Source organism: Ursus arctos, unplaced genomic scaffold (assembly GCF_023065955.2).
Source record: "Ursus arctos isolate Adak ecotype North America unplaced genomic scaffold, UrsArc2.0 scaffold_1, whole genome shotgun sequence".
Lineage (NCBI taxonomy): Eukaryota > Metazoa > Chordata > Mammalia > Carnivora > Ursidae > Ursus > Ursus arctos.
This window is the reverse complement of record NW_026622763.1, coordinates 40,182,511-41,335,943: the sequence shown is the minus strand read 5'-3', so window position 1 is coordinate 41,335,943 and position 1,153,433 is coordinate 40,182,511. Positions and strand designations below refer to the sequence as shown.

Below are 1,153,433 nucleotides of genomic sequence, written 5' to 3'. Positions count from 1 at the left end.
TTCTTCACAAAAGCAGTATGGATATCTCTTCTCAGCTGTGCCCAACTGGAACAAATCAAATCCAATCTGGACTGTTTAGTGTTTGGCACCATCTTTAATACTAATCTCATCAGTTTTTATTTTCATTTTCTAGTTTATCCAAACAAGCCATTTTTAGAGGCTAGTGACTTTAAGCCAGAGCTGCCAATAAAATAGACTTATCTTGAAAAAACACCAGGATCCTTTTGAAGGAATGTAAATATAAACACCACACACGATACAGGAAAATTTGATAGGAGTTTGGTCATTGGTTTGGATGCCAGCTCAGCTCTAAACTTGCCCGGTACTATTTTGGGGTATTAAATCTATATGTGTTTCATGTCCCAGCCACCCTGCCATCCATTAGGTTTGAACGTCCTTTATGGAATGAACTTGATCCCCACCCCCACCCCCCCGCCTTACTTTTGGTCTCTCTCCAGAGCAGCTAATGCACTGGCATAGTTCTGCCATTTGTCAGCCAGAAGTCTGGTTACACATTTGCTCGTCAATCTAAACCTAACCTATTCTCATACGAGCACTTGGGGTTTCATGTAAATCAACCAGACATTCTGTCATTCACCAGCAATATCTCTCCATAGTAGACTACACCAATGTGCCTTCATGAAATATTTCACTATGTTCGTGGAAGAGATATTCAAATGAACGTGCTTTTTCAGGAATGGTGACACCAGAGTGTTATAAATCTGTTCATTACCACAACAAGGATAAATGGTATTTGTGCCAAAGACTTGATAACGGGTGCAGTAATGCATCTCAGCACTTTCTGAAATTAAAGGTCTGCCCTGAGAGGTAAGTAGTATAATGCATGACTAACAAACGCAAACCCAAACTTCGGAGCTAAGTTTTCCTCGTCCGTGTAATTGATCGTTTCCGACAGACGCTGCCTCAGGAAGTTTATAACGTTACTTCAATGCTCTGGATATTAACATCCAGGTGAGGCTGAACCCATGGTTTGTGAAAGGGCGGTTCCTCATTAATTTAGCATGCTTTATTGTGATTTTTCTTACTTTTGAACTCACACATGCTTTTAACAGCTGTACTTCAAAAATCTGCTATGGTTTAAGAGCAGTATTTCATGGAATTATTAGTTCATCATTCAGGAAAATATTTTAACCTTCAGTTGAATAGGGTCTAAAAGCAGCTTTTTAAGATATTTGTTTCTAGTTATAGTGATTAATCGTTAATTCTTTTTAAAAATAGGCAATTTGACTCTGGACTTCACTAGGTCTTTTGGCGTTTTCAAGGGGTCACAGAGAACTAAAGAACTGGGAATTTAAACAAAAAGTCTTATCAGTTCTCATCAACACATGCATGACATTGGGCCGGTTAACTTCAGTGTTACTAGATTATAAAATGATGTTTTAATGTAGACCTAATTCATGAGAACCATAGAAAAAACGAAGAGGGGAAGGCTGCCAGTCTAAGATATTTACAAAGAGCTCATTTTACTCCTACAAGTATCTGAAAATGCCTGGTATCATTACTATTCACTTTGAGCACTGGAAGCATGACTACCAGTGCTATATTAAAAAAAAAAAATCCAATATCCGTGAAAGGTTATGCATCCAAAGAATGTGTCCTCTAAAATTAAAGACTCACAGAGTTCTATCGTATTGGCTTTCCACATGCCTAAGATGGACAGAATACAGATTCTGGTCAGAGAGCCATGGTGTTCCTTTACTGTTGTGGATTCTGGACAGGCTCAGCAGATCATAGTTAAAGTTTTTTATCAGTGGGTTTCAAACATAGAGTCGCTTGGTCACAATATAAAGATCAGTGTGTACCTAAGTAAAATTCTGTGCCTTGGGGAAATGCAGAAATGCAGTCTCATTCCTGTACATTCTGAGATGGCCTTTTCCTCTATCTGACTTACTCCCTCTAGTGTTTTCTGGATGAAGTACAGGGACCTAATGCTGCACTTACACAAAAAGTTATTGCAATCTCTCAATATTTTCCCCCCTTATCATACACTAAAGCACACTTGTCACCAGACGTTTTGACATGAACACTGAGTGACTGCAAGAATTTTTTTTATTGGAGAGTCTCAAACTTAGATTCCTGTATTCCTACGTCAGATCCCCAAAGCAGGCATTGACTTCTAATCTGTTCAGGTTACATTCCTTCTCTGCCTTTGAACCCTTATATTCTAATTCACTTTTATTGTGATATGCAGAAGGGGAAAAGATTCTCTAATGACCTAAGGCACACAAGCAGACTTTACTTGGACATGTGTTCCAAGAATAGGACATAACACTTCGATTCTTCTAAGTTACCCAAGAGGTTCAAGGTGTTTTGCCTCAAGGGAAAAGTGATTAATTTTTTTAAACAGCCTTATGGAAACACTGCATATTTTCTGCCACAGAAGCCCTTAGTCAAACCAGGAAGAGTAGCTTCTTGGGAAACGTACTGCTTATGGACACTTTTTCTTTACAGAGAAGAAAATATACTTCCAAAGCTGTCAGCTGCCGTTGCTGCTACTTTGGAAACCAGCCACAGCTGATGTGAGAGCTAACTATAGGCCAGGGTCATCTGGGGATCTCCTCAGCCTGCTTACCCAGATGGCCCCCATGCCTCGATGGAGTGCGCGGGCTTGCCGGGCCAGCCCAGAGAGCTATTTTCGGTTGGAGTTCCCACAAGAAGGCCCTTGATCGTCCTTCATGCTGCTGGCAGTCACTTTTATACTTAACCATTCTCAACCATAATCTGCTTGATACACTGGCCTCTTCTTCCCTTTATAACATCTTACGCGTTTCCAGACCCCCAGAGAGGGTGCACAGGTATGACCAATGATAATATTAAAACGGACCTTACTGATCTTTGTCGAACAACACAAAGCTTCCTGACGCATACGGCTCTACTACATCAAAGTACTTCACTCAGGTGCCTGAGCAGGAAACCCTCAGGCGTCTTTAGCTTCCTTCTTTACTACCATCATCCACCAGCCTCTAATCCCTGCCAGGCCTTGTCCATTCAGATCCTTAGAGATCTCTCCTATTCCATGTCCACTGTCATTACATTTCACCTACTCTTGCCTGGATTGCTGGAGTAACTTTCCAACCAATCTCCTGCCTCCAATTCACCAGCATTCCACCATTGGTTATATTTTAAAATTACAAATCAGAATGCATAACACTTCTTTTTTTATAAGATTTTATTTATTTATTTATTTATTTATTTATTTATTTGAGAGAGAGCGCACTAGAGAGAGAGAGCACACGTGAGAGTGTGAAAGCACGAACAGGAGGGAGGGGCAGAGGGAGAGGGAGAAGCAGACTCCTGCCAAGCAGGAAGCCTGACGATGTGGGCCTCTATCCCAGGACCCTGGAATCATGAGCTGAGCCTAAGGCAGACGATTAACTGACTGACCACCCAGGCACCCCTGGAATGCATAACTCTTCTGTTTAAAATTGTTCCTCGGTTCCCCATCACCTACCAGATAAATCTCGTACTCTCCAGATTGGCATTCTGCCTACTTTTCCAGGCTCATCTCTTATCATTCCCTTCATGCCATCTTTCCATCACTTCCTTCATCACATAAATATGCCCCCTCCCTCAAACCCTCATGCTCTCCCATGTCTTCGGATCTGTCTAGAGATCTTATCTCCCTAGTGATCTTCTATATTTATTCCATCAAGATTCAGTTCGAGCATTATCTTTTTGACGGAGCTTTTCTGACACTCTTCCAAAGCTCCCCATAGACTCACAGAGTTCTAGCGTATTGGCTTTCAACAGGCCTAAAATGGACAGAATAAAGATTCTGGTCAGAGAGCCATGGTTTTCCTTTACTGTTCTGGATTCTGAACAGTCTCAGCAGATCATAGTTAAAGTTTTTTAGCAGTGGGTTTCAAACATAAAGTCGCTTGGTCACAATATAAAGATTAGTGTGTACCTGAGTAAAATTCTGCGCCTTGGGGAAATGCAGCTCACATGCACGTGTGTGCAATTAGTCCCTCCATCTAGGATGCTCCATAGGCCGCTATTGACTCTTAGTTCTTGTATCACTACACACACACACACACACACACACACACACCACAGAAGCACAGATTTTGGACTCTCCCTTACTAGGCTGTGAGTTTCTTAATGTAAGAATCATATTATTAATTTTTTGTGTGTTCCCAACATCTACAGCCATACTTAAATTAAAGAAGTATATAAATTTTGTTGTATTCATAAAAATATAAGTCTCACAAACAAATCAGCCAGTCATATCTAGAAAAGTGTATTTTAATTTAAGTCCTGTCTTTACCTATGCCCTTTGCTAAACAGAACTTGATTTATCAGGTTCCAAGCTGAGTTGTGGTCTAAGGACCGATATCTGTACTTCAGGAAAGCTGATGCTTTTGCCAAGAGAAGAACTACAAAAATATTGGGGACCAGGGAATTAGGTCAGAGGAGAAGAGTCAGGAGCAAGGATGTGCTAGGGCTGAGATGTGCTGCTCAACGAGCACAGTCCAATTCTGGAAGACTCTGGGATCAAAGGAGCTGTTAACATTGAGACAGGCACCATGCATGGTTCATACATATTGTATGCCTCTAGGCTGTCTCTTCTCTTACTTACATTCCTATATCCTCTGTTCATCCATGCAAATTCCCAGCTTAGATCTAGGCTTAACCTGATAACCTTGACTCCAAGATCAATTACTAGCATGGTTCTTATCTTTGCCTTTCTAGGTTAGTCATTTTCCCCACAGTGCTTTCCCCAAGACAAATACTTCTTCAAGAGCCTGCCGAGGTTGAACTAATGTCTGCCTACCTTAGGTGACATTTGGGAGTCACAGTTTATGACCCACAGTCTTCCCTGTACCTCCTTGTCACACCAACTATCAACCCTGCTTAAGCTCTGCTCAAAGCTCAAGCAGAAGTTTATCCTCACTAACTGAAAAATTGACTCCCAGAAAAGTATTTTGATCAAGAAGCTCTTCCGGCTAGCCTCCATATCTAAACTTCTCTTACTCTTCGTCTTTCAAACTCTCCATTTTTGCATTCTCTTATTATTAAAAAAAAAAAGTTACCGAGCCTTTCTTTATGTGCCAGACCTGAGATATGGGTGGTGAATGAGATAAGCACAGTCCTTCTCCTCAAGAGTTTGCCATCTGGCTGTCTCTCTATTGTTCCTTGAATCTGACCTACATATAGGAATCTGTCTGTGTGCACTGAATATGATCGCACCTGCCATCCCTCTGGGCCTGTCTGAATTCTTATAATTCATCAAGGTCCCATCCAAGTCTTCCCACCAATGCCTGGTGTTGTCTCTCTCTTATAGCAGGGCGTATTAAGAACTGGCTAAAGCACCATATCTAAGGATGCTGTGTAGAGAACCAGGGATGATCTCAAGGAAGCCTGTAGTAGTATCTCCAAGGGCTCTGTCATACCTATCATTTGTATCAATTGTAGATTTTGATGTACATAGAAGAGGCATGCTTACTCCTTGTGTGAATAGCATGGGTGGATAAGAAAGCTATCCAAGCACAGAATTCAGATGTATTCGTTATCTTTCGCTCCATAGCAAACCCCATCAAAACCGAGTGGCTTACACAACACGTGCTTATTATCTTATACTTTATTTAGTTCACAAATGCAGCAGCAGCTTAGCTAGGTGTTTCTGGCTCAGGGTTTCCCATGTAGCTTCAGTTAGGATGTGGCTCAGGGCTGCAGTCATCTGAAGCCTTGACTACGGTGGAGGATTTATTTCGAATCTGCCTCACTCACATGACTGTGGGCAGAAGACTTCAGGTCCTCACCATGTAAGCCTGTCCACAGGCTGCATGAGCGCCCTCAAGACGTGGCACCCACTTCCCCCAGAAAGAGCAAGTCAAGAGAAGAAGAAAGTCAGTTCCTTTTAGGAGCTAGTCTTTAAAGTCACACACAGCATCACTTCCACTTTATTCTATTTGTTAGAAACTAGTCATTAGGTCCACCTGTACCCAAGGACGGGAATTAGGCTTCACCCCTGGAAGGGAGGAGTATTCAAAAATTTTGTGAATATATTTTAAAACTATGGAAGTTGCTAAAGAATGTTGAAGTTTGGAGCTGTGGCCTAAATCTAATTCTCAGGTGTGAAAGACATAATTTTACCTCAGTCTGAATGAAAATTCTTTTGAGGTTTAGTCAATAGAGGTCATTACGGGCCTGCTTCAAGAGGATCCTAGCCTTGGATCCTAGGCCACATGAAACACCGGGTGCCATCTGGGGTGAGGAAGTGAGTCATGCCTATTTTACTGTGTTGGGGTCAGACCACAGCAGAGAGCTGTACTCAGTTTAGGGCACCACGTGGAGACACGTACCGGGGCCCATGTGGAGGACAGCAAATAGGATGGTCAAGAAATTTGGAATCATGGTCAAGAAATTTGGAATCATGTCCTATAAAAGGTTGTTGAAGGAACGAGAGATTAAGCCAGAGAATCCTTAGGTATGCTGTGGTTGGTGTGTTCAGGAACGTGAAGAACTTTCATGTACAGAAGACTTGTTCTGCTCACCTTGTGCTGCATCCAGAACCATTGGGTTGAAGTCATAGGAGAGACACTTTGGATCGATGTAAAGAAGGCATTTCTGAGAGTCAAAACTGACCTAAGGTAGAAGTGGCTACCTTCAAAGGCGACTGGTATTATCAAAGGCATTGAAACAGTCAGAGCGCTGACCTGGCATGTAGGAGGAGGGGACTGGTGTGGTGTCCTTGCATAGACATTCCGTGATCTCACAGGCACTTCCCTCATGTCACCGTGGAGTTACCATAACCTCAGCATGGAGTAAATTGATAGCAGTGGGCAGACTCTGTTCTCAGTTGGATTGGAGAGCAAGGCATGTTTTTGGTTTTTCAAACAAGGATCTCTTATTAGTTCACATTTCTGTGAGTTGGAAATTTGGGCTGGGCTTAGCTGGTTGGTTCTTCTGCCAGTCTCAACTAGGCCAGATGGCTGGTCTAGGACAAGCCTGACTCACGTGACTGGTGGTTAACAAGTTGTTGTTGGGGCTTTGAGCTTATTTTTATGGTGCTCTCATGGATCCAAGGAAGCAAGAGCTGGTAAGCCTTGATGTGCCAATGCTTTTCAAGTCCCTACGTGTATTACATTTGCTAATACTCAATGATCAAAACAAGTTACATAGTCAAGCCCAGAGTCAAACAGATTTCTTGATGGAAAGAGTGGCAAAGAGGCCAGTGCACAAGAAAGGTATTTATGACCATTTCACAGTCTACTACAGAGACCTTTTCAAAATTACCTAAATGAAGCCTAGATGTCACTTTGGAGATCCTTCTGCTTTCCTTGAGAATCAAAACTCATCCATTGCTGCATTACTCTGCATAATCCAGACCACAAGAAGGGTGTTTTCTCTGTTGTGATGAGCCTAATGACAATATGGAGTAACTATTGCCCAGCAGCCATGTACAAAGGGTTCAGACCATCCCTAAGAGTGGACGAAACAGGGGAAACCTCAGCCTTCAGGAGGAGCCTCCTATCCACTTGGGGGAAACAGAAGAACAAGACAAACTTAAAGAAATCTAAGGGACCAAAATGGCAACATACTCCATGACCTGTGAAGGGAAGAATGGTGTTTTAGAGGAGTTTGCAGATATATTCCGGGCCCCATTTTCATTCAGGAATAAGGCAACATGGCACCTAGTAAGCAGCTGCTCCCTGGTGGTAACCCCCAAGCTCTGCGACTAGACATAGCCCCACTTTCGTGTAGCATTTCCAATTGTTTCTTAACATTGAACTCTGCCGGGGCGCCTGGGTGGCACAGTGGTTAAGCGTCTGCCTTCGGCTCAGGGCCTGATCCAGGCGTTATGGGATCGAGCCCCACATCAGGCTCCTCCGCTATGAGCCTGCTTCTTCCTCTCCCACTCCCCCTGCCTGTGTTCCCTCTCTCGCTGGCTGTCTCTATCTCTGTCAAATAAATAAATAATTTTAAAAATCTTAAAAAAAACACACAAAACATTGAGCTCTGCCATTGCTGCCATTTGAATCGGCACTTACCCTACTGTTGTCTTACAGGAGAGATGAAGAAGATACCTTTGTCGCTATAAAAAAAAATTTAAAAACTAAAGATAGGCCAACAGGGCTGTGATTTTGTGGAGAAAAGAACATTCCTGGGTATTCAATACACCAAGAAAATGTATCTGTGTCCAAAAAAATACCTTAAGAAGCTATCATGTAACAGCTTCATGCCCTCATTCATTCACGTTGCCCACCTGGCCCCTGTAGTCATTTGAGTTTTCCACTCTTGATGAATGAATACCCACCGTATTGTCGAAGCTAAGTCTTTAATAACTTGTAAGATTTTGCTTCTTGCTGCACCCTTTGCTTTGTGTAAAATGAGGTAGGGGGAGTTGTCAACACATATTTGATTGACCAATTGATAGCACGGGGTCAAGTTTCTGGGAGAAAATAAAGGTGAGGGAAAAGGACCCTTTTCTTCATTTAGATAATATTTTGTCAAACCCAAGTGGCCGATTCACATCTAATCATTGTATTTTAAGCAGGGACAGCGGGAGCTTGCTGTGCGCCTCCTGCCCAGTCCTTATCCCTTCGATACAGGCAGGAAACAGAAGGGCTCTGCGTACAGCAGTCACAGACGCTCATCAAAGACAAACCACTAAGTCACAAGGAAAGGCTCGCCGGCCCAGTGTTGGCTTTTGGGAGCGACACGCAGGCCCACGCTAAGGAGCATGGCCGCAGCCTTCTCCCTTTATCTTTTGGGGGTGGAGGCTGAGGAACAAGGCTCCCTTAGTTTCCTAACAAATGACCTGCTTTGGTGAAGTAAGAAAGGGAGGGCTGTCCCACAGCCAGTCAGTCGTATGCCAAGTTGTAGCGATGTTAGTATTTCATGCCACTCATTCTGCCTAACAGACACTCGCCCTGGCTTTTTCCCATTCCTTTCAGCGAGATTGCAGCTGTAAATCAGCAAGAGTGTCCCCGGGCTGCCGCTTCAGGTGGTTGTCGGGAGCAGTCTGAGAGTGGGAGTCTTCAGAATAATTTAGAATATGAGTCTAAGAGGGAAGGTCAGTTTTGCTATTTAGAACCAGAGCACTGGACCAAACTTGGCTTTGAAGGGATGCTCTAAATGTCAGCCTTGGAATTTGAATTTAGAATATGTGAAAAACACAATAGTTCATGCTTTTACTGCCATGAGACTTAGTTTGAGTTCTCAGCTCTGACCCTCCGAACATCCTCTAACCTGGGGAGGCCTCTTTAATAATAATCCACTTTGGATGGGTAAAATCGTTTTTTACTCATAAGAAGAGTTCCATTTGTAGCTCCAAGAGGAACATAGGGTGGGTGTTGTTTTTTCTTTCTTTTCTTTCCCCTACTTCTCCCTATTTCCTACACCCTCCAGCCCCTGGCAACTACTTTTCTACCCTCTGTTTCAAAAAATTTGACTTTTTTTGTTTTTTAAAATTCCACATATGATGGAACTAGAGGGTATTAGGCTAAGTAGAATAAGTCAATCAGAGAAAGACAATTATCATGATCTCACTCATATGTAGATTTTAAGAAACAAAACAGAGGATCACAGGGGAAGAGAGGAAAAAATAAAACAAGATGAAACAGAGAGGGAGACAAACCACAAGAGACTCTTAACTATAGGAAACAAACTGAGGGTTGCTGGAGGGGAGGGGGATGAGGGATTGGGTAACTGGGTGCTAGACATTAAAGAGGGCACGTGATGTAACGAGCACTGGGTATTATATAAGACTGATGAATCACTGAACTCCACCTCTGAAACTAATAACATATATATGTTAATTAATTGAATTTAATATAAAAAATAAAAAAATAAAATTCCACATATGATTGATAACTGTGCAGTACTTGCCTTTCTCTGTCTGACTTATCTCACTTAGCATAATGTCCATCTGTGTTGTTGCCAATGGCAGGGTTTTCTTCTTTCTCATGGCTGAATAGTATTCTTTTGTGAGTGTATATACCACATCTTTATCCATTCATCTTTTGATAGGTTGTTTCCACATCTTAGCTATTGTGACTAGTGCTGCAATGAACATGGGACTGCAGATATCTCTTCAAATATCCTATTTTCATTTCCTTTGGATAAATACCCAGAAGTGGGAGTGCTGGATCATATGGTAGTTCTATTTTTAATGTTTTTAGTCCTACCTCTTAATAACAGTGCCAAGGTACTTTGGCAAGTACCTTGACCTTTCTGGGCCTTTTTTTCTTTCTCTCTAAAGTAAGAGACAGAGTTATTCAGAAGAATAAACGAGAAAGAATTTTGTGAAGTATTAAGAAGGCCCAGTTAGAAACCATGGTACAGGATGCTGAATGGCCGAAGTTGCTCAGCCAGCAGCTGTAGAATCAGGGCTAGAGCCTGTGCCTCAGGACTCAGCACCTAGCCTAGCACCAGGTGGCTTGTTAACTGAACTTACATATATTTTCCTCTGACATCAGCCCGTCTGAGCTAAGAACTGGATTGATATGAGGCACAAATTAAGTAGAGGGTGGAAGGTTAGATCTATATACTTCTTACTGCCCTGATCAGTCTACCCTGCAACTCCTCCAGATTTATCTAAACCCCAGCAAGTGCCAGACACAAGCAAGACTCGGTAGGCATTCTTTAATGGAAAGATTCTAGAGCAGAAATCTATTATGGCCCCATTGCTGGGAAGCATGAGGGGAAGGGTGCAAGGGGATCTGGAAACAATCCGTAGATATGGCAACAATCCACAGATGTAAAATTCACTGTAACTCCCTGCCTAAAACTCTCTGCTCTGGCCCTGACCTCATGCCCACAGCAGATCTGCCTTTTCGTTGGGTGTCTCTGAGTAATTCCCCCTCAGTAGGGAAACTTAAATTTCACCATGGACCCATTTCACCCTGCCATGATTTCTGCTGCACACTATCTCTCAAGTCTTAAAGAGGACTCTCTATGGACTTAAAGAGGAAGAACACAGACTCTGGGGACAAAAGCCAACCCCCTTTTTAACAGCCTCATTCTTGGCCAGTCCCACACTAGTGTGTTCTGTCAGAAGCCACTGGGAAAGAAAGAAACAACTCAAGTAATATTTAACTCTGATCACACTGTTTGCTTTAATTATTAACATTTGGCAGCCAGAAGAAATAACAGCACTTCATCTAGACACTTAAGAAAGAAAAAGGAACAGCTCATACCCCAGCCTTTATAAGATGTTTGAGCAATCATCTTGGATGGGCACATGCAGTCTTCACACATACCAGCAAACACTGTGAAGTGTGATGACTGATTCATTCACTGTGCAAATATTTATTGAACTGGCACAGCTCTAGGTGCTGGCAATACATCGATGAGCAAAACAGACAACAATCCCTGATCTTGTGGAGTTTATATTCTAGTAGGAGGTGGAGGAGGCAAATAGTCAACAACAAACATGATAAATAAGGAAATTATATGGTACGTGAGGAGGTAAGAGAAAAATAGAGCAGGGTAAGAGGAATGGGGAGTGCTGGGGGAGAGAGGGCCCATTTTACATGAAGTGGTCAATATTGGCCTCATCAACTGGTGACAGTTTAGCAAAGTCTTAGAGGAAGAGAAGAAAGCCAAAGAGGTATCTGGAAAGTGGTGCTAGAGACAGACAGAATAGCCAGTGCAAAGGTCCTGCAGTAGGAGCATTGAGTGGGGTGTTGGTAGAACATCAAGGAAGCCAGTATGCCTAGAATGGAGTGGGCAAGGAGGAACAGAGAGGAAATCAGGTCATAGAGGAAACAGTGACCAGATAGGTAGGACTCTATAGACTGATATACAAACTTTGTTTTCTTTAGTGAAATGGGACCATTGGAGCATTTGGGGTAGAGTGATCTGACTTAGGTTTTAAAATGATCCCGTTCTGTATGGTTTCATTATATGTTCAGGCAACGTCACAGAGATAGACCCTTTGCACTGAAAACAACCACTCCCCTTGCTTTTCCTCCAAGATGTTCAGAGTTGGCAGACTTCCCGGCTAACACATCAGCATCTCCCGCTGAACTGAACTCATCTGTGTCTTCCTCATGACTCCCTGCCCCTCTGGAAGCAAAGCCCCATCATCTTCATCCCAGCCTCACATAGAGATTGACAGAGAGAAGGAAGAATCCCCTCTTTCCCTGTTTGCAGCTTCCCAGTAATTCAGACTCCACCTAGCAAGATCCATTAGAGCTAATTAACGACCCTCCTTTCAGTAGGTGTCTCCTCACTATGATTAATTCTCGGTCAGAGACAGAAAGCTTCTTCCATTATGGTTCTTTTTAAAAAATTATTATTATTCAGGCTTCTAATACTGGCGTGAACTGCGGGTGAATTTCTGAAGTCATGTTACTTAGCTGTCACAACTAGTAATAGAAAAATTCAATTTATAAAGAATTAGGAGAGGCAGGAGAGGCATGCTCTTCGGTTTAGAACAAAGGAGATCAATCCTGACACAATGGCAGCATGACATCCGTGGACTTTGAAGATTCCAGCCTTCCTCTTCATTAATTAGAGAGAATCAAGAGTTCTGGTGGTTAATTATTTGCAGAAACTGTGCTCTGCAAAAGCAGATGCCAACTCCCTCCAGCCGCCTCCAGCAGCAGCTCTGCATGATAATTAAACCGTGTGTCAGTCCCAAGCTCGGCCTGGGTGGGCAAGTACACACTTGGATGACCACTGCCGTCCGCCACCCCTCAGGCTTAGGCAGGGCCGCGGGACTTCCTCACACAGGGACCCCGGAGGCTGACACTGTTCTGAATGGACTGCCCTGGATAGGTCGTGCTTTTAAAATCCACGTCAAGAAACCCAAGATCAAAGTCAGCTAGAATCTGCTCTTAGAGAGTGTGTGTTTGGTGGGGTCAAGGGGTCAAGGGTATTTGCCAACAGGGTCAGTTGGTAGGTACTCTTGTGTCGGCCACTGCGGCTGCTGCTCTTGTGCCAGAGTTAATCAATTTTCTTTAAAAAAACAAAACAAAACAATTTTAGCTTTAATGTTCTAATGACAAAATAATATATCTCCTTTGTATCAAATTGAAGCAATGTGGAAGTGCACAAAGTAAAAAATGAGGGCTCCTCTGTGCCCCCTTCCGATCCCACCCTCCTGAGACCCATAATAAGGTTTGAGGCTTTCCTTCCAGACTCTTCCTATGCTTCTGGTTGGGGTCTTTGAATTCTTTTCTGACCCACCAGGAGCTGACATCTTAACATGACCTTTTAGCATCCCTGCTGCTTCTCTGTACCCATGAGATCCACCGCTATCCTGCTCCTGTGCGTCCACAAGACTCAGCGGCAGATTTAACACAGGGCAACTTCGACTTGGAGTTTTGCCATTGGACTTGACCACATGGACTGGCATAAGAAAGCACTGGCACTTCATTGTGTGATCTGAACATTTCTATGCTGGACACAAGAGGTACATCAGACAACCCCGTCTTGGTGTTAGCCATGCATTGGCAACTAAATAGATTGAGCCCAGTCTTTAACTTAACGGATATTGTTGGAAAAAAAGAAGATGCACCTTATAAAAGCCATCAGCACTGTTGAAGTAAACAGATGCCTTTCATCTGCTCATACACTGAGGGGAGGGAAACAGAATGCAAGGCCGCTCTTCCAGAAACAGAAATGTTGCTGGAGTTAGCCCAGGGGCCTCATGTACCACAGGTAAGGCAGTAGACAGAGTCACATCTCTAACCTGCCCTTCCAGGCATCAGTTTCTTGGGGAATGAATTCAGAGGACTTCAGCTCTAAAGCTGAGCAGGGCTGGGGCAGGAGGGGTCTGATTGGCATTCAGGAAAAGCTGCAGGCGGCAGAACGAGGGTGGCTGCCTGGCAGGCCTTTCCCCAAATACCCAGATCGCCCTGGGTGTTTTGACATTTGCTGGCATTAAGACCCTGCGGCCATTTCACAGCCCATTTATTTAAGGTATTTGAAACTTTCTCCGCAGGGCAGCTAAGGTTGTATCTTAGCTCGGCAGACATCAGACCTTCTCTCGGGTTACCAAGTCGTTCTGACCACTTCGAGGTTACCAACTCTAAATAGCAGGAAGCAAGTTTTATCTACATCTTGGTTATAGCATGTATTAAACTCGTTTGGGATGATCTGCCTACCGGACTGTCTCTCCTACTGGAAAATTGTCTCTTCGAGGGCATGTGTTTTAAGCATTTTGGTGCTGCCGGCACCTAGCCGGAACTGGGATATAGGTTTTTAACTCGGTTTTACTGGGTTTTTATTACGTGGTATTTGTTTGGTGGCAGGTTTTCTGTGGTGGTGGTGGTAATTGTTTCCACAGACAAAATTTGACACATGATATGATGGTTAGTTTTCTGTGTCACTTGGTTAGGCTTGGTTGGCGCCCAGTTACTCAAATATTAATCTAGGTGTTGCTGTGAAGGTATTTTGGAGGTGTGATTACCATCTACAATCAGTTGACTTTAAATGAAGGAGATTACTCTTAATAATGTGGGTGGGCCTCATCCAGTCACTGAAGGCCCTACGAGCACAATCTGAGATTTCCCACAGAGGCAGAAATTCTGACTCAAGACTTCAGTACCAGCTCCTGCCTCCTGAGTTTCCAAGCTGCTGGCTTGCCGTATGGATTTAGGATTTGCCAGACCTCACAAGGGTATAAGCCAATTGCTCAAAATAAATACCTATATATCTATACCTATATTTAAAATCTCTTATTGGTTCTGTTTCTCTGGAGAACCCCAACGGATATGCAGCATACACATGAATCATGTAAAACACACTGTTCATTCATTCCTTCAGTTCACTCAACAAATATTTTTTTGAGTGCCTACTAAGTGCCCTGCATTGTGCTAAGTGCTAGAAATAATGGTGGAAAGAGTCCCAGATCTCAAAGAAAGCTTTGATTTAAGGCAAGTCCAGGGCGATGCTGGAGGTTTCCTAAAGAAACAAACCCAGCCTAGAATCTGCAGGAACTAGACTCAGACGGTGAGTCACCTGCAGCTGCCCTGGCCCGGGGCAGGGACAGCCAGGATTGGCACAGACCCAAGAAGGAATAAAACACTTTTGCCCAGGCGTCCAGGGCACCCAGTTTCACAGTACCAAGAAGAAAAAAAAGAGAGAGAGAGAGAGAGACAGAGAGGAAAAGAAAGGAAGAAAGGAAGAGAGAGAGAGAGAAAAGAAAAGAACAGAAAAGAAAAGAAAAGAAAAGGAAGAAAAGAAAAGAAAAGAAAAGAAAGAAAAGAAAAGAAAAGAAAAGAAAAGAAAAGAAAAGAAAAGAAAAAAGAAAAGAAGGGAAAAGAAAAGAAAAGAAAAGAAGGAAGGAAGAAGGAAAAGACAAGACAAAAACTTGAAGGAGAAAGAGAGATGTTCAGGGTGGTTTTTCTGGATACAGGCAACCTTAAGGCTGAAAAAGCTTTCTTCCTCCTAAGGTACAGATTCTCAAGAACTCCCCCGCCTGCTGTGATGGGATTAACTCACCATGACCTCACTTCCTTTCCAGGAGCCCTGGGGATTTCTCCTCTGCCCAGAGGCTTCAGGGAAAGGCTGGCTTTGGGTTCTGTCACTGCACCCTAAACACGTTGGCCCAGAAACAGGGCTGCTGGACATGAGCAGGAAGAGCCTTTGTTCTGCAGATTGAAAAGTGGCCCCTTTTAAACTGGCTTTTAAAGGAATATGCTATCCTGATGTCTGTAAGTCTCGGTTGAAAAAAACCTAAGAGAAAGCAGTGTGAAAAGGGAACAAACCAAAAGACTCAAAGAGAAGGCTGTGGGAGGCTTGTCAACCTTCGTATAAGCCAGATCCTCCCTTAACCAGGTGTAGGCCCTTCCAGTCGACTCTCTCCCTGAACGAGAGCATGACCACGCCTTTCCCCCCTCACTTGAGGACGAAGTAGCAAGAAGAGGAGGTGAGGATTTCCTTTACTTCAGGAAGCTGTGGTTGGGACTTAACCGATTTAGCTAAGAGGCATCCACGGCTTCAGATCTCTCCCTAAATGGGACTGAATCCCCCAGGTCTTTCCTGAGGGGCTCACTCAGGAGTTGTGGGGCTCCAGAGCTAAGGACAGCAGAGCTACCCACCAGGTAACTTGTAGTAGAATCTTCCAGGTTCACAATCATCTTACTCTTGCTCTCCAGGGTCTCCTCTATCTTCCTGGTTATTTACTTACCTAAGAATCTCAATACGCTTAACACTTCCTTGGCTGAAAAATATCCAACTAATTTTGAGGAAGTTTCATCAGCCAAGAGGGAAGCCCAGAGCTATGATGGGCAGCCCAGGTGTCCCTGTTCCACTCCCTCTTCAGGGACTCATCTGAAGAATGCAAATGCCCAAGCGAGTCATGTTCCCGACAAATTATTTTTTGCACTGGCCCTTGGGTTCCATTGTCCTGCAGCAGCCTTGGTGCTGAGGACACAGACCTGCAGAAACTTTCCTCTTAGACTTGGCTTGATTACTCTGGTCTCTGCCATCATTACCCTTTGGAGAGAGAAAAATGGTGCTCACTTCATCCTTGTCCTACACTCCATTACAATGCCTATTCGTGTGATTTGGGGTGGAAGAGGATGCCTACTGAAGCTTCGAGAGAGCCTGGCTCCGTGTTAAGTGGGCCCCCTTCTCAGGGTACAGAGGTACCAGCCGGCAAGCCTTCTCCTCTTTCTCGCTGAGTCTTTGATCATCCACATTTGTCACTTGTATTGGCGGACAGACCTTTTTATTCTTTTATTTCTGGCCTGACAGGCTTGTGTAAAAGGAAAGAAAAGCTACCCGGATGTATGTGTGCCCTTGGCGGATGCTGTTGCCTTTTCTCCAAATATCCAGGGCTGTTTTCCAAACTCCTCCTAGGAGAGGTCTTTTCCTTCAGCCCGCCCCTAGGCTTCTGGAAGGAATTGCTGTAAAGGAGTGGCCATAGGGAAGACTTTTTTAAAGAAGATTTTATTTATTTATTTGAGAGAGACAGAGAAAGAGAAGAGGCGCAAGTTGGGGGTGAAGAGGTGCAGAGGGAGAGAGAGAGAAGCAGACTCCCCGCTAAGTAGGGAGCCCAATGCGGGGCTCGATCCCAGGACCCTGAGATCATGACTGGAGCTGAAGGCAGACGTTTAACCTGAGCCTCCCAGGTGCCCCACCGTAAGGAAGACTTAACGAGTGGTTGGGAGAGTGCATTAGGTCCTGGTGCTATTTGTGAGCACCATCGCGGATGGAAAGGCAGTGGAGAGGTGAACCGCCCACTAACTGGGTGATTAGAGGTGTTGATCATAATTCCTGCTTCATAAGGTTACTGAGAACTTTAAATGAGATCAGGTACATAACGTGCTGGATACACAGTGGTTGCAAAAGGAGTACTGCTTTCCTGGTCTTAGAAAATGTTCGTATAAACCCATGTTACAGAGAGTCCCATGTGGCACGCCTCACTAGAGTAGGGTGAGTTCTTGCAGCTCATTTTTAAGTCAGCTGATGGAACTTGGAACACATTGTCTTATAGAACCTGCATGATGAAGGGGAGAGCTTCGCAGGTAGGGCTATTTGAGAATAATGCAGTTGACGTACCATAAATCAAAGACGAAAAATTGGAGAAAAGAATACTATTGGATTACCAGTCTCAAACAACAAAATATAAATTGAATTAGAAAGGGTGTTGTTATGTGCTTTGGGTGACCATGCTTGAGAAAAGCCTTTAAAGATGTTAAAAAGGATCTTTGAATTCCTCAAGGGAAGCTGGAAGTCTGAGTTTCAATCTGGTGACCTCACATTTGGTGTTGCATCCATGCCAGTGCCCACATCCCCCATTCTTCCCCTCTCCCACCTTTTCCTTGGTCTTTGCCATTTCACCTTCCCTTTTGCTGGCTGTTTCCCTTTACCAACCCCTGCCTCCTCCCTGTATCTTTAATTTCCTTACAATAAAAGAGCAGTCACAGGAAAAGAGCCTGTCAAGACCACCTGTTTAGGAGGATGTGGTCTCTTGTCTAGATACCTATAAAAAAAGGGAAGATGTTTCCATGTCATTCAGGGATATCAGAATTGTGGCAAATTCAATAGTCTTGGGATTATTTGTTTGCTTGTTCTGGCTTACTTGTTTGTTTTTTAAATTAATGTTATAAATTATCTTTATGACTCAGGCTAGGAGATAGGATCAAGGTGAATATGAAGGTGTATACCCCCTTTTTGCCCACAGAATATCTAAGGCAAGGTAATAATATACTGTGTTGTGATGGGGTTTCACTCTTATTGGAAATGGGAGCTAGAGAATTCTTAGATCCTCATTGCTTTAGTTATAATAGAAAGAAATGTATTTAAGGACCAGGAGATAGCTGGTCCTGTCATTATCTAGCTGAGTCATGGAGTCAGTCCCTTAGGACTGTTTCCTCATTTCTAAAAGGTGGACAATAAATCTGTTCTTCCAATTTCATTCTGTTGACAGAAACAGAGTAGAAATGAAATTGCTCTTAAGGCTTGAAAGAAAGACTTGAAAACTCTAAAAGCCATGGTATTATAAATTACCAAAAAGTTAACTCTGCAATGTTATCATCATCTGCATAATTTGGAAAAGCTTAGCCCTCTTACCTCACCCAGGGAAGTCCCAGGTTTTAAGCAAGAGTTGAAATTACTCCGAATCTGATATTTGTTTTGAACCATTATCAATAACATAAGCAGGCAGCTTAAGTCTTAAGTGCTATAAAATCTATTTGTAAAAGGAGAGGCCAGAAAGAACAAATGCTGGGGTTGCGTGAATGCTAAGTTCATGTCTGCATTTTTTCTACTGGCCAAGTTAGGTCATTCACACTTCATTTTTTTTTATTTTTATTTTTTAAAGATTTTATTTATTTATTCAACAGAGATAGAGACAGCCAGCGAGAGAGGGAACACAAGCAGGGGGAGTGGGAGAGGAAGAAGCAGGCTCATATAGCAGAGGAGCCTGATGCGGGGCTCGATCCCATAATGCCAGGATCACGCCCTGAGCCGAAGGCAGATGCTTAACCGCTGTGCCATCCAGGCACCCCAGGTCATTCACACTTTAAAACTGGGAAGAGGGCGCACGCATTTCAAGTATGACATCAATGGAAATCTTCCTATGTCAATTGCAGAATAAAGAACTTTTCTCCCTGTGGGGCCTGACTCAGGTGTCTAGAATATACACTTGCTCACAAATAGCAGGAGTGTTCAGCATTGTGATTATTTTTCTCCACCTGGATCGTTTGGGGATTTCAATTCACTCTGGGTAAATGATTAGTGTGTATCCTTGTAGAATAAAAGCTATGATGTGTGAAAGAGACTCACAAAGGATGTTAACCATTGGTGCTATTCCCCTAGCCAACAGAGACTAGTATGGGCACAGTGCCTTCTGCTCTAAGACTTACTTACACACCTGGCAGAGTAGTTTCAGTTCATCAAGATTCTTTCTCAGAGGCAAAACTTGGGGGCAGACAGAAGACATTTTCTGTTGTTTTAAAGGATCAGTGGATAAAGAATCAGGAACCTGACATTCTTATCCTGAATGAGTGACAGTATGACTATGGGTAAGCCACTTGTCCTCTCTCGACCTCAGTATCTCTTCCATGAAGGGAGAGGACTCTTCTGGCTCTACAAATGCCAAGAGACAAAGCCAATGTAATAAGTGCTACCTGTCCAGTTTGCCACACATCTCACCAGGTGGGCCTTATCTATAGGTAAATAAAGAGGTAGAAAATGAGGCCAAGTGGGCCAAATAAAGCCCTAAAGCAGATTTTTATAGGCCCTTTATAATAGTTGTTAAATGTTTTTATGTCATTTGAAAATCCTTAAAAATCAGAAGATGTCACATAAGAATGTAATTTCTGGTTGCTCTTGAAAAATCAAAAGATCTGGCTGCATTAGGATCAAATCCAAATATGGCAACAATCAGCTAGAGTTGGGTGGGGCTGTCCCCTTTGGATCAGACACATGAGCTTCTGTTTGCCACAGTCCCCACCACTCCCTATTGCTACCTATGCCTCGTCAACTTTATGCTATCCTTCTGATCCCTGTAGGCACTCAAAATTATGATCGTCACCCTAATATCTCTCCCAATCCCAGATACATTAATTTCCACTTCAGTACCTTTTCTGAAAGTAGATTTTCTGCAGAGAGAGAGAGAGAGATCCTTAACACCCTGGCATGTAGTAGTTGAGTGGATCATTGTTGTCCAGAGAAGAGGATCTCAGGGTTCTAGTGAGGAGGAAGGAGGGCTGAGAGGCCAGGAAATGCCAGTGGAAGGGCAGAAGATTAGGTAGAGCAGCTCTGCACGATAGAAATGTCATGCAAGCCATAAGTAAGAGCCACTTACGCAATGGAAAAATTTCTAGTAGTCACATTAGAAAGAAGTAAAAAAAAATAGGTGAAATTCTTAACCAAACATACCCCAAATAACTTCATTGCATCGTGTAATCAATTTAAAGGTTATTAATGAAATATTTTACATATTTTCCACACTAAGTCTCTGAAATCCAGTGTGTATTTTATATGTGTAGCACTTCGCCATTCATACTAGCCACATTCCAAGTACTCAACAGCTCCGCGTGGTCATGGCTCCCATAGGGGACATCACAAAGTTAGAGAACCAACTTACCAGTGTTGCCTAGAGCTCTTGCTAGCTACCTAGCATTCAGAAGGGAACCACATGGATTGAGGGCTCACTACACATTATATGAAATAAAAGTACAATTCATTTTCTTTTCGTTTGTGTGTCTCACTAAAAAAGGTAACTAGAGCAGAGAGTAATTACCATTGAAATGGTATTGCAACTGGTATTGCATGGCTTTCTATTTTTTTAGCCTCAGTTTTCTCATCTCTAATGATGGCAATAATTGTACTTACCTTAAAAGATTTCTATAAAATTTATGAAAATGTTTTACAAGCTATAAATAACTATGCAGATTTAATGAAAAGAACAATAGCTGTGTTTTCTTGAATGCTTGAAACTTTGCACATATTGTCTTCCTCTTTATAATATCTCTATCCAGGGGTATTATTATGCTGATTTTAAAAGGAGGAAACTGAGGCTTTTAGAAATTAAATATCTTGTGCAAATTCACACAGGTAGCAAGTGGCACAGCCAACTATGGTTTTGAAGACCGGTTGGGTTAGATTTGTGGTATTATTCTAGCCAGAGAGAGCAAGGGAGAATGAGTCCTACCTTTCGCTTTTTGAGACACTTTGATAAGCATTTTAAAGACAAAGAAACTGGAGCCTTATAATTATATCCAGGATCACACATGCGGCAAATGAATGGTCCTGGCGGATTGAGAATTGGACAGTCTCTAAAGTTGTCATTCTTGTTTTAAGTCCATTGAACTCTCTGAGCCAAAGGAATCTCCTGATTATTGAGATTATTTTTTAATTCCAAAAGATGAAGAATGAATCCCTTCAAGGTCAAACTTCTTCAATGGGTGGAAATGAATGCATAGGGCTGGGAGGTAAATTTGTTACCATTGTGTGATTCTGTCTCTTCTTTCCTTAAATAACTTCAGTGTGAGTCCATCCAATTATTCCTGTTCCCTAGGAATTGTGTTACCATTTTTTTTTAAAGATTTTATTTATTTATTTGACAGAGAGAGAGACAGCCAGTGAGAGAGGGAACAGAAGCAGGGGGAGTGGGAGAGGAAGAAGCAGGCTCCCAGCGAGGAGTCTAATGTGGGGCTTGATCCCAGAACTCCAGGATCACACCCTGAGCCGAAGGCAGATGCTTAACGACTGAGCCACCCAGGCACCCCTGTGTTACTACTTCTTTGATGAGATGTTTTATCATTGATTTTCTTAGCTCCAGCCTGACTCATGCAAATATAGATAAGAGAGACAGACTATTTGTCACCAAGTTCCTCCACAACTGCATATAGACTGTGTGTGAACTGAGGCATTGTTGCCACCAGAAAAATGCTGCTTCCATCACAGCAAGTCACATGATTTGTTAGTATACATTATTTTCAATGTGTCTCCTCCAAATAGCCTTTCCAGGTGGGTCCCTCTTCCTGCATACACATCCTAATCCTTCCCAGTGCGGTACCTTTGTACACACTGTTCCCACTGCCTGGAGTGCCTTGTCCTAATATCTCCCATCCAAGTCATGTTTGTGCTGACATCAGGATCCTGACAAGTCTAGGCTGCATCGTTTCTATGTCTTTGATATCCAAGCACCATCCACACCTCTCATTTTAGCCCATCTCACGTTCCACTGTGTTTTGTCATCAAATTTGAACATGAACTTAGTTCCTGTGTGTATTTTTGTCCAATTAGGTGAAGGTTCCTGGAAGAGAGGGCCTTCGTTTCTAGTATTCTACACTTAAGCAGTACTTAACACGTTTTATTTACCAATTGCTTGAAGGTACTTATTCTGTACAATGGGGTTAGGTCTATAATAGGTGTGTAATTTCTGTTGAATTAAACAAGTTTTAGATTTGAAAACCATACGAGATTAGTTCTTTCAGAGGTGACCAAGCTCTGCCATGATTTCAAGGATTTTATTGTCTCATTCTATTTACCTCTCTGCCCCATCTCTGTAGACCTTGAATGTGAATTACTAAATCTTGCCGTATTTCCATTTTTACATCTGTTTAAGAGTACTTTGATAATGCTACTTCCTACTTACAATACATATTATTAATATCCTCAAGCAAAAGACTGAATTATCTCACAAAGTATACGAGCAGCGTGACATGGAGAGCAATAAAACTGGTATGGATATAGAAAAACTTTGCTCCAGGTGAAAATGAAAAACTAATTGAAAGCAATGACTCAGTTGTCTGCATTTTTCCTGGTATAACAAAGCAGCACGAAATGTACGGTGGCTATGGATAAACTCCTAATGCCCTTCCAGGTAATGAGTAACTATGTGTGACTAAGACAGAATTAGGAGAAAGTCTCAGACATTGGGGGGAAAAAGTCCCCATGACTATCTAGTCCTGGATACTCCCAGTTCTGGGAAAGATTATTGTATCCTAGGCTTGAATGACATCAGCATTTTTATTTGTCAGTAATAACCCATAAGAAGCAGTTATTGTTTTTGATTAAAAAGTAAGCACAGTGATAAAATTGAGAGATTTGAAATTTCCTTGAGCTCCCCCAGAGTATTTCATACATTTACCCTTTTGTGGGGTTTTTCATATTTTCATAGAGATGTGTTTGTGAAATCGGCAAACACTGGGACAGAGTGAATGCTGGCAAAGCAGAATGTTCCTTCTGGGTCTAGGGTTTCAGGTCCTTGGAGGATAGACTGGGCTGGCAGTCTTCGCAAGAATAGGCACTCAGGTTTACCTTTAAGTAAAACAAATTAAATTCCAACGTGGAGACTGTTATCACAAGTTCCCATGCCCAGCCCAGCTCCTGAACTCTCCCTCTTGCTGCCATGGATATTTTATCAGGTAAACAGAACTATTGGCTACTTCAATGCTCTCTACCTGCTTTGGGCTATTTTTAAGTTATCTGACTCTCTAGCCTGTGGAATTGGTTATGGTTTACTTTCAAAAGCTGCTTTTTAAAAAAATCTGGAACCAATTGATTCCTCTAGCAGATTTTCTCCATGTTTCTCCTTTACCTGTACATACTGGGAGAGGGGGTGGCAGGAGCTGAGGAGGAAGAGAGGGAGAAGGAGGTGCTCATGCCCCTTTCCATGCTCAAACCTAGAATAAGCAACCCTTCAGATACTTTGACAACCACCCTAGTTGAGGCCACCCACATCCCAAGCTGGTGAGGGGTTGGTTCCCTCCCTTGCCAGTTGAGGAAACTCTCTGGAGGCCCATCTTTTCCTCACTCTCTACAGCCAATCAGCAAGTCCTGTCAGCTCTGCTCCCAAAGATCTGAATCTGTGCTCTGGAGGTCTGACCCAGTCACCTGGTCACCATCCTCTCCCATCTGTCCTACCACATCAGACTCCTGTCTGGTCACCCTGCTATGTCTTGCTCCTCTAAAGTGCATTCCTCCCACAGCAGCTTATATTCTCTTCTTAGAACATAAATCAGATTATGTGGCTCCCCTGTTTCAAACTCTAATTGCTTCCCATTCTGCTTAAAGCAAAAACCAAATGTCTCTCCTACCTCAGTGAGCCCTCTACCACCTGGGTCTCTCATGGTGACTGACTGACCTCTTCTGGTGGCACCCTCCCCTTCCCTGGACATCCTGTATTCTTCCCATCATCAAGGCTCCTAGAGCATGCCCCATTTCTTTGACTGTGTTGTTGCTCTGCCTGGAACCCTCTTTCCTTTGATCTTCACATGGGTGGTGTCTTCTTTGTTCTAATCTCAGCTTGCAGTCACCTCATCAGGTAGGCCTTCCTTGGTATCCCTCTCCAAAGGAGCCACCTTGTCACCCTACCATATCGCCCTCAAAGAATTCTCTGCAGAGCACGTATCACAGTGTCTGATATTTTCTTATTTATTATTTTTAATTTATTTAACATTTATCTTTCCCCATTAGGCTATCTCTCTTTTACTCACCCTGTATCTTCAGTGTCTAGGACAGAGCCTGCCAAAGAGTAGGTGCTTTTAAATCTATTTTGAGTGGATGACTAGATAAATAATAAATGTCATGGCCAATGGCCATTCAATAATTTTATCTGTGGAGCATCTACAGTATGCAAGGTTTTAACCTTATATTACAATGGCATGGCCAGCTTCAATCTAAGTATAAACGTTGCCACATTATCGCATATGATCCTTGTAGGAAACTCTGAGGAAATTAAGGAAAAGTAATCAAAGGACCTTGCTGCCAAGAAGCTCTATGTTGCTTTCTGTCTAATGCCAGAAAAAGGAATATGCATGTTAGGGGCTCAGTGCTTTCCTTGTAGCGGAGCCAGCTAAGCCCAAACAGAGATCAGACATGTGAGACAAGGATCCACCGATATTTTCCAAGAGTTTATTTGCCTGGTTGATCTGCATCATCTTGTTTTTCAGCTGAAGGCTCAAGGAAGAGTTTAATGAATGGGGATGGACACTGAGGGTGAAATGAGGGGGCCCAGCAGGGCTTGAGCCTTCAGGGGGCAAAGCAAGAGCCAGAAGCTCAGGTGCTGTTTGCAGGAAAGAATTTTGGATCTTTGAGCACAAGCAAAGCAGCTTTGGGACTCAGGCTATAAACATGGCCCAGGGTGGGGTGAGGGTGTTTTCCCTTTCTATGCAAGGAATGCAGTGTGCCCACAGCATGAAGAGCAATGGCAAGGAGCACAGAGCTCGGGGGAGCTCTGCACGTGGGCCAAGGGTGGGGGGCAGCTTTGGGGTTCTAGAAGACAAGGACACTGCAACACTTTCGTCTGAGCAGTGCCAATGTCCCAGTGAACTGAATGGATCCCCAGGTCACTGGAGAGTTCTGCACGGCCTTAGTACCCAAAAGCTCACAGAGGCTCCAGCCAGCAGCTCAGCAGCCTGTGCCAGGTGGGGCTGCATCAGAGACTTGGGCCCTGTGCAGACATGTTTGCACTCAGGGCACCAGCAGAGTGGTGGTTTCAAATGACCATCAAACCATGTACCCCAAGAGCTGCAAACTTTTTCTGAGTATACTTGATACATCCTATGGACTTAGCCCAAATAAGGAGAGAGACTTTAAGAGAGAGGAGGCATGGAGGGCTAGCATGTGGAGCAATCAGCTAGCAAAATTTGAGTGAAAATATGATCTAATTGGCCCCCACAGGCTGGTGAGGCCTGGGGACATTTGGTTACATCCTTGCCAAGGAGGCTCAGTAAACAGGTTCAGACCTACTCAATTGGGAGGCAATTAAGTACCAATGCCAAGGGGGAGCCAAAGGCAACAATGGGCAGAACAATGGCCTTACTGTGGCACCCAACCCTCTGTGGGCTGCTAGGAGGGTGCTCCAAGCCCACCGGCCACTCTGCTTCTGTGCTTAAATAGGCATAATTAATTAACAGGAGCTAATTGTAATGGCTTCTGCCTAAGGGGTTACATGCTGCATAAGTTTACCAAATATGTAGAATAGTTTCCTTCCCTGTAAGGACACTGTCAGTGCAACAGAAAGGTGCCCCAGATCTGGAGCAAAAGGGTTCAATTCAGATTGGGTTTCTAAAGTTCTCTATTTAGAAGTTGAATATAAACACATGTAATTATCTTCCAAATCACCAGCGAGAAATTTAGCTTTGTTTATTGGGGGGCAGAGACCGTAACTTATGCATTCTTATATCCTCAAAAGCCTCCCTGGGATCTTACACACAGCAGGTACTTAACATCTGTTGCATGAGAGAATCGACTTGCAGCAAGAAATGAATGCTCTTTCTGACTTGGCAGCTCATCTCTAGAAGTGAAACCCTGGAGGGTAGCGTAGAGGAGGCACATTCCAAATGACATGGGGAAAATCAGTTAACAGAATGTCAGAGACCATTAGTCTACAGCCACAATGGTGAGCACTGTGAATGCCATGCTAAGCAACTAGAATGAAGTTCATCAGTGTGCAGGATGGAGACTTAAAGACTGACCTAAATGCAATGGGGCTTTGTCATCATTGAGCAGCCTGGGAACCTCTGAATGGTCATCAAAGAAAGCCCTAGATCAGTATGGGGTTGGGAGGAAGCTGGTCATTGTGCCTAAAGAAGATGGTCATGTTCACAGGGTAGGCAGGTATCTGCTGGAGCAGAGTAAGGAGCTGACAGCTACGCCTCATTTACGGCTCCTTAGACGGCCTCCCTGGGAAGACCAGGTAGACCAGCTAGTCACATTGTCCCATGTGCAATCCAGGCAGCATCACCAACAGCTCTGAGAGTCTGCCTATCTCAGAGCTGACATCACAAATGAATCTCCCAGGGATTATTCAGGCGAACTCAGAAGACCTTCAGATGGCAGCATCTTGGGGCGGGTTTGGTGTACCATAATCATTACTGCTGTTATGCCCTGGAAGGGAATGTATCCTTTAGGAAATGTGTCCATCTTTAAATGGTAGCCTACCCTTTTAGAGAATTCAGGCAGCTCCAAGACCCTGACTTCAGTTTCATATGACAGGTTCCCAAGAATACCCTCAATCTCAGATACCCTGTTCCCTTGCCTGGTGAGTACCTCCTGGGCAGCCCTCGCCAGGGCTTCATGCTTGCTTTGGTTCAGGAGTATGTAACTGCCCCAGTTAGATAGCAAAACTGAGGTTCTTTCCATCAACAGTTGCTCCTGAAATAATGGTGACTCATCTGTGCTCATCCCCTGGAGAGCTGAAGGTGAGTCATCACAGAGGCAGGGGGTGCTTATCCAGACCCCTTGGGCCTGCGTTTAGGAATGAAAGGACCAAGTCAGACATGACAGGAACAAACCAGAAGTCCTTACCCACTCTCCCGGAGCAGAGCCGCTCTAAGCTTTAAATAAATTTAATCCCGTTTTTCTCCCACCACTTTTCATTTTTATTTATTGCTACCCGTTGAGCCAGAAGCAGAATGGTCAAAACATTTCCAGTGAAGCTGCATTTTCAGGGTATTTACAGTCTGCCTGGAAGCAGCAGGAAGTGGGATTTATAGATTTGTATTACCAGGCAGGCAATTTCCCAAGCCTCAGCATTTGGACTTGTTTTTAATTAAATAAATGTGCAGGCTTAATGGGACTAGATCTCTGGATCCCTGGAGATCTCCCAATAAATTCAGATAAGATCCTTAACCCAGAGGCATTGGCATCCCCTAGAAAGCCCCGCCAGGTGGGCGTTCCAGTGAGTGGGAAGGATGATTGCAGAGTGAAGTAAATCCCTGGGAGGTCAGGAAGTTCTTGGCAGGCATGGAGAGTACCGTCCCTTCTACTACGAGGCTAGAAGAAAAAGGTTCTTGCAGATGATGAGCTTTTCAGCAATGGAGAGGCAGCAGCGATAAAAAGCATGGCTCATTCTGCTTGGGGTTAAATTAAATTCTAGTTCCTGTTCTTCATGGGCTGACCAAGCGGTGACTTGAATTCTCTAAGCGAAACTTTCCTGCTTTTAGGACAATAATAGTACCTCCATCAAAGGTTGCTATGTGCAAACCTCAAATGGCTACTGATTTAAGAACCTTATCTGTGAACATCAGACCACATAATTCTTCTGCTCAAGACCCTCCAATGGTTCCCATCTCATTGACAGGAGAACCGAAACGCTCTTTGAGACCTTCAGGGTCTGGCTCCCTGTGGACTCTCTCAGCTCCACCACTGTCTCCACACCCTTGGTTCCAGCCCTACTGGATGGCTCATAGTTTCTGGCACACAGAGTAGCCTGACCTGCTCCCTCCTCAAACCTTTTGAACCAGTTCCCTCCCCATGAAATGCCCCTTTTCCCTATGTCGGGCTCCTCCCTTAGGGTCATTTGAGGCACCATGTCACCTCTTAGGACTACACTTGCCACCCCGGATACAGTAGCCAACTGCGTTTCTAAATATTGGGGGAGTGAAGAAGCAGGATCTCAGCCTCCCCCACCGGTCTGCCAGCTGTTTCTTGATGGTTGTTTCCAAAGTCTGTGATGTTCGCAGATTTGAAGAACGGAGGGGTGGTCTCAATCTCCAGTTAGCGTCTGTCATCCCAGGGGCTTGCTGCTCCATGTTCCTCACTCCCGAAGCTGCAGAGAGCCTCTCTGCCGGCACCTATCCTTGGGTGGTCAAGGTTTCTGCCAAGGGGGCAGCCACTGCCTGCTCCCAAGGCCTACGGTTCTCAGGGGCCAGAAGAGAACTGGGTGCCATGCAGAGAGAAGAAGGGCTCCTTTCCCAGCCTTTTATCCCTGGGCCCTGAGGCAGTTCACTGACCACGCCTGCCTCACTGAATTTTATTGAGCAGTTTTATCTGCTTTGGCCATCTGCCCTGTGACCGGAGTTCAGAGTCCTCAAAAATGGATGTGCAGAGTAAAGAACACACCAGTCCTTCCACCTTCCTCGCTTTGTTCACTCCTCCAGCATTTCCCTCTCTAGAAGGAAAGAAAAAAGCTCTTGTGCATTTCTATGACAGTACAGACACCAGAGACGCAAACAGAAATCCATAGTGGGGTATATGCATGAGGAAAGGGGGTGTCCAAGTACACTAAGAATGCCCATGTGGTGTCTTTACCCAAGATAGAGGATGACGCCCCTCCCTCAAGACACCGTTGCCATCTCCCAGAAAACTGTCATAATGAATAGGCAAATCTACAATGTCAGCCATGTGGATTGTGTTTATCCAGGTTTACACCTTCCTTCCAGTGCCTGGCGCACTGCGGGCAGTCGGTAAACTTTGGCCCGTTCAATTCCTGATGCTCGTCAACAGAGGAGCACGGCGAGCCTTCAGGCCCTTCCCACAGTTCGTGGCTGTTTGCAGATGATACTCCCAGCCTCATTCTCTTAATCTACAGCCTCAGAACAAGGACACTGTGAATGGCAGAAGGGTCCCACCTGGCTCCCAGACCACCCCCACCCCCATCCAGGTGTCAGCCTGGTCCTCTGGTCCTCTGGCCCAGAGCCAAGTGTCACAGAAGGGAGGCACACGGGGCAGGGGGGCAGGCCAAGGTAGGCCCAGCACTAAGACTGGCATTTCCTTGTCCTCCAACCTCTGCTGAAGAGCCAGCAAGTCGTGTTTAGGTCACGCTTCCTGGAAGTGGGCAGGGAGCAGCCGGGCTGAGCTCACCCTCCTTCCATTCCTCCACGGCACAGAGCACCACTTCTGCCTGCAGGAGGCTTCCCAGGCTGGGAGCCAGTGGTCAAGAGGACCAACTGTTTGCATTGTTCTGTTTGCTTTGTTTGAAGAAGGGCATTCCAGCTATAGCACTAAGCAAAACCGCATCACCCCGGCATGGCTTCATTCACAGAGGACCAAGATTTAAAGTCTGTACTTCCTTCCCAAGCCAACAGGCCAAACACTGGGGAGTTCCCCACAGATCACCCGCCTGCTTGCCCCCACAGCCTTTCTCCTTCCCAAGCCACCAGGCTATCCACACCCTACTGCTCCATTCTCCCTGACTGAAGCTGCCAGGAGAAGCTGGGTAGAGAAAAGCTTCAGCAGAGGGTGGTTCTCAGCACAGTGGTTCTCAGGACGTGGAGCCCTGAGCTCATGATGTGGCCAATGTGGGCACCAGCGGTTGGTTAGGCCATCTCTCTGGTCCCAGGCCAGCTGTATCACCCACACCCTGGGCTTCCGCCCTGCACCCAGAGGGCGGGAAGAGTGCAGTCTGCTAAGTGACGGCATACCCTGAGACACAAAAAAGAGAGCGCCATGAAAGGGAGCAAGATGAGGAGACCCAAAATGAAGCAGACATGAGAGCAGACATGAGTTAGACTCATGACTTGACTCCGGTTATTATCAGCATGACTTTGGGCAAGTTACCTAAACTCTCTTAACACTAAGCATCAGTTACCTCATTCAGGAAAAGGAAAGAACAGTAACTACTTCACTGTACCAGTCAGGGCCCCAGCAGGAGATAGAAATGACACCAGTTATCTCAACAGAAAGAACTAAATACAAAGAATTGTTGACCAGGTGTAAGGCTGTCAACTAGGCAACTGAAAGGGTGGAAAGAGACATCAAAGGTGTCACTGGGGTAGCAAATGTGGGAAGTGGCTACCACCCTTAGGAGGGGGAGAGAAAAAGGAGGAACTGGAATTATTAAAACTTAAGCACTTAAGGACTGAAGGAGGGCTCCCGCAGGGCTGAGACTCAGACCCCTGATCAGGAGCACTGCGGGACTGGCACTGGGGGTCTTTGGTGGGCGTAATGAGGTTGGTTCTGCTAATTGCAAAAAGAGCAAACTGGATTCGACTCTGCTACTGGAATGAGCTCTATAGCCAGGGTGTGGAGGTGTCGCCGGGGAGACATGGGAACAGGAAGCAGGCAAGAAGCAGCAGGTCCTTCCCTCACCCCCAGCCTTGCAGCTTCCCTCTATCGGCCTGTTGGCAGAGCCTGACATGAGGCAGCTGCCAAGGCAGAAGTGGGGTTTGTAGACTCCCAGCTTCAGCAACACAGAACTGGGTAGAGATGGCCGGGTCTGGAGCTCTGAGACATTAACTTAACAAATTGCCCATGCATAGTTAGGATTAAACGGAAAAACAACAACAACAACAACATATAAATTGCTTAGCACAGTGCCAGGCACACAGTACATGCTAAATATCCTTATCATTATCATCGTCATTATTATGATAAATAAATGGGCTTGGCAATTAGATGGAAGATAAGGGAGGGTCTGTTGTGGGTTGGTTGTGAGACCAGAGATTAATTTCTGGATTCCTTTTTGGAAGGATCACTGATTATAGGTGTAATATAAAGAAGAAACATGATATCAAATATAGGAAGTCTATAAATTAGTCATGTGAATTTGACCTCAAAACTGTCCATCCCTTTCATTCCCAGGGCTCTGCATGACATCAGATCCCCCTCACCTCTTGCCCTGATTCACTAATTCTTTTCTCCCACCTCCAGACCACCAAAATCACTACTCCAAGCCCAGTGGTCATTCCTACTCACTGCCTTCACATCATTAGACTCCCATTGCCTATACAGCAAAACCTAAATTCCTATGACTAACATTAGCATACTCAATGATCTGGTTTGGGAGCCCCAGAATTGCTACCTTCCATTGGATCTAGCACTGCCCTCCGCACACTAGGGTCAAATTAGAAAAATGAGGAGTAGGAAGGAAGTCTGGCTAGGCCTGACACCTAAGGAGTCTCCCTTTGGGTGCCCTAATGTCTGCTCTAATTCAGAATGTCAGGAACAGGATTACCACCCCTTTGCTTCTCACCTACCTCTAAACCTTTGATAAGTGCCTCATCACAGCTGAGGTAACATCCTCATGCCCTGAGCTCAAGAAGTGCTGATCTCCTCTACTTCATTAAATTAGCGACTGCCTTGTCCCTCTTTGTTCTCTTCAATAGAGTCTTTTCTTACACTTACCAGCTGTATCAGTCAGCTAAGGCTAAAATAAGCTGCAGTAACAAATAACTTCAAAATCTCAGTGGGTTCCATTGACAGTGTTTATTTCTTACACATGTTATATGTTGCCTTTGGGTCAATGGCAGCTCTGCTTCACTCTCTTTTCACTCCAGGATATAGGCTTATGAAGCAGTTCCTCTGAGGAATACTACTAGTTCATGGCGGAGGGAAAAGAAAAGCTAGTAGAACCTTCCAGTGGCTCTTAAAGCTTCTGCTTAGAAGTAGCATGTAACACTTCCACTCATATTTTGTTGGCCAAAGGCCACAAGGCTTCTTCTGAGTTCAGTAGGAATAGATATATGATAGTCATTAAATTGGGGCCACTGCAAGTCATGGGGCCAAGCTTGACATCAGTGGTCATGACTATACAAAATGAATACTTTGATCAATAAAACAATCTACTCTACCATCTTAGCCAAGGATCCTATCGCTTCACACCTGGATTATTAAATCTGAAGGGATGACTAATCCTAATATATATATATATATATATATATAATCTGGCTGCAGTAGAAGTGTTCCCACAGATCCTTTGGGGTTTCCCTGCTTCTCCTGTCTCCATATTACATTAACAATTGAGTGACTGCCATCATGTTATTTCCTAAATGCTGTTAACCTCTTGTCATTCCCTATTCAAAACCTGTAGCAGCTCCCTATTGCTGAGCAGTTCAAACCTAAATTCTGCAGCCTAGTGTTCAAGGCTTCCATCAACTGGTCTTCCCTTTAATGTCCAACTGCATCACAGCCCCGAGAACAGATCCAGCCAGGGATCTGATGCTTTTCTACACAACTACTCCAAGATTTTGCTTTTGGTGTTAATCTTGCTCATGCTTTTTATCCCTGCCGTACTCTCTCTTTTCCAACAAGTTTATGTCCTTCAATTTCTTTAAGATTTGTCTCGAGTCTCATCTTCAAAAACAATGTCCTTGAATAACTACTCTTCACTCTTTATCCTGCTCAAAATTCAGAATTACAGCTCTATGCTCGGTTTTTATTTTCTGCTTCTGGAATCATTGTAAATTGCTGTGGGAAAAGATGTTGGGGATTTTCTACTCCACACAGACCACCTCTGATGAATTTAGGCATGAGGAAATTGAGACTTAGGAAAAGAATGAACAGAAGTCACTAATTTGCCGAGAGGCTAAATGGGGAGGGGAATTAAGTCTCCTAGCTCCTTGTTACTATTCTTCCCCTACATCAATTTGTCTCTTTTAATTTATATCTATTTCTCCAACTAGATGATAATCTATTTTAGGTGGGGATGCCTCATTATATTATCTGTTATGCAAGACCCTTGACATATATTATCTCTAATTCTAATGACAACCTTGCAGGTTAGCAATTATTCTTATTTTACCAATGAGAAGGCTAAGCGCCAGGTAAGTCAAGTTATGGACCCAAATAATCAGTAAATGACAAAACCAAGGTTTATTGAATGCCTACTGTGTGTTTGAAATTGTGCTAGTTCTTATTTAAAAGAACTTTACTTAAAGTTTACCTTAAGTTAACTTAAAAAACTTAAATTTACTTAAAAAATGAATGTTTTCACTTCTTAATAAATCCTAAATGAGTAATATATTCAGGACTACGGAAATTCGTGCAGGACAGACATTGGGCCAAGGTATCAGGCAAGAGATTGGACTTGAGCTTGGTGATTAAGGATGCACAGAATATGTATAATCTAAGCAGATGTGGTGGGTGTGTGCAGGCATTTCCAACAAGGATAAGGGTGTTGGCAGAAACTGGGAAAATAGATTTTTGAGAAATTGGGAAAAACTTGTTTTTCAGAAACCATAGTTTTCATAGGAGAGTCATGCAGTATACATCATGACAATAGATTGGGGCAAAGTTATGGAAGGCTTTGAAGGCTGGGTCAAGGTTTGGGGGTTTTATTCTATAGGTTATGGAGAATCACCAAAGGTGGTTGACTTTGAAAAGTAGGGTTTTAGCCAGTGTGTAATATGTAAGTGATAGAAAAAGGCTGGGAGAGAAAAAGCCACTTAAAGACCACTTAGAGTGGCTTAAAGACCTATTTAATCACCTACTTTTCAACTAAGAAGCATGGCATGAAGCTGGGCAGGTTTTAGAGGGTGATGGAAATCATATCATTGACTCAAGAATTACTGCTGTTGTTTGTGGAAAGGGAGAGGGAGTTGTATAAGTAAAATACAGTTTTTTAAGTTGCTTGTGCACAAGCAGATAGTCTTGTTTCCATGAAAACATGCATGGAGGTTCAGGGTACAAAAGCTTATTAAATACTTCCTTCAGATGGGGTCAGGGGGAGGGAGAGTCTGTTCCCAGAAAGTTAAAAATCTTTAGACCCCCCAATACCATCCTCACTTTACATGGTCTTCAATGGTAATGCTTCTAATGTGGTTTTGTTTTGTTTTGTCTTTCATTTTGCTCTGTTCTTTCATAAGTAAATTCACAGTTGAGTGAGCATCCATGTGGGGCTAAATGTGTGCTGCTTTCAACTTAATGGCTCCCAAGCTTATAATATTTCTTCTTTTTATAAATATTGTCAACAACTTTTTTCTATACAATTATTTGAAAAAAATAAAACGAACCAAATTTATTTAACTTAACAAGATACTCAATCTGCCTGAATTTTAATAAACAAAGATGGCACTATTCCCCAAACGGAAATATGGGCCACCCAGACAGAGCAATGTACAATAGCTTAAATTTAAAATGTTAATTCATTGTGGGGCACCCTGGGTGGCTCAGTTGTTTAAGTGACCGACTCTGGTTTCAGCTCAGGTCATGACCTCAGGGTAGTGAGTTCAAGCCCTGCATTGGGCTCTGAGGTCAGCGAGGCATCTGCTTGAGATTCTCTCCCTCTGCCCCTTCCTCAGCTCCCACACTCTCTCTAAAATAAAACAAAACAAAATAAAATAAAATAAAACAAAATGTTAATTCATCAACTGGTATATGGAAATTCAAATGTGAATCACTACAGGTAGTTTAATGATGTCATACCTACAATGAGAGTTTTAAAAAAGTAAAGTTTAAAAAACTTTTAAAAAGTTGAATAAAAGTTGGATTTATGACATACGCATAACTCAATACATTAATCATTTGAATAATACTTTCTTTAAGAACTTTTTATTTTTAACTCTGGAATCATTGTTGGGACTCCTTTTTGGCCCTTCTCAAAACTCAGTCTTTCTTAACTTTGGGATTCAGAGACACCTGGAAGTATTGGCTTAAAGAACATCAATGGTAGTCAAAACATAACTCCCAAATACTAGATCTTAGTTTGGAAACTCCAAATCATGCTCATTTTACCTTCCACAGGGCCAACTTGTACATTTAATTGAATGGTCCAGGAATAATTATGTGGCCTACATCTGTTTTTTGATGTTTCAATCTCATTTCAGGGATAAAAAGATGAAGAAAATTTTGGATTTTGGAAGGTCTAGAAAAAGAGTCTTCGGCCTGCATGACTAGTGCCTTTCCTTACTTAGGGGTTCAGAACATTTTTTGTATGGCATGGGCCCCTTTGGCAGTCTAATGAAGCCTATGGATCCCTTTGCAGAAAAAATGTTTTAAAATTCCTGAGCTAAAATATATATAATTAGAAAGAAAGCCAATTAGATTGAAACATGGTTATCAAAATGCTGGGAAACAAATTTATGTTATAGTAACACATGTCCCTCTTTTTTAACACTTTAAATAACAAGGTCCAGAAAGAGGTCTGAGGACTACTACGATTTTGACACAATGATCATTTTTGACATCATTTTGCGATATCTGCTAGAACTATAAAGTGATATGAAAAATAAATGTGATTTCTCTCAGTGAGAGTTAACAGGTACTACTAATATGACAGTGGTTTGTTGTCTACATTTATAATGGAAGGAAATGTTTAATTTTATTCTGGAAATAGTGCAAATTTTTTTTCCATTTCAAAGTCACAGACCTTCCCCCTTAAGTTCCGTTAGTAGGTAGACCTCGGGTTAAGAACATGTTTATTAAAGGATTGTTTCTAAGTAAAACATAAGCTATCAGAGATTATATGGACACCTACTCATACAGCATGGAGGTGACCCCACTGTCACTCTGGGAAGGTGTCCCCTGAGCTTGCTCACTACTGTAACCAGCACCCAGCATCGTGTGTCACCCAGAGCAGATGTTCAGTGCGCATCTATTGATCAATTGTATGAAGACAGGGTTGGAGAGACAATAGAGGGAGATTGCATTTGGCTCTCGAAAGTCCTTTCTGCCTTAACGTTCTGAGACTCTATGGCTCTCTGACAAATGCAGAAAGAATTTCACTGAAGCCAGCTCAGAGGGCTGCGGCTGCCAGGAAGTGACCGCAGGAGACAGTGCGGGGAGGGGCAGGAAGAGCAATGCAGAGCAGCGGGGGTGAAGGGGGCGGGTGTTGAAAACTCAGCAGTGAGCCCTAACTCCATCCCAGAGATAAAGATCCAGATCAGAAAATGGGGCTGCCACATCCAGTGACCACAGAGGGTAACCAAAGGGCAGAGAAACAGCTGAGGCTGCCCAGCTGTTTTATTCTGCTGCATGTCTATCAACAAGGGGGATGGACAGGAAGTTCATTCATCAAGATTCTGGTTCATAATTCTCTTGATGAGGAGATTATTTGTAAGCCTAAAGTCTTTTTGTGTTTCTGACCAAAGTCATCAGTGGTAAGTGTTGATTGAGGGTGTTCCCCACCCCTACCCCCTAGAAAAGAAAGAAGGCTGAATTCACACAGCCTTATGAAGATTCTGGCAGGACTAAGTGTTAGAAACTAAGACAACCATAATGTAAAGCAATGGTTAAGGTTAATAATAGTAGTAAACTAGACACAGATGAATGAATTCATTTCGGTTGAGACATTTACCCAACTTAACACTTTTGTCTCGGGGGCCTCATGTTATACAAAAGAATAATAAAAATGGCTATTATTTTTAAAGTATGCCGACCACGTATCAGGTACCTGATGTAATTCTATAACGCTCACAGCGCGCCTGTGTGCCTTACCAGCCCCTGTGGTGAGTTAAGTGTTGGCTGCGCCACGTGATATGTCTGCCTAGAACCTGTGACAGGTGATAAGACCGTGATCTTATTTGGAAGAGAGTCTTTGCAGGGAAATTAAGGATCATGGGATGCAATCATCCTGGACTATTTGGGTGGGCCCTAAATCAATGGCAAGTGTCCTTATAAGAAGAGGGGACGACACAGACAGAGAAGACAGAGGAGACAGCTGCGTGCAGACGAGGTGCTGGAGCACTGAGTTGCTAACTCAAGGAAGGCCAAGGGTTGCTGTCAGCCACCACAAGCGAGGAGAGAGGCATGGAACGGATCCTCCCTCAGAGCCTCCAGAAGAAGCCAACCCTGCCAGCACCTTGATTTCAGACTTCTGTCTTCTTGAACTTCGAGGGAATAAAGTTCTGTTGTTTCCAGCTACCTGTCCTCCAGGATCTACACGAGGCTCTGAGGATCCAGGAGCTATTGCTCTACTATTGAAAACGGCCCATGCGACTGTGGCCAGTCACTAACTAGCTAGGACCTGGGTCAGGTACGCTCACCCCTCCGCTGCCTGACCAGACACATAACGTCAGTAATTCAAGTTGAAATAATCCTATCAGGGTAACAATAATTCAGTACAAAGGTTAATCCCATGCCTGGAATCAGACTGCCTGGATTTGAGGCCAACTTTTCCACTTAGTAACTATGAGACCATGGGCAAGTTATTTAACCTCTCTCCACACCGCATTTTTTTTTTCTTTTGTATAATGGGGAGAACTCAAGAGGAGTCTAAGGAGATATAACAACAGGTGTAATGTGGTTTCCTGTATGGGATTCTTGAATAGAAAGAGGACAGTAAGTAAAACCCAAGGAAATCTGAATAAAATATGGACTTTGGATAATAATAGCGTATCAATATGGGTTTATTATTGTAACAAATGTACCATAATAATATAAGATGTTACTACTAGGGAATAATAGGGATGCCTGGGTGTGAGGCATATGGGAACCCTCTGTACCAATCAATCTAAAATGGTTCTAAAATATCAAATTAAGTTAAATATTGTTTTTTAAGTCGGGAGAATAATAGTACCTTGCCTCACTGTGTGAAACAAGATTTAGAACAGTGCCTGGCACATTGTAAGGGCCATCGTTTACTATTATTTTTTTAGGATTAGTATCAAGACCAAGATAAGTGTGTTTTCTGTGTTCCACGAAACAGGCTAAATAATTTCTTTTAAAAGTAAGATAGTGCTATATTGTTAGAGTAAGGACGTCTGAAAATGTTATTGTAACTCTAGTTTTGTCTCACTGCAAAGCTAGGTGAAGCCAAATAAAGTCACTAAACATTCTCTTATACCTCAGTATTTCTTGGTTTTTAGGTTTTCAGACTGATTTCTGACAACCATCCTATGATCTGCATGCAGTTCAAATGAATAATCCAGCTTGTTTATCTGAGAACAAGAAAAAAAAATACTTGCAAATATAGCTTTGAAACATATCTCATGTGTTAAAAAAAATTGGTTACTGGCTTCTCTGTTTTAAAAGCACCTATATCACATTTTACCCTTTTTTTAAAATAAATCAAGCAGACTGAATTACAGTGACTCTTCCTTTGCTATGTTGATACCCCACAAGGTAGACAAATTATTCCTTTCTTATATATTCATGTAGATTCTCATCTCAATGAAAGAACAACATTTTTCTTGTTAAAGAATGACGTAAAACTGACCACTGTAAGAAGTGAAGCTTCTTATGAGAATGATCGTGTCAAGGAAGGACATACAGATTCAAGCAGAATCTTGAAGCCACACATCCAAAGGTTTGAGACAATAAGAAGGAAAGCAAATTTGGAATGAAGTGCACACTTTCTCACCCGAAGCAATGCTTCCTACCCAAAGAAGAAAATGCTGTTGTCTTAATGGGAAATACTCTCCTAGACTTTCTGCAAGCAACACTGGCTGATGGGTACACAGACAAGAGCTCGAGGATGGAATGCTGTGCTAACAAGAAATAGGCAAAGGGTGGACACAAGCCATACTGGGGTCCTCTGTGTCTTAAGGAAGTAATGTGCAGTGTTTCATAAGGGAAACCAGACTAGGTTGTTCAGTACAAAAAACATTTTAAATAACCAAGGTCAAGGCCTGGGTCTGAGTTTAGAGATTAATGAGTCATCACTACCCCAAGTTCTTAATCTGAACTATCATCTAAATGGACTCGTTTTTTGGACTTCCCTGAGAAAGAGAATTTTCTCCAGGAAAACCCATCTTGAAAGGTCTTTGAATGAGATAATGCATTCAAAATGCAGCAGGAAACAAATTAACACCTGGATTTTCTTAGGAAATCTGGCTACAATGTTTAAGTTTGATTCTAGGTCTCCTTGACAGCAGCCTGGTTTGTAAAATTTCATAAAACTTTTAGCATCTCTATTCTTTCTTCTAACACTTCTGAAACTATTAGGTGGAAATTTGGATCTAGGAATGCTAATGAGTACATGAAGAAAAAAGGCTTTCCCTAAGTAAATAATTTTTTTGTTTAATTGTTTTTTTAATTGTTAAACAAAGGTAAGTAATTTTTTTTTCACTGTGGGGCATCTTAAAGTGTGTAATAGGCTAATGAGCATTGTGCTTTCTGATATGGGAGTTTTGACCCTCTGTATTAACTAAACTATAGGAACATTTCACCATCAGGGCAAGGATTAACAGCTCTTTTCAGAGTAGAATTTGGGAGATAATACCAATATATTATTATGATCTAAAGTCCATACTTTTTTTTTTTTAAGATTTTATTTATTTGTGAGAGAGAGCACAAGTCAGGAGGAGAGGCAGGGGGAAAGGGAGAAGCAGACTCCCCGCTTTAATAGGGACCCTGATGCAGGGCTCGCTCCCAGGACCCTGGGGTCATGACCAGAGCCAAAGGCAGGTGCTTAACCCAGTGAGCCACCCAGGTTCCCCTAAAGTCCATACTTTATTCAGTGCTCTTCCTCCAGTGACACACATAAAAATAAATCATTCTATTTGTTAACGTTTAAATCCTGTCTTGCTAATCCTTAACTGCCTGAAGTTTAGACCCGAAGTCATCTCAAAGTTAATTTACACCTTGCAACAAATATCCAGTAATCCACTATCTTTTCCACGCTTTGGGGTGTTACTCTATTAACACTCAAGATGTCATAATTTTATCAATGTGTAGGAATATTGGCCAAAAAAACAAAAAAAAATTCTTCCAAAATATTTTCAATTAACACAAATATTCTTCTATCAAAAAACCTTCATTACGTGTGTTTTGGTTGGAATTTTAAAACTTTGAACTCCTTGATATGAAGAAAATTATTCACTACTTAAAAAAATGTTGAAACTACGGTTGAGCCCTCTGCTGCACTAGGCATCCATTAAAACCCAATGCCTGGTACACTCTCCTCAGCTACCTGGCTGGGGAAGGGACTATCTGCCAGCACAGCTTCAGCCAGAGTAATTCTGAGACAACAGTTTGCAGGACAGACAGGCAGTTTGCATACTTCCTCAAAGTCCCTCACATCTGACAGCTCACGGGAGGCGTATTTTGTCTGAAAGTAATCATGCCCAACAATATGTAGATACATTGCTTCATTTAATTTACATGCCAGTTGAATCTGCTTTTTTTTTTTAAGATTTTAAAAAGAGAGAGTGGGTGAGAGAGAGAGAGAGAGAAAGAGCACGAGCCAGGGGAGGGGCAGAGAAGCAGACTCCCCGCTGAGCAGGGAGCCCATGCGGGGCTCAATCCCAGGACTCTGGGATCATGACCTGAGACAAAGGCAGCCGCTTAACCCACTGAGCCACCCAGGCACCCTGAATTTGCTTTTAAAGGCTTTTCTCCTTTCTTCTTTTCCAATTCTTTTTTTTTTTTTTTTAAGATTTTTAAATTTTATTTATTTGAGAGAGAGAGAGCAGGAACTAGGGGGAGGAGCAGAGGGAGAGAGAAGTAGACTCCCCACTGAGCCCAGAGCCCCACATGGAACTCCATCCCAAGACCCTGGGATCATGACCCGAGCCGAAGGCAGACACTTAACTGACTGAGCCACCCAGACATTTTCCAATTCTCGAGATATCACCAGGTTAACAACATTTTGAATAGCTTATTAGAATAATTTATTGGTTAGCCTCTGTAACAATTAGAGCATTTGATGATGGTCAATCCCTTTCCCTATTTGACTTCACATAAACTTAGTGGTAGGATTCAGTGAGTGGGCATCAACAACAAGGAGAAAAGTCCATCAAATGGGAGCTGAAAGTAGTAAATCCTCTACTGACCTCCTCAAGGATATTCCTTAAACATAATTGTTGGTGACCATTTCTCCCACTTTTTAGAAAATAAAAACTTCTCTACTGTTGCAGTTGCATAAGTTACATCTTCAAGGTCAAAAAAGTTTCAGAATCCTTCCACTTTGCAAGATTTTTTAAAAATTAAAATATGGCTCATTTCACCTGCCTTCTTACTACAGTGGCCTAATAAGGAATGTATTTTTAAAAAATCTGTTAGGGCAGACTCTTTTGCTATTGAAACTCACCCCAATTGTCTGCCTGTGCAGCTAGAGAGGACTGTGAGACCATGGGGATTTTCCAGGCTTTCTTTTGCTCCTCCAATGCCAAGTCATGGGGAATTCGAGAACAGAGGTGCCAGCTAATCGGACTTTCACCGAGCTGAAGGAATGTTAACAATATAAGTATGTAGATAGTCTCACCATGGAGCACTTGCCTGCATAGTTCTGACCCTTCTGTTCTGCCACAGAATACCTTTTGCACAGTTACGATTCCACATGACTCCCCAGGTCATTAGGGTCAACTAGAACTGACCAGGACTCTTACTGTGGGCAGACATCATCCAATATGTCTATGACGTGTCTGGAGAAACCTGTTGATGGTGGTGGGGTTATCAAGTAGAGACCTTCGTTATTCTTGGAGTCTTCCTTGGGCCCTTGATTTCTCTCCTTCCCTACACGAGACCCATTTGTAAATCCTGTCTATCTTGGAAGTATGTCCAGAATCTGACCACCTCTCGCTACGTTCCTTGTCCGAGCTTTCATCATCTCTGGCCTCAACTACTGAAATAGCCTCTGATAGGTCTTCCTGCTTCTGTTCTTGTCTGCTCAGAGTGATCCTCTCAAAACATAAGCTACATCATGTCCCACAAAAACCCATAAGAACTTCCCTTCTCTATCAGAATACAAATCCAGGGTCCTGCCCATGGCCCACAAGGCTCTCCTGACAAGCTCCCCACCTCCTCTTGCCTCTTTGGCCTGTCTCCTATTACCTCCTCATACTCATCCACCCTGTCCAGCCTAATCTCACCAGCCACCTTGTCTGTTCCCAAATCCTGCTGCCCAGGATCTTATACTTGATCTTCCTCCAGAGAGCCATGTGTCTCCCTCTTTTACTTCCCCAGGGTGTTGCCTAATGCCACCTTATCAGAGACTTCTCTGGCCACCCCACCTCAGTCATTTTTTAACCCCTTACTACTCTTCATGTTTCTTAGCATGTATCACTGCCTGACATCTTTGTTTGTGGGTTTATTGTCCATCTTTCCCAGGAACATAAGCTCTGTGAGGCAGAGACTTCGTCAGTTTAATCAATACCGTATTTCCAGAATAGTGCTTGGAACATAGTAGGATCTCAATAGGTAGCTGCTGAATGAATAAGTGAATGAATGAATGAATGAATGAATCAGAGTCCATTTTTACCAGTAATACCACTGTCCATTGCAGTCCCAGAAATAAGACATGGTGCTCATCAGAAAAAAAATATTTGTTTAAAACCAAGAAATCTTAACTTCTGGTTAGACTGTTTGAATTATCTTTTAAAAAGAAAAAAAAATGCTTAAGCAGTTTTGCAAGCTGTGAATGAGCAAATCACTTTGCAATCTGTGTGTTCATATGGACCTCTTGCCATGGCATACCATTCACTGCATAGATGGGAAAATAGGGCACAAAGAGAGTTCTGAATCAAGTTAGAATAAACTCATATTCACTGAGATTTTATGAAAAATCTTGTCTTTGGAATTTTTCCACAAACTAAAGTGCAGAAGAAGATCAGTTCTTTTAGACTTCAAAATCATTTCCAAAACCTGAAGTCAATGAGTTTCTCCAGCAGGCCTCACATACAAGATGTACCCCAGACTTGCCAAGTAAGAACTCTCTTCCTTTAACTCAGTGTGACTGAGTACTGAACTCCAGAGTTGGGTGGAGAGGGACTGCCTTGGAGGAGCAGGAGTTAATCCTGAGTCATTTCCTGGCCACAGGACATGCCTGTGACCGCCCTCTCCTGGACCCGATGCCAGGCCTGGCTCTGGCAAGCGGTGTCACCTTCCTCCGAAGGCCTGGGCAACAGGCTTTGTTTCATTTGTTTTTAAGTGATTTGTATCAGACTTCAATCAGAGAAAGAATACTAAAGGATTGTGTGATCTAGGACCACATTTCTGTCTCGTTTTTTGGTGGTGAATGATCCACGGGATGAACAACAAAACAAACCGAAAGGAAGACAGCTGAACACAGAGCCAGAGTTGGAACACGGAGTCTAGAGATTGAGAGACAGACATGTCTAAAGGTTCCCTGGAGAATTTCTTTTCTTGCTCATCGCTGCTTGATGATTCTATGAACATCTTTTATCCATCAGGAGGCAGTTTGCCTGGTGACGTTAAGTTTGGGGTGGAGGGAGCATTCTGTCTCCAAGGCTCTGTGCCTGAGCAGCTCTGTGACACTGGTCAGTTCACAAAGCTTCTCATGCCTCAGTCTCCTCATCTGGTAAATGGAAATAAAGTAATCCCTACTTCATAGAGGTATTATGAGAATGAAATAAGGCAATATTACCAAATGTTTAACAGTGCCCAGCACATGGGAAGACCTCAATAATGCTAACTACAGTAAACATGAATCCTGAGTGAAATCAGAGCGGGTTTGCCATGAAAGGGATGAAGTCCCACCTTGTGCAGGTGTCTGGGAGTAGCTGGCGGCAATAGGCAGCTCCAACTGAGGACAGAAGCCAGATAACTATCAGGAAGCATTTCTGGTGAACTGCCTGCCTAAGGAGATATCAAGAAGAACAGACCTAGAATCTCCAAGTCTTCCATAGTTTGTCATGTTTTTTTTTCTTTCCTTCTCATTTTAACTAAATAGACCCTTTTGTACCCAATTTATTTCCAATTCTGCATTCCTTTTTTTTTTTTTTAAGATTTATTTATTTGAGAGAGAGAGAGCATGTGAGCAGGGAGAGGGGCAGAGGGGAAGGGAGAGAGAGAATCCTCAATCAGACTCCCTGGTGAGCGCAGAGCCTGATGTGGGCTCCATCTCACAACCCTGACATCACGACCTGGGCCAAAATCAAGAGTTGGACACTTCACCGACTGAGCCACCCAGGCACTCCTGCATTCCTTTTCTTAAAGAGGGCACCCCAAATCATTTACTCTTTAGACCTTTCACAACTGGATTCATCCCAGAATGATATAATTAAATCTTCACCATAATCTTGAAAAGTGGATACTATCACTATTTCTCAGACTGGAAAGTGCTCAGAGATCAATGGCAATCCCAGTGATATACAATAGAACTTGGCAGGGGTGCAATTTGAGCCCAGGTCTCTCTACATACAAAGTGTAACTTCTTTCCACTACACCCAACTTCCTGACATCATGAGCATCATGAAGACTTCAAAAATAGAGCTCCAGATGCAAACCGAACCCATGTTCACAACGCCATTATTCACAATAGCCAAAAGGTGACAAACTCAAGTGGCCAGGGACAGATGAGTACATAAACAAAGTGTGCTTTATCCACACAACGGAATATTATTTCTGAAAGAGGAATGAAATTCTAAAGCATGTGGATGCCTCGAAAACCTTATGCTAAGTGAAATAAGCCACACATAGAAGGCTTTATTTTATGATTCTACTTACAGCGAGTTACCTAGAGTAGTCAAATTCATAGAGATAGAAAGACTGAGTGGGGGTTGGCAGGGGCCAGGGACACAAGATGTTATTGTTTAATGGGTACAAAGTTTCGGTTTGGGATGATAAAAATTCTGGAGATGGATAGTGGTGAAAGTCACACAACAATGTGAATGTAATTCATGCCAATGCATTATACACTTAAAAATCATTACCCTGATACATTTTATGTTTTGTATATTTTACCACAATAGAAAAAGTGAACTCCAGACTAGAATGGAAGACCTGGGCCACAAAAAATTTCTCTAGCACTTAATACATTGTGGGCATTATTCACTAGGATGACAGGAGACTGGTCCATATTCTCTTTACAAGAATTTTTTTGAAAGCCTTGAAATATGAAGGTATCATATTTCAAGTGGATACAAAGGTATCCACTTTGAGATTCTGCACTTTGCAAATTACACACATCCTTAAGTCAGACATAGCACGCCACAAGCCACCTGCCCCGCATCGTATCACACACATGATACATCAGGGTCAGACCCTAAGACGAAGCATCCATTCCCACTGTCTTCTTCCAGCTACTCACTGTGAAACATTTTCCTAGAAGGACAACTAGAGGTAGACCTGTCACTGGTACTTGAAATAAAGCTGGTAACACAGCAAGACCATTCCCAAAGCTGGCAGTCCTCACTAAGGTCCCCAGGGTTTGAATTGGATACCAGCCAGGTCTACTCCGGAGCGTTTCGAGGTGCCCTGGGGCTGGCCCAGCCGGGCCCTAGATTATCATTCTCTGATGTTGATGAGTGGCTACATCAGGAGAGACCCAAACCAATTACAGTGGGTCAGATGGGTTCGCATGGCTTCCTGAAGTCAGGGCTCCGCTGAAGACAGCCCGTTGCTAAATCTCAGAAGCAAAGGCTCATTGAAGGGCAGAGTGCAGAAGTGGCTCCCTGAGCTGTGTTACTGCCCCTCGTCCCCGCCCCGGCTCAGACCCTTTGAAGAAGGTCAGACCCCTGGAGGAAGTCAAAGCCCCCAGGCTGGGGTTATGAGCAATCAGGACAGTATAAGTCTATCTGTGAGCCTGACCAGCCTGTGTAAAAATGTACATGGTGTGACAGGATCTCTTGATTTTAAAGAATAGAGACTCCTCTGACCACCTATAAGTAATGGGAATTATTTATAAGGATACATGTGGCCCTAAAAGAGACAGGATCCTGGGAGACCCAGGAAGAGCCAGGCCTCAGAGAGATCCGATCTGGAAGGGCATTTGGGATCCATAGCAATTCTCAGCCTGGGTCATTCTCCCTGACAGAGGGAGTTTGCCAACCTGACTCTCGTGCCCTGTTTATGTGGCTCAGGGACGCTTCTCTGCTGCTTTGACTATGACGCTCTCGGCCCACCACCTCATCTTCTGCTCATTATAGCTTTCCTCCGCCTTGGGCCTCTTCCTACTTGCACCTCCTTGTAGCTGCCAGTTCCTCCTGCCATTGATCCCCTCCTGAAGCGTCATGTTCCCTCCAACCTGATGTCCATTCCCTGTTAGCTTTTGTTCCCAATACCAAACTCCTAATTTTTAGTCTGTATTTCCCAGTTCCAATTCCATATGCGAAGGAACAGAGGTAATTAATCTGGGTGCCTTTGATAAGGGGACACAGTTTTCATCCAGGGTACCTTATGGGGTGCCGGTCAGCTCATGGAACAACTCGGGCCACCTCCCTCCACAGGGTACAGAGGATGGGTACTTTCCAGAAGAAGGTACCAGGTGCATCATTTTCAATGAGCAAGAATGTTTTCTCTATACCTTATAGCCTGTTACAAATTTTCAGAGAGGTGCCCAGGTGAAAACAGAGTGGATGGACATTTTCTTGTAGCATTGTTCTACTTTGTATTTTCTCTTAAATATTTTTTTCCATCCTGCCTTTTAAGCTTTTTCTCAGCTTTCATCACAACCCAAGCAAAAGGGACACCTTTTCCTTCTTCTAATTGCATTATATAGCTTCCAAATCATTCATTCATTTACTTATCGATTTATTCAATATCCATGGAGGGTCTGCTTATAAGAGGTAAAATTCTAGACAATGAAGACATAAAATTCATCCATTTACTTGATAAATATTAATTGACTACCTGCAAAGTATCAGGCTTACGCCGTTTGCTGGGAATATGAAGATACTAAGACATAGTCCCTGCCTGATGTGTAGTAAGAATTCAGCAAATACTTGTTGAATAAGCAAGTGCCTTAAAGGAGCTCCCAGCCTCGTGGGCAAGAGAGGCAAGTGTTAGGCAATTACAAGCAGAGTGAAAAGGGCCATCTGGAGAAAGTCTGCAGGAAGAGGCCTGGAGAGACCATGAAGGTCCTCCTGTGGGCACTCAGGCCTCTGCTGAGACCTGGAAGTGAGCTGAGTTAGCCAATGAGAGGACTGAAGTGAAGGCGGGAGCCCCCAGGCATCACAAATGGCGCGGGCAAAGGCGTGGAAGTAGGGGAGGGAATGAATATCGAGGGGTCACAATTGGAGACAGCATAAATAAAGGCGGCAATTATGATTTTGAGAACTGGGAGGGAAGTCTATACATGGTATAGTACAGGGTCCTCCATTTAAACACAGGGTCGAATTGAGCATCTGCAATTCCTCTCGGACCTTGCTGCTGCTGTCTGCATCCAGCTGGCAGAGGGACAGGAAGATGGTCTGGACCCGGTGTGTACCACTCCCACTCATATTCCCTCGGCAAGAGCTAGTCGTTAGAATTGTCTTAACTGCAGGACAGGCTGGGAGAGGTAGTCTAACTGTGCTCCCCGGAAGAAGAGATTTTTGGTGGCAGCTAGAACCTTAGAGAAAAGGTTCCAGGAAGTGGTCATATCCAGAGTTGTACTGGCATCCTTGACCCCAGCTTATTCAAAGTGCCTGACCCTGGTTGCCAGGGAGGTCAGTGGGCAGACAGACAACTCAGTGACCAGAGCAACACTGGTCTGTCCAAGCTACTTCCGACAGTTTTGTGGGGTGTAAGATCTTACCTTCCAAAATGAGATTTGACAACTATGTGTTCCATCTATAGAAAAAGGCGGATTTCAGGAAGAAAATTGTCAAGAACTGTGAAGGGCTTGAGATTTTCCTTGCAGGCTAACAAGTTAGCTCATCACAGATTCATGGATGCCGATAGCCACAGGAGGTGCCGAGGTCAGAGATACAGGCCTGTGTGATTCACAGCAATAGCAGTGGCCAGAGGGCAGCACTTTCTTCCACCAGTTCACCAAGGTCCGTTCCCACAAGGTGACGCAAAGGGGAAGAGGGGGCCCGTGTGCAGGCACATAGGCATGCCTGCTCCCATTGCGGAGGGTGACATGATCTCCATCTTCCAAAGCTGTAAGCAATCTGTTCTTTGCCCTACAGACAGACCGTATCTCTACCTTCAAAGGCTGTTCACGTTACGAACATCCTTGAAAAGAGAATCTAGAACAGAGGCAGTCAGTGCCTCTGCTTGCAAGGTATGCAGAAATGTGAGAGATACTTGGAGAATTGTCTTCCAAGAAAGAGGTTCCTTTTTAGCCAGGAGTGTTCTTCAGAGGGCAGCTTCCTTTACTGGATCCTCCTCCGCCTGACCTCTAGATGCTGGCAGACCCCACGCTCAGTTCTCAGAGCTCTTCCTAATCTACACGCCCTTCCTCATTCAGCTTCTCAGTCCGTTTCTTCTCTTTAAATCCATGTTGATGATCCCAAATGTACAGTTTACACTTCAACACTGACCCACTTCCAGACTCAGAGAGCGAACTGCTATGTGGCATCTTCCCTTGGTTATCTTCTGGAAGTCTCGAGCATAACATATTTTTGAGTCCCATTCTCCACACGAAAATTGGTCTTTCCCCAGGGTAACCCCTCTTAGGAAAGGGTATTAGACATTTGGTTGCTCTGGGCAAACATTTCTTTCTTCCATATCCACACCAATATTCCATAAGCCCATTCTGTTTTCTTTTCTTTTTTTTTTTTTAAGATTTTATTTATTTATTTATCAGAGAGAGAGAGCATGCGAGCGAGTGCACAAGCAGGGGGAGTGGCAGGCAGAGGGAGAAGCAGGCTCCCCGCTGAGCAAGAAGCCCAGTGCAGGGACTTAATCCCAGGACCCTGGGATCATGACCTGAGCCAAAGGCAGATGCTTAACTGACCGAGCCACGCAGGCATCCCAAGCCTGTTCTGTTTTCAAATTATAACATGCATCTGACTACTGCTATCCTTCTACATTACCATATCCTGTCTTAACCACCTTGCCTCTGTCCTAGACAACTGCCATAAATTTCTAATTGGCCTCCTACCTTCTAATCTTGCCCCATACGTTCTAACCTCCATGGCAGCCAAAGTAATTCTTTTCAAATGTAAATCAAATAATTATTATTCTGTTTCAACCTTCCAATGACATTCCAAACACATTTAGAATAAAATTCAAGTTCAAGGCGATGTACACTCTGACCTCCGTCTTTAAATCTGACCTAATATGCTACCCTTCCTCTCCCTTCTTGCTCTCACTGTCTTTGAAAATGCTGAGCATGAGGCTGTCTTAGGGCCTTTGCACTTTGTTGCCCAAGTCAGTTAGGGCTCTGTCAGATGTCAGTTGAGCAGAGAACTCTTCCTTGATTATCCTAAATAGCTTTATCATTTTTCTTCACTTTTATGACTGCCTGATTTAACCAGCAGCTTAGAATATATGCTTCATGAGTTAAGAACTTTGCTTTGCTCACTGACATATCCTCTCCTTCTAGAACAATACCCGGCACAGAGTAGATGCTCAATAAGCATTTGTTGAATGAATGAATGAATGAATGAATGAATTACAGCTAATATGAAGTACGAATATGGAGACAATATCAGGGGCAGAGATATTTTGTGCCTCAATCTTTCTTCTTTAAGCTAAATCAACTGATTTCATAACTGTATTTTTCTCCCAAAAGGCATATCTTTCAGCTCTTTAATAATTCTGGTTTCTCTCTACAGGATTCTTGCCATGTTCTTTCATGTTCTTGTGTATGATGGAGTTCAAAATTGAACATAGCCTTCTGAGGAGAACTGAGCAGTCTATAATTAGTTTTTCCTCTCTCCACAGGATTCGCATGCTTGTCTAGAAATACACCTTTAAAAGATAATCTCCCAGGACATACGCCCAGCCACAAAGAAGCCTGTCCAAGGTCAGAGAGTTTAGAGAGTAACAAAGCGAATATTTGATTCTTACCTGTTTGCAGTTTTTACAAATCTCCAAACTCTCTCTTGAATACATTGGGAAAAATATATAATCTACCTCATGAATTTAACCATAGATTGTATCTATTTTAAATTGATCACTCTAACTTTTAACAAGTAAATACCTGCCCTGTGCCAAGTGCTGAGCTAGAGGCTGGGACGGAGAGAAGAGCCCTTGGTCCCTGTCCAGAGGGACACGAAATCCTAGGCACCACCGTGTGTGTTTCCATTGTTGTTGTTGTGGAATTGTATAATCTGGCTCTAATTTCATTTTCATACATTATGTTTATTTCCAATATCACTTTTTAATTAAGAATTCTATACTCATGGAAAAATATCTTTCATCCAGTTTGAAAAACAAAGGACAGTGTTTTGCTTTCCCTAGCCTGCCTTCTATTTTAATTGTAAAACGATTTTTATTTTTCAGAGTTCCTTTCAATTTTCTGCAAAGCATTTAACAATGGAATACAAAAATCTCAGGTATCTTCCTTTAGCTCATTTTTAAAACCTTCCTTTCAGATAACTTACATGTTTGTGTTTTATTTATCACCTTTACTGTTGCTACTAAATTAAAATTATTCTAGGAACAACTTTAGATTATATTTCCATTGCTCTTTTGACATTTTATTGATCAATATTTCACTAAAGATATTAACTTTCTCTAGGATGCAGAAAGACTAAGAGAACTCCCACAAAAATTTCTACTGAATGAATTTCCCCACCTTCTTGGTGATTGTACACCTGCCTTCCTTATAAGGAGAACAAGGAAGTAAATCATGTTGAAGTTGCTTTTAAACACAGCTTTCCTTCTTTACCTGTCCAGGTAGCCTGTTTTCATTTCAGTCTTAATGAAAACTTTTAAATTTACATCTCAAGTTTCTTTCCAAAGCAGTGTAAGTAGTATTTAACATTTTAACACCTCAAGAAAGAAGGACTTTAACGATGTTCAGCTTTGGTCTTATAATGCTGAAGGTAATTCATTTTTTAATCTGTCTGCACAGCGAGAACTGAAACGAATGGGGACTGAACTGCTTTGCCTGTTCTTTCTATTTCTAGGAAGGACTGATCACGTACAAGGTAAGACCTAAGCTCTCCGATATATTGCTTTCGTGGTATGCTTGACAAACCTGTCATTTGGTTCAGAAACTAGATCTGAAGTCATTTTTTATTTGATTTGTTCGATCGCTCCTTTGCCATTGAACGAACGCTTTAACAAATTGCAGGCAGAGGCAGGGCTGTTCCCACAGCAAATGCTCTAGGCTTCAGGTAAATAAATACAAAGGTTGCATGGGCATCTTAATGAGGAGAATTAAACAGCTTTACTACACAATAGGGCTCCTTAATACCTTCGTGACAACCATCTTGGTAACTTTTCTGGCAATTCTATTGACAAGGGCTTCCACTTAAAAGGAATAATCTCGAGAAAGAAGAACTTACTTTAAAAATTAAAAAATCATGCGTTTAAGAGACTCATTTTTTACTGGTTGCAAATAATTTTCAAAAATTAAAGTGGGTGATAGTGAATGAGGATAATAAACATAATGAATGGTCCTAAGTTTGTGAATGTTGAGATATTTGTATATTTTAAGGAAAAAAAAAAGGTCACTTTTGGCTAAAAAGACATACCTATTCTCAATGTGACAGACATAAAATAAGAACTTTTTAACGAGTTGCTAATGTTTTAAGGACTGATCTTTGGAGGCTAACACCAACTTTGATGTTGCTTCGTTCAAGTACTTTAAGAACTAGTCTTCTTTCTCGTAAATGGAAACGACTGCGCGTGTGCTGAATCCCTGTCTTGCTGGGTTTAAACACAGGCGGCTGTGCCATGGGAGGTGCAGAGACCTGTGAAGACTGCTTACTCATTGGACCTCAGTGTGCCTGGTGCTCTCAGGAGGTAAACAAACAACCTCAGCATGTTGGTAAAACTGCAGTTACGGGTTCCATGGCTTCCGCTGTGATCGTTCTCCTAGCGTCCTGCTTCCCGTGGGGAATAGGAGTGGGACAAGGCAGGAAAGGAAAATAGAAGCATCAGTAGGTCGCAGTGTCAATCCTGTGATTACTTCCAAAAACAGCCTGCGGAGGTAGCGAAGGTCAAATCATTGTGAAAAATACCTAACTCGGGTTCCTTTATTCAACCTGATTCCTCCTCTTATTTTAAAGTCATTTCTCACTGGTTACGTGTCAAATGCCGAGGCTCTGAGTAATCAGAGATCATGGAGATGATATTTTCTAAAGTCAAATATACATTTGACTTCACTGTCATAATTGCATTCCGTCTGGGAACCAGGATCCTTTGGGAACCAGTGTTAGGTTCTAAGAGACGTCTTCTAGGTTTGGGTCAAATTTTACTGCTCAGACAGTACCCGGTTCTTTTAAAAATTAAGCTTTCATGAGCTTGGTGACTGTACCACACAGATGACAAAGCCCGAAACAGACATTCCTTATCTGATCAAACTGAAAAGTATGTGAAAGTAATATAAGGGGTGGGGGCACATGTAACAGGGAATCCCAAGTCACTGCCTCCTGTGACCCCTATAGAACAGTCTGTAAATGATTCCTGGTAAGAAAGAGCCGCCTTAACTCTTTCTGGATTCAAAACAATTCTCTGCCGAACCCCTTAAAGAGTATCTGAGCACAAATGAAAGCATACAAATGCCAAGTTCAGCAAGAACTGAGTAGCAGGCTCAAAGGGGAACGAGCCTGGGTGCCTGGCTCAGGAGGAGGTGATAACTATTAATACTCAAATTCCACATTGAATGTGTACCAGGGAGGAAGGCCTCACAGACACAGAGCACAACCCTAGCTTGCTCCCCCCCTACTGCCTTGACTGATGGGCCATACATAAAAGTGCAAAAGAATTATGCTTTTTTTGAGCTCATGTATCAAAAGTAGTTTTGAGAATATACCAAGAGGGAAAAACCCACATATTTTTTTTTTGTTGACTCCGTGAAGAAGACGGTATTAGATTCATGCCAGAGACAAAAAGCAACAAATCAGTCTAACTATATGCATACCTGTAGAACTTTTATTTCACTGCATTCTTTTTAGCATTCATTTAAGAGAGCTTCTTAAGTTACTACTGACAGCTTTACCATGGATGATAGCTGTTAGCCAAATCACTGTCAATTTTTTTTTAAGATTTTATTTATTTATTTGAGAGAGAGAAAGAGAGAGAGCACACATGCACAAGTTGGGGGGAGGGGTGGAGGAAGAGGGAGAAACAGACTCTCTGCTGAGCGGGGAGCCCACCGCGGGGCCCGCCGCGGGGCTCAATCCAGACCCTGGGATCATTACCTGAGCCCAACGCAGACACTTAACCGACTGAGTCACCCAGGTGTCCCACAAATTACCATCAATTTTTAAGGCCAGATTATTCTAAATGCACTCTAACAGTAGAAGTAGTAGAGGAAACTGAAGCAAAAAGTACATTAGGCCTCCGTTTAGAGCAGATTGAAAAAATAGGTTTTACGGTTAACACCACCTCTGATGCGTTGGCCAACACTGTGGTTAGAGGTGGTAGCAGTAACACTGTGCTAAGAAGCATCCCGAGGCCTTATCAAGACACTGTTTGCCTTGGATAGATCAGGGGAAGTTACAGTGTTCGTTATGCTTAGTCTAAGTCCTCAGATATGCACAGGTCTGACTAAAAGAGATAATGAGTTATATCGTAAAAAATCAATTTCAGGGGAGCCTTCACGGCTCATCTGTCAAGTATCCGACTCTTGATTTCAACTCAGGTCATGATCTTATGGTCATGGGACTGAGCCCCACGTTGGGCTTCACGCTCGGCGAGGAGTCTGCATGAGATTCTCTCTCTTCCCCTCTCCTTCTGCCCATTCCCCTACTCGTGCTCTCTCTCTGAAATAAATAAATGAATCTTTTAAAAATCAATTTCAGAAGAAATGTACATTTTCTAGTTGGTGAAATAGCTAGAGTGGCTTAGATTTGTAAGAGATGAGGAAAAACAATATGAGTATTGGTTCACTTCTTTCCAAGCATGACAGTCAATGAGCCTCAAGCTTGACTTTGCCTGGAGCTACAATAGCTCTGGAGCCGCCTTGACCATCAGGTAAGATGGGTCAATGGTGCAAGGTTATAATGGCCAGATCTCTGCCTGGAAATATTCATCTCACTGTCTCCTATTACCAAGTGGATCAGAAGGGTCCTGGGAAACTCCTGAGTCCTACACAAAAAAAGCAGTCTTTTATACCATATTCTCTTTTCTTTCCTTCTCCACCTCCAAATCTTGGAGAAAGTTCTAAAAGACCTTGAACTGGAACACTTTCGGACACTGAGTTTAAAGTCCCCAAGACGATGACTTTAGTGAGGTAAAGCTGCTATAGAAGTGTAATGATGCATCCACGAATTAAACCAGAACAGAGAGCTAGATGGCGAGATGTCATAATCTTTTGCCCTTTCAGACCTCACAGGATAGGCTCTCTTTGCCACCAGATTTGGTAATAGACACACTGAGAGCTAAGACAGTCCAGGAGCCTACAGGTCAACCCAAACAGATAAATTCATGGGATATTAACTCTAGAACCCAACTGTTTCAAGAATCTGGCCATGGCACAGAAGAAGCTTTAAAGAAGTGAATATTAAAAACAAAATAGCAATACCAACAAATAAAAGACTGTTAGGTGAATTCAACTGGATATACTTAAAAGGAGGATCCAATTTTACTCAGAATTTTACTGGCAGAATTCTCTGGTTATTCTGCTAAAACTTAATTTTAGACCTACAATTAACATCAGGCACATGGGAATATGATAAACTGAGTATGGCAAGATACCTAACTACCAAAACAAGCAAAAAAAATTTTTTTGTCTTATAAACAAATGGAGATTTGTCTTCTTTTTCTCTTTGTCTTTTTTTTTTTTTTTTTAGAATTTTACCCATCCATCTGGAGTTGGAGAAAGGTGTGATACCCCAGCAACTCTTTTAGCTAAAGGATGTCAACTAACTTTCATCGAAAACCCTGTCTCCCAAGTAGAAATACATACAAATAAGCCTCTCAGTGTAGGCAGACAGAAAAATAGTTCTGACATTGTTCAGATTGCGCCTCAAAAGTTGACTCTTAAATTGAGACCAGGTATGTTATGATTTACACGAGCATTGGCTCATGTAAATAAATCTCATGCCACACACGGTAATACCATTAGTAAGCTAACATATCTTATACCATCTTACATATCATTGATTATTATGACTCAGATTTCCCATTCTTAAGGAAGTAGAGAATCGCTGGCTTAATACACTTTTCTTCATTCACATCGGTCACTTATACTCCAAATGCGTTACTAAAATAAGCTTATCTAATAGTAAGCATTTGAATTACTCAGATGTTGTTAAGGCTTACCTCACATTTCTTTAAGCGTTGTAATGTAGCTTTAAACCCCTCTTTATTTTCTTCTCTTTTGCTAAAACCACATACAAAAAATTCAGCTTATCTTCCATCTAAATGGATGCTAGTTCTCCCAAGGAGATATAAAATATCCTAAGTTTTACCTCCTTCGGTAGCTCTAAACGCCCTGCTGAAAGATTTTCATGGGCTCATTCACTTGTAAACTTTACCAGAGAGTTTATGAAATCCTAAGTATCTTAAGTAAGTTCTCACTGAAATGAAATAGCCAGGTGGTCCAGTAATTGGCCACTCACGAAGAAGTCTCGATGTATTTTTATGGATTTGCTTTTCTTGTGGGGGCTTTGCAGGCAGTGAACAGACTCTGCAAGTGCAAGTCCGCCAGACGGAGGATTACCCGGTGGACTTGTATTACCTCATGGACCTCTCAGCCTCCATGGATGATGACCTCAACACAATCAAGGAGCTGGGCTCCCTGCTTTCCAAGGAGATGTCTAAATTAACCAGCAACTTTAGACTGGGCTTCGGCTCTTTTGTGGAAAAACCTGTCTCCCCTTTTGTGAAAACAACAGCAGAAGAAATCGCCAACCCTTGCAGGTAAGTAAATGATTCTCTGGCATCTTTGAACACTGATTTCCTGTAGAGAGAGCCCCGCTCTGAGCTGCACTTGGCAGGAGCTTGCTAACTCCCTGACATTTCCCTCCTGCCAGGCTGGATATCAGCAGCTCTCTCAGTTGCCTGGGCTCCTTGGAACCAAGTTGACTGCATCTTAATACCTGGTTCTAGTCTTGGGTTCTTGCAGCATCCTCACATCTGTCTTCCTGTGCAGCATCTTTTTCAGGATGTGGCAACTTTGGCTTTATGTTTTATAGACTAGGGAAGCAAGTCTTTCACTATAGGTTCCGATGGCCTGTCTCCAGCCACAGCCCCTTAGAGACCTTCTAGGACTAATGACCACAGCTTTCTGAGGCTGTTGGACAGTAACTTGCACTTTCTCAGAGTATCTTTCTCCTCTTCAATGACTTCTGCCAAAATTTCGTGCAGCTCCTTCTGACATACTTTGGGAAATGTGGATTTCTCTTACTGCTTGGAGAAGGACTTTGCAGCCTTCACCACTCTCCAATTCAGTAGGAAATTAAGCCTTATGGACCCCATTATAATCTGTTATTATCAGCTATTAAAACCGTTTATTATCCAGGTGATGGCCAAGGGCAAGTTGCTTTGTGATGGCTTACCTTTATAGTCAATGACATGTTCAGAATCAAATTATTCGATATCTTTCTATTAAAAAGAGCTACTGTTTGCTCTAGGCCAGACTCTGTGCTGAAGGTTTCACATACATGACCTCATTCAGTCTTCATAATAAGAACAGTTCAAAGCAGGTTTTATCATACCTATACTCAGAGGAAGTAATAGAGGCTCTGCAAGGTTAGTACTTTTCCCAAGGCCGCATGACTAATCAGTAATCTGTACCAAATCTGGGTTGGTCCCAAACCAAGCCCCTTACTACTACGAATCTAGTATATATGTAATGACTTTCCAAAAAATATATTGACTTTTAATACTTGTATACAACCAAGGCATCAATCTCTAAAAGACAAGCACCTTTATAATAACATTTAAAAACATTTCAATGTGGTTCCTAACTAGAATCTGACACAGTCAAAATAATTTGACCATGAAAGGAATTCATCACTGATTGTAACTGTTAGGGAACTGTGTTTGGTTCCAATCATCAGAGATAGTGGCTTAAAAAGAGAGAGATGTTGTTTTCTTTTCTTTTTCACATGAAGGGCGTCTAGAGAAAGGCAATTTGGGGCTGGCATGTCAGCTGGGATCTGGGTTTTTCTGCTTTCTCCTCTGTCATATTGGCTCTTGGATTTTATCTTCAAAGCCCAAGGAGTTTTCTAGGATGCTACTCATCACTTCTTCATTCCAGGCAGGAAAGAAAGAGGAAAAGAGGGGCGGATCAATAAAGGGCACTGTCTTTCTCCCCACCTTTTATTTTGAGGTATAATTGACATGTACCAAGATGCACACATCAGAAATGCTCAGTTCGATGAGTTCTGACAATTGAATATACCAACGTAATTACCACCTAAAATGTGATGTAGAACATTTCCATCACCTCAGACAGTTTCTTTGTGCCCTCTTATAGTCAGTTCCACTCCCTCATAGGTAACCACTTTCTGGTTTCCATAATTTAGATGGGTTTTTGTCTATTTTTGGATTTCATATAAATGAGATAATATAGTATATATCTTTTATTTCTGGTTTCTTTTGTTCATAATGTTTCTGAGAATCATCCATAATTTTGTATTTATCAGCAGTTTGTTCCTTTTTGTTTTAAGTAATAGTCCACCGTATGTATTTACTATACTTCATTTATTCATTCTTTCGTTGATGGACATTTGAGTTGCTTCTCACTTTTGGGCTATCATGAAAAATGCTGCTATGGTCAATCACTTGCCTATAAATTTTTGTGTATATGTATGTTTTTGTTTCTCTTGGGTAGGTACATAGAATTGGAATTACTGAATTGTGTAATAAGTGTCACATTAATTTTTAAAAGAACTATCAATTTGTTTTCCAAAGTAGATGTGATGCATCATTTCACATTTCCATCAGCAATGTGTGAGGGTTCCAATCATTCCAAATCCTTGATAACACCTAGTATGGTCAGTCTTTCTAATTTTAGTCTTTCTGATAGCTGTGTATCTTATTGTGGCTTTAATTTGCATTTCCCTTGTAACAAAAGGTGTTGAGCATCTTTTCATCTATTTTTCTCCCATTCCCATATCTTATTTTGTGAAGTATCTTTTCAAGCTTTTTGCTCGTTCTTAAAAATTAGATTTTCTTCTTAATATTGTGTCATATGAATTCTTTGTATATCCTGGATAAAAGTTCTTTGCCAAATACATGCTTTCTAAATATTTCTTCCCAGTTTGTGGGTTCTGTTTTTATTTTTCTAGTAATGCCTTTGGTCAAGGAAAAGTTTCTAATTTTGTTGGAGTCCAATTTGTCAATTTTTAATTTTATGGTTAGTGTATTTTTTGTCCTAAAAAGTCTTTGCCTAACCAAATATCCCAAATATTCTTCCTATTTTTCTTCTAGAAACTTTATGGTTCAAGCTCTTGCATTTAGGTCTATGACCTCAAGTTAGTTTTTATATTTGGAATGAGGAAAAGGCTTAGATTTGTCTTTTGTTTCCATGCAAATAGCCAATTGCTCCAGCACTACTTGTTAAGCAAGATTTTCCTTTCCACATTGAATTACCTTTATGCCTTTGTTAATAAGCAATTGAGTGCATATGTATGAGGGTAATTCTGGACACTTCATTCTGTTCCACTGATCCGTTGAATAGACCCCTGTAACCACCAATGCCTTACCATCTTTCTTACTGCAACTTTATAAAAAATCTTGAAATCAGGAGTATAAATCCTCCAACTTTGTTCCTTTTTTGTTTTGCTATTCTAGATCCTTTGCATTTCTATGGAAATTTTAGAATCAGATTCTTGATTTCTTCAAAAAACATGCTGAGATTTTGATTTGAATTGTATTGAAATCATAAGTCAATTTAGTGATAATGGACATCTTAAAAATTATGGATAATGGACATCTTCAAAAAACATGCCGAGATTTTGATTTGCATTGTATTGAAATCACAGGTCAATTTAGGGATAATGGACATCTTAAAAATACTGAATGTTCCAATCATTGCATATGACATATATTTCCATTCATTTAGATCTTGTCTTCTTTCTGTCAGTAATGGTTTGTCATTTGCAGGGTAGATATCCTACATGCCCTTTGTTTGATTTATTCCTAGGCTTTTTAAAAAATGTTATTGTTAACGGTGTTTTCTACTTGTTTGTTGAAAACATATAGAAATGCAATTGATTTTGCAGACTCACATTGTATTCTGCAAACTTGATAAATTTTCTTACTAGTTCTAGTTTAATTTTTTATACATTCCTTAGAATTTTCTCTGTACTTGATCATGTCATTTATGAGTAACAACTTCTTCCTCTTCCAATATGTATATCGTTTTGTTCTTTTTCTTGCCTTATTGCACTGATTAGGGTCATTTTAAATAGAAGTGGAGAGAGATGTCATTTATGTTGCTTGTGATTTTAGAAGGAAATCTTCAACATTTCACCATTGATTATGTTATTAGCTAGTGGTTTTTTGGATTCCTTTGATCAGATCAAGGAAGTTCCCTTCTATTCCTTGTTGGGTAAAATTTTTTAAAATCATTAATGGATGTTGAATTTTATTTCCTCGATTTAAGGAGTTTTGCCAGAAATTTTCCCCACCTCCTTATACTTGCATCTTATTGGCAGGACTTTGTTGCATGGCCACTGCTAGTTGCAAAGGAAGTATATTGTTACCCCCACATAAAGCCAGGATTCTGTTAGTAGGGAAGAAAGAAAAGACTGGATCTTTCTAGCAGTTCCAACAACACTGAACAAACAGATTTCTAGAGAACAGATTTATGCTGTATAATAAATAGTAAGATACGATTACTGTTATCAGTTGTTTGATTCGCTTGTAAAGTGAAATAAACTTGGTTCTAACAGCCTCCTAAATGTTTAATATAAAAGTGTTTCTAATGCTCTGGCCTTTTTTTTAAAATCAGAGAATATTGTACCTGTTTAAAATCTGTATTATTTAGATCTTTGGTATGTTAGATGTCTTTCTCCTGCAATAAGCTTTAGTAGAGAGTCTAGCAGTGTAGTTTCATTTAGGATTACAAAATGCTACCTCTGTCTCAGAGGGCTTGTTTAAAATCATTCTTTCTGTCACAGGCCAGATAAAATGTAGTAATATGAAATACAATAATGACAATGAGAAACAAAGAGTAAGGAATGCTGCCAGAGAAAACAATTAAAATTAACAAATAAATGGTTCAGCTAAGCGGGCAGCCCATCATCTAACAATAAGACCCCGACTTTAATCAGGTTCCTAGAAAATAGAAAGCAGTTTGGCTTTTCATAGTTCTGATTGCATTTCATTCATGCATTCATTTATTCATTCATTCATTAGACAAAAATTTACTGTGCTCCAACTCTGCACCAAGCATTGTACTAGGCATGGGGATATCTGGAAGAGAAAGATTTGTATCCAGTCCTCAAAAAGCTGAAATTCTTTGGGGAGCAGGTACTCAGTACAGCACGGTGATTTAAGAGCATGGGCTTTGCAGTCAGCCCTGGATTTGGTTCTGACTCATCTACTCACTTATAACATCATGTTAGGTGAAGAATTTCACCCTCAAAGCTTTAGTTTGGAATAACCACACTGATCATACAGCGTGGTCCTAAGGATTGGGTGAGATAATGAAGCATTTGGTCCTGGGCTTGTCAGTGAAGCCCTCCATAAATGGTAGTTACTACCAACACCAATACAGTGAAGTTAGGAGGAGACCAGACCACTGCATAAGGTGTGGTGAATGGGGTCCCAAAGGAGGATCACACATTTGATCTCTTGAAAGGTCAGTATTTTCCCATTTTCTAAAGGTGTTTCCTTTATTCTTATTGGCAAAATTCACCATTAGTTAAAATTATAAATAACGAGCTCTTTCCTGTAACATTATATTTTTTCCTTGCCCATCACATTCTTAATTCTTCCACTTTCCCTGTCCAGATACCACCTCCCAGACATATACACACCAAGAACTCAAATACCAAACATAAAAGTCAATCCTTTGATCAATCCAAACCTTATAATTATAGAATAAAATGATCTTTAGTAGGAAGGCAAGGAGAGGTAAGAGGAAAGAGTGTGGAGTTTTTCAGACCTGGGTTTAAATCATAACCTTGGACAAACAACTTACTCTCTTTGAGTTTGATATCTTCACCTATAAATGTGGATAATAATATTCACATCCTAGGGTAATCGTGACAATTAAGCTTAGACTACAACAAAAAAGTATTAATTTTCTTCCTCTCATCAACTCTTGGTATCTCTAGTTATTTTAAAATAGCGTCTCAAACTTCTAGATGTCAGGACTTTCTTACACTTTTAAAAATTAAGACCCCCAAAGAGCTTTAGATTATGTGGGTTATATCTATCAATATTTAGCATATTAGAAAATAAAACAGAAAAAATTTTAAATAATTACTTATTGGTTTGTTTAATAATAGCAATAAAAACACACTGCACATTACTATAAAAGCACATCTTTTTACAAATAATTATATTTTTCATAACAAAACAAAAATTAGCAAGAAGAGTGGCACTGTTTTACATTTTTACAAATCTCTTAAAATATCTGGTTTAATAAATATCTGGTTTAAGACAACTGGATTCTCATATCTTCTTCTGCATTTAATCTGTTGCAATATTTTGTTTTGGTTGAACTCCATGAAGAAAGACCTCACATAGATATATAATTGGAAAAAAGAAAAGCATTTGATATAAAAGAAAAGACATTTTGGCAATGTCTGTGGACATTCTTCTTTGATACTAAGTTCAAATTAGACAAGAGGTAAAAGTTAGTTTCAAGAGGCATCTGAAACAATTTCAATGAACTTTTCATAAAGCCATTGGCCTGACTTGCACTATTTTTTAAAAAGATTTTGTTGGGGCGCCTGGGTGGCACAGCGGTTAAGCATCTGCCTTCGGCTCAGCGTGTGATCCCGGCGTTATGGGATCGAGCCCCACATCAGGCTCCTCCGCTATGAGCCTGCTTCTTCCTCTCCCACTCCCCTTGCTTGTGTTCCCTCTCTCGCTGGCTGTCTCTATCTCTGTCAAATAAATAAATAAAATCTTTTTTAAAAAAAGATTTTGTTAATTTGTTTATTTGAGAGAGAGCTTGCAGGTGGCGGGAGGGGAAGAAGGAGAGGGAGAAGCAGAGAATCCCAGCACACTGTGTTGCTCAAGGAACCTGGTGCAGGGCCAGTTCCCACAGCCCATGAGATCATACATGAGCCAAAATGAAGAGTCGGAAGCTTAACTGACTGAGTCACCCAGGTGCTCCTGTCTTGCACTCTGAATGGCTCTTTTACTTATGTATGTGATTTTGTAATATAATGCTTTGGCCACTTGGAAAATATTGTTTCAGTGAATTATGTAGATCTTCCAAGTTTCATGACATAGTATAAAGAAAGTCTCATTTGTTAATATCACCATAAATCTCATCAGATAAATCTTGAAGTACTGAGAAGCTATTAATCTCATGGGTACAGATTAATGTTTTCCAAAACTTTGATTTTCTAGTTACCTCAAATTTTATCATTGGCCCCAAATACTGACAGTTGTCTTCCTTGAACTCGCAGGCTTTCCTCATGTTTAAGAGCAGGTCTGCTAAGTGCCCATGTTGGAATAATAGTCTGGGTTTAAGCATTCATTCAGGTAAAAATGTTCTATAAAAAAAGGGCCGGTTCAGCTCAAATAATTGCAAACATTTTTTTCACTATAAACATTGTACTTTGGTATGCTGCAGAAATGCTATATGTGCACTTTCCATGTAATTACACAGAAATCTTTTTTTAATTATTTAATTACTTATTTATTTTTAAGTATGCTCCATGCCCAAGATAGGGCTCAAACTTGTGACCCCAAGATCAAGAGTCACATGCTTTACCAACTGAGCCAGCCAGGTGCCCCAGAAATATATATATATATATTTTTTGGTAAGATATTATTTATTTATTTGAGAGAGAGAGTGCGCACACATAAGCAGGGGGAAGGGCAGAGGAAGAAGCAGACTCCCCACTGAGCAGGGAGCCCCACGTGGGGCTTGATCACAGGACCCTGAGATCATGACCTGAGCTGAAGACAGCGGCTTAACCCACTGAGTCACTCAGGTGCCCCAGAAATATGTATTTTTTAAAAACATGTATTCAAGGGTATAGACTTAATAAAATTAATAACTTTTACTGCTTTATCAAGGATAGTCAAATGAAACTAGCAATTTTATTATGATGCCAGGAAAAATCATAAGGACTACTAGCTGGTTTCAAGCCACTACTTTGATCCGTGTGAAGGCACCAGCAGTTTTCCTCACGATTGCTTTTGCAGCATCAGTGCAAATGTCAACACAGTGAAAATGACAAATAACATCTTTTATTATTATTAGAAAATAGTTTGACCTGAAAGCCTCTCTGAAAATGTCTGAGAGACCTTTGTGGGTCTGTGCACCACACTTTTAAAACCTCTGTTTTAATCTAATTTCAATGCTTTTTGGAGTAGCTTTCTTTCTTTATCTCCCTTGGATGTAGAGTCACTAAAAAATTTTATTTCACCATGTAAGAATGCTGAAGTGGTTTACATTTTTAAAGAAGTTTTCCTTAGGCTGTTATCTAAGACACAGTGACAAGAATATATTCTCTCCATTTCTATATTTGCAGATAGGCTGTAATGTGCATTTAAAAATATTTAATAGGGGCGCCTGGGTAGCGCAGTCGTTAAGGCGTCTGCCTTCGGCTCAGGGCGTGATCCTGGCGATCAGGGATCGAGTCCCACATCAGGCTCCTCCGCTGGGAGCCTGCTTCTTCCTCTCCCACTCCCCCTGCTGTGTTCCCTCTCTCGCTGGCTGTCTCTCTGTCACATAAATAAATAAAATCTTTAAAAAAAAAAAAAAAAAAAAAAAAAAAAAAAAATAAAAATATTTAATAGCACAAAGGTCAAATTTCCTTCCTCTATCAAACACTGTGAGAGATTTCTTTTTTAACATTATTCCATATGTGCTATGTTTTGTTTCAGGTTTTGTTTGTTTTTTAATATGACACCAACAGTGAGGGATTCATCATAATTTTGCAAAAGAGGAAACAGAACCATGAAATGCTTAGACTTCTTCTATGCACACACACATAAATATATATGAGTATACAGAATAGTTTCTTATTGCAAAGGTAATAGAAGCCCATGTGGGAATGCAGACAAAAAGAGGAAAAGGGAAATTATTTCTAATCCCACTCAAAAAAGATGGTGTTAGCCATTTGGCATGTATCACTGTAATCTTAATTTATGTATATTTATTTAAAAATCTAACCAAAAATATAAATAGCATTTTTGTATACTGTGTTTCATAATTATTCTGCATTTTAAATGCAAATCTATTGTTATCTAGGGACTCAAAATCAAATTATTTGGTGATGAGTACATACTTCCTTCAATTGCTATGCTAGAAAAGTAACAGCCAAATATGAGCCCCTATTAGAGGAAGGACTTCGACCAAAACAGGGAGAGTCTACACTCAAAATTTCCTGGCATGACCCAAGTCTGACATTCTGCTTTGCTTTAGTTACATGGGTCTCACAGCACAGGGGCCTATTTATTGAATTAAACTAACATTTCATTCCACTTTCCAAAAGCACAGAGTTCTAGTAGGATCTACCTAGCAATTCTAACCAAGAAACATGTAAATTTCTTACAAAAAGATAGGAATGCTAGTTCTTTGGTTTCAGAAGATGCTCAGTTTCCAAGAGCAGTCAGATTACAGGGACAACAGTACACGTCAGATAGTTACATGCTTTTTATCTCATGTAACCTTCACAAGAACTTTGTGAAGTCGATAGTATTATCAGTCTCATTTTACAGATGAGGATCTGAGGCCCAGCAGTGGTAAGTAGCTTGCCTAAGAATAGATAACTGTTCAGTCTTTTTGTTCTAAATTGAATGCATTTTTTTCCAACACACAACTACTTAAAATGCTATTGGGGCAATTAGAACAAATGCTAAATCATTGCCATTTAATAGGTAACAATTTGAAAAGAAAATTAAACCTCTTCCTCTTTAAAAAATGTCTCATATTTGAAGGTTGAAAAACACTTGACTGCATAAAAAGTTTTAAGGTATATATCCCAAAACAGCATAAACAAAATTAAAAGACAAACCACAAAGACAAAAGGTTAATATTTTTAAGAGAAAAGGTTCTTAAAATTAAGATAGGAAATAAAAAATATTCCAATAAGAAAATGAGCAAAGGATGGAAGCTGGTAATTGGCCAAAAAAGAAATACAAACTGTCAATAAATATGTACAAATGCACAGTCTTAGTAGCAATAAAATGGAAATTAAAAATTAAATTAAGATGTCATTTTTAACTAATCATCTGATATATTTTTATTTTATTTTGTTTTTTTCATGATGTAATTGATACAAACTTTTTGGAAAGGAGTTTGCTAATATGGATTGAAAAGTAACCCAGCAATTACCCTTGAAAGAATCAATTCTAAGCAGAGATATAATAGAGTCCGAAAGGTGTATGCAGAAGGATCACTACATTATTTAATTACAGAAAGATTTATGAAATAAATTTTTAGTAATAGATTATCAAACTGTGATATATCTTGTAACTATTAAAATTTAGATTTTTATTTTCTTCTTTACACTTTTATATTAACTCAAATTTTCTTCAGTGAACATGTATTATTCCTTTAATCAGGAAAAAAAACATATGATTCTAGATGTCATTGGCCAAATCCCTTTCTGTCCTCAAGTCTGTGCTAGACTCTGTGTAAAAGTGATTTATGTAAAAAATGACAGTAATGTTTAGTAAGCACTTACCTGAAGAGCTCATTGTGCTGTGTGCCTTCCATATTTAATCTCATTCAGGCTTTACAACAATCCTACTAAATAGATACTATCTGTGGTCAGCACTTCAGAGCTTCAGTGAAAGCTAATGCAAGATAATAAAAGAGAATAAGACTGCCTTTTGAGAATTAAAGTTAAAAATAATGAGTCAGAAGGGAAATACAAGAAGTTCCCCAGAAGCTATAGGCTGGCTCCTGGGCCCCCCAGACCAGGTGTCTTGACAGAGCTGAAAGAATGAACAGACGTAGGCTTACTCATCATAGGTTAGGGGAATGCCAAGAAAGAGCAGACCCAGAGGCAAGTATGGGCCACATGCATCCAAGAGCCTTAGCCCAGGCTCTTCCAGAGTTTCCAGTCCTGTTGGCTACCAGGGCTTCCCAAATTTTTGTTAACTAAAAAAACCAACTACAGGTGAGGGAGGAGCCAGATATGACCAAGAGCATCCATTCTGGAGATAGCTTTCTTGGGACATCTCAGAGAGCTGCGGTCCTCCAACTCCCCTTGTTCTGAAGCCTGAGGACATTTTGGATTATGACCTACTTTCCATGAAAGTCTACTGACAGGAAGAAAATAGCTACCTTTGCAGACACCAGCATTTCGGTCCCAGCAGAGCTCCACTTCCCAGTGTGAACTAATCCGGAGTCATTCTGATTGTATAGTAGATTCTCATCATTCGTGGGAGTCTTGCTCTATAAAGTCTCCTCAAACACTGACTTAGCCAATGCTAAAACTACTGCTCCAAGGGGAAACACAGAATTAGGCTCATGTGAGCCTCTGGCCATTTTTTTTTTCCAATTGATCAATACGTAACTTTATTTTCTGTGTCTTTCTGTTTAAAAACAACTGAATATATATTATTGATTCATTAGCATTGTACTCACAGCCAACAACACTATATAAGTCACACCAGAACAAAGCTTATCTAACACACATATTTTCTCTGTAAGGCCCATAACAGCCTTCCCGCACTTACAAACACTAGACAACACTTCAACACTACACTTGAGGGCCATTCTAAGCAGCAAAATGTGCCCAAAAAAAGCACAAAAATGAAAAAAAAAATTGGCACCAAATAGACCACAAAAGGGACACTTGCTTACAGTTGGAGAGCTGAAGCGAGAACACAGAGCCTTGTTTCACCTCCGCTGGGAACCTGCGAACCAGGCGACTCAAATTTTTTGCCACTCTGTGTGTGTACATGAATGATTCAGAAAATACCGAAGGTATTGATTGGGGGGTTAGAAATAAACTTTAGTGAGTAGGTGAATTTGCAGATATGGAATCTGAATACTGAAGACGGTCTACCTCAGGCAAATGAACTTGGTGGACAGGAGCCTCACTCTGAAAGATGCTCCAGCTCTTCGTGTGCTCGCAAGACAGGCCCTGAACCTCGAAAGCTGCTCTTACAAGAGTCAACCAGCTCTCTCCAGGCGGCATAGCACAACCCCACTGGGGCCACCCTTTGGTGTCTCTGTACTTCTATACAACTGTTTTTCAAACATTAGAATGCATAAGGAAGATTTGAATGCATCAGGGAGCCCATCCCTCACATTTCTCACTTAGTAAGTCTGGAAGAATATCCCAGATTTTGCATTTATAACAAGTTCCCATGTGATGTTCGTGCGGCTCGTCCAAGGACTGCACTTAAGAACCTCTGCTCTGTACCATTTTCTCCATTTTACAAATGAACACCTGAAGCTCAGAAGGATTGAGCAACTTGTCCAAACTCTCATCCACGACTACTAACTGGCTTTCAGAATAAGATGTGGCTGAATTCATGATCAGCTTTTTCTGTTCAACTGCAATATCTTTGGGGCAGATCTCATCCTAACATTTCTCCCATGTGGCAATTGTTTTAAGAGATAGTTTTATTCCTACCCACGTCCACAACAGTCTGTTCAGCCATAGTCGAGTTGAGCTCCAGAACCAAGAGCCCTGCTGTGATTTTGGGGCCCTTGGCAGTCAGGGCTGGGAGTACAGGAAGGAGCAGAGAAGAAAGAAGATGGGTATCTCTCTCAATCTTGCTACAAGGTGACTCATACTTGATAACAGCTTAAGCTATCAGAATACAAAGGAATTGTTGTCATCACAGAAACTTAATGGTAGATTTTGGTTGAGAAGCACTAGAAGGTAGTGATTACACACACACACACACACACACACACACACACACACACACACACACACAGAGGAGTGGGGAGTCCGACCTGATTATCTGTTATCTGAGCTTGAGCCAAAGTAAAAAGCACAGTAAGCACTCAGTAGTAGCTAATACGGTCAATTTGGAAGGGGTAAGTGGGAAATGCTGAAACAAGCTTAACGGGGAGACGGAGAACGAAGTTCCAGAGTCAGGCTCTTAAGGAAAATCCACCTTCACTTAAGATGAAGTTGCTAGGCTACTAGGTCCATTACTTGTGTGTGGTATCACATTTCATTAAGAACATTTTCACATCTTACCTTTGCAGTAGTATTCCATACTTCTGCTTACCTACATTTGGATTCAAGCACATTTTGCCATTGACGAATGATGCTGAAAGATTCAATGAAATTGTGAAGAATCAGAAAATTTCTGCTAATATTGACACACCAGAAGGTGGATTTGATGCAATTATGCAAGCTGCTGTGTGTAAGGTATGCTGAGGGATAACACAAATTGAGTCTCTTATTAGCAAATCTACTTTGAAAAGCTTAGCTAACTTTATCTTTCCTTTAATTGCCATATTTTTACATTTCTTAAAACATAAAATTTCCAAAAATTTGTAATTTAGTCATGTTGAAACTGACACTTTTTTATGTCTGATATTCAAATAATCTAATAACATTAGAGTAGTGTTGGGAAAAATTGATTAATTTTCAAAGATCAAGATTAGATTATTTTTGAATTAACCATGCTAAAAATAAAAACCACAGGCAGAAATTAACGAAAAAAGTAAAAATGTCTTGAGTCAGTGTAAACTTCTACATAAGAATAGATATTTATTGTTTTGAAACAACAAAATCGGTATCAGAAGCTACATTGTCCCTACAACAATGCAGGAACACCACTCCTCCTTGATAATCAGACAGGTATCAAAGGGAATGACTGCCCTGTCTTCAGATGACAGCTCTTCCTGGAAAATACCAGGAAACAGACAGTGCTGAAAGTCCTGGACGGTTGGGGTGGTGGGGGGGCGAGGTATTAGGGAAAGAAGAAAAAGGATAAAGTGGGATGGCCCTGCCAGGATGACTTTTTGTCCCACTAGTTCCTGAACTAATATCAACTAAAGGGGAGAGCTCTGCTAAGAAACAGACAACAGATCATCTTAAAAAGCCATATGCTGGGGATCATACTTTGATAACCATTTCCTATCTTTGTATTACATTTATAATTTTTGGATGGTATCAGTAGAAAGAGAAAAATGTGCCTAATTTTGGGTGACATTTTAATAAAACAGGCATCCTTTAAGTCCATTGTGTATTGCATTCTTACTAGCTTTTCTTCAGCTTGGATTTGGGATAATCTATGACCTCCCTCATTCCCTCTACTCATTTTTCTGGTAAATTGAAAGTTGGACAGTAAAAATAATTAACTATACAAAAATCAAGATCAACTGGATAGTGATTATAGTGGAACTATTTTTTCTGAAACATAAATCATCAGAAAGTGTTATCCAAGAAAAAGCAACTGCCATACAATTTCATGTTTTAAATACATTAATAATCATCAACTCACAATAGATGAAAAAGGCCAAAACAGATAGATCTGCAATATAGTTTTTGTAATCTGAATGTGTCCAGTCATAATTGATCCACTCTCAATAAATGCCTGCCTCTATCCCACATGACCCAAATGTTTCTTTCTCACTGTAGGAAAAGATTGGCTGGCGGAATGATTCCCTCCATCTCCTGGTCTTTGTGAGTGATGCCGATTCTCATTTTGGAATGGATAGCAAACTGGCAGGCATTGTCATTCCTAACGATGGTCTCTGTCACTTGGACAGCAAGAATGAGTACTCCATGTCAACTCTCTTGGTGTGTAACCTGCGCTCTACACGGTTTCCAGGGCTGCAAGTAGGCAAATGAAGCAACAATCACTGCAATACACAACATAACCCACATTTTTTTTGGTGAAAGCAGTACACATTTTCTGCTTTGAGACGAACAAATTGCCCTTAGAGCTTCCCATAGGAACACAGGTGGGTGGTGGGGATATGGTGAGAAGTTTGGGTCTACTATGGCTTGAATGATCCCAGAACCTCCCTGATTTCTCACAAAGCCCAAGGTCAGTAAAAAGCAGTGCCATCGGCTCATTCTGTTCTCAATGACAGCCCCAGAAAGGGGAGCTGAGGCCAAAACAACAATCACCTAGGAGTTTCTGTGAATGATACGTCCCAGAGTCACGGCCCTAAATAACATCATGCTTTTATGCACCATGGTGCTCCATGGGGAACGGCTGTCAAGTACTGCTTGGCTGGTGTTTATTCACATTTGGCTTATTTTTGTCATTTAAAACATCATCTTAAAAATGCTGGTAACATTCAAAGGGTGGGAAAAAAGCTCTTGACTTGTGTAAAATAACGTAAAATTTTCAGAGCTCTCTGACGTACATGATCGCATTTGATACTCCTCAGGACCCTAGGTATCTGTTTTCCTTGACTTGTGTAAAATAACATAAAATTTTCAGAGCTCTTTGACATACATGATCGCATTTGATACTCCTCAGGACCCTAGGTATCTGTTTTCCTTGAATGGATCACGAGGCTGCCATGCTTGTGCACATGTTGTTCCCTCTGTCTGGAATGCCCTTCCCTCCGAGGCTGCTGAGAGACTCTCGATTATCCTTTAAAATCCAACTCAATCATGACTGCTCCCAGAGAGGCCTATTTGCCCTTTACTGAGCCCCAAAGTGATCATCCCTCCCCTCGCTCTAGTACATAGATCTCTTCTTACCCATCGCTATGTGGAAATGTGTTTGCTTATGTTCGTCTGTCTTTCTCTAATATGCATTCCTTGGGACCAGGACTGGTGTATTACCTCTATTTCCTGCCAGCACAGTGTCCAGAACACAGTGGGAGCTGACTATGTATGAAATAAAATTGAATTATGAAGCAGCACCCTGGAAAGGTCATATTATCTCCATTTAACACTTGGGGAAATATGGCACAGAGAATTCAAGTGACTTTATAAAATAACAATGCTATAGGAATGTATATAAGAGAGAGAAGGAGAGAGAGAGAGAGAGAGAGAAAGAGAGAGAGAAGAGAACCCAGAATACTAATATCAGATTGGAAAAACTATTCTCTAAAGAAAGAATTCAGCGAGATAACACATGTGTATGTGTGTGTGTGTGTGTGTGTGTGTGTGTGTGTGTGTGTATATATATATATATATGATGCTAATTGGTTTTTTTAAAAACTAATGATTCACAAATCACCTGCTACCATTCCTTGACTTAAATTGCTAAACTTCAACCATGAGTGTTTTCCCCTAAATTCTGATCAATATTAGTCCTCAAAATTTTATCACATAAGTTGCCTTTCCATATTACAATATCCATGAGAATAGCCACATTTCCTTTGAGTGCCAAGAAATTGTGAGACATAGATCTCTTTCTTATTACTTTTTCTTGTAACTATTCAAATGCTCCATTAATAGACGTCTTGGAAAAAGCAGGATCATAGAAGCAAACATTACTTGTTGCTTCGTATGACCTTCTAATAAGTGTTCAATTCATTGTTGCCCAGTAAGTTGCTGCAAATGCACAGAAGTCATGGGTTATCTCCATGCCTACAGCATAGTTCCCCAGGTCCTTTGAGTAATTCCTATGCACGCAACACTGGGCTTGGCTTCTGGGGCCACAAAATAATAGGACATGGTCCCTGTCTTTGAGGAACACACACACAATATAATTGCGTGAATTGAGCCAAATGATCTACGTCAAATAGAAAACGACATTTGTCCACCTACGAAGGGCTTCATGGTGTGATCCTTGCTACACACCCACAGCAGCTGAAAATGCAAGAACGTGTCGTTAGGAGGGGCCAGCGTTGGGGGAATTCAGGCTTAAAGGTCAATGATTGTTGGTGTTTGGGCAGTTGAAAAAGAAGGGAACACTAAATATGTCAGCCTCTGGAAAATTTATATTACCTGGATTCTACTTACTGTTTATTAATAAAAATCCAAATTGGATGGCAAGCACATATTACACAGCCAGATATGCAGCTGGTTCATCTACCTGAGTATTTTAGGCGAAACTGTACTTTTCCCTCAACTTGAATCTGGGGCCTAATGAAGCTCTTAGGCAGAATTATTCCCAGCATGCTGAGAATATGTGAACATGTTAGTGTCCAGGAAAGCGTACTTATCAGCGTTCCTCCACTTTGGCTGACTTCGCGACCAACATATTCTTAGTTTCATTGTTTGCAGGCTACTCTTTCATTGAGTTTCCTCTTTGTACATTATCCACATTTGGAGTCTTACAACAGCCAAATGTGCTGTACCTTTTTTAACTTTAGAAAGTAATCAAATTTGACAATTTATACCTTCTTTAGTTTTTAAAGAACTCATATCACTTGGGAATTAATGTGTCAATGAGAAAAAGGTACAATGTGTTTTCAGCTGTCCTGTAAATATATTGCAGGATCCCATAAAACTGATCACTGACATCAAAAAGTCAGTAAGATCAAACCCGAAACTGGCGCAGGAGTGTCACAGATCAGATGGACACAGGAACTGTAGTGTATCATTCCTCAGCAGGCTGCCCTTTCCTCGGCCCTCAGCCCTCAGCCCGCCTCATCCAATTCCAGTAGGAGTTTCTGAGCTACCTGAGTCCCCTCAGTCACGTCTGTCATCATCTATCTGCTCCTCCCCTGACTCTAACAAACATTCTCTACAGCTTGAGCCTGCTGCCAAGTGGCACTTAGAAGAACTGTGTCTCTACCCTTGAAAATCTGACACACTATAAGTCTTTAAATAAATTCCAAGTGCTCTCCTTAGAAGTGACAGACCACAATGCACCACATTGCTGGGCACTGACTCTTAGGAATTAATTGGATTTACAAGATTTAGGCAACAATTATTAAACCAATTAAGTGACTAATGTTAACTGTGATTTTTTTTTAACTTAGAACCAAAGCAAAATGCCAATGATATGTTTGATATCTTTGATATCTTTGAAAGAAGTATTCCTCTCTTTATTTTACATACTCGTGTTAAGATGATACTTAAATTCTTTATGTCAATTTTAGGAATATCCAACAATTGGACAACTCATTGATAAACTGGTGCAAAATAACGTGCTATTAATCTTTGCCGTAACCCAAGAACAAGTTCATCTATATGAGGTAAGTAAACACCATTTGGGGAATTCCTTCAAGGAGATTACTTGACATGAAACTTTAACATGAACTCTGAGGGTTTAATGCATGGAATGCCATTAGAAAATCGTGAACACATGACAAATATACTGGACACTTGGTAGAGTGGATTCGGTTACTATCTGCAATTTAAATTACAAGCCCAGGGCTGCGATGGAGAGTGGGGGACAGATATGGTAGGGCAAGGAAGAAAGAACTCGAGAATGACATGGTAAGTTGTAAGAGCACCAATGAATGGAGGAGCACCTGTCTAACAGAAATCAGTCTGTCTTCCCTTGAACTGTTCCATCTGATGAGGAGGGGGTTAACAGAGAATAGGAGCGGAATTGACTTGAAACTTTCAGACGCCTACAAATCAGATGCATAGAAAATACATTAGTAGAGGGGCGCCTGGGTGGCACAGCGGTTAAGCGTCTGCCTTCGGCTCAGGGCGTGATCCCGGCGTTATGGGATCGAGCCCCACATCAGGCTCCTCCGCTATGAGCCTGCTTCTTCCTCTCCCACTCCCCCTGCTTGTGTTCCCTCTCTCGCTGGCTGTCTATCTCTGTCGAATAAATAAATAAAATCTTCAAAAAAAAAAAAAAAGAAAAGAAAAGAAAATACATAAGTAGAGACACAATTTCAACCATTGAGAAGTAAGAAGTTGAAAGGAAAAACTTGTTAAATTGGTCCAAAATATATTTTCTCCCTCCTACTAGCTGGATTTGCAGTTCAAGTTTTTGGATAGAAACACCAGATGCAGAAAGGGAACTGTTTTATTAGATGCACTAATGTTCATAAACCACTGCCTAAACTGTAAAATGCACAGGCAAACACAAAAGGTTTCTGTGGTTGTATTCCAGCCTATGAAAACAGTAGGTCAAATACCATGAATCAAGGTAGTAGCAAATGCTTTATTCCTAAAGGGTGGTTTCACAAAGAAGTAAGGAATCTCCAGCCTGGCCCTGAGAAAATGTAGAGAAAATAGGTGTACATTAAATTGTCTATGCCTTCTATGCAGAAGCTTCAAATACTCCTAAATTCAGAGTCTGACCTTCCTTTGAAAGGACCCCTTAACTCTCTTGGTGACTTTACAGGGCTCAGGAAACTCAGATTATTTCACAGAAGGCTTTGATTAAATGCCACTCACTGCTAAGGACAGTACAGCCCATGAACTTGCATTGGGTTCTGTAGAAAGGATCCAGGAGGAGATCCTATCTTGCATTTTTAATGAGAGCAGGGTATTGTACTCCAGGTGAGTTTGCCTTCTGCTGAAAACCAAAAAAGTCCTTTGCAATCAAGCTGCATACTCAAGTCCTTTGTTCTACTCAGAGACCATGTGGGTTCACCTGATCTGGGCATTTTTTTAAGGCTCTTTAGTATGTGATACTTGTTTCCAGTGGTTTTAAGTAGTCGAGTTGCATTAAGATTAAAAAAAAAATATACCCCAATTACAATAGTGCACCTCTTCTGTCTTTGATCCTTAAGGCTAGAGTGGAAGGACCTTGGGGGTCACAACACCTCCTCCACAGCCAGTTCCTGTTTAGAAGTGGGAGGAGGGTTGTACAGAACTTTTCTTAAAAGGGGAGTCTGGGAAATAGGATCGGTGATCGAGAACAGAGTCGTCCGTAACTCACTTCGGTATAGTCTCTAAGACTCACAACTCCTTTACACACCTCCTCAAAACTGCTACTAAAAAGACAGAACATGAAAAATAACCACGTGGCAAAACAGAATCTGTCAGATTTAAGTTCCTTAGAAGCCGACGGTTCCCCGTTGCAAAGGAAATGATCATTTCCAAGGAAAACACCAGATTAGAGCCTGCCTCTAATGTAACAGCAAGACATTTATTTTGCCTGCCTACTAATCTCATTATGAGGCAAATTTATGTTTTGTCATGATCTGTGGTCTTTACCATCCAGGCTCCACTAAATTCAAAGGGACATTGTCAGGGAGCCACGCAGCAGACCAGGGCAGCAGCCCACTCTATGACTCTGATGCTTTCTTTCATCATTTCATCTCTATTTTGATGGACTCATCATTCCATCTGCTTTTGTGGGGGCAGGCGGGGGCAGTCGGGTCTAAAAATAATGACAGCGACATTGCACTTCCCTGAAGGTTTCATACAGCATGAAAATGCCGATCTCTTGTTTTACTGGTAATGAAAACTGAAAATAAACCAATAATGGCTTGCCTTGCCCTTCCATTTAAATCTCTTAGAAGGAGACCTCTGTGAGCAGGAGTCCCATGCAAGCTGATGTTTGGATAGCTGTGATAGAAGGAACATGACTACTAAGAATCCCTGAAAAATGAAACCAGTGATAGGATAAATAAAGCAACTAAGTGGGTGGGTCTATGGAAATTCCAGAAGGCAATGTGCTTGCCCCAGGTCTGTGTTAAGCATAGTTATGTGCACACACTCCAGGCAGGGGATGGCTCAGATTCAATGGCGGCCCCTCTTGCAGCAAATATGATTTATGTTGTCCATTCATGGAATGCAGGAAAAATTTGGTTTGGGTTGTGGGGTTTTTTTGGGTTTTTTTTTTTTGTAACTTTGGTAAGATGCTCTGGACTGTCCAGATATGTAGTGTTGCTGTACTTTGTGGTAACAAAGAAGAACAGACAATGGAAAGGAAAAAAGTAAGCAGCTTTGCAGTCAGTTCAATACGACAGCAGTGTGCACCCCAGACTCCAGCAAACAGATGATTTTGAACAAACTTATTATTATGAATAGATGCCTGTTTGTCCAATTACAGGGTTCAAAAGATAATGATAGATAATAGACCGAGCAGTAGGTAGCATATTACATTCTAGTGCTAAACACCATTTTGAATCAGGATTCAATTACCCAAGCTTAAAAAAAAAAAATTATCTCCTCTGTTGTTTTCAAATGTTTACTGTTAATTTACATTAAGATAGTATCAGGCTACTAAAGCCTGACTGTCTAATTTGACTAGTCTTTTCTTCCTAGTGAGATATTGAGATAAAAAACAATTAAATTAGCATTCTTAACTACATTGTCAAATCATATTATTTATCACCTGGGATTAGTTGCAAGACTTTGAAATATTCTAATCTTTCAAAATGTCTACATCTGGCTGGAAAAGATGAGTTTTGTGAAGTTGATTAACGATAATTATTATATAACCTAGTATTTACAATGTAATGTTGAAACATTAGAAAGTAAACTAGACATTGGTAATGGACACTGCCAGTTTAGTTGCTAACATTTATGACTGCTAATTGATGTCCCTGTGGTTATTAGGACAGAGTGATGTATCTAAAGCACAGGGACAGGGGACCCGTGCTGGTTTTAATACCACCAAAGGGCCCTTCTCTCTAGAGGTGAAATGCCCTCAATGATTGCCTCTTTGAGGAGAATAGTGGGTTTTGCTCATCTTTCTGTTTAGGCTATTTCCAAATACACGGTAGATTTTCATCTTTAGTCAAATTGGGCCAAAGTTTCTAAATAGTAATTTGGAGTTTCATGTGACAAATACCTGTCAAAGCCGAGGGAGCCCATATACACAAGCAGGGAGAGGTGTGCCTGACCCATTGCTATAATCCTTTGCAGCCCTGGCTGTCCCCTCCTCCACCCCTTCCACGTTGGACCCAGATGGCACCAGAGGAAAGGAACTCTCTGCCATCACCCTTGGGACCACCTTGTTGGATAAGCTCAAGAGCCTTCTTATTAGGCCACAAAAGGAAAACCCCTGAGCAAGTACCCCCATTTGATGATCATTGTTATCTAAGAACAAGCATAAAGAGTAGCCACAACATGCTATGAGCCTGCTGTTTTTGTGTGGCTTGTGAATATTATCTATCACATAAAGTTTCATTTTTTCAAGAATCAATAACCCAGTTTTTATTTCACCCCTTCTTTCCTTTTTGCTCATCGTCTGAGCTTTTCAGTGCAGCAAGAGAGTTGAAAGGAGGCAGAGAATTAGAGAGGGAGATAAAACAAAAATTGGACCCTTTTGCTGTCTGTTAGCCCGTTCTATTATTGTTTTGTTTTATAATGTTCACTACTGGAAAAGATCAAAACAATTTTGTTCTGATGAAAATCCCTTTTTCTCTGGCTTCAATTTTGACAAAATAAAAGGACTGGACCAGATGACCTCCAGCTTTAGTAGTCAGTGACTCTCAACCTGGAGGAGGGAAATCACCATGAATTCCAATGATCTACACACCAAGTCCAGCTAGCCAAAATACAGCTAATTTTAGGGCATGGACAAAAAAGTTGTTCTTTATCCTATCAACCCCATCCTGTAAAGAAGTATTCCAAATTTATGCTTTTAGTGAATATAAAATCATCTAGGAATAAAAAGAGAACTTCTGGATTATAAGAAATCCCCACAGAGTTAACAAATTCCTTTTAATGCAAGTGTAATGGAAAAGGATTTTGATTTATCTTTAATTGATGGTATCTGGGAATAAAGACTGAGGAGAGCCAGCCTACGCTTTCCTCATTAATAAAAACAGCTTGTAGAGAGGGAGGATTTGGAAATAACACTCATGTCCTCAGACTATCAGGGCAAAGTAGTTAGAAGCATTTTCCAGACTAATTAATAAATCACAACCATGAAAAGTCACCAGTAGTTACCGAGTTTACACATAGTACTTTTCTTCTAAAGAATTCAAAGACTCATAAATCAGAAAATAAACACACAGGTAAAAAATTTTAAAAGATACAGCTTTAAAATAGGGTTTTAATGAGATGCCCTATTAGACCAACCCTTGGACAAATATAAAATGGGATTTTTTTTAAAAAATTCTATTTATTTAAGTAAGCTCTGTACGCAATGTGGGGCTCAAATTCATGATCCTAAGATCAAGAGTTTCATGCTCTTCCCACTGAGACAGCCAGGTCCCCCCTAGAATGGAATTTCAATACAAAGCCTAAAGGTTTCAAGATTTACAGAACATCCAGAATGTCTAGCATATCATTAGAACCAATATGCTATTGACTAAAGCCATTCATTCATTCATTCATTCATTCATTCATCAAATATTTCTTGAGAGCCTCCCTTGGACTAGGCCATGGTTTGTGACAACAGAGGAAGATAAATAGAGTAACTGCCATAAGAAGTCTCACAGAGCCGGGGCACCTGGGTGGCTCTGTTGGTTAAGCATCTGCCTTCGGCTCAGGTCATGATCCCAGGGTTCTAGGATCAAGCCCTGCATTGGGCTCCCTGCCCAGCAGAGAGTCTGCTTCTCCCTCTCACTCTCCCTCTGTGCACTCTTTCTCTCTGTCAAATAAATAAATAAAATCTTGGAAAGAAAAAAAGTAGAAGTCTCATAGAGCATTAACAGACTTGTAGACCAATAATTTGCCTAAAGAGCAGGATGAGGGGATTTTAGAACTTGTGTTCTGGACAGACATCCCAAGGCAGAGTTTTGCTGAGGGGTCAGAGTTTTCATATCTGTCAATGTTTTTACTTTTTTCTACTCACCATCTTTGTTAGAAGGGGCAGCAAATTAATTGCCTATCGTAAAACTAGCTTTGATGCTAACAGTATGATAGCGTTGGACTAAGCCCTTCCCTTTATAGCAGTGGAAACTGAGAGCCAAAGACGTTATGCAGCTATGACTATGAGAATAATAGGGAAGGTTTGCTGAGGGCTTATTAGGTGGCAGCTTGGGTTAAGTATTTTAACTCATTTTATCATTTAATCTCCATGTTATGGACCCAAAATAAACCCAAATACAATAAAAAATAAAAATTGAACCAAATAAAATAAATTAAAATGAAATAAATAATAAAAGAATTCAAAATAAAGCAAGTTGCCTGTGAGAGCCAGGATTTGAACCAAGACTCTTTGAGTCTACAGCCTCAATCACTGAGTTAAGTTGCACTGGAACCTTGGCCGCTGTCCTGAAAGAGCATGCCAATTCCTAACTACTAGACAACCAAAGAAGCAGCCTTGTAAACAAAGTAACCAACTTTGAAAGTCAATGAGCAGTAAAAGCACAGAGCCTAAGGGTGGAGCAGAGCAGCCTCACAGATGAAGAAATGAATAGATAGAATTCTTAAAAATGGCAGTCCTTCAAAACCAGTGTACACTTCATCTTGACTGCTGCTGCTAATTTAGATGAATAGAGTAATTTAAAAATGTGTGGAGTTGAAAAAAGAGAGACATTTGGATTCTGCCTTATGGGCTATTAAGTTCTGAGTGGTAAGAACAGGCCACACAGCTTGGGCCCATCATGCCATTGGCCAACACATCCCCAACAGCTATTGTCTATGGCAATCACCATACAGTTCAAGCCAAAGGAGAAAGGGGGACACATGGTTTAACAAAGACTATAGGGTTTTGTTATGATGATACAGTTCAAACATACAGAAAAATGAAGTAATATAATGACACCCACATGCCTACTACCCAACTGTCTCGAATCTCAACATTTGCCACCATATTTGCTTCAGATTTTTTAAAGAAATAAGACATTCCAGATATAGTTGCCTGCTGTGTCCTCGTACAACACTAACCCTACCCTCCTCTTTTCTTCCATAGAAGTAACCAATGTTCAGCACTTAGAGTTCATTGTGCCCATGTTTATTTTTTGTACCATTAAAAAATATGTAGATCCATAAATAACTACATAATTTTGGCTTACATTTTTAATTTCATCTGTGCCTATTATTTCTAAAATTCGCATTTTGACTCAATGTTATGTTTTGGAGGGCTGGGTTATGATGGTAAACACACATAACATAAAATTTACCATTTTAACCATGTTTAACTATTACAGTGGTGGGGCATTAAGTACACTCACACTGTGATGCTCAGTGTTATGTTTCTGAGGCTTATCCACAGAGATACATGTAACTCCAGTGTACTTTGTTCCCCTGCCACGCACAGTCCATTGAGTATATGCACTGCAGTGTGTTCTTTCTGCAGCTGACAACATCAGATCGTTTCCAGTTGTTCAGCATTACCAAGGTTGCAGCCATGCACATCCTTACACATGTGTTCTCCATTGACAATCCATGTCTAGAACTCAAGTCCTTGGCTCACAGGAAACAGCATCTTCAAGTCACCTAGATGTGTCCAAACTGCTTTCCAAAGTGGCTGTATCAGTTACTCTCCTACCAACACTGTGGGAGTGTGGCCAAAACCAAAAATCAAAAAAGACCACACACTTTAAATTACTTTTTTTCTGATGACAAAATTAATCCATGTTATTTGCCCAAAAAAGAGCAGGGGGAGGTGGATACAGAAAAGCACAAAGAAAATAAAGATCACTCATAAACTCACCACTCAGACACAGCTAACCAATCTTGACATTTTAAAATAAGTCTTCTCTTTTTTTGCATGCATTTACATAGTTTAACATAATTGGCATCATACTGTACATATTAAGTATATTCAGATTTTTTGAATGAGTTTATACATTTACAGTCTTATAAAGGCATGAAAATTAAATTGCATTTAGTTATATGTCAAACAATCACTTTTACTGACAAGAATCACATTAGATGAAATCAAGGTCATTCTACAGTATTCCAAATCTGTGGTTGCCATACTTATAGGGTATCTGCTTTAAAATAAAAACAAACTTGCTCCCAGGCGCCTAGGTGGCTCAGTCAGTTAAGCCTCCAGCCTCCAACTCTTGGTTTTGGCTCAGGTCATGATCTCATGGTCATGGGACGGATCCCTGTGTTGGTCTCCAGCACTCAGCACTGAGTCAGCTATAGATTCTTTCTCCCACTCCCTCTCCCTCCCCTTCTGCCCCTCCCCTCTCATGCACATGCTCTCTCTGTCTCTCACAAATAAATAAAAAAATCTTGAAAAGAAAAAAACAACTTGTTCCCCTCTCATCAGCAGTCCCAGAACATCCATAATTACTATATTTTTACATTAACTACCAGGCTACTTTTTTACATATTCAAATGATACTTAGTTACTTTTTTATACATTCATGTTATAACCTTAATAGGACCAACAAATTATTTCTAGTATCCTTTTTCTAATCCCTGAAAGTGCCCTTTTGATGGGGACTCCAACATCTGTGAACAAACTGTTTCTTCAAAGGTGCCTCTCTGTACTACAAAGTGCTCAGAGTTGTGTAATTGCTCTACTCTTCACTTCCTCAGAGCCTCACAGAATTCAGGGATTCTTATTTAACTCAGTTACCCGTTTATCCCCTGAAGCCTTTTCTACAGTGACAGTTGGCCTCTCTGTCCATGACTGTGAGGCTGGCCCAAATTACAGCGATGCTTAAAGGAAGCTCACCTTGGCTCAGATCACCAAGGAGGAGTTTAACTACAACGCATTCTCCACATGGCATAGTCTTTTACAGATTACATAGGGCATCAAGGTACAAGGGACAAGTTAAACTGACAGCCCCTGGACATAGAAATGTTGGGAGTATTATGCATATTAATTTTATGCCTAATTACCTAAAAAAGCCAAAAATATGCTACAAGGGATAACTATTAATTATAACATTGTTCAATATTTTGTTGTCCTTATGGTATTGAATCTTCAAAAAGTAGACAGAAAATTCTCAAAGGAGAACATTTTGTTGAGCTTGAACAGTTTTGGCACACTTTATTCACTTATTCAGAAGTTCACATACTTTTTCTATAGGGTTGCCAGATTTAGCACATTAAAAATACAGGGCATTCAATTTGAATTTCAAATAAACAAAAATAATTTTTTAGTATTAGTATGCTCCATGCAATATTTGGAACATGCTTATACTAAAAACTTTGGAAATATTACTAAAAAATGGAAAAGAATAATGTATAACAATGGAAAAAATTAAAGAGGAGAGTATAAGACTTACTTCTATAGGATCTTCTGGGAAGACGCCTTTCAAGACGTGATTATAGAGCAGCAACCTTAAGGTTGAGGAGTTTTCAAGAGGAGAAGGCATGTGCAAAGGCCCTGAGGCAGCAAAGGACTCAGAGCTCAATGCTTTTGAGAAACTGAAAAAAGGCGAGTCAGCTTGATGTGAGCCAGCATAGAAGAGAATGGAGTGGAAAGGGTAGGCTAAAACTAGATACCTCAGTCTTGAAGGCCTAGGGAAGTAAGCATGGTGTCTTTCTATGGGCATCAGGCATTCCAAAACACCAATTTTTTTCTTGATTAGAGAATAGATGTCACAGGTATCTGACTGACTGAGGACCCCTTATAAATTATGGGTGTACAGGGTTTTTTTTAAAGATTATATTTATGTATTTATTTATTTGAGATAGAGAGTGAGAGAGAGAATGCAAGCAGGGAGGGGCAGAGTGGGAGGGTGAAAGAATCTGAAGCAGACTCCCCACTGAGCAGGGAGCCCAATGCAGGGTTCAATCCCACTACTCCAAAATCATGACCTGAGTCAAAAGCAAGAGTCGGAGGCTTAACTGACTGTGCCACCCAGGCATCCATGGTGTACAGGTTTAAAAACATAGCAACTTTATTTTCCAAATTGTCACAGCCTTCCTGGAAGCATCCATTTGGCAACAAGAAGGGTATAGATAGACTATTCTATACCAGATATTCTTAAACTTTGGTGCTCATTAAAATCACCTAGGGTGCTTTCTAAAAAATTCAATGCCCAGGCCACACCCTGATCTGATTAATTCAGTATCTCTAAGGCTGAGACCCAGGCATCAGTGTTTTGTTGGTTTCTTTTTTTAAAGCTCCTCTGGTGTCTCTAATAACTCAGGGAGCTTATTAAAACACCAGCACTGATTCAGGTACAGGATGGGGTCTGAGGTTTTGCATTTCTTCTTTTTTTTTAAAGTTGAGGTATAATTGACATTTCAGTTGCACAACATAATGATTAAATATTTGCATTCACTGCAAAATGATCACCATGATAAATTTAGTTAACATCCATCACCGTACCTACTTCCAAAAATTTTTTCTTGCGATGAGAACTTTCAAGATTTACTGTCTTAGCACCTTTCAAATATGCAATATGGTATTGTTAATATTGTTAACCATAGTTGCCATGCTGTATATTATATCCCCATGATGACTGGAAGTTTTACTTTTTGACTCCCCGTACCCATTTCATTGCCCCATCATCCTCTTTCTCCTCTGGAAACTACCAGTGTGTTCTCTGTATCTATGAACTTGGCATTTTTGTTTGTTGTTTTATTTTTATTTGATCAAATTGTACAGTATTTGTCTTTCTCTGCCAGACTTACTTTACTTAGCTTTTACTTAGCCTAATGCCCTCAAAGTCTATCCGTATTGTTGCAAATGCAAGATTCCTTTCTTTTCTTATGGCTGAGTAATATTCTACCGTGTGTGCGTGTGTGCATGCATATGTGTGCGTGTGTGTGTGTGCGTGTGTGTGTGTGTGTATGTATATCACATCTTTATGCATTCACCTAGGGATGGGCACTTAGGTTGTTTCCATATCTTGGTTATTATAAATAATCCTGTAGTAAACATGGAGGTGCATACATCTTTTTGAGTTAGTGTTTTCATTTTCTTTGAATAAACACCCAGAAGTGGAATTATTGGATTATATGGTAGCAATAAACCCACACATACATAGTCCATTAATCTACCACAATGGAGGCAAAAATATACAATGTCTCTTCAAGGTCTCTTCAAGAAAGGATTTTGGGAAAACTGGACAGCCACATGCAAAAGGATGAAACTAGGTCACTGTCTTCCACCACACAAAAATTAATGCAAAATGGATTCAAGACTTGAATGTAAGACCTGAAACCATAAAACTCCTCGAGGAAAACATAGGTGGTAAATCCTTGACATTGGTCTTGGCAGTGACTTTTTGGATCTAACTCCGAAAGCAAAGGCAACAAACAAAAGCAAAGCTAAACAAGTGGAACTACATCAAACTAAAATGCTTCTGCACAAAAAAGGAAACGATCAACAAAATGAAAAGGCAACCTGCAAAATATTTGCAAATCATATATCCAATAAGGGGCTACTGTCCAAATATATAAAGAATTCATACAAGTCAATAGCAAAACAAAAACAAAAAACCCTAAACAATCCAATTTTTAAAAAATGGGCAGAGGACTTGAATAGACATTTTTCCAAAGAAGACACTCAGATGGCCAACATGAAAAGATGCTCAACATCACTCATCATCAGAAAAATGCAAATCAAAACCACAGTGAGATACCACCTCACACGTGTTAGAATGGCTCTCATCAAAAAGACAAGAAGTAACAAGTGTTGGTGAGGATATGGAGAAAAGGGAACCCTCCTGCACTGTTGGTGGAAATGTAAATTGATTCAGCCACTATGGAAAACCATATGGAGGGCCCTCAAAAAATTAAGAATGAGTTTTTGCATTTCTCACAATTTTCCAGGTGCTGCTGCTGCTACTGGTCCACCCACCACACTTGCAGTAGCAAGGGCTGATAGCGAGCTAGCAGTCCTTGTATATATACCTGCTTTCTCTTTGTTGGTCCCCTTCATCGTGCTCCTACTAGTCATCTTTCAAAGTTTTATTACCTGCCGTTTGGTCTGCAAAGCACATAAGCTGCTATTGAACCCAACATTGCTTCCCATTTTAGAAGAGCTTTCTAAAGCTTTGGGACTTGAGTTTGCCAACAAAGGTCTGCAATCGCTCTCGAAAAGCAGGGTAATCTTATTAAGGGACGATCTGAAGTCTCCTCAGCAACAAATAGTCAGTGCAGCCTCTTTGTTCTCTAAGTTTCCGTTCTCCAATGCCTCTGTGTGCATTTGTTTGTCTCGGAACAGTCATGCACGGTGGGTCCATTCGTCTTCCCTTATCACTCTGTCACTGCTGCCGAGCACTCGTTCAGCTGTGCGCTACAGCTCCTTGGCTGACAAGATAATTACATTCCAGGGCAGACTGGGAGAAAGACAGGTAGTGCTCAAAAGTTCCAAAGCCGACTACCTAGTCATTGCTGGTGCAGACTTCAAGATCAAGCACCTGATCTAATTAGCACACTCCCTTTGCTGCCTGCCTGACTGTGGAATGCTGACAATTGAAAGCCTGAAGGCAAAGCAGATATCATGCAACCCAGAGACAGACATTCATGCTACCTTGTGCCAGAAACAATTACATATTCTTTTTGGAATCTTGGGTGTCCTAGTAACACAGTCAAGCCTGGGGGTAAACTTTTGCATAATACTGGGAGCCCTGCATTTACCGATAATGAACATGAGAACCAGCAGAATAAAATCCCACAAGAATGAAAGACCTCACGGGAAGAAAGCCTTCTGATTGCCTTCAGAAGGACTTATTTCAGCAAACCCAGCCCGCCCCTAGCTCTGGAAGAAGCACACTGCTCAACAAAAGCAAGGCATCACCAGCAAAGAGCTGTTTTCCTTTGACCAGATAAATAGCACAATACAGTCCCCTGGGACAAAAAAAAAAAAAAAAAATTGTTTTGCTTCTATGCTTTTGCTACTTGCTCCATTTCTTTCAAGATGTAGCCTTTCCATTTGAAAGTGATGATAGCCACAACCCTTTTTCTTCCTTTCTTTTTGCTTCAGGTAAGAAAATGTTCTATATTCTCTAAGCCACTATATATAAATACAAAGCATTATTATCTTAACTTTCTAATGAGCCTCACCCTTAATGGCAGTTGGCATTTTTCCAAAGAAGAAATGCAGATGGCCAACATGAAAAGATGTTCAACATCACTCATCATCCAGCAAGGGCCTGGGGGAGCCGACTGAGCACTAGATTTGGAGTCAAGACCTGTTTCTACCACTTAAAAGTTCTGTGACCGTGCAAGGAAGGTACTCCCGTCTCCAACGAAAACTAAGGGTTTAAACAAATTTGATTAAACAAATCAAAAGAACCCTAGCAGAGTGTAGGGGGTTGAATTGTATCCCCACAAGAGATACGTTAAAGTCCTAACCCCTAGTGCCTCAGAATATGGTACTATTTGGAAATATGGCCTTGCAGATGTAATTAGTTAAGATGAGGTCATACTTGAGTAGGGTAGATCCTTAATCCAGCATGACTGGCGTGCTGATAAGAAGAGAAGAGACCCGAGGATGGAGACACAGAAAAGAGAACACCATGTGAGGATGGAGGTAAAGACTCAAGTGAGGCATCTCCAAGCCCAGGACCACCAAGGACTGGCAACAACCACCAGAAGCTAGGAAGGGGTAAGGACAGAATCTGCTCTACAGGTTTCAGAGGAAGCATGCCCTGTTGACACCTTGATCTCAGACTTCTGGCCTCCAGAACTGTGAGACAACAAATTTCTGTTGGGTTAAGCCACCCACTTAGTAATAGCAGCCCTGTGGAACTAATACATTCAGTTAACTTAGGCTTACTTGTTAATGTCTCTCAGGCTCACCAATAACATCACTAGACCAGAACAGCCATTGCCAGGCACTTATCATCAGTGGCCTGGCTAAGGGATCTGGTTCTAGAGCAGAGAAGATGAATCCAGCTCTTTCTAAGCTGGATGACTTCAGGCAGCGAATTAAATTCTCCGGGCTTCAATATCTTGGCAGTAAAACAGAGATAATAATGGTATCTGAACAAAAGAGCTTGTGGGAAGAATGAGAGAGATGGGACTGCCAGGTACCATAAATATTAGCTCTAGGTCATCTTTCCTAGATGATGGTGGGCTACAGGCGAGTTCTGGACACCTTTAGGCCTGTCTGCATTGTGGGCTCGCTGCACCAGAACAAAGAACTATATGGAACTAAGGACCTAAAGAGCAAGATGGTCCCCTCCCGTGCTTTTCTGTCACTTCCCCAAGGCTGTCCCAGAGTACCCACAATAAGTAAGATGCTCCAGGAGCCTTGGGTTCTTGAGGATGCAGGTGTCAAAAGGCATGGGGAGGCCAGGAGGCTTGTGAGGATCTCTCCACCCCATTGTGAGGCCCCCTGAATTGGTGAATGCAGCTCATGAGGACCTGGTCCTGAGACCAGCTCCTGAGGATGGAGAGAGATACAGAAAGAAGCAGGCTATGCTGTGGGTGCTGAGGAGTTTGCCAGTGTATAGCTCCCCTGGGTCCATCCCCAGGTAGAAGGAATCCAGGGAAGAACTGATTACTCCTTATGGCCAAACGCCTGAAAGATCTAAGATCCTTTAAGAATTATCTGTACTTTCTCTAATTTAGGTGACATCTTGATTACCAGAAGCATCTTCTTGACAACAAGAATGAATGTTTCTCTATGCATTTGTTTGTCTCTGAGCAGTCACACATCATGGGTTCAGCTCTGTTGTGTGGCCATACCTAAGAGTGGGGTGGGGGAGCCATCGGCCGTGCTCATGTTCAACAATGGCAGCTACTGCCAGTTCTCCAAAGTACTGGTCCCAATGTAGACGCCCCTGCAAGTACTTGAGAGCATCACCAGTTCTTTTTACAGTTTAGCCATTCTAGTGGGTACACCCTGGCATCTCACTGTGGCTTTAATTCCTATTTCTCTAATGATTAATGATGTAGAACCCTTCTGCCATACTCTTTTGCCACTTGCATATCCATTTTTTTCCAGATATCTTTTTCTTGTCAATTTGTAGGAGTCGTTTAGATATTCTGGTGCCAAATCAGATGTATGTATTACAGATATTTTCTCCCACTCAAGAGCTCCTCTTCGCTCTCTTCAAGGCATCTTTTCAAAACAGAAATCCCTACTTTAAAGTCCTATTTATCAATCCTTTCCTTTGTATAGGTAGTGCTTTTGCGTCCTACTTAAGCCATTTTTGTTATCCTTAAGGCAATCTAGTTATCTCCCCTGACTTCTATAGTAATAAAAGTCAGAACAGTGTTTAGTCTTTTAAGGGAGGGTAATGACTGGGAAACATTACAAGGGAGGATTCCAGGGGGCTGATTATGCTCTATTTCTTGATCTTAGTTTGATTACACTTGCTTGTTTACTTTTTAAATGTTCATTGAACTGTATACTTATTACTTGTATGCTGTGCATGTGTGTTATACTCCCATTAAAGTTTCTGAGAGAGAGAAAATGGACAAATAGGAGCTACTAGTTGAAGATATACAAGGTAATGACTATACGTGTATATATATAGTGAGGTATTAGAGAAAATATTTGTGGATATATTATATAACATCATAGGTTTTCAATCTATACAAGCCACACTTTGACTAAATGTATTTTAGCAAACAAAAAACATTTAGTAATACAGTTTAAGACCAGAAATGATCTGATGTTGATTAATAATAAATATAATATTGAAAATAAACGATACTGGGCATAACATCCCTCCGTATTAATGAGGCTTTGCATAAAGAGTTAAGCAAGCATAGAGCCTAAAGAGAAGCAGCAGGTTGGTTTTCAAATTCTTTATTAAGATGGCTGCTAGCAGATGTATGGGAAGTCAACCCCTCCACCCTCTGATGAGGGGCATGAGTATCGTGGTCTGTATAAAATGGTGGCTACTGAGTCTCAGGTGGTGAAGAGTCTTTGAGACCGCAGCAGAAATGTCACAACAATAGGACAGAAGGATCCAGGAGAGTAACGATCTAAGGCAGAAACCCAATCAAGATGTCCAGCAAAGATACAGTTAATACTAAACCATGTCCCAGATCCTCAACCTGGAGAAGAGTGAACCCAACAGGAAGTGCAGTCAAAGGAAGAATGCAAGTCACATCAGGAACGTCCCTTCTAGCACCAAAAGCAGCCAAGTATCTGCCATGGTCCTTAGTCTGAGTCTCCTTGAGGGAAAAGCCAACCAGTAGTCTGTCCATGGATAGCTGGGATGGCAGGTGTGCATCTGCAAGTTCCTCTGCCCTCAACCAAGCAGGAGTACACGCCGGACAGCTGGTTCTAGTAGCAAGACACCAAGAGGCCCTGACCTTGGAGACATTCCCTTAGAGAAGCCCAGAGTGCAGGTGTGAATTCAGGCACTTTCCTCTCTCTGTTGTCTGCCCACCAAATGACCCCCTCTCCTCCTCTTATCCTTCTTCCTTGACAAGCAGGAAATCTCTAAGGAGCAAATGCAGACTGTTGGACAAATAAGAATTCTTTTCTGAGATGGGGACATAGTGAGCAAATAAATAGGGCTTGATGAAGGAAGTTAAGATAACTAAGGCAATCGGAAAAAGCCAACTTTGCAAACATGAGTGAGAAAAGCAACCTCGGGAACTCGTGGGTAGCATGGTGGAAGGAGAGGGAGAAAAATCCATAATTAGGATAATCCATGGATAGATAACAGGGAATTCAAGCTCAAGATATTCAAGCCCAAGGAGTTGGCATTTCTAATCAGCTCATGAAACATATTGTTTTTAGAGTTCACCATTTCTAATATCCAGGAGTTATCTTTTACAGTCACGGTGCTATAATTTATCACATCCAGGCATCCAAAATCATCCTTTTTCTAACACTAAACATGTTTAATCAGGACAATTTATAATAGCACTTTAGGGCTTTAATGAAAGAAAGGCATTTGACATGTGATATTTACAGTAATCATAATACTACAAGACTTAACGTATAATTTTTTACAGTGTTAGATCAGGAAGCCAAATTGTCCATGTTTTTAGTTAATTATTTGCAATGCTTTTGGGAGGAATCAGCATCCAAAAATTAATTAGTAGTTTTCCCCTACACAATTGTCTGAGTTATCACAGGGTACTGCTACTAACTGCCAACTCCTTTATACCCTTGCTCTAGTAGCAATCAGCAAAGGCGATTAATGTTAAACCACTTGTCCTAATAGCCAATGCCAAATGTCATACCACATGCAGGATCATAATTATTCTCTAGGAAGTTGATGGATTTGGCTGTGTTAACCAAGCATTAACCCAAAATTCAGAGGCCACTTGAACTAGTGCTTGTGGAAAGTACCCCTTATACCTTGGCCTTGGAGAAACCAGGACATTTTTCAAGGCTATCAGTTTCGTGCAAAGCTAAGAGTCATGAAATTCTTTTTCAAAAAGATCCAAACCTTTCTTCATCAAGCTTTAAAGTTTCCCTTTGCCTTCTCTTTTGGGACCAGCCAAATTTACACACATTCCAGCTCCACTTGAGTGAGAGTCAAGTTCCTATTTAAGTATTCACTGTTAACCACAGGTCTCATGCTTCACGGCCCTTTTGACATGTGTTTATTTGAAAAGGTAAGTCAATGAACCGGTACCTTCCTCATATTTGACAAGTTCTACCTGACTCAGGGAAACAGAGTGAGGCCCACCTTCAATACACAGTGATGTGGGGCTCTGGGTAATGGGAGGAATGTTACCTGGATTACTGTCCATGACCCCTTCAAAAATAAAACACAGTGTCAAGGCAGCATGACAGCTGACATTTTTAAGAGTTCAGATTTCCATCAATTTCAAACTTAAACATAATAATAAACACTGAAATAAGTGGAATATTACAAAACCCACCAATTAAAAGCAGCATCCATTTTTCCATACGAGAGTTGTAGAAACCTTGGACTTACCCCAGGTGCCCGCCTCTAGCAAGGGCCTGAGACCTCCTAGAACATGTTGGTGTTCTAATGTCACTCTGGCTTCATTTGTTCCTCTCCTTGGCTCCCTGTGACCTGATCTATTTATCTAGTATCACAATTTCAATCAATAATTACTATTAATTCTACCTTAGTTTTGTACATCTTCTAAGCAACTTAAATCTTCTTGGGAATAAGACAAGATATCATTATGTTTGAACTCGAGGAGGTACCCTCAATCTTTCACTCTAAACTTATTTCTCTTTCTACATATCATTTTAATAAATTCAGTCATCTGATTTCACAACACATAGCAACTCAGAAGACCACAGCTGACAAAAAGGAATGATTGTCTCCTCTTGATGTAGCACACAATATTAAGCCTGCTTAATAGGTGTTGAACGCAACAGTAAATTAATGAATGAGAAAACTGGTAGGTGAGTGATACCTTACAGCTTAGCAAGGAGAAGATAGAAACTATTTAAAAGCAAATAAAAGAAGCAAAAGCATAGTAGTTGGTGTCCACTTGGTATGAGTGTGATCTACCCATGGATTTTAGAAGTCTTTGATGATTATAGAGGTATAGTTAATATTGACAAGTATGACTGTTTCTGCAAGGAAACAGTCCAAGTATGCTTGGGAATCTTTAAGAAGACAGAAATGTGTGCTGTATACTTTAGAAAACTTTTCATTTGAAAATAAGTTTTAAAACATAAAACTTAAGGGAGGGGTAATTTTCAGCGGTCTGGAAAATTCTCTTCTTTGCAACGCCTCATTCCCTGGTCATGCTTGATACCTGGAGTGTGGCTGAACTAATGTGAGCTCTCTGCAGATGGGAACGACATCTTGGAAAAGGAGATAAGTGGAGAATGCAGATAATTTAGAGATAGGTTCTGACTAACTCCATCGTGATGTGTGGAGACAATTCCGATCAACCCCAGCACCACGGTGACATCCCTAAACAGGTGCTCATTACTACTAGGAAAGGAGGTTAACAGCAAGCATCCAAATAACTCACTTCTTTTCTCCATCAAGCGGTTGACAATTAAGACCCCTGGACTGAATGATTTGCAGAGCAACCTAATGGCGAAGAGGGGCCAGTGTGGAACCTGGGTTTTTGTAACATTACACGAGGAGAAGATAGCTCCCGGTAGTATGCTCAGAATTTTTTGGACAAAGGATGCTCTGCAAATGGAAGATGGTATATAAGTGCTATTATTATTTGAGACTTGACTCCAGTTGTGATATAAATCACAGCTCTAGACTAAGGCAACCACACACACTTGATGTCCCCAATGGCAGCTCTGGCCAGTCCACTTCCCACTTGTGCACAGGAAGGAGCACCAGTAGGGCCACAGTTTCGGGAAAAACACTGGTTTATTATCAGGACCCTGTTTCCCCCAGCCAGTTAAATAGAGGTGATCTCAACCGGCAGGCCGAAACCCACACTTAACATTTCTTGATTACAGGGAGCAGGTTGACTTATTCTTTTTTGTTTACAGAATTATGCAAAACTCATTCCTGGAGCTACAGTAGGGCTACTTCAAAAGGACTCCGGAAACATTCTCCAGCTGATCATCTCGGCTTATGAAGTATGATATTTTACAGTTGTTTTCTTTTGTTTTGCTTGGTTTTTTCTTTGCATTTCTGTGGTATTCAAAAACTAAGATGTGTTTTAGGCAGTTAAATGCACTGGGATTTGTTAGTGGAGAGAGTACAAAATCTCTCTGCACTAATGCAGCCAAAACATAAATTTTGTTCTCCTTATTTGCAGATATTCTTCCTGAAAGGTGAGGAATAAGGTAAAAAATCATAACCTGATCATAAAGTTGAAGTTATTTTTGTAATTATAACCAATAGCAAAATTTTAATTCTATTGAAAAGGCTCCATGAGCCCTACAATTAAGCTCCCCTCTTTCCTGCCTAAAAAAAAAAAAAAAAAATTTAGTTTAAAATACCAGTGAGTAACAGAACTATGTGGAGAAGTAACTCCACAGGCTTAATAAGACTACCTCATAACTCAAAGAGGAAAAAAGACACCAAGCATATCAGGAGCACCACTTTGTAGATTCTCTACTTTTGAGGACCAAAGAATTTTTCATTTTTATGGATATATACATAGAGAGAGAGACATACATATATATGTATACATAGACATCATTTTTTTTTTGCCTTGACTTTAAATTAGTACCAGAGGACAGCATTCCTCCCTTAAAAGAAAATACATAGCTATAGGGTTGCTATGTTCTCTTGCTTTGTCCCCATTTCATAACATAATTAATCAATGGTAGATGGCCAGTTACCAGATCTTCTTTTATTTTGTTTTCTAGGTACCCTTTCCATTTTTTGCCTTAACTAACAAAGAAAAAACACATACATGTGCACATACATGCACACAAAGATGAAAATGAAGGTCTAAATTAGAACATGAATGAAAAAAGTAAATTTTTATAAAGCAGTAAATCTCCGACAGTTATTCTAAACAGCAGTTACATAATAACAAATAAATAAAACTTTAATTTTGGATGTTTTAAAATTACAAATAAATGACCTATATGCACTATATGAAAATACTTGGCATGTACTGAGCCAGTGTTCCTTAACTAAGCAACTTTTCAGAATCATCTGGGAAGCTTTTAAAGTGTATCCAGATTCCTCTCACAGACGTCTTAGGAGAACTTTCAGGGAAGGAAGAGCTACGCATTTTGCAAAAAATACTTTCCAGTGATTTTGACAACATACCACCAATTTTGAAACTCACCTTAAGTGGGAAAAACAAGGTATTTCTTCTCAAATACATTTCTTCAGAGAATAAAATAACAGATGTGTCCATTAAAACTATAGGATGAGGGGTTTTTTTGAACTTATGTCCTCAGAAACTTCAGTGTTCTTAGCTCACATCAAAAATTAACTACACATTAGCTCATGCTTGAAATTCTTCCAGACAGGAAAGCTTGTCAACAAACTACTATAAAAACCATCCTCCCTCTTATGCAGTAATTAAAGTTTTAATGTGTAGAATCAGATAAAATCACACAGCAATCCTCCACTGCATTAGAACACACTCAATTTTCTTTAACCCAGAACTCTCAGAAGCATTGGCCACTAATATCTTGAAAGGAATTCAGCAAATTAGAAAACGTAAACATCAAAAACATTTCTCCCTCTTGTGTGACCAGCCCCGTGCATGCCCCTGCTTACTCTGTCAGGGTTTCTGTCTCCCTTTGTGCTCCCAAATCACCCACGTAACTTACGGGGTGGTAGAATCAAGGCATCAAACATTTGAAGTGAATCTCATGTCCTTATGTTACTGTCCAAAAATATAAAGAAGTGTCTATCGTTCTTATACTATATAATCTTGCTCTGGAGTTATTATTATAACGTTGTGATTCACTGAATGAAGTGTGTAATAGATCTTGGCACTAGTTCACATTATTTTCCTATCCTGTTATTTTAAAATGTATTCTAAAAGAACTTTTAGAGTATGGGGATCCAGGGGCACCTGCGTGGCTCAGTCAGTTAAGTGACCAACTCTTGATCTCAGCTCAAGTCATGACCTTGGGGTTGTGAGATTAAGCTCCACGTCCGGCTCCACTCTGGGTGTGGAGCCTGCTTGGGATTCTCTCTCTCCCTCTGCCTCTCTCCCATCTATAAAAATTAAAAAATAAAAAATAAAATAAAATATGGGGATCCATTGACTGTATTTCTTTCTAGTCTATAAAAAGATAGAAAGGAAAGAGAATACATTGAGAGAAAATACTTCTGACTAACTCTGAGGCAGAGGTAGACAATTTGTGTTTATAATTAGTGACTTGAATTTCAGCTCAGTGTTTTACAGTACCATATTGACAAAAAAAAAAAAAAAAAAACCTGAAATACCTGGTGTGTATTCATTTGACCATCATTCACTAATTTTATTCCTTCCTTAACCATGTAATAAAAGCTACTGAAATACCAGTGCTCCCAACAGTAAGCTCTTCTATTAGCATTTAAGCTCCAGAAGGGAAGTGACATGGTTTGTTTTGTTTTGCCTGGTTCATAGTAGATGCTCGGTGAATGAGTGAATGATTTGATGAAATATACACATAAACACTTATGCCCTTTCTTTGGGAAATTCACATTAAAATATTCCTGGCAATATCTGCAATATGATATTCCAAATATACCAATGCTGCGATTTCCCTTTTTTTGGTCAGATTGTGTCACCCACTCTTCCTAATTTCAAATCTACAGACTTGCAGTTCATATCTCTCATTTCTCCCTTTGCTCCGCACTCACAGAGCCACTGTCTCTAACATTACTCCTGCTTTACCTCCTGATTTCAGCTTCAGTATACATATATTCCTTCCTGTACTCTGGCCTCTGTTTCTTGAACTCTGCTTCTAAAATGATCTTATCCCCCTTTTGTCATACTTAAACTTTACCATCGCTAATAGACTCCTCTATAATCTCAGCTTCATGCAACCCATTCCCTGCTCAGCACTTCCTACCTTTTCAGCTCACTCCTGCTAGTTCCCCTAGTATTTCTTCCAACCCATCAGGATCTCCAGTTGGTTGGCCCTACCCTCTCTCTCTCTCTCTCTTTTTTATTCAAGTGACCCTACCTTCTCTTTTCAGTTCCTCATCCCCTCTATGTCCTCTTGTGCCTGGGCCTCCAGCTTAAGTTCAACCATTAGGATCACTCTATAGACCCACCCTCAGCTCCCATGCCCCTTACGGCTCCACTGAGGTTGCTTGGCCGATCATAGTCCTGGTTAAACCCAACTGTCCACTCACCCTGCATAGCTGAACAGGAAAGGGAAAAACATGCAATTGTGCTAACCGATCTCACTAAATTCATGATCATGGAACTCAGGAGGGCCCTCATTGCTGCCCAGCAACCATGCCATGCTATATATACTTCTCTAGGAGACAACCAAGTGCAGATGTCTAGGAGTCGGTTGATGTTAATTAGCAATTTAGGAGGGTAACCTGGACTGTCCTAAACATACTTCACCAATAGTTTTTTCCTTCTCAATTGATGGTAATCCTATCCTTCATGTGGCTAGGGCCAAAAAGCTTGTAATGACCTTTGACTCCCCTCTTTCTTTTATCCTGCACATTTAATCCATCAGAAAATCTTGCTGGCTCTATCGTCAAAATTATTTAGAATTTGATCCAGACACTGCCTCCACTGCCTTCATCCTGATTGGAGCCACCATTTTCACTCACCTGAATGATTGCAAAAGCCTCTTAAATGCTATTTCTCTTTTCCACCTTTGGTTTCCTACATTCTGTTGCTAAAACAAAATAAAACAAAACAACTAGAATTTTCCTTTAAAAATATTAAGTAAGGTCATAACACTCTTCTATAGATAGCCCTAATTGTTTTCTCATTTTACATAGAGTAAATGCCACTTTCTTTAAAACCACTACAAGGACCCTAGCAGATCTATTCTCCTTCACACTGTTACCTCTGTGACTTCACCTCCTATTACGCCATCAGAGAGTTGATCCAGTGCAGCAACTCTGGCCTCCTTGCTATTCTGTTTCCAGAGCAGGCCAGACATACTCCTGCCTCAGGGTCTTTGCACTGACTGTACCTCTTTCCTGGAACACTCTTTTGACAGATATCTGCATGTTATCTGATTCTTCACTTCCTTGAAATGTCATCTTCTCACTGAATCCTACTCTACTTTTTAAAAAATTGCAGACTACACCCCCTAAACACACTCTCTTAATCTTCATTATCCCACCCTAATGTTTTGCATAGCATTGTCATCTTCTAGCATGCTACATAATTTTCTTATGTGTTATGTTGTTTCCTCTCTGACTACCCGCACTGGAATATAGACTACAAAAGGTCAGCTATTTTAGAGGGTTTTGCTTCCCAAGCACCTAGAACAGTGTCTGGCACATCATGGACAGTCAATAAATATTTTCTGGATGAATAAACTTATAATGTAACTAATTGAAATGAAACAGATTAAAAGAGTAAATTGTAATGCTAAATTAGCAGAATTTGAAATACTAAGACATGATAGAAATAATCTTTATGACTGAGAAATGACACTTTAATCACTGATGAAGACTATATTCTGGAAAATCAGCCTTATGTCCATCTACTGAAGGAGTGACGATATGGGGCAAATATAAAAGCAGGGAAGAAGAATAACTTAGAATTTACAGTCAGCAACTTAGAATTTGGAGAAAGATAAGGTCATCTTACCATGCAGTTGGAAAAATTATACTTAAAGAAAATCTGAAGCTGAATATGCTTTTAAAATTCCAGGATTATAGGGACTCGAATCTTTTTAGGTGAGCTGAAGTATTACTTAACTCATAATGTTTTACATTTACATTTATTTTTATTCTATTTTATTGTTTTTATTTTCCATAGTTTTGTTTTGTCCTCCAAATATAGACTTTTATTTTGCAAAAGAAAGAGGAACAGAGAAAGTCTACATAACACTAGATTTCCCCATAACAAATAGCTCTTTCTTCCTCCTTCCCTGACATTCTTCCCCCAGAAAAACCTTGTCTTTATCTCCCCTCTGTCATAATGTTTCATATCTAGTCTTTCTCTCTTCAATCTATGTTATCACATTTACCAACCACCCCAGGTTCCTGATCCTTGTGCCTCAGCCTGGGCAAATACAGCATCTCAGCTTTCTTGACTCCAGTCTCCCTATCCCCTCCCCTGTAAGTCTGACACACCATAAGTCTGTTCTGCACACACCTCTCAGACAACTTCCCTGCAGCTGTATTTTCAGCAGATTGGCCCCTGCTTTAAAGCTATAGCAAATATTTCCCACAGGTCTTAAGTCATCTCTCCAAACCTCAAGGCTCTTTGTTGTCTGGTGTCTCACAGGACAGCAGAAGTCTGGGCTGGGTCTGAGCCCCATTTGTCTTCATTCTATACACTCCTGGCACTGAGCTTTCTCTCTCCTGGTCCCCTCCCCTGAGACACCATTGTCATCCTGTCCACACATCCACATCCAACATAGCCATTAAGGACTTCTAATACTTCAACCTTCACTGACCACTCTTTTCTGAACTGTCCCAAACCTGCATCTGTATGACATGATTTTTTAAAACATAATGGTACATTGATTGACTTGCATGTTAGCTGCTTTACTTGGTTCCATTTGTTTGGTTTTTTTCACAGCAAAATGATAATCATCTTGAGGGCAGAAATCTCATCTTAAACTCATTCCCCAGACCCGACTCTACATTAAATGTACAATAGGCACATATGAAATTCCAATATTGATTTCAAGGAACAGTTTCTCCCATGTTTAACATCTCTAAAATTGGGAAATGTCTTATGATTAATGGTGTCTTACAAATGCTGGGTAGAAGTCACAATGGAGTATTCATTGCCTGCAAATGTATGAAATTGGCCCTAACTGTATATGTTGTTGTCACCTCAATTTGTTAAGTTCACTATTGGTGTTAAAGGTGTTTAGCATAATTGCCATTTTCAGATATTTTCAAAAACTTTGCATGACGATTTGATATTGAAATGAAAAGTTGTATATGCAGCAATGTACCAAAACACAGCAGCGGGGTATAAATTTGGTATCAGTGAAACAAATATTGTCGAAGGAATGACTGTAATTTGGTATTCCTCGCAAAGCAACAACCAGCTGCTTTATGGGACCTAAGAAGTGACAATACTTACAAGTAAAGGAAGCCATTGTTATATTGTGTTACTGAGATTAAAGCAAAAAAGAAAAGTGTTTTAGATGCCAAGCAATGCTACTCAGGGCTGGAGAATTTGCCAAATCCCTCAGAATGCATAAAATAATTTTCAAAGCCATGATAGACTAATAGGATTGATCCATAGGTTGCAAAGAATGATCATGAGATATTTTGTCATAATGTCATTGTCATAAAATAATGGTGTGTTTTGTAATCGATAGCCTCTTAGACTCAATAAAACATGACAAGTATATGTGCACGTGTGTGTGTGTGTGTGTGTGTGTGTGTGTGTGTCTTGCTGGCTCTCTTGCTTGATTGATGGTATGGTGAATTTCTTTTAGACCAATTTCATTTTACTCACTTGTAGTTTAATGAACAGGATTCACAGATTCTCCTGGTTGTATTCTTTGGTTATGACTTTAACCCTTTATGTCCAAACTGAAGGAACTGCGGTCTGAGGTGGAACTTGAAGTGTTAGGAGACACGGAAGGACTCAACCTATCTTTCATGGCTACCTGTAACAACGGGGTCCTCTTCCCACACCAAAAGAAATGCTCTCACATGAAGGTGGGAGACACAGTAAGTATAGGGTCAATAGATTGTCTGAAAAAATATTCAGGTAAGTCAGAAGTGACCTTGTTGCCCTGAAGCTGGATTTTTTCCTTTCAAGTGTTTCAAAAGCGATTTTCAAAAATTTCCTAATAAATGCTTTTGGCAAAGCTGATCCCCATGCAACTTTGTTTCCTCCCATGCCTTTCGGTGGATGGAAGAAGATAATTAGTATTTTCTGTTCCAGGCTTCATTTAACGTGACCGTGAGTATACCCAACTGTGAGAGAAGAAGCAGACACATTATCATAAAGCCTGTGGGGCTGGGGGACGCCCTAGAAATACTTGTCAGTCCGGAATGCAACTGTGACTGTCAGAAAGAAGTGGAAGTGAACAGCTCCAAATGTCACAACGGGAACGGTTCCTTCCAGTGTGGGGTGTGTGCCTGCAACCCCGGCCACATGGGTCCTCGTTGTGAGTGTGGGGAGGACACACTCAGCACAGATTCCTGCAAGGAGGCCCCGGATCACCCCTCATGCAGTGGAAGAGGCGATTGCTACTGTGGGCAGTGCATCTGCCACTTGTCTCCCTATGGAAACATTTATGGGCCTTACTGCCAGTGTGACAACTTCTCCTGCGTGAGGCACAAAGGGCTGCTCTGCGGAGGTAGGTGTTGTCTAAATCCACCTCACACCACAACTGGGCAAGTATCAAGAAGGGGCTTTGCATCCTTTGCACCTTCTACACTTGTCTGGGCAGAGCAGATGCTCAATAAATATTTGCTGATCAAGGGAGTGGGTCAATCTCTAAACCAAAGTAACTGAACTTTGTTTGCATTTTCTCTGGCTCTTACATTCTCTTGGGGTGAGATCTCTGCCAATTCAACTTACATCTCTTCTGTTATTTCCCTCAGAGTTCAGTAGACAAAAAAATGGAAATGCCTTCTCTTTGGTTATTACCCAGACTCCACAAAATTGCATGTAATCTGTACTCCATTATCTTCCAGACTTTTCTGGATCAGGTTTCTCGGTATCTTACCCAACTCTTAAATGCCTATTACTTTGGAAAAATAAAAAGCTAGGCTGCTTAAGGGGCATATTGCCAAGGACAAGGGACACAGAAATACTAAATGAACTTTCAGGGCCTTCATTCATTCCACAGATATTTATTAAACACTTATTATGTGACAGATACTAGATTAGGCAACAGGTATAATAAAGATGAACAAGGACATATGAAGGCCGTGGAAAGGGTAAAAATGAAACATTTTTGGAATTTTTATGATCAAGAAAATGTTTAAATAGCAGAAAAATATATGTTTTAAAATCCTTCGCATATGGAGAATCACTGTAGTTTAAGAATATATTGCATATACTAAGACTATTATAAAAATCATTCTGATATGTATCCATATATTTAAGTATAATCTCTCTGCATAAGAATTGCAAATGTGTTCATGTTCTTTAAATGATATAAATTTATGTTACAACAGGAATATTAACGAACAGCTGAATTTAAGCTCCCAGTGTCTCCCTTTTTCACAGTGTGTGAGCAGGCAGCTTTTCAAAACAGAAAGCCATTATCTTTAAAGAAAACTAAGAAAGTTATGTTTTCAAACCGCAGTGTCAGGAACATATAAAAGAGACTGATTTTCAGGAAAAAAGGCCTGAGAAGAGAAGCCTCAAAGAATTCCGAGCTCTTTGAAAACCCTGTGATGCCCTTAGAAGCGTACCTCCATTTCATTTCTTTGCGGCGGCCCTTGCTACCAGCAAGTGCCTCTGAGGCTGCCTTCTATCTTCTCCCCAGAGAGGGAAGAATGTAGGGTCTGTCCAGATTGAGACACATTTCTCTCCCCTTTCATTCGGAGGTCTATTTCCTTATTTAATGGGTGTGTTTCCAAATCCACATCAGTTCTCTTCTCATAAGATGTAGGCAGGACACAGCCCGAAGCCAGAGGCTGTCACCACGCCTTGAAAAGAATATGCTCGGCAGACTCCCAGATTGCATCTCTAATAAAAATCTTTCAACAAAATATGTGCTCAAAACATTTGAAATCACCTTTCAAAAAAATTCTACCTGTAATCTAATACAGGAGGATCGCAATCCTACCCCCACCTATATTTCACCCTTTAAATCTTAGGTCGAAGAATTCTAGAGCAGTGTAGACTGCTGAACTGTGCTCAGCAACACAGTTCTTCCGGTTTGTGGGTGGTCTTTCACTTTACTTGATGCCATGCTTGCAAAGGGAAGTGCACTCAGAAAGAGTTGACTTGATCTGTGCTTTGTAGTTTGGAAGGTCTGACAATAGGGCCTCTCTTTTTATCAGATACAACGATCGTTAGAGATATTCTATTTAGAAAACACAATGATTTCCTCAGTTGGACTCTGAAAACTTCCCTAATGCCAATTTCCTTCATATTTGAGGGTCCTTTACAATTCTCAATCATTACTGTTTCTCAAAAGCTATTTTGTTTGTAGTAACATCGCAAAGGATGTCACTGTATTATTAGTTAACTTTCTTTTGAAAAGGTATAATAGGGGCACCTGTGTGGCTTAGTCTGTTAAACTTCCGACTCTTGATCACAACTCAGGTCTTGATCCCAGGGTCATGAGTTCAAGCCCTGAGGTGGGCTCCAACTTTGTGTAGAGCCTACTCAAAAAAAAAAAAAAAAAAAAAAGTTTAAAAAATGGTATAACAAAAGTAAGAACTATTATTCAAATTCAACAATAGTTGTGGAGTACCTACTATGTGCCTGGCATCCTGCTTAGTGCAGGGATAAAAACGGTGCCTGGCCTTGTGAACAGACACTCTGTTGTTTGCAGCAGAGGCCAACATATGGTTCAGCTCCCCTTCTCATGCAGATCTCACTTCTTCAACAACTAATTCACTCTGCAATGTGTCACTTCTCTGAAGGCCTATTACCACAATGTTCTTTTTCATGTACCTTCTTTCATCCGTCTGTAAGCACTCACAGATATAGGGCTCCATTGATTTATTCCCTTGCCCAAATTCCATTAGTCTTTTATATTTTGATTCTAAGAGACGGGAAACTAACAGGCAAATAGCATTACAGAAAATACTTCCTGCCATTATGCACTTACAGTTTTCAGTCAATGGCATTCCAGAAAGACCTATCCCTCTGAAAAGAGCCTGACAATTTTGTCTTGATCTTTGGTTATCATCTTGTTTCTTCATGAAGCCATCGTGAAGGTTTTGTTGTTGTTTTTGTGGTTGTGGTTATATGAACAGGTACTTTATAATTGGTTGCTTGTGGATATCAATTAGCAGTGATATGGTAGATGGTTGAGGAAAGGCTGCAGAAAGAAGGGTTTCTAAATTCCGACAGGAGCTCTTGGAAGAGTTTTCTAAATTTTTGCCAAGTAATTCTTACATGCAGTGATACACTTGGGCTCTCTCAAAGGAAATGCACATTTCATTTAACAATATTTATAAATCATATTAATTTTCTGGAATAAATTTCAATATAAAAATCTATCCCTATCATGAGAATAAGTCTCCCTTTTTGCTGAGGAAGAAACAAAAAGCAATTGTATTTTAGAGGATAACTTAGACGAGCTATGTCTGCAGCAAGTTGCCATGCGCCGTCTCCTCCAAGCTGCCTCTGCCCTAGGTTTCTGCAGCTTTGCTCTCATTGCTCTCCTACCTCTCAGTTTCCCTGGTAAGATCCTTCTCTCCGATCACATTTGTTTTAAAGATTCATTTATTTGAGAGAGAGAGAGAGCACGAGCAGGGGGAAAGGGAGAAGCAGACTTCCGCTGAGCAGGGAGACCGACATGGGGCTCGATCCCAGGACCCTGGGATCACGCCCTGAGCCGAAGGCAGAAGCTTAACGACTGAGCCACGCAGGCGCCCCTCTGATCACATTTTAAATGCTGATGCTCTTCAGGGCTTTTCTCACTCTATCTGCTTTCTCTACATGACCTGATCTACCATAGCTTTACCTGCCATCTATCTCTGATGGATCCAAACCTCAAACCTCTCTGTCTCTCTTTCCATATATATACATACGTATATATATCTCTGCCTACTAGGATGTCCCATAGGGCCCTCAGAACGCAACAGAACCAAAAATGAACTCATGATCTTCCCTACCCAAAGCTGCTCTTCTTCCTCTGCTTCAGAACAATCTATTCGTTCAACAGTTAAGCACTGTGCCAGGCACTGGGGATAAGTCAGTGAGCATGAGCAGGCAGCTTCCATTCCAGGTGAGTAAAAATCAGCACCCTCCACTGAGCAGCTGTCTGGTCACCTGGGGAAGATTCTATCCCTCTCTCTCTTCCCTGCCCCCTCCACCATGGCAGTAATTGCACTCATGCCCTGAGTATCCGTCCCCTGAACTCTATCCCCTTTCCTCTCCACTCCCACTGGTGCTGTTCAGGACCTCAGATCTTCTTGCCTCATTTGCTGCAACAAAACCTCCTAACCAGTTTTCCTGTCTCTAGTTTGACCCTCTCTACTGATGCCAGGATATTTCTAGACACATATCTATTTATTCAGGTCTCTACTTAAAATTCCATAACTTTTAGGATAACAGTTCTTTCTTTAGCCCATAAAGCTTTTCATGATGTGATTTCTGACTTTCTGTTGACCTTTCCAACCCCCACCCCTGCCATCCTGCCCTCTGGCCACTGCTCATATGCACCTTTCACTCTACCTATATGAAACTACTGTGGGTATTAAGCAGCTCACACCCTCTTCTATCTTTTATCTATAGCATCCAAATTCAGCTCAAGCATCACCTCCTTTGGAAGTATCTCCAAATCTCTGGTCTAATTTGGAAACTCTCCCTCTGTGTGCATAACACTTATCCCATTGTACTGTATTTATTACTGGTAGTATTTATTTGCCTGTCTCCTACTCTAGACTATAAGCTCAGTGACCTTATTTAATTTTGTATTTTCGTGCCTAATGCAATCTTTGGCACATGATATATGCTCAATTAAAGTTTCTTAAATAAATGAATTTGTTGAGCACTCACTATATGCCTGTAAGACATCTAATTGGTGAATGGAAAGCTAGAAGATTTACACATTATCTCATCTGACCAAAACTGCTGTAAGATTTTATTCCCTCTATTTGATAGATGAGGCTTTTATGATCACCCGGCTTGAATGCTGTAGAGGCAAGGCCCTACCCAGGTCTGTGCTGCATCTCTATTTTATGGCACCTTAATTAAAAGCAAAAAAATTGTAAAAACAATTTAAATACACACATACGCATAATCACACACACACACACACACACACACACACACACACACACACACACCCCTGAAGTTGCTATTACAGGCTTCTGGATTATCTCATTTCATTTTTCTGTAAGTTCTTTTTGATATAACATCAGGTAATCAGATTGGTCTTCAGTTAAGAGACCAGATCAATAAATACACACTTAGCAAAATTCGTTCCATAAAATATATCTACGCTCACCGCTCCCCCAACCCCCCCTCCACACTCACTTTTTTCTCATTTTTCTTCTTCAGTCTTTCTGATGGTGTTTAAAGGCCAAGGGAAAAGATTCCCCGCCCCCCCCCCCCCCATCTGAAGTGGCCGTGGCCCTAAGCATCACGGAGCATTTGTTTTGCAGATAACGGCGTGTGTGACTGCGGTGAATGCGTGTGCAGGCCCGGCTGGGCAGGCGAGTACTGTAACTGCACCACCAGCACGGACTCCTGCGTCTCTGAGGATGGAGTGCTCTGTAGCGGGCGAGGGGACTGCATCTGTGGCAAGTGTGTTTGCACGAATCCCGGAGCCTCTGGACAGACCTGTGAACGTTGTCCTACCTGTGGTGATCCCTGTAACTCTAAACGGTAATGTCTCAACTTCCCTCATATTGCTTTTGGCGGGTTTGTTCTCTGACCATCCATTCAAATACACAAACCCACCAGGCAGGCCCCTGTGATCGTCAGCCTGGAACGTCGGTGTCTCACTTGCCTCTTTCTTTGTCCTGATTATCCAGGACCACAATGTCACGTTTCTGCTAGAGACAAGCCTGGGGAAGCTGAGCTAATGTCCCACACTGATAACATCAGATGGCCTTTCACTTACAATACCAGCCACACATAAGGAATGCCCTGGAGGTAGACTGATGACACACACATTCAGTGCCTTTTCAGGGGAAACAGACAAGCTTCTTCCTTATCTAGAAGTTTACAGCCTGACCTTGCTGATTCATTCCTCTCTATAGACTCAAGGAGGCAAAAAAGCAGAAAGAGGACTGTGGCTTTCCATTTCTTCCCTCTTCTTTACCACTCATGCTCTTTGGCAACTCTCTTTGGTTGTCATTCTACACAGCTATTGTGTGTTGTGTTTTCTTTTATACCACATGAACAACAACAACAAACCACTTTTTTGTTTTCCAGTAAATCACTATTTGTTTGGTTGGTAAGTAACTTCATAATGGAAGTGGGGGCAACATTTCTAGGTCAAGTGAAGCAAGTCTCCGAATGGGCTGTGTTATGACATTGCAGTGTATAATGTATTATGCAGCAAACATGCTAAAGCAGTTCGTAGTTTCATTAAATCTGTACCCAACATGGTGACATTTGCATTTCTAGTGTAAACAGAGTGAGAAAATCAATATTCACTCAGTGGTTCCTCACCATTCAGGTGTCAAACCTTCTCTGTTGCTGTGCCTGGACATACTCCAAGAGAAGTGTGGGGACATGGTTAGATGTACTTGAATGGAATTAAATGTAAAATGTGCTTTCAGGATGTTTCTTCCATTATTTATCTATTTAATCTTCTCTGTAAACATGATTCAATTTAAAATGTGGTTTATAAAATATGAAGTTAACAGTCGAGGTAGTTTGAGTTTGAGGAATCAGGTAATCTCCTTGGTGTTTATGCTAGCTTTGAGATGAGTCCATTCCACTTATTCCTTCATACATTCATTTATCAAATAGGTATTAAGTACCTACTGTTCACCAGAAATCGTGTTAAGCCAAGGGCCTATAGTGATGACTGACACAGTTACAGTTCCTGTCATCACAGGTGCTAAGAATCTAGTGGGAAAGACAGACATTAATTAAAGTAATTATAATAATATAATAATAATTATATATAATAATTAAAGTAATTATAAAGTAATTATAATAATTATAATAAAATTATGATAAAGTAAATGTAATAAAAATATAATACAATTATAATTGTAACTGAGCTGACAGTCACAATAAAGGATATAAAGGGTGCTATGGAACCATACAGCAGGGCTACCACACAAGCTTGGGCAGACATCAATGAGATGCACCAAGGTTAGAGGTTTTAAGGGTTTCCACAGTGTCCAGCAGCCCCCTGCAAAGCCACTCTAAGTAAATATATAACCTAGATAAATGCAATATAATTGCAATACAAAGGCAATTTCCAGCCAAGACTTCTATCCCCACTCCCACATCGATTGCTGCTCCGCAGCCCTTCCTACAAAGGAACACAGAGGCTTACACTGCAAGAGAACTAATGTGTAAGGGTTAGGGAAGAGTTGCCTAGGGCAGGACAGTTTTGGCTGAGATTGGGGGAAACCTGGGGGTGGAGCGTGGGAAGGAGAATGTTTCCAGCACTTAAAAGAGTATACATTTGCATGGCCTGGGGAAGAGAGAGGCAGGATGATGCATAAGAAAACTTTTGCTGTTTTGGGTTAATCCAAACAGAATCTAGTTGTAAAGTGATTTTCAGCACAAGATTAATTCAGATTCTGAGTTTTACTTAGTTGTATAGACATCATTAGAGAAGCTTAATTCCCTGGCTATGTTCTTGGAAATACACTTTTCTGTAAGTAGTGGTCATTTATTAAAAAGCCTGAATTAATGAGGTCCAAGCCATAACTTCAGCTTTTGAAAATAACTCTTTAAGGCTTAGACTCATTCAAAATAGTTACAGACAAGTGACTCTTTAAATAGTCATCCATGACATGTATGAAATCTTAGAATTCTTGTTAAAATACAGACCATTTCTGTTAAGAAATTCAAATTTGTTTAGTCACTGATCATATTTTAGGAGCATAAACCTTTCTCAGGAGAATGTAAAATGAACCAAAAAACTAAATCAAATACCAAAATAAGTATGCCTGATTGTTGGGGCTTTTTGTTTGTTATTTAACCAATCAGAAGCAGTCATTATAAATAAATGAGGGTAGTAGCTATTATAAAGCCTGGCTCACGAAACACTGATTACTAAGGGGAATCGGAATAAAGCAATTTCCTCTTGAACATCACCCAAATATCTTTCTGAAAGTAACAAAAGGCAACACCCTCTTATGAGATACTCTTATAGCACGAATCATAGTAACAGTGCTAAAGCAATATCCCAGCTGCATATCTGTTTTCCACCAACATGAACTGATAAACTCTACTGAATAATGTTCACAGGAGCTGCATTGAATGCCACCTGTCTGCAGATGGTCAGGCCCAAGAAGAATGTGTTGACAAATGCAAACTAGCTGGTGCGACCATCAGTGAAGCAGAAGGTTAGATTTGTCTTAAATTGCTTTCTTTTTCTTTATGTTGTTCTTGAGAGGCAGAATCTGTGAGGGGCTTTTCAGTAGATCGACCTCATTTGAACCCGGGCATTAGTTCAACATTAGTTTTTAAGAGTAAATGCATCCCAGAAGACTAAAAACATGACAGTTTGGGATACAAGCAATTTAAAGTCATAGCCATTCTCTTTGACTTCGGCTTTATTGGCAAGTTCATCTTTGCTTAACAAATGCAATTGTAGAGAACTCTAGAATGCTATTTTTTTAATTAGAAAAGAAGAAAAAAAAATAAAGATTTTATTTATTTATTTGTCAGAGAGAGAGAGCGCACAAGCAGGGAGAGCTGCAGGCAGAGGAAGAAGCAGGCTCCCTGCTCAGCAGGGAGCAGGATAAGGAACTAGATCCCAGGACCAGGATCATGACCTGAGCCAGAGGCAGATGCTTAACTGACTGAGCCACCCAGGCATTCCAAGGAGAAAATTTTTTAAATAGATAAATGTTAACCCCTAAACCTGAACTCATCCTCTATCATCTGATTGCCTTGTGTCAAGATAGGACAAGGTGAAGTGTAATATGGGTTTCCCCAGAGCAGCCCGGAGACACCAGGCAGTTTCTGGTCAGTGGCCATTTTCCCTCCACTTCTTTACAAGTGTTTTTACTCCGAAGTTTCCAAACATGGGTGTTACATGACCACCCTTAATTCCCTGTTGTTCACTCCCCAAATACAAGAAGGGCCTGTGACCTTTAACTACGAAGCAAATTCTGCTCTTGCTTTCTTTCACCTGCCATTTTAAAATTTAATGACTTAAACTCAGATTCTTTTTAATGGCAAAATGTCATCTCAAATATTTAAATCCATTGTATTTTAGCTGGGAAGGCCACTTAAAAAATAATCTGTGAAAAAGATGACTAGCTCCTCCTCCAGGGTCAATCTAGGGGGATTTGTTTTTCCTTCATCCCAAACTCTGCGTTCTCACGCGACTCAGGTGGAACTGCAGCTTTACGCGCGTTAGCGACATGACCAAGATGTATCTCGGGCAAAGTGCAATACTCAAGACAATTTATGACACGCTAGAATATGTATCTTGAAGACACAGAAATGGAATAGAGAAATTAATCCATTTCCCAAGTGGAATACGTTAATGGCATTTATATCGTTTTGAAAATTACCTACATTGTTTCAAAATTTAGGTTTCTGACTGTGCACAGTTGAATAACCCTGGAGGGAGGACCATGATTCGTGCTCGTAAGACCCCTCGGCTGTGCTTTTCTGGTGACTAAAGATAGATATGCCAAATAACCATAAATTGGGCAAGATGGTGTGTGTCTTACACTAATACTGAAAGTAGGATGCGGTAAAAGCACCGAGGAAAGTAGCATTCGTGGACTGACCACATTAGGAACTAGTTCAATGTCAAAGCATATCCTCGGGCTTCATTTCACAGCAAACAGTTGAGATATTTACCAAGTGTTTCTAAGAAATGGCTAAAAATTGCAGAAAATGCCCTGCAAATGACTAGAACTCCATTCACAGGCAGCATGGGAAATCTAATGTGCTGAGGGGGGAAAAGGAGTAAACCTTGGAAACATGGTAAGTCCTGAACAGAGAGTTACTATAGTTAAATACAGTTTTCTGAGTAGATTCTCATAAATGCTTCGATTTGAGAGGAATACTAGGTCTCAAGGGGCATTTAAAATATTTGCATTATTCTTTTTGTGTAACTGGGTAAATGATCTTCAAAACAAGAGAATACAACTACTTCTAACTCAGAAACTGAAAATAATAACTGGATTCCTAATTCCATTTAAAGCACTAACCTTGTTCAATTTGAGAGAAAAAATATATTTGTCAGCCTATGAATGACTTAAAAAGTCACTTTTCTTTTTTTTTTTTTAAGATTTTATTTATTTATTTATTAGACAGAGAGAGCAAGAGCACACAAGCAGGGGGGGCAGCAGGCATAGGGAGGGGGAGAAACAGGCTCCCTGCAGAGCGGAGAGCCCTATGCGGAGCTCGATCCCAGGACCCTGGGATCATGACCTGGGCCGAAGGCAAACACCTAACCGACTGAGCCACCCAGGTGCCTCAAGAAGTCACTGTTCTAATGAGACTTTTTATAAGTTCTATTTCAAGTTACTCACTCAGTTATGGCATTGATCACATCACCTTGAAATTATCACCACATATTTGCTGTTGCACAGGGGCTTTTATCAGCCCATCCTTCCCCCAACAAGGACATAGAGAATAAAGTCAAATAGTGTAACTTTATAACCCAAAGACATTGTTCCTTAACTGTGCCGTGGAGACTCGCATGAGCATCTCTAAAGATGCTCAGGGTTTAACTTTACTCATTCCATTTTGCTGAAAGTCACTTTTTAATTTACCCAAACACTCATGTATTCAGAGCATTGTTACTCAAAGTGTGTTCCATGGGACATTAATTCTGAAAGTATTAGATGGGACATAGCACCCATGGTCATATCAGTTTTGGAAATGGAAAGCTAAGCTTTTTTTTTTCCCCCCCGCAGGACTCCTAAAAAATTATGCACATTACATTAAATGTGCATTGTTAATTTTCAGGAGATGCAAAAGTAAGAATTAGAGTAAGGAAGGATTCCCAAACTTACTTGACCACAGAACCCTTTTCTTTTCCTTGGGAAACTATTGCCCCTGAGAATTCCTGACTCGTCCCCAGAGCACAGGTCTTAAACACGTAGTTGTCATAATTCCGTGGTGCATATGCACATGGTTTATATTTCTGTATCCTTCCTGGACCTTCCTAGATGCCAGCCTCCTCACCCCCATTCTCGCATTTCTTCCTTTTCTAAGTAAAATTTCATGGACTGCCTGAGATCTTATTTTCATTGTATTATTCTAGGGCAGCAGTGCTGGCACTCATAAAGGAGGGTAAAAAAGAAAGGTCCATTCCTTAACAAACAACAAAAGAAAACCTTAGCGGCTAATTATGCAAATCTCCAACCCAAGCTGGACCCTTTCATTGCACATTCAATAATACCATTTTAATACCCAAACATGACCAAACAGGCTAAATCTAGAGTCATAACAGTCATGGAAAAGAGTGGTGAAGTAATTAAAGCAAGAAGGGAGTCATGACTCAAAGGTCATATTAACAGTTCCGTGAAAACTTAAATAATCCTGGTGAAGTAAATTAAGCCTCTCTGTACTTCACTGTAGCTATTTAAAAGAAAATAAAAAAGCAGGATTAATATTACTGAAAGGAGTGTTATAAGCTATCTGTGTATTTTCTACCCAAGAATAAAATGTTCCAGTAAGTAAGCTCGAGAGGAACAGAGTAGGTGTGCACTGTCATGGCAGAGAAAGAGAGGGAGGGAAAAAACTCTCCACCAAGAAAAGGCATATTCTCCAAGACTTTATGAATCCTAATTAATTGGAGCAGTGTGGTAAGAGGACATGTGGTAAAGGCCATCTAAAAATGACCAAAGTATGAGTTATATATGCAGTGCCCACTCATGACATACACACAAAATAACACAAATATCACTAATCAACTGTTGCCCAGAGGTTCCCAAATGTCATAATCCGATCACCATATTAAAAATACTATTAAACAACTCACTAAAATACAAGCTCCTGTGCATACCACTGCCCTCTCAAATCAGATACCCAGGAGGGTCCCTGGAATCCTTATTTGAAAAAAATCCCAGGTGATTTAGAAGATCCTAAACATTTGGGAATGACCAGATGAGAATGATTTAGAATTAGATTTCCTAATAGTCCTATGTAAATAGATGCTTCTAATAGATTCAAAAGCAATTTCTTTACTTAAATCTATCATCTGAAATCCTATCCAAAATGCTAAATGTTTTACTAGTCCCTTTTTTCATAGATAATACAGACATTCTTCTCACAGACCCTGACATGAGGTTTTTATCTTATAAATTAAATGCAAAAACAACTTAACATTTTTCTTTCTGTGGCTACAGCATTGTTGAGCAATGAATAGCATGTTATTTACTTTTTCTTTGTTAGAATCAAAGAAACACATATAGATTCTGTTTTATTAAAACTGTTTTATTTTTAAGCTAATAAGAAACGTTATAGGTCTAGCAAGAGTATGTCCAAGATTATCTGGGACAGTCCCAGTTTCAATACTCTGACCCACTGTGTCATACATAATACACTAATATTGGATCATGTCAAAATTTTAGGTTAAAAGCAAACAGTTGTTCTGTTTATAAGTTTCTGAAAAACAGTTTGGTTTCCAAAAAAAGTGTTTGTAACAGTATCATTACAAAGTCTCCAACTTAGAAGATAGGAGAATTTTAAGCAAGTTTTGTGGGTTTTTTTGTTTTTGGGTTTTTTTTTTTTTAATTTGGAAAATGCTACATAATTCTGGCATAGGTACCAGACCACTACAAATTCTGATAAATAATGTTGACATCTAGGACTGACCATTTTACTCTATTTTCAGTTTCTGTAGTGACATTCATTTTCTGCCTTTTGAATAAGCTCAGTAAGAAAACATTTCTTTTTGAAAAAGATTTGAGGAAAACTGGATTATTATTATTTTTTTTTTGAATTAACAAAGGGCTATATTGAATGGTAGGCCAACTGTCAACTGGGTTCCTTTTAATCTGGGGTTTACTTTCATCCCCCAATCCCTGAGTACATAACACTTCAATGCCCATTTCCTGATATTAATTGGTATTTACTGTTGTGACAATACATGGCCAGCAATCTTGACTGTGGGAAAGGCCCCCTTAGAAGTATCAGTATCAGTTTGGGCTGTGTTGTCTTTTTCTGAAATGTAATCTAGGCTTCCTCCCAGATGCTGTCAGCCAAGAGGAACATACAGCCCCCTCATTACCACAATCAGAGCCATTCTATTCCCCAAACAACTAGGCATACCTGCCTTTAAGTACTTTCACTCTATTGAAATTCTGCCCCCCATCAGTATGATAAGTGCATTTGATGGTCAGTCCTGATTGACCACACCTGGAACTGTTCTTCTGGAACATGAATAGAAACTAAAACTTCAGGTGGTGGGAAAAATCCTATGTCTTTTCTATTCCTATTCTGCAGTGTTGGAAATTCTTATTTGCATATTAAAACTTAATACCACTTTGCTTTAAAAATAATCTCTTTTGGAATCCCATTTAATCTAATGAATGACTCCTTTATCTGCAGATTTTTCAAAGGATAGTTCTGTTCCCTGTTCTCTGCAAGGAGAAAATGAATGTCTTATTACATTCCTAATAACTACAGATAATGAAGGGAAAAGCATCATTCACAGCATCAGTGAGAAAGGTGGGTGGCATGCCTTCCATTGTCAATGGTAAGTGATACCACATGGGAGAGGAAGAAACAACCAGAAAGATGCTTGTGGTAGCTCTCCAGGAGAGACATTGCCAAAATTTTGATAGAGTGCTTCTACTTTCTCCGTGATTGAAATATACCTATTGAAAGTTTTGATGTGTTCCAATGTCTCTTCCTTAGCCCGCATAACAAGATATATTTGTACTAAGCATTATTACCTCAAAAGCTGGCTGATGGTTTATAGAAAGATGGACTTATGATAAAGTCCAATATTAGAAGAAGGTATATCTTTAGGAATGGCTAGTAGTGAGGAGCATAATAGTCTAAAAGAATGAGATTTGCATCAGGCAAACCTTGGCTCAAATCCTGCTCTGCCACTTAATAGCTGCTTGATATTCTGGAAGATACTTGCCTCTGAGTCTCTATTTCCTTATCTGTAAAATGGGAAAAATAATAGTACTTTCTTCTGAGGGTTGACTCAAGGATTAAATAGAATAATGCATATAAAAATGTGCCAGTTCATAACCTACAGTAATGGGTCATTGAGTCAGAAAAGACATGAAGCAGCAGGTGAGGAAGGAAGTGATCCATACATACAAAGAGTCCATCGCTTCTGTGGGTTTTCACCCATACCATCCATATGGAGTTCGCTTGGAACTTGGGAAGCTCTCAAATAAAAATCTCTTCAGTGAAGGAGAGAGAGAAGTTTATACAGGTAGAAAAGAAAATAGTATAAAAGGTACTTTTATTGAGAAGTTTTAAATTTTAGTGAGTGTCAGACTCACCTGGGGGCTTGTTAAAATGCCTGCATCCTGTGCATCCTGAGTCAGCAGGTGTGATGTGTGGCCCTGGACTCCCCATGCATTTTTTTTTTAATTTGAGAAAGAGCACAAGTGGGGGTGGGGGAGGGGAAGCAGAGGGAGAGGGAGAAACAGACTCCCCACTGGGCAGGAAGTCTGCTCAATCCCAGGACCCCGAGATCATGACCTGAGCAGAAGGCAGACGCTTAACTGACTGAGCCACCCAGGCGCCCCAAGGACTCTGCATTCTAATACTACTCTGCTACGGATGGCTTCAAGACCTCCCTGGCTGTGGTCTTAGATATTCACAGGTGCCTCTTTCTGTCTTCAATTAATGATGTGTTCCTAAATCTTTCTGGCAGAAATGACAGCTGCATTAAATCAGATCTCTCCAGACCCTGTCAGCAACCTCCTTCTCGTCTTCCAAAAAGCTTGGAGCCTGGTTCTGCCCAGACAATAGCAGCAAGGGCGGGCTAGCAGGGAGATGTGTTTTGTTGTGTGTGCTTGCTTATCAATGTGCCAACAAAATAATTAAGTCCTGAATTTAAAGCCAAGAGAATCAAACTGCCACCACTAAAGAGTGTAAAAACCAAAGCAATACCAAAGTAACCAAAAAGTAAGTTCAAGACAGTATAAACCAAGGAAGAAAATATTAGAAAAATACCACATTGCAGAGTTGAGGGTCAAGGAGAGGTAGAAGTCAGCACAATACAAGATACAAAGGTATGATTGTGACCTTGGCCTTGAAGCTCAGGTGGGCAGAGTGCACCTGGGACTTGCTTTGAAAATTTCATATAAATCAACTTCTTTGAAATGCATATATAAAATACTTTGTAGAGGCCATTAGTTAAGGAAATTTAATGTGAATCCTGCTGTACAAGGAAGAATTACCTAATACAAAAAACCTGCCTCCTCGTTATGTGTTTTATAAAGTCAGATTCGTGGGACTACACCCTCCAAGCCTCTGTGGCAGTGGCAGGAGCTTTAGCAAGTCCTCCTGAAATCAAAGCCATTCCTTTTAATATTGATTCCATTGGAAAAATGAGTTCCAAACAACAAAAATGAACTTCCAGAATTGTTTTTAATTCAAGGGCTTTTGTATCTGGTTGGTTTTACTTTTATTTTTATTTTTATCTTGCGTGTGTGTGACAGAAAGAAACATGCCTTTAGCTGATAAGGGCATCCTTGTTACCGAACTATTGGTCATTGTTTGTTTGTTTGTTTTGGTGCTTCCACGCAATCTGAGTGGCACATAAACAAAAGCACTCAGACTCCCTGATGACTTCTTATTAGGGCTTTTTCTTCTCCCTGTGCTTTTGTAGTTGGGAAAAGTGAGGGAGAAAATTAGCTTCCCGAGGCTAAACAGGAGTCACCTGACAGCTCCAAGGATGCTTCTCCGTGGCAAATATTCCCGTTCCTAGGTAGGACCCAAGCTTCTAGGGGCCCTGAAGACAGAGCCTGTCCTAGAATCTGTAAGCCCTTCTCACAGCACTAAGACTGGAGAATCCCAGGACTGCACATCAGACGCAACGATGGGAGGGAGGAAGTGAAGGCTAAGCATTCCCACGGTCCTACAAACAAATTTCAAAAGAAACCAAGCGAACAGTCACCATCAGGGTGTATGCGGATGTAGAGGGATCTTTGCTCGTCTTTTTCCTTACATCTGGAAGAATTTTCAGAGAAGAAGAGCAACATTCATAAGAGCCACAGTTAAGGAATGACAGTTGGGAGCCTTCCTGGCAGGAATGTAGGTGTGGACGTTACACCCACAGGTCCCAATGTGGAGGTTCCAGGCCTTTGAACTCTTGAGGATAGAAAAGCAGGAAGAGTATAGTTGTAGTAATACTACTAATACTACTGCTAATAATAATAGCAGGTCTCATTTATTGAGCCCTTACTAATGCCATATACCAGGTATCATTCTATATGTTTTACATATGCCAGGTATCATTCCATATGTTTTACATGCATTAATTCTTTTAGTACCTTCCATATAACAACCATGTAAAGCATATTGCTCTTATTTCCATTTTACAGACAAGGAAATTGAGGCAAAAAGAAGTTAAAAAATGTGTTAAGTCTTGCAGTAATTAAGTACCAGTGCTGGCTGGGAAAATCTGGCCGGTTGGCTTGGAGCTTGTGCTCTTAACTACTGTGCTATACTGCCTCCCACTGGCTGTATGGAAACCTGTTAGATCGGCAGCAATAGAAATGTTATGCAAACCACATATGTAATTTTAAATTTTCTAGTAATCCCACTAAAGAGTAAAAATCTGGTGAAATGGATTTTAGTAATGTTTTATTCAATCCATTCTATCTAAACTATTGTCATTTAGCATGTAATCAATACAGAAATTATTGAGATGCTTTATTTTTTTCCATACTAAGTCTTCACAATCAATGTGAGTTTTATACTTACCACACAACCTAATTCGGAAAAGTCACATTTCTGGGTTCAATAGCTGCATGTGACAGAGCTGGCAGGCTGGCAGCTCAGGGATTCAGGACCTGAGAACCAGCTGGCACTGGCCAGGACTTGACAGGCAACATGGCGCCTCTTCCCCCACCTAGAAACATGCCTTCAGTCTGAACATCTCAGGAAACACTAAAGACAGTATAAATAGTGGACATTTCTATTGTGTAATACCTGCTCTGGTACTTGGGACAAAATCTTTTCCTGAGAAATGTAGAATATTTCAATGTATAATGTATTCTCAATGTATAAATGTATAATGACCCTAAGTTCTTAAAAAATTATCTCTGCCAGGCCATGCATGTTCCTCCTTTATTTATTCTCTACGGGAGAGCCCTCCTAATTCACATTCTGGCTGCAGGGTCTAGCAAGCTTCATTTTGCTTTCCACAAGAACATGCTATGCCCCACCCCAGACATTCCGTAGTCAAAGATGTAGCCAGTATATATTCTCACTGACACATGCCCGCCACTTTCTTTGCAATACTGTTGCTAACCCCTTAGAAGCAGCCATGGTTCATTTGTTATGCTGGAAGCAGTCTTTAGATCTTCATACCATAGTAACTACTTCATTAGCTCCTTTACTTATTTCTGCATAATGTCCTTACATGGTTTGTTTGTTTGTTTGTTTGTTTGTTTTTGTTTCATCCAAAGAACAAAAGTGTGTGAGGCCAGGCATCATGCTGTTGTGGGGTCATTAGTCCTGCTCAAATTCAGATCAGTTATAGATCCATACCTTGAAAGCAGCATGACAAGTCCTGTGTGTATAACTCTCCTTATTAAATATCTAAAAGCAATAAGAGTTAGGATAAACTAAGCATGATTCATTTCCTCCCCAGATACCACAGATTTGCCTCACTTCTTGCAGAGGGAGACAGATACTTAATGATAATTTTTATGTGGGGTTTTTTTCTCATGAAAGCAAGGGGAGAGCTTAATTATAATGTTTCATTAAGAAATGTATCATCTCCCAGGCATATTGGAAGAATTATTAGTCATTCTGCTGTCAGTGAGGGAAGGCGCTGTGTAATTGTAAAATTATATTAATATCATCAATAGAGTCAAAATAACATTTCATAGAATGTTTTAAGTTGAAAGGACCACACAGTACATCTAGTTTCCCAACTTCCCTGAAGATAAGAATTCACTGGGATACTGTTAATCATCATCATCATCATCATCATCATCATCATCATCATCATCATCTGTGGCTCCATCTAAGACCCACTGAATTAGAATCTCTGGGGAGGGATCTAGGAAGCTGTGAGTTTAATAAGCATGAGCACCTGAGCTCAGTCTTATCCTTAAGGAAGTTAAGGGAATGCTGAAGTCCCACCACTTTGTTTGATGGTTGAGGATCCTGGGGCTCAGAGAGGTCATGGGACTTGTTTTATATCAGATAGCTACTATACATTGGACGCAAATTGAACCCACCTCTTCTGAACCCAGTCCAGGAACTTTCCAGGACACCAGAACACTGCATTAATGTTAAAATAAAACTAAAAGCCATCATTGTCTTCTGTCTATTAAAAAAAAAAAAAGCAGCAGCAGCAAGTAATAAACTTCTTAGGAGGGTGGAGTTTATATGTTTGAATACAATCTCCTAGACAGTTCATGTTTCAAGGAAATCCATGAAAAAGGAATGTCATGTGTTTGTGTAAATGAGCACATACATACACATTTCATTTCTGTTCTATCAGGTACCCAGAAAAGACCATTTTTAGTCATTAAACTGCAGTCTTTTTCATGGCCCTTTATATATTCCGTGTGTATTAATCCTCATTCTTGGATTCTAACTCTTTTTGAGTCAGCCATTCAAGTATATATCCATTTGCCTTAAATAACCAAACGCTATCTTTTGTTCTTCTTTGTAGGAATAGGGCTATCCTTCAACAAGTAACTCATTTGTTTTTAATTCAGCAAAATAAAACGGGTTACTATTTTTCCTTCTACTGGAAAAAAAATATGGTTGGAAAATTTAATGAGAAATGTTTTCTCTACATCACAAGATTGATTATACCTTCTTCTTCTTCTTCTCCTTCTTCTTTTTTTTTTTCTTAAGTTTTTAAGGTTCCATGCTGGGAGCCCCGGGGCTTGAACTTACAACCCTGAGATCAAGACCTGAGCTAAGAACAAGAGCCGGACGCTCAACCGACTGAGCCACCCAGATGCCCCAATTATACCATCTTCTTAATATAATTTTCTTTGTTTCTACAGACTGTCCAAAGCCCCCAAATATTCCCATGATCATGTTGGGGGTTTCACTGGCTATTCTTCTCATTGGGATCGTCCTATTGTGCATTTGGAAGCTGCTGGTGTCATTTCATGATCGTAAAGAAGTTGCCAAATTTGAAGCAGAACGGTCGAAGGCCAAGTGGCAAACGGTATGCAAACCCTTAGGGGCTATTCCTTGTCCAGGGGAGAAAGTGACTTGTGGAAGAGATAGATGTCAGCTTTCTTCTGCTCTAACAGAGAGTGAGAATGCCATGTTCTTTCCCTACCGCTCTCATTGTGTCCTTAACAGCTATGATTTTTTTTTTTTTTTTTTTTTTTTGCTTTGAAGACAAAGGAACCTCTGTCCATTATCTGGGACCTAGATAGGGCTCAGAGCATGGCTTTTTCTCTCAGTGCAGTGGGAATTTCCCCCACTCTGAAGAGTCTCATGAAACTCCTTATATAGCTGCTTAGGGACATCAAGGAAATACATTTAATCTTCATCACCAGGATGATCATTTAGGCCCCATTTGATAAAGCATAGGTGCTGTATCCAAACACTTCCATAAATCGATTGTGTTATAGCCAAAGGAATAATGTTCATGAGTAGTATGGCAATTCAGGCCAATTTCCATAGAAATACTCATTACTTATAATAGGTCACAATGCCAGGTTGAGAAGACTTTTTAAATACCATCTAGTTAGTTCTTCTGAATAACAAATTTTAAACAGCTACCTGAAAGATACCTAAAAAGTGTCAACCTTTAAATACATGTACTCAATAGATCTAATTTATGTGTCTCCTCTTCACAGTAGACAAACACAAAACAGGACTCCAATTTTCTGTGTTTCTTTTCCACAGGACAGATAATTACATTTCTGGAGGGCCACAGAAACAATTTCATGGTTTTAATTTCATCTTTCTATCTCTAATGGTGTGCCCAGCTCTCTAATAGCAATTATCTTACATTGCTGATTCTAAAAACAGTGATATCACTGGAGAAAATACAGACAAACACAATGTTCCTTTGGGTTCATCTGCCCAAATAAATTGACGTTAACACTTTTTTTCTCTCCAAGTATATAGTGATATCTTCAATTCTTAAAGAAAATGGAATTTCTGTTTTGGATAAATTTATCCTGATGAGGGAATGTCTCTATCTTAAACAGTTATTTTGAAGTAACCATAACATTTGGTGCAGGGCAATGGACAATGAAAATTTTCATCTATTTCATCTTCCTGTTAAAAATGCCTTTAGACACAACAAGCAAATTCAATGCATGGGTCTTGTTTTGCTCCTAATTTGAACAGCCCAACTGTAAACGAATACATTTCTTGGACAACAGGAAGAAGGATAATATAGACTGGGTATTAGAATGATAGCAATGCATTGTGATTAATTTGACTAGGTAAGATAATGGCATGATGACTTTGCTAGAAAATATCCATATTTTGGAGTGAATGGAAATGAAGATTGGGTTTGCTTTGAAATAATTCAGCCAAAAGAGAGAGAGGGATAGTGAATCAAATGTGGCAAAATCTTGATAATTGTTGAATCTGGGTGATGGGTCTACAGAGGTTTGTTAGACAGCTTTCCTCTTCTTTTGTGTATGTATGAATTTTTCATAATTAAACAAAACCCTTTAGGAAAGTAAATTTGGATTTGCAATGAGGATATAACTTATCCATACCTAACAAGGTAAAATGTAACCAGATAGGTTAGTTTGGTGACTTAGAACATAGTATTATGAAGCTGAAGTGTTGGGTCAGTTAACTTCACCTGATCCCCTGGCCATAGATGTTTTTAACTATCACTAACTGTCAAGCAAATGCCTGGCAATGGTCAAAAAGGACAATCAGGAAAAAGAATATGGTTAAGTTGGCACAAAGAACCACTTGGCAGTAGCTTGTTGAACAACGTCAGCCCTGTGAAGTAGTCTGAATAATCCCATTTTCAATATAAGGAAACTGAGGCTCAGAGAAGTTAAGAGACTTCCCAAACAATTGGTTCATGGTGGAGCTGAAAACCTAATTGCAGCCTCTTCCAAGCACAGCCTTGACCCTCATAGAAATAATATGCAGGTGTTCTGCAAACAAGTACTTGGGCAATGATGTGCTGTGTATCTACTAACCAGCACATTTTAATGTTCTCATACAAAGGCACGAATACTGACAAATGATTAATATCTTGAAAATAACATTTTAATTAATGGTTAATTTCCCCAAAACATGCATTATTTTCCCTCAGGATGTAGAACATGACTGAAATTCAAATGCTCAATTTTTACTGTTTCTTCATCTAAAATGGAACAAAAATTCGCATTAAACAGATAAAATCATAAATGAAAAATATTATTCCCTTGTTAAATTGAGTTTCTTTTAATAACAAATATTTGATGTTCTTGACTAGATAATAGCTGGGTAATAATTATTCACTTGGATGCAAAAGAGGTTTAATTCAAATAATTCAATTCAAATTTTACTAATATATCCTATTTGAAAAATGTTACTCAGTGCATCCATTTTGGGGGTCCTCAGTTTGATTCCATTTTTAATCTAAAACCTGTTTCTTCTTGAAGAACTGAATTTGACTAGTCTTCAAATCCCAGGGGACCTCCAGAGTTGCTCGGGTAGTTAGGTCTCCTGACCCATAGGCCTCCATTGGACTCCAAAGGTGACAGAGCTCAGGACAAGAAAGAGCTTTGTTTCTTGCCTCTTGAAACATTTCATCATAGCCATAAAGAAAGGTTAGCTTTTATTATACTTTTAAAAATAACCTCCCCATCCATATTCTTTATGAAAACACAAAGGGAAGATATTTAAATTCATCTTTGATTAGACGTTTTTTCTAGGATGACAAGTCATTAACTAGAGGCAAAAAATGTTCAGTCTGACATTTCTTGCAGTCATGGATTGATTTTGTACTGTGCTAAGCAAATCAGGTCTGCATTTGGCAGTTAGGCAATCATTAAGAGAGCTATAGGTCATGACAGAGAGCTTTCTTATTACCACTTTTTCAAGCTCCAAAAATGTGCCATTGCATTTACAGAATCTGCAGCCTAAATTAGCACCCCTGGACTCCTGGGGAAATCAGCCTGGTCACCTCAGATCGTTGGGGGAAACCGAACCTTGTCTAAATAGTGAAAGAATTCAGACCCCTATGAAACGGAGACCCAAGCCTATGTCTCAGGGGAAATCTTCAGTAGAGAAGTTGCCATCCACAGGGCACTAGAGGAGGCAGTACTAGACATTGCCACACTTTTTCCTGCCAACAAAACCTGCTTTGAGCTTATTCTCCTGAGTTCTGATCATCAGCTGAGGGCAGGAAACACGACTGCCTCCCAGCAATATATACTTGCTCTTTCTCCGCCTTTAAAGTCCCACCTTACCCTCCTATTAGGGTGGGGTCTGCTTCGTCCATCACCCCCTATTAGCATAACCAGACTCTACAACTAGCTTTGCAAGAGATGCCCCCAAATATTGTAGACCTGAAAAAAGTTGCTTCAAAATACAGAACGAAAACCGCACAATCAAAATTAACATTCAACTGAATGTCTGCAAAGTAATATCATGGATTTGGTCAACTTAAGTCACCTCCTTTATAGTGCATATAAATTATACTTAGTGTGGAACATGGGTGCATTTTATTATGTTTGTTTATTTATCTGAGAGAGAGAGACAGCATGAGGAGAGGGCCGAGGGGGAGGAAAGGAGAGAAAGGGAGAGAATACCAAACAGTCTCTGCACTGAGTGCAGAACTCAATACAGGGCTCCATCTCACAACCCTGAGATCATGTCCTGAGCTGAAACCAGGAGTTGGACGCTCAACTGACTGAGCTACCCAGGCACCCCACATTTTAATATGTTTGACATGATATGGGATGGAGCCCACAAAAGAGTTCCTGGTCCTATGAAAATCTAAGCTCACCCTGTTCACAGCCCATTTATTCTTTCAGAGTATTTTTTCTTTTCCCTAAGGCTTCCCCTTCCCCCAGACAATGCTCCACTTGTCATCCCCAGCATGCACTTATTTTAGCCATTTTTCCTCTTCAATTGAGTCCTTTATTATTCCATGACCAGCTTAAAATTAATAGCTTGTAGTCTTTTAAACTTAATAGAATTCCTACATGATTTTTGTTTCCCAATGCGACTCCACCTGCATTTAAGACCACATCTGTTTGCTCTTCACTCTCCAAATTCCAAGTTCTTATGGCAGCAGGACTAAATAAGGACTGAGGTGTCCTCAGAATTATCTAGGTTGACTTCAGGAGTTCAGGAGTAGAAGCAGTATGGGTGACTTGGCCTTCACCCATCATCCACCACTAAGGAGACTCTTCTGTTTGCCCTCATTACCAAGATAGCATCTCTCTCTGAAGGCACATGAACAAAGGTAACATGTTACTCAGTCAGAGGTCAGGCCACTGGCTCCGGGCAACATAGAAGCAAGTGCAGGTGTGATTCTTCCTCACAATAAAGACACTGCAGCAGATCCAAGGGTGACAAGCGGGGAGATGCCTGGGAATGTTTTTCAATTTTATTCAGTTCTTCTGAGAACTGAGAGAAACGTATTGGGAAAACAAATACAATTGTGTTTTTGAAATCTATGTCTAGAACTTGCTGCCATCTCTACAATTCATGGCATAAGGAGACCAAATACAAGATTTAGTAATTTGGAGGGTCATCGGTGGCACGTAGACTTCATACACATGCAGAATGGGCTTGGAAATGTTGAGTGTGAAAACTCCGGGGAAAAGTATCTTTCTAACCCTCTCCAAAACTTAAAGGAAAGGAAATTCCAAATGTGAAGAAGAGGTATAAATAAGAACTAATAAGAAGAGGCAGGGGTGCCTGGGTGGCTCAGTCAATTGGGCGTCTGCCTTCAGCTCTGGTCATGATCCCAGGGTCCTGGGATCGAGCCCAATGTCGGGCTCCCTGCTTGGCTTCTCCCTCCTTCTCCTGCTCCTGCTTTCTCTATCTCTCTCTATCAAATAAATAAATAAAACCTTAAAAAAAAAGAAGAGGCAGCATTTACTGAGCACTTGATATGTGACAGGGTCTGTTCTAAAGTATGCTATTTCATGGATGACATAGGCACTTTGGTAATGCCTGCTGTGGGTGAGGACACCACGACTCAGAATTGCTTAAGTGGTGGTACTGGGTTTGAACCCAGGCTCTCTGACATCCATGCCTGTGTGGTCAACCTTGGAAAGTGGGAGAGAAGAAACTGTACTTTACCCAGACATCTTGAGCCTGCCTGGAGCAATTCAACCAAAGGAGAGAAATTGGAGGGTCAAGCTTGGTGTTTCTTTAAACACCCACAGAGACTTGGACCTGTTGTCCTGGTGATGGCTCCTAGAAACACATCTACAACCTGAGGAGCACAGCTGAATTATCCAGACATTGGCACAAATCCTCTGCACTGCCCCAAAGGCAAAGCCATCTTGCCCAACCTACCCTGGGACCTGCAGGTCTTCCTGAGCCCAGTATCCCACACACTAGTGCCTCGTGACTCTGTGCTCCACACGGCTATTCTCTAGCAAGCGAATGCCACCGAATTCTTTGACCATCTAGAGCAGGTGTTCACTGTCCTAGGGATCTTTCCTTGCTTCTCCCAAGCAGCTAGATGTTTATCCTGAATTTTGATCTCATTTTAGGAAGATTATCGGTGCCCTTGCGTGATGCCCCCCAACCAGCAGCATGTCTCTTAAAGGCAGATACTATGTCATTCATCTCTGTATGCTTCTACAAGTTCACTTTTCCCATTTTTTATGTTTTTTACTTTATATTTCATTTGGGGACCACCTATTGGTTCATTCTATTAATTCGGTAAATACTGAGTGCCTAGTGCCTACTGTTGGCTAGACACTTCTCTCAACTGTGGTAAAACTGGGGTGAACAAAACAGCCAAAGTCTTATTTTCTACCTATAAATTAGTGTGTTTCCAACAGGGTAAGATTTTTATGATACATATAAGGCACTGGTCCTGCATATTAAAAAATTAAATGAAGATGTATAAATTTTAAAATGCTAAGAGTATGATTAATCAAAATTATTCAAATGGCTTCCAAGCTTGAGCCTGACTCTCTTCTTCTAGTTTGTAATGGACAATGAAATTATTAAAATATATTAAAACCAAGTAATAACATACTTTCATTTGAACCTTTTTTTTTTCTTTAGGGAACCAATCCATTATACAGAGGCTCTACCAGTACCTTTAAAAATGTAACCTATAAACACAGGGAAAAACAAAAGATGGACCTTTCCACGGATGGATAGAATTACTTCATGCATGAAAAAAGTCTGCTTCGCTGATATGAAATGTTAATGCACTATTTAATTTTTCTTTTTTTGTTGCTTCAAAACGAGGTTGGTTTAAGATAATAATAGGTCATTTGGAGATCAGTCATTGTCTGTATGAAGGTTAGAGACTGTGTTGGCAGGTTCAAAATAATCAGGAAGAGAAATATCCTTAGCAGAGGGGTGACTTTGGGGATCATTGAGGAATACTAACTCTGTTGCATTAATGCCTCAAAAAATCATCAAAATGACACATGGGGGCCTGATTTGCATTTGAAAAATGTTTGAAATTAGAATCTCATTTGTTGCAGGAATATAGCTACCTGAAGTCTTTGTCTCAGCAAAGTCGCAAAGTCCATATGCTCACATTAAATAATCACACTTGCGAATTAATTTTAAACTTTTAGGAAATCTGCCCTTTCCTAAAGGCGGATTCTTTTAAAAATCTATGAAAAATGAGATACTGATTTTTACTTCAACGGAGAGGATGCAATTCTTCTAAAGAAGTCCCAGATGTAATAAGTGTTAATAATTTCTGTGGATTTGCATGTACCTAAAAGTCACGTACACAAACAAGTATTTTATAAGAAGTAATTTATAAATTAGAAAGTTAAAAAAAATAAATTAGGGAGTTACCAGTAAAAACAAAATAGTCTATTATTTAGATAATTTTTAATTACCTGAAGAAGAAATTTCTACACTCAGTTCCCTCCTGACTCTGAGTTTTCAAACCATTACTTCTCCCATATTTCTCAATCCATTTTACTTAGTTTCATAGTCATCTCAACCCTGAAAATGGAATATGAAAGTTTTAATATCTTATTAAAATTTACTTTAAATGGTCAGATAATTTAATCAAAAAGAGCTCCAACAATGCCAAAGGAACATGGGTTAAACAGAATAACACTTTCAATGCCTTTAAAGCAAACACATCAAGAGTACTGTCTCTCATGAGTAATAGGCTTTCTATCTATATTCGTTTCCATTTATATAAACTTACTTGCACATTTCAGTTGCATATAGTGAATATGCGTCGTGTATTTACTTTAAAAAGTAAGATTTTACTTGCAAACTACATGTGGATAATTAGGGATCCCTAGGTTGATTGAAGAGATGAAGTCTGTAGAATATTATTTCCTATTAGAACTGCTTCATGAAGCACTGTCATCTTATTTGATAAGGAAGCTAAGCCTCAGAGAGTGAGTAGAAGAACTGGTCCAGAATCTAGATCTTCCAGCTCCAAGCTACTTCTTCTCTCCACAGTATGAGACTCTTTTGTCCATGAAATGATGGAAAGATTTGGTTAGTTAAGTGGTAACTATCATTTGTTTGAAAATGTCCTGAGACTAGAATAGCATTTAAACTACTAGAGCATGAGGTAAGGTCTTGTACTTTGGTGCAGTGTTTGTTACCTTTGAGTAAATTGTAACGTGAAACCTTTTACTAGGTGAATAGTTCATTATGTAATGGAGGCTTCAAATGTATCCACTGAATTGGCACAGATAATCTATGATAAGTTTCTTCAATTCTACCATATAGATCTGTACACATTTGATCACTTGAAGACTTATTTCTTCTCTGGTTTCTAAGTAACTCAGGTAAATCAGACACTTGGGGAATACACAGCTATACTAAAAGAATTACTAAACAATCACCTTGGACACCTGAAGGGCAGATGTACCCACTGTGTTCCTGACTGAAGCCCAGGGTCTGGGGAAAATCTACAGCAACAAGGAAGTTGCGATAGTGATGATACAACACTAGTGTTCACCTCTACACGTGATATTTTTTATTACTAGAATACAATTCTAGAAAATATGAGTTTCCTTTGTGTGTATATTGGGGAAGGTAGAAAAGAATCTGCTATTTCTCTGAATACTGTTTTGACCCAAGGCTGGACCTTGAAAAGGCCAAAACATTAAAAGTAGTACTTCTGTTCACTGAAGAGTTATATTACATGAAGATAAATGGGTTTTTTGTAAGCTGTTTTATTGTATTTTGTGTTGACATAAATAAACATGGTAATTTAAACAATGAACCTTAGATGGATGATAATTCCTTTTATTTATTTGGTACAAAACCGTCTTCTTGGATTTCTGGATCCCTGTGTGACCTGCTCTGCCCACCCTGCTGGTCTCATTCTGGGGTCAAGGAGAAGAACAGAAAGAGGCAGCCACCAAAGGCAGGAGACAGCAGGGAACTGGCTGCAGTTTGCTGCATGGTTACAATACACCCTACATTTTGTAAAACCAGGATTAGTGTTATGGGCTGAATTGTGGTCCCTATTCTAGAACTTGTGTACTGAAGTCCTAACCCCCAGTACCTCAGAATATGATTGCATTAGGAGATAAGGTCTTTTAAAAGGTAATAAAGTTAAAATGAGGTCATTAGGTTGGGTCGTAGTCCAATATGATTGGTGTCTTTATAAGGAAGAGATTAGGACACAGATGTGCACAAAAGGACAACCATGTGATGACACAGGGAGAGGAAGGCCGTCTATAAACTAAAGAGAAAGGCCTTGGGAGAACAACCCTGCCAACACCTTAATCTGGGCCTTCTGGCCTCCGGAATTGTGAGAAAATATATTTCTGTTGTTTGAGACCCCCACTCTGTGATACTTTGTCATGGCAGCTATAGCAAACCAATACAGTTAGACGGTGCTACTTTTCTGGGCATCTATTTGGTAGATTCCATGGTGCCATGCGCATTTTCCCAAAACTAACTAGAGAGAAACCAGTGCTTACAAAAGGAGCCAGCTTAGAAGAAGTCCTTTTCTTAGAAAGGCTCTTTCCTTACAAAAGGATAGGGAAAGTCTTCAAGTCAAGAGTACTTATACTCTGAAACAAATTGTGTGTTGTAGACAAAAGCTGGATATCTGGAAATCCAGAAGTGGTTCCCATTTTGAATAACACTGAAAAAATCACTTTTCACTTTAGTTTTTCCATCTGCAGCATGCTGGCACTGCCTGTCTCTTCCAGCACCTATAACATAGTAGATGCCCACTAAATTCATTCAGTCAGTATTATTAAGTGCCTAGTAAATGCCAGACATTATTCTTATGGTTATGGATACAGAAATGAACAAAATAAGCAGTTTCTAGTAGGGGAAAGGAAAGGAGAGTAAACAAATGAATATACAATATCAGGGTATGCACATCCCAGATCCACTCGTCCCCACCTGTCCCCCAGGTCTAAGCTGGTAGTCACCCAGCACCAACTCATACAGTTCCCTTAATAGCAAAGCCCCATTTTCTACTTAACTCTCCAGGGGCTGGGGGGTCACAGCAACTCCTGTGCCCAAGTCCAGAGTGCCTGCTGGATCTAGGTAATAAAACAGAAGTTTTAAAAGAAGAATGCAAGGCTAAGTTGCTCTGAACATTAAGGCACTGAGCCCAGGAAAGGAGAAGAAAGAAACAAAAAGTTTACTTGGCTGGGCTTGAGGGAAATCCAGGAAAGACTGGAAAGTTTGGGAAGTGGGAAGAGCAAGTCTTTGGGGTAGCATCTATGTATGGGCGATGTTGAGAAAAATGGGAGTGGGGGTGATTGGCTGTTCATTTTGAATGTACTTATTCTTGTGAACCTGCTGTTCCCCTGACTAAGGCAGCCTGTGGGGTTTCCCAGCGGGAAGACCCAGCTCCGTGGGGGTTTCAGCTGAGGGTTCACATGTTTTAATCTTGTTCAGGTTTCCCCTTTAAGACTCTTCAACACAGAAACCATCATGCCCTGAAACACCCTGTTAAGCCTCCCGAATGACAAAGGGCAGCCCCCAAAGCAACCCAGGGTCTTCCGATTTGCTCTCTTCTTCACCTCTCCACATACAGTCCTTTAGGTACTTCCAGTACTAGAGAAAGCTATCCAATCAATAACATTCTTTAACCATAGGAGAAATCTGACCTCTCAAAAGAGTAAATTTACTTAAGTGTTAGTAATTCATAACAATTAATTTTATGGAAATCTAAATGGGAAAAAAATTCCTTATTTGGAGGGAATGAGAAACAGGGATTGAATGAAATGTGATAAACAGAAATTCTCCCTTCTATTAAATTTTATTATACTGCAGCAGACTCAAGTTAACACAACTAAAAAGCAAGGAAACTTAAGTTCAAGACATCACGGTGACTCTTTTAAAGGTCAGTTGGGCTTGGCTACTCTAGTACTAAATATGTGAAGTTCTGGATGAGGCTTCTGCAGCGAGGGGGTTGGGCAGCAGCCACCTAGTCCCACAGCGTGGGCCAATGCATTAATTCCTTTGGTGCGTGGGCCACAGCAGGGTTAAATGCTGCCTCCCTGTGCCTTGGAGATATCCAAATGTGAATCAAAACTTCATCCTCTGTTCTCTCCCGTTTGGCTGCACAACCAGCAAAGAGAGAGCAACAGGGGTACCCCAGTGGTTTTCATCCTGTAAACCTGTCCCGGAGGTAGGCCCTGGGAGAGACACTGGGCACTGGACGGCACAGGTTGGACCCAAACCTGCTCTTCAGTGTCCTTAACAACTTTAAGACTTTACAAATCTCATGGAGGTTCAAGTTCACTTTGAAATTTCAATCTGACCTTTGCAATTTCTAGGTGTGTGTTTTATGGGGAAACTTACTAGTCAAATTTTTTTATTTTTTTCAGCTTGAAATGTATTTACATTCATGGTCCTTGCATAGCAGCCAATCCTGCTTCAGGTCAACATCTGAAGATGATGCATCATGAAACACCATTGTTAGTCAATAACTGGGGAGAAAGTCACTAGGTTAATTTTTTCATCCAGTTGACTTTGCTATACCTAGTATAGGTGTGTGTGTGTGTTATTTAAAAAAACTTCCTGTTAAACTATTTTTATCTGTTTGTATATCTCACTATATATATATATATATATATATATATATATATATATATATGCATATCTCAATATATATACATATATATATGGTACATATATAAATACAAACACACACATATTTCTTTCTTATTTTAACAGGTAGATCTTACTAGATTTATTTGTATCTATTACTTATTATTTATTTATATCTATTACTACTTAACAGATGTATCTCATGTTTCTTATTTTAATAGATGTGTCTATCATTAAATAGCTTGGACTGCTAATAAAAATTGGTAACACCTACTGTTCCAAGTGCTTTATATATGCTAACTTATTCAGATGGTATGGTATTATTAGTACCTCCTATTTTACAGATGAGGAAATTGAGGCACAGAGATCATAAATAGTATAAACACTGGATCGGGATCATAAAAATTAAAATAAATAGACTAGCTGTTACATGTATTTTGCATAGTTTCAGTGTATTAAATGTCTATCTCATTGATTTCAAGAAATGTGTCAGATTTAGAAACTTTTTTACTAAGAAGATGGAATTGGAGAAGAAAAATATATAAAACAAGATTAAAAACACTGAGCAAAATAAAACATATGAATTTGTCTTTTTTGTCAAAAAAGAAAATATACAAAGTTTATCTCTGAGGCATTTTTGATCATGTTCACTCATTGTTTGATTTAATTAAATCTACTATTCATTTTAAGAGATAACTAATTCATGCTTTAATACAATTCTATGTTTCATTCAAAAATCTGAAGATGGCTTCAGTTCCTGATGGACACAGGAAAGCGCACATTATCACTTTTACCCTTTCTCAGCACACAAAGCTACCAGTTAGTATCCTAGGCTTAGATTTAGGCAGTAACAGGATGTGAATATATGTGTCTTAACTTCACCTGCTGAGAAGTTCATGGGGAAGAGCTAACAATCTGATAGACACTCCTGTCCTCAACCTGCTTCTGTGTTGTATCATTACTGCATATATTCCCTGTATTTCCTAGGGTTCTTGTGAGAATTAAATGGAATAACATATTAAATAATTTGACATATTTGCTTAATAAATGTTCAGTAAATGGTAGTTGTTTTTCATTAACACCAATAATCACTCCAATAATCACCCTCTTGGAAAAAGAGCAGAGTATCCGAGGTTGAGGTCTAGATATGATTGGAAAACTGAAGACAAATTTTAAGAAACAACCATGAAGTGCATGAAAAAGAGTAACATAGAAAGTTCTCTGAGTTAGGTAACTCAGAATAAGGGTTAAATTGTAAGATGAGAATGCTGTGTTCTGGATAAATGTGGTAACAGCTTCTTAAACCAGCCCTTGAAAGAATTCTATAGAAACTGAAGTCTGACCTGTAAACTCTTGGGGCCAAGGCAATTCTATTGTGGTGGCCCTTTGGAAAGAGAGGTACATGGAAGAGAGCTGCTTGCAAATGGCGAAAGGAAGATGGGCTCTATTGGCTCAGAAGGCAGAGCATCATGCCGTCGAGTGGAGGTGAGTGTCAGCAACAGAGCAGGAGCCTGCCAGGGCTGCAGGTTGAGCAGAGTCCTTGAGACAGGCAGCAGCCAGGAACAGAGTGGGTGATGGGACACTCAGGTTGGGCCTAGAGGCAGGCGTTCAGTCAGTTTAGGCAGTGGAATGTGGAGCAGTGTTCTGGGCCTGGGCATGGTGCCATGGAGAAGCAGCACCAAGCTGCCGTAGGACATGTAAGGTGCCCCCTGAGGATTCCCAGATATCAGAGGTGAGTTTAAATCTCAGAAGGGGTCCCTTAAGTCTTCCAGCTACCATAGTGAAGAATACAGCCAACAAAATTTAGGTCTAAATGTTAAAAAGACTTGGGGGGACCTGGGTGGCTCAATTAAGCGTCTGACTCTTGATTTCAGCTCAAATCATGACCTCACGGTTGTGAGATCAAGCCCTGAGATGGGCTCTGCACTGGGCATAGAGCCTGCTTAAGATTCTACCTCTCCATCTCCCTCTGTCCTTCCCCCCACCCCCAAAATGATAATAAATGTTAAAAAGACTTATTCATACCCTCTGGGTGCTGACACTTTGGTTTGGGACTCAAAGGATAGATGTATTTGATATGGATGTAGATGAAGGAAAAACCACTTAAAGAAACATTTCTCAAATTAACATTTGTGGCCCCTTAGAGTTCATTGCTCAGTTCTAAGAATAATTTCACAATAATGTATCTTATAGCCCTTTCCCTAGTCCATCCTCCCAAAGGGACAGCCTGCAAAACAAATCACAGGCTTTTCTTAGAAATAGGAAGGTGATGGGAAAACTAGGGAAAGGAGTGGAAGAATAATGTAGGTCATGAGGACCTACGGGCAAAATTAAGAATACTAATGGAAATAATAAGGCCACAACTATTTACGACAAATAACAAACCCAAGTGACATATTTCAAATTTTGTTTTTTAAGAAACTTGAGTCAACAAGCCAAGACCAGTTCAGTTTGGGGCCTAGCCTTTCTTGGAAATAATTGCTTTTACTAACAAACAGGAATTTGCCTGAATAGAAAGTGCAAGTCAAAACAGAGGAAGATTTAGTAAAAAGAGATGCACAGATTTTCTGCAGCTCACATAGGTGAGTCACACAATCCCCTGAGGGAATTAAAGGCAAAGGACCAGGGAAAATCCAGGAAGCAGGGTATTTCATCACGTGGTAGGGAGTAGGAGAGCACACAAAGTATGGCCACGCTGTCTGGGTGATGTGGTTTATGCATGGCATAACTTTATCCAGCCTAGAGAGAGGAAGTATGGCATCCCCACAGCTGAAAATTAAACTACTCTGGAAATGAAACTAGTAAAAATCAGCACAAATGGAGATGATTAACCCCTTGTAAAAATAATCCAAGAGACTATCTTGAAATTAGTGATTCAGGAAGATTTGGATACCCACAAACAGAAGACAACTAGAATAGGGCTGGAATGTGATTTCTGTAAAAAAGTCACAAGACAATTGATGGTATTTTCTACTGTACGGTGTGAGGAAAGATAGTGCTAATGGAAAGCACTGATCTTCATGGAGCCTAGAAAAAGAAACGAGAAGGAAAGACTGGTTCATTGTTTTTCTCATACTACTAAAATGAATAGGAAGCTTTGGACATGGGCATATCCTTTCCCAGAGGGACAGCTGCTGGCATGCAGAAACCACTAACCAAGCTTCTCAGTGAGAATGCCTAGTGTAGCCCCTTGTCGCTCTAACATCTTTTCAATGAAATTGGATTAAAACCTAATTTCCCAATGTTGGAGTCATTTATAGTATAAGAGTGTGGGTCTGAAGTGTTCTCCTCAACTAAAACACAGACATTTTAGACCGGAGACTTCAGTAACATGCTTCTAAGATTTTATATCTAATTTGGCTACTCAGATTTGATTTGTTTTTTACATTTACTCATTGGTTCTGAAATGTGCTCTAGATAAATATGAAATGCATTCATGTACCAACACTACACACACACACACTCACTCACTCACATACACACCACAAATACTCCTTGGGAAAAACCAAGTAGAGTTATAAGGCATTGAAGAAAATGTTATAGTACAGATTTCTAGAGTTCCTTATACTAGTTTTTACTTCCTGCTTCCTCCTTTTCCTCATAAAAGTAAGCTTGGGGGTCAAATGAAGATGTGATTTAAAAAAATCCCTAAAAAATGGATGAGATTTCTGCTTCCAAAAAAGATGGAATAACAGGAATCAGATTTACTCCCCCACCTGTAACAACAACAAAAACAAACAAACAAAATACATAAAACAATGGTTTTCAAGACACTGAACATCATGCTTTCAAGGACAGCGATCCCTGAGACACAGAGGACAAATAAGGTGAGTCCTCCACAGTCCCAGCTTATCTAATTGACAGTTGTGGAACATTCTACCCAACAACAGCAGAAGCTATTTTTGTTTTTTTTAAGTATACATGAAATATTTAGAAAAATAGACAATACTCCAGGCCATAAACAAATCTCAATACATTTAGAAAACCTCAAGTCACACAAAGTATGCTCTTTGACCATAATGGAATTTTATTAGAAATCAATAGCAAAAAGATATCTGGTCAATCCTCAAATATTTGGGAACTAAATAATACACTTCTAATAACCCATGGGTCAAAGAAGAACTCAAAATGAAAATTAGAAAGTATTTTAAACTGATCAAAAGCATAATATATCAGGATATGTGGGATGCCTCTAAAGCAGTACATAGGGGTAAATTTGTAGCAATAAATGCCTACATTAGAAAATAAGAAAAATCACAAATCAATGACCTCAGTTTCTACTTTAACCAAAATAAGAAGAGAAAAAAAAAACCCAAGTAAGTAGAAGAAAAGAAATAATAAAGTGGAAATTAATGATATAGAATACAGAAATCAATGATATAGAATACAGAAAAACAAAAGAGAAAATCAATGACACCCAAAATTTCTTGAAGATAAATAAAATTGGTAAACCTTTAACACAAATAACTGGGAAAAGAAAAATAGAAAACACAAGTTCTCAAGGTCAGGAATGACATAGGTGATATTACTGTAGAGTCTACAGATACTAAATGGATAAATAAGGGAATATTATGTACAAGTTTATGCCCATAAATTTGAAAACCTATATGAAATGGACAAATTCCTTGAAAGACAAAAAAAAATTGTTCAAAAAAATAGACAATATGGGGGCGCCTGGGTGGCTCAGTTGTTAAGCATCTGCCTTCGGCTTGGGGCGTGATCCCAGGGTCCTGGGATCGAGGCCTGCATCGGGCTCCCTGCTCCGCTGGGAGCCTGCTTCTTCCTCTCCCACTCCCCCTCTTGTGTTCCCTCTCTCGCTGGCTATCTCTCTATCTGTCAAATAAATAAATAAAATCTTTAAAAAAAAATAGACAATCTGAATTTCCCTGTATCTGCAAAAGAAATTGAAAGCATAATTTAAAACCTTCCCACAATGAGGGGTATCTGGGTGGCTCAGTTGGTTGAGCATCTGACTCTTGATTTCGGGTCAGGCCATGATCTCAGGGTCGTAAGCTCAAGCCCCACTTAGGGGTCCACACTGGGCCCAGAGCCTACTTGAGATTCTCTCTCCCCCTTTCCCTCTGCTACTCCCCTGCTCGTGCTCTTTCTCTCTAAACAAAACAAAACACCCCCCCCCCAAAAAAAGCCCAGGCCCAGATGGCTTCAAAGATAAACTCCATCAAATTTTTAATGAAAAAAATTACCTATCAATTCTACATAAAGGCTTCCAGAAAATTGAAGAAAAGGGAATACTTCCCAATGCATTATTTGAGGCCAGCATTAAGCTAATATCAAAACAAAAGACATTACAAGAAAACTAAAGACCAATATTCCTCATGAACATGGATGGAAAAAATTTTAAACAGAACATTAGCAAGTCAAATCCAATACATAAAAGGAAAATATCATAGCTAAATGGGACTTATTCCAGTAACACAGAGTTCATTTAACATACAAAAATCAATGAAATAATCTACCATATAAACAAACTACAAAGAAAATCATGATCATCTCATAAATGCAGAAAAAGTATTTGACCAAAGGCAACATCCATTTCTGATAAAACTTCTCATCAAATTAAAAATACAAGAGATCCTCCTTAAGCTGATCAAAGACATCTGTGACAACCCCATAGTTAAGATCATACTTAATGGCATAAGACTGAATGCTTTACACTCATACCATTTCTATTCAACATATACTTCTAGTACTGGAGGTTCTAGCTAGTGCAATCAGCCAAGAAATAAAACAAAAGGCATTCAGATTAGAAATGAAGAAGTAAAACTGTCTTTATTCACAAATGACATCATTGTCTATGCAGAAAAATCTATGGAACCTATAAAAGCTGGTAGAACTGTGAGTTTAGCAAGGTTGCAGGATACAAGACCAATATATATAAAAAATGAATTGTATTTCTATATACTGGCAAAACATTACAGATTGAAAAATAATTAAATGCTATTTACAATAGCATCGGGTGCCTGGGTGGCTCAGATAGTTAAGTGTCTGCCTTCAGCTTAGGTCATGATCTCAGGGTCCTGGGATCAAGTCCTACATCAGGCTCCCTGCTCATTGAGGGACTGAGGGTCTCCCTCTCCCCTCCCCTCAGCTCATGCTCTCTCTCTCTCCAATGAATAAATAAAATCTTTCAAAAAATAGCATCAAAAATATGAAACACTTAGGGATAAATCTGATGAAAGATGTAAAAGACCTGTACATAATAAACTATAAAACATTGCTGAGAAAAAAATAAAGATCTAAATAAATGAATAGATATTGCTTGTTCATGGTTCAGAAGACTCAATATTGTTAAGATGTCCATTCTCCCCAAATTGATCTACAGACTGAATGCAATCTCAATTTAAATCCCAGCAGGATTTTTGTAGAAGTTAACAAACTATTTTCAAAATTCAAATGAGAATGCAAAAGATCTAGAATAGCCAAAATAACTTTGAAAAAGAACATAGTTGGAGGGTTTGTACTACTTGATTTCAATACTTATAACACTATCATAATTAAAGCAATGTGGAGGTACTAGTACAAATAAAAACAAATAATTAATAAATGGAATTTAAAAAGTCTAGAAATAGACAAATACAGACAACTCATTTTTGATCACCGTGAAAAGGCAATTTGGTGGAGAAAGGATAGTCTCTTCAATAAATGCACTGGAAAGATTTAATATTCATGCATAAAAGTAAACCTCACAGCATAAACAAATATTAACTCAAAATGACCCACAAACCTAAAAGTAAAATGTTAAAATATGAAGCATTTAGAAGAAAACATAGAATATCATTGTGATCTTGGGTTAGGCAAAGATTTCTAGATTTCAAAAGCATGATCCATAAAAGGAACAAATTGATAAAGTGGACTTCACCAAAATCCAAAACTTCTGCTCTTTAAAAGACAATATTAAGAGAAGGAAAAAATAAGCTAAACACTGGGAGAGTAAATTTGCTAATTATATATCTGATAAGAAATTTATATCCAGAATATTTGAAGAACTCTCAAAATTCAGTTATAATAAAACATCAATTTTTTTAAATGCACAAAAGATTTATTTTTCATTTTTTTTAAATTTTTTATTATGTTATGTTAGTCACCATACAGTACATCATTAGTTCTTGATGTAGTGTTCCATGATTCATTGTTTGCGTATAACACCCAGTGCTCCACGCAGTATGTGCCCTCCTTAATACTCATCACCGGCCTATCCCAATCCCCCACCCCCTCCCCTCTGAAGCCCTCAGTTTGTTTCCCAGACTCCATAGTCTCTCGTGGTTCATTCCCCCTTCTGTTTCCCCCCCCTTCATTCTTTCCTTCCTTCTCCTACCGATCTCCCTGCTATTTCTTATGTTCCATAAATGAGTGAAACCATATGATAATGGTCTTTCTCTGCTTGACTTATTTCACTTAGCATAATCTCCTCTAGTCCCGTCCATGTTGCTGCAAATGTTGGGTAATCGTTCTGATGGCTGAATAATATTCCATTGTATATATGGACCACATCTTCTTTATCCACTCGTCTGTTGAAGGGCATCTTGGCTCCTTCCACAATTTAGCTATTGTGGACAATGCTGCTATGAACATTGGGGTGCATATGGCCCTTCTCTTCACTACATCTGTATCTTTGGGGTAAATACCCAGTAGTGCAATGGCTGGGTCATAAGGTAGCTCTATTTTTAACTTTTTGAGGGACTTCCACACTGCTTTCCAAAGTGGCTGTACCAACTTGTATTCCCACCAACAGTGTAAGAGGGATCCCCTTTCTCCACATCCTCTCCAACGTTTGTTGTTTCCTGCCTTGTCCATTTTTGCCATTCTAACTGGCGTAAGGTGGTATCTTAATGTGGTTTTGATTTGAATTTCCCTGATGGCTAATGATTTTGAACATTTCTTCATGTGTCTGTTAGCCATTTGTATGTCTTCACTGGAAAAGTGTCTGTTCATATCTTCTGCCCATTTTTTGATTTGAGTATTTGTTTCTCGTGTACTGAGTTTGAGAAGTTCTTTGTAGATCTTGGACACCAGCCTTTTATCTGTAGTGCCATTTGCAAATATCTTCTCCCATTCTGTGGGTTGCCTCTTTGTTTTGATTACTATTTCCTTTGCTGTGCAGAAACTTTTTATCTTGATGAAGTCCCACAAGTTCATTTTTTCTTTTGATTCTCTTGCCTTTGCAGATGTGTCATGAAAGAAGTTGCTGTGGCCAAAGTCAAAGAGGTTACAGCCTATGTTCTCCTCTATGATTTTGATGGATTCGTATCTCACATCGAGGTCTTTCATCCATTTGGAGTTTATCTTTGTGTATGATGTGAGAGAGTTTCATTCTTTTGCATATAGCTTGGACAAAAGATTTAAACAGATACTTCACCAAAGAAGATATATGAATATTAAATAAGCACATGAAAAGATTTTCAACATCATTAGTCATTAGAGAAAAGTAAATTTATTTATTTTTCTTTTTTTGTTGAAGTATAATTGACAAAATTATACCTTTTAAAGTGCACAACATGATGTTTTGATATACATATATATTGTGAAATGACCAGCATAATCAAATTAACATAACCATCACGTCACCATTACATTTTTTTTCATTTTTTCCTTTGATGAGAACATTTAAGATTTACTTTTAGCAAATTTCAAGTATGTAATACATGTATGATTAACTATTGCCAACATGCTGTATGAGAAATGCAAATTTAAATGACAATGAAATACCACTATACTCTATTAGAATGGCTAATGTTTAAAAGGCTGACCACACCAAGTGTTGGCCAATACATTAGTTCCCTAGGATTCTCGGAACAAAGTACCACAAATTAGGTGGCTTAAACCCTTCTAGTCTTCACAAGGCTAGAAGGCTAGAAGTCCAAAGTCAGTGTTGGAAGAATTGGTCAGCTTCCCCTTCTGAGGCTATAAGGGAGAATCTGATCTATGCCTCTCTCCTGGGATGTGGTGGTTTGCTGGCAATCTTTGGCATTCTTTTTTTTTTTTCTTAAGATGTTATTTATTTATTTGACAGAGAGAGAGAGCACAAGCAGGGGGAGCAGCAGGCAGAGGGAGAGGGAGAAGTGGACTCCCTGCTGAGCAGGGACTCCAATGTGGGGCTTGATCCCAGGACCCTGGGATCATGACCTGAGCCGAAGGCAGACGCTTAAGGACTGAGCCACGCAGGTGCCCCAATCTTTGGCATTCTTTGGCTTATAGATGCGTCACCTCAGTCTCTGCCTTCTTCTTTATATGGTGTTTTCCCTGTGTGTGTGTCCTGTCTCTGTGTCCCAATGTCCACTTTTCATAAAGACACCAGTTGTAGTAACTTCATCTTAACTTGATTGTCTGCAAACACCTTATTTCCAAATAAGGTCACATTCACAAGTACTGAGGGTTAGAACTTCAAGATCTTTGGGGGAGAATATAATTCAACCCAGACGAAGATATGGAAGAACTGAAACTCTCACATACTACTGGTGGGAATGTAAAATGGTGCAATCATTTCAGAAAACAATTTGGTAGTTTCTTTAGAAGTTAAACATGTAATGACAATATCATCCAGTTATTCTACTTATAGGTATTTACCCAAGAAAAAATGAAAAGATATGCCCACAAGAGGATTTGTACACAAATGTTCATAGTAATTTTATTTATAATAGCATGAAATTGGAAACAACTCAAATATCCATCAGCAGGCAAATGGATAAACTGATTATGGTATGCCCATGCAATGGAATATTACTCAGCAATTTAAAAAATGAACTATTAATGCATGCAACAAGACAGCAGTATTTTGAAATAATTATTCTAAGTGAAAGGAGCCAGACAAGAAAACAGTAAATGTTGTATAATTTCATTTATATAAAATTCTGAGAATTGCAAACTAATCTACAGTGACAGAAAGCAGATCAATAGCTGACTGGGGTCTGGGATGAGGAGGGATGGCAAAGAGGGCTTACCAAGGATCACAGTGAAATTTGTAGGGTGATAGATATGTTCATTACCTTGATTATAATAATGGTTTCATGGGTATGTAGATATGTCAACATTTTTCAAACTGTACATTTTAAATTTGTGCAGTTTTTTGTTTTTCAATTTTATCTCAGTAAAAGTACAGCAAAAAGCCTTTTATAATTTTGTAACTGTATTCACAAGGAATGTATTTAAAATGTTATTTAACCCATCAGTCCTAGTTAGGTTTCTGGCCTTGTATGAATAAATTGCTTTTTTCTAGTAACAAAATGCCAATAAAGCCATTAGACTGAAACAAAACTATATATTGACTTATAAACATAATGCAGAGAAAAGTTAAGTTATATTCATAGATTCCTGGTCATTTAGCCATCCATACCTTTCCCCTTTACAGAAATCCATACATTTAACAATACTGTGATTCCTATTTCAACCCAGAAAAATAGTTAAGCTATGGAAAAGTCAAGTAGCATGCCTTGGATGACTCCCAGGAGAACTAGCAATATCAAACAGGTTTGCCGATTTCCTAGAGCTCTATTCACTGAGCTTTCCAGATTTTCTTCTCAGAAAGCTGCACTGAAGTCTAATATTTAACCAGTTGAACCTAAGAAGGGTAGGTGAAGACCTCTGTCTACAAGATTCTTTTCATAGCCCCATGACTACCTCCTGTCTAACCCCAACTATCTTACTTTTCTACCCTGAGGTTTAGCATTTTAAATTGGCTTAGAAATAAAATTTAACAGTGGGTGCCTGGGTGGCTGGGTCAGTTAAGCATCCAACTCTTGATTTCAGCTCAGGTCATAATCTACGATCGTGAGATCAAGCCCTGTGTCAGGTTCTGTGCTGAGCATGGAGCCTGCTTAAGATTCTCCCTTTCCCTCTGCCCCTCCCCGCCCTGACTCTCCCTCTCTCTCAAATAAACAAACAAGCAAACAAACAAACAAACAAATCTTAACAATCTCTGACCCTATGAGTGATAAGCATGAACATACCAGAAACTTCTTTGTCCCTGATTCATTAGGATCATTTTCCCTACCTCAGAAAGCCTGTGGCTTATATTTCTGGAGGCCCAGTTGTGCCTGGCATTTGGCTCACATTATTTCTCATCTTACAATAATCCTGTAAGGTAGGTTTTTATTGTCCCACATATAGAGCTGAAACTCAGCAAGGTTATATAATATTATTTGACCAAAGTAACACAGCTAAGAAATAATGGAAGAAGGATTTTTTAACCAATCAGTTCTACCCTGCCCTCTATCTGCCTCCTTCTCAGACTCTTACCTACTCCTTCAAGATGAGAACACACTCACAGATTCTGCCTGGATTTTTCTGGGGAGTCTTTAGATGAAATTAGAAGGTGCAGCAATCCCTCTGTTTTGTTATTGTTTTTGTTTAAAAGGATCTTTGGTGATTACAAAAACTATCTTATATACATTTCAGAATATTAAATAGAACAGAATATTTAAATTAACAGAATATGATTAATAGATGTTAAATACATATTCATCACTCTGCAGCCCACAGGGTGAAAACCAGAGATACAAGGCTTTGAGAAAGCTCTTTGGCGAACATTCTCTCTAGAGGATTCTCCTCCTCTCTCTACGGATGTGTGCCCCTTTGCCTGCTTCCTCCACACATCCTCTCCAAGGTTACATGAGGAAGAAGGCAGAAGAAAGCATGAGCATGCAGAAACTAGGCTTTGCACTGACAGGGCAGATTTCAGACACCTCATGCAAACCCAATCGAGACAGAGACTCAGCTGAAACTTCCACGTGACTGGAACTTTCTTTCTGGCTAAATACCACACACTGGAAAAGCCGTTAATTGAATTAAATTGATATAAATTGATGCCTGGATTAAGGTGAAAAACTAGTTCATTAACTCACTCTGAAACTGGCCCTTAGCCCAATGAATTTTCACTTGTTTTCTCCCCTTAGTACTCCAGCCACTGTGTGTTTTATTAGTTAAAATACCATGGTGTTGCTAGATCACAACATAAAGTGATGTTTTGAACACATTCAGAAGACATTAATAAATGGCTGGGGGACGGCTACTAAAAATAGACATTAAATAGGTTAGAAAAGTTCTGTCTTATATAAACCAACATTCCCTTTTATCCACAGTACAGTTTCCTCTTAATGAGATAGCTTATCACATGAAGTTAATGGGTAGCTCAGGGTAGGGCTTTAGCAATAAGTCACTTAAGCTCTCTCAGGGTCCTCATCCATATATAATGACTGCAATAATATCTACCTCATGATGTAACTGTTGTGGGTATTACCTAATAATTGTAGTTACATCATGAGGATTCACTATTTGCCAGATTATAGGTGCTTTCCACATATTATGGAAAATGCCTGTGGCTCTATTTCTGGAGGCCCAGTTGTGCCTGGCACCTAAAAACTAACATAATGATAACAAAAACAGCCGCATTTGCTCTCATCCCCAAGCATGTACCCACAGCCTATGAATGGAGTGGATACTCTTACTATTCCATTTTACAGAAAGGAAACAGAGGCTGGGTACAGTGCAAGGACTTGGCATAGTCACAAAGCAGATTCCCACTTAGGCAATGTGACCTTTCAACTACTACACCATGAGCAAAGCCTGGCACCTAGCAAACACCCCATAGAAGACAGCTACTAAGAAGAAAGAAGGATGAGAGTATGGCTTTTCTTTCAACCCAGCAAGAAACCATATTAATACTCATTCTTTGTCCCAAAATATCTTTTATTTGTTTCAAGTAACAATAATTAATAATAAAAACCACTTTGCTGAGTATATACTATGTGCCCATCATTGTTCTAAGCACTTTCCAGGTTTTAACTCAGGTAATCTCTTAAGAAGCCAGTGATACGGTACTACTTTTTATGCTAATTGTGCAAACGAGGCAACTAAGGCATGTAAAGGTCATGCAAGTGACCCATCACACAACTAGTGAGTGACAAAGCCAGAATCTGAGACTAAGAGTCTGACCCCAGATTCCCTCCTGCATACCTCCGCTTGCCCTTCTGTGATCATGACACCAAGTCCTGTGTGACCCCACCACCATCATCAACCTTTCTCCTGTCAACATCTTCAATTCCCTTGTATGTAACATCTTGATTGGGTAACATCACTTGAGATGAAGCTCAGTGGCCCCCTTCTCCCTGCATGTACCTAGGCTGTTGAGAGCATTGTTAAGAAAATACATGACCCATTATAAATTCATGGTCCTTGACCACATCTGGGTCCCTGGCAATGCTCAGATTTCCAGCTACATTTCCACAGCAGCTCTCTCTGTGGACATCAGAACTAACCTCACCTCCTTTCTCTGACTCCAGCTCTGTCCTCATTCTTAGCATATGAATTTCCTTGCTACTTCACAGAAAAACTAGAACCTAGCAAATGAGAGAACTCTCTACCCTCAGCATCCAGACTTAACCTGGGTCTACAACCATTATTTCCTTCATTACTGCTGTAAGGAGAGGCATTGCCTTCCTTTCTAAAGTGAATCCTTTCACTTTTTGCTGTAGAAACTTCTGCCTTCTCAGGGACCTCACTCTGACTTTTCCAGTAGCAAGTATCTTTGACTTCTCCCTCTCTACTGGATCCTTCTCATCAGCATTCAGACGTGCTCAAGTCTCTCACCTAAAAACTAACATAATGATAGTAATAACAACCGCATTTGCTCTCATCCCCAAGCATGGACACACAGCCTATGCAGCTATTTCTCCTTCTCCCAACAACCACGAACTGCTTGAAAGAACACTCTACACTGGGTGGCTCTGCTCCAAGTCGCCCCCAACCACTAATGCATCTTGTGGCTTCAATCACTAGAAGCACTCTCTCTAAGGTCATAACTTACCTCCCTGTCCTAAATCCAGTGCACATCTCTGTCCTTGAACCCTTTGACCTCTTCAGAGCATATGAAACTGTTGATGGCTCTCTCCTTGAAACACTCCTCCCCAGCTTCTAGATACCTAAGTCCTCCTCAGTCCTCTTCTGTAGCTGTCCATTCAATGTTCTTGTTCCCTCTGATTCTTTTCAGGTGTCTTCTCTTCTCTCTCAATCTACAACAGTCACATCTACTCCCATGGCTTTATCAACCACAGAAAATCTCCAAATTTATGCTCCCATCCTGTTCCTGACACATATATGCAACTGCCCCCTGGACATTTCCACCTGGATGTCCCATCAGTCTCTTCACATATCACAAACTGAAATCCTACCCCTTCCCCAAACTTTTTTCTCAGTGGATGCAGCCATCAGATTGGCCATGCCAAAAAAGGGACATCATTCTTGACAATTACTTTTTCTCTCTAATACACCTGGTCTTGATGATTCTTCCTCTTAAACATCTTGCAACATGTGTTCACTTCTCCCAATCTGCCACTGTCTCCTTTCTAGTCCAATCACAAGCCATCTCTTTGTCCAAACTCATACAGCAGCCTCCTCATCCTTATAAAGCACTCATGTCTAATCCATTCTTCATTTTACAGCAGGAATGTTCTCTCTAAAATGTAACACATAAATATGGTCACAGTGAAACCACTTAATGGTTTCCTATTGGTCTTTAGCATAAAGGTTTTTAACATGATTTTGGACCTAGCTCCAGCTTTCCTATTTAGCCTGTGTTTCCAGAACCTCCCACCTCAATACTCAATCTCTCTGCTACAAAATTTTCTCAAGTACTTTATGTCCATTCTTGCTTCTATTTCTTCTGTCTAGAACATTTGTCCATTCCCTTTTAGCTCAGTTAATTCTCTCACACTAACGCCCCCCCCCCATTTCCATTCCCATTTTCAGGCAACTGCTAATCTTCTTTTCGTCACCAAAGATTGGTTATATTTTCCAGAATTTTATAAACCCAATGGCTGATGTCCTTATAAGTCCATACGAAGACACAGAGAGATATACAAGGAAGGAGGCAATGGGATAATGGAGGTAGATTTTGCAGTGTTGCAGCTACAAGCCAAGTATGACAAGGATTACCAGCAGCCACCAGAAAGAAGCATGAAAGAGATTCTCCCTCAGAGCCTCAAGAAAACAACCAACCTTGCCAACACCTTGATTTTGGACTTGTAGTCTAAAAAACTCTGAGAGAGGGGTGCCTGGGTGGCTCACTCAGTTGAGAGCCTGACTCTTGATTTCAGCTCAGGTCGTGATCTCAGCATCATGGGATCTAGTCCCGAGTCAGGCTCCTCACTCAGTAGGGAGTCTGCTGGAGATTCTCTCTCTCCCTCTCCCTCTGTCCCTCTGTCCCTCTGCCACCTCTCTCTCTGTCTCTCAAATAAATAAATCTTAAAAAATAAAAATAAAAAAAAATTTAAAAACTGTGAGAGAATAATTCTTGTTGTTTTAAGCCACCCTAGTGGCTAGTGGCTAGTACAACTAACCACCTAGTGGCTAGTACAACTAGTACAACTAGTTGTACTAGTTATGGCAGCTCTAGGAAACTAAGTAGTTACATATTTTTTAACTTTTCAAGATTGCCAAACTGTTTTCCAAAGTGATCACACCATTGTACATTCCTATCAGCAGTAAGAGTTCCAGGTTCTCCTCATTCTTGCTGACAGTTAGTATGGTCAGCCTTTTTAATTTAAACCTCTCTAAGAGGTATATAGTAATATACCACTGTGGTTTAAATTTGCATTTCCCTAATGCCTAATGGTCTTGTAAATAATTTCATGTATTTATTTGCCATCTGAATATATTCTTGGGTGAAGTGTCTGTTCAAATCTTTTGCCTATTTGTTATTTGAATTATTCTCTTGTTATTGAGTTTGAGGGTTCTTTATATGTTCCAGATACAAGTTCTTTATCAGATACACGATTTGCAAATATTTTGTCCCAGTTGGTGGTTTTCATTTTCATTTTCTTAACTGTATCTTTTGAGGTCAGCTAAGTATTTGAGGTGCCAGTTTAGATGCCACTTTTTCTTAGAAGCCTTCTCAGAGCTTCAAGCCTCGAAGAGTGGCCCTTCTAAGTTCTTGTCAAGTTTCAGATACATTCTCATAAGATGCCTTGTATCCTATTATAATTATTTGGTTACCTGTTTGTTTCTTCCCCTAGAATCTAAAGTTTGTGGTCATGGGGAAGGACTCATCATGCCCTATTCTTTGTTGTAGCCTCTGCACCAGGATAAAGATTGACAGAAGGTGTTCACATTGGGTAGTTTCTGCCTGACTCTCCAGAATCATTGTCCATAGTTCTCCACCTTGCTCTGTGCTCTGGAAAGCTGACCATTGTGGGCTCCTTGTCCACTGATTCCTGGCTGGGTTTGTCTGATGGGAAAAGAACAGAGGGTAGGGAGAAGATAGAGCAGACTATTTATTCTCTCAGCTTCCTCTGCGACAAACTTCAATTTGGTAGTAGTTGCCGTCCTGTGCTGTTGGATGTTCTCTGTCCCACAGGTATAGCTCTCACAAGGATCCTGTGAGTGCTCCCTGCCCTTGTTCTTTTAATCCCAGGTGTAGCAATAACAGCTTCCAGCACTTGCTAGAAACTAGATCTTCACCATCCTGTTTTGGTTCCTTTCACACTGCCCATACTTTACAGTTCTTTCATTAAATCTTCACTATAAATCAGGGCCCCACCCTTTCTTGCTGAGACCCTGATACCTTGATTGACTGCTCAAAAAATATTTGTTAATTTTGACCCTCACCGTAAGACATACCTTAAGTGAGTTTTAAATCCCTGAATTTTCTCCACTGTTTTCACTCAACATAACTCAGGTTCTAATATTTTTCTTGAGTTTCAAATGACTCCAAACACTGTATTCTTTTTAACTTCATTCCTACCTCCCTTCATTCACTCACTCATTCAGCAGAAACTCTTTGACAATTACTAAGTACCAGGAATCATGCTGCCCTGCAGAGTCACATAGAAGGAAAATATAGTCAGTCCCCCAAGGAACTCACATTCAAGTGGGAGATATAATCAGATAACTAAGTCTAATTCAAAATGATACACTGAGCAATGGAGAGATGTGAAAAGGCCTGAAGGCGCAGAGCTCTAGTTACCCCATTCCTGGCTGGGGTCAGCAGACAACAATACAACAGGACTGGCCTTCCTGCAAATGAACACTCTTAGGATGCCAGACTCTGCTAAGCACTGCACATACTTATTTAATACAGCAATACTATAAAGTAAATGTTACCATCTGTGTTTTACACAGAAGGAAACTGAGGCTAAGGGAGGCTAAGTAACCTGCTGGTAAGTGGCAGAGCACCTCTTTTAACCATTATACTACCTTGTCTCGTGAATGTAACACACACACAAGACCGAGGTATGGGAAAGAATAATTTTCTCCAAGGCTAAAAAGCTCTTTGCCACAGATTTTCACCTCAAAGCCACAATACTTCAGGAAGAGATGAAAAACTAGCTCTTTTCTGAGTCTTCTAATTGTTGAGTAGGAAATGTGGTGTTGGTAGGCCAGGAAGCTGTCATCACCATTCTTCATTACACTAATTGCTCTTAGATGAAATATGGTTTGTTTCCCCTTTTAATCCTGCTCACATTCATAGCTCTGCTACTTTGGAATATTCTCTGCTTTGGGTCAAGGAAGACTTCCTCTTTTTTTCATTATACAGAGGGTACGACTGAAGCTCAGGGCAGGTGACTGTCTCACCTGGATCCCACAGCCTGTGGGAGGTAGCCCGAAGTCCCAGTGACTGACCTCATTTGCCAGGGTTCCCCAATAGCTTCCCTTTGGCCCAGGCAGGCCCATCTACTGGCTGTTGCTTATACAAGCATTTCTCACTCAATACTTTGTATTTTTTCTCACAGCTTCTTCCCATCCTAGCACAGCCTCTTCCTCTACCCTTTCTGAATAAATCTAACACTGCACAATCACTCTAGCTCCTCCTGATCTTTTCCCCTTTTACTCTCCCTGCACTGCCCTTCACCAAAGATTGACAACACTATTACACTTTGCTACCTGATTATACATGTGGATTGCACTTGACTGCTGTAGTAGATGCCAGAACACTCAGGCCTGAATCACCTACTTTGGAGATATTCCCATAGCGTACAATGTAGATCTGAGGCCACAGGAGAAATACTTCATGACTGCAGTCTCTATAGTCAGTATGCTAAAGGCGTCTCCTTTCTGCATGTTTTCAGGCAAAGATGCTAACTTCTACATCTAATGATATGCTATTGACTCAATACACACACTGGAAACTCTCAGATCCTCTCAGTCTCACTTCTTATTCCAGCAGCCTCTGCAGCAGCCAGCCCTGCACAGGCTTCCCCCAGCTTCCATCTAGGGCAATCTGACAGCACCTCACTTCTAGCCATGCCATGCACCTGTTGCTGTCTGCCCCTTGGGCCTCTTAGATGCCAAGGCATAGGACCATGCTTAAAGCTCACCACTGCCATGGAAATGTGCAGAGGAGTTAGTAACCCTAGGAGCATCTTAACCAGCAAGAATGGTAAACCCATACATAAATGCTTTCCTCTTTTCCTCAGGACAGACTGTTCTGAGGTCTTCTGAGGTTCCTGCAGGACTGAACACATGTGGCTACTGCAGTGGCCAAGGCAGTGGCTTTCCCTTCTTCCCTATTTCACTCTGGTCTTCAATCCCATTTCCTGCCAGGGATCTCATCCTACGTTCTACTGTCTGGGGAACCAGGCTAAAACAGTGTATTAGTCTGGGTGAGCCGCCATAAGAACATGTTGTACATTGGGTGGTTTAAACAAGAGAAATTTATTTCTCACTGTTCTGGAAGCTAGCAAGTCCAAGTTCAAGGCCCAAAGTTTCAGTTTTTGATGAGAGCTCTCTTCTTGGCTTGCATATGGTCACCTTCTTGCTGTGTCCTCATGTGGCTTTTCCCCAGTGACTACAGGTGGAGAGATCTCTCTCTCTCCCTCTTCTTCTAAGGCCACTGATCCTATCTAGGACCCCACCCATAAGACTTTATTAAATGTAACCTAAAGCCCTATCTCCAAATACAATCACATTGAGGTTTGGGGCTTCAACATATGAACTGGGGGAGGAGGGTGCAATTCAGTCTATAGCAGACGCTGTTACTCAAAAACATTGATTTGATCATGGCCAATAAGCAGCTGAGAAAGGTCCTCCAAGATCCCACCATCTTCCTTTTTTAAGCTCCCTTTCCCCCTATCATGTTTTAATGACTAAAGTCAAGGTCCTATTTTGGAAAGGTCTTATGTTAGCTGTTCTCATGAATATTAAATGTTTCTAGTGTTCTGCTGGTTATTTGAAGGACTACAGTTAGAAGAACTACATTCTAGTCTTTTCCTCCTTACTAGTTTAGGGAGTAACTTTTACTAGATTAAGGAGTGACCTAGAGCAAATAATTTTGCCTTTCCAGATGGCTTTTCTCAGCTATAAAGTGGAATAACAGCTGTAAAGTGGGTTAACCCAGTTATTTTGCTAGGCTAGGGGGATTCACGGAGATGGAAAGTGGGGAGATGGCATTTAAAAAAGAAAAGGAGCTCAACAATGGAAGAACCTTGGGGGTACTTTGAGGAAGGACCCTGGCGCACCCCCACGGATCTCCATGGTCCATATTCCAGGGGAGGGGAGATCCAGAGTACTCCCAAAGCGCCTGGGTTCACAGAGCAGCTCCGTCTACTCTAAGCTGCTTGCTGCCAAATCTGCAGTGTTTACCAGAATCCGGCTGGTTTGCAAACTCAGATGTCAGACTTCCTGCCCAGAGATTCTAACTTGCTCACCCCCAACTCCTGTCGGCCTCCCCGAGGAAGGAGAGAGGGGACTGGAAGCAGGAGGAGCTTGCACCGGGTAGCCTCACCCCTCCTCTCTCCCCACCCCAAAGGCAGGAATTTCTGGGAAGGGCAGATGGTCCACCGCCTCTTCCTCCTCCTTCTCGAAGCCGGAGTGAGTAGGGCGGGGAAAACCTCCGCAACTTCCCTGTCTCCAGCCCAGAGCCCCGAGTGTCCGCACACTGTGGTGACAGGGACGACGGAGTGGGCCTCCGGGAGGCTGGGGTGGCGAGGCCCGGGGAGGCGTGGAGCACCGAGGGGGCTGCGGTCCCGCCTCCAGCCCCGCGGTCCCGCGCTGGGGCTTTGGCGCTGGCCCCCCCCGCGACGGTCTCCCGGGCGCGCGGCAAGCCCAATGGTTAGCGATGCTGTTGCTGCGGTCGCTGACCCTGCTGCTTCTGCTGGGGGCGCCGCGGAGCTTGGCCGAGGGCGCGGTGACCGCGCTTAACCCCGAGTCGGTCCTCGAGTGGCAGGGTGAGTGTCCCCCGGACGAAGAGACCAGATCGGCACATCGGGGTCGGGGGTGGTTACGGCAGAGGAGGAACGGGTGAAGCTGAGGGCGGGGAGGGGTAAGCAGCTAAGGCGACCGTATTTATATGATGGCCGCGTCTCGGTAGTCCCGCGAAGGCCGGCGGATGGGCCAGTCCTGCACCGGGACGGGCCTTGCACCCCGCTCTTCCTGCCCCCCAACCTTCTCCTCCAGTCCTGCACCGTCCAGGCGTCCGCGGGCGGCGCGGCCAGGGCCCGGCCCGGGTTCCAAAGCAAAACTTGACCGAGCTGTGGCCCGGGACAAGCCGGGCACATAAAGATAGGAGACGTTTCAAAATGTAGCCACCTGAGAGTTGTTTATTTGGGAGGATCAACTCTCCGATAAATGACTGCAAAAAGATGTCCCATTTCGTCCCCTCCCAAAGCAAACCTGCATGTGTGCCGCCACTTGCCCAGTGGCCCCAAGCCGGGCTTCCATCCCTCTGTTCCTTCGGGAAAGAATATTTAATCTTTTCTATTAATACCTTGCAGACCAAATGGGGGCATGGAGCCTCTATAGGCCACGAACTATGCAAGCTGGAGCAAATAATCCTCTTTGCCTCTCACTTTCTCTCATCAGAGAAATGGGGTGTGTGATATCCAGAGGCCCACGGAGGAGTAAATGAGATCGTTCCTAAGGCATCTGGCACACCTGTGAGCCAGAGTTCCCTCAAACTCACCCCCGCAGCCCATGTGCACACATGGATCAAGTCACCATTTATTCAGCACCCAGTGCGCAGAAGACTCATAAAAGGGGTCCACAGCGGAGAATAACTAACTGCATGGGGGCTTCTTAAGGCAAAGAGGCCAGTGTCCAAAACTGAAAGCCCCTCTGTGAAAGGAGAAGGGAGGCAGGGGGCAAATAAACCAGCAGGAACCTCCAGGCAGCCTCTGTCCTCTCTGCCTTTGGGGATAAGTTTGGAAAGAAGAGGTAAAACAGGGTGTGATCCATGCCTGCATTCATTGTTTTCTTTCTCAACATACTATGCCTACATTTTTTAGGTAATCTTTTCTGGACTGTATTCTCTAGCACTCCCACAAGGCTTTATCCGAGACAGGTTGAGTAATTCTTATTCTAAAATGGCCAAAGATCAGAGACCTCTTAAACTTCTTGGTAAATTCAATACAAACGGTCCTGTGGGGGCACCTGGGTGGCCCAGTTGGTTAAGCATCTGCCTTCAGCTCAGGTCATGATCCCAGGGTCCTGGGTTAGAGTCCCACATGAGGCTCCCTGCTCAGCAGGGAGTCTGCTTCTCCCTCTCCCTCTGCCTGCTGCTCCCCTTGCTTGTGCTCTCCCTCTCTCTCTCTGTCAAATAAAAAAAATAAAATCTTAAAAAGAAGAAAGAAAGGGGAGTAGACAATGGAGTAGACAATGTCTCAGGTCCCTTCCAGTGCTAATTCTAATTGAGCAGATACCCAAAAAAGAAAAAAAGAGAGAAAGAAAGAAGGAAAGGGAAAAAGAAAGAAAGAAAGAAAGAAAGAAAGAAAGAAAGAAAGAAAGAAAGAAAGAAAGAAAAAGGAGGGAGGGAGGAGGGAGGAAGGAAGGAAAGAAAGGAGGGAGGGAGAGAGAAAAAGAAGAAAAGAAAAGAAAAAAGAAAAGAAAAAAAAGAGTCCTGTGGATGTACATTTGACCCCCTGGTAGGGTCCATCTTCACTAAGAGTTGACCAAACAGTGCTTATTCCTCTACATTTTAAAATGTGCCTGAGCGCTAGGTATCGAGAACAGGGCAGCAGCCCATAGGACAGAAGCTGCACCCAAGCCACACAGAAAATGCACCGGTGAGCCTCTGAGGCAGGGTTAGCACTAATGAGCTTATCCCTACTATATGTAGCAGACCCAAATCCTGGCCTGAGATAGTTTCTAATCAGTGCCTTCTTCTCAGTGGTCAAGGACACTCTGAAGTTAAAACCATCTGCTATCTCCTGTACATTCCAAGTGACAATTTGCAAATCTGAAAATCTGACATAGTTGGCAGAGAGATTATTCAGGTATGAAAATGCTGTTACTGGTGTTCACTGAATGTGTGGCATTGGAGACTGTGTGACATTGAATGTGCCAATCCTTGCACAGGCTCCCCTCCCTGACTTCCATCACCCACATCAGTGAAATTTTAAGTATAATCTAGATGGGTTTGAAATCAGGTTTTTCCTGTCTATCTCAAGATGGAAAAACCAAATCTTAGCATTGGAAGGGACCTGAGACATTGTCTACTCCAGACATCCATTTTTCAAATGTGGAAGCTGAGGTACAGCTTTTACACAGGTTTTTGACCATGTTTTGGGGGTGTTCCACATGTGCACCAACCACAGTGACTTACTTTTAGCCGTGATTGGTATCCACAGAGCAGCCAGAAGAAATATGCATGCATTTCAGCTTTATACTCACTAATAAGGGATATGTAATAATGCAAGGCAGATTACACATATAGTACTTTTTCATCTGAGTTGTTTCATTATGTATTGGGAGGCAGATGATGGATGCTTTTGTGCTGACTTTTCATTTATCAATCATTTTAATGTCATATAATAGTTCAGTTCATGGTCTCTGAGCCAGACTGTATGGGTCCAAATCCTGTCTCTACCATTTACCAGCTGTGTTACCTTGGACAAGTTACTTCACCTCTCTGTGCCTCAGTTTTCTCGTATATAAAAATGGAGGGAATAATACTACTTACTCAGGTGTTGTCCTTTTGTTTCAGTATAACCACAGCACCATCTTCCTCTGGCCAATCCAGACCATTTTGACACGCTGATAGGCCTTTAACAATCATATCCTGCCCTGTGCACGGCATTGTACTTGGCACATCGGCAGCTTGTCTCCCACCTCTCGTTGGCTATCACACAGGCCTCACTGTGATTCTGCAATCTGACCTCTTCTAGCAAGTGCTGCAACATGGTAACTTCACTCACTCAAGGACCCCTAACACTGGGAGGGCAGGTGGGAGAATGAAGATGGGAGTAGGCACCTGGGGAAAGGTGTACATAGTCTCTGTAGAGGTTGCTAAAGGAAATGAACAGGGGGCAATGAAAGAATTTTAAAGCTATGTTGAGAGCTGAAAATGATGTGAAATGCTCTCATCCCACCCAATAATAAGAGACTTTGCTCAGCAGTACTTATTTTCCCAGGGGCAGGACTGGAAGAGGGAGCCCATGGCTGTGTTAGTCCTTCAGAACAGTCAGAGTAGGCTTTTCTGAATGACCAGTGACCAAGGGAAGTGGGGGTGCTGATGATCCTGAGGTCAAAGTGCATGACCATGGGGGCCTGTCTAGAAGACAGTGAACTGAAGTAGAGGGGTAGGGTCATCTCTTGAAATCCTGTGCCAATGGGAAGAGGGGGAGGGGCTGGAGGCCTCAGCCGTTGATTCACTATCTGTTGAGCACTATGTGCCTTATCTCCCTACTTGGTCTGGGTTCACCCACAAGAAATCCCTGAGACATGTATTTATTTGGGAGGTGATTCTAGCAGACACAATGAAAGAGTGAGGAAAGGAGGCAGGGAAGGGGCTCAATTTCACAGGAGCCCTTCTCAGTGACTGTGGAGAGCACAGTGGGCCCACCAAGGGGCAGGAAACAGAGGTATTCATCCACCAACTCCTATTTCTCCCTGATGGAGGGTCCCTCCTGGGGCACAATCTGGTCTCTGGCCTGTGTGGAGCACTGTGAGGCAGAGACACAAAGAGTCAGTCAGAAAATATGAGAACTGTCTCAGGTGAATGACCTCCAGGGTCGGTGGTGTGGATAGGGAACCAATGAAATCTGTTACTCACTCCCAGATTGGGGAGATAAAAATATGAGTAGGCTATGTCCTCAAGAGGCAGAGAGTCCAGAGACAGATATGGAAACAAAAATTACAAAACAGTGCAATAGATGTTAAGATAACAAGGAATGAGCAAAGTTCTAAAGTTCTGCTCCACTGGCCTGAGGGGCTGGGGACTACAAAAAAGGCATTTATTTTCCTGAAAAATAAGTAGGTAGTTGCCACATGGGAAAAAGGAGATGGAGCATTCTGGCGGAAAGCACAGAAAGTGTGCAAAGGCACAGAATCATGTGTTGGGCAGTAGGCTGAAAGTTCTAGTCCGAGCTCTTTTGGATGGAAGAAAGAGGGCCCACAGAAAGTCACTCAGGCAAACATGAGGCTGGATAATAGGGTGCTAGGATCTCAAGGGGGACCGAAGGACAGGCTCTCCTGTGCAGCCAGGCCTCCTGCGAATGAGAACTGGCCACTGAAATAAAGAAACTACTTTCTCTGTTCCTCTCTCTCCTTGCTGGTCCCTGTTTGGTTTTCTGTGGACTGGTCTCTTCTGCTTCAACTTGCAGGAACTTTCATGTGTAGCTCCCACAGCTTCCTTGAAAAAGTTGCCTAATTTCCTAGGAGAGGAATCTGGCCACACTCGTCATAGCATGCTGGCCAGTCCCTGCACTCTGCCCTTGAATTAGAGGCTTTCCCATGGCTGGTAGGCTGTAATAGTGGTGTGAGGTGCACACACGGATCTGCTCCATTAGGGGCTGTGATAGCGTAGATCCCCAGAATAGGGTTGTGGCAGGACAGGAAGTTGTGACAGATCTATATTCGGATGCATGTAAGAGATGAGGAAATGAAGAGTTTGGTTAGAGGCTCTGCTTAAGGAAAATAAATTCTGGTGGCATGAATTGGATACTGCTAAGAAGAGCCTCATGAAGGGAACTGGAACACACTTTTAAGTTTAGGAATGCCATGGTCAGTTTGGGACTTGAAGAGGGTAGTTATGGAGGGCAGCAAAGAGACCATGTGAGAGGTTAAAGCGACTGCTCATGAAGAAAGACGTTGATGACCTGCGCTAAGTCAGTCACAGCAGGAATACTGAGAAGCAGAAAGTTTGGATTCAAGATATATGGCTTAAAAAAGAAGAAAATTAAAAACAATAAACTTTGTGAAAGACATGTGAGAAATGTAGACAAACGCAGAACAGGAGGGGCAGTGGTTATCCTTTCTTGGTAGTGACCAGGTCCAAGGTGTGGTTGTAATCGTGGTCACTGAAGCGGGGAACAGGTGAAAGAAGGTCCTTGGAGCAGAGTAAGTTGAGGAACCCAGTATCCACAGCAGTACAGACATATGCGTGTGAAACAAAAGTTTTGATTAAAAAATACCATTACCTAATACGATGTGCTGGTACTCATCTACTCTGTTCCATTCTTTATTTTGTAACACGGGTTATGACACACTACATTGATATCATGACCCATTCATGAGCCATGACCTGTGGTGGAGAAAACGCTGGGCCGGAGTGTTAGGGCATCTGTGCGGAAGTTGAAGGCATTGAGGTGGAGAGGAGAACGCGGAGCCTGCTGGCACCAAAGTCATAGCGAAGTTAAGGAAGAGGTTCAGGATGGTGCACCCCAGTGTTGAGGAAGGGAAGACTGATTGCCATGTGGGAGAGGTTTCTGAAGGAGGGTGATGAGAGCCACCACCTGGAGACAGCAGTGGGGAGACGCGGTGACCCTGAGATTTCCCCATAGCTTCCATTTCTTATACAAAGGTAACAATGGCTCCCTTGACTGCTCCTAATAGTACCTAACATTTGAAGAATGATTACTGTGCTATTTTACATACATTAACACACTGAACCTTCAGCACAATAAGGTAGGTACTATTAATACATACACTTCTTGGCCAATGAAGAAGGTTAAAGAGTTTGCACCTATAGGAACCAAAAAAACGGGAATGTGAACCAGGCACTCAAGCACTAATGCAGAAGACACCTCCCCCATAGCCTTGTGACCTCATAAAATAGTTCATTTTCTATCCTGTTGTTTGATGGGAACATGTGATTTGATTCTGTGACAGGAGGAACGGGAAGCCAGCCTCTTGTGCTCTGCAATTCCTCCTTTTCCAAACCAGTACGTCTACATGTAAGAGTGAATATTTTCATAAAGCAGAAAAGTTAGCGATTTTTTAAAAAACCATTCTAGGTAATTCCTACACACCTGGGCAATGAGCCATTCTCCTAATCTAGAGATGTGGAATCTAAGTGAAAGCCTGATCCGGGACGGGTTTAGCTTTCCTACCCGGCCATCAATCACTCCCACCACCGGACTCTGTTTCTCCCATTTTCATCATTATCTCTCAGAATCTCTTCCACTTCATGCTTTTCTCATCCCAGCTTCTCTGACTAGCTGTTTTCCTTTTGAGAGTCAGCATAGACGTCCAGTTGTCTTGGTGCTTTACTTTTTCTCATTAAGTTTCTAACTTCTTCCTATTGTTGCGTTGTTACAGTAACTGATACCACACAATACAGGTTCTAAGCCAATGACCAGAACAGTAAACTCACACAGAGAGCTCAGTTGTCCCCTCATTTCCCCTTCCTTGACCTAACAATTTGCTTATTTATATCCAGTTTTCTGAAGAAATGATTCCTTTGTCTCTTCTAAACTCATCCCTGTGTGATGAATCCTCATGTAATCTATCAAAGTAATATAGTTGAGACATTTATAGACCCTTGCCTCCACTTTCTTTTAGAAATTATCCTTGAAAGCCTTTTAGGAGATATTCCAATACAAAGCTAGGAACATAAATTATATTTCTTTAATTATTCAGAGTGAAAGGAAATACAGTTCATAAAAGAAACAAACAAAAGAATGCCTTATAAACACTGTATTAAGTCATTCAGGGAAAAATATTTTATAAAGCCAGTCAAGAAAAATGGAGGAATATTATTAAAATTTCTGTAAATTGGGTTCTGTGATACAGAGCTAAACAAAACAAACAAGAGGTTTCTGCTTTCATGTGCGGCCACATGATTTTTTAATTTATGATACTTTCCAGACTACTACAGTTCCAAGTAAATATGCTACTATGCTAAGTGAAATAAGTCAGTAAGGGAAAAACAAATACCGTATGATTTCATTCATATGTGGAATTTGAGAAACTAAACAAATGAATAAAGGGAAAAAAAGAGCAAGACAAACAAAGAAATAGACTCTTAACTATAGAGAACAAACTGATGGTTACCAGAAGAAGCGGGGTGAGTGGAGGAATGCATGAAATAGGTGATAGGGATTAAGGAGTGCAGTGGTTGTGATGAGCGCTGGGTGATGTATGGAAGTGTTGAATCACTATATTGCACATCTGAAACTAATGTTACTCTCTATGTTAACTAACTGGAATTTAAATGAAACCTTAATTTAAAAAAAGTAAATGGCTAACCTAAAAATATATTCAGTCTCCCAGGTAATAAAATAAACACACACACAAAAAAAGCTTGTTAGCATAAAAAAGAAATATGCACATTAAAAAGTTTTACTATTTCTGGCTTTTGGCATTCTGCTCTTGAGAACTTTCCTTTTCAATTATGAAAATATAAGAGGAAATTCAAAGTGGTTGTCTAAAAGCATTATTGTCTTACTTGACACTATCCATGTTTGACATTTAGATTTGCTTTTCTTTTATTAACACTTATAGAGTGATCATAGTGACTGAAGTCATCCTTATCATGATCCTATGAAGCCAGTGCTATTATTACACCCATTGTGCAGATGGAGAAACCAAGGCAGTTACTGTTCAGCTTTAAGCAGTTCTGCCATAAAAGAAGGGCTCTGTAGTTTTCCGAAGTCTTTCGTCTTTAGTGTTAGATTTGTTCAAGTAAGAACAGGGTGGGTTCATGGGCATGTGGCCAGTGAAGACACATAGAGTGTCGTGCTCAACAGGATATTGCACTTGGAGTTTAATGTTCTGTGGTTTTGGGTCTTGCAATTCTTAATAATTTTAATCTCTGAATTTGTGCTTTGGGCATGAAGGTTCATGGGACAACAGAGAATGAGCCAGAAGCTAGAAACCTCAGCTCAAGCTCAGTCCCACTTGTTTCACAACCACCTACTCAGCCCCGCCAGATCCCCTGGATGGGTTCTAAGCTGCCGCTTCCCCACTCCTACCCTCCATCCACTGTTCCAACAGGTTGTGTTCAGGCTGGGGGACAGGAGGCTAGGTGTCTAGTGGATGGCCAGTGGCATCTAAGGGAGGAGCAAGGCAGCAGCTATCCCCACTGGGCTGACAGCACCAGGCCTGTCTGGTGAGGACTGGGTGCGGAGCCTGTCACCTATCCCCAATCCAGGTACTGAGTGTGAGTCCAGCACTTTTTGGCACAGAGGCTACAATCCCTTGTGGGCTCATAGGAAGTGGAGATTGAATTGATTTCCCTGCTCCAGATAGGGCCCTACGTTTTTATCTTACTCTGGGCTCTGCAAAGTAGGTAGCCAGCCTGAATCAGAAGCATGGGGACTAATAATAGTTTGAATTGTATCCCCCTCTAAATTTATATGTTGAATTCCTAACCCCCATTACCTCAGAATGAGAACTTATTTAGAGATAGGGTCTTTATGGAGGTAATCCAGTTAAAATGAGGCGATTAGGGTGGACCCTAATTTCATATGACTGGTGTCCTTATAAGAAGGGGAAACTGGGATGCAGAAATATGCATAGAAAGTAGATGATATGAAGAGGCACAGGGAGAAGACACCCATCTACAAGGCAAAGAGGGAGCCTGGGACAGATTCTCCTCTCACAGGCTCAGATGGGACCAGTCCTGCTGACACCTTGATTTTTTACTTCCGGCCTCCAAATCTGTGGGACAATAGATTTCTATTAAGTCACTCAGTTTGTGGTACTTTTTACTGCAGCCGTAGCAAACTAGTACAGGACTAACGATATATCTACCATTAAAAGTTGTTTTTGTGTTTGTGCTAATTTCGATCTCCCAGTTAATTAAATGTGTATTTTTCTTAAATGGGTATATTCTTGAAACACCTAAGATGGATGAGCTCATGTAATCACTTTTCCATTCAATAATGTCACATCATTTCCAGGATTGTTCTGGTTGTTGTTGGAGTTGTTTTCTGTTTCTGTTTGTTTTGTGACCTCGTCTTTGAATCATATCCCCAGGGCTTCAACGTGCAGGCATTTGTGAGGGAAGTTTAACTATGTTCTGTCTTACTGTGTCTTGCCGTAACTTGCTCTTTGTAGCGAGGCTTCCTGGTGACTGAGATGGTATATTTTCAGCAGTCTATAAGAAGCTAACAGAGCTGCTGTGAATAATGATTTTTATACCAGTAATGTCTATTAGGTGCTTTTGAGTTAAAGACAAAATGATGGAGGGACAGACTAAAGCGAAAAGGAAGAAAAAGATTTTCAACTCAGTTTAAGAATTCATTGGTAAGTTACAGCAAGATACAGTGAAGAACTTCAGGAGATGAGATTTTCTGCAAGGGTCAGCTACTGCTAGATGAGAATGGCAGAGAGGAAGGGACGGGAGGGAATCCGAGTAAGCAGGGGGTGGCAAGGACAGTCTAAAAGGGTTAACCCACTTCACACAGAGGTTGGTAACAGGCAATTCAAATTCCCACAAAACTGGAGCCAGTGGAGCTGATTAGCTGGGTTTCATGTTTCCTGCGTGTGAGAAAGAGTATTGTGTGCCCCATGGAACTGGGAGTGGCAATTTGGGAAGATTAGAGAGAAAAGGGGAGAGAACACGTAAAAAGATTTAGCAAGAGGGATCCCATGGGCCTGTGGAGGTGGTGATTATCCAGGTTCAGAAGCTGCAGGAAAATAAAGAAAGCTCAACATCAAGGACAGTGCTAGGGCAGATAAAGAAACGGAAGTTCTGTGACAGGATAAGGAGATATTTTAAAATGTGCTTTACCTTTTAGTTGATTAATAGAAGGCAATTGAGAGGTAGCCATAGGCTTTGTTAGGTGCTGTCAGTTAAGAGACAAACACCAAATCTCAGATGATTTGGGATAAAATGCAAATATGCATGCAGAGAGGGCCAGAAGGGACAGGCACACTTTTCACTTTGTTCTGCAGGACTGTTCTTTCAAGTACAATGAACATGCTGCAAGCCTCAGAAATTCCTTGCTTATTGGTTTGGAAAGTCATATTAAGAATCCAGATTTTCTGCATCATTCAGCCATGAACAGAACTTGATTCAGCAGCTTACAACATCCTTTCCTGCTACGGAGTCATCTAAGTAAGGAGCACCATCAGATCTGAATCCACTGTTCACTAGACAGGACAAACCAGAATTTGTGTAGCTGGAAAAGGTCAATACATCTCAAGAGAGACGCTGCTTACCTTCGGATTAGTTACAGGGGAGAAATGCCCTCCCCACTACCTTCTGGACCCTTTCCGTGCCCAAACTGAAACACTGTAGTCTCCCTCTTTTTGTGGGGGATACTTTCTGAGACCCCCAGTGGATGCCTGAAACTGCAGATAGTACCAAACCCTATACATACTATGGTTTTTCCTATGCATACATACTATGATGAAGTTTAATTTATAAATTAGACATAGTAAGAGATTAACCACAGTAACTAATAATGAAATAAAACAATTACAATATAGTGTAATAAAAATTATGTGAATGTGGTCTCTTTCTCAAAATACCTCATTGTACTGTACTTACCCTTCTTGTGCTGATGTCAGATAATAAAATATCTGTGTGATGAGATGAAGTAGAGGTGAATACTGTAGGTATTATAACATAGTATTAGGCTACCTGTGACCTTCTGGTGACATATAGGAAGAAGGATCATCTGCTGCCTGACCATGGCTGGCCTCGGCTAAACTGAAACAGCCGAAAGCAAAATGGAGCTAAGGGTCGGGGAGGGACTACCATACTGTCAGAACAGAATGGAATGAAACAGATTCAAGAGATGCTACAGGGCGGAGAGTGCCTGAGCACCAGCTGTGTGGGTGCATAGAGGAGAAGAGCTTTAAATCCAGGGAAATGGGGTGGGAGGTTGAAACTGGATTGTATTTGGCAAGCTGTGGCTTCCTAATAGCTTTCTTAAGCATTGCACTTGATGTGAACCGTGTGTGAACTTTTCCTTCCACTTCCCTTAACATGGAGGAGCACAGAGGCTGACTTTTTACGTGTAGTTGGATTAGGTGGCCACCATCATAGTAGAACTTTCTGGATACCAGAAAGCCCTTAGCTTGCCTAAAATTCACCATAAAAAGAGCATTTCTTTAGGAATTGTTTTATTGCTTGTTTCCAGTGTTTTTGTGTGAAAAGTACAGAAATCTCAATGAAGTCTTAATGCTTCAAACCTTATCTTATTCACTTACCACTTCAAACCTCCAGCCATTTGTAAGAGAAGAGCTGTCTAAAGCAGAAAGAGGCACCCCAAGGCAGGTGGAGGTGATCAGAAGGGGTGCCAAAAGTGAAGTGGTAGGGACCTCAAGAGAAATGGTCTTACAGGTACCTCCAGTCAGCACCGTTCAAACAGATGGGTCAGACTATAATAGTAACCCCAGGCTTGAGACCCCAACCCCATGGTATCATAGGAATTGGCAGGCATTGACCAGCCACATGAACAGCTGAAACTAGAAAACAAGTCATTGCAACTACCTTTTCCAGAAGCCTCACATTCCATCGATCACTAAATCTTGTCATTTCTTCCCCCTTTGAATTCTCTTTCTAGTGACTGGAGTCTCACCATTCCCTCTTCTTTCTCACCACCCCAGAATTAACGCCTTCTCTCCCCTTGCTGGACCATAGCAATAGTCCCCAGACTGTGCTCCAGCTTCACTGGGGGACTGTATCGTCCTATCTAAGGATGAGAACTCCTCTAGGCCAGGAACCTGGACATTTGTCTCACTGATAATCTTAGCACCTAAACCAATGCTGGGCACACAGTAAGTGCTCAATAAATGCTTTTGTTGAATGATTCACCATGCCAATTCATCTACACCACAGCCTCAGTCATGCCTGCTTTTATTCCCAAAGCTCTCTCTCTCTCATCTGAAGAATGATAGGAAAATTTTTGAATAAAATTCAACTTCTTCATAAAATGGCCCCAAACCACCTCTTTCTAACTTTATATTCTATAACCACCAAAGTCTTCTATATCGTTGGGCTCTCATCACCCTGGAGCTGATTATTTTTGTCACTTCTGAGCTTTGGTGATATTCTCTCTGTCCAGAGTACCCCCAGCTATGCACCTATAGACCTCCTGCATTATTCTGAACTCTCTCTCTTTCTCTCTCTCTGCAGTGAAACAGGCATCTTGCTGGGCTAGTTCACCAATATACCTCCGTGTGTGACAAAAGTTAGGTCCCTAATAAATGACTATTGAATGAAAATGTGTTTGTGGGGGGGGGTATGTGTGAGAGAGAGAGAGAGAGATTGGAAGAAAGAGAGAGATTTCTCTGATAAGCCAAATTACCCCTCCTAGCCCTGGCTTCCACCTCATTGTGTTTATTTATACCTCTGACATCAAAATATACTTCGGCATTAAGTTATAATTCTTTCTGTACATTTCATGATATACTCCCAGGGTTAACATCAATTCCTTAAGGGCAAACATTATGACATACATATCCTTTTTTCTGCAGGGTTCCTAACACATATACTAGGGACTGAAAATATGTCTGCTTGAAATTTCAAGTCTCCTACTTCAAATTGTTCGGCAACAATCTGCAGCAGTTTATTTTCTTCTTTATAGGTTATAAATTAACGTATGTAAATAAAGCCAGACCTAGACCTATATGGTCCTCCCTGAGCACATGGATATTAAACTTCAAGACAAAATGGCTCAGAAAAAAGTGTAAAAGGATGATTCAATGAAATAATCTTTACAGTCCCATCAGCTCTAAAGTTTATGGTTCAGGTTTATGAGTAAAGTTAGTCTCCTCCAAATGGCCCCATTCCCAGGGTAATGGGTAGGAGAAGGAAGGGAATAATGAAGGGGGGTGGTAAACAGAAGAGGAAATGAACCACAAGAGACTATGGACTCTGGGAAACAAACTGAGGGTTTCAGAGGGGAGGGAGCTGGGGGGGATGGGCTAGCCCAGTGATGGGTATTAAGGAGGACACGTATTGCATGGAGCACTGGGTGTTATGCACAAACAATGAATCATGGAACACTACATCAAAAACTAATGATGTACTGTATGGTGACTAACATATCATAATAAAAAAAAAAAATGTCCTCATTCCTTCCAGTGCTATTCTCTGTCTTCTCCCTGGAAAGTGGGCAAGTGCATGCTCACTCTCTCTCCACTCAGAATGATCCGAGGACACTGAGGACCCATGTCCACCTCACATTTGATGCCAGTTGAGGATCCAGTCAAGCGTTTTAAATTCTGGGCTATTTTCTTTTGTTTTTCATCACTTGCCTTTAAGGGCTATTTTAAATGTAGTTATAATGTTTTCTTTGGAACTGATGGAACTCCCTTCTTTCCATTAACTATAATTCTCATGATTTCAGAAGAAATGGATATACTTTAAAGGGACGGATATTTAGGCAAATAATTCCTCTCTCTGTCTGTGGTATCTTACACAGTGCCTACCACATGGCTAGCACTCAATGAATACTTGTGGAATGTAGTAATATTCTACATGCAGTCATGAAAGGATTACCTTAAACTTAAATTCCACATTTGATCAAGGAAGAATTCTCCCATTTCTTAGAAAAGTACATGTTATCCTGCGGGGCCAAACGGTGGGTCTAAAATGATCTCCTCCTCAAAAGAACCAGAAGTAGAAAGTAGAACCACTGTATTCCGTGGATTTTATCCCCCCCCCCAAAAGATAAAATTAGCTTATAAGTTACTTCTAGTAAATCAATCCTTTCTTTCCCCCTAAACTTATAATTATGAAGGGAAGTATAATAACATTTTACTGCAAAGAGATTTAGTAATTCTGGCAGTACTTCATTAATCACTTAATCAGTGTTCAAGCAGAACTGATGTCCTTGACATATATAATCAATCTTGATTCCTCCCATTTTGATTTTCATCCTTTCTGAAACCTGACTATAGACACTAAGGATTGGTGGCTTTTTTTCACATTATGTTTTTGTTACAGACAACCCATATATGCATATAATAATAATCAGAATATTGATACTTATATTGGGTCTCCTCATAGTCTACTTGAAAGCAATTGTTTTCTCTTCAGTGAATTTATAGAGATTAATGGTGCCAGGACCAGATTCTATTATAGTTTAATGGGAAAATGGGATTGGGTCATTTGTTAGCTTTGTATGGCATAGTATTCTTTTGGAGATGGCATATTTATTGTTATTGTTAAGCCAGAGCTACTTGTTTATGATACATTCTGAGGAACTTTTCCAAAGCTACATTCTAAAGGCAGCTGGGCATGAAAACATAATAGCACTCCAAAAGTGAGCAGCATGGGATTAAGCTTGTCAAATATCTTCTGGTTCAGAAGGGTATTTTTATGACTTTTATTACTGCAGAAGTTCTGATTCCACCACTCCTTTTCTCGTAACACTTAATAATTTGAACATTTAAAAACATTATTTATTCATCCAAAATGTTAGTGATAAATAATTTCCATGTTGACTTACAGACCATCCATTCACTCATCCATACACTGCTTGTCAACATCATGGGTTTTCTCTTTCTTATAAGAGAGCTGCCCTATAGACTTTACAGGTAGATGCTAGTATGGAAGATGAACAGATGATGAGTCATAATTCATGATTGCACATATACTTGAACAAACAAGACAAGAATTTTATAATCTGGCTTTTGAAGAGTATTTTTCCTCCATAAAAGATGACCTCAGGATTGTTTAAAAAGTCTACACATGCTGTGTGCTACAAAAGCTAGAGTAAAAATGAATTTTTCTGGTAATGATAAAAGAGAAGTCTTTGGGGATGCTCAAATTAGCACTATCCAGCTGGTCAATCAGACCTACAGTTGCCTCTGCAGACCAAGAACTGGGAAGCCAAAAGGATGATGGTAACAATAAGTTACTTATTGCTGAAGTCTTCCTATGCCGGAGTGGTGTGTGATGTGCTTTGCATGGATTATTTAATGGAATACTTTTAGTATCCCTGTGAGATCAGTATCACACACGCTCCCAGTTCAAAAGGGAAAGGCGAGGCTCACTGAGACCGAAGTTTCAGACTAGTCTGCCTGATTGAGAACCCTCAACCACTCGTCTGTCCACCCATCTTAGGTGTATAAACTGAGGCCCAGGGGGCTGAGATCCAGCCAGTAAGTAGGTGGCAATATTTGAACATGTATTTGAGATAAATGCTAACCTACAGAACAATTATAGTAAAATAATTATCCTTCAGTGAAAAATTAATGAAACTCTGGGCTAGCTAGAAAGTAATTAGTAGATTACAACAGAAATTAAGGTTAACCTTTTACCCAGGCATGAAAAGGTGAAAAGGAGAGTTGGAGAGAAGGTTAATTATCAGAGTCCACATCGCATTGGCAAGGGGTAGATTTGATCTTGAATGACTATTACTAATAACCATATAGACATGGTCTTCATTAGGAAAACAAATTTCCTGATCTAAATGAAATCTCCCTAAAACCATTCATTCTCTTCCCCCGCCCAAACACATACTTGCTTCTCTTTTGCTCTGATATATGATGATCAAAGCAATTTTCTGACAACTAATTCAACTCCTCAAATATATGGTTATAAGTAAGGTTATCAATTATTAAATGAGGTATAGCTTTAATTAATACATTGGCAATCTTTTTTTTAACAATGTCATAAGTGATTTTGGTTACCGTAAATCAGTTCTTGGCCTGAGTAACTTTGGAAAAAACAAAAGAGCTTTTACCAAAATGAAGCATTGTCCCCATGCACTGATGCACAACGAGACTTGTTCTGCACTGTTCCAAATCTCTAGAAGGACTCCGCTTGTCAGTGCTATGCCCCAGGCACACAACACAACTTGCCCTAAACCACAGCCATTTTAAGGAAAGCTGATAAAGTCCTTTCAGATTTTTGAAGAATGGACCGTAGGTAAAATATAAGAAGGGAGCCTACTTAATGAGGGAACAAAAGAGCTCTTGGACCTGACCAGACATTCTGAGCTGAGTAACTCAGGAACCCTAGGCCTGCCAGCCTCTGAGGCAGGACTCTACAGCTGCCAGCATATTTAATCAACATCAAGCATTTATTGAACTTCTAGAACGTACTCAGTACATTCTGTGCTTAAAATGAAGAAATTAGACATGATTTCTACCTCCAAAAAAACTGTGAGAGGACAAGTTCATGATTGTATAACAGGTGTTTTCCAGACCAGTGACTTAAGATACGATCCGATAGCAGGCAGGTAGCTAACACCCATGCCCTGGCTGGGCCCCACCAGCTTTTCCACAGGAAAATCACCCAGATCTCTTCTTCTGGCTCCGGGAGGTTAGAGGCTCAAAGGTATATCACAAAAGCCTACTTTCTCCATATCTCCCTCTGGTCTGTGTGGCTTGGCTACTGCCACAGTCCTCTACCACCTCTCCTGTATCTACACATGGTGCCAGGTCTAAGCCAGCATCCTGGGCATCCATCTATTGCTGGTCCCACCCAACGAGGCTGCTCTTGTGAAGAGGCCATCCCCACAGGAAATGTCCCCACTTTTTTACTCCACATAGACCCAGCACGGAGAACAATTGTGGAGATTTTTTCCCACCAGCACTGCACCTTGTATCAAGATACAAAACAGCACCTCACTTATACCCTTTTGTTTTTCTATAGGAATTTGATGCTAGAACTTTCATTTCAGTGACCCTTGATTCAGCTGGTAGGTTTCTAATATTCAAGCATTTGCCTGAAGAAAACCAAAGGGTCGCCATAACTCTGGACACACAATGTCCCTCCCATTTAGCCCTGGGTATTATTACCAATCCCTGCTCTCTATCCAATTGTGATGAGCTCCTTCACCATAATACCACTCCCCCATGGATCAACAGGCAGCCTTTGCTACTGTGTGGCCATGAAGGTCTTAGATCACTTTCCCATTAGTTCCAACAAGTCCATTTTGTTTCCCAAGAAACCCCTCTGTTTTGTGCAAATAAAGCTCTTCTGGTGAACCCATCCATCAACTCCAGACCTGTTCAAAATGGCTGTAAATTGTGACATATGACAGCATGTAGACATGCACACTGGGATCCTCATGGCACTAGTTAATGATACATGAACGTTCCACGCCACGTTTTCTCTTTTGTTGTTTCAGATAAAGGAATATTCGTCATCCAGAGTGAAAGCCTCAAGAAATGCATTCAAGCAGGCAAATCTGTACTGACCCTAGAGAACTGCAAACCACCAAACAAGCACATGCTGTGGAAATGGGTTTCAAACCACCGCCTCTTTAACATAGGAGGCAGTGGCTGCCTAGGCCTGAATTTATCTAATCCAGAACAGCCATTGAGCATATATGAGTGTGATTCCACTCACGTTTCCTTGAGATGGCGCTGTAACAGGAACAGGATCACCGGCCCTCTCCAGTACACGGTCCAGGTGAACCACAACAACATGCTCGTGGCCTCACGGAAATATCTTCAAAAGTGGATTTCCTATATGTCAGATGGTGGAAGCATTTGTGAATATCTGCACAAAGGTAAAAAAATAATAATCATAATTTAAATAAAAGTACTCATGAAATGGTATATTTAGAAAGTTTGCCCCTAAGTAAAGATTTGTAAATTATATGACAGCACCCAGAGCCTCAAGGGATGTCTGCTAAACATATTTTAGTTGCTTACTCGCTTATTATAAAAGGATTATTGGAGTCTTGGAATGAGCTTTCTACATTCTGCTAAAGAAGCAAAACACAGAATTTAAAGGTATGAGGGGAGAAAACACTTAAATAACTCTCAGAATCAATGGAAAGGAGGAGAAAGAATGGAAGGCTAGGAGAGAAAAAGAAAATAAAGTTGGGAAGAAAAGGTCTTTGAAGTAGAGACTTGTCAGGATGAGTAGAAGAAATTCTCCTGCCCCCATTTCTCTTGTAGAAGCTCAGCCCTGTGTATGAGTGTGCGCACAGAGCACCTCAAAGCCTCCTCACTGGCATCCACGTGATGGTCATGTGTAAGGCATTGAAAGATAAACCACAAACTACTGTCAGGAGTCAACTGGCATGTGTCAAGAAGTGGGGAAGCATGGTTTCAGGAGTGGGGGTTTTCCTTCTCTATAGTTCTGTAATATTTGACATTTTGAGCAGAAAAAAAAAAGACAAAGAAAATGGCATAAATTCTGAAACTTCAAACTGGTCTTTTAGATTTTTGTTCTGTGGCTCTCTTCATTCATTCATCCAACCATCCTTCACATATTTATTGAGCACTGACTGTTTCTCGTGTACAGAGCTGGGCGTTTAATTTACACAAGCCAACAAGACAGATGTGGCTCCTGACCTCATGGTGCTCTGTAGAATTATGCCTTAACAAGAGCATATCCTTCTAAGAACTTTATACAAGTCCTAGGAAGCAGAGCAAGGGACTCCTAAGATCCAAAGCAGGGTTTTCTTTTGTACCTACAATACATGAATAAACAGAGAGCCAAGAGCAAGCCATTTTCAGGACTCACTACAATAAGCAAGTGCTACAAGCCAGCACTCTGAATAGTCTTTGGTCCTAAGGAAGAATTTAATATTTTGCTTGATGTTAATTTTTTAGCCATATACTCACATTCCTCCACACTCAGGGGAAGACTGAGTAGAAGTCAGTGAATTGAAAAAAGGGGGTGTATCCTGAAATACCTGTAGTTCCTAAACAGCCCAAACCTCCAGGGCTGGCAATGTGGTGTGTGCTCAATCTAGCCCCTGCCAACTGTGGCGAAGGAGTGAGAACTTCCACAGCTGGCCCTTCTGCTCCAAGCCCCATTGACTTAATTGAGGGTGGCCCTGATCCCCTCTTGCCATTGAAAGCCCCCGATGAGTCATGCTTAAGGCCAAGGATACCCGATTATTGTAATACTCTGAGACATAGCCAACAAGCCACCTCCTCCCAGTAGAGGCCTCCTAGCTAGTCATCCCATTTCCCCCTCTCCCCGTGTTGGTTTGGTCTGCCACACTGCACCCTGAGTTAATCTTTAAAACTGGAAATCACAATGAGCACGGGATATTATACGAAAACAATGAATCATGGAACACTACGTCAAAAACTAATGAAGTACTGTATGGTGACTAACATAACAAAAAAAAAAATGGAAATCTGATCATGTCGTTTTCCCATTCAAAACTCACTACTGACTTCCCACCACCCTCACAGCAAAGGCCAAAATCCATAATGTGGCAGAGCCGGGCCTCTGTGTGCTGACAGTCCAGTACGTCCCCAGTGCCACTTCCTTTTGCACCTCCTTGCTTTTCCCCATTCACCCCACACACACTCTTGTCACAGGCCCTTTGTATTTGCTGTTCTTCCCACTAGAACAACTCTTCTGCAAAGACTTGCATCTTGACCTCACCCAGTTCTTATTCAGAGAGGCCTCATTGACAACCCTCTCCACAGTAGTGCTCCTCCATTCTTCAAACACACACACTGTCTTCTGCCCTGCTTTGTTTTTCTTCATGGCACTTATCACTACCTGAAATTAGATGTTTACTTGTACACTTGCTTTCTCTTTGTCTCTCCTCACTAGAATAGAAGCTCCATATGAAGGGGAACATTTGCAGTTTGTTCTCTAGTACGTCCCCAGTGCCGGGCACATTAAATGCTCAATAAACATCTGTTGAATGAATGAATTCATAAATGCCTATACAACTCTTGAGGTTCAGATGCTGATCCCTGATGTATTTGGGGGCCAGAAGGTATTTTAAAGTGAATCCTCATTTAATTTTCTTTATCCACTGACAAATACGTGTGCTACTGTGGCAGGGCACCATTATAAATAAGCAGGTAGAAAATAGGTAAACAAGCCCATTACAGGCACATGCTCTGAAGCCAGCACTTACCCTTGTACACTAGACAGTGAGGCCCTGAGGATTCTCTGTGGGATAGTGAGGGCCTTACCCATTGTAGGTTCTCAGTCAATAAAAATACATTCTCTATAGGACAGTTTCCAAAGATAAAGCTGACATAATGCTTATTTGACTTTGCCTTTTTCTCCTAGATTTGTACACAATCAAAGGGAACGCCCACGGGACACCGTGCATGTTTCCCTTCCAGTATAACCGACAGTGGCATCATGAATGCACCCGGGAAGGGCGGGAAGACAACCTCCTATGGTGTGCCACGACCAGCCGATATGAACGAGATGAAAAGTGGGGATTTTGCCCAGATCCCAGTAAGAATAAAATCTAGTTTTCCCCATATGCCATGAATGAATCAAGCATGATTAGAAAGTTATCTGTATTTAAAGAAAAGCACCAGGATTGATATGTTGAAGTCTGAATAAGCACTCTGATTCCATTTATCCAGATTTTGATTTTGTGTTTGTTTTGCCTTGAAAAGACAATTCTGATGTATATTCTTTTTTTCCTCTTATGTTCAAAAGATGTTAATTAGCCATTCTTCATTAAGCTCAGTGCATAAGGATGCTTTAACCAGAATGAAATTATAACACTCTGTGCACTCATTAATCCCAGCTTCTGGGCAGAATACGTCAAAACAAACCTGAATGCATATAAAACTCATTCTTTATTTCTACTTTCAATCCACCCCCTCCTATAAACTGCCTTAATTTCTCCATGTCCAGACTGCTTGTCTTGCCCATTGTCAGGTCCAGGCATCAGCTGGTCCCCTGATGACCTTTCTAAAATCACAGTTGCCCTCATTATTTCTCAACAATGAGTTCTCATCTTGATTCCCTTTCCTTATTGCACAATTTCTAGCTATAACCTCAATGTCTGACAGCTGCAATGTTCTAACTTTTTTTTAATTAGTACTTTATTATTTTATTTTTATTTAGCTAAAAGTTTTCCAATAGCTGCTAAATATTGAAGAATATCTGTATATACCCTCTACTTTTTTTTTTTTTAATCAAGAAAGAGAGAGGAGAAGGAGGGGCAGGGAAAGAGAGAATCTTAAGCAAGCTCCACTCCCAGTGTGGAGTCCAACTCGGGGCTCAATCTCACCACCCTGAGATCATGATCTGAGCTGAAATCAAGAGTCAGAAGCTCAACTGACTGGCCACCCAGGTGCCCCTATACCTTCTACTTTCTATAGTCAATGTCCTCTACCTTCGTTCCTGCAAGTCAGAGAACATAGCTCCTACTATCTCCTCTTCCTTGCCTACCTCCTCTCCATATATATGACAAAATACAACAAATAAATTTGAAACAAAAGCAAATTGAAGAGATGAATTCCAAAGAATGTGATTTATAAGTTATCTGTAGAATTGTTTTTCTAATCTAAGAACCAGAGAAGCTTAGTGGGTAAGAGAGAGTACAGGCTGTGAAGTAGCACAGACCAAGTTTGGAGTCTGTTTCTCTTCAACGATGAGATCTTGAGTCTCAGTTTCTTTGCCATAAAATGGAGATAATCGTGGTACATTTTAGGATTATTGAGATCCAGTTTGATGATGCATTTAAGGTACATGTACTTCTGGTACATGGTAAGAACTCACCAGGATTAGCCATTGCCATCAGCGTCAACATATATCATCATCAAAGCTAACTTATCCTTTCAGTATGCACTTCTGAATCAATGATCCCTTCTCTTTACTGTCTGTCAAGAGCACTGAGCTAGCATAGTGGTGAATACCAAGAGTGTTAGGACTTGGGACCCTCCCTTCAAAGAACTTGGTATCTAGATGTAATATAGACAGATTTGCTCTATACCAGAAAATACAGACTATATTTGATATGATAGTCTAGAATCACCTGGGGGATAGTTAATACATATCCCAGCCCCTCTCTCAGAGATGCAGTGGGTCCAGTGTGTGGGACTCAAGCATCTGCATTTTTGACAAGTAACCCAAATGATCCTGTTGCAGATAATTCTTCAGAAAATTCACAGTATGCAGATAATTCTGTGCAACATACATCTATATACAGAGGTGATATTAAGACATTTAACAACTAATATGGTATGGACTATTGACCAATCCAAGTGGAGACTTTAACACAGAGGTTAGGAATCCTGAAGGCCCAATGCTGGTTTTAACCCCTCAGCTTTTGGAGTGTGAGGAGATGTGATGAAGAAGAGATGCAGGAGAGACTGGGGCAGGGGCACCTGGGTGGCTCAGTGGGTTAAGCGTCTGCCTTTGGCTCAAGTCGTGATCCCAGGGTCCTAGGATCCAACCCCCGTCAGGCTCCCCCTCAGCAGGGAGTCTGCTTCTCCCTCTGCCCATTCCCCGCCAGTCATGCTCTCTCTCTCAAATAATAAATAAAATCTTTAAGAATAACTAAAAAAAGTAAGGCAAAACCAATAACATTAATATGTATTTCACATGACCTTAATACTAGGGACATTTTTTTAATGACAGTATTCTCCCCGAGGTTCTGTGAAGAGCCCTGTTACCATCCTCTGTCTCTTTCATTCAATTATGGTTTCCCAGGTGGAAGCTTGGGTATAGTAGTGCCTGGGGCTTTTCACCCCCAGTCTTCCTCTAGCTCAGAAGCTTCTTCTGCTTGACAGCCTGCTAGATTCCAGCTCTCCTGATCTTTACCACAACAAGCACTATTTATATAGTGCTAAATTACAGTTCTAGTTTTCTTCCTTTCTTGTTACTTTGGTTCCTGGTGGCCAACATAACTCAAAATGATGTGTCAGAGGCTAAAATCTGAGCAAACTGATAGCTTTTTCCATGGGAGCAACAAGTGGACAGGACAGAAAGGAGTGAGTGGAATAAAGTAAAGATTTGTGCTTCTATATCTCATCTTTCTTAATGGAAGTTTTCAGTATATCACTGTAAAATGATGCTTCCTTTTTTAAAAAAAATAGTTGATTATAAGTGAGCAGAATTTAAATTTAGTACTACTACATATATAAACACACTGGCAGTAAGGGATACAATAAAGCACCCGTCACTATAGATTTTCAGAAACAAGGAGATATGTAGGAATATCTCTGGATTTATTTACAGGCTAAGTCCCTCCTAATTGTGTGTCTTATACAGCCAGACACTTATGTTTAGTTAGTTTGAGATATTTTTAAGATATCAACCTCTGGAATGGTCTGATTGCCCTTGAACCTTATTCAGCTGATACAATTATTTTATCAGTAACTTCAATGGTGTAATGGAGCAGATTGGTATCAATATAAGTGTATGACTGAATCGCACCTAAGCCTCCAACACTGGTTGCAATGCTACTATTTCTCTTTTTGTCATGCTGCTCCCTTGCTCCCCACAACGACCATACCAACCTCCTTATTCTCCTATAACTTCTTACCCAACCCCCCATTCTCCTTCTTGATTCTCATCAGATGACCTCAATTCTTATTCATAATGAAAACAGGATCCATCAGGGGGAAGTTTTGACAATTTCTAGTTCCTAACCTTTAAACCTACCTGGGTCTGCACCCATCCTTTTTCCTCCACCCTATACAAGAGTGTTCTTCCTTCTACCTACAGCAAATCTCTCCGCTTGGACTCCAAAGCATCCCATTCAACCTTCTCCGACCTACATCTCAGTGTTTCTCAAAGTGTGATCCCCGTTCCAGCAGCAACAGCATTCCTTTCAAGTTTGCTAGAAATGAAAATTATCAGCAACATTCCCAAACAACTATATCAGAAATTCTAGAAGTGCAGCCCTGCAATCTGTTTTAACAAGTTTTCTAGGTGATTTCAATGTCCACCACTCTACTGGACCCTTCTCCATCAGCAGTTAAACTTGCTTAAGTCTTTTTTTTTATTTTAATTTTTAATTTAAATTCTAGTTAACACATATGGTAAAATTGTTTTCAGATTTATAATTTAGTGATTCATCACTTACATATAACACCTAGCGCTCATCACAACAAGTACCCTCCTTAATACCCACCACCTATTTAGCCCATCCCCCACCCACCACCCTCCATCAACCCTCAGTTTGTTTTCTGTAGTTAAGAGTCTCTTATGGTTTGCTTCCCTCTCTTTTTTTTCCTCTTCGCATATGTTCATCTGTTTTATTTCTTAAATTCCACATATGAGTGAAATCATATGGTATTTGTCTTTGATTGACTTACTTCACTTAGCATGACACACTCTAGATACATCCACATTGCTGCAAATGGCAAGGTTTTATTCCTTTTGATGGCTGAGTAATATTCCATTGTGTATGTATACCACATCCTCTTTATCCATTCATCAGCCAATGGACATTTGGGCTCTTTCCATAATTTAGCTACTGTTAATAATGCTGCTATAAACATTGGGTGTGTGTGCCCCTTTGAACCAGTATTTTTCTATCCTTTGGATAAATACCTAGTAGTGCAATTGCTGGATCATAGGGTAATTCTATTTTTAACTTTCTGAGCAATCGCTGTACTGTTTTCCAGAATGGCTGTACCAGTTTGCATTCCCACCAACAGTGTAAAAGAAACCTGCTCAAGTCTTAAAATAACATCTTAAAAATAATATAACACCTTCATGCCCACTTCTGCCTCCTGAAAATACCCATGCCTTTTATCCCCCCACCATAGACAGACTTCTCAAGAGAATTGTCTATACTTCTTCACCTTGCTCTCATTCCTCTGTCCACTGTCTCTCCTTGACTTCTGTGACAATGCATGCCTGATCTCCATTTCCACAAACCATTCATTCATTCATTCCCACAAATCTGTATTGAACACCTACTATGTGCCAAGTTTGTGTTGGGTTTATAACCATGAACTTGAAAGATGAAAGTCAAAGTACCTGTCTTAATGAAGTTCACATTCAAGTAAAATACCCAAATTAATATATAATTTTTGATAAGTGCCACTTAAAAAAATGGTGTTATCAGTAAGAAATCTAATTTAAATTTGTGAGTCAAGGAAGGTTTTTCTGAGTATGTTGTATTTAAATCTCTAGTTCAGGAGATGAATAACTGTTATCAAGATGCAAAGTGAGAGGATGAGATATCCACCTAGAGGTGCATGGTCTATGGGAATGGTCGGCACTAGGTGTACAGGCAATAAAGGAAATATATTGTTTGAATAGAACTAAAAAAATAATAATAAAACCAAGTATAGGTCAATCGGCTTTTGACTCACCATGCACATGCACTGATAGTTTTAAACAACATCCATGATAAGATACTTTCACCTATCCAAGGGTGACTGCTTCCCTATCTTCACCCCCACTAGCCAAATGTCTGAAGGCTTTGAGGAGGGAAAGAGGTTACCACTATCTAGGAAAGACAATGTGACAAGAGCACAGTAAGGGAGAGAGGAGCAAGATATTCTTGAAAGGTTTGCAGAGGCCAACTCATGCAGAGGCATGATAATTCAAGGTGTCCTAGAGGTAAAGATTTACCTAATTCTAACTATAAATGGAAGCTATAAAGAGATCTTAAGCAGTGATAGGATAATGATTTAAAATTTTTTTAAGGATCACTCTGAATTCTTTATGGCAAATGGCTGGAGGAGAGCAAGACGAAAATCCTAGAGACCAGTTTTAAGGCCCCAGCAGTAGTTGAATCAGGGATGATGGTGACTTGGGTTAGGTAGCAGAAAGTGGGTTGGAGAATGGGTGTATTGAAGAAGTAATCTGGAGATAGACTGAATAAGATGTGGTTCTCAGGAAAACAGCTGAGCTGGAGAGAATGAGCTGAGCTGTCAGATGTCTGAGTAGCTGATTAAAGCAACAAGCCAAAAATGAAAGAGTTAAGCCTTTTATCACTTACTGTGAGATATAAGCAAGAATGTAAAATGGGAGGAAGCACCAACTCCTCTTGCTCCATTTTTCTTTATGGAATGGCACACTGGTCAAAGGTCAGAAGGATCAGCACAGACTATTGAGGGAGCCCTGAACGAAAGCCTCCTCAGTTTTGTGGACTCTGGGGTCAAAGGTTAGGTGGGGGGGGGAAGCTAGGAGTGGAAAAGGACTGGGCACTGAGTCAGAGTGGGTAAAAGTGTCTTCAAGGTTCCCCCTCTTCTACCCCCCAACTTCAGTAGAGGTACCTGAAGAGGATGTCATCCCAAGCCCTCAGAAAAAGAGGCTTAGAAATGAAGAAGCCAGACCTAGGAATATGAAGAGCCTGATGGGCCAGGGGGGCCTGAGTCTTTGACTGAAGCTCTCCAGAGACTTCAGTGCGCTGGTTGTGAACCAAGTCTGATATGGGAGGGGAGCCTTCCCCCATGAGGTCTACCAGGTAAAGCCTTTGTAATTGCTTGTAGTCAGGCCTGAAAAATTATGTATAGATTTAACCAGGAGTTGGACTTCTCACTGGTAAGAACAGACTTGAAGGATAAGGGAGAAAATGATGTGTTAATTAAGACCCCAGTTTTCTGATATGCATAGCGAAGTTAGTGGAGATACAGATTTGGAAGAAACAATCAAGCATTCAGACTGGGACATGTTATATATCAGTCAATCATGTGAGATGTGGACTAGGCAGTTAGACATAGAGGTCTCTATATATTTGAGAGTTGTAGTAAAGGGATTTATAGGAATGGGTTAGATAGTTTAGAGTATGTGTAGAATAGAAAGAAAGGGGACTAAAGGCCAAGTCTTAAGACCTCAACATTTAGTTTGAACAGAGAAGAATGAACCAGCAAAGGAGACTGAGAACAGGCAGCCAAAGTGGTAGAAGGGTAGCCAGGCATGTAAAGGCAAGAAAAGAGAATCCATCAGCCAAGACAGGGAGCTCAACTTGCCAAATGCTGCTGAAGGGCTTGATTTGACAAGATCTGAAACTTAAGTGTTTGCTGGACTTGGCAACATGGAGATCACTAATGGCCTTAACAAGTATACTCTAGTTGCCAGATTAAATGGGTTAAAGAGTAAATGAAAAAATAGAAGAGGAGGGAACACTTCCCAGTTCATTCTGTGGGGCCAATATTACCTGAAACTGAAACCAAACGAAGACATCACAAGTAAAGAAAACTACAGACCAGTATCTCTCATGAATATAGGTGCAAAAATCCTCAACAAAATACTGGCAAACAGAATGCAACAACATATAAAAAGAATTGTACACCATGATCCACTGGAACTTATCTCAGGAATGCAAAAATGGTTTAAAATCTGAAAATTAATTAATATAATACTGATATCAAAAGGATAAAAGACAAAACCCACATGATTATCTCAATAAATGCAGAAAAAATATTTGATGAAATTTAACATCCCTTTGTGTAATTAAAAAAAAAAAACCACTCAAAAACCAGGAACAGAAGGGAATTTCCTCAACCTGATAAGAATGTCTATGAAAAACCCACAGCCAACATAATTAATAGTAAACAACTGGATGCTTCCTCCCTATAATCAGGAATAAGATGAGAATGTCCACTCTCACCACCTCTATTCAACATTATACTGGAGATTCTAATCAGGGAAAGTAAGCAAGAAAATGAGATAAAAGGTATCCAGATTGGAAAGAGGGAGTAAAGCTATCTCTATTTGCAGATGACATGATCTTGTATACATAAAATTCTAAGGAATCCACTAAAAAATCTATTACAACTAATAAACACACAGCATACAAGACCAATATACAAAAATCAATTATATTTCAGTACAGTTGCAATGAACAATCCAGAAATTAAATTGCGAAAACATTTCCATTTATAGTAGCATCCAAAAAAATAAAATACTTTGAAAACATTTAACAAAAGAAGTGAAAAACTTACACCCTTAAAACTACAAAATATAGTTGAAGGAAGTTAAAGAAGACCTAAATAAATGGAAACACATTCCATGTTCGGGGACCAAAAGACTTAATATGGCTAAGAGGGCACTACTACCACAATCTCTACCAAAATTCTAGTTGGCTCCTTTGCAAAAAGTGACATGCTTATCCTAAAATTCATACGGAAATTCAAAGGACCCAAGAGAGCCAAAATAATCATGAAAAAGAACAAAGTCGGAGGACTTACACTTCCCAATTTCAAAACTTATGCAAAACTACAGTAATCAAGATAATGTGGTCCTGTCAAATTTGAATAGGGGTGCCTGTCTGGCTCAGTTGGAAGAGTGTACAACTCTTGATCTCAGGGTTGTGAGTTTGAGCCCCAGGTTGGGAATAGAGATTACTAAAAAAATAAATAAATAAGCTTTAAAAAATTGAATAAAATTGTGAGTCCTCATTTATGGTTAATTGACTTTGGACAAAGATGCCAAGACAATTTAATGGGGAAAGAATAGCCTTTCAGCAAATGGTAAGGGAAATGGATATCCACATTAAAAAGAACCTGCACTGACCAATCGTGGTTTGTAGGCTACCTTTGGGAAGGGAGAGTGATATTAAGCAATTAGACTTCTCAGCCAAGGCGATCCTTGAAGAAGACTTAGCACTGAGAGGTGTCTGCCGGCAGCTGGGGAAATAAGGCCTTCGCTAGTGAAGGGAAATCAGGACAGTACATCACAGTGCCCAGGCCAGGGTGGTGCTTTCATCCCATTTGTTACCATACAGCCTTCAAATAAGATCCACAGAGTGGTATGCAGCCCATCTAGAGAAGAAGAGAGGAGACTTGTGTCTGACTGCATTTAAGTAAATTTGCTTTTACTTAAAACCAAATTTTAATGACAAACGAACTTACTTGTTAGAAGAATATAGGCAGGCACCTGTTGCAAACATTTGACTGCAAGTTTCCTTTTGATTAACCTTAAGGATTGGCACAGGGGTGCGTGGGGGGCTCAGTCGGTTAATCGTCTGCCTTCAGCGCAGGTCAAAGTCTCAGGGTCGTGGCATCGAGCCCTGTGTTGGGCTCCCTGCTCAGTGGAGAGTCTGCTTCTCCCTCTGCCCCTCCCCCCAACTCATGCACTCCCTCCCTCTCTATCTCAAATAAATAAATAAATAAATAAATAAATAAATAATATTTTTTTAAAAAAAAAGAAGAATTGGCACAGATAATCCTAACAAAACTGGGCTGTGTAATTTGCAGCAGAGACAGGATCACCTGCAAGCCTCTCATCTCAACTGTTTAATGTACAGAATTCAGGCAGGTTACTGCAAAAAGCTGTGTTTACACAGCTCAATCTATGTCCTATTGAAAGGGCAGGACCAGGGCACCTGGGTGGCTCAGTCTGCTAAGCGTCTGCCTTTGGCTCAGGTCGTGATACTAGGGTCCTGGGATTGAACCCCATGTCTGCTCCCTGCTCAGCAGGAAGACTGCTTCTCCCTCTCCCTCTGCCACTCTCCCTCCCTGCCCTTTTCCCTCACTCATGCTCACACTCTCTCTCTCAAATAAATAAATAAAATCTAGAAAGAAAGAAAGAAAGAAAGAAAGAAAGAAAGAAAGAAAGAAAGAAAGAAAGAAAGGGAGAGAAAGAGAGAAAGAGAAAGAAAGAAAGAAAGAAAGAAAGAAAGAAAGAAAGAAAGAAAGAAAGAAAAAGAGAAAAAGAAAAAGGAAAAGAAAAAGAAAAGAAAAAGAGAAAGGGCAGGACCAACTCTTTGCAAAAATGGGAATGAGATCAATTGAAGTGTCCTCCAGACCTTTTCTTATCATGATATGGCTGTGGACTGAAGGCTTATAATTAGGATTTGTTATTGACCCTTTCCTTATGGCAGGAGATGAGAGGCAGTCACCCTATTCTCAGATATCTCTTCCTGACATCCTTCCCCAGTTTTTCCTTCTGACATTTTCTAGCTGCATCTCTCCCTTTCTGACATCTATCTTCTAGTAGTAAAGAGCTACTGAGACCTACACTCCTTGGGAAGTGTTTTAATTTTTTCTTCCAAGCCAGTGTTTCCTGGGGTTTGCTTTGTAAACCACCTGCATTAGAATCAAGAATATGTTTAAAATGCAGGTTCCTGAATCCTACCCCAGACCTACTAACTCAGAATCTCTTGGACTAAAAACAAGGAATCTGCATTTTCTTTACAAGGTTGCTAAATGATTTTTTTTTCTAAATGATTTTTAAGGACACTGAAATTGTAAACACTCGCCTGCCCGTCTCTTATGGCCTCAGCTGTCTCACCAGATGAACAAGGCTGAGCTGATAATCTGTTAACACTTACTGTGTTGTCCGTCTCAGGGATGGCCTAGCATTTTAACTGAAGACAATCTCTAAGGACTCATTCATTATCAATGGGGAAATTTCAGACACCAGGGCAAGATGATTACTGAAATATTCCTTCCCCCTTTCTTTTCCTTTCCTTCAATTTTAGTTGGTGATAGCTTTGTCTTCTGCCCTCCTTCAATCTTGGATCCTTCTATAAATGCAGGTATCAGTCAGAAAACTATATAGATAGCTTTAGATTTAAATGTGGTTTAATAACTTCTGGTTAACTAACTCAGTTCTGGGGAAAGCACATTGTGATCAGACACGAATACAAACTTTCTACATTCCCAAGGGAACCATCTAAGTATTATGGGGAAAAGAAACAAACAAGAACGATTTCATTGCCAAATAAGTTTGAAGTATAACCAAATTAAAATTGAGCTGTTTCTTTACCACAGACCTTCTCAGAGCCTTTACTATGCTATTGTACATTTTGAATTTACCAGAGGAGGTTACTTATGCACTATGTCCCAGCTCCTCTTGGAGAGCTCGTGAAGTTGTATTACTCTGTGGATCACACTTTGGGAAATGCCATTCAAGATGTTAGGAAATTGCCTGTCCGTCAGTTACACTCATGATGTAACATGTTTCACATTTTCTACATTTGGAAATTCTTTGGCTGAGTTTGATTTCCAGTAATTACTGTGGCTGCTTAGTTCACCCTGGGGTTTGATTTAAAATTTCAGCAAAATCACGCAAACTAGGTCTTTACTTTCTGTGATTTCAATAAAGTTCAAATTTCAGACCCAGATTTCATACTTCATTAAATTTACTTTTAAGCATACTATGCAATGTTTTACACATACATTTTGCTTCTCTTCCTTTTGGTTGAAAGAACTTTATCTTAAACTGAGTATCGGTGTTCCTGTTCTCAATGTTTATTTAAAAGCTTGTATTCATTATAAACTCATTTCAACTGTATCCCTTTTATTCCACTTAGCATTTTGGTATTTGGAGAGAAAAGGCTTTTTAAAACAACATTTGCATGTGTCTCAAACATTTAAATTCACACAGCTTTCAGTATAAAGTTCTAAATGACTGCTTTTTAGAGAACTCTGATGCTATTTTCACAAGTACTTCCTTTCTGTTTCCTTCTTTTAAAAATGCCTTCTCTTATTTTCCCAGAAAGGATCAGACCTTCTTTATTGATAATTTCTTGAATTTCCTTTAAATCTTGAAAGAGTTGAACCATAAAGTGCCAGTGGGGCAGCAATGCATATTTCATCATAAAGACCTAATCAAGAATCAATAAGGCACTGAAGTTTTAGAGGTTGAAGTTGGAATCATTCCATTCAAATTCATCATAGAAATGCATTGTTGTATATATAAAGTAAGATTATAGTTAATGTTTTAATGGACTTTTTTGTTTTCAGCGTCCACAGAGGTGGGTTGTGATGCTGTCTGGGAGAAGGATCTCAATTCACACATTTGTTACCAATTCAACCTGCTTTCCTCTCTTTCCTGGAGTGAGGCACATTCTTCATGCCAGATGCAAGGAGGAGCTTTACTAAGTATTGCAGATGAGAATGAAGAAAATTTCATAAAGAGTAAGTGGGTGGATGATGCACACTGATATTAAGGCAATTAAAATGACAGTTATGTGCAGGTATGCAAAAATATATTCTGAAAAAAAGTCCCTTAGAAAATGTTTTCTTTTATTACTATGGTGCCAACTCGCACCCAGAATTGTGACCTGTTCCCTGGGCCATTCCATTTGGCACCCAGGCATATGTTCTTTATTTTCCCTCCCTTGGAGAAGAGAAGTTGGGGCCCCAGCCAGAAACCCAGGATAATTTGCAGCTCTAGCAAGTGAATCTGGGAGACTTCCAAACTTAAATATAAATTCCTGCTCTGCTAGAGATCTTAGCTATTCAGCTTCCATTAATGAAAAATTAAGTCATTTATTAATTAAACAAAATCTCACCTGTCCGTCAATATGCACAGATACATAGGACTTCTCATGGATGATTAAGAACTTAAAATTTGGTTGGAAAAGCAAAAGCACACACATGTTAACTAACAGGATAAGACAATATTATGTCAGAAGAGTTGTGCTAATGGGCTGGGTCTTGGGTTTTACCCATCACCTAAACTCTCCTCTTACTTCTCCTTTATAGATTAAGTGTGTTTGTAGATGTGTACACACACCTTTGTTTTTTTAAGATTTTATTTATTTATTTGACAGAGAAAGAGACAGCCATCGAGAGAGGGAACACAAGCAGGGGGAGTGGGAGAGGAAGAAGCAGGCTCCAGGATCACACCCTGAGCGGAAGGCAGGGGCTTAGCAACTGAGCCACCCAGGCGCCCCCGTACACACACATTTTTAAAAATTTTTAGAAACATTTGGAAGTATCACAAAATTAGTCACTCTTATTAAAAGTTTGATGCTTTTTTCTAATCTTATTGCACATGTAGTACATATTTATATCAGAATAATTTTTAAATTTCAAGTATACAGAAAAAAAATTCCACAATGCAGAGATAACCATGTTTTTCTGAAAAAAACATATAAAGTCATGTATATGTATATAGTATGTATGAACAATAGTTTTGAATAAACCCATGAATGGCCAGGAGCAGGGACCACAGAACCATCTTCTTGGGTTGGACTCCTTCCTCTACCACTTCCCAGCAGAGTGACCTAACCTGTCTGTGCCTCAAATTCCCACCCTATCAAATGGAAATAATAACAGTGCTACTTGTTGGCAGTGTGGATTACATGTTATGATGCAGGTGAAGCCTTAGGAAAGTGCCCGGCACACATAACAAACATTCATTGTGCGTTAACCATTTAACAACTATGCACACAGTTTGATAATATGCTTATTTCGTGTACCAGTATATAATGTACACCTATCTGTGTCTATAAATATAGATCTGCATCATAATTTTTAATGGTTACATAGCATTATAGGTTAGGAATAATATATGTATCTAACCTCCTACTATTAGATAGTGATAGATAGACTAAACTATTTATTTTGTTTTTATTTACTTGTTGCTGTCATAAACCATCCCTGCACTTACTTTTGGGCATAGATCCCCAATTATTTCTCTGTAAGTTTGTGGAAGTAGATTCACTGGGTGGAAGAGGAAGCACACTTTAAAGCTTTTGAAAGTCATCAATATCTTCCAGAAGGAATATAAAAAATGCTTGAACGGTGCAGGTTTGCCCCTTTCCCCACAGACATGCAGAAGTAGGAAATTATTATCAAAACTGATTTGAGTGAGTCATACTGCAGGAAAACACCAATTTCCAATATCATTATTAGCCTGTAATAGTTTTTACAGAAAATTTTGCATACCATCTATGAATTATAATTGTTATCTATCTTGACTGTCAGGATTTCTCATAAGAAGGTTTGGACTTACTCATCAAACTTGAATAACTATGAAAGAAATAAGATATGTCAGAGATTTGATTTAAATACCACAATTCTATAATTAGACTTTGGAGACTGTTTACGGAAACAGAAGTCTATTCATAAAGATGGAACCCTGTTCTGACCAAGGTATTTTTTAATGATGAGAATAGTCTAGTTTCTTGCTAATCACTGGTGAACATTAATTAACTATGATATAGGGAATTATCTATGCTGTCACAAATGCCAAGAAATATCCAAAAGAATTTAGGTTTGAGTTTATTATTACAGAGTTGTGAGCCAATTTAGTTGTAAAGCTAAATAGCTGTTTTTGTAAACTTAAACACAGATTATAAATTACCCAGTGATTTTTTGTGTGTATTGTTAAAACAACTTCACAAAGGGTATTTAAAATAACTCTAATATAAGAATAATTACTATTTAAGTATTTTAATTAGGTTATTTGAAAATATCACTTGGCACTTGCCCTGATATGAAATGTGAAAATTTCTCTATCTTGTCAATCCATCTTCCCTGCCACCTCCTGTCATCATGATACCCATTATTTGATTTAATGAGATAGTGTGACTGAAAGGACTAATCGAATCGACATCAGAAAGAGACTCCGTGTAAATGGCACAGGAGCTTGGAAGGGTGGGACCTATGAATGGTATGCTGTTTCTGTTTAGGGATTTCTGGGGTCTCAAAATTATAAAGCCCCCTTTCTCTCTTTCCTAAGTGGGATAGGTTCTTCCAGTTTTCCCCTATTGTACTGAAATGCTCAATCACAGAGGATGCTGCGGGCTTGTTATGTGAATACACTGATCTTTATAATCTGGGTGATCATACAACCAAGCATCCAAACTGAGACTCTTGAGAGTAAAAGAGGCTGCAATTAGTAATTATTCTGAAACTACCAGCATAAACTGTAAGTTTTCCTGGCAAACTGGGACAGTCATACTATCTATAAGTCTCAGTCTCGAGCAGGGCCCCTGCATCTGTCTCAAAATATATTGGGTTCTGAAGCAGATGAACCATAAGAGAAAGAGAAAAATGCTCCCTTTTATAGATTAAAAGATTAAATGGCAACATTTGAAAGTGTCACAAAACTAGTCACTTTCACTACGTTTCTGATCCTGTTTTTTAAAATTTATTCCATAATAATTTTGGGGGGATTTTAAAGCCAGTGCTTTTACTTTTTAAAGCAAAATAGTTGAAGTATAATTGTAGACCATAATATACACTGTGTAGATTCTTTTGAAATTATTGTGGCTTTCTTTTTGCAATTATATATGATCAGTTTTGGTGAATCCATTCTCTCTTCGGGGAGCCATAATCCCCGAATCCAGAAACATTATTAACATTCTAATTTAGTAGATTGCATTTTACCCTCAATGTTAATAAAATCTCTATTTTAAATACCTAAAAAGCATCATTTAAACAACTGTATAATATTTTTTATCCAATCGGAAAATTATCCATCCCTTTATTTCCATTACATACTTCTCCCTGGTTGGCCTTCTAAATTTTGAGCTTACTTTTATTTTTTTATGTTTATTTCTTTTATTTTCTTTTATTCTAGAATCATTCTTTTAAAATCAACAAAAGAAAAACCAAAGAAAAATTTTGATGACCAATGTTTTTCAGTACAAGCATTCCAATACACATGTTTATGCATAGCGTCTATAACAAAAATGGGGTTTAATTAAAATGTGAGGAGCTGTGGCCCATTGGTTTGGAGCAGGGGCCATGGAGGCAACCTGCCAGAAAGCCTTCTCCCACCCCAGGCTGAAGATGCAACATAGCACGGCTCCAGCCTGCTATTGATCAATCTCTTTGGATACTCTGGTCCCTTGGATTATGCTTCTTCTTTTGGTCAGACAACTCCTACTGGCTCTCACACTGGGCAGCCCCCTCCCTGCTTGCTTTAGCATACCTTCTTTAATTTGAGGACTTGCCTCCATTCACCAACAATACTCCAACAATACTTTTCTCTTCCTTGCCAGATCCCTAAAGAAAGCTTCTTTTCATTGCTCAGTTTTTAAGCTGTGAAATACTTCAAAAATATTGAAAAGTGCAGAAAATTTTATGTGCACACACATATACCCATTATACAGATTTAGCATCACTTCTTCTGTTCCACCCTTGCTTGGAGCCTATGGTGGCATCAGCAAACTGGAGTCCTGAGCCTTCAAGCTAAGGTTGCCACCGGGCACACATAGCAAGAGAAGGAAGACAGAGGGGCACTTTCTGGAGTGGCCTTCCTGGACACGTCCTCCTCCCCCATCTAAAACCCTTAAGTGCATGAGCTCACACAAATCAGATGCTCTCAAATTTGCAACCGTGCAGTCTTGGGAGGACTGATGATCATTGAGAGGCAGCACTTCCGGATGCTTCGATTAAGCACTTCACAGCCAAAGAATTGCTGTTAGTGAGCCTTTAGGAGACTGCTGTTTCTCAAGATGGTAGAGGCTGACTTTGTTACTCTGAAGCATCAGAGTGGGGTTTAGTACCTCTTAAAACCCTTTGTCATTGACTGGCGTTCACTTATGAGTGCATCCTTCAGGAAACTTAACACAAGAAAGGAGTGTCACATTGTGGGGAGGAGGGAGGTTGTTTGCGTGTGTTGAAACTCTGTATTTCTCTTCATTGCAGAGCACTTGGGCAGTGAAGCAGTGGAAATGTGGATAGGTCTAAATCAGCTGGATGAAAACGCTGGCTGGCAGTGGTCTGATAGAACACCGCTCAACTATCTGAACTGGAACCCAGGTACCTGCAGTGTTTCGTGTGCCTTCGACGGGTGGTATTACCCCGCACCCTTCCACAGCAATTTTACATGTATATATAAGTCATGTTATTTCAAAAGTGGTTTATAAACATTTTTAAGCTTGCCTGAATTCCCATAAGGCAAGCTTTTCCAGACAAGAAAATGGAGGTCAAGGACGTAAGCTATTTAGCCATGGTTGCAGGAGGATTGGTTTAGAGCCAAGACTCGGGTCAGCTGTTTTAAAAATAGCAACAAATTGCAAAATATTTCTTTAAAACAATAAACTCAGCTATCGCTATCTTTGGGAAATCTTTTTATTGTCATGTATGGACTTCAACTGCAAAATCATAGGTGTAACATCTCACAGGGTTTGCCATACATGCCAAAGAAAAGGGCTACTATCTCCTTGATACGAAAAACTACATATATATATATCAAATATATCATATTTGAATAAATAAAATGACATCAATATATATTAAACTGTTTTTGCCTCTAATATTAAACACACACACTGTATTTTCAGAAATAAATTTTGAGCCATTTGTTGAATATCACTGTGGAACATTTAATTCATTTATGCCAAATGCCTGGAGGAGTCAGGATTGTGAATCCACCCTGCCTTACATATGTAAAAAATATCTAAACCACACTGGTCAAGAAGTGATTGGTAAGTGTTTTTAAGTTGTTTTGTGAGTTGCTTACTTTTCCTCTCAATATATTCAAATTCCTTTATATTTTTGCTAATAATTCAGACCAAAGGTACCATGAATTCAACAATGCACTTAGGTTTTTACTAAAAATCAAAGCAAAATAACCTAGGCATTGAAAACATTGTCTGCTTCTTTAAAAAAAAAAATTGCCTTCTTAGTTGTTCTGCATTAGATAAACAAGATATGCTTCCTTTTCTATTCTAGTTTTGAGTTTTACTTATGGTTACCTTAGAAATTAAATATAAATTAGAATATAGTTTTATAAAATTCTTTACTTCATTGATCTCCTATCACACTCTGTGTCTCTTATTATCCTCCTCCTTGCAATGACATACAAACTTTTATATGCAACAAAGACTTAAATACCACCTAATTACAATCTAATACCTGAGGCCCAATTATTTGTTTTTAAGGTCTATTGACTCTTTCTTAGTTTCTGTGGGAATTAAAGTCTTAACTCAGAAAGTAGAAATAAAAATATAACCATATTTAAAAGAATCATTACCAGGATACTTAGAAACAACTCCAGATTTAAAATGATAAGCTGAATTATTATTTTTAAATATTATTCCTTACAATCAGAGTTTAACTTTCATTTTCTTTTAAGTGGCTAAGCCTAAGGGTATGGTAGAATAAGGGAGTGTAGGGAGAAGAAGAAGCATTGTACCCTTTTTTTATGTAGAGATTTTCTTTCATTATGTCGAGAACGTGCTGAAATTGCTATCACCGTTTCTTTCCATCTCTTCCCTCTTCTCCCCTCCATTTCTTACTTCTTCCTTGTTTCTTTCTAATGCCTTCCTGCCATCCTTCTTTTCTTCTGTTTTATTTACTCTCTGGATCTAAATTGAGGTCCAAAGACCACAGATGAGAGTAATTGAGCTGTTAGTTTGGATTATTTGCTGTTGCTTCAGGTTTAACAAATTCTTTTGATGACCTAGTCCAATGTCTTCAAACTGTGTTTTCAGGATCCCTGGATTCTTTGCTTGGCTCCCCACTTGCTTTAATCAAAGAAGTTCGTCTTTTACTTTTTATCTTACCCTTAGAGTGAAGTTTAAAGGTTCCATTTTTAAAAGGGTTTCCATGACTATATTATTTAGTTTGAAACTACTGGAGTAGATGATACCTAAATGTTTGAACATTCTTGGACTATGATTCTAATTGCTGTCAGCATCCCAGAGCAATTTTAAAACAATGTCTCATTTCCCAAATAGCCCTGGAGTTGTGTCTAACTAAATTAGTGCTTAAGGGAGGCACTGGGTTGTGGTTAATAAAGTAAAGTAAAAATGCTAATTATCAGGTTGGGGACAAGCTCCCGGAAAGGGAGAGCCAAAATTTGGCATGCACACCACCACCTTCCCTTCCAGTGATAAAGCATCATGGAGCTATTTTCCTATAAGTCTAACCCAGAGTTCATGTGAACCCAGGGGGAGAACACAGACTCTCAGACTGACCTAAAGGTGAAAGCTATTTGTCACCTCTGCTCTGGAGGAAGTAACCAGAATTTCAAGCTTTTTTTCAGCTGAGGATAAATATCTACCCCCACCCACATACCATACATAAAATCTTGGGGATGCCATTAAAATGTTTTTCATAATACTCCTTTTCCAATGTTAAAGGATTTTTTTAAATGCAGAACTCTAACTGCTGAATTTTACATCTAGCCCTAACTCTTCACTTCAGTTGTATGACCTTTACCAAGTCTCCTTTCCTTTTTGTGCCTTAGCTCATCTGTAAAGTGAGGCACTGAGATCGATTAGATCCTAGATCTAGATCATATGTTGAATCCTTCTCAACTCTGATGATCTAGATGGTTTATATGTTGTTTCATACATCTCTGTTTTTCAAATTTTTAATCATATGTTGATGACAATTTATATTAAGGCTAATAAGTAACATTTTTTAAATGGTGGAAAATGACATTGCTTTTTGTTGGTTTAAAAAGAAAAAGGTGCTTGGAAATATTATGCTACCCATTGTGAGCCTGGTTGGACTCCCCACAGTCGTAACTGCTATAGACTTCAGAAAGGAAAAAAGACCTGGAAGGAAGCTTTGCATTCTTGCCAGTCTGATAACAGCACATTGATAAACATTGCATCGTTAGCAGATGTGGAGTTTTTTGTAACCCTCGTTAGAGATGGTAAGTGCCAAATGTCTCTGATTTAAGAGGTATGAAATATAATGTAGTCACTATCTTTGTTAGTGGAGTTGAAAAGAAGTTAAGCTATTTAAAAGTGATCATTTATGGAACATATATCTCAAGTTTCTAAATAATAGTCAGGAGTGCAAATTCATTGGATTTTTATAAAATATATGCTCAGAAATTTTGTAACACCTCACATATGCCGGATATATTAGATGTTGGGTTTTGTTTTTTTAAGGGGCAAAGGTCATTTCCAGAAACTTTTAATAAAAGAACTTAAACCTGCAATTTAGCCCTATGGCCACTACATAGCAGTAGTTGCTGTGGTCATGTAGTCTAAGCAATAATGGAATTTCTGAGATAAATAATTGGCTTTTAATAACTTTAGCCAGTGAAAATTTATTTGGTTTGGTGGTTTTCAAGCTGTGTGCCAAGTTCAGGAATTCTGAGCTCCTAGGCCTCCACCCACCTTTTGTCCATCTGAACAGGTCTCCCCCTATGTCATATATTTGACATAGAATTCTGCTGAAAAAACATTGAAATCACTGAGTTAGAGTAAAAATTTTTTTAATGAAAAAAAAAAAATCTCCAGAGTCTACTCTGGTGACCTTTTGAAAGTTAGGTTTTAGTTTAGAGTGAAAACAAAAATCCTTCTCTGCCACTTTTTCTCACCTCCTGCATTTGAGATTAAAAGAATCCGGTGGCTGCCTCTGTCTCAATAGGGGCACTTGAACATTTCTCTCAGCCTCCTAGGGTCTTTTCACCTTACCTGGGCTGTCAAACTTTATTTACTTCTCTAGCAACCCCATTGCTCCCATTTTAATGCTTCTAAGGGTCTCTGCTCCTTTTTTTTTCCCATGGGGGGAAAAAAGGCAAGAAAAAATATATTGTAAAGGAGTTTTTTTTTTTTTTAAGTGCCCTTTTCCTAATCCAGTTGACCTTCCTATTTTTCCTTTGTCTAGGCAGAGGCAAAACCATACTGTTCAAATCTACTTTTCATATAGTAGCAGGAACTAATTAGAGTCCCAGCAATCTGACTTGCTTTTAAGCTTTGTCCTTGTATTGGCTTTAGATCACACTCTGTCCCACTTCCAAGGTCTGTGTCGAGCAGATGGGGTAGTATAGGGGAAAACGATCTAAGTAGATATTTTATACCAAGACTTAAACAGGTTTTATTGCATGAAGGAATAAAGAAGAAATCATTTGTAACAGGCCCGGTGCATTATCTCCTTTGCATATAATAGGATTCCTGTAATTTACATTTATCTCTTACAGAAAATGCATCAGAAACATGGATTGGTTTGAGCAGCAATAAAATTCCAGTTTCCTTTGAATGGTCTAATGGCTCCTCAGTCACCTTTACTAATTGGCACACACTTGAGCCCCAAATTTTTCCAAATAGAAGCCAGCAATGTGTCTCAGCAGAGCAATCTGTAAGTTGATTTGTTTGTTTAATGCTTGCTTTGCTGGACTTGTATTGAGGACCATGTGCATCAGGGACTTGGGCTGTGGCGGAGACCAAGACAGATACAGTCCCTGCTCTTCCTGGGGCTTTCATGCTAGGCAGTAAACATGGGCACCCAGGAAAAACATGGTAATTATAGTTGTGATGATAGCTTTGAGGAAATAGGTGACCCAATGGTGGAAAAACTTGGGTTTAGGCTGCTACTTCAGACAGGACAGTCAGGAAAGCCTCTCTGAGGAGGTGACGTTTAAGCTAGGACTTAAAAAGCAACAACAACAACAACAAAAACCCCAACTCTTGAGCAGGGGAAGAACAATCTAGACAGGGGACAGCAGCTAGTATAAAAGCCCAAAGGAAGGCTAAGGCTTGCCATGTTTAATAATCAAAAAGAAGACCAGTGTGGCTTGCAGTTAGAACTGATGAGGAGATCGTAGGAGAGGGGGCAGAAGGAATCCAAACATGTGATGCTTATAGGCCTGGTATAGAATGACAAAAGGGCTTCAAGGAGATGAAGGGCATGGTTTGATTTACATTTTAAGAAGTAACTGTGGCTGCTACGTAGAGAGTAGGTAAGGGAGAGGAAAAATGGAAGCAGAGAAACCAGTTGGGAAGCTACTTCAGTGTTGAATTGGGATAGTGAATACGGAGACAAGCAGGGAAATTCGACAATCCTTTGGAGGATAGAAATCGTTGCTGGATTAGATGGGGGGGTGAGAATGGGGTGGGTGTCTGGCTTGAGCAACCACCGTGTTTGTGGACGATGGTGCCATTGAGCTCTATGGTGAAGATGTGAAAGAAGGTCTGAGGTGTCAGGAAATTACTCTAGAGACTGATGGCTTTTAAGCTCCATTACCCTACTAACACTAAAGGATTTCTACAGTGTGTGTAACCCCATTGGAAACTGTGACTCAATGGAAAATCTTGTTCTTTTCCTCATGTCTATGTAATGGTCCCAGTGGTCTTAACATCACATTTATCTCTATGCTCTAGTCTTTCATTTACCTAAAGCCTCTGATTAGATTATACAAAATTTAATCCCAGGCCATTTGAAGCATTTATTATATGTTTAGAGTAGACTTAATCTGTTTGATCAGATAGCTACTAAATTCACTGGTTGAGTTTTAGGTCATTAGGATTTGGTAGGCATTCTCACTCTTCCTTACCACCAGGATACCATATCAAGTGCAGCTTATTAAATGTTACTCAAGTAGCTTGACAAAGTAACTGTGCCAACCAAACTTAGAAAATTGCTAAGCACTTACTTGTATGGCACATTTCATTGTATTATCTTTAAGGCTGTCACAGGTATGCTCAGTTACAATTTATATGTTAAGGTAGTTCTCAAGTCGCATTTGAAGAGGGACAAACAATGACCTCTCTAAATGTTTGTCTTGGGTCGAACTACTGAAACCATCACTGTTTATTCTATAATATTTGATGCTCTAATGGCGCATTGGTTTTGAGTTAATTAAGATGACCTTCATTTCCTACAATACTCTCCTTTTTCATTTGACAGACATCAGTATTTCACTTAGCATGTTCACAGCCAACATTTGGACAGAAAAATTATATTTAAGAGAGTAAGGACAGGTATTAATATTACAGGATGTGTCAGAACAATGCTGCTATAAGTGTGATTTTTGTGTCCCCCTCTCTGGAAGTTCTGGTAGCTCCTTAAATAGTAGATGCATAAAAGCAACATTTATTTCCACGAAGTAGAGCTCAATATGAATATAATTATTATAATTAACAAGTTACCTAAGCATGGTTGATGCCTAATTGATGCCTAATTTGAATGTGAGAGCCTAGGAAACTGTTTATTCATTCCTCCATCCATCCAATTGTTATTAACCACCAAAGTATGCCTGACACTATCCTTTAACTGGGTGGTTTGCTGGAAGACTCCATGGGGGAAGGCTCCAGAGCTGCTCTTACGGAGCCTCCTATACAGTATTCATATTCCCCTAAAACCCTGCTTGCCTGAGATACCACTTAAAATTTGAATTTTGTGCTTTTAGCTTAAAGGTCTGATTTGTGTTAAAATAACAAATTCTTTGGGAGGATAAAATTTTAATCTGTTAGCAGTTATTGTATTTCATTATTAAAGTAAGATGTTAGAGCAGCCATCTGCAAAACTAGAAGACATGAAAGTATCTGCCTGTCATATAAAGAAGAAATGGAGTGGGGCTTTGGAAAATTAGTAAGGGCATTGTGGCTTGAACACAAAGTTCAGCTATTATAATGTTATGTAGGGTGATTCATGGTCGTTTCCAGGCACTTCCCCAGCATCAGGTTTATACATGTTAGTAGCAAAGCATTTGGTTTTACACGTAGACGTGATCAGAGAGAGGAAGCAGCATTCTGACTTGGTCACAGGGATCGTTTCATCCAAGTGACTCTCAGAGTGTGGCCCCCAGACCAGCAGCATCAACATCAATTGAAACCTTGTAAGAAATGCAAATTCTCAGGTCCTGCCTGACCTATTAAGTGAGACACACTGATCATGAGGCCCAGTCATCTGTGCTTTAGTAACCCTTCCAGATAATTTTGGTGTACAGTAAAGATTGAGAATCACTGCTCTAACCCACCCTTTTAAAAGAAAAATTGAGAGCAGCTTAATGTAAATCCAGGCTGAGCCTGGTATTAAATCCTAGTTCCAAATTTTATTGGCTGTAAGATCTTGTGCAAATATTAAACCTAACCTTTAAAATGGGAATAATAATGACTATCTCGCGGCAACGTTGAGATTATATATGACAATCACCCAACATTAAGCGTACCACCCTATCAAGAAACATTAGTGGCCCCTCCTCTCCTGCCCACCAATCCAGGATTGTGTTTCTCAGAATTGTTCATTGTCTGGAGAGAGCAGGGCCTCCCACTCCCATGTAGAGAGAGTATCAACCCTTCTAAGGACAACACAAAGTCCTGACTCATTACCCCATCCTGAAACACTTATTATTAATCATATTTTTATTCAAAATAACTGTTGTTACCTATCAGCATCAATAATGAAGTGTATTCATTCATCTTGTAACATTTTTCCACTTAGGAGGGACACTGGAAAGTTAAAAATTGTGAAGAAGCACTTTTTTACATTTGTAAGAAAGCAGGCCATGTCCTTTCTGACACCGAATCAGGCTGTCGAGAGGTAAGTGTTGTTAACATTGTGTTTAGTGTATTGACTTCATAACTAGAATAATTTATGCAACAGCAATTTAAAGTGAATCTCTCTCCCTCTCTCACCTGCCTTTGTTCCCTCCTCCCTCTCTTTCCCCTCCCTCCCTATCTCCCTTCTTTCTTTCCTTCCCTCCCTTTTTTTCTGACCTTGGGCTACTTTTAGCAAACCAAGCAATTATCGGCTATGGGCATATGAAGGATTTACAGTCCGCGAAGGATTATTGCTTCTTCAACCTAAACTACTTTTCTTTTGAAATTAAAAACATAAATGATCCTGTTATTACCATCTGTACAAAAAATGACTGTCATGTGATGTCCCGTCTCGCAGGTGGTTTTCGTACTCTTCCAGTGAAAACCATCAGAGTGAAAAGAAACACATTCCTTTGACGGAGAGTGAACTTTTGCACCCAGAGTCTTGGGTCGCAAGAAGTACAATATATTTATTATTTGGGGAAAGAGATAATAAAAATACTTTCATAGTTTTAAGTAATAAATGATTTTTGGTACTTAACATATTTTCAGTACTTAAAGTAATAAAAAATACATAATACTTTAGGTTTAAAATTAAAAGGTAGACTTATGTTTTAAATTTCTTAAAATACATTCAATATCCTGCATGAAGTTCTCAACACAAGCATTCTCTCTCTCTCTCTTTCTCACACACACACACACACACACAGACACACGCACACGCACTAAAGAATTTGGGTTTAAATATTGGACATTTGTATGCATCTCAAAAATTTCCCAAACCTGGCTTTTTATGCAATTCTTTAATTATTTTCTCTTCTAATCCAGTTATTTACATTTCAATGAAGTGATGACCCATCTCTCTAAGAAACTGCATTTTATTCATTACTCAGTGTGTAAACATGAATTAGTCTTCATCCTCTAGGTCAATAATACCTGTGCCATAGCTGACATGCTACCAAACATTATATCTAATGATTACAGTTCCTGAATTACTTAGAGCTGATTGCTGATCTAATTCCTCTCTGATCAGAAATACCGAAAAAATACATTTCTTACTATGGTTTTCAAGGCAAATCATCATGTTGTATTTGTGTTGAAAAGGAAACTAACTCCTTACACAGCAGAAACAGAACTGATATTCTAACTTTTGTACACTGCTTCCCTTTTCTGGCTAGCATTACCAGTATTTAAAGTTCAGAGTAAATTTGGAGTTCAGAGCCAGTTCTCTAACTTTATGATGAAAATCCCATTAATTTCTTTATGCATCAATCCATGAATATGGTTTCAAAAGTTTCCTTTCCCTTAGCCCTGTTACAGTGCACTTCTCTAAACAGTCTGTACATGCAAAATCATCTTATAAAATATTTCTTACAGTGGCACCTGAGTGGCTCAGTAAGTTGAAGGTCTACCTTCAGCTCAGGTTACCTGGCATCGAGCCCCAAGTTGGGATTTCTCCTCAGCGAGGAGCCTGCTTCTCCCTCTCCCTTTGCCTGCCACTCCCCCTGTTTGTGCTGTCTCTCTCTGTCAAATAAATGAATAAAATATCCAAAAAAATAAAATAAAATATTTCTCACACCGCACACAAAAATAAACTCAAAATGTATTAAAGACCTAAATGTGAGACCCAAAACCATAAAAATCCTAGAAGAGAACAAAGGCAGTAATTTCTCTCACATTGGCAGTAGAAACATTTTTCTAGATATGTCTCCTAAGGCAAGGGAAACAAAGTTAGAAATAAATTATTAGGACTACATCAAAACAAAAATCTTTTGCACAGTGAAAGAAACCATCAATAAAACAAAAAGGCAACCTACTGAGTGGAAGAAGATATTTGCAAATGGTATATCCAATAAGAAGTTAATATGCAAGATATATAAAGAACTTCTACAAGTCAACACCTAAAAAATCTGCAAATAATCAAATTAAAAATGGGCAGAGGACCTCAATAGACATTTTTCCAAAGAGGACACACATGAAAACATGAAACACATGAAAAGATCCTCAACATCATTCATCATCAGGGAAATGCAAATCAAAACCACAATGAGATATCACCTTATACCTGTCAGAATCTCTAAAACTGACAACACAGAAATAACAAGTGTTGGTGAAGATGTGGAGAAAGGAACCCTCATGCGCTCATGCACTGTTGGTGGGAATGTAAACTGGTACAGCCACTGTGGAAGGCGGTATGGAGGTCCCTCAAAAATTAAAAATAGAAACACCATATGATCCAGTAATTCCACTGCTGGATTTTTACCCAAAGAAAGCAAAAATACGAACTTGAAAGGATATATGCACCTCTATGTTTATTGCAACATTATTTAAAATAGTCAAGATATGGAAGCAACCTAAGTGTCTATCAATAGACAAATGTATAAGGAGGATGTGGTGTATGCACACCCCCCCCCAACACATACACAGAGGAATATTACACAACCATAAAAGAGGATGCAGCTGTGCCATTTGCACTAACATGAATGGACGTACAGAGTATAATGCTAAGTGAAATAAGTCTGAAAAAGACAAATTCCATTTGATTTCACTTATATGTGGAATCTAAAAAAACAAATGAATAAACAAAAAGCAGAATCATGAATATATAGAATTTATGAATATAGAGAGCAAACTGGATGCTTGCCTGCAGAAGCGGGGGGTGTTGGGCAAAATGAGTGAAGGTTAGTGGGAAATACAGCCTTCCAGTTATGGAATGCATAAGTCACAGGAATGGAAGGCACTACATAAGGGGGGGGGAAGTTTTTGATAATTTCAAAGCAAAAAAAAAAAGACATCTTTCCCTCTGAGTTAGTTTTTTGGGATTGTATAATATGAGCAATTGTTTCAGTACTGTCATCATCATCATTTAAAATGAAATGGCGCCTCATGTACAAAAGATATTCACAGATACAATCAATTATTCTTCCCACTTTCATTGTGTGGACAAAGGCTTGTAGTAAAGAGCCTTTGTTTTTCTGGTTATTACTATGCCATATCCCTCCCCCCGCCACTCTTCTTGAGCCTGTTCAGTTCTCGGATTTTTTATTTTACTAAGCAGCCTGTGACCTGAAAACTACTAATGAAGAAGGAATACTTTGTTAGAAAGGTCAAATTGTCAGCCTTCCTCCGCCTGTCCTTCCAAATACAAAAGCAGTCTAACCTCCCACCCCATCTGGAGTGATCCAGGGGGTTCTGGCTGGAGCTGTCAATTACTCACACGAATAAGATTATGGGGAGAGGTTAAGGGACTGAGTTCAGAGCACATCCTGGCTGGCTGGATGTGGAACTGCTGTGATCCACACCTCATTTAATAATATGTTTTGAACTAAAATAGCTGAGTTCTAAAATAAGGTTTTCTTTAATTTACTGCAAGACTGAGACCTTTTATAAGAAATATAGCAGAAATCATTTTATATCTGATCAAAATCTGGCAAGTATTGGCATGACACAGAGTAAAGTGTATTTTAAAACTCGTGAATACAAAAAAAACCTGGTGAATACATAAAAATAGATAGATGTAAGTGATGTGATTTTATAATATTGTAAGAAAAAGGACTAAAATAACTCAGTTAAAGTAGAATAATGAATGCATGTCTCCTGTAGTATATGATTTTAAAGAACAGAGCCACCCTCCATTGCTCTCAGGGTGGAGCCATGGAGCTACACATTTATCATTTTTGTTTAAGTGCCAAATCTTGCTTTCTTTCTCTCAAAGGATAGCCAGTTGATTTAGGAATAATATATATATATTATTTATTTTATTTTTTTTTTTAGCCAGTTTCTATTTGGAAATATTATGATCCAGCTAAGACCATTCTGGATTACACCAGAATTGGGTTCCAGGCCAGCTTGTCCACTAGCTTGTGACTTTATCCAGGTCTCTAACCTCAGTGAATTTTAGTGGGGTAACATGAAATAAGTAATATGAAAGAAAGTTGAAAAAAATGTACACTATTATCTAGATACATATGTCCTCTTTGTTCGTTTGATTTCCTGGCTCTATTTAAGGTCTCTACCTGCACTGTCTCCCTTTGATTCTCAGAACAACTCCATGGATACTATGATTATCTTCATTTTACAGAGGAGAAAATTAAGACATTTAGAGACTAAATAAAGTTGCACAGTAGTAGAGCCAGTATTCAAACCCATGCATTCTGCCTTCAAAGCCAATGCTCTTAATTTCTACCTGTAGGAGCACTTTGTATGAAATTCTGTAAGTCTGAACAGAGAGAGAGAATGAGAGGGAACTTGAGTGAGTGCCTCTTAATTTTCATCTGTTTTAGGTTTTAAGATTTCAGGTTAATCAAAAATTTTAGGTTTTAATAATTAAATAAATATAGAAGTGGCTGTAGCTAATGGTATTACCATGTAGAATACATACAAAGATTTCAAGACAAAAATTCAAGTTTTGACTTTTGAGTGGGTCAGAGAAGAAAGTTATGTAAGTAGTCAATGAGAATACAGAAAAACAATATTTTGCTGTTTAAATCAGATTATGTCCTTAATTTCCTATTTCCTTTTTTAAGGGATGGGAGAGACATGGTGGATTCTGTTACAAAATTGACACTGTCCTTCGAAGTTTTGACCATGCTTCCAGTGGTTATTACTGTCCTCCTGCACTTGTAACCATTACAAACAGGTAAGATAGAAATTTTCTATCAGAAACATGACTGTACTTTTTTGACAGGAGGGCTCTTGGGATGATAAAATCTAGCCATAATCAGTAACTTGTCAAAATCTAAAGTGTACTGTACATTAGAGTATTATTTAATTATTTAAATTATTGATTGAGATGAATTTAAATCATACGACATTATTCCTAAATCAACTTTTGAGTAACAAAGAGAAAATTTAAGATGACTTTTACTTTCCATAAAGATTTATTAATTATTTAGCTTTGCTGATACATTCAGTTGTATTTAGATTTTATCTAAAGGCTTGTAATGGAAACGAAGTATGTTATTTAAAAATTAAGTATGTTTTTAATGTAATGTGTATGAGTTATGTGGGGTTTTTTTTTAAACAAAAGTATAGCTAAACTGTGGAGGATTTTCAAATGTTTCCCCATTGCTTCTTAGCTCTGTATTTGCTTAGATGTAGACTTCTCTGTGCACAGGTGTCTTCTCCATACTAACAGAGAAACTGTGTCCTTTTGACACTGCACAGAATTTGCAACATGCTATAGATTTGTAATAGGGAATAAAAGTACCAACAGCGGAAGTGACCTCAGTGTCACTATCAATGCCAGGAGAACAATGAGGGCTGGGAAACCGACACCTCCAAGCTGAAGACAGAAACAAGGTAGAACCCTTCAGTGGTTGCATGGGAACCTATACCTGAAAAGCTAGTCACTTGCTTTTTTACTGAGGCCATTGCCTTTAAAAATATCCACTGAAGACCAGGAAACAAGACAACTGACACTATGGTTTTATCCAGAGACTCTTCACACATAGGTCTAACTTGTAGGAGAAATTATGTGCTTTCTCTGCTCTCCCCACAGAGGAAGTCAACATTCAAAGCCACCAGTATTTATTTCCTTCCTCCTCTTACCTCTCAACTTCTTTCCCAATCTTTCCTTCAAACCCATGCACAGAATGCGCACACACACATGCATGTACACACGCACACTCACATACACACACATGATTGAATTGACAGCATTTGGTAAAAGAAATTGCCTAGTGAGACATTTTGTGCTCAGGAGACCCATCCTTCAGGAATAGCACCACACTTGATGCATCTCACTATTGGTTTTGGTTCTACCTTCCTTCTTCCCAACTGCCAGGCAGAAGGAAGCCTTTATCTTCAACTTGATCACCCACCCATAAGGTTTCAAGAACACCTTGGGTTAGAAGTCCTCCAGTAAGTGAGCCAACATTGGGCTTTATTCAGGAGTCTGATCAGTAAAGCTGTGCTTTTTTGTTAATTATAACTTAATTATGTTTTTCACTGAAGAAAATAAGTCTAATTTTTTCACCTATTTCTTATGTCTTATTCTTTCTTTTCTTCTTTTGTGTAATATTCATTGAATACCTACCATATACCTGGCACTGTATTAATTACTTTTCATATGCTATCTGACACCACAAAAAACCAATAGTCAAGTTTTATTAGAAAATTATTTATTAAATATCTATATTGTGAGAGCCACTGGCATGCTGTACAAAAGAAATAAAAAGCATGGTGTAATTGTCCAGGTGCCACTTGCAGGCCAGTAGCTAAAGAGATAGAACACAGAAATAGGAAACAAGAAAGTGAAAGAACACAATAAATGGATAAATTCAAAGTGACATTGCAGGGATGCCTGGGTGGCTCAGTTGGTTAAGCGTCTGCCCTCAGCTCAGGTCATGATCCCAGGGTTCTGGGATTGAGTCTGCATCGGGCTCTTTGCTCAGCAGGGTGCCTGCTTCTCCTTCTGCCTGCCATTCCCCCTGCTTGTGAACTCTCTCTATCTTTCTAACAAACAAATAAAACCTTAAAAAAAAACAACAAAGTGACATTACAGATAACCTATAATGCCACAGTGATCCAAGTAGTGCAGAAATCTATCGGCGTTCAGAGGCTTCATTTTCTAAGAATGGAGGCCTCCTGCAAATAACAGAAAGTGTCTGGAAAAAAAATCTACTTGGTTTCATATCCTCCAAAACTGGGTACAAGAGTAAGTTATAAACAATTTGTTGCTTTGATAAGCCGTATTCAGTAGCCAATACTAATGTATGGTCTAACTCGAAAGCAGAACTATAGCATAGATAAGTTTGTTTTCATTCCATCCACAACCTCGTAGGTCCACCCAGGTGATCTTGTGCTCATATGCTACTCAATGAAGTCAAACTCCTGCAGTGCTCTCCACTAGTCCCAGTAAGCCACTCTCCAAGACAGTTACCACACATGTACATAGCCCTGCACACACGTCTACATCCAAATCAGTGACTCCAACATAGGACATGCAAGTTGAGGAAAGGAAGGGCCATGTGCTCTTAATTTTTTTCATTCAGACTCCACCATGTAAGAAATAAAAACCCATACTACACCCCACTCTTTGAGTGACAATGCAGTACACATTTTTTCAACAGCATCTTTTGTCTGAGAAGGTTGGGCAGTAGATGGAAAGTCTCCTCAGATCCAGGAGTGTCCACTAGCAGCCTTGGTAATCATTTTCTTCCATTACTGATTTCCTGTTTGAGTTAAGACACTCCTGTCACTCACCAGTGCTCAAGCTTGTAGTTGCTAATTGATTTTCCACTCTTCTGCACAATCGAGGACAGATTGGATGGGCACAATTAGAACCACCTGCTACAAATAACTTATTTCTTTTGTTATCAGTCAACTGCTCCTGGTCTAGGACATTTAACACTTTGTGGAATAGTGAGGGGAAGAAAACCAGATCCTTATTGTGGACTAACAATGTTATTTTCTTGCTAACTCTCACAAAATTTTTTCAGGCCTGGACACTTTACTTCCAGATACAGCATGACTGCAAAACTTGAGTTCCAGAGTTACTATGGATAAATTGTATAAATGCATATATATCTAAATCTTGAATCAATCAGCCATGGAATATTTGGTATAAAATAACCCAAAGGACATTTAATTTTTTGCATTTTGCCAAAAGTAAGAAATCCTGCAATATTTCATTTTGTCCTAGGTTTAAATATGCATTATTTCCAAGCATTTTTTTAGCTCTGCTATTTTCCTGCAACCACCATACCCCCTAAACACTTTTGCAGTTAATTTGTTATTGTGATAAAATAGGTGGAACATAAAATTTATCATTATAACCATTTTAAGTGTACAGTTCAATGGCATTAAGTACAGTCACATTATTACACAATCATCACCACTATCCATTTCTGTAACTTTTTCATCTTCCCAAACTAAAATTCTGTACCCATTACATAATAACTCCCCATTTCCCCCTGCCCCCAGCTTTGGGCAACCATCATTCTACTTTCTGCCTCTATGCGGTTGACTGCTCTAAGTTAACACATCAGTGGAATCATGCAGTAGTTGTCCTATTGTATCTATTGTATTCATTTAGTCTAATGTCCTCCAGGTTAATATATGTTGTAACGTGTGTCAGAATTTCCTTCCTTTTTAAGGCTGAATAATATCCCATAATATGTATATACCACATTTTGTTTATCCTTTTATACAATAGACATGAGATGCTTCCACCTTTTGGCTATTGTGAAAAATGCTGCTATGAACATGAATGTAAAAGTATCTTTTGAGTCCTTCGTTTCAATTCTTTTGAATAAAACACCCAGAAGTGGAATTTCTGGACGATATGATAATTCTATCTTTAATTTTTTGAGGAACAGCCATAATGTTTTCCATATCAGCAGCACCATTTTACATTCCCACCAGCAGTGCTCAGCAGTTCCAGTTCCTCCATATCCTAGCCAACGCTTGTTATATTGTTTTTATATAAGAGCTATCCTAATGGGTATGAAATGGTATCTTATTGTGGTGTTAATTTGCACTTCCCTAATGGTGAGTGACATTGAGTGTCTTTTCATGTGCTTACTGGCATCTGTATATCTTCTTTGGAGAAATGGTCTATTCAAGTCCTTTACCTATTTTTTTAATTGGAGTGTTTATTCTTTGTTGTTGAGTTGTAGTAGTTCTTTATATAGTCTGGATATTAATCCTTATCAGATACATAATTTGCAAATATGAATGTATTTCTTATTTGCAAATACGAATGTATCTCCTGTTCTGTGGGTTGCTTTTTCACTCTGTTGATGTCCTTCGATACACAATGTTTTAAATTTTGGTTAAGTCCACTTTATCCATTCTTATTTTGTTGCCTGTGTTTTGATGACATATCCAAGAAATCACTGCCACATTCAATGTTATGAAAAAATTTCCCCATGTTTTTTTTTCTAAGAGTTTTATAATTTTAGCTCTTGTGTTTAGGTCTTTCATCCACTTTCAGTGAATTTTTGTAAGTGGTATGAAGTAAGAAGAATTCAAATGATTCTTCTGCAGGTGGATATCCAATTTTCCCAACATCATTGTTGAAAAGACCGTCCTTTTCCCATTGAATGGTCTTGGCACCCTTGTGGAAAATCATTTGACCATACGTGCAAGTGTTTATTTCTTGGTTCTCTATTCTATTCTATTAATCTATGTCTGTCTTTATGCTGGTACCACACATTTTTTGATTATTGTACGTTCAGTAAGTTTTGAAATCAAAAAGTCTGAGACCAACTTTTTTCTTTTTCATGTTTGTTTTTGCTATTCAGGATCCCTTGAAATTCCATATGAATTTTAAGATGGATTTTTCTATTTCTGCAAAAGACATCATTGGGATTTTGACACAGACTGCATTCAATCTGTAGATCACTTTGGGTAGTATGGACATTTAAACAATTGGTTTTTCTATCTATGAACATGGGATGTCTTTTCATTTATTTGGGTCTTCTTTAATCCTTTCAGCAGTGTGTTGCAGTTTTCAGTGTATAAGTCTCTTGCCTCCTTGGTTAGATTTATTCTCAAGTATTTTTTTATTTTTGATGCTATTATATATTGAACTGTTTTTGTAGTTTCCTTTTCAGATTCTTCATTGTTAGTATATAGAAATGCAACTGATTTTTTTGTGTTGACTTTGCATCCTGAACTTTGCTGAATTTATTAGTTCTAACACTTTTTAAAATAGAATGCAGTTAACTTTTTTCTTTTTATTTATTTTATATATTTTTTAAAGATTTATTTATTTATTGGAGAGAGACAGAGAACATGCACAAGTGGGGGGAGGGGCAACGGGAAAGTGTCTTCAACCATACTCGCCTCCGCTGAGTGCAGAGCATGACAACCTGAGGCTCAATCCCACAACCCATGAGATCATGACCTGAGTTGAAACCAAGAGTTGGACACTCAACCAACTGAGCCACCCCTAACTTTCTTTTAAAAACATATTTTAATTATCCTCTTTAAAATTATGCAATAAAAACATTCTTGTTGGTATAAATTCAAGCAAGCCAAAAGAATATAAACTAAAAAGTGTAAGTGCCTTCTCATCTCCATTCCTCCTCCTTTCCAACCAATCCCACTTCTCTCCCATTCACAGTTAACAAAGGTAACTGCCATTAACAGTTTGGAATTTGTTCTTCCAGGTTTATTTCTTGTGTGTATGTTAAGTATCTTTTCTAAATTTATATTTCTATTCTAGTCTTTTGCAATAAACAATAACCAAAACTTAATATTTCTAGTTCTTGAGGAATGCCACTGAAAACTCCGTATAGTAATAATCATGATACATGTCTCCCATTTTAAAACTACTGATATTCTATTTCTATTCTTTATTTAAAAGAAAGAGAAAGAAATGTATCATTTTTGCATTCACTCAGCAATAAAATCAGTTATTTGAATATGGTATTAAAAATGTTAATAATTTTGTTATTAAAAGAAACCTCATTGCAATTATTCAGCTCAAAGTTGAATACCTCCTAACTGGATCACTATATGTAAAACTACCACAATTTTTTTTTAACTGAAATAAGCTTTCTAGTGACACTACATCCAGTTCATTACTTCTTTTCAATCTCTAGTTTTAGTTAATACAAACATAATCATTAAGTACTGCTGTCTGCTGAGTGTCGTGTTACTCACAGACAAGAAACAGCTTTTTTTTTTCAGCTACATTTGTCACTGGCTAAACAGATGAACAAATATGTTCTGTTAGAGACTCAAATATACATATCTCCTTTTGAAGTGTGCATTTTTGGAAATGCAAAATTTATTTTGAAATGAAAAAATTTGTCAGTGTACCCCAAACATTTGTATTACTGCCTTCAAACTGCACTTTTAAAATGAAAATGTAATGTTTAGCACCATGAGTAACAATTTCTCATCAAACTGATGGAAATTCAAGATATATTTTTCTTATTTACATTGAAAATGCACATTTGATTCCTTAACTTTTTTAAGGAGTTGATTGGAATTTTTTTTTCTGATTTTAAGAATTATTTCCCTAAAAATTTGATTTTATAAGTAGTTACATGGGGTATTATTGTAAGCCAGAGTTTTCACAACCCTTTTAAGTGTTTGGAACCAAATAGTAAGTGGTAATGAGTATAAAACATCCTCTTGTTTCTTTATCTATTGGAAAGAGACATTCAAGGCTGCATGCTGTGATCTAGAGTTAAGCTCTTAGAATATATGATTTAAAAGAAAGACATATTTGCTGAATTTCTTTATTAACAATGATATCTTCTAAACCGTACCAAGAAAACTAAAGTCCTGATTTGAAGGTTTTAGGATCTAAGTATTATTATTATAATAAGCAACTACTTAAAAGATACTCACCAATTTGAGAAGCACAAGGTTTCTATTGTTTTAAGCAATCATTAATAGTGATAAAATAGCAAATTAGAGTGGAATAAATAAATCTAAAACTAACAGGGAACAAAAGCAAAATGTTGTCACGAATAATGATATCAGTAGCCAAGTTCACAGACAACGTTTCCTCTCCATTGTCCAGTAAATGCTATAGTACAAGGTAATGGAAGAACCAGCATTGTCCCCTGGGTTTAGAACCAGCACAGTGATGGTGGTTTGGCCATAGCCTCCATGATGTAGTGCCTTGCTGGCCTCCTAAGACAGCAGTTAAAGGCACTGGCTGGGCATGATAACAATGCTACTTTGTCTCAGAGGGGAGAAGGAAAAGCAGATCCTAAATTGTGAGAGCGTGAACCACTGGAAGCATAAGGAAAATTACAATAGCACCTAGACGATGTTTAGTTTTATGTACTTTCCTTTGAAGCACATTTTTGCATATTGTACTTTCCTTTGAAGCACATTTACATAAAATTCTACCACTGCAATCTGGTTAAAAAAGAACTTTTCTAATTTTAAATGCATGATATTTAGATTATTAACAGAGTACAGAAAATATTTACTAAAGCATAATAAAAATCCATATGCTTTGCAAAGATGAGTATCATGGATGCCTAAGATCACTAAATGTTGGTAGTGATATTCATAAGGCAGTTATAAATTTTACTTTTCTGTGTTCTTTTCTCCCCTCCCCCCCCATTTCCTTTGAGTCTTCTCTATTCTTGAATGACCCCATTGCTTTTCTTCCCCTTAGCAACTTAAGGATGCATGGTAATGAAACAATTCCAGAATTGGATGAAAAAGTCTAATTCGCTTTCCTAGGTTTCCTGGGTAATTTGATCAGGCCTACCCTTTCTCATTGACTCAGCAGTTCTGGCCAAAAGTCACCACTGTTTGAAATGGGATTTCTCAAAACTTCAGATGCATTGAAAATAAATTTTTCAAGATAGTTTACAACTTAGCTTAAAATTTCAATGCTAGTTAAATTTTAATACTAAGAATTTTCTATTAGATATTCATGTGGAAGCATATATACAAATTTTCCAGATTCCACTTTTGATGCATTCATGTTGGGAAAGGAGCACTGCCACCAATCAATGAACACTAATTCATTCAGCTGTGTGGGGAAAATATTAGTGGGTGTACATCCTTGGATTACTTCCTAGGGTTTAAATTTATCTTCAGTGAATGTGCACATCTGAACGCATTTGAATAAGCCAAGGACTCCATGTGCTTGTGAACAAACTTATTTGGGAGACATAAAATTGCTACTCCAATCTCTGTTCCGTTCTCACCAGGCAAGTGTGGTGAGTGAGTGCATGTGAACTCCATGTTGGCAATGTTCATTCCTCCTCCCCACTGCCAGTTCCCCCACTGCACACACGTTATGGCAAGGTATGTGCTATGTGGCCTAATTACAAAATAGGGCACATGTCGTGCCAAGAAATATTATTGCTAGCTTGATGGGCTTTACCACCTAGACTCTGAAAGTGGAGCTGGACTTTATTCCTTGAAAGAATTAAACCTTGTCTTTGAGACTCAAATTCTCCTCACTTATCTATTTCTGGGAATTGCACAGACGTTTGGCATGTATTAATAATGTTAGGGGTCTTTGAGTGTTTTTCTGCTCCATGTTCTGAAGAATTCATCAGAAAGGTCTAGTGCCATTCTGTGCACCTCATTATGCTTTAATGACATTTTTTTTATTGCCCCGAAACTTACTATAACCATTTCCTTTTTTCGTTTTTAAGGTTTGAACAGGCTTTTATTACCAGTTTGATCAGTAGTGTGGTAAAAACGAAGGACAGTTATTTTTGGATAGCTCTTCAAGATCAAAATGATACAGGAGAATACACTTGGAAGACAGCAGGGGGGCAGAAGTCTGAGCCGGTGCAGTACACACACTGGAATGCACATCAGCCTCGTGAGTAGAGGGGACTGTAATACCACACCTCCCTCCTGTTTTCTTTGACCAAAATTCCTTCCACCCCATGGTCCACCTCCTTCTGTGCTTCCTTGATGTTTTCTTAATGCCTAAAGCAACTAAAACAATTACCACACGTTCTCAGGGGGTGACATATGGCTGGCCATTTTTGAAAGTATAATGCATGTGGCATTTGACAGGTTCAAGGTATAAATTCATTGCTCAAGACCATATATGCCTTTATTAGCAGGAAGTCCAGTTTCTTCCTCCTAAAATCTCCCCTCCCCCATTGTCCAAGAATCTCAGGGGCTTATTACTCAGTCCAGAATAGTCTATTATACTTCAAAGCACAGTGAATGGGCACATATGGGTTCATCTATCAGTTCACAGTCACTGCTGCTTTGCTGTAGAATGCTGACCCATTATTTAGGTAACACTCTTATTAAACCATCCCCTCCATGGACTTCTGGGCTAACTTAGCCAGGATTTCAGAGTTACAGATCTATTAGTTCCCTCTCATAAGCTCAGATCTGGATCCCCAAACATGAAACTGTGCCAGGTTAGTCAGTTCCAGAGAAATGAATGGCTTCAGCCACAAGCTGCACTAGAACAAGTCCCTATGGAACAATCTTTAGGTCTTTAGGTCACCAACCTAGACTCAATACCCCTTTACCTCAGCATGAGTTCCTATTTGGATACCTTGCTCCTTTTTTTACTTGTGGGTCTCGGTGAGGACTACCCCAAGAAATGATAGGCAATAGGTTACCTCTAAATTTGTTTCTGGAGGAAATGGGTTAAGGGGCCTCAGGCTCTTCCCTGAGGAAAGCTAGATATTATTATAATATATCAAAATAATTTTCATATATCAAATATGTAATAATAATTAGTCAAAGGACTAAATATACCAATTAAAAGACAGAGATTGTCAGAGCGGATCAAAACACAAGACCTAACTGTATGTTGACTACAAGAAACCTACTTTAAATACAAAGAGACATGTAGATTAAAAGTAAAAGGATAGAGAAAGATATACTACACAAATGCTAATCAAAAGAAAGCAGGAGCAGCTATATTAATTTCACAGAGCAGACTTCAGAATAAGGAAAGTTTTCAGGTATTAAAAAAGGGGATAGAACATAATGGTAAAGGAGTCAGGCACTCTAAGAAGACATAACAGTCCTTAATGTGTATGTGCTTAACAGCAGAGTGTCAAAATATATGAGAAAAACTGATAGAACTGCAAGAAGAAATAGATGAAGCAACTATTACAGTTGGAGACTTTAACACCCCTCTATCAGATATCTATAGACTACCTACTCCGTCAACAGAAAATGACACATTCTTCTCAAGCTCACATGATATGTTCACTAAGATAGGCAACATTCTGGCCATAAAACACACCTTAGCAAATTTAAAAGAACAGAAATCATACAATGTCTTCTCTCGGGCCACAGTGAAATTAAACTAGAAACCAATAACAGAAAGATAGGTGGAAAATTCCAAAATACTTAGACATTAAACAATACATTTCTAAATAAAACATGGGTCAAAGAAGAAATCTCAAGAGGAATTTTAAAACATTTTAAACTAAATGAAAATACAACTTACCAAAATTTGTGAGATGCAGCGAAAGCAATGTTTTAGAGGAAATTTAAAACACTGAATGCATATATTAGAGAAAAGAAATATCTAAAATCAGTAATCTAGGCTTCTACCTAAGGAAACTAGAAAAAGAAGAGAAAATTAAATCCAAAGTAAGTCAAAGAAAATAAATAATAAGAATTAGAGCAGAAATCAATAAAACTGAAGACAGGAACTCAGTAAAGAAAATCAACAAAAACGAAAGTTGGTTCTTTGAAAAGATCAATGAAATTGATGACCCTGTAGCCAGACTCACTATGAAAAGAGAGAAGACACAAATTACTGATATCACAAATAAAAGAGGGAGGATCACTACAGATCCCAGAGACATTAAAAGGATAATAAAGGAATATTATGAAAACTCTGTATCTACAATTTGATAGCCTAGATGAAAATGACCAATTTCTTCAAAGATAAAATCAGCCAAAATTCACACAACAAGAAATCAACTATTGGAGTAGGCCTATAGCTATTAAAGAAATTGAAACAAAAATTCATAACCTTTCAAAACAGAAAGCACCAGGTCCACATGGGTTCACTGGCGAATTCTACTAAATATTTAAGGAAGAAATTACGCCAGTTCTCTACAATCTTTTCCAGAAGACAGAAGCAGAGGGAATACTTACTGTCTCATTCTGAGGCCAGCATTACCCTAATACCAAAATCAGACAAAGACATTGCAAGAAAAGAAAATTACAGACCAAAGTCTCTCATGAACAGAGTAGAAAAAAATCTTCAATGAAATATTAATAAATTAAATCCAACAATGTAGAAAAGATTTTATACCACAACCAAATGGGATTTATCCCCATTACACAAGGATGATTCAACATCCGAAAATCAATTAACGTAATGCATCACATCAACAGGCTATTTTAAAAAGTCACATGATCATATCAATAGATGCAGAAAAACATGACAAAAATCCAATACCTATTTGTTTTAATAACTGTTAGCAAACTAGAAATAAAGGGAAACTTCCTCAATTTTATAAAGAACATCTACCAAGCCCACAAATATCATACTTAATGGTGAAAAATAAAGGCTTTCCTACTCACATCAAGAACAAGGCAAGGATGTTCCTTATCAACAGTTCTTTTAAACACTGTACTAGAAGTCCTAGCTAATGCAATGGGGGGGGGGGGAAGCAAATACAAGGTATACAGATTGGAAAGAAAGAAATAAAACTTTGTTCACAGATGATAAGATCATCTACATAAAAAATCAGAAAGAATCCATAAAAGAGCCCTTGAACAAATACGTGATTACAGCAAGATTGCAATATAAAAGATTAATGAACAAAAGTCAATTGCTTTCTTATATAAAAGCAATGAACAAGTGGAGTTTAAAATTAAAAACATATTATCATTTAAATTAGCAACCCCCAAATTGAAATTCTTACATATAAATCTAACAGATTATGTACAAAATCTGTATGAGGAAAACTATAAACCTTAATGAAATAAGTCAGAGAAGAACTAAATAAAAGGAGAGATATTCTATGTTCATGGATAGGAAAACTCAATAATGTCAAGATGTCAGTTTTTCACAAACTGACCTATACATTCAATGCTATCCCATTCAAAATCCCAGCAAGTTATTTTGTGGATATCAGCAAACTGATTCTAAAGTTTATATGGAAAGGCAAAAGACCCAGAATAGCAAACTCCATATTGATGTAGAAGAACAAAGTCAGAGAATTGACACTACCTGACTTCAAGACTTACTGTAAAGCTAGAGTAATCAAGGCAGTGTGGTATTGGGGGGAAAAAAGACAAATCAATAGAATAGAATAGAAAGCCCCAAAATTGACTGACATGAACCACAGACCTAAATATGAACCACAAAGCTATAACACTCCTAGACGATAACATAATAGAAAATCTAGATGACCTTGAGTAAGGCAATGACTTTTTAGATACAACACCAAAGGCACAATCCATGAAAGAATCAATTTTCACTAAAACTAAAAACTTCTGCTCTGAGAAAGACAATGCCAAGAGAATGAGAAGACAAGACACAGACTAAGTAAAAATATTTGCAAAAACCACCTGTGATAAAGGACTGTTATCCAAAATATACAAAGAATCCTTAAAACTCAACAATAAGGAAATGAAGGACAATATTTAAAAATGGACAAAAGGCCCAGAGTGGCTGGTTGGCTCAGTTGGTTAAGCATCTGCCTTCTGTTCAGGTCATGATCCCGAGGTCCCTGGATGGAGCCCCGCATCAGGCTCTTCAGCAGGGAGTCTTCTCCCTCTCCCCCTCTCCCCACTCAAGCTTCTGCCTCTCCCCCTTCCCCCACTCTCTCTTGCTCTCTCTCTCTGAAATAAATAAATAAAATCTTTAAATAAAAAAAAAAAGTTCTCTCATACCATACACAAAGATAAACTCCAAATGGATGAAAGACCTCGATGTGAGACAGGAATCCATCAAAAGCATAGAGGAGAACATAGGCTGCAACCTCTTTGACATCGACCACAGCAACTTTTTTCATGACACATCTCCAAAGGCAAGAGAAACAAAAGAAAAAAATGAATTGTGGGACTTCATCAAGATAAAAAGCTTCTGCACAGCCAAGGAAACAGTCAAAAAAACTAAAAGGCAGCCTACAGAATGGGAGAAGATATTTGCAAATGACACTACAGATAAAAGACTAGTATCCAAGATCTACAAAGAACTTCTCAAACTCAATACACGTGAAACAAATAATCAAATCAAAAAATGGGCAGAATATATGAACAGACACTTTCCAATGAAGACATACAAATAGCTAACAGAGACATGAAAAAATGTTCAAAATCAGTAGCCATCAGGGAAATTCAAATCAAAACCACATTGAGATACCACCTTACGCCAGTTAGAATGGCAAAAATGGACAAGGCAGGAAAAAACAAATGTTGGAGAGGATGTGGAGAAAGGGGATCCCTCTTACACTGCTGGTGGGAATACAAGTTGGTACAGCCACTTTGGAAAACAGTGTGGAGGTCCCTTAAAAAGTTAAAAATTGAGCTACCCTATGATTCAGCAATTACACTACTGGGTATTTACCCCAAAGATACAGACGTAGTGAAGAGAAGGGCCATATGCACCCCAATGTTCATAGCAGCATTGTCCACAATAGCTAAATTGTGGAAGGAGCCGAGATGCCCTTCAACAGATGACTGGATTAAGAAGATGTGGTCCATATATACAATGGAATATTACTCAGCTATCAGAAAGAACGATTACCCAACATTTGCAGCAACATGGACGGGCCTGGAGGAGATTATGCTAAGTGAAATGTCAAGCAGAGAAAGACAATTATCATATGGTTTCACTCATTTATGGAACATAAGAAATAGGAAGATCAGTAGGAGAAGGAAGGGAAGAATGAAGGGGGGGTAAACAGAAGGGGGAATGAACCATGAGAGACTGTGGACTCTGGGAAACAAACTGAGGGCTTCAGAGGAGAGGGGGGTGGGGGATTGGGATAGGCCGGTGATGGGTATTAAGGAGGGCACGTATTGCATGGAGCACTAGGTGTTATATGCAAATAATGAATCATGGAACATTGCATCAAAAACTGGGAATGTGCTGTATGGTGACTAATATAACAAAACAAAAATTATTTAAAAAATAATAAAAAATAAAAAAAAGAAATGAGCTATCAAGCCATTAAAAGACATTTAATGAAACTTAAATGCATATTACTAAGTGCAAAAGGCCTATTGAAAAATCTACATACTACGTGATTCCAACCACATGACATTCTGGAAAAGGCAAAACTATGGGACAGTAAAAAGATTAGTAGTAAAAAGTGGTTTGCAGGGGCCAGGGGAAGGTAGAGATAAATAGGCAGAACACAGAGGATTTGGGGGACAATGAAATTATTCTATATGGTACTACAATGGTGGCTATATGTAATTATACATTCGTCCAAATCATAAAATGCACAACACCAAGAATGAAACCTAATGTAAATCATGGATTTTGGGTGGTAATGATGTGTCACTAAAAGTTTTAACAAATGCACCATTATGGTATAGGATGTCAATAGCGAGAAAAGTTTTATATATTTGGGCAAGACGTATAAGGGAAGTCTGTACTTTCCACTCAATTTTGCTATGAATCCAAAATGCTCTAAAATATATAGTTTATTATTTTTTAAAAAACCATACTTTTTAAAGATGCCTGCAAGGTTAAGACAAATTACATTTTTTGTGTATAAGCATTGGTTAGGAAATGTATATAGAAACTGGTGACTTTGCATAGCTCTAAACAAGAAACATCATAATTCAGTCAAGAAACAACCTTCTCATTCTGCAAATCTATGAATATTATTAAAATGCAGAGAATAGTAAAGTTCCGTGTCACACTATTACTGAAAAAAAAAAAAAAGCTCAGGTTTCATTTCTAATATACTTTGGAATTTTGTTAGGAATGTCTATACCTGTCAAAATAAATTAACACGTTTTGAGTAGACAAAATCTTAGTTTTTAATGTTACCTTCCTTGGGGCATATTTGGATGTCTAAAATCTGGAACTGAAGCAGAGCTCCTTGTCATTCATAAGTTTCTGCTATAATTTATTTGAGTGGCACTACTCTTTTCCTGTTCTCCCTGAAGCAAAAATAATATCATGATGCTCAGTTTGGCTGCTCATGCTGACTGACATTGAGTAAATTGTCTCTGAATAAGATGAAAATGTAAATCTTTTTTTGAAGAAATAGCAATATAAAAGGCTCTGTGTTTCCTTTTTTCTTTTAAATTGCAGTTTGCAGAAACACCATCCTAAATCACATTTTTTCCCCTGCCTGTCATGAAAGTATCCATTAACTTGGTCCTCATGGCAGAATCTTAATCCAGCCCAAACTCACTATATAAATTGACCCTTGAACAGGAAGCCTGCTGTTTTTTATAAACTTAGCCAAGACTCTGTCTTTATGTCATATCATAAAAATATTCCATCTATAGTGGAGTTGCAGTTGTGCCACTTTTTTCAACTTTGTATTATGTTCTCCAAATAGTGTAATGACCCACCATATACCCATCATCTGTGTCATCCATTATGAACTCATGGTCTATCTTGTTTCATCAATACCCTCACCCACTTCCCCCACTTCCCATATTTTGTCATAGAAAAGCCCAGACATCATATTGTTTCATCCACAAATGTTTCAATATTATCCCTAAAAGATAAAGACTTATTTTTTAAAAACATGAATATAAGACAATTATCACAACTAAAAGTAATTAACCATAACTTTGTAACATAAATCTTAAGTGAATGCTGAAATTTCTAAATTATTCATAAATGTCATATAATGGATTTTACAGTTTGTTTGAATCAGGATCCCAAAAAGATTCATACATTGCAATTCTTTGATAGATCTCTTAGTCTATTTTAATCTCTATGTTTCCTTCTTCCTTACCCCCTGCCATTTTTTAAAAATTTTATTTGTTGACACAAATGGGTTATTTGTCCTGTAGCTTCCTACAGTCTGGATTTTGTTATTGAATCCCTATATGTTGTTTAATGTGTTACTCTATCCTCTTCATTTTCCATAAAATTGACATTTTTATTTCTAAAAAGTTAGAATCAGAGGCATTATATACTTCAGATTTTCTTTTCTTTTCTTTTAGAAGACCATTTCATAAGTTGTGTATTCTATCTGAAGGCACATAATGTTCACTTTTCTCACTTTTTGCAATGTTAGCAGCCACTAATGATCAATGCCTAGATCCATTGATTCATTAGGTTTCTTCATAGCTTCATATCTGGGATATTTTTTATAAAGAGAGAGTTTCCTGCTATTTTACTAAAACAACAATAGCAAAGAGACTGTGGCACTTAGCATTTTAAGAGAAATAACTATTCAAGTAAAACAGGAAAACCAGTTTTGATCCATACTAACTAGCAACTATTTAAAGGGGAAAATGGGGCCTTTCTTATTTAGGGATGTTAATGCATTAGAAATTAAAATGTAGTTTGTACTTAAAGATTCAATATAAATGGAAGCTGTTCTACAGTGAAAGAAAAAAAGTGCCTCCATTCTTGTTAAGACACTCAAAAATCTTTTCCAAGTTACATTACAATTTCATAGTTGTCTGTATAAAGAAGGAGAAACACTTTAAGATCACTATTTTGTCACTCAGGCTCTGTGACAAAAGTTTTGTTTTTAGATCTAGGTGCCACTGCAGAGAAGGTGTGTTTCTTTCATATGGGATAACTCTAGAGCATTTACCTCAATCGTCCCAAGTCAATAGAAGTCTTCTGCCAATGACAGGGAAATTGGGATCCTGGGAGAGTAAATCAGGTCTGTTTTTCTTGAAAGTGACTCCACATAGCAAGGAGAAGCCAGATAGGTGGATCCAGTTTAAGGCTTCCCAGAGTTCTGAAATGAACCACCACATAAATGAGGACAAACTTATTCTCATTTCTGAGCACTCTTTGGAAATTTTGGAAATTTCCATATCTTTTTATAATCATGTAAGCAACTGTCATACAAGGTAAAAATGGGATCGTAGAAGTTTAAGGAAATGCTGTGGGCACACACAGAAAAGAAATGTGACTGGGGGAATGAGAGGGAGCTCCATGGAAATGGAGGAACATAATTTGAGGGGAAGATTCAATCATTCAACAGCTAGTTATTGTATGCCTGCCTACTCTGTACCTTGACATTGTGTCATGGTAGATTGAGTTAAATCCATTTTCAAATTCTGCATCAAACCCTCACCATGTGCCTCAATTTCTCCATTAGCAAACTGTAGATGCTAATATCCATCTCAGAATTTTTGACATTGAATAAAGAAAAGACCATATAAAATGCCTAACCCAGTATCAGGCAGATATTTAACATTCCACGGAATCTACCCCCATAGCGTCACTTCTCTGCCTGAAGAAGGTAAAAAGGATAGAGAAGGAGTGTGGGTAGGGCACAGGGCCTAAGAAGTAAGGATGTGAAAGGGTTAATGCAGGATGGGAAAATAACTAGACAGATTCAAGTAAAATAATTGTCTAGAGGCTCTGAAGGCCCAGCTTCAGTTCCCTCCTACCCCGAGGCCACGAATAGATTTCATTCGTCTACTTCAGGTATTTGACCAGAGAGGTGAAAGATGGAGGCTTTCCCAGCTCAGTTCAATTTATATGGTTAGATAGCTTTGCCAAATGGAAAGGACTAGAATAGTGAATTGGAATGTCTTAATTGACCTCAAGTCATCCCATTCATGTTTGATGGAGAGAGTGAAGGGGGATAGAGGGAGGGTAAGGCAGGTAGGGAGAATCAGTTTAAATATGAGATTCACCACTGAGGAATAGGACGATAGTTTTTCTTCTCCAATGGGAAATGAGTTATTGAATTTGAGAACAATTTCTCGGGGAGAAAAACCCCTTTCTCTCTTTCCCACACCCTACCTTTGTTATTTGGCTTTTGCAAGCATACCCACAATATAAGATTATAAATTCGGTTTATATCTCCCTTAGCCCAGTCTCCCTTTATTACACCACTTTACTGCTTCTTTGGGGCTGAGACTCTAAAATTTGGGTCAAATGTTCCATTAAGTTAACCACTTTAGAATACCAATAACACTCCTACAGCACTTTTCATCTTCATAGCACTTCACAAACATCTCCTTCTTCACTAATGAAGATGAGTTGAGTATCTATAGTATCTAAAACCAGAGCTATTTAATCATTGTCTGATGTGAAAAAGTAAGACAAAATGCAAGACCAACAAAAAAAAAAAGTATATTACATTTTAAACTTGCTGATCCGAGCTTTTTAAAAATTCTTTGAACATGCAGGCAGAACTCCTGACACAAAATCCCAGCTTTTGTAATGAAAAGTCAAAATAAGAATAGAAGCAACATCTTAGGGGTGATTTTAGCCCTGCCTCTCTTTCAGGATGTTTTTAAATACATTATTCTATTTGATCTTCATGAGAACCAGTGAGAAGAAAAGGAATTGTTATCCCCACATTTCAGGCAAAGTTTTTTGTGATTAATTAACCTGTTTGAGTTTTCAGTTACTAAATATTTGTGCTGAGACTAGAACTCCAGACTTCAGGCTCCAAGTCAAAGGCTGCTGGGGAAGGAAGGATGGAGGCATTGAGAGGGAGTGCATGTTCACCCTGCTCTTTCAACTAGAGCGACTCTGTTAGCATATTACATTTGGGGCTTCCATATGGATTTCCATAGTTCAATTTCATTAGAATCTCATCACACAGAGTATGCAGCATCTCCTCCATTGTTCATGACCAGCTAGATCATGAGGTGCATTCCAAAATTACATTGAACAGGACTGCAAAGCTCCATTCGTGGCAGTTTGCAGTCACATGCTATAATCTTTCCCCTTTGCATGGCCCTCAATCATTCACTCAGCTTTAACACTAACTAGCTTTCTGGCCAGTGGACTGACTGCTGGCTTTTGTATGGACCAACAACGCCCTATCTTGGCTTCCTTTTCTTCTATACAAGTCATACTAGTCATGTTTTCTTGTGTACTACTGGTCACTTTCACCTTCGTGTGTCTCTTTGACACATCAGCATGCACACACAAACAGGACTGTGAGCTTCTTGTGGATGGCCATGATGCCTGATGTCTAATGTGGGGTGTGAACTCAGGATTGTGGAAGACACAAACACTGGTTCTTTAGCCCCCTTATTCTTTCTCTTTTTCCACAAACTCTTCCATCCCTTTAGGAGAGGCTGTTTGTATGTCTTCCTCTGTCCGCCTTCTTCTCACTCCCCCTTGCTTTAGTTTTTTTATGAGCATAAAATAACCACCCATTGTTGACAAGGATAAAGCCAGTTGCTCTGTATTAAAAAAAAAAAAAAAACTGAAGCCATTCCTTGTGAAGGAAATTAAGCAAGACAACTATTTAGTACCAAATGACTATATTTTTAAAAGTGCCTTTAGGTCCAGAGTCGTCAGAGTTTTCAGATGTTTCATCTAGAATTGCTGGCTTTTTTTACCAGCACCCCTTGAAAACTCTTCTCCTTTTCATCCTTCAAAATTCAGTTAAATGTCACTTCCTGCAAATCCTTTACTGACATCCTGAGGCAGACTCCATCACCCCTTCTGGAATCTCCCACAGAAATCTGAATTCTCCTTTAGTATAGTACATCACACATTATGTTCAATGAAATTAATTGTTTGTGTCTGTGCCTCACACTAAAATAAGAGTTGGGTTTTGTTTGTTTTATTTTGTTTTGTCCTTCTATCTCTAGCAGCTAATATATAGACTAGCCTGGTATGTAGATGTAGATGCACAATTTTTTTGTTGTGGAATTTCATTTAGATAAATGATCACTTTGGCTTTAAGAAAAAAGGTTCATTCTTACTCAATTTGTATTCTATTTTTGGAATGGGATTGTTTTCTACTATTCACTGAAATTTGAGGTGTATTTTTTAGCTGTCCTATGAGTTGTATAGATTTGATGACAAATGAGCATCTTAACATAGAAATTGTTTCTATGGAAAAATATGGTTCATTTTCCAATATGTTCAAACATACACAAAAGAATAGAGCTTCATCCAGAACTAGATGGTCTTTCCCCTTTCCTTAATGTCTGCCTTTATTCCTGCCCCCAGAGTGTCACCCCAAACAGAATTTATCTCATTCTCTCCACTCTCCCATGGTTTACAGTTTGGCTTTCTGTTATGTACCTTGCAATCTGCCTTGAATCCATCATTTATGTGTCTTCCCTGTCAAATCTATTTCTCAGAGGATAAGCACTATGCATTTTTCATTGTTGATTTTTCACAATGGGGTTTCAAAGCACAGTATACAGAGTAAGTGCTCAGTAAATGGTGGGCTCAATTTTTCTCTGCACAGTTAAGAAAGAAAGCTCACAAATTGAAAGTAGAGGAATGTTGGCATTTGATTGAAATATTGGGGATTTGATTGAATATTGGGGATATTTCAGTCCCAGGTTGAACTGTGCCTAGTTTCCTATCATTTCCCATCTGAGCTCCAAATGTCCAAATTCCAGTCTCCACAGGCTCTCTTCCCTCACTTTTCCATCTTCTATTCTTCTCTCCAAAGGTGAAAGGAAGAGAAATGAGGTAGTCTGATTAAGAAAGCATTCTTTTTCTTCATTATTGTTCTTATGTGGGTGCTTCATTATGTGATGTCAGTTGTGCAGCACTCTAAAGATCTGTCTTCTAAGAACAAAATGTTCTAGTCATTCTGGTGCTAAATAGTGTTGTTTTCTGCTTTTAGGCTATAGTGGTGGCTGTGTTGTCATGCGAGGAAGGAGTCCACCTGGTCCCTGGGAAGTGAAGGACTGCAGACGCTTTAAGGCAATGTCCCTGTGTAAGCAACCAGTGGGAAAACAGGAGAAAACAGAGCAGGAAGAGAGATGGCCTTTTCACCCCTGCTACTTGGACTGGGAATCAGAGCCTGGTTTGGCCAGCTGCTTCAAGGTGATGCCAAGGGTACCTAGGCATTCTCAGTGGAAAAAACATTATTTCAGTTTTGTCCATTTATCCCAAATTCCCTTACTCCAGAACAGTGCCTGGCACACAACAGGTACTTAATATTTGTTGACTGTCTCTATCCTTTCAGTTATATGACAAAATAATTTAAGTCAAAAGACTGACATATCCCTGGTGATACTGAAGACCTCTTCTTGAAGATTGATATCAAGGCCCCAGTCAATATTGTTCTTACTGCATATTACCAAATGAACAAGACAGACGCTCACTGGGTATTGAAATGGTACAATTCCATATTGTTTGTAAGAAAATGAATGAAGTCTTTATTATGGAATAATACCATTCTGCTGCTAAAAATAGCTTTTGCAACTTGCCAGACACCTGAGGATCAAACAAATTAATACATACATTTGATATATATATGGGGGGACATATATATGTGTGAAAAAATGTGTGAAGAAATGTGTTTTTGCATATCAGCTTTAGATCCTAGATGTAAATCAGTACCCACAATCTCCTTGTCATGAAACTGCTGTGAATGCATTCAATTTAATGTACACATGTACAATCCTACATTAAATTCATCAGATAACAGTGACTTCACAAAGCAATAAATTAAACCTTAGAAATTAGCAAACTGAGGCAGCAAGATGAAGTGATTTGTCCAAGGTCACAATTATTTATTGACAGAGTTGGAATAAATCCCTGGTCTTGGGACCCCCAGTCCAGTGCTTTTTCTACTATGTATTACCCAGACATGTCAACAGATGTATGGTGTGTTTGATGGGCATGGTGGTGGGATTGGTGAATTTTAAGTGATTCAAGAAAAGGTTCCCAGAGGAGGTGAGTTTTGACATATAATTTAGAAGATGGAAAGGCTGTGCTGTGGCCCACAGGACTGGGAAAGCGATTCATTCTGGTTCTCAGCAAATCAGGGTCTGGTGAAGCCTGGCCTCAGGGTGCCTGCCTGGCATGAGACTCTGGCATAATGTCAGGCAGTTAAAAATGAGGAGGGCACAGAGGCCCAGGGTCTGGAGTTCTGTGTTTTTGGATGCTCACCCTTGATTCTAAATAAAGTCAGAAGTAGACTCTCCATTTGACTGACGTCTTCCTGCTACTGTGAGGACACCTGAGAAACGCAGAGAATTTAGGCACAGCTAAGACCCAAAGATCTTAGTAATATACTTGTCCTACGTCCCAGATCTCATTTCTCATTTCCTGCCGTGGGTCAGCCAGATTCATGATCCTTCAGCCAATTCTAATTTGTCAGAAGGCAATCTGGTGGAAAAGAAATTCATGGGTTCTTGAAGCAAGGAGTGCCGGACCTAATTCTAGCTCTGCCTATCTGTAGCTGTGTGACCAGAAATTTGTAACCTCTCTTAGCCTGACTGTCTGCATCTCTTAACAAACATTTATTAAGGGACAAGTATATGCCAGTTACAGAAATATAGAAGAAAAAAAAAGAGTCCTCAAGGAGTCTATTTATAAAACTGAGCTCATTATATCCTCCTCATGAATTTGTTGTGAGAATAAAATGAGATAGTTTTACAATGAATAGACACATTCTAGCTTAATAAATGTTATTTCTCCCTACTGGGTCAAACTTTTAATATATAATAATGACAATTATATTACTGCTATTTTCTTGTCCAGAATTAAACAGCCTCACCTTATTCATAATAGTGTTAACTTTTTTTTCTCCTACTAAACCAGGTATTTCATAGTGAAAAGGTCCTGATGAAAAGAACATGGAGAGAAGCAGAAGCATTTTGTGAAGAATTTGGAGCTCACCTTGCAAGCTTTGCCCATATTGAGGAAGAGAATTTTGTGAATGAGCTTTTACATTCAAAGTTCAATAGGTAAATACTTGTTAATTTTGAAAAAATACAATCAAATTTTGTTTCCCAATAATGACGTATTAGGGATGAGTATCCCAAATATTTGTTTAAAATCTCAAGTATTTGTTTTAAACCTAAAACTAACTAGCCACTAGCTCTAGCTGTGAAAGAAAAATACATACATATAGTTTTATATTTATAGTGCACCAAGTTCTCATTCCATAAAACAAAGAACAAAGTGGCAATAGTTTTGATATTTGAAATCTTTTCTATGTACCTCAAATCAGAGTTTTAGAGCTGTTCTGCCAAACTCAAATTATCTAACCCCATGATTTTCAAAGTGTTGTCTGAGGATCCCAAGAGTCCTGGAACCCCAAGACCAGGAGGGGACCAAGTGGGCAGAGGACCTAGTTCCGTCACTGACTCACCAGTGCAGCTCCCACCAGCTCCACTTCTGCTCATTTTGTATAGAATAGGAGTCCATGTAGGATTTTGTTTGAAGGAAAAAAAGAAGTCCCACTGATTGAAAAAAAAATCCAATGCATGTCCTAACTTTACATTTGAGGAAACAGGCATTCACTTATCAGTATCCATCTTGTAAGTTTCAGAATGTTGAATTACATGGAGTTAGAAAATTAATTTAAATTTGAAGAAATGTAAAAGGCTTATGCTACCTTTTACCCAATGCAAAAATTCCTTCCACTATTCCTGTGGTCATCTACCATCTGTACAATTCCTTTCAGAGTGTTCCTTATTTGGGAGACAGCCCATTCCATTGTTGTAGGCTAGTTTCAAAGATCAACTTTCTAAAATTGGTGGAGTTTCAGCTATTGCAATAGAGACTGGTACATTTCCCAGGATTATACCCTTGGTCTGTACAGATATGAATGTCATCTTTCAGTTGGGTTTTGGCAGAAATCAAATTTGACAATAGCCAAGCTACCACTTTGTCTCTAATTTCCTTTTCCTCTAATTCATCTTATATGTTGCCAGATCACTTTTCTTGAAGGACAATTCTCTGATAGTGTAGTGTCTATGCTTAAAAATACCCCATAGGCTAACCATAACCTACAGTGGAGTCCAAACTCCTCACACTGATATACCAAGCTCTCCTCAAACTGGCCCACTTTATTACCCAAAATCTGGCTCCTAATGATTTCCCTCAGTCACTCTTCATTTCAACCAAACTGAAATTCTGGCTCCAACCTTCCATGTCAATGCCAGTATGATGCTTGTATTCACACTGGTCATCTTTCCCCCAGTGATTTGCATGGGCTTTAATATGCATTGCAAATGCCACCTGGCCTTTAACCCCAGCTCAAATCTACCTCCTCTATGAAACCCTTCCTAATGACCCATATTTGAAGTATCTTTTCTTTATAATGGTTAACATTTTCTATCATGTATCAGGCACACCTGAAAAGCTTTCTTCTACAAATCTTGGAAAAGAAGAATGTTCAATAATTAATAAGAACATGAGCTCTTAAGTCAGAGAGAATGTGTTCAAGTCTCAGCTCTATAATTTGATAGATTTGTGGTGTTGGGCAAATTCTTTAGCCCACCATTTTTTCATTTGTAAAATGGAAATAACAACAGTGGCTATCTCACAGGATTGTTGCAAGGATTAAATAAAATTATATTAGTAAAATGCCAAAAAAAAAAAAAAAAGATAAACTTTCTAGTAAACCAGAGCAATACAGATCAAGTTGACTCTATTTTTGAATATTTGAAGACAGCCATTGGGGCGCCTGGGTGGCACAGTCATTAAGCATCTGCCTCAGCTCAGGGCGTGATCCCAGCGTTCTGGGATCGAGCCCCACATCAGGCTTCTCCGCTAGGAGCCTGCTTCTTCCTCTCCCACTCCCCCTGCTTGTGTTCCCTCTCTCGCTGGCTCTCTCTCTGTCAAATAAATAAATAAAATCTTTAAAAAAAAAAAGACAGCCATTACGTTCTCTTTTAGTGAGTCTTCTCATCCATTGGCCTCTTTCTCCAAAATGTTCTTGTCAGTTAGTGTACATTTTTGGAATATATTCTATAGAAGGGGTACTTTTATAAGTATAGCTCGCTGAAAAATGCAGTAGAGAAGACAGACAAAAATCCCACCCCTGAGAAGGCAGTATGGCCCCATGGCTCCATACATTTATTTAATAAAAACAAATATAACACCAGGTACTATGCTCCAAGCTCTGGAAATCTGGAGTCTCAATGAAACACTTGCCTGAATTACAGAGAAAATCCAAAACTGTTTTTTGAGGAAAATCCTGGCCTTTCCCATAAGCTTTCTTTAGGACAGTCCAAAAGAAGATTAATATAATATCTATCAAAGTATTCATCTCTAGCATCTACAGAAATGACCTTAATGGTAGGAGCCTTTGACAACATCTTCCAATGTGAGTCTCATAGAGTACTGTTGGGGGAAAAGAGTCAAATATGTTTGCAAAACAAGGCACAAACTTAGAAATTTGCCATATGCATTAGCATTATAAAGGCTTCTAGAAGGAAGCATTTTCTTCCACCACAAACCTCTTTTTTTGAGGACACGTACCAACATCCTATGGAACTGCTAGTCCCTGTGGGAAATGCTGACCTAAACGGTGTTCCCCAAATCTGGCTGATTCTCACACTCACTTGGGACACCTTTTGACACAGAGCCCTCTGGTCTCACACCAGAGCTGCTGGGTCAGATTCTCTGAAACTGAAGAAAAGTTCAAGAAGCTTCCTGATTAATTGGACTGTAAGTTTGGTGTGGGGCCACAGATACAAGGAATATGGGATAATGTCCATCGTTCTAAGTTGTAACTTTGCTTCATGACTTTAGCCCCTTGCAAAACAGCCTTTCATACTTGGGTATAGTGAGGTTTGCTATATGAAATAACCACATGCAAACTGCTTCCAAATTTGCTGTAAGATCAACTATCATTATGTCATTTCTCTTTATGTAAGTTCTCACACTTGAAATTTCTTGTGGAATTTAATGCCAAGTATCTATCAAATTATTAATCTTTAGCACTTAATCAGAAAAGCTATATATTATTACTTTGTATCCGGACTGCCAGGGAGTTTAACAAAATCTCATGCTTGATTATAGCAAATAAATCAGTTCTCATAGTAGCATACATGCTCCTACTTCTTATGGCACTGCTTTTTAATTTCTATTTTATTATTTATTATATTATTAAAAAATTATACAATTATAGGAAATTGATGAAGAGAAAATTAATACCATCTAAGAGGCAGTATACTTCAGGAAAAATAAAGAACTCTGAATTCAGTAAGTAAAGGAATAAAAAGTCCTCAAGGCTGGAGAGTGATATGAATTCCCAGCCTAGGTCATTGATGTTAAGGTGCCTGGCTTAATCTTAAGGCAGCATCCTCCTCCTTCACGACCTTGTAAATGGTAATCATGGCAGTCATCAACCGGGCCCCAATGATCTCACGGATTTCTAAGTCACACTTTACTTTCATTTGTATTGTTCTGGCACAATAGCTCACATATCTGAGAAGGAGATGCTGCCGAATAGGCTTGCTTCACTGCACTAACGAAAATAAAGCATCTGTCATGACTTCTGAATCTTTTAAATCTTTAATTCCCCAAATTATTCTCAGAAAATTATCTTAGTGAGATGGTTCGTTGTACAATTAGACTTTATTGGTTGATTTATTGAGTACTCTGTGGTTTGATGTATTTGTCCTCTGCCTAATTGGACGAAAGATGGTTCTCTGTGGGGATTCTTGCCAAGTCTAACCCAGTCGTGACTGGTGAAGTTAATTCACTGTGCCTCAGACTGATTTGCTACAAAATTATCTATGTTGGGATCTGAAAAAAACAAAAAACAAAATCTGCCATGTACCTTTTATTAAAGGGGGGGGTGGTAATTAACCTCCAAAGAACACATGAACATTTGACAAAAAAGCAACGAATCAAAGCATAGGAAAGTGGTAAATACATAGTAAAGTAGTAAAAATTCCTCTACGGAAAAGACATCCCAAAATTTCTTACCAGCTTGCTTTCCTATGTTCTTATCCTGCTTGAAAGGTGTTGCCATTCCTAATGAACATGAGAAAGCAATGTTCTCAATATGGGTTAACTTTTCCCCAACTGTATGTCACCAGTGAGCATACCATACAAGCCAAGAGAAATAGGAAGCCTGGCTAATCTTCTCTACATTCATCTCATAGCTCAGGTTTTACATATAGGAAATGTTCAATAAATGTTTGTTGACTTCATCAATCCTGCCAGAAGAATCAGCTGTTTCCTGTGTACATAAATATTTTAAAATATTTCTTGAACCTTTTACATTATGTTGTGAATTCAACAGGAAGAGCCAAGTTTTTGTTTCTTCTCATCACAGGACAGAAGAAAGGCAGTTCTGGATTGGATTTAATAAAAGAAACCCACTGAATGCTGGCTCTTGGGAGTGGTCTGATGGGACTCCTGTAAGTTTTTCCAAACTGAAGAAAAGGAAATGAATTCAAAACAGGTGGCCCTGAACCACCTTGGTCAACCATCCAAGAGAACCTGGAAATAATGACCATATTTCCTGTGACTCAGACCCAGGTCAAAAACTGCACCAGATCTTGGTGCCATAAGAGTTATTTCTGCAAAGGCCAGGGAAACCTTCGCTAGCCACATAGTTCTGAAGCCAGCTGTAGGATCTCATCCTGGAAAGGAATCAAAATCTCCAAAAACCTCCCCCAAACGATCTCCCATTTGAGAAAGAAGCAGCTATTATTTAAAATAATATTAGGCTTTCTTTACTCCTCCTTCCCTCTCTAGCTTAGCACCTAATTATAGGAATGGGGGACCTTGTCCTGATCACGATGAAAAGAACCATTTTGGTTTATCTCTAAAAGGACAGAAACACTAGCCCTAGAAATACCATCTCCTTCTCAACCAGAGCAAGTTATTCGGTTGGAAAAAAAACTTGCTTTTCTTTCAGCCTCATACTTGTAAAAACCTCTGTGAAGGAAAGAAGGAACTCACTATTACATTTTTTTTCAGGTGCAATGAAGATTCTCATATTTTCCTCAAGATGATAGGGGGGAAATGGAAGCAGTATCCCAGACTGAAGTGAGATCCATCTGAGGGCACATGAAAAATCAACTTATTCAGTTACACCTGTGAAACAGGCTAGCAAGAGCCTGCAGTGAGCACTTAATGCAGCTCCTATTTATTGAGCTCGAATTATATTGCAAACATGGGTTGCATGCACTGATGCATGATCTCATTTCACCCTTATAATGATTCAGTGCAGTGGTTATTAGAATGCTTAAATAGTTTGCCTAAAATAATGCATAAGAGAGCCAGGGTTTGTGCACAGGTTGTCTGCCTCCAAAGCCATGATGTTATAATGTCTCCTAGTTGGCAAAAGATCAGCAACCAAACTTTGAAATAGTAAAGATCAACAGAGAAAAATGATCTCTAGCCCCACTAGAGAAAATTTGTGGCAAGGAAAAGATCTGTGGAAAAGTATTTGTGGAAAACAAAAATAATAAAGACATGCTAGTTAAACATATAACACACACACACACAACACACACACACACACACACGAAACATTTCCACCTCAGTCACCTCCGTAGTGACTCTATGAGAAGGGTATCAGGACCAGAGAGTGAGAAGAGACCTTAGAGATCACCCGCCCCATCCATCTATTTTGCTTTCAAAGAAACTGAGGCCCAGAGAGTGGAAGGAACTTAGCAGGGCCCACCTGCTGCATAAATGGCAGTCACCACATGGCACAGTTAGGTGATTAATGTCAGTATGGCACCTGGAAAACGAAATGTGATATGTAGAGGTTGAGAATGCTTCCTTTTGTTTTAGTAAAACAATCTTAATAGTGATAGAGAGGAATAGAAAATTTGATTCAGAATAAATGAGATAAAGCCATGAAGCAGTACTTGGAGTTCCTCACTACCACTGCCTAGTGGACAAAACAAATATTCAAACTCATACTATTGTCTGAATCTGAGCTTACATATTTTTAAGTAAGATGAGTTGTTGTATGATTGTGTACGTGTTTGAAGAGTATAAATGTTTCAAACGTACTCTTTTTTCTAAAGTTTTACTCCAGTTTTACCCGTGGTCCATCCACTCTTCGGTTAGGTAGCCATTAAATCATTGAGAAGATCGAATTTTTATTTAATACCCCTCTTACATGACCATTCATGGAAAGCATTGGATAGTTTCCCAGTCAAAGCTAGTGATAACTTAGAATTTAGTGATTAAAGACTAAAAGCTTAGTGTATATGCAAAAGAATCTACATCATAGATGAGACCCAAATCTGACAGATCAGAGCCTTTCAGAAGTTTACCCAGGGCCCCAGGGCCCCAAGCCCAGGCTGCTGTGGCCAGTGAGACAACAGTGCAAATTCAGAAGGAAGCTTGTGTCTGATTTGTTCCTTCTGGAGAAAGGAGTAGCTTGCCTCTTTTTAGGGGAAAAAAAAGCATCTTTAAGTAAAAATGCTAGTTTGGTTAGCTTGTTCTTCACAGATGTGGAACAACCTTTAACTGCAATCTTATCCAGACATTTCTTAAGTTTCCTCCAGAAGTCTATTGTGATTTATTTACAGAGATGCCTCTTTTGATCTTTTGAAACTTTTTGTGGGTGATCATCGCTAAGAAATAACGAACTTCATCTGCTGCAGGTTGTCGCTTCATTTTTAGACAATACTTATTTTGGAGAAGATGCAAGAAATTGTGCTGTTTATAAGGCAAATAAAACATTGCTGCCCTTGCACTGCGGTTCCAAACGTGAATGGATATGCAAAATTCCAAGAGGTAAAAATATTAATAAGATCTTTACTATATGTTTGCTTTCTAATAATCTACAGCATTTTTCCAAGTGAGGATTCACAGAAATCTAAAATTTAAACATCCCAAATGACAGTACCAACAACCATCATGACTAACCAAACTGTACTATTTTAGTAAAGAATGCCTCATAGGGGAATGAGAAAAGGTGACACCAGGGCAGTATGCTAATTTAGTTAATAACCAATGAGGATAACCAACTATGTTGTGGAATATGGTATTTTTCGAGTACAATCTGGAAGAAATGTCACTGGGACATTACAAGCAAACAAAATTACTTGTCAAATGAGTAACTGAAAGCTCCTAACACACAATAGGCTCTTGACAAGTGTTCACATCCTTTCTTCTTTAATCAGAGGCCTCTCTTGAGCCTCCTCTTCAAATAGGAGAACTAACCATATTTCAAACAGCACAACGTACCTGGTTTTTTAAATGGTCTCTTAAAAAGCAAAGTACAAAATATCATGTTTAGAGCTGATGTAATTCAGAGATGGCGCACTTGTGAAGAAAGGTCACTCAAGGTGGTTTGCTTTCACTTTGCAGATGTGAGACCCAAGATTCCACCCTGGTACCTGTACGGTAAGAACTATCCTGGCAATTCTTGAATTTCTAATTACGTGCTATTGTATACCATTACTATATTATTACAATCCTCCAATTGAGCCTCTCTTTTCTTATGTCAATCTAGAACTAATTTGTTCAAGTTAACTAATTAATGGTCAAATTAATAAAAGTCATTAAATGATTAAAGATTAATATTACAGCTTAACACTGTTTTCATGACGCATGATTTTAAAATATGCATTTATCCCAGACCTTGCAATACAAATGAAGTTTTCTTAGATGAGATAAACCAAGGAAAATAAGCAAATTATATACTTAGTAATGTATGTGTAAATATATTTATGTATATCACACACACACACACACACACACACATTTTTTTTTAATGCTAAGTGACCGAATTGCAAATTTGGAGTCAATCATGGCATATTCTATTTAAGTCTGCTTTATATCAGTCAATGGCTTTTGCATCATTTGCATTGGTTTTTGTTTTTTTGGTTTTGTTGTTTTTCAGATGCACCCTGGCTCTTTTATCAGGATGCAGAGTATCTTTTTCATACCTATGCTGCAGAATGGCCCTCCTTTGAGTTTGTCTGTGCCTGGCTGCGTGGTGATCCTCTCACAATTCGTTCTGCACATGAGCAAGAATTTATCCACAGCAAAATAAGAGCGGTATCTGAATACAATTAACCATGAGAAATTCAGAGCTTAGCCCCTTCTTCTGTCTTTAGGGGGATTTTTAAATTTATTTATTTAACTTCAGACATTTATTTAAGTTTCATTTAAAGCCACAGATTTTTGAGAATTGATTTTCTTGTTATAAGGATTAAAAGAAAATTATGGAAACACAAGTTTACTATGTTGCTCAATCATTTCACTTATCTTCATTCTTTATTAGCAACAGTTATGAGTAAGTAGAGTTTTATTGCTTTAATGAGGTTCATCCAATCATTCAACATATATTTATTCAGAGTCTACTCTTCTAAGGCCTGGGGCTCTATCAGTGATTAAAATAGACCAAAATTCCTGCCCTTGGGGAGCTTATAGTCTAGTTTGAGAAGAAAGACTGTAATCAATATAAGTACATAGCATTACATAATATTTTATTAAAAGATAAATAGATAAATGCCACAGAGGAAAATAAAGCACACGTGAGGGACAAGGTGTGGGGGGTGGTGCTCATGGCTGTTTCAAAGTTATGAATTTTACTTACACTCAATATTCAGAAAATGATAAGGAGTGGTTTTCCATTTCAATTTAAGATAAAGACTTGGACAATCTTTGATGATCTAGGCTAATTGGAAAGGAGCATGCAAAACCTGTTAAATAATGAAGCAGATTGCCAAGGAATAGTGTATGTATTCAGTGTTATTTCTTCAACAAGCATTGATTGAGCATTAGGTATGTGTCAGTCATTGTGATATTTGTCAAAGACATAAAAATGTCTAGAACACAAAAATGAGATACAGTCTGTTTTTAAAAAGCTGGAAATAATAGTAAGAAATAATAGAAAAGGGAGCAATATGTACAAATTATCAAGGGGACACTAAGGGGAGAAACTTACTCCCAATTTTCCCTAGGAAATCTTTGAAAGTAAGAAAAAAGCTTTTTTCTTTTCCATAATTTAACATTATTTCATGATCACCAGGAATCCTTTCTTGAGCTATCATCTTTTCACATGTTTGTAAGTTGATGTTAAAACGAAGCTCTATATTTAAAGCATCCTTGGCGTGTAATAGAAATGTCCTACCTTACAGCTCATGGACCTTTTCCATTTCTATAATCCTGTTTGATGCATAGACAGTCTGCAAGGTGCAGGTAGGTCAGGACTACTACTGAGTTGTGACAGAAAAAGCTAAAAAACAGAGGGGTTAGGTGACAACCCACAGTTTCATAGAGTCTCAGTGATAGACCAACAACAAGAATGAGATATTCTCCACTATTGATTTGTGTGCTATTTTTTACCACCCTTCCTCTCCTACAAATGGAACACTCAAGCCAAATCCATGTTAAGCATCAACATGATGTCAGAAAATACATTTATTTCTTTAACAAGACAGCAGACACCTGGTGGCAATAACAAGACATCAGGTCAATGTCTGAAAACCAATCCATCCATCGACATGACAAAGTGCATGTCTCAAATGGAACTGATATTTGGCCAATACTTATTATAACTGTGTCAGGCACTGTGTTAAGTACTAATATTTAATGGCACTTAATCTTTCCAAAGATTCTCTGTGGGAAGTCTATTAATAGTACATTTTACAGTTGAGGAAGCTAAAACTCCAAAGAGGTGAAGCAACTTCCACAGCAGTGGAACCTGGAAGTGAACCCAGGTCATCATCTGACTTACAGGGTCATTTAAAAACCTTCTGCTGGCAGCAGAATAGGAGTGCAGGCGGGATACAAGAGCACAATGTCTTCGTTACATCAAAATCAAAAAAAGTTCTAAAATCCCTCTCCAAAAGATGGTGCCAGCTATGTCTCAGACATGAGCAATGGAAGTCTTCTTTGATCTTTCCAACAGAGCTTAGCTCCCCTAGGAATATATGCAGGTCTCCTCTCTTCACCTTTCCCTGAATTCACTCTCCCAATTATTAGCAGTTAGGAGTTAAAACCTCCCATAGAAGGAAACAGTAAAACCCATGGGTTTAGCTGTCTGAGAAGTCATACCTAGTGCCATGTTACTAGTTGAGGACTAGATCTAGTTGTGGTATCAAACCAGACAAACCTTGTGGTGTCTTACATGGCAAAATTGCTATCCAGCCTAAGACCATGTTGATACAGAATGCCCTGTCGGTATGATAGGTGAGCAGCTAACTGATCTGACACCACACTGTGTAACCCCCCCCCCCCAATTTACTGGATGGTTTAAAATGTGTAGACAGAAAAGGGGCAAGGGAGCTAAGGGAAAAGAGTATCAATTTAGAAAGAAGAAAGCTGTAAGTTCCCGAAGGAGTTCTTATCGCATAACCTATGGCTGTATTAGGCACTTTTTGGTGATGGTAGTAGTGATATTTATGGTGACCATTTACATTTCACGAGTAGAAAATCCATATCTATGAATGTACCACTAGAATGAGTCAGTCCAGAAGTTATTTTATTCCAGGATGAGGAACTAAACATGTAGAGGTCATACCACTCACTTTTGTGGCGTACTCATCCTATAAGTGCAGGAAGAATCAAAATAGTAATTAAATACCTTTTTAAAGATTTTATTTATTTATTTGAGAAAGATATATAGAGAGAGATATAGATATATATATATATATATATAGAGAGAGAGAGAGAGAGAGCATGAGCAGGGAGGAGAGGGAGAAGCAGACTCCTTTGAGTAGGGAGCCCAACTCTGGGTTCGATCCCAGGATCCTGGGATCATGACCTGAGCCAAAGGCAAATACTTAACCTTAACAGAGCTACCCAGGTGCCCCTAATTAAATATTTTTAATATTATATATGTGTTGTATAGTTTCCCTATAAAGAGTAGTAACTTAGAAATGTGAAAAACAAAAATAACATTTAGTTGGAAAGTGAAAGAATAACTATTGAAAAAGAAAGCTGGATGCAATTTTTTAAATCTGAAGCAGATTTTTTTTAACAAAGTGTTTCTATCTTAGAAAAGTGGTTAGTCAGTATTTTCTCTTTGAATAACAGAATACCACAGGCATGATGAGGGTGAATTTTTGAGTACTTCTTTTTTGAGCCATCTTGTAGTTTGGATTAATGCCAAAAAAGTAAAAAGCCATAAGCACTTTAGGAGTTGTTTAACATGAACTACTAGCCAATTAATCCGCTAACATTTTTATGCTGTGTTGTGCAATATTTGCATTTCAAAATTGCAATTTACTCTTATTTTTAATTTCATGTCTAGGGGCGCCTGGGTGGCTGTCACTTAAGCGTCTGCGGTCAGCTCAGGTCATGATCCAAGGGTCCTGGGAATTGAGCCCTGCATCAGGGTTCCCTACTCAGTGGGAAGCATATTTCTCCCTCTCCCTCTGCAGCTCCCCCTGCTTGTGCTCTCTCTCTCATACTCTCTCTCTCAAATAAATAAAATCTTAAAAAAAATAATTTCATGTCTAAATACTTCTAACAAAATATATCAAATCTATTAGTCATCCTCCAAAATATGGTGTTTTAAAACCTTAAAATAACTTGGTTTTGATATTTTTGATGGAAACATTTGAAGACATGACAGGTTACTCTTCCTTATATTACTTCATAGATCAATTACTTCATAGATTATGTTGGCTGTTGCTGTATTTTATTTTTTAAAAAGTATTCTTCCCATATGATGCTATCTATAATGGCTGTACCAAAACAGTTGATGTTATGAAATCTGTGGTCATATTACATTTCTTTGTATGAAAGAATATGAATAAGTCTTCTATTTTTGTGATTTGATGCCTAAGCTAAAATCTACAACATTCATTTTTTCACCATGGATTTTTCACCCTGGATATCTTCTAGCTTGTCCTTCTAGCTTGAGGTTCTATTCCGTATCACAACAGGTTGTGATGTGCCATGTGGAGGATCAGCCTGCTATAATTGAGGTGGTAATAAATATGTCACTTAAAATGTAATAGTTATAATTTCTCTTTAGAGGTCCTTAATTGGGGCAGTGAACAATCAGGCCATGATTTCCACTATTGTTGCACATGAGACCTCTTTAGATTGAATGAAATTGTTGTGGTTCTCCCACTGAGTTCACAGCCAGTCTCAATGGACCCATTCCAAAGCCTGACAATGGGAATCTAAATTCAGCATGTAAGAACATGTCCATGAAACAACACCTCAGGGATCCCAAATTATAGTTGTTCCATCTTGCATTATTCTCAAATTGCTGATATGGCAGACAGCCACACTGTTCAAGGAATAAAAATACCGGTTTATAAATTAAAATGTTAGAGAGCTATTAGGTTCTGTTATATGATGACCCAACACTCATGTGGAAAAAATACATATATCTTAAAGGGTATCCTCCAATTTTCACAGAATAAATGAAGTACAAATTTAAATATACAATGCCTTCAAATTAACAGGTTTTTAGCTTTAAAGTTAAGTTACATTTCATACATACACATAGCACACACACAATAAAGTATATTGATTTAGAGGTCTTAGAGAAACCCTTACTGCTTCTTCCTCTTTTATAGGTAAAGAGGGAATTTCAATTTCCTGGGTCATAAGTCCAGGATTACATCTGCTGTAATGTATGTGTGTGTGTATGCACACATGCGTGAACATGCTGTTTCATTTTATACTTTATTGTACTGAGACCTATGTGATAAATAATGGTACAAAATTAGTAAAATATAGAAATAATTTTCTAGTTGTTAAACACTGGAAGTTCTGTAGTGTTCCTTTGTCCCATTTGTGTCTCTCTATTAAAATGGGAAGGGTGCTTATATGCCAAAAATTCAAAACCCTTTTTACTATTGATGTCTTTGTGCCTTGAGTTGTTTTTCAGTGTGACATATGCAATGAACTATAAATCACTGAGATGATAAACCATTAAATTTTTAGTCAAAAAAGTAGGAGTCCACATTCCTATTTTACTTCATAATACTACTTTTTAAAGCCCTATTATGAGAGTTAGAAAATTTACTTTTAAATACATAGGGAAAATTGTAAGAAAGATTTTCAATATTTGATTCCAATTTCCCCTCATAATGAGGAGGGAGTACTTTAAAATAATGAAGTTTCAGGTTCTCTGAAGATGCTAGGCCTTAGTGTACTCTTCTTTAGATAATTGGGTAAAATACTGAAGAATAGAAAGCTATTAACAGCAACCCCATTAATCGTAATCGTGAAAAGGGAAAACAAGTAGAATAAATGCTGACATTTTCTTTTTTTCTTTTTAATAGCTATCAAAGTATGGTGTAAATTGGTGGATTGGACTTCGAGAAGAAAGAGCCAATGATGAATTTCGGTATGGACCTAGATCAATTTGCATTTTATTTTGTTTGACAGTTTTTATTGCAGAATGATTGGACTAGATCTTAGTGACCAATTGTTGAATAGCCTTCAAACATTATCTTTAACTTATAAATTTTCATTTCTTTAACCAAAAAAATGAGTATCTTTTTAATTTAATAAAAATTACCCAGAACTCCAAGAATGGTGTAGGAGATTGAATATACAGAATAAAAGAAGACCCTAAAATTCTTAATTTACCTACAGCTGGAGAGATGGAGCGCCAGTAATATACCAGAACTGGGACAAAGAAAGAGAAGGATCTATGAATAATCAGAGCCAGAGATGTGGCTTCATTTCATCCATAACAGGTTATTTTATTTATCCATTTTGGGGTTTATAATAAAAACTGACAATTTTCAGAAGGCTTAAAGTCTCCTTTTCATTGCATTAGTTCAATGAGAAGGTTTCGTTTGGCTAGCTTGCATTTTAATTGAATGTGATGAGTTTCATTAGTCTTAAGTGTTAAGGATGGCCATTCCTACAGTTAATTCCATGCATTCATGTTCTTGAAAATGAATTACAACCAAATAAGTCATTCCTCAAGAGCCAAAACAGCACCACAAATAGACCGGATGAAGCTGGTCAAGAAACAGTCAAAAAAACTAAGAGGCAGACCACAGAATGGGAGAAGATATGTGCAAATGATGCTACAGATAAAAGACTGGTATCCAAGATCTACAAAGAACTTCTCAAACTCAATACGTGAGAAACAAATAAATCATAAAATGGGCAGAAGATATGAACAGATACTTTTCCAATGATGACATACAAATGGCTAACAGACACATGAAAAAAATGTTCAAAATCATTAGCCATCAGGGAAATTCAAATCAAAACCACACTAAGATACCACCTTACGCCAGTTAGAATGGCAAAAAGTGACAAGGCAAGAAACAACAATTGTTGGAGAGGATGTGGAGAAAGGGGATCCCTCCTACATTGTTGGTGGGAATGCAAGTTGGTACAGCCACTCTGGAAAACAGTGTGGAGGTCCCTTAAAAAGTTAAAAATTGAGCTAGCCTATGACCCAGCCATTGCACTACTGGGTATTTACCCCAAAGATACAGATGTAGTGAAGAGAAGGGCCATACGCACCCCAATGTTCATAGCAGCATTGTCCACAACAGCTAAATCAAGGAAGGAACCGAGATGCCCTTCAACAGATGACTGGATTAAGAAGTTGTGGTCCATATATACAATGGAATATTACTCAGCTACCAGAAAGAACAAGTTCTCAACATTTGCTGCAACATGGACGGCACTGGGGGAGATAATGCTAAGTGAAATAAGTCAAGCAGAGAAAGACAATTATCATATGATTTCTCTCATCTATGGAACATAAGAACTAGGAAGATTGGTAGGGGAAGAAAGGGATAAAGAAAGGGGGGGTAATCAGAAGGGGGAATGAAGCATGAGAGACTATGGACTCTGAGAAAGAAACTGAGGGCTTCAGAGGGGAGGAGGGTGGGGGAATGGGATAGACTGGTGATAGGTAGTAAGGAGGGCACGTATTCCATGGTGCACTGGGTGTTATACGCAACTAATGAATCATCGAACTTTACATCAGAAACCAGGGATGTACTGTATGGTGACTAACATAATATAATAAAAAAAATTAAAAAAAAAATATACCCGACAAATACTAGTCTCTAAAAAATTTCAATGTGGGCCCATTTTTTAAATCTTTTCTTAATAATTCAGTTATAATTGGCCAGAACTTTAACCCCCGTGGAATTTACTTCCACTTTCCCATTTAAGAAAAATTTTCACTGAGTTCAGTATTTTTTTAATACTTGGCATTAACTGCTTCTTGCCATAGAACAACTATCTCCAGGCTATATTTAGAAATACATGTACCTTTAAGATGGGTTTTTTAATTTAATTCAATTCATCAGTACAATGTTATTTGGGTTGATTGTCCACTCATATCCATCCCACTCCTTCTATCCTATAAAAGGTAATTATGTTCCTGACCCTTAACAGATTCATAAGGAACCTGTACCCCAAATCAGGAGAGGGATAAACATGGAAGGCAATCCTTGGTGTAAGGGCATCTGCAGAGAACGGAAAGGGAAAACCACGTTGTTAATCAGCTCTCTTTTGCCAGCAGGTGTCACAACAGCCTACAGAAAGGCTGTTTTGTGATTCTGGAAGACTAGCGGCCACTCTGCATTGAAAATAGCATTCCAGCCCCTCCTTCAAAATGCCAACATTTTTTGGCTTATATCCCTCGCACAAGAAAACTGAAACTGCCTTTGCAATTTACATGCATCCTTGCCCTATTCTGGGATTTATAACTTGAATGCTAATGAAATGCATTCTATAACCTTTACTTTGCAAAATATAGCTCTTCTACATTAAAATACATTTTCCAGGAGGCTAAGGACTTTGGGATATATCTTCCTGAGGGTATGTCCATGTGTGCCTGTTTTTTTTAAGGGTCAGTGTTGAAGAGTGCTTCTTTTTTAGAAGTTACCGAGTTAATTTTTCAAAATTATATATTTTCTAAAGAATTACAAATTAGAAATGATCATCTATTGTTTTAGAATCTGTTTTCTCCTTATACTGAAGTTGAATATTTTAAAACAAAAACATTACTCTACATTCTTTTGTTAACCAAACCAAATATTCCCAGAACTTTAATCAGTTCTGTGATTGCAGTTGTAGTATTTTAGTTAGTTGGGGTTTGTTTGTTTGTTTGTTTTGCATTTGCAAAATTTCTACATTCTTGGATTAGATTTACTGATTTAGCACCCTGCCCAGTTTGCTCTTATTACTAGAGAACTCTACCATTAGCAGTTTAGTTCAATTTCTAGATTAAAAAAAAATTATGATAAACCATTAGCAGTCATAAAAATGTGATAGAGAATGCCTACAGAGAGTCAGCATTGTTTCAGGTCATTTCTAACCCATTTACTCCTCCAGGACTCTGGGCTAGTGAAGAGTGTTCCGTTTCTATGCCTAGCATCTGTAAACGAAAGAAGGTTTGGGTCATAGAGAAAGAGAAAGAGAAAGATACTCCAAAACAACATGGAACATGTCCCAGAGGATGGCTATATTTTAACTATAAGGTAAACTCATTTTCAAAAAGTTGCCTTTGTTTCTGTTTTGTAGATGTTTATTTTAGAACATAATCAAACAGTGGATGTGGCTTTGAAAAACCAGGAGTTGTCCGTTGGGAACTGGAATTTTTTGGTCACAACTTTCAAGAGATTTGAGTTTTCAGTGTGGGTAGGGGCAAACCTCTTGGAATAAAGAAACAGCCTGGCACCACCCTTCATTTGTAGACTTAGTTTTTGCTATTGACACAGTCATTCATTGTGCTGTGTGACTGTTTCATTAGGCGTGATGCATGCGAGCCTGTGTAACTAGACCCTGCCCCCAAATGAGCTGTCAACTCCAGAGGGCACAGCCTCCATCTTCTCCTTTTGTGTCTTCCCTGCCTGGAGCAGGCCCAGAGCTCCGCCCGCCTTGTGAATTGACCCACTAATAACATAACTCAGTCAATGTCATCTTGAGCCTCATAAAGCTGGTGCTTCCATGCAGAATTGAAAAAAATTTTTTTAAATTGCCAGTGGGGATATTGTAAACCAGATTTATTATTTCTGATACTGCCTCCAATTAAGGCCAAGACTTTCCCTCCACTCCTTATGTTTTATAATAAAATAACTTTATAGGCCTTAGGTGGAAGTAATTAAAATGCATCCCAAATTATAAATGTTTCATTCTTTGATAATGGAAAAACCCACACTGTGTCATAATTTAATATGTTAATATGAAATTTCTCTTTGATAGTGGACAGCCAGTTTTCAATCTGTATGTTCAGTTACATTTGGCAGAGCCTTCTCTTCTTTGTGATCTTCTTCTCATTGTTAATTTGTGTTGTGGGGCCATTTGGATTTTACAGGTATTTGTTGAGCACCTAATATATATTTGGCATTGATTTTTTTTTAATTGTGGTAAAATTCATATAATATAGAGTTTACCATCTTAAACATTTTTAAGTGTATAGAGCAATAGCATTAAGTATATTCACATAGTTATACATTGAATCTGCAGACCTTTTTCATCTTGTAAAACTGAAATCCTAAATCCAATAAACAATAACCCTTCACTTCCCCTCCCCCAGCCCCTGGCAACCCCATTCTACTTTCTGTTCCTATTAATGTGACTACTTCAGATACTACAGATAAGTAGAATCATACATTATTTGTCCTTTTGTGACTGGCATATTTCACTAAGCATATTGTCCCCCAGGTTCATCCATGTTAGAGCATATGTCAGAATTTCCTTCCTTTTTGAGACTGAATAATATTCCATTATATGTATATATCATATTTTGTTTTTCCACTCACCCACTGATGAACATTTGGGTTTCTTCCACCTTGTGGCTAAGAGTTTTTGCTGGGTGATTACACACACACACATATATATATATATATATATATATATATATATATATATATATATATATATATATATATATATATATATGATTTTATTGAATTTTTTAAATATACAGAATTGTTATCCCATCTTATATATAACAAAACCAAGACCAGTAACATTGTGTGCTTTTTCTGAAACTTCACAGCATATTTGTCAGGTTGTCAGGTTAAGAATAAACCTCAAGTTTCCTGACTTTCAGTCTGGTAGTCTTGTCTCTTCCCGACAGTTGCCACTTCATATAGGAATTTAAGAATTACCAGACCAGTGTAACTGCATGACACAGTCAGTCTGGTGGCACTATGAGAGATCTTCTAAAATATAGTTGTTTCCTAAAACTTTATAGTATTGAGATACATTTCAATAGTTAATATTTTCTGTCTGATTCCTATTTTCCCAAACTATAAAACCTACCAGTTATACATTTCAATATAAAAAATGTAGCAAGTATTCAATAGAACACTGAGTATTACTAAGTTTTGAATTAAAATCTTTGACAATTAGTTCTTTTTTAACATATTCTACTGTGGTAACATATATTTAAAATAAAATATGCCATTTTAACCATTTTTAAGTGTATGATTTAGTGGTATTAATTACATTCACAATGTTGTTCAACCATCCCCTCTATTTCCAAAACTTATCATCATCCCAAACAGAAACTCTGCAACTATTAAGCAGTAACTCCCAATTCCCCATCCCTCCAGCCCATGGTGAGTTCTAATCTATTTCCTATCTCTGTGAATTTGCCTGTTTAGATATTTCATATAAGTGAATTCATACGATATTTGTCCTTTTGTTTCTGGCTTATTTCACTCTGTGTAATGTTTTCAAATTTTATCCATATAATAGCTTGTATCAGAACTTCATCACTTTTTATGACTGAATAATATTCCATGCCACATTTTGTTTTTCCTGTCATCTGTTGAGGGACTTGGGTTGTTTCCACTTTCTGGTTGTTGTGAATAAATCTACAGTGAACATTGGCACACAGGTATCTGCTGGAGTCCCTGTTTTCACTTCTTTGGGGTATATGCCTAGGAATGGAATTACTCATATATCAATTCTATGTTTAACTTTTTGAGGAAATAGTAAACTGTTTTTGATGTGGCTAAACCATTTTACAAGCCTACCAGCAGCATATGCTAGCAATTTCTCCACATCTTTTTTTTAAAGATTTTATGTATATATTTGAGAGAGAGAGGGAGAGAGAGAACAAGCAGGGGGAGGGGCAGAGAAAGAAGCAACCTAAGCCGAAGGCAGATGCTTAACAGACTGAACCACTCAGGCGCTCCTTCTCCACATCTTTAGCAGCACTTGTTATTATCTTTTTAATTATTGCCATCCTAGTGCATCTCTAGTGTTATCTTATTGTGGTTTGATTTACATTTCCCTAATGGCTAATGATATTGAGTATCTTTTCATGTGCTTATTGGCCACTTGTATATTGTCTTAGAAGAATGTCTATTCTTTTACTTGGCTTATTTGTCTTTTTATTGTAGAGTTGTAGGAGTTCTTTACATATTCTAGATATTAAGCTCCTATCAGATACATGTTTTGCAAGTATTCTCTCCCATTCTATAAGCTTGCCTCTTCTAATGTCCTTTCATGCACAAAAGTTTTAATTTTAACAAAGTCCAATTTATCTAATTTTTCTTTTGTTATTCATGCTTTTGGTGCCATATCTAAGAATAGGTTGCCAAACCCAAGGTCATAAAAATTTACTTCTTATGTTTCTTCTAAGAGGTTTATGGTTTTAGCTCTTATATTAATGTTTTGGTCTATTTTTAGTTAATTTTCGTACCTTGCAACTACTAGGACAGATGCATCTTGGAGTGCTCTGTATGGAACAGCCACAAAGGAATGCCTATCTTGTCTCAAAATCACACTTTTGCTGCAGACAGTGAGCAACCCCAAAGTATGAACACAACTGTGTTAGTTACTAATCATAATTTCTCTGTGTGTCGAAGAGGATATTTTAAGGAACTTCACAGCAAATAAAATCCTTGGCATTAGAGAAATAATTCTCAGAAACTCTCAATGGTTGTTTTTGGTTCAGGCCTTGGCTATTATCCTCTCCCCAAACTTCTCTATCTGCACAGCTTAACTCCTGTCCATGTTTTCTCCTTTGTAAGCATATTGAGCATGTATGTATAGAGGCATGGTAGCAGTGATGGTGGAGCAGACTCAGGGCAGGAGAGCAAATGAATGCCTCCTTTCACAGAAATAGAAAAGGGCCTGAGTAAAGCACAAACACATACATGAGGGGAGAAAGGCTTTCTGAAGCAGGATTGGAGAGGATTAAAAATCCTCGTGTAGCTCAAAGTTTAAAAAAACGTTATTGATAACTAACAGCTAGATGAGTGGTTCACAGCCCTCATCAAATACTTAGAATCACCCCGTGAGCTTTTCAAAAATGTCAAGGTGCAGGAGACATCCTAAAGATTCTGATTTAATTGATCTGCATTGGGTCTACTTATCAGTGTTTTTTAAAAACTCCCTCGGTTATTCAAATGTGCAGCCAATATTTGCCCAGCAATGCAATAGTTGCACAACTTAGTCTTTGAATCATTCAGAGGATTTGACTAATAAATCCTGTCACAGCAGGCTACCTGAAAAAGGCGATCTTTTGGAGGGTGAGGTTATAGGGTCCTGAAGTGTCCCCACCCACCACACCTTCCCTTGCATAGAGATGGCTAAAATCCCACCATTGGAGTCTCACTCCTTTGCCTTGACTCTATTTTTGTTTTTAAGGGAAGTATTTCTGAGATTGCCTCATCTGTCATCTACACCTTGGAATAAGTGGGCTTATCAGATCATTAGAAAAACTGGTAATAGGAGGATTGAAAACAGAGAGGAGGAGTGCCCCACGGGGATGGCTCCCTTGATTAACAAAGTTACAGAAGGAAAACTGGGAGGTAGCAATGACAGGCATTATTCACGTCACAGTTCCGAATGAGCATCAGTATGGTATGTCCCACTAAATTTTGTTTCTTGTTTGTCAATTTCCTAGAGCTAATTTTTTTTCTGAGAAAAAAATCCTAGTTGGTTGACTAATTATCCACCTTTAAGAGTTTAAAACTGAGCTACCAGAACTTTAGCATCTTTTCTAATGTTTCATCAATTATTTTCTCTGTGTTTGATGATGTATGAGTCTTGACCTGGGATTACCCCTAGAAAAGTGAGTCATCTAAGATACTTGTCATGGCAGAGCTGTAAGCAGAAACAATTCTAAGTGTGCATGTGCTTGTGTGTGTATTAGGTTAACTTGTATGCTTCTACTCATGTATTTTTTTAATTAATCAATTTATTTATTTATTTATTTATTTATTTATTTATTTATTTATGGGAGAAAGAACAGGAGCAGGAGAGTGGGGGGAAGAGCAGAGGGAGAAGCAGACTTCCCACTGAGCAAGGAGCCCAATGCAGGGCTCAGTCCTGGGACTCTGTGGTCATGACCAGAGCCAAAGGCAGACACCTAACTGACTGAGCTACCCAGGCACCCCTACTCATACATTTTTATACAAGGATCTGGATTGAATGCTAATGGCTGCTTTGCACATCTAGTCTGAGATTAGCCAAAATTTGATTTCATGCACAAGATAGCTTTTCCTTTAAAAAAAACCTCTCCTCTTTTCTAAAAAATGTATTGACATCATTAACACTTTATTCATTCATTCATTCACTAAACTATGTTGGATATTGATAATTTGATGGTGAGGAAAAACTGACATAATCACTTCTCTTTTGTAGTTTACAGACTAAAGGGGGAATAAACATTAGTAAACCAATCAGGAGTATAACTCTATAACTGTCACACATGCAATGAAGGGGGAGTTACATAGTTCTCTAAAAGTTTTTAACAGGAGAACTTGACTGAGGTGGTTAGAAGGATAAGAAGCATTGAAAGCAGGGGGGTACGGCATGTGCTAAAGTCCTGTGGTGAGTGGGAATGTAACCTACTGAAGAAACTAAAGGAAGCATAGAGAACTAGAGTGTGAAAAGTGAGATGAAAAAGTTTCTGTTTTTATCCCAAGAACAATAGGAAGCCCCTCAAGGGTTTTAACTAAAGAAGGACATGATCAGGACTGATTTTTGAAAAGAATCATTCATGCTGGAATGGCAAAGACAGATTGGAGGAAGCAAGGATGAGGAAGGTTTTAGGGGTGGTTGGGAAGCTACTGTAATAGTCCAGGCAAGACAGAAGTAGTTTGGGCCAAGATGGTGAAGGCAGAGACTGTGAGGTGGCAGGAATGGGAAGAATGAGGGGAGGACTCCGAGAAATGGGATGTATGTCTAAATGGTAATTGAAAGGGGGATGGAGTGGGAAGTCAAGAGGACTCCCAGGTTTCAAGCTTATATAAATGCATGGCTGACTTTGCCAGTCAACATCGCTAAGAACACTGGAAAAGGACCAAGTTTGGGGGAAAGGTCATAAATTCCATTTTCAAATTTTGAACTGGAAATGACTTTCAGATAAAAAAAGAATTTTATATTCAAAGCTTGTTTGCAATACAGTAGGATATCCTTAATTCATAGCAATAATAAGAGATGCATTAAACTTGATCACATTTTGCAAATTAGTAAGTAAATAAATTATTTAAAATTGAGCGCTGTACTTCATCTTACTGCTTTGATTTAATTACTAATGACACCACTTTGAACTGTGTTAGTAAATACGTTTTTGGGTTTTTTTAGGAACAATGAAGTTGTGGTAATAGGAAATAGTCAAGCTAGTAAATCGTGGCTGAGGCAAACGTGGGGGGATGGTGGTGTAGAAGGGTAGGATGGGGGGGGGGCGTGTGTGTGTTTTCTGGAAAGATTTATTGAGCTAACTAAACCAACGAGGTTCATTGGTATTTATGAATGGTTCATTAGTGTGACTATCTGAACACAAGGTGAATTCACATTAAATGATAAGACTGCCTAATAATTAGTGTGTGCCACTCTTTGGAATTTGTAATTAGAGAAAAGAGGCAAAATGAAAGGAGACAGATAAAGGAATAGTTGTTATAAAATTAAAATCCTTTAAAGCTAATTCTGTTTCTTTGTGAAGCAAACAAGGTAAAGAGGACCAGAAGAATTGAAATTGTACTTCCTCGTTAGTTGGTAACTCCAGGCTTCATCAATGTTTCTGTTTTTTTATCCCCAAAACAGTGGACAATCCCTGATAGATAGATAGATAGATAGATAGATAGATAGATAGATAGATAGATAGAGATTTATGGAAAATCCCTAATAGTCACTAAAGAGTGACATGATCAGGATTAAGTTCTGAAAAGAACTGCCTGTGCACTATTGACATTTGGAGCTGGATAATTCTTTGTTATGAGGGGACTGACCTGTGAGTTATACAATCCTTAGCAGAATCCCTGTACTCTATCCACCAACAGCAAAGCTCCCCCCTTGAGCTGTGACGAACAAAAATGTCTCCAGATATTATTGAATGCTCCCCTTTGAGAACCATTGGACTAAATCTAGAAGGCCTGAGAATGTCATTTGACAACTATTTAGGGGTCTCTTGGCTTTAATCATATTCCATAAATATATTTACTGGGGAACTTCTTTGTTGTGATGTTCAAAGAAGAGTGACACTTAGTCTCTCTGCTTTTTAAGGAGTTTATGGTGATGGGGAAGGACTGTGAGACTGACAAATATAGAAATTAAAGGATGAGGAAAGATATCATTCCAAAGGAGGATGGGGAAGGATGCTCTCTCAAGTGTCGGCTTCCACTCTAGCCTAGAATTATCTTGTAACTGTAGTTTTCTCGGCGGTGAAATCTTGAGCTCTAACCTATCAATGACTTATTTCATTGATAAGAGAACAGTCCACATGGAATATCCTTTGTATACAATCCCTCCTGACTTCTCTGGAACTTTGCCTGACCCCCTATAGCCTTTCTTTTCTATCTCTCCCTCTCCCCTGATTCCACCTGGCCCTATTAACATGTTTAAATTTCAGTGATCTTTGGCTGAAGGTGGGGGGGGTATCTTCAACCCTCCCTGACCTGTCCAGTAGTTACTGTTCCATTTCTCACTCCATAATGACTAACCCTGCCATGCCACAGATATGATTCTCTCATGAGTAACAATCAACTCTCATTGCCAAATCCCATAGCCTTCTTTTTATGTTCCATTGACACTACTAGCCACCCTCCCTTCTGTTTCTCCTTCCTAGGTTTCCTTGGTTCTGCCCTGGCTTCCCTTTCCAGCTGTGCTCTGTTTTTTCTTTTCTGGCTCTTCTTTGTAGACTTACAAATCACATAGCTAACTCAAGTAATTAATCAATTAAAATACCTGATGTGGTTTGATTCCCTAGTATTCCTCTCTCACTTAAAGTGAGGAAGTGTATTCATAAATAAAATTGAACTAAGCTATTAATTGCTACCTCCAAATTTTTTTTTAAACTAAATCTACCACTATACACTTTGCAATCAGGCTGGCTCCTTTTTAAAAGGAATACTATTTTTCACTGAGCAGAAGACATTGTTCTGATATCCTGCATAACAAAACACATCCTTGCTTCTGTTTCAGCCAGATACAACTGCATGCAAATATTGACTTACCCTAAAAGCTGGTCCTCTGTTTTACTTTCATAACTTTGGAGGGGCTCAAAGAAAAAAATGAGGCATTTCTGCTTCAGAAAATTATAAAGAATTCTAAAGGTTGATCCTCAGTGTCTTTGGGAGGTTTTTAACTCATTTAGAAAAATATGGAAATGAATGCTTTTTTTGGGACATTTTTTTAAAGTGCCTTTTGGTGAAAATCCCCAAAGACCCAAGTAATTGGAAGAACTGGACGTCTGCTCAAGATTTCTGTGTTGAAGAAGGAGGGACACTAGTCGCCATTGAAAATGAGGTGGAGCAAGGTAGAGTACTCGATGTTCAATCAGCAAAAATAACCATTTTTATTCAAATATTATTAAAATGTTCCCCCACAACACTAGTATTTCCAAATCTACATTTTAAGTATTATATTGCTGATGACGCATAAATTTTCAGTTTAACCTGTAAGTTTATATCACGACATCTGTAAAAGGATATTGTATTGCTTATAAACTGCTGATTTTTGGAGGCTTTTGTCCCCCCAGTAGTCATGGAAAAAATAAGGACATATTTATGATCTTTATTTCAAAATGGCTAAAATAATCTGAGGTATACTCTTTTATAATTGCGTCGTATAATTTTTAGGTCTCTTTAGATTTACCTGTACACTTGTATTTGATATTTAGGCAATTGTATGCTTCAGTTTAAGTATAGTAGATAAATCCTCTTTTGTTTAGAAAGGCATTGAATGAACACTGGAAATAGTTTTGTTAATGATATGATGAAATCCCAGGCTTAGCCAGCTAATGTGTGTCAATTTAAACTGAAACAAAAGTGAAAGAGACTGCATTACCTTAATAAGAACAAAGTAACAAATTCCTACAATTGATTGGTAATTAAGTTTTGCTGTCATTTAAATAAAATCATAGCTATAAACAGAATTCAATGATTACCCAAATGGTTTATATGGTATTAAATCTGATAATGTATTCCTATTTTTCAGCTTTCATTACTATGAATCTTTTTGGCCAGACCACTAATGTGTGGATAGGGTTACAAAATGATAATTATGAAAAATGGGTAAATGGAAAGCCTGTGGCATACTCTAACTGGTCTCCATTTGATGTAATAAATGTAAGTTTTCAGATTTATTTTTTAGAAATCATTTTAGCAAGAGATCTTATTTGATACTTACTAAAGTATTTTTTTACTTCTTATACTTTATAAGCATAAATTTTTATTAGTCTGTTACTAATATATTAATTTTAATAATGTAATTACATATCATTTTCATGTGTTCCACTAATATAATTACTCTCACAATAATTATTTATCTTGTAGGTTATGAACTGATCTGTGAACAGGTTTATTAAATGCAAATAAAGGAATAATAGTGTTTGAATTTTTTTAATTGTCCTTAATAAAAATGTCAGCGTTACAATAATGCTGTATTTTACCATTTTCTTGAAAACATATGTATCTTTCTAAAGATTCCAAGTCATAACACCACTGAAGTTCAAAAACATATTCCTGTCTGTGCCTTGCTATCAAGTAATCCCAATTTTCATTTCACTGGAAAATGGTATTTTGAAGACTGTGGAAAAGAAGGTCATGGGTTTGTTTGTGAAAAAATACAGGGTAAGAAATATTTGCTTTTTTATTCCTTTCATCTTTATGCCCCACTCTTCTCTTCCATATTTGGTTTACACATTGTATGACTGTCATTTTCATAGCTAACAGTGACAGGCACTTACTTTTTGAGTTTTACATTTAATTACTCATTTAATCTCCACTACCCCAGGATTATACCCTCTAGTGGGGTTCTAAAGACTAGAGACCACTTGAGAGATGACCATGTTTAAGTATCCATTTTGGCCATATTAAATAGCTTTAACTGCTTTATTCTGGGTTTATGAGTGTGTTCAGGTAATGAAAAATACATTAAGAAAATGTTGGAAAAGAATCAGAGAAATAAACAAACTAATATTTCCTACTTTCTTGGAAACCTAAAAATGCTCTCTGTGGCTAAATATGGCATGCAGCATGTTTCTAGAGCTGATGATCAGAACCCCCAGTGACTTTTGGTGTGAAATACATATAAAAGCCATACTATTACACAGAGTGGGGTTGATGGTCAGGGTGGATGCACTGTAAGTGACCTTGAATAATAAAAATTAAAACAGCAAGAACAACAACAACAGCTCATATCTCACGCTTTCACCAAGTACAAGGCTTCCCTGTACCGTACTACTCTAGAAGACCATAGTTTGTGTCTGGAGCTGGGTAGAACTCTAGGAAGCCTGTTGTATGTACACTTACTTGGAATATGAATTATACCTCTTAGTGTTGCATGCATATGAACTCTTTAATGCACTAAGTATCATCTCCAGAAAAACAATTTCAGAGAAGCCCCATTTCCTAATTCACAGTTATCATTAAACATAGTAATAGTCAGGAACTGAAAGAAGATACCCAACCAGTTATAGCAAGAGTATTATGAGAAAAGCAGAGTCTTGTAGGGAAAGAAATATCAATATACCATGTACTTACACACTTATGATATACCTGGCACTGGGCCTTGGCTTCAGAAGCATTAAGGCATAAAAGCCTCCCAACAATGCTAGGATAAATAGGTAAAAGACTCCCCATATTTCAGATGAGAAACTTGAGGCTTAGAAAAAGTAAATAACGTATTCAAGGTCTCTCAAGTTAAAGACAATGATTCTATTCTATGACCTTGATGTTGATCTCTTCTTTAAATGTCCCACTTCCTTAAACTCTGACGACTTTCTCTCTGATATTTTTGGGACTAACAATGTATATGTTCTTTTAGACACAGTATAAAGTAGGTGTGGTTGCGAGCATAGGCACTGGAATTCCACCCTCCCTGGGTTCCTTCCCCACCTCTGTAAATAACTGTCAACGAAGTTTCTTATAGTCTTTGAACTTGATTTCCATATCTGTCAAATAGGATAATTACTATCTCACAGACCCTATGTATATACAATGCTTAGCAAGTTGCCAGCAATATTAACAAATGATAGTTGTTCCTATTATTATTTCCAAAAAAATATTATTCAACTACATAAATTCTTGTAGCCTACAATAAATGTCCAAATTCTGCTCCACTTCCTTATTTGCCATATAAATATGTGCTTACATTGGACTTAGAGCCTAGAGTCTAACTGCCTCAAAGATAAAGATTTCTAAATAACAGGGAGACAAGGACAAAGTCAAGAGCCCCAGTTTGGGACTTGGTTTCCGATAGATCTTTCTTTTTTAGGTCAGTGGGTGGCAAAATCATGTTGCTCAAATTCACTTATGTTTTGAAGTTTGATGGAATCAATTGCACATGGAGAATTTTGTATGTGTGAAAAAACAGATATATAATGGGAGAAAACAGTTAAATTGGTATTTAGGCCACATATATGAAAAATTTCAATTACCTTAATCTTACTAATTATTATAATTTTTTAAAAATCTGCTATGGTATTATACTGGGTTTTAAAAAAATAACCTTAGACTTGGTACACAGGCTGGCAAACAGAATTCTAGTAAAGAATAAACAGGTATAAAAGTGTACTCCATCACGATTTTGTTGGTTAATAGATTAATTTCACTTTAGTTTTACAATATGTACTACTATGTTATTGAGGTCACATTTTCAGGTAAAAGTCAAATTCCCGTTTTGCCATTTTTACTTGGCATAAAGAACCAACATTTACTGAACACCTGCTGTGTTCCAGGTACCATGTTCCAAATACTGAGTTCCCAAAGTGCCCTATATGGTTATCTCTGAATTCTACCCACACCCCTCTAAGGAAGGCCTTACTCATCTCTTATGGACAGAAATTTGAGGCTTGGAGGAATTATTTATTTTCCCAAGGTCACTTAGCCCTGTATAGTCAGGACTGGGATTGAGTCCCAGGTCTTCTGACCTATCCACACCTCATCATGCTTCTTTTCAACCCCAAATGGGTGTATTTTAAGTGTTTATTAATGTAATTTTTAAATTTATTTCTAGAATTTATACATGTAAATATTAAACATGATAACTATCATGCAATCTCAAATTTAATAAAGGGTGGTATTTGAGAATATGCACTTGTAAAATTATGTTTGCAACATTGTATATGACAACAAAATATATGTCAATACTCTCTTAGTAAGTATTAAGTTCTGCCAGAGCTGTTAGGCCGGGTGTAGGTAGTGAAATAAAACCTACCTAAGGAGATCAGTTCCATCAAAAAGTGGTCAGTTCAAAAAGGAACAGTAAAAAAAAAACAGGAAATCTAGAAATGCTTAACTATGTGTGTGTACTTTTAAAGACACTCATGCATTAAATTTCCTAAATGTTCTCATTCTTTAGCATCACCTGTGCTTTCAGGTATTATTCTCATTTTGAAATAGTTATGGGAAGGAAAACTCTGATGTTAACCACAGAATGGACCATTATGACAGGAATCCAAACTAAGTTTGTCTCCCCCTTTCTTAACCAGATGCTGAAATGACTTTTGTTGTTTTTGTTCTAGATACCTCTGGACACAGTGTAAATACATCTGATATGTACCCAGTCCCCAATACCTTGGAATATGGGAACAGAACTTACAAAATAATTAATGCAAATATGACTTGGTATACAGCAATAAAAACCTGCTTAATGCATGGAGCGGAATTGGCCAGCATTACAGATCAGTATCACCAGTCCTTCCTCACTGTTATCCTCAACCGGCTAGGATATGCCCACTGGATCGGACTATTCACTGCAGATGTAGGTATCTTAAATCCCTTGGAACATCCCTGCATAAGTTAAGTTTCACATCTACCTCCTTAATGATATGGCCGCTGAAATTAACACCAAAAAAGTTACCAGAAATAATAGTAAACTAGTAAATAGTAACATTTAATAAATTGGTTCATAGAGTAACTACTGACCAACCTTATGAAGAGCCTACCTATGACTACAAATTAAAGATAAACACCTTTTTAGAGTATACATCTACTTGCCTAATTTCTGGGAATTAATGCCTTTTAAAGGTTCTCTGAAAATTTCTGAGTATCTGGGGATACTGCCTCTTGTGGGCAATGGAACACATCTTAAACTCAAGCACCTGCATTTGAGTAATTTGTTGCATTTAAGAAATCCCCAAGAAAAATGGATCATGCTTCCTGCCTAGAAATGTGATTATTAATTAATTCAGTACCTCTGTGGAATTTAACACATCTCTCCCTTTAGGGATGTATTTTGGAGAGGAAGACCTTTTTAGTTTTCTCTTTTTTTAAGTAAAAGCATTATATGCTCAAAGTAGTGAAAAGTAAAATCTATCTATTCTATCCCAACCTCTGGTTCTACTCCCCAACAATAATCACTTGTAAACAGTTTCTAGAGCGTCATTTAGAAATTTTCTACATATGCACATATATACACATAATGAATATTTATATTGTTTTCTAAGTACAAATGAGGTCATACTGCATGTGCTGTCCTTAAACTTGCTTTCTGTTTAATATACCTTGTACTGCTTTCCATGTCAGCACATAAAAATCTAACACATTCTTTGGGACAGCACCACATAAGGATATACTATACCATTCTCCCCTGAATAGAAATTTGGGTTCTTCTCAGTTTTTCACAACTACAAATAATACAAACAAACATCTTTGTGCAAGTTGGATAAATTCCTAGAAGTGAAATTGCTAAGTACATTTTAAATTTTAACGAATAGTGCCATATTGCCCACCAAAAGTTTGTATTGATTTACATGCCAACAACTATGATAACATGACATTTTTAAATATCCTTATCAATACTGGGTACTATCAAAATTTTAATCCTTGCTATCAGGATAGGTGAGAGAATGGTATTTTATGGTTGTTTATTGTATTTATGCATTACAAAATGTTTTAACTTCATGTAGTCAATTTTGCATTATGGTCTCTGGATTTTTTATCGGACTTAAAAAGATTTTCCCCACACCAAGAGAATAAAATATTTAGCTAAGTTTCCTTTAGCACGTATGTTTTCAATTTTATGTATGAATCTTTGATCAATCTGAAATTTTTTTGGTGTCAAAAACAAGATATTGATCAACTTCACTCTGTTGTTTACTGGGAAATTATGATGGCAGGGAACCAAGGATTCCCAAAAACTAAAATAGATACTGTCGTGACAGATATTTCTTTTAGTCAGCCATATTCACAAGCTGTCCTAGACCCCCTGAAAAATAAGTCTACGTGTGGAAATATAAATCTATGTGTGAAGTAAATGCTGCTCAAACAGCACTGGGTAATGCCACCAGCAGTCCTAGCAAGGAAATGATAGCTCAATTTCCCTCCACAGAATGGTCTTAATTTTGACTGGTCAGATGGAACCAAATCTTCCTTCACTTTTTGGAAAGATGATGAGTCATCTGTTTTGGGTGACTGTGTTTTTGCTGACACCAGTGGGCGCTGGAGTAGCACAGCCTGCGAGTCATTTCTTCAAGGAGCAATTTGTCATGTACCTACTGGTAGGTTCAATTCTATTCAACTCAACAAATACATACTGGGAACCTACTGTGTGCAAGGCACTGTGCTAAGCAGGAGCTATGAGTAAGAGTAATAAGAAGTTTCCGCCCTCAAGAAGCCTCTGGTCTGGTAGGTGATGTTTAGACAAGTAGCTATTATACCAGGCAGGGCTACCAAATGATGGAAAAGAGGTAGCACGTGTTGTGGGGGTTAGCAGGAAAGAGAACACACCATACCCGCTTGAGAATAAGTAGAAAGACTTCTTGAAGAACATGACTATCTCTGGAGACTGGCCTTGAAGAATAGATGGGGTGTAGTCCAACAATGATGGGACATGGAGAGGCATTCTGAGCAGAAAAGCTTAGGCAAAGACATGGAATGAAGAAAGGATTGGACATGTATAAAAGAAGCTGATGCTGAGACTTGCCTGCATGGCAGGATACCAGTAAGGAGAGGTGGGAAATCAGGCTAGAAACCTGCATTAAGAGCATGTATGAAAGAAAAGCTAATTCTGCTTGTAAAACACCATGAAAATTATCCTTCCCTTTTCAATAACGTTGCATTTATTGAGTGCTTAAGAAATGTCAGGTATTAGCTCATTTAAACTTCTTGTGTAGGGGCACACTGGTTGGATCAGTCAGTAGAGCATCCAACTCTGAATCTCAGGGTCAGGAGTTTGAGTCCCATGTTGGGTGTAGAGATTACTTAGAAGAAAAAAACATTTTAAATAAATTTCTCATGTAAGGAAGATGTTGTTGTTAGCTCTCTTTTTATAAATAAAGAAACCAAAGTGTGAGGAAGACAGGTAACATGCCCACAGCCATACACAGTTAGGATCTCAGCATGGATTTGACTCTCATGCTTGACCTCTAAAGCAAAGTCCACCTGAAATTTCCCTTAGTTATGTATTATGTTTTTTTATGCTGTTACTTTACTGAATGCATTATTTTCTCTCATAGGTTGATTGGCAGATAAAGATTTGCTAAATCTATAATATTCAGCAATGCACAGAACACATTTTGTACATTTGGAAGTGCCTCTTGCTGACTTCATTCAGTTTCCAGTATTTCCACGAACACATCCCCCAGGTTTCCCGACATTTAGGATACCAATTATAAACATGAAAGACAGCCACGCTCACCCATGCAGCACCCAAACTAAGCCTAAGAAGCTATGCATTAATATATCCTGTTATGTGTAGGTAAAGATTATTTCTGCCAGATATGCTACAAACCAGTCTTGGTTTTATAATCATTTATATTAGACCCATTCTTTCAAAGTATTATCATGAAAATCTCATTACATATATTTATCTTAGTCTGTCATAGAATTTAATGCAATGTTTATCTTAATAAATGAACCCAGTCACCACCCTAAAATCATAACTGATTTTTGTTCATAGAAACAAAACCATTCGGACACCGAGAGTTGTGCTCAGAAACATCTATTCCCTGGATAAAATTCAAAATTAATTGCTACAGTTTTTCTACAGTCCTAGACAGTATGAGTTTTGAGGCTGCTCATGAATTTTGCAAAAAGGAAGGTAATTCTTTTGTGATGGTAAAATGCTTTCCATGCATTCCTTCTTGACATTTCAGTAAACAATGTGGTTTTCTTCATTTGTCTGATTATTTAGTGACTTTAGGAGCAACAAAAAAAATTGGAAAAATAAATACTATTGAATTTGCTTGTTTGGGGATGGTGTATCTATGAAATTCAATGTCCAGGATAGAATTTGAAAACCTAAGATGATGTCTCAGAATAGTACACTTTCCCAAGAAAATGTTCCTTTTGAATGCATTTGATTTATAATTTTAAGTTCCCTAAAATTAATATTCTATGCTTTGACGTCTTAAGTACAACCTGTACCTCTTAATAAATGTGGTATAACTTTTAAATTTTTAATCAAAAATCACTTATTTACAATAGGAATTTTCACTTTGCCAAGTCTGAGCTTTACAAATTGTGGTACAGGAGACATTTTTTAAATTGTATTACACATAAACACAAATATACTTGTTTTTTTACTGCTTATTTCTTTTATAGGATCTAATCTTTTAACAATCAAGGATGAGGATGAAAATTCATTTCTCCTAGAAGAGCTTTCTGCTTTTGGTTCTTCTGTCCAGATGGTTTGGTTGAATGCTCATTTTGATGGTGGCAGTAAGTGATTTGGATAGAGAAGAGGAGAGGGCATAAATAAATACATGGTGGTCAAGGTTGATGAAAATGGCATCTGCAAATCAGAAAGCTCTTCTTGGATACGTTTGCTGTGAAAGAATAGCACGAATCCTAAAGCCATTTCTTCCAAAGACAATATTGCTGCCCTTTTCTATACCTTTGTGTCCCTTGAAATAATCCTACAATACCAAAAATGAAAACAAGCAAACAACAAGTTTATCTTATACTTACCCTTACATCATGAAGATTCTTGGATGGAAACTTGTGCTCACAGACTTAGTCATAGACAACAAAACCTTATTTATTTGAAAATACCCAGATTATTCCTCAATGTTAGAAAAGCACTACAGAACTATAGAAATGTTTCAGGGATAAATTGTGCTATTAGAATTATTTGCTTTTCGTAAAAACCAGGGTTTGTGATCAAATGAGATCATGGCATTCTTCTCTCTATGTAATTGATGGTTATTGAAAGTACTTATAAAGAAAATTATCTTAATTGGTATGGAGAACTTATTACAGTGGTATACCAAGGTGAAGAGTGGGTCTACTCTGATAAGGAGGAGTGTTTCAATCACAGACATTGTTTCAAATTTCTAGTCCATTGTGACAATAAAAAGATGACTGACATTTAGTTACTTTTATTGTTGGTTTTAAATCCTTTCAGACAATGCACCCCCATTATTGTTTACACATGGATGGACTCTATCATTGTCCCCACCCCTCAGTACACCAGTGGCTTGCTTTTTAAAGAAGTTCACTGTAAAATTATTTTAGAAAGTTAGCTATTTTGCAATGATATAGATGTTAGGACTTAAAATGATTTATTTAAATTGATAATAATGATAAGGAATATTTCAAAATTCACACTATTACATTAAGAAAGATGATATTCTAAGTGAACAAACTAGAACAATATATCTAAAATAAATAGAGAACTGTTCACAAGGCAACTTTACTAATACCCACCTTTTGATGTTGAGTTCATGACTGTACCTACCAAGTTGCATCCATCAGATAAGGAGGCAGTCTCATTAAATTGAGGAGCTGCTTTTTATAGTTCACTCCAGGCTTAGTGTATTTGATAATTGTGCATATAATTCATAGTAAGTCAACAATTTTTCCACAGATGAAACCATAAAGTGGTTTGATGGAACTCCCACAGACCAGTCAAATTGGGGCATTCGGAAGCCAGAGATGGATCATGTCAAACCCCATCTGTGTATTGCCCTGAGGATCCCTGAAGGAGTATGGCAGTTATCCCCTTGTCAAGAAAAAAAAGGATTTATATGCAAAATGGAAGCAGGTGGGTAAAGCCAGAGGGTAATTCTTCATTTTGATTCCACCCTGACTAATGTTGATCCACCTCTGTAGCATTTAAAGCTTTGAAAATCCAAGTATTCAGGGAGTATTCAGATAGATTCTAACCTTATCATCTTGTTCAACATCAAACAAGTAAAAGGACATTTCAGCTCCTTCCTTCTCTAATATGAAGAAAAAAAATCATTATAAAGACTATGACTGGGGTGCCTGAGTGGCTCAGTCATTAAGCATCTGCCTTCAGCTCAGGGCGTGATCCCAGGGTCCTGGGATCAAGCCCCACATCGGGCTCCCTGCTCTGCTGGGATGCTGGGAGCCTGCTTCTTCTTCTCTCACTCCCTCTGCTTGTGTTCCCTCTCTCGCTGGCTGTCTCTCTCTCTGTCGAATTAAAAAAAAAAAAAAACTTAAGGAAAAAAAAAAAAGACTATGACTTTCCAGAGTTGCCCTAGCTGTTAATGGGCAAAAAATCAATTTAACCTCAAAAAAAAAAAAATCAAACTAGCAATGTTAACCAGCAACCCTAATTCTGGCAACTGCTACTCAGAAGTTTTAAGATTCATCTTCAGTCCCAGAAAATATAATCTAGGCCTAGGTATTTTTGTTGTGGATAAGTAGATGTGATTCTCTGTTGCTAGCCTTAATATATTATAAAAGTCATATTTTAAATTTGTCTTGAGCTACATAGTTTGTGGTGATAAAAAGAAATAATAATTTTAGAAATCTAAGCCAGAAAATTCTAGTCAGTTGCAAACAATACAGAGATTTCTAAGATAGGATGTTAAAAATGATCATTAACAGTAGAAATGTAAAAATAATAATCACAACATTTCTAGATGCCAGTACAGCAGAGAAGGAGGAATTGGTGTGGCCTCGGCTGCTGGTGAAGGTTTTCAAGAGGAGACAAGGTTTTGGAATCCCGAAAGATAAAGAGAATAGAGAAGGGAAGGCTTATTAGACAAAAGTCCCAGTCTGATTAAAGGCAGCAATTGAGAATGAGCTTAGGGTGAAGGTCTCACATTAAATGGTGATGGGAATAAAACTGGACAGTAATGTAGGATCCATTCATAGAGAGTACCAGTCTCAAGAGCTGAACTTCATGGGGAAGAAGACAGGGAGCCCCTATGTGCTCTGTAGACACCTGCAGTGGAATCACACTCATCCAGATGTAAAGGAAAGCAGTTGTAATTTGAGTGATAGAACTGGGAACATGAGGAAGAGTAGAAATGGGAAAAGTGAATCAGCAGGATTTGGTGATCTATTAGACACTGGTGGAGGGGGGATGAAGGAGAAAAAAACTGGTAGGTGTCAACACCAATGTTCAAGCCCCAGTAGTGTGGATAGCATGGAAAACATGACGAAGCCTAATAAGTAGTGTGCCCAAGTGGTCAATAGCATTTAATTTCAAAAACAAATCAGAAATACCTCATGTCTGTACAGGAATTTAGAGTTTCCTGTAATATAGAGGACACCTCTTTCATCCCTCACAGCAACTTCCTAAGGCAGTGGAGCAGACATAATATTTCCATTTTACAGATGAGAAAAGCACTTGTCCAGACTGGGACTAACATCAAGGACCATGCTCCAAATACTCTGACTCTACATATTCCTTCTATATCTGCCCATTGCATGCATCCAGAGAATAATTATTCTTTTAATAGTCTTTCTTTAAAAAGTATCTTCACACACACATAATATATGTTTTCAATAGCATTATGAAAAAGTGTACAGTATTATTTTTAAATTGCAAAAACGAGTTTTGTTAATGTGGTTTTGCTGTTGGTGACAATGTTTCTTTTAAGTATGTAAGAGTGAATGGGCATAAGTACTGCACCAAGGCACTTCCTCCACTTGCAGTCCCTCTACTGATCTTCCTCTGAGTCATTCTCTACATATTTCTCTGGATCTTTACCTAGATTAAAAATAGCAGAGTTCAAATTTTGAGATAGAGTCTACTTGAAAGAGATACGTTTCTACAGTAGAAAGTCCTCAGACAGGAACCCTCCAATTTTTTGAATGGAGGAGCTATTATTCATTTTCCAAGATTCTGGGGATTGAAAAGGTGAGAAGATGCTGATTTTAAAATCCTTGCATGCAGGTAAAGAGATTATCATTGCTGGACAAACTCCATCTCAGAGCTTAACAAAACTTTGTTCGTTGCAGGAAGGGACTGTATTTTATTCATATTTTTATTGCAGCACAGTGCTGAGACTGGATGGAAATTTTCCAGCTTAAAAAAAAAAGCAGTGTATGTGTTTGTGAGCAATAATAATGATTACAATAAATCAGGGGTCAGCAAAATTTTCTTGTAAAGGGCCAGACAGTAAATATTTTAGGCTTTGGGGGCCGTATAGTCTCTGTCACACTGCCATTGTAGCATGAAAGCAGCCACAGACAATACATAAATGGCTGAGTTCCAATAAAACATTATTTATAAAAACAGGTACCAGATCTGATCCATGAGCCATAGTTTGCTGAGCCGTGCTATAAATAATAGCATAATTTTGCTGAATTAGAAGAAAATTTTCATCTCAGTTTTTTTTTTTACTTGGTTTTAGATATTCACGCAGTAAAGGAGCACTCAGGAAAAGGTAGGTTTGAACAGTACAGAACATTTTGATTTCTCTTAGAATAATAAAATAGAAAGTAACTATGTGACAGTACCTATCTTAACCCATTGTCATTGAACTTTACTTTTTTTCATCTTCTTTCAGGACCAAGTCACAGTATTGTACCTCTTGCAGTAACACTGACACTAATAGTAATTCTGGCACTTTCCACACTTTCCTTCTGCATATACAAACACAACAGAGGTATCTTCAGGAGACTTGCACATTTTGGGAATCCTTACTACCCTACAACCAACTTCAGTACAGTACATTTGGAAGAAAATATTCTCATTTGTGATCTTGAGAAGAATGACCAATAACAGTGAATTCAAAGAATGCTACAGCCCTAACAATAAGTAAAGACTTAAGAGGAGTCTCCCCTGCATTTTCCTTTACAGGCCAGATGCCACTATAATGTGAATTGTGTCACTATTTTAATTATTCTTGAACTGATTACTGGTTTTGAACTGTAACCAAATCAGATGGGTGTTGATTTACTCATTTCCCCCAAACTGTGATCTATTCTTAAAATGGGGAAATTATACAATGGTTACTAGTCAGAAAACAAGAACTATTAAAAGTAACTCCCTATTGAAGACTCTCAAACGAATGTGAATAATAGGTTTTGTATTAATATGCTTCTACTGAAATTTTAAAAGAATTTTCAAACAAATCTGATATCTATTCAGATATTTACTCACACTCATTCTATTAAAAAAGAGAGGAAGCCAAACAAATTTTAAGACTCAATGCTTGTATACAAGACGAAAAGTTAAAGGCTTCTGAGAAGTTTCTTGTTTGTTCTTCTAATTCAATCATTTTAACATCAGGGTTTAGAAACATCAACATCAGTTGATTTCTAAGCTTAAAACTCACACATTCTGGGCTCTAAACTAATATTTAGGATGATATTTGTTTTTATTAGTTCTGACTTCTCAAACTAAAGAAGAAAAATTACCTGTCTTTAAATAGGAAAGATCTTGGTTACAGCACACTTGCATAAGCAACTACATAATGTGGCCTAAAACCTTCAATTACTGAATGATGACTATGTTTGATATTTTAAAATATAGATAAGCTTAAAGGAATTTATTGAAGTTTTACTATTGTTAAAACTTGTGGCCTTTATTAAAACTAAAGGTATAATGTAATATATAACTCTCCTAACAACTAAAAGTATAAAATATAATTTAAATCTAAAGGGGAAATAAATGAAGATATGAATTATAGTACCGTTAGACCCACACTAGAAGATATATTGAGAAGTACTAAATAAATGACTGTCCAATTATAATCTAGATACCTTTGCTATATAAACGAGTTAATGCGGGGTATTCTGTTTAGTAAACTATGGTTCTTAAGAACCATCTCTGTTTGTGTCGGACTAGTCAGGGCAGTTGGTAAATAATGATTGGTAGCATGATACTGTCCATAAATTAAATATCAGAGATTTGACTTTCCTTCACAAATTTCTCATTATGGAAAAGTAACTTCGTAATCAATATTTTAAAGTTTACTCATTACATAAATGTTCACTGCATTCCTATTAAGAACCAAGTGCCATTGTAGAAACTGGATGTATTGGGGTGAGCAAATTAATGAGAACTCTTGTTTTTATGTCACTTATTTTCTGATGAGAGAAATGAAGTAAAGAAATTTATAAGTAGAAAAATACCAGAAAAATACCAAAAATACCAGTTATGAAAATTAAGTAAGGTCTTGTGATAGAGAGGAACTGGGGGAATCTCAAGGCCTCCCCAGAGTGTGCATTTTAATTATTACATCCAGCTGCCTTGAAACTAGTGGCCACTAGTCACAAGGTGGAGCTCTGGGAGAAAGTATGAGTGAATCTCTAAGTGAAAAGCCATCATCATTAGAAATAGATTTTGATGAGCATACCCTAAGAATGGAGTCCTTATGTCCTGAAACAGTTAATACGGCTTCCAAAAGCGGCTCTTTGCTACTATGTCTAGTTTACACAGTAGGACTATCTACTTCCATAATGTTTTGTAAGTTTTGAGACTTCATTTTTTAAAAGATACTATATTATGTAGAGTTGTGTATTTATAACTCACAAGAATAATTGGCCTGAACTAACTAGGTGGTATAAAAGCCCGATTTAACAATCTGTCAAATGAAATTAAAGTTCTATTCTTTTCAGTGGGCTTGGTAAAAACTGCTAATCAATTATCCTCCCAGTCAAGGTATATTGAAGTGGAATAGTCACACATAACAATTTGACAAAGTCTGGCATTAATAAAGTGGTTTTGCAGAAAGAAACTGCACCTTTTGTCAATGCTCTGTACTTTGCAACTTAGTATTGAACTACATCACTGGGGAATCTGTCCCCGTGGACAAGATCATGCACTCTTTCCCATTACTGAAATTTCAGAAATAGAAAGTACTGAAATATTATGTTTTATTTATAGATACGCACTTTAAAAAACTTTTTGTACATCTGTTTTTAATCTGAACTAGATTTCATAGCTATAGCATGAAAAGCAAAAAAGCATCAGGGTCACAAATTCATTCACACATAATTAATGTGCCCCTCTCCAAAAAAAAAAAAAATCAATTATTATCCATGACTCTGGGTAATGGAAGATCTTGGATTTTATAATTAAATATACCTTGGGCTCTTCCAATTCTAAGTCTTCTTTCAGTTTAAATGCTTCTTCAGTTTAAAGTTCCACTTCCTATCAAGGGTAGATTAGGTGGTCTCCTTAGATAAACAGTCTTTTGGAGTTTCCTTTTCCTCCTCAGAATGGTGTTGGATATATGAGAACTTTTGTCGTTGCAGTACTAGGGGGAGAAGGTGATTAAGTGACTATGAATATCTGTGTCCACTGAGGATAGTTGCCTGGCCCCACTCTGGGAACTTTGCTGGCATCAGATATGAAGCCTATAGTTGGTGCAACCTGTAGTCTATTCTATTTGATCTGGCTCCATTCTGGCTCTCCCTGGCACTGCCTTATTCCCAGTATATTGGCTGTGACTCCCATCCAATTTACCTGAACACTGCAGTTATACAAGGCCACTTCACTTCTGCAGTAGTGAGACCAACTTAGCACCATCAGTTACTCTGTTAGGGGAGGCTAAGTGCTGTAGCGAACAATCCTAAAATCTCAGTGGCTGAACACAGCAAAGTGTTATTTCTCATTGACAGTGGGTTTGCAGGAGTACTTTGCATTTTGGGTCCAGGCATCTCCTATACAGGAGGGCCTCCAACTTAGAGGGCCTTGGGGTCCTCCAATGGGTCTCCTACCTCTACCTGACAGAAGCTAACTTGGGACCTATCTTTTGATTAAGTATGTAGCTTTCATGGACTATTGAAATACATTCTTTAAGTTAACAGTCTTCATACTAAGGACACATATCCTGAAGGTACATGAAGATTTCCAAGGAGCAGAGGGACATATTTTTAAGGAGCTCAGTTTCCAGAATCTTTAACCTTCATGTATATTCTTTCTTAGAACTGACTTGCATAAGAACACATGTAAGATCATAGTGTCATGCTGGTTCTTCTTTTCCACCACTCTTGTACAAATGCCTATCTCTACCTTAAAAAACAAAAAACAAAAACAAAAACAAAAAAACCCAAAAAACCCATGGCTTTCACTCCAAATCTTTCTATGATGCTTTATCTTGGGAAAATCCTCCGTGGCACCAAACAAAAAGAAAACATTCAAAGTCATGATGTCACTGAAGCTTCTTTCAATAAAGGAATTCTAAAACCATGTAGAGCCTCATGTCTTTCCCTGTGTTCATACATTTTTTGATGAAGGATGAAGCGATGAGTGAGAAATTCCATGTTGGGATATTCTAAGTTAATATGCATTATACAGTAGAACACGAGAAATGATAACTACTACCTTTGTTTAAGACTATCTCATGCAGCCCCTAACTATTGTCAGAGAAGGTATTTCTGGAGAGATTCCTGGTGAAAGCAAAGGGAGTGTAGATATTGACTGGAACCTGACGTCTTACCTTATCCTGATGAAAAGCTTATGACAAGGTCTGTGCTTTACCTGCCTTAGATTTCTAAGTGAAGGTGAGTATTAACATGCTCATTAAATTGAAAAATGGAATTAGATTTTTTTCTGAACCATTTATTAAGTCTTACTTGGCTCAGGGATTGACAATGAAGATTGGCCTTACCTATTAAGTTTTATGACAAATATTTTTCATTACCTGAATAAACTAAATTGGCAACTCTAGTGTCACAATTAAAGCACTTATTAAGATAAAGACATTTTAATAAAAAAATAGTATTTACAAAACTATAATGACATTAACAATATATCATTTTTCCCAACCTTACTTTGTATATCAGATAAAACAAAGGGTACCTATGAGTGAAAGAGTAACAGGCATAATTAATAGTCATTTGAAAAGTCTTAGTAAAGCCTATTAATTTTACATCTAGGAAATTGACAAAGTGAGTCACTCTAATGACTGGGTAACAAATCCTTTTGCAACTTGACTGTTTCCAGTTCTTTGCTTTAAGCAAAACTCAAGAAGGACATAATCAAATTATCACTTGACAGATGACAAAAAAGTGATTTTTAATGTAGGATCACTGTGACGTTGGGCACAAATGAGAAACTAATTCAAATAATGAGATTATATTGCTATAACAAGTCCCCTTTCATTCCCATCTACTTCTTTATATGGAGAAAGTTTTTATATTAGTCAGGATAGGTTAGGGCATGCTGTAGAAACAAATGAACCCTCTAATGTTAATGGTTCAGAACAAAATTCAAAATTAATTTTTTCAGTCATTCAAAGCCTGCTATGGTTCCACTGGTTCTCCAGGGAAGTTCACATCCAAGCAATAACTCATAGATTCAGGCTGCATTTCCCTACATCAGGAATATGGGGCTTTCAGTGATACTATGGCAGGAAAAAGGAGTAGAGAACTCTTAAGTTTCTGGGTTCTTAAGTGGTACTTCCACTCACATATCATTGGCCAGACTAGTTACATCATCCAATCTAACTGCAAGAAAGTCTGTGAGGTTTTCCATTGTGCTCAGGAAGGAAAGGATAACCAACTATAATGAGCACCAGCAATCTCTACCAGAGTTTCTCAGCACGTCTAGCTGAGTATAATAATAATAGAATTCATGTTAAATCCTGACTCATTCTAGCAATTTTAAATTATAATTAATTAATTTTATCTGTGATACATCCATTTCATTAAGAGATACATTACTTATAACATTTTAGTTTGATATATACTAATTATTTATTAACTTGTACTATATTTATGTTCTGATCAATTGCGTACTAAAAAAATTGAAGTGACAGTTCAATATAGAAGAAAATGTATAACAGGGCTTATGTTCACAGAGAATATTAAAAATAATTTTAATTTATATACATATTTTTTACTGTAGGCCAACATGACAAGGTGATGAATAAAATATTTTCAAAATTAAAAATATATTACATTAGGATAAAATTCTGTGGGTGGATTGGAATGGAAATGCAAGACTAAGAAGAAAAACAAAGCAAAATCTCTGACTGCCAAGACCCTGTTTGTGTGTATTTCTATTTTTAAATAGATTATGATGGAATTCAAATTGTTAAGGTATCTCCAATCAAAGGAACTAGGGATCCCTGGAGAAGTGGCTGATTCCAGGTCTGGGGCAAGAAAGATGAAAGTGGATTATCCTGAAAGTAAAAAATTTCTCACAAAAAGATTAGGTCATGTCCAAAGAACACCAGAACTACTAACCTGATGGAGTTCCCAATGGCCAATGTCAGAACAATTTGAGCAAAGAAATATTGATAGTATTGGATTATAACCCATGGAATAAATATGTGTAAGTCCATATTGATAAAAAATAAACAACTGAATGAATGAAGAAATAAACTGAGCAGAAACAATAGTTCTTTTCTACAGAAGAATTACAATTAATAAGTGTAGAAGGAATGAGAGAAACAAAAATCACCATTAGGCAAACACAACAGTAATAATTTATATAGGCAAGATCCACCAGTGGGTGCTAAAGTTAGTGGGTGACCGTTTGAGGAGAACAGGAAATTTGCATAGCCTTAAAGTATCACCCCCAAGACAGTAACTAATTATAATGGGAAAGTACTAACTTTACAGTAAAGAAACCGCTTTATTCAAGTGATCAAGGCTAATATAAGCAGTAATCAGCCATATCCGCATAATGTACTCCCTAGTATGATGCCCTCAGAAGGGCATATGACTTCTTCGGTATCCTCTTCAATAAGGCATAATCTTAATTTAATAACGGAAAACACCAGACAAATCCAAATTGAGGAACTTCACCAAAACAACTGACCAATTCCAAAACACCCACGTCATAAAAGGAAAGATTGAGGAAATGTCCCAGATTGAAGGAGAATAAGAAGACATGACAACTAAATGCAGGGTGGCATCCTGGACTGGATCCCAGAACAGAAAATGCACATTATGGGAAAATGTGAAATTAGAATGAAATTTATAATTTAATTAATACAGTATCATACTAGTATTCATTTCTTAGTTTTCTTTAATTTTTTAAAAGATTTTTATTTATTTATTTGAGAGAGAGTGAGAGAGAGAGCGAGAGCACGAGCGGGGGGAGGGAGAAGCAGTGAGCAGAGAGCCACTTAACCTACACCCCTTAACCCAGGCGTCCTTCGTTTCTTAGTTTTGATGATTGTACTATGGTTGTGGGAAATGTACCACTAGAGTAAGCTGACAGGAATTCTCTATTATATTGGCGACTTCTCTGTAAACCTAAAATCATTCAAAATAAAAAGTGAAAAATCCAGGCACCTGCGTGGCTCAGTTGGTTAAGCGTTTGCCTTCAGCTCAGGTCATGATCCCAGGCTCCTGGGACCAAGCCCCATGCCCAGCTCTCCGCTCAGCGGGCACCTGCTTCTCCCTCTGCCCCTCCCCCCAACTCATGTGTGCTCTCTCTCTCCCTCTCTCTCTCTCTATCTCTCTTGCTCTATCTCAAATAAATAAATAAAATCTTTTTTAAAAAAGTGAACAATATGCTATGATATGAGATTCCATTGGATATATTAACAGAGTGACATGACACTTTTTTTCAATGCCATTATTTATAATATGCTGAAAGTTGCATCCTACTTATGTGTCAACTTGGAAATGTGTGAAGGGATATACATCTTTTTTTTTCAAAATTCTTTTAGGAAGTGTGCAAATACAAACATTTGAGGAACACTGCCGTTTGATGTTTTTTTTCTCCTGACCCAAATGAAAAGCAAACAGAATTCATCTTTTCTTCAATCTGACCTAATAGCCCTCCTACCGGAGGTTTTGGACTGACATACATCTCGCTGTCAGCCACATTTATTTGTTTTGCTCTCTTTTCTCCACACTCTCCCCAGTCTTGTCAGGACTTCTCATTCTCTTACTTCTGCTTATCCACAACAATCTCATGGCCTCGTCTTAATGGCAAATATTTCAAAAATGTTTTGTCCATCATAATTCTCATTGCCAACATTTATAAGACACTTGGACTGTAGTGATTATTACAATACATGGTTGGCATCTCCATTCCCTCTTCCTCCACCCCTCAAAACAGTGACTGAGAGCAGAGATTGGCAAGGCCAAATCCAGCCTGCTGCCTGTTTTTGTAAACAAAGTTATCAGAACTCAGCCATCCTCCTTCATTTTCACACTATGTCTGACCACTTCCAGGCTGCAATGGCAGAGCTCAGACCAAATGGCCCACGAAGTCTCCAACACTTACCATCCATCCCTTTAGAGGAAAAGTTTGCTGACCCTGATCTAAAAAATTAAAAACCTAAAATGGGCAATCCAACATACTTAGACATGTCTTAGTAAGCACTATTATATATATGGACAGCACTTCAACATATTGATAAGCAGTTCTGATCAGTAAGTATTTATTGAGAACCTACTATGGCCCAGAGAGGGTCCTTGGATCTGGTGCTGGAAATATGAATAAAATTGTCTCTGTTCTCATGGGGCCTCAATGGTAGAGGAATATGTAAATAATAATTGCAGTACGATGTGGTACAAATAATAACAGGAGGAACAGAATCAGAAAGAAATAAAAGGACACTGATTAATTCTGTCAGGTAGAGAAGGAAGCTTAACATAGAGAATGATACCCATTAAGTAGAAAATTTTAGATAAAATATCTTTTTGATATCTTTCTTTGATATCTTTTGATTTAGGAAAAAAGTTTTCAGTTTGGGGCTAACAAGTTGTCATGTAGCTAACTTTTGAATCCTCAGAAAAAAGACAATCATAAGAATGGTAGACATTACTACCTTTATACTGTGTGTAAATCCATTTAAAGCCAACTTGTTTATAGTGATTCCAAGTTATTACAGCAGTGAATTGGAGGAAGTGAGTAAGTATAGAGTACTGATCATACCACAGCATTCAAATATTAAATTCTGTAAACAATTTCAATTTAAAAATCTATATATCATGTGTTATATGAACAAAATAATTAATATATATTATGGCTCTCTTATAATCCATAGGCATAAAAATCATGGCCTACACTAAAAAAACTAAAGCTTTTATAATTGAACATTAGAAATAAACGTTTAAAGGTAATATCTATTTTAGAAATATTGACTTAGCGGTTTATGGTTCTAAAAGACTGCCAAAACTTAGGGTATCTTAGATTATTTACAAGAATTTATAGCATTTAGAATTTTACATATGATGTATACAATTCAATATAAAATGAAAACTCAGATTTGTTCATTCTTTATGTTGTAAAACTTGAAATGCAACAGGGTATGTGGTTAAAAAAAATTCAGGTATAACTCCTATGTTCACTGCAACATTATTTACAGCCAAACTATGGAAACAGCCTAAGTGTCCATCAATAGATGAATGCATAAAGAAGATGTGGTATATATACACACTGGAATATTACTCAGCTATAAAAAAGAATGACATCTTGCCATTTGCAACAACATGGATGGATCTAGAGAGTACAATGCTAAGTGAAATAAATCAGTCAGAGAAAGACAAATACCATATGATTTCACTCATGTGGAATTTAAGAAACAAAACAAATAAACAAAGAAAAAAAAGAAACAAACCCAAAAAGCAGATGCTTAATAGAGAACTAATTGTTACCAGAGGGGAGGTAGGTGGGGGATGGGTGAAAAAGGTGAATGGGATTAAGAGTACACTTATACTGATGAGCACTGTAATGGATAGAATTGCTGAATCATTATATTGTACATCTGAAACCAATATAACAGTGTATGTTAACTACACTGGAATTAAAACTTCTAAAAATATCAAAAAAAAAAAATTCAGCTATAATACTCAGGTCTACATAAATGGCCAATATTTTAGGTATACTTATAAATATGTTGAACCATATGTTCCATTTAAGTCAATTCCATTACTGTTGCATTTTAAATTTTGAAGAAAAAAATAAACAAATATGCCTAAATCTGAAATGCTAGATTAAAAATTGAAGATCTATATGTGCTTATAATGTCTAATGAAGAATTGCAATTGCAGAAGAAAATCCATAACTAAAACCACAAAATGAGTCCCATGTATACCAGTGACCTTCTTTACTCAGAGTTAATTAACACAAGCACTTGCTTCTTGCAGAGCACTTTACTGTAATTTAGAACAAATTAAGGAAAAAAAATCACTCAAGTGCTGTTTTCTTCACACCATGAAGTGAGCATGGTGGGCCAAAGTTAACTCATTTAAAATATTGTCATCCATTTCTTGTAGTTATGAGTAGCAACACCATTTTTTTTTTGCAAAAAAAAAAATGCATCCTGATCTATGCTATTTTCAATTTGTTTCAGCTTCTATTTAATAACGGAAATTGATTTTTAAAACTAATATAAAATGCCTTCTTCGGTCTCTCTCATTAAGTCTCATTTACATTAAATTCAAGCATTATATATTTTCCTGGGCATTCTTCAAATAAATATACTTTGAATTTAATATGGCAAACAATTAAAGAACTACATTAATATTTTCTCTTGCCTCCCCTAACCCTAAAACTGTGACTTTATTATTGTTACCACATGGCATTTTGTGAATTAACTTGAGCTTCTTTAGCCCCAACTTATGAGGTCATGTCTCTAGGAGGTTATTTAAACTTTACTTTTACCTTCTTAGTGAGTAGAGCTGGTAGGAGCTAGAATCCAACTCAGAGATGTAAGAATCAGTGGGACTCTTGCCCCTGCAGACTTTGAGGAGAGAGTGAGACCCAAAGCCAGAAGGCAGAACCAGGGAAAACTCACTAAAAGGTGTAGGGAGGAGTGGGGACTTAAAAGGAAGCATTACATTGCTGTCACCAAGGACTTTGGAGTTCTTGATTCAAAATGCAATTCTGTGGAGACAAATGAGAATTCAGTTCAAGAATAAGGATGTCTGAAAAGATATATGCACTGCTATGTTTATTGCAGCATGATTTACAATAGCCAAATTATGGAAATACCCATCAATAGATGAATGGATAAAGATGTGGCACACACACACACACACACACACACACACACACACGCACACACTAGAATATTACTCAGCCATAAAAAAAAAGAATGAAATCTTGCCATTTGCAACAACATGGATAGATCTAGAGAGTACAATGCAATTGAAGTAAGTCGGTCAGAGAAAGACAAATACCATATGATTTCACTCACATGGAATTTAAGAAACAAAACAAACAAACAAAAAAGAGTGAGAGACAGACAGACAAAAACAAAAACAAAAAATCAGACTCTTAAATATAGAGCACAAACTGATGGTTTCCAGAAGGGAGGTGGGTAGAAGGATGGGTAAAATAGGTGAAGGGCATTAAGAGTACTCAATCATGATGAGCACTGAGTAAGGGATAGAATTGTTGAATCACTATATTGTGCACCTGAAACTAATATAATACTGTATGTTAATTTTACTGGAATTAAAATTTTTTTAAAAAGAAAGAGCAGGGGCGCCTGGGTGGCACAGTGGTTAAGCATCTGCCTTCGACTCAGGGAGTGATCCTGGCGTTATGGGATCGAGCCCCACATCAGGCTCTTCCGCTATGAGCCTGCTTCTTCCTCTCCCACTCCCCCTGCTTGTGTTCCCTCTCTTGCTGGCTGTCTCTATCTCTGTCAAATAAATAAATAAAATCTTTTTAAAAAATAAATAAAATAAATAAAATAAAAAGAAAGAGCATGTCTGAATAAATATAGTGTTTACCCAGGCTATAGGTACGCATAGTCTTTAAGCAAAAGCTCATATGGTTAGACAAGAAATTGTTTTACTCCTGTTTTACTCCAGATGACACCTAAAAGTGCAAAGGAAAACCAGTGTCTCGCACACTGCCACAACACGGGGCACCTCTGAATGAAGTAGTGCCTCCTGGCCACGGGGAAGGATCAGAGAGCTAGTGACATCGATATCCACAACGGAAACTCCCTGGAGTTGATACTACAACTTATACTTCCCAAGGGAAGTTTAGAGAGAAAAGAGAAATATTGAGCAGGAAGGCCTACTTGCTTATGTATTACTTTAGAAGATAATCTGTAATTTAATTGCATATTAATAAGTAAATTTAATGTTACACTTTAATAGTAAATTGCATTTGTTAAGAAGTGTACTTCCATGGATGGCAGCCATCATAATCATCCTATCGTTGTTATTACTCACACTGCATTGGAAGTACTCTCATCTAACTCAGTTGGGATTCAGGGAATCAAAAATACCAGTTAAAGCAAGGAATCATAGAAATTGATAGATGCATACTTAGTGTAAACATTTTATTTTCTATTAGAATACATAAAGACACATATTTTCACGGATCTTTTGGTATAGGGACAGTATCATTCATTTTAATATGGCTTCCTGTTGGCCTCATGCATAAAGCATACCCACAGGGTTTGTCCATAATCTCCAGTTTCAGTATCTTCAGTGTAGTGCAAATTTAAAGATAGTTGTAGGCCAATCTGAGTGCAAAGCCCTAAATTTTTATAACTTTCCCCAATATTAATAATTGTCTTGCTCAACAACAGAATTAGCTATTCACCTGTATTGAGTCTTCTCAAAGATTTTAGCTGAGTTTTCTTAAAAGAATTTTCTTTCTATACTCATGTTTTCTGTTTTTAAATATAATTAAACTATAAAATTACAATATCTCGTATCAATTGGCATAAATATATTTGGGAACAAACACAACCAATTCGTGTGAAGCCTATGAAGGAACCCGAGGGAGCAGAAGCCTTAACACCCCCCCCCCACCACCACCACTTGAACAGCACATTTCACAGAGGGCTTGGCTGGCCCAGCATGGCAGCCAAGTTGTAAGCTGCTTTTCAGTGATCAGTGTTTAAGTTTGCAGCAAATACAGGAAGTAAGAATTTTCCTCAGAACTTAACTCTGAAATCCACACAGAATGGATCTGAACATAAATAAGCAAGTCATTTTAAGAGAGAATATAGCTTCCCAGGTTACCCGTCTGACTGTAACTTGATTAAACATGTCTGTGGAAAGAAAGCAAGAAGGTGCTGAGGAAGGGAATAGGGAGGGGAATCAGCGCCCTGTGGAAGCAGGTTCACAGACGGACATCTTCAATACTTGGGTATTGGACAATGTGTATTTCCACTTCCAATGGCAAGGCTCCCAGGGAATGACCCAAGAATTTTAGGATTACAAAGTCATCCCTGGGTGAGATGGATGTATTATTAAACCATCTTACCTTGTGCTATAAGCATAACTTCCTTTATTCCATTTCCATGCCCAAAATCTCTAGTTAGGATTTGGGTCCTCAGTGTAGGTTTGCCAAGTATGGAGAGAATGCCTGATCTCCCAGACTTTGAATATATTAGGTCCTGGGAGAGGGGTTGCCTATGATACAAAGGCTTGTGATTATGATTAAATTCCCATATACCTGAAAGAAGGTGTTCATTGTGCAAGTACTCATCTTAAATTTCTAATTGTAAATTAATACACTGGCATTGTGATAGTAGTTCCGGTCTCCTGTGTGATTTTGTAGGGGCAGTGATAGCCCCAGATTGTCATTATTGGAGGTGCTCAAGCATGGGTAATCTCATTGGGAAGGAGATCTTGACCCAAGGGACTTGTCCTGGTGCAATGATGGAAGAACACAAGCACGATGTTTACTTGGATGGCAGAACAATCTTAGATTGGCATTACAGTCTCTAGCTTGGCTTTTGTGGGTGTTTAGTTAGGGGGAGCTAAGGCATGACATCTCCTGGTCCCAAACAAGAGTGACTTTCTGTGGCTTAAAATTAAGAACCAGGTCCTGGGACACAATTGTGATCTTCAAGGTTCAACCCATCTCCACATAGAGTCCATTTTCTGTGACAACTAGGCCTCTTCTACCAGCTATCATTCTATTTATTTCACAGTAGTATTTGAGGGATCACAGATTGATATCATGCATCCTGTTTTTCAGATTATGAAAATGGGCTTAGAAACATTCTTCAATGTGACCACTGAATGATACATGGCTAATTTGTGGCAAAGTTGGATTCAGAACCTGATCTCATGATTCCTGGTTTCCAGCTCTCGTCTGTAGTTTGTGCTGCCTGCAGTTTGATTAACCCCAGAGCACTACAAGAAAGGTGGAAGTTAGAGGAGTTGGGGGCATGGTAGACAGGGACAACAAAAGAGGCCATGCGACTGGGTCATAAAATCAGAGATGGGCAAGTAAGTTTCTCAGCTAACTCAGACACCTCGGAAGGTGAGACATAGCTGCAATTCTGCTTTGGAATCTAAGCAGGTCTCTGGAACAGGGAAGGAGCCCCAAGGAGAGCTCTAAAGTGGGGAGCTGAAGGAAAGGAGTGGAAGAGCAGGAGTTAGGAACCCCAGAGGAGCTCTACAGAAAACCTGACAAACAATTAAAAGCAAAGTTACCCATTTGGGTTTTTTTTAAAGAATCTTATGAATGGCAAGACTTCCTCCTGCCATCCTGAATAGTAGCAGGATTGGGTTGTTTCTGTTTTGTTGCATGTTCCCAAACACTGATGCATTCTTATTAAAAGCTAGTAAGCTGCATTCCAAACTGATTAGAGATATCAAACAAACAGCCCTGAAAGTCACATAATCCCAGGAAAAAGGAGAACTTTGACAAGGCCTTTATCATTAGTAATGACTGGGAAGCAAAAGAATGGAAACTGGAAGACCACTGAGTGTAGATTCTAATAGGTCATATCCATATCAGATATAAATGCAAAGTCTCTTGGCATCAGTTCTGTTCTGGTCTTTTATTTGTGTTGGATATTCCCCCAAATCCACGCCCCACCTGTCTTCACCCTGCTCTGTGCCTCAGCTTGTATCACTTGGACTTCCTTGCTGTCTAGCTTCTGTTGGGTCCAGCTCAATGGGATATTCAGAAAGGAAATTCAAAGGTGAGATAAAAGAAAGGTTTGATTTTTAATCCCCTTGGCTCCCTCTTGACTTAGGTAACTTAACAGGCCACATTCTTCCACTGAGGCCACAGCTCTCACCGCCCTTCCTCTCCCACAGCTACAGTGTTTTCCGGACCCAGGAACAGCAGAACTGCTTATTTCTTCAGGCTTCTGAAGGCTGTAGTAATGGCTCCCTGTTGCAAGGAGTTCTTGGGTGCTTCACTGTCCCTTGTTGCTTCCTTTAACCTTCCCATACTTTTATGATATAGCTCCTTTGTTAAACTCTGTTCAATTCCACATCTCATGAGCCACCCATTTCCTAGAGGGCCCTGATATGCAAACACAGGCCATGCTTTTGATATTGGAGTGGCTCACACTTTAGCAGTCTTTATTCTCCAGCTTTCAATTTCATTTTTGTGTGAAGCTTTTCCAAGACAACAACATAAAATTCCAATTAAACACATGTTCAGCCCTACCAAACTCTAAAAGCAAGCATAGTAAATCATTCCCAAGTAAGCCATTCTTGGGCTAAAATAAGAGTGGACACTGCCAAGGGAAAAAGGGTTATTATAAGCCCAAACTGTTAAATTATACTTTCATGACTGAACACAACTCTAATCCATATTATTATTTTAAATTACACTATAAAAAGCAGTCATTTATCGCCTTTCCAAAACATAGTGATAATATATTACCAAATTATCAAGGGTCTTTTATTAAAGCTCTTGAATTTGATTTATAATGCATGATGTAGCTTATCCTTGAGAAAGATCTACTAAAAGGTATACTTAGTCTTAAAGCTAGTGAAATAAAATCTCCCTCTAATCAGGCACCAGAAAGCTTCCGCTTCAATGCTTTGTTGATACTGGTGTCAGCAGGACATTAAAAGCTTGAAGCTTTTTATGTTTGATCAAATACCAACATTATGCTGAAGCAGAAGTATTAATTCACAGAGTGAAGCTTCCAAAACCTCTACAATTCTCCTTCATCCTTCCATCCCCTCACCAAAAAGGTCACATCAAATCAGGGGGTTTGGGGACAACAAAGAGATGGACATTTTGTGGATGTTTGGTATGAATCCAAGGGAAAAACAAGCACTAAAATATACTTTTCTGAAAATGCCAATCATAGCTAAGAAAGAGGAAAGTAACTGGTGCCGGGAAACAAGATGGTGACATGGTTATTTTCATCTCAGAATGAGAAACGGAAGGGTCAGAAATCTGCCCCAAACTTTCTGCTAGTGTTTGGGGCATCTGGGATCACTGTCAATCAGATTATAACACTACAGTCCCTTCCTGAATAAAATATCTCTCAACAAAGAAATAGAAAGCCTCGGAGGTTAAAGAAGAAATTATTTTTCCCCACAATTTTAATTTTTTCATCACTTTGACACTGGGCCTTCCAAAAGAAAGTTTTTATTATGCTGCCAGATTCACAAAATACACGCAGGGGAACAAACTGAATTTTAAGTGTGTCTTAGAAACCTGCAGCAAAGTGTCAACAAGAAAAACAATGTTCTCAGAAGATTATTTACATAGAAGAGCCCAAGATGACATCTATGAAGCTGCTGTAAATGCTAATCTCAATAACTTCTAATGGTTCTCTCTCCTTCTAAAATACACATACACCCCAAAATGTAGAATTATGGTTCCTACCACAGTAATTTGGTCACCGTGCAACCTCTACCATCACTATAACACTAAGGCATGGCACATCCTAAAGATTATAGGAAATTTTTTTTGACAGAATGATTAGGAAAATAAGAGTTGGCACCATTATTTCTAACAGGCATACAGGGAGATTAATTGCTGATATGGGGGTACATAAGTGCATTGGGGAAAAGCAGGGAGGTACAAGAAGGACCCTTGGTTTGTTTGAAAATAAAATTTCAGGGAGTTGAAGAAACAGAAGTTGTCTACCTCCTATTGCCCACGTCCTTATTGCCATAAATCTACTGAACAATGGTAGGTATCACAGGAGTGTTATACATCAGACTCAATAAGAAATGGAATTTACCATGACATTATAACCAAATATCATTCTTAATGAAATATTGGATCTAACTGAATTGTTCATATTAGGGTCCTGGGGCAGATTTTTCCCATGATCAAAAGAGGAATACAGCCCAAAAAAATCATGCCTGGTATTTTGTTTCACCATCTGCCTCCCCAAGTCAAAGAAAATGGTTTTCTAAACTGATGGTTTTCCTTGTCAATAGATGCAAGGCTTGAAATTTGGTGCTCAAAACATTCCACAACGAGTACCTTTCTCAGCCTGAAGGTTCTGGCACAGAGTTCATTCTTATGAAGCTTTGGAGACTAGTTTAGTTGATAGTTGACATATATTTTGGCCACCTATCATCTCTGACCACCTTTCCTGACAAGCTCACTCCCTAGCCTCCCTTGCAGCTCAGGAGTAGGCATGTGACCTAGGTTCCACCAGTGAGATGCACATGAGTGACACTTCAATTCAGAAGCAAACGCCATTGTAGTAGGCTGAATAATGGCACCCAAAGGTTTCAAGTCCTAACTCCTGGAACCTGTAAATGTTACTATACATGGTAATGACCCTGCAGATGTAAATTAAATTAAAGGTCTTGAGATGGGGAGATTACCCTGCATTATCTGGGAGGGCCACACATGAGTCAGATGTATACTTATAAGAGGAAGACAGAAGAAATTTGACATACACAAAGAGGAGTAGACGATGTGATGACAGAGAAGAGAGGGATTTCAAGATGCTGGCCTTGAAGACTGGAATTTTGCTGCCATAAGCCAAGGACTGCTGGCAGTCATTACAACCTGCAGGAGACAAGGAGTAGATTCTTCCCTAGAGCCTCTGGCAGGAGCACCACCCTGGGAACCCCTTCCCTGATTTCTGCCATTTGATATTAATGTCAGACTTCTGGCCTCCAGAATTGTGAGAGAATACATTGTTTTCTGTTTTAAGCCCCTCAGTTTGTGGTAATTCATTATACACCAGGAGCTAACACAAACATGAAACAGGCCCTGCATGGAACCCACTGTGGCAAGATGGGCAGACACATACAGCTTTCAGAAGGAGCAGTTTCTGAAGTTTCAGGACTACCTTCAAGTACATGGTAAATTGCAGAATCTATGCCCAAAAGGTGTGGTTGAGGAATCCTTCAGTACAATTTATGCACTGCCTTGGTTGTGTAGTCTCTGACCCTCTTGACAATTCTGTGAGTTATTTATACTTTCATAAATTACTTTCCTGCTTGAGCTGGAGTAGATTCAGTTGTTGGCATTTAAGATATGGATCTATAACAACAATTAAATTTGCATTATCTTAAATATGCTGGATCGTCAGCAGGTCACATGTAGGCCATTCTCTTCTTCCCATAGATCTATCCATGTAAAATCCAGTTAAACTAAGAAGTGAAGGTAACCATGGAGCAGAAAAGAAAAGGAGATGATACAAGGAGCACATTTAATTCAGTTAGAATAAATTGATTGGGTCACTATATTCAACCAAAATAATGATGAGCCAATCCCAACCCTTGTCTTTGAGGAGGCAAAATGGGTACTTTAAAGATGATGGAATATTGTAAATGAATAATATACAGTTCTTACCCTTATCTTGCCCTATGGTTTAGTGAAAGAACATGGTTCTCTCTAGGGCCTTTTTACTCCAAGAGCAGCCCAGGAGTCTCCAACATCATGGAGGAACTTGTTAGAAATATCAGATCCCAGACCTAAACCTTAACCAGACTTAATGAATCAGAATCTGCATTCTAACAAGATGCCTAGGTGATTTATATGCATATTAAATGTTGAGAAGCACTTCATATGGGGACCAGGAGGAGGACTTCCTGGAGGAGATGGCATTTGATTTGGTATGTAAGTTGGTACTTGGGTTGAGCTACAGAGAAAGAAAACATAAGGCTTCAAGGTGGGAAAATATGGAACATGATGACAGGTCATTAAATATTTTTAAAAATTCCACATATAACACAAATAAGGGGGAAGTAGGTTAGGATCAGATAATGGGTGGCTTGAGAGTTAGGTTCTAGAGTTTTCACTTTAGCCTGGAAGCACCAAAGGTGTATCAAGGGGCAGGAGAAAGGCTGATATAACCAGAACTGTGTTTTAGGAAACTTAATCTGACCACATGTATCAAGTTGATTCAGGAGAACAACTAAGGGAGCTTAGTAGGGAGCATAGGTCAATTGTTCAGGCAACAACAAGGTAAAGACAGTAGCAGGGAAACGAGAAATATGAGGTACTGGTCCTGAAAAAATAAAAAGAACTTGGCACTGTTTGTTTAGGGATGTGAGGGATGGCATAGATAGAAAAATCCAGTTTGCATGTTCAGCAAGAAAGAGAGAAATTTGGAGGAGAAATGGATTTAGTAGCAATGTAAAAGTTGGTGAGTCTGCTGTACATTTTGATGCATCTTAAGGACATGTGAGGGTGTGCATTTGGAAGCATGAGCTTAAATCAAAGCTGAGGAGAGAAGTGGAATCTGGAAAAAGATTTAGGAGAAAGTGGCATAAAGGTGATAACTGACATCCAAGCAATAGATGAGCTTGCTAGCTTCCTATAAAGTGTGGATGGTGAAAAAAGACAGACACGGAAAGAGCCAGGAGGAATATCTTCATTTAGGGGCTGGGAGGAAGAAAAGGAAAGGTACTAGCTGGGGATCTTGAGAGCAAACCACAGAAACCAACTAAGTCTTACCCAAGCAGAAAAGGAGTTTACTGATGGTATATGGGCTTGCTCTCAGAGAGCAGGTAAGGGAGAACCAGGATCAAAAAACAAGAAGGGACCAAATGAGGCCAGCAGCTCAGGACAAGTTCACACAGGCCACAGGAGTACTGGTGAGAACATCAACCCAGTGCTGCCTGCAGGGCATGTTCAGCAGTGCTGAGGCTGTACTGTTGCTTTGGATAGAAGACTTGTCATGCTACTTCCACCTGCAGAAATAATTTCTTACTGTAAGACAAATACCGGATTTTACATAAAAGAAACAAGAAGTTACATTTTTTAAAGGTAATACAGAAAAGAAAAACATAGAAATTGAACAACTCAGGAGATAGGTTTCACAGTAGACTAGATACTGCTGAAGAATGAGTTAGTGAATTGGAGGACACAGTAGCAAAAGTGACCCAGAATCTAGCACAGACACATAGAGAAGAAAATAAAAAAGAGACATTTAGAGAGATGGATGAAAAACTCCAATATATGCTTAATGGGAATGCCAAAAGAATATAGTGAATGGGCAAAAGGTCATAGTTGAAGTAATAGTGGCTGCAAATCTTTCAGAATTAAAGCAAACATGAACCCTCAGATTGAAAAAGCACGCCAAGTCATTCACAGGATAAAGAAAATCAATCCATATCTAGATGCATTGGAATAAAATAAAAGACCAAAGAAAGCAAGAGAATCCTAAATCATTCAGAGAAAAAAGATTAACTGCAAAAGAAAGACTTCCAGACCAACAGCAGATTTCTCAACAGCAACACTAAAGGAAACAATGCAATAATATCTTCCAAATTTTGAAGGAAAGTAACAATCAATCTAGAACTTTATACTCAGCTCTATCATTCAAGAGTGAGAGCAAAATGAAGACATTCCAGATAAGCTAAGAAATTTATTATTCATAAGCCCCCACTGAAAGAAGGACTAATAATCTTCCTTCTTTCATCAAGGAATAAAATAAACCTGGAAAGGAGGAAGAGGATGCTAGAAATGTATTAATTAAAAAATAAATCTTAATTACTAAGAATTAGTAAAACACATAGTATCCTGAAATCTTCTGTTGGCTCTCCAGATCTTCCTTACACTCTTCTTCACTCTGTTAAATGTTTTGGAGGCTACATCAAATAAACCCCCCATCCTCTGGCTTGCAGTTGGGTTTTGCCAATGAGGAGCCCTGATAGGATGCTGCAGAAAGAAAGGATGGTCAGGTCAGAGCATACATTCTCCTGGTTCCTCCTGGCAGGGTGATCCTTGGCTGGGTGTATACCTTGAGGTCACAGCTTCTCTCAAGGTAGCCCCGTATGCACAATGCTCCTTTTAGCTTTTCATGACTGCTCCCTCCCCAGATTCCTTCAGGTCTTGGGGTGATAAAACTCTGACTGTTACTAGCTCCAGCATATTATACTATCTGTTGTGGGTTTCTTAATCGCTATCATACATACTCTTTAGAAATAGTTGCTTTAATTTATTTGTTAAACTCTCCTTGAATTATCAAAAAAAAAAAAGAAATAATTTCTGACTGTTCTGGACAGGAGCTTCTGATTGACAGGACACAGGCCATGAGCCAGTGCACTAGCACCTGGAGCAGGGGAGGGAGGAAGGGGAGAGTTAGAGCTTCCACCAACCTGTGGATTCTGCCTGCCTCCACACCCCTGCCCTAGTGATTTCCCCAAACAGACAGGAGTCAGGATGCTAAGCAGCCAAAAACTGACAAATGCTCACTAGAGCAACCAGGAAGGAAAGGCAGCAGAAGAATCAGAAATGCAGTCTCATAGGACAAGAGAGAGCAGTGGTCACGTGGTCATCAGTGGCAAACAACCAAGGATGGCAAAGAGGATGAGGGCTAACAGTTCCAGGAGCAGTCACCTTTAAGAGGAAACAAGCCAGACTTTAAGAAAAAGAAGAGAGAGACTAGAGTGAAGTGACAACATGGAGACTACATATAAACCATTCTTTTTTTTTTTTTTTTTTAAGTGTGGAGATGGAAGGACAGATAAACAAGAAAGGTTGCTGTCGAGTAGGGGACCTTTGAGCATATTTCAGGCCACTGAGCAGAAATCTGTAAAGAGGGTGACTGAAAATTCTAGATAAGTTAAAGGAGTGAAGCAAGATCCTAGAGGATGTGGGAGGGGTTGGGATCAAAGACAAACAGGTGGTGGCAGAGTAAGGTGGCTAGAAGAGAGAATGGAAATTGGGACAAGCAAATCTTGGTGTGGTTCCTTTACTTCAAGTTCACATTTATGATGTGTCTGTCATAAGTAAGTATTATGCTGGGAACTGTGGACACACAATATCGGTAAGGCAAGCGATGATCCTCAAGGAGCTGATGCGCTAGTCACATTAAACGTCCTCTAATGTTCAGTCAACCTTAAATATGTTATAACTGATATTTTCAAGTGCAAATATCAATAAAAACAAGTTAGAATTTAAAAAGGTCAAACAAGATACAAATTGCTATAGGAAGTCAGGGCAGGAAGCAGATGCTGCCAGCTGGGAAGGTTTCTAGGAGGAAGCTGGCCCTTAAAGGTAAGTACACATAGTGGGGACAATGAGCATTTGGAGGGTCTGACAGACAAACAAAAGGGTCTAAGCTATAGCACACACATAAGATTGGATGTTAGAGTAGACATTTATCAATTAGGAGGCTTCCCAGCTTCTGAATCTCTTATTTGAGGTTCCTCCATCTTATGAGACGGAGCTATCACTCTATTAGCTGGAAGTCCAGATTCTCATTTTCCCTGCCACCTTTATATCTAGGGCAGAGGGGCATGGTTTCATCAGGTAGGCAAAACTGCCCCTGAGTTCTGCAGCGGCCATCACTGCACTTGACTCTGTGGCATAATTTTATGTTTCCCCTCCACTGTCTAGATTCATTCCCAGAGCCTGGTTCTCCCATCCTACTAGCAATTCCACAAGCTATTTGAAATCTTTTCAATACATTTCTTTTCTTTTTAATTTAGCTATATATTCTTTATGTTACTTGCCACTAAGAATCCCAATAAACAGATATGATAGTCCTGACCAATATTAATATGATCATGGAAAAGTTCATAATCCAGCTTACGTGAAGAATTGGGGAGGAGGGAGTGCATACTAGTCAAGGTTATGTTAGGAAAACAGAAAGCTCCCTAGGCACAAGTAAAATGGGATTTTATTTTAAAAAAAAAAAATAGAGGATTATACAATCTCTGAAGGCCCAGGGAAGCAAAGGACAGAGAAGACACTGCTAGGATGCATGAAATTTAGAAATGTGTACACTGTATTAAAATGCGTACTGAGGATCTCAGCCCTCTGCAGCACCCGAGTAGGTGGTTCTCAGGAGGATGCTTGGAAATCCTGGCACGGCTGCCCAGATCTCTGCCACCTGCAGATGCTCATGCACCCCTCTGGAGCTGCAGCTGAAGAAGAATGGCTGCAAATCTCAACCCAGTGCCTCTTATAGGATGGCTCTGAACTGAAACTCCACAAGGAATCTGAGAAATGTAATTTTCAAATTTCCAGTCTTGCCATAAAGGAGAGAATTTAGAAAGATGGTCATTGGAAGGATGGGAGATAAGTGTCCCCGCTGTGAAGGCTCAAATGCCAGGGTCCACCTCTCTTCTCTCTTTGAGCTTCAGCACTCTGCTATGCCCCTACATCTGTGGAGGCAGTAATCTCGTTGAGACTTCCAGGACTCTGATATCTCAATTTTCTCCAGTCTATCAGCTCCCTCTATCTTTCTTGCAATATTTGATTCCCTTGCCTCCTTGTCTTCCAATCACTGTCTCTCTATACAGTATAAAACTCCAAAATTGTACCAGCTCCCACTCCCCACAGCTACTGATTAAAGCTTTATAATTGTCCTATCAGGTCTGATCACTACCTGTTTTCTCTCCACCCTCCACACACTCTAAGCAATGGCCTTGTCTCCTACTCCACAGAGAAAATAAATAATGTGAACTTGGAATCTCCCATGTCTCTTCTTCCTCCTCCCCACACAAAACCTCCATACTTGTACCTGACTCCAGTTCTTAGCACTTTTCTCCCCTTAGTAGAGGAGGCAACCTCCTGCTGCTCAAGGCTGAACTTCTCTCCCCTGTGTTCTAGATCCTTAGGGATTTTGTTCCCCTTATTATCCCTCTTACCTAATTGCTTCAAACTCTCTTTCCTGCTTCATTCCCTGCACCATATAAAAATGCTCAACTCTTGCCCTACACTTGGCCGTTTACTGCCCTTTCTGCTCTTATCCGTAGGCAAGATACCCGGCTGCCCAGAAGAGTAGTTGTCTGCACTCAGTCTCCATCTCCACTAACTAACCTCATGCTGGAAGACATTATAGTATATTATTTAAGAACTTAGCTTTTAAAATGCTCAACATGGGTTCATATTTTGCTAGGACCACTTATTTAACTGTGTGACCTAGTACAAGTCACTTAGAATCTGTAAATCTCTAATTATTTCCTTAAATTAGAAATAATCATAACTTCTTCTCAGGGTTATATAAGAAGTGCTTAATTAGCACAGTGTCTGGCATATAGTGAGTGTGCATTAAATGTAACCTGTTGTTGCTTACTCCTTTGGCCTCTGTGATCTGGCTGTCCCTCTTCCACTGTTGATACTTCCCCACCAAAGACTCCAGTGACCAGGATGTTAAAAGTGATGAACATTTTTCCATTTTTTAAGATAATATTTTGTTTGATCTGTTTAATATGTTCCACACAATTGACCCCTACCTCTTAATTTAAACCTAATCTCCAAACTAGGGTACACAGGGTGATTCACTTAGGTGATAGAAGAAAACATTACAACTTCTATGGTTTATAAAATACATCATATTTCCTTCTATGTACCATATGCATACAAAGAAAAACACTGCCAGTTAAATATGAAACAGCTTTCTTGTCATTTACAAGTTCAGCTAACATGTATTACAAGAACCTTTTAGATTACCTTAAATGTAAACAGTTATTTAAAATACAAATAATGGCAATATGATTGGTTGGGACTAAGTTCATGTATATGTAGACAGTGATTTCAGCTTTCTGATGGACAAACATTAAAATGGGGAAAATATGCATTTTATGTGATACACAATGGAATATTATTCAGCCATAAAAAAGAACGAAATCTTGCCATTTGCTACAACATCGATGGGGCTAGATAATATAATGCTAAGTGAAATAAATCAGTCAGAAAAAGATAAAGACCCTATGATTTCACTCATATGTGGAATTTAAGAAACAAAACAAATGAATAAAGGGAAAAGAGAGAGAGAGAGATCATGAAACAGACTCTTAATTATCATGAACAAACTTATGGTTACAAGAGGGGAGATGGGTAGGGGTGGGGGGAGGGATTAAACAGGTGATGGGGATTAAGGAGTGCACTTGTCATAATGAGCACTGGATGATGTATGGAATTATTGAATCACTATATTGTACACCTGAAATTAATATAACACTGTATGTTAACTAATTAGAATTAAGATAAAAACTTAAAAAGCCAAAAAATAAAATAAAATGTCAATATTATGTTAATAACTGTCAAAACTAGATGATGGCTATGTGAAGGTTCATTATCCTATTCTTCCTACTTCTGAGTATGTTCAAAAATTTCCATAATAAAAAGTTTTTAAAAGTCAAAAAGAAGGGGTGCCTGTCTGGCTTAGTTAGTAGATCATGCAGCTTTTGCTCTCGGGGGTTGTAAATTTAAGCCCCACACTGGGTGTAGAGATTACTTAAAAAATAATAATAACTCTTTTGCTCAGGCCGGTGGTATGGGCAGGATGGGCAAGTGTCATGATCTTTGTACTGCCAGGAAGCTCCATAGCCATGGACAAGATCAGAAGTGACATGATAAACAGTACAAGAAAGCCCATTTGGCAAGAAAACAGTACAAGAAAGCACAGCTGTGAAGGCCAACCCTTTTGGTGGTGCTTCCTCCAAATTCCTCCATAATTCCATACGAAGGGAATTATGCTGGAAAAAGTAGGGGTTGAAGCCAAACAGCCAAATTCTGCCATTAGGAAGTGTGTCAGGGTCCAGCTGATCAAGACTGGCAAACAACAACAACAACACACGTTTTGTACCCAACAATGGTTGTTTGAATTCTATTGAGGAAATTTATGAGATTCTGGTTGCTGAATTTGGTCACAAAGTCATGCTGTCAGTGACATTCCTGGAATTCACTTTAAGGTTGTGAAAGTAGCCAGTGTCTCTCTTTTGGCCTTATGCAAAGGCAAGAAGGAAAGACCAAGATCATAAGTGTTAATGGTGAAATATGACAATAATAAATTTTCATATGCCAAAACCCACAATAATAATAATAATAATAATAATAATAATAATAATAATAATAATAAAACAGGGTGCCTTTTTTTAAAAAGTCAAAAAAAGAAAATATACATCTTTGGGACGCCTGGGCGGTTCAGTCAGTTAAGGGTCTGACTCTTTATTTCAGCTCAGGTTATGATCTCAGGGTCTATCTATTAATAGATATTATATAGACTAAAATATTATATGTATATAATTCATAAGTAAATACACATGGGGATTGTTAAAAAAATTACTGACTGAATACATAATTTACAATGTTTGGAAACCGCTGATTTAAACCATCTCTCTATAAGTAATATTCTTTCATTGTTTCCCTCCTCTACCTTTTCTTCTTGACTGTCTTCCTGCCTCCTCTCTCTCCTCTTCCCCTGTTCTTCTCCTTCCATGTTAGTATTCCCTAGAATTCTTCATTCTTATAACTTTATCTATTCCCTGTACACTGATGACTCTCAAATCTCTGTCACAAACATAGATCCCTTCTGGGTTCTAAACTTAAGGGATTAGTAAATTTCTCCACATCCATACCATAGATACCTCAAATCCATCAAATCTAAAACAGAATCTGTCTTCTCCTTAAATCTCCCCCCTCTCCTCCTCTCTTCTTTATCACAGCAACTGGCACCATCATTTGCCAGCCACCCACTTCAGAAGCCTGGAATTTATTCTTTCAACTCCTGCTTTGCACTTCCAAATAGCTCTGAAATATGTCACCTGCTCTACTTCTCCATTGTTATTACTCTAATTTAGGTCTTGGCTGCAACGGAAAATATGTTACATTAAAAGCCAATATAAAAAAAATAAATAAAAGCCAATAGTTCCATCTACAATGTAAAATTAAAATGAAAAAATAATTTGCATCATTAGTTTATCATGCTAGAGTTACTGAGATCATCAAAATGGTCCAAGACAAAGACATCTGCTGTTAGATGTTACACACCGGGACTCAACACAATATTGTTTTAAGTCAATAATTATCCGGGATGTGGAACTGATTTTTTTTATCCCATAATTTGGTGTCTAGTGACTTAAGTATCTGGCTGTTAGAGAAAATCCCATTACCATTTGGCAAACAATTTCCGACTGGATTGATTAGCCATGAAATGAATGCAAGTGCTTTGCACAGCTTAAATATGCACTTAATAGTTTAAATATGAGATGACATTGACAGCTTTCCAAATAGTACTAATATTCTATTAGAGTAATTCACTAACATATATCAATATAATCCTTACATATTACCATTACGATCCCATTTTTTTCTTTATACCTCCAGAATCTCCCATTTTTACCTTGACTATATCCCTAAATTCTTCATTCTGAGACTTCTCAGGGTTGAGGAGTTGCAGCAAACACAAGTTACGCCATAATGACCATTGCCACTTTAACACTGACTTTATTCTCCTCTTCCAATATTTACAATTTAAATGGAGATGAATTTGGATGGAAACTACAAAACCCTACATGACAGTATATAATTTGAGGAGAAATGCAAAGAATCTCAATACATGGACTGACAGGCATTAAAATGAGAAGTTTCTTTAGAATAATTGGGAGGGCCTAACTGTACCATAAGTAACAATGATATCTCTAACCCTTTCAATAGCAGCTTATTATATTCTGTCTCCCTGTATGAGCTGCCTTGTCTCTTATCTCCTCTCTGTTCCCATTATTACTGTCCTCGTTAACACTCTCCCGTTTCTTGCCTGGACTTTCCTAACAGCTCGTTCAGTCTTATCAACTTGGCATTTATCCACAGCTTCCAGAGTCATCTTGTCATCTCTTCAAAATGTAAATCTGATTATATCTTTTTTGATGTTGTTTTTGGTCAAACCCTTTCAGTGGTCTTCATCACGCAGAGGATAAAGTCCAAGCTCCTGAATGTTACACAGAAAAACTTTTTTTTGGCATAGTTCTACCTGACCATCTAGTATCACCATTGGCTGCTTCTGCAGACAGACCTTGCTCCACTCCTGGGTATCCAGTTCCCAAATGTACTGTACTGTGTCTCATTACTAGAAGGCCTTCCACCCCACTCTCATTTAATAGCCTCTATCAGTGCCCAGTATCAAATGTTACCGCAGGGTCTCCTAACTCTGGAAAATCTTCATTACCTACTCACACAAAATTAACTGTTCACTCTTTTAAGCTAGTACCCTGGCATTAACATGTCTTTATTTTGCACTAAATCCTACCAAATCATAAATGCTTCTTTACATGTTTCATTTTCCATTAGGCTCGGAGCTCCTTGAAGAGAAGGACCGTATCTTGTCCATTTTTTATATCTCCAATAGTGACTTTAGTACCTAACAATTTTAATAATAAATTTCAGCTATTGCACACTAGAACTATAACAGGTGCTAATCTAAATACTTCCCTCATTTAATTCTCACTATACCTTTATGAAGTAGGTACTATTACTAGCCCCATAAGAAAAGTAAGGCACAAAGGAGGTGCTTAATAAACGTTATTTAATGGATATTATTGCCTTTAAAAAAAAAAAACTAATGCAGTCATGTCATCCTTACTCCGAGAGTTCCCAGATATTGTTACAACTGGAAGTTGATGCCTTGGTGCAGGTAAAGTGTATGCACTGGCATGAGTACAGCTATTTGGTTTAGGAAGACATAGATTACCTGTCATTCTGAATTCCACTCCACATATACTAAGCTTCAGGATGAATTGCTTTGTTTTAGTTTTTATTTTTGTTTTCACATGTTATACTGGCTTTGTAAATCATTTTCCCCTTCTCTGATCTCATTTATACCTAACCATTATCTACAGAAATAGTATTAGTATTACTTATATGTTTCCTTAAAATATCAGATACAGAAATAAAGTTGCCAAACCTGGGGGATAAAATGCCTGCCTCAATACCACTAAGGGGGCAGTTCTTGCGCTAATTTAATATTTATCTGGTTTAAGTTCTTTCTCCAGCAAGTCACACTACTAAGACAGATTTGAGAGTTATCCCAGATTGTAAGAAATGGTTGTTCTGTGGAGCTATCGTTCTGCAATTCTTTAGCTGTATCACTGCCCATGAGCATATGAATGTAGATTAAGACTATTAACTGATATGGTTTGTTTCCAGAAAACATTTTCATTTTAACAACTCCAATGTGCTGAGCTCAAATGCATAAGAAATGGGCGAATTTGGGACTGGGTGTAAGGTGAGAGGCTGAGCTATTCGTAGTCCAAGGATTGATGCCAAATCACAGTTTATAACAATGACCTGCTGCCCACCATGAAGCCTGTGAGGTAGAGAAATGTTACAAACACATCTTTAATTTCTAGACTAATTCATCAGAGACACCCACAACTCATATTGAAAATCAGAGAAGTATGAGTTCAGTAATAATCTAGTTAGTCATCCCAAGTGGAATCCACACCTCACCCAGCATGGACAAGTGAGGAAAAGAGAAAAAAGAGGAAGCAGAATAACAAGGTAGTTGAACCCAAGAATCTGGCCATCTGCTTCTTTGGAGGGAGTCACGTCTGTTATCCATATTTTTTTTAATAATATTTATTTTGTTATATTAGTCACCATACAGTACATCCCCAGTTTTTGATGCAATGTTCCATGATTCATTACTTGCATATAACACCCAGTGCACCATGCAATATGTGCCCTCCTTAATACCCATCACCAGCCTATCCCAATCCCCCGCCCCCCTGCCCTCTGAAGCCCTCAGTTTGTTTCCCAGAGTCCACAGTCTCCCATGGTTCATTCACCCTTCTGTTTACCCCCCCTTCATTCTTCCCTTCCTTCTCCTACCAATCTTCCTATTTCTTAGGTTCCATAAATGAGTGAAACCATATGATAATTGTCTTTCTCTGCTTGACTTATTTCACTTAGCATAATCTCCTCCAGTCCCGTCCATATTGCTGCAAATGTTGTGTAATCGTTATCCATATTTTATATTTAAGATATTCTGTCATTACAAAAAGGAATGGTAGAATAAGGAAATACCTACTTCCTTGGGGGAATGAGAGTAAAGCTAAGTGAAACCAGAGCACATGTGCACCCACAAAGAGTGTGAAATCTGTAAACTTTTGCTTCTATTCTTTTCAACTCTCCTGCTTCTTGCTCCTGGATCCTGTTGCCTGTTCAGTTGTTACTAACTCCATGTATGTCATATCCAGATCCCTAAGAGAGAGGATCAAATTAGCTCCATGAATCACAATAGTCCCTGTTGAGCAACCTATCACACCAGGCCTGTAGGCCTATTGACAGTGCTCTGTGCAGATCCCCTATAATGGCTGTGCTATATTAGTGTACTCCAGTCCTAGAGTGCTTTCTCTCTCAATGACCAACACCTGCATCTCTCTGTCAAAAGGCTGCCCTCAGGCTGCATGAGGACAGTTTTTGCTGCATGCATAGAGAACAGACAGTGCCTGGAAATTTATATACATAGGCTTGGCCCTTAACCAATGATTGATGAGTATGGGAGTATAAATACTGCAGCTCCCTCACCCCTGATGGGTTTGTCTGTGATGTGATCACTTCTCTCCAATCCTCTTTGCAGAACTGTAACAGTTATCTTCTGTGGGGTTTTGCTTGACATCTACCTTCTCTGTCTTACCTTCCTTCCCTGTCCCATGTCCCCACTACTCTACTTTTTTCTGAGAACACTTCATATCTCAAGAGTCCTGCAACAGCAAGACAAATTCTAGATTTATTTGCAGATTTTCACCAGGGCACATTCATACAAATCACCCCAGGACCTGTTTCTGGAGAACCCAACTCAGAAAAAGCTAGTTCATATTTTGCTAAGCCACCTAAATATTGGCTGTCTTTGAGGAAGGAGCTCATCTTTGATCTAATCAGCTGTGATCAGAGTTACAGGGTATGTGGAACAGAGGATCATAACCTGTGCATACCCTTTAACAGGGGCTTTGGCCATGGCCATGGCAACCTCTCTGAGTGTGAAAAGTAGCTCAGGCCAGAGTACACTCATATTCATCTGGGTAATGCCTACTAAGCATAACTATAGCAAGGTGATAACAAGTGAAGGCAACAATTGCAAACTGTGTGCTCTGTATACCCAGTGTGGAAATGATGATGTGCCATTTGCAATCAGCAGTATCTTAAAATATGAAAAGCAAAGATATAAGAAACAAACTTAGGAGTACAGTATCAATAGGGAAAAGATACTTACAGATATGCAAGTATGTGCGTGTACACACTCACACACACACACACACAGGCTCCAGAAAACAACACTCTCCTCTAAGAGCAATGTGAAATTTAACTACATTTAAGAACCTTAACAGTGTTTCCTTAGTTTTCTATTAACTCATAGGGGAAGTCTGACCACCCATGGGGCAGAGACCGATTATAGCTATTTACAAGGTAGGAAGGATACACCTTCATTTATGGTTGTATTCTGTTTTTTAATTTTTGAATTGTTAGGTGTCTATCTTTCATTCTATAAATTGTATAAAGCAACCAGGTATTTTACAGACTAAATTATTTTACTGGAAGAATAATAAAACACTAAAAAATCCCTTTGACTCAATAACTACTTAACTTAAAAATAGACATCACAATATAATACAACACTATAAAACAGCCATACAATGAATGAAATCACAAAACATACAAGGCACCTTTGAAGGAACTGGAAATAGAAGTAACCATAAATATTCTACCCAAACTTTTTTGTGGTGACCTCACAAAACACAGTGGTCCACACTCTACCCACAAAAGGGAGGGGGAAAACCCAGGGTCCTTTACTAAACGAATGAAGGTTTTAGTTTTTATTCTTGAATTATCATCCACTGTTGCCTGATAGGCTTCTTTTCTTTGCACTAAAAGGAATTGTACCAGAGAGTAGGAAATAAAAACCATTAAGACTTGGTGCCTGTTCCAGTGGGGATGATGAGCCCGCATATAATTATAATACAAAGGAAAATCTATCAATCATTCTCCTTCTAGTTAATGGAATCAGGGTTGGCTTCAAGGAAGAGGACTATTTGAACTATATTTCAGAGAACAATACAATTTCCAAAAGAAGAGGCAGGGAATAGGAAGCTCCAAGGACTTATTCCTGTGATTGCTCTTTTTCACTCCCACAGGTTAAAGTAACCCCTGCAAGTCTTAGCTTCTTTCTCTTTTAGAGCTTCCCATTGAACTGTCTTTAAGAAGAGAAGCAAAAAGCTCAATTGGGTCTTTTTCTTACACAGTAAATTGGCAAAACAACTTTGGAAAATAGTACAGCATTATCTGTTAAATTCTGATATATGCATACCTTGTGACCAAGCAATTCTACCCCTTGGAATATACTCAAAACAAGTGCATGCATTTGTACATCAGACTATTTGTACAGTGATCAAAGTGACTTATTTGTATTTGTCAAAAATTGGAATCATCAAGTGGATAAACAAATTGCAGTGTGTTCATACAATGGGATATATATAGCAATAAAAATGAAAAAAACACAGCTACACACCACGTGAATAAATCTTACAAGTATAGTGTTGAGCAAAAGAAATCAGATACAAAAGAATACACAGATCATGAATCCACATACATGTAGTTCAAGAATAGGCAACCCTAAGGGGTCTATTTGTAAGAGATCCAACTATAAAGTAAAGTAAGGACATTATAACCATAAAAGTGCAAATAGTGACTGCCTTTAGAGAGGATGAAGGGATGTGTGATAAAAAAGGGATGCAGACAGCGTCTGTGGAAATGTTATATATTTTTTGCCTAGGTTGTGGTTACATAGATGTTCACTTTGTAATTTATTATACTATACATTTATTCTTTATATGCTTTTTCATATATGTTATATTTCAAAATACAAAAAATAAAATAAAAGGGCATTTCTACCATCAACAATAAGTACCTCGCCTAAGAACCCAGCTGGCAAGTGGAGGGATGAGGACTCAAATCCACATGTCTGGTTTCAAAACCCATGATGGAAATGAGGACCGAACTATCAGGAAAGAGCAGTCCTAGCACCCAGCTGTGATCTCTACCATTTCCTACTAAAACAAAGCAAACATCTTTAGAGAAGTGTCTAATTCCAGGTCTGGGACAAGAAATGTACAGGTTGAGACTGAAACACCGTGTCATTCCAGATCATGAGGAAACTATGAAAGACTCCTATGGATGTCTCCCCTGGCCCAAGTGGAACATCAATAATTATAATAAATGAAAGGGATTGAAAAATATCAAATATGAATAAACGATAATTACAAATTAAAATCTCATTGGTCGCCTTTAGAGGATGCTATGAATGAACCACCTCCTTATACTTTCAAAACTGATCAATAAAGGGAAAAATCAAGTTTCCTATATGATCTGTAGCTCTGGGTAACCAACTAGTTGATAAGGGAAAGTTTCTCTTTAAAGAAGCATCCAGCTAATAAATGAAGAAAAAAATGATAGAATTAGAATATCTCTGTTTTCCAATTCTTAATGATCCCAGTAATGATCATCAATGGCTGATAATATCAACAAACAACGAGAAAAAATATCACATTATGGGCTTCCTGACAGAAAAGCACAGCACATATGAAATAGAACTGTCAAGAATAAATTGAATCTGAGTTTATAAACCATACTAATAATGTATAAGAGTTATGAGGGATAATGGAACACGTTAACACAACAGTGATGCAATAATCAAAATCCAGACTCTGAGAAATTCTATAAACAAGTCAGCTTTTTCTCACACAATTACAAGAGAAAAAGAATGGAAAGACAATGTGTCTAGAGATTTAAAGATAAGAGAAATCTCAACCACTGTCAATGTAAAAACCTTATTTAGATTCTGATTCAAACACATTGTAAAAACAAAACAATAATATTTGTAAGATAATTGAGGAAACATGAACACCAATTAGATATTTAACAGTATTTTTTAAATTTTATTTATTTATTTGACAGAGAGAGAGACAGCCAGTGAGAGAGGGAACACAAGCAGGGGGAGTGGGAGAGGAAGAAGCAGGCTACCAGCCGAGGAGCCTGATGCGGGGCTCGAACCCAGAACACCGGGATCATGCCCTGAGCCAAAGGCAGACGCTTAACGACTGCACCACCCAGGTGCCCCAGATATTTAACAGCATTAAGGAACTCTTGTCATTTTTTTTAGGTGAGTTAATGTACTGTGGTTATGTCTTTACAAGATCTTATCTTTTAGAGATGCATACTGACATATTTACAGATGAAATATTTGATGACTGAGATTTGCTTCAAAATAATCTGAAAGGAGTAGAGAGTGGGTCAGAGCAGAGATGAAACAGGACTGATCATGTATTGATAACTGCTGAAGAAGGTGATGGGAACGGTAAATTCATTGCACTATGTTCTCTACTCTGGGTGTGGTTTTTATATTCTATAGTAAAAAAAAAAAAAAAAATAAAATAAAATAAAATAAAATAGGGGCATCTGTGTGTCTCAGTCGGTTAAGCATCTGCCTTCAGCCCAGGTCATGATCCCAGGGTCCCGGAATTGAGCCCTACATTGGGCTCCCTGCTCAGCAGGGAGCCTGCTTCTCTCTTCTCTCCCTCTGCCCCTCCCCCTGATCATGCTCTTTCTCTCTTTCTCAAATAAATAAATAAAATCTTTTTTAAAAATTTTTTAAAAATAAAAATAAAAAGTTTAAAACATACTCAAAGTCTCTCTTCCTGTGATTCATGGAGAAGAAGAAACTAAAAAATACTAGACAGGGGAAGAATATGGTTGGGAACACAGAAGTTATGTTAAGAAAAAGTGGTCTGACTTCTCCTCCAAGGCTGAGATAAAGATGAGTTACAAGAGGAAAAATAGAGACCTGGTGAATTCACATTAGATGGCCTCTAGCCTATCAGCAAAGCAAGAGGCACATTTTGCTTCTTGCAGGAAGCCTAAAAGGAGATGGAACTGGGTTCTAGAAAGGAAAAGTTTGGACCATCTTCTTCATGGAGATATTAGTGAGTTGACAAAAGGTGAATATGGTAAAATTGGTAAATACAGTAATACCCCTCAGTACTAAATAGTGTCATAGCTCTCAGAACTAAAATTTCTTAGGATTCTCACTATTATACTTCATAAGTGTTTCTAAAAGTCAGTCATCCAGCATTCTTACCTTAACTAAGGTAAGGTATCTAACCTTACCCTTAACTAACAAGTTAGGTGGTCCTGAGTTATGAGTCAGCTTTGAAGGAGAGTCACATCACACTCATTTCTTCACGATCTTCTGCTAAAGTCAGGAAAATAATTGTTCTAAGGTGTAAACCTGACCATTTTCCCCAAGGAGCAAGGGCTCCTGGGCTTTGGTTATTTATCATTTGAACTGTTGTTTTCTTAGAACAGATTTTAGCAATGAATTTGGTTATTCTGAGGAAAGAACTTTCAATTACATAAGTAAAAAACGAACATATCACCCTAATTCTCGCGTTTTTGCCAAAACATAGTGAATGCACGCCAGTAACAAAACTTAATCCTTCATCACATTTCCCACATCTAGAAAATCATCTGTACCATTAAAATTATTTCCTTATTTTCCAAGAATTCACCTTTGACAAAAATGTTTCCTAGGGAATTCCCACCATGCTTGAGGTGTTGCATTCCTACCCAAAACACATTACTGATCTTTGCAACGCACTCCTACCAACTACACAAGTCTTACTACCACCAGCATCCTCTTAACCTATGACCCACCCTTGCATCATCACCTAACACCTAAGTTTCACCTCTGCCTTCCATCATAGGCTGGTAACCAGCCCTAATGTGCTTTCATTGGTGTTTTGGGAGTCTTCTTATGAATCTCAGGGGTCCACATCTAACTTCTCTTGTGCTTCTTAAACCCACAAAGGTCACTGAACCCTCTGGCCTCAGTTTCCTTGCTCATAAAGTAGGAGGGCAGATGATGGAAGTTCCCTGTGAACTCTGTAATTCCATAGTTCCTTGGTGTCTGTGCATGAGGTTAAGCTGAGTAAGTGAATGAGTCAGCCACATTGGCTCCTTTCCAGTCCCTCTGTCAATGTTCCGTAGACACACTGATGGAACATTTCCTCATCTGAGAATTCTACAGTTTAAAGTCTGCGGAGTAAGTTCAGTTTATTTTAATAAGAGTTGTTTAATTTTGTCTTTTGTTTTTTAAGTGGGTGAATTACAACCTTATATTTGCCCTTTGGGGTCTGTATCCATGATTATAGCCCTCATGAGTTTAGTTATAACCAGGAATAAATGCAGATCTTTATTATCACGGTGCTGTGGGAATTATTTAAAATTTATTCTTAGACCAAGCCCTTGTTTGGGCCTCCTAGGGCCTCCTTACTACACCTGGGATCATCTGTGGGCATCATCAGAACTGCAGTTTCAGTGCAACACACACTGGCTTTCTTTTCTTTTCTTTTCTTTTCTTTTCTCTTCTTTTCTTTTCTTTTAAGATTTTATTTATTTGTCAGAGAGAGAGAGAGAACAAGCAGGGAGAGCGGCAGGCAGAGGGAGAAGCAGGTTCTCTGCTGAGCAGGGAGCTCGATACAGGGCTCCATCCCAGGACCCTGGGATCATGACCTGCCAAAGGCAGACACTTAACCGACTGAACCACCCAGGCATCCCCACACTGGCTTTCTTTATGCCACAACTCCTCATGCAGTTGAATGTATGTATGAAATATTAATCTTGTTCACATCTTACTCAGTTTTGGATACTGTCTCAGGTTCTTTCATGTGTTAAATTAGTATCATCAAGGTCCAGTAAGGAGTATAAAATCCATGCTAGGTAGTTCAATGGAAGAAGTTTCATATAGGGAAATAACCTGCTATAGAGATGTTGAAAGACCTGTAAGTAAGTGCCAGTGAGCTCATCTAGAAAGTACCAATTACAAGAAGCTACTACTACCCCTGGGACATGAGGAATGGAGAAGGACTAGTGTTACCCAAATAGGAGCCTGGGCTACCCTGTGGGAGCTAGAGCCTTGGAGAAGGAACCACCCAAACATGCTGGAAGCACAGCATGGTTGCATGGTCAGAATTGGACCACAAAGAGTGGGGCTTCTAGGTAGGAGCAGAAGAGACACAGCCACTGCTTGGCATGCTCCCAAAGCATAGAGGAGAGAAATACCTTGGATTCTCCCCCTCCCAAACTTCCATTTCCTGCCAGTAACTCCCATTGGCTGAACCTAACCAGAAGCCAATGAGAAACGGAGGCTGAGAATGCAGAGAAGGCCCTTGAGATTCAAAGTAAGGGAGGGCAGAAAGTGGATCTAAGAGAAGACCTGAATACAAATTGGAAAAGGAAATACAAATAACCAATAAAGGTAGGAAAATATGTTCAACTGCATTAGTAATCAGAAAAACACAACCTTAAACTACAATGAGATACCATTTTGCTCCCCACCAAAAATGTTAAGATGCCGAGTATTGAGGATGTTCAGCAGCGGGAATGTTTGTACATACTGCTGGGAGTGCAAACTAGAAAGAACATTAGCATTGTCTAATAATGTTAATGCTGAACATACCTTATGCTCTAGGAATTCCTCTTCTAAAAATTATTCTCAGGAAAATCTAGCCATGTGCATCAGGAGACATGTACAACAATGTTCATGGAAGCATTGCTAAGTACAGCAAATTACCCAGCTGGAACCTACTCAAATGTCCACCAGCAAGAGAAGGGATAAAATGTGCTTTATTCTTATAATGCAACATTGCATAAAAATGAACAAACCATAGTAGACACACCAACATAGATGAATGTCACAGGCATGACTTTGAGCAAAAAAGATAAATGCCAAAAAAAAAAAAAAACTTGAAATGATTCTACTTACGTAAAATTCAAAGACTTGCAAAGTTATATAGACTATTTAAGGAATGAATCATATATGGGGAAACTATAAATAAAAGAATGGTAACTCTGAGGAGGGGTTACCTCTGTGTGCTAACATGAAGCTCATGTTCCCCCTTCCTAATTGTGACTGGGAATAAAATAATACTAACATTCTCACACATTAATGCAAGTTTTATATTAGATTTCCATTTTGGTATCCTCACTTATCTATTGACCTTGGCCTAGTTATATCAATCTTATCTATGTTGTCTCAGTTTCCACATCTGTAAAATAAGGTTAATAATATTTCATACATAGGTTGATTATCAGATACAAGAGCACACCGGAAATGTTCAGCACAATGGCCTGGCACCTGGCGGGTGGCAGATGTCTGTCATTTTGTTTACATCATTGCCTCAGCCATGTGGTGTCCTCCCTACCACCTCTATCTACTGACTGTTACTCATCCAAGGACATTCAATCTAGTGCTTGAAAACCCTCCCATCCATCCACCTCAGCTGATTTCTCCATTTTTAAATGCCTAGACCTCCTGTTGCCCTCACCAGGCATTTACTATGTATTTATTCATTCATTCATCCTTTATGAGGTACTTACTGTGTATTTATTCACTCATGCATCCAGCAAATCAAGGTCCAGGTACTGGAAACATAGAAGTGCCTAAACAGACACTGCCTTCATGGGTCCTGCAACCTGGAAAGGGAGATAGACATTCCACAAGTGAGTGAGTGCATAATTGTTTAATCCAGCTATGCTAAGTGCTATCAAGACAAAGTGTGGGATGCATTGAGAACATATCACAGAGAAAGTTGACCTAGACTGCAGAGTCAAGAAAGATTTCTTTGAGGAAGTGACATTCATGGTGAGACTTGAAGGATACACTGCTTTCTACTGTCACCACAGGCAATAAATACTTATTTAAGACATATAACCTAGGTAGAGTATCAGTACACATGTAACTACAGAAAAAGTGCAGTTTCTCCCCTTATCCATTGGAAATATGTTCCAAGACCCCCAACAGATGCCTGAAACCAAGGATGGGACCAACCACTATATACACTATATTTTTCCTATACATAACCATGATAAAGCTTAATTTATAAATTAGGTATGATAAGAGATTAACAACAGTAACTAGTAATAAAAAATGAACAATATAACAATATACTGCAATAAAAGTTATATGAATGTGGTCTTTATTCTTCTCTCTCTTTCAAGATATTGTACTATACTCATCCTCCTAGTGAGGATGGGAGATTATAAGATGCCTACATTATGAGATGAAATGAGCTGAATGACGTAGTCGCACAGTTCTAGGTTATTATTGACCTTCTGACCACACATCAGAAGAAGGATCATCTGCACTTTGGTTCACTGAGGGTAATTCAAATCACAGAAAGCAAAACCGCAAGTAAAGGGCAACTACTCAAGCAGCAGGAGGCATACGTGTTAAATGCCAAGTGAACACAATGTACAACATTATCCAGATGTCTGGAAACCCCAGAAGTGTTAGGGTTCTTCTTACAGACATTTTACATAAAATGTGAGATTTGAGCAGAGCCTTAACTGAAGAGTAGGACTAAGACAAGAGAGTGGGAAAAGAGGCATTCTAGATTGGAGAAAATATGGATATATGGGCAGAGATAGGAAAAGGCAAGACAGTTTCAGACAGGTTGCTTGAACCAGGGAGTGACATGGGATGGTAATTATAAGTAAAAATTCAGATTGTAGAGGGGCTTGCTTTATCCTACATAAGTTTTCTTTTTGTATTATGGGCGTCTTTGAGACTCTCATGAAAGCCCTGGACCTCTTGTCTTTCTCGAAAAAAAAATTTTAAGTGTATTCATAAAACTGTATATAATTTCAGGGGTTCACAATCCCCCTGAACTCCCAGTTAGCACTGAAAGGATGTGAGTAGAAGAAAGGTGACATGTTCCAAACAGTGTTTAAGATTCCTTTGCCTGAGAGGGAAATCATTGGCAGGAAGGTAAATTGAGAAATTACTGCAACACAATGCAAACAGGAGCTCTCGTGGGCCTACACTAAGGTGGTGGCTCTAGGAATTTATTAATTAAGTAAAATCATATTTATTGAGAGCTTACTCTGGGTCAGGCTTGGTGCTCACTGTAGGAAGGTAATAATGAGAGGGTAAGACCCCCGCCCTCAGCTAGCTCCAAGCTAGGAGCTTGGATCAGAAAGGCAAGCAGCCACAAATGCAGAGGGAATCAGAGCAGTAGCAGACTGTCTTAGAACTGTCCACTGGCCAGTTCTAGAGAATCAAATCAATGTCTTTGACATCATATTCAAAGCACTTTACAAAACAGCCACAACTCACCTCTCTGTTGTCATTTTCATTAAGGCCTCCATCACAACTACCTTCAACACACACACATGCACACACATGTACCCAGCAGGGTGGCCGTACTGGACTGACCTCTTCTGACACTGCTTTGCATTTTCCTGCCTTTCTGTCACTATTTTTCTCCAAGCAGCTGTGCATGGTCAAATTCCTACCCACTACCCAAGGCCCAGTTTAGGTTTTGTCTTTCTTAAAGCTTTGTCCAGTCTCCCCATTCATTCTGCCCTGAGTTAAACTGTGTGTGCCTCAGTCTCCCCCAGTACTCTGTAAGCTTGAGCAGGCAGGGATGTTGTGTTTTGGTTTTTGTTTTTTTTTTATCTTATCCTGGGAGGTACCCAGCCCTATAATGGCAAGTGTTTAATATATCTACTGAACTAAAAGGCCCAGGTAGGGACAGAACAGACCCAAGGTAGATTTAGGAGCCATCAGTGAAGCCTTGGTGGTTGGAATTAGGAAAGGCAATCTAGATGTTGCTCTTCTCGTGAAAGAATTCACTCTTGGGGGACAGCAATGCAGGTGATTCTGGGTACACACCATCTGCTTTTATGAGGTTTAAAATTATAGGACATTCACACTCAGGCAACTTAGGTCAGCCTATTTATAATGATTGCAGATTCCACAGGGAGAGGATAAATATTACTCTCACATTGCTGGTTTGGGATGCAGACTTCCACATTTCTACTGGATTATTATTAGTAGTAGTATTTAATTATTAAGAAAAGAGCTTACGTGCAAAGTTCAGATGGTTATAAGGCCTAAATCGCTGGAAGTTTTGATTGTAGGGTCACTCAACTCTTGCTTTTAATTCTTTAACAATTGCGGGTGAAACTGCAGCTTGCCGTTACCCCGCCTTTGTTTGCGCTATCCAAATACACAAGACGCAACCAAGGACACCTGAATTCTTTGGCTTGACCGCAGCAGCAACCCTACCGGCGCAGACTTCCGCCTTTGGGGTTCGAGAGGATGTGGGTGCCTTTCCAACCCAGCCGGGCAATGAAAAAGTCCTCCCACGCTGAGGTGCGCTACACAGAGAACAAGGTCCTAGACAGACCCAACCCCCACCACCACCAGGGTGTTGCCAAGTCCCAGCAAGTGCCGCGTCTCCTCAACTTTACTGAAGAAAAGGCGGGAGCCGGACCCCCAAGCCCCGTAGTTTGTGCAACACTCAGCTCTCTCGCTCCACGAGCACTTCCCGCCTCCAGAAGGCGAACCTAACTCTCAGTCTAACTCTTCCCGCCACCAAGTCCACTCCCTTGCCCCGCCCCGCCCCCGCCTCATTGGCCAGGAGCGGAGGGGGCGGGGCCAGGCCCCCAAGGGAGGCGGGAGTCAAAAGCGCAGGCTGGGCGCACAAGGAGGGGTGGGTGCAGCGTGCCTCTGAGGACCCGGTTGAACACCTTGGGCCGGCTCAGAATGAGGACGCGCTGGGCGACCCTTCGCCGCGCGGCGGAGCTCCTCGTGCTACTCCTCAGGTGCTTCGGTCTGGCGGAGCCCTCTGGCCGCACAGGTAACCGCGGGCACACCAGCCCGTGAGCGGCTGGGGCCCTTGACGTTGTCAGGTCTGCCGACTTTCCTCCGTCCGGTTTAGGGCTGCTCTCGGGGTCTTGTCACCTCTGCTTGCCTCGGGGGTCTGGAGCCCAACAAGTGAGCCGAAGGGGAGGTCAGAGGAGATGGCATTCCGTTGCCCTCGGGTGCCGGGTGGAGGGCGGGGTGGGACGTGGAGGGGCAGGGCCTTTCTCGTGCTGAGGAAGAAGAGGCCACCTTAGAGAAGGCGAAGTCTTTTCTGCGCCCGTCCTCCTCCCCTTCCATGTCCTCCCGCCTCTAAAATCTTGCTTCCCTGGGGTAAAAGGCTCCTCAGCACCCCCAAACTCCATCCAGCCAGTCTCGCCCCTCCTTCGCTTCTTGGTCACCTTGGCCACTCAGTGTCTAGAGGAACTGTCTGCCTACAGCGCCGAGGATGATTAATGATTGCCCGACTTCGCTGCACGGTAGCCAAAGGTGCACGTCAAAAAGGAAGTCAGGTTAAGCTGTCTCCTAAAGTGATCATGATCATAAGTCCGTTATGATGCCCTCCCCGAAAGCCTTGAGCAGGGATCCTTTCTTCTAATTGGCCTTCTGCTCCAAAACACTCCCTCGAGGCCTAGAGCCTACGTTGGAGCGCCGGTCGCTTGCCGGGGGACCTCCTTCCTGCCTCTAACTGCGGAAGCAGGACCAGGAATAGACGCCCTTCGTTGATGCTCTGGGTAGTGCCAGCCTCGCCATACCCCCTGGCAGAAACAGGAGTTTGCTTTTACTTTCTTTTTGCCTTGTCAAAAGGTGCTCTGAGGAGTTTCTTAGTTGCACTGCATAGTGGGCAGTCAGTGAGCCATCACCACCTACCACTTCTGTTAACTTGTCTGTTTGAGGAAGTAAAAGATGAGCAAGGAAGTTTTTTGAAAACTGTAGGTTCCCCCTTGTGGCTCTTATTTTCTTGTGGCAGCTGAACTAGGTTACTGCCAGATTTAGACTTTTTTCAGAGAGTGATGGGACAAAGCTTCCCGGAGTGTGAGTGACATCACCCTACCTACATCAAGGACCTTTTAGTAAATACTGATCTGATTCACCCTTCTCCATTCTTCTTTGACTCTCCCTGTTGGAAACTCCCAAAAGCCCTTTACTGGCTGTGAGAATTCTATTCCACCTGCCCCACAATCCAGGGAGAAAAATTTCATTGCCATAACTAATTACAGTCAAAGCACACTAACCTTTCAATTACTGAAGTCTTGGTTTCCATCTACTTCCACTTTAGTCTTTCTGTTTTGTCTCCCCCATGAAATTCAAGATTTCCTTAATTTTTGCAATCTGTACAATCCCTGGCCTTTCTCATCAACCAAAACCAAAGAGCACCTGCTTAACTCCATTCTCCCTGCACTAGGTCCTCATGGGTATTTGTTTTCCTGCATTCTTCCTCACCCTTAGCAGCTGCTCTGGCCAGCTTACACACACCCTCAGACCAGACTTGTGGTCCCATTAAGGGAAGCGCTGGAATTTTGAAACCCCAGCCATTTGAGTAACTTGTTTGGCAGTGTGTCAGCTTCACGATGCTGGTAATGGCATGCACTCTGTCACATGTGTGTAGCTAGGTTTGTGCAGATGGTCTGGGTTACTCAGGTGCTGAAGGAGTTCCTCTGTGTCCTTGGGGAAATGCCAATTGCTTAGTTTACTTTTTTTGCCTCCTTGGAGAGCTAACAGCTTGAAGTAAACCAATGCTTCTGGGACTCCTGAGGTTCTCATCAGCGCACACCACCCAATCTGAACCCCAAAGCTTTCTGACTCCTAGTAGACTGTCCTGGACCCAAGGTCACTTCAGGACCTGTTTTTGAACTGGCAAACCCAGACTTCTGATTCTTTCCTACTCCACCTGTACACTCTGCACACGTGGTGGTGACTTCACAAAATGCTTAACGTTGTGAGCTGTGGAAGTTCCCCTGAAACTAAAAATGCTGCAATCTTCATCCTTCTGCCTCCATCTCCCTCTCTGTTTGTGTGTAATTGTAAAATGTTGATGTCCAGCTTCTCTTTGGAATGTGCAAAGCTCTTTGGTTTAGGGAAGACAAAAGTTACCTAATGATTAGGCAATAAGAGATGGTTTTTCTATGGTGGATGTGGCATACTAAAAATTCTCAATATATGATAATGCTACTTAGTTATTTCCTCTCAGACACCACTAGAATGTTTATATAAAATGAAGCATATAAAAATTGCTACTAGGGATGATGAGGCTTCTTTTCATCAACCTCTGCCTTTTAGTTTGTGGAAGTAAACATTAAAATTCCGTTTAGGACTAATATAAGGTAACATGAAAAAGATGCAACATAGGTTGTCAATAAAGAATCTGTTTTATAAGTTGCTCTGTAATTACCTTCTTAAAGTGTAATACATTTCTGAACTATTTTATATACCCTTATTTAACAAATTTTCTAAAAAAATATTTTCAGTCCTTCCCACTCTTCAATCTACCATTCCAATAGGGTCACAAGACTGAGGCAAACTGAACAGCTTCTGCTAAGGGTACGGAAAGATATGGGGAAACATCATGAGAAGACAAGTCTCTACCTTATGTATTATGTATGAATGCTTACACATACATTATGTGTGAAGGCTAATAGCAAGTTTCCTTAAATCATATCAATAATTAATGTTTGTGCTAAGTGACCACTATAGATGTCAAACATTGACTATACATACTTGGTTAAAAAACAGAGTTAGAATAAGGCAAGTATTTATGACCATAGATGTTGCAATTAGGTAAGTTTGGCAACTCCTCTTTAACATAGTTTCTCCATGCTACTCCACATCTCTCCTGTAGTGTTTCAGAGTTTCTATAAGCTTGTTAAGTCTATGGGCTCCCTAGAAGTAAAACATATAGTAAATGGAAAAGGGTAAATTTTTTTTTCTTCCAAAGAGTATTTATAAAGCATCACTGTTACCTAATGCACATGCCTGATACTAATAGGTTAGAATGACCTAAAATGCTACTAGCATTAGCATGGCATAATAAGGTTGTGGACATCTGTTCAAGAAAAATATACAGTGAACTTAGCAAAGACTAGTAAAACCTGCAGGGCTAGGAAAACTGCTATCTTGTGGAAGCATAGGATGTTAGCACTGAAAGTGGCTTAGTTATCTTATATTTCTCTACTTTCATCTTACATTTGGAGATACAAAGACCCTGGAGAGATTAAGTGACTTCCCCAGGGTCTCTCAGATAGCTGGTAGCTGAGGTAGGTCTTCAGTCTGGGATCTCTAACTCCTTATTCCACTGCTTGTTCCACTATACTAACAGCTGTGGCTAATCTATTGGATTCTGCAAAGGCAACTTGAAAAGTCTAGAACTCCAAACTGCAAGAGTAGCAAAGCTGCTGCCAGCCCAGTTCTCCTATCTAAGTTCAAGGGGCACAGAGCAGAGTGCCCAGAAAGGAGAAATAAGGGCAAGGGAGGGGAAGGTTCCAGCAAGGGTGGTGGATGTCTATTCTCCTGCAGAAGCAGACTTCTTTTTTTCTGCAGTAATTGCTGATACTTTGGAATGCAAGATTTTTTTTTTTTTTGAGAAGTGAAAAAGGATAGTTTGGGAAAGAGAGAATAGTTTGAAAGACCCTCATGAGTCTGAGTGGATATTGAATATGTAGGAGAAAGACATTGAAGAAACTGTGAGTGGTAATCTTCTAAGACAGTATGTTTTCCCTTTTTTGTTAACTGTCCTCCCAAATGGTGTCCATAAAGTAGAGAATGGCAAAGAGATGTCAAAGAAGAAAGCGTGAGGGATGGAAACTGCTATGACAAAGACACCTAGCTGCAGTCCTATGTAATATTTTCAAATACAGATTTGAAAGCAAAAGTAACTTAGTATTTTACAGGATTTTGTGGTTGTCCCTATTGTTTCTCTTTTTGCTGCTGCTGCTGTTTAAAACAAAAAATTCTCTTTAAAGTTCAAGCCGAAATTTGACTTAATTTTATGTTATTATTTACATGATGAAATTTCCCGTCAAGTCCTTCGTATGAGAATTTTTAACTCTGAAAGCCTGTGAATTATTATTAGAAAAGGTATTTAGCCATAGTAAAATCAGTGATTGTGAAGTGGGCCTCAAAATGAAAGTGCCTTTCGGGAACTAAAGCTTTACAGGTCCTTCTGCTGAACCCTTTGGTTTATTGACAATGATTGTTTAAATTTGTCTAAAACATTTCAGTTTTACTCTTATCAACATGAACTTTTGTGCTATAACTTCAAAAAATTTTTCTTTGTAAAAGCACTGGCAAATTATTCAATTGTAGTTTGTTGTAACAGGTGTGAATCTTGTTCCAGAAGCTCAGGTGTGCAAGAAACAATGCATTATTTTATTTTTATAAAATCTAAATAAACTTTATTCTGAAGTCCCATTCCACTGAATTAACAGAACTTCAGTTTCTGTCATCACTGAGATTCCCTAATTCATGAGAAACTGCCAGGGAAATATTCAAGGAGGTCCCTCCTTTAGCCTTCAGCTTACACTCGTTGCTTCTGAGTTTCCCACTGTCCAAACCTACTGGGTGTTGAATTCTATATCTCAGGTGATTTTTGGAGCTCAGGTTCAACCTCCCTAGGTGATCCACACAGTCAGCAGCACCCCACCCAGACCCTCCCCACGGGCTTCCCAGCACGTTCCTGAAGGTGCTGTGGTGGAGCTGACCACAGGTCCCTCCTGTCCTCAGAATCCTGACCTTTATTTCTTCTCATCCCTTTACCTCACTATTCTACTTCTGCTCCCTCAGAAGCCTCCCCATCTCCTCTGAGACACGTTAATGCCGTGTAATAATTTACCCTGTCATAGTAGCTAAGGTATAAGCAAGACAGAACTGTGGTCCTGAATAGGTTCAGGATATTTTTCATTGACCACCTGTCTAAGGAAGATGAAAACTAAGGAGCTTCCTCGTCTCATTAAACAGGCGGGGGATATTTCATGGAATAACAATAACAAATATACATACTCTTCTAAGTGCTTTACAGGTATGAGCTCATTTTAACCTAACATCTGCCATATGAAATACTATTGTACAAAGGAGGAAACTGAGGGATAGTGGTTAAATAACTTGCCCTGATCACGTAGGTAATGAGTAGCAAAGGCAGACTATGAACCCTGGCAGACTGGCTCATGCTCTTAACCTATACTATACCACATCTCTGGCGACCTCTGTCCTCTGACCTTGTGTAGTGCATTGCAGTTTATAGAGGTTGGAGGGTGGGAATAGTCCAATGGTGCTCAGACTCTCCTCGCAAGCAGGGGCCAAGGCACACTGACCACACAGTTCAGAATTCTGAAATGTCTTCTTTGACTGTCTGTCTTGACTTAGGCAATGATCCATTCACCATCGTCAGTGAAAACGTGGGCAAGTGCATCAAGCCACTGAATGACTGGATAGTAGCAACAGACTGTGATGGAAATAGGGACATGTTATGGAAGTGGGTGTCCCAGCACCGGCTCTTTCATTTGCAATCCCAGAAGTGCCTGGGGCTAGATATTACCAAACCCACAGATTCCTTGAGAATGTTCAGCTGTGACTCCAGTGCCTTACTGTGGTGGAAATGTGAGCACCACTCTCTGTATGGAGCTGCCCAGTACAGACTGGCTCTGAAGAATGGACATGCTATAGCAAGTACAAATTCATCTGATGTCTGGAAGAAAGGAGGCACAGAGGAAAACCTCTGTGACCAGCCTTACCATGGTGAGTATTAGAGAGGGACTTTGAGTCATTTGCTGTTGTGTTTGGTAAATGTGACATTGAACATGCACAACTGACCACAAATAAAGTCATGTATTGGTAAGGGCAGTGAGGTTGCATTCAATTCCAGGCACTGTGCAGTATCATTGAGCTACCTATGTGAAAACTGGTACTAGTTTTCCCCTTTTACAGGTAAGGCTAAGGAGGGGTTGGGTGCCTTGTCAGAGGTCACACAGTCACTCTGTAGTAAACCTGGGATTTGGAATCTCTATGATACATGAACGTATGTATTTCCTATGATTACGTCCTGAACGCCAGAGGAAAGGAAACATTAGAGTAACAGGAAATCCTTCATACAGGATAAGATTCAAATGACCTAATAAAATCAAACCTATTCTAAGTTTAAAAGGAAGGAAAAGAAAGAAAAAAATAATAGGAATATATTTCTCCTTGTCTACAGATTTGTATGTAATGGAAAAACTTTAAGACCTTACGTGAGTTTATTTTTATTTGTGGCATGGCTGTCACACTTGATGTTTGTGTTTATGATTTTAAGAGTGGACTTTTTCTCAATTGCTTTCAAAAATAAGTACAGTTGACCCTTGAACAATGTGAAGGTTAGGGCTACTGCCCCCCATGCAGTTAAAAATTTGACTCACCCAAAACTTAACTACTAATAGCCTACTGTTAACTGGAAACTTACTGACAACCTAAACAGTTGATTAACATGTATTTTGTATGCTATATGTATTACATATTGTAGTCTTACAATAAGGTAAGCTAGAGAAAAGAAAATGCTATTAAGAAAATCATAAGGAGTGGCACCTGGGTGGCTCAGTCAGTTAAGCATCTGACTCTTGGTTTCAGCTCAAGTCACGATCTCTTGGTAGTGAGATGGAGGCCTATGTCGAGCTCTGTGTTGAGTGTGGAGCTTGCTTAAGATTCTCTCTCTCCCTCTCCCTCAGCCCCTCCCCCGACACTCAAGTACACACGTGTGCGCTCTCTCCCTCTCTCTCAAAAAAAAAAAGAAAAAAAAATCATGAGGATAGAAAATATATTTACAATACTGTACTGTATTATTGAAAAAAATCCACATATAAATGGACTCTTGCAGTCCAAAACCATGTTATTTGAGGGTCAACAATATATGAATATTACCTATGAGCGAGCTGATCATGAACTTTGTTCTAGGTCTAGAAACTAGATTATAACACATTTTCAAGTTTAAAAAGAATGAGTCGATTGGGGCACCTGGGTGGCTCAGTTGGTTAAGTGTCCAACTCTTAATCTCAACACATATCTTGATCTCAGGGTCATGAGTTCAAGCTCTGAATTGGGCCTACGTAAAAAAAAAAAAGAATGAGTTGGTTTATTTGTTAAACCTCTAAATGTAATTAGTTATCACCCAAGCAAATCTTTCTTACCATGTTGCTCTAAATTACATCAAATGTTATATTTAGCCATCTTTTCTAAGTTTTAACTATTATCTCACCTTTGCTCTTCTTTGTAAATTTACTTAGATTTACAGAGATTTTTCTTTTCTCTCAAAGCTCATTTAAGCTAAATTTGGCCCGTTAGTCTTCCAGTTATTTGCACAAATTTCCCTCCTACAGTAACTATTTCTATTTCCTACTAAAGATGCATCCATTTCTGAAATGGCAGGTTCTACTCTTATGGGAAATATTAGATTAGAGAATTAGAGATGGGGTGTCCTTTTCTTTAATCCTCAATCCTTGAGTAATTAAACAAGTCTGTTTTTGCTAGCCAGCTTCTTCCTATATATACAATGGAATATTACTCGGCCATCAAAAAGAATGAAATCTTGCCATTTGCAATGACATGGGTGGAACTAAAATATATTTTGCTAAGCAAAATAAGTCAGTCAGATTATCATATGATTTCACTCATACGTGAAATTTAAGAAACAATACATATGAACATAGGGGAAGGGAGGGAAAAATAAGATAAAAACAGAGTGGGAGGCAAACCATAAGAGATTCTTAACTATAGGGAACAAACTAAGGATTGCTGGAGGGGAGGTGGGTTGGGGGATGGGGTAAATGGGTGATGGGCATTAAAGACGGCATTTGCTATTATGAGTGCTGGGTGTTAAATGCAAGTGATGAAACTAAATTCTACCTCTGAAACTAATGATACACTATATGTTAACCAACTTAAATTTAAACAAACCTAAAAAGAAAAAAAAAAGAGGCAATTGCTTCCTGGATACCACTTAATGACAAGTTTAAATTTTGCACTTTGAAAACCTTCCTCTAACTTGGCAGCTAAGAGAGAACATGGAATGAAAGGAAAATGCCTTTTGAACTGGATTTGACTTGTTTCATTGTATTTGTTCAAAGATCAGAAAGGATAATTTTCTTGGCAGGGCTCTTTCTGTCTCCTGCCCCAAATTATTTTGAGGGAGATAGTTGTAATTGTAAATTCCTTCAGAACCCCAAATTTCCATCTAACTGGTTTTCTTTGTAAACCTATGGTTTTTATTTTATGCATGTGTAATATTCTCCTGAGAAGGGGACCTGTGCATTTCACACAACTGCCAAAATGATCAGTAGCACAAAAAAAAAGTTTAAGAACCCAGCTAGGGTACCACCCCAGAGAGAACTAAACAGTGCCACCAGCAAGAGCCCACAGGCATAAAGTGTTTCCTGACCTTACCAAATATAATATTTGGAACACTGAATTTTCAAATAAGAAATTTAGAGATTTCTGAGAAAAGGCTCACATTGCTCTGACTCATCACCACATACCTCAAGTTTTAATTTGCACAGAAAATTAAAGTCACACCTGCCTCCTCTTCTCCATTCTTTTCCAGGTGATTGGTACCATCCAAGTCGTGTATGTCAGAAATCTACAAGTCACCCTAGAGTGTCCTGCTTTCCTTTCTCACCATTTAAATTTAATCACATATTAAGTCCTGGCAATTTTACTCTTTTATATTTATATAGTCCGCTCCTGTTCTTAGATTAGAGACTACTGTCTTAAAATAAGGACTTTATCTGGGACTGTTGTGTCAGACTCCCCATATTGGTTCCTGCCCCACCTTTTGTCTAGCTGTATAGAGATAAGAAAGATAAGATACCTGAGTCCCAATAGAGTGAAGTCCAAGGTTATCCAGCTTATTAGAGCAGAACTACAGTTCAAAACCATGACTGAATTCCCCAAATATAGCTTTTTAATTTCTCCCTTGGTTTTTGCTCTATAATTTTTTTTTTTACTTCTAATATAAGAAAAATTATTTGTCATCTTGTCCTGGGTTTCCTTTCTGTCCAATCCTCACCCTGTGTGAGTCATGTGCATCTCGGAGAAAACTTTAGTTGTATAAATGTTATGAATGAGTTGCTTTTGACTAGCATCCGGATATGCATTTGTATCAATCGTTAAGATATCTTGAGTTCACTCACACTCTTCAGATTTTAAATATTTGGCAAATCCAGAGGAAATTGACTGAACTGTCTACATTTTGAACAACCTTGGGAGACTGCCAACCTCTTTCACCGTGGAAGCTATTTTGCCTCAATGAAGAAATAATGTTAGTTTTCCATGTAAACAATTCAACTTACAGATTTGTACCTATTGCAGAATATGCTGTTGTTTTAAGAGTGCTATCATCATAAATTCACACAGAAGATTCTTCTCAGGAAAAGCCTGTTTCCCTAGAGAAACACAGGGGACTTAAGAGGTCCAGTAGCAGTGAAGAATGTGTGAGAATAAAACTCTTCCTGAATAGTTAGCATGATTTAGCTGTTACTGATGTGGTGCTTATTTGCTTATCATTCTTCAAAACATGTTGTGAATAGGAGAGCTTTTTAATTGAAGCCCAGCTTTGAGCTGTGAAACATAACTTGAAACCTGAGAAGGCAGCCACTGAAGTCACCAGTTGTCCTTAGCATGTCAAGGACTCTGATGAGAGAGCCAGTTCTCATCCCTGTCACTTACAGTTTACTGAATGTCTTAATTAACTACACTGCAAAAATGGGGATTTCACAAAAAAAAAAAAAAAGTAATACTTGCCCTATTAATCTCACAGGTTTACGGTAAAGAGGAAGTGAAAGAAATGTATGTGAAAGCACTTCGTATAACAGAAACACAAGATTTTTTAGGAAGAAACTGATGGTTCAACAAGTAATAGTTGCTGTGCTCAGGGACTCCTTTTAAGTGCTATAATGTGGGAAGAGAAGTGGCTCTAAGCTTTTGGGAGCTTTGGTATCATTAAAAATGAAACATAGGTAATAAGCGGTTTCCCTATAAAATATAAGGTCAAATTACTCTTTAGCAGAAGTATCCTATCCAAAATCATTTATGTCAGAGGAAAACAAAAGATGTTTGCAAATAAAAGCATCTAGATTATTCTTACTTTTTGCTGTACTGCTGCTTAATATATTCTAAACTGTTAAATTAAGTCTCATACTTCAGTTAAATGCACATTTGAGAATGATAAAGAATGTGGAATCAAATACCATCTTAAGCACACTTTTAAGCAAATCTGTGAGACATCTTAATGGACCCTAATAGCTTGATAACAGGTGATAAGATCTGACTATTATCCTTTACCTAATAGCCATTATTTGATCTGATAATGACCTTGGTTTTAAACAAATTAAGGATATGAATAAAGGTAACCAAAATATTTACACAGTTAGCTGTTCTATAAAAACACCTTTCCAAGAGAACTGTTACCTGCATAAGTATTGAGCACTTCCTTTAGTATTTCTAGGCATTCTTGAGGTAGGAATAATTTTTCAGTTCCTCTCCATGTACCAGGGGAAATTATTAAAATGAAAAACTAGTTCTGCTACCTCTCTGGTCACCATCTAGTCCCATGACTGCCCAGCTAAAGCTGGTTCTTTTATAACCTGAATTGCCATGCCCTGCTGCTCTCTAAGAACCTTCTCAGAGATCCAGGGGTTCTTTCTCCCACTTCCTCAAAGCGCACAACCTCAATTCTACCACCAACCTGTGAACAATGGGGCTACCTGTCCGTCTGTCTAATTACAGTTGGTTCCAAAGTTCACACCCACCCTCAGTGATTCCAAGGTATTTTTCTGGCCCCAAAAGAAAATAGAATATAAATTTAGTCCCAGTCAGGCCCCCTTTCTGGTGAAGTACTCTGCCACCCATGATAATCAGTTGATTCCTGCTGGATCAAGCCAAGATCGTTTAGCTCTTCACACCACAATAAAGGAAGCTTTACATGGATTATCTCATTGAATCCTCTTGAAAAAGCCTATGAGCTAGATATGATTATTCCTAATTTTCAAATATAGAAACTGAGGCTAATAAAAGCTGGAGAGCTTGCCTCCAGCCACACAGTTGAGCCTGCAGTCAAGTTCAGAGTTGAATGCTGCATCCATGCTCAGAATTTTCACACTGTGCCCCCTACTTTCATTCTTAAGTGAAAACAGCAATCTTTCTCTCACAGAAAACTTAGGAATCAGTCAACTGACGGTGATTGTCCAGTTTTTAACTTTCCTTTCCTCTACTTCCTCCCCACACCACAGAGATATATACCAGAGATGGGAACTCCTATGGAAGACCTTGTGAATTTCCATTCTTAGTTAATGGGACCTGGCATCATGAGTGCATTTTTGATGAAAATTATGGTGGGCCATGGTGTGCAACCACCTTAAATTATGAATATGATCAAAAGTGGGGCATCTGCTTAAAACCAGGTATGTATGGGCTAGCAGACTTTATATATGGGGAAAAAATGGATACCATTCATATGAAGCAAAAGGGAGAAGGAAGAGTCCAAGAAAACTAAAAAATGACTGCAACAAATATTATCCTAGAGAAGGTATGTATTTGAGGAGAGAGAAGGAAGTAATGCGTAGCTATGAACTTGCCTTCACAAGTCGGCTAAGGAAAGAACCAAGACAGGATGATGCCATGGAAGACAAAGGAGGAGGGAGTGTTCTGTAGCACAGATGCCTCAGGAAGAGGAAGTGGAAAAGGCATGAACAGTTCGGAAATTGCTGCTGACCTTTACTAGAGCAGTTTCAAAAGACCAGTGGTCATAGAAGCCAGGTTATAGTGGACTGAAGTGTGAACAGAAGGAGAGAAAGCCTCTTAAGTTTTATGGAATAGAAAAAGAGTGAAGATGGTGGTTTGGGGTTGAAGAAAAACTGATAGGGTGGTAGAGACAAGTATATTTATGGCCTGAAGCAAAGAGGGACAAAAGAGACCTATATCCCTGGTCCAATCAAAATTGGTGACACTGTTCTCCTGCCATTTCTTTATGTTGGGCAAAGTATTTTTTTCTAATTGCTTCTTACTAGAAGCAAACAACTACTCATGGTGTGCTAAAGAATTCACTGTTCTTTAGAAAGAGAGAGAGACCAAAGTAGCAGTTGCCTCATGATCTGGTATATAACTGAGATATATTTTCTTAGCAGTCAGGTGAGAGTTACAGGTCATAGTACCTGACATGTGATAAGAGCTCCAGAAATATTTTTAATTGGGCAATAGGTCCAGAGAACGTATAACAAAAAGAAAGGGAAAAGCTCCAGACCTATATAGGGCCCTGCCAAGTGTCAGGTACTATTCTAAGCACTCAAACTATATTAACCCATTCAGTCTTCACACAACCCTATAAGATAGGTACCACTATTTATCCCCATTTTATAGATGAGCAAAGTGAGGCACAGGGGAGTTATATCATTTGCCTAAGGTCACATAGCTAATACATTTTAGAGCTAGAACTCCAATCTAGGAAATCCAGTTCTGAAGTCCTTGCCCCAAACAAATATACTATCATGCTTTATTCAGTAGCCAGCCTGGTGGTATTACTAATGCTGATTCCTCCTTAAGGGAAGCTGAGCTTCAAAATCAAGAGTTCTAAGCAACTAGAAGAGGTTATACTGAGCCAGTGGTTCTGCAGCAGAATCACTTGGAAAGTATGTTAGAACGAAGATTTCTGGGGGTCTCCCTCCAGAAATTATAATTTGGTAGATTGGAGTGAGGTCCAAGAATTTGCAGTTCAATGAGTTCCCAGGTGATGCTGATGATGCTGGTCTGGGGTCCACACTTTGAGAATTACTGTTCTAGGTAGAGACACAGGCTTTTCAATACCCAGAACCTATAGAAAGATAAAAGCCAGTATTTGCTTCAGCTACAATTGATATCAGGCAGAGTTTGTCAACTAGGCACTGATTTCATTTAAACCTCACCATAATCTGGATTCAAAATTTTAGATGTGAAAGGGAGCTTAGAAGTTATCCAGCTGCAAACCCTCATTTCTCAGGTGAGGGGCAGCAGATGCAAATTGATGACATGACTTGTCAGGGTCAGACCACATTTGTATGGAGTCTGGTGGAGATTCCAGGATTCCTGACCCTCAATCCCCAGTGTACTTATTCAACTCTACCTTGCTTCCTTGACTGTCATTAGTCTCAGTGTCTTTACCTTCTTTTGGGTGGTGGGGGTGAAAATGGGAATATTCATATACCTCTCAGAGTTATTTTTAGGGAAGAATCAAGACTGTGAGTTTCTCAAAACCAAAGGTTGCTAAACCATGTAGACTATACTTAATAGCAAACATACTGCCAGCCCACTGGAAGCTTCTGGATTTACAGGCATAAGGTCCCAGTGGTAATGAGGAAACTTTAGGCAATGTACTTGCAAATCCACATGTTTTGGTTTCACCAAATGTCACATCCACCTCTGTTGCTATTTAGGCCAATTCAGAAGTGGCCGAAGAAGCAGTGTATGCTGTTCAGAAGATCAACAAAACCAGATTTGGAGACCAGTGCTCTGATTATAGCTCTGCCACAAACACCTCAGATCTTTGTTTCCATCTATGAAATGAGAGTGGTAGACAAGATGATCTCAGTGGGCTCTTCCAGCTTGAAAGCCCATGAGTGCAACATGTGATATGTGATTAGTTATGGTAGGCCCTTTGGAAAACTCCCTGAATGGAGCCTGGGACACACTTGGCACAGTCTATATTGGATTTCCTCTTCTAGAGAGTACACGGGAGTCTTTAATTGTATTTTTGAACCAGTTGTGTCAAGACCTATATATCTCATCTAAGAAATAATTTGTCTGTAATTATACATGCTTTTTAGATATTCATTAAGGAAAATAATATGCACATTATACATGTATGTCTGTATGCATATGCACACATATGTCTACATATACATCTGCAGTATTGATTATATAATACTAATTATGTGTCATATATTAAATCATTAAATCTGTTAAACCATTAAGGAGAAATTTAGACAGTTTTTCAGATAAGGTAGTCACTTGGGTTCTAAATCTTTGGTGTTTAAGCAGCATGTCTGCACACACATACACACAGTGGTTTCACTGCAGACTGTAGGCAACCCCCTTGCATCTTCAAGTGAGCTTGTTTTCCATCAGCTCAGGAGTTTGACGATGTGAACACATTTGAAGACTCCTACATTTCATCAGAGGGCAGGCATGGGCTAAAATATGGCATTGTAATTGATAGGGGATAAAGGGAGAGTAGAGGATAGGAGAGTGGAAGCTTTAATCAGCTAAAGTCATTTGGTTCCCATGACTTCAATTTCTTTGTGTGACCAAAGAATCAAAATATGGTCTAGTCAAACAATAAGCTTCAATTTTAGTGTATCCTTAGAGTATGGAAATTGAATTGCAGTATCGGTAAGCATTGTTAGCAATATGAAACATTATACTCTTGCTTTATGATCACTAACATATCTTTTTATCAACAGAAAATGGCTGTGAAGATAATTGGAAAAAGGATGAGCAGATTGGAAGTTGCTACCAATTTAATACTCAGGCAGCTCTGTCTTGGAAGGAAGCTTATGTTTCCTGTCAGAATCAAGGAGCTGACTTACTGAGCATCAGCAATGCTGCTGAATTAACTTATCTTAAAGGTAGGTTTGCATGTGCTAGAGCAAATTGCTGAGATTGTAAAGATGCCGTCTGTCTACCTATATTTTCATATCCAGGTATGTGGTTTTGTGTGTATATTTTTCTATCTTCTCTTAAATGTCAACACTGAAGCCCACAGGCAGAAAGGTATGAATATAATCCTATTCTATTAATTGAAAATGTATTTCATGTTGGAGACTGAAAAGAGGGTAATGTTCAGAAAATGGTGTGAGGTAGCAAGATTAAACTGCTATCCTAAGCCTAAGTGACAAGATTTTTTTAAAGGTGAACATTAAACTCTTTGAACATTGAAAAGTAGAGAAATCAAGGAAGGTGAAGAAGATGGCTGAGTCACACCAGATGGCCTCAGGTAAAGGTCCTCGTGTTGAGTAGAGGGATGCCCTTCTCAGAGGCAAGGAGAAGACTAAGAAATTAAAGTGGATTTAATCAATGGACATATTGAGTGGATAGGATTTTGTTTTATTCTGTTTGTGGTGATGGTGGGAATTCTTAAATTTTTAATTATGAAAACATATACAGTAATAGAAAATAACCTGAAAGAGACCTGTGTAACCACCACCCTGACTTTACATACTTTTTACACCAACATTTTGTCATATTCCTTTGTATGGATTGTTTCCCTCCCTCCTTCCCTGCTTCCCTCTCTTTAAAGAAATAAAATGTTAACAGAGTTAAAGCCCCATGTCCATCTCTCAAAATAACCATTCTTTGAGTACTTTTACAACATATATGTGTATAAATACTATATATGTTTTCATTATCCTATTGTTCTGTTTTTAAATGATACAAATACTTATTTGCCCATATGTAAGTTTATCCATTGTCACCTGCTGCTGCAAAGTATTACATTGTATGAATAAACCACAACTTATCCATTCCCCTATTGAGAAACAGGTTATTTTCACCTTTTCCTATTGCAAGGAACATCCTCATATGTGCCTCATGGGGCAGACATGTATGAGAGCTTCTCTAGAGTAGGAATTGCTGAATCATGGGGTGCACATCTCTTCACCTCTAACCAAAAATTCCAAATTGTGTTCCAAAGGGGCTGTATTCATTTACACTTCCACTAGCACCCGGTGTTACCAGACTTAGTTGGCCAATGTGATGAATGCGAAATGGTATTTCATTTTTCTTTTATGTTTTCCTGATAATTCATGTGGTTTTGTGTCTCATGTTTATTAGGCATTCAGGTTTTCAGTTTATAATCTGCCAGTTGATATCCTTTGCCTATTTTCTATTGAGTTGTTTGACTTTTTCTTATTGATCTGTTATAGTTCTTTATATATACTTACTTTTGTTGTAGGATTACAAATATCTTTACCTAGTCTTTGGTCTTTTCACATTTGTTGCTTCTTTAATTTAAAAATATGTTAGTTTTAATTTGGTCAATCTTTTCCTTAATGTTCTGTGCTTATTTATATTATTCAGCAAATTCTTTCTTAGCCCTAATATGATAAACATATTCTCTCATTTTTCTTCCAAAGGTTTATAATTTTGCTTTTCATATTTATATCCATAATCCATCTGGAATAAAATTTCTAGAGGCAGGAATCTAATTTATCTTTCTCTGAAGGGATGTCAGTTGACCAAGCACTATTTATTTCACATTTTTCCCTCAGATTTGTTATGCCACCTCTAATAAATATAAACTCCCCTATTACATGTGGGTTGTTTCTAGGCATTCCATCCTATTCCTTTGGTCTACTTGTCTGTCTGTGTGTCTGTTCCACACTGTTTTAATTATGCCAGCTGCATAGTAAATATGGATGAGCAAGTCCTCTCTTGTATTTTTTTCTTGAATTGCCTTAGCTTTTTTTTTTAATGATTTTTTGTTATATTATGTTAGTCACCATACAGTACATCCCGGTTTCCGATGTAAGGCTCGATGATTCATTAATTGTGTATGACACCCAGTGCACCATGCAATACGTGCCCTCCTTACTACTGCCTTAGCTTTTTTTTAAACGACTTATTCTTTTCTATTAATCTCAATGAAAAGCTTTATTGGGACTTTGGAATTGCATTGAATTATAGATTAATTAAAGAGGAACTGCCCTCACCACATTATTAAGTCTTCTCATCCATGAAAATGGTATGCCTTTCTTATTTGTGACATCATTTATGAATTCAATAAAATTGTATATCTTTTTCCATCAGAGTATTGCACATTTTTTACTAGAAAGTTTATACACAGAAAGTTTTTATTTTATTTTAAAAAATCAACTGGGTGGCTTAGTTGGTTGAGTGACCAATTCAATTTTGACTCAGGTAGTGATCTCAGGATTGTGGGATTGAGCCCTGCATCAGGCTCCACCCTCAGTGCGGTGCCTGCCTCTTTCCCTGTCCTTCGGCCCCTCCTCCCACTCTTGCTTTCTCTCTCTAAAATAAATAAATAAATCTTTTTTAAAAAATCAAGAAACCCAAGTTATTGAGTCTCTGATTTGAATGAAAAAATAATCATAATATATGACAGTGATGTTTCAGACTGAGTATACATTATCTTATTTAATACCATATAAAAACACTATGAGGTATAAGTATTTTTATTATTATGCTCACTTGGCAGATGATGAATGTGAGTATCAGAGAGGAAATGTAACTTGTTCAAGATTACCCACAAGTAATTAGTAGAGCCAAAATTTGAACACAGTCAGTCTGACTTGAAAACAAGTTGTAGGGGTTCTTGGTTAAGCTTCTGCCTTCGGCTCAGGGCATGATCCCAGAGTCCTGGGATCAAGCCCCACATCGGGCTCCTCCATTGGATGCCTGCTTCTTCCTCTCCCACTCCTCCTGCCTGTGTTCCCTCTCTCACTGGCTGTCTCTCTCTTTGTCAAATAAATAAATAAAATCTTTAAAAAAAAAATGAAAACAAGTTGTAGGGACACCTGGGTGGCTCAATCAGTTAAGCATCTGCCTTCAGCTCAGGTCATGATCCCATGATCCCCACATTGGGCTCCCTGCTCAGTGGGGAGTCTGCTTCTCCCTCTCCCTCTACCCCTGCCCATGCTCTCTCTCTCTCTCAAATAAATAAATAAAATCTTTAAAAGGGAAAAGAAAAGAGAACAAGTTGTATCTGGCATGTATCTGCACTTACTGCACTTACTGCACTTACTGTAAGACTAGTAAGTTCTTTAAAGGTAAAGGTGGGTCTCATGGGTTGATTTTTTTTCCCTTTTGCTATATATGAAACAAATACCTACTGAATAATTCATATAAATTCTATAACACTATTTTATAATAAGTATAAATATTTGGTAAATTCAAACTGTGAGTAAAACCCTATGTCTCCAGATAAATTAAATGATTTAATCATCATTACAACCTCATAAGACAAGGATTTTTATCATCATTTACAGTTAAGAAATTGGTGCTTAGGAATAAAATATCCAACATCACACAGCTAGGACGTACCAGAATTAGGATTCAAATATCAACATATATGATTCAAGAGCCCTTAACTTTTTACTATACTACTTTCTTCTCTTACCTATTTTTCTTTTCATCATTAAAAGTCTACTAGTCTTTTGTCATGCTTTCTAGGTAATGCTTTTTTCAGCCCTCCTTTCTTACTCACAGCTTTACCCTTTTCCTATGTTGTTTGGTATTTGAATAATTAGACCTCTAGAATGGAAATCCAACAAATAAGCCTGATGGGCTAGTGGGTGTCAATGGAATTCTTTTCCAGAACTCACTGAACCTTACAAAAAATATTGTTGAAAGTGAAAAGTGACAAAAATTTAAGCCTCCTGGAATATTGACATTGAAAACTGATGTTTTCAGTGAAGGAAAAAAGTGTCCAAGTGTGACTATCAAAACCCTAACAATCTAATGATGCATTTGGAGGAATGAATGTTGCATGATTTCTTTATATATCATTTTTCTTTAATGACTCATAAAAGTAGATAATACATTAAATGATCCTGCTGTCCCCTAGGCCAGACACTCCCCATGTTTTATGTATATCAATAATTTCTAATGTTCCAAGCTCCTCTTTCACCGTGAATGCTGTTTAAGCATATCGTAATTATTATAAGCTAATTATAATTGCTGGTTTCCCAAGACCCGAGCTGTACTTTAACATCTGGAGACTCAGAGTATCCAAATCTTGAAAATTTCTTGAAGTGTCTCTCCTCAGTGAAAAACTGCTATGGGTAAACATTGGGCTAAGAGAGTGAAGCCAACAAAAGTGAATCAGACAGAGATTTTGTGATCCAGGTGCTTGATCTACTTGAGGATATAAGAGTTGTACATATGCAGAGCATAATGGAGAATGTTATTCCCAAATGACTTCTGGTCCGGTAGCTAGTTGTTGGATGGGACTAGGGAATCTACTGCCAGAAAAAAGGCAGAAACAGTACCTTGAAAAGAAGTCCCATGCAATCTGAAAGAGCTTTCTTTAGTCTTTCTGCCTGCCCTGCACTTAGTTTTGTTTTGATTTTGTTTTACTAATACAGGGGCTTTGGAGGTGAGGGATTTGGTTTCCTTACACTCACTGGATTTTGTTGGGGAGTTAAGATTTCCCATGGCTCTGTCCTTCCCAGGGAACCTCTAATCACAGATTGATCCTAAAACAACAAAAGAGGACCCACCAGTCCCCAGAACAGGAATAGCACATCCCATTCTTCCTCATTTTCTTCCCGCCTGAGGGGTTATCCACTTTGAGTGGCCTCAACAGGTGCCCCAAGGCTAGGATACTTCTAAGTCAGGGTCCCTGCTGGCTTGGCCTTCCTGATGCATCAGAAGAAGTTCTTCTCTGGCTCATTCCAGTTCCATTATCATTATCAGGCCTGTAGTCTCCCTTGTGGGGAGAGGAATAGAAATAGAGGGTCAGGACTGAACAGGTTTTAGAGACAGTGACAAATATTCTACTTCAGTGAACTCACCTATTTGATTTGATTAGGTATGGGTATTTATGCTAGCAATCATCTGTTTCTTGATGGCAAAGATGGCAGTAAGCCAATTCTCAAATTGGTCAAATTCTTGCTTGGATTGTATGTAGAAAAAATGTCTAGCTTTAGATTGTCCAGGCCATTAAAGAAATCCCTGCCTTTCATATTTGACCAACCTGGATTTTTTAGAATCCATTTCCCGTTCTCAATCACCTGGCATAAAACACATAAAGAACATTCCTGTTTTAAAATCCTATGATTTGGGGGTGCCCGGGTGGCTCAGTCATTAAGCGTCTGCCTTCCGCCGAAGGCGTGATCCCAGGGTCCTGAGATCGAGCCCTGCATCAGGTTCCCTGCTCCGCTTGGAGCCTGCTTCTTCTCTCCCACTCCCTCGGCTTGTGTTCCCTCTCTCACTGGCTGTCTTTCTCTCTGTCGAATAAATAAATAAAATCTTTTAAAAAATAAAAAAATAAAAATAAATAAATAAAATCCTATTATTTTTGAAGAATAAGTCATCAATATGGCTCACAAACAGAACAGTGTAATGAAGCAAGTTAGGAACCTAACAGCTTCCAAAGTTCATTTTGTTCATTCATAAATGTGTACTTACCATGTGCAGATAAGTGATAGGATTATTCAGATGTCCTGCCGGGGATTTCTGAAAAGTCTTCATGGAAGAAGGGAGGGTATTGAACTTGGGATGGGTGGGAAGGTTTGGTCCTCCATAGTATCTCCAATTAAAAATTAATAAAGGGAATTCTGGAATGTCCTGTGTGGTTGAGTCTGGAGTACCATAAATATGTCATAGTTTCTAAAACTTCTTCAGGAAGGCTGGAGAATCAACTGCTTTTACTAATGAAAAATTTACATTAGATTAAATCCTCAATTTGTATGCCATCACTTATGCTAACAAGGTGAAAGAAAAGGTTGAATTCAGAGTTCCTTTCAGCATTCTCCTCAAGCCATCTACCCAAATACCCACCTTTTCCTTCCTCGGAGTATCCTTATCATCTATTTCCTTGTGAAAAGTGAAGCAAACCCTTAGTTTCCCTTCCTTATACTTACAAATTTATCTGTATCTGTTATTCCTCCAGTTTGTTCAAGGTTAACTCCTTCCCCAAAACTCTTTGCATCCACACCAGCTGTTTCTTCTCTCTCTTGTATTTTCATTGACTCTCACTCTACCTACTCTTCCCCAACAGGCCAAAAACTTATTTAAACTTCTACCATTAAAAAATACAGATAGAGAGATGTAGATAATAGATGTAGATATATAGATACAGATACAGATGTAGGTATATATCTCTCCTAGATCCTGAAGACCTGCCTCTTTCTTTCACAGACAAGCTCTTGGAGAACACAGTGTATCTTTGCAATTCACTCCTAAATTCATATCTGTTCCTCAGTGGAGTGGTAATTGGGCCTCTGTCCCTACCACCCTCTTTCCAGACTCCTGCCCATCCCTTTAACACTGGTGTCTGGATTATTGCTCTTGGGCCCTTCCATCTTTGCTGGTGCTATTTCTGGTCTACACAGAGGAGATTTTCCACTCCATGGGTGTCAGTTCTAGTGGAGTCACCTGTTTTAGGCATTTAAGTTCTAAAGTCTACAGAGTAGTCAAAATTACCCTCAAAAAGCCCTTGGAGTATAGATATGGTTTTCTATATGCAAATCACATAGATATATCTGATATATATAAAGGAACCAAATGATATATATCAGATATATCTGTATGATTTACATTAGAAAACATATCCGTATTTTAAGAACCATTTTTATGTATAATGTACATATAAATTATATAAACATATTAATATAAATTTATTTCTTTTAGAATTTTATAAATTATACTTCATAATTTATATAAATGTTATCTTAAACATTAATATTTTATTAATGTAATAATTATAAATATAATTATATTTATATATAGATTATATATATAATTTAATAACACATCATACATAATTCCCTGAGAGGAATTAAGAAACTGTTATCAAGTGTCTTACTGCTGAGAATATTTCAACAAATTTGTAGAGATTCCAACCAGTTAGCTCTTCCTGTTTGTCAGCATCATCCTTGTCTTTTGTAGACCATTTCATCCGTTGTTCTATCTGTTCTACCTAAGCCCCTGATATCTTCAAGTTCTTTTTTCATGATGTCAATGAAGTCTTACCAGGGTCTTGAATAATTTTGTTGACTTTGTTGATACTGGTGTGAAAATCCTTACAATCTTTTCATTCAATTTACCAATACATGTGGACCCATGCAAGCATAATTGCATCCATTGCTTGTGGGCATATGTATATTGAGTGTCATATTTGCAGTTAGCCTCACTATTTCAATTATCTCTGCTTCTTTATCTTTGTCTTTTTTGCTGATGGCTTCTGGTTGTCAAATAAGGAATTTGAATGATACATCTCCACTGTAGCGTGTGTGTGTGTGTGTGTATGTGTGTGTATGTGCATGTCTGTGTGCGTGTGTGTGTCGGGTTCTGTGTCTCCATCCTAAATATCTCCCTTGGACTCCAGAGCTATATATTCCATTGCCTACCAAACAACTCCTGCACATATTTCTGAAGTGGTATGGGTAACACTTTACCTTTTGAGAAATCCACATTTGTTTCGGTCCACTAAAGTGAAATCATCATGGTGGCAGGGTCTTTGTCTTGAGTTTTTGTTTTTGTTTTTGTTTTTTGGCTTCTACCGGTTAAATAATATGTGCTTAGTGAATTTAAACTGTCAGTCTGGAATAGAATCAGTTCTTCAAAATCTAGATATACAATGGAAACTGTTTTCTTCTGTAGCAGTACAAAAGGTTATAAATAGTGAAACAGCTATTCTGAGAAGATTCTGTGCTTACCTTAGAAGAAAGGGGCAGGTTAATGGGAAAGCAGAATTGAATTAACTTAACCAGGCTTTAGCTGCCTTTGCTGGATAGACAGCCTCCTACAGGATTCCTGCCTTACAATCAAGGCCTTGAGATATTTTTGCTATTAGTAGAAACTTAAATCTGACTTAGATAATAATTTAGGTCATTTTGTCACTTGTTAAAATTATCTGATTCTTACAGAAAAAGAAGGTATTCCAAGAATTTTCTGGATTGGTTTAAATCAACTATACTCTGCTAGAGGCTGGGAATGGTCAGACCACAAGCCATTAAACTTTCTCAACTGGGACCCAGGTAATCGCTCCCTCTTCCACCTACTATGCACAGAGCAAAAGCTTCAAAAAAGTAAATAAGCAAAAGCATCCCACTCACTGACAGCTTATAAAAATTTCAAATCTTGACAACTGTTATTATGGTTACCTCTCAGAAGAATTTTTTTCCCCTAATTCCTTCTTTATTGTGATACCATTATAGCCAATTTGAACCATACCATGAATAACTGAGCATTTGTCTCTAACCTTTACGGCAACCCTACATTTTTAAGTAACAGCAGATTAAGCCCCATCACATGGCTTAGAAGCTGTTCTGTGTCCCTTAGGTGACTTGACATGCCATGAGTAACCTGTGTTGTTTCATCTGCAGCTCAACTCCATGCAGAAATATGCTCTCATTTTAAAACTCTTGGGGTCTCCTATAACAGTGCTCAAGTACTAACAACATAATGGTTGTATTTTATTACACAAATAAATACCTTAATGAAAATTTTATAGTGAATAAAACAAACAAAATCCTACTTAGCCAAAAGATTTTTCTACCCAACAGAAGTTTAGATACCTTTTTTAAAAATAAAATCTTAGGCTCTTAGAACCTAAAAGTTAACACTAGCTTCAGTACAAAAGTATTCTGTACACATATAAGAAAAATGGGTTAAGTGCAATAAAATACCAATAGGTCATTTTAGTTTAATGGAATTTCATTATTAGTGAATAAATTCTCTATTATCTCAGCAAATAAAATCTTTAAAGATAATTTAACCTTTAGTTCAAGGTCTTAAGGGCATTACAGAGTCATAAATTGGAATATTTATTGTATAGAGTAGCAGATTAAGAGCTACTGTCCACAGAGTATGATATGGAAGTTGACTGGGGGCAGAGGTTTGTTTTAGATTTTTGATTTTGTTTTTTAAATTAACTATACTGTGTCATAGTATTTCGCCCTGTATCCTGTATTTTAGAAGGAAGACATATTTAAGCACATGGGTGTCCATTGAGCCTCATACATCTCAATTTAGTAGAAGGTTTTAACTATTTTATGAGTTCCAATAAAAGCAGAAAATTAGGAATTCAAATTATTTTTTCTAACCACTATTCTGGGCCTAAACTTCTCTTTCTAATTCTTTGAAAATTCTGCCCTTTAAGATATGCCCAGTGCACCTATGATAATAGGCGGATCAAGCTGTGCAAGAATGGATGCCATGTCTGGTCTATGGCAGAGTTTTTCCTGTGAAGCTCAATTGCCCTATGTCTGCAAGAAACCACTAAATAACACAGTGGAGTTAACAGGTATCTTTTTCATTTCCTTGTGCAAGTAGGTCTTAAAATTATATTTTTGTGAAGTCAAGTAAATCCATTTCAGATATCTAATTCTACTTTTCCTTCACCCGATACTGCCAAAGGCAAACACTACTTCATTTAGCCCCTGTGGCTGGATATTATTAACTATATACATGTAAAGCTTTGGTTGATGTATCCCATAAGAAAGCAGAGGTATTCTAGGCAAGAAAACGGTTTCTATTTACAGGTGGCTCTTTTTTCTTTACAACAATAGTGCTCAGAGTGTGGTTCCTAGTATCACCTGTACCTGTTCAAAATACAAAGTCTTAGGACCCAGCCCAGATTCTGTGGACCGCAGCAGTCTGTGTTTTAAAAAGCCTCCCTGGAGATGCTAATGCACACGCGGGTCTCATATATGACCGGCCTTTGTGAGAAGCAGAAAACAATGGTTGAGGGAATTCTTCTAGGGTTTCTAGCTCCTGCCCCACAATGCCCACCCCGGCTCTGTCCTTCTTTGCCAGGTGGCTTCTTCAAGTTGTTGTGTTGATAAATCAGGTAGAAAAGGGGAGGTGCAGAAGGACAAAATGTGTACACGGAGGGATTTGGTTATTTTCACGGGATTTCAGGGATAAGAGAAACACAGAACAGTTGAAGTTTCTGAGGTACAGAGAAACTTCAGAAGCCTTTGAAAGAATAAGAGGAGCACTAGGTGTTACACGCAAACAATGAATCATGGATCACTACATCAGAAACTAATGATGTACCGTATGGTGACTAACATAACATAATAAAATTTTTTTAAAAATTAAAAAGATGGACGTTAGTAAAAAAAGAAAAAGAAGAAGAAGAAGAAGAAGAAGAGGAATGCCTTTACTGTCTTGCACAAGCCTCACCACCTACCTGGTATTTGATTAAATCCTTCTGAATGAGAAAAACTAATACTCAAAACTGGGAGGGAAAAAAAAAGAGGTTTTAAAATGTCTTGTTTAAAGAATGTTGGGGGAAGGGAAGAAAATTTCTTATCCATATAGGAGCATAAAGCTATTTTTTAAGACTAAAAAATAAATATATAGAAAAAAGATTGTCAGGAGATGTTTTATTAAAATAACAGGGGAAAATGAATGTTCATCTTCCAAGTAGATTCAAACCAAATTTAGTCCATACAACAAACAGCATAATAGAAAAGACAGCACAGATGAAAATAAACCAGGGTGACTGATGATAGATCAAATAAATATGCTGTAGTAGCAATTATTAAGTAAATCATAATGTTTCCACATGATCGAATAATATGCATTTATTAAAATAACTCTGCCGGCAGGAAAATACAAGAGCAGAACAAAATGATATGCCTACTTATCATTTTAATCTTGTAAAAATATGTATTCATAGAGACAAAGACTAGAATAGGAAAATGTTTATTCTAAGTTCAATTACGGGTTTTTTTTCCCTCTGTTCCTTTATCATAACTGTAAAATAAAATAATAATAATAATAATAATAGCAAGTGCTATTTCAGAAACTTAAAATTGAGTTATCTTGCAAGTGCGAGAAGCTAACTGGACCTGAATTTTATCCTTAAGTGAAAAACAAACTGTTCACGTTTTTAAGATGCTGTGTTTTCATACAACAGACATTCCAAACAGTTCAGAATCCATGAAGTCTGAGTAATTGACTTAATTTCTAATTCTATTAAGAAGTATAGAAGTATTTTGTATAGTTTTATACCTCGATCTTTTCTCCAGTCTTTTTTGACCATCATCTGAGTGAATTTTAACGTGGTCAAAACAAAGAATTACTAATTGCATGAGGATGTAGGTCTAGTAGCAGGAAGGAAAGAAGAGGTCCAGAGAGTCCCTGTGCCCTTTCCCTCCATCACTATCTTCTCTTTCATGTGGAGTTTATAAATGTCTGTCCTTTGTCCAAGGACAAACATCCCCTAATCTGACCTTACATGAAAGGAGGCTGGACTTTCCTAACCACTCAAAGTCAGAGACTGGAGGTGAACCTAAAAAATCACATACCAAGGAAGAGATTTGTCAGGAACTGGCTTACCCCACACCATTCTTCTGTCTATTAGGACTAAGGGCAGTCCCTCCTCAAATAGTTGGAGCCTAATTATATAACAGATTTGTATCACATTGCAGTCATATCATTATCTGTATCCCTGCAGTCACTCTTATGATGCTTTGTAGAATGAAGGACCACATATATTCCTGTCCCTGTGCTATTTGACATCACATTCCCCAATTTTCCAGAATCCTAATGATTTAAGAAGGAAGAATTTGCAATGTTATTGATTCAAAATAGATGTATCTTTACTGGAATATAAATAGCTGCTTTTCCTGCAGATGTTTGGACATATTCAGATACACACTGTGATGCAGGCTGGCTGTCAAATAATGGGTTTTGCTATCTGCTGGTAAATGAAAGTGATTCCTGGGATAAGGCACATGTGAAATGCAAAGCCTTGAGCGGCGATCTCATCAGCATTCATTCTTTAGCAGATGTGGAGGGGCTTGTCACAAAACTCCATAATGGGGGTAAGTTTTTAAAATTATCCTATTTGAGAGGTGTAAAACATTCTAAATACCCCTATTTTTAGACTGTTGGTGGGCATGAAAGCTTATAATTTGATCCTTACAGATCAGCCCTGTCCAATAGAATTTTCTGCAATGATGGACTATTGTATAATCTGTGCTGTCCAGTACAGCCGCCGCCAGCCATTTGTGGCTTGTGAGCACTTGAAATGTAACTGAGGAACTGATTTTTACTTTTATTTAATTTTAATTAATTTACAAATAGCCACATGTAGCTAGTAGCTGCCAGTTTGACAGTATAGCCAGTGATTGAATAATTTCCCTCTTCTCATAAGCTAAATGCTATTTAAGTTGCTCCAGATGCTTAAGTGATGATTATTTCACAATTATTTCACTTTTGTAATTATTTAAAAGCTAAAGACTGAAGAACAAAAGTATGGTAGACAGGCACTATTATAACCTCCTCCTAGGATTCACTGATAGTAATAGCTAATAATAGACACCTATTCTGTGTCAGCGTGGTGTTAATTGTTTCCCCTGGGAAGCCAGCATCATCATCCCAGGGCAGGGATGGACACCAATCCTATTCTAACTGGAGTATCTATGATTGTATTTGTAGAATTTCATTGCAGTTTTCCCCTGCTGTCCCAAAGTAGACTGTTCTTATGAAACCTTTCATAAACCAAAATGGCATAAAACAAAGAAGCAAACACCATTTCATAAAAACGAAAATCCACCTCAGAGTTCTTTCACTTAGTGAAAACAGATACATATGTCTTTCGTAAAAGTGAAGTGGCAGAAAGAGGTTTCAGTATACCCTGTATACCCCATAAAACAAGGTTTATCTAAATCAGATATCAGGAACACCTAACCTACAGATCCGCGTGGCTGTTCCACTGTGTACTCTGACAGCATACATACCCTGAAAAGCCCTTGACTCCTGGCCTGCCTAAATTATCAATATTTTCATAGATGAATTACATAGATTAATTTAGGAGCCATCGAAGCTCCCAAAACCCCATTTTCAGAATGCAAAAATCAGTAACAATATACATATTGAAGTATGTAATTGAGTAAAACCAAATAAATAAAATATTTTTCTTTTAGATGCCAAAGAAGAAATATGGATAGGTCTTAAGAACGAAAATGTACCAAGTTTATTTCAGTGGTCTGATGGTACTGAAGTTACTCTAACATATTGGAATAAGAATGAGCCAAATGTTCCCTTCAATAAGACTCCCAACTGTGTTTCCTATTTAGGAAAGGTAGGAAACATCCTGTGGCTTATTTATATTCTTATTGTATACCAAATAATATTAAGATGACTTTGGTTGGGATATTTGTGTTTAAGCCTGGAAAGCAAGTAAAAGGTAAGAGCCCCACAGATTGTCTTTCAGGAAGCTACTGGAAAAAAGAGGTAAATAAAACAATGACTAAATAAGCAATCCACTTTCTGTCTGAGAGTATCTGCTCTGGTCTGAAACACATGAAGGAAATCCATTAGAACTCAATTCTTGTGCCAGATGGATTCTAATAACCTGCTTTCTCTCTGGACCATCAATATATTTAACATATAGCCACAACTTAAGGGAAAAATTCCACCTTCTGAATTCATGTTCAGATTTTTATATTAACCTTACTTTGAGAAGGGAAAAAATATTTTTATTTAAAAATTAGGTCCAGGGACACCTGGCTGGCTTAGTAGAGCATGCAACTCATCATCTCAGGGTTGTGAGTTCGAACCCCACATTGGGTGTAGAGATTACTTTAAAAAAATAAAATCTTTAGGGGCACCTGGGTGGTGCAGTCGTTAAGCGTCTGCCTTCGGCTCAGGGTGTGATTCCGGCGTTATGGGATCGAGCCCCGCATCAGGATCCTCTGCTGGGAGCCTGCATCATCCTCTCCCACTCCCCCTGCTTGTGTTCCCTCTCTCACTGGCTGTCTCTCTGTCAAATAAATAAATAAAATCTTTAAAAAAATAATAAAATAAAATAAAATCTTTAAAAATTAATTAATGCATTAATTAATAATTAAAAATTAGGTCTAATGTTTTTCAGAGAACATCTTTCTTCTGTAGAATGCTTAACTACTTATTGAACATGCTTTAGTTAAGAGTTCAAAATAAGATGTATGTTGAGAGAAAAGACATGTGTATCTTTATATTTTGTTTGTATCACTTTTCTAGGGACCCCTAATTATTTGGGAGGCTTGTGTCTCCCAAGCTTCTGGAGAGACTTAAGTGGAAGTAATAAACAATATGTGTATTTAGGAGTGTTTCAAAAGTAAAGATGTATCTGGAAAGGTGTCAAAGATGAATTTAGAAGGGTGTCACATTTTGTGCTCTATTTAAAAGGGTATTTAAGATGTCTTTGGTAGAGTGTCAGAGATAGAAATGAGATGCCATAGGCAAGAATAAACTGATAACATACCTAGACAACGTTCCAGTGTTCAAAACTGACCCTTATCACAATTGACTTGTTGAAATATAATTCAAAGAAAGCAGAGTGACTTCAACAAAATTAATGTTAAGTAGCATATTAGGAGGGAGAACTTTGAAGTCTAAGATGAAGTAGGGTAGAAGGAACTTTTGATTCTGCAATTCTTGGAGAGTAGCTGTTCTAACTACCATGATTATGTTATATGAGGAGATTGAAATAGTGTGGTTGGTTGACATGTCCAAAAGTATTTAACCAATGGGCAAACTTTGGCCATACCCTGTGGAAGAAGACTTGAACACTGTCAACTGTGTGTAGGCTGAGTTCTTTCTTCAACTTCTGTACTAAATGTCCTTTGATGGCTTTATTGTTATTCTTATAAGAAAATGGAATTCATTTCCACTATGATCTTGAGGTGGTGCTGAAATAACAGACTGTGAGCCACAACCTTGCAGGCCTGTCGGGTAGTATTTTCTAGGAGTATGTTCCCAGAGGTAGTCATTCATTTTCTCTTTCCCTCCCCTTCCTCCTCCCCCTGCCCCTTGCTCACAGTTTTGTGAGAAGAAACTCTCTTGATTTAAAATAAGTTAGAGTTCAACTCTAAATATATGGCAAATGATTTCTCTGTGGAAAATTTTTTTTTTCTATTTTTAAAAAGCTAGGTCAGTGGAAAGTCCAGTCATGTGAAGAGAAGCTTAAATATGTATGTAAGAAAAAGGGAGAACAAATGAATGATACAACATCTGACAAGATGTGTCCTCCAGATGAGGTATGTAAAGTCCCTACGTAAGTTTTTCTAAGCAATATTACACCTTGGTTAAGGATGGTAGGTGAGACTGAAACAATTCAGACTTGGAAAATAGAAGAAATGGCTAACCTCTGTTCATTTATGTTAGAGCAAATCAGAGGGCAGTGAATCATAACATATTGGCATTCTTACAGAAGAAAAAAATTACAGGAAAAAGAGTTACCTATTCATGATTTCTATAGAAATGTATGTGATTATAATCCTTAATGCCGATGTCTTTACTTCCCCCATTTATCTTTTTCCTCCCCAAAATTAGTTTAACCAATAACGTTATAGTCTTATGAGGAGCTAGGCCCTGGAGGTAAAGAGAAATAAAACACACCTTCTCTCTGACACAGGCTCACAGTCCTGTAGGAGTTATCGATGAAGTTGTACCCCACCTTCATCATGTGTATGAATTTACAGGCCATGTCCTCGATTTCTCTAAGTGTGAGATAGTATCAGTGTAACATAATCTTGCTTAGAGGGGGGACATTAAGTCTGAACGGTGTGATATTTCTCCACTGATTAGGGCTGGAAAAGACATGGAGAAACCTGTTACAGGATTTACAAGGATGAGGTCCCTTTTGGAACCAACTGCAATCTGACTATAACTAGCAGGTATGACCATCAGGAAACACGTACTGGTGAACTTTTAACTCTGGGTTAGCTTTACTAAATAAGTCTCCTAAGAAAAAGGTGCATCTTCAATTTACGTAGTAATTCAATTATTATAAAAACACTTACTAATTTAAATCTTGTTTTGTAGATTTGAGCAAGAATACCTGAATGATATGATGAAAAAGTATACTAAATCTCCAGGAAAATACTTCTGGACTGGCCTGAGAGATATAGATTCACATGGAGAGTATAGCTGGACAGGTGTTGGTGGAGTAAAGCAAGCTGTAACCTTTTCCAACTGGAATTTTCTTGAGCCATGTGAGTGAATTACTTTTAAAGTAGTAGAATATGATGATTTGTGAAATGCAGTATACCTCCCAGATATGGCCTTCACTTAGCTTTGAAATGTGAGGGAAATGATAGTCTTCAGGATGAGAGTCTGTCTGTGGAACCATAAATAGAAGCAGTGACTATGTCTTCTTTATTAAATCCTTGGGAGTTATCCCCAAAAAGGAGCTAAAAAACTCGGTTCTCAGAAATCACCCTCTAATGGCATGAAGCTAGAACCATCAATGCAAGTTTTTTTTTTTATCTTTTCCATGTAAGTCTCAAACAGAATCTAGAAGCTTCATTTTGAAACTTCACATTTTCATCTCTCTACTTCTTAACTTCTTTCTCCAAAATTGAATGTGTTTATTTCTATTATTCCAAGTGGGTGAGAATTAAGGAGGCAGTATTGTTGGTATTATTTATTCTGAAAGTTAGTTCATCTTTCTTCAACCATCTCTAATCATTGACCATAATTAGCCATAGAATCAGAACATTTTGAACCAGAAAGGACCTCAGAAGTCCTTTCTGATTTGAGAGTTGAAAAGACAGAGTCTCAGAAAGGTGATTTACTTGACAAATGTTATCTGGTTATTGAATTGCTAAAATCCAGATCCCCTTATTTCTAATCCAATGCTTTGTAAAGGACTTTGGCTTTCTATAAGATTAGGGTTGTAAGGCATTCAACTTTTCTTCCTTTGGCTTATTTATATTTTCTTCTTTTTGTACAATGTGATCATGAAGACCACTTTTTATAACCCAGTAACTAGAATATGTGAGTGTATAATGAAACACAATATTTGAAATAGAGAGTGCCCACAAAATTTGAAATAAATGGTCACCACCATAAATATGAATAGTATTGATAGCAAAGTCATCTTTTTTACTTGTCGAAGATTGAGGATATGGGTGCTAATCCTGATTAAAATTCGCCTTAGATTAGAATGTTCTAGTATATAATGTTATATGTTTATAATATTTATAATGTTCTAATATATAAAACAAATGGGATTTCTTTTATAGACATTCAGATATATTAGAGTCAATTTCATATTCTTCATGGATAAGCCTCAGTGATTGAAGAGGAGTTCAGGAAGTAGCCACAATGACTATTCTCTCAGTCCTATAGCCAGAAAGACTACCACGGAGCTCTCTTTACCATAATTACTCCCAGTTTTAGCCAGCTTGGTCCATCATGGACAAGGCATGGGTAGGGGGCAGAACAGGGGAAAAATAGGACACACATCCAGGGCAACACAGCAGTTTTCTCTCAGTTCCTTGTTCCAATTGCTGTCCATGTATGAGACGTGAGACCATCCCTGCTTGGTGGAATAGGAATTGTCCTTATTACTTTCCAACCTGTGTTCTTCTTGTCTCCTGCCTACTTCAGGCAGTGTGATATAATGTAAAAGGGAGCATGGCACTTTGCCGGATAAATCTGGGTTCAAGTGCTGACTCCACCATTCACTAACTATTGTTGTGGCAAGTCACTTATTCTTCATCTGAGAAATGGACCTGATAATACAAACTCTCTCTTAATATTGTGAATAAATAAAATTCTGGCAGCCATAAAATAAATAGAAAACAAATGTATGTTACCATATACCTCCTTCCATCTTTATTGTACCACCTCTTCCTTTGCATCTGAATCTGAAAGAGTTTTGTTTTGAGGGTTACTAAGTTGCTTAAAAACTGTTCCAAGTTGTTAAACTAATATGAACCACTTAGGCTATGCTGAGCAGCTTAGTGGTTTAGGGTACAGCTCCAGATGCAGACCACCTGGGTTCCAGGTCTGGATCAACCACCTACTAACACGTGACCTTGGACAAGTCACTAATTCTCACTGTAGCTTAGTATGACAATAGAATCATTACTATGAACAACACATTTCTTTCTTCCATTATCTTTTATATTCTTTCTCCAGACCTTGGCCCAAATAAAGGGTAAGGACACTAGAAAGTGTTTGGACTTCAATTTTCAAATGTAATGTTTAATTAAACTTTCTGATTCAACCCTAGCTTCTCCAGGTGGGTGTGTGGCTATGGCTACTGGAAAGTCTCTTGGAAAGTGGGAGGTGAAAGACTGCAGAAACTTCAGAGCACTTTCAATTTGCAAGAAAATAAGTGGGCCCATTCAGCCTGAAGAAGTCACTCCTAAACCTGAAGTCCCCTGTCCTGAAGGCTGGCATAGTTTCCCCTCAAGTCTTTCTTGTTATAAGGTAAAGTAGCATTCCCATTCAATTCCTTAATGAGGTTATCTTTCTACTATCTTTGTCCATATGCTTGTAGAAATTATGCTCCTCCCCAGGCACATAAGTAACCTACCAATGTGTTTGGGAGCACCACTGAACCTTTGTCATGAGACAGCTCATCCCCACATGAAGTCATGCCCTACCCAAAAGAGCAGGGCCAGAGCCAAAACTGGCTCTTTCCTAGTGTTCTTTTGTTCTGAGAAGTTAAGTGAGCTACATGCCATGCTGACACTTAGCTTATGATTCTCATATCCCTCTAATCCTTGTCAAATGAAGAATTCTATCACTTCTTACAATTAAAAAAATTATTTTCAGGCCTGTATCAGTCAGCTGTTTCCACAAAGAAATCATTACATACCATTCCAAAATTCAGTGGCTATAACAAACATTTAGTCTCATGTTCACAGATCTCTGGGTCAAATAGGGATTGACTGTTGTAGTTTAGTCTTGATGGTGAGCTCTGCTTTCAATGATGGGTCAGCTGTGCTGGGCTCCAGGCTATGAGCTGCCTTTTGATCTGGGTCTCAGGCTGAAGGGTCAGTAGCTATCAGGGTCTTGTTCTTCTTATGGTGAATTGCTGGAGCCTAAGAGGCGAGCCTAACCATGTAAGCACATTTCAGGCCTCTGTTCACTGTACCTCCACTAATATGCCATTGATCACAGCAAGTCACGTGGCCAGGCCCCAAATCAGGGTACAGAGAAGTACACCTCACTCACCAGGAGGCCATGGCAAGAAGGTACAGTTATATCACAGGCAACTGAAGAATTGGGATCAGTAATTCAGTCTATCATTGTATCATTTCTTCCTCTTCTTTTTTTGAAAAAATTAGTCATCACAAAACAAGGAAAGAGTCTGAAGTGGCCAGTTTTGTTTTGCCACCCTGTCAGTGTTAGCACACCATTGCAATCTGCCCTTTGATCCATCTTCACCAGAAAATAGACCTGTATTTGCACAGGTCTTAGTGTATTATGTTCATAATTATGTTTTTAGCACATTTCTCTGTAGAAGTATTGCAGAATACTGCAGAATACTCCCGAAGTATTCATGTGTATCCTTTATAGCCTTACCTGCTGGTCCTAGGAATGCAGGAGAATATGGTGTTCCCCATCCTGGCTGAGGAAGGTCATCCATCTGACAGCAGTAGCTGACACCTATGCTGGCCTTTAGTTGACACTTTCAGCAGGTCCTGTTTGTGTCACAGTATATGGGTTTTTTTACCTGCTTTTATTAAAGGTAAAAATAAAGACATTTTCCTGTTATTATTACACCTATAAGAATCCATTTCAGAAGCCTACACATTTAAATTTAAGAAACAAAATAAATGAACAAGGGGAAAAAAAAGAGAAACCAAAACAGACTCTTAACTATAGAGAACAAACTGAGGGGAAGTAGGGGGTGAGGGGATGGGTGAAATAGGTGATGGGGATTAACGAGTACACTTATGATGAGCACTGAGTAATGTATTGAATTGTTGAATCGCTCTATTGTACACCTGAAATTAATACAACACTGTATGTTAATTATATTTGAATTAAAATAAAAAACTTTATTTAAAAACCTACACATTTGACCATAATAAACTTTGAAATTATGAATACTTTATGATTATTCCAGAAAAGAGATTAACATTGTATCTTGTTAAGCTGTTTCATATAGAAAGAATTGTAAGAAAAAGGAACTGGGAAGAAGCTGAGAGATTCTGTCAAGCACTTGGAGGACACCTTCCTAGCTTCACTCATACGGATGAAATAAAGGAATTTCTTCACTTTTTAATGGACCAATTCAGGTAATACTTTTAGAATGAGATCTTCTATGCTAAATTTGATGTCCTCCAGGTATTCAGAATTGAATGTTTTATTTTCTAATAGGGTCATTCAGTGCTTAGCAGTCATTCAACATCATTTTTATGTGCAAGACACTATAAATAATTCAAAGATGAGGGAGATAGAATCCCCATCCTTTATGTAGCAAGACAAAGTCCAACAATGGGGATAAGAAAAGTATGGTGAAAATCTAGAACAAAGGTAAGGAGAACCATGGAAATTCTAAAGACGGATGAAGTGCTTTGGGGAGTTATAATTGGGAAAAATGTTATGAAGAAGGATGGTTCCTAGAAGGTAAGGTAGTATTTTGAAAGGTACGACCAAGAGAAGGAGCCAGAGAAAACAGAACTTTGGCAAAGGTACTGAGACCAGAGTGTACAGGTATGGTCAAGGAGAAATGAGTCATACCACTTAGGTAGAAAATGAGATTTGGATATGAAATTGGAGCATCCTTCTTTGCCAGGGAAGGAGTTTGATCTTAAGTCAATAAGCAAATAACAGGGGGGCCTGGGTGCCTCAGTCATTTAGCGTCTGCCTTCAGCTCAGGGTGTGATCCCAGGGTCCTGGGATCGAGCCCCGCATCGGGCTCCCTGCTCTGCTGGGAGCCTGCTTCTCCCTCTCCCACTCCCCCTGCTTGTGTTCCCTCTCTCGCTGGCTGTCTCTATCTCTGTCAAATGAATAAATAAAATCTTTTTTTAAAAAAAGCTAAAAACAAACAACAACAAAGTATGTGTATGTGTGTAGAGAGAGGGAGAAAGAGATGGTAGGTAGATGCAGAGCAAGTAATTAGAAGGCTATTATAGCCCTTTTGTGGAAAACTACTTTGAGAATGGGCAGGAAGAATGTGAAAACAGGAAATAAGTAATCAGAGATGCTACAAAGACAATGCACAATAAGCCATTGTGATTTTGATGTTATGGTGGAAGGATTCCTGGCTGATTTTCCTGATATCTTTAAGGACAATGTGGAGAAATATGGACCATGTAATGCTATCATAGGAGAAAATTTTCTCTGAAGCTTTGGGAGCAATCATGAGTATGAGGGCCTTCAACTCCACCAATTTTTTTTTTCTTTCCTCATTTTTTGAACTGAAAAGAAGAGCCAAGTCTGTAAATCAAGGAATCGGGGTATACCAGGCAAAATTATGGAAAAGAAATTACCATTTAGACATATCCTGGTGAATACTTTCCTTATCATTTTGACTCAAACAAGAATAAAAAATATACTATATATATTTAAAAGTAGATTACAAAAAAAAAGTAGATTACAAAAATACATCAAAGAAAGATAAACATCGTTACCTCTGGAAGATAAGATTTGGAGTGATTTTTGAAATGTTTGAACATTTTCCCACATTTTCCAGATTTGCATTAATATACCTACTGTTGTGTTTTTCTCATTAAAGAAAGGGAAGTTTCACTGCAATGTGCTGGAAATCTGATACAAAATGTAGTACACGTGTTTCATAAATATTCGCTTATTAAGCATCTATTATAGAAGTTCAGACATTCTGGACTCATTTTCTAGCACTAGAAATTATTATACAAGATCTCATTGCACAACTTGAGCTATTTTAGATATACAAACTCTTAATTTCCATTTGAGGTTAGTGTTTCTTGGCTACTCCCCACCACCTTGAGAGTAGATGACAATGAATGCAAAACTCAGACCAAATCTTTCCATGTACACAAACATTTGTTAAACAAACATTCATTGAAGCAGGCACAAAACCTATTTCATACAATCTGTTTCATAAGCTTCCAACATCCCAGCAGACTGCGCTAGGTGTTTCAGCCACCATCTTGCAAGGCAGGTTCATCTGAGGTAGAATTGACAATATTCCTGAGGCAGGATTCCGTTCACATTAGAGTTGGCATCAGGCAATTCCAATCACCTGACCCAATGACTAGACATGGGACAATTTAAAGATGAAGCCCCCGATCTATTTCTAATGGTACTGGCTACCAGCCTCAGCAGAAAGTAATAACCTTTCATGAAGGGTGAGAGGGTCTCTGAATATTGTAGCTATTCCCCATATCTTAAATAATTTCAATTTCACCGCTGAGAGCTCATTTCTAACATCAGGCTGATTAACAAGCTTCTAATTTTGCTGATATACACCTATTTCTGCTATTCTCTCTGCTAACAACCAAAACCTTAGGTGTGGCTTCGGATAACAGACATCCGTGTGGCGGGCGCCTCTAGAACATACTCTAATATCCTGCTGATCCTCCCTGAAGTGGGAATTTTGAGCAAGGCAACTTACGGGCCCCTAGATCTCAAGCTTGACACACACATTATCATACTGTTTAGGCTTAAGTATTTTTAAGTAAAATACTGACATAAACAAAGTGGATTTTGAATAATACCAAACAGCCTTTAACTGGAACAGGGAGCCATAGATAAGTACTAGGCAATGAGGTTGTAGATATTTATGGAAATTAATTGATGGAAAATGAAATACCATATGTGATATAAATGATCACTGAGAGCTTCTATATACAGAATAGATTACACTAAAAAATAAAACTGAAGTGTGAGAGGTAATAAGGAATTTTTCTTGATTTGTTTCTTTGCTTCAGATCACACTTGCTGAGTTTCCTTTCAATTAAAAAATTAATACAAGTTCATTATATAAGATTTGGGGAATATAAAAAGTGATAATAAAAAAAATAAAAATCCCCTCAAATCCTAGCTCTTTTATAAACATAGTTAGCGTTTAATGTAAATCCTTTCCATTTTCTTCCATTCCCATGCATATAATTTATTTTCCAAAGAATGTACAACAATGTTTAACTTTTTTTCTGATCACAAAAGTAATATATATTTAATTTAGTAAACAGAAAAGCACAAAGAAAAAACAAATCACCATAATCCTTTCATTCATAGGCACCATATTTTATTTGTACTCTTAACCCAGCAGCTGATATGTGCCACATTGAGAGGACTGTGTTGTCTGCTTACTATGTGCTCCATTAATAAAGAGATCATTTGCCCACGCTATACTTAGAAAGATAACATATTCTAAAACCAATATTGTAACCATGGCTTGAAGGGAAGGAAGGAGACAAACCCATTTATATCAGAAAATGATTCTAAAGCTTACTCCTTGAAGGCCTTACCTTTTTATTGCAGGAATTGACCTTTCTCAGATGTCCATTGCCCAAATTGTGTATTGCATGCCAAGGAGTTAAGTCAGATTACTGCTATACTTCTTGCAATCTAAGTTCCACATCTCTATTTGTATTTCAATGAAAAAGATTCTTGCTGTACCAAGTCATTAAGGCTCTAAGATCTTTGCAACTCTTAATGGCAGCCCACCAGGGAAAGCCATTGTAGAACAAAAATGGTTTTAGGATTAAAGGAGAAAGCCTTGTTTGCAGTGCTGTTGCTGCTGTGTGTACTACCTCCTGTGATGTGGCATGAATGGATTTAGATATAAATCTAAGGCTTTGCAGACTAAGCGCCCTCATCAAATAGTATTTATTGGGGTTTATAGCTGAGATAGTATTTTCCTTAGAAACCAGATGCAGCAGGAAATTTGATTGAGAGCAGGAATTTTAACACAGATACACACATTAACCTTTCGTGCAGTGTCTTCTTAACCGAATACCCTAAAACCATATACTTAGTGCTTGTAGTAGAAAAATTTATAAAGAGAAATTTTCCATTTGATTTAATTCTCCAGTTATGATCCATTTTTTTCCCTCAAATTTTCTAAATCCACGTTAGAGGTGTGCAATGATTACTGTGATTTTCAATTTCTTCTTCTCTTTATCTGCATATGGATAAACCAGGTCAAATCAGGAATAAGTTAGAATTGGGGAAATATTTTCCGCCTCTTACCACACACAGAAAAAAAAACACAAGTAGCTACTATCGTCTATATTTATAACACACTAATGAATCTCTTGAATTAGAAGCTAAAAATTAGGGGTGCCTGGGTGGCTCAGTCGTTAAGCGTCCCTTTCCACTCAGGTCATGATCCCAGCGTTCTGGGATAAAGCCCCGCATAGCCCCGCGTCAGGCTCCCTGCTCAGCGGGAAGCCTGTGTCTCCCTCTCCCACTTCCCCTGCTTGTGTTCCCTCTCTCGCTGCCTCTCCGTCTGTCAAATAAATAAATAAAATCTTAAAAAAAAAAAAAAAGAAGCTAAAAATTATAAATGTCTGGGGTGAAATGAAGTTCAATCTCAGAAAGTAGTAAATATTAAAAAGTTTTGGACAATGAGGCAAATTGTGTTTTCTAGGAAACTATTTTCTGAGATGTCACCAAGGAGGCAGAAGTGAGCTTGAAAGCAGAGGTGGAGCTAAGGGAGGAGTGGGTGGAAAGGTTAGAGACAGATCTCTAAAGAGGCTTTCTGTGGGAGCTGACTGTAGAGTAAATGCAGGTGACAAATGACCTTTGACCATCTTCCTGGCTGTACTGTTGATTGTAAAAAGAAGATAGGCTATCGAAGTCTTACGTTAGGGAAACACAAAATGTGTACAAATTCCCCAGGCTCAAATATATTATGTGCAAAAATTTGAAAGAAATAAAGTCACATCTCCAAGGAACGAGGAAGCAAACTTAACCTTCTCGCTATTTTACCTGTCTGACTTTAATTATACTGTATATGCAATTATCTAGACCCTGTGGTTTAGAAATTCAGCAGTTGGGAAGTATGATAAATTTGGAAGCCTGTTAGAAAGCTCTGAATTGTTGAAGACACAAACTGTAAATTCCTCTTAGAGCTGCTAAATTCAAACTGGACTTAATTGTCTCTACTGGATTATCTGAAATCTACAAATTGGTAACCTTTCTCTATGAAAGAAGTATAACAATAAAGACTGAAAAAGGACTGTCCTCATAGTCCATTGCAATAAATTGAAAAGTTTAAGACTGAAATGTTGATAAGTATTTATTTATACTAAAGTATGGGGGCATTTTGAGTAGAGGAAAGAGGTAAAGAAAAGCAATTATTTTATTAAAATGTGAGAAATTACTTTAAAATTAAGTTTGTTTGGGATGCCTGTGTGGCTCAGTTGGTTGCACATCTGCCTTCAGCTCAGGTCCTGGGTCCTGGGATCGAGTCCCACATTGGACTCCCTGCTTCTCCCTCTGCCTTCCTGTTCCCCCTGCTTGTCCTCTCTCTCTTTCACAAGTAAATAAATAAAATCTTCTAAAAAAAATTAAATTAAGTTTGCTCTAGCCTTGATTCATTAGCAAATTTTTTGAAATGCAGACTTATATTTTTCAGCTACACATTCCATATATTCCATACATTCTATTGAGCTTGAGAGTAAGGATTAATTTTAGATTTGGATCCTATCCCTTCTCTAATATGTGCTATATTTATATGCACGTAACACATATATGTATCTAGTTATGCATGTATAATATACACTCATATGTACTGCCCATACTTACTACATGCAATCAGAAGGTTAAATTATATGGAAAGTAATCAGCATCACCAAAAAAAAATTTACATGGATAATAGTCTACTTAAAAAGTGTCTTCTTAAAAGTCTACTTAAAAAGCCTAAAAAGTAATCATTGAACACCACATCAAAAACTAATGATGTACTATATGCTGGCTAATTGAACATAATAACAAATTTTTTTAAAACCCTAAAAAGTGTAACACATTTTAGAGAATATTTTCAAGTGGGGCTAGAAATGAAGAAAACGTTTTTATCGTTATATCACTTCTATTTGTATTAGCAATATCTTCCTAGCTAGAGAGTAAGTTTAATTGAGGAAAAGAGATATTTACAATATATGTTCCTGCTTTATATGTTATTGTATATTGTGTATAGTGTATATTCCTTGGAATGTCTATCCTTTCTTTTCTCAGTCAATCTGAATATTGGTATGTGTTAAACACTCAGATTATGACTCAAAAGAAATATTACCCATCCTTTGAAGACTGCCTTTTGTCCTACTAACCTCAGAAAATATTTGTTGACTTCCTGCAGTCCACAATCACCTTCTTTCTCTGAATTTTTGCAATACTTAAAATTTATACAAACTTTGTATCATTTGATATCTTTCCAAAATGATTATTATTTTCTTTGTTCACGTTTATCTTGTCTCCCTGACTAGTTAATATGCCATTTGAGGATAGGTATTATGTCTTGTACTTCTCTGTATTACCAGGGCACCTAGCTCAATGCCTTGTACATAGAAGTATAATAATTATGATTGTTAAATGTAATTACTTAAATGACTGTTTAATTATATTGTTCTGGTATAACCCATGGAGTTTGACTTTTAGAAGATACTTATACTTAATCTTTAAGAAAATGGGGTGGGAGCAACTGGCTGGTTCAGACAGTAGAGCATGTGACTCTTGATCTCAGGGTTGTGCGTTCGAGCCACACATTGGGTGTAGAGATTACTTAAAAATAAAATATTTTTTAAAAAAGATACTTATATTTGTTTACTTTAGATGGGCAGGGGGAATTAAATAATTTTTTAAAAATCTTGATCTTGTTTAATAAAAATTTAGCAAATGATTTGTTCTGCATTAAAAAAAAGATATTTGATTGTGATTGTGTTATAGATAAATACTTTAAGAAAATGCCATTGCTATCTTTGACTGTATTGAAAATATTGTGTAATATTGAAGCTCTCCAGTAAAAGATTTGGAATAATCATGCATTTTTTTTCCCTCAAGTTCAAAGCAGAATAGTTTTCACCTTTCATATGAAGAACATAACTGAAAATTAGTTTTAAGAAGTGTGGTACTTTTTCCATAACTAACTCATATTTAAAGTTCGGTTTTATTTCAGAAGACATCTTTATAGAGCCTGCAATTGTGCTTTTCAGTTAGTGACAAGACAAACTTATACGTCTTACACATTTTAGACATGTGAATGCTATATATTTTTGACAAATCTGTGCTCAAATTGTTTTTTAATACTTCCTTTTTACATAGTGACCAGCGTTGGCTGTGGATAGGTTTGAATAAAAGGAGCCCAGATTTACAAGGATCCTGGGAGTGGAGTGATCATACACCAGTGAGTTTAAACTTTCTTGTTTGGGTTAATATATAGGGATTATTTGTTTCCATACCAAGTAAGTTGATGGTTAAATAATACATCCACATACTATATAACCATTAAAATTATGAAGAAGTATTTTTATTGAATGGAAATACATTCACATATATGAAGTGAGGAAAAAGATACTACCTCACTTTTATTTTAAAAAATAACCATACATACATACATAAATATGTATTTTTTTAAAAAATTTAAAAAATAGTCATATGGACAGTTTCTCTATAGTCCTAAAAATATGGATATATAGATATAGTGGTCATCTTTGGATAGTAAAATGTTTTTTTCTTTTTCTTTGTGCTGTTTTTTATTTCCTTTTCTCACAATGAGAAGCTTTTACTTCTATTATCTAAAAATATAAGAGTTATGTAAAAAAGAATGTATCTTTTTTGGGGGAAATAATTTGATTGGGGAAACCCCAATAAGACCTTAAATACTATTTCAAATGTTTACATTATCCTAAAGAGAGAGCAAATTATTCTCAAATTTATTAAATATTTACTCTACATTACCATTGTATCAATTCATCGTTTATTCTTTCCAAATGTAAAATTTCTTGACTTTCATTTTCAAACGGGAACATAACTGAAATTAGTTAATTGAATAACTAGCATTTCAACACATGCCAAAAGAAAAAGGTCTTTTGCAAGCTCCTTATTCTCTACGATTCCAGCTGCGAACTTAATACACTATTAACCTCCACTTCTGAAACTGCGGCTTCCTTTGTTTGGAAACTGATGACAGTATGATATTTTCTAAGTAATCTCATGATTTAACATCCTGATATTAAAAAAAAAAAGGTGAAAAAGTTCTCCTTCTGTGGCATGTGAATGTGTTTGAGCTATTAAAGCTGCCTAAATTACATCTAAATTGCAAATATTTATATATCGGTCTTAAGTTCTCAAGCATCTCTTGTTTTTTAAGGTGTCTACTATTCTCATGGAAAATGAGTTTCAGCAGGATTATGATATCAGAGACTGTGCTGCTGTCAAGGTCAGTACAATGCTGAAAAATCTGCATATTTAAAAAATAAATTTGGTATTGTGTGCAGTCAGGCAACAGATCCACAGAGTGCCGTTTGTGTGTGGAGCATGATATTAGATGGAATGGGAGGTAAGAACACCCATGGCCCCTCCCTCAAGCTACCGAACTTAGACTTAATTTGAGAAGATAAAATTCATATTCAAGAAAGGCGACTCTTATTATTATACAGTAATAGGCTCCAAATTAGTGGGCTGAGGAGGGCCGATGAAACGCAGAAGAGGAAGTGATTCCTCTGGCCTGGTTCCAAAAAGAGGTGGGATTGAACCATGCTTTTGTACAGGTAGGTTAAGGTAAGCCTTTCTAATGGGGGATGGCATGAGGAGGTGGCCTCAAATAAAGGGAGAGGGAAAGGAAGAGGCTAAGGCAGTGAGGAGAAGAGAATACAGATCAAATTTTTCATTGGTGCCATGGTTGAAAACAAAGTTGGGAAATTAGATTGATGGTAGGCAGCAGCATTATAAAAGGGTTTTGACATGAACCAAGGAGGGTGTGAAGAAGATTCATCTCAAGTCAGATTTCAAGATGCAGCAAATAGGAACAGATAACATAAAAGACCAGTTAGGCATGTTCCTCTGCAAAATTCATTCATTTATTGATCCCATAAAGTAGTCCAAGCGGTCTGTGATGCTCTGGGGTATACACCAAAGACAAGGTATAAAACAGTTGTTGTCTTCACAGAACTTACATCTAGTAGGAGATAAGTAAATAAGCAATTACAGGAGCTATGACAGATGAGGTATAAGTTTTATGGAAGAACAAGAGTGTTATGGGAGGTAATGATGATGACTAACACTGGTAATGGTGATGATGGTAGCATCAGCTAACACTTGTTAACTCATGAGCTAGGTACTTATTATTTCACTTAATACTTATGTGACCTTGTGAGGTAGGTACTATTACATATTCATCTTTCAAGGAAGAAATTTGAGTTCTGAGTAAGTATACATGGTTACAGAGCTGAAATTTAAACCCATGTGTCTGGGTCTACCCTGCTGTATGACTAGGTGTTGATAGAAATAGAAAGGGTACGGTTTGTGGAGAAAATACTACATTTTAGTTTAGATATTTTGAACTCAAGCTAGTAGTAAAAAATATCCTATGGTAAGTTGAAATCAAAAGATCAGAGTTGAATGAAAAATGTGTATTAAAAAAAAGTGCAAAGGGCCAAAAGTAGATTTAGGAGAACTGTCAATGCATGAAATGTAAGATGAGGAAGTAGGAGACATATAGACTATATCTTTGCTATGCAACCCCAAGAAAGAGATTCAAGAGAGTGATTGTCCAGAAATGTTGCAGGAAGCTTGAGGCAAAGAACTGAGAAGGCCACTGGAAAGCACTATTTTCAAAGCAATTGTTCTAGTAAAACAGTATAGTATCATGCCATTTTTATAGAATTCTCAGTTTAACACATGTGAAGGTAAAAACTTCAGAGAAGCTTGTAAAGTTTCCAGAACACTGATGCAAAAGCTATGTTCTATGTAAATAGAGTTCTTACAAGTAAAGAGATTAGAAAATCTACCAAAAACAAACAAACAAACAAACAAACAAACAAACAAACAAACAAACAAAAAACCCACCTAAATAAAAGAGACACTGATGCAGCCTATGTCAGGAACAAGGCCAGCCAGGGCAGTGTTCTAGAAGGAGAATCTCCCCTCACTTGCCTGAGTACCCAGCAGAATCTTGGCCTTAAGAGAAAACAGTCCAAAAAGTGATGGAGATTCCTCCCAGGTCATGCCCTCCCATTTCCTTTCTTGCCTGCTTCCTGGCTGGAGTTTGTAGAGAGCTATCTCGGATCACGTAGAGGTGGTTAACTTCCTAGCAGTGCAGAGCAACACCAGAGCAGGAACCTGGGCTCTTGATGTCAGACACTTATGTCACATTTTCACAGATCCACTTTAATCATAGTCTGGTGTTGGGAAGCCACTGAAGTAAACACTTTGTTTTTAGCTTGACCTTTCTCAAATTTGAAGGTACAATCTATAATTTCATATCAACAAAGACAGAAAAAAAACCCAATAATTTACATTTTGGGTATAAACATGACCTTATGATATATTTCCTGTATCAGCCCCTTTGAAGATTCTTGATTAGGCTGTTAACTATTTAAACACTGTATTCATTCATTAAACAAGTATCTTAGGTGCTAGGGCTAAAATAGATTAAAGACTATAGGGCTTACACTTTAGTGGTTTATAAAGCTGCATCAACTTCAAAATATTCTACAATCCTCTTCCTCCTTTAGGTCATTCAGAGGCCAGGGCGAAGAAGCTGGTTTTTCTATGATGACAGAGAATTTATTTACTTAAGACCTTTTGCTTGTGATACAAAACTTGAATGGGTATGCCAGATTCCAAAAGGTAAGTGGTAGTGATTCCTTTTCACAAATGTGAACATTGTAAATGCTGAGCCTAAAGTAAATAAGAGAACATTTTAATCTATAATTATAACTTTAAAAAGGCTATGGAGATGTAGTTACTATATTAAGCTCCATCCTGCCTGACTCCTACCCCAAGTACAAGGCTAGTTTATTGAGATTAAATAGTACTTTCCTCTTTGATCATGAAAGAATTTGTATAGAAGATAAAATTTAAGATGAATTTAGAGAGATTAGATTTTGGAATGAAAGACTGTTTCAACTAAAAGAAGACACATCAGGTGCCTGGGTGGCTCAGTTAGTTAAGTGTCTGCCTTCGGCTCAGGTCATGGTCCCAGCGTCCTGGGATCAAGCCCCACATAGGGCTCCTTGCTCAGTGGGGAGCCTGCTTCTCCCTCTCCCTCTGCCCCTCACTCGTGCTCTCTCTCACTCTCTATCTCAAATGAAGAGATAGAAATCTTAAAAAAATAAAAATAAAAGAAGACACATAGTGGAGGGAATCATTTCAATTTTTATTTTGATACAAAATGAAGGACAAAATGAAGATAAGCTTGGGAAGAATAAGGCAAAAGTCAAGAAATCAAAATTTGGCAGGTCTCTGTAACATGTAGCAGCAATTCGGACTGAACTCCAAAACTGCTAGTAGTTTATAGAATTCAAATTCAAATTGAGGAATCCAGTTAACTTGATAGTAGAGGCTTTGGTGACAAAAAGGAGAGAAAGGAGAATAAAGAGATACCCTTTTACTTAGCTTGTTAATAGGAAAATGTTGAAGAAATATTAAGAAAAATGTTAAGATTTTTAACAGCCAAATAATGTTTTAATAACTTAAAAATAATTTTAAATAATTTTATTGGATATATTAAATTAATTGGTGGTAAATGCACAGAAAGCTCTAAACTAAATTTCTGAACTGAATGTAGATCATTGAAACTAAAGGTATATCCTCCTCTAAGCTCTCAAAGAATCCAGAGGGTTCCTTCACGCAACTACCTATTAGAAAATTGTTCTTTTCCCCTAAGGGCCACCACCATATTGCCTTTAAAATGCATGATATCCAGTACAGTAACTGGCAAGTCTCTTTCACAAAGGCAACTGGCAGTCCATTAATAAAAGAGGAAACTCTGTGTGTGTGTGTGTGTGTGTGTGTGTGTGTGTGTGTGTGTACGAGGTTTTTCTAAGGGAGAAATTATACCCGAGTTATTCCTGATAATTTGATGAAACCTTAAAGAGTAACAAAGGGAAACGAGTTTGGGCACCTTTTAAACAAGCAGGGAAGTAACTACCATATGTAGCTAATTTGGATAATGTCTCTGGTTTGAAGCAGAAATGGTGATGTTCCCATTAGTCTTTGGTGTTGGCTAACATGGCACAGAGAGTGTCGTTGCTCCCTCCAACGTGTGCCCTCACTGGTAGCTGCTACCCCACCCCAATGCCTCCTGTTTGAGTGGTGGGGAAGACCCAAGAGTTCACACCAGCATAACCATAGAAATTACAAACCAGTAACCACAGGAAATACTCCGAAGAGCATGTGGTTGTCTTTTTTTCTTTATATGTATTTTTTATTTTAAATGAAAAAGAAGGGAATTAACTAACTTATCAAACATAAATCTATTAACTAACTAAACAAATCTTCTAAATAATTGCACCCCTGCTGTCCCCATGCAGAAACAAAATTTTAAACCTAAAGAACTTCCTTCCTCAGCCTATTCACAGTTGTTTGAAGCAATCAATGATTGTTTGATCCAGAGTTTAAATGTTACGTAAACTCCCCTTTGATAGTCCCTAAATTCTAAGTTACGATGTGTCATATTCACACAGCTGGATATTTTCTCAGTTAGTAGAGCCTCCAGAGTCTGCTCAACTGGATAGTTCTGTATTAATCTGTATTTTTCTGGTTTTCTGAAAGCAGCTTACTTCTTCAGTAGCCGAAATCACCATACTTTTTCTCTAGCTCTTGCCTTTTTAAAAAAGGCAAAAGAGTCATATGATCTGAAGAAAAACCAGAGTATTTGCCATTTTGGTTACCTGACCCATTGGTTCTAATTAGTCCTCTTCTCTAAAAGGGATATTTTGACAAACTAAAAATTTTAAATGGCCATAGCGCTATAGATAAATATAATTTTTAAATATTATTTTTAATTGAAAAAACAGTATCAAAATAAGGCTTATAAAAATATTTTTAGGAAAATCACCTATAATGCTATTACCCAAAACACAACTGTATATTTTATATATATATAAATTTATATATAAAAATAATTTATATATATATTATATATATATAAAACCATATATACAATACCAATACCATATACCATATATATATATACATATATATATATATATATATATATATATATACATACCACATCTTTTTTATTCATTCATCTGTTGATGGACATCTGGGCTTTTTCCATATTTTGACTACTGTAGACATTGCTGCTATAAACATTGGGGTGCATGTGCTTCTTCAAATCACTATTTTTGTGATAAATACCTAGTAGTGAATTTGCTGGGTCATAGGGTAGCTCTATTTTTAACTTTTTGAGGAACTTCCATACTGTTTTCCAGAATGGTTGCACGAGTTTACATTCCCACCAACAGTGTATGAGGATTCCTCTTTCTCAGCATGCTTGCCAACATCTTTTGTTTCCTGGTTGTTAATTTTAGCCATTCTGGCAGGTGTGATGTGGTAACTCACTGTGGTTTTGATTTGCATTTCCTTGATGCCAAATGATGTTGGGCATTTTTTCATGTGTCTGAACAGAAGTTTTTGACAAGATTGCAAACAAGAAACTATGCATATTTTCAACTGATTTGACCCATTGTTGATAGAAATTATCCAATATACAAAGAACTGACTCAAAGAGAGAAAAAGATGTTGGACATATAGGCAGTCCTCTGAGTAAGGTCTTCAATGCGATAGGCCCAGATACAACAGCAAAATTAAGAACAGCTATTTTACGCTGTAATTTCCAATAGTCATCAAACTATGTCCGTGCCTTGAAACCAGTATGACCTAAAACCAGAATGAAAAGGAAAAGACAGCAACTAGCATCATGGGGGGAGCCGCTCAGCCCTGGAATTGTCTGGGTGCTTCCATGGAGGCAGTCTTCAAGTGATTTTCACGGTTGTGAGTTAGGTAGTGGAATCTTATTTTTTTTAATAGAATAAAGAGTTGAATCTCAGGGAGCTAAGCAGCTGATCCAAGATCCCACAGCAGTGAAGATCTGAGGGCATTTGGACCCTGACCCACCCAACTTCAAGGCCCATAATTCTTTGTAAAGTACCATATTTTCTCTGTTTCCAACTAGGATTTCTGGGTGATTTTTGTTATTTTTCTCCCAGTTTTGTCTCTCACCTCCCCAAAAGTTTCAATACTTGATTACTATACATCATTTACAAGGATACCTTGGGGGACAATGAACTCTTCTGACCCAGGTTTATAGAACAATCGTTCAAATTGCATTAGATGGAGTTGTAGTTCCTGAATAACCTCGTTCTGCAGTGACGATTACCTTGGTGCCTATTCCTTAGTGCTTCGACGTAATGTATATAATATACTTGTTTACTTACTTATACTTTCTCATTATTAGCCATGTTTTATCCATCTAGTCTTCCTTTGTGGCTTCTGTGATATAAGGTGGAGAACTGCTAGGAATACTTTAATAGTTAACAGATCTGCCTTTTTGATTGCCACTAAAGCAGATTTAGTTTAGGCCCCACAAAATTCAAACCGGAGCAATCATAATATGAAAGGAAATGGTTTGGCCAAAAATGGTGGAACTCAGCCATCCCACAAGAGCTCTTGAGTTAGATTAAAAGCACTTATGACAATATCTGTAATTGGATACTAATCTTGAGCCTTTTGCTTTCTTTCTTATACAGGCCGTACTCCAAAAACACCAGACTGGTACAATCCAGGTAAGTTAAGAAAACTGACACTTAGCCAAAGCTGCTTCTACTTTTCCAGTAATGTACTTAGTTAATTATTTAAGCTCGGGCCTAAGTGCCAGCTTCTCTATCACATCTTCAAGGGAGATGAAATACCTCCAGGCAGGAAAGGTGATTCGCTGGTGTGGGATGAGGCTGTGGGGCTGGATTTGTTCCCCTCTGTGAGTACAGAAGGGCGGCAAAATCTCTCACTGGTTCAGCAATCCTTGGTTCTTGGCAGGCAGCACTGCCCTGGCCAGAGAGAGCCAATAATCTAAATGAATTACTATTTATAAATAGTTTCGAGCATTAATTCATGCTTGGAGGGTGCAGTTTGATGTGCGTGTAACTCCAGTATTCTTCTTCTTCTTTAGAGCGTGCTGGAATTCATGGACCTCCGGTTGTAATTGAAGGGAGTGAATACTGGTTTGTTGCTGATCCCCGCTTAAACTATGAAGAAGCTGTCCTGTATTGTGCTAGCAATCACAGCTCTCTGGCTACACTGACATCTCTTGCAGGACTAAAAGCCATCAAAAACAAAATAGCAAATGTAATTTGAGAGAATATATTTTTAAATATTTTTCTTATTTTTTATTTATTAAAAATTATTTCAGAAATCTTGCCAAAATCTACAGAAGTTAAATGTTCCTTTCTTTTTTTTATAATAATTTTTTATTATATTATGTTAGTCACCAGACAGTACATCCCTAGTTTTTGATGTAAAGTTCCATGATTCATTACTTGAGTATAACACCCAGTGCACCATGCAATACGTGCCCTCCTTAATACCCATCACCAGCCTATCCCAATCCCACCACCCTCCCCTCTGAAGCCCTCAGTTTGTTTCCCAGAGTCCATAGTCTCTCATGGTTCATTCCCCCTTCTCTTTACCCCCCCTTCCTTCTTCCCTTTCTTCTCCTACCGATCTTCCTACTTCTTATGTTCCATAAATGAGTGAAACCATATGATAATTGTCTTTATCACCCTTAATCTTGATGGTAAGTGGGCTGGGGTTGGTATGGAAGCTGCATGACATCTTCAAATCCAGGCTCCTTTTGTCTTTTTGCTCTGCCATCCTTAACATAATGAAGTTTCCAAGCTCAAGTTCAGGGTGTTCTGTCTAGGGTCTTTTCTAGAAGCCACCCAATGACATATAGGTCACTGGCCACTCCAGTCTCTAAGGAAGCTGAAAAAAAGCATTTTGTAGAAGTTGAAAGACAATTATAAATGTTCCTTTCAAGTAAAATTTGCCGAACAATATCCAAATTCATCGTTTCATGTTAGAAAATTTAGAATAGAAAAGTTAAATAGAGCTACATAATGTTCTAAAATATTCAAGATTAGGGGTACCTGGATGGCTCATTGGTTAAGCGTCTGCCTTTGGCTCAGGTCATGATTCCAGGATCCTGGGACTGAGCTCCGCGGGGAGCCTGCTTCTCCCTCTCCCACTCCCTCCGCTTGTTTTCCCTCTCTCACTGTCTCTCTCTCTGTCAAATAAATAAATAATTTTTTTAAAAAGTTTATAAAAAAATAAATAAAATATTCAAGATTAATTATAAATCTCAATTTATAAGATAAGCATAAATAGATAATATAAAATATTCTAATTCTTTGTTAGATTTTGTACTAAAAGTTAACTTTATAGTTAACTTGAGTTTTTGTTTCCTCTAATAACTAACTTTGTAAAATAGCTTTTTGTAGAAAAAAATAATTTTTTATTTTTAAATTTATAATTATTTGCAATAGAACACTATATATCCAACTAGCCTACGCCTATAATTACAGTGACCATATTTTCTGTATGCAAAATAGCTCATAGTGTTATACAAAGAGTTTTCAACTACTTCTTTGGTGAAAGGACCTGGTTTATATGCTTTAGAAACCAAAGTAATGGAATATCTGGAAATTTTGGTGGTTGTGGTTATGGTGGGACCTAGTATTTAAAAGAAAACTCTTTTAGAAACTCGGTGCATATAAGGATGGGTGATTTTGTTGGTTGATTGGTTTGTTTTTCAGATATCTGGTGATGAACAGAAGTGGTGGGTGAGAACTTCCGAGCAGCCAATAGATCGTCGTTTTATGTAGTATGTGACACCATTGATGTTGCCTTTGTAAAGTCATTGGAAAGAAGCAGTCCCAAATTCCCCTTTAGAAAATGCTATTTATGATTTGTTTTGAACATTAATCCATAAACTGCGTGAACTACAGAAATCACGTCCTTTTGCATATTAGCATCAAGAAAAAAGTGGCATAAAGTATGGCATAACATTAACTTTAGAATTAAAATTACAGTAAAAAACAGACTAGAACATGTAACTATGTTATGAGCTGTGAAATCTCTCATTTTCTTTCAGCTTCCGATATCCATGGCCTCACTTTCCTATAACATTTCGGGAGGAATGCCTGTACATGTCTGCCAAGACTTGGTTTAGCGGTAAATTAACTCCAAATCCTCTAATGTTGATTATGTAATATGGGAACTTCAGGTTCAATTACTAGCTCAACCTTGTTTTCCTTTTGATTATACGTTTGGTTGCTTCATCTTATTTTGGTTTATTGCTAATGACCATGGCTCAAATTCCAAATGCAAATAAAGGTGCTTTTCACTGTGAATATTTTGACTTCCCTTATCCTAAAGCGGTTACTTAAAAATAAACTTAAGCAGTTTCATTACTGATAAGCATATAGACAAATCTGCAAAGATAAACGGGTAGCAATTCTAAATATTGTTTAGGTCTTTCTCCTTCATTAGCCTTCGCTTTCAACCTCCTTCCCACCATCAGGGACTGTGATGGTAACTGGTCCTTCCACCAAATGTGTGCATTTTTATAGGCAACTCTGGTGTGCTAAAACCTACTGATACAAGTAATAACAGAAGATAGAAATGGCTAGAGAAGAAAAGGAATATATTTTAACTGTTTGGGAAAGAGCAATCAAAAGAAATTTCCTTTACTACTGGATTGTTTTTAAAATGTGCTAAATGGAAAATTCTCACCCCTGTAATCTTGCTTTTCATTCTCAGACCTAAATAAACCAGCAGACTGTAGCACCAAGTTGCCCTTCATCTGTGAAAAATATAATGTCTCTTCATTAGAAAAATATAGTCCAGATTCTGCAGCTAAAGTACAGTGTTCTGGGGATTGGATTACTTTTCAGAATAAGGTAAAGAGAGAATTGCTACATTGTATGAATGATGATTGCTTTCATGATGGTTGTATGGCCTGTGGCAGAATCGCAGCCCGTCACGTAACTTCACTAAGACAGCCTCTCCATGTTTCAGTAACTCACCTGATCCTCTGTAGTGCCAGAAACCAAGTTAACTCTCAAGTTAGTCATGCCTACAGGTCTTTCAAAGTAATGCATTCCTATTCTGTGCTAGTAAACTTAAATTGCTGAAGTTGATTGGTCAATAGATTATAATACATTAAATAATAAAACAATCTCTATAGCGTGAAGGAAACTGACAATTTCTGGCTGATAAATTTTCCACTTGAAAGAAAGCATCCAAGCAGCATCTACCAATTAAATTAGACCAGCAGTTTCCAAACTATTTTGGGGGTGCTACACTACACATATGCTAACAAAATGATAAACCATTGATCTTGCCTCCAAAGGTTTTAATGATTAAATACATTTGGGAAATGCTACATTCTATACCTGCCTCTTTGAAGTGCATAATCCATATTGGTATATGTTTCTCTTTGGAAATGCACTTGGCTGCTAAGTAGAGAGATTGCTATACTGTGTTAAAACATCTATTCTCTCACACAAAAGAAATTTGATGGTAAGTGGGCTGGGGTTGGTATGGAAGCTGCACGACATCTTCAAATCCAGCCTCCTTTTGTCTTTTTGCTCTGCCATCCTTAACATAATGAAGTTTCCAAGCTCAAGTTCAGGGTGTTCTGTCTAGGGTCTTTTCTAGAAGCCACCCAATGACATATAGGTCACTGGCCACTCCAGTCTCTAAGCAGGCTGAAAAAAAGCATTTTGTAGAATGTTTCAAGGAACATTGTCTAGGGTGTACCACTCCACACCAACGTGATCATCATATTGAAAAGAAAAAGGAAGATATGTGTCTGACAACTGAAGGCATCTGTACTGAAACTAAAATAGTAAGGACATATTTTGTCTTTGCAAAATTAGTACAATCTTCTTTCTTCCCCCAAGGTACTGGGACTAAATTAGTTTACATAGTTGATGTAAGTTCGAATTGAAATATCCTGCCCAAAAAAGGGGGAATGATTTCTTTTAAAATGTATGTTTTTATACAAGGAGGTGATGATTACGAGTGCAGCCTTTGAAGTCAGATGGAACAGAATCAAAACACTGACCATTCCACTGTCTGGCTATTTCACTTATGGGTGAAGTTACTTAACTGCCCTGTGCCTCAGTTTCCCCATTTGTTGTGAAAATTAAATGAGATAGTATTATGCAAACTGTTTAGCACATGGAAAGCACTCAATAAATGGGAGATTTAAAAAAAATAGTTTGACTAATAAACCACTCTTTAGTTGTTTATATTGAGAGTGTATATCTGCATTCGTATAGTACTATTCTGTGAATTTCCATATCTCATAGACCAAAAATTAGCAGCCCTCTAACAGATGAGGTGTTTACTTCCTATGTGAGCTTCCCTGTGCCTGGAATCTAATGCTTCATATGTGGCTTTTGTTTGCAGTGTTTTCTAAAAATCAAACCGAAATCTCTCACATTTTCCCAAGCGAGTGATACATGTCGTACCTATGGTGGCACCCTTCCTTCGGTGCTGAGCCAGAGAGAACAAGGTAATGGAATTGTTTTGGAACATGTTTTATTCTGATCTGGGGGCCAAATTAGTTCTGAGAGGCTTGGGGGAATTAGCATATTTTTAAAATCTTATTAAACTACTTTGTTATAGAATAGGTGAAAGAGTATCTTTGTAGATAAGCAAGAGGTATTCATTGACAATTTTAGTGTATCTTTAATTTGAATAAGTCAAATGCTTTAAAAAAATCTCTTTCTGACAGATTTTATTACATCCTTGCTTCCGGATATGGAGGCTACTTTATGGATTGGTTTGCGCTGGACTGCCTATGAAAGGATAAACAAATGGACGGATAACAGAGAGCTGACATACAGTAACTTTCATCCATTATTAGTTGGTGGAAGGCTGAAAATACCAACACATGTAAGTTTTTTTAATCGGAAATCTGTATAGGTTAGGGCATCTGGGTGGCTCAGTCGGTTGACATCAGACTCTATTTCAGCTCAGGTCATGGTCTCAGGGTTGTGAGATCAAGCCCTGCCTTAGGCTCTTGCTGGGCACGAAGGCTGCTTAGGATTCTCTCTCTCCCTTTCCCTCTGTCCACTCTCCCCACTTCTGCTTATGTGCATATATGTGTGCACACACTTGCTCTCTCTCTAAAAAAAAAAAAACAAAACTATGTAGCTCTGTGAAACACCCAAGTCTTCTATAAGTTACTGGATTAAGAACAGGGTCTATTTTATGAGTCCGCTTATGTGAAATGTTCAGAGCAGGCACGTCTTCAAGATAAAATGTAGGTTAGTGGTTGCCAGAGGCTAAGAAGAAAGGAAGGATTGGCAGTGATGCCTAAAGGGTATGGCATTTCTTTTTGGGGTGGTAAAAATGTTCTAAAATTGGTTGGGGGTGATGTTTGCACAATTGAAGATGATAAGAACTATAGAAAGTGTGCTTTCAATGGGTGAATTGTACCACATATGAATTCCATCTCAGGAAAACTGTCCCAAGAAGAGCAACAGGAGTTCCCCGGCATTCAAGCAGGTGCCCCAGGTTTTCACAGTAGCTCCAGACTCTATAGCACTTATTTCACAACCACAGAAAGCCATCGAATAGTGAGATGAAAATAGAAAAAAATTTAAGTGCTTTACTTAACACTTTGGGATTTGAGGCTGTCTCCTGAGGTCAACAGTACAAAATTGGTGATAAGTGATCATTTTTCAAAAGGGGAAAAAGTATCGTATTAACAATAATTACCCTAAACCATGATTCTGCTGCCCACTGCTTCTGTCCTCCCTATTTTCTGGATACAGACCACATTTCGCACAGTGGCAAAGATGAAGAAATTAACTTTAAACTCAGATTCCAAAGATACGCCCTAGACAATAATCAGCTGATGTTCCTGATGCAATATAGCTTTGCCCAAGGTAGATGTTGGTGGCAAAGGGAACTCTGAGTCATGTGTAATTATGTACAAAGTAAATATTAAAATAATGCTTGGTCATTATAGAAAATTTGAGAGTTGTAGAAGAGTAAGCACAATAAAGAAAGCTTATCAACCCTGATCCCACTTAGGCCAGGAACTTTTAAACTTTTACCCATAACTCATAGTAAGAAATACATTTAAATTACTATTTAGTACATGAATAAAAATATAATATTGAATTGAAACAGATGTTTCAGGAAACAATACTTACCCTTACAGGGTATGCACACTGATATTTTCTTTCTATTCTATTCTACTCTATCTAGTCTATTCTCCTTGTCCTATCTTATCCAATTTCATTATCACATATGTGAGTCAACTAAATGAGTCTCAAACCGTATTTGAACCTTAATCTAAGAAATCACATTAAGTATTTCAGCGTTGTTTCTTCTAGGAATTTTTCATATATTATCTTTCTGACATAGATAAGATCTTGTATTCTGCTTTTCTAATTTAGTATTGTATCATAAATAGTTTCTTATACCATTAAAAGATGTACTTGATAAGCATTTTGATAGTTGCACAGTATTTCTTGATAGGTATGCTATCATGTATCTAACCAGTGCTGAGTATTCAGGCTGTTTTCATTTTTGCATAATCATAAAGAGTGCTACAGTGAACATTTTTGTGTATAATCTTTGGTTATATTTCAGATTACCTCCTTAAGATAGATTTTAGAAGTTGATAGCCAGGTCGAAAGATATAAGTAGTTATAAAGCTCTGATCACCAAATGCTTTCCAGAAAGGCTTATGAGTTTATGTTTTTGTCTGTAATGTATTGATTGCCATTCTATCCATACCAGCATATTAATAATTTCTAACAATTGTTGAGCAGCTAATATGTGTCAGGGACTTTGCTAATGTATCATATGCATTATTTCGTTTAATCTGCACGGTAGATGTGAAAAGGTCTGTTACTCCGCCTCTAAGAAATGTAGAAACAGGACTCATGTAACTTGCCCCCAGTCATGCAGGCACGCATGCAGTCCACATTCAAGTCTAGGTCCATGAGTCTTCAGAACCAGTGTCCTTAGCTTCTTTACAATGCTGCCTGTAAGGATCATTGTCTTCAAAAAATTTTTTGCTAATTTTGTAATTTAAATATATCAATCATATTTTTGTTTGTATTTCTCTGATATCTAATGAAAACAAACTTCTATAAGTTCAGTAGTAATTTGAATTTCATGAAGTATGAATGTTCTTTTTCTTTGCCAATATTTATCAAAGACTTCATGTATTTCTTTTTTTTTTGCCTTCATGTGTTTCTTATAGATTTTATAACTATGTAAATATTAAACATGCTGACTCTATTTATTAAAAATATTCCTGTAGGTTTTTTCTTAAATGCTGAATACCAAAAATATAGGAATAGGTTTTGATTTTTTGTACATGTATACATTCAAATCTATTTCCCTTTTCTCCTCCATTTCTTTTAGGTTAGAAAGTTCATCATATAAATGTTAGTTAAATATATGTGTATATTTTCTTTGCCTTTTTTTCCTGAGAGCATGATAGAGCCGTGATATGTGGTATATGTTGTCAGTGAATACTAAATGCTTTTCTCTATCTTGTCTAACATCATTTATTGCATATACTTCCATTTGTTAAAAGTAATATAGGATGCCTCCTTTATCATATATTGAGTGCGTGTGTGTATGAGATATACTCTTATATAGCTAAGACACTGATCTAAATACTATAATTTTGGATATTTAAAAAATATAATAAGAATAGTTATCCTTTATATATACCTTTAAAAAATAGTTTTAGCTGGGGCGCCTGGGTGGCACAGTGGTTAAGCGTCTGCCTTCGGCTCAGGGCGTGATCCCGGTGTTCTGGGATCGAGCCCCACATCAGGCTCCTCTGCTGTGAGCCTGCTTCTTTCTCTCCCACTCCCCCTGCTTGTGTTCCCTCTCTCGCTGGCTGTCTCTATCTCTGTCAAATAAATAAATAAAATTAAAAAAAAAATAGTTTTAGCTATTCTTGTCCATTCTTCCAAACTATAGTTATTTGGTCAATCTCCAACCAAAACAATTAAAAAAATACTTCTGATGAGATTTTGACAACATTTTAGGGAGAATTAACATCTTTTTATTATCTTTCAATTCAAGAATATGGTGTAGTATATCCATTTATTCAAGGCTTCCTTTAGAGCCCTCAGTGAAGTTTTTGTAGTTCTGTTTCATTGCCTTTAAGAATGGCAAGTTTTTTCTTGATTTTCTCACTGACATGTAGAAAGCTATTGTTTGAATATTTTTATATATTTATTTCATAGGCCATCTTAATAAATCTCTTATTCTCAGAGTTTTTCACTAGATTTTTGGGGGGTTCCTAATTAGATAATCATAATCTTCAAATACCAGTTCATGCTTCAATACATATGGTAGGACTTCCAGAACTGTGGTAGTACCAGAAGAAATAGCCATCATCCTAGACTTGATCTGGATTTTGTAGGACTGTCTGCAGTCTCTCATTGTCATATATGATGCCAACTCTTTGGAGTTTTTTGTTTGTCTGTGTTTTTAGTTTTTTAGTTAGTTTTTTTTTTTTTTTTTTACGTAGGCTCCACGCCTAGCACAGAGCCTGACATGGGGCTTGAACTCATGACCCTGAGATCAAGACCCGAGCTGAGATCAAGAGTCCACTTTTAACAGACTGAGCCACCCAGGTGCCCCAATGCCAACTCTGTTTAAGTTATATGATTCTATAACTAGCTTATTTAGAACTTTCATTCAGGAGTAAGTACTGAATTTTCTGAAGCTTATTTCCAGCATCTACTAAAATTGTCATATATTTATATTAAACCATCTTCACCTTATCATAAAACCTAGTTGCTCTGAATGGATTATTATTTTACTATTATACTGAATGGGACTTATTAGAATTGTATTTAGGAATGTTTTCATCTCTGTTCATAGAGTTAATTTTTTATGCTATATTGTCTGATTTTTTTTCCGATGATGTCAGCTTCATAAGATAAATTGGCTAGCTTTCTGCCTTTGTGTTTTTAAATTATGACTCAGGCTGGATAATTATCTATCCCTGAAAGTTTGAAGAAATTACCTACAAAGTGATGCTAGAACCCTTTTCAGAGATCATTCTTTAATAATAAAGGGATTTGGTGCAGTGGTTGAGCGTCTAAACTCCAGAGTCCCATTGTCGGGGTTTGAATTCCATTCAGCCATTTAGTATGTCTTTGGAAGTTCACGTAGTTTTCTTCAGTCTCAATTTCTCATCTGTAAATTCTGATACTATTATACCGACCAAACAATGTGAGGATTACATAAGATAATTCATTTAAAGCTTTTAGCTATCTGACACATAGCTCTTAAAATGAACTTAGTATTAATTTTCAATTTCCTCTGAAGTTACTTGTACATTTTGACGTTTCTGCTTCTCCTTATAACAATTATGCTAATTTGTACTTTTCAAGATTAAGTTGCCTATTTCATTTGGATTTTAGGGGTTTTTTAAGGTTTTTTTAAAGTTACTTAAGTTATCGCTACACCCCATGTGGGCTCGAACTCATGACCCCACGATCAAGAGTTTCACACTCTTCTGACTGAGCCAGCTAGGTGCCCCTCATTTAGATTTTCTTTTTTTTTTTTTAAAGATTTTATTTATTTATTCGGCAGAGATAGAGACAGCCAGCGAGAGAGGGAACACAGCAGGGGGAGTGGGAGAGGAAGAAGCAGGCTCATAGCAGAGGAGCCTGATGTGGGGCTCGATCCCATAACGCCAGAATCACACCCTGAGCCGAAGGCAGACACCCAATCCGCTGTGCCACCCAGGCGCCCCATAGATTTTCAAATATATTAGAATAAAATTGTGTGTGCTATTATCTTTTTAAATCTCCATACCTTATTTTGATTGTGCTTTTATTTTTTCTTATTCAGATTTTTACAAAACTGGTATCTATTGGTTTTCTCCTCCCTCTTCTCCACCTTCTACTTCTATTGCTTGAGATATATTTGCAAATATTACTAAATTTTTCTATCCTGTTTTTTTAGAGTTATATTTTTGTTCATTTTCTAATCTCCTGTATTCAATTCTTAGTTCATCTTTCTTTTAAAAAACAGAATATATTTAATATTCATATTTGCATAACTCCACTACTGTGTATTTACCCAGAGAAAATGAAAACACTAATTCAAAAAGATATATACACCCCTATGTTTATTGCAGCATTATTTACAATAGCCAAGATATGAAGGCAACCTAAGTATCCATTGATAGAGAATGGATAAGGAAAATGTGGTACACACACACAGAGAAATATTACACAACCATAAAAATGGATGAGGTCTTGCCATTTGCAACAACATGAATGGACCTGGAGGTATTATGTTCAGTGAAATAAGTCAGACTGAGAAATACAAATACCACCTTATTTCACTCATGTGGGAAACATCCATGTGAAAAAACAAAACAAATGAATAAACAGACAAAAAGCAGAATCAGACCTATAAATACAGAGAACAAACTTACGGCTGCCAGAGGGAAGTGGGGGAGGGAAATACAGGCTTCCAATTACAGAATAAATAAGTCACAGGAATAAAAGTCACAGCATGGAGAATATAGTCAATGATATTGTAATTGGATTGCATGGTGACAGAGGGTAGCTACACTTGGGGTGAGCAAAGGGAAGCTGGATCATATGTTGTACACCTGAAACTAATGTAACATTGTGTGTCAACTATACTCAAAAAACATAAGAAGAAGAAGAATACATGTTTGCCTCTATAAAAAGTTTTACTCATATCCCTTGTGATAGTCCTCATATTATTCTTAACTAGAATTATTTTGTTTCATTTTTGGTGCAGTGTTGATTATGTAGCATGGATATATGTGTTTTTAAAAAAAATCGATAGCTCTTGGGGTAAGCTTACGTGTCTTATTTTTCTAAGTGTGTGATGTGTTTCAAACATACAAAAATACAAGAAAAATATACTTTGAATAAATTTTATATCTAGTATTATTGATTTGTGGTCAGAGAATGAAATCTAAATAGATATTTTTATTTATGGATGTTTTTATAGTGACTAGTATAGGATTAAAGCTTTAAGGTGAGTTCTCTACTGTGCAGTATCTACAGCTTGTCAATCATAAAACTTTTATAAACATCTAATAAATTGCATTAATAATCATTACCTTTTTGCTTTGAAATGAGAAGAATGATAGCAGAGTGTTAAATATCACTATAATTGTGTTTTCATCTTACTTTTACCAGTTTTTCTTTATCTCTTTGGAATTTATATTTAATAATATTGCCACTGTTTTGTTTTATAATTTCCAAAGTCAGTAGCCCTTTTCCCATGTTTTGGAAATTTTTGAGGGTTTTCTTGTGATTTCATGGTCAGCTCTTTAATGGAATTTTTTACAGGAAAAATCCAATTTGGAATATAAAGTTCTCCTATTAGGATCTTCAGACAGTTGTAGTTTCATGGTTGTTTGTACATGTTTGCCTTTTTGTTTAGATGTTTGAGGAAGAGTCCCAATACCACTGTGCTCTAATACTCAACCTCCAAAAGTCACCTTATACTGGGACATGGAATTTTACTTCCTGCAGTGAACACCACACTCTGTCTCTCTGTCAGAAATATTCAGGTATAAATTATTATCTAGATAACTGTGGTACTTTATGCTGCTATATACATGCAGTATTTTTTCACAAAAATCTTATAAATGAATTAATATTAATTTGTAAACATAGCTTCCCTAAAATTTCAGCATGCGTGGCTAAATCCATATTGGTTCAGTGAGTCGGATTATCTCAAATGGAATCTGATTTTTTTCAATTATCATTGTTTTACTTAATTAAATATCAAAATTAAGTATCAGATGGAATTTGTTAATAGGAGTTGTCTAATTATAGTAAGTTATGGTTGAAATTTGTTCTTTTTTCTACTTTGACATTTTTCAGTTGTTACTTTCTACCTTGGAGGAAGGAGAAAAAGTAATGTTTTCAATTGACTTTAGTAAACATTCACAATTAAGTTTATCACACACGCACACACACACAAAGGTGTGAAGCATTATAAATGGATCACTGTGTATACCTTGCTGTAACCCAAATAAAAATAAAACGTGCACTTAAAAATAAGAATCATCCATATTCTCAAAAAGATATTTTTAGAAGGTATTACATTGTTTTCATTGAGTACAATGTTTTTAACGCATGATTAAAAAAGAAACTTTGTCATGTAATGAGAGCCTCAAGTAGATAATCCATGCGCTTCTAAAGAAATGTTTGTTAAATTAAACTATGGTCATTTGTCCCATACTGTTTAGTAACTGCTTTATTCAGAGAAGTACTGTAAAGCAATAGTTCGATACAGCCTCTTTGTACACTTATTTCCTTGGAGCTCTCCCAGATGAAAACTTTGTAAGGCAACACCTAACACTTTCTCTTGTTGAAGGAGTTTAAACGAAAGAGGTATTTGACACCAACCTGAAATGGTAATCTTATTGCAGGCTACTTTTACTTATACCTTTTTTCCTTCTTAACTCAGATCAACAAAAACAGAATTTTGTTCTAATTTTAGAAAACAAGTGCTGTGGCTCACACTTTCACCTAAGGTATACAGGAAGACATACCTAGTTCTTCTAACCAAAATCTAAAATAAATGAATAGATAAGTAATATCTGAAGTCGTCATTGTGGAGAAACTTGAAGAAACGTACCATGACTTGCAGAGTGGGTGATTTTTTTATGTTTTTTTTTCTTTTACACACAGAAGTTGGAAGCAAACAGACTTTGCAGAATACTTCAGACACAGTAAAGTATCTAAATAATCTGTACAAAATCATCCTGAAGACTATGACTTGGTTTGACGCTCTACGGGAGTGTCAGAAAGATAACATGCACCTGGTGAGCATCACCGACCCTTACCAGCAGGCGTTCCTAACTGTGCAGACGGTTCTGCATAACTCTTCTTTATGGATTGGACTCTCCAGTCAAGATGTAAGTTTTCAGTCCCGACTGCCAGGATTGGGTGATGGAATGTGAAATTTTTGTTGCACACAGCATTTCTCATATCAGACTAAAAGAACCTGGAGATTGTAAAATCTTACTCCAGTGAGTAAATTTCATGAAGTGTGTCATTTTTAGTGCCCATCATCTTTCTACTATTGAAAGATCTGGTGCCTTATTGTTTAGATTAAGAAAAAGTTCTAGTGGACATATGTAACTGAGCACTTCTTTTTATTCTAGTTAAAGACTGAGTGGGAATCAGGAACTGCCATGTCTCCCCAGCCAACGAAAAGAAGAGAGGAAGAAAAGAATCTAAAAATCAGATAGGGTTGAGTCGAGGGGTGGGGGTAGGGGCGGCAGAGAGCCTAGAGAGAGAGGGAGAGAGAGAATCCTGAGCAGACTCCACACCCAGTGCAGAGCCCGATGTAGGGCTCCGTCTCACAATCCTAAGATCATGACCTGAGCAGAAATCAAGAGTCAGATGCTCAACTGACTGAGCCACCCAGGTGCCCCTATAGTAAATTTTTTTAAAAGAAAATTAAAATCACCTATAATCCCAGTACCTAGTAATAAATATGATTTAATAATTTGGTATATATCTCTCAAGGATTTTTTCTGTGTACACATGTATTATTTTAAGACATTTGGGATCATACCATTTTTTAACTTATTTTCACCACTTAAGGATTTTGATCTTGTTTCTTATCCTATTTTCCTTTTTTTTTTAAGATTTTATTTATTTATTTATTTATTTATTTATTTATTTATTAGCGAGCGAGAGAGAGAGAGAGAGAGAGAGAGCCTGCGAAAGACAGCAGAGCACAAACCAGGGGAGGGGCAGAGGAAGAGGGAGGAGCTGTCTCCCCGCTGAGTAGGGAGCCCCGTGTGGGACTCAGTGCCAGGACCTTGGGATCGTGACCTGAGCTGAGGGCAGATGCTCAACCAACTGAGCCACCCAGGCTCCCTCTTATCCTATTTTCAGTCTTCACCTATGTTTCTCTTTTTCCTTTCACTCTTGAACAGGTTTATTACATATCTGCATAAACTGCCTTTAATCTTTGGAACATGACAGGATACAAATAAATAAAACTTTACATTGAAAGCAATGGAAGGATATTGAAAGATTTTAAACATGGTAGTAACAATAACAGATTTTTACTTAAGAAGAATTATATTGGCAGAGAGTGGGTAAGGAAGTGAGCAATCTAGAGCTTTCTTGTAGAAATTCATGCAGAAGCTGTTGTTGGCCTGAACTAAGGCCTGCCGCAGTTTTGGGTTGTATAAAGTCCAGAGTGTGGCTGTGGCAGCAGGTCACTTAAGTACGTAGAAGTAGAACTACATAGACATAGAGGAAGTCAAGAAGGCTGGGGAACTGGTGAGCCATCCACGTGAACATGAATGTCCATAAGTCAATAGTAGGACCAGGAGGACAGAGCAAGACATAGGGCATCACCTTAGTGAATGTCAGGGAGGAGCACGGAGGGCAAGTCCTAAGTGAATGCCAGGAAGAGGCAAGGAATCTGGGAATAACTGAAGGAGATAAAAATACCTATTCCATTCTCATAGCCCTGTGGTATCTGAGAATGGAAAAATAAACAGCCTTCCCTTGTGGGTATTGAAAGGACATCATTCCCTTAGAAAAGACAGGTTTTAATTAAGGTCAAGAATTTCATAAAGGGATACTTACAGTCTTAATAAAGAGAGAGGGTATTCAGCAAAGAGATAGAGGGTGCAGGGATTTATCTACAAGGAATAGAAGTTCCAAAGGCCCAGGTACCTGGGTTAGTTGTGAGTGCAACAAAGGTGAAGGAATCCAGGGTAATACCAAGTACAAGCAACATCACGTGGCCAAAGGGCCACATTAGAGGCCACAGGGCTTAGGGATTAACTGGCCGCAAAGTTACAACTGGAACCCTGGTGGAGAACAGGTTCAGAATGAAACAGTTGGTGGTACTGAAGTTTAAACATGTTTGTTATTTATGGTTCACTAAGGATAATGTGTGTGGCCTTTACCCAATATTCCAAATAAACCAGTGATGCAAAATGGCCTTGGGCCTCAGGACAGCTTAGTTCATTGGGTCAATGTATAAGGTCTGGTGCTCTGGCAGCACCATGGGGAAGCTCAAACAGGTCTGTACCCCACAATCCATCCCCTGGACTTTGTACCTATTCTGTAAAGCCTCTTTCAACATAGGTGGGTGGTCAGGCCCTTGTTAGGGTGTAAAGATGGATGTTCACAGACTTTTACTACTTTTACTGCACAATAGAATATAGTGAATGAGGAAACTTCTCCATAAAGACAAGTGTAAAAACAGTGTGAAATCCACAAGGCCCAAGCCAGGGTTAAGAAGAAGGGAGCTAACATTTATGTAGCTCTTCCTGTACCGGCTGACCATTGTGTGTTTTACACATCACCTCACTAATTCCAGCCCTGAGGTTAAGTGTCACATTCATTTATTAGCTGGGGGGATGGAAACTTGGCAAGGTAAACTCAAATCAAAAACTAATACATGACTAAACCAGAATTCCAAACTAGATATGCTTAGCTCCAGAGTCCATGTTCTTTCCACTACTGCATGTTGTTTCTTTGACTTCCAACACCCAACAGTTCCAATTGTGTGTGAGGCAGCCCAGTGTATTGGCTCAGACCATAGACTCTAGTGTCTGATGGCCTGGAGTAGAATCCCAGCACTGTGGTGTATATTCTGTGGGACTTGGCACACATTACATGCCTTTAGTTTCTCATCTGTGAAATGGTACAGTAGTTCTTATCTCATATGGTTGTTACAAAGATTAAGTAAGTTAATATTTGCAAAGCACTTACAACTGTGCCTGGCACATGGTAAGTGCTATGTAACTGTGTGTTAAATATAAGGTAAAATTAAAAGTCATTAGATTGACTACGGGGGACAAAATAATTCAAAAGGGATAACATAAAGTATTGCTACTTGAGATGTATTTCTGCTGCTTACAGGATGAACTCAACTTCGGTTGGTCAGATGGGAAACATATTCAATTTAGTCGCTGGGCTGAAAATAATGAGCAACTTGAAGACTGTGTAATATTAGACACTGATGGATTCTGGAAAACATCTGATTGTGATCGTACACAATCAGGTGCTATTTGCTACTATCCAGGAAGTATGCTAATTTTAAATATTTTGGTTCTTAAATTATTATCAGTCTCATGAATAGTGAGATTTATGGGGAGTAGTTTTGTAAAATCTGGTTTTGAAATTATAATTATGTCCTTTTTTACAACAAAATTTGTTGTGAAAATTTGTATTCGGGTAGAATTATTATATATTGAGTACTTTGTCATTGATTTATTTTAGACATGTTATATCTTTATTTTTGTCAGCTGACAATGTTACTTGACCTTTCAGTTTTAAGTCCCTATTAACCTCATTTTGTATCTATATTTTGTGTTTATAATCTATAGGAAACTATTTGTAGGAAGTTTTTTGGTAATTCTTATCAACAACTACCATTTCTTTTTAAGAGTCATTGTTAAGATTCACTTGTTTGTAAGTAACAGTAACAAGCTCAAGTTAATTTAAGCCAAAAGGGAAATTTATATCCTCAAAAATGAGGATATAGCTGAGCTTCATGAGAATGGGAATCAGAAACTGAACGGAATCAGGAACCCAGAGATTCTGTCTCCCACATACCCCTTCTGCTTCTCTCTGCACGTGGTGAAACATGGCACCTGGGTAGATTTCGATTATAGCTGTAACTGGAGAGGAATTGACTATCCCTGAATTCCACTTTCCAAATTTTAGAGAGAACCTGATGTACCCAGCTGAGTAAGGTATGCGATCTCTAGCCTAGTCAGAGGAAAGTGGTTTTACAACTGCTAGGGGCCCACATTTGTGCTTTTGCAGTAGAAAGAAGATACATCTACGTTCCAGACAAAGGGAGTTGTGGGCTAGGAGAGGTTCTGAATGGTCTCTACTGCATATTAAATCTGTTTGATTGGCTTTGAGTAGAGCATATCTATATTTGGATCTTCTTAAATGTATGGCTTTTTCATAAGAATTTTTTAAAAAAACAGATTTTCTAGATGTCAGATTTTCAACTATTTGTTTGCTTTCATTAAAGCAACAACTTAGAACAGCACGTATTTCATTAAAAGGTACCTTTAAAAAATAAATAAAAAATAAAATGTGCCTCTAAAATTAGAGAAGTTATCAATAACCAGGAATTTAAAGATGAGTTCCCAAAGTTATCGTTAGGTGCCCATTATTAATATCTTTGTATTGTCTTTGAGGTTGCTCCTTGTATTTGAGGTTTGATGATACAGGAAGAGAGAAACCACATTTAACCTAATAGCATCTCATGTTTTATATCCTCCCACTCACTCCACAGCAGGGGAAAGAAATTGTGTTAAATAAATTCCTTCCTACAGAAACCCAGTTAAGAGGTCACATTATATTTGAGTATAAACAGAGCAAGCATCATCAGGCTATTATTTATTGGCTTCCTGAATATTCCCTACAAATCAAGCCTAATTGCCATGAACAGGATTTAACATTTATGTCTAAGGTTAGGATTCGTACCCTTGTCTTTTTTTTAGATGAGACTGAAAAAGAGGTCAAAGCATTTGACAATGTTCAATGTCCATCCCCTGTTCTATTTACTCCATGGATACCATTTCAGAACTCTTGCTACAATTTCATAATAGCAAAGACTGAATATACGGCCAAACCAGATGAAGTTCATTCTAAATGCCAGAAACTGAGTAAGTATCTTATGTGGCCATTATATATATGTTCATTAAAAAACAGGTCTCACCTGAGTGTGTTATAAATATTTCTAATAGCACTATATCTCAAAAACATTCATCTCCTAATTTCTACATTATCAACAAAAAATTTATTTTTTTATCATTTGTTTTTGTTGTATTAAATAAATTATTAAATTAAACAAATTAAATAATTTGTTATTATTGGTTTTTGTTGTATTAAAATTTGTGTTTAGTTAAGATGGAGAATATAAGAATTACTTCTTTATCTACCCACTAGAGAGCTAGTCTGTCTTTACATGTGTAAACAAAATGAGCTCTACTTAAAAAGGAAAAGAAATGACTCTCGCAGGCAGAGAACTGGATATTAAACCAAGCTAAACTGTGGGCAAAGTGAAAACAGGTGAATTTGGGTGGTTGAAAGCTCAGCTAAGAAGTCAAAAGCAAAGAAGCAGCTCTGCTTAAAAGAAATGCCCTTCAACAAATGACTGGATTAAGAAGATGTGGTCCATATATACAATGGAATATTACTCAGCCATCAGAAAGAACGATTACACAACATTTGCAGCAACATGGACGGGACTGGAGGAGATTATGCTAAGTGAAATAAGTCAAGCAGAGAAAGAAAATTATCATATGGTTTTACTCATTTGTGGAACATAAGGAATATCAGGGAGATCGGAAGGAAAAGGAAGGAAAGAATGAAAGGGGGTAAACAGAAGGGGGAATGAACCATGAGAGACTATGGACTCTGGGAAACAAACTGAGGGTTTTGGAGGGGAGGGGGTGGGGATTGGGATAGGCCGGCGATGGGTATTAAGGAGGGCATGTATTGCATGGTGCACTGGGTGTTATACGCAAATAATGAGTCATGGAACATTACATCAAAAACTAGGGAAGTACTGTAAGGTGACCAAGATAACATAATAAAAAATTATTATAAAAAAAAACAAGAAAAACCAAAAAAAAAAGAAGAAAAAGAAATGCATATTTCACACTCTCAGCTCTTAGGACTCTTCAGATATTCCCTGTGGGATCCACTGAAGTTTTGTGACTTTTAAACAGTGGACCTGTGAACTGTGGGGAGTTCCTATGGAAAATATCAAACCATTATTCCCAAAAGTGTGCTGTTTAGAAATTAGTCTTGAGAGAAAGTCTACGAAAAGGATCCTTAGAAAAAGAACAAGGTTGAGAAATACTACACCACCATTGTTTCCTAATGTCTAACAACATTACCAAATGTACATCAGCATATACTTTAAGAAGTACTGCCATAAATGAACTAGTTTAACTTTGTTTAACCAATGTTTGTGACGCTTTTATCCATCTAGTTTTTTTCTGAGAAACTCCAGCTAATTTCCTGAGGAACACCTTTGGGAAATATTAAACTTTTTAAACAGTAATATAAAGAGTGATCTCTAAGGAAAAGGAAGATCTATCATATAGATCATCCAGGAGGTTTTGTTTATTATAGTCTTTGACAGTGTATCATTAAAATGGGTTAATTTGTACCAATTCGAAATAAGCTTTAAATGGGGAAAAGTGAAGTGAATCAATGTTTTAAATTCTCTATTCAGCAGCTAGTTTTACACTATTCTGTAAGACCAAATTTAACATCAAAATGTTTCGGGTACCAGGTGGCTCAGTTGGTTAAGCATCTGACTCTTGATTTTGGCTCAGGTCATGGTCTCAGAGTTGTGAGATCAAGCCCTGTGAAGGGCTAAGCATGAAGCCTGCTTAAGATTCTCTCTCTTCCTCTTCCTCTGTCCTTTTCTTCCCATGTGCTCTCTCTTTTTCTCTCAAAAAATAAAATAACATAAAAATGTTTGAAAACTTCTTAATCTATTCATTTCAGTATGATGAGATAGTTTTTTAAAAGGCTTTATTCATTTGAGAGAAAGAGAGAGCAGGAACAGAGGGAAGGGCAGAGGGAGAGAATCTCAAGCAGATTCCCTACTGAGCACAGAGTCCTATGCGGAGCTGGATCTCATGACCCTGAGATAATGACCTTAGCCAAAACGAAGAGTCGGATGCTCAACTGATTGACCCACCCAGGATCCCCAGTACAATCAGATAGTTTTAATTTACATGTCTGTCTTATTTTCCAATATTGTTTTAGAGTTTAAGCTGGGAAATACAATTTTCTAAATCTATCAAAATAAAGTGTTCTATATAAGTAATTATTAAAACTATTGACTATTTTTTATTTAACAGACCCAAAATCACATGTTCTGAGTATTCGAGATGAAGAAGAGAATAACTTTGTTCTAGAGCAACTTCTGCACTTCAATAATATGGCTTCATGGGTCACATTAAGTATAACTTATGAAAGTAAGTTGTAAATCTGCTGATTTTCTCTATTTATATTCATACTTCATTATAAACTACTTGTTTATCATGCTACAAAAATATAGGTCTTCTAAGTAGATGTTTACCAATGTACAAAATTATAATTATGTACTTAGCAGAACTTATATAAATACCAGGCAATTTTTGTGTCTCGAATCTGCCATTCAAATGCCTTTACCACCAAGGTTAGAGTTAAATGGTAGACAATAATTTCCTTTCTCCACTATCTCTCCTACCAATTCAAGACTAACTGAAAAGGACCATGCTGCCATAGAAATCTTCAATATCTACTTTATATCTCTACCATGTATATAGGATGAGTGAGAATGGAATTATATTTTTATTATCTTGCTCCTTTGAGTTTTCAGCATTGGCTTGGAGTATGCGTTAGAAAAATGAGAAACAGTCTGACAATGAGATAGAATATTTGAAGTTGGGACTAAATGCCACAAGTCCAAGGTACAATTGCTATGAAATTTTTTAAAGATTCATTCATTTATTTTAAAGGGAGAGGAGAGAGAGAGCGTGCATGCATGCACACGCAGTGATGGGGGAGGGGCAGAGGGAGAGGGAGAGAATCTCCAGCAGACTCCCTGCTCAGCAGGAGCCCCACACAGAGCTCAACCCCACACCCCTGAGATCATGACCTGAGCCAAAATCAAGAGTCAATCACCAACTGAGCTACCCAGGTGCCCTGCTATAAAATGTTTTAAAACACAGACCTAATAATAGCATAAATAAGACCAATTTAGAAAAATACTCAATTAGAGATGTCCTGAAAATCATAGAAGTTTTAGAATTAGGAAAAAAGTCACTCTGAGACATCACACATCAAGAGCATACATTTAGCCAAAAAAGGGGGATGGGCCTTACTGAGGGGCACAGGACAATGACAGCCAAAGGCAGAAGCTAAATTACTCAAATATGACCATTTTAAAAATAGCCTTCTTGCGGCTTGGGGGTGGCTTAGTCAGTTGAGCATCTACCTTTGGCTCGGGTCGTGATCCCATCGTCATAGGATTGAGCCCACACATCACATCTGGCTCCCTGCTCAGTGGAGAGTCTGCTTCTCCCTCTGCCCTTCCCCCTGCTTGTCCTCTGTTTCTCAAATAAATAAATAAAATATTTAAAAAATATATAGCCTTCTCCTTGCTATCTAACCTGACTCTTTTAGAGTTGCTCAGGTTTTTCTTAAATATTTATGGCATGCCGATGAGTTAGCAAAATTAAGCTATCAAGCAATAGGTAAGTAAGACTTAGGTTGCCAGTTGAAAATGAGTTCATCATAGTAGGACTTATGGGTCTAAATCCTTTCTCCAAATACACTTGAATACCCCTAAAATTAAGAAGGGGGAAAAAATGGAGAGAAAGTAGGTGGAAAGTTCCCAGGCTTTACCCGGAAATGACTGAGGAGACAGTGTTCCTGTAGGGACCAGTGGAGACCACACCCAGGATGCAGAGATTTCAGTTTTATCTTCTGATATACTTTGTTATATCTATATTATCAGAAACAACTGAAAATGTATTCTGTGTTCTGAAAAGCATTTTCAAATCTGTAGACTTCCTTTTAAGCATCTTAGCTTCTTTTTGTAAATTGTATGAGTAACAAAATTTCTACTAGAATATATCGACATGAATGAGATATAGAAAGATGTTTCAAGCAATAGAAAATTTGGTTTAAATCTAATTCTTACTGGCTTAATTCACATCCATAGATTTGTTTAATTATGTCAATACACTTAAATAATATTCAAATATAATACCACTGATACAAAGGATTTTATTTTGGGGTTTTGTTTTTTTTTTTAAGTTCTGACTTTTCAGAAGTATGGCCATGAATAGAAACTATTAAGGGAAGCCATTTGTCAACTGAAAGATGCTTCAAGCCAAGTGAAAAAGTGGCCGTTTTGTATAGCAACTTTAGGAATATACCATCACCCATCATATTGGCCAGAAAATTGTCAGTTAAACATTTGGAGAGAGGGAGAGAGGGCCTGGGAGACATGAGGTGATAGAAAGCAGCAAGCAAGAGCCAGATCACACGTACAGCGTTTCTAGCGGGTCTTTGCTGCACTTAGATGTTTAGGTATACAGCCTTGGAAGGTGGTCACCAGTGAAAGGTAAAAATCACCAGGACAACAACGGGTATGTGTACTGTATAATGACATCTCTCTTTATGCCAATTCATAATTTTAATAGGCCTAGTGACTTATTTTTCCAGAAACTTTGATATATTCCCATACCACAGAATCCAGCCATTTAAGGTGTACAACTTAATGGCTTTTAATATGGTCAAGGGTTGTATCGCTATCACTCCCCCGAAAAGAAACACCGTACCCATTAGCATTCCCTCCTCGTTCCCTACCCCTTCTCCCAACTCCCAGCAACTACTGATCTATTTTCTGTCTCTACAGATTACCTATTCTAGACATTTCAAATAAATGAGATCATACAATAGGTGATTTTTGTGTGTGACTGGCTTGTTCTACTTAGCGTAATGCCTTATACATGTAGCACCGTAGCGTGTATCAGTCCTTGTTATGGCTGAATAACATTGTTATAATAACAATAACATCTGTCGTATGGCTATACCATACTTAATTTATCCATTCATCAGTTGATGACCATTTAGATTCTTTTCACTTTTTGGTTGTGAATAATGCCACGATGAACATGTAGATGTATGTATTCATTTATCTTGGGTATATACCGAAGGGAGGAATTGCTGGGTCTTTTTTTTAACCCTTTGAAGAACTAACAGACTGTTTTCCTAAGCTGCTATGCCATTTTCCATACCTTCCAATTTTTCCATGTTCTATGTCAACACTTGTTTTTATCTCTTTTTTTGATTATAGCCATCCTAGTAGGTATGAAGTGATATCTAATTGAGGTTTTTACTTCATTTTTATTTCATTTCCCTGAGGACTAATGATATTAAACATAATTTCATGTGCTTATTTCCTATTTGTATATCATCTTTGGAAAAAACTTTATTCAAATCATTTACCCATTTTAAAATTGTCTTTTTTATTGTTGAGTTATAAACATTCTTTATATATTCTGGATATAAGTTCCTTGTCAAGTAAATGATTTGTAAATATTTTCTCCATCACTTTATTTATTTATTTTTTTTTAGTAAGCTCTATACCCAACATGGAGCTCTCACTCACTACCCCCAGATCAAGAGTCATAAGCCCTACTGACTGAGCTAGCCAGGCGCCCCCATCATCACTTTGATAGTAGAATTTGTAGCACAAAACTTTTTTTTTTCAAGATTTCATTTATTTATTTGAGAGAACAAGTGAGATCACAAGCGGGGAAGGGTGGGGGGAGAGGCAGAGGGAGAAGGACAAGCAGACTTCCTCTGAGCAGTGAGCCTGACTGGGGGCTCCATCCCAGGACCCTGGGATCATGACCTGAGCTGAAGGCAGACGCTTAACCGACTGAGCCACCCAGGCGCCCCACAAAAAACTTTTTAATTTTAATGAAGTCCAATTTATCTATTTCTTATCACTTATGCATATCTATGCTTTGCCTATTCCTGGTGATGAAGAAATACTCCTAGGTTTTATTCTAAGAGTTTTATAGTTTTAGCTCTTACCTTTAGGTCTGTGATCAATTTTTGAGTTAATTTTCTGTATGGTAAAAGGAAAGGGTCTGATATGTATACACACACACACACACACACACATGTGCGCGCACACACATACATACATATATGTTTTTGCATGTAGATAGCCTGTTGTCCCAGGGACTATTCTTTTGTATTGAATTGTTTTGGCACCCTTGTCAAAAATCAGTTGACATAAATGTGCACAATTGTGTATGGTTTAGGTCCAGGGAAGAGATTTCTATCACTAGTTTTGTAATGTGTTAATTTTTAAATTAAATAATTATATTCATTTTCATTGTAATTAAACATATATACAGGAGAAATGAAAAATTTGATTTAAAAATAACAAAACATAAAGCTATTACAGGATGGTGAAATTATAAGTAAATTTTAATTTTTATGTTTATAATTTGTACTTTCCAAATTAAAAATAAGCATGATTTACTGTTATAGTCAGAAAATACTTTAAAGGGATATACATAATCATATAACTTTTTACATAGTAAATAAAGAAGAAAGAAAATCGATTGAGTTTGAAATATTAACTATAATTCAAGTCTTCATTTAATCTCTAAACATAGAAAAAAACGTGTCTTCCCTAGATAATTCTCTTCTGTGGTCTGATAAGACCATGCTGTCATACACAAATTGGAGAGGAGGAAGACCAGATATAAAAAATGACAAGTTTTTTGCTGGCTTGAGTATTGATGGCTTCTGGGATATTCAAACCTTCAATGTTATTGAAGAAATACTTCACTATACGCAGAACAGTATTCTTGCTTGTAAAATTGAAATGGGTAAGTATACTAATGTAGACTTTCCAGTCCAAGGAAAGAGAACATAAGGCCATCAGCTCGAGTGGGAATCATTCAACTGTATTTTTTGAGTGCCTCCTCTATTTTCAGTCCTGTGAGAGGTACTACAGAAGTTACAGAGGAAGGAAAAGATACAGTGCATCCATGGTGTCATGGTCTTGAACTCAAGGAGTAAAATGTAGCTGAGGAGACAGCATTTAACTGTTTAGCATTGTTTTATGTAAGTTAGTTTTAGGTTATTTGTTATTGGCGTCAGTTTGTTGGAAAATCGTAAGACGTGGTTGGGTCTTGGAGACTGGAGAAAATTTTTATAAATATGAAAGTGTGTTTGTGTAAAGTTTTGACATTCTAGCCTAAAAATAAATGTCTCTTAAGTTTGCCTAATTCCTTAAGTAAATCTATTTTTACATGCATATGAGTTTTAAATGTTTCACAGCTTAGAAACTGTTATAATGGCCACTATGATTTAAGGCCATAACATTCAGGCTTATCTCTCTTCATAGTGCCACAAAATAACTTTCTGGAGCATCATTTCAAACAGCAATCTCCAGTGTTTTCCTATTGCCAATTGCTTTGAGACCATGTATGCTTCTAAGGTTTTTTAGAAACACTGTCTATTCTAAAATTCTAGGCTTTCTTCCAGCCCCCAAATCTTCCCCCATTCTTGGCTCAATAAGGTTCTTTTTGTGTCATGCTGATCTCTTAATTGTCCCATGTGCAGTGTATGCTTATCCTCATTTGCACCTTCATTTACGTTTTTTTATGGACAAGAAGTCTTCCACCTCTTTTTTCACTTCTTTAACAAACTTTTTATTTTAGAATGATTTTTGTATTTGTAAAAAAGTTACAGAGGCAGTACAGAGGGTTCCCAAATACACCATAACCAATTTTCCCTATTGTTGACCTCTTACATTAGTATGGTACATTTGTCACAACTAAAAAACCAGTATGATAGATCACTATTTACTAAAGTCCATCCATTATTCCGATTTTTTTTTTTTTTTTTTTTTTTTACTTAATGTCCCTTTTCTATTCAGGATTCTATCCAGGATACTACAGGATACTATGTTACATATAGTCATCATGTCTCCTTAGGTTTCTTGACTGTGAATGTTTCTTAGACTTTTCTTGCTTTTGATGACCTTGACAGTTTTGAGGAGCACTAGTCATGTATTTTGTGGATTGTGCCTTAGTTTGGGTTGACTGATGTTTTTCCCATGATTAAACTGGAGTTGTGAGTTTGAGGTTTAGGAAAAAACCACAGAGGTAAAGTGCCATTTTCATCACATCATATGAAGGGTATGTGCCATCAACACAACTTACCACTGTTGATTTTAACCTTGATCACCGGGCTACAGATGGTATTTGTTAGCTTTCTCCACTGCAAAGTTACCCTTTTCCACATTTCCATGCCATACTTTTTGTAAGGAAGTCACTATAATCAGCCCACACTTACAGACTGAAGAGTTATTCTCCATCTTCCTGAGAGGGGTATATCTATGTAAATTATTTGGAATTCTTCTGTACAAGAGATTTGTCTATTCTCTCCCATTTTTATTTTTTATTTTTTAAAGGTTTTATTTATTTATTTGAGAGAGAGAGTGAGGGGGAGAGAAAGAAAGAGCACAAGCCAGGGGAGGGGCAGAGAAGCATACTCCCCGCTGAGCAAAGAGCCTGATAGGGGACTTGATCCCAGGACCCTGGGATCATGACCTGAACTGAAGGCAGCCGCTTAACCGACTGAACCACCCAGGTGTCCCTCTCTCCCATTTTTAAATTTATTCAGTCAGTTGTTTATATCAATATATATTTTATACTTTGGGTTATAGTCCAATATGCTACATTATTTAATATTTTATTCAAATTGTTCTAGTTTTGGCCATTGGGAGCTCTATCACTTGGATCCTGTGCCTCTTTGAAGTACCGTCATCATCGTTGTTTCGTTATTGCTATATTATTCTTCATTTGTTTTTAGCTTACTCTCTGATTACTTTATTTCTTCTTAGTCCTAATTTCATCTAACCTAAACTCTGCAAACTGAATTTGTTAAGCAGGCTTTCTGACTCTCTTACTTCAGAAGAATCTTTCCTTCTCTACTCAATCACACATGTTATAGCGGTTAATTGTTTGGCCTGCATTTCAGGAATTCTTTATTCTGTCCCCAATTCCTATGTGAGCTCCTTAAATGAAAGACAATGTTTATACCTTTTTTTAATCAACCAGACAACTATAATATTTAAAAACCTATTACATGTATTGTGGCAATAAGAAAAATAATGTATGCATTTTACATCCCTTGTTAATAAGAAATCCAGTTTTGTTTAATGTTAGAAATGATTGCATGTCTAGTCTTACCCAAAATGTGTATTTTAAATAATTTAAATATAATCACTAATACTTTTAATTTAAATATTATAGTTGACTACAAGGAAGAATATAATGCTACTCTGCCACAGTTTATTCCATATGAAGATGGTATTTATAATGTTATTCAAAAAAAGGTAACATGGTATGAAGCCTTAAACATGTGTTCTCAAAGTGGAGGTTATTTGGCAAGTGTTCATGACCAAAATGGCCAGCTGTTTCTGGAAGACATCGTAAAACGTGATGGATTTCCACTATGGGTTGGGCTCTCAAGTCACGATGTAAGTTTTGTCTTATTTCCCAGAAATTTTCCAAATGTGTTAGAAGGTTGGAAATTTGAGCATAAGGTATTAATTCAAAGTATAACATCGGATTAAGTCCTGGGACTCAATTTGCATAGCATACTGCTTATCTTTTTGCAACATGAACCAGATAGAAAATTGTATTTGTAGAATGCAGTAGGGCAAATGGTGGACTGCAGCTGCCTAGACACTGCCAGGCCATCCCAACGGCCCAAGAGATGAATATCTCAACAACACCTCTCTGTCACCTAGTTGGGGCAGACCAACTGGAAAGCGGGTAAAACAGGAGTAGCACAGAATCAGAGAAACCTGAGTTCCAGTACTAGTGGTGGGTCTTCCATTTACGTGTTCAGTGATCATGAACAGGTTATTTAACCTTTGCAAGCTTATTTCTTCTTCATCTGTAAAACGGGTGATAATATTTTCCTTAATACAGGATTATAGTGAAGATTAACGCAAAAGTTTATATAAGATGCCACATAAAATTCTTCATGTTAGGACTAATAAATGTGTATTTTCTTCTCACTTTCCCCCTACAAATTGCACTATTTGAGAATAACGTTTCAGTAGTAAGCATATCTTTTTGTGCCACTATTTGAATCTTATTAATTAGTATATTCATGTACCTAATCATGATGTCCAATATACCAAAAATAGGCATCTATTGAGATTAGAATTGAAGGCCTGATTTAAATAATCTTTAGAACAAAGTGAAGAAAATAAAAGAAAGGATGACAAATTAGTATTATAGAATCAAGGGAAAACCAAAAGTAATCTTCCCATATGAGTTTCTAGGGAAGTACTTTCTTCTTCCAGCCCTCTGCTGTTTGATGGCTTCCGTAATATGAAAGAATGTAGCCAGAGACACAAACTGCAGAACTATAAAACATAAAAAGCAATATTCAGAATAATATGGAGGTTGGGATTGTAAATCTGTAATTGTGACAAATGGAAGCCATTTGCACATCATTTAATTTCAAGTGTTACATAAAATCATCCTTAAAAAAAAAAATCTAGAGACAGAGTATAGTAACTCTGTCTGTAAATTTAAAGTCCTGCTTAAATTGCACCAGAGTAAATGTCTCAAATCAAAGCATCAAAAGTAAATCCCTGATTTTACAAATAGGTCCACACCCTAACAATTGTAAGCAAATAATTAACAATCCATTCCAATACTTCTTAAAGTATATATATTCTTCTTAATGTTCTTTTTGAACATTCTCTTGTCTGGAATCAGGTTATCTCTATTACTCTTTTTTTAAAAATCAATTCTTATGCTAAAAAAGTCCTAAGCTTTTTTTCATCTCTATTATTCTTAAAACAGGGAAGTGAATCAAGTTTTGAATGGTCTGATGGCAGTACATTTGACTACATCCCATGGAAAGATAACCAGTCTGCTGGAAATTGTGTTGTCTTGGATCCAAAAGGAATTTGGAGACATGAAAAATGCAAGTCTGTCAGTGATGGTGCTATTTGTTATAAACCTACAAAATGTAAGACTTGATTTTGAATAACTATATTTATTAAAATATGACATTTTGTTTTATGCACATGATTAAATACTCAAAGGAATTTTTGTCAATTTTTAAATAAGGTTTATTCACAAATCCAATAAAAATAATTTTGATACTTTGTGAAGAGAAACAAATACGATATACCCATTCAGGGTAAGTTCCCGAAGACTTTCAGTTCCTCTCTCACTGGGTACATATTACTCTAGAATTTGTGAATTTTAATTTCACTTAGCAGTGTTTTTCAAAGGCTGACACGCTCCTTTTAAAAAAGAGTTCAGCAGCATATAAATTTGGGAAATACCTTAGGTTTGATTTACTGTATTGATGGCTCTGGGAGTTTCTATAGGAAAAAAATCTATTTAATTTTGTATAACTAAGCATTTTCCAAACTTAGATGATCCGTAAAATCTAAGGAAAAGCCCCTTCCATCAGGGGCTGGACTTGGGGTCATCCTGACAGGTGGAGCCTTGAAGAAGAGCACAGGAACCAAGACCACCCAGGAGCTGCAGAGGCCTGCTGGACAAGTCAAGATGGTGGCAGTGGCAGTCTCTGAAGCCTCCGGTTCTCAGTGCTTGCCATGCTTTCTGCTCCAAAGAATCTTCCAGAGAAGATTCGACATTTGGAATTAAACAGATCCAAGCAGAAAAAAATGTGAAAACCTTATCCAGAGAAGCAAGTGAATACAACAAAGAGAGAATGATATCAAGAATGATTATGGATAATCAAGAACTGACATCTCAGTTGTTAGGTACAGAAAATAAATGTAATGTTTTAGAAAAACAATTGGAATACATGAGAAATGTGGTAAAGTATACAAAAATGGAAAGGACATCTGTGTTAGCTAAACAGACTTTATAGGATCAAGTAGAATGACAACATGAACAAACACAAATCCAGCGCTATACTGAGATTGAACCCCATGTTGGGCTTCACATTGGGCGTGGAGCCTGCTTAAGATTCTCTCTCTCCCTCTCTCTCTGCCCTTCCCCCCGCAACCCATCTTTCTCAAACAAAACAAAACAAAACAAAAAACCTTAGGGAAAAAAATGGACTCTTCAAAAAAAAAAAAAAGAAAGAAAGAAAGAAAAGAACAAGTGTTGGTAAGGATGTGGAGAAATTGGAGCCCTTGTATATTGCTTGTGGGAATAAAAAGTGGTTTGTAGCCACTGTGGAAAATAGTATGGTGATTTCTCAAAAATTTTAACATAAAATTACCATAGGATCTAGCAATTTCACTTCTGGGTATATACGCAAAAGAAATGGAAGCAGGGACTGGAACAGATATTTGTACAACTGTGTTCACAGCAACGTTATTCACAACGGCCAAAAGGTGAAAGCAACCCAAGCTGTCCACTGACAGATGAATGCGTAAGCAAAATGTGGTATATTCATACTATGGAATATTATTCAGCATTAAAAAAGAAGGAAATTCTGACACATAATACATAATACAACCTGCATGGTCGAATCTTGAGGACATTATTCTAAGTGAAATAAGCCAGACACAAAAGGACAAATACCATACGACTCCAATTATATGAGGTACCTAGAGCTGTCAATTCATAGAAACAGAAAGTAGAATGGTGGTTTCTGGGGGCAGACAGGAATGGGGAGTTATTATTTAATGGGTACGGAAGCCATAGCTCCTCTCTTTGTAGGAGACAGATTGTGCTATGCTTATATACGGTCCTTTGTAAACATATTACCAATTTTTCACTTGTGGATATGATTTTAAAAGTAGTTTTTTTATATAGCAAGGTAAAACTAGGTTTATATGATCAAGACAAAAAGAATCCAAAGAAAGAAACAATTTTAAGTATTATTTCAAAGTAGTTACAGGCCTGCCGAGCCTGTGTTTGCTTCTTATTCTTTCTATCCAATTGTTTTTACCTTAGGGTAATTCCATCTTAGAGGGCTAAATACTTTCTTCTACTTTCTAAGATTTAAAAATGGTATTCCAAAAAGCTAATTAGAATGTATACTCTTAGAATATGGGCTGTAGCTTTCCCTGGTGTGGGTATTGAGTTGAATACTTCTTACCCACAGGAACCACAGTTTCAGACAGGGGTTCGTGAGATTTTAAAAAGTCAGTTATTTTTTCTGTGCATTTTTACATCATATCTAACATTTTTATAGCTAAAGAGGTGTCCTCTCATACACACTCATCAAGATGTCCAGCAGTAAAAGGGAATGAGTCACAATGGATCCAGTACAGGGAGCACTGTTACGCATCTGACCGGGCACTGCGCAATTTCTCAGAAGCCAAACAGTTCTGTTCAAAACTTGGTGAGTTAAAATTTATTGATTTTCTTGGACTCAATAATGCAATCATTGGATTTTTTCCAAGGAAATAATTTGAAATAATGATTATATTTTTGAAAATATTTTGGGGGCACCTGGGCGGCTCAATCAGTTAAGTGTCTGATTCTTGATTTCAGCTCAGATCATAATCTCAGGATTGTGGAATAAAGCCCCGAGCTGGGCTTGTCACTGCTGAAGACTACTTGATTCCACTTAGGATTGATTTTCCCAAGTCTAGTTATTATTCTATTTCTATCCCTTGCCTGATGACGGTGATAATACTATTTTTCTGTGGGCTTAGGCAATTTATCAAACTTCAAGAGTATTCAATTCCATACTTTATTTAGGAACTTACAGTGGGCATAACCTATGTATAAAATAATAATAAAAATAAAAATAAAATAATAATAAAAAATAAAAAAGTACACATATGTATAAAATAATATTAAGGGAAAGGCTAATGTTCCCCAATATCCCAAACCTATTTGCTTTCATTTTCATTTTAACAGAAGCAAAGTTAAAGCTGAGTTATTATACAGAAATGGTTGTCGAGGAGAGCGTGCTGAGACGCATCTTTCTACAACCATATACCCCACTACTTGTGACTCGCTGTTCATACGCAATGGTCCCACTGGCAGGCAGTTCCAAGATCAAAATGTTAAACATTTTGAAGAAACATAAAATTTCTGTATGTAAAGTTTCAATCTAGAAATATTTCTAAATTTTTTGGAATCTATTAATGCTATACTTTTAAAAAATCTGACACAAATATCAGATTTTCAAACTATTCTCTATGTAAAGCTTGAATTTCTCAATGATCTTGATCATGGTAGATTTCTTTTTTTCAAACGGCTGGTTGAGAATAAGCCACTTCCCTAGTTTGCATAAAGCTAATTAGTTTAGGGCTTGTTTTCCCTCAACAGATCATTCTGCAACTATTGTTACCATAGAGGATGAAGATGAAAATAAGTTCGTGAGCAGACTGATGAGGGAAAATAATAATATTACCATGAGAGTTTGGCTTGGATTATCTCAATATTCTGCCGGTAAGTGATGTATTTGTGTGCACAGTGTGCAAAGAGAGTTCCAACTTGTCCTAAATACCAAGTCAGCCTTGCTAAAGAATGTCAGGTGGTGGTGAATTCAAATGCTTCTTATTGATGAATAAGCGAGGGCTGCTGGCTGTTTTGGACACTTATAAATTCCTAATGAATATGAATATGTGAGTGACTTATTAGTAATAATGGAAAACACTAATGAAATAGAAAATCAGGTTAAATCAATGGAATGTTCTAGAGGTTTAAGATACTTGGATCGACAGCATATTTTTTCTCCTACAGCAATATCTGTGGCCCTCATGCTCCCACAAAGAACTCATGACTTGCTTCCCTAGAGTTCTAGTGTCTACCACTTGTGTTTTTGTAGCTTATAAGTCTGTTTTTCAGAAGGGTCTCCTGTTGTAGTTCTCTTCCCTCTTGTAACATTTTTACCTTAGAGAAAAGTTAATTCTTAATGGTGATTTTCTTTTTCAAACAAGCTTGATAAAATAGCCGAGAATTGGTTAAAAAAGATTTGTGGAAGAAATTTTCAAGGAATGATGGATTAATCCAAGCAATAATGGATAACAGATTTGAGTAAACTTGGAATTGATAAAGAATGAACTAAGAGTAAAAATTCGATAGAAGAATAGGAGGTGTGTTTTATGTTTTAAGCCAAATTGAATTCTAAATAATTGAAATAAATGTGAATCCCAAAATATTAAGTACTTGTCAAAAAGTGAATGGATTCAAATCAAAGTTGGCCATCTAAATGAATGCTTAATTGTATTTACACTATCACCACAAGGTGGTGCTCCCTCAGCTGGAAAATAAAAATGGAGTCACGGTGGGGAGACCATCCTGGACCCTCTTGACCCTTGCTCCCCCAGCACATCTTTAATGATATGAGTTTTTTAGTTGGGGGTGAGGATGCTGATGGGGATTCGGGTCTTTAGAAATCTATCCCTCACACAAGAAAAGTGCAAGCATTCTGCACTTTAACCAAAACACCACGTTTTATATCAGTGCTAGTAGAACTTTCTGCAAAGATGGAAATGTTCTATATCTGTGCTGTGTAACAGAGTAGTTGCTAGCCACATATGGCTATTGAGCACTTGAAATTTGACAAGTGCCACTGAAGGACTGATTTTTTTATTTTTTTCACTTTTAACAAGTTTCATTTTAAATAATGGCATAGCACAGTTCTAAGTAAATGAGTTGTATAAGCCACATGCCATTTTACCTTAGAGATTTAGAGGCAGCTACCCTATGACCCAGCAATTACACTACTAGGTATTTACCCCAAAGATACATATGTAGTGATCCAAAGGGGCCCCTGCACCCCAATGTTCATGGCAGCAATGTCCACAATAGCCAAACTGTGGAAAGAGCCGAGATGTCCATCGACAGATGAATGGATAAAGAAGACATCACACACACACACACACACACACACACACACACTGGAATATTACTCAGCCATCAGAAAGGATAAATACTTACCATTTACATTGATGTGGTTGGAACTGGAGGGTATTATGCTGAGTGAAATAAATCAATCAGAGAAAGACAGTTATCATATGCTTTCACTCACATGTGGAATATAAGAAACAGGGCAGAGGACTTTTGGGAAAGGGAGGGAAAACAGAATGAGAAGTCATCAGAGAGGAAGAAAAACCATGAGAGACTCTTATCTATAGGAAATAAACTGAGGGTTGCTGGAGAGGAGGTTGGTGGGGGAATGGGGTAATTGGGTGATGGGCATTAAGGAGGGCATGTGATGTGATGAGCACTGGATGTTATATGCAACTGATAAATTATTGAACACTACATCTGAAACTAATGATGTACAAGTTGGCTAATTGAATTTAAATTTAAAAAGAGAAAAATTTAGACGCAATAAACTTAATTTCTTTTTTAGATCAGTCTTGGAATTGGCTAGATGGATCAAAAGTGACATTTGTCAAATGGGCAAATAAAAGTAAGAGTGGTGCTGGAAAATGTAGTATTTTGTTGGCTTCAAATGAAACTTGGATAAAAGTTGAATGTTCACATGGCTATGGAAGAGTTATCTGCAAAGTTCCTCTGGGTAAGTATGGAACTTGTCCTTAAGGAATATATTTGTAGAACAGGTCAGGAAATAAATGTGCAACTCAGTTATGTGCAAAGTTTTGTACTTGGTCCTAAAGTCCTTATTTAGTTCTTTCAGTATATCCAAAAAACTTGATGAAGCCTTGCAGATTCTGTCAGAAAAATATATTGCAAGAGATATAAATGCCAAGATGTCTAAGACTCCCAGATGAAAGTTTGTATAATTCTTCCCTAAGAAAAATAGAAGCTGCCAGAGTATTAGGGAGCTCATTTCTTTGAATATGTTCTTAAGATGTATTTGATTCTATCAGTCAAATATGTAAAAGCTCAAAGGTCTAATTCTGCAATTAGTTTGCTTCCTTTCTCCTCATTCCCATAAAACTCATGATTAACTTAGCAACAATGCAAATCTGGATTTAATTACTTAAAATTTCCTGGAAGGAACATCTATAGGAAGTCATAATTTAAACTTAGATTTTATCATGAATTTATATATAAAATAACCATAAAAATCTTATCTTAATTTCATTTCTAGAGAAAGGAGCTCTAAATTTTTCACAGCAACATTTTTGAAGATTTAGCATAAAAAGGTCCTTTTGGTATAAATATTAAAGATAAAACCCCAATGCTAGATGATTGGTATCTATACATTCATGCATTGATTCAGCAAATATTTGGAGTGCCTACTATGCATCATGCCCTGTTTTGTGTGCTGGGTAGGGGGATGGCTAATTTGGATAGGTTATCAGGGAAGACATCTAAGAGCAGCGGACATTAAAGCTGAGATCTGAAAGGCCAGCCAAGCAAAGATGAGGGGAAGAGGCATACTAGGCAGAGCTACCAGCTGAAACAGAGCCTAAAGTAGAATGAGCTTGATGAGTGCTCAAAGAGGAGCTGAAAGGTAGGCAGGCACCAGACACCTGGGACTCTGGAAGCAAGGGTCAAGAGTTCAGGTTCTATGTTAAGTGAAATGGAAAACAGCTGGAAAATTATGGGGGGAGCTGGGGAGCAGGGTTACAGTGGCACAAACCAAGAGTTCTGTTTTGGCATTCGGAGTGTCCATATGGAGAAGAGATATCCATATGGAATGTCTAGCATGCAGTTGGACATATGAGGGAGAAGAGAGGTCAGCATAGAGATAGTATTTAAAGCAAGGGGACAAAATGAGTCCATCTGGGCAGCATGCAAAGAAGGGGTCTGGGACAGCGTTTGAAATTGAATAGCTGGGAGCTAAATGAAGTCACCCTAAAGTCTTAAATTTGCTTTAAAGCAAATAACTTTGGCCCTAGGTAAGTCAAACACAAAAATTTACAACTTTTAGCAATTTGCTATCAAAGTAAGGTAATATACTGGGAGTAATGTTTTTGAAAGGGTGATGGGGAAAGTGAGAATAAAGATAATGCTTTAACTTCTTTAGAAAAAAAATTGCTAAAACAACAAATAGGATTTAAATGAAAGGGAAAAGAGTTAAATCTGCAAAAAAAAACGCTTGTGTTTGATGATGGAGTTTGCATTCTGTGTTAATGCTATGAAACAATCAGGTACTTATTGTGTCTCATTTGTACACAGTTTACATGTGTGACACACAGCCTAATGTATAAATCAATAATGATGACTTTTATATTCTCTCCTCCAATGTCAAACCTTTCCCTCTTCTAGGCCCTGATTACAGAGGAATAGCTATCACATTTGCTGTGCTAAGTGTCTTAGCTCTCATCAGTGCCCTGATTTGGTTCCTCTTCCAAAGGAACCGGTTGCACTGGGCGGGCTTCTCTTCAGTTCGATATGAACAAGGAATGAATGAAGATGAGATTATGCTTCCCACTTTCCATGACTAAATTCTTCTAAAAGTTTGCTAATTTGCACTAACGTGTTAGGGAAAATGAGCCATTTCAGTTTTTCCCAGTGTCAGTATTTACTCTGTTCTAAAGTAGAAGTGGTAAGTACTTTTTCAGTTGTTTAATTGCTGTGCTAGTATCTACAGTGAATTATCCACAAAATGCCATGTTTAAAACTTTACTTAATAGAATAGAGAACCTTAATAGAATGGAAAAGAACCAAAGCTGGAACTAAAGTCCAAATTATTTGTGGGTTAATAAATTTAATGTGCATTTTCTCTATAAGAATGTAGTTAGTAACTAGGATGTGTATATACGAATGGCACGACTGCTTAGAGATTTAAAGCTGGCATGTTACTAGGTCACAAATCTACCTTTTAGCTTTTAAGAATATTTAGCATAGGGCATGGTTGTGGAGCCTACTGAAAAAAAAAAAAAATCCAGCCTAATGTGAAATTTGTATCTCAAAGTAAAAACATAACTGTAAATAATATGAACATTATTTCAAAATAGTCATTTGTAGCATTTAGGAGAAATTATTAACCAATGAGATATGCTTACTTTTTTTACACAGCCAAATAATGCTTTTGGCAAGATACTTCTTATACTGGTCCAAAGATATTTCATACCAAAATTGTTTAAATGGAAATATTTTGTTTTGTCATAGTTGTTCATAAAACAATGGCTTTTAAAGGAGATTTAATACTTAACATTTTCCTAAAGTATGGGAACATTGTCTTTAGATTGATTTAGATATGCTGTAGCAGTGTGGTTTTTGTCTTTTCTTATGTACAATATATAACTCTTTCCTCTTAAAGGGAACCAGCTAAGGATACAAGTTCTTGAAAATTTCCCAATTTTTATGCTTTATATGACATGTCAAATTTTGACTAAGTAATTTGTGTTACTTTGTTCCTTTTTTTCTGTGAGCTAGAGAATAGGGGTTTATGAAGGAAATTGTATATCTTGCATTTGTAAAAATGAAAATTTTATAGTGAAACTCTAAACCTTGTGACTACTACTAAAATATTTTAGATGATGAATATTTAAGGAAGCACTGTTTTGTGATTATCACTTTAAATTTTACCACCTAGAATATATTTTTAATAATAGTTTCCACTGAACACGGTGTTTTATTCAGTGTTTATATTTATACTTTAGAATATTTTTGTATAATATTCATAGATTTATTTTAAGATTTAGAGTGTTTATACTATGATAAACTTAATTTTCTAAGACAGTTTTAGTATAGACTAAAACTATAGTACTATTGTCTTGAAATATTTTTATTGAATTTGTTAGACTATTCCTCTTGCCCTGTGATCTGTACAATTTTAGTTGTTAAAGATTTTCTTCAAAGAACTAAATCAACTTGGTGTGAAACGTACACCTGTACCGGGTATCTGGCTGGCTCAGTCGGAAGAGTGTGCAGCTGCTGATCTCTCGGGGTTGTGAGTTCAAGCCCCACACTGGGTATAGAGATTCCTTTAAAAATAATAAAATAGTAAAATCTTAAAAAAAAGAAAAGTACAGCTATATATAGTAGTGATGCTGTAATAAATTTGTTTTATTTTTTAAGTAAAAGTGTTGATCCTTGTTGAAAAATATATCTCTAGGTTGGGTTTTATTATGTTACACATATAGTATAACAAAAAATAAAGTGTGCAATTGTTGTAATGCAAGGTATCCTTTATTTAAAGAATAAATGCAATCATGGACACCTGGGTTGCTCAGTCGGTTAAACGTCCAACTCAGTTTTGGCTCAGGTCATGATCTCATGGGTCTTGAAATGGAGCCCCATGGCAGGCTCTGCTCTCAGCCCAGAATCTGCTAGGGTTTCTCTCTCCCTCTCCCTCTGCCCCTCCCCCCACTCTCTCTCTCTAAATAAATAAATAAATAAAATATTTTTTTAATAAAGAATATAATCATCCTACATTTCTGAATGTTTGAGTCTCTTTTTCAGATGCCTTTGACTCAGCAATTCTTAGCAAGTCTTTTAACTCTTGTATCAGCAGAAATTCTAACTATGGCCCACTTACTTCTCATTTTTGGTGCTTCTACAGGAGATCCTGCCCCCACCGCCCAACCCGAAGCATTCATCAGCCACTTCTATGTCAGTAGGTCTCATACGCAGCTCCAGGCTCATATTCTAACTTCCCCTGGACAGTCTACATCCAAGTCCTCAGCATGACCAGAACTGCCCGTATTGTGTTCCTTTTCCCATTTCGCCTGTTGCAGATGTGTCAGAAGAATCGAAAGCAGCCTTTTCTAGTCTTCCCTAGCTAATCCAACCCCCACATGTGGTCTAACAAAATTGATCTCTCAAAACCGGGTACCTAACAAAGGAAGTAAATATACCTAATGGTCAGGTACAGGGGACAAATGTAAGTGACACCAATGATCACCCTCTTTTTTTCTCCCTTCACCCCACATACAGCATGCTCCCCTCCCTGATCCCAGGGCAAGATGTGGCCATTATCTGGGAGTTCCCCTCTGCACATGACTGCAGTAGTTCGCTAACCCCAATCCTCATGCCGCTGCTGAGTTTATGTGAGGGGGAAAGATCCAGAGTCCTTTATCTTAGGGTCGTTTACTCCTAAAACCCTTTTGGAGGAATGAAGACTTAATTGCTATTAGTTCAATAATTTTGTCTTGTTTAAGAAGACAAATTTTAACTAGATCTCAAAGACTTTTATTTTACTAGACCTCATGATTAGATGTAACAAAGTTACATCTCATTCCCCGCTTATTCTAAATCAAAGCATTCTTACAGTATCTACATTTCAACAAATTTAATATACGTGTATTTCTTTTTTCCAAGCTAAATTAATCACAAGCAGAATTTTAGTAAGTTTTTTTTTCTCCATTTCCACAAGCCAGTTCTACTTTTTTTTTTTTTTTTTTAAGATTTTATTTATTTGACAGAGAGAGACAGCAAGAGAGGGAATACAAGCAGGGGGAGTGGGAGAGGGAGAGGCAGGCTTCCTGCTGAGCACGGAGTCTGACACGGGGCTGGATTCCAGAACACTGGGATCATGACCTGAGCCGAAGGCAGATGCTTAACGACTGAGCCACCCAGGTGCCCCCAGTTCTACTTCTTTTTTTTTTTTTTTAAAGATTTTTTTAATTTATTTATTCGACAGAGAGAGACAGCCAGCGAGAGAGGGAACACAAGCAGGGGGAGTGGGAGAGGGAGAAGCAGGCTCATAGCGGAAGAGCCTGATGTGGGGCTCGATCCGGTAATGCCAGGATCACGCCCTGAGCCGAAGACAGATGCTTAACCGCTGTGCCACCCAGGCGCCCCCCAGTTCTACTTCTTATATTTTCTTTCAAACAATATGAAGACACCATACCCTTCCTCTCTCAAGCTAGAAACCCAGAATTCATCCTCATTTTCTCTTTCTCATCTCCCTAATCCAACAATTCTGTCAGTTTTACCTCAGGCTTCTCACAGAGTGGCTGTCTCCATTATCAGCTGTCTTAATTCAGGCCTTTATCATTTTTCTTGGATTATTTGCACCAGTCTCTTCACTGGTCTTTCTCATCAGCCCTTCCTCTTCATCCCAATTTTCCCACTTGTGGGCCTACAGGAGCTGAAATACACAGAAGAGGACTCACTCTGTATTTTGGCCTAAAGTTATCTAGGCCTCCTCCCTATCTCAGGCCAAAAGGGATCTCAGCAATGCTCAGCCCAGGGACCTTCCCCAGGAATCTTATGTGGGCTGTCGATCAGCCCTGGGAAGCCCTAGGGTTTTGGTTTCCTGGCCAAATACCCTTCTAAGGCAAGGTAAGATCAAGTCAACATTGCTCCAATTGCTAAACAACAGAGAAGCAAAGTCAGATAAAACTGGACTCCAGAAATTAGGAAAACCTTAAGTGATTTAAGCCTGTGGAAATGTAGCTAGCCAAGCCAGAATCCAGAGTGAGCTGTGAAGTGAAAGGGAAACTAGGAAATGGGGAACATGAAATTCTGAAAAGTATGGTGGAGAAGGAAAGGACAGGGATTGGGTCACAGCTAGAGGGAGGAGGGTTGAAGAAGGTTTTTTTCCAAAGAAGAGGGGAAAAGGGTTCACAGGTTTAGAAGCTGAGAGGAAAGAAAACAAAACAAATCAAAACACCCCAAAGAGTGGACAGAGAGAAGTTAATGATGCAGTGGAGAGAGATGGAGTCATGGAAAAAGATCTTGAGGAAGATGGAGGAGAGGGGCGGGTCTAAGCCCACAGAAAGAGAACTGGGTTTGCATGAATTGGGGAAGCCTGCCTTCCTCTCTAAGGCCACCCGAGGAAGACCTGTGTGGAGGAGAAGGGGAGAGCATGTAAGTATTGAAGATTTTTGTCTATACCTGATGGCCCCCCTGTCTCTACTGGGTAGAAGTCAAGGTCTTCTGCTGAGAAACATGAGTAGCAAATTGGGTCTCAGCTTGAAGAGCATAATAAAAAATTAAAAATACCTAATCAGAAGAATGGGGGAGAACAATGACCAAGATAAATAAAAGGATCACAGAAAAGGCACACGGGGCCCAGATGGAATTAAAAGTCATATATTTGTACTGACAACCATTAGGAAAATTGATTGGTTTCCTCTACCTGTCCTTGGTTGCTTCAGTAAAGTTGAGGAACAGGAGTCTATGAAGAAGAAAGAAGAGACCCCATCCTCAAAAAATTAAACATGGAGTTACCAGGGGTGCCTGGCTAGCTCAGTCAGTACAGCATGTGACTTTTGATCTTGTGGTCATGAGTTCAAGCCCCACTTCTGGGTGTATATTCAAAGGAAATGAAACAAGATCTTGAAGAGATCTGCACTCTCATGTTCACTGCAGCATTATTTACAATAGCCAAGACATAAAAGCAACCTAAGCATTTGTCAATGGATGCATGGATAACAAAAAATTTATATATATACATATATCTCACACATACCTACACAGTGGAATATTATTTAGCCATGAGAAAGAAGAAACCTGCCATTTGTGACAACATGGATGAACCTTGAGAGTGTTATGCTAAGTGAAATAAGTCAGCATCACAAGAAAACATTTATTTATTTATTTTTAAGAAAAAAATGTATAGAGGCACCTGGGTGGCTCAGTCAGCTAAGCAGCTGCCTTCAGCTCAGGTCATGATCCCAGGGTTCTGGGTTCAAGCCCCACATCAGGCTCCTTGCTCAGCGGGGAGGCTGCTTTTCTCTCTGCCTGCTCCTCCCCCTGCTTGTGCCCTCTCTCTCTCTGACAAATAAGTAAATAAAATCTTTTTAAAAAATTTATAATTATAATGGCAATGGATGTTAACTAAACTCACAGTGATCATTTCATAATATTTACAGTCATTGAATCATTATGTTGTACACCTGAAATTAATATAATGTTATATGTCAATACAAAAAAAGTAAGACAGAGAAAGACAAATCTTAAATGGTATCATTTATATATGAAATTGAAAACAGCTGAACTCAGAAGAGAATAGAGTTGTGGTTTCTAGGGGTTTGGGGGTGGCAAAATGGGGAGATGTTGGACCAAGGGTACAAAGTTTCAGTTATAAGATGAATAAGTTTGGGGGATCTAATGTGCAGCATAGTGATTATAGCTAATAATACTATACTATATATTTAAGGCTCATCCATGTCTTTTAATGACTTGATAGTTCATTTCTTTTTAATGCTGAATACTATTCCATTGTATGGATGTACCACAGTTCGTCCATCACCTATTGGAGGACATCTTGGTTGCTTTCAGGTTTTAGCAACTGTGAATAAAGTTACTATTTTGTGTGTGTACATAAGTTATCAACTTGTTCAGGTAAATACTAAGAAGCACAATTGTTGAATTGAATGGCAAGAATATATTTAGTTTTGCAAGAAGCTGCCAAAATGTCTTCTGAAGTGGTTGTACCATTTTGCATTTCCACCAGCAATGAATGAGAGCTCCTTTTGCTCCTCTTTTTCAACATTTGGTATTGTCAGTGTTTTGGATTTTAACCATTCTAATAGCTGTGTAGTGGTATCTAATTTTTGTTTTAGTTTGCAATTCTTTAGTGACATATAATGTTGAGTGTTTTCATATGCTTTTTGCCATCTCTATATCTTCTTTGATGAAATATCTATTCAGATCATTTGTATATTTTTAAATTGAGTTCTTTGGCTTTTTATTGTTGAATTTAGACTTGATTTTAAAGCACTCTTTTGCTAATGACATGAGGCTATGTCAGAGTCTTACTTGGTCCTGTTTTGTGTGTTGTGTTGTCTGGTTCCAGATGCCCTCCCCAGTCAATTTACAGTTGTCTAGTTTATACATATATTATAGCAAGCATGGTTTTGTTTTTTTTGTTTTTGTTGGTTTTTTTTTCCCCTTAAACAACGGAATTCTATTGTCTCACATTTCTGGAGGCTAGAAGTTCAAGATCAAGGTATGGGCAGAATTGGTTCCTTCAAGGGCTGTGCAAGCATAGTTTAAAGACCCTTAATCCAGGAAGCTGGTAACAAATAAGTTGTCTGAGGGGGGTGCCTGGGTGGCTCAGTTGGTTAAGCCTCTGACTTCAGCTCAGGTCATGATCTCCAGGTCCTCAGATCCAGCCTCATGGGACTCCATTCTCAGCGAGGAGTCTGCTTCTCCCTCTCCCTCTGCTTCTTCCTCTCCCTCTGCTCCTCCCCCTGCTTGTACTCTTTCTCTTAAATAAAATAAAATCTTAAAAAAAAAAAAAAAGTTGCCTAAGGGACATAGTCCACAGGGAGGAGCCTTTGAAAAGGTTTCTGACCGTTAGACTCAAAGGAGGAATCTGGCAGACACTTTAACCAAGTGGTCAAAATTAGCATCACCAATATGAGACATGAGAGATGACATGGTGTCTGTCCTGGGCAGGACACATCACTTCTGCCATACTCTCGCCAAACAGACAAAAAACCTGAATCCTGTTCTTCCAATCTCCCTTAAGAGGAAATCTAAGACAAACCCAAACTGAAGGACATTCTACAAAATGATTGTCCAGTACTGTTCAAATGAGATGGGGGAAAGACAAACAATGACAGAGGAACTGTCCTGCAGTAAAAGACACTAAGGAACCAAGACATCTCAGTGCAATATATAATGATGGATTGGATTTTAGAAAAGCAAAGACCATTAGAGGGACAAATGACGAGATGTGGTAAGGACTGTAGATTGGTGAACAGTATTTAACCAGTTTTAATCTCCTGGCTTTGACCATTTTCCTGGAGTTATATACGATGTTAATATTTAGAGAAGCTGGCTGAAGGGTTACGGAAATTCTTCGGTACTCTTTTCGTTAACATTTTTGAGAGTCCGAAATTATGCCAGTTCAAATAACAAGTTTCAGATAGAACAGAGCCGTGGAAGGGGCGGCGCGCGGGCGGGCGCTGGCGGCGGGGTCAGCCCCGGGCTGCCCCCTCCCCTCCCCCCCGCCCTTCTCCCCCGCCCCCCCTGAGGCCGGCCGCGTGGGCGGGTTGGTCGGCGCCCCGTACTTCCCAGGAGCGCCGCCCTTGCCGTCCGCAGCCGCCGTCATGACCCGGCCCGCGCTGCCCGCTGTCCTGCTGCCGTTGCTGGGCCTGGTCGCCGCCGCCGTCGCGGGTGAGCTGCCCCCCTGCCGCGTTCCCTCCCTCCCTCCCCGGGAGCCCGGCCCCCCCCGCCCCGCGGTGACTCCGCAGCCGCCGGCCGCCCGAGGGTTTCGCCCTGCCCTGCGCGCCCACCCGTGCGCCCCCGGGGTCCTGGGTCGGGCCACCAGCCGCCCCGCGCCCCTTCCTCCCCCGAACCCCGGGCAGTGGATTCTGAGAGAGCGCCCCAGGGGAGGGCTCGCCGAGGACCCGAGTGTGCCCTGGCTCCCCCACCGTGCCCACAGCCTCAGCGCAGACCCCGCTCGCGGGGCGTGTTCCCAGACGGGGAGCTCGTTGGCGGCAGAGCGGAGGGACTTGGAGCCCCACACCAGGGTAGTTTCGGGGCCATTTGGGGCTGAGAAGAGGAGCGGGGAAGTTGGCTGCGGAGATTTCCCCTCTGCGCAGCGGGGCGGGGGCAGGGATGGGAGGAAGCGGGCCCTCCGGCGCTGGCCGCCGTGTTTGTCCCGAGGCTTGGTGTTCAAGTTGTTGAAACAGGAAAGCAGGACAGCCAAATAACCCCTGGGTCGAAGAGGGACGTGGACAGGCGAGGCTTGGATTCCTCTTAAGTCGTGTGATTTAAAAGTCTTTAAGCCTGGTCTGCTGTTATGCAAGTGTCACCTGAAAAATTACACAGGATTAGTCAGTCATTTCCCAAGTGACTCCTGAGGAAAACAGACAATTCTGTTAAATATGTGGGGTGGGTTTTTTGGTTTGATTTTAACAAGTTTTTCGTACAAGCATGTCAAAAATATTGAATGCGGGAAAGACTTCCATCCAACAACACTGATTAAACAATTCTAGGAATTAAAGAACAAAATAAACAAGAACTAAGTGAATACTTACGTGGGGTTGAATAAAATGCTTATGCAAGTGTTTTGTTTTTTGTTCTGGGGTTTGTTTATTCCCCCCCCCTTGAATTTCACTGTCATTTCATAAGTTTCCCGGGAAGCCTGAGAGGCAGGCATATTGTAACGGATCTCTGTATTGGGGGAGCAGTAGACTAAGCAGCCCCGAACTTGCTCCCCAACTCAAAGCTCCTTTCCTGGAAGTGCTTGTGGGTCAGCATTTAGGGCTAGTTATGCCGTCTGCTGCCTCTGGAGGAGCAGAGACAAGATGTGCCGATTTTCACACTTCATCCTGAGCTCGTTAGTTTTGTCTAAGACAATGCTGGACGATTTTGAGACCCCCCCCCCCCCCACATACCCTCATCTGTTTGCCAGTAACGTCTGAAAGCCTGTTTAACCCACCTTCTGGGTTGCCATGCCTTCAGACTTCAGGTTAGTCAAAATATACTTTTCGTGTCACATTTAAAAAAAAAAAAATCTGTTCCTAGATGTTGAGATCTCTCTTTTTCAGAGAAGCTGTTTTGAACAGTAAAACAGGACAAGCTATCTTTGGAAAATTTTGTTCTTTTTCTTTTTATAAAAAGTCCAGTACAGTTAAACAGGCTTTTCAAGAGCTTAGGAAGTGCATGTTGAACACATTAATGCTGGTAATTAACCATTTTCTATCAATCAGGAGGCTTGAAGGATTAATTTAGAAAGAGCATGAGCTTTGGAGTTAGGTACAAACTGTATGGCCTTGATCAAGTTACCTAACTCATTGCACTTGGAGATATTACCCGGTAGGACTCTCCCGAGCATTAAGTGAGAACTCTGGCTCATACCTCTTGCAGGAATGCTAAATCTTGGTGTCCTTCCCTTTGTTCTCTTCATACAAAATAAAGCATAATTGTTGCGACTAGAAAACGTGGTGAGTGCCATTTTATGTGGGTTGGATCTTTGTGGTTACTGAACACATTCCCATACCTGTTGATGATAAAGGGCTGAAAAACTAAGCTTTTCATCACGGTACTTCACAATATCTTACCCAGGCAAGATCAGGAATCATATTAGACTTAGGACTAAGTCAGGAAAGAGCTTTTCAAGGTTATTACAAAATTAGCTGAGTGGCAAGATCTTAACAGAAAAGCTCCCATGGTGCTGCATGAGGTATAAATTTAACGTTGAAGTGGAAATCATTGTTATTGTTCTCTGTTATTTTGGAGTTTATTAGTGTAAGTGATCTTATGTTCTTAATCATCATCTTGAAAATCACAATGAACAAACCAGTTTCAATTCCTGAGTAAGGTTCCATGGCATCCCTTTTAGAAAGTTCTTCTGTAATGGTGCCTTTTCACATCGTCGGTGATCAGTGTGTTTACGGTAGCTGATTTCCCCGGGGTGGCCCGAGATGAGTGAATGTGAGCTTGTTCAGAGTTAAGTCCTCACGCTGTGGTCATCATGTGGATCAGAATCTAGTCTACGAAGTTTGAATTGCCATAGCCTACGAGCCCCAGATGAGGGTGCCCTGGCCTTCCTTGCTGAAGTTATCTTTCACCACTCTTCCTGCTGTTCACTCTGTTTATCCACACTGAGCCCCTGGGGACTCAGCCACCTGCAGGCTCTTCTGCCCAGACTGTCCTCCCCTTCCCCTTGTCCTTGGTGTGGCTGCCCCCACCCACATCATTCAAATCTCTGTTCATATGTCCCCTCCTCCGGCCTTCCCTGAACGCCCCACATTCTCTGTCACATGCCCATATTTTATTTTCTTCAAAGCACTTAATATTTTGTTTATTCATCATCGTCTGGCTTGTGTTTCCCCTTACCAGAAGGAAGATACATAATAGCAGAGACTTTACTGTCTTGTGAATTTTTGTTTTGTTTTGTGTCTTTGCACTGTATTCTAATTTATAATAAAAGGACCAAGAATTTTAGATGAATGATTTTAAAAGTAAGGGGGATAATGGGATTTCATTTTCTTTCAAATTATTTTACTTCTGTCATGAACTGATCTCATAATTGAATTCAAAGCATTAAATTTAATCTATTGATGTGACTTTCTCTAATTCTTTTTTTTTTTTTTAAGATTTTATTTATTTGTCAGAGAGAGAGAGAGCGCACAAGCAGGGGGAGCAGCAGGCAGAGGGAGAAGCAGGCTCCCTGCTGAGCAAGGAGCCCAATGTAGGACTCAGTCCCAGGACTCTGGGATCATGACCTGAGCCGAAGGCAGACGCTTAACCTACTGAGCCACCCAGGCATCCCTGACTTTTTCTGATTCTTGTAAATGGCACAGTGATGTTTCAGGGGAAATTATCCCAGATAAATTTTTGTAAATTTTGAAACATATTAACAAATGTTTCTTTTTCTTCTAATGAAAAAGTGAAATTACAGTGAGGTATTATTTCAGGACTTCTTTCATTGTTGAGAAGCATTTAAAAATGTGCTTCTGTGTTGAAAACTAGTTGTGCAACAGGGTTATTGTCCACAATTTTTTATGACACATATCAAGTATTTATTTCTTTTGTGGGTTATTTTGGATTTTGAGGGCAGATCTTGAGACTGAATCTATAAGAAAACGGACCAGTGATGCCCAGTGAGAAAAGTGCAGAGGAACACTGGCACCCCCATTCTGTAAATAAATCTCATGACAGCTCTTCTGCAAAGGGACTGGAGGGGAGAAGATGGAGTTGGACATCTTGGAAGATGGGTTGGGGAGGGTGATGTGGAGGGGGAGTGGAGTGTCAGAGTGGCTGAATTTCCTTGTGATTCAGGGAGATCTTGCAGCCCAGAGTACAGCCACAGGCCTCTAGATTAGTCAGGGACTTGGAACCCCACTCCTGCCTCCATACGTAATAAACGTAATAAACAGTTCCTCTTCTTTCTCTGTCTCTGCACAGTTGCTCTTGCAGAAGCTAAGTCACTGTGACTCATATCTTAATGGAAGAGGGGCAAAGGTTGTATTATTGACCAGGGGAAAAATGCAGTCTTTGCCTTCACTTTGTTAACATTCAGAACAAGTATTTCCCAAGGATCACTTCCTCTTATGCCATGCCTGGTTGCATAAGAACATAAATTATAAGGGAACAGAGAGTTCTGCTAGAACTGACTGGTAATGCCACATATTCTTGTAGATATGCTGTTTTATTCTTTAGCACATGGTAATTTTAAGCAGAGGATCTATATAGAAACTTTTGGAATCTTAAGTACAAGCTTTTGAAATTTTCATCAGGCTCCTAAATTTCTGAGTCAGTAGAATTATAAAGTCATAAAATCCATAAAGAGTCACTTAGGTGCATTATTAATAACCTATCTTTCAGGACAGCTGTGGAGACATAAGAGTCCTAGAAAAGCACTTTGCAGAGAGCATTGTACTCAGGCTGTGTGTGTGTGTGAAGTATATTTGGTGAAATATATTTTTATAGAAGATATTACAGAACCTCTCATTGAAAACTTACGACACTATTTTGGGGAGGCAGGTTTTTCATGAGAATGGGTTATAGCAGAGATAACTGAGCATGAGGAAGGCTTAGCTTTCTGCTCATGAAGTGCATGAACTTCGCCAGCTTTCCTCACAAAGGGTATCCAGCCTCTGCTGGAACACGTTTCTTCTCAAAGAAGAAATTCATGTCTTGAGTAGTGCTTAGGGCTTGTTTCTGGCACGCACACTGACCGGTGGCATGAGAGGAAGGGTTTGGTGCTGAACTAACTGGGGTTACTGCTATTGCTGAAATGAACCTAAGGAGAAAGCAGTTGCAAATTTTGAGGAAGTGAAGTTAACAGTTTGTTTTGTATTTTCCTGCCTATAGCTTCTTAATTTTTTTGGTCTTACCATATTTTGCTTATTTAATTATTCAACAGTGGTCTTTGAGTTGCTGGAATCACCGCCATCATCATCATACTCATTCCCATCTCAGGGGCCCACACTTGCTATTACCTGTCTGACCCAGATTTCCCCATGGCTTTTTTCCTTCGGCTCATTCAGACTTTTTATATGTCACCTTGATAATGAGATCTTTCCTAGACACTTTCTAAAACTGCAGCTCTAACCCCTAACCCTACACCCAGGATCCTGCTTCTCTGCTTTAACTTTTCTCCACAGTACTTATCACCATCTTTGGTTGCTCATCTCCAAGATGGCCCCAGTGATTCTTTCCTGTTGTATTTATAGTTTTGTATAGCTTACCCAGCCCTGAATAGGGGTGACCTATGTAACCAATAGGATATTGCAGAAATAACCAAGAGTGTGATCTCAAGGCTGGATTAGAATCATTGGCTCTGGGAGAAGCCACCTGCCATGTCTTCAGATTTCTTATTATCCCATGTATCCTGACAGTAGATTTCTATCATTTGGGGTAACCTGAGCAAGGCTTTAGTCCTTGTAACCAGAAAGGCATCTCATACGTAGTGTAATGCAAAGTCCTGTAGAAGTTCAGAGGACTCAGAGGCTATAGCAACATAAGGGTTGGACACTTCACAGAGAACTGACCCGTGAGCTGTCTCTGATATAAGAGTGTACTTGAACCAATAGGTGGTTTAGAGAGCAGAGTTCTAAAGCTTTTATAAAGCATAACAATTACAGGTGTACAAAGAAATAGTTTATATATTTACATCATCTGGTATTGATTCTATTTTTGTGTATTTAATAGACTTGCTGTATTCCATATAAACTGTATTGCAAAAATTCTTTTTTATGTTCTATGTTTATGAGTTATTTATGATCAGTAGAAAATATCATGTGTAGCTTTGACTAGAAATAATATGACAGCGTTTGTCAACTTGTGATTCAGGAACTTCCAGTGATACGGAAAGGTGTTTCAGGTGTCATCAAACATGGTAATGGAGTCTGTTTCCATTGAAGTTGTTTTGTTTTGTTTTGTTTTTTAATTCTATAAGGATAAAGAAAAGGCAACAAAAGGAATCAGAAGAAAATAGAAGAAGAAAAAAAAGAGAGAAGAAAATCAAAATTTGCATTTGACAGTATCTGCCCTTGTGACTTCTTTCTATTTGAGTTTCATTCTGGAAATGACTGCTTTGTCTATCATGTCTTGATACATAAAACATCCTCTGGTCGAGGAAGGAGAGGAGGGAAGAGACCTGCCTACTTCGCTCATTCAGTATTTGGCTCCTTCCTAGGTGCTTGTCATCGTGCTTTCTGTGGTGCCCCCCTGCTTTGGGAATTTCTTTTTCTTTTTCCTTTTGTACATGGCAAACTCCTTTATCCTATAAGTTGTAGCTCAAATTATTTCCTTCTTTTTGAAATGTTTCTTAACTTTATAAGTTATTTACTCTTTCTTTTATTGTCTTATATAGTATTTTACCGATCATACCTTTGTAATATCTGTTATGTATATGTGTCTAACTCTCCCATCAGACTGAGCACTTTATGTGAAGGCCTCATTCTTCTTTCCATCCCTTTCTCCTTACCCCGCAGCACTGACCATTATATCTAACATATAGGACTTGATCAGTAAATGTGTGTTTTAGATGGGTGATGGGTAGATGGATGAACAATTATTAATAACTTGTTCAAAGGTGTGAAAAAGGGAACTCTGCTTCTGTCTATAACTGAGTGGGGAGAACAACTAGAAATTCTAGGTGAAATTCCATAAAAATCATATATGCAGGCATCAGAGAGCTGCTATGGCCATTTGTTGAGGTGAGCCCAATATTGTGTGTATTAACTTTTCCCCCTAGGAGAGTTGCCAAAATCTTAATCAGCTAAAGGAAGAACAGAGTTTTGAGCAGTCGCATGGTGCTAAGGAGACAAAAATTGGAGTTTTAACTTGCCAAAGAAGAGAGGCTTTACTTAGTATCCAGGCTTTCTTTGGGATCCATGGATATTGAGCCTCCCGAAGGCTATAACATCTCCCCAGGTCAGCTCAAACCCTGACTGTATTAGGGTAGTTGTCAATACCCAAACTTCCTACCAGAGTCCCTTCTAGAGAAGAACAGAATTATGTAGAGCCTCTGCCTTTTTTCCTACACAGTGTCTGGTAATTGATTTAAAACACACAGACACACACACATACACACACACACACCAGGTATAACAAGAAATAGGCCAGAGAAGAGGAGAAACAAAAATAGACCAAAAAGCAACCCAGAAATTAGAGTTATCAGAAATGCACCTTAAAATAACTGTAATAAGTTCAAGAATATAGATAATAAAATTGAGAATTTCACCAGAGGTCCAGAAACTACAAAAATATAAACGAATTAGAATTCTATAACTGAAAAGATTGACATTATGAGCTTAATAGATGGGTATAACAGCAAATTTGTTAAAACCTAAAGAGTAAATTAGTAAACCAGAAAGAACAAGATTATAGTATGGACAGCCAAAGTATTACAAATATGGAAAGGAGCAAAGAGAATATTTGGGACATGGTGAAAAGTTTAACATAAACGTAATTTGAGGCCCAGAAAGGGAGGAGAGAAAAAATGGAATAGAAGTGTTATTTGAAGTAATAATAGCCAAGAACTTTCCAAAAGAGACCAATGAAAATACGCCATAAATTCAATAAGTGCACTAAATTATTAGCAGGATTAAAACACACACACGGGGGCGCCTGGGTGGCTCAGTCATTAAGCATCTGCCTTTGGCTCAGGGCGTGATCCCAGGGTTCTGGGATCGAGCCCCACATCAGGCTCCTCTGCTAAGAGCCTGCTTCTTCCTCTCCCACTCCCCCTGCTTGTGTTCCCTCTCTCGCTGGCTGTCTCTCTCTGTCAAATAAATAAATAAAATCTTAAAAAAAAAAAAAAACACACACACACGGACAAAACTAAGCACACCACTTTCAAACCCCTAAAAAACAAAGACAAAAAAGATTTTGAAAGCAGCCAGAAAGAGCAACAGACAGCTGATTTTTCAGTAGGAATGATGGAAACCAAGACAACAAAATTACATCTTAAATGAAAGATAAGCTGACAATCTAGAATTCTGTATTTGCAAAAATATCCTTCAAACATGAAGGCAGTGTAAAGATATCTGCAGAAAATAAAAGACTCAGGAGTTTGTAAGAGAGCCGTCCTTAAAGAAACACAGAGGGTAGAGGCCCACGGTGGCAGAGCAGGAGGACCGTGAGCTCAGCTCCTTCCCCGGACACAGCTAGACTCCAGCAACATGCAGAGCAGCTCTTTCACAGCTAAAGATGGGGCGGGGGGCCACACTGAGACGGATAGGTGGGGCAGAGATGTGGTCATCACCACTAACCCGACTTTACGAGAAACCTTCAAGGGACTTCTTGAAGCAGAAAAGGCCATGAATAGAAGTAAGATGATGAAAGAAAAAATTTCACTGGTAAAAGGAAACATATATATAAAGGTAGTGGATCAACTACTCATAAGGCTGGTATGAAGGTTAAAAGACAGAAGTAGTAAAGTCAGTTATATCTACAGTTAAAGGATACACAAAATAAAAAGTTGTAAACTATGGTGTCAGGCATAAAATGTGGTGGGGGCAGGAAAAATGTAGTGCTTTTAGAATGTGTTCAAACTTCAGTGACCATCTGGTTGAAATAGACTGCTGTATACATAGGATGCTCACGTGTGAACCTCATGGTAACCACAGACCAAAAGCCTATGATAGGTACACAAAAAATAAAGAGAAAGGAATCCAAATGTGACATTAAAGAAAGTCATATCACAGAGGAAGGAGCAAGAGAAGAAGAAAGGAACAGAGAGAACTATAAAAGCAACCAGAAAGCAATTAAAGAAATGGCAGTAAGTACATAGCCATCAATAATTGCTTTAAATGTAAGTTGTCTACATGTCCCAATCAAGAGACGTAGGGTGACTGAATAGATTTAAAAAAATAGGAAAACAAGACTGGGGTGCCTGCCTGGCTGGCTCAGTTGGTAGAGCATGCAACTCTTGTTCTTGGGGCTGTGAGTTCAAGCCCCACATTGGGTATAGAGCTTACTTAAAAAAAAACAAAACGAAACAAACAAAAAAAACCAAGACCCATCTATATGCTGCCTACAAGACTTGCTTCAGACCTAAAGACACATGTAGACTGAAAGTGAAGGAATGGAAAAAGATATTACATGCAAATGGAAATGGAAAGAAAACTGGGTAGCAATACTTATATCAGACAAAACAGACTTTAAAAGAAAAACTGTAACAAGAGGGGTGCCTGGGTGGCGCAGTCGTTAAGTGTCTGCCTTCGGCTCAGAGTGTGATCCTGGCGTTGTGGGATCGAGCCCCACATCAGGCTCCTCTGCTAGGAGCCTGCTTCTTCCTCTCCCACTCCCCCTTGCTTGTGTTCCCTCTCTTGCTGGCTGTCTCTGTCAAATAAATAAATAAAATCTAAAAAAAAAAAAAAAGAAAAACTGTAACAAGAGACAAAGTAAGGGCATTACATAATGATAACGAGATCAACCCAGCAAGAGAATATAGCAATTACAAATATCTGTACACCCAACGTAGGAGCACCCAAATATATAAAGCAAATATTAACAGACCTAAAGGGAGAGATTGACAGCGATACAGTAATAGGAGGGGACTTTAATACGGCACTTACATCAAAGGACAGATCATCCAGGCAAAAAATAAGGAATCAGCGGCCTTAAGCAACACATCAGACCAGATGGACTTAATAGACATATAAGGAACCAAGCGGCAGAATATACATTATTTGCAAGTGCACATGGAACTTTCTCCAGGATAGATCACATGCTAGGCCACAAAACAAGTCTCAATAAATTTAAAAAGATTGAAGTCCTATCAAGCATCTTTTCTGACAACATATCTCGTATGAAACTAGATATTAAGCACAGGAAAAAACAGGAAACCCTCCCCCCGACCGTGCAAACATGTGGAGGTTAAACAACATGCTACTAAACAACCAATGGGTCAACAAAGACATCAAAGAGGAGATTTAAAAATTACTTGAGAATAACAGTTGTTGATGAGGATATGGAGAAAAAGGAGCACTCGTGCACTGTGTGGGAATGCAAACTGGTGCAGCCACTGTGGAAAACAGTGTGGAGGGTCCTCAAAAAATTATAAATAGAACTACCCTATGATCCAGTAATTCCCCTACTGGCCATTTGACCCCCAAAACAAAAGATAATTCAAAAAAGTATATGCATCCCTATGTTTATTGTAGCATTATTTACAGTAGTCAAGATACGGCAGCAACCCAGGTGTCCATCCATAGATGAATAAAGATACATACATCACCACACAATGGAATATTACTCTGCCATAAAAAAATGAAATCTTACCATCTGTGACAATATGGACGGTCCTGGAGGGTAGTATGCAAAGTGCAGTAAAAGTCAGACGGAGAAGGACAGTTACCGTATGATCACTTACGTGTTACATCTGAAAGAGCTCGTCTAAGGACCAGACTTTCGGAGAGGGCAGCAGAGCAGTAGCGTGAAAGTACGATGGCTGAGTGCTATTTCTCAGGAGGACGTCTAAGGGCTTCGCTGCTCCACTTACAGACTTGCAGCCAGGAACCCTGCCCCTCCAGACGAGTCTGGCCTCTCCAATTCCTAAACATTTCTGGACCTCCATGCTTTTTAACTCCTGGGATCATGCTGCACATAAAATTTTACACCAGGTTTTTGTTGTTTTTTAACTTAATGTTTCATTAAGTAAATGTTCCTAAAATATCCCTACCAACTATCTTTAAGCTACCACACTGAGAAAGTTCTAGATTTCTACCAGGGTTCAAGCCAAGGTAGTCATGTGTGTAATGCAAGTACTTATAGAACAGCGGGATGGAAAAAACCTGTACACAAAATAAATTGTATCTTGAGACACCTATTCTCATGCTAGTACAGCTTGAATGTATTATTTTTTATTTATTTTATTATTTTTTAAAGATTTTATTTATTTATTTGCCAGAGAGAGAGAGCACAAGCAGGGGGAGTGGCACGCAGAGGGAAAGGGAGAAGAAGGCACCCCACCAACCAGGGAGCCCGACACAGGGCTCAATCCCAGGACTCTGGGATCATGACCCGAGCTGAAGGCAGACGCCCAACCATCTGAGCCACCCAGGTGCCCCAAATTTTTATTTTTTTTAAAGCTTTTATTTATTTATTTATTTATTTATTTTATTTATTTATTTTAAAAGATTTTATTTATTTATTCGACAGACATAGAGACAGCCAGCAAGAGAGGGAACACAAGCAGGGGGAGTGGGAGAGGAAGAAGCAGGCTCATAGCGGAGGAGCCTGATGTGGGGCTCGATCCCATAACGCCAGGATCACGCCCTGAGCCGAAGGCAGACGCTGAACCGCTGTGCCACCCAGGCGCCCCTAAAGCTTTTATTTTTAAGTGATCTCTACCCTGAAACCTACACTCCCTCGATCAGGAGTTGCATGTTCCACGGACTGAGCCAGCCAGGCCAGAGCCCCCATCTTGGATGATTTAACTACTAAATGTAGCAGTATGAGGCCGAGAAAAATCCAGGTCTCACCATGGGGACAATGTTAAGTAGCCTCTAGTATTATTTAGGTTATTGACCCACCTGCTGTAACAGTGACCTGAATTAACGACTCAACAAGATAGTTTATTTTTTTCTCTCATAACAATCTGAGTGTGATATGATGGTTCCATGTAGGATCCTTCTGTCTTGTTGCTGTGTTATTCCTAGGCTATTTCCATTGTTGACATGATTAAAGATGGCTAACTACATGCTGGCCAGTGGGAAAGGGGAAGTATGATCCAGGGAGCAAACTCCTTCCTTTTAAAGGCAATTTGCACCTTTCACTTCAGCTCACAGCTCATTATCCAGAAGTTGCTGGAAGACTGGAAAACAATTTAGCTTGGTGGACACGTATTCTGTGCTGTATGAGAAGCTGAGGTCAAAAATCCCCACAAAAAATAAAAAATAAAATAAAATAATACTGAGTCAATACACCAGGAAAAAAAAAGGGCTGGGTTCAAGTAGGGGATAACTAATGATCTCTGCCATATTCTGAGTTTAGTAAACTCAAGGTTGTTGAATTTAGATTAACACTGGTGATGGTTAAGTTCTGACCTTTGTCGTAGGGCATTCTTTCACTTGTTTATATTAAAATTACAATACATACAGAACTTAAAGCTATGTAAAAATCATAGTGATTTTTTCTACATAGAACTAAGAGAATAGGTAAGAGTAAGCTCTTTTTACTCACTGGAATTCAGTAAAATCCTCCCCTTTTCTCCATTCTGGCCAGTGAAATCAAGCTCTTTAAGGCTTGCTTTTGAAAGTAAGTTCATGCTAATTAATGAAATTCCAGAGCCAAGGCTTAAAAATGTACACATTTATAAGGAACAACAACAACAGATCAAGATAGAGAAGGAGGTGCCATTCCACTCGACAGCTACAGAAGAGATACGGTTCTGTTTCATAGAGCTAGCTCAAAGAATCTGCTTTGATGAGGTGTTAAACTAAGCACATGCCTAAGAACATCAGTCTGTTTTCCTGTGCAATATGAAAACTTGTCTGAATATTCATCATCTAGCAACTTGTCTCGGCTCTTGGAAGTAGAATTTTTTTAAAACCTCTCGCAAAACTCTTGAGACTTTTGAAATTGTTACTAAATACTGCAAAGCCGACCATCAAAAAGAGCTTGTAATTCTGATTGGTTGTCCTTCTTGCTAGTTTGTTGCCTTGGTAATAATGCTGTAATTTACAAGTCTGAATTCCTCAACACGCTAAAGGCTTGTAACTTTGCTCTGTCAAATCAGAAGAGAATCACTGGCCCATTTCTCTTTTCCCAAATGTAGAATGGAGAAAAATAAATTCCTATCATTCCTAGTTGATTTTTATTTTAACAAAGAGCCTTGTGTCTAAATTCTTTTTTTTTTCTTTCAAAATTTAATATCCGTATCTTTATCTTTAGGAATTCACGGACTTCTTCCCAAGTATGTAACAGTGTTTCTCTTTTCCCACCTAGACTGTCCTTCATCTGCCTGGGTTCGGTTCCAAGACAGTTGTTACATTTTTCTTGAGGAAGCCATCCAAGTAGAAAGCCTAGAGGACGTCAGAAATCAGTGTACTGACCATGGTAAGGAGCCTATTCTCTTTTTTCCAGTCATAAATGGTGTTCACGAATTTCTTAAAAAAATGTTTTTGTCATCTCTCTCACTTCACCTGGGTCCTTATCATAAACGAACAGTTTTTATTGTATAAGACACAAGCCACACAGTGGAATTGGGTGTATGTTTCACCTTTGAGTTGGGAGACAGCTGTTCGACAATCCTGTCCAAAGCTGTGTGACAGAAACTGAGCAACAAGAGCAGTGTCCTCGCGATGTGCGCGCTCTGTGCGGGCGCTGTGCTGCGGCGCCTCGACTCCTTTACCTGCGTGTCATTATCGTAGCGTACCTCTCAGGAGTTTGTCGTTAGCCTCCTATCAAGGGGAGAAATGAAGTTCGGTTATGTGTCCGAAGTCATGCAGGTAATAATTAGCAGGGCCGGGGTTCAAACCAGGTTCGGCTCAGATTTGAGGACCACAGTTCTTCATCAGGCTGTTCTCCTGCCCTTGAGGGCGCTGCTTCCGGTCTGCAGTGTGGGTAGAAGTCACACAGGACCATGCGGTGCAACTGTGTAAAGAAGTGTATGTTGGAGAAAAAGGAGGAAAAGGCTGTTTGCTAGCAGAGACACTCAGTGTTCTCTGGAAAATGTATTTACAACTTCACACCATGAAGTATTTCAAATAAAGACATCATTTCAAAAAAATTTTTATTCATTTATTTGAGAGAGAGAGAGAGCGCTCGCACAAGCAGGGGGAGCCGGAGAAGCAGACTCCCTGCTGAGCAGAAAGCCTGATATGGGCTGATCCTGAGACCCTGGAACCATGACCCGAGCTGAAGGCAGACACTCAACCGACTGAGCCACCCAGGCGCTACTAAAAAGGTCATTTTTATAAAGGTGTGCCTGGGTGCTCTTTGTATATTTGGCTGTTTGGCCCAAAGTGCATCCTTGTTGTTAAGCCTCTAATTGTTGTGATTCTCGAAAGTTCATACTGAAACTAGGATGTGAAATAGCATCTCTTTCAATGGAAATATCTGTGATGGTGATATGAGAGTCCTTGATTTTTAAGAAGTGCTTTTATTACTGCATGAGATCTAAAATCTCTTGATCATTTCATTAAATTTTATCTTAGGCTTATTAATAACTCCAGCATTTAGAAATGCCCTTTACCTAAAAAAACCACAATTTCTGACAACCAACCAATATGACATTTTGGAAGAATATCAAATCATACTCACTTATAGAAGGAATGAATGTAAGCATAGAAGTTTTTAATCCTATTAAATGTGCCACGTAGTACTCAACACATATTGTTTCCCTTTGAGAAACTAATACCTGCCAAAATGGTGTTGAATATTGGTTCTTGGAGAACAAGACAAAATTTCCAACCTAACAGTATGGCTTCATTTTAAAGATATTGAATAATAGGAATTTTTTTTAAAAGATATCCCTACACCTAACATGGGGCTCGAACCTTAACCCCAAGATCAAGAGTCATATGATCTACCGACTTAGCCAGCCAGGTGCTGCAAATAGTAAGAATTTTTTACATGGGGTTTCCCCGTAACAATTTTCTCTCTCTCTCTTTTTTTAAATCACTTATTTTAGGTATACTTAGATTTCAATAACAGAAATTATATTGGAGACTGAGAACCGAGAAGAAACACGTTCCTGTACTTGTATTATCTTGTATGAACCACAGGGTCAGAGTTCACTATCCGGCTTCAATACTTACCTTTAGCAGTTAACCAACTGCTTACAACATAGATGCGTAATTAATACTTGTTGACTGACTTCTACAATTCAAGTGTAGTGAGGTGTTTTGTTTTGTTTGTATTTTGCCATTTTTCTTTAGCAAACAAAGCAAAACAAAATTGGAAACACCCAGCAACTTTGTGACTTGACCTTGACTGCTTGTTTCTGAGTCTCTTAACTCTACTTGTTCAAGCGGGGTAGCCATTTAGGAATTTTAAATTGTTATGTACAAATATGCTTATAAAATTTATCTCGTGTCTAAAGAAATATGTATCTCTTTTCCCCAGTTAAGATTTATAAATTCAGTTCGTCTTACTGATTAGATTTTTCACGCTTTCTCATACATTTCTGTTAACCTTACCACTTATTTGATAATCCTCTATATTTGTCCACTGTGAAAATATCCAGTTCATTGATGAATTAGAAAATTAGCTAAAATTAATTCCTAATGCTGGTATTTTTTTTTTGGCTAGAGTAGTAGTTTGGTTTAGTAGTAGGTGGACATGAATTCAGGGTTTGCTATGTATGAAGAAGCAGCAGCATAAGGAATACTAGATATTTACATTTGGATTTTTAAAAATCTTCCCAGCTGTACAAAATCCTATCTTAAACCTACCATTAGGGGTTTAGAAAACAAGTGACTTGTTATCTTTTGGGCTGCAGAGAGCTATATTTAGAAATATTCCCAGGGCTTTGTGCTAATTGCTATTACCCTCTCCTTATTATTCATAATGAGGAAAATAATTATGAGAAGCTAAAATTTTTATTTTGCAACATTTACCTTTAATTTATATGTTCTCATTATAATAGAAAAAATAAATATTTTCAGCCTTTCGTTTTTGTGATTTGTGAGCTCTGTCACTGGCTATAAAAAGAATTAAAGACCCAAATTACATCTCAGCAGGTACTGTCACTGGTAATGCATTTTAAAAAAATTTTCTGGAGCACATGCATTCTTCAGGGACTTATGCTGTCATTTGTTAAAGAAAATGAAAGTGTGTCTTATTTGCCTGACACAGTAATTTAAGTTTATACAGTATTTAATTAGATTACAGTGTTAAGAATCATTAAAGTTCCATTGGCTGCCACAAGGTCAAAGAAGAGGATGAAAAAGTCATCTCTGAACACTTAAGCCTAAACTATAACCTAGTTAAATACTTCCCTTGAGAATTTTTCCAGAGTGGCATTTTGGTCACATTTCACAAGTCAGTACAAGTATGTATCAGGGTAAAACAGATTAAAAGTCTGTATGACATTTAACAGACAGGCAGCTGGAAATGATCAGAAAACCATCATAGAGTTTTTAAAAATGGAGATATGACTCAGGGAACCTTGTTGAATCCTAGTTTTGGATTAAAGTATTATTAAGTATTGTAAAGGTCAGTCTTATTATTTTTTTTCTTTTATAGATTTTTGGTAATTGCACAATTTATGCATGATCACTATAAAAAGTTAGAAAAACATGCAGATATTTTAAAAATAAAATCGGGGCGCCTGGGTGGCTCAGTTGGTTGGGCATCTGACTCTTGATTTTGACTCAGGTCATGATCTTGGGTTGTGGGATCAAGCCCTGCGGCAGGCTCCTCGCTCAGCAGGGAGCCTGCTGGAGGGAGAATCTCTGTCTCCCTCTTCCTCTGCCCCTCCCCATTGCACTCTCTCCCTCTAAAATAAATGAATAAATCTTAAAAATAAAATAAAATAAAAATCACCTTAAATTCCACCACCCTAAGGAAATGTAATGACTGTTAACGTTTTGATAAGTATCCTAGACCCCCCCCCTGGCAAATTTATAATAAATGCTTGCTTTTTTTAATATGTAAGAAAACAGATTATAGTTGGCAAACTGCCCTATAAAAATCTGCAATTTCCCTTAAAAATGTCTGTGGCAGTAAAAATACAATGCATATTTCCTAATAAGTGTACATTAATCCAGTATATAGAAATTCCATAACTGACTGAATTAATCCTCTAATATTGGCTATTATTTACAATCTTTCATTGTCATGAATGTGATGACCATTAATAATTAGGTTTATTTGAGCACAGAGCCTATGATTGTTTTAGCATAATTGTTAAGGGTTGCTGGGTCAAATGTGTTTTTAGGGCTTTTGACACATCTTGCCAAATTGTTTCCAAAACGGCTGTACTAAATTTTTACTCCATCTAACCACTTGGGAGTTCCTATTTTGTTACCCAAGGCCAGCACTGTTTAATCTGTAAGCATGGAAGTCTGCTTATTTTAATTTTCATTTCTTTACCAGTGAGATTGTATTTTTCACACATTTCTTGTGTTATATTTGCTTCTGCGAGGGTGAATTGTCTTTTTTACAGTCTTGAAACCAATTTTTTTTCTTCTATTAAGGCGTTTGCTTCTTTATAATGGAGTTTTGGTCCGCCTAGTTTGTGATTTTCTTAATAATACAATATGGTTTTGGGGAGATTTTTTGGCCCTATAGTAATTTTCTTTCCCCTGTAGTTAAATTTGTTATTTTTTGTCTGCCTCTTTTAGAAGATGTAGAAGTGGTCACCTCATACAAATTTTTTTTTTTTTACCATATCAGTATGTAACAGGAGGTCTGTCTTTTCCATTTAACTATCAACTTCTGAAAATATTACCAACTTTAGCGTGATGTCATAAATACAGCAGCCTATGATTTATGCCTCCTGTAATGCTCCAAGCGTGCTCCCTGGCTCAGCAGCAGTGGCATCACTGGGAACCCGTTAGCAACATAAATTCTCAGGCCCCATCTCACGCTGGCTGAATGTGAAACTCCGCATGTGGCCTGGCACTGTTTTTATAAGCCCTCCAGGTGATTCTGATGCTTGCTCAAGGTGGAGAACCACTGAATGAAGACAATATTCTGACATTTTCAGGAGCCTTTGTTAAGTCAGGGTGGTTTTGGAAACGTAATTTAAGAGTAGACAAGACTTCCTCATTTCTAGTTGTATTAGTTGTAATACAGAAAGTGGAATGTTTTTTAATTTGCAAGAGAATCTTTGTCTAGGTTAACAAACAGGGTTAAATGTCTCTTGGAAAAGTAGTTACTCCTGATATTTATAGGGTGCTTATATGGATATGTAGCTTAGAGAGACCGTAAGACAACAACAGCTAATGTATGTGAGACATAAAATATAGATGGCTGCTGCTCTTTACTCTGGAATCATGTGAGAGAGTCCCAGGAAAAATCAACTATCCAATGTGAACGCGGACTTCCTCTATCAGTCAATTTCCCAAAACTAGGACTTTTCTAAGGACCACAAAGAAAAATATGGGAAGGCACAAGGCTTTGGGCAGCAGGCACAGGAAGGCAATTAGATGAGGCAGGTCAGAGAGACTGTTGCTTGTACTTAACGAGGTCTTGGACCTATTCTGGCAAGTTGCCTTCATACTTTTCAGTTCTTCTGGGTATGGTTAGAGCTTCTGCTCCCTATGGTAGTGAAGTGAGGACAGGAGAAACCATGAGTGCTAGAGGGAAGAGGTCATGGGAAAAAGTGAAGTTGAGAGATGCAGAAAATGTGTTTATTGCTCAAGCCTCGCAGGATGTTCTTTTCCCATGTCTGTAAATTACCAGCTTTATGCAATGAAATAGTATAAAATGACTCGGCCCAATTTTTCCCATCATTTTTTCTCACAAGTATATGCTCAGAAATGTGCACATTCTCAAGCTAAATTTTAAAAAGGTGTAAAAGTGTAGTGTTTTTTAAGTGTATTATAATAATGTATAATTTTTATATACTTCATGTGATTTTCATTGATTCTGGGAACATGCTTTGTTTACTCCTACCTAAAAATAATTCCAGGAGCAGACATGGTAAGCATACATAATGAAGAAGAAAATGCTTTTATACTGGATACTTTGAAAAAGCAATGGAAAGGCCCAGATGATATCCTGCTAGGCATGTTTTTCGACACAGATGGTAAGTAATATTTACCCTTGTAGGAAATCACTTTTTTAAAATGGTACTAAAACTGATGACTTTGAGATTCTTCAGTTCTCTAGTTCAAGTTGGTGTTTCCTGTGGTGTGTGGGTATTTTATGTTCGGTGTGCACCCATGCCCTGTACTGCAGCTTTTCCCTGAGCAGCTCAGTGTGTTTCACCTAGAAGAATCCAAGTTGATTCTTTTGTCTGGATTAAAATACGGTTCTAGGCTCAGTATTTTTGTAATATGGTAGGGATAAAGCTAAATCAGTGTCCCTGTAGAAAAGTCCCATAGAAAAGTACATAATTAACGAAATGAAACTACATTTACTATTAATATTTTAATTTTCTTGGCTATTTCCCCATGAAAATGTTACTGTATTATTTTCAAAAACCTTTTTTTTTTAAGAGAAAAGGGAAGAGAGCACGAGCGAGAGAGAATCCCCACCAGGTTCCATGCCCAGTGCAGAGACCAAGACAGGGCTCGATCTCACAACCCTGAGATCATGACCTGAACTGAAACCAAGAGTCAGACGCTTAACCATCAGAGCCACCCAGGCGCCCATCCATGGAAACTTCTTCAACCAATACCTTTTTTTTTTTAAAGATTTTATTTGAGAGAGAGAGAGAGAGGAAGAGCGAGAGAAGGAGTGGGGTGGAGGGGTAGGGAGAGAGGGAGAGGCAGACTCCGATCTCCAAGATCATGGCGTGAACCAAAGGAGGGGCTTAACTGACTTAGCCACCCAAGCGTTCCTTGAACCAGTACCTTTGATTTGCTTGTACACAAGATATATTCTTCCTCCTAATTTAAATCCTACAACCAAAAGTTTTGAGCAGACATACCTTAGTAATTTCTCACCTTTAATCCTAGAACCTTTTCTATGGCTCTAACAGTTTAAAACTGTCATAATGATGAAAATATTCTTAACTGACAGATGCAAGTTTCAAGTGGTTTGATAAGTCAAATATGACATTTGATAAGTGGACAGACCAAGAAGATGGTGAGGATCTAGTTGACACCTGTGCCTTTTTGCACACCAAGACAGGTGAATGGAAAAAAGAAAATTGTGAACTTTCTTCTATGGAAGGAACCCTTTGTAAAGCAGCTAGTAAGTATAACTGAAGACTTTTTTCCATTCCTAGAGGGGTGGGGAAAGTAGGGCTGGTTTTAAAATAATTTTCTTTGAGACAGGGATGCCTCAGTAAATTAGAGGGAGCAAGAAAGACTTCAGAACATATTAGGATGGTTTGCTGTCACGTCTCTCAGAAGTCAAATGTGATTCTCTGACATTTCAGAGGTAGGACCAGATCATGTGAACCAGGCATACTTTTATCCTATCTGCTTGTATGTAAAAGCCTGCAAGAGGTTAAAAATTTCTTCCGTTGTTTGAAGGAATTATCATAGCTTCCTTGCAATTGATTTAATTAAACAGAAATGGTGAAGGATACTTTGACTCCAGAATTCTAATGTTTACAAAGAATTTGACTCTGTACAAGTACTAACATCCTTTGTTTAGAAAAATAAAAAGTGTTGTAGTTTATAATTTATTCTGGATTAAAGTGTAATTTTTCTTCTGACCCATCAAAATGCTTTTCTTTTCTTTTTCCCAAGGGGTGAGCTCTGAACCTGGCCCCAGCCCCTGCCCTTCCATCCTCCCCCCACCCCCCACCCCTGGCCTCCAGCCGGCCCCTCCTCTCCATCAGAATGCTTTCTAATGAACATAATTATTGTGTCCCACAGTATGTGGTGTTATTGTTAAACATCAAAGGTTGTTCTAAGTTTTACAATTGTTTTCTCATTAAAAACACTTAAAATTTCAAAATGCGATTTTGGGATGCCTGAGACACACTGGCCATTTCCCCATTTTGCCTCTTTAGGATTGCCCCCTTCCTACTTCAGTGTAAACCAAAGCTATTTTTCCATTTACATCTTTTTTTTTTTTTTTTGCCTCAGCAGGGTTCTTAATTACAGTTTATAGTGACTATATTAAACTTCTCATAGTTTTAAGGTAGTAGAATTCAACTTCCAATATTTATTGAATTTTTAAAAAATTGTTTCTTTTCATGTACAAAGTCTCAGGGCACCATTATTTATAAACCAGATTTTCAAACTATCACTTTGAAACATCAGAAATAGTGAACAAATCCATACTCATGAGGTCACAGGTGTATACTTCACTAGCTTTGTTTTCTACAGACTCTACCAAAATTCTTACTTTCTTCACCTCTTCACTTTTTCTTGAGTTACCTAATCCTTTTCCGCCAACCAAGCTAATGCACTACGTTAGACCTCTGTTATCTTCTTTAAAAAAACAAAAAAAACCTTTGTTCAAAATGGAAAACACAATTGACCAAGCAACAGAAATATGGATAAATAAGGGGTTCGTTTTTAACTATTCTGAAAGTGTTTAAAGGCAAACAGAATAAAGCATACTTCAATTTTAATTTTTATTTTCTTTTGTATTTTAGTCCCATATGAAAAGAAATATTTGTCAGGTAAGTAATGGTCTTTTGTTGAAATTTTTCCCACAAGTAAAAATATATTAAGATTCTAATGTTAAAATATTAAAGACCCCTTAAAACTATATAACATAAAGTAGAACAACTTTTGTAAGAATTTAGAAAGGTCTCAGCTTTGTAATAAGACTTGACATTGTAAATATAACTGCAAGTTATGAATTTTTTAAACACCAAAAAATATTTCCCATTGAATTCCGTTTTGTTTTTAAAGGCACTTTGCAATCTTTTATTTAAAAAAATTTGACCTCATAGTTGTAATTCATGAAGGGTTTACTGAATGCATTTTTTTTTTTTTTTTAAAGAACAGGCACTATTATTAACATGGCTCAAAAAGCAAAATTATAAGGCAAACACTGAAGTGTCTGTCTCCCATCTTGCCCCAATTTACCCTTATCCTTACTGGGCACACGTTCAGTTTCTTCTTTAAATGTCGTTTCTTTTGCCAAAATAAGCAAACTGAGATATAGGACTTATTTTGCCCATTTTATTCACTAATATATTCTAGGTATCTCTCCGTATCATTACCTAGAGACCGAACTTCCTCCTCCTTTACAACTGAATACTCTTCCATTGTATGGATACGTGTAGTTATTTAACCAGCTCCAGACCCTTGGCCTGTTTCTGAACATGTGCTATTACAGTGCTGCAATGAATGAATCTACCTTGTGCAAATACATCTAAAGATTAGATTCCCTGTAAATGGGTTGAAAGTGGATATAGAACTTGGATCAATACATTAAGAGGAACTGCACCATTCTGCATTCCCAGAAACAATGTTACAAAACTTGTGGATTTTTGCCAATTGGTTGTATAATTTTTAATCTATTTTTTTTTAGAGAGAGCATGTGCAAGGAGGGGAAGGGCAGAGGGGAGAGGCTGAGAATCTTAACAGGCTCCATGGTCAGCGTGGAGTCAGACACAGGGCTTGATCTCATGACCGAGATCATGACCTGAGCTGAAATCAAGAGTTGGACACTAAACCGAGCCATGCAGGCGCCCCATTTAATCTCTTTGAGGCGTAAGATGCAGAGATCTTAAGTGTATAGTTTGATGGTTGCCTCTGTATACACCTGGCTAACTACCTCTCAAATCAAGATACAGTACATTTGTTACACTAAAAATTTCCCTCATGCCCTTTCCCAATAAATGTAGCCCCTACCACCATCTATCCTAGTTAACTACTATTGAGTTCTGTCACCGTAGGTTAGTTGGTCGTTGTTAACATAAATATAATCCTACTGGCTTCTTTCAGTTTTTTTTTTAAGATTCACCCATGTTGTGTATATATCGTACCTATTTTACTGTTGCATAGTATTTTATAAATACATCACAATTTGTCCAATCTCTAGTTATGTATATTTGGATCATTTCCAGTTTGGTTACTACTATGGTAAGAGCTGCTTGTGAACATTCTCACTTGGACCCGTTTTGTCATTCTCCTGGAGGATATTCCAAAGGGTAGAATTGCAAGGTCAAAGGGTAGCTCATATGTTTAGCTTTACGGGAACCATCAAATGTTTTTCAAAGTGGCTGAACAGTTACATTCCTACTGTCAGTGTATGCAAGTTCTGTTTGCTCTACACATCCATCCCATGATAGCCAACCTGATTTTAGCCACTCAAATGTGATGTGTAGCGATCTGTCATTTTAATTTTCACTTCCCTGATGAATCATGTTGAGCACTCTAACACACTTAGCCATTTCAGTGTGTTCTTTTGTGATATGCCTCTTCAGGTTTTAGGTCCTTATTTCTAATTGGGTTGGCTTTCCGAATGGTAGTTTTTTTTTTTTTAATTCTGGATATGAGTTGTCACATGTATCGTGGATATTTTTTCTCTCAGTTTGGGGCTTGCTAGAACTATGATGGAAGAGGAGGAAAGGAGTGTTTGAGAGTTCATGTAGATAGTGGAGAATCAAGTTCTCTCTTCCATAGGGAATAAATATCAAAAAAAGCAAAGGGGGGGGGGGGCACCTACCTGGTTGGCTCAGTTGGTAGATTATATGGCTCTTGATCCTTGGGATAGTGAGTTCAAGCACCATGTTGGGTGTAGAGCTTACTTTAAAAATAAATCAAGGAAGGCACCACTTCATAGCCATTAGGTTGGCTATGTACAAAAACAAAACAAGAAAACAGAAAACAAGTGATGACAAGGATATGGAGAAAGTGGAACACTTGTGTATTACTGGTAAGAATGTAAAATGGTACAGACAATATGGTAGCTACTCAAAAAACTAAAAACAGAAATACCCGTGATCCAGCAACTCCACTTCTGGGTATATACCCGAAAGAAGTGAAAAGAGGTATCAAAGATTTGTACACCCATGTTCAGAGCAGCATTATTTACAAAAGCCAAAGGTGGAAGTTGCCAATCCCAAGTGTCCATCAACAGATGACTGGATAAGCAAAACACGGTGTATATACACCACAGAACATTATTTAGCCTTAAAAAAAGGCAATTCGAATACATCCTGCAACATGCATAAACTTGGAAGACATCAGATGCTAAGTGAAATAAGCAGGTCACAAAAGGACAAATACGATTTCATTCCAATTATATGAAGTACCTGGAGTAGTCGACCTCCTAGACAAGGTAAAATGCTGGATGGAGGGAGGGAAGAATGGGGCGTTATTGTTTAATATATAGAGTCTCAGGTTTGAAAGATGAAGAGTTCTATGGATAAATGGTGACACAATGTGAATGTACGTAATGGTATAGAACTGTCAACTTAAAAATGGTTAAGATGGTACATATTGTTATGTGTATTTTACATTAAAAAACTGAATCAAGAAAAGCCATGTAAGCATGTTATTTATAAGCATGGAGGCAAATAACAGAAGTTAACAGGAATGGGAATGCAGGGTGAGGAGTAGTAGGGCAGGAGAAGCACAGTATTTTTTGTTACATATCTTGCAGAACTATGAATTTTAAGCTACGCACATGTATGCTGGGGGGGGGAATATATGCAGACTGAAATGTGTAGAAGAGTTGGTAGGTCTAAGTGGTTCTCAAAACCCTATTAGGAATAGCTGAAAGATCTGGCAACGTGTGATCTAGAGTGGTCTCTGAATTCATTAAAAAATACATACATTTCATAAATATGTTTAACTACTATGTGCCCTGCTTTCTTGATACATTTTTTTTTTCATCTGAAGGTCTTCAGTAAGAATACACCCACAGCTTAACAAATTGTGACCACTACAAACCTTTATTTTAGGACCAAAGAGGAGAGAATTCAGCTGTGGCCATTTACCTAACTCCTCCTGTGTTTTTTTAAAGAAGCCTGTCAATATTTTAAATAACATCAATGGCTCTCCCTCACTTTAACATGTAACTTTTGGCCAGATATTCTTTGCTAAGCTTTACATCATTTTAAAAGCATACCTCGAAGGAGGATATAGGTACATTCAAATAACCATAATGTAAAAATACATCTGTAAAGAGAAAATAATTTGAGATTTTTTGGACATACTTTTGGGTGCTACCAAATATAATACAAATACCTTCCCCCCAAAGCATTTACCTCCTCCTAACTCCTAAACCAATTTCCCTGGACTAACTTACTAAAAGATTACAAGGGTTTTGAATAGCCAAGAACTGTTAAGGTTGTATATAATAAGAAATACACACAGATACTTGAATTAAATAATTTTAAAAAAACAAACAACAGGAGCACCTGGGTGGCTCAGGTCATGATCTCAGGGTCCTGGGATAGAGCCCTGTATTCCCTGCTCAGGGGGAAGTCTGCTTCTCCCTCTGTCTGCCCCTCCCCTACACGCATGCTCTCTCTCAAATAAATTAAAAAAATCTTCAAAAAAAAAAAAAAAAGGCGGGGGGAAGATACTTTATTGCCATTCCTGGTTTTTTCAGTGGAGCAAATTTTAAATGCTAAACACCAGATGAACCAATAAGCCTCATTAATGTAAACAAACCTCTAAAGACAACTAGTCTTGAAAAGAGCAGTAAATATAAAGTCTTAGACCAGGAAGTAAAAACCAAGGGAGAGAAAGAGAACTGTAGTATACCTGAGTGTGGGTGATTTCCATTTTAGGATCTTACAGTACAGTGGCAAATTGTAAAACTTAGTTAAAATCTCGAATGACAGTTCAAGCTAAGAAACATAGTAATTTTTTATTTTTATCAATGTGGGGAAATCCTCAAAATAGTCAAATATGTACATGATGAAATTATATTTGTGCTCCCCCAAGTGCAATACAAACAAGTGATTTCCATGTGTGTGTGTATATATTTATATATGTATGTATGTATTTTGTCTTTTCCTTTTCAGATAACCACATTTTAATATCAGCTTTGGTGATTGCTAGCACAGTAATTTTGACCGTTTTGGGAGCAATCATTTGGTTCCTGTACAAAAGAAATTCGGATTCTGGTTTCACCACAGTTTTTTCAGCTGCACCCCAATCACCTTATAACGACGACTGTGTTTTGGTAGTTGCAGAAGAAAATGAGTATGCTGTTCAATTTGACTAAGATTTTGGAAATCTCAGATTAAGACGTCAAATACTTTGACAGTGATTCCTGTGCAGGACTTTAATGTAAAACCTGACAATGAAAATTATGGTTTTTACGGTTTATTACCTTATTCCAGTAACATTCATTATTCTAATGTAATCACTGTGACAAAAATTGATCTTTAGGTTCTTATAAGAACAAATTTTTAAAAAAAGAAATGATCATAGATATAATTTAGTAGTTTTAACCATTTCCCTAAAATGCACCCTTCACTTGAAAAAGTTTAAAATAAAGCCCAAAATAGTAAAGCAGATAAAAATAAAAACCCAGTCTACTGCTCTATCTTCCTTCCCATTTAGTTAAACCATTAGGTTATAGCTGAATTAACAAAAACAGAAAACTACCTACCACTGTAGTTTTAGCAATCACCATGTCTCTCCCAGTTTCTAGGTCTTGCTCCTTTATTAATAAACAAGATATGGGAAATAAAAGACCGTTAAATAGATCCTGTACATTCAGATATCACACATGCTATTTACTATGGCAGATAATTCCTCTAATATTTTTATCTTCCTGAGTTAGATGTAGAAAATATGGTAGATTTTAAGGAGCCCATATTCCACATAATTTTACAATTTCATTACTTTTAGAACATCACTTTGGACCAGAAATAGTATTTAGCACTGATCACAAATGGTTAGAACTTCAATGAAATTTATTATAAATTTTTTGAAACAATAAGTTTACAGCCATACCAGGAAGGTGTGGAGGAAGCTGGCAGTGAGGCTAACACTTTTACCACAGAGCCCCTTTAAGGATTTTTCTCCTACCACCAGATCTGTTCCTCTAAGGTATCTCATGCCCTCCAACTACTGATGAATTAGCCATTCAATGACATGAAAACTAAGCAAACTGTAGAAACACACTACATACTACTGCAGTGGTGATGCTCAAAGTTTTCAGTAAATGTACATTTTAAGACAAAGGTGAAATTAATCATTTTAGGGGTAAGAAATGAAAAGGAAAGCTGAAGCAAGAGTGATTTTCCTTAGCATCCTTTATAGCTTAAAAATATGAAAAGATAAAGAATATAGAGTTCATATAAAATCAGACTTACTGTATTTAGAAACTTGAAAGCTCAAAGAAGTTCTCTCTCCCCCTAACCCACATGCCATCAGTGATCTTATGGGGAGATACACTGTCTCTCATGCTTGACCAATGGCAACAAAAAGTCCCAGCTTGTGCCATGTTTCCATTGGCACCATGAATAACATCCTTCATCACAACTGACGGCACTATTTTTTATTGACACAGGACAAACCACGGAGTGATGACAGGACTATACAGTGTGGCTATGTGGTACTAACGAGTAAATGTTACTCTAGCTGTAGTACGCAAAACGATCACGCTCCGTAAGAGCTTTAAATTTCTGAGATCTTGGATACTATTTTATTACTGATAAACTATTAAGAGTGGTACAAATAGCGAACAGACTGGAATTCCTTCCTACTTTTTCTATTCAAGTTCTTCCAGTCCTTTAAGAACTAGGAGTTATCTTAACACTTCCTTAAAACTTTGTCTAGTAGTCAAATTTCTATAATGTCCAATATGGTAGCCACAAGCTACAAGTGGCTATTTAAATAAATTAAATGTAACTTTAAGTTCGGTTCCCTAGTGGCACTAGGCACACTTCAAATGCTCAAAACACATGTAGTTAGTAGCTACCATATTAGGCAAGACAAATTAGAAAACATTTCTATTATCACAAAGTTTTATTGGACAGTGCTACTCCAGAATCTCCCCCTTCCACTCAACTCCCATACGACTAATTTTCTTCTGTTCATTTTGATAACTTCTACCCAGTGGTAGCTCTTCCAAAATGGCTGTTTTAACCTGATTTAATTTTCCATATTTGACTTCATTTTTCAAGAAAGTCCTTAGAGGTCCCTTGTACTGAAGTGTTAAATCTTAATTTTCTTCATATATCAGAACACCTGTAACCAGCCCTTTTATCTACTTGGTGGTCAACAGCTAACTGGATTGTTCAAATCTGTATGTATTTTTAACATTAAGAGTAACATAAACGTGCTTGTTTACATTCAAAATGTATAAATTACTTTTTTGAACATCTTGGTTCTAGCTAATAAGGACAATATAAATTCTTATATTTGGCAAGTATCTAGAGAGACTATTACTTTTAACTTCATTTTCCTAGGAATTTGCATTTTGTAGTGAATAGCATATGGTCTCTATTTGTTTAGGGTTTAAAAGTTAACAACAATGAAAAGACCTTCCTTCCTTATTCCCTCTAATTCACACTTACAGGCTATTGCAAGATTATACAACACTGAAATATGAAATAGTAAGTAGTACTAAGGAACTACAAGAATACTATCAAGCTCAAGCCACTGCCGATCTGTGTCATTAGCATTTAATATAACAAAACTATAAACTGCATGCCAATGGAATGTTTTCTACTATTTAAATTTTTAAAAGTTTGATGGGTTAATCAGAAGATACTTAATTTTCATGCTGAGTTCTATTAATAGTGTAAATGTTTCAAACTCGAAGCATCCCTGAAAACCCAGACAATATATACTGGACCTGGCATCCTTAAATTCTGTATTTTTTCTTTAAGGCAATGCAAAGGTAACCGGTGAGTTGAGCAAATGTTTTAGAAACAGTTATGTATTTTTGTATGAAACAGGATTTTACTTTTTAATAAAGTTCTTGGCTCTAAGGTTTGAAGTCTACTCTGAGCACCAATTTAAAAGGACACATTTCAAACTATAAAGCAAATCAATCAGTATGCACTTTATTTCCAGCCAAGGTTTTACATGAAGACCAACAAACTGTGTGGGCAAACTGTTGATTCACATCTGAGAAATTACATGGTTTCTACTTAGTTTCTGAAAATGTAGTTTGTTGCCATAACACAAGACTTTATTTAATCTGAAAACACCTGAAGGTGTTTAAAAGTGTATCAGGGTGTTGACAGAGGAAATATACAGTGTTATGAAAGGATACACAACTCATGACCACAGTGTAGATCTGTTCATGGTGAATAGGTAATGTTAATCTGTTCTCCAAAAGCAGTGAAAAATATTAAGTCACTAAATAAATGCTCAGAATTACCAAGGAACAGTTAAAAACGACCAGGATCCAAACAGGTTATTTATACCATATTTATCTATAAAGAAGTGACAACACTAAAAAACACATTGAAAACCAGTGTTTTAAACTTTAAATGTGGGATTTAAAAATATTCCGTTAACTTGAGATTGCAATAATTTTTTTTCCAAATAGCGTTTGATGGGCAATTCTGATATAGTTTACAGCTGTAATATTCCTAAAAGGAATATCTACATACTATGGCCTATCAAATATAATCTGCATTTTGCAAATCAATACAAAAATTTATCCATCATTTATACATTTTATACTTATATACTTTTTAAAAATTAGGTTTTATTGCTAAGTGAATTTAGAACTCATATTAAATTTGGAAACCTAATATAATGCTTTCATAACTTACTCCCCAATTGATTTTTTAGAAACACTGGAAGCAAATGATTATGAAAATGAGACTGCAACGTAAGGCATTTTGAAAGGAAAAATAATTAGGTGCCATTTGCCATTTTATTTCAAAAGCATATTTTGTCCCACTTTTTTCACTAGCAAGAGACTAAAACATGAACCATTTTTCATAAATATGACTACAGTAATCAGAACACAAAAAAGAGTCGTCAGCTTTGCTTAGATATCTAAAACAAGGGTAACGCTTTCCCACTCACCTAAAAGAAAAATACTTTTTGATTACCAATTTATAAACATCAGATTCACACTGGCCATGTTAAAAGGTCCAGCAGAATTTTAATTCAGCAATACTAGAGAATGAATATATATATATACAGGACATCCGTGTGTGTGTATATATATACTCATTATATATATATATATATATATATATATATATTCATTATATATATATGTATATATAGTCAATGTATTCAATAGGCATTCCCCCACAAAATTAAATTCACACTTAATTGCCAGTTTTAATAAACACTTGTTCACAGATCATCCATTTGTCTTATATGAAGTTAGGCAATATCAAATGTTCTGTTATGGTCTCCATCTTCTTCGGAATCATCCTCTGAAGCTGTTGAAAGAAAACAGGATGATCAAGAATGATTTTAAGGGGGATGAGAATGGAAAGGTAAATATGAAGCCAGAATATAGCAATGACTTGTAAAATAAAAATCCCAATTTAGTATACTGTTTGGTCATAATGGTAAGTTATGACAGGGTTAGGGTGGTCTGACTGTGGGTGATGCCCAACCACAATGCTCCCACCCCCACATCTTTTTGTTAGGTTAGTTTTTATAAAAATGAAAATGCTTAAAAATGTGCTTCAAGAAACGTCTTCTAAAAAGCTGAGATCAATCTGTGTTCATAGTAGCTAATGATGTAGACACTAGAGAAAAAATGAACTTATGGCAAGTGCTCTCACACACCTGAGTAGAATCTGGTTTATTACTGCTGCATGTTTGATGCATCCGATGAGAATGAAAAAAAATGTACACAGAAGAGGTTATGGGTGTTCTTGAAATTTACATCAAAGCTATGTCTATACAATGCCAAGAAAAGCTCTATTTAGTCAAAAATGCTTTATATAGACACAGCCGAAGTTAAACTAATTGGATTCAATAAAAACCTTTTGCTGAGATTATTCCTGTGCCTCCACATTGTCAGAAACATCACTTTTGCAATATTTCTGACATCAATTTATTATTAAAGTAGCCCAGAAGTTTAGAATACACATCCTGGAATGTCAACAGGAAGGACATAAGTAAAAAAAAACTATGTATTCTATAAACTGTTCTGTGTGTTGAGGAAAATGGAAGTTCACTAAAATAAACACCCAACCAGCATTTCCCCTATTATCAAGGGCAAAACGATTAAATGTATACTCTTCTTGTGTCAATACTGGACCCAGTATTTAAGAGCACCCAGCAAATGGAATCAACAAAAAAAAGAATGCTACATGTATGGATGGACTTAAGTTTACACATTTCTGTCTAGCAGAAATCTTAAATCCATTTTTAATGGCATCAAGCATATACTTAGCTCATGAATGAGTAAATCCTATGGTTAAGTTTCATGTTGTATCATGGAGAAATACCAAACTAAAAAATAAAACAGCTTTTCATTTCAGGGAACTTCTCATGTTTTCTATTTGGTTAACTCCACAGGAGAAGAAAATTCAGTCAGAACCAACTCTTAGAACATATGAAAACTCTGGTACTTAGGAGTAAGCTTGCAGCACCCACATCTTTCACTCACAGCTGAGTTTGGGCATATTTCACCCTCCATTTTTCTCACATGTTGGGAGTAGACACTGCTATGTTTAGGAAACTAAATTCTAAATGAGAATGTTAGTTTAAAAACAAAACAAAAAACAAAACAAGCAAACTGGGGAAAATATACAGTGAAACAAATTACTAGCATCACATCTGGCAAAGTATAAATCATAATTTACCAAAAAAGAGATCTCTGTGTTAGACAACACAAGGGATCCAAACTAAGAAGGTATAAAAGAAAAAGTATTTATACCAAATGAATTCCCATTTTGTATACCACTCAGTCCTTTATATACCATTTTCACACATACTGAAATGTGAAAATGCATTATCTAGTTGCACACCTCTAATCCTCTCAAAACTTAAAAATAGTACAGACTTAATGACAAAAATCCATGTTTTAGAATATTCAAGGCATTAAAAGGTTCCCATGAAGACCAAGTCCCTCTCAAACTTTACTTCAAAGGATGCTGAGCTCTCCCTAAAGGTAAAAACATTACGCACACTACAGATAACACTCCAAGTGTTCTGAAGAAGAGTACAGAAGATAATCAAGTGGAGAATCATATTTTATACACTTCAGAGTGTAATGGAATCTGATCATGGGGAGCCAGTTGCTTTAGGAGAAAAAGTACAACAGGTAGGGTAATCCTGGATTCCCAGGAACTGTTTCAGAGCCACCAATATCTGTGCCCACCTGATACGAAGCACCCTGGAGGTTGTAGGACTTTGAGGTTAAGCTGTGCAGATGCCTGTAAAGATTTGGGCATTAAGTGCCTTCACATAGGAGCCCAGGCAGAAGTCCTAATGCTGGAACGTGATCTTAAGAGATTGGAGCTGCTGGCGGAGCTGGCTGCCTATTAAAGGTCCATGAGGACCTGAACAAGGAGCAAAAAAAACACTATGGCTTCTGTTATAGACTCAGAATTAGGAATCTTTCACCCCTATTTTCCTAGAACTATAAACAAACCCAGGGAAAACCTTTAATGATCTGACAAAGCTGAGTAACAAGTAAAATTTCATACACACACACAAATCTGATTTAGAAGTGTGATTTGAGCAGTAAATGTGTTCTTTTTGATTAAAAGTTTTAAAATTAAGGTGTTCAAAAATAAAATTTTATTTAAAATGAAATACTTTAAATACACCCTCTGTACCTTAAAATAGAATTTTTTTAAAAAAAATATGCTTTAAAAAAACTGTCAGTTGCCCAACCCATCTTTCCCAAGTCAATTATTTTGTTATTATTAAGCCTATAAATGAAGCTCTAATTTGGTAGAAAGAATATACAGTTAGGTTTTGCTCTGTGGGTTTAATTTGTAAAAGTAAATTCAACAAGTCTGGGAAGGGGAAATTCCACCTACTTTCGAGATCTTCCATATGTGCCTGAAGAGTTCTTGCAAGGTTAATAAACTAGAAACAATGCAGAAAGAAATACAGTAGTTTAAATGTTGCAAATGGATCTAAAAAGAGAATCAGTATAGGAGATTCATTTCTACTTAAAAAAGTCAAACACCATTTTAAGCCTTTAAATAGGGGTCTTTCTACCCCCACATCAAAAATTACAAGCTTAGGAAATTATCTTTTAAATGTTGTATATAATCATTATATAAATGGTCATGGAGAAATCATGAATCGTGTAGAAACTGAAAACAGATACAATAATTTTATCCAATGGCATTCTGTCTCCTTGCATAAATACAACACCTCAAAAAATTACGGAGAAAAAAAAATTAAAACCATTACAGTTTGGACACAAATGCATTCACTTTTAGTGGTCAATTAAAAAAAAAAAAAAACCAGAACAAAACAGGAATAATCAATATTTTCCTGCCTAAATTTGATAGCTCCAGAAGTATTTTAATTCAGTAAAGACTTCCACTTGAATATAATTTCTATCTTTTACAAAGGCATGAATCCAACAGATCTTATTATATGCATTACATAAGGTTTCTTCATTTTAAAAAGTCACCTTTTAAGAAATAATTTTATGGCATTTACTAAATTTAGGTTCTACGGTTTCTTAAGTTCTTAGAAGTCAAGAGATCTTTGCTCAAACTCTGAATGATCTTGATAGCTCATTCTTTATTCTCTCAGTGATAATAATCTGTCCAAAAGACTCACAGGAATAATGTTCACACGATTACAGAAAAATGTTTTTTTTTTTTTTAACCAATTTAGAAGCAGTGTATGTATTGGTTATTTGATAATTTTCAAAATAAAATAGAAACATTAAATCTCACCAGAAACTTGGCTCTATTTTTATCATCAGAGTGAACATTTATTTTAAAAATAGTTTGAAGTATATGTTTATGAACACATTACAAGATATGAAGTGTTCACAATGCTAGAGTAATGAGATGTAGACCGAGCCCCTGCCAGACAAAACGGGCAAGGCAGCAGAGTATAAACTTCCTTCGGTATACTGAGGTAAGCAGTATCACTTTATTTATGAGCACTTAAAAGACAGCTAGCTCAAGTGTTACATTAAGATAAGAGTGAAGAGAGTAAACACACAATAGTCCCCATCTTCAGTAGTTTGTAATATGAATGCTTAAAAATTAGTACACTAGTAATCTTTTATAGGATAGTAACAAATGAAATTGAAGTTAATTTCCCATACTCTCTTGGTTTTTGGAGTTCAATTTCAATGTCAGGTTTCTAAGTTGTAATAATGAGTTGGATTTTCCCTCCCAAATTCAAAAGAGCATTTCCCCTAGGTGTTTTCAATTCCATCCCTGTTTTCCACTGAAATATATTCCAATTACCTTCAAGAGCTAGAAAATTACTTCTCTAAAAATAGCTTTGTGAAAAAATTAGGCTGTTTGATACAGAAGTAAGAAAGACAGCAATTTCTATTAAATCTACAATAACTTTATTTTTAAGATACATTTTAATATAAGAGCTCCCCAAAGAAAATAGAATGTGAACATATAAAACAATGTGCTTTCCAAAGCAAACCCTTGCAGCATCGCACCCTCGCTTTCCCCCCACTCCAATATTACTTACTCGGACACGTGTGCTTGGTTCATTTGTATTTCCCATCATATCAGAAAAGCTTTGTTCGCACAAGTGCAATAACACAACTAGGTAGAGACCAGAGCTGATAAACTCATACTCAGCCTTCAACAGGGAAGCAAACAAGAGAAAAAGAAAAATATGGAGAATGAAAAATTAGTAGAATGAGATTGACTACTCATAGTATACTGATAAACTAGAGGAAATGTATTTATATCCAGTTCCTAGGAAGGGATACAGAGCCATGTATTAAAAAAAAAAAGAAATAAAAAGCTATTCTTCATAGCTTCATAAAATTTTACTAATGCTATATAATGTGTTCAAATAGTCTTTCTTTATGTAATTATCTATGTAAAAGTGGGAAAAATCATTTGATGGTAGAATGAATGCTCTTGTTCCCTAGAAAGCTCAAAATAGATTTCTTTACACAGATGGCTGTAACTGTTTACCTAAAAATTAGCATTTCATCTACAGCTATATCAATATATTACAGAACTAAAATCCTATTCTGATAGGTCAAGTGTTTCTTATGCAATTTAACTAAGCTAAAGGCAACAGCAAATATAAAAATGAACTTAAAAAAAGATAGTAAAGTAACTTCCAGATATCAAAAGCATAGAAATTTGCAGTGGGCAAAAATAGTTCTTTGGTTCAAAGCGCTTCTGTTGTTTTGAAGCTAAGAATACAAAACATGAATATATCGTGTTATTAAAAATCTAATCTGTTCTTCTAACATAACAAAATAAAAATTATTTTAAAAAATCTAATCTGTTCTGTAATTGTTAAACAGTGAACTATCTGTAAATTGCATCATTTTTGATAATTAACTTATCTGAAATTAAGAACTGTATGTTCTTGGTACAAACTCGAGCGAGTTACTGATTACAGATTCTTCAAAATACTCAAATTTCAAACTGATTAAAAGTTTCTCTAAATACTTCATTAATTGCTTATTTTTAACTTAAAAGGAAATCATGTATCTAAGAAGATTAAAAGAAGAGTTTAATGGTTATCACCTTGAAAAAGATGAAGGCATTGGATAATGAAAAAATAAACTGTATTTAAATAAGGGTAGTTGTCAGGCCACTAGAATCCATGATTCACAAAGAACAAAGATGTTAAAGCCAGGAAGCTTAATCAAGACTGTCATTTTTATAATGACTCCACCTAGTATTTCCTAACACCTCTAAATTATTTAAGAGGCGGGTCATTAAAATCCTTGAAGAACAATAAAAACATTCCCAGCTATACTGAAAAGCCAAAAACCACCTTCAAGAGACATGACGGGAGCCCCTAAGAAAGAACGGCAGGAGAAAACCATCCTTTGAAACCTATTCAAATTTTGAGAAGACAAAAACAAAAACAAAAAAAACCCCAAGAACAAAAACAAAAAAACCCACAAAATTCTTTGCATTATTCCACCTTTCCATACTTTCCCCCACTATTATTTAAAATACCAATGTCCAGCTGTCTAGACAGACATCTTAAGAATTTAAGACAGTTCCTTACTGAAGTGGTATTCCCTTTCGAGTACCTTTTGGAGTGTTCTTCATTGAAGAATAAAACAATAATTAACATTAGAGTAGCATCTGTACTATAGCAACTGCCTAATGTTTCATTCATTAGATCGGTAACTCTTAACCTGGATATAAGCAATCAGCTTCAAAAGATCTGGGAATCCCTAAAACTATATACAGATTTTGTGTCTATGTATATTTTGTAAGGAGTGTTTCTGGTCTTAACCTGATTTTCAAAGGGTATCCATATTCCCACATTTAAAAAGTGAAGAGTGTCCACAAAAGATCATATATTGCATGTTTCCATTTATATAAAATATCCAGAATAGATAATCCATAGAGACAGAACACAGACTGGTGGTTACCAGGGGATGGGAGAAGGGGGAGGGAGCAACTGCTTAATGGGTATAGGATTTTCGTTTAGAGAGGAAAATGTCCTGCAACCAGATGGAGGTGATGGTTGCAAAGCACTGCAAATGTACTAGAACCAATAAACTGTTTACCTTAAAATGGCTACTTTAAACTTCATTCAACTAAAAAAAGGGGGGCAAGGTGTCCATTACTCCTTCATTTAAAAAGTGTTTTTCCAGCATTCATGCATTCTCTTTCCATCATATCTCTTTTTATCACAAATATGCTAAGCACACTTGGATAGTATGGCCCTAGAGTCATCCTTGAAGTCTCTTTCAACATCGTCCCCCCTCCCCTGAATTTTCCTTTAAAAAGGGAAAAATACTGAGCTCTAATCTTCAGGAAAAAAGAGTAATCAAATCAATGGGGGGTGGGGATGAGAAGTAGTGATCAATACATACCAAAAAATCTGAGAAATGAGAGGAAAATATTTGAAATAAAATCTTAATATGATCGGAGAAATCCCGACATTATTCATTATGTAAGTAACAGCATGACTGTAGTGATACAATACTGAAGGAAAGAGAAACAATGTGAACTTGGAACAAATGATTTCATATAAGATAACTCGGTCAACATAAAGGTGGAAGCGGGAATAGGGGGAAATAGGGAGGGTAGAGGGAACCAGACAGGAGGAAGAATGGGGGCGTTAGATACGTAGGTAAAAAAATTATTCCCAACATAAAAAATACAGAGCTAGGATGCAGATCTGTGGACTGGTGTTTCAATTATTTTCCGGACTCAGGCATTCACAACTGAGACAGCTATGGGGAGAGAAGGCTGACATTACTACTCTGGGACTAATTTCCTAAGCTTTTATTATTTTCAGGTTTACTTAGAAAGCATATGATGAATTTTACCTTAAACTTAAAATCTGTGACTTGGTTATTTGCCTTTCACTTTAAAAAGTTAGGGGAAAAATAATACAAAATTATAAAATCATATAATACCTTATGTAATAACAGAATTAATTATATTAAAAACATTACTATTATTATTTCAATGCAGGTTTTCTGACCATGATTTAATCTTTTCTTCAAGAGTTGTCCTTTATGCATAGAATAGACACTTACCAAATTAGGCAAAATATACTAACTTGTTCATTTGCATGAGCTCTATGTAGTTCATGAATATCAAAATCCTCCAGGTTAAGCTGCAACTTCTCTTTACAGAGTTCACAGGTGGTTACAGCCTCTAAAGAAGAACCTGGCAAAATTAAAAGTAGAGCTTAGTTCTACTATGTCTCCACAAAACATTCTTCCTTGTGAAGAAAAAAAGGTTTTATTTATTTATTTGAGAGAGAGAACCTGAGAAGGGTGGGGAGTGGGGAAGAGGCAGAGGAAGAGCAGACTCCCTCCTGAGCAGCCCAATGTGGGGGGCTTGATCCCAGAACCCTGATATGACCTGAGCCAAAGGCAGCAGCTTACCCAACTGAGATACCCCGGCGCCCTTTGTAAAGTTTTAAGCTTAGAATATAGAAAATCAAAAGGGAGAAAGAAGTAAGATTGCACTGGGAACACTATTGTGCTTGTCAGGTCCTAATCTACGGTATTTAGGCCCACGCCCACTATTTAGGTACCTATTGTTTTTTGCCTCCCAGAAATGCATATACATCCCCCACCCCTGAGGTGGGAAGCTGACAAAGGAATGTCATCTGTACTTCCTACTTCCTCAAGTACCCTGGCAAGATGCCATGAAAACAATTTTAAATAATATAGTATCCCAAGCAACGAGCTACCTATACCCAGGCCAGTATCTCTGATACGACAATACAGACCTTTTGTACTCTAAGAAATGTGCCTTCCCTATAAGCGAGGAGGGGAAAAAAAGGAATCCACCTCTGTCTAGATAAAAACAGCTCCTTTCAGCCATAAAAGGAATGAAGTTCTGATACATGCTGTAATACGGATGAACCTTGAAAACACGCTAAGTAAAATAAAGCAGATACAAAAAGGACAAATATTATGATTCTATTTATATGAATTATGTACAACGGGCAAACTCAGAGAGAAAGTAAGTTACCAGGGAATGGAGAGAGGGGGTAGGTGGGAGCTGCTGCTTAATGCATACAGCTTCTGTTTGCGGTGATGATAAAATTTTCTAAGTGCATAGTGCTGATGGTCACACAACATTCTGAATATACTCGATGCCACTGATTTGTACACTTAATAATGGTCAAAAGGAAAATTTTACATTATACGTATTTTATCACAAAAAAAGGGGGGGGGAAGCTCCCCTCAAGCCCATACACATTCAGTTATTGGTTACTCCTACTCTTTTGGCTTATTTTTAGATAGAGCTTTAAACTGAAAAAGATGTCCTAAAAGTTTGAGAAGTCATGGGATTAACACGGTAGAGGTTTAGATTCAATTCAACTAACAATTGTTGACTGTTATGTGCCAAGATTTAGAAGGGAAAAAGTATAACCCCTGTTGTCTTCAAGGAGCTATTAAAACTCTTAAAACAGCCAAATTTGGCATACAGTCCAAGACAGCAATAGTAATTTATATGCATTTTTCTCTCGAAAATATCTGAACAGAAAGTGAGTGCTATTGTGAGGTAGTATGTTGTCTCAAAATGTCCTGTAGTCAAACTACATAAGATATTCACAGTATTTCAAGGAATAAATAAAACCTAGTTGTGGTTGTTGTTTTTGTTTTAGGAGTCTAACATATTTAAGATTTTGAAATTAAAATGCCATCTGGAATATTTTAATTAAAAAAATTAGTATTGTACCACTGAACTAAATTCAAGCTAAGTCCATTTTATGACCTGAAGGAGACTATAAAGAATGTGAAAGATATTTAGCAGACATTTCCTAACACTATCCTCTGATTCAGAAGCAGGAAAAGTATGATTATAAAATATGGACCTTGGAGACAGACCATTTAGTACAAATTCTTACACATCTTAGGGATTCATTTTTTCTCTTCTAGGAATTAAGTGACTTGTACAACAACATTCAAAAAGGTCATCTACAGCTGACAGAAGTCCATTTATACCTACATTGTTTAGTCCAGGGCTGTTTCCACGTATACCCACCTCATTCAGTAGGCCCTGACTGCATTTGTCTAAATTCGTACAACTATAGACTTGGTTTGTTCATCTCCGCACATCCTGCAGAATTTAACAGTCCATACATGGCAGCTGCTTAATAAATGTTTAAATCAATTTTTACCAGAATGAATCTTCTACCAGATGGGTCTTTATATAAGTATGAGAAAGATTTGTGAAGATTTATCAGGAAGGTTCAGATCTTGAGATCTTTATATTCATTTGACCTTATCTTAGAAAGTACTTATTATAACCTGATAAAACCCATCAAACTGAGTATTTACCACATGCTCAGTACTGTGAGAAACTATTCGTAAACATCATCTCATCTGACCTTCACAACACCACCATGTGGTAAATCTTACTCAGTTTTACTCATAATGGAACTGAGGCCCAATCCCAGAACTACTTAAGAATGTCCAAAATTATATCTAGGCATCTATATTTTTAAAAACTCTAATGAGGAATTGTGCTCAGCAGTGAGGGTTGAGAACCAATGTTAAAAAACTTACTCAAGATCCTCCACAGTTAAGTATTAGAGCCATTATTCCAATCCAGTCATGTCTAATTCCAAAATGCCAATGTTCTTAACACGCTGTATTATCTGTTTTTCTGCCTACACAACACTAATAACCTAACTGCAAATATTATCAGAAGGTGAATCACGTTGTTTTTATTTTGGCAATGTCTAACATTCCTGGGCCCTTACTCAGTGTCAAGAACCAAAGCTTCCATGCTAACACTCATTTCATCTTAATAATGCCCCGGGGCAGTGACCAAGAAAGCCAAGAGACTGTCATAACACCATACGGCTAAGAAAAGGCTGCTACAGGTGAGACGGTTCTGTCCCACCACTTTGGGATCAGACTACCTTAATACAAAACATAAGTCCCCTACCCCAAGGAGACCTTGTCTAACTAGCTACACACAAAATTTTCCCAGAAGCCTCATAATCTCCAGCTTGAACAGGTTACCCAACTCTTCCAAAAGATTAAAATCAGTATTAATGCCATCATACCTCACCCATGATTTTCCCATGTCACCAACTATTATCAAACCATCAATCTCATACAAGTGTGTCCATTTATTAATCTGATCTAATTTCCCACCCTTCTCACCCTACTAGTCATTTTCACTATGTCCTCTGGTATTCGTGGTGTAAATTTTCTCTCATAACCAATCTCTTTTTTGATTAATCTCTTCATCTTCATGCCCAAATCACAGTGCCCCTCTAGACTGATACATTCTTTTTTCCTACAACCCCTTGTACCTCAGGACCAAGAAGCAGAAATAAATAAAAGCCATACCTATTGTTACTCTGAAACTCTAAATCCCTCCTCTTTCATTAATAACTTTAGCACCTGGCTTTCCATCTTTATCAACTTACTTCTTGGCTGTTTCAATATTCACACACACTTCCTCAACATCGAAGCTTCTAAGAATTACCCTTCCCCACTCCAGCCATCCACTATGGTCACACCTTGACTTTATCATCACAGTTTACTGCACTACCCCTATATCTGTATTTTAGGCATCTTCTCCAGTGTACCTACAATTTCTCATCATTCCAGTTTACCTGGCAATTCTCTTCAATGTCAATGAGACTCAAAGACACTAACCCTACCCACTTTCTCATTAACCACTTCCTGATGTTCTTATTCCCCCTCTTGATTTTAATTTCCATGGCCACCACAACTATGTTCTCACGAATATCCTTAACTCTCTTCATCATATTTGCCTAGCAAAGATCCCAACCCCAGCGAACTCAAATCCATGTCTATAACCAACCATCTGAAAACTGCTTCTAAAAAAAAGTACACCTCACTTTTAAATCATATTCATAGCCACAGATTTTCAGGGATACTAGTACCTCCAGAAAACCCTACAAATGTCTTTAAGTATTGTTTTCCCTATACATCAAAATCTCTTAACCTGTCCCCTAATCAGCTGAAGACCTTACCTCCTTTTATTAAGAAAACAGAAGCAGTTACACAGGAAGTCAAGCAAGCTTCTCTCATCAAAGCAACAAAATGATCAACATCTGCATCTACACCAGCCTTCTAGATATAATTTTTTTCCTATTAAAGGCTAAAACCTTTCTTTCCATTGTGTCTTTTATTAAAACAAAACATGCACCAGAATCTCCCACTTCAAACTAAAACAAAAACATGTCCTATGACCCCATTTTACTTCCCATTTCCTCCCCCTTATCACCAGTCTCAACAATAAAGCTTACTGGAAGAGGGGTCTATGTGGCTGTCTCCTGTTTTACCTTGTTTTCTCTCAATTCCATTAATCATGCTCATGATTCCACCACTCCACAGAAACTGAAGTCACCAAGGACATTCATGCTACCAACTGCCATTTCTTTGTTGTATCTCTTTGTGATACCTGACAGGGTTGACCATACCCTCTTTAGAACACTTTCTTCTTTTTGCTTACACAACACTACCTCTTCTTAAGTTTTCTTCCTACCAGATTGAGGCTACTCCTCAAATCTCCTCTGCTCCCACTACGTGCCTGGGTGCCCCAGGGCTCTGTCCTGGCCTCATTCCTTTGAGACCTGTTCTTGCTCTAGAGATATTAATCCCACAGCTTAAAATTAGTATGTATGTGTTCTAATTCCCCAAAATGTAACTTTCACCACTACTATCTCCTGAAACACCAGGTTTGTCTAGCTAACTGCCTAGATGACATTTTTAGATGGTTCTCTTGATAAGCAGTTTGTCTAAAACAGAATTCTTTATTTCCTGCCCCACACTTATTCCATTCCTACTCTTCTTTTAGTTCAGTAAATGGCCCCATCATTTACTTAGTTGTTCAAGGCAAAAATACAAACTTCTCAAATTGTTCTTTCTCTTTCACCACATCTAATCCACTGGCAAGTCATATAGAATCTACCTCCCATACATACCAGAATCCATCCATTTCTACCACTACCATCACCATCTCTTGTAAAACAGACTCGTGGATGGACTCCCTGCCTCTATTCTTGTCCCCCTAAAATTCTCCACAGAGCAGCCAAAATAAAATCATTTTACTCCCCTGCCTTTCAGTGGCTTCCCATCACATTTAGACAAAAATCTAAACATTAGACACTAGTTTTAAAAGTCTTAAGTGAGATAACCTCCACGGATCTCTCTAATCCCAACTGTATCACCCGTCTCCTAGCTCACTAACTATATTCCTGCCACACTGCATTTCATTCAGTTCCTCAAACACACCTGTCATGTTACCACCTTAAAGTTTTCACACTAGGAGTTTCCTCAGTTGGAATGCTCTTGCCGTCATTTTGGAATAGCTCCTCTTCATTCAGTTTAAATGGCCTCACCTCAACAAGGCATTCCTTTAACACCCAACAGCACCACAAAAGCAAGTGCCTTGTCTGTTTTGTTTACCATTCCAGATCCCACATCTAGAACTGTGCCTGGCTCCCTAACGGGTACTCAATAAACAATGAAACCCTGTAATAACCTTAGTATTACTGCACAACAGCATTAGAAACAAATATTTCTCAAGGACACATAGCTGGTAAATAGTAAGTAATTACTTCTTCAATTCAAAAGGATCTTACATGATATAAGGATCAACCGTGATAATCAATTAGAGTTATCAAATGTCTAAGAAAAAGTAGTTTGTTGGGTTAATGAAATATAAGAAACACTATGATAAATTAAATTTACAAAGCAAGACTAATGAATGCTCTTCAATGCTTTTTGCTTCAAAAAATAACATACTTTTGATAAGAGTATAACTTTGACAATAAATTATGATCAGATTTGCTAAATAAAATACATTTATATGTCCATCTCTTGGAAAAACTGTGAAAACAAAATACATAAAAAGGTAAATCTCACCAGAGTTAATTTTGGCCTGTAACCACTTTTTCATACACTCTTGGTGGACATACTGCAAACTTCCTGTGCACTTGCATGGCTCTATCAGCAAGTTAGATGATGATGCAGCTGCCATCTGACAAATTCTACATAAGTCACCTTCTTCTTCTTCAGAGTCCTCTAAAAGGAGGCTAGAAAGGAAGGAACGTTTCATAAACAGAGCTATGATAACTCATCCTGGTAAGTCATTTCCAATCATACCTAATCTCAAACAATGTCTTTGTTATGTCTACTCACATTGAGTAGAAAAAACCAAAAAACCTTAAAAAACAGTGACCAACATAAAAAAACCAGTTCAGTAAGAATGAAAATTAAAAATATTTTAAAGGTAAATGAAACAGGGTATCTCCTCTTAATTCTTCAAATGCTTTAAGTAATTTTCTTTGATATCACACTTCAAGCTCATTTTTTATGATCACTTTACAAACATCCCTGAGAGATTTTAATTTCTACAGTATCACAGATTACTTCAATCCAATACTATAAAGGAACATACTTATCACTTTTCTCCCCCACCTCCCAAAAAAACTTTCAGGACAACTTCAATAAACTAAATAATGACTTGTGTTTTTCTCATTTACATGCTATCAGAACCAAATATTTATACTGATAAAACTTTTTGTATTAAATCACAGTAAACACCAACAGGTTTTTAAATTCCCCATCTCCCCTACCCGCAGCAATATTATTCAATCATCCTGATTTTTACAGGGCAGGCTTTTAAAGTGTGAAGCCTTTCCATTAATCTATGTTCTCTGTTTAATAGGCAACATGTACTACTTAATTTAAATGCAAAATGTAGCGCTGTGTGTGTGTGTGTATAATTTTTTGTTAAAACCCCCATTACCTTGGTCCACTGCTGGCATGAAAGAGTTGCTATAATGACATTAAAGCTAACACTACCAGGGCAGTGAATCTTTCTCCAAGGAAAAATAACAAACTTTAAGTGCAGGAAGAGAATAGTCCCGTTTTGTCCTACATAAAGAAAAAAGGGAATGTAGTGGCCTAATGTCCAACATCTCAGGCTCCCTTTATGCCTAGAGCGTTAGATTTGAATGTATTTCTTCTTAAAAAAACAAAACAAAACAAAACTAACACAACAGTAACAACTATGCTTCCCAAAAATTCTATTACGTTAGGCCTTTAAAAACAAGAAAAAACAAAAACGCACCCCACAGCCTTCACTTTACCTGAGTCTTTTCTCCCTACGAGCATACTTTACATGTACTATCCTGATCCGTTCTATCAGGACAATTATTTTTTATAAAAATTATATTAGACGGAAAAACTAAGTACACTAACATGACAAAATAAGTTGGGACTAAAATCTCTGATTTTTCATCTTTTCCCTCTTACCAGAGATTTTTAAGCAATCTTCAACTCTACAAAGATACATCTGCATAAAAAGATTCTAAGTCCTGAATTTAAACTAGTATTTCTATCAAATATTCACAATATACAAAGAATATTCAGTATATACCTGGACTTCAAAAACAAAATAATTTGTGTAAATGATTTTACCTCATTCCAAAAAAGAGTCTGAGATAAGAAATACAAATAAATGGTAAATCAATCATATTAAAACTAAGACAGATTGTTTTGATAATCCATGACCACTGGGGCCCCTTTACCAATCCTATTTAGCAATGGTCTACCAAGTAACAGGGTAAGAGTTTAAGATTTTTGTCTTTTTGTGCATCTGTATCAAAAGTTGGTTAAAAATAATCTTTAGGCTATTTCTTGATGCAATCTATACTCCCAGTGCCTACCTTCATTAATTCTTATCCATTTCCTTTGAGAATCTAACATCTTAGTAAATATAAATTTTAAGGAAAAGAAATCTCAGATACCAATGTTATGAGAAACCATTTTAGAAAAGGACTTCTTCCACTAATCTGCTCTTTGCTTTATGGACTTATGACAGATATTCAAATTTACCTCTCTTTTATTTTCTGCAGTCTTTCTGGGTCTCTTGAAGGTGCACTTTTAGTTTTATCGCTTTTTCCATCAGATGAACTCCAACCTGAAGGAATAATATCTACAGTGATCATGACATTGTCGGTCAAATTATTTCCAAGTGCTGGGGGAACTGCAAATCGAAATAAAGAACCAGGAAGGATCCCTGTTATTCCTGTATTTCTTCCACTGTGGGCTGAATCTGATGTGGAACCACCCGCAGCAGCATTACTCGAAGCTGCAGATGCTTGTGATCTGTTGGCAGTAGCCCCAAGGGGATCACTCTGTGCTTCAAGGTGAACCACTTCATTTGATTCTCTTCTAAAAATATGATGAGATCTAGATGGTATATCAGAGGTAGGTATCCTTGAAGATTCATCTCGTCCCTCTCGTCTCCTTCGAGAGAACAAAGGTGTGCATCTATTTCTAAGTGAGGAAGATAACCATGGTCCTGTATTTCTACCTTCAGGTTCTTGGTTAAAATTTTCTGAATCTGGCTCAGAGCTATGATTTTGGCTAAGAGAGGACAAACCCCATCTTCGCCTAAGAAATCGAAATCCCTGAGAAGCTTCAGATGCCCTATTATCAGGAACATCAGAAGTTGATGCTGCATTGCTACGAGACTGTGAAGCTGTCAAGATTCTTGGAGACACATAAGAACTGTCAGAACTCAATGATCTTGTATTCAACGAATCCTGGCTAGATCTTCGCGAAAAAAAGGTAGATGACATACTCGAAGCTATACGTGATAGCAATCTCCTGGTAGAACGTCTACCTTCGTTGTCAGAAGATTCTTGAAATGATCTTTGAGATGAACCAACCCTATCTGAACTGCTTATGGTTGAGGTTTCATCTCTATTTGAAATGTAAGAAAATCCAGGTTGTGTACTGCTCTGGGGAGATTCCAATTCTCTTGGAGAAAAATTTGATCTTAGAGGATGTCTACTAGAGTCCCTAGAACATGGTATGGTCTGATGTTCAGAAGGCATCTGGTGGTTTGTGGATGATGTATTCAACTGTAAAGTGCTCAGTGAGTTATCTTTTGGTCTTGCTCCCTGTGAATATGAAGAAGGAACTCTGTCTTGAACATCTATTTTTGAAAGAAAAGAAAGATACCAATTACATGAAATAAAATGAGTATTATTAAATTTGCATTTATTAACTAATTACTGCAAAGTGAAACACTGGGTTCAAACCAAATACTGCTATAATATAAACAAAGAGCTTAACTACTATTACAGGAAAAAACATAAATGTATTTCTCCTTCTATACCTGTGATAAAATCCAGTACTGCTGCTAACTGAAAAGAAAGGTGTCACAGCTTATGAGACAAACATCTAAATCTACTAACTTGTTGAAGGTTTAACAGTCTGAATTTGTTGCTCAGAAATAGATATGGTAAAATAATATCTAAATGGACAAGGAATTTTAAGTGGGCCAAATAATTCACTGTAAAGCACTCTCACAACACATAAAGACAAAATAATCGTAGGGAGACAGTGTTTTGGAGATTCTTCTTACTCCGCGATAAGCTTAAAACTTATTTCACACTAATATTATCATCCTTATAATTTTATGGCAAACCTTGCTAACAGCTAAAACTTTCTCCAATCTTTTTTCTTTCAAATTAAGAGCTGTGGATGTTATCTCTGGTTACTCATCAGACATACCTCTACTTTTTAATACTTGCTGGGAGCTATGAGTCAGAACAGGGCCCTGGTAGCTGCAGTTTTGAAAAGTATACTACTGGTGGTTCAAATCTTGAAATGGGATGAGAAATATTTTGCATTTCTTTATAAAGAATACTCATCTATACTCCTAGCTTAAGAGTGAGATTGCTACTGCACTAACACATGGAGCCTCACGAAGGGATAAACTGTTAGTGGCTAAATCTATTCTATCCTATACTTGTAGACCTCATAGACGGTATCGATACTATATACTACAGCTCCTCCATCTAAAGCCAAGCAAATAAAAAGATGTTTTCACTGGTCTTCAGCAAAGGCTTGCCCCAATAAGCTTATTTAAAATAACCTACACCTTTAAGAACAAATGTATGTTCTTCTATCTAAATCAAACTCCACTTTTGCCTGCTAGATCTGTCAACTTCAATAAGCACTTTCTGTTTTTCAGTATTTTTGTTTTATGGTATTTAATTCTGAAAACCTTAACCTTAATGTACACTGACAGAAACAGTGTTAGTCTTTATTGCAACTGAATGAAAATAAAGGCACATTTCACATCAAACAAAAGTAATTCTAAATTATGCCTTAAAATGCCGATTTCAAGCTAGTTAGGTCAGAATTTAACTCTAAGTACTCATTATACTACACAATTAACCCCTGAACAACATGGGTTTGATCAGTACAGGTCCATTTACACATGGATTTTTTTCAGTAAATATTATAGGTATTATGTATGTACTGTCCCTTCCTTATGATTTTTTTTTTTAAGATTTTATTTTATTTATTCATTCAACAGAGATAGAGACAGCCAGCGAGGAAGGGAACACAAGCAGGGGGAGTGGGAGAGGAAGAAGCAGGCTCATAGCGGAAGAGCCTGATGTGGGGCTCGATCCCAGAACGCTGGGATCACACCCTGAGCCGAAGGCAGACGCTTAACCGCTGTGCCACCCAGGCGCCCCCCTTCCTTATGATTTTAATAACATTTTCTTTTTTCTAGCTTACTTTATTCTAAGAATACATTACATAACACATGTAACAAAAAATATGTGTCAACTGTTTATGCTTTTGGTAAGGCTTCTAGTCAGTACGGTTTGAGTACTGAAGTTTTGGGGGACTCAAAAGTTATACATAGATTTTTCAAGTTCCAGTATTTGGGGGGGGATAGGGATCAGTTCCATCACCCCCACATTATTCAAGGGTCAACTCTATAAGGCAAATGATATTGGGGTATACAAAAATTATTTAGTATACTTTAGAACATATGCATTCTTAAAAGGAAAAGCACAAGAAAATTATATGCAGACGGAACCTAGATACTAATGTACATCTATTTTAAACTTTTTATTTTTTAAAATATAACAAATAAGGTACTCAAATACATATTAAGCTATTTTGAAATCTTCATATGGTACACTTCATGTATTCATTTGTACTGTTATAACGATATACACAAAGAGAGAAATATAACATTATTAGATAAGTTACACATAACAATACAATTTATACTTACATGATGAAGTTGTGAAATCACCACTTCGGTGACTATAATCCATGAGATTACTAATAGAAGAATCTGCTCTTCTCTCTAAATCTCTTCTCTCTCTCATTAAGTCAGTTCCAAATGATCCAAGTACCACTGATGAAGATCTGGGAACTTGATTATGTCTCCATGAAGAATCTTAAAATAATTGAAGACATTTTAATTCAGAGAAAGCTTTCAAGGTTTCTGATGACAAATCTTTAGTATTACACAGGGAGGATATTGTAATTTATTATAGGAATCTTGAAAGTTATATAGTTTTAATCAGAAGCAAAATTCGGCAAAACATAAAATTATTCATTAATGAACTCATCACTTATAAAATTATTTCCTACTCAAACACATCTTCTCTCACACTAAAACCTACCACCCATCTATGATGCCAATGTCTCAGTCACTTTCTAGAACATCTGACCATAAAACGTAAGCATAACGTAAAATAATTACAGAACAAAAAGCAAAGCTTGCCAAAGATGCAGAATTTCCTGAAAAGCCAATGAAAGTGATGTTGGAGAGAACAGCCAAAATCATAAACAAGCCATCTCAAGTGGAAAATGTTTTACTATAGACACTGAAGATATTTTATCAGAAATATTATCTTTGACTTCACACTTGGTTCACTCTAAGAATTATTGTTGCAATCACTAAATTTTAAAATGAAATCATATCTAAAAAATAAATTAAAGGTAACTCTCAAAACTTTAGCCCCTAACTATTTACCTTGAAAATTTGGGTTCTTCCTTTCCTAGTCCCAATAGCCTTATTGATTCCTCCTCTTTAAGGGAAATGGCCCAGGATATTTAATGCTATGCCTTCACAGAGCAGAAGAGACCAAAAATATTTGTGCACAATGGTGTTTCTCTACAATGTTAAGGACAGTCTGCTCTTACCCATCATACTACTCTTAATATTCTTCAGATGGGCAGTGTCTTTCCCAAGGCAGTCCTGCCTATCAAAATAGAAAGGAATCGCTTACACTAATTCAATTGATAATACATAGCATTTCAAGAATTTTATCTTCCAACTGTGTCATCACAAATTCTGTCTCACCTTGAAACTATTTCAGGCACTCCCTAGTGTTTCATTTGAAAAGGAGTGTAAGGGAGTGTAAGTGAGGAGGGAGCCTCCTGCCCTCTCAAGGAAAAAAAAGAGCTTTTCAATTTGTGCAACAAATGTGTGTCTCTGAGTACAAAATACCATGTATGGAGCTTTATGGGTAAGTCATCTAAATCCCAGAATGATTAAGTGACTTGTCCAAGGCCACAGAGCTAGTTAGGCGACTAGAATCCTCACTTTCAGATTCCTTATGCAGAACTCCTACTAGAATACCAACTATTTTTGTTTAAAGAATCTGTTTTTAAAAAATAAGTATAAACCAGAACATTTACAAAAGATATGTTTAGGTTAGGAAATATTAATATATATCAGTAAATTTGGCTTTCCTAGTATAACAATTAAAAAACGGACTTCTTATAATAACCAGCAAAATACACGTCACTTTTACCAATTCGATTACCATACATATCAGCTATTCTAATTAATCAAAACATGCTAATCCTGTTTGTGTAGGATATTTGTATCAAATTTAGAAAAAATCCCAAATGAACAGTTTCAGTTATAGCCCTAACTTAAGATTTCAGAAACTCCACTACATTTGACCCACTATCTTACATGGGTTCTACTTGCTTAATAACTATGTCTTGGAAAAAGGGCTTTAGTCCAAAATGCATATATAGTGACTCTTACACACATTTAGCTCTTACCTGATACTGCATTTAAACCATGTCCAATATTTCTCCCAACTGAGGCAGATGTACAGTTTGTGCAGGAAAGTTTAGGTCTTTTTGAATCATGATCCCGCTGCTGGTTTTGTGATCTTGATCGTGCTCCCTGAGTTATCTCAGATTCACTATACCACGCAGATGGAAATGGTGATGCAGATGCTGATGCTGATGGAGACTGTAAGTTTAAAAAAAAAGTGTTTTGATGGAACAACAGAATGCTTGCATTCAGTCTATTAAGTTTAATCCCCAATTTCATCCATTCCTCATAAGCACAAATTTTTCTACCATGTAGGTTTTTTCATAGTCTTTGCTCCTTTCTACCCGTGTCCCTTTACTTTATATTGTAATTGTACTTTGCTGGGTAATCAATCTGATTTAGATTAAATCTTCCATGTAACTATATTTATTAAACACTTGGTTAGGAAAAACTGAAGAGTAAAAATCTTAATAATCATTTTGTTTTCTTGGTTTAATATTTCCAACTCCTGAGGAACTGGTTTCCTGTTCCTAAAGGTGGACAGAATGCCAAGAAAAGCATTAAATATAAACTTATTATGAAAACTACTATAAAAACAAGATTTTTCTTTTAAAGATTTTATTTGTGAGAGAGAGAGAGAGACACTACGTGAAGAGGGGGAGTAGCAGGCAGAGGGAGAAACAGGCTCCCCGCTGAGCAAGGAGCCCAATGTGGGACTCAATCCCAGGACCCTGGGATCATGACCTGAGCCTAAGGCAAACGCTTAACTGACTGAGCCACCTAGGTGTCCCAAAAAACCAAGATTTTTCAAATAATAAAAAATTTATCCTGATCTAATGCCCATTCTCAGAAATACAGTCATACATCACTATAAACGGTATTTTTTTAAAAATTCTGATCTGAAAATTTTCATCATTAAACCAAGAAACAGATAAATGAGTACATACTGAACACAGTACGTATTAAAACTCTTTAGCTCAAGGTTTTCTCCTTTAACACATAAGTATACACACACATCCATAACACAAAAATCACTCACAACATACAAACTATTTTACTTCCCCTAATTCTCTAATTGGTTAAGCAATTTATTCAACATAAAGCATAAAAATGTTCAACCATAATTGTTCAAAGTGTCTTTTTCTTTTTGCTTCAATTACAAGAAGCATACTGTATGCTTTCAGGGAACAATATTAGTTCATGGTAACTCTACAGTATAAACCTTGCACACGTGGAAAAGTTGAAGATGCAAAGCTGAATAAGGAGTGGGCCAGATCAGGATTTCATTCATCCCTTGCACAGAGGGTATTTTGCTAACTAAATGTGGCTTCAGCTTAGTACAAACTTGGCTGCACAAGCTTTCTGCACCCAGTCCTCCACAGAGCCTCATCAACCAACTGGAATAGCATAAGAAATGAAATTCATTAGATATTTCAAAACCAAATCACCTTATGTGCCATAATTAGGGTATTAGGGACCATATGCTATAAGCCAGTTATTCTAAGACCTTTGAATTTCGGAGACCAAAATAAAAATGTTTTAATGTAAAATTCAGAAAGAATTACCACTTTTAACAAGCAAGTAAATCTACATTAGCAAATAACATCTAATCCCATTCCCAGTTTTTAAAAGGGGCATTTTAAATGCTCCCAAAACATGATGGATTTAAAAGAATAAAACAGACTTTTAAAGTAAATAAACTTTATTTGTACAAAATATTTTCCTTATTTTTGTTTTGCATGGACCAAATTGTTAACTGAATAGCACTTGTGTAAATATAACTTTGGGAACTACTGAATGAGGAAATACCATCAGATCAACTACTTCTTAGAAAGATCCTTGGAGCATTGTGGAAGATGAAAAAAATGGAATGAACAGAAAGTAGGAAAATCAACTATGAAGTCATCGCAATAGCAGGAAATTAAGTCCTTTTGACAAAAGTAATGGGAAAAGAGAGTAACCGTAAGACATAAAAACTCATCAAATTTAGAGACACAGTGAAAAATGAACAAAAAGTCTAAAATCAATCTAGTTTTCAGGCATTGACTACTGATGGGAAAAGACACACTGTTCAGGAAATAATATTCATGACTCACAACTCTAAAATGCAGCCCATGCAGCCTATATGTCATCCCAGAAACAAAATGCTTGTTAGTATCAATATATGGAAAGGAAAAATACAGTATTTCTGCTGGCGTAAGTTCAAAATCAAAACCTTTTTTGGCTCCTACCAATTTGGTTCACTGTTCAAGTATCTTTGGATCATTTACTTTTTACCATTCTAAATTATTTTAACAATTAAATAAACTAAGATTTTTTTTTTTTATGGGAAAGAAAGATTTCAGTTCTACCTCATTCCCCAGCCTCCAGGAAAGGGGGTGAAGGTGTAAACAGCCAACAGCCAATGACTTAGTCCATTTGATTATGTAATGAAGCCTCCATAAAAACCCAAAACAGGGGTACATGGGTGGTTCAGTCAGTTGAGCATCTGACTCTTGGTTTCAGCCCAGACCCAGGATCTCATGCGTCATGCATCAAATAGTAAATAATTATTATCTACTACCACACAGTTACAGATTGTCTTCCCTTGTGACTGAGAACTTTTAAGATCTCTCACCAACTTTCAAATATACAGCATGGTATTATTAACTATAGTCACCATACTGCCCATTAAGTCCTCAAGACTATTTTGTAACTGGAAGTTTATACCTTTTGATTACCTTCATCCATTTTGCCCAACGCTACCCCCCCAGAATCTGGCAACCACCAATTTGTTCTCTGTATCTATAAATTCAGACATTTATTTACTTTTTGGAGAGAGAGAGAGAGAGAGAAAGAAACTCTCCAGCAGGTTCCACGCTCGGCACAGAGACCAGAGTCATGACCTGAGCCAAAATCAAGAGTTGGATGCTTAACCAACGGAGCCACAAACACATCCCCAGAGTTTTCTTTAGATTCCACATATAAGTGAGATTAGGGATTTGTTTTTGCCTGACATATTTTACTTGGCATAATGCCACCCATGTTGTCACAAAGTGTAGGTTATCTTCCACGTTTATGGCTGAATTGTATTCCACTTTTCTTTTCCCATTTATCTATCAATGGACACTTAGGTTGTTTCCATGTCTTGGCTATTGCAAATAATGTGCAATGAACATGCAACTGTAGACATTTTTCTGAATTAGCATCTTTCCTTCCTTCAGAGAGATACATAAATGGAAATGCTAGATCATACAGTAGTTGTATTTTTAATCTTTTGAGGAACCTTCATACTGTTTGTCACAGTGACTGACTGCACCAATTTATGTTACCACGAGCGCAGGAAGGTTTTGCTCTTCTCCACACCCTCGCCAACACTTGCTATTTCTTCTTTTTGATAGCTACTCTAACAAGGGTGAGCTGATGTCATTGTCTTCCCTGATTAGTGATGCTGAACATCTGTTCATTGGCCATTAATGTCTTCTCTGAAAAATTGTCCGTTCAGATCCTCTGCCCATTTTTAAAAATAATTATTTTATTTTCTAAAGGTTTATTCATTTATTTTCAGGGGGAGGGGCAGAGGGGAGAGGGGAGGGGAGAGAGCGAGAGAGTGAATCTCCAGCTGACTCCCCAGTGAGCATGGAGCCCAACATGGGGCTCGATCTCATGACCCTGAGATCATGATCTGAGCTGAAATCAAGAGTCAGATGCTTAACCAACTGAATCACCCAGGTGCCAACCCCTTTTTAAATCAGATTATTTTTTTCTGCATAGTTGTATGACTACCTCTTTACGTATCTGAGATTAACCCCTCATCAGGTGTATGATTTGCACATATTTTGTTTGGTAGTCTACGTTATCGTTTTGTTGTGATGGTTTCCTTTGCTATGCAGCAGCTTCTTAGTTTGATGCAGTCCCACTTGTTTACTATTGCTTTGACTGCCTTTGCTTTTGGTGTGAAATCCAAAAAACTATTACCAAGACCCCTGCCAAGGATCTTATCACTTCAATTTTCTTCTACGAGTTTTATGTTTCAGGTCTTATGTTCAAATCTTTAATCCACTGAATTGATTCTGTGTATTGTGTAAGATAGTGGCCTAGTTTCATTCTTTTACATATGGACTTCCAGTTTTCCCAATACCACTTACTAAAGAGACTCCGTTCCACACTATACATTCTTGGCTCCATTGTGGTCAAGTAACTGACCAAATATGTGTAGGTTTATTTCTGGGCTCTTTACTGTGTTTCACTGATCTATTTGTTTTTGTGCTAATATCATACTGTTTTGATTACTATTAGGGTTGTAATATAGTTTGAAATCAGGGAGCATGATGTTTCTAGTTTTGTTCTTTTTCAACATTGCTTTAGTTATTGGGGTCTTTTGAGATTCCAAATTTTACTATTGTTTTATTTCTGTGAAAAATGCCACTGGAATTTTGGTAAACAATCTGTACATTGTTTTGGGTAGTATGAACATTTTAACAACATTAATTCTTCCAATCCAAGGGCATGAAAGAGCTTTCCATTTATCTGTGTCTTCAACTTCTTTCATTATTAATGTCTCATAGTTTTAAGTATATAACATTCACCTCCTTGGTTAAATTAATTCCCCATACCTATTTTACTTTTTGATACAGTTGCAAATAGGACTGTTCTCTTAATTTCTAATAATTTGTTAGAGAAATGCAACAGATTTTTGTACACTTACTTTGTATACCACAGCTCTACTGAATTTATTCAGTTCTAACAATTTTCTGGTGGAGTCTTCAGGGTTTCTATACATATAATCATGTTATCTGGAGAAGAGATGCAGTTTCACACCTTCTCTTCTCATTTGAAAGCCTTTTATTTCTCTTTCTTGCCTAACCACACTGGCTAGAGCTACCAATGCTATGTTGAACAAAAGTAGTTAAGAGTAGACATCCTTGTCTCTTGTTTAGTTTGATCTTAAAGGAACAGCTTTCAGCTTTTCACCACTGAATGTGATGTTCACTGTGGGACTATCATATATGGTCTTGCTATATTGAGGTACATTCCCTCTATACCCATTTTGCTGAGTTTTTTTAATCATAAACAGTTTTTTATCATAAACAGATGCTGAATTTTGTCAAACGCTTTTTCTGCATCTATTGAAATGATATTTTTTTTTAAAGATTTCTCCTTCATTTTGTTAATGTGGTGTATCACATTGACGGATATGTGGATGTTGAACCATCCTTGTATCCTAGGGATAAACCCCACTTGACCATGGTGTATAATCCTCTTATTTAATCTGGTTTGCTAATATTTTGTTGAGGATTTTTAAACATATGTTCATCAGGGATAGTGTCCTATCAATTTCTTTTCTTATAGTGTTCACATCTTGTTATCAGGGTAATGCTGGTTTCATAAAATGAATTGGGAGTGTTACATCCTCTTCTATTTTCCAAAGTTTGAGAAGTTGGTAGAATTTATATAAGTGAACTGATCCTGGACTTTGTTGGGAGGTTTTGATTACTGACTCAATCTCCTTACTCACTAATGGTATGTTCAGATTTTCTATTTTTTCATGATTCAGGTTTAGTGGGTTTTGTGTTATCAGGAATTTATTTCTATAGATTGTTCAGTTTTTGGAATATAATTGTTCATAGTAGTCCCTTATGATCCTTTGTATTTTTATGGTCTTGTTTATTTCATTTCTGATTTTGAATCCTCCTCTTCTCTTGGTAAACCCAGCTAAAGGTCAGTCTATTTTGTATAGCTTTTTAAAAAGCCAGCTCTTAGTTTCATTTATCTTTTCTATTGTCTTTTTAGTCCCTATTTATTTACCTTCTGATCTTTTTAATTTCCATTCTTCTACTAACTTTGGGCTTATTTGGTTCTTCTCTACACCACTCCTTTATAACATTGCACTGGAAGTTCTAAGTCATGCAATAAGGCAAGAAAAGGAAATAAAATGTACACAGATTGGGAAGGAAGACATAAAACTATCTTTATTTGCAGAGGACACCCTCTTTGTGGAAAATCTCACACAGAACCAACGACAACAAATAATCCCTCGTAGAACTAATAAAGAATTACAGTAAGGTTGCAGGACACACACACACACACACACACACACACACACACACACACACAGAAAACGTCTATCACTTTCCCATATGCCAGTAACGAAAAGGTGGAATATAAAATGAAAATCTTTAACAACTCAATGACAAAGCAACAAAGAGCCCAACTTAAAAATAAGCAAAGGATCTGAATAGACATTTCTTCAAAGATATAAAAATAACTAATTAGCACATGAAAAGATGCTCAAAATCATGAGTCATCAAGAAAATCCAACTCAAAGCTGCAATGAGACATTTTACACCCATGATAGGATGGCTAGAATCAAATGCAAGAAAAGTGCTGGCAAGGATGTGGCAAGATCAGAATCCCCACACATTAACTGCTGGTAGGAATATAAATTGGTCCAGCTAGTTTGGAAAACAGGCAGCTCTTCAAATAATTGAACACAGAGTTATACAATATGACTGACGATTCTACTCTTAGGTATAAACCTAAGGTAACTGAAAACTTAAGTTTGCATAAAAACTGCACGTAAGTATTTACAGCACCTTTACTCATAGTAGCCAAAAGATGGAAACACAAATGTCGTAACAGTGGATGAATGGACAAACAAAATGTGATATATCCAAAAAATGGACTATTATCCATCCATAAAAAAGGTATACGCAATTCATTGGAATAGTGTTCATCCATAAAACGGGTAAGGTACTGATACATGTTATAACACAGATGAACCTTGCACGCAAAGTGAAAAAAGCTAATACAAAAGACCACAGTGTATGTTTCTACTCACGTAAATTAAAGTCCAACATAGGGAAATCTATGGAGAGAGAAAGTAGACTACTGGTTGCTTAGTGCTGAGAGGGAGGAGCAGTGCAGTGATAGCTAAAGAATCTGGAATTTTTTCTTGAGGTGTAAGAAGTTTCTAAAATTGACTGTGGTAATGATTTGCACAACTCTGTGAATATACTGAAAACCACCAAACTGTATACTTTAAATGGGTATGTCATATGGTATGTGACCTACAATTCAATAAAGCTTTTCTTAAAAAAAGAACCTTAACAATTACTGCGAATATAACCAATGCTATCCACTGGACAATGCTTAATCATTTGGAAATCATTTAATACACAATAACAGAAGCAAATCCAGAACGAAATGCTCTTTGGCTCCTCAATTCCATGAATCAATGCTGTAACTGTGATGAACGCTAATTTCTGCTTCGAAAATTTTCCAGACCAAAATTATCTTAGCCATAAGGAACACCATGGAACTTTGACCTCTTCTAAATATTCACGTACTAGCGCATCCGTTGTTACACTAACGTGAAGTCTTATTTTCTACTTTCTGTTCAGAATGAGTCGTCTTTTTAATTCTCATTAAAAAAAAAAAAAAGACATTAGCTGATTTTAAGACTTATGAATTTATTCATGCCCAAATCCAGGTAAGAAACCTTATACATACATAAGACAGGAGGATTTGGAGTTATCACTCAGAATTCCCCAATATGTAGATGAAGACTACCAGAAAACTGGTGTTCAGCTCACTCTATTGTCCCTTAACAGAACCGTGTTTTCATTGAGCTGTACACTTTGGCATCATGTCCTTTGCTTACACAGAGATTTACCAAGAATCAAGTTGAGTAAACTAGCAATATACTAATAATATTAATACTACACTGAAGACAATGTCCACTATATCATTCACTATCCCCTTTCAGACCAAATTGCTAAGCACTGCTTTCTTTGAGGTACTGAGTTTCTTTTCCTTATGAACAAACACCTTATACATCTGGTTCTACTTCCCTGTGACCTTCCTGACACCCAAAACAAGAGTCCAAGTTTAACTCTGAAACACTATAGGGCTTAAAAATGCCTGTGTTATGAATTTGACCCACCCTCACTACTTTATCTGTATTTTTCCTGATTCCATTTTAAAACTATTCTCATCTTCTTGCCAAATTAATTTATATATATGCATGCATGTATTTAGTTCCTTGGAAGCTAATCTTGCAGTAGATAAACATGTTAATGACCACTGGTTCTTCTCTTGAGATAATATAGTATGCAAAAAACGCAAATGGTACTGAACTCTGTAAGCTGATCCACAAACTAGAAAACATGTAAATAAAAAGCCTCTCATTATTTCTTATTAAAAGTAATCAATTTCAAAGCAGAAAAGGAAAAGTGTAGTGGGATTAGCAGTTTTTAAAAATGAGTTATAGAAATATATATGAAACTTATATAAATTTCATATTCACAGAATGCTCCCAAATTTTCTTTTAAAAAATATTTAAAATTCTACTTACTGTTAACAAAGAGATAAGATGATCACAGTTTTCAACCATTCAATTTTAACAAAAACTTCAAGATGAAGCGACAGAAATATCAGCAAGATTAACAAGAGAGGCAGCCCAGCTCACAAATCGCTGAGAACCAAAAGATCTTCAGAAAATCAATTCTTCGGAACTTAGAATCTATATTTTCCCAAAGAAACAATGCTATCCATAAGTCTTAGATTCTTCAACTCAGGTACACTATATACTAATCATGTGACTGAGGGAAACCACTTCTCTTTCCAGATTTCAGATCCTTATCTATAAATGATACAAGTATTATCCTATTTAACTAAAATTAAAAGTAAAAAATGTTCTACAAAATGTTAAGCACTATATAAATATAAGGTATTTCCCTATTATTTAAACCTTAACATAACTGAAATTGATCTATCATGCTTAGCCCTGACCCTCCTTTCTGAAGCTTCAGCTTTACTAAGTGTCTGAGCGAAGGGGAATGCTATGTTGCAAACAGTGGTGAAAAAACATCAGCAATTTTAAAAAATATTCCCTGTGATATTTAAAGGTCTCATTCATTAAATATACATTCTGTTAGGCAGTATTAAGAACATCGTATAAAACCAAATACATAATATGTAATTTAAATGTTCTGAGAACATACTACACTATACCTTGATGTAACTATTTAAGCCAATATGAAGCCTGGAAATAATGATAACAGCAATCACAATCATCATCATGATAAACAAACATTTGAACTCTTAACTAAATTTCAGGCACAGTTGTTTTATGTGTTTTAATGTGTTATTTCTTTCAATTAATCTTAATAATAACAACCACGTGAGAAGCTACTGTTACCACCATTTTACAGAAGAAACACAGATATAAAATAATTTGTGCAAGAACACAGAAGTCTCAGTTTCTAAGTCAAAACTAAAGAGCAAAGCAGGAGTAACTGATTTAAGATTGGAAATGTTCCTATAATCCATTAAAAAAAACTGGATGCCATTTAAAACAATTGAAAAACATTAAGAAAAACTCCAACCCTGATTTATCTTAAGAATCAATAAAAGACATAAGTGCTTGTATTTGTTTAACTTCCACAATGAAAACTGAGACTCTGAAAGTAATCTAGGAAGTTAAGAAAAAGCTGGAAGGAATAGTCTTGAAAATACTTACCTTTTAAAGTGAATGTCAGTAAACTTTCCAAATACAGCTAAGACTTCTAGCAGCTACTATAATTAACTAACAATTATAATAAAAACAAATGTAGCAGCTAACATTTATATAGTGTTTATCATATGGCAGGCACTATTATCGTTCAGTCAATAATTCTTCTAACACTAACAACCTGATTGACTGATATGGAAAATAAGAAAGATGTAATAAAGAAACCTGCCCAGGTTCACACAACTAGTAAGTAGTGGAACAGGACTCCAATCCAGGCAGTACAATCTGGTTTCAGAGTCTGTTCCTCACTAATAAGCTATGTGAAAAATTAGAAAAAGACCTGTAGATAAATTTTTTATGAAGACAATATAGGGGAAAAAAACAATCTGTATTCTTAATAAATCATAATCATTTAACCCAGAACTTTTCTATAGGATGCAGATATGTGATTCTGTACCTCTGGCAAGTGTCCTTTTGTCTAGCAACAGAATAAAAAAATACATTATCAACCAACACTTAAAATGAGACTCAGAAAATAGTTCATGGAAAGTGAGGAAGTATGTAATATATGCATTTTAGAGAATATTTTTACTTTAGTCTTTCTCTGAATATTTTATAAAATGCTTAATACTGTGTAGAAATATTTTAAAATGAGACCTTGTTATGTAGTATATCACAGGATATATACATTCATAAATACTTTAATGGAAATGTTCACTAAAGGATTCTCTTGGATTCAAGTTACCTAACATCAGACTTGTACACATCACATATGATCTAATTAGCCATTCAGCCAATAATCCAATAACCTGAAATTTGAAAGATGAATATGAGTTGCACTAAACCTAGAAATCATGCCTTCTGAGATTTATACTGTTTTAAACTACATTATGTTTATAACACTAATAAGCCATTTCAAAACCCTAAATGCTGTCAATCCAAAGGAAAATTAACTACACAGAGTAGCTTATACAGATTATGAATCTGCAAACTCATTATACTAACCATGAAAATAAAGCCCCAAAATCTGTCTAAAAGACTGTTAGTAATACATATTCACAAAAGACAATCTGTCAATAACCGTGCACCACTAAAAGCAAAATATTTAGAAGCCATACTAAAGAAAAACATTTAACAATCATTCCACCACTGCCTTGTGTACATGCAGAGAAAAGTCAGATGAATACGTACGAAGAAAGGACGCAATTTTTGATCCTTTGACCAAGTCATCCACATTGACTAGTTTCATCAAAATTATACTTAAATTGATACTCGTGTTTTTAATTTTTAAGTAAATAGGTTTCCAAGTCTTTGAAATACAGTGTAATGAGATTTTACATAAGACTACAATGCCTTCTTCATAATTTTGAGGTCCACAAAAATTGAAAGCATTGAGTTTTTCTACTTCGGGTGAATAGTCATTCATTTTCCTGCAGATATATTAATGTGTTTTATTACAAGATGGCTCAGATCCATCTGAGCATCTTATTAACTACACTCACTACTTTTCTAAAATCTAAAAACCATGTGGCCCCAGGGATTTTGAAAGAAACTGTGTACATATACTCCAAATTAAGATGTTACCTGATATTCAGAATCCAGTCTAAATGAAGAGTCTCTTGAGTGATAGGTATCATTTACACTATTTCCTCTGCTACCAGACATCATCCTAGCACTTAAAGAGCTGGGGGGTTGAACAGAAATTCTTCTCGGAATTCTTGAAGGTTTAGACTCCATTCTTGAGGTTTCCTGTGAAATGCAAATTTTGATTAATTGCCTTCGGGAAAACACGCAAACCTTCGATTCTTAATCCTCCTTAATCATCAGCTCAAATCAAGAATTAACCATGCAAATTAACTATATCAGACATGGTGAATTATGAGACTATCACAACCCCTCTTCTCTAAGGCAGAAGTCTGAAGTCCATCAAAGGCTTCCTACTGCCAATAAAATGCAGCAAACTCATTAAGGGGGATGAGGAACTGAGGTTGTTTCCAACGCCTGGGCTCTTTTCCTTACTCAATTTTGTCTCTACAGAATCCAAAACAAATTTGTTCTTGACTGTCTTGCTACTCTTATCTATTAGTAGTGTTTAATACTCATACCACGAGCCTTAGCTATATTGTACTATTTGCACCCCCCTTATCACAATATGCTTTCACAGGACTTTGTACATACCTGGAAACTCTGTACATTCCCCATTCAATTCTTAGTTATGGTATGAAACCAACCATTTTTCTTTGTGTGCTTCTACTCTGTACATACTTTTAAGACACACTACCTTATGCTATAATTTGTTTTCCTATCTCCCTTTCTCAAAAGTGAAATAATTTCTAAGTTTCCTTTACTAAACATTCCTCAGTCTACACGAAGAGTCGCAATAGCTATGTGTGATCTTTTAACTAAACAGGTTATCTCCCACTGTTCAAAAGTCCACATTATGCCACATCACCTTTATTAAAGACCTATATATATTACCTGCTTTCGCTAACAAAAAGAAATCCAAAGAGGATTTTTGCTTTTATAAAAAGGCAACAAAAGGTGAAAAAACAGCATTCAGCATTTGTTTTGCAGCATTATAGAGGCAGTGTGTGCCCTGAGTAGCAAGTGACAATACCAACCTCCTTCCCTGGGAACTACACTCGTCATCTCAGCATCAAGCTGCCATACCTTTAAACTCTGTCTAGGAGCTTCTGTGCTTTATCGTGATGTATATTGTGTATCCATTAGCAAGATATGGTGTATGGTATCAGAAAAGTCTGAGGTTATTTTTTGGGTCTGGGAACACTCAGAAGTTTTCCCATATAAACTAATGGTAATTGCTCCTTCACTTTACACCATTTCAGCTTATAAAAGGTTTCATATAAATAAATGCTCTACTTTTGGACAGAGGTGGACACCTGTATGCATATGAATGGAATGACGTAACATGTACTCTTTTACGTCTGGTTTTATTTGCTCAACATTGTATTTGTGAGATTACATTGTATTGTAGTACATAGCTGTGGTAAGTTCACTCTAATTGGTTTATACAGTATTTCACTGTATCAATACACATACATTTATTTACCCACTGTACTGTAGATGGACACTGAACTGTTTCCAATTTTAGGCTATTACAAATAGTGCTGCTATAAAGACATTACTTTAATAAAGCAAAAAAACTTTAAATCACAATAATCTCTTCAACTTTTCCCTACCTACTTTCAAGGTCAAAAATTCCCTTCTTGTTCTGGTAGTAGATTGACATTAAAGCAACTACAAACAGATGCACTTCCCTTATCTGAGATGTCACTTGGGTAAGGTATATTTGCTTTATTAAAACATTCAAATTTAGGGGCACCTGGGATGCTCAGTCAGTTAGGCATCCGACTCGATTTCAGCTCAGGTCATGATCTCAAGATTGAGATGGAGCCCTGCATCAGGCCCTGCACTGGGCATGGAGCCTGCTTGAGATTCTCTCTCTCCCCCTCTCCCTCTGTCCCTCCCACCCCCACTCTCCATCCCTGCCCCCCCAAAAGGAAAAGGAAAAGGTTAAAAAAATTAAAATTTAAAGATTTAAGGTAAAAACACCTAATCTATTTTTGGCATGTAACCTCATTAACTTTCCAATTTTGGATTAATCACAACTTTCTACCTTAAAAGTTACTACAAAAGAATTTCCTTTGTTGATAATATTTACTTTAAAAACATGATTATCAGGCAACAATAGAAAAGAGAATGAAGAGAGGAAAAAACACCAAAACATATGGTCTACATTGCAGCAGGAGATATACAACAACATGAAAAAGATGTAACACAAACTCACTGTCAATTAAAATTATTGCACTAAAATTATCCAACTAATGACAAACCACAGTAAAAGGCACAGAGATACGATTAAATCAAAGAAAGCTTATCAAAAGGTCAGTTTTGAACTTCCAGTTAAAACATGAGATTATCCTAATGCATCTATTTTGCCTCTTTCCAAAACCCTGATAAGATGACAGTAAATGAATCCAAAGGGGGCCACAGAAGGCAAGAGATTTCAATGTATATTTGGAAAATCCGGAGGAGTAAAGGCACAATAATTAAGCAGAGAAGATAAAACTACATCCTAGGCCCTTGGAAAGAGGTAGAAACTAGAAGCAAAGAATTTGGCCTTAGCACACGAAAAAGAACCATGACCTGAAGATACCATAAAAAGAGAAGATGCATGGGGTTAAAAGTGAGTTGAAATCAAATCCATAGTTGGAGCAGTAAAACCCCAAATTCTTCCCCTAGCTTCATTCTTCCAAAAGTATTTATTCTCTCAAGAATAAGGATTTCAGGGGCGCCTGGGTGGCACAGTCATTAAGCGTCTGCCTTCGGCTCAGGGCGTGATCCCAGCGTTCTGGGATCGAGCCCCGCATCAGGCTCCTTCTCTGGGAGCCTGCTGCTTCCTCTCCCACTCCCCCTGCCTGTGTTCCCTCTCTCGCTGTCTGTCTCTGTCAAATAAATAAATAAAATCTTAAAAAAAAAAAAAAAAAAAGAATAAGGATTTCAGAGACAATCCATCCCACCCAAGTATACAATCAAATCTGCAGGGTAAGTGTAAAAAATAAAATCTGTATGCTCAATGTTGAGACCTGAGAACTTTTTCCCAGTCCTATTTCTACAACGTTGCCATAAAATTAGGGGACTTTACTCTTGGATCACCAAAACACCAGAGATAAGATTTCTGGACACCGGCATTTGGACTGCTCCCAATTACCAAGGTAGTTTGCCACATGAACATCCTTACCCCACAGCAGTTTTCAAATCAGTTTTTTTAAGTGTTTCCTTCAAACAGATACACTTTAAGGATTACTAAGTATGCAATGAAATCCTCTGCTATGAAAGACAGACCAGGATTTAAAAAAAAAAAAAAGGAACTTAAAGAAAATTTGGGGAAAATAGCTAACTACTACTCTCAAAGAAATCAAAAGACATCCATTCATAAAATAACATGGTGCTTAAAAAAACTGTAGTATAAAAAAAGAGCTTGCAGACATTAAAAATGATCCGGATACACTTTTTAAAAACTGATACAATGAAATAAATTCAACATAACTATTGGGAATAAATTGAGGAAACCTCTGAGAAACAGAAAATACAACTTTAAAGCAGGAGAATCATCATCCTACATTAGCCATGGTTAATAAAGAGAGAAAAAACAAAATGGAAAGAAAACTACCAAAGAAATAAAATAACCTTTCCAGAACTGAAGGATACAAATCTCCACACTGAAGGGGCTCTAGAGTATCCAGCAGGATCAAAGAAAAAAAGACAACACTAAGCACAATTTATCATCTTGAAATTTCAGAACACCAAAAATGAAGAGGAGATCCTGTACTGGCTTCTTAATTACAACTTTAAAAACTCTTAAAACAATGAAGCAATGCCTGTAGTATTGAGAAAAATGTTTAGCCTTGAATTCCAACCAGGCAATTAAATGTGAGGTGGAGAATAGGACACATTTTCAGACATGCAAGATCTTTCAAAGAGATCAAAAACCAAGACAAATATCAAAGGAAGATTGATGAAGAGTATGCCCTATGAAAATGAGAGTGTAAAGAAAGAAACAGACACGGAAACCAAGTAACAGTGAAGAAAGGAAGTCCAGACATAGAACCCAGGAAATAGTTCCAAAGGTATGTAGGAAACATAGGATCCAGACCACAGCAAGACTGCAGATAATGAAAGCAAAGTTCTGGGGGGGGTTGTGCGCATATGGAAACTATTTCGGCATATATGGCAGAGACCATGATACAACTGGGGAAGAAAAATTGCTAAGTACAAAGAACAAATGGGAATTAAATTCACTCCGTTAGGAAAACAGTTATTGTTCAAGAAAGGGGGTGTTTGTGTGAAACTTGGGTGAATATTTTCTAGATATAATAATGTAAACGTAAGGTACTGAATCAACAATTTTGCTACAAACATGCTGTGGGATGGAGGTGATTGGGGAAGTGAAGACAAGGGTGAATAAAGAAAATACATATGAAAAATCACAAAACAGTATAAACATTCTTTAGAAATTGGAAGGTAAATTGCAGAACAGCTAAAAAGTTGAGGGTCAATGCCTTTGGAATGAGACTGGGAATAAAGGGTGGGGCAAAGTACTCCTCTTTTCCTTTTTAAAATAAGATGATCATACTTCCTGCTTTGTCTAATATCTCCAGAAAAGTCCTAATTTGTGCTCATTATCCCAGGACAATAATAAACAGTCCTTGGGTTGTCTCTTAAAAATGGCCTGGTTTGGATGATAAAGCTTATGGCTGCCTAACATCAGTATTTTCTACCTTGTAGCTTTTTTTTTTTTTTTTTTAAGACTGATTTATTTATTTTAGAGAAAGAGAGCAAGCAAGTGGGGTCAGGGGCAGAGGGAGAGAATCCCAAAGTAGACTCCCCGATGAGCACAGAGCAAGATGCAGGGCTCTATCCCAAGACCTGAGATAATGACCTGAGCCAAAATCAAGACTCGTCCGCCTAAACTACAAGCCATCCAGGTGCCCCTACCTTCAACTTTTTATAAACCATTTACATTACATCCATACAAAATTTTATTAAAAAGAAATAATTAGGAATTGGACATTCAAAGAAGGTACACATTAGTAATAAGAATATCAATGGTAAAATACTGACATGCAAAAACCCATAAATGATTTAACAAGTAGCAGGCTTATCATTTCATTAAGATGGCTATAAAAATACTAAACAAAGGACTGTAAAAATACAAACAAGGGACTGTATTTGTGATAAGGATATTAACAAAAAGACAAAATGTTTTTTTAAGAGATAAAGGCCTACAGATGGTTCTATAACAAGTATGCTTCTTAATCATACCTTATAGTTTACTTTGTATTTATACTCAATTCTTACTTGCAGACTTACTTGCAAAATGAAACTAACCTAGTAGGAAATCTGTGCAAAACAAATCTCTTGGGAGAAGGCAAAGAGGCAGAGTCCTCTGAGATACAGAATTTATACTCTATGAAACTATTTTTGGCAACTCCTCTACATAAACTGATTGAATTCTGACAATGTAGGTGTTACCAGAAAACTTACATAATTTGGTTGCATAAGTTGTAGGTCAAAAGCACAAAAAAAGTAGAAAAAAATAAAATGTGCAGTCCTTGAAAGACTGCTACCAGACCACTTACAGAGTACTATGGAGGCATCTTTTCAAGCCTAGATGTTCAGTGTGTGGTAGGCACATTAATACTGAACAAGATGATGAGGTAAGAGGACAACGTTGAATGTAAATATTGAGATAGTGACTATGAACAGGTAGAGAACAAACTACACAAATAACCATGTTACTTAAACTGTTGTAAGCGCTAAAAAAGAAAAAGTGTAAGCAAGAACAAACTATCAGAAAAAGGTATTTGAAGCTTAATACTTTTAACCAAGACTTAAAGAGTACAGCACAAAAAAGTTCCTAAGTACAATCTTTCCTCAATGGTCAGTATAATGGTCTCCTAGTTTTTCTAACATTGTATGCCTTTAAATCTAATTTCTTTAGATTTGATTCCTGAGTCAGACAGCTGTTTGGTAATCAGATAAACACTACCACCAGGGGTGGCTTCATAGGTGTGTGACATATACAAAGTACAGGACCCTGAGCTTCATTGAAAGCTCTGCTCCCGACATCTTGAAATTCTTGATAATTTCATTCTTGAATTTGCGGGGTTTTTTTTTGGGGGGGGGGGAGAATCTTAAGCAGCCTCCACGCTCAGCGCGAGCCCAACTTACGAGCCAAAACCAAGAGTCGGACGCTTAACCAACTGAGCTATGTAGGCACCCCTGAACTTGTCTTTTATAAGTGAGATAGGACAGTGGAGCACAAGCTTAAGGAGAAGGGATATGTGACTATCTGCCATGTCTTCCCACTCAAGTTGTATACAGCATTCATGATTGCTATGAAATTTCCACAACACATTTAATTTGTACTCTGTTTAAGCCTCATGCAAGTCCTGGGCATCACGGGTCCACCTGAATTATGTGTTCATGTTCCTTATCAACAATCTAACTGAGTAAGCTGAGGCACTGACAGCTCCAAGGAGCTGATTTTCCATTCTCCAGACTTGGTTTGAACGTGGAAAGAAGAAACTGAGTGACAAAAATCTTTTGATCAATATTTGAGACTTTTAGTGAACTTTTCAGCTTTGGAAATGAGGTTGCTTGGGTGAAGATTCTCTGGAGCAGGTATTTAACGGCCAGTTTACCTAACTGGTTGTGATTTTACCCTGTTAAGTATACCCTCCTCACCTTGAGGCATTTTAATAATGACTGACATAAGCAACAGGAATGGAAAATAGATATTCATACCAACTCTACAATTTATGTAGTCTGTTCATCTTGTAAACCAGTGACTTGTTAGCTACTAGGAAAACTGGCTCCCCGCCCCCCCCCCCCCAAAGGTAATTTCATTCTGCTGGGCTTCCTAAGAAACTCTCTGAAGAGCACTTTAAAACAAGTTCATGTTTTCCAGTGACCTGCTGAACATTATAAAAGATCTTTAGACAAAAAAACAAAATAACAACAACAAAAAACCTGTTCTACCTATAAACAACCCAATTCAAATCTATTCTGTGGAAATAATCTTGCCTTAAACCTTCTCTCAGTTCAGATAAAAAGCCTTAAGGAATTCTGTATCATCACCTGACATGTAAAATTCTGTAATTCTGTGCCTGATTTTATCTGCAAATTATCCAGATCTCATAATCACATGTTAAATGCAACTGAAAAAGTGTCTCACAACTTATACTGGAATACAAACAAATTAAAATTGAATTTTACAATGTTTTTAGCAAGATTTAACTTGGATACCAGGGCTACTCTAGGTAAACCAACAAAGTTAATCTCTAATAATACCATGCTAGGCTCTATCTAAAGTGAACTCACATTTTCATCTTTTTGTATTTCATTCTACTAATAATGGTGCCATTTCCAATCAAACTTTTTTTTCTAGTACCTTACCAGAAAGGAAGTCTAAAAATTCCTTGGCCCAGCATCCAGAACTCTTACCTATAGTTTCCACCTAATTTCCAATTATCACCAAGAAAACAAAACAAAACAAAACAAAACACAAAACTTTTAAAAGTTATTGAGTACTTTCAATATACCAGGTTGGGTGCTAAATTCTAGAAATATAGTAACAAAACCTATCTCCTGAAACTCATATTTCAGGGATAGAGGGAGTGGAATAAATACATAAATAACTGTGATGCAAGTATAATAGCAGAGATATACAAAATGCTATTGAAGAGAATCTGAAGTTCTTGACAGCAGATTACTCAAAGCAATCCATCCTCAAAACAATGAAAAATGTTATTAGATTAAAATATAAAGAGCATCCTCTTAAAAGCAATGAAGGTTTCACAAGACAGTAAGGAATTACTAGGTCAGTAATGAAGAGAAAATGGGATTCCAAGAGATATAAAAATACAAAAGCCACTTCTGCCCTGGGAGCATCTGTAATTTCCGGGAAGTTTAAATTTTCATTTTACCAGTCCTGCGGAAGAAGTCAAAGCCCAGGACATGCATAAGACATGGTTATGTGGATACTGATTTTACTAGTCTCCCAACTTTTCTCTGCTTGAATACTTTCAAGCCAAATAAAACAAAATTGGGCTTAAATATTCCCTCTCCACTTAATGCACAGAAAAATATAAGAGAACATCACTCCAACTCCTAACATAGCAAGAGTGAGCCAGATAATCTATTAAATCACTTTTCTTGAGTCCACCAGAGCTGAGGCTTCAAGGCAACAGGTAAGTTGAACAACAAAGAACGGTAAGCCCCTCCACAAGAAGAAATAAAACAAAGGTGGCCACAAAAAGGCTGGTAAGGAACAACCAAAATTTATCAAATTCTTAAATACTAAAGGTAAATATTTGCTAGTGTGAGACAGTTTAGAAACTCTGGGAGCCTTGGCACAAGGTGAGTCTTTTCCAAAGGCTTCCATTGAGAGCTCATAAGAAAGAATGAGGACAAACAGGAGAGCTGAAAGTCTCATTCTCTGTAGTATGACCATGTAGGGCCTGCCTATGCTTAAGAAAAGAGATCCTGAAGAAGGTCATCCATGCTCCACATCCTCCAGAAGTACAAGGTGGGATTACCTGTAGCTAGGAAAGGGGGTATGAAACCCACTTCCAGCACAGACTCTACACCAATACAAGGCAGAGGTCTGTGGCCACTGCAGAAGGGCTATGAAACCTGCTTGCCCAAGATCTTCCATCAATACAAGGCAGAGATCAATTGCTTTTGGGGTGCAGGGGGGGCAGGGGGATGGTAGGGGTCTGCATGCACTCTGGACTCTAGGAGGCAGGGAAAAGAACAGAAATTTTGAGACAGACCCACCTCTGAGGACCAGGCTCAAAGAGCCTACCTAAGACTAGAGAAAGATATACAGAACTAAGAACACCCCATTTTACATAAGCTTTGCTTCAAATAAGAAACAAAGGCAGCCGACTGCTGAGAGAGTTACAACAGTCTGAGAGAGAGAGAGAGAGAGAGACCTCTTTATGGTACAGATGTGCAGGGCCTGCAGGAAGTTGAGGCGAGTGAAAGAATACTAAAAGAAATCCTCCAGTACCCCAGGCCTCACACTAAGCACCATGTAATACTCTGAAGGTAAATAAAGTGATAATAAAGTTCAAGCCTGGCTCAACTACAGACTAAACCAATTCAACCCATCACACTAACAATCCTACGGAAGTGGAGTATGTCCATATCTAGGCTTAAATATTATTTATCTCAGTCTCTACTTTCTTTTTTTTTTTTTTTATTTACAATGTTTGACATTTAACCAAAAATTACAAGACACACAAAAATATAATGAAAAAAAAATAACAACCCTCTGCCAGAAGATAAAAGAGTCAGACTAGATGAATATGGCCCCAATGTTAGCAAAGTGGAAAACTGATGCATTTAACAATAAAGTAAGCAAAAGTGAATAACTAGGGGAAATAGGCTAAAAAAAAATTATCCAGAATGAAGCATGGAAAAACAGATGACAATAAATATAGAAGGGAGGATTTAAGAGACATTGAAAGAGGAGTAAGAAGTCTACTGTACATTTAGCTGGATTTACAGAAGGAAAGGACCAGGGCAGAGAAAAAAAACTGAAGAGATATTGGCTGAAATTTTTTCAAAACTGACAAAAGGATCAGAGTCAGGAAGCCCAACTAGAGTAATCACCAAAGAGAATTAGCAATTACACCAATTTCTAGATTAGATACTCACACCACACTGAAAATTTTATTTAAAAACAACAAAACCTGAAAATGCCATGGGAGCACTGACTGGGAATAGCCAAAAGTTCCAGATGGGAAAGACTTCAGAGGAGGTAACATCTGAGTTGACCTTTGAAGAATAAAAACAGAAAAAGAGGAATAAGGCATAAAAATGCTATAGCATGTTGAAGAACTTGAAAATAGAAAATAATCTGAGGGTCAGAGTGAAATTGAAGGTATGGAAGGGGAGAGAGGAACAGAAAGGTCTCTGAAGGGAACGAATACACAAAATCAGACCCGTTTGTAAAGGCAATCCCATGTCCTTCACTCAGGAGTTTGTACTTTAACAAGAACTCATTTATGGAACATAAGAAATAGGAAGATTGGTAGGAGAAGGAAGGGAAGAATGAAGGGGAGGTAAACAGAAGGGGGAATGAACCATGAGAGACTGTGGACTCTGGGAAACAAACTGAGGGCTTCAGAGGGGAGGGGGGTGGGGGACTGGGATAGGCCGGTGATGGGTATTAAGGAGGGCACGTATTGCATGGTGCACTGGGTAGTTATATGCAAGTAATGAATCATGGAACATTGCATCAAGAAGTGGGGATGTACTGTATGGTGACTAATATAACAAATATTATTAAAAACAAAAAAAACAAGGCAATGCTTCTGAAGTCTTTTACCACTAGTAATTTATATATTATTTTTCCCCCTTAGGACCCCAGGAATATAATTATATTCCTGACAAAGAGAGCTTTCAGATGAAACAATTATTTATCTAGTTTTGCCTAACCTTAATAATAGATTCATATACATCTTCCTGCATTTCTTACAATACTCAAAGTTAGTAATTAATTTTACTACTTTTGTGGAATAATGGGGAACAATATAATGCTACAGGCTATAGGCTCAGAAACTACTACTAAAGATTTTGAAATACCAACTGCTAAAAACAAACAAAAAAATCCCAAGCTGTCCCCAATTAAGGAAAAGTTATTAGGAAGAAACATACTGGCTCTGAGGCAAATTAATGAGGGTCCAAAAGTAAACAGATGGAAAGCAGATTTGGGACTCCCAGGTGGCTCAGTCAGTTAAGTGTCTGCCTTTGGCTCAGGTCATGATCCCCGGGTCCTGGGATGGAGTCCCACATCGGGCTCCCTGCTCAGTGGAGAGCCTGCTTCTCCCTCTGCCTCTCACCCCTGCTCCGGCTCTCTCTGACAAATAAATAAAATCTTAAAAAAAAATTAAAAAGCAAGCAGATTCAATACACCAAGTAGAAAAGAATTCTATGGGGGTGGGAAGGAATTATTCAGGATACTGAAGAAAACCAAACATTTTTTTTTTCTTTTTTGGCAGGGAGTTCGCAGAACAGAAGACAAAAAAGCATGAGTTTTAAAGAAATGAATAGTCTGAAGTACACAGAAGAGGTCTAGAAGCATGTTGGAAATAGTTTTGAAAACACAGGACAGCAAGCTGAAGTGATAACAGTTTTTCAATAACTTACACTGATCTATTTACTTCTCCCCACATATGATACCTGCATGCTTTCTGATTTCGCTGTACTTTCTATATGGTCATCCGAAGGGCTCCCTCTCCACTGATTATGCCTAATGAGTAGAATTTGGGGCACTATGAAAAAGTGAACTGAAAAGCTTCAGGCAGTATCAGAAAACACTTAAAAACTGAGCATTCAACTCTTGACTTCAGCTTGGGTCATGACCTCAGGGTGCTGGGATTGAAGCCCACATCAGGCTCTGCACTAAGCACGGAGTTGGCTAGTCCCTCTTCCTCCACTCCCCACCCCCACTCCGCCCCTGCCCTCTCCCCCTCCTTCCCTCTCTAAAATAAATAGATAAAATCTTTTTAAAAAATTGTCCTCAACACACAGTAAAAAGACTTTTTAAAGTCATTCACATTTATTACAGGAGAATAATTACTATCTAAAAAAAATATCTTCCTATATAAGTATATGCACAAATATTGGGAAAAATAAGCATTATTAACATTTTCCTCCAGTTGGGTTTTGTTTTCTGCTTTCAGTTTTCCAAACTTTCTTTAATGTACTTGGTCTTCTTTTTATAATTAAGGGAAACAGCCATTTGCAAATAAAAAGACATTTTTTAAATAACTTCTAATAAAATCTATAAAGAATTTCTAAGAATAATTACCTAAATTGCAGTACTACTGGTCTACCCTCTTCAGTATCTACATACCACAAAAGACGTTATTAAACAATAATACAATATTAAAACATTAAACAATACAATAATTAAACAATATTTACTATTCTAGTAAATATTAAGTAGAAGCTAAGGTTAAAATCACTCACAAAATGTTTCAAATACCCGAATATACCTTAATAAATTTACTATAAAAAATTTCAAACATATGCTAGAGACAGTAATAAACTGCCAGGTACCAATCAACAGTCTCCAACAATTATCAACATCTGACCTACCTTACAGTCTATTTTACCATTCTCTATTTTAAAGCAAATCCCAATCATGGTATCTTTAAGAATGCCTGTACTTAAACTGTTGTAAGCAACTTGTGGTAAATTATAAAACATGGCTCCAAATCCCTCCCATCCAAGTACACATACCTCTTTATACTGTGATGTTGCTGGAGGTAAACTCTTCTTTTCCCCACCCCTTGAATATGGGCTAGTCTTGTGACATTTACTTTGACTAAGAGAATGCAGTGTTAAGTGACATTACATGATCTGCAAGGCTGTGCAAGTCTTGTAACTTCCACTTTCACTCTCTTGGAATGCTGTCTTGGGACCCCCATGTCATTAAGGCACATGGAGCAAAGCCTAAATGTCAACCAAAACCAACTATCAGACATGTGAGTGATGCCATCTTGGACCTTCCGGTCTGAGAAATCTCACAGGTGAATGCTGGTATAAGAGTGAACCCTGGCAAAACCAATAGAACTGCTCAACAGATACACAGAACCGTAATTTTAACCCACTAGATTTTGAGGTGGTTTCCTATGCAGCAATGAAGTTTAATCCACTAGATTTTGAGGTGGTTTCCTATGCAGCAATAAAGTTTCGTAACTCATCCCAATTTTAATTTTGCTACAATTATCATTATGTACCCAGTCTATGAAAAATCTGTTTCTATTTCAGGGTCTAATTTAGATTTTTCTTAAACACCTAGGGGAGGTGCAGTTAGTGAATTATCAAGAGCACAATATTACTATACAATAAATTCATAGCATAAAGGCCAGAGTTATCACACAAAATACCTATTTCAATAGCCACGAGACTTCTAGAACTGCAAACATAATTCCATTATTTACCTCTGTTTGGTAATGGTAAAGAAACAGGTCTAGGTAATAGGTTAAAGAAATACCTTTATTTGGTACCTTTTCTTTAAAAAAATCTGCTTCTGGGAGAAAAATATATTTTAAATGGCAAATGCTAGTGTTTTACTGATGCTAGTGAACATGGAGGTGTGGAAGCCATGCGTGGTCACAACAGAAAGTATTCTAAAAAACTGCCTCTGGGTTTTTAGATGACATATTTAAGACACAAAGATATACCCATGCCTTAAATAATAATTAGAAAATGGTTTAACAACTTCACGAGAAAATATTACTATTAAGTCTACTCTGTAAGATAATCTGTTCTCCTCTGAAGTATATTTAATCTGTAAATATCAAGTTTCAATCTTCATTTAGAGTGGACACCATTTTAGGGTTTTTCTTCTGGAAGGTGAGAAACTCATTACACTGGGGTGCAATGATCCTAATAAAAGGTGAGAACCTAGCTTTTAAGGTTCAGAATTTGCCCTCTTCTAAAGCTGATGACAAAACTGGGTGTGGAGTAGTAGGTGATTTCAAAACCAGATGTTCAACTTATGTAGTCTAACTGGTAGAGCCACAGAGAAATATATTTGAGAGCAAGAAAAACCGGTTTTGACCACATGAGTTAAGACCAGAATAGAAAAGTTAAGATCAATGAAAATTAAACCCCAGCCAACTCTCAAGTTAGAATTTTATACCCACCCTTGGGTTCATCTTACTACTTAGTAATTGTATTAAAGATAGACTTTCTATAAAATGATCTATGAGAAGATAAATTATTTCATTACAACAAGTAATTTAAAATCTTCCTCATGTTACATTGTAATCCTAATGTGATCAGTTGTTAATTCTGCTAAATTTAAGAGTTAAAAGGTTTACTAGTTAAGTTTATTTTGTTGGTTAAATATAAGGTTTGATGCAAGCATTTCACTCTGCATTCCACTTACGCATTTCCCACTGTTCTTTATTACTGGCACTTAATGATCTGCAGTAACAGAAGAATGCTGTCAGTAAAGATAATCTAAAAATCATTTTTATTGGGCTCAGGGACACAATAGCTTTCCATTCCCAACAGCATAGAGCACTTTCTAAAACAGTAGGTCTTTCATGTCACCTTCCATTCAATTTGTTACAGCTACGGGAACAAATTGTCCATTCCTAAAACAAAATACGATACCATGACTTTGCAGTTTCCTTATCAAACTGCTAGTCATCTTCACATCTCAGTTCAAGCAATACTTCCTGTAAAAAATTTCCCCAAAGGTTAAACACCCCTCCTTTGTGCTCCCACAGTACTACTACGTTCTTACACTGAGATAATAGCAGTAGTTGTTTATACATTAGTCTCATGACTAAACTGTGAGTTGTGGAAGGCGGATGCAGTGTCAAGCTCATTCTTGTAATGTGAAGCCCTGGTCTACTAGCCAGAATACAACGAGTAACAAATAATCAAAAAATGTTTTACATAATTTGATAATTTTGCACTATTATTTTCCTAAAATATTAAAACATGGGCAACTCTTGAACATACGCCAGATGAAGAGTTGTATGAAATGGATATGGAGCTCTTTAAAAACTGGCTGCATGAGAGCCATGGATGATGTCTCAGTTGATTATCTGACATCTTCATGTAGAATGTATGTGCATTCTATATAAGAGAATCTTTGTGCTTTATCTTGGAAAATAAGCTCTCCTGCCACCGCAGCAAAGAGTAATTACCTGTATTTAAGTAGGAATTTTTAATCATTCTTATTTAAGACATCTGACCCTGCATGCAACTCTGGAAAGAAGCCAAGACTACACATATCCACACGCTTACATCTGTGGCATAATTTAGAGCAAAGGGAAAGTTGTAAAAAGTTCTTATCTAAAAACATTTGTATTATGGAACTTATATAAATACGTTATTGGAGGGAAGGGGATATTACAGGCAGAGTAAAATTTTAAAGTTATTCTGACCAGAATATAAACAATTGGATTTTAGGTGTCAATTCCAATTGTTTATATCCATTAAAAATTCACTCCCAGAGCATTACATCCCCTAGGTGTTGACTACTACCTGCTACTTCATCTAATTTAATCCTCACCTCAACTCAAGGAAAACTATGTTTCTAAGGAAATCGGAAGAGGTTAAATAATTATGGCAAAATTAAGACTCAAACCCAGATCTGACTCTAAATGCCTCATACACCACAACTGTTTCACAAGACGCCGGAGAGCTGTAAATGAAATACTGACCCCCCCCCCCCGTTCCTGAAACAAAATGTTTATCCTCATGAAAAAAATCTAGTTACACCATGTGTTTGCCTTGTTAACGAAAGTATACTGTTTGGTTTTTAAATCAAAAATTCATTTTTAACCTTACCTTACCTTTAGACAGAAAGGAGAGAAGGGAGTACGGGGAGGTTTAAAATAATTTACAAAAAGAACTAAAAGTCCTACAAAATTTTAAAAAAAATCCTACTAAATTCAATTTCACTTTGGCATATTTACTCTCAGTAGTGCCAAACGACACTAGTCGTGACGAATCCATTACCAAGATAGATTTTCCCCATTTATTACTATCTACATGTGTACGTAGAAAAAAAAATAATTGTAGTATTTATTTTATGGTGCTTCCTCGTACATGTTCATCTTCACTACGCACTTCCATCAAAATGAGGGATATTCTACAACTGGTGACTTCTATATTTTCAGTTCTTATGCCAACAGGTTTTATACATATATATATATATCAACTATTTCAATTTGAAGAACATACAATTTCCCACGATACGAAACAACTCCCAAAGTATCACGATATTCAAGAAATGGAGCGATCAATGAGCAAATCTTCACCGCAACTAAAGGGCTGGCAAAGTCCCTTCTACTGGAGACCGTGTTGGCGGAGTCCCAACCCTCCCCGCCTTCCACACGGCGCTCACTACTTGACTCGTGACACTCCCGGCCCGCAGGGCTCCGGAGGATCCTCCTTACCCCATCCAAGAGAAGGCCGCCAAAGACCAAAGAAGGACCCAAGCCCCTTGCCCTCGCCGACCCCACGTCCATAAGGAAGACGTACAATCTGCCCCTCTACCCGTCACAAACTCCACCACCAGACGAAAGGCCACCGGCGGAAGGCTGCGCCCGCCGCCCTTCCTAACCGCGGCGCCGGTCACGCTCCTCCGTCCCAACTAAAGACCGGGCAAGCAGCCTCCGCGTCCCCAGGCCTGCACTTCGTTTCCTCCCCTCCCCCACGCGGCCTTGGTTAGAACCAACTCTCCGAGAGGGAGAAGCCCGAGCGCCGCAGCTTATTACCCCTGTTCCCGAGCTGGCACTGAACAGGGTGCGTCCTGCTCGCAGCGACCACACCACCGCCTTCCTCCTCGGAGTTCTAGGCCCCTAACTGAGGCAGAGCAGTCGGCAGAGAAGCACAATGGCGCCCGGCCCTCTCCCGGATCCGGCGCAGAACCAGCCGCCACCGTTAAGAGCCCCTCCCTTCTTCTCCTCCCCCCACTTCACGGACTCCGCCGACTTCTCGCGAGAGGGGCGGTGCTGTGGGGACCCGAGAGCTGCGGGCGGGCTCGACGTACCCTACCGCGGGGTGGTGCTCTGACTGCGGCAACCGTTGAAGGGCTGCCCCCGGGGAGGCAGCGAGGCGCCACCGGTAAGCAGCTGCGGCTGGTCGGCTGGCGGGCTGGCGGCTGGGCCAGCGAAGGGTGCGGACGCCGGGACCGGGGCGCTGGAGGCCTGGCCCTAGTTGGCCGCCCTCGCCTGGCTGGCGAGAGGCTCTGATCCAGCCATACCGCTCTCCGGCCCCCGAGTCCTCGCCATAGGCTCTTGCCCCCTCCCGCAAACCTGCAGGACCCATTGCTTGACCTACGCCCAGCTATTTTTTTTTCTTTTTTTTTCTTTTTTTTGGGGGGGCTCTTGGTAAGTGGCGCAGCGAATGTTTATTGACTTGAATCAAGCACTGCCTCTTCCGACCTCCCCTCCTCCCGCTCCCTGCCCGCCCTGCTTGTGGTCTGCGAGCCCTCCCCTTTCAGTAGGAGCCGGTTTCTCCCGACGTTCCTTCTTGGTGGTCATTCAGGCTTGGTGGTGGTGTACTTTTTCATGTCTTTTAAAATCGTGATACTGATCTATGATAGTGTAGCGACAGATTTTGCAGTGAAAATTCACTTAGAGGGAAGAAAATTGGGAGGTAAATGGTCTGGTGAAAATTAGGCGAAACTTTGAAAAACCTGTAGATGTGGTAAACTTAATATGTAAATGATTAGTAAAAAATAAAAGGGAGTAAGTTAGAGAAGAAAGCCACAATTTATGTGGATTTAGATATTACGTGGATTTAGGTGATATTGTGCATATTTTGAATAATTTATCAAACGTAAAAGTTCTTTACCGGTAAAGATAAGTTGTTGAAACTTGTAGGCTTACTCACGGCACCTGATTTTTAAAGTGACCTATTTTATTAGGTTTTAAGCAGTGCATTGGATTCAAATAATTCCAATTAATGAAGTATGAGGTTTATATGTATTTTTTTTTTTGTCATTTCATTTGAAGGGTATGCACTATCACTTATCCCATTTCACTCTGCTGGACAAACTGTCTATGCTTCACTATTACAAATAAATTATAAAATATTATACATTTTAAAGATTTAAAGTTTATTATTATTTAAAGTTGGCAGGTAAATGCCAGTCTGTCTTTTTAGGATGTGAGTTAAAGAGCATCTGTTATGGAATAAAGCGAGCACATTACTTTAGAGGAAATTAATTTGCCCTTTTTAGGAAACACATTTTTTTCTCAGCCTGTTTGAATATACCTCTAGCATTGTGACTATGGATATACACACTTGAAGCACCAGATTGCATGAGTACAAATCCTAGCTCTGCCTCTTATCTTACTACCTTTCTTGTCTTGAGCAATTCCTTAACCTTGCTAACCCAGTTTCTGTAAAATAGGGTTAATAACTATACCTGTACCCCACAGGGTTGTTGAAAGGATTAAATGAGATAACGCATCAGTTCCTGGAACACAGTAAGCATTCCATAACTGTTAGGTATTGTATTCCATATCTAAACCACATCTAATACTGTGTTTCTGGGGCTTAATATTTTACAGGTCCCTTAAACATCTCAAGTATTTTCTACGGTGAGAGGAATGACTGCACCATTTTCCTGAGCTATGGCAGTCAGACCTGGCAGCAGTAACTTCTCCACAGAACCCCCAAACCCGGCAAGAATGGTTCAGATTTTGGCAGATTATGGCTTCATCCCCACCCAGAACTGATGTTATCAGCAGAGGTGAGTGTGGCACCAATTTTCTATGCTAAACATACCTTCCAGACTTCCATTTCTTAGTGATGTTAGTAATTGGGTGAAGATCACTGCTAACTATGTTTTTATTCCTTAAGAATGGATAGTTATTGTTTTTTAAAATACCTTCTCTGATTTGAGTTTCCATGTAACTATCATTATCAACAAATAATCATTGAGATTTTCTTATGTTAAAGACAATTTGATAGAAATTGTGGATACAGATGGGTTACAATGGTGACTATATTTTCTGAACTAAAAATAAGTACAAAATGATTGACAGGCAAAATTTTTGAGTTCAGAACTGTTTGACCAATTTAGACTCTGTAATTATCTTTTTTTGCACAAAATTCTCCTAATTAACCTTCCTTTGCTAAACTTTTTGTCCTTATGAACAACTCTGACATACCTTTTTGTGTCTAAATATCTTGGTTCACCACTTGCCCACACCACTCCTATTGGTTTCCATTTCTGAACTTGCCTTCTTCTCCTAATTAGGCTCTTTACTATTATTAATTCCCCCTTCTACTTTATAAATCTGTCATTTGATCATGGTCATAACAGCCCTTTCCTCCTATGGTTAAACATTTCTTCAGCTACCTGATAGCTTAGAGAATTCTCTTTCAGATAATGAATTTAAAAGTTCCAATTTTCCTTACATTTTTGTCATTCTACAACCTAACCTAAGAAGCTTCTCTATGTAAGGGCAATCTTATAGATACTCTTCACTTTGAATAAACCATGTGATCTTGAAAAAATGTGGCCATGTTTGCTTTTTATAAATCAAGCCACTTTTAAATGTAGGTTATTTCTTAAGCTTTTGAGTAATGGGAGGTAATACCAGGGATGAGAAAAGAGTGGTTATAGGGAGGTCCCTGAGTTGAAAAGAAGGGATGTCAATTTCTTCTTAAATGGGAATTTTATTAATCCCCGGAGAAGGAAACTTTGTGGCATCAACCAGTTTGGGGATCTACTATTTAAAGTTTTGGGTAATTTTACTTTTTTAAGATTTTATTAATTTATTTGAGAGAGAGTGAGCAAGCACGCTTGGGGGTGGGGAGAGAGAGAATCCCAAGCAGACTCCACGCTGAGCAGAGCCAGACACAAGCCTTGATCTCACAACCTGATCATGACCTGTACTGAAGGCAGATGGCTAACCGACTGAACTACCCAGGCACCCCTAAGACTCTTCCTTCTTACTTAAAGATCCTGTGCTTTAAATCTTTGATGTAAAGAATTCCTTTCATTCCAAAAATGATAAACCCCTTATTTAGTGATTTTGTGAATTTTAATTTTTCCCTTAATTGAAGGGAATTTTAGAAATTTGAGTTTAATCAGAAGGTACCACATTTAATAAACATCCAAGACACTCTGTTGGTTGATTTCTACTGCAATAATTTTCAATCCCCAAAGCTAGTAGATGAAACAATATAAAAACAGGTAAAAAGAATACCATTTTAAAACCCTCACTGAAAAAAGGGGAAAAACAAAAAACAAAAAAAACCCGCCTCTCGGAAAAACCATACCTAAGCTCATGATCAAGAATTCAGTGGGTCTAGGACTCTCATTCTTGCTCATATAGCTACCCCAGAATATATGAGCTGATCAAAAGCAATTCCCAATTTATGAGGCACTTGGAATTCATACATGAAGCGCATTTCACATTGCCTGAAATATGGTTTTTTTTAAAAAAAGCAACTATTCTTATTCTTAATAATATTAGGGGTTGGAAAAATATGGTACACAGACCAAATCTGGTTCACTGCCTATTATTGTAAATAGTTTACTGGAACACAGGCAGGCTATGTTTATGTATTGTCTATGTAATAGTCAGCATTGACCAGAGAAACAGAACAAATAGTACATAATAGTACTACCTATCTATTTATGTGTGTAGAGAATTGGCTAACACAGTTGTAGGGGCTGTTAACATTGAAATTTGTAGGGCAGATGAGAAGGCCAAAAACTGCAACAGGAATGGATAGTATAGTCTTAAGGCAGAATTTCTTCTCCAGAAAAACTGTTTTTGCTCTCAAGGCTGATTAGATGAGGCCCATCATATTATCAAGGATCTTCTCCTTTACTTAAAGTCAACATATTGTAAATGTTGAGCACATTTACAAAATATCTCCACAGCAATGCCTAATTCATGTTTGATTAAATAACTTGATACTCTATATTCACTGTTAACTCAAAAAAATATAACTATCACCGCCTATGACTGCTTTTACCGTACAGTGGCAGAGTTGATTAGTTCTGATAGAGACAAGATGGCCCAGAAAGCCTAGAATATTTACTATTTGTTTTTTTACAGAAAGTTTGCTGACTCTTCAAGTAAACTGTGAAACCATATTGGACTGACTCTGTCAAGCTAAATATACACACATCAGAATGATAATATTTGACCTCCATGGCTACTTAGATTTACATTTTATGAGACTATAAGTAGCAGAGCATCCAAATACTGATAACAAATTCCTTGGGCATTCCCTCTGGCAAGTTTGGTCACTATCCCCTCTTATCTTAATTTTTCTTCACGTGTATGATTTTATAACAATGTAGGTATGTGATTATGCATACTAGCTATTTTAGTACAGGCCTTTTCTCTTGCTTTTTTCCCCCATTCCTTCATAATTTGGCTCTCCTGCCTCTAATTACTATTCTACAAATATTCTTACAAAATTGGCGAATATCTTTCTGCACTTTTTTCTGCATGATCACAGTCTTAAAAGAGTAGTTCTAGAGGCAGAGTTGGTTAAGCACACGACTCTTGATTTCAGCTCAGGTCATGATCTCGGGGTTCTGAGGTTAAGCCCAGTGATGGGCTCCGCACTGGGCATGGAGCCTGCTTAGGATTCTCTCTCTCCCTCCTTCTTTGCCCCTCTCCACCCAGTGCATGTGCATTCTCTCTCTTCCCTAAATAAATAAATAGTTCCAAAACACACACACACACACACACACACACACACACACACACGTGCGCTCTCTTTCTCCTCCTCTCTCCACATAGAGAACGTCTCATGGTTTTTTTAACAATTTATTTTATAAAATATTATCAAATTGCAATGTGCATATTCATCTTGCTTTTTTCAACCAAAAGTACCTCTTACCTAAATCCCTATTTATATTGAATGTTTATCCTTTGTTTTCTGTTATGATAGCTGTACCACTCTGTCCTGTCTTCATAGTGTTTTTTCAGCTCTCATCTTTCTCTTGACTTGCTATTTAGTATCTTCTGCCAAAGATACATTCATACGGTAAAATGTTTCTGTGATTTCTTTAATAACTTTTGGGTTTCTAGCTTAGTGTAAAAAGTCATACCTATCCCTGGATTGTGTCCTGTAGTATCCTAGATTTTCTAGACTATGTTTAATTAAACTCAAATTAATTTTTGTATATGGAATAAGATAATAGGATACAATTTATGTTCTATTCAATGGGTAGCCAGTTATGCTAGCAGCATTTCTTAAATAATCCTGTCTTTATGTATAACTTTTGTCACACATTGAATTTTTAAATTTGTACTGGATTTATTTCTGGATTTTCTATTGTGAAAACTAAACTACTCAGAACTATAAATTATGCAGAGAACTATTGTTTAGGTCCCTTTTGTATCCTTTTTACATATTGAAACTGTTCTGCTTTTTGGTCACCTATGTGTTCAATAATGAGAAATGGTAACTCTCTTTCCTCCAGAATCACCCAATACACCTAACTGGCTTTGCATTATATACAATGCATGTTATACTACTAACCTACCTAGGAATTATCTTAATTTTTTCCCAATATTCATTTCCTTTTCTCACCAACTTGCTAAAGCCATTGAATATGCACCATTATTTAAAAACACCTTATCAGGGCACCTGGGTGGCTCAGTTGGTTAAGCAGCTGCCTTTGGCTCAGGTCATGATCTCTGGGTCCTGGGATCAAGTCCTGCATCAGGCTTCCTGCTCAGCAGGGAGCCTGCTTCTCTCTCTCTCTCCCTCTCCTCCCCACCATTTGTTCTCTCTCTCTTTCTAATAAATAAATAAAAAATCTTTTTTAAAAAAACCTTATAAATATTTTTCTATTTTATCATAATTTTTTTTAAATTATATGCATAAACACATATATACTACTTAGCTTCTTTTTTTTAATAGTAATTTTTTATTATGTTATGTTAGTCACCAACTACTTAGCTTCTTATCTTATAGCTTATGTTTCCTATCCCAGCGTCCAGTCTCAGTTTTTCACCATGTAGCGTTGGCCATTCTTAACAGCAAGTAGGCTATTTGTACCATGGACAATACAGAAGAAATCCTAAATTTTTTTTACATTATGTCATCATAAATGTTATGATAACAGTGACATGCTTTAAATATTTCATTTATAATTAATGTTTATAATTCTTAGCTTTATCACAGGACACAAACATGTTGGCAGTACTTGTTGATTTTGTTGTGGCTTGAATATTATTCTCTTAAAAGCTAAGAATGCTCTACTTGAAAAATTATATTTTAATTCAGTTCTTAGAGGTACTAATTCAGTACTTTATTGTTTGCATACAGCTAATTGTGCTTAAATTGTGGAAGGGCTTTTCTCAGGAAAGTGTTTTGCTGTTTCAAAGTCCATTTATTTAGGTATTTTTTAATCTTATGAACTTTATCTCAAATAGTTCTTGAGTTGAAAGTTTTGAACATGTGTTTTCATATTAGGGTCCTAGGATGTGAATGAAAATATGAAATACAACTTTAATGAATTTTGGCTTCCCTTAATGGTTTTATAAATATATTGATGTGACTGTTTTGTGTTAGGCATTATTTCTTTAGGTTGATAATCAAATGTTTTCTTGATACATCAATTTTGCTACTAGTCATTGTGTTATAAATTGCTAGAGTACTTCTAAAATGCAATTATTTTCGTGAAGTTATATATCAGGATTTTAATAGGCCTTATTAATAATCTTTAATCTGAATAAATAAGACATTAATCAAATTATAGCATTAAGAAATTAATTGGCTAGATGAAAATTTGTATCTAAAAAGTTTGAGTAAAGACATTAAAGTTAAATTTTAGTAATTGTTCCTGATAATGTTCAGAAATAAAAACTGTTAGTGTTTAGTCTTACCTATGCTTGGAAGCAAGCCACATAGACACTTTTAGCATTTATTCTCTTCAATGGAAAAAAATGTATAGAAAGACCTAAATATACTATTGCAACTCTTTGCTTCTAAATCAACTAAAGGGAGAGAAAAGCAACTCTTAGATACTGAGTAGAAGTTTTTACACCCTGGTTAGAAGACTTTTCTTGCTAGCAGAACCGTGTGTAGAATTTAAGCTTTGTTCATAGCAAAATTGGCACGGACTAGCAATATTTCTAACTTTTTCAGGAGAATGTTTTGGAAAAGAGTAAAACCTTATTAATATAAGGTAGATGGAAAAAATGCTTTTAAGAATAAAATGTAAATTTTTAAATACAGATTCAACTTTTAAACATTACATTGCTATTTTTAAAGTAGTAGTGAGAGAGCATTTCCCCTTTCTCCTGAATTGAAAAAAAAATTTTTTTTAATTTAACATTCCATCTATTCATATAGATGAATGAATAAATTACTTTCATTTGTGAAAAAACAAATGACACAGTTCCTTAGTCCTTAAGAATGGGACCATGTATTCCTGTTAAAAATCAAGGAATAGTGTGGCTCCAGTGTTTGGTTACACATGTAAGGACCTTAGAAGTCCCTACTCCATCCTAACAACAAATAAAAAGCTGAGCAGACTGAAAAATCAGCAGCACTTCTTAAATTTATAAGAGAGAGAAGGACACAAGGCAAACACTACCCCCAAGATTAGAGACAAATCTAGACAGACAAATACAGTGAGTTGTGGCTTATAGGAGTAGAGACTCAGGAGCTCAAACCACCACAGGAACAGGTGCCTGGATAGGAAAACCTGGACTATAATTGAATTGCTGGGGGCTCAGTGTGGACAATTCTGAGACTTAACAACTCCAGGGAGACCCAATCATAGGCCACCACAATGTCATGAGATTCACCTTCAGGAGCTAGAACAGATTCCCAAAGTAAATAACTCTTGGACTTCTGACAAGGGAAAGTCCATTTTCCCTGGCAAGGGGAAAAGGAACCATTTTGAAATACACCAGATCACTATGTTCTTAACAAACCTTGCCTTCAGGGAAAGCTAGTTAACCAAAACCTAACCTGCTGAGGTGTTATCAGAGCCTAACTAATCTGGGTAAGAGAAATACCCAATTACAGCCAGCTCTAGCCTTCCTTGCAGAAGAAGAGAAATACCCACTCCAGCTAACTCTAGCCATCCTGTCCCACCTAAGGCAGTAGAAAACAAAACAAAACAAAACAAATCTGAAAAGTTCTTGTGAAGTTCACAGTGGTCATAAGCATTGGCTCACTAAAAGACTGAGACCTAATCATGAGGTTATACAATGCTTCGCCTCCCCCCCCACTATTACATTACTAAAGGTTTATTTATAGCAGTTCCTTTTACCCCAGTATATCTTATCTGACTATTAAGAAAAAATTACAAGGCATACCAAAGAACAAAAAAAACACAATTTAAAGAGATAGAACAAGCATCAGAACCAGACCGAGCATCAGAACCAGACATAGCAGAGATGGTGAAATTTTGTTGTTGTCATTATCATATATTTATTTTTAACATAGCACCCCAGTTTCACATCATGCACAATTTCTGAAGTTTGAGATTCTTCACAGAACAGGAATTTAAGACAACTATGATTAATTAATATGCTAAAAGCTCTAATGGATAAAGTAGACAGCACACAAAAATAGCTGAAGAAAGTAAGCAGAGACATAGAAATAGGAAGAAAGAACAGCAACAACAACAAAAAATGCTGGAGAGAAAAAGAAAACAAAACACTGTAACAGAAAAGAACAACATCTCTGATGGATTTCTCAGTACACCTGACATGGCTGAGGAAAGAATCTCTGAATTAGAGTGTATGACAATAGAACCCTTTAAAACCAAAAAATCAAAGAGAACAAAAAGTATGTAAAAAAACAGAACACAACACCCAAGCACTGAGAAAAGGTGCAATGTAGGTGTAATGGGACCATTGCAAAGAAAAGAAAGAACAGAAGAAATATTTGAAACAATGACTGAAAATTTCCCCCAAATTGACACCAAACAAGATATCCTGGAAATTCAAAGAACACCAACCAGGATAAAGGCCCAAGAAAACTACACCTTGGCACATCACTTTCAAATTGAAGAAAATCAAAGATAAAAGAATCCTGAAAGAGGCCAGAGCTAAAAAACACCTTACAGGAACAAAGGAACAACGTAGAAGCAAAGATAAGGAACAAAGATAAGAATTACACCAAATTTCTCCTCAGAAACCAGCAAGCAAGAGTGTCAACTGAAATAAAGTATTGAGAGAAAGAACCCACTAATGTAGAGTTCTGTACCATGTAAAATTACCTTCAAAACTGAAGGAGAAAATGATAAACTTAAGTTGAAGAAACTTGTTGACAATAGACCTGCCTTACAAAAAATGTTAAAAGGAATTCATTATGGAGAAGGAAAATAATATAGTTCAGAAATTCATGTCCATATGAAGAAAGGAAGAGCATCAAGGAAGAAAAAATGAAGGTAAAATATGAACTCTTATTTTTCTTTTTAATCTAATAGATAGCAGTTTGTTCAAAGTAATACCAACAGTATATTCAGTTATGTATACTTCTGTATTGTCCATGTATGTGTATATAAGTGCTTCTGTATACTTATATATAAGCAAAATGAATAACAGCAATGATAAAAGAGCTAGAAGAAAGGAATTAAGATTATTTTGTTATTATGAGGTACACTACTTGTGAAGTAGTATATTGTTATTTGAAAGTGAATTTGGATTGATTGTGAATGTATATTGGAAACTTTAGGAGCAACCAGTAAAAAAAAAAAAGCAAAAACAAAAGATATGCTAAGAAAGAGAAAATTGATATGCTAAGAAAGAGAAAATAGAATCATATAAAACATTTGGTTAAAACTATTAGGAGGCAGAAAAGACAAAAATAGGAACAGAGAACAAAGGCAACAAATAGAAAATAGTAACAAATGTAATAGATATTAATCCGAGTATGTCAATAACTATGTTGAATGTCAGTGGTCTAAATGCACCCGTTAAGAACATCATCAACATCATCAGAATGATGATGTATGTTTTCTACAAGAAACTCATTTTAAATATATGTGTGTTATGTATTTAAGCGGACTGCAAAGTAAAGAAAGCTAGTAGCAATAAAGAGGAGGATTATATAATGATAAAGGGGACAATTCTCCAAGAAGACATAATTTTTAATATGTATGCATCTAACAAGAGAGGATCAAACTACGTGAGGCAAAAATGATAGAACCGCAAAGAGAAATAAATGAATTCATGATCATAAGTTGGAGACTTCCATACTCCTCTCTCAGAAATGGATAGATCCAACAGATAGAAAATCAGTAGGGACATACTTGAACTCAGCAGCATTTTGATCAACTGGATATAATTGACATACATAGACTCTTTCATCCAAAACAGGAAAATTAACATTTTCTCAAGCTCACATGGAACATTCACCAAGAAAAACCACATTCGAGGACATAAAACACACATTAACACATTTTAGGATGGAAATACAATGTCTGCTCTCAGACCATAATGGAATTAAACTAGGAATCAACCACAAAAGGATAACTAGAAAATCTTCAAATACTTGGAGATCAAACAGCATACTTCTAAACATAGGAGTTGAAGAAGAATCTCAAAAGAAATTTTTAAATATTTTAAACTTAATGAAAATATAACTTAATCAAAATTTGTGGGAAGTAGCAAGGCAGTATTTAGATTATAGCATTGAATTCATATGTTAGAAAAGAAGATCTAAATTCAATAACTTTCCACCTTAGGAAACTAGAAAAAAAAGAGAAAATTAAGTCCAAAGTAATCAGAAGGAAAAAAAAATGGTAAGAGGACAGAAATCAATGAAATTGAAACTGGGAAATCAATAGAAAAAAATCAACAAAACTAAAAGCCAGTTCTTTGAAAAGGTCAGTAAACTCAGTAAGTCTCTAGCTAAGGTTAACTAAGAAAAAAAAAAAGAGGATACAAATTAATAATGCCAGAAATGAGAGAGAGAACATCACTACAGATTCCATGGAAATTGAAAGGATTACAAAGGAATGCTATGGACATCTCTATGCCCACAAATTTGATAACCTAAATGAAATGGACCAATTCCTTTAAAGACACAATTTGTCAAGACACACGCAAGGAATTAGATTTGGATAGGCCTATATCTATTAGAGAAATTGAATCAATAATTCATAACTTTCCAAAACAGCAAGGATCAGGCCCAAATGGGTTCACTACTGAATTGCACCAAACATTTAAAGGAGAAATTGCACCAATTCTCTACAGTCTCAAAGGATAGAAGCTGAGGGAATATTTCTTAACTTGCTCTTTGAAACCAGCACTACCCAAAACCAGACAAAGACATTACAAGAAAGTAAAACTTGAGACCAGTATTTATTATGAACATAAATGCCAAAATCCTTAACAAAATATTAACAAATCAAATCCAGAAATATATAAAAAGAATTATATATCAAATGAGATTTATCTTAGATATGTAAGGCTGTTTCAGCATTAAAAAATCAATTAATACAATCCATCACACCAACAGACTAAAAATAAAAAATCGCATGAACATATCAACAAATGTAGAAGAAGCATTCAACTAAATCCAACACCCATTCTTGATAAAGACTCAGGAAACTAGAAATAGAGGGGGACATTCTCAACTTGATAGAGTATATAAAAAAATCTACACCTAATGTCATTGTTAATGTGAGAAATTTGAAGCTTTCCCCCTAAGATCAGGAACAACGCAAAGATTTCTCATCTTACCACTCCTTTCAACATTGTACTGGAACTCCTTGCTGATTCAGTAAGGCAATAAAAGGTGTACAGATTGATTCACACTATATATGTATGTGAAATCACTATGATGTGCACTTTAAATATCTTACAATTTTATGCCAATTATTTCTAAATAAAGCTGAAATTTGAAAAAAAAAAGGTATATAGATTAGGAAAGACAAAAAACTGTCTTTATTTGCAGATGATATGGCTGTATATATAAAAGATCTGACAGAACCAAAAAAACTCCTGGTGCTAATAAGCAATTATAGTAAGGTTGCAGGATACAAGGTTGATACACAAAAGTCCGTTGCCTTCCAGTATATATACCAGTAATGAACATGTGGGATTTCAAATTAAAAATTCAATGCCATTTCCATTATCTCTGAAAAGAAATACTCTCCAAAAGAAATACTTGGGTATAACTCTAACAAAATATGTATAAGCTCTATATGAGGAAAGCTTTAAATTCTGATCAACAAATCACAGAAGACTAAATAAATGGAGAGAGATTTCATGTTCATGAATAGGAATATTCAATATCGTCAAGAGGTCAGTTCTTCCCAACTTGATCTATAAATTCAGTTCTGTCCCCACAAAATCCTAGCAAGTCATTTCATGGACATTAACAAACTGATTCTGAAGTTTACTCAGAAAATTCAGAATAGGGTGCCTGAGTGGCTCGGTTGGGGAGTCACAGGATGGTGCTTCATACCAAAAAGAAGGTTGGGGAGGAAGACAGTGACAACAACAGGCTATTTCATTTTAGAGTGGACTTTCCAAAGGCCACTCCATCTGGATACAGCTTATCTCCTATCTGAAATGCTGGCTCAGACCATTGAGAGAGGTTCCCAGATTGGGTGGTCTTTGGATTTGAGCAGTAATTCCTGTGAAAAGTGTATCGCAGGTATCCACAATGTAAATATATGTAATTCTTACAAAAAAACAAAAACAAAAAACATCTGCCTTCGGCTCAGGTCATGATCCCTGGGTCCTGGGATTGAGCCCCACATTGGGCTCCCTGCTCAGTGAAGAGCCTGCTTCTCCCTCTACCCCTCTCCCCTGCTTATGATCTCTTTCTCTCTCAGGCTCTCTCTCTCTCTCTCAAATAAATAAATAAATAAAATCTTAAAAAAAGAAAAGAAAAAAGAAAATTCAGAATAACCAACATAATATTAGAGGAGAACAACAAAGTTGGAGGACTGATGCTACCCAACATTAAGACTTACTATATAACTACAGTAATCAGAGCAGTGTGGTATTAGCAAAAAAATAAACATAGATCAATGGAACAGAATAGAGAGCCCAGAAATAGACTCTCATAAATAAGTCAACTGATCTTTGACAAAGAAGCAAAGGCAATACAATAAGCAAAGATAGTTGCCTCAGAAATGGTGCTGTACCAACTGGATATCCACATGCCAAATCAAAATTAACTCAAAATGGATCATAGGCCTTATACAAAATGTCAAAACTATACAACTATAGAAGACAAAACAGGACAAAACCTAGAGACCATGGATATGTTTGTGCCTTTTTTTTTTTTTTTTAAGATTTTATTTTTAAGTAATCTCTATACCCAGTGTGGGGCTTGAACTTATAACCTCGAGATCAACAGTTGCATGCTCTACCAGCTGAGCCAGCCAGGTGCCCCTGGTTATGCCTTTTTAAATAAAACACCAAAGGTATGGTCCATGAGAGAAATAATTGATAAGCTGTACTTCATTAAAATTAAAACCTTTGGTTCTGTGAAAGACGGTGTCAAGACAGTGAGAAGTCAAGCCACAGACAGGGAGAAAATATTTGCCAAAGACATGTCTGTTAAAGGGCTGTTATCCAAAATATACAAAGAATACCTAAAACTTAGCAATAAGAAAATAACCCAATTTTAAAATGAACCAGGACCTTAACAGACACATCACCAAAGAAGATAAACAGATGGCAAATAAGCATATGAAAAGATGCCCCACATCATATGTCATCAGGGAACTGCAAATTAAAACAGTGAGATACCACTGTATACCTATTAGAATAGCCCATATTCAGGATACTGATGATACCAAATGCTGACAAGGAAGTGGAGCCCCAGGAACTCTCAGAGAATTCTGGTGGGATGGTACAGCCACATTTGAAGATAACTTCTTTCTTTCTTTCTTTCTTTTTTTTTTAAGGATTTTATTTATTTATTAGAGAGGGAGAGCACAAGCAGGGGGAGCAGCAGGCAGAAGGAGTGGAGGGAGAAGCAGGTTCCCCGCCAAGCAGAGAACCCGAGATGGGGCTTAACCGACTGAGCCACCTAGGTGCCCTGGAAAATAACTTCTTACAAACTGAAATTTTTTTTTTACAAAATGAAACATAATTTTACCACACTATCCAGCACTCGCATTACTTGGTATTTACCCAAAGGATTTGAAAATTTATGTCCATAGAGAAACCTGCACCTGAATGTTTGTAGCAGCTTTATTCATATATGCTAAATTTTAAAAGTAACTAAGATGTCCTTTAGTAGGTGAATGGATAAATAAACTGGAATATCCAGGCAGTCAAATATTCATAGCTAAAAAGAAATGAGCTTCAAGTGATGAAAAAACAGGGAGGAAACTTACATGCATATTTCTAAGCAAAAGCCATCATTCTGAAAAGGCTACATATTATGAGTCCAAATATATGACATTTTGGAAAAGGCAATACTGGAAACAGTAAAAAGATTTGTGGTTGCCAGAAGCAGGATTGAGGAGAGATGAATAGGCATACCGTAGAGGATTTGTAGGGCAATGGAAATACTCTGTACAATGTTATGATAATGAATATATATCACTATACTTTTGTCCAAACATAGAATGTACAATAGCAAGAGTGAACTCTAAGGTAAACAGTGGACTTAGAGAGATAATGATGTGTAAATACAAGTTCATCTGTGGGGGGAAAAAGCCATTTTGGTAAGTGGTGTTGATAAGGGAAGGCTATGCATGTGTGGTGGCAGGATGTATATGAGAAATGTTTGCACTTTTCTCTCAGTTTCAATTCGAAAACTGCTCTGAAATCATAGTCTTTTTTTAAAAAATCCAGGAAAATATCAAAATAATCTTCATCATAACTTAAAGAAAAAATTATTACTTAGAGAAAAAAATAAAAATTAGCAGATTCTAGGGGTACCTGGGTGGCTCATTCAGTTAAGCGTCTGCCTTCGGTTCAGGTAATGAGCTCATAGTCCTGGAACTGAGCCCCACATTGGGCTTCCTGCTCAGCGGCGAGTCTGCTTCTCTCTCTCCCACTTTGATCTCTCACTCTCGCTTTCTCAAATAAATAAATAAATTTTTAAAAAAAATTATCAGATTCTATGCTTGTATTTATAACGGAATGCGTTCTCTTTTAATATTTGCAGTGTGAGATGTATATATATATTTTATAATAAATGTCTTTTTCTTGGTGGCTGATGATTATGACATTAATCACATTTAGATTTAATTTATAGAATACTTTATAATATTTTGGATTGCCATTGTTTAGAAATTTTTTAAATCCGTAGTTTTTATTAAAAATTAAGCATTGCGGGATGCCTGGGTGGCTAAGTTGATTAAGCGTCTGCCTTCAGCTCAGGTCATGAACCCTGGGTCCTGAGCCTGCTTCTCCCTCTGCCTGCCCCTCCCCCTGCTTGTGCTCACTCTCTCTCTCTCTCTGACAAATAAATAAATAAAATCTTTTAAAAGGAAATTAAGCATTGCTCTATTTAGCACATCAAAATGAGGTTTTGTAGTATTTTTCTTTATTTTCTTTTTTATTATTTTTTAAGATTTTATTTACTTTACAGAGAGACAGAGAGTGCGAGCAGGTGTGGGGGCAGAGGGAATGGAAGAGAGAGACTATCAAGCAGACTCTGTGCTAAGCACGGAGCCTGATGCGGGGCTCGATCCCACGACCCTGAGATCATGACCTGAACCAAAATCAAGAGTCGGTCCTCCAAGTGACAGAGCCACCCAGGCGCCCCTGTAGTATTTTTCTTTAATCAAAATTTGTTTGCTAGTTCAATTTGCTCTAACATTTTTCATAATTAAATCATGTTTAATGTAATCATGAAATCTATGTAACATCTACAATATGTATACATAATATAAATTCTACTTGAACATCTTTTTTTTTTTTTTAAGATTTTACTTATTTATTTGAGAGAGAGAGTGAACCAGGGAGTAGGAATGGGGCGTGGGGAGGGGAGGCAGAAGCAGACTTCTCACTGAGCAGGGAGCCCTTTGCAGTGTTCAATCCAGGGACTCCAGGATCATGACCTGAGCTAAAGGCAGAGGCTTAACTCACTGAGCCACCCAGGTGCCCCTGAACATCTTTTTTTCTAAAAAAAAATTAGACTACACCACTTTATGAGATTGAGAAATTTTTCATCCTGTCCATTAGTGTTATGAATTGAGATAAACATGACCTCCTCCCCAAAATCATATGTTGAAACCCTAATCTGCAATGTGATGGTGTCAAGAGGTGGGAACTTCAGGAAATAATTACATTTAGACTGTGTTATGGTGCGACCCTCATACTGGGATTAGTGCCTTATAAGAAGAAGAAGAAGGAGAGAACCATAGAATACATGATGATAAGGCAGCAGCAGTCGATAACCCAGGAAGTGAAGCATTACTAGGCACATTCATCTTGGACTTCCCAGCCTGCAGAACTGTGAGAAATGTATGTTGTTTAAGCCACCCAGTCTACGGTATTTTTGTTATAGCAGCCGCAGCTAACTAAATAAAATGGTATAGAATAAGTAGTAATAAATAATAGTAATAGAAAATAAATAGTATGAAAAGATTCTAAGTGGAATTTACAATTAATAGAATTTACTCTTACATAATTATTTTGTGAACTGCTGCCTGATATTAGGGACACAAGTAGAATCTTTGAGTTGCCAGACTTTATTACTTATTATTATTTTTTTTAATTTTAATTCCACTATAGTTAACATACAGTGTTATAGAAGTTTCTGGTGTACAATATAGTGATTCAACAATGCTATACATCACTCAGTGCTCATTATGATCAGTGTACTCTTAATCCCCTTCACCTATTTCACCCATCCTTCCACCCACCTACCTTCAGGTAACTAACAGTTTGTTCTCTACAGTTAAGAGTGTTTTTTGATTTGTCTCTTTTTTCCTCTGCTTGTTGTTTTGTTTCTTAAATTCCACACTCGAGTGAAATCATATACTTCTCTTTCTCTGACTGATTTATTTTACTTAGCATTATACTCTCTAGCTCCATCCATGTTGTTGCAAACAGACTTTATTATTTAAATGATTAGTGTTTGTGGTAGAAATTGCCATTTACAAATAAACTGTTGAATTTAATAGCAAGTCATTATTCAAATATTTATATTCTACATGTTTGAATAGCAACTCATGGAGTTATGGTATCTTTCTATAATTTAAAAGGAAGAAATTGACATTTAAAATTTTTATAGGAACCTGGTTTGAAAAAGACTTTTAAGTAGTTAAGTTGAAGATGTAGTTCATACTCTAAATTTCTTCTAAAAAGCCATTCTTGTGGACTGATTTTTTTTCAGATGCACTATTGCTTCTTTTCCTCTCTTTTTGGGAGAAAGTATTTTTTACAGTATTTTTACTTTATTTATTTATTGTTGAAGTATAGTTGACACACAGTATTACATTACTTTCAGGTGTGCAGCATAATGATTCAATAACTCTATATGTTATGCTATGCTCACCACAAGTGTAGCTACTGTCACCATACAACGATATTATAATCCTGTTGACTATATTCCCTTTCATCCCCATGACTTAATTCATTCTATAACTTGTAGCCTGTATACCCCCCCTTGTATTTAAATACAAAACACAGATTTTTCAAAATATATGAATAAAACTTTCTATATGTCATTCAAAATGTCGTAAATGTTAAAGATACGAGATAGAAGTACAATATTAATGCCAAATCCTCAAAGCTTTTTAAAAGAACATTTATCTAAAAGGTGAACAGCCAGCTCTCTAGGATTACTTAAATTTATGATTCATTTAAAATAAATGCATTATTTTGAGGCGATTGGTAAGACACAGTAATGGAAAACTTTATGCTCATATCCTTTCTTGCATTGTGGTTTCACAATTTAACATACACATTCAGTATGCTTTTCATTAACATTTTTAAAGTATCTTAAAGTAGTTTCCTGTTTTAAACACTTTGAAAATTTTGTAGCATAACTTGATTAAGTGATTTATACTAGCAATGAAATATAGTATTGACAGCTCACGTATTTCAGACTCGAGAAAATTTGAAGGTGGTCACATTTTAATTACTTCATATTTTTAATTTTTTAACAATTTCTAAGGATTCTTAAATGTTTGACTTTTTATACCAGTAAGGAGTTTGTATTGTAATGCCATATGAGTAGAAGTCCCAGAAGTGTTGACTCTGTAGTAGAGATAAGTAGCTACAATCAATATATATGTTCTAGGATTTTGAATTGATAGGATGTATTGTAATACAGGATGAATAAAATACATTGTATGGGCACCTGGGTGGCTCAATCGGTTGGGCATCTGCCTTTGGCTCGGGTTGTAATCCCAGGGTCCTGGGATCAAGCCCTGCGTCAGGCTCCCTGCTCAGCAGGGAGTCCACTTCTCCCTCTCCCTCCTGCTTGTGCTCTCTCTCTCTCAAATAAATAAATAAAATTAAAGAAAAAAATCCATCGTAGACTTTGTGGATGTGGTATTACAACTGGACCCAGCTGTGGGGATAGAATTCAAAGAGAAGTGAAAAGCAGTTGTGGTGACTGATTAATCAAAGCACAAAGACAAAACATTATACTTTCATCCACTGACATTTATTCTATGCTCCATGAAGAATAGACTCTGAAAATTCAGGGTTTGTTTCTAACCATGGATTTTTTTTTTAAGATTTTATTTATTTATTTGAGATAAAGTGCATGAGTGGGGGGGGAGGGGCAGAGGGAGAGGGAGAAGTAGGCTCTCCACTGAGCAGGGAACCCAACTTGGGGCTCTATCCCAGGACCCTGGGATCACTACCTGAGCCAAAGGCAGATGCTTAACTGACTGAGCCACCCAGGCCCCCATACCATGGCTTTTTTTAAAAAAAGATTTTATTTATTTATTTGACAGAGAGAGAGACAGCCAGCGAGAGAGGGAACACAAGCAGGGGGAGTGGGAGAGGAAGAAGTAGGCCCCCAGCGGAGGAGCCTGATGTGGGGCTCAATCCCAGAATGCCAGGATCAAGCCCTGAGCCGAAGGCAGACGCTTAACAACTGAGCCACCCAGGCGCCCCAGCCATGGCTTTTTAATAATAGTGTCGATGTGCTTCGGCCAACTTAAATATTGATTTAATCTATAGGATCTAACAATATCCATTGGAATGGCATGCTCAGTTTGATAAGGGATAGTGGGGATTGTTCCTTGGTTGTGTGTCATTGTCCCTTCTGAGTATAATGGGTATGTCTAACTCCATCCTATATTCCTTGCTCTGTCACCACATGCTATTTCTAGTATCTGGGATAACCAGACAGTCCTTGCAAACTGTGGGCACTCAGAAAATGTTAAACAAATGAGCAAACGAAGTTTAGGCATTTTGTTTTATGTAAGTTGCTTGAAGTAGTTAAGTGGTAATTATCTGGTAGTAGTGCATATTCACTAAATAGGTTTTAGGTACATAGAATAAATATTGTTGCTGAGAAATCTATAGTTTAAGATACTATTGATTCTTGACTACAGGAAACAAACTGTGGGTTGCTGGAAGGGAGATGGGTGGGAGGATGGGGTAACTGGGTGATGGGCATTAAGAAGGGTACTTGAAGAAATAAGCCCTGAGTGTTGTATGCTACTGATGAATCACAGACTCTACCTTTGAAACTAATAATACAGCATTTGTTAAATTGAATTTAAATTAAAAAATTTAAAGGTACTATTTAATTATATAAGATATGATTATACTCATTAGAAATTTTAAAATTATTATTAGTGCTTTTGGATACTATTATAAAATGAATAGACAAATTTTAACTCCAAGAACTATTAAGAAAGAAAGCATTGATTTAGAGCAGTATTTAAAGTCAACTCACCATTGTATAGAAATATGGTAGGAAGGGCTAAACATTTTTATTACGTGAGGTAGCAGTAGCACCTATTAAAATATTTTTACGTTAAGAAGAAAAAGACTGTTGGGTGCCTGGGTGGCTCAGTTGGTTAAGCCACTGCCTTCGGCTCAGGTCATGATCCCGGGGTCCTGGGATGGACCAGCATTGGGCTCCCTGCTCAGCAGGGAGTCTGCTTCTCCCTCTGCCCCTCCCCTCCCCTCCACACCCCCCCCCCCCCTGCTCCTGCTTGCTTGGGCGCTCGCTCTCTCGCAAAAATAAAATATTTTTTTAAAAAAGAAGAAAAAGACTTTATAATACTATATAGTGCATAGTACTTGATAGAGTTAAATTATATATATATATATTATATATATATATATGAAATACAGCTATACCTATTGGTAAAATGGTTTTATATTGAGGGGAATAGTAGCTTTTTGGTACATTTAGTTTCATAAGATACCATGATGAGTGCTTTGGCAGTGGTAGTTAGCAGAGTAACAGGCACTAGCCCAAATGATAATTATTGGTTATTTGCATTGAGTCTTTTCATTCAAATATTTTAAAGTATTTTGGAAACACTAATCAAATCTTTCACAACCTCTCATAATAGATATTATCAAATTAATTACATGTTTCGTATGAAAAAACAACAGCTGAGAGAAGCAAAGTTACTTACCTAAGATCACATATTATTTAACTGATAGAACCTGTATCTGAATAGAACCAAGTTCCCAATGGTCAGTTCTAACTCCTATATAAAATAAAATCAGTGTAGTAACACTTAAGGAATCCTATTGTAGCTCCAAGAATAAAAATACTAAGTCACAGAAATTTAAAGAATCATCTTTACTAAAGCAAAGTATCTTTTACTAAAACTAATTCCAGGTTAATTTCTATTACGTATAGGTAAACATTCTTTAAGATAATAAGGAAATAGTAATTTCATCTGACATTTTATTTTTAATATTATAGTCATTAGGTTTTTCACGTGGGCTGTGTTCTGGTAACTAAAGCTCAAGAAAAGCCAAAAGTAGTATGGACTATGAATAAGATAATCTCATATAGAAATTATGATAAACTACCAGTTTATTAAACTTGACTGTTTAAAGAAAAATAATTTTCCTAGTGGGAAGAGAACCTTAAAAAAAAGGAAAGTATCTCCTTTTGAATGTAAGACTTGTGTTATTTTAATTTTGTTAACGTTGTTTCTTCTTATGTCATCATTACTGATTACATACCACATAGTTTATGAGTTATTTGAATGCCATGGTAAGAATACAGTATCTATAATAATTCACTTTATACTATATGGACCATTGAGTCAGTGAAGATTAGTCCATTGCAATATTGCTCTCAAGCAGTATTATTGCAGTACTAGAGAAAACATATCTCAAACCATTAAGAGCCTGACAGTTCTTCATCCAGGAAAAATAAAATATTTACAAAAATATTAAAACAACAAACATGGAGTAACAACAAATGCATGAATCTGAATCTCCCCACATATCCTCCAAAAAACAATAAAGAAGAACAAATAAAACTACACATAACCCATGTTTTAACATAACTAAAACAAAGTGTTCAAACTACAGGTTATCTGTAAATAGAAAAATGTATGCCAAATCATAATAAGACATCATTCACGCCCCTGTGCAAGCCGTGGTGGAGAGCAAGGGTGTTCTGCATAAAATTGCAGAGGACAAGAAGGGAGCTAGTGACAGGCTTAAGACTGATTAAAATCACTTTCAGGAAAAGAAATTCCTCCCTAAATACTATAGTTCTGAAAAAAGCTTACTTATAGATTAGAGCACACTATAGGAAAGAGACTGACATGTTTGTAAAGGACCCACAGAAGCAATTTTGGAAAGGCAATTGTTTTGAGGGGAAGAGGTTAAAAAAGGAAGAGAAGAATGCCTTTTGGAAACAGCTAAAGGGAAAAAAAAACAGGAGAAAAAAATTTAGGATCCTGTAAGATAGAAGAAAAAAACATATACATATATATGTGTGTATGTATTTTTTGATTCATTTATTTGAGAGAAAGAAAGAACGTGAATGGGAAAAGGGGCAGAGGGAGAGAACCTTAAGCAGACTTCCTGCTTAGTGCAGAGCCTGATGAGGGGCTCCATCTCAGGAGCTCTGAGGTCAGGACCTGAGCCAAAACTGAGAGTCGGATGCTTAACCAACTAAGCCACCCAGGTGCCCCAGACAGAAGAATATTTTTATTTTTTAAAATTTATTTTTTTTAAAGATTTTATTTATTTACTTGTTAGAGAGCACACAAGCAGAGGGAGTGGCAGGCAGAAGGAGAAGCAGGTTCCCTGCTGAGCAAGGAGCCTGATGTGAGACTCAGTTCCAGGACCCTGGGATCATGACCCAAGCCAAAGGCAGATGCTTAACCAACTGAGCCACCCAGGCATCCCCAGAAATATATTTTTAAAAACAGAAGGGCAAATCCCTTCACATTGCCCTGTCCCCCAAATCCAATCAGTTAAGAAATCATTCTTTACTAAAAGCAGAGAGCATTTTATCCTGTATAAGATACAGGAATCTTAGAAACTGCTCTAGTCAGTCCTGTTCACAGAAATACAGAGGTGACAGCAACATGAACCACATAAAACTAATTTCAAAAGAAAACAGGAAATGAGAATAATAATTGTTTCAGTTGATGAAAATGTCTATTACCCCTCACCCTCCACCAAAACAAAACAAAAACAAAAACCCCAGACATAAAGATAGACATGGAATAGATCCATGGAATAGAATTGAAACTACAAAAATAGGAGTTCCTGAGTGGCTCAGTCAGTTAAGCATCCGACTCTTGATTTTGGCTGAGGTCATGATCTCATGGTCATGGAATCAAGCCCCGTGTTGGACTCCGTGCTGGGTGTGGAGCCTGCTTAAGATTCTCTCTCCTTCTCCCTCTGCCCCTTCCCACTCCCCACTTGTGCACATGCACAGGTGCTGCCTTTCTCTCTCAAAAAACAAAACAAAAATAAACATCTTTATGGTCAGTTTATTTTCACGAGGGATGCCAAGACAATTCAATAGGGAAAGAAAAGTATTTTCAACAGTGGGTGCTAGGACAAATGGATATCAACATGTAAGGAGATAGAAAATAGTTTTAGTGGTTGCCAGGGACTGAGGAAAGCAGAAATTGGGAGTGATAGCTGACAGGTACAGGGTTTTTTGTTTTTGTTTTTGTTTTTGGAGTGATGAAAATGCTTTGGAATCAGATAATGGTATTGGTTGCATAAACGTGTGAATATGCCTAAAACCATTGATTATATAATTTATGTAGTAGTTTACTAGGGCTGCCATCATTAATGCCACAGACCGACTTAAACAATGGAATTTATTTCTCACACTTCTGGAGGCTAGAAGTCTGAGATGAAGGTGTCAGCAGGGTTGATTTTATTCTAATGCCTGCCCTTGGCTTGTAGATGGCTGTGTTCTCACTCTATACTTTCATGGTCACCTCTTGGTCTGTGTGTTGTCTATGTTCTAATCTCCTCTTCTGATAACGACCAATAATACTGAATTAGAGCCCATCCATCTCTCCTCATTTTACCTTAATTACTCCTTTAAAGACCCTGTCTCCTGGGGCACCTGGGTGGCTCAGTCATTAAGCGTCTCCCTTCGGCTCAGGGCGTGATCCCGGAGTCCTGGAATTGAGCCCCGCATCAGGCTCCCTGCTCCACTGGGAGTCTGCTTCTTCCTCTCCCACTCCCCCTGCCTGTGTTCCCTCTCTCACTGGCTGTCTCTCTCTCCCACAAATAAATAAAATCTTAAAAAAAAAAAAAAAGACCCTGTCTCCAAATATAGTCACATTCTGAGGTACTAGATGAATTCAGCATATGAATTTGTGGGGAGAGGGGACACAGTTCAGCCCATAACAGTGTGATATGGGAATTATAGCTCAAATTTTAAAAAATAATATAAGAACTTCCTTTGCAAACCTCTTTTTAAATATAATTGAAAACCTAAATGAAAAAGATAATTTCCAAGGTAAATACTGTTTATTTGAGATAGTCTGATTTGTTTTTTTTTTCTTTTTCTTTTTTTTTTTTTTTTTTTAGAGAGCAAGTGGGTGAGAGAAAGAGAGGGAGGGGGAGGGAAGAGTGACAGAGGGAAAAGGAGAGAGAGAATCTTCAGCAGGCTTCATGCCCAGCCCACAGCCCAATGTAGGGCTCGATCTCATAATCCTGAGATCATGACCTTAGCCAAAAATCGTGAATCAGACACTTAACCAAAGTCACCCAGGCACCCCAAGGTAGTCTAATTTCTTTAGAAGACATAAAGACATCAAAGACCTACCTTCTAAAAAAGCGCCAGGCTCACATGGTGCCACAATGATATTTTATGAAACGCCAAATAGTCTCAATGCTCTATAAATTATTCCAGACCATTGGAAATGAATAATACCAATTCTTAAAGCAAATACAAAAAAGAAATTATAGACCAAAATCAATGATAAATACTGATACAAAGTACTAGATAAAATACTACTTAACACATTCCAGTACCACATTAAGAAAATAATACACCATGACCATGTGGGATTCTTTCTAGGAACGCAAAGTTGGTCAAATATTAGGAAACCCATTAATATATCCCATATTGAATATAAAGAGACAAATCATATATAGACGCTGAAGTGACCTTCAAAAATCAACACTTAGTAAAAAGACTCAACAAATAGAAATTAACAGTATTTTAACATCATCGTAATGGTAAGCACTAAGGGCATTTTCAAATACTACCATTAGGAACAAGGCAAGGATATCCAGTAACTCCACTACTATTCAACATTTTACTGGAGATATTCGGCAATGCAATTTAAAAAAAAGCAATCAGTAGGGGCATAACAATTAGAAAATAAGAAAACAATATTTGCAGATAAGATGGTATACCTGGAAAACCCTAGAGCAGGGATCAGTAAAGTAGCCCAGTAGCCAAATCTGGTCATATCATTTTGTTTGTGCATTGCGTGTAGCTACTTTTCCTTCCACTGTCATAGTTGGATAGTTGTAAAAATGGTTTGGCCCAACAAAGCTGAAAATATTTTGGTATTTTATAGAAAAAGATTGTGGACTCCTGACCTAGAGAATCATTATATATTATATAAGTAACTCAAACAAATAATTCAGTAACCAGCAAGCTATAAAATTAGCATTCAGTATAATTCAGTAGAACGTAAAATCCTTTACACATACAAACATTTACCGGTTAGAGGATATAGTCATAGAGAAAAGCCCAATTAAATACCAACAAAGAAGATAAAATACTTAGGAATAAATATAACAAGAAGTATACAAAAGCTATTTGAAGAAAACTTTAAAACACTGCAGAAACACATAATTAGATTTGAGCAAATGAAAAGGCAGTTCTCCTTAATTTGTAATTTTAACATATCCTCAAAAAAATGACAACATATTTTTTATAGAGCTAGACAAGTTGATATAGAATTCATATGGAAATACAAATATGTAAAAGTAGCCAGGAAATGTTTCAGGCAGGAATCATCAATGGATCCTACAACTAAAACATGAAGAGTTGATGACAAAGGAGGATATTTTTACAGTGTCAAAATACCTACCCACAAGATACTTGTTAATCGCTAAAGGAAAAAAAGAAAAACTTTACAGTAGAGACACCAACTTAACTGAATTGTCAAAGTTAACATTATTAGTAATGGGACAAATAGCTATCATGCATCCTGATAGCATGCACTGAGAAGAGCATAACATCACTTCTATGGTTTTCTTGCAAAAATATGTAACCTGACCCTCAATTCTATGGTCAATTAAGTGTTGACAACAGAGGAAAGAATATATGGCGGGAAGATAGTCTCTTTAACAAATGGTGCTGGGAAAACTGGATAGCTACATGCAAAAGAATGAAACTGGACCACTTTCTTATACCATGCACAAAAATAAATTCAAAATGGATTAAGTACCTAAATGTGAGACCTGAAACCATAAGAATCCTAGAAGATAACACAGGCAGTAATTTCTCTGACATCATCCATAGCAACCTATTTCTAGATATGTCTCCTAAGACAAGGGAAACAAAAGCAAAAATAAACTATTGGGACTACATCAAAATAAAAAGCTTCTGCACTGTGAAGGGAATGATCAACAAAACTAAAAGGTAACCTACAGAATAGGAAAAGATATTTGCAAATGACATATATAATAAAGGGTTAGTTTCCAAAATAATAATATAAAGAACTAATACAACTCAACACCCCAAAAACAAATAATTCAATTAAAAAATGGACAGAAGACATGAAGAGACATTTCTCCAAAGAAGACCTACAGATGACCAACAGTTATATGAAAAGATGCTCAACATCACTCATCATCGGGGAAATAGAAATAAAAGCTACAATGAGATATCACCTCACACTGGTCACAATGGCTAAAATTAATAGCATAAGAAACACAAATGTTGGCAAGGATGTGGAGAAAGGGGAACCCTCTTACACTGTTGGTGGGAATGCAAACTGGTGCAACCACTCTGGAAAACATATATACATACACACATACATACATGCATACATACATACATACATACATACACACAATGGAATATTATTTAGCCATAAAAAAGAATGAAATCTTGCTGTTTACAATGACATGGAGGGAGCTAGAGAGTATTATGCTAAGCAAAATAAGTCTGTCAGAGGAAGACAAATACCATATGATTTCCTACATATGTGGAATTTAAGAATCAAAACAAATGATCATAGGGGGAAAAGGAGAAAGACAAACCAATAAACAGACTCCTAACTATAGAGCACAAAATGATGGTTACCAGACGGGAGGGGGTAGGAGGATGGGTTGAATGGATGATAGGGATTAAGGAGTGCACTTGTTGTGATGAGCACTGGATATTGTATGTAAGTGTTGAATCACTAAATTGTACACTTGAAACTAATATTACACTGTATGTTAACTAGCAGGAATTTAAATAAAAATTTTCAAAAAAGACACGAAGAGACATTTCTCCAAAGAAGACATACAGATGGCCAACAGACACATGAAAAGGTGCTCAGCATTACTCATCATCATGGAAATGCAAATCAAAACTACAATGAGATATCACCTCACACCTGTCAGAATGGCTGGAATCAAAAACAAGGAAAAAGTGTTGGTGAGGATTATGGAGAAAACGGAACCCTCTTGCCCTTTGGTGGAAACGCAAACTGATGCAGCCACTGTGAAAAACGGTATGGAAGTTTTTTAAAAAGTTAAAAATAGAACTAGTCTACCATCCAGTAATCACACTACTGAATATTTACCCAAAATATACAAAAACACCAATTCAAAGGTTTATATGCACCCTTATATGTATTGCAGCACTATTTACAATAGCCAAAATTTGAAAGTAGCCATCAATAGATGAATGGATAAAGAAGTGGTATGTACATACCATGGAATATTATTCAGCCATAAAAAAGAATGAGATCTTGCCATTTGTAACCTCATGGAAGGAGCTAGAGAATAAGTGAAATGTCAGTCAGAGAAAGACACCATATGATTTCACTCATATGTGGAATTTAAGAAACAAAACAAACAAGGGAAAAAGAGACAGAGACAAACCAAGAAACAAACTCTTTAACTATGGAGAACAAACTGATGATTCCCAAGGGGGTGGTGGGGGGGATGGGGAAAGTAGGTGATCGGGATTAAAGAGTACACTTACTAAGATGAGCACTGAGTAAGGTATAGAATTGTTGAATCACTGTATTGTACACCTGAAACTTCTATAACGCTGTATGTTAGCTATACTGGAATTAAAATTAAAAAAAAAAAACGAGAAAAAAACTCTGGGCAGCTGGAAATGTGGAAGCGTTTGCCATATTGTCATCTGATGAGACTAGCTTAGCAGCAGAAACAAACACATGTGGGCCTTACAGCAATCTCCAAAAGGGGTCTCTTTTAGAGAGAAACCAAAACTGAATGACTCACTTGGAACACCAAGTGGTGAGACTGACCCAGCCAAACAAATGCAAAAAACCCTTCTCGTTCTGACCATAGAAGTGGAAACCTTGGACCATCCTACTAGTAGTATTGACTGGATATCACTCTCATTTTCGGTGGATCTGCTTTCTTCTGTGTATATGTGTGTTTTATTTTTAAGGAGAAAATAAAATGCAAGCCAACTTATCAAAAAAAAAAATATGTAACCTGAATTTAAACATGAAGAAACATCAGTCAAACCCAAATTGAGGGACAGTTCACCAAAAAATGGCCTGTTCTCTTAAAAAATGTCAAGGTCAAGAAAAAGAATAAGGGGGGCGCCTGGGTGGCACAGCGGTTAAGCGTCTGCCTTCGGCTGAGGGCGTGTTCCCGGCGTTATGGGATCGAGCCCCACATCAGGCTCTTCCGCTGTGAGCCTGCTTCTTCCTCTCCCAGTCCCCCTGCTTGTGTTCCCTCCCTCGCTGGCTGTCTCTATCTCTGTCGAATGAATAAATAAAATATTTAAAAAAAAAAAATAAGGAACTTGTTTCAGATCAAAACCTAAAGAGATGTGACAATTAAATACAATGTATGATACTGGGCTGAGTCATTGGCCAAGACAGAAACAATTATTGTTTTATTTTTATTTTATTCTAAAACTAAAGAGATGTGACAATTAAATACAATGTATGATACTGGGCTGAGTGATTGGTGAAGAAGAAACAATTATTGTTTTATTTTTATGTTATTCTATTTTTGTTGTAAAGGATGTTAATGGAACAATTGGCAAAATGTGAAGGTCTGTAAATTGGATAGTGCTATGTTAATAGTAATTTCCTTATTTTGATAAATGTACTTTTTAAGGAACTACATTGAAATATTTATAAAAGGGAATGGTGTCTGCAGCTTGTTATTAAATTCAGAAAAGTCTGTAGAGGGAAGAGAAAGAGATGGATAAAACACATGTTAAGTTTGGGGAATCTGAGTGAAGGGTTTAAGGAAATTGTATTTTTTAAAAAATAAATCTTTAAATTTTGGAAAAATTTGAGCGTTACAGAAAAGTTTAAAAGCTAGTACACCCCTCACCCAATTTTAGTTTTCTTTGATGTTGTCATGTTAAGTTACAATGGTACATTTTTGAAAACTAAACCAATATTGGCACATTACTATTAACTAAACCCCAGATTTTATTCAGATTTCACCTGTTTTCTATGAACTTTGAAATTTCAGACTTTAATCTCATTTTATAATTTTTTTCATTTAATGTCCCTTATTTATTTATTTATTTATTTGATAGAGAGAGAGAGAGAGAGACAGCCAGCGAGAGAGGGAACACAGGCAGGGGGAGCGGGAGAGGAAGAAGCAGGCTCCCAGTGGAGGAGCCTGATGTGGGTCTTGATCCCAGGACTCCAGGATCACGCCCTGAGCCTAAGGCAGACGCTTAACAACTTAGCCACCCAGGCGCCCCTAATGTCCCTTTTCTACAAAGATTCAATCCAATGTACCACATGGCATTTATTCATTATCACTCTCTAATCTCCTTTGGTCTGTGACAGTTTCTCAATCTTTTCTTATTTTTCATGACTTCTATAGTTTTGAGGATACTGGTGAAATATTTCTAAGAATGTTCCTCAATTTGGTTTGTTTTAGATAGATAGATAGATAGATAGATAGATAGATAGATAGATAGATCTCATGATTAGACTGGGGTTATGGCTTTTTAGAAAGAATACTACAGAAGTGAAGTACCCTTTTCATCACATCATATCAGAGAACAGATGCTATCAACAAGATATCTCTGGTGTTGTAAATCTTGATATCTTAAATAAGGTAGTATCTGCCAGGTTTCTCCTCTGTAAAGTTCCATTTTTCCTGCTCTGTTTGGGAGTCACTAAGTCCAGACCACTTTCAAAAGCCCAGGGGCACCAGGGAGGTTAAGCCTCACCTCCTGGACAGGATAGTTTCTATATCCTTTATAAGGAATATTTGACTCTCATCTATTTTTTATATTTCTATGGACTCATGTATATTTATTTTATTCTTTGGACTAAATCTAATACGTTATTTATCACTGAAATAGTTCCAGCTTTAACCATTGGGAATTCCGGTCAACTCCTATGCCCTTTTGACATGTCCTCATCATTTCGGTTTGTGAGCATTTCCTTACTTTTTGGTACTACAAAATGCTTCTGCTTTATCTTGTATTTTCCTTGTCCCAGTCCTAAATGGGTTATTTCTGCAAATGCTTATTCCCTTTATTGAAGAATGATAGCTAGAAACCAAGATCTGGGCACTGAGTGGTTTGTACCATTTTTTAACTTTAAGTCTGAAATCATTTCAAAATAAAAAGTAAATTTAAAAAATGGGTTAAAAGTTGTAAGATACATATCCTATTTGTTATTCCCAAGTGTAATACTTTAAATTATGTCAGTTACCAAATGTTACCTTTTAAAATTTGTTGATGCTTATTCTTCTTTTTAATGCTTATTCTTTGTAAATAAAAATAATATTTATAGTTTCCTTGGTATCTAGAAATTATTAATAAAATTATACAACTCAGAACATTTTTATGCATTTTATTTGCACCTCCTAAAGTGTAAACACTTTGTCATATTTCCCACCTCTTATGAAAAGCATAGAGGTCTGTGATTAAATTCATGAAACTATTTACATAACAAAACTAATAACTAAGCAGTTTAGTCTAACATGCATACATAAAAGGGCATGGCAGGGGCATAAAGGAAGGAGATTGTGACATTACTCATAACTCTTTCAAGTAGTAATACCTTCAACCTCAAATTCCATTTTAGGGATTAAGCATGATGTGGACAGCTTGGCCAGTTTGACAGGAAATTCCATATAAAAATATAGCATTTCTTGTGGAAGTTTTAAGATATACTTCTTTGATCTAACAGATGCTTCTGGTCTATATGCTAGAAAATCATTTTAATAATTTTTTTAATTTTTTTTTAAACTAATGTCTATATCCAATATGGGGCTTGAACTCATGACCCTGAGATTACGAGTTGCATGCTCTTCTTTTTTTTTTTTAATTTTTGTTTATTATTTATTTTAAAAGATTTCATTTATTTATTAGAGAGAGAGACAGCAAGAGAGGGAACACAAGCAGGGAGAGTGGGAGAGGGAGAAGCAGGCCTCCAGCTGAGCAGGGAGCCCAATGCGGGGCTCAATCCCAGGTCTCTGGGATCATGACCTGAGCTGAAGGCAGACACTTAACGACTGAGCCAGTCAGGCACCCCTAAATTTTTATTTAGATTCAATTAGCCAACATATAGTACATCATTAGTTTCAGATATAGTGTTCAGTAATTCATCAGTTGCATATAACTCTTCTGACTGAGCCAGCCACACACCCCCTTATAAAGTCATTTTAGAAAATAAATTATTTCTTCCTGAATATAAGTACAAGTAAGGAAAGCACAAATGAGGATATAGGTATGCTTTAGGTCTTAGTGACACTAAGAATATATTAACAAATAATGCAAAAACGAATGTGAATAAAGACAGCTACAATGTCCATTTACAAAATGACATGGATGGAGCCAGAAAGTATTGTGTTAAGCAAAATAAGTCAGTCAGAGAAAGACAAATACTGTATGATTTCACTCATATGTGGAATTTAAGAAACAAAACAAATGAGCAAAAGGAAAAAAGAGAGGCAAACCAAGAAACTGACTTAACTATAGAGAACAAACTGATGGTTACCAGAGGGGAGGTGGTGGGGCATGGGTTAAATTGGTGATGGGGGGGCGCCTGGGTGGCACAGCGGTTGAACGTCTGCCTTCGGCTCAGGGTGTGATCCCAGCGTTATGGGATCGAGCCCCACATCAGGCTCCTCTGCTATGAGCCTGCTTCTTCCTCTCCCACTCCCCCTGCTTGTGTTCCCTCTCTCACTGGCTGCCTCTATCTCTGTCAAATAAATAAAAAATCTTTAAAAAAATATAAATAAATAAATAAATTGGTGATGGGGATTAAGGACAGCACTTGTGATGAGCACTAGGTATTGTAAGTATCGAGTCACTATTGTACACCTAAGACTGCTATTACACTGTGTTATCTAACTGGAATTCAAATAAAAATTTAAAACTACAATGTAGCAAATATATAATTTGTATAGTTTTATTCCCATTTTTAAAAAAAAGATTTATTCATTTATTTTAGCGAGAGATTTGAGAGCACGAACAGGAGGACCAGGGGAAGAGGGAGGGAGAATCTCAAGCAGACTCTGCTCTGAGCATGGTGCCCCATGTGGGGCTTGATCTCACAACGCTGAGATCATGACCTGAGCTGAAACCAAGAGTTGGATACTTAACCAACTGTGCCACCCATGCACCCTATGGTTTTATCCTATTTTTATAGGATGAATAGAACTTTTATACATGAATAGAAGTTTTCTAGATCATTTTCAGTCTGCAGGTTGTTACCAATTGGTATGTCATGAAGTCAGTTTAGTTAGTCCCATTTTTTTCAAGTTAAATAAGACAACAGAAAGTGCCAGTGTTAGACACGTAGTATAATTACTGTTACAGAAACTTTTGTTACAGGTGTTTATGTGTATGAGCAAGTGATTTGAGTGTTGTGATGTAAAATCCATTTCTTATTTTGAATCTAGGTCAAAAAATATTTTAAAAATATAGTTCTAGAATTGTAGACCAAAAACACTTAAGAGTGGACCTCTGGGGAGTAGGAGAGGGATTTGGAAAGGAAAGATCTGGAAACTTTAATTTATACTCTTGCACAAACAGTACAGAAAAAGAAGGTAAAACCATGCAAAGTGGTGATCTAATTTGCAGTTTCTGTCAGCTCTTCTCTCCCATGATGTATCTCTTCGTATCTCTGTGGAAGCTGTTGGAGCCTAATATAAATCCCCTTCCTCTCACCTTGCTACTTAAGTCTTATTCTTTGGAGCTGGCTAAATGTGCTAATGGGGGTGCTACGTAATGTACAGGATATGGACCATATTAATTTTCTAATATCCTTTCTCCCCTCATAAAATCTGAATTCTGAAATATTTCTGGTCCCAATATTTGACATAAACTGTTGTAGATTTATTTATGTCCTCTAGCTTCTGCTATTGTTGGTAAAATGTTTTTTCAGTCTTAATTTTCATTCTTTTAGGTAATCTATTCTTTCTGGTAGATTTAAGATTTTCTCATTATCCTTACTATCCTTACTATTTTTATCATAATGTGTCTGGGTAAGACTCTTCATTCTGCCTGTACATTATCAATCTGTGGATTTAGTATCTCCTCAATTCTGGATATTTTCCAGCTATTGTCTATTGAATATTTCTCCTCTATTATTCTCTTAAGTAATTTCTAGAATTATTCTTAGATATATGTTGTAGTCTTTAGAACTATCTGTCCTATCTTTTAAATGTGTTTTCCTATTTTTATTTCTGTCTTTCTCTATTGAGAATTCATTGCAGCACTTTGGTAAACAGTGTTGTCTAACCAAAAACTATTTCCTCCACTTTTTCTTCATGAACACTTTTTCTTTGTTTATGCAGTGGGTAACTCATGTGCATCAGAAAAGATATAAGGGGTAGAGGCACATGGGAGTGCAGTTTGGCAGTTTCTTAGAAAGTTAAACATGCTAACCATGCAACCTAGCAATCTTATTGCTAGGTATTTACCCAAGAGAATGAAAACTACTTCCCACAAAAAAAAACACACATGGGAGTTTTTATCAGTTTTATTCATACTTGTCAAAAACTGGAAACAACACAAATATCCTTCAACTTGTGAATGGATAAACAAAGTATGGAATGTCCATGGGATGGAATATTTCTCAGCAATGCAAGGGAATGAACTACTGATTAATGCAGTGACCTGGATGAATTTCATAACCATTATACTTAGACGAAGAAGCCAGATTCCAAAGGCTACATACTGTAGTAATTGCACTTATATGACATTCTGAAAAAAGGTAAAACTTTGGGGACAGAACTAACAGCAGTGGTTGCCAGTGGCTGGGTGACTACTGTGGATCTTAACATCCTAGTTTCTAGAACCTAAAAAATGTTACATTACATGGCAAAAGGGACTTGCAAATGTAATTCAGTTAAAGATCTTGAGATGGGCAATTATCCTGGGTTAGTTTTTTTAAGATGTAGGCAAGAGATGGTAGCAATGGGGCAACAAAGCAGAGATTGGAGTAATGTGACCAGGAACAAAGGTTTACTGGCCAAGTTTCCAGAAGCTGGAAGAAGCAACAAGCAGATTCTTCCTCAAAGCCCCCAAAAGGAAATAGATATGTTAACACCTTAATTTTAGCCCTATAAAACTCATTTCAGGGTTGCCTGGCTGGCTCAGTTGGTAGAGCATTTGGCTCTTGATCTCAGGGTTGTGAGTTCAAGCACCACATTGGGTGTAGAAATTATTTAAAAATAAAACTTTTTAGGGGCGCCTGGATGGCTCAGTCAGTTAAGCATCCAACTCGATTTCAGCTCAGGTCATGATCTCAGGGTCATGAGATCAAGCCCTATGTTGGGCTCCGCTCTGGGTATAGAGCCTGCTTAAGATTCTCTCTCTCTCGGGGCACCTGGGTGGCACAGCAGTTAAGCGTCTGCCTTCAGCTCAGGGCGTGATCCCGGCGTCCTGGGATCGAGCCCCACATCAGGCTCCTCCGCTGTGGGCCTGCTTCTTCCTCTCCCACTCCCTCTGCTTGTGTTCCCTCTCTCGCTGGCTGTCTCTATCTCTGTCAAATAAATAAATAAATAAAATCTTTAAAAGAAAAAAAAAAGATTCTCTCTCTTCCTCTGCCCCCCCAAACGAGCTCTCTCTCTCTCTAAAAAAAAATACATATATATATATTAAATATACATTAAATATATAAATATATTTAAATATAAAAAATATATATTTTATACATGTATAAAACAAATCTTGAAAAACTCATTTCAAGCTTCTGACATGCAGAACTATATATTTGCGTTTTTAAGGCACCAAGTTGCCATATATTAGCTATTATAAATAATGCTACTGAACATGGTGGTACAGATAACCTTTTTGAGATCCTGTTTTTGTCTCCTTTAGATATCTACCCAGAAATCAGAATGCTGGAACATATGGTAGTTCTATTTTTAATTTTTTGAGGAACTTGGGTACTGATTTCCATGATAGTTGTACCAATTTACATTTCCACCAACAGTGCGCAAAGGTTTGATTTTCTCCACTCAGTGACTTAGTCTAGCTAAAGTTTTGTCACTTTTATTTATATTTTCAAAAAAGCAGCTCCTGGGGCGCCTGGGTAGCGCAGTCGTTAAAAGCGTCTGCCTTCGGCTCAGGGCGTGATCCTGGTGTTCCGGGATCGAGTCCCACATCAGGCTCCTCCGCTGTGAGCCTGCTTCTTCCTCTCCCACTCCCCCTGCTGTGTTCCCTCTCTCGCTGGCTGTCTCTCTGTCACATAAATAAATAAAATCTTTAAAAAAAAAAAAAAAAAAAAAAAAAAAAAAAAAGCAGCTCCTAGTTTTATGGATCTTTTGTATTGTTTTTCTGGTCTGTACTTCTTTATTTCTGCTCTGATATTTGTTATTTCATTTCTTCCGCTAATTTGGGGCTTAGTTTATTTTTCTTTTTCTAGTTCCTTGAGGTATAAGGTTGTTTGTTTTGAGGTCTTCTTGTTTTTATTATTAGATTTTTCTTGTTTCTTACTGTAGGCATTTAGCTCTGTAAACTTCCTTCTTAGAACTGACTTTGCAATATCCCTTAGGTTTTGATATGTTGTGGTTCCATTTTTGTTTGTTTCAAGAGAGTTCCTGATTTCTCTTTTGATTTAGTTTTTTATCCATTGGTTATTCAGGAGCATGTTGTTTAATCGCCCTGTATTTAAGAATTTTCCAGTTTTTTTCCTCTTATTGATTCTTATTTTCATACCATTATAGTCAGAAAAGATGCTTGGTATGATTTCAGTCTTAAATTTGCTATAACTTATTTTGTGACCTATCATGTGATGTATCCTGAGAAGTGTTCCTTGTGCACTTGAGAAGAATGTGTATTCTATTTCTCTTGGATGGAATTTTCTGTATACGTCTGTTCCATTTGGCGTATGGTTCAAGTCCAACTTTCCTTGTTGATTTTCTATCTGGATAATCTATCCATTATTGAAAATGGGGTATTATAGTATACTGTATGTTATAGTATATTATAGTATATTGCTATTACAGTATTGTCTATTTGTCCCTTCAAACCTGATAGTGTTTACTTAATATATTTAGGTGCTCTAATGTTAAGTGCGTATATATTTAAGATTGCTACATCTTCTTGATGAATGAACCCCCTCTCGTTATTACATAATGACCATTTTCATCTCATGTTATCGTTTTGGGCTGTAAGTCTATTTTGTTTGATATAAGTACAGTTGGTCCTTGAACAAGTGGGATTTAGGGGCACTGACCCCTGACATATAACTTTTGACTCCCCCAAAACTTAACTAATAACCTACTGTTGACCAGAATCCTTACCAGTAACATGAAGACTCAAGACATATTTTGTATGTTATATGTATTATATACTGTAGTCTTACAATAAACCAGAGAAAAGAAAATGTTAAGAAATCATAAGGAAGAGAAAACATTATGATACTGTGTTTATAAAATAAATCACATGTAAGTGGACCTGCACAGTTCAAACCTGTGTGGTTCAAGAGTCAACTGTATAGCTACCCCTGCTCTCTTTTGGTTTCCACTTATGTGGAATATTTTTTTGCCATCCCTTCACTTTGAGCCTATGTGTGTCCTTAAAGCTAAAGTGAGTCTCCTGTAAACAGCATATAGTTGGGTGTTGGTTTTTTGTCCATCCAGCCACTTTATGCCTTCTGATTGGAGAATGTACTCCATTTACATTTAGAGTAATTATTGATAGATATCAACCTGCTAATGCCATCTTATTGTTTTCTGGCTGTTTTTTAGTTTCATTATTCCTTTTTTTCTTTCTCACTGCCTATTTTTGTAGATTAATAATTTTCATTTGTAGTATGCTTTGATTTTCTTCTCTTTATGTTTTTGGATATTAACTATAGGTTTTTGCTTTGTGTTTACCATTAAGCTTACATAAAATGTCATAGTCTATTTTATGCTAACAATTTAACTTTGATCATATACAAAAACTCTATCCTTTTGCTCCCTTCCCCTTTTATGTTTTTTGATGTCATGATTTACATCTTTTTGTTTTGTGTATCCCTTAACAACTTGTTGAAACTAATACCTATTTTAAATACCTTTGTCCTTTAACCTTTGTACTAGATTAAGTAGTTAACACATCACTATATTACAGTATTAGGGTATCTAAATTTGGCTATATGCTTACCTTTACCAGTATGTCGTATATGTTCTTGTGTTTTCTTGATAGGAATTAGCATCCTTTTTCTTCAGGTTGAAGAACCCCTTCCAGCATTTCTTGTAACACAGGTTTAGTGGTGATTAATTTGCTCAGCTGTTCTTTACTAGGGAAAGTATTTCACCTTCATTTCTGAAGGACAGGTTTACTGTGTAAAGTTTCTTGGTTGGCAGTTTCTTTTTCTTTCTTTCTTTCTTTCCTTTTTTTTTTTTTTTTTTTTTTTAACATTTTGAATATGCCATCCTGTTCTCTTCTGGTCTCAAGGTCTCTGAAAAGTCCATTGATGGCTTTATTGGGGTTCCCTTTTATGAGAGAATTTTCTTTTTCTCTTACTGCTTCAAAATTTTTCTCTTCAGTTTTTGACAGCTTTATTATTACATATCTTGGAGGAGACTATTTTATATTGCAATTTTGAGGCAGCCTATTGGCATCACAAACTTGGATGTCTAGATATCACCCCAGATTTGGGAAATTTTCAACCATTATTTCTTTAAATAAGCTTTCTGTCCCTTTATCCTTCTCTTCCCTTTCTAGCACTGCACTGATGCATACATTATTTTATTTTGATGGTGTCCCATTAGTACCGGAGGCTTTCTTCATTCCTTTTCATTATTTTTTCTTTTTGCTCCTATGATTGGATAATTTTAATTGCTCTCACTTCTAAATCTCTCTCCTGCTTGTTCAGTTCTACTATTGAAGCTCTCTAAATACTTTAGTTAAGTCATTGTATTCTTCAGTTCCAAAATTTTTGGTTCTTTTTGTGTTTTTATCTCTTGTTGAGCTTCTCATTTTGTTCTTTTGTTGTTCTCTTGATACTGCGTAATTGTTTCTCTCTTCTCTTTTAGCTCTCTGAGCATCTGTAGAATAATTATTTTGAATTCTTTGTGAGGCCATTCCTGGAAGAATTCACTGTATTCCTTTAGTGGAAATAGGTTTCCCTGATTATAGATGGTGCCTGTAGCCCTGCATATGTATGTGTACATTTGAAGAAGCAGTTACTTCTTTCAGACTTTATGGACTGACTTTGATAAAGGAAGCCTTTCACCTGTGGGTGGGGACTTGCTGGATCATGTTACCTTGATTCTAGTGGTACAGGGTGCCAAGTGTGGGGGTATGTGCCAGTACCAGGTCCAGCAAGGACATGATGTTTCTTTGGTTCAGGCTGCTGAGGTCCATTATGTTGGCAACTGTGTGGTCCTTGGCAAGCAGTGGCAGCAAGGTCTGTTGGCGTCCTCAGCAAGCCCTTCTGGGTCCAGCACCCAGGGCAAGTAGTGGTGAGGAGCAGAGTCAGTGGTATGCACACACTCAGCGGTAGGAGTCAGCTGTGGGTGCCTATGTAGCGATAGGGGTCAGTTGCAGACATACTCATAGTGATGAGGGCCAGGGCGGATAAGGGCCAGGGCCAATTATGGGCTTACTGGCAAGTGCAGAGGCCCTGTAGAGAGGTGTGCTGTCCTGTGGCTGCTCGCTTCAAGTGTGCACACTGTATTTGGGGGCAGTGACGGGGGTCAGGCTGGGACGTGCAGGTGCCCCTTCCGGGCGTGCAGGTGCCCAGCTGGAAGGGTTAGCTAAAAGTGAGTACCATGATGCTAGCTGTAGTGACAAGAGGCCAGACTTGATCTGGGCCCACAAGCAGCTGTAAGACCCTGTTTGTCTGTGTGCTCACCTGTGGGTACATGCACCACCATCACCCCCCCCCCCCCACCCCACCAAAGGCATGTGTACTGTAGTGGGGGCTGTTAGCGGGCATCAGGCCAGTGATTATAGCTGCACAGCTGAAAGGACTACCTCTGAACATGGCAGTGGGGGTCAGCCAGGTAGGCCTAGGCTGGTATCTTGCACTTACACAGCTACAGAAGCTCAAGCTACCAGACTCCGGCAGGGATGAGAAGGGATTCAGTCAACTAGCGTCTTATACTTGTGCAGCTGCAGTGGGCTGTTCTTAGTAGACACTAATTCCTGTGGGGTAAAATCTGGTGAAATTTGCCTGATAGTCTTTGAAGACAGTGCTAGCTATTGACATTGTCCGTGCTGAAATCTGCTGTTTGTCTACAGAGCAGATCTCTGAACCTAGATCACTTCCCACCGTGTGTCTATTAATAGTAGGCTCTGCCTTTCTTCCTTATACCTAACTATCTCCTAATGTGTCAGCTTTGCTGATCTGGGTGGGGTGAAACCAAAGCAGTACCTTCACACAGTGCCCCAAAGGGCTGGAGAAGCTGGTTGCTCATCCTTCTTTTCCTTTCCTATTTAGAAGTTCCTTTTTGGTGCTGAACAATGCCAACTTGGGGGATGGGATGATGCAGGCAAAATAAAGTTGTCTTCCTTTTTTTGTGTAATTATTCTGTTTTGTGCCACTGTGTTGCTGAAACTTTTTAAGTGGACTCTAGAGGTGTTCCGGAGCTGATTTTGTTCATGGATAGCTGTCTGGTCCTTGATCTTTCTGAGGGGGTGAGGAAGCTGGGTTCCACATTGCCATTTTTTCCACATTTCCTTAAGATTTTATCTGCCATTTTTATGTGTCTGGAATATAGGAAAGGAATCCAAGTATGTACTTACGCTATTAGAATCTAACATGGATGTCTAACAAATAGGTAGCTTGAAGACATTAAAAACACAAATTTAATATCAAATAAGTATCAGACAACAAAACTGGAAGAATAGCTCAGTATAGTGGGTGACAAATAATATTTTAACAATTTTTCAACAGACTGTAACCTCTTCCCTACTCTTCCTCTTTCTCCTCTTCCTCCTTCTTCTTTTTCCAAGATTAGGCTCCTTTCCCTGTATATTTTGGGTTTTGTTCTGGTAAAGAAGTCTGCCCAGAACTGCCCATCAGTCTCTCTTGCTCTGTCTTTTGGAAAAACACACATTTGAAGATAGGCCAGGATTAAGAATGGGATTTTTTTTTTCTATAAAGTTAAAATGATTTTATAGGGATTGTAGTTTGTTGAGAATAATTTCTCCTAAATAGGAAAGGAAACATTTGTTGCAACTGGAGTCCCAACTCTTGATTATGTAGTAGTGGCAGCCTAGAGCTGTGCATTGAACATTCGGAGACCACATCAAAGTTCAAAATCAAAGTGTGTCTTGATTGATTATTGAAATATGCCATGAGCATAGGAAGAGGTAATAATGGCCTGATTATTTACCATTTCCTTTCTAGATTTTTTAAATTCCAGTATAGTTAATATACAGTGTTATATTAGTTTCAGGTGTACAATATAGCGATTCAACAATTCTGTACATTCTTCAGTGCTCATCATGGTTAACATACTCTTAATTTCCTTCACCTATTTCACCCATCCTCCAGCCATCTCCCCTCTGGTAACCAACAGTTTACTCTCTATAGTAAGACTATCTTTTGTTTTGTTCTGTTTTTCTCTTTTTTTCTTTGTTTTGTTTGTTAAATTCCACATGTGAGTGAAATCGTATGGTATTTGTCTTTCTCTAACTGACTTATTTCACTTAGCATTATATTCTAGAATTCCATCCAGGTCTTTGCACATGGCAAGATGTCGTTCTTTTTTATGGTTCAGTAAAATTCCATTGTATATATATACCACATCTTCTTTATCCATTCATCTACTGATGGACACTGGGATTGCTTCCATAAGTTGGCTATTGTAAATAATGCTGCAATAAACATAGGAGTGTATGTATCCCTTTGGATTATTGTTTTTGTATTTTGAGGGTAAATACCCAGTAGTTCAGTTACTGGATGGTAGGGTAGTTCTATTTTTAAAAACCTCCATACTGTTTTCCACAGTGATTGCACCAGTTTGCATTCCCACCAATGGTGCACATTGTGGCCAACACCTGTTGTTTCTTGTGTTGTGGATGTTAGCCATTCTGACAGGTATGACATGATATCTCATTGTGGTTTTGATTTACATTTCCCTGATGATTAGAGATGTCGAGTATCTTTTCATATGTCTTTTGGCCATCGATGTCTTCTTTGGGGAAATGTGTCTTCATGTATTCTGTCGATTTTTTAAATTGGATTTTTTGGCCTTTTTGGTGTTGGGATATATCAGTTCCTTATATATTTTGGTTACTAACCCTTTATCAGATATGTCATTTACAGATATCTTCCCCATTTGGTAGGTTGCCTTTTAGTTTTGTTGATTGTTCCATTCACCATGCAGAAGCTTTTTATTTTGATGTAGTCCCAATAGTTTATTTTTGCTTTTGTCTCCCTTGCGTCAGGAGACATATCTAGGAAGATGCTGCTATGGCCGATGTCAGAGAAGTCACTGCCTGTGTTCTCTTCTAGGATTTTTATAGTTTCAAGTCTCACATTTAGGTCCTTAATGCATTTTGAGTTTGTTTTTGTGTATGGTGTGAGAAAGTGGTCCAGTTTCACTCTTTCGCATGTAGCTGCCCAGTTTTCCCAACACCATTTGTTGAAGAGACTGTCTTCTTCCCATTGCATATTATCACCTCCTTTGTCCAAGATTAATTGACCATGTGCCTGTGGGTTTATTTCTGGGCTGTGTCTTCTGTTCTTTTGTTCCATGTGTCTATTTCTGTGCCAGTACCATACTGTTTTGATTACTATAGGTTTGTAGTAGATCCTGATATCTGGCATTGTGATACCTCCAGTTGTGTTCTTCTTCAAGACTTCTTTGGCTATTCAAGGTCTCTTGTGGTTCCATACAAATTTTAAGATTATTTGTTCTAGTTCAGTGAAAAATGTTGTTGGTATTTTGATAGGGATTGCATTACATCTGTAGATTGCTTTGGGAAGTATGGACATTTTAACAATATTTGTTCTTCTAATCCATGAGTATGGAATATCTTTCCACTTGTTTGTGTTGTTTTCAGTTTCTTTCATCAGTGTTTTATAGTTTTCAGAGTAGAGTCTTTCATCTCCTTGGTTAAGTTTATTCCTAGGCATTTTATTATTTTTGGTGCAGTTGTATATGGGATTGTTTTCTTAATTTCCTTTTCTGCTGCTTCATTATTAGTGTATAGAAATGCAATGGATTTCTGTATATTGATTTTACTGAATTCATTATTCAATTCTAGTAGTTTGTTGGTGGAGTCTTTAGGGTTTTCTATATGTAGTATCATGCCATCTGAAAATAGAGGTTTTTTTTTTTTTTTTTTTTTTAGATTATTTATTTGAGGGAGAGTGCAGAGCAAGAGAGAGAGAGCATTAGTGGGCATTGGGGTGGGGGTGGGGCAGAGGGAGAGAGAGGAGCAGGGAGCCTGCTGCGGGGGCTCAATTCCCAGCATCCTGGGATCATGACCTGAGCTGAAGACAGATGCTTAACTGACTCAGCCACTCAGGTGCCCCAATAGTGAGAGTTTTACTTCTTCCTTACCAATTCGGATGCCTTTTATTTTTGCTTTTGTGTGTATGTTTTCTGTGGCTAGGACTTCCAGTAATAAGTTGAATAAAAGTGGTGAGAGTGGACGTCCTTGTCTTGTTCCCAGACTTAGGAGAAATGCTCTCAGTTCTTCACTGTTGAATGCAATGTTAGCTTCAGGTTTTTCATTTGTGGCCTTTATTATGTTGAGATATGTTCCCTGTAAACCTACTTTGTTAAGGGTTTTCATCATGAATTGATGTTGTATTTTGTCAGATGCTTTTTTTGTATCTATTGAAATGATCCTATGGTTTTTATCCTTTCTTTGGTTGACGTGACAGATCACATTGATTAATTTGTGAGTACTGAGCCTTCCTTGCATCCTGGGAATACATCCCACTTAATCGTGGTGGGTGAGTTTTTAAATGTATTTATGGATTGGATTTGCTAATATTTTGTTGAACATTTTTTGCATCTATGTTCATCAGAGATACTGGCTTGTAGCTCTCTCTATCTCTCTCTCTCTCTCTCTCTCTTTTTTTTTTTTTTTTGTAGTCTCTTTATCTGGTTTTGGTATCAAGGTAATACAGGCCTTATAGAAATGAATTTAGAAACTATACTTCCTCTTCTATTTTTTGCAGTATTTTGAAAGGAATAGGTATTAACTTTCTTTAAATGTTTGGTAGAATTAACCTTAGCTAAGCCAGTTTGTCCTGGACTTTCCTTTCTTGGGAGTTTTTTGATTACTCATTCGATTTCATTGCTGGTAAACCTATTTCTTATTTTTTTTTGGTTCAGTTTCGGGAGGTTAGACGTTTCTAAGAATTTATCCATTTCTTCCAGGTTGTTCAATTTGCTGGCATACAAATTTTGTAATCTCTTACACAGTCCTTTTTATTTCTGTGATATTGCTTGTTATTTCTCACCATTCATTTCTGATATTTTTTGAGTCCTCTCTTTGTTCTTGGATGAATTTAGCTAAAGATCTATCAATTTTGTTGATCTTTTCAAAGAACCAGCTCCTGATTTCATTGATTGATTGATCAATTTAGTTTCTATTTCATTTAATTTTTATTATTTCTTCCTTCTAATGGATTTGGGTTTTGTTTTTCTTTTTCTAGCACCTTTTAGGTGCTAAGGTTAGGTTGTTCATTTGAGATTTTTCTTGCTCCTTGAGGTAAGCCTGTATTGCTATAAAATTCCCTCTTGGAACAGCTTTTACTCCATCCCAAAGATTTTGGATCATTGTATTTTAATTTTCATTTGTCTCCATGTATTTTTTTATTTCCTCTTTGATTTATTCATTGACTCATTCAAATGTTTAGTAGTATGTTATTTTATTTTTATTTTATTTTTTATTATTATTTTTTAAAGATTTTATTTATTTATTTGACAGAGAGAGACAGTGAGAGAGGGAACACAAGCAAGGGGAGTGTGAGAGGGAGAAGCAGGCTTCCCGCCGAGCAGGGAGCCCAATGTGGGGCTCAGTCCTAGGACCCTGGGATCATGACCTGAGCCGAAGGCAGACGCTTAACGGCTGAGCCACCCAGATGCCCCAGTAGTATGTTATTTAACCTCCTTGTAGTTATGTTCTTTCCAGATTTTTTCTTGTGGTTGATGTCTAGTTTCATAGAGTTGTGATCACAAAAGATACATATATGACTTCCACCTTTTTTTTTAAGACTTATTTTGTGACCCAAAATATGATCTATCCTTGAGAATATTCCATGTGCACTTGAAATGAATCTGTATTCTGCTATGTTAGGATGGAATGTTCTGAATATATCTTTTAATCCATCTGGATCAATGTGTCATTGAAAGCCACTGTTTCCTTGTTGATTTTCTGTTTGGATGATCTTTCCATTGATATAAGTGGGGTATTAAAGTCACCTACTATTATTGTTTTACTGTCAATTTCTTTATGTTGGTTATTATCTGCTGTGTGTATTTGGGTGCTCCCACGTTGGGTGCGTAGATATTTATAATCGTTATATCTTCTTGTTGGATCATTCCCTTTATGATTGTATAGTTTCCTTCTTTGTCTCATGTTACTTTCTTTATTTTAAAAAAATATTGCTACCCTGGCTTTCTTTTCACTTCTATTTGCATGATAAATGCTTTTATATCCCTTCACTTTCAATCTACATGTGTCTTTAGGTCTGAAATGAGTGTCTTGTAGACAGTATAGATGGGTCTTGCTTTTTTTTTTTTTTTTATCCATTCTGTCACCCTTTTGATTAGAGCATTTAGTCCATTTACATCCAAAGTAGTTATTGATAAATATGTACTTATTGCCATGTTGTTACTTGTTTTATGGGGTTTTTGTTGTTGTTGTTCTCTGTTCCTTTCTTCTCTTGCTCTCTTACACTTTGCTGGCTTTCATTAGTGATCTACTTGGATTCCTTTCTCTTTGTTTTTTGCATATCTGTTAAAAGTTTTTGATCAGTGGTTACCATTATCCATATATCCATATAGTGGTCTATATTAAGGTGATGGTCACTTAAGTTTGAACACTTTCTTTACTCCTTTCCCCATCATGTTTTAGGTATATGTGTGTGCCCTACTATAGTGTCTAAGCCACATTTTCCTTCAGTCCAGCCATCTGCAATGCCTCTCTTTGCCTCTTGTGGGCAGTGTTTGGTTCCTATGTTGTTAGTGGGCCAGTTGGGCCCATGTTGGGCTGCAGTTGAGTTAGACCAGATGTTTGCCAGAGATGCCATAGCACCGAACTGTAGGGCACTTTCCCTGTGTTGTTCTCTTGAGTTTTTGTTGATGGGAAATGCCTGCAGTAAGACCAGAAGTCTGCCCTAGTGCATTGTTGGGGCTGCAGTTGTACTGTTGTGAGTGCTTATCTTCCCCTCTCCCTGGGGCAGGAGTCACTTTGGAGTGGTGCTGGCCCCTGTGGGTGCTGTTGCACACTGTCAGGCTTGTGGCAGTGCTTTGGGTGGGGACTGGACAAAGTCGTGTTGGAGGGGGCAGGTCTACAGGAGAACAGGGGCAGAGCACCCAGTGCCAGCAAGTTCCACACTGGTCCATTGTGGGAGTGGGGCTGCAGCCTCCCAAAATTCCTGCCCAGGACAGCAAAAGGGGGCAGATCCACAGAAGCATGTGGGGGTGGGATGTGATGTTAGCAAACTAGGTGGAGAGTGTAGCACCATGCTGGTTCCCACAGGAGTCCATGTATTTAGGCAGGGGGTGGGAGAGGGAAATGGCACCTGCCAGCTCTTTTATTTTCCTGGTGAGGTCTCCCATAGATCCCTCAGGCTCTGAGATTTGTAAATAAGTCTCCCTCCCATATATATCAGGCATTTTTCAAACTGCTGATTCTATCCTGTATCTCAGCTGGCCTATTTGTTGTGCTGTCTCTTTAAGGGCAGGGACTCTGCCCTCCTAGCTCTCCCGGAGTGGAACCCAGTGGTTTTTAAAGTTCCAGATGGTTGTTGGGACCCTCAGGTTTTCAAAGCCAAATGTTAAATGAGGGTTCCCTATGCTTGGGGTGCCCGGGGTGAAGGTCTGTTTCTTTCTCCTCTTTGTACCCACTGCGTTTCTCTAGTGGACAGTCCCATAGGTCGTTTGGCTCCAGACCACATCTTTGCCCTTCCTGTGCTCTTCTATATGGCCTCTTCTCTATATTTAGCTGTAGAGGGGCTGTTCTGCCATTGTTTGGATCATTTACTTGTGTGGGTGTTATCTAGTTGTGTCCCTGGGTCAAGGTGAGCTTTGGATCCTTCTATACCACCATTGTCCTTGGAAGTCTCACCTTTCTAGGTTTTTAAGTAAATTATCATATATGCTCATGTTTAAAGGAAGTTTGATTATTCAGTCTTTCTATTTTACTTTTTTCATATATAAATATAAATAGTTGTCTTCTTAATGCTAATTCCTGAATAGTGATGAAGTAACTGAGGCATTGAAAATATTTTTTTTTTATGGGCGCCTGGCTGCCTTAATCAGTAGATCCTGTTATTCTTGATCTCGGGGCTGTGGGTTCAAGCCCCATATTGGGTGTAGAGATTGCTTAAAAATAAAATCTTTAAAAATATATATATATATTTAAATTCTTACTTTTATGAACGTTGCATTTTCATGTCACATTCTTTATAAATATCTGACTTACAAAAGGCTTCTAATAGTAAATCGCCTACATTTAAAAATTTAGGGGCGCCTGGGTGGCGCAGTCGTTAAGCGTCTGCCTTCGGCTCAGGGCATGATCCCAGCGTTCTGGGATCGAGCCCCACATCAGGCTTCTCTGCTAGGAGCCTGCATCTTCCTCTCCCACTTCCCCTGCTTGTGTTCCCTCTCTCGCTGGCTCTCTCTCTCTGTCAAATAAATAAATAAAATCTAAAAAAAAAAAAAAATTTAAAAAGAGCCTAGACACAAATGTTTATAACTCTATTCACAATCACTCCTAAGTGGAAACAACCCAAAAGTTCTTCCGTGGCTGAATATATAAACAAACTATGGTACTTCTGTTTATACCATGCTACTGTACACCATCCTATGTATTATATAGAATACTATTCAACAAGAGAAAGGAGAGGGGGATGGAGGATGGGTTAAACAGCAATGGGGAATAAGGAGTGCAGTCATCATTATGAGCATGGTGTGAGGTATGGAAATGTTGAATGGCTATATTGTACACCTGAAACTAATATAACACTATATGTTAACTGGAATTAAAAGTAAAATATTTTTAAATGAAATAGGAATAAGAAAGTGGTTTAAAAAACAATAGGAATAAACTATTGATAATTGCAAAAATTTGATTATCAAAGGGAACAGTGAAATAAAGAAACCCTTCTCAAGCGGTTACATTATGTATGATTACCTTTATAAACTATATTTGCAAAGACAAACATATTGATAGAGTGGTTGCCAAAGGCTAGAGATTTTGGGAATGTGTGCTTACAAAGGTATAGTAAAAGCGATTTTGAAGGTGGAGGGTGATAGAAGTGTTCTGTATTCTGCTTGTATTGATAGTAACATGAATCTGAACATGCATTAAAATTCATAGAACTATCTACTCCTTCCAAAAACCAAGTTAAAATTAAAATTTTTAAGAAACTGTAGAAAAGAATCTAGACTAGGACTTTGGCTTCAGGTTGTATATGTGCTATGATATGAAGTGAAAGGAAAATTCTGAGGATTAGAAAAAATATCTAAGAAATTATATATACACCCCCCCAACATTGTATAGTGAGTTGGCAGCTGGGGTTAGTATTTAGTGTCTCATGAACTTGATTTATATTTTGTAATGGAAAGGGTATACATAAGCATTTTACTCCAGAATATGGTCTTGTAGCATTAAATAAAATAGATGTTCTAAGAAAATGCTCCATTTTTTTTTTTTCCTGATGGCTTCACATGGTTTCTAACATAGCATTACATCCCCTAGTTCGAATAGCATGGAATTAGATGATCTAATAATACCTCTCCTAGCTATAAAGTTTGGTTCATTTTATTTTTTGCCAGATAACTTTTTTGAGTTTTCATGTTTAAAGTATTTGTTTTTTAATACTATGCCAAACAAAAACTTAAGACCACTAGGAGGGGTGTAAACAATACAGCATTTGTTATTTCTCTTGTGCTTATAAGTAACTTGATAGGTACAGCCATAAGCGTAATTCCCTGGAAAGAGGGAAGAAAACAAACAAACAAACTATAAAAGTACTTGTTTTTATATTTCTAAATGTTATGATAATCTGGATTTGGGAAAAACGAAGCTTCTGAAATAGGAATAAAATCATCTGTGCCCAAATAGCATATTCTGAAGCCACAATTTCTTTGGATGACTCCTCATTGTCACAATATGTGATATTCATTGTTTTATGGGTTTACTTTGTTCTAATACATGTTTAATGACAGATACGAATCAGAAATAAAATTTAGCAAGATAATTGTAATTTCCTGTCTTAATCCTCTTTTTGATACTATAAAAAAGAATGATCATTTACCTCTTTTAAAGATATGTTTAAAGTTATCTTAATTTCATGGCTTATTACTGATTTTTAGTCCTCTACATATAATTAGCAAAAACATAGCTACATTAAGAATATCTTTACAAAATACCTCTATAATAAAATATCATTGTGCTGTGTCACAGTCTTTTAAAGAGTACTTAGAAAAAAAAATTAGGGAATAAGAAGGGTTTTTTTTTTCTTTTTTTACCTCTAAAATGAAAAGAGCTGTATATTTCAGGAATTAAAACTGTCTTTTTATTTCTTGAGAATTGTATGTTTTTATTACTTTTCAAGCGAATAAACATGATTATTGATAATTATGTGGGCTTTGGTATGTATACATTGTATCTCTGTTGAAGACTCCCTTTAAGCACAGTGCAGTTCAGTAAGGGCTGACACCTGTTTTTCTTTCAGGAGTCCATTTTACATTTTTGGTTGCTTAGTGGGTGTCATAAGTATTTGATTCAACTAAAATTAAAAGGGTTAGCCTATGTATTATAACTTAAATGATTTATTCATTAAGAAAGTATGTCAATTTCTAGCATAATAGAGATGAATTATAGTTTATTATATATCTGTAAAATTCTCAGGTAAACTCAGCTCAGAAATGTAGGTCTGAGCCTATGATATATTTAATATTTATATTTAGTTAAGTAAATGCAACAATTTTTAAGGGACTAACCATTCTTGTAAATGAATAATCACTTTTTTTAAGACTGTGCTTAATATATATAAAACATAAAATTTACCATTCTAGCCATTTTAGAAACTCGTAACATATAAATATAAATTATACCATTTTCTCCCATTTTCAAGTATACAATTCAGTGGTATTAATTACATTCATACTGTTGTGCAACCATCTGCTGTTTGCAAAACTGTTTTCATCACCACAAACAGAAACTCTGTAACCATTAAGCAATAACTCCCCATTTTCCCCAGCTACTGGGAACCTCTAATCTACTTTCTGTCTCTATGAATTTGCCTTGAAAAACTTGATTTTAATATAATTTTATATTTTTACTTTTTCCACTTGGATGAAAAATATTTAATATGGTGAAGGTCTACTATTGTCATTTGGAAGAAATAAAATATAACACTGAACAGTACTGTGTACACATATACAGACACACAAAGAGCTCTGAATCATAACAAAGAAACAAGTTATTCATATCACTAAGTTTACTAAGGATCTTATTTATTCTTAGGATTTCCTTTGTATTTTCAGGAAGAACAGAGCTTACAACTCTTCATTTAATTCTTATGATGTGCCTCATATTAGGACAAAAATCAGGGAATATACATACATACATACATACATAATTAAGGCCCTCATTTTAGTCACACTAAGGTGACAAATGTAATAAAACAGTATAACATAGAAAATAAATACAAGTTTATGAATTAGAAGGAAAGATGATTCTAAAACATATTTCATTTTAAAGGTTGTTCCATTTAACTGTTTCAAATCATACACAAGACACATTAGTTGAAAAATATCAAGAGGAACATCAAATAATAAAGTAGTATAAAATAAATAATTAAGTGGTATGAAAATATTTTTACTGGGGCGCCTGGGTGGCACAGCGGTTAAGTGTCTGCCTTCAGCTCAGGGCATGATCCCAGCGTTATGGGATCGAGCCCCACATCAGGCTCTTCCGCTATGAGCCTGCTTCTTATCTCCCGCTCCCCCTGCTTGTGTTCCCTCTCTCGCTGGCTGTCTCTATCTCTGTCGAATAAATAAAATCTTTAAAAAAAAAAAGAAAAAGAAAATATTTTTACTGATCTTTTAAGAAGCTGCCTCTCAGATAAAATTATTTTTAAAGGAAGGGCTTGCTTGCAGTGTAAGCCAAATATTGCCACTGGAGTTTTCTGAACAAGCATAAATAGAGAATTTTAATGACTATTCAAATATTAACTGTCCACACCTAGAATTTTCTGAAGAAATTTATATGATTCCTAATTTAACAAAAGGCTTCAGATTTTGGTGTTGCTGAATGGAAAGACACATGGTAAATAGATCAACAAATGAGTGAAATCCTTATAAAAAGGTCCGTACTAATAAATTTAATAGTTTGATTCATACTGTAGCTAGGTATATTGAACAACATTGGTGATAGAGATAAGAGCATCTTTTCACTTAAAAACTAAAATTTTGTTGTATTCTGTAATAAGAATTGGATTTCATAATTCTATAACTGGAAGTGTTTTTCTTTTCTTTCTTTTTTTTTTTTTAAGATTTTATTTATTTGACAGGGAGAGACACAGCGAGAGAGGGAACACAAGCAGGGGTTGTGGGAGAGGGAGATGCAGACTTCCCGCCGAGCAGGGAGCCTGATGCAGGGATCGATCCCAGGACCCTGGGATCATGACCTGAGCCGAAGGCAGACACTTAATGACTCAGCCACCAGGCATCCCTGGAAGGGTTTTTCTTTATACTGTTTTACTTATGTTGCTATGACAGTCTTTACTTTTCACTTATTCCTTCATATCCTGAGTATAAATGTTGAATAGTTCACTAATGCATACAAATTTTTCCTATCTCTCAGTGAGGGATCAAAGGAATTGTAGAGTTGTTTAGCTTATTCAGTTTCCATTAAATTAAATTCTATTGTGCCTTTCTCTACTGAAGAGACTAGAAAGCTAAAAATTGCATTTCTTGAATCTCTTGGCTGCTAGGGTTTTGGAGGCACATTAAGTCCCTTTAATAATATTCATTCCTGCAAAATTTGGAAGGAAGAAGTTAAGTGAAGGCTACTTTTCTGTTCCTCTTGGCTGTTGCTACTGGGCAGCAGGTTCAGGAAGATGTTAAGTGATTTTGTTCTGGGAGTCATTTTTATTTTAATTAATTTATTTTTAAGTATTTATTTAGTTTAGAAAGAGAGAGCACGAGTGGGAGGGGCCGAGAGAGAGGCAAAGAGAATATCAAGCAGACTCTGCAATGAGCATGGAGGCCCACATGGGGCTTAATCTTATGACGATGAAATTATGACCTGAGCCGAAACCAAAAGTCAGACTGTCAACCAACTGTACCACCCAGGCACCCTTCGGAGTCATTGTTAAGAGCTTTTTAGAATCTGTTCCTCCAGCCCTTCCTGTAGTTTTGTATTGAGCTAATTCCCTGTGTTAAATGTCTTTATTACTAAAGAAACAATATGAGGTGCCTGACCGGCTCAGTTGGTAGAGCATCTGATTTCTGATTGTAGGGTCGTGGGTTCAGAGTCCAATTTGGACAGAGAGCTTACTAAAACAAAACAAAAGCAAAAATACACAACAACAACAACAACAACAACAACAACAAAACAATAGAAGCATTGACACTTATTCAGGAAAAGGTATGGATGCTTCATATTGCTATGCAAGTTTTAGACAAGACAAAGAATTTGCAGTCATAAAATTGGAAAGGAAGAGGTAAACCACTTCTGTTTACACATGGTATGGTTCTATATCCAAAAATACCCAGAAAAATTAATGGAAAACAATAAGAGAATTTAAATAGCAGGTTACAGGGCACCTGGGTTGCTCAGTCGTTAAGCGTCTGCCTTCGGCTCAGGGCGTGATCCCAGAGTCCTGGGATCGTGCCCCCACATCAGGCTCCTCCGCTGGGAGCCTGCTTCTTCCTCTCCCACTCCCCCTGCCTGTGTTCCCTCTCTCACTGGCTGTCTCTCTCTTAGTCAAATAAATAAAATCTTTAAAAAATAAATAAATAGCAGGTTACAATTTCAACTTTAAAAAATTAACACCTTCATGACACACTGGAGCAGATGGACTTCACAGATATATTCAGAGCATTCCATCCTAAAGCAACAGAATACACATTCTTCTCAAGTGCACATGGAACATGCTCCAGAAGAGATCACATCCTGGGTCACAAATCAGGTCTAACCAGTACCAAAAGATTGGGATCATTCCCTGCATATTTTCAGAACACAATGCTTTGAAAGTGGAATTCAATCACAAGAGGAAAGTTGGAAAGAACTCAGATACATGGAGGCTAAAGAGCATCCTACTAAAGAATGAATGGGTCAACCAGGAAATTTAAGAAGAATTTAAAAAACGTATGGAAACAAATGAAAATGAAAACACAACTATTCAAAACCTTTGGGATGCAGCAAAGGTGGTCCTAAGGGGGAAGTATATAGCACTACAAGCCTTTCTCAAGAAACAAGAAAGGTCTCAAATGCACAGCCTAACCTAACGCCTAAAGGTAGTGGAGAAAAAAACAGCAAATAAAGCCTAAACCCAGCAGGAGAGGAGAATTAATAAAGATTAGAGCAGAAATCAATGAAACAGAAGCCAAAAGAACAGTAGAAAAGATCAGCAAAACTAGGAGCTGGTTCTTTGAAAGAATCAATAGGATCGATAAACCCCTGACCAGACTTATCAAAAAGAAAAGAGAAAGGATGCAAATAAATAGAATCATGACCGAGAGAGGAGAGATCACAACCAACACCAAAGAAATACAAACAATTATAAGAACATATTATGAGCGGGCTGGGTGGCTCAGCCATTAAGCATCTGCCTTCGGCTCGGGTCATGATCCCAGGGTCCTAGGATTGAGCCCTGCATTGGGCTCCCTGCTCGGCGGGAAGCCTGCTTCTCCCTCTCACACTTCCCTTGCTTGTGTTCCCTCTCTTGCATCTCTCTCTGTCAAATAAGTAACTAAAATCTTAAAAAAGAAAAAAAAGAACATTATGAGCACCTATATGCCAACGAATTAGGCAATCTGGAAGAAATGGATGCATTCCTAGACACGTATAAACTACCAGAACCAAAGCAGGAAGAAATAGAAAACCTGAACAGACCCATAACCAGCAAGGAAATCGAAGCAGTAATCAAAAATCGCCCAAAAAAACAAGAGCCCAGGGCCAGATGGCTTCCCAGGGGAATTCTACCAAACATTTAAAGAAGAATTAATACCTATTGTTCTGAAGCTGTTTCAAAAAATAGAAGTGGAAAGAAAACTTCCAAACTCTTCCTATGAGGCCAGCATTACCTTGATCCCAAAACCAGACAAAGACCCCACCAAAAGGAGAATTACAGACCGCTATCCCTGATGAACATGGATGCCAAAATTCTCACCAAGATACTAGCCAATAGGATCCAACAGTACATTAAAAGGCTTATTCACCCTGACCAAGCAGGATTTATTCCTGGTCTGCAAGGGTGGTTCAATATCCACAAATCAGTCAGCATGATACACTATGAGGAGAAGAACCATATGATTGTCTCAACAGATGCAGAAAAAGCATTTGACAAAGTACAGCATCCTTTCTTGATGAAAACTCTTCACAGTGTAGGGATAGAGGGTACATACCTTAATATTATAAAAGCCGTCTCTGAAAAACCCACAGTGAATATCATTTTCAATGGGGAAAAACCGAGAGCTTTCCCCCTAAGGTCAGGAACATGGCAGGGATGTCCACTATCACCACTGCTGTTCAACATAATAGTAGAGGTCCTAGCCTCAGCAATCAGACAACAGAAAGAAATAAAAGGCATCCAAATCAGCAAAGAAAAAGTCAAAATCTCTTTGCAGATGACATGATACTTTATGTGGAAAACCCAAAGACTACACCCCATAATTGCTAGAACTCATACAGGAATTCAGTAAAGTGGCAGGATTTAAAATCAATGCACTGAAATCAGTTGCATTTCTATACACTAACAATGAGACAGAGGAAGGAGAAATTAAGGAGTCAATCCCATTTACAATTGCACCCCAAACCATTAGATACCCTAGGAATAAACCTAACCAACGAGGCAAAGGATTTATACTCGAAAACTGTAGAACACTCATGAAAGAAATAGAAAAATGTTCCATGCTCATGGATTGGAAGAACAAATATTGTTAAATTGTCTATGCTACCTAGAGTAATCTACCCATTCAGTACAATTCCTATCAAAATACCATCCACTTGGGTGCCTGGGTGGGTCAGTTGATTAGGCAACTGCCTTTGGCTCAGGTCATGATCGCACAGTCCTGGGATTGAGTCCTGCATCAGGCTCCCTGCTCTGCGGGGAGTCTGCTTTTTCCCTCTGACCCTCCCCCCTCTCTGGCTTTCTGTCTGTCTCTCAAATAAATAAATAAAATCTTTTAAAAAAATACCATCCACTTTTTTCACAGAGCTGGAACAAATAATCGTAAAATTTTTGTGGAACCAGAAAAGCCCACGAATAGCCAAAGGAATGCTGAAAAAGAAAACCAAAACCAGTGGCATCACAATGCCGGACTTCAAGCTCTATTACAAAGCTGTGATCATCAAGACAGTATGGTACTGGCACAAAAACAGACACATAGATCGATGGAACAGAATAGAGAACCAGAAATGGACCCTCAACTCTGTGCCACTTATCTCCAACAAAGCAAGAAAGAATATCCAGTGGAAAAAAAGACAGTTTCTTTAACACATGGTGTTGGGAAAATTGGACAGCCACAAGCAGAAGAATGAAACTGGACCATTTCCTTACACCATACACAAAAATAGACTCAAAATGGATGAAAGACCTAAATGTGAGACAAAACTCCATCACAGTCTTAGAGGAGAACACAGGCAGCAACCTCTGTGACCTTGGCTGCAGCAACTTCTTGCTAGACACGTCGCCAAAGGCAAAAATGAACTATTAGGACTTCATCAAGAGAAAAAGCTTTTGCACAGCAAAGAAAACAGTTGATAAAACCAAAAGACAGCTAAAAGAATGGGAGAAGATATTTGCAAATGTCTTATCAGATAAAGGACTAGTATCCAAAATCTATAAAGAACTTATCAAACTCAACACCCAAAGAGCAAATAATCCAATCAAGAAATGTGCAGGGGCGCCTGGGTGGTTCAGTCGGTAAGCGTCTGCCTTCGGCTCAGGGCTTGATCCCGGAGTCCTGGGATCGAGCCCCGCATTGGGCTCCTTGCTCCACTGGGAGCCTGCTTCTTCCTCTCCCACTCCACCTGCTTGTGTTTCCTCTCTCGCTGGCTATCTCTCTCTCTGTCAAATAAATAAATAAATTTTTTTTAAAAATGTGCAGAAGACAGGAACAGATATTTCTCCAAAGAAGACATCTAAATAGCCTATAGACACATGAAAAAATGCTCCACATCCGTCCACAAGACTGATGAACCACAGGCCCGTACCCCTGAAACAAATAATATATTATATGTTAATTAATTGAATTTAAATAAGTTAAAAAAAACACCTTCACATAGACACAAATAGTAAATAGTAAATAGAAGTAAATAGAACATATAATGGAAGAGAAGACTTAATTTTCAATAAAAAATAGTAAATAGTTGAAAAAAATTTCAACTTTTAAATTTATAGACGAATTTTCTCTTCTATACCTTTCACCTCAATTCGTAAGTATTAGCAATTTCCATACTTGCTCTCTCTTTCTATACACATACATTATTACTGTTATTATTGATTTTGCTGGACTATTTGAGAATAGTTGCAGGCATAATGACGCCTTTCCTTTACTTCTGTGTTCATGTCATAAAAACAAGGGTATTTTCTTACATTGTTATAATATAATTATGAAAGTCAGGGAGTTCACCATTGACACAATGTTAGTATCTAGTAACATGCAGTCCCCTTTTAAAATTTGTCACTTTTGTTCTAGTTGTTCTTTATAACAATTGCTTTCTCATGTATAGTCCCACATTACATTAATCGTCATCACTTCTTAGTCTTTTAAAATGTGGAATACTTCCTTAATCTTTCTTTGATTTTTACAAAAGTAACACTTTTGAAGTGTGTAATTGAGTTATTTTATAGAATTTCTTTAAAATGTGGTTTATCTTCTTCCCCTATTAAATTCAGGTTATACATTTTTTTCATATCTTTATTAAAATATATTTCACAGGGATTCCTGGGTGGCTTAGTTGGTTAAGTGTCTGCCTTCAGCTCAGGTCATGATCCCAGCATCCTAGGATCAAGTCCTGCTTTGGGCTCCTTGCTCAGCAGGGAGCCTGCTTCTCACTCTGACTGCCACTCCCCCTGCTTGTGCTCACCATCTATCTCTCTCAATCTCTGATAAATAAATAAAATCTTTCAAAAAAAATAGAAGATTAAAAAAAATTTAAGGTATCATAAAATTGACCTTATTAACATGTAAGATTTAGTGGTTTTTACTATATTGAGTTATACAACGATTACTACCAATTTGAGAGCATTTTTTGTACAGATTTTATTTATTCATTTGGGAGAGACAGAGGGAGAGAGCACAAGTAGGGGGAAAGGCAGAGGGAGAGGAAGAAGCAAGCTCCCTGCTGAGCTAGGAGCCTGACGTGGGGGCTCAGTCCCAGGACCTGGAGATCATGACCTGAGCCGAAGGCAGATGTTTAACCATCTGAGCCACTCAGGTGCCCCTAATTTGAGGACATTTTTAACCCCCTGAATGGCATTATCAGTCATTCCTTCTCATCTCCCCATCCCCTACATCCAAGCCCTAGGAAACTTCTAATTTATTTCTTATATTAAATTATAAAAAATATAATTTCTTATATAACTTCTTATATTTCTTCAAATTATAACTTATAATTTGTTTCTATGGATTTTCATGTTCTAGACAATGGAATTGTAAGTATGTGGGGGGTTTTCTTTCTTTCTTTTTTTTTTTTTTTACTGGTTTCATTCATTTAACAATGTTTTCAAGGTTCAGCCTTGTCAAAGCATATGTAAGTATGACATTTTTTTATTACCAAATATGACATTCTTTTTATTACCAAATATGTATGGATATACCATATTTTGAGTATCACTTTATCAGTTGATGGACATTTAGGGTTTTTTCCACTCCTTGGCTATTGTGAATAATATTTCTGTGGACAAGGTTTTGTGTGAACATATGTTTGTAATTCTCCTGGGTATATGTAATTTCTGTGTCACATGGTAATTCTATGTTTAGTATTTTGATAAACTTGTCAAACTGTTTTCCAAAGCAGCTATATCATTTCATCTTCCCACCAGCAATATGTGAGTGTTTCAATTTCTCAGTATCTTCATTGACACTTGTTATTGTCTTTCGTTTTTATATTAAGTATCCTGGTAGGTGTGAAGTGGTATCTTACTGGTTTTGATTTGCATTTCCCTAATAACTTAAGACTTTGACCATTTTTTCATGTGCTTATTGATGTTTGCATGTCTTCTTTGGAGAAATGTTTGTATAAGTATATGACATACACCTAGCATATTTCTGGGAGTTTACTGAGAGGCAGGTGAATTTCAGGTCACATCTCAAGCTCCCCAGACAATGTTTTTTAAGTTTACCTGACAATTTGTCCAGAATCAGGCCCCCCTTATACCAAGTTAGCTAGCACATACCCCAGAATCTCAAGCAGTGGGAAAAGTTAGGAAGCTATAACACTTCCCTTCCTCCTCAATAATAAAGCAAATGCTGAGTATTCCTGGGAAAATCTTCACTCTGTTTGGCAGTTGTGTATTTCCACCAAGATTCTAAGGACTCAGGGTGCTCTACTAGATGTAGTGTTGTGTAATTTCTACCATTTTTTTTTATTTTAATGAAAGCTGTAAATTCTATTTTTCTGTGATTATCTTTTCCATATGAAAGATTTATAGTTAAGGAGAAGTAGAAAATTATTGAGAGATGTTGAAGATAATTTATGTAGGATGAGCTCCTTTGAAATTAGTGATTAAAGGGTTGCAATTTGTGTGTTTAACTGATAGGGTAGTATAAGTTAGCTAGGTCATAATTCTAAAATATATTCATAGTTGTATCATTTTATCTTCAGTGTTTTTGAACTTCAGAATCATCTTCAAAATCAGTCTTGATTTTTTTCAATTGATTATGGGGAGTCATATATTTAAGCAAAATTATTATTTTGTTGCCACTAGAGAACTTTTTTAAAAAAGATTTTATTTATTCTTTTGAGAGAGGGAGACAGAGTGTGAGCAAGGGGAGGAGCAGAGGCAGAGGGATAAGTCGAGCCTCAGGGAGAGCTTCTGAGCACAGAGCCGGACACAGGGCTCGATCCCATGACCCCAAGGTGATAACCTGAGCTGAAGTCAGATGCTCAACCGACTGCGAGACACCCAGGCGCCCTGCCACTGGAAAACTTTTTATATACAAAAGTTTACAGTGTTTTTTTAAATGGGAAATGAAATAGTAATGTTGACTATAACATAATAACACTATATACAAAAGCAAAAACAAAAGGCAAAGGATTCCTGGGATGAACATGAAGTGAAGAATTTTCAGGTCACTCTGAAGTCTGACAGCATGATTATATCTTTGGGCAGCTCCCAAGTGTATAAATTTCATAAAGGAAGAAGTAAAACTGTACATTTTTTCAGATGATAAGATTGTTTCCTAGAAAACTAAGGAGTCTGCACAACAACTAGAACAAACAAGTGAATTTAATAATGTTACATGTAATGAATCATTGGACAATACATCAAAAACTAATGATATGTTAGCTAATTGAACTTATTAAAAAAAAAAAGGAAAACATCTAATAGAAAAAAAAGAAAAATAGGGGTGGTGCAGTCGTTAAGCATCTGTCTTAGGCTCAGGGCGTGATCCCAGCGTTCTGGGATCGAGCCCCACGTCAGGCTCCTCCGCTAGGAGCCTGCTTCTTCCTCTCCCACTCCCCCTGCTTGTGTTCCCTCTCTCACTGGCTGTCTCTGTCAAATAAATAAATAAAATCTTTTTTTAAAAAAAGAAAAAATAATATTACAAGATACAGAGTTAAGATAAAAAAAATCGGTTGTATTTTAATATACTAATAGCAAACACTTTGAATTTTTTAAGTTCCATTTACAATTACACCAAAAAATAATTCTTAGGAATAAATATAACAAAAGGCATTTACCACTTTGCCCTAAAAACTACAAAGCATTGATGAGAGAATTTTAAAGATTAAATTAAAAGAGAGCTATACCATTTTCATGGATTGGAACATTCAAGATTATTCACATGACACTTCTAACCAAATTTACCAATATATCAACACAATTTCAATTAAAACTCCCAACTACTTTGGTAGAATATGAGAAGCTGATTCTAAAATTTATATAGAAATGCAAGAAAAGAAAACATGAGTAGGCAAAGCAATTTTTAAATGGTAAACAAATTAGAATGACTTAATCCTAAATGATGTTGGGACTTCAGATAAAGTTACTGTAATCAAGACCACTTCTGGGGCTCCTGGGTGGCATAGTTGGTTAAGAGTCCAACTCTTGATTTCGGCTCAGGTCATGGTCTCAGGGTTATGAGATCAAGCCCTGTGTCAGGCTCCACCCCTAGCATCACCCTCTCCCATTGTCCCTGACCCCATTCATGCTCTCTATATCTCTCTTTCTAAAATAAATAAATAAAATCTTTAAAAATCTAAAAAGTCCACCTGCTATTGGTGAAATGCTCAGCTTGAGGATGAGTGGAACCGAAATGAATCTTAAAGTAAACCCACACATACATAATTATCTAATTTTCATTAAGAGTACAAAGTTCATGAGGGAATGGAGAATATTCTTAAAAATGATGTGGCTAACTGGCTATCCATATGGCTATCCACATATTCTACTCCATATCATGAGGAGAAATTAACTTAAAATACACCATAGACTTAAATGTAAACTTAGCACTCTAAATTTTGGGGGGGGTGGGGAACCAGGAGGAACAATTTTGCTACCTTGAGGTAGGAAATGATTTTTAATGAGGACTCAAATAGTGTGACCTATAATAGAAAATATAATAAATTGCTTTTTAAAATCAAAATTTAAAATTTTGCTCTTTGAAGAAATCTTTAAGAAAATGAAAATGCTGTGCATGTATGAAGGAAAATATTTGCAAACATATTTTAAAAGGACGTGCCTTCAGGATATAAAAAGAACACTTATAACCTATTAATAAGAGAAAGATCTAGTTTAAAAATGGGCAAAAGTTTTGCACAGTCACATCCTCAAAAAGATACATGAATTGGTAAATAATCACATATTTTAATATGTTCAAATCATTAGTCAACAGAGAAATGTAAATTTAAATCAAAATGAGACCCCTCTTATTAATATTGTTAAAGTTTAAAAGGCATCAATACTTAATGTTGGTTAGGATTTGCAGCAACTAGAACTCTCAAATTCTGGTGGACATGTAAAATAATGTAGCTTAGTCACATCTGAAAATGGTTTACAGTTTCTCAAATGTTGGCAACAAAATAAAAATAGATAAATTGGACTTCATCAGTAGTAAAAACTTTTGTACTTCAAAGGACACTATCAAGAAGATAAAAAGCCCACAGAATGGGAAAAATTTTTTCAAATATCTGATAAGGGACTTGTATCTTGAATATGTAAAAACCTCTTACAACTCAATAACAAGACAAAAAACCCAATTGAAAAATGGGAAGGGATCTGAATAGACATTTGTCTAGTGTAGCAATGGCTAATAAGCACACAAAAAGATGTTCAGTATCCGTAGTCATTAAGGAAATGCAAATCAAAACTACAGTGAGATACTATTGACTCCCACTATGTTGGCCACTTAACAAAAGATTAAGAAAAAAGCATTGGTGAGAATGTGGAGAACTTGGAACCTTTCATACATATGTTGCTGTTGGGAATATAAAATAGTTCAGCAACTATGGAAAACAGTTCGGTATTTTTCTGAAAAAGTTAAACATAGACTTACCATATGACCTAGTAATTCCACTCTTAGGTACATACCCTAAAGAACTTAAGCCAGATAATCAAACAAATACTTGTACACAAATGATTATAGCAGCAGTATTTATAATAGCCAAAATGTAGAAACAATCTAAGTGTCCATCAGTGGATGAATGAATAAGCCAACTGGGGGGGTATAGGCATATATTGGAATATTATTCAGCCAATAAAAAGGAATGAAGTAGTGACACATGCTACAATGTAGATGAGCCTCAATAACAACATGCTAGGTGAAAGAAGCCAAACACAAAACACCATATATTTATTGTATGATTCCAATTATGTGGAATATCCATGATGGGTAAATCCAGAGACAGAAAGTAAATTGATAGTCACCAGTGGTTCAGAGAAGGAGGGAATATATAAAAACTACTTAGTGTAAAATTTTATTTTGGGGTGATGTAAATGTTTCCAATTAAATAATGTGATGGTTGCACAATATTCTAAATGTACTAAATGCCACTGAATTATTACCTTTAAAATAGTTGATTTCATGTTCTGTGAATTCCAACAGTATCATGCGCGCGCGCGCGCGCACACACACACACACACACACACGTTGAGTTACCTATACACACCAATTAGAATGGATAAAATTTGAAAGCTTGACCATACCAAGTTTTGACATGGTTGTGGAGGATTTGGAGCACTCATTCACTGCTAATGAGAATATAAAATTGTAAAACCACTTTGGAAGATAGTTTGACAGTTGTTTAAAAAGTTAAGCATACACCTGCCACATTATTCAACCATTCCACTTTAGGAATTTATCCAAGTGAAAAGAGTATAATAAGTCCACATAAACTCTGGTACTGGAATGCTCCTACCAGCTTTATTTGTAATAGCTCCAAATTGGAAACATCTGAAATGTTAGTGGATAACAGGTTAATGGATAACCAAATTGTGATGTATTTATAAAATGGAATATTCCTCAGCAATATGTAAGGATGAACTATCAACACACACATGACGATATGAATGAATCTCAGAATCATTTTGCAAAGTGTAGGAAGCCAGCGGGTAAGGGGAGATTACATATGATGTCATTTATATAAAACTCTAAAAAATACAGACAAGTCTATAGTGACAATAAATAAATAGCTGCCTGGTGCCAGAGCTGCAGGCATAAGGAGAGAGAACGTGTTTCAAAGGGGATGAGAAAACTTAATGGGGTGATGGATATATTCACGGTATTGATTGTGGTGATAGTTTCACAGGTGTATTCATATGTCAAGACTTACCAAATGATACACCTTAGAAGAAAATATATATCAGTTATACCTCAATAATGCTGTTTTTAAAATAACAAATATTGAGAAGGATATGGAAAAATCGGAACCCTTCTACACTGCCCTAGGGGATGAAAAATGGTGTAACCACTTCAGAAAAGTTTGGCTCTTCCTCAAAAGGTTAAATACAGATCAGTCAATTCTAAAACAAACTATATGCTCATGAGAAATGAAAACATATACCCACAAAAGAAATTTCACACAAATATTCATAGCAACATTATTAAGAGACAGATGTGTAAATAAACCAATTCTATCGCTTAACGAATGGATAAGCAAATGTGGTATGTCCACAGGATGGAATATTATTTGGCCAAAAAATTGAATGATATGTGCTTCAGCATGGTTGACCCTTGAAAACATTATGCTAGGTAAAATAAATTTAAACACAAAAGAACCAGTGTTTTATTATTCCACTTATATGAGGAATCCAGAATAGGCAATTTCATATAGACAGAAAGTAAATAGAGGTTGCCAGGGACTGGGAAGAGGAGATTAGGACTTAATTTTTAATGGGTACAGAGTTTGTGATGATGGAAAGTTCTGGAAATAGAAAGTGGTAATAGTTGCACAATAATGCGAATGTGTTTAATGCCACTGAATTGTATACTTAAAATAGTTTAACAAGATAAATTTATGTTATGTTTGTTTTACCATGATAAAAAAAAGTAACACATGAAACTATTATAGCCTAATAAATAGGGGACTTTCCGTTATGATTGATGCTTCCTCTCCACAAAAGAATAAGTACAAAAGTGGAAAAATTACAGATGTTCTCACCAGAATAAATCAATAAATATGTAGGTGTTGGAAGTGTTAATTAACTAGATGGGGAAATCCATGTACACTTTAAATATTTTACAACTTTATGTGTCAATTATATCTCAATAAAGGGGAATTTTTTAAAGTGTCAAAATTAGTCAAAAATCAACTTCAGCGCACTGGAAATCAACTGAAAGCAGATAACATATAAGAAACATTTATTCCTGAAAAACTAATGCAATTTTGGATAATAATGCTGGAAGCCTGTGGCCTTTTTATGTGGCAAGGTTTCTATTACCCATTACCCAACTTGGTGTACAAGAATGGTAGTTTTGCTAGCTTTTGACCAGTCACAGAAACTACCACGTGTGATGTCAGAGTAGTACTCAGTTACAGATGAGGAGTGAAAACTTGTGTCTTTGCCAGCTAAGATTGCCAAATAAGATTGGAAATAATGGGGGAGAATCCTTCATTTTGCTACCCGGAAGTTGTACGTCCAGTTAGGGTGAGAGGTGGACCAGCCAGAAATTTGATGGGCTACCTGGAAATGAGATAGGTATATAGGGGCTCTGCACAGTTCTTTGGCTAACTGTACACACATGCAAGGAATCCCAGGAGCACCTGGTGGAAGGTGAAAAGACAAAGAAAACTAGAGAGTTAAGTCAAACATTGAAAGTGTTCTGCAACCCATGAACAGATTAATGGGCAAAGCATACAGGTCTTACCAAGTCAAGATATGTGAACATAACTTCTGGCCAAATCATTGGCTGACCACTAAGTTATGCCAGAACAGAGGCAACTTCTAGTAAGCCAGATTACAAAATAATAATAGGAATGAAAAAAAATAACTTAGCATCATTCAAGGAAAAAATTATACCAATTTTCTATCATCTCTTCCAGAAGATAGAAGCAGAGGTAATACTAACTCATTCAGTGAGGTCAACATTACCTAAATATCAAAACCAGATAGACAAGTTGTAAGAAAGGAAAGCTTCAGGTCACTATCACTGAGGAACATAGATGCAAAATCCTCAACAAAATATTAGCAGGTTGAATCCAGCAATGTATAAAAAGAATTATATACCACGACTAAGTGGGATTTATTTCAGATACGTAAGGGTAGGATTAACATTCAAAAATCAACTAATGGAAGAAAAATCATATGATCATATCAATAGATGCAGAAAAGGAATTTGAGACAATCCAGCACCAATTCGTGATAAAAACTCATGAAGTACGGGGCACCTGGGTAGCTCAGTTGTTAAGCGTCTGTCTTCAGTCCAGGTCATGATCCCAGGGCCCTAGGATGGAGCCCTGCGTCGGGCTCCCTGCTCAGTGGGAAGCCTGCTTCTCCCTCTCCCTCTGCTTGTGTTCCCTCTCTCGCTGTGTCTCTCTCTGTCAAATAAATAAAATCTTTAAAAAAAAAAAAATCATGAAACTAAAAATAAAAGGAAATTTCCTCAACTAAATAAAGAACATCTATTAAAAACAAAAATGAAACGAAACCCCTACAGCTAACATCATACTTGATAGTGAGAAACTACATGCTTGCCCACTAGGATTAGGAACAAGGCAAGTATGTCCATTCTCACTACTCCCATTCATCATCATACTGGAGGTCCTAGCTAATGCAATAAGACAAAGGAAAGTAAATGTATACAGATTGGGAAGGAAGAAATAAAACTATTTTTCTTCTCAGATCCAAAAAATCAACCAAAAACCTTTTGAAACTAATAACCAATTATAGCAAGGTTGTGGAAGACAACCCTAATATACAAAAGCCAGTTGCCTTCTTATACAAGCAATGGATACTTGGAACTTGAAATTAAAAACACAATACCTTTTACATTGCCATCAAAAAACAATGAAATATTTAGATACAAATATAACAAAATATGTAAAAGATCTATATGAAAAAACTATTAAACTCTGATGAAAAAAATTAAAGATCTACCTAATTGAAAGCTACTTTATGTACATGGATATGAAGACTCATTATTGTCAAGATGCCATTTCTTCTTAACTTGGTCTAAAGATTGAATGCAGTCCCAATCAAAATTCTAGCCAGTTATTTTGTGGATATTGACAAACTGATTTTCAGGTTTATATGAATAGTTAACACAATATTGAAGTAGAAAAAATCTAAGAACTGACACTCCCTGATTTCAAGATTTTACTATAAAGCTACAGTGTTCAAAACAGTGTCATATTGACGAAAGAAACGATAAATTGAGGGGCACTTGGCTGGTTCAGGTAGTAGAACATGTGACTCTTAGTCTTGGGCTCGACTTTTGATCTCAGGATAGTTGGTTCAAGCGCCACATTGGGCATAGAGCTTAAAAAAGAGAGAGATAAATTATAAATGGAACAGAATGAAGAACCTAGAAATAGTCCCACAAAAAATATATATATTTTTAAGATTTTGTTTATTTATTTGACAGACAGCCAGCGAGAGAAGGAACACAAGCAGGGAGAAGGCCGGGATCACGCCCTGAGCCGAAGGCAGCCACCTAGCAACTGCACTACCCAGGCACCCCCACAAAAAATATTTAACTGAGTTTTGAAAAAGAAGGAAAATCATGTCAGTGGAGGATAGTCTTTTCAAAGGGTGCTGGGCTTTACTGGGGCCCCTGGGTGGCACAGCGGTTAGGTGTCTGCCTTCAGCTCAGGGCGTGATCCCAGTGATCTGGGATCGAGCCCCACATCAGGCTCTTCCGCTATGAGCCTGCTTCTTCCTCTCCCACTCCCCCTGCTTGTGTTCCCTCTCTCACTGGCTGTCTCTATCTCTGTCGAATAAATAAATAAAATCTTTAAAAATAATAATAATCAAAGGGTGCTGGGACAATTGGACATATGCATGCACAAAATTGAATCTAGACACAAACTTTACAACTTTCACAAAAATTAACTCAAAAAAAACTCAAAATGGATCATAAACCTACATGTAAAATTCAAAACTATAAAATTCCGAGAAGATAACATAGGAGAAAATCTACATAACCTTGGGTTTTCAGTAAATTTTTAGGTACAACAACAAAAGCATAATCCATGAAACAAAAAATTGATGTTAGAACTTATTAAAATTTTAGTTTGCTCTGAAAAATATACCATTAAGAATATGAAATGACAAGCCATAGACTGTGAAGATATCTAAGAAACACATATCTGATAAAGGATTGATATTCAAAGGTACAAAGAATTTTTAAAAAACTCAACAATAAGAAAACAACCCAATTCATAAATGGGCAAAATATCTGAACCGACACCTTATCAGAGAAGGTATATATATATGGCAATAAGCATATGAAAAGGTGGTTGATATCATGTCATTTGGGGATTGTAAGTTAAAACAATAAGATACTACACACCTTGTATAATGGTCAAAATCCAAAACACTACACCAAATGCTGACAAATATGTTGAGCAAGAGGAGCTCTCATTCATTGCTGTTGGGAATACAAATGGTACAGCCACTTTGGAAGATAAGTTTGGCAGTTTCTTACACAAAACTAAATGTACTTTTACTGTATGATTCAGCAGTCACACTCCTTGATATCTACCCAAATTAGCTGAAAACTTATGTCTACACAAAATCCTGCTTTCAGATATTTATAGCATTTTTATTTGTAATTTCCAAATCCTGGAAGCAACCAAGATGTTCTTCAATAGGTGAATGGATCAACAAACTGGTAAATTCATACGATGGAATATTATTCAACACTAAATGGAAATGAGTTGTCAGACCAGTAAAAGACATGGAAGACACTTTAACACATTGTTAAGAGAAAACAATCTGAAAAGACTAGTTACTGTATAAGGACAACTATATGACATTCTGGAAAAGGCAAAACTATGAAGACATTAAAAAATCAATGGTTGCCCGGGTTTGGAGGCAGGAAAGCAGGGATGAATAAGTGAAGCATAAGGGATTTTTAGGGCAGTGAAATTATTTTGTGTAATACTCTAATGGTGGATGTGTGTCATTACACATTTGTCAAAACCCATAGAATGAATAACAGAAATAGTGAACATTAATGTATTCTATGACTTTAGTTAAAAATAGTGTATCAATATGACTCACCAATATTAACAAATATACTACAGTAATTCAAAATATTAATAATAGGGGAAATTAGAGAGGGATATGAGGGCATATATGGGAACTCTCTACTTTCCCTTATTTTTCTTTAAAACCGCTCCCCCAAAAAAGTGTATTAATTTTATTTTAAATTCGAGCAGAGTCATCAATGGTACACACTGCTGCAGAGATAGATTCTGTAGTTTAAGTCCAGGCAAGTTACTTAAACAAAACTTTCCAGTAAATAAAGCAGAATCCAGAATTGACGTATGCCCTCTAAAATGGTTTTAAAACTAATGGACATGCAAAGAAATAAGAAAGAATGATAATACCAGAAAATAAGGCAGTCCATAGAAACTGACTCTGGATGGACCCAGATGTTAGATTTAACAAAGATCTCAAAGGAACTATTAGAAACAGGTTTTTAATATTTTAAAAGTTATGTTTAAAGAACTAATGGAAAACATAGTAGAAATAACTAAAAAAAAATGGAGTCTAAGTAGAGAAATGCGATCTATAGTAAAAGAACCAAATAGAAATTCTAGCACTTCAGTTTACAATAACTGAAATGAAAAATTCACTGGATGGGCTCAGCAGCAGATAAAAACAATCTGTGAACTTGAAAATCATTTGAAATTACCCTATGCAAAGAATAGAGAGACAATGATTGAAGAAAAATGAACAGAATCTCAAAGAACGGTGGAACAGTGTGAAGTATCCCTACATACATGTAATTGCCATGTATGTAATGGGCGTCCTAGAAAAAGAGGACAGGTGAGGGAGGCAGGAAAAAATAAAGAAACAATTAATGAAAACCTCTCAATTTGATAAGAATATTAATCTATAGGTTGGAGAACCTCAAAAATCTCAAGTGTGAAAAAGATAAGGAACCACACTTGGATATATTATAATGAAACTGTTGAAAGCCAAAGACAAAAAGAACTCTAGAAAGAAGTAAGAGACAAACAACCCATGAACACAGGAGCAACAATACTACCAATAGTTAATTTTTCTAATCAGAAATTCTGGCAATGAGAAGACAATGTAATGATGTATTTAGAGTCTTGGGGTTGAGTTTGGGAGAGGCACTGACAACTATAGAATTATATATCCAGTAAAATTATCTTTCAGAAATGAAAGTAAAATAAAGACATGCCTAGGAAAACAAAAACTAGGATTTTGTTGCTAACAGACAGGCACTACAAGCATTAATAAAGTCCTTCAGGCTGAAAACGAGTAATAGTTAACAGTAACTCAGATCCACATGAAGGAATGAAGAGCACTAGAAATGGTACATGTATGTGGGTAAATATATAAGAATGATATTTTTCTTTGTTATCTTAATTTTTTCAAAAACCAGTAGAAAAGTAGTTTAAAGAAATAATTATGATATTTTATTGTCAAGTGTATAACATACATAAAAGTAATGTAATTGACATTACTAGTACTAACAATAATGGAGGAAATGGAACATATAGGAGCAATTTGCTGTAATAGAATTAAGTCAGTATTTATCTGAAGTAGGTTATCATAAAGATTCATTTTGTAGCCCCTAAAGCAATGACTAAAAAGAAACTTTAAATGAAATTTAATAACCTAATCAAAAGTAGAATTACACTGTGACATTGAAATCATATTTATTTAACATATAAGACCTCAAAGGAGTAATAGAAGACCAAGGAGGACATTTAGAAAACAAATATAATGATGAAAAAAATACAGTTGTGTCAATAATTTTAATAATTGTGAATGGACTCAGTTGAAAGGCAGATATTCACATTTCATTATTCCTATAGAACACTATTTTGTTCTCCATTTGCCCTTCCAAATCCACTCTTCTTTTTAGTCTACTGTGCTTCTTACCCTAGGAACCTGATTTTTATGGGTTATATGGGTAAAAAAGTCCTCTGGCACCTGGTCAATTTCTACCAATGAAGAGAGCCCTTCAAAAATATCCAAGAGTGGAGTATGTAGCCAAGGTATTTATCCCTGTGATTCCCTCCCTGTTAGGACACCTTAGGCTATCTATGTCTCTATACTGAAGATGACGTTTTCTACACTATTCCCTTCTGATATTACAGTAACTAACCACTGCCTATGTCTATAGGAACAATAAGAGCTCTACTGCTATTAGCCCTGGGTTATTGTATTGTTCCTTGTGGTTTCTCTTCACCCTCACCTTTTTTTAAAAAGATTTTATTTATTTACTTGAGAGAGAGTGAGTGAGAGAGAGAGAGAGAGAGAGAGAGAGAAGGAGCAGGGGGAGGGGCAAAGGGAGAGGGAGATGGAGAAGGAGACTCCCCGCTGAGCAGGGAGCCCGACATAGGGCTCCATCCCGGGACTCCCAAGATCATGACCTGATCTCAAGGCAGACATTTAACTGACTGAGCCACCCTGGCACCCCTTCAGCCTCACTTTTATGAATAGTGTCTTTGTACATTAACTTTCTTTGAATTATCCCAAATTGTGCTATCTGTGTGCTAAGAGAAGAATTCTGGTTGATATATATAGCTATGATTTTTTAGGTAGGATATTCATTCTCTTTCCTCCATATTAGTCATTTTCTCTTTCAAGGATTTTTCCATATTTATATTTTTCTTCATTCTAAAAAATATTCAAAACTATGTCTTTCACATCTTTATTCAGATTTAGTCTACCAGTAATGCATATTTTAATTATTTTAATGTGTTATTTTGCATTAGGTAATTCCTCATATGGACTAATTGCTTTTTTTTTTTTTTTAAGATTTTATTTATCTATTTGACAGAGATAGAGACAGCCAGCGAGAGAGGGAACACAAGCAGGGGGAGTGGGAGAGACAGAAGCAGGCTCATAGTGGAGGAGCCTGGTGTGGGGCTCGATCCCAGAATGCCGGGATCACGCCCTGAGCTGAAGGCAGACGCTTAACCGCTGTGCCACCCAGGCGCCCCGGACTAATTGCTTTTGAATCCATGTTGTCTTTTTTCCCCCTCCTTTGTCCCTCCCATTTTGTCTCTTTATTTTCTCTGTCTCTCCTGCTACATCTTCTTTGAGGTAACCAAGCAAATGAAAACTAAATGTTTATATTTTGTTCAGAGGAAACTATTTATAGAATGTATGCTATTTTACATGTGTTTTACTTTTGCTGTAGTGTTGTTTCCTTTTCATTTTTAAAGATGTTATTTTTAAGTGATCTCTACACCCAACATAGGGTTCAAACTCACAAACCTGAAATCAACAGTCCTGTGCTGCACGGACTGAGCCAGCCAGGTGCCCCTCTACAATGTTTATTCAAAGCAATATTTTCTTTTCTATTATTCTTTTTCATTCTTTTTTTCCCCCCCTTCATAGTCATGTAAGTCTTTCTGGCATTGTTTTCAATAGATAACATTGAAGAAAGACCCCCTAGAGATCCTCACTTTAAAACAACTTCTGGCAAGTAGGCTTTTAAGCATTGACTTTGAAGTCAAGCTTCTACTTCAGTTTGCAGTATCTATTGATATTTATCTTATATGGATCAGTTGTCCTATGTCGTGGTTTTTTCATTATTTTTAAAATTTTTTATATTATTTATATATTTTTAAGTTTTTATTTTAATTCTAGTTAGTTACCATACAGTGTTACATTAGTTTCAGGTGTACAATATAGTGATTCAACAACTCCATACATCACCCAGTGCTCATTACAAGTGCACTCCTTTATCGTCATCACATATTTAACCCACCCCCCTCCCCTCCCCTCCCTTCTGGTAACCATCAGTTTCTTCTCTATAGTTAAAGAGTCTGTTTTGGGAGCCTGGGTGGCCCAGTCAGTTGTGCATCTGCCTTCAGCTCAGATCATGATCCCAGGGTCCTGGGATCAAGTTCTGCATCGGACGCCCTGCTCAGCAAGGAGTCTGCTTCTCCTTCTACCCTTCCCGCCTGCTCATGGTCTCTCCCTCTCTCTCTTTCTCTCTCTCTCTCATAAATAAATAAAATTCTTAAAAAAAATAAAGAGTCTGTTTCTTGGTTTGCTGCACTCTTTTGCAATTTTTATTTTTCCCTTTACTCATTTGTTTTGTTTCTTAAATTCCCCATATGACTGAAATCATGTGGTTTTTGTCTTTCTCTAACTGACTTATTTCGCTTAGCATTGTGCTCTCTAGCTCCATGTCATTGCAAATGGAATGACAAGATTTCATTCTTTTTCATGGCTGAATAATATTCCTGTGTGTGTGTGTGTGTGTGTGTGTGTGTGTGTGTGTGTGTGTACCACATCTTCTTTATCCATTCATTAACTGATGGACACTTGGTCTGCTTCCATAATTTGGGTATTGTAAATAATGCTGCTATAAATATAGAGGTGCACGGATCCCTTTGAATTAGTGTTTTTGAGAGACACCTGATTGGCTCAGTCAGTAGAGCATGTGACTCTTGATCTCAGGGTCATGAGTTCAAGCTGCATATTGGGCATAGAATTTACTTTAAAGAGTTATGCATTAGGGGCACCTGGGTGGCTCAGTTGGTTGAGCATCTGCCTTTAGCACAGGTCATGATCCCAGAGTCCTGAGATGGAGCCCTGCGTCTAGCTCCCTGTTCAGCAGGAAGTCTGTTTCTCCCTCCTCCTCTGCTCCTCTACCCACTTGTGCTCTCTCTCTCTCAAATAAACAAATAAATAAAATATTTTTAAAAATTATGAATTAGTGTTTTTGTATTCTATGGGTAAATACCCAGTACTGTAATTGCTGAATCATAGAACATCTCTATTTTTAACTTTTTGAGGTACCTCTATACTGTTTTCTAGTGGCTGCACCAGTTGACAAACCCAACAACAGTGCACAAGCATTCCTTTTCCTCCACATCCTCACCAACACCTGTTTCTTGTGTTTTTTATTTTAGCCATTCTGATCATGTGAGGTGATATCTCATTATAGTTTTGACTTGTATTTCCCTGAGAAATGATGATGAGCATCTTTTCATGTGTCTGTTAGCCATCTGTATGTCTTCTTTGGAGCAATGTCTCTTCATGTCTTCTGCCCACTTTTTAGTTGGTTTATTTTTTGAGCTGTATCAGTTCTTTGTATGTTTTGGATACTAACCCTTTATCAGATATGTCATTTGCAAATATCTTTTCCTATTCCGTAGGTTGCCTTTTAGTTTCATTGATTGTTTCCTTCACTGGGCAGAAGGTTTTTATTTTGATATAGTCCCAAAGTTTATTTTTGCTTTTGTTTTCCTTGCCTCATAGCAACAAAAATGTTGCTATGGCTGATGTCAGGAAAGTTACTGCCTGTGTTCTGTTCTAGGATTTTTATAGTTTCAGGTCTCACATTTAGGTCTTTAATCCATTTTTGTTTTGTTTTGTTTTTTAAGATTTATTTATTAATTTGAGAGAAAGAGAGAGAGGTGGGGGGGCAAAGGGGCAGAGGGAGAGGGAGAGAACCTCAAGCAGATTTCCCGCTGAGTGTGGAGCCAACTCGGCCCAATCCCAGGACCCATGAGATTACGACCTGAGGTGAAACCAAGAGTCAGATGCTCAACTGACTGAGCCACCCAGGTGCCCCATCTTTAATCCATTTTGAATTTATTTTTGTGTACGGTGTTAGAAAGTGATCCAGTTTCATTCTTTTGTATGTAGCTGTCCAGGTTTCACAATACCATTTTTTTTTTTATAATTTAATACTATTTTTTTTTAATGTGCTTGAAGGTTTATTTCTTGTTCATACAAAGTCTACCATGGTGCTGGTGGCCCTCCTCCATCTTCTGGTCAACTACAGCACCATTTGTTGAGGAGACTTTCCCATTAGATATTCTTCCCTGGTTTGTTGAACATTAATTAACCATATAATTGTTTGTTTATTTCTGGGTTTTCTATTCCATTGAATTGATCTATGTGTTTATTTCTGGGCTTGTACCATATTGTTTTAATTACTACAGCTTTGTAACATAACTTGAAGTCTAGAATTGTGATGCCTCCAGCTTTGCTTTTCTTTTTTAAGGTTGCTTTAGCTATTTGGGGTGTGCTGTGGTTTGTTTCTGTTTTTTGTTTGTTTGTTTGTTTATCTTGAGCTTTCTGTCTCAACTAGTGTCAGACCTCATTTTACAATGCTTTAAATATATGTGCTGTATTCAAGTGTATTTTTCTGCCTTTTTCCACTCCCAGTATGCATAATTTCATAAGTTCCGACCCTGTGCCCTGCTTGTTTATATATTTTATTCTGGCAGTTATAGACCCTAAAGATATTACAGAGAAAAGAAGCTAAGGGTGAAACCTTTGGCATGCTTCTGATTCTGGCTGCCTTTGTGCAATAGGGAAATATTATTCATTACAACAGAATGGGAGTTGAGTTCTTTCCCTACCTATGTTAGTCTGTGCTGTTCTTGTTAAAGGAATGTATTTCTGATTCCATTCCATTGTTATAACAGTGAAAGATCATCGAAGATTTTGGCTTTTATTGTTTAAAGTTCCTGTACTTTTTTTTAGGTTAACTCCCAAATCCAGTTAACATTATGCTTTTTTGTACTCCACTGACTCCCAAACAATTTCAGATGTGGAAGAATTTGTTAGAGATTATCTTTAGAATTTTCTATTTGATAAAGATATGGTCCAGAAATTAAAGTAGGATTCCCCCATGAAAAACCAAATGTAACAAAATATATGCAGTTCTTCTGATTACCAGTCCACTGCCCTTGCCTTTATTTCATGCTACATTTTTTATTATTTGAGTTTATTTGTCAATGAACCCCCATCAGAAGGATTACTAGTATAGTGGTCAGTATATCTAGATTTTAATAACAGAGGTATCAATAATTAGCTAAGTGATTTTAGAAGTCACTGAACTTTATTTGTAATTACAACATCATGTAAGCTGGCTGATCCAGGTTTTCTTTATATTTCAATTTCAAATGGCTTTAATTTATAAGACAAGCAAAGACTACTTTATGTTTTGGTAAGAGGTACTAGGTGATACAAACCTATAAGCTATGATTATTTCCAACTCTTATATGTTCTTTAAAGGAATTATAGACTATCTAAACTGAGCACAGCTGAGGTTATGTACACATTTGAAAAAATTAAAAAATACTCCAATAGAAATCTCACAGAAATGACATTTAAAAAACTAATGTCAAGTGCTTATCAGGTATTTGTTGAAATTCTTATCGAAATTTTCATAAGAGGATACTGTAGGCGTTTAGTTAAAAATGACATCTCACATATTCAACATCATTAGTCATGGGAAATGTAAATCAAAACTATAATAAGATACTACTTTACACTTTTAAAAGGCAGAGACCAGGAAGTGATGGTGAGGATATGGAGAAATTGTAACCTTCATACATTGCTACTAGAAGAGTAAAATTGTACAGCCACTTTGGACAACAGTTTGGTAGTTCCTCAAAAAGTTAAGCGTAGTTACCATATGACCTGGAAATTTTACTCCTAGGTATATACACCCAAGAGAACTTTGCTGACAAAAACCTTATGCAAATGTTCATAACAGTATTATTCAAAGTAGCCAAAAGGTGGAAATACTCCAAATGTCCTTTAACAAACAAAAAAAAATAAAAATAAAATGTGGTATATCTGTACAATGAATTATTACTCAGAAATAAAATGGAATAAAGTACTGATACATGGTACAATATGGGTGAACCTTAAAAACATTATGCTATGTGAAAGAAGCCAGTCACAAAAGACCACATTATTGTATGTGTCTTTTTCTATGTAATGTCCAGAATACACAAATCCATAGAGAGAGAAAGTCAATTAGTGATTTCCAGGAACTGGGGGAAGTGGGGAATTTGGTAGTGACTGTTAATGGTTATGGGATGTCTTTTTAGGGTAATAAAAATCTGGAATTAATAGTAGTTGCACAAATTTGGGAATATACTAAAAAACACTAAATTGCACACTGTAAAAGAGTAAATTTTAGGGTTTCTGGGCAGGTTAGTCAGTTAAGCAACTGACTCTTAATTTCAGCTCAGGTCATGATCTCAAGGTTTGGAGATCAAGCCCCCTGTCAGCTCTGTGCTGGGCTTGGATCCTGCTTGGGATTCCCTCTTTCCCTCTGCCTCTGCCCCTCCTGCCACTAGCACGTGCTCATGCTCTCTCTTTTAAAAAGTAAACAAATATAAATAAATAAATAATTGTATAACTCTTTTGGTAAGTCAATCATATTTCAAAAAAAAAAATCTTAAAAATGACATCTTCGAAGCAATCCTGTCATAGCTGATCCCACAGTGTAATTGTAGAAATAGCAATAAATGAAAACCTACGCTGCCAAAAATTAAGATTGTCAGTATAGTAATTATGAGAATGTACAAGGTGTGTTCACTAAGTCTAAAGAGAGAGCTAGAATAGGAAAAACAATTTACCTGCATCCGTTCATAAAATAAAAACAGTTATAGTCATTGGGGGAAAAATGTAGCACTTTTTCTCTCTACTATTAGTTCCCCTAATTGTAATGAGGTGTCTCTTAATCAGAAGGCTATACAGCCATTCCATTACTGTTTTCTGAGATGGCCATTATAATGCACCAGCCCTTTCCCATTTTTTTTTTTTCTATATTCACAAAGTAGGAGACTGGTAGAATAAATGGATTTAATTCTTGGATATATGGTTCTCTGTAGATATGAAGAAAGGTAGTACTACCTTGATAGCATTATGTGCTGGGAATTTAAATTCCTATGGTTTTTAGCAGGAATGTTTTAACAGTTGAAAATAAGTAGGGATTTCTGTTTCTGAACAAGATGGAGTAATTGAAAAGATTTACCCTCCTACCTGAAATAAATGGAAAAAAGAATGAATTTATGAAAAAAATGGTTTTCAAGACATTGGACATGAGGTTAACAAAGGACGTTGTTCCCTGAAAGACAGGAATCAGACAAGGTGAGCCCTACTGTCTCTTGCTCCATTGAAGGACTGTCTAGGCCCTGTCACAAGGCAGGTAAAAGGATATAGAGTTCAGAGAGTTGAGGAGACATTGCTGAGAATCTATGACAGCAGAGATCACTGGAATTCACAAGGTGAAGTACTGAAGTGGAGAGAATTACTACAAGAGATTTGCAGAGGATGCCCCTTAAGTTTTCAGCGAGTATTGATCAGTATATTCATATGAAGAAACTACCTGAGTTTGGGGAAAGAACCATTGGAAAGGGTTAGAAGAGGGAAAAGTGTATGGAGTTCTCACAGGGATAGGAACAGTGTTTGTTCCTATATTCCAGCCTAGAACACCTCACAATTCATAAAGCATTGGGTCCAGTGTTTAAAAAGATTAGGAGTGTGTAATACTTAGCTTAAACTTGAATGCTGCTTGGTTCCTGCCTAACAAATCTTAAAAGCAAGGCCTGAAAAGATCAAACAGTCTCCAAGTAACTTAACTGCATCCCAGGAAAAAAGCTCAAGAATATTTGTGGGATTATGAAAATGTCCAGCACCTAACAAAGTAAAATTCACAGTTTCTGACACACAATAGAAAATTATTAGGCAAGGGGCACCTGGGTGGCTCAGTTGGTAGAGTGTGCAACTCTTGATCCTAGGGTAGTGAGTTTGAGCCCCACATTAGGGGTAGAGATTACTTAATTAAAAAAAAAAAAAGTTTGTTTAAAAAAAAGTACTAGACATGCAAAGACACAAGAAAATATGATGAAAAATAAGAAAATAAACCAATTAATTGCAACTAATTCAGAATTTACACAGATGGTAGAAATAGATGAAGAGATCAAAAGTTATTATAAGTGTATTCCATTTGTAAAATAAAGCTAGAGTAAAGATTGAACATGAAAATGAGTATTTTTCCATAGAATAATGAAGATACAGAAAAGACTCAAAATAGGGGCCTTGGGGTGGCTCCGTTGGTTAAGCGTCTGCCTTTGGCTCAGGTCATGATCCCAGGGTCCTGGGATCAGGCCCCATGTCAGGCTCCCTGCTCAGTGGGGAGCCTACTTCTCCCTCTCCCTGCTGCTTGTGCTCTGTCTTGCTATCTCTCTCTTTCTCTCTCTCTCTCAAATAATTAAAACCTTAAAAGAAAAAAAAATAAACTTCTAGTGCTGATAAATAATACTTGAGATGAAAAATACACTGGATGGAATTAACAGCAGATTTTATGTTGCAGAAGAAAAGACTAACGAATATGAAGACACAACATTAGAAACTATTCAAAATGAATCACAAAGCACAATAAATTTTTAAAAAGTGAATAGAACATCATTTAGTTATGGGACAACTTCAAGTACCCTAATATGTTTGTATTTGAACCTCTCCACAGAGAAAAATGGTAGAAAAAAAATATTTGAAAAAATAATGGCTGAAAATTGTCTGAATTTGATGAACGCTATAAACTCAAAGATTCAAGAAGGTCAGTGAACGACATCCAAAACCAAGAAACATTAGGAAAACTACATCAGTGTAGGTCATCATGAAATTGTTCAAAACCAGTGAAAAAGAGAAAATCTTAAAAGCAGTTTGAGGAAAAAGACATATGACCTAGAGGGTAACAAACAGAAGAATTTTAGGAGATTATCATCGGAAACAATGTAAGCAAGAAAACTATAAACAAACGTCTTAAAAATACTTAAAGAAGGGGCACCTGGGTGACTCAGTCAGCTAAGCGTCTGACTCTTGGATTCAGCTCTGGTCCTGCTCTCATGGCTCATGGGATTGAGCCCTGCGTTGGGCTCCACACTTGGTGGGAGTCTGCTTGCATATCTTCCCCCTCTGTCCTTTCTCCCACTCTCTCTCTCTCAAATAAATAAGTAAATAAAAAAAAAAAAAACACTTAAAGAAAAAAAATTAGTTCTATAGTTTTTATTATAGAATAGTATAGAATTCTATGCCCAGCAAAAATCTTTCAAACATGGAAATCAAGTCTTTCTTAGACTGGGAGAAGCTGAAAGATAAGTGATTTTTGATAAAGGTGCAAGGTCAATTTAATGAAAAAAGGCTAGTCTTTGCAATAGATAGAATTGGGAAAATTAGATATACATGTGCCAGAAATGGATTTTCATCCATGCTTTGTATGATACCTAAAATTCAAAATGGATTATAGGCCTATATGTAAAACTTCAATTATAAAGATTCTAGAAAACATAAGAGAAAGAGAAAATCATCATGATTTTCCATGAGGTTTTCCAAAAGCTGTATCTGTAAAAATAAATATTGGTGAATTGTTTTTTATCAAAAAGGAAAACTTTGCTCTTCAAAATATACTAGTAAGGGAATGAAAAGATCACAGTGTAGGCTGATAAATTTACAAATTTGATGAAAAGACTTGTATCCAGAATGTATAAAGAACTCTCAATACTTAGGAATTAGAAAATTCACAACCCAGTTTTAAAAAGGGCAAATGATTTGAATAGACACTTCATCAAAGAAGATATAAGGATGGTAAATAAGCATGTGAAAAGTTACCCAACATTATTAGTCATAGGGAAATTCAAATTCACACACAAATCAGGTAATACCAGACACCTATTAGAAAGACCAAAATTAAAAAGACATACTACCCACACGTTTTGGCTAGAATGTAGAAGATCTGGAGCATTCACTCATTGCTGACAGGAATGTAGAGTGATACAGTCACTTTGGACAACAGTTTAGTGATTTCTTTAAAAAAATTAAATATATACCTACCATATGATCCAGTCATTCCACTCTTTGGTATATATCCAAAAGAAGTGGTTTTTAAAAAGTGGTAACATACATCTACATACAATTTTGTATATGAAACTTTATAGCAGCATTATTTGTAATAGCCAGAAAGTGGCTATTGCAATCCAAATATTAATCAACCGATGAATAGATACATAAAATCAGGTATCCATGCAATGGAATACAACTTAGCAATGAAAGGGAATGAATAGGTGTTTACGTGCAACAAAATTGATGACTATCAAAAGAATTCTACTGAGTAGGGGCGTCTGGGTGGCGCAGTCGTTAAGCGTCTGCCTTCGGCTCAGGGCGTGATCCCGGCGTTCTCCGCCGGGAGCCTGCTTCTTCCTATCACAATCACCCTGCTGTGCTCCCTCTCTAACTGGCTGTCTCTCTGTCAAATAAATAAATAAAATCTTAAAAAAAAAAAAAAAAAGAATTCTACTGAGTAGAAGAAGAAGCCAGACAAAAAAGAATACATACTGTATGATTTCGTTTATGTAAAATTCTAGAAAATGCAAACTGAATCCATTGTAAATGAAAGCAAGTCAGTGGTTGCCTGGCATCACATAGTTGGGTAATATGGAAGAGTGAGAGGGAAGTATTATAAAGGACCATAAGGACCTGATACATACAGAAGCAGAATTTAAGCCCAGATGGTCTAACACTAGGGCATATGCTATTAGAATCAAAGGTGGCTGATAGCAAATCTAAATTAAATTATCAGCTATTTAAAGAAGTAAAAGAGCATGAGGTATCTTTTGAGGGTAATATGTTCATAATCTCAATTATGTTGATAAGTATATACATATAACAAAATGATCTAATTATAAGTATTAAATATGTACAATTTATTGTATGCACATTATGTGAAGTCCTTACTTTGCACACCTCTAATGTGTACAAGTTTTAGTATATTTAATTAAACTATACCCACCCCCTAAAAACATGGTTCATATTTAGTTTACCACAGAATATTCCTTCTAAATAATTGCATGGATTACAAACTTTGCTCCTAGCCCTTCAGCCTACACACTTTTTAAATAACAGATGTATGTCATGATAGTGACCAGTCATAGTACTTTTTAAAAATCACGCAGTGATTTTTCACTGCGTATCTAATATTAGTTCATGTGCAAACAGCAAAGTATGTAGTTATGTTGCCTCTTTGCCTCCCAGTGATCAATCCACATTACCTTTTGCCAAAGTGGATAATCAAAAGAGGGAATTGGCTGACTGATAAAGTTAATTTTATGTGTCAACGTGAGAGGGCCATAGAGTACCCGGATATTTGGTCAAACATTATTCCGTGTGTATCTGTGAGGGTGCTTTTGGATGAAATCAACATTTGAACCAGTAATCTGAGTAAAGCAGATTGCCTGTCTAATGTATGTGGCCCTCATCCAATCAACTGAAAGCCTAAATAAAACCAAATGACTGACCCTTGAATAAGAGGAAGCTCCTCCTGCCTGGCTGATGCACTATGACATAAGTCTTTCCATACTTTTGGCTCGTCTTGAGTCCTGATCCTGTCAGCTCTTGTACTGAAACTTACAACATAGATTCTCCTGGTACTTAGGACTTCAAAATCACTGTGACACTATACCATTGACTCTCCTGGATCTCCAGCTTGTCTACTCTAGTTCACAGGACTACTCAACCTTCATTATTACATAAGTCAATTCTTTATAATAAATCTTTTTATAGTGTTAGTTCTATTTCTTTGGAGATCCCTGACTAATACAGATTTTGGTACCATGAAGAGGGATGCTGCTGTATCAAATACCTAAATATGGAAGTGGCTTTGGAATTGGGTAATGGGTAGAGGCTAGAAGAGTTATGAAGTGCATGCAAGAGTATGAACATTAAAGTCAATTTTGATAAGGTCTCAGAAAGAAAAGAGAAAAGCTGAATAGAAAGCTTTCTTAGAGAATATATAAGTAATCATTGACAGAATGTTGGTAGAAAAATGGGTATTAAAGGCCATTCTTGGTGAGGTCCCTGACAGAAATGAGGAACAGGTTATTAGGAACTGGAAGAAAGGCAATCTTTATTATAAAGTTGCTGAAAATGGCTAAATTTTGTTCTTGTGTTTTGTGAAAGATAGAGCTTCTGAATGATAAAATTGAATATTTTTCAAAGAAGATTTGTAAGCAAAGTATTAAAGGTGTGGCTTGAGTCTTTATTGCTTATAGTAAAATGTGAGAAGTGAGATAAATTGAAGACAAAATTGTTAAGCCAAAAGGAACCAGAACTTGAGATTTGGTAAATTTTCAGCCTATCCATATTGCAAAAACCAAAAAAACTTGTTCAAAAGAGAATGCTAAAGGTGTGGCTAAACAACCATTTGATAAAGAGATCATGGGTGCATTTCATGGATATAATCAGCCATTTAAGCAGAAGCCTGGACTAGAGACGGGATGATACCAGGAGAGACCCTGTCAATTTAAACTAAAGAGGACAGAGAAAGCAGGATAGAATGAAGGATGGCTGTAAGAATTCTTAGATTCTATAGACAGGACTATAGACCTATTCAGCTGGAATATGTGCTATACCTTTTTTTTTTTTTTTTTTTGAAAGAGAGGGCTGGGAGAGGCAGAGGGAAAGACAGAAACTTAAGCAGGCTCCACACCCTACATGGATCTTGATGCAGGGCTTAATCTCACAACCTTGAGATCATGACCTGAGTGGAAATCAAGAGTAGGATGCTTAACTGACTGAGCCACCCAGGTGCCCTATGTGTGCTATTCTTAAAGAAAAATGAAGAAAGACCCCAAAAGAGATTCAGGAATCTTTAAGGCTGTCACTCTCACTACAGACTTGGGGAGCAAGGCTGTTTTCCAGGGGCCCATGAAGAGAGTCACAAGGTTAGGGCTGCCCTGCAGAGCTATAGGAGTGATTCTGTCATTTCAGAGGGTCTAAAAGGTGGGATATTGAGCCACAGATGGTTATTCTCAAACCCGAAGATCTAATGGAATTTGCCTAGCTACATTTCGACTTGCTTGTGACCTATCACCTTTCTTTTCCTTCCTGTTTAACTCTTTTGAAATGGGAATGTTTATTCTCTGCCTGTCCCACCATTGTATTTTGGAACTTGTGTGGTTTCACAGGTTTACAGCTGAAGAAGAATTTTCTTTCATAAAAAATTATGCCTTGACTCTAACCCATGTCTAATCTAGATGGTATTTAGATGAGACTTTGGACATTAAAGTTGATGAATTAAAACTTTTTGGGGTTGTTGAGATGAAATGAATGTATTTTGCATGTGGGAAGGGTATGAATTTTGGAGTGCTAGAGGTGGAATGTTATCAAATGGATGTTTGTGTCCTACCAAATTTCATATGTTGAAACCTTAACACCCAATGTGACTTTATTTAGAGATGGATCCTCTAAGTAATTAGGATTGAATGAAGTCAAGGGTGGGCCATGACCCAATAGGATTAGTGTCCTTTTAAAAAGAGATACCAGAGGGGTGCCTGGGTGGCTCATTTGGTTGGGAATCTGACTCATGGTTTTGGCTCAGGTCATGATCTCAGGGTTGTGGGATTGAGCCCTGAGTCAGCTCTGTGCTCAGCTCAGGGGTCTGCTTGGGATTATCTCTCTCCCTCTGCCCTTCCCCCCCCTCAAATAAATAAGTCATAAAAAATGAGAAGGGATACCACAGGTGTGGGGATGGGGTGGAGGAGCTTAAGAAAAAAAAGGGGGGCTTCTAGCTGGCTCAGTCAGTGGAGCATGTGACTCTTGATCTCGGGGTCATGAGTTTAAGCCCCATGTTGGGTGTAGAGGTTACTAAAAATAAATAAACTTTTAAAAAAGGAAAAAAAGATACCAGAAGGCTTAATTTCTCTCTCTCCATCATATGAAGGCATAAGCAGATAGCAGCCACTAACAAGCCAAGAGAAGAGAATTCAGAATGAAACCTACCTCATCAGCACCTTAACAAGGACTGGATTTTCTAGCCTACAAAACTGTGAGAAATAAGTTTCTGTTGTTTAAATCATCCAGAACATGATATTTTGTTATTGCTGAACATGTTAACATGGACAAAGATGAAAGTGCAGCAAAAAAATCAAACTGTGATAATTCTGTTAGTGAAACCCAAATCTATCTTAAATGGAGTTATAGATGAAATACCTGACCAGGGGAATGTTGGCACTACTGTCATTCAAAAGACTTTAGATATTAAGTCAGAGGAATTTAGTGAAAATGAAGTTATCAACATAAATGAGGAAAGTGGTTGTAACAAAAGGGATGTCCAGAAGAAGTCATCCAGTAAAATATTTCTGAAATAACTATTAGTGATATTTCATGACATTGAAAGCATTGGGTTGAAATGTTGGAGGTTAATCCAGAATTAAAATGCAGTGTGAAAGGAGTTTAGCTCAAAGATGGCTGAGGAGTAGGAGACCATAGTTTTGTCTGGAATTCAGCTAGATAGCTATCAAATCATTCTGAACACCTATGAACTCAACCGGAGCACTAAGAAAAAAACTGCTTCAATTCCACAAATAGAAAAGTGACCACTTTCTGCAAGAATGACAGGACAGAAAAACTCACATCAAAAAAGAGAAAAAGAGGCACTACTGACTGCCAGGGACTTAATATAAGTAAGATGTCAGAACTAGAGTTCAGAATAGTAATTATAAAGATACTACCTGGGGTTGGGAAAAAGCATAGAAGACACTAGAGAAGCACTTTCTGGAAAAATAAAAGAACTAAATCTAATCACGTTAAAATCAAAAGGGTTATCAGTGAGATCCAGTCAAAAATGGAGGCTCTGACTGCTAGGATAAATGAAGCAAAAGAGAGAATTAGTGATTTAGAAGAAAAAATGATGGAGAATAAAGAAACTGAGAAAAAGAGATGAACAACTACTGGATCACAAGGGGAGAATTCAAGAGATAAGTGAAACCATAAAGCAAAACAATATTAGAGCAATTGGGATCCCAGGAGAAGAGGGAATAGAGAAAGAGGAGGACAGAAGGTATATTAGAGCAAATTATAGCTGAAAATTTCCCTAATCTGGAAAAGGAAACAGGCATTCAAGCCTAGGAGGCACAGAGAAACCCCTTTAAAGGCAATAAAAATAGGTCAACACTGGGGTGCCTGGGTGTCTCAGTCATTTAAGTGTCTTCCTTTGGCTCAGGTCATGATCTTGGGGTCCTGGGATTGAGTCCTGCATCGGGCTCTCTGATCAGCAGGGAGTCTGCTTCACTCTCTCATTCTCTCTCTCCCCCTCTCTCTCTCAAATAAATAAACAAATTCTTAAAAAAAAAATAGGTCAACAACTCAACATATAGTAGTGAAGTTTGCAAAGTTCAGGGACAAAGAGAGACTCCCGAAAGCAGCTCAGGACAAGAGGTCCTTAAACTGCAAGGGTAGGAACATTAGACTGGCAGCACATCTACCCATAGAGACCTGGTAGGACAGAAAGGACTGGCATGATGTATTCAGGGTGCTAAATAAGAAAAATATGCACCCAAGAATAATTTATCCAGCAAAGCTGTCATTCAAAATAGAAGGAGAAATAAACAGCTTCCAGAACAAAGAGAAAGTAAAAGAATTTGTGATCACTAAACCAGCCCTTCAAGAAATATTAAAGGGGATCCTTTAAGTGAAGAGAGAGCCCAAAGTAACAGACCAGAAAGGAACAGAGACAATATACAGAAAGAGTGACATTACAGGTAATACGATGGCACTAAATTCATATCTTTCAATAGTTACTCAGAATGTAAACAGTCTAAATGCCCCAATCAAAAGACACAGGGTATCAGGTTGAATAACAAAGAAAGACCCATCGATATGCTGTCTGCAAGAGACTCATTTTATACCCAAAGACACCTCCAGACTGAAAGTGAGGGGATGGAAAACCATTTATCATGCTAATGGACATCAAAAGAAAGCTGGGGTAGCAATCTTTATATCAAACAAATTAGATTTTAAACCAAAGACTGTAATAAGAGATGAGGAAGGACATTGTATCATAAATAAAGGGTCGATCCAACAAGATCTAACAATTGTAAATATCTATGCCCCTAACAAGGGAGCACCCAATTATATAAGCCAACTAATAACAAAATTAAAGAAACACATTGATAATAATACAATAATAGTAGGGGACTTTAACATCCCACTTAGAGCAATGGACAGATCATCTAAGCTGAAGATCAAGGAAACAAGGGCTTTTAATGACACACTGGAGCAGATGGACTTCACAGATATATTCAGAGCATTCCATCCTAAAGCAACAGAATACACATTCTTCTCAAGTGCACATGGAACATGCTCCAGAAGAGATCACATCCTGGGTCACAAATCAGGTCTAACCAGTACCAAAAGATTGGGATCATTCCCTGCATATTTTCAGAACACAATGCTTTGAAAGTGGAATTCAATCACAAGAGGAAAGTTGGAAAGAACTCAGATACATGGAGGCTAAAGAGCATCCTACTAAAGAATGAATGGGTCAACCAGGAAATTTAAGAAGAATTTAAAAAACGTATGGAAACAAATGAAAATGAAAACACAACTATTCAAAACCTTTGGGATGCAGCAAAGGTGGTCCTAAGAGGGAAGTATATAGCACTACAAGCCTTTCTCAAGAAACAAGAAAGGTCTCAAATGCACAGCCTAACCTAACGCCTAAAGGTAGTGGAGAAAAAAACAGCAAATAAAGCCTAAACCCAGCAGGAGAGGAGAATAAAGATTAGAGCAGAAATCAATGAAACAGAAGCCAAAAGAACAGTAGAAAAGATCAGCAAAACTAGGAGCTGGTTCTTTGAAAGAATCAATAGGATCGATAAACCCCTGACCAGACTTATCAAAAAGAAAAGAGAAAGGATGCAAATAAATAGAATCATGACCGAGAGAGGAGAGATCACAACCAACACCAAAGAAATACAAACAATTATAAGAACATATTATGAGCAACTATATGCTAACAAATTAGTCAATCTGGGAGAAATGGATGCATTCCTAGACACGTATAAACTACCAAAACTGAAGCAGGAAGAAATAGTAAACCTGAACAGACCCATAACCAGCAAGGAAATCGAAGCAGTAATCAAAAATCGCCCAAAGAACAAGAGCCCAGGGCCAGATGGCTTCCCAGGGGAATTCTACCAAACATTTAAAGAAGAATTAATGCCTATTGTTCTGAAGCTGTTTCAAAAAATAGAAGTGGAAAGAAAACTTCCAAACTCTTCCTATGAGGCCAGCATTACCTTGATCCCAAAACCAGACAAAGACCCCACCAAAAGGAGAATTACAGACCGCTATCCCTGATGAACATGGATGCCAAAATTCTCACCAAGATACTAGCCAGTAGGATCCAACAGTACATTAAAAGGCTTATTCACCCTGACCAAGCAGGATTTATTCCTGGTCTGCAAGGGTGGTTCAATATCTGCAAATCAATCAACCTGATACACTACAAGGAAAAGAACCATATGATCCTCTCAACAGATGCAGAAAAAGCATTTGACAAAGTACAGCATCCTTTCTTGATGAAAACTCTTCACAGTGTAGGGATAGAGGAGAGGGTAAACATCTTAATATTATAAAAGCCGTCTCTGAAAAACCCACAGTGAATATCATTCTCAATGGGGAAAAACTGAGAGCTTTCCCCCTAAGGTCAGGAACATGGCAGGGATGTCCACTATCACCACTGCTGTTCAACATAATAGTAGAGGTCCTAGCCTCAGCAATCAGACAACAAAAAGAAATAAAAGGCATCCAAATTGGTAAGGAAGCGAAACTCATTCTTCGCAGATGACATGATACTCTATGTGGAAAACCCCAAAGACTACACCCCAAAATTGCTAGAATTCATACAGGAATTCAGCAATGTGGCATGGTATAGAATCAATGCACAGGAATCAGTTGCATTTCTATACACTAACAAAGAGACAGAAGAAGGGGAAATTAAGGAGTCAATCCCATTTACAATTGTACCCAAAACCATAAGATACCTAGGAATAAACGTAACCAAAGAGGCAAAGGATCTATACTCTGAAAACTGTAGAACACTCATGAAAGAAATGAAGGAAGACACAAAGAAATGGAAAAATATTTCCATGCTCATGGATGGGAAGAACAGATATTTTTAAAATGCCTATGCTACCTAGAATAATATACCCATTCAATACAATCCCTATCAAAATACCATACACTTTTCTCAGAGCTGGAACAAATAATCCTAAAATTTGTATGGAACTAGAAAACCCCATGAATACCCAAAGGAATGTTGAAAAAGAAAACCAAAACCAGTGGCATCACAATGCCGGACTTCAAGCTCTATTACAAAGCTGTAATCATCAAGACAGTATGGTACTGGCACAAAAACAGACACATAGGTCAATGGAACAGAATAGAGAACCAGAAATGGACCCTCAACTCTGTAGTTCACTTATCTCCAACAAAGGAAGAAGGAATATCCAATGGAAAAAAGACAGTCTCTTCAACCTATGGTGTTGGGTAAATTGGACAGCCATATGCAGAGGAATGAAACTGGACCACTTCCTTACACCATACACAAAAATAGACTCAATGTGGATGAAAGACCTAAGCGTGAGACAAAACTCCATCAAAATACTAGAGGAGAACACAGGCAGCAACCTCTGTGAACTTGGCTGCAGCAACTTCTTGCTAGACACATCGTCAAAGGCAAAAATGAACTATTAGGACTTCATCAAGAGAAAAAGCTTTTGCACAGCAAGGAAAACAGTTGACAAAACCAAAAGACAGCTGAAAGAATGGAGAAGATATTTGCAAATCTCTTATCAAATAAAGGACTAGTATCCAAAATCTATTAAGAACTTATCAAACTCAACACCCAAAGAACAAATAATCCAATCAAGAAATGTACAGAAGACAGGAACAGATATTTCTCCAAAGAAGACATCCAAATGGCCAATAGACACATGAAAGAATGCTCCACATCACTCAGCATCTGGGAAATACAAATCAAAACCCCCTAGCACCGGTCAGAATAGCTAAAATTAACAAGTCTGGTAACGACAGATATTGGCAAGGATGCAGAGAAAGGCAAACCCTCTTATACTGTTGGTGGAATTGAAAGCTGGTGCAGCCACTCTGGAAAACAGTATGCAGGTTCCTCAAAAAGTTGAAAATAGAGCTACTCTATGACCCAGAATCACACTACTGGGTATTTATCTCAAAGATACAAATGTAGTGATCCAAAGGGGCAACCGCACCCCGATATTTATAGCCACATGTCCGCAATAGCCAAACTATGGAAAGAGCCCAGATGTCCATCAACAGATGAACGGATAAAAATGATGTGGTGTATATATATACACAATGCAGTACTACTCAGCCATAAAAACAAAGAAAGAAAGAAATATTGCCATTTGCAACGACATGGATGGATCTAGAGGTATTACGCTAAGTGAAATAAGTCAATTAGAGAAAGACAATTACCATATGATCTCACTCATTTGTGTAATTTAAGAAATAGAACAGAGGATCATGGGGGAAGGGAGGGAAAAATAAAACAAGACGAAATCAGAGAGGGTGACAAACGATAAGAGACTTTTTTCCCCCAAGATTTTATTTATTCATCTGAGGCAGAGAGAGAGAGAGCACAAATGGGGTAGAAGGGGGAGAGGGAAAAGCAGACTTCTTGCTGAGCAGAGAGCTGTTCCTGGGGCCCAATCCCAGGACCCCAGGATCGTGACCTGGGTACCACCCAGGTGCCCCAAGAGACTCTTAATCATAGGAAACAAACTGAGGGTCCTGGAGGGGAGGGGGGTGAAGGGATGGGGTAACTGGGTGATGGACATTAAGGAGGGCACCTGATGTAATGAACACTGGGTATTATATAAGGCTGATGAATCACTGAACTCTACCTCTGATACTAATAATACACTATATGTTAATTGAGTTTAAATTTTAAAAAATGCTGTATGAAATTCATCAAGGAATAGAGAAGCTGCTCACTCCCTACCATAACCTTAGGTTATGTAAGGAATAGAAAACAGGTACTGTTCTGGGGCGCCTGGGTGGCTCAGTCGTTAAGCATCTGCCTTCAGCTCAGGGCGTGATCCCGGCATTCTGGGATCGAGCCCCATATCAGGCTCCTCTGCTGGGAGCCTGCTTCTTCCTTTCCCACTCCCCCTGCTTGTGTTCTCTCTCACTGGCTGTCTCTCTCTGTCAAATAAATAAATAAAATCTTAAAAAAAAAAAAAAAGAAAAATTCTGTTCAAACTACTCTTTTTTTTAGATTTATTTATTTGAGAGAGAGGGAGAGCACATGTGTGCATGCAGAAGCAAGCAGCCAGTGGTGGGGTTGGGGGGGGGTGCTGTGGCACAGGGGCAGAGGAAGAGCTAGTATCCTGAAGCAGACTCCCAGTGAGTGTTGAGCCTAACCCAACGTTAAGGCCAATCCCAGGACTCTGAGATCATGACCTGAGCCGAATTCAGATGCTTAACTGATTGAGCCACCCAGGCACCCCAATAAATATTGGTTTTAATATTTTTTTCATTTCCCTATTAATTTATAGCCAACAATAAAAGAGTTTTCTGTAGTTTTGACAAATTTTGTAAAGGTTATGGAACAATAATAAATTTTCCAATAATTATTTAAAATATATGTTTCAGATTGAACAGTCATTTTTACTGTCCTGCGTTACTGGGCAAAGTGTAAATTACTTGTGTATCTCAATTAAAACTGCCAAGAATAAGCTACTAATAATTTAAAATTTTGATTTTAAATTTAATTGTATTCAGAGGCATCAGAAGACGCAGGGATATTAAATATAAATTAAACTAAAAGATTGAATACAATTAAATTCAAATTTGAAAAACATCACAGCAACAAGATAAAGTATAAAAACCATAGGATCATTTCAATAGATACAATAAAAACATCTGACAAAATACAACATCCATTCATGATGAAAACCCTCAACAAAGTAGGTTTACAGGGAACATATCTCAACATAGTTAAAGGCCATATATGAAAAGCCTGAAGCTAACATCGATTCAATAGTGAAAAACTGAGAGCGTTTCCTCTAAGATTGGGAATAAGGACATTCACACTCACCACTTTCATTCAGCATAGTACTGGAAGTCCTTGCCATAGCAATTACACACACAATAAACAAAAATAAAAGGCATCCAAATTGGTAAGGAAACAAAACTCCCTCTATTTTCAGATGGCATGATACTACATATAGAAAACCCTAAAGACTCCACCAACAAACTACTAGAATTGAATAATGAATTCAGTAAAATCAATATACAGAAATCCATTGCATTTCTATACACTAATAATTAAGCAGCAGAAAAGGAAATTAAGAAAACAATCCCATATACAACTGCACTAAAAATAATAAAATGCCTAGGAATAAACTTAACCAAGGAGATGAAAGACTCTACTCTGAAAACTATAAAACACTGATGAAAGAAACTGAAAACAACACAAACAAGTGGAAAGATATTCCATGCTCATGGATTAGAAGAACAAATATTGTTAAAATGTCCATACTTCCCAAAGCAATCTACAGATGTAATGCAATCCCTATCAAAATACCAACAACATTTTTCACTGAACTAGAACAAATAATCTTAAAATTTGTATGGAACCACAAGAGACCTTGAATAGCCAAAGCGGTCTTGAACACAACTGGAGGTATCACAATCCCAGATATCAAGATGTACTACAAACCTGTAGTAATCAAAACAGTATGGTACTGGCATAGAAATAGACACATGGATCAAAAGAACAGAAGACACAGCCCAGAAATAAACCCACAGGCACATGGTCAATTAATCTTGGACAAAGGAGGTGATAATATGCAATGGGAAGAAGACAGTCTCTTCAACAAATGGTGTTGGGAAAACTGGGCAGCTACATGCAAAAGAGTGAAACTGGACCACTTTCTCACACCTTACACAAAAACAAACTCAAAATGCATTAAGGACCTAAATGTGAGACTTGAAACTATAAAAATCCTAGAAGAGAACACAGGCAGTGACTTCTCTGACATCGGCCATAGCAGCATCTTCCTGGATATGTCTCCTGAGACAAGGGAGACAAAAGCAAAAATAAACTATTGGGACTACATCAAAATAAAAAGCTTCTGCACAGCAAGGGAAACAGCTAACAAAACTAAAAGACAACCTTCGGAATGGGAGAAGGTATGTGCAAATAACATATCTTAGTATCCAAAATATATAAAGAACTTATACAGCTCAACACCAAAAAACCCATATAATCCAATTTAAAAAATGAACAGAAGACATGAAGAGACACCTCCAAAGAAGACATGCAGTGGCCACAGACACATGAAAAGATGCTCAACATCTCTGTCATCAAGGAAATGCAAATCAAAACCACAATGAGATAGCATGTCACACCCATCAAAATGGCTAAAATACACAACACAAGAAACAAACACGTGTTGGCCAGGATGTGGAGAAAAAGGAACCCTTGTGCAGTGTTGGTGGGAACGCAAACTGGTGCAGCCACTGTGGGAAAACTATATGGAGGTTTGTCAAAAACTTAAAAATAGAACTACCATATGATCCAGCAATTCCACTCCTAGATATTTACCCCAAAAATATGAAAACACTAATTCAAAAAGGTATATACAACCCTATGTTCATTATATCATTATTTACAATAGCCAAATATGGAAGCATCCCAAGTGTCCATCAGTAGAGGAACAGATAAAGAAGTATATATTAACATATATATAAAATGGAATAAAGAAGAAGTGGTAATATATTAATATATATCCATCATACCTGTATATTTTATATATATATATATATATATCCATATGTATATCCATTCTATCCATATCCAATATATCCACATATTTTTCGTCTCTATATATATCCATTATTTTATGTATAATGGAATATTACTCAGCCATAGATAGGAATGAAATTTTGCGATTTGCAACAACATGGATGGATCTAGAGAATATAATGCAAAGGAAAATAAGTCAGAGAAAGACAAATACTATACGGTTTCACTCACGTGAGATTTAAGAAACAAAGCAAAAAAAAGAGAGAGAGAGAGAGAAACCAAATAATAGACTCTTAACTAGAGAGTACAAACTGATGGTTACCAGAGGGTTGGTGGGTGGGGGGATGGGTGAAATAGGTGAACAGGATTAAAAGTACACTTATCTTGATGAGCACTGAGAAATGTATAGAATTTTTGAATCACTGAATTATTCACCTGAAACTAATATAACACTGTATGTTAACTATACTAGAAATAAAAATGTTTTAAATAAAAAAAATTTTAAATATGAAAAAATTTTAAAAAAGCTTTGAAAGAAGTAAAATTAGCACAAACAATCCCAAATAAAAAATATGTTAAAAGGAGTTACTGGATGACCAGGTGAGTGGATCATGCAACTCTTGATCTTGGGGTTGTACGTTCAAGCCCCACACTGGGTGTAGAGTTTACTTAAAAATGAAATCTTGGGGCACCTGGGTGGCACAGCAGTTAAGCGTCTGCCTTCAGCTCAAGGCGTGATCCCGGCGTTATGGGATCGAGCCCCACATCAGGCTCCTCCGCTATGCGCCTGCTTCTTCCTCTCCCACTCCCCCTGCTTGTGTTCCCTCTCTTGCTGGCTGTCTCTATCTCTGTCGAATAAATAAATAAAATCTTTAAATAAAAAAAAATGAAATCTTACAAAATTATATGTTAAAAAGTTTTAAATATATAAAAATTTTTATATGAAACACTGTTATTTGTTTTCTTTCTTTTCTTTATTATTATTATTTTTTACGATTTTATTTATTTATTTGACACAGAGAGACAGCCAGCAAGAGAGGGAACACAAGCAGGGGTAGTGGGAGAGGAAGAAGTAGGCTTCCCAGCAGAACAGGAGTCCAATGTGGGGTTCAATTCCAGGGCTCTGGGATCCCACCCTGTGCCAAAGGCAGATGCTTAATGACTGAACCACCCAGGCGCCCCTGTTATTTTGTTTTCTGAAGTTTCATTATGTTTTTATATTTTTTTATATGTTAAAGCTTCTAACTGTTATTTGTGAATGAATTTGATATTTTTAACAAATCGATCACTCAGTAAATAGAATGTTAACTCTTAGTAAATAGATTTTTTGTGAATTGACCTGATCATTAGACAATTCCAAGCACTTGATTAAGTCCTATTTGATAATGGGAATTAAATGATAAACTATATATATTCATAAACTTATATAAACATAAGTAAGTATGATATATATACCTATGTCCAGCTATAAATCTGAGAACCTGTCTTTGACTTAAGTGTGCATAAGGGAAGTCTACAATAGCCTATGCCAAGCACTCAATTGTTACAAATATTACCTCATTAAGGTGAAAGAAAATAGAAAATAGTTATTAAGCAGTCTATGGAAAACATTACAGGAGAAGAGAAAATGAACATTATCCCCCAAATCAAAAAGAATATAAAAGTAAAAATTAGAAGAAAATTTTAGAAACATTTCTAATTTCTGCTACAAGGTTAGAGAGTAAGTATGTTCTTAGTAAAAGTTGAGCAGAAAACTGAATGTACAATAGAAAAATGTTAAGATTGGATAAAAAGAGTGCTGAGTGATATTAGGAAAGATTTCAAGGAAATTAAAATTTTACTGTTAGAATTTAGATCTGCATTAGTGGCAGTATGTACCCAAATTATCATGTAGACAAATCATTGATGTGATCTTGAGTTTACCCGGTAAGCAGAGAAAAAAAAGAAAAATTCCAGTTAAATAATTTAGCTTAATCTAAGAAGATTCAACAAACAAGAGAACCATTCTTAAATCTACCTGACAGTATTTTTGAATTATAATAAGAAGAATAAACACTCAGAAGAGTCATGTTTCCTATAAGGAAATAAAATTTAATTTACATTAATTATTAAGAAATTTTGGTGCACCTGGCTGGTTCAGTCAGTAGAGCATGTGACTCTTGATCTTGGCGTCCTGAGTTTGAGCCCCATGTTGGGTGTAAAGATTACTTAGCAATAAAAATCTTAAAAAAAAAAAAAATCTGTACATGTTTTGGGCTCATTTGAATGAGCTCAACTTTCTCTATATAACAGTAAATTCTATAAGAAATAGAAACATTTAGGGAAAAGATTGATTTAAGAATTTTGTGTTCAGGGGCACCTGTGTGGCACAGCGGTTAAGTGCCTGCCTTCGGCTCAGGGCGTGATCCCGGCGTTATGGGATCGAACCCCATATCAGGCTCCTCCGCTATGAGCCTGCTTCTTCCTCTCCCGCTCCCCCTGCTTGTGTTCCCTGTCTCGCTGGCTGTCTCTATCTCTGTCAAATAAATAAATAAAATCTTAAAAAAAAAAAAAAAGAATTTTGTGTTCAACTGATTCATCTTTCATCTCTGAAGGAAGTATAAAGAAATTTTCATATTTCCACGGGCTTAGAAAATAAATACTTCCCAAACCGCTGTAGTAAAAAACAAAACAAAACAAAAAAACAACTTTATAAAGACATGCTCCTTAACTGAAGGATGACTTTTAAAAATCCTTCTAACCATTTCAGTAAAACAGCTGTGATGTCTTTGTTGCAAACCCAGTTGTCAATTTGTAATCTTTATTTTACTCAATTTCTGAATGGCAGTTGAAAGAATTCATTCCTATGTTCTTCTTGAACATGTTTTTTACTTGATGTTTACAACATTACTCTTGGTTTTTCATTCATTTTATGGGCCAGTCCTTCTTAATTTCCTTCCTTGGTTTTTCTTCTTATATTCAACTTCTAAGTATTGCAGTACCACAGGGCTTTAGCCTGTCTACAGTAACTCTTTGGTGATCTCAACTATTTCATATTTTATATCATTCATTCATTCATTTGTTCATTTATTTTTATTTTTTTTTAAAGTAGGCTCTATCCTCAACATGGGGCTTCTCATGACACTGAGATCAGTAGTCACACGCTTTACTGACTGAACCAGCTATGCTTTACTAACTAAGCACCCCTACTATCAACACTTTAAATAGTATAAGGAAGTAACTTCCGAATTTGTATCTCCAGCCTTAGACCTTTTCCCTAAATTCCAAACTTATATAGCCATCTTTGTACTTAACATCTCTACCTGAGTGTTTAGTTAGCATCTACAGCTTAACGAGTACAAAATCAATCTATTGATTTACACCAGACCCCAACCCATTTACCCAAAGCAGCACTTTTTCAGTCTGTTTATGTAAATTAGTCTTCTTTATGTAAACTAACTCTAGTCTTTTAGTTCCTGAAGACAAAAATCGATGGAGTCATTATTTATTCCTCTCTCTTATAGCACATAGCCAATCCACCAACAGATGATTTCAACCTACCTTCAAAATATATTTAGAATCTGACCACTTTTTCCTACTTCAATCACTACTGTCAATTTTAAGCTAGTATTATCATCCCCTGGTTGGATTTTTTAGGAATCTCCTATATGGTCTAACTTCTGTTCTTGTTCTGCTACGGTCTTTTCCCACACTGAAGCAAGAGAGGTCTTTTCCAAAGGTAATTCAGACTATGTAGACTATGTCATTTCTTTGCTCAAAAGCACTCAGTGGTTTTCTAGTTAGAGTAAAAATCCAAAGTCTTTATGTGATGGCTTAAAAGCCCTACAAAATATGACAGTATTAACGGCACTCTGTGACCTTATCTCTTGGTGCTCTTCTTCTTGACCACTTTAGCCTATTTATTATTCTTGAACAAATTAAGCATTTGCAAATCTTGTTCCCTCTGCCTGGGAAGCCCTTCCTAGGTGTATGTCTACATGCCTTATTCACTCACTTCTTTTTAGGTTTTTGCTCAAATATCTTATTAGTGGGGCGCCTGGGTGGCGCAGCGGTTCAGCGTCTGCCTTTGGCTCAGGGCGTGATCCTGGCATTATGGGATCGAGCCCCACATCAGGCTCCTCCACTATGAGCCTGCTTCTTCCTCTCCCACTCTCCCTGCTTGTCTTCCCTCTCTCACTGGCTGTCTCTATCTCTGTTGAATAAATAAATAAAATCTTTAAAAAAATATATATATATCTTATTAGTGAGGTCCTTTTTCACTATTCCTAGAACTTATTATACATCTTGCCTCTACTGTTTTTTCTCCATAATATTTGTCATAGTCATATATAACAGGAGTCTGCAAATTATGGCTTGTGAGTTAAATCTTACATACCACTTGTTTTTGTACATAAAGTTTTCTCAGAGGCAGCTATGCCCACTTTTTTTCACACATTGCCTGTGGCTGTTTTTTTTGCTATAATAGCTAAGTTGAGAGATTACAACAGAGACACATGGCCCACATTGCCTAAAACATTTACTGTTTGGCCCTTGATAGAAGTTTGCTGACCCTGGTATATACTGTTTACTTGTGTGTTTATAACCTAACCCCCCCACCCCCGTAAGAAAGTTAGCCCAATGAGGGCAGGTTTACTTTTTTTTCACTGCTGTATCCCTAGCACCTTTACTAGCACCTGAGATATAATAGATGTTTATTAAATATTTCTGGAACAATTAAATGACTGAATGAAAGAAAAGATATGGCATAGTATAGTAATTAAAGTATATATGAAAGGATTTCAGTAGAAACAAAAATTCCTCTAGATTTAAGCTTTGTTATTATGTGTCATTACCATCTAAAAATAATTAATATGCTTTCAATTAAGTATGTTTTCAATTAAGCAACTTTTGTGTAAAGATAGTAGAAAGCAGGTACAGAATTTCGCTCTTCTGACACTTAGTGATATGAGCTACAACAATTTAAAAAAAAGAAAGAAAGAACCGGAAGGAAAACCCAAAACAAAACAAAATGTTCACCAGCAGTAACCAGAAATGAGAAACAGGATAGAATCCAATACAATACATTTACAAAAGAAGGAAAGAAAAGAAGATTTGCTGAAGCATAGTGGTGCCCAACCTCACATCTACTCCCCAAAAGCTATCTCGATCTCAAGATTAATGATGATCTTGAGATTTATCATTTATATACCTTTAATAGTAGAAGAATAGATGAATAGTGTCTCCTTACATTTTTCTTTTTCTTACTATGCGGAAATAGAAACAGCTGCTGGGAAGAGATGACTGAAAGGTGAAAAGTGAAGGATAGGGATGGTTTCTTGGCAGAAACAGAGGCTTCAAGACTCCTGAACTAAGGGAATGATCTGAATCCCAAGGTCGTCTCCCTATGGTTTCTTCCCCTAAGTAGTTAAGGTGAACGTCTAAGAAAATCTCAATTAACTTAATTCCTCCAACAAAAGTGGCATATAAAAGTTCAACAAAAGCTCCAGCTGGGGGGCACCTGGCTTGCTCAGTTAGTAGAGCACATGACCCTTGATCCGGAGGTCATTAGTTTGAGCCCCACATGGGGTGTAAAGATTACTTAAAAAAAAAAAAGCTCCATCTGAATTGTCTTCTTCTCCTTATAGTTTAGCTATGCTAAGTAGCTCACAGTCCATAAATTTAATTTTTGCCATTTTTAAAGATCCAGTTTATATTACCTTGTTTCCAGCTGACTTCTGTCATTTGTTTTGCTCCTTAGAGGATAATCTTTCTCCCTCTTTTGGATTGCCTCTCTTCAGTGTAGAATGGGAGAGAGGGAGAAAGGTTATAAATATATAGAGGGAAAGAGTAAGGTTATAAAAAGTAATTTGAATTCATTCGGGCTAGGGATATTTTAATGTCATTGACTCTCTTTAAAAAAAAAAAACAATGACATTTTTAGTAAACAATTCTGGTAAAATAGTAAAAGCTTCCCAGAATAAGTACAAAATATTTCTTTCCAGTATTTTTGTCTCTAAAAGTGGAGAAGACACTAAAGCTAAGGAAGTATTAATTCAGTGTTGCACTCCTCAGAGCAAAAGCAGTTATAAACCATACAGTTGCCAAGTTTATTAAACCAGGAGGAAAATAATAAATATTATGTCTGGGAATAAGTCAGAATCAACTATGGCAAAATTCCTTTAATGTGGTACATTTGGACACTATAATATCAATGATATACAATATGAAAGCACAGTTACTCTAACATGTGCATGCTAATAGATACTGGGCTTTACAGTTGGATGAAGCCTTTTATGTGAAGAGTATGAATGAACTTTTTACCTTATGTGCAGTTCATTTATGAGGGTGAAGTGCTTGACAACTTCTCTCTTTTTTTTTAATTGCTGAAAAACCATGATAAAGGGGAAGAAATTTAAAAAATTTGGATCATAGGGGCGCCTGGGTGGCTCAGTCATTAAGTGTCTGCCTTCTGCTCAGGTCATGATCCCAGAGTTCTGGGATCGAGTCCCATGTCAGCCTCCCTGCTCAGCGGGGAGCCTGCTTCTGTCTCCCTCTCCCACTCCCCCTGCTTGTGTTCCCTCTGTAGCTGTTCTCTCCCTGTCAAATAAATAAATAAAAATATTTAAAGAATTTTTGGATCATAATTATTTTGTGAGCCAAAAAATTTTCTGGAAAAGGTGTATTGGAATCTATATTGATGGAATAAAAGGTGTCGGACAAGGAAAAACACTACTAGTCAAAGAGTTGACACCAGAATATTATTTCTCATATTGCATTATTCCCAGGGCACAATTATCTGTATATAACATGGACTAATCTGATTCAGTTTTCATTTTTATTTATTTGTTTTTTTTAAAGTAAGCTCCATGCCCAACGTGGGGCTTGAACTCACCATCCTGAGATTAAATGTCACACACTGTACCAACTGAGTCAGCCAGGTGCCCAAAATAATAATCTTCTGATATTTGAAAACTATTAACAAGTTAACAAGAAGTCACTCACATCACTGATGAAAAAGTTAAGTTTTTTTTTTTTTTTTTCATTTTCATCTTACTCATGTACTTAAAAGTACCAATGGCCATTTGTCAGAACTACATTCTTCAACAATTTCAACCTTAGGTTGGCTACAGATAGGGCTACAGGCACAAGAGTTTGGTAAAATAAAGTAAAGCATTCTGTGAGAATCACCTGGCTATATGGATTTTATAATACCGTATTGTATATTTTATTATTATTTGAAATTTATTCAAAAAATTGCCCAGATTTACCACCACACCTCTTTTCGGGAGGACCACATTGCTAGGCTTCAAGGAATGCACAGTCCAATTGAGAGATGTCAACACCCTAAGATATCTGATACAATATGATAAATACTCTAACAAAGGTATTCCAAGTAAAATGAGTACACATTAGATTGTTTTTTCTGGGTGGAGATGGGGGAAGAAAGATGTGTATGGGACACCTGGGTAGCTCAGTAGGTTAAGCATCTGCCTTCAGCTCAGGCCCTGGGATCAAGTTCCACCTGGGTCTCCTTGCTTGATGGGGAGCCTGCTTCTCTCCCTGCTTGTGCACTCTCTCTCTCTCTGACAAATAAATAAATAAATATTAAAAAAAAAAAGAAAGAAACATGCATATGAGTCAGTCTCGTAGTGATTAAGCCTTCTTTGCCTTACAGTTTATCTTGATATATTGTTTTCAGTATTAAACTTTTTAATAATTTTGCCCTGAAGGAGAGTTTCAAACTATTCAAGGTACTGACACATATCATTCGGGCAAGCCCTCTGAAATCACAAAAGTGGTCTTTTCTGGGTCAGGAAGAAATATATTTTTTAAAAGATTTATTTATTTATTTTTGAGAGACAGAGACAGAGAGAGTATGGGGAGGAGCAGAGAAAGAGGGACAAACAGACTCTGTGCTGAGAGCAGAGCCTGACATGGGGCTCCATCTCATGACACTGAGATCCTGACACAAGCCAAAATCCAGTTGGATGCTTAACCAACTGAGCCACCCAGGTGCCCAGGAAGAAATATTTTTTATCTCATATCAGATTTCAAAAATTCATGTGACTACCTCCCCACTTTATATACAACATGTTTCAAGTTGGAAAACCAGAGTTTTATAATCACTGCTCAATTATTTTTACAGCATTTTGAAAAATATACACTCAAGGACCCAGATTCATTCCTAAGCACAACTGTTACTACTTCCTTTAAAAATTGAATCAAGGGGTGCCTGGCTGGCTCAGTTGGTAGAGCGTATGTCTCTTGATCTCTTAGGAGAGGCCAATAACATCTTAAAATTTCCTTTGTAAAAATATGAAATCTAATGTTAAAATCTACCTATCTTATACACACGCACAAACACACACACACACAGAGATATCAGTATCTATTGCAACACAATTTCAAATTAGGTTCCTTAAGGTACATTTGATAAGAAATGTTGAGTAAATTCTTGTTTCCTTTATTTACCAGTTTTCAAAATTATGAGTTGCTTCCCTAGTATCCTTCAAAGATGAAAAATGTTTTTAAAAAGTATCATTATAAATTTATATATTAAGATATATTTGGGGCACCTGGGTGGCTCAGTCAGTTAAGCATCTGCCTTCAGTTCAGGTCATGATCTCAGTGTCCTGGGATTGAGCCCTGTATTGGGCTCTCCACTCAGTGGTGAGTCTGCTTCTCCTTCTCCCTCTGTGATCTCTATCACTTTCATTCTCTCTTGAATAAACAAATAAATAAAATCTTTTTTTTTTAAATATTTATTTATTTATTTGACAGAGAGAAAGACAGCCAGCGAGAGAGGGAACACAGGCAGGGAGAGTGGGAGAGGAAGAAGCAGGCTCCCAGCAGAGGAGCCTGATGTGGGGCTTGATCCCAGGACTCTGGGATCACACACTGAGCTGAAGGCAGACGCTTAACGACTGAGCCACCCAGGTGGCCCTAAATAAAATCCTTTAAAGAAATATATGTTAATGTTTTGGGGTGCCTGGGTGGCTCAGTTGGTTAAGCGACTGACTCTTGACTTCAGTCCGGGTCATGATCTCAGGGTTGTGAGATGAAGCCCCGAGTCAGGCTCTTCACTGAGTATGGAGCCTACTTAAGAGCCTCTTTCTCTCTCTCCCTCTACCTCTCCCCCCTCCATGTCTTTAAAAAAAAAAAAAGGTGCATTTATGTTTCAATCCATTGTAGTTAGTCTTAACAATATTCAAATTGTCTCACCTTTGGCCAGTGGGAGTCACTTCAAGTTGTCCTCTTTAAATTGGCTCTCCAGCCCTTTAACGTGATGCCAATAATCTTGATTGTTTTGTTTTGTTTTTGAGAGAGAGAGAGAGAGTGAGCATGTGAGGGGGACAGGTACAGGGGGACAGGTACAGAGGGAGAGGGAGAGAGAATCTCAAGCAGACTCTGCACTGAGCCTGGGAGCCCCTCTCGGGTCTGGATCTCACAACCCTGAGATCAGGACCTGAGCCAAAGTCAAGAGTCAGATGCTTAAAAGACTGATCCACCCAGGCGCCTAACAATCTTTTTTTTTTTTTTTTAAGAGATTTTATTTACTTATTTGTCAGAGAGAGAGAGAGCACAAGCAGAGGGAGAAGCAGTCTCCCCGCTGAGCAAGGAACCCGATGTAGGACTCAATCCCAGGACTCTGGGATCATGACCTGTGCAGAATGCAAATGTTTAACCGTCTGAGCCACACAGGTGTCCCTGACACCTAATAATCTTGAGAGTTTTCATGTTTAATGGTATAATAGGGTATTCTGGGCTTATCCTGAACATTCCTATCCCAAACCTGGAGTTAGCATTGGCATCAAGGAATTCTTTTCAGGGACAAATGGTGTTTAGAGACCATAATGTGGGTATACAGGTGTGTGCTTGTTGCTACTGCAATAGTCTGTTTCTTAGGCTTTTATAGTGGGCAGAATTAATAAATATGTATTTTTAATATTAAATATGTAATGAGTTCTTCATACATCTAATTCAGGATCAGAGAGTTTTTATGTAACTCCTTTATTTTATATGTTTCTTTTTTGTCCCATACCAAAAATTAATTTTTAAAAGCACCAACTTTTCTTTTTGCAAAACATCCATTTGCTGTTTCTCAGACTATGCATGCAACAATATTAACATAACAGCACCAATTCATACCACAAAAATACGGTTAGTGATAACAATTTAAGTTCCTGTTTTGTTGTTGCTGCGTTAAAGTTATTTTTCTTATTTTATATCCTATGAGAGACATACTGTTAAATTACAATGTGTGTGTGTGTGTGTGTGTGTGTGTGTGTGTGTGAAGATTTTATTTATTTGTTTGACAGAGAAAGAGACAGCCAGCGAAAGAGGGAACACAAGCAGGGGGAGTGGGAGAGGAAGAAGCAGGCTTCCAGGGACCCTGATGTGGGGCTCCATCCCAGGACCCTGGGCTCACGCCCTGAGCTGAAGGCAGATGCTTAATGACTGAGCCACCCAGGCACCCCTGGTTTTTAAAAATTATTACGTGTAAAGTCACTTAGAATAGTCTCTGTATGGAACTCCATGTACAATTAAGTTTATTTATGTCATTTAGCTTTCATTTTTATGGGAGTGTCTTAAAATTTAATTTGTTTTTATTTTATAATTATGTAAATTACTTTATATGGTTCCAAAATCACATCTACAAAACAAGTTTTATGAGAAAACTTCCTACTATTCTATCTTTTCTACCTTGTTCCCTTTCTACTTACAGGTAACCATGTTTCTTAAGGTTTTGATTTTTCCTTTCATTTAAAAAATTAAGTAAATATATGGATGAATGGTAGCATACAATAGAGGTTTTTCTCCACCTTGCTTTTTTTTTTTTAACTTATTATATACTGTGGTTGTGAAATACTTCATACTATATACATTCCTCACTCATTTTTAAAAATTGCATAGTACTCCACTCTGTTTATTACCCTAATTAATTCAACAATTTCCCTATGATGGACATTTGGGTTATTTCCAAACTTTAGTTATAATAAACAATGCTTTAGGGAATATCTTCTCATATATATCTATTTTACATTTTCGTCCGTGTTGGTCAGATTCCTGGAAATGGGTTTTACTAGTCAAAAAAAAGCATATGTAACTTTGATACATACTGTCAAATTCTTTGTTGTTGAGGTTTTTCCATTTTTCACTCCAACAAGCAATATTTGAGAGTGGTCCTTTTCCCTACAAGTGCTTTACTAACAGGCTATGTTGCGAAACTTTTGGATTTTTGCTAATTTGTTGGGTGAGAAAGAGTTTCTCACTGATTCTTAATTTGCATTTCTCTTATGAGCAGGGTTGAGAATATTTCTATTTAAGGGGCATTTGCTTTTATTTTTCCATAAAATGTCTGTTCAGGGTATTGTCCTTTTATTCGTTTTTAGATACTCTTTATATATGGGGTAATTGAATTGTCTCATATAAGTTACAATAATTTTTGAGTTTCTCATTTGCCATTGTTAGCTTGTGGTATTTTTTTTCTTTTTTGTCATTTAAAACCTTTTTTTTTAAGTGCCATACAAAACCTTTTTAGTTTCATGTATTTGAATGTGTTTTATGTATTGCCAATATTTCACATTATTGCATCTAGTTTTGACCTTTGCAAGGAATGTTTTCCCTACTCTCCAGTTATAGAGGAATTTACCCATAAGTTCTCCTAGTACTTGTGTGGTTCAAATTGTTACATTTAAATATCTGTTCTTTTAAAAATTTATCCTTAGATCCAAATTCATCTTTTACGACTACCTGGATCCCAACACCACTTATTAATAGTCCATTGTTTACTCACTGCTTTGAGATACAGCTTTTATATTTCTCAATTTTCTCTTGTGTTTCACTGATCTTTTTCTCAGGTGCCAATGCCAACTGTAAATTATAAAGGCTACATATATAGTGTATTTTAATATCTGATATGAGATCACCCCACACACTTTCAATGCTCTTCTTCTTCAGGGCTTTTCTTGTTGTGTTTTTTTTTATTCCAAAAGAATTTTATAATCAATTTTATGCTTATAACACTCTTTGTAATCAGGAGTGTTTATCTGAAGCACTGTCAGAGTTTTTTTTTTTTTAAAAGAGAAGTAATACTTGCTTTCCACCCCAGACCTACTGATCCCTGGATATTGGGCTGGGGTATGTGTATTTTAAAAAAACTTACCAGTGGATTCTGATAATCCCATTAAAAATAGCCTTATAAAAGCATAAATTTAAGTTCTAATTCATGACTATTTTATGATTTGTATTCTCTTATATATTCTGATCTTACTTAATGACTCTAGCACATATCCAGTTTTTTAAGCCAGATATCCCTCTGGTCTTCTTTCAGTCCTCCCTCTCCAGTTGGTCACCAAATTCACATTTTACCTCAAAAACAATCCGGCTTGAAATCTCCAGTGCCACTGTCCTTCACTATCTTTCTCATGGACTGTTAAGCACTTTGGTCATACTACGGTCTATCATTTGCTCTGCCTACACAGTTGTTGGTCTGTAAAAACAAGGTTGATCATGTCACTCCTTTGCTGACTTGTTGCCTCTCAGGATAAATTCAGTCACCTTACCATGGTATCTTAGGCGTTTCACGGTCCTACTCTCCTTTTTCTTCTTCATCCCTGGTTTTCCATCCCTCACAGTGAATATTCCTGGTGCAGTGAACTTCTCAATAGTGGATGGACACCAGACTTAGTAGCTCTTTGTATTTAAACTTACCGTTTCTTTTACTTAGGACCTGCCCCTCTGAAGCCCTGCCTAGTAGGCTGTTAGTATTTGAGATGCAGTTCTAATGGCATCCTTCTGATAAAGCTTTTTTTTTTTTTTTTTTTTAAGATTCACAGTCAGAATTAGTTGCCCCATCCTCTTTATTCTAGCAAAACGTTCTTATTTGTATCTTTATAATGTGATTTATGTGAGTCTCTAATCTCCCAGGAATTTCACACTTTCAACATCAACCAGAATGTGAGCTTATTCATGTTTTTCCAGTCTCTATCAGAGTGTATAGCATATAGCGATGTTTGTTCAATGAATGAAAACAACTCTTCATTAGTTTGTACTGATTGAAACTGAACAAGACATGACAGTGGCCAGCTTGTTATACTATTGAGATCTCGCATATGTTTGGCTTTTTGTATCAGCCTTCCTAGATTTTGTTTTCTGTACATACAAGTTGATTCCTTATCCTTTGAAGATCCATGTGTAATACCTATAGTAACAAATTAGATACCTAACCATCTATCTCTGTATTCCCTATTTGAGAAGTTCTATCTTCGTCCTAAAAATAGATCCTGCTTTAGAGAAGAAAGTGCAACAATTTACATATAGTGATGGCATAATTAGCATGGGATAGGTATATATCATATATAAATTTCAGAAATAATTTTCATTATTATTAGAAAAGATGTTTGATTGTTAAATTCTTTTGCAATTCTGAAGATGAAGTACTAATTTAGATGATGATCCTAGGTAGAGAACTAAGTGCTACCAGAGCCAAATTATTTTATAATTGTAGTAATTATTCCCCCACCCTCCAACTCTATGACTGTGTTGTAATCTTTGAAACAATCAAATGTGATAACATAAGGGAAGGAATCATACTAAAAAATTATTTAAGCACAATTTCATAGAGGGTAGCAAATATTGGAATAATCCAGTTTTAAATTTCTAGTATACTGTTTTTTTAAAAAATCAGTTTTAAAGGTATAAATTGTTTAATTAATATATTTGAACTACCAAATAACACCAAGTTATTTTAAATATATATTTAAATACACAAATTGAACCTTTTTTATGGAAATTTAGAAATTCATCTTATGAATATTAGATATTAATCTGTTTTTCATTTATCAACTACTTTGTTAATTATTGATTTCCATTTAACTGCATTTCAACCTTAAAGAGTGTTGCAAAAATATTTTCCAAATTATTGGAATAATAAATATATATAGTTTTGATAATAAAATATAGTTTTTAAATATTTTAAAGACAGTAAAATCCAGTTCTTTATTATCACAACTTCTATCCTTTATTCCAACATTCTGACAACACTAAGTCTTATTTTGTACAAGTTACTTCATCATTCAACCAAGGAAAAGACAACTTTGCAATTTGAAATTATATATACAATACTCTTAAAAACATTTTTTGGATTATGATTTTAAAATCAACCAGAGGAATGATAGAAATTTTTAACATGAGTATTTATTTTTATATAAGTTTTTATATAAGTTAATCACTTTTATTACCAATGTACCAGTGTTTTCTGTTGATTAGGCATACATTTAAAATTTAATAAATTAATTTTATTATGTCAAATGTTTTCCCCACAGGTTTCTTCTCTAAAAACAGGCAATAAAAATTACATATCCTTATGAAACTTAGTGTTTGGAAAACAAAGTGCCATCTTCAACTCAATATCATTTCAAAATATTACTGGAACCTAAAATTGAACCTTATTTTGCTGTATATCATTTGAAATATTTAAGTATCCTTAGTTATCCAAATTACTCAAGTCTGCCATTTCTTTATTTTGAGAGAAAGGTTTTAAGAGAATTCCGTATAGAAATTGAGGCAACTTGAATCTAGCCCTTCTTAAAAAAATCTTTTAAAAATTGAATACTTTCTTAAAAGTAATGCTCATGATTAAACTGTCAAAAATGGATTGTTGAAATACTAATTTATAATTCTTTATATATAGAAATATATGTAAGTTGCCTTGTTTACGACCAAATGTTTTAAAATACTGTTTGAGTAATGACTGCTATTATTTAAAATTCATGAACTTTTTTGTTAATTATTTTGGCTGGAATATTTAAGTGCTAGCATTCACACTTATATTTTAATCTATATTTTTCTTCTGGAACATTATTGCTAAATTTTGAGATTGTAGAACTCTTGACCCAGTCATACATGTACAGAGCTTGGCCTCTGAGTTAATTAAATATGAGTTAATAATATATTATAAGGAAATTATTGTCCTTATTACAGTTATTAGGTAGTTACTCAAATTATAGCTTCAAAGGAATGCAGAGCATGGAAAACTCAGGATTAAATTATGCATTTGAACCTTAGGCCAGCTTTTACTGTAGAGACAGTTTTCTGCTAAGAGAGAAATTGTATGTCATTGAAATTAAATGCTTTTCTGGGGATGGAAGGTTCCAGTTTTTAATGAAATTACTGTGTGTGGTGTAGTGAAATGATTAAAATCTGTATTCCGGGAATGTGGCAGGGAAAAAAAATCAATAAGTGCTAGCGCAGCTTTGCTGCTCAATGTGAATCCTGAGAACGAAATAAACTACTACAAAAATAATAATTAAAAACATATCAGCACATTAATTTATTTAGCATCAGTCTCCTGAGACATCATCTTCACTAATTTTTAGCATACATTTTACTGTGTAATGAGCAGCCTTTTTTTCAGATATCCCTATTAGACAGGCAGTATTTCTGCCCTTCCCCCAGTGCTCCTGCATTGCAATCATTGTACTTGCACTTATTATGTTACAAATGACCGAGGTAAGGCTGACATTCTCAGTGCATGCAAAAAGACCTAGTCTGCCAAGCTTTTTTTCCCCCCTAATGAAGCAGCTTTGTGAAATCTCCCCATGTGTTAATACTAATGAAGATCCTCTAGCACAATTAAAATCACAGCCAGTGGCTGAAGAGGAAACATAAAACAATAGCATCTTTTAAGATACATTTATCCACAAATGTATGTACAAAATATACATATATGGTCAAATTATTCTTCTGTGGCTTGCCTTTCACTCACTCTTCATCCTGAAAATTAAATCATGCAATTTTTAATTATATAAACTTGGAGACTTTAATGTGTTCTGGGGAAAAAACACTACCTCAATGAAAAAAATTAAATTATATGTATTCTTGTATAATAAAGTGTTAACCAAAGTTATGGCTTTTAAAAATCATTTTTAGGAAGCTGTGGGGTGGTGTACCCAGGAGGAAATTGGGTGTACTTCACCTTTATTTTAACTTTATTGGTTTCAGGATGTTGGGATTGGGGGTGAGGGAGAAATGTAAGGATAAACAACAGAAAGTTGGGAGATTCTGGGGATAGACAAAAAGCATACCTCCTGTGTAGTTTAAAGATGGAGCAATGAGCTAGTAGGCTTAACTTGATTTTTTAAAAAGTGTTCAATTCCTACAATTAGCTACACCACCCCCTTTTGACTTCAGAAATTGGAGGGAAAAACTACAATTGAGACTACCTTTTACAGTTTTGACTTCTAATAAAACGATTTGCTGTATTAACGTGTTTTATTTAAATTTTAATTCAGTGCATCAACACTACTGCTAGTTTAAATTGCCCGTGTGTTTGGGCAGCAGCGTTTTATCCCGGGAACATCTTGCGTCCTGCTTTTTATTTTGAGTTCCAAACATCCACGAATTCCTGGTATATTAATTTAGTTGGTTTATAGACTTCAACCGAATTCTGAGTTTGCAGACAAAAAAGTTTAGGTGGAAATGATTAATCTATGCTCCCTATTGTCCAGTTTACGGTTTTAAAAATTAGGTTTCCAATTCTATTTTCTGTCCTACTTTGGAATGAAAAAAATATTGTTTCTTAACTTTTTCCTGGGACAAGGAACGGTTGCAAACTCAAAGCTACAGTATTCTTGGGAGGAAGAAGCAACCCCCCTCCCTCCCTTGGCTCCTTTAGGAGCTGATAGGTCATTTATTATTGGAACTGAAATAGTATAAACAATTCTCTCTCTTTTTTCCCTTGTTAACAGCAACTTTCATTGTTAGAGAGAGGAGAGAGAGAGAAGCCTTGTTGGTTGACGTCACTTGGTTCATGAAGCCTTCGCCTAGAAGTGAAGCTGCTGAACAAACCTTGAGAAGAATCATCTCCTGCTTCAATCTGCTGCTGGATAGGAACTAATCAGAGAGAGGCGGAAGGCGGAGAAGGAGGGAGTCAAGGGCTTTCCCGATCACAAATCTCACCTCCACTCCAACTCTCTTTATACTTTCCTTGCAAAAATAATAAGCGAGATAAGGAGGTGGTAGGGTTTCCAAAACAAAGTCGTAACCTTCAACCATCTGGGGAAGGCAAAAATCTCATCCACCGCAACTCTCAGTTCGAAAGTAAAGGTGAGTTAAAAATCTTCGGGTGTGAGGGGTGCGGGTGAAGATGAAAATTCCAAATGTTACAGAGCCGGTTGTTAGCAGAACAGGAGAAACTACGCTCCGGCGAGCGGGGACTCCGGAGTTGCTTCTCTCGAGGCGCTCGCTCTGCCCGCCCTGCTCGCCCTCCGCGGCTGTTTACCCTCGCCGGTCGGTGTGTCTCTTTGTTGTGTTGGCTGGAAGGCTGGGGCGGTGCTCGGGGTCCCGAGCGGAGTTTGGGGGAGGAGGACGCGGTCCTGGGTGGGAGGTGGGGGGTGCGGTCTCAGGAGAATGTAAACTTTATTCTTAGCTGCCAGTGCGGGACTTCGGTGCAGCAGGGCCGCGGGCAGACGCCGCCGCCACCAGTCCGCCTCCTTTGTGCCGGTCGCCCTGCTCGGCCGCCCGGGCTGCGCGCCTCCTCCTCCTTTCGGCTCCCAGCGCTCGGGTTGCCGCCAACAGTTTTGCTTCTTAAACGATAACCTCTGGCACTGTTGCGATCGCCGTTCCTACCCAAGAATATACGCTGCTCCCCCAATCCCTGCCGGGGTAGTTTCAAGATACCCCCCCCCCCCCAGTCCGCCTACTGCTGCCCTTTTTTGCCTCCGCCCCCTCTTCCCTTTAGGACTGGATCTGTTTCTGCCCCCCCCCACCCCCCACGTCCGGGCCTCTTGCTCTGTGTAGCTTGGAGCTCCAGAGTTTACAGAAAATGGGCTGGGGTGGGGGGTGTTGTAATGGGGGCAGGTGGAGCCGGGAAAAGATCTGGATACTTGGGAAGATCTGTGCCTGTACACAGAGGGTTAGAGGAGCATAGCTTTTCCTACAGTAATGTCTGTCTCCGAGCAGTTCTTCCCCGGGAACAACCGCCAGCCCTCAACTCTTCTTCGCTCTTTTAATCTTCTTGTCGTTCCCCTCCCCCCTTTCTCTTTCGCGGCTTTCCTCCTGTTAAAGTAGTTCCATGAACCCCAGAATTGGGACTTGGGAAAGGAAGGAAGTGTTTGGAGAGTAAGAGCTGGTCCTGCTGTTTGGGAGATTTTCTCTTCTTTTCGCTCCCTCTGTATTTATCTTTTGTGTGTTGCTTCCTTATAAAGAGAGAAGCAGCTGCAGTCCTTGGCCGAGTTGTTGAAATTTATCCCTTTGTGTATATTACAATATCCTCCATTTTTTTTTTTCCCCTGCCCTCTAAACAACAAGCGTTTCGCCATCTTGGGCAATTTTTATTCCCAAGTCTCCCTTTTTTTATTTTTGAGAAAGGGAAAGAAGCCTTAGAAAGGCAAAAAGTGTGTCTGGATAAGACTCAAAGTTTAGGGAATGTTCAGGGGGCCCAGTGACGTCATGTAAACTTTATCGAGAAATTTTCCCAAGAGTAAATTTTTCATCTAATTTTTTTCCCGGTTTTAAAGGACCGTGTAACTTACTGGTTAAAGATCAGTTGTGTTGCTTATTTTGGGGTCCTGCTCTCAAAATGAATCCTCAGCGTCTACACATTTTACGTTTTGGTAACAGGTGGAAATTTATGTGCAAAAAGATGGTATAAACTTTATAGTGTCATTGGTATTCACCTAGCTTTTTGTCTACGTGTTTTTTCTTTAAAGGTTTCAAATGTTATTTTTAATGAGTATATTCCTTTTTCGTTTACTCCACTCTGCTGTGGATTTTTCTTTAATCAGTTTGGTTGATATTTTACTTATTTTAGATTACCTAGATACCCTTTTGTAATTCAATAGTCTATTTTTTTTTACGTATTTCCTTACATTTTGGAAAGATACAACTATTAAAATACCTGGAGATACTGGATACTTTTAAAATTTAGTAGCAGATATTAAATGGCAAAAATGTAGTTAGTATTTAAAAGGCAAAATTTATTTTAAGATAGATTTTATAACTTCAAGCTGTAAGCTCTTTGTCTGGCATTATGAAAAAATAAACAATAAAAATTAGTGTTTTAATTTGCTTGTCTAAAATAGTTTTTTATCTCACAGAAGTTAGGTTGGTCACATGACCAAACTTAATGATACACTGACTGGTATATAAATAAGAGGCACTGTAAATTGAATGCGAAAGTGGAATTCTGTCTCCTGTAGTCATTTTCAGTCAGCATATTTACTTCTCTTCTAACAAGGACATGAAACTGTCTGTATTTAATTTGCATTCTCTTTGTCTTCTGGGTTAGGAAATCACAGTGACTACAATTAACTTAAAAAAAAAAGTAATAGAAACAATTCTGAATACATTGAAAAGGTTTGTCTAACAATAATTTACGTTTTATGTAGTTGTATGTTTTTATCTCTGTAGCCGTCTTCTTTGGTATTATTTGCTATGTTATTTATCTTGGAATTTGCTTTATGTAAAACGCTGTATAGAAAACTTGACTGAATTGAATGTCTGCCATTTATGTGAATTGTAGGTAGGTGAAAAATGTTTAAATAGTTAAAAGCACATAGAACAGATGGTTTTAAATTATACATGCAACAAAGGACTAGAAGATTTGGCAGATTATAAATGGCAAGCAACAGAGGATAAGCAGTTTAAGAAAATGGTAGTTAAGTACATTTGATGTCTCACACCTATTGTAAACACTGTACATATTGTCACTATGCTGCATAATCAATAATTTAGACAACATCGAGGCACTTGTAAGTTTCAGACAGAAAAAAGTCAAATTTTACAAATGTTTGAAATGAATGGCTGAATGTAAAATTATTTTAAGCCTGTCTTTAGGGGAGGTGATCAAATTGTATGCTGTAAAAGAAAGTTATTTATCAGGACTTAATATTGTATTCATATAATGGTTTGGAGAGAAGTAGGAGTAGGCAGATATTTTAAAATCCAGAGAATAGTATCTTTACTGTTCTTATATGTTAAACTATTGCTGAGCTATAGTAGAATTGACTCTTTCAAACACTACTTAAAATATTTTTAGAGTATTCAGTCTTGGAAACGCATTTATTAGAATACTGTTGGCATAATTTACTAAGTACTCACTAAATGAAGGAAGGATGTATTTTGGTATTATTTTTTGAGTTTTGTACGTTATGATGATTTTTCCTGGTGAATATAGTTTACTCTCAATTTTTAAAATGTAAAGATTTTTATGTGGCTTTTGCCTTTCTAGAAGAATCTGAGTAATTATATTTAGCATTTTTCAAGATTTAAAATAACAAATTATTCAAGTTGGCAGAAATTTGTTTTTATTTTTATGTCATTTATTTAAAATGCGTTTAAGACTGTAATGGAAACCTTGGAATTTTAATTCTGTTGCCCTTTCTCTCATTTCTTTGTTTGCATGTTTATTATAGAACTGCAGTGTAAAGGAGCAGATGTTTTGCCAAACATCCTGATGTGTTGCTTTTTCTTATGGGAGTGCATAACTGTTCCTTCTGATGCATCAACTTGACAGCTGGTTGATTTCATGGAGCTGCTAAGAAGCCATTAGTGGTGTCATTGAATTGAAACAGAACAGTCACTCCCAGCTTGAACTGCAATTGTTAATGTCTTTGTTGCTACTTTTGTGTTACTATACAAGATGTAGGATATCACAGTTGCATGAAAGTTCCTGTTTTCTGTCTTATCTCCTTGAATTAGTGAAAGAATGTGTTAACTTGGTTACTTTTAGGTTTAAAGATTTCTCAAAAAAAAAAAGATTGTAGTTTCTGAGTTTCTGACCTAGTCTTAGCTAGGACTACCAAAAGAAGTGATTTAACACAAAGTAATGTGTGATTTTGACCCCTACTTGAAATAATATCTTAATGATTTTTAATACTTGATATCCTGAGGCATTAATTAAATTACCTAGTTAGGTATTTTAAGAAGTTTTTGATTATATAAAATTAAGTATTTCATAACATAAGGTTTTAAAAAATTGTGCTGTATTTAATAAATGTTGACTTGTTTGAATATTTCTTTAAACTTTTGTTGCAGAAGGTAATCAGAAGAGAAAAGAATTATTGAGGAAATGGGCAATTTTCTATTTAATTTTCTTTATAAGGAGGTAAAGATATTAAATAATTGACTCGTGGTCATTTGATGATTTTAAAAATTGAAATGATACTTTTCTTATACCTAGTAACTTTTAGTGATAGTTTCACCTATCAGATTAAGTACTGAAAGGTGTCAGATCATCCCATTGATACCTAAGTGTTTTCTACTTATTTTATTTATTTATTTATTTATTTATTTATTTATTTGATAGGAGAGGAGATATGAAAGAGGAGGAATAAAGAATGACCATTCCAACAGAGGAAACACATTTTTTTAAAAAAATGTGTAAAAATCCTTTAGGATAATAAATTTAAGGATATATGATGTAGTTTACTACTATGTCAGGAGATCTTTTCTAGCTTTAGTATTTGCTCGTTTTTAATTTTTAAATCTTTAAGTACCATAAGCATTTAAACAATTTTTCAAAGAGCATAAAATTTATAACATATTTAAAATAGTTTGCCTTTAATAAATACTTAATGTGAAATTGGTGATTAGAATATATGATTTGCTGAGTTAAATTCCATTAAAAGGACTTCCTGTACAATATAAACAAATTGTAAACACTTCTAATACACTGCTAAGTGATTCCAGAATTATGATTTCCTGCAATTATAAGTTTATAGAGATGTTTTCCTTTTAAATAGACCATGCATTACTAAGACTTCCTTCAGGTAATATACTTTCTCAACTCTTTTTATATAATAGCCATACAGTTCCTTAAAAAGAAAATCATTCTGTTACCTTAGCCTATGATTCAATTTTTAAGAAATATATTTACTCATAATATTTGTGTCAAGGCAGATGTTCATGTAAACTAAATTATGGTAAATTGTATATTAATATAAACTTTTATTTTAAAGGAATCTCAGTGCTTAGCTAAAACGGTCTTTATTGTAGTGCAGATCAGCAACCCATCATTGAAGTAGGAATTTTTCCACTGTTGGTGATTCTAAACAGAAGAGTCATAAAAAGTTTAAAGTTTCATTCATAAGTTTTTCTGTTGACCCTATTAACTTTGAAATTATGGGCAGTAAGTATAATTAATTTACAGTTACATATGGAATTATAAAATATTGGCGACATCTTTGCTGAAAGAAAAATAAGAAATTTACATGACTTTCAAATCTGTTTTTGAATGTTATGTGAATTGTGCCAATTCATAATACAGTTTGATATGTAAAATATTTAATAGTCTTGATATTTATAGTTTAAACAGAGTTTTAAAATGAATAGGTTTTTATAAGAGTATGAGGTGAAAATACAGTTTTTATCCCACATATTTAAAAATTTACTGTATAAGATGGGGTGGTTTCTATCTTTTTTTAATTAATGCTTTATAAATAGTTTTTTGTAATTTATGAAATTTGACTTGTATTTTGGCTTTTGAATGCCTTTCAAAAAAAGAAGTGTTAGAGATAATAATATAGATGATATGTAGATAAGAACCTTTACTAATTTTGTGTGTGCAAATGTGTGCATGTGTATTTAAGGAAAAAGGAGCATTTGGTTTGAAGATAATTATTACATTGGTACTTCAGCTATGTGTAGACGTAATTGTGTGTTTTTCCACTGTTTTCTCCTCTTAACACTTTTCCACAAGCATGCACTCATTAATCAAAGACGGTGCACTCCTGCTGAGGGCAGAGAGGTTCATCAAATTGGCAGTCAGTTTGGTGTAAAGAACGGTGTACTGAAGCTCTTAACTCACTGGGACATAAATAAATCTAAGGTCTTTGTATGCAAACCCTGGAGGTTAATACTGTATAATTCAATGTCCTGTCTTTGTTTTTATGATTGATGTTTTTAAATGTTTCAGGCTTGATGCAAGTCTTCTAGTAGGTCAGGTCTGACATTCTGATTGGCTGAAGTAAGAAAGCGTTAGGTTGTCAGAAGGACTTTTGAGTATGCTGCAGAGATTTTGATTTTTTTTTTCTTACGAGATCATTGTCATATTGCTTGAGCTGTTATAGGAATGTACCAATGATTGACATCCCCCACTGTGATAATGGACCCAGTGCATGAAATGCCAATAGTTTGGTCCTATTTGTTCGGAAGCTTACTGCTATTTGTATCCTTAACAGAGCTAACATGTAGAACAAGCAAAACTACTGGGATTTCTCTGTAGAAATAGTGCTGGGATTTGGCTTTAACATGAATTGGTTGCATATTCATAATTTAAGAACAGCTGGTTACAGCAAGCACATAATCATTTGCAAGCTATTATAAACCATTCCACTCACACATGGAGCCTGTGCTTGGTGATTTTTTTTTTTTTTTTATTGATCTACCTGCATTTAAAATCTGGTCACTGCTGCTACAGAAGCTCTTCATTTTAGCTGTGTTTGCAACATAGAACAGCTTCAATTTTAAATATTTAATTTAAACTAAATGCTGAATAAAATGAAGAAGCTTTGAAAAAACCAAGTGTAGAAGGTCAATAATGTATTACCCGTATATATATTTCATCTTGACCAAAAACAAACAAACCTAGATTACACAACCATTGTAATTTTTGGGAAATATGTTTTATAGTTTTGTCTTTAGATGAGTAACTGAATTATCTTTGATTTGAAAATGTTGTTAATTTTGCTAGTTCTCTATAATTTTAGGTAACAACACAAGCAATAGATTGTGATTAATTAGCCTGTAAAACAATTTCACATAATATATAGAAACTTGACTGTACTTTTAGTTTATGAGTGGTGTAAGACAAGATAGAAAGGAAGAGCAACAAGACATTATAATATGATTAGAATAATGCTAACGCTAAAACCAGAAAGCTACTTTAATTTTGTTTTAGAAGAAATCTAACGAGGAGTCACTTCTGCTTTTTGGGTCCCTTATGGAATAGTAAGCGCAGCTATGCTCTACAGTATTTAAGTGATACATGTAGACTAGTCCACTTGTAATAGTTTCCTGCATGTTGTGCTGCCTAGTAGTGACTGAAAGAAGAGGAGAAAACCGCTATATCTCAAGTTTTCAGTGAGAAGAGTGGGAGGAGAAATGTTAAATGCGATTTTAGATATCCTTGTAGAAATCACAGGGAGCTCTGCCTTGATTTGTGTATGTTAAAATAAGTGGATACCTGAGTGATTTATAAGGATGGTGATTATACTGAGCCTTCTACAAAACATAGTGTTACGTTCATACGTGCATGCATGCGTTTGTCCCCATGCTAGCTGATGAAGTAGCTTTCAGCACTTCAAGGTTGAGTACCACTCCTAAGAGTGCATTTTACTCTTTCCTGGCTTCACAAATGGCTGGATATGTTGGTAATATAATAGAATAGATGGCCAAATTTAATCTAGCTGATAGTGGGCTGTACTTTTTTCTAAATAATAAATTCAAAGGTTATTAAAGGACGATGTGTTATGTTTTAGTTTTGAGTTGCATATGATAATAACTTTATTACACAGTTAATTTGCTATTATTTGAGGTTACATTAGTCATTTTATGAATTATTGTATGCCCCTTTTCTCTTTTGACTGTTGTCCTTTCAGTTATTTTCCTGCTCTTTAGAATCTTATCACCGAATAAGCTGAGGAAATAAAAGGAAGTAAAATTCAAATAAGTTTTGTTTCCCTTCCTCTCCCACTTCTTGATAGATCAGAAGAAGAGAAGTTCTTAGGTTGTCACCAAAATGAAGGTTTCGGATTTTATTTGTCTACCTTTTTTTGGTTCTCATTACAACAGGTAATTATATTTAGATAAAAAGAAAGATGAGGTAATGAACTCAGTTTTTAAAATATTAGTAACCCTATGGCATCTGGCTGGCTCAGTCAGAGGAATATGTGGTTCTTGATCTCGGGGTCATGAGTTTGAGCCCCACATGGGGTGTAGAGATTACTTAAATAAAACTTTAAAAATAAATAAAATATGAGTAACCCAACAAAACAGTAGAAAATGTAGCCATTACTTGAAAAATGAAGTGACTCAGTAATGACAGCCACAGGAGAATTGCTGATATTTGATACACTTTTATTGTTCTAGTACCAATAATAGGGAAAACAGGGAACAGTTACCTTCATTGATCGAGTTTATACTGAACGCAGTGTTCAGCATTCTTAAAGAGCTATGGTTGAAAGTTTGTGAAAGCTCAGAATAAGGGAGAGATGACTTCTGGTTGGAATCATTAGAAAAGGCTCTTTTGGTTTAGGTAGCATTAAATTAGACCAAGAAAAATGAGTAAAGTGAATATTTAGAGATCAGGAAGAAAGGATCCAATAAAAGAAGGGCATTATGAGGCCCTCGTAGAACAAATAAATTAAAGCTAGGTCTATTAGTTACCTGGAGTGGTTGGGCAACCTTTTTGAGGTTACCCCAACCCACACCTCTTCTCCCAAAAGAAAAAGAATGTTATAGGATCCTTCTTTTTCTCCATTGCTTTCAAGAATGACTGCTTGGCTTTTTCTGGAGAAGGTGGGTTAATTAGTTTCAAATCATCCATTTCAATGATAGGCTTATTGTTTTTGGAGGCCAGTTTAAAATTGACAGAACTGCCCTTTCTGATCAGAGTTACTGAAATACTGTGTTTCTTGTGAGATTAATCAGAAACACTCCTTTCTCCTTCATTCTCTTACAATGCTTTATAAATGGTTCTTGTTTTTGTTTTGTTTTGAAATGTAATGCATGGTCATACCTGCTAAGAACATTAAGCAAGAGGGACATCTCTGTTTCTCTTTTCTCAGTTTACTGGTGAAGAAGTGGCTTTCCAAGGGAATTCAATGACTGACTCAAAAAACATTTTTACTTCTTTTAGTTACTTTGGATAAATAAAGAAGATAGACTGACTGAACTGCCAATAATAGGAATATCCATAAGGACAAAAAGAAACAAAATTTATAGCCCCTATTTTTAATTAATTGCATCAGTACTGAATTTCACTAATAATAGAAATACCATTTAAAATAGAGAGTGTGGGGCCCCTGGGTGGCTCAGTCAGTTAAGCATCTGACTCGATCTCAGCTCAGGTTTTAATCTCGGGGTCATGAATTCAAGCCCCTCGTTGGGCTCCATGCTGGGCGTGGAGCCTACTTAAAAAAAGAGTATGAAAAGGAGAAATTCAAAAAAAATCACTCACAAATGTATAAGGTCTTAATTTTCAGTGGTTAAACTTTTCCTATCTTCATTATTGCTGCACTAAGATAATGAAATTTATTTCATTTTCCTTATTTACAATGTTGTGATGACCATTCATTTGCAAGAGACATGTCAGAAGAAAACCTTAAAACTTCTACATAATTATTTCTTGTATGATGATGTGTTTTGATATAAATTAAAGTTGGAAATGAGTAGAAATAGAGGGCTATCTAGCGTCTGAGTTTAGAGAGAAGCCATACTTTCTCTGGTTTCATGATGACATGGTTATCGAAATATACTTCTAGACTTCTTGGAAAAAGGATTACTGTTGACATGAACCATTATGACAACATATGAAACAGCAAAGCCCATCTTGAGCATCTGAAAAAATCAGGGAGCAGCCTGTAAGTCACAAATGATGTGTTTCTCCTTTTATGGGTTAGTGTAGCATACTGGAAGATATAGGGTCTGCCAGGCAACAGTAACAGACAGAGGTTGTAGGTCAAATCTCTTTATTTTAAGAGAGGGGTTACTGCAGAGCTAAAGGAAGTGTTGTTAGGGGGTGGGTAGTAACAACATCAAAAAGAGGAGACTGTTTTAAAGAAGGCTTTTAAATGGGGTTAAGAGAAATGGAGCCCTGTTACACAATTGAGTCCTCTTGGAAAGTCTCAAGATTTTCTCCATTGTGGCCTAAGTAACTTAGCTTTAACTTCTTATGCACTGTCATTAATATTTTCAGCAGCTTAGAGAAAATAATTCTTATCTATAATCATACCTTGGGGATTTGAAGTAGGAAGTTGAAGGGTTAGGGAAGGGCTGTGTAAACAGTAAACAGCCGGTCCAGGAAGAGAACATGTATTCTTTGGCCAGTTAGGTGAAAGCTTTCTTTCCCTTCCCTTTCCAGAAAGACTTCATAGATGTACTGCCAAAATTCAAAAAGGAGAAGAATTGGTTTAAAGAATTTGTAAGTGCTTTTGTACCCTGTGTTAAATGGGACTATAGGAACAAGGCATGCCCGGGGGGGGGGGGGGGGGAGGTGGAGTTAGATAGAATGTGACCAGAACTGTTGTTTTTAATGAAGTATTCTATTACATAATATTTTGATTTGACCTTTTTTGCTTTACTGTGAGACACTTTTTGTGAAATAGGTCTCTTTTTTTGCAATTTATTGCAAATATTTTATTCTTAGTAGGTAGCATTTGATATGTTTCAGCTTAAGTTCAGAGATACCAGCTAAATTAATTATATCTACCTGGGTAAAAATGCATGTCTATTTTTGTATTTGTTAATCTTGGGACTTCACCAAAGACTTGAAAGTAATCCTGTAGTTACCCATGGAAACAAGTAAAAATCACTTATTTTTTCATGTTTCATACTATTATGATGTGCTAATAGTCACATATTAAGCAATAGTGATTAGTTAAATAATTTGGTCATTAAATTGAGAACAAGAATCTAATACTTAGTAACTAGAAACAATTCAAAGTGCTCAGACATAAAATGCATAGTCCATAATATGCTTAAGGAGCTCATAATTTACTTAGAAAGGATGTACAATCTCATCTTTTGTGATTTTAACCCATTGAAATTAAATTATTTATGGGGGTGGGAAATTGAGGGTGGGAAAGGAAAAATAATTTCAGTAACCATCATTCATTTAGTGAAGTTATCTGTAGGCAGGATACAGGAGTCAGGTGCTCTCTGGGTAGTTCTTATAGTGTGGCATCTTACACTCACTGTGGCTCTTATGTCTTAATATAAATATTTTTTTTGTATATCATAGCTCCTAAATGCAGGCGAGCAATGAGCATCTGGAACTTAGCTATGTAAACGACATCTACTTTAATGCTGGCAAACTGGCTGTATTGGACTTATTGAGAGATCATGCATCTGTCTCCAGTATGGTTCATGTCAAAGATAATATTTACTATATATTGATATATCCTCCTGACTAGGACCTATCCCCCAGTAAGATGAGTCTCTTCTAGGGGCACCTGAGTGGTTCAGTTGGTTAAGCATCCAACTTTGATTTCAGCTCATGTCTTGATCTCAGGGTCGTGATTTCAAGAATGTGAGTAGGCATGGAGGCTACTTTATTATTTTTTAAATTTTATTTATTTGAGGGGGAGAGAGAGAGAGAGAAAGAACACGAGTGGGGGGTTGGGAAGAGGGAGAGGGAGAAGCAGGTATGCTTCTGCTCAGCATGAGCCCATGCAGGGCTCTATCCCATGAGCCCAGGCTCAGGACCTGAGCTGAAGGCAGATGCTTAACCGACTGAGCCACCCAGGTGCCCCAGAGCCTAATTAAAAAAAAGAAAAGAAAAAAGATGAGTGTCTGTTGTATATGAAGGTAGTGTGGTTCAGGGTAGTTTATATGCTTAAGTATTGCTATTGATACCCCAGAATGTAAAGAAAAGAAAAAATTGGTTTGAAATTAAAACAAGGAGATGGTGGAACTTCAGTTGGGTTTTGAAGGAAGTAGTAGATCTTTGAATTAATTAATTTCTGGTAGTAGATATTTTAGAACAGCAACCTGAACAAAGGAGAGGATGGAGGGAAACCTACCTAACTAAATTTGTTTGTAGTAGTAAAGTTACAAAGGGGTTTGGGTTAGCCAATAGATTTTTAAGCAGAGATGTGATATGATTAAAAATTAAGAAAGATAGATATGGAAGAAATCTGTTCAATGTATAGAATGTAGAGACTATTAAAAAAAGACCAGTGACTTATTGCAGAAATTACGGTGTCAGGTGGTAATGACTAGACTAATAGCAATAGAATGGGTAGGAGGATAGATATGAGGTACATGATAATTTAAAGGAATGGGGTTGAGCTAGTTTGGGGGGGTTGGAGATTGTAATACCTTGCATGCAAATCTATTTCTTATGACTATAACAATAATTTGATGTAGCTGAACACTTATTTCCTCCTTTCCAGATATTAGAAGTAAGAGCAAGAGAGACTGAGGGCACCTGGGCGGCTCAGTCAGTTAAGCATCTGACTTTGGCCTAGGTCGTGATCTCAGGGTACAGCACTGAGCCCTGCATTGGGCTACCCTTTCAGTGGGGAGTCTGCTTGTCCCTCTGCCCCTCTTGTTGCTTGTGTGCTCGCTCTCTCTCTCAAATAAATAAATAAGAACAAGAGAGACTGGCTGTGGTTTACCACTTGCCAGTGGTTAGATATTATTTCTAGTACATTATAACAGTCTCATGAGTTTAGCTTAAGATAAACTCTCATCTGCTTTTTAAAACCCTTCTACTTTACTCCTGGTGTATCACATTGTATGAGGATGAATACTCACGTCCAGTTAGCCTCATATTTTTCATTTTTGTTTGTATTTAGTGCTCTGTATGTGTTTAAACCACTGGTAAACATCACTTTCTGAAAATTACTGGGAGATAGGAGGCAGCATGTTCTAAACATATTATAAACATATCGTACTTTTTATGGCTCCCTGAGGATAGACGTTCGTGAATCCATGATTTTACACGTGATGTTCCCTGTGTGCTCTTCTTATTCCCTCTCTTTCTGCTTAGTAAAATCTGCTTATTTTCTAAGACTTCTGAAGAGTTATTTTTTTTTTTGAAATTTTCCCAACCCTGTACCTTCTTACAGGGTTATCTGATTCTTCCCTTGTGCTAAAATGGAATGCTAATAGTGGAGCACATGGTTATGCGTACAGTTAGATTGATTCCTTACTTCCGACCTTTATAGATAATGCTTCAATGCACATTTTAATGCATAGTGCTTTTATTTGTTGCTGTTTGACATCATTTCATAGGATAAATTCCCAAAAATGTAATTACTGGGTTAAAAGCTGGGAATACTTTAAGGCTCTTAATGTATGTATTGTGAACTTGGCTTTTGAAAGGATTGTATGAGTTTATAGTATTTCACTAGTAATAGATGACCATACCTATTTCACTACACCTTCATTGGATTGGGTTATATTCATCATTTTTAGCCATTGCTGATTCCATTGCAAAAAAATTGTACCTTATTTAGTCTGCATTTCTGTGACTAATTAGAATGAGTATCTTTCAGTTAACCTGTTTCTTTTTGTGATTTGTCTTTGACATTGCCTGTTATTGCACAGAGGTCTTAGTATATTTATTATAAGATATTTATAAATTCTTCTAAGTATTAATGATATTATGCTTTTATTATATTTATTATAATTCTTTAACTTCTTAATAGTTTTTTATTTACAGAAATGTGAAATACTAACTTGTCATTTCTTCAGATGTTCTTAAACGTTCTTTCCATTTCTGAGCTTAAAAAATGTCCTCTTCCTGGAACACCTAGGTGGCTCAGTGGGTTGAGCAACTGACTCTTGGTTTTGGCTCAAGTCATGATCTTGGAGTCATGGGATTGAGCCCCAACTTCAGGCTCTGCGCTCAGCATAGAGTCTACTTGGGATTCTCTCCTTTTCCCTCTGCTCCTCTACCTGCTCACACACTGTCTCTTTCTCTCTAAAGTAAATGAATGAGATTTAAAAAAAAGCCAATGTCCTCCTCCCCAGAGTTTTTATAGGCATTTCTCATATATTTTGTTTTTTGACATATAATTCTTCCCATTCCTTTTTTTAAAAGTAAACTCTGTGCCCCAAGTGGTACTTGAACTCCCGACCCCAAGATCAAGTTCCATGCTCTGCTGATAGAGCCAGCCAGGCATCCCCTTTCCCATTGTTTTTGCTGGTAAAACTGTCCTTTAATGCCCATATTAAGGCCCAACTTCCCATCAACACTTAGTATCTGTACCACATTTCTGCTGTGTAATCTAAAAAATCTCTTTTATAAGGAATGTTGAACTAAATAACTAAAGGTCAACTTTTTAAGGCATTGACAATTTTTTTAAAAAGATTTATTTATTTATTTATTTATTTGATAGGGAGAGAGAGAGCACAGAGGGAGAGGGAGAAGCAGGCTCCCTGCTGAGTGGGGCTCGACCTGAGGTAAAGGCAGATGCTTAACCAACTGAGCCAGCCAGGTGCCCCAGGCATTGTCAAATTTTTGTTTTGTTTCTGCCTCTCGTAATAGGATTCTTTATAAAAATACTAATTTTATTAGATAATACTTTAGAGCATATTAAAAATAAGTTTTCCTTGATAAGGTAGGGTTATCATCCTGGTAAATAATTCTATTATACTTATTAGATGCCTGGATTTTGACTATTTGAGAATACAACGTGAACCTTTAAAAAATAAATTCTCACATTATCTTATATTTGTGCCATGTTTGTTTATGATAAAAGTGAATTTTACATGCAACTCTACAACTTGCCAGTTATTCCTTCTTACAGTTTAATCATGTTCATTGTCCTTCGATTTTTTCTTTATATTCATTTTGTTGTTTGTTTTCTTTTTTTTTTTAAGATTTTATTTTTATTTATTTGACAGAGAGACAGCCAGCGAGAGAGGGAACACAATCAGGGGGAGTGGGAGAGGAAGACGCAGGCTCATAGCAGAGGAGCCTGATGTGGGGCTCGACCCCCTAACGCCGGGATCATGCCCTGAGCCGAAGGCAGACGCTTAACCGCTGTGCCACCCAGGCGCCCCTGTTGATTGTTTTCTAACATTTAAAAAAATTGAAGTACAAATGACATATAACATTATGTTAGTTTTAGATGTACAGCAAGACTTGTTTTAAAATTTAAGGTGTATTTTTTTTTTTAAAGATTTTATTTATTTATTCAACAGAGATAGAGACAGTCAGCGAGAGAGGGAACACAAGCAGGGGGAGTGGGAGAGGAAGAAGCAGGCTCATAGCGGAGGAGCCTGATGTGGGGCTCGATCCCGTAACGCCAGGATCACGCCCTGAGCCGAAGGCAGACGCTTAACCGCTGTGCCACCCAGGCGCCCCTAAGGTGTATTTTTGGCTAAAAAATATTCTCAAAAGTTTTGAAAATTACAGAAAATATTAAGATAAAAATCTCAAATGCCCAAAATTCTATTACTTGCATTTTTATTTCATTTATATTGAAGTTTATTTAATGAAATGAAAGTCTTCATAAATGAAACAACAGCAAGTTAGTTTCATAAACCTCCTCTCTAAAAAGAAAATGAGGGGAGCTGGCATAGAGTGAAATGGTCTTGTGATATCAAGTAAGAACAAATTAAAAAATCCTGTTGAATTAGGCAAAAAAGGACATTGGTGATCTTGGCAATAATACTTTTAGTGGAGTGGTTTGGACTAAAGCTAAAGAAATAGGAACATGGGAGTTTAGATAGTTGTTGTTTTTTAAGGGGAGTGAAAAGAAATTGGCACGTTTCTAGGAAGCAAGTGTGGGCTTGAAGATGACTTTCTTGATGATGAGAAGGAAGATATAGGGGCAGGGAGTATAATTCAGAAATTCTTTGAGAAGTGGGAAGACATGGGTTCTAAACACATGTTAGACTGATTGACATTAACTAGAAGGAGGGCTACCTCTGTAATTAGAGGGAATGAGAAGACATGGGTGTGTATAGCAGTGAGATTGGAGCTTTGGTGGAAAGAAATTTCAGAGTTAAAGTTCCAAATATCAGAAATTCTTCAAGTGGAGGGGCACCTGGGTGGCTTAGTCAGTTAAACGTTCCATCCAACTCTTGATTTTGGCTCAGGTTATGATCTCAAGGTCATGAGATTGAGCCCGGCAGGCTCTGTGCTCAGCGAGTTGTCTGCTTGAGGTTCTCTCCCTCCCTCCCTCTCTGCCCCTCCCCCTGCTCATGCACATTCTCTATCTCAAATAAATAAATAAATCTTTAAAAAAAATTCTTCAACTAGAAATGCCTCTTTGCTGGTTTTTCATAAAACAAAGTTTTAATTTCTGATCTCTTTTTCTATGTAAGTATTTGTGTTTTTTTTTCTTTTTACAAAATAGATATTATATTTGTAGTTTTTCATTCTTTTTTACTTTATTCTTTTATGGATTATATCAGGAGGCATTTTCTTGTGTCATTAAATATTTTCAAACAGTATATAATAATTCAACTACCCAAGTTTGGGGCATTTAAACTGTTTTAGATTAACATATAATATATAATGAAATAATTTAGCATTAAACATCACTACGCCTTTGTGCATATTGTAATTTATTTCATTAGGAAACATTCCAGGAGATTGAATTGCTGGGTCAAAGCATAATGAATAGTTTACATTTATGCAGTAGTATTCTGGTAAATATTAACAACTGGTTTGTGTGTTTGGCAGAAGGAGTCTTGATTTATAGTGTGTGCTCTTTTCCCTGGTGTAAATACTCCTGACGCAGGCTATTTCATTCCAGCAATTTAATACCACTAAACAGAGTTGGGATGTGCAGACACACAATTATTATACAGTATCTGTACCAAGCTGATAAAATAGATGTAAATAACGTCAACAGCATAGAGAATAATAAGATGTGGTAAAATAATTAGGAAGTGATAAGTTTTGAGTGTTTATTGCCTTACTTTCAATGTAATTTATTGATAAGTTTATATAATTTAATTTTTTAAAGGATTTATGTATTTTATTTTATTTTTAAGATTTTATTCATTTATTTGACAGAGAGCAAGAGAGCACAAGCAGGGGGAGCTGCAGAGGGAGAGGGAGAAGCAGGCTCCCCACTGAGCAGGGAGCCCAACGTGGGGCTTGATCCCAGGACCCTGGGATTGTGACGTGAGCTGAAGGCAGATGCTTAACCGACTGAGCCACCCAGGTGCCCCTATGTATTTATTTTAAAGAGAGAGAGTGAGTGTGAGTAGGAGAGAGCCTGAAGGAGAGAGAGAGAGAGAGAGAGAGAATCCCAAGCAGACTCCCCACAACCCTGAGATCATGACCTGAGCTGACACCAAGAGTCGGATGCTTAACTGACTGAGCCACCCAGTTGCCCCTATATAATTTAATGTTTAATAATGACTATGTTTAACAACTGGGTTGCAAAATTCCTGAAAATTTTAACGATTGACTCTTGTGAACTTCTATGAACAACCTCCAGCACATTACTAAGTTGTCTTTTTTCTTTTTCCTTTCTTCTCTTTTTCCCTTCTTTCTTTCCTTTTCTGATATTTATTGTGGAACCCCCCCCCCATATTGTTATTTTCAATATAGGAAGAAATATAAGTATTTAGAAGACCAGTGTTGCATTCTTTTTGTGTTTGGCTCTGAGATTTGTTTTGCTTTACACTTGAATTTTTATCATAGATGGAATATACTTAAGTGAAAGAGGTGAAGTATGAACTCCTGCTTTATTTTTTCCCCCACAAGACTATTCAGTTTTCCCCAAAACATTGTGGAGTAATTCCTACTGGCCATTGATTGAACTACTCAACTTTCTTATTTTTTCTAATAATTTTTCAGTTGATTCTCTAGGATTTTCCATTTTTGTAATCATATCTTATGCAAATAGAAATAATTTTGCTGCTACACTTCTAATATAACTTTATTCTTTGGTGTAAAGAATAAAGTTGACTAGTATTAACACTGAGCATGCCCTTATTTTTTTCTGAATTTTGAAATGCATCAAATACTTCATCATTGTCTGTGATACTCACTTTTGGTTTGTTCGATGTGTTTTTGAAAATCATGTTAATCAAGTATTCATCCATTTCTCTTAATACTTTAATAGAAACTCTTTAATAGAAACTGCTTAACAGACTGAGCCACCCAGGCACCCCTACCTTAGTGTTTTTAAAGTGTTTTTCATTTTATAATTTGTGGTAGACAGAGGTTTAGATGTTGATGGTTTTCAATATTTGGGATAAGCAACAAGATGAACTGGGCAATAGGAAATACAGTTTGTTTTCTCCCAGAACTTTTTTGCTGAATCTCTTGAGCTCTGTGTTGTTGGTGTACGTGTAATCCTATGTTTGAGGGTCAGCCTTTGACTTTAGCAGTTCCCCTGCTTCAGGGAGAGCTGGCATACCTGTGGATGGGGGATATCAGCAGCGGGGAATTGCTACCCTGTAATACTGTGGATTATGAGTTTTGTATGGTGAGTCAGTACTTGTGTCTGCTTAGTCAGATTTGATCATCACTTATAAAGCTGGCTCCTTTTCAGCGCTAATGATAGGATGAGGAAAATTAAAACAATGAGGCCAAAAGGCCCCTTGATGTCTTTCTGCAGTGTGAACATGAGTGCCAAGCTCTGTGATTCCCCACTTCTCTTATAGGCCTTTCATGTTCCTAAACTTCAATTCTACAAGTGGTGGGTTGGGACATTTCAGAATATTCTTATTTCTTAAAATCTGCGCCTTATACCCTTGGGACATATGTGTATAGAGTCAGATTCTTGTTATAGTGTTGGTATTTTCCCTGACTTTTTTGATGATGGCATTCCTTATACTCGTTTCGGTCCTTTTGGGTGGATTTTTGGAAGGGATTATGTGAATGATTGCTGTTTTATTCAAATTTTAAGGCTCTTTTACATATTCATGAAATGCTCCTCAGGAGAAGTTGTACTACCTTATACTCCTTCCTGTGGACTTTGAGAATTTTTTTTTATTATACTCTTAATGGGAATAATTTTATTTTAATATGTATATGTATATATATATTTAAGATTTTACTTATTCTAGAGAGTATGAGTGAGGGGAAAGGCAGAGGGAGAAGCAGGCTCCCCACTGAGCAGGGATCCTGAATTGGGGCTTGATCCCAAGACCCCAGGATCATGACCTGAACCAAAGGCAGATGTTTAACCAATTGAGCCACTCAGGCACCCCTAATTTGTATATTCTTAATTGTTACAGATAACCATATGTTTCTGTTTACTGGGGAATTATATTTGTATTTGAATTGTTTAGAAGGAATGCTTTTGCTGAGATTTTTGGAGGGATACGATCGTAATAATTTTAAAGATTTTTCTTGATCCCCGCCCCCCCAAAAGGCTGGTCTTACTATGAGGTTATGGCTACTTATTTTCACAGGAGCAAGCACGGACGTTAACCAGCCTCCTTGAGTTTGCTTTTGCATGTCTTAGTAAAGCCTATACACTATTGCCCAACTACTATGGCTACAAAATAAACGTTTTAACTTTTAGTAAGGAGTCTCAGCTAGGACTTTCATTTATTTATTTTTCATTTTATTGTATTTTTTTGAAGATTTATTTTTTTATATTAGACAGCACGTGAGTGTTGGGGGGAGGGGCAGAGGTAGAGGGAGAGAGAGGGAGAGAAGCATACTTCTGCTGAGCTTGGAGTCCCACTCCAGGCTGGATCTCATGACGCTGAGATCACGACCCGAGCTGAAATCAAGAGTCAGGTGCTCAACCGACTGAGCCACCCAGGCGCCCCTCAGGAACATTCTTTAAAGAGGATTAATATTTAGATGCATAGAGCTAAACAGAGGTACATTCCAGATTGCCTGTAGATAAAGATACAAAAATTTGGCCAAAGTTTGTATGTTCATTGTGGAAAATAGTGGTTGAAATGTAGGTTTTGGACATACTCTTTGTTTTCTGATGCTTACAGGTTAGCACATCATGTATTTTGTAAATGAACATTTATATTCTTTTTTTATTTTAGTTGTCACATAGAGGTAGGGGCTTAAGTTTTTGTTTCCCTTAGCAGGAAGAGCAAGCGCATTAGGTATGAGTTTTGGCCAAACTGCATTACATCTTATTGCTTTACTTTGTCATTTACTTATTAAGTATTTGTTCTAGGCAAGGAACTCTTCGAGTTAGGGTAGGAGGAAATAAAAAGGTGAATAAGATACCTTATTGATTATCTAATTTAGCAAAATACTCAAGTTTATCAGCATTATTTAGCATGTTTTGAAACCTTATATAGCATTATACTGTATGTATCATTTTCTAACCTGCTTTTTCCACTAATCTTTGTATTTTAGTTTCTATGGGTTTGGAAACTGGGATTGGTTTAGGTGGTTTTAACTCAGAGTCTCACTTGAGATGGCTATCAAGCTTCCATTTGGGACAGGAGTCATCTCAAAGCTCAACAGGGCCTGAAGGATCTGATGCCACGCTCACATTATTATTGACAGTTCCTTATTGGCTGTTGTTAGGAGGTCTCGGTTCTTTGTCACATGGTCATTGCCATAGTGCCCGTTCTGACGTGGCAGCTTGCTTACCCCAGAGTAATGAGATAGAGGGACAGAGACAGACGCAGAGGGAGACGGAAACATAGACTCTTTGAAGTGACAATGTTTTGAGACAGGAAGAAGAATATTTTGAACATAAAGCAACTTGGAAAATAATAAACAGTTCAAAGGCTCTAACAGAGTCATAATTTGGGTTACTCACAAACTTAAGATGACCCCCAGAAATATTTAGAAACTCTGCTGAAGAAATTTGTATTCCAGACACATATGTATTTCATTGGTGTAAAGTATATGTATGTATATGAAAGTTTAATACCAGTATTAATAGAAGGTTGATTTTCATTCTTAAAGGTAGCTGCTTTGCTTGAAAATAAAAGTCACATTAGAATCCACTGTTTCAAAGAAAATCAAAGTCTAAAATGGAGTCCCAATTAGGATCACCAAATATGGTATCATATTTTAAAGCCTTAATTCTAGTACTGTGAATTTTGTGATGGAAGGTAAATCTGGATACTTGGTGATTTTAGAGTTCTGTTTAGTTTTGTTTTTTGGCCACCTAAAATGGGAATCAAAATTTTTAGAAGTTATAATGAAAATATAAATACTTTTCCATGAAAACAAGGAAAAAATACCGGACTAGAAGACTCCTCCCTTTGAGTATCTTTAAAATTATACGAATTGTGATTCTCTTCTTCCTTTTCATATTTTGCTATTCAATAGTTGACTATCCCTATCTAACTGTTATCTTAAAATATTTGCTTCTGCTTCCTAATTCTACCTTTGTTACCATAGAAACAGAAGTGGACTAGGGAAATTGGCAAGACAACCAGCAACTGAAATTAACGAGGATTCTAACTCTTTACCTGTAGTTGTTGTGTTTCATTTACAGCTCCTATTTTAAAAATAAGCAGTGTAAGGCCTGTTGAGTAGGAGAAAAAAACTTGAAACTTAACTCTCATTTGCTTCAGACTTGTTCTTTTGCCTAGAAAGCTATTAGGAAAGAACCTTTCTAACAGCTTGGAAAAGAGCTTTTCATTTTTGTGAATAGTTAGACTTGTGAATGGTTAGACTACTATCCATGCTGTGATGTTATACCTTTAGATATTTATAATATGCTTTTCTTTCATAGGTATTAAAATAACACGTTTTCTAGGGAATGAGATGTGATATTATGTGATGTAAATCTGCTGTGGTCAGTATGTTTCCACACATACTATTTAAGTGAACCCGGAAAAATAGATATAGATCTTAAATTCTGAGAAAGTATTAAAAATATTATTATATATAATCAGACTATTACTTGTTTATCAAGAAATAAATGTTTTAAAATAAAGTTTTAAAATGTAAAATGTTATTTTTTAAAGCTAATTGGAAACTTTTAAAAGGTACCTCTTTGCATTTAAAAAAATATTAGACTAATATAAAAACTTTTTTTTATTAAGTAATTTTTATGCCTGATGTGGGGCTTGAACTCACAACCCTGAGATCAAGAGTCACATGCTCTACCAACTGAGCCAGCTAGGCACCCCTCCCCTTTGCATTTTTAATTTTCTTTTTGAAATATAGGTAAATCTGATAAAGTTCACATTGTGAAAAGATGAACTATTTGAGATCACTAGAAGTTTGCTTCCTTCAGTGTTTTTTTTTCCTTTTTTACAATTAAGAAATAGCACATTTTAAAGAATTTTTTGCTTTGGAAACCTGAGTTTAAGCTGCTTTCCTCTGGTTGCTTCCTTTAAAATTTTCAATTCCTATATTAAGACTACAGGCATACCTCAAAGATATTGTGGATTCTGCTCAGGACCACAGCAATAAAGTGAATATTGCAATAAAGTGAACCAAATGAATTTTTTGGTTTCCCATTGTATATAAAAGTTATGTTTACACTATACCATAGTCTGTTTAGTGTGCAATGATACCATTATGTCTAAAAACCATGTACATATCTTTTTTCATTTTATTTGACTACAGTTGACATGCAGTATTACAATAGTTTCAGGTATACAACTTAGTGTTTGACAGGTTTATATGTTATACCATTACAGTATCATTGACTGTGTTCCTTATGTTGTGCCTTTTATTCCTGTGACTTATTCATTCCATAACTGGAAGTCTGTATCTCCCACTCCCCTTCACTGGATTTGCTCAAACCCCCTCCCCCCTCCTCTATGGCAACCATCAGTTTGTTCTCTGTATTTATAGGTTTGGTTCTGTTCTTTGTTTATTCATTTGTTTTTGTTTTTAGATTCCACTTATGAGTGAAATCATATGGCATCTGTCTTTCACAGTCTGACTTATTTCACTTAGCATAACACTTTTGGTCTATCCATGTTGTCTCAAATGGCATCATCTCATCACTTTTTATGGTTACATAATATTTCCCCCAGTAGACCTGATTTCAAAGCTGGAGTCAATCCTCTCAAGCCCTATCACTGCTTTATCAACTAAGGTTATGTAATATTCTGAGTCCGTTGTTGTTATTTCAGTAGTCTTCACACATCTTCACTAGAAGTACATTCCATCTTAAGAAACCACTTTCTTTGCACAGCTGTAAGAAGTAACTCCTCATCCATTAATGTTTTATCATGAGATTGTAGCAACTCAGTAACATATTCAAGATTCCACTTCTAATTGTAGTTCTCTTGCCATTTCCACCACATCTGCAGTTACTTCGTCCACTGAAGCCTTGAACGTTTCAAGGTTCATTCATGAGGGTTGGAAACAGCTTCTTCCAAACTCCTGTTAATGTCAATATTTTTACCTCTTCCCATGAATCACAGATGTTCTTAATGGGATCTAGAATGGTGAATCATGTCCAGAGGTTTTCTGTTTACTTTGACCAGATCCATCAGAGGAATCACTATCTGGCAGTGATAACTTTACCAATATATTTCTTATATAATAAGACTGGAAAATCAGAATTACTCCTCAATCCATGGGCTACAAATGGTTGTTGTATTACCAGACATGAGAACAACGTTTATTTCATTGGATATCTCCATCAGAGCTCTTGAGTGACCAGGTTCATTGTCAGCGAGCTGTAATATTTTGAAAGGAATCTTTTCTTTCTAAGCCATAGGTCTCAACGGTGGGCTTAAAATATTCAGTAAACTATGTTGTAAATAGATGTGCTGTCATCCAGGTTTTGTTGTTTCATTTATAGAACACAGTTCTTGGGGTGCCTGGGTAGCGCAGTCGTTAAGCGTCTGCCTTCAGCTCGGGGTGTGATCCTGGCGTTCCGGGATCGAGTCCCACATCGGGCTTCTCCGCTGGGAGCCTGCTTCTTCCTCTCCCACTCCCCTGCTGTGCTCCCTCTCGCTGGCTGTCTCTCTGTCACATAAATAAATAAAATCTTTAAAAAAAAAAAAAAAGAACACAGTTCTTAAGGGCCTAGGATTTTTGGAATGGCAAATCAGCGTTGGCTTCAACTTCAAGTCACCAGCTGCATTTATCCCTAACAAGAGTCAGCCTGTCCTTGGAAGGTTTGAAACCAGACACTGACTTCTCTTCTCTAGCTATGAAAGCCCTAAGTGACATCTTCCAGTAGAAGGCTGTTTTGTCTACATTGACAATCTATTGTTTAGTGTAGCCACCTTCTTTAATTATCCTAGCTAGATCTTCTGGATAACATGTTGCAGTTTCTGTATCAGCACTTGATGCTTCACCTTGCACTTTTATGTTACTGAGATGGCTTCTTTCCTTAAGCCTCATGAAACACTTTTGCTATCACCAAACTTTGGCAGTTTCCTTTCTTCCTGCAGCCTTCTTAGAATTGAAGGGGTTAGTGCCTTGCTCTGGGTTAGGCTTTGGCTTAAAGGAATTTTATGACTGGTGTGATCTTCTATCCAGACCACTAAAACATTCTCCGTATTATCACTAAAGCTGTTTCACTTAATTATCATTCATGTGTTCATTGGAGTAGCATTTTTAATTTCCTTCAAGAACTTTTTGTTTGCATTCGCGACTTGGCTAACTGTTTGGCACAAGAGCCGTAACTTTTGGCCTGTTTCAACATGCCTTCCTCACTAAGCTTAATCATTTCTAACTTTTGACTTAAAGTAAAAGACATGTGACTCTTCCTTTCCTTTGAACACTTAGAGGCCATTGTAGGGTTATTAATTGGCTTAATTTCTATATAGTTCTGTCATGGGGAATAGGGAGGGAGAGAAATCCTTCAGTGGAGCAATCCTTCAGTGGAGCAACCAGAACACACCCAACATTTATTAAGTTCATCTTCTTATATGGGCATGGTTCATGGCACCCCAAAACAATTACAGTAGTTCCATCAAAGATCACTGATCACAGATCACCATAACAAATATAATAATAATGAAAAAGTTTGAAATAGAGGACTTTCAGTGGGGCACCAGCTGGGATCTTCCACCTGGGTCGGCCATCATACCCACACATGCCTGCAGCCCAAGTGCTGTCTCTGTTGTGCCCAGTGCCCCTGCACTGGGCTTCCCTGTTGGGGGGCTCTGCAGCCAGTCCCAACTCTGCTGCCTTAGCCTCTGCTGCAGCCTGAGTGGGCCTTTTGTGGGGCACTTGGGGCTGCTCTGCCTGCAAATGGGGTGGATGAGCTGAGCCTCCTGTGCTCTGGAGCACCCTGGGGCTGCAGATGCAGCATGCTGCGCAGGGAGACAGAGCTTTTGTTGAATTCCTGAGTGATGAAATTAAGGAGGAAGAGAAGAGGCGAAATGTAAGTCCCTCCCCAAGATGTCTGGATGTTGGGAGCTGGAAGTGAATGGGACAGAAGCCAAAGTAGTGGGGAAAGTTGCTAGAGAAAAGATCATTCATTGTCACTTTCAACGTTAACAATAGCATCCTGCCAACATTTGATCAGGAAGAGGAGCCCTCCCAAGTTCAGAGGGTTGAAGAACAGGAGCCTGAATTGACGTCCACTCCCAATTTCATGGTTGAAGTTATAAAGAATGGTAGCAAGAAGGCCCTATTGCTGGACTGTCACTATCCAGAAGATGAGGTTGGGCAAGAAGAGGAAGACAAAAGTGATGTTTTCTCCAGGGAAATGAGCTTTCAGTCCATTGGCGAGCCTGAGGGGAAGGACAGTCAACACCAGTCCCTTGGCTTGGGCTTTATGTGACCCCCTGATGGATTTCCTGGCAGGCTGAGGGGTGGATAACACTTTTGAGGATTAGTTAGGGGAGCTCAGCACAGCCCTGGAGCATCAGGAAAACATTACTTTTCTTGAAGATCTCAGAAGGTTTTGTCAAGAGCCAGTAGAGCATACAAGACATTGAACATCTTAAATGTATGGCAGGTTTTGGTTTGGCCAGGGAACACATCTACTTTGAAGCCAAACACACACATACTTCGGGATGGTTTTCGTTGTAATATGGAAAATAACTCAAAGTTATATTGTTTCCGTTGGGCTCTTATTTACTATTCATTTATTCTCTACAGATCTGTTTTTCCTAGATTTTTGTATAACATAATGCTGGACAATAAAATTGGTTTATCACCTTCCTCAAAAAAAAAAAAAAAAAGAAAGAAAGAAAGAAAGAAAGAAAGAAAGAAAGAAAGAAAGAAAAGAAAAATGAAGGCTCTAAGTTATGAGCCAGTTTCTCAAAGTGTACTGGACACTTAGGATGATAGTTGTTAATAATAATAAGATATCCATATTACAAGTAATTTATTTTTAAATTCTTTATTATTTTTGGCAGAGATCCCCCCCCCAATCCATAATGTGGCTGATAACTAGGAGCAAAAACATCAGCTTTGACATTTTTGTGTCATTTCTTGTGATTCTGTTACTAGTATTATACTCTATCTTGGTCTGTTTGGGTTGCTGTAACAGAATACCATAGACTGGGTGGTTTATAGACAATAGAAATTTATGTCTCCCAGTTTTGAGGCCTGGGAAATCTAAGATCAAGATGCTGGCAGAATCCAAGTCTGGTGAGAGCCAGCTTTGTGGTTCGTAGACTGTAGCCATCTTACCATGTCATAACATGTTGGAGGGAGCAAGGGAGCTAAGAGGCCCCAATCCCATTCATGAGAGCTCTACCCTCATGACCTAATCACCTCCTAAAGGCCCTGTCTTCTAATGTTAACACATTGGGAGTTTAGAATTTCAACATAAATTTGGGGGGTACACACACATTTGCACCATAGCATATTCAATCATGATTTTTTTTTTTTTTTTTGCTAGAAATGTTTTTAAGCCCCTCTTGTGAAATTTAGTTTAAAATAGTTAATAATACTCACTTTGCCATTGGCCTGTATATTGTGATTCTGGACAATATGCTGACCAAATGAATAAGGATATCACTATGAATTCTTCTACAGTGTGGAATTCACTTCCTACAGGATAGCTTGGGTATCATAAGTGATGCACAGTTGTCTAACATTCAGCCCTGGGGGTGGTGCCAGTCTCAATCAGCACATAAAAAACTGGTGTTAGTAGTTAGAAAAATTTTCTTATTTTTTCCCAATGAAAATTAGACACTTCATGGTTTTTTCCTGCGCTTAGATTATTTAGCCTTTTGCGTTTATGTATATCTCCCTAAGATAGAGTGGCTAAAGATATTAAATCTTTACTTATATTTGAAAAACTGGTTTCGTATTAAATTTTAAATTTTACATATGTTTTAATTTTTAGTTTTAGATATGTGCATCAACTATTCTATTTAAAATAATTGACTTTCTTGTAAATAAAGTTGAGCAAAGTCACAAAACTAAGCAGGGTTTCTCAGAGGAAAATTACTCACCTAGGGGACATCTTCAAATATGTAGGATGTTTTGATTTTTCACAATGATTTAAGGGAGCTACTGACACTGAGAGGACAGGACCAGCCAATGTAATCATCAGCACGGTTTGAAGAAGCCTCATCCCGATTAAGAATTGTCCGGTCCAAGATATTAGTAGCGCCTGTAAAACACTGGGCTAAAATCTTATTTTGGAGTTGTTATTTCTTAAGATGACTCATAATTAATTCATAGATGTGTCTAATACTTTTTATACTGTAGATTAAAATTAAAGCTTATTCAAATATGTTTATATAATGACAGGTGTATATATCAAAGATATTTTCCTTTTACTGGCAATTTTAATTTTTTTTGATCACGCTATACTGCATACCATTCATTGCAGCATTGAACAACTACTGTTGGTACTTCATTTGGCTAGGTGCTGAGAGTGTAGAGATCCATAACACTGTTACTTTTCTCTCTGTTCACAGGCTAGCAGGGAAACAGTCATGTAAATAATTACAGTAAAGTATGATAAGTACATCAGAAGAATTAGATTTAATGTAAAGAAGTAGCTCTGAGGAGATGGGAAATATTTTAGGGAGAAAGTCAGCATATTGTTATACCCTGAGGGCAAGGACTGCATTTTATCATCTAAAAGTTACATGTTTGCAACATAGCACTGGACCTTAAAATTGGTAATATAATCATAGTCAGTACTTATTCATGATTAAACAAGTTGAAATCTTCGCAGATTTTTAAAGAACTAGTTGAAGTATGTTCACGTGGGCAAAGTGGTAAAGTATAGTGCTAGCAAATAATGTTGGAAGATCAGACTAACAAGTGATGAAGAAACTTGCGGGTGATGGGACATCACTAATGTGGGCTTTCTTAAAGTTAAGTTTTTAGAAAGGAGGAGAGGGACATAAGATTTAGTCAGATTCCAGTTTTAGAAACGTATCTCTACTGGCATTGTGGATGATGTAGTTGAAGGAGGAGAGGGATGCTATCTTAATAATGAACTTCAACATGTAAAACATTGTAGGATCAAAATTTTAACTGAACATCTAAATTCAAGGTTTTTTCCCCTAATATTTCAAGTTTTATTTAAATTTTAGTTAACATATAGTGTAATATTAGTTTCAGAAGTGTAACTTAGTGATTTGTCACATATACATAACTCCCAGTGCTCATCACAAGTGCCCTCCTTAATACCCATCACCCATTTAGCACATCCCCTCTAAATTCAAGCTTTTATACATTAATTTATATTATTTAGTTTTAGAGCTTATATTATGCCAGTCTATTTTATGTAGAATAATTTTAATTTTTCAATATATTTTTAGTTATCCTTATGATATGTGATTAAGTTTTTTAATGTTCAAAATGACCAATTCAGGGGCCCCTGGGTGGCTCAGTCGATTAAGCATCTGCCTTTGGCTCAGGTCATGCTCTCTCTCTCTCTCTCTCTCAAATAAATAAATAAATAAATAAAATCTTTAAAAACAAAACAAAATGACCAATTCATATATACCAGTAGTATTTGGATATGTAACAGGGAGAATAATTATTGATCTCGCTTAATTTTTTTTAAGTAAGAAATTTATAAGCTTGAAGTTGATGAAGTGGTTTCAACTGAAGATTAGTTAGCCCTTTTTTTTTGAGAGAGAGAGAGTGCATGAGCAGGGAGGGGCAGAGGGGATCTTAAGCAGGCTACACACCCTGCACAGAGCCCAATGTGGGGCTCCATCTCCAGAACCTGATATCATGACCTGAGGGCAAGGCAGGTGCTTAACCAACCGAGTCACCCAGGCACCCCAAAAAGATTATTTTTAAGTAAGCCTTCGGGCAGCAAGCAAGTCACAGCTGACAGAACTTCTGGTAAGAGAGATGGGGAAAACTTGAAAGAAGTTTGCTGCGGTTAAGCACAGGGACAAAGTCCTAGTCATTTATTTATTTTTATTTTTTTAAAGATTTATTTATTCATTTTAGAGAGAGAAAGAGGAGATCGATGAAGAGTTGGGGGAGGGGAGAGGACGAGGGAGTGAGAATCTGTAGCAGACTCCCCGCCTAGTGCAGAGCCCAGTCTGGGGCTCCATCTCATGACTTTAGTTCATGAATTGAGCTGAAATCAAGAGTCAGACGCTTAATTGACTGAGCCACCCAGGTGCCCTAGACTTCATCATTTAATGAGGGCATCACTGTATTACAGTTATAAAACTAATATGTAGGAAATATCTAAGTGATTTTGTTCGATGATTCTGAGTATCAGGAAAAAGACAGACTCTTACTTATTTAAGGAGAAAGGGAAAGTATGTTAACCATCTTATCTAGCGTATTTCTAGTATGTATGCTTAAATTTTAAAAAATGACTTCTAACCATTGTTTGCCAGATTTACAGTAACAGAAACTTATCCAGTGCAGTTGGAGGTGATAGCTATTCAATCAAATGGTTAAAATGGGAAATCATTACAAAGATATATATATGCACATATGTACATATACATGTAAACATTTAATAACCCAAAACTTTCGCATTTATTTGTGATCTTTTAAAAAAAAAATCTGTTTATGCGGGGGCGAACTTGTACTTTTTATTTGAGGATGGATTCTTTAAGTGGAAATCATTGTGTCTTTACTGAACCCACCCCTCCAAAATAGAAGTTTCCTATCAGATTCTTTAAAGAGAAATAACTTAGACTCTTACAAAGCTTTCTGGGTGCAGAGTCCGTGTATATTTTTATGATGTCTTCTGTCAGTATGTATGCTTGTCTGCTTATCTTACGTAGTCCAATTAACAGTAACTTTAAGAAAACATTTTTATCAAATTTTTCAGAAGCATTCCATTTTCAGGGAAATAACCTTTCTTTTTGCACTCATTTCATTATGTTATAATTAATGAAATTACACAAAAACAGTATCAAATATTACTAGCCTTCTTAAAAAAAGATTTTAGTTTTATTTGAGAGAGGGAAGGAGAGCGCGCGCGCACTAATAGGGGGAGGGGCAGAGGCGGAAGGAGAAGCAGGCTCCCCGCTGAGCAGGGATCCTGACGCTGGGTTTGATTCCAGGATGCTGGAATGTTGACCCGCGGCCGGCGGAAGGCAGATGCTTAAGCAGCTGAACCATCCAAGCGCCCCAAGTATTACTAGCCTTAATACATTTCAGAACAAACAAGATTTCCTAGGCATGCAAATCAAATAGTGGGAGTGAAAATATAATGGCCAACTGGAAAGAGAAAGAAATAATTGCCAATAAGATTTTTGCCTTTGCAAAACTTTTTTGTTCCATGTGCCTAGTGTTTATCACCCAATCCATCATCAAATTAAATTTTGTTTGAGAGATATCTCAAAGAGATCTGCCCGAAAGTAGTTCTGGGGGTCAATCCCAGTACAGTCACCTTTCTGCTCTCATACTCCAGCCTGGGGTTTATTAGATGGATATAATTTCTTTTGTTTTCCTATAGTTGCTTCGTATTACTCACATCTCCCTTTTGCATCATCATATTTCCCTTTCTTGGTTTATTACCACAACATACTCGGAAAAAAAGATCCTTCTTTTCATTTCCTTCATTATTGCCATAAATTCTCTGCTTTTCACTCAGCAGAGTTTTATTTGCTACGTATAATGTAAGAGTATTATACATATTATATGTATATTTTTATTATACGTAGCAAATAAAACTCTGCTACCGTTCTTTTTTTTTTTTTTTTTTAAGATTTATTTATTTGAGAGAGAGAGAGAGAGCACAATGTCAGGAGGGGAATCCAAGCAGACTCCGCGCTGAGGGGGGAGCCTGCCGTGGGGCTCAGTCTTCTGACCCTGAGATCACAACCAGAGCTGAAACCAAGAGTTGGACATTTAACCGACTGAGCCACCCAGGCCCCCCTCTCCTACCGTTCTTTCTTCGTCTGGCTTTAGTCATGCTTTTGCTTGGGAACAACTCCACAAAACTGTTCTTGTCAGTGTCCCTGATGACCTCTGTGACTTAAGTTAGTTCTCAATTCTCACTTTCTTGACTAGACCTGTTACATTTAACGAAGTTTATTACTCTATCCTTCTTTAAACTTTCTTTCCCTTTCCCTTCCACAGTTTTGTTATTTTGTTTTTCCTCCTAGTTTTCTATTTTCCCTTTCTTTGCTGGTTTCTCTTCAAGTCTCCACCCATGCCCCAGGCCTTACTCCTTGCGCAACTTCTGTTCTTTCACTATAACTGTCTTAGGGAAATAATCCAACCCCCTGTATTTAGATGGCATTGAAATGCTAATGACTCCCAGTGTTGCTTATTCCATTTTTAAGCAGTCTTTTTCTATTGAGGTGTAAATGATGTATAACATATTTAATGATATAGGTGTAATCGATGTATAACATATTTAATGATATTTATATATGATGTGAAATAATCACCCCATTAAGTCTGGTTAACATCTGTCACCACACATAGTTAAAAGTTTTTTTTTTCTTGTGATGAGAACTTTCAAGATATATTCCCTCAGCAACTTTCAAATATGCAATATAATTTACTATCTGTGTTACCATGCTTTATATTACATCATAAGTGGAAGTTTGTAACTTTTGACCTCTTCACCCATTTCACCTATTCCCCCACTCCTGTGTCTGGTAACTGTCAATGTGTTCTCAGTATGTATGTATGTATGTATGTATGAGCTGCGTTTCTTTCTTTTTTTTTTAGATTCTGCATATAAGTGAGATCATATGGTATTTTTCTTTCTCTTACTTATTTCAGTTAGCATAATGCCCTTAAGGTCCATCCATTTTGTCACAAATGGCAATATTTCTATTTTATGGCTGAGTAATACCTCATTGTACATATATACATTTTCCTTATCCATTCATCCATCAATGCACACTTTGGTTGCTTCTTGACTATTGTAAACAATGCTGCAGTGAACATATATATCTAGGGGTGAGAGTTAGTATTTTTTATTTTCTTCTAATAAATACTCAGAATTGGAATTGCTAGATCATATGGTAGTTCTATTTTTCATTTTTGAGGAACCTCCACACTGTTTTCCATAGTGGCTGCACCAATTCACATTCTTAACCAACAGTGCATGAGGGTTCCTTTTTCTGTACATCGTTGCCAGCGCTTGTTATTTCTTGTTTTTTGATAATAGCCGTTCTAACAGGTATGAGGTGATACCTCATTGTGGTTTTGATTTGCATCATCTTGATGATCATTGATGTTGAGCACCTGTGGATCATCTACATATCTTCTTGAAAAAAATGTCTATTCAGATCCTCTGCCCATTTTTAAATCAGATAGTTTCTTTTTTTGCTACTGAGTTGTAGGAATTCTTTCTATATTTTGGATGTTAACTTCTTATCAGATATATGATTTGCAAATATTTTCTCCCACTCAGTAGGTTGCCTTTTTTTTTCTTTTCTTCTTTTTTTTTTTTAATGATGGTTTCCTTTGCTGTATAGAAGCTTCTTAGTTTGATTTAGTCCTACTTGTTTACTTTTACATTTGTTGCCTTTGATTTTGGTGTCAAATCCAAAAAAATGATTGCTAAGATCAGTTGCAAGGAGCTTACCACCTATGTTTTCTTCTAGGAGTTTTGTGGTTTCAGGTTTTATGTTCAAGTCTTTAATCCATTTTGAGTTGATTTTTGTGTATGGTGTAAGATAGTGATCCAGTTTCTTTCTTTTGCAGGTAGCCATCCAGTTTTCCCAATACCATTTATTATAGAGATTGTCCTTTCCCCATTGTTTATTCTTGTCTCCTTTGTCACAAATTAGTTGATTGTATATGCATGGGTTTATTTCTGGGCTTTCAATTTCGTTCCATTGATCTTTGTGTCTTGGTTTGTTTTTATGCCAATACCATACTATTTTGATTACTATAGTTTTGTAATATAGTTTGAAATCAAGAAAGTGTGATGCCTCCAGCTGTGTTCCTCCTTCTCAAGATTCCTTTGGCTATTTGGAGTCTTTTGTAGTTACATACAAATTTTAGACTTTGTTCTATTTCTGTGAAAAATGCTATTGGAATTTCAATAGGGGTTGCATTGAATGTGTAAGTTGCTTTGAGTAGTATGGGCATGTTAACAGTATTAATTCCTCTAGTTTGTAAGCATGGAATGTTTTCTCCATTTATTTGTGTTGTCTTCAGTGTCTTATAGTTTTCAGTGTGCAGGTCTTTCACCTCCTTGATTAAATTAATTCCTAGGTTGGTTGGTTTGTTTCCTTTCTGATGTAGTTATAAATGAGGTCGTTTTCTTTTTTTTTTTTTTTAAGATTTTATTTATTTATTTGACAGAGATAGAGACAGCCAGTGAGAGAGGGAACACAAGCAGGGGGAGTGGGAGAGGAAGAAGCAGGCTCATAGCGGAGGAGCCTGATGTGGGGCTTGATCCCAGAACGCCGGGATCATGCCCTGAGCCGAAGGCAGACGCTTAACTGCTGTGCCACCCAGGCGCCCCAATGAGGTCATTTTCTTAATTTCTCTTTGTGATAGTTTGTTATTTGTGTATAGAAATTAAATAGTTTTTTGTATATTGATTTTGTATCCTATAACTTTACTGAATTTATTTCATTATTTATTACTTCTAGTAGTTTTTTGTTGGAGTCTTTAGGATTTTCTATTTTTAGTATCTTGTCATCTGCAAACAGAGGCAGTTTTACTTTTCCATTTCTGATTTGGATGCTTTTTATTTTTCTTTCTTGCCTAACTGGTCTGGCTAGAGCTTCCAATACTATGTTGAATAAAAGTGGGGAGAAATGTCGTACTTGTCTCTCTCTTGTCTTGTTCCTGGTCTTAGAGGAAAAACTAGCTTTTCACAATTGAGAATGAGGTTTGCTGTGAGATTGTCATATATGACCTTTATTATGTTGAGTTACATTCCTTTTATACCCATTTTGTTGAGAGTTTTTAATCATAAGTAGTTGCTGAATTTTGTCAAATGCTTTTTCTACATCTATTGAGATAATCATATGATTTCTATCCTTTATTTTATTAATGTGGTGTATTACATGACTGATACATGGATGTTGAAGCATCCATGTATCCCAGGGATAAATCCCACTTGATCATGATGTATGATTCTTTTACTATATTGTTGATTTTGGTTTGTTAATATTTTGTTGAGGATTTTTGCATTTCTGTTCATCAGATACATTGGCCCGTAATTTTGTTGAAGTGTCCTTGTCTTACTTTTTTTTATCAGGGTAATGCTGGTCTCATAAAATGAATTTGGGAGTGTTCCCTCCTCCTCTTCTATTTTTTGGAAGGGTTTAAGAAGGATCTTTTCTTTTTTTTTAATGGAATAAATTTATAAGCCTGGAGTTTTTCCCCTCTGAACTCAAGCTCTCATACCAACTGCTTTTTTGGCACCTATACCTACAGTTTATTAGGCATCTCAAATTTAACATTCTCAATGTTAAAGTTGGAGGACTGATATTACCCAACTTTAAGATATACAGTAAACCTACAGAAATCAAGACAGTGTGATATTGGCACAAAAATAGACAAATAGATCAATGGAACAGATTGGAAAACCCAGAAATAGATCTACATCAATAAAATCAGTTGATCTTTGACAAAGCAAAGCAATAATAAAATGAAGAAAAGATAGACTTTTCAGAAAATGGTGCTGTAATAATTGGACCTTCACATGCAAAAATGAATCTAGACACAGATTTTACATCCTTTATAAAAACTAACCTAAAATGAATCACAGACCTAAAAATGAGAAAGCAAAACTATAAAACTTGCAGAAGATAACATAGGGTAAAACCTAGATGACCTTGGGTATGGTCATACCTTTTAATTTTTTTTAAAAAACATTTTATTTATTTATTGGACAGACACAGCGAGAGAGGGAACACCAGTAGGGGGAGTGGGAGAGGGAGAAGTAGGCTTCCCGCTGAGCAGGTAGCCCGATTTGGGTCTTGATCCCAGGACCCCGGGATCATGACCTGAGCCGAAGGCAGACACTTAATGAGTGAGCCACCCAGGCGCCCTGGTCATCCCCTTTTAGTTGTAACACTAAAGCCGTGATTCATGAAAGAAGTAATTGTTAAGCTCAACTTCATTAATATTCAAAACTCTGTCTGCGAAAGACAATTACAAAAGAATGAGAAGACAAGACCCAGAATGAGAGAATATATTTGCAGAAGACACATCTGATAAAGGACCATTATCCAAAGCGAGCAAGGAACTCTTAAAACTCAATAATAAGAAAACAAACAACCTAATTTTAAAAGGGGCCAAAGATCTTGATAGCTCACCAAAGAAATCATTATGGCAAATAAAGACTTGAAAATGCTCTACATCATATGTCATCAGGGAAATTCAAACTACAACAACGAGATACTACTGCACAGCTATTAGATTGTCCAAAATCTGAAATAATGACAACATCAAATGCTGGAGAGAATGTGGAGCAACAGGAATTCTCATTTATCGCTGGTAGGAATGCAAAATGGTACAGCCACTTTGGAATACAGTTTGGCAATTTCTTACAAAACGAACCATGTTCTAACCATACATTTTAGCAATCATGCTCCTTGGCATTTACTCAATTAGTTGAAAACTTATGTCCATGAAAAAGGTTGAAGTTTCATTCAGGATTACCAAAACCTAGAAGGAACCCAGATCTCCTTTAGTAGGTGAATGGATAAATAATCCAGAAATGGACTGTTCCTCAGTATTACAATGAAATAAGTTATCAAACTATGGAAAGACATATGAGGAACCTTAAATGCATATTACTGAGTCAAAGAAGCTAATCTGAAAAGGCTACGACTGTATGATTCCAAGTATATGACATTCTGGAAAACGCAAAACTGGGGATAGTAAAAAGATCAGTTGTTTGCCAGAGGTTCGAAGGGTAGGAGGGATGAATTAGGTGCAGCACAAAGGATTTTTAGGGTGGTAAAATTACTCTGTATGATATTCTATTGGAAGATGCATGTCATTATATATTTGTCCAAACCCATAGAATGTATAATATCAAGAGTGAACCCTAATGTAAAGTATGGACTTGTATGATAGTGATGTGTAGTGTAGGTTCATAAATTTTAATGAATGTGCCACTTTGATGGAGCATGTTGTTAATAGGTATGCGTGTGTGGGGCCAGGGAAATCTCTACCATCCTATCAATTTTGCTGTGAACCTAAAACTGCTCTAAAAAATAAAATCTGTAAAAGCAAGCAAGCAACCAGTCAACCAGCCCATATGATTTAGAGTTTATGCAGGGGCCTAAAAGGCCCCATGTGATCTTTCTTATAGCTCCTTACCAGTCTCATGTCACTTCTTACTACATTTCCTGTAGTTTACTCTGGGCCAGCTACATTAGACTCCTTGGTGTGTCTTGTATACATAACAGATAAACTCTTGCCTTAAAACATTTGCATTTGCTTTTTCTTCAAATAACCTTATGGATTGTTCTCAGCTCTTTCAAGCCATTACTCCAAAGTATTCTTTTGCAGAACTCTTTCCTTTCACACCCTAACCAAAATTACAAACCCTCCACCCTGCACTCCCTATCCCTTTTTTTGTTGTGTTTTTTCCCTTCCCACTTAAGGCTTTCAAATATTTTTATTGTAGTTTTCTCTCCTAAAGAAGGCAAGAATTATTTTTTGTTTTTCTTTCTATGGATGAATAACATCTAAACAGCACTTGGCACGTAATAGACCCTGAATATGTTTTTTGTGTGGGTGGAATAAATGAATCTCATTTTACTATTACAATTGATTGTCTTTATTACGCTTGACTCTAAGCTTCTTGAGAGGCAAGTGCTGCAACTTCTGTGTCTGTTTCTTCAGTATTTAGCACACATGGTTGTATTACATCTGTTCAATTTATAATAGAATATACTTCTCATTTTATACAGGTATAATCATGACAGAATTACACATTGGAATTTTTCCCCTTATGTTTATAGGTACTTTTTTGGTTGCTATGTACTCTACACTATTTTGTTAACTTTCAAAATTCTTATGAAATGTAGGCAATTCATAAAATAGATAACATTAAAACATTGTCTTGAGTTGATATTTAATCATTTCTTTATCTGTTGATTATTTTGAGCATTTAAGTTTTTTAACTTGTATTTTTTTAAAGATTATATTTATTTATTTGAGAGTGAGCAAGAGAGAGAGTACAAGCGGGGGGAGTGGCAAAGGGAGAGGAAGAAGCAGGCTGTCCGCCAAGCAGGGAGCCCGATGTGTGGGGCTTGATCCCAGGATCCTGAGACTGTGACCTGAGTGGAAACCAAGAGTCAGATGCTTAATGGACTGAGCCACCCAGGTGCTCCCAGAAAGATACATTTAAGATCTTTTAAAGATACATTTAAGATCATTTAAAGATACACTTAAGTCTATCAGTTAAATATATTCCCCTTTGACTCTGCCAATTGCTATTTCTAGAATCACTCTTAAAAAGTTTGCTGTGTATTCTTTTAGACCTTTTTATATGCATATGACTACATATATATACACGAAATCTAAATTAACAAAAACTAGTTAATATATGTATTATTCTGTAGTTTATCTTTTTTATCTTGTGTCCCAGAAATCTACCATATCAGTATATAAAATGTTTTCTTTGTAAAAATCACTCTATGATGTATCTTTTAATTATTCCTCTATTGACAGACATTTAGTTCGTCTAATTGTGAGAAATGGTGGGTTATACAAAGTTTAATATTTTCTTTTCTGCAGTACAGTGCATTATGATTCTTCAGAGAAGGTAAATGGTGTGAAGAATTTCCTGAACTTATTGTATCAATAGAACCTTTATTTTCATGGAGCATATAATTCTTCCAAAGAGCATGTCGTATCATTGATGCTCCATTAAATATATTTGGAGCTCTAGTCAATCTTCTTATTTTACTTATAATGAAATTGAGACTTGAGTAAGTGGAAAATTGGAACATACTCTCAGTTTCTTGACTGTTTTTCCATGTTACTCCTGATGCTTTGATTTTAGTCTTCATTTAGTACTTTTTCCTGAATTCAAATAGGAACCTTATGTACTAGGATTTTTTATAAGGGAAAAAATAGTTTTCATGTGTTGATACTAGGAAAAGTTAATGCTTGCATGTTTTTAGGGTTTTCTTTACATCAACATGCGATATCTTGGTAGGTAATTAGTGACAATCCTTCTTTCTGGAGGTAAGCACTTTAACATTGTACTAAATTAAACTTTCTTCTTTGTAAGTATACATACATACATTTATAAATACAAGGCCATACTCTATTGACTTGTAATTTTCCCTTTTACTCAAGAAAGTATGTTTTCTTCTCATGAATAAAGAAAATATAAATCACTTCTTAATGACTACAAAGTCATTTTATGGATATACTGTAATTTAATTAATGCTCATTAATAGACATTTGGATGGGCTCAAAGTTTTCCACATTATGAATAGTTCCCACTTGAACATTTTTGTAGATTTGCCTTTACGCTCTTGTGATTATTTTTGTAGTGTAATTCCTGAAAGAGAAATTGCTGGATCAGAATTTTGGTACTTGTTGCCAAACGGCTTTCCAAACAATGGTAGCAATTTATACTCTCTCTAAAATTATATGAGAGTGTACTTGCTGCCACATCTTATTCAATTCCGGGTACTTTTTTTTTTTTTTTAAATCTTTGATATTCTGGTGCATAATGATGACTCAAGATTGTTCAAATTTATATGTCTTTGATTATTAGTCAGATTTAATATATTTCTAGGTAATGGCCACTTTTTTTAAATGTTAACTCTACACCCAACATGGGATTCAAACTCACAACCTGGAGATCAAACATTGCCTGCTCCACTGGAAACTCTTGGTTTTTTTTGTTTTTGTTTTTGTTTTTGTTTTTTTTCTGTAAATTTTCTGTTAACATTATTATGCTGTTAGAGGACTTGGCATATATTTATTTCATCCTTAATATAGGATCTATATCTGTTCCATTTTACAGTTGAGGAAGACCTCTTATGCTCAGTACCAGGAGGTCTGCCAAATTCTTGGATTGGTGGCTCATATCCATCAGGTCATTCAACTTTAGCATTGGTCTCATCCCCAGTAGCTTTTCCAGGATACGACCTTCACCATGAAGCTTCATGAGATTTCCCAATTCAAACTTGGGCTTCTTCAGCATTTTTACTTTTCTAACAAAGACATCATGGAGTGGATAAATAGACTAGAAAGCCTTTTCTGTGTCTTTTCTGATGGTGTCTGGATTCAATTTATTGACCACTTCTTTCAAGTCATTTGTCTGCACCTCTTGGGTCATGATTTCCATCACCTTTTTCCACATTTGGCAGACCTACTGGTGCTGAGCGTAAGGTCTTCCAAATCTGATTGTTGTGGTTTTTAGTAAAACCAACACAAAATAGACAAAGTAACCATCTTGACATCAACATGTGTTTCAGTCATGGTCTGCTGTTTTTTGACCGTAGAGCACATTTTGTCATAGGTAAGAACGATATCAAGGAAATTAGTCAGTTTTTGCCCTGATCTTCCTCAGTTCTAAATGCAGCGGCATCATTCTGCAGATCAGCATGGCTCATTTCAAAAACACGACCCTTGAGGCCATCAGATGTGACTTTGGTGCCTTGAGTTCTTGTGACTAGTGTTTGTTTTTCCAATATTTCTTATATTGAACATCGCTGGTGCTTTCACATCATACCAATCTTTCTTAGAAAATAAATCAACCACTTTCTTCTTGCCTTCCTTTCTGCCACCTTTCTTAAGGCTCTTGTTCTTGCTGACTGTCATGGCACTGCTCAAGTTGCTGAAAGGGTTTCTTTCATATTCTTATTTCTTCCTCAGTTCTTCAATTTTAATCACTAACTGTATAAGTTTTGATATTTCTTAGGACAGACCTCTCATCTTTGCTCACTTATTTTAGAATTCTTCTATTAGTTGTTTTTTCAGGTATATTTTGACCACTTTTGTCATTTTCAGAAATTAATCCGTTGAGTTTCGACTGGCGTTGGACTAAATTAACATATTTTAATTCATCCTGTTTTTATTTCATTTTACAACATATAGAGTGAAATTTTCCTGGGAGTAGAAAGTAGTCATTCATTCTTGTTTCCTGGTGTATGTTTTCTTCAATGATCTCTCACATACTGGGTTTATTTCATGACTTTTAAAGGCAAAATTTTTATCCAGCTTTTTCTTCTGGTTCAGTCATCTTCCATATAAGGGCAGATTTATAAAGACCTACTATTTGCTTAAGAATATACAGGTAGATTCTTCTTGACTTCTTTCCCTGTTTATCTGGGTACTATTTTGTATCTTGAAGGCTTTGATAATACAAGTTTATTCAGTCACTTAGTTCCTCATTCAACAGCCTGAGAGGATAGGGAGGGAACTGGATCTTTGTTTTTGTTGATTGTTATTTTGTTTTCTTTGTGACCATTGCATTCGTATGGAGGCTCATACCTTTGGAAAAACTGGCTGCCCAGGCCCCAATTCTATTTTTACTCCCACTTTATTTTATTTTTAAGTAATGTCTACACCCAACGTGGGACTCACAACCCCAAGATCAAGACTTGCACGTTCCAGAGCCAGCCAGGTGCTCCTTTACTTCCACTTTGGAGTACCTACTTGGTGAGAGATAATTTTGAAAATTTGCTCTGCTGTCTAAGGGCATTTTATCTGATAAGACTGTGTATGCATATATGTTCCCAACCCCTTACCACCCCTACAAACAATTACAGCCTCTGTTGCTATTATTTTATAGCTGCGAAAAATCCCTAAGGAGATTGGTGTTTATCTTTCCTATAATGTTTCTCCTTCTATATTGCCACCTTGAGAGATTCTCTCTCCAACCACACCCCAAAATCAGAGCAAGCACTGACCACTCTTTGGAATCTGGGTCAGAGGTGAATGCTGAGGAGTGGCTGTGCTCATTCTCTTTTAGCTGTTCTTCTGCAACAATGAATGTTTTTTGATTGGTTGCAAGGGTAAGAATATCCCCGTGTAGTGGACCAATGTTTTCCATGGCTCTCTTCAGTCTTCATTCCTTATTCCTAACACATTTGATCCTTTACTTTATTGGTTCTAGATTATAATTACAATGATTCGGGCTAAAAAACTTCTCAGTGAAGAGCTTATCTTGAAGAGTCAGGGGACACCTGGGTGGCTCAGTCGGTTAAGCATCTGCCTTCGGCTCAGGTCATGATCCCAGGGTCCTGGGTTTCAGCCCCACGTCAGGATCCCTGCTCAGTGGGGAACCTGTTTCTCCCTCTTCCTCTGCCCACTCCCTGCTCATGCTCTTTGTCTCTCTCTAATAAATAAATAAAATATTTAAGGGAAAAAAAAGAGTCAGAACTGATGTATATTATAGTATTATTTACTGTTTGCTCTCCTGTTGGTTCTTCTATACCTGACCCAAACAAAAAGCTTTTATTTTTTGAAATCTTTTATCTTTTTAAAATTTTAATTCCAGAATAGTTAACATATAGTGTCATATTAGTTTCAGGTGTACAAATACAGTGATTCAACACTTCCATGCATCACCCAGTGTTCATCACAACAAGTGCACTCCTTAATCCCTATCACCTATTTCCCCCATCCCCATCCCCACCCATCTCCCCTCTGGTAACCATCAGTTCAAAACAAAAAGCTTTTAAAAATCATTGTCTGATTCATTGTTTTTGGTGTAGTAGAAATTTTGGAAGTAGAACATATTTGCTCATTGTGGAGCAGACAAAATGAAGTGCCAGTGTGCCAATGGTTCTATGAGGTATCTAGCTGGTATTATAGAGATAATTTTGATGATTTAGATGCAGTAGTATGTAACCCAAAATACTGCTGCTTTGGGTTCTGCATAACAACTTTTCATATTTCTTTTCATTTGCTCCTGTGACATGACCAAGAGAAGTCCTTCCCATTGTTTAGGTTTGGGACATTTTGGAATTTAAGTCCTTTGTAGTCTGTCACTTTGGTGTCTATATAATGTTGGTAAATCTAATCTGTCTGTAAGCTTCAGTTTCCTTTTCTGTGATGATACTTGCTCTATGTACCTCATTGATATATTAAGTAATATGAAAAAATATAAATTATCTTTATAAATTGTAATTTCAAATAGATAAACAAGATTGTGCTAGGATACTATAAAGTAATTACAGGAGACAGTGTTCAAGTTCTATCAGAAGATTCTTTTCCTACCTGCATTAAGCCCTTACATGAATATAAAGTCTAATTTACCTTCTTGTAACATATATTGTTTATAGAGTTTATTAATGATTATATAAGGCAAAAACCAAGGTTGGTATATAATGTGAGAAAGCAATGCTATTTCAGCAGTCTAAATATGATTTAGCATAAATACATTAATATTGTGGGAATGAGTTTTTGTCTGAATGTATAACTTCTAATATACTAAAGCTTAGACTTTTGTCCAAACTTAATATAGAAATGGATGAAGAAAAGGATTCCAATTCATATGTTCATAATTTGTATTAACCATATTAGCATACTTCCTTCTCACCATTATAAAATAAGACTAATAATAATAATAATAATAATGATAAAAATTACAACTGAAAGGAAAATTAAGATTAAAAAATAATGAGGGATACTTGGGTGGCTCAATCAGTTGACCATCCAACTCTTGACCTCAGCTCAGGTCTTGATCTCAGGGTTGTGAGTTCAAGCCCCTCATTGAGCTTTGTACTGGATATGGAGCCTATTTAAAAAAAAGAAAGAAAAAAGAAAAGAGAAACATAAAATAAAAAGTCTACTGAAAAATTAAAACAATAAAGCAGCAAAGAAGAAAATAAATCAGAAGTAAGGTAAAATAATTTTAAAAGGATAGAATAAAAATAAAGCACTGATAGAATCTGGCAAGTATCAGACACAGAAGTTGACGTTTTATTCATTCTGCTGTTATTGAATTATGTTTGTCAATCACTACACTGGCTGAGTCAACAGAAAACCCATTCATTTTGACCCATGAAATGTTAGTCAGCAAGGACTGAATTCAATGATGCAAAAAAATGTTTTCAGCATTTATAATATTAATAAGCATTGCTAGAGGTAATTTCCCACAAGTTCTGAATCTTTTTTTTTTTTTAAGATTTTATTTATTTATTTGACAGAGACAGAGACAGCCAGCGAGAGAGGGAACACAAGCAGGGGGAGTGGGAGAGGAAAAAGCAGGCTCATGGCGGAGGAGCCTGATGTGGGGCTCGATCCCAGAACGCCAGGATCACGCCCTGAGCCGAAGGCAGACGCTTAACCGCTGTGCCACCCAGGCGCCCCACAAGTTCTGAATCTTAATCAAAATTACTGACCAGATACAGAACATCCTGCTATAACTGACCCCATTATATTTATCCAGTTTCATGACACTTCACAGTTTAGGTGTGATAAACTGACAGTGCTTTGAAATTACATGTGTTTTTGTATTTTACTTTTGTAAGTTACATGTTAATAATTTCTTACATTTCTTAGTGTTATGAATTAGAATTCCATATGTAGCTTCTACCTATTAGGCACAATTTTTAACTCTTTATTTACATATAATTTCAAGCTGGAAAAAAGCTGCAAGAATAAGAACAGTAGAACACCCAGTATAGCTTTTATCCCTTTTTCCAAATTCACCTTTTTCTTTTTCATTCTGAACCATTTGAGAGTGATGGCCCTTTACCTCTAAATGTTTTGGTGTGTATTAAGAATAAGGGTACAGTTATCATCTTCAGAAAAATCTAAAGTTTACAAAACTCTAATCTCCTGTGCATATTTTAATTTTTACTAGTTGAATGGTTATTGTCCTTTGTGGTTTTTCCTCCATTCAATACAGAATCCAGTCCAGGATCAAGCTTTGCAATTAACTGTCTTTGGTTTCCTTTAATCTATAACTTCTCTATAGCTTTTCTTTATCATCATTAACATTGATGTGTTTGAAGAAAATATCCTCCCCCACTTCTTTTTAATTGAATTCCCCTAATTTAGGGTTGTCTGATATTTCCTCGTAGTTAGATTCAGGTTATGCATTCCAGGCCAGAATACTACAGAATACTTGCATTGTAAGTGATCACCTTTATGTTCCATTCTTTGCAATTAACTCATTGAACTTTCTTTCTGCTTTACTCTTTTACTTACTAGTTGTACTGCACACAATCAGGATGTTGTTAACAACATGTTGTTAACAAATGTCTTTAAAAGAACACATGGTGTTATGGGGATGGATGGTGTTGATGGCTGCACAAAAATGTGAATGTACTTAGTACCACTGAACTGCACACTTAAAACTAAGATGGTAAATTTTATGTTTATTTTAATACAACTTAAAAATGGGAAAGAAAAAAACATATGGTAGACCTAAGTTTTATATTTTTTACGAACATAATTAGGGACTAGTTGCCTGGAAAAAGTCCTATACATATAATACATCCTTTAAAAATACTTAGTAATTGTTTTATAATTATTAACATCATTATTTTAATTAGTAGATAATGTAGTACAGAAATAAATTTTATTCTGTGTATGACTTGCTTTTCATATGATGGTGTACTATTACTTTCGTTTGCTTCTCATCTACCACCTCGCACCTTGCAATTTGGAGTTTTAGTCCTCAGCGTTCTTAAAATGTTTTGATATTTTCTCATGTATCAGGATAAAAATCAGCAAAAGTTATTTGATTAATAAATTGCTGTACTTTAAAAAAAGAAGTTATCCTGGGGCACCTGGCTGGCTCAGCCTGTAGAGCATGTGACTTTTGATCTCAGGGTTCTAAGTTCAAAATCCACATTGGCTGTAGAGATTACCTAAAAATAAAATCTTAAAAAAGAAAAAGAAAAGGTTAATATTCCTGTCTTATCAAAATGCATATGAAATATAATAAATTCTAATGATTGGTAACTTACATTTTCACTTGGCCTATACTATATGGATATGTGGAATAGTATTAGCAATGAATCTTGGCTTTTTGAGTCAAAATTATGAATGCTCATATATAAAATGAGTTATGAATTCCCATTTATAAAAATATTTTTATTACATTTTAAAAAGCTGTCTGTTGGTCCTCTATCTTAAAGAGAATTTTAGATCCAAATGATTTGCTTACTCCCTGAGATACTAGGGGGTAATATTAAGAGTAGAGCTCCAGGGGCGCCTGGGTGGGTAAGTTGGTTAAGCGTCTGCCTTTGGCTTGGGTCATGATCCCAGGGTCCTGAGATGGAGCCCCACCTTGGGCTCTCTGCTCAGCGGGGAGCCTGCTTCTCCCTCTCCCTCTGCCTGTCGCTCTGCTTACTTGTGCTCTCTCTATCAAATAAATAAATAAAATCTTAAAAAAAAAAGACTAGAGCTCTTGGGGTGCCTGGGTGACTCAGTTGGTTAGGCGTCAGACTCTTGGTTTTGGCTCAGGTCATGATTTCAGGGTCATGAGACTGATCTCTGCATCTGGCTGTGTGCTCCATACAGAGTCTGCTTGTCCCTCTCTCTCTGCTCCTCCTTCTTCTCGCAGGTGCTCACTCTCTCTCTCAAATAAATAAATAGACAAAATTCTGGAAAAAAAAGAGTGGAACTCCTGAGGATAGTAATGTCTAAATAATTTCCAGAATCTTAAGCTGAAAGAACCAGTGGGTCTGATCCACAATGGTTGCTTTGGCTGTACAATCTATAACAGAGATTTGAGGCTGTGTCTGTGCTAGGGGCTAGATTCATTTCATTAATTAAACAAATAATTATTTATTGAACACCTATTATGGATTAAGCATTGAGGAAACAGTGATGCACAGAACACATTTCCTGCTCTCAAAAAGTCGGGAATGATTACTCACTCTAAATACTCACTTGAAAGAGCAGGTGATTATTGTAAAGCTTAGACTTCAAAAATCAGAGTGATCCAGTAGAGGTTCTAGTTCTATTATTTAAGTGTAGGGGTATTACAAAAAGTAGATTTTTGTTTTTTAATAAATTCTAACCGTTTTCAATAAAGCCTGAAGTTACATAATAATTTTGAAGTTTAGCGTTTGGAAGACCTAAGTGGGTTTTTATATATCTTCTTTAAACTGTGTCAGTTAGTTAATCAAATCAAAGGATTTTCCCATTCAAATATTGGTCTTCAGAATCCTCTACATTTTAATTATGGTATCTTTGAAAAGAGATGTCTTCTAGAATAGAGATAACTTTAAAAGTTGCTAATAGAAACAAAATATTCTTTTGTATAAATTTATTATGGTTTCAGAGATTTATCTGTTCTATTTTTTTTTAAAGATTTCAATTTTTAAGTAATCTCTACACCCAACGTGGGGCTCAAACCTATAACCCTGAGATAAGAGTTGCATGCTTCACTGACTAAGCCAGCCAGTCTCCCTCAGAGATTTGTTTTTTATTATTATACAATGGTCTAATTCTTTATAGGGCAGAGAAATTCAAGTAGAATGTTTTGGAAATAGACATTATTAAATGTATTCAGGGAACCTGTCTAAAATGGCACTGTTTTGAATCTTTCTATAAATTGCTTCCATGCAATCCAATTACTTTTTTTTTTTTTTTACTGGCAGTTGTATCACTCATTTATAATAAACTGAATTTAGTACATTATCCACAATCAAGATTCCAAATCTTTTCACTTTCTTTTTTTTTTCTTTTTAATGATTTTTTATTATATTATGTTAGTCACCATACAGTACATCCCCGGTTTCCGATGTAAGGCTCGATGATTCATTAGTTGCGTATAACACCCAGTGCACCATGCAATACATGCCCTCCTTACTACCCAACCAAATCTTTTCACTTTCTTAAACCTCCAACCTCTCCTTAGTCCCTTGCAATGTTTTTTAAAACTTAAAAATAATGTCTAAAACATTGCAAACATACAATGAAATAATACAATGAAAATGTTTATACTGTACCTACCACCTTGCTTTAATAAATGTTAAGTTTTTGCCACATATGTTTCAACTTACTTTACACAAATAAAAATAGGTACACTCGAAACCTCATGTATACTTACCCAATCCCATTCTTTCTCTTTCTTCTCTCCATAGAAGAGAGATTTATGTTAATTACTCCTAAGAAAGTGTACATTTTTGTACCTTACATGTATATGTTATGCAGTATTGTTTGGCATGTTTTAAAACCTTTTATAGCATTATACTGTATATATCATTTGCCAGCCTGCTTTTATCACTAATCTTTGTTTTTCAGATTTATCTATGTTTATTCATGTACTGTGAGTCATTCATCCTCATTGCTGAACAGTATTTCATTTTGTGAATATAATACAGTTAATTTATCTGTTCTCCTAATAATGGATATATAGGGTGTTTATAATTTTTCACTTAGTGTCAAAAGAAACATTCTTCTACTTGTCTTTTTATGCATAGCTGTGGGAGTTATAAAGAGTATATATGTAAAATTGGATTTGCACCTTGAAATGATTATCTAATGACAAATTGCTCTCTGATGATTGTACATTAACATTCCATAGTCCATAGGTCTGTGTTGTAACTTGGGGCAGCCGTGACCTCATGGCTGCCAGAAGACCACACCCACCTGTCCCTCAGTGTATCCCCTTCACTGCTTCCAAGTGCCCCCTGGGCCCCGATGTCTGTATATCTGGAGAGTGGGTTCTGGGAGCCACTGTCCCTGCCATGGATCGTTGGCTTTTCTGGATAACATCATTACGTAGGGGGTAGTTGCAATAATAAAATGCATGCAAGTTTCCATATCTTTGATCCTTAATGAATTTGATGTTATTAGACTTAAAATTTTTACCAATCTGACTGGTTATTAGTGATTCCTGATTGTTATTTTTATTTCTCCCATTGCCTGGTTGAATACCTTTCGTATGTTTTACTAGTCGTCTAAGATTCTTCTTTTGTGATTTGCCTGTTCATATTCTTGGCCAGTTTTTCAAACTTAGGTTGTCTGTTATTCTACAGTTAAAGGAATTGGAGCTATCTTCTCTCAGTGCCTTGTCTTTTCACTTTGATTAAAATGTCTTTGTTGTATAGAAATTTAAAAATTGTTAATTTAATCAGTTTTTTCCTTTACGATTATGCTTTTTTTATTTAAAAATCTTTCCCCGTTGTTCCATTGCATAACCCAAAATTTAGTGTCTTAATAACAATAGTGACTATATTTTGTGGTTTCTGTGTGTTAGGAATTCAGACAGGGTTTAGCAGAGTTTCCTTGTTTCTTCTTCCATATGCCTCAGATGGAGTGACTGGAAGTCTGACAGCTGTGGGCTGGAATAATCTGGAGATTATTTTTAATAATCTTTATTCACGTCTTGTGGTTGATGCTCATTGTTGGCTGGAATCTCAGCATGGCTGCCAGCCAGAAATCCTATACACTTAACTTTTTTCATTGATTAGTAATTAAAGGACCATATTAAATAGAAATGGTAACAACAAACATTTTTTTTTCTTGATCATATTGAGAATGCTTCTTCATTTTAATTGTTATTTGTTACCATTAATAATATGTTGTCATGTTAAAGAACTTTTCTACCGTTCAACAAAGTTGGATAAGAGTTTTTAATCACATATTTGAATTTTACTGAATACTTTTTTTGCATTCTTGAGAAGATATTGTAATTTTCTCCTTTTAATTCATTAATATTGTGACTAACATTAATAGCTTTTTGGAAATAGACCTGTCTTTGTGTTCTCTGAATAAAAACTGCTTAGGGGCACCTGGGTGGCTCAGTCAGTTAAGGGTCTGACTCTTGATTTCGGCTCCGGTCATGATCTCGGCAATGGGGATCAAGCCCCACATCAGGTTCTGCAATAGGCATAGAGTCTGCTTAAGATCCTCTCTCCCGATACTCTCTCTCCCTCTCCTTTTGTCCTCCTCATGGTCCCTCCCATCTGCACACATGTGCATGTGCTCTCTTGTGCATGCTTTCTCTCTTTCTCAAATAAATAACTAAATCTTTTTGAAAAACTGCTTAGTCTTGATTTATGAATAGTATTTTAGTATTCTGGATTTGATTTACCCATTTATTTTGGATTTTGCAACTAAAGTGGTTTGGTTTTACTTTCAATATTAATCTAGCTTCATAAAATGAGTCTTTTCCTCTTGATATTTTCTCTTTTCCATGATAAATAAATAAATACTTAATCTAAAAGAAAACAGGTAAAGAGGGAAAAGGAAAAAGATAATACTAATAGAAGACAATGAGCATGATGGTAGATTTAAATACAGTCATATCAATAATTATATTTAATGTAAATGATCTTAATACTTCAATTAAGAGAAATATTTCAGATTGGATAAAAATGTAAGAACCAACTATATGCTATTGAAGAAAAAGTGATTTTAAATATAAAACATGGTAGATTAAAAGTAAAAGAGTACAAAAGATACTTTCTACAAATAATCAAATGAAAGCTGGATTAATTATATTAATTTCAGACTAAGATATCAAAGTAAGATATACTATCAAGGACTACAGAAATTAGTAATAAGGGGTTGCTTTCATCAAGAATTATCAAGACATAAAAAACACTAAAATCACAGGCACCTGAGAAGTAACAAAATAAAATGAAAAACTTTATGTGAAATTTAAAATCTTATGTAAAATAGATAATTTCCTAGAGAAACATGAAGTATCAAGATTGCTTCAGGACTCATAAACCCAGGTAAATGAATAATCAAGAAAGAAAGAGCATCTGCATTTAAAATTACCCTCCCCTAAATAAGAAAAAATAATCTTAAAGGAATGGTTGTAGTTTATATAGACTTTCTTGGTTTTGATGCTATTACTTCACTGTGTTTTGGTTTCCCTTGTTGCTGAGGAATGTCTGTTAGTATTTCTTATGAGGTAATATGCCTTTTTCTCTTTGACTTTTTTTTTGCAATTTCATGTTTATTCTACCTCATGTTCCACAATTTCATTTTCATGATCTTTCTAGATATGAATATATTTTTGCTTATCCTTCTTGGGACACAAAATATACTTTGAATCTGAGAAACTAATTCCTTCCTCTATTCTAACAAACACTCCCTTATTTAACTCTTCAAATGTTGCTTCTTTATAATTTCCTGCACTTCTTTTAGGACCTTCCTATTATATGTTGGAGCTTCTGAATATCTCCTACATGTCTCTTAACTTTTTTTTAAACTAAGTTTATTGATACATAATTCACCTGTAAAATATACCTTTTAAGTAAATACACAATACAGTTCAATGGTTTTTTAAATATATATTCACAGAATTATGTAACCATTACCTCTGTGTAATTTTAGGACCTTTTATCACCTCATAAAGAAATCCCATATATAAACTAGAACTCACTCTCTACTTTCCACTCCTCTGAGCTCTAGAAACCAATAATTTACAGATTTCCCACTCCCACTGGCCCTAGAAACCAGTAATTTCCTATTCTGGAAATTTCATATAAATGAAACTTTACAATATGTGGTCTTTGTGATTGGCTTCTTTCACATAACATAATGGTTTTTTTTAGGTTCACTCATGTTGTAATATGTATCAGTACTTCCTTTCATGTTATTACTGAATAATCTTTCATTGCAAGGCTATACCACATTTTGTTTATCGATTTATCAGTGATGGACTTTTGAGTAATTATGAATATTAAACAGTTACGTAAAATGCTGCTATGAACATTCATGTACAAAACCTGCACACCTATAGATTTTTATGTGATATATGTTTCCAGTTCTCTTGGGTATTAGGAAAGGAATTGCTGGGTGATATGGTAACTCAGTTTAATTTATTGCAGAACTGTTACATATTTTTCAAAGTGGCTGCAGCATTACTAATTGCACCAGCAATGTTCCAAGGCTCTAGTATCTCTGTATCTTCACCAACACTTGTTATTTTCTGTTTCATTTTAGCCATTCTAGGCATGTGAAGTCTATCTCATTGTGTTTTGGATTTGCAGTTCCCCTATGGCTGATGATGTTGGGCATCTTTTAATGTGCTTATTGTTCATTCGTATATCTTCTTTAGATAAATTTTTATTAAAAACCTATTCCCATTTTTAAAAAAGATTTTATTTATTTATTTGACACACAGAGAGAGAGAGAGAGAGAGAGAGTGAGAGAAAGCACAAGCAGGGGGAGCGGCAGGCAGAGGGAGAAGCAAGCTTCTGCTGAGCAGGGAGCCCGATGTGGGACTTGATCCCAGGACCCTGGGATCATGACCTGACCTGAAGGCAGATGCTTAACCGACTGAGCCACCCAGGCACCCCATAAACCTTTTCCCATTTAAAAATGTTACTGGTTTTTAACAAATTGAGTTTTAAGAGTTTTAATATATATATTTCATATAATTTATTTTTTTAAAGATTTTATTTATTTATTTTAGAGAGAGAGAGTGAGCCAGTGGGGTGGAGGGTGGGGGCAACAGCAGAGGGAAAGGGAGACTCTTAAGCAGACTCTACACTGAGTGTAGAGCCCAACATAGGGCTCGGTCTCACAACCCTGAGACAGTGACCTGAGCTGAAACCGAGATTCAGACGCTGCCACCCAGGAACCTCTTATACAATTTTTTTTTTTTTTTAAAGATTTTATTTATTTATTTGACAGAGAGAGAGACAGCCAGCGAGAGGGGGAACACAAGCAGGGGGAGTGGGAGAGGAAGAAGCAGGCTGACAGAGGAGGAGCCTGATGTGGGGCTCGATCCCATAACACCGGGATCACGCCCTGAGCCGAAGGCAGACGCTTAACCGCTGTGCCACCCAGGCGCCCCTACAATTTCTTTATCAGATAAATGCTTTGCAAGTATTTTCTTTCATTCTATTGTCTTTCTACTTTCTTGACGGTGTCCCTTGAGGCACAGAAATTTTACATTTAGATACAGCTCATTTATCTATTTTTTTCTTTGGTTGCTTGTGCTTTTGACTTCAATTGCTTTTGCTTTTGACATAATTTTTGCTTTTGACATAATATGTAAGAAATCATTGTCTAATCCAAGGTCAAGAAGATTTACACCTCTGTTTTTTTCTTAGGTTTTTATAAATTTAGCTCTTTTGGGGGGGCTTGTTGATCCATTTTGAATTAGTTTTTGTGTATGGTGTAGGGCAGTGGTCCAACTTCATTCTTTGCACTTGGATATCCTATTGTTCTAGCCCTTCTGTTGAAAAGACACCCTTCCCCTGTTGTAGTATTTTGGCATTCTTATCAATTGACCAGGGGGTGATTGGGTGGCTCAGTCGGTTAAGTGTCTGCCTTCAGCTCAGGTCATGATCCTAGGGTCCTTGGATCGAGCCCCACATCAGGCTCCCTGTTCCTTGGAGAGCCTGCCTCTCCCTCTCTCTCTGCCTGTCACTCTGCCTACTTGTGCTCTTTCTCTGGCAGATAAATAAAAATAAAATCTTTTAAAAAATAACAATTGACTAAAAAGTAAAGGTTTACTTCTTGATTCCCAATTTCATTTCATTTATCTAAATATCTAGCATTACACCAATATCACACTGGCTTTAATTGCTGTCATTTTGTAGTAAGTCTTGAAAAAAAAGTGTAAACTTTCCAACTTTGTTCTTCTTTTTCAACATTGTCTTGGCAGTTCTAGGTTCTATAATACCAAATTTCTTACAAGTTCTCCTTTCTTGTCTTACCTCTGTGAGGTCTTGTTAACTGTTTATGATTTTTTTATCTGAAATTATTTTCTTGAAGATCACTGAAAATACCCTTCAGCCACATTCAGTATTCCTGTCTCCTGTTCTGTATTCCTCTCATTTCCAGTTTTCTAGGAAGATCTTTCACCTCTTCTCTTCCAATTTCCAGTCTTTTTCTGACATTTTTTCCCTCAAAATGTTTTTCTCTTCCAGCTCATGAGTATACTTCATGTCCTAAACACTCTGTTAATCTCTGGAAAAAAAGAATTCTAATTAAACACAATCTTTATTCTGAAGTTGCTTATGATAAATAAAATAAGAGACAAGTAAGTAAGTCCATGCTAAATTCTCAGTCTTTCATAAAGGAGAATCAAATTTTTGTTTTTGATTTTGATTTTGATAATTTCCTTTGGTTTAAGTTTTGGCAAACTTGAAAGTAATACTCAGTTTAAGAGTGAGGGCTTATGTTAAAATAATTATAAGAGAAAACAGGCATCTATATAGGGAAATTAAATATAAAGGAATAGCAAAAAAAGGGAAAAACAAACTAAAAAATGATACAAGAATGACTGTACATGTTAATACATTAAATATGGTTTACTTCTTTTTAAATAAACTTTTCACTCATTTATTCATTTTCCCAAAATAGATATATTGAGTATTATTTTTCCAACAACAAATTCCTCAATTCTCTAACACCAAGTCGTCTCCAGCAATTTAATTCAATTCTGACACTATTCAGAATTAGTATAGATCCCACATGTTAAGACTCACTCCCACAAGACTGCCCCCACTTCCAGTGCCAGCTGCAGATGTGGTCCCCAGGCTACCCACACTTCTGCCTGGCCAACTGCAAATCATGGATTTCCATGACCCCATCCCTCAGGGCTCAATAGTACTGAAGAAAGTGTTATACCTACTATTACAGTTTATAGTAAAGGATATAGATGAATAGGCAGAAGAAGAAGTATATAGGGTGATGTCCATAAGGATTGCGAGCATAGGATCTTCTGTCTCCATGGAGTCAGTGTATATGACCCTCCTAGCATGTGGATCTGTTCACTAACTTGGAAGCTCTCTAAATGCTATCATTTAAGGGTTTTTATGAAGGTTGCATAGGTATGATTGATTAATACATTGGCCCATTATTGACTAAACTCAATCTCAAGCCCCTCACCTGTCTTTGGAGGTGGTGGAGTTGAACGTTCTAGCCCTCTAATCAAGTGTTGGTTTTTCTGGTGAACAGCCCCCATCCTGAAGCTATCTAGTTAACCTTCCCCTTGAGTCAACTCACCAGCATACAGAGGTAGTACATTTATTTTTAAAAATATTTTATTTATTTATTTATTTATTTATTTATTTATTTATTTATTTATTTATTTTAGGGAGAAAGAGAGACAGTGAGAGAGTGAGCAAGCACAAGTCAGGGGAGTGGCAGAGGGAGAGGGAGACTCTGTACTCAGCAAGGAACCTGAAGTGGGGCTTGATCTCACGACCCTGAGATTATGACTTGAACCAAAATCAAGTCAGATGCCCAACCAACTGAGCCACCCGGGTGCCCCAGAGGTAGTAAACTTAAATTCCAGAACTTTTGGGGCACCTGGGTGGCTCAGTCAGTTGAGCATCTTACTCTTGGTTTTGACTCAGGTCATGATCTCAGGGTTGTGGGATTGAGCCCTGTGTCTGGACTATGTGCTGGGTACAGAGTCTGCTTGGGATTCTCTCCTTCTCCCTCTCCCTTTGCCCCTCCCCCTGCTGTCTTTCTTTGTCTCTCTCTCTTTCTCTCTCAGATAAAAAAAATAAATAAAATCTTTAAATTCCGGAACGTTTTGGAGCTCTGTGTCAGGAACCAGGAATAAAGACTAAATATTATTTTTTTATTATACCACAAGCATCTGTTATATATTAGACATAACCATTGCTTTTATGAAACTTGGTGTCTAGTAAAGGAAACAAATTAAGAAAAAGAAGATCCTAATAACATGAGATAAGTTAATTAGTGAAAGAGATATGCACAGCATCTGATGGGGTATTAAGATCACCACACTTACCCAGCCTGCAAGGAATGATGAAAGTTGGCATTGGGGTTAGAGGGCAGATAGCAGAGTTTAGAATATGGTTTCTAGTAGAAGTTGCTTTTCTCTAGACAAAAGGAGAGAAGACAGAGAAAGAAAGGGTAAAAAAGTGTCCTGGGGCTAGAAATGACCGGAAAAGGTCATTTAAAGTGGGATCACTTTCCCCACAGGGTGATGATATTTTGGAGAACTTTCAGATTGAGAATTAATCTACTTTTTTATCTCTTGCTCTCATCTCTAAAGTGAAATCACATTTAAAATACTGGGATGAAATTATCCATATTCTAAAGTGAAATTGATTTCTAAGTAAGAACATTTTAAGTTTTAAACCAAAGATCAGAGTCTTCCTTCTCCATATTTTGGTATTGTGTTTCACAGGAAGTTGAAGCGCAGATAAAATACACAACTTAGTTTAACAGATGTGTATTGAAAACCTACTATGTATCAGACATTGCACAAGGCTTACTGTTTTATCATGGAATTTTTTTTTTCAAGAATTTTTTTTTTTTTTTAAGTAATCTTTACAGCCAACATGGGGCTCAAACTGACAACCCTGATATTGGGTCGCATGCTCTACTGACTGAGCCAGTCAGGCATCCCTATCATGGAACTTCTTTTTAAAGATTTTTATTTATGTGTTTGAGAGAGAGAGAGCAGGGGGAGGAGCAGAGGGAGAGGGGCAAGCCAGATGTGGGGTCTGATCCCACGACCCGGAGACCACGACCCTGAGTGGAAATCAAGAGTCCGATGCTCAACTGACTGAGCCATGCAGGTGCACCTCATGGAATATTTTTGTATCTTAATGTACTGAGTTTCTTTGGATTAAGGTAGAAAACAAAAAATTATCTGCTGAAAATGGTGAAATTTTAATTTATATACATTTTGAAATACTATAACAATAATTAGAAAAGTGAAATCATTTTTAAAATATTGAGTCAAAAATATATATATTCTTTAAGATTTTATTTCAGAGAGAGAGAGAGAGAGCACATGCGCACAAGCATGGGGGTGCGGATGGGGCAGAGGGAGAACCAGACTCCCTGCTGAACAGAGTGCCTGACGTGGGGCTGGATCCCAGCACCCTGGGGTCATGACCTGAGCTGAAGGCAGATGCTTTCCCAACTGAGCCACTCTGATGCCCCCCAAAATATATTTTTTTATCATGAGAAATTTAGATATCTTTTAAATATATTTTTGTTTTAAAAAATTCAAAATCTATGAACTTTAAAAAATAAGCAAACATTTGCATCTTTTTATACTATTTCTGCTTAATATTAGAAAACTTTGCTGATCAAGTGGATAATTACAGAAGTTGAGGATTAAATCTGTTTTTGTGTAATGAAACGTCTTTGCCTATTTTGTTTAGGTATATGATAAGAAAAGGAAGAACATAGTCTGCATATTTTGCCGTGTGTCAGTTATTCTTCGGGTTGCTGCAAAAGTAATCATTGTTTCATCCTGAATAGCTCACTAAACAAACTTTTTAGAAACTAAAAGAGCAGCTATTCTCTTTGAAATATCCCAACTTTTATGCTTGTTTAATTCACTAGCAATTTGAGAATAAGAATCAGTTTTTAAATTTAAATCTTTATGCATTGCCTTGAGAACAGGCTGGGTGGCATTAATATGTAATGCTGTGTTTCACTGATAATATCACAAATATAGATTGAAATTATAAATCAAGACAGAATTTGTTATGGAATAGATGGCATACATTAATTGTTACTTGATAAATGCTGCCTGTGCATCACTAGGTAGAACAGAGATCATGCCAAGTTGAGGCGCCTGGGTGGCTCAGTCGTTAAGCGTCTGCCTTTGGCTCAGGGTGTGATCCTGGTGTTCTGGGATCGATCCCCGCATTGGACTACTCCACTGGGAGCCTGCTTCTTCCTCTCCCACTCCCCCTGCTTGTGTTCCCTTTCTCACTGGCTCTCTCTCTCTCTGTCAAATAAATAAAGAAATGAATTCTTTTAAAAAGAAAAAAAGAGATCATGCCAAGTAATGTTAGGGGATAAGTCATGGAAATCCTCATATATAGAAAAGAATAGTAAATGGTATCATAAAGTTCATTTACTATGGCAGTAGTGAATTAAAATTACATCTAATAAAACTTAGATACTTAAGTGATTAAACTTATTAACAACTCTTCATGATCTTATCCTCGTCTCCTAGCAAATTCAGTATTATCTTTGTTTCAAATTCTGTCTCTTAAGAATCACATTCTTCAGAAACTCACAAGTGTTCTTTTCACCATCTTTTTTACCTTGAATTTAAGTTGCTGATTGTGTCTGGTTAACTAGCTTGATGATCAGTATTTTATATTCCTAGAACTTTAAAGGAAAATGCTGTCTATTCAGAGCAGAGTAATACAGGCACTGGCATATCTTTGGCTGCTGTTGGAAGAGTCAAAGTAGCATTGCCTTTAAAGCTCCATATGAGAGTTTTTAATTTTTTTTAAAGCTTTTCAGTCTGCATGAAGAACTCCATGAGCATGCAAATATTATGCTTTACTTCCTCAAGCTGTAATCCATTTATTAGTTTCTTTTGAAATGCTTCATGCTGTTTTAATATCCACCTTTTTCTCTGATTACTTGACAATTGCCAGTTTTTGTTGAAATGTTAAAACTATATGCTTCTTTATGGATACCAACTGTTCATTAACTAGGCAACACATTTGATAGTGAGGAGGAAGAAAATTCACGGGCAGTGCAAGGATTTGTGTTGGTATTAGTTAGCATTGTACAGTAGATCCATATAATATGGAGATATGTTTTCTGCCTTGAAGTAGTTTTGATCTTCTATCATTTGCACAAATTATAATTTATTTTATTTTGTCACTCCTATTCTGAGAACTGGTAATAGATGAAAATCTTTAAAAATTCATTGTGAACAAAACTTTACAACAAAATGACAAGTAACCCAATTAAAGAATGGGCAAAGGATTTGAACATTTCTCCAAAGAAGAGTTACAAATGGCAGTAAGCACATGATAAAGTGCTCAACATCATTAGCCACCAAGAAATGCAGGTCAAAACCATAATGAGATAATACTTCATATCCACTGGGATGACTATAAAAAAACAATGGAAAATAACAAGTGTTGGCAAAGATGTGAAAACTTGAGAATCTCATATACTTCTTGTGGGAATATAAAATGTTGCAGCCATTTTGGAAAACAGTTTGTCAGTTACTCAATAAGTTAAGTATAGAATTACCATACAACCCCAAATTCCTGTTCTTAGGTATGTAATCTAAGAGAACTGAAACATTATGTCCACACAAAAATTTGTACATGAATGTTCATAGTGTTATTCATAATAGCCAAAAGGTGGAAACAACCTAAATGTCTATTAACCAATGGATGGGTAACAAAATGTGCATACAATTGAATATTATTCATTTGTAAAAGAGAATGAAGTACTGATACATGCTATGGTATGGTTCAGCCTTGAAAACAGTATGCTAAGTGAATGAAGCCACACAGAAAAGGTCACATATTCTGATTCCATTTCTGTGAAAGTGTCCAGAATAGGCAAATTCATGGAGACAGAAAATAGATTAGGGAGTGCCAGGGACTGGAAGGGAGAGTCTTTAGGAGAATGGGCAATGACTGCTTAATTGGTATGGTATTTCTCTTTGGGATGACGAAAGTATTCTGGAATTTAACAGTTTATCAGTATGGTGAATATACTACAACCACTGAATTGTCCCCTTAAAAATGTGAATTTTATGTTATGTGTATTTTATCTCAATTAAAAAATTCATTGTGATTTCTAACATTATATTTTGGGGAGAAATACCTGAAATAGGTGGAGTACCGCTCTGGGTAGTCCACATCTTTTCCTTGAAGTAAAGTTATGTGTGACATACTTGAACCCTTTTTAGCTGCCGAAGTGCTCTTTAGTACTATGCCATTTGCCAGTCTCTGAGGAATGTTAAAGAAATCGTTGTTCAAAACTGATTACTTTGTTTGTTGCTGGAATCTTTTTGACAACTCAATAGAATGACTTTCCTCAGGTCTCAGTAAGCTTTCTTCCTTCAAAAAAATGATATAACTTTATGAGTGCTGTGAATAATATAATAATTTATAATAATATAATATAAATATAAAATAATATAATATAAATCAACAAAAGCTGCATGTGGCAGTCACTTCTTTGCATTGATTATCAGGAAACTCAAAGCCCTATCTTTGGTCATAAGGAAACAGGGCCTTATGACACACATTTTGAAATTAACCTTATTCTTGGCCTGATGTTATTTTTCTCACTCTCAGTTTCTAATTTGAATTTGTATATTATGTACCTAAGTGTATTTACCTCATATCTTATTTTAGAACAGGACAGAGTATAAAAATACACAACGAATTGGGGCAACTGGGTGGCACAGTCGGTTGAGCGCCCAAGTCTTGGTTTTGACTCAGTTCGTGGTCTCCAGGTTGTGAGATAGAGCCCTGTGCTGGGCTCTGAGCTCAGCACAGAGTTTGCTTGGGACTCTCTCTGGGGGCCCTCCCCACTGCATGCATGTGCAAGCGTGCACTCATGCGCACTCTCTCTCTCAAATAAATAAATAAATCTAAAAAAACCCACAAGGAATAAAGAGTCTTAGAGGGAATAAAGCTTTAAATGCAAGTGTGTTTGCGTAACATCTAAATTAATTTACACTAATATGTAATTATTCACCTGTCCTTATAGCTTTCAGATTTTTTATAACTATTTAATTCCTTTTATTTTAAGTTCTTATTTAAATTCCAGCTAGTTAACATACAGTGTTATATTAGTTTCAGGTGTACAGTATAGTGATTCAACACTTCCGTACAACACCTGGTGTTCATCATAACAAGTGCACTCCTTAATCCCCATCACCTGTTATAACTATCTAATACTTAACTTTTTTAAGAAGGCTACGGAACATTGCAGAAAGTAATTAATAAGCAGAGAGAAGAAAACTCTGGAAATGATGAAGACTTGTGTAAATAATTGATATGTGAATCGCTTTCTGTTTTGAGTAGAGTGATGAGTTATAGAAGAGATGGTGCTGGAAATCCAAAAGTGGAAATGGGTCAATACAGAGGAGGGAAAGGGAAAATACAATGGAGATGTTTTTAAAAATTGCTGGCTTTACTCTTTATCTAATGTTGATCCTATTTAAGCTCCAGTGTGCTTAATCAAATAAAAGCTTATATGGCATTATTTTTACACTGTGCAGCTGCATGTGTATAGCTTAGAAGGACATTGCTGTCACATCATAAAATACATCAACATTTCTTTGCATAATCTTTTTAACATGACAGCCTCTATTATAAAATAATACTGTTTCTAAGGGATTTTTAACTTAATTATGTATATAATATTTTCCCCCTATGATTTTCAATATAGTTTCCATATAACCCTTAAATTAATTACATGTCTTATGTTTATTAGCTTTGCATTTCTGGCAGCAATGACAGATTTATGCATTTCATTGATTTTGCTTCTGTAATTTTCCCCATCATCATTCTTTTTTTCTCTAGATCATCTTAGCAGTATATATACATGCTGTAGTGTTCCGTCATTTTAATACAAAAATATTTCAAGACCTCATCTCCCCTTTTAGCTACAGTACCATTTCTGTACAGTCCTTTATAGCAAAACTCCTTCAAGAGTTGTCCATATATGCCACTTCTACGTCCTCATCACACTTTCTCTGCTTCGCTTATCCTATTCATGCCTTTGTCTTCCCCATTTCACTGAGAACCGTCTTGTCATGGGCACCAGTGAATTTACCTCACTAAATCCAATGGCCATTTCTTAGCCCTCAGGTTAAGTGTTGTCCAGCAGCATTTGTCACAGTTGATCATGTCATCTCTCCTGAACTTTTTACTTGGGTACTTAACTTTGCCCAAGCCAAATTCTTGATTTCTTAACATTATTACTACCACCACCACCAGAGCTATTCCTACCCCTGTGTCCTCCATCTCAGTGTTTGGCAGCATTATTTACCCAACTGATCTGACCAAAACTTTGGAGTCATTCTTGACTCTGATGCTTTTTCTCTTAGTCTATCAGCAAGCAAATATCCAACCACTTCTATCAACAAGATGGCTATCGTGATAGTCCCCTCATTTCCACCTGAGTTACTACAGTTCTATAAACCAGTCTCTCTGTTTTGATTAATCTCTAATTCTCCTATTCCCAAGATTATTCTGTATATAGTAACTAGGGTGTTTGTTTCTGTTTTTTAATCGGATCACATCACTCGCTTAGTGAAAGCATCCCATACGGCTTTCAGCACACTTGGAATGATAGCTAAACTATTACTGTTGCTTTCCAGGTCCTCTGTGATCTGTGCCTAGCTCTCCTACTACTGACTTCTAACTTACCATGCATCAGCACTGTGCCTTCTTGTCACTTTTTCAAAACACCTAAGCCTTTCCACCTCAGGACCTTGGTACTTGCTGTTCTCTCTACCTGAAGCATTTTTCTTTCTTCATTCTGATCTCTGGGCAGTAATCTTTTCAGAGAGGCCTTTCTTGCCGTCACTCCCATGTCTTTACCCTTCATTGTAGTACTTGTCACTATGAGAAAAGATATAATTTTTGTACTTTTTTGTTGTTTTGTAAATCTCCACGATTTCTGCATAGGTTCGGTGAAGACAGAGACTTTGTATTTTTCACTGCCATTCTAGCACAGTGCCTGCCACATAGAAAACTCTTGATAAATAGTTAATGAATGAATGAACAAATGAATCCCTTGACTTAATGTTTTAACATGTGTATTAGTCAAAGAAAAATTTAAGATTAGTTTGAGATTTATATAAGATTTTCACTTGTTAATTTTTTACTATTGTGGTAAAATATACATGACATTAAATTTAACATTTTAATTACTTTTAAGTATACAGTTCAGTGGTATTAAGTACATGTACATTGTTGTGCAGCCGTCACCATCTTCAGAACTTTTTCATCTTCCAGAATTGTAACTCTGTACCCATTAACCAATAAATTCCCATTTTCCCCTTTTCCAGCCCCTGGCAAATCACCATAGTACTTACTGTTTTATGAATTTGACTATTTATGTACCTCTCATATAAGTACTTCACATCACAAGATGTGAAGGATCATACTGAGTTTGTCCTATTGTGACTGGCTGTCTTAGTCCTGTTTGTAGTCCTATAACAAAATACCATAGATCGGATGGCTTATAAACCATAGAAATTTATTTCTCACAGTTTTGGAGGCCGAGAAGTTCAAGATTAAGGTGTGGACAGATTTGGTGTGTGGTTAGGGCCTGCTTCCTGGTTCACAGATCGCTGTCTTTTTGCTATAACTTCACATGGTGGGAGGGACAGGGAAGTTCTCTGGCGTCTCTTATTTTATAAGGGCACTGATTCCATTCAGGAGGCTTCTGCTCTCATGACCCAATCACCTCCCAAATCCCCACCTCCAAGCGTTATCACACTGGGGATTTCAACATATGAATTATGGGGAGTGTGGGGGCAGACACAGCCATTCAGTCTGTAGCACTGGTTTATTTCATTTAGTGTAGTGTTTTTAAGATTCATCCAGATTGTTGCTGTTAAATGTTTGTAAGTTGCATTTTTTTCACTAAGTACATAGCAATTAATTATATCAATGCTTTACACCTCTCTTTCATCTGTGTACCTCTAAAAATTTTATAAACATAATTAACGAAACTTCACAACCTCAGTGTAAAGTAGATAATTATGGTAGGCAAGCTGAAGTTCTAAGAGATTGCCTAAGGTATATAATGAATATATGCCAAAATTCTGAATGAGGACCAGGGTTATGTAATTTATTATTGAAAGTGTTAGACCAGATTTCTTGTTTATGATGAAATCATTCAAGGGTTCTAAGAAAAAATAGCAGTAATAATTATAAAGTCCCTTAATATTCATGGCAAAATTCTTTTAGTAGAGGAGAAGAAAATATATTTTATCTGAAACCTAGTTTTTAAGACACATGAAAAAATGTTCAAAATCATTAGCCATCAGGGAAATTCAAATCAAAACCACATTGAGATACCACCTTACACCAGTTAGAATGGCAAAAATTGACAAGGCAGGAAACAACAAATGTTGGGGAGGATGTGGAGAAAGGGGATCCCTCTTACACTCTTGGTGGGAATGCAAGTTGGTACAGCCGCTTTGGAAAACAGTGTGGAGGTCCCTTAAAAAGTTAAAAATTGAGCTACCCTATGATCCAGCCATTGCACTACTGGGTATTTACCCCAAAGATACAGACGCAGTGAAGAGAAGGGCTATATGCACCCCAATGTTCATAGCAGCATTGTCCACAATAGCTAAATTGTGGAAGGAACCGAGATGCCCTTCAACAGATGACTGGATTAAGAAGATGTGGTCCATATATACAATGGAATATTATTACTCAGCCGTCAGAAAGAATGATTACCCAACATTTGCAGCAACATGGACGGGACTGGAGGAGATTATGCTAAGTGAAATAAGTCAAGCAGAGAAAGACAATTATCATATGGTTTCACTCATTTATGGAACATAAGAACTAGGAAGATCGGTAGGAGAAGAAAGGGATAAGGAAGGGGGGGTAAACAGAAGGGGGAATGAAGCATGAGAGACTATGGACTCTGAGAAACAAACTGAGGGTTTCAGAGGGGAGGGGGTGGAGGATTGGGATAAGCCGGTGATGGGTAGTAAGGAGGGCACATATTGCATGGTGCACTGGATGTTATACACAAGTAATGAATCATGGAACATTACATCAAAAACTAGGGATGTACTGTATGGTGACTAACACAACATAATAAAAAATAATTGTAAAAAAATGAAACCTAGTTTTTTAAATTAGTGATGGCAAGTTTAGTTATTGGATCTAACTTTTTTTTTTTTTTTTTTTTTTGCCTTTATCTTGTTACATTGCTTAACTGCCTCATGAGTCTTCATAGCCATAGTGTGAATTGGATATTTGAAGGTTTGGGTTGGAATAGTTTCATTTCAGTCTCTTAGCTATGGGACATGAAATCCTTAAAAAACTATGAGCTTATGTGTTTGTCTTAATTGTTGGGTTGTTCAAGTGAGGTGTTTTTTGTTTGTTTGTTTGTTTGTTTTTAAGTCAGTCTTGTAACTGGCAAATTATTGATAGGACTAAGATGGACTCTGATTTTGATAAAAACTAAAATTTCCCCATAATTATATTCAGATAATGTGTTTAACGTAGTTAATAGTAGTTCCTGAAGGCTTTACCTCTTTGTGTTGCTACAATTTGAGTTGAATTCCCTAAAGAACTTAGAGAAATAAAAGTATAGCCAAAATGGCATGTAATTTTTCTCAAATGAAGCTCTTCGTTATGTTACTTCATCCAAGTGATTAGTCCATTTTTGGATATTGTGTATATCAACCTCATGTTTCAACACTGGTTAGCAGTGCTACCCACTTTCTTCCTCTACTGGATGACCATTTATGGCTTTAAAGCAGAAACCTATGAACCAGTGAGTAGATTTTGAGAAGTGCTAATTAGTGTTGAAAGAATAGGGTGGTAAAGTTAGGGAAACCATGCAGCTTATATGTATTTAAATTTTTTAAAGATGGTTCACCAAGTCTAATAGCCAGTTGTGCTTTGTTTGCATGGTTTTTATTATCAGGAAAATTACAAAGTTACCATCTGATCTCTAGCTAAACTTCATGTAATGAGACTTATTTTAGTTGTTTAAAAATTTTGTGAGTTAACCTTTGGGAATTATAGCTTTTCTAGAGAAGTTTCAGTCATACCTAAGGATAAGGAAAAGCATTTCAAATGAGGAATATGATTCATTTTGAGGGGTTGATGGTTTTTTTATAGTAAGGATAGTGAAATTATTGATACATTTTAGTAATTTATGGAAATGTAATTTGTTTTATAAGAAATGTGAAATCATTGACCATGCATTTTAAATGACCTATGTTTATATTGGTCTTACCTGAAGTAGTAGGACGGACAGTGAGTTGTTTAGTTGAAGAGAGTAGTAAGAAGCTTGGAGAGGGTGACGAAAAGTTAGAATCCTGGTAATTCATTTCTTTAAGGCTTTAAAAAGATTATACATGCTTTTTTTTGTTTTTTGCTTTTGGTTTTGTTTAGCATTTAAGGAAGCTCTCTTAAGGGAAATCTCACTTTGCTCTAGGTTGTACTATGACAAAGTTAGAGGTTTTACTTTATTTAAAAAAATTCTTTTTTAATTTTTTATAAAATTTATTTGGGAGAGAGAGAGAGCAAGCAGAGGGAGGGGCAGAGGGAGAGAGAGAATCTGAAGCAGACTCCCAGCTGAGCATGGAGCCCGACACGGGGCTCAATCCCAGAACCCTGAGATCATGACCTGAGCTGAAATCAAGAGTTGGATACTTAACCAACTGAGCCACCCAGGTACCCCAAATTAGAGGTTTTAAAATGAGAAACTGTCCTTTGCTTTTAACTAGACTTCTATTGGTATGCTCTAGAGTCATTACTTTCTTTGTGAGCTTCTCTAATGTAGATAGTGGACTTCTTATTATTTCTAACAGAAGGTATTGAATTAATCAACAGCAGGCTTTGAATTAGAGGCCTACTTACCCTACCAGAAAGCCTGATGAGGTCTTCAAAGCCAAATAGTGACGGCATATAGAACCTAGGCATTGATGATCTTGCTTTTTTTGGTAAAAAAATTATGAACACTCAAAATAAAAATTGATGGCTTTGAATTGGTGAATCTGTAGGACTCTTTTTTTCTTTCATTTCTGTAAGTTGTATGAACGCCTTTCTTCAGGGAGTCAGTTGTCAGTTTTAAGGTTTGGAGGTTCCACCCTTTTTATTCATTTCAGTGTATTTTAGCATGGTTTAATGTGTGGTTGCTGGAATAATTGGAACGACTGCCTTCACATTCTCTGTGAACATTAAGGAAAGAAGCACATCAGGTATTTTACTACATACCCTGCTTAAACACAGTTGAAACTGAGGACAGGAGGCATTCAGTGAGTATGATGCCCCCAAATACTGCTTGGCATTGGAACCTATATCTCTTAACGCTGCCTGTTTTCTACCTTGGATATCTTCCCCCATGAAATCAGGAAAACAACTTCCAGCCTGGATACCAGTGTTTGTACAGGTCAGGAAATGATTTCTATTGCTTTATTTGCATGTAAAGTAACTATCTAAATTGATCAATGCCTATCCAACTTGAAAAAGCTGCTTAAGTAAGCTTATTATTAATTGTGTATAAGGTCTTCTATTTCTGTACTCACTTTAGACTGAGATGGCAGGTTTTTTTCATATAAACCATATTACATGCTTAGTTAAAACTTTTGTCATGCTATTAAAGCTTGCTCATCTTTTTTTCTTAAAACATAATAAGAAAGGGAAAACAATTGATAGCAAAAGAGGCTCGTAAGGATCAGGACTATCAAAGTTGTTAATAAAATAAATTCCTTTTTTTTTTTTCTGTGTTCTTTTGAGGTTTTAGTCATAACGGTACATGTTCTATCCAGCTGAACAAAGTAAAGCAAATTGAAACATTTTTTTTAAAGATTTATTTATTTCAGAGAGAGACAGTGTGCTTGAGTGGGGGTAGGCGCAGAGGGAGAGAATCTTCTTCTTTTTTTTTTTAAATATTTTATTTATTTATTTGACAGAGAGAGAGAGAGAGAGAAAGAGAGACAGCCAGCGAGAGAGGGAACACAACCAGGGGGAGTGGGAGAGGAAGAAGCAGGCTCCCAGCGGAAGAGCCCAATGTGGGGCTCGATCCCAGAACTCTGGGATCATGCCCTGAGCCGAAGGCAGACGCTTAATGACTGAGCCACCCAGGCGCCCCAGAGGGAGAGAATCTTCAAGCAGACTTCTGCTGAGCACGGAGCCTGCTGCAGGGCTCTATCTCATGACGCATGAGCTTGTGACCTGAGCTGAAACCAAGAGTCCAGTGCTCAGCTGACTGAGCCACTTGGGCACCGCTAAGGCAAACTGAAACTTTTAAAAAGCAGGCAATATAAATGCAATCTGAAAAGGTTTAGAACTCAGTTCTCTAAAACCCAAGACTATTTCCCCATTTAAGTCCTATGATACATTAAGGATGGTAAAATAAATCTTTTTTTCCCCACCAAACATAAACTTGAAAGTTGTTCAAAGATAAAATAATTCCTTTCCAAATTTGGAGCAATTTTTCTGAAATGAACATGTCCTACCCAACACAGTTGAGGGTTTTTTTTTTTTTTCCACTTCTAAAAAATAGAATAAAACATTTTCAAATATTTAGGAGAATCATTTACAGTTCAATCCTGGTATGGTGTCAGAATTACTTAGTTGTTCTAATATGGTAGCCACTATCTACCAGTGGATATTTAAATCTAAATTAAAAATAATTTAAATTAATTAATGTTTAAAAGTCAGTTGTTTAGTCATAGTAACCGTATTACAAGTGCTCAATAGCAACATTTGACTGTGGGCTAGGTATCGGACAGCTGAGACTGAACATTTCCGTCATTGCAGAAAGTGTCATTACATGGCACTGGATAAAGTATTCCACTGGTGGTAGATCACAATTTTACCAGGTTCCCCAGTAGTTTCCTAATATTTACAAGTATTTTCTACTTCCCTCCTAAAAAAAAGAAATATTGCTTATCAGACCTTGTAATTTTTTTCTATCGAATAATTGCCCTAATTAAAAATATTAATGGTCAGGATTTGAAATAGCTAGATGATGGTAGAAGCATGTTTAGAGTTTTAAAAAGTCTTTATTCAACCTTAAAAATGTATGCCAAAATATGTGTAGTTGTGAATCTTTAAAAAGAGAATGATAGAATGTCTGCAATCTAAGACTGCCAACACTGAAACAGCTTACAAGTAGCATATGATTTGTGAGATTATTTTTCTTTCTTTCTTTTCTTTTTAAAGATTTATCTATTTATTTTAGAGAGAGAGAGAGAGAGACGGCTGGTATGTGTGTGAGAGCAAGTGGGGGGGGGTACAAAGGGAGAGTGAGAGAGAAACTTCAGCAGACACTGCATTCCTCTCACATGGCTCGATCCCACCGTTCTGAGACCACAGCCTAAGCTGAAACCAAGAGTCAGATGCTCAAGCAACTGTACCATCCAGGTACCCCTGTGAGATTATTTTTCTTATGTAATAGAAATAGATTTTTTGAAAACTAGAAATAATTTTTTATTGTATAACCACACCTTGAAAAGTGCAAACACAGCAAAAACATTAAACTGATATATAAATGAATGATTAAATATTCAATGACTTATTTAAATGAATTTTAGAGTTAAGCAGCATATACTTCTATGTTCAGATTGAGTGAGGTGAGAAAAAGTAGGTATTCTATTCATTTATTCCTTTGAATCTCTTCAATAAGCTAGGTAGGGATAGATACCCTTACTGTGTGTGTTGAGACTTCTATGGTGCGTGTTAAAATCAGTTACATAAAGACTTTCTGTTTTGGGGCAGAGGAAGAGGAAAAATAAAGATAGTTTTATGTTAATTACTGAAAGATTGCTTATATAATTGTATATCTGGATTTATCTCACAGTTTAACACTAGTAGGTGTTTTCTAAGTATAAATATAGTTGAGGTTTTCCCTGTGCATATTTACTGAAATGGTGGCTTGTAGAGAAATAGCACATAACCAATGTATTAGTTGAATTACGCTTTCATAAAATGTAATATTACTTTTTATATGTGTAATTTGAATATATTTCCTAGTTTCGAGATGATTTTAAAGAATTACCTTTCCTTGTAAAAGCCACTTAGGATTTTTATGAGAAGCTTTAAGATTTGTCTGGTTTTATCTAGTGTCATTTTAATTTCATGTATTTTTTTTTTCTTATGCATTTGCAAGTACCCAGTAAGCCATGTGTAAAAATTGTTACCATGATGAAGGAATGCCTTTACTGGTTTTTTTATACTATTAGCTTAGAGCTTTAAATATAGTATGCAGTTTTAACTATAGATATAGTCTTAATTACCTTGTATTTTTCTCCAAAAAATAAAAAATAAAATGGAACATTTATTTTTTATTCTGTCACAAATATTGTTTGAATGTAACTATTTAAAAAAACTTTAATACCTTTTTGAATTACAGAGTTTTATAGAAAGTATAATTAACTTGTTTCATAAGACCTTTGAATTGACATTTTATCATCACAAGACTTTTTAGTGTGTGTGTGTGTGTGTGTGTGTGTGTGTGTGTGTGTGTGTGTTTAAAGTAGGGTCCACACCCAACCTGGGGCTTGGACTCAGGACCCTGAAATTAAGAGTCACATGCTCTACTGACTGAGCCAGCCAGGTGCCCCACAAGACTGTTTTTCATATTGATTTAAGTTGAGAGCCTAATGCTACGAAGTAGCTCCTTGAAGGCAGGTCTTTGGAAGCAGAGGGTAATATGTGTGTTGGCAGAAGGAATGGCTGGAAGGTGTGAGATAAAAAAGGAACCAAGGGAAACTCAGTTCTCTGTGCTTGGACAAGTCATGTATGTTCCCTAACATCTATTTTACATGAGTGTATAATAAGTAATGTCTCTTCCCTGCTATTTTGAAGGAATTGTTATAAGGATCTGATGAAATAATATACAAAGGCCCATTATGAATATTAAAACACCATAATATTGTGTCATTTTTAACACGAAACATTTAAAAGCTTCTCTTAAATTATGCCTTGTTAATTGAGAAATTTCAAAAAGCTTAGATTTTATAGGGATAACTCTAAGCTCTTATCAGGAAGTAGTTTAACTTAAATAACTTCCCTTGGGTTTATCATATATAGTTCCTTCCCAATGATATTTTCAATCTTTACTAGTTTTGTCACTCTTCGTAAGGATGAGCCTAAGGCCATTTCTCCTGTTAATTGATAATAAATTGATCACATTCTAGCCACAAGATGAGCTGCTAATCTGATCATAGAGAAAAAGTTATCTATAAACAGTACCTGTCTCTTGTTTGTAGTATATTTAAGACACCGTGATTCTCTTCTTAGTAAATATTTGAAAAGAGAAAACAACCCAAATGTCCTGTAGCTTATTTACTAATATGTTATGTTATGTTAACCCCAGGGGTGTTGCTGATTATAAGCAAAACATAATCTATCATGCTATGATAAATAATGACCCCATAAACAACCTGCAAGTGCTTCATGCTTTATTTTTGTCAAGCCAGTGGTACCTCCCCTGACAACTTTAGATTGTTTTAAATATGACTTATGGCATCAAGAAAGACAAACATTGTAAACAAATGTTTTAGTTTCTGAAATTACTTACTCAAATATGATTCAGCTGAATGCTATTTCTGTTTTCCTATTGCAGATTTCTCAACAGTGATGTCACAAGATTGACCACATTGATCACAGTAAGACCAAAATGATAATTAATCTTTTAAGGATGTTTTGTTTTCTCCAGGATGAGAATTGTGTTGGAAAATATTTATAATTTTAAATTGTTATTCTTTCTTGCAGCAGGCAATTAAATATTTACATTTTCAATGAACCACATCTCTTATTTCTAGTTATTTAAATACTAAAAATACTGCTTTAAGTGATTTAAAAACATTTAAAATGAAAATTACTTTTAATATATAACTGAAATTATAAGCTTAATTATATTAATATATTTCAGTGAATCATAATCTGAACATCCTTTTGTTTTAATTTTTGTTTTTACTAAAAAACGACAGAACATTTAAGGTGACTCCATATTAGGAAAAAATTTACAAAAATAAAATTACTTGAGACTGTAATCACTTATTAAGGAAGGACTGTGAAAACAGCCTTGAAAGGATTCTTAAGCTTGCTTAAATTTTTCATTGATATTTAAATGATTTATAGAGAGTCTTCCAAATATGGAGAGTTGTTGAAAAGAGGTAGTTCTCCTAAGTAACTGATACTTTTCCTCTTTAATTTTGAAGTATTAATTTCTACTATATATAAGGAAATACATTTCTTAAAGGAAAAACTTTATCCAAGGCCTTGATCCACATTATTACAAAATTACTAAGTAGTAAAAACAAATTTTTTTTTGAAAAATTCTTTTAAATAACAGAGAAATAATTTTAGAGTAAATTATTTACTCAGTCTGTTTCTTTAATCCTGTTCTAAATGTTCATTAATTACATAAGCAGTAATTGCCAGAAATGTAAATTCAGGGGCGCCTGGGTGACTCAGTCGTTAAGCGTCTGTCTTCTACTCAGGTCATGATCCCTGCGTTCTGGGATCGAGCTCGCATGGGGCTCCCTGCTCAGCGGGAAGCCTGCTTCTCCCTCTCCCACTCCCCCTGCTTGAGTTCCCTCTCTCACTGCCTCTCTCTGTCAAATAAATAAATAAAATCTTTAAAAAAAAAAAAGTAAATTCATGTGTAGATAATCTTTGTATTTATGTTTTAACATTTTTTTTTTAAAAACTGGGTTTTTTTTTAAGCTTAACTTTTTTTTAGAGGCCAGAGAGAACTTTTATTGTATTTTTAAAGGCTTTATCATCATCGAATATACAGATGTTCAGATGTTTATGGCATATTCATTCATTTTCCTGAGGGATCACTTTAGCTATCTCTGATATGCGGCTCTTTGCTTGTTTGTCTTTTTCTTAATCAGAACTTTATTAGCCTAACTGAATAGTCTACAACAAAATATTAACATATTTCTGTAGTAACCTTCTGTTTAGTATCGAGCACTTTACAGTCAAGGAGGTTAACATTAGCATTGGATGAAAAATGTTTTTAATTTGAAATTGCTGACTCTCACTGTACAGTTTTAGGGTAATATTAAGAGACAATGTAATTGCAATTGTTCTAAATTCAAGAATTTCAGGAAGAGGGGTAGTATCCAATATTATCTGATATAAAATAAGTTAAAGACCAAGAAGTATTCATTTGAGATGTTCATAAGTGACTGATAATAGAAACCCTTACTTTGTAATAACATCAGGGCTGTGAGGCCTTCTCCAGCCCCTTGAATCAAGAAAAGAGGGAAGAGTTCAACACTTATTCCTGTTGAGGGGACTGTGGAGAGAGTAGTTCAAGTGTTGACTATGGGGCGGAAATAAAGTGAGGCCAAGGAAAGGATGATTTGTTCAGAGAAAATGGAGAGGTTAAGGGGCTAGTCAGAAGTAGATTAGTTGATGAAATGAGATGATAAAGTAATAGCTAAGAGAGTAGAATATTGTGGCTGGGGGAGGGAGGATATTACAGATTGTTTCAGAGCTGAAGCTGTAATGAGTTTTTGTATATTATATAATATACATCTTTTAAAGTTTTTCCCCAGAAATTTGCCGAACTCAGGAGAATTTCTATTTTTCCCCAAGTTATCATCCACAGAAATGTTCAAATCTTCTAACTAGTCTCCCATCTTCCTGGCCATCATCAGTTCCCTTGAAGTCTATATGTCCTCAGTTTAATCTTATTAAAGCATTGCTCTGATCTTTTCACTTCTTTACGTGAAGATGTTTAGTGACTTCCCCTTTCCTCCAAGATTGAATCTAGATATTCTAACTTGGAATTCAAGCTCCTCCTCAATTTGGCTGTAACATATTTCCCAGCCAAATAATCCATTGTTCAAGAAGAATACTACATTCTACCCAATGTGGATTACATACTCCACATTGAAAATTCATTTTGGCTCCATACTTACCTTCTTGTCATTCCCTTTCCCTAGAATAGTCTTTTTTTTTTTTTTAAGATTTTTATTTATTTTAAAGATGTTATTTATTTATTTGAGAGAGAGAGAAAGCGAGCACGAGCAGGGGGAGAGGCAGAGAGCAGAGGGAGAAGCAGGCTCCCCACTGAACAGGGAGCCCGACATGGGCCTCGATCCTAGGACCCTGGGATCATGACCCAAGCCCAAGGCAGACGCTTAACCGACTGAGCCATCCAGGCGCCCCGAAGTTTTTATTTTTAAGTAATCTCTACACCCAACGTGGGGCTCAAACTCATAACCCTAAGATCAAGAGTTAAATGCTCTACTGGCTGAGCCAATTAAGCGCTTAACGACTGAGCCACCCAGGCGGCCCCCACCATAATTTTTAGTATTGTTTTGTGATCATGTCTACTTAATTAAAAATCTCTAACCAGCTTTGGGGTGCCTGGGTGGCTCAGTCAATTAAAGCATCTGCCTTTGGCTCAGATCATGATCCCTGCGTCCTGCTATTGGGTCCTGGGATTGAGCCCCATGTCAGGCCCCCTGCTTGTGCTCTCTTGCACGCGCTCTCTCTCTCTCAAATAAATACAACCTTTACGAAATAAAATAAATAAAAATAAATAAAATTCTCTGAACAGCATTTATAGGAAGTATAATAAAATAACTCACAGATTTTTTCCTTCTCAAATCTTTCCAGATTCTTTTCTTCTTTGAGAGTATTCATGCCATTTCACTTACATGCAGTTTTGTTAATATGTAATTTCATTAATACATTAGCTATATTTTTAAATATTCTGATTTAACGTTTTGCTACGTATTTTAATAATCTGCTACCAAGCAGCTTTTAAAATAATTAAAATGTCCTTTTCCGTTTTTTTTTTTTTTTTTAAAGAGAGAGAGAGAGCACTCACATGTGTGTGTGAGCAGGGGGAGGGGCAGAGGGACAGGGAGAATCTTAAGCAGGCTCCATGCCCACTGTGGAACCTGATGAGGGCTGATCTTACAACCCTGAGATTGTGACTTGAGCTGAAATCAAGAGTTGGATGCTTAACCAAGTGAGCCACCCAGGTGCCCCAAGCCTTTTCTGATTTTATTAATATTCCTTTTTCCCTTTGTAATTTTATTATAAATATTACTTAAATTTTATAGAGATCAATCTCTACCAACAGAAATATTTCATTTAAAAATTGAAATTTAGGAGCTCCTGGGTAGCTCAGTCAGTTAAGTAGCTGCCTTCAGCTCGGGTCATGATCTCAGGGTCCTGGGATCAAGTCCTGCATCAGTGTCCCTGCTCAGCGGGGAGCCTGCTTCTCCCTCTCTCTCTGCCACTCCCCCTGCTTGTGCTCTCTCGCTCTCTCTCTGTCAAATAAATAAATAAATAAATAAATAAATCTTTAAAAAAATTTGAAATTTTAGAAGAAATTATTAGACAATTTTACAGTGTATACACTGCTAGAAATATTGGCAGTAGGTAGCAAATTTAAAATGTCAGCTACCTTGGTGACTAACATAATATAATAAACATTAAAATAAAAGAAAATGTCAGCTACCTACCATAGATAAGATATAACCAAGTATCATAGTGACTGGTAGTAGTCCCTAAATGTTGATTTTCCCTGTCTACTAATTTTTTTCCTAACATATCAATACCTGGAACAAAAATATTTCCCAGCTTCCCTTGCCTCTAGATGTGGTCATGGGCCTAAGATTTGGCTAGAGATAAATAAGCAGAAGTACTGTGTGCAACGTAAAGGAAGGATTGCATTCCCTCTTTTTTTTCCCCTTCCTTGCTGCCTGAAATGGGGACATGATAATTGGAAATGAGTGGAAACCCCAAACCAAAAATGGGCAAAGCAATAAAAAAAGAAAGTCTCTAATATCTTCAGGATCTTACCTTGTCCATGTCTACACTGGTGTCTTCCTCTGGACTTCCTTGATATGATAGAGATAAACATATTTTTTGTAAGCCACTAGATTCAGGGTTTCTGTCACTCATGCCTAAAACTAATCCTGACACACCAAAATAATTTGACGAAGAAAGTTTATGCCATTGCTGAAATGTCTTTGGTTTGTTTATATTTCATTTACTTTTACTGAACTCTGCTGTCACTTTTGATAGCTTGGATTTTAGGAGAAAAACAGGAAAGGGAATGACTCACTGTGGCTAGGGAAGGAGACTAAATAAACCTTTACGGAGAAGAATGACATCTGGGCTAGGTTTTTGAAGTATGAATTAGAAGAAAACACTAATTCCAAAGGATACATGCACCTCTTTGTTAATGCAGCATTATTTACAATGGCCAAGATATGAAGCAACAGAAGTGTCCATTGGTAGATGAATGGTAAGGAAGATGTGGTAAATGTGTGTGTATGTTTATACACACACAGAGAGAGAGAGAGAGAGAGAGAGAGAGAGAGAGAGAGGAATATTATGCACCAATAAGAAGGATGAGATCTTGCCATTTGTGAACATGGATAGACCTAGAGGGTGTTATTCTAAGTGAAATAAGTCAGAATGAGAAAGACAAATACCATATGATTTCATTCATATGTGTAAAACACTCATGTGAAAAAACAAAACAAATGAATAAACAAAGACAAAAAATAATCAGACCTATAAATACAGAGAACAAACTGATGGTTGCCAGAGGGGAGGAGGGTGGAGGGATGGACACAGGGGATAGTGAAGGGGAGTGGGAGACATAGGCTTCCAGTTATGGAATGAAGAAGTCACAGGAATATAAGGCACAGCATAAGAAATACAGCCAATGATGTTATGATAGTGTTGTATGGTGACAGATGGTAGCTACACTTGTGGTGAGCATAGCATAGTGTATAAACTTGTTGAATCACTATGTTGTACACCTGACACTAATGTAATATTTTTGTGTCAACTATGCTCAAATAAAAACAGGTTGTTTTTTTGTTTTGTTTTGTTTTTTAAAGAAGAGAATCCAGAAAGAGGAAATAGGATATAGATTTGGAAAGAACATATGTTCCAGGACATGCAAATATTTTGGTCCAATACTGTTGAAATATAAAATTTGAGGAAGTAAATGAGTTAAAGTTTAGATTTTGTACAAGTTTACTTACCAAGAAGTTTGGTAAGTGTTAGGTACCTAACAGAGTCCTTTTAATATTATCTATTTTTTTCTTTATTTTATTCTTATTTTTTTCATGTTTTTTCCATTAAATATTCTAAAAATAAATATGTTTTCTATAAGTGTTGAGAAAGGAAGAACAAAACTAATATTTATTCACTGTTTTTTAAGATGGTAGGTGCTTTCTATTTGAGTCTTTATTATTGCAGTTTACAGATGACTAAACTGAGACTCGAAAAGGTCAAGTGTCTTTCCCAGTGTGTTCTATTGATATATAAGTCATTATTTGCAAAGTAGAGAGATCAGCCATTTCCAGAAGAAGTCTGCCCTGTATTAACTGACCTTTATTTTTCTACTTTTTTAAATACCAAAACCAGATATGTGTATTTGGATAAAAGACCTTTCCCCTCCTTAGTGCATCTCCAGCAAAAGTTGTACCATTATACCATTAATGGAGCTAAAAGCATGCATGGTGTTCTTGGTGAGCGACTGCAGATACAAATGATACTAAACTTCTTTGCGCAAGTGGAAGTGTACAATGTTACAGGCTCATATGGTTTTAAAATTAGTTCTTACCTAAAAATTCTAAATGAGCTACTGTTTAATAAATATGCCTTAAAAAAGAAAAAGGCAGTAATCTTAACATAGTCTAGAAATAATTATAGGAGCATGAGAGAATATAAAAGAAAAAAGTTTTCTACTTTGGTTTGGTGGGGTTTTTTTGCTGTAATCAGTAGTGAGTCTAGCACCTAGACTAGGTAAATGTTTTCTGAATTAAAGTGACTTGAAATTTAATTTTGTTAGTTCATCATTCTCTTCTCTCACGCTTTCTAGAGCACAAATGTAGACTTCCAAATGTTAGTCAAGGAGCAGATAAAATACAAATATAATCTGGAAAAACTGTTACAGAGATGAGAGGAAGGTTGTTATAGACTGAGTCATGGAATTATGAAATTTGTTTCTTACTATTTTTCTATAAATATACAAAGGAAAAACTGTAGAAGAGGAAAGATTTTGATAAAAATGGAAAATTCTTATTGTATAGCATCAAAAGGGCACCTAAGTTAGCATGTCATAGATGTTTAAAAAAAAAAAGTTTAAGTAGGGGCTCCTGGGGATGGCCCATTTGCTTAAGAGTCTGACTCTGTTCCGGCTTGGGTCATGATCTCAGGGTTGTGGGATCAAGCCCCACATCAGGCACCACGCTCAGCACAGTCTGCTTGGGATTCTCCTTTCCTTCCCCACTCCTCGTGTGCTCTCTGTCTCTCTGTCTCTCTCTCTCTCAGACAAATAAAATATATATATTTTAAGTTTAATACAAATATTCCTGATGCTGTCCTTATGTAAATGCATTTTTTCAAGTGCATTTTAAAAACATTACATCCATAGGTATATTTCCATCATAATATAAGATAGCGCAAGTAGACTTTTCCACGTGCAAAATACGCCATCTATTTTATAAATAGCACATCTGATGTTTACAATTTTATTCTCCGATTTGTTTTAGTCTCAGGAAAAACTACTTAAGTTTTATTCATAAAATTCATGGTTTTTGTCTCTTTACTGTCCCTATTACTGAATATTTCTGGGTGTCTTTTTTTTTTTTTTTTTACTGTAGTTCTTTCATATTTTTAGTGTTGAACTTATAGAAAGGAAATTTTAGGAAACTTACACACTTGACAGTAAACTCAGATGTCACAGTTCTCCTTAAATGTTACCTCCTTCATAAAACCTCTGGATCCCTTTGCAGTTGGAATTAGTACCCCATCATTTCTGCCTTTCTGGTATTCGTTATTTCTGTCATAGCAGTGTTCTTCAACACTACCTTGGACCTAAGTATATAGATATATTCTCTGTGGAGAGAGGGTTTGGAACAGTAATTTACAAATGTTAATATAAAAGAAGCATATTCTTTTATCACCTGGGATGCTTACCTTATAACCAATTACTACCATGTACTTTCAGGACTATGATTGTGTTTAATTATGTCAGTCTAATAAGAAAAGAACAAAAATAGATTTGACATGTACAAGTGGTTCGTTTGTATCAAGCGAAGGCCAGATGACATCAGAGTGAACTAAATTAAAGCTTTGTAGTAGTTTGAGTAGAAAGAAATGGTGGCAATATTAAATTGTTCAGGGAACACTAGATTATAAGATAGGCATGCCAAGCTCAAATATAACTGGAAAATAATGGGGAAGTAGCAATCAGTACCATATTCCATCATGTTGAGTACCATGATTTCATTTTAGCAAAAACGTCATATGGTAGCAGTTTGAAATCTATTAGTTTTGTGGGTTTTTAGGGGGGGCAGGGAGAGAGATGGAGACAGCATGTGCAAGTGGGGTGAGCGGGTGGACAGAGGGAGAGGGAGAGAGAGAATCTTTTTTTTTTTTAAGATATTTTTTTTAATTTTATTTGACAGAGATAGAGATAGCCAGCGAGAGAGGGAACACAAGCAGGGGGAGTGGGAGAGGAAGAAGCAGGCTCCCAGCAGAGGAGCCTGATGTGGGGCTCGATCCCAGAATGCCGGGATCACGCCCTGAGCCAAAGGCAGATGCTTAACAACTGAGCCACCTAAGCGCCCCGAGAGAGAGAGTCTTAAGCAAGCTCCATGCCCAGTGTGGAGCCTGACTGGGTGCTGAGTCTCAGAACCCTGAGATCATGACATGAGCTGAAATCAAGAGTTGGATGCTTAACCAACTGGGCCACCCAGGTGCCCCTAGTTTTGTAGCTTTTATGTGCATACTTTGTAAATTTGTTTTGGTAGTATACTGAATTAGCTCTAATAGCAGGAAGAGTTTATCCTTATCCATAGTTTTACTTTTCTATGTATTTTGGTAATATAATAATTTTATTGATTTCAGTCTACCCATGTGTTCACAAGACATTTTTTTCTCCATTTGTAGGGGTCTATACATAAGTTGCTGAAACATTCTTATAAAGCTCTTTTTTTTTTCTTAAAGATTTTATTTATTTATTTGACAGAGAGAGACAGCCAGTGAGAGAGGGAACACAAGCAGGGGGAGTGGGAGAGGAAGAAGCAGGCTCCCAGCAGAGGAGCCTGATGTGGGTCTCGATCCCAGGACCCTGGGATCACGTCCTGAGCCAAAGGCAGATGCTTAATGACTGCGCTACCCAGGCGCCCCTCTTATAAAGCTCTTATCTGTGTTATGAGATGAGTTGTGTGTTTGGCTACGTCACCTATTAGACTGTAAAGTCCTCACTATCTAGTAAAGGCATAGATTATGTTTTATTCATTCTTGCAGTTCCCTTAGAGTCTGTTAGATTGCTTTGTATCCAATAGTGGCACAGTGGAAATTTATTCAATAAACTGTCCTGTGCTGGTGTGTCTCTTAACGTGATAATGACCAGAATGGATAAATACATAGAAAACATACAGAGAATATATATTTTAACAATTTGAAATTCATGCAGGTTAGTAAATTCTTCGTTTTAAATTAAATATCCCCTAGGATTTTGATCACTTACCATGTTGTATGAATTACCTGAAATTGATAAAGGATCTATAGGTTGGTAAGGGGAAAATGAAAGATTACATGGCAGGCTAGAACTGAATGTGGAGATGTAACCAGAGTGCTTCAGGGAGCAAGATGGTTCATTGTTGCAAAAATGTAGTTTTATTTTTATATAGTTAGGGCAGCTTGAGAGCATTGATTTCTCAAGGAAGAAGAAACACAGGAGAATGGAATGGAGAGGGATATGGGAAGTCACTAAAGACGCCATCTTCCACTTCTGTGGTACTGCCTGAAGCCACAGTGCCTAGGGAGTGGTCCCTTTAGTTTAGGTGGAATTAAAACTGGCATAAATTTTAAATCCTCTAGAGTAATATAGTCAGTACATTTTCTACTTTCTAATTCTGTTATATTAGATTTTTGCATGATGTTGCCACAGCATAGAGTTTACTTATCTTACTAACTTCTTAAATATCTTCCCATTTCCTACTAAAATCAAATTACCTATTCCTAAATTTCAAAGCCATTCAAAGTTAGCTTTGTCCTATCTATGTAACTTTCCAACACACAGATTTTTTTCTAGTCAGAACATTCTTTTTTTTTAGAACATTCTTTTTCTAAGAAAGATTTATTTATCTATTTTAGTGTGTGTGTGTGTGAGAGAGAGAGAGAGAGAGAAGAGAGCACAGGGAGGGAGGGGCAGAGGGAGATGGAGAGAGGGAGAATCTCAAGTAGACTCCCCGCTGAGCACAGAGCCCTGCACAGGGCTCGCTCCCATGACCTTGAGATCATGACCTGGTCTGAAATCAAGAGTCAGATGCTCAACCTACTAAGCCACCCAGGAGCCCCTAGTCAGAACATTCTTATAACTAGAACATAGAATGATGATTTTGTCTGTGTGTCTTTTTCCATACATCATTTCCTTTGCTTGAAGTGTTGTTTCCTCTTTATCCAGTGCCAATTCATTCTCAGTGGTCTTGTAATCTTTTATGACAACTGTGACCTTCACTGAGCTCCCTTTCCTCTCAACATTTTATCTTACTTCCTGTCCACAGACTTTTGAATTTTAGAATACCTGTTTGCAGTTCTATAGGTGACATTGGTACCTTGCTGTTCCATAGCACTAAACATGTCTAAACTTGAACACGTTCTCTTCTAATTTCCCAGAAACTTTTTCCTCTTTATATATTTCCTGTATTGGTCAATGATATCAACATCCACTCAGCCACCCAAACCAGAAAAACTAGTTATCTTTAACTACTTCTTCAAAAGTTATTATCTGGTCTGATACCAAATCATTGCATGCAGTGTAATAATAAGAGCCAGTGTTTATGGAGTGCTCGCTGTGTGCTAGGTACTAATCTAAGAATTTGATTTGTAGTAACTCATTCGATCTTCCTAACAACTTTACTTATCACTCCTCTTTTATATAAGAAAGATGTGTATTTTCTAATGCAAGTACACACCACCACCATGAAGCTGTATATCCAAATGAAAACAATAGAAAACTTATTGAATATGATCAAGACTAATTTACAAGAAATAGTAAAGATAGAGGGACATATTAAATGATACCAGGGGATGAAATTAGTAAAGTCCATATTGGGAAACTCTAAAAAACAGAAAACCTATTTTCTTCAACTAAAAATATTAATGGCATGGGATGTAGTGGGAATAGTTACAGATTAAAACAGATTTGAGGCACATGTCAGCCTATTCTAATGTATATGTCATATTTGAGTCCAAACTCAAACAGTTTAAAAATATGATAAGACAGGGGCGCCTGGGTGGCTCAGTCATTAAGCGTCTACCTTTGGCTCAGGTCACGATCCCAACGTTCTGGGATCGAGCCCCGCATTGGGCTCCCTGCTCAGCGGGAAGCCTGCTTCTCCCTCTCTCACTCCCCCTGCTTGTGTCCTCTCTCTTGCTGCCTCTCTCTGTCAAATAAATAAATAAAATCTTTTAAAAAAATTATAAGACAAAGAAATGTATACTGATTCAATATTTAATATTAAGGAATTATTGTTAAAAAGTATTGTAGCTGTGATAGTGGTGTTTGGCTGTTTAGGTAAAAAGCACAGGTCTTTACCTAAAGGCATAAGCATATATGTCAGAGGCTTGAGAAAAAAACTGCTTCCACCAATCAGTTTTTTTTACTTGGTCTCTGATTAAAGGAATGACAAAACATTTAGTTCAATAGCATTTATTAAACATAAAATACAATTTGTCATTTTACTAATGCACAATTCCACAAAAAAATTCACTATGGTGTCATGTTTTCTCAATATTCAGTGTTTGTTTTACAGAAATATGGGTAGTTGAAGGGAATAAAAACTAATATTTCTAGAACTTCTATAAAAATGATGATGATGATAGTCAACAGTTGAGTACTTAATTATGTGCCAGCCACCCTTTATGAGGTTATTGTTTTAACTTATTTCATCCTCCTAACTTCATGAGGGCAGTACTGTTATTATCCTCATTTTATAGAGGGGAGAAGAGCTCTAGAGAGGTTAAACAATTCCAGAGTTACATTGTTGTTAATCGGTGAAGTTCAGAGTTAAAGCCCATTCAGGTTGACTTGTGTCTTTACTATACTATTTTTTTGCCATGGTGCTATTAATATTTATCTCATTTACTTCATTTATTTTGGAATGTCTTAATTTCTCCCTCATTTTCAACATATAGTTTTGCCAGATATAGAATCCTTGGTTGATAATTGTTTTTCTTTTAGCACTTTAAATATGTCACCTCACTGCCTCTGGCCTCCATGCTTTCTGATGAGAAATTGGCTGTTAATTTTATTGAGGATTCCTTGTAAATGATGAGTTGCTTCTCTCTTGCTGTTTCAAGATTCTATTTTTGTCTTTGTCTTTCAATAGCTTGATTGTGTCTCAGTGTGATTCTGTGTTTATCCTTTTGGAATGCATTGATCTCTTTAGAGGTATAGATTTGTGTTTTTTTCCCAAATTTGGGAAGTTTTCAGCCATTATTTCTTCAAATGTTTTTCTGCCCCTTTTTCTCTTCTCCTTTTGAGACACCCATAATACATCTGTTCACTTCTCCATACTTTTTTCTTTCTGTTCCTCAGACTAGATAATCTGAATTGGCCCATCTTCAAGTCTCTTGGTTCTTTTCTATGTCTGTTCAATCTGCTTTGAACCCCCCTAGTGACTTTTTCTTTTCACTTATTGTACTTTTTAACTCTAGCATTTTTATTTAGTTTCTCTATAATTTCTTTGTCTTTATTGATATTCTCGTTTTGTTCAGATATTATTTTCCTGGTTTCCTTTTGTTCTTTGTCCATGGTTTTTGTTAGCTCTTTGAGCATAATTAAGACTGAAAATTTGTTGCTAGTGGAACTGCCCTACAAGAAATGATAAAAGGAGTTCTTAATGCTGAAATGAAAGGACATAGACAGTAACTAAGAGCCATATGAAAAAATAGAAAAACTCTAATAAAGATAACCACATAGGTAAATAGATAGGGAACGTAGTGCTTTGAAGGAAAAAAATAGAAGGTCAATATAGCTAGAGTACAGAGAACAAGGATTATGGTTTGAGATTAACAACCAAAAGATAAAGGGCATTGTAGAATAAGAAGGTGTTCCCCCCACCCCCCTTTACCTTAAGAGCAATGAGAAATGTTTGAAGTGTAAATTAAAGTTTGAATTGTCAACAACCCAATTTCAATTGAGACTCACAGAAGTTGAGCAACTCACCTAAGGTCATACAGTGATCAAGAGGTAGAACAAGGGTCATAATCCAGGAATGTCTTGATCTAATATCCTGACTACTGCATTTTTTAAAATACAAATTTAAGAAATATTCAAGAAATTATAAGCTTGAAATTTCTGTGGCCTAAAATTGTTCATTATTACTTAGCAAATGATAACAAAATGCCAACTATGTTTGAGGGATGTGATTTTTACTTGTTCCAAATGCAGTCATGGTCATATTAATTTCTTTTAGCTCTGCTTGTGACTGACCTATTTCTCCTCAGTAAACAGGTGAACCCATGACGCTCAGTTAGTGACCATTATAACAAACATATATTTGATCTTTTCCTATGATTTCTTCCACTTTCAACTCCTGTCCTCTAAAGGAGAATTGACAATGAAGGCTAATTGTGTGCCAGACAGTTTCCAAGTATCATTTTATCTTATACTTACTGATATTAAGTAACTATTCCAAGTTGACATAATTAGTAATTGGTGTAACTGGGATTCAGATTCATACTTCTCTAAAGTAAAGGATGTACTTAAAGATTCTGCCTGGGGAACTCTTCCCTAGCAAGGAATTGTGAGCCATTCATTCATTCAATCAATCAGTATATTATCTGCTTCACATTCAGTCACTCATTTATTCATTTATTTAACAAACGTTTGTGGAACACTGACTTATATGCTTCTACCATCTAGCTATTGTCGATATTGTGGTCAATAAGACAAATTTCCTTCTGTTTACTTTTATCAAGTTTACTTTCTAGTAAGAGAGCAGAAGTAAATAAATACATAAAATATTTTTAATAATTGATAAGATCTCCTAAGGAGGGTGAAAACTAAGGAAAATGTGATAGCACATATGGGGCAGGGTAGAATTGAGGGCAGTATACATATAGAAGTCGGGGAAGGCCTCTGTGAGGGGGTAACACTCATACTGAGAAATCATCAGCAGAAGGAGCCAGCCATGTAAGGATCTGAGGAAATAAGAATCACACTGCTGAGACTAGGATATTGTAAACTAGGGAGTAGAGGTAGGCAGATGTCATCAAAACTAGTTAGAATTTTTTTCCCAATGTGAAGAAAAGCCACTGGATGTCTTTAGGTTGGTGGTTGATTTTATTTTCCTTCATCTCATGTTTAATTTGAAAATGTTCCATATTCAACTTTTCTCCTATTGGAGGCTTTTAAAGAGGAAGACATGTCTAGTACATTGATGGCTTTAAACCAATATTATAAATTCTTTATGATTTATATTTTTGGAGGTATTCTGTCTTCTTATTCTTAAATTATATATACCATTGCTTTCAAAATTAAGCATTTCCCACCATCTTAATGAGAACTTCATAGATGTGCATTGTCCCTTGACTCTAAACATTACATTGCGCCTTTTGAATTACTTAGTAAATTTCCAGAGATAGAAAATACACTGTTTCTAGTCTTTTCTTTAGGAACTTAGGATCTAGTGAAGAAACAAACACACAAACCAGTCATTATAGATGTGGTAGATCCCATCATAGAGGTATATATACAATGTTTTTGGAATATGGAAAGAATGGTGTGATCCCTGAGGGTGGGAAAGCCCTCATCAAAAATTTTCATTGTACAGAGATTTTCCATTATGCTTTTTGAAGCATAGGAGGGGCTAGGTATCACTGTTTGAACAGTGATGCTTAATGCTACAAAAAAATCTTTAGAAAGTTTATGATGTCCAGCTATATAGCAAAATAAATAAGTGGTACCTGATTTAGTATATATGAGAAAGTCAAATTTCTTTTCTCAGTGGAGGGTGAAAAAGCATTCATACTGCCCTTTCGCCCTTCTGTTTTTCTCTCACCCTTTATCCTTCATTTTTGTTAAGTGTACATGAGGTGGGAAGAAGATGAAATAAGTTTTGAAGGAAGGTGTCATAGCAAATTTGGGAGGGGTGTTTGAGGGAGGAGGTGTGATTATAAAAAGGGAATTTATTAATTTTTGAGCTGGTGATAGCCTCTTCTGATGGTCCTCAACTGGGAGCTTAGATCTTTCCCCCACTCAAAATCCCAGCTAGATATATAATGTTTCCTATCATAATAATAAGCAGGCACTCTCAGAAATAAACATTTGAGAGTGATATGAGACTAATGTCAGTACAACTGGAATGAGCAACATGACACTAGCAAAGAAAACTACGTGCTTGGTAAGTCTGTTGGTCAAGAATCAGAGGAAGGATTCCTAGAAAATAAAATTGTATGAAACCTAGGCAGATGCCCAAAGAGAAAGTACCAACTTACAAACAAATGAAGAGTATCCGCATGTCAGGATATGAAGAGAAATGAAAGCAGTACAATGTAATTTAGAACATAAGTATGCTGAGAGAATTGAAGGAACTGAAGGAGGGGGTGTTATTTCCTCCTTAGCAGTTAAGTATTCACTCAAAAAAAAGAGTGTGGTGTTGTACAGTGTGAATATCAAAAGAAAAGGTAAAAGAAAAATACTGCAGACTTTCAAGGAAGGGTAGCCAGTCTTTATATAATAAAAAATGACCTTTAAAGTTAATTGTACGAGAGTGATTATCCCTGAAACCAGCATCTTCCAATAGAAGATGATTTTTTGTGTGGAAAAAAATTCATGAGACTGAGGGAAGAGGGCAATAGGTAGCTTGAACATATATATTTAGTTTGGCTAATTGCTGAAGGCCCACTAATTTGATAGAAAAAATGCATTTTAAGAAAACATAAAGAAATAGGAGAGGGATGAATAGCAACAAAATTCTGGAAGCTGGAGAGTGGACAGATGAGTAGTAACCAATTTAGAAGAGTGAGAGAACTGAATAATTATCTGACAATGAAGAGAGCTGGGAAGAAATGCAGTTTATACCTTTGAAACCCTTGAGGACTTGGGAATGATCAATTCCAGGTATCTCTGGAAGAGGCAACAACTGGTGGGGAACAATTTATAGGTACAGGTGAATCTTTAGAGACAAAGACTATATGAAAATGTAAAATGTTTATTAAACATTCATTAACCATAGACGTCCAGGTGTTTGGGTGGCTCAGTCAGTTAAGCACCTGCCTTTGGCTCAGGTCATGATCTCAGGGTCTTGGGATTGAGCCTCGCATCAGGCCCTTTGCTCAGCAGGGAGCCTGCTTCTCCCTCTGCCTGCTGCTCCCCCTTGCTGAGCTTGCTCTCTCCCTCTCTATCTCTCTGTGTCAAATAAATAAAATCTTTAAAAATAAATAAACATTAAAAAGCCCATTTCACCAGTTATATTCTTAAGATCTTCTGTACTTAACACAGTTGGATGCCTCCTTCATTCAGTAGAAGACTGGAGGCTTATCCTCTGGAGTGGATAAAATTGAGGGTCTTTGGACTTTAGGTAAATGAAACACCTTTGTGGGGAAGGACGTCAAAGGAGATGGGGTTTGAATGAAGGCTTATTATATACTGAATATTGTGATCTCCCAGTCACCCTTGCTAACTTGGCTCTTATAGAAAAACCTAAGGATAAAAACATCAACGGGATTCCCAAGTGAAATGGCTTAGCCAGGTGAAATCCACAGTTGACAAGCCTCATACAAGTTGACAAAATTTCCAATTGAGTTTTTAATGTTCCATTCTATAATATGAGTGAATATGCAAGGGTCATCAGATATTTGAAGAAAGCCTGTGTTAGAAATACAAAAGACCTAAACAGATAAGTAGAAAAAAAAATTAGAGGAAACAGAGACTCTACAAGAGGAAGAAGACTTAAATAATTAGTATGATTAATATCTTTTAGAGAAGTAAGAGAAGACAATGTGATGTGTCCATGTCGCAAGAGTTTGCTATAAAAAATGAGTGGGCAAAAACCAGAAAGCTCTCAGAAATTAAAATATCAAATGAAAAGCTTACTTAGAAGGATTAGAAGATAACATTGAGGACATCTCATAAAAAATAGATAAGAGGAAGTAGAAAACAGGAGAGAAATCATTATAGGATCAAGACAGAAGGTATAATCTGAATTATAGGAGAGAAATATATATATTTCTGTAGTATTTATACATAATATATATTATTTATATATAAAGAGAGGGAGGGAGGGAGGGAGAGATGGGGGAAGGGAGTAAGAGAAGAAAAAAATTGAGGGAGGATATCTGTAATAAGTAATTACAAATTTTTTTCCCCCTCATACAAAAGACTTGCATATTTTAAATGTTCTTAACCCTGGGGTACTTATCTTTTCTCATTGGAAAAGAACTTGATCAAGTCCTGTTTGCTTTTTTTTTTTTAACTTTCTTTTTATTGAGGTGAAATTCATATGACATAAAATTTACCATTTAAAAGTGAACAATTTAGGGGCGCCTGGGTGGCTCAGTCGTTAAGCGTCTGCCTTCAGCTCAGGGCGTGATCCCGGCATTCTGGGATCGAGCCCCACATCAGGCTCCTTCGCTGGGAGCCTGCTTCTTCCTCTCCCACTCCCCCTGCTTGTGTTCCCTCTCTCGCTGGCTGTCTCTCTCTCTGTCAAATAAATAAATAAAATCTTAAAAAAAAAAAGTGAACAATTTAGGGCATTCATGATGTTATATCCTGTCTGTATGAATTTACCTATTTTGAAGATTTAATGTAGATGGAATAGTACATATATGAAGTCTACATATATGTTTCTGGCTTCATACACTTGTTCTGGAGGTTCCTCTACCTTGTAGTGGGTATCAGTATTTCATTCTTATTTGTATATGAATAACACATTGTATGTGTATACCACAATTTGTTTATCTATTCATCCATTATGGACATTTGAGTTGTTCCACTTTTTTCATGCTGCTATGAACATGTGTATATTTGTACTTGTTTGAGTATCTGTTTTTAGCTCTTTTGAGTAGGTATCTAGGAATGGAATTGCTGGGTTAGATGTTAATTCTATGTTAACTGTTGGAGAAACCACCGAACTGTTTTCCCCAGCAGCTGAATCATTTTGCTTTCCCACCAGCAATGTAAAATATTTCCAATTTCTTCATTTCCTTGTTAATATTTGTTACTTGTATTTGTTTATTTTTTAGTATTATAGCTATGCTAGTGGGTGTGAAGTGGTACCTCATTGTGATTTTGATTTGCATTTCATACATTACTAATGATTTTGAGTGCCTTTTCAAGTGGTTATTCGCCATTTATGTATCTTCTTTGGATGTATATTCAAATCTTTTGCTCATTTTTAAATTGGTTCTTTGTCTCTGTGTTGTTGAGTTTTAAGATTTCTTTATATATCTTGAATATTAGACTTTTACCAGATACATGATTTGGAAATATTTTCTCCTAATCTGTAGATTATCTTTTCACTTTCTTAATAATACTTTTGATCCCCCCAAATTTTAATTCTTTGAAATCCAATTGATCTGTTTTTTTCTTGGTTACTTGTGTTTTTGGTATTGTATTTAAGCGCCCATCGCCAAATCCAGGTTCTTGAAGATTTACCACTCTGTTTCTTCTAAGAGTTTTATGATTTCACTTATGTTTAGGTTGTTGATCCATTTTCTAAGATTTTATTTTTGAGGAATCTCTTACACCCAACATGAGGCTCAAACTTACACCCCTGAGATCAAGACTCCCAGGCTCTACCGACTGAGGCAGCCAGGTGCCCCACTCCATTTTGAATTAATTTTCATATATATTGTGAGATAGGGGTCCAACTTAGTTCTTCTGCATATAGATATCCGATTTTCCCAGCACCATCTGTTGAAGAGACTCTTCTTTCTTCCACCGAATGGTCTTGGTGTTCTTGTCAAAACTCAAGTCGGGGGGTGCCTGGGTGGCTCAGTTGTTAAGCGTCTGCCTTCGGCTCAGGGCGTGATCCCGGAGTCCTGGGATCGAGCCCCACATCAGGCTCCTCTGCTGGGAGCCTGCTTCTTCCTCTCCCACTCCCCATGCCTGTGTTCCCTCTCTCAATGGCTGTCTCTCTCTCTCTCTGTCAAAGAAATAAATAAAATCTTTAAAAAAAAAAAAAAACTCAAGTCGGCCATAGATGTATGTGTTTAATTTCTATACTATAAGTTCTGTGCCATTGGGTATATATGTTTGTCCTCACACCAGTGCCACACTGTTTTGATTGTTGTAGCTTTGAGGTAAGTTTTGAAATTGGGAAGTGTGAGTTTTCTAACTTTGTTCTTCTTTTTAAATATTATTTTGGTTATTTGGGGCCACTTGAAATTCCACATAAATTTGAGGATTAACTTTTCTATTTCTATAATGAAGAAAGCTGTTGGAATTCTGATAGTAACTGCATTGAATCTGTTCACCATCTTGGGTAGTGTTGCAATCTTAAAAATACTAAATTTTAAAATCCATGAGCATTGAATGTCTTTACATTTATTTACGTCATCTTTAATTTTTTTAGCAGTGCTTTGTAGTTTTCAGTGTATAGGTCTTTCACCTCCTTGGTTAAGTTTATTCCTAGGTATTTTGTTCTTTTGGATGCTACTGTAAATGAAATTGTTTTCTTAATTTCTTTATTGGATTGTTCACTGTTGGTGTATAGAACATGTCTGATTTTGTGTGTGTGTGTGTGTGTGTGTGTGTGTGTGTGTTGTGTGTGCATGTGTATTCATCTTGTATTCTGTAGCTTTGCTTGAATTTGTTTATTAATGCTAGTCAGGGTTTTTTTGATCTTCAGGATTTTCTATCTTTGGGATCATGTCATCCACAAATAGAGATAGTTTTACTTTCCAGTTTGAATGTCCCTCCCTTCCTTTCTTCCTCCCTCCCTCCTCTTTCATCCCTCCCTCTCTCTGTCTCTGTCTCTGTCTCTCTCTCTTTCTTTCTTTTTTTGCTTAATTACTCTGGCTAGAACTACCAGTGGTGAAAGCTGTAATTCTTGTCTTCTTCCTGATCTTAGGAGGAAGGCTTTTAGTCTTTCACCATTTAGTTTGATGTTGGCTGTTTTTCAGAATTTTTTCATGAATTCAGAATTCCATTTTCATGTTGAGGGAGTTCCTCTATATTCTTAGTTTTCTGAATTGTTTTTCTTCTCAGGAAAGAGTGATGGATTTTTTCAAATGTTACTTCTGTGTCAATTGAGACACTAATGTGATATTTACCCCTTCTTTCTACTAATATAGTATGTTATATCAATTGATTTTCTTGTGTTGAACTATCTATTTATTCTTAAAATTTAATTGCCTTCTCTAGTAAGATTTTTCTTACATTCCCAAATTGATTAAAACATCAGTTCTTTCACTGTGCTACTCTCTAGGATGGAGAACCTGATTATACTTTTATTATTATTGCATCTAGTTATTGTTTGTAATTTGTTTGCTTACATCATTTTTAAGATTTTTAAAATCCTAAACCTTTTTTCTAATAATGTGTAATCTTATGGAGCTCTTCAGGAAATATAATCTCTAGTCATTTTTTGCATAACTTTTAATAAGTTGATTTTCAGTAAAAATTTTATATATTTGATCAGTACATTAACAAATATAATATCCTCATTTGAATTTAATCTTTGATAATTTTTTAGTATATAAAGACAACTGTTTGGTTTTTTTTTTCTATTTTGTAAGAGACACAATGTTATTATGTTTTTAATTATGTAAGACATACCTTATCAACTTTCAAGTCTAGGCTTCTCTGTATAAGCACCTAAAGGCATCTTTTTTAACACAAAATTTGCCATGCTAACATTTCTAATTGTATAGTTCAGTAGTGTTAAATATACTCACATTGTTGTGCAACCAGTTTCCAGAACTTTTTCATTTTGCAGAACTGAAACTCTGTACCCATTAAACAAGTTTTCATTTCCCTCCTCCCTCCATTCCTGGGCAACCACTGTTCTACTTGCCGTTTCTGTGAATTTGACTCTTCCAAACACCAAATATAAGTGGGATTATCTTTTCTTTTTGCTGAATTATCACTTTATGTCCTCCTCATTTTCTCATTCCTCTACTAATGCACTTCATGCTTTTGTTTTTTAATTAAAAAAATGTAAAAAAAGCATCAAAATCACCATAGCAACTATATCAGTGTTCAGCTGTGTGATACAGGGATTGAATATCAGGAGCACTCATCCAATTGTCACTTAACCACCACACATGGTATACATTTAAGGATCTCAGCCTATTTGTTTTTGCTTACTATGATTGTTATTTTATTTTATTATTATTATGTTATTTAATTTTACATTATTTTGTTATTTTATTTATTATTATAAAGAGATATTTAAACATGCTGTCACCTCATTTAAAAATACAAACAATTTGAAACAGTTTGTGAAACACCTTGAGAAGTTTCAACTTATAGTATTCAATTGTAAGCTCTTTGTGGACAAAACTGCCTTATTCACATATGTCTGTTCACAGTATTAGAACTTAAGCCCCCAAACTTGTTTCTAGATTCAGTTTGTTGGACTGAGTGGATTTTTAATGTCTTTGTGTAGTTATTTGCTCATGTGTTCAGCAAATTCATATATGATTTTACCTACATTATGAGTCAGTTACCTTCTATTAATTGTTTTCTATAGCACTATCTAAAGAGAGATTAATACATGAAGACTTGGGGATCAGATTACCAAATCACCATACCAGCAGTAACTCATTTATACCTTTGCCACAAAGATATGATCAGCATTTACTAAAGAATCTACTGGATAATTGCAGTAACTCTAGGCCACTTTACCGTGATTTTACTTGGAGAGGTGGAAAAAGAATTGATTTATTTTAGTTAAATGTAAATAATGAAAAGAGAATGTTCATATCTTTGAAGAGAGCTGGGTTCATTATTATCTGAAGTCGTACTTGCATTTTCATAGGAAACACTCTAATTATTTTTAACCCATTTTCTTTGTCTTATTTTAAGCATTGTACTGTGGTCTTTTTTGCATACTGAATATTGGACTTACTAGGCAAATTAAAAGAAAGTTTACTTTTAGTCCTCATACTCTTCAACTAAAATAAAGGTCTATTTTAAAAAGAAAGAAGTCATTTTGGAGATCAAAGTCTGTGAGTACATGGAAGTATTTTTCCCAAAGAATAAAAATTTACCATTTTCTTTTTTTTTTTTTTAAAGATTTTTATTATTTATTTAGTCGACAGAGATAGAGACAGCCAGCGAGAGAGGGAACACAAGCAGGGGGAGTGGGAGAGGAAGAAGCAGGCTCATAGCAGAAGAGCCTGATGTGGGGCTCGATCCCATAATGCCAAGATCACGCCCTGAGCCAAAGGCAGACGCTTAACCGCTGTGCCACCCAGGCGCCCCTAAAAATTTACCATTTTCTAATATGTGCAGTACCTGCCAATTATATTATACCTTCAATTGACTATAATGTTAAGTATTGAGAATTAAGACTAACAAGCTCTGGGGCCTCTTGGTGGCTCAGTTGGAGGAGCATGGGACTATTGATCTTGGGGTTGTGCTTTTGAACCCCAAGTTGGGTGTAGAGATTACTTAAATAAATAAAACTTAAAACACAGTAAGTTCTAATATGCTGTTTTAATTATTTATTATAAGCATACTTAATGGAAGAAACAAGTTGCGTTACTAGAAGTTAACTTCCCTATTTTATATGTTTGTTAAATTTAACTACTTTCCTGAAAACAATTAAAACTGTTAGTTAATTTTAAAATTAGTTATGGAATACAGAGTATTTTAGAATATGATTTAGATTGTAATTTAATGCTTAGAAAAAAATTGTCTTTGTTTGTTTGTTCGACACATCCTTCTAGGAACACACTTTATAAATCCTCCATATATTTTGAATCATGACATCATAATAAGTAGAGAGTTTTCTTGAAATTAAAAATAATCATCATGCAAAAACAACTGTGAAATATGAATAAAATTTTAATTTGATTATGGCCTTTCTTGTTGAAGGAAACACTCTAAAATTTTTTCTCCTTTAACCAAATTTCATATCCATTACATTTTTCAGTTTATGCTTCAGGATTCATCTCCCCTTTGAATTGACGTTAAGGAATGAATTTTTTGGGGTGTGGGTTAGTCTACATCAAAAGGCAATTTTTTACGTTTCACTTATGTTCATTTTATCTCGCTAATAAAGTTATTATATGCTTAAACATGGAAACCGTATCTTCTTTTGCCTTTCCCTTAGTTCCTAGTACTACAGGTACTTAATGAATTAGCTAATGATTAATGCAGGATCAGAAATGCAGAGTTAATTCTGAAATTGCTTTTTCTATCTTTAGTTTTGTGGCAGTTGTGTTTGGGGTTGTACCTGTTAGGTGAAAATAAGCATACTTTTTATTTTTGGATGAAGTACTTTGTATTTCATAACTATGTACAAAAAATGCTAAATCTTCAATCAGTCTGGACTAAGACTATTTCAAAAGATCTCTTGCCTCTACAACTTCAGATTTATTCAGAAATTGAGATGCATGTTATATATAAAACTGAAAAGAATCTTAAAATCATATTAAGTCCAGTACTTTCATTTTGTAATACCAAACCTTAGAGCTACTGGCTCTATGTTAGTTCATGGCAGAATCCAGCATCAGTGTCTAATCTCCAGTTCAGTGTTCTTTTTCTTTAAATTAGATGACTTTATTTCTTTTTAATGTATTCTTTTTTCCCCCATGTTATTTTAGAAAGAGGATCACATTTCAGGCCTCTTTCTGTTAATAGTATCACCATTTCCCACATCAGTATACGAATCCTGGTATCATGTTGGATTGCTCTCCTTCCTCTGGCTCTAGATCAAGACTTAAAAGTGCCTGTGCTCTGGCTTCATTATCTTTTGTATCCTTTGCATCCTTTTGCTTTCTTTGTTTTCCTTTCATTCCCGCCACCGTCCTATTAGGTCGTGTGTAGATGTTTCTCTAGTTTCTCTGTCTCCAGTATCATGTTTCCTCTTCTCATGTGTTGTGGATCACATTGCCACAGTAACGTATGTGAAATCATGATTTCTTTTCCCACACCTTTATTTATGCTATTCCCTTCTTTGGGAAGATTCTTTTTCTACCTCTGCATATATATTCAAACATTAGACTTCCTTCAAGACCAAACCCAAATCTCATTTCCTTTTTAATACAGGCCACATCTACTACCTAAATGGGGGCCACTTAAAATCTAGGGTCATTTAGTGTCTGTAATCATTTGACATCTAGATCATGGTATCCTGTAATAGAGTGCTACAGCAGCAAGAGACTTCACATGTCACCTGTTCTAGTCACCTCACTTTGTAGTTGCGTAAATAGTTTTCCTGGAGTTAAATGGCTAACATAAGCACTTGGAGGGTTCAGAGTAGAGATATAATTAGACTTCAGTCTCCTAACCTGTAATCCAGAATTCCTTCCTGTGTAGCACTCTTCCTCTCACTATAAAGTGCCTTGTTTTTTGAGTGCTTTTTCATGAGTTCATGTATAATTTCTGCTACTTGAAGCCAAGAGTCTTGTTTTAAACTTTTTTGTAGGACCCTTAATGTTTTGCGTATAGTAGGCCTTAACTGAATCTTTATTTATTTTATAGAGAATTACTTTCAGACAAAATTAATATTTTACTTAAATAAGGTTATTATTTCCATTTTTATACATACAAATGACCAGGGATTATACTGCTTTTATTTAAAAGGGATGAAAGAAGAATTATAATGGTTCTTGGAAGTTTGTATCTATTTCTAATACTTTAACAAACAAAAAATAGTAGGAAATAACAAAAATATAATTGAAAAATTCTCTGACTCTCTTTTATTGCAAGGTAGATGGGTTTTACTTGTTACAATATTAAGAACGTTGATTTAAGTACAAAACTAGAAATTTTACCAACATTTCTTCATTGCTTTAATGTTTCCAGTTTCTAAGAAAACATTTTATATGAAATAATTTTCTAGCAGATTGTATTATGTGTAAATATGGTGTAGTTTTGTTGTCTTAGTTATTAAGCTGTTACTGAACACTACATAGTACAGTCTTTTCAGGTTTTAAAGTTTTATGAATATATTTGATTTAGAGCATTTAACGTACAGCAACAAGAATTACAGCAAATATATACACTTTAAAATTCTTTTCAACTCAGCATAAATAAAAATGGTACATTAGAGGGAAACTTAAATACCTATCAGGTGAATAAAGCATGGGCTTCCTGCTTATAGTTGGGGAATATATGTATCATCTGCTTTAGATGGCTTACAGAGGTGATGTCAAGGTGAAAGCAGGCCTGCAGAATGGTTGGAAATCATTGATATTCTGACTTGGAGGCTGTAAATGGCTCAGTGGCAGATGGAGTCTTTGTCAAGGAAGAAAAATGGCAGCTTTGGATCATCATAGATGTTTTGCTAGCCGCTCAGCACACAGGCTGTGACCTTCTAGTACTCAGGAGTCTTTCTTATGCTCTAATAAATTGTCCTCAGCTTTTATTCACCGAAAGTAGATAAACAGTACTTATCATATTTCAGTACAAATTGAGGTGTTTAATTATAGGGAGACATAAATATGTTTTATTATCTAGTTTTTAAAGAAATAAGCTTTTAAGGGAATGTGCATTTCTTCGTATCAAAAGTATTTCTCAGTTAGTTTACAAGAGGAAAAACAATAGAGTTTAACTGGGAAAAATTAATTTTGTAGAATCACAGAACATTAAAGCTAGAAAGTATTTTAAAAATCCTAGACAAACTCTCTCATTTTACAAATGAAGAGACCAAGTCTCAGAGACTGATTTAACCAAGATAACCAAATCATTTGCTGAAAAACACAAGGAACTGTTAGATTATTTCTTGTTATACATATAAAATATCTTTTGTTATAAAGGTAAAAGAAACTATTCTCTTTGAATAAAACTTAGAATATCACCATGTATACCTACTTACAGCAGAAGAGTAGATAATTTTAGAGACTTTTATTTACGATTCAATTGCACATACTTTTATTGAAAATAATTCAAGTTTTTTATTTTAGTCTGTCATCACTAGTTTGCAGTATAGAAAAATTTTTATTGAATGGGGAGAGTTTATACCTGGGTTATACAGTTATATATGCATGAATTTTCTTCTTAGTCCTTAATAAGAACACATTTAAATAATTTTTTGTTTAAATCAGAAGCAATTCAAATTTATACTTTGTGTTGACTTGAGTATTTTTAATACTTAATAATATGAAATATTGCATTTCATATTAAAATATGAATATTATGTTAAATATTAAAACATTTAAGGGTTTTATATAAAGTGAGATACTTTGAAAAAATGTTGCATGTACCAGTGAGAATTTCTTCTAGTTTTTAGTGGAGTATATGTCTCCATCATGGGAGTATATTATCATGTGGAGTGTGTTCAGCTGAACAGCTGACCTATGTTAGAGTACATCATGACTCAGATTGAAAGTGGAAGCATTACACACCTAAAATCTACTAAAGCATTTGACACTTGCTGAAACTATAGAAAGGAATCACTGTCCCTCACAGAAGAAAAGGACCCTTTGCTCTAGAGGGTCAAGGTTGCTCCATTCAGTCCTTCCAGTTGGAGTCTTTTGTAAGCCAGTATCTAAAGAAGCGCAGTTCAAGAGAAATTTGACAATAATTGTACAGAATACTGCCTGTGCATTTTCTAAAGATAAAATTATACACAGTTTTACAAATGTTTTTGATTAGGAGATAGATTTGAAAGGTTAGTGTCGAAACCTTCCAGAATCTTGAAGTAAATTCTTGGTTTTGTTTATAAGTCTTATTTGGATAAAACTGGTCAGACCTTAATAGATACAATGTGGGCATGAAAAATATTAATTGTTAACATCATAAAGGAGAGTACTGTTCCTGTTAATGGCTATGTTGATATGTCACTATTTCACCAATTATCTACTTTATTTTATTATTTTATTTTATTACTATTTTTTAAGTAATATGGAGCTCAAACTCACGACCCTGAGATCAAGAGTTGCATGCTTAGAAGGGGGAATGAAACATGAGAGACTATGGACTATGAGAAACAAACTGAGGACTTCAGAGGGGAGGGGGGTGGGGAAATGGGATAGACCGGTGATGGGTAGTAAGGAGGGCACGTATTGCATGGTGCACTGGGTGTTATACACAACTAATGAATCATCGAGCCTTACATCGGAAACCGGGGATGTACTGTATGGTGACTAACATAATATAATAAAAAATCATAAAAAAAAAAAAAAAAGAGTTGCATGCTTTACCAACTGAGCCAACCAGGCACCCCCCATTATTTACTTTAATATGAAGTAAATAACCTCAGATAGAAGTTAAGTGATGATTACTAAATTATTCAACAACTAATTATTGAGTGCTTCGGACATGCAAGTGCTGGGGATAAGGCAGTAAACAAAATAGACTCTGTACTCATGGGGCTTACAGCCTGTGAACAAAAGGGATAATACTTAATAAATTGATATTTAATATGTTAGATGGCCAACCAACACTGAAGAGAGATAAAGCAAATTAAGGGTTATGAGTACAAGGGCTGTGGAATTAGTATTCGTTACAGTGTGGTCAGGAAAGGCCTGTTTAATAGGATGACAGTTTAACAGAGATCTTAAGAAAATGGGGGGAGCAAGTCATGCAAATATCTGAGTGAGGATTATCCCAAGGAAAGCAGTAAATGCAAAGACATTAATGAAGACTGTGCTTGGCATAATTGAAGAATAATAAGGAAACCAGCATGACTGAAGTGGGATGAGCAATGGAGAGTAATAAGTGAAGTTGTAGAAATTTCACATAAACCTACATTTAAGATTTAATTATTTTTTTTTAAAGAGAATATTTTAAAAAATTAGGTTCTGAGCTTAACCAAAGCCCACATTGTTGCTAAACCAATAGTCCCCAAAGTAGTCTTAGTAAGAGCGTTGGTTGTATGGAGTGAGTATTGCATGAAAAAAAAAATTCCATGGTCAAATAAGTTTGGGAAACATAGAGTTAATGTTAAACAGAATGACAAAATTTGTTTAACAACTCTTTCTGTGCATCTTTTAATGTGCTAATAAGTTTTGTGACACTCTAACTTGTTTGACCCTTCCTTCAAAGAGCATCTTATGGGACTGGTGTTTTTCATTGCTGTGGTAAATACTGTGTTATCCAATACTATAGGTTAGCTAAAGGTTAATAAAAGGATTTTCTGCAATTGCTATTTCATAATTTCTCTATTCACCTTAAGCCAACACCTTTCCCTGCCTGCTTTTTCAGCAAAGACTGTATTTCTTTATTTTTCTTTAAGTATTTCTCAAATCCATCCTTTCTTCTCTATTCATAATGCCTAAATCTTTAGGTAGGCTTGCATCATGTCTTACTTGGGCCGTCACTGTAGTCTCCCAGTTCGTGACTATGCCCTTAGTGTTGCTGTGTCCAAATTCATCATCCTCTCAGTGACAATTTAATTGACATCACAAATCTAACTAGATTATTCATCTACTTAAAATAATTTACTAGCTTCCCATCACACAGAATAAAATTTAATCTCATTTGCATGGCATATGAAATGTTCCATAATCTGTCTCCTGCCTACGCCCAAAATTTGGCCTAAATCTCTCATACTTAGGACTCTCCAACTTTAAGGCCATGTATACTTCCTTAAGCACGCAGTGGGTATATTCTTTGCCTTTGTTTAGTGTATTGTCTCTTCCTGGCACAACCTTCCTTCTGTGATTAGCCTAATTTTTCTACTCATAAAGGTTTAGAACAGATGTAATTTTCCCCAAGAACACTCTTAAGTTCTTCCTGGCTAAGTCAGGTGCACTGATGTATAATTCTGTCAAAGTACTTAAAAGAGTAAAATAAAAATATGTGTCTTATCCACTCTCTAGATTCTATACCTTGTCTGTATCTTAAGTGCTTCATACTTTAAGTGGATTCTAAATAAATGTTGAAAAGAGTTGAAGACCTTCTGATAAAATTATCAGATTTATCAATTTCCCCTTTTCCTAGTTCAAAATCTGTTTGGATTGTAAAATTAAATATAACATATAAAACTTTTAAAAGGAAACGTAAGGGAAAATCTATGGGACGTAACTTGGTGAAGAGTTCTTATATATGACACAAAAAGCATAATCCATAAAAGAAAAAATCAGTGAAGATCAGTAAATTGTACTTTATAAAAATTAAAACTTTTCTTTTTGCAAAAGACTCTGTGAAGGTCTATGAAAATACAGGCTATATACTAGGAAAAATTTTTGAAAACCACATATCTGACAAAGTACTCTATCTCGGGTATATAAAAACTCTCAAACTCAACAGTAAAAATGCCAACAGTCTGATTAGAAAATGGGCAAGGATATGAAGAAACATTTCGCCAAAGTAAATGTGTAGATACCAGTTGAATACATGTAAAAACGTTCAACATCACTAGCTCTCAGGGAAATGCAAAAATGAGCTATCACTACTCATGCATCAGAACAGCCAAAATAAAAGATACTGACATATATCAAATGCTGGCAAGGATGTGGAGAAATGGAACTTTCATACATTGCTTTTGGGAATATAAAATGGTACAACCACTCTGGGAAAGAGTTTGGCAGTTTCTCAAACAAAACAAAACAAAACAAAACAAAACAAAACAAAACAATAAAAAAACAACAAACACTAAACATACCCTTACAACATGACCAAACTACCACACTCCTGAGCATTCATCCCAGCAAAATGTACATATTTGTTCATAGCAGCTTTATTTGTAACAGCCAACATTGGAAACAACCAAAATGTCTTGTAGTAGGTGAATGGCTAAATACAGTATGGTGTGTCCGTTATCTGCAGTGCTACTCAGCAATAAAAAGGTTTCAATTATTGATACACATAACAGTTGGATAGATCTCAAGGACATTCGGTTGAGTGAAAAAAGCCAATCTCAAAGGTCACTATGATTCCACTTATATAAAGACAAAATTATAGAGATTAAGAACAAATTAGTGGTTACCAGGGTTTAGGGATGGTGGAGGAGAGGAGTTTGGGTGTAAAGGAGTGGCATGAGAGAGATCTTTGTGATAATAGAATAGTTCTGTATCTTGATTGCAATGTTGCTTACATGAATCTACGCATATGATAAAATGACAGAACTGTACATATACTTTGTAGTTAGTTTCCTGGTTTTGATATTGCACTATGGTTATGTAAAGTATAACCATTGGTGGAGACTGGGTGATGAATAAATGGGACCTCACTGTACTATTTTTGCAACTTTCTATAAATATATAGTTATTTCCAAATTAAGAGTTAAAAAAAAAATCTATTTTCTTCTTCTACCTCTCCATGCATCTCTGAGAAAAAAAAACTTTACGTCACAGCCCCATGTTCATTGCAGCATTACTTACAATAGCCAAGATATGGAAATAACCTTAGTGTCCATCAATTGATGAATAGGTAAAGAAAATGTAGTATTTTTATAAAATGGAATATTATTCAGCCATAAAAGGAAATCCTGCCATTTGTAACAACATGGATAAGACCTTGAGAGCATTGTGCTAAGTGAAGTAAGTGAGACAGAAAAACCAATACTGTATAATCTCATTTACATATGGAATCTAAAACAAAAGACAGACAAACAAAAAACCCCAAAATACAAAAACAAAAAGTTGAACTCATAGATACAAGAGGTATTTGGCTCAGTTGGTGGAGTATATGACTCTTGATCTCTTGGGGCTGTGATTTCAAGCCCCACATTGGGTGTAGAGATTACTTAAAAATAAAAATCTTAAAAAAGAAAAAAAAAGAAATATTGATCTAATAGGATGGGTTGGAGCCAGAAGAGGGTTCCAATAGGGATACTGCAACGTTCAGACTGTTGCAATAGTTTAGTTAGAGGTATTTGCCAGAGGTGGGGGATCGGCAAAATGGGTGAAGGTGGTCAAAAGGTACAAACTTCCAGTTATAAAATAAGTCCTGGTAAAAGCAAACAAACAACTATTCCACCTCCACATTAAACCTAAGAGTTTATTCATGGTTTTTTCCCCCTCTTTTCCTTTTCTTTGTCCTCTAAAACTTGTTTCATTATCATTCATAAAACATGTCCATCTTGTCCTGTCTTAAATGATAAACAAAAGTAAGTAAACAAAACCTTTGCTTCTCTCAAGTGGTTGTGTTTGTATATTAAAGATATACATCTATATCTATGTTAATATGTGTAGCTCTAGGTCATTTGTTTTAATTGCTGTATACTATTTTATTATGTAACCATTCCACAATCTTTTATTCATTTCCAATATTTCATTATAAAAATAGTGCTGCAATTTACATTTTTGTATGTGTCTCCTTACCCACATACATGAGAATTTTTCTGGGTTATATATGTAGAAGTGGAATTGCTGTGATATGGACTATATACAGTCTTGATTTTACTATGTATTGCTTAATGTTTTCCACAATGGTCATACCAGTTTACACCAGCAGTGCACAAGAGACTTCCTGCTCTACATTCTTGCCAACCTTTGGGATTTCCTTAACTTTTGCCTTCCCACTCCCTCTATAAAGAACCTGATATGAAGTCGAATAGTTTTTACTTCTATAATATACATTTTTTATTTCTTGCTCAACTTTGACTACCTAAAGTAAAAAAAAGAAAAAAAGATTCTTATCTTTCTTTTTCATCTTTGTATTTGACTCTATTGCCACAACCTTAGTCCCTCACCTCTTGGCTAAACTATTGCAACAGAGTGAATATTGCAGTTTCCCTATTGGAACTCTCTTCCTGTTGCAATCCAGCTCTAGTCCATCCTGTTAGATCAACATTTCTTTTTTTTTTTTTTTAAGATTTTTATTTTTAAGTTACCTCTACATCCAATGTGGGGCTCAGATTCACAACCCCAAGATCAAGAGTCATATACTCCACCAACTGAGCCAGCCAGGGACCCTGTTAGATCAATATTTCTGATGCTAGTAGTTTATCATTATTCACAGTCTTAAATTTAAATACTTAATATGGTATTTAATGTTGTCTCCAATAAGGTCCTTAACTACCTTTTCAGCCATATCTTACACTATTTTCTACATATGCTTTATATACTAGCCACACAAAGATTACATTCATTTATTTATTAAGTCATTCAAACAGATATTTAGAGCTCTTACAGTGCTATACAGGTATGTTAACCCTTGAGTTCTGTAGGTGGTATTCCTATAAAATAAACAACTCATGTTTTTTTAAAAAAGATTTTATTGGGGCGCCTGGGTGGCTCAGTCATTAAGCATCTGCCTTTGGCTCAGGGCATGATGCCGGAGTCCTGGGATCGAGCCCTGCATCAGGCTCCTCTGCTGGGAGCCTGCTTCTTCCTCTCCCACTCCCTCTGCTCGTGTTCCCTCTCTCGCTGGCTATCTCTCTCTGTCAAATAAATAAATAAATAAATAAATAAATAAATAAATAAATAAATAAAATCTTTAAAAAAAAAAGATTTTATTTATTTGTTTGAGAAAGCGAAAGCACAAGCAAGCATGAGTGGGGGGAAGGGCAGAGGGAGAAGAGCAGACTCCCCGCTGAGCAGGGAGTCAGACACAGGGCTCCAACCCAGGACTCTGGGATCATGACCTGAGCCAAAAGGCAGATGCTTAATCCACTGAGCCAGCCAGGCACCCCAAACAACTCATGATTTTTTGTTAGGGAGCTTGCAAGCTGCCTCAAGTTATTCTTCAAATATACTCAGTGCTTTTCAGCTTCTGCTTCTCAGCATATGTCTTCCCTCCACTTATGATGCCATTTTTTCCAGTTGCTCCACCTGGTGCTCTTTGCCTTTTGAAATCCTATACACCTTTCAGAGTCTACTTTAGACTACGTGTCACTTTTCATGAAGCCTTTTCCGAAGTCCTCATTTAATTATGCTTCCATAGTTATATTGCTTTTATGGCATTTATTATATTCCATGTATTTGTCTTAACCCTTCTGGGGTTTGATAAGTAGAATATTTTGTCCATTCAGCTATATTGCCCTTGTAGCACTTACCATAATGTCTTGTATGTGGTAGGCATACTATTAACTAAAATAATTAAAGATCACATATTAATTAAATCCAGCTTCACCAATTAGAACAATTTGGGGAAAGATCAATTTGAATGAGAAAAAAATGCTTAATTATGTAATTTTACCTAGTGTTCTTAGTTTGAAACACCAAAGAATATATTAAATAGTAGGTCTCTATATAGTGATCTTTATAGTGACTTTGCTGAACGGCAAACTTTATTTGTGATAAGTATAACAGTTGTTCAGCTTGTTTTTAGACTCTAAGTAGTTTCCTTAAACTAGAGTTTTTCAAACTATACTCTGAGGTGGTTCTTTTGCGATGACTTGGCTACTGCTGGGTGCTTCCCCTGTGCCAAAGAGCAGACCTTTATTTATTTTTTTACTATACTGAGCTTCCTCACAAGATTCTATTTAAGAAAGAAACCCTCTGTTGAAAAATTTAAAATAATTTCTAAGAAAGTGTAAATACTTCCATTTTATCCATTTATTTAATACTTTCCAAGATCTTACAAAGAAGATACTATTCCTATTCCCTTTTTCTTTTATTACCACAAATTTCCAATCAGTAGTCCACATGAATTTGAGACTTCAAGTAATTAAGCAAATGGTAGGTAACGGGCTTTGAGTATGACAAGTAAATTGTTTATTCTTTGAATATTCTGCATTTTAATATGATTTGTGATGAGTTGTTAGAATAGCAGAAGTCACTGGAATTGGTATACAAATTTTTAGGTAGGCTGAAGAATTTTCTAGATCATGCCTTCTTAAATTCTAAGGTACGTAAGATTCTGATTCAGTAGGTTTGGGCTGGGGCTTGAGAATCTTCATTTCTAAGAAGCAGTTGTAATGTTGGTGGTCTGTGGATCACACTGGAGTCACAGGGAGCGATTATCAAGGGAGATGACCTTCCAAAGCCCATCACTGCATTTTAAGATTGCATTCTTTGCCCTAGTGAAAGTAGGTTTTCAGTATTGCTATCGACATTTGTTTAAACTGGCTATTTCTCTACAGTCTGATTTATATTTTGCCATTTTAATAGAAATTTCTGGGTTTTTCAGGGAAATACTTTGTGGATTAATCATCGTTCTGTGATTACGTGGTTCTTTGCTTAAAATCATCCTTCATGGTTTTTAAAGTAGTCTGGAAAACTATTAGACTGTCAGTGGCAACTTTCAGAGAGTTTAAATTTAATAAGAAACATTCAGTTTACTTTTTCAACATAACTGTAATACTTGTTGACTTTTGTTATTTTGCAGGATATTGTTTGAAGTTAGATATTAAGGTATTACAAAAATAAAAATAGAAAACTTAATTTTGTTTGACTGAGGCTGTTTTAGTTTGTATAAGTATTGCTATTTTTAAAAGTTATTATCATGAATTAGTAGCAATTATATACCACAGCAGGTTAGGCCGTTAATTTTATCTGTAGCACACATGAATTGAAAACCTAATTGTGTAAACAGTCAACCAATAGGATGGATAGTCATTTAGTTAAATGGCTTATACTCAAAAAGATATAAATCAATTCTAAGGGACATTAATGTTTTTTTTTAAAGATATATAATACCAAGTACTTTCATAGTCTTTTGGACTTTTATAGAGAATTGTAATAACTAAATCATAAATTAAAATAATAAATTTTTAAGAAAATTATCAGAATTATTTACTTTTGATAAATGGAAATTGGTGATTAACTTTGTAGACCAGGATAGCAGAGTATTTTGGGGAGAAAATTATGATTTTAATCTAAAAGCATTAGAATAATTTGCATGCTGATAGTTATTATATCAACCTTACATTATTTCACTTAATAACTGTCAGTAGTGGAAATTGCTGGAGGATTTATATTATTACAAAAGTGACTTTAAAATATATAATTTTTGGGGGGTGCCTGGGTGGCTCAGTCGGTTAAGTATCTGCCTTCAGCTCACATCATGATCCCAGGGTCCTGGGATGGAGCCCCCACATCGGGCTCCCTGCTCAGAGGGGAGCCTGCTTCTCCCTCTCCCTCTGCGGCTCCCCCTGCTTGTGCTCTGTTGCTCTCTCTCTGTCAAATAAATGAAATCCTTAAAATATGTAAATATGTATAATTTTTAAGAACTTCTTATTAAGTAAGCAAGCACTAACATTGCTATAAAAGTCATCTGAAATTTATGTCAAATGTTGAAAAAAGTTTTTTTCAGACCTGATCCAATTATTTTGTATAGAAATAAACCTCCTTTGTTTCTTCTGGTAGCATCCATTGATTTTTTTTTTTTTTCCAGAGGTACATTAATAGTGCTGATAGAAGCAGAACAATCGGAATTTACATTAAAAATAAATGTGATGAATAAAAAGCATTACACTGTAATATTATAGTCTTGATTTTGCTTTACCAAAGTTCCGAAATCTAAAGGACAAAAATACTGACAAGGTCAAGAAAAAAATGAAAGAAAGAACAAACGATGCAAAAAGAAAATGACACTGAGGTCTTGGTTTAATACATATGTATTCCAGGTTGATGGTTGATTTCATTAGCAAATCTCATTGTTATGCAATGTCTGTTCTTCTGCAGCAAAATGAATATTGTATTCTCACAGGCTCTGTGTGTATCTATTATGTTGCAGTAAATGAAAATATATATATTTGTAGCTTCCTTTGGTTTACTTTATCCAGTTTGCTTTTTAGGAAAAGAAAGAAAATTGAATTTTATTCTTTCTTTTGTTGTTAAATTTGTTCAAAAGCTTTTCAATTTATATGATAGATATATTTCCTACTTTTGTTCTTTGAGGTAAACAATTATAAGGTGGTTAATAATGTAACCATTTTAATTATCCTATAACTTTTTAAATGAGTAGAATATAATCTTGATAGATTTAAGGTGCTAATTAATATGAGTTTCATAAGCAAATGCTTTGTAACATATTTTAAATGTTAGTGCTTTTTCTTATTGCAAGAAAAATGTTAAGCAAGTGTACATATTATGCCAAATGTAAATACTGCTGCCTTTTGCAATAGCAAAAAATTGTACATTGAGATTACCATACTTAGACTGAATTTCATAAAATAGGAAATTCAGAAATAACAAATTTTGGTGGCTACACATTGGAAAAGTTCATTTAATAAGGGAGTAGGCTGCATGACTCTTTGGGTTACATATATGAGTTCAAATATGGATCAAACTATATTGGACACAGTTGTTATTCAATTTTGGTCATTTTGAGGTCTGACAGTTATATAAAATCTGTTTGGTTTTTGGTAGTGTTCTCAAAAGTTGTACTTACAATTAAAATTCTTTTGACCATCTTGAAAGTGGAAAAGCCTAAGGTTTGATTTAATATGGGTTGATTCTATCCACCATTTAGAAATTATGTATATGGGGGTGGCTCAGTCAGTTAGGCATCCGACTCTGTATTTTGGCTCCGGACGTGATCTCAGGGTTGTGAGATGGAGCCCCACACTGGGCTCTGTGCTGGGCATGGACCTGTTTAAGATTCTCTCTCTCCCTCTCCCACTCTGTACCACCCCGCCCTGCCGCTCTCTCTTTCTCAAAAAAAAAAATAAATAAAAGGAAAAGAAAGAAAAAAAGAAGGAAGGAAGGAAGGAAGGAAGGAAAGAAAGAAAGAAAGAAAGAAAGAAAGAAAGAAAGAAAGAAAGAAAAAGAAAGAAAGAAAGAAAGAAAGAAAGAGAAAGAAAGAAAGAGAAAGAAAGAAAAAGAAAGAAAGAAAGGAAGGAAGGAAGAAAAAATAAATTACCTGTATGGTAAAAATTGGTGTCTGGCTCACTCAGTGCAATCCTAATAAATATCCTGGTCATGTTGAACAAACATGAGCTATAATAAATATGTACAGCAGTTTATTAATGCATAAGTTAATTTGTACTTATGGTGTTTGCATTTTGTGATTCATAGTGAGTAATATAAAATGAAGAATTTCAAAATCTAGTAAGGGAGATCCCTAAAATAATTAGAGAATAATATAAAGCTAAATCAGGTAGGGAAAGAAGGTTTTATGGGCCCAAATAGGCTCTGAGAGAGGAGCATCCTGAATGTGATAAGATCTAAACGGATATTGAGATGAAGAAGCAATGGGAAACAACATAAACTTGGCGTCTTTGGGAGAGAGAGAAGTGACCAACCCAGCTACAATGGAAGACAGGATTTGCTCCTACTTATTTGCCACATGTGAAAATCAGGTTGTAGTGTTGCTGAATTTTAGTAGTAGTATTCAGTCCACATATATGGTATAGTGAGATGTTACCTTTGCCAACCTTTTTTCTTGTATAATAAAATGAGAGAGATTCTGTTTATATTAGTTTTACAACTGTCTTTCCCCCCACCAATAACATAAAAAGCAAATGCTATAAAAGTATGCAAAGATTCATGCTGTAAAATGAATCTAAATTGGTGCAGACCGAATGAGAACATAGCAGCCTAGAAACCTTAAGTCAGATTTCTTTACTATAGTAAGAAATACCAAACTGAAGAGGAATAATAGTCATCATAGATCAGGTTTTCAGGCTGTTGGAGCTAGCAGGATTATAGAAAGCCCCTAACAAAGAAGAGAGGAACTGTTTTAACGAAAAAAGAGAATTTCCCTTTTAAGTGTCTAGACTTACCTAACTACCAGTGTTGTCTTCTCTTTCATCTGCTCTGGAAACACACTTACAGCTTGCATGTCCATTTTTACTTACTCATCCAGCAAAAGAACCTGAATTTAGAAAATGAAGTATGAATTAGGAATATGAAAGTGGACTGTGAATTTAACAAAAGATCCTGAGGATTATTGTTAGTGTTTATTTAAAAACCCAGATTAGATAAATTACAGAAGCTTTCCTAACAAATGGCTAATTTTCTGGTCATTAGTTATGACCTCAGCTTGTGCTGAGGAAATGTTAAAAGAAATTTTCATATGAAATTTGTTCTTTAATTTCTTACAGTAAAGATGCTGTTGAAAATTATTGTATTGTCCAGTGTTACATTATTGAAAAGTATAAAAGAAATTTCTCTCAATTCTAAGTACTAGGAAAAGCTTTGGTGCTTGTTTGTAACACATCTTACAGAGAATTAAAATTTTGTAATTTGGTTGTTTTTTTTTGTTTTGTTTTTTTTTTAAAGATTTTTACTTATTTGAGATGGAGCAAGAGAGACAGCACGAACAGCAGGGGGTGGGGCAGTGGGTAGGGGCAGAGGGAGAGGGAGAAGGAGAAGCGGCTCTCCACTGAACAGGGAGCCCAACGGGGCTGGATCTCAGGAACCTGAGATCATGACCTGAGCCGAAGGCAGATGCTTAACAGGGAGCCACCCAGGCGCCACTAAAATTTTGTAATTTGATCTTGTTTCCCACTTTACTTTTATTGCTAGGAAGCTCAGAGCTGAACTACCTATATCTAAGGCAACGCCTTATGATAGGTATTTCTGTGTTTCAGGTTTACCTTGTGTTTCATCTTTCTTGCTTACCCTTGTTTTCCCTTTATTCATATTAATTTATATTTTGAAAGCATCTGTTCTACTATTCATATTTCTCCAAGTCACATTAAATTATTTTGGAATAAAATGGGCTATAAATAACCATGTAAAGCTTATTTATTGCCAGCAGAAGACAAGCAATAAAAGCAGGAATCTTTCTTCCTCCTTGTGTCCCCTCCCCTGCCCCCTCTCTTCTTTTTGTATGAAGTTCTTAAGTCATGGGTGACTAATCTTCTCTGTGGTTTCTTAGACTTGCCGTGGGGCAGGGGAATCCCTTTTGAAGCTTTTTGCCAGTACAGAGCTACCAGGTATAGTTCACTGTGCTGGGTATGACCAATACAAGAGTGCCTGACTTGAGAGAACAATACATCCTAGAGGAAGAAAAGGCAACGCAGAGGGGGTCTTTTTCTAATTCACAGGGTACCATATATATTACCCTGGTTTTTGACCCAGCCCCTTCAGCCCAGTTATAAACTCTTAATACCAAAACTTGCCGATTGTTGATAAAAGCCACCTTGAATTAAAAAAATTGCAAATTTATTTTCTTTACCTTTATGTTTTTATTTCATTATCCTCTAAATTTGACGTGTTATGGGAAACTAAGATAGTCATGAATCTTTGAAATAACTGAAACAATAATTTCTAATTTAAAATTTAGTTTTGGTTTAGTATATGAATCACAGTCAAGGCTACATATTTAATACGAATTATATCTTAAATTTTCTATAAAGGAAATATGAGCTTTGTTTCGCATTCTAGGTAACTATAGAATATTTGAATTATTTCATTTAACCAAGAAATTCAGCTGGAACTGAACTGGAACTGGAACTCTATAGTCATAGTTTTCTGAAAATTTGCTGTCAATTTCATGTCATTGTAGTAAAGATGGTGATTAGCGACTTGTGTTAATGTTTAATATTGAATACACACTCCTTTCAAATGACACATAATGTTTGTAATGAGACCTGTGCTGAAATTCTGTTCTCTTGGCACAGTTTTCTCTACTTGGGTGTTCTTTCTGTTGTTATTAATTTTATTGTCACTTTGTTTTGTTTTCTATTTCAGTACATTAGAATTTTATTTCACAAATAGAGTAAATATGATTTAAGTAATGTAATTTAACGCCTTGATATGATTATATTGTAAAAGGGTCGTTAAAAGCTCTTTGATTTGAAATTAAAGCATACAATGTTCCTAATAAGACACTGATACATGGCCTTAGTATATATAGAATTAAAATAAATGCAGTTTTGTAGATTAAGAAAAAGAATCTCCTAAATGTTTTCAAGTAGTGAATTGGTTTATCATTTTCACAGAATATATGTGTTTCTTTTATACCCTTAGTTAATTTTAAAAAACTCTCATTCAATTATACTGCAGATTTCAGAGATGGAAAAAAACAGCAGTTTGAGGGAAAAAAACTAAGGACAAGAAAACTTTGTCTTCAAACTAACTATTTTTTTAAAGGTGCTCACAAGTAAATATGTTCAGTTTTATTTTCTTTTTGAAATATGAATTTTAAAGGATGCTGGGAATAGCTTCAAGTTTTGTAAACTTTTTGATTCATGTAACAGATTGTTTTTTTCAAAGACTGCCACATAAATTATAAAGCAATATTTTTGCAGGAGCTTGCTCTGATAAAAATAGGCTTATACTTTGACTAAAATTTAATTTTGGCCTTTAATTATAACTCAGAAACTTCTTTTATCTACTTTTTTGAAGCAGTTGAAATTTAAACACTTTTCCTTATATTTAGCAGGTGTTTTGAACAATTATTTTTAGCTTTTTTTTTTTTTAATATATCTTATTGGCATTGCCTCGTTTTTTACAATTTGCTTGCCAGAAGTAATTTTTAAAACCTACTTAAACAGATTCGTTTTTCAAGCATTCCTTAATTATAAACTGTGTGCCTATGCATTTCAGGAATAAACCCTCCTTAAAAAAGGGAAGAAAGACAGAACTCTTTATTGTCTGTTAAAAAGAACGATTACTTGAGACATCAACCTTACCTGGCTTAGTTTTGTCACGTGAGCATTCACGTTTACTGGTGATCTAAGTGCTCCACCTGCCTTTCAGTTTGTTTACCAGGAAATCAAGATGTGTAAACTGCAGGAAGTACTATTTGACCCTCTCCGACAGTATCTCATTACAATAATTGCTAATCTCTGAATAAGACAGCCATGTTTTGTGAGTAACTGAGAGAGAGGTTGTGTTAGGTAGATTTTAGGTGTTTCAACAAATAGAGCGTTGTAAATGCTTCCTTGGATTATGTTTTCATGATAGCTTTTGATAAAAGACATGTGGTGACCTTTGGGGTCAGCAAAGCTAGGACACAATAGTAGGTATTCTTTCATTCCTTTTAACTGAAAAATATCACGGCTTGTTGTTTTGGAGTGCTGTCACTGCTCTGAATCGAAAGGATAATGGCTACTTCCTGATTAAACCCACTCTCCACAGTAAGCTGTTTATGTTACACTGTATGTCTTTTTCTCTTGTAAATGCAATAGTATTTGGTGTTTTCTTTACTTTTTATCATTGTCTTTTCATGGATAATTCTGTTCTAAATATTTCCTGAAGTTTAAGTTTACAATTAGAGTAGAAACTACTGTTTTAAGTTTGGAGAATTTTTTTAATGCGAAGTATTACTGTTTGGTAGTAACCATCTCATATACTTATTGTAGATTTTGGTTAAAGAAATTGGCTTTTAAAAAAAGACATTGAAATGATGAATTATATTAAACTGTCACTTTCTTGGCACTGAGGAAAATTTAAAAAATAACTTATGTGGTAAATCATATTAATTTTTTCAGGGAATATTTGGATAAAGTAATTTTGGTTTTGTTTAATAAATTTCACAAATCTAAGTTTGTCATAATTATTGTTGATAATTGTTTTAATTATTAAATTAAATTATTGTTCTTAAATTAGTTAAAAGATCCTTGTGATGTAAAAACAGTATTAAGTACTCGGAATATAAGAAGGAAATAATGAGCTTCTTAGTTTTAATCCTAAAGCTGGCAGTTACTCCATCTGTGGTCTTGGGACAATCATTTAAACTGCTTACCTCAGTTTTCGTGTCTACTGAGTGTTAAGTAAAATGTGTATGTTTGTTTATTTCTTTATGTTAGTACAAACTATAAAGAAAATTAGTTTTCACAAGTATTTTATAAAATGGAGAACTGACTCGGGAGATAGAGTAGCAGAACATTTAGAAGTCACACTAGACAGGGAAATAATAGAAAAATTATTTCTGTTATAAAACAATAGAAAAATTATTTTTATTCTAAAATAAGAGAAAATAGGGTTTAAAATGAACACTATATAATTGGCCTTTTAATTTGTACAGAATTGTTAGTTTTGCTTAGTTCTTAATATAACATTACAAAAAGATAATACTTATTGTTGGATACATGACTGAAATGAAAAGTGAAAAGCTTGGAGGTGATTTAGTAAAGAGTCACAAATGTACTTGAATCTTTTTCACAGAAGTCTTATTTCTGGAAATATGATTATTCAGAGCAGAGGGAGGAATGTGTGTATATATTAAAGGCCTATAAGTGTAGTTCATCTAAATAGTAAGATGTTTGATTTTTAAACTCTAGTATTAGGTATCCTGGCTATATAAAAGAAAACATATTATGAAATTATTAAACATTGAAGGCAGTTACCAAAGATAGTTTTAAAACCTGACATCTAGAAATACTTAAAAATATTCTGGAATAAAGTAAATATGATTTTACTTTTATTGAGAGAGGTAAGGTACCTTCTTTTGCAAAATGGTTATCAAAATTATTTTAGGTAACAGTTTTTAATATAAATCATTGGTGCTTTTTAGGAGATTCTAAAGATTATGGTTAGTGAATATTTTAGCTTATAGATGTCAATTATTGACTGCTTAATATATAACAATCACTGGGCTAATTCTCTTGTAGGAGATACAAACTTTTACCTTTACCCTTTTAGAGTTCTTTGTGCTTGGGCCTGAGAATTAAATAATAAAGATAATAAATAAGATAATACAAAAGATAAAAATGGAGATAATAAAGGTGCTTACACCTTGATTTAGATAGTTTTATTTTATTCATCAATTTATTAAATAATGCAGAGTACTTACTAGGTGTCAGGCACTGTAAGGAAGTACCAGCACTACTAATGGAAAGTAACATAAAATTCCTTGTTTCAAGAAACTTACAGTTTAGTTGAAAAGACAGAAAATTAACAGGCTATTTAGTACAGTTGATAACTGAAACAATAGTGGTCAGTGTGGGATGTTAAAGGCAACACAGGAAGTATCTAATATTTTCTTTCATTGACATATTTATTTGCATTTTTGGTGCTATTCTAGGTACATGGGATATATCAGTAAATAAAACTTTCAAAGCTCTCTGCTCTTGTGGAATGAATAGTGGGCATGCAGATAAACAATAAGCCTGATCAATAAAGTATATAGCACATTTGAAGTTGGCAAGTTTTATGGAGGATAGAAAAAGTTGAGCAGAATAAGAAGGCTATGATGGTGATGGTTTGCAGAGGTTGAGGGAGGATTTATAGAGAAGGTGGTACTTGAGCAAAGACCCAGGGATTGGTTAGCTTTGTGGAAATCTTTGGGAAGAGCCTTCCAGACAGAGGGCTTGAGGCAGGAGCATACCTGGCATGTTCAGAGTAGTGGACAGAGACCAGTATGATTGGAGCAGAGCGAGGGAGAAGGGAGGATAGAGAAGGTATTGACACAGGTAATGGGTGAAGAGTCAGATAATGTAGGGCTTTACAGACCCCTATAGTAACTTCAAGGAGCCATTGCAGGGCTATCAGTAAATCTGGCTTGTACTTTTAAAGGCTCACTCCTGTTGCTGTGTTGAGAATAGACTATATAGGGAGGCATTGACCACTAGTTAGAAGGCTCATAGAGTTATCTAAGTGACTGAAGTTTGATAGTCAAATTCTGGATGTTTTTAAGGTACAACCAAAAAAGTCTTTTTGATGAATTGGATGTGGGATATGAGAGAAAGAGAAGACAAATTGACTCTAAGGTTTTGGCTGAGAAACTGGGAAGGATGGTTTTGCCATTGGCTGTGAGATAGGGAAGGTATTTAGATGGAGCAACTTTGGGATAGAAATAGGCAGTCAGGACTTTGTTTTTGGATGTGGTAGATTTTTAAGTGTCTAGTAGATATGCAGGTAGAGATTGTGAGAAGGCTTTCCAGGGGAGATACCATCTAAATTGAGGCTGAAAAATGAATTGGACTTACTTGGTCAAAGAGGTGCCTTCTGATGAAATTGAAGAGCATTCTTTATACACTTAAATGAATCTTAGCATTTTCTACTTTATGTATTTACAAACTACAGAGTAACATCTAAACGTCTTAAAAGTTATAGTATTTTTAAAAGTAATAAAATTGTTTATTTCAAAGAGCAATTTATTCTAGATAAATTTTCAGAACATTTAATTGCCCAAGGTCATTGATATATTAAGTGATGGGTCTGTATTCAAATCTAAATCTTTAAATTCTATTGCCTGTGCTCATTATTTTAAAAGTATATGGTATATTAAACTTTGTAAAACTTTAAACTTTTGTTTAAGGTCCCAGGGAGTTGTCTTTTTTTGTTATCCTTATTGTAACATAGTGATACCCTTGGGACATAAGGCTTATAGATTCTCCATCATAGAGTTAAGCCGTTTGTCGGGGTTTTTTTGAATGTCTGTACAACTTTTGGTACAGTTACCTATTATAGACAATCCCTCCACTCTTAGCCCTCTCCCCATGCCTAGTGCTTAATACGTGCTTAGAAAATTACAGCTGCTATCATCATCATCTTTATCCCGCTTTCTAATATGCTGTGACCTTGGGAATCACAATCCGAGCTTGTTGGAGTCGTGTAAATTATAAAACCTCAGAGATTAAGGGCATGAGGACTTTTTAATTAATAAAGAATGAGTTTAAATCATGTATTTATCTGATGAAAACCCATTTTTGTTTCTTTCCCTTTATTGGCTGTTTTCTGGGGAAGTGATTTCAATAAATAGCTGTGTTTCTGACTAGAAAAGCAATCTTCCCTGAGATGTCAGTGGATATTTTCACTGTAAAAGTGAATATAAGTCAATCTACTTCAGTAGGGAATAGAAACATAGTTGTTCATTGAAACAGATTTACTTTTGAGGTAATGATGCTATGCTTTAAAAACTTAAATATTTGCCTTTAGATCAAAATATAATTTATATAATTTATGATATGTTTTTAAAAACACACTGAAGAGAAGGTCATTCAGACATTCTGCAGGAAAGAAATATTTTTAAAAAAGCATTTTGCACATTTTTGAAAGTACCAATTAAAAACAAACAAAACAAAACTCCACTGTGGATTAAAATAGCCTATAAGCCTAACAGGTTATTTTAAGCATGTACTAAGGACATAAGTAGGAAATTTACCTAGTCTTTATATTTCTGTTCTATAACTGTATGGCTTTATTCCAAGTGCACTATATACACTTCTCAATTTTTTAGGCTATTTTTTTCAAAGGAACAAAAAAAATTTATCTTTCCTATTTCTTTTTCTAAAGTCTTCTTTTTCTTTCATTTTATACCCCAAATACGTATGTATAATTTATTTTAAGACTACTATAATTACTAAATGAGATATTTCAGTAAACACAAATTTTGGTTGGCTGTTGTAACTTTATTATTTGTATAATCTCATAATTTAGTTAATTCCATCAGGATTAGAAGTATATATCCTAAACATATCTATTTAGGCATAAAAAATACTAGTATATATGTTAAATGTTTGTATATCCTCCTATTTTGTTTTATTTTTTGTTTGGACAGTGTCTTTTAATTCATTTGGGGAAAAAGAAAAATGGTCAGTCAGAAATTTTTCTGGTTAAAGTATCCTGCCTATTTTTAATAATTATACTGAACTAAATCTATTACATCCTTGGTTAATTGTAGAGTGCCCAGAGAATGAGTATTCTGATTATTTTTTTTGAGACTGCATTCTCTTAACATTTGTTGTGGAAGTTTTTACTCTATGTATTTGTGCAAGTGTAATATCGAATTATTTTTTGAAGATTTGAAGATGGCAGAGAGTTACTGGGTCCTCTTTTGACAATTTGAGCTACTAATGTTGTTTGGTAAACAAAGTACAAACAAATATTAAATATGGGTCTTTATTTGATAATATGAGCAACTAATCTTGTTTTATCAACAAAGCATAATCAAAGACTAAATGTGTAACAGTAATTAAAAAATACTAGCAATGCCGAAAAGAGGATAAGATTAATTGCTGAGTAATATAAACAAGTAAAATATTATGATTTGAGAATAAGAGAAGGGTCACTAGGATGACCAAGGAAGGCTGGAAAAAGGAAAAGAGATCTGAACTTCAAGCATTGAAGAAAGACTTCAAATATTAATTTTCATTACACATTTATTAACATATTTCACACACTACAATTTATAATTCACCCATTTAAAGTATATAAGCCAATGTATTCCACATTATTAAGTTTTTTAAGTTGTGGAAAAATATATAATGTAAAAGTTGCCATTTTAACTATTTTTTAATTTATTTTTTATTTTTAATGATTTTATTTATTTATTTGACAGAGAGCACAAACAGGGGGAGGGGGAGAGGAAGAAGCAGGCGCCCCACTGAGCAGGGATCCTGACGTGGGGATTGATCCCAGGACCCTGGGATCATGACCTGAACCAAAAGCAGACATTTAATTGACTGAGCCACCCAGGCACCCCTTACCTATTTTTTAAAAAAGATTATTTGAGAGAGAGAGCAGTGCCAGGGCATGATGGCGGGGGAGGCAAAGGGAAGGAGAGAATCTCACGCAGACTCCCTACTGAGTGCAGAGCCCAGAGCCGTAGGCAAGGCTTGAGCTCACAACCCTGAGATCATGACCTGAGGGGAGATGAAGAGTTGGTTGCTTAACTGACTGAGCCACCCAGGCGCTCCTTCATTTAACCATTCATTGGTATTAATTACATTTATAATGTTGTACAATAGTCCCCACTTTCTATTTCCAAAACTTTTCATCACCCCAAACAGAAACTCTCTAACCGTTAAGCACTAATTCTCCATTCCCTCCCTTTCCCCAACCCTTGGTAAACTTGAATCTACTTTCTGTCCCCATCAGTTTGTCTATTCTAGATATTTCCTGTAAGTGAAATCATATCATAATTGTCCTTTTGTGTCAGGTTTATTTCATTAGTATAATGTTTTCAAGTTTCATCTATGTTACAGCACGTACTGGAACTTCATTGCTCTTTAAGTCTCAGTAGTATCCCATTATCTATCGATCTATCTATCTATCTATCTATCTATCACAAATATGACAAATATATGTAGGTATGTGTCTATCACATTTATCCATTCATCTCTTGTTGGATTTTTAAATGTGGAGATTCCTGTTCAAGATAGTGCTTTCAATTCTTTTCAGTGTATGTATGTGCCTTGGAGTGAGATTGCTAGGTCGTGTGGTAATTTTATGTGTAGCTTTTTGAGGAACTGCCAATCTGTTTTCCACAGTACTACATCAAGCATTAACTTTTACTTTATTATATATAGAGTACGTAAAAGATGACACTGAATGAATACTGGCTTCAGCATGTAACATACACCTTTTTTTTTTTAAGGTTTAATTAATTTATTTGTGAGAGAGAGAGGGAGAGCACAAGCAGGGGGAGCTGCAGGGGAGAGGGAGAAGCAGACTCCCCACTGAACAGGGAGCCCAGTGTGGGGCTCCATCCCAGGACCCTGAGATCATGACCTGAGCCAAAGGCAGGTGCTTATTGGACTGAGCCACCCAGGCGCCCCACATATACTTTCCTTAAAAAGAAAAGAGAGAAAGGAAACATGTATGTGTAAAAAGCCACCTCTTAAAGTTAATTTTAATAAAATAATTAAACCTTCTGGTTGCATGTAATTCCAATTTTGCTGTAATATTTTATAGAACATATTCATTAAATTTCTGTTTTTCAGTTCCTAAGAATCTATTGTGAAAGGATAAGTATGGCCATTTCCACAAGTAATTAGTATAACTTTAGTGTAATTCTGCCCAATGTTCAGATTTTTTAGTTACCTTTTTCATATTATAAAGTAAAATCACTCTTACTTACATCTAACTAGAAAGTACTCCTAATACACCTTTTTTAGTCATTTTATATTAATTTGTTTCATTTATGTTAACATTTTATATTTTTAAGTCTTGAGAGAGAAGACTAGTGGCATTTCAGTAGACATTTTTGAGATGACTCTTAAAAGTATAAATTTTGGAATTCAGTGTGAGTTAGCAGAACAGTGTTTACCTATCTTTTTTAGATCAATGAGGGACCACTAAGCCAGAGACAGGCTTATTTCACTGGCTGGATAAGGTCATATAACCCAGGAGATGGGACACAGTAATGGAATAAGGAAACTTTTTGACCTAATTACAAACATCCCTAGGAAGGATATGTAATATAACAAGCACATAAATAATAGTGAATTACACTGTGGATTCAATATGGGAATAGTAATAACAGATGTAATTGGTCACCTTAATAAGTGCATTGTTTAAGATATCAGAGAAGTAATTTCTGGAAATAAAAGGAAGACTAATCAGAAGCTTCCTTTAAATTTCTCATCAGTTTGGGGACACCTGGGGGGCTCAGTCAGTTAAGGGTCCAACTCTTGACTTTGGCTCAGGTCATGATCTCAGGGTCATGAGATCAAGCCCTGGGGCAGGCTCTAGGCTCTGCAGGAAGTCTGCTTGAGATTCTCTCTCCCCCACCCCTACTTACTGAGTCTTTTCCACACATAAGTGGGAACTGAGATTGAGATTATGGGGTCTCTAATTCATCAACAAAGGTTAAACTTGGAGAAAGCTTTTGAAGAAAAAAGTTTCCACTTGGTTAAAACCAAAAATATACTTAATTGAGTATAGAATTGTGGTTGATTTAAATACTTTGAATAAGCTACTGAAAATTAAATAATTAGATAAAATATTTTAAATGTTGTGACATTGCTAAGCTGGTAAGAAAGTAAAGAATTTAAAAGGATCAAAAACTGAGTGAAGCAGAAAATTTAAAGAAGAGGATTAGAAGGCAATATGGTTAAAATGTCCATAGTATTCAAAGTGGTCTATAGATTCAGTGTAATCGCTATCAAAATCTCAATGGCATTTTTTACAGAAATAGAAAAAACAATTCTAAAATTCATACGGAACCCTAAAAGATCACAAATAGCCAAATCAGTCTGTAGAAAGAAGAACAAAGCTGGAGGCATCACACTTCCTGATTTCAAAATATCAGATGAATGGATAAAGCTACAGTAATCAAAACAGTATAGTACTGGAATAAAGACAAACATATAGACCAATGAAACAGAGTAGAGAGTCCAGAAATAAATCCATTCGTATATGGTCAACTGTTCTTTGAAAAGGGTGCCAAGAGTACACAATAAGGAAAAGCTAGTCTGTTCAGTAAGTGGTAATGGTAAAACTGCATATCCGTATGCAAAAGAATGAAATTGGACCCTTATTTTACACTATACACAAGAATCAACCAAAATGGATTAAAGACATAAATGTAAGACCTGAGGCTGTAAAACTCCCAGAATAAAACTTAGGGGAAAAACTTCATGACATTGATCGTGGCAATGATTATTACAGATAAGTCACCAAAAGCGTAGGCAACAAAAACAAAAATGAGTAAGACTACATCAAGCTAAGACTCTTCTGCACAGCAAAGGGAACAGCAGAGTGAAAAGGCAATATATGGAATGGGAGAAAATACTTGCAAACCACATATCTGATAACGGGTTAATTTTAAAATATGTAGCTGACCCTTGAACAACATAAGTTTGAAGTGTGTGGGTCCATTTACACATGGATTTTTTTTCAATAAATACAGTGCAGCATTGTGAATGTATGTTTTCTTCCTAATATTTTCTTTAAGACTACAGTATATAATACATATAATGTACAAAATGTCTGTTAATCAGCTATATTATTGGTAGGACTTTTGGTCAACAGTAGGCTATTAGTAGTTAAGTTTTGGGGGAGTCAAAAGTTATACACAGATTTTTGACTGCATGAGGGGTCTGTGCCCCTAACTCCCATGTTGTTCAATGGTCAACTGCATAAGGAACTCTTATAATTCAATGGTAAGAAACTAATAACTAATAACCTGATTTAAAAATGGACTAAGGACTTGAACAGACATTACTCCAAACAACACATGCAAACAGCCAAAACTTACATAAAAAGATGCTCAGCATCACTAATCAGAGAAATGCAAACCAAAGCCACAAAAAGATAGCACTCCACACCTTTCAGGATGTCTATTATAAAAAAGAAGACAAGTGTTTGCTAAGATATGAGGAATTTGGAACCCTTGCACACTGTAGGAATGTAAAATGATACAGCCACTATGTAAAATAGTGTAAAGGTTCCTCAAGAAATTAAAAATAGAATTACCATATGCTCCAGCAATCTCACTTCTGGGTATTTATCCAAAAGGATTCAAATCAGGGTCTTGAAGACATATTACTGCTTCTATGGTTCCTTAGACACTACTCACAATAACCAAGATGTGGAAACATCCTAAATATTCATCAGCAGATAAATGGATAAAGAAAATAGTTATATGACTATGAAAGAATATGGTTCAGCCTTAAAAGGAAGGAAATTCTGCCGTATATGACAACATAGATGAAACTTGAGAACATTATGCTAAGTGAAGTAAGTCACAAACAAATGCTGCAAGATCCCACTTAAATAAGGTATCTAAAGTAGTCAGATTTATAGAATCAAAGAGTGGAATGATTGTTGCCAGGAGGTAGCAGGAAGAAGAAAAGGGAAGCTACTAATCAATGGGTGTAAAGTTTCAGTTAAGCAAGATGAATAAGCTCTAGAGATCTGCTGTACAATACCATACTGATGGTCAACAGTAATGTAGGGTACACTTAAGAAATTTGTTAAGAAGGCAGATTTCAGGGGTGCCTGGCTGGCTCAGTCTGTAGAGCAGGCGACTCTTGATCTCAGGGTCATGAGTTCAAGCCCCATATTGGACGTGGAGCCTCCTTAATTAAAAAAAAAAAAAAAAGGAAGGTGGATTTCATATGAAGTATTCTTACCGCAATAAAACAAAAATTTAAAAACATTTAAAGAGGGTAAAAAAAATACCAAAGTCAGTTTTCATGTCAAGGTATCTGCTGAAACTAGTGATTGGAATGTATTTTTTTAGGCTGTGTAATCATCCATAGTAGAAATCAAATGTATCTTGCTATTATTTCTATTTCAAAATCCCTCTACTTCCAGTTAGAAACCATATGGCCCCTTTTGAACCTCACTTTTTCAAAGTCTTAAGTTTTTTTTTTTTTTTTTAAGATTTTCTTAGAGGAAGAGCACAAACCAGGGGGAGGGGCAAAGGGAGAGGGAGAGGAAGACTCCCCAGTGAGCAGGGAGCCCATATATGGGGCTGGATCTCAAGACCCTGGGATCATGACCTGAGCCGAAGGCAGATGCTTAACTGACTGAGCCACCCAGGCTCTCCTTAAGTTTCTTTAAAAGTATTTGTACCTTTAGGGACACCTGGGTGGCTCAGTCGGTTAAGCACCTGCCTTTGGCTCAGATCGTGAGTCCCACACCAGTCTCCTTGTTCAGTGGAGAGTCTGCTTCTCTCTCTGCCTGCCGCTCCCCCTGCTTGTGCTCGCTCGCTCTCTCTCTGACAAATAATATAAATAAATAAATAAATAAAATCTAAAAAAAAAAAATCCCTTAAAAAATAAATAAAAGTATTTGTACCTTTAGTATAACTAATTGTTATCTTTTGTCCCTTCTCCTTTTTCTTCTTTTAATTATTTAATTATTCAATTTAGAAGATTACGTTATCACATGGTAGGAAGCATAAGTGAATCCTAGATCTAATTTGATTCCTGGTATCTTAGTATACTGATATACTGGATAGAGTGGTGTTTAAGGTGTGTTTGTGCCAACACTGGCCTTTTCAAGAATACCACCAGATGTGGACGTGTGTCTTTGTTTGCCTATTGTTCTTCCCAGGTCTTCCTTTTTATCTTCTAAGAATGTCCAGAATTTCTTTAACCTCCTTACTCTATTGTAGTGAATTTAGTTACTGAGTCAGCATTGATCTGTTGCCTAATAAATTGTCTGTAGATTTCCTAGCAGATTTCTCCAGGTTTTGGATTTCTTCAATATATCAGGCTACATTTTGGAGGCAAATCTCTCTCTCTCTCTCTTTTTTTTTTTTTTTTTTTTTTCTTTGTCCTTGCGAACATCAAGATCTCCTTTGCTGCCATCCAGATTTTCTTTGATGGCCATTTACCATCTTTCAGAAGGTCCTCTTTTCTTATTATTTGAAACTCTATTTGAGAGCCTCATGAATCTTTAATTTTTATTACCATAGTTTAGTTACCTTATTATGGACACCACTACTTCTCTGTTGGCTTGTCCTGCAAGGTATTACACCTGATATTGAGCAGGAAGCTTGTGTGTGAATGATGGATTATTTGTCATTCCTACTAATAGTGCCAATTGTTGGACTCTTAGCTCTTTGGATATTTTTTCTTAATTGTTAGATTCTTTCACCTACCTCATTATTTTTTCCTTTTCTTTTTCTTATCTTCCTTATACCCTAGGAAGCAACTTATTGAGGGTGGAAATGGACTCAGTACTCTCAATTATTTATCTTTGACCCCAAAAGGAAAATATTCAGGATGTCAAAAATTCAGAAAAGGAGAGCAAGACATTGGTGGTAATGATGTTTTCCTTTCTGGCCCTGTATTATAATAGATCTATAGTTCCTGAAAGGCAGGCCCTCTTTTCTAAGCTGCAGCCAAAGTATTAAAAGTATTCTTCAGTGTTTGGGTGTTTCTTCAACCAGGCCTACTTAGTTTTATTTTGTGGAATTATTGCCCACGTACCAGGAGATTTTTTCATCTAATAATAGTGAATAGAAATCTACATCATTCCTCTCCGAAAGCTTTTCTAAAGTCTTTATTTCCTAAGTAGGATCAGTTTATTCTAATCTGTTTATTTTATTAATCATTCCTTAGACATGATACTGAAGCTGAGCTCTGTGGGTATTCAGTTATCCAGTGCGGCATATTACAGTTCAAATATCCTGAATAGCTGGGACGATAGGTTCCATCGCTATGTCCGCTTCTGCTCTCATCATGCTGGCTCCCTCCTTTTGGGGTCAAAGATAAATAATTGAGAGTACCGAGTCCATTTCGACCCTTAGTAATGTAGAGCCTCAAGAAGTGATAGACCATTTTACCTGGTAAGGGATTCATGGCTGGCTGGAGAGCCTTACCCAAGTAGTCACATGTCCTTGTAGAAACTTTTTTGGAGGTGTGGCAGTCCTTTTATCCCCTCTTCCTTTCAGCATGCCTACTGTATATGTAAACCTTGGTTTAAACAATCTACTTACAGCAGCCCTTATAAAAGTTCTTTGGGAAGCGACAGAAGACTCTTAGGAAGTAGAGATCTTTGGTTCAGATTTCTCTGTCCTTGTTAAGACAGGAGGATGACTGAGAGTTCTTACACTTGCCCTTGTTACCAACCACCTTGAATGCTCACTCGGATGCAAGATAGACAGTCTGTAATATACAGTTAGCTTATGCACATGTAACCTATTCAGATCCTTCATTAACAATTGTTTTTCAAGTTGTTGGTTATCAGTTCTAGTGTGTAGAAGCTCTCTTTACATTTATCTGCTATTATTTGTATGAATTTGTCTCTGTGTTTTATTAATTTTCCCACCTAGGTTTTGGACCTTAAGATTAAATCTGTTTTTTTCCCCATTCTCTCATGGGATCTTCTCATCTATGCTGTCTATGTGCTTTCCTACTCCTCTTGTGCTTGTCTTAATCCCTTCTCCCACCTCAGTCTAGCAGACCTTTTTTTTCTTTTCATTTTGACATCCTTTATATTATATACTAGTGAGCACTAGTTGATTATTATTTTCATTTGAAACTCAAAATTGATAGAATTTAGCAATGTTGAACTGAAGCTTTTTAAAGCACTATAGCAATGGATTTCAACTCTGGTTGCCCATTAAAATCTCCTAGAGTATTCCAGAACTGTTAATGCATAGCCCCCATCCCTAGAGACCCTGATATAACTGGTCTGAAGTTGGGCCTTGACATAAGTATAAATATTTTTAAGATTCCCAGGTGTTTATAATACATAGCCAGGGTTGAGAACCATTGCATTAAAGGAAGTCTAGGTAAAACTCTTAAGTAACAAAGAATTCATTTAATAGTAAATATTTGAAAACTTAATAAGTAAAGGCACTGTACTGGAATTCTTTTCTATTGTGAAATAAATCATACACTTGTTTCACTAGATTTTAACAAGATTTTTATTGGTCAAATTTTCTTGAAGTGGATGAGTACTTCCATTTGTAGTCAGCTTACTACTTTTATCTGAGGATATTGTTTAAGTCATTTTCATAATGTTATTCCTGTCCATCAATATTCAAAGTGAATTGATTGTGATTATATAGTAAACATGTAGCTTTGTTAATCAAGTTCTATTTACTAAGGCGGATTTTAAAACATAATTGTTCTCTGCATCTTTGTTTAAATTTTATGCTACATGTACAGATTGCATAGAAGAACCAAATTAATTCATGTGAAACTTTCCTAGAGTAATGTTCTGGACCTTTACTTTTATGTATTAGTGGATAATATTTCATATTTATATAAAAATTATTTTGCTGTGTAAGCAGAATGGAATCTCATTTATCTGTCTTCAGTGGGACTCTAATATATGTCTTAAGAGAGAGATGTTCAATATGAGACTCATAAACTGAGTGTGACTGAACAGACCTCAGGCTCTTGCTATGTTTTAAGTAAAATGAAATTAGCTAACACCGGGGAACTAGGAATCCTAACTCCTTTCCTGTAATGAATTTGAGAAGTTTGATGTAAATAATGTAAAAGAGTTGATTGGCACAAATAGATCACTAGAATGGCAAGTTAAATTTTTAGGGTTCAACAGTTTATTAAAATGAAAAGAAGGGACACCTGGGTGGCTCAGATGGTTAAGTGTCTACCTTTGACTCAGGTCGTGATCTCCAGGTCCTGGGATCAAGCCCCACATCAGACTCCTGGCCCAGCAGGGAGTCTGCTTCTCCCCCTCCCTCTGCCTCTTCCCCTGCTTGTGCTCTCTCTCTCTCTCTCTCTCTCTCAAATGAATAAAGTCTTTTTAAAAAAATGAAGAGGCCTGAGTACCAACAGAAGAATCTGTACTTTGAACTTTACAAGTTAGGTTTTTTGAATGATAGAATAAATGTACTAATCAAGAGTAATGCTTTTGCTTTTATTATCAAGTTCATAGTATATTTAGAAGAAGTTAAAGTAAAGTATAAAACATTGGTTTATTTTATTCAATTTACTTAACTAGTTTGTAAAAGCTTTTTGAAGAGATTTTCTGATTTACTCTCTAAGGTTCATGACTTTTTGGAATTAAATAGGTCCCAAATTTGTCAATCTTTTTAGGTATCTGTTCATTTATTCATTCAACAAATATTCATTGAGCATATTCTAAGTGCTAGGACTGTTCTAGGACTTTGAAGATACTGTAGTGAACATTATATAGTAAGCAGTCTTATGGGGAGTCAGACAATAAATAGAAAAATAAAATATAGAGTAGATGGTATATTTTAGATGGATTAAATATATTTTACATTGTAATAAGTGCTAAGGAGAAGTGGTATTGGTGATGTGGTGGTGATTTTTAAATAAAGTGGCCAGGAAAGGCCTCATGAAGAAGGCAGTGTTAGGACATTTGACCATTCTGAACTAAACTTGCAGGAGAATGTTTTAAAAAAGCATTACCAATGTATTTTCAAAAGTAGAGTCCCAAGCATATGGGAAAACTATAGTTAGAGATGCTAAATTAAATTGCCCAGTGTCAGATGCTATTAATTAGTACCATAGCTGGAACTGGAAGCCAGACCTCCTTACTCCAAGTGCTCTTCCTTGTTAGTTTGCTCTTTTATTTGGGGATGTGAAGATGAGATGTGGTTGGTTATTATATATGTTACTGTTACACCTTTCTGCTATTTATTGAGAAGATCTATAATCAGCTAAAATAATTACAGTTTTTTAGATGGATAAGAAAGCATAAACAATGATAAAACTTTTGCTTCTAAGTATAGAGTTACAGAAGACCAAGAAAGATCAGATTGAATAAGTTGATATTCATACTTACAACACGGGCTGCTTCTATGTAAGGATGAAGTAACTTTTTTCCACTATAATGGTAGTGGGATTGGGTTAACTGATCAAAGACTTGGAGTGCAGGATAAAGACTATTTTGTACTAACTTTAACAAGGATATGGGAACTGTCCCACAGAGTAGCCAGAAACATTGGAATTAGTTTAGGGCATTAAAATAGATATCAAGGGCATCCAGGGTCTTACACAAACAATAAATGGAACCATCAAATCAAAAAAATGAGGGAGAGTGAAAAGTTGATAGAAGTGAGAGAGCCAGAGTAGAATTGAATAGAAAAGGAGAGTGGGTTCAAAATCAGGATCATGATTGACAAGTATATGTCTAACTGTCCCTCTTATAGGTTCTTAATATTTGTTATTGAATTTGGAGTGGTAGTTTAAAGTAAATGTGTAGGCCTTGCTGGATAACATTTTTCCACTTTAGATTGAAAATGGATAAGCACTTTGTTTAGTTATTGACACACGTATTTATGAAGACTTAAAGTTATTTCTACATTAAAAAATTTATAAGAAATAGATGTTTTTTCCTATGTCTTAAGTTTCTTTTTCATTTTTTAAATTGACAATTGGTGATAAATATTATCATACATAAGATGCAGAGATACTGAAAGAATTTTAAGTAGGGAAGTGGCAGGATCAGATTTTTGTATTAAAGCGATTACTGTTTTTGTAGTAGGATTACTATAGCTATGTGGAGGAGGATTGGGGAAAAGAGAAATAGACCTCTTAGAGAAGGCTCTTGCAGTATTTTCAGTAAGAATTGATTTAAGATTGTACTAAGATGATAGTGGAATAGGGAGAAGATATGTAGGAAGCAGAATCAGTAGAAGAGAGTGAACAGTTTATGTGGTTTAGAATCTCAGGCTTATATTTGTTTATTAAATCCCTCCATTATAAAAATCTAGCTAGTCACATGACTGTTGGAATGAAGTTGTAGAACAAGTCTGATAAGTACTTAGGAGCTTATAATCTTGGATAAACCCGTTCAATTCCCAAACCAAATTAATATAGCGTTAGCAAGTTTATATACATGTGTACACAAACACACACATACACACAGATGCAAAATTAACTACACAGGTCCGTTCTTGAGGCTTTGATAACTGACACATGAAAGGTCATTCTAGGAACATTCTGCATTCAGTCTTGGATATAGAGGCTGAAATTGACAATACTGACTTTAAAATTTCAGTAGAGAATGCATTAAGTCAAATAGCAGCTTATCAACATGAGCTTCAAATAGTCTTTTCTTTCTTTTTTTTTTTTTAACTAATACCAGCTTTATGGACATATAATTCACATACCATACAATTCACCCATTTAGTATACAATTGAGTTTTTACTGTATTCACAGAGTCATGCAAACATTATCACAATCAACTAAAACATTTTTAGCATCCCAAAAAGAAACTCAGTACTCATTAGCAGTGACTCTCCAGTCTCCCCAACCTTCCTACAGCCCAAGGCAAACACTAATCTACTTTCTGTCTCTACAGATTTGCCTTCTTTGAACATTTCATATAAACAGAATCATGCAGTATGTGATCATTTGTAACTGGTTTCTTTCACTTAGCATGATGCTTTCAAGGTTCTTCCATGTTATAGCGTGTATCACTATTTCATTCCTTTCTATTGCTAATTAATATTTCATTGTGGATATACTATTTTTTATCTATTTATCATTTGACAGTCATTTGGGTTATTTCCACATTCATACGGAAGTTTTTATGTGGACATATGTTTTCATTTTTCTTGGGTATATACTTAGGAAAAGAGTTGGTGGGTCATATGGTAACTCTTGTTTAGCCTTTTGAGGAACCCAAGTATTCTTTTTTTTTTTTTTAATTTAAATTTTAGTTAGTTAATATATAGTGCAATATTGGTTTCTGGAGTAGAATTCAGTGATTCATAACTTACATACCACAGCCAGTGCTCATCACAAGTGCCCTCTTTAATACCCATCACCCCACCCACTTCCCTCCATCAACCCTCAGTTTGTTCTTTATAGTTGAGAGTGCCTTATGATTTGTTTCCCTCTCTCTTTTTTTTCTTTTCCTTCTTCCCATACGTTCATCTGTTTTCTTTCTTGAATTCCACATATGAGTGAGGTCATATGGTATTTGTCTTTCTCTGACTGACTTATTTCACTTAGCATAATATATTCTGGCTCCAACTATGTTGTTGCAAATGGCAAGATTTCATTTTTTGATGGCTGAGTAGTATTCCATTGTATATATACACACACATCCACATCTTCTTTACCTATTCATCAGTTGATAGACATACGGGCTCTCTCCATAGTTTGGCTATTGTTGATAATGCTGTGTAAACATCGGGGTGGATATACCTCTTCAAATCTGTAATTTTGTATCCTTTGGGTAAATACCTGTTAGTGCAATTGCTGGTTTATAGGGTAGTTCTATTTTTAACTTTTGAGGAAACTTCATACTGTTCTCTAGAGTGGCTGCATCAGTTTGCATTCCCACCAACAGTGCAAGAGTGTTCCCTTTTCTCCTCATCCTCACCAACACCTGTTGTTTCTTGTGTTGTTAATTTTAGCCATTCTGACAGGTGTGAGGTGGTTTTGGTTTGTATTTCCCTGATGATAAGTGATGTTGAGCATCTTTTCATGTTTGTTAGCCATCTGAAAATCTTTTTTGAAAAGTGTCTATTCATCTCTTCTGTCCATTTCTTAACCAGATTATTTCCTTTTTGGGTGTTGACTTTGGTAAGTTCTTTATAGATTTTGGAAACTAACCCTTTATCAGATATGTCATTTGCAAATACCTTCTCCCATTCCATAGACTGCCTTTTAGTTTTGTTGATTGTTTCCCTTGCTGTGCAGAAGCTTTTTATCTTGATGAAGCCCCAACAGTTCATGTTTGCTTTTGTTTACCTTGCCTCTGGTGACACATCTAGTAAGAAGTTGCTACGACTGAGGTCAAAGAGGTTTCTGCCTGTGTTCTCCTCTAGGATTTTAAAGGTTTCCTGTCCCACATTTAGGTCTTTCATCTATTTTTGTGTACGGTGTAAAAAAGTGGCCCAGTTTCATTCTTCTGCATGTAGCTGTCCAATTTTCCCGACACCATTTGTTGAAGAGACTGTCTTTTTTCTATTGGGTATTCTTTCCTGCTTTGTTGAAGATCAGTTGACCTTATAGTTGTGGGTCCATTTCTGGGTTTCCTATTCTGTTCCATTCATCTATGTTTCTGTTTTTGTGCCAGTACCATACTATCTTGATGACTATAGCCCGGTAATATAGCTTGAAATCCGGAATCATGATGCCTCCAGTTCTGTTTTTTGAGTTGCTTTAGCAACTCAGGGTCTTTTGTGGAAATCCAAGTATTCTTAACTTTTGAACATTTGAAATGGAATATTTAGATACCCACTTTAAGCATGGTTTTGTAGTCCAAATAAGTATTTATGGTTCTATCATTAGACTGCATTTATTTTAGTAATCAGTAAGCTATTTCAAAAGGATACTTAATTTTATCATTTCATTGCTCATTTTTAGAATGATTTTGTTATCAAGTTGACACTTGTTTTTACTCTGTAGAAATACTAAAAAAAATTGGCTCATAGTTGTATTAGTTATATCACTATATTTAACTCTTAAGTATTTTCATGTATTTAGTGCAGGTCGTGTTGAGACATGTTTGGGATATATACCTAGGTCCTTCTATTATAAAGGTAGGCAGTTAAATTCTCTTTGAGCAGTGTTATGGAGTGTCTTTATTCTTCCAAATAAAAACTAGGGAGTACTATACTAATACTTGGGGGCTGTTGGTATAGTATGAAATGGACAAAATATGCAATTCAGAAAATAATAAAAAATTAAGAGGAAGATGGAAGAGACCTATCTGAAAGGATGTAAGTACATAATTTGACTAAATTTTACAGTTAAGAGAATGGTGAAGGGAATTATTATAACAACTTGTGAATCTGTGGGGATTATCAATAATCATAAAGGAGAAAACTTGATTCCTGAATTACTGAGAAAGGGAGTTATAGTTTGAACAAAATAGATTCTTTTGAATAATGAATATTATAAAATTATGTATTCTCAGGAAAAAGCAGTTTTATTTTGGTTATCCAAAAACTAAGCTGAGGGATGCTTGGCTGGCTCAGTCAGTAGAGGATGCAACTGTTGATCTGGGGGTTGTGAGTTTGAGCCCCACGTTAGGTGTAGCAATTACTTAAAAATAAAAAATCTTAAAAAAAAAAAAAGAAACTAAGCTGAAAATGTCACTGTTACCTAAAAACAAAACTTTAAATTATACTATTATCCATAGCTAAAGTAATGATAACACTGTTTTGAGGGGTGTGTTGACAGGGGATAGCCTAATATATTTCAACATCTGTTCATGTTTACCAATGAAAGAAATCTGCTTAGAAGTGAAAATGCTCTTGACATTTGTTACTAATTTTTGTTCACATTTAATTTATGAAAGAAATGGTATTAAGTTTTAATGAGATTTTTCCCGTTCTTGTATATTTAGTTTGAAGAAAATAAAGATATTTTCTTCTGAATTTTGGCCAGACATATAAGGACAACATACTTATCAGGAAGTGTGCTAGGCCCTCTCTTTACAATAGCTCTTTGAAGTAGGTATAATTAATCCCATTTTACTGGTTCACAAACTAAGACTCGACAGACATACTGCCTATGTTTTGAATGATGCAGTGAATTTATAAAATAAATATAGAGCAGTAAAAAGTCAATATAATTAGCAGCTTCCTGGGTAGAAGCTGAAGTGCTTTATAGTTCAAAGATGGGAAGTTGTGGCCCAGGGTTAGTCAGAGACAGTTTTATGGATAAAGTGACTCTTGGGACTATATTTGAAGGAAGATAGTATATGGACTGTTGGAAGGGAAAAACAGAATATATCTCAGTAGTTCAAATAGCATGAGCAAGGATGAGAAAAGACAAGACTAAACATGACATTTGTTAGGAAGTTTTCTACTAGTGTCTTTTGGTTACAAGTAACAATGACCCACTAAAACTCATTAGAAGAATGAGTATTTGGAAGGCTAGAGAGTTTTAGCTAATACGGAAAAATGAAAAAGGCAGGTCTAAAGAAAAGAGCCTGAGATTGGTAATACTTTCATTTTTTCTGTCAGGACTATTCAGCTTCTCTGTACATCTGCTTTTCCAACATTTTTGCCAACCCACTTTTCTTTAGCTTGTATGTTCTTAGGTCTTTATGATCTCCCACTCAGTAACAACTTCCTCTGTTTTGATTAGTTAAAATGTCTATGTCAGAGATAATCTTGATGAGATCGTAGCGTCCTTTAAGGCAGCTAACACATGTCATAGATTTCTGGCGAGCCATTGTCTCCTCAAGGTCATTTCTGCTTCAGACAGCTTTGACCAGAGGAGTGGGGTAATGAGGCCCGTTGTTGAGAGTCAAGGACTACATCAGTAGCAAGAAGTCCTATCTGGTGAATTAAGCGGTTTATATAGAGGAAGAATGGGTGAAGCACAGGAAAAACACAATGGGGCATGGACCTCCTACTTCCTGGATGGAGGTGAAGGTTGGAATCTTTCATGAAAACTGTCATCATTTAAAAATTATTTCAAGGCAAAATGTTATTTCTTCCTGGTAGCCTACTCTACCAGTGATGCTGTATCTCTTCAAAATCTTAGTCTCTCTGTCCACCTCTTCTCACCTTAACCCCTTAGCTCTTCTTTCACTCTACTTCTCCTCTCTCTGTCTGGTCCTAAAGATGAGGAGAGATTAGATAAAAATCTTCAGTTATTTCAGGGTTAAAAGAAAACAAGAATAATAAGACATACCCTACTGCCCAATACAGGTTCAAGACTTAGACATTATGTGTCACATGTGAGGAGGTGGATTTCTTAAAAAATTTTCTCCTGTGTTCTAAAAATATTTCTGAATTTAATAAAGTGAGCATATACATTTTTATTTGCTAGAAAAAAATCTTGAAAATTTGTAGTAATTTAGATTTGGGTTAAATTGGGGTGAGAATAGTATGAAATGAAAAAAATTGAGAAAAAATTTTAAAATGAGAATTATTAGATGATGAACTTCTATAAGGCAAAGACAGGGACTTTTCTATATATTCTAACAAGTAAACTGTTATCTAATTTTGTTGTAGATAATCAATAATAATTGTTAAATGAATTAGTAATAGACAAACTATTTCAATACAGGAGGCAGAGAGAATAAATCCTTCATGTATAATAATTTTTCCTTGAAATTTATCAGAATTCTCAAATTTCTCATTCTCTTTAACTTTAATAGTATTAATTTTTAAAAAGTATTTCTTCTTCAGTTAAAATATATATGGTTTTAGACACTCATTTCTGTTTCTCCCACTTTACTGCAGTATAAGATACTATCATATTGTCTCTATAGATACTACGATTTACAACTATAGATAAATCATAAATGTAATCATTAAAGAATAATTAAAATTATGTAATACCCTATGTATTATAAAACAATTACAAATCTGTACATAGATTCTAAGATGGGAATTTATTTTCAGAAGCAATTTACTTTTTCATACTAAATATTTTTATATTTTTTGACTATGAGAAAATGTGTAACTTTTAATGTAGATATCCCTAATCATTAACAAAATAAAGAATAAATGTAATATCTTTCCAATGCAGATCCAACTTATTTTCCTACTTTTCTGTTTGCTCATTTACATATATGGCTCCCCAAAAGGCCATCCCATTTCCTAAATCTATGCTGTCTTTCAATACCTGGTATCACCATGACTGTTACTTAACTCAATTTTTTGAAAAGAAAAATCTGTTTTACTCAACTTTGATCAGGTTTTCATCATTGCTCCAGTCTACTAGACTACAAACCCTTGAGGTAGACTATTTAACTTAATTGACTTATTCATTATATCCCAAACACCTAGCATGCTTCATGGTTTAATAATGTCTTCTGGGGTGCGTGGTGCAGTTGGTTAAGCATCTGACTCTTGATTTTGGCTCAGGTCATGATCTCAGGGTCATGAGATCAGGTCCTGCGTTGGGCTCTGTGCTCAGCATGGAATCTGCTTGTCTCCCCCCCCCGCCCCTTTCCCTGCTCTCTCTCTCTCACATAAATAAATAAAATAAAAAATCTTTTAAAAAGATAAAGAAATAAATGTCTTTTGAAGGTTGAACATGTTTCCATACACAGTTAAACTTTGTGTAATTGGTGTCCTTATAGCATCGAGTGAAAGAACTTTGATCTATCTTTAATTAGCTGAGTATGCACAGTAGAAGACTCTGGCATTTAGGCGCCATCCCAGGTGCCCAGCTAATATAATGTCCCATATTACTTTGTCATACACTGGGAAGTTACGAATATAGGTCCCTGAGTCCTTGAGGAAATCTAAGAATTTTGTACAACCACTCTTACTTTAATGGACTGTATAGAGAAAGCATGGATTCTGCTAATGTGGTAGTATACACACATGCACACACGCACCCACACACACCACACACCCACCCACACACATACACACACACAACTTCGAGGTGTGTGTGTGTGTGTAGTAGTAGTAGTACTACTAGTAGTAGTCATAGTAATTATTCCAGTATAACAGGTAGTATGATTAGGGATTATGAAATCCTTCTGTGCTTCGCCATAAAAGACATACATTGTTGGGAGACCAAATAGATCAGTGTTTCTCAAGCTTTTTTTTATAATGATCTAGAATATTTCATTTTTTCCAAAATCAGACAAAGACCCCACTAAAAAAGAGAATTATAGACCATAATATCCCTGATGAACATGAATGCAAAAATTCTCAGAATATTTCATTTGTTAAAACAATTTTATTTATTTTTGAGAGAGAGAGAGAGAGAGAGAGAGAGAGACAGATCACAAGTACGCAGAGCAGCAGCAGAGGGAGAGGGAGAAGCAGGCTCCCCACTGAGCATGGAGCCCAGTGCGGCTTGATACCAGGGGTCATGACCTGAGCCAAAGGCAGATGGTTAACCAGCTGAGTAACCCAGGTGCCCCAGAATATTTCATTTTATGTCATTGATTTGTGGATTTCATGACCTTCTAATAAATGGGTAACAGTTTTGACAATTTTTCTGCCGCTGGGACTAAAGAATTCAAAATCTTAGAAATGGCCTAAAATTTTAGGGTTTAAAGCCAGTGTTTTCTGTGTATTTTTTAGCTTTGATTCTCTCACTGGAGTAGTGGGTTCCTCTGGAATTCTGATGTAAGTTCTAGTATAAAAGGGCATTGGGATACAAAGCTTTAGCTTCTTTTTCAACTTTGAAAGACCCTACTTGTACAGAGTGTTGTCAGCATCAGTAGAGGGGCAAGGGGAAACCCACACAAAGAAATCCTGTATCTACTCCTCTTCTGTGAAGCCGCCTTTTTTTTTCTCTTAAATTCTGTCTAACTAAATGCATTGAGAACATATAACAAATATGTATATGGCCTCTTCTGTCAATAGTAACTGAACCCTACAGTATTGTAAATAAGACAAAACTTTCAACTTGTACTAGGAATATTTTGTTGGAAATGTTAAGAAATACAAGTTATAATGATAGAGTTATTGGAGATTACCTCCTAAGTGAATGGTGCAACTTTTAAGTGAATAGTTTCCAAATAGGTAAACTACCTTAAATAATCTACAAGTGATTTTAATGATATCTCCAGAATTTTGGTAACGGCAAATATACTCTGTGAAGCAATCATGATAGCATGATAATAGTTTCAATTTCTTCGTGAAGGTAGCTGCTGTCCCAGATAACTTCTTGCTTGCCAGCCTTCCTCAAAAAGCTTTAATAGGGTAGTATCTGCCCTAAACATGCCAACTCATGCTTTAACAGTTTTAACAGCTGAAGTTACTCAATATGAAGCAGACTACCTCACTAAGCAAGAAAATTTCAGTGTCTGAGGGAAGAGTATTATTACATTTCATTCCAGTTTTTAAGGATAGTATCCAACTAGACAAGAAGCAATTTTGATGAACCAAAATAAAATTTAAAAGTCACGCTAGCCATGTTTCAAGTGGTTAACAGCTATCACAGTATCGATATCGACTTGAAACATGGCTACTGTGCTTTTAAATTTTATATAGTTTTAATTAAATGTAATTATCCTCATGTTGTTGGTTAATGGCTACTCTTATCATACTGTGCAGATTTAGACATTGCTTTTGATACATTGGTCTTTGGTTCATCTAAATTGCTTGCCGTCTAGTTGGATGCTATCCTTAAAAATTGGAATGAAATGTAATGAAAAGACTTGATTTTTTTTTTTTTAAATCTAGCTGAAGGTGTAACCATACAGGGAAGAACTATTTAAAGAGACTTTTAAAATATTATAATTTGACTGTATATCCTTAGTGGACTACATGCTAAAGACCAAAAGGATTGTTTTCAGTAACTATGTTCTTGTGTTGGTATATTGTTGCTCTGAGATTCTTATTCTGTTGGTTGTGTATTGTGCCATAAATCAAACAAGTAATTCTGTGTTGAGGACTGAAAGTGTCAAGAACTGATATCTGATACAGGAAATGAGATTTTTTTGGCAAGTAAAAGCAAGAACTGCAGATGTAAAAATTGATATGGTACAATAAAAATCCTATAATCCTAAATTTAAGTTGAAAGCATTGACATGACCTTTGTTTTTAAAGAATGAAATATAATTTTTTAAAAATGTATTTTTTCTATATTCCAGGGTCCTGTGACCTAACTTCATACACTCATAAGTGCAGAACTCTACTGAGGCTTGCACTACCCTCATGAGGCTACAGTCTCCATTCTCACTCCCCACAATTATATGTTCTTGACCCCTTATTATGTCTGACCCCCTCCCCCATTTTTTTTTTTTTTTTTAAACCTTTCGACCTCCTTCGCCCATTTTTCCCACCCTCTTACCTCCTGCCTCTGGCAACCACCAATTGTTCTCTGTATCTATGAGCTTGGTTTTCTTTTCTTTTTTTTTTTTTCTAAATTTTTAGATTCCACATGTAACAGAGATCGTACAGTATTTGTCCTTTTTTTTCTTACTTACTACACTTAGCATAATGCCCTTAAGGTCAATTCATGTCATTGCAAATGGCAAGATTTTATTTTTTTAAATGTATACCACAGTCTCTTTATCCATTCATCAACAGTGGGCACTTAGGTTGTTTCCATATTTTGGCTGTTGTAAATAATGATGCGTTGAACATGGTGGTGCACATATCCTTTTGAGTTACAGTTTTTGTTTCCTTCGGTTAAATACCCAGAAGTGGAGTTGATGGATCATATGGTAGTTCCATTTTAAATGTTTTCAAGGAAACTTCATACTGTTTCACACCAATTTATATCCTCACCAAAAGTACACAGGGTTCTCTTTTCTCCATATCTTCACCAACACTTGTTATTTCCTGTGATATGGTGGTATGTCATTGTGGTATTGATTTGCATTAACCTGATGATTAATGATGTTGAGTATCTTTTCATGTACCCATTGGCCATCTCTATGTTTTCTTTGGGAAAATGTGTGTTCATATCTTCTGCCAGTTTTTAATTGGATTGTTTTGGGTTTTTGTTTTTGTTTTTTGCTATTGAGTCATATGAATTTTTTATATAATTTGTATATTAGCCCTTTATCAGATATACGATTAGCAGATATTTTCTTCCATTCAGTAGGTTGCCTTTTTATTTTACTGATGGTTTCCTTTGCTGTTTGGGAGTTTTTTAGTTTGATGTAGTCCCACTTGTTTATTTTTGTTTTTGTTGCTTTTATCTTTGATGTCAGATTCAAAAAATCATTGCCAAGACCTATATCAAGGAGCTTATCTATGTTTTCTTCTAGGACTTTTATGGATTCAGGTTTTAAGTTCAAGTTCTTAATCCATTCTGAGTTAATTTTTTGTATGTAATTTTATGTATGGTAAGATAATGGTCCAGTTTCACTCTTTTGCATGTGGCTCTTATTTTCCTGACACCTTTTATTGAAGAGCCTGCCCTTTCCCCATTGTGTATTCTTGCCTCCTTTGTCATAAATTATTTAACCATGTATTCACGGATTTATTTCTGAGCTTTCTCTTCTATTCTGCTGATCTGTATGTCTGTTTTTATGCAAATACCATGCTGTTTTATTTATCTTGGCTTTGTAATAGAGTTTGAAATCAGAGAGCATGATTCCTCCAGCTTTATTTTTCTTTTTCAAGGTTGCTTTGGCTATTCAGGGTCTATTGTGGTTCTATCTAAATTTTAGGATGGTTTGTTTTTATTTCTATGAAAAATGCCGTAGGAATTTTGATAGGGATTGTATTGAATCTGTTGATTGCTTTGGGTAATATAGATATTTTAACAATATTAATTCTTCCAGTCTGTGAGCACAGAATATCTTTCCATTTATTTGTATCTTCTTCAGTTTCTTTCATTAATATCTTGTGGTTTTCAATATACTGATTTTTCACCTTCTTGATTAAATTTATTCCTAGGTATTTTATTCTTTTTGATGCAGTTGTAAATGGGATTATTTTCTTATTTTCTCTTTCTAATAGTTTGTTATTAGTATTAGCAACACAGCAGATTTTTATGTATTAATTTTTGTATCCTGCAAGTTTACTGAATTCATTTATTAGTTCTAACAGTTTTTGATGAAATCTTTAAAGTTTTCTATATATAAAATCATGTCATCTGCAAACAGTTTTACTTTATCCTTTCCAGTTTGGATGTCTTTTACTTCTTTGTCTTGCCTAATTGACTTGGGTAGGACTTTCAATATTATGCTGAATAAAAGTGGGGAGAGTAGGCATCCTTGCTGTGTTCCTGATCTTAGAGGAAAAACTTCTGGAATTTTATCATTGAGTATGATGTTAAGCTGTGGGCTTGTCATATATGACCTTTGTTATGTTGAAGTACATTACCTCTATACTTGCTTTGTTAGGAGGTTTTTTTTTTTTTTATCATAAATGGATTTTGAATTTTGTCAAATGCTCTTTCCACATCTGTTGAGATGATCGTATGATTTTTATCCTTCATTTTGTTAGTAGGTATATTGCATTTACTGATTTGTAGATGTTGAACCAGCCTTGCATCTCTGGAGTAAATCACATTTGATAATGGTGTATTATGCTTTTAATGTGTTGTTGGATTTGGTTTGCTAATATTTGGTTGAGGATTTTTGCATCTGTGCTCATCAGGGATATTGGCCTGTGATTTTCTTTTCTTGTGGCATCTTTGTCTGGTTTTTTGTCAGGGTAATCTTGGCCTCCTAAAAAGTGTTTGGAAGGATTCCTCCTCCTCTGCTTTGTGGAAGAGTTCCCTCCTCTTCTGTGTGGAAGAGTTTGAGAAGTATTGGTATTAATTCTTCTTTGAATGTTTGGTAGAATTCACCAGTGAATTTATCTGGTCCTGGACTTCCGTGTGTTAAATAGTTTTTGAATATGGATTCAATTTCGTTACTAGTAATTGGTCTATTCAGACTTTCTGTTTCAACATGATTCAGTCCTGGTAGCTTGTATATTTCTAGAAATGTACCTATTTCTTCTAGGTTGTCCAGTTTGTTGGCGTATAATTATTCATAGTAGTTTCTTATGATCCTTTGTATTTCTGTGGTATAAATTGTAACATCTGTTTCATTTCTGATTTTATTTATTTGGTATTCTCCCGTTTTTTCTTGGTGAGTCTAGCTAAAAAAGTTTGTCAGTCTTGTTTATCTTTTCAAAGAACCAGCTCTTACTTTGATTGATCTTTTCTATGGTCTTTTTAGTCTCTATTTCTGCTTTAATTTTTGTTACTTCCTTGCTCCTACTAACTTTGGGCCTTGTTTGTTCTTGTTTTTCTAGTCACTTCAGGTGTAAAGTTATGTTGTTTATTCGAGACTTCTTGTTTCTTGAGGTAGACATTTATCACTATGAAATTCCTTCTTAGAACTGCTTTTGCTGCATCCCATAATTTTGATATATTTTCAATTTTCATTTGTCTTAGGAGATTTTTGTTTTGTTTTGTTTTCTCTTTTCACTTGTGACCCATTGGTTGTTCAGTAGCATGTTGTTTAATCTCCACATATTTGTGAATTTTCCAGTTTTCTTCATATAATTGATTTCTAGTTTTATATTATCATAGTTAGGAAAGATGCTTGGTATGATTTCAGCCCTCTTAAATTTATTAAGACTTGTTTGTGCCCTAGCATATGAATTCTGGAGAATGTTCCATGTGCACTTGAGAAGAATGCATATTCTGTTGATTTTGGTGGGAATGTTTTGTGTAAATATGTTAAGTCCATCTGATCTAACTTGTTGTTTAAGGTCAATGTTTCCTTACTGATTTTCTGTCCAGATATTCTTTCCTTTGATGTAAGTGGGGTATTAAAGTCCTCAACAATTATTGTATTGCTGTCTATTTATCCCTTTAGGTCTGTTAATTTTTGCTTATATACTTAGGCCCTCCTATGTTGGGTGCACAATGTAAGTGTTATATCCTATTATGGATTGACCTCTTTATCATTATATATTGCCCTTCTTTGTCTCTTATTACAGTTCTTATTTTAAAGTCAATTTTGACTGATAGAAGTATAGTTACCTCAGCTTTCTTTCGGTTTCCATTTGTGTGGAATATGTTTTTCAATCCCCTTACTTTCAGTTCATATGTTTCCTTACATCTAAAATGAGTCTCTTGTAGGCAGCATACACATTGGGTCTTGTTTTATTTATCTGTTTAACCACATAATGAAACACAATTATTTTTAATGAATTATTTTCCTTGAATTGTAAAATCTAAAATGTGACCACCTACTATTTTTCTTTTGGGGTAACATTGTGATAAGATAGAATTAATACTATTTAGCTGGATTATCTTCACCCTCTAAACAAGTTACTCTTAAATTAATAAAGAAACATGTTTTTACAAATATGAATGCTTTTTTTTCTTTGTTTATAATATTATGAATATTGAGATATTTTAGTACCATTTAAACTCCAATCTTCCCCAGTGTTTCCAGGAGTACCTATGATTTCTATGCTGGAGTTTTAAAATATTATTTTAATATTCCCTGTGATCATTTTGAAACACATTTGATAGAAAACTGGCTCTAATATTGGGATTTTACAATTTAATAGTTATAGCATTGCTATTTTTCTTGCTGTATCTTCGTTTTCTTTTTGAATATGACCCAGTAATTTAAGGTGTAAATAATGAATTGACATTTTCATTTATTCAACAAATATTTAATTAGCAAATGTTTTGGGTAAGGTACCCTTCTAAGACTCTATGGGAACTACAAGAGACTACAAACCTGATTTCTGCTCCCATAATCTTACATACATATTCTGCTCCCATGCACTTATAGATTGCAAGTTCATAATTGTAATAAAGGGTAAAATATGATAAGTACAGTAAAATAGGCAGTGATAAAATGTCTTTTAAGGTTTGTAAATTTCAGAGCTTTGACTTCTCAAATTGTTAATAGTTACAGCACTAAGGATTTGGGATCAATGGCTTCCAGCGTGGGTAATCAGGTACACCTCCATGGAGTGTCATTTTCACTTGGGACTTGAAGAACAGGAAGAATTTGATATGTGGGTATTGAGCAAAGGGTGAAAAACATTGTAGAGAGGAGAACACAACTCGAACTAAGATAAGGATTTGGGAAAGTGTGGTACAAGAATCAGGTGATAATAGCATTTGGGTTTCATTGGGTAATATCGAGAGGGAAATTTTGAGAAGTGAAAAATTTTAGAAGGTAAGCCTAAGTAATTTGTGTTCAGTTTTTTTGTTATATGGGAAGAAGATGGACAGTGAGTATGTCATTTGATGTGCCATTGCAATGCTTTTTTGTTTTCAGAAGATTGTTTTGTAGGGGGAGAAGAGCCATTTAGATGACAGCTCAGGTAAGAGGAAAAATGATGAGAAGAATTAGGATAGCGATAGTGGTTATCTCTAGCATCAGATGGTTATAATATTAGATAATGGACATTTTAAAATTCTATTATGGTGTGTGAGAAGTCTTACAGTAATACGGTTGCTGAAAATTTAAATATAATTTCAGTGGGGCACCTGGGTAGCTCAGTCAGCTAAGCATCCAGCTCTTTTACATCAGCTCAGGTCTTGATCTCAGGATTGTGAGATTGAGCCCCACATTGGGCTCCATGCTGGGTGTGGAGCCTACTTTAAAAAAAGTAATAATAGGGGCACCTGGGTGGCTCAGTCATTAAGCGTCTGCCTTCGGCTCAGGGCGTGATCCCGGCGTTCTGGGATCGAGCCCCACATCAGGCTCCTCCGCTATAAGCCTGCTTCTTCCTCTCCCACTCCCCCTGCCTGTGTTCCCTCTCTCGCTGGCTGTCTCTATCTCTGTCGAATAAATAAATAAAATCTTTAAAAAAAATAATAAATATAATTTCAGAGCTCTAAAAAGGTATAAACTTCAGCAGAATATATTCAGTAGTCACCAAATATAAAGTTAATTTTCTCCCAACCACTGGTGTACAGGTGACCCTTGAACAACACAAGTTGGAACTGAATAGATCCATCTATGTGCAGATTTTTTTCAGTAAATATATTGGGAAATATTTTGAGATTTGCAACAATTTGAAAAATTCACAGATGAACTGCCTAGTTTAGAAATATTTTAAAAAATTAAGAAAAAGGTGTGTTGTGAACGCATAAAATGTAAGTAGATACTATTTCATCACTTACTAGCACAAAATACACACAAATCTATAAAAAGTTAAATTTATCATAACTTACACACAGCCTATTCATGGCACCATTCATAGCTAAGAGAAATGTAAATAAACACAAAGATATAGTATTAAATTATAGGGGTGCCTGGGTGGCACAGCGGTTAAGCATCTGCCTTCGGCTCAGGGCGTGATCCCGGCGTTAGGGATCGAGCCCCACATCAGGCTTCTTCCTGCTTCTTCCTCTCCCACTCCCCCTGCTTGTGTTCCCTCTCTCGCTGGCTGTCTCTGTCTCTGTCAAATAAATAAATAAAATCTTTTTTTAAAAAAAAGATATAGTATTAAATTATAACTGCATAAAATTAACTGTGGCAAATATTGTACTAGTGTAATGATTTTGTACACACCTCCTACTGCTATCACAGTGAACTCAAGTTCTGCAAGTATCTGCTTAAAATACTGAGTGATGCTAGTCATCTCTTCATGAGCAGTTCATTTCTTTAGTAAATTGCATATTGCAGTAAAAAAGTGATCTCTCTTGGTTCTTGCATACTTTTCATATTGTTTAATGCAATACCGTAAATCTTAAATAACACCTTAGGACCTATACAGAGTGCTCCTATTGGGTGCTGGAAGTGCTCCCAAGAAGCAGAGAAAAGTCATATTACAAGAAAAAATTAAATTGCTTGATATGTACCGTAGGTTGAGGTCTGCAGCAATAGTTGACCGCAATTTCAAGGTAACTGCATCTAACGTAAGGACCATTGTAAAAAAAGAAAAAGAAATTCATGAAGTGGTCACTGCAGCTACACCTGTAGGCACGAAAACCTTGCACTTTTTATGAAATATCTTTTTATCTTGTACTGAAAATGCAGCTTTTATGTGGGTGCAGGATTGCTATAAGAAAGGCATACTTACATACCTATAGACTCCAATAGGATTTGAGAAAAACCAAAATCATTATATATGACAACTTAAAGTAAAAGGAAGGTGAAGGATCTGAAGGTAGAAAATTTAATGCCAGCAAAGGATGGTTTGATAATTTTAGAAAGAGGTTTGGCTTAAAAAACATCAAGATAACAGAGGAAGTAGCTTCTGCCAACCGAGAGGCCCTAGATGACTTCCCAGGCACCATTAAGAAAATCACAGAGAAAAGATTTCTGCCTGAACAGGTTTTTAATGCAGATGAGAGTGCCTATTTTGGAAAAAAAAAATGCTGTGAAGGACATTCAGTAGTAAGAAAGACAAGCAAGTACTAGGATCTAAGGTAGGAAGGACTGCATTTTAAGATCAGGACTCCTTTCTCTGTAAAGCTGCTAACCCTTGATTAAAGGAAAAAGATAAATACCAGATGGCAGTCTTCTGTTTGTACAAGAAGCAGCCCTGGGCAAAAAGAACCCTTTCCTGGGTTGTTTCCCTAGATGCTTTGTCCCTGAAGTCAGGAAGTACCCTGCCAGTAAGGGACTGCCTTTTATATTATTTTTTTAAATTATTTTTTAAAGATTTTATTTATTTATTTGTCAGAGAATGAGAGGGGGAGAGAGGGAGAGCACACAAGCAGGGGGAATGGCAAGCAGAGGGAGAAATAGGCTCTCCACTGAGTAGGGAGCCCAGAAGGGGGCTCGATCCCAGGACCCTGGGATCATGACCTGAGCTGAAGGCAGTTGCTTTACTGTCTGAGCCACACAGGTGCCCCAAGGGACTGCCTTTTGAATCATTGAACACTACATTAAAAACTCATGATGTACTCTATAGTCGCTAACTGAACATAATAATAAAAAAAAGTAATAAAGTTCTTTTGATATTGGCTACCCAGAGCCCCATAAGTTCAACACTTGAAGGTGTTGAAGTGATCTACTTGCCCCCAAGCACAACATCTAAATCAGATGGGGTCATAAGAACCTTTAGGGTTCACGACACATGGTATTCTATCGAAAGGTTTGTTGATTCAATGAAGAAGAACCTTGATAGAGAAAACACCATGAAAGTCTGTAAGGATTGTACCATTGAAGATGCCATCATTGTTATAGAAAATGCTGTGAAAGCCACAACCTGAAACAAATTCCTGCTCAAGAAAACTGTCCAGATGTCTTGTGCATGACTTCACAAAATTTACAACCTAACCAATCAAGGAAATCATGAGATTGTGGTTATGGCAAAAGAGGTGTGCTGCAGGGGATGTCAAGGGGTTTCAAATGGATCTTGGAGAAATTCAAGAGCTAATAGATGTCATACCAGAGGAATTAACAGAAGATGACTTGATGAAAATCAGTGCTTCCAAACCAGTGCCTGGTGATGAGGAAGAAGACATGGAAGAAGCAGTGCCAAATTGACATTAGATAATCTGACATTAGTGTTCTAATTCCTAAAGACTGCTTTTTACTTCTTTTATAACATGGACCCGTCTATGATATGGGCACAAAAACTAAAGCAAATGGTGCAAGGATCGATACTGTACAGAAATGTTTCTAGAAATTAAAAGCAAAAAAGTCGGAAATGTGCAGTGTTTCTATAAAGTTAAACCAAGCGTGCCTGCCTCTCCTCCCTCCCCTTCCACCTTCTCAGCCTCTTCCACCTTTGCCACCCATGAGACAGCAAGACCAAGCCCTCCCCCGTCCTCCTCCTTCTTAGCCTATAAGGTGAAGACAACAAGGATGGAGACCTTTGTGGTGATCCACTTCCACTTAGTGAATAGTAAATAATCATCATGCTTTTTATCTGTTGTGTGTGTCATGTGAAAATCTAATAGCTGTACAGCAAGAACTGAATATGATATTTTTGTGTCATTACTATCATCACCCCCTAAGTTTTTATCATGTAGAATTTTGTGTGTAAGACTTGTGTGGAAGTGGATAGCCTATACTTAACATAGGCATAATGTGAGTGATATTTAATATAAAGTCAATGTATTAGTTTTCTTACTGTTTCATGACTTTGCTTTTAAAGAATTACATTGCTGTATGTGTGCCTCTCATAATTGAAGAAACTATATATCAGCCTATAACAACTTACTCGTTAGTGTATAGGCTTGGTTACTGTGAAGCAACTGTATCCATTATACTAAGCTAGCATAAAGCAATCATATTGCTGCATTTTCATTATCAATGCATGAATACCTGTACATAAACATGAATTTGTTTTTTTATATTTACATTTTTGATGTCTAGTGTTTGTTAATGATACATATAACATATACATTGCTTTTTTATAGTATATGATTTTTAAAGCATTTTCTCTAGTTTATTGTATGAATACAATATATGATGTGTATATAAAATATGTATATATTTTCAATATGTAATCAACTGTATGCTATCAGTAAGGCTTCCGGTTAACAGTAGGGTTTTAGTAGTTAAATTTTTCAGGAGTCGAAAGTTAAGCAGATTTTTTACTGCAGTGGGTTGAGTGGGTCAGTTAGCGCTCCAACCCCTGCATTGTTCAAGGGTCAGCTATACTTATATGCTTGCTTTCTAGAAGATAGGGACATGCTCAAGTTTTAGACAGCATTAAACATCAAAATGCTCCTGGTTGCTTACATTTGTCTATAAATAGGTTCTGTAAGCAAATTGGTTAGATTTGTATATTTTAGGCCACATTATTGATATCAATACCCAACTAAAGGAGAGGAAGACATGGTATTAGTGAGAGTTGGTAGGAGTAGGCTAAATTTTTGTGAGCTTGTTTTTAAAATTATTTTTGGGGTTAATGTGACCCTGAGACATATTACACAGATATAAGTAGTATAAACTTAATAGTAGCCATAAATAGATTCTTGCAAACTTGTGTTTTTGTATAGATCATTATAACAAGTCATGGAAAAGCTATTTTTTTTTTAAAGATTTTATTTATTTATTTGAGAGAGAGAGAGACAGCCAGCTAGAGAGGGAACAGAAGCAGGGGGAGTGGGAGAGGAAGAAGCAGGCTCCCAGCGGAGGAGCCTGATGCGGAACTCGATCCCAGACCACTCGATCCCAGACCGTCGAGATCACGCCCTGAGCCGAAGGCAGACACCTAACGACTGAGCCACCCAGGCGCCCCGGAAAAGCTATTTTTTGAAAACTTTTCATGCATTTTGAGGAAGGGCAATAATTTCAGAAAGCATAGGTGTATTTTTTGTGTTGGGCTCGCCAAAGTGCTTTTTAGTGTGATAAATGTGAATTGCTTCATTTGTCTCTCACAGCCTCTGTGACAAGGACTGTTAATATTAACTTAAGATTCCTAAAGGCATATTTCTGACCTCGTAAGTCTTGCAGGAATTAACCTGAAATAAGACTATATATATAATACTAAGATTTGGTTTAGGTTAGATGGGTCACACCCATGCTAGAAAATTCCCAGGATGTTGAGTAGCTTGTATTGCTATTTTGGACTTGTGTAGTATAAAAGTTTGTATAAAATAAGTGGACATTCTCTAAGTCTTGGATTGAAAAGTATAACAAGGGGAGATCTGATTAACTTACATGTTTCATGTATGTATTTTATGTGTGATTTGATCCAGATTTTTTCAATTAAAGATTCTTGATTATAAGTAAATTTAGTATTCACACAAGGAATCAAAAGTATGGATTTGGGTATTTTATGTTGGACCCTAGCATTAATAAAATTTTGTCATTAATTTAGGAAAAGAATTAACAATATAGTAAAATATAGTCAGAAGCAAGATATATCTTTCTAAGAAGTCAAAGCTTTTGACATAGAACAAAAAGAAGGAATAGGAAAGAAACAATACAATATAATCGCAAATTTCAGCTTTCTAGAAAAATGTTTTTCTGGTACTTTCCCAATGAGGAATTCCTAAAACTTGAATTTATTTGGTAAAAGCGGTATACTTAGTTGAAATATTGTCCATTTTAATCTAGATCTTAATTTTTCTTTGAGTTTATCTAGTTTGGAGTTTGCTCAGTTTCTTGAATCAATAATAAGTTATGTCTTTCATCAAAAATGGAAAGTTTCCAGGGTGCCTGGGTGGCACAGTCAGTTAAGTATCTGCCTTTGGCTCAAGTCATGATTTCAGGGTCCTGGGATCGAGCCTAGTGTCAGGCTCCCTGCTCAGTGGGGAGTCAGCTTCTCCCTCTCCCCCTCTACTCCCATGTGCACACTCTCTCTCAAATAAGTAGATAAAATCTTTTAAAAAAAAAAAAAAAAGGGAAGTTTTCCGGTATTATTATTTCTTCCAAGTAATTCTTCCAAGTAATTTTCCAGCACCACATCTCACCTCTCCCTGAGGTTTCATTATTTGTTTTAAATGGTTATTCTCTCTGTTGTTCAGACTGGATAATTTCTGTTGATCTATCTTGAAGTTCATTAATTCTTTTCTATATCATCTGCGCTCTACTGTGTCCATCCAGTGGGTTTTTAACTTTTGTTATTGCATTTTTTAATTTAAAAATTTCCCTTGGTTCTTTATATCTTCTCTTTCATTGTTGAGTCTTTCTAATAATCAACTATTATTATTAGTGAATAATATAGCTGAGAGGGAATTGGTTTTATGACTTGATCTAGAATCTTGCATTTATTTGGGTTAGTGAACACTTAGCTAGTCTAAGCCAATAATATAAATACAGCAGTTTTCAAAATACATGTGGTTCTTTATGGAATAATTTTTTTTTTAGCGTCCTTTGTAACTTTGGGCTCTTGGTTAATAGTAACTGGAAATGTAGAGTTTGTGACTTATTCATCTCTTTTGTACCATCTAGGGGCAAATGATTGTAAGTCCTCTTCCTAAAGTACCTTCAAGGACAAATTTTGCATCTGTAAAATCGCTTATTATGTTCTTGACCAAGAATTTTTTTCTACACCAGAAACAAAATTTAAGATTATACTTGACACTTGAAATATGTGAAAGTGAGGAATGCCAACCCCCTATGCAGTTGAAAATCTGTGTATAAGTTTTGATTCCCTAGGAACTTGACTAATAGCCTACCATTGACTAGAAGCGTTACCAAAAACGTAGTCGATTAACACATATTTTGTGTATGTTTTATATACTGTATTTTTACAGTAATGTAAGAAAAAAGAAAACATTATCAAGAAAGTCATAAGGAAGAGAAAATACATTTAAAGTAATGTACTATATCCAAGGGCGCCTGAGTGGCTCAGTTAGTTGAGTGTCCTACTCTTGGTTTCCGTTCAGGGCATGATCTCGAGGTCATGGGATCGCATCCTGCTTCAGGCTCAGTGCAGAGTCGGCTTCAGATTCTTTCTCCCTCCCCCGATGCCTCTTGATGCAGGGCTCAATCCCACCCCGAAATCATGACCTGATCTAAAATCAAGAGTTAGACACTTAACCAACTGAGCTACCCAAGTGCCCCTGTACTTTTTTAAAAACAAAATTAGATCATACTTTATGCTATATATGTTGCCTTTTTCATTTAACATTATACCATGAATGTTTTCTTGTGTTAAATAGTATTAGAAAATAAGATTTTTAATGGTTATGTGGTATACACTTTATAATAGATATTATAGTTCATTTTGTTGGAGTAGAGAAATTCTTCCCAGATTTTGGTTGGTCATCAGCTTTCTTAATTTTTTGTTTTCACATTTTCTTTTTATGGATTTTTATACGTATTTTTGAGGGAAAAGAAAAAGGCTGAATAAGAGACTGTTTTTTAGTATCTGTGCTGCCAAAGTGAACAGAGACTTATTTTTTAGATGCTTTTTAAAATTTTTATCTCTTTATTTTTAAGGTTTTTTTTTTTTTAAGGGTTTTAAGGGTTTTATTTTCTTTGGTAATCTTTACACCCAACATGAGGCTCAAACTCATGACACCTGAGATCACAAGTCAGCCCACGTGCCCTTACGTGCTTTTTAAAATTATTTTATTTATTTATTTATTTATTTATTTATTTATTTATTTATTTTAAAGATTTTATTTATTTATTTGACAGAGATAGAGACAGCCAGCGAGAGAGGGAGCACAAGCAGGGGGAGTGGGAGAGGAAGAAGCAGGCTCATACCGGAGGAGCCCGATGTGGGGCTCGATCCCATAACGCCAGGATCACGCCCTGAGCCAAAGGCAGACGCTTAACCGCTGTGCCACCCAGGCGCCCCACGTGCTTTTTTTTAAACCAGGAGTTCTTAAAACCACAATCCTTATTCTTTGGTCTTCTTATTTTTGGCCTTAAATTATCTGTGGGTTTTTTTTTTTTTCATTTTTTTAAAAGAACTTATTTTTGTTACATTTTAATTGTTCACAGTGTCTTATCTATTTCTTCCCTTATTTCTTAAAGTGTTAAAAAATATAGTGTCCACACTTAACATGTTCATTACTAATACAGATAATAATAAAATTTCTTAAATACCAAGAGTGAGGTCAGACTTTTGTCTCTGACACTTAACACCTTTGTTTACTGCAAGTTATTTAAGTTTTCTATGTCTGTGTTTCCTCATCTGAAAATTATTATTAATGATGACAATAATACATTTGGAGTTTACTTGGTATAATTAAAATAATGAAGAGAGAATACTTAACATAGTGCCTGATATAAATATTAGTCTCTCAATAAGTAGTATGGTGATGGATGGAAATATAAATAGGGTTGTAAGCGGTGATGATACTGTCAGTAATAGTAGAAATGTATGTGATACATTGTCTCGGTTTTTTCCACATTGATATTCAGGTTTAAGTTAATTTGCTTGTTATGTAATCTTATTACTCATTTTTTTTAAAACTCTGGTTTTTTTAGTGGTTTTCCCAATCTTGTATTCATGGTGCTTTTGGTCCTTTATACAACTTTGAATGTATTCCATTTGAACTGTGTGTTTTCCAATACATCTATTACGATTTTATTTTGCCTATCATAGAATTAAACGATTTCACTAAAATTGTTTCACTGAAAATTTGGTGAGTGTATTTTTAATTATTTCAGATTATTTAATATATAAACAAAAATTCAAAAGGGTAAATAATAGGACCAACGTTTAAATATCTCCATCATCCTATTTTTTCACTTCAAATTAGTTTTTCACTTAACTAATATTTTTTAGATTTTAATGATAAAAATGTGAAGGAAAACATTTGTGACTATGAAAAATATCTCTATAATTTCCCCTTATGTTTTATATTTAGCTCTTTCAGCCAAAAAATATTGAGCACATACTATGTATGAGTCTAAAGAATATAGATGGAGGAACTTTGTGGAGCCTTTCAATGATTTTATAGTTTATCTTAAATATAACTACAATGTTTATTGAAAAGTTGAAGCAAGGAAATGCCATTATCTAATTTATATTTTTAACAAAGTTTACTCTGTGAAGAATGGATTTTAGCCGCAAGGATTCAGGTACTGGGACAAGTTTGTTTCTAAAGGAAAACCGTTAGTGACATGGATTAGGGTGGTACTACGGAGATGGAAATACGTAGATCAATTTAAAATTATGGTAGAAGTAAAGTTGAGAAGACTTGGCAATGGATGGGATTGGGGGGTCAGGAGGATAGACATGTACATGCTTACCCCTCTATGGGATGTGAATTCCATGCTTTGTATACAAGGTTTGTCTCATGACTTGCCTTCTGCATTAAAGATGCCATCGTCTAAATTTTTCCATCTGATTTGTTTGCATTCCCCCAGTCAGATTGCTGCCAACTTTTATTCTAAAATTCTCTTTACCTCCTGGTTGATTTGTGTATTCTTTTTATAGTCTGTCTTTCTGCTGAGCTATAGACTCACCTGATTAGATTTTGCTTAACTTTATGCATTGCTTTGGCAGTGAGATCCCAGCACTAAAGCCATACCAATGACAGGCCAGACCAGAGTTAAGTGATGTTATTATGAAGGGCAGGTTAAAAAAAAAAATGGAAACCATAAAAGTAGATAATTTCATTTTAATAATCTTAGTTGAAAATGAGAGTAGAAAATATGAGGTGGCAAAATAGGGATGAGTGGTCAAAGGAAAGTTCTTTTTGTTTTTAAAGATGTAAGATAACTGAAAAGAATCCAGTAGAGATATAGAAAAGGGAGAAAATGATCAGTGGGGTAAATTTCCTGACAAGCTGCAAAAAGGTGATAATTAGTTTAAGAGAATGAAGGAAGTCTACCTCCTCCATTTTAACAAATGGGAAGGAAAGGATGAGTCATTAGGTTTTGCATTTTTGTAAGAGGAAGAGATTGTTTTACTATAATATTGTAAATCCGTCACTTAGTTCCCTCTAACCTCCAACTGGTAGGTTACTAATTAATGTCAGTAGAGCCAAGTATTCTATTCAACAGTTACCTTATTTTATTCTTATTCTTTTTGCTTTCCTCTTTAAAACAAATGAAGACAAAAAAGAGAGAACTGAGTATCCAGGGGGATACTGAAAAGGAGATAGTAGATAAGATGTGTCACTTACAACTTCCCCAAGTAGGTGATTGACTCAGCCTACCAGGGTCAGGGTATTTGGGGTGCAGAATTAGGAGGATGCTCTTCATAGGGGAGGGAGCTCTAATTTGAGGACACATTGTGCAATGGCTTGAAATTAGGGTTTAAAGACCAAGAGTGAAAGCACCTCCTACTTCCAGTTGGGGACTCAGATTTTGAAGTGACAACAAATAGAATTAGACAAATGGCCTTGTTATTAAGAAGTGATATGAGACAGAGATACTTTATTTTTTTTAAAGATTTTATTTATCTATCTATCTATCTATCTATCTATCTATCTATCTATCTATCTATTTGACAGAGAGAGACAGCCAGCGAGAGAGGGAACACAAGCAGGGGGAGTGGGAGAGAAAGAAGCAGGCTTCCAGCGGAGGAGCCTGATGTGGGGCTCGATCCCAGAACGCCGGGATCACACCCTGAGCCGAAGGCAGACGCTTAACGACTGAGCCACCCAGACGCCCCGAGACAGAGATACTTTAGATCAGTGGTTTGAAAACTTTTTTTAAGGCAATGGGATGCTTTTTCAAACAAAATCTCACATGGAATCTCAATATACAGAACAGATAAAAGAGGACCTTTGATGGGAGCTGGTAGCATATGGGCTAGAGCCGTGCCCTCTACTTCTTCCTCCCCTTGCCTTCGTCCTAGACACTTAAAAATACCTAAGACTCTGCAAAACATTTTTAAATTCAAAAGATGACAAAAACAGTTCACCCTTTACTTTCAGCCCTCTGCACCCCAACCTTTGGCAACCACAGTCTGTTCTCTGTATCTATGTGCTTGGTTTTTTATTTTTACTTATTTATTTTTTAGATTTACACACGTAAGAGAAATCATATGGTATTTATTTTTCTCTGACTTACTTCACTTCACATAATTCCCTCGAGGTCCATTCATGTTGTCACAAACAGCAAGATTTCATTCTTTGTATGGCTGAGCAATATTTCTTTATATGTATATACCACAATTTCTTTATCCATTCATCCATTGATGGATACTGAAGTTGTTTCCATATGTTGACTTTTGTAAATAATGCTGCTGTGAACATGGGGGTGCCTATTATCTTTTTGAGTTAGTGTTTTCATTTTGGTAAATACCCAGAAGTGGAATTATTGGATCATTACATTTTTAATTTTTTGAGGAACCTCCATACTCTTTTCCTTAGTAGCTGCACCAGTTTACATCCCCAGCAACTGTGCATAAGTGTTCCCTTTTCTCCATTTCCTTGCTAATACTTGTTATTTCTTGTCTTTCGGATAATAACCATTCTAACAGGTGTGAGGTGTTACCTCATTGTGGTTTTAATTTGTATCACCCCGATGATTAATGATACTGAACATCTTTTCATGTACCACCAGAGCTAGGTGATGAAGGGATGTTCCCTGGTGACAGCTTCAAAAACCAGGGCACCAGACATAAAAACTAGGATACCAGATATGTACAAAATTCCTCTCTAGGAGACACTAGGACTTTGGAATGTGACAAATGCTGAGCTCCAAGATAGTACCCACCCTCCAAGTTCTCTGGAAAAGAGTACAGTCAGCCCTTCGATGTATGTTTAATTAGAAGCTGACCCCTCAGTTGAATTCATAATGATTAGCTAATAAACCTCCCTCACAGAAAGATCAAGCTGTGCTTCTGTTGCCTCTTGCTCTTGCTGGAGATGGTGGCTGTTTAAGAACCCTTTCTCCACTAGCTGCAGTCCTGTGGATCTATGAATGTAAGCCCCACTGCCCACAAGAGCCAGGTGAGATACCCTTTGGAAGCAGTCATAAAAATCAGTGTTCTAGATAGGGTATGATTATTACAGCATGTGGGACCAGGAAAACAATGTCCCCTGGCCTCTGCAACTAGGCAGTCAAGAGGTGTTCCCTAGGCAGGAGCCGTCAAAATTGGGACACTAGTTGCATGTAAAAGCTTCCTTCTGATAGATACTGGTGCTCTGGAGCTCAGCAAAGAGGAAAGCATGAAGATGACACCTGCCAGTCTCCATCCCTGGTGAGTGTTCCAGCAGGCTCCGGGATGTGTCTGTTAAATTAGATGCTGCCCCCTCATGCCGATGCTTTAACATAAGTAGGTGAGCCTTCACTTTGGGTCTGGGCACGATTGGCTGCCTCGGAGCTGGGTCCTGGGGTAAGTGAATCTGAGTGTGAATCCTTTAAGAGCAGTTTCTCAGGTCACGATAGTCTGTAGGTTTTGGGATGCAAGCCTTGTTGGTTCTCGAAGTTACTTGTTTTGGGGGCTCATCTCTCAAGTGTGTGTCATCAAAATTGGGGTGCCCAGTGTGGGGCTTGAACCGTTTGCTCCTCTGGATTTTGAGTGCCTTCTTGGTTGTGGGTCTCCTTCCCAGGAGTGGGGTTTTATAGCAAGATTGTGTCTCAGCCTCTTCCCTGCTTCGATGTGCTTTTCTTGTTTGCCTGATACCTAGTCATCACTCAGCCAGACTTCAGGTCTTTTTGAGAGGAAATTGTTTCATAGGTCGCTGTAGACTCAGTGTGTCTGTGGGAGGAGGTGGGTTCAGGATCCTTCTGCATCACCATCTTGAACTGGAACTCCCTGTAGAACATACTGAAAGGTAATTTTGAGCAATAACAAATCTTTGGAAGTCCTTCTTTTTTTTAATTTAACTGTCATGAATACTGGCACATGGTAGCAAGTGGTAGAAAAGATACATAGTGAAAAACAAATCATCTATCCTAGATGTCAATTCCCTAGTCCCTTTATCTAGGAATAAACAGTTACCAGTTTCTTTCTTTCTTTTTCTTTTTCTGTTTGTTTCTCTCTGGAGTGCGAGGCCCATGACAGCATGTGCGCTGAGGGAGGGGCGGTGGGCGGGGAGAGGGATAGAATCCCAAGCAGACTGTGTGCTGAGCCAGAGCCCCAGGAGGGACTCAATCACAGGATCCCTAGATCAGGACCTGAGCTGAAACCAAGAGTACAACACAACTGACTGAGCCACCCAGGTGCCCCCAGTTACCAGTTTCTTAAACATTTTTCTAGAAATATTCTGTGCATACAGGCATAAGAATATATACCCTTTTTTCTTCATCACACATGAGATCATGCTATTTCTATTCCTCCCCAGTTTACTTTTTTCATTTAATTAGATGATCTAGTATAGATCTACTTCATTCTTTTATAATAGCTGCATGTTATTCTATTAAAGGGATGTACCATAATTCAACAATTCCTAATTGGTGGAATTTTTTGTTTTTTAAAGTTGTTTACAGGGGTGTCTGGGTGGCTCAGTCAGTTGAGCATCTGACTCTTGATTTCATCTTGGGTCATGATCTCAGGGTCATGGGAGTGAGCCCCGTGTCAGACTCCACACTCCTTAGGGAGTCTGCTTGGGAGTCTCTCTCTCCCTTTCCCTCTGCCCCTCCCCACTGCTCTCTCTCTCAAATAAATCCTATTTTAAAAGTCATTTACAATTAATATGTTGTAATAAATATCCTTTACGTATATCTTTTTTAAAAGATTTTATTTATTAATTTGACAGAGAGACAGCCATCGAGAGAGGGAACACAAGCAGGGGGAGTGGGAGAGGAGGAAGCAGGCTCCCAGTGGAGCAGGGAGCCCGGGTGGGGCTCGATCCCAGGACCCTGGGATCACACCCTGAGCCGAAGGCAGACACTCAACGACTGAGCCACCCAGGCGCCCCCTTTACATATATCTTTACCCATATGTGTGAATATACTTCTTGGATAAACTGAAAATTTTGAACAGGAGAGTGATAATATTAGAAAGACAAACCTAATGTTAGGATTACCAAGACAAAAATATTTTTGCATAATATTCACAAACTCTTGCCCTCATTTTGTTCTTTAAGAAGTGTGTTTTTCCTATTAGGTTAGCTCTGCTTCTTCCCCATTGAAAGGGAGTTTTTATTTTATTTCATCAGACTGTAGTACTTGGCATCTTTCTTTCTTCAACTTCTGAGTGTATGTGGATATCTTGCATAAAGTAACATGACTTCTGTTTGTTGCCCTGCTTCATTTTCTCAATCTCTTATTCATCAGCCTCAATTACTCTCCAGAAATATCTCAGAAATTCCAGTTAATTTTAGTTGTATTTCCTAGTTAAGCAATTCTTTAGGTCTTTTTGCTTGTACTTTGGGACTTTGTAGATGAAAGAAACAATTAACTACACATTGTCTCTTTTTTTTATTCTCTTGACTTTTGTATCCTTGTTAGAAATCTCTAATCCTAGTCAATATTTAAATTCATGTACTTTACCTACAGTTTAGTTGATCCATACATGTTAAATTTTGCTCAGATCTTCTATAATATTCTTTTATATCTTAGGATAATCTCTTTCTCACAGATGTCTCATTGCAAAGGAATATTTAATCCTTTTGAATAGATATTTACTGAACAGTGTGAAAATCCGTGCTTTATTCTTGCATAAGTTTCTTATCAAGTCTCTCGAGGTATAAATAAGATGAGTAGATCTTTAAAAGATTTAGCAGAATTTTATAATTTAGCATGACACATATTTATAGATAAAACCAGGCCAATGAAAGGGAGGATAAGGAAAAAGTAGAATTAAATTGTTAAACATTTTAAAGATTCATTTATTCATTTTAGAGAGAGAGAGTGGGGAGAGAGAGAGAGACAATCTCAAGCAGACTCCCCTCTGAGTGCCAGGGCTCCATCTCATAACCCTAACTAAGATCATGACCTGAGCTGAAATCAAGAGTTGGATGCTTATGGAGAGGATGTGGAGAAAGGGGATCCCTCCTACATTGTTGGTGAGAATGCAAGTTGGTACAGCCACTCTGGAAAACAGTGTGGAGGTGCCTTAAAAAGTTAAAAATTGAGCTACCTTATGATCCAGCCATTGCACTACTGGGTATTTACCCCAAAGATACAGACGTAGTGAAGAGAAGGGCCATATGCACCCCAATGTTCATAGCAGCTCTGTCCACGATAGCTAAATCGTGGAAGGAGCCGAGATGCCCTTCAACAGATGACTGGATTAAGAAGTTGTGGTCCATATTATTCAGCTATCAAAAAGAATGATTTCTCAACATTTGCTGCAACATGGATGGCACTGGAGGAGATAATGCTAAGTGAAATAAGTCAAGCAGAGAAAGACAATTATCTTATGGTTTCTCTCATCTATGGAACATAAGAACTAGGAAGACCGGTAGGAGAAGAAAGGGATAAGGAAGGGGGGGTAATCAGAAGGGGGAATGAAGCATGAGAGACTATGGACTATGAGAAACAAACTGAGGGCTTCAGAGGGGAGGGAGTGGGGGAATGGGATAGGCTGGTGATGGGTAGTAAGGAGGGCACGTATTGCATGGTGCACTGGGTGTTATATGCAACTAATGAGTCATCGAACTTTGCATCAAAAGCCAGGGATGTACTGTATGGTGACTAACATAATATAATAAAAAAAATTTAAAAAAAATTTAAAAGACAAAAAAAAAAGAGTTGGATGCTTAACCAACTGAGTCTCCCAGCTACCCCTAACTGTTAAATATTTTAACGCAATGTGAAGGTTTTGTTTTGTTTTGTTTTGTTTTTTACCACCAAGTTGATAAAACTCTGATGGTGACTTAAGGGTTAATTTAGTTCAAACCTATCATTTTTCAGATAAGGAAACTAGTATTTAGGGTGTCTGAGACTTGCTCCAGATCACAGGCTGCAACACAGAGCACCTGATTGCCAGCCCACTTTTGTTTGGGGATGTAATTGTTACTCTTTACAGTGGTGGTTAAAATATATGAGGCTTCAAAGGAAATTGATTCATTTTATATATTCATATTTTAAGCCACAATATACTGTACTTAATTACTCAAAATAACTATTTTTGAAAATGTAGGTAAATAAAAGTTTTGTAAATAGAATGATTTTTCCTTCAAACATATTATATAATTTTGTTTGTTGTCTAATAAGGTGTTTCTGCCTTATCTCCTATTTCACAAAATCCCTTACCAGAAAAGTGTTTGTGTCTTCCTGGCTTTTAATTTTGTTTTGCTACTTAAAATCTTGAAATATTATTTGTCCTAGTGTTCAGTTGCCTGGAAGTTATCTAAAGAAATAGTTTTATAAGAGCCTTTGTCAGAACTTTCAGAAAATCGTGGACTTGTAAATCTACTGTTAGTCGTACTACTAAACCAAAAGCAGCAGCATAGTGATTACCTCATGATCTTTCTTGTTCTTGGTTATTGTTTTTCACTTGAGTTTACATTGCAAGGAAAAGTCAGGTTTCACCAAATCGACTTTTGTGCCTTGAATTCCCACAGAGAACTTTCGGTATTGTTGGCAGAGATAAAGACAGAACACCTTTTAGGGGAAATATCTAAGTCCGTTTTTAGGTTTCGTGCAACTAACACAAAGGGCAGCTGACCACGTTTGCTTTTCCTAGCCAACGTGTCTTGCCCGCCCCAGTAGCACCTGTTCACTTTTACGCCCAGCAGCTGTCAGCGTTCATAAACTCTGTGATTACACAAAAGGGAAGTTTGAAATGCCTGAATTTGAACAGTGTTATCATTAACAATTGATCGTTGAAGCTTTTTGGATGCAGTATAAAAAATCATGCGGGAAAGTTGTTTGTGGTAATTCTGATTTTTGTCTATTCTCAGAATTGTTATTGGTCAATATCATCCTAGTAAAATATAGTAAATTCATGTTATTCAGTATGAGCAAATATTCTGATATGTGTTAATGACATATCGTACATTATCAGTTTTAAACAATTAGGACAAAATGTAAAATAATAGACGAGTTAGACTGACACAAATGATAGCTTGAATAAAACGATAATGTTATCATTTATTGCAATGTCAATAAATCAGCTTGAACCATCCTATTATAACAATTATATAGAATTACTACTTAATAGAAAGTTTTAGTTAATTGAATTCTACGTAATGTAATTTTTGATACTTTAGACCAGGATTTCTCAACCTTAGCACTACTAACATTTGGGGCCGGGTAATTTTCTGTGTGGGGAATGTCCGGTGCGTTGTAGGAGTTCAGCAGCATCCCTGACTCTGTCTCTGCAGTACTAAGATCAAATAATACATGAATAATGTAGATACTCGAACTTCTAAGAAAAATGGCTGCATAAGCATATTTTTTTTAAAAAAAGTAAAGCCCTTTTCCACTTAAATGAACAAAAGGGAACCAAGAATGAAAGAGAAAATTCCACCCTTACTGAAACTAAAAAAAGCCCTTAACATCATACTACTAGCTGTAGTTCTACTCTTTCTTATTGCCAGGTTTAAATTTTATTTTTAAACAATGTTAAAGAAGCTACTAGGATTTTATTTCTACAGAATAGGTTCTCAAAAGTAGATTATAAGATCCAAAATATGTATATTTTTAATTTTAATCACCATTTCCAGGAAAAGATCTCCAAAAAGCAATATGTAGAGACTGCTCATTTTGCTTTCTGGGTTTTACCTGCTGAATCAGGTTATAGCAACAGAAAGAAACATACCTAGGGTTCATAGTTTATTATCCTAAAAAAAGTAATGACTATTATTTATTGAATACTTTTATGCCAGGTACCCAGCTAAAGTACTTATCTATGTTATATCACCAAATTATTTTTGCTCTGGAGTACAAAGGCAAATTTAAAAAAAAACAACAACAACTTTACATTATTTTAAAAAAATAACACGTTTAAATAGTACATTTTAGAATTTTTTAAGACAGTGAGGTTGCCAGCTGTACATTTTAAAAAATAGCCTTTTTCTGTAAACTAGGTGAGGGACGCATAATTTTTGTACGTAGTGAAATGAGTCTTGTTGGTGAAAATAATTTGTGGAGAAAATGTTAGTATGGGCCTTGCCATCAGACCAGCTACATGTCTCCAAGCTCATTGGTGACTGTTTGATGACCAAAACCTGCCTTTCAAGCATTAGTTTCACGTAACCGTCAGTACCAACTACTCTTTTCCATGATGAATCCTGATAAAGAAAAGTTCTTTAAGAATATGGACATATTCATTATAGCAGTATCATCATCTGTAGAGGTGATTGACAGCAGTGCCAGAATATGAAGAGAAGTTTTTGAATTGTATATGATTGTAAAACTTACTGAAGTGGTTCCTAATGATACTATGTGTCAACCTGTGATAACCTTTACTATATGAGAAAAATCGTCTAGATACTATATGTATTAAATCAACATTTATACATTAACCCTGCATTATTTTAATTGGTCAGTATTTTTAAATCAAAAAAATTTTTTTAGAAAATATATAGTAATTATGTGAATTGCTTATAGAATTCCATACAGAAATCTTTTTTTATGGTGAGATTTCAATGGCAAAAGTTTACTTGTGGTTGATCATAAGTTCAGTTATAAGTGAGCAGTATCTTTTTTTGTTTCTTCCCATAAGTTGTGTACTTATTAAAGCAATTGTGAACTTCATGACTTTCTTGCTTATTTATAGAATCAGTGTTTGCAGAGATTACTAAAATAACCATAACCTATTCTAGATTTAAAAATTTTACTGGGATATAATTGATATATAACATTTGAAATTAGTTTCACGTGTACAACTTAATGATGGATATTTGTATATATCGCAAAATGATCATCACAATAAGCCTACTTAACATTCATCACCACACAGTTACACATTTTTTTTCTTGTGATGGGAACTTTTAAGATCTACTTTCTTAGCAACTTTCAAATGTACTCTATAGTATTACTAACAATAGTCACCATGCTGTACGTTATATCCCATGACTGACTTATTTTAAAACTGGAAGTTATACCTTTTGATTCTCCTTCACCCATTTCTACTCTAGATTTTTAATATCAACATAAACTTAAAATAAGACCAATGTAAGATTGCACCTGAAATAGCTAAGCAAGTAAATTAAAGACACATGTAAGTGGCCCGGTCATTATAAAGGGCTCATACTAAGACCATTTTAACTATAGTTCAAACCTGGCATTAGTAACAACTCTAAAATGTATTTGTCTTTTTGATAGGGGAGGAGTGCTTGCTCTGATAGAGGTTACCAGGTCAGATTCTTGGATGCTTAAGACTTAACAAGAGTTGGATTTCGAAGACAGTCCATTGAAATGTAGTGTTCTTTCTTGATTTGTTAAGATAATATGGGTAATAAGTTGTAAATGAATAGATGATGAGGTAATTTAGGAAGAATAAGAAATTAATATGTTATATGCAAGTCTATTAAAAGAAGTTTTGATATACTTAACATTAAACTTATTTCATAAATTGGTATTTTAAATTATTCTTATGTTTTTATTCCATATTTTATCTTTCCAAAGAGCGTGTATTTTGAAATTATGTCATATTTTATAAAAGTATCCCTAAATGTTTGACTTATTTTGATAATAAGGTATGTTTAATTCTTTGAATAATTCCACTATCTAATACTGAGAATTAACATTTTTCTCCCTCTCATAGATATGGAGTCTGGAGAACGGTTACCATCGTCAACAGCCTCCACTAGTACACCTTCATCTTCTCTACCTTCTGTGGCTTCATCAGTTTCAAAAGGCGGCCTTTCCACGGGAGCTGCTTCACTTAGCTCTACAATCAGCCCATGTGGTGAATACCCTTTATTAACTCAGTTTTAGAATGCCATCCATTTACTGATTTGCATTCATAGTGTTTTATTGAACTGGATAACATGATTTCATTACCTCTGTTGACCTGTTGAACAATAACTAAGTTAAACACCTAGTCTGTGCTTTTTCTGTATTTTACCAGCACGCTGAGATTGCACTTTTCATGCTTATTAGAGGCTCTGTTGGAGAGTTTCATCATAATGTCTTAATTTGACCATTTCAATGAGTACACGTGAAATGTTTTGAAACAATAGGCCCATGAGGGAGTGAAGAAATACAAAGGAGTCCTTGGTGGTAAGATTAGGTACCAGTGCTATGGACCTTTTATTCTAAATTTGCTTCTGGTATTTGAAATATCCTTCACCAAACTCCAACTACTCCAGTTCACAGATGTGTCCTAAGGGAGATGATTTACTCGATGGAAAATATTTTAAAAATGAACAGCATGACAAGTTTCTCTTAAACATGAACAAAGTTTAGATTGCTAAAAACACAATGATAAGAGCTTTATTTCAGAAATGAAAGTACCATAAATTTCTATTAATTATATAGAAGGTATTTTTAATTACTGCCCAAAATCACTCTTTGCCCAAACACAGGTTTGGTAGAATACATCCTTTTTTTAAAAAAAGAGAAAATGTGTTAAGTGTGATTAACTCTTTCCTTTATCACTAGGAAGATTTTTAACCTTAAATATTTTTTATCTTAAAGATTATTTCATATGTTCATAAGCAGTAGAACTAAATGATATCTCACTTTTTTAAAGTTAGATTTATAATTTTGGATAAATGAAATGCATAAATATGGAATGTTTGCTAACAAAATACCTTAGTAAATTGCCAAATATATATTTGTTCTATTATTTTTTTAATCAATGGCATGACAAGAAGGATGTCATTTTGTCATTGATTTATCAGAACAATTTTCTATAGAATTTTCTTAGTGATTATAAAATAACTAAGATAAAATAGTCTTTTATTTAAAATAAAATAAAATAAAATAAAATAAAATAAAATAAAATAAAATAAAATCCCTGTTCTCCTGCATCCTGTGCAGTCTTGGTTAAGTCCTTTCACAACTTCATGCACATGTCCCTTATATATGAAATGATGAATGCCTTTGATGATATGCTGTGTTCAAAAATAGTGATGCAGGTTTATCGTTAGTCTAAATGATTGCACACAATTGTACCTTTGTAATTATTCTTCCCTGCTTTTTATAATTCTTCTTCTTTCCTTTGTTGTCAACTCACTTCAGTCTATCTTCCAATCTGCTGTCTAACTTTGTATTCACTTCTGAATTAGTCTTTATATAATGTTTCTAGAGAATTTTTTTTTTTAATATTGAAGTAAGTTTTAATAGCATTCTTGAGTACAGAGCCATGAGTGTTCTGGACACTTGGCTGTTACCAATTTCTCTGTTTTCTGAATTAGTCAGATGTTAGGCACTATTTTTTGTTAGCAGTAGTTGGGAGTTGCAAAAGGGGAGGGGTATGCTGAGTTGTTGAGTAGCATCAGAAATTTCCTTGTCTAGAAAGGAATATATCTTTGTCATTTATTTACCAACTTAAAAAGTTGTAGACTTTTTATGTTGAGTTGCTTATTTTGAACGGAAGCATATTTTATTTCTATGTTTATTCAGAAATAGATCAGTTATTAACACACTATACTTTCAGTATGTACAGCATAAGTTTTTTTTTTTTTTTTTTTTAAGATTTATTTATTTATTTGACAGAGAGACAGCCAGCGAGAGAGGGAACACAAGCAGGGGGAGTGGGAGAGGAAGAAGCAGGCTCCTAGCGGAGGAGCCTGATGTGGGGCTCGATCCCAGAACGCCGGGATCACGCCCTGAGCCGAAGGCAGACGCCTAACGACTGCGCTACCCAGGCGCCCCAGCATAAGTTTTTTAACTTTCTAAGAAAATGCTTTTTTGTTGTTGTTTTTAACTTTCACAGTGTTTTGGTTTATGTTTAAAGTAAAGCCTTATATTAACTTCCAACCATTGGTTGGTTAAGAGAATGCTCAATTGCCCTACATAGCTCTATTTATCATATTTTCCTGTCTTCTCTTATTTGATTCATTCTTTTTGGCCCATTCATTCTGATAATTCTCTTCATTTCAAAACAAGATCATAGTGTTAATGTGCCCAGACTCTTTGTCTTAATAAACAACTTAAATCTCCTCAATTTGTTTGATGTATAGAGAGGACAAAACAATTTTCATCTTTAAAATGTTGAAACCTCAACAGTTCTTTAATGGCTCCTTTGAGGACATTCTTTTGTTTTAAACAGTTACTTTAATTGGCCTTTCTCTGTCATCTTCATTAATGGCATGTCTATAGGAATTCTTCTGAGTTACAAAGGATGTAATTCAAACCTGCTTTCAAACTTTGAATGATCAACTAATTTTTCTGAGTGAATACCTTGTCTGGATTTGGGATTAAACCTACCTACAAGTTAATCTGTCACTATTATGGATGCTGGCAAAGGACATGAAATTCCTAGGTCGGCAATTTTATTATTTATTTTCACAGCAATTAACATGTATATCATGTTGGCATTGGTTCCCCATGCCTCCCAAGTCCCACAGAGGCTACATGATGGCCCAATTGAATCTTATAAATGCAGTGGGTTTGTGTCGCAGCTGAAGAATACTGAACTTGGGGAATCCATTGATTTCATACAAATGAAAGCAAACCCACTCTTTGTCTTGAAGAAGATGTTGCTTCATCCTTCAGGGTTGCTCCTTGCAAATGCAATCCTGAGAAATGGCCTGCTTAAAGAATGGTCTAGGCTTTGCATTCTTCGCATATGCAGCAATAACATGAAGGGACATGGGAGGACTGCATCTCACAGCACAGCACACCTTTAATTTTATTATAGTAACTAGTTTGTTGGTCTTATCAGAAGAGTAATATTTCTTTTCCCTTTAAGGTACGAATTTTAAAAGATAACTTGCCTATTTCTAAAAAATAATTTGGGACAGCTTTCAGTGAATGTATTGGCACAATAAACAAACAGAAAGTAACTAAAATATCAAACCATAGGCTCTAAAAACTGAAAAGGTGTTAGCTGAAGAAAGCCACTCTTACGGAACAAAAAACTTACTGAATGAGCTGCTAAGAATAAAAGGAAAATGTAATGGCTTACATGACTCACACACCATTGCTAGTAAGCTTATCAGTTCCTCAGAAGGCCCTGAATGGTATAGGAAATACATCACCAGAACCTTTGTAAAAAAGGCCAAATGATGCACATTATCCCATGTGTCAGTCTCACTGATATTCAGATTCTTCCACATTATTGGCTCTGAGAGAAAGCTAAGAGAATAATAGTTCCCCAAGGAAACTTTATGAAGTTTGTTTGAGATTTGTGGTCATTGACCTAATAAAAAGATAGAACTTTGATAAATTTCAGTGACAGTTTAAATTGTGTCATAGACCAGTGGCTTTCAACCCATTTTTAAGGTAGAACCTTCAAACAAAAGCTTATTATAAAAATGCTGAATATATAAAACAAATAAGCCATTTAAAGCTTCTCTGGCTAAAGCCTACATATGCCTACTTTTCTCTGAAAAATTAAAGAGACTGTTTTATATGTGTATCCTAACTACAGGCCACCTCCCTCTACAGAAGTGTGCCCAGTCATGGTATATTGAGGAAATTGCAAGTTGACCAGCAAAGGCCTTAACTTAGGGTGTGTCATTCTGACAACGCTTAATTATAAATAGGAAAACATGGCAGTTAAACACACAACCACATAGAAAGACAGTCCTGGAGTGGATAATGCCATCACACACCTGGGCTCTTTTTTTTTTTTTTTTTTAAGATTTTATTTATTTATTTGAGAGAAAGGGAGAGACAGAGCATAAGCAGTAGGGAGGGGGCAGAGGGCAGAGGGACAAGCAGGCTCCCCACTGAGCTGGGAGCCAGACGCGGAACTGAATCCAGGACCCTGAGATCATGACCTGAGCCGAAGACAGATACTTAACCGACTGAGCCACCCAGGCACCCCAGACCTGGGCTCCTAATTTTATATTCTGTCTTCTGGAGTATGGGACTTTCATGCTCACATACGTATCCCATGGCTACAGCCACATACAGCACAATTTTCCTAGAAAGAAGAAGGTGGGGTGAGAGTGGAGCAAAAGTTGCATACCAGCTTACTTTGACCCTTATTAAAGAGCTGTCCCAGAAACCCCATCTAGAGATTTCCACTTAGATCTCTTTCATCAGAATGGTAATCTCAGCTTCAAGGAAGGTCAGGAAAACTAGTTTTTAGCTGAGCATACTGCCGTCCTGAAGAAAATAGAGGTTATTAGTAAGGAAGGAGAGAATGGATAGGCAATATCTACTATGGCTAAGTGGAACCAGAGGGACAGGAGGTCAAGCTGGGGAATAGGGTCATGTCAGACCATTTAGAACTTCACGTGTGATGCTTAGGAATTTAGGCAGAATATTGTATTGATTAAAAGCAAAGATTTTGCAATCAAAATATCTTGAAATTGAATCTTGGCTTATCCACATATTAGCTCAGTGAATTTAGGTAAATTACTTATTCCTCTCTGAGCTTTAGTTGCATCAACTTTGAAATAGATATAACACCACCCATTTTGTAGCATTATAAGGATAAATGAAATAATGCCTGCCATACATCAGGGGCTTAGTAAATTATAATCATTATTTTTATTCATGCTTCAAGTGGAAGGGTTTTATATGATCACATGGCTTTGAAAAAGAAAGCTTTAGCATCATGTCAAACATCAGTTTGCAATGGGAATGAGATCAGAGGCAAAGAAGACTTTTAGGAGTTACTTATATTTATCTGGGTAAGAAATGATATGGGCCCAAATTAAGGAGTTATTGGAGATGGAGAAAGAGGGTTGCAGAGATATTTAAGGAGTAGATACTTATGGGATGTAATGACTATTCAAATTTGGCAAGGCAATGTTGAGAGGGAGAGAGAAGCCCTAACATGACTTGAATAACTGGGTCAGGAGTGATGTAATGAGAAATGTGGAGGAGGAATAAGTTTTAAAGGATAAAAGGCTTAGGTATCTTTTTGCATGTTGCATTTAATGGAATACACATCCATTTATATATCCCCACAACTGTTGGTGAATATTGGAGTTGTTTTTGCCAATTATAATGTTTTATGACCATTACACATGGACTCCAGTGCAAATAAGCTTATATTTCTGAAAATGTCTTCAACTTTACCAGTACTACTAATTTATTTTCCCACCAGCTGTATATTAGAATTCCTGATACTTGTCATCCATGCTAATACTTCTCATTGACAGCCTTTTTGATTGTTGTCAATGCTGAATACAAAATAGTGTCTCATTAAGGTACCTTTTTATGTTTTTAGCTTTTGGATTTCTTCTTTTTTGAAGTGATTATATAGGGCTTTATACATGTTTGTATTGGATTATGTATCTTTTTCTTACAGATTTATGAGTGTTTTATATTTTGGATGCTAGTCCTTTTGTGAGTTATATTTGTGGGAGATATCTTTCCCCAGTCTGTGGTGTGTCTTTTTTAATTCTAAATTGTCTTTTGATTAATAGAACTTCCAATTTTAATGTAGTCAGATTTATCAGTATTTTTATTTATGCTTATCCTTTTTGTCTTGTTTAAGGACTCCTCTTTTACCTTCAAGGTCATAGATATATATTTTTAAAGATTTCACTTCCCCTTTAGTATTACTTTGAAAAATCTATGGTTATCAGGTATCAGGCCAGTTGTGATAGACTGAATCGGCTTTTTGGTTTTGCAGCTGTGACCATTTGGGGCTGTTGGTTGATATATCAGTCAGTTCAGCCCATGAAAACACAAACCGCTAAGGCTGTTTAAGCAGAAGGAGATTTAATACAGGGAGTAGGGTACTTATGCAATTATCGAGGAGCCGGTTCCCCCAGCCCCACAGATGATTTCAGGGCATTACTGTTGAGTTGGCCTGCTTAAGGAAACTACCTTTGGTTCAATCAGGACACCACTGTTCCAGCAGAAGACTCCGTGGATCATACCACCTTAGCTGCAATCCAGTAATCAGGAACCACTGACATCACTGCCTCCAAGGTGGATCTGTGGTGCCTGCTAGACCTACACCGGCAAAAAGGATAACCTCCTGTGCTGCTAATCTGCCAGCTTAACTCAGTTTTTAATTCTTTCCAAACACATCTGATTGGCAGAATCTAAACAACATCCAGAATCCTGGCTGCAAGAGAGACTGGTAAATGTAGTTTTTTAGCTGCCCAGCTTCTACATCGCAGGAAGACACACTGAAAGGAGTTTAGAACAAATGTTAAATGAGCCAATTACCTATCCACTTGAGCTCATCCAGCGATAGGCCCCCTGCCATATCTCCCAACCCGTGAAGTGTAATAAACGCCTGATACGTACAGATGAGCTCTATTCCAGTTTCAGCAGTTTTTTTCTTCAGAACATTTAATAGCTCATTGTACACTTAGTTCGAATCTTTTGGGGGGGGTGCCTTGGTGGCTCAGTTGCTTAAGCATCAGACTTCCACTCAGGTCATGATCTCAGGGTCCTAAGATCAAGCCCCACATCAGGCTCCGTGCTCAGTGGGGAGTTTGCTTCTCCCTCTCCCTTAGCCCCTCTCCCTACTTGTGCACACGCAGTCTCTCTCTCTCTCTCTCTCTCACATAAATAAATAAAATCTTTAAAAAAGCAAAAAGGAATCTCTTTTGAGATTTGTCAGAAATGACATAGTTCACCTCTCCCTCCTTCTTGAAAACCTGCTTTGGGGAAAGGTATCAAATTGGTATTATTTCTTCCTTAAATTTTTGGTAGAATCCACCAATGAAGTCATCCGGGTTCAAGGTTTTCTTGTCGTCGTCGTTGTTGTTTTATTTGTTGTTGGAAGGTATTAAAACATGAGTTCAACTTTTTAAATATCAATATAGAACTATTCAGGTTATCTTTTCTTTAGTGAGCCTTGGTTGTTAATGTCTTTCAAGGAGTTTGTCCATTTCATCTAAGTCATTTAATTTATGGGCACATTGTTGGTCCAAATAGTACCTTATCCTTTGAATGTCTTCTCTTTCATTATTGATATTAATAATTTGTGCCCTTTTTTCTTGTGACTAGAGGTTTATCAATATTTTTTTAAGTTTGTCAATATTATTAATCTTTTGACAAACTAGCTTTTGGTTTCATTGATTTTTCTGTTTTCTGTTTTATTGATTTCTGTCCTTTATTATCTCCTGTTTTTCTGTGAGTGTGATTTCCTCTTTTTCTTTCTTTTTTGTAACAAAGAGAAAGCTTAGATCATTTATTTAAGACCTTTCTTTTTCTTATATATGCATTCAATGGTATAAATTTCCCTGTTAAGTACTGCAATAGCTGTATCCCACAAACTTTGATTTATTTTCAGTATCGTTCTAGTGAAAATATTTTCTCTTTTCCTTTGTGAGTTCTTCTTTGACTGATGGGTTATTTAAAAGTCAATAATTTGACATTCGATTTTTTTAATTGATGTCCATTTTAATGTCATTGTGGTCAAAAACATACTGATGATGATCTATGCCCTGTTTTTTGGCTGTCCACTGTTGCTTTTTTACACTGGCACACTGTGAGTCTCCTCTGTGTCTGTGAAAATTGTCAGGTTTGAGATGAGTCTCTTTCTCTCTGGTTTCCTTACGTCTAAGATTACCCTCTACTTTCCAGCTGCTCTGCCATCTTTGGACTCTGTACTCTGACACTTCAGGCTTTCTGCTGTCTAATCTAATCATGGGGAAGGAATGTACTCAATTAAGAAATACATCAAACTCAACTGATCTGCCGTGCATAGTAGCTCTTTCAAGAGTAGATTTCTCGGGGCGCCTGTGTGGCGCAGTCGTTAAATGGCTGCCTTGGGCTCAGGGCGTGATCCTGGAGTACTGGGATCGAGCCCCACATCGGGCTCCTCTGCTGGGAGCCTGCTTCTTCCTCTCCCACTCCCCCTGCTTGTGTTCCCTCTCTCGCTGGCTGTCTGTGTTAAATAAATAAAATCTTAAAAAAAAAAAAAAGAGTAGATTTCTCTGTGTTCTCTGCTAGCTATTTTGCGGGGCTCCTGGGGTCCTTCCCCATTCATGCACAGTGTACTTGTAGCTAGGCATTTGGATAGTTTAAGCTCTGAATTTGAGCCTCATTCTTTCTGTGGTTTGCTCACTGCCAGAATTTCCCCTTTAAATTTCCTGATGTTGTTTTTAAATCCAGTTTTTATTATTATTTTCTGTGGATGAATCATGTGACCTCTACACTACTACTATAATATTACCTGAAGTTGTCCGCCACGAAACAAATCACTTTAAAAACAGATTTCACTTAAGAGCCCAGGGGTGGTATGTGACCCTGTCTGGTCAATCCAAACATCTTATTTCCCTGGCAGTAGTGATTGGTTAAGGAATAATGGGCACATATGTAAGTCAGACTAATCAAAGACAAAGAGACTGCATTCTGGCTTTTTCTTAGTGAGAAAGGATACCCTTTTGTCCCACAAACCTAGGAGAAAGGGCCCAGTTGAGGACATAGAGTGAAGAGAAGAGAGAGAAATTAGGTGCTGGTAAACTTTCAATCAATCTTCCTTATCTTTTTTTTTTTTTTTAAAGATTTATTTATTTATTTATTTCACAGAGGTAGAGACAGCCAGCGAGATTGGGAACACAGGCAGGGGGAGTGGGAGAGGAGGAAGCAGGCTCATAGCGGAGGAGCCTGATGCGGGGCTCGATCCCATAACGCCGGGATCACACCCTGAGCCGAAGGCAAACGCTTAACGACTGAGCCACCCAGGTGCCCCCAATCTTCCTTATCTAAAGGGAGCTATTTCCAAAAGTTTTTACGTTATATGAATTAATACATTCACCTTTTCATTTAGTCATTTTGAATTGGGTGTTTGGTACTTTTTGACCTAACCGATACACCCTTCATGATCTAATCTCTGCCTACTTAAAACTTATCTGGTAGTGTTCTCACTCTTGTTTCCATTATCTTTCAGAGTCCCTAGCCTTTTACTTCTTCAGATACAAAGCATTCTTTCCCAAACCAGGATGTCAAACATGCTGTCCCTCTGTCTGGAAAACTTCATGTGGCTGATTCTTTCTTATGCTTTTTCTCAGGTTAAATGTCCTGAGACATTAGTTGGAGAATTTTCCTCTTTTCATAGTGTCTAGGTAATTGTTCCACTATTATGTATTTTTATTCCTAATAATTTCTTCCATCATCCTCTTCACAATACATAATTATACATTTGGTGTTATTTTACTAATTTGTCCCTTTTTCTACATTTAAAGGACAGGAACTGTATCTGCTTTCTTTTGTCAGCATGTATCTAGTCAGTGCCTCGCACAAAATATATGCTCAAGAAGCAATTTTTGAAGAAAGAAAGGAGATGAACTTGCAGGACTTGGACCTGAAAATCAGATGATAAATTAACTCTAATTAATAAGTTTCCTAGGCCATGCTGTGTTTTGTTCTGGTGGTACCAAATGGCTATGCAGATTTTAGTTGGGGATGGGCATTGTAAGTCACATGGTGAGGAATCTTAAAGGATCAGTTGACCTTACTGAAAAGGGAATGAATAAATAAAACCCTGCAAGTCCAAAGTTATTGTTTTATTAGAACTTCTCATTTAAAAGAAAACCAGGGCTTAAGTTTACAGTCACTAGAGAATGATAGAAAAAAAATGAGATAGGCCTGTTCTTGTGGGTTTAACAATAAAGCCAAGGTTTCATTCCAGTTTCTTTTAGTGTTTATGTTATGGTGTGAATAACTATTATAACATTTTTAGTTGATTTGTCTATAGTGTAGATATCTGTAAATTTCATAAATAAAGGCTCTCAAATGTTCAGGTGTATAGCCTTCCTCGGTGGGTTTATTTTCGAAATATTATTTTACTTTAACTTTCATTTGTAGTTTTAATTTAGAATTTTAACAGTGAATTACTATGGAAAGGTAATGCCTTCAAATCGGTTAAGTACTCATAAAAGTAAACCCAGTGTTATAGATTAAATTTTATCTCCTCCCCAGAAAAGGTATATTGGAATCCTAACCCCCAGTATCTCAGAATGTGACCTATTTGGAAATAGGTTCCTTACAGAGGAACAAGTTAAAATGAAGTTATTAGGGTGAGTTTTGAACCAATATGACCAGTTTCCTTATAAAAGGGGGAAATTTGGACAGAGACATGCACAGAGAAGCCCATGTGAGGACATATGAAGAACACCTGAGGTTCCCAAAAGCTAAGAAAGAAGCATGGAAAAGATCCTTCCTTAGTGCCTTCAGAGAGAGCATGGTCCTGTCAACTCATTGATTTCAGACTTCTTTTTTTTTTTTTTTAAAGATTTTATTTATGTATTTGACAGAGATAGAGACAGCCAGCGAGAGAGGGAACACAAGCAGGGGGAGTAGGAGAGGAAGAAGCAGGCTCCTAGCAGAGGAGCCTGATGTGGGGCTCGATCCCATAACACCGGGATCACGCCCTGAGCCGAAGGCAGATGCTTAACCGCTGTGCCACCCAGGCGCCCCTGATTTCAGACTTCTGACCTCTGAACTGTGAGATGATGAATTGTGTTCTAAGCCACTCAGTTTGTGGTACTTCATTATGGCATCGCTAGCAAATTAACATACCCAGTACGTTTTTCAAAGCTGATTTTAATAATTTTTGGTCATTATAAGATTGCTTGCTTGCTTGCTTGATTGATTTAAAGATTTTATTTATTTGTTTGAAATAGAGAGAGTGAAAAAGAGAGAGAGCACAAGCAGGGGGAGCAGTAGGCAGAGGGAGAAGCAGACTCCCCGCTGAGCAAGGAGCGATGTGGGACTCGATCCCAGGTTGCTGGGATCATGACCTGAGCCGAAGGCAGATACTTAACCGACTGAGCCACCCAGGGGCCCCAAGAATTTTTTATTTAGTGAAACATAGGTAAAATAAGATTTTAGAGTTGAATTTTAGTTATCTTTTTTCTATTTCATTATTAAAGTACAGCTGGATTTGAAGATAAAAGTAAATATAAAATATTGTATATTTTTAGCATTTAATCATGAACTCTAAATCCTTTCATTGGTCTAATAAAAACGCTTTTTACAAAAGAGGAACTGCTCTTCTCTTTAGCAACAGTCATTTGCTGAACTGAATCAAAAGCTGTTTACCATTTTGGCTTTAGAGAGTGGCAGCTTTTGTTCCCAAGTTTACCCAGGGTTTTAATGACTTGTTTTCTAATTAAAAAAAAAAAAAAAGTTTGGGGGTGCCTGGGTGGCACAGCGGTTAAGCGTCTGCCTTCGGCTCAGGGCGTGATCCCGGCGTTCTGGGATCGAGCCCCACATGAGGCTCCTCCGCTATGAGCCTGCTTCTTCCTCTCCCACTCCCCCTGCTTGTGTTCCCTCTCTCGCTGGCTGTCTCTATCTCTGTCAAATAAATAAATAAAATCTTTAAAAAAAAAGAAAAGTTTGAAAGGAAAACAGTATCTTTACATAGAATCCAGGCAGATCATAACTTAATCAAGTGTTCAAAGCTAGTATCACCAATACCCCCAGATATGTTGTACTTTGAGAAGGGTGTATTGCTTCTCCTTCCCAATGATGCATAACCTCTTCCAATCATGAGAAAGCATCAGACAAACCCACACTGAGAGATGTTCTGCAAAATACCGGACCAGTACTCTTTAATGGATAAAGATCACAAGAGACAAGACTGAGAAACTATCACAAATAAGAGAAAATTAAGGAGATACAGCAACTAAAACTGATAAGATCTGAATACATTTTAAATTTTAGTTAAGATTAATTTCCTGGTTTTGAAAATTATTTTTTGTCATGTAAGATGTTAACATAGGGGAGGTTAGGACTCTACTAATAGTGCAACTCTTGTGAGTCCTAAAATAATCTCAAAATAAATGCTTAAAACTAAAGGCTTTCTTTCCATGCCACGCACCTTTTTAAATATTAAAATGTAGGGGTTAACTGGCTGAGAAAGTTTTGAGACTGCAGGAATGAAATGAAGATTATTTGCAGAAAATGTTACCATTAACTATAGAATTCTTTCTGTTTGTTCTCTAATCAGAGTTCAAGGTTATAGTTTGTACATTTTGAGTTCCAGAAGATTTGAAGATTAATATATTTATGAATTTTAATGTGAGCCAGTAAGTTGAGCATTTCTCTAATTTACAGTAATTTTGATGATGCTCAATTTGGTTACTACACTTACTCATTACTAAGGTTAAAGTACACACGTAACCTTTATTTGAATGTCCTGCCATTTTTAATGATTAGTGTACTTTGCAGGTGGTGTACTAGAGGCTGATTTTGAAATGCTGTAAAATTATGCTTATAATTTTAAAGAACTAGAGACAAAAGTTTGAAGACATGTTGCAACAAGTTTGGGAAGCTATGAAAGATTGAAGACATTTTTATTTCTAGCATACAAAAAGCAACATTTCGGAAGTTCTATCACAGTAATCAGTCTCCTTGATTTTTAAAAAGATTAGATGCTTTAGCATACTTCTTATAATTATTTTGCTTTAATTGGCTATCTGGACTTCTCCTGACTGTTAGGAGACTTTGTTTACTGGTAGTTCAGGTTCAAGGCATTAGTACAGTATTTATACTATTTTGTTCCTGTGGGGGGAATACTCTTACTGTGTTGTGGCATGAAATGCACTAGCATTAATAAAGCTACCTGCAGTTACCATCCCTTGTTTATGCTTTAAATCACTTAACATAGATTGGCTAGCAGAATTTGAAAAGCTCTGCTCAAAAGTGTTCAGCCTCTTATAATGTAAGTCAGAACTTAGGTGTTACAGATGTATATTAATATTTATTATGCAAAATGTGCACACTGTTACCTACCCATTAAAATAGAAGCTAAAAAGTTCACTCATAATATTGAAATTATGTTTGAATGTTAATATCTGTTAAAAAGAATAAGTGTAATCTTCTAAAAGCATTTTCATTTTATGATATAATTTATCAGGTTGCAAATATTTTCTCTGAGCAAAATTTAAGAGTTTTAATCATAACAAGTTACTATTTGGGAGCATCTTCTGATATTAGATATATTAATGTAGAAAAAATTACTTCTCCAATAATGGAAAATTCTAATATGGAAATAATTTTATTTTATAGTCGTAAGATTAGCAGAGCCTGTTTGACTCATGTTGTCTTTTGTTTCATGTAAAACACTATCATTCTGCTTTTTTACTAATACAGAGTATGCCTTGCTTTAAATGTAGTTATAGTATTCACTGAGCCAGCATCAGTCCATGATCAAAAATCACCTTGTGAACAGGAGCTTAAAATTTAAAGACAGCTAAAGGCTAAGGACATTGTTCTGATAATGGAACCAAGGGTGTAATCTAAACAGCACCCCCTGCTGTGTAAGAAGATTAAAGCCACAACATAGATGTCATTAAATCAGCTTCTAATTTCCCAAAGAACTTTGAGTAACATCGTGAATGCGTTTTATAATTGGAGCAGAGAAAAAGTGAGATATACAGTTGACCTTTCAACAACACAGGTTTGAACTGTGTGGTCCCCTTATACACACATTTTTTTTTTCAATCAGTACAGTATAGTACTGTAAATGTACTTTCTCTTCATTACGATTTTCTTAACATTTTCTCTAGCTTACTTTATTGTAAGAATATGGTATAGAATATAGATAAAATACAAAATAAATGTTAATTGACTGCTGATGTTGTCAGTGAGGCTTCCAGTCAACAGTAGGCTATTAGTAGTTAAGTTTTGGGAGGAGTCAAAAGTTACAGGTAGATTTTCAACTGCGGGGATGGAGGGAGGGTTGGCACGCTTTACCTCTCTGTTGTGCAAGGATCAACTGTATTCTTAACTATTTAAAGAATAATTCCTGGTTATTCTAGCCTTTTAAAAAGAAGAAAGAAACTATCATTTTAGTTGTCTGGAGCAGGTATTAGGAAGTGTTGCCCTTGCAACTGCTAACAGATTGTTTTATGCAGTGTTTTGTAGAGAGTAAAAATGATTAAGAGATGGCCTTTTCCTTTGTAACTTTATACGGTAGTAATGGTATGGTAAAAGATAGCAAGTAATCATGAAAGTTCAAAGAAACCCCAAAACATGTCTGGGAAATTCAGGGATACTTCTTAGGCAATATATTTTTGAGATGGTTAGGATAGATAGGATTATATGAGGCAAAGAAGTCAAAAAGCATGTTACATAGGCAGGGGGATGGGGAAGGTGTGAAGTAGAAGAGACAAGGTGACCAAAAATGCAACATTGGGAAACATTTGTTAAGAACCAATTGTGTTTCACACTTTGCAGGTATTGGGGATACTGAGATAAATGAGATTCAGTTTTTGTTCTCAAAGAGCTAAAATCCTAGTTTACCAATTATTTGCATAGAAGTGATAGTTAAAACAGTGGAAACACATGAAATAAATGAGAAAGAAAGCATACAGAAAAAAATAAACATAGCTGGACAAAAGAATGCTTACTTTTAGAAAAGTAAATCCAATAAAGCAGACCAGAAATATTATAAAAGATATGTTAAGAAGATCAAGACAGTTCCATGACCTGGAGCTTAAGGGTGAACATTGGTGTGTGTGTGTGTGTGTGTGTGTGTGTGTGTGTGTGTGTGTGTGTTTTAGGTCCCCCGCCCCTCTCTCACTCCTCTGAATGTGGGTTTTTATAAGGAAGAGGCACTCAGCAATGCCAGATTTAAACAGAGAGGTTAAAAATAAATAAAGATTAGTGGGACCTGGTAATTAAGAAAATTTCAGTAAACTTGAGGTTTGAGGTTTGGCACAAATATTAAAGATTCTGAGAAGTGGGGAGGGAGTAGACATACAGGTAAGACTTTTCTTTCAAGGTTAACACAGGAGAGATGATGATGAAATTGAGAAGGAAGAATAAATAGGGCTGGGGAGCAGTAGAAGACTGGGGGAGACTAGAGGTCATGCTAAGAAATAAGGAAATGGAAATTGGGAAATTGTGGTTAGGGTACACCTTAAGAGTTTAAGAGCTTGGAGGTGGTAGAATTTTGAGTGATCAAATCCAATATGTGACTTTTTTTTAAAGGTGGTAGAGAAACAATACTAAAATTATAGTGTTAAGAATTTTTTAATGAGAAAGCTGTATTTTTTATATCATTGACTTCTAGGTTCTTGCTGTAAGGGCAAAATATAGAGAAAATATGAAATGTGTTATGCAGTTATTTCCCTTCTGTATACAACTACATCCATGTATAGCAGAGAAAGTCTCTACTTTTTTTGATAATGCATGGTATTACTATAATCATTATAATGTGGTCCTAGTCTTTTTTACTAAATATAAAAGTGAATAGACCAACAGGGAATAAACCCTGTAGATTCCACTGTCACTTGGGTGTTTTCTATGCTTTAATTACCTTCACCAAGAATTTTACAAGAAGGAATAAGAAAGTAGAATAAGATAGCTTCTTTGTAATGTTGCCAGGCATAAATGTAACTCTATGTACAGGACTACACTTTTTTTTTCCCCTTTGAATCTGTGGTGAGTAAAGCTCATATTTTGTTGAAAATCTAGACTCCCTTTCTTCTAGATATCACTCTTCTTAAAGTTAAAAAAAAAACAAAAAAAACCCCTTTTTGTTATCAAAATGTATATGATTGGTTCTTAATTATTGCTGCAAGAGTGACAACTTCATTTAGATATTATTCATGTTTTCTGTTCATGAGACTCCAAGGTTTAGCTCATTTACTTCTTCACAAAAATAAAATTGATGTTTTAACTGTGCATCTAAGAATGCTTATTACTATAATAATAAGTATTTCTATCAGCTTCTGACCTTTTATAACTTTAATCTGTTCTGAATTTTTATATTTGTGTAGTTTTGAGTTTACCCCACAGATTTTTTTCCCATATTAAATCACTTACATAGATTTGACAAGTACAATTTAAGAATTACTATTTTGTAAAATATAAATGAAAAACGATTCTAAAATCCTCAAACTGGAATGTTCACTTCAACTTGCTTATCCAGAAAACTGATGTGAAAGGAAGTGTAACTGATCATAGTATGTTTTATAAATGAAACATTTGATTAAGGACATCTGATTCATGAAGTTGAATTGATTGGTGAGAACCAGGGATTTTATGTGTGAAAATAAATTTATATAAATAAATAAATAAATAAATAAATAAATAGTCATTCTTAATATTCAGGTTCATTTTTTAGAGAAACTAGCTGGCTTTTTGAGAATTTGCACACAAAAAAAATTACAGTCTTTCTTGTGGCCTGTTGCTAGTCTTAATGATGTTTAAATGACCTTTTCGAGTAGTATGCCCTATTTTTGTTTGACTCAACTTTAGTGCTAGTGTAGTCTAGAATTCTGATAACACAAAAGTACCAAATTCACAAATTTTCTGTTTAGGTTGTGATGAACAGAAACAAACATTGGCTTACTTAGAAAAGATACCCAAGTCTGTCCTTCCCTTACGCGACACTTCGAGGATTTTCCCTATGAGATCCGGTTATTGTGTTGTTATAGTGGGACCTTGACACTCAATCAGAAGTGTTTTCTTTATAAGTTGATATAAGATATACTTGCTGTAACTTATTTAAATCTTACTACCTCAATAAAAAAATGTGATGTTATTTCAGTAAATAAGATAGTGTTTATATTAGTCTCTGAGGGTAGACTCTAACCTTTTTGATGATTCCTCTTGGTTATCACGGAGTAAAAAAACAGAGGAGAGATTTCCTTGATAAATAAATGATAACAAAAAGTATACCTATTTTTAGCTTTTATTTTTACATTTCTCAAATGTATTATGTTAAAAGTAATTAAATTGCAGTGCACAGTTAGGTATGATATAAACATAAGATAATAAAGAAGACCTATCCTTATTTTAACACAAAGCACAATGCCTTTCACACAGTAAATTCTTAAAGTAGCCTGGAGTGTGGGGTTTGGTACTCTATTTTCATAGTTTCAGGCTAGGGAGACTTAATTATTTCCTGGAAGTAAAAGGAGGATTTCCAAGTATTAACAAATTTTCTGTCAATTCTCTTACAAAGTGTGAAAAATAAGTTGTGTTTTTAGTTGTATAACATTTCAACCTGGAGTTTATGACCCTTAGAACTAGATTCTCTTTAAAGTGGGTATTGAAAGGTCACACATTTGAATTGAATGTGATCCTTCCATCACAGAGTTAAAAATGACTTTTGTATTGATAACTGCCCTTGGATGCATTTAGAAATATCTTAGGAAGTTTATTCATTAAATCTTTATGCTGTCCTTTATATTGCTTTATTAGACTAGAATATAATCCCTTTTTGGTATCAATTCTCCTCACCTGAGAGATTTTGGACAGAGACCATAGGTTCACTTCTGCCACATGGAACTGGGAATGCTTTGCCCAGAGTGTGTGATAATTTGAGTAATGGCTTGGTGACAAATTCTGGACTTACTTCATTGGTTTTCAACCTTATGTTAATAGAACGCTCTTATTTTCCTTGTTACGAGTAAAAAAAATTGATAATAATGTACGTGTCTTAGCAGAAAGTTCAGTTCACGTCAGCAGGTCAAACTATTATAATTAGTGACAATTATGTACCTAAAACATTATTTCTTAAATCTCGAATTCAAAGTAAATAAGGTTATACCATTCATTTTAATTATATTTAGAGTACTTTCATGTTTCTGGAATTATTCTATAGGGTTTGAAGAGCAGAAATAGAAAAAGAAAAAATGTAAAATAAAACTTTAATCGATAAGAAATTATTATAAATTTTAATTATGAACGCTGAAATCAGAAAATCTCATCTGTTTTTATAGTACGACTTTAAGTGTGTTTTTTTCCCTCCCAGGACATTTATTCAGAGCAGCTGGGGATCAACCGTTTAACCTGTCCACAGTGTCGAGTGCCTTCCCAATGGTCAGCCACCCAGTCTTTGGTCTACATTCAGCCAGCTCAGGGCATTCAGAATTTGGTGGTTTGGGGACACTTGGTACACCCACAGCCTTAGCCGCACATCCCCAACTAGCATCTTTTCCAGGTAAACATCTGTTACAAACAGTGTTCAAGGAAAGGAGGAAAGCTTGAAAATGTTCAAGCAATAATTTGTTTATTAAATTGAACAAAAAGAGTAGTCTAATGCCTGGTATATTAAAACTCTTGTACAAGAATTGACTCAATCCTGTTTATCACGCGCAAAAAAAACCCCCACAGTGTGTGTGCTAGATGGCAGCGTGATTATAGACATTCAAGTGTTTAGCTAGAGAAAGGGGCATCTGTAATAATTAGGCCAAGTTTTTCTCATGCTTGTGAGTATAGAGCTTGATGAATTTTTCTCAGCTTTCTCTGATTTTTATTTTAAAAAATTATTTAACTTATAGTGGAAAGTAAACTCCATTTCTTATAATGAATATCTCTATACTTTTATTTTGAGTTCTCACTTCTCTGCACTTTCCAAGGAAGATGAACTTGGCTCTTAAATTTCTATATTTTTCCATATTTGATCAGAACAACTGTAGATTTGTACCACTTGGATGACAGCAAGACCAGAATTATCCCCAATTCTACAGATTATGAGAATTCGGGAGCTCAGTAAGGCACTAATTAAAGCTTAAATTGGACAAGCATGCTATAATTTTTCTTGTTAAGTTATTTTGAAAGTCTAAACTTTCAGCCAGCTCAGGGCATTAATAAATTTTAGTAAGGGATGCATGGTTTGGTGTTATATAAAATAGTTTAAAAATTAGAGCATAATTCTAGAGACAAACCTGAATTTAAATCTGGCTATGTTACATTTTAGCTGTGTGATCATGAACAAGTAATCTGATCACTCTGCCTCAGTTTTCTCATCTGAAAAATGAGGATAAATAATGGTACCTGCCTCTTAGGGCTCTTGTGAAGATTGGAGGAGATAAACTATATCAGTACTGATTGCAATGTTTAGCATACATAGTGAGTACATAATTAGTAATTATCATTATTATTTTCTCTTGCCCACTTTAATGGGTAATAAACACTTTAAATGGGTAATGGTCAAGTGCTTCTTCAAAAGGAAACAAGTATCTCATTTTAACTATATACAGAATGGAAAGATGGTTAGATGTGTATTTCAAGTACCATTTCTTGAGTCATATTACTCTTTTAATTCTGCTGTCTGGGAGAGAGAAGCTGGCGGGGAGGGGTAATGTGACTAGAAAGTTAAAGTCTTAAACTAAGTCTTAACGTGTGCTTTAAAATTACTAATGGGAATTTATTTTGGCCAGTTTCTAACATGGTCGCTTAGCAAGATGATCAATCCAATAGATATTTGCTGAAATATTGGATTTCTGATTAAAAATGAAAATAGTAGTAATATAGATAGTTACTGGTGTCTTAAAATTTTTTTTTATCATTTTGTCGTAGTTCGTTATACCACTGCTTTTGAGCTTTTCTAAACCCACAATGTAATTGCTACATTATTAAAATCAAATACTATCTATACCAGAATGATAGTTAACAAGTGTAAAGAGTTACTTATCTGGACTTCAATAATGTTGATATTTCCACTGATAAAAAGAAAATAACTTCTCTAAGAGCCTATCTGAATTATTCACTCATTCATTTATTGTACAAAGTTCTTTGAACATCTACCATGTTCTGTGCACTGAGGAATACACTGACATAGTATATGTTGTTTACAGTTTTTAGGAGATGGATAAACAGACAAGTACAGGACAGTCTTTAGTGGTGAAAGTATGTCTATATAAGCATACTTTTTTTTGCCAAATGAACAGACACTATGCCTAAATTTAAATTCTCCATGATTGCCTTTATTCAAAAGGGTAATCTAAATGCCAAATTTTTGAAATCACCTAAAAAACTAATGAAGACATGTAAGGAAGAAGTTACTAGAAATTTTAAATAAATAACTTACTTTAAAATTTTATGTACTTTTTTGCATTTCACATGATTAAATCAACAGATGCAAAATTATTTAATGGATATTAGTATAATATTATTTCCATTTTATATTGACAGTATTTCACACTAATTTCTTTTAAAATATAATTTTTGGTCATTATATTTTTATATTTTATTACCATGAATTTCTGTGAAGCATCTGGCTCTATCAAGTATGAAAGATTTAAAAATTCTGCTATATCTTCTAGGCTGAATATCATCTGAAATACTAGACTTTTTCAGTTGAATATGATTAATGTTGCCAATATGCTGTTACCTCCTTTGAATACATTTAGAAATTCACCATATGATGATTTATGTAATCCTTATTTTGTATACTTTGTTTTATCAACAAACTATTTTGTGAGTGACTAAATTTGTTTTCTATTTTCTTAAACTCGGAAGATAAATAAGCTTGTCATGTAACAAAAATTACATTATTTCTTATGAAATATTAGACATTTGTAAAGTTTATAGCCAGAAGCTCTACCATTTTCATACTTTTATTTTATTGATTTTATTAACTTGTTTTTTGTTTTTGTTTTTACCTGGGTGTCACCTTGTTTATAACATACACATTTTCCAACTTTTTTTTTTTCTAATCCCCATCGTGTACTTATTTATAGTGATGTTCTAAAGTACAGCATTATGGTTATGTTTTTTTCTGAGGTCATATCTAAAATATTTGAATCTTAATATACTTTGATTACCTTATTGATTTGTGGGTTGTTTATGAAGTCTATACATCCAAGCTGTAACGCTTTAATTATAGACTCTGTATTAAATAATATAAATATCTTTAGGAAACCTAAGTCCCTTTTTATTAGCTATTTGGAACCTAGGTTTCAAACCTATAAATAATAATAGATTCCAACTGTGCTGATACAAGCCCAAAATACACAGTTTTTCTTCCCTCCTAAATACACTTCTTTCATCTAAACAGTGGATAAATGATTAATGCTTTTGTATAGTTACTCTTGGTTCAGTTCCCATCATTCAGGCACTGCTAAATATGCATTGGTGTCATTTCACTAGCAATGCCTTCCTGCAGTGCAGAAGAATAGCTTTTGCAGTTTTCTGCTTATACTGTTTTTAGACCTCTTAGAATAGCAGCTACCATGAACATTTCACTTCTTAAACAAAACAGATTTTGCCATTAGATAATGAAGGTGCACATTGTGTTACATTCTATTTTTAATGAAGAGATATTCCTAGAAAATATTTAAAGATCATATAATACAATAAAATGATAGTGTTGAATTTTTCCCATACTATATTATTGGGTTTCTTCTCTCTGATTTCCTTGTGGTGGTTATAATCAATGAAAAATATAACATTAGCCTGAAAGGTCATAACTAATTTGGTAATCTGGCAAGTTAGCCAAGTGGAGAAGATTATTTCTGAGATTTTAAATAGGGCAATACAAGGCTTTGGATTATTTTCAAATCTCTTCATAATCTTCACCCTTTTTGAAAAATGTGTTCTATAAAATTTGGCTTCTCTTCTTTTCTAAATTTTTAACTAAGAGCTACTGTTTGAACATCTAAATTGCATTTGATGATTTTCTGCCATTGATTCATTTTACATTGATAAAACAAGCATTGTTGTCTGTAATTTATGAGAGAAAATATTAATAAAATCCAAGCTTTCCTTATTAACTTTATGGGGAGGAATTTTATAAACCTTTTATATTTTAATATGACTTGTTTTGGAAATCTTTGAATACTTTTCTGAGATAAAAAAATCCACTGCTTTTACTACCTTTATGTTTTTATTTAAGTATAGATTATCTTCCTCCATAAATGCACTAGAGGTATACTGGTTTACAGTAGCAGTCTTTGTATTATTGTTTATGATTTATCAGACCCAGATTTAAATTGCATGTAATTTGAGGAAATTCTTGACTTAGGTTGTAGGTGATAACCTTAAATTCTAAGGTTTTAAAATGCATTAGTTTATTCTTCTTTTCTAATTTAAAAAAATTATGGTATAAGTTATCAAGAAATCAAACAGTTCTTTACTCCTCCAAGTTTCCCATTTTATTTTTAAAACCATAGACTGCCTTTATTCTTCATAAACTTGAGTTCAAGGAAGCTGCCAAGTGAAGATCCTTAGATGCTACCTTAATGAGAGGAGTGATGAGTGTATAACATCTAATCAGCTGTCTTACAGTTAGATGATCAGAACTGTGTATAATTCAGCAATTCTGTTCCAAGATGAAACTTGATATTTTTTCCAGGAATAAAATATAAAAAGCATTGTTACATTAACTAGAAAGTTAATTCAAGTATTTTTTGCCTGTTTGTTTGATGTTTGATTTTGAGGTGCAGAATGGTGGCGAACAACAGATGTTCATAGTCGTACAGGGGCGACCTTCTTTCCACCATTACTGGGAATTCCACCACTGTTTGCTCCGCCAGCCCAGAATCATGATTCTTCTTCATTCCATTCAAGGACTTCAGGAAAAAGTAATAGAAATGGGCCTGAAAAAGGTATTCCTGTTAACTTAAGTGATGCATTACAAATCCTCCATTCCAGTACTTATTTTCAGTAGAGTTCAGGGTTAATAACATTTATATAACACTGTACTAGACACTTTTTCACAATGTGTGCTTACTCCTTACAATAACTCTGAGAGATTTCACACCCAAAAGTAAATAAGTGATTTGAGGACTGTTTACGTGTCAGTGTGGTGTAGGCAGGATTTGAACCCAGGCCTTCTAACTCCCAGCTCCACTGCTTTTTCCTCTGTATTTCATTACTTCTTTTGTGTAACCGAGTGTAAGATTTACTTCTGTAATTAAGCATTAAATTCATCAAAAGTAATATCCAAGTACCCCTTTTTTCTTTTAAGTTATCATTAATATTTCTGTAGTTGATAACTGTTGTTAGAATAGCATTTGCAAATTATAATAGCATTTTGGATGGTTTATTATTATTATCATTTTTCACTTGGGTTAAGAGTTTTTGGTGAGTTTGCTCTGAAAAGGGAAATATTTGCATTTAATTATATTTCTAAACATTATTTTAATTGAAGTGAAATTCAGCTAAATATAAAATTACCATTTTAAAGTGAACAATCAGTGGCATTTAATGCATTCACAGTGTTGAACAATCACCACCACCTCTGTGTGGTTTCAGACATTTCATCACTCCAGAAGGAAACTCCATACCCCTTAAGCAGTTTCTCCCCATTCTTCCCTCCCTCAGTCTCTGGCACTGTCTCTACGGATTTAATGTGAATATTTCATGCAGATGGAATCCTACAATATGTGACTTTTTGTCTGACTTCTTTCACTTAGGATGATATTTTAGAGTCATTCGTAATATGTATAGCATATATCATTACTTCATTCCTTCTTATGACTGAATAATGTTCTCTTGGATAAACATGTTTGTTTTTATTTTCAAGGTGTAAATGGGTCAATAAATGGAAACAGTACATCATCTGTATCTGGTATCAACACACCTGTATTATCCTCTACTGCTTCAAGTTCTGTGGGACAAACTAAAAGTATAAGCTCAGGTGGAGGAAATCGAAAATGTAATCAGGAACAAAACAAAAACCAGCCTTTGGATGCTAGAGCTGAGAAAATAAAAGATAAGGTAAGTTATTCCTTCAAGGACAAATATATAACAGGTCTTTATATAAGCATTCTAAGGTTCAAACCACCTGAATCTATGGAACAATTTCTTATGAATTACCACTCCTATTTTACAGATGTGTATTTTTATGGTTTGGTACTAATATTAGGGCTCTTAAAAATTACAACTGTCAGCACCAGTATAAATAATGCAAATAGTAATAATAGCTAAGATTTACAGAGAACTTAATACATAACAGCTCTACTCTAATTGTTTTGCAGATAGTACCTATTTTAATCCTCTATATACCCATAACCAACTAGGTATTATTATTACAAATGGAGGAACAGAGCCTCAAAATAGTTGGCCAGTAAGTGGACAGGATTTGAAGTCAAGTAGGTTGATCCCAGAGCCTATGTTTTTAGGAAAACAAAAATAAGAAAACATTTTATTATGGGAAATTTGAAATACATAAAATAGACAGAATAGCATAATAATCCTGTGTATCCATGATTCATTGCAACAGTTATCACCTCATGGCCGGTTTTATTTCATTATATCCCCAACTGTGCAAGTTATCAGTTTATGCCTCTCAGCTCTAAATTCACCCTCTTCTCCTCTACCAGATGGCACAATGTTAGACCTAGTCAGCAGAGGGTCTTGGAGAAACCCTGGAAGAAGAAAGGGCTTCTGTTTCTAGTTCCAGTGTTTTCTTCTTGCTCTTATGTTGTGGCTGCCAGTGGGTAGCTTTCCCACCAGCTGACAGCTTCTCTGGGGGCTCTGTTTAGGAGACCTTGGTACACACCATCTAGTGGGTCTCATGGGCATCCCAGCAGGCATCTCAGTAGTAAGTTTGGCTGGGATGCCAGTGGGTGGCTTTCCAGCTAATTTTACTGGCACCCCAGCGAGGAGGTTTCCAGAAACTTTTCCTGGCACTCCAGCAGGCATGTTCCCTATTTGCCAGCCTTCACCTGTGATGCCTCAGTGAGCTTTTCTGCCATCCACTGGGCAACAGCCACATCCTCTCCGAAGTCTGAAGTTCAGCCTTGGGTGAATGAGGTTGGAAGATAGAGGTGCTTTTCCAAGTTTACCTTTATTTTAGTACTCTACGTCTGCCCAAAGGAGTGTCTGTTCCCTACATCTGCTATTTCAGTATTCTTTAGAGGCTCTTTGTCTCTCTTAGTAGTTCATATTCTGCTACTAGTTAATAATTCTATATGATAATATTTCCCTGTTCAGGGGCGCCTGGGTGGCACAGCGGTTAAGCTTCTGCCTTCGGCTCAGGGCGTGATCCCGGCGTTATGGGATCGAGCCCCACATCAGGCTCCTCCGCTGTGAGCCTGCTTCTTCCTCTCCCACTCCCCCTGCTTGTGTTCTCTCTCTCGCTGGCTGTCTCTATCTCTGTCTAATAAATAAATAAAATCTTAAAAAAAAAAAATTTCCCTGTTCAAACTGCTGATGTTGTTTCTGCCTTCTGACTAGACCTTGTCTGCCATAGAAAAGGTACTATCAGGAGTAGGTTGGATATGCAAATTGCGTATGATAAATTCACTCTAATATTCTGGTCACTCTAAGCCTTTAGATTTCCTCTTCCACATCATGCCAGGGAAGCTGTGACATTTTCGCTTTATTAAATGTAGGCCACCACTGAGTCCAGGTTTCATGCATCCAAGCAAGTAAGGTGAGATATCTCCAGCTACATGAACTAACACATTATATCCAGAATTTCTAGTAATTGCACCCATATTAGTGAATTTGGTCTGCTCTCATTTGTAATTTCTTCTTGAGCGAGGGGTCTTGGTTTATTTTGAATTAAAGTCTTAACATCAACTGTAAACATTTTAGAAACAAAAATAATAACTAGGGCAGCATCTTCTCATCTCCAAGGTCTATAAAACCACCTTGAAGGCCTGGTTTTCTGGGGAACCAGTCAGCAGTTTGTGATTGTGCTCACGTCACGTTCTTCTCCATCTCAGCTATGATGTCGAGGGGACTATCTCTTCCCCATTGTCTTTTCTTACCTCCTTTGTTGTAGATCAGTTGACTCTTATAGTGTATTTCTGATCTTTCTGTTCTTTTCTATTGATCTATGTGTCTGTTTTTGTGCCAGTACCACACTGTTTTGATTACCACAGCTTTGTAGTATATCTTGAAATCTGGGATTGTGATACCTCCAGCTTTGTTCTTTTTCAAGAGTGGTTTGGCTCTTTGGGTCTCTTGTGGTTCCATACGAATTTTAGTATTATTTGTTCTGGTTCTGTGAAAAGTATTGTTGGTATTTTGATAGAGATTTCATTAAATCTATAGATTGCTTTGGGTAGTATGGACATTTTAACAGTATTGGTTCTTTCAATACATGATATAGAATATCTTTCCATTTGTTTGTGTCATCTTCAATTTCTTTCATCAGTGTTTTGTAGTTTTCAGGTAAAGGTCTTTCACCTCTTTAGTTTATTCCTAGGTATTTTATTATTTTTGGTGCAACCGTAAATGGGATTGTTTTCTTAATTTCTCTCCCTGCTACTTCATTATTAGTGTATAAAAATGCAACAGATTTCTGTAGATTAGTTTTGTATCCTGCAACTTTACTGAATTCATTAATTCTAGTAGTTTTTTGGTGGAGTCTTTAGGGTTTTCTATATATAGTATCATGCCATCTGCAAATAGTGAAAGTTTTACTTCTTCCTTATAAATTTGGATGCCTCTTACGTATTTTTGTTCTTGTGTAATTGCTGTGGCTAGGACCTCTAGTACAATGTTGAAGAAAAGTGGTAAGAGAGTATCCTTATCTCGTTCCTAATCATAGAGGAAAAGCTCTCACTTTTTCACCATTGAGTATGATATTAGCCGTGGGTTTTTTATATATGACCTCTATTATGTTGAGATATGGTCCCTGTAAACCTACTTTATTGAGGGCTTTTATCATGAATGGATGTTGTACTTTGTCAAATGCTTTTATGAATCTATTGAGATAATCATATGTTTTTTATACTTCGTGTTATCAATGTGATGTATTACATTGATTAATTTGTGAATATTGTACCACCCTTGCATTTCTAGAGTAAATCTCACTTGATTGTGGTGAGTGACTTTTTCTTTATTCAGTTTACTAATATTTTGTTGATTTTTGCATCTATGTTCAACCGAGATATTGACCTGTAGTGTGTGTGTGTGTGTGTGTGTGTGTGTGTGTGTGTGTGTGTTTTGTAGTGTCTTTATCTGGTTTTAGTATCAGTGTAATGTTGGTCTCACACAATGAATTTCAAAGCTTTACTTCCTCCTCTAATTTTTGGAAGAGTTTGAAAAAATAGGTATTAACTCTTCTTTAAATGTCTGATAGAATTCACCTGTGAAGCCATCAGGTCCTGGACTTTTGTTTATTGGGAGTTTTTGATTATTGATTCAATTGCATTGCTAGCAATTGGTCTCTTCAAATTTTCTATTTCTTCCTGATTCGATTTTGTAAGATTATGTGTGTTTGGGAACTTATTCAGTTTGTTGGTATATAATTTTTCGTAGTATTCTCTTATAATCCTTTGTATTTCTATGGTGTTATCTGTTATTTCTCATCCTTTATTTCTGATTTTATTTATTTGAGTCCTGTCTTATTTTCTTGATGAGTCTGGCTTAAAGTTTTATCAATTTTATTTATCTTTTCAAAGAACCAGCTCCTGGTTTCATTGATCTGATCTATTATTCTTTTAGTTGCTATTTCATTTATTTCTGCTCTCATCTTTATTATTGTCATTCTTTTACTGACTTTGAGTTTTGTTGGTTCTCCTTTTTCTAGTTCCTTTTGGTGTAGGGTTAGGTTATTTATTTGAGATTTTTTCTTCTTTCTTTAGGTATACCAGTATTGCTATAAACTTTCCTCTTGAACAGCTTTTGTTGGCTCTCAAAGATTTGAGATTGTCATATTTTTATTTATCTCCATTAATTTTTTTATTTCCTCTGTGATTTCTTGGTCGATCCATTCATTGTTTAGTAGTGTGTTATTTAGCCTCCATGTAATTGTGTGCGTTCCCATTTTTTTTTCTCATGTTTGATTTCTAGTTTCATACTGTTGTGGTTGGAAAAGATGCATGATGTAATTTCAGTCTTTCTGAATTTATTGAGACTTATTCTGTGGTCTAACCTGTGATCTGTTCTGGAGAATGTTCCATGTGTACTTGAAAGAATGTGTATTCTGATGTTTGGGAATGGATGTACCTCTTAGAAGTAGTGCTAAAATCTAGTAAGATCTGAAATCCCCCATGCCTTCACAATGTACAAAGCATTGAGCAAGACCTTAGAGGCATGCATATGAAAAAGGCCCTGTCCTTAGTTCTGATAAGGAGTCTACACTGACATTTCTAAACAAAATCAGTGCTATTAAAGTAAAAAATATTTCACGTAGCAGGTACTAAAAATGTACATGGGCACCTCTTTAATGATGTGAAGAGACGGATTCTGAGGTACGGTGATGGTGTCTATAGACACGTATGTTGAAATGACACTAGAGAGAGACTGGCTATGAAAGTAAGGGATAGTAGAACTTAAAATTTCAGAAAAATAGCACCTTTGGATAATGCATTATCTAGAATGAATTTGTGATAGTAGGTTGTCAAGTACAATGGAGATGAAGGACATTAGAACTAAGGAAAAAAATCTTATACTTTTTTTTACTCAATATTTTTCAGTTTTTTAAATTTTATTTTTAAAAATATTTATTTATTTATTTTAGAGAGAGAGAGAGAATGTAAGTGGGGGGAAGAGAAGAAGGAGAAGGGGAGAGAGAATCTCAAGCAGACACTCTGCTGAGCGTGGAGCCTGACTTGGGGCTCGATCCCATGACCCATAAGATCATGCCCTGAGCCGAAATCACAGGTTAGACGCTTAACCAGCTGAGCCAGCCAGATGCCCTTAAAAGCTTTTTAAATTAAAACATTGCTTAGATAATCCTTTTCATGTGTAGTTTGGAAAAATGTTCTTCAGCTAATTTTGATAATCCCTCCTGGGGGTTGCTATCTTAGTAGTATGCATTGAAAATCATTGATTAAGTCCAATTCCCTCATATACAATACATGCATATTTAGAATAAATGTAGATATTTTAAAATAAACAATGTAATCACAGACTAAAATACACATACAGCCTGTTGAGGAAAAAAAAAATAAAACTGTTCAACTTTGAATAAGTTCCACTCTGCTATTACAAGCCAGTAGCAAGTTATTGTTACCACAACAGCCAGTCTTCTTAAAACATAAGTGAGTTCTTATGGTTTTAAAATATCCTATGTTATCATTCCCTCCAGTAGTTTCCTATCTCACTCAGCCTACAAGACCCTGTATGATCTGACCTCTGCCAGTCCATCCAGCCTTGTTTTCTGTGGCTCTCTTTCCCTGGTTTCCTGTGCTGGAGCTGATTTAGCTGACCTCTCCATTTTTTGAACATATCAGACTTGTTTCATGGCTTTTGCCTTTGGTCTTTCCGCTGTTCTTGAAGGCTCTACTCTTTTATCTTTATGTGAGTGTCTCTCACTCTCCATTTAGGTCTCAGCTCAGAAAAATCTTACCTGGTAACTGCATCTAAATCTTCACCCCCACCTCACCCCCAACACACACTGTCTATCCCAGTATCCTATTTTAGTCATGGTATGTGTCACTAAAAACACTTATTTATAATGTTTGTTGATTCTCTTCTCCCTGCTACCACTGGGGCAGAGTTGCTGTTATACCTTTGTATCCCCAGAGATGAGAGCAACTATGCCTGGTACATAATAGCCTTGAATTTGTATTTATTTTGTTATTGAAAGAAATAGTATACAGCGAAATGAAAAAGTTCAAGGAGTGGGCTCTGAAAAGCTTTCCCAGATTGGAACGGGGTTGGGGGCTGGTTAATAAGCTCTTCTTTGGTCATTTTTTGATAACCTAAGAAAACTCATTTTTAAAATGTTTAAATGACAGGAAAGATGCACACTACTGAATTGTGTGTGAATGCAAAATAACTACACACACACACACACACACACACACACATAACTAATAGAGACTAAGGGGACAAAATTGTAATACTGGAACTGATTTTTTCTTTTCTCTAATACCTGGACTTGTCTATTCACGTCTGTATTTTTTTCTAAAATGGGGACTAAATTTGTTAGCTTATTAAGGCAGAGATTCTTTGTATACTGTCAGTGTATGGTCTGCAAAGACTGTCTGCATCAGAATCACATTAAAGTGCTTGCTAATGTAGATCCCTGTGCCCTATTTGGAATTGGGACTCAGGAATCTGCTGGTTGTAGCAAATTCAGCAAGTAAATATTCTGCACTCTAAAACTTTAGAATCCACACCTCTAGATCCATTCTTGAGGCATGTAGACTCCATTTCTCATGCCACCTTTACATTAAAAACTACACATATTACTTGGACATTAAAATAGGAGTTTATTTTTCTCTAGTAAATTACTGTATTTCCCTTATTCTTTTCCTTTCTTAGCCTCTATTAAAACCCAAAGTGGTAATTTCTCTTTAGACTCTTTATGATTTTCATAATCTTGCTATACATGCTTAGAAACCCACAAGAGATTTTGGTTACAATGAAGGAGATTTTTCTCTGCCAAATAAATGGTAGGCTTAATGTTACTATATTGTTAGTATTTTGTTATAATAGTAATAGTATATTGTTACTATTGTTTCTCTTTAATCTCTACTTTGGTCTTTTTCATCTTGTGATACCCACACTATTTCAAGTCAGTTGGTTTCTCATCACTCCGCTTTACTGTGAGGGAAAGACATAGCTCCAGGAATGATGGTTACTATTAGTTGGCTTATGGAAGGGTGTGTCTCTGGAGGGAGCATTATGGTTGCTAGCTTGGAAGAGTTAACACAGGTTAGCATTGCAAGGAGAAGATAACAACAGGACTGACTCTCTTCACTCATATGCATTTCATTTCATTTAAATCAAATTTCAGAAAGCACAAAGACTACTACTTTGCCATCTATAACTATCGCTTCAACTTGGCTTCTTTTTGTAGAAGTGTATTATTGTCTTTCAGGCTCCAACTCATTAGTCATGACAGGCTGTATTTCTGTTAAGACCATAACTTTTGTAATTCATTGCTGCTTTTTCTATATTTTGTTCTTCATTTTATCTATCAGCGAATCCTATTGAAATGTGTCTGTGTCACTTTGGATTATACTCAGTCTTAACTGCTCTATCATGTCAGTATTTATCCTTTTTAGTATTCCTATTGGCAGAGTTTTAACTTTTACATTGTTACATAGTTATTTAGTCATAATTCATCTAATAATTTTTCCTTCTTTTTATCCATTACTATTATCTGTTCTTTTTTTTTTTTTTTAAGATTTATTTATTTAAGGGAGGGACAGAAGAAGAGAGAAAATCTCGAGCAGACTTTCCACTGAGTTCAGAGCCCTGCTCCGGTCTCAGTCTCAGTCTCATGACCCTGAGATCATGACCTGAGCTGAAATCAAGAGTTGGAGGCTTAACCGACTGAGCCACCCAGGCACCCCCTTTAATGTGACCTAATGTCACTTTCTACCAATTTCGGATTTTCTTTTTCCTGTAGAGCCTTAAATGTTCCAGAAATTAGTATCTCTCTTTATCATATTTTCTATCTTTTCTGACATGAAATATAAAAAATTAAATTCCTTGCTAAAGCAGCCCTTACGTCTTTTGCTACTTATTTTATCCTCTCTCCAGTACTTATTACATATGGAATTATTTGCTTTCATATTAGTCATTTGTCTACTCTACCACCACCAGCACTAGAATGTAAGTTTCCTGAAGGCAAGAACTCTGTCTTAGATATCATTGTTATCCAGCACCTACAAGGTGTGTTTGGCATGTCATATGTAAATATTTGGTTATTGACTCATTGTCCGCATAAAAAAGATGACTAAAGTTGAGTATAGAACTTCAGTGTCTGTAACCCTTATCATAATTGGAATTATCATTTTGTAAATTGCTCTTTTTAATCTGCCATGCATTTTGAAGCATGGCAGTGATATGAATAGATCTACATATATATACTATATCGACGTTTCTAATGCTCTATACATGACAGAGCCTGTACTTTTTATTGGAGAATTCCTATCATATAAGTTAATTGGATCTGTTTGTCGAATAATTACCCTTACAACATGTGACTTTTCCCTTTTTTCTAAAATGAAATTTTGAGATGGAAACATCACTTGAAAATTAAAAGAGCATACCTCTCACTGAACTTTGAATTTTTCAAAAAATAAAGTCTTGCTAAAAATTTGTCTTTATCCAGAAACCGAGGAAGAAAGCTATGGAAAGTTCTAGCAACAGTGATAGTGATTCGGGGACATCATCAGACACCTCAAGTGAAGGCATTAGTAGTAGTGATTCGGATGATCTAGAGGAAGATGAAGAAGAAGAAGATCAAAGTATTGAAGAAAGTGAAGATGATGATTCTGATTCAGAGAGTGAAGCACAACATAAAAGTAACAACCAGGTATAAATAGTGTATTGGCAGTAACCACACATTCTTCCTATTTCGGAATTAACTGGTTTATCTCGACTCTCAAAGTCTATGAAGTTTAAAGTTAATCATGTCTTTAGTTCTTAACCTTTGCACAAGAAAGAAGCTGGAGAAACACTTTTAAAGGGACATTTGGTATATTTTTTAGTGAGCTTTATATAACTATCATAAGTCATTAGCACTTTTTAAAGTACCCCTTTTTCTCCAGGTTTTATTGCTTGATGTTCTTTGTTGTAATAGGTTTTGAGAAGTCAACTTTTTATTTTTATTTACAGGTGCTATTACATGGTATTTCAGACCCAAAAGCAGAAGGACAGAAAGCAACTGAAAAAGCCCAGGAAAAAAGAATACACCAGCCATTACCTCTTGTGTCTGAATCCCAGACTCACTCATCATTCCAATCCCAGCAGAAGCAGCCTCAGGTTTTGTCACAGCAGCTTCCATTTATTTTCCAAAGCTCTCAGGCAAAGGAGGAATCTGTGAACAAACACACAAGTGTAATACAGTCTACGGGATTGGTGTCCAATGTGAAACCTTTATCTTTGGTAAATCAAGCCAAAAAGGAAACTTACATGAAACTCATAGTTCCTTCTCCTGATGTACTTAAAGCAGGGAATAAAAATACCTCTGAAGAATCTAGTCCTTTGACCAGTGAAATGCGATCCAAACGGGTGAGTGAAAAATTATTTATAGAAGAATTTTATTATTAGAGAAAGAACTTCTATATAGTCTTATAATATACAAGTTTAAATTAAATTCTACTCTTATATCCAACTGTATTAATTACCAAGAATAGAATATGTACATCAGAAAACTAGATTTCTCTGATTTTATATTTACATATACATCTGCTTAACATACTTTTGGCAACACAATCATGTCATTTTTTTCCTGAGGCGTAATGATTTAATAGTAAGGGGAGAAATACGTTTGAGTAAGATATACTCTACAGTTACTTTTGCTTAAGATCAATGTCCTTTTTTTTTTCTAATATCAGTATATTCTTTTTAAAAAAATAAACTTGAGTAATTTATCTTTGTAATCCTATAATGTGTCCATTACAAGCATAAAAATCCTTTCTGAAGAATCATTTTCTTTTGCCATTGTTAGTAAAGAATTTTTTTAAAGATTTATTTATTTTAGAGAGAAAAAGCACACATGTGTGAATGTGTGGGGGGAGAGGCAAAGGCAGAGAATCTCAAACAGACTCTCCGCTGAATGGGGATCATGGAGCCCAACTCCAGACTCGATCTCATGACCCAGGAGATGATGACCTGAGCCGAAACCAAGAGTCGGAAGTTCAACCGAGTCACCCAGGCGCCCCCCCCCTTTTTAAGAAAAGAATTTTTTTAAGATTTATTTATTTAGAGAGAGAAAGCGTTCCTTTGCCAGTTTTAACAAATTATATGAAATACAGAATATTTTGAATAATTTCATTTATACAAATACCACAACCACTAATCAGAGAAGTTTTTATTCTTTATTTTCTTGCTATTGATTTTATATTATTACATAGTCTGCATTCATAAGTCTAGTAGAATTCTAGTAATTAAATGACCAGTGTCTTTTATTCTAGAACCAATCCAGAGTAGAGAAAATATATTATGTTTGAACACAGTATCCTGTCTTTTGATTACAAAAATTATCATTAGGCCTCTTAATCATTAGATAATGCTTGGATAGCTTCTGCTGCTTGCCAGCTATTGTTTTAAGTGGCATTTACTCATTGAACACTAATATTTGTAAGTGCTACTAATATTATAATGCCCATTTACAGACAATCAAATTGAGATTCATAAAACTTAAATAATTCCCCCAAGATCACACTGCTAGTTAGTGGTAGAGTTAGGATTCACATCTGGGCAGTGTAGCACTAGAATCCTTGTTCATAACCACTGTGATATACTGCCTTTCTTTCTTAAAAAAGTTACAGTGTCCTTGTCCATTAACTCTTATTTTACTGTGAAGAATTTAAGAATAGGGTCAAAGTAAAAAAGCCTTGAATAAATCAGGCTTTTTTGAGAATCTAAATGAGTAAGTTCTCAAGCCTAAGTATACATTAGAATTACTTGGAAAACTTAAAAAAAAAAAAAAAAAAGAATAATACCTCAGAACAATGAAATCAGCATCTCTTGTGTTGAGACTGAGGTATCGCATATATCAAAAGCTTCCAAATGTATAGCCAAATTTGAGAATCTCTGATCTAAATGGGATGACCAATGGTATCATACCATGCATATGATAACTTGCAATGCACTGACTGCTCACTAAGGAGATATTATTATTTTCATTACATTATTGACTCTCCATGAGTAAATTAAGCAAACTAAGAATTACATTGTTTGAGTTAATTTAATTTTTCATTAATGTATATTCCACTTTAAGATAAATTATAGAGCATTATCAAGAGTTATTTGCATTTTGAAAGGTTTCTTAATTTTTCAAAGAGTTTCTTATATGTTTCTTATTTAAAGAATTTTATGTGACCGCCTATTAGAAAGTCACTTATTAAATACTTGCTTAGTAAATGTAACCAACCTAGACTTCCTACACATATGATCTTATGTAATTCTTACAAAGTTGTGTGAGGTGAAGAAACTAAGGCTTAAAGAGATTAAGTCACTTGCTAAAATCACAGAACAAGTAGAGAGCAGAAGGATTTTAAACCAAGGTCATTCTTACATCAAAGCCCATGATTAAGATGAAATAATTTGGTGTTTCTGAAATGATAATGGTAATTCATGGGAAATATTTTATGTGAATGGATCGTCACATCAGATTCAACTCCAGATGACTTTATCTACTTTTCATTGGTACTAGTATTGAGTTAAAGGGTATTTTATAAATATTTTTCTTGTATCAGCTCTTTCCTTACGTGACAGTCTAACATAGAATTTTGCTTTGTTCTTATGATAGTCTCTATTTCACGGTACCTGCTGTGTATCTGCCTCCCCCACAAGTTTGTGATTTCTTTTTTTGAGTATTATTTGATCATTGGCTCTTTCCATACAGTTACACTGTAGACATTTATCTCCCCTCTCCTTTTTATGTACCACCCCCAATATCAAGAAGCACAATATGTTTGCTTTAAAAGAGTAACTGATACTACTCTTAGGATAAAATACAGTGATCTTTGGTTATTTTTGAAAACCCTCAGGTGTCAATATATGGAAAGTGATTCTTTAGAATTATGGAGTCAGAAGCAATTTCAGAAAATTAAAATATAAAACTAAATGGCAAGGTTTTGTTTTCATGACTGTTTTGATCCTATGTATTTAGAAGGAAAATTTACTATCTGTAAAAAAAAGAGTACAACATGATTATGTGACATAATTTTGTTCTAAAAAATGAAAATATACTAAATTTTTCTGCTGAAACCTTAAATCAGTATATATATTAAATATGAAGGTAAGTACATTATATATATGCTTATATATAATATGCAGTATTTCTAATTTATATAAATATTAAGTAAAATTGAGTGTATTAATGTGTTTTATATAATTTTGCCATAAAATTCTTTTTAAAAGGTAAATGCAATTATTTAGTATAATTTTCCATATTTTATTTACTGAATAAATACTAATTAAGCACTTTTTTTTTTGGTGAAGCATCACCTTAGGTATGAGTATTATGTGAGTCTTTGTTTATAAAATGAAGTAACACAGTAAAGACATTAGATAAGATAAAGCAGTTTATGTATTAAATATACTGCTTATTAGACTGCTGCTATAAACGATTTAATACATCATTCTATATTGCATTCCATCCACATTTATACTTCTGAAATGCCCACCACAAATTTTTGCTGACTATGGAGTGTTAAGAGCTCAGCTGCAAGCTGACAGCACTGCTGATTTTAATTTTAAGGCAACCATTTTCATTACAGATTTTACCTTCTGAAATTTAACTGTATTTCTAGTAACTTCAAATATTTTAATCATTCTACTTAAGTTTTTTTATGTATTAATTACATGTACTTAATAAAGTTCATGTAATTTTATTCTTTTCAAGAAGATTTTGAGAGCCAAATATTTTTTTGCTTATTTACAGATGTAAATTTTATGTCTTAGTGGTTTACTATCAGTTTTTTCCAAGAAAAGTAGAATTTTTCTAAACTATTTTATTTCATGCTTTCTAATGCTAATGTGCTAAAGGCACTGTAAGGTAGATCCTACGTAATGTTGAGCCAAAAGTCCCAAAATTCATATCGTGTATGCTACCGATAGTACAGGGTAACAAATAGGACGTAAAGGAGTTGAAAGGACAGAGACAATGAGTGTTTCTGGCTGGAGCAAACTTGGAAAGCTTCTTGGGTGGGATTTTGAAGAAGGAACAAGATTTCATCAGCTTGAGATTTATAAAAGAAGGCCGTTTCACACAGAGAAAATGATTATAGCAAAATGTGGAGGTAGTGAAAGTATGACATACACAGGGCATGGTGAATACTCCAGTTTAACTAGAAAGTTCTATTAGTGCCTGCTTGAAAAGTCATTTGAGTATCAAAATGAAGTTTTTAGGCTTTATAAAGTTGCTGGTGACAGAGAAGACACTAAAGCTTTTAACCAAGGAGCTAATATAACAAAGGCTTTAAATTAAGATAAAATTGGCATTGGCATAATAGCATATATTGGGAGTTGTGTGGGAAGAAAGGATGGTATGGCTTAAGTTTGAGAAGTATTTTAATGAAAGAACCCAAAAGGCATAGGGATATGGCAGACTTGGAAGAGAGAAAAGTAAAAGATGTTTTTAGAATTTCAAATTTAGATTCTTGAGACAGTGGGAGCAATAATAATGAGAGAGGAACAGTCAAGAAACCTATATTTTGAGGGGGAGAAAGACTAATTGAATTTTAAACATATTATGGCTAGCCAAGATTCAGCAACCAACTAGTCATCACTGCCACTAATTTTAAGCACTTGTATATCATGATTTAAATTTGTATATGAGCAGTTGTTGTCAGATACAGAAGGCAAATAAAGGTAACCTTTGTTTTCATGGTACATTGTTGTTTTGTTTTTTAACTTATGTTTCAACAGGAACAATATAAACAGACATTCCCAGCGCAGTTAAAGAAACAAGAGTCATCCAAGAGCTTGAAGAAGGTTATTGCAGCTTTGTCAAATCCAAAACCAACCTCGAGTTCACCAGCACATCCAAAACAAACAGTAGAAAACAACCACCCTAATCCATTCTTGACAAATGCACTTTTAGGTAATCACCAACCAAATGGAGTCATTCAAAGTGTCATTCAAGAAGCTCCTCTAGCACTTACTACCAAAACTAAAATGCAGAGTAAGATTAATGAAAACATTGCTACTGCAAGCAGCACCCCTTTTTCCTCACCTGTAAATCTGAGTACAAGTGGGAGAAGGACCGCCAGCAATCAGACAGCTGTGATACCCTCTGCGTCTCCCGTAGTGCATCCTCAAGGGAAGGAAAAGGCGGTTAGCAATAATGCAAGCATGGTAAAAACCCAGCACCACGCTCACCCTGCAGCATCTCTAGTGGAGCAGTTTAGGGGAACAGATTCAGACATTCCCAGTAGTAAAGATTCTGAAGAGTCAAACGAGGATGAAGAAGAAGATGATGAGGAAGAAGATGAGGAAGATGATGAAGATGATGAGTCTGATGACAGCCAATCAGGTTATTTTTTATTTTTAAATTTGAAGTATTTATCTAAATGCTATGTGGATAAAACAGTTAAAGGAGGTTCTTAGTTCACAGAGCTCCAGTCATTGTCATACACTGTGTTTCACAGAGCTGTGTGCCTGTCCCTAGTGAGCTGGTAAAATACTGGAGTGAGTCAAATTGGAAATCCTAAGTTAGATTCTCAGCTTTGTTATTCATTTAACATTAAACAAATAAAAACTTTAAATGAACCTGGATGACGCATAAATTAAGAAATAACTTCACGAATTTGCTTAATTTTCATTTAATTCATAACCATTCATTTGTCCTTTCTTTTTCATTTCTTCTGCTACTTGTTGAAATGTGTCAGTAGATATTTTGCAGGAAGGAGGTAAAATTGTAGTCAGTCATTTAGAAAGCATCAAAAAACCTAAATCCCTGTGAATGTCCATTAGCAACACAGAATTTATTTAATAACAAGCAGAGTGCTCCTTGATTTTATTTTGATTTGCTTTCTAGTTTTCCGTGTTTGTTTTTAAAACTTCTTTCCATTTTTCTTCCCCTTAACTCTCTTCATTGTTCCACAGAAGATTGAAAGCATAAAATATAAGATAGCTTAAATTTTATATACAAAGGTGAAATACATATTATAAAAATATTTGGATTTGTTATTGGTCAACCACAAGTCCAATGGTGATTTTCTAGCTGACAATATGAGTAGGGAAATATAGTCAGTTATACAACTTAAAGTGTCTAAGGTAGAAACAACCTACTTGCTCAGGGTAAGAACAACTTTTTCTGATAATATTTTTTCCTGGGATTCCCATAAATACAACATTGCATGATCAAGTATGAATATTGTTATTAATACTTTCAAAGGCAATTTTTATAACAAATTTCAACATAGGCAGATGGTACTACACAAAGTGTGATTCCACAAAAATTGTTATTCTGGGAACCTTTCAAATACATTCCAAGGATCAGGCCTGTGTTTCTCAAGTTTAATCCAGGAATAAATAATACCTGTCTGTAGGAAGAGATGCATTTATAGGACTACATTCCTAGACCAAACTTAAATTATTAAACCATTAGATGATCCCACATCATTCTTTCCGTAACCAGGTCTTTTGTGAAGCCTGAGAAGCCTGATGAGGTGTTGCACCTAAATAAAATACCTACAGCCAGAAACACCAAAAATCTCTCAGAAAATGGTTTTCTTGTACCTCAAAGCCCAGCTGAAAGAATGATGGTAGTTTCAGACTTTCCTTCCTCATACTGAACCTTGTATACTTCTTAAGCAATTGAAAGAATCAATTCTATTCCCTCTATACCTTAGTTTCTCTATTAAATTAAAAATGATTTTGAAACCACTGAGCAGAACCCATCATGTGAATAGTGTCATGTGAGAAGAACTGTTTTGTGATTAAAGTGTTGAGTAAAACCGATACTTTTAGCAAAGAATTTTGAGAATTTGTAGTCTGCATACATTGTACTCAAATAGCTTGTAAGATAGTCATTTTTACATGAACTCTTCAGGGAAGTAGCTCAGTTGAGTTCAATCACAGATGCTGATTCCTAAACTATTCCATTTCGATACAAACTGCAAATGTTGGTGATTATCTAGTTATAATATACAAATGCTTCTTTTACTTCCCAGAATCAGATAGTAATTCAGAATCAGATACAGAAGGATCAGAAGAAGATGATGATGATGATAAAGACCAAGATGAATCAGATAGTGATACTGAAGGAGAGAAAACTTCAATGAAACTGAATAAAACAACTTCCTCTGTCAAAAGCCCTTCCATCAGTCTCACAGCTCACTCAACACCTCGTAACCTCCACATAGCAAAAGCCCCAGGCTCTGCTCCTGCTGCCTTATGTTCTGAATCCCAGTCACCTGCTTTTCTTGGCACACCTTCTTCCACACTTACTTCAAGTCCACACTCTGGTACCTACACTTTATTTTTATTATTGTAAAGTAGAAGTCAAACCATAGCAAGAATTCTTATTTATACAGTGTTCTGGGGATGACCTCATTGGAATCAAGTGTTACGGCTAGATTCGAGGTTGGCTAAGAAAGGTCAGCATGTATTTTCAAAGGATATGCCCCATTACCATTTTTGTTCTGTGCCTCCCATAAGAACCTGATTGATGACAGCTCTTGATTTCGAATATTTTCCTGCTTTTGTGTTCAGTTTATGCTTCTAGAATTTAGAATTTGACTAACAGTTGGACCTTTTTGTACTTTATAAAAGTGAGCTCACTTGGTTACTTGAGATACAATTGCATATCTGCCCAACATATAGCCAAAGGTCATTTGAGGTAGCATTTGAGTAGCATTATTATTTCATTAACATGCCACATCTTTTTTTTTCTATTTGACCTTTTATAAACTTCTGGAGGTCTTCCTTAAAAGTTTTTACATTAATATTCCAAAAGGATTTTTTATTTCTATTTCAATAGCTAAGAAAATATAGAGGTGTATAGTACAATATCATGTTGCTTTACTTATTTCACTCTTTTCTTAGAAATGTCAAGTTTTGCTTTCATTTGCCACAGACCAGTATGATATTCTGCTAATTTAAGATGCACATATTTGCATTTGTGAAACTTGGCCATTGTCTATGAAGAATTTTACATAAAATCATGATCCTATTCCTTTGTATTAGATTAAAAGATCTAGTGGTAGTTTTGACTATGGATTTATACGAACGTAGAAGTTATATTATTTTTAAGTGTACAAGCCACGTGTTGAAATTTTTCATCATCTTAAAACTCATATTCTCGAGGAAAACAACTGTACCCAGTTTTCTGAAACCTCTGTCTATGATTTTCCTCCTACTTCTTTAGGTATTTCTTTAAATACAAAGTGAGAGGAAAGCTATATATTTTTACCTTCCATTGTATTTTCTTTAGAAAGACCAGTTATTCTGTCATGCAGACCAAAGAAGACAGAAAAAAAAAAAAAATCCTCTATACAGTGTGTTTTGTTGCAAATCATCTAAAAGTAACCTACAAGTTGCAGAAATAGCTTAAGTAATTCAAGTCATTAAGATATATTATTTAAAGAAAAGTCTCAAAACTATCGAAAAAGTGTCATCTATATAAACTAATCTTTTATGTTAACTGGCTGAATTTTCTTGAAGGCACATCCAAAAGGAGAAGAGTAACAGACGAGCGTGAACTGCGTATTCCTTTGGAATATGGGTATGCGAAATAAGACTTCTCGTTTTGCTTTGCCTCACACATTTATGCATGTTTGATTTCTCACTATATCTCACTCTCTGCTATTCATAAAGGAATTGAATATACTGCATAGTATTTATTAGAGCAGAAGAGCTAGAGCAAAGGGCAGAGAAGTGGATATACCAGAAAGCCGAAAGTAAGGCTAACTGCAGTGTTCAGGCATGGCAGAGCTGGGATGGGATCACAGGGCCAGTGGGACTCCGGCTAAAAAAAAAAGAGCAAGCAAGAGAAAATCATTTGGCAGAGGGCAGGGCAGAGACACAGTTAAGAGTGTGAGAGGTTTTTGCAAAGATGGAATTAAAGGACAGTAAAAGCCACTGTGGACAAAACTGGGGGACTTGAGCAGAGGGTGGCTAAAATGGTTGGATTGAAACTGAGAAGTTTTACGCTCGAAGTCCGTGATCCTCAAGGAGCAGAGAGCCAGGTTAACGCTACTCTTTCCACCTAAAGCTTCTCAGATGTAAAAAATCAGTACATATTGACACGTGTTACTGAATTTGTCTGAATACCCAAAGTAATACCAGTTACGATTTCTAAGAAATGTAACGGCATTTAATATTTGTAACTTGAGTCTGATTCATTTTTAGTGGAATTACTTAGCTAAAAATCTAAATAATTTTAATGATAAATGTATCAGAGTTGTATAATTAGGGATTTATATTTGTTTTATTTGTATTTTCCATGTTGTCTAAAAAGCATGTGTTCTTAAGTTGTGTGTTTTTTTTTAAAGCTTTCTTAAAACTAAATATGTTATAATGCTCATTTCTGTTATGTGTAGCTGGCAAAGAGAGACAAGAATAAGAAACTTTGGAGGGCGCCTTCAAGGAGAAGTAGCATATTATGCTCCATGTGGAAAGAAACTTAGGCAATACCCTGAAGTAATAAAGGTACATACTTTTCACCAAGTAACATACATTTGGTGCCTATTAAACATGTGTATGGAAAAAAGGTGCTCTCCTTTCTCAGATAAAGTTCCTTGATACAAAATATTCTCTTGTATGGGACTAAATGTACTTAACTTAAATTGATCTTCTCTAAATCCATAGCCCCTTGATAGAATATGCAAAACGTTAGTGTCCTGAAGAAAGTGCTACATCAAAGCTGGGTTGTAATTATTAAAACCTGAAGTGGAAAAATATGTGATTTTTTCAGTATCTCAGCAGAAATGGAATAATGGATATCTCAAGGGACAATTTCAGCTTCAGTGCAAAAATAAGAGTGGGTGACTTCTATGAAGCCAGAGATGGACCGCAGGTATCCACTTTTTAAAAAGTATAGTCTTTAAACCAAAAAGTAGTACCATAACCTAAATGAAGTAAATTTCACTACACTCCGAAGCATTGCCTTTTGTTAGTTAATTCGTACAGCTATACATATAAGTTTGTGGTTAACACTCATCAGGGCTTCAATTTACTATATTCCAGTAACAAGGAGCTTTGACATAATCGGCGTCTTTTTCAAATTTTTTAAGTCAACATATTTGTCAACAGTTTTACAGTTTATACAGGTATGAAAGTAGTATCTGCATGTTCCCGTGAAATATAGAAAAACATTAGTTCCCTGAAAGGTAAACTAACTTAAAGGTAAATTAATTTGAATAGGAAAAATATGTTGTTAGAAGTCAGTCCAAAGGGGAATAAATATGCCTTAGTTTTTTGGAGGGATCTTGTGCATCTGATTCTACCATGCTACATGATCCATTTTCACAAGTTTGGTAATTTGGGGTGGGGGGAAGTTTCCTTAATATTAGGTGAGTGAAATTTCTGCTTTTTACAGAAATTGAATTTTTCAGTTAATTATATACATTTCTGAAAATATCACCACAGCACCCTTTTTGCCTACCGGTTAAGTACACAACCTTACTGCTCAGCACAAAGAACCTGCCAGAGAGACTTCATTTCCTATATGTTTCCCTTAGGATTTTGTTTTCGTTTCTTACTTGGATTCAGCTGCATATGCTTATTATTCCCTTTAACTTTATCAGCTCCTTTGAAAGAGGACCTGGTTAAGGAGTAAGGAGACCTAGATTCTCGTTAACCTATGAAATAGAATTTGTGATTTCAAACATCAAAATAATGCCACCTTTTTCCTCAATTTCCTTGTCTGCAAAGTAAAGACAATAATAATTTTACTTCTGCCTCATAGGATTAGGGTGAGGTTAAAATGAGATCAGATACATGAAAATGTTTCAAAAGGTTAAAGTGCTCAGCCAACTGCAGTTGATATTTTCTTTCTTGATTGAATCTTTCTTCCTTTTGGCCTATTATAATGCACGGAGAGAAATTTTTTCCAGTAATAAATATTTTCTAGTGTGAATAGGCAGTTTCTTCCATCCTATCTTACCCTCTAATTTTATAGTTATAGAAATAAAAAAAGGCCTTCCTAATTCTGCAGGAGGTTTTTTTTGAGACCTCAAACATTAAGGGAATTTTCCAAGATCACATGGTCTCAACCAGGCAGAGACATAACTAGAACTTAGGGTTTCTAACAGTGTTCTTTTACATTCATCATATAACCCATTTTCATTATGGTCTATTAAGGAACAAGTTACATCTAGGTTCGCTTGTTTCTTTCCTGGTAATTTTAAAATGCCAAAATATATTTATCTGAGGCTTAACTTCTTAATTGAAATATATTCTAGGATTTTTCTCTTTTTATTTTTTAAACTTAAAAAAATGTTTAGGGGTGCCTGGGTGGCTCAGTCGGTTAAGCGTCTGCCTTCAGCTCAGGTCATGATCCTGGGGTCCTGGGATCGAGTCCCGCATCAGGCTCCCTGCTCAGTGGGGAGCCTGCTTCTCCTACTCCCTCTGCTTCTCTCCCCTCTCATGCTCTCTCACTCTCATTCTCTGTCTCTCAATAAATAAATAAAATCTTTAAAATTTTTTTTAAAAAATATTTATTTATAAAAAAATTAAGTTTAAACTTGGACTAAATCTGTTGCCAAACAGATCCTCAGAATTTTATTGTTATTATACCCACTTCCATATATACTGGATCAGTTTCTTATCACAAAAAAAATATTAGAAGATAATAATAATCTTATTTAAAAATTCTAATCATTTTTTAATCTTTTGCCTCATGGTATCAAATCCTTGCTTGTCTTATTTATGCCAAAGTTTTTAAGTTGAATTGATTTTTGTTCTGAGAGGAAAGCTAATTGCTGTTCAATACATAAAGGATTTTTAGGTTTGTATCAGTGATAATTAGACTTAATCTATAAAACCTCATTAGGCAAAATAAAATGTTCTTTGACATCCATTCACTTTTTATTAAACATAATCAGTGTTTTCCAAATGTGTATTGCCCTGTTGAGAGATCAATTCATCAAGGAAATATGATGAATTACTAAATTCAGAATATGTTAAGCTGCCAACATTTCGGCAGACTGCTAAGGGAAAATACTAGCAATTTTGAGAGCGCTTCTGTCGTTTAAAAAAATTAGTAAGTTGGATTCATTTCAGGATACTTTGAGAGAACAATTAAAGGTAAGTAATCCAAAAAAAGTGCAGTTAATTAATTAGAAATGCATATAGTACATATAATTGTAGAACCATAGATGTTTCCATATGTTGTATGATGAATATTTTTAAGCATATAGTTAATTAGAAATGTATGTAATTATGTAATAATTTTCTATGAGAATGAACAAAGATTATATATTTTTGTTAGAGTAACTATGATGTGTGATAATTTGATTGGCCTGAATTTTGTAGAAGATGTAAAATATAGTTTGGCCAAGCCACTGGTACTATGCAGAAATGATCTGTGTGTGTTTACAATATGTCTGCCTTTATACAAATTGCAGAAAGGGAATGATGACTATATAGATACTGAAAAACAAAACTGCATATTGAAAGATGGGGAGGAAATGTGTCAAAATTTTAATGGTAGATGTAATGGTTGGTGGTACAGTGGATCATTTTTTTTTCTTTCTACTTGTGGGTTTCACATTTTCTAAAATTTGCTTGTATTACATACAATTTGAAAAATTTTTTCTATTAAAAAATAAATATTTCTACCCCTTCTAATAAAGCTAAGCATTCAGTTTTCCAAATGCATGGAGATTGTACATAATGATTTCGAATATTACTGCTACAGTTTTCCAAGCTTCATTTATCTATTTTGGGTGTTTTTAGCAAATGAAATGCTGTATCTGCAGATTTATTACTATTCTCACTTTCCTAAAAAATCATTTGCATTAGAAAATATATTTTCTCCATCATATTTTTCTTTTTTCTTGTAAAGTTATCAAAAATAACCAATATTAGTTCTGTAAATTCTAATATTATTCAAGGCATTTCAGAAATTTCAGCAGTGGTGTTGCAAAGCTCTGTATTTTGCAAATAAAATTTAGGAAATGATAATTTCTACTAGAAGATAATTCTAGTCTGCAGTAGAGAACCATGGTTATTTTATTTTTCACTCAAGATATTTCTGAGCTTAAGATAGAGTATACAGATATTTATCAACAGCAAACATTTGAAAATATTGACTTAACTGTGCATGTAATACAATAAGATGAGATGTACGAGAGCTTGTATTTATTGAAATTTAAGTAAATTCATCATTAAAAGACAACAACCTAATGATTACTTTCAAAAAGTAGGAAAGAAAAGCCCTTAATTAAAGTAAATAGATAGAGTTGACACAAGAAATGGGGTGGGGGAGCCTTTAATCTATTCATTATCAGTGTTATTTATTTCAGGCTTCAAATGTGGTAAGAGATTTGTAGAATCAGCTCCTTGTCAGTGTCTTCTGATACTTACATGCCAATCACCTCCTACAGGCTTCTATAAAAACCATGATTTTAAGGATAATAGACTTCATAGAACAAAATGAACCCTCTAATAAGGCCATGCTTTATTGGCTGACTACCTTGTAATAAAATTCTGTTAACTATTTTAGCCAGTGAAACCCCTTTGAAAAGAATATAAGGTAAATAGATTTCTTACAGACTTCTGCTTCATCACATTATAAAGAATTTGTTGAACCTAATGTTTATCATTGTTTTCATTTTATTTTGGTTTTGGGTGTCAGAATAATAGAAAGTAAGGATGAGCTCAACATATTTTGGTAAATATAAGGTTATTTTTATTTACCTAAATAAGATATTTGGGTAAAAAGGTATTCACATTTTTATTAGGAATATATGAAGGCTACAAGATAAATTATTAATGACAAAGATTATGTTGAAATATGTAATTGTCTACTTTGAAAAGTATTTTTTGTGAATTGTAGAGAAGAAAACATTTAAGCATAAATGTAATAATTGAGTTTATTTTTTCAACCAGTAAGTTCATAAGCATAGACTCTTGAATGTTTACTGTATTCAGGATAGAAAAACAAAGAAAAGGTAAGATGCAAAGAAAAAACAAGTTAAAAGTGACTTAGAAAATGCTGCCTTTTCTACTTGAGTTATATGTTTTTAAAAAAGATTGTTTTTTTCTCTTTAATGGCCTAAGGCCATGAGAAAAGAAAAATATTTATAGTTCTTACTGAAAAGTCCCCCTTTTCATAGTCATTTAATCAATAAATATTTGTGGCAAATACTTAATGTGCCAGGCATTTTTCCCCCAGATAAATTTTCCCTAAAGTCATTTTCCATAAAGAAAACTGTGACCACATTTCAAAACTACAGAAATGAACTTGAAAGCCTGGCTTTGAAAAAACAAAACAAAACTAGTGTTTGTAGAGAAACTGAAGAGTACAAAAAACATAAAAGTTATGATCACTGGCTTAGAGAAGATAAAACACTAAGCACAATGCTGTCCAGCAAAAATCAGGATTTTGTTAGTAAGGAATATAGGGAGACTTCACAATAAAGCAGACAACACTCGGTCTCCGGCAAGATTGTAATGCTGCTAATTATTTCATATAAGTAAGGAACGAAAGATTGGGAGTCAACAACCAGGGTTCTAATTCAACTCTGCTGTTAACTGTCACACCTAATGCAACATAGCTGTGGGCATATATGGACACTGAGAACATGAAAGATCAGTACCAGAAATCTAAAATACTGAAAATTTATGTCACTAATCTACCAGGTAGGATTTTCGATGGCTAGGCAAGGGCCTCTACTGGGAGGCCAACTGTATGAATCCAAGTGTGGAGCTAAAGAGATATTTGAAGGTCATGGCTCTTAAAGGTAACCTACTGTGAGTAACTAGAAAGCATGGCCTGCATTGTGGAATAATTATATCAAACCCCATCTTTCTCAATGGTTTTTAGTAAGTGACACCCATCTCTCCAGCATAGATAATCTTACTCTTTCACATCTTTGAAATGCTATTCAGTAAATGGTATTAATAAACTGTGATTACAGTAGATTAAGAATCCCTAATGCTTTAAAGTTCGTGGTACATAAAACTCTCACTACCTATCTCTGGCACTGTAAAGTGGCTAAAAATAGACATAATGCTAAATTATGAAATAGGCGTAAGGAAATTCAACAAAATTTTGATTTTTCTCATGATATTATCTTCAGTGTTTTTCTTAAAATGGGAAGTTCTATCAAAAATATTTGATGCTCTCACTTTCCTTGTGCCCTAAGATTTTTCTTAGACTCCTGGCAAGGTAATTCAGTATCCTATGTTACTTTGAAAAACTGAAGCCTGCTTTTCTAGGCCTTAATTTCCTCATCTGTAATGTGAAGGGTATATGTCCTAGGAGGTCTTTAAGATCAATTTCCTTTTAGGTATGACATTCAAAAGGCTTTTTAATTAACTAATTTTTAGAAGTAAAGGATTCTGAAAGTATACTTACAAAGAAAAGGTAATGAAAAAAATCAGTTTTGTTTACTTGAGCAGTAACTAGCCAGAACTAGCCAGAAATCAGTTGGGTAAATGATCAATTCACCAAATGACTAACAGATCTAAAATTGCCAGACCAAATACCTTAATCCAGATTTAAAATATTCACCTCAGCTATTTTACTACCAGAGGCAAGGACTGGGATAGGGAAACAGGTCCCAATCCAGAAAAATATGAGTGAGGTTCCTCCATTCACTTACATAACATTGACCATTGGAAAGGTATAAGACATCTCAAGTATTAACAATGGAAATTGACACTTAATGGCCCAGGACTGCAAATCCATGCTGATATTGCTGCGGCAAAGTCTCGGTGATACTCAACTTAAAAAACAAAAACTCAGTAACGTGGTGAATAGATTTCTCAGTGAATTGACTTTTGGCAGACTGGTTTACTTCTTTTACTTACATACTCTTTACCCCTAAAATAAATCATCCTACAAGTATATAAAATCAAACAAAATGGAATCAACAAAAGACAAATAAAGACAAGCTATGATATCAAATTGAAGCAAGAATGAGACTTGAGAATACATTTCATTAAAACCTGAACATGTTGCTGGCAAACCACAAATGGACTTAGCTGTCAGTAAAATGTAGGGTCCTAGGTGGACAATTCAGTGTCTATAAGATAAATTGCAAACAGGCCAGTTGCTCATGAGATGTTCAACTGTACTTTAGAGTATCATTTATGAAGAGTAATAGAAATGTTGAAATACAAAGTCATATTTAAATTTCATATAATTTTTGAATTTCTGGATAAATTATTCATTTGAAATAAGTGGGTTTTTTTTTAAGTTCTCTTTAGTGTTTAAGATGTAAAATACCTGAGATCAAGAAATTTTATTTGTAGGTTTTCTCAAGTACTTTTCCATCCTGTATCTTCACTTTGGGAAGAAAACCCCACTACCATTTCCCTTCTCCATGTTACCTAGAGACCACTTCACACTTTAATCACCTTTCTGGTCTCCATTCAGACTTCTTTCCTTCACAACCAGGTAGTTCTCCCTCCTAAAAGACCAATGTATTCACCTTCCTTTCTAGCTCTAATTCTCAAGCCCTAATTCAGACCATCATTATTTTTTAAGTGGACAATTCAGACAACTTCTTGTCCCAAACTCTAAACTCTTTTTCAAATTTATTACTATTCGTCATGTGGTCCTTAAATTACCTGCATTGGAATAGCGTGAGGTCCCGAGTGAAAAGTGTTGGTCGTTTTGGGAAGAAGATTCTCATTTACCTTTAGACACTGCTATGCCTTGTACAAAGTAGGTGTCTTCAACAAATGTTTAAGTAGTGGAAACTTTTTATAATACATGACAGCCTTATATTACACTTTTATAGTGCATTGCAGTATATATATTATATACTTATTTACTTAATTATTTTGTTCAGTCTTCTGAAATAAAACATCAATCTTTTTTTCTTCTCTCCGTAGTATGTATTTATTGCTAAAGATTGAAATTAGTCACTCTCGAAAGCAGAATTATGCTGGTAAAATAGACCTGATCTGTCACCATTTCCATTATGTTGATCACCTGTTTTCTTTTTGTCCACATCTTTCAAATCTTAGTTAAGAAAGATTATTTTCAGGAACGGTTTACTATCTTAGTCTTAGAATTTAAGAAAAAATAATAATCTAACTCTCTTTTAATGCATAATTTGTGATTGACAAAGCTTATAGCATATGAATCAGGTGATATAAATTGTTGCTTTTTCTGAGGAAAAGCTTATTGAGAGAACTACTTCTTTTTCCCCTTCACAATTATTTTGACTACTCAGTGAATTAAAGCTGTAATTTAAGCTTCAGATTTTCCTAACAGTCCATTTCTCATTTTCTAAAATTCAGGAGTCAGAAAACTATACATGTAGCACAATGTATGCAGTTCCCTTGGCAAGTATTTACTTATAATGCCAAGGGCAAAACGTAAATGATAATGTCACTGTATTTGTCTGGTAAATTTTGGGCACCAACATAATCTATTCCTTTTTTGACACAGGTATATTTTCCTAGCTGAATAAAACGTAAATATGTAAAAATTGTAACTGGATAAAAAAGACAAATTAAAAAAACCCTTTAAATCTTGGCTAAAGTTGACTTTATTATTAATAAGATACTTTAAAAACTGAATGCAGATTCCTTTACAGACTCTTTTTTTAGTCTCTCTCTTCTACTCCAAGTGTCATGAATGTCACTTTTATATTTTTCAACTTATTTGATGCATGCTGCCTTGGTGCCTAAGAACATAATAGAAAAATGAAAACCTAAACTAATCAAAAGCTTCCCATACTGTTGAACATAAAATTGTTTTGATGGCTTCCTTCTTAGTGGCTTGGGGCATAAAAATGCAGTTAGTAGAAGTATTGTTCCTATTGACTTCATTTGAAATCTCAGGAAAAAATTTTTACTTTCTTCAGAATTAACTTTTAAAATTATTTTTCACATGAGAATTACTGAGAAGAATTAGTGTAGATATTATTTTAAACACAAAAACATGGACTATATGCATTAGGTTTTTTGACACAATCCTACTGTGACATAATCTTGGCCATACTTTCATGGCTAAATATTGTGATCAGTGGCTGAATATTGTGATCAGCCACTAACCAAGTATAAAAACATCTTGGTAACATCAATTAAGTACATGTAGTGGTTAAGAACACAGGTTTTAGAGTTAGTCCCAGTTTCTGAATATAGTTCTGTTCCTTGTTGCCTCTGTACCTCAGGAAATTATTTAACCTTACTGGGTCTGAATTCCCTCAGGTGACATGTGGGAACAATAAAACTCACCTTATTGTTCAGAGCTGTTGTGAAGATTAAGGTATATAATGTATTGAAAATGACTGGAACAAACAGTGCTTGGAATATGGGAAGGAACTATCATCCATTATGGTAGCAAGAGTAGTATTTGTATTTTTAGTACCCATTGAATGAGACATTTTTAGACTCCTGGCCGAGATTAGGAATCATGGCATATAATGTAACTCCAGAAGTTTTTATTGTTTTTGGTTGCAGAATTGCCTACAGTGGTTCAAGCTAAATTCCTAGTTTAAGATTCTTTTGAGAAAAAAGCATATTTTAAAAATCCTAAACCTTCATACTAAAGAAATTACCTCTTAAAAAAAAGAAGTAAGAAATAATAAAACAATTATTTTAGAAGGATTATTTTAAAAGGATGCCTTTCTTATAACTGAAAATATTACTAAGGACAATAAATAAGGAAATATAACAGTGTATTAGTTTTGCTGGACCTATGGAGGATAATAAAAACCAGACTCAGATTGTATCTGTGTACTGAGCAGGATTATTCCTATAATGCTAGTGCATTATGCTAGGGTATGTGTTCCTGGTGGGGACTTAACAATGAGAAATCTCAAATATATAATATATACCATGTAACCCCATCGTCAGCTTTAGAAATTATCATATGGCCAATTGTTTTATGCCTCCATCTTCTACTCTTCCGTAATTTGCTGAAGCAAATCTAATACATCTTACTTCATCTGTAAATTTTTCAGTGTGTATCTCTAGAAGATAAGGCTCTTGTTTTCTCCAAGAGTACCATTACTACACTTTAAGATGATCATTGCTGGGTATCATCAAGTGTTAGGCATTGTTCACAGTTTCAGTCGTTTTTTATTTATCATAATTATCTGAAGTTTATTTGAATCAATATCTGGATTATTTTAAAAGGATGCCTTTCTTATAACTGAAAATATTACTAAGTATTTGTATCAAATACAAAATGTATTTGATACATCTTTTAAGGCTCCTTTAATCTTTTTACAGTTCCTTTTTTTTTTTTAACTTCTTAAAATTTTCTTGTTGAAGAAACTGGGTAATTTGTAGAATTTCCCACAGACTGGATTTTGCTGTGTAGTTTAACATACACTTCTTATCCTATTTCTCCTGTACAGTTACAGTAAATAGGTCCAGACTTAATCAAATCTAGGCTTGATTTATTTGGTGGAGGGGCAAGATTAATTTATAGGTGATGAAGTGAACCTCCATCAGGAGGCTGATGTCTCTATTTGTCTCTATTTTCTGGTGATTGCCAGCCATTCAAGTTCAATGCTTAGATCCTGAATTCATCAGGTATTGCACAGTGTTGATATTCTAACTTTTACATTCCTTCTTGATTTATTAGCTATAATATTTCTATAAAGAGAAACTTCCTTCTGTTATTTGGATAGCTTCATGATTGGTTGAACTGATAACACATGAAAACCATCTGTAGGGGTGTCTTCACACAACTACTATTTTCAAATATCTGCCAACTTTATGGTCATTATAGTTCAGAAATGGTGATTGATATATCTCTGTGTTTATAGATATATATGTTTATAAATATATGTTTATAGATCTCTCTATGTATTTAAAGTCGAAGTCATTAAAGTAAGAATACCAAAGATATGCCAAAGGCAATGAACAACTGTAAATATAAATTTAATTTAAAAAATAAAATTCCTAAGGTTTGTACTAGCTTTTATAAATTCCAAAATATCTGAATTGACCTAGAATTTTCTGATCTGTTGATCACGTGTGTTTATTTTGTTTTTTATATATTATTTCTATAAAATGTTAATTAAAAGGGAATGCAGTGGTGTCTTTTGAAAGAAGAGGATGTCATTCCCCGTATCAGGGCAATGGAAGGCCGTAGAGGAAGACCACCAAATCCAGATAGACAACGAGCAAGAGAGGAATCCAGGATGAGACGTCGGAAGGGTCGACCTCCAAATGTGGGAAGTGCTGAGTTTCTAGATAACACAGATGCCAAATTGCTGAGAAAATTGCAAGCTCAAGGTAAGAAATATAATATATACAACACTGTAATAATCATACTAAAAAAGTCTGTCTCTCATGTTTTTGACTTACGAATGATTGATACTGCTCTCACTTTCTAAAAAGTAGATATTTCTGTTACAATAAAAATGAGAAAATAAGGAATCCCACTGGTAACTGGAGTTCTTTGATTAGGTAAGCTCCTTTCAAGAGCCATACTCATAAACACATCATATCCTGTGTGTTTAGAACTACAAAGGTGGGGGATAAGCTTTTAAGGCTTGCACAGAAAGGGAATCAGCCAGCACTTGGCACATGCCTTAAGGTTGTGCCAACATTCTGGAAATTCTCATTTTAACAGCTCCCGATTCCTTGAGGTGGTACAAGGGAATCACTCCAAAATATGTGGATCTGTGGAGTAAATTTTCAGTCAGAGAACTCCAATTACTGGTAAGTAACCCCAGTCTTTTTAGTTTGAGTTCTTCTGTAGTCTGGATATATCACATATATTTTCAAAATGGCCAACTAATAGATTTAAATAAAAAAGTATTTATTTTAAGATCACTAGAAAGTGTTACGTACCAAGCACAAAGTGCTCATAATAACCTCAAATGTATTATAACTCAAAACTACACATAAATTATCAACATGAAGTTCCCATGCTATGTCTGACACAGAGAAAGCTGACTAAAATGAAATAGTTCTGTTATGAGTTAGAAATGTGAAGCCTCATAAGGCTATCTGAATATGCATCAAAACATGTGTTGGTGTCTTATAATCACAAGTATATATATAAACATATATGTCAATATAAAATAAAGGTTTAATAATAAAAATTGACTTAAAAGACTAATAGGATTTTACTTCTCATGTTTTTTTTTCTGGAGAAAAAGCTTTACTTATTTCCACTTATTGTAAATACCATCATAATATTGACTTCTTTGTTGCTGCTTTGTTTTTATTATAAAACAGACATCCACAACAAAAACTCATAGAACAGAATGCTTCACGGTAAAGAGACACTCATTCTCACTCACTTTAAAATAAAAGACACTCATGAGTGGTATCATTATTAACAGTTTTTTATAAATCCAGAAATGTGTACACACAGTCCTATATACACACACACAGTCGTATGATACAGTATATGTGTACATACACATGTATAATGTGTTGTATTATATATATCCTTTTTCATTTCTAAAATAAATGGACTTATAGTGTACATCCTATTGAGCTTGCTTTTTTCTACTTAATTTATCTTGAACGTCTTTCTGTATCTGCACTTAAAAATCAGCCTTATGCATTTGATAGCTGAATAGTAAGTGATGAACCATGTATGGCTCTACCATTCATTTAATCAGTCTTTTTTAATGACTATTTGAGCTGTTTCCCAATCTTGCCGTCACAAACAGTCCTGCAGTAAAGAGATATTACACATTTATTCATATCCTTTTATGGGTATAGTTATCCATAGTATATTGTAGAGATAGAATCTTTGAATCAAAGGGTATGTGCGTTTTCAATTTTGGTAGATAGCAGGCAAATATTGTCTCCAAAAAAGTTGCACTAATTCATATTTCCACTCTTAGCATATGAATTAACTGCCTGGCATATGACTTAATGTCATATAAGTGTTTCTCTGCCTTTGTATGTTAGTGAATTTTTTTTAGTTTATTTATTTATTAATTTAAGTGATCTCTACACCCAATATGGGGCTCAAACTCACGACCCCAAGATGAAGAGCTGCATGCTCTTCCAGCTGAGCTAGCCAGGCACCCCATTTGTGAAATTGTTATGCTATTTTATCTGGTTTCTGTTAAGACTTTCATCTCCCCCGAATAGTTACTAGTAAGGGCTGAAAAGAAGTTATTAACAGATATAGCTATAAATGATGAGTTTTTAAGATTAATATGTCAATAATCCACTGGCTTTTCTGATGAATATATAATAGTGATGAGTATACATTGTTTGCCTAAAATAAGAAAGCTTAAAATTAACTGATACCCAAAGCATGGGCTCTTCATGCATATCTTGCATATCTAATACAAATACTATTAATACTTAGTATCTAAAATGGCAACTATATATATGTAAAATTAACAGATTTTATTTTTAATAGAGAAGCTGATCATTTAACTTTTACCCAAATGTTTTTTCTCCCTCTAGATTTCAAATTGGGTTGTATTCTGGTAATAGATCTCCCTTGTTGTGTTATGTTGCATTTTGCAAGTTCTATTACCTTTGACCTGATTATGTACATGTTTTTTCTCAACATGTTATATAAATGTTAAATATTTAACAGTAAATAAATATTATTAATATTTAGAAGCATATATGGTAAACATGCATGTTTTTTCTTGGGAAGAAAGGAATGAATCACTTTATCACCCTTTTACTTCTAAAAAGGCTTCTACATTAACAGGGGGTTATCTGAGGGGATTCTAGAAGTTTCTGTTTTATTATCCTAGTAGGCCTCAACAGACTGAAAAACTGGATTTAATTTGAAGACAAGTTCAGAACAGTAAAATAAATGCAAACTTTGTACATCCAAGCATTATGAAATGAGAGCTCTCTAATTTCTCAAGAGAATAAAGATAAGAATTTGAGAGGGTTTCAATACGAAAAACATTTTTAACCTAATAAATAAACTTGCCAATATTGTTAATACCTTAAATTTTCTAAGATATAAGATAGTACCTCTCCATTTCATATATCATAGAATCTGAGATGCTATAGTCATTGAAATGCACCATTATTTTAAGATACACCACTGAGAAAGAAAAGTGCTGCCAATTGTCAGACACATTCTGATTTCAGACTCTATTTAAAAATGCATCTTAGTATCAAAGAAATGTGGTATATCTAAAATATCCCTAATCATGTGGGTAAACTGTTTCAAAAATAAACTTTTATTTTTGAAATTTAAATAGGTAGTTTCTTAATCCATAAAATATATTTTCCAAATTGATATTTCAAAAGTTAGTTATAATAGATACTGTATTCAGCAACTATAAACTAAATAAATGAGAAGCTGTTGGGAGCAGTTTATTTCTCAGACTGTGAGTGAATTTTCCAGGTCTTCTAACTCATTCTACTTCCTCCAGGGTGTTTCTAACTTTTAAAAACATTTTCCAACTACTTGTAATATAAAGTTTAAGCTATGTGAATTTTTAATGATTATAAGAATTTTATCCTCCTTGCTAAAGTAAAAAGATATGAGTTGAACTTTTAAATGACCTTCTGTCCTAAGGGTTTAAAAATAAAAATTATTGTGTACTTGTGTGGGGCTTAAAGTTGGCCAATACATTCATACACAAATACACACCTAAATATAGCATTTCTTTATTATAAGCCAGACTTCTATTTGAGACCATCAGTTTAGTAGGAAACAAAAGATCATATCTATGCCGCATTTTCTAGGACACATTTTTTTTAACCACTTGACACATCTTTAGATTTTAAGCAGACTTCGGTCTTTATAGTAGAGTTCAGTGAAAGCTTTCAGTTCTTAAATGTTAGAAAAATAGTTAGAAAAATAGTCATCTGGTACTATCATAGGTGAGAACAGTACCCTTCAGGTGTATTATCATTGGAGTTTGCTGAATCTACAAACTCGTTTATAGATTTTTATTTCCCAGGGTGTTTAGTGAACAGAAGATCCCTTTTATGTGGCTCAGAAATTTTTGGTGATGCTTATAATCTAGTGTTGAAAATTATTGGAGGATTAAAGATATATTTTAGCATCATCTTCCATTTCATCTTTCATTAACAATTCCTGTTTACTAAATAAAATTAGACCCTTTACATCCCATCTCCTTGTTTAAAGACTTGTTGGTAGAAAATCAGCCATGGTAACCAAGGTTACCTCAGCTGTCAAGGACAAAGGGTTAGGTTCTTATATAAAATCTCAACGTATTCAACTTTTCTTAAAAGTTCTTAGAACTAGTAGCATATAGACTGTGAAGTCAAAAGGACCTGGATTTATATCTTGGCTTATATTTATATTTATCTTTGTGAGCCTCAGTTATTTCATCCGGAAACTGGGCATAATGTTGCCTATCTCATAAGATTGTTACAAAGATTAAACGAGTTCATGTAAATTTAATACAAAAGTTTAATAAATGGTGGAAATTATTAGTAAAGCTCAAGTAATTTGGTGTTAACCAATCATATTCATTATTGAATATAATATATAGATTTCTTAAAACTCATCTGCTACAAAGCTTAAAATAATGTCTAATGTAAGGTGGTATTTGATGAGTGATAGTATGATACACCACTTTTATAGTTAAAAGTATTCTGACCAAGTTTGCTAGCAGAAGAAAGCATGACATTACATGCTTTCTCCATCAGTTACCTACTGCCACAGTAATTCTGGGAAACAGCCAGCCACAAAACTTCAGTGATGTACAACACTAGGCATTAACTGTTGCACAGATGGAAGCAGCTGGAAGGAAATTAGGCAGCTCTGCTGATCTTGGCTGAGCTTGTTCACATATGTGAAGTTGACTGACTCCACGTGGCCCAGCCTTCAGCAGCCAAGCCCAAACATGTCCTTATAGTAAAGGACAAGGCACAAGAGTAAAAGTAGAGAGAGTACAAGTATATTTTCAAACTTCTAATTGCATCACAACTGCTAACATCCTGTTGGCCAAGGGAGATCATATGGCTGAACTCAGCATCAAGGGACAAGAAAATATATTTTACCTCTTGATGTGAGGAGCTACAAAGTCACATTGCAAATGACATGGAGAGAGGGAAGAATGAACAGTTGGGACCATTTTAATTATGTCAGTCTATCCCAGCTTCATACATTTGTCCTTAAAACTTATGAGGACTAGGTTGTCTTTGAAACTCACTGACGTTCTGTACTCTTTTGCTTTAGGAGATTTAGACCCTCTCCTTTTAAGTGAAAATGTCACTGGAATCAGAAACATTACCATTTATATAGCTGATTGAGATACTGAGTTTTAGAGGCTTTCTATTTGTTGTATTTTGGATTCTTTTTCCTTTTTATATATTCTGTTATTTTTAAGACCGAAGCTAAAGCACTATTTTTGCATATTAACAGCTATTTTCCTAAAAAGTGGGGATTACATGGAATGTGAAAAAATGTACTTAGATGGGCGGCTATGAAGAGGATTAAAAGAAATATCATTTTTGTGTAGTTCTGTATATGGGATCATATTTGGTGAAGTAATGTGGCAGTTTCTAGGGGAAGTGGACCTGAAATTCTGCCACACCATTCTCCCAGTTGGTATCTCACCTTAGGCAATTTTCTTAAAAATTAAGTCCTTCATGATGATAGCAGTTTTACACAGTTACTGTTTTTGGTTAGCAGTTATGCTAAGTTGTTAATAATATTTCTTGAAATTTTGTGTGTTTCAGAAATAGCCAGACAAGCAGCGCAAATAAAGCTTTTGAGAAAACTTCAAAAGCAGGAACAGGCTCGGGTTGCCAAAGAAGCTAAAAAACAGCAAGGTGGGTGATTTAAATGAAAACATAAACATGAAGAGTAAGTTTTGGGGAATTCATAGGAAGCTTGTCTTCTTCATTCCTTTGCTGATGATATCTGTGCTCTGGTTTTTCACCATAGCAATAATGGCTGCTGAGGAGAAGAGAAAGCAAAAAGAACAAATAAAGATTATGAAGCAACAGGTATGTTTATGCGTTGGAACTGATTTTTAAAACAGAAGTGTTACGTTGGGGCTCTATTGGTATATGTATATATGTACATTATTTTCATTTTGATTTCTGAAATAACAGTATTTCACATTAATGTTATGTATCTTAGAAAGTTGTCCTCTTGAATTAGTTAAAACTCACCTCATCTTTTTAAATATTTTATTTATTTGAGAGAGAGAAGAAAGAGTGCATGCAGGCAGAGGGAGAGGGAGAAGCAGGCTCCCTGCTCAGGACTCAATCCTAGCACCCAGGACCCTGAGATCATGACCTGAGCTGAAGGCAGATGCTTAACCGACTGAGCCACCAGGTGCCCCTAAAATTCACCTCATTTTTGAACCAAGTCTTCTACTTCCAAATTTTTAGAGTTTACCAAAAAGTAAATCTGTCTAAGTATTTTTAATATCCTGATAGAGTTTAAGTGGACATCTCGACAGCTTTCAAACTTTTCGAGTAGTGTATCAGTAATTGAAGGCTATTGCTTAAATGTTCATATTTTAGTAAGAAAAGTTTGTTGTTATGAAACATCAAATAGGAGTAAAAAGTTAAACTCAAGTTATATAGAATAGGGTTTGTCCCCAATGCTTCTGAATGCTTAAAAATTACTACTGCAAAAAAACAAGAAAGCTGTATTTCAGCATATCCAGCATTCTATCTTATGTCTACAATCTCTCTCCCCTATGTCATATTCAAAAATAAATTTTGGTAAATGAAATGACTTTTAAATGTTTATAGGTAAAGCATTACATGCCTGGATATTCAACTTCATTTAAGATGGGAGTGTGTGAACCATTCTGCCACCTCCACATACTCACATAACCATTAAAGCAGAAAGATAATGGGGGAAACTACAATTTGTTTAAATTTTTTAACAGCAAGTAGTTATTTCTGAGTATGAAACAAAGTAAATTGTGTTATTATATAAATAGCTGCTAAATAAATGGGTTGGGCTGGATGTGATGTGGCTATCTCCAAGGTTCCTCCCAGTATTGGCTAAGACAGTGGGATTAGGGAGAGTTGATGTGGAACGGAGAGCCAGAACTTAGTCTGTAGTCATGGAGCTGAGAGCTGAATATGGTCTCTGCTCCTTAATATTTTTGTGACCTTAGAGGAGTTATTTAACCTCTGTGTCTCTGTTTCCGTAAAAGAAAATAATTGCATTAGCTAACAATTAAATGAGATCATGAATGTAAAATGTCTACCATAATGCCTGGCACAAAACAAATGCTCACTTTTTAAAAGATATAGAACACCAAACTATATAGTGCAATTCTTTCCTGTAATTTAATGTAGTCAATTGTAAACTTGAATTCTTTCCTTAGTTTGTTGATTGTGACTGCTAGAGACACTGTAAGATTGAATTAAAAATATGTAATCTCATTTATTAAAATATTTATTTACTATATATTACATATATATGTAAAATAGTTTATATTTCGTTTTAAGTGAAATACTGTTTTTTATGGCTTATCCTATTTCCTGATGGCTAGAGACCCATCAAATCCCATCAGCATTCTAAGTTCGGCTTTGTGATCCTAAACCCTTGAAGTGGCTACACCCTAAGTCTATCTAGTTCTTGCCACTCATCAAAAAAGCACTGGGGTCCCAAGGTTCCAGCAACATTAATACAAAAGAACTGATATTAGATATTCATCAAGATATTTGTCTAAGGCTAGTCTCGTAATACCATTTGCCTTATTCCTTGTTGCCAACAAAGTGAATCAAAGTCCAGCATAGGTTTACTCACACAGTTATACGATGCCTGTTTTAAAGTCAGCATTAGATCTGGGAAAAAAATAGTAGCGCTTCTTATCCTCTGGATTATTTTTTCCACCTAGTAGGCCCAAAATATCACCATACAGTCCTCAAAGCAATTTTCTGGAGGCTTGCAGAAGCATTATTATGAAGCAAAAGGATCAAAAGCATTGGAATCTGACCAGGTCTTCTCTGTATTTAGTATTTGACTTTAGGCAAAATATTTACCCTCTAGGAAATTCAATTTTCTCTTAGGTTAAAAAAAAAAAAAGATAACGTCAACTTCTATGTTATTTTTTTTAGTGATCAATAAGATATTTTATGTTCAGTACTTGGGTACGCAATATTATAAGGTGACCCAATATTATAATTTATAAAAAAGGTTTATCTCTGCTAATATTAATGACAGCACTACCAAATACATGTACATATATATGAATCACTTGGACAGCTAAGATAAAGTTCTGACTGAGTGTACTTAAGCCCAAGATTCCATACCTATCTCTGTGCTTAAGAGAATAATGAATGACTTGCTGACTTGAGAACCTACCACCTTATAACCTTATGATGAACAAAAGCAGAAAAATTAAATCACAAGTATGCTTAACATAGGACTCAAGTTCTAATCTAAATAAATATATCAAATGTAGATCAAGTATAGCCTTCTCTGAGATTTGGAAATGAAATAAAAGATACACTTAGGTGTTTGGCAAGCTATCATTAATATTCAATACCAAGTAGGATCACCAAAAAATTATAGAATAGGTGCAGTCTTCTAAAATCAGAACAGTAATTTCAGAAATCTCATTTTCCTGCAGTAGAGCCCTACAGGGAATCAATAACAGTGTGGTGGGAAAAAGGAATACCTTTAAAAACATTATAGCATAGTTTCAAAAGGTACACTAGCATCTGGAGATTGGAATAGGTATCGTAATAGAAAGCAGTATAAAATGTGTTGGTTTTAGAAATCCTAGGACAAGTGCAATTTGCAAGTAGAACAATTTGGGTATTAAACTATGTATTCTCATCAGTGCCAATTTGGGAATTTCAAAGGGGTTTATGAACATGAAATTGTTAACAATGTGCTTATAACATATTGCATAATTTTAAAAAATGACATGTAAAGTTCTTATCAAACTTTACATGATCATTAAATTCCAAAACAATATGTTAAATTTAGACAATGTGAATAACTAGTATGTCATGTGAATCATTCCCTAGAATGTTAAATTGTAATTAATCCTATTTATTTATTTGAGAGAGATTGAAAGAGCACAAGCAGAGGGGAGGGGCAAAGGCAGAAGAAGAGGGAAAAGCAAGCTCCCCACTGAGCAGGGAGCCCAAGTCAGGGCTCGATCCCAGGACCCTGGTATCACAACGTGAGCCCAAGGCAGACCCTTAACCAACTGAGCAACCCAGGAGCCCCAATAATTGATCCATGTATAAACAATTTTAGATTACTTCTGAATTTGGCTTATTATAGTAATTAAAAGTAATGTCATGTTATCATGTTATTCACCATGTGAAATAAGAAATTATGGTATGGAAATTGTTGTTAATAATAATCTATTACAATTTTATGGCACTTTATACTTTTTAAACATTTTAATTTCATCATAACATAGTAAAGGGCAGACATCTGTCCCTGTTTTATACAAGAATATTTACTTGTTCAAGATCATGCAATGAACGACAGTAACTCAGGACTAGCCTTAGGTTTTCTGACTCCCGAGGTACTATTTTTTTCCTATTATTCTGACCTATATTTATCTGAAATTAAATAATACTTATACTAGCATACAGGCTAAATGAATTTAATTAACCTTGGCTTACCTGGTTTCTGTATCCTTATGTAGCATTTGTATTTTACAAATTGTTTTGAGAAATTTTATGAAATGATACTAATTTAAGACATGAATGTATATATGTTGTTAAGCTAAATCATTAAGTTTTGTATCCAGCATGGGCAACCTTTGGTAAATGTGTACTTGTATCTTAAATCATGATTCCACTTGAATACTTTTCTCCTATATATTTAGTTTATTGTCTTAAATTATCATTTTTTCTACAGGAAAAAATTAAAAGGATACAACAAATCAGAATGGAAAAAGAACTTCGAGCCCAGCAAATTCTAGAGGTAGAACTCTTAAATTTGATATAATTGAAGTTATATAGTCATATATCTTAAAGTCTACAAAAATTAAAATTTTACCCACATGATCTCTCATACAAATTAGTATGTTCATCAGAAATTCTCTTTATATGTAACGCATAGAATAAGACCTTATCTGAACCTTACTTAGCCAGCTAGTCTAATCCTAACAGTAAAAATGCAGAAAATAAGACAAAACAGAAAAAAGGAAACCTCTGAGCAGCCAGTATAGTGTCAGAAAGTTCCTGTGCTAAAACTCATTTTCTTTACTTTTAGAAAATTCATTAAGACTTATAGTCAGATATTTACTTTCAATTTAGAAATAAAACATTACAGAAGTAAAAGTAAATTTTAAATGTGGTAACAGCTTCACTAGCTTGGTTTTCTGGTTTCTAATATATTCCTCTTCCCCTGAAGCTACTGGAATAAAGCTAGAGGACATATATTGGCAACAGCAAAAGTAATAGCCAAAAGACAGCAAGGGAAAATGCAAAAAAAACCTCCAGCCCACATATATAGGAATTCAGAAGCCTAGCAAGAATGCGTAATTTTGTAGTTGAATAGCAAACAATTTGCAACACCTTAATGGCCAAAATACATTACTCTGTCGAACTGTGTAGTATCATAACTGATGTTCAGAACAATGGCCCTGAGTCATCAAGAAAAAGCCAAATCGTGTTAAGTATACTATGCCTGAACAGGCATATATCTCAAAATTATTTTCATCCAAAATTGTGAAAATAAACGTTTAATGTTTAAAATTATTATAACCTCTCAGCTATTCAGGAAACCATTGCCACATAAAACAATTCCCCAAGGACTCCAGATAGCTGAAGTTTTCTGTTACAGTGTTTTTCTGTGTAGAAATATACACATATTTCCTTACCCACTTCAAATTAATTTTAAAACCCCCCAAATAGAAAGTATGCCTATCTTAAAGTAAACTGACAATAACTACTGAATAGTCATAAAACTACTAGATGGTTAAAGGCTTTAAGATTGTGAAGCTCAAATTTGATAGCATGATCTTGATATTCAAAATGTACTTCATGAAATATGTTTACTTTTAAAAAAGCTTTAATTAACCACATTGTACAGCTAGAGATAATGAGATTTAATGTTTCATTTAAATCATCTGAGTAATGGATTTCTTTACCTCAAATTTCAAGTGTTAAAAAAGAAATTTCAAATAAAGTGGACATGTGCATTTTTAATGTGTTACTGATTTATTCATTAAATAACTTGTTTATCAGTTAAAATCCACCCCATTTTCTAAATTTTCTACAGTGATCGTGTTTTACTTTTAAAAATCAGAAAAAAGACAATACATGCCACAAAATCATTTTTTTTGTGTGATTAAGTTTTAAGTTAAAAGACATCAACACTCCGTTATTTCAGACTTTTAACAGAGATTGAAGAGTAAAAGCTGATATAGTCTTATGCATTTAAGAACTTTTTGTATATCTTAATGCTAATCTATACGTTAAAAATGAAATTAGTATGTTAAATATAATGTTAACTGGGGGCAAATATGTAATTGTCTACATATATGTTACATATTGTTTTGTACCTTGTGAGACATGTAGCTCCATTTTCAAGTCTGAGATTGTTTTCGAGTTGTAGTGGTGCTGTTGCATGACATTGAGACCTGTTTTGCATGCACAGGCTAAAAAGAAAAAGAAGGAAGAAGCAGCAAATGCCAAATTATTGGAGGCCGAGAAACGAATAAAGGTTAGTTTAGATGAGAACCAGAGTTTTTATTTTTCAAAAATAAAAACTATGTGATGTTACACCAGTATCAATTATATATTAAAAAAAAGCTCTCCTCAAAATAATTATCTTAAAAAAATGTTTAGCTCAGATACAACATGTGTACAATGTGTGCTTTTATTGTATGTATATTGTATGTATATGTTTTTTTTAAATTTCATTATACAGGCATTATGTGATATTTCGAGCTCTTTAAGCAAACATCAAATCAGAAATGCAGACTATTGCATAATACCTGTATATAGTTTTGCTGAATCAGAATGATCTTCCCAAAGCTATTTTGTGTTGTTGATGTTGATGTTTCAATTTGTGTCCCAAATGTGATTCTCTACTTAGATTATAACTTTATCTTGGTTAATGTCCAGCAACTGTTTTAACAATTAAAAAGTGAAGAGCCTAAGAAACAAAAACCTAACTTGAGCAAACTGTTATTTGCCAATAATAAAATTAGCCATTGTTAATTATTGTAATGTTTTGGTTTTGATTTTCTGTTATGAAGCATTAGAGTTGGACCCCCCCCAACCACACACACACACACACACACACACACACACATTCTACCCCTCATCTTCCACTTTTTCTCATAATTAATTACTAAAAGAGGGCAGCTGAGTGATCCTGCTGGTCTTGGAAACAGACACAATTATATCCTATAAAGCCAGGGAGTTACTTTTTCTTCATTGACTTTCTTATTTTTTTCTTTAGATTTCTACCCCTTTTCATTGCTTCCCTTAATATCATCTAGTATTTTATCTTCATAAGAACATTTAAATTGATGACATTTGTAGAATTGCTTGCATTAAGCCTGACCACCTTGGGTTAGTGCCTTGAATTATAGCTGAGCGTGAAAATTACTTTCATTCATAGATAGTGTACAGAAATGATACGGATGCTGTTAAGGTACAATATAGTATATTTAGGAATTTATGTTCAGAGTGAACAGAGTTCGAATGAGCTGGATTTGAGGGTTGCTGTATATAATGTATTAAAATAATTTTAAAGATACATGTGTCAGTTGTATCTGATATGCTCTACCATTTAGCTAGTCAGTTCAGTAAATGTGCCCTTGAAATATGCTATTAAGTTATTGAATTTTAAGTTTAAATGGCTGCTGAATAGGATCCTTGCTACTATCATATAATCTTTCTCTGTTAAGTAGAGCCATATGAAATTGCCACTATGTAAGCAAAAAAATGATCAATTATTTGCAATTCCATGTGGCTTAACGTAATGGAAGGTTCTAGAATCTCAGAAAAGGAATTTTTAATACTTGTACTATGTTCTAAATCTTCCCTAAAAATTATATATTAAAAGTTTCTTATTTTTAAGGAAAAAGAAATGAGAAGACAACAAGCTGTTCTTCTGAAACATCAGGTCTGTATACATATAGTTATACAATTGCTGAAATGTACATTTTATAATTTTTCTTAAATCTATTTTGGGGAAAATCTTCAAAATGTTTTCTTTAAAATTTTCAATTTAATTCCTGCTTAAGTTTTTCCTTCATCTTATGGTTTATTGCCTTGCTTTGGTATTGGTGTCTTTTGGGGGGTTAAAAATTGGTTTCATGACTCTGTGATTTCTGTTTCATAATGTTGTGCCAACTCTTTCTACCAGGAGTTGGAGAGGCATAGACTAGATATGGTATGGGTATGTTTATTTTTGTACATCTAACACCGCATTGTGATTTGGTTGTGATATGGTTGTCATAGCAATGCATAAAGTGTAGCACTGGCTGCTGTCATATTACATACTGCTGCATGGCTTTACAGCACAGTGCATTGCATACATCTGCTTGTCTGTCTATAAAGAAGTATGATACATCTCCAAGATTTCTAATTGAATTGTGCAAGCCTTATATAAGGCTGCTGTCCAAAAATTTACATTACTGATGTCACGATGAAAGTTGGATCCCTATACAATTAGATACGATGATGACCCATATTCTCCCATCATTCTAGATGCAAAACTGCCATTGAATACAATGGGAATTTTGAGTTAGGTTGATGAGAGAATATGAAATATATTCTGGTTTTATAGACAAAATTTTAGAAATAATTTTAGAAATATCCCTTTGGGGGGACCAAATACATTTAAACAAAAAGAATTCATTAGATATAACTGTGATTTTTTTATTTTAAAATAAAATGAGATTATCAAAACTAGTGCTTACCTTATTTTCATACTGTGCCTTTTAGATTCCATTTATTAGCCCATGGTGCAGCTTTTATGGCCTTAAATAGCGCATCAAGTGGCAGACATCAGTAAATAGGAATATCCCATTTCATTGGTGTTGGTATGTGAACCACGACTAGTTTAACTAAATTGGTATAAAAGCTTTAAAAAAAATCTTTCTAATTTCTTGGTAGCCTATTGAATTTACAAAATGATAATATGCTTGAAATAAAAATAACTTAATTCTAAAACCATGAAGTGAAAGTGATTATAAACCGATTTCTGCCTGATCTAAAAATTTAAGAACAATACAACCTTTAGTTTAATTGGCCTATGGTACATATTTGTGGTTTTTCTAATAGCAGATGTAAGGTAACTGACCTGTTCCAGCCAACCATTATGCTTTTTGTTCTGCCAGCTTTTGAAGGAGCATCACAACTGACCATAAGTAAATCTTGTATGCTTCTGTTTACACTGTCTCCATGTTCATTGCTTTACCTTTTTGCTTTTGATTGTTCTTGTATTTGCTTTCTAAACCTGAACTAAAACATGCACAGACTGGCCATTCTTGTCTTATATTTAGTATTTACTGTGACTTGTCTATAAATGCTAAACATGCTATACTGAGTTTTGTTTTGTTTTGTTTTGTTTTTTTCATTTCAAAATCAAACTATTAATTATAGTTATTTTCCTAATCTTATCTGGCCTAATAGGAACGAGAGAGAAGGAGACAACATATGATGCTTATGAAAGCTATGGAAGCTCGTAAAAAAGCAGAAGTAAGTGCATGTTTCTAGAAAAATACTAGTATTTTTTCCTAAAGCATTGGTTTTTCTAAATATAAATTTTTCGTAATATAGGTTTGTCATGGTTTATTAGCTTTCATAAGCAAGCCAAATATTAAAGATAATAACTATTACAACATAAAATAATGTAGGAAGGATTCCAATCTATGTGTTAATTTTCTTGGCTGAGATTTTAATTATCTTTTTTTAATGTAGTGAATGGTATTTGTTTGGTTAAAAGTAGTAATTTATTACTGTAACCAGAGTTTAACAAAATTAATACTTACAGCATGCCTAAACAAGTCCTGTGTGTCCTAACTGAAACACTAGTCAGTCCAACCATGGACTTCTGCCTTCAGAATAATTCTGAAGTGTAAAATTGGGCTTAAGTACTTTCCTTAAAATAGACTTTTAACAGATAATTCAGAATAGGGAAATTACTGAAATAAGTCAAAATGAACTTATTTGTAATAGAAACCAATTAAAGGTTAAACTATATATTACAAAGGAATGCATTGTGTATTAAAATGGTTGAATAGAGGTGTGGCCATTATATCCAGGGCTTTGGAATGTGAGACTCAGAATTCCCATGCCGACTCTGAACCAACCTGCTTTACCTCTTCAGGCTGGCTGGCTTGCTCCGCTTCTTTTCTTTTTTTCTTTTCTTTTCTTTTCTTTCTTTCTTTCTTTCTTTCTTTCTTTCTTTCTTTCTTTCCTCCTTTCCCTCTTTTTTTCTTGTTTCAAATTTTTATTTAAATTGTAGTTAGTTAAAGGTTATTTCTTCTTTTAAATTGAGATAATGATACCTACCTCCTAGGATTATAAGATCATCAACTGAGATAAACATTTAATAAATGAGAATTAATAAAGATAACAGTTTGGTCTGCAAATTTGAGAGGCCTGTATCTCAGTATTTTGGCCTCAGCTCTGGCTAAAACTATCATTATTGATTTCTAATATAGAGAGACAATAAGCGTATTGTTTAGGAACCTGGACATTGTAACCCAGTTACCTGGATTTGAATTCTGGTTTCAGTGCTTTCAGCTACCTGACCTTAGGCAGGTTATTTCACCTGTCTGTGATTCAAATTTTTCATCTATAAAATAGAGATGATACCAGTTCCTGTTTCATTCTGTAGTAATGATTAAATGGGTGTGTATCTGTATGATTGTATGTGTAAAGTTTTTGGAACAAAGCGTAGCACCACACAGTGCTTATAGTTCCTTATCACTCTCTCTGTGTTTGCTGTATAGAGTGGGCCTAGCAAGATGCATACCCAGGTTGGGAACTGCTCACACAGATTACCTCTAAAGCCTCTTCCAGCAATCACTTCTGTGACTCTCCTAAATTTCATGAAATTTTGCCTTAACGTTTTTCTTACTATCTTCTCTTCCAAACCTGTTAATTATCCAGGCCCATTGACAGCCTTTACACCTAACATAACAGTGGGGTCTGTGCATGGATTTATAACCATAATCTCTGAAAAATGACAAGCAGAGAAAGAGAAAGGCAACAGATTCTGAGAATCGGAGTGGCTGCTATCTCTGTTCCCGTCTAAAAGCAGTATGGCTGTGGGAAGAGTAGGAAAGAGGATTAATTAAAATTCTGAAAGCTCAACCTAATTTCATCCAATCTGGAGAGATAGAAACTGAAAGAACAACTCAGGAAAAAGACCTAGAAAATCCCTCAAGAGACAAGTTCCTCTCCACCAAGTATACTTCTTTCCAGAGGACTAAGGAGAACCAGGGCATGCCATTCTGATTTTTCCTGATGGGGAGAAAAACAAAAGAAAGGCAGAATTATGGCAATAACACAGAGCATTATCTCTAGATATACTAGAATTTAGTAGAACGGGAGAACCCAAGAGTAACAGTAAGATCATCAAAGAGAGTGAATGCCCAGGTTAAAAGGTACCAAAAGGCCCAAAAGGCATGACCTTTTCCATTGGTTTTTCATATTTCCTGTTAACTGAGAGGAGAGTGGGAAAAGCTGCTGAAGAGAGGTGGGTAAGATCTAGTTTGAGTGAAAGATAGCGGCCACAGGATAAATGAAGGTAATTAAAATTACACCTTCTAAGAACCCATGAAAGACCAAGAGCACCTTTCGTGGGAAAAAGATTTACCTTTGACTAAATAAAGCGAATCAGGTACATCGGTTCCGATAAAACTTGGAAAGGAATATGAGAAACCAAGTACAGCTCTTGCTCTTCTAGCTCATTCATCCTCAGAAAAAAGAAACATGAGTAATATACACAGTATTACAGTATTTACCCTTCTCTCTGAAGTACTTCAAAAAATAAAAATAAGTATCAGATAAAGTGAGAAGGAGCTAAAAACAAAAGCACCTATATTGGGGCAGTACACATTCTTGATTGGGCTGCCCACATCAAGCATAAGTAATTAGAAAAGGATTGTCAAGGCAACCATGCCAAAATATTAAACCAAGAAAAAAAAGAGAGAGAGAGAGAAATGTATGAAAAAGTTATAACATAAAGCATCGTAATTTAAGGAACCTTCCTTCCCTTGTTTTCATTCTTGTTTTCCTCAGCACTCCCTATGTGTTTTCCACAGAGCAGCCAGAGTGATCTTTTCAAAAGTGAACCGGGTTACATCTTAACACTTTCTAGTGGCTTTTCATTACAGTTGTAATAAAGTCCAAATTCCTCACATGATAAAGCAGTCCTACATGCTCTCACCTCCGCCTGTCACTCCAACTTTACCTCATACAATTTGTCTCTTAAGTACTATATTCCAGTCAGTTTTGGTTTTTTATTATCCTAAACAAAGGGTCTTTACCATTGTTGTTTTTCCACCAAATATTCGAGTAGTTCTTATTTGTTGTTTAGTTATAGATCAAATGTTTACTTGTCAAAGAGGCCTTCCCAGAACACCTAATTTTGCCCTTTTTTATACCCCATCTCTGGAACTCCATTCTGTCATCTTATTTATTTTATAGTTTTTTGTGGTCTCTTCCTCCCAGGATGTAAGATCTTTGAGGAATCTTGTCTGTCTCGTCTACCACTGTAGAGCCAGGTATATAGTTGGAGCTTAGAAAATTGTAGATGAATGAATGAATGAATGAATGAATGAATGAATGATTTAAAATGAAAACAGGAGTTAAACAAATTGATTAAAGTAGCATTAAAGAATGAGTACATTATTATGTTTTCTATCTATATAATTTTCTTTATGTAATAATAAAATCTTTATTTTACTCTAGATGGTTTTCTTAAAGTTAGACATTCAAGGAACTATTATTTAAAATGACTTATGTCACGAATAATCCTTTATTGGAATGTTTAAGAGTACCCCATAGGTGAAACTGAGCTCTTAAAATGTTGTTATCCTCTGATAACTGTAGACTTGGGAACAAGACTAGATAATTTTTCCAGTTATTCTGATTTTAAATTGTGTTCCTTTATTGAATGGTACCTATAGATATGTGATCAACTAAGTATTTTTTTAACTTCTTTATTATTTTGTGCACAGCATTAGATTAGATACTGCAAGAAAAACAAAAATAATAATAATGATTTTTTTATCATATCAGAGAGATAAAAATTTACAGTATAAACAGTTAGGCAGCAATTAGGCATATGTTTTTACTGGCAATCCAAACTTTCATCAGATCTTTACATCAATGTGCCACCTCTATGAATATTAACAAAATATTCCTATATGTACTTGTCCATTTCCTTATTATTACTTAACATGCAACAGATGTAACTAGTGTAATGCCAATAATAGGGATATCTTGGCTTCATATTCTATCTCCTATTACCTGTAATTTTTTCTGTTATTAACTATTAAGAAAACAAACTTTATTGTAAAAATTAAGTTTTTACAGGGCCAACCAAAAATTCTGAACTGATCATGATTCTAACTTTAAATACTTTCAACATTTAATTATTAGATTGTGAAGAAAGAAAAATAGAGAAGATAAACAAAAATGCTATGAATAATATTTAAAGAACTAATGAGGTTAAAAAAATAAATTGCTTTCACCTTGTTAATTAAAAATTTCCTATAACATCTGAAATTATTCCAAGAACCTCCCCATATCCATCAAAGTAAGATGGTAACACAAACTCCACTTTTATGTTACTCTGTGTACACTATACTGATCTTTTTGATTTAGTATTAACTCAATAAATTTTCCCTAAAATAATCCCAATCTATAGATTTTCCTTTATATAAATCTATAATTAGTGGGGCGCCTGGGTGGGTCAGTCAGTTAAGTATCTGCGGTCTGCTTGGGTCATGATCCCAGGGTCCTGGGATTGAGGGGGTGTTGTGCATGGGATTCCCTACTCAGCAGGGAGTCTGCTTCTTCCTCTCCCTGCACCCCTCCCCCCTGCTCATGTTCTCTCCCCCACCCCATAAATACATAAAAATCTTTTTAAAAATCTATAATTAGTAAGAATATTCAGACTTATATAAATTACTTGTTATTCTCTTATTAATTTTAAAGGGTCATTACTGTATCATCATAGTTTATAAATATTTTCATAAGAAAATATAAGAAAGAATAGTTAGTCTCATGAATAAAAAGGTTTATTTCCTAGTATAATTCAAGTATAATATGAGATACCTCTGCTTGCATTATTACTAAGCACTAGAAACAGGTTGATTAAAGCGATGTGACAAAGTAGCTCAAAATCTCCTCTTTCATTTATAAAAACTTTAAACCATAACAGTCACAAATTTATAATCACTTTACTCATATTAACTGAAAAATCAACCACAGCAATCAACAGAGTCTTTTATATGTCTCCCTCCAAGGATCAATAAACTACAAAAGGTTGTTAAATATACATCTATCACAGAATGACTGTGTCAGCATTTTAGGAAACAAAACCATAAAATACGAGAGAGTAGTTGAGGTTTCAGAAGTCATCTAATAAACAATTTGAAAGCAGAAAAAATATATAACCCCTCCCCATCCATGATTCAAGTCATAAGACTATTTTATAATCCTATATTTATATTAATCATTAGTTAGTGAAAAATGAAAATAAGTAGAATTGCACATGTAGATGGTTTTGTTTAAGCAAACCCATTGTTTGGTTGAAGACATAGTAAATATACTTCTGTGACATGCTTGTATATTGTATTTATATGGTGTACTTACAATGTCCTTTAATTTTAAAGTTAAATAGTCTAAAAACAAATAATTTTATATTAACCGTATGATAACATGTTAAATGTCCTATAAACAAAATCAGTTTTTAAAAGATTATTATCAATTTAATTTAGGTATATTAAAATCTCTGATTATCTGAGTTAAGTATTATTAACAATTTTAATTTTAATTTAAGAAACATTTACAATAGCTATTCTGCACAGTATTAGATATACAACCTTAAGTAAGTACAGACTTCTGTAATACTTTGGGAGATTTTAAGAAAATATGATAACAGGGAGGTTTTATTCTTTTTAAATATTATACCTATAAAATAAAATTTTTATTAAAATATAAAATGTAAAGCTCTCTCCATCATGTGATTCATAATTTTTTCATTTGTTTAAACTTAATTTTCATAATATTTTAAATGTAAAAACAGTCCCTGTAAAAAAAAAATTACCCTGATTATTCTACTCATATTCAATTTTACCATAAAACAGTAGTACTTTTAATCTTTACATCTGTCTTCTATAAATGGCTTGTATTATTAATCTTTCTTATACTTGTATTCTTCCTGTACCCTGAGGTAAACTTGTGTCTCTTAAATTATATTTATGTCTTTGAAATTTAAGTACAAGTTGCTGTCAAAAGAAATATATTCTCCTAATTATGCTCAGAACAAACACCTAAGAGACCCAGTAGAATCATAAAAAACAAAAAAAGAAGGCATCTTTGTAGCATGTCTCTTAAATATGTCTTGTTTTGCAGTCTGATAAGTTGTAAAAGTTTACAATAACAGGTCATTCTACCACATTCATTGTTTGGTTTTTAAACTTCTATGATTCTAAAATAGAATAAATTTATTTCCTATATTTATTATTATGCTATAGATTTCTGGAAATACTCTCATTTATGCCTTGAGAGCCCCTAAAGTAATCTTTTTGTGTGCGTAAAAAACTGGTTTTTGAAATTTTCACCCTGTGTATTTTGGGCTGTTTGGGATAATCTAAATTTAATGCATTTGCTATCAAAAGGTGTTTCAACTTTAAAATGAAACTTAAATGACTTCTTAACTAAAATATTAGTAATATTTTGATATGGAAAAGTCCATTACTGTAATTAAGATGATTAAAAGATATTTTATTGTAAATGACTTATATTCCAAGAATTCATTTACTTCAAGAATTTCTACATTAGAAAACTGGAGGATATGGGGAGGATGAAAGCCAAAAAAATTAAGAGGAGGCATACTAATTGCTTGTCATTATTGACAGTCAATCTAAAATATAGTCAGGAGCTATATTTTGTAGTCATTTGTAGTCAGTCTAAGTTATTGCCCTGAAATTTAACCATTGTTAATGTAAAATATGTCTTAACATTCCTTTCATGTTATGATAGGTTTCATAAGTCTTCTCTGGTACACCAAAGGTTTGTTGTGAATTGACCTTACAAAACCAGGAAGTTCGATTGTGAAATCCTGGTATTTGACATAGCAACAAAATGTGTTATAGGAGTGCCTGGGTGGCTCAGTCAGTTGGACTTCCACTCTTGGTTTCAGCTCAGATCATGATCTTGGGGTCATGGATCGAACCCTGCCTTGGCTCCACACTGAGCTCAGAGTCTGCTCTCTCCCTCTCCTTCTGCTCCCCCCCCCCCCCCCCGCCGCCGCCGCCGGGTGCATGTGCACACATCTACTCTCACTTTCTAAATTAATTAATTAAATCTTTAAAAACATAATATTACAGAAATTAAGTGTAGGATTAAGCATAGTAACTTAATTTGTCAAGAAAAGGCTTAGGTGTGGGGTGTCTGGGTGGCTCAGATGGTTAAGCATCTGCCTTGGGCTCAGGTCATGATCTCCATGTCCTGGGATCGAGCCCCACAAAAGGCTCCCGGCTCAGCAGGGAGTCTGCTTCTCCCTCTCCCTCTGCCTCTTCCCTGCTTGTGCTCTCTCTGTCTCTCTCTCTTTCAAATGAATAAATAAAATCTTAAAAAAAAAAAAGGCTTAGGTGAAAAGTTGGTAAATGTTGCTCTTTCAAACAGTATACCAAGTCTAGAAGAGAGACTACTACACAAGTTTAACTATTTTCAAATTTGACCTAAAGTAGCACTGCCACTCTAAACTTCAGTTTCTGGAAAAAATTATCAGATAATAAGTCTATTTAATTTTGATATGGAGACAGTGTATTTGCAAGCACATCAAATCATAGTGTATGCAATTAAAATGATTATGAAATTAATGTTGGAGTAAATGTGAGAAATATATCAGATATTTTTAAATTCCCAAATATAACTTGAATATTATTAATAAATGTATTAAATGCTTTTGGCTACAAGGTTTGTGTATAATTGAAAATAGAAGGCATCAATTATGTCTGTCCACAGAATGAAATATAAAAAGTTGAGAAAAAAATCAGCCATTGAATATGTTTAATGACTAGTACAAATGTTAACCTGTTGTTATTTATATGGCATTTATGGAATTAATCATTCAGCAAACAAATAAATGCTTAAGTAATTTTTATATGCTAAGGCACACCAAATATTTCTGTTAAAGACATATGACACTGTAGTTGGAAATAAGAATAACATTGAGACCAGTGGGAGAGGAAAGTGGAACTGATACAGACTTGATAGGGAGAAAAATAAAATCATTAAAAACTTCCTTGAAGTGTCTGGCAAATTATACTGCTGGGAATTGAATAGGTCCGTAAAGAAACAGGTGAATTAAGTTTGTTCCTCTGACCTCTAGAACTTTACACTAAAGTGTAAGAGATCAACTTGAGACAAATAATTGTCCCAGAGTGCAATACATAATATAATGTTATGTGGAAGCTCAGAAAAAGAGAGAGAGATTAAAATGCCTGAAGCACTTATGAGAAGAATAAAATCAGGCTTTATTTCTGGTTAAGGAAGAGAGGTTCTGCATTCCAGGCAGAGGAAATGGCGTATACAAAGGTACAGTGTTGTATCTCAATATGGCCTGTGGGCAGAGAGGAGGAAGGTGCAAAGAGAGGGTTAATTCGTTTTCACCTTGTGTATGCCCATCTTGGCTTTGTTGCTCTTCTCCTTCTCCTCTTTCTCCTCCTTTTGTCTGTACTCCTCATCTTCCTCCCCATCCTCCACCTTGTCCTTTTTCATCATCTTCATCATCATCCAAGCAATGCCTCAAACTGGTTACGCTGTCTTCTCCACACAGCTGTACCACACAGTGTGACTAGAGCATGGGAAATACACTGATAATCATGACATAGGAGATGAAAACTTGTGTGGGGCTAGATTGTGACTGTCTTTATATACCATTTTAAATATTAGTTGATTGTTGAGGGGACCCAGAAGCTCTAGTTCTTTGAGAGTTATCTTGTCTTATACAATTCATTAAAGTTCATTAGATAAATTAGTGAGTAAATTCACCAAATTTACTACATTTAGAGACTTCATGTTTTCTTTGAAGTATCCCTGATACTTCAAGACAAGAATGGATGCTTGTCTTTAAGTAATAAAGGTCCTACAAATTTCTAAGATTTCTTGGAAATCTCCATTTTATCCTAAAAATTGATGTCATTTTACCCTCCATGCCATATTATAACAATTCTTCTAACCGGAAAAAATATTGCCTATCACTAGCTAAAAATGGTATCCACGAATATAAGCCATATTTACCTCATGACATTAAATGCACTTTAGCTCATTGTCTACCTGTCATTCAAGTATTATGTACCCCCAGATTGGCATCACAGTGACGTTGGCACAGTGAAGAGAACATTAGTGTCACATTGTCCTTTCTTTTTGAAAAGAAATGCTGACCATTTTCAACAGTTTTTAGTGAATAGTAGTCTCAGTTATTATTTTTGTAATTATTATCGTGAACATTATTAAGAATTCTGGGTTAGTCCTATATGGTAGAAAAATTTATACCAGCTACTTTGAAATCTATAAGAGACATTTGTTTTTTCTGTTGGTGATTGTCATTTATATTCTGGTGAGTGACCAAAATGTTTTCTCTTCCTTGAAAAAAATTCTTAGAGCAACATTCATGTGTTTATAAATTGAAAATCCAATTCTGGGGGAAAAAAATCTTCTACCAATGATAATTTGATTTGAAAATCTACAGTGCATTGTGGGAATGTTGCATGTTAATTGTGTGTATTTTATGTCATTAGACCCTCAGAAATTGCTTTTAGTTTATAATCAGTAAGATTAATTGTAGCACTTTTTTTGGTGTCAATAATCTCACAATACAGTTTCCAAATCATTTTCCTCCCAAATGTCTGTATGAATCAGTAACCCAGAAATTTAGAGGTTGTATAAAAATGAGCAGTGACTTGAGCATATCATATAAAAAGGCTCTCATGACCTGGCCTCTGGCTCTGTATCATAATATTCAGCAACTATTCAATCTGCAACCTACACTCCACTCTTGACACTACTAGCAATTTCTCAAATACACTGTGCTTTCTCTACTCTGGCAGGAAGATCCTCTCCTCTGTGTCTCTCCTGTGGCACGCCCTCCCACAGCAGTCAGGGTGCTATCTTAGCCATGGTAATTGAAACAGATATAGCTAGAATATGGGGGGAAATGCTAATGTAGTATAGGAAGCAATAAGTGCAATGTTAAAATAGTAGGGTAGAGCTATGAGAATTAAGAGGAGATGGTAGTGTTTAAATAGGATTAAGATCCACTAGATGGGAGTAATGACCTTCTCGTTTGGAGAGCACCAATATAAGGAGGTGAGGAAACAAGATGTTCCTCAGGAATAGCAAACAGTTTGACTAAATCTACATTGAATACAAAAACGGAGATAAGAAAAGAGAGAGTTTTGAATTCAGAAGTAAGGAGTTGGGGGGCGCCTGGGTGGCACAGCGGTTAAGCGTCTGCCTTCGGCTCAGGGCGTGATCCCGGCGTTATGGGATCGAGCCCCACATCTGGCTCCTCTGCTAGGAGCCTGCTTCTTCCTCTCCCACTTCCCCTGCTTGTGTTGCCTCTCTCGCTGGCTGTCTCTATCTCTGTCAAATAAATAAATAAATTCTTAAAAAAAAAAGTAAGGAGTTGGACTTTATTTTGATGAAAATAAAGAAAATTGAAAAATTGACAGATTTTTAAACAAGGAAGAGACCAGCATACAAAAGTAAACCCATCATTAGTGTGTCAAATGTGTGAGGTAATAGGTTAGAACTGCCTGATGGTTCCACTGTTATTTCTCATCTAAGTAAACATTGTATTTGAAGTCTGGCAATAAAGTACTGACACTAATATTATTGTAGAAAAACTTTTGACTTCTTCCAACAGGGTGCCATCCCCTACAACAGGGAGACAGGACAGTTATTTCCATATGCTGCATATCATCTCTATGACATACCATTACTGAAAATATTTTTTTAATGCTTTTGAATTGCCTTCAGAATCCATTTTACATTCTCTTAAGTGTTGTTTATAGTGGTAAATAGTATTTTGATTTCGTCATAGGTGCTGTCTTAAGACTAGTTAATTGAAAGAACAGTTTTTGCAAATTCAAGCATGTTGCTTCCACTTTCATGCTATAAATCCTCCCTTGCTTCCTGGAGCTACACAAAAATTTGTGTTAATACTAGCTAACTGTATTTTATAAATATCTAATTACCCATGTGAATTTTGTATATCTGCTTTTGTTAATAAGTATTTGATTCTCATATTGTAACCTGGGGAAGGATTGAATAAATTTTGAATAATGGAATAATCTGAGTTGAATCGGGTTGAATCTAATATTGGTAATACAAACACACACACACACACATACACACAGAGTCATAAGATTATTTTAAAACTCAAAGGGTGAAAATCAGTTATTGTTTCTATGTAGTTCCAAGTGTATTCCTAAATATCCTGAGAATTCTATTCATGAAAATAATAACCCTTTGATAACTTTTTAAATTTTTAACTGGAGGTTTTTCAAACACATACAATGATTAAAGAGACTGTTGGACCTGGTTTTCTTTTTAAGGAAAAAGAACGGTTGAAGCAAGAAAAACGTGATGAGAAAAGATTAAATAAAGAACGTAAACTAGAGCAACGAAGATTAGAATTAGAAATGGCAAAGGAACTAAAGAAGCCTAATGAAGATATGTGCTTAGCAGACCAAAAGGTAATTTATCATGTAAAACATTTCATTAGTAAGTTTAATTTTTCCTGTGTCTCACCTGATTCCTTTGCCAGAGTTGCCATTATGAAAGCGTTTCGTTTTTAACCAGAGCAGTGGGTTTCCAAGTCAAGGTCTATCTGCCTTTCCTGGATGGCCACCAATAAACCTCTCAGAGCTCCTATGCCAATAATGGTGCTTCTTAATATATAAGTGGAGCACTGTAAGCCTTTTTAAACTGAAGTCGAAATACTGAGGAAATCTGCAAAGATGAATTAGAGAAGTGGATAGGATTTCTATATGTCATTTGGTTCCTTCCAGGCATTTAGGTACGGAAAGCTCTAGCCCCTCACCACGAGCTGGTAGATATTTACATAAGTGACGGTTTATACTCTATGACCTCCTGCAGTGCTTTAGTGATTGTAGCTAACGTTTACTGAGTATGTTTACTACATGCCAGACACTATGCTAAGTGCTTTAGATGAATTCTCTCACTTAATCCTCACCACAGGCCTGGGGAACTGGTATTTATGCCCGTTTACCAAGGGGAAAACTGAGACACAAAGAGGTTAAGGAACTTGCCCAAGATTACACTGCTAATAAGTAGCAACTTGGATTCAATCTCCAGTTTGTTAAATTCCAGAGTCCATACTGTTTATCATCCTGAAAGCCAAGAAGTATAGCCAACCAAAGTACTTCATATGTGCTTTCCCTTCCATCATGCTTCACAGTCATCTAATGTGGCTCAAATATGTAAAAGTAGAAACTGGAAAGAGCAAAATAATATTAGTATCTGACACGATTTCATGTATTAGTAGAAATCTATTATGTTTGATTGTACCTAAGAAGATGGTATTTCTAGAAAATTATATTGATGCTGCATATCATCTCTATGACATATTATTATACTTGATCAGTAGCATCTATATTTACTTATAAGTCATATTCATCTGATGTATAAATATTGACTGTTTCTTAATCTGTGTAAGATCGCTTCTAAAGTACTTAAAGCAAACTTTTAATACTCCAGTGAGGATTTAATTATATTAATATTCTGTTTAGTTACATAGCATAAATGCTTTTAAGTAAAAATGAAAGTATACATGCTAGTTTTAGTCAATTGTGTGTTTAAAGTTTCCTAAGCCCAGAATGTGTTAGTTAACACATTTAATAAGCCTCAGAGTGAGTAAATATTTTTTAATCCTAAATGAGCTTTACATCTCCTCGCATCTTTTATTTTTACTTAAATCCATACGCATTATGTCAAATATATGTTCATTTTAAGCCTTATTTTTGTTAGCTTTGTTATATACATTTTTAGAGTCTTATGGAAATGTATGTATATGATAGGGTTCTGGAAAAGTCTCTGAATTAAATGCTTTTAAAACAGAACGTTAAAGATTTGTATGGTATCAGCTATTATCCATAGTTCTGTGTTCCCATACAATATTAGTAGAAAAAGTATTTTATTATTTCAGTAAATGAAGGGTAGAGGAACATTTTTGAACTAGACAAATTCAGAGAAAAAGAAATATTTACATGTCACACTTTTTTCTACTTGAAGTTTAAGATACAATTATTGAATCCCATTTATCTACAAAAATATTTTTTTTTTAAAGATTTGATTTATTTATTCAACAGAGACAGAGACAGCCAGCGAGAGAGGGAACACAAGCAGGGGGAGTGGGAGAGGAAGAAGCAGGCTCCTAGCGGAGGAGCCTGATGTGGGGCTCGATCCCATAACGCCGGGATCACGCCGTGAGCCGAAGGCAGCCGCTCAACCGCTGTGCCACCCAGGCGCCCCTACAAAAATATTTTTAATTTAGCTTACCTATTTCCTTAATTTTTTAAACATTTATGACAACTAGTACTACAGTTTGGTCATTAAACTGTTAATATGTAAAAATATTTGAGAAGGAGCAAAAGAGACAGCTTTCTAATTTTAATATTGAAGCTCAGTATTAATGTTTCGCTACATATTGGAAACCTAAAGACTGTTAGTTGTAGTATAACTGGGTTCTTGATAGGGTCATGGGTTCTGATCATGTTGACCTAGTAATTTGTCCACATTCAGTAGCCAAAAATGCCACCACTCCCAACCATACAGCCCACAGATGTACCCTGTTAGTTTCTGAGCTCCTAAAGTAGTGTGAAATATAAATTGGTCTCCATCATTAGAAGAAATCAGTACTCTACTAAGTATGTCCATGGGAAGGTACTTTTGAAATGTTTCTTATGTTATCTAATTTTTTCTCCAGCCACGTAAACCAATGTTTATCAATATGTAAGTTAGTTAAAATTAGTGTTCTCTTTTGCAGAAATCTAAGTTCATGTTGGGTTCAACCAAATTTATTGTTGGTGAGTTGCATTCGAGAGCCTATCTGTACTTAATACCATGGGGTTGTAGAAATGCCCCCAGGGGATTTACAATCCAGAGGGAAAATCACTGGTATGATTGATGCAGGAAAAACAAAGACAGCAACTTCTTTTACTTCAGAAGATATAAAATCATGGCTTTAAAATTATTTATTTATTGTTTTGTTTTATGTGCAGCCTTTGCCAGAGTTGCCTCGTATTCCAGGACTTGTTCTCTCTGGAAGTACATTTTCAGACTGTCTCATGGTGGTGCAGTTCTTACGAAACTTTGGTAAAGTTTTGGGCTTTGATGTGAATATTGATGTTCCAAACCTGAGTGTTCTTCAAGAGGGATTGCTAAATATAGGGGACAGCATGGGTGAAGTACAAGACTTGCTTGTGAGGCTCCTCTCAGCTGCTGTATGTGATCCAGGTCTAATTACAGGATACAAGGTAAAAAAAACCAAAATATAAATTTTTTTTAAAAATTTGTACTATCAGTGCATTGTTAGCTGGCTTTAGCATATTAGCTGAAGATTGTATAGACTGATCCAGTTTTTTTCCTACGTGTCTCACAAAGTTAAATGTAGATCTGGTTCAGGTTAAATTGGTACAAACCTAGAAAAACCTGGCTCATAAAGCCTAAGGAATATAGATCATTCCCAAATTACTCTTTTCCTCTAGCTGTCAGCAAAAACCAAATTTAAAGAAATACCCATGTGATATTAGACAAAAGAGAAATCATAATTCATAAAACAGAACTTATGTGTGCCTTCTGAAATTATACTGTGTTCTGTCTTAATCACCTTGAAAAACTGAGGCTAATCAAAGCACCTATAGATCAGCACATGAAGACTCTTAATACCCATTAAGTTCATATTTATCTTAATTTCGGCTAAGATACACATTTTGGTCAGCTTTGCTGCAGATAATATTGTAGAGTGAAAAGCTTCCAGATGCATCTGTTAATTGCTCCTTCATCTCCCTATTCCTTCCCTAAGGCAGGCAGTAGAACCCATGACACCAGAGAGCCAGAACACAATAACAGGGCTCTTGAACCTGCCCCCCCACCACTACTGATAGAATGTCTAGATAAAGCCTGGAAAAGCTTAGGGTAGTCTCTATAGTCAAAGAAGGTGTGATAGATTATTTCTACCCATGAGTTTACATACTGTTCTCCCTGCCTAACTTTTGATCAAGGGCTTGAAGAAGGAATAGAAGGATTACAAGTACTTAAATACTTGGCTATGATCTATTGCCTATTTTTAATCTCCACTCCATCAAAAATATGAATAAAGTCCTTGTCAGTAATATCTAGATCATGTAATATCCATATTTTAAAATCGTATTGTTTTTATGTCATGAATGGTTATGATCAATACTGATAAAAATGTCAAACATTTATAGGCCAAAACAGCTCTTGGAGAACATTTGCTGAATGTTGGTGTGAATCGAGACAATGTTTCGGAGATTTTGCAGATTTTTATGGAAGCCCATTGTGGACAAACTGAACTTACCGAAAGCCTGAAAACCAAAGCTTTTCAGGCTCATACTCCAGCACAGAAAGCTTCAGTCTTGGCTTTCCTGATCAATGAACTGGCATGCAGTAAGAGTGTGGTGAGGTAAGCATATACCCAGACTTTTCTGGTGACTGTTTTCTGTTTTGAATTTGCCTAATCACAAAATAATACAAATTTCTTATGGAAAATCTTGAAGTAACAGACTAGCACAAAAAAAGTTAAAATTACACTTGATCTCACCATTCAGAGGTGACTACTGCTAATAATATTTTAATATATTTCTTTGAAGTCTATTGAAACAAAAATTTGGATCATACGGTATACAGTCTTTATAACTTGTTTTATTTATATAATAATTTTGTTAATTATTTATACACTGAAATGTAAAAATACTTTTTTTGCCATAGTGCCAAAAATGAAAGAATCCAGAATTTTTCTTTTTTTCAATGTCTTTCAATGATAGATGTCTGCCTGATTTTCCTTAGTAGCCATTCCTAGAATTATCCAGCTACTTTTTATTTTATTATGTGCTAATGCAGTCTTAATATTTTTAGTTTATTTATTTATTAATTTATACTTTTTTAAAAAGTACTTAGTCTCATTTAAGAGTCAAAGTAAGTTCTCCACTCTAGTATTTCAAGATTTGGTGAACAAATTCATGTTCATCTTCTTCTTGCTATTTATTATTTTACAGATTTAAATATGTTACTTTTAGTTTTTTACCTTTGTAAGAAAAGGATCAAGCCAAATATTTTGGAGCTATGCATTTCTATCATTACTGGACATTTTAAGTTTTCCATATATCTCTAAGATATGATAATGTATTAATGTAATTTTGAGTTGTTTTTGCTATTCATAAGCAATCAGCATTTATACTTACCAAAAACTGCATCAGTTCGCTTATTACCAAATTAATGTATTGCATAAGGATTAATATATGTCTTCTAATTTTTGCATTGACAGTGAAATTGACAAGAACATTGATTATATGTCAAACTTGAGGAGAGATAAGTGGGTAGTAGAAGGTAAACTTCGAAAGTAAGTCCTGTTTTATTAAAGTTAGTCTACTGTTTTTCCTTTGTACAAGTTCCCTTGTAAAATATACAGATTGCAAAGATAGAATTTCAACTTTATTTTGTCTTAGAATTAGAAACGGTAAAACTTAATAAAGATGAGATATGAAATTAATGAAACTCAAGGTCAGAATTTGCAGTGGAAAATAGTTAATGAGATTCATTGAGCTCATATTCTTCAAACTTAGAAAACAGTCCATTTATCTTCTTTATTTCAAACAAGTCAAGTAATCACATTTTCTAAGATTGTTGTTGCTATCTGGTTACTTTTGTCATAAACAGAATCTGTTTGGAACTACCACTTTTTTTAAATTGCTTTCTAATTAAAGTTTGCTTTTACAGAGGGTCTAAGATACCCAAATGCATTCAGCATTAAAACTTAATTAGCTTCCTGCCAGGAAATACAATGCTGAAATTATTCAACTTCTATGATAAGAGGATAGTTTCTTTGTGGTAATTTGAATTTAAATTTATTCAGTCTGATAGTATGAGATCAGGAATTATCACTTGGCATTGCTAGAGTTAATCTTTTCAGCCTTCTAAGTTTTATTTTTTTAAATGTTTTCTAATTCCAAAGAGATATCCTGAATAATTCTTGAAAGTTAATACATCCTGTAATTTCTGGAAACATGTTTGTTAAACTTCCTTAATTCTAATTTTTATTGTCACTGATGTATTCCTTACTGACAAAAATACCAGAAGGTATTTTTGCTTAAAACTTATGTTGTGCTCTTTGGGGCGCCTGGGTGGCTCAGTCAGTTAAATGTCCAGCTTTTGATTTCAGATCAGGTCATGATCTCAGGGTCATGAGATCGAGCCCTGGGTCGGGTTGTGTGCTGGACATGGAGCCTGCTTGAGATTCACTCTTTTTCCCTCACTCACCCCACCCCATGCATGCGCTCTCCATCTCTCTCTCTCTTAAAAAACAAGGGGCACCAGAGTGGCTCAGTCAGTTAAGTGTCTGCCTTTGGCTCAGGTCATGATCCCCGGATCCTGGGATTGAGCCTGCTTCTCCCTCTGCCCCTCCCCCTACTTGTGCTCTCTCTCTCTCTCTCTCTCAAATAAATAAAATCTTTTTAAAAAATGTTATGCTCTCTAAAAAGTACAGAAAGAAGACTTAACCATACCATCATTTTTTTCATATTTAAAGGCTCAGAATCATTCATGCTAAGAAAACAGGCAAAAGAGACACTTCAGGTGGCATTGATCTTGGAGAAGAACAGCATCCGTTGGGCACACCCACACCAGGACGCAAGCGAAGAAGGAAGGGGGGAGACAGTGATTTTGATGATGATGACGACGATGATAGTGATGACCAAGCTGACGAAGATGATGAGGATGAAGAAGATAAAGAAGACAAAAAAGGAAAGAAGACTGATATCTGTGAAGATGAGGTAATCAAATTTAGGTTGATTTTTAAACTTAGCTAAGACTGCCTAACATATTGAAAAATAACACAGAATTTGGAGTCAAATGAATTTGCATTTGAATTCCATTTTGACAATTATTTGCCTCAGTTTCTTCATCTGAAAACTGAATGTTAGAATATTGGCCTTATAAAGTTTTTTGTGGTAACTAGGTGGATACTGAATACAGTGCCTACACATAGAAGGCACTTATACTGAATGAAAGAAGTTAAATTTTTCTTTTTATATAATGACTTGAGCATTCTCCAGAGAACTGTGCAGATTCTTTACCTTCAGGTATTCTCTCTCATTTGAGTAACATAGTACCTTACATTTGTACAATCCTTCATGCCCTAAAAGTGTTGTTAGGTTTAGTGAGATTGGTATATTTCTTAAATACCAGTTTATCATGTGCCTAGCTTTGGGCGCTTTTGATCAAAGACGAATAATTTACACTCTCACTGAGGAATATCTGAAATAAGAAAATGTAATGTATTGAGTGTCCACTGATTTGATAGCAGTATTTACAATGTGCAAGTCAGGTACAAAGGAAAGGCATTTAACCTTTTTGAGGAATAAATTCTCACAAAGGCTTTCTGGACTCCTTAGCTGAGCTACAAGGTGGGCTGCACGTTGACCTGGGACGAAGCTACAGAAAAGTGTTCTAGGCAAAAAGAACAGCATGAGCGAGGACCCAGATGCCTGAAACCACAATGTGCTTTAAGGGTATTACAGGTGCTTCAGTGTTACTAGAGAACCTCATATCCAACAGCTGTGTACTAGGATCTTATACTTTTTTGGTGATAGGAAGCCATTGAAGGGTTATCTGTAAGGTAAAGACATGGTCAGACTTGAGTTTCGAGTGACTCACTATGGCAATTCTGCAGAAGATAGAAACAGATTTGGGTAGGGCAAGATCAGAGGTGGGAAGATCAGTCACGAGATAGTGCAATAGTTTAGATGAGTTGTGAGGGATCTGAAACTAGACCAATGGTAGTTGGGATGAAGGAGGAAAGGATTCAGTAAATATTTAGTGGGAAGAATGAGTAGTATTTGAAGATGGGCTGTGTAGGTTGATGGAGGGTTAGGATTGATTCCCAACTATCTCCTTGGGAGACTGCATGCTGTTGTTGCCATTACTGAGCTAGTGAAATCAGGAGAAGCAGATTAAATAGATGGTAGGGGAGGATGAGAGGAGGAAACAGATAGTGGAAGATAGAAAATGATGGTAGCCTATTTTAGACTTGTTGAGTTTGAAGTGCCTATGCAGAAGTTCAGCAGTCAGTTGGATTTGAGATTCTGAAGCCTGAAGAAAAGGTCAGTCTTGAAAATATAGATCTGGAGCTTATTAGCACATAGATATTAATCTAAAATCATGAAGTGGATAAATTTTCACAGGGGGATTGATTTAGTGAGTAGAGTAGTGGACTGAGGTTAGAACCCCAGGGAACATCAGTATTTAAAATCTCACAAGGCTTTTTGCGGAGGAAGAAATAGAGAGGTAGGAGATTTCTGTAGTGGGTCAGGGATCCCCAAGATCACCTCCAGACTCAGTGATTAAGGAGGAGAACTCACAGAACTCAGAATCTAGTCATGCTATGTCTCTGAATTTTAGAGCAAAAGGAAACAAAGCACAACCAGAAAAGACATAAGGGACAAAATCCAGAGGAAACCAGGCTCAACCTTCTAAGAGTCTTTTCCTAGGGAATGACACAGAATAGGCTTATTTCTTCCAGCAATAAGTTGTGACATATATGAAATGTTGTATACTAGGGAAGCCCATTTGAGACTTGGTGCCCAGAGTTTTTACTGGGGGGCTGGAACCCCCTGCATAGCATGGGCCAAAATTCCAGACTCCCAGAAGAAAAGTATGAACCACATTGTTAGCACAGTTTAGCAAGCCAGTCTTATCAAAGTGAAGTAAACCCTTCAAAATCCAAGTTCCCAGACACCAAGGGCCAATCTTATGAGCAAGCCTTTCAAAGGATAGCAGTCAGGCCCACAATGTTAACTCTCTTCTATTCGTGTCAAACATTTCAAAAAGGAGACAGTGATAAACAGTATTAAGGCAGCAGGAAACTCATGTGCTGAGGACTGAAAGTGTTTGCTGAATTTGGCAACATGGACTCCCTGGTAACTAGTGCCAGCACAGTTTTGATAGAGGGGTAGGAGTGGAAGCCAGGCTTTGAAGGAGAAAAATAGAAAGTGAGAAAGTGAAAATGACTGCTTTAAGCGTTGTGCCTCAGAAGAAAGGACAGTTAGTTCCTAGAGGTAGACAAAGACCAAGGATTTTTCAGATGTGTAAGACAACGAGATGATCTTTGGTTGAACTGAGTCAATAAAATAAGAGAGGGGGGTTGAAGATTAAAGAGATGAAGAGAATAATTAATGGTATAAGGTCCCTAAACATTTTGGAGGGTTTTCAATCAAGGTGAAGGGGCTAGCTTTGAAGAGTAGGCTACAGGGAAGAAGGCAAGGTCATAGAGGTGTGTGTATGTTAGTGTATGTGTGTATGTGTGTGTTTAGGGAAGCTACCGTAAGTCACAGAAATAGACATGTATAAAAGGAGCATAAAGGTTAAAGTTCACTTATCAGAAAAGAATGCTGGAGATACTGATAAGCCTGCAGAATGACGCTCAAAAGACAATATACTGTCAATCATTCCTCCTGCCCTCGATTCCAGGAGTATTTAGCTAAGGAAGTTGAGAAAGAATTCTTTTTTTTTTTTTTTTTAAAGATTTTATTTATTCACTGTCAGAGAGGGAAAGAGTGTGCACAAGCATGGGGAGTAGCAGGCAGGGGGAGAAGCAGGCTCCCTGCTGAGCAAGGAACGTGATACAGGACTCCATCCCAGGACCCCAGGATCGTGACCTGAGCCGAAGGCAGATGCCCAACCAACTGAGCCACCTAGGCATCCCTCGAGAAAGAATTCTTTTCCTTTCCTACACCAACTAAGTACTGCTGGAAAAATAAGGAAAGAAGACTTAGAGGGATGAATTTATTGATAGAATGTATGAAAATATTACCTAATCAAGACCAATGATGAATTACTGAATCAAAATTTTGACTGAATCTTTTGATAATGTGGAGGAATGTACAAGATCATGTGCCATACAATTCTCTTGAATAAAAAGAGCATAGATGCAAAATGTTTTCATAAATTTTTCCCCATGTTATATTTTAAACCAAAATGATAAAAATCACTAGAATGAGCTTTACTTCTTTTGAGTACCAATCTGAAAAGGAGACTATATTGACATTCCTTGCAGAAATTAATTATTTCACAATGTTGTACTTTTGAAACCACTTGATCATATATTTTCATGCTGTGATAAATAATGTGAAGGGTATATAATTTTGATATCAGAATTGTAATTACTCAAACAAAAGATACCATTTATAACCAGTCTGCTTCATTTGGCGAGTGGAGCTGTCTCTGTAGAAGGGATTAAACCTTTCTGACCAATATTAATCACCTTTTCATAGAATTAGAATCACTCTTTAGCACTTAATGTTATAAATTGTTTTGAAGTGTTAACCCTCATAAATTTTAAAACTCTGTATTGGGATTTCAGTGTATTCTACTGGGTAGTTATCCCACTAAATTAGAGTTTATTTACAGAAATTATTTGTTTTGCTGCTTTTTTCACACGGAGAATTAACAAACCATACATTTTTTTAAGGGAGATTAAAAATCATTATTAATTATTTAAAAATCATGATTAATGTTTCTTAGGCCAGATGTATTATTTAAAGTGGTACTTTATTTTTTTGTGAATGTTGAACTATAGAGTTAACTTAGATTGTAGGGTTTCATTGATCAAAATCCTGGCAAATGTATAGCTTGTTACTAACATTGAGTGAACAGTTTAAAAGCTTTTAAAAATAATAAATATTTTAGGACCTAAGAAGGCAAATTAGCATTTCCTTTAAGTGATTTGAGAGCTACTCTTCATAATGAAGAATTGGCAGCCACTTCTCAATTTCCTATTAAATATAATTTTAACTATTTAATGAATCTGAATGATAAGATAGGCACATTATTCCTCCAAAAATAGATTTTGCCTCTTGATTAAAGTATAGGTCATGTCAGTAGTTTTACTTCTTAAAGGATTAATTGCAGAGACCCACATGATCTCTTTCAGTTAGAAAAAGCTTCTGCACAGCCAAGGAAAGAGTCAAAAAAACTAAGAGGCAGCCCACGGAATGGGAGAAGATATTTGCAAATGACACTACAGATAAAAGACTGGTATCCAAGATCTACAAAGAACTTCTCAAACTCAATACACGGGAAACAAATAATCAAATCAAAAAATGGGCAGAAGATATGAACAGACACTTTTCCAATGAAGACATACAAATGGCTAACAGACACATGAAAAAATGTTCAAAATCATTAGCCATCAGGGAAATTCAAATCAAAACCACATTGAGATACCACCTTACACCAGTTAGAATGGCAAAAATTGACAAGGCAGGAAACAACAAATCAGTTGGAGAGGATATGGAGAAAGGGGATCCCTCTTACGTTGTTGGTGGGAATCCAAGTTGGTACAGCCACTTTGGAAAACAGTGTGGAGGTCCCTTAAAAAGTTAAAAATTGAGCTACCCTATGATCCAGCAATTGCACTACTAGGTATTTACCCCAAAGATACAGACGTAGTGAAGAGAAGGGCCATACGCACCCCAATGGTCATAGCAGCATTGTCCACAATAGCTAAATTGTGGAAGGAGCCGAGATGCCCTTCAACAGATGACTGGATTAAGAAGATGTGGTCCACATATACAATGGAATATTACTCAGCCATCAAAAAGAACGATTTCTCAACATTTGCAGCAACATGGACGGGACTGGAGGAGATAATGCTAAGCAAAATAAGTCAAGCAGAGAAAGACAATTATCATACGGTTTCACTCATTTATGGAAGATAAGAAGTAGGAAGATCAGTAGGAGAAGAAAGGGAAGAAGAAAGGGGGGGTAAACATAAGGGGAAATGAACCATGAGAGACTATCTACTCTGGTAAACAAACAGAGGGCTTCAGAGGGGAGGGGGGTGGGGGAATGGGATAGGCCAGTCAGTGATGGGTATTAAGGAGGGCACATATTGTATGGTGCACTGGGTGTTATATGCAAGTAATGAATTATGGAACTTTACATCAAAAACTAGGGATGTACTGTATGGTGACTAACATAATATAATAAAAAATTATTATAAAAAATACAATTAAAAAAAAAAGAAAATACTGCCCTTGACTAAGTCATAGATAGCTCTTTGTCTCAAACACGATCCCCTCTTCTCACTTTTCATTCCTTTAACACATGGAGTCTCTCTAATACTTAGATTTATGTTGAAACTTTTGTGAGCCTTAACTTCACAATTAGGCACGTAAGGTTATGTGGACAGTTAAACTCCAGCATACAGGGACATATAATGGCCCTCTCTGTTGGATGATAAACCATGGAGAACCAGGGCAGGGATTCTGTGTTCTTAATTTTGTTGTTGCCTTTCTGGTCTTTCAAGTTCCTTCACTCTCTTAAAATTATAAGGACTGTTAGCCAGAGCTCCTTTAAATAAAACTTTAGTTGATATTTTATTTCTTTTCCATCATGGGAAGAGTCTTAGAAAGGGCAACTAGTTAATTTGGCTGATACATAGCTACTTCAATGTCTTATTTCAAATATTTGTTGATTGAATTGTATTTTTACATAAGCAAATTATCAAACATTTATCCTTTGGTCAAAAGATCAGTTTAGAATCCTACAGATATGTAAATACCTATTTGAGAGTCAAGATTTAAAGATTTTAGGTTTTTTTAAAATCCCAAATAGAAATCATATTACTATCATAGAAATCATATTTCTATTAGGCATACAAAAAGTGTGCCTGAATGCTTTTGTAACTTGGTTCACTAAGTTTGGATAAGGAGTGGATAAATGATAGATAATGGTAAAACTGTTGAGATTTTCCTTTCACTTCCTTTTATTGGGGCGATAACCATACCGTTGTAGAAATACCTGTACATGAGTAGTTGGTGGCAATGTGGCTTTGGAACAATACTTAAAGAAAGTGAACATCAAAAATAAGTTTCTGGTTTTTTATCCTAAGATGTACCTGCATCTTCTCATTAAAGTACAATTTTCAGAAAAAAGGAAAGTAATCATATATATATATTCAATGCCAGGAACTATGCTAGTTGCTTTCAGATCTGTTCTTATTTAGTTCTCACAAAAATCTCATGTTACAGATGATGTTATGATCAATTTACATATAACAAAACAGTCTTAGAAGAGTTAAGTAATTTGCCTATGTGAAAGTAGTGCCCCTGAGATTCAAGGAAGCACATACACCTTCTATTACCTCATGCTTTCCCTCTCAAACATAATTTAGGGCTAGTTTTCCTATATTTATTTTCTAGAATGAAAAAATTCATATAGCCATATATGTACTTTCCATTTATGAAATTAGTACTATACATAGTAGAGATAATTTTTTCGTCTAAAAGCTCAATGTGTTCAAAATATAACTTAACCTTCTTTGCTCTAAAAATGACTCTTTTGATTAATGGTACCGGTATTTTTGCAGTTCCCAGATTTAAAGCCTTAATATCATAATTTACTCTTTCCTTCCTCTCCCTCACCCTTCCCTGCCTCAGATCCCAGACTTGTCAGGACTTAGCAGTTCTAATTATGTAATATCTCTTACATCCCTTTGCTTTCCTCATTTCTACCTCTTTGACACCAGTGAGGCCCACATTCTCCCTCCCTTTTGAATCACTGCAGGGATCTACTAAAAAGATTTGCCAATTCTAGTCCTTTTCCCTGCTCCAGGCCATCTTACAACTGTTATCAGATTAATCTTTGTAAAGCATAGTTCTGATGTTTAACCTCCCTCAAAGGATATTATTGTCCATTGCCAAGCATTTACAGCTCTCCACAATTTAGCCCTCAACTCATCCATGCCTCGTCTCCCACATTATCTCTTGATGAACCTTTCAGGTCATGTGTCAAACTCTTTCTGGAATGCCCTGCCTTCTTTTCTCTCATTGATCAATTCCTAACCATTCTTCAATAGCTGATTAAAACACAACTTCTTGAAACAAAAGCAACAATAGCAACAACAAAAACACAACTTCTTCCATGTAGCCTTTCTTGGTATAGATTCCCACTAGAATAAATCACACCCTCCCCTGAACCCCATGATTCTTTTTTTTTTTTTTTAAAGATTTTATTTATTTATTTGACAGAGATAGAGACAGCCAGAGAGAGAGGGAACACAAGTAGGGGAAGTGGGAGAGGAAGAAGCAGGCTCATAGCGGAGGAGCCTGATGTGGGGGTCGATCCCATAACGCCGGGATCACGCCCTGAGCCGAAGACAGACACTTAACCACTGTGCCACCCAGGCGCGCCGAACCCCATGATTCTTAATCTCTACCTATCTTGAGATCCTTATAGCTGCCTACTATATTTGATGGGTTTTATTTTTTAGTGTTAATATTTTGTCTCCCTACCAGATTATTTTATTTATAAAGAGCAACAACTGAGTCTTACCTGTTTCCATAGTGCCTATCCTAGTACTTTGTGTATAGGAGACTTTCATTAAATATTTGCTGATTGATTAAAGAAATCTTCAAAACAGATAAATGATACTGTATTTTGTCACGTATAGGATGAAGGTGACCAAGCAGCAAGTGTTGAAGAGCTAGAAAAACAGATTGAAAAACTGAGTAAAGTAAGCACTTTTCAGATTATAGTTAACATCTTTTTTGCAGTGTTTAAAAGATCCACCTTATATGGGATTAGTTCTTCTGGTTGCTAAATAAAAACAAGCTTTTTTTATGAGTAATTAAAATGAGAAGCTCTAGAAACAGTCTCACAATTAAACCTTAAAAGTTTAATGCCAAGGTTAAAAGCTTAAACTTAATCAGGGCCATATTCTTTAGCTCTTCATTTAAATACAAAATATAAGTAAATGTATGGTTTTATTTCTTGGAGTTAATTACTTTTAAAGTTCAATCAAATATCATGGTAATAGTTTCAGCATCTTATATTTTATTTTACATTACTATATTTGTGTATTTTATTTGCATTGGATTTATAAACTATATATTTGTGTACTTCTCACTTAAAATATTCAATTAAAAATTGAATTTCAGTAGCATTAATGAAGTTTTAAATGAACTTTTGTAAAAAAGAGAAATTTTTGAAAGTATTGTGAGATTAATATTATGAGATACCTATATATTATATCAATGTTAGAGTCATCTCAAATTTATCCCAAAACTTAGTTGTATATGTTGCCTAGGTTTACAGTATGAGTATAAAAATAAGCAAATACAGATATGGTCAATTACATATGTGAGAATTATTTGTCATGCACTATATAATCAATAGAATTGAGCCAGTTTGTTCTGGCCAGTAAAATACTTGATCACATTGTTTATTAGCAAGCATAAGATGAGCTTTACTATAAGATAACTGATAAAATAAAGCATCTCCTTAATCCATGGTAACAAAAATATTCCAGTTATTTTCAAGATAATTTCTAACTTTATAAGTGTTACTGAAATTGGAGTCAGGCATGTAATATTTAGCTCTTTTGCTGTCTGTTCCCAGTAGTGAAATTTATCTGCTTATTAAAGGCATAATAAGTGTAAAGTCACTTATATATTAATTTTTAAAGCATTTGACACCCATAGCTTAATTATATTCATCATTTTTTAACAGCAACAGAGTCAGTACAGAAGGAAGCTCTTTGACGCTTCTCACTCTTTGCGTTCGATGATGTTTGGCCAGGATCGTTACAGACGCCGGTACTGGATTCTTCCCCAGTGTGGGGGGATTTTTGTAGAAGGCATGGAGAGTGGTGAAGGTAGGAACTATTAATCTGTTACAAAATAATATAAGAAACCATATTTTTTAAAACCCTGTTACTTCTTCAATATATTTTGTGCTTCCAGAATCAAATTCGCTTTATGGGTAAACATTGTAAGACCTTGATTTCCATTCCTTTTGAACTCATAATGCCTCTTTTGCTGATAAATATTCTTTCCCTGTTCATGATTTCTTTTCTGCCGCTCTTTCTGACATCAAACATAAACTATTCTTTTCTAATTTAGTGGACAAGGATCTTCACCTGTATTATCCTTTATAGCTGCTTCTCCACTTTTTTCTCCCTTCCCATTGTCAAATTTGTTAACATGTGGTTTATTCTTCAATCTTTGCAACAAGCATCCATCCTGACAGTACTGGAGGATGAAGATAACTTGCTTAAACTAAGATCCTTGTCATAATCCTCATTCATCTTGAAATCTTGTTGATGTTTGAAATTTATGATCACCTCCTTCTCCATTATACTTTTTTCTTTCTCTATTTTGTGTTACCACACAATCCTTGATGTTTTACCTTTAGACTATTCTCTTGCCGCCTCCACTTGTGTTGCAGTAACTAACTCTGTACACAGTGCGTTTGTGTGCTAGAATAAACCGTCTGGAATTGAACTTTTTAGAATTGCGTGTTCAGGTGTTTCCAAATGTTAACATTCTGATGGGACTGAGAGTATTATGTCAGGTGCTTCTAAGTTCGAGGATGTAGCTGTGGCTCCATGGTGATGCATGTAGGCAAAAACTTCTCTCAACACATTTTTTTTTTGAATACCCACTTTACGCCAGGCATTTTTAGGTACTGCAGGAGGTTCAAAGTTACATAAAACACAATCCATGCCTTGTAGTAGTTTAATAGTCCAGTGGAAAGAGGGGATTGATTAATCACATAGATGTCCAGACCCAAATTTTTATGAAGTAGTTGTTTTTAGCAATGGAACCACCCTTTTTTAAAAATAAAAATCTTTTGCAGGGAGCAGTTAATAATGCATGTAAAGTACTTAGAGTAGTGGCTGACATGTAGGCTTTGTTGGCATATAGTAAACAGTGTTGTTTTACGCAATAATATCTTTCCTATAGCTTCAAATTATATGAAGTAAGAGTATGAAGTCATGTACTGGAATGATACGTGAAACTCATGCTCTGCCTTCCCAGAGCAGGAGTTGCTAATGGAGTCAGGGAGGGTGCATGGAAACTTCAGCTGCCTTTTATTTCTTTTTAAAAATTGGATCTTGATGGGCCAGCATGTTGATTTTACAGACTAGTGTGGTTAGTTCCTTTTTTAACTTTTTACATAAAATATTTTAAAATAAAAATATTTTAAGCATGGAAAAACAGTAATAAATAAATGAGACTACATGAGTCTAAAAAGTTTTTGCACAGCAAAGGAAACCATTGTTGAAATGAAAAGGCAATCTACTGAGTGGGCAAAATATTTGCAAATCTTATATCTGATAAGGGACTAATAACCAAAGTATGTAAAGAACTCATGTGACTCAAAGCAGAAAAACGATCTGATTAAAAAAATGGGCAGATCTGAATGGACATTTTTCCAAAGAAAACATACAGATGGCCAACAGGCATAGGAAAAGGTGCTCAGTATCATTAATCATCAAAGAAACGCAGATCAAAATCACAATGAGATCTCACTTCATACCCGTTAGAATGGCGAGAGTCAAGAAGACAAGAAATTACAAGTGTTGGTGACAATGTGAAGAAAAGGGAACCCTTGCTGGTGGAGATGTAAATTGGTAAAGCCTATGGAAAAGAATATGAGGGTTCCTCAAAAAATTAAAAATAGAACTATCATATGATCCAGCAATTCTACTTCTGGGTGTTTATCTGAAGAAAATGAAAACACTAACCCAAAAAGGCATATGTACCCCCATGTTCACTGCAGTATTATTCACAAATCATTCCATATCATTCACATATTATTCCAGGATATGGAAACAACCTGTGTGTCCATCAGTGAATGAATGGATAAAGACGATGTGATCTACACACACACACACACACACACACACACACACACACACACACACACCATATGGAATGTTACTTAGCCATAAAAAAGAATGAAATCTTGCTCTTTGCCACAACATGGATGGACCTCAAGGACATTATGCTAAGTGAAGTCAGACAGAGAAAGACAAATACCACATGATCTCTCTTATATGTGTAATCTCAAAAAATAATAAAAGAAAAAGAAAAGAAAACCAAGCTCTTAGATACAAAGAACAGATTGATGGTTGCCAGAGGTGTGTGTGGGGTGGTGGTAGAAGAAATGTGTTAAATGGGTTAACTGTTTTTTTAGTTTTGTTTTAGTTTAAATAAATTAAAATTTTAAAAACCTTAGGCAGAACCCCAATATCTAACAAAAAACAGAATTTTTCTGGTTGATGTATCTGGGGAACTCCCAGCCTTTCCAGATAGACCTATATCCCAATATACTTGCTTTCCAACCCAGGGATGGTACCAAAGGCAACTCTAGGAAAAGTTAGAACTTTGCAAATCAGAGTAAAGTCAAAGCCAATCAAAGGTATAAACACGAAGTGCCTAAAAGGCTCAAAACAGGGAAATGTTTATAGCCTACTTTAATATTTTATCACAATTTTTGGCCATTTCTATCACTAGATTATGAGCTTTGAAGGCAGAGACTAATATAGGCAGGGGAACTACACTAAAATAATCTGAAAGTTAAATACACATTGGATTGGCAAAAAAGGGGTGAAAAATCAGTTGTGGGATCATTCTAGTAACCTAGATAAAAAGTAGGGAGGCCCTAAGCTCAGGTGCAAACAAGGAACATGGGAAGACCATGATATCATAAAGGTAGAATTCCTATGAGAAATTATTGTATATTATATAACTGGAATTGAGATAAATTTGATGAATTAATCCTCAGTAGAAAAATTGTGATTTTTTAAAAACTGAATCAGAGAAGCCAAGAGGAGGAGCTTGTTCAGAATGAAATTAAATGCAAGTTTTAGTATAGGAATCTATTTTTTTATTTAAATTTGATTAACATAGTATTATATCAGTTTCAGGTATACAATATAATGATTCAACAGTTCTATACATTACTCAGTGCTCATCAGGATAAGTGTACTCTTTTTTTTTTTTTTTTTAAGATTTTATTTCTTTGAGAGAGAGAGAGAAAGAGAACAGGAGCAGGGGGAGGGGCAGAGGGAGAAGCACACTCCGTGCTGAGCACAGGCCTCAACGTAGGGCTTGACTTGGGGTTCAATCCCAGGACCCTGAGATCATGACCTGAGCTGAAGTCGGGTGCTTAACTGACTGAGCCACCCAGGTGCCCCAAGATAAGTGTACTCTTGATCCCCTTTATTTCATTTATCCCCCAACCCACCTCCATTCTGGCAGCCACCAGTTTGTTCTCTGTATTTAAAAAGTCTGGGTTTTTTTTATCTTATTTTTTATTCATTTGTTCTGATTCTTAAATTCCACATATGAGTCAAATCCTATGGTATTTGTCTTTTTCTGACTGACTTATTTGACCTAGCACTATACCTTCTAGGCCTATACATGTTGTTCCAAATGGCAAGATTTTATTCTTTTTTATAGCTGAGTAATACTCCTGTGTGTGTGTGTGTGTGTGTGTCTGTGTATGCCACATCTTCTTACTCATTCACCTATTGATGGACCCTTGGGTTGCTTCAGTATCTTGGCTATTGAAAATTAACACTGCATGCCAAAGAATGAAACTGGGTCACTTTCTTACACCATACATGAAAAGAAAGTCAAAATGGATTAAGGACCTAAATGTAAGACAGGAAACCATTAAAATCCTAAAGGAGAATACAGGCAGTAACCTCTCTGACACCAGCCATAGCAGCTTCTTACTACATATGTCTCCTGAGGCAAGGGAAACAAAAGCAAAAATAAACTATCAGGACTTTATCAAAATAAAAAGCTTCTGCACAGTGAAGGAAACAATAAAACTAAAGGGCAACCTATGGAACTGGAAAAGATATTTAGAAATGACATACCTGATAAAGGATTAGTATCAAAGATATATGAAGAAGTTATAAGACTCAAATACTCAAAAAGCACAGTCCAATTAAAAAAATGGGCAGAAGACGTGAATAGACATTTTCCCAAAAAAGACATACAGATGGCGAACAGACACATGAAAAATGCACAAATCACTCATCATCAGAGAAATACAAATCAGAACCACAATGAGATATCACCTCACAGCTGTCAGAATGGGTAAAATTAACAACACAAGAAACAAGTGTTGGTGAGGATGTGGAGAAGGGGGAGCCCTCTTACACTGTTGGTGGGAATGCAAACTGGTGCAGCCAGGAGAAAACAGTATGGAGCTTCCTCAGAAAGTTAAAAGTAGAACTACCCTACAGTCTAGCAATTGCACTACTAGGTATTTACCCAGAGAATACAAAAATAGAGATTCAAAGGGATACATGCACCCCAGTGTTTATAGCAGGATTATTTACAATAGCCAAATTATGGGAAGAGCCAAAATGTCCATATACTGATGAATGGATAAAGAAGAAGTGGTACACACACACACACACACACACACACACACACAGTGGAGTATAACTCAGCCATAAAAAAGAATGAAATCTTGCCATTTGCAGTGACATGGATGGAGCTAGAGAGTATTACGCTAAGTGAAATAAGCCAGTCAGAGAAAGACAGATACCATAGGATTTCACTCATGTCGAATTTAAGAAATAAAACAGATGAACATAGGAGAAAAAAAGAGAGAGGCAAACCAAGAAACAGACTCTTGACTGTAGAGAACACACTGAAGGTTCCCAGAGGGGAGGTGGGTGTGGGGAAGGGTGAAATCGGTGATGAGTATTAAGGAGGGCACTTGTGATGAGCACCGAGTGTTGTATATAAGTATTGAATCACTAAATTGTACGCCCAAAACACTGTATGTTAACTAACTGGAATTAAAAAAAAAAACTTAAAAAATAATGCTGCAGTAAACATAAAAGTGGATATGTCTTTAGAGATCTAATTTTAAATCTTAAAATTACAAAAAGTTGTAAAATTGTGAGTCGCTTGTTAGATGCAGAGCCTTGGTAAAGCTTAGGAGCGGTAAAGAAGTACCCAGGCAGGTCGCTTTGCCCTATCTATAAGAACCATCTGAGAAGCTTAAGAGGAAAAAAAAAACAAACCAACAAGCCCTACTGCAGACCAAGTACATATTCTTCAATCTGATTTAAGGGCTACATCAATCTCACTCACCTGGGCATGTAAACTTGAAGTTATCTAGGGCATCAGCTTTCCTTCAGAATGTCTGAAGTTAATCTGCTGAAATCAGTTCTTTATTAATAACGTATGTGGATTATTACACCTGTCCCCAACTTCTCTATATACAGTCTCTTCCTTCTATTACATTCTGTCGTCATGTCATGTCTCTACTCCAAAACTTTGAATGACTCCCTATTGCTGATAAGATGGTGTAATAAGTCTGTATACAACCTAGCATTCAAGCGTTCAAGGCCTTCTATAAATCTGACTTCAAAATATCTTTATACTGTTCTCCAATATGAATTAGCATAGACAAGTCTACTCACCATTGCTTAACATGCGCATTCCTCCTTCTTTGCATACTTTGTTTTGTCAAATTCTGTTCAATATAATGCTAATTTGCCTTTTCTTTGCCATCTAAATTTCACCTTTCTTCATCCAGCTCAAGTTCTAGCCCTTTTATAAATTCTTCCGCAGCTTATGTAAGTGGAACTAATTTTTACTATCTGTGAACTCCTAGAAAACCAAGTAATTATACCATTATCTTGGCAATTGATAGATATACTGTTCATATTATTTAAGTTTTATAATTGTCATGTACTTTTTGATTCTTCTTAGTGTTAAACATAATACTTTATATATCACAGGCACATTAAAAATACTTCAAGAAAGAATTAAATGTCTTTATAAGAATAGCTTATAGGAAACTTTTCATTTTAATTTTAGGCCTCTCAGATTAAATAACATTTATTGAATTTGTAGTTATTGGACCTCAGTTTCTATTCAGGCCCTACCACTTAACCTCTCTGAACCCTGAACTTTCTTTCTACAAAAGAATTTTAATAGGCTCTGTATAAATTCTTTTGTTGTTATCATGTCAAATAATAGATTTAAGAGAGCTACAAAGTGATATATAAACATTAATTGTACTTTATACTATTATTTGTGGTTGTTGTATGGTACAGAGAAAAAATAGGAATAAATTTTCACCTGGGGTTATTTTCTCATAAAGTTTTTATTAATTCACTGATGAATGTGCTATATTATTTTAAGTGCTATGAAAGTTATAAAATAAATAACAGATGTAGATTCCTTCTCTTTATCTTACAGCTAATTAAAATGGAAAAACCTTTATGATTTTAATCATCAAGTGTTTAATATGCACTTATATTGTGCCTTGTCCTAAGTACTATGAGATACAAAGGAATCAATTAACCTGTCTCTATCCAGATAGAGCTTGCAATCTAATTGGGAAGATATACCATATATGAAGGCAAAGAACAAGGGCATATTAATGTGCACTATAGCCAAGTAGTGTATCCGAGAGGCGAGGCTGATAAGGATGAATAAGTACTAACTGGTAGAAACTACCATAAAATAAGTGGATATTAAAAGTTAATGCAGTATTAACAATATGCAATATTCTAGTCCTCTCATTTATCACTTTTTAAAAGTTATCTAAAAGCACAATCTGTTCTTAATGAACTTAGATTTCACAACATTCATCTATTTAAAATTTTAAATGCGCAAGTTTTTAAAAAATAAATGCCCAAGTATTTTTAAAAATCCCTACTATAGCTTCATCCAGAGAAGATATCAGATCTTGGATTACCTCCAAAGAAAATTATTAATTAAATTCATGTTGTACAAGATGCAAGATAACTCACACCATTAAGTGAACCACACGGTGCTAATAACAAAGTTTATCAGTATGGTAACTCTAGAGTAGAGACGTAACAAAGAACATGGATCTGCTAAGCCCCCACATTGGTTCCACAAGAGTGTTGTCCAGTTGCAGACTGGACAAGCAATAAGAGCACCCCAAGAGAGATGCCTTCCTTCATACTCTGTTTTTTTAGGTTAGTCCGAGAAAAGGTAGAAAATCCTTTGTTTCTCTAAGCAACGGCATATATATCAAAGGACCTCTGGACCTGGGAACAGCAGCAGGGAGTACGAATACAAAGGGCAGATTCCACATGCTGAGAGCCTTGGGAACAAAGGCCCTGCTGTCCCTCTGCAAACTAGCTCAGTGGCTAATCTGGCTTGCTGATGGACCTCAGGGAAGAGGGAGAGCCCCTGTAGGCATTTAGCTAAAACTGAGGGTTTATTCCCCTTCAGTCCACTGCCTGATCCTTGGCGTGGCTCTCTAGATGTATGCCTTCCCATCTGGAACAGTTATCAATTGGATTTTAGATGTGCCTTCTGAAGGAGATATCAGATAAGCCAGAGGAATTCCGAAACGAACAAGATTCCACAACATTAGTAGATGTAGAGTTCCCCTGAGCCATGTGTCTATAGTATATTCAACAAATGGTCTGAAACTATGCATTTATAATACTACTCAGGTCAAGGAATCAATGCTAATGTGTTCAGTGATAAGAGCCCAAGCCTTTTCAATGGCAGTGTCCCCAAGGGTAGATGATTTTGGGTCATATCCTCAGCTTCATGGGTGGCTATCAAGGAAAGAGCCTTTGTGCGAAGTAATGAAAGCTTGTATCTCTGCATACCTGTCGACTTTCAAGTAGGTTCTGATGCTGATACTAGAGATCATAGCTGGGAAAGTCTCAAGTGTCTTAGATTTTGAGTCACTATTAGCACCACATTCTAACCAACTAAGCTAACCAGCCAGTTTGAGTCATAATAAAGGGTCTCCTAGTTATTCCCAAAGTATGTAGACAATGTTATGTCCAGGTAGGAAGCAGGAAGGCCTTGCTTTTCATGTAAGAAAATACGTGCTGCTGGATCACTGAGAGGGCCAGCCAGTGTGGTTCCGCGCTGCATTTTGTATCCACGTGGCAGTTACGCTTCCTGGGGTTAGCACACTGCCCGCGTGCTCTTACTCAGACTCAGCTGAGGTCTGACATAGAGAAAAGTGTGATCGGGCGCCTCTGATGTGGGAAATGGATCACTGGGAGTGGGGATGTCAGGATCGGAGAGTCCCTCTGCTTTGAAGAAGATGAAGAGAGTTTTACGCAGTTTAATTAGTAAGGACAGAATTACGGATAGCCCAAGCAAATGAGGACTCTGGAGTAATGAGGAATTCCTGCGGCATTGCCTGGGAGTGGAATGCCCAGAAGGTCCTCCATAATTAAGTAGGTTGAGGATGACAAATACAACATCCTGATAGCTTTGAAATAAGTGTCATTGTGTGGGATAGCTGTAGAGGACTATTCAGTACAGTTTGATAATATGTGTAAGGCGACGAGAGAATTATTCACATTACATCCACGCTCTCACCTTCTGTGGTCAGGCATGTTTATGCCCACGCCAAGTCCATCATTATCTTCAGGGGTGATCCATATGGTCTGTCCTTTTTTTTCTGGAACAGTAAGTTCCACGTGAAATCAGGAGGTGCTATTTTCCCACCAAAGATGTCCTCCAGATGGAGTCCACTGTCTGGGTGTAAGGACGGCAGCAAAATCTCCTGCTTGTAGGGTGAGTGCACAACAAAAATTTAGAACTGTTTAGAATAAAGAGAGAATCAAAATTGCCCCTCCTGCGGGTGTTGCTTGAAAGTGTCATCTGGAAAGCAGGAGAATACCAACATTTGTATCCATCCATTCATCCGTAATATGAACAACAGGATTCTCCCAAATGCCTGTTGAAAGGTACCAAAAAAGGAGAGGAATGTTGAGACATAAAAACTCAGTGTCCCCAGCATACCAAGTAGATTCTTCAGCTCTGCTTTTCAACTTCAAGATGTCAGGGAACTTCACCAAAGTGGAGGGACCTTTATGAGGTGTGAGGAGTGTTCAGAGTATAAACAGTAGAGGGCAGCCAGACCAGACAGTGGACGGAGGTCGCCATGGAGGGGTTAGTGCAGCCATCTTTTAGAATACTGTTCCAGCATTCTGTACTGCCTGTGGAGAAGAGGGAGCGTGGACCAACCATTCAGTACTATGTTGGCCAGCCCATCGTTGAATGGCAGCAACTGAGAAAGGAATTCCAATCGTTTGATTGTATCATTTCTGGAAAACCTACTATATAATAAATATGCTTCAGTCTTAATAGTATTATTCAGTCCACACATGGAAGAGGCACAGTAACTCCTTCATATCCAGGAAAGGTGTATACTATTCAGTGGCTAGAGGAAATCAGATACTCAAAAGCTAACAAATGCCATCAGAGTATCTTTGCCGGAGTCAAAGACCCTTGTAGTACAGTGTCAAACAGGGTTGTTAAATAGTGAAATGGTGTGGTTCAGTACCCCTGCCTGAATCTGTTCTTGCATAAGAAATGCAGTCTTTCTTCTCCAGGTATATAACTGTGTTGTGCGGCCTTGGCAGGCCTGGTCAGTGCATCTGAGTGTTGACAACATGCCTGGCCAAAGCCGCCAGTAGAGGTCACAACAATTATGTCCAACTGATATGTGGACATGCTTCTGCAGGACTTAAATACCCCAGTATTTCCATGCCAGTATGCAGTCTACTAAAGGAACAATTGGAGTTCACACAAAAGGCCCAAAAGCCTTTGTAGTGATTGTGATTCTGGGCTTTGAGCCATAGGTAACGACCAACTCACAGCCCCAGTAAAGGAACTTGTTGGCCAAGGCTTTTTTGCATTCTGGAACTGTAGGTACTTGGTGCCTCGTTTCTAGCAAGCCCATAAATGTTTGAGGCTCTTCTCCTTTCCAGCATAGTGAACTGAGGAGGGTGGTTAGCAGTCCCTTGGCGGGGGGGGGGGGGGGGGGGGGGGCAGGAACAGAGCCCAGCCCTACTCCTTCTTAAATTTGAAAGCGCCCAAATCAGGGACAAAGAAAGTCTGGCTTCTGGAGTTGAATCAACCTCATAAGGTGGAGCTGATGACTGTGAATATTTCCACCCATAACCCCATTTCAGGAGTTGAGATGATACAGGGTATTTCCCTAGGTTCTATTCTCCAGATCCTTCCTGAAGAGTCTAGAGACTGTGAGATCTTACCAGATGGTGAGTGGGGGTGAGGCTTAACAGCTGTAATCTCTGTAGGACAGTCCTCCCCAGGCACCTTCTTCACCTAACCTTCTGGCGAATCCCCCTCTCCAAACAAGTCTTCAGGCCTGCGGCGGTTGGATCTTCTGTGTCTCATCTCACAGGTCTCTTTTCCACCATCTCAGGTTTTTGAAGTGGATGACAGTTCCACACTCTAGAATTACACAACCCATCAACTTCTGTCTTACTGGTCCTTCTGTTTATGAGCAGTGCTACATTTATTGGTGTGAGGGAGTCTCTGCCAGAAGTCTATCCTATCTTCTCCTTTTTTCTTTTTATTTTGTATAGAAACCTGTGCCGTGCATTAGGCTCTCTCTTTCCTTTTCCTCCCCTGAAGTGGGGCTTATATGACCTGAAAGAACTATTTCTTTTCTAACATTGCCTCTCAGATGAAGGAGTAAAGTCAAAACCATTGTCCACTTAGGTGGACCTGTTCTGATTCTGTCATTTAACATTCTTTGCACCAAGATCGTGTTGTCAGGCCTTCCCCTCTCAAGCCCTGGGTTTTCTTACAATCATGCTAACATAGCTAGTGTCTCAGAGCAGCTACGTCCTATGTGGATCTAGTCCAGTTCACATTCAAGAGTCTCAGGAAAAGCACCCCAACAGGGATCTGTCTTACCAGAGCTACCAGGCATCCAGTTTGAAAGGGGTGGCAATAGCTGTCCCAGCACCACTAGTCAACCCAGACTGCTCATTCTGTAATGAGGGCATGTGTTTCTCCCTTCTCCACTTGTTTTAATACCACTGTGGTCCCTTCATCGTGCACACAAGCAAGCCAAGCCTCTAAGGATGCTGCCAAGTGCTGCTTTTGATAGTGGACCTGTTGAGAACCTAGCTCTTCTTCCTCTGCTCATTGCTGGATTTCCTTCTGCTGGAATCCCCACTCAAGCTCCTATAGAGCATGCCTCACAGGAACTGGCTTCCTACCGCAGGAGCTCGTTGCCTCAGATATCGTTAACAGTGACTGTGGGAGTTTGCCCCACTTTCCCTTCTACAGGGTCTGCCGTCACCCTTTCTAGTTCAGCCTCCAACTTAGGACTTAGGAAAATCTCTAAGCTGGTAAGGAAGGAGGGACGACTGCATTTCAAGCCACTTTATCACCACTAGTCTCCCTGTTTAGTGTACACTTCAGGGCTTCTGGCATCTTTGGGCATAGCTACTGAGACCATCCTAACTCGACCAAGTGAATAACCACTGACCCCAAGGAGAAAATCTTCCACCCCTGAGTGCTCCCCTTCCAGAAATGCATGACATTAGGACTTTGTTGGAAACCAACTGCTGTACAAGCTGCACGGTTACAAAAACCACTAATGACACACATAGTGCTAAATGCAGCCAAGTTTATTAGTAAAGGCAACTTATAAGCAGAGAAGTAACAGTACACAGGATCTTCCAGCTCCCACGGTGGTTCCACAGGACTTGGACGTGTGATAAGAGCACCCCAGGAGATAAAACACTATACCTTACACCTTGCTCTGTATTGATGGGTTATTGTGCGAAAGAGCAAAAAGCACTTAGTTTCTCTAACAGCAAACCTATCAAGGGACCTTCAGGTCTAGGAACAGTGCTAAGGGTTATGCATACCAAGAAGCAAAGTGGGTATACCTAGGACCCTGAGAACAGTGTTGATGTTAGCTTACTAAAGGCTCTATTCTCCTCCTGCTGGCCCTTGGCAAAGTGGAAGGAAAATGAAACAAGTTTGTTGTTAATTATATGTATATACTGTGATGTGAATGTTACTCTTCCATTTTGTATTAGGATGTGGTTACAGCATTGGGTCTAGAAGTACAAAACAAATTCCTGTTATGGGTATGTGGGGGACTCTTACCTGAAGGGAGACGGTATTATGGTATCAATCATCTTTTTTTAAATTCCTGAACCAGACTGGGAAGGAACAATCCTAGAGAGACAAAATGTTGAGTGTCTGCTTCCCTTTGTCTTCTCCACAGTAATAGCAAGAACTCTAAGAGCTGGGTCATGGTAGCACTATCGACGTGAAGACAGCTAAAGAGCAGTGCAAGTACTTCTGAGGTTGTGCTGTACTGAATGGGAAAGTGCCTGTGGGTCCTGGGAAGAAGCCATTGCATAGACACCTGTATTCTATGGCAGGGTTTTTACGTTTCTTATGTCCTTTATCCGTGTTTTATTTACAGTGTAGTAAAATTTATTTGAAAGTTATAGCTTGCTTCAGCCCAACTAAAGAGAGCCAAAGGAAAAAAATTTCACTTCAACTTAGAGTGGTGAACCCCTGGGGTCCAATGACAACTGTTAGGTGAATTGAGAGGGTTCAAAGTGATTTTGGTAAAACTCAGGTAGACGTAGTCTCTTTCCAGTAGAAAACGTGGTATTTTTTTAGGATCTATTTTAATTGAGAAATGGTATTTTCCTTGTCATTATGCACTTACATTTACTACCAGGGAAATGAATCAGGTGAACAGAACTCCCTATTTCATCTCTTGTCTTCCTCTTCTTCAGTCGGTTTTGAAGATGTTTTTTAATACTCATTGACACATGTCAGAGAAGTAAGGATTGGAAGGAACCGGGGGTTGTATGAAATGGAGATAGAATATTATTTAAAATTAAAGAATCTCTTTATACTAAACATCCTATATATACTTTCAATTTTTTAAAAATAATTTTACATTTTAATTAGAGGTTTAGGTGGTTATAATTAAGCAATGTGAATATAAAAGTTAAAGACAACCATGAGTAGGCTATTAAAATGTATCATCATCTCAATCTACCTTATTACATATAAATGGGAAGTCATCTAGTCTCAAACAAGTAAAAATTGGTTGACTGGTTGGTTAGTCCATTTGTTTTTGGACATATGACAGAGGTTTTATAAGATACTAGTTCTCAGAATAAATCAAGAATAACTATTAGTACTTCTTTACTAACCAATAACTTGTATAAAGCTCAGGTATAGGAAGACAATATTTGTGACTCTTCACATTTGCCTAATTGGAGGTGATGAAGTAGGGTTTTCTTCTCAGGGCAAGATCTCAGGGCGAGATCAAGTACTCTGCCTGGCACCTGTGAATTTGAGGTTTCCCAAGCTGGTTGGTAGGAATGGGTACTATTCCCACGCTGTATGAGCACCTAGCATTGTCACCTCTAATCCTTTTCAAGTGGTTCTTTCCCTGGGCTCAGGTGGGTTCCTGACGCATTGGCACTGATGAGTATTCAGGTGAACACTCGAGGGGTCCATCCATAGACCTGTGGAGTTCTCTCTCCAGGCAACTCTCTCCTCTCCAGTACTCTGTCCTGAGCGCTCGAGCCACTTGGGTCTCCCTTGGACTCTCAGGTCCATCTTCTCATCTCAGGAGTCTGCCAGCTCTGCCTGGATTTCTCCCTGTGATGTAGCCTGGAAAGTGTCCCAAGGCAGTAAGCTGGAGCAGTCGTAGGGCTTGCTGCATTTGTTTTCTCTCATTGTTACCTGATGTCCAGTTTCTTACAAACTATTGCTTCATATATTTTGTCTGTTTTTTGGTTGTTTCATGCCAGCAGGTGAATCTAGTCCCTGTGACACCTGATTGGCCAGAAGCATAAGTCTGAGGAATAGGCTTTTAATTTGGGGTAGAAACTAATATCAAGAGAAGGATATAAGAGCTATTTCAAACATTAACAGAAGATTGGTTAAATGAATCATGATATATCCATATAATAGAATATTATGCAGCTGATGAAGTACAGTTTATGTTTTGCCACTGAAAGCTGTTAAGGTGTATAATGAAAATATTAAATACATTATTTTATTTCCTCATTAAAAATATTTATTGAGTCCCTATTTTATAGCAGGCACCACGTTAGGCATTTGAGACCCAATAATAAGCAAGGTAGACATTGTTCTACCTTTAAGTAAAGCTTGTTGATTTAAATTCTAGTGTGTGGGAGGGGGAGTGGAATAGAAAGTAAGCAGATTATTGTGTCTAATGGTGAATCTGCCAAGTAAATATACAGAATGATATTCCAAGATGGATGGGATGGGGACCCTGCTACAAAATAGGGTATACCTCTGTGACAAACTGACAGTTAATCTGAAACATGAGGATAAAGAGCCAGTCAGTAAAACAGTATTCTAAGCAGAGGGAATAGCAAGTGGAAAGGCCCCAAGAAGGGAAAGAACCTAGCATGTTTGAGAAGCTGAAAAAATGGAGAAAGGAAGAACAAGGACAAAAGGGGCCTGAGGTTGTGGAGGTTTGCAGGAACTATCATATGATGTTGTAGACCTTGTGTAGGGGTTTGGATTTTGTTCTAAGTTGCAGAAAAGTGAAGAGTAGTATCCCATTTGTGTAATAATGTAAAATGATAGCCACAAGGATGCATATAAGATTTCCAGAAGGATCTACAGGCATGATTGGTTAACCATGGTTACCTCTGAAGAGTAGAAATAGGGATTGAGGGAGGAGGACAGAAAGGGTTTTACCTTCTACCTCTTATTACTGAATATTTTACCTTGAACATGTATTCCTTTTCAAATCGACTAAACTAGTAGATTTATATTTTTAAGAGTTTTTATGAATTATTTTTTAAAACATTTGTCAAAAATATGAACCAGAGGTTCACAAAGGAGAAATACCAATAGACATATGAAAAGATAATAAGCCTTACTAGTGATCAGAAAAAAATACAGTTCAGATTTTCACCTCCCAGATACTGGAAAAGACAAAAAATATCGTTAGTAGTGAGTTTCACTGAAGGATAGGGAAAATAGATGCTTTTGTGTACTTCTGGCATTAATGTGTATTGATTTAGACTTTCTAGAGGGCAGTTTGACAATTATATTGCAAAAACGCTGAAAAGTACCTATCTTAATATTCAGTGAGGTTTTTTTTCCCTAGAAATTTATCCTAAAGAAGTAAATCAGAGAAGAAGTGTTAAAGTCCAACCATACAGATACAAGATCATTCATCATTTACAGCACTGTTTATAATAGTGAATAATTAGGCCCTATTAATAGCCATCAGTAGAAGATTGATTATTTAAATTATGATATATTCCATTGAAGATAGCCATTAAAATTTATGGTGTAGTTATATATTCATTGATACAGCAGGATGTTTACAGAGTATTATTCGGTAAAACATGTAGGTTAGAATATTTTAATAGAATTTCCTTTTTTTTTTTTTTTTTTACTTTATAGGCTTACGTATATATGTGTATGCATAGAGAACTCCTAGAAGCTTTTACACAAAAATATTAATAGTAATTTTTGTTGTGTATTAGGGCTTTTAATATGTTAATATTTTTTAATAATTAATTATAAAATTGCACTAATTTTCCAGTGAGCAAACAAATCTAGCCTATAAAAAAGGAAAAAATGGAGAATGTTAGTAATCTGGAAAAGTTTATTTATATATTTATGCATATAACTTGATAAAAAGTAATAAAATACAATTAAAGTATTGGTTGGAATCTGAAGTAACTGATCTTCTTAATACTTTTTCACTTTTGTAGGACTTGAAGAAATTGCAAAGGAAAGAGAAAAACTCAAAAAGGCAGAAAGTATCCAGATCAAAGAAGAAATATTTGAAACTTCCGAAGATACTTTAAATTGTTCAAATCCAGATCATTGTGAGCAAAAGGAAGATCCTAAAGATAACACAAATCTGTTTCTTCAGAAACCTGGCTCTTTTTCAAAATTAAGCAAGCTTTTAGAAGTAGCTAAGATGCCTCCTGAGTCAGATGTGATGACCCCCAAACCAAATAGTAGCACAAATGGGTGTGCATTGTCTTATCAGAATAGTGGAAAACATTCACTGGGCAGCATTCAATCAACTGCAACACAAAGCAACATGGAAAAGACAGACTCTAATAATCTGTTCAGTACTGGTTCAAGCGGTCCAGGGAAGTTCTACAGTCCTCTACCCAATGACCAGTTGCTAAAAACACTGACAGAAAAGAACAGGCAGTGGTTCAGCCTTTTGCCAAGAACCCCTTGTGATGACACTTCACTTACCCATGCTGATGTAGCAGCTGCTTCCGTAGTGACTCCTCAGTCTCAGCCACCATCTACATCACCCTCACCTGCCCCCGCTCCCCTTCTGGGATCATCTTCTGCTCAGACTCCTGTGGGCCTCAATCCATTTGCTGTATCACCTCTTCAGGTTTGTAGTGCATATTGTAACTCATGTTATGTTGCTTTATTTAATCTTTGACCCCATGAAGATTCTCACTCCAGGGGAATCAGTTGGATATTTGTATAACACAGTTTGAAAACTGGAAAGAGTCGCAATTGCTATTACTAAGCGTCATTGCAACTACTCATTTCTAGCCTAAGGCAAAGGCTTCCCGAATTACCATTTTTTTTCCAGAATTTAAAAAATAACTTCAGATGCTAAACATTTTTCCTAACTTTTTAGATGATTCTGCTTTTAAAATATTTTGGTTTTTTGTAGATGAAAAGTGGAGTATCTATGATGGGACTCCAGTTCTGTGGATGGCCCACTGGCGTGCTTGCTTCTAATATTCCATTTCCATCACCTTTACCTAGTCTGGGATCAGGATTGGGATTATCCGAAGGGAATGGTAATTCATTCTTGAATCCCAATGTTGCTTCAAGTAAAAGTGAATCTCCAGTGCCACAGAATGAAAAAGTCTCTGCAACTCAACCTGCGCCTGTTGAAGTAGCAAAACCAGTAGATTTTCCTAGTCCAAAACCTATTCCAGAAGGTAGGTACATTGAGAGAGTTTTTAGCCACTTACTCTATTTCATCGTTAATAGAGTCCTATATTATAACTGAACCTTCGATGGTTATATATGTAGTTATAAATCTTTTGATTTGCATTGTGTCGTTAATTCATATTCAAGATATCTGTAAAAGATGTATATATTTATCTTAGAAATGCAGTTTGGTTGGTGGAGAATTATTGACCCAGAGGACCTAAAAGCTTTGCTCAAAGTGCTACATCTCAGAGGCATAAGAGAAAAGGCATTACAGAAACAAATTCAGAAACACCTGGATTATATTACTCAAGCCTGCATCAAGAATAAGGATGGTATGTACCTAAAAGAGATTTCTGCTCCCTTGCTTACTTATGAAAATTAATTCTTTCACCTTAAAATGTATTTTAGTATGTCTTAATTAATTACTAACAGGCATTTTTTTCTGTTTTTCTCAAAAAATAGTAACTATTTATAAATCTTAAATTGGCATTACTTTCTTATAATTTTTTACAACCTGCAGATGTATTGTGTTCTTAAAAAATAATATTCCTACTTTTAAAAGTAAGCTCTCTGCTTACAAGTGCACTTTTGTCTGTTAAGTTACATGCACATGTTACCCCTGGAATTTTATTTACTTTCTGAAAGCAATCGTTGGGGAATAAAGTGGATTTTAAAATTAATTTCTTTTCAAATGTAGTTGCTATTATTGAATTAAATGAAAACGAAGAAAACCAGGTAACTCGAGATATTGTGGAGAATTGGTCAGTAGAAGATCAAGCAATGGAAATGGATTTGAGTATTCTTCAACAGGTGGAAGACCTAGAAAGGAGAGTTGCATCAGCAAGTTTGCAAGTGAAGGTAAAATTGACTTGGAATAAAATCTGTTTTTAGGATAATGGAAGGTAACTAATATTTATTATATGCCTGACATTTGCCAGTTCCTATGTTAAATGTCTTCATTTTATCTCATTTAATCCTCATAATGATCCTGAATTAATTTTCCCCATCTTACAGGTAAGGAACAAGGCTCAGAGTAAGTAACCTGCCAGTGGTCTTGTAGTAAGTGGCTAAATGTGGATTCAGACCAAGTCAGTCTAACTGCAGTACCCATGTTCTTTTTACACAATCTTGCTGCCTCCTTAATGACAATCAAAACTGTCATTTCTGGTATGCAGTTCTTTACTGCAAGCCATTTCACAGTGCTACGCATGATAATGTAATGCTCTATTAAACTCCTACCGTCGTGTTTCATGTGGGTCCAGAAAGCACTTCTCTACAAGCCAAGTTGTATGTCAGACTTTCACTCTATATAATTTAAAATTGGAGAATATAGATATCTCTGAATATGTGTTATATTATGGTACACACACTCACACACACCCCCAACATACATATATGTAAAGCTGTAATTTATGTATTTATCTATTGGGTATTACCATTGTCACAAACAGTGATCAGAACTGCCTTCCAGTGGAACAGCAAAAGGAAGGAAAGCTTTGCCTTTGTGCAAGACTTTTTGGTTTTGTAAAGAGGAGTATAAAGGTCTTCTCAATTGATAATAAGGTGACATCTCTGAGAATAAATGGATTGATGATGACTAAGCATGAGACAGACACCTGAAAAGGTTTAGAAAATATAGTTTCCATGTAATTCGATTTGATTTTTTTTTCACATTTTATCCAGAATGAGAGACTTATGATATAATACTGTCCTATCCAATGATTAAAATATTTCTTCAAAACTACTTTAATGCTGGCATTTGGAAATTTTCAGGGATCTCCAAAAAATATCATGTTCCAGAGCTAATAAAATATTCCTTTCTTGCCACAAACATAATTACTGCCTTTGGGAAGTTTGTCATTTGCTGAAACTATTGTGCTAGGTAACTATACGAATCTTTTTCCTGGTACTATAATACAATATAAAAATGCCTCATTTATCTGGAGTCTTCAACAAGTGAACTCTTATATACAAGTTAATTTTCTGGAGAAACGATGATTATTCCATTTAGTCCTGTAGTTTTTTAACATGTTTGTTGGATCACTTATGTATTACACTGCCTTCTTAAATTGAGAATAATGAGTTTGATTTAGAGTATCTTGGTGACACAGTATCTTCAGTATGAAGACCAATGATTAGATAATGATTCCCTCAGGGAGTGTGAAGAGGTTTTACCCCTATGTTAAATGATCCTAGTGTGCTTTGCTTTTTAAACCACGACATCTGCTTTCTGTATAGTCTGTTTTCTCTCATGGTCAGTTGTTACTATTTCCTGGTTTAAATTTGATTGGTTCTACTAGCCCTATTTTCCTCCAACTCCTCTTCACCTTTTCTAACTTGCCAATTCAGATTGGCTGTTGGTTGCAAAGGCATATTATCACGATTTTCTAGTTGTGTATAAAGTCAGACTGTGGACCTGAAACATTTTCCTGGAGATATACTCAAATTTTGGTGCAATGACCTTATCATATTACTGGCTGCTTAGATGTTTTTGGCTGTGTTCTCAGTAGCTAAGTGGAGTTTTTTTTTAAGCGGTATGTAGTATCCCTTTCAAACTTTAAGAATGAGGCCATTCGACATGACTTGTACCTAATGCACTTATGCATTACAATTTTATACTTCCTAAATATAAATGTTCTACTGAGTTCATGAGAAAGAATTGGTCCCACTATAGAATTGGTAATAATTATTGCCAAAGAGATTTAATAAAAAGCATGATGGTCATTTTGTTTCTTATTTACCAAGTATCTATTCTACATCAGGCAGTGGACATCACAAAATTGGATACAAGGTGGTTTCTGCCCTCAGAAAGCTTGTCATATAATAGGTAAACAAGACATGTATACATCTCTGTAGAATCCAGTAACTGATCAGACAAGAACAGAGTTACACATGGATTTTGAAAAAGAATACATGACTTCTGGTGGGGAGATAAGAGAAAGATCAGGGAAGATTTCATGGAGAAGTCAAGATGGAATTTGAGAAGATGACAAAGGTTTTGATGGTCAGAGAACAGGGAATGCCATACTAGAAAAAGCAAACAGCACGAGTGGAGCACCAGGATCAGGGGGCTCAGAACATATTTGTGAAGTGGGAAGTCATGGAATGGACTGCAGTGTATGGTACATAAATGGGAACATGCGAGAAAGAGGTAGATTGAGGTACTTGAATATCATGGTAAAAATATGGACTTTGTTAAATAGTAGGGAGTCTTTGAAGGATTTAAAGCTAGAAGATTGATATAAGCAAGCTGAGTTGTAGGACCATTTACTTATTCAATCAGCATACATATATTGAGTGCCATGTGTTTGCCCTACTCTGCTGGAGATAAGATGACTAAAAGCAGACATGTGCCCTCCCCTCAGGGAATTTAGAAGTAGAAAATGTTAATCAAATAATCATAGTAATGTAAAATTATGACTACCAAAAGGCTATGGAGTATTATATGGTTCTATGAGAGCCTGTAACAGGGAGATTTAACCTCCGAAAGGAGGTCAAGGAAGAATTCCCTGAGGAAATAAATTTTAACATGAGAGCCACAGGATGAGTAGAGTTTTAAGTAGGTGAAGAGGAAGGAGGAAAAGCCATACAGACAAATGTAAACAGTTCAGGCAAAGCTCCTGGGGCTGAAGGAAAAATGGTAAGTACGGAAAAGTGCTGGAGGAGTAAAAATGGAAAGGAAGAGCAAAGTTCAGAGACTACCGAGAGTTTTCCATTTAAGTGGTCCCATGAAATGAATAAGTATTTATTTATCCTCAAGTCCTTCAGAGTACTTTGCTGATTTTCATTATAGCTTTCATAATATCAAAGTTACTAAATTTTCTTTTTCAGACTTTTCTTACAACTGTTTTAATTTTCTGTTCTTGTTTCTACCTAGCATTAGGAAACACAAGGTAAAAACTTTGAGTAAAGATCCTTGAGATCTGCTGGTGTCTGCTGCTGTATTTTAAGTACAGGTAATTCACCCATCAGGCATTTTAAGAGGAAACCATAATAACATTATTCTCTTGATATATAGGGTTGGATGTGTCCAGAGCCTGCATCAGAAAGGGAGGACTTGGTATATTTTGAACATAAGTCATTTTCTAAATTGTGCAAGGAGCACGATGGAGAATTTACTGGCGAAGAAGAAAGCAGTGCACATGCACTAGAACGGAAGAGTGACAACCCCCTAGATATAGCTGTAACCAGGCTGGCTGATTTGGAGCGGAACATTGAGAGAAGGTATCTGAAGAGCCCCTTAAGTACCACCATTCAGATCAAACTGGATAATGTGGGCACAGTTACTGTCCCTGCTCCTGCACCATCCATTAGTGGTGATGGTGACGGGTAGGTTATTGAGATTAACTTGAAAAATTATTGTGCTTCTTTGCTAATTGGAGCCTATTTTCTATTGCCTGTTATCTATGTATCTTCTTGTATGTCTGTGATCCATACGGATCATGCTATTTGCATGGTGCTTTGTAAAAACATTTTTTTTTTGTTATGTGCGTTGATAATCCTGCAAAGTGATCTGACATTTACCTGGTTGTGACTAAGCTTTGAGGCACGTAGCCACAGTCTGTGCACTACATCAAATTTAGTTGCTTAAACCTTATTCTTATTGGCTGTTCCATGTTTTTGTCATTGCTTGGCTTTCAGTGTGATGATTGTTTCACATTCAGTAGCCATAAATGTGGATGTGACCTACTTAATTTTTCTATATTTCAATGCAGAATTGAAGAGGATATTGCTCCAGGGCTCAGGGTATGGAGAAGGGCATTATCAGAAGCTCGCAGTGCAGCACAGGTAGCTCTGTGCATTCAGCAGTTACAGAAATCAATAGCATGGGAAAAATCAATAATGAAAGTTGTAAGTGTTTTCATTTAAGAAATACTATAACTAATTGACTTTATTCTGTTTTTCCCAACCTCTAAATCGTTCCTAATTAACACATTTCCTATTGTCAAAATAACGTATGCTTTACTTGACAGTTTGTTGAATTCTTAAATATTGTATCAGTTTGATACTTTTCTCCTTATTTTGAGCTTTTTGAAGGAACCTACCAAATATGTTATCTCTTCTTTTTAAAAATCTTGATTCTCATTCTGTTGAATATTGTTTATAACTGACTGAAGTTGTTTTCTATATTCCGTTAACGTAATTGTTGTTCATCTAAATATTTTGAAGACCTTTTCTCTCTTGTAAACATTCCATTTGCTGACATTATCTGCTACAGACATTTACTGCATTCTTAAAATGTGTTTATATTTCTATCAATTTTCTTTCTTTCTTTTTTTTTTTTGGTAATGCTGAGAAATACTTAGATAAGTAAATACAAAATAAGCAGAGAGCTCTTGGTTTGTGCACTTGATATCATGTATATGGCATTTGGAAGTAGCCGACCTGAAGAATAGATCTTTTATTTTTTTTCTTCTAACAATTAAAACTGGTTTTTCGCCTTCTTTGGTCAAGCCCAAGTAGTTATCACCTTGTACCAGGCACCAAATACTATATATTCAAAATAAAAGCTATATTTCATTTATCTTCTTCCAGAGAGATGCTCATTTTAAATCATGTTCATGTCCCTCTTGCCTCTTATATATCAGATATAGAAATATTTGTTATATTTGAACTTTTATGAATTACTTTGACATTTGCTTTTGAATTACAGATTAGCTGTAAAATCCAAACATTTGAGATTTGTTTTTATGAATGACATAGAGTAAAATTCCTTTACTTAAAATAGTCATTCCCCAAAGAAAAGAAGTGATCCTTAAATAATTTAACATTCTTTCCTTTATTTTTACCTCTAAGTTTAGACTACTCAAGGCCTTACTCATTCTTACAAGCAAATTTGGTTTCTTCTGTGGTTTTTCCCTTCTTCATATAAAATATCCATGGAATAATGAATCTGCAGTTTTTACAGTCTGCTCAAATTTAGGTCTTTTCCAGTCCACATTACAATTTACCATAAGATTAAAGGCATATTCCATTCATCTGGTAGCATTTTTACCAGGTAAAAAGAATTTTTCTTCTAAAACTTATTATTAAAACCAGTTTTAAAATCACCTTGAAGAAATATACTTGATGAAATCTAGGCTATAATGATCAGAAGAGATCGAATTCTACATCAAAATGAAATTTGGAATAGTTCTTTTTCTCATATACACAAAAATAGTCATCATGATCTGGTCAGTTTTGTTATAACCTCTATATAGATATAAACCCAAAATTTGTACCAAAATCTGCCTTTATGTTGGTATACTTACTTTCTGCAATCAAAAGCTTTAATTCATTTCTGGCAAATTCATAAGTCTTTTTCATGTTATTAATATACATTTATCATTATTTAACTCCATCTCTTATAATCTTCAATTTTTAGTATTTAATAGTACATTATTTGCTATGAAACTATCTTGAAAAGAAGGCATAGTTTCATATTCAAAGCTGAATGAGCACCTTCTAACCTTTAACTAGAAATGTAATGTGCCTAGAATAATCCTCATAACAAATCCTAACAAAATGTTAAAGTACTCAGTATCTTCAGAAATACCCCCTTTACCAGAGACCAGGCTTACCTTGGAAATAAGGAGCTGTCATAATTTGCCTCCAGATAATTCTATGCCCACAGTATGCTTTATATTGTTGTTAATGTTAAGCATAGGCAACATCTGCTATTTTATGCTCTACATTTGCTCTAACATGTTACAGCTATTGCTGTAACTTTTTAAAAGTGTTATGAGCTTGATACCTGTCACCCTTTTTTAACAAGTATCAGAAAAGAATTTTATTTTTAATCATAAATGTGAGACGTCAGAGACTTTATAGTATTTTTAGTTATCTGTTATAAGAAATAGAACTTACTTAATGTTCATGAAACTGATTTTTAACTTTTATTGTTATAGGGATTTAATTATAACCTTCCAAATGTTACTTCTCAGTATTTTTACAATAGAAGTTTTAAAGATGTAACTGAAATTTGGAGAAATAATACCATGTTAAGGTATTTAGTGATGTGATAATAGGAAAGGTCATAAAATACTTACTTACTGTTGGAATGGTAAACTCTGCTGCTTTTGCTCTTAGTACACATGACAATTTTAGTATTATGTATATTACGTATACTTGATAGATATTTAAGCTGAACAGTGTGTATCTGCTATTTTGATAAGATTTTTAAGCTGTCATTGATGTATATATTGAGTTACATAGACTATTTTAGACTTTCCCAGATTAAGGTTTAATGTTGTATTGAAAGTTTTAAAAATTAAGTTTGAACAGTTAAGCTGTTTTGTTTTTAAGAGTATAAATATGTAACTTTAAGTTAGTATAAGTGATTTACAGTTTAAATGTTTTTATTTTTCAAAATACTGATGATAAGACATTTTCTCCTGTGACAGAATGTAAGCTAAATGTCAAACACAGTGTTAGTATTTACTGTTTTTTAAAGCTATCTTGAAAGTTTTTCTTTTCTGACTTTGCTTCTTTCCCTTTGTGAAACTGGTTATACAAAGTATGTATGCATGGGGGAAAAATCTCCTTACAGAGTTTAAAGTTCTTAATGGTATTAGAAACTTTTTCACAGAGAAGAAATAATTTTATTTTTAGTTCTACAAAATAAATCATGACCAATTAAATTCTTTGATTTAATTATTGTTACCAGTTTTTTTTTCTCCTTAGAATTCATTTTGTAGGATCCATTTTCTGCACTTGTGACATATGCTTGATTTGGGTTGAATTCCAGAGTTTCTTGGTTTGGACACATTTTTTTAATCAATCTCAAAAAAATAGATGGATAATTTAGACAAAATATAGGGTCATCTCTTTACTATTATATATAATTTTGATACTAATACAAGTTTCCTAATTTTGATCTTAAAAATTACTCTAACTCTTACTTATTTCTTTCTTAGGATATCATGAGGATGCTAAGATAAGCAAAAGATGAAATACATTAAAAAATTAAAACACCATGTATTAAAGCTACTCATTGCTTTATGTGCTCTAATGTCACGTTAATTATTTCATATGTTAATGTGTACATGCTTCTGAAGTGTGTGCAGGCATTCAACCTCTAGCTTTGTTCTTTGCAGTGTACCTGAAATGTGCATTTACCCCAATTGAACTGCTCACCCCGTCATGTGGTCCATATCTGTGTAATGAGAGATACATAGATGTGTATGGCTACTGTATATTTGTTAGCAAGCGGAATGTTTGTTACTAGTATAAATTAGGAATTATGGTGTATTTAATATCCCAGTAACTGTTCTTCACAGCGGAGAGCTAATTTTAAATGATTTCTCATGTATTATAGTACTGCCAGATCTGTCGAAAGGGAGATAATGAAGAACTGCTTCTCCTTTGTGATGGCTGTGACAAAGGCTGTCACACATACTGCCATAGACCCAAGATTACCACTATACCAGATGGGGACTGGTTTTGTCCAGCTTGCATTGCTAAGGTGAGACTGATCTAACACTAAACTTTTTAATTGCCAGATCAAATGCAGAGCTGTATGGGGATTTTTTAAAGATTCAATTCATAGGCCGTAAAAATCACCTTTGTGATTTGTATACCAAAAAAAGTGTGCAACTCAGTGGTTTTACAATATTCACAAAGTTGTACAACCATCACCACTATTTAATTCCACGACAAATTTTTCGTGACCCCAACAAAGAGTCTTTGCACCCTTTATCAGTCACTCCCCATCTCCCGTCTCCCCTTGGCCTTTGGCAACCAGTAGTCTACTTTCTGTCTCAATGGATTTGCCTCTTCCAGTCATTACATATAAATCGAATTGTACAATATGCTGCCTTTTGTGTCTAACTTCTTTCACTTAGCACAATATTGTCAGGGCTCATTCATGTTCTACAGTGTATTAGTACTTACTTTTCATAGTCAGATTATATTCCAGTATTTGGATATACCACATTTTGTTTATCCATTCTTCAGTTGATAGACATTTGGATGGTTTCCATATTTTGGCTATTATGAGTAATGCTTCTGTGAAACATTCATACATAAGTTCTTGTATGAATAAATGTTTTCACTCATCTTGGGTATATACCCTAGGAGTTAAGTTGCTAGGTCAGATGGTAATAGTCATATGTATTTAAGTCACTTTCTGGTCACTTTTAAATTAGAAACCTGTGGACACTCATACTGACTGATTAAAGAGAAGCAACATGATAATAGAATTAGAAAGTAAGGAGTAAGAAGTGGTCAGCATGTGTTGAGGGCCAGAGTCTTTGTTAGGTGTTTCCTAACTCAGTCACTCTCTTCCATGTTTAATCTCTTGGCCAATAACTACCATTAACCATTACCAGTAACTGCCATGTCTCCATGAACTAAATTCCAAACATCCATCTATTCACTACCTTCTTTCTTTTCAGTCTACCCTCTTTCCCACTCTAACTCCCAACAATTCTTTGACCTCCAGCACATTTATCTGAAGACCTTCTCACTGTCCCTTTCCCCCTTCATGTCTTCTCTTTTCCCCTAACCTTGCTTGTAATGTGTCAGCATTTCATTATCGTAATCATTGCATCCACCTTTATCCCCTTTGCCTCTGTCTCACTTGGGAAAACCATCATTCTGGTTAATCCAACTCTTGACTTCCTGACGCCTATACTTTTATATCTGAATGTGGTTGGAGAAAACACCCATCCCTTTAAATTCGAGGCATTAAGAGGGCCTTTAATGGTGCCTGATGATTTACCTCTAACGCTGTCTCCTCCATCCTTATTCTCAGCTGATGACCTTACTCCCATTTCCCTGTGAAAATAGAAGCAACCAGAAGAAAGTATTACAAAAATTTGCCACCACATGCACCATCCTTCCTGTGTCTGTGCTCACATACTGTACCTTCTCTCCTGTTGCCATGAATTGCTTGTGGCTCTGACAGACTCGGTTCCCCGACTCACGCCTCAGAACCCACCTGCTCTCACCTTCTTAGGAGTATGATTCCAACGGTTCTCTCTCCTCCTGCACCATCTATGTTTCCTTCTCCCCTGGGTTCTTCTCATCAGCCCACTAACATGTTACTATTCCTTCCATCTTGAGAGAACGAAACAAAAACCCTCTTCTGGGCTCACTTCTTCCTTGATTCACTTCCCCCATTTCTCCCCTTCCCTTTACAGAAGAACTCATGGAAAGTTTTCTGTTCTGGTTCTCTGATTTTTCTCCTCCAAATCACTCTTGAACTCACTCCAGTCAGATATTCAACTCCATAGCTTCTCCAAAATTGCTCTTATCATGACCACAAATGACTTCCACAGTGCTTAATTCAATGATCAGTGCTTAGGCCTCATCTAACCTATTAGGTATATTTGATAGAGTGAGCACTCCCTCTCCTTGAAACCCTGTTTCCAGTTGACTTCTGGGATACCATACTTCCCTCGTTGTCTTCGTGCCTTTGCTCTTTTTCAGTCCCTTTGCTGGTTTTTCTTACCTTCCTGATCCCTAATATTGGAGCACTTTCTTAGCTTCAGGGTTATCTGTAAAATGGGATGGTATCTAATCCATAGACTTTTTAAAAAAGATTTTATTTATTTATTTGAGAGAGAGAGAGCACTTGTGCACAAGCAGGGGGAGGGGCCACCCAGGCACCCCTAATTTGTAGAGATTTTTGAAGATCAAATATGGTCATGTTTGTGAGAGTTTTTATGACTTTAAAGTTATGTTATGTGTACATTATTATATTTGATTTATATTATTTATTTTTATAATTTATATAATTTTTTATAATATATTTATATTTTATAAAATAGCAGAGGGTCCCATATGGCATTATATTCACTAATAATCACTTTTTAATTTTTCCTTACTTGATTATTTTGTCATATCTATTGTAATTCAGTAATAATTTTCACTAGTTGTACATAAATTACCTTTTAGCTTCTTAACTGTCAGGTTATAGAAATTTCCTCTAATACTTTATTAATTACTAACAAATTGGTATATTAATTCTTGAGTTATCATCTGCTAGACTATAGGAGGTTGTTTTCAGTAAATTTGCTTAAATTAGAGACATGCGTGATCTAATCCAAGTGTTTCTATGTAATGCAGATTTCTAAGCCTCTGTTCTCTGTTTTTTAAATGTAGTGAATTAGATGTTATGTTTCTTATTACAATAAAAATATTAAACATTTGATTTTGATATATAAAGATTTTTAAAATTAATGTATTTAAACTATCTTTCCAGTTAATTCCATTTTTATAAGTATTTATACTATCTTGTTCTCAAATGGCTATTTATGTACATATCATTGTAAGTATTTTTACTGTGTGTATATGTATGTGCATGCCAGTATATATACATGCACTTTATTATATTTATATATATTTATTAAATTTATAGATTTGTTTTATACATATCATAGGATCATAGAATCAAAAAGACGTGTATATGTGTATATACATATTTATACGTATGTGTGTGTGTGTGTGTGTGTATGTGTATATATATACCTACACATATTTATAAACACTCATAGACACATACACACATGAGTTTTCAAACTCTAATACCTATAAAAGCCAGGCAAATGACACAGAAGAGTCGGGACTGTGGCAAATAGGAAAGTCAGGCCCCAATTTAAATCTAACAGTCATTACTCAACTCCAGCCAGTTGTCATGTAGACATGTGGGCCCAATGTTCCAGGATCTACCAGTATTTCAAGATTATGGATTTTATGCATATCCTCCCAAATGTTTAGTGTTGGCAACAAACTCAAGACTTTATACAAGCATCATATGAGCCAAACGGCAACACATTCTGTGGGCTGTTTACAGCCTGTAAGCTACCAAGTCACAAACTTCTGATACATGAATATACAAACAACAGAAATGTGTCCTTGTATGTGTAATCTGATAGGTTCTGTTTTAGACATACTGAAGTTCCTCTTTGAATTTGGGTTATAACAAGATAGAGAAAAAGGGTAGGGAGTGGGGCATCTCTTTCCCAGAACAAAGTAAATCAGGTAACAGAGTAACTGTATACAGGCGGGCTTTTAAAAGCATGTGTACGTGGGGGCATCTGGCTGGCTCAGTCAGTGGAGCAGGTGACTCTCGATCTTGGGGTTGAGTTTGAGCCCCACGGTGGGTGTAGAGGTTACTTAAAAAATAAAGTCTTTAAGAAAAAAAATATGGGTATGTGCACAGTGTAATGAGGCAAGCTGATAAACATTATTTAGTAAAGAAATATATAAACTTCATTGTCTTTATAACACAAAGTTCTTTTGATTCTGTAGTTTAAATTTCATGTTTTCCTACTGTAGTTATGAGTTTGTTAGAAAATGATCCCAAGCAATAATTTAGTTCATTCACATAAGGCCCCTTATTCATGAAATTTTGTTCTTTTTAAGTAATATAACTATTCAATCTAACTTAATTTAATCTTCATTAAATGGACTTTTTCATCATATTAAGCATTCTCCTTCCCTTTTCTTATGATTTCAGAGTGACAGAAGCTTAGTGTAATATGAAAAGTTAGAATATCAGATATTTGTGAATAAAAATTAAACTAAATGGAAAAGAGAGTTAGTAAAACATTTTAATTATTTTTGTTAATGACAAGGGGTAGTGATTCTTTGGTGTACGGGGAAGGTATTAGATTTATAGTTTGCCTTACTATTTCAGGCAATTAAAATATCTCCTTAATTATACTTTTAGCCTCCCAATAGAGAACCAAATAATTTTAATTGCTTACAGGCAATTATTTAAAAATATTACTAGAAAAGTTCATGAAATCCTCAAAGAAATTATTACAAAAAACTCCAAAGAAATATTTTCAGCCAAATTTATTTCAAGAATACAGCCAACTTTAGATTGTGGCTGGACTGAATATCTGACTCTGCAGTCTTAGATTTTGTAACAGTCTGCATAAGAGAAGAAATAATTTTTTTAAAGATGTATTTATTTATTTAGAGAGAGAGAGAGAGAGAGAGAACGCGCACGCGCAGGAGGACAGGGCAGAAAGAGTGTTAAGCCAACTCCACCCTTAGCGCACAACCCCATTGGGGCACGGAGCCAGTTGCAGGGCTTGATCTCACAACCCGGAGACCATGACCCCAGCTGAAACCCAGAGTCAGGCGCTCAGTGGACTGCACCACCCAGGCGCCCCAAGAAGAAATAATTTTTTAAAAGAGGGTTAGCACTATTCTGGAAGTGCATGTCTCTCTTCTATGATCTATTTATTATAACATTTAACTCTCAAAATACAGACTTATTTCCCTATTTCTGAATGGGGGAGGGGGACTCATTGTTATATCAGTGTGCTGACTGCAAGCTGTAGTTACATTGCATAAGGCCACACTGAGATTTTTTTTTTCATGTAACTTTAGAGCTAGAATGACCTTACCAGTTGTGTGGCTTATCTTTCTTATTTTACAGATGAGAAGATAGGGCTCACAGATGTTTTTTAATAAATTCCGTAGTTACTGACAGAGCCATAGTTAGAATTCATACCCTTTAAATATGATCTCTTTTATATTATGTCTTTATTGTTTTCCTCAAAAACAGACATTTTCTCTCTCTCTCTCTGATTTTTCACTGTTGCTTTGTTCACATCTGGGAACCACAGTTTAGTGGAACTCTCTTTTTATAGCAATGCCTTTTTTCCTTTCTCTAAAAACAAATATATATGTAAATTTCCAATAGATTTAATAATCACTTATACAAGATTTTTTTCTTTATTTACACTTTGTGAGCTATGTTTCATGTTTTGGCCTAGTTTTTTAATTACCTCTTTAGTTGTCTTATTAATAAGCTCTCTATTTTTGTTTATTTTCACCTTTGTTCTTAATTGTGTTCTAAAAGATAGTCCTTTTGTACCTTTAAACTTATTTGGTTAGTGACCTAGACTAAAGGAATACTGCTAAATTCTGTAGTACCAAAGATGGCTTACCATGAGATCAGCATCTTCAAGTTTTAGGAATTCTTAAGATAGATTTTCATGCTTTATTAGATTTTAACCTTATGGGAGATCAAATTCATAGCTCTCTCTTAAAAATAAAATTATCAGCCTTCTAGATCAGAGATAAAATTCTTTTTGTTTGTCCTGTCAGACTTTAATAATTTAAAGTAATAGGTTTGTAGATGGTTATTTTCTTATACCTCATTTCCTTTTTTTTTTTTTTTAAATTAAGGCAAGTGGTCAAACTCTAAAAGTCAAAAAACTTCACGTCAAAGGAAAAAAGACTAATGAGTCAAAGAAAGGCAAGAAAGTAACTTTAACAGGGGACACTGAAGATGAAGACTCCGCATCTACAAATAGTTCACTAAAAAGAGGAAACAAAGACCTGAAAAAAAGGAAAATGGAGGAAAACACTTCTGTTAACTTGTCAAAACAGGAAAGTTTTACTTCTGTTAAGAAACCTAAAAGAGATGACTCCAAAGACCTCGCTCTTTGCAGGTATTATTTCAGTTTGCGTGTACAATATATTTATACCATTTCATTTTATTTGTGTAGAAACTTTATACTATATTAAAGGTGACTCTGTGGGGCGCCTGGGTGGCTCAGTCGTTAAGCATCTGCCTTCGGCTCAGGGCATGATCCTGGCATTCTGGGATCGAGCCCTGCATCAGGCTCCCTGCTCCACTGGAAGCCTGCTTCTTCCTCTCCCACTCCCCTGCTTGTGTTCCCTCTCTCGCTGGCTGTCTCTCTCTGTCAAATAAATAAATAAAATCTTCTTGGAAAAAAATAAAAAAAAATAAAGGTGACTTTGTGACAATTTAGATGAATAGGAAAATGTAAAGTCTATAGTGTAAATAAATGTATTCATCTTTTAAAATAAATTAATTTGTATAGTTTTTATGTGAAAGATTATGAAAACTAAGTTTTTAATAAAAATAGATAATTCTAAAGCATAGATACTGATTTCAAACATTATTTTTTTTTTTTTAGTATGATCCTTACTGAAATGGAAACTCATGAGGATGCATGGCCTTTTCTACTTCCTGTAAACTTGAAACTTGTTCCTGGTTATAAGAAAGTTATTAAGAAGCCTATGGATTTTTCCACAATTAGAGAGAAATTAAGTAGTGGACAGTAAGTAAATAATTTCAGTTCAATATTTATTGAATGCCTAATACCTGCTGGGTACTCTTCTAGTGAGCCAAAAATATATTAATTAAAGGAACTGCCTTTGGAGAAAAGGGGTGTGTGTGTGTGTGTGTATGTGTGTGTGTGTGTGTTTGGTTAGAGTAGTGTGGTCTGGAAGACAAGTCCATTAAAACTGTTAAAACAATTAAAAAGCAGTGTGATAAAGCTGCCTTTGCCTTTGGAGGGCCACCAAACCCAGCCTGAGAGGTAAAGAAAAGTAACAGGGAAGGCTCCCAAGGTAAGGAAATGACATAAGGTGGAGCTTATATTGTACATCAGTGGAATATTGATAATATTTCATGTGGATTTAACAAAAATTGACTATTATTTTCAGATCATGACAATGTAGAGACTAAAGGTCATTGGAAATTTTAAATTAAATTAAAATTTAATTTTTTAAATATTAAAAGTTTTATTATGGGTTGTTGGAGAATACTAAAAATGTATTTATTAAATGTGGAAGAAAATGATTATTTGCTCCTCTCTACCATATTTTCTTTGTGATCCTACCTGAAGAGTAAAGTGCCTTCCTGGCCACAGTTACTGTTTGTTAGACCACCTCAAACTCCTACCAGAGTAGCAGCTGTTAGTGGAATTTACTTGATTCTGAACAGTGGCCCATTTTGGAGCCCCAGAAATGAGGCCGTTCACTTACAAAGTAAGCCCACACGAAAGCATTCCACATGTGAATGGCCAGGAGCTGTGAGCTGTGCGTGTTCTCTTCTTCATCTCCTTTGCTGCTCTTACTCCTTATTACTGGTTTAGCTTAATGTACCCTGTGACCATAACTTCAGGCAAAGTCACAAAAAATATGGAGAAAGAAGGAACTTTACATTGAAAGAATATCTGTAAAGTAGATTTTAATTACATTATTAGTGTTGTTATTATGATTACCATCGTAATGCAGTATGTTACTTAGTTCCTCCTGAATGTTTTTTTGGTGAAAATCACTGTGCTCCATAATTTACATTCAATTTCTAAGAGTTGAGTAGAACTTAACTCATAATGATCAGTGTCCTTCTCACATGTTTCAAAAGATTATGTCTGTTTTATTTTTTAAAAAAATTACAGAAGGGACCTGTGCAAATTCAGAAAACATTTAAAACCATTAAAACTCTTGGTTCTCATGTGAACCAAAAAGCAATAGCTCCTGTCTAGATATGAACTAGTTCTTTTGCTTTTTCTATCAAAACAATCAGATGTTTAAGTGGGTAGCATAACGGACTTCATGATCAATACAGCCAGGACAGAGACTTACACAGAAAGGCTTTACGTGTGTCTCCAGTTCCTGGATGGAGGGTGAATCTGAGCCTCAGTGTGTGGTGACGAGCGCTGGTTGTTACACGCAGCTAGTGAATCACGGAACACTACATCAAGCACTAATGGTGTGCTGCACAGTGGCTGACTGCACATAGAGAGACAGGCCGGGCTCAAAATCCCCAACGTAAACTCTGACACAGAGCTTGGGTGTTACCAAACATTGGTGTTCCCTTTTGAGAATGAGTCCTGGTGAACGGAGGAAGTCACAGCAGAGGCAGGCAGAGAGAGGGAAGCAGTTCTATGGATGTTTGTGATGCCAGTTCTGGGGGAAGCAAAATTTAGTAGGTTCAAGCTCCTGTAACTTCAAGTTGTTTAATTAAACCCAAACTAATAAGTTGGAATCAAAACTCATACACAGTGTTTCAAATGTTTAAACTAGAAATTTGTCAAAAAGAGGGGAGGAAGTACTTGCTTTGATGAGTCTCTCTGGGTTCCATCAACGGTGGGAATAGTATTTGTTTCACCTAGAATCTCACCTAGAATTCTGTCCTGGATTCTAGTCTCCCCAGCATTAATCATTAACCTTTTCTTATAGTAAGGAACAGTCTAAAGAGATAAATATTTCACACAGTAACTTTTAAATATTTTATAAAAATTATTCCCACACGTGCTGTATGATTCCATTTATATCAAACTTCCAGAATAGGCAAGTCCATAGAGAAAGATAGACCAATTAGTGGTTGCCAGGGATGGGATAGGGAAGAATGGGAAGCAACTGCTTAATGGATACAGAGTTTCCTTTTGGGGCAATGACAATGTTTTGTAAGTAGATGGAGGTGGTAATAGTAAATGTTGTGAAGGCACTAAATGGCACTGAATTGTCCACCTTAAAATGGGTAACTTTGTTATGTGAATTTCCCCTCATTAAAAAATAACAATTCCCAGAAGAACAGGAAAATGCGTAAGGTTACATAAGGCCTGAATGAATTTTGTGAGCTCATTCCAGCTAGAGAAATGTTATTTTATTATTGCACATAGCAGAGGGAAGTGAGAAGTGGAAGACTATACGAGGTATCCTGTCAAAGAAATAATTCCGCTTTTATCAGGTCTCAGAGCTTCAGTGTGGTATTTCTAATACGTAAATTACTTTAGTATTTGGCTTACCATAAGTTAGAATTAATTTAAATTTAATTTTCCAAAAGCTCTCTTTCAAAATGTATTGGTTTGGCTTGGGCTGGCTTGAAACAAACCATTTCTTTTTTACCAATGAGTTTAGGCAGATTCATTCACCTTTCTGTTCTCTTCGCCGTGTTTTTACAGAGAAAGATGATTGGGCTTATCCCACCAAAAAAGCACTGAAGCCACAGCACTTCTTATGGAAGGGCAGGTCTTCATAATGTTATCTCTGATACAGGGAGAGCACTTTTTTTTTTTTTTTTTTTTTGGTGCCTGTTTTGGATTATCATCCTCCCGTGCTTGAGCAAAAGAGCACGTTTGAAGAGAAAAGAACAGAAATGGGAAGTGGGAAAGATTTAACACAGAGCAATATATCCTGGGATGTATGTAAAAGCTACAGGGCAAGTGTAATGTTTATAGTGCACAGGAAGCATTTCCATTATTTCTACTGCAACTAAATAGTTTTGAACACGGATGATAGGATACCACAACTGGTCAGAGGAACTAATAAACCAGTCACGTGGGATGAATCCTGGGACAGTGCGCTGTGTACAGGTCAAATAGGAAATTGAATATGGGGAAAATGCTAGTTAGTTGAAATATATCTTGATCTTCAGAGAAATGTGTTTTTTCCATTTAATCTTCTTAAATCCTATATGGTTCAGAACACATGCAATTTTTTAAATGTTCATCTATAAGACAGTGTAGTATGTTTTTATCAGCTTAAATGTAGTTATCCTAATCTTTTTTTCTGTTTTATTTTTCATTTTACCTTTTATTACCTCTTCAGTTGTTTATAAAACAAAGCCACCCTATAAAAACCACCTCTAAATCATGTGTTTTCTTTCAGATATCCAAACCTTGAAACCTTTGCTGTAGATGTCAGGCTTGTTTTTGACAACTGTGAAACATTTAATGAAGATGATTCTGATATAGGCAGAGCTGGCCACAGTATGAGGAAGTATTTTGAAAAAAAGTGGACAGATATTTTCAAAGTGAGCTGAAGTTATAATAATCTTTTTTTCCTTTTAAACGAGGACAAATGAGACCAGCAATGTGAACTGTATTTAGATAAATGTGCAAGGCACATACATAATGACTTTTTTTTTCCTTAAAATAAGTATCACAAAAAAAAAAGTATCAGAAGAATGATACCATTTTTAAAGGCTTCACTCCTACAACAACCAAGGCCCTTGGTTATTGGTTTGTGTGATTTATCAGCTGATTTAGGTAGAACAGGGAAGCACACCCAAAGAATTTTCAAAGGAAAGGGTGTTATAGTGCAATAGCAGTTAAAATATATCAAATCGCACTGAATATTCAACACCAGAGCTCTAATGTGGGAAATGGTTCTCCTTTCCCTCTCAATAAATATCTATTTTTCATTTTTTTACTTTGTAGTTTATTTTTTAGTGAATGTATTTAATTTTATGAATTATTTATGATTAAACCACATCCAGAATCTTCGTTTTCTGTGAAAAGGAAGAACTAGAAAATTGCTTTAAATCTTGAAAATACAACAAGGAATGTTTTAAAATATAAAACAAAGCCAAGTTAAACTGTTTACACTGATGTGCTATAAAAGCACCAAAAATAAACTTTACTGTAGAGTTACAAGTACATTTATATATATATATATATATGTTGCTGCATCACTTGTGTAGTTAAATTGTATTTCAAGACAGTGAAGAGAAATTGACATGTATATACTGTTCATTATTGTTTATATTAAGTCTTGTTTTAAATATGTATTATGTGTATATATTGTTTGGAGACATTATTGTTTATGCCTTAGAAGGACTGTAGCATTTTATTTTAGTCTGAAGGTAATTACAGCTCTACGGCTTGTACAGTAATTATCCTCTACCAACACTGTGGCGTCTCCTTGATCTTGGTAGTGCCTGCCTTTGAAACAGGGTGTAGGGGATATTAGTTTTCCATTTTTCTATTTTGTTATATAATTTTAAGCCACCAGGGCCTAAATTAAAGTATAATCATTTGTATCCATGTGGAATAAAATTGTGACAATTTCCTACACACACAGTATTTTTTCATAGAAACATTTCCTTCCCATTTGCCTTGCCTCAGAAATAAATTTAAAAGACATTTGTAACCACTGTGTTTTATCTACTGTGTGTTGTGGTGGCCTGTTGGAGGCAAATAGATCAGAATTTTTTTTGTACCTATGTAAGAGTACTTGAAGTTTTATTTAAAATCAAATGTTGTGGAAAAGGTAGCATTCTTTTTTTTAGGAGTGTTATTTTTCACTACTATGTGTGGCACGGATACAATAAAAGACTTTTACAAACTAGTTTTTTTAGTTTTTCTTAATGAACCTGAATATATATTCTTTTCAAAAAGATAGTTAATTTAAATTTGATTTTTACAAAATCCTGAAGGAGGAGCAGCAGGAGGACTATGTAGTTCAGTGAACACTGGGCTGGGTGGAGGAGGGTGGTTTTAAGTCAAGTGTTGTGCCTTTCATCAGCACCTGAGCCTCTCTGGACCACATTTTGTTGTTGTTTTCACATTTTCAATATGAAAATATTAGAATACATTTTAAAAGTCTTGTTCTGATATGAGAAATGTCCCTATTGGTAGACATGTAACCAGTTGTCAGTAGTCAATAAGAAAAATTGATTATATAAATTAATAAGTCATGAGCTACAAATTCAAGCATTCATGAAATATGATTTGATGCCTTGCTGGGCTGAGGAATCACTGGTGAACAAGACAGGCACAGGCCCTTCGTGGAATTACGGCCTAGTGGAGAAGTGGTCCTGAGACGATGTCCTTAGAGAATGGCTTTTAGTAGTGAAGGGAGAATAGAAAAGTTTTGAAGAAAATATTCCTAACTTTAAAATGCTTTGAAGCCACCAAGTATTTTCCAAAATTTCTAGATTGTTTGTAGAGACTGATATGAAAATCAGCTGTTATTATGTAAATATGTCGGTTTCTGTTAACCAAATATTGCACTTGCACCTCAAGGGGCTCGTGCTTAATCAAAAGGACCATGTGGAGAAAAGAACAAGGTGGTGCTGTGAAGAAAGTGTTTGGTTTTGGGCTTACAGTTATGCCAGATGCTCCATGGGGACTCTTCTTCATGGGGGTGTTGTGCCTTAGGGATGATACATGCTTACGTTAATTTATATTAGATGGTATATAAGCAGCTTGATAATAATATGTCTAGTATCTGAGGAGTTCATAAATGAGCAATAAAATACTTAAACACACAAAGCACAGTTTTTCAAGAGTGATAATTTTCTTTTAAAAATAAATACGGTATCTCTGAAAAAAAAGAAAGCTTGGTCAATATGGCTCCTTTAGACCGGTGTCTTCATTGTTACTCAACAGGGGTAGCTGTTCGAGAAGTGGGCATGATCAGAAAAGGGCAACTGGTCTAGGTAACAACTGTTACTATACATTTGTGGATCATTTGTTCTGTGAATGAATCTTGCAGTCATAGTGCCCTGGGTTGGGTATATCTTCAATAAACCAGTATCATTGTTCTCTTCAAATATAAAAAGTTTTCCTAACCCTCTGCTATCACACAATTACAAGTAAACACAGCCTACTTTAATTAAGATAAACTAGGCTTTAGCCTGAACCTTCTCCATGTTAGTTTCAATTGCTCTATAAATTATAAAACACTAGCTTGCCCTCATGATTGGATTTAGATTATCACTCAAGTAGTAACCAACCAGAATAACCAAACAGTGCACTACTATTAAACACAGAAAATAATCATCAGTTTGAAACTGTATGTAGAGAGTAATTTAATATTTATTTAATTGATAACCATAGTGAAAATTAAGTGAAAACTTATCTAATTGAACTCATAAGAACTAACTTACATAAATGCAGGGTGATCCCTTTTTCTTGTTTCAGCCCCCAAATGAAATCTGTTAGAAGTAACTAATTTTAATCAAAATTATGAAGGCTCTAATCTGTCCTTGGTACCCCCTCTGTGCTCCTTCTCTTTTCCATCACCTCCATCCTCAACTCCTTTGAAGGAATTTAAATCCTATTCATTTAGCTTCCCAGTAAACACATCCTCAAGGAAATCTGGTATCAGTCGTTTACTCCTGCAAATTTCGTGGGCTACCTCTCTCAAGGTTATTTGTATCTTAAATATCTCCATTTAAGTAATGAAAGAAGTTTGTGTTCTGATAAAAGGATTTCATTCCAATAAGGAGACAAAGGAGGTATTTTTAAGAGAATCAAAATTTTCCTTCCACAGGAATATGACTCATAAAAAAATACACACCGGGAAACTAGTAGAACCTTACCTACTAGGAAATTTACTTTAGTGAGATCTCTTAACCCTGTGTGGGCTATACTACTACTCTACCTTAAAGAGAAAAAAAAAAAAATCTTTTTAAGCGTCAGCCATATAAAATTGAGGTAACTCCTTTCCTCAATTCATGTCACAGTCTTCACCTTATTCTTATAAAACCCTTCTTTTATTTTTTATTTTTTTACTTCTTCACTCAGCAACTCTTCAATTTCTTTGTCCCACATACAAGTATTTTTAATGTATCTTTTCAGTTAACCTTTTATATATTCATTTAGCAACATGTGTATCTTTACAAATAGTATGACAAATCTTGTTTTTAAACTTCTATCAGTTGCATTACGCTATAAATTTGTTTTTCTATTTCTTTTGAATTAAAAAAATATGTAAATCTGGTTCATTACTTTTGATTGTTGCAAGGTATTCCATCACAGGCACATACCACATTTTACTTTCAGATTTCTCTTAAGAATGAAAACTTGAGAGGCACCTGGGTGGCTCAGTTGGTTAAGCATTTGACTCTTGATTTTGCTCAGGTCATGATCTCAAGGTCCTGGGATCAGGCCCCAGGTCAGGCTCTGCACTCAGTGGGGAGTCTTCTTGGGGATTCTCTTCCTTTTCCTGTGCCCCTCCCCCCTGCTCACTCAAACTCTCTCTCTCTCTCTCAAATAAATAAATAAACCTTTAAAAAGAATGAATACCTAAGTTGCTTACAATTTCTTGGTCACTGCAAATAATATGCAATGAATGTTGTCGTACATATCTAAGATGTTTCCAAATGATCTTTGTTTTCTGGTATGCATGCCCTTGTATAATCCTTTTCCACATTGTATCAGGGTTAGCCTGTGTGACCAACATAATAAGGCAGAATGATAGCCTGGGAATTCCCAGATTAGGTCATAAAATACATTTCCGCTTCCACCTTGTTTTCTTGGATCATTTGCTCTGGGTAAACCCAACTATTATGTTATGAGGACACTCTAGCAGCCCTGTGGAAGAGCCAATAGCTGGGACCAACTTGCAAACCATATGCAGCACCTTAAATGTGGATCCTACAGCCCAAGTTAAACATTCAGAGGCCTGGAGCGCCAGCCAACATCTGGACTACAATTTCATGAAATACCCGGAGCCAAAACTACCCAGCTAAGCCACTCCTGAGCTATTTGGTTTTTTGTTGTCGTTGTTGTTTGTTTGTTTTTATTGAAGGATAGTTGACATATCAGTGTCAAATGCACATCATAGTGATTTGATATTTTTATACAGTATGAAATGATCCGCATGATAAATGTAGCAACTATTTGCCACCATACAAAGTTACTACAATATTATTGACTACATTTCCTATGCTGTACACTACATCCCCATGACTTTATTTTATAACTGAAAGTTTGAACTTCTTCATCCCTTTCACCTATTTCACCCCCCCCAACTCCTCTCTCCTCTGTTAACCGTGTATTTACTGTATCTATGAATCTGTTTCTATTTTGTTTTGTTTTTTCACATAAAAGTGAAATCATACAGTATTTGTCTCTGACTTATTTCACTTAGCATAATACTTTCTAGGTCCATCTGTGTTGTCACAAATGGCAAGATTTCATTCTTTTTTATGGCTAAGTAATATTTGTGTGTGTGTGTATACACACCTTATCCTCTTTATCCATTTATCTGTTGACAGACATTTAGGTCGCTTCCATACCTTGGCTAATGTTACAATGAACATAGGGGTGCATATTTCTCTCCAAATTGGAGTTTTTGTTTTCTTCAGATAAGTACCCAGAAGTGGAATTTCTGGATCATGTGGTGGGTTTTAATTTTTTGAGGAACTTCCATACTGTCTTCCATGTTGGCTGCACCAATTTATATTTCCAACAGCATACAAGGGTTCCCTGTTCTCCACCTCCTAGCTAATACTTATTATTTTGTCTTTCTGATAATAGCCAATCTAACCACTGTCAAGTAATATCTCATTGTTTTGATTTGCCTTTCCCTGATGTTCAGTGATGTTGAGCACCTTTTCATGTGGCTATTGGCCATCTGTATGTCTTCCTTGGGAAAATGTCTATTCAAACCCTCTGCCCATTTTTTAATTGTTTTTTTATATGTTACGTTGTGTGAACTCTTCATATATTATGGATATTAATCCATTTCTGGATGTATGACTTGCAAATATCTTCTCCCATGTAGTAGGTTGCCTTTTCATTTTGTTAGTGATTTCCTTCACTGTGCAAAAGCTTTTTATGTGATGGAATCCCATTTGTTTATTTTAGCTTTTGTTGCCCTTGCCCGAGGAGACTGGTCCAATAAAATATTGCTACGTCTGATGTCAAAGAGCTTACTTAGTATGTTTTCTTCTAGGAGTTTTACTGTTTCAGGTCTTATATTCAAGTCTTTAATCCATTTTGAATTTATTTTTGTATATGCCATAAGATAATGGTCCACTTTCGTTCTTTTGCATGTAGTTGTCTAGTTTTCCCAATACCATGTATTGAAGAGACTGTTTGTTCCCCATTGTGAATTCTTGACTCCTTGGTCATAGATTAATTGACCATATACGGATGGGTTTATTTTTGGGGCCCTCTGGTCAATCCACTGATCTAGGTGTCTGTTTTGTGCCAGTACTATACTATTTTGATTACCATCACTTTGGATTATACTTTGAAATCCAGAAGCACGATGCGTCAGCCCTTTGTTCTTCTTTCTCAAGATTGCTTTGGATATTCCAGGTCTTTGTGTTTCCAAACACATTTTAAGATTGTTCTGTTTCTGTGAAAAATGCCATTGGTATTTGGACAAGGACTGACTGAATCTATAGATTGCTTTGGATACTATGGACATTGTAACAATATTAATTCTTCCAGTCCCTGATCTCGGAATATCTTCCCATTTATTTGTGTCTTTCATCAATATTTATAGTATTTGGTTTCCAGGTCTTTCACCTTTGTCAAATTTATTCCTAGGTATTTTATTCTTTTTGAAGCAATTGTAAATGGGATTATTTTCTTAATTTTTGTTTGATAGCTCATTAGTATATAGCAATGGAACTGATTTCTATATGTTACTGATTATTAACTCATAGAAACTATGAGATAATAAATACTGTTGTTTTAAGTCACTCAGTTTTGAGTAATTTGTTACACAGCAATAGAAAGCAGACGGTGTGTGAGAAGAGTTTCTTTCGGATGTACACAGATTGGGTATGTGCACACGTTCCCTGCTATCAGCATAGTGCTCTCCAGATGATTGCACCCCTCTACTCACCTCCCAGCAGTGAAAGAGGATTCTTTTTCTCTACCTCACAATGAGTGTTCAATATTTGTACGTATTATTTTTCACTAAAAATGTATTACAGATTTTGAATTTGAATACTGTGTTTTGAAAAGTATCAAGCAATTTATCTACTCATATTAGCAGCTTCAAGTTTGATGTGCATCTTTGGAGTTTTTTAAAAATGTAAATGTCATTTCTAACCCTATCTGCTTTCTAGGGACTGTAAAAACTGCACCAAATTTTATTTTCAGCCAGTGATACTCAGGAGATGAAACATTTATATTTGCTCTAGTTAGTTGGGAAAGCTGATATTGCTAAAGAAAAAGCTCAGGTATGTGTAGGTGAATAGAAAATATTGAGAATTCTTAGGAATTGCTGGGGCTTGCATAGGTTTATGAGTTGCTATAGAAAAAGTAGTGCTTGGAAGTGTGGTGGGTAAAGAGTTGGCTAAATACAGGATTAGAGGAAAAGCTAATTTGGATCCTCTGGACCTTCATTGGAAGACGGTTTTGCACCTTAGCATTTAAATCAAGGGGGAAGGCAGGGGCATCTGCGTGGCTCAGTTGGTTAAGCGGCCGACTCTTGATTGCAGCTCAGGTCATGATCTCAGAGTCCTGAGATCAAGCCCTGCTTCTGGGTCCCCTGTCAGCAGGGAGTCTGCTTGAGATTCTCTCTCCCTCTCCTTCTGCCCCTCCCCCCCACTCTAATAAATAGATAAATCTTTTTTTTTTTAAGTTAAATCAAGGGGGAGGCAGTAGCAAAATTAATATCTGAGATCTGTTTGTAGTTTCTCTACCTTGACCATATATGTGAAAATCATTTGGGTTGTTGTCATTGGATGACTAAATAAAAGCGTTGTGAGGTAAAAGTTGTATGTAGTTCATTCTTGAACTTACTTTTTTTAAGATTTATTTATTTGAGATAGAGAGAGAGTGTGTGTGTGTGTTTGTGTGGACTCAAGCGAGCAGGGGAAGGAGCAGAGGGAGAGAGAATCCTTAATCAGACTCCTTGCCGAGCAGGGAACCTGATGTGGGGCTCAATCCCAGGACCCTGGGATCATCATTTGAGTCCAGGGTAGACATTTAACCAACTGAGCCACCAGGTGCCCATGGTTGGGTCTTTTTAAATGTTAAAATAAAAATAATGCACATTTGTTGCAAAGATACTATGATATATGGATAAGGAAGATGACAAAGATGTCATCTTCCCAGATTCCACCAACCAGAGAAGAAACCACTGTGAACATTTTTATACATCCCTTCAGAATTCTCCCCATACTAAGTGCATTAAATATATTTAAACAGAATTACTGTACATTCTATAGTATAACCAGTTTTTCACTTAATTTACCAATATAAAGATAGATCTACAGGATAGTTTCTTTTTAAAGATTTATCCATTTGAGAGAGAAAGGGAAAGCGTGCACACACGTGTGAGTGCGAGTGGGAGGAGGGGCAGAGGGCGAGGGAGAGAAGCAAACTCCCCACTGAGTGTGGAGCCCCAGCAGGGCTGGATCTCATGACCCCAAGATCATGACCTGAACTAAAATCAAGACTTGGACACTTAACCCACTGAGCCACCCGGGTGCCCTCACATGATAATTTTTTATGGCTGAATAGAATCTGTTTTTAAAAAGTCACTCATATTAAAAAGAATTGAGATTTGCTATAATGAAGATATTCAGAAAAGTGTATTACAAATGCCGAAAGCAATATTTAAAAAGGAGTTGTAAATATATTTTGAGAATTGCAGGAATCACTAGAATAAGTATATAGCCTCTCAAAGCATAATACTGTCTCCATATAAACCTGTGTTGTGTAAGTGCCTCACTATTCTTTGGTGATCCAAAGGAGAGCCTGCCTTTCCCTTTCCCTCTGCCCCTCCCCCTTGCTCTCTCTCTCTCTTTCTCAAATAAATAAATAAAATCTTTAAAAAAAAAAAGATCCAACCAAGTATGGTAAATTTAGCTTGTAAATATAACTGGTGAATATACTGAATAATGCTGTTTAAGGGTCAAAGATTGAGGCATAACATAATTGAGATGTGGCTTACTTTCACATCTATTCTCTTAATAGCTTTCTATTGTACAGATATTTTCCATGTGGAAGATACTTCAACTGTATGTAGTAGCTGTCTTGTCTCCTTATTTCCTTCTATCCACTCTTGTAGATGTTGGTTGACCATATGCTTCAGGGGAAAGTGGGCCCTTTTCCAGCCCCAGGAGGGTAAATTTTTTTTTTTATTTATTTATTCATTCGAGAGAGAGCACAAGAAGGGGGAGAGGGAGAGGGAGAAGCAGACCCCCTGCTGAGCCGAAAGCAGCCGCCCAACCATCTGAGCTACCCAGGCGCCCCCAGAAGGGTAAATCTTAATGGCAATTCCATTCCTCTTGAAAGTGATTGCTTAACAAGTGGGCATGTGATACAATTCTGGGCAGTGACACACGAGAGAGAGGCTGCAGGGGGACTTCTGAAGAATTGTCCAGAAGAGAACTGTCCAAAAGCGACATCACTGTCTGTCATACTTCCTTCTTATGTAATTAAAAAAACATGAATCTTGGGGTGCCTGGGTGGCTCAGTTGGTTAATCATCTCTCTTCGGATCAGGTCATGATCCCGGTGTCCTGGGATAGAGCCCTGCTTCGGGCTCCCTGGTCCGAGGGGAGCCTGCTTCTCCCTCTCCCGGGGCCCCTACCCCTGGCTCGTGTGCTCTTGTGCTCGCTCACTCTCTCTCTCAAATGAATAAATAAAATCTTTAAAAAAATAAAATGGTTTGCTATATTCCTTATGTAGCACTATTAGGACAATTGGAAATTAAAGATAAAATAGGATTAATTATTGACCACGGTTACATAATTTAAAGCAAAGAATGCATAAAACATAAATAAGATTCTAAGTTAAAGTTCCAACTATTTTGACACTATCTGTTCTGTGAAATAAGATAACCAGTTCACTTATGTGATCAAAGATCTCTACAAATTCTTAAAATGTTTCTCTAGTATATTGGCAAGATATTTTAATTAACATCTCATAAATTGCAAATTCATAGACTAGAGACCAGCTATAGGAAGGCTTCCCTCTCTGAACTTGCCTTACCTTGAAACTAACCACGTTGGCCCCGAGGTCTCTGCTAAATGATTGGCATGTGTAGGCAGTAGTTTCTTTTACATAGTTTACTTAAGGAATATTATAACCAATTTGCTCATCAAATTAGTGAAGATTAATTATTACTCAAGTCTGTCAAGAATGTGGAGAGACAGACACAACCATATGTTGCTGAGAGAGCAAACCATACAACCCCTCTGAAAAGTAATATGGCAATATTTATTAGGAATCTTTACACCCTTATGCCCAGAAATTCCATTTCTACTTAACAATTTCCTTAGTAAATGTTCATGAATGTGGATAAAGATTTATGTAGAAAGCCATCTAATCCAGTATTATTTATAATAAGCACAAAAATACGGAAACAGCCATCCAACAACAGGGAAAATGTTAAATTATGGTATGATTCTGGAAATGTGGACTATTATGCAGAAAAATAATGAAGCTACTGGAGAAATCTTAGACACGGAAAATACTCAGGATATAAGTGTAAGTTTAAAAAGACAGTTTGCATGACTTTTTGTAAAATTATTGATATTTATTTAAGTGAACGACTGAAAGGAAATATTACCTCTGAGTGGGCTTTTTTTCTGAAGTGTAGTTGACATACTACGTTTTATTATTTCCAGGTATACACACAGTGATTCAACATTTACATTTTGAAGCAATCACCATAAATCTAGCTGCCATCCGTCACCATACAAACTTGTCACATATTTTAACTATATTCTCTGTACTTTGTCTCCCTGTGTCTTATTTTATAACTGAAAGTTGTATCTTTTAATCCCCTTCCCCCACCTCCGGCAACCACCTGCTTGTTTTCTGTACCTATGAGTTGGTTTCTGTCCAATGAAGAGGGCCCTGGGGCTCAGGGGCCAGCGGACTGCCCTGAAGAGATGTGGGAAACCTTAGCACAAAGACGATGGCAGAAAACACCAGGTTATGGACCGCTGAGGACAGAGGTAGCCTAAACAGAAAAGAGCAATCTCGGAGGTCAGAGGAGAACAGAATACAGGGAGAAACACCGGAGAGGAAAGACATTCCAAAACCCCTGTGCTGCAATACCCAGACAGGTGATACAGTGCCACCTTTAAAACCGTATTTCAGGCACTCGCTAAGCCTTGGGACTTCAGCTTCCCCGACTGGGAAAAAACTGCAAACTAAGTCTCTTCCCAAAACTGAACTCAGGTTGAGCTAGGGCCAGAATTAAGAGACGCCGCAGCGGACGGTGGGAGGCCACGCATGCGCCCTGGGGCGGGGCGTGCTCGGGGGGCGGGGCGTGCTCGGGAGCGGGGCCTGTTTCCTTTCTCTTAGGGTTTCCGCGGTTGCCAGCCCCACCCGCCTCACCTGCGCGTCACGTGGCCCTCGCGCTCCCGGGGGCACCTGAGGGCGGATCCCGCGCGCCTTGGGTCTTCAAAGTGGACGTGGGCGCGTCAGTGGGCCGGTTGAGCGGCGGCGGCGGCGGCAGGTGGGAGAGCGCGGCTGGGATCAGCTCGCGGAGCCTCGGTAGTCGGGGTGTTCGAACCCTCTGGTTCTCGCACTCTGGTTCCAAGCGCGCGGCGGGGGCGGGCCAGGACCTGGACGGGAGCGGGGCGCGGCGGTGCGGCCAGGGTCGGGGGCCGGGGGCCGGGGGCCGGGCGAGGCCTGCGGGCGTTGCCTGGATGCCCCAGCTGGGCCGGGTCGGATGCCTCCGCCCCGGAAGGCCAGCTCCCGGTCAGCTGTCCGCCCGCACGCCTGGGTGGCTCAGTCCGCTGAGGCCCGGCCGGCTCTAAGAGTGGGGTACACCTTTGGTACCTGCGTGCGGGGACAGTAAGTCGCGGGGCTTTATTTGGGGAGATTTGGGGCACATTTCGGGTTTGCTCTGGATTAGATAGGGATGCGTGTGTTGACGCTGGCGAGCTGACCAGCCCGGGGATTGAGCCTTCGACGTGACGGCTGAGTGGACGCCCACACCCCGAGGCAGGTGGTGGTAGGCTTGAGGGTGCTTTTCAAAACAGGCTGTTCTTGCGAGTGATTATGTCGCTGTTCTTCCAACTGCTTGGTCTGGAACTGCAAAGGGAGCTGGGTGCCACAAGGGTGTGGAAGCCAAAGTTTGTTTGCAAGATTACCTACGCGTACTTGCACAGTTGGGATTTGGGAGTTCTTCAGGAGGACCTCATGATCTTGGTTGTTTTCCTTGCGGTAATACAGGTGACAATACACCAGGACATTTCGTGGGTTTTTTTTGTTTTGTTTTGTTGTTTTGTGGGTTTTTTCGCTTGTTTTTTAGACGTTATTGAAATTAATGTTCGGAAAAAGGCTGAAATTTGGGGATACAATAAATATTGGAAAATATATGCTCCATCTATTTGTAAAAAGTTCTGCAAATAACACTGGAACAAGGGATTATGAATTACAATCTAAGAGTATACCTATTCCTTCAGGGCCGATTATTGTTTCATTTTGCATTATTTTTCCACTGCTGGATTTTTTTTTTAAAGTATTGGTCAGTTTTAAATTTATTTATATTTTGTTCATATAATATTTAGAGGTAGAACTCAAGTGGATTTGGAAAAAAATAATCAACAAATATTTATTTGAGCATGTTAGGTGTCTGACACTGTTTTATGTGCTACGGATACAGAAATGAGCAAGACGGGCAAGATCTCCACTCCTTTGGAGTTCACATTCTAGTGGTGAGGAGGCAAATAACAAATACATCAGATGATGGTAATTGCTACACTGAGGATTAAAACAGGCTGATATGTTAGCCTGGAGGGTGGCTGCTTTAGTCTGGGAAACCCTTTCCGAGGAGAGACACTGGAATTGAGATCTGAATGAGAAATAGGATCTCAAAAGCAAAGGGAAAGAGAATTTCAGCCTGCAAAAACAGCTTTATGAAGATCTAAGACAGAATCCATTTGACCAGGAAGGCTGGAAGGAAATGAGGGGAAGGGGAAGGGGCAGGAACTTGAGATCTGAGAAGTAGGCAAGGCAAGCGCCAGATCACACATTCGGCATTTTGTAAACTGTGACAAGCTGTGACGAAGGGTTTGGATTTTAATCTAAATTTGTAAATTTGTTAAGTGCAGTCTGGCTACGTTCATTTTTTGCCACTTTCTCTTTGGTTTCCTTCTCTTGGTTTCCTTGGATTTATTAAATTGGTTCTTCACCTCAAATCTTTTATGTCATTTTATCCTTTATCAAACAAGGTGGCAGAACATGACATGCGAGCTTTCGGCACTGCCACTGAAATTTTGAATGAAACCATTTCTTAGTTTTTATGAGTGAACGGTACAGTTAATGCATCCCAAAGGCAGAGCTGTAGCCTTGGCTCCGTTCTGTGGAAGGAGCAGCTGAGACAGTTTGTTAAGAGTGAAAAATCTTTTTGAGTTGAGATTAGCAGATCTGGAATGAGGCATTTTTGAGAAGTAATTAGTTAAGGGAAAGGCTTCAGAGGTTACATAAATACCCCATGTTTTGAATGTTCAGTGTCAAATCAGTGTGAAGTTATTTGACAAGGTTCTTTTTCAGGAGCTAATGGAACTTTATTGGTGTGTCAGTTGTGACTGTGGTCATCAGAGTTTATAGTCTTACCGGTGTTTTCTCTCCAAATTATTATCTCAGGTGTAGCAGTTTGTCCTTTAAAAATATGAAGGAGCTTTCACTGAGCAAATCCTTAAGTTGATTTTGACTCTTTTATATGGATTTGAGTTGCATTTATTTGATTCTAAGGATGAAGTAACCTTTATTTAAAAATTGCAGGACATTTTACTTCAAATAAAGAACATGGTGAAACTAATTCACACCTTAGCCGATCATGGTGATGATGTCAACTGCTGTGCGTTCTCCTCTTCCCTCTTGGCTACTTGCTCTTTGGACAAAACAATTCGCCTGTACTCCCTAAGCGACTTTACCGAGCTGCCCCACTCGCCATTGAAGTTTCACACCTATGCTGTCCACTGCTGCTGTTTCTCCCCTTCAGGACATGTTTTGGCTTCCTGTTCAACAGATGGTACCACTGTCCTGTGGAATACTCAGAATGGAGAGACTTTGGCAGTGATGGAACAGCCCACTGGTAGCCCCGTGAGGGTTTGCCAGTTTTCCCCAGACTCCACCTGTTTGGTATCAGGGGCAGCTGATGGAACGGTTGTTTTATGGAATGCCCAGTCATACAAGTTATATAGGTATGAATATTTAAACCCTTTCCGTTTTTAACCCTATTAACAAGTCTGCCCAAAAAATAAATAAAAATAGAAAGCAGAATACTTTGATGACCTTAAGCAGCTGATAATTTTCACATATCACAAGGAAAGACATTTTGACCTGTCTTCTGAAGGTTATAAAAACAGATGTTTAATATGGTTTTTATAGTAGATTTGCTTGGCCCTGAGAGTTTTAAATCTCCAATCTTTCTCTTGTAAAATAAGGGCTAGTCTTGTTAGACTTTTATGGATTTTTTTACTTTAAGAGCTAGAAAAAGAAAACAGTCTTTTGTGTAAGATTCAGTAATTTTAGGCTTTATTTTTGTCATTGATGACTCAAGTGTTCCCAGTAATAGAGTAATGGTAGGTAAGTCTCGCCTAAGAAACACAGCTGGTTCCTGACTAGGATTCTTGCTGGGCGAACGATCAATCCCAGAAGAAAGAACCTTGTGAGGTGTGGTGTTGTATTATCATTTTTTAAAAAACCACCTGAAAAACTCCTTTTAGATGAAAATACATCAATTAATTTATACTGGTAATGTTCTGTTACAACTTGCCAACGTGGAAGCTATGTACTTTTAATGGTGAAATAAATAACACATAAAGTTTACCATTTCAGCCGTTTTTAAGTGTACAGTGACATTAAGTACATTAAATAGCATAAACTTTTAAATGTTACCAAGTAAAACAGCCCAATATACTTTTTCCTGTCCCTGCATCATTCAGAGCACATGCCAGCTGGGAAACAACTGTTGCTCATTAGATTTAGGTCTGTGGGTTGAAGAGGGTGATGTGCTTTAACTGGCGTTAATGAACCGTTTAAAGAGACAGCGCAGAAGGAATGAAATCTCTTTCAGGTTTTTTGTCTGAACGAAATACAGCTGTCAGCTAAGAATTTTTCACTTACCAGGTGATGAATTCTGCCTCTCTGCCATCACTTCCTTGACGTATGCTGTGAAAAGATAACACTGCAGTAGATTTAAGCACTGGCTAGGAGCCTGCACTTATTCTTAGGCTTTCATCAGTTTATTTTTCCTAATTGAGAAAAAATTAATATTGTCAGCGCATTGCTTCTTTATCTTCCCAAGATAATTTTAACTTATTCACAGCATTTTCTTTTCATAAGGAATTTATATTTTATTTCTATTTGTATTTTATATTTGCAGATGATGCTTCAGGGTGATTTTAATACAAAAGTTGAAAGTACTTTTGACCCCAATAACATGTTTTCCAATAAAAATAGGTTTTTAAAAAATATGTGACTGTAGTTGATATTTTGGTTGTCAGAGCTTTTTTTGTTAAGTTTTGTAGATTTTAATGTGTTTATACAGACTTGCCATATGGAAAAACATGAAGATACATGGACTTTGGTTTGGATCTGCGTAGTTTAAGCTTGAATACATTACTTAAGATTGTGTTTAAGCCCTTTTTTTGGGAAAAGCATATCTCAGTTTATAGCATATGATATTTCTATAGACATCTGTTGCCTTTTCTAGTTCTCTGATAGCCATTTTTACTATAACAAGCTGCTGTTAGAAATTGTAATATAAAGTAAAAGATACTCTGAAATGAAATGAAGCCCCTCCCCCCTTTTTTGCTTTTATTTCAGATGTGGTAGTGTTAAGGATGGCTCCTTGGTGGCCTGTGCGTTTTCTCCGAATGGAAACCTCTTTGTCACTGGCTCCTCATGTGGAGATTTAACAGTGTGGGATGATAAAATGAGGTGTCTACATAGTGAAAAAGCACACGATCTTGGAATTACCTGCTGTGATTTTTCTTCACAGCCAGTTTCTGGTTAGTTATTTTACTCTTTAAGCGCTAGTAGTTCCTATTTGTAATTTGTGTATGATTTTTAATTCTTGTATTCATTTTCATTTCATCTTTAATAAATGAGAAGCCCTTTTAATTCATTCCTTTTAAGGAATCATTCTTGTCCTTTATCTTGATCAAAATGAAATCATGAAGAAATATCATAAGGGAAAATCAGGTTCTTTAATGTATGTTGGGGATGACTCAACTTTGTATAGTAGATCTGGATTTCTTGAATATGGTAATTTAGAGGACCTAACCCTATTGGTTGCGGTGTGGGATTTTAAAATACCGTATATTGATCTCCAAAGAGAAATGTGAAATTAAAAAATTGGAAACAGAAGCTAAATTTTCAGTTTACTAATTTAATCTTTCAAAAGCTAAATTTATAAAATAAGATGTTTGACAACACAATTAGCTTTTAGAAAAAGAAATATAAACTGAATATAGATAGACTCTTGGTTTTAAATAGATAACAGTGAATTGGGAAGCTCTCTTCTATTTCATCGTCTGTGTTAGGATGGAAGTCCTGCTTTTGCTGCCTCAAGTCCTGTTACACCACCAGTCCTGTCCTATTAGCAATATAATGTGAGCTACATTGTAAATGTAAGACTTTTTAGTCATAGGTGAAATTAATTTTAAGGATATAATTTATTTTACTCATATATAAAATATTTCAATAATTGATAGTAACACGTAAGATATTTTACTATTTTTTGGTACTAGGTTTTTGAAATCTGGTGTGTATATATGTCACGTTTAAGTTTGTTCTAGCCACATTTCAAGTGTCCAGTAGCCACAGGTGGCTAGTGACTGCCTTATTGGACAGCTCAGGTCCGGAAGGTGGGCAGGATGGTTTTGGCACTCCCCTATTTCAAACCCATCAGTGGCTGATTAAAATAAGATTGAGGTAAGGTATAAAATACCAAATCCAAAACATAAAGCCTGTAAGCACCAGACACCTTCTGTTTGCCTGCCTCCTCTCAACTCACACTTGGCCTCAGAGATTCACTTGCCACACTGGGCTCCTTTTGTTCCTTGGATGTTTCTAATTTTTCCAAGGGTTTTACATGTGGACCCATCACCTGGTTCACTGTTAGTTATCTTTTAGATTTCAGGTAAAAATCACTTCACATGAGCCTCCCCCTGTGCTTACCCACATAATTGTGTATTAGTGCATATCAGTGCCAGAACTTTCTTTGATGAAACTGCATCTGTGATATTAGGTGGAACTCATGTAACACTGAGTTGATGATATCAATATTTAGATTAGCTACAAATATTTAGGAACTTGTCTAGTGTGTATATAATTATACACTGAAATTATCTCAGCATTAAAAACTAGTGGATTTTTTGTGACACCAAATTTACTGATTACTTTCCCTGATTTGTATCATTTCTACCAAATAAAACAGACCGAATTAATGCTCTTTTGGATTTATGTAATTCCGGTCTTTGTCTTGATTAAATCAAATGGGGAAAAAAAATCTCGTTATTATTCCATGTGAATTATAGACTAAGCTTTTAAGAAGTGGGTATATCCTTAAAAAAAAAAAAAGTTAAGATGGGAATAAACATTTAGCACTCATAACTTTCCTTCCTAATTTTTCCCATCAGTGCTAGCCTTACTCTAAAATTGAGTTGGAGGATGCCCCAGGCCTAGTGGCTCAATATTGGCCCATGGAGCCTTGAGTTCTTCTTAGTAGAAGGTAAATAAAAAGGTATTTTGTTGTAGTAACTTCAGTGGCCAGGGTTATAATCCTTTGATGCACCTTAAAATAAATTCTTTAATCAGCATTTCATTCTATGGTTTAAGTTTAGTTAATAACACTTTTGAATATGGCTTAAACGAATAGATAGAATTAACAGATCTCAATAAAAAGTTGAAAATTTTTGGTTTAAATGTTTTATCAATTCTTATTTATTTTTAACAAATTCACATTTTTAGATGGAGAGCGTGGTCTTCAGTTTTTTCGATTGGCATCATGTGGTCAGGATTGCCAGATCAAAATTTGGGTTGTTTCTTTTACCCATATCTTCGGTATGTATGTATTCAACCGGGAGTTCTCTAAAATTGTGAGTCAGATAGAATTTCTGTTTTAATTAATCTTTTTACTTAAGGAACTCTGGATATCTAAAAGTGATTATAAAACTATGTATTAATAAATTTTAATCAGAATAATTACATACATACACGTGGTTTAAAAATTGGATGCTCACAGCTTATCATGACCTCAACACCACCACCCCACACGTTCCTGCTGACCAGAGGTAACGACTGCACTTTATCTGTTTGCAACTCTTGGTGGTTTTCGGTTTGTATAAATATTGTTTTACCAGCGTATTTAACATTTTTTCACTGTAGTGACTTTTTTGACAACGCGTGGGAGGTCTTTCCTCCATGTAATGCACTATTCCTTTGGGTGAGCCTTCAGTCAAGAAACTTACGTGGTTCAGTTTTGGAAAACAGTATTCCTTTAAGTTATTTAATAATTTCTTCCCCATTTCCTCTCTTTTTAATAACTCATTAATTGGGTGTTGGACCTCCTGATTTCTTTCCCTCTGTCGCCCCCCACTCACCACCACATTTATCTCTTTATCTTTTTTCGTACTTTATGGAAACACTCCTTAGCTTTATCTTTTAACCTTTTGTATTTTTTATTCCGTCATATTTTCAGTTTCTATAAGTTCATCTTTTATTCTGTTTCTTTTACTCCGTGTCCTCCTTTTATTTTATGAATGCAAGATCATCTCAGAACTCAGGGTATCGGTTAGAGGCTTTTTGTTTTGTTGTTCCCTTCTGTTTCCTGATTGTCTTTGTTTGCTCTGGAGTCTTTGTTTACTCTTATCTTTCTCTTTCATATGATTACCTTCTTCAGCGGTCTGGTGATCCTTGTATTCCATTGACATGTAAGTGTTAGGCGATAATAAGATATTTAGAAGCTTTGTGCACACTGGTTTGTTGTTGCTGGCTTCCCTTTAGGATGAGGAAGTGGGTTGTTGGCCCTTACTGGAGAGGGTTTAGGGACTTAGAGAATTGCCCTGGAGCTGCCAAGGAGCTCCCTAGAAAGCCCTTGTTTTCCCTAGAAGGGTTTTCCCTAGAGAGAAGCATCTGGCTTCGTGCAGTGTGCTATGTATGGGTGGGATGAGGGAGGGATTGGAGGTGGACACCGAATGTTTTATCAGCAGACTTTTTGCTAATTTTCTTGTTTTCAGGTTGATTTCTGTGTCATTCTGATTTTCCTTTTCCCCAGCTGTTGATAGTACTAAGTCTTTTGGGGTGTTCTAGGGCAGATTAACTTTCTTCTTGGCCGTCGCCCCCCCTTTTGCACTCTGGGCTGTTACTCTGCTCCTCTCTACTGCCTCGTCAGCTAATGTGCTTTCTGCCTTCCCAAACTGGCTTCGGTGTCTGGCCTGCTGATGCCTCTCTTTCCATTCTCTTCATTGTCACGCTGTTAGGTCTTTATCAGTTCTTCCGCTATCATTTTAATGGGAACTGTGAAATTATATGGTCAATAGGCCATCTTGCTTCAAATGCTTAAAAATATTTTTACTTTATTGTTACCTAATAAGCTTCAGTTAAATTACAAACTGCATTTTGTTGTTTACAATTATTGTCAAAGATGAACAAAGCTGGACACCAAAATATAAGGATAGATTTTAACCAGTAATATACTATTGCAATAGGGAGAAGGGTCTAATATGAACTTTACTCAGCTTCAGTTTATACAGAGGTGAGTGGGCATTTTGAAGGGAGAATGAGGGAATAAGGAGGGAGGTAAGTGGGGCTCTGTTGTAGAGTCAGGGAAGTGAAAAATTACAAAGAACAGGAAGGATGGGGGTCATGTGAAACTCATCTGGGTTTGCTAACTGACACTTAGGGAGATTAGGCTCCTACCCTCCCACAGAGTGGGAGACAGGGGTCCTATCATCACGTGTTGGCTGGAACGAACAGTAAATTCTTTTGGCAACCTTGAGTTTTCTCAGACGGCTACTTTAAGGGGACTAGGGTTATCCTAGGGATGCGGCCTGGAGCTGTCAGAAACTATGTTAGTGTGAGTCTTTCTTTATAAGTCAAGTTCAGGGCTTTAGTTGAGAACAGGGCTCAGAAGAGCCTGGCTGGAGTTTGATCAAAGAGAAAATCTTTGTCTTTATACCAGTGTATAGAGAAGGGACCATTATCAGGAAATGAATATTTCTCTTTGTGGAAATTCAGTTCATTTATTGCCAATTAGGTTATATTTAGTATTTAGTCATTCTTTTAATGTGTTCAGTGACATACTGGTGAGGACCAGGGTTTGCTGGTCTATCCTGTCTTTTTAGTCTTGCCAAAGTAAAAATTTTTATGAGAATCCATGAATATAGTCGTATATTGGATGTTCTAAATATGTCTTTAATACTTGTTCAAAAGTAAAACATTTGATGCATTGCCTTGAAAATGTGTTTTTACACTGATTCTTTGAAAAACATACTTAACAGTTTATAAACCTGCACTGTTAAAGCCTTTTTATAAAGTGTTCATCATCATTTGCACCTAATTTTTTTAATTGCTTATTTGTTAGGGAGGAGTAGATAGACTTGTGGATCTTACACTTGAGAATATAGCCTATGGTGATTTTGCAAGTTTTATTGGCCTTCATGTGGTTTACAGCTTGTGAACGTTTTGCTGTTTGATTGCGCCGGTGCCTGATCAGTATGCGCCGTAGGCCTTCAGTGACCACAGCTCCTCTCCCAGATAAAACATACATGTTTTTTTCCTATTGTGAATGGAAATTATGTATATTTAGTAATAATAATATCTTTTCTATTTGTTGAAACTTTTACCAGCTCTAATGACCTTTTCATTTAATTAAATGCTGTTATCTTAAGAGCCGTTAATGCTTCAAAAAAATAATTATTCTGAGAAAATTAATAGATTTCACTTATTTCTTTATCTCCTCAGGTCAGCTTCTTAATAGTAATTTTTATAGGTTGTCACTAAAATATATTGAATTCCTTTGGTTTAGCTTTAAAATAGTTGTGATATTTTTCAATAATTACAGAAAGCATAAAAAGGATTTTAGTGTTACCATACTTTGTAGGAGTATTATAAGATATAATTGGAATTACAGGACGTATAAATTATCATTGATTATTTTTTATTTATGTAATGAGAAAATATTTTCTTGATATTAGATTTTAAAAACTGATCTTTGTGGGGCGTCTGGGTGGCTCAGTCGGTTAAGCATCTGCCTTTGGCTCAGGTCATGATCCTAGGGTCCTGGGATAGAGCCCCGAGCTCCCTGCTCAGCGGGAAGCCTGCTTCTCACTCTCCCCCTCACCCTGTTTGTGTGCACGTGCTCTCTCTCTTTCTCTCTCTCAAATAAATCTTTTCAAAAATTAAAAAAATAACTGATCTTCGTTTAGACATTTGGGCAATTGGTATATGTGTATTTATACTTGTGTGTATATATTATATATATATATTTTTTTAATTTTATTTTTAAGTAGGCTCCATGCCCAGCGTGGGGCTCAAATTCATGCCCCTGAGATCAAGAGTCACATGCTCCACTGACTGAGCCAGCCAGGCACCCCAATATATATTTTATATTTTTAAAAATTAGATGCCAAGATTGTCTTAATAGTTTAAAATTTTAGATTAGTTTAAAATGCTATATTTTTTTGTATTTTATAGAGTTTAAAATTTTAAATTTTAAAAGTACTCGATCATTATAATCCCTCCACATTTGCTGAGGGCACCATTTTCTTTACCCATTACTGGACATTTGAGACCGCTTAATCACACTGCATTCCAAAACCTGGGTTGCATGAGGATTTTTTTCATTTTTGTATCTTTAGACAAAGATAGTTTATTAAAATAAATGAGTGAAATAGTTTTGACTTAAAAATAAATTCTAAGCACAGTCAGCTTGCTAATTTTTCTTGCCTTGTTATTTGCAGGTTTTGAATTAAAATATAAAAGTACACTGAGTGGGCACTGTGCTCCTGTTCTGGCTTGTGCTTTTTCTCATAATGGGCAGATGCTAGTCTCGGGGTAAGCTATTTAGTTTAATTTCCTTAAACCATTTTGATATGAAATGGAATAGATACACAGAAAAGTACATAAAACGTAAGAGAACAGCTTGATAAATGGGTGCAAACCTGTGTAACCACTACTCAGGTCAAGAAATGGAACATCACTGGTTCTGCTCCAAAAGTTTTCCCTTCCAGGTACCCCTCTAGGATGACAACACCTCAGGTCATATACAATATCACTTTTTTCTTTTGAATTGATTTATAACAAATCATATAATTTTGTGTCTGGCTTCCCTTAGTCAACATGTTTGGGACATCCATTCGTATTAATGCATACAACTGTGGCTTGTTGGTTTTCATTGCTAGGTAATATTCCATTAAATGTATATACTATAACTTATCCATTTTAATGTTGATGAATATGTGGACTATTTTCAGTTTGGAAGCATTACAATAATGTGTGAATCTATCTGTGTCTTCTAGTGTACATGTTTGTGTTTTTGTAGGAAAAATACAGAGGAAGAGAACTTATGAGCCATAGACTAATAGTATTTTCAACTTTGGCAGGTAACATCAAATTGTTTTCCAAGTAGCTGAACTCCTCTATAGCTGTGTTATTTCACAGCCTAGACTATACTTGATACTTGGTGTTTTTGGTCTTTTTAATTTTAGCCATTCTTAAAGATGTGAAGTGCTGTCTTACTGTGTTTTTAATTTGCATTTTCCTAAAACAGCGAGGTTAGAATCTTTTCAGAAGTTTATTGGCCACGTATGTTTCCTCTTTTATGAAGTGCTTGTTCATGTCTCTTGCTCATTTTTCTTCTGGATTATCATTTTCTTATTGATCTATTGTTGAAATTATACATATTATCACTATATTTCAATATATGACCCACTTATTGGTTGTATGTGTTGCAAATATCTTTTCCCTTCTGCGGATTTGTCTTTTCGCAGCTTAAGTTTTAGTGTAGTCAGTTTATGTTCCGAGTCATGAGGCTATTTTCCCATATTATCTTCTAAAACCTTCATTGTTTTTCCTCTATCACATTTGTTTTGTGTGTTTCATGTACAGGACAGTAGGAGTCCAATTTTATTTCTTTGCATGTGGATATCCAGTTTTCCCAGTAATATTAGCCATTGAAAAGATCGTCTTTTCTCATGTTGTTCTGCTGCCTTGTCAGAAATGACCATGTATGTGTGGATCTGTATCTCAGCCTGCTATTTCATTCTGTTGTTCTATATCCTTGCTCTAAAACCATTCTCTTTCCAAGGCTTTATATTTTAGCTATTCCTGGATTTTGACATTCCATATAAATTTCAGAGTTAGCTTGTGAGATTGCCTCTAGCTATCCCCTATACACAACAGACCTGTTGGATTTTATTGGGGTTATATTGAGTCTTATACATTTGGGGATAACTGACATCTTTATGATATTGAGTCCTATAATCCATGAATATGGCATATTTCTCCATTTATTTGTGTTTTGACTTCTCTCAATAATTGTCTTCTATGCAGAAGTTCTCCTTTTACTAGATTTATTTCTAGGCACTTAATTTTTTTGTTGCTATTGTAAAAGAATTGGCTAATATAGGGAAGTATATATGGAAAGACAAAATTGAGATCTTATAAGGATCTTAATTTTTGCATTTTTTATGTACAAAATCATATCACATGTTGATGGCTTTTGTTTCTTCCATTCTAATCATTATACCTCTGACATCATCCATGCCTTACTGAACTAGCTAACAGTACCAGGATAATGGAAATAATAACAGCCAACCTCTAATTCCTTTTTGCAAAGGAAAGCTTTCATTATTAAGTGTGATCACTGTAGGTTTTGGGAGATAAACTTTATTAGCTTTTCTGTTCCTTCTAGTTTGTAAGAGGTTTTGTTTTGTTTTGTTTTTATTATGAAGAAGTGTTATGATTCTCTTGAAATAATCATATAATTTTTCTCTCTTATTCTATTAGGGTGGTAAATCATATTATTTCTCAAATGTTAAACCAACCGTGCTTTGCTGGAATAAAGACAGTTTAGTCAGGACTTACTATTTTTGTGCACTGCTATAGATAAGCGTGATTCTAACTGTTGCTTCTTTGGATGTAACTTGTATTTTTTTCACTGGCTACTCACAGAACTTTCTCTTTGTGGGTTTTTTTTGTTGTTGTTGTTGTTTTTTTTTGTACTTTGTATCGAGATTTGGATTTCTTTTTACTTAGTTTGCTTTGGAATTCACTGAGCTTGTTAAATACATAGAATGATAATTTATCAGTTAAGGAGAAATTCTTATTCATTCTCTCTTCAGATATTGCGTCTATCCTTTCTCTCCTCTAAATCTGGACCTCCAATTAAGTGCAAAATATATTTTCTTACTATAAACTTTATATCTTTTCTTTTCTCTATTTTTCATTCTCCTATTTCTCTGGCTTTATTGAGTGGTTTCCCCTTTGCTGATGCTGTCCTTAGCTTTATCTGATATATTAATAAACTGGTCCATTGATGAATCCTTAATTTGGATTATTTTATTTTTTGGTCCTGGAATTTGTATTTGGCTATTTTTTCAGGTCCACTATGTCACTTTTTATGATTTCTAGTTCTCTGTAGAAAATTTTAACTTTGGCTTTTATTTTTCAAAACTTTGTTCTGTAAAGCAATTGGTTTGGTACACGGTAGCACGATTCAGTTACTTTATATTCTATTCATATACTTTGGTATATTTTCTCCTTGCTGCCATTGGATTTTCTCACCATTGCCTGTCTGATATCACAGGCCATAGTATTGAAATCCACATTCATGGCTCTTCACAGCAGACTTTTGCTCCAGCCAAGATATTTAGACTTCCAATAATCACTTAAAATATTCTGGACTAAGCCTGATTGTTCTTTTCCCATATGTTCCAATCCTTGCCAAATAATAAGCCAAAAAATTAGTTACGTTGTCGTTATTTTAGATGTGACTCTTTTATCTCAAAAGATGAAAATGGTTCATCATCAAAAAGCATGTATAGTAATTCTCTTTTGACCTAGAAGTCAGTGAAAGTTTAAACAGAGTTGGATTTCCTTCTTTTGTTTTGGGGGATATATTGTGCATTTCACTCTTAAGAGGTTAAGTGACAAAATGATGATATGAAATTCAGCAAGTATTTATGACTCTTATGTGCCCAGGTCTCTGCCAGTTGCATTATGGCATAGAAAAGGAAGTATAAGACAGTGTGCCCTTGAAGATGTTTTAATTCTCTATCCTGATGTTCATCGCAAGATGACATATCTTTGCCTTCTGAATCATGAAAGAAGTGTTAAGTGAAACTTAGTATAGTTTTTTGTGTTATAAAAACTATTTGTTATTTATAAATACTATTTTATAGCATTGTAATTCCTTATGAGCTTGTATATATGTCAATCTTAATTAACATTTTATGTTAACTATAAAATGTGCCTTTTCCAGTGGATAAATGGAATTTTACATTATTACATACTTTTTGGTATATGCTATCACTCTGTCACATTCGTATATTTTTTCTGAATATTCTTAATTCATTTGGATAAATATACAGGCAAGTGAATGAGTTGGAAATGTAAGATGGTGAAATATAAACATTTAGTTTTTTAAGGAAATTGGGAGATATGTTTTAAACACTACTTCCATGAGTAGGTAAAGAACAAGTTAATTGGTCAATGATATATTCCATTTGCAACTAAAAGTTATTGGTAAGATGGAATGAATACATATGCTAAAGAGGGAGACAGTGGGAAAAGTGAGTAGATAAAAGATATGTCAATACAAGTGGCTACATAGGAAAAGTGAATTGACAACAGAATGGGATTATAGGTCAGGTGTGCTAAGGGAGATGTATAGGGCATAGCTGTGGGGTGACCATGTAAAAGGCATCTTGGAATATGCAGCTATGGGAGGATTGGGAAACAGAAGGGGGATTCCAGGAGGCAGGAAATTCTTGAGTGGATTAAAATGTATGATAAATGTAAAGAGGAGTGAGGGGAATTGAGGCTGGAAAAATAGTGTAGAGATGATAGAGACCTAGGATGTTGTTATAAGTTTGTTTAGATTTAGGAAAGTGACACTTTTAAAGCAATTTTCGTATGCATGCCTAGGTACAGGAGGTGGGTGCTAAAGGCGAGGTACAGAAATTGAACCATGATTTAGGTCAGTGGTTCTCATGTTTTGGTCTTAGGATTCTTTGACGTTCTTAAAAGTTATTGAGGACCTCAAGGAGCTTTTGCTTATATGAGTTCTATATATCGTTCTTTACTGAAAATAAAACTGAGAAAATTCTAAAATATTTTTAATTCATTAAAACAAGAAACCAGTGCATGTTAACATAACATATTTTCTTAGGGAATATAAGTGAATTTTTTTTTAATCTCTTCAGTATCTGGGCTAGCAAAAGATACATGGGTTCTCATATCTGCTTCACACATTCCATTAGCTCTCAGAGCTATGATGGCATCACACATGATGGAGCAAAATATGTAGGAACTTCTTCCCTCCATCTTTCTCTGCATCTCTCCTCTAGTTTCCTCTAGCTCCTTGGCAGAATTTGTCTTGTGTTCCAGCCTACTTCTCTTGATCAACCAGATAAAATGAACATTATATATATCAGCTTCTATTCAGGCAGGAAAGATCAGTCTTCACAATTCAAATAGAACTGCCTCTTTCCATAAATCCTCAGTTCTAGTAGTTAGGATTCCTTGGAAACCAGTTTTAAAATGCCCATCATTGTTAGAGTTTTAAGAGTTCGATAAATAACATCTTCTTTTCTTCTTGAGTCAAAAACTAATGAGAGAGAAATATGAGACAGGCAGACTGGGTGACATGACTGTAGATCTGCAGCTGACTTGCCCACCTGCTCTTGGGTGGCGTGGATCACATTCCCAAAACTCAAATCATCTTTTCCCCCCATCTCCTTACAACATTGTTCATAATCCTGTGGACAGGTCAGTTCCTTTAGTAGCCTAAAAGTGCATGATGCTGTTTATCATGGAGGCTTATTAGATGTTGCATTGCTTGAAATTAGATGTCTTGTGAAAGCTTTAGTGAAATTTAAATAGCTGTGCCATCTGTTTTATATGTTTTTAGGCTAAAACTGTCAGGGTATGTCCCCATTATGAATCTATTTAACTTTAATACATTCATGGGGGATGATCTAGGAAGTATAAAATGCAGAAACTTGGGTTTTAGGATCACAGAGAACTGAGTTTTCATCCCAGCCCTGCCGCTTCCTAGCTGTGTGACCTTGAGCAAATTAGAATTCCATATCTTATCTCAGCTTCACTTTTCTGAATTATAAAATGAGGAAAATAATAACAGGTTCCTCGTAAGATTGTTATGAAGCTTAAATAAGAAAATGCATGGGGTGCCTGGGTGACTTAGTCGTTAAGCATCTGCCTTTGGCTCAGGGCGTGATCAGGGTCCTGGGATCGAGCCCCGTATCAGACTCCCTGCTTCGCTGGGAGCCTGCTTCTTCCTCTCCTACTCGCCCTGCTTGTGTTCCCTTTCTCGCTGGCTGTCTCTCTGTCAAGTAAATAAATAAAATCTTAAAAAAAAGAAAATGAGGGGGCACCTGGGTAGCGCAGTCGTTAAGTGTCTGCCTTCGGCTCAGGGCGTGATCCCAGCGTTATGGGATCGAGCCCCACATCAGGCTCCTCCGCTGGGAGCCTGCTTCTTCCTCTCCCACTCCCCCTGCTTGTGTTCCCTCTCTCGCTGGCTGTCTCTGTCAAATAAATAAATAAAATCTTAAAAAAAAAAAAAAAAAAAGAGGGGCACCTGGGTGGCACAGCGGTTAAGCGTCTGTCTTCGGCTCAGGGCGTGATCCTGGCGTTCTGGGATCGAGCCCCACATCAGGCTCCTCCGCTAGGAGCCTGCTTCTTCCTCTCCCACTCCCCCTGCTTGTGTTCCCTCTCTCGCTGCCTGTCTCTATCTCTGTCGAATAAATAAATAAAATCTTTAAAAAAAAAAAAAAAGAAAAGAAAATGCAGGCAAAGCATTTCTAATTTAGGGGGCATAATAATTGTTAAATACGTGATTATTAAATATTATATATATTACTTTTTTCTGTAATCCAGAACATTGGACATTTTCTGATTTCTGCTTTTTCTGAGTTTTAGCCATTGACCTAAGAGGGTGCATTATAAAACACCTGCTTGAAATTTACCGTGTTCATTCAGAGTTGTTGAGGACTTTGTGTCATAGCATCCTCTCTATAAAGCCCTTGGGGGAAATAGTTCTTTCAGGTCTCAGACTGAGGAACTGATGTCTCTTCTCCAACTTTGGGTTTGTGTTTCTATCTTAAATTGTGTTGAAAGATCATGTTTTCTTTTTTGAATTGCTGTTGAAGGAGCTCAGAACCAAAGTTGCAGCCCTCCTGTCGCAGGGTGGACTGGATTTTATGACGCATATTTTGGACACTGAATTTTTTTTAAAGATTTTATTTATTAGTGAGTGAGTGCAAGCGGGGGGCGGTGGAGGAAGAGAGGGAAAGGTACAAGCCCACTCTGCACTGAGTGCAGAGCCCAGCATGGGGCTCAATCCCACGACCCGTGAGTCTGTGACCTGAGCCAAAATCAAGAGTCCAACACTCAACCAACTGGGCCACCCAGGCGCCCCTTGGACACTAAATCTTAACCTTCATTTCTCTTGCCCACCTCATCTTTGTATTCTCTTCCTCTCCAGTCTCCTCACATAATTTTTACCTTGTTTTTGCTACATCTTTGTGAGAGACTGCAAATACCTTCTGAATGAGAAGAAACATAAGTAAATACATTTAAAATAAAAATGCTTAAGTGCAAAATAAATCTTTAAACCTTAGGAACACACTTGCCATAAAGAAATGTTGCTAATTTCATTTGATTAGCTTTTTGGCCATTGTATAAAGCTCGTTGAGATTAAAGTGCTTTAGGTATTTCTGATATGGGTGGCTGTATAATGTCACTCTAATGTCACAGATCTCCCATGAGTCTATGATTATATGTTCTTCCATGTTTAAAAAAATATTTTATTCATTTGTCAGAGAGCACACAATTGGGAGAACAACAGGCAGAGGGAGAAGCAGCAGGCAGAGAGAGAAGCAGGCTCCCTGCTGAGCAAGGAGCCAGATGCGGGACTCGATCCCAGGACCCGGGGATCATGACCCAAGCTGAAGGCAGACGCCTAACCGACTGAGCCACCCAGGCACCCCAATATATGCTCTTCCATATCAACCACATAACTATATGTGTTGTTGCTCTCACCCAGTATCCATCTAGATATAATTGACATATTTGTCTTGTAGTCTTGAATGAGCTGAGTTTGTAGAGTGCCACAAAACTGAAGAAATGGAGTATCAAAAGGCTTGAATACTCATGCCTCCTTTGTAAGGAAACAAGGGGTTAGAGTGACAGGGCAGGTTGTGGTGGAGTGTGGGTAAGATTTACATAATGCAGGCAGGAAGTGTCTAACCAGGGGCACCAAACAGTTGGACTTCTTGTGTGGTATTGGCTCAGGTTCAATTTAGGGAGTACATTGTTTGAGTAGTTTCAGCGTATTTTATTTTGTGTGTACAGTGGCTCTATTATTCTTCTAGTCTTTCAAACTCAAATCTTGAAAACTATTCTTTTTCCCTAATCCTAATTTCCTTCCCCCAGATCTAATCGGTAATCAAATCCTGTTGTATCTTTCTTTGCATCCCATGACCAAAGTAAAGACTATAGGAGTTGAGTTGACAGTCTTTTTTATCTCCCAAAGTTCATAGGTCTCTGTTTGTAATTTCCATTCTTTTTGCGTGGATTCATGAGACTCTTAAGAGTTCTTCATGTTTGGCCTTTTGTTTCTCAAATTCATTTTTATACCTCATAACAAGTGAACCTATTCCATTGCCTTCATGGCTGGCTATCTATTGACTACAAGATTGTTTAAATTTCTTGGGTGCTTTTTTTGTTCTACTTTGTTTTTGGCCTTTTTGCTTGCTGTTTCCATAGTGGACTCTTGCTTGTTGCCCTAATTTCTGTCTTCCCAGTATACAGTGCTCATAAAGATTAGTAATGATGATCCAGCTCTTCAAGTGATATATTATTAGGATGAGTTAGGGTTTGTTTTTGATTTTTGGTGTTTTTTTTTTTTTTTTTTTTAAGATTTATTTGAGAGAGAGCGAGCAAGAGAGAACAGGAGGAGGGGCAGGGGGAGAGAATCTTTCAAGCAGATTCCACGCTGAGCACAGAGCCCAATGTGGGGCTCGATCCCACTACCCATTAGATTGTGACCTGAGCCAAAACCAAGAGTCGGATGCTTAACTGACTGAGACACCCAGGTGCCCCAGGATGAGTTAATTTTAATTGCACCAGTTGTGGTCTCAGAAAGTGGAATTTCCTTTTTTCTTTTTTAGGGTGCTCAAAAGTAGTAGTTTTCCCTAAGAATTTTATATATTTGAGTAATCATACCTTGTACCTTGAGGAATGTAGGACCAATAAGAGTAGCCACAAACTATGTTTGGCATGTATATACATAGTCAAATAATGTTAGCTGCTATTATTATTTCTCAGTGTTTTTTGTCTGGAATTTTAACATTTAATGCTATAACTGGTTTTTGACATCCAGAATGCTTTCATATGCTTCACATTTTCTTGTATTTTATTTCGCATTTGAACATTTGAAGTGTAATTTCTGTTTTGAACTTATAATAAAGCTTCTGCAGTCAAAATCCATCACCTACACTGGATAATCTACTAAACAAGGAATGTTAAGCCCTCCTGGAGCTAGGACCCCTAAGGCTGGACTGTTCTCAGCCACCTTTTAATAAGTACAAATATTATTAAAGTTGTACAGACAGTAGTAACACTTGTATTGTGTTTTCTCACCTTGCAACATGTATCATGGTGGCAAAAAGACTATTTTTAAAGAGGAAAAATATTATGGAGAAAAATGTATCTGTTGTTGTTAAGTACTTTGTTATACGATTGCATTTTTCTTTGTTTGATGATCTTTTTCACCACTAGAATAATCCCAGATGGCTGTTTAATTTTTATACCATTAAAAGAAACCATGTAGAGTTCATATCAAGTTTGGAATTGTAATTTTCAAAAATGAGTCACAGGATGTGTACATGCAAGTGTGTGTGTGTGTGTATATAGAGAGATTAGTAATTAAGGCATGGCTATATCATTGATAAAGAACAATGCTGTCTGAAACAAAAGCCAAGGAACAAGTACTGTTGACCCTTGAACAACATAGATTTGAACCACGTGGACTTACTTATATGCAGATTTTTTTTGATACAGTACAGTATTTTCTCTTAAGACTTTAAGATTTTCTCTAGCTTTATTGTAAATAGACAGTATAGAATACATATAACATACAAAATATGTATTAATCGACTGCTCGTTATTGGTAAGGATTCCAGTCAACAGGAGGCTTAGTAGTAGTCAGGTTTTTGGGGAGTGAAAAGTTATATGTGGATTTTCAACTGCATGGGGATGGGGCTCAATGCCCCTAATCCACGCGTTATTCACGGGTTAACTGTAATAACTTTCCCTTGTAGTGGCTTTTCCCTTTGATTTATTAACTTGATATGGGATTCTGTCTTATTTATACATCATAAATGCTTATTCTGTTTATGGCTAGATGGTATAAATAGCACATGCCATTGTTTACTAAAGTATATAATTTTCTGATAAATTTCATATATGGCATGTAGTTTTTTTTAATATAAATTCATACATAGGAACAAAAAGGCTGCATTCTAAATGTTTGCATATCAGGGGCGCCTGTGGCTCAGTCTGTTAAGCATCGGCTTTCAGCTCAGGTCATGATCTCAGGGTCCTGGGATCAAGCCCCTCATCGCATTGGGCTCCCTACTTAGCGGGACGTCTGCTTCACCCTCTGCCCCTCTCCTGCTTGTGCGCATGCTCGTGCTCTCCCTCTCTCTTAAATAAAATCTCTTAAAAATAATTGTTTGTATATCAATATCTCAGCCTTTTCTAAAAAAGTTATATAAATGATTTAAAAATACTAATAAATGTTGTACTTTGTTTTTATAGAACTTCTCACCCATAATTTCCTTTTTCTTTTAAAGATCAGTGGATAAGTCTGTCATAGTATATGATACTGTAAGTATTTCAAAATCTTTTGTGTGTGATCTGTGTAAATTACGTTTTTTAGGCTATTGAACTTCAAGTTTAGTTAGGCAAGACAAACAAAATGTATACTTTTTTTCAAGTGCCTAAGAATATACAATGTGTTCAAAAATGCTAAGATAGTTGTGCAGATTAAGGTACAGGTTATGGGACAAGCCCTTAAATATTTTAATAATGATTTTAAGATGGACAGATGTCTAAGGTGGACAGATGATTAATCTGTCAAAGAAAATACAGATTTAAAGAGCACCTATATATCAAAAAAAAAAAAATCACTTCAAATTGGTTATTCTTAAACTTTTATACCAGGTTTCCATAACAGCAAAGATGCATCTTTACCCCGGGGTTGTGAAAGAGTATAGCTCAAAGTGGCCTGCTGCTGGCGGAGTTCTGGCTGGGTTTAGAGTATGAGGAAGAGTAGAATTTAATGGACTTGGGAAAATGAGTTTTTGGTAGACCCATATGAATAAAGACCAGAGTTGCACAAGTATGAAGAAAAGTGAACGTTTTACATATAGTGAAGATGTGGTTGATGAAAATATTCTCTAAGAAAGAATAGAGCATGTTGAATGGAGCCTTACAATGAGTTCAGGCTGTAGCTGTACGAACAAATGAAACAGATATAAATCATCAAAGTGTGGCGGGTCAAGCAAGGAATCTAAGCTAGCCCCCCACATGAAGGTTCAAATCACCGAGCGCTCTGGCAGGAGAAGGGCAGGAATACCCAAACTGCGTGAAGTAGATCCTCAGTGTTGCTCAAGAAATTTTCATGAGACTTTACATTTATGAGAATAGCTAGAACATTGAATTCTCTCCATAAAATATATATTAGTCTCAGTTAAAATACAACTAATTGTACACTTGAAACTAATATAATACTATATGTTAATTATACTTCATTTGTTAAAAATTAATAAAATCTGTCTAGATGCTAGAGGGCCAGCTAAGTGTACTCAGAATCTTTTTTTTTTTTTTTTAAGATTTTATTTATTTATTAGACAGAGATAGAGACAGCCAGCGAGAGAGGGAACACAAGCAGGGGGAGTGGGAGAGGAAGAAGCAGGCTCCTAGCGGAGGAGCCCGATGTGGGGCTCGATCCCAGAACGCCGGGATCACGCCCTGAGCCGAAGGCAGATGCTTAACCGCTGTGCCACCCAGGCGCCCCAGTGTACTCAGAATCTAATTTCTCTTCACTGGTCCTGCAATGGATACAAGTCAAATGTCATAGCAAAAATACAGATCATTTCATGTAACAGATGTTTAGGTTACTTTTAGTAAATTCAAATAAATCAACAAAAGCCAGGAGTCTTTTATACTAAAAATTTCTAGGAAGATTGTCAGCAGACAACAGTGCTAATTACCGAGAAAGAGTGAAATAAGTGCTTGATAATATTATTATAGATGCTGTTCTCTTTTTATTGGTAAAGTATCAACTTACATTTGTGACTATACTATTACAACCAGCATATAAACCATTTATGTCAGAGGAGCCCTTATCAAGTAACTTCACTCCTGCCTGAGTAAATATCAAACTGTTTTTATTGTTTTTCAGAACACTGAGAGTGTACTTCACACGTTGACTCAGCACACCAGGTCTGAACTTAACCTCATTTTGCATTAATATAATTAAAAAATTAGTCTGAGGATACATAATAGTTGTTTTTATTAACTAGGTATGTCACAAGTTGTGCCTTTGCACCCAATACCCTTTTACTTGCTACTGGTTCAATGGACAAAACAGTGAACATCTGGCAATTTGATCTGGAAACACCTTGCCAAGGTTAGTAAGGGCATCATATTTAACCCAGTTCAACCCATTCACCATTAAAATTTTAAATTCCATAATTTTTTGGCAAATTATTCACCTTTTTCTCAGTATAAAGTGTACATCCAAATTTAATATAATTTAAAAATAATTTTAGAGAAGCCAGTATTTAAAGTAGTTGGTGTATGTTAAAACTGTTGGTGAATGCTTTTCAGTGCATGTTTATGGATATCATACCTCCCATAGTTTTGTAAGCTATTTATTTGTACTGCATACTATTTTTTCAGATAAATACAGCCTGAGAACAAAATAGAAATCACAGTTTTATTTGTTCATTTTATTTTTGGCCTCATCAAACAATGTTGACACATAATTTAGGAGTTTTATTTTTTTTACTGCCAGAATTAACCAGATAGTGGTGCTGATATGCAGATAATAGAGCAAATTGAGTACTTTTGCTGATGTGAGGTTTTTGGCTTTTAAGTAGGCTCTGCATCCAGTGTCAGCCTGATACAGGCAGGGCTTCAACTCATGACCCTGAGGTCAAGACTTGAGCTGACGCTTAGCTGACTGACCACGCAGGCACCCACATATGAGTTTTATATAATTAAAGAAAAAAAATTATTTTTCTAGAATGAAAAGAAAAAGTTCCAAAAGACTAGTATTTAATATAGTATTAAATAATATTGTAATTACACATAGTATTATTTGTTTTTTTTTTTTGAAATTTCATAAAAGAATGTTAAAGTAGCCAAACACAGATTTAAGGAAATTTCATTTACTTTTTAATTCTCAGTGAGAGTATTTATAAAAGAAGTGCTTTTCTTCATTGTTATTTTACCTACCTTTTCGTTTGTTGGTTTGTTTTTAAAAGCAAGGAGCACAGAAGATCAAGCGAAGCAGTTTACTGAAGATTGGTCAGAGGATGATGTCTCAGTGTGGCTTTGTGCACAAGGTTTAAGTGACCTTGTTGGTATTTTCAAAATGAATAACATTGATGGAAGAGAACTGTTAAATCTCACCAAAGAAAGTCTGGCTGATGATTTGAAAATTGGTAAGAGTAATAGAAGATAGGCTGTCTTAAAAGTGACTTAATAATTTACTCTGAGATTGGTTTTAGTTGTATTAATAGTATTCTCTTAATATTCTGGCACAGTAATTATTCTGGTATATATCTTTATAGAGAAGGACAGTATATTTTTGTTAGATTATGGAAAAGAAATGTTACATATTATTTCTTTAAAGCCACCATGTAACTAATTTTAAAAATGTATATATTTTAAAAATTGAGACATAATTCACATGATAAAACCCTTTTATAAGTGTACAACGTAGTGATTTTAGTGTATCTACAGAGCTGTACAGCCATCACCACTATCTAATTTTAACAACATTTTAATACATTCAAAAAGAAACCCCATGCCCATGAGCATTCACTCCTCTGTCCCTTTCTCTCTAGGCCCTGGCAGCCATGAGTCTGCGTTCTGCCTCTAAGGATTTGCCTCTTCTTGACATTTCGTACAAGTGGAATCATATATAATGTGGCCTTGTCTGGCCTCTTGCTTAGCATGTTTTCAAGGTTCATCTGTGCTGTAGCATATAGTAGTACTTCATTTCTTTTTATGACTATTTTTTTTCCACTGTATGAACTTATCACTTTTTGCTTATCCATTCATCAGTTGATTGAATTTAGATTGTTTCTATTTTAGCTATCATGAATAATGCTGCCCTGAACATTTGTGTACAAGTTTTTGTGTGGTAATGTTTCCAGTTTTCTTGGGTGTATAATCAGGAATGGACATGGCAGGTCATAAAGTAACTTTGTGCTGACATTTGAGGAACCGCCGGACTATTTCCAAAGCAATTGTGCTATTTTATGTTCTCACCAGCTATATATGACGATTTCAGTTTCTCTACATCCTCATCAACACTTGCTGATTTAATTATAGCCATCCTAGTGCTTTCTCATCATGGTTTCAACATGCAGTTCCTGGTGACTGGTGATGTTGAACGTCTTTCCACGTGCTTGTTAGCCATTTGTAGCTCTTCTTTGTAGAAATGTCTATTAAGATCCTTTAGCCATTTTAAAAACTGGGTTGTCTTTTTTATTGTTTATATAAATTTGGATATGACTTATCAGATAGATGATTTGTAAATGTTTCCTCCCTTTCTGTGGGGGTTAGCCTTACACTTTCTTGATAGTGTCCTTTGAAGCACAAAAATTTTTTAATTTTTATGAAGTCCAATTTATCTTTTATTCCTGTTGTTGCTTTGTGCTATCGGTGTCAGATTATCTAAGAAACTATTGCCTGGTTCCAAGTCTTGAAGATTTATACCTGTTTCTCTTCTATGAATTTTATGTCTAGTTCTTACATTTAGAGAGAATGAGGTTTGATCAAGTATGACTTAATTTTTGTATAGGGTGTGAGGGTAAGTGTCCAACTTCATTCTTTTCAGATGTAGATATCCAGTTGCTGCCCCAGCACTATTTGTTGAAAAGATTATTCTTGGCGTTTGGACTTGTCTTGGCGCCCTTGCTGAAAATCAGTTGACTACAATGTGAGGACTTACTTCTGGACTCTCAGTTCTGTTTCGTTGATCTATTTGTTCTTATGCTGGTACCGTACTTTTTTTTTTTTTTAAGATTTTATTTATTTGAGAAAGAGTGGTGGGAGGAGCAGAGGCGAGGGAGAGGAAGAGAATCGCAAGCAGACTCCCCGCTGAGCACGGTGCCTGACATGGGGCTCAGTCTCTTGACCCTGAGATCATAATCTGAGTCAAAACCAAGAGTTGGACACTTAACCAACTGAGCCACTATGCACCCCCACACTGTCTTAATTACTGTAGCTTTGTAGTAGGTTTTAAAGTCGAAAAGTGGGGGCGCCTGGGTGGTGCATCTGCCTTCTGCTCAGGTCATGGTCCCAGGGTCCTGGGATCAAGCCCCACGTCGGGATCGAGCCCCACGTCGGGCTCAGCGGGAAGCCTGTTTCTCCCTCTCCCACTCCCCCTGCTTGTGCTCCCTCTCTTGCCATCTCGCTCTCTGTCAAATAAATAAATAAGATCTTTTTAAAAAATAAAATAGATAAAATCAAAGTGTATGTCCTTCATCTTTTTTTTTTTTTCTTTTCCTCTCCAAAATTGGTTTTGCTCCTCTGGGTCCTTTGCATTTCCATATGAATTTTAGAATTGTCAGTTTCTGTTTCAAAAGAGCCACCTGATTTTTAAAAATTTATTTTTTTAGGTTTTTATTTAAATTCCAGTTAGCATGGAATACAATATTAGTTTCAGGTGTACCCTTATAATACTTGGCATTCCTCACAAGTACACTCCTTAAAAAGCCACCTATTTTGGTATGGATTATATTGAATCTGTGAATTAATTTGCTGATTATTGTCATCTTAACAATATTAAGTCTTGCAATCCATAAGTACAGGACTTTTTTTTTTTTAAGAGAGAGCACGTGTTAAGTGGAGGGGGAGGGGCAGAGGAAGAGAGAGAATTTTTAAAGATTTTATTTATTTGCCAGAGAGAGAGAGAGACAGCACAAGCAGGGGGAGTGGCAGGCGGAGGGAGAAGCAGGCTCCCCGCTGAGCAGAGAGCCTGATGTGGGACTCGATCCCAAGATCCCGGGATCGTGACCCAAGCTTAAGGCAGACACTTAACTGACTGAGCCACCCAGGCATCCCAGGACATTTTTCAGTATATTCAGGTCATCTTACTTTTTTCCAACAATGCTTTATCATTTTCAATATACAAGTCATTTTTCTTAAGTGTATAATTTGGTGGTTTTTAGTATATTCATAGAGTTAGAATAGAGTTATATAACCATCAACACCATCTAATTTCAGAACATTTTTATCCCCTCAAAAGAACCTCATTCTCTCTACCTAGCCTCTGGCAATGACTAATCTACATCGTCTTTATGGATTTGCCTGTTCTGGACATTTCTTGTAAGTGGAACCACACAGTAGGTGTCCTTTGTATCTGGCTTCTTTCATGTAACGTAATGCTTTCAAGGTTCATCCAGGTTTTGTATGTATAAGAACTTCAGTGTGTGAAGTTTCCAGTTTCTTTACCTCTTCCTCAGCACTTGTTATTCCAGTCGTCTTGATTATAGACACCCTCGTAGATGTGAAGTGGTGTTAGATTGTGGTTTGTGGTTTGGATTTAGCTAATGACATGGAACGTCTTTTCAAGTGCTGATTGGCTATTTATGTATCTATCTTCTTTGGAGAATATCTGTTTAGATGCTTTGCTCTTTTTAAATTGGTTAATTTGTCTTTTTATTGTTGAGTTGTAAGAGTTGTTGTTATATTCTGGATACTAGATCCCTATCAAAAATAGCTTGAAGTCTTAGTGTCATGCTCTAATAAAAATAATACCACGTACTATTAACATACGCTAATAGAATAATGGGAAAGCTTAGGAAATAGGATATCCATAGTGAGATTTATTGTTAATGAGTCAAGTAACAACAAAAAAATTAAAACCATTTTTAAAGTATAGTGTTATACTTTCCTTACATGGTAAATTTAGCATGTGAACGTATTTAAATATCTTGGAATCTTATGGCCTTTTAAGAAGTTAACAGAATGATGATTTGTGAAAATACTTAGGGTCAGATAGTTTTGTTCTCAGGCCATACTGTGAAAGCAATTTTGTATCTCTAATAACTTATTTCCTTTATAATTTACTCTTTCCTCCTAAATGTAGGTAATAGAGTGTGGAGTTTTTTTTCTTTTTTTTTTAAGGTCTGCTGAATTTAGCATCTTTAGTTGATTTCTCTTTCCTCTCTCATAATCTTTACCTTATCACACAGAAGCACTTGACAATGTAAAACAGTAATTTCAGATTTCAACAAAGGATGTTTGAAAACATATAAAAGAAGCATAGTAAAAACAATAGGAATAGAATTCTGATAAAGAAATTCTTGGATTTAATTAATGGTTTGAAATAGTTTTTGAAGGATGAGTCTCAGGGTTAGTAGTTAGAATCATTTTTAAACTTCAGTGACATAAGTTTCAGAACTATCAGGCCCAAGCCAGAATTGAAATGTAATTTAACTTCTGCAGAATTGGGAAAATCCATTATTATGAATGGAGACAAAAATGTTAACATTCTCTAGTAAATAAGGAATTTGTTTTGTGTTTAAGATTTGGAAAGTTAGCAAATTGAACAAACAATAAATTATTAAATAAATTGACTAGGGCATTTATTTTTTCCACATCATTCTAAAGTATTTTACAGTTCTAGGGCACCTGGGTGGTTGAGTCGGTTAAGGGTCTGACTCATTTCAGCCCAGGTCATGATCTCAGGGTCATGATATCGAGCCCCATGTTGGACTCCTCGCTGGGTGTGGAACCTGATTAAGATTCTCTCTTCCCCTCTCCCCCTCCACCCCTCCCCTGTACATGCTCTCACTCTCTCTCAAAATAAATAAGTCTTTAAATAAGAATGTTAACAGCTAATAACACTAAACCTCCTAAAATTATACTAAACTTCCTGAAATTAAAAATTAAGATAATTTTTAAAACTTGATGAGTGAAACTTGTGTGTCCAGCCTGGGACAGACAGATGAGTTTTACTTATTGTGTTTCATATGAGATCAGCAAATATATCTAGTTTCAAAAATTTTTTAAATAGAAGATGGGATTTTTTACATTAAACTGAAGATCTTTAAAAATTGTTAGGGAATTTTTTGTTTAAACACAGCAATAATAACAACACTTTTCTGATTTTGGGGTAAAACAGTATGTCTGAAGATTTTTGGTTGTAATAGATAAAATCTGTGTGCTGAAGACTTTCATAGAGGTTACCAGTGGTTCTCCCACCCTAACAGAATAATTTCTTTTCAGAATCTCTAGGGCTGCGGAGTAAAGTTCTGAGGAAAATTGAAGAGCTCAGGACAAAGGTGAAAACCCTTTCTTCTGGAATTCCTGATGAATTTCTGTGTCCAATAACTAGGGAGCTTATGAAAGATCCTGTCATTGCATCAGGTATGTGTGATGCTTTTCTAAGTTTCTGGGTATATTATGTGCTAAATGAAAAAGTAATGTAGATAGTTCACAAATTTCTTTAAATGTGGAAAATTTTTTAAACCTGTTTTATAGCTCATAAGTAGTTTTTTTTTTTTTAACTCCTTTGATCTGAGGTAAACTATTGAACATTATATATTTCTTAATAAAATTGGATGGAGTAGGTTTGGATAAGATTAGAGACAAAAGGGATAAATGTTTAACAAGCTTTATTTGAACTTGTGAAATGTGTTTTTGGTTACAAGAGTGGAGGTAAAATATTGTTTTTGAGATAGAATGTTGAGATCTCTTATGTTTGTCTGTCATGAATTTAAACAACCTTACAGAAATAAGATTTAAAGATTATAAAGTTACATCTTTCCAGATTAATTTCTAATCTTTGTCAATAGGCACAGACATACATATTTACATAGTTGTAATCAGTGAATCCATATTATGTTAATTTTTGTGTAGAACTTCATACATTTCTAACTATCGACTTAGTCTACATGATTTTCAGTTTTAATAACTTTATTGCACTGTGGCTCTATGCAACATTTTGACTCTTGCAAACACATACATACACCAAATAGTGGAAATCTTTATATTGTAAACAGCATTGCAGTGATACCTTGGTACTTCCTTTTTTCTGTTACCCATTACTTAGGGTTATTTTTATGGCATGTGTGCCCCAAAGCAGAGTTAACAAATCAGAATATTTTATGAACATGAAAAAGAATGGTTTTGATAGTTTTTGTTAGAATATCCAGTGGACATCTGAAAAGTGTGGTCTTTCCCCAGTGTATGGTCTTGGCACCCTTGTTGAAGATCCTTTCGCCACATACATGAGGGTTTATTTCTGGGTTATTTTGTCCCCTTGGTCTGTATGTTTGTCTTTATGCCAGTACCATACTTTTTTGAATACTATAGCACTGTAATATGTTTTGAAATCAGGAGGTATAAGGCCTCCAGCTTTGTTATTTCTCAGGATTGTTTTAGCTCTTTAGGATACTTTGGGATTCCATATGAATTTTAGTATGGGTTTTCCTATCCCTGTAAAAAGTGCCATTGGGATTTTGATGGAGAGTGTGTTGAAACTGTAGATGACTTTAAGTATGGACATTATAACAGTATTCACTCTTCCAATCCATGAATACAGGATGTCTTTCCATTTATTTGTATTGTCTTTTACTTCTTTCCACAATGTTTTGTAGTTTTCAGTATACAAGCTTGACAGCATTTTCATTAGAATGGTGTTTAATTTATTGATCCATTCAGAACTGACAGCTCCAGCTCATGAATACCACACAGCTCTCCTTTTTCTCGGTCTTCTTTACCTTCTGTTAGCAGTGCTTTGTGTTTCAGTTTATAGGTGTTGCACATACTTTGTTAATACTGTCTTTAGGTACTTAGTATTTTGGTAACACTATAGATACTAGTTTTAAAAATTTCAATTCCCAATTCTTCATTGTTTGATATTTCACAATTGATTTTGTACATTGACTTTGTATTCTGTGACTTTGCTTTAGTTTACTAGTAAGAATACCTCTTTTATAGATCCTTTTACTTGATTTTCTTCATACATGATCATGTCGTCTGCAAGTAGACATTTGTATTTCCAGTCTGTATACCTCCCTCTGCCCCTACCCCTTGTCCTGTTTGTTATGCTGGCCAGGATTTGCAATACAATGTTGAAAAGAAATGGTGGGAATGCCTTAATCTGCTCTTAGGGGAGCATTCAGTTCAGTCTTTCTCCATTAAGTATGATGTAAGCTGCCTTCTATCAAGTTAAGTTCTGTCTGCAGTTGCTGAGAATATTTAAAATGCTTATCCACTGAAATAAGATAGTTTTTCTCTTTTATCCTGTATTATGATAGATTACTGTATTAGTTCCCTGTTGCTGTCATACAAATCACCACATCATTTCTGTAGGTCAGAGGTCCAGTACGTTGTCATAGGCAAACGTCAAGGTAGTGGCTGGTTCTGTTCCTTGCCGAAGGCTCTAGAGTAGAATCCATTTCTTGCTCATTTAGGTTGGTGGTAGAATTCAGTGCCTTGTGTTTGTTTCTAGAACGGAGGCCCATCTTTTTTCTGCTGGCTATGACCCCGGGGGCTGTCCTTAACTGTGGCAGGCAGAATAATGGCTCTCCAGGGATGTCCATGTCCTTAGAGCCCCAGAGCCTATCAGTGTTACATGGCCAGAAGGGCTTTGCAGATGTGATTAAGGGTCTTGAGATGGAAGAGTCCCCTGTATAATCGGGTAGACCCAGTGTAATCACAAGGATCTTTATAAGTCAAAGAAGGAAACAGGAGAGTCAGAGGAGAGGTGACAACAGAACAGAGGTTGAAGTGATACAGGACCATGAGTTAAGGAATTCAGGCAGCCTCTAGAAGCTAATAAAGACAAGGAACCAGATTCTCCCTTAGGGCCTTTGGAAAGAGTGCCGTCCTGCCAACACCTTGATTTTATCCCAATGAAACGGATTTCATATTTCTGATCTGCAGAACTGTAAGACAATAAATTAAGTCACTAAGTCTGCAGTAATTGGTTACAGAGGCAATAGGAAACTAATATACTGGCTCCTAGAGCTCTTTTTTTTTTTTTAAGATTTAATAGAATTGAAATGGTTTCTATATATTGTGATTGATCTGTCTGGGCTAATCCCTTCCACCAAGTTTCCATTTGATTTTGCTTTTTTCTAGCTCCTGTTTTCTCCTCCTTTGCTGAATTTTTCTGAGTTGATTACATGTCCTTTTTGGCTTTTTCTCCCCCTGGTGATTCAGAAGAGCTCTGTACCTTCAACTGCCTTAGAAGTATTCTTACACAGTATTTTTACTCCTCTAGCCTTTAAAAAAAAAGGATGTGCTTGGTGAGAAACAAGCAATAGGAAAATACATATCTATCTTGAAAATGTGGAGGCGGCTTCTTATTCTGATTCATCCTTCCAGATATTTTACTATTTATAATTTAATGCTGTGACAAAGGGATAGGATATAAACTTTAAAAATGGAATTTACTAACATATCAGATAGCATTTGTTAGCATACTCAGAACTGCTTCATGGTATGACTGTGCCATGAATTAACTCGCACTCTGTTGATGGACATCTTTTTCCAGGTAATTCAGAAGAAAACCCTCAGTCATGTAATATATCCACAGGTACACGTATTTAAATATTCTAATTGGATAAACTCTTAATACTGATCGTACTGCCCTATTTTCAAATTTTTAGTTCGAATTATGCTCATCTTTTTAAAAATCGGCTAGCCCAGTTTTTGCCCATTCAGACCTCCAGATAAATTTTAGGATCAGCTTGTTATGCTACAAAAGAAAATCTAATTGATATTTTGATTAGAATTACAGAAAACCTAAAAACAAACTTAGGAGTAGAAATGAAAACTTTATACGAGTCACATGTTCCATCTATTTTATTGCTTCCAAGTCTGTTCTGGACATTTGTAAAAAAAATCAGTGTTCACACATAATTTGTCATTTCAAAAGTGAAAACAACTAATAAACCCTATCTGACCATCTCGCTTTTTCTCTAAAGCCTTTACAGTGTTTGATACAGAGAACATACTCTGGAATCTGTTGTTGCCGTGCAAGGACAATGTCAGTTTAATTCCGATTTTTAATTCTTGTCCAGGGAGCGTAGCGCTTCTTGAATGGAATTCTGTGCCTTTTATCAACTTTGGAAAACTTTCCGCCATTCTCATTCTATATGCCTTATCTCTTCAGCCTTCATAGGTCGTTTTCATAGAGCTACCGCCCAGTCGTCTAGTCTGCATTGTCTTCACACTGTTGAACCTTCCCACCGACGTTGCTTCAAAATTTCACTGCCAGTAGTTTTAGCCTGTTGTTTAAAGGCCAGATTTGGGAGCCAGACTGCTTGGGTTTAAATCCCAGCTCTGTCACCCCAAGGTCACACAGGTAGGGCCTTATTCAGGCCATATAGAAGACTGTTGTGTAGAGTAAATGAATGAATATAGGTAACAGTGCTTTGGAACAGTAAGTATAGATTCATTCTTGTTTTAGAAATACTCAGAGGTTGTCTCTATTTTCATTTTCTGAGGTTCGTGCTGTCCTAAATCTGCTCTTTGTTGTCTCTGAGTGTTCACCTTCAGTTGTTACCTGCAGGACTTCAGTGCAGGAAGATGGCATATGGCTCCAGAGAGGCACTGGCTTGCTTGGTCCGTTTCCCCAGGGGACTGAGCAAGGTTTTTTCTTGGACAAAGATAATATAAATTCGAACCTTTCATAAGGGTGAAGCCATTTGAACCTGGAAGTCAGCTATACATGTAAAAAGAGGTCTCTAATATAGCAAGAAATTTGGGGGTTTAATCTGCTTGATTACCAGAAATGGAAGTCTAGGAAACAAATCTTATAATAGGTATCATTTCTTTCGTATTTTACCAGAACCTGTGCATCTGAGTACATTAAATTATTAAATATTGTTTACTTCCTAGACCTAGCTGCTGGTACGGTTCTTGATTTGCCCACTTGATATCTTGGTTTACAGCAAAAGTCCAATAGCACTGTTTGAACAAAATTTTTTTACTGAAGGATTTAAAACCAAGTCAATTTTAAAAGTAGTAAAAACAAGCAAACTTAGTAGGTAATATTGAATGTGTACTATATATTCTTTTTAAAACTGTCATTTTTGATTTAAATAACTCTAGTTATAGTAAACTTCATGCATGAATTTCTCAAAGAAACCAGGAGTGTCATTTTTAGTTATAATCTTCAGTGCCTTTTCATTTATACATGAAAGGCTGTGTGTACGAGGAGGTGGGAGGGGGTCTTTGCTTTGTAGCTCTGATAATCCCTCTTACTGCTCTGGAATGAGCTTTAGTAGACAGTGTGAAACCTTATATATCATTAGCAGTGCTGTAGATCCAATCCAAATTCCTGCTTTTCCTGTTTATCACGTATTTATTTGGTACCAGCAGAAAAACTGTTGGCTATTCTAAAAAATCAGTATTTTATAATACCATGAAAAGCTGATAGTGAATTTACGTAAACTATGGCCAGTATAATTGACTTTGTTATATAGTAGGAAACCCATATCTCCATAGATTGAATAATTTGACATTTTATCCACTGTCACCACCCAAGAAACTAACAATCCACAAGCAGGGAAGGAAAAATTATTCATTTACAGGAATTCAGTTAAAGGTGACAGTGCAGCTATATATTAAAAATGGAGAGTAGGGAATATGAAAAATTGAATGTACTATTTGAAGTTTTGAGTATTTTCTTGGTCTTTTTTTTTTTTTTAAAGATTTTGTTTATTTGAGCAAGAGAGGGACAAGCAGACTCTCCACTGAGCAGGGAGTCCGACAGGGGGCTCAATCCCAGGACTGTGGGATCATGACCTGAGCTAAAGCAGACACTCAACCAACAGCCACCCAGGTGCCCCATTTGGTCTCTTTTTAAAAGATACTAGTGTAAAGGTAACCAGCAGATCAAAAATACCTCCCTTAGCATTAAAATGGATGAAACCAGCTCCTATAGTGAGAGTTTGATAAATATTATTAGTTTATTCCATAATTCTACAATTTGGTTTTAACTCATCCCTAAAGAGAAAAAAAAAGATTTGAGGTTAGCTAACAAAGCATAATCCAACCTAAAGGATTCAGAACGGCTAGAAATAAAAGGATAGGCAAAAGTGACACAATTGCAAGTAAAAATAAAAATTTTTTGGTCTGAATTCTATTTTTACATTCTTTTAAGACATGGGAAAATACTTGGGGCACCTGAGTGGCTCAGTCGTTAAGTGTATGCCTTCAGCTCATGTCATGATCCCAGCATTCTGGGATTGAGCCCTGCATCGGGCTCCCTCCTCAGCAGAAAGCCTGCTTCTCCCTCTCCCCCTGCTTGTGTTCCCTCTCTCGCTGCCTGTCAGATAAATAAAATCTTTTAAAAAGACATGGGAAAATACTGTGTAATACAGAAGACCACAGTTCTCAGTGAAGATAACTGTTATTAGCTATGCAGTCTCAAACACAGCAACAACTTTCATAAAGCAGAAACAGCAATGTAAGGAAAAAGATAACACAATAGGCTTGATCATACCTCTCAGTCCAAAATAAATAGAAAGTACACTTTTTTGAACAGATATGGGATGTTCATAAATATTAACCATAGTTAAGCACCAGACCCTAGCACTACTAGAACTAACACAAACAGCATTACCTCACCACAATGGAATGTAACTAAGTAACAACAAAAGTGGGCCCCTTTCACCTGGAAGGTCAAAAACATTCTATTATCAGATTTATCTAGCCTGGTGGCAAATGAATTAGCTGTTACTGAACTCATAATATTCTACATAGTAATAATATTAACATGGACATCATTTATCAGTAATAGGCCAGTGTGATGGTAGTATAAGATTAAGGTTCATTATACTCAACTTTTCATAAATAAAAATTGAGTGTATTTTCCTACTTAAGCTATTCTTACAATTCAACAGTAAGACAAATCATCCAATTAAAAAATAGGCAAAGGATTTGGGTAGACCTTTCTCCATAAGAGATATATGAATGGCCAATAAGCACTAGAAAAGATGTCCAGTATCATCATGGAAATGAAAATCAAAACCACATTGAGATACCACTTGATACCTACTAGGAAGACTAACATGTGTTAGGATTTGCAGAAATATTGCTAGTGGAAATGTAAAATGGTACAGCTGCTGTTGAAAATAGTTTGGCAGTTCCTCAAAAAGCTAAATATAGTTACCATATGATGTAGCAATTTTACTCCTAGATATATATCCAAGAGAGCTGAAAACATTCATCCAAAAAGTGTACATGAATGCTCACAGTAGTCTTATTGATAAGAGCCAGAAAGTGGAAATAACCCAAATGCCGCATCACTGAAAGAATAAAATGTGGTATATCCATACAATGGAATATTTATCAGTTATAAGAAGGAACAAATACTTATACATGCTACATGGATGAACCTTGGAAACATTATGCTAAGTGAAAGAAGCCAGACACCAAAGGCCACATATTGTATGATTCTATCTATAGGAAATATCCAGAATAGGCAAATCTAAAGTAGATTTGTGATTGCCAGGAGAGGGGAGAGTGAATGCTAAGGGGTACAGGTTTCTTTATGGAGTGATGAAAATGTTTTGAAATTAGTATAATTCAGAGTTGTACAACCATCACTGTTAAGAATCTGAATTGTGTACTAAAAAGGGTAGATTTTATGTCAACTGTATCTCAAAAGAAAAAGGCACTAACAGTATCTGCAAAAATCATACACCATCTCTAGGACTCTAGGGAACAAAAGGAGGTTGAGGTTATCACCTGGGTCTCACAGAATCAGAATTCAGGCCTTTAAGAAGGGGTAGCTACCAGCTGGTGCCTCTAAAGGGGGAAGAATAAGACAAATTTGGGCAGTGCCTACAACAAAACAAGCAAAAAAGCTGGAGAGTATAACCAACTACCCCTGTCAGATGAAGGGCCATGCTAGGCACAACACTGGTAGGAGCCTTCACTCTGTTTTCTTCTTTCAGAGGAATCCAATTGCAAGATCTAACAAGGAGCCAAGTGGTAAAGCAGAAATGTGGTTTGCATTATCCTGGCTCCAGCATGCAGAGTCCTCAGCATCATGCATGAATTTAGAGTTGAGAGACAATAGCTTAAGTCTAATCAGCATTTAGCAAGTCAAAGAGGAATCAATAGCCTTCAGGTTTAAGTGTATACATAAACAAAAGCAATTTAAAAGGTATAACATTGCCACAACATGGGACTGGGAGGGTATTGTGCTAAGACAGAAAAGGACAGATACCATATGATTTCAATTATATGTGGAATAAAACAAAAATGAACAAAAAGCAGAAACAGACCCACAAATACAGAGAATAAACTGACGGTTGCCAAAAGGGAGGGTGGTAGGGGAATAGGCAAAATGGGTGAAGAGGGGAGCAGGAGATAGGCTTCCACTTACGGAAAAAGCCAGGGGGATAAAAGGTAGAGCATAGGGAATATAGTCAAGGATACTGTAATAGCATTGTATGGTAACAGATGGTAGCTACGCACTTGTGAGCATAGCATAATATACAAACTTACCAAATCACTATGTTGTACACTTAAAACTAACATTGTGTGCCAACTTCAATTTAAAAAGGAATGTACAACAGAGGACTTCATGTACCAGATAGTCATGAAGAAAACTATAAAACATCCCTGCAAAGTAAAGTTGGAACAAATGGAAAGCATACCATGATGATAGGAAGACACAATGTCAGCAAGATGTCACTATTAGATTTTTTCCTAGTGATACAGACGAGGATGATTAGGTTCCATTGGAAAGACCACACAACAAATAACCTAGAAAATAAAAAAGAGGAGTGTCACTGCCCTATCAGATATTAGAACATGCTTTAAGCCTTTACAAATAACACAGAATGGGTTTGGCAGATGAATATACAGAACGGAAAATACTTTTTTTAAATCCAGAAATTAATCCAAGTGCATTTGGAAATTTAGTGAATGATAAAAATGGCATATGTTAAGTCAGTGGTAACAATAAATATTTAAAAAGTGGTAGTCTCACAACTAAATAGCCATATGGAAAAGTGTAAAAGTGGCTTCATCTTTTATACTGCCCATCTAAATTTCAAATGAATTAGAGATATAAACATAAGTCCCAGAAGAAAATGTAGATAAATTCCTTCATAATCTGGAAATGGGGACACTTCCTAACCTGGACTCAAAATCCAAGAGAAATGTGTGGAAAACTATTGAAGTGTTTATATTCCAAAGATATAAAAAAATTCTCAAATTTACAAAAACTAGAAGAGGGAGTATTTCCAAACTCATTGTACAAGGGCAGCATTACGTGATAATAAAACCAGACAAGGACACTATAAGAAAATTATGGACCAATGTCCCTAATGAACATAGATGTAAAATTCCTCAGTTTTAGCAAACCAAATTCAGTACATTAAAAGAAATACACACAATGATCAAATGGGACTTATGCAAGGATGGTTCAACCTCTGTAAATCAACATGATACACCATGTTAACAAAATGAAGGATAAAATCCTATCTTAACTGATGCACAAAAAGCCTTTGACAAAATTCAACATCCTTTTACAATAAAAGCTCTCAACAAAATAAAGGCTGTATATGACAAGCCTGTGGCTAACGTCAATGTCAGCAGTGAAAAGCTGCCATCTTTTCCACTAAGATCGGGAACAAGACAAGAGAGCCTACTCTCCTCATTTTTACTCAGCATAGTATTGGAAGTTCTAGCCTGAGAAGTTAGGCATAAATAAATAAATAAATAAATAGTAAAATGCATCCAACTTGGAAAGGAAGAGGTAAAACTATATTTGCAGATGACATGTTTTTATATATGGAAAACTGTAAAGACTCCACAAAAAAACTGTTAGAGCTAATCAACAAATTCAGTAAAGATGCAAGATACAAAATTAATACACAAGAATTTGTTGTATTTCTTTATACTAGTAACAAGCTGTTACAGAAATTAATACTCCCATTTACAACTGCATCACAAAGAATAAAATACCCAGGAATAAATTTAACCAAGGAGGTTAAAAAAAACAAAACAAAAAACCCGGTACACTGAAAACTGGAATACATTGAGAAAAGAAACTGAAGAATACACAAAGAAATGGAAAGACATGGGTTGAGAGAATACTATTAAATATATACTGTTAATAAAATAAATATTGTTAAAATACTGTTAATACTGTTAAAATATCCATACTACCCAATGCAATCTACAGATTCAGTGAAATCCCTGTTGAAATCCCAATGGTATTTTTCACAAAAAAGAGAGCAAACAATGCTAAAATTTGTATGGAATCACAGGAGACCCTGAAGAGCCAAAGCAATCTTAACAGAAAAAGCTGGAGGCATCACAATTCCTGATTTCAAACTATATTAACAAAGCTATAGTATTAAAAGAGTATGGTATTGGCGTAAAAACAGATACAAACAGAACAGAGCACCCAAAAATAAACCCACACATGCATGATCAACTAATCTACAACAAAGGAACCAGGAATACACAATACAGAAAGGCCTCTTCAATAAATGGTGCTGGGAAAACAACAGCCATGGGCAAAAAGAATGAAACGGGACCACTATCTTATACCATATACAAAAATTAACTCAGAATGGATTAAAGACATGTAGGACATGAAACCAAAAAACTCCTAGGAGAAAACATGGTAATAAGCCCCTTGACATCTGTCTTGGGAATGATTTTTTTTTTTTTTTTTTGATGCAACACTAAAAGCAGAGGCAACAAAAGCAAAAATAAGTGGGACTACATCAACCTAAAAAGCTTATACACAGCAAAGAAACCATCAGCCAAATGAAAAGGCAGCTTACGAAATGGGAGAGAATATTTGCAAATCACATATCTGATAAGGGTTAATGTCCAAGATATATAGAGGTATAACTGAATAGAAAAAAAAAATGGGCAGAGAATCTGAATGTACATTTTTGCAAAGATGACATACAGATGGGTCAGCAAGTATGTGAAAAGGTGCTCAACATTATTAATCATCAGAGAACTACAAAACCACAATGAGCTGTTACCTCATAACTGTTAGAAATGGTTATTTTATAAAAAAAAAAAAAAAAAAAGCAAAACCAAGAAGTAAGTGTTGGTGACAATGTGGAGAAAAGGGAACCCTTATGCACTGTTTGGTAGAAATATAAAATGGTGCGACCACTATGGCAAACAATACAGAGATTCCTCAAATTAAAAATAGAACTACCTTGTGATCCAGCAATTCCACTTCTGGGTGTTTATTCAAAGGAAGCAAAGTCACTAACTTGAAAAGATATCTGTACCCCTCATTCACTGCCCGTATTTACAATAGCCGAGACATGTAAACAACCCAAGTGTCCCGTCAGTGGATGAATGCATAAAGCAAATGCATGTGCACAATGGAATATAGTTCAGCCCTAAAAAAGGAAATCCTAACATTTGTGCCATCGTAATAAACCTTGAGGACATTGTGCTAAGTAAAATTAAGTCAGAGAAAGGTAAATACCCTATGATCTCACTCGCATGTGGAAGCTAAGACAAAACACTGAATTCATGGATACAGAGAACAGATTGGTGGCTGCCAGTCAGGGGGTGGGGGAATGGGCCAAAGTGTGCAGGTGGTCAATAGATAAAAACTTCCAGTTATGAAATTAGTCCTTGAGATACAATGTTCAGCATGGTGACTATAGCTAATAATGTATATTAGAAAGTAGCTAAGAGATTTTTTTAAATTGAAATCTAGTTGACTCAATTAGAGGCATACAACATGGTGATCCAGCAGGTCTGTACATTATGCTGTGCTCGCCACAAGTGTAGCCACCTCTGTCGCCGTACAACGCTTTCATAAGGCCACGGACTGTATTCCCTGTGCTGTGCCCTTCATCTCCCTGACTTACTCATTCCCTAACTGGAAGCTGTACCTCCCTCTCCCCCTTTACCCCTAAAAGAAATCTTCCAAGTCTCCCATCACAAGAAAAGGGGAAAATTCGTGATTATGTGCGGTGATGCATGTTTGAGACCTATTGTGATCAATTCACAATATAGCAAATAATTATGTGCATCTGAAACTAATATGTCAATTATATCTCAGTGTTTGAAAAGAAAAAAAATCTTCTAAGTAAAGGGCAGCCTAATGGAAAAATGGACCAAAAATTGTAACAGTTCACAGGAAAAAGAAGTAAATGGTTCTTTAACATAAGAAATGTTCTATCTTCCTCAAAATAAAGCTGCCTCCTATACTACAGCATTGTTCATGAGAGACTGGTAAAAATCCAGTTTGACAACATATTCTCTTGGTGAAGCTCTTCAGGAAAAAAAGCATTATTCATCAGTATAACTAGTAGGAATAAAAATAGAATTCCAATGGAAGTATTGGCATATCTAGCAAAATTATATACTCTTTAATGCAGCAATCCTACTTCTGGAATTTCCCCCAAAATAACACTGTCCGTTGCAACACTATTTGTAAAAGGCGAAGATTGGAAACAACCGAGATACCCATCAATACATCCGTACAGTGGACTGCTGTGGGGGAGGGGTGGGGCAGAAGTAAAAGACCAAGGGTGCAGTTAAAGCAGGTACAAAACAGTACTCTTGTAAGTACTGCTGTAAGTGTAAGTACTCTTGTAAGTACTCTTGTAAGAATGTATATGCGCTGTGTGTATACACATACATGCTTATATTTTCAAGAAGAAACAAAAGGATAAAAATTTACATGGTTACCTGTATGGGATGGGGGGGAACATGCGCTGGACAGAGACAGACGAGACTCCTCTGAACGTACCTTGTTTGACAGTTTTTACTTTGCAATCACTTAAATGCTTTACAGAATTAAATCATGCAAAACGAACCGATCTAAAAATTGAGAGGATAAAAAAGGAAATAAATTAACACAATTGTATGTCAAGTTGGTAACATAACCAAATGGAAGAATTTTTTTTTTCCCCAGTGATTTTCATCAAACACAGTATTTCAGTTAGAAAACCCTAGTGGATCTATTCTTGGTGACACAAAGAGCCAGAAAGAAATCTTAAATTTCTTTCACAGTCTTATGTTAGTAATATATTGACATTGTTAGTTTGAAACTGTTGTATGCATTGTAAATTAAAAGCAAATAAATATGTAAATGTAATCAGGAACTAAGATTTTCAGTCTAAAGAGAAAGAGCTAAGAAAAAAAAAGCTAAGGAAAAACTGCAGTCTTTATATGTGCAAAAGGAAAGAATTTTGCAAACACGTGTATTAACAAACCTTAGCCCATAGCATTTTTTTTTTTTTTTAATCCTATGTCCCTTTACTGTCAAGTCCTTAGTGGGATGAGTTCTGTAATCTCCAGGTATCCACTTCCCTGAGGCGTCAGTATATCGGAAAGTTTTGCTGAGGTATTCCTAAGGTTCTTTTCATCTTTAGCCGTATTACTTTTCACAGATGCTCACAGCCCTGAAGAGGCAGTTTATCTTCACATCCACTCTCCTCTACCTGGCTCTTTTCCTTTCTTCCTTTCTGCTACATCTGAATTTTGGACACAGTCCATTTTTTATAGTTTTTATATTCTAAATTATCAGTAAAATATTGACACTGTTCCAGGTAATTCATGCAATCTCAATGCATCTTGTAGGGCAGGATTTAAGGTCTGTGGCAGAAGTATTTTAGGAGTAGTGATACAAGACTACCACTTACATCACAATAAAGGCCTTGACATTGGAGCTGGTGTATTCAGCTCCTTCTGGTAATCCCAATCTCCCTTTCCTACACTGCAAATAATTTGTGTGTGTGGTTTTTTTTTTTTTTTTAGATGGCTACTCATATGAAAAGGAAGCAATGGAAAATTGGATAAGCAAAAAGAAACGTACAAGTCCCATGACGAATCTCGTTCTTCCTTCAGTGGTACTTACACCAAACAGGACTCTGAAAATGGCTATCAGCCGATGGCTAGAGACACATCAAAAATAAAGTTGTTTATATTGTTTATATTCTTCAGTGATCTCATATGAATGATTTAAAGGTAAATAATCAAATATTAAAAGCAAAACGGGAGAAAAGTGAATTTAGTTACCTATAAAAACTTTTTCTTTAAATCATATGGACTAAGTAACATATCTGACTTTTCTATTTTTACTATAAAAGCCTTTATGTATTAGTGAAAGAAATCTTAACCTGTAGAAAAATAAAGTTTCACTTTGACTTAAAATTACAATGCTCAAATTTATTCTTGCTAGATATAGGTCATATTCTCATTACAGCTAAAGATCAGAATACTCTAGAACATAACACTGAAATCCTAGTTAATAGCCATTAATTTGATAACTCTTTGGAATCCTTTTAAAGAGAATTTGTAGCAAAATAGTTGTTTTGTTTATGACTAAGTTGAGAAAATCATTTTGAAATGTTTAATGAGCAATTCCATTGGATTCTAAATTTGCAAGGTGGTAATGATTTTTTCTGCACAGTCCAAACCTCTGTAGAAGTTAGATGGAATAAATTATCATGAATATGTCAAGTTGGCTTTGTTGAAATACAGTAGCAAATCAGCCTCCTTGCAGAGTCAGAATTCTTAAAAGTTATCATATAACATTCTAAACTAGGGGGCGCCTGGGTGGCACAGCGGTTAAGCGTCTGCCTTCGGCTCAGGGCGTGATCCCGGCGTTACGGGATCGAGCCCCACATCAGGCTCCTCTGCTATGAGCCTGCTTCTTCCTCTCCCACTCCCCCTGCCGGTGTTCCTTCTCTCCTTGGCTGTGTGTCTCTCTCTGTCGAATAAATAAAATCTTAAAAATAAAAAAAACATTCTAAACTAGGGTAACTATACATTTTTACACAAGAGACTGGCATTTAATACAACACCCTGATGAGCGTTCCCTCAGCAGGAAACTTCAAGTTCACGAAGTTGAGGTGGTAGTGACTTTCCCTAGCTGTCCTAAGCTGTGTCCCAGAATGGAAGGCACATTAGAACCCAGGTATAAGAGCAGGCAAGGCCCAAGATTCTGTGCTTACTCCCCAAAACCCTCATTTTTAGCTGTTCAAAAACTCAGAAATGAGAGGGGGAGAAGTGATGTGATTATGTATATAGTCTTTCTATATTTTACAAATTTATAGCTAATATGCTGTGTTCACAGAATTGTGGAAAGCCTAGCTACCACAAAAGTCTCCAAATAGCTTTAGTTTATAACTAACTGTTGCTTTGTAAAATTTCCATCATCCCGATGGATTACTGAATTTTATTTCCTTTGTGTCCTAGCTGGGATTTATAGTCTGTGATTCTACAAGAGGACTTTCTTTTTCATACCACCCATGCTTCTTACATTCAAGTGAGGACAAAAAAAAAAAAAAAAAAGTTGGGAAAAGGTTTTAGGTGTTTTTCTATTGTATTCTATAGAGAAGGTATGTTGACATAATTTTAACAAAAGATTTTTTAAATGACAGAGCCCACCATTGGGCCAGATATCTTTTGTTTTGATTGATACACTTATTTTCCAAAGGAGGCTGGACTGGTTTTTTACATAAAAATTACTAAAAATCATTGACATCATTGATAGAAAACAAAAGATTGGTCATCTTTTAAATGTGTTAAAGAAGGCCATTTTCTCTTCTACGTTTCACCATCATAGTTTCTTGTTAAAATGTTGAAAACTAGGATGCCAATTATTTACTAAAGTGAAGTGCTTCTGCTTGTGAATGCAAATAAATCCAAAGCCAGACAACTCCTCCTGCCCCCAGACACACAAGCAAACAAACAGAGTCCAAAACCACCGACAGGAAGGGACCCCACAGGGCCCCTGCGCCGCACTTCCCAGGCCAAGCCGTTCACTGAGGACACGGGAGCAGTGCTCACCTGCCTGCAGCCCCGGCCTCAGGACGACCGGTAGCTTACCAAGAAGACTTCACTTCTTTCTGGGGTAACTGGACCAAATATCTTTACTAAGACTATATCAAACTCCTAATGTAGTTTATAATAAATTCGAGTAGTCCCACTGGCAGGTTCATAGCCAAAGTCATCTAACAATTATCTATCAGTTAAGAACACTTTTCCCTCCCACCTGGTTGTTTTGTTTTTAAGCTCTAAGTTTAATATATAGCTTTAAAGAAGGACTGCAAACGCTTTACTCAGCCTTACTGATAACAGCCGTACCCAGACAGGAATCTGAAGGAGTCGTAGGGCATACCCCGGCTTAGGACTCCACATCAAGGTTTTATCTCAATACAACACAGCTTGATGTTCACTTTCATTCCCACTGCTCTGAGACAGAAATATGTGGGTATAAAGACAAATGCATCCTTTTAGCTGAGAGCTTATACAAATGTGAAGAACTTTCATAACACAGTGTTCGGTGTATTGCCAAAGTATTTGAGAGTTACAGTACTAAAGAGAGCCTGCTGCCAGTAAAAACAGACACCACGATTTCTGGAACAGATAAGTGCAGAAGGCTCTTCGTCCTATTTCAGGCAAAAAGACTTATGTTAACCACTGAATATTCTGGGATATCTACTCTGAAATTATTCAATGAAATTAAATATGCATCTGGTAGTATTACTATAAAAATAGACTTTTCACTGTTTCCTTTAGGGTAACAAGATCACCCAGGATTAAACCAAGGCAGACCATGGTCATCAGGACAGTCTCTACTTACCCATTGTTTCATTTAATACAAAACAAATTCTATTAATATTCTTTATTCCATACGGAAAAGTACAGTAGTTGTGCAGAAACAAAACTACATAACAAAAGAGTAAGACTCTCACAAATATTAAAGAAAACAATGAACAATAAATAAGCCATAGTACTTGTAGCAGAACTCATGGAAAGCCTATAAAAATGATAAAGCTGTACAAAGTACACTTACACACTCAGGAACAAGTGTTGAAGTATGACACGAGAAGACTTCCTATTCGTACAAAACCATAATGATGCTCACAAGAACTTTACAACTATTCATTTTTAAAACATTCTGTAAATATAGAACTTCCTTCTCCCCATTCTAGAAAATAAATTTCACATCCCAACATATAAAACAACTATACTCCCACCTCTCTCAAATTAGCATTTTCACACCCTCCAATAGCACACCATTTTCATATAAAAATACCTTTAAGCCAAGGTTCATTCCTGTACCTTATCTTTACAAATGAATAATACATCAGTTTGGACTTAAGTAGCACCTCAGAGGTGTTCATATAAATGAGATAAAGTGCTGTTACTGGTATACTGTTAACATGCCATAATAATATATCGTTCAGTGCAATAACCAGCAGGAAGGAAGCTTACAAAGAACATGCAAATATATGAGTTTTTTTATGATTAGCTACTTGGAATAGTTATATTTACAAGTCTGAATACAACTTGGCTATTCAATATGTACAACATGTGACTATCAAGTCATGATTGTGTAAGAAACAAAAGCAACAACCATACCTTAACTATTCAAACTCAATACCTTCAAGGACCTTGGAACGCCTGTCCCAGGAGTGCTGTCATTGTTAAAAGTAGTTTGGGAACCAGTTGAGAGCTAATTTACGTATCATAAAGAGTGCTGTATCCTTAGTATTTTAGTCTAAATCCGTTAGCCTAAAACACCAATCATGATTCCAAATGGCTTATACGGTTTCCAAACATTAAAAACACCTTGAAGTGGGAATATAGTTCCAAAAAAGGTGCTATAAAAATATTTTTAATGAGAACCATAACACGGAACTAAACGTTAATCCTCTTAAGGGAACTACTACTCAGGGTATAATACTTGGATTTCTCGTACTTTTGCCTTAAAAAAAAAACAGAAAAAATCAGCTGTATAAGATTTATAGTCACACTTATGTTCAGCTAGAAACTTTTATATATTTGTATATAAAAATTGGGATTTGACTCAATGGAACTGAAACTTGAAAATTCCATCTTTTCAGATACATCATCTGGGTATTACACCATGAGTTAGACCTATCACTAGACATTTACATTCTCTAAGAAATATTATGATTTTACCACATAGCAAAGGCTAGGAGAAAAGTGATAAAAACCAAACAATTTCATAAGAGAAAAGCATGAGTTAATGTCTTCTTGGTGGTCTTAAGTGTTTAACTGAGTAGGCATAACTAATTATAGTTTTTAATTCTGGTTAGCATTTTTATTTATGGTGATTCCTAGCTATTTATCAAAGAAATTTTATCCCACATTCTAAATATATCAACGGCATCTGATCCACCCCGAAGGAAAAAGGAAAAAGGAAAAAACAAAACATGGCTAACAGGTAATTTTTCTCATGAAAAAGCCTTTAATTACCACTAGGAGCTAGCACACTGTTTTCCCATCCCACATACGGTTCTCGTAAGGCTCACACATTGGACTCTATGAATGATCGCTTTGGTTTTGCTGAAGGGAGGTGACTCCTGTGGGCTTCGTTACTGACATGAGGCTGCTGCTGAGAGAGACTTTCCTGATACAGATGAGAAACAGTCTTAGCGATCCTGTTATCCTGACAGTGGACTGGAATTTGGCATTTCTTCTCTTCTAGCTCCTTCGCCTGTGCCCCATTGTGGACACTTCCACCCAGGGTAGAAACAGAGCAGGTTTTGGCTTGGCCAGTATATCCTCCTGTTTGTTTGAGAGGGGGCTTCTCCGAGTTCAAGGACTGCAGGCCAGCTGCAGAGGACGCGTTTGTCAGCAGCCCCTCTGGCACCTGACAGTGCCAGGTGCGGTTTGGAGGATTGCTCTGCTGCTGGAACCTGGCAGTCTTATCCATGATGCCCATGAACGGAGTATTGCGCGGCCTGTGCTCGGCCGTCCCGCTCTGACCCAGGTTAACCACCTTGTCTTTAATTCGAACGTCCGGTCCTTGCACCTTGAAGCCATCTGAAAAACTGCTGCTCGAAGTCAAACTGCTGGTTGAGCTTGACATCTTTATGCTGCCAGACGGGGACCCAGAAGAGCCCGAGCTGGCGAGGGAGGCTGGATGTCGCACGTCGCCGCAGCTCCCTGGCCCGCCCTGGCTGAACGGAGCCACATCCACAGCGATGAGGGCGTGAGACGGCAGCGTCTCTGCAGTTTTTCTCTTGCTCGGTAGGGGGTAGGCAGCACCCTCGCCGCGCGGCAGCTGTGCGCCGTGGCTGGGGCCCAGGCGTTCTCCAAAATGGCCAGGACCGGCTCCCCCGGTCAGAGTACCCGTTCCCTCCAGACGCGGGTTTCTGCCGCCGGCGGCAGCGGCCGCGATCCCCCCCACCAGAGGACTCGGGGCAGGATTCTGGGCAGAGCCCGGCATCTTCGTGCTGCCGCTTCGCACGCCTGGCTGTCCGGGCCCCAGATGGTGGTTGGTCTTCACGATCTGCGCCTGCCGGGTAGGCTGCAGCACCAGCCCCGGCGCAGCCACGGCCTCCCGCAGGGGCTTACCCACTCCCGGCCTGCTCTGCGGGGATACCGGCCTGACTTTGGACTGCAGCCCTTCCTGAAGGCTTCGGATGTACGGCGAGGGGACGCAGGAGGATGGCTGAGACCTGGGCGTCGGGGAAATGGACTCTTCCGGTGAGGAACTTTCTTCTTCGTCAGCCTCCTCTAGAGGGATGTGGTCGTTCAGGCCAGGGGTCGGGGCGTCCTCTTCGTTATCGGAATCGTTGGGCGGGGCTGGCGGCGGGCACTGCTGTTTCTGCTGTTGGCTCCTCTGGAGTTGCTTGCATTCCTCCTCCACGCGGGCCAGGAGCCTCTTGATTTCCTGATTGGTGGGACAGAGTTTCACAGCTTCCCGCAGGTCAGCCAGGGCCGCTGCAAACTGCCTTTATGTCAAAACAGAAGACGGAGTTAGAAGCCACTAAGAACAGGCTCTGAACGGAACTGTCCAGAAAACAGCTCTGCTAAAAAGGAGAAGGCAGCTGAGTGAGTTTGGAACACTGTGTGGGGCAGGAGCCATTCCACACAAGCTGAAAGCTACCCAGCTGGGTGGGAGCGAATTCTGACCCACACCTGTGCCCTGCCAGGGCCCTGCTGTCTCTCTAAACACCACTGGGCGGGGAGTGGGAACAGGCATAAACCAGTGGGTGTCGGAATCCTTCAATACCGCCTCTCTAACTAAGAAGGCTTACCAGCCTCTCCTCCCTCCCCCCACCCACCTGCTCTAATGTCTCTAGCTGGCAGGTTCCCTGCCAGCACGACTAACCTAGGGATTCTGTGTTGCAGCAAGTGTCGGCTGGGGTGCAGGGGAGGAACGCTTACTGGGACGTCAGGAGAAAACAAAAGTCTAGCCAGTTCTCATAATATCCACTGCTGTGCCCATGGAAGCTACCAATTCAGTATTAAAAGGGATGAGAGGCATTTGCGTAATGCTTGTGAATCAGTAATCCCCAAAGTCACCCAGCAGCCGTGCTACCACAGAGACCCAAGAAGGCTTCTCTAGTCACAGATCGGACCCCAGACAGTACCTGCTGTTTCTCTTCGCCCTTGCCCTGGCATAAAAAGCTTCATAGGACTTTGGTTTCAGTTCGAGAGCCTTGGAAGCAAATTCTTCTGCCATGCCGAAGTCCTAGTGTCAACATTCAAATACATGAGTCAAAAGAAGCCATAAAAAAGGATTACAGGCATCTTTGTAATAGGAGCTTTGCTCTACAGGTTAGCGGAGAATTGGGACAGCTGGGGAGGTAGAGGATAAGGGAAGTTTTATTTCTCTTGTTTTAAAGCTGATCAATATCTTAAGAGAAGAATTCAGCAGAGAAACAAAAATTGATGATTCAAGGCAGAGAATAACGGGTAGAAGCCGTGCACCCGAAGGCATGGTGGGCGGAAGCTGCACACCCAGGGACGGGCAGACAGAGATTGGCCGGAACGCCGTGCCTGGAGCAGCTCACCCAATACGCGGGCACAGAAGCGAGCCCGTCAATGGATTTGGTGGTGAGAAGATGAAGTTAAAAAAAAAAAAAAGGAGAAAGAAGTACTGTAACAAGTCTACTAGTTACTAGTTACAAGTTAACTATGAATTAACTACTACTAATTACAAGTTAACCAATTACTGGTATACCCTCTGGGCAAACACAATAACCAGTAGGCGGATGAGAACACACCCATGTTTAACTCAGTGGTACCTCTTCCTCCAGCGTCTGGGCAGGGCCGCCCCTGACAATGTTGGCAGCACCCAGTCGGGAAGGGGCTGGCGCAGTCTGCTGGCCTCTCATTGCTGAGTCGGAGGACAGTGCCCTCCGGTGCATTCTCTCAGCACCCTGAGAGGCGGTCGTGACACTGATCACATGACGACCACCCGAGAGAAGCAGCTCACCACACGCCAAGCTCATAGAGGTGTGCGAACCAATCACACCGGGGCCCCATGCCTCGGTTGGGCCTTTACCACAAGCCAACCCTCTGCTACTGAAAGAACACACTAAGGCCCACAGCTTACATTTGTTTTTCTTCGGCAGCGAGACAAATTGAGATAGAGGGAAACTCTGAGTTCATTGAACGGCCTCATGTCCTCTCCAAATCCTTCTCGGGGAAACTTCCTTAAGGCATACTGGTACCTCTGGGCTGCCTCTTTCATCTTCCCTTTCTAGGAATCAAAAAGCAGAGAAATTCATCCTTTTCCAGGTGCTCCCGGATGAAGAGGCTCCCACGGCCTGCAGACCCTGGCGAGGTTCTCCCCTCTTCCCCCACCGAAACCCTCGGAGCACAGGGGCGAGTCCTGCTGGGGGTGCCGCCTCCCTGTCTGCACAGGCTTGGCGCAGGAAGACAGAAGACACTTTTCTAGGACGCGGTCTGTTCGTTGACAAATCGATCATTATCAATCTTAATACATCAGATTATCCTGTTACTTATATTTTTTATTACTTTTTTTTTTTTTGAGAGAGCACGCGCGCACATGTGGGAACACAGGTGGGGGGAGGGAAAAAGGGAGAGAGAATCTTAAGCAGGCTCCCCGCCCAGCACCGAGCCCAACATGGGTCCATCTCAAGACCCTGAGATCATGACCTGAGCCAAAATCAAGAGTCCCACACTGATCTGAGCCACCCAGGCGCCCCTCTGTTATATATTTTTGAAATCCATTTCTGAGATGATCCCTCATCTACAGATGTTTTAATGCTAAGTGTAATAGACGAAGAAATGATGCAGTTCTCAAGGCAAGTACAGTCTTGGGGAGAAGACTAGAGCTTGCTGTAGAATCATAATTTTTCTTTGAAGAGGAACTAAAGTACAGGCTTTAAAAATCGAACAGCGCCGCGTGTCATTTTCAAGGCTAAGAAATCCATTTGCTCAGTCAGTTCCACGGCGCAGCAGGTATGAAGTCTGTTGAAAATGGCTTGATATTCCTAACATAATTGCCTACCAAAATTCATATTAAAACCACTTCAAAGCCACAACAACACACACTCTGAACTCAATTTCGAAAGGATTCTGAGCCAGGAACCCTGCTGCGTTGTGCTAGCTGCCTACTTATTTGTTATTATTAAAAAAAGAAAAGGGAAAAACTAAATGTAGCCCACGCAGCAGCCTCATGATAAAAGGATTAAAATGGTCATAATGCAGGTTTTTTTGTTTGTTTTCAAAACATTTAATTCTGTCTAATCACAGACCTGGAAAGAGCAGTGATCCACATAAATGGCCTAAAGCATCTATGTAAGCCAGGGGTGGGCAAACCACAGCTTCTGGGCCAAATCTGGCCTGCCGCCCATTTTTACAAATAGTCTCCCTGGGACATGGCTGCGCCCATTCGCTCGTGTGTCACCTGTGGCTGCTTTCCTGCCACAGCAGCGAAGCTGGGGGGCGGTGACAGAGACCACATAGCAAAGCCTAACATATTTACTGTCTGGCCCTTCACAGGAAAAATCTGACCTCTGATCGTTATCGTATTTTGGAAATTTTACTTTAAAGTTTATTTAAAAGTTTTACTTTTAAATTATTAGTCTTTATATTTCCATCTCTAAGGGAAAATGTTGAAAAAATGAAGTCAGTCTCCTGAGTAACACAGTATTATATACTCCTGGACGATCTTAAGTAAAAATATCTCTAGAAACCGTTTCAAATTGCAGAAGCTTATGGATATTGAAACTAAAGTAATAAAGTCTTAGGAAACTTAATGATCCTTTTCTTCTGAAAATGTCTCCTGAGCGTCCCTTTCCCGCGTGTGTCACTCCCCAGTGTAAAGGAATCTCCTGCCTGAAGCCATTCTGCCTTCTTGCCAAGGCTTCAGGCCCTAAGTCTCAAACACAGACAGGTGCCTTCTACCTGGAAGGTCCCGCTATTGAGACAAGAAAGCCTGGGCCGGGAGCCCCGCAAGCATCTCCTGGAGCCCGGCCACCAGGGTGGTGTGCGGTGGCACAGTCCCGACCGCTCCACGCCAGGCTCAGAGGCTGCTCGTGGGCTGTCACATCCTAGAAAAGGGCGATACCACTTACTTTGTACATCATGTTTCCTTCCTCCATCAATTTCTGTAAAAGTATAATCAAAATATCAGGTTTGGAAGTAGCCATCGCCCAGGCAGCATTTCCTGCAAAACAAAGACGCATTCAGAGGCACGTCAGTGCTCGGGGAGGAAAGGTCACCGCTTGTGAGGCCGCACCGCAGCGAAGGCCACAGACAGCAGCCTCCAGACAATGGTAACACGAAGGGGACATGGGCTGGCCCCTGGGGAGCTGACCTCCCTTCAAATCTGCCTCACGCTGAACGAAGCACCTGGGAGGGAGGCTGTACCGGGCACACCTGTTACTCTGATGAAAACACAATACTGGGAAACCGAGGCATCAGAGCAGCCTTGCCCATCCCCCCCACCCTGTTCCTGTGGGGAATCTGGGAAAAGTCCATTAAACACGGCTTCCAAATCATCTCCTTCGCTTCCTGCAGGGCCCCCGTCGCTCCCGCACTGCGTGGGCTCAGGCAGGCAGGCTGGCTCCCCCACCCGCCCCCTGCATGGCTCGCATCTCTGCAGCCCACACGGCCCGCTCCGGAGCGCATGCAGCAGGGGCTGCTTACGGGACAGCAGGGCCCGGAGCCACACCGCTCTGCTTCAAACGCGGACGCTGCCCAGCACTACCACCTTAGGGAAGTTATGTGCCCCCGCTGCGCCTTGGTTTCCTCCGCTGTAACATGATGGGGTTATCACTACTTAGAGGGTAGCTGAGGATGAAAGAAGCTAAAACTAGAAGCTGCGTAGAATAAATCCTGAGATGGTGAACTGCCCCCAGCGGACCTTCTCATCTTCGCCTGTGTCCCCACCTCACAACTGCCGCGGGTCATAGGTCTAGCATATTAAACTACAAGAGCCCTGTTCTGGTTGCCCTGTACCCACACATTCTGAGTGGTGGGTCACGTTCCGGCCAACCACACAGAAGGGGCTCTCCCTACTCAGAGTCCCCTCTGCCCCATCAGTGTCCTCAAGGGACCCACCATCCTGTTTCCAGTAAAGCCTGTGACCTTTCCTTCACGGAAACTGCGGGGGCTGCCACTGCTCTTCCCCACGGACTAGGACGACTCAAGAACAGTGGTTCTCAAACTCGGCTGCTTAGCAGAGCCACCTGTGAGCTTTCTCAACCATGATATTGGCCTCCCCCAAAGAGATGAATGGAACCCCGCTCCCCGCAATGGCTCCCAGGCATCCCTAACACCCTCAATTCTAGACTGTCCTTCAACACTGGCTGCTGCTTTCTACCCACGCTGCAGTGATCATGTTATGAGCTATTTAAGCATTTTGGAAAACTATGATTAAATGAGCCTTAGAGAGGAAGAAAAAAATCTCTAAGCACCTGACACATCTTACTTCTTAATCTGGGACGGTAAGTCTTCATGGCCCCTGACATATTCTAGAATTTGGAGCTAACCTCCCTCTCCTGCTGCTGAAATAAGGCATTTACTGACCTAATTTGGCTCCTTTTCTCAGCAGTGTAACCACTACAGATGTGTTTCGACAACCAATGGCTCTGTCCAAGGGGCGCATGCCGCTGTGGTCCACGTGCTCAATCACGGCTCCCTTCTCAACCAGATACAGCACCTGCAGTGGGAAAGAGCCCTGAGGGGTGGCTGGTGGCAAGCGTGCCACACCGCACCCACGTCTGCATCCTGGGGAGGAGCTGGCCGTCTTGGCTTTACTGTGATCTTCCCTACCTCTGGCCATTAAGGATCCTAATGGAAATAAAGTCGACAGGAAACAGAGGAGCTGCAATCCACGGCTAAAACCCACTCTGCTATCAGCAACAGGGCAGGCGGGTGAACACTCCTAGGGAGGGACATGTTATGTACACGCACCCAAACACCGCAGATGCATACATGCACGTCCACTTCCTGGGGCACAGAGAGGGCCACAGTCATCTTTTCATCTCCAGTTACTTAGGACGCAGAATTCTGCAACAGCTCCAATGTGCTGGCAGCCTACAGCAATGGGCACTTCAGAAACGCTCAGATCCACACTGCCTGGGACGGCAGGCTGGAGAAGCTAGCAGCCTGAGATCACATAAACGCTATTATAACTCACTTTAAGGCTTAGGAAAGAGACTCAAATAATGGGAATGTAAAGAGGCAAGTTCTGAGACCATGGTACAATAGCAGTCACTTGAACATAGAACACAGAGAAAAAAACCACTTTGGCTACTCAAATTGTTCTACTCACTAGAAAAGAAGTTTGTAGCCAGCTTAGATTTTCATGTGAATCTGACAGTCCACCAGCTGCTCAAAATGACACGGGGTTGAATTCCATAATATATAAAGAGCTTCTACACTCAACAACAAAAAACCCAAATATCCCAATTTTAAAACAGGCGAAAGACATGAATAGCCATTTCTCTAAAGATGATATACAAATGGCCACCAAGCATATGAGAAGATGCTCAACATCACTAACCATTAGGGAAATGCAGATGAAAACCACAAGATATCACCTCCTCATACCATTTGGATGGCTGCTATAAAAAAGAAAGGAAGGGAGGGAGGGAGGGAGGAAACAGAAAATAATAAGTGCTGGGGAGGCTGTGAAGAAACAGGAACCCCTGTGCACTGTTGGTGAGAATGTAAACTGGTGTGACCACTCTAGACACAGTACGGGGTTTCCTCAAAAAACAAAAAACAGAATTATCATTGGTTCCAGCCATCCCACTTCTGGGTACATATCCTAAAGAATACGGATAGGTCTGGAAGAAGTTACAGGATCTTGAAGAGATATTTGCACGCCCGTGTTCACAAGTAAACACACTATTCCTAATAGCTGGAAGCAACCCAAGTGTTCACAGACAGATGAACTGATTAACACAATGTGGCAGAGCCATACGGTGGCGTGGTTTTCAGTCTTAAAAAGGAAGGAAATCCTGTTACATGCTACAACATGGATGAACCCTGAAGACATGATGCTAAGTGAAAGAAGCCAGTCACCAGAGGACAACTATTCAAGGAATCCATGTAGGTGAGGTGCTGGTTAGTCAATTCACGGAGACAAAGCAGAATGTGGCTGCCCGGGGCTGCAGGAGAGAAACGAGGCCTTGCTGAGTGGGTACAGAGTTTCAGGGTCGCAGGGTAAAGTGTGGACGTTAGCTGTACAATAACGTGCAGTTCTTAACACCACTGAACTCTTTGCTTAGAAATGGTTAAGATGGTAAATTTTATGTTGTGTGTTTTTTACTCACAATTAAAAAAAAAAATTAAACTAGGATGTTAAGCTCCTTCACGCTTCCCTAATGCTGATAAACTAGGATTTGGTAAGGTGATGTAAGCTGAAACATGGAAGTACGGATATGGGGCGTTTAGTTACACAGCCGTTTTTGGAAAATCGACGTTCAGTACAATTTACACTGTCCAGGAAACGGAGACCCCTGAACCCCAACATCACTGCCTCCTAAAAGCATCAAGGCACAGACGTGCAGGGCGAGGACAGCTTCTGCTCCAGGTTCCATTGTTCCCAGCAACCCTGTCTCTCTGGCGAGTCTGCACATGAGACATATTTAGTTCTTCAAAAGTGGTAACTCTCAAGGAGCCGAACATTCCTTTAACACCTGCTCAGTGCCTGGGATGTGGAACCTGACAAAGACATGCTTTCTGCCCTGAAAGACATTTTGCAGTTTTTAGCTTATTAATGTTTTGTCCCTTCTGATCTCCATTAGACTTAGGCATTTGGCAAAGAGATAAAGACAGTGCCCTAAGCACTTTATATTATTTCTAGACAATGGCACATCCATTTAAAAACAAACCAGATAACTATTTGATTAGTAATTTCTCATATACATAAAAAGCGATTTTGAAACGCTCTGTACAGGAATTCTATTTAAATGAGTTACTAGAAGAAAATAAAACTCCGTATGCATATGTGTATATATATTCAATTATGTGTCTGCTGTAGACGCAGTTGTAATCGTGTATTTTGAAGGTTTTAAGAGTCTATTAAAATCTTTAGTAAAGTTCTGGAACAGACTGCATGCCAGAGAGTAAGAGAACAATGAAAGCTGCCCCCAGCAGGCCCATACACGCTGACCACACCCAGACACGGCCTCATGCCCACTCAGGGAATGGCTTCTGTGCAGCGCGGGCCCGTGTGCAGGCGGACAGCGTGACCACCTGCGGGTACCTACGGTCTCCGCGTCGCCGTAGAAGGCGGCCAGGTCCAAGGGAGTGCGGCCGTTCTTGTCCGTCTGGTCTATCTCGGCTCCTTCCTCAACCAGAAACTGGACCACTGCTCTGTGACCTTTCAGACAAGCCCAGCTTAACGCCGACAGACCCTCTTTGTCCAGAGAAGAAAGGGTGGCACCTGCAAGAACAGTGCATTCACAGAACAGGAACTCGGTAAGACAGAGCCCAGAAGCCCAGGGATTCACGTCTGCGAACACCTGCGCGGACGGGTGGCAAGCAAGCCTCTGGAATCTGAAGGCGGCAAAATGACCACCGCTGTGGTAGAGAGCAATGCGTAAGGCATTTGCTACCCGTTCTTTCTACTTCTGTGTAAATCAGAAAACGTCCCTGACAAGACTTTTCAAACTTGAATCAGAAAGTACTGTCAGTGGGTCTGCCAAAGCACTTTGCTTCGTCCTTCCCAAAGAAACCTCTACAGGGGCTCCCACGCTGCTACCTTTTGAGAGGAGAAATTCCACGGTGCTCAAGTGTCCTTCACAAGCGGCCACCATGAGGGGCGTCCGGCCCTGCTTGTCACTTAGGCTCACATCACAGCCGCGGTCCAAAAGCAATCTAACAATCTGAAAGAAATACTTGGAATTACAATCTCTCTGGCTCCGTTTCAGATCTTGTGTTCTCTGCCCAGGCAAATTTTTCTACACTTAAAAGAAGTAAAGGACTTTCTTCTTCAAATGCCTAAGTTGTGTGATTTGTAGGGCCTGTGAAATCTTTCCATTGTATTCCTTTGGACAGAATCTTCTTGCAAATACATACTCTTTTTGTTGACATGCCCGATGCGTTACTATACGTATAGAGCATGCACGTAAAAGGCATAAACAGCATCGAGGAGAAGGGGAGGCACCAAGCGCAATGGTACCAGACAATGGTACCAGCAATGACCAGACAGCCACAACAGGGCGTATGGGATAGAGCGGAAAACTAAAGGAGGGGACAACGGTCATGGGTCCTGTGGTGGGGGTGTGGCTACACTCAGGTAGGAGACCACAGGCTGCAGGGAAGCGTTCACCCACCACACCCCCAAGCAAACTGCTTTTCTAAGCCTTGGGGCTTTAGTGGATGGCTTGACCTTCACAGCAGGCAGTTTTTAGCAAAGCTTCCTGGAAGAGATTTCCAGCCTCCGAACCATGCCTTCAACCAGTGCGCAGTAATAAGGCCCGGGGAACAACTACCATCTCAGTCCGATGGCCTTTATGTAGGGGGTGGGCCAGCGTCCCCCTCCCTCTGGCACGGTATCAGTTATACGGCCACAACAAGAAAGGTGGCATATTCCCAATGCTTGCTTGCTCCTCACAGACTAACATGTGCTTTCCAAACCTCCCCGTGATTTAGGAATACTGAGACCGGGAGAGAGGATGAGCTGGGGCAGCACAGAGAAGTTGTGAGGATGACAGGGACCAGATGGTACAAACCAAGCTCTTGGAAATGGAATTGCAAAGCCAAAATCCTGGTGGGGAGCACTTGCAGTTCCTGACAATGGGACTAGCAAGGAGTGACACGATTCCATAATGTAAACTTGGGTCTAGAAAATTCTTCCTACAATGGACATGGTAAGATCCATGCGCTTGTTTGCAGCTTGTGTGTAACTGCTGCCAGGCATGGGGTGGGTCCATGGCCGCTGCTCACAAAATGAATCAATGACCGAACTGCTGTTCTCAAGGATCCTCCGCTCCCTTGAATTAAGACAACAACAGGTCACTCCTAGTCAAAGAAACCAGCCTGCTGCGGCCCCTGGGTGGCACAGTCGGTTAAGCATCCGACTCTTGGTTTCGGCTCAGGTCGGGATCTCAGGGTCCTGGGATTGAGCCCCACATTGGGCTCTGCGCTCAGCAGGAAGTCTGCTTGAGATTTTCTCTCCCTCTCCCTTTCCCTCTGCCCCTCATGCTTGTGTTCTGTCTCTCTAATAAATAAATCTTTAAAAAAGAAAAGAAAGAAACCAGCCTGAATCACAGTGCTGGACCAGAGAGAAAATTGTTTCCTTTTCTAAAGAGCACAACAGAACCACTCTTCTTCTAAGTATGTTGGACAAATGGGTCACACAATCACAACAACAGGTGTGTCACAGCAAGTGTTCTGTCATGGTGACAGGGGGCACCCACTCCGCTCTCTGTCACTGGGTGAAAGGAAGCAGCTGCCGGTCTCCCCCAGCCCCAGCCCAGCTCCTGGTTACCAGCCTACAGCGGCGGACTGCGCTTGCCTGTCAAATGTTTGTGGTTATCGAGGAGAACTGACAGCACAAGCAGAAGGCAAGTGTGTGAAAAAGACAGGGCTCGGGAGCCGCACGCAGCCCCAGAAAGATGGGCCGCGGTGAACTCTATCCCACCCGTTGTCTCTGCAGCCTTCACGGGCCCACCAAGTACCTGCCAATGCCCCTGGCGTGCTGCACAAAACAAAGGTGGGACCCCTCTCCTGTTAGTCCGCGACACAGCAGCTCCGTGCTCCAGCAGCAGCTCGCAGACCTCCAGCTTGCCTCTTCCGGCAGCGGCAGTCAGGGCTAGAGGAAGGTCACAGGGGAGGCGGAGTCTGTTAGTGTGCGGTGGCTGAAGTGGCCACAAGTTCCTGCGTAATCCTCCCACCGGCAGGAAGGCAGCTACGCATCCTCCCCCGCCCCCTGAATCTGGCTGGGCTCTGTGACAGCTCTGACCAACAGAACACAGAAGAAATGATGACACGCCGGTGTCTGGGCCAGGCCCCGAGACCGGCAATGTCGGCTTCTCCTCAGAACACTCATTCTTGGAACCCAGCCGCCATGGGGGGAGGAAGCCTGAGCAGCCCTGCGGCGACAATCGCAGGGAGAGGAACCTAGTCCCAGGTGAGCTCTGAGCAGACAGCCAGCAACAACCTGGTAAGCATGTGTGTGCCTGTCCTGGTAACGGATCCCCAGAGTCTAGCTACACCAGGTCAAGCAGGTGAGCAGAGGTGAGCCATCCCTCCCAAGCCTAGTCCATGTTGCAGGTTCAGGGGCCACTATATTTTTGTTTTATTGTTTTATTTTGCTTTTTAGGGTTTTTGTTTGTTTTCTCCCCACAGCAAGAGATAACCAGAATACAGTGCCCCCCCCCCCCCGCCCCACACACACACAGATCAGTATATTATCCAGTCCAACCTCTTCCCTTAAAGGCATACATTTCAATCAAAAAGGACTGGTAACTACTGAGGGAGTCAAGGGCATAACAAATCATTCCTGTCTTTATGGAGTTTAGAATCTCTGTAACCAGTCAAGATTCTGGATTAAGAATGTCAAGAAAGCAAGAAAAGGGGATGAGATCGTAGGGGGTCTTGAGTGCTCAGGTGAACAGCGCAGGGAGATTCTGAACGGCGTGTGAACCACTGGCAGCGGTGGTGTTCGGGGGAGGTCAGCCAAGGATAAAAGGAAAACAGTATGGAAGGAAAGAGAATACACTGAAAAGGTTCTCAGGAGGCCCCCACATCAGTGACTGTGCCGCCTCCCTCCCCAGGTCGGGATTCCTGATCGGGCGTGGTAAAAAGAGGGGTTTAGTTAGAATAGGGTTCTCTGCTATGCCTCATGAATCATTGTCTAGAGGAGAGGACGGTCATCGATTCTGGACACAATCCCAGGCCAGGACGACAAGCTTCAGTGAGGAAAGGACAGGAAAGGGCTGTGGTGGGACAGCAATGCTGCAGGAAGGAGCATCTACAAGAGAAAGGAGAGGCTCTATTCCTGCTGCCTGCCTGGGACAACTCTGTTTTTAAATACAGCCTCACACTGACACATTTCCAGCTTCCAGAATAGATCAAGTCTTCCTTCAAATGAGTAAGACACCTCAGGATGAAAATCAGGAAAACACAGGACTAGGCCCTTCACAAAAGGTAAAGTCCAAATGCCAGTGAACGCACGAGAAGTACCCGGCCTCATGAGCAATCCAATGAATTGAGAAGGACACACTCACACACCGCTGGTCGAAGACCTACTTATTCCGTTGCACAGCAGCCCCACTGATAGACACGAGCCTGGGGACGCCCCTGTAGCGCACTGAGGGACTTCCTCAGAGCAGCCGCAAATTGGAAGCAGCCGCGTGGCTGTCAATAGTGAGAGGCATCCCCCAACAAATGATGGTCCAGTCCACCAGGGGACACCACACAGCAACGACAAAGCACATGCCGCTGAAGGCAACACAACGCATTGGCCAGTCTCACCAGCTTAGCAGCAGTTCGCAGAAACAACACACAGAAGAACGGGCAGGGTGATGTGGTCCTACAGAGCGCAGCAACAGAGTGCCCCCCATGGCAGCGTAGCCCCTTTCAGAGAGCAGCCACTCTCCTGGGGACCGACGGGAGATAAGCCTAGGGGAGCCACGTGCTCACAAGCCCTGCCTTCCACAGGTACATCTCTGTCCCCCTGTCCCCTCAGACCACTCTCAGGACAGACGGCTGCACCTGCTCCAACTCCAGTCAGCCTGGCCACAGCTCAAGCCTCAGGAGCCACACAGGCCCCCAAGGATGTAAACCTGACGCCTGCGTCTGATCTTCCGGTGACAAAGAGCAGTTCCTTCGAGAAACAGAAGTCCCCTTGGCCGTCCCCAGGGATACAGTGGGCTGCGACTTCACCTCTTCACACAGAGGCGCCAAGTCTGCCTGGCAGATCACCTGAGCTCCGCGACCATCCCGGGGACCGCACGCACTGGGAAAGTGAGGAAGGTGGCAGGGCCCGGGAGCAAATGTGCCAGGCTGTCGTGCCGCCGGGACCCTGAGACTGTGAAGGTCAGGCTAAGGAATATGGTGGGGAAAGCAAGCCCCCTCGCTCCTTCCAAAAGGGAGTGAGCGTTCACCTCGCGTCTGGCCCTATGTCCCCGAGGCAGGGAACGTGTCACCAGAGCCGATGTTGCTGCGCCATCTCAATAATGCTTTCCCATCACTGGCCATTCAAAGAATTTCTTACAACTACAAGAAGAGCCACATTTATGTACTGGGGTAGAGCTGGGGGGTCCCATACACAAAATGTTGGAAAACCAGCGGCAAAGTTGATCCTCTCTATGTCACACAGTCTAAACTAGCGGGTGCTGGGCCTGGCGGTCCCAGGCGCACCCAGCACAGTCTTTTCCTGCCGCGACGTTAGTGTCAGTGACCTGAAGACCAAGAGCCTTGGGGCACGTTTATGGGCGTTATCTCGATGGATCGGAACACGACTGGAGATGGGAGATCTGGACAGTGACCCACCCCTGGCCCTGCTGCTCCTCTGTAACCCTCCGCCGTAGGGCTCTCCTCCTCGCCGCTCTCGGGCTGCGCGACCCCAGCGAGCACAGAGCGAACGAGCGAAGGCGCACGCACGCCACAGGCAGGGTCACGGCCGGCACACATGCAGGCGCCCCGGGAAGGCGCACGCTCGCGGCCCTGGCGTTGGAGGCGGCCGGGAGCAGCTCAGTAACGTTCCGTTATCTTGTATTTGGTAAACAGGTTCCATCCCTATTGTAAACGGGGCCTCTTAGTCGGGATGTCTGGTGCAGCTGCGACTGAATCTGTCACAGCAGCACGTCAGAAATGACAGCCCAGCACTAAAAATAGGGCCGTGTGTTCCACGGAGGCGCCGGAGAAGCCCGAAGCTGGAGCAGCAGACGAGCCGGGGAGAGCGCCACCCCATACCTGGCCGCGGGGCTGCCTTCCCTTCGCTTCCTCTCCGGCCAGACCTGCGGCGCACTGGGGACAACTTCCGGCTGATCAGCACGGGCTGGAAGACCCGCCCGCGTTCTGCACGCAACGTCCTACGGAGGCGCTCTCATTTTCCAGGGATGCGGGCAACAGGGCCCGTGTGTCCCTTCTTCTACTCAGACTGAACATTTTCGGCCACATCACTCAAAACCCCGGGGGCTAGAGTGCACCCCAAGCTCCAGCGGCCACACACTTACAGACACCATACTCGGAAACAGCAAGACTGAAGCATAGTCAACTGCAGCCTTAAACAAACAACAGCAGGCAGGACTGCGCTCAGGAATGCCAGCTCAGAACCTCTGAGCTGCCCACCAGACTCTGAGGAGGGTCAGCGCACTCTGGCCAGAGAAAAGAGCGGAGGGGAGGAGGGCGGGCGCAGCGGGCGCCCTGGCAGAGGGTCAATGCCTGTCCTCTGGCCAATGAAATTCGGAGCCGAAGGCGAAAAAAGGCCTGGCACGAAAAGGAGACTCTCAAAATCAATGTGACTACATGGCACTTTCTAGGACTCAAACTGGACACAATTTCATTCCCTCGCAAACTCCTTCACAAGACGACAGTGTTCTCATTAAATTCCCACGAAAGCATATACCCTTTGACGGGGCTAACTAATTGTACCTCAGCAATACTGTCCTCTCTTCGGAGCATGAGATTTGTCACGGCAGATGTTCATTTTAAGAAAACCCAATTTACTCTCAATAATATGAACTTACTGAAGACATCAGATATGGTTCTTTGTAAACTGGATCACTTGCAGGAATCTTTGACACATGGAAGTTCTCTGGGCAAAGGTCTGACTTACAAAAACTCCACTGCCAACTTGCCAGAACACGGTCATTCCATAAATAGGGCTGTTTATCACATTTTATGGCACATCTGCCCCTCAAATACACAGGCGCAGGATGGCCGGCTTGAGGGTTTGAACAATGGAGAATTAGCCCCCCCCCCCGCCCAGATGCTTCTGTCCCTAATTTAGAGACTGTGAGAGAAGGGTGACAGGTCAGTGCACACAGAGGCGGTTTCCACTTCCAGAAAGCGACCTTTTCATGCATTCATCACACTGAGCACCCACCCTGCCCTCCCAGGCCAGCGGCAAGCAGAACACTCTGCACCTGTGGAGGGGCAGTCCCGCTGGCCAGGATGGCTCAGAGCGTGACATGGACAAAGTGGCTCTGCCTTGCTTGTACACTTAAGTTAATTGGTATACTTTATTTCCTACTATATTGTCCTTTCCACCTTTTATAAATATGAGTGGAAGATTAAAAAGAGGAAAGTGCCAACCTTAGTAATAAGCAGGATTCTCCTAAATGCCCTCCAGTTACAACCAAGATGAAAGCCATTAGGTGTGCCAAAGGCAGCGATGTTTGAACCTCAGCTGGAGGCTTACTGGACAAACTCCACTCAACAGTAAAGGAGAAGAACAAAAGCAAAAGCCTGGGTGGCTCGGTCGATTCAGCGTCTGCCTTAGGCTCAGGTCATGATCTCATGATCCCAGGACCCTGAGATGGAGCCCCACGTGGGGCTCTCTGCTCGGTGGGGAGCCTGCTTCTCCCTCTCCCCTCCACTGCTTCCCCTGCTTGTGCTGTCAAATAAATGAAATCTTAAAAAAAAAAAAAAAAAAGAACAAAAGAATTCCAGGAAATGCTTGAAAATCCTCAGCTATTTTATCTAAAAGGTAAAATGTAATTAGGATTTTATGATTTTTTTTTTTTTTTTTTAACTTTTTGGGAATGGCAGCCCCTCTTCCTTATTTCCAACAGACGGGTTAAGTTGTTAGGAGGGAGGTTGCTGCCCCCCCCCCCCCCCCCCCCCCGGCTGTGTTTGGCTTTGCTGTCTTCTGAGTCTGGGCTAGCTGACAGGCTGGCCCTCAAGTCCTCGGCCTGAAAGCAGCACTAAGTCCCAAACAAAAGCTACGCCACGCCCCCTCCTCCACCTTCTAAGAATGGAGCAAAGATTTATAAAAGCCAAATCTCTCGGCCTTGCTTTGGCCTTGCTTTGTTAGACATATGCTTCCATCGTTGAGGGGAAGGGAAGACTTCCGTTCAAGAGAACAACTTCCCGGCAGCTACAAATTCTTCATCTCCAGAGGCCAGGCAGTTATCTGATCTAATCCTCAACAAGGTAAAGGGTAAAACGAAACATGATAAAGATTACTCTCACTAAAAAATATCACTGCATTGGGAGATGAACCCCTGAGAAGCCTCCAGCACCCCCGGCCTTGCACAAAGCCCTGCCGGGCGGGCGCAACACCCTGAGGAGCGGGCAGCCAGCACTGCCCCAATGCTCCATGAGTCTCCTAAGTCATTGCCGGGAACACCATCCTCGTTCTGCCCCTGCTTCGTGTTCACCGTCTGGCATGAGTCCCCCAGGACGGCCTGTGGCAGCTGGGATGGAGGGGAGGGCATCCGTGTTACCAGGCAACAGGTGCAACTGAGCATCACACAGAACGTTGGCTCCCCACCACACGGTCGCAGCTCCCAGGGAGCTACCTACAGAGGTTACAACAAGGCAGGAACCAAATCTGAGGACCCAGGACACTCCTGACAAGTTACAAGTTCTGTACAAACACACTGTCAGTCTCCGTGTGAGGATTAAACATGAACCTCAAATGGCCAAGGAATTCAATAAGGAAATAAAATGTACAATCGCCACTAAGCGGGACTTCACATGTCACCAAAATCCATTTCTGTCCCTAGTACCTGCAAAATAACTGCAAAGTAGCTAAGATTCTATCACTTAAACACCCGCTTCAATAATCTATCAAGACCAAATGTCTAAGTAAGTAACATTAAATATGAATTCATCACAACCCTGGCAGCATGCTGCACCTGTTGGACACTTACAACAGCCAAGCTCTGGGTAAAATACTGTGGGTGAACTTTTATTCAATCTTGACAAGAATCCTTTGAATGAGAGGATTGTTATTTCCATTTTATTGAGGTGAAGGAATTGTTACATGAGTTACCCTGAACCCAGAGCGAATCAGTGTCAGGAATTAAACAGTTGCATGAACCTGGATCCATGCTCTCACCTGAAATAGGGAGATCCTGACATATTATAAAATTCTACTAGGACACCTATAAAATGCTTCCTACAGCGACGCTCCATGGCCCTTTAAATTCATAAATTCATTTAATACACAACTAACTTCTATGCAGCAAGTATCACTCAGCCCGTATTACAGATGAGGAAAATAAGGGTCAGAGAAGTTAACCAACTTGCCTGAGGTCACACAGCTAGTGGGAGGCAGAGATAGGATGTGAAGTCCAAGATCCTAACTCTTCTGCGTTCCCTCCTTTAAAAATCTCCGACTAATCAAGCAGACAGTGAATCTTGTCTCAGAACAAGAGTACCAGAAAATGCTTTTCTTCTGAAGAACGGTTATGCTTTCTCCCACAGACAATAAGACTACAATGACTATGTCCCTTTGAACTCTGGTCACATGGCATCCTAAGGCCAAAACTAGAGCAGGAATACTGTGCTGCTCCCTGTGTCCTCCTCTTGACTTTAGTTTTTTCCTATTCTTTCATGTATTATTTCAAATAAGCGTCTTCAAATCCTTTGAGGAATAATGTGTACTATAAATAACATAAATTTAAGAACAATTTCCTAAACAATGGACAACATAAATCACACTTCATACAGATTTTGTTCTAAAAACTCTATCAGAAGAACACAGCTTTTAACAGCTGTCACTTCTAAAGTGTGCTGAGAATGCTCACATTTTTTGATAGATCGTCTTACACAGCAAATTATTTAAAGCCTGTACCATGTGTGGTTTTGCTCTCCTGAAAGGGCTGAGCATGCATTGAGGACAATTTCGTGCAGAACTCCATGCAAGGGGTCAGGGTTAAAGGGGGCATTTCCACAGAACCAGTCTTTTCTTTTTTTTTAAGATTTTACTTATTTAAGAGAGAGCGAGCGAGCATGAATGGGGGAAGGGAAGAGGGAGAGGGAGAAGCAGACTCCCTGTTGAGCAGGGAGTGCAAAGGGAGGCTCGATGCCAGGACCCTGAGATCATGACCTGAGCCAAAACCAAGAGTCGGATGCTTAACTGACTGAGCCACGTAGATGGCCCTCCACAGAACCATTCTATACAAGTTCACGGTCAGCCTAGATGGAAGGATCCACACATTTCAATAAGAATTTGAAAGAAACAATTAGGATTTCTCTGTGGAAGTGTCGTCCTTCTAGGAGTGAAAGAACGAGCATCAGTGTAGGTACAGAAGCCCTCAGCTACACGAGTACAAGTTTCTAATGCTGAAAGCAAAAGCTTGTTGTGGTTTTTAACGAACAGTACGGAACTCCTCACAGGAAGGGTGGACTCTCCGCGTAGCAAAAGCAACATTTTACAAGCGGTGAACAGAATTCCGTAAGTGCTCAAGCTACCAGTTCATTTGCACCTGAGATGCACTGTGGGGTGATCAGCAAGCCCACTCCCTGCCCCCCCCCACCTGAAGGCACACATAGCTCAGCTGATTTCTGCTGTCCTGTCAGCAGAGAGCAATGGTCTCCACAGCACACCCATGCCAGGGGCAAACCCCACGGGTCTGCTGGAGCAGGAAGAAGACAGGGTACAAACAAACCCAGCCCCCTTAGTTTTTAAATTTCTACTTTAGGGTGACCTTCATGCCCATCTCCCTCCTTCCAGAGCCTGGATTAGCCCCGCCTCCAGGGTCCTACATTACCTGGCTTTGTCCTTCCCCTTAGGGTCCTAGGTTATCCCACCTCGTCCCCCTCCCTTGAAGGTCCTGAGTATTCCCTCTCCCATACCCTCCAGGACCCTGTATTGCCAGGGTTATCCCCTTCCCACACTGTCTAGGGTCCTGAGTTACCCTTCCGTCATGCTTTTAGGCCAAAAACAATCAAGAACTTCTACCTTTGTTTGGACTGACAAAATCTGAATTTCCACTAATCTCAAGCACCTTCTCAAACACTACCAGAGGGAGGAATGCCCCGACAAGGATTTTCCCAACAGCAGCATGGTGAGATTCTGAGGACCTCCAAAAATGGAGGATCCTAGGTGTGCAACAGCAAGTCACTTTGCTTTCCTTGGCAGGATACATTTAGAAAAGTCCTTAACACAAATTCTCCACATGTCCCAACAAGCAATGGACAAACGCTTTTCCTTCCAGTCCTTCACCGGAAAATCTGCTCTGAGATGTCCATACATACATGAATGCCAAACTCAATCCAGTAAGTTTTAAATTTACTTTAAACTGTTACAAAGTGATAGCTCTCCTTTCTCTAAAAAATGTCAAGTAAAATCCGAATGAACAAAGGGTCATTTTTTAAATTAAGATTTATTTATTATTTATTTGTCAGAGAGAGAGAGCACAAGCAGGGGGAGTGGCAGGCAGAGGGAGAAGCAGGCTCCCCAGTGAGCAAGGAGCCTGATGGATGTGGGGCTCAATCCCAGGACCTGAGCTGAAGGCAGGCGCTTAACTGACTGAGCCACCCAGGCATCCCAGAATGGGTCATTTTTAAACCAACAATAAGGCATCCTGTTCCCTGGGGCGTATGCACCTTATTCTGGGGCAGCCTTGAGTGTGATAAGCTCAGCTATCCATGGCCTGGGTCTACCTGCGATTCAGAGCTGAAGGTCACCCCACCTCCAGGAGGGTGGGCAGAGCCACAGAGTGGGAAACTAAAGCAGCTCTGGGGAGACAACACGGCAACTTTGAAAACCAGCATCACGGTCCAGCACAGAAACAGGTGTGAGTACCCCGCTCTTAAGCCAGCCTGGAAATGCCCCCATCCCGGCTGACAGGGCTAGACCTCATATTCAAGTTCCAGAGGCAGCCAGGTCCTACCGGGAATTCTGTGCAGAATTCAGAGAACAGTGAGCCGTGATTAGGACATGTGCGGCGCTAAACTGCCCCAACCTGCTAGGAAAAGGGAGGGCTGGGGCTGAATAATCCACTCAATTTACAGTGGAGGAGAGTCAGCTCTTCGAGAGGCAAATAAGGTGTTTTTAACAGCTTTGGCATTAAAAAAAACATAGTATTTTGGGACACATGGGTGGCTCAGTCAGTTGAGGGTCTGCCTTCGGCTCAGGTCATGATCCCAGGGTCCTGGGATCGAGTCCCACATCAGGCTCCTTGCTCAGCAGGGAGTCTGCTTCTCCCTCTCCAGCTCCCCCTGCTTGTGCTGTCAAATAAATAAATAAAATCTTTAAAAAAAAAAAAAACCATAGTATTTACATTGGCTAAACTTCTTTAGAAAGTATTTACCAACTAAAGTATTTTACCAACTGAAATAGCCTGAGCAACGTAAGAGAACACTTGACAGGAAGGGTTTCAGCCAGACCTCTAACTTCCCCAGACAGGGCATCCCCTTGTAGAAATCAAGGCAGGGGAGCCCTGGGAGCAGTGTGCTAATGGGCACGACAGCGTCCGGCCTGGGCACAAAGCCCAGGGCCTCAGGCCTATTGACAGACCAGCTAGAAAGCTGTAGGAAGGGTTTCCGAGGGAACAACAGTGTGAGGGCACAGCACGTGTGGGGTGAGCAGTGGAGCTGGCGGGGCAGGGAGGGGGACATTAGGACTTTAGGGACACAACGATTGGCTGGCACCCCTTTCTGCGCTACGGCCATGCCCATACCACGTCTGGTCACTAAGAGCTGCGTTCCCCAGATGTACGCCAGCACCAGCTCTACCCTCAGCACACGTGCGGTGGTGACTCGGACAAGAGTTTCTAAGCCAGCCTGGAATCCGGCAGGACACGCCCTGTGCGATGACAGACACAAAGAAACCGCAAGATTACGGCCTTATGAGAAATAAGATCCTTACCTCTCCTCTAACAACAAAATTTCTCCCAAATTATTCTGCAAGGTTAATGTCACCTACCCTAAAAACTATATGGATTTGTTTTCTATAAACCCACTTGTTCACTCAGCCAACACCCAAGGGACAAGCACCAGGCGAGGCCAGTGGCTTGTGGCCACCAGGCTGGAGAGCACAGGGTGCATTTCCAACATCACAAAGTCCTGCTTGACAACACTACAATCAACAGTTGCCGTTCACATAGGTGAGCACAAGAGACAGGGAAATGTCTGCCCTCTTAAAGCCCATAATTTAGGAAAACAACCTTTGATCAAATAAACGCCAACCACCGAATGTAGTATAAATGGTTAACTGCGAAGTGACCCAACGGGGTCCGGGGTGGGGAAGGCTCTGCTGCAAGACAGGCACATCTGCACAAAAAATGACAAAGGCTGAAATAGAAGGGCCTCTGTTTCCCTACAAAGCAAGAGAAATTCTGACCCGAAACCCAGAGAGCAGGCTCACAGGCTTGAGAGTTGCCTGCAGCTTGGAAACACAGCTCCTCTGACAATTCGCAACAGCATGAGGTCACCAGTCAGGCATCTCTGATCATCTCAGTTTGGACTAATTCACAACAAACACAGATATGGAAACAGTAACTCAGTTAGGTTGGGACTTCGTGGGAGCCAGCAATTACTTGTCATGACTGAGGAACGCCTGAAACAGAGATAACACAAGCATCTGACGGGTTTGTGTCATGTTCCAGGCTGCCCCGGAAGCACGAGCTTGAGGTTGTCTGGCCACGTCTGTGAATGTCGCGGAGCAGAGGCTCAGCAGGGCTGTGGGTGGAGGCCCGCACCCGCAGCTCCCTCCTCAGGACCTCCGTGTTTTCTGACAGGTCCCACCACCTCTCCACCCGAGTGCAGGTGCTAAAGAGCTACCAGACTACAGAGCAGGTTTTCAAGGGCTAGACTCTAAACATCAACCATATATGAAAAGCAAATGGGCTCGGATGCTAGTGAAAGGGAAACGTACATAAATTAAGCTCTCTGTTCTTAAAACCAGTAGACATATCCTGTAAGCTTTCTAAAAGCTGCAGGTTTAGGGGTGCTGGGGTGGCTCAGTCGGTTAAGCGGCTGCCTTAGGCTCAGGTCATGATCTCAGGGTCCTGGGATGGAGCCCCTCATGGGGCTCCCTGCTGAGCAGGGCGTCCGCTTCTCCCTCTCCTCCCTGCTTGTGCTCTCATTATCCCTCTCTCTCTCTCTCTCAAATAAATAAAATCTTAGAAAACAAAAACCCAAATTAAACAGTGTTACTGTTTTAGATGAATATCTTTAAAATCTATTATACTTTCAACCTAAGACAGGAACCATCATCCCCTTTTGTGATGACATCAGTCACCAAATGTCATGATCAGCAGAGAGACGCTCAGGATACAGAAGGCACATGACTGTCCCTACTCCCACCAACCCTGCAGGGACTGGCCTGAGAGATCAGAGACCTCCATAGGTCTGCTGCTCCCTCTGCTCCCTCCTGTATGGCTGTCAGCTGTCATCATGGATGACCTGCGGCTTCTAATCAGCAACAGGCATGAAAACGACACTTCTGCAATCATAAAGGAGATACACGAGGTGTGCAAGGGTCTCTCTGGCAGAAAAGTGGGGAAGGATTTTGTGCACAGATTTAGCTCCCCCACTTCTGGAATGTGGCTGTGAGAGAAGAGCAGGGCAGGTAGCCGCCATCTGCAAACAGGGCAGCATCACTGCACAGAGAAAGGATGGGAAGGTGAGCCAAACACAGACCAAGGAGACCCTGCCTCGTGACCCCATCACTGGGTATTTTAAAGCCAAGCTGGCCATAGCTAAATGTATACTGAACAGACCCGTATTAACTTCTACAAAGGTTCAAAAAGAAATACCGAACTGCTTTAGCCATACAACGCTTCCAATCATTCCATCATCTTCCCACACCCCCGGCAGAATCACTTGTGGGATCCTACCCTCAAGCCGTGGCCGGAGAGCGACAAGCTCCATTCTAGAGTGCTTGAGACACAAAGCACCAGTGACCACACTCAGAAATGAGCACCAGACAAAACCAGGAAGCAAAACAACTGCTTTTACTTCCAAGGTCCCCAGCAAACAGAAGCAGTGTCCACTGTGGGGCAGTGCACACAGGGATGCAGACCGTCTGGCTCAGCACAAAGCCAAGTCACGCACCGACCTGTGGGTGCCACACCGCTACCCACAACACAGTATGGAAGTGGACGGACACTTCTCTTTTGCCAAATCACACAGCAGTTGTGCTATTTAAACGGGTGAAGAAAGTCTCCATGGAATCAAGCACACTATCTAAATCTATACACATTTAGCCCAAGCATCATCAAACCTACTTGGGGTCCTACCCTCTCCCTGGAACCAGAGCCCATGCCACTTCTCCCCGAGGTACCACAAACTAGCTTTGTAAGCCACGCACGTGGCAGCAGCCCCGGAGAGAGGGCACCAGGAGGCTCGGAAGTGCAGGTCGGTACTCCCCGCTGGGCAACTGACGTTCTTCCCAAGTATGAGTGAGCTCATCAACTCTACACACTGGCATTTGGCTTGTTCAGAAATAACTGAGAAGCATTTGGAAATACTTCTGTACAAGTAGAAACTGAAGTCAGACACAGGCATACCTGTTTTATTGTACTTACATAGATACTGGATTTTTTACAAACTGAAAGTTTGTGGCAACCTTGCCACTGAGAAAAGATTGTTTTCCAATAGCAGTCGCTTACTTCATGTCTTTGTGTCATGTTTTGGTAATTCTTGCAATATTTAAACTTTTCCATTATTATATGTGTTACAGTGATCTGTGATCAAGGGATTGTGACTCACTGAAAGCTTAGATGATTGCTTTTTTTCTTGCAAAAATTATTTTTTAATTGAGGTATGTATATGTTTTTAAAAACATAATGCTACTATACACTTAGCAGGCTACAGTACAGTGTGAACACTTATATGGACTGGGAAACCCAAGAACTCTTTGGACTCACTTTATTGTGTTATTTGCTTTATTGTGGTGGTCTGGAGCTGCAATATTTCCGAGGTGTGCTACAAGACACAGCCTGGAAATGCATTTTAACACTCTTGGTTACACCTGTTCAATAACAACTCATCACTTGAAGTCTTGTCTTTTGAATCCCAATTCAGTCAAACGGAAAATTTCAAAGAGAATTATCTGTATTAATCTGACAAGTAACCAACTCAGATCTTCATTACGATGTACTCATCTCAGGCTTCCTTCCCACACTGCCATTAAACACGCATACCCCACAACAGTGAAAAGGGATTTGGTAGCTCGTAGTCAGGATTTTAAGTAAACCCCCATTCCCCCCCCCCCCCCCAGGCTGGAATCCTGCTCTCATTCTGCAAGGCTGGCTGCAGCCTTCCTTGCCGAACACTTCGATTCATCCCAATACGGGGCTGGAAGTTCCCGCCCTGCTTAGCCTGCATCATTCACAGGAAAACCAGGTTGGTTCGGATACGAAAGACTCCACCAAACAGAAACTACCATCTTATTTCGGTATTTCTAGCTGAGATTCATCAGACGTGGCTGGAACTGCTAGTCTGATTCAAAATTATTTTATTTGCTTCGAGAAAAATTCTTACTACTCATTTGGGAAGTTTTAAAAGCTCTAAACTTCCAATGCCTTGTGATAAAATAACAATAGGACTACATGCATCCCAAGTCATATTTAAGACAATTTAGGCTAAAATGGGGGCTAAACCATCAAGAAAGCTGGCCTAGACCACAAGCAGGAGAACCATAATTACCTGTTTCTCCCCACAGCGTGTCAGTGCCATTGACGTCTATTTCGTGTTCCTTCTCCAGCCCCAGCAAGCACTGGACCACCTGTTAGAAGTGGCAAGGTGACTTAATGAATTCTCAGAGCCATATGTGCTTATTATAGCCCATGTATCAAGGAGAGAGGGTGTTGTTTTGTAACCATGATTATCTCATGCTGCACAAGGAGACAAAATATGATGAAAACTGTTTTCAAGCATAATTCATATGCTATTCACATTTTCACTTTGAGAATGAAAAAAAAAAACCAAAACCTCCATGAATTTCAGCAACATTGTTCAGGATTACTAGGTACTCAGAATTCTAATGAATTCCAACATGACCCAAATATGCCAGCCTAATCAACAAAGGACATGGGAGATCGTACAAAGTGCAGTTTCTGCATAAATCGCCAGGAGATGGTGAATCGATTTTTTCACTGAGACAGGAAACAAAGCAAGATAGACCTTTTCAATAAAATAAAATAAATAGTATCGTCCAGATGATTTTTCTACTGACAACATTCTTCTTATTTTCTTTTCCCTGGTTCTTTTCCCTTCTCCCTTGTCAAAAAGAGCTTTGGATCACAAGTATGGATGAAGGAGTGCTGGCCTGTGGGAAAACGGCACCATGTGAGCCCCAAGCCAGCGTTCACCCTGTGCCACAGCGCCAAGAAGAGATCGTAACAAGGCCCTTTTCCATTCTCCCCATCCACACCCTTTGTGGTAAGCTGAATCATGGCCCCAAATATGTCCACGTCCTCATGCTGGAAACCTGTGAATGTTACCTTATAGGACAAGAGGGAATCCACAGATGTGATTATGAAGCTTGACATGAGACTATCCTGAATTATCCAGGTGTACATCTCACATAGACCTGACATAATCACACTCCTCAAAAGAGGGACAGGAGGAACCAAGGTCAGAGGAAGGAGTTGGGATGAGAGAAGCATAGGTTAAAGGGACACACTTTGAATACAGAGGAAGGGGCCACTAGCTAAGGAATACAAGGCTCCTAGAAGCTCTAGAAAAGCAAGGAAATGTTCTCCTCTCGATTCTCCAGAAGGAACACTGGCTTTCTGACACCTGAATTTCAGCCTTCGGACCTCCAGAACCGTAAGAGAATAGGTGATATTTGAAGCCACTGGAGTTTGTGGTCACTTGTTCCAACAGCATTAGCAAAGGAATACACCCTTTAAGTCTTCTGGCAAAGGAGCCCCGCCCCTTCTGGCAAAGGAGCCCCGACTGTTCCGGGCCACACGGAGGTGGCTTCTGCACAGCCTTCCTCCCGGCCAGCTTGGAAACAAGTTGAGCGTAACAGGAGTTGAGACAAGGGTCACATCTATATGTGGCATTCACTGCCCTCCCTATGATTTGTTTTCACACTCTGTGTTCCCACACAGAATTAAGGGAGCACTTTAAAAAAGGAAAAACATGTCAGTTTGCAGATTTGTGTATTTAACATGCTCTCTGCACATCTACGTGTATGGCTATTTAAAAAACCTACAGTTTTATTTTAAAGGAATAATAATACAGCCATTACATAGGAAAATATAACATATTCTATGAAGTATGTATTTTTGAAATGAAATTACTACTTTTTCCAAAACTAAAACATGCAGGTAAGTTGGCTGGCATTGTTTCATATTTTTGTAAATCTTTTTTGTATCTGTCTTAAGAGAAGACGGCTGCATTCTCTTATATTTCTGCACTTATTGCAATATATCGGTGCTGGCTTAAGTATGGTCTGCGTGTACTTTTAATGTCTTAAACGCCAAAATTAAGCCAGCTTTCAGTGCATATGTGTGTGTACATGGGTGTGTGTGTACATCTCAATGTGTCTGCCCTTGTGTCTTAAATGCCAAAAAGTCAGCCAGCCAGCTGGCTTTGCACCCAAATTCATCATAAATCATTGTGGGTTAGAATCTTACCAAATACTGGCAATTCTGATTGCTTAGAAGTAATAGAGTGACAAACAGGTGGAAGAGAACAGGCAAAATGTTTTTAAGTCCCCAGACCCATGGGTCAGGAGATGACAATTAAATCCTCAAGCTGAGAAATACCAACACCTACCAAAAATAAGTGCTCTATTTAACTGCTACGTGAAGCTTTCCTTCAGTGCAAGAACTGTGAATGACAAGCATTCTTACATGCTACCAGAACTTTCAAGTCCTATTTTTAAAAATGTTTCAAATACTCACCAACAATTTTAGAATTAGCATTCCATGTGATTATTTTTAAAAGATCACAAGGATAAAAGAATGAATCAAAGAGAAAAAAGGGGAAGACAGCTGGGCTGGAGGTAAACGTAGAACAGAGGAGGAACTGGGACACTGCCAAGCAGGAGCAGAGAAAGAATAACACGAGGGGCCCCCAAGCGCGTGAGTGCACAGGCGCACCAAGACCCTGGACTCCGGGTTCTCTCCCGGGAACGTGGGACGCCAGCAGAAGGTCTGCACACGTGGTCAAACCAACTGCCATTTCTTGAAATCCTCATTTTCTTTCATTCCGGACGAGCATCACAGGCTAGCAACTAAGATGACCTGAAAAAGCGCCCAACCCACACTGGGGTAGGGCTTCCAGTTTCCCAGGCCGGACGTCGAAGCGCCGACTTACCGAGCTGTGGCCCATGCTGGCGGCCGCCGTCAGCGCCTGCTGCAGGGCTTGGCTCTTCCTCAGTGAGCCCGGCTGGGGAGGGCCTGTCGACCACTCACAGGTCAGCAGGTACCGGAGAATGTCGCCGTGGCCCCTCAGTGCGCTGTGCACCAGTGCGCACTGGCCTTTCTTGTCCAAGTGGTCCACCTGGGGGGCAGGAAAAGGTCACGGTTTAGAATCACCTCCTCTCGGAGAACACAGTGCACCCCAAATGAAATGCACAAACCCCATCCCACTGCAGATGCTTGTGGAGTTTGCATTCCAATGCAACTTTCTCTAGAGCACCAAATCTCCATTTGAATGACTTCCTTGAAGTGAATGGAAGCAAGGCTGCAGGGACCCTTTGTGGATCTAGCAATCACAGGGCACCCTCATTTTCTGTCTCTCCAGCAAATGACTTAGAGCTCCAGGTTTTTTGGGAGACATGGGTGAGGACACAGACCAAAGCCTCAACAAAGCCCTATGCTTCCCAACGCTGGTTACATGAGTGGAACACTAAATCTGTCACACACTAGGATTCGGGGAAATACAGCAGTTCTTTAGCCACTGAACCAGGAGAGCCAGCCAAAGGCAGGGATCTGGAAAATCTAGCTATGAATACGGAAGAGCAGGAAGGGACACTGAGGACTATGTAACTGGGGAAGGAGGCCATGCACAGTCAGGTGAGCTGGGACACGTTAGCATGTAAAGGGGGGCCTCAAAGCCAGCAAGGCCAGCTCACCACAGAGTTAGTGTCTAAGTGCGCCTTACCTCCTAGAGGTCCAAAAGGCAGCAGACGAAGTGTCATTCCCTGTCTAATCCCAAGGAATACTGGACTGGAAGAGGAGCTCAGGGTCCATCCACCCTCACCCCCTCGCAGATTCTGGGGATGCTCTGCACCCCCACCCACTTTGCAGGAGCCACCTGCATGACACCCAGCCACCACCCACAGGGCTTTCAGCTGTGATGGGAGGGGCCGGCCAGCCTTGGAATAAAGAAGCCACAACTGAGTTGTGGAAATGAAGGCAGGAGATGTGCATGAAGTACCCGCTGGGAAGGCTTAACCGCAACGCTCTCCTTCCGTGAGCTGAAGTTCATTCATTCCAAATGTTGTATTTTTGAGGGAAAACAAAAAAAGGCTCCCGTAGTTACTATAAGCCTAATTAATGTCTTTTTGTTGAAACTTAAATATCCTAATTAACCATAAAGACAAATCCCAGCAATTTATTTCTATTGCACATCCCCTCTCTCAACGAAATGCTTCTAGTAAACCTCAGTAGAGTTCCCTGTGAGTGTGGCACTGTTCTCATTTACTCTCTTCATATTAACGGTCCTAGAGTAACTTGTTTAATGAGAGTTACATTTATTTAATGCTCACACAGCAGCCCTGTGGTAGATACCGTTGTCATACGCATTCTACAGATGAGAAGCCTGAGGCACACAAGCTCCACGATGTGCCCGATATCCTAGCTGGCAGGTGGAGAAATGAGCATTCCGGGCTGTCCAGCTCCTGCAGCCAGGTGCTCCCAGGTGCTCCTGCAGCCAGGTGCTCCTGCATGCAGCCAGGTGCTCAAACACGCTCAAACACATGGCTTCTAAGACCCATACGACTCATTTCATTGTTTAAAAAAAAGAGACATGAGAACGCCTGGGTGACTCAGTCGGTTAAGTGTCTGCCTTCAGCTCAGGTCATGATCTCAGTGTCCTGGAATCGAGCCCCACATAGGGCTCCCTGCTCAGTGGGGAGTCTGCTTGTCCCTCTCCCTTTGCCCCTCCCCCCGCTCGTGTTCTTTCTCTCTCTCTGACAAATAAAATCTTTAAAAAGAAAGAGAGAGAGAGAGAGAGAGAGAGAGACATACAATGAGATGGGACAGGCGGAAGAGGGGGAAAAAAATCAAACATCTAAAATCTTCTCAACCAATCCAGTGCTGTGTTAAAATCTGTGCTTGAGCTCTAGGTCACCATTTCCAGGCTTTTGAAAGGATGACCCCCACTCACGCTGCCAGTGGCCAGTGTGTCCTCGGTATTCTGCCTCCCCTCGCGCAGTATGAAGCCGATGAGCAGAACACAGCACCCTGGCTCTCTCCCAGGCCTCACCGTCAGGCACTGCCTGGCACAGGCAGCTCACCCTTTCTGTTTACGTGGCCATTTCTATTTGTTGCAATTCGACAAAGTAGAGAGGCTGGCCTAGCTGACGATAATTCTAGCAAGGCTCTGAAGACATTCCACCCACTGCGGAATGCCACGGGCTTACCCTCGCCCCCTTCTTGGCCAGCAGACACACCAGCTTCATGTGGCCAGCAGCTGCAGCGTAGCAGAGGGCGGTCATGCCATTCTCTGACATTCCCTCCAGGCAGGCGCCGAATTCCAGGAGCAGAGTGACCACTTCCTCATGGCCGAGGTGGGACTGGACGCACAGGATTGGGGCATTATTTAACACTTCTGTCCTGTAGTTCACGTTGGCCCCTCCCAAAATCAGGAGACGGCTCACCTGTCGAATATGTCCCCCAACGAGATTAATTTCTCATGTAAATGACAGTCACTACAGCACCTGCGGAGAGGGGCAGCATCCTTTCTTTAATTCAGGGGTTTCAAGCTAGAGTGGGCAACAGCACGACCTGGGAGTGCACTGACCGTGCACTTTCCTGGTGGTGGAAACCTAAAATAGCAGCTGCTCTGGAAAGCCGTGCGGAGACTCCTCCTGATCTAGCAATCCCACTTCTGGGAATACATCTGATGGAAAGGAAGTCAGGGTCTCAAAGAGATAGCTGCACCCCCACGTTCACAGCAGCACTAGTTACAGTAGCCAAGAGATGGAAGTAACCACAGTGACTCGTGAAGGAGAAACAGAAGGGGCGTGCACATACAATGGGGTATCATCCAGCCTTTAAAAGGAAGGTAATCCTGTCACATGCTGCACCACGGATGACCCTTGAGGACATGATGCTAAGCAAAAAAAAAAAAAAAAAAAAAAAAAGCCAGTCACAAAAAGACAGACACCGTATGACCCCTTACATGGGCTACCAAGAGAAGTGAAATCCGGAGAGACAGAAGTAGAACAGTGGTTACCAGGGGCCGAGGGGAGGAGAAAAGGAGTTAATAAGCACAGCGTTTCAGTTTTATGTGATGAAAAAGTTCTGTATTCTCTTGCATAGTAATAGGAGTATACTTAACACTACTGAATTCTGTGCTTAAAAATAGTTAAGATGGTAAAGTTTACGGTTTTTTGGGCCAAAGTTAAAAATTAAACCACAAAAACCTTTTATTTAAAAAAGACACTTAAAACGCACATCCTCAGGCCCCACCCCCAGATTTCTGATTCAGTAGGTCTGGAGGAAGGCCTGGGACTGCGCATTTTAATGAGTTCCCAGATGATACGGATGCTGTCGGTCAGCAGACCACACTTTGAAAAATCACTGTTTAATCTAAATAAAAACAGAAAGTTCATTTTTCTGGCAATTAAATAATTATCACAGGATTAAATAATTAACAGCCAGTAAAGCCAAAAGTAAAGGCTTTACAAAGAAGCGTCCCTGAAAGAAAAAGTCAAACACGTTAAAATGTTCATGTGCCTCTGGGGTGGTCAGCAGCACAAGACTCCCGGAAAATAACCTGCTTTTTCTACTAATTACTACATCCGCCACCTGCTACACTTGCTGTGTGACTTTCAGGAAAGTACTCAATCTCTCTGTGCTTCAGGTGCCTCCTAAGGAAACAACAGTATGCCATCCCATTCTACCCAGTCGGTACTCTGCTAACAGTGTTGGAAGGTGTACTTTTAGAACTTCCTTGCTGGATTCCTTACAAGACTTTATCTGGAAGGTATGTGCTTAGAGGCAGAGCTTTCCTAAAGATATCTGTCATCAACTCACACTTCATCTGCTTCTTGGGAAAAACATTTCCTTTGCTGGCATAATGATGCTGGTATTTTTACCACTTAACCCCCAATCGGTTTGTGGCTCTTCCCCTAGCCCACAGTTCTTAACCCCACTGCACACAGAAACCCCCTGGGAGCTTCAAAGTTTCCACTGCTGGAGGCCCACCCTTGGAGAGTCTGACTTGGCCGTGGTACCAAGAGCTCCCAGGGGATTCTAGTTGGCAGCCAGGGCTGTAAACACATCAGGTGATAAATGCAGCTGCAAAGCACGGGCTTGCTCGGAGCTAGGCTCCCTTCCAGCTGTGTGACTTCGGGCACACTACCAACTGCCCCCAGCCTTCGTGTCCTCATCTGAAAAATGGACAGAAGACTTGCACTTCTTCGAGTTGTTGTGCAGATTAAAAATGAACATGCCTCACACACCTACAGCTCGTGGCACAGCCCACAGCATCCTGTAAGTGCTAAATAAATATTAATTGCTATTGTCGGTCACCTTCCTCAGGCTCTTTAGAAGGGACAAGACCCCAGGTGCCTGGCAACCCAGAGGTCTACCTAGCCCCCCTCCTCCCCACCCGCCGTCGCTAGCACAGAGCAGCAGGGAGACCTCCTGCTTATTTGAGGGGAGATGTAGGCACCTCCTATAACAGCCACCAAAAGGCACATCCAGAAATTTTCAGATGCCTACAGCAGAGTCTCAGTTCCCTGAAAGCAGGCAAAACCAATAAATAGAACTCACTTGACCATTGTTAAAAAGAAAACCACCAGCCCAAAATGGCGTTACTTGGGCCAGGCCAAGTCACTAACCCGGGCCTTAATGCTTAACCGGTTGCAGTTTCAACCTCCTCCAGAAATCTAAGTCTTAACCTGTCAATCTAGAATTTTCTGATCAGCACCAATGAGGTCATCTGTCACATGGGCCTTCTCTACCCGCCATAGGAAGATGAGATAATCTGCATTATAAACCCCCCTGTCCTTTCCCCTAAGGGAAGCTGACCTTGCCTGGAACAATCCTTTCTTTACTTCTGCTTATAACTTTCTTCCCCCACTCTCCTTCCTATAAAAATCTTCCGTTTTGTACAACGCCTCCGGCTGGCCCTCTACTTGCTAGGTGGGATGCTGGCCCATTCATGAGTCCCTTAACAAAGGGCAATTCGATCTTCAAATTTACTTTGGTTGAATTTTGTTTTTTAATATCACACAACAGATGCCAAATGTTCTTCCAAAAGTGGTAACATCTTGACGAGGTTTCTGATCACTCTGTGAGACAGGCTCTTCTGCTACCTTCAACTTGACAGGTGAGAAAACAGAGGCTCAGAGGGGGAAATGGATCAGCTCTGGGCACAAAGCTAATTACGTCGGGGTCCAGCGGCCGCAGCAGCTCTAGCTAAGATTACTCCGCATTCAAGGAAGGGGTTTCATGGTTCATCCTATACATTATTCCTAACCACATGGAAATCTCCCGATCCTCGCTACCACAGAAGCTCTCACTGGATAACATTTGGAAATGGCACAGTTATCTATAAATGTCTGGTTTAATGAATGCAAGAAAATAAAAAAGGGGGTTGAAGGAGACAGGCAAAGCAATGAGATCATGAAAACCCAGAAGCTCACACTGGAGTCCCAGTTTTCCAAGTATCCCACAGGTTCACAGTGTATTGCGTAATTGCCCTGCAGAGAAGGACCAGATCCTTTTCATCAAAGGAAGTCAGGCCAAAGTCCACGCCTAATTCCTGTCTCCTCCCCTCCCTCTGCCTTCAGCTGGAGAATCACAGCCTCAATTCTCCCAGTTCACAGCCTTGGGAAGCCCATGGTTGGCTGCCACTCTGATGCGACCCTGTGAGGAAAACAACGCCCTGGGTGGGAGCCTAGGGGCACTGGCAGCCAGGACCCCAGTGGGCCGGCATGACCCCGGTCTGCAAGGGGGGCTACACTGTTAGAAATCACTGGCATGCCGGTAAAATTAACATTCATCTACCAAGTAATCATTCTGGAGCAAGTCACTTTAATTTACCAAAGTGGCAAACTGCAATTACTGCTCAAAATGACATTCATTCCTGTATGACAACATTTAATACTCTCTAAAAAAAGTTCCTTAATTGCACGCATAATTTTAAATTACTGTAATTTGTTCAAGATTCTGTGAAAACCCTTTTTTTTTTTCTTGAAACATAAAAGAAACAGAAGGATAATGGAAAGCCTTAAAATTCTATCACCAATTACAGAATTCTGGGCAGGGTGTGGATGTAGGTGACAGTGGAGTTCTATAAAACAAAGATAAATAACTCTTTAAACTGCAAGTATGTTGAAAAGGAAAGTCTATGATCTCAGGAGGGTCAAGCTCATTACATTCTTACACTGTACCTTTTAATTTACTGTCTTAAAAACTCATACTCAACAGGGTATGACACTTCCCATTTACTTTTCTCCACATTAAAAGAGTAACTTTTGTGCCCATAATTCATTCAAGTAGTGAAACAGATATTGCCATTTTTATTATTTTTCTTCCTCATCAATACAGAATTTCACTAATTATGGAGAAGCCAGAAGATACACTTTAAGCTGAAAGATGAAACAATGTTAACACAGTAACTTCAACTCTCATTTCTATAAGATCTAAGTAAAACAAAAATTCTTAACATGACTTCTTCACTACGTGAAATCTAAACTCAGCTGCGTTCTCCACCTTTCCTCTGGAGTAACTCCATCCAGAGAGGACGAGCTCCCTGTGGTCAGCAGGAGCTAGGTCTCCCTAAGTACAAACACCGGCATGCCGATCCAACCAGCCTGTAAGATGTTCATGTGGGTGCAGCCGGGGACACAGCGCTCACACCTGTGTCTGAAGCGGGGGGCAGATCACAGGGTTCTGGTGAGTGGCTCTCCAGTGGTGTTTTGCTGTCAGGTGCCCGGCCAAGAGGGGAGTCAGGCTGAAAGCCAAGGTGCCCCGGGCTCATCAAGCCTGGAGCCCTAACACTGGGCTGAGTCTGCCCGACAAGGCAATACTTTTATCTTTGCAAAGCCCTGGTTTGCATCCATCCAGGAGCAGTGGCCTTTCTCTAAGCAACACCCAGGGCGCAGCACGGGGCATCAGGGCTCTAGGGGAGCTGTCCCAGACTCAGGGCACTGCCACATCCTTCCTGACACCTGGGCTCCTCTCCTCGGTCTGCTCTTTCTACCCTCTTCAAGCACCAGGAAGGCAGAGGAGGGAGCATGGGGAGCAGAACTCTATCTACCAGGGAAGTGTGCTGCAAGGTCCACACTCGCAGACACACAGCTGAGGTGCAGGCGCTGAGGGTGGGGTGTGCAGACAGCGGGGGAGGAGAGAGGTAGGAGTCCCCCAGGAGTACCCCCAGGGCACCCTTCCCAGGTGGGTCTGATGAAATGGAGGGAGGAAAAGGGAAGGGAGATGCCCAGAAACCTCCAGGGCTTCGCACATCCTTCCCCACATGACCACTTACTTACACTCGCCCTTCATGCTACTGGGGAGGTAATGGGCAGGACTGTATTCATGGAGGTGTTGGAAGGGGAGGACCTGGCTCCTTGAGAACCCATCTCAGAGGTTCCGTACACAGCAGGGCATGTCAGGGCCTGGGGCTGGAAGGCCTGGAGTCTAGCTGACATGTCAAGTGGAAGACATTTATGATCTTTACACTTTGTACCGGACAAGATGGTTGTAAGCTGCTGTAAGGAAAACCAGTCATTCCCATACTCTTTTTGGGAGTTAGCCCTTCTTTGTTGCCCTAACAGACACTTGGCCCTCATGTGTTTTAGATTCTCAGACGTGGTTAAATGAGGAAGGAAAATCTACTCTAAAAAGCACAGCAGAAAACTGTGACATGACAGCCAGTGACCAAGAGTGAGGACGCTCCTGGCCCAGCAGCGGGCCAACCCCTGCTACATGTTCCATGGTCACAAATACACATGTACATGCAACTTCTAGAACAGTGTATCTCTGTATACCCATCGCTTCATTGTCACTCATCAATGCTTAATTTCCTATGAACCATAAAGAGATAGTCTAGATTAGAAAACCAGCACACTTTAAAAAATCCATTTTCCCTGGAAATCTCCCTTTGACCTTTGGTTTCCTTTGTGAATTGCTTCCTCATCACATCTGCTCTGAGACAGTCACACGGCTCACATGGCAGCCCACATTTTCCTGCCCAAGCAAAACCTAGACTTCTAGAAGAGAAGAGAACCAGTCACAGGGCATTTAAGCCTGTGTGATTTATATCAGGCAAAAAAAAACATCATTAGCAGCTCGGCCAGCAACTTCGGCCACTGCCCAGGGCAGGGGAAGGCAGGACGGCTGGAGGAACGGTGGCAGGGGTTGGGAGCTCTGGCTCTCCATGCAGAGGGCCGCTCACCTTCACGTTGGGAGTGTAGAGGTTCCTGAGAGAGGCGAGGGCAGCAGACAGCCCCTCGGTGCTGTACCCGATCCACAGAGCTTGGAGGTGGCTCGAAGAGATTCCCGTCTTCTTACTGAGGCCCTGGAAGCAATCGGAGACAAATGGGTGTCCACATCTCCTTTCCCTGCTGCGTCAGGCTGCAAGGGGTACACCGGGGAGGGAGGTGCAGCTGGGCACTGACGCAGGGCTGTAGCATGAAGAACGCCAGGACCTAGGAGCCTGACTTCCCTCGCTAAAACCAAGAGTCCAGGAACACGCCTGCCCTGGCTACGTACACTATACCGGAGCACAAAGTTTCTTTTTATAGAAGTTCTCCAATCAAAGAAAGAAGAATAAAAATTGGAGCATCGCCACTCTGTCACCGTTCATGAGGAGTCCAGGCAGAGATCAGTGGTTACTGATAACATCCCGCTGAGAGGAGAAGCACAGATTCTACACCGCCTGATGCCGGAGACCCCCGACAGGCTTAGGGTTTAAACTCTGAAGTAACTGTGACAGTCTGCCCCCCCCACCCCGAAACAGCAACAATCAAACCTGAGCCTGATTAAGCCTCTAGCTAGGACTACCAAGCGACAGGAAATCCGGGGGAAAGAGGAACATGTTAAACTAGACCATGAGAACCAGGGACGCAGTCGGAAAATCCCAGGGGTGCGAGACTCCCCAGGTCGTGTAGCTCAGGCTCTTCAACAACTAAATACCCAAGGAACAAAAGGGAATCGATGGAGTGGAATCTTTAGGTGAAAAGGAACTTTTAAAAGAGATTCAAAGAAAGCTCTGCGAGGGTGGATAAAGCTGCTGAAAATCTCCAAAACCAAAACCCATCAAAATGGCGATGGAACTCTACCTGCCAGTGGTGTGTCTCACCTTGAAAATGTGTGCCTTCAGTATGTGGTGGCCAAGCTCCATGGTCTGCTGGCGGTTCAGCTTGCCCTCTTGTCGAGAGAACATGAAGGCCAGGAGAGCGTGTCCGTTCCTAGAACAAGAAACACAAAGGCTGGGAACAAAGACCCCCTTCCACGAACTGTAGGCTCTCAGGTGTGAACATCTCCACACGACTCTGAACTCCTCCTGGTGCCTCAGCATCGCCATACAAAATAGGTGAAAAGTTGCCTCTTTACAAAAGATGGCCACCACTGTTTATTCTTCACGACATTTTAGGGCTTTCTCTGGATTCCCCTATCTCTGTGGAGTGACCTGGAAAGAAGTCCTAGCACAGGGCAGGTCTTTATTTTGGAATCACCCACTCTCTGTCCCTCATCCATCACTCATCACCTTGTTTACTTACCTCCCTCACAAAAATGTAAATTCCATTAGATTAAGGGTCTTGCCTAAGGCACATTGATAGTCACAACGCCAAGCAAATGCCCACCCCTTAGCAACCATTCAAATATGCATTTCTTGGATGGAAGGATGTACAGATGGAGCAGAATTCAGGCCTCCCCTCAGCATAATCACCACTGGGAGCAGACCTGGTCAAAGGAGAAAACCTGACAATGAGAAGGAAAGAAAAATCGAGCCAGACAAAGCCACAGCTCATAATCAGAAACACCTAGAAAGCTATGATGCGCAAGTGGACTTGCTAGGTCTGGGCACATGGTGGACAATCAACTGACTCTACCAGCTAATCCCCCACCAACTCTTTCATGAAGGAGCCATCCCACCCAGAATGCTCGCCACATCTGTAAGACGCATTCTGCCTCCTGCGGGCGCAGGCCTCTGCCTGAGCCCATCTGTTTGGGAAAGATGCTAAGGGCTGCTTACTCCATTAGCAGTGACTTCTGTACAATGTGAGTTATTCTCATTTCTATCAACCTGACAACTCAGGTGCTGTTTTTTCTGGGGGGAGGGGGGCGGTGAGCAGATCGTTGTGGAGAAAAGGACAAAGGTTATGAAAAAAAAGGACATTCTCCCAAATGTTTTCTGACAGTTGCTAACCTAGATGATTAAAGGCATGCATCATTTAAATTCTGGTCAGCTGTCCAGCTGCATGCAAACCACATTATAGATGAGAAGACCGAGGAGACCAAGAGATTGCTTTATACACTACAGGGGAAGGCATGACTTACAACTATGCTGACACTGAGTGTCCTGATTTCCTGTAAGGGACTAGAGCTCTTCCATGAGCACACATCCACTCCCAGACCTCAAGCTTGGGTTTCCCTCTCAAATGAGATCCTTTCATGTTCCAACCCCTCCTGCTCTCGGCCACCTGCCAGTGCTCCAGGCCCCGTGCCCTCCATAGTCCCTAGCCACGGACAGGTCCCAGGGTTCATCCTGGCCCACATCTCCCAGCCACGGGCTAAGCTATTCTCAGTTTCCCAGTCGGCCCGGTGCAGTGGCCATGCCAACTGTGTCCACCACAAAGACATGTGAGGCTAAGTACCACGGCTACCCCTTATGGGGAGACAACCATGCACGCTTCAGTGGCTGGATCAAAGGCTTCTAGTCATCTCAGCTAAGCACACGGCTTCTCGCCTGAGGAGACAATTCACCATGTAATCACTAGATAACCTGCCTTCCTCTATATCCCATTTACCTTTTCTTCCCTCCCTCCTGGTCTCCGGATCACGTGCCCCTTCTAAGTCCACCCGCACTCTTAACTCTGTCCGTTCTCCAAAGCTTCCATATATCAGGCTTACACTACATACCAGATGCAGAAATTTAACTTAATTATTTCATTAATCTGTACAGCCCTGTGAACCACTAAGCAGCAAAATTCCCGGTTTGTTTACATGAGGAAACAGAGGCCTGTGCGGGTTAAGTGATTTGTCCACAAGATCAAACAGCTGGTAAACAACAGGGTGGAAATTTGAACCACAGTCTACCCAATGCAAGTGCCTATGCTCTTCATCAGCGCACCATGATTCTCATTCGTTCGTTAACATCCACCTCCTAACTAGCACCAGGCTGGAAACCGAGGGTCCCTGGGGAACAACGAGGCGCTACCCTGGAGGCGCTTTCAGCCACCAGAGGAGACACACTGTAAACAAGATCCCGCAGAACCGCTGTGAAAGGCCTCAATGGGAACACAGAGGAGGCAAGTTGCCTGTACTCCCCGCCCCCATCCCCTTGCATTTCCAAGGTCTCCTTCCTCATGGATTACTTTTTCCCACATGATCTCAACACCGTTTCCAGCAACATCCTCATCTCCTGTGTTAAAAACAAACCCTCCCCCCGCCCCACAAACAATCCTCAACAATCATGATCGTCAGTGGCTGTGAGAGACATTCGACATCGTGTGCCTGCCGACGCTCTCCACCCTCCTACTTCCCGTCCCAGGACGTGGGCTCTCTCCTCTTCCAACCCTCGCTGTCTGATGGGAGGAATCTCTAAGGATGGAGGACCCTCCTCCCACACTAGGAAGCCAACGGCCCCCCTTCGTCTTCATCTTGCTTTAGCTCTCAGCAGCTCCTCCACCCCAACCTCCTTCCCGGAATCCTGCTCCATGCCCCTACACTTCCTCACCAGACCCCTCCCCACTTCTCCCATCAATGACGCCACATCTTCAACTTCCCCAGCCTTCAGACTCCCCCACTCATCCCACCAATGGAACCTGTCCCCTGGTGGCGGGGTGGGGAGGGGGCTTCTGCTGACCCCACAAGCTCGAGCTGCGCTGCATAAAAGCCAGCTCCTGCCCTGCACAACCTGCTCCACCCCTCCTGCTCTTCTCACCCTTCCTAAGAGCACCGCCACTGCTGGTTTCTGAGGCTTAACACCTTGACATCCTCCACAGCACCTCCTCCTCCTTGACTCTGCTCATGAGGCCAAGCTGTGCCCACCCATCTCATGTCAGCAGGGCCAGCCTCTACCCGACTGCACCCCCAAGCCAGGGCCACCAAGTCCCTGCTGCCTGTTACACAGGTCCCCATGCTCCACGCCCTCCACACTCCAGCCCAGGTAGGCAATCTGCGTTCTAAACCTGCTCAACTGCGGGTTCTCCACAGATGACTGTTTAAAGCCCACGCTCCCTAGCACGTGCTTCTGCTAACTCCTCCATTCCATGAACAAAGCTCTACCCAAACCAGACTTCTTGTTGCCAGAACACACCCTGTGTATTCTGACCGGATGCTTTGGGCAGCTCCTCCTGTCTGCAATGGCCTCATTCCACCCACTGACATCCCATCAGTTCATTCCTCAAGTCCATGACACGCAGAAAAGAGAACAGACGGGAGGCTGTTCAAGGTTTTAAAACTCCTCGCGTAACCCTAATGAACTGATGGGTCCGGGAAATGATCATCAGTGGCTCTGGAGACATTGAGATGTTATGGGCATATTGATGGAAACAGACCTACCACCTATGAAGTACCTTCACAAAAACTATTTTAAGATAAAATCTGATCAAGTCTCTAGATTTAACTACCAATTTCAGGAAACAGAGGTGATAAATACATTCAATACCATGAGCATGCAATCAGCAAAATTCAGATTATGGGAAACCATACAGGACAAATTACTCTGTCAGTTTTATTTTATTTTTTTTAAGAGAGAGAGTATGAGGAGGGGAGTGGGGTTGGAGGGAGAGGGAGAGAGAGAATCTTAAGTAGGTTCTATGCCCAGCACAAAGCCCAACACGGGGCTCGATCTCATGACCCTGAGATCATGACCCGAGCCAAAATCAAGAGTCAGATGCTTAACCGAATGCACCACCCAGGTGCCCCTCCATCGTTCTCTTAAAGAAATGCAAAGACAAAGCAAAAAGAGGAGGAGGAGGAGGGAATCTATAGATTACAAGAGACACCATAAAACACATTTCATAGATCTTATCTGGATCCTGATTCAAAGATACTAGATAAATATGAAGGAAGTGGAGAAATTTGAGCATAGCTAAATGTGTGATAATACTGATCAATTACTATTAATATCTTAGGTGTGTCAATGGTGTTGAGGTTAAGTATAAAAATGTCTTTTTGGATGCCTGGGTGGCTCAGTCGGTTAAGCATCTGCCTTCAGCTCAGGCCATGATCCCAGGGTCCTGGGATCGAGGCCCACATCAGGCTCCCTGCTCAGCAGAGAGTCTGCTTCTCCCTCTCCCCTTGCTCCTGCCCCCTGCTCATGTTCTCACTCTGTGTCAAGTATATAAATAAAATCTTTAAAAAAAAAATTTTTTTTGAGGTCTATAATCCGTTATCCAGGGGTAAAATGTCATGGCATCTATAACTCGTATAAGCAAAAAATGACAGACATAATGAAATGTGATCTATGCTTAAGTCTAGGTGATGTGACTGAAGACTCCAAGCCACTTACTCTTTATCTTTTTAATTCTGCTCCTGTAACTAACCTAAGGAATAATCAAACCTGGGAGGAAATATATTGGTTTTCTGCAAAGCACCAAGATATTGGCAATAGGTTTCTTTATTTATAAATAACCCAGAAACAACTGCCAGGCAGTTAAGCACAATAAGGGGACAGTAAAGCACATTATCATTTGCCAACTAGGAGGTTTGCACAGCCCTGAAAAACGATACTTTACTACGATTTCCAAACCACTTGCTAAGCCGTCCACAATGTGTAAACAAAACAAAATAGTTTGGGAATTTTAATACAGAAAAGTTGGAGAATGCTTAAAATGAACGGAAAGAGGCAGAAATAAGTGAAATGTCATTGTCTCCGGGTGTCGGGTTCTTGGCTTTCTCTCCATAATTGGGGCAAAATTACAACTAAATGAGATGGGAAGAGAAATGCTACCCATCTTTCAAGGTCCAACCCAAACATCCTCATGTATGTGAAACATTTTCCAAAAATGGTCTCCGCTAACTGGAAGCTTCTCTTTCCTGAAGTTCATGTGCGGTGTGTTTTCCTTACACATGGCCACCTCCTGCCATACCCGCCCTTGTCCAGAGAATCTGTGTGTTTACCACAGTACCCTGCAGGTGGTGATCTGCAAACTTCTGCTGAAATGCATCCGGTAGCGTCCGTCCACCATCTCTATCTGCTAAATGAAGTTCAAGAACTACCTGGGTCCTGGGTGAACACTGATGAACACAATCCCAAGAAGTAGCACCTCCTTACACTTTGTGCCCTAGGTGTCCCTCCTGCCCTGGTGCAGTCCTGGTCCTACCCTGGGTAAGTTCCCATGCCTGCTCGTTGGAACACATCAGCACTCGGGAGTCGCCAGTCACCGTGTGGTCAGCTCTGTGTACCGTCAGTGCCGCCGACCCCCCCCCCCCCCCAAATCAGAGCTATGCTTTACAGTGACTTCAGTCCAACTACTTCTGCCTCGAACTCCAGTAACAAATCTACACACCCTGCTGAAGGCTTTCAGCTTGTTTCTATGTTTCTACAAACTCAACTACAGCCTATCTTCCTACAAAATGATCTGACTCCGCTATGTCAAACATAAAATGGCACACGTTTCACCTAGTTACTACAGTCTGCTAATAGCCTGGAAGTTACAAGTTTATTGCCTCAAACCAGACTCAAAAGAACAAATTTTTAGCCCAGCGTTACCTAAGAAAACAACAGTACCCACAACATAGAACACCAGCCATACCCATATTAGGTCAATGTTAAGTCAGTCCTCGTGCAGAGGAAGGTGGAGTGTGGCTCACAAGCGCTTATTGACCTCCTCCTTTCCGGACCCCAGCATCTGGTCAAACCCCCATCCAGCTCACAGGCGAGAGTCCAGCCACTTGCTGGCCCTGTTACAGAGTCGGGGGCAATTCTGACTCACGGAGGGCAGAAGCCGCTCAAGACTGCGGGGACGCAGGCCGAGGCCAGGCAGACGTGGTGGGATGGGAACCCAGCGTTACTGAAATGAAAGCATCTGCACCCTTAGATTCCTGCCCTCTCACTCTGACTAGCACAAGGCCACACGAGGGGCAGGCGCACCGCCCCCCCTCCGCTGGGCAGTGAGAACTGCATCCTGGCCCAGCCCTGCTGCGAATCCTCCACGGAACCTTTGACTCCCTCGACACAGCTGCCCCAGCACCATGTCGTCAACAGGGCATCAGAGGTCTGAACCAGAATCCTGCCGAGCCCAAAGCCCAATCTCTTACACCACCCTGAACCGCAAATGCAAAATGAGGCAGCCCGATGTGATCCCTGTGCTCCTCTCTGGGCCCGTAGACTCATCTGGACCCTGGGACAAGATGCTGTGTGCCCAAGAGGTGGCAAGGTGGGTCCTGGGGGTCCAAGACAGTCCACAGACTGCAGGTGAAGAAGATGAGCAGACAGCAGCCCCTGGAGAAGTCCGCTGTTCCTGGAGCACGTAGCACACCTTGCCACACGTGATTCCCACAACGGGCCTCAAGGTCCAGAAGAGAATGGGCAGCACACAAAGGCCACCGGTGTTGCCCGGCTTCTCTCTCACCAAAGTACTGAGGAATCCCAAAATTCTAGCGATTAAAGGAAGGAAGCTTTTGTTGAGGAGATTTCACTGCCCTCCTGAATCATTCATCCCGTGTGCCTTTCCATTAAAAAAGGTCAACTGTTGGAGGGGGGAGGGGGAAAAAAGGGGAATTGTGTTTGAAATCCCCCCCCACCCCGACTGCACATTCGACTCCCTGCAAAGCGTTTCCAGAAAGCGGCCTGCCGTACCTGGGCTCGCACAGGAAGGCTGTGTTCTCACCATCCGCTCTCCAAACAAGCCACTCCCTGAAGGACGGGTGGCAGAACATGCGGGTTTTGTCTCGCCTCTTAATGAGGAAGCAGGAGAGCGCCTCCATCCTCTGCTGGAAGTCCTCCCATCCCTGCTCCCCTTGGATGTGGCCCGCATTAATAGCCTGGAAGATCTGCTCGTCCGTCATGGGGTGGAGGGACGCGAGCGCCACGTTCAAAATCGGAAGCGCTCTCTCGAAGGCGGACTGGGTCATGAACTTCATGTTGCACTGCAGCAGGTAGAGCTCGGACAGCGACACGGGCACCACCTTGTAGCTGGCACTTTTGATGACCAAGTGTCCCCTCTGGAAGAGGTCCAGGGTGAGCTTGAGGTACAGGTAGGAACCGAGGCTCCGCAGCACCAGGTGGCTGCTCACTTTCCCGATCAGGGCGGCGTCGGCCTTGCCGTTCAGGGAGATGTTGCTGAGGATGTCCTGGCTGCTGTGGACCCTGTGCTGGACGTAGGCGTGCAGGTCACTGTGAATGTCTTTGTTGTCCGGGAAGTCATCCAAGGAAAGCTTGACAAATGGCAGCGTGCTTACGATCTCCTGCGGGGGAGGGGGAAAAGAAACCCAAAAACCCACGGTGTCACTCCACAGAGATTTCTTTTTTATGGTAGCTGCATTTCAAACCAGATTCACTAGTTTTCTTTCAAGGAGGATTTTCATGGATTATAGGGACTCATTGTTTTGTATTAAAACATGTAATAGGATAAGTTGAAGATAAAAAGCTTATGTGAAAGAAAGCCTGATGCGAGATCGAATCAGTAATGGCTTTCCCGAGGCCCTCGTCTGAAGCCTCAGGGCCCAGCGAGACGTAAGAGCCCCAAGCAGACACTGAGCTGGCCACACCAGCCAAGGGGCAGCGAGATCCTGAGGTGACCTGATCCCCATAATCCTTACATTGTGCAGAGGTTATACAACAAGGACAGACACAAACCAGTGCTGTGTATCTAAGAACACGGCCAGACACGGAGATAAGAGGCATCCCTCACCATGCATCAGATACGGGGACGGCAGGATGGAGCCAGGAAATCCGAAACTGCCCCAGCCCCAGCCTGCCCTGAGAAAGCTGCCTGCTTCAGACTTCAGTGGAGCCTACCGTCTTTTTTTTTTTAATCTGCTGTTCTTTCAAAGTAAACTTTAAAATGGAAGTATAACATACGAACCATAATTGCATGGTGTCATTAATCTGCACAAAGTCAAACAGATCTGTGTGACCAGCAGCTAGAAACAGAACATGGCCAGCTCCCGGAAGCCCCACGTCGCCTCCTGTCCCACCCCGCCCTAGAGATGAGCGTTATCCTGACATCTCAAAGCAGAGACGAGCCTTTGGTTTTTTCTTTAAACTTCCCACTATCAGTTCTGAAGAATTTAACTCCATGTCCTCATTGAATGTAATAATTGCAGGGGGCAGGCTGAGTATAATTACCCCCATTTTACATGGAGGCTAACGGACCTGTCAAAATTTACATGGCTAGTACAGAAGATACAGGACTCCTGTCCCTTTGCTCTATCGATCGCCAAATTCTGCTTCCTGTGTGATAAATGACTGCAAAGGGTATGAATCAAATGTCCACAAAAACAAACATCAAGCTTGGCTGAGGCCTAATGCCACTTTTAATGAGAAAAGAAAGAACCCAAATGCTATTTTTAAATAGACATCATCATAAAAGGGCAAAAAATCAAAATCTCAGAGTCATATCTTTACTAAAAAAGGACAGGGGTAGAGGGAAGGAGTCAAAGGTTATTAAGATATAATTTAGGGTTCAAATGAAGGGAAAGATGGGGAAGAGAATTAAAAAGAAAGAAAAGAAAAAACATCACTCTTTATCTGGCTGCAAATGGTAGCTCATGCTTAAGTTTCCTGAAAAAATGGACCTTCTTTAAGGCCTTAAAAATCTTCCCTTCCTCTCTTCATTAAAAAAAAAAAACAAAGAAACAAAAAATAAAAACAAAACCCAAAGTCCCACTGCAAATTAACTATCGGCAGGAATAACTTTAAACTCCAGTGGACAACCTGAGTAACATGCAGGGCTGGACACCTGCATTTCGGGAATGCAGGGACAGAGCCATGCTAAGTAAGAGGAGATTTTCCTGACACCTTGATTCATGTGCCTTGGAAGGTAAAAAGGTCCTCGTTTCACCCATTTGAGGCTCTGTGGACTAAATATTTCAAAGTCCTAATATAGTTTTCAATTCAGCAGCTAAATGCTTAATAAGAGTTTATGTTGTTAATCACACCATAACATTTGGGCATGGGGTCTTGTGCAAAGAGATTTGAGAATTCTTTCTTACCTGAAAATTCGCTCTTACAGTCACAATCAACTTCAGCCAGGCAGGAAATTTAGAAATAATTTTGGTAATAAATGAAGAAAGTGTATCTCCATAGTCAGGCTTATGAAATTCAGCTTCATTTAAGCCATCTATCAAGATAATGTATTCTTCTTCAGGAATTTTCTGCTCTAAAGGATAAAATAAATTTTTAATTAAGAAATTATACTTGTCTATAAAATGGCACCAATGCACACTTTAAAGTGTTAGGAAAAACTAAAAAGGTTTATATATCGCAAAAGAAATGGTTCTCACAGAACCATATTTTTCTATTAAATTTATAATGAAAACCAGAGCACACAGCCAAGAGAAAAGCAAATCTTATAAAATAGTGTTCAGAAACATACTGCATTACACACATTAGCAGGATCTCACGCATGTATAGGACACAGTTAGCTCTTCATAAACTCCTGTCACTGGGGTGAGCTATGGCTAAGATAACTAGCACATACGGAGATTAACTCTGGAAAAGACTCCAGGTCCTCCCCATAGCACTCTCTCAGTGCATGTCAGGGAATAAAAACTGACCCTCAAAGGCAAAGCATCTGGCCCAAGGCACACAGCCAGCCAGTGGTGAGAACCTCTCTTTTATGGACTTCTCGAACAGGGCTCTTTCCCACAAGCCTCAATCTAGTTTTCCATTTATTAGCACCAACTTTGTGCCCAGTAAAATGAGGAGGAATGACGACAGATCTGTTTCAATTCCCTTTTCTCCAGCAGAAGTGCTAATACAGGCAGGAAACTAGCTCAAAAGGTGAGGAACAAAAAGGAGAAAGGATAAGAAATGCAACAACCCATAATAGCATTAACATCTCCTATCTTGCTGAATATTTCAAGGAAGGAAGGGAGGAAGAACGAAAGACAAAGAATGAAAGACAGAAAGAACGAAAGAAAAAGAAATCAAAGGACCACTTCTAGAAAAACCTTCAGGTTCAACTCAACTGAGCAGAGGCCCTGAAAAAACATATGCTGGCAGTCGCTCAATTGACCAACCTATTTCCCCGCTAGGTAGGAATGAACATAAAATATGCAGGCCACAGTTTCCAGGGCGTAAGTCCTCTGAATAACCTACGGTGACAAATTAGCTACTCTGGAACTATTCAACTGTGGAGGTAATTCTTTATTAGAGATGCTTCTTTTAAAACGACACCATTCAGGAAGCACTAAAGGACTTTGGGGAGACGGTTCTTGGCAAGAGGAGGAGTACCCAGATTCACCACATCCTCCCCAGGCGCCCACCCTCACTGCCATCCAGGTCCTCTGGAGGACCATCCTGGGGGCTCTGGACTCCTGAGGACAGAGAGGGTGTGGGTGGCTGCTCAGAGGTACCATTTCGTAGGCTTGTGAGCGGTTCCAGCACTCCCCTCCTGAAGGCGGCCACCGGGTCCTGCACGCAGGACCTGAGGCTCAGCATGCTCTGGAGCTGGGGCTCCTTTATCAGCAGGTCCCTGTAGGCAGCCAGCTGATGGGCCCGGCACAGCAGAGCCGCGATGCTGTGCACGAACTCGGGCACCAGGCACGTGTACGTGTTGTCGGCTTGGCAGTAGTGGTAGGCCACGACCTATGGGGGAAGCACAGCCATGAGCATCACCGTCCCCCCTCCACACGCCCCCTCCATAACCCAGTGTTCCCACCCGCCACAGTCACGAAACACACCGCTTCTATTCGCCAGCACTGAGTCATTACTTAGCTTAACTGATTCAGTTATTCTTTCATTCACACGCTTTGCCAAGTTCTGGGCAGACTTTTAATTGTAGCCACAAATCCATCTTGATTAGCGCTAAGATCAGTACATGTTACTCCGTATGGAAAATAAATGAATAAAACTCATTCATAAAACCTAAAGCCTACCCTGGCTTAAAGCAATTCCGAATAATCCCAATGTACTCAGCATCCAGAAGCGCCACATTTACTGCATTTCTGCTTTCACAAACAGCAGCATCTCCTTGGGAAACGCACCTGCTGCTCCCCCAGACCAGGTAAAGTTGGTGGCTAGCAGAGTCACGCTCAAAGCCACAGCTGCTTCCCAGCCCAGGCCAGAGGGCCGGGCAACCTGGCTCAAACCCTCCGCCCCCACACACAACCCTGACACCGTGGAGAAATTCAACAGCAACACACTTTGAAGGACCCAAATCAGAAATCACCAGATGTCTGCCTGTCATGTGAAGGGACACATAGGAGGAGACGGGTTCCTGCCCAGGCCCTGAGGGGATGAGAAGGGCTGCCTTTGTGGGGACGGATGTGAAGTGGCAGCAGGCTGCTTGTTAGAGAGCCCAAGCAAAGTGCCAGATGCAGAAGGGTCTTGGAAGAAAAGTGCCGTAGACATATGAAAACTCTGATACTTTCCCACGTGCGAATGAAAGGAGGAAGGCGGGTATGAGGCAAGAAAGGTGAAAAAGGTAAAACTGTACTTGTGCAAAGTGCTCTCTGCTCTTCAGCAGGCTGTGAGCACCTGCTGTCTCCCTGAGCTCTACACACGCCCAGCCTCACTAGGTCTGGGTCACAGCTGAGGGCAGCACACAGGTTAAATGCCTGGCCAGGGTGACAGACAGTCAAGGGAAGTTCTGGGATAAAGATTCCAGGTCTGCAGACTCTTAAGAACAAGTGGCAAGAGTAGATGTGGCCCATGTGGAACCGTCCTGTGACTTCTGTTTGAGATTAGATTTATCGTCCACACTTGGAGGAAGGCGGATGGCTCTTCCACTGCCCCCTGGACCAATGAGCAGGAACACGGGACGACCCCCAGGGAGACAGCCCGCAGCACGTCTATCGGCACCACGTCTGGCAAAAGAAGTCGGCCGGCCCAACGGCAGGTCATGAGCTCCATCTGGAGCGGTGACAGCTTGTTGTCATTCCATACGGTGAATTTTATAGGCTGTGAGAATATGCTTCTGCCTCAGTTTGTGTGTCTACGTGCGCGTACCAGGCCTTCCACGTAACATGCATCTCTACTGTGGGTCACAGAGCGGTCTGAAAAATCACTGTGCTGGGGTGGCTTTGAAGTCTACACTCCATCCCTCATCTCAGATCACCCATTTTTGACCCGAGGACTACCCCGAATCAGCAGCCAGGGCTGCCTATGCCAGTGAGGAGCGGCTCTCACCTGAGAAGCAGAAGCACAAAGCAAGCATCTGGGGCGAAAAAGCCTCCTTTTCTGTCTCCTGCACCAAACTCACCTCACTAGATGGGATCCCCACTAGAGGCCCCTGACGCCGGCCCCCTCGCGTCCCCCAGCTCCGCTGACTCACACCGCTGCTGCCCGGGGAGACCCAAGCCGGTCAGCAGGAGTGAGTGATGTAACTGCTCGAATGCAGAGCGTGGCCTGTGAACTCGTGACGGATGCTGAGCACATGGGAAATTTCAGAAGGACCCTGATGACTATGCGTCTACAAAGGGAAAGTCAGCTAAGTCCGTTTTATAACATGGCAAGAACCCTCTGACAGAAGGACGCAGGGAACCAAAGTCCCCAGGCAAGGGAACACAGGCGTGGGGGCCTGGATCACGTTCAAGGCTCCCAGCGTCCTGCTCCGGCACCAAGTGAAGGCCAGCATGTGCTTGTAAAGGACGGATTTGTGGTGCCTGTGATACAACCTGCTACTCTGTGGAGTTCTTTCAATCCATCGTTTAAGATGAACAGAAGTCCACTGCCAGTGTCTGGGGAGATTTATTGTCATTAATACCTTTTACTTGGAGCACCCTATCACTATTTTATCAAGAGCTACATTTCTGCATTCTATGCAATTATCTCTGTTTTAAGATCCCTCTTTAAATTCCTTTCTCAGAAGCCAAACTAACAAGTATCCCTCTCTCTCCCTCCCTCTGTAAGGCTCCCCTAGAACAGGAGCAGATTACCTTAGAAGCAAGGTACTTCACTGCATCCTCTCGTGGTCGCTGGCTCTCAGGAGCATCAGACCCAGACCCAGGGGGTGTTTTCGCCGTGTTGCTCACACCTGCAGAAGAACTCGGTGAAAGCAATGGGGTGAAAGGAAGATCCTGGGCGGAATCTGAAGCTGCGGAGAAAGAGACCAATTTCATTATTACAACATCAGAAGAGGGGTACGGTGAGATACTGAACATATTTCCTGATTAGACGCAGAGAGTATTTTAACAGGTAATGAGTAAATAGGATCCCAAATGCAAAGGTCTAAAGGAGAACACAAGTGTCCCCTCTCAGCCCTGTCTCCCATCCACTCAGATGCCCTCCCGGGAGCACTGCTGTTTCTGGTTTAATTAAATTCCTTTTGCTTTAAAAAAAAATATGATCTTTCATGGCTCACTTGTTCCTATTCACCATGTTAGAGATACTTTCTTTTAACAGGCTTATTACACATAAAATAAGACATGACTAGTCAAATATTTAGCTACTATATCCCATATTGAGTTAGTCTTTAGACCTTTGGTAAATCCAGCATAGAGGACAAAGGCTGTGGAGAATGGGATAAAAGAGAATTGTGCACAGACTCCTTCCGGCTGCTTCTGCCAGGAGCCTAACCTGCTTGGTTTTAGGACCCAAACTCCCCAGGGCACCCGATCAGGCCTCGCTGCCCATATGAAGAGGGAGACAGGCTCTACAGCTGGGAGAAGACCAGGGAAGGCTGGCCTCGCCCCAGGGGATGGCTCCTGAGCGCCAGGAGAGATGGGGGCCCTAGAACAGTTCTCCCACGTGCGGTGGCAGATCTGACACGGCAGCTGGAACAACGTGAGGAGAACTGAGAACGGATGTCCTCCATCTACCTTACATTCGATCATCAACTAGACCGGTATCAAACATGTACATACTTTTAGGTGGTGAACCGGGGCTGCTGGAAGCAATCTGCCTCATGCGGCTTCCGTGGCAGCTAAGTGCCACCAACTTAGAAATGATTGCTGTCTTCCCAAAGCCCACGTTTCCAACAACCACGGCGCCTCTGTTTTCTGTCAGTTCTGTGTTCCTCAAGTTTTCTTCTATCTGGTGAAAGAGCCAATCCCTTCCCACAAACACAGAGTCTGTTGTTATGCTTGGTACTTCAAACAACAGCGGTTTCAACAAAATGTCCTGTGGCTTGTAGGGAGCAAATCGTGCTTAGGGGGAAAAAAAAAGAAAAGGATAATTATTTTAGAAGAATGTCATAATTTTATATACTTAAAAACCCAATTTAGCATTGCTTGTATGTTATACTTAGTATTAGCCTTTAGTTTCATGCCACCAGGGATCTGTGTTTCCAATCTGGTTCTATTAATACTTCTGTAATACCTCATTTATAAGCCCTCCTTCCCCCCACTGGTTTTACAAACCGTCCTATTAAAATGACCAGGTAGTTCTGTCATCACAACTCAGGACAAACATGCAGAGAATTAGAGAAAGTGATGCTGGTGGCCAAACCAGGTCTCATCGGTTTGTCTGAAACAGGATCTAAGATGGGTTTCTTCCACTACTGTAGGAGTAAAAGGGAAAGGTGTTTTCCTGGAGACAGGACCCCAGCTCTCATCTGGGTGTGATGACATGTGGCCCCTTCGGTGAGGCTGCGGACCACCCGACTGTGCATTACGGGAGGTGGCCAATGGCCCACAGACCTGAAACACAGCTGATTCTTTGTTGGTGACAAGTGAGTGTTATCCCGTGAGTGTTAAATTACCCCTCACTTCAAAATAACGTACTGCAGAACTATTTTTCAATTCCAGAAACGAGTTGAACACAGATTTTAAGGAAGAAGCCCCAAACCTTTAAGGATGGCCTCCTAGCACACCAAATAGATAAGTTTTTAGCACACACATGTTGTGTTTTTAAATGAGCTGGTTTAAACGCTGGTTAGCACAGATCCTCAACGTTCAGTGAATGCATTCATGATATCCGCTATCCCAGCAGGTGCAAAGATAAGTACCTTTAACTTCCTGTGCCCTACCTCCGGCTGTATTGTGCCACGGCAATCTAATTGATGTTCGAAGAGGGGCATTTCTCTGCCCGTCTAAATAACTCAGATCTTCCAACTTGGTTGAGCTTGTTGCTGTAATATTAAACTCAAGTTTAGTCTTTTCAAAGTTGATTTTATCATCATACCCAAACTACTGTAAGTCATAAATCAGTAAGCAATTTCATTCAGGCTTTCAACAAAATTGACTTCCAGGTAATTTTGGTTCTGTTCGCCCACCCCAGCGTATTTTTTCTAGCAGTGAGGTTAACCGAAAAACAGTAAACACCAAGTGTTCCTCATTCTTAAAGTCGTTGGTGGTATGGTTGCCAGAATTCGCCATCATTCCTGGAAAGAGACAGACTTCACCAAAAACGTTTACGAAGAAAGTTGACCAGCCAAGTGTCACTCAATAGCTGAAGTACTTACTGCAAACACATAGCACGGTCCTAGGGTCTTCTCTGCAGCTCTGGAGAGCCTTCCGTGGTTGCTGGAATTTCAACCTTGTTAATTAAGTGAGCAGAGTCTGCAGTACAATTCCACAGTGCTCAAAGACTGAAAGTCAGCTCCCGACTGTAAAGTAGCCGTGTGGATTTCATCGGAAATAAACATATTCCTAAACTTTGTTTTTCGTATATATTACTCTACTATATTAATTTTTTTAATTCTAAAAAGAAGGAATATTTACCTCTGATCAAATCGATACAACTCACAGTATATAGGTATCAGTTAAAATGCATTAATGCTATTCAAGCATACATACCACTTGGGTTATAAAAACAACCAATACAAAATAATGTTGCTAATTCTTAGCAAATCTTAACAGTAAATACACAATACATGTTTTTGCCCTAAAAGAAAAAAAAAAGAACCTTATTTGCATATACATCCTAGGCCACAATGAGAGAATTCTAAATAAAATTAACCTAATTCGTTTGTGGGTTAAGTGGCCCAACATAAGGTACTGCTGATCCTAGACATATAATTCTCTTCCAGGATAATAAAATATAGGCATCATTTGAGGGTGAGTGGGGAACAGGAGTTCCAAGGGTGAAGGCTTCTAAGGACTGGTGAAATCATTAGTGGAACCAAGCTTCGAGGGAGAAAAGTCAAGCTGGGCCATCTGCTGAAAACCTTCTGGCAGACAGCATCCAGCCACTGACCAGCACCATCTGCTTCATTTGGGTCCTTCCTATTTCCCCTCCTGAGGCTTTCAACCTTTTCTTCTTCACTGTTAGCAAACCACCTGCCCCCGCCCATGACTCCTTCATTCAACAAACATCTGCGTGGCTCCAGTGTTTGGCTCTGTGGGGGCATGTCCCTTCTTTCTGAGCTCTCCAAAGGGCAATCCACCACACCCCCAGTCCCAGGAGAGACATCTGACATCATGACTTCACAACAGCATGCACTAAATGCTCCTGTATCCTTCTGGTGAACATCCACAGTTTACTTACACATCGTGTGCACACTTATGGCAATACCCCACACAAATCTTTCCTATTAGAAAGCTAATTCCTTACCTAGGAATTCCAAATGGACCTAATTTATGGGAATCCAATGGCAGTCTCTAGCTTCTCTCTGGGTCCTTCCCAACTAGGGTGTGTGAAACTTCCCGGACGGCCACCAGGACCAGACTCATCGCCCTGGCTCCCTACAATAATACTGCCTGGAACATACATTTCTGGGCTCGTGCCTGGGACCTGGGATTCTGACCCAGGCCTCTGCAAATGCCCCTCTCCTTACACATCTTACCGTGAATACACCCACATGTTGGAGGCTGAGGGAGAAGGAGCAGCCACAGCTGTAACCCGTAAGCCACGCTCAGTTCAGAGCTGGGACAGCCACAAATATCTGACCTGCTGCTCAGCCCTAGGGAACTCAAAGACACTTGGAGCCTCCAAAGGGTTTCCTATTTCCCTTCTTCTCCTGACCCCTTAGAACACGACATTCAGTTTATAATTTTGTGACAACTGAAAGGATTAAGAACATGAGACTATATAAAGGGCATTCCAAAGAGAGGATTGCAAAAAAGCCCTAGCTTGACACAGATGCAGGAGACGGTGAGGCTGCAAACACCTGTGTTTTCAGATTTCTAGTCACCACAGCTCTGGCTCCCAAGTATGCAACAAAGCGGCCTCACCCACCCCGCACGCAGCTCTGATTCTTGGTTGCAAACATGATTAAGGTGCACTGAGATGGAGTGGCTTGGGGGGGGGGGGGGGTGCTGCAAGCCAGGAGCTGCCGGCTCCCTCTGCTTTCTAAGCCATTGTCAAGGCCACGGAGAGAGACAAGTTGGGACAATGAAGCTTCAGCTGCCTGCTTGGCACTCTGGTGCTCCTCGCCTGGCAGAGCAGGCTACCTGGACCACATTCTGCCTTCTCACACATGTGCACAGTAGATTCTCAGACGTTACTAGAACAATTAGACTCACTTCTGGTATTTAACAACAAAGGTTTTCGAATTCCTCAGCAGGACTCAGGGCTAAGAAAAATCAGAGGTAAAGCAATAGTTTTATGCTGCAATAAACCTGCTACTAACCCTACAGTTAAATTATACATTCATTGCACGTGCGCACGCATACACACACACACACACACACACACACACACTGCATCTAACATGTGAGTGAGAAAGACATTTTGAGATGCTACAGGAAAGGAGAATTTTTTCAGGGGTGGGGTGGGGTGGAGGGAGAAGCAGAAGGAAACTTCCCTAACCTGAACAAAAAAACACCTGTTGAAACACCGTGGACTAACATATTAAAGGTAAATGCCATAAAGTCTAGGCAATGACCAGTTAGAACTTCAAGAAAACTGGCTGGTAATTCTGTTTATTGGTTTCTTGGAAAACTAAACACTGTGTCTGTGATCCACTTAGAAAGCATTTCAAAAGAAAAAATAAGTCAAAAACAGTAGAACCTAATCGACCAACTTCTAGATAATCTAAGATATCATTTTAAAGGCTTCTCATTCTGTTTTCTAACAAAGGAATGAGGTGTCCGTGGCACACATTTGATGTGGTATAAAGTAATAACCCGACTGCAGCATTTGAAACCAAGTCCCTTCCAACAAATACCTTTACAAAGTAAATCTCTGTACAGTGAATCTCCAAACCAACTGATTCTTATGGTCTTTGACATAAGAATTTTACTGTACTAGACACAACAGTGAAGAGACAACCACAACACAGGCTCACTGACAGTAAAGGCTGGCAACCTCAGGAACTTGTTTCCATACCCTCACCCCCCAGGGGAGGTCAGATCCCTGGGGCAGCTGTGAACAGAGGCCTGGCATTCTCTTCCCTTCACCTGCCAGTCCTTACTCTGCCCTCCTATGCCAAACTTAATCGTTTGATGTTTCCCAAATGGCAATTTATTTGTGTTTATGTGGCTCTCCACATGCAAATACTTCCGAGGGATTGCAGTAAATGGTCCTTGACATATTATTTTAATCCTTCTAACACTGAGGGTTGCCTACTGCCTTGTCTGTGCCGGCTGGCCTTCTAATCACTAGACAAAGTGCTACGCACAGTCTACACAACCTGAATCTTTTATTCTTTTCAATGATACGTGGAAAAATCTTGCCACGACTTCTGAACTGAGGTTCAGTTTTAGGGGTAAGGAAGGTGGGCAGTGAAGACTCTCCCAGACTCTTAGCTTGTTAATGGATTCCATGAGGTAAGGAACTTGCTTATTTCCAAAATAAGCTTTTCGTTGATAACACTTGCAACACAGAAGAGATGAGCAAGCCCATTAGGCCAGGCAGCCACCGCTCAAACCCAGAGGTAAAACCCTCCCATTCCACAGGAGGTCTAGCCTGAATGCGTACATAAGACACTAACGAATGAGCACAGCAGAAATCCGAAAGCCCTGCTCTATAATCACCACGTTCTCCTGGAAAAACTCAGCTCCTACTCACTGTCACTCCACATGGCAGGAGACCGACCACACAAAAGAGCATCGGGCAGAAAACATAACCCCAAATGGGGGGCTTTCAACACTATGAATGTATTAATGTGTTTACTAATTTTAAAATAGCTTGATTAAATTAAATACAAGTTTGCTATTTTGTTGAAGTCAATACAACTATCAAGTTCCAGGATCGTACAAACGAACTGTTCATTCTAACTAGGCAGATGCGGTATAAAAGGCCTTGGGTACGACATACTGTGCTGTCGGTAGCAGGGGAGTGATGGGAGGGCATAAAAGCTTCTGTAAGAACCATCACTCAATACACATGATGCTCCCCAGAACTTCTCTCTGGCAGACACGCCAAATCCCTCTTCTGGAACAAGGCCATTTACTTCCTTTGAAAGTGAGTTAGAGCTGCCTCTCAAAACTTTTCCATTAGGGCCATTTATGTATCAGCTGCTTTTGAGTTCCAATGAAAAAAAAAAAAAATGCCCCACAACAACCAGACTGGCCTGCCACATCCCCAAGGAGCAGTACAGAAAAATCCTTTGATGTAGGGGGAGAGAACCTGGGTCTTTGTGTTAGTAGAGGAGAAGTTTCAAGTGCTATGTTGGTGACGAAGAAGGACTGAAACCAGGGCATTTCTACATTCAACCTTAGAGCACGGAGTTTAGAAACTCAGGACCGTAAAAGCAGGCAGGACAGCTCAGAACCAGAGTTCTTTTCTTCGCCCACCCCACTGCTCTCCTTGCTTGACGAACACCCTCTAACAACTAGCAACCGTCACCCCTTTTTGTGTCCTCATTTTGCTCCAGCTGCCTCAGCCTGCTGCGGGGCACTTGCCTTGCCTGCCTGCATTCCCTCGACTGAGAAACCTCACTTCGACCGAGTATGTTCTAAGCTGTGAGCTCACTTGTAACTGCATGATACAGAAAGTGGATTAGAAATTCTCGGAGCTGATATTAACAAACTCATTCTAAATAAGGATTCCTGTTTACAGAGATGTAATAAAAAGTTACGAATTTACTCAGGCTTAAAATATCAAAAACAAGGACACAGTTTTTGGCACTTTCTTCCTTCATACACAAAAGAGCTGTAGAGTCTAAATATTAGTTTTACAGAATTCCAGAGTGGAAGGATCACTTAAAGACCATTAAGGACAGCCTTATCATGTTTACAGATGGGAAAACGGAGACCTAGACGAGATAAGTGCCTGGTCCACGATCACAAAGCTGGCTTGTGTCTGGATCAGATTCCCAGGTGGAGAGAGTGAACATGGGGCACCTCAGACCCAGTGAGATAACCCTCCTGGAGAGAGGCATGGCCTTACCTGCAACTGAGTTGGGCCGTGGCATTACTAGCGAGTTGGAGCTCTGAGAATAAGGGACCGGACCATCTCCAACTGAGGCTTCAGTTTTGGGCAGCACGCTCTCCGCTGACCCAGGGGGCTCCTCTTCTGCCACTGGGGAGCAATTATCTGCCCTGCGATCATGAAGCACTCCTTTCTGTACCCCTAACCTTAGGCTTCCGTCCTTATTCCATTCCAAACTGGAGCCACTCCGGTCATCATTTTCGGATGAACTTGTAATTGTGGCTGAAATGAGAGACCAAAATACTTTGAAGGAGGCCAGCATAGCTGGGGCTGTTGAGAGTTAACACAAGCACACTGCCCTCCCCATGATGAATGGAAACTTTTCCGGTCCATGCAGATTTTTATCAAAGTATGTTTTATACAGCGTATTTTGGTAAATTAGAGGAATGTTGCTTATCAAGGAAAATAAACTAAGCCATTCTACAGGGGAGGGGAAAAAAAGCTGGTAAGATAATGAAAAAGCTGCCTAAAAGTATCTGAGAGTTAACAGTAAATCTACGTAATTTAGAGATGATGTATCTTCTCTTTTTAACAAAGATAAATTGCTCACAAAAGAATTCATATCTCATTAAATTCCTTTGAACCTATAAATATCTTTTCCCAAATTAATATTTACATAAAGGGGGAGGGAACAAGGCGATACAATGGTTAATGCAGAAAAGATGGAGGAGAAAGTCTATGAAAACAAAAATAGAACTACAGAGTCAAGCAGAGAATTTGATCCTTAGCATGAAACTTTGTAACAGCTGTTCAAGATGAACTGGAGAGAGTGACCGGACTTTATTCCTTTAGCAGCATGGAGTAGAAGACCTCCCGGCACACAGAAAACAAGCATGGGAAGGGATGCTGGACTGCAGAATTATAATTTAGCCTCTAAGAAAGAAAGCCAGCATGGAAAACCATCTTGGCAAAAGGGGAGGAATATGACGCAAGCACACAGCAATATTCACCCTACGTGGCTTCTACAAACAGCCCCTTCCAATTCAAACACCTGAGCCCCCTGCAAGCCCCGGTTACCATGGACCCAACACTGGCTTGTGTCCTTGAGAACAAGGGCCATGTCCTCTGACCCCTTTGCGTTCCCTGTTGGGATCCGCACAGCCCAGGCCGCTAACGGACAGAGCCAATGGGATGCCGCAGAGCAGAGTGTCTGGAGAACTGGGCCACCTGGATTAAGCTCCTTCATCCACAAAACCTGATGACACACACTAGCAGCGGGCTTGTGAATGAGCTCCAACAGCCTCTTATCCAGGATCAAAGGGTCTGAGTTTTATTTTGTTTATTTTTACGATGCTCTTTGAAAGGTTTACAAGTAAAGACAAAACAATTTCCTCGCTGTGACCGCAGGATGTCCCGTCACAATTCTAAAATGGTCTTTACTCCTGCTGCTCCAGGCTGCATTCATCATGCACTGCTTGCCTCCCTATTCAAACATCCTTCCTTTGTGCTAAGCCTCGGACTATCTACCTCGATCTGGTATCTCCCTCTTCTGAGCAGCACAGCACCTGGCACATACTAAGCGCTCAAAATATGTTTGCTTGGGGCGCCTGGGTGGCACAGCGGTTAAGCGTCTGCCTTCGGCTCAGGGCGTGATCCCGGCGTTATGGGATCGAGCCCCACATCAGGCTCCTCCGCTAGGAGCCTGCTTCTTCCTCTCCCACTCCCCCTGCTTGTGTTCCCTCTCTCGCTGGCTGTCTCTATCTCTAATAAATAAATAAAATCTTTAAAAAAAAAATATGTTTGCTTATTCAGTGAATAAGCAAATGAACACACGTCTCTTCCAACTGTGGCCAGAGACACTACACTTAATCTCGTTTTTGATTTAGGACTCGAAATTCTGTCTCCAACCAAAATCTAAGTGGATTTGGGGTGGGCCCATCACTGGGCGTCTGCCATTACTCCCAGAATTTCCAAGTATTCTATCAACAGTATTAAAACTAATTTCTCCATCTATTTGGAATCAATCACAGTCTTGTGTGTTTTTTTAAGTGGACCATTCATATGAGCATAAGTATAGCAAGTATGACTCTTTCTACCCTGAAAATGCTGGTGGTGGTGGTAACAGCAGCCGCTAACATGTACTTAAGGTTACTGAATGTCAGGGACTGGCTAATGCTTCGTAGGAAGACTCTAATTTATTAACGAGATCATTGTTTATTAAGTATTAATGGTAACCTTGTTAATAAGTTGTGACTGTGATTGTTACAAGCCTTCCTTTGTAAGTCCAGTGTTTGGGACTCAGAATGCTTTCCCACAGACATAGTTAGGTTCCCAGGCTACCCCAACATCGAAGTTACAGGAAAAGTGTCAGAGTGGGGGGTGACTTGTTTGGTTTTATTTTGTGGCTTTTTTAGTTTGGGGCACATACTCGTAAGGGAAAAAAGCCACAGAAAATCAAAGTGATGTTTCTCCTCATTCGCTTTCCGTAAGTGCCATGCACTGCAGAGTGAAGCCCCAAGAATCTGAGTCCTGGGTCAGACCTCAAGCAGTGGGAACAGGAACTGGGACTTCCCTACCTCCTGCGGCAGTCACAGCAGCAGAAGCGGCATTATGGAGCAGGGACAGCCTGGTCAGGGGTCCCAGACCCCAGGGACTGGCTGAAGGACCTGCTCCAACCATACAGCCACACGTGCCCAGGTACTGAGGAGGAAAGTGGGGGGGGGGGGGGGGAGGAAAACACCCAGCTGCGGGAACAGGAGGGAAGGGAAGTCCAAGATGGGGTTGCCATTTCAAAAGGGGCCTAAGTTTATAATGTGTTTCTAAATAGGAGACTCTCCCAAGTGCCCTCCTGATGTTCAGCGAAGACACACATTGCACTGGGCAGGGAAGCGAGCAGCTCTCAAGCCACAGGCCCTCCCACTAGGATTGCCCCACTTCGCCATGTTCTTCCCTGCCATCCAGGGCCAGAGGCAGCCCACACGGCCTGCAGCCCCACAGCATATTTTCCTCTTAGTTCAGGCACAATTAAGCCCTAATGCAGACTCAAGGGGGCAGATGAAGGCCCAACACGTTTCCCCATATGACCCAAGAAACACGCCAAATAGGGCAGCTCCACAGTCACCAAGAAAGAGAAGCTGGTTCCTAAAACAAAGGACAGGCTACTCAAAAATACCAATTTTTCTTCCAGGCTACCAAATTCGAACTCCTAATTCAGTTAACCAGTCACCTTCAAGTTAACATACACACACACACACACACACACACACACACACACACACACACACAACTACAGCAACATCTTCACTATGACGACTTAAAAAAAAAACAAACTCAAAAAACTACGTGACATTTGACATTTTCTGGAGACGCGGATAATCTTTCAAGTTCCCTAACAACTCAAACATTCTAACACTTTATTCCATCAACCAGTACAGATGCCATCTTTTCTCCATTAAGACTTGCCATCATCATTCAGACGGGGGCTCTACCACTGCATGTAACCCAGCACTCGGTTACATGAGTGATCCATCAGGTCTCAAGTTTTATTGGGTTAAAAGTTAAGTTTTGCTTCTCGCAATTTAGTATTGCTTTAGGTCTGGTCCTGCTCATTGATTTACATGTGCTACTTCTGACTCTATCATTTGAAAACTCCTTAACCAGGGACAGCACACATTCTCTTCCTCTGTAGTAAATGGCACATTTAACTAGACCTACTGGTGCATGGGGTTATACTACTTCCAAAGCACGTCCAGCACATGGCAGGACATACACATGATCACCACAACCCTGGAGAAGAGGTAGACAGGCTGAGAGCCATCAACCTAGCTTTACAGATATGGAACAGACTTGGGAGAAACTAATCTCTCTTCCTCTATATCTTGCTTTCCCTCCCTCCTTCTCTCTCTCCACACACACACACACACACACACACACAGGCAGGTCTAATACCAGCCTTTCTGCCTGCCCATGTACTATATTAAAACTCCCTTTGCCTTGCATAGCTCTCAACAAGCCAAAGTTCTTTAAGAGTCTGTGACTAAAAAGTATTTTGCAGTTCATGAAGTCTGCCTTGTTAAAAACAGTAGTCCCCAGGCAGGGGCTAGTGGAGAAAAGCCAGTCATGGGTGCACAGTAGCTGGGACGAAGTTACCAGTTGACCAGGAGGTGGGAGAGACAGATAGACCTACTCAGTCGTTAAATGTTTTGCTGTATAAAGTACTGCAATAAAACTGTATTCCTTCTCCTTCCCAGCTTTCCTGCACCCCCTTCTTTGCCCACTGAAGGTACTTTCATATGTTGAATGTATACTTAAAATAGAATTTTTAAAAAATCAGTTTAAGTTTGGGCCCCAATAAGTTGTTTGGTAGGATCCAAATCAAGTTGCAGGTTTAAAGGAACATTAAGAAGGAAATTAAAACAATCACAGTTTTAGTCCAGAATTGTTTAGGGACTAAGGGCCTTTGACGTCAAACGGACAGCACACAAGAACAGAATTCATCTGCCTTTGAGATGGAGAAAAGTCAAGAGGTAGAAAGTGCAAAGGGCTTGGGTTCAAACTTTGGCTTCTCCCCCCGAGGACCTACAAAGGGTAAGTTCCTCCAGGCCGAATACTGGGAATGGGCATGGTTTTTGTCTTTACTTTACTTAACATCAACTTTTGTATTTGAGCTTCTCTCTTTCTTTTTTTTTTTTTTTAAGATTTTATCTATCTGAGAGAGACAGTGCGTGCGCACAAGCTTGGGGTGAAGGGGGAAGAGGCAGAGGGAGAAGCAGACTCTCCGCAGACCAGGGAGCCCAACAAGGGGGCTCAATCCCAGGACCCTGGGATCATGACTTGAGCCGAAGGCAGCTGCTTAACTGACTGAGCTACCCAGGCACCCCTGAGTTTCTCTTTATACTGGCTACTAGGATTTGTCAAGCTTCCTACCCACTGATAAGCAAAATGAAAAAGTCTAACGAACCTCACTCCCAGCTTCATCTTTTCTCCTGTATTATTTTTTACTGAAGTATAAACGAATTAGTTTCAGGTGTACAACACAGTGATTCAACAATTCTATCCATTATGCTGTGCTCACCGCAAGTGTAGCCACCTCCGTGTCCATACGACACTACTACAAGACCACTGACTGCATTCCCGATGCTGTGCCCTTCATCCCCATGCCTTACTCATTCCTGAACTGGAAGCCCGTACTGCCCTCTCCCCATTCCCCCACCTCCCTCCCCTCATTCACTTACTCTTACTTCCTTTTCTCAAGTCAGACCTTCATGGGAGAAAAAAAACAAAACAAAAAAAAAAACAACTTATTTTACTAAATGTCTATTTGTAAGCATTTCAAATGCACTGGGGAGGAATTAAGTATAAAGTAGCCTTGGGAAATAACAGCAGTGGCTACCATGAATATATTAGTGTTTACTATGTATGGGCTGTGTTCTAAGCCCTTGTCATATCTCAGCTCACTGAAAACTCCTACTGGACCCATAGCCAGGAAGCTCCATGAGGCCTAAAGCCTTGCCGCGGTGTTCTGCACTGTTCTGATCACACCACACCACCAGAAAAATCTGAGCATGCACCCCAAATACATGCATTTACAAGTTAGGTACCTGCAGTACCCTAATTTATAATACATAAAAAATTTTGAAGAGACTTTCCTAAAAAAACCAGAAATGACGTTTTCTTCAAGCACTCCATAGATGGTCCTGCATTCTCCGTTTTCAAAGCCAGGGCTCTATGAAGAGAGTCCTTCGTCCTTCCCTGGGTTGTGGAGAAAATGAGACACAAGGGCAGGTATGTAAAGTGTCTCATACCTCATGAATGTTTTCCTCCCCATACAAGTGCAAATAAAGCAGCACTGAAAAAACAACCATTTTTTAACTTCTCTATTCAGTTTAATGGTTGACACAGAGTTTAAATGTTAAAACACTGGACCAATGAATTAAGCTCAAACAAAGAAAGGACATAATGGTTGCTTAGAGAAACAGGAGAAAGGAATGAAAAAAGAAAATCCAGCCGCTGCAGATACCGCCTTTGACCTGACAGGATAAAGATCACTAACAACTTTGGAAGGAGAAGCCAGAGTCTAAATGAGACTGGGTAAGGAGCAGAGAGAAAAGTCAGGGAAGCACCGTGCCCAATACCCTGGCCTTCCTGGCCTGTCAAGATTCCCTTCTTCCCTCACTCGCCCCCAACATCTTACACACAGTTCCGGCTGCCATGACAGGTTTTGGATTTCCCAAGTGAGGAAGGAAGGACTGCAGAGATGAAACCAGGATTGCTGCCTGAAACCTTCAGACAGAAAGGCCAGACTGGGCTTCTTCTCCCTTCCCCCACCCTGCAAGCTAACCAACCACATAGGGAACAGAGGCGGCTAACCTGGACGGACTGCTTTTACCTCCCCCAGCCCAGCAAGGAGAGGACTCCAGGGAAGGTGGCCTGAGTTACCTCTGGATCCAGGGGACTTTCTGGCTTCTCCGTGCACAGCTTCTGGGAGACCACAGTTGGCCTGTATCAAGCACCGCAGAGCCCTGCTCTCCTTCTGGCCCTGCCAAGGGGCGCTGTGCTTTGGCTTGTGGCAGACAGATCTCTGTACCACATCTCCGGCTCAGTGCTCCTGGCATTGCGCAAGCCACGCTCTGCTAGGACATGCAGCGGGGCCAGAGACCCAAGCCATGCTGCACAGCAGTGTCTGCCTGTCCCTTGGGTTGTGAAAACCCCTCAAGGATCAGCAGGGACAGGGAACTGGAGGAGGGCCACACTGCCCACACACAGTCTGACACAGCCTCCAGAGAAAAGCCTGTGGATCTGTACAACGTGGAATTTCCTAGCGACAACACCCAATGCCGTGTTTCAGTAAAGCTTCGCCTAACCTGTATACTGAAGGCATGGACACTGGAGATTCAGACATAGTCCAGTGACTCCACAGAGTTCTGGACTCTTCCAGAAAAGAGCACAAGGCACTATCAGTGGTTGGTATTATTATGCACCTACAGCATACCTCTTCCATTAAGAGGTGTCAATCACCCTTCTCAGTAACTGACAACTTGTCCAGGTCTCCAAGGGCAGAAGACTACTCCTTGGTTTCACAGGTGGACAAGTTTTGAAACAGATACTGTACCTGAGCTTTACTGTACCAGTACTGAACAAACTTGCTCCTGGTACACAGCAGTGCCAATAAATGCTTGCCACACTGACAGAACAGCCGTCTGAAGGGGCGCCTGGGTGGCACAGTCGTTAACTGTCTGCCTTTGGCTCAGGGTGTGATCCTGGCGTTCCGGGCTCGAGCCCCACCATCAGGCTCCTCCACTAGGAGCCTGCTTCTTCCTCTCCCACTCCCCCTGCTTGTGTTCCCTCTCTTGATGGCTATCTCTCTCTCTCTCTCTGTCAAATAAATAAATAAATAAATAAATAAATAAAATCTTAAAAAAAAAAAAAAAAAAAAGAACAGCCATCTGAAGAATCCAACCACAGTGTGAAGGAATACAAGTACAGCAGGCATTCTGCTGCCTCGAATCATCGCTACAGATTTCTTTCCCACATTAAGTATATTATGAATTATATATGTAAAGGCAAATCTTCCTCCTTCACCCAAGAGATTAAAAAAAAAAAAGCTTCTATAATTGAGGATGATTTTTTAAATTGCAAGCAATGTAGCAAAATGAATATTAACACAGATCTGAAACACTCTAAATAGTTATTACCAAATCAATTTCAAAGCATTTCAATTTAGTAGCAAGCAGGGCAATACAAGTGGCAACAAAGCAGGATTAGCATAAAACCAAAAGGGCAGGACTTACAACAAGTTAAAAATGAAAATAAAATACAATTAATTCCTCTTTGTAGGCCTCTCTCAGCATCTGATCATCTCCCTTGGGACACAAAGTCCAGGAAATAAAAGGAACAAAAGGTCTCTAGCTACCTCTGGAATCAATTTCATTTTACAAGCCTAGGAGGGAGTCAAGTCACGGGAAGATAAAAGTCAGCCCACGATAAACTTTGTTTTAATATCCTAAGCAACTGGCCAGAAAAACAAATATTATCAAATTCAAGTAAGCACCAGCAGGATACTAATCAAGTACCCAGTATTTCCTGCAAGCCACTTTTGCACAAGAAATGTCTCTGTGAAGGTGTTCCCCTAAGTTATACCCACCTTCCAGCTTCAAAGGGAGAAAGAGCAAACCCAAGCCACACCCTCCCTCCCCACCAGAGCAAGAGGAAAGGCATCTCCTCAAAGCTCTCTGGCCTGGTGGAATGTGGTGGATCAGGTGCTGGGAAGCTGGGCAGGTGAACAACACACCTGCTCTGTGTGGGAGATGTGGACACCGTCCACTCAGAATACCCCTCCTCCTTCGTGGGGCTGTCCTAACACCAACTCTCAAAAAGAAACAGATCTGGGATACTACAAAAGTAATTTGAAGATTGTAAATGTCAGCAGGTACAAGCAGATAGTAAAGAAGGGCCCAGAAGGAACAGATGACTAACTTTTAACAGCCTCTTACTCAGCCAGAATTTTTCTAATTGCTACCTCCAAGTCCTTCTCCTGGGCACATCCATTATCAATACATAGGAAGAATTTTTTTTTCTTTTTTTTAGATCTTGATAGGAAGGCTGAGTTTCGTTTGTTTCTCCCCATCCAATATCCATTCCCTTTCTTACTAAATAGAGCAATAATCCATTTTTTAAAACACACACACACACACACACACACAATGATATGGACACAAAAACTAAACAATATGTTTTAATCAAAAAGTGCTTGTTAAAACCCATTGCTTTCAGTGATGCTTTTTAAAAAATCAGATTGGGGGCACCTGGGTGGCTCAGTTGGTTAAGCACCTGACTCTTGGTTTCAACTCAGGTCGTGTTATTGGGGTCCTGGGATCAAGCCCCACATCAGGCTCTGCACTCAGCAGGGAGGCTGCTTGAGGATTCTCTCTCTCCCTCTCCCCCTCCCACTACTCGAGACTCTGTCTTAAAATAAATAAATAAATCTTTAAAAAAAATAACTAAATAATCAGATTGGCTTTCATACACATTCTAGTGAATACACCCACTTAATTTTATTTCTAAGCTGAGATTAATACAGTTTACAATTTCCATTTGTTAACAGTTGGAAGCAAGTTTATTCAAAGGAGTGTCACTAAGACAAAAATGTATTCTCAAGGCATGAAGGAAACACAGATAAAAGCTACTTCTTTACAAAGTTTTCCTTTTAGAGCAAGTTATTAAGAAGCTACTTTATGCTGATTGAGTATAGTTTCACATTTAGAAGGTCTTCACATTGCAAATTTAAAAAGATCAGACACTAAATTCTAGGTAATGCCAATGATTTTAATATGTCAAGAGTAGGAAATTTTACTTTCGAAATATCCATATATATATTTGTAGGGAATTCAGTTACGCCCATCCAGCTGAGACAGTATTTGTACATGCCAGAATTATTATACTCCTAAAGAACATTTTAAGAACGCGGACCTCCTCAAACAGGATGAAGTGGGACTCCCCTCTGTATAACACCGTAAAGTTGGAACAGAGGGCACGGAGGTTCTGTGAAGCCCTGACCTCTACACAAAGAGACGAGAAGGGGTCCAATAAATTCTTCTAATGGCCATGATCCTGTCCTTTCTCCCACTAAGCCATTCCTAAAAGAAAACCCTCTTCACCTGCAATACATCAAACCAGCAGAAACAGAACACAGGAAGGGCAGCCCGTGGCAGCCCCGAGAAGGCTAACCATGTAGGAATGCGACCTTCCCTACGTGGCACCTGTTGGGCAAAAATATGTAGATTAAATATAATCACCCTGATGGAAATCAGCTTACATATTAAGAAGAGGGCTAGGAATTTCTAAGGATGGGCTCTAACACTATTTGAAATCTCCCCTAAGTGCCCTAAATAAGCTGTACTAATACTGTGCACGCAGCTCTGAGCCCTGTGTGGGCGCCTGCAGCCCCCCAAAGCTCGTCATGCTGCACCAACTGTGTGCACTTGTCACCAGGCCGCCCCTGACGCCTTTGCCACTCTGACCCAAGCTCGGAGGGGGGGGGGGCACACATCTGAAACAACCTGGAATGGAAAATTCGATGGAACCTTCTTCCCCCTCTCTGCAGAGCCTGTGGAATTTAGAATACGGATCCTAACCAGCCTACTACAAGCAGCTGCCAGGCCTCCCAAAGCAGGAAGCCAAGGTATCTACACCTTCATCTTTGCCCACGAAGATCACTGTGTTCTTGAATATTTTATTCTGTTAAACGTTTAAGATGCCTAAAGGCTGCCGTTCCCAGGCTCCGCCTTATAAAAACAGTCATGTTCCTCGGGCAGAGAAAGCACACACCCCACCCCCAGCAATCACAGAACCACAACTGAGTCACAGATCCCTGCTCCGTGAAGAGGCCGTGAAACCCACGTACCCTGTATTGATTCAAGAGGAAGTGCTCTCCCCCTCGGACCCCACCACTCCTGCCTCTTCAAAGAGCTGTGGCTACAGTCTTTCTGGAGAGGAAATACTTGCTTTTTCTCCTTCTCCTCCCTACCACACCTCCCATGTGTCCCTTGGCCACAGGTTCTAGTTCTGCAGGTCATGGAAGGAGAGCGAACAGAGGGACACTGTCAGCATAGAGCGTCCCTCTCAGCCACCTACAGCCCCTCCTCCCTGCAGGAGATCAGCTAAGGCAGGAGGAAGCACCATCCCCAAAGCTGGGACCTTCTGTACTCGAGGGACTTATTTCCTCCCGACTCCCACTTCATCTCAACTGCCATCGTTTTTATGTGAAGCTGAGTTAAGGGAACATGTTTGACTTAAGCCAAGGAATGAAGGACAGCCTCAATGACATGAAACGTGTCATTTAACTTTAACGACAAGACACAGCTTAAAATACAGGTGACATTAACAGACATGACGATGCCAACTTGGAACAGGAATCTTGCATAGCTTCTTTAGAAACCAACTAAACATTCCCTCCTCCGATGTGACATGACAGTGATTTCTCATTCCCAACACCATGCTAGGAGCCCAGCAGATAGGCAGAATAATAAAAATGAGAACCCCCTCTCCCTCCTGGAGACAGAAATAATAAAACAAGATTAAGTAAACTGAAGGAAAACACTGAGGTTTCTCTGGGATTGGATGGGATGTATCCAATCAAGTACTCATTAAGAGCCTCGGTATTCCTGCAGCTCAATCTTTCCTTGACGGTCAGAAAACCAAACTAGCAACTTTTCTCTCCCCTCTTTAGAATATTTTTAAAATTGCAGCACTGTAGCTCAATAGGGCGGGGGGGTGGGGGATGAATGCAGGAAGGTCTTTTTTGAAAGTTTCTGTCACAACAAGAAACTGGCTCGGTTATAATCAGAGGCATGCAATGCCGATGCCAGATCATATAATGAAAAGAGAAAAGGCTGTCCAAAAAACCGTATAAAAAACTGAACTCCTTGAGGGAAGATAAACTGCAGGAAGGAGAGGTCATTTCAGAAGAGCGAAGAATGCTGTAAGGGGAGTCACCTGGCTATCGCAGAACACCACAGACCCGGCAGTGGAGGACGGCTCAGAGAGGGGGTGAGGACAGTAAGTCACACCGGGAAAAATTAGTTGGACTAAATGGCAGGTAGGGAAGCAGTGTGAGGTGGGAACAGGAAGTCAGCAGAAAAAGTGAAAGAATTTAAATCTGCTATGAAAACCTCAAGCCACCACTTTGATGCAATGTCCAGAACCAGCTAATATCTACAGAGACAGACGGCAGACTACTGGATGAGCAAGGCTGGGGATGTAGGGGGAATGGAGTGGGACTTCTAATGGCTACGGGGTGAAAGGTTCCATAATCAAATTGTGGCAATGGTTGCACAACTCTGAACAGACCAAAAACTATTCAGTGGTTTAAACGAGTGAATATTATGGTATATGATTGCATCTCAATAGGACAATCAAAACCGAAAGAAACAAAAACCTACCAGAGAGCCTGATCCAAGTGAAAACTGAGGGCAGAGGCAGCCATCCTTATGCAAAGGGTCCCCCAGAAAGCTACAGTGAGGTCTACACCAGGGAGCCCACCACTCAGCCCCAGTGATCTCACAGATCTTCTGGGGCAATCTCCAAAATATGAAGTGCATGAACCTGCAGCTTCATTTTGCAAATTACACTTGAAATAGCAGGTGACAGGAGAAAATAAAAGAGCTCAAATGTCATTCCCTTTGATTACATACTAATGTGGAAGTAAGTGGGGTTCAGTCCATACTAGAATGTAAAATATCCCTCACAGACATGTGCGTAAGTCAGAAAAAAGGAAGGAGCTGAATGTTCTGTAGAGCACGGATGTTAAACAGCAGTATAATCCTGGAGCAAAGGGGGGCCCAGACAATCCATCCAGCGGGTCCCACACATCTGTTATCTGAAAGGCACCAAGCTGGACACTGGAGACACACAGGTGCACAACCCCACTTGCAGAAATGTAAAGGCACTCTGTCTGGGATAGGATGTGAGAAGTAAGGGCTCTCTTCCCTGGTTGATTCTAATGTGCACCCGAGACCAGAAACTACTGAACGAATCAGAAGCCTTACTTTAACAGAGAAGGGAAGAAGTGTGCAAAGAACTCAAATGTTAGGCAAGTGTTTACCTAGCTAAGCACCCTAAGAGTCGGGACACCCTAAGAATCTCGGTCTCCTGATCCACAGTTCAGGACAACAAACCTACTGGTATGGGTGTGCATGGGCACAGGGTGTACATCCTTAGAAAATTCTGGCCTCAAAAAGAGTGGTCAGATCCTATGCAAGAAACTGAAGAACAAATACCTGGAAATGAGTGAGGAAATAAATGACCTTGAGATTAAGCTGGGAAGATGCCTCAAAATGCATGGATTCTATTGCCCGGTTCTACGTCCTAGTGGGACTAGTCGCCCAGCAAAAGGAATTAATCAATGAGGAGGTAAGATTTTGTAACTTCACAGGTCAGATCTGATCAGGAAATTTTTGAACCACATGAGCCCAGGGATATAAAAATAAACACCAAGGAGCGTCAAAGCGGAGGCTTCATCCTTTCAGCTGTCCATGGAGCCAGCGCCGGCTGCAAAGAGCAGGCTGGGCCCTGGCAGAGTGACCTTCACAGACCACGCTAAAATCCTCCGAAGAAGTGCCTGGTGAACGCTCTGGCTGACGTGCACTGAGCCATTCCATTACCGAGCCGTGTGCTTCTTACCTATAATTCCACTGTCCTTGCTTTCCAGGGTGGAACTAGGGCTGCTAATGGTCTCACAGGGACTTTTGTTGGCTGCCGTCTTGCTGACACAGCTATTCAAGGTTGAGCAGGGGCTATCGGTGCTAGGAGATGCGGTGCTGCTTGTTAGTGTGGAGCAAGGACTGATGCCTTGGCTCAGAGCTGTGCACTGCAAGACGAACGGAAGGAGGCGTTAGCACGGCTTTACACAGGACGCTTCTAGACAGTCTTTTGTTTCTGATGCTAAGGCAATACAACTAAAAACAGGAACATGGAAAACAGGTTTTTTAAACTGAGGGGGCTTAATATAGATGTGATCTTCCAAATTTTTAAAAGAGAAATCTCTTTTGTTCTGTCCCCTTCCCCTGTGACTTTTTTATTATTAAAAGAGCAGTCTTAGAAATAATTTAGTGGGAACGCACATTCGTAAAATAGAAAAAGCAAACAGGCAGACTTCCTTTCATTTAAAGTCCACAGAAGACAAATGTGTTCTTTGACCTCTGTACGGAAAACCTGGGAACTCTGTTTTTGTAATGTTTCACGAGCACTGCAGCCTGATTCAATTCCTGAAGATTTATGGGCTCTGAGAGCAGGGCCAGGAGGCTGGTGGCCACTGCCATCTCAATCAGTGCATGACACCCCTGCAGAGACCCTCCCAGGGGGCGGGAGCTCTGGCCCCTCATTGCCATGCAGTCCTTGTCCATCGAGACTCCGAAGGGCAGGCTGCTGGTTCCCTAGGATGCGGAATGCTCTCCCATGCACAAACTATTTGATCTCATCTTATTTTGCCTCTGCCTCATCTCCTACAAATCTTTTCCTCATCCCACTGACCCTCCAAAATCTTAACCCTAAAAAAAATGCACAGGAAAGCATATCCCAAAGCAGCCAGCTGAGAAGAATGGTGCTATAAAGATAAAAGTAGTATCATCACTATGGGATTCTTTCAGCCACTTAAATTCATTTAGCTACTCTTCCCTGGGTGGTGACTCGAAGGTTAACGTGGGTATTTTCTTAAGTTCCGCACCCTTCTGCCTCGCCCCACCTCCCCACTGCAGAAATCAAACTGTTGAAGTAAATTTCAATACGCAACAGCCCAGACTCATTTGACTGAACGACTCCCGCACTCGGGGAGGGGGAGAAGCCAGTTATGCCTTCCTTCGTGCGTCCTCTGAGCAGGTAGGATATGCAGTGTCTTCCTCGGGCATTACCATGGTCTCATTGTTTTCTTCAATGGTTATGTGTGTGGCACTTGGGATCCCTTCTCCCAGTAAAAATCCCAGCCTTGTCAACAGCTCTTGAGCGGCCGGCGAACAGCTCGGTTCATTATCGGCCTTTGCTTCTGGAACAAAGAAAGAAAACAATGAAGATGCCCCTCTGGGGAATTTCAGTTTGCATCTGGAGGAGCTGGTGCTACAGCTGCTTGTCTGGTGCTTTTGTGTATTTTTATAAAATGCACTAAGTTTGACAATGCTGCCTGTCCTCTAGCAATACATTCTAATTAAGAGGCTGTGACAGGTTAAGAAAACAGTAAAAGAGGAACTTGCCAGTGCAAAGCGTGAAATATTTGACCTGAATCAGAACACAGTGTGGTTATACGACAGCAATTCCTATTTCCACGGCATGTGAAAAATGGGTACACTTGAGACACCAGAGGCAGAAAGAGGCCTGCCCTCCGTCTTAACCCTTAGGACAGAGGGGCCAATGCCCACAGGAGGCTGAGATAAAGTTAAACCCAAGTGGCATGCTGGCAGCGCCCCAGGCTACTTAGATGTTGGCGTAAAACTGAAACCCAAGCTCTCATTAATCGAAACGCAGGCAGGACTGACTTTGGTGGAAACGCGCTGTGCCTAGCCCACAGCCACAGCAGTCAGAGTCAAAACCAGGACGCCAACCAAGGGTCAATCGTCAGGAATCCACTCTGAAATAAAGATTTTAAATCCCAGCAAAATGTGTCCCAAGAGACAAAGCCCAGTGATACGCTGTGCTGTTCATGCGGAGACGGAGAGAACCCAGGTTGTGTTCTCCGCACGCTCCACAGTAATGGCGGACGCACGGTTAACCTGAAGGTCACAGCGCGCGCCTGCAACCTCTCCCTTTTCTGGCCTCCCCTGAGAAGCTGGTCGCCTCGCTTTTTGCACTTAAAGAATTCTGTGGTTGGGGGCACCTGGGTGGCACAGCGGTTAAGCGTCTGCCTTCGGCTCAGGGCGTGATCCCGGCGTGATGGGATCGAGCCCCACATCAGGCTCCTCTGCTGGGAGGCTGCTTCTTCCTCTCCCACTCCCCCTGCTTGTGTTCCCTCTCTCGCTGGCTGTCTCTATCTCTGTCGAATAAATAAATAAAATCTTTAAAAAAAATAAAATAAAGAATTCTGTGGTTGGGTCTAAACACTGAGCTATCCAAAAGCCTAAGGGAACTTAAATACGGGTGATGAAATGATATTCACATCATTCTAACACCTCTCCTGTATTTTAAAATCAGCATCCATCAGAGAGTAAAATAACGTATAAAAGTAAACTCTGCTTACAGAAGTTAGAACTTACAAACGATACGCAACCTGTAATATACTCACTCATCTCACTGTTTTGTTCTTTTTTGTTAATTGCCTAGAGATGCAGACCCATACTTTGATGAACCAGTTTTTCCTAGATGTGGAAATCTGCAGATAATAAGTCTTAGAAATATAACATGAGGAAAGAACAAAATAGCAGTGTTACCTTTGAGCTACAATACCACCACCAAAGTTCGATGCTAACTTTGCCTTTTGTAAGGAACCGCAAAATCAAAACCAGTAGAGCTGAGAAGACCATTTGTATTATTCTCAGTTTTGCTCAGTCATGCTCCCAGGATAGCAGCTACAAGCGAAACCAGGCTGGCTATATGCTCAAGGAAGGAAAAGCATCCCGCCCCTTGCTTACTCTCAAAAGCTCCCACTGTTTGCGGTAAGAATTGTGGTTTGCCAGCTTGGATGTTTTTTCAGTTGCTCTAGAAAACTCTGCAGGGGTAAAATAACCAAGGCTTTACATCGAAAACCGGGGATGTACTGTATGGTGACTAACATAATATAATAAAAAATCATTATTAATAAAAAAAAAATTAATAATAACCAAGGCTTGATTGTTCTGGGTTAAGAAAGCCCGCATGTTTCTGGATCATTTGTGTGAAACTTGTACCAGGAAGGGGCAGTGGCCCCAAGCCAAAAAGGATAAGAGAGCACCCCAGGGCAGGTCAACCACACCCAGGAGACCACTCTACAAAAGGTCCCTTCCCACCGGAGAGTTCCACCATATTTTGATTCCCAAGGTACTTGGGCATTCGGGAAAAGCAGGCAGGAACCAAACCAAATCAGCAAAACCGAGGCACACCCAAGGGCTGAACCACTTCAGAACAGGATCAGTCCCACCCTCCCTCACCCCAAGGCTCAGGCAGGGCAGCTCTTTTATCTCAGGTGGCAGCTGGACCAGAGGGAGAGAACAGGATGCAGATGGCAAGGGGCAGAAGTGGGTAAAGGGGGTGGAACTCAGCAGTTTCTCTACTCCACACACCCCCTTCCTTTCGAAACAATCTCTATACTGCTCCCCAACTGTGAATGTGCCCCTGAATGTCTAGCTTCTGGTTCAACCTGAAACTCCAGGGAAAGCGCCAGAAACTACTCCCAGTTGGCAGCTGCTGTGGAGACACACAGAACAGCTGCACAGGCTTGGCTGCCACAGCATCTATCCTGACGACAAACGAGGCCACAGCCTGTCCCTCACATGGGGCTCACTCTGAAACCCTGCATCCCAAGTAGGTCCTTGGGGGATTGGGTCCCCTCTAAGGAGGCACTGCTGCCTCCACACTGTGTCTGTAGACATCCCAAATTGCCAAGGTTTTCATTAAAACATATATATTTATGCAAAGACAGCTGACTCCTCATCCAAACCCCCCCCCTTCAGACAAGCTGGGAGCTGCGGCAATTCCCAGTCTAATGTCTGAATTGACAAGACACCCCCCTCAACCTCACGATCAACTTGTTCTCTTAACCATTCAGTCCGCAGTTGGATGCCACCAAAGTTCCAAAACCTTACCTGGGTTCAGGATGCATGAACAGACATCCTTTATTTCAGGTTTAGCACCTAGTAAGTCACTGCAATTTCATTTTGTCCAAAAACTTCCCAACTGTCTTTTCATATTATTCTCTTTTCTCAAATGTCATTCCAGTGACCTTCTCCTCAGAAGCCCCCTTCAGTTTGAATCCCTTAATCCACGTCAAGCCGTCCACATTTTCCCCTCCCTAACGTACACAGCTTTCTCTCTCTGAACTTTTCATTCTGGCAGAAGGATCCCTGGGTGAAGAGTGACAGTGCCATTTTGGGAGAGATGAGCTGCCTACAAACTCACACTGATACACTGGACTGTGAAATTAAAATGCATTTCCACTTTCACAGTCAATCACCAAATACTGAGATTTGAACAGTCAGATAAGATTTCCTTAAAGCTCATTCTTATGCCAAAATGACCCCCACACCAAAATCCAGTGGGACACTCTAAATGGAAAGTATTTTCATTCATGTAGTTCATATTAAATCACTCATCAATAACAGGTGTACCTTACCCAAAACCAGTGGGGTAAGAACTGGAGAGAAAGATACCATCTCTTCACAGCACTTTATATCTCATGAATTTAAAAATCCAAAGAATTTATGATAGCTGTATTTGTAGTTGAAAGAACAACTGGCCTCACACTTCCATGGAATCCATTAGACAAATGGAGAGTGATATTCCTTCCCGATTATGTTTTCGTGGAATCCTTAATATCACACCGTAATGGAATAATCAAGTGGAGAAAGGCAAAGGGAATTTCTTGGGTCACTTCCTGTCTCTTTTTAACTAATCACACTTGGACTTGCGGCACCAACCCTCACGTACAGTCCACAAACCGACCAGCTCCCCAGTTACCACCATCATAACATCAAAACCATTTGTGCCCCTTATAACCATCCCCTCATCCTTCCCTACAGTCTCAGAAGAAAGGACTTCTCCCTACCAAAGCTATTCTGGACCACTTACAGTGTGAACCCCTCTAACCCTCAATTTCCTCATGAGGGAAGTGTCATAACCACTTCTTAAAAGGCAGTGGGGCTTTAAAAAAAACAAAACAAAACAAAACAAAGTGAGAGAATACCTTATACACCAAGCACCTTGGAGATAAGATGCGATATCAAAGTTGGTCATTATTTCTACCAACTTTAACACCAAGAGCCCACTTTCTCACTATCATTTCATTTTCTGGTTTCATGGATTCCTAGCTATATCCAGTGTGTTCATATTTCTCTTAGCTAACAAAAAATAGTTTTTTGTTTAGGACTTTTCTGCCTTAAGTAACTTTTCCTGAACTCATCATTCCTTCAAGACAACAAATTTCCTCCTTTTTCTAATTATCAAACTGTTCCCACTTGGCCCACACTTACTGCTTTCACTTCTCATCTCATCACTCTCTTTTCTTAAAGTCCGACTTTGTTAGAACCATGGAGGTCCCTGGGGATGAAAAGATCATTCTATCAAGAGAAGCCCTTTCTCTGCTCTCATCCTCCTCAAACTCCATGAGTTTGGACACTGTTGACAGTGTCCAGCCATTTACTACCATGTGACCTTGAGCAACTTACTTAATATCAGTTTCCAAAATAGTACTTCTGAATTGAGTCCATTAAATGAAACACAGCCTTGATGGATGTTTTAGTCCTTTCCTTTGCTTCTAAATGTCCATGACCTGCTTCTTGCTAAACTTCTTGCCCTCCTTGCCTTCTGTTTACAACCATTTCCCTGTTTCTTCCTGACCGCTCCTTCTCCTAAGGCACCTTCCCTCCTCGATTTTCCAAAAATAGTATTTATAGAGGAGCATCTACCCATGAACCTGAGCTGTCATTAATTGGTTTCTAGTCCTTAATACAAAAACGTACTTATCACATAAGTTATCTTTAAGCTCTCCATCCCATTCACCCCATATTGAAACTGTCATCAAATCTTATCATTTCCTCTTTCAAAATGTCTCTTGAATTAGCCTCTTTCTTTCCAGTCATACCGCCACTTACCAAGTCCTCATCATCTCAAGTCTAGATAACTATCAGACTCCGGATCAATTTTCTCATCTCTTTTTATTTTCTCCCTATCTTCTTTTCCTTCCTCAAGGCCAGTGGTTCTCAAACTTTTTGTGTCAGGGTTCACTCTTAAAAATTGAGGACTGGGCTATTGATATTTATCATATTAGAAATTAAAACTAAGAATTTTTTTAAATCTACATTAATTCATTTTAAGTTCATAAACCTACATGTTAAACACTTCTAATAAAAAATATTTTTTTCAAAGATTTTATTTTTAAGTAATCTTTACACGGAACATGGGGCTTGAACTTACAACCCTGAAATCAAGAGTTACATGCTCTACCAACCCAGGAAGCCAGACACCCCAAAAATATTTTCAATTTAAAAATTTAAGAATGGCATTGTTTTATACTTCTACAAATTCTTTTAAATGTCTGATTTAATAGAAGACAGCTAGATTCTCATGCCTGCTTCTGCATTCAATCTGTTGTGATATGTTCTTTTGGTTAAAGCATGCAAAGAACTGTGGCCTCAAAGAGATATGCAGCTGGGAAAGGGAGGAGCCTTCTCAATTAATTACAGATATTCTTCTTTGATACCACACCAAAACTTAACAAGTAGCAATTTCTTAAAGGTTAGTTCTACTGTTGGCTTTGAATCTGTTATAAGCATTAAATGAATTTTTACCCATGCATGATTTTTTAACATCATGCACTGATTTGGAAAATATTGGTTTTGCAGATCTTGTAAGTGCTAACACATTTTATTATATAATACCAAAATATCACATTAATATCACCACATCTCAAATGAAAAGTCCTGAGAAGCCATCAAGCTCAATGTGACAGATACAAATTCCCAAAAACCTAATTTTTCACTTGAAAGGTCAAATTTTATCATTAGCAAGGAATCCCTGTCAGGTTTTTTTTTTTTTTTAATTGAAATGACATGCTCATTTTGTTCCTTTTTGAGAAAATGTGTGTCAAATACCCAATTCTGAGTAACCATGGTTTTCCAGTCATTCTTTCAAGTAAAAATGATGTTCCATTAAAAAACTGGCTAGGGGGGCGCCTGGGTAGCACAGCGGTTAAGCGTCTGCCTTCGGCTCAGGGCGTGATCCCGGCATTATGGGATCGAGCCCCACATCAGACTCCTCCGCTATGAGCCTGCTTCTTCCTCTCCCACTCCCCCTGCTTGTGTTCCCTCTCTCGCTGGCTGTCTCTATCTCTGTCAAATAAATAAATAAAATCTAAAAAAACAAAACAAAACTGGCTAGGTCAGTTTGCAAATCAAACATTCACACAAGTAGTTTTCTTTGAGACCACCGTCACACTTCGGCATGCAGAACTGCTTTATGGAGAATTACCATTTCGTCACACGGACTATTAAAAAGCTCAGTCTAGGGTCAAGATTTAATAACCTTATTTTCAGTGCTTTGTCAGGAATGTTACTCAGTGAGTTACTATTTTTAATGCTAGTGCATGGTGGTGGAAAATACTAGCCTAGCTCTAGTACAGCAGTGCCCCTACCTCAATGTGCACTAAGGCATCAGAAGTCTTACCAACAATTGCCTTTGTACCATCAGTGCAAACGTCAATGTAAGAGATATGGAAATATCTTCTTAATATCATTACAAAAAGAGTTTTGACCTCAGTGAGGGTCTTGGGGATGCCTAGATGTCTACGGCCTACACTTTGAGAATCTCTGCTTTAAGTCTTCAATTGTACTAAATTCTCCCTTTTCTTTAAAATCTATAAAAAACCATTGTTGCATACACTTCTCAACCTATTAAGTGATCTCTCATCTACCCTTACCTGCTCAAAGCCTTAGGATAAAAAGGCAATGGTCTATCCCCACCAATTTCATTACCCTTTCGCCTACCTACAACTTAAATTCATTCACCTTCACTAGCCTCCTGAAAAAGCCCTGGTAGGCACAGTAATTTTGTCTTTTTAAAAGCCCAATCTCCTCTTTTGATTTTCCTATAATTTTTGACCTTGCTAATACTGTCCTACAAGGAGGAAAGTGGCAACTGTCAGATCAGACACTCAGAGAGGAAATCCATAGTTTCCAGGATTATAATATGGTCTTGTGGGATCTTCTAACCTTTCTCAGTTCTCTTCTCCCAATGACCCTTTCCCTAGTCTGACACACTTCTCATTTCATCACGTTCCCTCTAAACAGAAGTTCATACCCAGAACTCTTGAGACCCAGTTTGATTTTCCAACTGTTCAGTGGGCACTTGTGCCTAGGTGTTCCACCAGCATCTCAAACTCAACGTGCCTGAAACTGAACTCAAACCAAAACAGACGGTTCCCTCTCCTTCAGTGCCCTCTGAATGTCAGTCTCAAGGCCTTGAAGTCATCATCTTTGTCTCTTCTGTCTTTCAGGTCTATGCAATTTCTCAAGCATCTTCCTATTCCTCACCTCTTCTTTCCTGATCCTGTTCTAATTTGAGACCTTACTCCATCTTATCTAACTACTGGAATCTATTCCTAACCATCTTCCTGACCCTAGTCTCTTTCCTGCCCCAATGCATCCTATACTTCGTTGTCAGGTAAATCTTAAGATAATCAAATCCTTCCCAGCTCAGATCCTCCACTGGCACCCAGCTGGGATTAGTCAACACTACTTCCCCCTTGTATTATAGTCACTCTGCATATACAGGTCTTTCTTTAATCCCCAACCAGACTGTAAGGCTCCACGAAGAAAGAACCTATGCTTGATAACCCATCTCAAATAGCATCCAATATAGTGCTTTCTGTAGCATCAGAATGTTAATATTCATTTAAAGAAATGCAGAATGAAAGGATACCCTATCTCTGGTCTCACTTCCATGGCATACATACCAGGCACATCTCCTTTCTGAACTTTCATCTAACTAAAACCTTAATCAACTGTTAGTCAAATGGCATACGACCATTCTAAGAAGATGAATGTCTGAAATAATAATCAAAAACGTAAGGTGTCAGTATTTACTTAAACATATCTAAAAAAAGACATTCCTCCCAAGATAGCTTTGCATGTAATTATGCTGCTGTTTCATATGTGTTAGTTTTACTTGCTAACTAGACTGCCAGAAGAAAAGTTTCATCATATTTTGAGATTGATCTTCACCAAGCAATGACTCATTAGATTAAAACTTTCTCACCCCGCCCCATCAAAGCTTGCTCAAGTAGCTAATGACAGATGGAAGCAAACGTGAATGGATTATGGTTGCCCCTAATTCAAAGAAATATAGCTGTGAATCCCACTGTAATTTAATAATCCTCTCTAATTTATCTGTTGTTTTTTACAATTTACGCTTAAGGCAGAGGTATTATCTTGTGGGTAAAGGACATTCTCCCTCTAAATAACATGTTGGTTTAGCAAAAGGAAGCTCATTTGTGAAGAACGTATTCTGTATGACACACAGATTATTAGAACTATTTGGCAGGGAAAGGGGGACTTTATTTTGTTTGAGGAGCTTATTAAGTCACTCTTTTCTTTCCCCAGAGTAGAAAATGCTATTCTTCCAAAATATTTTAGAATATTGAATAAAGTAGAATATATTTCTCTAAAGATGTTTCCAGGTGAATGTAAAATTTAACAGATTGATTCTTTGCATGTAATAAAAATATACATCTGCCCATATCATACAACCCACTTTCCAGATGGCTAAAATATGCAAATTCGCATAAATACAATTACTTATAAATTAATGAACAAATTCAAAGTGCTCATTGGTTTTGCTTTACTTTGATTTAAATTTCAAACAGCTAAGAATCAAGAATTTATGGAGCTAAACCATAAAACGAGGCAGCTTAGTCTGGGAAGGGTATTTCAAACATTTAGGAGTAACTTGATATTTCATGAGCCTATGGGAAATCTCAAAAGCATTTCACAAAGAGCTGTTTTCAATAGTTTGTTAGTCTGGTGAATATTGAAATGCTGTCATTGACAGCATCCAGAAAAGCATCTTCAAGATTAAAAAGAAAATGCCCAAAGAAAATATGAAAAGCATAAGACCAAATTTCAAGTTAAAACTTAAGTGATGACGCTTGATATTCAACCCTAGAGAGTAGGTCTGTCTACCATACATTAGTGCATGCTTGGGTTAATACCCAAACTCAATTAGTTGTAGTTTGCTCCAGCCTCTCCTTTAGGTTCACTGACCTGTGTATAAAATTTACACTTTAATATAGCAGCTTTAATTAACCCTATTGAAATGTAAAAGATTCTGTGGGGATTACAAAACACACCATCCTTTACTAATTGTCAAGCTGAATAGTGTTAAGCAACCACTTTCTCATGAACCAACAGATAACTGCGGGGGCTTCCACCAACATCATGGCTATCCATATAAGGCCATATGCTTATAAACATGAACCATACCTCTTTCCCTTTTCCTGAATACTTAAAGGGAAAATGTACCCTATTTCTTAATTCTAGACCAAACTTCTGAAACTTCTGGTCTCTATTCACAGCCCAGGTATGTCATAATTTCAGTCCCCTTGGAGACAAACAATGCTGAGTCTGAGGTCTCAGGAGTGAGTGCATGGTGCAAACTGCAGGTTATGCCAGCAATATCAGTCTTTACACTTGAATTAGTTCACCAGGCACCCAAGCCTCCCCCAAGAAAGATAGCTGATTCCACCTTGGGCAAGAGGGGAAAAGCTGACAAAGGGAACTCCTTTTAACCTCTCTTCTTTGCCCAATACAAATCCTAAATTTCTCCCTCATTCTTACCCCAGAGGGAGTCCTAAACTCTACACAGGACCTCAATGATATTCCCCACCAGGGAGAAAGGTTACATCATGAAGTCTAGGCCAAACACCAAGGGCATAAACGACCAGGACTTCAAAGGCTTTGGGGATGAGGGTAAGGGGTGGTTTATTCTGAAATGGACAAACATCTTGGTAAATCTGATCACTGATATTCATTTCAGAGGACCAGGTTTTTATTTTCTTTCAAAATCCAGCATAGAAATGAGAGAAGAAATCTGAAAATAGACACCCTCACACACGAATTCACCACCAAGAGGGTCCTCATGTATACAGAATGGCCATCCTACCAGACACCACCAGGGACTCTCCCCTCTTCACGCACCTGGTGCCCTGCCCCTCCTCAGCACAAATCCTAGTGTGAACCTCTTACCCAAACCAAACAGCTCAGTGCCTGGACAGAAGGGAAAGGGTACAATTTCTCATGCCAAGACACAGGCAACAGCACCTCTTCCCTGCCCACAACGCCCAGCTCCTGCCCCATCTCATCTTCCACCCATTCCAAACTCCTCTTGCTGAGGTTTATCTTCTGCCAATTCCTCTTCTCAGCTCATTTTTAGGTTTATTTTCACCACCACCCTACTTACTCCATTTTCCTACCATGGCCTATTTTGCACCACTCCACAGTACGTATCCACAGAAACACAAAATGCTGTACCCCAGACTACCCACAATTAGGGAGAGGAGAATGCCAGGTATTCCAAAGGAGAAATATGGATGAGCTTTCTCTTCCAGCATTGTTACATAAATTTGTATCTACATTGAAGATAAAATGGGCTTCTTCTCTACATAAGCCAGGATTCCTAACCACATGTTTCTACAGGAAAATGGGATACAAGTTCAAAACATACAAATCAGAGACCATGAAGTTGTGAGTTGGGGACTCCTTGCTGCCCTGGAATGGAACAAATGGAAAATTCCCAAATGGATTTCAAAAATAAAGAACAATTAATACATCTATGAAATACTACAGTTTGTAATGTCTGTTACACTTATTTCCAGTACTAGAAAAAAAAAATATCTTCACTAAAAGATTTCAATTAATTTGGACTTTTTTTTTTTTTTTTGGCTCTTAGTTCAACATTCCCTAAAGAAAAACTTTAGATATTAAAAAACAAAAAGCTTTCAAAAGCTACCAACTGCTTTTAAGGAAGCTGGTTATCAGAAACTTGTCCAGTGAAAAGTGTCTGCTTTTCAGCGAAAGCCTGTTGAATACTCCAAAATGATGGGAGTACCAAAAAGCCAAACAAAGCAGAGTGCTGGAAGCCGTCTACTGGCTGGCTTTCCTTTATCTCTCCATGCCGAGAGGTCAGAATTGAGAGGAAATATGGCTCAACACTTAAACAATGCATATGCACCCACTCAACTATTCCTAAGCGGTGAATATAATTCCAAGAATTTACATTAGCTCAACAGATCTCTGGAACTGGACGAGGGGGAAAAAGCCTCCCAGATACATTCAATTTGGCCAAGCATTCCTACAAGAGGCACTCAAGTTTCACTCAGAAATGGAATGTCATTATGTAAAATCTTTCAGGGTGAAAATCATTGAAAACATATTCTTACCATTCTCATTGGGCTCTGCCGCCTTGCACACTTCTCGGAACGGGATTATAACTGCATCTCCAGGCACTCTGGGGCTTTCCACATACTTGGGCTTCCTGACGGGACCTGCAGTGGAACAGATCTGAGTGTGGCTAATTTTTTCCAGACGCAAACAAAGCTTCGGCGTGTACAGTGTGTGTCCTCACCAGGACCCAAATATGCCTCAAGGAAGAGCCGGCCCCTTCTCCTCCCTTGAACACACACACAGTCATGTCAGTCCAGACGCGGGAATGTCCAGTCCGGGCTGCCAAAGCAGAAACGGGTAAGCTCAGTTTCGAGAATGTCAACTCAGAGAAAAACAAAAGCCGCTCTTTTGCTCTGAAGACGCTACAGCTATCTTTGGTGTACGTCAAGGAAGTGATTTTGACATGTTCAAACCTGGACAGCTTCTGGCAAAGGGTTTTTTTATTTGGAATTTGCCTCTAACTGGGACAGAGACGATTGGGTTGCTTGCTATCTCCAAAGTCAGGAGGCAGGGATTACAAGCAGCCAGGCTGTAGCATCAACACGCCCCGAGCGGCCACAGAGCCGGCATTTTATCACACTGGTGACGCACTGCAATTGTGTGGGGCAGAGAAGGCGATGGCTTTCTTGGCACATGACAGAGCCGCCTTCAAAAAAGCACAGCAGCCAGTCCAGCATGCGACTCGGGGACACGAGAGAGCCCATCAGTCCCATTTCTCACCTACCAATCAATCTCAATGTAGCATCGGAAAATCTGGAATTCTTAGTAAGACTGAAGAGACCCCTCACACACTGGTGGTGGCAATGAACAGGTGCAGCCATTTTGGAAAACAGTTTAGCAGTTCCTCAAAAGGTTACACAGTTATTATATGGCCCAGCAATTCCGCTTCTGTACTCACACGTGTCCACGCAGAAGCCTGCACACCCATGCTCGTGGCAGCACCCTCAAGAGCCAAATGTCCATTGACTGATGACAACAAAATGTGATCTATCCATACAGTGGAACAGTACTGGGCAATAAAGAGGGATGGAGTACTGATTTATGCTACAACGGGATGAAACCTGAAAGCACAATGCTACGTGAAGGAAGCCCGTCCCCACAGGCCATATATTATAGGAGTCCATTCGTATGGAATATCCAGAATGGGCGAATTTACGGAAACAAAGAACAAATGGCTGCCAGGGGCTGAGGGATATGCAGGCTAGCGGGGTGATAGCTAAAGGGCATGAGACTTCTTTTTGGGGTGATTAACATGTCCTAAAATTAGTGGTGATGGCTGCACGACCTTGGGAATATACTAAAAACTGCTATAATGTACGCTTTAAATGAGTGGATTGTATGCTATGTGAATTATATCTAAATGAAGCCACATTAAAAAAAAAAAAAAAAGCCTGCCAATACTGTCTGTTCCTGTCAAACATCACATTACATTTGGCCCAGAATCACCCACTCGAATTTCATTTTCCTTGGTTGCCTTATTTTTAAAGTGTGCTTTTCACAAGGCCACAGAGACAGGGAACATTTCACACCAGTAAGGGAAAAGCTGGTGGAAAGCATGGCAGACAGGGGTCCCCAGTCCTCCCTCCTGCTCAGCCCTGAGCCGCAGCCCCGGTCCGACCCTCTGGGCCCGTGGCTCCGTCACCACACTGAAGCATCCTTCTGAATCCAACATCCTACTCGGCTAAGGAGTTCTGTGCGGAATGCGCTTTGTGGTGAGAGATGCTGCCATCTAAAGGCCCACTGCGAAAGCATCTACACCAGTATAAAAATAGTCCAATTCCCAGCCGCCTACAACGTACTACACATTAAAACAGGCCACATTATCAAAGAAGTGTATGGTACTTGACAGATAGGGATATTATTTCAAACTTTAGAAATCATGGTTTTTAAATGGCTAACACAGTATTTAATCACATGGCTGTCTCCATAATTTATTTAACCCTGTCAGAAAGGGGATTTTTCAAAGGTTAAATTGGAACGGTTATAGGGGAAGACGGAGAACACATTCACAATATGAATAGAGGATGTAGGCTATACAGCAGAATACAAAGCGTTACTCAGATTTTCTCTAAAACATACGCATACCCCTATATAAATATGCATGGAGAGAAGACTGGGGCGGGGGGGGGGGGGTAAGGGGAAGTTTAACATATTTGCTATGAAGGAGCCAGAAACTAGGAAGAAGGGCTCTAACAGGGCAGGAAGAAATGGAACTAGGACAAGTACAAAAACCTATCTACACGCTTGGTTTCTGACCTATTCTCTGTGGTAAAAGAGATCACAGGCACCTTATTGTCCAATGACTCAAATTGCCCCAACCAGTAACCATGCCACTGCTCAAGAGACACCTGTAGGGGCACCTGGGTGGCACAGCGGTTGGGCATTTGCCTTCGGCTCAGGGTGTGATCCCAGCGTTCTGGGATCGAGCCCCACATCAGGCTCTTCTGCTATGAGCCTGCTTCTTCCTCTCCCACTCCCCCTGCTTGTGTTCCCTCTCTCGCTGGCTGTCTCTATCTCTGTCGAATAAATAAATAAATAAAAATCTAAAAAAAAAAAAAAAAGAGAGAGAGACACCTGTAAATCTCTGCTCACCTGAACTCTTCAGGTATAGTAACTGCAAATCTAAGCAGATCTATTTACAGGCTCCATCTACCTACCCCATATATCCTTCAAAAATATTTTCTAATAGTGAGTACTCTCTTCAAACATGGGCTATTTCACATGGATGTACGATGGTTTTTATGAATGGCTGGAACATCGAACCCCAGCGTCACCCAGAGGCTTCAGAAAGCATCCATGCCCATCCATTTAACAGTCTATGACTGTGTTCTGTTCAGAGGCCAACTGTTAACTATTAGAAAGACTCAGCATTGAGGAGTCAGAGTGTTAAGAGCAGAGCCTCTGGAATTGGGCAGACCTACCTAGGTCCCCAGCCTCCCCAGCTCGGGCCTCAGTAATATTGCAGAGCTAACAGATGGACAAGTAAGCCTCCTGTTCCCAGGGGACCATCCACGAGAGCAGAGACAGGTGGATCCGGTTCCCAGGCCTAGCACAGTGCCTGGCACAGTAAACAGTGATGCTAGATAGGAAAGGAGATATGGACTATCACAAAGTAGATAGAACGTGTATTCAGTGGTCACACAAGGCTCAGCACTTACATACATTAATTCATTCAGTGGTAGTAACTTTGGGAGAAGAGCACTACTTTCATTTTTAGGTCAGGAAACGGAGGCTCAAATCAGTTAAACAAGTTCGTCATGGCCCACACACAGCAAAACACTAGGTCTGTGGTCCATGCAGGTTTGAAGTCCACGTACTCAACCAGCACTCAGCACTGATAAAAGTGGGAAACCCAGATGAAACATGCAGTCCCAGAAAAGGCCAGAGCAACAGAACCTTCCACCACCACCTAGTCATCCATGGACTTTAGGATAGTCAACAAATATTTTATTAATATTTGTCTCCGATAATCCCTTTTACTAGGAGTTGAGATACTATGAAGTGATTATAGGCATACTTGAAATATTGCAGATACTGCAATAAAGTGAGTCAAATGAATTTTTTGGTTTCCCAGGGCACATGAAACTGTTTACACTGTGATCTGTTAAGTATGCAACAGCATTATGTCTAAAAACAATGTGCATACCTTAATTAAGAATTACTTTACTGTGAAACAATGCCAACTATCATGTGACCGTTCAGTGAGCCGTAATCTTTTTGCTAGTGGAGGGCCCTGCCTTGATGTTGGTGGCTGCTGACGGATCAGGGTGGTGGTTGCGGAAGGTTGTGGTGGCTGTGCCAATTTCTTAAAGCAAGAAAACAATGAAGTTTGCTACATCAATGGACTCTTTCTTTCACGAATGAATTCTCTGTAGCATGTGATGCTATTCAACAATATTTTACCCACAGAACTTCTTTCATATTTACAGTCAAACCTCTTAAATCCTGCTACTACATTATCAACTAAGTTTAGGTAATATTCTAAACCCTTTGCTGTCATTTCAACAATCTTCATGGTATCTTCACCGGGAGTAGATTCCATTTCAAGAAATTATTTATCCGTAAGAAGCAATCCTCATCCATAAAAGTTTGATCACGACATTGCAGCAATTCAGTCCCATCTTCAGGCTCCACTTCCACTTCGAGTTCTCTTGCTGTTTCCACCGTATCAGCAGTTACTTCCTCCACTAAAGTCTTAGACCCTCAAAGTCCTCCACGAGGGTTGGAATCAGCTTCTTCCAAACTCCTGTTAATGTTGATATGTTGACCATGTCCCATGAATCATGAATATTCTTAATGGCATCTAGAATGGTGAATCCTTTCCAGAAGGTTTTCAATTTACGTTGCCCAGATCCATCAGAGGAGAATCACTATCTGTGGCAGTGATAGCCTTCCAAAATATATTTCTTAAATAGGACTTGAAAGTTGAAACTTACTCCTTGATCCACGGGCTGCAGAATGGATGTTGTGTTAACAAGGCACAAAAACACTGAGCTCATTGGACATCTCCATCAGAGCTCTTGAGTGACCAGGTGCATTGTCAACAAGCAGTAACATTTGAAGGGAATCTTATCCTGAGTAGGTCTCAACAGTGGGCTTAAAATATTCAGTAAACCATGTTGTAAACAGATGTGCTGTCATCTAGGCTTTGTTGTTCCATATACAGAGTGTAGGCAGAATACATTTATATTAATGCTTAAGGATCCTAGGATTTGGAGAATGGTAAATGAGCACTGATTTCAACTTAAAGTCACCAACTGCATTAGTCCCTAACAAGAGACAGTCTGTCCCCTTTAAAGCTTTGGAGCCAGGCATCGACTTCTCTCTCGTTATGAAAGTCCTAGATGGCATCTTCAGGAACCAACCTCTATTAGCATCAAACTTTTCTTCTACAGCTTCCTCAACTCGCCTCAGCCTTCATGAACTGAAAAGAATTAAGGTCTTACTCTGGATTAGTTTTTGTCTTAAGAAAATGTGGTGGCTAGTTTGATCTTCTATCCAGACCACTAAAACTTTCTCCCTATCAGCAATAAGGCTGTTTTTGCTTTCTTATTCATGTGATCACTGGAGCAGTACTTTTAATTTCCTTCAAGAACCTTTTTTCTGCATTCACAGCTTGGGTAACTATTTGGTGCAAGAGGCCTGGCTTTCGGCCTATCTCAGTTTTTGATATGTCTTCCTCACTAAGCTTAATCATGTGTAGCTTTTGATTTAAAGTGAGAGATATGTGACCTCTTCCTTTCACTTGAACACTTAGAGGACATTGTAGGGTTGTTAAGTGACCTAATTTCAATGTTGTTGTGTCTCAGGGAATACTGAGGCCCGAGGAGAGAGAGAAGAGATGGGGGAATGGCCGTTTGGTGGAACAATCAGAATATACCCAACACTGATCAATTAAGTGTGCTGTCTCATATGGGCACAGTTCATGGCACCCCAAAACAATTATAATAGAAGATCACTGACCACAGATCACAATAACAAAGAGAGTAATGAAAAAGTTTGAAATATTGCAAGAATTATCGAAATGTGACACAGAGACATCAAGTGAGCAAATGCAGCTGGAAAAACAGTGCCAACAGACTTGCTGGACAGAGTGTTGCCACAAATCTTCAATTTGCAAAACTGCAACATCTGGGATGTGCAATGGAGCGAAGTGCCATCAGACGAGGTATGGCTGCATAAACAACTGCGCTCCAACACGATCTTTTTATTTAAATTGCTTTCCACAAACAGCTGAACCTCAAACGCTACAAAACCAGAAAAATTTATAACTATAGAGGTTTCGCTCCTTCCTCCTCTCAATTGCTCATTAGAGAATCTTTGCATACTTTCCATAAAACAGCAAATGAACACTCGTTTGCCTTTACTCCTTTTCAAAACATCATTAAAGTCGTAGTAAAGGGATTTGAGGGACTGTTGGGGAAAGGAGAACACCACAGGCAAGACACCAAACTTCTGAACCTGGGAAACAGTTTGCCAAGGAGCAGTGAATTGAGCGGGCTAGAAAAGGTTGGCGCTAGGGTAGGGGACGGGACGGCTCAGCCTCAGAGATGGGAGCCATGTCTGAAGGCAGAGGCATGGATGGGGCCACATGGGACCAGGACTTGAGAATCTATTTAAGGGAGAGATAGACCCTCAGAACCAGGAAGCATTCCCTCCCTCATCCTGGATGCTGAGTTTTTCTCTGGAAAGGCTGAATGCCAAGACCATAGAGACTCAAGAGCTCAACTGGAGTGCTAAACTAAAAAACTGGGATTAAGAAAAATTCCACATGCAGACTGGTGGGCCCCAGATGTACCCCCACCCTGAGCTGTGAGATCAGAGGCAGCAAACTCGTACATCATGGCAGAAAGACATCAGAGGACGCCTCTCCGGGGAAAGTCACCAAGAGAAAAGACCCGTAAGTAACCAGTTGGGGACATCCTCCGGAAGAAACGGCAGATTTCTGACCAATGACGGCGCCACAAAGCCTGTCCTCAACACCTACCCAGCTCTTTCAATCAGCTTCTTTGCTCTTCAGTTACAAACTAGGATCAGACAGTCGAGGAAGACACTACCCTGAAAGACCGCAACTGAAACAAGTACAAAACTGTGAGGAATCAGAGACAACAGGAGGAACACCTTCCAGAATGGGAAGAATTATTGCTCCCATGACCCAAAGGGCTACCATGACAAGGGGCACCTAGGGTCCACATGGTGGGCAGCTGAGCAGACTGACTGACGGATGAGGAGAAAAGAGGCCATGGCAGCAGGAGCCATGTGACCACCAGGCACCCATCTCACACCTGATCTGCGATTAAACCACAGTGACACGGATTTCTACACCACTGAAACAAACTCCTCTAAAAGCAAGTGGCCACCTTGTCAAGAGAGACCCAAACTGAGAATTCCATCTCCCAACCACCCTCTTACCGAGGGGATACTACTGCCCAGCACCTTTCTACACACAGCTTTTTGTTTAAAATAAAACACTCAATGTTCCCAAGCATAAGCTACCTTAAAGTAAAATAACCTCCCTGCTTTGCTATCAGGTTAATCCCCACAAAACCAAAATAGAATACCACATAATAATTATGCAGAAAGCAGGTATGTTGGCTACTATGGGTTTTTTGGGGGGCGGGGGAGAGAAGGAGAGAGAGAACCTTAAGTAGGCTCCATGCCCAGCGTGATCTCACAACCCTGAGATCGTGACCTGAGCCAAAATCAGGAGTTAGACACTCAATGACTGAGCCACCCAAGTCGCCCCTGTTGGCTACTATGTTTTAAGGCAAGGGTTCCTTAGAAACAATACAGGACTTAGCTTGAAAATCAGCAAGGGGAACCTGGCTGGCTCAGTCCATAGAGCATGTGACTCTAAATCTCAGGGTTCTGAGTTCGAGGCTCATGGCAGGTGTAGAGATCACTTAAAAAAAAAAAATAGTGGGGAAATCAGCTCATGTAGAGGCCAACATGTTTCCCTGTCACAGTGGCCTCACCTTCCAATCACTCCTGGGCAGCTCACCCACCACACTGGTATAAAGCACTTTTCAAGCTTTACTGTGTATAGAGATCACTGGCGGCGGCGGGGGTGGGGGTGGGGTCTCGTTAAAATGAAGATTCTGATGTCCTTACTAGATATGGCTGGGACCATAGCCATACTTCAGTAGCAAAGGTATCGAGTAGGATAGCACAGGCCACCATGGACAAGGCCCCTAAGGGAGGCCACCCTTCTTCCGTTCATATCTGAACAGGGTCTAGGGTCATGAGGTTGGGGCACCAACTTGCCCAGTTTACCAGGTTTTAGACAAATAAGGATTGTTCTCAATCATAAATGGGAATCATTCTCGATCATAACCCATTTCATAGCAACTTTGGATTCCTCACCTCATCTAGATTCCCACACCACCCAACCCCATTCTCTACTATGTGATACAGGGGAAGGGTCCTCAAGTTTAAAGATAAAGGGCTCTGAAAAGAAACAGACACAGAACATGCCCCCAGAGAGGTTAAACAAGTTCCCAGTATGCAGCTTGCATGAGAAGAACTCCTGCCAGCTCTTTTCATTGTACAGAAGGGCCTGTGTTTGTCTGGGAGGGGGATCACAAACCGCCCTTAATCACTTCAGTCTACAACCTTGGAGGCAGGCCTTCTCCCCATTCAGTCCTCTGCCTTTATGTAAATCTCCAAATATACTTTTCCCAGCGGCCAGTTTTCCTACTCTTTTTGACATTTTAATCACACGGCTGACTATTCTGCTGCTTAGAAACTGCCATATAAGGAATATTTTTTAAAAGGGATGGCAGAAATAAACCAAACTGGGCTTTATCTCCAGGCAGTGAAAGACAGAAGGGCAGGGGTTACTTTTCATTTCTGAGTGTTTCAGTTAAAAAAAAAAAAAAAAAAAAAAAAATATATATATATATATATATATATATATATATATATATATATATATATATATATATATATATATATATGAAAGCAATATTTGAGACGCAGAACACCTGAGGCTACTTATTGCATTTAAAGCAATCTTACATTTTTCACATCTGGAGACTATGAAAAGTGACACTTCGTATTATCATTTTAGAGATTTTTTTTTTTTTTTTTAAAGCATCTTGAACTTTCACAGAAAAGGTTCCTGTCAATTTTATCTGGTCTGGGGTTTTCATTTTATACTGGGAAATGGTCACAAAAAGAGGGGAACAATAACAAGGATAAGTAAGAGATTTCCTTTGGGGGAGGGAAGCTTTATCGTTAAAGCAAATATCATTAAATAGTCAATTCCCAAATGGTGAACTGTGGTAAACTATCAGATCACAGTTGGGATTTTTAAAGGGCATGATACTTAGAGCTTCCAATGTCCAACCCCTCTCCCTCCTGTACCCCAAAAGGCAAGTGTTGCAGAGACACACACTTGGAACTGAGAAAGGGGGAAAATCTGGCATGAGGGCGTGACGCATTGAGAAGGGCGTGTAGCGTTATTCCTTCATGCAATGCACAAAGCCCTGTGTGATATAAATATGCATTGCCATTCAGGCACTTAAATCTAGTAGCAAAACTGTTTCAAAATGGAGCCACGTTCCTTTCAATAAATCAGCTTTAAAATAAACGTTGACAATGATTCTCTAGTCTGTTTGTAGTGTGCATGTTTACAGCACTATGAGTATAATAAACCCCTAGCTCAACAAAATACCGAGTAATGTTTCTACTTTCTTCCAACACAGTTTGATCTGTCATGCTGTTCCTATGCTGAACCTGTTTTTATACACTACAGCAGAGAAATCCATTCATTCACCTTATTTACTCAACAAGTATCCACTGGCATCCACTGCATGCCAGGCACAGGGTGAGAACAAGACATCAACATGCTCTCCTGAGGCTCTCAGATGAGGGGACAAAACTCTATCATATTGCCTAAATTTTATTTCCAACACTTCAACATAAATAATGTGATATAAATGTGTGTCAGGTGCCTTTAAGCTACTGCCTAAAAACAATTAGTTGTCTTAGTCTAGAATACAGACTCCAGAGGTTAACTAGTTGGTTTTTTTTTTTTTTTAAATACTATTTATTTATTTGACAGAGAGAGAGAGATAGCCATCGAGAGAGGGAACACAAGCAGGGGAGTGGGAGAGAAAGAAGCAGGCTCCCAGTGGAGCAGGGAGCCCGATGCAGGGCTCAATCCCAGGACTCTGGGATCACACCCTGAGCCAAAGGCAGACGCTTAACAACTGAGCCATCCAGGCGCCCCCTTTTAAGATTTTACTTATTTGAGGAAAAGAGAGAGAAAGCATGCAGAAGGGGAAGGGCAAAGAGAGAGAATCTCAAGCAGACTCTGTGCTGAGCGTGGAGGCTGGCACAGGGGCTCGATCACATGACCCTGAGACCTTGACCCTAGCTGAAACCAAGAGTTGGGTGCTTAACCAACTAAGCCACCCAAGTGCCCTGATGTTAACTAGCTTTTAAACGAAAGGCCAGGGGCACCTGCGTGGCTCAGTCAGTTAAGCTACTGACTCTCGATTTCAGCTCAGGTCATGATCTCAGGGTCTTGAGATCAAGCCCTGCACAGGGCTCTGCCCTCAGCACAGAGTTGGCTTGAGATTCTCTCCCTCTGCCCCTCCCTTCCCCTCCAGAGCACAAGTATGTGTGTTCTCTCTCTCTCTCAAATAAATAAATAAAATTTTTGAAAAAAAAAAATAGGGACATCTAGGTGGCTCTGTTGGTTAAGGGTCAGACTCCTGATTTCAGCTCAGATCATGATCTCAGGGTCACGAGATCAGCACAGCATGGGGCTCCGTGCTCAGCATGGAGTCTGCTTGAGAGTCTCTCCCTCTCCCTCTCCCCCTGCTTGCACACTCTCTCTCTCTAGTAAATAAAATCTTAAAACAAAACAAAATAAAAGGCAATACTCAAGAGCAGACCACCACAAGTCAGTCAGCTGGCCATCCTTACCACAAGTTAGCACACTTCAGGTCAAAAATGGACTTCCACACTTACTAAGTCACTGACTTTGTTAATCAGTTTGTGGTTATTGGAAGTTTATTTTCATTGGTGAAACTCATATTTGAGATAAGAGGATTAACCATAAACACCCTGGAAACACTCTGGCCTTCATAAGACCCAGGTATGAAAATCTAGCAGACCCTCAGAAAGGTGTCCTAGGCTTAACAGGTAAAGGGCCCCGGTCCAGCTGCTGATTCCAGGGAATTATCTGGCCCCAGTGCAAAATGGTAGATAACTGAAATTCTGTCTGTGGTAGGCAGAACCTTGAAAGATGTCACTCCAAGATTCCTGTCCCCTGGTTACCAAACACAATCTGGGTACTGCTGTGAAGGGGTCCCGCAGATGGAATTTAGAATTAAAGTTACTAATCAGGTGACCTTAAACTAGCGAGGTTATCCTGGATTACTGGGTAGACCCAGTGTACTCACACGAGCCCTTAAAAGCAGAAGAGGAAGACTAAAGAGTCAGTCTTCATCTCACATGCACATGTGATGTCCCTGGGGGCGTTTCAGAAACACTTTTACAAGGGTAGCATGTCAGTGTAATCTGTGTTATTACTAATGTGACCCTGTCCATACCTAAAGAGTAGGAGGTGAGATAAGGCAGAATTTGGGGGAGGCGATCAGAAAGACTCACAGCATAAGAAGGATTCACCCTTCTGGACTTGCCACATTGCTAGCTTTGAAGATGGAGGAAGGCAGCCACAAGCAAAGGAATGCAGACACCCCTAAGAGCTGAGAACAATCCCCAGCCCCGGGGACCTCACTCCCATAGCCACGTGGCATGGAGTTCTGCCAATGTGAATGAGCTTGGGAGTGCCTCGTCCCCTCAGCCTCCGGGAAGGGTGCAGCCTGGCCAACATCTTCAGTGGGCCTCGGGAAATCAGAGCCGAGAAACAGCTGTGCCACTCTATGCCTGGACTTCTTTTTTTTTAAGATTTTATTTATTTATTTATTTGACAGAGAGAGAGAGAGACAGCCAGCGAGAGAGGGAACACAAGCAGGGGGAGTGGGAGAGGAAGAAGCAGGCTACCAGCCGAGGAGCCTGATGCGGGGCTCGAACCCACAACTCTGGGATCACGCCCTGAGCCGAAGGCAGACGCCTATCGACTGCACCACCCAGGCGCCCCTATGCCTGGACTTCTAACCTACAAAACTTTGAGATAATAAATTTGTTTTAAGCATATGTATTTGTAGTAATTTCTTAGGCAACAATGAAAAATTAATATATTGTCTATGAAATGCTGTCATACTTGCTACAGGTAACCATGAATGCAAGGGCACCAATCCCCTAAAAGAACTGAGCTGGAACTTTACTATGTATATAAAACAGGTTATATGGTTGCATTGAGCCGCCAGCCTGCTAATGAATCTACATGAGGAAAGAACCTTGTCTGAGCCTTGTTTTCATTCACACCTGACTTTATAGGGGAGAAATCTCTAGCCCTCACCTCTACTGGTAGCAATTATAATTCACCATAAAGATCTAATGCCTGAAGTTGGTTTTTATCATCCTGGTAAGAATCATTAACCAAACCCTCATAAATAAATGGCTAACCACAAACCCTGGTTTTAAGATGTCCCTAAGGGAAAAATCTGACTCCTTCCTGGAATGGTAATTTCAGAGTTTCCCTAAGGAACTAGGGAAGAAGCCCATAAGAGAAAGGGTTCTCCTGCTACTCACACAAGCAGGAAATGAGCCCCATGCTGAGTGGTGAAGTACCAACTCTAAAAAGAGGGAGGCAGCATCCCCGGGAACTTTCTTTCCCTGAAGGTTCAGACCAATCATGGTCAAAGTACAGTCCCTAGACCGGGAACAAGAGCATGACCAGGGATCTCGTTCAAAATGCAAACCCTCAGCGCCATCCCCGACCAGAGTGATACTGATGAGCCCTCAGGTTTGAAACCCACTGGGTTAGCCTGTCCTGTTATCTACACAAGACCTTGCCCATGCCCCAAAGCAGCTTACAATCAAGTATAAAGATCACACAGGGACACCGCCACCAAGACCAGTGTTAAGTGATGTGGGGAGGACAGCAGTAGTAGAGGCAAGAGGCAGGACCTGAGCTGGGGAGGGAGGAGCCCGCGGGGCATCACACCAGACAGTGCACAGAGGTGGGGGAGACGGTGTTTTCCTCTTCCCACTCCTACAAAGGATGAAAGCTGCTTGAGAAAGACAGCCTGGCCCCTTGTTGGCTCCCTTAGACTACTGTGTACTCAAGGAGTGCACAAATACTAGTTCTGACAAGAAAAACTTTCTGCTCTTTAAATGAATTACGCCTATTCACTATAAACTAATAACTTCTAAGGAATATCCTGCTTCAGGACCATTTTTCAAATATTCAGCACAGTCACTACTATGGAATCCTGTTCTAACCTCATTCATTCTTCCTGTCAAAAGGGTGGAAGATTTAGGGGTAAGGAAAGAGGTGGGAGGGAAAAGCATGGGTCCCAGTCCATCCAGAGGTTCCCACCTGTTGGCAGGTACTCCACGAGCCCCCACTAACCACTCAGGAGAGGGTAGAAGAGCAGTCCTATGCCTCAGTAATCAGCTCCCTTCCCATTCTTCCACAGTGGCCACGTCCAGACTTCTCTACTCCCCTCGAACAAACCTCAGATGCACACACCCCCCACCCTATACAGGAACCCTCATGGCCTCCATCACAGAAATAATGGCATCAAAAGGAGCCACCTGAAACTTTGTTCAGCTCCATCCTCCCACTTACTTGCAGTAATACTCATCCTGTCACACCCACGTAAAGCTAATCCTTCTATGTTCTCGGTGACAAGACCAAGGGCAAGAAAAGGCAAGAGATTCAGACTCCACAGTTTCTATAGAGAAATATCAGAACTGTTGCTCTGGAAAAGAGGGTTTATAGGCTTAATAAGGTTAAGTCGAAAGATTAGCCACGGATATTGTTACAACTTGACTAGGTTGCACTGAGACCATTAAAAGGGCCCAGCTCGGACAATGAGTTACCATTACACACCTAGTAGAATGGTAAATTTAAAAACAAAAAACTGATGAGTAAAAACTGATAGTGAGGACACAAATCAGTGAGAACTCTCCTCCACTGTTGGTGGGGATGCAAAATGGTACAATCACATTGGTAAAAAGTTGGCATTTTTATATAAAATTAAACACACCACGTGACCAAGCAATTCCACAATGAGGTACTGACCCAAGAGAAATGAAAATGTTTGTTGACCCAAAAACCTGCATGTACATGTTAACGGCAATTTTATTCATAATCAACCAAAAGCAGAAGCTACTCAAATGTCCTTCAATCGGTGAAGGGATGAACTATACTATATCCATGCAATGGAATGATACTCAGCAGGACAAATTAAAACGATATTGATACCCACTACAATAGAAATGAATTTCAGGGGCGCCTGGGTGACTCAGTCAGTTAAGCGTCTGCCGTCAGCTCGGGTCGTGATCTCAGGGTGTGGGATTGAGGCCCACGTCAGGCTCTTTGCTCAGTGGGCAGTCTGCTTGTCCTTCTCCCTCTGCCCTGCTCGTGCTCTCTCCCCCTCTCTAATAAATAAAAATCTTTTTAAAAAAATGAATTTCAAAGATACTATATTCAGTGAAAAAAGCCAGACTCAAAAGGCTGCATACTGTATCATATGGGACATTCTGGAAAAGGCAAACTACAGATTTAGGCAACAGATCAGTGGTTCCTAGGGAGTCGGGGCTGACTACAGAAGAGCAGCGTGAGGGAATATTTTGGGGTGAGGGAGCTGTTCTGTACTTGACTGTGGTGGTGCTGATAACACAACTCTGCATTTGTTAAAGCCCATAGATCTGTACAACAGAAAGTGAACTTTATTGTATATAAATAAAAATATACGGTGTTGGGTATTAAGGAGGGCCCGTATTGCATGGAGCACTGGGTGTTATATGCAAACAATGAATCATGGAACATTACATCAAAAACTAAGGATGTACTGTATGGTGACTAACATATCATAATAAAAAAACATTTTTTTAATTAAAAAAAGGGAGGTCTGACTTAGGGTATCCATTTGTGTGGGGGAGTATCCCTACTTGTAGGAGGCCTCCATTCTAGGCAAATATCTCTGACCTACTGAGAGGCAGAAACAGCGAGGCCAGTTCCAGCATCTTCCTTTCCCTTCTATCTTGGTAAGAAAGCCATAGTTTTTAACTGGTCACGGTTTTAAAAATACCCAATACTTAGAAAGAAGCAAAGAGATTACAGAGTGTCCCTTGAGTTGGGTGATAGGGTTTGTTTACATAAAGCAGACTTTCCAGGACTATCTCATTCTATACTCTTGACTGACTGACTAGCAATTGGACTATTTTACAGCTCTGCACATTGCCAAAAACTTAATAGCAATGCAAATGATTCCTGTCCATAGCAATGTAAATGAATTTTGTGTGGCAGAGAAAATAAATCTCTGTAATACAAATTCTCATTTAAACTGGCCTTAACATCTTACTCATTCCCTCCTTAATTAATGAGCTAAATAAAATTGTTGACATATGACCTTTTATATTTGTATGTCCTATTTTTGCCTTCTTGCAAATTATACTTCAGCAGCACAGGGAATTAAATAAATCAAAGAGTGCATTTCTCAGCTTCCTTGGCAGCTAGGTAAATGCAGTCACTGAGAGGAAATCGAGGGTTGGGTGGGATTTCAAGGAAGAGTGTTTAAAATGAGCCAACACGGCTGAGAGGGGCCCCTATGACTCTTCTCACTTTCTTCCACCTGGCAGGAAATGTTGACATGCCAGCTGGTATGCTAACAAGCATACTGGACCATGAGGTGACCTTGAGGGAGGAGGGTACAGCAGGCTGATAATGGCGCCCAAAAATATGTCCATGACCTAATCTCTGAAACCTGTTAATGTTCTTTATTTGGAAAAGTGGTTTGTGTGGATGTGATTAAGCTACAGATTCTGAGGGGAAGGAATCATCCTGGATTATCCAGGTGGGCCCAAAGTGCCATCATGAGTATCCTTACAAAAGACACAAAGAGAGACCAGATCACCACACAGAGAAAGCCATGTGAAGACAGAGAGAGAACGGAGGGAAGCAGCTACAAAAAAGGATCGCCTGGAGCCCCCAGAAAGTAGGAAAAGAATAGATTATTCCCAGAACCTCTGGAGGGAGTGCAGCTGTGCTAAAACCTTGATTTCTGAATTCTGGTCTCCAGAACTGTGAGAGAATGAATTTCTGTTGTTTTAAGCCATCCAGTTTGTGGTGCTCTGTAACGGCAGCCCCAGAAAACTAACACAGAGGGTAGGCACAAGACAGGGGCCTGGTTCCCTGACCACCGACATCTTGAAGTCACCTCAGACCTGCGTCACCTAACTCCAGACCATTAATAAGACAGAAATGAATTTTTACTTTGTTGAAGCTATTATGTATTTCATCATTTTTACTTGAAACCAAACTTAATCCTAATATAGTAACATACTGTGATCATCAATTATTGGCCCCAACCTCAACCTGCCGGAGCTCATCCATCATATTGGTTGCCCTGCAACCTCAACAAGGTTGAGAATTAAATGAAGAGCTGAAGAAGTCACACTCAAAGTATTGATAGGACTGTGTTACCTTTAGAACTAAGTTTGCCATTGCTGGGCACACTCAGGGAACATGTCTAGTAGAGAATTATTTTTTTGTATTCATTTTATAATAATTTTTTATTATGTTATGTTAGTCACCATACAGTACATCCTTAATTTTTGATGTAAAGTTCCATGATTCATTATTTGCGTATAACACCCAGTGCACCATGCAATATGTGCCCTCCTTAATACCCATCACCGGCCTATCCCAATCCCCCACTGCAGTAAAGAATTTTTAATGTTTTTTAAATGTGGCCCATCAGAGTATCTGAGTGATTAGCTTTGTGATTCCTATTCGAAATATGTAATTTTTAGCTTTAAGTGAAATTCATTTTAAATGCATTTTAGATTATAAACATAAGATTTATAAATTGACGTAACATAAAGCTATGTTTAAAATTATTAACGATAATACCTTGAACAGTAATTTGAAACCCTTATCATCATCTGTATACAAAATGCTGTTCTCAGACATCAAAAGACTCATTTTAACAGTGGTCTCTCCACAGTATATAGTCAGTCTCTCACCTTGAAAATGCTCATTGGAAGGAGTTCAAGATGGAAAGGAGGGAGGGAGAGAGGAAAAAAGGACCTAAAAAAGTCCCTTAACTCCAAGTTTACCACAGTCCACAGTCCATGTCCCTCTCACAGCTCTTAGCCAGCCAACAAAGCTAGCCATCATTCATTTCTAGTCCTTCAGCTGAATTCTAGAGTCTTCCATGGGCCACCACAGTCCCCATGGTCATCACACTATTCTTGTCAGCACCCCCCAGAGAACTCACTTCTCTGTGTTCCTGATGTCTGAACAGAGGCGGCATCTGTTCTCAGACACTCTCTCTAAGGTCAGGAGCAGCCCATGATCTTGCTGTACATGGTCAGAGGCTGGCGCGTCAGGCCACACACAAGTGGCCCCTAACAACCCAAAGAGTCCCACGCCAGGCTCATAGGGAGACGGAAAGCAAAAGCAGAGCAGAGGTTGGGGCTTGTGAGCCTGAGGCAAATGTTCTTCTGTGACGTCTTTGCCAAGAAGCTCACACTTGGAAGCATGTGATTGCCGTTATCTGAAATACCTCTTGGAAACATCAGAAACCTAAGAGAGCAGCAGCAGGGTAATATCTGGGGCCTTAGCGGTTATCTCTTTTGAGTTTGAACAGGACAAATTGCACTCACAGATGACATAGGTAACCCATGACATCACTGACAACGAGCCCTCTGAAGAGCCACTGGCAGAGCACATCTCCTTCTAGGCAGCCAGCCCCTGCAGTGACCGAGCCCGTCACAACCCTCCTCCAGCAATGTCTGACTTTCTCTCTGTGTCCCGACCCCAGGAACAAGGTTTGTTGTACATGGAGTTACAGTAGGCTTCTTTAGAATTTTTCTTATCCATCAAAACAACTACAATTTTACCTCACTTTCAAAAGCTGACCAAGATTAACACTCAATTTAGAATTCCTGATTCCACACAGACTTATTACAACAGTGGCTGCTTCTTGATTTTTCTTCCTCTTTAAACCAATTCCAATAGGCTGTCACACTGACCTCCAGCTTAGCACTTGCTAACGGTCACCAGGTCAACCGCGAGGCCCTGTAAATTATCTCACCAACTCCCCCACCTCTCCCATTCCGAAGACTCCTCCTGTGGATGTAAACATTCCAGGAGGCAGAGAAGGAATCCCATCCCACCCCCACATTCCCCACACATCATGGTGGGCATTTAGCAGCCTCCCCGCCTGCTTTCCACACAGGCTCAAACACCTTAAAACCTTTCAGCAAAGAAGAATGACACTGTTAAAATCAGTCCCCAACCTGCCTTAGCCAAAGAATAACAGTTCCAGAAGTTCACGGTTTCAACCTGTTGCACTATTATGCCTCAGCTATTAAACAATTTTAAATAATCAGAAAGAAAGCTTAAGATATCCAGACACCTTTTGGTCTAGGTGACCAAAGTTAGTAGTTACTATGCCAAAAGAAAGAACTATTGAGAATTTTAACCTTCGAGTGTTTATTTTTTCTGTAAACCTGGTGCTGTGTGAAGCCACAGTCAGAAGGTAGCCTCTTTAAGAACATGGGTCAGAAGAGTCCCAGAACTGGGCAGACATTGTTCCTGGAACACACGCATCCTTCAGCATCTACCACACGGTGGCGCTGCTTCAATGCGGATTTCAGACAAAATCTACAAGGGCATTTCTTCACCACCAGACAACGATGCTTGCACCCATTAGGAGGTCGGAGAACAAAACCCAGAAAGGCTTCCTCTTGACGGTTTCAGGTAACACACGTGTGGTCAACAGTCTACATGAAGGAGTTAAATTGCACAGCCAGCAGCTCTCTGCCCAGGTTTCAGGCCGGACCTCATAGAATTCTGACATTTCTGGCCCCTGCAAAGAGCTTCCCTTCACTTACAGCCCACAAGGCAACATGTGGGGCAGAAGAGCTGGAGTGTCCCAGAGCTGGTTGTCTCAGCGCAACCTGAAACGTTATCTACCCACAAATCTACACTGATATAAGTAACTGAATGAGGAAGAAGAAATGAATCCCCATGCGGAAAAATCCCAAATTTACGTAGATACCCCATTGTCAAGGAGGGGGAGAACACCCCACCCTTCACATGTGGGCTGCTCACAGCACCTTTCCTCCAGAGAGTAGGATATGGAGGGTATAAGAGGAAAGAGTAACTTTACTATGGAGAAACCTGGAAACCACTACCTTGGCTGGGTGGTCAAAGTTAACATAAACTGTGATAAGTCAGGCTGCTAGTATTCACCATCAACACGATGTGATAAGAAGGGCACTTTACCTCTGTGGTCTTCCTCTCCAAAACCCCCTAACTCCAATCTAATCATGAAAGAAGCATCAGACAAATCCCAACAGAGGGGCATCCTACAAAATTCCGATGAGTATATGCATCAAAACTGCCCAAGTCATCAAAACCAAGGAAAGCCGAGAAACTATTACAGCTAGAGGAGCCTAAGCAGATATGGCAAATTAATGTAATGTGGTATCCTGAATAAGGTCCTGGATATTAGTTATAACTAAAGAAATATGAATGAAGCATAGACTTTAGCTGATATCAGTATTAGTTTATTAATTATGACAATACATCATTAATGTACTATGTTAATAGTAAGAAAACTGGGTATGTGTTAGATGGGAAATCTGAACTATCTTTGCAACTTTTCTATAAATCTAAAACTATACTAAAATAAAAAGTTTAGGGGCACCTGGGTGGCTCAGTAGGTTAAGCGTCTGACTCTTGATTTCAGCTCAGGCCATGATCTCAAGGTCATGAGATCAAGCCCTGCATCTGGCTCCAAGCTCAGTGCAGAATCTGCTTGAGAGTCTCTCTCCCCCCTCTCTACCCCTCCCCCTGCTCTCTAAAATAAATAAAATCTTTAAAATAAAATAAAACGTTTATGTTTAAAAAAGTCCATTCAAGGCTCGAATGGTAATGGATACCTTCACATACAGAACAATGCCTTTATCTTCCATATTCAGGAATTCAGGCTGGATTCCTGACAGTCCTCTGACGCCCACCACAGAAGAGGGTTGTAACAGGCTGAATGGTGTTCCCCCAAATTTCATAGGTTGAAGGCCTAACTCCCAGTATCTCTGAATGCGACTGTATTTGGAGACCAGGATTTAAAGAGGTAGTGAAGTTAAAATGAGGCCACTGCCATGGATCCTAATCCCATCTGAGTGGTGTCCTTATAGGAGGGATCTGGACACACGGGCACACAGCGGGGACGCAGAGGCACAGAGGAAAGCCCATGTGAGGACTCAGTGAGGAGGAGGCCATCTGTAAACCAAGGAGAGGGGCCAGAGGAAGAAGGAAAGCTGCAAGCACTCTCATCTTGGACTTCAAACCTCTAGAACTGTGAGAAAAAGCGTGTTTGCTGTTCAAGCCGCCCACTCTGCGGTAACTTTGTCATGGCAGCACCCGCAGACTATACAAGGAGGAGCCAAAAAACCCAGCGTCACTGAAGGTCATGGGAAGGAGGAGCTCGATGGCTTCCATGCCACCTGTACCTGCCGGGAGGGATCTGACCAAATGCTGCTGTTCTGGGCAGCGATGAGGTGACATGGAAATGTCCAGGGCTTTGGAGTTAGGCTGATGGAAGTTCAAATCCCAGCTAGTCAGGGACTAGCTGCGCAACCTTCAGGCAAATCACCCACTCTTGGGTCTCTCCATCAACTGCAGATGGGGTTAGTACCTACACCTCAGGGTTCAACACAAAGTGTCTAGTACCTGCTTAAGTCCTAAATAAATACTAACTTTCCATTCCCCCCTCCTTTCTTTCCTTTAAGCCGCCAAACTACGTAATCTGACCCATCACGTGTTTTTGTAACTAAAATGCTAGTGCCACACAGCCATGACCATTCAGATACGAACTGACTACGGCTGATCTGTGCTACAATGAGAAGGCTGAGGAGTCACAACACAGACCGTATGGCCCTCAAGGCCTGAAATATTTACCATCTGGCCTTTGACAGAAGGAATTTGCCAATTCTACTCTGTCATCATTTACCCCATTTCCAAAAGCGAACACTTTTTGTTCCTTATTGTACTTGAACTTCCCAGTCTCTGCCACAGATGCCGTGCCTTGGACTCCTTCCTCCTCCCTTGAGCACTGTGAGCTCAGGCTCTGCACTTGCAACGCCCCAGCGCTCTTCACGAACAAGGCTCTGTGGAGCATCTGAGGTTCAAGACATTCAAAGTCAAACTCTCCACCCCGCCCAACCAACCGGTTTCTGTATTCTACATTGTAGTTGATTACACAGCACCTGCGCCTAGGGCAGGACAGAAACAGCAGGACTTGAAATCCCGGGACTGGGGTTGAAATTCCAACTGTCAGAGCCTTACCTAAATTACAAGAATAATGATCACCTTGGAGACACTTCCTAATAACTACATAGCAGGGAAGGGTAAAGCCACTAGGGCCACAACAATTTTTTGAATCTAGATCCACCTAGAAAACCAAGCTAGAGCCCTTGGCAAGATTCCCAACTGGTTTGCAAAGAAGGAAGGAAGCATGTGCAGCGATGTGGATCCCTCGGCTGTCTGGACTGCTGGGCACTTTGGGGCAGCACCCCACGGGACAGCCCGTTTATCCCAACTGCTGAACAGACCCCCCATGTGCCATGGTACGGCGGGAGATGGCAAGGTCTGGCCAGAGCCGTTCTGCACTTGTCTTCCTCCCCTCATTCTCACGTACAAACAGGTCACCACAACCTATAGACTCTTGTCCCTACAACTTTCTCAGACTCCCAGCTACCTCCATCCTCATGTCACCGCAGAGGTCTCAGTTACCGTACTTCATCTGAATTAGTACAAAAGAGGCCCAGCCAGTTGCCCTAACTCCAAGATGGCCTGTATAAAAATAGTTATTGTCCTAAAACCCCTATTTATTCCTTCTTTCTACTTAAAAAAAAAAATGATCCCAGGACACCACTGCCAAAAGACTAAAATCACTCCTGGCTCCGGCTGAAGTTCTACGCTCTTCTCGAACACTGCCGGCTGTCCCACTATGCCTTGTGAGCTCCAGCCAGGGCGGCCCAGTCACTCACATTCCTGCACGCTCTCCAGACTTCACACAACAGTCTTCCTGCCCATCCAACCCCCAATAGCTATGTAACCCCTAATTCAAGCAATAAGAGCACCATCTAATGTCACAGGCACTCGGCACCTTACCAGCTCTCCCCAGAGATTCTCGCTCTTTTCCGTGACATCACAACTCTGTAGACAGCTTGAGGTCTCACAAGTCATCACCTCCCTCACTAATCTGGAAGGTCCCCAAAGCTTAGGGCCAAGAGTTTATTTACCTTTCTACCTCCCTCACCTCTGCCCCACAGCTCAACATACAGCTAATGCTCGGTAAGCCCGGATGAGACAGATGTTTATGGAGCCTCATGAAATCATCGAGTGAAAGACAAACTGAAGTAACTCAGGGTGCCTCTGAGGACACTCGAAAAAATAAAGGTCACCACCACAAAAAAGTCACATCCACCTACACAGTGTCCTCTTATGATGAAAGGGATCCTGGAAAAGTCTCTTGCCAACTCAGCTGCCAGCCAGTCCGGAAGAGCTGGGGGAAGCAAGTCTTGAGAGCCCTAGTGCATAAAGACGGACTATTTTTACAGGCCAAAAGGCACACGAAGTAAGAATTTCCAGTTTGAAAGGAAGAAACAGGGAAACTAAACCACAAAAATAATAAGAGTATCCAAATGCAAATTAAAAATGATTCTCTTGAGCAGTCTGCTAGAAGGTTTCTTTCCCATTTCAGGGAAAACATATCGGACTCTGTAAGTTTTATTTTTTCCTTCCACTGTATCATTAGTGACAAAGTCAAGGTGACTCACAGGTATGAAGCTACGGTAAGATTTTTCCTGCCTTAAAAGGACCTGTTATTCCTCAATTGCTTATTAAAACACCATGCACTTTAAAAAAATGCAGTAAAACCTAATGTTGAATAAATATCACATCTTCAGAAACTATTCACTGTGTGCTTCCTTGACATCATTTCTTCCCGGGAGTCTTACAGGGCCCAGGTGGCCATTCTGAGGGATCTTCCGTAGCTGGGCAGAATCAATCCCACCTCAAGACAGCGCAGACGCTGGGTGATTTCTAACCCCCACCCCCAAATCTTTGGTATCAGCTTGCTTCCTTGTGAACTGCTTCTCACACTCCAAATCTTAGTTACTTGCATTCTCACTGTTTGATCTTAACCACTTTCAATAAGAACTATAATAGGACCAAGAATAAATAAACAAGGCCCTTGGCTGGAGCAACACCTACTACAGGAAATGAAAAGCAAGGAGAGATCTGACGAGACCTTTCACACAAGCTGCGGGCGGGTCACCTCCTCTGCAAAGCCACACCCAGAGCTTACAGACCCAAACCCAGGTATCCACAGCAAGATGTCAGAGGTCCCTGCATGGAGACAGAGGTGCCTTCCCCGCTGTCCAGGTCAGACAGACAAACTCAAGTCAGAAGAGGAGGAAGTACGGGAAGCCAACAAATGGAAAGAGGGGCAAGTTACCCAGCGTCAGAAGTTAGTGTGTTTCAGGGGCCAGGCACTTTACCAACATCCCCTCTATCCTCTCAAAGAACTATGAGGAAACCAAGAATCAGAGAGCTTGTCAAGTCACTACCAAGCACACAGAGCTACTAAGAACAGGGACTTTGGATCTGAACCTCAGGTCTATACATCTTCTAGGGCCAGAACTTCCCACAGCACTACATGGCTTGGACAGAATTTCTCCATTTAGAGGGCAACAAAGGAAGAAACAGTACAGAAGTTCATTGTAGGTAATGCAGATAAGACCTGCTTAAATCTCACCACCATTTCTAAACAAAATAAAACCAAACCATGCCCTCGGAGAATCCTTCATACACATACACTCAAATTTTAACAAATGTCTGAGTGCATATATACATTCATTCAAATCTCAAGAGAACACACCCCTGGCTCTAATAAGAACTCTTGAACTGAGAAAAAAAATGTTGTAAGTTATTTTGTAATAGTAAGCTACTTTTAATAAAGAAAATAAAGATCTCAAAGTCCACCATCATTTTCTGATTAACAAAATAGGAGATTCCTAGCCTGTAAGCCTCACTTCAAGACCTCTAAGTCCCATATCAAATATTAACACTGGACCCTAGGATGTATACAGCAGGCACATATTTTCTTTTGAGTACTGGAGTCCCTCACATCCAGAGTCCTTGTGAAATATCAAAATGCCCAAGACAGAAGTGTCTGTAATACCTCCTATATTCTCAAATGACACTTCCCTGCAGTGTTACAATGGAGTTGTGACCTGGGCACAACCACGCCACCTGCACTCAGCTACATGCGCTCCACAAGGTGGGGGACAGGTTCTAGAGGACGAGACACACACTTCGACTGTTCCCTTAGCCACTCTCGGCCCCTACGAACCCTCACATAATGGGATTCTGCATAAAAGGTACACATTTCTGGTACAACACAGACCTAAGCACAAGCTACCGACTTCATCGGGTCCATCCAAATAAACAACCATCTGGGTCAATGGCAGAAGAAAAATGACCATGCCACCCAGAAACGGCATGTCTGCATATGGCATTTTTGAGCAGTTTAAGGGATGTTCAAGAGTAACCAGATGCAAAGGTTTCTGCCTTAAGTGCCAACTTTATCACTTACCTCCACAAGGAGCCCCTTTGTAACTGTGCTTCAGACAACCAACAGTCTGCTCAGCTTCCATGGAAGTCTTGCTCTCCTTGCCTGGTGAGCAAGTGTGGACCACGCTGGAGGACTTACTCTCCATCAGCTGCAGCAATCACTCACTCTTGTTTCCATACGGAGCTCACAGGAGCCTCACAAATCCCTGAGGCGGGACACCACGCGCACCCTACCTTTGCTTTACCCCAATTTCTCTTTCCTGTGCAGAAGTGCTTTCTTAAACCTTTGTGCTTGCATCACAGCTCGCAGAGCTGGTTTCCCTTACAGGGCAGTTTTACAGATATAATTCTAATCACTTCGCACAAATCTCGTGCAAACCCAGAGAGGAATAATACAAGTAGTTGGTGGCAAAGCTGGAACTGGAAGCCAGGCAGTGGGTCAGTCACTGCCTTAGGCTGCTTTCATGTCCTGTTCACAGAGAATAAAGCCTGCTGCCCGTCAGGAAGACCTATGCTTGCCAGGAAACACAGACACCAGAGGATGAAATCCAGTGGGGGCGGGAGGGGGGTATCTGGCTGAGGATGGAGAATTGAGAGGACTGATACTGTGGGAATCCATTCGCGGCCACCAAGTCATATGAAGGAAAATGAAGATGGGCTCCACGGCAGATGGCTACACTGAAACAGCGACCTCCACAGAAGAGCTTGTGTATCAGGCCCTGCAATTCACAGTCTGCATCTCATTTAAATTTCAGTTACCCTATAAAGAGAAGCACGATTATTACCCCCATCTCCCAGATAAGGAAACACCTACAACCTACCCAAGCACACCAAGTAGCAGGTGAATCCAGTTCCAAGACTGGGGTAGATGGAGACTTCTGCACCTATCAGTATCATCAGTACTTTAGTTAGCTAAAACCAGAGTCTCGCAGGTTTCTGACTGATGGTGGGTAATACATTTGGCTTTTCCAAAAGTGAGCTCAATCTGAATAGGCCTAAATCTATTAAAGAAATTGAATCAACAAATAACGTTCCAACAGAGAAAGCACCAGGCCCGGATGGGTTCACTGGTGAATTCTACTAAAGATTTAAGGAAGAAATCATACTAGTTCTCTATAATCTCTTTCAGAGGACAGAAGTAAAAGGAATACCTCCTAACTCACTCTAACAGATTCTATGAAGCCAGCATCCCTCTAATACCAAAATCAGAGACAGTACAAGAAAACTACAGAACAATAGCTCTCATAAATATGGATGCAAAAATCCTCAACAAAATATTAGCAAATCAAACCCAAGAATGCGTAAAAAGAATTATAGAGGCAACTGGGTGGCACAGTCGGTTGAGTATCTGACTCTTGGTTTCAGCTCAGGTTGTGGTCTTGGGGTCACGGGATCGGGCCCCACATCAGGCTCTGTGCTCAGCATGGGGTCTGCTTCAGATTCTTTCTCCCTTTCCCTCTGCCCTGCCTGCTTGTGTGCACATGCACTCTCTCTCTAAAATAAATCAATCTTCAAAAAAATAAAAGAATTCTATATCACAGTCAAGTGGGACTGAATCCAGGTGTGCAAGGCTGGTTCAACATCAGAAAATTAATGTAATCCCTCACATCAATAGGCTAAAGAAGCAACATCACATGATCATATCAACAGATGCATAAAATTCATGGCAAAATCCAATACCCATTCATGATAGAAACTCTCAGTCAAGTAGGAATAGAGGGGAAATTCCTCAACTTGATAAAGAGTATCTACAAAAACTCTAATTTCATACTTGATGGTGGATACAAGAAGTTTTCCCACTAAGATCAGGAACAAGGCAAGGATAGTCCCTCTCACCACTCCTTTTCAACATTGCCCTGGAAGTCCTAGCTAATACAATAAGACAAGACAAGACATATAGATTGGCAAAGAAGAAGTAAAACTGACTTTTTCCGCAGATGATATGATCATCTATGTAGAAAATCCGAAATAATGGACCGAAATATTCCTGGAACAGGGATTACAGCAAGCTCGTAGGATACAGGATATACAAAAGCCAACTGATTTGCTATATACCAGTAATGAACAAGTGGAATTTGAAATTAAAAACAATACCATTTACATCTGCACCTCAAAAAGTGAAATCCTTCAGGATAAACAAAATATGTAAAAGATCCACATGAAGAAAACTAAAAATCACCAATGAAAGAAATCAAAGAACTAACCAAATGGAGAGAGATTCCATATTCATGGAAGGAAGACTCTATATTGTCAAGATGCCAATTTTTCCAACTTGATCCACAGGCTCAACGTAATCTCAATCAAAATCCCGGCAGGTTATTTCGTAGATATTAGCCAAGTGATTCTAGAATTTATATGGAAAGGCAAAAGACCCAAAATAGCCAATACAACTTTGAAGAATGGACATTCACATGCAAGAAATTAAATCCAGACACCGACTTTACACCCTTCACAAAAATTAATTCAAAATAGATCACAGACCTAAGTGGAAAAGACTAAACTATAAAACTCCTAGAAGATAACATAGAAGAAATCCTAATGACCTTGACTATGTCAATGACTGCTTAGATACAACCCCAATTCATGAAAGAAATAAATGATGAACTGAAATTCATTAAAACTAAAAACAACTCCTCTGTGAAAGACAATGTCAAGAGAATGAGAAGACAAGTCACAAACTGGGAGAAAGTATTTGCAAAAGATGTATCTGATAAAAGACTATAATCCGAAATACACAAAGAACTCTTAAAACTCAAAAAGAAAACAAACAACCTAATTTTTAAAATGTGCCAAACCTTAACAGCTCACAAAAAAAGATATACGGGTGGAAAATAAGCGATGAAAAGATACTCTATAACATATATCAGGGAACTCCAAATTAAAACAATAAGAGACCACCATACAACTATTAGAATGGCCAAAATCCAAAAAACTGACAATACCAAATGCAAGTGAGGATGTAACACAACAGGAATTCTCATTCATTGCTTGTGGGAATGCAAAAACCGTACAGCCACTTTGAAAGAAAGTCTGTCAATTTTTTATAAAACTAAACACTCTCTCACCATATGAGCCAGTAATCATGCTTCTTAGTATTCAAAGGTATTAAAAATTTATGTCCACACAAAAACTGGCACACAGCTGTTTACAGAAGATCTATTCATAACCACCAAACCTGAAAACAACCAAGATGTCCTTCAGTCGGTGAAGGGATAACCAAATTGTCGTGCATTCGGACAATGGAATATTATTCAGCACTAAAAAGAAATAAGCTATTAAGTCATGAAAAAGACATGCAGGAACCTTATGTGCATAATTATTAAGTGCAAAAGCCAGTATGAAAAGGCTCCATTCTATAGGATTCCAACTATGTGACCTTCCAGCAAAGGCAAAAGTACGGACATCGTAATTACAAAGGTGAGTAATTGCCAGGGGTTCAAGGTGGGATGTGTGGGATGGATGGAATGGAGCCCAGAGGATTTTTAGGGCAGTGAAAATACTCCATAGGATATCATAATGATGGATACATGTCATTATATGTCTGCCCAAACTCACGGAATGTCTAACACCAAGAATGTAAACTTTAGACTTTGTGTGATGATGGCATGCCAATGTAGGTTCACTGATTGTGACAAATGTCCCACTGTGATGGGGGATGTTGGTAATGGGAAGCCTGGGGAGGGGCAGGGGTGTATGAAACATCTCCAGACATTTCACTTAATGTTGCTGTGAACTCTTCTTTAAAAACTTCTATCAAAAAATAGTAAGTGAGCTCATTAACTGCCACTTAGGGCCATTGACCAATAAAGGAGGACTTGGCTGCTGATGAAAGTGACAAGAAAGTCACACCTCCTTAGAAGAGTTTCCTCGATTTTATTTCTCAGAACGCTTGTGCAAACAAAGGGTTCCATGTGTGTTCACTATTCACTAGCTACTCTCCATAAGCCACCAGAGGCAAAGCTTACTGGTCTAACACTCCAGGGCCGGATAATGAAGATTCTCCCTGTGGTCCCAGTTTTCCCTTTGTGAGGCACTCCGGTTCTTACTGAGCTCTCCTCTAGAGATCACATTCTGTGTTCACTTCAGCTTCCCAACGCCAGGCTCTGCACACCTTGGCTCTGCACCCGGAACACAGCCAGCCATTCCTGCCCACACACACACACACACACACACGTTTCACGACAAGCTTGAGGATTCAAGGAGCGCCAACCTTTCCTACCTATTTCTACTTCATAGTCACACGCATCACTGTTAGCTACAGGTATAATAGCTTCCGTGGGCTTCTGCGACTTCTCGGAGAATCAGAAACGATCAAAAAGAAGAGATTCCCACCACGGCTCTCCCTGCCCCCATCTGTTTTCTTGAGGTAAAAAGACTCATTTCTGAGCATGGCACTGGGTTTGTTCTCGCCGCCATCTGACACCACCACGGGGTGCAGCTGACGATGCTGTAAAGTGTGACTGGATAAAGCCTCCAGTCATCATTAACCGCAGGCAGTGGGAAACATGCAGCAAAAATGCCAAGAGCCTGAGAAAATGGGAGAGTGACAGGAGCATAGAAGAGTAGGGTTGAGGGGCGCCTGGATGGCTCAGTCGGTTAAGCGTCTGCCTTTGACTCAGGTCATGATCTCGGGGTCCTGGGATCGAGCCCTGCATCGGGCTCCCTGCTCAGCAGGGAGTATGTTTCCCCCTTTCCCTCTGCCTCCTCCCCTGCTTGTGCTTCCTCAATCTCTTGCTCATTCTCTCTCAAATAAATAAAATCTTAAAAAAAAAAAAAAGAAAAGTAGGGTTGAGAAGGCCCCTGAAACCCAGCTTAAAATATACTCCCTTTGCTCACTGGCTAATGATAGCAAAGCCCTGACAGAGAGGTAGGACCTTAATTAAAGAATCCGTTCTCTCTAGATACGGGGGAAGCTACGTTTCTAGCTTTATACATGTAAAGTACCATTACATTGAAATTGCTTATGTGTCCATTAGTATTTTCAACCAGTCACATGAGGCTAATGACTGCCAATTACTAAACTATCCATTTTAACAGGTACATACCTATGCCCCCTCCCCACAGTAACTGAAAGAAGTGATTAGATCCTATTTCCAAGGCTTCCATGGGGAAACAAAGACAAGAACCAAAGACAAGGAGCTCAGGGACTGTCAGGGCAGAGACGTGCAATGAACATCTATGCAGAGGGAGGAGGAAACACAGTGCTCCAAGTGTTTGGAGCAAGAAGTTGTTTCTCACACAAGGAGAAGGAGACACACAAAGGAAGGCTGGTTGAAGCAAAAGATGTAAGCCACACATGAGGTCAAGTCTGACGGAGGAAGTTCTGACCTCGGGCACCAGGAGGGGAATAAAGCGATGGGGGAAGTGGAGCACAGGGCTGGTTTAGAGCATGGCAGTGACTTGGTCGAAGGCCATTCAATGGGGGGGGGACGTTGTCTTTTCAGTAAATGGCACCAGGACAATTGGATAACCACGCGTAAAAGGATGAAGTTGGCCCCTACCTCACAACATGTAGGAAAAATTAACATACAGGCATAAGTCTTTGTGACTTTGGGTTAGGCAATAGTTTCTTAGGGCATCAAAAGGACAGTGACAAAATAAACCGGACTACATCAAAGTTAAAAACCTGTGCTTGAAACAACAGTATCAAGAAAGTGAAAAAGACAACCCACAGAATGGGAGCCAATTTGCATAACTTGTAATTCGAATACAAAAAGAAGTCTTACAACTCAATAATAAAACTACAGGGAGATGCCAGTTCACATGCAGTAGGATGGCTGTAATAAAAAGAAGACTGACTACAGGAAGTGTTGACAAGAATGTGGAGAAACTGGAAATCTCACACTCTGCTGGTGGGAATACAAAATGTTGCAGTTGCTTTGGAAAATACTTTGGCAGTGCTTCAAAATGTTAAATATACAATTATCATGTGATCCAGCAATTTTATTCCTAGGTATACACCCAAGAAATGAAAAGATACATACACACAAAAATGCACACATAAATTTTCACAATGGTATTATTCATAATAACCAAAAAGTAGAAATCCAAATGTCTATATACCGAAGAATGGATTTTTAAGCGTGGTATAAACATACAATAAAATATTAGGTAATGAAATGGAATGAAGTACTGATACATACTACATACAATGTGGATGAACCTAGAAAACACTGTTATATGAAAGAAGCCCGTCACAAGAGCCCACATGTTACAGGATTCCATTTATATGAAATGCCTGGAATAGGCGATTCAGAGATAGAAAGTAGATTACTATTTGCTTAGGGCTGCGGGATGGTGGATTAGCGAGAGGGGGAGGGAAGTAGGAAGGAATGTGAGTAATTGCTAATGTGAATGGGTTTTTTTTTTTTTTTTTAAGGGAGATAAAAAGGTTCTAAAATTAGATTGTGGCAATGGTTGCACAACCCTGTGAAAATGCTAAAAACGCTGAACTGTAAACTTTAAATGGGTGAATTATATGGTATGCGATATATCACAATAAAGCTGTTTTTAAAAAATGCAATGGGATAAATCACAATGGAAAAGTATGTAAATTTGAACTGAGAGAACAAAAAACTTTTATGGGTCATAAAACAGTTATAAACCTAATTAAATGGAAAATAATGATCTGGGAAAATGCTTCAGTGACATACATGACTGATATCCTTAAAACAAACAACAGGAAAGCTGTGATGATTTGGTAAGAAATACATATGGCCCAGAACATTAGACAAACACCACAAAAAATTCCCCAAAGAAAAAAGTACAAATGACAAGTACATTACAATCAATTCTCAACATTAGTTTCCACCAAGTAACCCCACTTGCATAGTCTATCCAATGAAAATATTAGAGATGCCTTTAAATATTAATACACAAGAATGTTCCTCCACTGTTCTTTATTTGGTGGAAAACTGGGGACCTCTTACATGTCCAGTGGTCCAGCAAATGGGCAAATGCCTCACTTGTGTACTACAACACAGGGCAGGAAAGATATTGAACTGAGTGTCAAAAGAGGTGGTCTTTCTGGGGGTACGAGGAAACCAAGATTTACTGTACCTTTATTTAGTACATTTTTGTAATGTCTTTTCCTCCTCAAATATTATTTCTAAAATTTAAAAAATAAAGATAATATCAGTGTATTTACCTTCATTAAAAAAGAATATGTGATTATCTCCTATAATTCCTTACCAGTGGTTCTCAAACTTTGCTACATATTAGAATCACCTGGGAAGCCTTTTTTTTTTTTTAAAGATTTTATTTATTTATTCGACAGAGATAGAGACAGCCAGCGAGAGAGGGAACACAAGCAGGGGGAGTGGGAGAGGAAGAAGCAGGCTCATAGCAGAGGAGCCTGATGTGGGGCTCGATCCCATAATGCCGGGATCACGCCCTGAGCCGAAGGCAGACACTTAACCGCTGTGCCACCCAGGCGCCCCCTTTCTTTTTTTAAAATCCCAATGCCCAGTCCATACCTCATATGCATTAAATCAGAATCTCTGAAGGTAGAACTCAGGCATCAGTCTTCTTTAAAACTCCGGGGCGAATCGGAGGCATGGACAAATTGTATATGGGTGAACCAGGATGGCGGGTATGGAAAAAAGGGCACTCAGAAAGGTCCTCAGGTTCACAGTGGAGCAAAGGCATGCACACGGGTTCAATGTGTAAACACAGAACAGAGAGTGTGTCTCCATCACGGCTGGGCGTGGCAGTGAGGCACAGGCCGCAGCCCACTCCTTGGAGTAGGCTAATGTGTGACAAGTTTCCAGGAGGAAACAAAGAATGTTTTCCTATTCACCACAGCAGGAGGAACTGTCCTTGCTGAAAGTTAGAGCCCTAACTGTGGCCCTGACCACTTAGGTGAAAGCAGGGCCTAAAACTAGCTGGTGCTACAGGCAGGCTTGAGCTGGGACTGTTCATTTCCTGGGTTATTCTCCTACCCCTCGCCCCCCCCCCCGAAAAAAAGCCTCAAAGATGCATGTGGCACATGAAGCCCACAGCCTCCCTGTGTGCATACAACCAGAACACAAAGCTCCGTCATTTACAGCTCAGGTGTCAACAATGTACAGGCAGAACAATGCAAACTGGCATCAGAGGACATGCTGGGGACAGAGCGGGGGACTTGGGCTTAGGCCAAAGCTGTACCAGTAACTTCCACACTGGGGCAAGTTCCATCCCTTCCATATCTGCAAAAGAGGCCTGGCACAGATGGCCTGACCTGGTCCGGAGGCCTTGCCAACTCAAAAATGTCTATGATCCTGGGGCGCCTGGCTGGCTCAGCTGGTGGAGCACGTGACTCTTGATCTTGGGGTTGTGAGTTTGAGCCCCACATTGGGTGTAGAGATTACTTAAAAATAAAATCTTAAAAAAAAAAAAATAGAAAATGTCTGTGATCTTCCCCACATAACAGAGAGTGTGGTTGTAGCTAAAACTGGAAGCCAGCTGAGTGTTTTTTTTTTTTTTTAAGATTTTATTTATTTATTTGACAGAGATAGAGACAGCCAGAGAGAGAGGGAACACAAGCAGGGGGAGTGGGAGAGAAAGAAGCAGGCTCATAGCGGAGGAGCCTGATGTGGGGCTTGATCCCAGAACGCCAGGATCACGCCCTGAGCTGAAGGCAGATGCTTAACGACTGCACCACCCAGGTGCCCCCAGCTGAGTGTTTTTCTGACCGTGAACTTGATCTGACTCAACTGTGATCATTCCCCTGACACGGTATCATGGAAGGAAAGATAATGGGAATTGTCTGAGAAGTGCAGACAGAAGGGAAGTTCAAGAACAGGAAGGTGAGAGGAGGACTTCTCTCAACCCCTTCTTACTAATTCAGACCAAGCACCGCACCAGCACTATTCACCTGAGACCATTCCCAGAAGACAGTTACCTTCAAAAAGAAGCCTCTAAAAGAATGCGGGAGGGAATGTGAAATCAATACAGCTCTTCTGGAAAGTGACTGGGCAGTATGCATCAAGCATCTTTAAAAATGCAGTCCATTTAGTTCAATAATTCCACTTCTGGGAACTTGCCACTCTTACGATATCAGATGTGCGCAAAAATTACTGGACAAAAATAGGAGCTCATCAGGAGCTCTGGAGACTGGTTGCACAATGTGAATGTACTTTACAGGACTGGACTGTACATTTAAAAACAGTTAAGATGGTAAATTCTGTTACTTGTATTTCACCACAATTAAAAACTTTGAATTCACAGGCATTGAACAGCAAAAACAAAGCAAAATATCTTAGCTCATGCTACAATTTTTAAAAACCTGAAAAATAACAAATATCTAACAATTGGAAATTAGCTAAAAATCAATCACGGAATATTGAAACAAATGACATTAAGTCTCAAGTTCTTCAAGCAAACTGTAAATTGTTCATGATATAATATTAAGTGAAAAAAGGCAGTGCACGTGTGGTCTCAGGTCTTGATGGAGTAGATTTAAAAAATCTTTTAAAATAAAAACGCTAATTTTCCACAAGAAACACTTGCAAGGTGAGAGAGGGAGGGCCTGGACAATTAACTTATGGTCCAAGAATCAAAGGGCAGAATGACTTCCACTTCGCAGCCTGTCAACCTGAAGGTTTCTCCCTTAAAGAAGAAACATCCAGCCAGAGGGGTTTCCAAAACTGCTACCGCAGGAATTGGAACTGGACCGGAAGCAGCAGAGAGCACCACCTAGTCTCTCCACACAAGCGAGGATGTAAAAAAGCAGTATCCCCCACTTCCCACCCTCTCCTGCTGCACCCCATCACAGTATTTTAAAAGCGTGCTTGCTTCCCGTTCATGCCCTACCTTTGGAGTGTTTCATAATGGGCCCAAAGTGATCTGGGAAATATAATCCAAATATAAAGTAACTAATGATATTACTAATAAATAAACCACAGGAAATGGGCTTTGCTCTTCTCTGGAAGACAAAAGGATACATTACAAATATTAATGAATTCTTAATCCAAAAAAGCTTGCAACTACCACAGAACTATAATGGATACTGGTCCTTGTTTACCAGCAAATGTAGTTTCCATTCCAAAAAAAAATTGAACCAATCCTCAAAAACTGCATCTTTAGACTAACAAGTGAAAAAAATATAACTATATGGAACAAGGTAGTAGGAGAATAGTATTAACTAGCAATATGAGTGGAATGTAAAAAACTCAACCATGAAAAATGCAGGGTCACATTATTGCAAGGTTAATGAAATCGTCTCTGGCCCAGAGTTCTGATGGCCCAAGAGCTAATCACCTATTGTACTAAAAAACAAACTTTCATTGAAACAGGCTACACGGAGTGCCTATTACCTACCCGGGTTTATAGTATTTGACCTTTGCTTTGACCTTTGCTAAAATAGTTTCGGTCCCTGACAGCCTCTTGATTAGCACAATTAGTGAAGAGTTTCTACCCAAACAAGTAAAACAGGTTTAGATTTTCCTTCTTTTTCTTTTTTTTTTTTTTTTTAAGGCACCTTCTTAAACAAAAGAGGGAGAAAGGGGTCTTATTATACAAATGAGAACAGAAGGCATCACGGTAATTCGGAGCTGGTTCTGAATGATGACAAGATCCTGAAGCCCAGCCCAGCTGGTGTAAGGGGAGCGCAGGGGGAGGGCTCAGCACCTATGGGCACAGCATGCACACCGTATTTACTGTATCATTAGCAACAACAGTGTGAGCTTTTTAAATAGATGGCTATTTTTAAATCCAACGCACGTTCACAACCATATGCCAACTAATTTTACAGGCAGGTAGAACACTAGGTCTCTGGATACTTTTCTAACAATACGGCTTAAACAGAAACCTGTGAGTGTTAGACACTGTGGAAAAACATTATTTATCGTCTGATGTACCCTGAGTCACTGCCATTTTTAAGCAAGCATCTCTGCCCTTAGCTTCCCTTTTGAATTAAAATTGCCAAGATAATGAAGCCAAATTACCACTGTGAGACACTAATTTGCTGCACAAATTTGGGCAACGCACAAGCATGGCTCCGTTGGAGAAGAATCTGCTTAGTGTATTTAATTTGGCCCCAAAGCATCTAATATGGAGAATATTCTCTTCAATCCATTAAAAGGTTGAATGTTGCACAACTACTCCCTTCTGTTCATAAGGCCTTGCAAAGAATTTAGCAGAAATAAATTTATTCCTATGGAGAGAAACAAATTCTATGGTATTTTCTCAAAACCAAAAATATCAAATTTGGTCAAGACACAGGAGACCAGGCCTCATCAGGGATTTCTGGCCTGTGAGAGCCTGTGGCTTCTGAGACCCTTCTGGACAGCCATATTTTCCATGTTTGCCGTGCCATTCGTTGCTACCTAGCATCCCACTAACACCCCCACAAAATAAGCACAATGTAGCTCTGAGGTGATGGAAGTCTTAACCTTACTGTAATCATTTTGCAATATATACATGCATGTATAAAGTCACTACGTTGTACACCTTAACCTTACATGTCATAGTCAAGTGCATCTCAATAGAGCTAGAAAAATCAAATTAAAAAAATTAAAAAGAAGATTCAAGTCTCACTAAAACAAACTTCTGTTAATAATAAAATTCTCTCTGAAATACATATTCCCTAGTCTCTTAGGTATTCTCACCAGGCCTAAGGCCCAAGCAGCACCAATTCATTTGCAGCAGCACAGACTACGTACAGCAGGGCAAATTCTACCAAAGGTCCTATCTCTGCACTTAGCACTTGCATTACCCTCAACCGAGGTCCCTTAAGAACCAGACAGGGGGGTGCCTGGGTGGCTCAGTCGGTTAAGCGTCTGCCTTTGGTTCAGGTCATGATCCCAGGGGTTAAGAGTCTGCCTTCAGCTCAGATCATGATCTCAGGGTCCTGGAATTGAACCCCACGTCTGGCTCACTGAGCCTGCTTCTCCCCCTCCCCTTGCTCATGCTCTCTTGCACACACTCTCTAATAAATAAAATCCAGATAGGTTCAGAATTCTAATATCGGTTTTATATAGATGAGGTATACTCAAAGAAGCCATCGTGCCTGTCCATGCCCATCAGACACAGGCTGCACATAAGCACACTGATTCAAGGGGAAAAGGACAAATGACAGGGCTGATAAAGGAAAAAGTAAAATACTGTGCATAATTTGTAGGAAGAAGAGTAACTCCAATGGGATAACCATCAAGAAAGGCAGTGTGGGAACCACGACTTGAAAGAAGGGAACAAATCTGACAAAGAGATATAGTGGTAGGGAAAGGCAAAGAGAAGGAAGGACATTCCAGGAATTTCCCCAAATACTGATAAACAGGTCAAATTCCTTGGCACAGGAAATTGCTTCATACCAAAAAGGTTTCCAAGTTCCAGCTAATGACTGGACTGTAAACAATGTTGTCCAAAATAAGAAAGCTCTAGAACAATAAAGGGTTTTGGACACTCACCAACTCATAGCACCATTTCTAACATTCAAAGCCTCAAGGTTTGCCTTCTTAATTTTGTCACCACACAAACTGCAAATGTCCACTACATGATTCCGAAATAATGCCTATCACATCTCTAGTAATACAAATATTGAGGAAGACAGAAAAACAGCGACCAATTTTATAGCCCCAGGACACACTTTAGACCAATTCCAAACTCCTTCATGTGTAAATGAGAAGAATCCTTACACTGGCATATGATCAATAAAGGCCCCAAAACTATCCTGCCCTCAGTAAACAAATGCTCAGCAAACCTAAAGACCAAAGAACGCTCATGATTACAGGTATCAGCATTTTGGGAAGGCTTTCCTCACATCTGAATCATAACCCCTCAAAGTTAAGTAACGTTTGTGTTTTCACTGGTCATGTTAAGCACAAAACCTTGGTAAAGATGAGGAAAGCCAAGATATTTTAAACAAGTAATCCATACCTTTGCTCCCATCCCTTTACAAGTCTGAATTTTCAAAAATTTTACAGTTGTTCAAATGCTGGGTGACGTAATCAAAGAAAGTATATTGGTATATAACACTTGGCAGTAATAAATGGACTACTGTCAGATTACTCTTGCCAAAATCCAGAACCTTTAAATGTACCACGATGAGTTTAGATTATAGCATTCCCTAATTCATGACCAAGAAAACAAGACCAATGATTAACATTAATATTGATAACAAGATCTTGAATTTTTGTGAAAGTCCAGCCTGAGCAATCCAAATAGTTTGTAAAGAGGTTGAACTAAAGAAATGAGTCTAGTCAAATCATAGCTTTCTTTTTTTAAAGATTTTCTTCTTCCAGAAATTACTGTAACAAAGAAAACAACCTCCCAGAAAATTCCTTATAAACACTAGTTTTGCTTCATTTCAATACATGCATTGCATACATAACCAAGCTGGTATAGGTGCTGTTTTATAGGTCAGTTACCTGGAGATTTTTTATTTGATCTTGATTGCACCGAGTGAGACTGTCGAGGCAGCAGAGGTGACGAAGGCAGAGACATGGAGACGCCTTTGGCCAAGCTCACCCTGTATGTGTCCTCTGCTACAGGAAGGCTGCTCACAGAAAAGTCACCACCATGGCCAGGGGGCAGGACTTGGGGGGAAGTCTCGGGACCAAAGTCACCTCCTAGAGTGAAGAGAGAAAACCTTAACTTAGACCATCCATTATAGGTATATTTATTCCTAAGAACTACATCCTTAAAATATAATTCCCATATATTTCATGTGTATGTTGTTTTTTAAGTTTTTTTTTTTTCTTCTACCTCTCTTAGGACTTTTTACCGTGTGAGAGAAAATTCAAGTTTCACCACTCAAGTATCAATGAACTCCACATCTCATACCCTTTTCTGTACGCTATCAACTGGTCCAGTTTCACGCCCAACAATGGGTGCAGAAAGCCATCAATCTGGGTTAGGGTTTTTTTTTTTTTTTTTTAAGATTTTATTTATTTGAGAGAGAGAGCACGAACAGTGTTGGAGGGAAGAGAGAGAGAGGGAGAAGCAGACTCCCCGCTGAGCAGGGAGCCCTATGTGGGGCTCAATCCCAGGGTCCTGGGATCATGACCTGAGTTGAAGGCAGACACTTATCCAACTGAGCCACCCAGGCACCCCCAAGGTTAGATTTTTTTAAGATTTATTTATTATATGATGGCTAACTGAACATAATAAAAAAAAATTTTTAAACAAAGATTTATTTATTTGAGAAAGCATATGAGTGGGGGGGGCAGATTCCCTCAAGTAGACTCCCTACTGAGCATAGACCCAGATGCTGGGCTGGGTCCCAGGACCCTGAGATTATGACCTGAACTGAAATCAAGAGTTGGACGCTTAATCGACTGAGCCCCCAGGCGCCCCCAAGATTAGATTAAGACCAAGTATAAATGATCCATAAGCAGCTATGATTTCAGCTCAAGTTAGAGAGGGGGTTTTACATAGGTATCATAGAATAGATTCGAACACCCAGATGCTTTCCAGAACTCCCTGGCTTCCCACCACTTCTCTCCAAGGGAGGGTCTCCCAACTTCAACATTCCTCCCCAGCACCATACATCTCTTCTCTCATCAGATCCATGCCACACTCCCCACAGCACAGGGACCACTCTCCTACAACTCGACAAGCCCAACCCTTAGTTGTGGGACTGGAAACAGGACTCAGTGATGAAGCTGGCTGTCCCTGGTGTTCAGCCCCTAAATGAACTTAAGGACAAACAAGCGTACTATTATGAAATCAGATATTCTAGCGTAAGCAGATCCAATGACAAAATACAGAGGACACAATTACAGTATAGAGAGTACAAAAGGAAGAGAGTATGTTGGTTAGGATCAGCCTCTCTGGAAAAGATACAGCTGGTCCTCAAGCATTCAGATAATAAGCTCCCCTCTCTTGCTCCTCCCCCACTTCCTCCCCTCCCGGGTATACTAAGAAGCAACTGAGGATGGGTGAGAAGGGAAGGTAAATCATTGCACTGATGATTAAAACATCTACAACCTCTAATTTCATATACAGCAGAAGTGGAAAAAATATAGAAAGTTTTTTATAAGCAAAATAGTCTGATAACTAGTACCCAACTTGTCCTTACCAGACCTTCCGGACTCTGAAAAATCAAGGCCTGGATTTGAATCAGAAGCTCGATTTTTGTTGATCTTTGTGTGCAAGACTCAAAAGAGATGTGACCCAAACTATCAAGTTCAAATTGCATCGCTAATAGGCAGTCAGACCGCGGGTAAGGGTGAGGGTGAGGGGTTAAGACAGACAGGCTTGTGCTTGACTTTCGAAGGCTACTCAAAACCAACAGAGCTGTGAATGGAAAAGCCACGGGTCCCACAATGGGTAAGTTGGCAACATCGGAAAGATCATTTGAGTCTCCCCTGGGCCAGCTATGCTCGAAGGGGTTTTAACAGACCTGGGAAATTAAAGGTTCATCACTAAACATCCAAGTGACTGATATTTGAAGAAAATAACAGAATTACCAGGAAACCCTCACTAGAATTTTCAGAAACAAGAACTTCCACACAAACGATCTGTCTCTGGGGGAAGGAAGCCAGAATTAGTGGAAATCCTTACATCCTAAATCTATGTGTACAGCAACAGTCACCCACTCTGGTCCTCCTATAACCCTCGCTTAGCCTGCTTCCTGATCTGCACTGTAAGAAACCACCACCAATTCCCAGGACCAGGAGCTACTTTTACCACCACTGGAGAGAAGCCAGGAATCTTTTTGAAACCATCTCCTTGAGGTCTTAATCCAGGACATGAAGTTTCCCGGCTGCCTCTCCACTGACTATCTGTCAATGGAAGGGACCTTAAGGCAGAGCTGGGGATACGCTGTACTGGTCGCACTGGTCCCTGAGGCCAAGTGACCCCCATACTGAGGAAATTTGAGAAAGTAGGGGGAAGGACAGCTGTTTTCTTTGGTCCAATCCCTGGCTCATATGACCAGTCCCCACCACCACAGTGGTCTCATCTGGGGAATGCAAGCAGGTGCTAGGCCTACAAGAATGGTGCCTGTCATCTGATTTCCTGGATATTTGGCAAGGAACACTAGGAGATGGAGAACAACTTGGAAAGCATGGAGGCCATAGCCCCAAGAAGTACACACACAGGATGTAGGGGGGACCTTGAAGAGGTGGTCGATGTGGTTTGCCCTGTGGCTGCTCTCATACCACCCAAATCACACACCTGCTAGTCCAACAGCTAGATTGGCCTGATAAGAGCAGGTGCTATGACAAGGTATGGTCTTCCCTACTCACATACTAGTATTTCTAACCTGTACAAAAAACAAAAAAACCAGGACGCCTGGGTGGCTCAGTCAGTTAAGCACCTGCCTTTGACTCAGGCCATGATCCTAGGGTCCTGGGATCGAGCCCCTCATTGGGCTTCTTGCTTTGCTCAGCAGGGAGCCTGTTTCTCCCTCTGCCTGCCACTCTTCCCTGCTTGTGAGCACTCTCTTAAAAATAAATCTAAAAAAAAAAAAAAAAAAAAAAAAAAAACCAAACCAGACTTTAAGCCCCTTAATTTGGATGGGGACACACAAAATTACAGAGAAATGCACCTATTATGACAATGCCAGAAATAAATGGTAAAGCTCGTTACTGAAACAGGGTTTATTTTCTTAAATACTTAGTATTCTCCAACGTGGTAAAAGCAAAAAACTGGGGAGTGAAGGGTAAAACAAAATTAAAGAGTTACCTAATTACAAATTCTGCCCATAAACTTTGTTTATATCAAGCAAAGCAAATATTTTCATTAACTGCAAATATGGTGGGGATGAGTTTCCAAAGCAGGCCGTAACCATGAGGACCTTCAGTCCTTGGAACAGCTGCACTCTGACGCCGATTTTATATGGTCTGCAATAAAACGAGACTTGGAGATGGGGCTCGGCAAGGAAGGGTTTCTATCTCAAGTTTGCTTTGACATCTCACCATAGTATCAGTCCCAAACATGTTGTCCTGTTGGTTTGTTTTTCAGACAGTTAAAGACCCTTACCTTTCAGCTCCTTTTTAGAAAGGCACAAAGCAGGGAGAGAAGTTTTACGTACGAACAGGCCACATGAAACCAGTGGGGTGATCCAGCAGCTTGGAAGCTGGAGGTAGCACTCTGGAGCCTGGTGCTTTAACTCCATGCGAGCAAAGGGGTTCAGGTCAAAGTACACCCAAGAGCATCACAAGGACGCAGACGACGCCAGTGGCAGAAAGTGAGAAATCTCTTAGGGGCATCCACGAGAATTATCCAACATTGGTTCTGGACAACAGGACACCAGAAATTCTCCGGCTGATTTCACATTCCTCAGCAGATGCTTAAGGAGGCTTCAAGAGGAATTAAAACCATTTCACTGAAATAACCAGCACTGTGGACACATTTCCTTTAGCTCGGAATAGCTGGTGTTCTTTGAACTGTGACCTATTTTATTCCCACCTAAATTAAATGATGAGACGCACTTGGATCACCCTTCCTGTCGCCATAGCAGAAATGCCAGCCCAGGTAGGACGAGGCACCCTCTCCAGAGTAGGAAAACCATGTTATCAACCACCCATGATCTGCCAGGCCGCCTCCTGTTCCACTGGCAGGTGTTTCCCATGGAACACTGATGTACCACAGACACACACATCCACCCCAACGGGCTTTTAATCTCAGAGAACATCTAGTGCAATCAGACTGTTTCACAGACAGGAAGCTGGGACGTGGAGGTTAACTATGGGGAGCAGGGACCAAGCACCTAGAATAAGCTCCTCTCCCAATTCCTGCAATTGGCCAGCCCACTGCTCCACACATTTAAGGACTCTTTTTCGAAAAAAATGGAGGTCTCCAAAACAGACATGTTTTTAAATTAAGAAATCTATAAAGGGTCAGCATGTTTTTGCTTTTAAGGTTTAGGCTTTGCAGGTCACAAACAGCTTCTGTCATACACACCCACACACATAGGCTTTTATTTTAAAATCACCACTTCTTTCAGTTCCAAAAATAAAAGACCACAAAGGGCATAGGGGCATAAGGTTCCTCCCATTTGTAATAAATATAACTAAGTACATACATATGCACATACATACAACACAAAAGAACTATAAATCCAAGTCATAGTTTACAAAGATAATGGAATTATCAAAGGGGATAAAGCCATCCAATAAGGCATTTTAAATTGGCAGAAATGGCTTTTGATAATAGTTCTTTATTTTCTAATTTTTTTCACTGTACAGACTGTGAAAAGGGATTTAAGTTCATAATGGAAGAAAATGCAAATCTGGGAGATGATGAATGTTTAAAGGTGTCTATGCAGAATGGCAATGTCCAACATTACAGATTAAAGTAAATGGAGTGCAGGATTAGAGAAGGCTTAAAAAAAACGAGGGCAAAGAAGCCAGGGAGATGAAAGCAAAATCGCATTTCAGAAAGAACAGAACTGAGAAAGGCAAGGGAGAGCTTAGACATTCAGGTAAATAGGTCTGCAGATGCAGGAAATAAGATTTCCATTTATTGTGCCATTGAAGTGACTAGGTGAGAGGGGAGGGGGATGGAAGCTCAGAACAGAAAGAAAAGATGTTCTGTTTATCCAGTTCCAGAAAACGGGACTTGTGCAATACATTTAACTGGGGCATTAAATGTGTTAGGGTATCTTTTGTGCAGTCCCTGCCTGGGAGCACATTAATGTTTCTTAAACATATTTTCCATCATAAGGTTTTATAACCACATAACTCATATATATTTACAGAAACCTAGAAAATTGGAAAAGATTTCCTCCCACAAGATCCAAGTATCATTTTGGGAGCCTCTGGAAGGCCCTCTCCGCAATGGAAAGCACTTTACACTGTTTTATGTCTTACAGGATCTCCCCCAAGTAACCAGCCAGAGCTACTGATTGTTAATGTACATTCTCAAAAAGAGTTAAGATAAATGTATCCAAGAAAGCAATTTTCCAGAACATTATTCAGAATCGTGACTAAGGCTCAATACGGCCAAGAGGCAACAAAGCAGCTCACTCCCACCCCCAGTATAGAAAAACCTGGTCAACAGGACAAGTTTATCCTTTTGTCTCGAAAAATCCACCAAGTGGATTCTAAATGGAGATCAGTAAATACTATCCTCACAGTTTGATTCTTAATACTCAGTAGTTATAGAATCAAATGTACTTTACCCTAACACAGGTGATGGGGAAAGAGACTGCCATTTCCTCTCTTATTGTCAAAATTCTCCTTTAAGGCAGGTCACCAGGAAAGTTACTGAGCTTAAAAAATACAAAACCTTGAGGCACCTGGGTGGCTCAGTCGGTTAAGTGTCTGCCTTCGGCTCAGGTCATGATCCCAGGGTCCTGGGATCCAGTCCCTGCATCGGGCTCCCTGCTCAGTGGGGAGTCTGCTTGTCCCTCTCCCCCACCCCTGCTCATGTGTTTGCGCATGCATGCTCTCTCTCTCTCAAATAAAATAAAATCTTAAAAAAAACAAGACCTTAGAAAAATTCCCACCCCCAAGCCCTAGGGGGGTGTATTTCAACACAATAAATGCTTTCCTTGGAATACTATGTGTTAGGATAGAGTTCAAGGCACTTTATACTCATTATCTCATATCGTCACAATGACCCCGTGAAGTGGGTGTTGTTTTTATGCTCCTCTGACAATGAGATCACCACACAGAAAGCACCGGGTATCTTGCCCGCCGACACTGGTCAATGGCAAGAGCTGAGTCTGAACCCAGGCAGTCCAATCCAGAATCCATTCTGCAACCCTGAAAGAAGGCTACTGAGCTATGTCTTTCAACATTACGTCATTTTAACTACTTAATAGGGAATGCCAAAAATAGTATATATAGGTCTATACGCAGTACCAGGCCACCATGAGAAGAAACCTGTTCCCTCGTCTATTTTCACTTTTCGTGCCGGCTGGTTAATTAGCTCCACAGAACTCCTGGATCATTCCATTTGGGAGGCACTGAGGCCCAGATCGTTAATTTTCTTTCAGTCAGTCACACCTTATGCTGTCACCATACAAGCAAAGTGGATCTGAGATAGATGTTTAGTCACCAAGCACCTTAAATAGTTTCTTCTCGTCTTCCTTTGCGCTGTAAATTCATTTAACTCTTGCAGCCCTTGGGCCTCCTCTCTCTACCCAGGGTGGAGGCACTGATTGCCATTCCTGCCTCATCGAACCAAGAATCTGGCCACTCCGCCTGGCCCAGATGAAGAAGAAAGTAGTGGGCCGCTTGTGGTCAAAGCAAGCTGGCAGGGTTCATCTTCAGGGTGCATGGAATCCATTATTCTCCCTTTCCTTGCCAGGTACAGTCAGTACTCAGGTCCCCGAGTGCCGTGGAGGACCCCGCACTCAGGTTCTGCAGACTGGCCAGACCCGCCGCTCCTGCACACAACTGAAGCCGCAGCTCCCAGTCCCCGTGCACAGGGAAGCCTGAGCCTGTCCCAGGGAGGCTGTCAGAGCTGCGCTGGGGTGTGGCTCAGGCATGGGTAGCCCCCCCTCCCGCCCCCCCCCAAGCGTTTCTCAGGTGCAGCCAGGATTGAGAAACCACCAAGGCAGGAAGGAGGTCAAATGTTATGCTCCTCTTCCAAGACAGGTGGGAGAGATGAAAAGGGAAAGAAACTGGAGGGAATACTCAATCATACAGATAATTAAAATACAACCTACATTCCTTTAGTGTGTGTATGTTTATGTGTGCCCCTCTGTATACACACGTGTATATACACTGTATACTTATGTATATAAATATATGTAAACATACACAGTTGTACATGTGTGGAGGGTCTCTAGAAGGACACACAGCAGCCAGCAGCAGTCGTTGCCCCTGGAAAAGGGAATGGACCAAGTAGGAGCATGGATGGGAGGTATACACTTTTATATAGTTTACATTTGATGTGCATATGTTTCCTGTAAATATTTTAAATTTGCATTCCCTAGGATTGAGCCACGTATAGATACAAAGATCTTAAGTCTAAATGGGCCACCCACCATGGCCTGACTTGGCAAACGGATGAAATGAAGATCTATTCCACAAACACCATTCAAAGTGCTGGTGTGTGGGGCTGACTGCTAGGAGGTGAGCTTATTTTCCACTGGCTGAAGCAGACAGTACAGGGAACGCAGCACAAGACCCTGTTCTGAAGGAGGTGGATTCTCAGTCTCAGTGGGCACACTTGCTCCCATCATCCATGGGCTCTGTGTAGGTACATGTTCCATTTCTTCTCTGCCCACCCTGCACTCTGGCTCTCTTCCAGGTCTGGGGCATCTCAGCTGCTGGTGGGGGAGTGTGGGCACGCCTGTGATTGCAGGGCACACAGGATAATCCAGGGGTCTGCCAGGGAGAGGGCAGGACGAGGGAAAGATAGGCTAGAGGAGGTAGAGAGGATGGGGGGAAAGCAGAGGCTGAAAGGGCTAGGCATGAGGCAGGATAGGGCCAAGGAATACAGGGGTGCAAGGAAGAGGCGGAGCAGCCAGGAATGCAGGGGGTGTGGTGGTGGTAGTCTACAGGTGATAAAAGCATGAATTCCTGTTTCCTTTAAAACTGCTAGCAAAACCTCTCCGAAGACCCCAGTAAGATACTTGTAACTACAAAGTAAAAGACAAACTCATAAATGCAAAAAGCATATGGAAAGATAAGGGAGCGCCAGAAAAGGAAAGAATTCTCAATAATGTTAACGATAACAACAGGGCAACTTTGTTGCTGTTGCGACAGCTGGGGGCCTCAGTACACTTAGCCCACTGGGTCAGGGAGCGACCCGGGCCCTTATGCTGGCGTCCACGCTTGTCTTCGCCCCACGCCCACCAGCAGGAAGCAACAGATCAATGTAGGGAAAACAGGGCTGACTAGACCTTGACCTTCGACGAAAAGCCTCCCTCCCCAAACACCCCCCGAAATAATAAATGGTGGGACAGTGAGGAAACATATAGCTCTTGAGAGAGAGGAAAGGGAGTATCTTCCTGAAGACACAAAAGAAAAAAAGCAGAAAAAAAAATTCAGTGACGTGCATGGCACCCTCGATGGAATTCAGGATAACATGGCCTCTAGACCCTTCACGCAGCTGCGTTTCTTTCTTATTTTCTCTATACACCAGACTCAGATTAAAAATAAGGGAAGAAAAGCAAGGAATTTAAAAAGCAGTCACCAGATTATGATCCACATTCCAGGCATAAAGAGTAGAATTCACACTATGGAAGATCCACTCCGTGATAAAGAACAAGCCTGAGGAAGTCCCCCAAGTGCAGAGGAAAAGGGTAAACATTTTAATGATGTAAGATTACGGACAGGAAAAACAAAAGGTGTTTCTGAGAAGAAATGAGGACGTGATCATTGTAAAAATATTTAAAAACCTGAATTAAAGTATGCAGATAGGGGCGCCTGGGTGGTGCAGTCGTTGGGCGTCTGCCTTTGGCTCAGGGCGTGATCCTGGCGTTCCGGGATCGAGCCCCACATCAGGCTCCTCTGCTAGGAGCCTGCTTCTTCCTCTCCCACTCCCCCTGCTGTGTTCCCTCTCTCGCTGGCTGTCTCTCTGTCAAATAAATAAATAAATAAATCTTTAAAAAAAATAAAGTATGCAGATAAAAAGGACCCACCATACCCTAGGCTGTGACCCTGAAAGGAACACACCTTGATTCATCCTGGTATTCTGGCAAAAATAAGTTGATAATTTTTTCTTAACCATAAAATCCAGGTAAGTATATAGTAAAAAAAAAAAAAAAAAAAAAAAAAAAAAGCTGAATGGGCTGCAAAACCTGAGTTTTTCAAAGGAACAAGAACCCAACTGCCCCCAGACTGCTTATCTTAGGTCTTCAGGCTGCTGGATCAGTGGACCACACACTGCGTGGCTACAACAACACAAATCTATTCTGTCCCATATCTGGAGGCTTTGAGTCCGCAATTAAGGAGTCTGCCAGGGCCAGGCTCTCTCTGAAGACTCCAGGAGAGAATCTCATCCAGGCCGTTCTTGGTTTGTGGTGTTGCCTGTTATCTTTGGCTTGTAGACACATCGCTCTAACCCCTGCTTCTGTCATCACATGGCATTATCCCATGTCTGTGCTTTTCTTCTAAGGACAGTCCTAATAAATTAAGGCCCCCGCTAATCCAGATGACTTCATTTTATCTCAACCGCATCTATGAAGACCCTACTTCTAAATAAGGTCACCTTCACAGGTACTGAGGGTTAGAACTTCAATGTCTTTGGGGGGGGGGGAGGAGGGGGAGACACAATTCAACCCACAACACTTCTCTCTAGTACCAAAAACCGGAAGTCAAAAGCAACATCTACAAAACTTGAGGAAAGGAAGAGCAAGGCCAAACCTCATAAAACCACACCAAGTTTTCTATTAAGTACAATATCAACCAGAAAACATTCTCAGATATTCAGAGGCTCAGAAAATGCCCAGTCCATTTATCCTTCTTGAAAAACAAAAACAAAAACCAGTTACTTAAGAACCAAAATAAGACATTACCATTAAGGGGGGGGGGGAAGGCTATAAACTATAGCCCAAGCCTAGCCTTCAAACACTGCACTCACCTGTCCTTTTCTGCTCCCACTCCCTTCTCATTCAGGAAATGTTGTTTGTGAACCATATCCTTCACTCCATAGTGCAGAAACAATCTCTTACCTTATCTGGGAGCCTCTTAAAACAATAGTGCCCTGTGCCAGAACTTGCAAACAACGGCTAACATTTTTTGCATGGTTGTGACACTGGGTAGAAAAAACCTCTCCCACACCACCCCGCCCCCCAACCCCTAAAGAAGCAGAAGAGCACAGAACACCACAACAAACATCTTCATTGCCAAAGAACTGAAATTATGGAAAAGGAAAATTTGAGTTTACCAGATGATCAACATTTTTAAAGACATATGGAAGAAACATTTAAGCCAGTATACACAATCTTGTATATGCTGTGACAACAGGAAAATATGCACAACCAGAAGCTAGAAGGAGGTTCGATAAATCGTTGATGGTTATTCTTAGGGGGTGGAAGTAGCAACGGTTGTTCCCTTTTACATTTTTGATTTGACACATGTTCTGACATTTTTATAATGAGAATATTTTAGAAGAAAACACACTCTGTTTTCCATGAAACATTTATCTGAAACATAAATTTGTACCCATCTCTTTCTACTTTGGGAGGTTTCCCAGCAAGCCCCCTGCTGGATACCTGCCAAGTTATTGCTCTCATGAAGCCCCTTCCCCAGGAAGGAGGGCTCACCTTTCCTTTATCTGGGCACCTCCAACTATGCCTACCATCCCCCTGGCTCAGACTTGCCCTTGTCCACGTAGCTCAAACTCTCCGTAGTCCTCCTTCCCCCAGGTCTTACAGACACTGAATGGTCTTATCAATCGTTCTCACAGCGAAGGTCTGGACTGGCTTCCTCCTACAGTCACTGTGTGACTCAAGGTCCAGCTCCTTCTCCATACTTTGTCTGTAGTACTACAATGACTACTACACAAGGAATATCACTGCCCCAGCTCTGTCTACACTCTGACTTTTCTGCTTACAACTATCAATCTCCAACCAATCAATCCTTCTCGTAACATTAACCTTTCCTGGGGCGCTCAGTGGTGGCTCAGTCAGTTAAGTGTCTGCCTTCAGCTCAGGTCATGATCTTGGGGTCCTGAATCGAGCCCTGCATCGGGCTCCCTGCTCAGGGGGGGTATCTGCTTCTCCCTTTGCCCCTCCCCCTGCTCATGCTCGTGCTCTCTCAAATACATAAAATCTTTAAAAGTAAATAACCTTCCTCAAAAACATCCTGAATGTAACTTCTTATAACATAGAAAACTCCCCCTTTTCTGTAGAGCTTGGGTGTGACATTAGGAACAATGAGGGTAGGACCACCATGCAAGACGTCTCACCATCTATGTGAATGGTACCCTTGACCTGCAAGGAGGTGGCCCTGGGGATTCCAACTACCCACTGAATATCCAACCCCTAAAGCCATTCTCCACCTCAATCACACGCTTAGCCACCCTAGGACCGCTGGAGCTCACTCACCCTTGAATTTCACGTTATAGCAAGTACCCAAGTAACACATCAGGACTTCTATTGAGTTCTCTATTCTAACTATATATGTATGTTCATCAAACGTATCTGTCCAAATAATAACGAGGGTGATTAAGTTAGTAGTGAAAGCCTTACTTTCTGTACCAGACACCTTGCTAAGCACTTTACATACATTAGCTTAGTTACTCACCGTATTCCATTTGCTGTCATTGTCCCTGGGCTATAGATGAGAAAACTAAAGCTTAGGGAGGCTACTAAGCTGCCTAGGGCCCCACAGCCTGCAAGTGGTAGATCTGGATTTGAACCCAGGCAGTCTGACCCACCATTAGAACTCATCACAGCTTTACACTAGCCTGCCTTTGTACACCGTGGATCCCCTAACCAAGGTGCGTACCAAGCATGGAATACTGTTCAGTGCGGAAGAAATTCTGACTGTCATCCACAGATAATTTAGCAAGTCATGTTTCCCTGACTGGTAATCATTGGGAACATTCTGTCATATTGGACACGATGACATTTTGGGGGTGGAAAAATTAAGTGGAGGGAAAAAGACTTTTAGAACAATACCATAACCAGCACACCACCCCCTCACTAACTACTCAAATCCAAACTCTGGCAGTCCCATCAGCAATGCTTCTGCCAAAGGGCTTCATTACAAGAGAAAGGAAGGAGCTGCTACCATTTATCTTATTTCAACTCCTTACAAGGAAAATGGGATCTATAAACATTTGGGGAAAAATACCTCCACGTTTCTAGGCAGCACTGAAAGTTTCTTCCCCACAAAAACATGTTAAAAATGCTATATAACCAATTCAGCACACATTCTAGAAAAAAGCAGACTAAGTCAATTGTGTACATGTGGCTGTTTAACAAGATCCTTTCCAGGCCTGTATTGGGCGGGGGGGGGGGGGGGGCAGGGAATGGAGAGTGAGAACAAGACGACTACATTTTCTGCATGTTATTTTATTTGCTATATTCCTACACCACCAGCACCACAAATGGGGGGGGGGGGGGTAAGGCAGCATCGCTCAGTTTTCAAAACAGCAGCCTCAATGACATGTCTGGTACAATATCTTAGCAACAATGTCAATATTGTCTCGCCACAGCTAATCATATTAACATTCCACCCTAATCATGATTTCTCAAATATAAAATGGAATGCGAGTTACTCCATTCACTCTCTGAGCATCACTCTGGGAAATATAGTCCTCTAACAATTTCTATAAAGTTGCATGTAAATTAAGCATCAAAATTATATTCAATAGCTATTACTTCTTGTGTATCTAACTTGGAAGCATGAGAATATGCAAATATTGATGAGAAATCAACATAAACACAAGAAGCAAATAAAATATACTGACAAATCACTTTGATGAAATCCTGTCCCTGGTTATTTCTGGAATGGAACCCTTGTCACTCATCTCCTTGCAGAGCTGTATTTCAAATTCACCTTTAGAGGGCTGCCAAGAACAGGGTTGACTAGGTAATGGGGGAGCTCCTTCTCCCAAGAGTTTTCAAAGTGCCACACATGTATTTCCACCATGACTGGCTGGGGCCAGCCCTGTACAGTCTTATGAACAGACAGCATCTTAGTGGCTCTCATACCTGGCTAACCATTCAAAAATCATTACATATACAGATGCTTGGGCCCCACCACGGGGTCAGGTGGGAATCTGACTCACAAAAGCTTCCAGGGAAGCAGCCAGGTTTAGGAATCAACGCACTAGAGCACTACACCAGGGCCTGTTCTGAACACCGAATCACACAGGCACCACACCTTTGAGGGCACACACGTCTTCTCCTGGCAGATACAGAGGCTTCTGGTGGCAGATCCTTGTGTTAAAGACTTCACCCCATTCCTCCTTCCCTGTCCTAGCCAGCACATGCCATTCCAGACTGCTTATAGCAACTGTCCCCACAGCACTCTGCTAAGGCCAGACCCATCACCACGGCTCTCCTCCGTCTACACCAGATGAAATGGCCAGGGTTGTGTCTGCCGCAGAGGCAAGGACACAAAACTATCCAAGACGCTGCCATTCACTAAAGCCTAAAGGGGTCAAGCGGTGGGGGGACAAGAGAGTCAGAAGGACACAGAAAGTCCTATCAATTATAGTAAGAGCAAACATACAATGCTTACAATGGTCCAGGCACTGTTCTAAGCCCTGTAACTCACTGGATCATCACGACAACCAACAACCCTAGGAGAGAGACACTGTTATCATCCCTGCGTTGCAGATGCGGAGGCTTATACAACCCGACCGCCATACTACAGAGGACACCGGCTTTGGAGACCAGCAAACTGGGTTCAAATCCTGACTCTGCCACTGAGTAACCGCACAGTCTTAAACTAGCTCTCTAATCTCTACTAACAAGCTATTGATCATGTGGGGTAGCTGTTTACAGGCATTTAGCACACTGTCCGATACACAGTAAATACTCCAAGGGAAACCTTCATCAGGGCTGCCCTATTTTGTCCCAGGGGAGTCACTTCCTAGTTTCTCTGTTATATCTGAGGAAGAAAAAGAGGTCTCACCCCTCCCTCACAACATTCGGGTATCAAAAACACCTGATATAGGAGTGTATTTTATTTCCTTACTTGACGGGCATTTCCCCAAACCAAGGATACCATGTGGTAAAAGTGAAACAAATTCCCCACATCATCAATATTATCATGCCTGAAGTTTGGGGGAAAAAAACAAAAAAAACAAAAACTTCGTTTGACCTTTATCATTACCGTATGACAGATTATTACCTTCCTTTTATAGGCAAGAAAACAGAAGCTCAGAGAAGTGAAACACTTGTTCAAAAAGAGCTAGCAGCTGCATTAAACTGGAACTGCAAGTTTCCTGAAGCCAAGCCAGCAGAGAGCTCATTCATCTTTGAGATGCTGCTTCCACGAAATCAGAAGGGATTTGAAATACTCTTTGGGGAGTCCAATAACCATGGAAACCATTTAATGGGTGGAGGGGGGGAAAACTCCAGAATCTCTAATCTTCATAATCTTAGAGCTAAGGATGTAGCTTTAAGAGGTTTAATCAGATTAGCGGCATCAAAACTCTCATACAAAGCAGGGAGAGAAAGAGAGCTGACCTCCCTGAAAGAATGACGTGTAACCTCTCAGTTTTCGACACTGAACTTACAGAATTAAAACAAAATCCTTCACTTAATCCTACCAAAAATGAAGAATGACACATACATGAATCTTTTTAGATTTTATGATTCAGAATTAAACATGACATGACTTGCTTAGAACTCTAGCTGGAAGACAATGGTTAACCACTTACTAAAATACTAAAACAGATATTGAACTCAAAAAAAAGTAGGTAAGTATACATGGCAGGACAAAGAAAAAAATTTAAATCTCTATGACAAATACTTATATAACATATACTATGTGTCAAGCATGGATTTAAGCACTTTATAAATATTAACTCATTTAATCCTCATAAGTGACCCATGAGGCAGAAAGTTTAAGTAATTTGCTCATTTTCAAGCAGCTGGTAAATTATGGAGCCAGGCTACAAATCCAGGCAGTAGGATTTCAAATGGCCAATAAACATAAAAATGTGTTTGAATTCATTCTGAAGAATTGCATAATTAAAACAATGAGCTACAATTTTAGCCCATCACACAGCAAAGATGAAATAATTTGACAATAACCCATGCTGGTGTGTAAATAGACATTCTCATATACTGAAAATGGAATTGTAAATTTAATGGCACCTTTTTGAAGGGCAATTTGACAAAAATCCAGGAAGATTATAGATGAACAAACTTGCTAACCACCTGTTACTCTTATGAAAGCACAGGCAGAAATGTACAAGGAGCCTCTAATAATTATAATGACAACAACCATCAATAGGGGAATAATGAAATAAATTATAGGCTATCTGTCTAATGTAATATTGAACTTTAAAAAAACCTATTAGTGTGTGCTAATATGAAAAATGTCTAAAACTGCAATAAAAAAATTTACAAACAAAACACTGTAAAGTCTGTGTGGGTTTTCTTAAGGATTTATGTATGTGTGTACATATGCACATATATACTTAGAAAATATCTGGAAAGATCAAATAAGAAACCATTAACATTAATTGCCTTTAGAGAGCAAAAAGGAAAGCAGAGAAGAGGGATGTGTCTTTACTTCTAATACCATTGTATAGCTTTTTTTTTAATAACTATATATTTAACTATTTACATTTATGGTATATAAATGGCTTTACAAAAACAAAATTGATTTGATTGATTGATTTGTAACAGTCTTTAAGACACCAAGCAGAAATGGTCCTTAAGATACAGAAAAAGAAGAAATACTACTCACAATTACTGAGTCTTGATAAAGACCATATAAGAAATTCAGAAATAATCCTTTGGGGTTGGGGCGGGGTAGAAATCAAAATTCCTGGAAAGAGAAATTATAAAGGAAATCTACTGTTTTCTATCTCAGGGATAGCTTTTCCTTTATATTTATTCAGTGCTAGAAATAAAAACAATGGAGCTAGCCAGTGACATAGAAACAGAACTGGTCTGGAGTCAGAAACTATATTTCGATCCCATGTTTGCTTTAACTAGCTATAAACGTTGGGCAGTTGCTCAATGCCTCTTTTCCAAATATTCCTCAAAAAATGAAGACACTGGGGGCGCCTGGGTGGCTCAGTCAGTTTAGCAGCTGCCTTCGGCTCAGGTCATGATCCCAGGGTCCTGGAATCAAGCCCCATGTCGAGTTCCCTGCTCAGTGAGGAGTCTGCTTCTCCCTCTCCTTCTGCCCTTCCCCCTGCTTGTGCTTTCTCTAATAAATAAAATCTTAAAAAAGAAAAAAAAAAAGACAAAGACACTGGAGTGCCTGGGTGGCTCGGTCAGTTAAGCGTCTAATTCTTGGTTTTGGCTCAGGTCATGATCTCAGGGTCCTGGGATTGGGAGACCCTGGTCAGGCTCTTTGCTCAGTGGGGAGCCTGCTTCTCCCTCTGCCTCCCCAGCTCATGCTCTGTCTCTCTCTCAGATAAATAAAATCTTTAAAAAACAAAACGAAACACTGAACTCATTTTCTAAGACTCTTCTGGATCTAAAACCTTTAATTTCATTACTTTACCTTAGTTTGAAAAAGAATTGCTACATCTAAGATTATGAACCATGGATAAAAATTTTCACACTTAAAAATACAGCACTTTGGGACACCTGGGTGGCTCAGTTGGTTAGGTGTCTGCCTTTGGCTCAGGTCATGATCCTGGGGTCCTGGGATCAAGTTCTGCATTGGGTTCCCTGCTCAGTGGGAAGACTGCTTCTCCCCCTGCCTGCTGCTCCCCCAGCTTATGCATGCACTCTCTCTCGCTCTCTCAAAACAAAAACAAAAAGACAAACAAAACACACACAGCAATATATTAAAGAGATGCTTAACCATCTGGAACCATCCCTGCCTGCTGGTAGTAACTCACCAGGAGCTAGGCTTCCAGCACATCCAGGTGTCAGGAGGTACTGAGACTTTTTGACTGTGCACAGAGGCAGAATGTTACTAAGTACTGTAGAAAACCTGAGGACTCATTTTGAGTTGGTTTTACACCTTTATTTTGGTTTCTCTATAAATTTCTTAAGTAGAAGCCAATCAAACTAGCAATATCTCCAACCTCAACATAAACCCGAAATTTTTTTTTAAAGATTTTATTTATTTATTTGACATAAAGAGAGATAGAGAGGGAACACAAGCAGGGGGAGTGGGAGAGGGAGAAGCAGGCTTCCCGCTGAGCAGGGAGCCCAATGCGGGGCTCGATCCCAGGACCCCAGGATCACGACCTGAGCCAAAGGCAGATGCTTAAGGACTGAGCCAGCCAGGTGCCCCCAAACCCAAAACTTTAACACAGGAGTCACTTCTACCCATGGGACATAGGCAGGTTTCAGTAACTTCAATAAAAATTCCCCCGTGAGGGACTTTATAAGGAAATCCCACTACTAAACACCAGGGGCCATACTAGAAGAAGGGAAGAACCAGACTGAAGAGCCTCTCACACTCCCAACAGAAAAAAATGTACAGGTGACCCTTGAACAACACGGGTTTGAACTACACAGGCCCGCAGAGCTTTTTCAGTAAATTTAGATGCAGATTTTTTTCAGTAAAAACAGTACAATATTGTAAATGTATTTTCTCTTTACCATTTTCTTAACATGTCTTTTCTCTAGCTTACTCTTTTGTAAGAATACAGTATATAATAAATATAACATACAAAATGTGTTGGTCAACTATGTTATTGGGAAGGCTTCTGGAGAGTCAAAAGTTATACTCAAATTTCTGAGCGTGGATTGGGAGTGAGGATAAAGGAGGGTTGGTGCCTCTAACCCCCATGCTGTTCAAGGGTCAACTGTAAAAGGTCATAAAAAGACAATGAGGAGAAAATATAAATGGGCACTGAATATTTAAGAGGTCTACCAATCTCAAAGAAATGCTAATTAAGAACATATACATGCTTTAACTTACAAAATCAGCAAGGATTATTAAAATCTACAAATACCTAATACTAGTAACAATCATGCAAGCAGGTACACTCACATACTGCTTACACACATGACAATATAATCCTTCTGGAAAACAATTTGGCAAGAGGTACCACAGGCTTCTGAAAAGTTTGTTTCTTTTCATTACGAATTCCTTGCCTAGAAACATTCTACTAAAATAATCAGATTTGTACACAGATACCTGTCTTCCAGAGGCTTTTTTTAAAGATGAATGAGAAAAGCATGTACCCAAACAAAATCATGGTACAGGAGTACAATAAAATATTAGGCATTTCTCAAAGACTAAGGATATTGAAAAGGATAAAGCAAAAGACAAAGAATATCCTGGGGCTTTTTTCTTTATTCTTATTAGTATTTTCCAAATTTTTTTACAATAAGCACAGACTATATCAGGCAGAGATTCAAAGATCCATATTTATTCTCACTTTAACTTCTCCAAAACTGAAATGTATGTAATAGTTGATGGCACCTTAAAAATCAGCATCAGCCGGGCAGCGATTGTAACGTCACAGCCACTGACTGCAAACCTGGGTTGTCACATCTGGCAGAGTGACAGTTTTAGCCCCTTCCAGGTTTCAGTCAACAAATCACTTAAGGTCAGCTGTGTAAGGAAAAAGAACCCTGGATTTTATCTGAAAGCTTTCCAAATAAAATCTTTAAAAAAAAAAATTTTTAATATTTGACAGAGACAGCCAGTGAGAGAAGGAACACAAGCAGGGGGAGCGGGAGAGGAAGAAACAGGCTCCCAGCAGAGGAGCCTGATGTGGGGCTTGATCCCAGAATGCTGGGATCCCGCCCTGAGCCAAAGGCAGATGCTTAATGACTGTGCCACCCAGGCGCCCCAATTAAAATCTCCTTTTGAGATCATGAAAGGATGGCAGAAATGTAGTATGAAGAAAAATGGATATTGACAACCAGGTTTAAAAATATGACAAGAATTAGGCTCTGAATATAAATTAGAAATGTTTTAACCAACCTGTTTATATTTAGCTTCAGTTTTGGTTTTTTGTTTGTTTTGTTTTTTTAAATTTATTTGAGAGAGTGCATGCGCACAAGAGCGGGAGAGGCAGAGAGAGACAGGGAGAGAGAGTCCCAGGCAGATCCCGTGCCAAGCACAGAGCCCGATGCGGGGCTCAAACCCGTGACCACAAGACCATGACCCAAGCCGAAATCAAGAGTTGGACGCCCAACCGACTGCGCCACCCAGGCACCCCTCTTTTCCTTCAGTTTTCTGAAAAAGATTGCGATACGTAAAAACAACTCTAAAGAAAGGAAATTTTCAGTAAGTCAAACATTTTAATAAAGTATTATGTCAGTTGATAGTAGCTTTCAGAGATAGATGAAATATGGTATGTTTTATAATCAATGAAATACAGTATGACATTTATAATCAGAATAGAGACAAGTGCTATGGGCTGAATTGGGTCTCCTGAAAATTCGTATGTTGAAGCTGTAAAACCACACGTGATGGTATTTGGAGATGGGGCCCTTAGGAGATAGTTATTAGTTTTAACTGGCATCAGGAGGGTGGGGCCCTCATGATGGGATTAGTGTCCTTATCAGAAGAAGTACCAGAGAGCTTGCCATCTCTCTTGCCATTTGACACAGGAAGAAGGCACCTGTCTACAAGCAAGCAAGAGTCTTCACCAGAGGGTGGAAATACACAGACTCTCCTTTCCAACTCCACGATTTCAGATGTGAATAAAGGGTTCTCAATTTGAGGTTCTACACCAAGGCTAATGCTACCCAACAGGTTAGCCTTGGTGGCCATCCATCAGCTGCAGGACAACTCAAGGTCAAAGCCTCATCCTCTTAAGAGGAAATAGTAACCTTAGATCATCCTTCACAGAAAAAAATAAAAAGTCAATCTAGGTCAAATCTTTAGTAGCCTACCTCCCCAAACTACATTTGCCAATAGATTATATGAAATCAAGTTTTCTGTATTTCTGTTGAATAGAAATAAAACATTGGAATTCTCTTCCTACAAAATGCAAATGGGAGGCTCCTAGGTGGTTTAGTCGGTTAAGCAACCAACTTTTTTGATTTTGGTTCAGGTCATGATCTCAGGCTCGTGAAACCAAACTCCATGTCCGGCTCCGTACTGGCTGTGGAGATTCTTAAGATTCTCTCTCCCTGCCCCCCACTTGCTCTCACTCTCGCTCTCAACAACAGCAACAACTATATATATGTGTATATATGTGTATATATGTGTGTAAATGTGTATATATGTGTATATATATGTATGTAATGTATACATATGTGTATATATATGGTTTTAAAAATGCAAATGGTCACATGAAAATTCAGATATAGAGTTTTTATGGGAATTAAACTACACATGACAAAGCTCTTTGAAAATTAGGTATATAGAAAATAAGACCATTGTTTTTGGGTTATTTTACAGAAAAGCAGCTTTAATTTTTTTTAAAAAGTATTTATATAATTAAGTTAGATTTGACCCAAAAAATGAGACTCTGAACTGTTATTTTATATTCTCTATTAAGTTTCCTACTGCATTTACACATATACAGTTGACCCTTGAACTAAACAGGTTTAAACTACATGGGTCCATTCCTACGCGGCTTTTTTTCCCCCAATAAATACAGTCAGTACTGCAAACGTATTTTCTCTTCCTCATATTTTCTTAGCAAATTTTCTTTTTTCTAGCTTACTTATAATACAGTATATAATACATATAACACACAAAATATGTGTTAATAGATTATCAGTAAGGCTTCCAGTCCAATAGCTTATTAGTAGTTAAGTTCTGGTGAGTCAAAAATTATATGCAGATTTTCAACTACGTGGGGGCTGGAATCCCTAACCCCTGCACTGTTCAGGGGTCAACTGCACATACAAAGAGGGATCCAGATAAATAAGTGTTGTTGCTTGAGAATTCTGCTACAAACTGCATGGTGATTCAGATAGGCTGTGACTTGCTGGGGGGGTCTTATTATCCTGAAAATATAGAAGATTCAGGAGGTGTCTTGATTTCACCTTCTCTGTCCAGAGCTTTCTCTAATTATGCCCTTCACAGGAAACAGCCTGTTCAGGATGAACCACTTTGGTCCATGACATGTTGGCACCTGACACATGACAAATGCTAAGTATCTGTTCTCTTTCTTTCATCCTTTCTATTTCCCTAAAACATACGGGAAAGCTACAAAGAGGATGGAGGGTGGATCCTTCCACATAGAAAGACCTTCATTAATTAACGATACATTGAAATGAAACATCACAGAAACTATATAAACGGTACTTAGAAATCCATTCTTAAAGCTGCTTACTGACTCCCAAAATCTCTCTAGCAAGGGAGAAAGTCTTTTAGTTTAACTTCACAAAGAAAAAGGAAAAAAATGCCAGTACTGAAAGGTAAAATAAATCATTTCCCAAGTATAAACCACCATTCAAGAGACCAAAGACTCAGCTTTCCCAGTTTTGTTATGAGGAAAAGGGTCAAGATGGCACAGAAGACTTCAGTATGCAAGAATGATGGCAGAATCCATATTTAAAGATGGGAAGTCATGGAAAGAAGCTTCCAGAACATCACTCCTCTGCCTGAGAGCAGTCCTGCTTTCTCTTCAACCGGGAAAGAACAAGAAGTCTTACAATGGTTTTGTTTGTTCAAGGTACCACACAGTTTTCTCAAGAAAGCAAAGGTCTGCAGAGTATCTAGCAGAAGCCAGGTGTCGAGTGAGACACTTCTGCAAAAAGGTTCTCTTAGTTAGCCCTGACAACATCCTTGTAAGGCAGCTTAGTCACATGAAGGAACTTGTCCGAATTCATGTAAATGGGAGGTGATCAAGCTGGGATCTGAATCTGTGACTTCTAATTCCAAAGTCTGCTTTTTCTAGACTTTGAGACAGGTATAACAGACAACAAAGAAAAGCTGGTGAAGGAACCAAGCGAACCTGAGGGAATAGCGTTCCTGATTCTACCAAAAACCAGGTTGGCCTCTATTCTGTGTTTATATCCTGTCCCCATATTTTACAGAATTTACTTAAGTGCCCTGGTAAAGAGAAATACAATACCTTTAGATTGAATTATTTCTGCCTGTTTTGTTGCTTGGGAAACACTTTTGGAGTCCGTTAACAACAAGATACCAAATATCCACAGCTCAGCAAGACAGTCCCTGCACTAAATTCCTAAATAATAGTCCACAACCACAGAAAATGGGCAACGCAGCACAGAATAATCAAAAGCAGCTTCATATTTTCCGGATAAAACAAAGCATCGTTTGTATTGAGGCATTTTTAGAAGGTACCACTGAAAACCAGACTGCAGCCTGGAATGGCTTAAAATACCACATTTAACAATCACATCAATGGCTTTTAAACTTTAGAGGCAAACAGCTTCCTTTTACTACAAATTCAAAGTGAAGGATTAGATGCAAAGCTAACAGATTAATTCAGTACACACTCAAGTTTAGAGACTATCCAATGCCTTAATTAACACCATTAGAAGTGCTCTTAGCCGACCAGCTGGGTTTAACGATGAAAAGGTGAAGGTCAAATGTCTTTTTTTTTTTTTTTTTTTAATAAATTGCTTCAAACTAAGCCCCCCTGCTGAAAAAAAAAATAACACAAATAATTAAACTGAAAGGAAAAGACTAATAAACAATTATTTTGGCATATTAAGCAACCCTTCCTTCATCAGTCTATATTTTAATTGAGGCAGTACCACAATTAAAAGTTCACCAAACTTTGTCCTTCTGCCTCAACGTGGAGTTACTTCCACACCAAAACAGAACAACTAGAAAAGTTGGATAGGGCAAAAGGCTATGGTTTCAAGACTGGCAGAGGACAGGAGAAGGGAGGGATGCATACAGAGGGAGAGGGACCAACCCTCTCTCAGAGGGCGATGGGTCTTGCCTGCCTAATGCTTCCAGAATGATGCCACTATCTCTGGGATTAAAAGAAAAAACCAAAATTGTTATCAGCTGTGAGCTACAATTATATCAAAGACGTTAGATAAAATTAGGATTCATTTCTTGGAGACCAATAGGAAAAAAAAGTCCAAAAAACTAGCCAAATCATTTACTCACTATGTGGATGCAGTAGCTATTCTAACGAGCTGTACTATCTGTGCTTGGTTTTTGTAGTAGAGGGGACCTGCCCATGTTGAGGACAGAAGAATCCTCCACAGTGCATGCCTTGGTGGGAGGTGAAGTCTACTTTACCCTATAGAAGCTAAGAGGTCAAAATACACATCTGTCCAGCCTTTCTTGCAGCTAGAAGCTAGGCATGGGAACCAAGCACAACCATTTAGAAACACCTGTCCCACAGTTTCAATTTTTCCTTGGCTATTCTTGAGCATTTTCTCTTCCAGGTGAATTTTTAGATCAACCGATTATGTCGGGTTAAAAAAAAAAAAAAAAAAAAAAAAAAAAGACAGGACTTTCCTGGGCAGTGAAAATCCTCTGTACGATACTGTAACAACAGATACAGATCATTACATATTTGTCCAAACGCAGAGAATGTACCATACCAAGGGTGAACCCTGATGTAAACTGTCGGATTTGGGTGACTATGATGTGTCAGTGTGGGTTCATCAGTTGTAACAAACATACTGCCCTGATGGGGGGTGTTGATCCTGAAGGAGGATGAACGAGTAGGGACAGACGCTACATGCAAAATCTCTGTACCTTCTGCTCAGTTTTGCTGTAAACCTAAAACTAAAAGAACAAGGTCTTTAAAAACAAAACAGTTGGGATTTCATTAGGGATTAAACGGAATGCATAGGTAATTCTGTATGAGATAGGTGGTTTAAAATACTGCATCTGACCATTTGGGAACATTGTTTTTCTTTCCACTTATTTAGGTCTTCTGTTAAGTGCTTGAGCAAAGTTTTATTCTTCTCTTCAATGTAAGGTTTGCACATTTTTTCTTAGGTTAATATTTAAAGTTTTTGTTTCTATTATAAAATGGGACATTTCCCCACGCATTATCTAAATAGTGTTGTTGTACAGAAAAGATATTAATTCCCTACATTGCTCTTACTCTAAACTCTTCTTTGGTCCGGATTTGTATCAGATTACTCTCAATATACTTATAGTACAGTAATTATTTCATCTTTAAATTAAATAAGATTCAATAATAGTAACATGAAAGTTTTTTGATAGCAAAGGTCACTTAAAAAGATGTGGTCTCTCCTCTCTGGAAAGCCTCAAAATAAATACCACATTTGCTTTAGATCAAGGTCCTAACATAAGAGCAGGGAGAGGGAACAAAACATTATATATATATATACATATATATGTGCGTGTGTATATATATATAATTTATTCATATTCATCTAGCTCTCCCCCCATTGTGGTTTAATATTGATTTTTGCTCCCTCAGGCCTAACTCAAGGTCAAGAGAAACACAGTGCTCATTTGCACAGATGGAACAGTGGGGACAAGGCAAATGTACTTTCCCCAAAAACATTTTCAAGTTTTTAAAATTGTATTATCTGACACAACTCTACAGCTTCCAGAAAACACCTTTTGCTTAGCTGTAAGCATTTCCTAGGTTTAAAAAAGAAAAAAAAAAAGAATTTTGCTATTTTTAGAGTTCCCTCCACGTTCAATAGTTTAATACTATACATATTTTGAATACCCTTCTATACATATAACAAATTTCAATACCTGCTAAAATTTTGCCAGTAATTTAAAGTAGATACATGTGACATTTTCTTTTAGGGATAGAAACTGAAGTGTAACAACTTCTCAATATTCCTGAAAAATATTTGTTTTCTTTTGAATACCAAATTTAACTCAGTGATTATGTTTTCTAAATTCTCAAAGCCAATTTGATTTTAAAAAGGGGGGTAGGTTCAAGATTGTAAAAACAATCTACAAAGGATATATAAAATGCTGAGCTGAATATTTTAGACATAAATATTTCCTAAATTCTATAATTGTGAGTTCAAGTACATAGAAATGAATTTTCCTTTGTCTTTGCGACAAAGATTGGTTTTAATTGGAAACAGTAGAGCAAAATTTTTCCATATTGCAGGAGATATTATTACTCAAGTTTCAGGGCAGTCTCCACAGATTAGCCAGCTTTAATTTACAGAGAACTTAGCTATGATCTACTTATATAATGAGAGTTGGCACAGAGCTCAACATATGAATGGTCAAAGTCCAAGTATTTTCCCCAATCATCTTGTGACATAACTTCATCAAGATTTAAAATTCCATCTGCTTTGTTCCCCAACTAACACAACCAGGTTCTAGTTAAGAGAAAAAAGGCACATACCATACAGATGTTTTATGAGAAATGTTCCCATTGCCTTTTCAAGTTGGTTCACATTAGTGAAAAGCCATAGTGTGGGAATTATTACGAAGAAATGATTCAGAAAAAAAACAGCAGTTGCTCTTAAAGACCAGAGAAGAATACACCCAAAATCACATGCTCTAAAACTGGAAAAGTTATAAGTGCAAACTATGTTCACCGTCTGGCTGTTCTGAAAGGCAGGGTGCCCCAAATCATTACTGTACAGCTTGTTATTTCGTTGGCACTGGTCAAAGAGGATGGTGGGTCTGCTGTGAAAGACTCCATTTCTCAGTAGGGAGTTTTGGCTTGGAGACCCAGGCCACTGGTTGGGCAGCTCCAGCCAGACAGACAGCTTAGGACCTAACTTTACGCTGGAAATTACAAAGACATCTAAAGACGCAAGTAACAAAGTCGCTAGGATGAATGTCAGATGAGCCAAAACGGGGGGGGGGGGGGGGGGAATTTTTTTTAAACCGCCTTCAGAGAAATAAAGAGAAGTATTTTGGCCTTGACCCAGCAGAGGGTGAATGTCCTCCTGGATAGAAATTATGTGAACTGAAAATTCTCCATAGTAACAATTCTAATTAATTATTCAAAGGTAGGGGTTGGTTTCTTAAGGTTAAAAGCTGACTATGGTCTCTTGTTTCTAACATTAAAAACTGAATTCTTTTCTTTGTATCTGCTTATGCAGGCATTAATGAGAAGCTTCTAATGGAATCTTATTAGTAACTTTACAATAAAGACTCTACTTTTAAAGTAAGTGCCGTTTTGCAGACTTTTTAGTTTAAGGGATAAAAGAAAATTTGTCTAAGTTCCATATAACTAAAAAGTTTAAGCCCACTTATTCTATTATGTAAGTACAGAAACAACAAATATTAACACTGTTGTAACATTACATACATTATGTAATTACATACATACATTATATGTAATAGAAGGTATTACAAGATCTTTTCAACTGAAGAGTTAACTGTAATTTAGTGATGTTTTGGTAATAAGTGGAACTTATTTTTACTTCAATAGAAATTAAAACTGAAATGTTATTCAATACACAGTAACCCAAAAAACCACTTTCCAACTCTGGATTATTGTAAGTTTGCAGAGTAAAATAGCACATTTTGGGGAAATTAATCCATGCTAACAGATTTTTATTGTACAATAATGGTAAATAATATGTAATTTTTCTATAAAAATAGACCACTTAGTCACCAAAATAACCTTAGAAGAGTTTATCACGTGGAACGCAATGAAGAGTCACAATGACCACATAAGCACCACAAGTCTATAAACAGGAACGAAATCCAAGCCAAATTAAGTAGCTCTCATCAGAATGAAAACTAGCAGTCTGGCACTGAGTGAGGCTACACCTGTTAGGCGGGGAATTTGATACTCAAAAGACGGGGACCATTCAGCCAGCAGTTGGTCAAACATATAAAATGCAATCGCGTGTGGGAAAAGGGAAAGGGCTTTCTAGAAACTGAATTCCTGGACACACCTGCTATCCCTCCATGTCTGTAACTCTAACTGCCTCTGGATCTGACTGATCTGTTAAAATTATGAACCTTATACGTCTTCTGGGGAAGGATTTGGTTCGTAACCCAAACTCAATTTTCAAAGTCACTTCCCATAAAAAAGCTCAGAAATAGGGGCGCCTGGGTGGTTCAGTGGGTTGGGCATCTGCCTTTGGCTCAGGTCATGATCCCAGAGTACCATGATCAACACCCACATTGGGCTCCCTGCTCAGAGGTAGTCTCTTTCTCCCTCTGCCCCTCACCCCACTTGTGTTCTCTCTCACTCTCTCCGTCTCTCTCTCAAATAAGTAAAATCTTATGTTTTTTTTTTTTTCAAATAAGTAAAATCTTAAAAAAGAGCTCGGAAATGCATTTAGTTTCTTATAGCTTCCAGTATTATGTGCATCCCAACCCAGAACACTCCTTGGACCCACTCCCAATGCAATGGCACCCACCCAGTGTCGCTGCCCCCACGACTACCTGCTTTTTCACACTGCTTATACATACCTGTTTCCTTCCTGCTCCCCTTTCCTCCCTCTCGACTCTTCTTCAGCACAGCTTTTAACATTTTCAACACTCTTTTGCTTCTAAAGAGAAAAGGAGGGGAGGGAAGAGGAATTAGGGGTTGTGAGCTGGAATATAACTTACATACTGACACAAAAGGTAACTTGGGCTCTAACAGACTGCTTAGGAGAATATAAAGGTATCTTGAGTTTTACAGTAATTTTCTGTGAAGAAACTAAGATGGGGAACTAAATGCTAAACTCACAAGGAGTGTTTTATAACTTTTAATGAAGTGATCAGAAGTTCACTAGCTTCTTATGAAAGTTAAAACACACACACACACACACACACACACACACACACACACACACCAGGGCATTCTCAGCATTCCATATCTAATTAAGGTTACGAGGCTACATCTGGGCACATTACTGTAAGATGTCTGGCACAGGAATTCAGATCTCCTAACCCCAGCTCATCAAAAGAAAACATTAGAACAGAGAACCAACAAGATAATGGTTAAGAAGAAAGCTACATGGTTAAAGTCATGTTTTGCAGATGCTACTGATTATATAACCACAAGGAAAACATTTTGGAAGTTTATCAGATTAAAACATACCTTATAAGCATTTGCAAAATAAATACAACGGGAACACATTTTAAAGCTGATGTCAGGGGACCCAATCAAACAGCATATATGACAGTGGGCTTTTACTACATACGGTTAGACTTTTGGGGGGGGTGGGGGTGGGGAGGAAAGTAGAACAGTCTGTGGCACCACAGCTGAACCCTTTAAATGATAAGCAGCATTTTTAAACAGGGTTGTACTGAGCATGGAAAAACAACACAATGGCCCAGGCCTAAGATGAAACCTAAAACCCTCCCTATAGCAAGAGGCAGACAAAAGGACCATTATTTCATCAGTGAGTCTCCTGCAGCTCTCTTTTTTCTCCAGGAACTCAGATGCGATGGCTGGACAACTCCCAGCAGTAACAAATCCGAGTGGGTTGTGTTACCCATCGCACCCTTGTTAATGCACTAAGGACAGGAAGGTGGAAGGCAAGCAAGTTGCTCCTGGAAGAAAGAAGTGGGGGAGAGGGGCTAAGAGGCAGAAACTCCTGTATAGATGAGGGTCCCACCTGCCCAGTGAGCCTGAATGCTTGAAACGGCCTCGGTGTAGCACCCCACACAACTGCTCAACCCCGGAGTGAAGTAGAGCCCCTGAGGGGAGCACGGAGAGGGAGGAGTCCCTAAGTGCTACCATTCAGAGTCACACGGCATTAGCACACACAGTGACCTTCTTATCATTTGGTCCAGGCCTGTATTTATTTTTCCAAGTCCTTTGTTTCCCTGACGAAGAAACAGAGACCCTGGAAGGCTGACTGCCCAGAGGTCACACAGCTCATTAATAGCAGGGCCCGAATCCAAATCTGCAGACTCCCAGCAAGGGTCCTCCTCCTCCCACTGCTCTGCCCCTCCTCTCAGAAAATGAAAGCTTTGGGCAACAGCAACCAAACAAATGACCAAACAAAAATCAGCAAACCAACAAACCCTTGAGATACCAGGAAGATAGCACCTTTAAGCAAAATTTGGAGAAAGCTATAGTGAAGTCTGATAGGGTTAAATCACCTTACAAACAAGTCTTTACATACAAAGGGGGCATGGCTTACAGCCTAATTCTTCTTTAAAATGCTACTTCCGTGAACCCTGGTGCAAAGATCTGGGTTTCACCTGAAGGGCAAGCCCCGAATCTCGGGAAGAGGACCACCGTGGGCTTCTATAGGGGAACTACAGAAACACAAATTTCTCTTGACGGTCATGCTTAAAACACTACAAAATGCTGTATAAAAAATGGTGGACAAAATTCAGTAACTGATGCCTGCTAAGCACAGATATTTTCTTTTCCAAATCAGTCACTCAACCTTCAGGATTTGTCATTTCACAAAGACTACATACTTTAAAAATAAAACAAAGAAAAATAAAACATGCCAACAGAGCCTGGCCATGGTCCCTTGGTGAGCTCTCCGGGAGCCCAGCTCAGGCCCCACCACGGCAGTGAGGCCGCCCCTGAGCCATCACCTGGTAATCTCCAACCCGCAGCAGATCTGCTGTGTCACTGGGAAGACACGTCCCACAGGACAAGGACTAGGACACACTGACCTGGGCATCTTCTGCCAGACACCTTGGATGCCTACTTTGGGGAGCTCAGCTGTTTTCAGGATCGTCACATCTTCCACATCAGTGGTCCTGAGTCAAGTGAAAGAGGCTATCAGGTAGCCACTGTAATTTTTCTTTCCAGTTCCTGCTTTCCTCCATAAGTAGCAAGTCAAGGGGAAAAGCTTAAATTTATATTCTAAGACCTATTCAAACTATGAGGAGAAACGTCAAATGAGTATACCCAAGTACAAAAGTCACTTCAGCTGCCATTTCTTTAAATTATATACTTTTGAGGAAGACAGTAAAGACCAGCCTCTAGACCAACCTCTGAAATTCTCTAATGGGAGAAAACATCCCACTATTTTCATTTAAAAAAAATAAAATGTGAGTATAGGACATTAACCTTAGAAGACCAATGACCTGAAGGCACCTAGATTTCCTTATTTTTCTACTGTCATTCAACATCTAAGTTTCCCAAATACCATAGGTTCTTCCTTTTAAAATGCCCAGAAGTTAAAGTACCAAACTTACTCTCACTTTTTGGATTTCTCATTTAACAGTCTTTGAGGACAGGCACAACGTCTCCATGTTGTGTTAGAATTCTGCACAGTGATTACAACGATAGATAAAATAGAACAAAGATCACCCTAGGTAAAACAGGGAGGATTTCGAAGACAAAAATCTATTTTGGCTCGCAATCACGATAACAACATCATAACCATGACCACCTTGTCTGAAATCACAAAATAATACTAGAATTAAAATCTTCCTCTTCTGGAGTGCCATACTGCCTATTTACACAATCCCAAATCAAATCTGTGAGCTGAGGGCAGGGACTATGTTTATTCTTTAATACAAACAGAAGCCGGCACACAGGCTTCGCACCCACTCTGTTCTCAGTATTTGTTGACAGATTTAACTAGGCTGCCATGAACACAGATGAGCGATTTCCTCCAAATCAAGCAATTAACCAACATTTATAGCAGTTTATAAGTTACAAGGAACATTCCTATATATTTTCATTCGCAAGGAACGCCAGAAAATGCAGTTAAATCCATGTGACATCAGGCAATGAGATACTAGGGAGGAAAATGCTGCATTTCATAATACGCCCTCATGTCCACACCTGAATTAACGTTAAAAATCTCAGAATCACACAATCTTATTATCCAATTATCCTGAATTTGCACACACTCCATTGAAGGAGCTTCTCCCATCAGTTTATCTGACCTCATAGCAAAGCTGCTTCTGAAGGTGCCTCCCTTCTTTTGTCAACATCAAGCAAACCAGAACAGCAATATTTACAAGTGAAACACTGAAAACTAAGTTGTATGTAATTAAGGATTCCCCCCCCCCCGCCCCCAAGAAAAGGGAGACATCAAAAACACCCTCAACTTTAAGGGTTTGAAAAAATTTTCCAACCTACTAACACTTGACTCATCTGAATAACAGCCATGGCCTCTGCATGGCCACTTTTAGAATTTACTTTCCATTAGCAACCTTTAATGTTTATTAAAAGAAAGGAAATGTGTGGCGGTAGAGGGGGGTCTGAAGCACCTTTCAAGATAAATAATATATAGAATAGAGCAAGTCAAGAAAACAAAGCAGAATAGAGACCACAAAAGGAAACAAAGAGGCCTGCTAGATGGGGCACTGGCTGTTGGCTGGAAATTCATGGAAAACTGCGTTCTAGAAGCTTCCTGAAAGCAAGAGCCATATCTCAACATTCTTTTAGAGCTCCCATGAGGCTGGGGAAAAACAACCCTTGATGAATACTTGAAATTCCAGTAGGTCTCTCTTCCCACTCCCCACCCCCACTTTATTTTTCTTTTTCCTCCCTATAGTAGAAAAAGCCCAGAAATCAAGAGACCTAATCCCAGCCCTGGTCCTCATGTTGTGACTGGGAATAAGTCACTGAGCTTCTCTAGGATTCAAAGGATTCAGCCAGAAAAGCTGGGGGAGACAAGAGTGGCTACTGACCAAGCAACCAGAAAGCAACTACATGATGTTATTGCCCAATTTCCACTGCTAGTATGGCATCACTGGGCTACAGTTTATTCCCCAAGACACAAAGTCTCAACCATTCACTCTTTATTCAAAGCATTCCACAAACCATATCTCTAACTCTACTGCTCTTTATAGTTAGGCTCGTCGGAGGCAAAAGGACTTCCGATTTGAGTAGGACTTATTAAAAAGCATAGTAAATTTACAGCCCCAAGTAATCTGAATTTTAAAAATTTCTGGGCATGAAGTCTCAACTCAAATGTTTAACTTCTGATGCACAAATTAAGTGGAAACTGTCTATTAAGATTGAAATCACTTTCAGCCCATATTTTAAATATTCTATAGGAGGATATACAAGTTGCTTTGGGAAAAGTTTCTTTAAAAAAAAGAGGAAGAAAAGAAGAAAAGAAGAGGAAGAAGAAAAACAAAAACAAAATATCTGACTCTCCTCGGGCACCTGGCTGGCTCAGTAGGTAGAGCTTGTGACTCTGGATCTTGGGGTTGTAAGTTTGGGCCTCACGCTGGGTGCAGAGATTACTTAAAATGTAAAAACCTGACTCTCCCAAGGTGGTATTTCAAGTTACTAGAAAATTACTAATATTTGTTCAAAGAAGTTCTCATTTTGTGAATTGGCAAAAAGGAAATTTCACCTTAGGAGGAAAGTATGAACAAGCTACTTCCTTCTGGCTCCAAGAGCTTTTTTTTTTTTTTTTTTTTTTGTGAAGAGAGCTGTTGAGTCCAACTTTTCATACTCCTTCCTCCATAAAGCCTTCCCAGGCCATGGCAGTCAACTCGACAAATCCTTCCCAGCACCTAGCACTAGACCTTATACACAACAAACATTAAGTACATTCTTAAAATGAATGGATAGCAGGTTGTTATGGAAGGGAACTCAAAATCAATGGCAATTCTCTCCCGCAAGGGTTTTGGACCAATAATTTAAGAATTTTTCTGGTACCAACCACTAGTTTACAAGTTTATAGTCAAAGTTATCTGGCCCATACATGATCAACAACTCATTTCCAAAGCAGGATCTGTTCTCTTACCAGGTCTTCAGAAGGCTGCAGACAGATTTTATTTTGATATTTCAAACACACATACAGAAGGGATAAGTACAATGACAGAAAAGCCAAAACCTGAAATCAATACATTCTCCTTCAAACCAGGAAGAGCTCAGATAGAGAGATAACCAAGGGCAGCATTCCTGGCAATAAGCCTTATGCCTCCCAGGCCAATGGCTGTTGTACAAGAGTGAACATCAGTCTTGCAGAAAGCCCCTGCTCGCCCAGAAGCTCTCTTCAGGTTGGATGCTCCCCAACCAAGCCCTACTTCCCTACCCCAATGGCAAAATGCTCCAAATGAGAAGACAAAATAAATGTGATATTATTACCACCACCACCACCATCCAGACATTCACAGATATTCAGATCTGAGAAAGCAAAGGCTTTCCGCAAGTCTGCTTCAAAAGCCACCTCAAGACACCTGGGTGGCTCAGTCAGTTAAGTGGCTGACTCTTGGTTTCAGCTCAGGTCAAGATCTCGTGGGTCCTGGGATCACCCCGAGTTAATGGCCTCCACTGAGTTGGCTTGAAAGAGTTTTCTCCCTCTACCCCTCCCCCCACTTGCATAAACTCTCTAGTAAATAAACCTTTAAAAAAAAAAAAAAAGGCACCTCAAAACTCCTCAAGGTCTTCTTACCCTCCTGCTTCCTCCTCTAGGCGGTGAGCCACTGATGGTCGGACCTTGCCCCACTCCCCACCCCAGCACAGTATTTGTTTTGTTACTTCAATACCCGTAGATACATTGGGGAGGAACATAATTTTAATCCAACTATAATTCTCAAAGGGAATGCCTGTATCTCAAAATAGACTGCCATCCTTTAATAGATTTAAACAAATGTAACAGCCTCATTTAAAATGCAAGGCCCTGAGCATTGGAAGAACTTATCCTGACTCTCCTGGGTCAGCAAGCAATAGACAGAGACAGGGTTACAACCTGATTTTCCAATTAAGGAAGCAGCACTGGGCAGTTTTTCATTCTACACAAATTCCTAAGTGTCTGTACCAAGCAAAGAGGGACACAAAGTCAAGCATAATATGATAGAGAGGGAAGAAAATGAAGTCAACAAATATAGGCCGGAAGCTAGGAGTTCATGCCTCCATTTTCTCTATGAAGTAAAAATAAGATATGAGAGGAACGGTGGAGGTTGAGAACAGCCTTTGCAGAAGAGAGGAAGGCAAGCACAAGATTACAAGGACAGATGAACAGCCATGACTGCCCGATCCAGACTGCAGACCAAGCAAGCCACGGCACCAAATAATGAAACTATGCAGCTGCGTCCTCTGATCCTCAGCCCCAAGCACCCCCCAGAGGATGAGAGGACTGATCAGGGGGGTGGGTATCTGCAGAACAGGTGCAACGAGACTGAGAAGGGTGCCCGTGTGACAGCGGGGAGTGGTGCGCTGTGGAGTCAGGCCTGGACAGGAGGGAGTGAGGCCCTGAGAGGTCTGACACTAGCAAGGATGGGGATGGGGTCTGAAGGAAATCAGAGAACACACACAGTCAGACTAAGTGAATGAGGGAGTTGAGAAAGAGTCCAGTCCTTTTAAATGAATTTTTAAATTTTAGATATGGAACAATACCAGACAATGATGAAGGCCACATGATGCCAAAAGCAAGGTTTGGTAAAGTGGAAGGCCTTCGAATGAGGGTTGCTGAAACAACTTGATTTCCGGTGTGGGGAAGGGCCATTCAGATACTTAACTGCAGGAATGGAGGTAGCATTTGAGAGATCAACCATCATCCTAATAGCTACTATTCAGTAAGTGTTTACTGCAGGTCAGGTAAGGAGTTTTACAGACATAAACAAACTCTTTTAATCCTTAAAACACACACACACACACACACACACACACACACACACACACACAGAAAACAAAAAACCCTAAGGGAGAGTTTATGGATTATCTTTTTTTTTTTTAAACCAAGGAAGCAGAGAAGCTTAGAGAGATCAACAACTTCCCCAAAGTTACACGATATGTAAAGGTGGACCTGAAACTTAAAAGCTCAGGCACCAAGCTGCTGCTTCCAAAGTCTTCAATGAACTTGGGGGCAGGGGGTAGGGAGGTGACCAGGAGAGAGCATAATACAAGCCTCAAAGACAAAGTGGCTTTGGCAGGAGGGTGAAAGTGTAGTTGTTTTGGATCTAGCCAAGGCAGCCTGGGAGAAAGCCAACATCAACTCTGAGCCCCAGTGGCCACGAGGTCAAAAGCCCACGGAGGACCACCTAAGGTTTGATGTGCAGCAGAGTCTTTGAACGTGCTCCCATCCTCTCACACGGCTCTGTCGAGGACATGACTAGGGTCACAGGATGTTCCCCTCTAAGGTTTATAGCAACTGGAGACCCAAGCCCCAATCCTCACCATGGCAGCTATCTCCATTAACAGCCATACGGATTCCGTTTCCTTCTCTTTCCCCGTCTTTCTGTGAAGCTTTCCACTTGTATCATACAGCAGAGCTGTGAACTCCCAGCTTACACAGACCAACTTCTTGATGTCTAGTGATTACAACTCCCTGAATAAAGATAGAAGGCATTCCATAAACAAAATGACTGGGCAAGTTATTTCCCCTTTCATGGACTCATCTCGCAGGGATACTGCTCCCTTTCCTGCTCGACTGGACAATCAGGCCTCTTCCACCTGCAGGTGCTATAATTTTATGGGCAAAACTTCATTTCTGGTTCGTAAGACCACTGTCATCACAGTAGCTGATGAACCACCAGCACAGATGAAAAAAGAGCCCCTGGCTGGAGTTTCGGGCACGGGTGCTAAGCCTTTACAGGAAAAGGAGAAGAGACCTTGAAGACATGTCAGAAAGTCCATTTTTCAAAAACGGTTAAAAGGCACTCAATCAATCAATGCCAGCCGAATGAAGTCTGGTATTATAAATCTAAAGAAATTAAATTTTTTAAATTGCACGGCATCTGGCCTCAAAGTGAAAAAGGTCAGACAACTTCAAAGATGCCCCGTGAAAGGCAGCCATTCATTACACAAAGATCTCTTGCTTATGTAGCTGACAGATGGATCTTTCACTTAAAGCCCTGGAATAGAAGACATCAAAATCCCTCCTCCACTTCTGTCAGTGACTTGCCAGGATGCTCTGAACAAGGTTATAACCTCCCGCCACTCCTGATTTCATTAGGATGGGAGTTCCCAATACCCGGTGTCGTTTTTCAAAATCCCCCAGGGGATTGTGATGTGCCGCCAGCAACACCCATCAAACACTATCGCTGAACCAGGCCCTGCTCTAAGCACTCAGCCCCCATATATGTAATCTTCACGACCACCTTCTGCTGAAGGTACTGTAAATATCTCCATTCTACAAAGACACAGAGAGGCTAGGGATTTGCCTAGGGTCACAGAGCTCATGGAAGCAGAACCAGGTTCCCCATCCCGGTAGTTTTGCTCCAGAGCCTAACAACACAGTCCCTATCTTATACCTCCTTTTTTGGCTAAAAATAAGACAGGCTAGCTCCCAGGGGCCTGGTGAGGTGGTCAAACGGACAAAACTGCCAAACAGGAGAGAAAAAAAATTATCTTTGGCCACACACACTCCTCCACCCACAGAGCAGCATCCCAGGTCTCAAATCAATCTTGAAAAAGAGAATCTGCCTCTGCTGAGAGAAACCTACTGTATACTCATTCAAGTTTTGCCAGGCATCTAGGAGTTACTTCAAACACCAGTGTTGTGTCAATATTGGTAATCTGGAGGGGTCATGCAACAAAATGCAAGTAAGCGCTTGAATTCGCAAGCTTACAGAAGAACAACACTGGAAGTTGGGCCATATTACCAACAGGGAAGTGTATTTGGGACAGAGACCACTGTGTCACATGGGCAACACTTCCCCTATTCCTAACACTCAGAAGTTAGAAACCGTGTTATTCAAGAGGAGCTCAAAACCCCACCCCCTATTTCACTGGATGAATTGCATAAAGCCTGTTAAAAGGTGATGGGATGGGGCAAGGAATGGCCTGGTGTCCAAGCTTTCTTTCTCTGCGCAGTTTTTCATAGTCCAAGAGATATAATAAGGTTTTAACCTTGGATATCAAGTTCTAAGATAAAACTCGGGTATGCCTTTCATGGTAACACAACGAAGAGCTAAATGAAATCCATACAAGTCACACAGCCTCATCTCTTCCATAGCTAAAGCAAATAATATCAACACACAGAGCACTGTATACTCTTACCTGAAATTTGTAAGGGAAACCATTCTTGGCCATAAACTCCTGGTTGTAGTAAGCAGTTTAAAGGGGATGGCTACAAGGGCCCATTAAGAAAGGTCACCGGAAATGGGCGATGGTCATATTTTTTTCAATTCACTCCATCCAAGGCAGGAGTCTGTGACCTTTCAAGTGTCACAGACTGCTTCAGCAATTCAGATCCTCTCAGAGCGTCTCTGAACTACTCTGACAAAAATACTCTTACGAAGAAAATCAATTATATTGAAACACAGATATCAAGATATTCAAAAAGAAAAACTCTGAGAATAGTAAATGTGTGCTTCTTTAACGCACATAACAAGACACAGAAGCAGGGAGGTCTAACAGCTGTTGCAGTTCTGTAAGCAATGACGAGCATCGGTGATAGTTTAAACTACCTCCCACCACGTGATACAAAAATCATATTTCTACTTGCCAAAGCCACAGGTGCTACTGACAGTATGTGATGCTTTCCTCCTTCACAACTGAAGAAAAAGCCACCTTCTGGTTAGAGATTGTGAAAACAAAGATGTAAATTTTTTCCCCACCCAGCCACGTTCACAGATCCCCTGAAGTATATCCGAGGACCCCAAGGATTAGAGACCCTAACCCAAAGAATCAGTCAGACTCAAAAAGTGCTCTGCTAATAGCCTAGGAGCTTCTAGAAACACAGTCGTGCAGTTTTCTCCCACCCACAGAACGGCTGAATTCAGAAAAATTAGACAGTCATTTACTGACTGGCACACATTGACAAGACTGGGTATTCCCCATATGCACCACTCCTAGCAATTAAATGCCAAGTCCCATGATTAGTTTTCATAGTGATCTATAAAAGTTCTATTTAACAAGAAAGTCCATCACCACCGAATTACTAACCCACCCACAATAACCAGCCTGGCATTGCAAGAGAAAGACCTGTGGGAATTTACACTGTGAGACAACAGACAAAAACAGGAAAGCCAGGTTGAATATGTGGGACAAGTGTATTTTATTATGGTTCTGTTGTTTTCTTGGACGCTTTCCTTATTCTAAGTGTTTAAGGTCTAGGAGGTATAGTCTTCCAATTAACTGGATCAGGCTTCCTAGTTAAAGGGTGGTACCCGAGGCTCCCCCACCCCCACTGCCTCATACAGTCAGGCCATTCCCCAGCTGCGTGCCCTAAATCAGGGGATGCCCATATGAAGATAAATATAATTTAGAGTCCAAAATACATGGACTTACGTTGGGCCACTGCCAATTTCTCATGGATCCTGGGTAACTGAGAAGGTTTTTGTTTTCATGGTCAGGACCTACAACAACAGCTGCAGGAGCGTAATACTTTTTCTAGACTAATAAAATTACCTAAGTCTGGCTCACAGTTTCAGCCATGGCAGCCGCTCAACTTCCCAGAAAGATGCAAGCCTTGTGTAGTCATAGCAGACCTGGGAGGCTAGTCCTGAACTAAACTGGTGGCTTTCAGACCCGACCCAACTGCAAACAACACTTTGGCTAAACCGTGAATTACAGAATAATTCCTATGCGTGGAGATTACAAATGTTATTTCTGGGAGCCCCATAAAAGTTTCATCAAACCTATGAAGCCCAAGTTTTACACTTGAAGCTAGGTGACATGCCACATAAGAACATCAGACTTTTCTTCTCTAAAACCCAGTGAAAGGTTCAGTTAAAGCCCTTAGTAACTCTGCAGTGAAACCTTTGATCATGGATTCTGTCACCACTTCTCGTAACACATACAAACAGTATGAAACGTATCTCAGACCTAAGGAACAAAATTGGTATTGTGAAGTGGCACAGAAACCACACACACACACACACACACACACACACACACATCCCTACAAATACGCAGAGCTCGCTCTTCTTTCAAGTTGGGGGAGGCAGTGTGGGAGGGTGAGTTTCAGATGCTACAGTCTCCAAACCTAGAAGGCTCCTTGTAGCACAGTTACAAAGTTATTTCCTAAATATAAGTGTGTGGTCCCTTTAAGGAAAAACATCCCAATTAGAAGCTAGTGAAAAATGGGAACACATGGTTCGCTGAATTAGAAACAGTGGATGTGAAATTGTTCTAGATATAATGAAGATGCAGCACAGATGTGCTAAGTTTTCATGATCTCAGTGAAACATCTTTCGGCTACAGCAAAATATGTGAGTCTACAACAGAGCTGGATATAAATTTTTTAAATGTCTGGTCCTTGTTTTTATGCAAACTTCCCAAGCCAACTCTCTCTGCCTTTGCACAAACCTAATAAAACCCATATTTCAGTGTACCGAAAACCACAAAGCCATCCATCTCCAACTCAGACTTAGGACTTCTTACAATTATCTCCTCTTATCAATACTGTAGATCTGTTACAAATAGAAGACCTTTACTCCACAAATTCCACAAAACACCACGAAAACCACAGCACAGGTAGAGACACAAAAGCATCCTTTGGCTGGCGCTGAGAAGTTTTTCCCCTGTGAGGGTCTTGTCTCACAGCAAGGAGGTAGAACTCTAATTGCCCTCTTTGACAGATAAAGAAGTTGAGACAGAGAAACCCAGCAGCCTGCCCCAGGCCACCTTCACTCGGAACACGGACTCCACTTCTCTCTTGGAGGACAGAACACTAGGAACCTTGTCTGTGGAACCCTAAGCCTTGGATCCCAAACTCAGGTGATGTACCAGACCAGCCTCTATCGCGCAGCACGGGGCCTCTAAAGATAGCATCAGGACGAAACTCCAATGTAACTGGGATAATCTGGTTTTATTTAAAACTATTATCACCTTGTACTCCTAAACATTTATACTTGCACTTCTGAAAAGAAAGGCTGAAGGCGATCATCGCAAACATCCAATTCCAAACAGTCACTCTCAGCTCTTCTCTCTGCACCACTTTCCTTGGGAAAGTGATGTGAAGACCCACCTCAACCGCACCTCCCTGCGGGCAGCTCACAAATAGGTTTCCCCATTGTTTGACCTGTGCTGCAGTTTTAGTACTTGATTTCCAATTTGCGGACATCAACCCTGGCAACATGTCCAAAACTAAGCTCAACTTCCTCCTCCCCCAACCTCCAACACTCCCTCGCCAGCATGGGTTCTGGGTTCCTGTTGATAACGCTCCCCTCCCCCAACCTCCCCGTTTAGTCCACCAGACTCCAGGCCTCTATGTCTTCGGCCTCCTTCCTGGTCTGATTAGTACCAATCGAATGACTAAGTCTCACCAGCTCCAGCTCCTCTCCACTCCCTCCCACCATTCTGGGGAGGTAATCACCACGCCCCCCACTGGACCACCCGAAAGGCCTGCAGCCTGATTTCTCTAACTGTAGGCCAGTTAAAGCACATCAAAATCACCTTTAGGGCTTGTTAAGACAGATTGCTGAGCCCCACACCCAGTCTGATTTTTAGGTCTGGTTTGAATCTGAGGCTTTATTTCTCATAAGTCCCAGCTGACGATGACTCCGCTCTTCAGGGTCCAACGCCTAAGAACGACTGCTTTTGACTCTCCTCACTCCCTTTCCATCTCACATCAATTCTCCCAGAATTTTTCTCTTGAGGGACCAGCAAAAGCCTTTTTAAATCTGAAAATGTAGGCCTCTGGAGTGCCTGGGTGGCTCAGTCCGTTGAGTGTCTAACTCTTGATTTTGGCTCAGGTCATGATCTCAAGGTCATGGGATTGAGCCCTGCCACCCCTGCAACAGCTCATCAGGGAGTCCCCTTGAGATTCTTTCCCTCTGCCCCTCCCCCCACTTGCACACACGTGCATGCTCTCTAAAATGAATCTTTAAAAATAAAAAAATAAAATGTAGGCCTCTGATAACTAAGTGGGAACAGTAAGACCTACTCTTCACTGTGGACCTACCATGCTTTAGGTTATCTCTGTCACATTACAGTTAAAACAACTCTGCAAAATACAGCATTGCCTCCAAATTTATAGGGCAACTTGGTAAAAAAAAAAAAAAAAAAAAAAAAAAAAACAAAAAACAAAAAGACACCCAAGACTTTGAAAGGTTAAGCAATTTCCAAATTCCACAATGACAAATTGGTTTTATGTATTCATTAAAGGGGACCCTCTCCTTAGACAAACCTTTGCTACCAAACTCTGATGCAGAAGCGAGAACAGTGATGGAAAACAAAGAATATTTCCTTCTCAGGACAGGGTAAAAGGTGAGACCTATGAGGATACCAAGTGCACAACCAGCTCTCTATCCATGATTTAGTTTGGTACAGCACAACACATGTTCAAACCCATCCTCCCAAGAGCAATTTAACTAAATTAAAAAAAACGTCAGTAGACTCTGCTTTTATTTACCTGCCTCTACCTACATATATATTCTCTGGTTTCTGTAGATCAGACCCTCGTCTGTTCTAGCACAGTTAACTCAAGCTAACAACTAGGTCGATATATGCTATTCCTATTAACAAGGTCTTTACTTTCAAGGGCCTTTTCTGCCTTCATTACGACCAGCATGTGAATGATTCAAACACCATGACCAGAGATTAAGATTCTACATTTTCACATGCTGTCATTTAAAAACAAAAAAGAAAGGCTCTACAATAGATTCATATCAGACCTAAAGACACCTGCAGATTGAAAGTGAGGGGATGGAGAACCGTGTATCTCACAAATGGATGTCAAAAGAAAGCCAGAGTAGCAATACTTATACTGGACAAAACAGACCTTAAAACAAAGACTATAACAAGAGACAAAGAAGAACACTATATAATAATAAAGGGGACAATCCAACAAGATGGAACAATTGTAAATATTTATTTACCCAACACCGGGGCACCCAAATACGTAAAACAGTTAATAACAAAAAAACAAATGGATAACATTACAATAGCAGGGGACTGTAACACCTCGCTCACATCAATGAACAGATCCACTGAACAGAAGATCAACAAGGAGACAATGGACTTAACAGATATATTCAGAACATTCCACCCGTAAACAGAAGACACATTTTCAAGTGCCCATGGAACATTCTCCAGAATAAATCACATAACAAACCTCGACAAATTCAAGAAGATCAAAATCATACCATGCATACCTTCTGACCACAGCACTATGAAACCAGAACTCAATCACAAGAAAAAAAAGCTGTAAGGAACACAAATACATGGAGGTTAAATGACATCCTACTAAAGAATGAACGGATCAACCAGGAAATAATTTTAAAAATACATGGAAACAAATGAAAATGAAAACACAATGGTCCAAAACCTTAAGGATGCAGCAAAAGCAGTTCTAAGAGGGAAGTTTATAGCACTACAGGCCTACTTCAAGAAACAAGAAAAATCTCAATCTTATCAGACACATAAAAGAACAAAACCTAAAGCCAGCAGAAGGAAATAATAAAGATTAGAGCAGAAATAATACAGAAACTAAAAAACAAAAAAATAGAACAGATCAATGAAACCAGGAGCTGGTTCTTTGAAGAAAAAAATAAATAAAATTGATAAACATCTAGGAAGACTTATCAAGAAGAGAAATTACGCAAAGTCACAAATGAGAGAGGAGAAATAACAGTCAACACCACAGAAATACAAATAATCATAAAAGAATTATGAAAAACTGTATGCCAACAAATTGGACAACCTAGAAGAAATGGATAAATTCCTAGAACCATATAAACCACCAAAACTGAAACAGGAAGAAACAGAAAACTTGGACAGATAACCAGCAAAGAAACTGAATCAGTAATCAAAAAACTCCCAGACAGCTTAGCTTCACAGGCAAATTCTATCAAACATTTGAAGAAGCATTAATACTTATTCTTCTCAAACTATTCCAAAAAATAGAAAAGAAAGGAAAACTTCCAAATTCATTCTATGAGGACAGCACTACTCTGATACCAAAACCAGATAAGGACTCCACTAAAGGGACACTCTTTATTTCAGCTCAGGTCATGATCTCTCAGAGTTGTGAGACTGAGGCCTGCTGGATGTGGAGCCTGCTTCAGATTCTCTCTCTCCCTCTCCCTTTGCTCCCCCGTTGCCACCACATATGCAAGTGCATACTCTGTTTAAAAAAAAAAAAAAAAAAAGACTCCATTAAAAAAAGAGAACTACATTGGTGCACCTGGGTGGCTCAGTTGGTTAAGCAACTGCCCTTGGCTCACGTCATGATCCTGGAGTCCCAGGATCGAGTCCTGCATCAGGCTCCCTGCTCAGTAGGGAGTCTGCTTCTCTGTCTGTCCCTCCCCCATGCTCATGTTCTCACTCTGTCATTCTCTCTCTCAAATATTTTTTTAAAAACAAAAATAAATAAAGAGAACTACAAGCAATATCCCTGATGAACCTATATGCAAAAGTTCTCAACAAAATACTAAACCGAATTCAACAGTACATTAAAAAAAAAAAAAAAAAAAAATCATTCACCATGACCAAATGGGATTTACTCCTGGGTTGCAAAGGTGGTTCAATAATCTCAAATCAATGTGATACACCACATCAACAAAAGGATAAGAACCATATGATCATTTCAATAGATGCAGAAAAAGCATCTGACAAAGTACAACACTATTCATGATAAAAACCCTCAACCAAGTAGGTTTAGAGGGAACATACCTCAACATAATAAAGTCCATATATGAAAAACCCACAGCTAACATCATCTTTAACAGGGAAAAACTGAGATCTTTCCCCCTAATGTCAGGAACAAGATAGGGATGTCCACTCTCACCACTTTTATTCAACATAGTAATGGAAGTCCTAACCACAGCAATCAGACAAGAAAAATAAAAGGAATCCAAATCAAATCTTTATAAATATAAAAGGAATAAAAAAAACTTTTATAAAAATAAAAGTAATCCAAATCAAATCCAAATAAAACTTCAACTAGTTGCAGATGACATGATACTCTATATAGAACACCCAAAGACTCCACCAAAAAACTGCTAGAACTGATGAACAAATTCAGTGAAATATCAGGATACAAAATCAACATGCAGAAATCTGTTGCGTTTCTATACACTAATAATAAAGCAGAAGAGAAACTAAGGAATCAATCCCATTTACAATTGCACCAAAAACAATAAGATACCTAGGAATAAACCTAACCACAAGAGGTGAAAGACCTATACTCTGAAAACTATAAAACACTGATGAAAAAAACTGATGACAAAAAAAAAAAAATGGAAAGACATTCCACACTTATGGAGTGAAAGAACAAATATTGTTAAAATGTCTATACTACCCAAAGCAATATACCCATTTAATGCAATCCCTCTCGAAATACCAACAGCATTTTTCCCAGAACTAGAAGAATCCTACAATTTGTATGGAAACACAAAAGACCTTGAGCAGCCAAAGCAATCTTGAAACAAAAGAAAAGCAGGAGGCATCACAATTTCGAAATTCAAGTATATTACAAAGCTGTAGTAATTGGAGCACCTGGCTGGCTCAGTAGGAAAAGCACATGACTTGATCTTGGGGTTATAAGTTCAAGTCCCACATTGGGTGTAGAGATTACTTAAAATCTTAAAAACAAACAAAAACCCAGAGCTGTAGTAATCAGAACAGTATGGTACTGGCACAAAAACAGACACATAGATCAATAAAACAGAATAGAAAATCCAGAAATAAACCCAAATTATATGGTCAGTTAGTTTTTGACAAAGCAGGAAAGAACATCCATTGGGATAAAGTCTCTTCAACAGATGGTGGGAAAACTGGATAGCAACATGCAAAAGAATGAAACTGGACCACTTTCTTACACCATACATGAAAATTCAAAATGGACTACAGATCTAAATGTGAGACCTAAAACCTAGAAGAAAACACAGGCAGTAACCTCTTTGACATTGTGGTAGCAACTTCTTTCTAGATAGGTCTCCTGAGGCAAGGGAAACAAAAGCAAACTATTGGGACTACATCAAAATAAAAAGCTTCTGCACAGTGAAGGAAACACTAAAACAAAAAAGCAACCTACAGAATGGGAGAAGATATTTGCAAATGACATATCTGATAAAGGGTTAGTATCCAAAATCTATAAAGAACTTATACAACACCCAAAAAGCAAATAATCCAATTTAAAAAATGGGCAGAAGACATGAATAGACATTTCTCCAAAGACATCCAGAGGGCCAACAGACACATGAAAGAATGCTCATCATTCATCATCAGGAAAGTGCAAATCAAAACTACAATGAGATATCATCTCACACCTGTCAGAATGGATAAAAACAACACAAGAAATGATAGGTATTGGCAAGGATGTAGAGAGAAAGGAACCCTCGTGCACTGTTGCAAACTGGTGCAGACACTGTGGAAAACAGTATGGAGGTTCCTCAAAATTGAAAAATAGAACCACCTTACGATCCAGCAATCACATTACTGGGTATTTACCCAAAGAAGACAAAAATACTAATTCAAAGGGATACATGCACCCCTCTGTTTATAGCAGCATTATTTACAATAGCCAAATTATGGAAGAAGCCCAAGTGTCACTTGACTGACAAACGGATAAAACAAATGAGGCATATATATATTCACACAGACAGACAGCACACACACACACGGAATATGAATATATATATATATATGAATATTACTCAACCATAAAGAATGAAACCTTGCCATTTGCAACAACATGCATAGAGCTAGACAGTAAAATGCTAAGTTAAATAAGTCAGAGAAAGACAATACTATAGGATTTCACTCATATGTGGAATTTAAGAAACTACGCTATGATTGCACTACTGGGTATTTACTCCAAAGATACAGACATAGTGAAGAGAAGGGCCATATGCAGCCCAATGTTCATGGCAGCATTGTCCATGGTAGCTAAATCGTGGAAGGAGCCGAGATGTCCTTCAACAGATGACTGGATTAAGAAGATGTGGTCCATATATACAATGGAATATTACTCAGCCATCAGAAAGAATGATTTCTCAACATTTGCTGCAACATGGACGGGACTGGAAGAGATAATGCTAAGTGAAATAAGTCAAGCAGAGAAAGACAATTATCATATGGTTTCACTCATTTACGGAACATAAGAAGTAGGAAGATCAGTAGGAGAAGAAAGGGAAGAAGGGGGGGGTAAACAGAAGGGGGAATGAACCATGAGAGACTATGGACTCTGGGAAGCAGACTGAGGGCTTCGGGGGGGGGGGTGGGATAGGCTGGTTATGGGTATTAAGGAGGGCATGTATTGCATGGTGCACTGGGTGTTATATGCAAGTAATGAATTACAGAACTTTACATCAAAAACTAGGGATGTATTGTATGGTGACTAACATAAGAAAAATATTTAAAAAATAATAAAATAAGAAGATGTGGTCCATATATGCAATGGAATATTACTCAGCCATCAGAAAGATTACACAACATTTGCAGCAACATGGACAGGACTGGAGGAGATTATGCTAAGTGAAATAAGCAAAGAAAGACAATTATATGGTTTCACTCATTCATGGAACATAAGAAATAGGAAGATCAGTAGGGAGAAGGAAGGGAAGAATGAAGGGGGGGTGAACAGAAGGGGGAATGAACCATGAGAGACTGTAGACTCTGGGAAACAAACTGAGGGATTCAGAGGGGACCGGGGTAGGGGATTGGGATAGGCCGGTGATGGGTATTAAGGAGGGCACATATTGCATGGTGCACTGGGTGTTATATGCAAATAATGAATCATGGAACATTGCATCAAAAACTGGGGATATACTGTATGGTGACTAATAAAATAAAATTTAAATAAAAATAAAAGAAAGTAATTTTAAAAAAGACGAAACAGAACAAACGAGCATAGGGAAAAAAAAATTAGAGACAAATCAAGAAACAGACGCTTAGAAAACACACTGCTGGTCACCAGAGAGGAGGCAGGTTGGGGGGATGAGTGAAATAGGTGATGAGGATTAAGGAGTTCACTTGTTGTGATGAACACTGGGTGTTTTATGTTGAATCACTATCTTGTACACCTGAAACTAATACAATACTGTATGTTAGCTAAATGGAATTAAAAGCTTTAAAAGAGAAGAGAGGCTTGGGATGCCTGGGTGGCTCAGTTGGTTAAGCATCAGACTTTGGCTCAGGTCATGATCTCAGGGTTGTGGGATTGAGCCCTATGTTCAGCTCTTCGCTCAGCACAGAGTCCACTTGTCCTTCTCCCTGTTCTCCTCCCCGCTGATTCCACAATTACACACACGCTCACTCTCTAAATAAACAAAAACTAAAACAAATCTTGTCTTTAGCACCTACTATTAAGAAAAAAATATAGGACACACAAATTTGAGTAACACCCAGTTCCTGCCCTCAACAAAGTCAACCTACCAACCGGAAGTCTAAAATAGCACTGTGGCATCACAGGAACACAGCAAGACAGTATCATGGTGTCAAAGGTTCTGGAGTCAGGCCGACCAACCCACAGGTTTAAAATCCCCCAATCCCAAACCCACCATGCTTTACTTGCTCTGTGATCTTGGGCCAGTAACAATCTCTGAACCTTTAGATTCCACGCTTATGGGGCATCTGAATGTATCAGTTAGATAGGGGTCTGACCCTTGGTTTCGGTTCAGGTCATGATCTCAGGGTCCTGAGATAGAGGTCCCCTCCCTCCCACACCCCCGCTGGGTTCTGAGCTCAGCAAGGAGTCTCTTAAGACTCTCTCTCCCTCTGCCCCTCCTTCCCACCTCCGCACATTCTCGCTCTAAAATAAATCTTTAAAAAAAAAAAATTTCCTCATTTATAGAGATAATATGCCACAGAGTAGTTGTAAAAATTAGAAATAACATATAACAAGTATCTAGGATTATGCAGAGTACAAAATGCATATTATATGAACGGTCATAATTGTCTCGTGTTATTGTGTCTGCTTATATAAGCCCAGCTACAACTCTGAATGCCTATAATATTTAAACGTCAGTGGAATGGCCTTTTCCTTTTTTATTTAGGTTATTAAAATGATAGAATTTAATTGCAAATGAAGATATGGGGCTGACTGAGGGAGGCTGAAGGATGAGTCACACATTTCTGACTTGAATAATGCCAATGACCAAAGTGGGAAAAGCAGACTGAAGCCTAGGTTTGAGGGGACTTGGGGGGGGGGGGGGGGCAGTGGAGAGCAGGGAGACAGGAAGCAGGCACTAATTGGGAGGGAAAGGAGTTCAGTTTGGATATTCCTAGTTAAAAGTAAATATGAGTCGTCCAAGTAGAAATGTCCAAGAGATTGTTTGAGACAAGGGGATGAACTCACAGAAGGACTTAGGGATCATTAACATGTGGGTGGTGGCTGAAACCACAGAAGTACTGAGGTCCCCGCAAAGAGGCTCAGCAGACTAAAAGAAAACCACCAAGGATCAAAGCTCAGGGAACATGAACATTTGAGGGCAAGTACAGTAGGACCTAGGAAGAAATTAAAGAAGAGAAAATGTAGTCAGAAATGATGCAAAGGAACCCAGAGGAGGAAGTGTCAAATGAGGAGTGGTCAGTACTATCAAGTGCTACAGAAAAGTCATGTCAAAGAGTTCTACCAGAGGCCATTTGTAACCTTAACAACAGCAGTGTCCATGAAGCTGAGGCAATGAAAAAGCATGTGACAGGTCATCTCTAAAGGTCCCTCCTCAACAGTAAGATTCTTTGATCTCAAAATATAAACTTATTCTCCATCAAACCTTAATTAAAACCTCAAATAACAAGTTGCAAGGTTTTCTTTGAGAGAAAGGTAATTTGCAAAAGAGACATGAACATTTAACATGATCTTTGCTATTAAGCTCCTATCGACTTCCTGAAGTTGGTCCCAGGGAAGGAATAAAGAAAAATTAGCTAATTCTCTACCACCCAAAACCTCCCGGAAGAGGAAAAAAATGTATCCCTTACTAAATAAATTTCCTGTCTAATAAATCTCTGAGGGCAATACATTTAAATTGCTAGTTCAATACTACTTTGAAAAATGTGTTACCATAGGTCAAAAAGCTTTGGTTTCAATATGCAAATCACTGCATACTTTGAGTTAAATTCCATTTAAGCATATTCCCACCTGTATTTCTCAATAAACCTTAACTCCTACTAAATTTAGAAAATTGTTCTTCAATGTCATTTTCCTCATTCCTTGTATACTTACAAGGATAGAAAGTGTTGTCCCAGGCAATTTTAACTTAAAGTTATACAATGGTTCTACCATGCAAATTATGGCACAATAAGGGAATGTTTGGCTTGGCTGTATGAACTGGTTAAACTAGTTAGTAGAGTTGAAAAATAATTCCCCCAAACATCTGCTCAGCCTAAGAAAGTTTCTTTGTTTTTAAGTCTAGTCCACATACAAATATTTTTCAAGAAGTTATACACTATCTCCGTTTGAGTTTTAAAATATATATATAGCAGGGACTCCCCATCCCCAAAATTCTAGTTCAGCACACCTGGGGGGAGTCCGAGTATTCTAATTTTTTTTTTTTTTTTAAGATTTTATTTATTTATTTGACAGAGAGACAGCCAGCGAGAGAGGGAACACAGCAGGGGGAGTGAGAGAGGAAGAAGCAGGCTCCCAGCGGAGGAGCCTGATGTGGGACTCGATCCCTGAACGCCGGGATCACGCCCTGAGCCGAAGGCAGACGATTAACGACTGCGCTACCCAGGCACCCCCCGGTATTCTAATTTTTAAAACTTCTCCTTAGATTCAGCTGTGTTCTCCCCAGCTTCTCCTGCTGAGAAGCTTTACCTTTTGGCAGGATCCCCCAAAGTTTTCAGGGCAATGTGACCACTGCGTTCTTTATGACAAGCAACGCATAGCAGGAGGGGTGAGGGCAGAATGTGAAATCCCGCCAGCAAGCCACACAGGACAGATGGCAGAGCGCACCTGCATGTTACATGGACGTTTCAAGAATTCAGAGGTTTGGAAGTGGCTTTCACCTTGACCCCCATATCTCCTGTGGGGACCCTTCTCAACACCCACAGAGAAGGAATATAGGGCAGTCTTCAGAGCCCTCAGCCAACCATTCTGTCCTGGACCTCCTGAGGATTCCTGCTCCGTGGCCTCAACTGTGAGCAGCTGAGCGTAAGTAAGAGTCTCCAAGCTGTGCTCACTTAAGATGGGGCTGAAGACCCCGTTTTCAGCCAACTCTCTTCTTAAAGGAAAGAGGGACTATTTGAGTCCTACTAACTGCCACACATTAGAGCTAGGGAACACAACTAACAATGTGAACAGAACAAAAGTTTTACCCAACAGGAGCCTCCAGCCTCACCCAAACCCTTGAAGTAGGTATTTTTGTTTGAAAATTCACATATAAAACTGCAGTACAGGAAAACCATAGTACAGAAGTTTAACGACTTTCCTGAAGTTCCTGAAGGCACACAACTAAAAAAATCCTTGAAATTCAGGGAAGGGAAAAGACACAACTCAGAATAAGTTAACAGGACTTCTGTGTTTGCAAACTGTCAATTGTAAGGTATTAAGCTATTCACACAACACATATTAAATGTTTTCAGTGGAGAAGTACCGTGCTAGGAACCATAAAGAGACCCAAAACGTTGAAATGGGCACAAGAAAATTGGAAAAGTTCTGGGGGGAAAAAAACCATATTGAAACATCCCCATTAATAAGAGTGCTTTAACAGTAATTAAGACCCCAATTAAAAAAAAAATCTTAAATTTGACTAAAAACCCAATTTACTTTCAAAGCCCTCAAAATTTTCAGAGAATAACTCAGCTTGGAAAACAGGGTCAGAGGACGGATTCTCCGTAATCCCACTCACCTTGCCTCACCCCAGACTTCCCGTGCTGGCAACAGAGAGAGGCAGTCTCACTCGGGGGCGGGGGGGGGGGGGGGGGCACCCAGAAAGCTCCTCCGGACAAGTCGGCCACAGAAAGCTAGAAAGAAAACTGGAAAAAAGAAAAGCTGTGAGCACGCTTGCCCTAGGAGACAAGAAGCAGAGTTTATAAAACCAGCTACAACCTCCCAGAAACTCCCAACAGAGCCATGATGGAGAGGAAAGAGAGGTCAGCACATACCTGCTCTCAACAGAGGGGAAAGCAAGGTGACCAGCTGGCAAAAGCAAGAAAATTCGTTCTTTCTTCTGATGCCCTCTATCCGAGCTGAGCTGACCAGGGACATTTACTGAAAGCCTCCTGTCCTGAGCAAGGTACTGAAGGATTTGTTACTTCTCCTCTCTCAAGTTTTCTCTTTAAGTGATGCTAATAGGTTTGCAGCCCAAGACACAAAGAAAGGTTTCAAAGGTTTGAGATAAGGAGCCAAGAACCTCCCTAAAACACTCAGGGTGCTGAAGTTCCCACATGTCCTGCCGCACTCCTCTCAGGTCCCAGCTCTCCACACAGCTCACTCTTTCTGAACACACTGCCCAGTTTCACACCTCTGCTCGCCTGTTCCCTCATCCTGAAGCACCTCTCTCCCACTCTGGAAATCAGTCATCCTCCCAGCACTGCTCAAATATTCTCCAGGGAATCTCACCAGGCCTTCCTCTCGGGGACCAGAGCTCTAGCAGCCGCTTCCTTCTGCCTTGACCTCCCCTCCTACCAGTTTCTCCAGGGCTGGTCTTACCTGCCACCCCTCCCCCGACCTTCTGCTCTTGTCACAAGAAGAGGCAGATGCCCAGTGCATGCTTGTTGAATGAAGGACTCCAAGAAGAGGTTCCCCATGACTGACTCAGTCTAGTTCCTGGGAAATGCTCTTCTGCAAGGATGCTATCTATGCCTAGCCACGCCAGCCACGAGGCTCGGTCCCCGTCAATGCCCTCACAGCGCTGCTGCGGGCTTCACTGCCAAAAAGGACGGAATCGTGTGTAGTCACGTTTAGGCCAACAAAGCCACCTTGGCAGGGCAGCAGACTCTAATAGGCTTGTGCACGCAAAGGCTGGGTGGAGGCCTTTTCTCCCCTTTAAGTCTGTTTAATGAGGAGCTCTAGAAGACATGCCCCCCTTCCCCGCCAGGACTTCAAAGATGAGAACAGAGTGCAGAAGCCTTTCTCTGGGAGGCAACCGGAGACGGAGGCAGGGCACAAGTTCAAGTCTTCCCTGACTACAGAGACAGCAGAGATCTCGCTGAAGCAGAACGAAGAGAGACCGACGACATGACATGGACCAGGTGATCACCTGGGATCAAATGTTTCCTTGAAAAAGGCCTCCTGTTGCGTTCAGCGACAGTCCACAAATGCTGCCTCGGCTTCCAAGCGCCCCAGGTTTTGCTGCCCCCAGGTTGCTGACCTCGCTGGTAGTATTTAAGCATTCACTGCGGGACAGCACCACCTGGTGAGCGGCAGCTCAAGTATCTCAGGGCGGCCTCCTATTATTAGCGCATAACAGGGATCACCTGCCCCTTTACAGAAGGTTCTGGCAGCAAGGGAGGGAATCCATCTCACAGCTGATGCGAGTACGTTAGCCAACCTCCCTTCTTAAAGCACACCTCAGCAGAAAAGACAGGCATCTCATTTGTCCCAGCCACGCCTACACACAAGTATTAAAAGAATATCCACCACAGCCCACAATATGCCGGCTGTCAGGCAGACCCTCTGCCCAGAGGACCCCCCGCTGCATGGGCACCCTTAAAATTACATCTGTAACAGGTTATGCACACACATACTTTCCCTCTGGCCCCTTCTCCACCGAGAGCAACTGCTCTGTTACACTACTTCTGTAAGGATGGGGGAAAGGTCCTTTCTGAGTTCAAGACCACAAAGACACCGCTATAAATTACAGAGTTACAGAGGTCCCAAGAGGAGGCGGCTTCCTGCAAGAAGAGGGACTGTCCCTACAGCCTGTCTTTGTGGTGATGAGATCACAGAGTTTAGATTCTGTATTTGGTCCTACATGGGTTTTAAGGGCCATATTCAGTAATTATAGAAAGGAAAAAAAAGCAGGTCAATGAGACCAGAGGAACTCTGACTGGTGTTTGAGAAGTTACTTATAACTGCAGCGAGATCACTCACCTACCCAAACTCAAAAACTATGCCTCGAATCGGTCCTTCAGAATGAATGTTAGGTTAGAAAAAAGTGCAACTTTCTACTTCTTGCTTGCTTTTGTTTCAGTATTCCTCCGTTCAAAGGGCTCCATTCACTTTCAATGCATAATCCAAAATTTGGGCCCAAGAAAGTTTTGAAAAACAAGCATTATGCCACAAAATATTCTCCCATAAAATTCAAAAGACAACAAAGTACACTTATTGGAAGAATTTTTATGGAACCTAAAACACAGGAGTTTAGAGACCAGGTGAATGATATCCCTCAACTGCCAATCAGTAGCTCTTAATCTGCAGATCTGATTTTTAATTGGCGCCTAAAAAAAAGACACCTTAAAATGCTTTGAATTATTAGAGTTTACTTCCTGGTCATCACTCTCTTTCAAAGATGAACAAAAAGACTTCCAAGTTTTTATCCAACAGAAGTATTCATCGGAGAGAATTTTTATTATCTCTCAGGTATCTCCCTAAACCCTAGATGCGGGCCTCCTGAGACCACAAAACCGACTGCCGTGAGTGTTCATGGACCAAAGCGTGTGACCACTGGTTCCGTGTGACAGTCCCCATCCTTTGGCTGTACAGGGTTCTACAGCCCCCAACACTGCCCCACTAGACCATGAGGCCTAGAGAGGTGACGAAGGTCACAGCCCGCTGCACGTGAGAGTTCAGAGGTGCAGGTCACAGTCCACTGCATAGACAGAGTGGAAAACAATGCCACGGAAATGCTAAAGCGAGGAAAGGAATGTTCTCGCTGTTGTTTTGTTTCATTTTGAATGCTGGTGCTTAACAGAAAGCAGGCTTAAATACAGGAGGAAGATAGGGAGGAGAACCCCACGGACTCAGCATGCATTGGGGACAGGAGCAGCAAAAGGCATTATTTTAAAATTCCTATTTTCATTTCAAATCCTGCAGCTTCCATTTTCCTTGAGACGCAGGTACTGCTGGTATCATTACATCTCACTTACTCTGAGGGGGCTTGCAATCCTAACCACCGGACCAGCACTCCCGGCGAGCTTGAAAAATAAATGATGCCCTCTGATGCCCAGAAAAACAAAAACAGACTCTCTGGGAATGAGGCTCAAGTGCTGATACTTTATAAAGCTAACCGGCTGATCTTAATGTATAGCCGGGACTACGAACCCACTGCCCCTGTCCTATCCCTGGTCTGTTTTCTTTTTACTTGACGGTTTGGGGGCAAGGAAATATTTATGCCTTAAAAAGGGGGGGTGGAAGGACAAACAAATAGACCAGGGAGAGAGCTGGAGGAAGCTGAAGTGATGGCCTGCAGGGCACAACCCTCAAGGAGAAGACAGGAGTGGGATGGCCTGGGTTGTTCCCCAAGTAAGCCCTGGATGGCAAGAGGGAACAATTCAAAGCTCATCTGTAAAGCACATTGCCAGGTCAAGTGTCTGCTATGTAAGAAGTGATTGTAATATGATGGGTTTCATATGTGAAGAATCTACTGAACCGTATTTACCCCTGTGACTTCTCCTGGTTCTTCTAATAACAACATTAACAGGTTTGTTGTTTTTTTGTTTTTTTAACTGATGATCCATTTTTCCTTGCTCACCAAATCTAACAAAGCAGACGCTCATTACCGGCTAACTTCCTGGAGTTACAGCGCCCAAAACACAGAGCTTCCCTAGGCATAAGACCCAGCTGGCTCATACAAGGGCTGAGCCCGGATGTGATTTTAAATTAGCATCATTATGTTCTCCGATGTGACGGTGGCTGGATACGGAGGAGAATATAGGCATCTGGGTGAAGGATGAGGACTGCAGGGATACAGTCTCCAGTTGAGGAGTTAATTCTATTCTCCCTTCCCTGCGCTTTAGCTCTTAGGGCTACCTGCTCTCTACCCATCCTTCTGAAACAGTGACAAAAATCAGGCAGCCCAGCTTGGACGCCTCCTTCCCAATTTCTGTCTCTCATGGGAAAATGAACCAGCTTTGCCTAATCATCCTTTACCAGTATTTCCCAAAGTATGTCCTGCAGGCCACAGTAGCAGAATGAGGTCATCCCTGGACACTGCCTCAGACCACATAAGGGGAACATACTATCTGGAGCAGAGCCCAAGAGTCTGCATTTTAATCAGCCACACAGACACAACAGTCAGTGAACCAGTCACAAACTCTCATCCATCCCCCCTTTGAAATGGTTCACCAGATGTGCTAAGTCTCTCCAGAACCTCTGCCACTTCCCCATTGGGGTCATGTTCTCCCAATGTAGCTGGTTTCTCCAATGTGACTGCATGACTACTTTCTCAAATACCGCTTGGACCCCAGCACAGCTGGCTCAAAGTTCCTGACTCGAGTCCCTCTGCTCTGAACTCACACCCAATGCAAAACTTCTCTAGCACTTTCACTTAGGACTTCGGGTCTGTTAGTTCTCTCTCCCAACTACACGCTAAGCTTCTTGAAGGCAGGCTCCACATGGTCCCTCTGTATCTTCCACAGGGCTCGGTGCATCTTAGGTTTCAAGACTAGTGGCTGACTGACAAATCCTTGCCTCTGCCCTGGGTTTTCCTTCGTTCACCTTCTTCTCATTGTCCCTGAGAAAACATTCATTCTCTCCTTTCCCTAACAAAATTGCTTCAGGCATGGGTGGGAGAAAAGAGTTGCACACTGGTGTGGAAGAGCGGGGAGGGGACAGCAGTCATGAACTAGCAACCTCAACCATCCAGCAAGCGGCTAGGAACCAAAAGTTAGTCTTTGCAGCTGCCAAAATCTGCAAACGTTCAGACAGCTCAAAACACAAACACACAGCTCAGAAGAGAACTCCCAGCCTCTCCCACCTCGATCCAACACCTCTTTCGTGGGCCCTCCCTGAGAGCTATTTTACTCCTCTTCTAGATAGGGTTCTAACAGGAGGGAAATATTTGGTTTCCCAGGTCACTGCAAATTAAGAGGGTGGTGGGTGACTGTTAAATCAAGGCATAATGATAGCCCTGAGAAAGTATGACTGACGGGAGACAATTTATAAAATCCCAAACAGTAGATTACAGGCTGTTACACTTTAAATAGACTTTCAATCCCCAAAAGTGTCCAAGGACACCAAAACAAAGCATTTCAAAACAGCACAATTAGTGGCCCTGAAAGACTATCCCAGGCACTAAGAAAAGGTTATTTCACTTTCAGTAGGTCTCCAAGACACTCTCTCCAGGAGAGAAGATGCCCACATGGCCAACCTCAGTCTCTAGGACCCACGTGTTGTCAAAAATAAGAATAGGTACTGTATCCAGCAGCAGTGCGCTGACTCTAGGCGGTCTGCAGCACTACTGAACGCCGGGACAGACTTTCAAAGGCAGGTACACAACCCTTGGCATTGCCATTCTGATCAGGAACCTTCCAACTGCCTACTCCCATCCTTGTCACACAGTCGCACTTCCCATCATCTACCTTTTCTTGTGGTATTTGTAAGTTAAGCTCCTTACCAGATCTAAACTTCTTGAGCAGAGGGATACCATGCACGGACACCATGCCCCCCACCTCTGCCACTCACAGCTGATGCCTGCTTGCCCTTCCCCAGTTCCCTTTGTCTAGAAGCCCAGATGGTCTTAAGGAAGAAGGGATTTAAATAAGTATGTTTTAAAATAGCCCAAGCATTTTTTTTTTTAAATTTTAACTCCAGTTAACATAAGCCCAAGCATTTCCATAGCCTTTAAAGATGCTGATTTTCCTGCTTTCCTAAGGAATTAAAAAAATGCAAGTTTAAATGTTAGGATTCTATGATCAATGGGGCAAGATTCAGTTTATCTTGGAATCTAATCTATATGGGACATAGAGCCAAGGAATAAATTCTGCACCATTGCATGTACCTATCTGAACCACAAAGGTTAGGGTGAGTTTTTCCTTCATCTAAAAGCAACCTAAACTCAAATGGCTTCAATGATTTATCTATTCAGAACTGATTACTGGGTAACTTCATATTTTTGTTTTGATAAGTAATAGCATTCAAAAGTACTGATTTGCTTTGGAATTAGTAAAGAGAGTACTTTAATGAATTTAACTGGTAGTTCCCTAATAAAAGGTTTATGGTTTACACTTGGTTCAAGTAATTTTTTTTTATCTACACTGAGTTAAAAACTTAATCTATTTCCAGATTCACAAAAGCAATTCTCAGTCTTGTTTCAAGCTCATTGTTGAATGTGTCCCTTACACTCAGACCCATTCATTTTACAAACAGGCTACAATGACCTACCAGGGTACTGGAAACCTCTCTCTTTTAAGAGGGTGGAGGTCAAGGTTGTCGGGACATCCAGGCCTGGCCTGCTGTTTTTTTTCAGCTTCCACAGCCCTTCCTTCCCACAGCTGAAGCCTCTTGACTCTTGCCCCACCTTCCTTCTTTGGCTCAATCCAGCGGGAATTTCTAGAATAGAGATTTAAACAGTTTGGGCCAAGTTGTTTTTTGCTGCTTAACCGGCCCTGACCTTGTGTCTAGTAACTCGACTTCTTTCTCCTGCATTCCACAGGCCTCCCTCACCCTCTAGCTCAGTTCTGATAACCTGCAAATCCCTGGGGGCTGAGGTGCTTCCTTGCCCTTGGCAATCCTCCAAGGGACCAGAGGTCTTGGAATATGGGTGCCCTTATCAGGCTACTCTCTCTGTGCTGGGCCACTCCAGACCACCATGTGCCAGTTCACCAGCACTGAAGACCCCTGTTCTTTCCTCCTGGCACACTAAACTTCCTCCCAGCTGCAAACAGTAGGTCTGTTGCCCTGCTACATGCCTCCCACCCCTGGGCGGGGAGTTCCAGGCCCAAATGGGGCCTCAGTAGGAAATGACTCAGATCACAAAAAGCTGAGGGTCCCCTGGCCAGAACACAAATAAGTCACAAGATCTGGATCTTAACCTATCAGAAATGAAAATTCCAGCAACAAAACATCAACAAAGCAAGAGAAAATAGGATGTGTCTTTTCTCTGAGAAAAATGCCCCCGTGCTGACAGTGGGTACGGTGACGCCACAGCAGCTTTGTTCATGAGTTCTAAGGTGAAACCTGAGGAAAACCGGAGAAATGGCTACAACTGTGTCTTCCCTGGGTGGAGGGGAGCAAAAAGGCTTCTTACAAACCACTCCAAAGCTAATACCGATGGCTACTGAAATTACAAATATGAAAACAATGAGGTAGGTCTTCTTTCCAAAGAAATCAAGTCATGTTCTAAAAGTCTGTTAACAAAGCTAAATTTATATGTACATTTTTATCAACATCTTTTTAAAAAAATCAGACAACATTAAAAACTCTAGCTGGCTAAACTGAATCCGAATTCAAAATAACATGTAAAACTGCAACCTTCATTTTCTGGTCAAAGCTTATTCTTGCAATACCTATCATTTTCTACAGAATTCTAGAATTTTCTGCTTTCCACCACTATTTTATAGAAAGACATTTCCCCCTTGGCTTCATATCTTTGCTTTTTGATCTTGTTAACAATCCCGAAAATTCCAACCTTGCAATTTTTTCAGTCCTGGGAAGGAATAACACACAGTCATTTAAAAACCAAAAGCAGTGTCAACACTTCCTCAATGACACAGCTGCTGTGAGTGACCAGTGAATAAAAACTTGGTTTCTTTTTTTTTTTTTCTTTTTGGAAAATGATGACTTTGTCTCAAAATTATTCTCAAAGTTACTGAACACATGATCAAAAACAGTAAGGCATCAGTAAAGCAGAAGTACTAACTACCTGTGATAAAGTACAGCGAAATACATGAACAAGAGGGTCTGTCCAAGGACTCTGGACAGGAGAGGACCCATTCTCTATGCTATGCATTACATGGAGCACAAGTTCTGTGTTACAAACCTAAATATATGTATTAGGCATATGATCCAGCAACCCCACTTCTGGGTTTTTATCCAAAAGAACTGAAATCAGGATCCCAAAGAGAGACTTGTACTTTCATGTTCATTGCAGCATTACTGATAACAGCCAAGACTGAAGAAGCAAACCAAATGTCCGCTGACAGATGAATGGATAAAGAAACTGTGGTACATACACACATGGAATATTATTCAGCCTTAAACAAGGAAGGAAATCCCATCACATACTAAGACATGGATAAACACTGAGTATTATGCTAAGTGAAGTAAGCCAGTCACAGAAGGTCAGATACTGTATGATTCCAACTCATGAGGTATCTAAAGTCGACAAACTCAGAGGCAGAAAGTAGAATGGCTTGGGGCACCTGGGTGGCACAGCGGTTAAGCATCTGCCTTCGGCTCAGGGCGTGATCCCGGCGTTATGGGATCGAGCCCCACATCAGGCTCCTCGGCTATGAGCCTGCTTCTTCCTCTCCCACTCCCCCTGCTTGTGTTCCCTCTCTCGCTGGCTGTCTCTATCTCTGTCGAATAAATAAATAAAATCTTAAAAAAAAAAAAAAAAAAGAAAGTAGAATGGCTCGTTGCCAGGGGGCAAGGGGAGAGGGAAGTAGGGAAACGTTGTTCATTGGGTGTAAAGTTTCAGTCGTGCAAGATGAAAAAGTTCTAGACATCTGCTGTACAAGACTGTGCCTATAGTTAAAAATACTACATTGTACACTTAAAATTTTGTTAAGAGGGTAGATCTCATGTTATGTGTGTGTGTTTTACCACGAGGAGGAGAGGGGGAGGAGGAGAAGAAGAAACAACAGGCTCAGGAATTCAGATGATGCTGGCTTCAAAGTTCCCATCCCTCCTGCTTCATATTGCCTACATGCAAGAGAAGTATATGTGATATAGATTAGCATATAATTCAAGGCTGGAGTGCAGGGCAGGAAGAATGGAGAGGGGACAGGGAACCAAAGAAGACTGAAGGAGTTGAGGAAATCATCAAAATGGAGGGTGACTCCGCTCAGCCCCTGAAGGATTAAAGTGAGCCTGGGGTGCCTCCAACACGCCTGGCCGGTGAGTATATGGACACTGAGCTGGCCTAAGCCAGGAGGTAGGCTGTGGGGGCGAACTTACGTAGAACGAACTCCACACTTCCAACCCGTGACTCAACCACTGACAGCTAGAAACTGAAGCAAAACCAAAGGAACTGGTCAGGGCATCCTAAGCCATTTATAATCTAGCCCTCAGAGTTTTGAATGTTTTCCAAATCCTGGAATAGACCTTGCTCTGTGACAAATAAGTAATATAAAAAATTATAAGGCACAGCTCTCCATCTGGGCCAGTCTGAGTTAAAACAATCAGAAGGAAGACCAAATAAAGTGTATAACATTTCTAAAGAAAGGAATAAAAATATGATATGAGCGTAATGCCCCATTTATCCAACATCCCTGAAAAATTAGGTATGTTAAGTAAATGAATCGTTTAGATCATAAAACTGCTCCCTTTAAGTATAAAACCTGTGTTAAGGGGCACGTGGGTGGCTCATTCCATTAAGCGTCTGCCTTCAGCTCAGGTCATGATCTCAGGGTCTTGGGATCAAGTTCTGCATCAGCCTCCCTGCTCAGTGGGGAGCCTGCTTCTCCCTCTCCGTCTGCCCCTCTCCCCTGCTCATGTGCACGCACATTCTCTCTCAAATAAATAAATAAAATCTTTAAAAAAAAAAACCTGGTGGGATATGGACTGGTGTGGGATAGATATTATGGAATTATCTTTATTTTATTGTGTGATAATGGCATGGGGAGATCTTATAGTTAGAGATACATAGTGAACTCTTTACAAGTAAAATTACATAGTGTCTGGAATTTGCTTTAAAATGCTCTAACCACATAAACACCAGTGAAGGGTTACTAAAACAAGATTGGCAAAATGTCAGTATTTGTGAAGCTGGTTAGTCGGTATATAGCAGTTCATTATATTCTCACTACTTGTATGTTTTTCTACCATTTCCATAATAACTTTTAAAAGCCCCAGGTTACCCATTTGGAATAGAACTGTCTCTAACATTTACAACCCAGATTCCAGCTACCTTATTAGTGTACACAGGTCTCTCTTAACCTGGAATATCTTTTTACTCCACCTGGACAATTCCTATTAACTCCCCAAGACCCTACCGCCTTGCTTTCACTCCAGAGGAGAGGTCTTAATTTTCCCTCTGCTCCCACTATATCTCATTCAACTCTATTCTGTACCCCTTATTATACTAGCTCGTATTTGCATATGAAACCATCTGCCCTCTTAGACTGTAAGTAAGGGACCCTAATTTGTTTATCATCATATGCCCAGAGCCTGGCACATAGTACACACCAAATAAATATTTGGGAATCTAACAAAACCTAACCTAGAGTCATCATAAAAACCCAGTTACTGTCCTGCCAAGGGATCTTAGAAAGGCCTGTCAGGCTGCACAGCATGTGTTCTTTCCAAGCTGATCTCCTTACACAGTCAAGCATGCCTCCAATCTCCAGATTGTCATTTCTATGGGTAGAATCCCTGAATACACATCAGTGCTCACAATTCAAATGGCCTCCAGATAAAAGAGCCCTGGGCACACACTTAGGAGACAGGTGCATGTAAACACACATGATCTATCTATCCTGGACTGCTCAGAGGGCTTTTCTGCTTAATTCCGAAAGTGCAACTGTGTTCAGGAAAACTAGATCGCTAAGTGATACATAACTGTCCCTGTACAATATCTACACCTCCTGCCTGAATAGGAGACCACTAAGAGCGCCAGCTGAGAGAGGATGGCACTCTGGCCACTCCCCTTACAAGAGCTATCACCTTTAGGGAGTTGCTTCCCTCCCCGCCCCACCCCCACCACCAGTTGACTTCAAGTCTCAATGATCCAAGAAAGAATACTTTCAAAGGCTGTTGTGAGCAAGTAAAATCATGCATATCCAGGATTTTCAAACCTATTTTTATGTAGCAGAACTCTTTTCTTGTACAATGCCAAAAAAGACATAGATCTATTAATTTCTGTAGGAAAATGTTCAGTTTACATTTTTAAGTTTTTTAAATGGGGGTTGACAAGTCCCCTTTCCCATCCTCAAACTTTGACTTAAGGCCTGTAGCACATACTCTAGCCCTTAAGTATATGCCACTCCATATTGTTTATCTTTCTCTTGCATGTGGACAACATGGTAATGTAGGAAAGACGGAACTCTAAGGCCACAGTAATCTAGATTCTTGTGCTAGCTTGTCAATAGTTTTCATATACCATTTTTTTTTAACTTTAGAGCAATATTCTTTGGATGTGTGTGGGAAACATTAAATTTGAAAATAACATTTAAGTTCAGGAATTCCTTCTGTTTTAATTTTAGTTGTGTTTTGTTCAATTTAAATAAAATTAAATTTACTGTCTTATTTTAAATATGCACAGGAAAGCTCTGAATGGTAAAATTACTTTTCCGCATTTTTTTTTTTTAATTTGTACCAAAAGCATAGATTACTTTTGTCATTGGGAAAATAATTTAAAAAAAAAAAAAAGCCTTAATAATTTTCAGTTGAATGAGAGAAGCGTCCAAGCCCTGCCCTCTGGGTTCAAATGTAAACTTGAAAACCACAGACACCTACCAACTGAGGGCAATGGATCAAATACTAGATGAATGTGATTATTACTGTATCATTCATATGTAAATTACCTGTTTTAAGTTAACCATTCTCCTTATATTCTCATTTACAATATTATCTGTAAGATGATCAGATATTTTAGTTTAGGGTCCTGTGCTAATAAGGTAGGGACATGGGTATCTTAGCCCCACGTAACTCCAGACTCCAGGCATCTCACAAAGGCACAACATGTATTAGCAAACCATTTCAAATACCGTAGTAATGATCCACAGCTCAGAAGCTGTTTAAATGAATGATAACACATTATTATACTTTAATTTAATAAGCCCTGTTTTCCCACAGATGATGGAAAGATCCAAGTAGCAGCACTATGGTGCCTAGAAAAAGACCACAGGGCCAGAGGTCAGGAAAAAGTTGAGACACTGGCTACATCACTCAACAGATGTGTGTGTCCAACCGGGTTATGTCTACACCATTCATTAGATGTGTGTGTCCAAGAGGGTGCTGACTGACTGTACCACACAACAGATATATGACCTTGAACCAGGCTCTTTAATTCCAGCTTCATATACAAAGTCAGCAAACTGGATTAGGTATGTTCAGGCACTTCCAATTGTAAAAATTCACTCTAAATCCAAATTTTTGACTGAATGAGAAGAAATAGGTGTGTACAACCCTTAACATATTGGCTAGCATGCAGTAAGCATGTCACGAATGCTAGCAGCTGTTATTAGAATGAGGAGGCTTAGGTTTATGTGTTAATACATGGCACATATTTGAATTTCTTTGGTGGGCTTTTCTAAAACACACACACACACACTTTAAAGTCCTATTTTAATCAGCACTGTTAAGTCAAAAAAGCCCTTCATAAATTATGAAGCTCTACATGAAAGGACATGAACCTCTGGAGATCGGCTGGCTTTGTTTTGTTCTAAATGAGACTTGCAGTGAACTCCCACAGCAGCAGGAAGAAATCATGAGTGCTGTGAAGACTCACTCAGCACCCATTCACTGAATATTGCTCCGTGAAAGTTGCAGCTGGGGAAGCAAATATCAGCGAGACCTGCCTCTGGGTCCAAACAACGGCAAGCGATGAGAGTGCCAGGGGTAACACACTGTTGAGGGGCCCGGACAAGTAAAAGGTTATGGGGAAACCTCCAGAGCAGAGGTCTCTAATTCGCTACAGAAATTCTGTCCGGCCCACATGCTTTGCTTTTGTTTTTCTTTGAGTTGGGTAGCCAAGACTTAGAAATAGCGAAGTCATATGTAATGAAGTTCTAGCTTCTCTCGGAAATTTGCCAGTATTGAGCCCACATTTCCACTCAGCAGCACTCCACCTCCTCCGCTCCCTTAGTTAACCCCCACACTGGGGCTAGGATCAGATGCCATTCACTGTCCGCTCCCGGTCCGCTCACTCCGTCTCTGGCTCAGGATTCCATTTGCCTTGGTCCACGCCACTGGCACACAACCCAGGAGCTTACCATCTCCACTCTGCCACACTAGCCCTGTTATTATCTTAGACAAATAATCCATCTTTGTTTCCCTCTGCCAAACTGCAACATGAATAGTATTTACATCTTGGGGCTGGTGTGACGGGAGATGTGTTGCTACCTGCAAAGTGCTTAGAGCTGTACCCCCAATACACAGCAACTGCTTTATAAATATTAGATGTTACTACTGCCTGGCCCCTGAAGGCATATGAGTTTTGAACTTCTGTCCTAGAGCTTTAATATCCTAAGGTTAGCTACTACATTATTTTATGATCAAAAAGAAAATGGCATATGGTGAAAGCTAGTCAGATAGAATTTAAGAATTACCAGACCTTAAAAAAAAAAATTACCAGAACTGCCAGACACAAAGGACAAATACATGACTGCACTTAGATGAGGTACCCAGAATAGGCAAAGTCCTGGAGACAGAAAGCAGAATCTCTATTAGAGGGGCACGGGGGAGGGGGGGAGGGGGGCTTGCTGTTTAATGTTACAGTAATGTCAGAGTTTCTCTTGGGGATGATGAAAAAGTTCTGGAGATGGGATGTGGTAATGATTGTGCAACAATCTGAATGCTCTTGATGCCACTGAACTATACACTTAAAAATGGTTAAAATGTAAATTTTGTTATATATTTGAGCACACTTTTTTAAAATTAATTCTTAGAAGGGCATCTGGCTGGCTTGGCTGGTGGAGCATGTGACTCTTGATCTTGGGGTTGTGAGGTGCCAGCCCCACACCAAGTGTAGAGATTACTTAAAAATAAAATCTTTTTTAAAAAAATGAGTTATTAAAGCCTGCATCATTCAGTCTGCTATTTCCTAGAATTAAATTGTTAACGATCTCAAAGACCCCAAATGCACTATAAGTTCATGTTCTCAAAAGCCAGATACTGTATTTCCCATAATAGTTAAGCAAGAACAGTATTAACTATCTTAACAGCTGTGCTGCACAAGAGTGGGCTTTCTCTCCATTTGGTGGCCTCAGGGGAATGCATCTGCAGCAACTACAGTATGAGGTGGCGGGAGAGACTTCTAATACCTGCCTACAGCAGTCGGGCTGTTCTTCCTTCGTTATAAAACGCTCCACACAGATGCCTCTGTCTCTCTTCCTTCAACAAATATACAGAATGGGAGGCTTCCTGCCAAGGACTATGGAACTGGCTGCCTTTGAACTGTGGGATGCTGGGCAACAGTGACAAGAGGTTTTGATCTCCGTGCCTGTTCTGTAACAGCATTCAAAACACACACACACACACACACACACACACACACACACACAGAGAGTCTTGCCAGGCTATAAATCAACACGCACAAGAGAATGTCCTAAACCATTTCAATCAGGGTCTTATTTTTAAATTTCAACATGCTGACATCTGTCCTTCATTTAAAAAAAAAAAAAGTATGTAAAATACAAGCAAACTTAAAACTACTTGGAAAACTGTATTTAACCTGTGCGCGCACAGTACATCATGTATCTGTAAGTCTTCCAACTCAGAACCACTGCAAATAGTTACTTCCTGATGTTTACAGAGCCATTTCCCACGAATTTACAGTCCTGAGTCAGACCAACTGGACCTAGCTCCAAGAAGAAACTGCACTACACTTGGAAATTTCTTTTTTTTTTTTTTTTTTTTTTTTTAAAGATTTTATTTATTTATTTGACAGAGATAGAGACAGCCAGCGAGAGAGGGAACACAAGCAGGGGGAGTGGGAGAGGAAGAAGCAGGCTCATAACAGAAGAGCCTGATGTGGGGCTCGATCCCAGATTGCCGGGATCACGCCCTGAGCCGAAGGCAGACGCTTAACCGCTGTGCCACCCAGGCGCCCCTACACTTGGAAATTTCTTAAACTGATACCGTTTTGGCACAAAAGCTATTTGGTAGGAAAGATCCCTTTAAATATTACTGAAAATTCAAAGTCATCGGATATATTTTATCTTTTGGATATTATATTCTGAGTACCAACCCAGACTTGGGATGGGAGAACCACCTGGTACCTTGATTTTTACGGACACATGGTAGTTAAGAGACCAATCAGCCAGGTGGGGGCATGTCCTGTATATAAACCCTCAAACGCTGACAATCATTTTCCCTGCTAAGACAAAAAAAGTATTCCTTAAAAAGAAAAGATCATGGTCAAAGTGCAAATATATTGGTTTATATCTCTTAAATCAATGGGTACATCAAATCACAAGAATTTTTATATTCCAGGGATCAAAGTGGGAGAAGATAAATGTTTTTAAAACAAGAAAAAACAGCCTCCAGCAAAACTGTTGTGACCTAAGAAATGACTTCTGTCTGTAAACCGGCAGGTCAGGGAACCAGAAGGAGAGCAATTGGCATTTCTGTGAGTAAAAAGTTTGGCTTTCCCTGTCCAGGCTGCATATAAACCAAACAACAAATATTAATTAAACAAGGCTGAGAAAGTTGCTGAATTCAGAGACAAAAGAAGAATGTGACCCCAGATATACTGCTGTTATGAACTGAATTGTGTCCTTCCAAAATTCACTATAGTCCTAACTCCCAGCACCTCAGAAGGTGACTTTATTTGGACACAGGGTCTTTATACAGAGGTAATCAAGTTAAAATGACATCATTAGGGTGGGCTCTACAATATGACTGGTACCCTTAAAAAAAAGGAGAAATTTGGACACAGAGCCCGAGATGCACAGAGGAAAGACGACATGAAGGCACAGAGAGAAGACAGTCTCCCTAAGCCAAAGACGGAGTCGGGAACTGAACCTTCTCTCACAGCCTCGGAAGACACCAATCCTACTGACGCCTTGGTCTTGGACTTCCAGCCTCCAGAACCGTGTGACAATACATTCCTGTGATGTGAGCCTCCCAATTTGTGATACTTGTTACAGCAGCTTTAAGAAACTAATATCGCTAATCCAGACTAATACGGCTACCAACCGTGTGGCTTAAGACTCAACAGAACCCAGTCATGAGGGGCCTCTCCCATCAAGTGAACTCAAGACAGCAGCCCTGCGAGTATCCTGCAAATCTACAGATGGCTATGTAGCTAGCTGGCACTGCGGCAGCCACAGCGGGTTACAGGAGAAATCTAAAACTCCCTCCACCCTCTCCTGCAAAGATCTTACCACCTAACTGGCACAAGGGAATTGTACAATGCACTGCAAACTGACCAGACTGCTATAAATCAAGGCCAAGAATGTATTTTAAAAAATCAAATTCTTTACTTATCAGCCAACACCCAAAAAAGCAGAGCCAATTTTTAAGACAGGATTTTTTCCCAGGACAAATGGCAAGGATGTTATAAAAACTCCCATGTTCTGTGAAGTTTGGGTACATCGGGATGTGTTATCCTCTGTGCCTCACCCCCTTGGGACACAATCCTACTGCAGGAGTATGACGTAACTGCCCGGCTTTGTCCACCCAACAGAATACAATATGCCTTCAGTATGTCAGCCTGCTTCCTCTCCCTAAATACATAATTGATTTTCAACATTTTATGCTCCAGTTACTGCCCAAAAGCAGATTGGGACAAGTTCACATGTCAAATGCTCTTTCCTTTGAAGTGAAAAAGGAGTGATCGGAACAATTAACGAACGGTCATTAATTTTTCTGGGAGGAGTCATTTCTTTACCACCCTCTCCAGTTTCTCGCTCACTCCCATATATGCCCCGCATGGATCAGAAAGGATATAGAACTTAAACAACCTGGCTAAAAAAACAGAGCCATATATACCATGAGAAACCACCAAAAAAAAAAAAAAAAAAGAGAGAGAGAGAGAGAGGAAGGAATTTCTTTATTTAGAACACAGAAAGACTAGTTACTTACATTCCCAATAGAAACAGAATTAGGACCAATGTCAAACAAAAATTAAAAGCTTAAACTTCCCTTAAAAAAAAAGAAAAAAGTAGAACTATATATTTAGGTCATTTTATTTTTAACCACAGCCTTCTAAATGACCTGAATATCCCAACATCCACTCTAAATGACAAGTTTTAGAATTCGTATGAATAATTCAGTTGGGCAAATTTGTTTTACTTGTTGAATAAAAATGTTACTTAAGAAAATGACAAGCGAGTTGCCCACAATAATTTTCAGTCTGAGTATCTTCCATGACTCTTAGGAAAAAACGTGTGATGGGAGAGAACAAACTTAAAAATTGGGTCTCTCGAAGAAAAAATAGTAACAATAAAATAATAAAACGAGGTCTCTCACACAGCAGAGACTTCGACAGCCATATGGATAAGAGTGGTTTTTTTCTTTACCGGAAGTTTTCAACCTATTCACCATCTCCCAAAAAGACTAGAAGCACCAAGGTATTTTAAAGATCCAAAGGCAGACATCTGAATTCAGTTTCTGAAAGACACTGCTATTAGCACAATTACCAGGACTTTCTTAGAGTGTGGAGTGGGCAATATACAACATGATAGTTTACTTTGACTCCTACTAAGATGGAAACCAGAGCAGCTACCCTCAGCAACAACACAGGTAAGGCTTTTTTTGTTTTGTTTTGAAATCCAATTCCACTTTTACAAAAGCCAGTATCTCAAGTAGAAGAGAACAATTTATCCAGAATGTTGTTGACTTTGGGAAACAGAACAGCACTTATTATGGGGGGGGGGGGGGCGCGGGTGGATACCCGGTTCCTGGTTCCCTTCATGGGGAGAGCAGGCCTCCAGGTACCATCTGGGCCTCCCACTGGCCCCTCACTCACCCCTTCCTAAATGCCCTGGTGACTTATCTAATCCCTGAGGTTTGGAAACAGAAACTAGGGTTGGGGACCCAGCCCCTCCCCACGTCCTCTCCCTGGGTGCCAAGCTACTCTCTGGAAGCACACAAAGAAGTCTTCTTGAAATGCTGGCTATATGGGAGCAGGCCTCCGTGTCAGGGAGCCTCAGTGGTCCAGTGCGGCCTGGGAGCGGCCGGGCAAACCTCCCTGCTGTAGGATTCAGTGTTAGGAAGCCCACCGTTGACACACACATATGTCCTATTCTCCAATATCAGTAAAAACGGTGCAATCTGAATTCCCAGCGTCTTCTTTCCCCTTGTCTCTGTCAGAACTGGTTCAGAACTCAGACTGACAGGAAAAACTGGGATGTCACTTATGGCCGCTCCCCCAAATCCTGACAATCCAAAAAATGAGTTTTTCCACTTCGAGGGGTGGAATTTGAGATCCTACTATCTTTAAGAAGTCTGTTTTACTTCCAAGTAACCTATGAGAAAATAGAACAATCCCAATACCCCAAACACTGACTTTTTTTCATTTCATTCAAAACTTATGATGAATCACTGTTACTATTATTACCACCATTTCTCTCTGTATTCCAGCTCAGCCACTTATTAGTGGTAGCCGAGTGACCTTGTCCACGTGACTCACACCCATTTGTAAAACGGGAACAGTGATGTCACTACTTTACCGGAGGATTTAGAGTACAGAAATGATGAGGATTAGAGGAACTTTTGTACATATGTAGTAGATAATGTTAAATAAACGTCACCTCTCACCCTTATCTACTCAAAACGGACACACAATTATCTCTTCTACTTGAGATGATCTCTCTTTCGGAGATTATTCCAATAAACCTCTCTTTTATTTTTAGAGGAGGAAATTGAGACCCAATGTGAACAAGTGATGTACCAAAGGTCACTCAGAGAAAAATTTTTAAAGTTTTTCATTCATTTCCACAAACACTTAGTTCTGAATGTTATCCCTGTCCCACATCCTTGAAATAGGGTTTGGCAGATTATAATCCGTACACGAGAGCTACACGTTAGTACAAATTCCTTTACCGTCAGAACAAGGGGTTTATGGGCACCCCTTCGGTAGGGCAGGCCCTCCCAGGCACTCCCAAGTCTTCTCATTCAGAGAGAAAGGGCTCCATTGCATTCCCCTAATGAGTAATGTTTCTGGAATCGACATAACTTTTCCTTGATTCACTCCTTTAGTGAGGTCACTCTTCTCAAGGACTCCCAACAACCCGAAATCCTTATTTTATCAGTCTCCAATTCTATTCCTGGCACTGCTAAGTATCTGCCAACTATCACAGTTTCTCAAATTCCCCATTAAGCCACAAACACATCAACCAATAATTTATGAGTGACTAAGCCTTTTTTATGTAACATTAAGGACAGGAATACTTGCTAGTCATGTTCTAAGAAAGATACTGTAACTATCATTTTTTTTTTTAAGATTTTATTTATTTATTCGACAGAGATAGAGACAGCCAGCGAGAGAGGGAACACAAGCAGGGGGAGTGGGAGAGGAAGAAGCAGGCTCATAGCGGAGGAGCCTGATGTGGGGCTCGATCCCATAACGCCGGGATCACGCCCTGAGCCGAAGGCAGACGCTTAACCGCTGTGCCACCCAGGCGCCCCTGTAACTATCATTTTTAAAAACTTCTCCAGAGCCGAATGCTGCCAAAGACTGGGTATGTCTATCTGTCCGGTCTTTCAAAGAAGTTCCGAAGAAAATAGAAGGTACCCATCAATGGCCCTTATCTGCTTTTTCCTCTGGTTCTTTAATATCTGGCCCACCTACTTCCAGAAGAGGCTTTTTTCTCTCTTGTTGTGTAATGTCTCTCCCAAAAATGATTACAATAGTACCCAAGTATTTTATTTGTGGATAATGAATAAAATGCATCACTGCTGAAATGCTATCACAGTGTACTCTCCATTCAGTAATAAGTACACAACTTTGTGCATTCTTAAATGAAAATGAAGCTTTGGGCAATCTTTCATTTATTTCCCCAGTCTGCTTATAGTTGTTCAAGAAACAATTTGAATTCTCTGTCTGTAATTCCCCACTTATCACATTAGTTCAACCCAGTCCCAGGGATCAGCAGAAAACTAGATGATCAATCCCAACCATCATCCCAAATAAATTCATATTCATTACCACTTATTGGTGTGAGGCACTTACCAATGTTGCCAGGCTGAAGATTTCTACCATGGAATGCTCGCTGCTACAGGACTCTCCCCAGATAAGCAAACAACAGTTTGTTAACTTGATAGTCTCCCTTCCCTGTGATCTTTTAAATCCAGAAACGGGTAGGGTATTTGACAATCTTCGAAAATGTTAATTGGTGGGAAACTAAACTAATTTACCAGCAGATATTCCATAATGACAACAGTTAAGGGCCCCACTGCCTGCTCTACTCCTGGTTTTCCAGAGACCTCAATGGCCACCACCCCAGTCTCTCCCGGGACCACAATCAGCACCTCCTCCCTAACCCTTTATCCACCCAGCCTCTTGCCAAGGTCAGGCCCAGTGATTTCGTCTTCCACTTTCTCACTTCCAAACTTGACTTCCTTACTACTCCATTCAGGTCTATTACTTTCAAATAATTGAAATACCTTTCAAATTTAAAAGCAATTTTGCAAACCTCAGTATATGAACTGTATTTTTTTCCTCTAATTCAGCGAGGCTGGCGTAATCAGTCATGAGGAAGTGATGGGACCATTCTAATGGGGACACTTTAATCCTTAGGAGTTTGGTTTATGACCACCTCACCAACATTTTCAAGCAGATGGCCAGGCTCTGCTTTCTGGTTCACTCCGCAAAACATCCTACACTCAATCTGCCTAGCAGTTTACCTCTCTGTCCATTTCTCATCCACACTCCACCTCACAGACCTTCCTTCAAAAAATGCTATGAGCTTTCTCTTCCGGATTACTCTCAGTCTTTCTGAACCAGATCAAAAGTGGAAGGTGCAGAGTGAGATCCTGAATACAGAAGGAAAACATCAGAATGTCTAATCATGTTTACTTGTCTGTTTTATTTTTCTTTTTGTATGTTTTATAATGTCCATAATTCACAAATATACAAAATATACAAAATGTTACCGGTATGAGCAAAAAGTATTTTACTGATAGGACTCTGTGTCAAATGTTTAGACGATCAGGCTAAAGAATAACACCTTCTGGGGCGCCTGGGTGGCACAGCGGTTAAGCATCTGCCTTCGGCTCAGAGCGTGATCCTGGAGTTATGGGATCGAGCCCCACATCAGGCTCCTCCGCTATGAGCCTGCTTCTTCCTCTCCCACTCCCCCTGCTTGCGTTCCCTCTCTCGCTGGCTGTCTCTATCTCTGTCGAATAAATAAATAAAATCTTTAAAAAAAAAAAAAAAAGGATAACACCTTCTTCTAATATACCTTTCTTGGTGCTCTATGGACATTCCTACTGAACTACTATATTCTAGTTGTTTGTCTTAGAAAATATTTTGTATTTATGCAGTGTAACATGATATTGTTATTACTAAAACCAGACCTCACTTTCCTATAATATCTCTGAATTATATTTTCTCACCCAACTCTACCTTTTTTTTTTTTTTTTAAGTAGGCTCCACATCCAACATGGGGCTTGAACTCATGACCCTGAGATCAGGAATCACATGCTCTACTGACTAAGCCAGCCGGGTGCCCCTCACTCAGGTCTACTTTTAAAGATAGTACCCATAGTGAAAAAAAATTTTTTTTTGTTTTACTTCAAAATTAAAACCAAGTGAACAAACATCCTTTAAAAGATAAATTATACTTAAGGCAAATTTTCAAACACATACAGTGCTTAACAAAGTATAGGCAGTGTTCCAAGTTCTTTCTCATTTAATCTTCATAACACGATTACAATTATAAAACTATATAATTATATTTATTTTTAATAAAATTAATTATAAAAATTAGTTTTTCATAGATGGAGAAATTAACTTTTGTAAAACCCAAGACACCTTTGTAACCAAAGTAAACAATAGTTTCAGTCAAGAGGTTCTGAAGACAAACCTTCCTTTCTACTTTATCTACCGATTGTCAAGGAGTCCCAGTTATTAATGGTGTGGCCTTGGGCAGGCAATTTAACCTCTCTGTGCCTCAGAATCCTTATCTGTGCTAAATTCATTCACTGGAGCGCCTCCTCGGTGCCAGGCACTGTTTTTTGGCTGGGGGATACAGCTTGAACAAAAGACAAGATCCTGTTCTCAGACAGGCTTCCTGATAATACCCGGAAGGCACTTGGCCCAGAACATAACCGCTCATTATAATGTTAGCCATTATTATTTCCCAAACTAAGGACTACCTTCGTTCTTGTTATTTTAGCCCTTACTTTCATTCCAAGGTAAATCCCGTTTGCCTTACTCTACCTGGCCCCCAAGTGTTCCTCAGCCAGGAAAAAGGGCAGAAAAGGGGACAGTTAAATGACTCATCAGATTCTGGCACCAGCAAGTATACAAACTACCTTCCCTCGAAAAGCTCCCTTGTAAAGCTCTACAGATCCAGCCAGCTGTTGGGGGTAAAACAGATCAGAGCCAGGAACAAGGTTCTACAAACGACTTCGGATGGAGAGCATCCTGCTGAGCTCCGAGCCTCCCCGGACTTTTCAGAGATGCTGATGAAAGTCTGTTTACACCTGGAGGTTACAGCTGACGGCCGCACCTCTGACAGCGGCAAAAGGCCACGGCAGTGCAACTTAATCCCTGATGATGCCGGCTTCCGGGCTGCCCTTGCGGGACCTGTCCCGAGAACCTCTGTTTATTCAAAATTATTATATAATCACAGGCCACGCGCTCCAAAGTCACCGCTGTTACACAGGAAGCAATGCTCAAGGAGCACGCCTCTCAGCACAGGATCGAAAACCACCAGCAGGAGAATAAAAGAATTCTGCTGAATCCAACGTAAGCACGTGAAGTAAAATAATAACAGGAACTCTCCACGGCGCACTTCCCTTATAAACAGCTTAGATCACCTCACAACCACCTCGCTAAACCCAAGTATCTGAGATAGGCCCGCCTCTCCACCCCGGGGTCACAACTGCCATCGGCCACCACTGCAGACGGGCTACGCCTTCCGAGTGTCAGGTTACAACCTCAAAAACTTCCTGAAGAGCCAGGTAAATCTATTTCCTGATATATGTGTTTCATACCGTTGTGTTAAAAAGAAAGAAGACCTACAGCAAAACGTTTGCAGTTTGCTGATCGGCTACCAAGGCAGAGAGTTGGCCACGATTTGACCTCACCCTTGGTATTTGCTCTGTCAGCAGGAGAAATAGAGCCAATTCTCCTCACCGCCACCGGCTCATCTCCTCCCATGTTCATGCACCTAAATTCAAGATCAGGCTGCTGACTTCAGATTCAACAGGCAGTAGGAAAGAAGTCCAGGAGGAAGATGAGAAAGGGGGTACAGGCTGAGCCCCGTCTCTGCACTCCCCACACCTCTGGCCTCTGCTACCACAGGTCTGAGAAGAAACTTCTGCCAACAAAACTATAGATGGCAGACACCTCCCTCCACGCTCTGCCCTTAGGGCTCCCGGTGGCCCCAGCCCTCTTCAGAGACTGGGTTGGCTGGCCTTCCCACCAGCTCCTTCAGACCTCCTGCCCAATCCAGACACAGGAGGGCAGTCCCTGCCTCCAGCCTCTTAGGGCCGTGGTCCTGCTGTTCCCCCCTTACCCAACCTCATCGCATCGCCCAGCATTTTCCCTATCCCAGTCCTCCTTCCACCAACAACCCTGTCCTGGCCCTCTCCACCACAGCTGCGTCCGTCTGGAACTTTCTTCCCATTGTTCAATTCCCTCGGGGTTCATGCCAAGGGCTTTGGAGTCAGGGGATCTGGTAGTGCCTAGCCTCTGCCATTTTCTGCATATATGACCTTGAGTGAGTTGCCTAATCTCTTCAAACTGCAGATTCCTCCTCTGCACAACAGAATTTACCTCATGTCTGCAAGTGAGGATTAAATAAAAGTACACGTAAAGCACTTCACAAAAATCCTCAGCATACATTCAAGTGTGTAATAAGTGCCCATTTTGTACTGGGAAAATCATAAATGGTCACAATTATTATTTCTCCCTTCACCATCTTTTTTTTATAAAACATAAACTATACCATTTCAGCCATTTTTCAGTGTACACTTCAGTGGTATTAAGTGCATTCACAATATTGTGCAACCATCACCATCATTCATCTCTAGAACTTTCTTAGCTTCCCCAACTGAAATTCTGTGTCCTTTAAACACTAACGCCCCATCCCTCTCCCCGCCTTTGGTGGGCTCTCTCTCCACCAGGAGATGCTGTCCAAACACATTTCTCTTACAAACTCATGTAAAAAAAATTTATCCTCGTTTGAGTTTGTCCCTGCTTTGAGACTCACTACCCACAGTCATACCACCCTCCACCCCAATTCTCAGCTGTCACTTATCTGTTTTTGGTAACTTCTCCTCATACACTAGAAAAATGAAGGAGGGACTTTACAATTTTCTCTTCTGCCAAGTCAGCTTCTAAAGGAACGAGAGCTTAGGGATTTGGGGGTGGGGGATGGACACCCTGGATTAGAATCCCATCATCTATTAATTGTATGACCTTAACCAATTACTAATCCACCCCGGGGCCTCAGTTTCCTATGAATGGGGATAATGATGTGCCTATTCACAGAGATGCTGCTGAACTAAAAGTTCAAAGCACATACAGCACTTAGTCATTGACCTGAGTTATCATCACTGTTACTGCACTTGGGCTTCTAATCCTTGGCTCCAGACTCTAGTCAGCCATTCCCAGGACCACACTTCAGAGTCAGAGGGCACAATTCAATGCTCTGGCATGAAGACCAAACCTCCTGTCCTTCCAGTTCTCACACCTCCTCACTCCCAGGGTACTTGCTCTTCGATGCCCTGGAGACTGTCCCCTTCATCATTCCTTAACAGCATGGACCCCACCGTTGATCATCTGTCTCACCCCCACTGCCACCACCCTCCATTCTCCACAACACTCTCCTTTTGCCATACCCATGGGAATCAGTACCACAACTCACTTTCCCCATACCTAAAGTGTCTTTTTTTTAAAAGCCCCCTCCCAGCCCTCTCAACAACTATCTCAAACTTATCATTCTCCTCAACCCTGCTCTAACAAATGCCCTTGCCTCCCACTTCACCCAGAAAACCAAAGCCGGCAGGCTTGACACCCCAACTTCCTGCCCCTGACCTTACCCACCAGCAACGGTATGCACCTTCCCTGGCTTTTCCTCTTCACTCCTTTTCCAAAGTGACCTTTCCATGGGCCTCTCCTGAACATCCCACGGCACTCCGTGCTACCTCCACTTTGTTCCCACACACGGTTTATCTTCCAAGTCTCAGCTCCGTCCTCTCCACTCAACTCACACATTACTGGGCTAGTCCCGATCTGTGGCTCAAGAATTACCTCCTCCAGGGGCGCCTGGGTGGCTCAGTCGTTAGGCGTCTGCCTTCGGCTCAGGGCGTGATCCCGGCATTGTGGGATAGAGCCCCGCATCAGGCTCCTCCACTGTGAGCCTGCCTCTCCTCTCCCACTCCCCCTGCTTGTGTCCCCTCTCTCTCTGGCTGTCTCTCTGTCAAATAAATAAATAAAATCTTAAAAAAAAAAAAAAAAAGAATTACCTCCTCCAGGGGCGCCTGAGTGGCACAGCGGTTAAGCGTCTGCCTTCGGCTCAGGGCGTGAACCCGGTGTTGTAGGATCGGCCCCACATCAGGCTCCTCTGCTGGGAGCCTGCTTCTTCCTCTCCCACTCCCCCTGCTTGTGTTCCCTCTCTCGCTGGCTGTCTCTATCTCTGTCAAATAAATAAATAAAATCTTTAAAAAAAAAAAAAAAGAAAAAAGAATTACCTCCTCCAGGAAGGCTACCCTCACTCCTCCTGCGACTCCTTCAACGTCCTACTCACACCTCTGCAAACTTCACTGTGCCATTCCCTCTGATTGTGCCTCTCCCTGAGAGCTGAGGCCACATGGTCCGCTGTGAATCCTCGGTGCCTGGCACCCAGGGGTGTCAACAACTTTGAATAAACCAAAAGATGGGTACAGGGGACTCTGCCTTCTGCTCTCAAGTGTTTCATTCAATGTTTTATTAAAATGTTTTCTTAAAAACATCACCAATTAAGATTCATAATCAGCCACTTACATAAGGCACCGTTCATTTTCTTTCTCTGATCGAGACTGAGAAACATCCCCTCCCCCTGCTTTCCCAGAACAAATATTCCTTTGATGAAAGAAAAAACCAGAAACAAAACACTACTTCCTCCTCAACCAAAACAGAAAACCCAAAATAGCAAGACGGTTTATGAAAAATATCCAGCTGACACAGGCTTAGGTGGGGATAAGTGCAGTTGTCTGCACTTAAGAGGAGAAAGGGAAGTTTACTTTGGATGGCTATTGGGGGAGGCAGTGATATTCAAGCACTAAACAAGAAAGCTGACCAAAATAATAAGTCTCAGGTCTATTTATAAGGCAAAGGAGGAACAGGAAGCGGGTAACTCCAGTGGAAATTTCCTCCGTCTACTTTTACTTCAGGTATGTCTTCCATATTAATTTCTCAATCCTAACTTACGATGATTTAATTTATAGGAAGTGATTTCGAAGGGCCCCAGGGAGATGCAGATGGTACCTCGGGGGCCCATCTGTTTAAGGATGAAAGCTTGGCATACAGCATTACATCACCCTGACCTTCCTCAGCAACTTCCTATCCAACAAAATCTAGATGTTTGTTCTGTCAACAAGATATTTGTGTTTGTCCCCTCTGCCTCCGGCTTTGGTTCCTGATTAGTTTAAAAATCATTATGCTCCCAAGCTGAATAGGGCTACTGTTAGCAGCTGTAAGGTCCTCTTCTGGGCAAATCCCCAAGTCTGTGGCCTTCAGGGAGTGATTTCTGTCCTTTCCACATAATTACACACTCTCCTGATTGATGAGCTGATCAGTCCTCCTATTCCCGTTCAGAGCTAAAGCCTCCCTCTTCCCGCTCTATTTATTTTCCCAGGGGACCAGAGAGGAGGGAAGAATGGCATGGGCAGGGAGGCCTTGGATTCGCCCCAAATAAATGCTCAGGCACTAGCCATATACCTGAGCATTTCACACTGTCCCAGTCCAGACCCACCATCCCTACCTGCTGTCCTGAGAGCTGCCCACACCAGTGAATACCATGTGAGGTACGGGGACCACATGGCAGGAAAACAGCTGCTATTTCCTGGAGGCTCGCAGAAAACCCGACAACGCCCCAGTGCCCGCAAGCACAGATCCATTTCAGTCCAGCATGGCCTCCTAATTACACACTACCGGGATCACCGCTGGAAAGCGCCTACATAACCTACATCCTCTCCAACCGGTCATCCTCCTGTGTTCTCAACAGGGCACAACCACAGGCATAATGTGAACTGTGAGTGCCTAGTAGGCACTGAACAACAGCCTTGGCAGAAATTACATTCTAAACAGGTTTGGGGTTTTGTTTTGTTTTGTTTTTGGCAGTTGGGGGGGGGGAGTCATGTGTACTGATGTTTGCAAGTTACTTCGAAATGCTTTTAAAAGTAAGATGGATTGTGGGTAGGCATATAATAAAGCAAAGACCACAAAATCTTAATTGCTGAATCTCAGTGTTGGGTATGTGGCTGTTCACTGAACATTTTTTTCAACTTTTCTTTACATTTGAATGTTTTCATAATTAAATGTCAGGGGGGGGGGATTTTAGTGTCTTTTGAAAAAATGAATACAATTCCAGACCTCGTTTGTTTTTTTCTAGTTTTTCCATGAACACCCTTTTTCCACTCCAGGATCCCACTTTGTAATAACTGATCATATCTACTTAGTCTTCTCTGTTCTGTCACAGTTTCTCAGTCTTTCCTTGTTTTTCATGACTTCCACAGTTTTGAGGAATACTGATCAAGTACTATGTATTAAATCTCTCAGCTGAAATTTCCTGATGTTTTTCTCACAGTTAGACTGCGGTCGGGAGGGGAAACCAGAGGTAAAGTGCCTTTCTCGTCACATTATAATAAGGGCACATGCTAACAGCATGACCACTGGTGATGTCAGCCTTGATTATTCGGTTAAGCTGGTGTGTGTCGGTTTTCTTCACTGTAAGTTTACCTTTCACCCTTTCCACACTGTATCCTTTAGAAGTGAGTCACTAAGTCAGCCCACACTCAAGGGAATGATTCGGGAAATTAAACCCCAGCTCCTGAAGGGATAAGTGGAATTAACATAAACTGTTTGGAACTCTTCTATGAGGAGGATATCTCTTCTCCTTGTATAAACTCATGTATATTTATTTTAAACTTTGGGTTGTAATACAGTACCACACTATTTTGTTGTTCAAATTATTCCAGCTTTGGCTATTTGGGGCTCTTTAAGTTTGTTCCTTTTAAATGTTTCTGAGTACTTCCTAATTTTCTAATACAAGATGCACTAGACCAATAATTATCCATTTTTCCAAGGAGTCCTGGTTATTTTTATTAAAGAATGGTATTTAGAAACCAAAATTTGGGTATGTTGCTGCAACTAGGGTGTCACAGCTTCCAAGCCCTCTCAGCAGTCAGGTCGAGGAAATACACATATGTCTAATAATCCACATATGCATACACATCTCTAATAATTTCTGCGTCTATATGAAGCTAACCTAAGTTCCTACAGATGTCTCCAACTCTAATCCAGTACCACATGGTTCACTGTAGCCTTTGCCTTTGCTGATGAATAACTCCCCTCTCTCAACAGTAAGGAAGCTGGCTCCCAGCATCCACCATTCATTTATTCATTTGTTCAAGCCCTGAATACATGTAAAGCAGTTTCAGAACTGCTAACCTGTACTCCATGAGAAACCACCTTACCAAAAACAATACACTGTCTACTCAAAACACCATTTTCCAAAGTTGCCAGGTTCATGCTTTTTGCCCCTCATTCCTTTCAGTGAGGCTTTGTCATACAACTATAATACAGGTAGATTCTTTCGTCAAATTCTGCATTCACCCTGGGACACACACCCACACACACACCCTCTCCAGTTTTTTGCTTTTAATTTGTATACAGTTCCTGCATAAAATTATTTTTCTTTTCCAGCTGTACTGACATTTAACTGACAAATAAAGCTGTAAGATATTTATTGTGCACAATGTGATGTTTTGATATACACACATTATGAAAGGATTACCCCCAAGTTAACATATCCATCATTCCACATATTTACCTTTTTTTTTTTTTTTTGGTGAGAACTTTAAGTTTTATTTTCTTAGCAAATTTATTTCAATTACCTATAATACAGTATTATCAACTATAGTCACCATGTTATAAACCAGATCCTCAAACTTTACTCATAACTAAAAATTTGTCCTATTTTGCAAAACTCTATTTCCCCCATCCCCTATCCATTACTTTTCTACTTTCTGTTTATCAAGTTTGACTTTTTTTTTTTTTTAAGAAATGATTTCACGTATAAATGATACCATGCATTGTTTGTCTTCCTCTGTCTTGCTTACTTCACTTAGCATAATGCCCTCCAGTTTCCTACATGTTGTCACAGAAGACACAATTTCCTCCTTTTTTAGGGCTGAATATTATTCCAGTATGCATGTATATTTTTTTCTTTATGCATTCATCCACTAATGGACACTTACGTTGTTTCCATAAGTTCTTTAGTATCTATTTTATATAAATAACCTATTTAAGTACCTGACATCCCTTTCTATAAGTATATATGTTTATTTGATCCTTAGTACTATAATATTTCTTTCTGTCTTTTTTTTTTAAGATTGTATTTATTTATTTGACAGAGAGAGACAGCCAGCGAGATAGCCAGCCACAGGCAGGAGGAGTGGGAGAGGAAGAAGCAGGCTCCCAGCAGAGGAACCCAATGTGGGGCTCAATTCCAGAACTCCGGGATCATGCCCTGAGCCGAAGGCAGACGCTTAACGACTGAGCCACCCAGGCGCCCCTATAATATTTATTTCTGAGTGCACCCTACAACAACTAGAACAGTCCCAAACCATGAAGATTACTTGGACACTAATAAAATAACAGATTCTACAAATTCATTTTTTTTAAACTACTGTATTAAGTTGATTTTAGCACAATTAAGTTGTTGGAAGTCTTTCAGTAAAACTGTAGAAGGAGAGGCGTGCCTAGTTGGATTAGTTGGTGAACTATGTGACTCTTGATCTCATAGTTGTGAGTTCAAGCCCCACACTGGGCATGGAGCCTACTTAAAAGAAAATTAATTTAAAAAAAAAAAGCGCTTGGGTGGCTCAGTCAGTTAGGCATCTATCCAACTCTTGATTTCAGCTCAGGTCATGATCTCAGGGTTGTGAGACTGAACTCTATATTGAGCTCCTACTGGGTGGGGGGCCTGCTTAAGATTCTCTCTCTCCCCCCTCCCTCCAACCTTCTGCCTCTCCCTCCCCTTCTCCCTCTGCCCCTTCCCCACAAAAAATAAATCAATTAAAATTAAAAAGCTGTGGAAGGAGAATGTTCACTGCAGTGTTGCTTAAAATTCAATAATAAGTAAGTAGTTTAAAAAATCATGTTTTGGGGCACCTGGGTGGCACAGTCGTTAAGTGTCTGCCTTCGGCTCAGGGTGTGATCCCGGTGCTCAGGGATCGAGCCCCTCATCAGGCTTCTCCACTAGGAGCCTGCTTCTTCCTCTCCTACTCCCCCTGCTTGTGTTCTCTCTCTTGCTGGCTGTCTCTGTCAAATTAATAAATACAATCTTTAAAAAAAAATTTTTTTAATAGAAATTTTTTTTTAATTAAAAATCATGTTTTACCTATAGGCGGGAATATGACTAATACACAATCGTTACAAATCACTTGTAAAATACATATTAATATTAGATAATACACACCATGTGTATGTAAAACAGCAAACTATATAATAAAAATGACAGCATGTCATTTAACATACATATCTTGTGCATGTATGCCTATGAAAACACTGAAGGAAGGAACACACCAAAAAATTATTTTTTAAGTTCCTTTTTATCTTTCTTTATTTTTTTAGTTGAAAGTAAAGAGAAGACTGTTTGCTGTGTGGGAACCTTTATAGGGGATTCTTCTAAGACACAAGGTGTTGGACCAGACAAAGAGGAAGAAACAAAATTAGGAACTGTGTCCCGAAAGTCCACATTGCATCCAGGTAGAGATGTAAAGAAAAGCAAGCAAAAGGCACAGCTGGTGGGTGCCCTGGGTCAGCCATAATCAAAGACGAGGGCAGTGGTGCCTATGCTAATATGTTTACCACGGACAGAAGTACAGAGTGGAAGTGAGCACTGTCTGGGAAGCATCCTGAGAAATGTGGGGCCTGGACAGAGCCTTCAAGGACAGGAAAGATTTAAGGGGGGAGAAGAGGGGAGAGGCTGTGTGAATGCAGACAGGTGTTAATAAGATGACCTATCCACCTGGAAGTTTTCTCATTAGCCAATTCTATAAAAACCCAAGGAAGAGCCTAAGCCATTACCGTCATTTTGGGAGCTTCAGCTTCAAGTGTCTGACCCTCTGGCTATATGCCCTCCAGCCAAGTGCTTGGGGGTGGGTGGGAAGGATTACCCAATAGAACCTGGTTAGCCTGTAGCAAATTTGATAGCATTCAGGAGGCAGGTAACAGGAGCCTAGCTCTGGGTTTTCAAAGATTAACATTTTTACGTTGGAATTTGCACCCCATCCCTAAAAATCTTAGTTTTTTTTTAAGATTTTATTTATTTATTTGAGAGAGGAAAAAGAGAAAGAGAGCACAAGAGAGGGAGATGCAGAGGAAGAGGGAGAAGCAGGCTCCCCGCTGAGCAGGGAGCCAGATGTGGGGCTTGATCCTAGGACCCTGAGATCACGACCTGAGCAGAAAGCAGACGCTTAACAGACTGAGGCACCCAGGTGCCCCCAAATCTTGCTTTTTAAAAGAAAGTAAGACAAACACTGGTAACCATCAATTACACGGAAAAGTTCAATGGAAATAATGACTGAATTTCAGCTTATCATAACTTTTCAGGTAGCACACCAGCTAGCTAGCCAGCTCTAGCTAGGACCGTATCACACACAGGTGCAAACACAGAATATCTTCGTCTCGAGGGTAAGAGCGCAGGAGGAACTCCTGTGTGCTGAACACTTAACCAGACAAGGATCAGACGCTTTGTGCACTGTCTGTGTCTTCACAACCAGCAAGGCAAGGATTGGTCTTGGAAATGGTCACTCAGTGTGGAAATGGCAGAACTTCCATGCACACTCTGCTCTGTCCAGCTCCAAGCCTGTCATCTTTCTACTGTGACTAGTGTCATCTGTTCCAACAAACTCAAAACCAGACATAAACACACCTTTAGTGTCACTTTAAAAAAAAAAAAGAAGCTATATGATCCATTTTCTCCTCAAAATAACATTTCTTTTATGATATAATTCATATATAATGCCAAGAACTCAATTTTAAAATCTAAAGTATATTCTCAAGCCCCAATATAGTAAAGTTGACCAAATATGATTTAGCAAAATAGTATTACAACAAAGCCCACAAATAAGTCAACTTGATTCTAAGTTGTTTTTTAAATGACTGCAAATCTAAAATATTAAAAACTCAACATTTTTCAATATGAAGATCTCAAATTGAGATATGAACATCAAGACTGATTTTTTTCATTCTCAGAACTAATGCAGTTTGTATTCTAAAATATACTACCCTATTCCTCTCAACCCCTTCTCCCCTTGCCTTCACTCTCCCCTCCCCACAAAGAGATCCCGCTGCTACAGTTAATTACAAAACAATGAATCTATTCTGTGATCTATAAACCATGAAGTAAAAAAGGTTAGGACCCATTGTTTAACCTCCCATGTCCTGAGATAGAAACCTTCCTTGAAAGTTTAAACGAGGTATGTCAAGTACACTAGAGTTACTTTGCCCAAACCACCTGAAAAGTTTTTCATATTAAAATGATTTAATTTCTTCAGCACTCTTTAAATGATTACGAGTGATAACGGCAAACACACACTGTCAATGTTTGAAACATCATTGCCAAACCTTAGCACATTCATTCACACAGGAGACACCAAACGCTATTTGTTATAGAGTAAACCCAAGTCAGGACAAAAGACGATGTCTTCTCTCTAGACAAACTAAAGGAAAACTTTAGTAACCAACTTTTTTAAAAATTTAAAAAGAAAATTTAATTTGGAGCACCCAGTGGCTCAGTCAGTTAAGCATCCAGGTTAAGCATCTCAGGGTCATGAGATGGAGCCCCACATTGGGCTCCACACCGAGCATGGAGTCTGCTTAAGATTCTCTCTCCCTCTCCCTCTGCCCCTCCCTTCCACCTGCTCACGCACACGTGCTCTCACCCTCTCTCAAAAAACATTATAAAAAATAAAAATAAAACATGCAGAATACCAGGATGAAGCATGTAAAGAGTTCCTGTATTAGGAAAAAATAGTATAGAAGTAATTTTTTTTTAAGATTTTATTTATTTATTTGACAGAGATAGAGACAGCCAGCGAGAGAGGCAACACAAGCAGGGGGAGTGGGAGAGGAAGAAGCAGGCTCACAGTGGAGGAGCCTGATGTGGGGCTCGATCCCAGAACGCCAGGATCATGCCCTGAGCTGAAGGCAGACGCTTAACTGCTGTGCCACCCAGGCGCCCCTAGAAGTAATTTTTTAAATAGGGAAAACTGTTCAATCCTACCACCCAAAGATCTTCCAGACTTTTTTCTACATAAACAACCCATTTAAAAGGGCTACAACCTGCGCATAGTAGACCCTCAAATGTGCCAAACAGTTATATAATATATACTCTGAAGAAAAAAAGCATTAATGCAATGATGGCATGCATACTACTATACTATACTATATGCTATAGTGTGTGTGTGTGTATACATTTAATATGCTATAGCCTGCTTTTCAACTTAACGGTAGATAGAAGACATCTTTCCACATCTCCCTCTTCAGTTCCCTCTCACCCTATACAAAGCAGCTTATTATTCCATTGCAGGACCAAGTTTATCACCGAGCTCCTTTTGAGGTAAACATTTGGTTTCCCCACTTTTTTGCTATTAACCAATATTGCAGTGAATATCCATGTAATATAACTTTATGTGTTTATACAACTATTTTCTTAGCATAAATTTCTGGAGCTAGAATTTCTAGGTCAAAGAGCTGGCATGTTTTAAATTAGCACATTGAAAGACTGCCCTCCAGAAGAGTTGTCCCCATTTATTTCCCCAACACTGTATGAGAGCATTCATTTCCCCATTACCCTTACCAACACTGGCATTATTCTTTTTCATCAAACCGTGAGGGAAAGAAGTTATATTAGCATTGAATAAGCCCCTACCATGTGCCAGGCACCATCTTAAAAGCTTTATGTATACTGTGAGAGCCCTGTGAGGTAGGGTATATCTACTTAACTTATTATAAGCTTATGCCCAGAGATGTTAATTAAGTAACTTGCCCAAGGTCATACGCTTGTCAAAGAGGCTGCTGGGGTTTGAACCCAGTTCACCCATTGCCAGAACACACACTAGAGCAATTAAATTTTTCAGAAAGGTCAAAATCCTCTTCATTCATTCTAAATGGAACCCCACCATCTCTTTCCCCAACAAAACCTACTGAAAATTCTGATTTCAAGAACAGTGGAAAGATGGCTGGGGTCAGGAGAAGTGAATTCAAGGTTGAGTTCCACCACTTACAGGTTGCTGCTATGTGAGTTTGGGAAGACTGCTTAACCTGAATCTCTTTCTTTGGCTGAAAACTGCACATATCTACCATCTCTCCCTTAAAATGCTGTTGTAAAGCCCAAAAGGAACACCCGTTCCTTGAGAACTACTTGCTGAGCCCTTTCCCTGTTCCCTGCAGTCTGGTGACAAAGGGGCCATCATAGCTCGGAGGATATAGGAAGAGATGAACATCAACCCAGAAAACCAACACACCTGTGACACAGAGCACGTAAGCATGAGTGAGTCACAGGGGCCACAGGGAAAGGAACCACAGCATTCCCAAAAAAATAGCAGTTTTTCAAAAAGATAAGAAGAACAATTACACAACACCCAGGAAAACACGTGAAATCGTATAAACAGAAAAGTCCATTAAGTAAATGTACGTTTTTAGTTGTATTTTTCCCAAAGGCATATACAAAGAATGGAAGGGAATAAAATCATGGATGTTGCATTAAACAAATAATTTTCTTTTCTCTCCTTTTCCAAACTTTACAGAGCATCATTTAACATTAATAGTTCTTAAAACATTTTCATTGCTATGAAAGTACAGATGAAAGAGATTAATTCTGACCGAAATAATGTATGTGAAGTGGGAAACTCTAAAATGACCCGTGAATGGTATTATTGTCAGAGCATGAAATAATCTAGCATTCTGCATAATAGCATTACAGTGCAGTAGCCCAAGTTATTTTTACACTGCTGCTTGGTTTCCGCCTCACCTGATAACGTACAACATTAGTCATTTCTTTACAGTATCTTCCTTCTTTAAAGAAGTGCGTGCATGTGGAAAAATGGCCAAATGGTACAAAAGGGTCTTCAGTAAAATGTATGACTCTCCTCCATCCCAGACCCCCGCATCCCTCCTAAAGGCAACTACTGCTTACAAATACGGATACGCACTTCCAAAGATACCCTATGCATGTATATCTTTTTCATTTAATAATATTCTTGGACATTTTTCCTTAAGAGCACATATAAACTGACCTCATTCTCTTAACACCTGCAGAACACTCTCTTATACAGATGCACCGTAATCTATTTAATTCAGACCACGTGCTATAAAAATGCCTGACAATGCTATTAAACACTACTGATGTAACTCTTTTTCCTTACATTTTGATTTTCCACCCTAGCAAACTTTACATCTTCTAAGTTTCTCAGCACGGCCCTTCGGGCCCACCAGCACCTTCACAGACACGGGCTCTCCAGGCTCTGTTCCCAGTATCTCCTGCTTCCAGTCAAACCCAGGCTGCGTACAGTTCTCCTAAATACTCCATGCATTGCTCATGCTGTTGCTCTAGCGGCAACCCATCCCACCTTCCTTTGCTTGGTTCATTCTTACTCAGTCCTTCAAGAGAGGGTTTAGGTATAGCCTCCTTTTGGAAAGAAAGGATCTCCCAACCCTCAGGGCAGAGGAAATGCTCCTGTGCTTGGCTTGCCGCCACAGCCTAGGCCTTGCACTTAACCCCCTCAGGATGAATTTGACAAGTCAGCCCCGGTGACTAGATTTTAAATTTCTCCAGGAAAGAAAACATTGTATTAATCTTTGCGCCTGCCAGAGTTTAGCATAGTATCTGGCACACTAAATATACTGAATACCACTAAATCAAGCTAGAAGTAAAAAGGAAGCTCCTGAACACCTATTAGGTGCCAAACCTTGGATGTAGTACACACATCACTTCCTCCCGAACACAATGACACCCAGTTTACAGATGAACAAACCAAGGCCCTGAAGTTAAGAAACCTGTCCAAAAGCATTAAGGGAGAGCTGAAGTTTGAAACCAAGTCTACTTTACTCCAGAATCACTGATCTTTCCATTCTGCTGTTGGCCACATGTTCTGATGCTGCAAGTTCAGCTGAGGAGGTCAAATATGCAGTCCTGAAGGGCAGGACACCTATGCGGGTAATCCAAGGCCCCCCCAAAAGTCAGCCAAGAGCAATCGAGAATGCAGGACTAAAATAGCAGAAAACAAAAAGGAGGTTATGAACAAGCAAATCTTGTCTACAGCATCCACAAACGTGCACTTCGCACACCCAGGCAGGGTCTTTCAGGAGCCATTCAAAATAAAGAGGACAAGCCGATTTAAGCAGCCGCAATATCCCTGCTTAATCCCACCAGCTCACTCTCCCAGTGAGCACTGTCTCTTTCTCTCCCCACCCCCAACTCTGCAGCATACGCAGTCCCCACACCATTGGCTCAAACTGACCTTTGGGCCTGCACCCATATAGGATTTAAAAGCTGAGCAATTCTGCACAGAATGAGCCACCCCTGGAAAAGCCCATGAGTGAGTGAGGGGTGGGACAGAGGGCAGACTGCAGGAGCAGGCACCAGGGTCCGCCTGTACACCTGCTAGGAGACCCAGGGCCGCAGATGGCCCTCGTCTGCAAGCTGAGCAAAGAATGCCTGCTCCTAAGGCCCTTAAGAGTATGAAATCAGATCATCTAAGAATAACCACTCAGCACAGAGCCTGGCACCTAGTTAGTGACTGAACAAACCAATCAGAGAACAAGCAGACCCCCTCCTATGCTCTCCACCAGGGCAGGGATAAGAAAAGGGGGTGGGGAAGTCCTATAACTAACAGAGGAAATAGGAATGGCATTTAGCAAAGGTGGGAACACAAGAGGAAGCCGCTCCTCCCTCCCACACATGAGAAAAACGAACCATTCAGCAGCAAGCAGTTAATGAACCCAAACCTTACTCACTAGGAGAGACAAAGCAGCAAAAACTATCGCAATGGTCACCAGACACCAACACAAAAGACACAGGCTAAAAATAAAAACCAAAAAACCCTTTCCCTCCTATTATCTGCCACGAACAAACAAGAATGCCTACCTCCCTAGGAAAGATAGAAGACGGTAGATAATGGTGAGAAAGAAATGCAGGGCCCAGTCAGCCCTCAATCCGTTGCCGAGTGTTAGAAGCAGGTGCTGACGGTGTGCTGAATGAAGCACACTGCCAGGTCTCACACTCCCTCCCAAGACTAAGGGAGTAAGGCTGGGTTTAGGCCTATGTGTTTTGACCTTACATCACTCAATTCTCAAAACCACCTTCAAAAGTACTCACATTCCCAAGTTCCAGAAAACAAGCTCAGGGAAGCTGGGTCACATCCAGGGTCACACTGAGACTAAGTCACATTTCGTCAGGTCACACTGAGTTGGGACCTTCACCCAGCTTGCCTTGCTTCCAAAGCCTTCACTCACCAAAAACAGGGATGGGCAAAATGGAAGAAGGTGGCCAAAAGACACAAACTTCCAGTTATAAAATAAGTAGGTCCCGGGGATGTAACGCACAGCGTGACCACACTTAACAATACTGTACTGCATACTTGAAACTTGCCAAGAGAGCACATCTTTAAAGTTCTCATCACAAGGAAAAAAATTGTAACTATGTGGTGATGGATGTTAACTCACTAGACTTATTGTGGTAATGATGTCACGGTACATGCTTTACATCCGAAACTAATATTACATATTAATTATATCTCAGTAAAAAGAAAAAAGACACCAAACTGACAGAGAGGAAAGGGGAAAGCGGCTAGGCTGGGGTCATGACTAATAACAAATAAACAGTCTAATGACCGGTTGGTTGACAGGGTTTAAAGCCCAGATTTCGAAGAGCTGAGTACTTTTCAGTGACCTTTTTTCCAGCTTTATTGAACTATCATTGACTTATATATGCAAGTTTAAGGTATACAACTGTGATGATATGATACACATATATATTGCAAAATGGTTACCACAATAAGGTTAGTTAACACCTCCATCCCTCATAGAATTACCATTTCTTCGTGTGTGTGCTGATAGCATTTAAGATCTACTTTTCTTTTTTTTTTTATGATTTTATTTATTTATTTGATAGAGAGAGACAGCACAAGCAGGGGGAACAGCAGAAGGAGAGGGAGAAGCAGGCTCCCCGCTGAGCAAGGATCCTGATGTGGGACTTGATCCCAGGACCCTGGGATCGTGACCTGAGCTGAAGGCAGACGCTTAACTGACTGAGCCACTCAGGTGCCCTAAGATCTACTTTCTTAACAATTTTCAAATATGTAATATAGTATTACGAATGCAGCCACCCTGCTGTACATTTAAGCTGGCATTCAGTGTGATTTTCTGATCTGTGACCACCTAGGCCATTCACAGGCAAACCAAGAGCCTCAAGGCATTATTCCTCACTCTCCACCTGCCAGGTTCCCTCCTCCAACCTCTTTTTCATAAGCAAGGAAAATACTCATAATCTAATTTCCCTAGAAATCACTTGCAGAAGTCCACTTAAAAGGCAAAAACAAACCTAATTGGGGGGGGGGGCAGGGGAATGGGGGGGATACCACTTTTGAGTATTTAATCCAAATAACTAAAAAACAGCCTTGCCAAAATTAAATATGAATATACAAACGTTCCTAAAAACAAGCAATTTTCCAAGGTATCAGTTCTTACCAGAGATCAACATCATATCGTTTAAGGAGCTACTGAAAGCCCCCCGCCTTGAAAGAAGTGAGGTGAAAAGACAGCCTAGGACACACGGGGCCAAACATTCTCACCAGCCCAATCTTGTTGCGACCTGCCTGGCTCAATCCAGGATCCCAGGATTTTGATAGAAATGCAGACTGCCAGCCCTCACTCCAGACCAACTGAAACACCAACAGGCAGGGCCTGGAAAGGGCCCTTCGGAATAAGTGCAGTACAGCACCGTTTAGGACTAGGGGCGATCGGAGGAAGGGCTCTTTACCCATCTCCTCCTATAGAAGTTCGAGTCCAAGCCTACTCAAAAGACTTCAAGGAGCTCCTACAGGGAGGCTAGGAAGTGCTTCAAGAACCAAATTTCCAACTGGCTATAGGCAATTTCCAAATGCGTGTCCCTCAGGGGCCCCAAACTCTGCCCTTCCCCCCTCGTCAGCTAGGCCTTGATCATGGGTATCACCCGTTGTGCACACCTTGCTGCCTGCCTGGAAACAGCCTTGCCCTCTGTATACATTGAGTCACCGGCTAAGCAGTCCCTTCTCTGTTCTGGAAGAAGTTCCACTTCTTGCCCCATGCTCACCCCTCTTTGAGTTCTCATTCCCTCTGTTGTAAAAGCATGGTGGCACAGGACTGTCAACCCGAGTGCAAAACTTGGCAGAGCCAGGTTACTTTCAGCCCCTTTCCTTCTCTGCAACACGAGGGTGAGGACAACAGCACTCTATGTAAAAGTGCTTTGCAATGATGACATGAGCGAATGCACCTTAAATGCACAATAAAAGGTATTGAACTGACATTAGTTCTCTTCCTCCTACTAACGCAGGTCCCAAACATCATCTCTCACCTGACCTACTTCAAAAGCCTCATAAGAGAGCCCTGCCGCCCATCTGTCCCCGAGCCAGTGTCTCCTCCACACCACCACCCCCTAAGCTTTTCTCCGAAACATAGCTCTGATGACATCATCTCCCTGCTTTCAAACCTCTGACAGCTATCACTTGCTTTACAGGAGCAAGTCCATACTTCTTAGCCTAGCATGCAAGGCCTTTTGCAATCTGGCTCTTTCCTCCCTGCCACTGTACCCAAATGCCAAGCACCATCTGCTCTAGTAACAATACCCCAAACATGACTTGTATTTTCACGCCTCCCTGCCTCTGCTGGTCGAGCGCCCTTCACAGAGAGCCCCTCACCCTCTTCCCCTCCTGGGCACCCTTCACCCCCTTCCTGAAGTCCTCCCCAGCCACCAACTCCTCCTCCGCTTCCCGCTCCTCTTCTTCCTCCTCCTTCTCCCCCTGCCTTTCCTTCTCTACTCTCCTGCTGCACACCTGCTTTCTATCATTTGTACTATGCATGCACCTGTCTCCTCAGATTGAGGCACAGAGCTGGGCTTCAATCTCAGAAGGGCGCAATGACAGCCCCTCAAGAAGTATTTGTGGGAAAAATTATTGCAAGACTTCCACCAAATGAAAACAGTTTCTAATTCGTCAGTTAATGCCTTCATGATCACTTTTTACTTCTAAAACTCTTAAGGATATTATACTCCTTGAGTTAGCTAAGATTGCTCTTAATAAAGGAAGCAAAAAAGCCCTGTGAAGGTAAATGTCTAAGTTCCGCCTGCTTAGAACTCAATCACTATCCCTCTAGAAATGACATCCGCCCCCTTTGTCCACGATGGGAGAGGGAAATCACGCTCTCTCATTCTTTCTGGCTTGACTTTCGGTACGTGGAGCTGGACAGCTTAAGGAGTCCCTCCTGCTTAAACAAAACACTTCAGAAACGAAGGGATAAACAAAACTGTTACTTTGTGGCGCCTGGGTGGCTCAGTCGCTAAGCATCTGCCTTCGGCTCAGGGCGTGATCCTGGAGTTCTGGGATCAAGCCCCATGTCGGGCTTTTCGCTGGGAGCCTGCTTCTTCCTCTCCCACTCCCCCTGCTTGTGTTCCCTATCTTGCTGGCTGTCTCTCTCTGTCAAATAAAAAAATTTTTTTTTAATTAAAAAAAAAAACCTGTTACTTAATGGCAGGGGGAAAAAGTGTAACAAGCTCAAGTGCGCTGGACTTGAGTGCCCTAAGGGAATCAGGTTTACTCTCAAAGAACAGGTGCTGCCTGGGCAGAGAGCAGGGTGAGCTCGTCTTCCTGGGACCTGTTCTTTCTTTCTTTTTTTTTTTTTTTTTTTTTGAAAATTTTATTTATTTTTTTGTCGGAGACAGAGTATGCAAAGCAGTGGGAGCGGCAGGCGAAGGAGAAGCAGACTCCTCACTGGGCAGGGAGCCCAAAGTGGGACTTGATCCCAGGACCTTGGGATCATGACCTGAGCCGAAGGCAGACCCTTAACTGACTGAGCCACCCAAGTGTTTCTGGGACCTGTTCTTGCACAAGTCATTAACAAAGCCACATGTCCCAAGACTCAGAGACAGCTGATTGGAAAAGAACTATTCCTGGTTTACTCAAAATGCCAGAGTCAAGGCCCATAATGTCTATTTAAACAGCCTCCAAAATGTATTCCTTGACTTCTCCCATTTGAAACTGAGGATATAGTAATTCTCCCTCTAGGTGAGTCTTTAACAAGGAATAGGCCAGGGAGGAAAATCTCGCCTCCTCCCCACTGTGAAGCTCTGAGGCCCTTCAGGGAAGCACCGACCCCTCTCCTCCGCAGGAAGCCTGCTCTTCTGGTTGGCAATGGCCCTGCTCATAAACACACATGTATTACTGGAGTATGGAGCTACAGGCTTACTTCACCTAAGTAAAATAAAGTGTACTATTCTAAACCACACTCAAGTGAAACTCTACTGAAGTTTGCAGAGCTTCTCATGTTCTCGCAATCCTTAGTAAATAAATGGACTTTTAAAATACTGATTTTCATTTAAAACCAGTGTGTTAGCAATATCCTCGTGCCAATAATAAAATACCCTTTTTCTCCGGTTCCTTCTCCTTTATAAATTACCACCTAAAAATGTCCCATTTATTTGTTCAAAAGATGTCATACAAATATCTAATTGTTCTAATATAAGCAACCAACTAACTATACATTTTATCTCGAAATCAAGGTCCTACCTGGACTTCCATAACAAGTACCTTACAATTAGCAGTTTTAAAAACACTCAGAACAAAAAATTAATAAATAAATAAAAATAAATAAATAAAAACACTCAGAACAAAAACTCCCATTCAATTCCTGATCCAGAAAGCAGAGCTTAAAAATATGGTTAAGAGGAGAAGAAGAAAGAAGAGGTTGTGTTTTGGTATCTTTGAGCCAAGCACCGTGCTAAGCATTTGTTTTGTTTTGTTTTATTTTTAGGTTTTTAATTCCAGTTAACAGAGCATGTTATAATAGTTTCAGGTGAACAATATAGTGATTCTTCACTTCCATACATCACTCAGTGCTCATCACAAGCAGTGCTAAGCGTTTTATTTGGGCTCTCACCTTCAGTCTTGGCAGGAAGCCTATGAAACAGGACTACAACCCCCATTTTACAGATAAAAGGACAGAGCTCAAGTAAACTGCCCAGAATCACACACAAAACCACAGTTCACTTGGCTTTAAAGATCATGCTTTTTTCACTAAAACCTATATATTTGTATTTTTAAAAGAAGAGGAAAAAAAGAGCACCGTGTGTGTGTTTTTAGTGTACTACTATAGTTCCAAAGTACTTACTATCCAAGGTGACTTATTATTCACAACAAGCAAATTTTAATATATAGAACAGTATTCCTGCCCTCTCAGGGATTAAATCAAGAATGTGCTGGAAACCACCTATGATAGCTACCATTCATCACACAAAGCTACTTTATATATGCCATGCTATTCTTCATTAAGACACACAGAATTTCTTTGAATTTAATTTTTCCCAGACATACAAGTACTTGGAAGGATATCAAGGGAAAAAAAACTTAAATATCAAATTAAGTTAGCAAAGTCAGCTACAATAGGAACTTTTATTTACATGTCTGAGTTTCCAAGACAATGTACATACAAAATTACAACCCCGAGGGTGTGCTTAGATTTATAACTGTACTTCAAATTAGCATAAGCATTTATCAGAAAAATATCCTGTTAAAATTTATCCAATAGAGGTAGAATTAATGCATATTCCTAAATTAATGTGCCTAGAATAAATCTTTATAGAATAGTGTTTTACAATTACAACTCAGATACCCTGTGACTTTTTTTTTTTTTTTTACGATTTTTATTTATTTGTCAGAGAGAGAGAGCACAAGCAGGGGGAGTGGCAGGCAGAGGCAGAGGGAGAAGCAGGCTCCCTGCTAAGCAAGGAGCCCGATGCAGGACTTGAACCCAGGACCCTGGGATTGTGACCTGACCCAAAGGCAGATACTTAACTGACTGAGCTTCCCAGGTGCCCCAATACTCTGTCATTCTGAATAAAATTCAACCACCAAAAATGTTTAATGCTCAAGCTACTTTACCCAGTAGGCACATGGTTTATAATCTTAAAATATACTGAAAAAATTGTAACCATTTAACCAGGCCAACTATTCAGAATAACACCATGTTTCCAATCACAACTGGAATAAGTTAAGCCTGTACCCCCTTGTTATACTAATAAAATCAATTTCCAAATGAACTCTAAGCCACTACATATATATATATATATATATGTACGTACATATATATATATATATATATGTACGTACATATATATATATATATATATGTACGTACATATATATATATATATATATATACACACACACACACACACACACACACATATGTATAGCATTTATATATACATAAGTTGCTCAGTTAAAACGGCTGTTCTCAAATCATGGGGAAGAGAAAAGCATAGTCTAGAACCTATTCTTCCCCAAAATATTTAACCTGAATTTAAACCAGGCCTTGAGATCTAACCTCTAATTTCTAGAAAATACAGAGGACAAAGGACAAGGTAAACAATACCACAAGGAAACAAATTCAGATATGGGACATCCTGCATGATCTCTTCTAAAAGTCAGAAGGGAGAAGGAAGGAATGGTGAGATAGCATTTTTCTACATTTAAAAAGACTAAAGAGACAAAATCAATGAAAACCCACAGTGCTAATACAAAAACCTTGACTGAATCCCCGTTCCAAGAAAACAGAAATGGTGACAAATGCCATCTGGGGGACAATTCGATGACATTAAGAAATCACTGTTAATTTTATGAAAAGTGATAATGAAGTGATGGGGGTTTTTAAGTCCTTAGCTAGAAATGCATACAAAAGTTTGTCAGGATGTCTGGGCTTTGCTTGAAAATATTTCAGCAAATTAGGGTTACTTGGCTGGCTTAGTCCGTGGAGCACTGAGACTCTTGATCTCAGGGTTGTAGGTTCGAGCCCCACATTGGGTGGAGAGATCACTTAAAAAAATTTTTTTAGGGGTGCCTGGGTGGCGTAGTCGTTAAGCGTCTGCCTTCGGCTCAGGGCGTGATCCCGGGATCGAGCCCCACATCAGGCTCCTCTCCTGGGAGCCTGCTTCTTCCTCTCCCACTCCCCCTGCTTGTGTTCCCTCTCTCGCTGGCTGTCTCTATCTCTGTCAAATAAATAAATAAAATCTTTAAAAAAAAATTTTTTTTAATCTTGAAAAAGTAAAATAAAATACTTCAGCAAATTAAACCCAACATTGTTCTCTGGCAAAGATGCTTTGCAAAAGAAAGTTTCTACAATTCAATGTATTTGGGAAATGCTTAAAACTTTGTTTCCCTCCAAGGAGATTCACAACCATCATTAGAAATAATGGTACTCAAAAGTCTTGCAGTTAAGAAGAAAAATACCTATTTTACTTTGGTTTACCCAGATCTTCCCACTTATCTGACCATAGAGCCTTTTTTCACTGCATAACATCTACTAATTTCCTGAAAATCAGTTTCCATGGAACCCTCTTTGGGAACTGCTGCTTTATCTAGCTAACTCATTCTGAAGTAAGGCTCTCTTAAGTCACATACATGCTGCAAGAACCCTGAATAATAAAAAAAACTCACAATTGCATCTATTTGCAACTTTGGAACCTCTCACTTTTTCTGTCTTTGCATCTATCAATAAGTATACGTTGACTCTTTACGTTACCATGTTTTAATTTCTAAACCAAATTCTTCGTATAACACAAAATTGCCACTGCAAAATTTCCCTCAATGGAGTTAAATTTTACTTACTCAAATCCATTTCCTTTGAAATCCACACTGGAATAGATTTCAAATTCATAAGTTGTCAAACCACACCATGTTTTCACTTTCAAAACTTCCCTGAGAAAGTTCGAAGGCTCCTTAAGCCCTCTCCAATGACTCCTCAAAATAAGTTACTGGCTTCGGAGTAATAAAACACAAAACAAAACAAAACCTGAAATCAAAACTCTCTGACAATCTTTCAGGTAGTACTTAAGGGCTTCTAACAATTTACCTCAAAGTCCCCCAAATTCCCACCAGCAGTGGTCCCATTCTTATAAAAGAGTCTTTCGGGTACTTGAACAATTAGATCCCCAGACAGACTGACCTCATCACAAATTCTATCTACTCCATGGCTTAAAGTGTAAAAGCAAGCTTTCGACTAATATTTGCAATTCATTTGGTGAAAAATGTGTCCTATTCCGTTTAAAAGCCTCACAACTTAAAAATTCTTTGGGAATACACTTAAAAGAAGACAAAAATGGCTAACAAAGAAGTCACTGCTATAAGGAAACAATAAAATTTTATGTCTCCCTTGCATCTAGGAGGCAATTTACAACATTCAAAACCCTTTCATAGACATTCTGTCATTTGACCCTCAAAACCCTAGAGAGATGTCTGTTTTCCATCATGATAGCATATATCTAACATTGCTCAACTTGAAAGCCAATAACTTGTCAACCCACAATTATCCTTACCATGGAGAGAATAATGGCATATGTAATTCGATTCAGCTGAGCCATGTAAAGTCCATCACCTCCTGTCATCTCCCAATGGGGACACTCAGGCCAGACCCTGACCATGGGAGTCCCCCCATGATTTTGCTTGGTGCTACTTGCAGACAGCTAACTGTCCACGAGCATTTAGAGCTTCATACAACCCATCTCCCAGGCCTTGTCTTCACTCCACAGGGGAGGACACTCTCCTTCGAACTGACTGCACCTGCCTAGGATTGTCCAGTGATGTTTCTGCAGCATCAGCCCGCACAGCTTCCCAAGTGTACCCCTGTCAGTGTTCCCACATGAAAGGAGAACAATGTCTAACTGCGGACAACACATGTCAGGGCAGACAAAAAAAAACTTTGGAATAAAAATGCCCTGGGTTTGGATCCTGGCTCCTCCTGTCTTGGCCACGCGCATTCCTTGACCTCGGATCCCTTACATGTATACAGAGCACTCTACCTCCTAAGGTTGTTGAGGGCTGATGGAGAGAGGAACACTTCCCCCCAACCCCCACCCACCACCCAGTAACCAGCACAAAGCTGTAAACAACTGAGGGTTCTCTGCCTGCCTCCCTTTTCTCCCAGGAAAGAGAAACAAGCAATTTTAAAAACTAAGGCAAGACAGGACCCCCAACCATCAAGAAGCCTACAACCCGGGGTGCCTGGCTGGATTAGTTGGTAGAACATGAGATGCAACTCTTCATCTCGGGGTTGTGAGTTCAAGCCCCAAACTGGACATGGAGCCTACTTACAAAAGAGAAAAGAAAAAAAAAAAAAAAAAAAAAAAGCCTACAACCCATAGGCAAAGTAAGCAGGCCAGCAACATAATAATAAAAGGCAAAACAAAAAAACGGACGCCTAGGTGGCTCAGTTGGTTAAGCAGCTGCCTTCGGCTCAGGTCATGATCCCAGGGTCCTGGGATTGAGCTCCATGTCAGGCTCCTTGCTCAGCAGGGAGTCTGCTTCTCCCTCTCCTTCTGCACCCCCACCTCCACTCATGTGCTCTCTCTCTCTCTCTCAAATAAATAAATAAAATATTTAAAAAAAAAAGGAAAGAAAAGAAAGGAAAAGAAAAGAAAACAAAACTAGTGGGGCATGGGGAGAACAGCCTCCCTAGAGGCAAAATTGATACATAGTATGTGACAGTTATGGAATGGGCAGGAGCTGAGTGGCATTTGCAGAAACAGAGAAGACAACTGGGTCTGGAAAAGAAAGTAATGAACCAGATCATGGAGAATCGTAAAAGCTATGCATAAAAGGGGAACAGCCCTGGCTCTTGTCTGTCCCTGAATCAGTTGTCCTTTCAGCTACAAATAACAAAAATTTCATAACTAAGAAGTGACACGAAAACAGGGTCTCAAAACTTTTTAGTCATGTAGCCCTAAAAGTAAAAAAATTAAACATGTACCCCCAACATGTTATAAATTGCATATAATTTATACATAACTAAAACACTGGAGTTATGAATTACATGGATATACTAATGTAGTGTGTACATTATAAAACATCCATTAAAAACTTTTTAAAGGATGAGAATGATGCAAACAGTATTCTTAAGTTTATTTTTATTAATACAAATCCATACACAATTTTTGTGCCAATTTACTAATCTGAGTTAAAAGTCATTTCCTCAGGGCACCTGGGTGGCTCAATCAGTTAAGCTTCCAACTCTTGGTTTTGGCTCAGGTCATGATCTCAGGGTCCTAAAATGGAGTCCCACAACAGGCTCTGTGGGGAGTCTGCTAGAGATTCTCTCCCTCCCCCTCTGCTCTTCCCCCTACCCCAGCTTGAGCTTCCTCTAAAATAAATAAATTTTTTTAAAAATAACAAAAAAAGTCATTTTCTCATCTCCTTAATAAAACTTTCTTGATCCTATAAACTTACATCATTATCATTAAGCTTTCTTTGCAAGAATCTTTTTAAGCCACTTGCCCATTTTGTGGGAGTCAGTTTACTCAAAAATAGATAATATAATTCATAAACCCATTTACACGGATAGAGTTCACCAAAGGCAAGAATTAGAATTAGAGTAACACCGGCAATTCCACCAGGTTGTAAAATGCTCACTCATCTCTCAGGTAATCTAAGTAACAGGAGACTTTCAGATATACCAACCAGTGTCAACCATCTCAAATATTAGTAAAGCTTTTTTTTTTTTTCCTAGATAAAGTTCTAATAGTTCCTTCCTTTCCAGACAGGATGGTCTAGCATACTCCATTTGGACATAACTGCCTCAAACAATAATAAAGTTGTTCGGAGTCACAGTGGTATCAGGGTTAGTTAATTCAGCAGCTGGAAAATGCCACTGTGTTCTTAGGCACATCCATCTTTGTACTCTGTGATCCTCAGAGTATCAACCTGTTCTATTTTGCTGACAACCTTCGGTTCCCAATATGGTGATACCTAATAGTTGTCACATGAATATTCATTAACCAGTCATCAGCAAGAGGCATGGTATTACTATAAAGTTGACTTGACTTAATCAAGATTCACTCCCCAGGGCAGAGGACACACCCAACTTACCCTGAAGTGCATGGCCAATGGAAAATTAATCAAAAGCAAGATTATGATACCAAGTAATATGGAAATTATTATAGCAGTGGCCGTCATAAAGAATCATGTAACCACTAGAATGTGAGTGAGCCTAGGCCCAGGCAGAAAAACCAGCCAGCTGAGCCCAGCTCCAATTTCTGAATCTCGATCAACTAAACAGTACTTGGTTTAAACCACAAGAAGCTAAGGGGACCAGGATGCGGAATGCTGTGGTTTGGGCAACAAACCATCCCTGGTATAACACTCTATGTACACAGGACAGTAGGGGAAGAAAAAACTATACTGGTTCACTTCCACAGATTTTTTTTTTTTTAATTCAAACATCTAGTTCAGGGTAAGCAAGCACTCAATAAACATTAATAACTGATGTCACTAACCCCAAGTGATTTAGAATAAAGCATGGCAAAAGAGGGCAGTATAGTGGGATACATGATAATAATGACCAATTCCCAACTTTTTTGCAGTAATTCCATATCCTGTTATACAAGTGTCTGTATATGCAGCAATTCAAATCCCCACAGAACGTGGAAAAGTCTCAAGACTGTGGGGTGTACATCACAGGAGCATTAAAAATGTCCTTACCCTCTGGTACATTGGTATGTTGTTATGACCAGCAATACCACTTTGGAAACATATCCTGCATTAAACAGCTAGCTCATTTTGTTTAGCCAGCTCCCTCCCTCTTCCATTAACAATAACCCCCTTCTTTGTGGGCCACTTTGTCTCCCCACAGTCCCATCTTGTGGGTCTAATGGAGACTGCCAATCGTAACTCTCCTTTGGTTGGCATCAGCCAATCCGGGTTCTCTCCAGGGTTTTCCCAAATTGGAACTAAGAGCAAAGAGTCAGTTTCTTGATGATGTGAGGTTCTGAAGCTACGAGCAGCCAGGTGACCCTCTGTGGGCCAGTGTGCTGCGCCCTGTAATTTAATGATGAGTAAAGGGCTCTGATAGCCTAAGAGATATTTCTTCTCAACACACCTAAACATCCAAATAAACTGGCTAAATAAATTATGGTAATGTATGTAATGTATTTATCAAACAGCCATTGAAAGTGCCAAAAAAGAATATACTGATATGACAGGGGGGAAAAACACATTACATAAGTATATACTATCCTCTAAACTGTGCAAATATATGTACCCTCGTATGTCAAACCTTTTTCACATTTCTTCAAAAGCACAAGTAATAAAAGATCCTGGTTTTGCATTAGTATATATGCATGAAAATAACATAACCAAGTGTTTTTTAGAGACTGCCCCACCCCCCACCCAGACTCACAGAGGTAATAAGCCACTGTTCGTGATAGGCAAGCAACCCTAGGGTGGGGCAGGGAAGGTGGTGAGTCACTGTGGCTCTGGGCTATATGACTGAACATACTGAGTTCACATCTACATACAACTGGGGCTAGATTTTCACTAATAATTCCTTCATGGTAGTGGCAAAAATCTGTGCTAAAATCCAGGGACTACGCCATCCCTCTGCACCAATTCTCTTGTCCTTGACATTCTTGCCTATGGGACTCTTCTTTCCAGAATATTCTTCTTGATCACACGTACCTGCAAGAGCCCTTAAAGACAATAGCTATTGTAGGACAACTGCCATCAATACCACAGCCAAACCAAACGAGAACCCCTTCCACTCTCCACAAGATAATGTTTCCTGATAGCCTTCTTCACCAAAAGTCTTCCCCTATCATTCAAAATCCAGTCTCCTGGTAATAAAAAACCAGGTGCTTTGCTGCTATCCTCCCCTTCTGGTACACTGATAACAAAGTCTCCCAACTTCACTAGCAAATATTGCTTCATCATGCTCTCTCTGCTCACACACCTGGAAACGGCAGCCTTTCCTTTCCAGTCAATCAGTACCTCTTGGGTACGTACTCTTTTTTGAGGTTTAAACCCCACTGCTTCATATTCTGAAGAAGCAGTCTTCTGAGAAAAAGTTTAAAAAGCTAAAGATGGACAGGCTGCTCAGACATAAAAGGGCCTATAGCTTAGGACATAATTTTTTATTTTAGAACCTTTTAAAGAAAATCCATACCAGCTTCCAGATGAGTGTCAAGTTGCACTCGGTGCTCTTAAATAGGCAAGCAGGACACAGTACAAACATTTAGAGTCACAGTGAAAATGGGTCACCTGCAGCCTACTCCTTACTTCTTTACCGTTACACTAACAGCATCAGGGAAGAATTTATGTAGCACAGAAAGTGCTGCAAAATTAGACTTATCCAGACATCAGTAGAAAGAGCCCAAGAACGATGACACCAAAAAAGGGACATTTATCCAGGCTTTGTAATTCCGCTGAGAGATACCAAGATGAAAGGCAAATAAGTTCATTTCTTATTTTAAAAAAGACATACAGATTTGAGAAGTGATTTCCTTAAGAATGCTGTCTGGGTTACTAGTCTGGATTATAAATCACACTAGACCCCGAAGCCTACTTAATAAAAGAGAAGTTGAAAATAAACAAATGATTAGTTAGAGGTATGTGAATTTCTAAAACTCTCTTGGGGAGAAAGTTTTATTACCATTATTACTGATCTGTTGTTAACCTCTCACATCAAAGCATAGATGTTAACCCTGGGGTTCTGAAACCAGAATAACCCGTAAATGAAATACTATGAGAAATTGCCACATATTAACATTAGTCGGTTTGTCACGTTTTAGCCAATTCTCAGGTGACTCCATAAATAAAGGAGGGGGATGGGTAGCATCAGAGGATCTAGATTTAAGTTCAACTCCACCATTTATAGAGGACACCCAGTAAACTGATCTAACTGGCTCGGCCTCAGTTTACTAAACTGAATTAAGGGTTAAAATATGTAGGTAAAGCCCTTTGCAAATCCCACAAAGCACTACGCTAATATTAGCACAGGTTACAGAAGGCCTACATTTCTCCAACTCTTAGAGAAGTTTAGTGCTGAAAGATAATTCCATTTTAGAGATGACAATGATGAGAAAACCAAGGCCCAGAAAGGTGTTAGAGCCTTGAATAGAAAACACTTTTGTCAAGTGGTTGTGAGGAGGTTTTAATTTTCCACCACTGAAATACACATTTAAAAGGCAGTCAAACAAAGTTATCCTAGACACTAAAATCCCTCCCCAGCAATATGAGAGCGCACACACACACACACACACATCCTCTGCTTCGTTTTGCCTTTGTAAACCTTACTCCTGTAACAAGTTAAACTAAACTTTTCATCAGAAAGATTTAAAAAAGCCACTTCTCTGTGAGGCTCACAGCCTACTTTCAGCTCAACCTAGACAAAACCTTTACAGTTGGGTTAGAAATGTCTAAAAGAAACATTGACATAACATTAACCTCCAGCTATGTGGCAGGCGTCATTATAATATGGATTATAGTTTTATCAGCCCAGGGATACTGGTTTTAATGTTTCCTGGGAGATAAAGAATTAATCAGCAACTCTACGGGGGATACTGCCTAAAAATGGACAGTTTAATCAAGACAATTTCATTGTCTTCAAAATTGTGCCCTCAATCACCCAGTATCAAAAACCCAGTATGGCACCAAATAAACTGTGTGTGGTGAAAGAGACAAAATGTTCTTTTTTTCTACAGGCTCTTATGGGAAGCAGAAAAGGGCTGACTATGAATCAGTTATGCTTTAGTTCCACTATGGACATAAATTATGATAATTTGGACATTCTGGTGGTTAAACCAGGAAAGCAGAAAAACATTGCTTCCAAGTCCCAGCAAAAGTTAAGTTTGTGGCAACACAGCTGAAAGACAGGGTCATGAAAAAGTAACCTTACATTTATTTCTGGACTTTCCTGCCTCCTCTAAAATGGATGACACTATTTCCCATCCCTTATTGTCAAATCACAACAGTCCGGAAGCCTGGACCAAGTTCACTTGGCAGGTAACAGGAGCAACGCTAAGAGGAAGTCCTGAAGGATGTCAGATACCATATTTCCTTTATTCCTGCATACTTTTCATCTCAATACCACCAAGATATATTTACCACGAGTTCTGATTGACACCCACCACACATTCTGGCTCACAAACTCTGCAGAAACTGGCATACTCTCAGGAAGGTCCCTCGTGAGATCTCTTAAGTAGATTAGATGAGTAAAACATTCAGACTACTACTATAATGACCATCTCTCAGTCGCTCATAAATTCTCTCATTCCCAGCAATCAAGAAACAGCTGTTAAAATCCAGGAATCTTCCTAGTAGCAGATCTAAAATACCTCAAGCTGGCCAGAAGAGCTTCACAACTGCGGCTTCTCCTTCCCCTCCCCCATCCCAGGAGTGCCAGGCTGGCAGGAATAAAGATGACCCAGGAAGGGGGCGGGGGGGGGGGGGGAAGTAGGGTAACGGATCTGGTGAAAGTAGAGATGCACACTCCCCTCATTTCCACTATAGAGGAATACGAACGAACTGTCTGTACCAACTAACGAGATTTCTCCTTTCCTCTCCCATCCCCACCCCCTCCAAACACATTATTAACTTCTGCAGTCTGGTGGTCTGGCATTTCCAGAGTTGGTGACCTCAGCAGTCCTAAACCCTTTCTCAAAGACTCTAAGCCAGGCACTTCCTTTCCGTGCCAGAGTTCGAGGCCCATCCCACGGTTAGTTAGATTCAGCTTGCCTTTACCTTGTAACCCGCCCAGACGGCGCTGCTCCTAGGGTCAAGTTCAAGATGAAGGTGCCCTCCTACCCTCCCCTAGTTGATTCCAACACGGACAGCGCTACCGATACTAGTCTCATCACCTGAGGCACAGTGATCTGGGGCTGCCAAGACTGGGCTGGAGGGGAAGACTGGCCGAGCCCAGCGTCCTCCGAACCTCTGGCCGCGGGGCGGTCTTTCTACCTGGGCACCGCCGCATTTCCTCCCGGAGCCTTACACAATAAGTCAAGTAAGTTTTGAGACTGCCGATCCCGAGACCTTTCTGTCTGCAAATACGCCACACAATGCTTAGGGCTTCCTTCCTCGCCAGCCTTTCCGGAAAGCTGCCGCGCCAAAGCCGGGAGCCCCGCAAACCCCCAGCGCTGAGCCCCTGCACCCCAAAGTCTTCCAGTAAGACGTGGGCTTTGACGGATAAGTCCCCCCAAAAGTGACCACTCTCCGCTACCCAAGAACAGAGGAATTCATAATCTTGATACAATCATCGTCTTTCCCAGCTCCCCTTCAATGTCTACTCCTACCCTCCCCCCCCCCAAAAGAAAAGAACGTGGATATGCTAATCGCTGTGTTTTGGAAGGGAAGCAACAGACTTACAGCCCAGACTGGGGAAATACCACAACCCCCATTCCGCCCTCGGGCTTAAGTTCAACCCGCAACTTCGCGACCCGAGCTCCCCTACACCCCGGGGGCGCCCTGGACCCCGCGGTGCCAGGCGCGCTTCTCCTCCGCCTCCTCTGCCCCAGGTACCAGGCGCAGCCCAAGCCCTTGCCAAGCCCGCGAGCTACAGAGGAGGCGGGAAAGGGGGCGAGGAGGCGCGCCGGGCGGGGGTGGTCCCGAAACTCAAGCATGCTGCCGCGCGTCCCCGGTGCCCCCACACCCCAGTTCTGCCAGGGGCGACTCGGTCCGGTGCGGAGGGGACTGCGAAGGGAAGGCGCCGACTCTCCAGAGCCGGCAGGACCAAGGCCCGGGAGCCCAACATGTCCAAGCCTATCCCCGGAAAGCTCCCGGGTGTGCCCAGCGGGGGAGGGGGGGAGGCAGGCTCCAGAAACTTTCCCACATGCCTTTCCACTCTCCCCATCTCCCTCTACTCCTCCGCGGGACCCTCTCCTCCCCTCAGCACCGCTGCAGCTGGCCCTGCCCTGGACACAGGGAGGCCGGTGGCGGCGCCAGGGCGGCGGGAGTTACCTGCCGGGAAAGTTTCCAACTCCGCGGCGCGGTTCCCCACCCCAGGGCCGGGCCTCGGGGCGCGGCCAGCTCCACGGTCCGCGGCTGCCTCTCCTCCGGCTCCCGGCGCGGCCACTGCTCCCGCAGCTGCCACAGCGAAGGCTGCGCTCCGGCCCGTCCCCCCGCCTCGCACGGCCCACACCCGGGCCTCATTGGCAGCGCGAATCCCCGCCCTTGCGCGTGTTCCCGAAGGCACCTTCCTCTCGCGCGCCTGTCCGGGCCGCGCCTCCCGCGCCCCTCCCCGCCCCGGGCTGCGGCGTCTCCCGGGACCCACTGGGGCGCAGCGCGCGAACTTACCGCCGGGCGCGGGCGCTGCGCCTCTCCGCCCCACCTCTCCCGGCCAGGTCTCCAGCGCCCCCCAAGGGGGGCTAATCTCCTGAGGCTGCGCCTGGGCCCCTCCGCGCCTGGATTAGATTGAGTGGTAGTTTTCCAACCTCTTTAGAATCAGTGTAGTGACACTGCGTCCCCTCCTTGCCGCGTTTTGAAAGCAGCCGAAGAAGACATATGGGAGCAATTAACTAAGCTGAAGTTTTGGTGGATGCTTCACGGTGACTTTTGTGGCTTTCTTGAATTTTCTCTCCCTAACATACACATACACCCTCGACCACTCACTTTCTGGGGCAAGAATGAGCTAAGGGAGATTGAAGGGGTAAGGGGCATCTCCCCTGCTGTCTTTTTCTTCCCAAAAGCGAAATGGAGACGTTCAGGGACTGGTGATTGCCTGGGGGGGGGGGGGGATCCCCGGGGGAGGGATCTCCCAGGGCCAAGTTCTGCAGCCTCCTCCTACAGCCCCGTGCTGGCCCTGTGCTGTCTATGCTACATCCACGGAGGGCCAACATCGTGTTTCTGCCGGTGGGAGGAGGGAGGTATGGAGAGGGGAGAGACAAAGATGTTATTATTGTTTCGGTTGGTAGCAGTAAATTAAATTCCCGAGTTCCCAAAATGTTTTGTTATTTCCCAGCAGAGCGAAAGCCAGGATAGGGCCTACGGATTCTGGAGGCCTGGGTTCGCCAGCACCCCGCAGGAATCCCAGGCAGTCAATTCAAGCCAGGGGGAGAGCTCAGCCCACTCCACACCCGAAGCCTTTTGGACCAGCCGTGGTCACAGGAAGAGCAACTAGGACTGCTTCTGCCTTGTGTGGCCTGTGAAAATTGTGCACGGGTCACCCCAATGGTGTGTCTGGAGCTGGGAATACAGAAGTTCCTATAAATGGATTTATTGGCAACCCCTAACCTTGCTGTGGCAAACCCGCCTTTAACTGTGTTTTAAACAAGTTTTCCATAAAAATTTCAACCTCATGCAGAGCTTTCCAATATAAAGATACCCCCAGAGAGGACTGTCCATATTTAGAGTTCATATGAAAAGGGACAGGAAGCAAAATGCCACACAAGCTTCTTACATAAATGAAAAACTGAAATTCGCTGGATTTTTCACCCCCAGTTTCAAAGGTCTGATTATTATTGCGCTGATATTTGAGCAGTAAACATATCAGCAGCCCGAAGTTTTCCTCAAACAAAGCAGGATATGAATATTTACAATAAAATACAAACTTATTAAACTGAAAAGTATTGACCTATTTCTTCATTCTGAAATGTCTCACTGCTGAAAAATATGGTGATATGTTTTATTTAATTTCTCTTGAAATGAAATGCATAAAAGTTACCAATCTTTCAACAACAGATGAAAAGACAGATAGCAACCTTAAAAATAAAAGAATGACGCAAACAAAAGAAAAAAAAACTCCAAAGTAGTCTAACTAATCTGAAATCTGAAATATTAAGATATAAAAGAAACAATCCTGGGGAAAACACACTGGTACAATTCCCTGCCTCAAACTTCTTTATAATGGGTGAAATATACAGTGGATGAAATTTACAATTTGTATCACATTCTTCTGTCTTTGGCTCCTTTAAGCTATATTCTCCAAGTTTTTGAGGAAATTGCTTAAACTGGGCTTCGAAGACAATGAAATTCATTTTTCCCCTTCGATCCTCAAAGCTCCCAAAGTAGCAAGTAGAAAATAAATATGTTCATTATCAACATTATCTTTAAATTTTTTTAGTTGAAAAATTTTTGTCTTTATAGTTCCAGAAATCACAGTCACTAAAGAAGTAACTTCATCACTGCCTCGTTAGGAGTGTTTAACATTCTAAACAGGCATACAGCTAGCAATCTGAAATTTGTACACAGAAGGGCCCTGTCTCCCCTTCTTCCTGTAGTGTTTATATAATCCAAAGTACATATGTTATTATGCACAATCTGATCTCCAGCTTTAAACAGCTAACATTACATACAGTATGTCATACTAAGAACATCAAAGCTGTCTTAAACTGTGAGTGAAAATGGTACATTTTATAGAAGACAAGTCCAAAAACACAGAGTAATCAGAATTCATGGGTGAGGGGAAAAGGGGGGTGGATCCATTAAGATTAAGTCTGTAAGAGAAAAATTTGAACATTTTCTAAGAATCTAAAAATATGAAGCATTAGCTGAGCACAAGTTCAAAAAACAAATTTCAATGCTTTCTAAATATCTGCTTTTCCCTTAAAAAAAGATATTTTTAGTTAGTTGTTAGGTAATTTTTCTTATTTTTAGGGGGAGAGGAGAGCAAGAATCACCTCTTGAGTTCCTTAGGGTATTTCTGATCATCCCATTGAATTTAAAAAACTCACTCATTACATTTCTGTTGATTCCAGCTGAAAAAAATAACTGAAAGACAAACATAGATCACACTAGTGTTATATGTTGATCACATTCACCAAACGTACATGCAATACATTGGATTCCATTTTAAATTTTTCTGTGGGTTTGCCAGCAATGGTAGCTTTTCTCAGCAGAGTGAAAGAAAACAGCAAATAATAAACTGGTTATTTTACTGTACAATTTATTGCCCAGGGCAATAGGCTTAGGAAGGCGTGAGAAAAGAATGTGTCTCATGAGTGTTAGTATGCTTTTTCCCCTTGCTCAGATTCTTAAGTACTTCTATTTTAAATCAAGCCTAAGTTAGGATCAGAGCCAGTGTTTATTATGGTATGTGTAGTATAGAATACATAGTGAGAAGTGAAATGTTTTAAACAGTGTAGGAATTAAATACAAAAACTGAGATGGGACTAAAAAAAAATCAAGGCAAGGTAGGAAATCCAGACTCAAAATAATTCAGCCCACAAACACTTTTTGCCTATTTTGGAGTGTCTTTTAAAATTTACATAATGCATTCTCCTTTGGTCCATTCATTCTTCCTTTCCCTTTTAACATTTTGGGGAGGAAAAGTATTTTTAAAGACATGGGGAATACTGAAATAAATTGGGTGATAGTTAGAAATCCGTTGGGAAAAGCAACGAAATTGTATACCCTACACAGTTCTTGGGTATGTAACAATTCACGGTCACACACGTGTATCAACACCATGGTCAGAGGTGGGCTAACGGCAGACATTCGTCCTGGGATATCAAAAGCCATATTGGTATACGGTTAGCTAGGCAGTCAAATTAAGAGTCATCTAACAAGACATATAAACCCTCTGCAGGTCTAGCACATGGCTTCCCCATATTGTAGAAACTTATCCAATAGGGGCTAGGCAGTGAATTATTTAAACTGATAAGGAATCCACTGAGGGAAGAAAATAGGGAAGTAGATGCAGGGGTTCACGTTTCCTTCTAAGAATATAAGAGTAACTAAAATCCCAAGAGAATTTTGTTTAAGATGGCATGCCATCCGATTAACATTTTAAACAAAGATTTAGCTCAATCTTCTGACGGTGAAATGGTCTAGAGGGAGAAATAGAAATTTCCCATGTTTAGGAAGGGTGAGGTAGCGCCATCAGGTAGTAATCCGTCCAATAACTGTTGTTGAGTCTGGTTAAGATGGCTTAAAAAGAAATGTGCTGTTAACTTTGAGTATAAGAAATGCATTTTAATATTGTCCACCTGGGGAGTGGTGCTTTCCCTCTCCTCAACAAGTTGTATAAAAGGCACTGACACTAGAGTCATAAAATCTAGATCAGGTTTCGACTTTGGCAGTTATTGTTTGTGATTCCTGGCAAATCGTTGAGTCTTTTCAAGTCTCTCGCCTCTCATCTAGGAAATAAGGAGGAGAGCATAGAGTCTCTGCCTCACGGGTTTTTTGGGAAGATTGAACGAAATAAGGGGAACAGCGCTTCGTAAATTAGAAAGTGCTCTACAAAAGCTAACTTTTATTTAGTCGGCAATAAGCTAGGCTTTTCCCTCCCCGTTCCCCGGGGCCGCTTTGGTTGGAATAACAACCCACAGTCTTGATCAGAGGAGTCCAGAATGCCCACATTTGCCAAATGTGAAGGGAAGAGTGCCTTAAAGATGATTTAGTAGTAGATAATAACTCCAATTAAGCTCTCAGAGGCTCATCTGGGGGTAAATTGACAGTTCTTCTCTCAAACAGAAGCAGTCAGGAGCCATTTACAGAATTACACTTTTCCCCTGTGTTAAAGAGGAAAAATCGCACCATATGTACAATGTAAGTGTACCTCACGTGATGCAAATCAACATATGCAAATTCTTCATTACACAATGTATTGATTTAAAGGAAATGTCTCCTTTAAAAAAAAAATTCTTGCCCAGAGTCTTTGCAAGTGCCACTACAATCTTATTTACATTACTAATAACTAACCATCCTTTCAATTCTGTGAAATAGTACTGATCAATACTAATGAGATTATGAGCTTGAACCCATATAAATATTTTCTGTAAGACCAAGCACTAGCCAAACCTCCTTTGCAGTTGTATATTTATTTGAAGAAATCGAAATCAGGGAATAGCACCTACCAAAAGCTTCGGTTTAAGCCAGGGGGTGGGCGTGGGGAGCATAACTATGGATAGCCTAGTCAAAATGGAAACTGATTTTACTTAAAAATCAGTTTGCTGTTTTTCCTTTGATGATCAGACAACGTCATCCAGGCACAGGTGAGGAATATTGATGATGATGATGACAATCAAGTTCCTAGACCTGAGAGGGCTTTCTCCCCAAGAGGCGATGCAGAATAGACAGATGTACCTTCCAAGACAAAATGTACATAAAGCAGGATGCCTGCATTTAGAAAACTATTTTTTAAACTAGTCTTGGGATTTTAATACAATAATTAGAAACTCTATCTAAAACAGTCTATTAAGGATCTGAACATTTTAAATTTGGGGCAGAAATGTTTAAATATAAACTTTTGCTCTATCTTCCGTGTGTGTCATGTCTTAATGTTTCAGTAGCTTTAACAGGAGTCATGTCTGCCTAGGAGAAAATAGGGCACAATGTAATTATCACGAGAAATTAAACCACTGGGCTGCATTAGAGAAGTCACCTCTTACCTAGAGCATTTGCTCTAAAAACCAGCTACTTAGTAAAGATTGATTTGACTACCTAGTGAGCTGAGCTAAAGCCCTGCTAGTTCTCAGTGGATTCAAAGCTCTTCCTAAGCCTCTTTCTGCTTTTACAGCTCCTCTATTGCCTCTCTTCAAGGTTTTCAGGGCCTTTGAAAAGACCTCCTGAAGGGAAAGAGATTACTGATACAATTACAATAGAAACAGGTTAAAACATCAGGAACCCAAAATAAGACAGCGGTCACTGGGGGTTAAAATTAGATGGTGTCCTCATCTTCTAACTCTTCACACCCTCGTCCTACCCCTAAGAGCCAATCAGAATGTTGGAGGCCTAAAGCTTGTTGACAAAGAATTGGTACCTGCAAAGGGGGAAAAATGTCCTAATATTTATCTGAGAAACTATATTTAACTTACCATTCAAAATCAGGTGGCATGTAGACACTGAATCACTCATACATTGCCGCTGGAAATACAAAATGAAACAGCACCCTTGAAAACTGTTGGGCAATTAA

At 38.4% G+C, this 1,153,433-nt stretch overlaps 7 protein-coding genes and 3 pseudogenes across 69 annotated transcripts; 7 read left to right on the top strand and 3 right to left on the bottom strand.

Moving 5' to 3' along the window:
- Positions 1-552: 552 nt before the first annotated feature.
- On the top strand, positions 553-126,306 carry ITGB6 (integrin subunit beta 6). 6 transcript variants are annotated; one of them, XM_048214338.2, is made up of 19 exons: positions 553-828; positions 49,759-49,840; positions 50,320-50,372; positions 50,558-50,785; positions 50,894-50,969; positions 51,710-51,789; positions 54,783-54,987; positions 55,608-55,854; positions 68,261-68,426; positions 69,645-69,806; positions 73,022-73,117; positions 91,963-92,052; positions 98,588-98,722; positions 98,940-99,357; positions 104,300-104,522; positions 107,079-107,176; positions 112,356-112,475; positions 117,974-118,140; positions 124,149-126,306. In XM_048214338.2, exons 4-19 carry the CDS (start codon positions 50,741-50,743, stop codon positions 124,245-124,247), a joined length of 2,427 nt encoding a protein of 808 aa, XP_048070295.1. In that variant the 5' UTR covers positions 553-828; positions 49,759-49,840; positions 50,320-50,372; positions 50,558-50,740; the 3' UTR covers positions 124,248-126,306. The 6 variants fall into 6 exon arrangements, with proteins under 6 accessions (XP_048070295.1, XP_044237472.1, XP_057174114.1 ...); XM_044381537.3 differs by having other exon boundaries at positions 554-828; positions 50,558-50,715; XM_057318131.1 differs by lacking the exon at positions 50,558-50,785 and adding an exon at positions 38,422-39,311 and having other exon boundaries at positions 554-828.
- Positions 126,307-148,931: 22,625 nt separating this feature from the next.
- Positions 148,932-271,071, top strand: PLA2R1 (phospholipase A2 receptor 1). 6 transcript variants are annotated; one of them, XM_026492704.4, is made up of 30 exons: positions 148,932-149,281; positions 166,313-166,696; positions 169,186-169,359; positions 180,519-180,692; positions 185,163-185,276; positions 185,801-185,944; positions 187,930-188,124; positions 189,403-189,560; positions 192,645-192,743; positions 197,269-197,381; positions 205,834-206,006; positions 217,852-218,054; positions 219,780-219,925; positions 224,257-224,341; positions 226,553-226,685; positions 227,262-227,297; positions 227,797-227,954; positions 233,150-233,214; positions 233,466-233,569; positions 236,187-236,332; positions 244,458-244,575; positions 245,256-245,386; positions 245,743-245,890; positions 248,785-249,023; positions 250,593-250,761; positions 252,162-252,302; positions 252,806-252,922; positions 254,070-254,246; positions 256,816-256,848; positions 256,972-259,146. In XM_026492704.4, exons 1-30 carry the CDS (start codon positions 149,173-149,175, stop codon positions 257,184-257,186), a joined length of 4,401 nt encoding a protein of 1,466 aa, XP_026348489.3. In that variant the 5' UTR covers positions 148,932-149,172; the 3' UTR covers positions 257,187-259,146. The 6 variants fall into 6 exon arrangements, with proteins under 6 accessions (XP_026348489.3, XP_044237476.2, XP_044237475.2 ...); XM_026492707.4 differs by lacking the exon at positions 148,932-149,281 and adding an exon at positions 152,041-152,231; XM_044381541.3 differs by lacking the exons at positions 256,816-256,848; positions 256,972-259,146 and adding an exon at positions 270,279-271,071.
- Positions 271,072-281,718: 10,647 nt separating this feature from the next.
- Positions 281,719-282,196, top strand: LOC113249157 (40S ribosomal protein S23-like; annotated as a pseudogene).
- Positions 282,197-297,740: 15,544 nt separating this feature from the next.
- LY75 (lymphocyte antigen 75) lies at positions 297,741-419,021 on the top strand. 2 transcript variants are annotated; one of them, XM_026492728.4, is made up of 39 exons: positions 297,741-297,907; positions 303,268-303,639; positions 309,156-309,326; positions 312,357-312,521; positions 320,505-320,615; positions 321,740-321,883; positions 324,225-324,416; positions 325,521-325,678; positions 327,507-327,617; positions 328,168-328,256; positions 328,405-328,574; positions 330,602-330,801; positions 332,479-332,621; positions 339,577-339,658; positions 340,625-340,693; positions 342,990-343,104; positions 347,013-347,048; positions 347,432-347,607; positions 349,074-349,141; positions 349,412-349,491; positions 350,080-350,219; positions 351,736-351,841; positions 352,064-352,224; positions 358,759-358,888; positions 360,018-360,244; positions 363,228-363,393; positions 364,829-364,993; positions 367,211-367,327; positions 371,561-371,755; positions 374,192-374,418; positions 375,764-375,932; positions 378,090-378,239; positions 379,178-379,300; positions 381,213-381,380; positions 403,535-403,645; positions 409,170-409,286; positions 410,225-410,398; positions 411,759-411,785; positions 416,097-419,021. In XM_026492728.4, the coding sequence occupies exons 1-39, from the start codon at positions 297,814-297,816 to the stop codon at positions 416,297-416,299; spliced, it is 5,622 nt and encodes a 1,873-aa protein (XP_026348513.3). In that variant the 5' UTR covers positions 297,741-297,813; the 3' UTR covers positions 416,300-419,021. The 2 variants fall into 2 exon arrangements, with proteins under 2 accessions (XP_026348513.3, XP_026348512.2); XM_026492727.4 differs by lacking the exons at positions 403,535-403,645; positions 409,170-409,286; positions 410,225-410,398; positions 411,759-411,785; positions 416,097-419,021 and adding an exon at positions 383,042-383,834.
- Positions 419,022-420,319: 1,298 nt separating this feature from the next.
- On the bottom strand, positions 420,320-467,934 carry MARCHF7 (membrane associated ring-CH-type finger 7). 8 transcript variants are annotated; one of them, XM_057318098.1, is made up of 11 exons: positions 467,826-467,934; positions 451,561-451,725; positions 440,486-440,681; positions 438,693-438,860; positions 435,479-436,586; positions 433,502-433,671; positions 427,687-427,796; positions 424,654-424,767; positions 423,009-423,057; positions 422,342-422,396; positions 420,320-420,443 (listed from the first exon to the last, which is right to left on the bottom strand). In XM_057318098.1, exons 2-10 carry the CDS (start codon positions 451,711-451,713, stop codon positions 422,380-422,382), a joined length of 2,085 nt encoding a protein of 694 aa, XP_057174081.1. In that variant the 5' UTR covers positions 451,714-451,725; positions 467,826-467,934; the 3' UTR covers positions 420,320-420,443; positions 422,342-422,379. The 8 variants fall into 8 exon arrangements, 7 of the variants coding, with proteins under 7 accessions (XP_057174081.1, XP_026348515.1, XP_057174080.1 ...); XR_008961257.1 differs by having other exon boundaries at positions 422,342-423,057; XM_026492730.4 differs by lacking the exon at positions 422,342-422,396.
- Positions 467,935-467,978: 44 nt separating this feature from the next.
- On the top strand, positions 467,979-866,093 carry BAZ2B (bromodomain adjacent to zinc finger domain 2B). Of its 32 annotated transcripts, none has more exons than XM_057317991.1 (41): positions 467,979-468,174; positions 469,629-469,810; positions 576,383-576,740; positions 593,335-593,485; positions 646,387-646,429; positions 735,941-736,084; positions 753,926-754,114; positions 758,337-758,504; positions 759,425-759,618; positions 767,873-768,076; positions 768,379-768,774; positions 773,143-773,749; positions 775,392-775,685; positions 776,884-776,944; positions 777,762-777,870; positions 778,136-778,237; positions 788,385-788,595; positions 793,966-794,058; positions 794,174-794,235; positions 798,086-798,151; positions 799,832-799,897; positions 801,266-801,310; positions 801,554-801,586; positions 802,825-802,890; positions 814,002-814,142; positions 816,690-816,944; positions 817,899-818,113; positions 818,975-819,049; positions 820,235-820,478; positions 828,158-828,220; positions 829,216-829,360; positions 845,051-845,700; positions 845,992-846,265; positions 846,437-846,592; positions 846,958-847,118; positions 850,279-850,589; positions 850,976-851,111; positions 854,557-854,703; positions 860,391-860,656; positions 861,149-861,292; positions 864,633-866,093. In XM_057317991.1, the coding sequence occupies exons 6-41, from the start codon at positions 735,943-735,945 to the stop codon at positions 864,784-864,786; spliced, it is 6,645 nt and encodes a 2,214-aa protein (XP_057173974.1). In that variant the 5' UTR covers positions 467,979-468,174; positions 469,629-469,810; positions 576,383-576,740; positions 593,335-593,485; positions 646,387-646,429; positions 735,941-735,942; the 3' UTR covers positions 864,787-866,093. The 32 variants fall into 32 exon arrangements, with proteins under 32 accessions (XP_057173974.1, XP_057173979.1, XP_026348493.1 ...); XM_057317996.1 differs by lacking the exon at positions 593,335-593,485 and adding an exon at positions 586,717-586,776; XM_026492708.4 differs by lacking the exon at positions 593,335-593,485.
- LOC125281311 (complement component 1 Q subcomponent-binding protein, mitochondrial-like) lies at positions 593,492-602,294 on the top strand (annotated as a pseudogene).
- On the bottom strand, positions 615,399-616,263 carry LOC123000460 (40S ribosomal protein S3a-like; annotated as a pseudogene).
- Positions 866,094-875,702: 9,609 nt separating the features above from the next.
- On the top strand, positions 875,703-918,096 carry WDSUB1 (WD repeat, sterile alpha motif and U-box domain containing 1). 4 transcript variants are annotated; one of them, XM_026492732.4, is made up of 11 exons: positions 875,703-875,914; positions 878,191-878,612; positions 880,240-880,424; positions 882,388-882,480; positions 886,380-886,473; positions 896,517-896,550; positions 898,130-898,170; positions 898,251-898,357; positions 899,217-899,396; positions 904,198-904,338; positions 917,701-918,096. In XM_026492732.4, the coding sequence occupies exons 2-11, from the start codon at positions 878,215-878,217 to the stop codon at positions 917,856-917,858; spliced, it is 1,431 nt and encodes a 476-aa protein (XP_026348517.1). In that variant the 5' UTR covers positions 875,703-875,914; positions 878,191-878,214; the 3' UTR covers positions 917,859-918,096. The 4 variants fall into 4 exon arrangements, with proteins under 4 accessions (XP_026348517.1, XP_026348520.1, XP_026348519.1 ...); XM_026492735.4 differs by having other exon boundaries at positions 875,710-875,914; positions 878,438-878,612; XM_026492734.4 differs by lacking the exon at positions 875,703-875,914 and adding an exon at positions 876,138-876,255.
- Positions 918,097-920,560: 2,464 nt separating this feature from the next.
- Positions 920,561-1,147,656, bottom strand: TANC1 (tetratricopeptide repeat, ankyrin repeat and coiled-coil containing 1). Of its 11 annotated transcripts, none has more exons than XM_048214535.2 (27): positions 1,147,541-1,147,631; positions 1,099,682-1,099,849; positions 1,070,181-1,070,260; positions 1,042,863-1,043,063; positions 1,005,272-1,005,376; positions 994,074-994,204; positions 992,848-993,034; positions 979,687-979,950; positions 974,420-974,542; positions 973,338-973,619; positions 972,411-972,568; positions 969,888-970,119; positions 968,523-968,689; positions 966,166-966,773; positions 959,494-959,602; positions 958,588-958,710; positions 952,601-952,837; positions 950,329-950,514; positions 947,704-947,782; positions 933,825-933,958; positions 931,904-932,027; positions 931,410-931,585; positions 928,717-928,849; positions 927,261-927,352; positions 925,271-925,417; positions 924,303-924,403; positions 920,561-923,660 (listed from the first exon to the last, which is right to left on the bottom strand). In XM_048214535.2, exons 3-27 carry the CDS (start codon positions 1,070,239-1,070,241, stop codon positions 922,229-922,231), a joined length of 5,592 nt encoding a protein of 1,863 aa, XP_048070492.1. In that variant the 5' UTR covers positions 1,070,242-1,070,260; positions 1,099,682-1,099,849; positions 1,147,541-1,147,631; the 3' UTR covers positions 920,561-922,228. The 11 variants fall into 11 exon arrangements, with proteins under 11 accessions (XP_048070492.1, XP_048070490.1, XP_057174054.1 ...); XM_048214533.2 differs by lacking the exon at positions 1,099,682-1,099,849 and adding an exon at positions 1,077,760-1,077,910 and having other exon boundaries at positions 1,147,541-1,147,607; XM_057318071.1 differs by lacking the exon at positions 1,099,682-1,099,849 and having other exon boundaries at positions 974,441-974,542; positions 994,074-994,201; positions 1,147,541-1,147,656.
- Positions 1,147,657-1,153,433: the final 5,777 nt, after the last annotated feature.

Bases quoted from the DNA above. Each gene is read 5' to 3' on its own strand.
- TANC1 (XM_048214539.2), bottom strand. From the start codon at position 1,070,241: ATGTTAAAAGCTGTGCTGAAGAAGAGTCGAGAGGGAGGAAAGGGGAGC. The intron at 932,028-933,824 runs GTACTTGGTGGG...TATTTCTTTCAG, and splicing joins CACGCCAGGGGCATTGGCAG to ATTGTTAGATTGCTTTTGGA. The intron at 931,586-931,903 runs GTAGCAGCGTGG...CTGTTCTTGCAG, and splicing joins GGAATTTCTCCTCTCAAAAG to GTGCCACCCTTTCTTCTCTG.
- BAZ2B (XM_048214038.2), top strand. The intron at 802,891-814,001 runs GTAAGTGCATGT...TTTCTTTTTAAG, and splicing joins AAGCTCGTAAAAAAGCAGAA to GAAAAAGAACGGTTGAAGCA. The intron at 828,221-829,215 runs GTAAGCACTTTT...ATTTTTTAACAG, and splicing joins AGATTGAAAAACTGAGTAAA to CAACAGAGTCAGTACAGAAG.
- PLA2R1 (XM_026492704.4), top strand. From the start codon at position 149,173: ATGCTGTTGCTGCGGTCGCTGACCCTGCTGCTTCTGCTGGGGGCGCCG. The intron at 226,686-227,261 runs GTAAAAATATTA...TTCACTTTGCAG, and splicing joins GATATGCAAAATTCCAAGAG to ATGTGAGACCCAAGATTCCA. The intron at 245,891-248,784 runs GTAAGAAATATT...TTTTTGTTCTAG, and splicing joins TGTTTGTGAAAAAATACAGG to ATACCTCTGGACACAGTGTA.
- MARCHF7 (XM_057318088.1), bottom strand. From the start codon at position 451,713: ATGGAGTCTAAACCTTCAAGAATTCCGAGAAGAATTTCTGTTCAACCC. The intron at 438,861-440,485 runs GTAAGAGCTAAA...AATTATTTTAAG, and splicing joins TGGTTTAAATGCAGTATCAG to ATTCTTCATGGAGACATAAT. The intron at 424,768-427,686 runs GTTAGTATATTT...TCCCTGTTGAAG, and splicing joins GAGCTCATGCAAATGAACAA to GCTGAGTATGAGTTTATCAG.
- LY75 (XM_026492728.4), top strand. From the start codon at position 297,814: ATGAGGACGCGCTGGGCGACCCTTCGCCGCGCGGCGGAGCTCCTCGTG. The intron at 339,659-340,624 runs GTGAGTTTAAAC...TTGTTTTTTAAG, and splicing joins AGTGGAGTGATCATACACCA to GTGTCTACTATTCTCATGGA. The intron at 360,245-363,227 runs GTAAGTTTTCAG...TGCTGCTTACAG, and splicing joins TTGGACTCTCCAGTCAAGAT to GATGAACTCAACTTCGGTTG.
- WDSUB1 (XM_026492732.4), top strand. From the start codon at position 878,215: ATGGTGAAACTAATTCACACCTTAGCCGATCATGGTGATGATGTCAAC. The intron at 880,425-882,387 runs GTTAGTTATTTT...TCACATTTTTAG, and splicing joins TTCTTCACAGCCAGTTTCTG to ATGGAGAGCGTGGTCTTCAG. The intron at 896,551-898,129 runs GTAAGTATTTCA...ATTGTTTTTCAG, and splicing joins CTGTCATAGTATATGATACT to AACACTGAGAGTGTACTTCA.
- ITGB6 (XM_048214338.2), top strand. From the start codon at position 50,741: ATGAAAACTTTTAAATTTACATCTCAAGTTTCTTTCCAAAGCAGT. The intron at 98,723-98,939 runs GTAAGTATAGGG...TTTCTGTTCCAG, and splicing joins ACATGAAGGTGGGAGACACA to GCTTCATTTAACGTGACCGT. The intron at 104,523-107,078 runs GTAATGTCTCAA...TAATGTTCACAG, and splicing joins GATCCCTGTAACTCTAAACG to GAGCTGCATTGAATGCCACC.